General features: G+C 44.6%; 2 protein-coding genes across 4 annotated transcripts; one reads left to right on the top strand and one right to left on the bottom strand.

The window, feature by feature from the left end:
- The first annotated feature begins 218889 nt into the window (after positions 1-218889).
- Positions 218890-1076555, top strand: IRAG1 (inositol 1,4,5-triphosphate receptor associated 1). 3 transcript variants are annotated; one of them, XM_085648179.1, is made up of 23 exons: positions 218890-219012; positions 335382-335488; positions 534981-535117; positions 544768-544905; positions 691929-692122; positions 771635-771735; positions 774706-774758; positions 813103-813276; positions 814455-814532; positions 840339-840388; positions 849935-850528; positions 947602-947680; positions 980155-980284; positions 988641-988671; positions 1020468-1020608; positions 1025802-1025933; positions 1029242-1029383; positions 1031084-1031133; positions 1033390-1033497; positions 1044941-1045005; positions 1046258-1046377; positions 1064961-1065080; positions 1070040-1076555. In XM_085648179.1, the coding sequence occupies exons 5-23, from the start codon at positions 692000-692002 to the stop codon at positions 1070278-1070280; spliced, it is 2532 nt and encodes an 843-aa protein (XP_085504305.1). In that variant the 5' UTR covers positions 218890-219012; positions 335382-335488; positions 534981-535117; positions 544768-544905; positions 691929-691999; the 3' UTR covers positions 1070281-1076555. The 3 variants fall into 3 exon arrangements, with proteins under 3 accessions (XP_085504305.1, XP_085504304.1, XP_085504306.1); XM_085648178.1 differs by lacking the exon at positions 544768-544905 and adding an exon at positions 379409-379536; XM_085648180.1 differs by lacking the exons at positions 218890-219012; positions 335382-335488; positions 544768-544905; positions 691929-692122 and having other exon boundaries at positions 535006-535117.
- Positions 817257-839863, bottom strand: LOC146857614 (uncharacterized). The gene is made up of 4 exons (XM_085646749.1): positions 839766-839863; positions 838395-838533; positions 837166-837421; positions 817257-818093 (listed from the first exon to the last, which is right to left on the bottom strand). Exons 1-4 carry the CDS (start codon positions 839861-839863, stop codon positions 817831-817833), a joined length of 756 nt encoding a protein of 251 aa, XP_085502875.1. The 3' UTR covers positions 817257-817830.
- Positions 1076556-1106121: the final 29566 nt, after the last annotated feature.

Below are 1106121 nucleotides of genomic sequence, written 5' to 3'. Positions count from 1 at the left end.
ATTGTGGAAAAACAACTCTTATTCTTAAGTTTGACTTTCCTACGAACAGCATTTAAAATCAAGTTTCTCAGAAACGGTCTCAAAAGAACCATCAGTCGACTCTTTGTGGTACACAGGGGAATGTATGACGTTACAACGCATACATTTACAACGCATGCCTTTACAACGCAGTTTTTACATCGCAATATCCTTTACAACGCATTCTTTTAAATCGCATGCCATTACATCGCATTTTTAAAAACCACCTTTACAACGCATTCCATTACATCGCATTATACCATTACAACGCATACCATTACAACGCATACTATTACACCGCATTAAAGGTAAGTGTTGGCTAGTGTAGGGGTAATAATTACTATTCTAACTCTAGTGAGTGCAACAGTAGGGTAAGTGTTGGATAGTGTAGGGGTAAAAATTACTATTCTAACTCCAGTGAGTGCAACAGTAGGGTAAGTGTCTGATAGTGTAAGGGTACTATGCGTTGTAATGGTATGCGTTGTAATGACTTGCGATGTAATGCCTGCGTTGTAGTGACATGCGTTGTAATGATATGCGATGTAATGGCTGTGTTGTTCTGACATGCGATGTAAAGGATGTTGCGATGTAATGACTGCGTTGTAAAGGTAGTGCGATGTAATGACTGCGTTGTAAAGGTTGTTTCCCACACAGGCACCATTGTGGCTAGCAGTGCACTTCTCTTTCTCTGAATTTGCAGTGATATGTGTTACTCAGTTCCCTTTGCAACAACCTAATTCTTTACCCTGTCATTTTCCTCGAGTGTGATAATAGGAATCAAATTAAACGTTTCTGCAGGAAATTTTTTGCAGTGAAAGTATGCCCACCCACCCTTTCCATACGACATTTTTATATGTATTATTTACTACTTGCGTGTTAAGCTGGGCGTGCTTGTGTTTTTCTTTATACAATATTGCCCAGATGCTCTCCATACATGTCTGTTAAAACAGGATCACTCAAGATACCGATAACTACACACACACACATAAAATCACAAATCACATCCCCTCAGATTGCGCCCTCTGCTAGCACTCAGCAGGGACAAGGCAGGCACCACTATTGGCTTGCCAGAGTTGGTTTTTCAAAGCCTGGTGAAAGGGTTGATAAACGTATAAACTTATAAAACACTTCATCCCTCAGTAGAGGAATTAGACGCAATAAAATCTCTGACCCGTGACGATCCACATCCCGTCCACCACTATCAGTATTACTTACTTCCTGACGGCTGCTGCTCACGCTGACTACCACCACTTTCTCTGCCACGCCACGCCGCACCGCTTGCCTGCTGTTTTCCTGGTGGTTTTCGGCGGTTGCCCTGCGGTTGGGCGGCTCTGAGTGGGTTTTGAGCGGGCTCTCTCGGAGCGGCCAGACTTGGAGGTGGGCCGGTGTGAGTGGTTAGCTGGGCCTTCTGATGTGGCGGAGAGGTGGGGAAGCACAGGGCACAGGGGGAAGGAGCTAGAATTGAGCAAAATTTGCAAAGCATTGAGCTATTAAGCAACTGCCGAGCGGGAAAAAGAGTTCTATTACTGATAAATCACGGGAGGTGTTAACAAATTACAGGAAAGTGTGAGTTAAAAAACTGTGAAAAACTGTGAAAATGGACAATCCTCCAAACTAATTGGAAATTTAATACCAAAATCAACTTCAGGAGCGCTAGAGAAGCGTACAGAAGGCTGAGGGGGTGGCACGATCGTGGGAGCAGTCTTAGATCGTGGCATAAACCATCAAGCCTTAACTCATTGCCTGTGTGGAGAAGAACAGAAAGACAGGAACTATAATAAAAAGGGGGGCACTATGAGGTCAGGTCGCACTCGTGGCAATGTAACAGCCAAACAAGAGTCCAAAAAAAACCACAAAAGAAAAACGAATATGACGGAGGATGTAAGGGATGAAATACCACAAGAAAATGATCAACTAAGCTTGAAAAATAGTACTCTTATTGAAATAGAAAAACCAGTAGACAGAGCTTCCTCTGCATTAGACAAGAGCGGGCAATCATTAAAATTGGAAACCAGCAATAAAATTAAAATAGGGCAATACTCACATCAACCGAAAATTTTTACAAAATTTAGCTTCATAAAAAATGTGGGGGACGCCCTACTATCAAATACGAAAGAAGTACCAGGACTCCAATCACCTCTTCAACCATTTCAATCAAAACAACCATCATTAACCACAAAAGAGTGGACTTCAACTCACAAAGGTGAAAGTCCAGACCAAAAAAGTGACAAAAGAGACAACAGCAGAACAGTTAACAGCCCTTTACAAGTAACTTCAACCCCGCAATCTAACAAAACATGGATGACCTTTGAAACCACAAATAATATACAAAAAGGAGAAGACGAGGCCATCCAAATTCGCAGACAATGTGAAGCAAAAAAAAGGGTGGATGACGCCCAAAAAAGAAACCAGGACAACCTCGTAACCAGCTTGGACTGGACTAGTGTTAACGGACCAGGAAAAAATAAGAACCGATTTAGCAACTGTGCAATAGTTATGACACCGAAAATTCACAGCCAAAAAAGCCCGCATGAACAACCCTTGCTGAGGCATACTAACCCCAATCATGAATGGAAGGGGGAAATACAGGAAAAAACAATAACCCCAATTCTAACTGACGTAATATTAAACTCCCAGCTAGAGTCACCCATCAGAGAAGGAGGAACCAAAGATCGAACTCTGGGTCCAACTTTGGATCCAAATATAGATAAGAAATCAGAAGGAATAGAATTGGTTTTAGACCTTGGAATGGACGGACTTAACTTAGCTGGGAAAGTAGAAGAAATAGAAACCGACTCAGACCTTGGTACGGAGGACTGGGAAGGTCTCTTGGCTTCTTATACCGAAGAAAAAAGCGGGAGCGGGTTCAACTCTAAATCAAACGACAAAATGTGTGAATACAAACAGGACCCATATGAGGGAGGAAAAACAACGGAAACTTGTGATGAAATAATAATAACAGACAGTAAGGAGGAAACACAAAAGAATGCTACCCAGGACACAGCATGGCAGAGTCTGCTAAAAACAGTTCAACTATTGGTAGAAGCATTGCACTACCAGTCAGATAAGATGGATACCCAACTGACCCTCTTAGACACACTGGCGGTCTTTGTGGTTGCGATTGATGGGAAACTGGGTACATTAAATACATTATTACAAAATAAACAGGATCAAGCTCAAAGCAAGTATCAGGGCTGCGGATGCGGCCCGATAATTGACAAACTGGCCACACTTCCATCAATGCTGAGCGATCTATGTACATTAATAAAACCATTATCGCAAGGAAAAGAAAGTCACGGGTACAACGGACAAATAGACAAGCGTCCCCAAGAATGCCGCACCATCAACAAAAAAGACAAAATAAAAACCATGGCATCTCTTGTAATTACTGGAAACGTCCACACTGCGGTATCGGAGAAACAGATCCACAAGAATCAGAAAGGAGAGGCCAAAGAGACAAGAACATCGGATAATGGACTGCCTGTAGATGTACAAATTGAGAAGGTTGACAATCATCTAAACGCAAAGCAAAGGAGGACAAACAAACGCAAAGGCAGGAACCAAAAAATAAAGCTGTATAGAGCGGGATTCAGCCATCTCTTTGGGTCATCACCGCTATCCAACCAAGATGGCCCAAATAACACCCAAACCGACCACGAAGACACAGAGTCTATTAAGGAGACTGACAAGAGGGAAGGAAGAGAAGTCCTTCATCAAGAAAAAACAAATAGACCCTCTTCACCAAGATCGGAACTAAGAAAAAAAAAAAAATTTAGTTCATAGCATGCAAGGCGGTCTGATCGCCAACTCTGTAAGGTCTCCTAATGAAAAGAGTGGAGTAATGCCTGGGAGCGAAATAGCCCAGCATCCCCCATCCAATAAAACGGGGAGAGCTATGGAAGAGTTAGATGTGCACTTATCGACACAAAGCAGACAAACATCAATATCTTCACAACTAAGAATGATTCCAAGAATAGATATGAATGAACGTCCAAGTGGTGGGGGAGCTGAACTACCAGTACTCAGACAAAGGGAGTGGAACCAAATAACAACCACAGGAGGACAACAGATAACACACGATGAAGGGAGTATCGGAGTGGAATCTTCCTTATACCAAGCTCTACCTAAAGAAATGCAAGCAACCGGACCAGGACATGAAGGATTTGCCGAAATTACAAACAATAGGAAGCCGGAAGACATTAGAAATACAACAGCAAATATTGTATGGCTCACCCCGGAGTACATTTCGAAAGGAAGTCATGACATACTGAACAGAGGGAACATCTTACGACTCTTATCTCATATTCCATCTCTGGCTAGTGTGACTACCTTGGATCTAGTCTCCATTGAATTCACTGCAGTAGCAGGCTCGAAGGTGGAAAAAACAAAGGCAACATGGACTACTTCTTTAGTTGCACAGAACATATTGGCCGAGAGCCAAACCTTCAAAAACTGGGGAATTTTAATTGCCCCTTATATAAAACCAAAATACCCTGATCTATTAATCCCCACAGGAAGAGCTGGAGTACAGAATTGCGGTATTAGATCTGGAACATCAGTACTCCGAGGTGCAATAGGGTACACTGGAGGAAGAATCAGGGAGGACCAGGAATCCACAGGACATACCTCAGATGGCACATCAACAGGTCTACTTGACCTGAGATGGATTTCCAGAACAATTAATAATCGAGCAAAATGACCAACTATGGATCTCCCTACATTGAATGGATACAATAACTATAGAATTTGCTCATGGAACGTCAATGGCCTTGCATCTAAAATGAGCGATCAAGAATTTGTTAGCTATATAAGATCTTTTGACATCATGACCTTTCAAGAGACCTGGCAAGAAGAACCTCCGCACCTGCTTGGTTTTTTGCGTTTCTACACAAGCGCGGTGAGAGCTGCAAAATATGGCCACCTCCAAGGGGGCCTTGTGACCTATGTTTCAGTGGCAAGTGCCCACGAGATCAAGGAACTTGGACCACCCAATCCCAACCTGTTAATACTAAATCTTTTCATTTCGGAACATGGCAAGAGGGGCACTAATCTAACTCTAATTAACGCCTATGTTCACCCAAAAAGGAAAGCAAAGGTAATAAATGAAATATGTAGTTACCTAGAGGAAACCTGATGGGGAACACATCAGACGATGAAAATGAAAATCACCTTCAAGATATCGCCTGGAATATACCACACCAAGCGCTCTCAGAAACATCAATATGCACTAAATGTGATAAACAGGCATTAGAGAACCTTGAGTCCTTTAACATTAGAGTACTAAATGGAAGATTCATTGAAGATACTCCACCAGCATGCTCGTTTCATTCATCAAGGGTTAGCAAAACCTTGGATTACACGTTTATGTCACTATCTCTCTTTTACCATGTGACCTCCTTCAAAATAGGGCAAAAAATTGATAGTGATCATTGCCCCCAGGAAATCACATTGAATATCTGCAAGCCCAAATTTGAGCAGTCTTTGGTCCCTATTAACTCAGTTTATACTGTCAACTATAAAAGGATTAAATATTCTGCAATAAATGAGGGAAGCTTGCTTGACATGGCGATACTGCATTTTGAGGGAAGAATTGGAACAAGCGAAGTTGAGAAATGGGAGTGTTTTACCAAAATAATGGCAGGCTACTCCACAACACCGAAGCTTGAATTAAGACGGACAGATAAAAATATGACCTCGCTTACAAAGGAACATCAAGTGAAGATAAAATGTATAAAGAAATGTATCTACCAAACAATGCGTCAATTTAGGTACTCTTCATGCGACACGGTGAAACAAGACCGCTTACGGAAACTGAAGGCTTCTTTAAAACAAACAAAGTGGATAGCAAATAAAGAAATGGAGGACAGCTTATGGGTAAAACTACAGGCTGATATAAAACAAAACGATGGGGCGAAATTCTGGAAATCAATTAATTCCTTTTTAAATCCTGTGCATGATGGAGTATCCTCTAATATTAGCGAAGCTGCATGGTCAAAGTATCTTAAAGATCATTTTTTACAACAAAAGGCCTCTGACTTTGAGATAGGAAATGAGGGCAATAAACTAACAACACTGTGTGAAACTTCCCATAAACAAGCTTGTGGCAATACAATCATGAATACAAGAGAAATAAACTTACAAAAGACAATCATGCGACAAATTAAAAAGGGAAGAAGGGAAGGGGCACCAGGCCCGAATGGTATACCTCCCATCCTTTACAAACAGAGCGATAGGGAATGGGCTGGGGCACTAGAGCCATTATTCAATTAAATAATACAGTTCAATATATTACCTGCCTCCTGGAAGGGCTCAATTATCTCTCCTATATTCAAATCAGGTGATAAATCACAACCAAGTAACTACAGACTGATTGCCCTTATGGATAATGAGGCCAAGTACTTTGCTGGGATCCTCTTGGAAGAATTACAGCTCTGGGCTACAGAAAACTCCTTAATCCCTGTAAATCAAACAGGTTTTGCTAAAAATGTTGGGACAACAACGAACATCTTGACAATGGGCCTGTTAATCGATAAAGCCAAAACTACCAAAATGCCAATCCATCTGTGCTTTATTGATTATAAGGCAGCGTTTGATTACATCAATCGAAATCTCCTGTGGTCTAAACTGAACAAGTGGGGGATCCCGAGGCCCTTGCTAAATCTACTTATCAACCTGCACAGTGACACCTGGATACAGGTTAAGTTGGGTGATGGATCTCATCTGTCCAGACGCATCCCAACTAACAAGGGCCTAAAACAGGGATGTGTCTTGGCTCCAACCCTTTTTAATCTGTTCTTAGGTGATTTAACCCCGATTTTAAATACATGCAATTCCCATGCACCGAAACTAGGAGGCCAAACATTACCATCATTACTATATGCGGATGACATAGTGTTAATTAGTCAAACAAAAATAGAGCTACAAAACCTCCTAGATGCAACTCGGTTGTATTCTGATGATAACCAACTGACAATAAATCTACAGAAGACACAAACTATGTCAATTAATAAAAAAGGGAAATCCAGCTACGGCTGGTTCTGGAACAACAACCGTATTGAAGACACAACAGTGTACAAGTACCAGGGAGTCAAAATTGACAATGGTGGCCAATTTACCATTCAGAAAGCAAGCATTAGAGGAAAAGGCATTGCGATATCTATTTCGTTAAAAAAATTAAACGGTAAGCTCACCAGTCCCTCTCTCTTGCCCCTGGCACAAGTTATAAGAGCTAAACTGCTGCCCACAATTACTTATGGGAGCGAAGTACAGAGAGGTAGGGATGCGGCGACCCTAGGTAGAACTGTGGCATCAGCATACAGAACCATATTCAACTTGCCAAAACAAACCTCTCCGGCCCAACTCAGGCTGGAATTTGGAGGACAGAAGCAGTCTTTGGCAAGACAAGGTGCATATATAATGACTTGGGATAAAGTCCGTAAGGCAAATGAAGGAACCCTAAACAGCTACTTATGGTCAGAATTAGAACGGTATCCGGCATCGCCAGCTGCCAAATACTTGAAAAGCAGCCTAGTGAATCTAGGGTTACAGGAGCTGTGGAATACTCCTACCAATCACACCACGATCAAAAGAATAGTAAAGAGAACAATAAAACATCTTTCATGGATTGAAGATAAAGCGTGTGTTGCAAAGCGGTTACATGGGTGGATCATCCTAAACTCCTACTCCAAACAAGGCCACCAGAGTTACCTTGCCCTCGGCTACTCACGTCATATAAAACTGAAGTTCCTCAAATACAGACTAGGCGTGTTACCATGCACACGCCACTTTCCGCAGTGGCTGAGGGTTAATGGGGGTTCCCTCTGTCGCCTATGTGGCAAGGCGTCTGAAGACATGGAACATTTGTTGTGCTCCTGCGAGAAGCTGTTGGAGGAAAGGAAACGGTTACTGAAATACCACTTCAACCACCGTGGAATACGCTCACGAAGACAGGCAGTTCTTGCCTGTTTTACACCTAGTGACCCGCAGTTGAACTGTAGCCTGGTGAAGTTTTTGAAGGTGGTAGAAACAAAGATGCAGAAAATTGACCTACCGTCATATTCTTAGAGGCTCTTAAATTAAGCAGATCCCTATTTACATTGTATCAATTATGGAAGGTGGAAGAAGAGTAAATACTGGAACTTGTCCCCTTGCCATAAAACACAGAGGACACTTAGAACAATACGTTTACTATTTTAACTCTATCAACATATAAAATCTTATGAACTTTTAAAAGGAATTAAAAATACAGTTACTACGTGAATGTAATTTTATTAAGTGATGAATAATGTATTGTGTACACATTAGTGTTTTTTATTATTATTATTATTTTTTTTTTTAAAGGATGAATTGCAATGGTTTTAATTAACTATGCTAATAAACTATTACTTACTTACTTACATCCCCTCAGATTGGAACACTCATGCAAGTTTACACACCAGTGATCGCCTGTGTAGGGAAACACATGCACAAAATGTCCACAAACCATCATTCAAAGACTCAGACACATTGAGACACCAGAGAGTCGCACGACCTCAAACACGCAAAACGTACCTATATTCCGAGACCCGCTAACACACAGCAGCCATCTTCATACAAACACAGAACATATCAGCCAAAGTCAAGCAGACCGTGAACAAAGGCTTGTTTTGTCTGAGGGTTGATGTGCCTTTTTCGAGCTGCTCCTATGTGGGGAATGGCAGTACTTATTTTGAGGTGGTGGTTCTAGGATGAGCCCACCGCACTGGTACTCCGTTTTGGGGACTCATCAGACTTTAACCCAGAACAAGAGTACGATAAACATGCAGGCAGAAAGAGAAAGACTGAAGAACCATGACAAAGGGGAGAAATGGGGGATGAAAAAAAAGAACCTGCAAAAGTGAAATAGAGAGTGTCTGGTGGTGGATTAAAGAGGCACGAGTTGGGTGCAAGACTGTGCAGCCATTGGTATTCTGCATGCCAACATTCAGTATTTCCTGCTGCAGGATTCTGGGCAAAACTTTGGGCACCAGGGTGTGCTCATTTACAAATTACGCAGGTTGGCTGTGGAAACTGTGTGAAAATGGCATCTTCGGTGGGGGGTGGGGGGTTAATACCAACATAATTCCTTTACCATTGTAGTGTTTGACGTCTTCGCATCATGTTGTCTGGATTGAAGATTAATTTATAATGGCATGTGGCCTATCTTCAAGTGAAGTAGGCAAGGTGAAGCATAATGCCATATTGTTGGGATCCGAGATGGGGTTTAGGAGCCTTATGCATGACGTTGTTGTTGCCTAATCTCATCTCCTATGTTGCTGCTATATTCCCTACTGTATTGTTGTGTTATCTCTTTGCCCCGCTCTGAGTATAGCAATGAGGCAGTAGATCTGTGAAGGTGCCATTTTAGCTATGCCGGAAGTGAGGTCGTACTCTGTGTCAATCCCACCACGATCACCACCAGTTACATTCGAAGTATCACACCTTTTTGTCTCATTCCCATGAGTAGCTACCATGGTGAAAATAGATGTTCCCTGTCCTTTTGCCCCAACGCAAGGCTCATGTGGTCTGTGTGGTAGCTGTCCAGCCTCACTCTCACAGTTTGACACAGCACTGTAAATGAGTATTTTGAGTTCCCAGGGACTGCAGGCAGCTTCACAAATAACCCTGCTACGGGTCACAAGTAATAGCGGTTTAAAAGGCCGCCCACTGCAGCTCGCTCCTTGGTGGTCCGGAATGTTGCGTTTGCTGCTTCTCTAACTGTTATCACAAACCCTCCAGTTTAAATGTTTTCTTTTGTCTACATGAAGTGGCATGGAGTACATAATAAGGTGACCTCGCCATATGGGTCACTGAAAGGAACGTCATTAAGTTTTTGTCTCCCGAGTTCATTGCTTTGCTCTGAGTCAAAACCGAAAGATCTTTACCAGCAGAGTGCCAGCTCGCTGCGGTGGCGAAGAGGGACCTGCAGCTTGTTTTGCTGTGGCCCTATTGTGACAAAAAAAAAAAAAATGAGTTTTTAGGTCTGGATGAACAGCATAGATGTTACTTTGATGTTTTGTTAGAGAGGGCTTAATTCGCAAAATGCACTTTTGAGCGAGTTTACTATTTTTTTATGTTCACAAACTGCACTTTTCTAGTATCTTACAGTTTTGTAACTAACAGTTTTGTAGTAGGTCCAGCACTACACATGGGCAACCACTGCTATCGCAACACCCTTTATAGAAAATAATGGAGGTGGGGACTTAAAATGAATCCCCATAGGAAATAATGTTAAATGAAATTATATAAAAAAAAGTAAAACATATAAATAAATACGATTTAATGTTAACAAAATATATAAAAATAGTACATATTTATTCAATAAAATACTTAGGGCCATATGTAGGTAAATTACATTTACCGATTCTTAAATACCGAATCGGTAATGGGGGAGGCATCATCATGGGTGGCAGGGTGTCACATTGACACCCTCTTGCACCCCTGATTCGTCCATGTGTGCACATGTGGCGCACATACATGCCCTAAGGGCATGTATGTCTGCCACATTGCACACTTCAAAGTGCACAAAAATGCTTTTTTCCAGCTATTCGTCATTTACCATAAACTTTTAGTTGGTGGTAAATAACGAATCCCCACACCAACGACACACTCCCCCTACATCTCATTTCAGGATTCGGTATTTACCCAATCGGTAAAATTACCGATTCGGTAATTTTACCGATTCGGTAAATTACCGAATCCTGAAATGTGCCCCCTACATACCAAAAGCCTAAATACCGGTCGGTAACGGGATATTTACCGAAAATCGGCCGTTACCGACCGGTATTAAGCTTCCTACATATGGCCCTTAATAACCTATTTTGAATTTATGTTTACACTTTTATATATTTTTTAACATTATTTTTTGTTACTATTTAAATAATTTAATATAACATTATTTCCTATGGGGTTTTATTTTAAGTTCCTACCTCTAATCTTTTCTGTGGAGGGTTTTGCAGTACCAGTGGCTGGCCATGTGTAGTGCTGGACTTACTACAAAAGAATAAATTACTACAAAAGTGTAAGTTAATATAAAAGTGTAGTCTGTGAATACCGAAAAGTAGTAACCTTACTCAAAATTGCAATGCATTCTCAAAAGTGTAAGCTACCCTTGTGAATCATGCCTTAAGCCTTTAAAATGTGCACAGAGTGGACTTTGGCCTCATCCAAAGAAGTATTGCTTTTTCATGTTATGCTATTGGCTATTTAGTGTATCATTCCGCTTTCCAGGAAGTGCTTCCATTGGAATGCACAAGGGCCTGTTTTACATCTGAAACGTGCACTCAATCAGCACACTGCTTATCACATTCCATTCTTTATCTTCTATATGCTTTCTGTACCAAAAGAAATCCTTTGTGCTACTTTTTCCCAAGCATCGAAAAAGGCAATATGGCAAGCATTTAAGTGCTAAACAGCATTTGTGTATGCAGCACATATAAGCAGCATTTGATCAGGAAAAAGATACAAAAGGCTGGCCTCACCTAAAGTATCTTTATAACTGTGAACAACTGAGACTGCAGCACCACTCTTCACCCCCACCATCTACCAAGGTGCCAGTGCTACAGGAAGACTGATTAGTAGCCCCTTTTGACAGATTGATCTAATGGAATATCTGTAGGAGTCCTGTCTCCTTTGGCCCCACTTTAGTATCTAGGTCTTCTTCTTCCAACTTCAAGAATGTCAGCAATACACTCCCACTGTCTAGGAAAATCACTTCAACCCCAGCTTGTGTACAGGAACTGTCTCGAGCAGGGGGGCTTCCAAAATGGAACCCACAGGCCTCCATTACTGTGCTTCACTTATATATACAATGCATATACCACACAGGCCATATACACAAACAGACACAATATCCACTTGGGCTATTAACGCTAGGCATTTTTCACATAAGTGGTTGCTCTGCTGTACCATAGAAACAACCTAGAATGGAATTAGGTAACAAAACAAGGTGTACATCTGAGTGCACATTGGCGAGATGCTCTCAGCCAGTGTCAAGTAAATCATTGTTTTAGTGGGAGAAATTCCCTTTAATGCAGAATAGTTAGTGAATTTCATGAAATTAGACTTTCTAAAGAAGGTATCTATGCCACATCGCCTTGGGCAGTGTACAGACCCTGCACCAGGTTTAGGATAATCCCGACTATGTTTTAACTGGTTCAGTGCAGAGGATGGAACGGTTCCGTCCTCAGCCACGGTGGTCACATGCTGAGGATGGAACCGCTCCATCCTCTTCACACAACCAGAAAATCCCTCTGCTATTTAAAGCAGTGGGGTTTCCTTTTTTTTATTTTTCAGCCTCTGGAGCTGGGGAAGAGCTTCCACAGCCGCCCGAGGCATTTTTTGCCCCAATGTATTGACGATTGTGTGCATGGCGTGCTGATGTAATTACATTGACAGTGAAACTGGAATAAACTGATCGCTCATTTCACTTTCATTGCTTCAGTGCTTGCGAGGCTATCTCATACCCCCAAACACCGAAACACAAGTGAGAGGTATCATTGGAAAGGGGAGAATCTCCCTTTTCCAATAGTACCCTCCCCCAGTGGACCCTGCTTGTGGATCCCCAAGCAGCGATCCACCACTAGACACCAGGTAGGGGGGAGTGGCCCCTTGGGCAAGGGCCTTTGCTCCCCCCAATTTTTCCAGGCATATTCAGTCTGTCTTTCAGGGGCAAAAGCCCCAGATCTCCCCCCCCACTGGGAACCAGAAAGCACACTAGCCACCAGGGATTATTATTATTTTTTAATATGTAGGGGCGGGGCTTCCCAAAATGGGCCTGCCAATGCACCCACCCCCAAACATAAAGGGGATAGTCTTTTTTTTTATAAAAGTAGGATGGGGGCTGCCCACAATGAGCATGGTCATGCCCCCACCCTACATAAATGGGGACCGAAGTCCTTCTGCTCCCCTAGGTGACAGGTGAGGCAATAGCTCCCGATCTGCCCCTCTGGCGGGGGCAGAAAGCCTTCTAGGCACCAGTTATTATTATTTTTTCTTTTCTTAGTGTAGAGGTGAGGGTTGCCCATGGTCATATCAATGCCCCCTCCAGAAAATTGTGCACAGTATTTAGTAGTAGCCACTGATCTGCCTTTCCCCCCCCCCCCCCCCCCCGGCACCAAGGACTAACTTTTTTTCTTAGTGTAGGGGTATGGGATGCCCAGAATGGGCATGCCAGTGCCCCCACCCTTCCCTCCCCAAATGGGCACAGTGTTTCTGCCCTCCCTTTGGCGGGCATATCGGGGAAAAAGCCCCGATCTGACCCCCCCCCAGGAGGGCAGAAAACCCAGTAGACAGCATGGACTACTTTCTTTGTTTGTGCAGGGGTGGGGGCTGCCCCGAAGTGGTATGCCAATGCCCCCACCGCTTCCTAAAAAATGTGCAAGGTCTTTCTGCCCTACTTGGGGGGCAGCTGGAGGTTATTACATCTGATCTACTCCCTCCCCGGGTAGGGGCAGAAATCCCACTAGGCACCAGGGATATGTTTATGGGCATGTCAGGGAGCGGCCCCATAGTCAAGGCACACATTTTAGCCGTTTCTGCCCCACTTGGGGGCAGATCAGTGAAATGTTTAGGATCATCTGCCCCCAAGCAGGGCAGAAAACCAATAGATCCCAGGGAAAGATTCTGTGTGTGTGTGTGAACTGGAGTTCGACTGACGGTCTGCTTGTACTGGTGTTTCGCTGGCTGTGTGCATTGACTTGCACTTGCCTGGCGATGTGTGTGGACTAAAGCTTGGTAGTGTGTGTGTAGACTGGCACTTGCCTGGTGGTGTGCGTGGATGGCGCTTGGCTGGTGGTGTGCGTGGTTGGTGCTTGACTGGGGGTGTGCGTGGATTGGCACCTGGCTGGTGGTGTGTGTTGCTTAGCTGATGATATGGCTTGCGTGGATCTGCCAGCGTTATCTTACCCAGAATCCTCTGCAATTCTCCAATATAGCTAAAAAAATCACATTTTCCTTAGATATCTATGTGGGAAAGTTGAAGGATCAATGAGCCGGTACTGATTTCCTACCACCCAGTGTTCCCCTCGATGTACTGATAAAAATGAAACCTCACTTGTGTGGGTGCCCAAAGCAGTGTCAGCCTAAAAACATATTTAACAAGCATTATCAATGCAATAGATCTTGCATTATTAAAGTTTGAGCTGCTGGCATTGCTAATAATAATCCAACACCAATAGCAGCTCAAAGATTCAGTAATGTGAGACCTATTGCATTGCAACATTCACAAATGTTGCCCTGGTGCTGGAGAAGTCTTATGCTTTATTGGGACTCCCCCAAGAGATAAAGGCCGACAACAGACTACCGTTTCAAGGGACTGGCTTCAGGGACCTGCTCACATCCCCCAGCATAAGACATCACCACAGCACCCCACAGTGGCCCCGGGAACAATGGCGAAGCCGAACGCTTTATACGTACACTGAACAAAGCACTACCGATCACAGTGGCAGAGGGGGCCTGCACCAATTCCTGGAAGAATACTGAGGAACGCCACACTGCACCTCACAATGGTCCCCCTGGTCTTTAATGCTAAACAGACATCAGTGGGACACCATCCCTATGTCTAGCCAGTGTACACCGATGCGGTATGAACCAGCAGTTACCCAGGCCGGGTGCACCCAGACCAATGAATGCATCAGCCTGAAACGGCGTGCCAAGTCTTGGCAGCTCCTACCTGAGGATCTTGTGTTGATACAAGATCGACAGCCTGGATGGAAATTTCAGACTCCCTTCCAACCAGGCACTTGGACAGTCTCATACGTGAATGGTACCATGGTCACTGTCAAGCAGGGGCAAGAAGTGGTCACAAGGAATCTGTCGTGGTTACGGAGACTAGACCGCCCCAGCCAAGAAACCATCCTGTCCGGAGATGAAGAAGCCGACTGGGGTGGCCTGAGCCCGCAGCCTGACTCAGGTCGTTGCCAGAGGTGAGAAGGTATAAACATCAACCCCCAACAAGAGTCTAATGATGGGATCAGAAGCAGCCATTCCCACCCTCAGCGCTACAACCAGAGGCCAAATCCACCACCATGCCAAAGACTCAGAGACTTTGCTTGCCAAGCATTCAGACGCAGGTCAACGCCAAATTGGGGAGGGATGTAAAGACCTTAGCATGGCTCCCGTTGTGCTGGGATGACCCGGAAACTGCACCATGTAACGCCCTCTGGCCAGGCGTTGCCAGAGGTTTTAAACTAAAGGGGCGAAGACAGCTCTGGGTCTTTCGCCCATAACAACATTACAGCGTGCATGTGTCTGTTGAGTGCAACTACAGCGTATGCCAGATCTGCCTTGAAGCCTTCGGCCAATTAGACAGCACCTCACACTGAACATGAGGTTTGCTGTCTATGGGTAGGTTGGTCGGTTAATGGCGTGTGGAGAGGTGGTCTACCGTTTTTGGGCTTTTTTTGGCAGTTTTATATAGCATACACTCGACCCAAAGGTATTGGATTGCTTTACATGAGCACCAGTTACATTACAGAAGAACCCATTCATATTTGGTAGGCATGGGGAGATTACGTGACTTGCCCAGAATCACAGGATGTTGAGCCAACGCTGAAACTGGAACCTGGTTCCCAGCTCCAAGGTGGGTAGCTCTGGCCATTACGCCACATCCTCTCCCCATTGACCGTTGATGGGATACATATATTTAACACAATGCCATCTTTCACAAGCACTTCTATGAACCTCAAATACATGTATTTAACAAGGCGTGCCAGGTATGTATGTATGTATGTATGTGTGTTCTTATATAGCGCTCGACTTACCCTTGGGCATCTCGGCGCTTGCATTGGGAACCCGTCCTGGTTTTTCCCTGTGAGATAACCCGTACTGGGCATCCCCAAGGTGAAAGCCAGGCATCCCACCGCGGGGGGGCCGTTGTGGAGATTAAGCAAGCTTGTTGCCCAGAGCTGCATAGTGTGAACTCGTGCTTAGAGTGGGCACCGAAGCGAAAATTATCAAGTCCGTGGACAATTGGGCTCCGGACCCTGCCGCGTCGGGAATCGAACCCTGGTCCCGGTTCTGACCTCTGCTTCAGGGTATGCCTCCTCTAACCAGTGAGCTACACTTCTCCATGTGTTCATAATGGAACACATGGTTGACAGATGGAGAATGGATATTATTGGGCAAGTGAAGTGCGGTCTGTGGGTGATAAGATCCATGTGGCTGGTGGAAGGGAGTGGAGTTTGTGTGGTTGTCAGGTAGTTAGTACATGTCGTTGGGCATGTAGATTGTGCAGAAGAGTGTGGTTGGATGGGGGTGGGGATTTATACATTCAGCAGGCATTGAGGGTACATGGGACAACAAGCTTTTCACATGAGAATCTGGAACCATTCAGCTAGGAAGTAAGTGCCAGTTGTATCAACATTAGGAATTGCGATTTCGAAATTGCAATTCTTACCGCAATTGGAAATTGCAATTTGCAGAGCGTTGTTAAAATGCACGCTGCAAACTCTACTGTATGACAGTTTAATTTTTAAAATAGCTATTCCTAATGAGTCACAAATCGATCTACCTCATGAATATTAGTGAAGTATGTTGCATTTTGCGATCCACTAGGAATTGCAGTCATCACAGGGATAGTGCCCTACCGGGTCTGTGACATTTTTTTCAATAAAGCAGACTTTTTTTCAAATGCAGCCCATTTTCCTTAAAGGAAATGGGCCTACATTAAAAAAGAAAAGTTTTTTTCTCCTTTTTTGTTTGCTTAAGAAGAGGCAGTGGGGGGGACCACTGTCTCCTCTCCTAAATGAAAAGTTTTTTATATTACAAATGCAAAGGCAGTTTGCAAATGTATTTCCACTACACTTCTATTGTTGGCAAAGTATCAATGTTCCGGTCGCAAAGCATTAATATAGAGCATTCCAATCTAAAAATTTGCACACATAAATAAATTCGGTATTTGGAAGGGACGCCATAAACGCCCCTTTCAAATACCGAGTCCGTATATATTCATTCGCACACTCCCCAATTCTGTGAATGAGGCCGCTTGCGACCGCAAATAGGCTTGATACATCTTGCCCCAAGTGCTTTATTCCACGTTAAGCCCTCAGGTTACGGTCACATCAGGTAGGCCCACAGTTCGAGCATCATTCTTCCTCCATTTCTAATGAACTCCCAGGCCGCAGGCACCAGCATCCATGCAGCACCACAGTCTCATGGTACACGTGTGGTTGGCAGGTATTTAGGTGACAAGTGGGTGGTGGTGGTTTCCAGTAACACTGATCATCCTAGACAATGTCAGACGTCCGGGATGGGGTGGAGATGCTGCGATACAATGCACGCGGCACTGGAGCAGGAAAGACGAAAAGGGGCTTGACAACCAAGTGAGGGTTGTGCTGCTGCTGTGAGCACCGCCATCAGCCCGTCCACTTCCACTCTGTGCGAAAGATAAGAGAGCACCCCTTCTTGAGCTCTCTCCACCCCAGGATAAAACAGCTTTATATCCTTCAGCCCCCACCCCCCCCAAAAAAGATCTGAAGATTCCCTGGACAGGCGCAAGGAGGTCGTCCAGTTTTTGCATTCTGCTGCTTCTACAATTTGCTTCCGTTTTACTGCTGTACTACAACACCTATAATGCACGGTAAAGCCAGACCAGGAAGAGCAACTCACAGCTGCCACTGAACGAGCTCTCTTCCTGGAAAGAAGTAATCCCCCCTCCGCTTTCATTCTAGTGCTAACATGAATTCGAAAGCTATCGCGACAGAGAGTGGAATAATACACAGTGATGGGAAACATTGGGGACCACATATAATCAGTGTCATGAGCAGTCTGGTAGACCATCAAGTTATACCTCCTTACCTGTCGTATTAACCCGTCTTTCGTCCCGTGTGCGAGTACAGACAAACGACCAGGGTTCCAAGAAAAACTGGAACGCGGACTTAAACCACCCCGTTATCACCGCCTGACGCTGTGAGAGCCTGGAAGCGACTCTCTGTGAGCTATACTAACTCACTACCACTGTTCCTGAAAATGCCAGGCATTGTCTGGGGCATGGAGCACCTTACAAAAGTTCATCAATAAATGGGAACAGTGTAGCCTCCTACTCCCGCCCCTCCGCGCACGTGAAAAACAAAAAACAAAGCCGCTAGTGGTGCGCGTGTGCCCATATGCTTTCAATTATCGCGCCCGTGTCTGGGCAAGATAATTGAAACCATATGGCAGGAAATGCGCGTAATAGACACCAATAGGCCAGGGGTGGAGCTATGCGCCCACCCCTGGCCTATTGGTGTCTATTTTACAAAAGAACACACACGGAAAGGCCAATAGCAGGCCGCAAAGGCAAAATCACATGCACGAGCGTGTGCATTTTCCAGGTCGATTTTCAAAACCCGGACAAAAGGACTCTTGCCTGCGCAAGCCCTGCTGCAACGCAGGTCGCGAGACCTAAAAACTGCCCTTATGGACACGCAGTGGTGCCTTCACACTCTACATGATTTTGGCACTTCCCTGTCGCAGGCACTTGCCCCACCCACACAAGTGAGGTATCAGTTTTATTGGGAGACTGAGGAATGCTGGGTGGTATGAAATTTGTGCTAGCACGGTGATCCCACACAGAATGTCAGAAAAGTTTGATTCTTTAGCTAAATTTGAGGTTTGCAGGGGATTCTGGAAAAGAAAACGTTGGGGGATCCGGGCAAGCCACACCTTCCTGGACTCCCCCAGGTATCTAGTTTACAGAAATGTCTGGGTTAGGTAGTATTCCCTCCATGGCCGCCGAGCCCTGGGCCAAAAACCCAAATGCCCCTCTATCTATCACAAAACAACCTGTTTTTGCAAACGGGGCTCCTGCCTCTAGGCCTCCCTTTTTGTGTTTCTTACTTTCTGAAGCGTACGCTGGCATATTGCTCTTTAGATTCTATCAAATAAATAAATTCAGAGGTGTAGTGTACACAGTTTTAAAAAGTGAACTAAAAAGCGGTCACATTTTTAATTAAGTCGCAGTATTTCATTATTTTAAATAAGTGAAAAGTGATTTTTGAATACAATCTTCACCTCTGTGCTTCACGAGAATGATAGTACCCTTATAGATGAACACCAAAGAAGTATATCCATTTCAGCTACTGTACTGTATGATAGTTGCAGTTATATAACACTTCATAACCCCGACAAAGCACTTTAGAGCCCTGCAAGTTCAGGGTATTATCTAGCTGCTCATCTAATGCATGATGGAATGCCCACAAATCCAAATGTTCCTTCCTCCAAATGTTCCTTCCTCCACTGCTGGGGGGCCACCTGCAAAAAAAAAAATATATATATATTTATCTATTTTGGGTTTTACAAACGCCCTAAACACGTGATCAATGTTACCTAAATCAATGACGGGGCATTATATATTATGATGCCGCAAGTTGCAGTGATGGAGTTTGTGCGGGAGATGCAGTGGGCAGGACACTTAGAGTTGAAGGAGGTGGTGTTTGAAGGCTGTTTTCCATGGAGCTCCCAATGGGGACCGTAGTGAGGTCAAAAGGGAGTGCTTTTCATTTGAGGGTGCTAGCAGGGGAAAATACCTGAATCTTGAGGTGTAAGGAAATGTTAGGTTTGTGATAGAGGGTGCAGGCCGACGCATAGAGGTAGGCGGCACAAGTAAAATTGGGGTGGGCGGAGGCCACGTGGTGGAGTGATCTGAATGCCTGCAAGAGGAGCCTGAAGCAAGCCTGTGCACACATTGGGCCTGGCTGGGCTGCCTGAAAGGAGGTAGGCTGGGCAGTGGTGTAACGAAACTTGAGGGGGCCCCCCTGCAGGGTACGTGAAGGGGCCCCCTCCGTACTTAATCTGGAGCTCTCCAGCCGAAGGGCAGTGCTGAGGGGACCCCCTGGAGGTTGGGGCCCCCCCTCACTGCGGGGGATGCGGGGGCCTGTGTTACGCCCCTGAGGCTGGGGCCAAGGGTTAAGAAATCTAAAACTTTACCAAGGAATTAGAAGGAGCAGCAGGGAACCTCAGCACGGGCTGTTCCAATAGCCTGATTTGCTCAGGGGTGCTGCAGCGGCCCCTGAAATGACGGAGAAGACCAGCAGGAAAGATGGACACAACTCAGCATTTAGAAGTGTATGTTTAGCGACATCTACATTCAAAATAACCTAAACAGGCAGTAGTCAGAAGTAATGGAACACAATCAGGGAACAAGGTGTTCTAGCAATTGGCTGCAGCTTTATTTTATCGTAATATGATTGTCTAACCAACAAAATGTAAGTGTTCTGACCTTGTATCTGATGACACTGGCTTAGGTGAGGAAAACCGTGAGAGGAGAAGGCTAGATAAACAAGCATTTGCAATGCAATAGGTCTCGCATTAGTTAGAGTTAGAGATTTTGGCATTGTTTATATTTTGCTGGATTTGTTTGTTGTTTTCTGTACTGAATGTGTTAGCTAACAACAGTTTTTTATGTATCTGTGGAGTAAGTATGTGTATTATACCTTTTGCATTGAATATTTGCTGGTGTAATACTATATGTAGCATAAACTAGGGTAGCAATGATGTGTATTTGTAAACCATAAAAATAGTACAGATTAAAAATCTAAGTGCCGAAGTTTATAAAGTAAAAGCACCAAGAACACGGATAAAGGCATATATTGGACACTAAATAGAAAAGTAGGTAAGAAATAATAGGCAGATCCTGCATGTCGCTTTGCCCTGCAAGGCACCAGAAAGCGCATAGAAACGTATAACAGAACTTATAAGGTACACATAAGGACATCTGTTTGTACACTACTATTTGTAAAACATTGCAGAAGGTATCAATAACTAGAAATAATGCCTGTCCTTAGAAAAACCCTGTTTAGCCTTCATATCCATTTTCGGAGAGTTTTATATTAACAGATTTAAAAGAACGTGATTGCATGAGCACTAAAAATAGATTAAACAAATTATATCATCACTACAATTAGTAGTTTGGTTATCAATATCTAACGCAGGTCAAATTATGTATAAACCCTGCATTTTTTTTCCTGGAGTTCTCAGGGTAGAACAAACTTTTTTCGTAACAATCTCCAGTCTTTTACAGATTGCACTAGCACATTTTAGTATAAAAATTGCATTTTCACTTGGAAGTGAAGGCTCACAGTCTGTCCAGCGAACACTTATTTGAGAAGCGCGGCCTAGAAACGGAGACTCAGGTGCCCGAAAAGGCACACAAATGCACCTTTTGCAGTGCCATGGTTGCACACTTCCACCTAGGGAACTGGAGCGCTTTCTTTTTTTAAATGTATGGGGGGCCCTAGGCCTATAGGTACGACTGCTTTTTCATTTCCAAATTTGCGATTTCCTAATAGCGATTACGACTCTGTAGGAATCGCTATTAGGAAATCGCAATTTTAGTACATTCCATTCCTAAATTGCAATTTCTTAAGATTCGCTATTTAGGAAATGCAAAATGGAAGTTTTGTACATATGGGCATTAAAGTGTACAATACAACAATACTTACAGTGGAATTCAGGCCAGCCCCACCTTTCCCAGTCCTGCCCTGTTTAGGAGGTCCTCTGTTGCTCCCTCGCTCCCTCCTGCTCACCACTGCTCATGTTGGTGATGACTGCATCCCCTCACCTCCTGCTTCTCTGTTGTACTGGCGCCCTTCTGCATCCTTTTTTTGGTATTTTTCGGAAGGGCCCAGTATATACAATTTACTACTGCGACACCCATCTCCCTAAATGCGCTTTTGTGCATCTTTTATTTATTTAATTTTTAATTTACCACTCCAAGATGGGTATCTGCCATCTTAGAATAGTAAAAAAAAAAATAGAATTGCTGCAACAAGGCGCGCATGCATGGTGGTGTATGATGTGTGAGCATATGTCATTACAGTGGTGTCAAAACCAAAAATGCTGCAGCGACAGCATATATTCACACATGCATGGCGATGCATGAGCAGACATAGGTAACCAAGTTGGGGCCACTGGAGCGTTTTGACGAATATTCGTGATGACACTGTAGAAGCTGAAATAGACATAATAAGGAATAATACAAATAACACAAGTCTCTGTCAGCACAACTGTTAGCAAGATTTATTGGGGAACAACAAATAATGCAAAAGTACGTGCAGCACGGAGGCAGACAATATAGATACTGAATGCCCAAAGATGTGACGTTGGTGACAGCTTTTATAGGCCAAAACCACAAAGGATGCAGCATCATCACATACGTAGCACAAATTAAGCCCTATCCATTTGACCAATTAGCAAAGGCCTAGATTGTGCATACCTTTTAAGGTCCGAAATATACTGTTGCTGACCACGTTTCCCAAATGGACAGCTATGGGGACTTTCCACTGTAATGTAATCTATCAACGTTGGTACCTTCCCAGTTAATTATTGCACCATAATAGAAAGGACCAGACATATTGCAAAATGTGCTATGCTGAAGTGTCTGTGTCTATGTGTGCATCTTCCTGTATTATTCTTGATCAAACCTTGTGTTACAAAAGCTGTGTCTCTGAAGCAAATGGAACAGTACAAGCATTTTGTGCACTGCTTTTTATGTCAACTTAGCAGGGCCTAAAAGCTTACAGCATTTGGTATCATACAAGAAAGATGGCTTCTACATTGCCCCATCTGATACCAAATCACTATCTTCTAACCCCTCACCTCCCTGCCGGCCATTGATAAACGGTATTTCAATGTCTTTTGCAAATATTATTATCAGCGCAGTCACTATTATCCCTGGGACTGGCGTCAATATTGCTCCTAACACTAATGGCTATTTTCAGTCCGTTCTTCTCGTACTTGGCATTGTTCCTTTCTTTCACTTGTTCAGTTAATGTCTCTGATAAGACCAGATCCGATCTCTTCTATTGCATAAATCACTAATCCAAAATGTCAAGGCGTATGTCTACGATATCTTGTGCTGTTCTTTGATGTCCAAAAGTGGGGAACAAGATGTCTTGCAAGATCAGGTCTCTTAACCCACTCAATAGCGGAGGATTTGGCACAGTTAGTTCAAGCACACTATTTAATTTTATTCCAGGACACAATAACCTCATATGAATTATTAGTTGTGACTCTTCTATCCTCACTTGTATAGATCTAAGCCTTCCAGATCTTGTTGCTGGCATTTGTCGTAATTGTGGTCTACTTAGGTGGTTGCATACGCTTAACCAAGTGTTCAATTCAGTTCTTTGATGTGCCAAAGACTTGTCCTTGATATCCAACTAGCGGGTGATGCACCGCTATGTGCCTAATTGGAGCATCACCAGCAACTCTAACTAGCAGGCTCTGCACCTCCTAGGGGTCTATTGGTGCAGATGCCAGTCAACCATTTAGAAGAAAACATTGGTGCCTTGATGGTGTACCGTCAGAGGTTACAAGCACATGACAGTTGGTACTCCCTTGGAAGGCAGACAGACGTCTTTGGAGGAAGAGTGATACCTAGAGGCCTGGACTTATCGTGCACAGTAGGTGACTGCCTCTGGTGTCTTCTGTTGGAGGCCTAGCCTGCCCGAGCAGGTATCTGCCTCTTATTTCCCGTTGATCTTGTCTTGTGTGGTGGATCAAAGGTTGTACCTGAGAGGTGCCTCAGATGTCACTGGTGGTGCTGGTGGAGCTGATTCTCTGCTGTCTGGCCCTTCTGCTTTCTTGGTGTGGGAGCTGTCAATCCAAGATGTCAGCCCTTGGCACTTGACTGCTGTTGCTGTAGTTAGGGTGATCTGGTGTGGTCCCTTCCACCTTGGCTGGAGGCAGTGCCGTTTTATGTGGGCCTTTACCCAGATCCAATCACCAGGCTGCAGGTCATTTGGCGGTGGAGTTGCTGCTTCTGGAAGAGCCTGCAGAACCTGGCGGTGAAGATAACGTAAGGTCTCTGTTAATTTCTTGCAATAACATAAAAGCAGGTTGTCTGTTATTGATAGTGGAGCTGTGGACATATGGCCTATAATGTTCATGGGGCGGCCAAATACTATTTTGTGTGGGCTGAGCTTTGTTACCCTATCTGGCGTGCTTCTCATTGCCAGCAGGGCTAGTGGTAGTGCATCTACCCATGAAAGTTCAGTTGATGCACACGTTTTTCCAATCTTATTCTTCAACACCCCATTCTTCCTCTCCACTGCACCCGCTGCGGGTGGGTGGTAGGCGCAATGTAATTTCTGTGTGACCCCAAGCCCCTTTCATAGTTCCCCTATCACATGGGAGATGAACGCAAGGTCATTATCTGAGCTCAGGAGGGATGGAATCCCAAATCGCAGAATGTGTTCTTTTAGAAGGCATTTGGTCCCAGTCTGTGCATCACAGTTCTTGGTGGGATACGCTTCTGTCCACTTGCTGAACATGCACACTATTACCAAAACATATTTGTACTTTTGATTGGGGGGCATGTCTATGAAGTCCATCTGGAGGCTTTCAAATGGTCCGTGGGGAGGTAGGAAATGACCAGGTGCAGTTGGTGTGCCCTTTCCAGTATTATATTGTGCGCAAACAGCGCATTGTCTGCAAAGTCTTTCTGCTATTTGGCGGAACTTGAAGTTGTACCAACATAGGGAAAACAGTCTGATCATGCCATCTTGGCCAACATGTAAGGGAGCGTGAAAAAGGCGTGTGATGGAAGGAAGCATCGCTGAAGGCAGGCATATCTTCCCATTGGGCCCTATCCGTAACCCCTCCTTTGTTTGCACACATCCTCCTTTGACCCATTCCTCTTTTTCATCCTCCTCTACCTTCCTCTGAATATAAATTGGGTCAGAGTGTAATGAGTCACTGTTATCTTTAGTGTTCTTCTCGCTGCTTGTTATTTGTACCATTGCTAACTGGCAGCCTGTCGGTGCTATTCTCTTTTCTTCCCCATCAATAAATGCATTGCCCTTCGATACATACTCCTTTGATGATGTGTGCGCTGCACATTTTATTATAGCCACTTTAGATGGTCTTAGTAATGCTTGGAGGAGGTCACTGATCAACTGTACATGTTGTATTTGTTGGCCTATGGGTGTGAGGAATCCCCTCATGGAGAGAGAGGGAGAGAGACAAAATGTTAATAAACACAGAAGGTCACTGTTAATGCCAGACCTAATTAGGGGCCCAGTTATCAAATAAAGTGCACCCACGTCCTTTCATTAAGTGCAGATATACAACTGTTGTTAATTCACAAGACTTTACAGAAGTAGGCCAAGAAATAGTACTCCTAGAAAATATTTGTGAACTGCATTTAAGCATGAGCAAATATGAAGGTGTAGATCTGCTCATGCGAAAATCTGAGTGAGTGTTTGCAAGCTCACTTTTCCTCCATCCACTTTTATCCAACCTCGGAAGAAGTATTATGTCTGCCATTTTCAGGAGTAAAAATACAACCTGTCTCAGCATTCTTACCATTACCTTCAGCCCCTGTATGCAGATCTGCGGAACGTGGCAGCATAAGGTAATAGTTAGTATTCAAACCCTACTATGGAAGGAGCCCTGGCATAATCAGAAATGCTATTTTAGAGATCTTATATAATGATATTGCTGCCATAATTTGTCCCGGCATTGCATGGCACAAAAGGGACAAGTGTTTTTTGTTACAGGACACCTATTCACAAACACCCCTAAAGACTGCACCTGTATATTAAAAGACATATTAAATCTGTACACATTGTCTCTTTAAAACATCATAATACGAAGCACAGTTATTCAATGCACACTATCCTTCTGCATTGGCATATACTCATTACTAAAGATCAATAAATAAACATAATATTACTACTCTTTGTCCAATCCTTTGTAGCCCCTGGCGAATGCACTGCTTTAAAAAGCATTTTAGCACATTCCACCTTACAATATAATTTGTTATATTTCCTGCAACTCTGAAGAACCTAGAAAAACATTAATATACATACACAATATTTCTTTTAGATGCATACATAAAATAGTACTTCTCCTTGCTCTATTCAATTTAGGCAAAACCCTTTAAGAGCGCAATATACCTAGTGCTATTCTATATGTGCTTGTGAGGATGGTGATGTTATATGTTAGGCTGCCGTCTGTGGAGTGAGAAATGGGGAAAACAAGCCAGCTACCTAACATGACCTAATTGTGTTATCCTGGGCATTTCATTTTCATCTTAGCAACTTATAACATTTTTCCTAATAATGGGAACCCAGGCCACCCAGATCATTCATCTTTTAGCTCTATAGCTAATATGTTCAAATGCACACTTTTCAAAACCAGCCCTTGAAACAGGGACAATACCTATCAATGCACGGAAATAACCTGATGTACAGAAATGAAACAGCTCTGCATGCCTTTAACATTTCTGCTGTAGACTGTTCTCCTGATAGTGATGCTGTGCAGGGCACTCTGGCTACCTCCCTTCAATTGTGTAACCTGACCTTTAAGCAAATGTTTTCTTCCTTACCCTAACTTCTCTCTTATTCCAGCACTTAGTCGTTGGTGTAAACAGCACCCTTCTGCTGTTCATGAGCCCAGATATGACTGGCAGGAGGGTCCTATGTTCCCCCTGCTTTTTAATTAAGTAGCTGTTGCACAATGTAATGGAATCTTTTGTTCTTTAAAATAGCAAATGTCTCCTGTTGTAAATGACTCTGGGAGATGGGAGATGGGGTGGGGGACCTGTGGATGCCATCACTCTGGCCCTCACAATGTCAATTGACAAGACACATACCATGAAGCAAGACACCAAACAGACACATACGACAAACATCTTTTCTCTGACGTTCTTGCATCTGAAAATGTTGCACCAAAACTTATTAAAGTGCATATACACAAAATAACATTTCCCTTCATCAATCTTTAAATGAACTTTAAACAACTATAAATTGTAACAGTTATTTAATCCTATTTTGTTAATATACACTTGAGAATTTGCATTCCCTTCCATTCTCCGCTGCGAAGAATACATTTCTTTTTTAACCAGTTCTACAACACATACATCATCGCAATGGTGCTTTTATGGCATATTAAGTTCAGCATCTGCATAAATCATTTTTCAATCGTTTCTCATTCGTCGCTCCAGGATACCCAACAGAAACCCATGTAACACCCCCAAAGAGCTGCCAACCATCACAGCCTTCACAACACATTCCAACAACCTCTAATGCTCATGTATCTGTTCAACACTTTATCTGGGTACCACAAGGTCTACACAAGAAATAATCCACAACAACTGCTCTGTCCCAGCCTCTTGCGTAACCACCAGCCACCCAGAAAACAGCCACAGCCCACCAATGTCTATGCCATTATCCACAGACGAGTCTTATAGGAGGAAGACCACACCCTGGCTGGTGCCGGATACTGTGCAGTACAGTGCAGTCTGAACTGGCCACATTGCCGGCCACTGTGCAGTACAGTGCAGTCTGAACTGGTCACATTGCCGGCCACTGTGCAGTACAGTGTAGTCTGAACCAGTCACGGTGCTGGACACTGTGCAGCATAGTGTAGTCTGAACCGGCCACGGCGCTGGACACTGTGCAGCACAGTGTAGTCTGAACCGGCCACAGTGCCTGATACTGGGGAGTGCAGTGTAGTCTGAACCAGGCACAGTGACGGACACTGGGGAGCACAGTGTAGTCTGAACAGGCCAAGGGGTGCCGGCCACAGTGCAGTACATTGTAATGTAAACTGACAAAGGTGGTGGCCACTGTGGAACCCAGTGGAGCCTGAACCGGCCACGGTGCAGTGCAGCCTGGCCCCTGCGGCACCTAGGTGACTAGCAGCATGTCTACAATGCACACTACCGTCTTCATAGTGGCGATACATCTAGTCCCAAGTAAGACAGCAGCACATAGCACATCATCTGCACTGTTCCTGCCGTTTCACCTTCGCAGCCTCCCACCCCGCACCCCGTGTCGCGAGCACAGCACAGTCTGACAGGTGCCTCGCATGGAACCTCAACACCATGCTGGGTGTAGATGCTGAAGCCCATTAAAGCCAAACGAAGGAGCCCTCCGTCTGCGCACGCTCGGGTCTTACTTGTGAGCTTGGAGTCCTTTCTACGCCCCGGCCTGCGGGGAGAGGCTGCCGGGGGCAGCACAGGTGGGTCTAGAGCAGAGCAGCCCCGGTCACCGTCGCCGAACACAATGCGGCTCCAGTCAGCACGCGGGGCTCCGCCAGACTGGACCCAGATGGGGGAGGAGGAGAGCGGCGCTGAAGTAGCATGACCTGAAAACGGGATGATTGTGGCAGCATGGCCGCTTCCTGTTCAACTAGCTTTAAGGGAGCTTGCATTCTGTAAACCAGTGGTGCGCGCGCACCACATAGGAGCGGGTGGAGGGAGGGCGGCAGCGAGGCGAACGCGCGCGTAATAGACACGGATGGGAATCGGCAGAGTAAAGGCGGGACATGTGCCCGCCTTTGGCCAATTGCGTGCCTTTAAAAAAAAAAAGCGAAACCCAATGGATGCCCGCAAAAGCGAAACCACGTGCACGAGCGTGTGGTCAGCTTCCAGAACCCCCTTACTATATGTCTTGTGCTGTGCAAGCTGTATTGCCCACTGCAACGCTAGGCGAGAGACCTAAAAACTGTTATTTCTTGCTTTTTTGAAATGTACTAATATTTTGAAAAATATAATCCCCAATGGAAGGGCTAATACAGCAGTTCATTTCCTAATGCTGTAGCTTTCAGGAGAGTTAAATTGAACCAAGATGGTAGGTAGGTGACTTTTGCGTGATGCACGCAGTCTAGAACCAGTCTCTCTTTTATTGCTCGTTTTTAAATGTTAGTTTTTTTCAGTCGAATTTAATACTTTTATAGATTCATATATTAATGTAAATAGGGGCCGATTCCGATCCGGGTCGGAAAGCCCTCTGACCGAGCCGGTGTCCTGCAGTTCGACCGAGCAAGTACGGCCGTATGCTGCCGGACTCGGTTCGGTCGGACTCCCATCGAAGTCAATGGGAGCCGGGCGTACGACACGTACATGGGCTCCCATTGACTGAATGGGTACGTCGCTGACAAGTGCGCCCCTACAGTGGGTACACGTCGGTGCCATCCGCACCGTACATGCCTGTGTTGGGGAGACCCATGGGTCTCCCCCTGTGTCAGAGTCGTAGGGCTGCGGGTTACAGGGGCTCCAACACGGACCCCCAAAGGCAACCACCCAGACGATTTGTGAGCCGGACACTCCGGCTCGCACAGGCTGTCCGACGCATGCATCATACTGGCTCGGTCGTGAATCGCATCCATTGCACGCCACGGTTAGCTTACGACCGAGACGTACGGAGCGGTTCGGACCCGGAAATGACTCGGTCAGTGAATTTCATGTAGCTCGCATCGTACTTGCTCGCTCGTACAGCTGTACGAGTCGGCCGGAAAACACGCGTACGGCTCGTAGTTTTTCCAGCCGGATCGCGTTCGGTGCCGTTCCGACCCGGATCGGAAAAGGCCCCATAGTGGTAACATAGCATATTTGGTGACTCAGTGGACTAATACAGTTGCTGCTGGTAACTGTGATTGGCCCCGTGGTCACAGGTTAAAGTCTTTGGAGGTTTGTTCAGTCTTTCATCCTTCTGAGGTCAATAAAATAGTACAATTGAGCAGAATCAAAATAAGCACCCATTATCTTTCAGTGCTGCCAAATGTGCAAATGTTCACTTGTTCTGCCGCCAAGCTTCAACAGGGAAGAACTGTCTATCATGCGGTCATAATTACAGTTGTTGGAGCTGTTGCCTGTTGAGAAATATGAAATATTATATGAATTCATGGCAGGGCCTCTATGTGGTAATTATTAAATGCAGAGATCTGAGCGTTTGAATCTATACCTTACTATAAGCATGTACCACTCATGGGATGTCTCCTTAGCGCACCAGGGTTGAATGAATCAGGTGTTATGCATGGAAGAACTCTGCGTGTTTTGGGTAGTGTTATAGGGAGCAAACATTTTTGTGCTGGAAAATTGCTAAAAAGTAAATAAAAGTAGCACTTTGTGCTACTTTGCGCAAATTTGTGTCAAGGTGGCATCCCGTGGGTGGCACATGGGCATTTCCAAGCTACCCCCCCTCCACCCCATGGTTTTTGATGCAAAGTCCTATCTAATAAAATTGGTAGACATGGCCTTGTGCCCAAAAACATAACGACTCCTTTGACAGACGCTAATAAGGAGAAATTATGTTATTTTCCTAACTTATCAAGTAATGCATTTGTGCTGCATTTACGGCACACATCCAATGTGTAAAAAGTTGTATTATATGCCTAAGCATAATATTTTGTGCTGGAAGGGTACTCTTACAGTACAAAACCTATGCTATAATATGCACACACCATTGCACTGTGGTGCCAAAGTGGTTATGTGATGCTAGGCGACTCTAAGAGCTGGGGAAGAGAGCTGTAGGGCCTCATCTCAGTAGATATCACTCTGGGATGCTCTCTCCCCCCGCTCAACACAGCATCTTTAGCTGCTGCCCTACTTTTGAGTAAATGTTCCCTGCTGTGTATTACCAAGACCTTAACTTTAATGGAGTTTGCGAGTTGTCAGGAGTGCAGACTGAATGAGTCTGTTTTTTTAGAATGGCGGATTTTGTGAGGCTTGGTATTAAGAGTAGAGCTCTGAGTGAATGAGTGCAGCAAATCCAGAGTTTCAAGTGGCCACACAGGGCCCGATTCATGCGTTTCTTGACATTCCCAAACGTTTAAGTTGGTAATACCTTCAAATGCCCACTCTCCAGCAGTGCTTGGAATTTAGTCTTACATGATGTGTTGCGTTATCGTGGGATAATATGTTGAAGTAAAATAATTTACAACAGGGTAGTCACCTTTTGGAATTTCTTGTACTTGTAAATCCAGCCATTTATGCCTGTAAACTTGATTTTCTTGTGCAAGTGAGTTTGTGAAAGGAGCCCACACAATTTTGATTAGTAACTTGCTATGTCTATGGGTTTCTAGTGACTATTTCTAACGGTTTCCCAGCTTCAACAAGAGGCCATTTATTAGTGAGCATGCCCTCTAAAATGGCAGCCATCCATACCACATTGTATGAAGATTTTTGGGAAAATATCATTTAAAATAGACCACCATACCCCGTTCTTTCAAAAACGTTTGAAGGTGACTGCAAGGGGTAAGGCGCTTTTCTTTGAAAGAAAGCTTGGCCAGTTTAAGAAAGACTTTTTCTACATGCACACATGTTTTTACATTTTGGGAACAAGTTTGGCACCAAATCAACATAATTTCTCATACCACAACACCCCTATCCCTTACCAACATTTTCCTAGGTAGCTTAGCACCGGAATGGGGGGAAAATCAATAAATCAATCCCAACTAAAACTCATTGATTTGCTATTGGCTGTGGCGTTCCAACAGATTTCAAAGAATTGGAAAGAATTGGAAAGACTTCTGAATTGTCCTATTTTGTGTATTGTAGTATGCTGTATGCCATAATCATCTTCTAGATACGGCCCTCGTTCACCCTATCTCTCTAGCCACAAAAAGATTACACCTCTGGTCCCCCCTCTCACACTTTCTAAATACAACAGCAAAGAACACTTCTTTCCTCGCTCCTTCAATGCAAGAAGTTACCAAGCCTCCCTAACTTCCTACTGTTTGTTTTTATATAATTCTGTTCAACTTGTCATTCCTTATTATACCCTTTCAACTGTATATTTTTTCACGTGTTACTATTCGCAATATCTGTGAACCTTTGAAAGTATTCATATCATTTCCTAAGTTATACCTTTATTACCTTGAAGATTTCTGTATATCAATAGTATTTTTAAGTATCCTCTTCTGTCTTTATGCATTGGTAAATGATTGTCTGTACGAAGTATTGTTTTCATCACCACTTTAATTTTTCAATACACCTTTACTTGAACTTAAAAATAAAAAAAAAGACTTTTTCAGAATCACTATTGAATACAATACCTGTGATAATGCGGGTGCAGGAGGGTCCTGGACAGTGAAGTAGCTCAATGGCCAGCACCCCCACTCTGGAGATTGTTCCGGCACCTCTGAGTTTGCTGAGTTTGCTGAGGAATTGCATGTAAATCGGGGGTCTGCAGACCTTAACTTGGCCAAAAATTAGCAAGAGCATTAAAACAGTGGACTTTCCCACAGGTGGCTAGGAGAGGCGTGAATGTCAACAGCGACCTTAAAGCAACCGTTGGCTTCATATCTCTCACCTCTGGAAAATGTTCACTTCATTTTCTCTAAAACAGCCGATTGCATGTTTCTAACGTTTGCAAATGTTATGGTGCGACACTGCCGAGCTGTGTTGCCTGAAAAGCCCTTGCAAATACCTCATTAATGAGAAAGAACTGAGAAGGGAAAACACGTTCAAGAGAGGTAAACGGTCTCCATGAGCCGTGATGTAGGAGTATAACTCAGTAACATCTTGGAACTCCGAAAGGCATCGTCCAGGTGGAGAGAAAAACGGTTCTCTGCACTCACTCCTGTATCTCTAACAGTCCTCAGCAGGAGGTTTCTCGAATGTTCCTTTGCTTGCTGATGTCTGCTTGGGTTTTGGACATTCAGACACTCCATGGACGATGTTCATCAATTTCAAGCAGCAGCTGTTTCAAAATCACCCCTAATGTCATTAATAATTCAGGTGAGTAGGAAGATTAAAGCCAGCGGTTGCTAGGTCTAGTCTTTGTAATTGATGAGGGTCGTTGGAGTGGCGAAGGGTTGCCAAGTAATTATTGCCTACGAACCAAAAGAGAAATACATTCGCTGTCTGCGATCTGCATAAAAGTAGCCCCACGTCTGTGTCCTCTAGCGGAGTTCACGTGTGCTTTCGAGGCCTGCACGTGAAAAAGAGGCCGCGTGGAATCTTCTCATGGGTAAAACACCCTGCCTTTTCGGAGATGATAAGAAGAACAGACAATCTGCCAAGGTAGGGTGAATGCGATTGAATAATGTACCTTATTGAATGTGTTGCTTTTGTAGTTGTATGCAGGGCGCACACGGCCAAAGGCGTCAGAGTGCTTTTTAGAGCAGGAATGGATAAAAGGCAGAGCGAAGCTCATAAGTCGATAGGGAAAAAAGAGATCTATTTAATTAAAAGCAAATAGAAGCAAAAAAGTAACAGGGTATCTGTGGTTGGAATGTTATGGCTAAGATTATATAATGAAAAAAAAAACTTTCAAGAAAATCACAGCATATATATACTTCAATATTGCGTAAAAGATATCCATGTTTAAGGTCGTTTGGGGCTTTTACGTTTTAAATCATTCACCCTTTTCTCGTCTTTTTCTACTAATTAAATATTGTAGTTGGTAGAGACTACTGGCACAATGTTTTGAGTTTAGATAACTGTGGAAAAATGGAGATGGACGACAATTGCCCCTTTGAACCACAAAAGAACAGATTGTACTGAGCGTGTTTTTGTAAACATTACACATAGAGAAACCTAGAAGAGCACTCTATGCTGCACGCGCTTTGGAAGCACTATATAGATAAGACCCTGCGCCTTTCTGCTGTAGCAGATTTGTTTGCCCCCCAAGGAATGAAACACACTGTCCTGTGTCTTTAATTGCTTTCCCAGCAGTGACATCATCTAGCTTATTTTTAATGAGTATTTGGATGGCTTTTATTACAGTCTGAAAAATTTAGAAAAGTGGTATTCTGAGAAGTTCGTGTTTTGTGCACGATTGGACAGAGCCCAATGGCTACTTTAAACTGAGGAATTTAATGGGTTCCCAATAATCAGTTAGCCTGATATTTTAACGTGCATATTCTCCCAAAATGCTTTAAGGAGTATTGCGATAGTATATTTTGTTGTTGTATTATTTGGATACTTTTAGAGATTTTCAGCCAGCTTGGAGTTTCAGATTGCTGACACCAAAAAACTGGACGTAAAAAATGATGTGGATTACAAGAATCATCCGGACGATTTAAACAAATCAGAACTTTGAAAATACTTTTCCTGGCATTAATTATTTGCACACTGATTCGTGTGAATGAAGGTACTTTTTAACGGCAAATTCCTACAAGGGTAGGGGGATATTCTGTAGTTATATACATTATATTTTTGAGTGTTTCTCTGAAAGTCACATTTTTTAGAATTGGTGTGGATGGTCATAAGAATCATTGGATATGCCATAAACCTTCAGAGCTAACTGTGCCTGAAGGGTGTTACAAATCTTTTTTTAAATGCTCGTTGGAGTAAATTTTTTTTTGTGCGATGTTAGGTTTGCACTTACCCCATGCAGCGTCACCACAAACATATCCACAGGACTTTAACAAGCTTGTGCTTTACGTGACTAAAACAGAATGCTAGAGTGTGATCCAGAAGTGCTGGGAAACTTGCTTGTTAGGCTATAAATGCACTTACTCAAAAAGTAGGAAGCCTGCATAGATAGACAAAATACTAACTGGTTACAAAAAAAGATAGAAGGTTCATCGGGTTAGTCCACTTATCTGAATATTGTAACATCTATGTAGATAGATCACAGGTTTCTCCCAACACTTTCTGCCTTTTGTGAAAAGCTAATTTTTTAACACTATTTCTTGCAGTCCATTTCATTTGGAAATACCTAATTTTCACACACATCCTTCACATCTCCAACACCTTAGAAGTCGCCTTGTACTAGTGGTGACAGCCTTGAAGCCCTCCTTATGCTAATTGTTTCCAAACCTCTCCCCTTGGTGAGCTTTTACTGGGTCCCTGATCTAGACCTCCTTTGATGTAACACTCTGGAAATCACCATGTGGCTAGATCACGGTGCTATGTTCCAGAACTAGGATAACCAGGCCTATCACTGACCACTCTAGTAACCTTGCGCACCTCCCACAGTCACCCTTCAAATATACACACTTTATAATCCCAGAAATCAGGAGTGGACACTGTTAAAAATTTGCCCATGGACTGGTAAATTCACATTTGGAGAAGGCGGGTGAAAATAGCCAATTAAGTAGTCCGACTTAACGCAAAACAATGTTAAACCCATGTAGACAGTTTGAAATACATGATTTCCCACCACAGTATGTGCTGTGAGCGTGAGATTCTGCAGTAGTTCTGCTGCTGTGGTGGGGACAGTTCAGATAGCGGGTAGGACAACGGGGTTCAGCACACTGCGGACTTGGGTAGGGGTCCAAAGGGCATTGCTGCCTTGCAGCACTACTCCCCCACCTACCCCTTACGACAGCCTGAACTGTTTGCCGCTTCTACAAAGGCCAGCTTAAGCCACCCCTTTTTAGGTCTTGTCTACATACAGCTTTTAGCTATCTGTCATCAAACACCTACTGTGGACAATGCTGACACTTTCTGCCAAGGCACAGCATTAGCAAAAACATTTTTTTTCCGCTTCTGAACAGCATTCATTGGCAAAAACCATTGTCAAAGCTATTAGGCCTGCAACAGCTTCCAGAAGGCGAGACCGATTGGCTTTGACAATCCTTGTCTTAAATCTTCTAAAGCTTTGCACTCGCACTTCCAGTTGCAGACTTTGGAGCTGTGTACGTCATTACCAGAGCCTTCACAGCTTTAGTGAGGAAATGGGGAAGCACCTCGCAATCATTGTGTCCATGTTTCTCCAGACCTGGATGGAAAGGTATATTTCAAAGAGAGTTTCATTTCATTGTGGTCTGAGCCCAGCTGTGTGCGAGAGTGAACGGTGTCCTAATTCCTCCGTTATTGATTGCCTACAGTTCCAGCTTGGGTTTGTCTGTGTTTTTATTTTCCCAACTAATTCCATTTAATGACCATTCTGTGACCCTAGTAGTCAAATGGCTTTTAAATGGCAAACGTGCGCCATCTTCCTGACCCTTGTCAAGCTGTCGACCCCATTGAAGGCCAAATTATCTGTTGTTTCAAAAAATGCAATTTGCTGCCAAGAGAGCGTCCCCTGCCCGTTCCTCCTCCCTACTTTCCCTTCCCCCTTCTACGTGTATGGCTGGTCTTTCGTGCTGCCACTTACTCGTGAGAACCATTTCTGTACCAAGTGTAGACGCTTGCAGGCAGGTCTAACGTTCAGCTGAAACGCTGTGTACTAGGCCAGATGCTCCCAAAAGGCCATGCCCGGCAGCCATTGTACAGTAGATAAGAGCCAAGGAGACTAGCGCCTCAGTCATGGGAAACAGATGCACATGTAATGGAAAGCGACAGCGGACAAGGACCACCAGTGCACGTCAATTCTGTCTGTGCATTTAGCTCCGAATCGTGGCACAATACCTATGAACTGTACAGAAAGAACATACTTGCATTGGGCCCGACAAGGCAGCTTTCAGAGCACTTGCACTTCCTGCCTTCACATAATACCCTGTTAACATCAAATGGTCCTGGCTAACCAGTGGTCGAAGTGGGGGAAAAAAAGTAGGGGTACTGTGGGCGGAGAATCAGAGGGCGGGAATAACCCAAGGATTGGCTCAGTGGGCGGAGCCAGAGGTGTGGCCAGAATGCGCAAATATCCCAATTTTTAGTATTTGTTTGGCATTTCACTGCCCAGTTTAATCAACCAATGGATACACATGATTATATAAGGTTATAATGAGTTATTGACATTAAAATACATTCACAAAGTGGGATATGCTTCTAATCACAGAATGTCCTAAATACGATAAAATGTGGAAGCCCAAGCCATTTGTCTTCGAGCCATGAAGTTTATCATCAGCACTTCTCCCTTTTTCCACAACAGCAGTTCAAACATGAATGGCAAAATATCCTAGTTTGCAAATGTTTTCTATATAACTCTGGCTCTGCCATATTTGCCTCATAATGCAAGATCTCCTGCATGATCTGACCATTTAAACTAATAAATTGTTTATAGCTCAAATGTATCAAAAGTTAACAAAAAATGTGACTTGTTTTGCTGCGGAGTGAATGGCTTATTGCAAAGGTTGACTGATCATCTTTCTCACTGTTGCATTTGTATGTTACACTGCTGCTAATAAGGCAAAATCTTTCCAAAGACTGTTAGCATGTGTACATGTCAAAATAATAAAATATCAGAAAATATACTGCATTACGCTGCAGCCTTTTTAAAAATGCATAATTTACTCAACACTGTGGCATAATTTTGTCCTCCTTTGCTGCATATTTAATTCCAGTGGCCCCACAGCAAGCAGCACATGTTAAAAGTGCTTGTCAATGAAGCAGAGAGACTGTGAAGTTTGCGAACTTAGTTTGGTGTGCGTGCCAAATTCTGCATTGCCAATCCCTGGTGAGTTGCAGCTACTACTTCTGAAACAAGGCCAATGGAGCTAACTATGGTTGAGGGAGACTGGCCTCAAGGGCAGGGCCGGTCTTAGTACTGGTGGTGCCCTCTGCATTAATGTTTGTTAGTACCCCCCAATGACCACCTCTGCCATGGATTCCCTCACTACCACCCTTTAACAGTGCCCCTCAAGTCTCCATAATCACACTCTCTCTCAGATGCATTTAATTTGATTTACAGCGCCACTCATACCAGTGTAGGGTGTCAGAGCACTTTACATCACACACATTACTCAGAGACAATCAATATGTGTGTAAATCACTGTATAGAAAATGTTACATAAGACTAAGGACTAGAAGGTGTAGGAGTCACATGACAACCATACTACTAGGCGGTATAGTTTAATAGTGATTGGTCTGGAGAAACAAACTCTGAATTTTAAAACATAATACCATGGTTGGGGGTTCTCTTTAATAATCAGAATTGATTTCTGTCCAAAAGAACACTTTTTGCAACATTAGGATAATCAAAGACTGGGGGGAAAAACATACCGCTCTAATCTATACCTCGCTGTTTGTATGCAGCTCTTAGATGAAAGTTAATAGCTCACTGTTCTATGTTAGGATTTTAACTTATAACCTGCAAGTAACAAAAGCAGTAGCTCACTGACCTATTTACATTATGTGCACTTTGTGATCTGTGTTGGAAGGTGAAATCTGACTACATGGTTGCCCCCACTTTTTTCCTGGTGTTTTGCTGGTTTTCGACTTAGTCTGGCTGGGATCCTGCTATTCAGGACCCCAGCCTATCTGCTTTCTCCCTTAAATTGATTACAAGTACTATAGGTACACTCCAGATTGGATTCTGGGGTACCCTTATAAGTCCCTAGTATATGGTATACTATGTACCAAGAGCATAGGTACCCCAGAGGCCTACCAGGGGCTGCAGCATGTATTGTGTCACCCCTGGGAAGCCTTCCAAAATGACACCACAGGTCTGCTACTGCAGCCTGGGTAAGGTGGTGCATGCACCCCTTACTGAGATATAGGTTCACTATATCTCTCCATATTACTGCACATATAAACCTATCAGTCACCCCTATGGCAGGCCTTAGCAATCCTGAAGGCAGGGTGCTGGGTTTTATGTGAGAGGGTGCCCATGCATGAGCAGACCCCCTCAGCAGCCTTCACAACCTTTATTCTGGGGTTGTTTGTGATGCTGCCAAACCATACACTCTTAAGTGCATTATAACCAAACGGTAAATGCTAACTTTGGAATGGCTGCACGGAAACATGTTGTATTTGGTGTCAAACACTTTGGAATCATACCCCCCACACAAGTAACTGGTGTCGGAGTATGATCCCACCCTTCTAGCGGGAGAGACATGACAGCACCGGTATACCCGGTACCAGCTAACAGAGCCCTGGCATCACAAAATGGATGCTGCCAGCCACAGACACGAGTCTGCCCTCCTGTTGCTGGACAAAACTCCAGCAGGGGAGGCCTGGACAATAGGTTTCCTGTCACAGGGAGGTGTCACCACCTCCCAGAAAGGCTTTAGTGTATTGGGGCTGGGTGGGTGCACTCCAAGAGTGCTTTGAAGTTCAGCACTGGGGGCACATTTGGTGTCCCTGTGCATATTCCAGCTCAAACCGGTTGCAGGGGCTACCAGCCCCTGCTCTGGCGCGAAACTGTACAAAGGAAATGGGTGTAGCCACCCCTCTTTCCTGACCCTCCCATAGGTGGGTCCCTAGAGTTTGTCCCACCCCTTCCTTGGGTATAAGAAAGGAATCCCTGGCTACAGGACTTTAGATTACACCTGGACGAAACTCTGATACTGAATCCTGGAACTTCGACGATCTACATTGAACTAGATAAGTAAAGAATCTCCCTTGGAGTAAACGAGTTACTCCCCTGCTAGGCAGGCACCAAAGACAGATCTGACCAGTTTGCAGCTCCGAAGCTCCCGCCAGACTCCGAAGAATTTTGCAACACAGGAGGTGGGTTTCCGTGGTCTTAGAGGTAGAACAGTGCCCACAGCAAGTCTGAGGCCCATATCCCTCGTGGCGACCGTGCAAACCGAACCCCTGGACACCACGTCACTTTGCAGAAGCATCAGCTTTCCAACAACTCCTGCAGCTAAACTTTGGATTACTTATAGCCCTTACCCCGAGCAGCATTTGCACTGAAGATTGCCCGCCTACACTCAACGAGTGTTCCGTGAGCTGGCCCTTTGTGTTTTCTCTCGAGGTCCCTTTGCGATCCCTAGTCCGTCCACTGGTGGGTCCCTGTGAAGGCAACTTTACCTCTAACTAGGCTTACCTGATTGCTCCAGACGTGTCCTGACTCTCCATTGCGTGGGGAGTCCCCACGACCTTGCTGGTCCGCATCAAAGCATCTTTTCTCTTTCTGCGTGGGTTGCTGTTGCCAAGGCTTGTTGTGTTCAATACGAGGACCGACACCCCAGCAGTCGACATCCTTTATGGGACAGCTCAAATCCAGCTTCTGGTTGTCGTCGACGCCTCCTGGTCCTCGTGGCTGCAGAGTCAAGCTTCGCCTCTTCGCACTTGAATCACCCAACATCGGTGTGTTTTCGTCTACCGTGCCCCTGGTCACTGGCAAGTGACCCAGACTCTGTACCCTCTGCTTTCAGGTTCTTCTGATCTTCGATCCAGGCTTGGATCACACCGGACACTGTTCTCCTTCCCGGCAGCAGCACTTTGCAGTAGATCGCCATTGAAATCAACGACGATCCCCGACACCATTTGACACCTTTGCACCCGGCTTCCCTGGGTGAGGTAACTCAAGTACTCCAGTGCTCCCGTGGGTGCTGGCCCTAGAACCCCCTAAGTCTAAAGGGGTTTTCTCAAAGTCCTCTCCTAAGTGTCCTTAACTTCTAAAATTCCAACCGTGACTTTCCTATAAAATAGTACGGGGCTCGCGCCTGTGTTCTCACACTGCACACGTCCCCTGTGGGTCTCCTGTGTCACTACCTTGGGTGGTTCCTTGGGGTCCCAGCGATTCTACATGCTTTAGGCACTGTGTCTAGTGAAGTCGTGGTTCTTATACCACTTTCTTAATATATGGTTTGGTCCGCCCCTAGAGCCCATTGTATATTGTGCTATTTACTGTCGTTTTAGAACTGTATTATTGTGCATCTTGGACTCTAATCTCATAAAGAGATTAGTAGTGAGTGTTTAGAAATAAATACATATATTTTATATATACCTTGTGTGGATCTCCTTTCATTTAGTAATTCAAGAGGTTATAATCTGGTAAACCAAGCTGCTTTACACTCCTTCAAGACTTAGCCTGAAGGCTGCTCTCCATAGCTACCACTAGGATAGCTTTCAATAAAGGTTGTCTTTAAACCTATCATCAATAAGGGTTGTTTGGACTGGTACAAGGTGCCCACTATAACTAGTGGCCAGCATATACCAGGCCAACTTCTCACAATGTGTATGGTACATGTTCTTTGCAGCAGGCACATTAACCCTCTGAGCTACCTTTCCATGAATCAGAACTTCCACTAGACAAAATGATCTATCTCTAGGAAGAACATTAAACACCAGAGTCATAATGACATTTTTATTGTTGCCGAAAATTGCTGGAGGCCAGGAAAAAGGCAGCAAGCACTTAAAACCTTAATATACTTGCAAACATAATGCCTCCACCCAAAGTCAGCACCCGGTGCGGTCACACCGGTTGCACTGCCCTAGAGCTGGCCCTTCTCAAGTGTCCTGTGACCTCAGTGACTGAGTCACTGTCGCTCTAGGGTGTGCTGCTTCATAGGCCTGTCTGCAAGACTGGAGGTGAACTTCAATATGGATTGTGGTGGACAAACCTTGAAGGTTAACCCACACTTGCCACTGCTAGGGTCCACCTGCTGGTGCTAAGACACCAGGGCTTCTAAGGTCTTGCGCAGCCTTCTAAGGTCTAGCATGGGATTGTGCTCTCTCAGGAGAGTGGTCTGGTGGACTGGTTATTAAGGCTGAACCTGGTTCCCCAGTTACAAATTCAGCAGCTCTGGCCATAGTGCCACATTCTCTCCCCCACTGAACACCATACTGCCCCACTGAGAAAAACTCACACTGCCTTCAACTACAACCCAATTGCTGCCGGCTATAAACACCTGGATGTGGCTCAATTTAAATGACGCAGAGCAATATGCAGCCTACAAAAAAAAGTGACAACATCCTGGAAAAAGCAAACACTCATAAGGAATGCAAAATTTAGCAAACCATGTGAATTGTAAGCAGGAACAACATGGTTACCTTAATGCGTTTACACTCACTATTCAGAAATCAGTGAGTGCTCTTGCCTGAGAAGTTAAGGACATGACTACAGGGCCCTGAATGGACCCATTTTAATGCCCATTGCTTGTATCCTTACAAAACGTAAGCAGTATGGTAAAAAGACCACATCCCTGTACGCAGAGCCGCAGTACACATTTTGTTTTCCAATCCACACTTTGCAGTACCTCCAGGATTGGTGCACTAGTTGCAAGCCCAGGGAAAACAAAGACAAGAAAACAAAAATAGCGCTTCACTGGCAAACTCTGTAAAAGTGGCGCTAATGTGTTTGGGTGTGAATAAAATCAATCTGGTCAGTTTGCTACCAGCAGGCGTGCAAATCCTATTGGACTCAAAGGGCTTCAGCCGCCCCTCCTCCCCCCTCCCCCCCATCGTGTGTGGCAGCCCGGGGTGAGACAGCTTCCGGGGCACCCAGACAGCCGCACCCGAGTACTTCACAGGTCTTTTAAAGACCATTTGCATGTTAATGGGGCCTTGCTGTTGTTTCACCCCTTCTAAGAGCCCCTGCAGCTCCACTCTGCCTATTGCTTAAAGATTAAGCCCCCCCCCCGAAATTTTTGTCTTACTTTACTTCGTTATTTTTCCTATTGTTAACCTTTTATTCCAGATGCCGCACTTTGGAATTAAAATACGACATTTCCAGCAAAAATTATTTTCATTTTTGGATCCATTTCACAGGGGAGGAAATAAGAGAAAGGAGAGGAAAGAGAGTGAAAACCCCGTCTTGAAGTCATGGTTTTCAGTAAGAGAAGAACTGCTAGACAGAAAGAGAGGGAAGAGGGAAAGAGTTGGGGGGAGGGGGGAAGGCAGCTGAAGCTACAGAGCAGAAGCGGACACTGTATTTTTCTTCTGTGGGTAAGAAGAAAAAGACAGGGTCCTGTTACTTCTCTGCCGCCCGTCCTCGAACGCCAGGAACTCCGAGCTTTATAGGCCATGCCGATTTCTTGCGTCCCGGGAAGCATTTTCAAAATAAAAAAGTAGGGGAACGGAATCTCTGGAATTGAAGAAGTAAGGGCACGCCGTGCCCTGCCGTTCCCCCCCCACTTCGACCACTGTGGCTAACACAGCCCTAGAGAGGGCAATGAAAGATTCCCATCTCAATATATCTATATAAGGCCCGGTGACAGCGGTGCGCATCCAGGTGAGGGACCTGTGAAACTGTCAATTCACTTCTCTGTACCACTCCACAAGAGACACATGCACTCTTATGTTGCTTATAAATGCACGGTGCCTTTAATTTATATGACAAAGTAAAATAAGGAAGATACATTTATATAGCATCACCGGAATGTGTGTCATTCTTGTGGAGAAGTGAATTAACATATATAAATATTATATAATATATTACCTACTGGCATAAACGTTTTTTGACTTGCTTATAACTTTGGCGCTGTTTGACAAATCTTCACAACATTTTCCACAAAAAGTACCCTACTCTGTCTAGTTGAGCATGGAAAGTTTTGGGGCTATCCATCAAGCAGGGGCTGAGTAAAAGGGGGGGGGGGGGGGTATAAAAAAGTGCATTTCCCGTCTTAATTCCCATAGAAACTTTAAACATGACTATAGCCTGAACAGCTGAAAGGAATTGCACCAAATCTGGCAGAAAGTTAGATCTTGTTCCAGAAACAGTGCTTTTTGTGACTTGGTGTAAATCCATTCAGTAGTTTATGAGATATTAAAGGAAAACAAATGTGCATATCTAAAGGCACAGACCCTCTGCGAGTCCAACAGATCTCATGCTGAGATCTGATTGGCTGTCAACACTTCAACCAAGGAAGTGTTGGCAGCCATTTTGGGACTCAGACTCAGCCGAGTTCCAAAATAAAGTAAAACAAAATGAGAGAAGGGGCAGGATAGCAAAACCTTGACCCCCTGGGCCTGGTGATGGGGTCCCAAATAGTTTGTAACTTTTGTGACAAAAATCACATAGATCCGCAAATCCCCTAAAAAAAAAATAATAATACAAGTGCGGTCTCCCACGCCTGTTTTTATTAGAGCTCCCAGGTGGGTCAGGTCTCGGGGGCATATTATGATATATATTATGGGGAGGGGGAGCATGTGGAGCCCCTCCCCATGGCTTCCCGGGGCCAGGCCAATGTGCAATTATGAGAGGGGAGCCCTCTGTAGACTCTTTATGGTCCCAGGACCGCCACTGCCCTGGGGCTTGGTTTTAAAATAAGGGGGGGGGCTGCTCATACCCCCCTACTTACTTATAAATTGCCCCAGGGACCACCACCTCCTGGGTGTGAAGGGTATTTTGAAAGGGGGGGGGGGCACGCGGCCACGTCTCGGGCCATATCCAGCCTCCCAAAGGCTGGTCCTACTTAAACAAAAGATGGAGACCACATGTCCTCCCTCTTTGAGCCATTAATGGCCCTGGGGACTGCCACCCCCCTGGCCTTTCTCCCTATGTCCCAAGGTGCCCATCCTCGGGTCATAGTTGTTTGCTCAGGCTTGGTGGGAACTTTGACAGCTCCCGCCAAGCGAGAGCAAACAGTAAGTACTTTCCCAGCAGGCAGGATCAGGAAAGCTGCTCCTGCCCGCAATGAGCGGGCTTTCCATCTGTTTTGCGAGCAGGAAAACAGAATTTCTTCCACATGCAGGGAGCAGCATTTTTGGCTGCTCCTTGCGTGTCGGAGCCAGCAGGGACCGCAGGAGCATTAAGGCTTCCCGCGGTCCCCAACACTGCACTCTGGGTGCCCTCGGTGGGGCCAGGGCACTCAGCATCAAGTGGCCAGGACTAGGGGGGTAGGGTCCCTGGGGTTGATATTGGCACAGGGAAAGGGGCTGCGTAGCTCTCCCTCCCCATTAATTCTTGGGTGGGCCCCGGGGCTTTGGGTCCCCAGGGCTGAAATCAGCACAGGAAGGGAGTCATGCGTCCCCCCTTTCCGATTAGTTATTGGCCAGGCCCTGGGGGATGGGTACCCAGGGCCAAGTCAGCGGGGGGGAGGCTGCATGGGCCCCCTTCCCAATTAGTTCCTGTCCGGGCCCCGGGGGATGGTATCCGGTGGGCCAAAATCAGCCCAAGGAGGGGGTCCAAGCCCCACCCTCCCCTTCTGGAAAGATCAAATAATCTCAACTTCTTGGGCTTGGCGAAGGCAGAGCAAGTATGTTTTCTCAGCAATTCCACATTTAAAATCATCTGAAATCCTTTATGGAAGTGAATGCATTGTTGATCTACTGGAGCACAATCTGTAGTGACTGTGATGAGTGGGTTCTTTCTTGGTCTCACCTGGTGAGAACAGAGTCCATGGTTCTCCCTTTAAATTGCTAGGAGTATGCAAATGTGCAAAATCACCTGGAAGCTTTGCCTGTTTGGCCTCGCCCTGTCCACCGTAGTAGTCTGCAAAGGTCTTCCCGCCTTTTGCAGTATGATGAGCAGCCTACCAAAAAGTCCCCCAGTGCATTTCCTGCCTATTTTGGTGACGCCTTCTTGATGCCGAAGGTTATGAGGACATCTCCACCAAACAAAGAAGCACGTTTATATAGTTAAGCGGAAGTATCCTTGTTTGGTAGAGATTCACCTCTTTGAAGTCTCATCATCTTCTCTATAGGAGAATTCATGTTATCACAGATTTCTGAAAGAAGACACTTGAGGAACAATCACATAGCCGAAATTAAATGTGCAGAAGGTCACTGGAGACATACCTAGACATTTCCCTAAGATAGCACTTACTAATTACCGAGTAGAAAGTACTTCAGTTGGCAAAACTGTGGACTCTTATTGGATAAAGGGGCAGGTGAGGTTCCGTTCTGGCCCAGTCACTCACATGACTGGGCGAGATGGGATAAAAATGTCTAAGTGGACTTTTCAACCTTACCTGAATTGAACAATAATATCATCAGAGCAGCAGCGAACACAGTCAAATCTGGCTCGCCTTTGGCTTCGGCTCCTATAGATAGATATACTGTTGAAAGGAGATGACACCATCAAATCTGCCTTGACGACTATCTATAATACTTCACTGGAAAGTGGATAAGTGCCCAACCCCTGGAAGCATGCGATCATTAGTCCATTGCTGAAAAAGTCCTCCTTAGACCCTGACAAGATTGAGAATCATAGTCCAATATCATTGCTCCCAGGCATTAGTAAGAGGATAGAAAAATAGTTATTTGACAGACTTCCCGGCAATGCTCAATCTCCTGCACCAGATGCAAATGGGCTTTCATCCCGGGTACAGTACAGAGACACTCCTCATATTGGCTTTAGAGGATATAAAAAAACACTAGATCAAGGAGGGACACTGCTCCCATTCTTCTTGATATGAGGGCCGCCTTCAATACTGTCTCCATGTCACCCTCTGACATGGACTGAAGGAGGTAGGTATCACTGGAAGGGCGCTAAAATGGCTGACATAATTTCTGGATAATAGAAAAGCTTCCGGGTCAGGGAAGGGCCTTGTCTGTTGGATATTCATCAGCTCAGATGACTGCCACAGGGCTCAGCATTGAGCCCCACTATTTTTAATATATGCGTCCGTCCTCTAGCAGACATCTATTTATCAGGCCTTACCATGGTGTCGTACGCCGACGACACCCAGATCGTCATTTCCATCTCCCCCAATACCAATTGAACTTCGGAGAAACTGTCCACCTGGAGCAGGTGAACAATTGAATGGCACCTAGCTGTCTTAACCTGAATGGTGAATAAACGGAGGTTATGGTTATTGGAAACAACCCAGCACTATGGGACCATATACTCTGGCCTTTGTGCCTGGATGAGCGCCCTCCTGCTAAAACAGAAGTGAAGTGTCTTGAGGTACTAATGGATAATGACCTGACCATGGTTTCGCAGGCACATTAAGTGGCAGGGACTTGCTTTGTTCTCCTGAGAGCCCTTAGAAAGATGCTCAAATGGCTCCCTGTGGAAACTTGGAGAGTAGTGGCCTTGTACTTTCACTTTTAGACTATGGTAATTCTCTTTACCTAGGCAGTTCTGCCTAAGTCATTTAGAAGTTACAAGTTATTCAAAATGCTGCAGCTCTAGTACTGCCGGGCCTACCAAAAACACAATCCGCGCCCTCAGTTTTAACGAGCCTCCATTGACTGCCAGTGAGCAAAACAATTGAATTTAAAGCCCTGTGAAATGCGCACCAAGCAAAATATGTCACTGACCATGTCAGGAGTAAGGTAATATGTGAGGTCATAAGCAGTGTATTGCGGGGCTGTAAGTTATAGTTAGCTCAGGTAACTATAACTGCAGAATTTCTATGGTTTTGTGTGTGTGAAATCTAAGGCTAACTATATGGTCCCTGTAACCGTGTTTTTTTCAGTGAAAAAATATATATATCTAAATATAAATGTGTGTTACTTACTTTGTGGGGACTTTAAGGCAGGCCTCTTCAGCCATTAGTCAAGCCTACTTGAGCCATTGGCTGACTTCGCAATGAGCAACAGCTGTCCTTTCAAAACGAGCTCATCCACATATAAAGATTTTCCTTGAAGGCCCAGACATTATTGTGTCAATGTGTGATTTTTCAGACCAAAAACATTTTTGCTTTTATTCATTTTTTTATATTGACAAGGGCCTCGCAGTTTCCCCTCTAATTAGGTTATGCAAAAACAAAACAAGTTTCGACAACGTCTAAAGACTGACAGCAAATGAGAATCTTCTGGTTTTGCCACTGCTTTTTTGGTTCTGTTGCTCCTCTCAGAGAGACTTTATCACTCGAGTCCACACACACAGTCACTATTTTAAACAGGTAACTTGACATGTTGAGGTCCTTCTTCAATTTGGTTTTTAACTATATTGTTCAGAAATATGTAGTGCCCTTGTGTTAAACTCCCACTTTAAATCATGCATGAATACTGCTTTGTGATGGAAGATATTCACAGTACAATGACTGTACTGAATATTGACAACAACAATATAGTGGCAAGAACAAAATATCGAGGGGCAAAATATCATAAGATAAGTGTATATATGAAGATATAGATTTAATATTCCTAACTACACATCTACGTACCTTGACGATATATATACAGCATACGTACATATATGAGTGCATATATGTGTATATGAGTTAGGTATAGAAAATGTTACCTTACTTACATGTTGATATTATATTTTCAACATTCTATCCTCGATATTCTGTCACATCGATATTGTTGATTCAATTTTCAGGAGGCACATCCATTGCAGTGCATCTACTCGATGAATGCTATTTTGAAAAACTTGTATATACATTTGTTTTGAGAGCTCCCATGAAAGAAAACTTATCACTGCAAATTTCCCTTCATTAGTGTTTGAGAGGCATGGAGATGTAGTCTCCTGAGTTACAAAAAGAATGATTTGCACCCTTCACAAAATGTATTTTAATCAATCACCTGAGGAGGAACTTGATATTAATAGTCATATATATATTTCAACGCATCCTCAACAATTCTTCTGGACCCACCCCTTTAATATAATATCAGAATCATACAGATCGGTAATTATGAATAGGAGACCATCACCATCACCTTCACCCTCCATGACACTGTACTTTAAACACTGGTGAGAAGTGGTGGCTAATGATATGAAGGTGGTGGGGCATTATACTTTCCATGAATTCCACTGAGGATTTGAGAGGATTCTGCCCCTGAGAAAAGTTTGAAACAATCTGGCCCCAACTCCTCTCCATTGTCAGAACTGGCATTTAATCTGTTGCGCACATAGTCAGACATGGCATCGGGGACAAAAGCAATCATGCTTTTGTTTCAGATCTTTCTGTTCTCTAAAACCACAGCATGGTCTTTAATTTCCCGGGATAGCCTTGAGCTACAGACAAGGTTTTTCACTGTCACCCAGTCCCCCTCTTTAAATTGTAACGCTGTCCATGAGCTTTCAACTGTACTGTACTTTTTTGCATTGCACTTTTTATGTCCACCACCCTTTCAGTTTCATACAAATCCATGACCTTCCTATCCATCCATTACTTGTTCAACCTAGAAACCCACAATCCTCCCTCTAAGCAGTGAAAAAGTGACATTCCAGTACTTATACAAGGCGTAGACCTGATTACCCAGAACATATCCCAATACCCCTCCTCCAATCCAACCTGTTCACTAGTGCCAACTGTTACTACTCTTCAATGGTGCGATTAAATCATTCTACTAACCTATTGCTGCGGGCATGATATAAGGAAGATCTGATGTGCTTGATTTCTACTGACTTCAAAAATTCCCCCATTTCACTAGACACTAATTGGGTCTGTGTAGCCATCTCTAACCAATACCTCTTGTAAAAATTCAATGACTGTGGTGGTGCTCACCATTTCCACTAACTTTAACTCAGGCCATTTTGACATGTAATCTTTTAGGACCAAAACATACTTAGGAGTGCACCTCGAATGGCCAGTAGCCCAACAATGTCCAAGCCCAACAATGTCCAATGCTAGCTTGTTCATGGTACATTGTCGCATTGCACTGGCGTGACAGGAGCAGGTACTGTTACTTGAGTTTTGTCAATCAAAACACATAAGTATCACTTCCTAACGTGATGCTCAATATCCCTATGTACTCCAGCCACTAAAACCTTCCCTCACTCTCTGTTTCATAGCACGTATGCCTAAATGGTCTTCATGAGCATGATTTATTATCTTGCTGTGAAGACCAAAGTTCACATCTGAGCATTCCATCATTCATTATGGAAAATGCCTCTGCAACTATCCAAAAGGAAATTAGGGTTTCTCACATTTCCTTAGTACACAGCCATGTACCTGACAAATACTTCATGACCTCTTGCATTATCTCATTTTCCAAACATGCTTTCCTCCACTTCTCTTCCGAAAGTGCAGTATTCAACGTCACATCTATTGCACACACAAATTCCACATCCACAGAGTCCTGAACAGCTTCATGAAATTGATGATAAAGGGCAACCTGGATAAACAGTCAGCAGGAAAGTTGCGTGACAAAGGAACATATTGCAACTTATATTGGAACTCTTGCAACCAGTATTGCCATTTGGTAATGCGAGTAGTTGCTCTTTCACCACACTTGGTTTTGAACAAATCTACCAGTGGTTTATGATCGGTTCTCAGGAGAAACTCATTGGCCCAGATGTAATTCTTAAAGTACTGGATGGCCCACCACATTGCCAATGCTTCTTTTTCTATGGTGGAATAAATATACCCAGCACCCTGTAAGGCTCTCGAGGCAAATGCAATAATTTTTCTGACCCATTGTTTCTTTTCTGTATGAGGACTGCTCCCATGCTGTAATTACTGGCATCGGTGGTGATGATACATACATCACTGGTGTTAAAAGGCTTTAGAGGGGTCAGCTGCAATGATTTCCTGCTTGATGGATTTAAAGACATTATCACACTCCTCATCCCACAGGAATCTAACCTTTTTTTTAATAGCAGACGTAGGCATATAATTCTTGCTGAAAATTGTCAACAAACAAATATTGAATAATATTCGATGAGCTCCAAAAATGATCTTAACTGTTCCTTGTCTTTAGGTGTGGGCACAGCCTCAATCGCTTTCAGGATCTCAATTTTAGGCTCTACTTCATTGCGCGATATTTGGTGTCGCAAATTGTCTAGTCCTGATGGACTGAATTTTCATTTGTCCCTCCTCAATGTAAGCCCACTCCTTTTGATTATTTGCAACACATCATTAAGCCTCAAATCATGTTCATTCTGACTTTTGCCATATACCAATATGCCATCCTGAATGTACGCTACACCAGGCATATCCTTGAACAAATTTCCCACCAACCTTTGAAATACAGCTGAGGCTAAACCACACGACATGCTCAACTAACAGTAAGCTCCTTTGGGTGTAATGAAAGATGTTAGATGCCTTGATTCCTTGCACAACTCGTTTTGGTGATGGGCTGCCGACATATCTAGGGATGTAAAAAATGTGGCCCCTTCTAGAGTGGTTAACATTTCATTAATATTTGGGAGGGGTTGCAGATCCATTCAAATTATTTTATTCAAGTTGCGCAAGTCCACGCATAACTTCATGGACTATGACGGAAAGCCACTCAGATCCCTCAATTGGCTTGATAATACCCAACGCACATAATTTCTCCAACTCCTCTTTCAATTCCTTCCTCAAAGCCAGAGGTACCTTACATACCTTGTGCACCACCGGGCAAGCATTCTTCTTCAGAACAATTTGACGTTGACACCCCTTCAACATTCTCAAGTCAATGGTGAACATTCTGGGGTATTGAATAACCCACCCGCAATCACCAGCAATCATATACCAAGGATAGATTTTGCCACTTATTTTTTTTAAAGTATTTTTTAAATTTTACAAGTAAACCACAACCCACTAAAAATGGCACCAAACGGGTACCCACATTGATACAGGCTCAATGAGAGGAAACCCCCCCTCCCACATCATAAAACCCCATACGACCGACATCCAGCAAACTGTAAAAAAACACAAAACAACAGAGTCCCACAGACACATGGCAACACTATTCCTCCTGTGGTACCAGCTCCTGGTTGGCACCTGTGATTGTAGACTGTCCGGCTTCCTCTCCCAGAGTCTCCAATTTTGGCACTTGATTGACTAATTTTCCTTGAAAAAACCTGTTCCTCGAAATTACTTCTTTGTGGTGATTGGAGTCAAGTACAATATCAGGCTCCCCTTGCTCATCCCACTCTACCAGGTTTGAAACATTCATCGTAACATATATTGTGCATTGTGTGGAGTTGTGCTCAAATTCAATACTGGCCCTGAATTTACCCAAAACTTCCACCCTTTTTCCCCATAGGCTAATTTTTTTTTTTTGGGATGCTTCAAGTTGAATATCTGGAAATTCTTTAAATCCATCCGTACTCATTAAAGTGTAAGGGGACCCAGAATCAGCCATTAGTTTGATCTTTCTACCATTCACCAATATGTCACAAAGAGGTTGCTTTCTCTTTCTGATTGACCCTACAGAAGCAACATCGGTGACTGTACCTTCCTCATCTTCAATGTTGATAATGCTAATAGGAAATTGTCATCAGATTCAGTCTACACATCATCCACTGTATTCTTGGTTTGACCCTTTTGATTCATTCCTGATTTACATACCCGAATATAATGCCATTACTTGCCACATTGAAAGCATTACCCACCTACGGAGGACAACTCTTACTGTTACACAAATGAGTCTTGCACGCACAATGAAAATAAACTTGTTCACTCTTTCCTCAAACAAATTTTAAATGCACACTGAAAGTCAGGGGGAACCCTTTGTCTATGCTCTTTCTATCGTGTATTCTCAGATTTTTGTGGTTTCTCAGTTTGTTTCACGAATAGCTTCACTTCACGTATGATAGCATTCACATTCATCTCTTTGACAAAATGGCTATTGTAAGTGCGTTTTCTAAATCTGGGACTTTGGTAGATAACAATTTTATTGGATTTTCCTATTAGTTTTATTCATAAGTTGATCGCGAATAATTTAATTTTTAAATTCCTGGTAATTACACATTGCAGCAAGTGTTCGCAATGCTGCTACAACTTCGCCAACCAGGAAGTTGCACCCGTTGTAAGAACTTGTGCCATTCTAAAACTATATTCTTCTCAGGGTTAAACCTCTTGTCTATAGTTTTTATTACAGAAAGGTGTTCATTTAGAACTTCATAAGCACCCTTTTCCCCATCCCCAGCACCTGTATTTACATTCACAACTTCAAAGCGGAGAGTTTTTAACACACTTCTGCCTTTAGGTTAAGGTTATGAACTAATAAAGCTTTCTTTTTCTCTGAAGTGAAGGTGTCACCATCAATGGCCGGCCGCCGCTAAATATGCCACTAACGCCTCCCTCCATTGTTCCCAACACAAAGGAAGGGTACCGGGCACTGCTAAAAACAGTGGTGGTGCTACAATTTTGTCCATGGTTAACCCAATTTAGCTATACAATTCAGAAAATAGTGTGGGTGAGTTGTTGCCTATTATATTTTGTTGCAGGAATAATCGTGTGCCTATCACCATTGATGCAAGCATAAATGTGGAATTGGAATTGGTGTGCCTGTCACCGTAAAAACAAATCTGAAGAATTTGTTGTTTTAGATGGCCACCGTTACAGTCTGTGAGTATACTCAATTTTTAACTTCAATGATAGATTATTTGGTTTTTTTTGTTTGTTTTTTTTAACACAAATTTTATTAAGATTTGTCATGAGAAGGAACAATGAGTCACAAACTGCATTAATCACATTAAGTATATGTAGGGCAGAGGATACAACGCAGGCATCTTGTGTAGACCTGTAAATAATGCAGTATAGTCGTCGATACATTCCGAAAATGTCACAAGACGGCTTGGAAGGTCACCAGCCATGTACATTGGTATGTGCTACATTCCCATCCTTCAAGATACTATACCTATGGGGAGCGGTGCCCGCCCAACAATCCCCCAACTCCCAATCCCACCCTGGACCCACCCACCTAATCAAACCATGCCACAAAAAATTCTGTCTGAGGGCCATAGAGCATTCCCCTGGGGGGGTGGGGGGGGAAGAGGGGGAGGAAACCACACCCTAAGCGTGCGGTAGGGGAAGGAGGGAGGTCGAACAGTGCGGCAAGAGGAGGGAACTAGATGAATGAGAACAAGTGGAATATGGGGGGGAAGCGTAGACCACCACCCACCAGGAAGTGGCTTCAATCATTCGGGATACTACATCACCCAGTGTCAGGGGACAGGTTCCAGCAATCATCAATCACATCCGCTGACATGTACCCCGGCTCGTACAGGGGGACTCTGGGGATTGTTCTCTGTAGCCCCCTCCCTCTCCTCCATTTCACTCTTAAACAGCTCAGTCAGGTGTGCCCATTCTAGGGATATAGGACGCTTTCGCAGCCCTCGACTCTCTTCCCGGTGCAGCGCCTCTAGCTCCGCCACCGACCATCTCAACACCTCCTCTCCCCAGGCCTCTACACGCGGTGGGGCTCGAGACCTCCAACGCTGTGTTATCAGGCGCTTTGCTAGCATTAATGCCAGATTGGCAAAACGACGCAACAGTTTCGCTTTAAGGGGGAGCGGTAAAAGACCCAATAAACAAGCCTCTGCTGCGTCTCAAGGGGGGCGTTCGGTAATTGTATTTAAGATGTGCGTTATCCTACCCCAGTATCCCCGCAGCGCCGGACAGAGCCACAGCATATGCATCAGGTTGGCATCCGTGCCGGGCAACGAGGACCGGCCGCAACCGCTGTGGTGTACATCTTACTTAGTGTATGGGTGTAAGGTAATCCCTGTGGAGGACAAACAATTGAATAGTTTTCAACCTACAATTGCGGGACACTTTCTTAGGGTGTTCCAGTATATAGGTCCACTCTCTATCACTAAATGCCCGGGATAAATCTGTTTCCCACCGCAACCTGAGAGGAGCCAAATAGATCCGCGTGTGTTCCCGAAGGTCCCGGTAAAGCCAACGAACCAGGAGACGTCCATGGCCCATTATGTGAAGGGAGCGCAGGAGGTGGAATGTTGAGGGTTCTACAGCTGTCGCCTGCCAGTGTGCCCGGATATACCGGGAGATCGCCGCATGGAGCAGAAACTGGGTGTCGGGTACCACGTTTACCCTCACGAAGTCCACGTGGGGCATCAAACTGCCTTCCTGAAAGAAGGCTCCTATTGTTTCCACCCCCTGTTGTGTCCAAGGCCGTACTTGTCTGGCACTCAGAATTTCCTGCCTCGTGGGGAGGCCACACAGCGGCATGTTGGAAGCATATGGATTTTGGATTTTAGCATACTTACATGACCTTGTCCAATAATGAAGCGCTATCTTCAGTAGGGCCGGGGGGTCTAATGGCCTAGGGGCACCGGGGCACAACAACGACTGCAAGGTACCACGTGCTAGTTGGGTCGGGGTGTAGCCGATTTCAAACAGGTTTTTCCCAGCCAGCCAATAGGCCAACCACTGCAGCTGACCAGCAATGCAGTATGCCCTAAAGTCGGGTGCTCCCATACCACCGGCGCCACCCGGTAGCCGCTGCTTAGCTAATGCCACCCTATGCCTCCCTGGGCCCCAGACCAGCGAGACCAGCAGTGCATCCAACTCTCGAAAGATCCAAGCGGGGTATTCCACCGGGATGTTGTCGAAATGGTAAAGCAGGCGAGGCAGCATCACCATCTTAGATATCGCTACCCGTCCCGTGACGGTAAGAGGCAATGTATTCCAAAATTTAATTTGGGAACGTATGGAAGAGATTGTGCACACTAGATTGCCTGCTATGACATCCGGCACGGATCGAAAGATATTAATCCCCAAGTACCTAAAAGTGACTGGTGCCACCCTGAAGGACAAGAGCCCAAAACGGAGCTCCGGAGCCGTAAGCGCGCCACTGAAGGAATAGGCTATGGACTTAGAAGCATTGAGGTGCAATCCGGATATCTCCCCGAAGCAAAGAAAAAGATCTGCCACTTCCCTCATGTCGGCCTGGAGATCACGAAAGTACAGCAGCATGTCGTCTGCGTACAGCGAGACTGAATGCAGGACACCCTCCATCTGAATGCCATGGGGGACCATGGCCCGCCTAAGGTTCTGGGCCAACGGCTCAAGCGCCAGAACAAACAAGATAGGCGATAATGGGCAACCCTGGCGCGTACCCCAAAAGATGGGGTAGGCTGAAGAGATAATCGAGCCTGTCTTCGCCCTGGCTGTGGGGGCGGTGTAGAGCAGCTGAATCCGGGCACATAGTTCTGGGGGAACGCCAATTTTAGCCAACACTTCCAGCATATAAGACCAACTGTGAGTATCGAAGGCCTGCGATATATCCCACTGGTCGGAGCCCGGAGGCGTGCAAGATGGCGTGAAAGCGCCGAAGATTCAGCGATGTACTCCCGCCGTGGGACAAAGCCGCATTGGTCTGTATGGATCAACTGCGAAAGGAGTGGGATAAGGCGGTTAGCAAGGAGCTTACTAAGAATTTTATATTCTGTATTAAGGATTGATAGAGACCGGTAGGATGACATATCTAAGGGATCTTTATCTGGCTTTAAGAGGGATGTGACGATCGCCTTCCGAGTGGTAGGGGGTAGCCTCCCCTCTGCGAGTGATGTCATATAGAGTTGAAGTAGTTTGGGGATTAATAGACGAGAGAAAGTGGAGTAAAATTCGATGGGCAGCCCGTCAGAGCCAGGGGTCTCCCACGGGCTAAGGACTTAATAGCTACTCTGATCTCGGGCGAAGTAATCGGCGCTTTTAAGTCGTGGATTTCTGCTGCAGAGAGCACTGGTAAGTTCGCCTGTGCCAGAAACTCAGTCACAGCATCTGCGCCTGCCGTTGGATGCGCCCCATAGAGCGTCTCGTAATGGGCCCGAAACGCCAAGTTTATCCCCAATTGGGTCTGGACTTGTCCGTGTTGTGCTGTATTAATAACCAGGATGGGAGTAGGGCAGGTTGGGGGGGCAATTAGCCGCGCCAGTAATGGGCCCGCCCTATCAGCCTCCAAGTGCGTGCGCTGAGTGTACGCCCTGTAATACAATAAGCGAAGACGCTCTAGAGCCTCCGCATACTTTATTCTGGCCGTCTGTAAGGATTCCTCAGCCTGCTCGTCCAGTTGGGCCTCTACTTCATGTTCCTGCAGCACAGCCTCCAGTTCCGTTAGGTCCCGGATCACTTCCCTACGGGCCCCCACCAAGGAGCTCAGGGACACCCACCGCATAGATACCTTAAAGGCTTCTCATTCTATGGAACGTGACGAGGCAGTGCCTTCGTTGATAGTAAAGTATGTATTGATCGCCTTTTGTAAGGTTTCACGGAAGACCTGGTCTTCTAATTGAAGGGGGTTGCATCCTCCAAGTCGGTATCGGTGCTGGGGATCGGCCCCACTGAAGGCACAATTCGATAGGGTTGTGATCGGATAGGGTTTTGCCCAAGTAAGTGCAATGGGAGACTGCAAAGGACAAAGTCGGCGAGCCCAAGAAGTATTCCAGGCGTGTATGTAAGTGATGGGGATAAGAATAAAAGGAATACTCCCTATCAGTCGGGTGTTGCGATCTCCAAAGATCTAGCAAATTCCAACCCCGTGCCACTGACCCAAGGCTGCGGCTCGGGTCCGCGCAGCAGTACCAGCCAAGGGAGGGTGAGATTGATCTAGCTCGACATCAAAAACAGCATTCAAATCTCCACCAAGCAACCATGGACAATCACTCCAGTCAGACAAGGCCACGGAAACCCGGGAGAGGAATTGGACATGATCCACATTAGGGGAGCACAAAGAACCCAGCACTACAGGCGAGCCATCTAATAGGCCCCGTAACAACACATACCTACCCAGATCATCAATCCGGCTCTCTAACAAGGAAAAGGGGACTCCCGCCCGGAGCCATATTGCAGCCCCTCTAGAGAAGGCGGAGTATGAAGTGGCATAGAATTGACCCCTCCAACGTTTTTGCAATTTCAGGGATTCGGCATGGATCAGGTGAGTTTCTTGAAAACATACTATTTGAGCCTTACGGCAGTGCAACTGGGCCACTATCCGGTGGCGTTTCTGAATGGAGCCCATGCCCCTCACATTCCAGGATATGAAGACATATGACCTTGGGACAGTCATTGTGTCAGGAGAAAATCACCCCTCCCCACCAGCCCCCCACCCCCCCTCACCCCACCCCCACCCCCCTGCCCCACCCCCAACCCCCTACCTCTCAGACCGTGCGGCAAACCTATAAACAAAAACCTTGTTGCCCAATACTGGGTCCAACGCCCCACCCGCGTCCGACCAAACTGTAAACGAATCATAACTACAGAACCTGAACCAGTGCTATCGCCTAGTGGGGGAGAAGGTTAACGTCACAGTGAGTTAACAGTAGCATATACAAATCGTGGAAGCGCCCAAGACAGGGCAGGCCGGGGGACTACCCATACATGAACGGATTACACAATCTAGTCCAATGGCCCACTGAGGTGAGCAAAATACATAGGAGATCCCACCGCCAAACGGTGAGGGGGTTTTCACTCCCAAGCACACCTACGGAGAACAAGCCCCACAATAAGGAGAAGAAGTCTGAATGTCAGTCTGGGAGGCACTCTAAGGGGTCTTTGCTCAGGTGAGTGGAATCCGACGGAAATAGCGCCACGCTGCCATCCGTGTCAGAGTTTAAGGAATTTCCTAAGGATGGACTAGTGCTGATCGGAGGCCGGGTGGAGCAAAAGGAAGAGGCCGAGCACAGTGCCTCGCGTTGGCCCTCTCGGATTTGTTGCTGCGGCGGAACGCTGGAGGACGTGCTCTGCGTTAGCATAGTCTTTTTCCGCCTTCGTGGGAGTCGCTGCGATTGCGGCATTGAAGAATCCAGCCTCCTAGCCGGGAGGACCTCCGGGTAGTTTCTGTCCAGCCAGTCCCATGCACTGTCCGGTGTGTCAAAAAAGATAGCTCTCTGTTGATGGACCACCTTCAATTTGGCCCGGAAAAGCAGCGCAAAGGGGAGGCCCGCAGCTCGGACCTGCGCCTTCACCTCCATGAAGGAGAAGCGCTTTCGCTGGACTGCCTGTGTATAGTCCGGGAAGATGAGGACGGTGGCGTTGTCTACACAGGGTGGACCACTGTCTCGGGCAGCTTGTAGTAGGTGATCGCGATCCCTATAATGAGGATACGTTCTAGAATAGGGCAGGGGTTGGCTCCCGGCGGAGGTCTTCTCGCAGGGACGCGATGCGCCCTTTCCACAGTAAAGTGGGGGGAGAGACCAGTAGGGGCCACCACCATTCTCAGCCACTTTTCAATGTGAGTCGTGGGGTTCGGGTCCTCCACGCCCTCTGGGTATCCCACTATCCGGAGATTGTTGCGGCGCGCGCGCGCCCTTCCGCATCATCAGCCCGCGCCTGTAGGGCATCGATCTGCTGGCGCATGAGGGTAAGCTGTTCGGTATGAGCCACTACCTGGGATATCAAAGGCTCCACCGTCTGGTTCGTGTGCCACACCTTGTCTGCCAGCTTCTTGTGGTCATCTTTCAGGAGGTTCAGGTCTACAGAGATCACTCCCAGTTGGCCTTCCAACGCCGAACAAGTGTCTCTGATCTCTTTGAGGATCATATCCAATTTGTCCGGGGACGGAGTAGGCGGACCCATGCTTGTTGACGGGTTCGGGCGGTCGTCTGCGCGGTCCGGGGGATGTGACATAGTGCTCTCACCAGATGGCTGCACAGGTACCTTGGGTCTGACCCTACCCATTTCGTCACCAAGGTGAAAGGGAGGCAACAAGCTGGAAAGGCCGGGCGTATTCGTGAGGATTCCTGCCCCAGGAACTATGCCCCACGATAGGCAGAGGGAAGAGCAATACCCCGGGCTCCGATGCGCACCTCCGCAGCCGCCCCCGGATCAAGCACAAGTACCCGCAAGGCGAGCAGGCCAACAAGCAGACACGGTGTTCTAGTGATAGAGATCAGGGTGTGTATAATATTCCCACTACCACAGATAGAGTAATCTCACAGTTACACGCACATACATTCATCATACGCTAGGGCCCATTTCACTAACATACGCTCAAATACTCTACCAGCAGCAATAAACCTGTGGAAAGAAAACTCCTAATCACCCTGCATCTATATCGAGGTCGATAAGACCTGGTTATTGTGACTGTCCTTAAACATAATCTAAACAACCTATACGAATAATCAAAATATAATACACAATAATTGACAAGAAATAATATCCAACACCATGTTCAAGTTATATTGCTTTATCTAAAATGAGTCAAATGGAAATCAAGCAGCATAAATCATTTTTCTCATAGTTACCTATTCTAGCTAAATGTCAGAACGGGTCAGGACAAGTCTCTCGGTAAAGTCTCTCAAGACGAAGTCCCTTCAGCATCAATCCTCAGCAACGTAGATTCGGTACGCGGCAAAGGCAAATGGCAAGTGGCAAAGCCCTCTCTAGGCTAACAATTCTTATACTAAATTGAACAAAAGAAAGATACAAAGAAGAGTTGTAATGTCCGCTGGACCGATGAGCAGAGCGAGAAGGAAAGGATGTAACATTGCAACATTCAAAAATCTCCGCTCAGGAAATATCACAAAATAAAGACTACGGAACAGGAACCAAGAATTTCAAATGTATCTGTTAGTTCTACTTCTCCTCGGCAATGAGACCAATGCTCAGAGTCTTTCTCCAAGGCTCCTTTGTTTTCCCAAGGCTGCCAAGGACGTTCCATTTCACTTGAAGATTACCCCGGCTGCTGATGTCCTCACGGAAAATTTTATAAGGCAAGCAAGGACTGTGGTCAGCTGACTTCAGGACCATATTCAGCAGGGCTCTCTTCCATCACAGTTTTCTATTTTCAACTCGAGGCCAGGCTTACAAAATCGGCCATCTTTAACTAGGCCGCCATAGGCCACAATAGACCATCTTAATTAAAAGAAACAAAAACAACGTTACCACAGCATAGTGATTAAACAGTGTTAACCCCACTAATACCCTTATGTGTATGCATCTATCTAGCACTTGCAACATAGAAAAGCATTAATTCGGAAAGCGTTTTGTGCTCAAAAATAAACAGCACATAGCAACGTTCAAACATGGAAACACGCACGTTATTTTTAAACAGCACATTTATGCGCACCCACGTGTAACTCTCTCTTGTTAGGACAAACGGATTGATTAATATAAACACACTTGCACAAGACAAATAATTAATTGCTAGTAATTAATAAAATTAATATGACAAATAGACATGCCAGAGCTTCAAAAACCAGCGAATTTTCAAACAGAAAACTCTGCTCCAGCAATACCCCCTTTGGTGATTTTATCACCAACTAAACCCAAAAAAAAAAATTAGTGAAAATTTAGTCCCATTTTAGGAGAAATCGGAAATGTCTTTTTCCCCTTACACAACATTACACACCAGTCACTCTTTCATCATCCCTTTTTGTCTCTAAGTAAACACTCTCTCTCAATTCTTCTAATTCAATTTCTTGAGGTTCTCTTTTCAACCTCTTGTTTTCCTTTTCTTTATTCAATTTCTTCCTCCCTCCCCTGTTTTTACAACACACACACACCAATCTTATTATCAATAAAGCAACAATTATACAAGTTAAAGGAAACAATATTCTACCTATAATAGTACTACCTATTTTTGCAATAAAATCCTTAACAGCTATCATTTTATTAGCTATTTTAGTCCATAAATTCTCAGCTTCAAGTGGTACTAATTCTTCATGCAAATCAGTAATATTTTTGATATAGACCTTCAGGTCTTTGCTTTCGTCTGGAATGTAAGTGCAACAATGTTGAACTTTCAGCATTCCACAGACTCAATGTTGAACTTTCAGCATTCCACCGACTCCACCCTCCTTGGCCAATAGAATATCAAGGGCAAGTCGATTTTGCATAGACATGGCACGTACGGCACTTAATTCCGTATTCACCAAAAGAAACCCTCCAGCGGTATTTGTCGATAAGCGATCAACCACTGTGGACAGTTTCCGAATTCCATAAGCATTCAAAGAAATTCCCACTGCTGGAATCAAAACCCCAAAAATGTCACCCACTATTTCAGACCAAGTTTCTCTCTTAAAACGCATTAGTAAATTAATATGTTCTACATCTGTTATTTTATCTATATGAAAAATCTTTGGAAAAACCAGGCCCACATAACACGTGCCATACCAATGGTCAGGCAACTTGTAATAAGCCTTGTTCCCACAAACATAATATACTCCTGGAAAAATTGTATCTTCTCCACCTCTGAAACCCCAACCTGTTGCAATGAAGTATGTATCATGGCACTCACTAGTCCCAACAAAATATGTATCATATTGGGATTTCCTTCTTGTAATGCAAAGTTTACCTTTCTGTGGTGCATCTAAAGCTAAAGTTGGACTAGCCCCATTCTTCAATTCTTTTCCCATCTCAATATCCCAAATTGTCTCACTCACTTTATATTTTCCTGCTTTTTCCTGCATGTTCAATCTCCTTTCCTCTACCATATCCAGGAAAGCTTTCTCCTCTCCTTTCAAACTGCAAGTTAAATTATTCTTAAAAATGTAATCTAATGTTAATCCTTTTTCTTCAATAAAAATCTCACCAAAAGTGTTAGCTTCTTTAGCTGGATTCAGCTCTTTGTTCATTGGCAAGGGCCCAAAAATACTATCTCTGTTAGACATCTTATAATCTACTTTCCCTAACAAATAAAAAACACTACTTAAAATACTACAGGAAATACCATATCTAGCTGGTAAATGATGATAAGTAACACCCTCTGAAACGGATGCAGGTAATTGCATACAGACGTAGCAATCCCTTACTTCCATTGTTTTCACATATTCATATAACAATTTTGAAAAAACATTACTAGAAAAGTTATTAATTGACCTATCTTTGTGTATGTAAGTATTACTAATTCTAATTGGAACTACTTTTTGCGAATTCTTCTCTATATTTGTCACATTCTCTGTATGCATCTCAAACTCTACTTTAAAAGTAACTAATAAAACTAAAACCCCCCATAGAAGCATTAATAATCCAGTACAGCAGCAGCACATTCTACACCACCTTTTAAAGAAGGCACATCTATTTCTATTATCCTCTATGTTAGCCATTTTACTACTTTAGTTTAACTTCTACTACTCCACTACTGTTTGGAACTCTTCAATTTTTCAGTAATTCTTCAGCTTTCTGTTTTTCCAAATGATCATTCGTTCACTTAATCCAAGTGAATCCTCCTTTATTCAGTTTGGATACTTGTCATTCTTCACTTCAATTTCTTCAACATCAAATTGTATTAGATCTCCGACATCAAAATCCTCAGTACTCGACTCTTCTCCAATGTCAGTCAAGAGTACTTTCAGAATTTCACCAGTATCTTCCTCAACCACTTCTCTCAAGATCTCTTCCGGATTATCTCGAGTCACTGTTTCTTCTTTTCCTCCTTCAGACAGTGCCACATAAGACCATTCCGGTGATCTGTACTTTTGGTTGGGTCTTCTTACTCTTTTTATTTCCACTGGTTCTTTTGACTCCTTTGATTCTTCTCCTTCGGCTTTTGAACTTTGACTCGAAACTTCATTCACTTGTTCAGCTTTCGATGTACTTGCTCTTATTATTTTGTATCTCAGCCTCTTAACTCTGTTGTTAGGCCAACGATCTCCTCTTAACACCTTTTTCGGCTTTATTTCTTTATTACTTCTTTCTCCAATCCAAGTTCTCTTTCTCAGAACTCGACCTTCAGTTTGTTCATTCTCATCATCTGTTTCAAGTGCCTCTTGTTTCCGTTTTCCAGCAGCTTTCTTCTTTTCCACAGATTTTCCCACCACTGTTTGAGATCTCCCTACTTTTGTCCCTCCTCGAGTCTCCGACACGCAATCTTCTTGCTGTCTACTTGTCCCTTCACCTGGCTCATCAAGAATGTTCCCTACACCTCCTCGGGGGTCTTCCGCAATCTGTCCCTCTCTATCTTCTTCTGACCCTACTTCTTCAAGTATAATCTCAAGTGGTTCTTCGATCTCCTCCTCTTCTGATTCAGGAGTAGTCTCTGTGAAATTTCTCTTTTCTTTTCTTTTTCCTTCACTGCTTTTTGAAACTTCAGGCTCTCTTACAGAATTTGATCTCTTCTCTGATACTCGCAGTGGTTCATTCGAAGCTTTTCCTACTTCTTTCCCCACTGATTCTGTATCTTCATCATCACTGGAATCTGACTCTTCAAAATACTCTTTACCAGTCCCTTCTTTTGGGTTTGGAACTCTCAGAGTATGACTTGCATGTACCCAGTGTCTTACTCCAGCACACTTCACTGCAGTCGTCATAGTCAGAATAACTTGTCTTGGCCTTCCCCACCTTGGAACCAAGCAATTTCTTCTTCTGTGAACTTTTATCCTCACCCAGTCTCCTGGACTCAGATCATGGGCTTGCTTCTTCTCAAGTGTGGTAGCTTCTTCTCCAACCTGGTGAAACACAGAATGAACTGCGTCAGCCAGGCCTTTACAGTAATCCAAAATCATGTCATCAGTTATTGTCACCAACTTATTGACAGGCACGAATGCATGGCGCATTGCACGTCCCATGATTATCTCGTGCGGACTCAAACCAGTAGTTCTATCTGGAGTAGATCTAATAGTCATCAGCACTAAAGGTAAAACATCTGGCCATTTCATGCCAGTGGCTAAGCACATCTTTCCAATCCTGTTCTTTATTGTGCCATTAATCTGCTCAACCACACCAGAAGCCTCTGGTCGGTATGCACAATGTAGCTTCTGCTGTATTTTCAATGCTTCACAAATCAAACCCATAAGTTCATTTTGAAAATGTCCACCTCTATCAGACTCAACTGTTACTGGAAACCCGTACCTAGGAATCAACTCTCTTAACAGTAACTTTGCCACTGTTATTCCATCATTTCTTCTAGTCGGGTAAGCTTCCACCCACCTTGAAAACAAACAGACTACCACTAGAACATACCTCAGTCTGTTTACTTGGGGCATCTCAATGAAATCAATCTGCATTCTTGTAAAAGGACCTCCTTCTCTGCCTATTGTTCCCAGACTCACCACTGTCATTTTCCCAGTGTTAAATTGCTGACAAACCAAACACCTCTGACAGATGCTTTCTGCAATTGTCCTGAACTTTGCATTGTACCAGGTCTGTTTAAATGACCTTACCATCGCATCCCTCCCCAAATGTCCCTGGCCATGATACATCCTTGCCATTGACGACAAAATGGAGTTAGGCATTACTGGTCTGCCATCTCTGTAGACCCAAACATGGTCTGTTTCTCTTGGAGCACATCCTGCCTTAATCCAATCTTTTTTCTCTTCCTCTCCTGCCTCATCTTGCAACTATTTCACTTCATCCCAGGTTTCTAAGACATTAGTAAACATCACAGAGAGAAAAGACATTTCCCCCTCTCGGTCCCGATTTATGGACTGATTTGTCTTAGCACAATATTGCGCAACATCATTGGCGTAACGGTTTCCAACCGTGATAAAATCCTCTCCTGGTCCATGGGCAGCACATTTTACAACTGCTAACTCTTTAGGCAGCTGTATCGCCTCAAGCAATTTACCAATCATTTCAGCATTCTTTATTGGAGTTCCACTCGATGTCAAGAAACCTCTTTGTAGCCAAAGCTGGCCAAAGTCATGCACAACTCCAAATCCATACTGACTATCAGTCAACACAGTCGTCCTCAAATCTTTCCCAATTTCGCAAGCTTTTGTCAATGCTATCAATTCAGCAACTTGCGCAGATTTCACTCCTTTCAATGGTGATGCTTCCATGACCTCTGAAACTTTACACACCGCATATGCTGCACATAGCACACCATCATCATTTCTCAGGCATGAACCATCCTCAAACAACACATGATCACTCTCATGTAAGGGAAGATCCCTTATGTCTGGTCTCGGTTTTGTACAGTACTCAAGCACATCCAAACAATCATGATCATCTTCCATTTTCACACCCACATTTTCAATATCTGGCAAGAGTGTCGCTGGATTCACATTCACACATCTCTCAAGAGTCACATTTGATGCTCCCAGAATCACTTTTTCATATTTAGTCAACCGACTATGTGACATGTACTGAGTTCTGCTTCTTGTCAAAAGAATTGCCACATTGTGAGGTACGAATACCCTTACAGGATATCCCATTATAATTCCCTCACTTTGTTCCAGACTCCTGCATGGTGCAGCCACAGATTTCAGACAACCTGGTAAACCCACAGCTACAGGGTCAAGTGTCGATGAGAAGTACGCAATAGGCCTTCTCAGTAATCCATGTTTCTGAATTAACACTGAAAGTGCACATCCATTTCTCTCACTGCAGTACAGCTCAAACTCCTTTTCGTAGTCAGGCATACCCATGGCTGGAGCCTCACACATTTTATTTTTGAGCTCTTCAAATGCTGCCATTTGTTCTGCATCTAGATCCAATGGATCTGTCATTTCACTTTTTGTCAGTTTAATCAGTGGCTTTGCTATCAAGGAAAAATTAATTATCCACTGACGACAATAACCCACCATACCCAGGAACATTCTCACTTCTCTCTGAGTTTTTGGAGCTTTCATTTCTCTGATTATTCTGAGCCTGTCATCCGTCACTTTTCTCAGACCCTTTTCAATATTATGTCCAAGATAATGCACCTCTTTCTTGCAAAATTGCAATTTGGCTGGAGATACCTTTAACCCTCCATCTGCCAGATGATTCAGTAAAGCTATGGTATCTACTTCACAAGCTTCACGTGTCTTTGATGCCACAAGTAGGTCATCAATGTATTGCACTAGTACTGAGCTCTCAGGCATGATCAAACTCTCCAACAATTTCTTCAATAACTGATTGAATATCGAAGGACTCTCCGTATACCCCTGTGGGATTCGACACCATGCTAAGATACGCTGGCCAAACCTAAATGCAAAAATCGGCTGGCTATCATGATGTAATGGAATTGAAAAGAACGCATGACACAAATCAATTACTGTATACCACTCGGCATCATGTGGAATTTGATACAGGATCACTGATGGATTTGGTACGATAGGACAACATGCCACCACAATTTGATTAACTTTTCTCAAATCCTGTACGATCCTAAATTTCCCATTAGGCTTTTTCAGTCCCATTATCGGTGAATTACACGGACTACTCAGTAGTTCTCTCAGGACTCCCTGCTGAATCATTTTCTCAATTATAGGAGTTATCCCTTCAATTATTTCTGGTGTCATTTTGTATTGAGGAATGTTAGGATATGTAATCCCCTCTTTTACTGCAATTTTCACTGGATCTACATTATTCATCAATCCCACAACCTCTCCAGTAAAATCCCAAACTGTCCTTTTCACTGTGTCTCTCAGCTCTCGAGGCAAATCCTCCGGATTAAACACAGCAAATGCACCAATTAACTCACTCTCTCTATTCTCTAGAGTCACTCGGTACAAAACATCTTCATCTGGTGTCTCAAAGGCTATTCCATCCGGTGTACAAAAAATTGTGCAGTTCATCTTGCACAACAAGTCCCTACCTAATAGGTTCACTGGACTCGTGTCACAGACAATGAATCTGTGCATGTCTGAAAATTTCCCTATCTGTACTCTTACAGGTTCAGTAAGACGTGTTCTGATTTGCGTATTGGCTACACCAACTACTTGGATTGCTTCATCCGAGAGAGGAAGATTTCTAACATCTGTTGACCTGACAGTTGATCTTGTCGCACCTGTGTCTACCAAAAAAGTAACACTCTCCTCATTTATTTTCCCATCCACAAATGGTCCTGCCTGGTCTATTTCTAGAGTTGCACCAAGTATGCACTCTTCTTCCTCTCCTCGGCACCGTCAATAATCACCCTCAGATTCACTCCCTTCACTCTTTAACAAGTACTGTTGTACCTTGTTTGAACGCCTTGGTTTGTTTACCTGTTCATCATTGTAGAATCCTGAATCCTGATTATACTTTTGTAACCCCTTATTCTGCGGCAAGGGCGGTTTTGGCTCTTGACTCTGCTGTCTCACAACTTTCTGTTGTTGCTGCTGTTGATTATTTCCTTCATTCTGCACCTGTTGATGTAAGGATTTATTTTCATTACTCACTAATGGTGGATTAGGACACTCCGATCTCCAATGCCCCAATTGGCCACAGTTGTGACAAGGAAACTTTTTTTTCGCTTCCTCAAGACTTCCTTTTCCTTTCCCTGCATATCTAGGTCTATTCCCTGCATTGTTTCCTGGATTATTTGCCTGTTCCACTAACTGTGCTTCCTGTCTCTCCGCAACTTTCACTTGTGCCCACATTGCTTTCTCTTTCAGCTTTCTTTGCTTTGCTTCAATTTCATCACTGAAGTATTTTGCATGTCTCAGAATCTCATCTACTTTCTTACTCTGCCAATCCACTGTATGCTCACGAATTTCAGGTCTAAGGCCATATACAAATCTGTATACAAAATGACTCAAATCTTTATCACCCAGGTGTTCATCTCCACTGAATTGTTTGAATGCCAGTATCAGCCTCTCGTAAAAAGCATGAACTGATTCTTTCGCTTCCTGTTGTGTTCGATCTATCTTTACCCAGTCTGTCTCTTTTGCAGGAACTTTACTCTTCAGGTATACCATCACCTGATCATACTTTCTCATTACTTCTGGATCTGGTGCCCCTGTTCTTGGGTCTCTTGAATATTCCTCAGTAGGCCAACTCACAACTATTTTACACTCAGTCCACAAGTCTGCTGGAACAATTATATCAAACAGACTATTCAGGTCAACCCACAGCACTTTTGACAATTTCACAAACCTATCTACCTGCCTATACCACTCGACGGGCTTTTCTCTCAATCGAGGGAAATCATTCGTGAATGATAAAATATCCTGTCTGGTCCATGGAACATGTACATATCCTCCTCCAGGTATTTCTCTCATAGGATAATTATCCACTGGTTTCTCTTTTTCTCTCACTGGAAATGCTGAATAAGTTGTTCTATCTTCAGCCTCATCTCTTTTCTTATACCACCTATCCTTCCACTTTTCTACATCACCCCATCTTCGCAATAATGCTACCATTTCCTTAATCTGTCCTGTTCTACCAGTAGCATTCAAATTCTCAATATCCTTCTCTGTAAAATCCATCCTATAGGTTCTTTGTAAAGCTTTCACTTTATCAATGTCAACTCCCTGCTCATTCGCTATTGCTCTTAGCCTGTCATGTGTATTTCTTGCTCTCCAGGTAATGTTCTTGCACATAAACATTAGCTCACCATCATGATGACTCTTCAGAATTTCTGTTGGAACTGTTCCTGTAACAAGCTCTTCTAGTTCTACACGCAACCTAGCCACGTCAATTACCTGTGAATCTTTATCCTTTTTCTGTAGAACTTTCATCCAATCATTCAAATCCTCAACTGTTATTTCAGCAGTTTTTCTCACTGGAACCACTCTCTTCTGCGGTTCTAAAATTGGCATCCCTGAACAACTAGCTTCACTAGCATCCAATATTTCACTACATGTGTCATGTCTTGATTGTCTCAGGTCACTTCTTTCTGCTCTTTTGCCTGAATCTCCTGAAGGACCAACTGAATTTGTTAAATTATTCCCAACATATGGAATCACTAGTCCATTCTCACCTGTCCTCTGTTTGTCAAACACAGGCATAACCGGACCTATTGTTACAGGCACCGTAACAGCTTCTAGATTCTTCGTTAACTCCCTAATCTTCTCAGTCAACTCTGTTGTAGTTCTGGCTAATTGTCTGGCATTCTCATCAAGGTAATGATCACTTCTTACCTCAGGTGTCTCATTTTCTGTCTCACTAACACAAACTGTATCTCTTATCGGAGAAACAACTGGTGTACTTTTATCCGGTTCTGGTCTATATGGAGGTGGTCTCTTGTAAATCATGTCATTCAAGACCTCATCCTCATACTCATTAACTCCATATTTTCTCATTTCTGACTCAGGAACCCTTTCTGCTCCTCCTTCAACTGTTCTCATCGGATATAATCCCTCTGACATACTAACATCTCGCCACCTTTTCATTCGATCATGATGAGTCTCACGATCATGTCTTCTCCCAAACATGTATCTGTAGTACCCTCCAGATCTCTGTTTTTCTCTCTCATGTACTTCTTCTTCCCATTCCACTAAAGCCTCGAACTGTGTAGGTCTCGGTTTCGGGTCTAGACATAACATCTTTTCCCGTAAATTTCTCAACACGGCCAGATTAAATGAACCATGTTCTGGAAATGCTAGAACACCATCTTCTTTAGTATACCTAACCCAATTCTCCAACCATATACAGGTATGAAACCCATGTCTTGCAGCCATGAAGGATGCAGGTGTTTTCGGTGGAGGTAACAACTCGCCCTCTCTCGTTTTAACATCTTTATCCTTGCTAAACCACTTTTTAATTTTACCAAAAAATGTTTTCTTCTTTTTCTCTTCTTGGTAATACATTTTAGCGTTTACAAAAAACTCTCTACTCTTTCCGTATTATAAATATACAATACGAATTTTCAACCAATAGCAGCGCGACTCACACTAACGCACCAATCCTGGAACGTCTACGTCACTAAATAGCCCTTCCAATCCTTGCGCGGCTCACACTAACGCACCAATCCTAGCGCGAGCACTATTCTGATCTACTATCCAATCAGAGCGCGGTCTTTCTGACGTCAACAGTCGCTGCAGTCGCTTGTCTCCTGTCTTCTGTCACTCGTCTACCCCTCCTTTACAAAATCTTTTCAGTAGACTTCGTGTCAAAATTTCTACAAAATCTATTAGTTACAACATAAAAACATCTCCATTGTCTGCTTCGCTAACCACAGAATAGTAAAAGAGAGTCTATTTCACAAGAAACCTCTCATTGACACAGTAGCACTTCCTCTACTCTGCCCTACTAACATACATTCATTAACTGTTTCCTCTAGGACTTGTCCAAAGAGTCTTACAATCAACTAAATGTACAAACATTCACGCACATTCATACAAGGAAATATAGTACATACGCACAGAATCATGCTTCCTGAGAACAGACAATCTGCTCCACTACAGAATTATAACATACATCAACTAAACAGCTCTCCTCTGTTCAGTTTCTCAAACAAGCTCAGAGAATACCTATTACTTCTCCCGCGATAAGCTTTAACGGTAATCCTTACGGATCCCTGGGACTTAAGACCAGAGTTTCACAGATAACCTTCACTATCATACACACTCCTTATATACCAGAAATATCTAATAGTAACATACGACGATGTCACTTATTCCGAACCCAGACAATGTGACGCGCAACTTCAATAGTCACACGTTATTCCTTACAATTCCGTCTTTCCCGAGAGCAGCATATACTTCCCTCTGCCCTACTACGGAACTGCTACCAGCTCCCAAGTTCCAGAAGCACTACATATAACTCAACATTACGACTCCAACATATAGTATTAGTATATATACCAACATCAATCAATAATCAATAATCAATAAGCTAATGTACATGCAATCTTATCAGATCAAGACAATCATCAATAACCATCCTCACTCTGCTACCAGGAAATTGATAGAGATCAGGGTGTGTATAATATTCCCACTACCACAGATAGAGTAATCTCACAGTTACACGCACATACATTCATCATACGCTAGGGCCCATTTCACTAACATACGCTCAAATACTCTACCAGCAGCAATAAACCTGTGGAAAGAAAACTCCTAGTCACCCTGCATCTATATCGAGGTCGATAAGACCTGGTTATTGTGACTGTCCTTAAACATAATCTAAACAACCTATACGAATAATCAAAATATAATACACAATAATTGACAAGAAATAATATCCAACACCATGTTCAAGTTATATTGCTTTATCTAAAATTAGTCAAATGGAAATCAAGCAGCATAAATCATTTTTCTCATAGTTACCTATTCTAGCTAAATGTCAGAACGGGTCAGGACAAGTCTCTCGGTAAAGTCTCTCAAGACGAAGTCCCTTCAGCATCAATCCTCAGCAACGTAGATTCGGTACGCGGCAAAGGCAAATGGCAAGTGGCAAAGCCCTCTCTAGGCTAACAATTCTTATACTAAATTGAACAAAAGAAAGATACAAAGAAGAGTTGTAATGTCCGCTGGACCGCTGAGCAGAGCGAGAAGGAAAGGATGTAACATTGCAACATTCAAAAATCTCCGCTCAGGAAAAATCACAAAATAAAGACTACGGAACAGGAACCAAGAATTTCAAATGTATCTGTTAGTTCTACTTCTCCTCGGCAATGAGACCAATGCTCAGAGTCTTTCTCCAAGGCTCCTTTGTTTTCCCAAGGCTGCCAAGGACGTTCCATTTCACTTGAAGATTACCCCGGCTGCTGATGTCCTCACGGAAAATTTTATAAGGCAAGCAAGGACTGTGGTCAGCTGACTTCAGGACCATATTCAGCAGGGCTCTCTTCCATCACAGTTTTCTATTTTCAACTCGAGGCCAGGCTTACAAAATCGGCCATCTTTAACTAGGCCGCCATAGGCCACAATAGACCATCTTAATTAAAAGAAACAAAAACAACGTTACCACAGCATAGTGATTAAACAGTGTTAACCCCACTAATACCCTTATGTGTATGCATCTATCTAGCACTTGCAACATAGAAAAGCATTAATTCGGAAAGCGTTTTGTGCTCAAAAATAAACAGCACATAGCAACGTTCAAACATGGAAACACGCACGTTATTTTTAAACAGCACATTTATGCGCACCCACGTGTAACTCTCTCTTGTTAGGACAAACGGATTGATTAATATAAACACACTTGCACAAGACAAATAATTAATTGCTAGTAATTAATAAAATTAATATGACAAATAGACATGCCAGAGCTTCAAAAACCAGCGAATTTTCAAACAGAAAACTCTGCTCCAGCACTAGTATGTAGGAAAATGTAAGGAAAGAGCCGCTCAGCAGAATGCTAGTCCATCCAGGGTCCCCAAAGCCTTACTGGTATGAGGACTTCACTATGGCACCACCGATACTGCTCCTCCGCAGGCAGGATTCCAGGCGCCAACCACAGACGACCGCCCCAGCAAACAGCACACCAATACTGGTCTGTCGGCCCGCCACCGATATGTGGCGCGAAGAAAGCTGTCGATTCATGGCCGTCCGCCGCTGGCGCCACCACCACGTGTTACCTCCCACAGCAGCACCGCTCAGATACTCAGAACAGCTTAGTCCTCCAAGTGGGTGTCTACCCACGGGTTTCAGGGCCGCAACGGTAGCCTCAAACGCAACCAGTCGCCACCTGGCAGATGGCTCGCCCCGGGCACCTCCAGTATCACCAGGGGGCAAACAGCAGTCACACCCACCTGCGGGCGAGCAGCGGAGCCCAGGGGGCCCCCGCGGGCCACCCAGACACAGCAGTCTTCCAAAGATAACCCCCAGCCACCACGGGCTCACCCAGGGCCTCCGGCCCACCACCACCGAACTGTGGCACGAAGAGGCCCCAGGGCCAGCCCTCCACCAGGGCCGTCACAGCCCAGCACGCAGTCCGGGTACTCAGTGCGCTTGTGGGCCCATCGGTCTGGGTGGGCCGAGCAGGCCGAAAGTCACGTTCCAGCTGGTTGAGGCCCCAGGGCCGGCGCGGGCACACCGGACACCCCAGCCGGCACCCAGGGAAGCACCTCAGCAGATGATCGGCAGATGGGCACAGCAGAGTCGCTCCGCAGGGGGGCCCGGGTCGCCCGGGACCGATCGTCAGTCGTCTTCCACCAGGCCGCAGCCCGGGGGGGTCAAGTGCGATCCGCTGCCGCACGCCTCCTTACGTCGGCGGGCCTCCTCCGTACCACAGCGCCGTGGCCGCAGCTCACCTCAACTCTGCTAGGCCTGGATTGGCGCGAAGCCGTGGACAGCGCCACAGCCAGCGGCGGCGACCCGTGCAGCAGCTGCGGGGACACCGGGTCAGCTCACCAGCCTCCAGAAGCAGCGCCCGGGAGTTGGACACTGCCACAGCCCAAAGAAATGCGGCAGATTGCAGGATAATGGAGCCCCCGGCCCGGAGCTCGTCTAACAGACGTCCGCCATCTTCGGCTGCTAGCCACACCCCCCCAATGATAGATTCTTTGGTAAACATGCATTGCAGATGCACAATTGTCAACTTCAACTTCAAAGCAAACTGGCCAATCTAAAATGGTCACATAAATTCAGTAAAATGTTACTGATTAAAAATGGCCCCCGCTAACTAAATGCATCCCAATTCAGAATGGCGGCATGAAATTCCTGGCAGGAAAGTATATGGAAAGCATTCCTCTTTTCTTTCAGTTGATGTATGCCACTTCGGTGTATGCACTCGGTTGAGGTTCAGATGTGAAATGACTACCTCAAACCGCGCAAGCGTTGCGCTACCTGATTTGGGGGCACATTAACAAGGTGCTGCGGTATTATTATCGCCGTTTTAGAGCCCGTTTTCGGGTGAAAAGCGGCGATAATATCGCATTATCAACAAGGACACGCTAGCTCGTGTATCCTTGCAATAGCGCCCCTTGTCAGCACGCCTCCCATCGTATCGCTAATGAGATGCAAAGGAGGCGTGCCTGACCAGACTCCCTTGGGTAAATATCGCTAACCCAGCTTCCTCATATTAACAACGAGGGTTAGCGATATTTAAAATCACGTTAAGTATGCCTTAACGCAGGAATTTAACGTCTGTTAAATTCCTAACTAAGGCACACCTAACACGGGGGGTGGATTGTATGGCTAAGACCACAGGCCCTATCACTAAGGATATCGCCGTTTTCCATGGAACATCACTGGAAAACCAGCGATGTTCCATGGAAAACATCGCTATCACTGGAATAATTATCACCATTGCGCTATGCGTTGTTAATACAGTGCTAGCATGGCGATAATTATCTGCGATAGCCGGCGATAATATTCCTCACGCTAAGAGCGGCCAGCGATAATTATCGCTGCCGCTTGTTGATATGCCCCTTGGTCTTGATTGGTCCCGGAAGGTACTGTTGGGATCTGGGAGGCACTGTCACTGGGTCTGGACACGGGAAAACTGCTCACTGCTACCCAGCTACGTAGAGACACCTAGATTCACTTCAGCCACGGCACAACGGCTGATCTCGATTTTGACAGGCACCTGAATATAGAAATTCAGACCGGACCACCACAGGGTCCGCAGATGTTGAACCCTGTGCCGTTAGCACTCGCCATCCTAGAACCTCCAGCCTTCACATTCCGTTTCCCCCCATGGTTCCACTATGGAATATTCCACCCCATGCCCCAATCCTTAACAACATTACAAACCCAACATTTTGCAATTTATTTATAGACTTTGAAAATGAATTGCTCTTGGCATTTTCAAAGTCAACTATTGTGCCTTTAGAATGCCAAGTATTTCTTGTCTGAATATGGCACCTCCCTTCTCAATCTATCATCAATAACATTTCGAGGTGGTAGACTATTTAACCCCTTCGATGCTGCGCAGATTCCGCCGCTGTGCTGACGGAATCTTGCGCGGGCGTGGTCATGACGGAATGGTTCCGTCATGAGCACAGCTCAACCGTGGGTCATGACGGAACCATTCCGTCATGAGCACCGAAGGGGTTAAGATCCTCTCTGCCACTGTGAAATGTCCATGAGTTTTTATTCATTAACTTTAACAGGTCGCAGCGACCAACATAGAATAGTCAGAAATATCATGCTCGTGCAATTTGTATTTCAAATTGTAGAAGGCACCCCTCAGTGAAAAGGCTGTTGCATATTTACGCACCAGCACACCTCATTGATGTATGGAACCTCCTGGACATTTTGCAGCGATGGAAAGGATCTTTTAAGATCTATCACGGGGATATTTTATGGATAATTGATTGTAAGCCGTGAAGAAGGGACAATTATCAAAGTCACGAAACACGATTTGTCCTTTTCTGTGTTTGTTTTGGCATCACAAGTTGGAGAGTCCATTTTTGAACATTAACTCCTGTTGAAGTAATTAATAAATAGTGGAGAGCTACAAAAACGAAACCGTATGACTAAGTTACATTTTCATGACCTCTATTCTGTCTGCTTAATCACAAATTGGCATCAATGATGTTCAGAACTCCATAACAAGAGTACAATAACACAACAGTTACTAAAATGAGTGGCATTTTACATATGACCTTTTTTATAAGTAGGATATTGCTAAAATAGGCCAGTGGCTCGATTACCACATACCCAAATAGCTCATATGCAACAGCAGTTTAAAATACGCAAGCACGTTATTACATGCCTAACCTTTCAATACTGTGCTCCAGTATTTCCCAGTATATATCTGCAAACTATAGAGTTCATAATATTAATATTGTATGACATTTTTAATCTATGTTCCATGCTAATTATAGGAAATTGGGTTACTGGTTGCCCGGGGGGGGGGGGGGGGAGCGAAACCCTACTCAAACAGCAGCCACGATTGTTATCAGGGTGAAGTCTCGAGCAACCCCAAATTAACCTGTTGTTAACCCTCTAGTAGCTTGGCACAAAAGCAGGATTAACTTAGAGGCAAGGCAATGTGTAAAGTATTTATGCAGCACTTCAAACAGTAATGAAGTGAAAACACAACATAGGAAGAATCCCACACCAATCCAGAACAATAGAGTAAAACATAATTCATTATTTGTGACTAAAACAACAAACATTCAATAAGTAGAACCGGAGATATGCAATGTTAAAGATTTAAGTGAAAACAATGCTTAGAAGCACAAAGTGCCAACTGTGGTATTCTGCTTGTGCCGGACCTGGACAAATCACAAGATCAGGCCCACTTCAATGGAGTGTGGACTGGATATAGGGACCAGGTTAGGCCAGCTGAACAAAGTACCTTAAGTACTGGTTGCAGTGAGTTGTGAGATCTTGTTTCAAGGATGCGGCATACAGAAGTGGTTGCCAGAAGCAGCGGGCTGCGATGCAATGTTCTGCCCCAGTGATGCATCGCACAGCATAGGCTCCGATGAAGCCATTGATGGGGCTTGTGATGCAAGGTCTTGCATCGTCATTCAGTATGCTGTCAATGAAGGCTTGCAATGTGAAGTCCTGCATCGGGAATGAGTTGCTCAGCAGTAGTTCTGAGGAGTTGCGGGCTGCGATGCGAGGTTCTGCTTCGGGGGATGGGTGTGTCGTGCAGCAGCAGTTCCGATATGGAGCTGCTATGAGATGCGTTGCACTGCCTCAGTTCTGTCCAAGAGATCACAGCTGAACTGGCAGAGCACCTTCAGGCCCACTTTCAAGGGTGCAGAACTGGGGTGGCACCAATTGGGGGAAAGACCCACAGCAGGCAAAGTCCAGGTACAGGGTTCAAGGTGGCTGGAACATATTCTGTCCCTGAGGCTCTGAGTAGGAGGCCAGCTAACTAACCCTTAGTCACTTTGGTGGTCCTGGGTTCAGGATGCAGATCCAGTACTTCCCACTCAGGCAGCAGGACAATAGTGCAGCAGAGAACCAGTCCTTCTTGCAGCAGAGCAGCACAGCAGTCCTTCTGAGTGTACCACAGGTCCAGATGTGTACTGAAGAATTGGGTCTGAGGGTCCAATATTTATATTGCGTGGCAGCTTTGAAGTAGGAGAAGGTTCTGGAGGTTTCCATCCCCAGAGGTGGTTTGGAATTTCCTGCCTTCCTGCCCTGGCTTGTCTTGGAGCACAAAAGTCTAGCGTGAAAACCTTTGTGAGAGTCTTTGTGATGTATAAGTGTGGTAGGTCACAGCCTCTCCCCACTATCAGGTCAGAGATAGCCTATCATGCCAACACCCTTTCCCCCTTTGTTTCACTGTTTGGAGTAATACACAAAGGCCAACTGACAGCTATAACTAGTTATGTGACCCAGGATACAGGCTGCAAGCACCAAATGGTTGGACTAGACAATGACAACTTCCTAAAAGTGGAATTTTCAGAATTGTGACTTAAAATCGATTTTACCATTAAAGAGGGTTTTAAGTTACAATTCATTAGACACCAATCTCAACATATGTTTCTGCTCCCAATTGAAAGTCATCACTAATTAAATGTAATAAGTTAACCTCATGTTATCTCATGGTAGTAGGCTTTGCAGTAATGAAGAACACATTTAAGAGTTTTTCAATCCCAGTACATGGGAAACAAGTCCAACTTTTTAAATACACTGCACCCTGACCTATAGGCTGTTTAGGGCCTACTCTAGGGGTGACATATATATTAAAAAGGAAGTTGTAGGCCCGGTAAAACACTTTGGGGCTTATTAACAAGCCCCTTGCGCCACCGGTGCGTCACTTTTAATATGGGAAAAAGTGACGTACAGGCGGTGCAAGGGGCTTGTAAATAAGCCCCTTTGTTTAATAGGTTGAGATGGAAGCTCACAACTGGACACTTAGGCTGCAATGGCAGGCCTGAAACATGTTTTAGGGGCTACTTAAGTAGATGGCACAATAATTGCTGCAGGCCCTCTTGTAGCATTTAAATTACATGCTCTAAGTAGAAGTGGTACCACGTTACTAGGGACCTATAAGCACTTTAAAACTGCTAGTTGGGTGTAATCCAATGTTAACATGTTTTTTTAGGAAGTGAGCACACATACTTTAGCACTGGTTAGTAGTGACAAAGTGCACAGAGTTCTGAGGCCAACAAAAATGAGATCAGCAAAAATTGAGGAGTAAGGCAAAAACGTTTGTCCGGAGACTGCCTTAAGGTTGACCGGTCTAACAATAATCAAAATGTGTTGTGTTTTAGAACATAACTGATGCATAGAATACATAATTTAAGAGAGATGCAATATAATTATGTTATTGTGTTATAAAGTTCCACATGCAACATTTAATTGCCCCAGGTCCTAGTGCACATCCAAAGGTAAAGCCCCTGTATCAAATGCCCAGTCCAATATCCACAAATGTTTCTCCAGCTTCCAATACCTAAATCCAGCCTCCAATTCCCAGACCCAGTTACTAACGAGTGGTGCAACATCACCAGGTGCAGCCACAGGCCATAATGAGCAGACATGGATTCAGTGCCTGGTCGTCAGTGGGTGTACTGCGGTTTGATGTTCTGCATAGGGTGCATCTGATCTCTTTCTTCAGCACACTCAGAAATAGCATTACCTCCCTTATCTACCGTGATTACTAACTTTAATTACTTTTGTAAACCATTCATTTTCAATATGATGTTGAAGTCACACAGACTATTCAATTGCTTCTTAACAGAATGGATGAGCAAACTGACAGATGAAATTCAATGTCAGCCCAGCATGACACAATCACACCGTAAATATGGTAATACAAGTGCACTTCAACTCTGTTGTATGCATTAAAGGCTTCATTATGAACAAATTCTAGTGGTGCTACTGTCCTATACTGGCAGCCTAACAGGCATACTTGCAAAGTGCATTTTCATCTCAAGGACCCTGTGGAGGATTACAAACACTTAAAATCACCGTAGTCAATGGCATTCCCTCTATTAACGTCAGTAACATTATGTGTGATCATGCTGTGATTCTAGCCTATGACTATAAGGTAGAACAAAGATAGAAGCGTTGGAAACATTAGACCACTGGTCTGTGAGAAATGGGTTATAGTAATGCAGTGTCTGCACATTTTAGCTGAACCGTTATATTAGTAATGGCCACTGGCAACAATTTTCAGCACATCAGCTATATACTTAGTAGGACAGCAATAGCACTTTTCAGAATAGGTGCTATTCAAGTATTATATTGGGATAGAAATAGTGTTTCCCTGAAGATATCTCCCATTCATAGCATTTTGTTTGACCAAAAATATACCGATATCCCTAATCCTTAATATTTTACGGTAGGAGTTAAGACAGGGAAGCAATATAAAGCCTTCTTTTTAAGATCTCAGTGACCGTGTTCAAAATTGATGTGTCTTTCCTGAACTATCAGCACAGAAAATGAACCAGACGACCACCCCCTTCTGCCCTCATTTTACACTAATCCCAGAGACTCCAAGCCGGTGCTCAGGAACCATTAGCCAGAAAAGCTGACAGAACCTGATTACAGGGCTTTTCTAAAATCAATAATGGACATGATGAAACACAAATCCTAAATTCAAGTACTGTTTGTAGTTTAATTGCTACTTACCCTTTCAACTTTGTTCCTATCTCTGTTTCCATCACACCACATACCCAGCAGGTGAGGAGAGGCAGCTAGATCCTCTTCAGCATTTTGTTGATTCACATATTAGGAGCTGGACTCTAACCTCACCCTTTATTCCTCATCAGCTTCCGACTACCTTACTGCTCAGCGCTTTGCGCTTTACATTTTATGTGGTTCCTGACTGCAAGCTAGTGAAGATGATCATGAGCTAGAGTTATATCATCTGATTTTGTTTAGTTTAAGGTGATTACATGCTTGGCTGGGTGTAGCCATATATAATTCTTGGTCAACAGTTGAATAGATTTTTGGGGAATTATGAGCCATCCTATTGCTGCTGGACATCTACAAAGAATTTGGGTGCCATCAGCTTGCACAATAAATTCTGCCACAAGAGAAGGTAAAAGTGCAAGTGGGCAAATGTAAATGTCAAAGAACAAAAGGGGACTTGGGTGACCCCTGGCAAATGCCATGGCGACTGCTTTTCAACTGATTTCCGAGGGCGTGAGGAGGTCAGAGCGCAATAGATTGAAATTGATCAACCAATAAAGAGGCAGTGTTCCGGATAGTCATCTCTGTCAAATATTTTAATATAGTAGGATGGTTTATCGTCAGATGATGCCAACAGATCTAAAAATGTATCTATTCATATACATTGTAAGAATCCAACTCTCCTCCCAGGTCACCCAGAATTAGCACCACCACCAATTCCATGCTTTGTCCTGGGATAAAGTATGTCTACTGATGATGGAGGAGGCCATGTTGTTCTACATGATCTTAAAGAACAGGTTATTCTGGAAAGGAAAGGAGAGAAATGGTATAGTTGTTGGAAGGGTCAGTAATATCAGTGCTTGGCATCCTCCTTTTCTTTTCTCTTTATTTGTTACTTCCCATCTGTTGCTCGTTTTCAGCACAAAGAGCAGCTGTGCAAATTCCTTTTAGATACCCAAACATGAGCATCTGTAGTGCAAGTTTCCCAACATAAAGAAAAGGCACAGGATGCAGTGGGGGATGGTGATATTTGAAAGTGATGAGGTGTGAAAGTTCAGAATGAGTGCCGTGTGGTGAGCGAGCATTGCAAGTGAGCCTGACTGTCATAAGGGTGTTCATAGAGGTTCTTCCCTCTGGAATTTTTTTTAATAGAGAGGGTAAATGGTGCATTTTTAAGCAAATTTGAGAAAGCAAGAAGGTTCATAAAGCAATTGTGAAAGTGTAGTCATGACCTCAATAAAGAGATTTCATATGATAATTACGTGGGTAGCTGCTTCTTCAGTATAACCAGAGAACTCTATAACAGACTTTGAGATAACAATGCAGTGAGTCTGTGAATTAAACATTACTGAGGCCTGTGCAAGGGGTAGTGGTCTTCAGAGTGTCTCTATCATGCCTGTTATGCTCATTCTACGTTAGACATGTGTACCCTTTAGTGTGCGCACACCGTGACACTCTCATCTTTCAACCACTGCCATCATTCATTTCCACTTCCACCCCTGCCATGCCCATGAAATCTCATAATGCGGTTATATTGTCCAGGGCGTAGATTTTATTCACATCAAACCGGTTAATTCCACATAACCACTACATAAGTATAAGTATCCTACTTGGGTACATAAAAGATATACATGCTTCACACTCTAGCGACATTCATATGTCTAATACGGTAAAATAGATATTACATTTCAGCATAGCATTAAGCTGACCATCCTCTTGAACACTCTACTGCGCACATTATGCCGGCAGGCCACAATGCGCTACAGTAAACAGTTGCATTACCTGAACCAGGGCACCGCATAATGCATTGGCCCTCAGAGGTACCTGCCCAATGGCAAAATCTTCTGGCATACACAAATCAAAGGCACAATGAAATTAAAATTGCCGTCCCAGGTGACCATAGCATTAAGTTGTTCATAGTCTTGAATCCTCTGATGCGCCCATTGTGCCAGCAGGCCACAACGTGCTATAACAAACAGTTGCCTTACTTGAAATCCAGGGCACCGCATAACGCACCGGCCCTCCGAGGTACCTGAACCCAGGCAGCCTCCCCAAAAATTCATCTCAGTCCTTAAGTGACGTGTTAAGGCAGTAGGGTTGAGGACCACCTGCAGGCTGGTCCCTTTCACCACCAATCCACTGCACACTTCAATCCTAGCCCATCCTGGGGTCCATCCAGTCGCTCAACCTCCCCTGTTGAGCATGCCCCTTTGTTGTTAACTGTCAGCGCTCCGCCACAGGGTGAGAAGCTCCCCGGCGCACTCGCCCTCCTCCCCCCCCCCGACGCTGACTGTGCTCTAGAATAGCCTCCAGTACTGTGTGGCTGAATATCTCTATTCCTTTAGCCGACAGATGCTCTCCACATTGATGGAACAACTCTGTACTCCCCAGATGGAGCAATTTATGCCGCATCGTACCCATTGAAGAGCCGCGTAAGAGTTTATGTATTGAAGAGTTTAACTTTCACACAGAGCTATTAATGGCCTTCGCTGAAGCCCCACCTAGCCAAACCGTCCTAGGTATTCCCTCTAACCACAATATCAACGTAGTTGGTAAATAGTGCCTAATCTAAGCCAGGACTGAAAACAAGGCCTCCCGTACCCCTTGCCTGCCTAGAGGCAGCATGTCATCCCCGCCCACGTGTATAACTAAAATGACCGGGCGAGGCACCTCTTCGGATTCTACCGCCTGATGAAGCCGGACAAAGAGATCCTGTAACCGCAGCCCCCGCACCCCAAGCCAGTGGTGCGCAAACCAGGCGGCCTCTTGTGCTGCCTTCAAACTGGACCCGTGAAACTGCTGCTCCACACTGCAAATCAAGGAATGCCCACACCAACATATATGCACTAGTTTGCGGGAAACAACTGCAATAGAGAAAGAATTGGTGTTAAGACCATGACTGATAGACACCCTGTGCATCATTCCTCCCCTTAAACGAAACTTAGCCGGACGTACCGCTGAAAACATTCTGACTGCCAACGACCCACTTTTTTGATTGCATCAGCCGGCAATCCCATTGTCGCAGCTGTGGTGGCTGCCCCAATACGAAAGGAATGGGAGCTAAACTGCATGGAATCCTCACCTAGATATGTTAACGCCTTCCTACACACCTGGGTAAACTGACATCTTGTCATTGGCACACCATCCTTGTGCACTAGAAGCCTCGTTGAGGCCACCACTGGTCGTACTTTAAGGTATTCCTTTGTCAATTCTACTGGACAATATGCTACCTGATGGGCCGCATACAATTTCACCCATGTGCTTCTTCCCCGTGAGTCTGTTTTTGACCGCCGGATCCTTATATGGATCGACCCCTCGCCTACAAAGACATACGCCAGCCCTTATCCACCTTCACCTTGTTTAGATGCCGTCAGCAACTCTGAGACACGCAAGTCCCCAATAAAGGCAAGCAAGTAAGCTAAGCTGAACAGCGTTACCTCATATTGACACAGGCACACCGACTGTAGGGCCCTCACAAGCCTTCCTAATCTTTCTACATTTATAGGTCGCCTAGTGTCCTGTACTCCCGGCACCAAACGCTACCCACCCTTGATGGACTTTTGTACCCTAAAATATTTAGTAGGATCTCTAACACCATGCAACCCGGCGAAGAAAGCAATGGCCGACAATTGCCTCCGCACTAACGGGAGAGACTTTCCTTGGCCCTTCTGGCCCACAATAAAACCCAGTACACCTTCTGGTGTGAATCTGTTTTGCTCCAAGCCCGCTCCGAACGTTGCGCTGTACACCCCCCAAGCCCTCTCGTACATACGTTTTGTCTGGTGTGCCAATGCAGCTGTAATTAGGTCTGCGGCAATGGGGCACCAAGTCTCCATAACTCCTCTGGGAACTCTGCCATCAATTCGTCTGCTTGCGGCCACCGTGCCCTGAACTCTGCCATCTTAAATCAAGACAAAGCGTCAGCCACTGTATTATCCACACCAGGTACATGTTTGACAGCAAAATGCATGTTATGCAAGAGACTCAGACGAATAAGAGTCTTCAACAAACGCAGCACCAAAGGGCATTTCGCACTCTGATTATTAATGGCCATCACCGCAGACATACTGTCTGACCAAAAAATCACTCTTGTGTTCACCAAGGAAGCCCTCCAAATGTGTAAGGCAACAATGATAGGAAACAATTCTAGAAAGGTGACGTTGCGTGTGAGCCTTGACGCAACCCATTCCTCTGGCCAATGCTTCATGCACCACCGAGAGCCCAACACTGCCCCAAAACCAATACTGCCCACTGCATCCGTATAGAGGGCTAACTCACTGTTGTTGCACGCTGGCTGCTGCCATAACAGTGTTCCATTGAAGTTATCTAGGAACCCTCGCCATGACTCCCAAGTCCTCTCTGACGTCTGATGACAACCTTGTGTGATGGTGCTTAGCCTGTAGGCCGGACATCGCTCTTGCTATGTTTTTTGAACAGACTCTCCCCATGGGAACCACTCTCAAGGCAAAGTTCAATTGGCCTACCAGGACCTGCAGCTGGTGCAAGGTAACCTTCTTGGCCGAGATACAGGCATTAACCGCCTCCTTCAATGCCCTCACATTCTCCTGTGGCAACCTACACTCTCCTGCCACTGAGTCAATTTCAATCCCTAGGAAACATAAAGAGGTGGTAGGGCCTTCCGTCTTGTCTTCCGCTAGGGGAAGCCCCAATGCCTGGGCAAGCTGCCGGAAAGCTTGCAGCGCCCTCCCACATGCCTGACCACCCGGGGGACCCATGAACAAGAAGTTGTCTAGGTAATGCACCACATCATCTGATGACACCAAGTCGTTCACCACCCATTCCAGAAATCTCCTGAATGTCTCAAATACCGAGCACGCTATGGAACAACCCATGGGCATACACAAGTCCACAAAGAACTGGCCCTCAAACGTGAAACCCAGCAAGCGAGTATCTTCTGGGTGAATGGGAAGAAGGCGGAAGGCAGACTCTATATCTGATTTGGCCATTAGCGCCCCTTTGCCTAATCTCTGCAAATTTGCAATGGCCTCGTCAAAGGTGGTGTACCGCACTGTGCATAGAGCCTGGTCCAAACGATCATTTACCGATAGCCCAATGGGATGAGACAGATTGTGAATCAAACAAACTTTTCCCGGCTCTTTCTTTGGCACCAACCCCAGGGGCGAACAAACTAAGGATTCACAAGGTGGAGAACTAAAAGGACCCGCCACCCTGCCCGTGAACACCTCCCCCATAATCTTGTCCCGGACCAACTTCCACTGGTGGAGAACTGACTGTTGAGTTTTTTGGTGGGACTGATGAAGGGGGTGCGCGGGAAGGAATGTGGAACCCTTCCTTGAACCCGTAATACAGCATGGCAGCATCTCCCTGATTATTGCATTTACTGAGTAAGTGTGTGAGAACATGCATGCGGATTGGTGAAGGACGCTCAGGATTATTGCTTGGGCAGTATGCTCTTAAAGGGTATGCGCTCTCTTTGCTTGCCTTGTTTTTTAAAACACTTGAACTCCGGATGTCCCTGTCCCCCACAGAATGAGCAAATATGTTTAAACTTACAGGTGGCCCCCTTGGTACATTCCTTTTTGTTGTACTGCCAGCAGGCCAATTTTTTGTCTCCCAGACTTCTGTTGAATTGAAAGGACTGAGTTGACTTCTCAGGTGCCGGAGCCATATTAAACACCGCATGCCAAATATTGATCTCTGTTTGGCCCCAGCTTTCATCTGCCTAAATTTAGTGTTGCACTGCATCCACGCAGACCCTTGGAACTCGGAAGCCGCCCCGTGTATGAGGGACATGTACCCAAACAACTGCGGCGCTGATGCTGGTGTCTTCTCAGTTAATATCGCCGCATAAATAGAAAACCCTGTTACCCAATTCCGCAAGGACCATTCAACCCACACCGTTTTTGGCTTGAACTCGCTCTCTTTAGTTGCTTTTGGACGACTTGGGACGACCCCGGCATTGATCAAATCAAAAACGTTCACAAATTTCCCCCTGTGAATTTTTTCTCTTGTCTCCAACGGCACATGCCATGCAATTGCGGAAGAGGGTGCCAGCACCAAAGATGTAGACCCAAATATTAAATGAGTCACCACTGGGGGCGATTGGACTACACGTGCTCCTGCCACAGGCAATGTGGTAGAAGGCTGACCTACCCCCAGACCCGCCGTTACTGGAGTCCCACCGGTCTGTGCCCATACTTGAGCTGCCACCGCCCCTTGTGTTCCTGTTGCTGACAGTGGTGCGGGTGGTGGTATAATTTGCGCCCCTGCCAACGCCACCGGGGACTGATGGGCAACAGAGGTACCTGCCGCTTGCACCCTCCCTGAAGCTCCGGAAGGCACACCTGACCCATGCATCGGCGGTACCATCAACCCTGCCACATTCCCTGGGGGCTGCAGGGCCGCAGCGCTACCTGCCGCTTGTGACACTACTGGTGCACCCCCTACTTATGCAGCTCCCACAGATGCTGCTGTTGTGGAGATCGCCATGATGCTCTGCCCCACCGCACCCACCGTCATATTGAGCACAGGCCCCTCTGCTGCTTGGTCTGTGCTACGCGCCGCCATGTCCTGAGTGATTGACTCACCCCCCCACAGTGGCCATTGTTGCAGGTTGTATGCGCGACTTGTCCTGTTGCCCCTCTCCATATCGAGCAGGGACTTTCCTCTGGCGCTTTGGAGCCCTGCCGTCCGACAGTTGCTCTGACCCGCCGGCCAATTTTTGAAGCGCCGCCTCCATGCCATGCCGCTTTGCTGCCTTCCAAAGCTCATTCAGGGCATTAAAATCCTCCTGGGCCACGGGCTTCCGGGGAGTGGGGCGAGCACGTTTAGGCGCCATGTTACAACCTGCTAGAGAAAACAAGAGACACTGTTAACTTCATGAACTCACCATAATGCCACCCCCACACCACACCTTCTTATGCTAATTGCTGTGGTGTAATTGGGTGTTGAACTGGTACTAGTGGGTGGAACCTTTACGCAGACCGCGCGAACATGATTATTGCTATCACAAAAATGTGCCAGATTAAGCTGCATAATTGTTTTGGTGCGCCACATAATTTAGTCAACACTGCTGCATGATTTGGCCCTTCTCTGCCACATCATTTCAGGGGCGCTGGTAGTGCTACCTCCACTGCAGCAGTGCAGCAGCACCAGAGCTCGGGGGTTATGAGCCACCCATTCTTTCTGTTTTTTCTTTTTTTTTAACTTTAATTACACAGCCATGGGCACCATTCCCATATCCTTGCGTGCATTAGGGCCCATTGGACCTGTGCTAGCCATCCTGCACAGCGCTCTTGCTTCCTGATTATAGATGCAGTGCAACACTTGTTCACATCCCGGGAGCCCGCACAACCTTACTCTCGCACCATTGCACTTCCCAGCCCCAATTCCCATACACCAAGCCACTCCAGGACAGCACTCAGGGATCTAGCCATGCTCCCCCTTCATATCAGAGCGTTCAAGCATATCAGAGGTTCTCCAGCTCTGCAACATGCAGCGCGCGATCACAAAGCTTATCCTGAAATCAACACTCAAGTCCGTAAACGCCGGATCTGGCAGGAATCTAGCCACGCCCCCTTTGACAGTCGAGCCACTTCGCTCCGAAAAATGCTGCTGCCCCCCCACGCAATTAGCGGAAAGCTTGAGCCCAGCGGGATACGAGGGGGTGGGCGCGCCCCATTCCATTACCCGACTCACTCAATACACAATGCCGTCCATTAAGCCAGGCTACCTCCCAAGTGCACACGACCCTAAATGCACAACCCTAAACATGCCCACAATACCAAGTTTACCAGTCACAGTCCCAAACTGGGAACCCAATTTTGTGTGCCACAACCTGCAATCTGGTAACACGGCAACGCCGGTGTGAACCCCGCAAAAGCCCCTGCACCTCGATGCACCACAACATCCATAAACAAACGTCCAAAATTGAAACGAAACCCATTGCACACACTGCGACCTCGGCAGTCGATGCACCGACCCACCGAGACGCGCTCCCAGCAGACAATTTCAATGCGACAAATCAATGCATGCGCCCATAAATAATAAGTGACTGTAGTGGCATGAATGAGGGAGGCGAGACAGTTTACTGGCATGAACTGAGCTTTTATTATCTATAGTAAATACTACGGCCCACGAGGAGCAGCGGAGGATACAACGGCCAGCCAGCGTCCTCGCGCTCTTTCTGTCCTCCTCCCGCCGCCCCCTGACGTCACAGCCATCCTCGACATCGGATTGGCCACAACGTCAGGAGGCAACATACAAGGAAAGAGGACTGTACTCCGCTTCGCAAGACTAGTACGTTAACTCACGTACGACATCTCCCTTTCTTTAACAAATTGAGAAACATACATAACTTCATCTCATAACAAAATCTTCGAACCTCTTGGGAGCTCTGATATGCCTTGTTGGCCTGCTGGGAGTAACATACAGGGTGGACCCCACCCCGCTAGTGCCCGTACCATCTTGGCTTGCACTCATTACATTGTGACTGTCACTTTTCACCGTTTTGGGGCTGCTACCACTCCGGCCTTCGGTATCCCCGAGGCTGTGCCACGTACTCTCACATCGGTCTGCACTTCCATGTCCGGTCCGCCCTCGTACAGGAGGCGTATCCCCACTCATATCATCACCAGTGGCACCCTCATTGGCTTCATGAACCTGCCACTCGTACATACTGTCATCGCTCTCGGCCTCGCGCACCTGGTTGCCTCTCATGATGATTTCCTCTTGGCCAGCCTTGAGCCTGACAATGTCGTCCTTGCTACGCCATCCCCCTCCTTCCAAACAGACAGCTCCCTTTGTCACTCCTTGCACACGTACAGGGGTCTGAAATACAGATTCTCCTTTCATCACCTTGTTCGGTTTCTTCACCAACACCCAATCCCCCTGTACTAAATCCTTAGCTTTGGCTCTGTTTACCATGTCAGCATACCGTTTGTTGCTTTCCTGTTTAGCCACTATCCTTTCTTTGACTCTCAACCTCTCCTCAGTCGACTCCTCAGTTTCCTCCCTCATGTCATACCACTTATTAAATTTGGGGGTAAGCTCACTCATACATCTTCTCCCCCTCATCAAGTAGAACGGAGTGTGCCCCGTAACCTCATTAGGCGTGTTATGGAAAGTGTGCACCTTGTCCGCCAGAAACACTTTAACGTCCAAGTTGGAGGCAACGGCCTGTTGTACTCCCTCTATGAGGAATCTATTCATCCGCTCGACCTGCCCATTGCTCTTAGGGCTGTATAGCGGAGTCTTCTCCTGCTTGATTCCTAATCTGGCCAGGAAATCCTTCATCTGTCTGGAAACCAGCTGGGTGCCGTTGTCGGACACCAAAATCTTCGGCTGACCTTCACTAGCGAAAACTTTCGTCAGCACCTTGATCACCCGGTCAGTAGTGACCTCCCTGACGAACTTGTACCTGATCCACTTGGAGAAATAGTCCGTGAGAACGATGAGATGTCTGCAGTCGTCTGGCAGCAGGGTAAATGGGCCGGCGAAGTCAATGGCAACCTTGATCCATGGGCCGGCAGGAATGTCCACCAATTGCAGCTCCCCCTTCGCCGTCTTCCAGTGCTTGTCGGCCCCTAAGCACGGCCCGCATCGATCAATGAAACTGACGACGTCGCTGCAAATCCCAGGCCACCAGTAGTATTGCTTGAGGAGATTCTTTGTGGCAGTACCGCCGGGATGGCCCCTGTGAGCTATCCTGATTAGCTTTTCTCTCAAACCTTCCGGCGGCACAAACAGCTCATGTCTCTTCACAAAACCGCCTTCGATGGTAAGTTCAGGGCTAACCTGTTGGAAACTCCTGAGTGCGCCATGCAAGTTCCGGACCGGCGGCCAACGAGCCGTCAGGTGGTCCATCACCCTCCGAATAGTCATGTCCTTCTCCTGGGCCGTCAACCACTCTTCCTCAGTAATGGATCCCTCGCAAAGGACCGTAGCGTCCACCATCGCCACCACGCATTCCGTGTCGTCTAGGGTACCGTCCCCCTCATCAATGACCGGCATGCGCGATAGGCAATCTGCCCTGCAGTTGAGGCCGCCCTTGATGTGTCTGATGACGAAGTGATACTCCTGCAGCTTGGACAGTAGACGTAGAAGCCTCGAGCTGGCCTTCCCATTACCGCGACCTTCGCCGTCCATCATGTAGATCAAGGGTTTGTGGTCAGTGACCAGCTCGAACTCCATACCCCACAGGTAGTTCTTCAGTTTCTCCACGGCCCAGACGCACGCGAGCGTTTCCCGCTCGATAGTGCTGTAGTGCTTCTCAGCGTCACTCAGTGACCGGGATATGAAAGCGACTGTGTTCTCCTTCTTCCCTTGAAACTGGCAAAACACTGCGCCGATGCCCTTGGCGCTAGCATCAACTGTGATCACGTTCCGGAGGTCCTTGTTGTATGGTTGTAGCACTGGAGCCGCCACGATGGCCTGTTTGACAGAATTAAAAGCATCATGTTGTTCCTGCGCCCACGTTAATTTCTCGTTCTTGCGCAGCAACTTCCTTAGGGGCTCCACCATGGTCGCGTACCCCTGCATGAATTTGGAATAGTATTCACTGAGCCCCAGGAATGATCGTAAGGCGTCTTTGTCCCCTGGACATGGAGCATCGCGTATGGCCCTCACCAAGTCCTCTTTAGGCGCAATGCCGTCTGGGGTCAGCACGTGCCCTAAGTATTCGACCTTCCCCTCCATGAACTTGCATTTGTCCTGGGAGACCGTCATCCCTTTTTCTCGCAGCACCTCCAGCACTTTTCTCAGCAGCTCCAGGTGCCCCTCCTCATCTCGCGTGTGTACTAGAATGTCGTCCTGGAATGCTTCTACCCCCTTCATGTCGCAGAAGAGCAGATCCATCAACTTCTGGAAGACACCGGAGGCCGATGCAAGGCCGAATGGGAGACGGACGTACCTGTACCCTCTTTCAACCTTATGGCGTGCACGAATCCTCTCACACATCCTACTTTGTTCTCAAAAACAGACTCAAATTTGCCGATGACCGCAGCCAAACCCTCATGCACATCGTCGGGCTGCACGTAGTTGACCCAATCATCCCTCCGAACTATGGGATCATCCGCCCCCGGGACCAGCATCACACCCAGTTTCGCCAGGTCCTTCCACCCCACCAGGCTCCTTCCTTTTTCAGCCACATATATCTTCGTTCGCACTGTTCTCCCCCTAAAGGTGAGGGAGTCCCAGAAGTACCTCATCATCTCTATGTCTTGTTCCCCAAAGGCCTTCGGATTCACATCCGTCTCATGCAATCGCACACCCTGCCATTTCAAATCAAATGTAGTATCAGATATCAGGGTAATAGGGGAACCAGAATTGGCCGTAAATGGCAATTCAACAGCACCAATCAGGACGGAGCCAATAGGCCCCTTCACTCTACCATCCTCAGCATCAATGGACAGCACGATGTCTGCATCCGCATCCACATCAGTATCGCTCACCGAGCTCACTTTCATGCCCCCACCAGGTCTCCTGGCTTTACACACTGCCGCGAAATGGCCCACCTTCTTGCACTTAGAGCAGCTTTTGGACAGGGCTGGGCAGGTCCTGCTATCCGCCAAGTGGTCCCTCGACCCACACCTAAAACAAGCGAGCGGCCTCCTGCCCCCCCTCTATCACCAGCCGCCCTGTCTAGAGTCTTTTGTGCACTTTTCTGTCTGTCCTGCACATAGAACACGTTTGAAGCCTGACTGGTGTTAGCAAGTTCCTTCGTGGATACCATGGAGCGTTCAACGGCCTTCGCAATGGCCACCACATCTTTCAGCGAAGGGTTCCTGCAAGAAAGCAACCGTTCCTGCACCTTCTTAGAATGGCAGTAGAACACCACCTGGTCCCTGATGTAGGTATCAGTCATCTCCGCAAATTCACAGTCTTGGGCCAAAACGCGCAGACAAGCAATATATTCCTCGATAGTCTCTCCCTTCTCTTGCTTCCGCAATGCAAATTTATGGCGCCCTACCATGATGTTACCCTCCTCAGAATATTGCAGTTCAAGCCGCTTACCCGCCTCCTGGTACTCATTCAGGGGGGCGAGGGCCCCCGGAGGGTCCACATAAACCGGTAAGCTGTCGAAAACCTCTTGGCCAGCTTTCCCCAACAGTCCAAATAGAAGTGACTTCTTCCGCTCGGGGCTATACCCCTTACCATCAATGGAGACGATATAGTTTTCAAATGCGCGCAGCCACCCCTTCCATTTCATGCACGGCTTACCCGGGGAGTCCAGGAAGAGGGGCGGCACACAAATATTGATAGGCTGCGCCATGGCTGGAGAGCAGGCACACACCCGGAGCAGGACACGTGGAACGGGAGCGCAGCACTCAGAAAGCTCCCAGGCAGCGCAGAAGAACACCACAGGGCGCGGGAAAGCAGGGGACCAGGAACACACCGGCTGCACCACCAGCGGAACACGCAGGGGCTGGCAAGGGTCTGGCGCTACAGCATACAGCCTGAGCCACAGGCGGCAGGAAGCGCTAAGGAACAGCAGAAGTGGCGCTCCCACCACAGCAGCTCACCGGAGGCAGCTCACGGGGTCGTCAGGGCGCGATTGCGCATCACCAGCAGCAGACAGCAGCAGACGGCAACGCAGGGCTCACCGGCAGAGAGCAACGCATCCAGCAGGCAGGAGTAGAGGCAAGGAGTCATCCGCGATGGAGTCCACCGCGCAGGAGCAAGCGAGGAGACATCGGCGCGCCACAGCAGCATCACAGGAACAGCAGGCACGTCGGAATTCACTCGTGGGCCGCAACAAAAGCTTTAACCCTCGTCGCCATTTGTAGTGGCATGAATGAGGGAGGCTTGACAGTTTACTGGCATGAACTGAGCTTTTATTATCTCTAGTAAATACTACGGCCCACGAGGAGCAGCGGAGGATACAACCGCCAGCCAGCGTCCTCGCGCTCTTTCTGTCCTCCTCCCGCCGCCCCCTGACGTCACAGCCATCCTCGACATCGGATTGGCCACGACGTCAGGAGGCAACATACAAGGAAAGAGGACTGTACTCCGCTTCGCAAGACTAGTACGTTAACTCACGTACGACAGTGACCGTGAGCAACCAAGAACCAGCGATGACCCAACCCACCGAGACGGGCTCCCAGCCATCAAATCAGTTGAAACAAGAAACCCATTGCACACACCACGACCTCGGCAGTCGATGCACCAACCCACGAGACGCCAGCAGACATAGCAATGCATGCACCCATAAAGGATAACCAATGCGAACAAGAATTGCGAAATATCTACGACTGTACGAAGCAGTACATGTGCACCAGTATTTGAAAGCAATCCCGAGCACGGCAGCCTCAAATAGTAACCCGCTACCTGGATGCCCGAATAACGGAGCAAACCCCCGTCACCACAGCAACTTAAATAATCTCAGTTTTACCAATAGTAACCAAATACCTCAGATTAGACACTACGCCGGCCCCCTGAACCCACCGCGTTGCCCTCCCCGGAACCTGATGTCAGCACTCCCGCCGTTTTTTCCGGCGCCCTGCGACTAGGATCCAGGGAGACAAAGAGGACGATCCCCTCGAGGCACTGCCTTAAATACCACATCTCTTAGGTATTGGTTTCGTTTCCTTGACCGATCCTAAAACCGCTACGTCATTAGCCAGCCCCCTCCTCACAACAGCCTCCCAATGGGATGTTCGGCCCCGTGGCGCAACTAAGGGCGCCCCTCCTCTAGGCGCGGGGGGCGCCTGCTCATTCTCTCTGTGTCTTATCCATCTGCATATCTTAACATCTCAGCAGCCTCCTTTCACTGACTCCTGAATGCACTTCTCATATCTTCTTCACTACACAAGCCGCAAACACACAACTCACCGACTCACTTGTAAGCACTGTATTTTCATTTACTTTTGCCTTCTCAATATTTTAGCAGCTGTGCACATCCTTCACACACAGTTGCCCAGAATCACAATTGCAACTGGAATAAGTGACCATAATGCTCTGATGATTGTTTTGCAAAGAGGCCAATGATTGGATGATGAAGCACCTGAGTTCAATCTTGCTGGACAGGGTTACTTTGCCACAAACGTGACCTATATCCTGTCTGCCGTATTACAAGTCCATTATATCCTATGGAATTTGTAATATGGCAAACGGGCTATACGTCACGTTTGTGATGGAGTATCCCATCCGACAAGATCATAATAAGGCCCCAAGTATTCGGAACACCTTTTCGACCCACTGACAGGCACTGTGAGACATTCGCGCTGCTTTCAGCCTTTGCTCCGGAGCTCTGAATGGTGGCCAGTTCAAAGTATGCACTGAACAAGACAAATAAGCTACACAAAAAAATACAGAAATACATTATCCTGGAAATACTGTGCACTCTTAGGGAATGCAAGATTAGGTAAAACATGTGACATATAAACAAGAACTAAATCGCTGACATTTTAGTAACTTTTGATCCATTCAAGCGAGAAGCTATTTTTTTTTATTTGCAGATTATCCAGTTGATGCTGGAGTTGTTGCAAATTCAGCAAATCCTTAATTATGAAGAAAATACTGCGGCCGCAAAACCATATAATTCCAGTGGCTCTGCCTGCCACTGATGCGTACAAGGGGCAGGCTCCAGCCATCAACTCATTCTTAAAAGGGTGTGTACAGTCGTTCTGGAAATGCATGTGAACTCACTCTATGCAGACCCACGTTCCTGTTTAATCTCTACATTCCACAGTGGGGTGAAAAAGAGGTGGGAGCCGGCACTTTCACCTTGCATCCTTTCCTCCTGAGATCTCATGTGGGCGAGTGTGGTACAAACAATTGTCCTTTCCGAATTCCGAACTCTATACCAGCCGCCTCAGCCACTCCCACAATCGATGGTCCCATCAGAGAAGCTTTTATGAATCACAAACACCCAATTACAGACGAAGAGAAAATCTTGCCCAAATTGGACTGCGTCAGAGCCAGAAGCTGGGAAGGAAATATTAGGCAGAGAAAATACAATGATGGAATTAAGTTAGGGCCATAAACCAAGTGATTAAAAGACATGCTCTCCAACCTTCCCTCCACGCAGATGGAAATGAAACTTTAGTGTTCTCAGAATGCAAACATCTATTTAGGGATGTTGAAGCTAATTAGTGAGCTGAAATTACCACTGTTGAGAACTAGAGCACATCGCAGCGGCACATGTCATCCAAGCGACGCTTTACACACCCTGCACTTAATAAACGTCTGAGCTCTATTCTGATGGATTAAAACTAATAATTATTAAACTAATAAATGAGCTCAGTCTATGCAATCGTTCACAGTATTTGGCTTATCAGTCACAGCCCCTTCCAGAAATTGTACAAACTATTTCTTATAATATAAATACTTGGCTAAGAAGTCCTGATAGGCATTATCCCTGGCATACACAATCAAATGTGTTTTTGGTGAAAGTAAGATCACTTACCAAAGAGGCCAACAATGGCAGAACGTCAACTGCTGAGTTTTAAAAATGATGACTTAAAGCGAGCGGCCTGCCGACATGCATGGAAGATGTGACCAGCTCGGCCCTCCAGTCCCAGGACTCCCACCTCCATGTGACGCGTCTCCTGAGCCAATCTAGACGCTGCTCCCTTGCTGTTTATGTCAGTAAACAGCATGAGAGCAGCGCGAGGATTGGCTCGGTCAGGCAATACCACCACTCCTTAGGAGACTTGGGGGCTGTGGCTGTAACCCTCTGGGCTCCAACATTGTACAGGTAGGCGAACATTCAAGTGCGCATGTCAGGCTGGCCAAAGCAAGGCACCCGTCCAACCTGACTTGTGCACTTCACCGCAAGGAGGCCCGGCAACTGAACCTGCGTCACAAGCTCTTTAACACCCACACCACCCATGTCCGCTTGCCCAGCGCCCCCACTCTCCTGTAAAAAGGCAAACTTTGCCTGGGCCATGCAACTCAATGCAGCAAAAAAATTGACTCAAAAGTGATTTAGTAAACATTTAATATTAGGCCCGCCGCCTGGGGGCAACAAAACAAACAAGGGGGCAATGCCCCCATGCCCTAATTAAGAAACCACAGCTGGCAGGATGGAAAGAAGATATGAAAAACGCCCTCATACAAAGCAAGTGAATCTTTCACACAGCACAGGTGCCACACAGGAAACAAATGTGCCACCCTTCTTCTCAAAGTTTCGAGAAGTAGCAGTAAAAGCCTCCCTCACAAAATAAACAGGATAGCCGTGCAAACAAGCTGAACACAAAACATGAAAAACTGATGTAATTAAGTGCCAGCAGGCATTAGATAATCAGTACTATATTATTTAATCATATTGATCATCAAAAATGATGTACAAACCCAGTAATAAATCGGGAGTAGCATATCAAAACAAGTGCCCCACAGAGTGGGGGAGAAAGAAAAGGGGGAAAGTGCTAGTGTGCATATGGTGAGAATTAGGAAAGTGAAAGAGGGTAGTGACATTAACTGCATCACACCATTAAATACAATCAAAGCTGGCTAGACTCGGCCAAATATTTGCATGACAACAGATAAAAAAGCCATTTGTTGGAACTGTATTGTCACAGTGAGAAAGCACTGCTGACCCAACTGGCGTAGGGCAATGGCGTAGTCGACGTTTCGAACCCAAAAGAAAAGAAAGCTGTTTTGGTCCTTACACCGGGGTCTTCTTCAGGACAGGGTGGGGGGCACCATGTACCACCCTTGACTGGATGGTGGATATAATGTGAGTGGGCCCATGGGCTCCAAATAGCCAGAGATGCAGATTGATATCACTTAAGCAGTGTAAAGGAGGAATCTTCCTATCTTACACCTCATAAATCACGAAAAATATTCAATTAAGCACGGAGCCGAGGGTTTCGATTTGCTGCAGTGGCAGCATGTGGCCGTTATTCTAATAAGTCCTCACAGGTACTATAAATCTTAAGTCACGAGAAAGACGCGTCCGTCTCTGGGGAAGGGGAAAAAAAAAAAGAGGACCAATCCTATTTTGTACTGTACCTTACCCAGGTCCCAGTGGCTTGTCTGGGTTTACCCTTTTGTAACCACAAAACATGAAAAGCATATGTAGAAGCTTTGAGATCATACCTCTCAAGATTGGTACAGCAATGGGAGCAAGCAGCTGTACAAGCCATTCTCAGAGTTCAGATGGCACAGGGGCAATAGCTTTGTAAACCTCCCACACATATAATGGTACAATGTGTATAACAGCAGAGCAAGTCAACTTCACAAAATAGCAACAGGACTGTAGGTCATCAGCGCTTCAAGCCTCCTCCCAAAAAATGAGAACATTGAAGACAAAAGAACCCACTGGGCACTACGGCCAGACAAGAAGACCACTGCTTGCTACAGCTCCGTAAATGGAGCAAACCGTGGCAGCAGCGGCAGGGAACAGGAGTACCATGGTTTTACAGAAATTATAAGACTATGAAACCATAGTGCACACCCTGCAACAGTCTCTGGGGCATCTGGGTGCACACCAGACCATGCTGTGGGAAGCTCTGGATGGAGAATAACAAGCACTGTATACACATCTCTAATATCCTTTGTCAGGGCACAGGGTTCAAAGCAGATAAGATGAGCAGCAGGGCCAGCACAGCTTCGGCGGGGCCATTAGATATATTTCCAGCCAAGAGTAAATGGGCAGCACTCAGCTCCAAGTTGTGGAAACACCACAACAGCAGGGCTCATGTATGTTTGTGTGCCAGGGAAATCTGCTAAAAGAAAGCTCCAGCTTACTTTTCCAAGTTTGGGAATTTTCCCAGCAGTAACTGTCTCAGCCTGGGCACTTCAGTTTTAAGCCCTTAAATGTCTAGGGCCAGGTGTCCATCAGTGACGCGCACCACTGAGTGGATTGTGGTCAGCAACTCTTACTGACCCTATCCCACTCTGAGATGAGGTAAGGAAGGCCCTCCTCTTTGGCTGACCTTTGACAAAGTGACCAGTGAGAGGAGACAGCGTAATTTTCCTTCCTTCAAGAAGCAACAGAGGCTTCTCTCCTGCCACCTGAGATCACCGCTGTGGGCCAGTATGTTTTTTTTTAATGGTGGGTGGGTGCATGTGTGTATGTATGAATGTTTGTGTAGTAGTGCATGCATGCATGCTGTGAATGTGAGTGTGTGCGCATTTGCTGGTTGTATGTGTGCACATGTGTGAAAGAAAGTGTGCATGTGTGTGTGCCCGCCTCACCCCTGCTGCACATTGTGGGCTGCCACTGCATAGCATGGTAGCTTAGCTTTGATGTTGGTGGCAGCATTGTGGATTAGTCCTTCCAGGTAGAGTATTGATTGTCTGGTTCTCATGCATTCCTTGCCTCTGTGGCCAGAGAACCTGTAGAGCCTGGTGGTGGATCTGGCCCATCTAGAAGTGAGTTTGGAAGTGGGATATGCTGTCATCGAGCTCCCACTGAAGCAGAGGTGCTTGAACGATTTTTAGAGTGGGGGTGCTGGCAAGTGAGCCACCTTACCGTCCAGGAGACTCCTACACCCACAACCTCGCAGGTATATTAAACCGTAGTGATTCTGAACGGGCCATTCTTTATTTTGGGGGAAGATGCCTCTACCCCTTGTCTGTCGTCGGTACCTTCTAACGTTTTTGAAAGAATGGGGTATGATGGTGTATTTTAAATCATATTTTCCCAAACATCTACATACAATGCACGCCTGAAGCAAGGGGGCTTTTCAACTCCTGTTTGACCGCTTTGCACACCCTGGCGGGAGCCTAAGCCCAGGGTACCTCCGCATGTAATCCTGTGCATCAAAAGCCACCCCGCAGCTGTAATTGGGACCGCCAACCACCCTGGTGGGACTGCAAGTCCTAGGGTGCAACACAAGGGACATTACCCTCACTTCCGCTGCATCAGGTGAGGGGAGGTGTTTCCATTGCGCTTTAAAGTACAGCCTCTCGCCTCGCGGCACGGGACGCACGTGGGCCGCGCCCGGGCAAAGCCTGGGCCAAGGGCGGGCCTGTCCTTGCCCGTCATTTTCAGGAAGAGGCAGGGCAGGGCCACTCCCCTTTCATCTAACTGTCGGACTGGGCTGCATATCCCTCACAAACTAAAGGTACTGTGCCGCATGTCATTGACTCTTTTCGGGTTCATTTTCTTATCCCCATGTAGTGTTAGCATAGGAACCCGGGACTCATCGTGGCGAAACTGATTCAAGTGAACAATTAACCTTGTATATTGTGGGTAATACACTCTAGGGGCGTATCGCAACGCATTGTCTTTGTGTGACGTATATTAACCAAATTTGGGCAATAATATGGGTAAACGAAATCAATGAAGGGAGTGGGGGTAAGTAATGGCCCGCATGGGGGGTGGGGAAGGGGAAAAAAGCCAAAAGGTCATATAAACGCGCCGTTAATAATTGTGTGATGGACAGGATAGATACCCTCATTCATGAGTGCGAAGACATTCTAGGCACAGAAACACCAATACCTAACTCTAACACGCAATTATCATTCCAAAATTCCAGCATACCACCCACACCCATCATTCCCTCAATGTTTTGTAAGCAGCCTAAGAATAAAGTATTGAAGCACAGTGATGAAACACCACAAGAACCCACTGGGGCACAGACGATAGACCTTTCTACCCAAGATAGACTTTCCCATCCCCCAACTTCGCCACCTAAAACTAGCCCATCCGGCCCCCTCATCCATTGCACGAACAGGTTTGCAGTCTTGGCAGACATTACTGATACTTCAATGGCCCAGATCACTTCATCATTGCCCCAACCCCAATCTGTGAGTAGCGAGGAGGCGGCTTTATCATTGCAAGGACTATACCAGCTCGTCGCTTCTCTTAGACAAGATATAGGAGCCATGAGAGATAAGATCGACGAACTTGTCGACGCGGTTAAAATCCTGACCCCGAGCAACATCTCTCACAAGCACAAGCAGTCTTTATGTCCTGCGGTAGATGAGCGCCTACATGCACAGCAAACCAAACTCCCCGTTCAGGCTGTAAGAAACCAAATAGGTGGCCGACCACTTGCACTTCCCTCAACAAAGCATGATACAGTATTTCCACCGTCCACTATAGGACAGTCTGTGACCTTAAAATCTTGTTCTCGGAATCTAGTTTCCATGCAAACCCCTGCACATTGCACTACCCCTACAAGTGCACCAGTAATAACGCACCCAGTGGTTACTAATTTATCCTCCACAAACCTTTCATCCAGAAGGGAAAAAAGTCTTTATGGTTAATGTCCCCAAACTAGATGCTGTGGCTGGTTATGAAAGTGAGGATTCACTAATTAACAAGTCAATACACTGGATTCGTCATGTCAGGGGATGCCGTTCTCTCATTCGGGAGGACATTGTCAGGGCTAGGGGATGCACAGCACGCACACAATCACTGGACCACCTTGAGCTTACCCTGACCAATACCAACTTGGCAGAAAATCTTCTCTCACTTGAGTTTCGTACCTGCTCCCCTGACTCATCAGCAATACAGCTTAGGCGATTCCCAGTAGCACTATCCTTAGAAAGACCAAGTGATAAGCATTTGACAGGGATGATAAGAGGCTCGTCTTCCCTAGAATCTAACAATTGACCACTAAATGAGACTTGGACAGTGCAGCCATTACAGGTTTCCCCTTCAGTTATTGACCAGACTTCCTTAAATGACGCAACCCCTCCACATGTAACCATTACAGCTCCAACCCAAGATCTGGCCCTTCCCTGTCAGTTAAAAATTATCTTGTGGAATGCTGCTGGCCTCAGTAGCAAGCTACCATTACCCCATCGGAACGATCTAGTAGAGGGCTATGACATCTGTGTTTTCCAAGAAACATGGAACCTGGCTCCTCTATATAAATTGGGTTATAGCTGCTATCACACACATGCCACTACTAAAGGGAAGGGTCGTCCCTCGGCAGGGCTGATCATATGGGTTAACATTGCCCTCAACTGTAGAACTTCTAACTACCAAACTTTGAGCCCAGACATTATGAGGCTCACCATTAAGGGCCCTGGGGGGGGGGGAAACGCTGGATTTGTTCAATGTTTATATAAGGGAAACAGTTGGGGGCAAAGCCTCACCCACTATCACACTACTCGAACAAGGTTTATCATATTGTTTGTCCCACTCTAGAATAGTAGTTGCAGGTGATTTTAACAGCACTTTTGAGCCTCTCAGTACAGAAGATATAATAGGGATAGAGGAGGAAGATAGCAAATGGGGTGTTCCCTCATTAACCATACCCCCGGTAAAAAGATGGTCACAGATGGCTATTCAAATAAATGCACTTACCTTGGAATATGGGTTAAGGGCAGTGAATGGAAGGACTAGATCTGATGCCCAGGGAGCCTTCACTTATAATAGAGCAACTTGTCCATCTCGTATTGATTACATCTTAGTAGATGTCAGGTTCTGGGGGCATGTTGTAGATATGGAGGTGGGGAACACAACCAACAGTGACCATAACCCTCTTTGTATGTCACTGAGGCTCCCTTGCTCTATACCAACCACCCACATGCTCCCTGTGACCAAAGAGGTGATACCCTCAAATTCTAGCACAGCCTTGAAATGGCACAAGGTTGCCCTACAAGATACAAAATTAGAGGCCAGTAGGCAAGTACTGTACAAAAACACAATCGAGTTAAGAGAATGAATTGCAGTGGGGCCTACTCATGCTCTTAGCATACACATACGCACTATTGAACAGATTTGTATTCATTTTCAAGTACCAAACAAGCCTACCAAACCTTTAGTACAATCAAGGAAAGGCCAAACATGGTATACTAAAGAGTGCCGAACTAAGAGGAAGGCCTTGGCAATAGCTATTAGAGCTAGGAATAGCTCAGTCATCAAAGTTGCAAGGAAGGAATATAGAGAGGCCCAGCACCAAGCAAAGTTAGACTAGGACGAAACCCGATGGCATGATCTTAAAAATGCCAGTCTATCAAGGGACCCCAACCTTTTCTGGTTACTGGTCAGACGGGCAAACAAGGGAGATGCAGACCAAATCCCCAAGCACATTCCATCTCAGGTCTGGCACGACCACTTTTGCGACTTATACTCCGGGTCTAACGATGTAAGTGTGGAAGGACAATGCGGTCATTTCCCATCCAGGTTTGGGAACGGCAACAGCGACCCATTCACACTTAAGGAAGTCAAGTCTGCCATAAGCAAAATAGTGCCTGCTAAGGCCCGGGACCCGACGGTCTCCCTGGGGATCTGTTCCTTGCAGATCGGGACAGATGGGCTGAGTATGTCCTCCTTCTTATCAACTCCATCTCTGGCGGATGCTCAGTCCCAGAATCTTGGAAGGGCGCGGAGGTAGTCCCAATCTATAAGAAGGGGGCAAGAGAGGATCCTTCCAACTATAGGCCAATTAGCCTCATAGATGCAATGCAGAAGATAGTTGGTAGGCTCATATTGCAGAGAATTCGATTGTGGGCTGAGGAGGAGGATATCCTCTCTCAATACCAGGCGGGTTTCCGGACCAACACAGGAACGGTGGACCAGGTCTTCAGGCTCCTCTTGATCTATTGGAAGGTGGTGGTGATTGGCAAAGGCAGTCTTTACCTCGCTTTTATCGATCTAAAGACTGCCTTTGACCTGGTCCCTAGGAATATGTTATGGGAAAAACTGCGAGCCAAGGGTATCCCTCCATTGATCCTTAACCTTTTAGAAAGGCTCCATGAGGGCAATTATGCTCAGATAAGATGGGGGTCCCAGGGACAGCTTACGGATAAGATTCCAGTAAACAGGGGAGAACGGCAGGGCTGTGTGATGGCACCCACCCTGTTCTCATTATATGTGAACGGGGTGGTCAGATTTCTGCAAGAAATACCAGCTGATGCCCCAGCCCTAGCAGGCAACAAGGTACCGACTCTCCTGTTTGCTGACGATACATTGCTGATCTCAAAGACCTCGGCAGGCCTACAAAAACTCCTGAATAGGTTCCAACTTTTTTTGTAACACCTGGGTGCTGGTCATAAATACATCTAAAACAAAATGTATGACATTCAATCCCCACAAATCATTCAGGAACAAAATCACCTTAGATGGGCTATACCTTGAGAGAGTCACCACTTTTGATTATCTTGGGATACGCCGCTCAGAAAAAGCGCAGAGGAGACCCCATCTTGATAAAATGCTCCTGAGTCACAAATGTGTCACCGGGGCACTAAGCAAAGAACATCGCTCATCGTTTAGTAGATCTATTGCCCTGGCACTCATTGTGTATGGAGCCAAGGCAGTTAGCTCCACTCTCTATGGAGCCGAGCTGTGGGGTTTTGATAATCTCGATGAGATTAGTAGATCAGAGCATAAATTCTTCAGGGACCTGATCATGTTACCACAGGGCGCCTCTTTAACCCCTTTGATATACGATCTGGGCAGGCGCCATATTAAAGACCTGGTCAAACTTCGCCCACTGCTGTATTGGGCCCGCCTTAGGAGCACTCCTGAACTCGTTAACTATGCTGAGGCTTTCGCAGAAGTAATGGGGATGGACACTTGTAAGAGGATAACATGGATCTCAAATGTCAAGGCATTGATGACAACCCTTGGTCTTGAAGAATCATGGGACACTCAAAGCCCACCGAGTAAGGTAGAACTCAAACGGATCTATTGGGATTGGATAGATGCCAGAGACCTCAGTAACCCAAACCTAGGAAGGCTTACGGAAGAATTCTTCCAACATAAACAATCTAGAGGCCTCAAACCTTACCTGGAAATAATTCAGATCCCAAGGGATAGGGCATTATATACCCAATTCAGATTTGGCTCACTTCCAGTCCATGAACTCACCGCGAAATGGCCCCCCCTCATCAGACTACTGAAGAATGCCCATCCTGTGGGACCTCTAAAGAGTGTATCGCACACCTCATGTTTGCTTGCCCTGCGTATGCAAGGGCTAGGTCCTGTTGGCTTGCGCCAATCTGCAAACAATTAGGCACTCTTGACCATCGAGTTGCCTTACGCATACTAAGACTGACCCGAGAACCCTTTACGTTTGCGGAGTTGCCAAGTTTCTGGGCCGAGCCTGGCTAATCAGGCACAGGGCTATACGAAGGGCGATCCAAAACTGATCGCGAACACCTATGAGCATGTACACCGGACAATTGTAATCTGCAATGTTGTACCCTGTCCTCGATAAGGAATATTATACACTCCATTTTTAATTATGTTTTATTGTTTTAAATCTTATTAATCAAAATGAAATCCTTTCATATGCAGGAAATAGCTTTATATTTTAATTGTCTGGAAATATTGCATTGCTACATTCCAGCAATCTTAATGTAATGAATTGCACCTTCTTTTTTTGTAATATTGTTGAATCGTGATGCTTTTATGATATTTATATCGAAATAAAGCTATTTGACTGACTGACTGACATTCAATGCATACTATGTGGTATGCAATGCTCTTTAATAGAGAGCATGTTCACTATTAAATGGCCTGCTGTTTTAGATTGGAAATCGTTAGAATTATTGACTGGAAACCTAACTCATAGACATAACAAGTTAGTAATCCCAATTTTTTGGGTGCCGTTCACAAACTCACCTGCACAAGTAAATCAGATTTACAGGCACCAATGGCTGGATTAACAAGTACAAAAAATTCTAAAAGGTGACTACCCTGTTGGTAAATTATTTTACTTCAACATATTATCCCATGATCACGCAATATATTGTGTAGGAGTAAATTCCATGCACTGATGGAGAGTGGGCATTTGAAGGTATTACTACCATGAAAGTTTGTGAATGTCCAAAAACGCATGAATCGGGCCGTGTGGCCACTTGAAACTCGGGATGCTGTGCGCTCATTCACTCAGAGCTCTACTCTTGATACCAAGGCTCACAAAGACCGCCATTCTAAAAAAGCAGACTCCTTCAGTCTGCACTCCTGACAACACGCAAACCATTAAGGTTTAGGTCTTGGTAATTCCCAACGGGACACATTTACTCAAAAGTAGGGCAGCAGCTAAAGATGCTGTGTTGAGCGGGGAAGAGAGCAGCCCAGAGTGATATCTACTAAGATAAGGCCCTGCTGCTCTCTTCCCCAGCTCTTAGAGTCGCCTGGCATCACGCAACCACTTTGACACCACAGTGAATGGTGTGTGCATAATTTATAGCATAGGTTTTGTACTGTAAGGTTACTCTTCCAGCACAAAATATTATGGCTAGACATATGATACAACGTTTCACACATTGCATGTGTGCCATAAATGCACCAAAAATGCATTGCTTGATAAGTTAGGGAAATAACAATATCTCCTTATTGGCGTCTGCCTAAAGGAGGCGTTATGTTTTTGGGCACAAAGCCATGTCTACCAATTTTAGTAGATAGGACTTTATATCAAAAACCAGGCGGGAGGGAAGGTAGCTTAGAAATGCCCATATGTCACCCATGAGATGCCACCTTGACACAAAGTAACGTAAAGTAGCACAAAGTGCTACTTTGCATTACTTGTTGGCAATTTTCCAACGCAAAGATGTTTTCTCCTTATAACACTACACAAAACACGTAGAGTTCTTCTAAGGATAACACCTGATTCATTCAACCCTAGTGCGATAAGGGGACATCCCATCAGTGGTACATGCTTATAATAAGGTATAGATTCACTCGCTCAGACCTCTGCATTTAATAATTACCACATAGAGGCCCTGCCATGAATTCATATAATATTTCCTATTTCTCAACAGTGCAACAGCTCCAACAACTGTAATTGTGACCGTATGATAGACAGTTCTTCCCTGTTGAAGTTTGGCGGCAGAACAAGTGAACATTTGCACATTTGGCAGCATTGAAAGATAATGGGTGCTTATTTTTATTCTGGTCAATGGTACGGTTTTATTGAACTCAGAAGGATGAAAGACTGAACAAACCTGCAAAGACATTAACCTGTGACCACAGGGCCAAACACAGTTACCAGCAGGTAATGTATTAGTCCACTGAGTCACCAGATCTGCTATGTTGTCACTATATACATTAATTTATGAATCTATAAAAAGTATTATATTCGACTGAAAAAATAAATATTTAAGAACGAGCAATAAAAGAGAGATTGGGTCTAAATTGTGTGCATCACGCAAAGTTCACCTATGTACCACCTTGGCTCATTTTAACTCTCCTGAAAGCTTCAGAATTAAGAGATGAACAGCTTTATTCGTCCTTCCAATGAGGATCATATTTTGCAAAATATTTGTACATTTTAGAAAGCAAGAAACAACTGGTGTTTTTTTAACTAACCTTCTCCTTTCCCTGTTTTCTTCACCCAAGTCAGAGTCATTAGATTCAAGTCGGTTAGACCATCATAAACAAAGATCTCCTTATAAAAAAAAATGCTGCAATTTGCTGAAAGCGTTGGTCCCTGTTTACGTTCCATTTCTTCTGGCATCTAAATGCGCAGGTTATTTTGCATGGAAATGATCCAAAAGATACATTTCTAACTGCTGTGTTTTGCCCACCTTTCCTGTGGTCTTCTTCTACATCAGTTCAGGGGGTGCTTCAGCACCTCCGGCACCCCTAGTTCCAGCGCCCCTGCACTGGAGCAGTTGATCTGAACTAGGTCTGAGTTTGGAAGTTGGGCTCTTACAGTACCAATACTGTGATCTTTGGCACCAAAGGGGCTCTAACACTATTTACATTCTGAAAACGAATCTGTGCTGTAAGTTGACTGCAGCTGTATTACTTCTTGAGCAAAATGCCAAGGAACAAGTGGCTTCGTGTTCAGTCTCAAAAACAGAACATTAACATCATCATTTCTTAATAATCATCTGATCTTTGATGTCAGAAATATTTTTTCCGGTTAAAAATATGTTTTATGGGGATGCCTCTCGAATACAGGAGAGAGGAACGTTATTAATAGCCATGCATAAATAGCATCCTGTGCTATTACTGCTATGATCTTAAGTGAAATCTTGGGCAGGCTTGGTAACCACTAAGGTCAAACTTTGGTTTTGTCGATGATCCATTCCAAGTCCCTTTCAAGAACGAGCATTGTCACAGCCCACTAGGTTTGGCCTTCACATGCCGGTGCAATGATTACCTTTTTGCTTTGTTTATTTTTTATTGCAAACATATGCACACAAAAAGAAAAAGAAAAAAGGCAGGCTGGCATCTAAACGTGGCCATTATATGCTGGGATTAACAATATTAAAACATTCCCTGATGTGACTGTTTTATCACACAAGCTTTTTAGATGTGCCGTGTATTTTACTATTATTTTTTAGAAGGTGACAAGAATAAGTCGTCCAACCAAACACATCTGCTACAATGTCACAATGTCACTTTACTACAGCAAGTTCAAGAAAGAGACAGGGCATACATCACCATATAACTAGATACTTGCGGTACAGGCAACATGAAAAGCTGTTTGTACAGATAGTATACAAAAAACAAAAAAGCTCACTTCGAAAAAGCTTTATCACTAAAGAGAAAGAAACTATTCTAAGCAGATGTGAACTATGTAACATCTATGTATATAAATGTGAATTCTTCCTTCACCGTCAAAGTGTCAGGCTTGTGGATCAAGCTGCCTGTACACCTGATGCTCGTCTCAGAAGAACCCTGTGATGTCGTCACGCAGTAATCATAGACACTGTTCATCAAGGTTATACCAGCTTTATTATACTGCTACCATCACCTTCCCTGTCCCTGCACTATCTGCCCTCGTCCTGTCCTTGCTCCTCCTCTTCCTCTGGCCCACCTAGCTCCTCCCAGACCAACAACTATACCGCTGACCCTCTACATCTTCCCCCTTTTTAACACAACGAAAAGAAATGACTGACTTGTTTATAGTTCTTCAATAAGTCGTCGCGGCCTGCGAATGTCCTGTCTCAGTCTCAGTGACATCGTTCCTGTCACAACCTCTGAGTCTCCTTCAGGCCCAGGACACGGACCCTCGGCAGCTCCAACATGTTGCTCTTGAACTTCACTCTCTGGTTGCCCCCTCAGTCTTTGAAACGACTCCGTCATACCAGGCGTGCATTTCTGAAAACAAGACGCATTTCGGGTAACTCTTCGACTGTCCGATTCTGCCGTCACCATGGTACCCTTCGTCTGAGTGATTGTCAAGGGTTCAGCTCGGAACCGGCAGTCTGTTTTCCGGTGTTGTTCCTGCTTGACGAGGACGCGGTCTCCTTCATGGAAGGAAGGTGATCGTGCTCTCCTTCTGGCATCTGCATACGATTTCATTCTCTCTTTCCCGCGACGATCGGCGGACACAACCTCTTGATGCATGCGAACAGGTGAAACTGCTCGTAGGGCGCCTTCCCAGGTGGGTATCCTGTTCCGGATTGGTCTTCCCAGCATTAGGGTAGCAGGACATTTACCCGTGGTGGCATGGGGAGTTGTCCTATAGGCCCGGAGGACCTCATTGAGAGCCACCTGGAGGTCCCTTCTCTCACTGGTCGCTTGTTGAAACATTTTCTTCAGAGTGGCCATGAATCTTTCAATGGTGCCATTTGCCTGTGGCCATAGTGGCGTTATTTTCTGATGCGTGAAGGTCATGTGCCGTGCAAAGTCACTAAACTCATTTCCGTTGAACGGAGGGCCATTGTCCGTTTTGAGCACCTTTGGAATACCCCACGCCGCAAACACTTCATCCAGTACCGCGATGGTGCTGGCCGCATTAGTAGATGATACAAACTGGGCTATCGGGAACCGCGAATACTCGTCCATAATTGTCAGGACATATTTCCCTGACTGAAGGGGCCCATAGAAGTCCATAGCAAGTTCCTGCCACACACCACTGGGCAATTCAGTCATTCGCAAGGGAGCCGGGGGACTTCCTTGGCTGACAAGCTGACACTGCAGACAGTCTTTGAGAGTACGTTCCACCATCTGATCTAATAGCGGGAACCACACTCGCTCTCTCAGGGCTTGCTTCGTCGCAACTACACCACGATGACCTTCGTGAGCTAGATTGACAATCCCTTGTCGTAGTCGCGTCGGGATAACAATCCTGTGATCCCTTAGCAGAAGCCCTTCCGAGGTGGCAGACAACTCCTCACTCACGTGTCTGAATGCCTGCAGCTCTTGATTGCTAGCTGGATCTTCCGGGTCCTCATCATCATCAGATCTCCACCTGTTGGTCTGCAGGCGCCTGAGTACTTTCTGAAGAATGACGTCGTGCGCCGTCGCTTCCAGAATGGCCTCCAGGGGAACCGCCGGCGGTTGAGCCTGGCCCACGACAAAGTGGACATATTCCTCCGCAATTGATGCCCCTGGCGCCGGCGCAGGTCTCGGGTGGCGAGACATGTAATCGGCCGGGTTGGCTGACTTGCCCGGCTTGTGCAGTATGGTGTAGGTGTACTCTTGCAGGCGCAGGCCCCACCGCTCTATCCGAGGTGGCATCTTCGATCGTGGATTTCCAAATATGGTGACGAGCGCCTGGTGATCTGTCACCATCGTGAAGTGCTTGCCATAGATGAACACATGGAAGTGTTCGCAGGCCCAGACAACCGCCAGACTCTCTTTCTCCGGCTGCGAATAGGCCTTTTCAGTGTCAGACAAACTGCCACTCGCATACGCTACAATGTGGCGCTGGTCCTCCTCTCGGTCATACTGAGCCAGGATCGCCCCTAGGCCCACCGGGCTGGCATCCATGGTTATTTCCGTCTTCCGTTTGGGGTCAAAGTATGCCAAATTGTCAGCTGCCTCGACTGCCCGTTTGATGTCCTGAAAAGCCTACTCACACTGACGGGTCCAGTCGAACGATTGTCCCTGCTTGGTGAGAGTGCGAAGTGGATGACTGATGGTGGCATAGTCCTTGATGTACCTCGCACAATAACTGGCCATGCCCAGAAAGGAACGGACATCACTAACGTCCTGAGGGCTCTTGGTGTCATTTAAAGCCAGCACTTTCTCGGGGTCGGGCTTCATCCCTGCTCCAGAAAACACATGCCCAAAGAACTTGAGTGTGGATCGATGAAACTCACACTTCTCTTTGTTCAATGTCAAGTTGGCGTCCAAAAGAGCGTGGCATACTCTATCGAGGGCTTTGTCATGCTCTTGGACGTTGGACCCATACACAAGGATATCATCGCTATAGTTTAGCGTGTTAGGTATGTGGCATATGGTTTGGCGTATTGCTTCCTGAAAGATCTCCGCAGCAGAAGAGATGCCAAAGCTTAATCGTTTATAACGATACAGACCCAGGTGTGTCGCGAACGTCGTTATATACCTTGACCGTTCATGTAGTTCCAGCTGGTGGTAGCCTTTGTTTAAATCCAGTTTCGAGAACACTCTAGCCCCATTCAACGCAGCAATCATATCACTCAAGTGAGGCCCAGGATGTCGTTCACGTTCAATCGCGGTGTTGGGAAGCCGCATGTCCACGCACAGTCGCACTTTTCCAGAAGTGCCCTTCTTGGGCACGATGACTACAGGTGACACCCATGGGGTGGAGCCATCAGTCCTTTCAATGATGTCTGAAGCGAGCAGTTCTTGCAGCTCATCCTCCACAGCCTGCTGAAGATGGTATGGTACCCGTCGGGGATGTTGAGCGGCAGGTCGGATCTGCTCATTGATGTGGAGCCGGACTTGACATTTATTCAGCCTTCCCAACCCTGTGAATAGCTTGGGGAATTTGTGCAGTATGTCCTGATCCCCACTGACATGGTATAAGATCTCAACCAGCCGAAGTCTCTCGGCCGTCGGTAAGCTGAGAAGGCAGTCAGCTTCCGGCCCATCAATTACGTGTACTACAGCGGCTATCGATTTGTTCTGATGTCGAAGAGTGGTTTGAAATTTCCCTAGACAGGGGAGTGGTTTCTTGGACATCCAGGTGAGGACTCGGACGTAGGCCGGGCACAACGGAGGTGGTGGCTTCATCTTTTTGTACTCCGTCACCGGGATGTAATTCAGTGATGCCCCACTGTCCAGGACAAACTGCGTGTCATGATTGCCCACACTGATGTCCAGTCTCGGGTAGGTCTTCAATTGATCTGGATCGGCAACCATGCTGGCATACTCGACTGTGTACTCGGATTCGCACGACCCTGATCGAGAGTCCGCGGATGGTGACCTTCTTGCCCAGCGAGATCTCCTCGATTCCCGGCTGGAATGAGATGAGCTGGAGGACGATTTTGGCCGATCTTGCACCGCTTTCACGTGGTGTCGCCTGGTGTCCGAGCGAGTCGGCTTCATCGCGTCATCCTTCCTCTCTCGGCGATATTCGCCACAAGTCGCCTCAAAATGGTTAGTTCGTCCACACTTCCGGCATTGCTGCCCCATGGCTGGACACGCTTCTCGGTGCGGGAAGTCATACCCACATCTGTAGCACTTCTTTCCCCCTTCTTGTCTCTTATCTTTTCTCCTCGATCCGTGTCGCCTGTGCTCGGTGTACCTCTGGCGCGAGGAAGGCCTAGCATGGTACCGGCGCTCCTTCGAGTGTCTGCGTCGGTGACTGTCTTGCACCCGGCATGCTTGCTCATCACGTCTTTCAGGGCACCCATGCTCTTGGCTTGCTCCTCCGCCTGGTCATACACTCGAGTCATCTCTTCTATTTCTTCTAGGTTGTGACTTTTCCTCAGCAGCCTCCTCCTCAGTGTCTCAGACTGACACCCATCAATTATCTGCGACCGGATGGCATCATCCGTTGAAAACGTATCAAACTCGCAATATCGGGACAACCGACGCAGTCGTGTTATGAACGAATTCATTACCTCTTCTTTCCCTTGACGGGCTTGATGAAAGGTGTACCTCTCATTATCCACATTTCGTTTAGGCAGAAACTTCCTGTTGAGCGCCTGGCGCACTTTATCATAAGTTCCGGTGTCCGCACGAGGTAGTTCTTTGATGATCTTGCTAATCTCTTTGCCGAGCAGATTGCGCAGTGCAATCACTTTGTCCTCATCCTCGGTCACCTTCGACCCTTTAATGTAATCCTCAAAGTCTTCGAGCCATTCTTGCCATCTGGGGCCCATACTCTCCCCAACCGTCAACGGTAGCGGCTCTTGTGGGCGCAGGTGCGACACGCTCGTCACGATCGGCGTGGTTTCAGCCCGTTGTGGCGAGTTATGATTCGACATCCTGACAGCACGTGCCTAACTCGTCCAGTCCTCCCACGTGCACACTTGTTCTTAGCTTGCCTTTGGCCGGTGCTCGGTCACTTTCCTTCTTTCTCTTGGCTTGTCAGGTGCTTGTTTAAGTTCTGACCTGACTTAAAGATGGCCACCCCTATACTTCTATGGGGATGTCCCACTAAGGACTGCCTGACTCCAAGATGGCCGCCGCACAGGGTTGCTCACTCCCACGAGGTCTTGCCTGCCACTCTCAGCCAGCTTGCTGCACTATTTGTCAGTGCTCCCGCAGCCACAACACTCTTCTAGTGCTTCACATGCACTTCAGGCTTTATTACCTGGCACAACGAGCTCGGGGTGAGCACCCGACGTTCTTTTTCCGCACACGTGCCGTTGCTCACGCATCGGGCGTGAGATCGTCATTTAGCGCGTAGCAGCGCTCGTTCAGCCACGTGGTTTCCCGCTTTGGTATAACCGCCGGTCGCCACAGGAGCCGCCAGCATCAGTCGGGGTGGGCTCCCGCTCCTGCTCTCACGTCCTCTGGTGGCACTTGATACAGCGCGGCTCAGCGCTCGACTCAGGGTACGTTTTTTCTTTTATTTTACGTTACCGGCCACACCAAGGGACGGGGGCACGTTTTCTTCGGATCGTGGGGGTACTGGGCTCTACCATCCCACCTTCGTCGCCAGCTGTGATGTCGTCACGCAGTAATCATAGACACTGTTCATCAAGGTTATACCAGCTTTATTATACTGCTACCATCACCTTCCCTGTCCCTGCACTATCTGCCCTCGTCCTGTCCTTGCTCCTCCTCTTCCTCTGGCCCACCTAGCTCCTCCCAGACCAACAACTATACCGCTGACCCTCTACAAACCCAAATTGAAAAAAATGTTGAAAACATACCTATTCAGATGTTAGTGGGGATAGAAGGCTGGTAATTCACTACCACACTCTCTAGGGGTACCAATAAAAAGCATCGGGGCACACTTGCGAGTCGCCGTGGGCTATAGAAGTGCCCCTCATTCATTCATTCATATACACAGGCTTTATGCAGTCACTCAAAGAGAAGAGAACCAATGGCTCAAGAGGGCTCGGCCATTGCACTAAATGTGAATGCTAAGCGAGGTGAAAGCAAAATGTAAATTACAGTTCGACAGAATGGATGGAGCCTGCCAATCAAATGCCCCTCTAAATATGTATTGATTTTTGGGAAAACAATAGTGGCAAGGCCAGTCCTAAAAGTAGATTTCCTAGTAAACATTTTATGTTGATTAACTTGTGGAGCACAATAGTAGCAGGGTGAGTACAAAAGTCAGCCTTTTTATAATTAGCGAGAAGATCATAGCGAGGCCCACTAACAAACATATGTCAGTTCTTTTGCATTGGTTTTATCTATCATATGTTGTATCTTCGCCGCTGCCTGGTAGATACTATAGCTTTCTCTCTTCAGTACTTCTATGGCCCCACCCTCATTTACCTCTCAGTGCCTCTATCTAGTTTCAATATCAGTCATCACCTGTGATGAAGTCACTGGTTCAACAGAAGTGTACAAGAAGTTGTAGACTATTAGTCCGATTAGACAAAAGAAGAATCATACAAATGGCAAGTCACAAATGTACTGGGATCCTGTGATCCAGATTACATACCCCATTCCCAGTAGCAGAAAGGAGATGAGCCAGGAGAGATTATACGCCAGCAGTTGATTCTTCCTGTCCATACATTCTGCTGAGCTTGATCCGGCAAAAGGGTGGGGTGGGCAGCTGCCCAAGTCCCTCTTGTAAGACAACTCATGGAGCACTACAAAATAAAAGCAAAAAGAATGTTCCTGGCACTCTCAAAATAAAAAAACACAATCCCTCAAAAACTAGATCTGTTTGTATCTACAACAATGTTACATTATGTGAAGAACACCCATTTGGAAGGCAATGCCAAACCTTGTGCTTAGCCTCAGGAAAGACCATTAATTAATCTCCAGAACAGTTATATAATGTCAAACCCCGTGTCTTTGTCAGGCTGAACAGCGGCTTCACTCTGGCAGACATGGTTGGCCACATTCTGAAAAGAACACCTTAAACTGTGTGCAAATTCCCCAAAACATTTATGTATACTGGAAGTAATATTACAGGAGTACTATTTAAACTCGTTGACATACTCTTAGAGACCTTTCTGAAACAGTATGAAACGTTCAACTCCTTATTAATAAAATTGCAAAGATTGCACAGTCTTTTCTATTTATACTAACAATATGGGAATATTTAATAAATATTGCCATTTTATTTCCTTTTTTAGATGTTTTGTGGCCATTTCGCAAAGGCATGTAACACTTTGCCAAACAGTTCTATAGGAGTACTACTTAACTTGCTCCAGAATGTCTTTTATTAAGCAATTTTATTTTTTTATCGATAACAACCAAATAAAGACATCGACCAGTGCAGTTAGCCAGTTGCAAGTGCTTCATGGCACCTCAAAACTTCCCCACGTTAAGGGACAAATCAAGGTGAACAGTACACTGTAGGCTAAGTCTGCAAGCTATTCAAGTATGTTCATAACTACACCTGGCGGCCACGGCTCCAGCACACAACATGACTCTGTGCAAGTAACTCCCCACTTCTCATGATTTCGAGTCGGTATCTGGGTCCCCATGTTCATTAAACCTGTCCAATAATAGCCACCAGGCAACCACATCCTCTTCAGCTTTCTCATCAAAGAGAAACAGATGCAGGTGTTGCTCCTCTCCAACCCCCCATTCAATACATACTTGATCTAGAGTGCCGCCTGTAGCATAAGAGACCCCATCCACCCAATACCCACCCGCCATTTGGCAAGGAGGTGTGCAATCCATTAAAATATTCATCCTTTGTGTCTTATCACCACCCCTAGCAGGCAAGCTCCAGAGATAAAAGGTATTGTGATTCCCGTAGCCATCTCAACTCTAGGCACCCCATCCCTCCAGAACCCATGAACCTCATCGCAGAGCCAGCAAGCTGTAAAATGGTGCCATCCTCGTCCCCACAAGATGCACATTTTGCTGTCCTGGTGGGATCAATTGTATTCAGCCAAAATGGTATAACATATGTGCAATGCAGGTAGTGGAAATGTAATCCTTTAAACCTGCTATATCGCATGCACTAGCCCACTGGCACGGTCCCAATCCACATCTATGAGGCGCTCCCCCAATTCCGTCTCCCACTCTAGCTTTGCTTTGAATGCATGTTTTATCATATCCCCTTTAAGTGCCTTATAGAAAAGGGTAATCAGGTGTCTGCCCTCCCCCCACCGAAGTAATCCGCCCAATATCTGAGATGGCAGCGACAGTGCCGGAAAGCTGCACCACACTTCCTTCACTGTGTTTTCCAATTTGGCATATTGCAGAAAGTGATCCGCCCCACATAAAATGTTTCCTGCGCATCCAGGAAAGTAAGAAAGGTCTCACCCAGGTACAGGTCCCCAGTTAGGAGACATCCAGCAGTTCTCCAAAATTCCATGGACATTTCAAGGTGTATAGTACAAAATGGCTCAAGATCCCAAAGACATAGCTCCCTGTCAAATGGAGCCCTACGAAGTACCTTTTTAACCATTGCTTCCCATATATAGTAGCTGTGTGCTTCACCAGATCTGGAATTGAAATCTCTGAACGGCCCGTAACATCAGCAAACATGCCAACGTGTCCCTCCTAATCGTGCCTCATAAAAGCCTTTCTTTACCCAATTATCAGACTCCGCTAGCCGCTGGGAGGCTTGTTGCAGGTGCACTGCAAGGTAATAGAGTTACAATATTTCAGAGAGAGCCCGACCTCCCTCATTCATGTTTCCCTTAAGGACCGACAAGGCAACTCTGCTCCACCTCCCCAACCATACCACTGAAATCAACAAGCTATTAAGCTTTTGGAATACTCCTGGACCAAGCGGAAACAACAAATTCTGTGCCATATACAGACATCGCAGAGGAAGACCATCTTAGCAATGGCCGCCCAACCCATAACTCACAGGGGCAATATATTCCAAAACACAATTGACCCTGTAAGACCCTTTAGAACTATCTACATTCAGACATTAATGGTTCCAGTTCCCTACATAGTAGGATCACCAACGGCTCAAGTGCCAAGGCGAATAGGAGCAGCAAAAGAGGACAGCCCTGCCAAGTGCCCCTACCCACCACCCAGGCCTCCGAAACTGCACCCCCCACCTTGATACAGACCAAATGGTAGGTGTAGAGTAATCTCTAAACGCTGGCCTTGCAAGGAACCCCTCCACTGTGCTCACCTGGCAAACCTCCCAGGCACGATAGGCATCCCAAAAACGTGCCCAAAGGGTATTCACAATATCCAGATGGCTTGTCATCAAGCGCCCCCCAGTGTTTGAAGATGAAGTATAGGCGGAGTTCATGGTTCAATATCCAGGCTAGAAACGTCCCTGACTTATCTCCCTCTCTGTGTCAAAACGCTGCCGATAAGCCTTAAGGGTAAATTTATCTAGGGTATTCCACAATGCATGTAAGGTTCACTGAGTCCTCATAACCTCTCCGCGCACATCCGTGGGGCATGCCTCCCCCTTGTGGAGATCTGCTAATTACTGTTCCTGAACATTGATTTCTGCCTCCAGTTGCCTCTGGACGCTGCAGGTGGTCCCTATGCAGACTACTCTTAGTACCGCTTTGAGGGCCCCACATTCAGTGGCCCTAGTAGCAGTGGAGACTCAAGTATTTGCTAAGTATTCATTGAGACAGTGCGCCAGTGATTCTCTACAGACCGCATGTATCAAGAGCTCTGGAGACATGTGCCAAATGTCGAACAGGTGTGACCCCCCTCCCCATTGTAGGCAGATCAGTACCGGAGCATGGTCCAAGAGGAACCTCCACAAGTGAACAACTGCCTGCAGCCGTTTGGGACCGATCCCAGCAACGAGTAGGGGGTCCAAGTGACTATACATGTTATGCATCACTGAATAGCAAGTGTATTCTTGTGTCTGGGGGTGGAGTGTGCCCCATCCATCCAGGAATCCTAGATTTTGGATAATCAGAGAGAGTGACCCTGTCATGAGAGGCTTCGTCCCTTGCTTTGGCCGGTGGAGGTTCTTGTCCCCATCCAGGACACAAATAAAATCCCCCATCCAGATTATCGTGGAGCCTATATTGCCCTTGAGCAGTTCCCGTGCCACTCAATACAACTTCCCATAATCTACATTGGGGGTGTACGTTTTCAAAATTGTTATATCTTTACCATCAAAAGTGTCCTGGAGCAACAAGTAATGCCCCTCTACAGCTGCTTTACTATATGTATGCTGAAACAGCACTCTAGGTGTGATCCAGATGGCCACCCCCTAGCATAAGAGGAATAGGTCACAGAGAAAAAATGTGCCCTCTGCTTTTTCACCCACTTCTGAGCCCCACTTCCCATTTGATGTGTTTCCTGTAGACAGGTAATTTGTACCTGATTGCTCCTTAGATATGAGAGAACCCTGTACCATCAAGTGTAGCCCTTCAATCTCCAGTCATTCCAGGTTACAATATTTATGTAATCAGCCTTTAGAAGTTTCTGTTCACCTCCCAGGCCTACTCCCCAAAGAGAAAGCCAACCCAGGACCCTCTCCACACGAAGATCAGCAACTTGGACCAGCACATGCACTGGAATTACAAACCAGACCTCCTCAAAAATTAGAGGTTGAAACATCAAAAAAAAAACAATGCCCCCCACCTCAGACAAACAACATAACAACAAACCATTTTGTTCGACCATGTATGTCGATGCTGTCAGGACCCACAGCCTAAACCCTCCCCCATCGAACATGGCCTACCACTTCACATGAAGAGGTCTCCCCAGAACCCCTTTGCAGTAGTGTGAAGCCGTACTAACCTCTTATAAGTAAATAGAACAATGCTGAATCTAGGAAGAAAACCAAGCTTAACTGAACCCAAACCCCTAGTAGGACTTCTTCGTCCCCTCAGAGCCCCCCAAAAAGAATGCACAAGCAGCAAGGGAGTGCCATTCATCTCCATCTCCATGTCCATTGTTGGGCGGTCAAGTCTCCCCCGTACCTGGCTCGGCTGCAGAGGAGTCAGCACTATGTTGCCATCTCCCTGGATTACAACCCTCGAGGGCTTCCAGCCCTTATGTCTCTGACCATTCCTTTCCCCAGGATCTCCTTTCACTCTCCAATCTGAACTGTGCTACCACACCTTGCTGCGAGCTCCATTCCTCCAGGAGCCAACTTTGTCCCGCGGCACCTTGTCTCATATCTTCATCCATCTCCAGACATCCTCCGATAAGTCAATGAAGTGATACCTGCCCTCCGAGGTCACACACAGTCTGGCAGGATACAAGAGCATGTAGTTGAGTCCCTTGTTTTTCAGCTTTCGCTTAACTTCTAGGAAGGATTTCCGATTCCACTGCACTTTCTGGGTGTAGTCCGGTTATATGGAGATCTAATGTTTTTCAGAATGGGCATTGCCAGTTTCTCTGGCTGTGCGAAGTATACAGTCTCTATCTTTGTAGTTTAGGTCTCATTCTATGATAGCCCGCGCCAGTGCACCCGGCCTCGAGGGAGACCAACAATACCCTATGCGCTCTCTCGATGGTAAAAAAAAGTCCACAAATTGCTGGGTTTCAGGGTATTTCAGATTCAGCGTTCAGCAAAGCTCTCCATTGCACCACCCTCGTCCTGTTAAGGGAATTGCGGTGTAACCAGCCCCTCCACATCCTCAGCCCATGCCTCCAGGGCCCCAAAGTTTGATATAATGGTGGCCTTCTGCTTTTTAAGTGAGGCCACCTCTACCTGAAGCTCGACAATGGACACCTCCATGGCATTGACCTTATCCAACACTTTCTGCAGGTCTGCATCCAAGAGGTTCACCTCAATGGACACAGTCTCTCTTTCCCTTCAATGCCATCTCGGGAGCCCTGAATGGCAGCCAGGATGGCCTTTTGGGATGGCCCCTCCAAGGATGGGTCCCTCGCTGGATCACTGCAAGCACCCCCCCTGTCGAGTCTGCCTCTGCGAAGCTGGTGTCTGAATCGTATAGTGCTCCATGGTGTTCCTCTGCATGGGACCTGCCGGTTTTCCCTTCCTCATACGGAAGGCACTTTTGGGGATACCACAGCTACACACCAAAGCACTTGAAGAGCAATCGTCAACCACTCACAGGGGTCACAGCCCCTGCTGCACCCCACAACACTGTTCCAGCACTTTTTCTATGGCAGGTCACGTGCCCCAGGTGTATCCCAGGTGCAGCCTAATCACCCCTCTCAATTCCACAGGGTCAGGAGCCAGTCAGGGATGCCCATGTCGGGCCTTAAGGGTCCCTCAAATGTGTCAGGCCAATCTCCAAAGGCTCGCCAGTCTCTGCCAGGGAGAAGGGGCTGCTCCTCAACATTCCAGGCATGCCCCCAGTCGGGCAATCCATCTAGCTGCAATCTGACCAGCCCCCGCGCCCCAAGCACTGGGCTCACAGCGGCCTGTTGGGGGTCGGAGAAGAGGGGAGGCCCCCATGCTGCCTCACAGCCAACAGTCTCTTTAGGGCAAAACCCAGGAGGGTCCCATTCCAACATCCCCACCCAAGATCCCCCCCCACCGGGTGCTGGCACTCAGTCATCCTGTGCCTCCAGGCCTCCCGGCCTTCACCACCAGTTTCGAGTGGGCGCCATACCCAACACCGAAGGCAAACAAGGTTCAGCAACAGTCTGGTAGCATGGCGATCCTGCAGACTCCCTTGAGTTGATCACTTCCCCTGGGCCGCTCTGCTCACTAGGTACACCTGCTCCGCGGCCTGCCAACTCCAAAACCTGGCTGAAGGATGGCAATAATTTCCTGCTCTGTAAATATTCTCCTTTCTCTTTTTTCCAGCAACAGATCAGTTATGCAAAGCACAGGCTGGGATCATTCAGTCTCCCAACCTGCTTCTGATTGCTCAGGGAAGTGTTTCTCTGCCCAGTCACTTACTCTCACCACCCAGGCCTGATCTGGGTGATACTATCTGGCAACACAAAGTTGTCGGTCCGGATGAAGAGAGGGCAGTTGATTTACCACACTGAGGGCAAGACGGAACACTCAGTTAATGGGGTTGCAGCTGTCGCTGCACCCCATGAGACGTGATACACAACGCCTGGTGCACGTTGATCAAAGTCATGCCAGACAATCCGGTCACAATGAACCAAAAATTGGGTTCACCGTACCTCCCTGGAATAAGGCAGAACATTTGGTGGGTGATGATATGAGTCACTTCAGACAATCCGGTTACAATCAACCCACAGTCAGGTTTGCCGTACCTCCCTGGAATTAGATACATCTGGTGCTTGTTAATACGAGTCACACCAGACAATACGGTCCCACACACAGTCACAAGTTCAGTAGTACCGCACGAGGTAGAATGAGGTACTACTATGGATGCGCCCTCACTCCGAGGGTCACAACCTGTGAATCAGACACCGCACACACTGAGCATGCAGTCTGCATGTCGCATGAGAGAGATGCCGCATGGACGACATAGTGGGCCACACTGAGTCCCTCTACTGGTGAATACGCTCACCACCTGCGAGAAGTTTATACATGCTGAGGCCCCATGATGCAGGGGTCACACTTCTTAGATGCAGATACAATATGGAGGCTCCACACAAGGCAATTCAGTCTCGAGACACAATACTTAGTTCCACGCTCACACTGCACTGCAGTCAGGATCCAGCAGACGAATTAGGCGCTTCAGAGGGCACCGCTCTCCAGGTGAAACATGCAGACAGTGTAGGTCCCTTGCATGAATTCTTTGATGTCCCTGAGACCTCCACAAAGAACAGGTGGCAAGCCAACAAGCCATTGGAGATCACACTTCGGGGCGCTACACAGCAGCAGGTACCCAGCTCAGTCCAGCCACTACTCAGGCAGGGTACACGGTCCATTCCAACGGCAGTCTCCTCTTGTTCACAACAGATTCCTCTGGCAGTGTGCACCACCCAATCCGGGATGTCTGGTCCCACGTGCCAATTGTATCTCTGCCCTGCTGAAGTATGGCACCAGTAGTTATTCTGTGGTGTGCCTTTGAAGTAGGGGTGGTTCAGGGGGTTCCCTTTGAACCACACATGTCTCCCCTAAATTTCAGTCCTGTCTGCCATGAGGCCTTCAATAGCAGATCTTAATCTTTATTTGGGCCTTGATCTGGCTTCTCAGAGTCCAAGTTTCAAAACCTCTTCCCCCAGTCTACTCAGCCAAGTCTCCAAATGGCAGAGGTCTGTCATTCCTGTGGTGGCATTTCTAAGATATAAATGACAAATCTACCTTTACCACAATGGAGAATTTGTCATTGTGAATCCAATGATAGTCAACAACATGAAGCCGCTCCAACGTAAGCCACCACTGCAAAAGTGCTTAGCATCCTAAGGCCACAAAAAGAGAATCAGCAAAACCCATAAGGAAAAAGTTTAGGCCAACACTACCTCAAGACTATCAGGTCTAACATTGTGCCTCATCTAAAATCCGAATCTCTTGATGAAGGGCATTCCTATATGAACACAACTCTTGTGTAGACCACAGTCTCACCCACAGCGTTAATGGTTTGAGTACCACTAGATCCCCTATCATCTTTAGGTGAAGGTCAAAGTAGAGTGGTAAATTAAGTAAGGATCTTAAGAAAATAATCTCCCTCTGAGACAAATCTTTTACATTAACCATTCCCCATATTTCCACTCCATACAGCGCAACAGTTTGGACCTTATCTATATGTACCTCAATAGACAGAGACACATATCTAATAGTTGTTGCTCTGTACATTTTTCAAACTGCTGCCGCTCTATGGAGCATTAATTTGTTACTCTTCTGGACTTGGGCATTCCACAGAACTAAGTTGTCAACCTGGATCACCAAGTAATCAAAGTCATCAGCGCTGTCCAGCGGCAACCCTCACCCTCATACTAACCATCAATTGTATCCGTTGGTCCAGTTTTTAAAAAGAAAGGAGTACCAGTTGCAAGATTCAGCGTAGATGAACAGGACTCTGGGTCGATGTGTACTAATGTAACTTCACCATTATCTTTTAAATACAAATTTGCAAAATGTTTTTGCCCAAACTTGTGGTTGTATATATTGTTCTGTGATAGTACTACAATTATTGCTGTCATGTGCAATTATCTGCCGAAAGGCTGTATTCCCTTTCCTTTTGGAAGCTTCCAGGAGATCAATCCAATTTGCAGAGTCCTAGTTCATCTTGGTGACATCATGAACATGTTTATAGTTAGCTCTTGCTTCTCCAGGTGACAGACAAAGCACAACATTTAATTGTGTGGAAATCAGAGCAGTTTTAGTTTTTCCACAATCCCTTGTACACCGCAGAGTAGATCTAGATGATGGAGAAGGACATGTTCTGATTTCCTTTGTGCATAGTTCCTTCAGAGTACCATACAAGGAACTGTGGGGGATATTCTCAAGAACGTGTGATAACTACCGCAAAAGTAGCTTAACGCAACTCTTCACATCGCAGTCTATCGCGGGAAAATAACTCTGTGTTAACAACATGGCGACACCATGCAATAGACCCACGATAATGCGTCAAATGAACGTGTTAAAATCAACGTGCCTCCGAAAAAATGCAAAACACCAACATGAAAAAATTGGCGATGACGCCAATCGCGATACAAAAATCAGCCAAAACCAGCTACAGGCCTGCAAATCCCACGTGTCATGCAGGAAAATGCACTATAAAAGCAACAAAAACAAATACACCAAAACCAAATCAAACACCATGGATGCACCCGGACTGAGTGCAGAGGACAACCTGAACCCCACAAGCCCCACGGAGGACCAGCCAGAAACCCTGTGTTCGGGGAAGGGCAAGGAGAAGAGGAAGAGGAAGACGGGGTTCAGTCCGCAGGAAGACCGGATCATCGTCACGGAGGTGATAGAACACTACCAACATCTGTTCGTCACCTTCACTGCGTCATTGGAGACACAAACGGAAAAATGGCAGTCCATCGTCACCAACGTGAATGCAATCAGAGTATCGAGGAGGTCAATGGAGGAGGTCAAGAGGCGACGGCATGAAGGAGAAACTCGCTGCCAACAGGAAGGCAGCAAAGGCGACCGGAGGTGGGAGTCCTGCCCCACAGGAGGAGCTGGATGAGCTGGAGGAAATGGTGGCCACAGTCATCAGTGTGGAGACGGTGCAAGGAGTCAGGGGTCTGGACACAGCTCGATATGACCTGACCCAACAGTAACAGGGTGAGTAACAACGAGGGACTGGGGGGACGGAGGGTGATGGGCACAATGGCACACATGCACAACCCTGTGCAGCACACTGCACACCCACAATGAGTGTGGAACATGTCCCGGATACCCTTGGCACACTGCAGCACACATAGAAACACCAAGTAGGCCTCCATCCACAATGTGCACAAATGGGCATCCTCCACATCACCAATGCCACAACCTACCCATCCACATGTGCTGAATGCAAAAAAGCAGCGGCTCTGTGAGCCACACGGACAATGCAAGTGACACTGCATGACAGATAGCATGGCTGCAGTCACAATACATGACATGGTGCACGAGACGACTTTGAGGTGGCTGAGTGTGGACCACATCCGTAATTCATTAGCGCAGTTCGTGGTGTGGGAGTTGTCAGAGTCTGGTATGGTATGTCACTCAGGGGGTGCCGGGCACATTGAATACCAAGGTTGGAGGTTCAGATGTCCTTCTGCCTTGTGTATTGAGACAAATGAGCTTTTATGCCTAACTTTAGTCTGACTACTGCTTGCATTTCTGAAATGTGATGTGGCCTTCGTGCTGAAATTGATGCCAGGCCTTAGATTTAGGGTGCACCAATTGCGAAACACACACAACAGTTGGCATGTATGAGCCAAGGGCCCGGTTGTCCTTGAGCTCCTTGTTCAGTCTCTCTCTCTTTCTCTCTCTGTCCTTTGTGAGTGCCTGACACATCTTCTTATCTTGGATATTGTCTTACAGGCTGTCACTTACAGATTATCCAGGGCTGACCCGCCATGACCCTTCCAAATAGTTGTTTGGCGACAAATTTGATTGTGATATTTTGTTTGGGCTTTCAATGGTGTATGATTGATTCTGCTTTTTCTGTACTCACATGGCTGTTAGTTGTTGTGATTCTGCGGCATCAGGTGAATGATTTTGTTCATGATTTCGTGACGTTGATGTGCAATCCCCTGGTCTGGGGGAGGTAGGGGGGTACCCAGGGTGGGGCCCTGGGGGCGGGGATGGTCTGGGGGTGGGTGGAGGTGGGTGTTGTTGCCCTCTTGGGGCTCCGAGCTGCATGATCGTTGGCTCCATGGCATCTGTTGTTCTTCAGGTGTGGCTCTGGGCTGGGCTCCCTTTTCTGGTGCAGGTTGTAGTCCGACTTTGCACCAGGTCAGAGCAGGTGTTAGTTTCCTGCTGCTAACACGCCTTATCTCCTGTTTTGTGATCTTATCACAGATCTGGCTGGTCGTTGAGAATGTTGTGACGTGGTGTTGTCGCGGCTTTTTGCTCGGGAACGCCTATTCTGCATCTCATTAGTGATAGTTGCTGTGGTCATTCGTGGCGATGTTTTTTGCGGCTGCTATCACAGGTAAACTGGTGGTATCGGCTGTTAGCACCAGCTTGTGAATGGGGCAATGCATTGATCGCGACTGGCTGAGATAAAGTGCCGATAACTCGGCGATAGATCCTTGAGAATATGCACCTATGTCTCTCAGTAACTGGAGTTTTACATCTAGGACAATCAATGTAGGGTGTTAAAAAGAGTGTGCAAACGGTTCAGGCTGGAATTTTATGCCTTTCATTGTCATTCCATCATTTCCAATGGTTGGAGCTGCAGGAGTTGGCGTATTAGATTGATAGATTGTAATCATGTTCTCATCCATAGTAAGTTGAAGTGATCACTATCCCTTTTAGATCCTTTTAGATAAAATCCTAGTATAAACTAAGTTATATCAGAGTACTGTATCCAAGAGGAAATAGTCTAATCTATTTAGTAAGTAATTAGGGTACTGGCTGAGGGGTTGAAGCCATACTCAAGAAGAGACCACAATCCTGTCAGGGTGAAGTCACAAGCTTGGCACGGAGCAGTCAGGCTTAAAGTATTTAAGCAGCACTTCAAGCAGTAATAAAGCGAAAACACAACACAAGAAAAATCTCAACCAATTTAGAAAAATAGAGTACATTTTATTAAATAAATCTATTGGAGGTTGATCTATATGTCCGCCCATGACATACAGGTTAGTTTTCACAGGAGGGCCTTGTTTTTTTTCTTTCAAAAACAAACTGTCTGTGTTTGAAATGTCCTCTGGCCTGACGGATATTTCACATTTGAAAGTTTGGCATTTGGGATCTCAGATGATGTAGTTTACACTGTTACTCTGGCAGACTGCCAAATAATAAATCAAGCCATTTACTGTCTTAAAAAAGGATGTAATAGTCATATGGTTCAAGGTTCCTCGGGGAGTGTTGAGCATACAGTATATCAGAATGTATAAGGGAATAACATTTGCAGTTATATCTGATCCAATGAATCACTTTTTTTATAAGTTAGCCCATGTCTTCCCTTGTATTGCCTTTGAGCTTTGGTACATTGATCATAAAAACTGTTGCACCCATATTTTTAGCAAGGCCAAGAAATATTTGTGAATAATTTTTAACAAGAGTATGTGAATAAATCCATTGCCATTCACCCGGACCCCCAAAAGGGCACTGCTTTTCAAATCCTTGCTTCCCCAAGGTGCTATTCTAGTGATGAATACTGGTTAGTATGTAATTGGTCATTAAGCCTACCTAATCTGCTGGAGCCTCCTATATGACTGCCTGCATTTGGGCTTGGGCCAAAACTACCTCAAGCTATGGGAGTCACACAAGTAATAGACATGGTACCAGTGGCAGATGGTTGTTTGGATGCTTAGGGCGACCTTTATCATTGGGGCCTCCTGTGGTTCATGATTAATTTGATCCACTGATAATATACCTCTGTCAAGAACAGTGCAACTGCAGCCATAGATTTCACGTCACTCAGCGAGACCTATTGCATTGCAAATGCTTGTTAAAAAATGTTGTCCAGAAAAATTTGAATCAGATTAGCAATGTCTCCCCTAGCTAAATGACTTCTCTAATGATACAAAAACACAAATCAAAAATTAAAATTTCTGGACATAAATGTTTGTAAGGAGTCATATCAAGGGCCCAGGACTACAGTGAGCATAAATCGAAGTCTCCAAGTATGTGCAGTTTCTATATTAAAAGAATATTTGGCAGAATTGAAGCCAACAAAGGCTGCCAGACCAATGTGTTTATTGACTAAAGTTCGTAACTAACTGAAGATTGTGCATTTCTGTTTTTTTTCCGATAGACTTCTGAACTTTTAAACTTTTTTGCATTGTACGCTAATGATGCAGACATGAAAGATAATGCAGGAATGTTTGCTTTGACTTTGAAAACAATAATCAAAGTTTTCGTTGCTATTGCTTTGCTTTTTAAATCTAGGCACTACATATTTTTTCAAGCAAATGACCTCTCTTATTAGAATTAATGTTTATTTTTGTGACATCCTCACCTCTCTCTCGATTTGTATGCTACACACACACTCAGGTATTTCTCACTTTTCAATTTACTATGTTCTTCAGCAGCAGGAAGCCCCAAGTGTTTTATTGAAAATTAAGGGATGACTTTATTGATCTTAATCACATTTGTGCATTAGATTCTGGAAGAATGCTAGATGCTGGGGCCCTATCACATAAATTACATTATTAGTACTTTATTTTCACTAGTGCTAAATGATATTTGCATAATCTGTCAAGTGAAAAAAGAAAGCCTTGTTGCACTGGATTAATTTACCCGATCTGTTCCCTTATCTATAGTCTAAGGCCCTGATTCCAGGTTGTGCAGAACAGGGGGGGGGGGGGGGTATTTACTAACCTCGGTGTCGGGTATTTACCAGTTGCAGTGAAAAGTGTCAATTCTGAGTTTTTAACCCCAGAAAATGAAGTGTAACATGCAGACTCAATATTTAACACGTCAAATTCAGCAAACATGAAACCAGAGACTTACTGGTATACCCAGTTTAATATTTTTCAGTTAGTAAGGGGAGTATCTACATCCATTCCTCATTCTGCCTTGTCCTGTTAATATGTGACAACAAGAATTGGCAAAGTATATAGGTCACGCCTATATGATTGTGTTTTAGCCATGTTTTACACCAGTGTGGCTGTTGTTCAGCATGTTTAGTGGTCTGTAGTGGGGTGGACTAGATTTGAGTTGGGTTGACTGGGGTAGAGTGGAATAGGGTAGATTGAGGTAAAATTGGGTAGATTGGTACCGAATGGTTTGGGATAGATTAGATTGGGGTAAATTGAATTGGGGTAGATTGGGGTGGTGTGTGGTAGACTGGAGTAGAAAGGGGTAGATTGGATTTGGCTTTATATTGGGGTAGATTGCAGTAGAGTATATTTGGCAAGAGTAAGTGGGGTGGATTAGAGGGAAGTATGATATACTAGGGTGGGGAGGGAGACTGATGTAGATTGGAGTGGGGTTGATTGCAGTGAAGTAGGTTGGAGTGGAGTTGGATAGAGTGGTGTGGAGTTGATTAGGATGGAGTGGGGTAGACTGGAGTGGGGTAGATTGGGTTAGTGTTGGGTAGATTGGAGTGGGGTGGATTGAAGTAGACTGGAGTGGAGTAGATTGGGGTAGATTGGAATGGAGCAGGTTGAATGGCGTAGATTGGGGTTGGGGGTGTAGTGGGATAAAGTAGACTGTAGAGTGGAGAGAGGTGGATTTGGGTTAAGTGGGATAGATTGGACTGGAGTGGGATAGATTTGAGTGGCATGTGGTATTATGGAGTGAAGTGGAGTGGGGTAGAGTGGGTACAGTAGAATGGAGTATGGAAGATTGGGGTAGAGCGGGGTGGGATAGATTGGGTGTAGAGTGGAGTGAGGTAGATTGGATTGGAGTGGGTGGAGTGGAGTGGATAGATTGGATTGAAGTTGAGATTAGAGTGAAATGAGATAGATTGGGGAAGAGTGTAGTGTAGTGGGGTAGATTAGGGTGGAGTGGGGTTGATTGGGTGGATTAGAGTAGGGTAGATTGGAATGGAGTGGGGTAGACTGGAGTGGAGTAGATTGTAGAGGGATTATTGGAGTGAGATAGTTTGGAGTGGAGAGGAGGGGTTAAGAGTGGGGTAGGTTAGAGTGGTATGGGGTAGATTGCAGCGGGTGGGGTGAAGTGGAGTAGAATGAGGTAGAGTAGATTGGAGTGTAGTAGAATAGATTAGTGTGGGGTGGGGTAGACTCGGATGGGATAGGCTGGTGTGGGGGTTATTGGGGTGGGGTATATTGGATTAGGGTAGATTGTGGGTGGAGTGGAGTGGGGTGGGGTATATTAGAAGGGAGTGGAGTGGGGTAGATTTGAGTGGAGTGTGGTTGATTGGAGTGGGGTAGATTGGAGTGAAGTGTAGTGGGTTAGATTTGGGTAGGGTGGAATGTCATAGAGTAGAGTGGGTTAGACTAGAGGAGTGGGGTAGATTGGAGTGGTGTGGGGTAGCTTGGAGTGGGATAGAGTGGTGTAGATTGGGGTATGGTGGAGTAGAGGGGGTAGATTGGAGTGGGGTAGGGTGGGGCAAATTGGGGAGGAATGGAGTAGATTGGGGTGGAGTGAGGTCGATTGGATTGGAGTGCAGTAGATTGGTGTGGGGTAGATTGAAGGGGTAAATTGGAGTGGAGTAGATTGGATCAGATTTGAGTGCAGCGGATTGGGGTAAATTGGCGTGAAGTGGGGAAGACTAGAGTGGGATAAATTGGAGTGGATAGGAGCAGATTAGATTGGAGTGGGGTGGGGTAGATTGGAGTGGAGTGGAGAGGGTCAGATTGCAGTGTAGAGGAGTAGATTGGGGTGGGTAGATTTGGGTAAAGTGGGGTAGGTTAGGGTGGAGTGTGGTAGTTTAGGGTGGAGTGGGGTAGATTGAAGTGGGATGGATTGAGTGGATTATGGTGGGGTAGATTGGAGCAAAGTGGGGTCAATTGGAGTGGGGTAGTTTGGAGTGGTGTAGATGGGGGTAGATCGGAGTGGGGCAGAAGGAAGTGGGGCAGGATAGATTGGAGTGGGGTGGATTGGTGGGGAGTGGGTTAGATTGGACTGGAGTGGGGTAGATTTGAGTTGCATGTGGTAGATTAGAGTGAAGTGAAGTGGGGTAGATTGGGTAGAGTGGAATGGAGTGTGGTAGATTAGTGTAGAGTTGAGTGGGGTAGATTGGGTGGATTGTAGTGGGCAGATTTGAGTTGGGTAGTTTGGGGTAGAGTGCAGTGGGGTAGATTGGAGTGGAGTGGGGCAGAGTGGAATTCGATAGATTGGAGTGGAGGGAGATAGATTGGGGAAGAGTGGAGTGCAGTTGGGTAGATTGCAATGGAGTGGAGTGGGGCAGATTAGGGTGGGGCACAGTGGAGTAGATTGGCTGGATTAGAGTAGGTTACATTGGAATGGAGTGGGGTGGTTTGGAGTGGGTAGATTGAAGAGGGATTATAGGAATGGGGTAGTTTGATGTGGTGTAGTCTTGACTGGAGTTGATAGTGTAGATTGGGGTGGAGTAGATTGTTGTAGGGTAGATTGGGGTAGAGTGGGGTGGGGTAGATTGCTGAGGGTGGATTATGGTGGAGTGGGTTGTACTGGAGTGGAGTAGGGTAGATTTGAGAGGCGCTAGGTTGACTGGCATGGCATAATTAGAGTGAAGTGGAGTGGGGCAATTTGGGTATAGTGGAGTAGAGTGTGGTAGAGTGGAGTAGATTGGAGTGCTATAGATTGTGGTGGAGTGAGATAGATTGGAGTTGAGTGGGGAAGAATAGAGTGGAGAGGAGATGGATAGATTGCAGTGGAGTTTGGAGTGGGGTAAATTGGAATGGAGTGGGTAAATTGGAGTGTGGTAAAGTGGAGTTAGGTAGATTTGAGTGGAGTAGATTGGACGGTGATAGAATTGAGAGGATTTGTGTAAATTGGAGTGGAGTCTGTTGGATTAAAGTACAGTGGAGTGGGGTGGATTGGTCTAGATAGGAGCAGAGTGAGGTAGATTTGAGTGGAGTGCAGTAGATTGGGGTGGAGTGGAGTAGATTGGGTTGGGGTGGGGTTGATTGGGTTAGATTGAATGGAGTGGCATAATGTGGAGTATGCATAGTGTGGCAGTGCACTGCTAAAACAGAAACACATCTCAATTGAAATGAGCATGACATTTGCACCAAAATACAGTTTTACTGCACACAAACGATATTGTGTGCAATTGTCATCACCTAGTGTATTGATGTGTTTTGATCATATTCAATTATTTGTTTCCGCCACACTTCAGAATTACAATGAAAATATGCTTCATTTATACTAATTCTGATCTATTCTGAAACATCAGCATAGTTCATTTTTGTTGTTGTGTGCTAGGAAAAAAATAACATCCCTTATCATTTTACAAGAGTATCAGCAGGATCGTCACATACATTCTCTCACTCAGTCAGAGAAAGACAAATGAACAGCAAGCTCCCTAGAATAGAGAGCTTGCCATTTGACATCTGTCTTTGAATGCACAACAAATGTGACAAGACAATAACAAGATTTAAAGGCCTGTTTACAGAAAGCGAGTTCATGGAAGAATAAAGTAAACACAGTTTAGGCAACAGAAGGGACGAACTGAACTTGGACAGCCTAAAGCAAATAAAGCCAGCAAATAGAAATCCAGAAAGTGTGAGTTACAAACCACAAAACCAATAGTAAGCAACAGTGGAATGCATTCCTAGGTCAACTTTCTGGAAGTTCCCAAGATGTCTTTAGCTGCTCTATCTGGTAGACTGCAACCTAAAAGGCACACAACCATCACCTTCCTGGTCCCTCAAAGGTTTTTCTTTTCTGACTACTTATTTTGCATTTCATTTTTTTGTTTTATTAGGCGCTAATAAAGCAAATGTGCATCAAAGTGATTTGGCATTAGAATCCATTTAAAAGTTAACACTGAATAATTTTTAGTAAAGGAAATCAGAAAGAAACAGACAGGACAAACATACAATATTTTATGCCACTTTATACTCATGTTAGATACTGAAATAAAACTGTATACTTACCAGTCTTTCTCTTCAGGCAGGGACAGATTAGCCCGAAAAAGATTGAGAACATTTTCATTACCTAAAAAATGTTGGGGTCTTCAAATGAAGAGGCTTCCCATTCAATAAAACACTAAACTCCCCAGATATTGTTAGCATGCTGGCCAAATCACAGGGTTTGTGCACTTATTAAGCTAGCTTAAATAGCAAAGGGGCTATCAGGGCATGGTACCAGAATTATCATAGCCAGGATATCATTTGACATAAATATCAGCTGCATAAATATTTCCCTATTGAAGTTAATGATAGAAAATTAGACCCCATGGGACGCTATTTTTGTAAATGACATGTAAGATACAGTATTTATGTCAGGCGGCATTTCTGTATATGTCAAAGAACTGTCATCATATGATCATACCCGTAAACGGTGTGGGAAGTATGATTCCAAGCACTGGAAGAGCGCTTCGTTAGGCTCTCAGTGTTCCCAGTACCATCCTTCTAGTCTCGGACAGCACAAAATGGTTGCTGCCGACCAGAGACACAATTCTTACCTCCTGCTACTGAGCCAAGCTCGAGCAGAGGAAGGTAGAACAATAGGCATCCTGTCATAGGGAGGTGTGACCACCTCCCAGATAGTATTTAGTATATTAGGGCTGGGTGGGTGCACTTGCCAGCGTCAGAAAGTCTGCATGAGGGCCACATTTTGTGTCCCTGTGCATGCTCTGGCATGAAACTGGGCAAAGGACATGGGAGTAACCTCCACCCTGTCCAGACCCTCCCCTGTGTTTCACAACTGCACTTCCCCTAGCACACCAGAAGATGCCACACCTGCCAGCTGCCTATCCACTTTTTAATCTACAGCCAAGTTAATGCATAATAGAAAAACACACTTCTACATGCCATAAAATATTTGTTTCAAATGCCACAGTACTATACATGCATGTTCATGTGAAATCGAGTGTGGAAATGCATTTTGTACATTGGTAATTATAACAAAAATATAAATACATTACAACCTCTTCCATCTCCTACACCTCTTAGTAGTCTTGAGCATGTTAATTCATTAAATTCAGGCCAGATGTTGGACGTTTATTGGTAGTGGTAGGTAGGCACCTAACAACAGAAACACAGCCACTGACAAGGTACTGGCTCCTAAATTGGGTCTCTATCAATTTGCTCAAACCTTGGTACCTGACACCGAGTAATAAGGCTTAACTTAGGAGAGAGGCATGTAAAGCATTTAAAAACGCCTATACGGTAAATAAGTAAGACACCACACACAATATAAATCCCACACCAATTTATAAAAATAGGAACAAATGACACCAAAACGACCAAAATCCAATGTAGGGAACTGGAGATATAAATGTCTAAAGAATAAACACTTTCTAGTGATTGGAAACCAATAGCACCACTTCTGGACATCTGGTCACGCTTTACCGGGGCAAAGTCAAAGTTTGAGGCTGATGGCGATGGAACCCTGCTCAGACACCCCACGCGAAACAACTCAGTCAAACTTTTACCTTCGCTCTTGGAAACTTTTCTGGAGCTTTCTCCACAGAGGACCCTCTTTGTTCTCCACCAGTCTGGATTTGGTGAGGGTTCACCGGCTTGACTTTCAGGGACAAACTCTGTAAGATGGACCTCTGGAGCTCTTCAGTGGGACAGACCTCGAATATGGGCTGGGTGGTGGTTGAAGGTGGCCAGCTTGGCTCTTGTGGTCGCGCCCGTAACCTCCTGCAGCTTTTTCCAAAAAGTTTCCCAAAGTTTCTCAAACTTCTAGAGGTCCTTCCAGACGGTCTCCTGGTGGTTTCAAAGTGTCCAAAACACAAATCCAAGGGTCTTAAATCTCCTATATGGTCCTTGGCAGACCTGGACTTCAGTTCCCACAATACACTTCATCAACCCCTTAAAACTCCACTGAGCACTCGCCAGTAAGAGGACTCTGGCTGTAGAAGTGTCCTTTAAGCTCTGTTAACCTGCAGTTGCCTGGAGTCCACTCCCTACTCCTTCTTTAAGCAAGGCAAAGCCCTCAGAGCTGTAGTCTCAGATAGGGCAGCAGGTGCAGTCTTCACCATGCAGGCCCTTGGGTGCAGATCAGGATTCCAGCAGAACAATCCTCCTTCAACTTGTATTTCAAGCAGCAGAACTGATAGACTAATCACCTCTCACATATTTAATCTTAGCTTCTGGGCATCAAGGGAGGCACCCCTGACCAATGGGATGCAGGGTGTCACCCAGGCGCATGACCACTTTCTCCAAAGTGAGGCATTTTCTTGTCCCAGAAAGCACTATTTCTCCTGTCCCCTACCCTGGCATTCCTGTGTAGCTGCAGAGCTCTCTCCAGCAGATAGCTTTACCCCTGGATAGCCACTTATCACCTATTCAAGGCAGCCTTGATAAGCCGGTTAGCACTGACCAATCAGGGAAGACTGCGTGCAGGAAGGCTGGACTTTGGATTACCAACAAAAAGCTGTTATAACTTATTTTCTGTATAAGTTAGGATAAATTCACAATAGCAATCTGTTGGATTTATCAGTACCAGTCTGTTAAGTCTTTGAATGATTTTTTATACTTCCCTAGCAATAGTTATCCGTCCATAAAATATTGTCATGTTAGCCTATGATGCCAAGTATCTGCAATGGGGAAAATGAAATGGGTAATTCCTCTCTCACCAGAGTTTAGAAAACATCTTTTATAATGACCCTGCTCATAATTACAGGACTACCCCACCCCTGGCACACCTAGGGGAGACCGACCTGGGGTTGCCTAATATGTAAATATGATGTAGATTAATACTTCACAGTGCTCACAGCATCAAAGTCGACTTTGCAGGGGATTTCCATCACTAGGGATAAATTAAAAGGGCTGTTTTTTCTCACCAGGGTTTATAAAACACCTTTTACAGGGATCCTGCTAATAGTTACCTGACCCCCCCCCACCTCTGGAACACCTAGGGGAGACCTTGGGAGTACCTGATATGTAACAATAATGTAGATGATCGCTTTTATAGTGCCCCTCCTACCAAAGTCGAGTTTGTATTGTAGTTACTTTTTAAAAGCAGTGCTGCAACTCAGGGTTGCTTTTAACCCTCAGGCTCCTAGCAGTGCATGCATGAAAGTGCAAAAAAGGCTGCTGGCCTATAAACTGCCTGGCTCTAATATATACTAGGCACTTCAGTTTTTAATTCCCTGGCTCTATTATCTACTAGGGACTTATAGGGGTAGGTCATGCCAATTATAAGTGTACCTCAATGCATGTGTGGGTGTTTAACATAGCACTGGCCCTGGGCCTGACTAGCAGAGCTCAGGGCACAGTCAGAGTCAGCTATCACCAGTACTCAAAAACTTGGGGTGAATAGGCCAAAAGAGTGACTTTCTAACACATTGCAATTCAGGTATTTCATTCGAAGCAACAGGAAAATTGTCCAGTACAAGTAAACTGTTTCCTGAAGGGCACACCGCAAATTCATCACACATTGCAGCTATCTTTTGTCAGAATATTGTGAACAAAATATTGTGCTATCAAAAGATCTTATCCAGAATGTTGACTACCAAAGACTGTCAAGCTAAAATTATACATTTATGTATGTATATATATATATATTACCTACTGGCGGTCGCCAGTAGGTAGTTATAGTTAGGACCACGTTTCCATAGGAAATCCGCAACATTCTATTTTGAATAACTTTGGCGCCGGTCGACGAATCCTCGCGAATGTTTCAAAATAGGTGGGGCGCTACACTCCGCTCCTACCCTGAAAGTCTCGGGGGGATTCGTCAAGTGGGGGCTGAGATAAAAGGGGGGTCCCAAAACGCGTTTTTCCCATGCATTTTTCCATAGGACCTTTAGACACAGCTACAGCCCGAACGGCTGAACAGAATTACTTGAAATTTGGCAGAGAGGTAGTCCTCAGGTCAAGGAAGTGCCTGTTGTAGGTTTGGTGTAAATCTGTTCAGTAGATTCAGAGAAAATAGCCTTTAAATCAATATATATCTCTGAGCCAGCTTACGGTGCGCTTACGGTGCGCTTACCGTACGCGTACGGTGGCGTGCGCGAGCGCGATTTTGATTGGCTGTTAGATCTTAGTAAACATTCGAATCGGTCGAAACCAGGAAGCGGCGGCCGCCATTTTCTCTCTCGCTCTCTGAGTTGGGCAGCAAAAACAATGCCAAAAAATGTCTAAAGAGGCAGTTTCTTCAGATCTTAACCACCCAGCATTGATATAGGGCTCCCTAAACAACCCCCAAGCCCAAAAAAAAAAATTTTTTTTTGGGGAAAATCGCCGATTACGCTTACCGTACGCGTACGGTAAAAAATTTTTTTTAAAAAAATTATCCACACCCTCCCCACCCCGTGTGCAAATGGTGCCCGACCATTTGTGCAAGGCGTATTACAGGTAAGAAATAAACAAAGAATAAATTTCACAAAGATGTGCATAATATGTCCCCCATGTGCGCACGGTGCGCGAAGCGCATCGTGCGTACATGGCCCATCCCGCATAACGTGGGCACGCGGTGCGCGCAGCGCACCGCGTGACCACCGTGCGTGCACGGCACTAACTGCGTAAAGTGGGCGCGCGGTGCGCGAAGCGCACCGCGTGCTCACTGTGCGCGCACGGTGCGCGAAGCGCACCGTGCGCGCACGGAAAGAACTGCGTTAACTGGGCGCGCACGCCACGAATGGCGTAAAGTAACTTAGCATTTAAAAAAACGTACAAATTCACTGAAAAAACCATAGGTTTCACACACGTTATAGTTAGGAATTAGCATTTAAAAAACCTTGCAAATTCACTGAAAAAACCATAGGTTTCACACATGTTATAGTTAGCTGGACATTTTATTGATAAAAAACCAATGAAATTCCCCTGTTATAGTTAGTGCAGGCAACTATAACTCACGCGACCGCAATCTTCTGCTGATGACATATGTGTCTTTATGAAAAAAAAATATTTGTAATATATGTATAGCTAAAATTTAATGGAAGAAGACATGGGCAAATAAGTGTCTAAATACAGTATTAGCATCAGCAGAGGATTGTGGTCGCGTGAGTTATAGTTGCCTGCACTAACTATAACGGGGGAATTTCATTGGTTTTTTATCAATAAAATGTCCAGCTAACTATAACATGTGTGAAACCTATGGTTTTTTCAGTGAATATATATATATATCTATATTATCGCTTCGCTTGCACCAGTGTCTCGCACTCTCGAACGGGTGCTGTAAGGCGGGGGTGCTCCCGCCAAATATCCACGCTCCACGTCTCCCCTTCTTTTAGAAAAGACACAGCACTCGCGGGGGAGAGTCAAAGATTTATTGCGACTCACAGCGCTAAAACCAGACGCGTTTCGGGTATGCCTTCCTCAATGGTTTACAGGCACAACGGAAGCCGCCATATTTATGTAACATTACCACATTTCATGTGCAACAACAGCAACAAGGGACTAACATATCCCCGTAATCGCTAGCGCCATATTGTAATGGTTTATACATCATGTATCGTTTGTATACCACAGGTACTTAATGTTAACAGCATATGTCTGTGTATATTGATCACTTTTTGAATGATTTTGTGAGAAACTTTGACTCTCCCCTGCGAGTGCTGTGTCTTTTCTAAAAGAAGGGCAGACTTGGAGCGTGGATATATATATATATATTATCTACTGGCGGTCGCCAGTAGATAGTTATAGTTAGGACCGTGTTTCCATAGGAAATCCGCAACATTCTATTTGGAATAACTTTGGCGCCAGTTGACGAATCCTCGCGAATTTTTCAAAACTAATGGGGCGCTACGCTCCGCTCCTACCCTGAAAGTCTCGGGGGGATTCGTCAAGCGGGGGCTGAGAAAAAAGGGGGGTCCCAAAACACGTTTTCCCCATGCATTTTCCCATAGGACCTTTAGTCCGAGCTACAGCCCGAACGGCTGAACAGAATTACTTGAAATTGGGCAGAGAGGTAGTCCTCAGGTCAGGGATGTGCCTTTTGCAGGTCTGGTGTAAATCTGTTCAGTAGGTCCTGAGAAAATAGCATTTAAATCAATATATATATCTGTAAGCGCGCTCCGTGCGCTTACGGTAAGCTTACCGTACGCGTACGGTGCCGTGCGCGAGCTGAATTCTGATTGGTGGTTACATGACTGTAAACATTGGAATCGGTCGAAATCAGAAAGTATCGGCCACCATTTTCTGTCTCTCGCACTGAAAAACAAAGGTTGATAACATGAAAAGGGGGCAACGAAGAGAGTTGCAGACCCCCTAGCGTTCGGCAGGGGGTTCACGAAGGACCAAAAAGTATGAAAAATAAATTTAATAATTTTAAAAAAAAAATCGCGGAGTGCGCGTACGGTAAGCTTACTGTACGCGTACGGTTAATAAAAAAAAAAAAAAAAAAAGAATTAACAATCACATTTAATATATAAATCTAAGGACCCCCAAGGGAGAAAAAAACAATTGATATTTTGTAAAAAATGGCGAGGCGTGCACGGTACGAAATGCGCAAAGTGGCCGCTCGGTGCGTGAAGAGCACCGAACGCCCACAGCGCGCGCACGGTGCGCGAAGAGCACCGTGTGCGCAAAAATTAAAAATAAATACATAACTTAGCATTTAAAAAACCGTACAAATTCAATGAAAAAACCATAGGTTTCACACACGTTATAGTTAGGAATTAGCATTTAAAAAACCTTGCAAATTCACTTAAAAAACCATAGGTTTCACACAAGTTATAGTTAGCTGTACATTTCACTCGTAAAAAACCAATGAAATTCCACGTTATAGTTAGATCAGGTAACTATAACTTGCGCGACCGCAATGCACAATGTGTCATTTCAGATGTCATCATTGATGTCATGAGTGATGTCACTGACCATGTCAAAAGTGATGTAATATGTGACGTCATCAGCAGTGCATTGCGGGGGCGCAAGTTATAGTTACCTGATCTAACTATAACGTGGAATTTCATTGGTTTTTTACGAGTGAAATGTACAGCTAACTATAACTTGTGTGAAACCTATGGTTTTTTAAGTGAATATATATATATATATATATATATATATATATATATATATATATATATATATATATATATTATCTACTGGCGGTCGCCAGTAGATAGTTATAGTTAGGACCGTGTTTCCATAGGAAATCTGAAAATTCTATTTTGAATAACTTTGGCGCCGGTTGACGGATCTTCGCAAAATTTTCAAAACTAATGGGGCGCTCCGTTCAGCTCCTACCCTGGAAGTCTCGGGGTGATTCGTCAAGCGGGTGCTGAGAAAAAAGGGGGGTCCCAAAACGCGTTTTCCCCATGCATTTTCCCATAGGACCTTTAGTCGAAGGTACAGCCCGAATGGCTGGACAGAATTACTTGAAATTTGGCAAAGAGGTAGTCCTCAGGTCAGGGATGTGCCTTTTGCATATATGGTGTCAATCTGTTCAGTAGTTCCTGAGAAAATTGCAGTTAAAAGTACATAAATATCTATATGCACGCACCGTGCGCGCACCGTGCCGTGCGTGAGCGTAATTCTGATTGGTGGTTACATGTCAGTCAACATTCGAATCGGTCGAAATCAAGAAGTGTTGTCTGCCATTTTGTGTGTGACAGTGAAAAAGAAAGGTGGAGAACGTGAAAAGGGGGCAGGGTACAGAGTTCCTGACCCCCTAGCTTTTGTCAGGGGGTCCCTGAAGGACCATGAAGGGTGAAAAAAACATTTTATTATTTTTTTTATAAATCGCGGGTTGGCGCACCGTGCGCGCACCGTCGCGAGGTGCGCGCACGGTGCGTGCACGGCGGAAATTTTTTTATAAAAAAAGTAGAATTAAAAATCAAATTTAAGTGTTTAGATGTTAGGTGGATCTAAAAAGAGCCGTTGTGTTAATTGAGGAACAAAAAAATGACAAAAATTATTGGGTGCCGCATGTGTGCTGCTGTATCTTGCTCTCTATTAGGGGAATGCTGGTGTCCCCATAAGAGAGAAGAGCATTGCACGCATTGCACCGTATATGCACCCTCTTGAACAGAGGGTGTATATCCAGAGGAACAGAAGCAGGTGAAGCTGCCGCCGCAGATGAAGTGCTCGGCTGAGCTGCCGCTGATGTGCTTGGCTGAGCTGCTGCGGATGTGCTCGGCTGAGCTGCTGGAGGGTTTTCTCTAGCAGCTCGAGCATAAGCCACAGGATGTACATCTCTAACGTGCCTGATCATAGTGAAGATACTAAAAGAGTACTTCTTTTTAGGATCTCCTCTTGATAAGACACCACCACAAATAATGCAGGTGACTTTTGGAGCATTCACCTTCTTCTGCCCCTCTGGAAAAGTGAAAAATTGCCATATAAAAGAGTTTTTCTGTTTCCTCTGTCTCTGTGGCACAAGGGTCTCCTGCTCACTCCCAGAAGATGACTGCTGCTCTGCCATTCTCAAGTACTGGAGTACTGGAAAAGCTGCTCAGCTCCTTCTCCCAGGGAATCAGAAGTAATAATGAGGGGAGTGGGTGTGGTGTTGGAAGTTTCTGGAACTGAAACTACTATAAACCAATGAAAAGTGTTGTTTCTTAATCATATGACCTGAAACTACTATAAACCAATGAAAATTGTTGTTTCTAAATCACATGACTTGCCGTGCGCGCACGGTGCACGCACGGTGCGTGCACGGAGCACGCATGGTGCGCGCACGGAGCACGGACGGTGCACGCACGGAGCACGCATGCATGCACGTACGGAGCACGCGCGCAGCGCGTACGAAGCACGCACGCATGCGCGTACGGAGCACGCGCGTACGGAGCACGCGCGCATGCGCGTACGGAGCACGCGCGTAGGGAGCATGCACGATGTACGTATGCGCACGTGGAGCACGTACGCATGCGCATACGGAGCACGTACGCATGCATGCACCGTGCGCGCACCGTGCGCACGCGGTGCGCGCACGGTCAAAAACACTTAAAAAAAATTAAAAAACATTAAAAGTGTTTATAAGTTTATAGATGATATTAACTATGCTGTTCAACTCTATCCAAATAAAAAAAAAAAATAACTGAGCCATTCCATATTACAGGATAAAGTAAATCTATAACTATATATATAGGTAGCTTATTGTAAAATAAATATTTAAAAAATATCATAATACATTCATAAATTAGCATTTAAAAAACCTTGCAAATTCACTTAAAAAACCATAGGTTTCACACACGTTATAGTTAGGAATTAGCATTTAAAAAACCTTGCAAATCCACTAAAAAAAACATAGGTTTCACACACGTTATAGTTAGGAATTAGCATTTAAAAAACCTTGCAAATTCACTGAAAAAACCATAGGTTTCACACACGTTATAGTTAGGAATTAGCATTTAAAAAACCTTGCAAATTCACTGAAAAAAACATAGGTTTCACACATGTTATAGTTAGCTGGACATTTCACTCGTAAAAAAACAATGAAATTCCCCCGTTATAGTTAGTTCAGCTAACTATAACTCGCGCGCCTGCAATCCACTGCTGATGACGTCACATATTACATCACTCATGACATGGTCAGTGACATCACTCATGACATCACTCTTGACATCTCAAATGACATCACTGATGACATCACTGATGACGTCATCCATGTGATAAATTACCACATCTTCTCACACCCTAATATAACCTTTGATACACCGACTCAAAATTTCAGAGTTCCATTCTCAAAACCATACATACTGCAATACCAATAACTACATACCCACTTATTAACTCTTAGGTCTACATACACCTCCACTCATTCACCTGTACAGTCACTCATACTTACAGTCACTCCATACAAAACTATCATATGCATTTATACACCTATATAGACACTCACACACTACCAATTATCCATAGAGGTACTCTCACACCTACTCAGTCATGCAAATAATCACACTCCCATTTACTCACCTATGCGGTTATACACACTCAAGTTCACTTACTCATAAAAATAGTATCACATTCTTACGCTCTTATAGAATCATTGATACAAGCACACACTCATCCATACAGTCACTCTCACAATCACACACTCTCACATCTACCCACTTATATACTCTTACACGCATATATACTGCCTTTCACATATGTAGTTAGTCACAAATGTACCACTGAGATATACATTCAATCCCTTACACATCCATACATACACTCACTCAACCATACAGTCCATCACAGATGCACTCTTAAAACCATGCACCCATAGAATCACCCACTCCCACATCTATGCATTGAGTCACACACACCCTACCCACAGAAACACTCAGGCACCCATACAGATACTGAGACAAGCAATCAATAACTCATATAGACACTTATATAGGTATTCACAAAACCATGCCGCCACTTATACACCAACATACAGACACATACAAACATTTACACAGTTTAGTCACTAGTCTGCAGTAAGATACATTTAATGACTCACTTATAGAGTCAGTTACACACCACAGAAAATCATCCATTTACACACTTGTACACCCACTCATTCTTCAACAGGCCTTTCCCTATATATATTAAACATATTAAAATTGTTCAGAAACACATACTCAATGGATGATGTCCTCCTCGAGTACACAGGTACAGACCACACCGTGCTGAAGGTTCAATTAGTGCTTTATTTCGTGTAGATTAGCATGACGCGTTTCGGCCGTGTTGCCACGACCTTGATCACATGACACGCTAAGACCCGTTATTAGTTGATATAGTTTCACAAATTACCCTCCTCCCTTCTCAGCCAATAGCAGCATACAATGAAACTAAACAACATGCTACCACAATCAGGAAAAAATGCATGCTAAAAAAGATACTGTCTACAGATAACAGAGAATGCATAATACTGTTAATTAATTTCATACATGTCGTGTGTAAGTATCACCTTAGTGGTCAAATGCTAAACAATGAATTTTCCTGATCATAAAAACATTGTATTCTACCGTAGGCTGAAAAAGAGAGGCTACATGTGATAAACAATAAAAACACTGTGAGTGCAAAGTGTTCAAAACTTAAAAATGAATATAAAATTAAAATAAGAGGTATAACCTCTTTTCACACGGCCACTATTAACTACATAGTTTGGCCAATGGTAAATCATAAATGTGAATGATAGGGGGAGACCTTAGCGGTTTAGTTCATATTAGGCTATATAACTCAAGTCCAGATAGACGATACCCACCATGTAATGGGAGATAAACTCATGCCCAAGATGATGCTGCAGGTGGGTCCCGCTGCCACACACAGGATGCTCAACATATTATCTCACTAAATTTGCACCATGGTCAAAATCCCAGTGGAGCTTAACCACTCAAACATGTTGACTCTTCCTCATATTATTGGTCTGTACCCCTTTCTAATAGCCTAAATAGCAGTTAAATAATAAATTAACATGCTACTAATGTTAAACATTCAAGTGCAAATGCAATAAATAACAGAATATATGGGTCATTAGATAGACACCATTAAATAGGAACAATAAAAGCCAAAGAGGTGGTGATGCAACATGGGATTAAAAACAAATATTCTCATAAAAAGTGCAAGTGCACTAGTGCAAATGAGCAAAGCAGCAAGTAGCCTCAAAGGGTATCCTATAAGTCAGTGCATGTCCAGAATAACACATTTAGCAGCATATGAATGGCATGGTTAATCAAGAACAATGACTATTGTATTCAAGGAAGGTGAAGGCACAAAAGAAAGGATAAAAATGCTGCATCCAAAAAACCGTCTAAAATTCCAGGAATGTAGCCCCGATAAAAAACCTAATGAAAACCAAATGGTTAAAATCTGGTTAAAACCAAAGCGCGAAACTGGCTAGAAGAACGGTCAAGGGAATGCCACACTAAAATCCATCTTTAAAATCAGAACACATATATGATAACAATAAGTAGTGATATTAAAACACAGTGATCTCATAAAAAGTTGTGCATGTCCTCCCCTGTATTAAGTCCATTCAGGCATCTTGGTATCCAGTAGAAATATGTATTGGGATTCCAATTGCCTCAATCTTTTTTCCCTGTTACCTCCTTTTTGAAATCTGGGTACTGCATCGATGACAAAATATCTTAGTTCATTCAAGTTGTTATGGTGAACTAACTTAAAATGTCGTGCTACGGGATAACTTGGATCAGAGTTCACGATAGCACGTAAAGTTGTAAAATGCATGCAAATACCTGTAACTTAGTGCTACCAACGTATCTCAACTTACAAGAACATTCAAGTATGTATATTGCATGATCTGTCTTGCAAGTGAAAAAGCCTTTTATTTTAGTCGGGGTCAATTCAAAGGCATTAGTGAACTCTGAAGTATTTGTGTCAAACTTGCAAGCCCTATACGAGCTGCACTTGAAGAACCCTGTGCGCTTGGACAACCAAGTACTGGTGGTAATAACCTCAGGACTTGTTCTAACCAGGGTATCCCTCATAGAAGGTGCTCATCTAAAAGTAATCTGCGGTAAATTTGGCACTAATTGAGACATGGTTAAATCAGTTTTCACAGTAGGCCAGTTCTTATAGATTACTTTTCTCACTTCCTTGTCCTGACTGCTGAAAGTAGTTATTAACCGTACAGGATCCTGGTCATGGGAAGTGGTAGTAGTGCTAAGATTGGATTTGCACACGGTTTTGTTGGATACTGTTCCCAAATATTCATCACGACTCAAGTTGTTGGCTTTAACTAATGCTGTTTATAAGTCACTGCTTTTGTACCCACAGGCTAAAAATCTTCGAAAGGAGTCATTTTGACAAATCACAAGGTCAGCATCAGAGCTACAGATTCTCCTTATACAGAGAAATTCTCCATAGAGTATGCTCTTTAAGGGGTGATGCGGGTGGAAACTCTGGGCATGCAATATTGAATTGCCCGCTGTGCTTTTTCCTGTGGAGCTTGGTTTGTATGGTTTTATTCTCTATCACAAACCTTTCACAAACTCATTGGCTGTTTCAATTGACCCATTCCAGATGATACAAATGTCATCAATAAAGTGCCACCATCGAATCACCTGTTTCATACTGCTCACTTTGAGTGTGCCTGAGGACATGCTCCTCCCACCAGCCAATGTGTAAACACGCATAACTGGGGGAGAAGCAAGCCCCCATGGCTACACCCCACAGCTGCTGAAAAACTTAATTGTTGAACATGAAATAGTTGTTGTATAAACATAGTTCAATCATATGTAACAACATGGCATTGTGCTGGTAACATTTAATGTTCCTTTTTTTCAGATAGAATTTAACTGCATTCAGGCCATCACTATGCCGTATGCTGGTGTACAGTGAGCATATATCCATAACAATAAATAAGTGCTCACAGACAAAGTCATTACGCGTTTCGACCCGCAAAACCGGCCTTGATCACATGTAGAAACAGCGTTGCATTGACGTAATTTGTACCACCTCCAAGTGTCACATGACCCCCAACAGACATAAAGAAAAGACTCAAAGTCTATTCCGGTGTGTAATGCATGTGGATCCAGGGCAATGATTATAGTTATTATCAAGGAACATTTTTAGTGCCATCCGGCTATTAAAAAGTCAATAAAAAGCATAGCTAAAATTATAATTAGTGCAAATACGTTTTAAAAGCATACCATACTGAGCGATTACATTTATAAGAACTTATAACAACAATGCATTGGGGCTACAGCGGTACAAAATCTTAGATATTATATGCATCGCGTGTCAATAATAAAGCTGATATCAGACTAATAGACTATACAGGTTGTCATGTTTATGAAGTCATATTCTATCTTTCACCCACTACTGTGCTTTAATGCCACACCTAACAACAGCTGTTATATATATTTCAGATAAAATGCTGAAATGCTGAGAAAAACATTTCTAAAACCGCTGTGTATCCCTCACTTCTATACATAAATGAAATTCATATCATAGAGGTAGCTTTTTATGTTCCGTCTGCCTTGGAACCATATTAATAGGCAATTAAACAACTGAGACGTGACTAAAACCTCATGATTACCAACATAGTGCAAATGCTCAATACAGTACTGTTAAACCTGTGCAAAGATATGCCTTGTGCAAACCATGCAAGAATAAAGTGCCAAGTGCCGATCCAAATAATACAGTACTGAGAAAGTTGAAGTAATAAATAATTAAGAAAATCAAATCACATCTAAAACTAAATTTTGGGGGGGTATTTTTTTCTTATTTTAAAACCAATAGTAGGTTAGATGGTAAAATACATTTGTGCGAGGCTGAGATTAATAATTATATACACAGTAACAATTGGCCTCCAAGTAAATACTCTCACATAGTCAAATATTTGTTACACTACCTAAGTTGTATTGAATTTACTTGACAGAGATGGGAAGAGGGAGAAGTCCTTATAAGAAAATAATAAAGGTCCTCAGCCGTATTTAATCCTGAGGGTGCCTTACTGTCGAACTCAATGATCATACGTGTCTCCAATTGCCTCAATTTGCGTTCTCTGTTGCCTCCTCGGCGTAATGCCGGCACGGTGTCTATCACAAAGTATTTGAGACAGTTGAGGTTATTTTCATGCATAGCTTTAAAGTGGCGGGCTACCGGGTAGTTGGAATCATTATTCACTATGGCATGCAGGTGCTGTAAAATACGTACATGCACCTGTAATTTCGTGCTCCCTATGTAGTTAAGGCCACATGTGCATGTGAGCACGTATACCGCATATTCCGTGCAGCATGTGAAGATCCCCATAATAGGTCTTTCTTTGGGACTAAAAGGTACATTGTAGTGGGTTTTATTTTCTCCAAATTTACAGGCCCGGCATGTCGAGCATTTGAAAAAGTCCTGTTTCGGTTTGATCCAGGTGGTACTGGTTATGATCTCTGGGTTACTTTTCACTAAATCCATTCTCATGGATTTAGCAAGTCTGAAGGTCAGAGTAGGAGTGGTGGGCAGTTTAGGTGCTAGCACCCCATCAGTGAGGAGGATGGGCCAGTTTTTATTCACTATACCCCTTATTTGCCTTTGTTGTTTGCTGAAGGTGGTAATTAGTCTAGGTATTGCATTTTCATTTGAGTTGCATGTGTTGTTCCTAGGGGAGGTTTTAAAGGTGTTAACGCTCTGATCTTGCCTGGGTAATAGTGATTCTCTGTGTCGAGATTTAGCTTTCTCATTCGCTTCCAAGAGAATTTTGTCACTATATCCTCTCTGTTTGAACCTCTCTATCGAGGCTTGTGAGCATTTGGCCAATTCCTCCTCTGTACTACAAATCCTTTTTATTCTAAGTAATATTTATATATATATTGCAAAGGTATACAGCTGTGGAGTTAAGCATAGTAAATCTTTCCTTCACAATATTTTGGTAGTCGATATTCTTGTTGCACTTTTTAAGTTGCATGTGTTTAAAACTCGATATTCTGTTCCTATACCAAACTGGTCATCACTAGAGCCTGTAAATCTGGGAGTTGGGGCAGTATGCAGGAGGTAAATAATGGACAGAAGATTCAGAAGGATTGTGTTGTGTAAAAGTTTAGCTGCTTACATGGGCTTGCCAATGTTAAATGATCCAATACCACCTTGGTCCTGTTGGTGTTGCAGGCCATCCCCAAGCGCAGCTGGATGAGCAAGAATAAGGAGTCTTTTTATGCATTTTGAAATCCAGAGAAGGAAGAGAACAACAGCTGAATTGTTTTCTTATAGTGAGATGTGGGCAACTTACCTGACTGAATTAGAGACAATATTTGAGTAAACGTTAAGAGTTAATGAAGATTGTAAAATGTGTGATCTGGATGTTGGCAAAGTGGAAAAACCCCATGTTGTTTCAAGCCTGGATTCCTTGACTCCATGCATGTTGTGCTGGGACAAAGGAGCATGGTCCTCATGAGTCAGGCTAATTAATATTTTTGCATTTTGCATCTTGATTTCACGGGCTCTGGCAAGAGGTGCCACACTATATGGTGTTGTCAAGTTTGCCCGGCAACACGAGTCATGCACCCACATAAAATATTTATTAGAGCTCGCAACTCATGATTTGCTACTTACTTTGCAATATATGTTCTGCTTGCATTTGTGTGCACGTTGTGGGAGCCATACTAGTTGTGGCTGCTATGAGTCAGTCTTGCTTGTGCTGGTTGTTGGTGTTGTGAAAGGGTGCCATCCTTCACATTGAAAGTAAAAATGTATGATACATTAGCAGCTAGTGTAATTTGCTCAAATGTAGGATATACTGTAGAAAAAACACCTGTGATTATTATAGATTATATGCTTCGAAGTGATTCAGGGCACTGAAAATCATGAACTGTTGAGACATTTTCTCTCTAAACATTATGCATTCTGTTGAAGTTTATCAAAGGAGGTTCGCTCTATAATTACATTTGATAGTTCATAGTATATATCCCTTTTCATTTAGCCTTTTGATGTCCTATACTTATGTAAATACTCTGAGAGTGGTCTACACATGGTTTCTTCTATTTGAGACGACTTCCAGGCATTACACCCCAAGGAAGTTCAATGACCTATGACCATTTCCATTTAGTGACATCAGACGCTTACCCTTTTATGGCTATAAATTGTGACCCTAGACACCTGCTGATCCCCATTGCTGGCCTCCAAATATTGAGTGTGGGAAGGCGGGCATAAATGTTTTTGATTTTGCCAGAACAGCTTCTGATTTATATTTAATGTGAACCATAAAGAATGATTCCTCCCAGTAGCCAAGGTGACACCCTACACCTAATAGTAAATGTGATAAATGTTGACTGTCTCCTTAAGTTAGTACCATTTGCTAAGAGGAAAAAAACAAAAAGGGAAAGAAGCCCCTTGCCAATCTTGTATCTCTTGATTGTAGATAAATGGTAATGTAGAGATGAACAGCAAGGCACCAAGCTCTGGGCTGGTATCAGGGAGATGGAAAAGCCAAATATTAAAAATCCATAAAAAAATCCTGCAGTTTCCAACTACAAATAATCAAAAAAACGGGACAAAAATAGTAGCAAATGGACAATGAATAAAACGAAAAATAACAGAAGAAATAGGTTGTGACACATTCATCTCTTGTAGGTTTTCCCAAAGTAGGAGTTTGATGCATGTTCCCCTAAGATCTGCAGTCTCTAAATTGTGTAAAACAATCAAAACATTTGCAACATGTTGGGATAAAACAAAGTCCTGGAATAATTCTGTAGAACGTGTATCTCTGCTCGAATTCACCACTGGAAGCTCTAGCTTTTTTATAGCTGCCTCAGAATACACAACAAGTGCACAAGGGAGGTATTTTCATAACACAGACTGAGATAAAAGTGCATGACTCTGTGGCCAGGTGACGTACATCACACACATCCTCTCTACCGGGTTGACTTATACCAGCTCACCATTCTGTAGAGGAATTACAGTGGTGGCAGCGATACCATTCATAGTGGCAAGTGAGGCCCTTTTGCCCATCTATACCAGGGAGAAGCGCCTAATGACCTTTCACGAATTTTAAGGTGGTCTTCCAGTCCTGGGCAAATGGATCCTTAGCCCATCAATGTGGGACATAACTTTCACAAGTGAGTACCATTTTTTGTCTGTAGAGGATGTGTGTAAGAAGCGTATGTTGAATGGGCGGCCATAGCTAAACCAGAATCTATTTTGGATTTGCTTATTTCAAGTAGTACCTACGATGAAGGGTTGTAAAGGGCTCAGAAAGCAAATGTAAACTGCAGGGGCTCTTCCCAGATGAGTCTATGGAAATGGGTCACATTGAAGACTATTAAGAGGAGGAGACACCGGTCCCCTTTGAAGCTAGGGAGCTTCCCTCTGTCCTCTGTTGGCCCACAGTTCTGTCTAAGGGCAACCCCTACAGGCTAGTAGGTAGTAAAGTGTGGCACACTACCTTGCTTTTGTGCCTTTTGTGCGGGAGTAACTGCATAGTGACTCTCCGCTCTGCCTAGCTTAATGCTCACAATGCGTGACAAAGGCCTTGGCTGGAAGAGTCTGAGTGGAATAAGCAAAAAGGGTAATCTCAGAGCTGACTGTTGGAATGCACTGCTACTTTATGCAACTTTAGTGTAAAGTTAGGACAAAAACATCCATTGTTCCCAGATTTCTCTACTGGATTTCAAAATCTTCACACTCCACAGCAGGAATGGGAAACCTTCTGAGCTCCTGGGTTGAAGTGTACACGTCTTTTCTTCAGACTGTGAGGAAAGGCTGCCTGGGCTCTCCTTCAATGAAGAGAGCTGACCAACACCTCATGAGGGACAGTGGGGGTGCCATGCACAAAGGAGTAGCTGCTCTAGGCACATCTGAAGAGTAATATTACTGCTTATGCATTGACTTGTTGCTTCTGAACCATTAATATACATGTATTTAGTTGCATGTGACTTAAATAAATAACTTTTTGTATTTAAAATATTAAGCGTTGACTAGATATTCCAATACTCACTTTTGCTAGTTGGTTCTTGAGATCTGAGTCTTGAACTTCGCTCCACTTCCCCGAGTAAGCGTTGGCCTGCTTGACTTCACTGCCCTGAGGGTCTAGTGCTAAAGCGGTGTACTAGTGCTTAGTTTTAGGTCCAATCGTAGGATTCAACCCCAGGAAAACACTGTTAAACAACTTTGATTGATACAGTCTTAGCCCATTAATCCCTAACTGCCCTGGGACTCCCAAAAAGTTCTCATACAGTAAAGCTCAAAAATGCTAAAAATAGTATCATTGTGATCCATGAAGTGAATATTGTTAATGGTATAAGGTCAGACTACTAAACACTGCTTGCTAATGTGTAACTTCTTTCTTTCTTTCTGATTATATATTTATCTTTTGTTCTATGCTTCTCTCTTGAGTCATGTCCTAGAATAGGACATGTTGCATTTATGTTTTACTAATGTTATTTTTTACTTAATTCTATCTTGTAAAATGTTTACATTCCGACTGCTTGTATGTGGTAATGATGGTTTTCTGGCACACAAGGTATTATTTCTTGATGTGAGTGGGTCAATGGCATAAAATCTGCTGATTTGATATTTTCTCATAGCTGTGCATGTGTTTTCCTTATGTTCTGTTCCCTACGTAGACGTCCACAGTTTGTTGGAGTATTTTTTAGGATCCGGCTACGTTAGGACTTGGAAAATCTTCTCGCTGAGTGATGTAGCAATATCACCTAATGCAAACAGACAAAATGGCTACCCTACCCCAATGTAGTGCTTAATTTCTTTTTTAAAATAAGTAAATAAATAAATCAATAATTAGTGTAGGTGCCGAAGGTTTTTGCTCCAGAAGCCGCTGCTGAGTACGAGGGTTACGAATACCAAGCCTATCTATTGTTGATTCCACCTCATGCTTCTTTTTCCACCACCCTACACTGGGGTGCCGATTCGGATCCTGGAGAATTTTTCCCCGTACGACTCGTATCCAGTATTTTTACCGTACGAATCGTACAAGTAGCGTACAAACTGCCAAGTACGATTCGTATGGGAAAAAGTCCCTACGAATCGCATTGGGAAAATTTCCCCACATGTCCTCGGGTCGGAAAATGTGTCCGACACATCCTCGGACGATTTACCCTACGAAAGGGAAAAATGAAGTCCGACCACGCAAGTACGATCACTCCCGTCCTTTCGATTTCACAACTGCATGGAAATAACACCGTACGGACCGAACTCCCATAGCAAGCATGGGGACACGTGCCCACACACGCGCCGAACACCCCACCACAGACCCCGCATGTACGCGCTAAACGCCCCCCGGCCGCGGATGTACGTGCCGAACCCCCACCCGTGTATGTACGGACCGCACCCCCACCCGTGTATGTACGGACCGTACCCCCACCCCACCAGTATATGTACGGACCGTACCCCCACCCCACCAGTGTATGTACGGACCGTACCCCCACCCCACCCCACCCGTGTATGTACAGACCGTACCCCCACCCCACCAGTGTATGTACGGACCGTACCCCCGCCCCACCCCACCCGTGTATGTACGGACCGTACCCCCACCCCACCAGTGTATGTACGGACCGTACCCCCACCCCACCCCACCCGTGTATGTACGGACCGTACCCCCACCCCACCAGTGTATGTACGGACCGTACCCCCACCCCACCAGTGTATGTACGGACCGTACCCCCACCCCACCAGTGTATGTACGGACTGTACCCCCACCCCACCCGTGTATGTACGGACCGTACCCCCACCCCACCAGTGTATGTACGGTCCGTACCCCCACCCCACCAGTGTATGTACGGACCGTACCCCCACCCCACCAGTGTATGTACGGACCGTACCCCCACCCCACCAGTGTATGTACGGACCGTACCCCCACCCTACCCCACCCGTGTATGTACAGACCATACCCCCACCCCACCAGTGTATGTACGGACCGTACCCCCACCCCACCAGTGTATGTACGGACCGTACCCCCACCCCACCCCACCCCACCCGTGTATGTACAGACCATACCCCCACCCCACCAGTGTATGTACGGACCGTACCCCCACCCCACCCCACCCGTGTATGCACGGACCGTACCCCCACCCCACCAGTGTATGTACGGACTGTACCCCCACCCCACCAGTGTATGTACGGACCGTACCCCCACCCCACCCCACCCGTGTATGTACGGACCATACCCCCACCCCACCAGTGTATGTACGGACCATACCCCCACCCCACCAGTGTATGTACGGACCGTAACCCCACCCCACCAGTGTATGTACGGACCGTACCCCCACCCCACCAGTGTATGTACGGACCGTACCCCCACCCCACCCGTGTATGTACAGACCGTACCCCCACCCCACCAGTGTATGTACGGACCGTACCCCCACCCCACCAGTGTATGTACGGACCGTACCCCCACCCCACCAGTGTATGTACGGACCGTACCCCCACCCCACCCGTGTATGTACGGCACGTACCAACACCCCACCAGTGCATGTACGCGCTGAACAGCCACCCGTGTATATACGGCGCGTACCAACACCCCACCAGTGCATGTACGCGCCGAACCCCCACCCGTGTATGTACGGCGCGTACCAACACCCCACCAGTGCATGTACGCGCTGAGCCCCCACCCCACCCGTGTATGTACGGACCGTACCCCCACCCCACCAGTGTATGTACGGACCGTACCCCCACCCCACCAGTGTATGTACGGACCATACCCCCACCCCACCCCACCCGTGTATGTACGGACCGTACCCCCACCCCACCAGTGTATGTACGGACCGTACCCCCACCCCACCCCACCCGTGTATGTACGGACCATACCCCCACCCCACCAGTGTATGTACGGACCGTACCCCCACCCCACCAGTGTATGTACAGACCGTACCCCCACCCCACCCGTGTATGTACAGACCATACCCCCACCCCACCAGTGTATGTACGGACCGTAACCCCACCCCACCAGTGTATGTACGGACCGTACCCCCAACCCACCCCACCCATGTATGTACGGTGCGTACCAACACCCCACCAGTGCATGTACGTGCCGAACCCCCACCCGTGTATGTACGGCGCGTACCAACACCCCACCAGTGCATGTACGGACCGTACCCCCACCCGTGTATGTACGGCGCGTACCAACACCCCACCAGTGCATGCACGAACCGTACCCCCACCCCACCAGTGTATGTACGGACCGTACCCCCACCCCACCCCACCCGTGTATGTACGGACCCTACACCCAGCCCCCCCTGTATGTACGGTGCGAAACACCACCACCCATGGACGGTGCGGACCAACACCCTGCCCGTGTTCGTACGCACCCTACCCCAGGCCCACACACCAGCACCCTCACCCAACATCGGCCATGTACGAGTCGTACTAAGCCATAGCAAAGGACAGCACTGTACAACAACATGGCCCATGTACGCACCGTACAGAGGCTAAAAACACTCCCATTGAACCAGGACAAACCAAAAAAACACAGGGAGAGTCAATTCGAGGCACACAAGACAACAAAACAAATCCAACAAGGCCAAATAGATCCTATACACTGACCTGCAACTGACAAACAGATAAACAGTGGCCCAAACCACTACCACTCCTTATAACACACCCACCCAAAGTTCAAACACAGCCACACCCACAAATGGACCATTAAAAAGGACCAACACACACAAACCATGATCCTTTGCAACAGATCCACTGCTGCCAGACCCCAGAGACAACGCACTGCACCATACTACAACCATCAATACACCTTACACTTGCACTCCTTCACACAACCACCATCACAAACACACCCTCATCACATTCACACACACACACCTGCACACCCACAACCATCCACACCCACACCCATCCACACCCCCACCCCCACAACCATCCACACCCACACCCCACACCATGCCCACCAACAAGAATCCAAAGTTCACAAAGGACGAGCTGGAGGTCCTTGTCGACGAAATCATCAGAGTCGAGCCACAGCTCTTTGGAACATTGGTCAGACGGACCAGCATATCAGAAAAAACTGCCATGTGGGAGAGGATAGTCAATTCCGTGAATGCTGTTGGGGCCACCAGAAGGACCAGGCATGAGTGCCAAGCCAGGTGGTACGATCTGCGGAGGACGGTCCGCCTGCAAAATGACGGACGACCACAACCAGGCCAACATCACTGGAGGAGGGCCGCCCCGCAGACCGGTACACTACCATCCCTGGGAGGAGAAGGTGATGGCCACACTGCCGCTGGTGGGAGTAGACGGACTAGAAGGAGTCCGAGAGCCTGGTGAGTACACAAACAACTCACCTCACATGGGGGGAACGCCATATACAACCCAAATACCAAGCATGCACGGAACCCCCCCAAAGGCAGCACCGGACACAACCGCACTCCAAAAACACACACATGCCACTAGCGCCTCCATGCCCCATGCCCCAAACAAGGCCATGCCAAGTCACAGGCCACACAAAACACCAACACAAGACAGGATGTCCCTGATGCCGGGAGGGTGGGCCTCTAAACTAACATAGAGCAACTCTGAAGCACACAACAATGCCCTCAGCCCATATGGCTTAGGGCACAGCCATACAAACAGTGTGTCCCCACACAGTACTGTTTTGCCTGCTAATGGTGGCCGTGTTGCAGGACGACATGGGTATGAAGGCACAATTTGCACATAACAGCAGCCAATGAAGACTCAGCACACTGAAAGAGTGTCAGCAGACACCGCCACAGCAGCAGCGCAGACTCAGACACTCCGCCCAATGGGTGCCGGCAGAGAAGAAACAAACCCACATGAACAAGCCAATGGCCTTTGAAAGACCTGCAAACTGTGTGTGCCCAGGAAGCTGGGCTGAGGTGACATAGGGTGACACACAGAGGGAGGGAGGAGGCTGACAGAGGGAGGGAGAAATGGAGACACAGGGAGACGGACAGAGGGAGGAGGCTGACAGAGGGAGGGAGAAAGGGAGACACAGGGAGACGGACAGAGGGAGGAGGCTGACAGAGGGAGGGAGAAAGGGAGACAGAGGGAGACGGACAGAGGGAGGAGGCTGACAGAGGGAGGGAGTAAGGGAGACAGAGGGAGACCAAATGACCCTTGGGTGGTGTGGCCATGTCCGCTCGTCAGCAGGTGGACTGTGTGCATGTAGACAAGGTTTGGCAGTGCCTGAACCCCCCCTCCTTCCATTGATAAACACTGGGCCATGTGTCAATCTGTGCATGAGTACATCCGTGCTGCAGGCACAAACCTAACCATACACCCAGTAAACCTACCCACTGTGTTTGTTAGAACCCTGTCACAAATGCTTAAGTTACCTACCTGCATTCTCCAATAGCATGGAAAAAACACCATTTGCCCACGTACAGTGCAACACATAATGCGGCTCTGCATGGCTTGCTACGCCCGCTCACTACACTGCTGACTGCGTACCCAAAATATGCATCAACTAAGATTGTGTCACACATAGGTAAAGTGTCGAAAGCTGTGGCCAAGGGACATACCCATGCACAAGTGCACTGTGTGAGGAATGCTAGCCAAATCAAACCACCCAGAGGAACTTTGCCAAATCAAAAAAGAATGAAACATGGATGTCGCATGTAACACAATTAACACTGTCTCTCTCACACACAGGTCAACGGCATCGATCTCCCCCCAACACTGGGGGGGAAGACTCACAGGACCAGGCTCTTCGTGAAGAGGACCCCACCGGCAGCGACGACTCTCACCACTCCGTGGACGACCCAGACCAACCTGACCCCTCTGGTGTCCAACCACCTGCAGCACCTGCGGCAGGTACAACTGTGCCAACCACCACCCCCATTCCTGCCACATCCCAGGAGACACCCAGGAGCCCTGCCCGCACACAACAACACATCCAGTCTGTCCTGGAGGGACAAGGTTCTCTGGGCACCCAGGAGGAGGCAGGCGACACCGCAAATGCCATCCCTCAGGAGTCCCGGAGACCCGATGTGCCCACAACGGCAGGCCAGGCGCAAGTGGGCAGGGGTGGTGGGAGTGGAGGAGGGCGGAGGCGCGAACCTTCCCAGTTGGCTCAGGACCCGGCTATGGGACACGTCAGAAACATCCTGGACGCATACCGGCGTGACTCCAGAGGCATCGCCCAGGTAGTGGGAACCCTCAATGAGATGAAGACCCTGCAGGTGGAGCATCATGCCAGGATGGAGGCAAGACTGGAAGAGCTCCTGGCGGTGCACAGGGACGTGAGCCAATCCCTCCGTCAGATCGCCCAAAGCCTGGCAAACCCTCCCTGTGCTCACTACGCCACTGGAGTCAAGCTATCCTGGCTGATGATGGCTGATAGCCAGAAACCGGTCCTAGGATGCTTGATTCCGGTCCAGGGAAGACATGGCTTGGCAGTTCGGGCTGGACTGTTCCCATGAGGCACATTTTGCATATGGCCATGTCTAAACTGGGGTGGTGTGGTGGGCAAAAGAATGATGGATTTAACCCAGATCTCTTGACTGGGGGAGAATGTATGCATTGTCAGCATTCCGTCCATCATTTGTTTGTTGTAACGCTTTTCGCCCTAAGTGGGATGGGTATTCCCAGACGTGGGACCCGTGCTCACTATGCCACTGGAGTCAAGCTATCCTGGCTGATGACGGCTGATAGCCAGAAACCGGTCCTAGGATGCTTGATTCCGGTCCAGGGAAGACATGGCTTGGCAGTTCGGGCTGGACTGTTCCCATGAGGCACAGGGTCAAGACTGATTTGCATATGGCCATGTCTAAACTGGGGTGGTGTAGTGGGCAAAAGAACGATGGATTTAACCCAGATCTCTTGACTGGGGGAGAATGTATGCATTGTCAGCATTCCGTCCATCATTTGTTTGTTGTAAAACCAGGCATAGAGCAGCACCAGAAACAGGGAGGGAGGAGGAGGAGGAGGAGTCATCTGACGGAGCGTCCCTTACATCGTCAAGGCCTGCCTCTGAGGGTCCCCGCAGGAAGGTGGGTCCTCCACGAAAAAGACCGTGAGAGTCAGCGGAACATCACCATCTCCCAGGTCACCTGGCCTGGCACCCGGCCCTCTGGCCCAACAGCAGCACAGCACCAAAGGACATTCTCTGCCACATGGCCTTGCTGGTCACTGTCTGACCAATGTTGACATAGACTGTGGCACAGACTCTGATGACTTTCAATGGCAAGGACACCAACTCCCCTTGTGAACTTTGGATTCTACACTCCCGCCAAGCACCTCTTGTCACCCCCCCCAAACACGTAGCCCAGCAATAATTAAATTCATCACAATCACAAGATGATGCCGTCATTTTGCATTATTCCACTACATGTGTGTGTTGTAAAGTCAAACCATGCCTGATTTCTGAAGTAACTCCAAACATCCATACTCTGGGGTCTGAGTCTGGCACAGGACACACATGGGTCACAATGTACCATCCAAGACAGACATGGAGCACCATACTTACCCGTGATGGGCCCAACCAGCTGAGGGGGTGCCCGCACAACTGTGCCTACAGACCTATTCAGAAGAGCAACAGTCATGCGCAGAGGTCAGGGATCATGTGGAGTGTCCTGGGGTGGGAGTCCCAGGTATGTGTAGACACGTGGCAGAACCATGTCCTGCATGCTTGAGTCAGGTGGATGTGGAGAATGGAGGGCCAGCCAAGGTTGGATGCATGGAGATGGCACAATTCTGTGTTGGATCACAGTGCCACGAAGTTGTGTTGTGCTAGTGGGCTGCATCCTGAGTGTGTGCGTGGATTGAGAAGGTCATCCTGCAGCAGGCAGTGATCCACTCCCCCCATCTCTGTTTGACGTTGATGTGGCCTGGTCGCCGGATGTAGTAGCAGAGCTGTGCAGATGCACCCTGGATGTAGACAAGTATCATGGGATTTCTAACGCACATGTCCGTAGAGTGCAGGGTAGGATTAGACACGGATGTTCTAGTTGACCTGGGGGATGGTCTCCCTGTTGCCTTGAGGTGGATGGAACTGGGGATCTAGTGTATAATGCAGAGTGTGCTGCCGCATGAGGCACAGATGCTGCTGATCAGCATAGCACATGTCAGCAGGCAATCCATGATGTACACCAGCTCGTTTGCATGGACACTGGGTGCCCTTGCTGCAGGGCCTGCAGCAGCATGCGCCATGTCAAGGAAACAATGCCACAAGTAGCACACAAAGACAAGGATCCCAGGAAGGAACTATGCAAAAGGTGTATGTCAAGGAAGGAATGTCTGGTTCAACATGGTACACACACACACAATGGATTCACATGCAGCACAGTGGCCGTCGTGGAGACTGACATGCCACAATACCTACACAGCCATGGACATCATGCACAATACAGCATCTAATCCCTGACAAACAGCTTGCATCTTGCTACTCTACACATAGACTCATATGCACCATCCCTGACAACAATGCCAGACATGCCGCATGCACAGTGGCAACAGAACACCATTGACAGAGATGAGGCACCTTGGAGGCAGAGGGACACCTTTATTAGTCATGTGTGTCGGAATGCCAATGCAACTTGGTCAACACATACACTGGTCATGTGGATGAACACGTGGGACCAACACTGGCACCCCCCTTACCACCACAGATGCTGGAAATCCATGGCACTGGCACACAAGTGACGGGTTACAGCTAAACAGCCCCTGCTGCTCACGGAGAGCCTGCCATACACCATTGAGCCCCTAATGGGGAATTCACACACCATGTCAACCCGCTGCAACCCGTATTTTTCCGAGGCCAGTGCTCCATCACAATCCCAATACAGATGACTGTCACCAAGTCTGACCATCAATTCAGGTGAATTCTGCTCCAGGTCATGTGCCCCATGGTGAATCTACATGTATGTAAAGTATCCAAACATGAACAGGAGCAGTGCACACACATTCAAAACAAATACCACTCCCAAAAAGCCGTGCTGCATCCCTTACCCGAAGGAGATTAGCGAACTTGTCCGTGTATGTAACGCTGATTCACCACATGTTGCTGTGTTCATGAGGAATAGCAGGAGCACAACAATGCCACCAGCAGACAGCATGCGCAAGTACCTGTGGATGGGAGAGACACCAGAAGTCAGCCAAAAGAAGCACATCCGCATGCATGTGCATGTACTCGACACGTATTAGGTTGTCAACATGCTAGGTGACAATGATGACTCTGGAAAAACATTCTTCTATTGCACCATCACTCGAGTGACACATCCAAACACACCTCTGACTCACTTGGAAGACATGCAGATGGACACACACATTGCAACACTTGCCACACACAGCCCAATGCGTGCACACTCAGACACTGGAACTCACCACTAAGCAAAGAAGTCGCGTATGAGCCGACTCCGCATGTCCTCCACCGCCTCCTCCTCCTCCACATCACTTGCCTCGTGGCCAAGCCCTTCATCCTCCACGGGTGGATGGTCCTGCTCATCTGGATCCAGGATGAGTGGCACAGCTTTCTCCACTGCCATGTTCTGCAGCATGCGGCACACGAGGAATATCTTGCAGACCTTCACCGGTGCATATGGGAGTGCGCCACCGGTCTTGTGGAGGCAACGGAATCGGCTCTTCAGGAGGCCAAACGTCCTCTCGATCACTCGCCTGGTCCGCCCATGGGCGTTGTTGTAGCGGTGATGGGCAGCCGTGCTGGGGTTGCGGAGAGGCGTGATCAGCCATGGCATGTTGGGATAGCCAGCGTCCCCTACATGGAAACATCATGGACAAGAGTGGGTCAGGAGGAGCAGTAAGACAGGAAGATGACGTTAAATACAGGACTGCCACAGTAAACCCACCAACAATACATGCTCGTTCGTTGCGCAGCTGCAGCATCATTTCAAGCACCCTGCTATGCCTCATGATGTACGCATCATGTGCTGATCCTGGAAAACAAGCACAGACATGTGAAATCAGCATGTTGGCAAGACACACCGCAAGGGCATTATTGGAGTGGTAATGCTTGCGGTTACGGAAGGCTACCTCCTGTGCCTGTGGTGGTACCAAAGCCACATGTGTTCCATCTATGGACCCAATGACATGGGGCATCCCTCCCAGGGCATAGAACTCACGCTTGACACCTGTCAACTGCTCAGGAGTTGGGAATTTAATGAACTCATCCAGGTGAACCAACATGGCCTCTAAAAATTCATGCAGCACATGGCTGAACATGGTTTGGGACATGCCACCCACCTGGGCAATGGTATGTTGAAAGGTACCCGTGGCCAAGAAATGTAGGGCTGCCATCACCTTCATCTTGGGTGTCAGTGCACCAGGATACCTGTGTAGCGGTTGCAGGTGTGGTGCCAGCCGTGTCGTCAGGTCCTCAATCAAGCTTTGGGGGAAGCGGTAGCGGCGTATACAGTCATTTTCCCGCATGTCAGCCAAGTCCGGAATTGGTCGAAGGAGAGGCGGAGCCCTGCAGTGAATTAGAAGGGACAACGAAGAGTGAGTACAGTACACCACCAATGTCAATGTACAGAGCACATGCTCAACTGGCAATACACATATGCCACATACAGAGTCAGGTCTGTGCAATATGCCCTGGACACGTATGCCAGGCATGTGACACTCCTACCAAGAGCCAGCTACAAAAGTTGATTCTCAACCTCAATATGCCATGCCATGAAACTAGCTATGGGCCAGTGTAAGTGAGCAGGCAGACGCATTACAGGAGTGACAGACATCCACATATGTGCAGAAGAAGGATGTTTATTGCACAGACAGGTTGCGGAACACTAGAGGCACAGGTCAAATATCATAGAATAAGGACAGACCACACACATTGCCATGAAGGATTACATGTCAAGACTGATCACACATACATTGAGAGTATGCAGATATGTCCTTGTTTTGGAACTCCGTGTCGATGCATACATACACACCTAACGTCGGATCACACATGTGTGCTGGTGTGCGTAACAGTGTGCCATGCCCATCTACACACAGACACATGTTGGTTGCAGCTACAGCAGATGCATTTGACCAAACACCTACAGCAAACCTATGGAAACACATCACACACACATGACATAGCTACAGCGTGCAACGCGGGCATTCACTTGTCAGGGGTAACATTCCGTGTACCTGGTATCAGGGGACATTTGCGGGTGTCGGTGACTGTTCCATGCCAGTGACGCATGGCCCACCAAGTCAGTACTCCATGCACACATGTCAAAGGAGTGAGGGGGATGTGTGGCACATGGGGCACCATAACACGTGACATGAGTACACAGCTCATCATACTGTAATTAGCTTCACACCTCAGGAGTATGTTGCCACATCACAGCCTGACCCACCTGTGCCCGACACATGTAGTACTGCACAGACAATGCCTTGATGTCCAGCCTTGGACAAGTATGTCAGCTCTATTCCTTTCTGTGTGCTGCCTGTCACCACTGTCAGGTGTGAAATGCACCGTACATGCGCTCTGAGGGCGTGTGTACGTTCCCCATCACTATGGGAGTGCTGCCGTAGGCCTACCCATAGTGATACGGAGCGTACACGCGTGTGTATGGGGCGTATCACTATGGGTACGCATACGCGAGCAAACCCATAGTGAAATGGCCCGTACACGCATGTGTACAGGGCGTATCACTATGGGTACGCATACGCGAGCAAACCCATAGTGAAACGGCCCGTACACGCGTGTGTACGGGGCGTATCACTATGGGTACGCATACGCGAGCAAACCCATAGTGAAACGGCCCGTACACACGCGTGTACGGGCTGTTTCTATGCATTTGGGGTGCCCTAGGGCCCTGGAACTCACCGTACCTTTGTGTGAATGTCCAAATTACATAGGGGACACATGAGGGACAAGTATAAAGCCCTACATGCATGCTGGTTGTCATGGAGACCGAGTTTAAAGTTTGAATTCTTTTCATCCGGTGGCCAGCTAAAGTCGGTTTGAAAGAATCTACTTTGTTGCAAAGTGGTTGTTGAGTTGACATAATGCTCAATGAAAAAAAGAGCAAAGCCACTGACTGTGGTAGGTTTGAAGGGATTGGAGGAAACATAGGATGCAAATGTGAGTGACCAATCACTCTGTACTCCTGTGAATGAAACAGGGCAGCAAGGCAGATATAAGGCAGCCAGGTCCCATGAGAGAGCACTTGCCTGCACATCCTTTGATTCCACAACACTGCTGCTGCTCGTGAATCCTCTGGCACCATGTCCAGGTCTGTGGAGAGGGCCCAGCCTTTCACCCACGAGGAGAACCAAGCCCTGCTGGATGTGATCCTCCCACAGTTCACCATGCTGTATGGTCGACCAGGGGTTCAGGTGAGTGCTGAGTCCACTAGCAAAGACTGTGCCCCTTTTTTGTGACTGTGACTTCTGCCATTGTGTCCAGGTGTAACACACATGCAATGTACTGTAGGGTGGGTCCCGGGTGGGGGAATGCCTAATGTCTCCCAGCCAGAGCATGCTGTGGTGCATGTCTGCTCTCCTCACTTGCATTGTGTGTACTGTGACAATCACTGCATGTGGCATTACACATTCTGCCTGTCTAATCCTCCTGGGAATGTTGTTACTACAGTCGTTATGTGAATCTGTGGTCCCCCCAGTGTGACAGGTGGCAGTACCCACAGATGTGTGTTTGTTTAGTGTACGTGTGCTGAGAGTGTACAAATGATGTGTTTGTCCCCTGGACATTGGTGTGTGTGTGTGTAAGTCCACTGTCATGTGGGTGAGTGCATATGTGGAGTGTAGCACCCCAGCTGCATGAGGGATGGATATACCCTGCCCATCTGATGTGAGCAGGGAGCAGTGCTGTGTGTCTGCGGTGATGGGCCAGCCCCACACCTGTGACACCCCCCAGTCTAGTGGCACATGTGCAGAGTGAGGTGTGTAGCTGCAGTCGGCAATGGCAGGTGATTGTCCTGTGGCTGTGTGTGTCTGTGTACTCTGCTGAGGGCGCCTCAGTGGCCTGTGGCATGTGACTGCTTTGAGGTGCTGCACATAATCCTGGTGTCGCTTGTGATGCACAGTGTGAGCCTGGATGATTGATTGTGTCGTACCCCTCATGCCACCTGTGTACTCTACAATGCCACCTAGTGCATTTTGCCTTCCACAGAGGAAAATGTCCCTATGACACAGGTGTAATGAGTTTGATGCATTCTATGCCCTGTTAAAACCAGCCAAATTGTCCTAATGTTTGTCTCTGTGAAATGTCGCAGGTGTATTGATGTTGTCTCACTTTTTCATCCTCACAGGTAGGCGCCTGTGCCAAGGAGCAGATCTGGAAGGACGCCGTCAGTGCCGTGAGGAAGACGGAGGGTCGGAAGCGGCGCCTAGCCAAGGTGAGGAAACGCTGGCAGGATATCCGGTGCTGGACGCGGAGGATCGCACGGGTCCTGCTGGGGGACTCAGCTGTGAGCCAAAAGAACCATGGGCGCCGCCGTCTGACCCACATCCACAAGCGTGTGCTGGCGGTCGTCTTCCCTGACATGGACAGGCGCTTACGGGAAAAGCAGCAGCAGGAAGGGGTAGGTACATGTGTGTTTGTTGTGTGTCACCAGCATTTGTAAGTGCACAGTTGCATGGATACACTGCCAGGGAATACATGTGCAGTGCAGTTCCTGGTCCCCAAAGTGTAGCGGTGCTGTCCTTCCTCCCTTCCCCTCCTTGCCATGTGTACCCTGGTCTGTGTGTAGTCACACTTGCACAAGGTTATCTAGGCTGCCAGTTTATCGATGGGCCCAATGCTTGCAGCTTCATGTGTGGGGGTGGTGTGTAACAGGTTTTGGGACCTTGCCTGTGCCCTGTCCAGTTCAATACTTGTGGGGTCCATGTCAGTTGTCACTGATGCTGAGTCCAGACATAGGAGTGTGTCTCAAAAGTGTATTGCTTTACAGCATGCATGTCCTATTTTGTGGCCTGTGACATGATGTGCATGAGTGTGAGATATGCAGAGTGCAGGGATGGTGGCTTGTGTTGCAGTCATTACCATTCAGGACCATGGAGTAGTGTGGCCACTACTGTCCCCTGGGGCATCTTTTCCTAGGTATCATGTGTGTAATCCAAAAATATCGACAATCTCTGTGTCTACAGCATAGGTTGTGCTCTGTGCCATTGTACCCTGGCACCATTTGTATTTACGTAAACTCTGCTACATGTGTCTACTGTACAGGCTGACCAAATGTCCCTTGTTCATACTCACGGGGGCCGGTGCCTGTGTGTCTTGGTAAAATGATCTGATGATGGCCATTTGTAGATGATGTATTTGTACTGGCGCACCAGGGGTATTTTGTGTCCAATCAGGATTTCTTGCAGGCCATGTGTTTTTATTCTAGACTAAGAGATGTAAGTTCTTCCCGTGTCTCAAAAAATTGTCTCATGTAGGGGGTGGTTGGTGCGGGCAAGGCCTACATGTCTAAACCTGAAGTCTCCTTGCTAGGTCTGGCCAGTCTGTGATGTTTGTCTGGACATACACTCAAGGTGCAGTGACCCATTAATGTTGGGCATGTTTTTAAGTATTACCTTTGCAGCATGTGCCTACAGTTAATAGACATGGTTCCGGCTCATCCCTTTCTACGCCACTGCTGTGTGCTGCAGATGCTGTGCTGGATTGTCCCCAGTGCCTGGCTCCTCTGTCCAAATCCATATCATGTTATTTGCTTATGTGTCATGCTCTCCATAGTTGGTCAGTGGCATGGTGGGTCAACCAGCTGTGTGTTGCAGGGCCTACATATGTACCTTGTATTGTAGATGTTACTCATGTTGCTTTTCAGGCTATGCACTGTGACCTATGTGTATTTGACTCATGTGACATATGTATACAGGTGTCTGATTATTTCCTGTCTCTTCACCTTTCCCACAGCATCGTCGGGGGACACCGAGGGAGACACTGGCATGGACCGTGAGGAGGGAGCGAGCACCAGTGCCAGCAGTGCAGAGTTGTCTGGCACATCGAGTGGCACGGAGGCCGACGGGAGTGCAGCGGAGGACCTGTCCAGTCAAACCACCACCGACTATGACGCAGACGGGTCCGAGGCTGAGCACTCCGAGGGGGCGGAGGCTGGTCCCACAGCTGACACCAGCACTCCATCACTACCCACCCCCTCCATTCCGATCACCGGCCTCCCACTTGCTCGTGTCCCTTCCCGCCGTGCTCGGTCACCACGTGTCTCCTTCTTGCCAGGCACCGCACCCCCTGCCCCTGTCTCCACTGCTGCCACCAATGCCGAGTCTGTGGACATCCTGCGGCAGTTGCAGGTTGGTCAGACTGCGACGCTTAATGTCCTCCATGGCCACAGCCGAGTGCTCAACCAGATGGAGGCATACTTGGAGGGCATTTCAGCCGCGCAGTCTGACCAACGCAACTTGCTGAGGTCCATAGACTCAACACTGACTGCAGCAGTGGGTCTCCTGCAGTGCTACGTCCCACCCCCTACCCCTGCCCCATCCACACTTCCCACTCCCAAGCCTGTCCCACGTACACCCAGACGTCAGCATGCACGCACCCCACCCGACACAGGCACCACACCAGCAGGGCAGGGCAAGCGCACACCTCCTGGCACGCACACACAGGGTGAGGTAGGCACACCCACTGGGTCGGGGGGCAAACGTAAGTCAAGCAGCCAGAGTGGGAGTCCACATTCCGCAAAATCCACTCCCTCCAAATGCACTCCCCTCAGCTCTCCTGGCCACGAATCCAGCAAAGATTCCTTTATGGCCGCTCTGTCCCTGAGCCCAAAAGTGACACCACCCCGCAAGCGGTCAAAGGAGTCTTCGGTCAGGGTAGCTGAGTGCCCCCCCCCCGGTCCACACCCTCCACCAGTAGCGCTGCGACCCATCCCTCCACCCCCCCCCCCCCCTCCTTGGGGCCTGTGGTTCCTTCGGGTGCAGGGGAGACGCTGGGGAACCTTGCTGACGTGTGCAGCACCATCCTCACCACCTCCTTTGGCGCTGCCCCACCCCCTGTGGTGGAGTCCTCCGTCCCTGCACCCACAACGCCTACCCTTGCCCCTCCTGTCCCTGCAGTGCCTGGTCCTTCCCCCCCACATGATGCCCCATGATGGAAGACAGGGTGGTCTGAACTGTGCAGGCAAGCTAGGGGACACGCGTCCCACTGTGTCCCCCATCCAGCTGTGACTTATGGACTGCCCTATGGGCTTTGTAAATATAGAACTTCATCCAAACAAACATTTTTTGATCATGCTGAATAAAGCAATGTTTTTTTTCCTTAAACCACTACTGCTTTTCTGGTATTGCTGTTGGTGGGGCTGCTACATGATTTTGGGTGGTGATCATGTGTTGGGTGTGTGGGAAATGTAGTAGTGTGCTGGTCATAGGGGGGATCATGGTATCTGTGTGCCATCACAAGGTGTTAGCTAAGTTTCTTTGTTCATGTAAGCAGTTACTGCATGGTGAAATTGTCCCAAGGTGTGTTCCTTCCTCTGTATACCCTGACATCTTCCCTGCAGGGTGTTCCCAATATTTAGCGCTGAGCTGTGTGTACATTAGCTGGGTGTGTGACGGACCCCTTCAACTTTGGCCATGCATGCAGAGCGATGTCTCTACCTGCATCATTCGTGGCATCCTTGGTGATCACTGTACTTGTGTATGTAGTCTGTTGACATGACTTCATGTGGACATGTTCCCTTTTAGGCAGTATGCATGTGTGTACTCCCAGCCTCGCACACATTTGTTACATGTACTGCAGGGTCTTTGTGCACCTGACTGACAGTTGTGGCTATTGGATCTGTGGGTACACCACCCTTTTTCTTTCCATGTGCACTGCTGGGGGCCTCTGCACCCACCCCTCCTGTGTCTGGGCACTGCTGGGAGTGATAGGCACCCACCCCTCCTATGTCTGGGCACTGCTGGGAGTGATAGGCACCCACCCCTCCTGTGTCTGGGCACTGCTGGGGGGACTCTGCACCCACCCCTCCTGTGTCTGGGCACTGCTGGGAGGACTCTGCACCCACCCCTCCTGTGTCTGGGCACTGCTGGGAGGACTCTGCACCCACCCCTCCTGCGTCTGGGCACTGCTGGGAGTGATAGGCACCCACCCCTCCTGTGTCTGGGCACTGCTGGGGGGACTCTGCACCCACCCCTCCTGCATCTGGGCACTGCTGGGAGGACTCTGCACCCAGCCCTCCTGTGTCTGGGCACTGCTGGATAACTCTGCACCCACCCCTCCTGCGTCTGGGCACTGCTGGGAGAACTCTGCACCCACCCCTCCTGCGTCTGGGCACTGCTGGGAGGACTCTGCACCCACCCCTCCTGTGTCTGGGCACTGCTGGGAGGACTCTGCACCCACCCCTCCTGTGTCTGGGCACTGCTGGGAGGACTCTGCACCCACCCCTCCTGTGTCTGGGCACTGCTGGGAGGACTCTGCACCCACCCCTCCTGCGTCTGGGCACTGCTGGGAGTGATAGGCACCCACCCCTCCTGTGTCTGGGCACTGCTGGGGGGACTCTGCACCCACCCCTCCTGTGTCTGGGCACTGCTGGGAGGACTCTGCACCCACCCCTCCTGCGTCTGGGCACTGCTGGGAGTGATAGGCACCCACCCCTCCTGTGTCTGGGCACTGCTGGGAGGACTCTGCACCCACCCCTCCTGCGTCTGGGCACTGCTGGGAGTGATAGGCACCCACCCCTCCTGTGTCTGGGCACTGCTGGGAGTGATAGGCACCCACCCCTCCTGTGTCTGGGCACTGCTGGGAGTGATAGGCACCCACCCCTCCTGTGTCTGGGCACTGCTGGAGGACTCTGCACCCACCCCTCCTGCGTCTGGGCACTGCTGGGAGTGATAGGCACCCACCCCTCCTGTGTCTGGCCATGTACGCTGGGGACATACGCGGGTGGGGGTACGCGCCGTACATACGGGGGTGGTGGTACGCGCCATACATACGGGGGTGGTGGTACGCGCCGTACATACACTGGTGGGGTGTGGGTACGCTCCATGCATGCACGGGTGGGGTGTTGGTACGCGCCGTACATACGCGGGTGGGGGTACGCGCCGTACATACGGGGGTGGTGGTACGCGCCGTACATACACTGGTGGGGTGTGGGTACGCTCCATGCATACACGGGTGGGGTGTTGGTACGCGCCGTACATACGCGGGTGGGGGTACGCGGCGTACATACGGGGGTGGTGGTACGCGCCGTACATACACTGGTGGGGTGTGGGTACGCTCCATGCATACACGGGTGGGGTGTTGGTACGCGCCGTACATACGCGGGTGGGGGTACGCGCCATACATACAGGGGTGGTGGTACGCGCCGTACATGCACTGGTGGGGTGTGGGTACGCTCCATGCATACACGGGTGGGGTGTTGTTACGTGCTGTACATACGCGGGTGGGGGTACGCGCCGTACATACGGGGGTGGAGGTACGCGCCGTACATACACGGGTGGGGGTCCGCACCGTACCCAGGCCTTCAGAGCGTGGGTATGGGTCGTTCCACGCGTACCCCTACGTCACCCCAACAATGCTGGTACGGCCCGTACCCAGGCCTTTAGTACGTGGGTACGGGCCGTTCCGCCATTGTTGGGGTGACGTAGGGGTGGGCGTGGTACTACCCGTACCCACGCTCTTAAGGCGTGTGTACGGTACGTACCGGACTTGTTGTGTTGCTGGTTCGCGTCATCACCCACTTCCGTTGTGGCGGACGCATGCTTTGCTGGACACGCCCCCACCCCCTCGGAGTGACCAGTCCCTGAAGGTCAGGTATGTCCAGGGCATGTGTGATTTGTGACTTGGGTGGGGGTCGTGTGTCCTGCCCCTGCCCCCCCCTTTTTCCCTGGGTGTTGTTCTGACCTTCAGCGGCGTCTGCGTCGGTTCCTGTAGAGCAGGTGGACTGCTATGAGGGCTGGGATGACACGTAGGTTCGGGTCCATGGCTGTCCGTCGCGCACAGGTGCTCCTTGTGCGCGTCGTCCTGATTTCCCGGCACTTTTTGGCAGTCGTAAAATATTGTCCGTGCGGGGTGACGTTGGTTCGATTCGTACTTCCTGGTTCGTGGAACGCTGCCTGAAAGCGTCCCGACGTCACGTCGGCGCCTTCCCGGATCACATTTGTATGGATATTTTCGTCGGTCGGTGTTTTGTACGATTCGTACGGAAATACTTTTTCCATACGAATCGTACTTGCAATTTTGTGATGTTTTTTGACCGGGTACTCGTCAGACGGAGAAAATGCTCCGTCCGACGGATCGTACCCAGTTTCTCCAGGATCCGAATCGGCACCTGGGTGTCTTTTATTTCACTCTTACATGTTCTTTTTCATCAGCACTTCCTCCCTTTGTCACAGCTTTCTTATTTATTGTTCCTCCTTTTTCTTCTTCATCCACCAAATGAGTATCACTTCAACGGGACCAGTCTCAGCATGGGTGGGAGTCCCGATGGTCTTAGGCTGCCGGGATGTTACTCTCCTCTTGTGGCCATCTTTCCTCTTCCTTCGTGCTTGCGTCATCCTAACTTTGGGAGACGTTGACTTTATTTGTAGCAGCATCTCCTGCCAAAGGCCTTGCTTTGCTTGGACTAGAGTCCTTGAAACAAGGTCTAAAAGCAGCAGATTCTAATCCTTTACAACATCCTTGCCTGGAATCTCAAGTTCCTCCTCAGTGACCCTGGTTTTCCTGTGTGGGTAGACATTTTCCAGAGACGGATGTGTAGCGTCTGAAGGGGGCACTGCATTTCACGTGGGCTGTGTTGTTGTGGCTCTACGAGGAGGTGCTGTGCTGCCTGAAGAGGTGCAGGGGTGAGACTCCCTGCAGGTCCAGCAAGTGCCACTCCTCCTGTTGCACCTGTGGGACTAGCCAGCACGAGCCCAGTCGTTTGCAGCTCAGTGTCCTGTTTCTTCACACACCTGTGCCAATAATAAATTGTTGGTTACCAGGTATGTCAGAAACTGTATTAGCATATACACAAATCAGTTTTGGCAAATTTTAACATACCGTTCTATATCAGGCCTAAGCGCATTAGCCATTGAAAGACGCACATGAGCATTCGGTTTATTTTAGCTGTCAGTGGCGTAGCTGGGGCGGTGGGGGCGGTCTGCCCCAGGCGGCACTATTTTGGGGGCGGACAAAGGCATTCAGATAAGGCTCGGCTTGCTTTCGTGGACGTTCAGGGACGGGCAATACGACTCGGGCAATGTCCTCTTCTTCTTTGTGCTGGCAGCTGTCCCCCCCTCTCTTCCTATTATACCCTCTCTTTCTGTCTTGCTCCTCACTTACTGAAAACCGTAACTTGAAGAAACGGTTCACAACCTCTTTCCTTCTTTCATTTAGTTGCTTCCCTGTGAAATGAATCCAAAAAAGAAAAACACTCTTGCGGGAAATGCCCTTTTTCTGACATTTTTCTATTCCAAAGTGCAGCTGGATGGAGAGAAATAGAAGGTTTTAAATATGAAAAATAAATACATAACTAAATAAAGCAAGACAGAGTGGTTGCAAAGTGGCCAGATTGGTTTTATTCACATCCAAACACATCAGCCTCACTTTACAGACTTTTCAGTGAAGCGCTACTTTTGTTTTCTCGTCTTTCTTTGATGTCCCCAGGTGGGGAAGTGTACCATTCCTGGAGGTAGTGCAATACCTGGTTGATGGGTGGATTGGAAAACAAAATGCGTACCATGGCTCTGTTTATGGATGTGGTCTTTTTTACCCATACTGCTTACGTTTATTAAGGATATAAGCAATGGACATTGAAACGGTTCCCTTCAGGGCCCTGTAGTCATGTCCTTAACTTTTCAGGTAAAATCACTCGCTGATTTCTGAATAGTGAGTGAGAGATCGTTAAGGTAACCATGTTGTTTCTGCTTACATTTCACATGCTTTACTTAATCTTGCATTCCCTATGAGTGTTTGCTTTTCCTTTTTTTTTTAGGCAGCATATTACTCTTTATCAAGTGCATAACTTGAATTGAGCCACATCCAAGTGTTTATAGCGGGCACAATTAGGTTGTAGCTGAAGGCAGTGAGAGTTTCTCTCAGTGGGGCAGTATAGTGTTCAGTGGGGGGGGAGAATGTGGCACTATGGCCAGAGCTGTCGAATTTGGATCTGGGGAACTGGGTTCAGCCTTCATGACCAGTCCCCCAGACCACTCTACTGAGGGAGCATATTCCCATGCTAGACCTTACAAGGCCCCACTAGACTTTAGAAGGCTTGATGTCTTAGCACAAGCAGGTGTACCCTAGTGGTGTCAATTGTGAGTTAACCTTGAAGGCCTGTCCACCACAATCCATACTGAAGTTCATCTCCAGTCTTGCGGGCAGGCCTACGAAGCAGCACACCCTAGAGCAACAGTGATCCAGTCACTGTGACTCTGTCACTGAGGTCACATGAACCTTGAGCAGGTTAGGGCGGTGCGAACGGTGTGACCGCACTGGGTACCTATTTTGGGTGGGTGCGCAGTGTTGTGCGAACGGTGTGACCGCACTGGGTACCTATTTCGGGTGGGTGCGTACTGTTTGCAAGTATATTATGGTTTAAAAAAAACTTGCTGCCTCCTTCCTGGCCTCCAGCAATTTTCAGAAACAATAAAAATGTCATGATAACTTTGGTGATTAATGTTCTTCCTAGAGAGAGATCCGAGTTTTGTCTAGTGGAAGGGTTGACTCCTGGAAAGGTAGCACAGAGGGTTAATGTGCCTGCTGCAAAGAACATGTACCATGCAGATCACAAAGTGCACTGCTTTAATGGGGGGACCATGATGAATGGTCATTTAATGTCAGCTGTAGATGATGGATCCCTGAACAGTGTTATGTATGTGCATGTTTGCATTGTGCTGAGGGGATTACCAGGTAATTGTTCACGCAGCTCTCTGATGGATGTCACATGCGGTTTTTCTGAGTCCCCAGATAGATCATGCAGTCTGTGTGTTCTCTTTTGTACTGCCAGTCACTGCCAGTCACCAGTGTATTAAACTGTGTAGCCTTGGACCGTGTCATGTATGTGCATGTAACTTGCATGATCGAGGTAACTATTAGCGGCGATACTACGTGTCTCTCGGTCCTCTTTCAAGTGCTTGCCGTCCTTTTTCCCCAGCAACCCCCCCCCCCCAGGGGCAGCAATCTGAGGGATAGCCCCGGGCGCCACAAGCTCTAGCTACGCCTCTGTTAGCTGTAATATCTTTCTCTCTGCCAGTCACAAAGAATAATGGATTCCAGGATCACGCTGCACAAATGTGAGACAATGGCTCCCACAGTTTTATAAGGTTTCACAAAATCCCCAAAAGGGGACCTGATGTTGACTTGCTTTGCAGGGGAGAATAGACACGCAAGCATTGTGTGGACTGACTTGTCCCTGAAGAAAACTTCCCACATTTGTTTCTTGTGGGTTTATTTTCATTATATGATAAATGTGCTCTGCTGTCTTGAAACCTAGTTGAGAAAAAGAAGAACATTGGGCCATTTATTAATGATTCTGAATGAACCACAGATCAGCATGTGTATATTTTTAAATCTAGATTCCTATCCGATTAATGGGAACTACAAGCTTAAGTTCCAGACATTCAGAAGCAAAAACATTAATATAATTGTGAGGAAAAAAAACGGGGAAAAAGTCTATGGTAATAAACTTTAGAAAACAAATGTTTTCATAATCATCTCCCTCCAGGGATGCGAACATTATTTTTTCAGGTTTTCAGTACATCCAGCATGAAGCTTTATGACATTATGTAATAGATCAATCATGTACCCCGTTGACTATTGTACAGACCTATATATACATCAAAAAAAGTAAGCAAGCACCCCAACCACTGGGATGTGCGTTACTTATTTCTATGTGCCATGTTCCTTTTCTACCATGACCCCCTACTAAGGGGTTACAATCCAGAATTAAGAGTCTGAAACATAAGGTGCAGAATTTCACGGTTGAACATCACATTTAGGTATCCTTGCGTGGGAGATTTTTTACTCAAACTGCTGATGTCTGTTATAATACTAAATGTATCAATGGTCCCATCCTGGAAAAATCTTCAATCCTACGGCTAGGCCTAATATTTGTGGTGTTTGTGAAATTCTTTGCACTTCTGGACAGTTACATATCTGCCATATATAGTCTATGGGCATGCCCGGGCCCTCTCCTCGTGATGTCCTAGGTATAGATAAACTCAGAGTCACTGTCATGGTATTCTCACCATGGCTCATGTAAAAAGCATATGTGTTGCTCCCTTTGACCAGAATTCAAACTCCTCTACAGCAAGGGTGCAATGATTGGCAATAGCTAACTTAGTTCATCGGACCCTAGACTCTGCCCCTGGTGTCAGGTTCTCCATCCCAAAAGGACAAGAGGCTCCTTTAGCTTTAATTTTTATGCCAATCAAACTCACAGCCCTCCGTGCTGTAAAGTGGTCCAGATATGCTGTGAACCCTCACTCCTCCCCTTATCCTGGGGAGAATCCTCTGCACAAGTACAATGCTGGTAACTTCCATCCCCCAAAATATCAGTTGGGTAACCCAGGTTAGAGGCTAATATCAGCACAGCCTACCAGATAAGAGGCCCCAGTTAGCTGAATGACCACCATGACCAATTATCATACCCTGCCCGCCAATGCCTTAGAGGCAGTACCACTGACGAATGACATAAAATGTCTACTTCATATCGTAAGTCATTACATTGGTATGCTGATGTAGTGGTTGCCATATTGAGTTTGGCAGCTGGTGGAGGGAGCGGTCCCATGGCAATGCCATCCCCCGACTACACGATGCCTGGGACTACAGGCGGTCTTAAGGGAGGCAATGTGTGGCATCAGCACTTTAAATTTAAGGACACTGCTTCTTCAGAAGCAATTGTGACCACTCATTATGAAGGGTATGAAGATTTTTTTTTAAAAGTCTCTCCCTCTATCAACATACTGTACCCAGCAGCTGGAAGTGAAAAAAGTATTTTTCTGGTGCTTTCAGCTGATGTGTGTGTATTCATGGAAACACAAAACTAAGAAACCACATCTGAGGAGACTAAATCATGGAAAACCAATTTGAAGGAAAGGCACTTTTAAGGAAATAGAAATAAATCGAAAATTAAAGGAAACATTTTAAAGGGAAGATAATTTTAAGGAAATATCAAAAATCACATATTTGTTTGAATATTTGGGGTAGTGAGAGTTTTTTTGGGTTCCGTAATGGGTGACGTTCGGAGCGATGTGGGTTTTTTGGGGGTAATTAGTGTTTAGGGACTTGTGGAGTTTAGGAGTGATGAAGCTTTTTAGGGCTTAGGCATGGGTTGATTTAAGGGTGGTGAGGGGGTTTTAGTCATGGATGAATGGAATTTAGAGGTGGTGAGGGTTTTTGGGTTTAGGGATTGGTGGTGTGGAAGGGCGCAGGTTTTATAGGTTTTACAGATGAGTGGAGTTTAGGGCAGGTGAATGTTTTTAAGATTCAGTGACGACTATAGTTTTGGGGTTGTGAAGTATTTTTAGTGTTTGGAAACAGGTGGAGCTTGGAGCAGTGTGGGGTTTTAAAAGTTAAGAGATAAGTGGAGTTTATATCTAGAAAGGTTTGTAGGGTTCAGGGATAGGGAGTTTAGGGGTAGTAAGGGATTACCGGGGTCATGAATGTGTGATTTTTAGGGGTGGTGGGGCTCTTTTTAGGATTCAGGGATAAATGGATTGTAGGGGTGGTGCTGGGTTTTAAGTGATCAGGGGTCGGGGGTTTAGGCATAGAAAGGGGTTTCTAGAGTTCAGGAATGATATAGTTTAGGGGTAGTAAGGGGGTTTTATGTTTAGAGATGGGTAGAGCTTAGGAATAGAAAGGGCTTTAAGGATTCAGGGATGTGTAGAGTTTTAGGGATCAGAGATAGGTGGAGTTTAGGTGTGGTGAGCAGTTTTTAGGGTTCAGGGATGGGTGAAATTCAGGGTTAAAAAGGGCTTTTAGGGTTCAGGTATTGGTGGAGTGTAGGGGTCAGTGATGGGTGTAGTTTATGGACGGTGAGCCATTTTAGGATGCAAAGGTGGATGGTGTTTAGAGGTGGTGAGGGTTTAGCGAATTAAAAGCATTCAAAGTAATTCATAATGCAAAACATACAAATCTGAAATAATATACCCTGGCGTAAAGTATTGAAATAAATACATTTGACAAAGTAAGACCTGCAACCATTTCATTGACACCTTAAAAAATACGTATTCAGAAGCCAATTAAAAAAAAAACATTTTATGAATTGGTTTTTATGATGCGGTAAATGCCATTCATCTTTTTACCGCAAACGGTTTAGATGAAATGGTTTCTCAGTAATGGTATTCCATTAAATTGTTTTTCCAATAATCACTTACAACCGGTTTAATCTTCCATCCATCTACAATATATTGTTATACAAACAAATGTGGGAATAGACAAGGAAGAGTTTTGTTGTTTTCTAAAATACAGCAATGTGGTGATTTGATTTTCGCTCAGCATTCCACTCATTGCAATGCCTTTCCAATTGAGCAGAAACAATACAATATATCCTATCAGTTAACACAAAGAACATATGCCATATCGTAATAATGACATTTTGAAGGGCACTTAGTAGCTAGGGGCTTATTAAGACTATAGGGCCAGAGGTACAATGTTTTTTTCTGTTGCAAACCCTGTGATATTTGCTAAGACAGAGGGGTTCTCTTTGACTCTCCTCCCCTCGGGGAGTCATAGTCGCAGCTTCAGGGGGAGGCTTCTCTCGCTGAATTGTTTAAAAATGAAAAGCCTTTATATTTTTAAATCAGCACCATTTCTTTTAAGAAACTCGGGCTGCTTTTAACAACAACAAAAGTTCCATTCTGAAATACATTCATAGGGCTGGTGGACTGCTTTCCCTTAAGGTGTCTTACAGCATCATCTGAAATTGTTTGAAAGATTTGCAACGGGTTCGCTGTAGAGTGGGGGTCCAGTGTGCACTGTAAGGGGTAGAGGTACCAACTATTGTGTGGGTCAGAACAGAAGGAGAGGACACTAGCAGCATTCTTTTGTGTCCATCTATGAACTAATGGCATGAATGAGAAATGTGAGGTTAGAGGAAGACAGAACTGCAGGGCAGAGATTATTGTGGGGTAAGTCTGAAGAGTCTACAGATGGGAGAATACCGGGGGATACAGGTTTGGCATAACTACGAAAGCGAGGCAGAAAGATTGGCAACTGTTTTAATGCTGTGGTCAAAGACACAAAAGCAGATTACTGTAAAAAATCACAAAGGTGTAAATCAATATGATTCATATTATCACTGTATGGATATACGTTTTAGTGCAGTAGTACCATTTGAAAGGGGTCATATAGAGAAAGGAAAAAAACGGTCGTCTTACCCATTTTTGCAGCATAAACAAGGACTCATAATAAAGGTTTCAGAATGTGTCTTTCTTTGATTATGTCTAGTTGGGTTTCAAAACCTTTTATGACATATTTTACTAAATGGTGATAAATTAACCATTCTGCCACTGTTCAGCCCTGTTAAAGTAACTTTTCATCATTTGAGAAATAATTAGGTTTTTTTGCTACAATATGCTAGTAGTGCAAAGGCTGAAGGGCAAAGTATGAAATGCCGTGAATCTGTAATTAAGAGTAAAGTTCCGTAATTAAGTGGGAAGTGCCATGGTCGCATGCTTGCTTAATTCCAATGGCCCTGATTATAGTTGGTGATTTCTGTACACTACTCAAAGCCACACTGCCTACCAAACAGGAGTCACTCTGTAATCAGGCAATAAGTATCAAACAGTGGCTCGAATCGGCCAGTGACAGCATCACCCCCTTTAAGAAAATAAAGCTTAAGCACCCTTGTGATGCACAACGCGGGTTCTCCAACGACCTGAAACTAAAGAAACTCGCCTTAAGGCAAGCTGAACGTAGCTGGAGACAGGACTATTCTCCAGAAAAAAAGGCCATCTATGTAACCCAGCTAAAAGAATATAAACATTCTATCCTTCAGACCAAGGCAGCTTATTTCTCCTTAAAGATTATGAACTCCGCTAATAAGTCCAAGGACATTTTTTCTATAGTCAATGAGCTCGCACAACCGGACAGAGTGATGGCGAAACCTGCCCCCTCGCAATCCCTTTGTGACTCTCTCAACCCTTACTTTATTGAGAAAATCGCCACCATTAAACCGAGTATCCCTACCTCCATCCCCTCTTCAACCGCTCCTATTACATGTAAAAGCTCACTCCTACTTGAACAAATTCACCTAATCTCAAGGGAAGAATTCCTAGCCCTACTTAAAAAAGTCGGATCTGGCTCCCCCACCGACTGCTGCCCTCCTCATATTTTACAGGAGGCTTTCCTCACCTGTCCAGTTCCGCCCCTCTCATTTCTAAATAACTCTCCTAAACAAGGCATTGTCTCCGTCTCATTCAAAAGCGCAGAAATTGTCCCGATCCTGAAGAAACCCAACTCTGACCCTCTGGTCCTTACCAACTTTCGCCCCATTTCCTTACTCCCCTATTTAGGCAAAATTCTAGAGGCCCACGTAGCAAACTGTCTTAGCTCATTTATTGAACACTCCCATTTCCTCGACCCCCCACCAGGCAGGATTCAGACCAGCACACTCTACAGAGTCAGTTATCCTAGCAGTTATGGACAAGCTTAGGAGAGGGGCTGACAAAGGCCTCACCCAGGCCCTGATACCCTTGGACTTGTCAGCTGCTTTTGACACGGTCGATTATGGTCTCCTGATCGACCGTGTCAGCAATGCCGGAATCCAGGGTTTGGCGTTGAACTGGATCTCTTCCTTCCTCTGTAACAGATTTGAAGCAGTCCGCATTGCCAATTTTTCCTCCAAGAAACTGAAACTGACTTGTGGGGTCCCCCAGGGCTCTTCCCTCTCGCCCCCTTCATCAACCTGTATTTGCTACCATTGATCTGTTCTCTGCGTAAAAGAAAGGTTGAAACCTTTAACTACGCTGATGACCTTCAGCTGGTGTTTGACATCGACTCCTCCACCTCTTCAGTATCCAATTTTCAATCTACCATGAGCTTTATTAGCGAATGGATGTACGCCAATCAATTGAAATTAAACCCTGACAAAACCGAGCTGATCCTCACAGGAGGAACTGCCAACCTGTGGAACTCCAATTTTTGGCCCCCGCTGCTGGGCAGTCCTCCTCACCCAGCAGGCTCCGTCAAGAGCTTAGGAGCCATAATTAGTAGCGATCTGTCCATGAAAGCCCAGATGGGCTCAGTGGTCTCCACTTGCTTTTTCCACCTACGCAGAATCCGCATGATCAGCAGATTCTTGACCACTGAGGCCTTGACTCTAGTTACCTTAGCCTTGGTAATCTCCTGAGTTGATTATGCCAACTCTCTTTATGCTGGCATTCCTGCTTATCAACTCCATCGCTTGCAGTTGGTAAAAAACCAAGAAGCTAGGCTGATCTATCATCAACCCAGACACCATCATGTCAGCCCTCTGATGAAGAGTCTCCATTGGCTTCCGGTGGCTAAACGCTGTGCCTTTAAGCTGGGTTGTGCCATCTTTAAAGCCCTTACTGGGAATAGCCCAGCTTTCATTTTATCAAGGATTCAGCGCCATATCCCTTCTCGGGAACTGCACTCTTCCTATCTAAATCTGCTGACTACCCCCGCCTTCAAACGTAAAAAACATGGAGGACTCAGTTTCTCAGTCTTGGCTCCACAGTTCTGGAACTCGCTTCCCGAGGGACGGAGGTCTGCGACTTCCTATACTCAGTTAAGAACACAACTCAAGACCATGCTATTCTCCCAGGCATACGAGTAAGCTAACTACCCTGTTGACGCTGCCTCCCCACTTGCTCTCAGCGCCATGAAACTGCTTGGTGTTTGCGCGCTTAGTAAGAACTTTTAACATAACATTTAACATGTACATTTGAATAACCAGATGATTCTTCTATTTTCACCTTTTGACCATGAATTTTTATGGAGAATGAATTATCTAGCTTTTTGTTCATTTGATATGCATTAGTCAGTTTCTTTCGCCTGTTTCTGGGCACGGCCCAGTTTTGCTTTGTTATAAATATTTCAGCCAGGCTTAAAGACTTCAAACTGAGCCCTACGCTAATTTGAAAGGGCAGCAATGCACCATATTTATGAAATACGGTGCATTCCTGTTCCCCCTGCTCTGGCCTACAATTTGCTGCCTAGGCCCAACGCAGGCATTCTTGTTCCATAGTGCAAGGGTGTCTGCGTTGCATAAAGGATTGTTTTTTGTGCAGGAAGGGGCACCTCCCTGCACAAAAACAATCCAGAGAGGTGTTTCTTCCTTCCATGTAATAAAAACATTTCTCCTCGTATCACCTGCTCTGTGGAGGCGTAAGGTTTAGGAGCTGCCCCAAGTTTACATAATTAAGTAAGTCTGGGGCGTCAAAATCCATGGGTGTTGTGTGGGAATAGCAAAACACACAAGATGATGGACGGAATGTTGCATGTTGGAGGGAGGACCACCGGGGAGTCGGGGAGACTACTCCGGGGCACCTTCCTACCGCAAGGTTATAGCCGAGCGCCGCTGAGAAGCCCCCTAGGGGAGGTCCTTCTCCTATGATTGTACTAGGTCCAGTAACACCACCACACAGGACTCCGTATCAGTTGCTTAACTTGGTTCTTTATCAATAGTAGTACGTTCAATATTTACAGTGGGATCGAGGGATCCAGTAAGAGTCTCAATGTCTTTAGAGGGATAGGGCAGCGGGACAGTCTTAGTACCAGCCAGGTACGGGAAGGCTCTGCGCCAGACCTTGAGTGCTGGTCTCAGAGCGGCTCGGACGTGGGGAGCCGCGACGGCGTCTGCAGGGCTCGGGTGGTAGTTCCGCTTGGGTCGAGCCGCGACACAGTCAGCAGGGCTCCGGTGGTAGGTCCGCTTCGGTCGAGCCGCGACGAGGTCAGCTGGGCTCTGATGGTAAGTTTCAACAAGGTCGGGCCGCGACAGCGTCAGCAGGGCCCCAAAGGTTCGTGAAGGTCTTTAAGCACGGTGGAGCCGCGACGTCGTCAGCAGGGCTCAGAGTGTGGGTTCAGGATGAGTCTTCTTCCGTAGGGTCAGCCGCGATCTGATCAGCAGGGCTCTTGACTCCAGGAAACAACTGTTGTCCTGTTGTCGGGTCGCCCCAGATATAAGACTGGAGCCCTTTGATGTCCGGACCCTTGCGCCCGGGGGGGGCGGAGGGGCCGGGTAGGGAGCGGCCAGACGCCCAGCAGGAGAGGCGCCAGGCCCCAGAGAGCTGTGGGGCGATCGCACCTAGGTGTGGAAGGACGGTTGGGGGTCCCATCGATACTGCCCTCCGCCGGGAGTGGGAAGGGTTCACTTGGTATCCCCCTGGCCAGGGGTTGGCGCCTCGATGTCGGGCCTCGCTGGGACCGAGGCCGGGTGGAGCGGGGTCACGTAGGTGGTTACGTAGAGTCACGTACAATCCAAAATGGAGGAGCCCCGAGGTGCATGGGACCTCGTGCGGCTTAGCGAGGGGAAACAGGACCACGCCACGAGGCCGGCTCCAACACGCGTCCCCCCGAGCTGTGGGGCGATCGCACCTAGGTGTGGAAGGACGGTTGGGGGTCCCATCGATACTGCCTTCCGCCGGGAGTGGGAAGGGTTCACGTGGTATCCCCCTGGCCAGCGGTTGGCGCCTCGATGTCGGGCCTCGCTGGGACCGAGGCCGGGTGGAGCGGGGTCACGTAGGTGGTTACGTAGAGTCACGTACAATCCAAAATGGAAGAGCCCTGAGGTGCATGGGACCTCGTGCGGCTTAGCGAGGGGAAACAGGACCACGCCACGAGGCCGGCTCCAACATTGCACATTGGCAAAACATTCACCCCCAGTCACAGATCTGGGTTTAATCCATCGTTATTTTGCTCACAACGCCACCCCAGTTCAGACATGGCCATATGCAAATCAGTCTTGACCCTGTGCCTCATGGGAACAGTCCAACCCGAACTGCCAAGCCAAGTCTTCCCTGGACCGGAATCAAGCATCCTAGGACCGGTTTCGGGGTTCCACCCCTCTTCAGCCAGGATAGCTTGACTCCAGTGGCGTAGTGAGCACGGGACCCACTTCTGGGCATGCCCTTCCCACATAGGGCGAACAGCAAAACACACAAGATGATGGACGGAATGTTGCACATTGGCAAAACATTCACCCCCAGTCACAGATCTGGGTTTAATCCATCGTTATTTTGCTCACAACGCCACCCCAGTTCATACATGGCCATATGCAAATCAATCTTGACCCTGTGCCTCATGGGAACAGTCCAGCCCGAACTGCCGAGCCATGTCTTCCCTGGACCGGAATCAAGCATCCTAGTACCGGTCCTAGGATGCTTGTTTCCAGTCCAGGGAGGACCTGGCCTGGCAGTTCGGGCTGGACTGTTCCCATTTGGCACAGGGTCAAGACTGACTTGCATATGGCTGGGTCCAAACTGGAATGGCATGGTGAGCAAAACAAACAATTGATTTAGGCCTAGATCTCTGTACTGGGGTGAATGTATGACATTGTTCTGCATTCTGTCCATCAATAGTTCTTTTTGTTCTGTGGGAATACCAACCGCAACACCAATGGAACATCTCCCTGCCGTAGAGTAAGGCTTGCGTGACTTTATCTTACTCCATATCTATGAGACCATGCAAAGCCACGCAAAGGGGCTTTGCATGGACTCCTAGATAGGGTTGGGAGGTTTGATCCACCAGAGCATCAGAAAAATGTACACTCCAGTGGCGCAAGCCTCTCATAAATAAGCCCCTGTGAATCCAGAGCTACACGTATTGTATTTGCTTTCTGTGGATCGTGTGATGCATTTTCTTCAAAAATGATCCTTTTCTTTATAGACCTTTTTCTTTTGTTTTGTTTTCTGTTGCGGTACACCCTAGGTTTACTAGTAGGTTAGTTCTTGGTGTGGCTTGTTGCATTCATAGCATTTTTCTTCTCCCTTTCTTTCGATGCGCCTGAAATCGCTTGGGTGTATTCCAGTTCTAACAATTTTGCAACAGTGGATCATGCTATTGTTGGCACTCTGGGCCTGGTACAGATGCGCTGTAATATGTTTTACTGTGCAGCTTCGGGAAATGTAGCATTCCTGTACTACATGTTTTGATGTACTGGCAACTCGATTCATGTGAGGTTTCAAACTCAGGTTTTTGCCCACAGTTCTTCATAGATATTGATGTTATTTTCCTTTGAGTTCGTTCGAAAGAGAATATTTCCAATGGTTCTCTCTTTGTGGAAGTGGCCTTCACCATGTGGCTTAGTCTTAGGAACCTAAACTCACTAAGTCCCCTAAGTCCCAATATGCCATCATGGCTGCAGAGATGATAATGGAAATACTTGGGCCCAGTGCCAAATATTTGGCAATTAGCACCAGAAGCTGGTCAATATTCAATATTCATTTGCTGTTATTTTGCAGCAGATTTAAGCATGCAAATGTTGAGTAATCTGAGGTTATGACCTTACAGGTGACCTAGATTTCCTTGTAAGATTTCAATTCTAGTCTGTGGAGCGGATATTCGGACTTGCAATATGTTCTTTTTTGCCATGACGGCCCAAGTTGTTGCCAAGACTTATTTGGGGTGATCATATTGAGGCATTGAGAACCCCATGCAAGAGATGGCATTTGCTAAGTAGCATTTTGTTCCATCACTTCCTCACTGCCTCAGCGTTTTTCATCTCTTAAGGCACAACTGGGATAAAAATAATAATGAATTCATATTGATTTAGAATGGTTTATGGCTTTCACTTTCTAATAATCGAATGTTTAAAGCCATTTCCAGTTATAATCCAAATGACAAACGAAACTTGAATCTCTCAAAAGTCCCCTCTGGTGGTTAGCCGGTGAGCTTCCGTGTTTTTGTTGTGTAGTCTATTATTTTTTTGTGTGTCCTCCAACAGGACAAATTGATTCAATGTGTTTTTCTCCTCTGATTAAATAATTGTCCCCTTAACTACTTGAGAATATATGAGTGTTCTCTGTTGATTGTCTCCTTTCATTTTCAAATCAAACATTTATTTTGTATTGTATTGTATTGATTCTAATATAGCGCTGCTGTCACCCCACGGGTATCCTGGCGCTCCGATATAGACACATAAAACCAGTGCTGAGGGATTAGGGCAGGGCAAGGAGGATCAGGCTTCCGGGAAGAGCCATGTTTTGAGGCTCTTTCTGAAATCAGTTAGAGAATCGATCTGTCTGATTCTCTGTGGTAGCTCGTTCCACAACCGAGCACCCACAATGCTGAAGGCCCTCCCTCCCAGCCTGGATCGTTTAAATCTGGGAATTACCAGCAGACTGGCGCTGGAGGAGCGGAGCTGTCTCCGAGGGAGATACCAGGTAAACCTTTCCTGAAGAGGGACCGGGCCCGTCCTGTGTGTTGCTCTGTACACCAGACAGAGGGATTTAAAAAGGACCCTTTCCCTGATTGGTAGCCAGTGGAGCTCTCTCAGAGCCTGAGTAGAGGATGAATTACGCCGCCAGTTTAACGCCAGTTTTGCCGCGGCCGTCTGGACTCTTTGCAGCCCCTGAAAGATGTATTGAGGGGCCCCTAAATACAAGGAATTGCAGTAGACCATTCTACTCATCACTGTGCTACTTACTATCAGGGGGCGCAAATCCTTCGGTAAGATCGGAAGAATCCGGCGCAACAGGCGCAGTAGACCGAAACACACACCTGCTGTCTTGTTTGCCTGCGACTCCATCTGGAGGTTCTTATCTATTAGGACCCCCAGATTGCGTATCATAATGGCCGGAGTCAGCAGGTCCTCCTCAGGGGTGAGCCTAAACTCCACTGGTGTATGCAAAGGCAGCCTCGCCAGTGAGCAGTACAGTACCTCAGTCTTCCCTCCATTGAACTGCAGGGAATTCCTCCGCAGCCAATCTACGGTCTGACGCATGCACTCTTGGAATAATTCCATCGAGACTGCCTGTTTTCCCTCCAAGGATAAAGCCAGTTGCGTATCGTCCGCGTAATTGACCAGGTCAACCCCGAACGATTTAATTATAGAAAAGAGTGGCTGTAAATAGATGTTAAAGAGGATTGGGCTGATACTAGAGCCCTGCGGTACTCCATGGACTATGGGTGATTTACGAGATGTGAATGGCGCTAAAACTACCGTCTGTTGTCTCCCGGTCAAGTAGGACCGCAACCACTGCAGTGCCCGTCCCTTCACCCCTATTCTCTCCAGTCTCTCCAGCAGGATTGAGTGACTCACTGTGTCGAATGCGGCCGACATATCGAGGAGCACCAAAACCGTAGCATTCCCGTTGTCAGCCCGCATCCGTAGGTTGTCCATCATAGTGGACAGAGCTGACTGTCCCATGTATACTTTTTTGGCGCTGCATAAAGCAATGGTTGTCATCCTCTGCTAACTTTTGTGCATTATATGTTATATGCCAAATAATATACAACACGGAACATAACCAGGCCATTAGAGTTCAGTCAGGTAGGATGGGATCACTCCCAACATTATTTCATCACAGACCCGGCCCTTGCCAATGTTAGGCGTAGCGTCTTTCACAGCCCAGGAGCATGCAGATAAATAACAGCACATGGACTCTGGGGTCAAGCATTACTTAATTCTTCAGCATACACTCACGCACCTTAATACCTCCCCGCATATTACGTACTTCCTGTCAGAATCCCCCCAGAACCACAAGGGTTTCAGTGCGCATGGCATCAATATGCTACATTAGGCAAAGAGTTTCCTGAACAGTTCGGTGTTCAGCCATTAACTGAATCAGGGGTTCTAAAGTTCTGATCCTCTCTGGTGTTGGGGTTCAGCATGTTCTTCAGTTTTGTGCTTAAATGTAATCATAAGATCCACTGGAAGCCAGCAGAGTGATTTCATTGCCGGTTTAGCACAGTCTTATCTACCTAATCTTAAGCATATTTTGGCAGCTTGGTTTTAGAGTCTTTGGAGTCTGTGAGTCAAATTCTTTGGCTGGCCATGTAAATCAAATTAGTTTACCCATCATAAACAGGAATCTTGTAAGTTGAGGAAGGGGTGAAGTTTTTATTTTAAAGTTTAATATAGAGCATACTTATCCTTGGGACATTGGAGCTCTTTACATGAGTACTAGGTTACATTACACAAAGTCAGATTCAGTTTTTAGGCACAGAGGTTTGAGTAAAATACTATCTCTATGTTTCTTACTCGCTTCTTGCTTTTCAGAGTGGCAGTGGGCCCTTGACTAGATGGCCAGTTAAATGAAACAAGTATTGACAAAGTCAATAGGTCTTACCTTTGATATTCAGTTGCAGAGATTTTCAGTTTGCCAACACTTGTTTGCTTTGCCTTACTTTATGGCAATAACCATTTAAAGGAGGCACCGGAAAAAAGAAACGTTCAAGATACCTAAAGAAATACCAAAAATATCTAGACTTCTTCAAAGAAGATTTAATTTTGCATAATTGGGCTGAAAAATGTTAAAGGCTTTTATTTCAAAATTAAAAAATAAGCAATACAGAATAAATACCATAAAGTCTCTCAGATGCAGAGCTATGTAGAGTATATGCAGTCCGAAAATATTCTAAGTCCCAATGGGAATAGGAAAAACTTCTAGCTCACCCCCAAAAATCGAGGGTTTTTATACAGTATTTTTGCATTTGAAACAGTGGTGGGAGCAAATCTATCACTTCTTCAGTAAATCAGAGCACATGGGAAATAACCACCACTGTAAGAAACTGGGGGGTATATTCATAAGAACGTGTGATAACTACTGCAAGAGTAGCGTAACGCAGCTTTCAATATCATAGCCCATCGAGGGAAAATAACCCTGTGACAACGTGGGATTCACAACAAGGCGGTAGCATGCGATAGTCTGCCGAAACCGCTGACAATGTCTGCGATAACAACCACCTCGATGGAGATAAAAACACAGACCACAACACCAAAAAACCTGCGATGGGCCAAAGCGTGATGAGGATATCAGCAATAAGCAGCGCCAGGTCTGCAACACACACCTGGCAGGTGGGAAAAATCTCCATAAAAGCAAAAAAACACCCACTCACAAACTGACCTACGCCTCAGCACCATGGAGGCAGCCGAAGCAGGCGCAGAAGACGAGCGCAACCCCACAAGCACCCCGGACGACCAGCCTGGGACCTCGGGGACAGGGAAGGGCAGGGACAAGAAGATGAGGAAGACGAAGTTCAATCCGCAGGCGAACAGGATCATAGTCACAGAGGTGATGGAACACCATCAACAGCTCTTCGTCACCTCCAACGTGTCACTTGGCACCAAAATTGCATTATGGCGGGACATTGTCAACAAGGTGAATGCCGTCGGAGAGCACAAGCGGACAATGGACGAAGTTAAGAGGCGATGGAATGACATCAAGCTCAAGACCAAGGAGAAACTCTCCACCAACCAGAAGGCAGCATGGCAGACTGGAGGTGGGGGCCCAGCGCCTCAGCTGGAGCTGGATGACATGGAGGAGCTGGTGCCGACAGTCATCAGTGTGGAGACTGTGGCCGGAGTCGGGGGACCGGGCACTGCTCGACAGGACACAACAAAACCGCAACAGGGTAAGTGACCACCAGGTACTGGGGAGACGGGGGAGATGGGCACAATGGCACACATGCACAATCAAGCAGAGCTGAGTGCACACTCACAATGATTCTGGGTCATCGCCCAGATCTACAGACTGTCACAACGTACAATGCCATGCTGTCTGAATGTCAACCTGTACCATGCGTCTACACACATGTGAACACATTGCAATACACCATCTCCCCTTCACATCGCAGGGGTAGCGTCAACACCTCTTGCAGAGCAGTCCCAGCCACTCCTCACGGATGACGAGGAGGACAACACCAGCATCGACACCCAAACCATTCAAGACATCATTGACCTCATCCCCCACTCACCTAAAGGCTCAAGGCAGCCCAGCTACATCGATGAGACCCCACTCACCACCCAAACCACCCAGCAGGAGGCACCCACAGCCCCGGCACCCTCCTAAGACCTCCAGGAACAACACATGGCCTTCCAACGCCGTGTGCTAGAGTGCCAGATGGAGACGGCTGAGCAGGTGCGTGTGGGTTTCGGCATCATGGCTGCCAAACTGGACGCCATCCTTGGGTGTCTATGTCCGCCCCATGGTCTCCAACGAGCCCTGACTGACATCGCTGGAGTCATGACGTGGAGAGAAGAACAACTGTCTGCTCAGAGAGGCTCCAGTGATGCCAGTCGTGAGCTGGCACACATACGGAGGCTAATGGAGGACATGGTGCGGATGGAGGCGGAAAGGATGGCATCCACCGCTGCACATCATCGAAACGTAGCTGGGATCTATCATGCCCTACAGACCTCCACCATGGTATTGCCGCCACAAGGTGTGGCACTGATGAATGCTGCTGCCCCCACACCATCCACATCCCCGCCTCCTGGTGTATCAGTGCCTCCCAGTGCGGCAGCCGGATCCACTCAGGCCCCTAATGTGTCAGTGGCACACAGTGCGGCAGCCGGATCCACTCAGGCCCCTGATGTGTCAGTGGCACACAGTGCGGCAGCCGGTTCTGCAACATCCACAGGTGGGGCAGGGCACACACCCGGGGATGAGGACGTGGATGTGACTGTGGTCAGAAGAACCAGGCACTAGCATTCATAACAGCCACCTGGCCTGTTTCTGCTTGGTCCCGCACATGGCCTCATGAACTTCCACTGACCCACTATACACTCCGATTCACTCACCTTGGACAGCGACATGGACTGCCACTTCCGGATTGATGACCAATGACATGGAGACCAGGCTGCGGACTGTACCCTTCCCTTCAGCAGGACTTGTCATCCCCGGATGGACTCTGGCTGGCCCACCACGGGCCCGTATTGTGTAGTGTGCTGGGCATTGCCCTGAACCGCTCCAGCTGCATAACTGCACTGGATGTGCAATTAACATCCATTGACGCACTGCTGTGTCATGTCTTTCATCAGTCATGTATGCATGTGTGGATGAATATAGGGACAGTGATTTCCCTTGCGTCAATGATGCTCATCCTGTGGGATGCCAGTCAGAGGGTGCTACATTGCATTTTGTGTACCGGGTCCCGTGGACACTATAACTTGGACACACGCATCACTCACTTCCTTGTCCGGATATAGACTGAACCACGCCCAGAGCCCACAAGTCACTGTTGCAAGCCCTGCGCTGGTCCGGCGTACGGCAGGCCAGACCACTCTGCTTATGGTCAGAGGGGGGGCCCTCATTGCTCCCCGTCGCAGGTGAACTCGCTGGTGGTGTGCAGGTTAGTGGTCTAGTTGTCAGCATGTCACAGCCACTCCCTGAGGGCAGGTTTTGACACACAACACACCCATCCGGCACAGGCGTCACAGGCCATGTGACTCGGTCAACATAAGGGGCCAATGACGTCACATTCTCCTCTGCCCGTGGTTACTGGATGACGGATGCCAGGGTGCCCAATCATGAAGGGCACAACAGTTTTGTTGTGCAGAGGGTTAGTGGCAACCCAGGCCTGCGTACGGCACGGGCTGACCATCACGTGGCGCTGACTGGGGTTGCACAGGGTTAGTCGTACCCAGCGCAATGCGGCAGGCACAGGCACCCCGCCACGGGACGGTGACTTTGGGTGCACTGAGTCAGTGGCACCTTATGCCACTGAACGGGTGGGCACCCTGCGTTGATGCCCCATCCTCAGCGGTCTGGGCAACTCAGGTTTCGTGTGCCCTGCTGGACGGCAGTGTAGGCCAGAGCTAGCGGGCAGTGCGGGTCTACCACCACGTGGCCTCACTTCCGTGTCACAGACTTAGTGGCACCCATTGGGCTGATCGGGAGTGCAAAAGACACACAATTGATGTACGTAATGCTGAACAAATAAAAACTGATCGGGTGTAAAGCCTGCGATGTTGCCGGGTCCGCTGGTAAGTCCTCTGCCATGGAGTATTCAAGACCCAGCAACGTGAGACCTGGTGGACTGCAGAGCGTGGCTGAATGGTGTGGAGGGTGCCATGTCCACGGGCCCCGGGTTTGTGGCTTGCAGCGGCACGTGGTGGGACATCCTGTCTACACATCGGTGGCGGAAGGTGAGCAGTGAGGCCTGGGTGTGCATGGGCAGGCATGCTCCGTGGGCAGCGGGTGCCTTTGTGATGCCTCTGCCTGGGTGTGCATGGGCGGGCATGCTCCGTGGGCGGCAGGTGCCTTTGTGATGCCTCTGCCTGGGTGTGCGATGGTATCTTGTGCAAGTGTGTGTACTGTGCCAGCCATGTATCTGGACTCTGTTTCAGATGACGGCTCTGACTCACATGTGTGTCCTGGTGTACTGCTAACATACTGGCATGTGGTTGGAGACACACCGGTGGCTGCAGGTGAGCAGTGTGGCCTTGGTGCGCAGGGGCGTCTCTTTCTCTCTCCCTTTCTCTCTCTCTCTCTCTCTCTCTCTCTCTTTTTCTCTCTCTCTCTCTTCTCTCTCTCTCTCTCTCCCTCTCTCCTTCTCTCTCTCTCTCTCTCTCTCTCTCTCCTTCGCTCTCTCTCTGTCCTTTGATGTACGCAGGACACACCTTCTCATCATGTTTTTTGTCTTGCAGGCTGTGACATACGGACTGTCCCGCGGGAAGCCGCCATGTGTCTTCATTTAATTTCTGTGTTCATTTTAATAAAGTTTTATTTGTTGCTTCGAAAGTGAATGTGTGATGCTCATTTCTGTGACGACACATGCATTTCAACTGTTGTGATTGTGCAACATCATGCAGAATATTTTGTACATGTTTTTGTGTAGCTGATGTGCATGTCTTTGTTGGGGGGGTGCCAGGGAGGGGTGGTCCGGTGGGTGGTGTCGGTGGGTGTTGTGGCTCTCTTGGGTGTCCGGGCCGCATGATGTGTGGCTCTATGGCATCTGTTGCACTTCCGATGTGGCCCTGGGCTGGTCTCCCTTTTGTGGTGCTGGCTGCCGTCCGACTTGACACTAGGTCAGAGCAGGTGTAGATTTCCTGGTGCTAACGCGCCTTATCGACGGTTTTGTGTTCTTATCGCCGATCTTGCTGGTCGTTGAGAATGTTGAGGTGTGGTGTTGTCACGGCTTTTGGCACAGGAACGCCTACTCTGCATCTCATTAGCGATAGTTGCGGGGATCCTCGGTGGCGATGTTTTTTGCGGCTGCTATCGTGGGTAAACTGGTGCTGTGGGCTGTTAGCACTAGCTTGTGAATGGGGAGGTACATTTATCACGACTTTGGCTGTGATAAAGTGCCGTTAATTTGGCGATAGCTCCTTGTGAATATGGCCCTGGGTTTTTGATTTCGGGGAGTGAAGAGCATTCTCAAGCAACAAGCACAATCCTTGTCAGGGTGAACCACAAAAGTCGCTAAATATTGTTTAAATACCTTTCTGTCCTTGTAGGGTCTAACTTAGGGGGGACTTGTATGTATTAAAAAGGGAGGTTTATGCCTGGCAAAGGGTTTAGTTTAAAGGTGAGAACACAAGCACTTTAGCACTGGTTGCCAGCAGTAAAGTGCACAGAGTCCTAATGCAAACAACATCGAAATCCAGACAAAAAGAGGGGAGAAGGCAAAAGGTCTGGGTTAAGACCACACCAAGGCTGTCAGATCTACCATGTGTCCCCCCAGCTGAAAGTAGTGACAACTATTTACCTTCTTGGGAGTTCTCATCACTAAGATGGAATAGCATGGATAGACCACCAACATTGGAGTAGTCAGTCCCAGGGTGGTGTTCCACTATAAAGTCCATTCCCTGTAGGGAGATGGCCAACCTTAACAGTTTGGGATTCTCACCCCCATCTGCATGAACCATCTGAGGGTGCCTGTGGCCTCTCTGAACCCGGAAGTGAGTCCCAAACTGGTATGATCACAGCTTCTTCAGTGCCCAGACCACAGCAAAAGCTTGTCTTTCAATAGCACTCAACCTGTGTTCACTGGGAGTAACCTTCTACTGATGACAGATACAGGTTTGTCTAGGCCCTCTTCATTTACCTGTGAGAGCACATGACTCAGTTCAAAGGAAGGCTACAGACCCCCTAAGGATGACTATAAACTCAGCTGAAAATCGTCTACTTAAGAGACTAGGGTGCTCTGACAACCCCTACAGTTATATTCTGTTAATAATATCCTGTAGTAGGCTATCCAGAAATAAATGATAGCGGATGGGCTTTACTTTAAGTGATGTTTAGTTTTATTCAGAGATCCCAACATCATCAAGAGGTGAGCTCATTACAACATGAGGACATTCGATGATCCCACTCGCCTCTCTAAAAAACTGCTGGCCAGGTGGGACAATCCTATGATGAAGCATGACACCTGGTTAAGGGTGTGTGGGTCTGTCTTGAATTTTTAAAAATATTTCCAAACAGACAGTTTTATGTTGATAGGTTCTTCTAAATAGAAAATTCCTTGGGAATCTATCCCCATATCCTAGGAAACCTTTTTTAATCTACCTCTTACCCTGCACATCTGTGCAGGCCACAAGTTCCTCTGGCTATAGTCAGACCTTCATACCCTGCCCCGAAACACTTACCTTGAGATTGGCATGAGGGTTCAGGCCTACAGCAGGACCACACCACAACCTGAAACTATCATTGCGATGATGCTTTGCTTAAGTGGGACTTAATTTTTGAAAAATGAAAAAACAAATGCCCCTGATGTACAGGGAGTTTTCTCTGATTGCGTTGGAGACATTTCATCTTTTTCCTGTGAGAAATTACCTTGTCTTGCAGAACAATCAGCAGTGCATGACCATCACTAAGTAGGGCGACCATTACTGTAGTCTTTTGGCAGACAGACAACCAATGGGCCATTTGGATGGTGGATACCCCTGAGGCTCCACCATCAAACACAAAGTTTATTTTCCATGAATTAAATAATGCTGGGGCACAACAGGGAGAACAAAAAGGGACATACACTTTCCACTCACTTCTAAATGACCCCTATAGCTCTTCAAAGGCAAGGAGCAGAGAAATTAACTTTTCTTAGCTTAGCTGGGAAGACCTGACTAGGCTTTTACCCTGACCTCACTGCCATTGATAAAGCCAGGTCTGTTGAAGAGATACCACAAATTGCCATGCCAAAAAGGAAAGGGTGGGTGATCCATTTGGACCAAGTAAAAGAGTGTATGAGGAATGCTAGGAATATTTGGGAAACATTAACAGGGAACCATCATTCTCTAGAAACTGCATTGCAATGTTTGTACGTACTCTCCTTCAGGACATCACAAGCTGCAAAAAAGGTATAAAGATGAGCGGCTCTTACAGATACCCAGGACATGCCCTCAGTTCAACAGCAGCAGTCCAAATGTTACACATATGGGGTAGTGAAGTAGTGACAAATACAGAGTACCATAATCACAGTCTCTTGACCATTTGCTGATCCATGCCCTATGTCACTGTTGCAAGCTATCTTTTCATAAACTGGAGTGGTGTTCCACAAAGGATGGAACAGAACAATTGATTGTATTACTTTCTGTCCTGAATCAAGGGATAACAGGTGTCTAAGGAAATTGGAAAGACTCTAAGATCAACTAGGACTTGATAATAACATTTCTGCTTATGTCAGATTTAATTTTAATGAAGGTTTTCTCTCATCTCATCAAATGATGGTTTTCTCTATTGAAAGTAATGCTTAGCGCTCGAAGCAGAAGAGCCCTTTTTTCATGAAACCTACACTTTTGCGCGTCACAGTTTGCTGCCTTGTAGGCTTCAATGTTTGTCATTATCTATATTTGATGCTATTTTCCTTTTGGATTGTGCTATGTGATGATTGGGACACAAATTCATCAGTTAGTCTTTTAGAAGAATGTAGCTTTTTTTCTTGTTAATATTGCTTTTCAGTGCTACTGGACATTGCACACCCACCACAGCGTAAATCTACAGGATATCATACTTGCTGCCGGCCCAGCCAATCGTACGGCTTCATTCTGTCACATAGCAAGAGGTCTAACGAGTGGTCTTGTACGAGAAGTTTTGATTTGACTTTAGTCAAGATGACCAAAGGCAGTTCTATGGGTTTTATATATAGATGCAGCTCAACCATCATTTTTTTTTAAAGCTACATGTGATGAAGGTAGCTTAACTGTCATGAAAAAGGCAGTGGAATCCTAGATTTATATTTCATTTAATGCTGCGATAAGCTTCTGCCGCCTTGTCAGCGTATCAAGTCTGCTAACGCTATATTTTATGGCTGAGCATCATTTAACTGCCAGAGTGTTGATAGAAAGGGCAGTAAGAGTTGATGGAAGTTATGCAGTTTTTGCAATAAATGTCACATCCTGTACATCCCGTGAGTGAGTGAGAGTGGTCAGATTTGTCCTCACTAAGAGGTATTACTGAGAAGGAGCATGGCTGTTAGTGGCACACTGTAAACTTCAGAAATGTAAGAGGTGTAAAACAAGCACAAGGTCCCTGCTGGCTTCTGGTGCTGTGCTGGCAGCACACGAAGGACGGAGACACCTGGGCTCGCTTTGTTCAGGCATGGAGAGGCGACACAGAGGAAAGATAATGATTTAGGCTTTCTCTTATACAGAATCCACACAAGTGTTTGAAGTGGGTGTGATTGGCAGGGCACGGCGTGCCCATACTTTTTCAATTTAATAGAATCGTTCCCCTAGTTTTTTTATTTTAAAAATGCATCCCAGGATGGCAGAAATAGCCAAGGCCTATAGATAAGGCTAGGCCACTGTTCGGGGACGGCCAGGGTGGGCACAGCAAGAAAAGGACTCTGTATTTTCCTTCTTGCCCAGAGAAGGCAAGGACAGTGTCCACTTCTCCTGTTCTGCTGTGGTCAGCTGCCTCCCTCTCTCTTTCTTCCTCCTCCTCTTATTCCCTCTCTTTCTGTCGTTGTCTCACTCCTTCACATTTGCTGTATGTAAACCATGACTTCAAGAAGCAGCGCTTACTCTCTCTTTCCTCTCCTTTCCTTAATTCGTTCCCCTGTTAAATGGATCCAAAAAAGAAAGAAAGACTTTTGCTGGAAATGTCGTCTTTTTCGGACATTTTTCTATTCCAAAGTGCAGCCTGGGGACAGAGAGAAAAAAGGTTCAAAAGGCGAAAAATAACGGGCATATCATCAAGCACGGCGTTAAAATTATTGCTGCTTTAGCGGCAGAAAACTGCCGCTAAAGCGGCGATAATGGGCTTGGTAATATGCCGCAGAGAATTCCAATAGAAGCCCATGTTGACACCAGAACATGGGCTTCTATTGGAATTCTCCAGGGCATATTATCAAGCCCATAACCGCCGCTTTAGCGGCAGTTTCTGACGCTAAAGCGGCGATAATTTTATCGCCGTTTCTTGATAATATGCCCCTAAATAACTTAATAAATCAAGGCAGTGTTGTCGCAAAGTGGCCAGATTGGTGTTATTTACACCCAAAAGCCACTTTACAGAGTTTGCCAGTGAAGCGCTACTTTCGTTTTCTCTTTTTTTTTAACAACATTCTTTTCCCCGGTGGGGAAGTGAACCATTCCTGGAGGTACTACCGGCCTATCTCCTTACTCCCTTGGCAGGCCAAGCTGATGGAAGCTCATGTTAATCAGGCTCTGACCGACCATCTCACCCAAGCTAACATTCTGGACGACACCCAGAATGGGTTCCGGGCTGGGCACAGCACGGAGACTGCCCTTCTCGCCATGGTTGAACATCTTCGTTCGGTGCTGGATCAGGGACAGACGGCGGCGCTAGTGTTGTTAGATCTGAGCGCCGCCTTCGACACGGTCTCGCACCGTATCCTTCTGCACCGCTTGGAAGAGATTGGCGTTATGGGGTCGGCCCTCCAGTGGTTCCGTTCCTTTCTTGAAGACCGATCTTTTTGCGTTGCTACACCTCCTTATCAGTCCAAGTTTCATCCTCTGGACTTGTGGGGTGCCGCAGGGATCCTCACTGAGTCCCACCTTATTTAATCTTTACGTGAGACCGCTGGCTGATGTCGTCAAACAATGGGGCATGTATATGGTCTCATATGCTGACGACACTCAGCTGGCGGTTACTATCAGTGGGGATGCCGATGTGGACGCCCCCAAGTTCCAGAACGGGCTGAGGGAGGTGGCTAGCTGGATGACTACCAACTGTCTCCAGCTTAATGCTAGGAAGACCGAGGTTATGATCGTCGGAAAGGGTAGGGACCTCTGGGGTGACAGATGGTGGCCGTCGGAACTTGGTGTGGCTCCAACTCCGGTTATGGAGCTGAGAAATCTGGGAGTATGGTTGGACTCTACTCTCAGCTTTGTGGGACACACCAAGAAAACCGCAGCTTGCTGCTTTGGAGTCCTTCGGGGCTTAAGGCCTGTCCTTAAGATTTTTGACCCCCCTACCAGGCAGATGGTGGTCCAGGCAACAGTTTTATCTCGCCTGGACTATGCCAGTTCGCTCTTGATAGGGAGTAATCAGGCAGAAATTGTTCGTCTCCAACGCGTCCAAAATGCCTCTGCCAGAGCCATTGTCGGATTGCCTAGGTCATGCTCGGCTGCCAGCACTCTTCGAGCATTACATTGGCTGCCGATTAAATCGAGAATCCATTTTAAAGTTTTATGTCTGGCTTTTAAAATTTTGAAAGGATCTGCCCCACAGATTCTTTCGAATTTACTGTCCGGTTATGTACCGACCCGTTCGTTAAGATCTTCGGGTCAAGTACTTGCAGTAGTCCCGAGGTTCAGGCTTTGCCGAGCTGGTGGACGCTGTTTCCGGATAAAGGCTGCAGCGCTTTGGAACTCGCTTCCGCTTGAGCTCCGCATAATCGATGATCTTCTCCTGTTCCGGAAATCATTAAAAACTTTATTGTTTTAACTGTTCCCTCTGTCGGTTCTGTGTTAGTATCCGTTGTGTTGTATCTTGTCGCGCGCCAGGACGCCCCTTAGCTGGGGCAGCTGTGCGCGTTATAAATACTATTAACATAACATAACATAACATAACGTACTGCAATACCGGGTTGATGTGTGTAGTGGAAAACCTTTAATGTGATCCCTATCAGCTGTTTACCTTATTTTAGTTTATAACGTGTAATCTCTGTGTTTAGGGATGTGGTCGTTTTAAATATTACTGCTTACGTTTTGTAAGGATGTAATCAATGGACATTGAATCGGGTCCCATCCGGGCCCTGTATTCCTGTCCTTAACTGTTCAGGCAAAAACACTCATTGATTTCTGAATAATGAGTGTAAAAGCATTAACCATGTTGTTCCTGCTTACATTTCACATGCTTTACTGAGCCTTGCATTCCCTGTGAATGTTTGCTTTTTCCATGATATTACTTTTTTTTTCAGGCAGCATATTACTCATGTCTAGTGTATAATTTGAATTGAGTCACATCCAGGTGTTTATAACAGGGTACAACTGGGTTGTAACTGAAGGCAGGAGTGTGAATTTCTCTCAGTGCAGCCGTATGATGTTCAGTGGGGTAGAGAATGTGGCACAAGGGCCAAAACTGCTGAATTTGGAACGGGGTAACCAGGTTCAGCCTTCATGACCAGTGCACCAAACCACTCTCCTGAGGAAGCACATTCCCATGCTAGACCTTAGAAGCCCCCACTAGACTTTAAAAGCCCTGGTGTCTTTGCACAAGCAGGCGGACCCTAGCCTTGGCAAGTGTGGGTTAACCTTGAGGGGCTGTTCACCACAATCCTTACTGAAGTTCACCTCCAGTCTTGCAGGCATGCCTACGAAGCAGCACACCCTAGACCAACAGTGACTCAGACACTGAGGTCACAGGACCCTTAAAGCCAGTCTGACTCACCCATAGTTACCTCCAGTGGCCTTGTTTCAGTAGTAGTAGTGCAGCTCATCAGGTAACAGCAATGCAGGATTTTAAGGCACACTAAACTAAGTTTGCAAACTTCGCGGTCTCTCTGCTTCATGCACAACCACTTGTAACGTGCTGCCTGCTTTGGGGACACTGGAATTATGCAGCAATTGAGGACAAAATTATGTCGCAGTGTTAACTAATTTATGCAGTAAAAGTGTAAGTTTACCTTTGTGAATCAGGCCTGTTGATTTTTTTCCAGTGATAACCTGAGTTTTCCTTCTCCTTCTTCTGTTTTTAACCTGGTTCACGTCGTATATAGGAGGCTATATGCACTCTTGCTGAGTGGGTTTTGCACTACACAAGCTTGCATCAACTTCTATAGATGGAAATATACACTGCAGCAGTAGGGCAGCATAGGGTCCCGACTCTTGGTCTCTTCTAAACTGATTTTATGCTAATCCTGGTGCCAGTCTCCAAGCGACTCGCTATTGCTTTCAGCTTTGCTCTTCACTCCGTAAACAATAGTTTTTAATTGCATGATTGCAGCCATCTTGTAAAACCAAGAGGATAACTTCAGCTCTTCAACAACACTTTATTTTAGCCCGAGACTGCCTGTTTGGAGCATAACACAGAATTTTTAAGGGCCTCGTAATTTTCCTGGGCACTGGCTTGATATTTTTAGACTGAGGCTGAAGGCTGATAGCCAACGCGGGGTAGACATTCTCAGTGCAGTCACAGAACATTTATTTCTAGAATTCCATTGACTTTATGTTTATTAAAAGTTCGTGCCTCTGATTACAAGTAAATGATGACTTGTTTGGTTTGCAGTCGTTGCTATTAAAATAATGGGAAACAACGTGAAAGTAGTCCAGGGATTATTTAAATATATTTTAGACATTGCTATTGTGACGTGGAAGAATTTCCTGTAGTCACTCATGATTAATTTAGTACTTACTGATGTCCCCTAGGCCCTGTATGTAGGGCACTTAACCAATAGGGTTTCTTATTTCTCATTTCAATTCCCTACTGTTTGTTGGTTATGCAATTTTCTCTAAAGGGGCAGCTTTGGACCTGCTGGCCTACTCCAGACATGGTACTACTAAGAGTTCAGAAAATTGCTGCCACTCCACACCCATAGATCTGGAGATTTTTGTGCCAAAAGCTCAAAGCATGTTTACCAGTGGTGGCTGGCACTTTGAGCAGAGGAGGGTGGGGTGGAAGGGCCACACATGAACACATGCACATTTACCCACACCCATGCATTCACACACATTCACACATTTACCCACCATTCGAAATCATATACGCATGCACACACACACCCATTCCCAGCACACACACACAAATACATATACTTTACACAGATACGCACACACGCATTCACACAACAAACATTAAAACAATAACACGTAGTAGGTTGCAGTGGTGATCTCGCAGGCTGGTTCCTGAGGACTGGGATAACTGCCTCCCCTCATTGGCTGACCTTCTGTCAATGAGAGGAGGCGGCAGTCATTACCTTGCCACAGATTAGGAAGGGTCAGTGAGACTGCTGACCCCACCTCACGCGTGCACACATTCACAAGCACATCCGCACACACACCAATTCACAGCAAGCACTCACAAATATATATATATACTTTTATAAATACACACATGTACAAACACCCTAAACACAATACAAAGATAACATTTACCAGGCTACAGTGGTGATGTTGGGTGGCAGGAGGGAAGCCTAGGTGGTTTCTGAGGATTGGGGTTGCTGTCTCCTCTGATTGGCTGTTCTTCAGCCATTGAGAGGAGACAGCAGTCCCTACCTCTTCACAGAGTGGGATGGGGTCAGTGAGACTGCTGACCCCAACTCACTCTGTGATGATCCTTCCTCATAGATACTCAGCCCTGGGCACTTTAGGTCTAAAAACTGAAGATCCCAGGTCCAAGGATATCAGTGACGCTTCCCTTTGTCATGAGGGTGAGTACCTCGAGGCACTTTGTTGGGCTAATGAGGTCACTCCCACAGGGCTGTAACATCTTTAGCCTGGCACAGTTCACCTCAGGAAACCAGGCGCCTGAGCATTTAGCTCAAGCACAAATCCTGGGTGCTTGAACATGAAGTGTGTCTGTCAGGCTGACCTTTGCTCAACCTGACAGACACTCTTCACGTTTGAAAAAACATGAGGGGGCAGGGGCCCTCTGCGAAATGGCCACTGCTAGGGATTATTTGTTTTATTTCGGCATTATCTGGTTTTATTAGAAACCTTTATCTTTGGGACTTTATGCAGGAAATACAGCTTCAGAAGGAGAGTACTACTGAGCATTGAGGCACATTTCAAGAAAATTAGATATGCAATTAAAGGCTCGTTTGTTGCCATGGCCACTTCAACCTGCCCTTCATATTATTTTTGCCCTACACGTGGACACTCTATGACATTCTTTTACAACTATCTTTTCAGAAAAATCTATTGTATTGTTAATTTTCCTGTGTGTCATAGGTTGAAAGCGAGAGGCACTTGGAGCCCTACAGTTGGCAGACTGACGAAAGACGCGTTTTTTATGAAGACACACTGTTACTGTTACTGGCTGTTGTAATCCACTAAAGCTTACCATACCCAGATTACGTAGGTTAACATAGATTGCCATCAATCTTGATTCCAGGAGGTGAGTAATTTAGAACACTGTCAGGGCTGTTTAACTCAATAGAGAATCATCAGAGTCAACATCCCGAGATGCACGGCAAACGTCGCTGACTGGATGAAGAACAACTGTCTAAACTTAAACTAAACACTGATAAGACGAAAGTCCTTATCTTTGGGAATAGCACCTCACCATGGAATGATGCATGGTGGCCAGCGGACCAGGTTTGTAAACTCTACATGGTCCTGGACAACAAACTATCTATGAAGAAAGAAGTTAACACAGTCTCATCAGCCTGCTTTCACACCCTTCGCATGCTCCACAAGATCTTCAGGTAGCTCCCAGTCAACACCAGAAGGACTGTCACACAGGCCCTTGTCACCAGCAGACTGGATTACGGAAACACACTCTACGTAGGAACCATCTCACACCTCCTGAAAAGTCTCCAGACAATACAAAACTCAGCAGCAATACTCATCCTCAACCTTCCCAGAAGGACCCTAAACACCCCACTTCAAGTAACTTCACTCTCACTCGATCCAGAAGAGATGCCAGATCAAGATACTGACCCACTCTTAGAAGGCCCTGCCCAAAGAAGGACCAGCATACATCAACAAACGACTGACCTTCCACCAACCTACCAGACACCTTCAATCTGCATTCCTCACTGACACCCCTCGGATCCACTGAACCAACAGTGGAGGATGCTCCTTCTCGCACCTGGCAGCCAAGACAAGAAACAACCTTCCCCTGCACCTCAGGACCACACCGTAACTCTAGCAGTTCAGGAAAGAACTCAAGACCTCGTTGTTTCAATGAGCAACCACGCAGCAACCAACTTCTCCAGCACTTCGAGACCCCCCACGAGTGATGTGCCGCGCTTAATAAATGTTGACTTATTGAGTATGTAGATAACTGTGCAAATGCACAGCATGTGTGGACTGCTAACTGTTGCTCTTTGCTGCATGTGGAGTACCGGAATGCAGAGAATATCTGCATTATGCTCAAGGATCCTCTGTTCTAAATGGAACAAGAATGCTCTACATGTACCACTGAAATCAAAATGCAAGTGAGTCTCTCTGAACAGCTTTCCTTATTTGACAGCCCACTGCAGGGTGAGTTCATATCTATCCTCTTCATATGACCAGCAACCTTTCTCTTTTTAGAATAGTAAAACTTGTGCATTTTGGGATATCATGTTAGTACTTCAGATCAATGTAATTATAAGCACCATATATCAAACAGAGGACTGAGCTACTTATAAACAAGAGAATAAAATTCAAATTCAACAGGCCATATGAAAAGAATAACTTTTCTTTCTTTTCTATGCTAGTTCCCTTTTATCTTAAACAATTAGCCAAAACAATGAAACACCTTAAGGTCGGTCAAAACTCTAATATTCTAATGACTTATTACGTATAACTACAGCTCCTTGTATTTTCGGGCTGTGGCACAAACTCAATAACTTTTTGCTACATTATTATCTAAAATAAGAATTGATAATCTAAATTGTCACTTTTCAATAAACTATATTTGATAAGTTTAGGAATAGATATTTGGATGTAAATATTGCCTAAGAACAAGGTTAATTATTTCAGAAATATTGTATGCCATTAAGGCAAGTGAGTGCTCGACCCATAGATGCCAACTTCCACCTCCCATTAGTGATCATATGCTAAATTAATTATTTCAATGGTGTAGTGAAGAGGTAGGAAAAAGGTAAGTATGTTCAGTCTTTGTTAAGCTATGCAATTAACTGACAGGGTCAACCATTATTGAATGTTCCTAACAGCAACAAAGGAGGTAGGACAAAGAAAAGAAGGAAGGCAAGGAAAACTATATCTAAGATGAGGTAAACAACCCTTACCACGAAACCGTCATCCCGCATGTTGTTACAACGCATTCGTTACAACGACCGCGTTGTAACAACACATACCATTACCCCGCAAGTCGTAACAACGATATCAAATCCAACACCTTCCCTACTATCCGCACAGACTGGAGTTGGAATAATAAATTATACTATTCCAACATCCAGCACCCCCCTCCGCAAGTCGTTGTACGACTTGCTAGGTAATGGCATGCGTTGTTATAACGCGGTCGTTGTAACAACCGCGTTGTAACAACATGCGTGGTGATTGGCAGCGGAAATAAGAGGCATATTCCTGATATGACAGTGAATAGCTATATAATAACATGGACCACTGGACTCATGGGGTAGGGGGGCAAACTATGTGGCAGGGTTGGGTAAATTATGCAGCAAGAAAAACTAAATTATGCGGCGTAAATTATGCGGAGGTACATTTTGTAATATTATTAATTCATTATTTTGTCATTTTAACACTTGTTCCCACTGTCTTAGCATTGTTTGTACCTCATAAGAATCAGTTTAATATACACATACATTAATAAGTAGCAAAACGCAGACTACTTAACTTTTGCAAAGGGTCTTTCACTGTGCAGCTACACATGCTGCTACGTTTTTAGTAAATTTTGAAATGTTTGAGCTAAAAACAAGCAGCAGATGATGGATTATGTGGCAATCCATAATTATGTGAAAACGCCGCTGCCGGACAATCTCATAATCCCAGTGGCCCTGATAATAACACTGAAATGTGCTTATAACAGATACTACATCTTCTCCTTCTTATCAACAATTTAATACATCACATCATTTTTAAACCTTGATCTTTAAACCTTGAGGAAGGTGGAGCATTCTTTTCTGCTGTCCTTTGCCCTCTGAATGTGTTGTGACAATTCTACTACAGCCATTGGGGGACAACCTGCATCTAGAATACAGTCAACAGACCCATTACATTACAGACCCATTACATTGGTTTTGGCAGTACTAAGGAATTCAGCAGAGTCAAAGAAACTGGTAAAAGATGTGTCAACAGAATTAATAACCTGACCTTCAGTGCATATAGGTTTGATAAGCACAACTCCTGAACTATCCCACCACTGACCACTTTCCAAGAGGAGGGCAGTACCCATCTTCTTGACCACTTTTATAGGCTCACCAAACGTGCTATCATTTGATCTTTTCTAGCATACTTTACACTAATCTAGCCTGCTCAGATGGGCAAATCCTTTACTACATTCCTGCCTTCAAAATTGGGCTGCACCTTGTGTTCTTTTCCAGCAACAACCTTGTACAATTGTACACTGTTCCAGGCTTGAGGACTTCTCTCCCATCTTGTCCATACCACGGACAAAAATGTCTGCAATCTGGTGATTGCCCAACTTCCACGAGGTAACTCAAGTTGAGTTTGTCCTGAGGTACTGTGTGGTGTTGTCCGATATGACAATAACCTGGTTCTAAGGGCTGCTTCAATATGGACATGGGACTAAGTGCCATTTGGATGGTTTCCTTAATGAGCTGGTTGACCCTTTCAACTTGATTATTGCTTTGTGGTTGATACAGCAAGGACTTAATATGCTCATTACAAGTAAATTAGATGAAACAACTGACATGGGAGGCTAATTGCACTCCATTGTCACTCATTAACTGATGGAAAACCTTAATTACAGAATACGTGATTGAGGAAGTTCAAAACCTCTTGGGTGTATGGCTGGGATACAAATTTGACTTCTAGACATGTACTGTAATAATCCTCTTTAGCAACACTATAAGACATGTTTCATGACAAGGCATAAATAGGTCCAATAAAGTCTATGCCAAATTTAATCCATGGGCCTTCTGGAAACTCCACAGATATCATTTGACACTTACATAATTAAACCTTATTGTTCGCACACCTGCACATACTATATTGATTCACAAAAACCTCCATGTCCTTACCACAGATGATCACATATAAACCAAATGCAGCTTCTTTTTTGTGCCTGTCATGCCCACATGTCCATCATGAAAGAAAGTAATCAATTGGGCGCTAAAGGCGCTGGAATGCACCAAAATGTCACCTTGCAAACACAATTTAATTCTCAATTAGGAACTCACCCTTTATCTTCCAGAAAGTTTGCAAGCATACACTAAGCACTCTTCCACAACGACTATCTATTCACAATACATTCTCCCACTCACTTTAGCACCTCATCACTTTTGGAATAGTCCTTCCATTCCCGTTTTGGAACTTCCCCATGGCCTCATTGCTGTCAGCCAGCCATGCAACTATCAAATCCTCAACATCTTCCCATTCATTCATGGGACACGTGAAAGCTAGTCAGCTGACACATTTCATCATCCAGAAATGTTGACAACTTTGAACTGAAAATCTTGCAACTTGCTTGTGTGTATGACAATTGTCTTAGAAATGTTATCTGAACCTCCACCCTTCAGGATGCGCCCCAATGGCTTATGGCCAGTTTGCGGCAGGAATTTCCTGGCTCGCAAGAAACTCTTGATTTTGTTACTGGCCCACACACAAGCCAATAAATGTTGTTCAATAACCGAGTATTTAGCCTGCCGCTCTGAGTTTACATGAGGCGAAGGCTAGGGCGTTGGTACCATTTGTGGAATCCTGACTAAGCACTGCCCCAAGCCCATTTGACTAGCATCGGTTGTAACTATTCTTAGAAAGGTTTCATCAAAGGACTTCAATGAAGGATGTTTCTCTATTTCTCTTCTGAACTCATTCAAACTCACCTCACATTTTTCATCCCAAGAAAACTCAACATTTATTTTGAGCAAACTATTCAAAGGTTCAACTTTTTTAGAATAGTTCTGTTTAAAGTTGGAATGGAATTCACACATTCCTAAGGATGAGCTACTTATTGGGGAAGCCTAATAACAACCTTTCAAAACCTTCCTAGCTGGAAACAGACCTGCAGATATGTGGGCAAGAAAGTCCACAGAGTTAAAAGAAAGACACAGAGTTGAAATTGAAATTGAATTGAAATTATAGGGTAATGCTCGAACTGAAAAGGATCTTTAAAATGAAATCGAAAATGGACATTGGATACCCCAAATAATGGACAATATAAACCCTAAGAGAAAGGTATATAAAGTAAAAAGACATCACCTATTTTGGATTTTAATATAGGCAAAATACGGCTAATATTGGAAGTCTACATAATTTTTTCTCTAGAAGCCCTGATGAAGAGGATCTCCTCGAAACGTTTCTGTTAAAGTCAAACTAATGAAATGATTAAAAAAATTACATGAAAGAAGAGTGAAGAAGTTTCACAGGAAGTTACACAAGAACTGGATTGGTGATATATTTAATATGGACATTTATCATATTCATTTTTTATCATACTATGTTGTGATTAAGCTTGCACAATCAGTAGAATATTGTTAATAACTTACATCAAGGCGAGCTCTAAGGCCTTATGGTGAACTGTGGCAAAACGTGTCTTTTCCCATTCACAAACACAACACAAGACCCTGCCTTCAATCTCAATGGAGTCAGTGTAGCCTGGCCACCAACTATGTTTTGATGTTTAGGCCATTGAATTTATCACTGACCTACAGATCTGTTTGATGGCAACCTCTCTTGTGCAAGTCAATTTTTGGAAAAGGCTACTGCCATCAGTGGCTGGGTGCATGGCCCTCCTTAAAATGGTCATACTCCCTTGCCTTTTAGATTATTTTGCTAATCTTCCACTCTACATTGCACGGCCCTTCTTTTGATCCCTTAAATCAATAATGAGGGACTTCGTCTGGCATAATTCCCGATGCAGGGTAGCGATCTCGAAACTTTACCACCCTGTGAAAGGGGCAGCCTAGTAGTCCTGAACTAGGAGCAGCACTACCTGGCGTCCCAGCTCCAGTGAGAGACCAGATGTCTGGTGGGTCACCAGACAGACAATACGGCTATGACCTCCCCGGCTTGGCCCTTGCCTGATCTCTTCCATCTGTTCTATCCTTTGCTCTGAAGGGATGCCTCCTACACCCACTCTCCTATGAGTTGCTCACTGTTGATTTCGCTGAAGCCTCTTCTTCACGAGGTCGACCACACCATATGCCCATGCGATGGCCTTGTTGAGTACGCCCCGGGGCAGCAGCAGAATTGGCCTCCTGGCATGAGGCGGGCTCCCATACCCTGGGAGATATATATTGTGATGAGGCTCTTATCCCATTTGATTTCTCAGTGGAGTACGAGTGCCTGCACCCTGGCCATTTCCTTCTATTTAACTCATTGCTTTGTGCACTAGGAAGTATATAGGGCTATTTGACACAAGAATCACCGGTTCACCTAACACTACAATACCTACATGTTTTGAGGACAGTGGACACTTAATCCGCTGGCTCACCGACTCACTAAGCACTCTTGTGCACACTCACCCCCCCCATGCTACCGCTGGGAGGCAGAAATTACTCACTCCTGCACTGACAAGGAATGGCCTGCTGTACTGGAGACGCGTCCCACGGAACATCCGTTTCTGACTCATCCAGTGTTACATTATCCATAGAGCATATTTTACTCCTTATAAGATTAATTGCTAATTTTATCGTGCAGATGCCGTCTGCCCCCTTTGCAGCCTGGTAGATGCAGACCTCCTAGACATACTGTGGGCTTGCCCGTCACTACCTGAGTATTGGCACGGGGTAACCACACATATATCCACTTGCACGGGGTGCCTGCTGACACATACATGGGAGGGATGAGTTCTGGGATTACAGCATAGGGACAAAAAACACAGGGCTACCTCCCGCTTCAGCTGGGGCTGTTTTTTTTGTGGTATTTTTATTGAGTGTAATCAATGTCATACATACATAATCCAAATACACAGTACAATGACGCACACCCAGCTACAAGAAAAACAACATAACCATATCAAACAGTAAAAAAAAAGACAGCCAATAACAGGTACCTTCTAGTGATCAATGTATAACATACATGCTCTCATCTCATTCTGACCTTACTGGATAGTTGTATCAACCGAGTGTTTGAAGAGTCTGTGAAGGTTCCGTTCAGTGTAGGCTCACTCTGAGTTCAGTTCGCTCTGAGCCAGGAGATATTCCCGTAAGGGAGCCCAGATATCCTTGGGTCGTGAGGCTGCCTGCAGTTCTTCCGCATACAATTCTAGCTGTTCACGGCAGTACACCATGTCCTTAAGCCACATATCAGCTTTCGGGCTCAGACGGTTGTCCCATGTGAATAGGACCTGCCTTTTTGCCACCAACAGAGCCACTCTTACAAACCTTCCCACCACAGCATTTAGTTGGGGGACATACCTGAGTAAGCATGCCAGTGGCGTGCACTGAACCACCTGACTAGTCATGGTGTGTATAAGAGTAATAACCTTTTCCCAATATTGGAATACCGGCGTACACTGCCATGCAAGATGAAGAAAATCAGCCCCATCCCGACCACATCTCTTACAACAATCCGAATCTCTAAGCCCCATCTTATGTAGCTTGTTGGGAGGATGATACACTTGATGAAGAAATTTCAAATGAATGATTCGCAAGTTGCAATTTGAATTCAGTCTCCCCGTTAGCACACAGATCTGCTTCCATTCTGTGTCAGTGATCGGGGGGCCATTACAGTATTCTTTTTCTCCAAACTTTGGTCCACCCCATGAACTGTTTCCACCTGTACTGCTCTATATCGCTTAATGACCAACTTCTTTCGATTTGGAGCTATTATTACCAATTGCAGCGCCTGCAGCGCTTCAGGTTCCTCAGGAAAACTAGTGTAGTGGTCTTTTACTGCACGTCGGAGTCTATAACAGGTGTACTGAAATAGTGGTGTTGGATTTTGTATTTAGTCTAGGTCATCACCCGTAATATACTTTCCTTCAGGGTACAAATCACTCATGCATGTAATTCCTGCCTCTCTGAGTGCTGTAATGGGGCCGTGCTCTCGAGCTGCGGATAGAGCAGCATGTCCCGCTATGGGCAATGCTGGAGCATACAGTGGAAGTTTGTTTGTTCGCTTCCCAATCTCCTGCCACGCTGCAATAGTAACATCTATTGTGTTTATCTCTGACTTAGGCGTCTGTCTATTGGTGTGAGTAATGATGCTTTTCCAGAGTACCGGATCCGCGTCTCCGTCCTCTACAGCTACATGCGGGATGAAGTCATGAGATTGAAACCAGAAGTACACATATTGAGCTTGCCCACATAGATAATACACATAAAAGTCCGGAGCATTAAATCCCCCTTTTTCGTATGTCAAGGTCAACGTGTGCCAACTGATTCTCGGTTGCTTATTTCCCCACACCAACTTCAGCAGCTGGGTTTGAACTGTTTTGAAGAAGTATTTTGTCAGTGGGATAGGAATATTACAAAATAGATATAAAAACTTGGGAAGAATGACCATCTTTATCAGTGCTATTCGATCTGCCAGAGACAGTGGTAAACAGGCCCAGCGGTCAATTTGCTGCACTAACGCTGTGTATGCCCTACCATAGTTCTCCCTGATCACTATCTCAGGTTCCCGATGTATCCACACCCCTAAGTATTTGACTGGTTCTTCAGACCACATTAATGGGTATGCGACCTGGGGCGAGGCTGTGACTGATTTTAGGGGAATGATAACAGATTTCTCCCAATTTATCTGTAGACCTGAGAAGAGGCCGAATTTGATATATTCACGGATAACCGGGAATAGATAGCGCTGTGGCTCACGAACATAAAGGACCATATCGTCAGCGTATAGGAAAATTCCAACCGGTCTATTATGAAAATTTAGGGCAGCAGCCCTGTGGGATTGACGAATTGTACACGCCAGAGGCTCCAAGACTATGGCGAAAAGAAGGGGGGAAAAGGGGCAGCCCTGTCTGGTACCGCGTTCTACATTAAACGGTTCCAATGTGAGCCCGCCTACCCTAACTCTCGCAGACGCTTCAGTGTATAGGACCTGTATCCCGCGAATGAAAACGGGAGGAAATCCCATTCTATTTAGGATGTGCATCATGTATTTCCACTCTATGGAGTCAAACACTTTTGCAGCGTCTAACAAAACTGCAACAGCCGACAAATCAGGATTGAGCACATGGTACATGGCAAACATGGTACGCAGGTTGAGGGAGGTAGAGCGACCTGGGATAAACCCAGATTGGTCCGGGAGTACGAGAAGGGGCATTAGAGGCTGCAGCTTGGTGGCCAAAATCTTCGCCAGCATCTTCGCATCTAAATTTATCAATGATAATGGGCGATACGAGTTGCATCGTGTAGGAGGTTTATCTTTCTTCAGCAAGATTATAATCAAGGCCTGCCGCATCGATGGAGGGAGTTTACCTAGCTCATGAGCTTCTGCATACACCTCCAGTAAGTGTGGTATGAGTAGATCCGCATATGCCTTATAAAACTCCGCCGTCAGGCCATCGGCCCGGGAGCTTTATTATTTGGCAATGATAAAATGGCCTCCTTGACATCGTCTTCATCAATGGGTAGACTTAGGTATTTCCTGTGGTCATCTGATAACCATGCACACGCCGTATCTCCCAAATAGTCATTCATAGCATCGTCATCCATCCCACCCCGGGTGGTATACATAGAGGCATAAAAATTACGAAATTGCTCCACTATTGCGTGTTGGGAATGATGGGTCTCCCCTGTGTCACTAATTATATGCTCGATCGGGGGGTTGTCTGCTCTTTCCAGTAATCTATTAATCAGGACCCTTCCCGGCCTGCCACCCTCACCATAAGCCCTGGCCACATATCTCTTGGACAAATATTTCGCTTCTGTGTCCGCCAAAGAGTTATATTCCACAACGTGCTCATGTATTTGGGCCAGTAGCTCATTGGACGGTGCGTTGCTGTATTGGGACTCTAGAATCCCTAGCAGCTGCTCAATCTCATGCAATTGTCCTCTAATATCTTTGAGGATTCCCGCCGAGGTACTTATACATATTCCCCTAATCGTCACCTTAAAGGCTTCCCATAGGATAGCTTGGCTTTCGACGGAGCCTACGTTCTGTTCACAGTACTGTGTGATAGCAGTCTTAATAGTTTCAGCATAAATCGGATCTAGCAGTGCGTCTGCTCTAAAGCACCATGTGAATGGTTGGTGTGGGTTGGCATGTATAGACATTTCAAGGACAACAGGGTTATGTTCAAATAAAATCCGCGGGAGTGTGTGGACCCTCTCCACCCACCCATTGGCTTCCTCATTAAGCAGCCAGTAATCCAGCCGAGACCAACTGTTAAATGCTGGGATTATGTGCGTACCTTCAAAGACACCCTCATGTCGCAGGTGACAGGCATCCACCAAACCCATCTCCAACATGACATCCCGTATACTGTGCAACTTTAACCATGCGTGCCCCGCCAGGTTAGATTTATCCACTCGTGGATTAAGGTGTGTATTGAGATCTCCCTCCCAAATGAGTGCAGCCTCCGGCCAAGCGCGCAGTACATTAAACATTTGCAAGAAAGGCGTCGTATCGAACACCACAGGTCCATATGTGTTCACTATTGTCACCAGTACCATCCCCAGTTTGCCCTGCACCATAACCCAGCGGCCTTCCTTATCCACACAATCCTTTAAAGGCGTAAACGGCACACCCCTCTTAATGAGAATAAGGACTCCCCTCGCATAAGTGGAATACGATGAGGCCAGCCGGTAAGCCGCCCATCTACGTGCCACAGTGCCTTCAGTGTGTCTATGCAGATGAGTCTCTTGCAATAAAGCAATTTGCACCTTATGTCTGTCTAATTGTGCCAACACTTGCCTGGTCTTCTTAGGTGTATTCAAGCCTCGGACATTCCAAGTTATACATTTGTACATTTCTCCCTTCATCTATAACAGTAAGCAGAGCAGGGTGTCCAGCTCACTATACCAAAGCACATGTGCATACATCCAAACAAAGCCAGGATGCCAGTAAAAAATTAGAACATTCCCTCCCTCCCACCGCCCACTTCAGCATCCCCAATTTGCTAAAGGCCTGACCCTCATATAACTCCAACCACAACGAAAACAACAGAAAATGTTGTCTCGGGTGGGGGATACCCATTGGGGGACATAGCGGTGAAATCCTCTCCCAGATCTAGTAGGGAGGGGGCCGCCGATGCTCAATCACACCCCACTACCATAGCCAAATCATAAGAGCCAAAAGAAAAGACGTGGTGTAGGACGTCTGGTGGAGAACCCGTGACCACCTTATGGTAGGAATGGGGCAGAGGACAGTATAACAGCACTTTCGCTTCGACATACACACAGTAGAACTCTTATTCAGCAAAGATAGTCACACAGGCCAGGCTGCATTATGCATATACATCAGAAAAAAAAACTGTGGTATGTTTATCAAATACTTCAAACAATCAGCCCAGTCAATAGCGTCAGTGAACCTGGGCAAGCCGATTCACAGGGCCCAGCCCCTCTTACTGTTCAATCATCAATGTCCGACGTGTGGGCCGGTGAGTTCCGCTGACATCGTAGAGACCTGGCGTGTTCCATCGCTTGCCTGGGATTTGTGAAGATCTTGCCGTTAGCTGCATCCCCAATGCGCAGCCTCGCTGGATAGAGCATAGCATAAGGTTTCTGTTCTTTAAGCAGCACCTTTTTAACATTTTGAAATTCCTTCCGGGCTGCCTGCACATTGGCTATGAAATCTGGGTAAAATGATAAGACATTATTCCGGTAGGTTGTTGTGCCTTACATCGAATTCTGTCAGCTGTTGCATTGCTCATTTATAATTCGAGTAATGACTGGGCGTGGTATATTGTTGTCACCCACCAGGCTTTGGCATACTGTTTTATGAGACAATGCGATCTCTCATCTGTTTGTGATGCCATCGGTTCTCCTGCGTATTGTGGTCCAAGTTATTAACTTGTTTTGTTCTCTGTGGGAATGAGTTGTGTCTGAGCTTAAGGTTTCCTCTGGTTTGCTGAACTTTTAATTTAAGATTGATCTCTCTTTACTGAATAAACGACAGTGCTTTAATATCCCGATAAGCGTGTGTGCAACAATGTCCTTACCATCAGTTCATAACCGGTCAACCCTGTTCAAGCTCCTGACTCTTTCATCCCCTGTCCAAAAGCACACTGTGATGTGACAGAGCCTTTGGTGTGATGATCAGAAGACTTACAGGGTGAGATTTCAGCCTCTGCAGTGAGTTGTTTAAGGAGGAAAACCCATCTCACCTGGTTGTTTACTAGCCAACCTAATGTTTACTATATTTGCTTCCATTAAGTGTTTGTTTCTAATTTCTATCATCTAGCTGAAGACAGTAAGGGGCTGTGCCACTTTTCATGACACTGCTGTTTGTCTCTTAGCTGGTATCATGGTGAGGTCAATGAACTTGCATTTGGGTTTTAGGTGTTTGGTTCATGCCATTGTTGTAATACACCCACTTTGGGATTTTTTAACCCTTTCTCTCATTTAAGATGGGCAGCGTATTTGTAACCCTCTCCCAGTGGCCCCTAAGGCTGCAAATGCCCAAACTATTTGTAAGGGGCCAGCATCTCCCATCCTGCATCGAGGGGACAAACCCGATTGATTCGGGTACAATTTATTTACCCATCTGGAGGATCCCCCCGACCGCGATCGGAGCTGGTAAGAGAAACCCGATGCCTAAAGACATTCCTGCACCTGAAGCCCCACGGCCTTGGGTGGCCGGTGTCCCAGCATCCCCAGGTATCACAACTTACCTCTCCAACCGGTGGTCATCTCCAGAAGATCTTCGTACCTGAGCCTGCAGTCTTTGTGGAAACAAAATAGCACCCTGCACCTAGCCACCCCTGCACCGCTGCGGTTGCACTTTGTGTGCTAAACAGGATCCCCCTGAGCCTAACACCAGGAGCTTTGCTCCCACAACCCTGTACCTGCTCATAAGCAGCCACCAACCGGAGGACCCCTATCCCCCATTGGATGACATTGGGCCTCAGCAATCTGCACCCTGCTGCCCTAGTGCCGCTAAGGGTGTAACAAGAGTGCATTCTCGACCCTGGGGAACCCTTGTTCTAAACCCAGAAACTAAATCCCAAATAACTGATTTTACTTATCTTTTCTCTAGGAAATGTCACAGTGTGATATCTAGGCATATCACACTGAGTAGAAATAGTGACTTAAAAAGTAATCTAAAAAGTGAATAAAAAGTAATCTGTACAGGAATTTCAATACCTTTACTTACCTGTATTTCAAACAACTACATTTGAACTTGCATTCATTTGTAAACACTGCATAATATTTTGCAAAGCATTTATTTCACTTCCTTGTGCCAGGCTTGACTTGGTTCTCGAAATAAAATAACTTAATAATGTTTTTATAGAAACAAAATTGGTCTGAGTTCAGTCTTTGAGTGTGTGAGATAATTTGCAGATTGTGTGGGTACAACAAATGCTTAACACTACCCTCTGATAAAGCCTTACTGTTCGCCCACAATACCACAAATAGAGAGTAAGGTGCTATCTCCTTTACCTCTGCCTACCTTTGGGGTTCCACTGGACTCGGTGCACAATATACATCGTTTTGGCATAGTATATACAGAGCCAGCTTCCTACATGTCCTACTTGTGGGTGATTCTTCCATTTCGTGTTCCCAGGTCATCCAAATTTTGATCATGAGCCAGTTGAAGGTAAGAAGTTGCCCCCCTGGGTGTAATGAGCTAGGCAAAATTCATTAAAAGATATGCTCCTGTCCTTTTCAAACACTTGGCCAACACAGAAGACCAACAGTTCTGCAGGGTGTGCCTGGTAATCCTACGAAAACCATGTGCTGAAGATAGCAGAAGTCTAGGGAATGCACTGTTGTCTGATCTCAATTTTAATTTGAGGAGATATCGGGTCCAGCATTTCTTCACTGTCACAACTAATCTGGCAGACCAGACTTTTGCTATGTAGCTTGCTTCCACTGTGGTGGGCATTGATAACCATCTTGCCAGCCATTGTGGTTGGGCCACGAGATAATAACTCTCAAGATCTGTTCTCCTCAGTCCACTACATGTGCAACTGATGTAAATTTGTTGACACTGGCAGATGATACGGAAAATTACAAAGTTGATGTTACAGTTCTTAAAATACTGAATTTTATATCTTATCTTAGAGTTAAATTAAAAACAAGTTATCTTATCTGCAGCATATTTACAGATGTTGCTGCGTGTTCACTTGAAAAAAGCTTTTGGTCGTTCAGGTGGCCAAGATCTAAGCTTCATTTGTGGGCTTGGTGGGGTATAACTTGTACATAAGACATTTCTCAGAGTTTTTCCCCAATTGTGTGTGATATGAGATTTATCTGATAAGAGTTTGGCCAGAGTAGAGTCCAATTTGAGTAAGTTCCAATGTTTTCCAATAATCCTGTACATGCTGTGGCTCTGAGAGCTGTACCTGGTGATCAGTGTCAATCGTTTGTCCCTCCTACGAGTTTTATGTCTAAGAAGAGAATTGCGTTGTGTTTTTATAATTTTTTCTGGCTTTCAAAAGTATGTCTTTTGAGTAGACTCCGTGTCGGAAATGGTCCTCTAGTGAGTTAAATTCTTGCTTAAAAATCTGGTCATTTTTAACAGCTATGTATGAGACATGTCATCCCACCCAGGGAAATGGATATTATCTGTGTACTTGGTGTGCACTATGTGTGTGTAAAATAGAGTTAAAGGCTGTTGGCTTCCAAAATAATCAAGAGATGATCCTGGTATGATCAATGTATAAAAAGTGTATAAAAGGATGTCAAGTACTCTATTTTTCTAGAGTTTACATGATGTGTTAAAGTGAGGCTATAGGTATTGTTATTGAGATGTTCAAACAGGGCAGTCAATTTAGAAGAGCTGCCAGTTCAAATGAAAAATACATTGTCAATATATCTGCCTCAGTAGAGTATATGTTCAGAAATCTCCGGTGGGCAAAATGACCACAGATGATGTCTATCAAAGGCACCCATGTAGAGGTTTGTGAAAGATGGAGAACATATAGAACCCATAGCAACCCCTTGGGCATGTATGAACCTGAGTCCGTTATGCAAAAAGATGTTATTCTCCAAGACCAGTCTAGTGAGGTCGAGAATCATCTTGGTATGTTCGAATAATGTAGCATCTCTGGCAGAGAGGGCTGAGGCGAGAGCGTGGAGGCCCTTTTTTAATGGAATGCACATGTTCAGTGAGTTAACATCAAGAGTAACAACTTAAAGTCGTCCGCCCACTCTATGTCCTCAAGGGTGTTCAACAGGTCCTTAGAATCCTGTATGTAAGATGGGAAACTATGTACAAACTGCGTAGGAAGACATCAATGTATTAAGAAATACTTTCTGTAGGGGAACCGATATCAGAGATAATAGGCCTACCAGACGGAAAATGCCAGACTTGTGTATCTTAGGAAGTATGTAAATGTCCAGTATTTGTAAAGCGCAAACAATTACCCGAGGCTGTCAAGGCGCTGGGGGGCGTCGGGAATATTAAGCAAGCTATTGCCTAGAGTCACATGGTGCTGGGCTGATCTGTCACTGGTGCTGGGGATAGAACCGTGAGCCCCCGGGTTCCGAAGTCAGTTGCCCTGGCCGCTGCGCCACACATCTTTCCTAAATGCATATGTAGAGAGCATGTGGTGATGGGTTAAACATATATTTAAACTCAGTCTCTGTAATGAGACATGAGTCACACTGGAGGGCGAATTTGTGTTTGATATTCTTGGTTATGTCCCTAAGTGTATTTTTGGGAAGCTTAATGTATGCCAAACCATCAGACTGTTATCTTTCATTCTTCCTTGTGCGATCTGTTTCTTGCATCATCACAATTTTTCCCCCTTTGTCCGCTTCCTTGATGACAATGTTAGTTGCATTGTCTAGTGTTTAAAGTGCTCTTCGTTCAGGTATTGTTAAATTATCCCTGCTGAGTTTGGGTCCCACACATAGCTTATCCTCCAATGTGCAAAGTGTGTGTGTTACCACTTTGAGGAAGACATCTATAATGTTGTCCAATGATAAATTGGGTAAAAAGGTGGATTTGGATTTGAGGCACCGACAAGATTTAAGTTGGATACCATGTCTAAATCAAATTGTAATTATAGAATAGTGGGTGATTGTTCACTAGTGTCATCTAATTAAAGAAGAAATTGAAGGTCTGTTACATTCTTAATGGATTTTTGACATTCAGGCGGGGAGTACACAGATCATACTGCATATGGTGGTTTCTCATTAAAGTGTTTTTTTAATTTCAAATGACATACAAATTTATGCCTGTGCAAATTTAGGTTTGGAAGTTGGACAAAAACCCAGTCCCCTGCATAAAACGCTTGTTTTATGACTAGGTGGTACAAAGTAAGACAAATTAACAATTGACACAGTGTTGGTGGGCGATTGTGCATCTTTAGCAGTGGGTAAGACACTGGAGAGTGCATCCAGTTCTTCTGATTGCGGGATGCCGATCTGGTGGCCACCCCTTCTATTGGGTTTTCTCTTGCTGCTGTTCCTACCTCTTCTTGTTTTCTTAGGTTTATTATTCTGTTTGTTGTAATTCCATCTGGTCCCTTTCCTGAACCTTTCCAACTCTACTAAAAAGGAGGAGGAAGTTATGCTAGTAGATGGTCCCACTGTAATGGGAGCCCTACATGTAAGTCACGTGCTTCACTAGTTCTACTAGAAATGTCAGACTTGCTGGCTAAAGTAGACATGTAGCCAACAGGAGAGAGAGAGAGAGAGAGATAGAGAAGGAAAGCAAGGGGCTCATTCGTCTCCCCTGAAATGTATCTATCAAACAATGGGAACGAGCTTGGATTTAGCTTGAATAAACTAGCGATTCTGATTATCCAAGGTGTCTCCCTTTCAGAAAACCCATTAAGTTTATAAAAGAACCCTGACCCACCAACCTAGTTGGTGGCATGCTTCATCATAGGATTCCCATCCTTATCCATCTGGAATGATCTCATGACCCCAGTAGGACAAGGCTCTGTACAATTATTTTCCACTGACGCCTCCAACTGACAACCATTTCAAGTAAGCTTTTAATGTTTGGGATAATTGCAAGTTGCAGAAACTGCCCATAGTGGAGCTGTGTTGGGCTAGTTACCTCGGTGTAATTAAGGGTGTTTGGTTTTCAACGGCCCTACATTCTGTGTACCAAGGTCATCTTTTTATTTCTCAACATATAACTCAGGGGAAGTACAAGGGTCTGTGTTGTTGTGTGATTTTCTGTCTTTCTTTAGAATTGATCCTCTGTGATCTGTCGCTTAAATGAGGAAGATGGACATGGAGATAGTGATCTACATCACACCAACCACACTTCCACTTTCTTCTTACAGTGCTTGAGACTCTTACACCCACTGTGTTTTGTGTATTAGCTTAGTACAGACAAATGGAGTCTTTGGGAGAAAGAACCCTAGAAGAAAGTGCAGTCCTTATCTGAGGTTGCGGTTGCTTCTCAATAAGTAAGTATTTGAATGGAGAAGCTGCACTTTGAGTAACGAAGATAAGGGTAGCTGACCAAACATTCTCAAGACACAATTCATAGCAAGATTTTAAAGAATCCATTGACTATCACTTTCTAACAATGACAACTTTATTTTGCACAAACTAATGGCATTTAAATTTACCAGATGGTCGCCATTCATGAATTGTGAGCATGTATTCCATGCTGAATATCATCATATAACTTTATTTCGATCACAAAGATCATAAAAGTACACAGCACAAGAAAGATGAAATACAAAATGTAAAAGATTGGTTTTAAGTGACATAAATACCATAAAATAGTTTAAAAACTGGAATAATAAAAACAGATGAGATTTACAGCATGTCATACAATACATTTGGAGCGCTTAATCCACAGTGCAAGCCAGTGTCTGGAGAGACTATAGACCATTACTCTGAGTGTGTCGGTGGTCAAAATTCTCAACACCTCAAGGTAGTGACCAGCACCAACCAGTCTACATGCTGACTATCTATACTTAACTACTGCAAATGTAACTCTATCAGGCTCAGTAAAATCAGAGATTCACTTTTTCAGTAGACTTTCTGATATTGCACTCGCCAAACAATGGAGGTAGCCATTTCCTTCTAGCATTCCTGTATAGATGGAAAATCAGCAAAAATCCATGATCATTTTCCTCTCTCGTAAGCTTCAGGGGCGAAACATTAAGCGTGTGAACTCCCAAGCTAAAAAGAGCAGAGCCCTACTAAAAGGGAGTGAGTGGGCTGAATGGGTCGATACAATCTAGAGTTCACTGCCTGTGGTCAATCTAAATTTACAGTACTGGCCATACATCTTGGAGGACAGAGATGATTCACAATTGGTAATTTCATTTCAATCCCAAAGTTTTGCACTTGCTTGTCAGTCATCGTATTTGGATATCTGAACATCTGCATTTTAAAGACAAGTTCCTACACCCGCTCCTCCATTTCACGCATAACCCTTTGATTATCTCCAAGAAAAAGCGGACCACCAAATACTAAAACTTATTTCTAAATTTACAAAATAGGTTCGTCAAAACTATAACTGCTTTTTTTTTATCCAAAAGCTGCCTGTAGGCCCATGTCATGAGTGTGAACTTCAGCCAGTTATGGATATTTTGCTATAGGCACTTTGCATCCTGGTACTTGTAGTTTAGCTTTTCTTGTTATTGGTATGGGCTCACAAATCCAACAATGCTATGTGCTGTTGGCAAATGCTGGCATTAGCTCAAGCTATAGACACACAATTGATGGACGGAATGCAGAACAAATCAAAACATTCAACCCCAGTCAAGAGATCTGGGTTAAATCCATCATTCTTTTGCTCACCGTGCCGACCCAGTTTAGACCTGGCCATATGCAAACCAGTCTTCACCCTGTGCCTCATGGGAACAGTCCAGCCCGAACTGCCAAGCCAGGTCCTCTCTGGACCGGAAACAAGCATCCTAGGACCGGTTTTGGGGTTTCACCCCTCTTCAGCCAGGATAGATTGATTCCAGTGGCACAGTGAGCCCAGGACTCACGTCTGACCATACCTGGCGCACTTAGGGCAAGAAAGCAAGAGACACACAATTGATGGACGGAATGCAGAACAAATCAAAACATTCACGCCCAGTCAAGAGAACTGGGTTAAATCCATAATTCTTTTGCTCACCATGCCACCCCACTTTAGACCTTGTTCTGCATTCTGTCCATCAACTGTTGTTTTTGCATTTGTCACCCCGAGTGGGAAGGGTATGCCCAGACGTGGGTCCCGTGCTCTCCATGCCACTGGAATCAAGCTATCCTGGCTGAAGAAAAGCGAAACCCCGAAACCGGTCCTAGGATGCTTGTTTCCAGTCCAGGGAGGACCTGGCTTGGCAGTTTCGGGCTGGACTGTTCCCATGAGGCACAGGGTCAAGACTGATTTGCATATGGCTGGGTTCAAACTGGAACGGCATGGTGAGCAAAAAAACGATGGATTTAGGCCCAGATCTCTGTAATGGGGTGAATGTATGACATTGTTCTGCATTCTGTCCATCAACTGTTGTTTTTGCATTTGTCACCCCGAGTGGGAAGGGTATGCCCAGACGTGGGTCCCGTGCTCTCCATGCCACTGGAATCAAGCTATCCTGGCTGAAGAGGGGTGAAACCCCGAAACCGGTCCGAGGATGCTTGTTTCCAGTCCAGGGAGGACCTGGCTTGGCAGTTCGGGCTGGACTGTTCCCATGAGGCACAGGGTCAAGACTGATTTGCATATGGCTGGGTTCAAACTGGAACGGCATGGTGAGCAAAAAAAACGATGGATTTAGGACCAGATCTCTGTACTGGGGTGAATGTATGACATTGTTCTCCATTCTGTCCATCAACTGTTGTTTTTGCAGTAGCTCAAGCTATCACTCCTAATTAATACACTAAGAAACGATATTCACACGTTTTGTCTGCTTTCATATGATGGGAAAGTCATTAAATAATTAGGGAGAGATGAGCCACTGCTCCTGCTTGGTGCAATGAGCAAAAGCACAAGTAAAGACATTGAAAGACCCATAATGAAAATGTCTCAACAGATGACGTATAAATATTAAAAAGTGTTTTAATATTTTAAAAAAACATTTTAACACTTTTGTTTAATTTAATAATTCACATCAAATTAACGCATTGACTGACCACTCTTAAAATTTATTTTTTTGTAAACAAGAAAGGATAATGAGGTTCAGCTACATTACTTGCTTAGTCTCGCAATTTTTGGCCTAGTTGAAGGCTGAGATTATAGCCCAGGTTTTCTTGTCAAGTAGTCAAAATGAAAAAATGTTTCTTGAATTATTGTTTGTGAAGGATGCATACATGCTTCGGAAATGTATGAGCAAGCAGTATTTGGAAATTGTTGGCAACACAATAAAGTATACACAAAATTACTGTTTGAAGTATTTGGAAATTGTGGTGAGGGTATATAGCTGACATTTTGTTTTCCCAAGCTTCCAGGTTCTAGATCACCAAGCTGTCATAGTCTTTAAGAACAAGGTGTAGACTTTTCCAGCTTCCCTAATAAAATAGGTGTTTTTTAATGCACTGTAAGTCTTTAATATCTGGGCCTAGCCTCAATCTGCCCAGAAGCATCAATTGACCCTAACCTGACTAAAAGTGACCACTTGACAATCCTCCAGTTTCAATAATACCAATGGTTCAGACCTCTCTTATCTAACTTCCTTCTCTTTGGTGTTAGGACCAACTGAGATGGTCCGGAGCAACAAGGAAAAGCTGCCTACATAACATCCTGATAATAATACAGCACTACTGCGGGCCCTGGATCTTCTAGATGAATTTTATGTTATGAGGATTTTTATGGCGTCTAATGACAGTGAGGGTATCCAGGCGCTTAGAAGGTGTGTGATTCTGGCCTAGTGGCCTTATTCGACTAACCAGGTCTTCAGCTTCTTGCAGACTTCAAGAAGTGATGAGGGGGCTCTAGTGTACTGTGCGAGGTTGTTCCGTGCTTTAGGAACGATGTATGCGAAGCTACGACCTCCTGCTCTGCGTTTGCGTATGCGTGGTGCTTGTGGAAGTAGGAGTCCGGCTGAGCGGAGGTGCCTGGTGGGTTGGTGGAACTGCACGTATCTGTTCAGGTAAACAGGACCTGTGTTGTGTAGCGCATTATCAGTGTTGGTAAGGAGAATGAAACAGAGTGCGCTTATGTAAATGGAGCCAGTGTAGCTCTTTTACGTGTGGGGTGACGTGAGACTGTTGTGGGAAGTTCAGGACCAGTTTGGCTGCTGGGTTCTGGATGTGAGTGTTTGGTGAGTCCCACATAGAGGGTGTTCCTGTTGTCCAATCTGATGATGTCTGTCAGTGTCATCCGTGTCATCCCAATCTCTGCCATCTGTTGGGCCACCATCACTCCACATTCAGAGGTAGGCTTTCTATCACATGAGACAGATTTCGCATTTCTGAGAGGATTTGACCTAGATGGTGGCTTTGGAACGCCTTTCTTGTTTTGAGCATGTGTAACTGCTAAATCGGAACCTTTTGGGATAAAAGTACATTTAACCAAAAAGTATGTGACAAACAAAACACACATCTCGTCAGTGGTTTCCGGCAGCAGCAGGGTTAAAGGCCTAACGCTGCATTTGCTGTCTCGGTTTACCCCTGTGGTGCGCGCGAAGAACCCGGCACCGGTTTTCACGTGGAGCGGCTAGCGCGCAGGGACCCTTGGCTCTTCGCGGCGCCCTGCCAGCCGCGGGAAAGCCTTTCATTTTTTTATTAGGACTGCAGGAATGAAGCGAAAGGAGGTTTCCGAGCAGTTTATTTGGTTCCTCTTTAAACAATCCCCCCGCTAGACGGACAGCCGGCCCGTGAGTCTGAAAAGCCCTCGCTTCGCCGGAGGAGCCGAAAGCAGCGTTGACCTTAAATGGTAAAAGCTCCCTTGAGTGAAAGAGAGGCTGGCCTCGGGGAAAAAACAGGGAGGACTGCGTTTTGGGTTAGTTATCCCAATAACTGAGGGAAAATCTGCTCTATCCGGCCGAGAACCAAGATCTGGACCTCGGTACTTCTTAAAGGTACAGTGCTTTTCAATTTTTTCATGTATTTATTTAAACTATAGCGCTCGTTGCATTCATTGAAATTCATCTAAAATGTATAAAAGATGTGTGCAGCTGTTTCGAATGTGAAATGAGAAGGCGGGAGATAAAACCACACATGTAAAAGATTGTTTACTTATTCTTCAAGTTTACAAAGGCATATGTGTACTATGTAAACGCAAGCAACGCAGGGGGAGGTCTTGGAAGCAAGCTAGTTACATATGGAATTCGTTCCATCTGTATGAGTGTGTAAAATGTTTACCGTTTTGTTTTACATATTAATGCCAGTGTCTTCGAAATGCCAGTATATGGTTTAGTAATGTGGCAAACACTGGCACATGCCGCATTTGCGCCTGATGTTTTGTCAAGAGATTTCCTGCAGCCTTCCCATACTCCATGTATGTGTGTAGTGTCGGGAGTGCGTGGATCCAGGCCCGGGAAGGGCCACTGTCGCACCTCTGCTTTCTGGGGGCTTTCAGGGACATAACGTGGATTTGGGGAGACAGCGGACACCAATCCCACGCATTTTGGATGTTTTCGATGTCGCGACGCGTGGCTGAGTTCTTGGTGTTGACATGTGGGAATCCCAGGAGACCAACAAAAACTTAACGTGCAGGGTTCAGAGTGCATTTTTCTTTACGTCACTGTATGATTTCATGTCCAACATGAAAAAACGTAATCTATTTTGAAGATCGACCCGGTGTTTCCATTGCCAAAACCGGCAGCTCTATTTTCATAATCAGAAACAGACATGTTTCATGTATGCCGGCAGTCTGTATAACCCTGCGTGTCAGACTGCATTCAGAGAAATACATTTTAAGCTCAGTGAAACCGAGATTCTGGGAATAATGCATGCAATTAGGATAAAAGTGCTTTGTAAATGTCAACCGAACCTTACGAGGCAATGGAGAACCATGGGCCAGATGTACTATCCTTCCGGTTGCAAAAAGTGGATGTCATTTGCAACTCGACTATGTGCGACCAGAAACATATTTTGGAACTGAACAGTGTGCTAATAGGTCGATTCCCAAAATAAGGAATTGGAGTGAGTGGCCGTCTGACCTACGTAATTAATATTCATTAGGTAGTTCATAAATTGTGACTCAATCTGATTGCTAACAGTCACAGGGATGGTGGCTTGAAGACCACAATGTCTGTGATTTCTTTTTTTAAATAAAGCAAACCTTTTTTTTAATAGCAGTCTGATTTCCTTAATTAAAATGGGACTGGTATTTAAGATTTTTTTTTAAATGCCATTATGAGTTGGCAGTGGTCCCCTGGAATCCCCCCTACTACTCCTGAAACTTTTACCACTTCCCTTCCGATTTGAGATTCGCACACCATTTCTAAATCCATTGATGGAGTCAGTCAAACTTTACCGAGCCCTAAAATAAGTTTAGCACATAGCACAAACCTTTTTAATGGTTGCAAACTGACTAACTTAGTACATTGCAGGTTTTGTGAGTGCTAAAAAGTTTAGTACATTTGGCCCCGTTTTCTGTCTATTGAAGGGAGAGGTTATTCCAGCTGTTCTCTTCAAGCACAGCTAACAATGGTCACGTGGTTGGAACTAGAATGTTTAGGTTTTGTTTGCCGTTCATGAATAGATTTCGGATAAAATAATGTACAATGTTCATGGCCAGTGAAATTATGTGATTCTGTGTCTGCAGCATTTACTGCATAATTATGGATTTGCCTAGTAATTTGCTGCATACTTTGCAGATATCAACAAAAAAATGTATGTAGCTCAAATGGGGGAAAATAATACTGATAGAAAATGCTCTACATAATGCAGCATGATTTGCCTTTTCATGCTGCATAATTTAGTTAGTCCTGCTGCATAATTTGGTCTTTATTACTTCATAGTCCTGTGTAGAGTAGTTTGGACACTGACATTATGATGAATATGTCCATATTTCACAAGAACCTGTGGATTTTTTTCTCCAAATTTTGAAGTTGCCTGTGAAAAACCGGGTTTTGTACCACTAATTTTGTGCAATAAATGCACACATACGCGTGCACACACACTTATAGTTTGAAAATCAATGTAGTTAGATGTCGTTTAGATTCGTGGTACTAATAAACACATATATACATATTCATTACTTCAGTGGAAAGGTCAAATTCCATTTTATCACCACAATACAGTCAAACTGGCATGATAAAATCATTGTTTAATTTGACAAATATTGTACGTTACTATAACGTCGCACATGGTAGTCACACCTACAATCTGATTTTCACTGATTGAGCACATTTATTCACTAGCACGCTTGCATTTGTTAACACCATATGTTCAGGCGTGTAGGGTGCTATTTATTAGTGATGTTGAGGGAGAGGAGGGGGCAGCATGGCCCCCTCGAGGTTTCACCTCTTATCATTGATGGCCCTTCTGCAACTCAACAACGGTAATAAATGGCATAATACTCTGCACATCCGCATTTGTACTATATATGTATGCACATATATATGGCACAGGACAGATCGGATTTATTACAAATGTCTGCTCTCCGATGAAATATGGAGATGCGAAAGGAACAGCTGCATCAGTGCATTTATGAGATGAGGGCTGAGAAAAATAAGCTACCGTGCTCCTCGGAATGGCTTGTTCAGTTCCATTGATGTGATCCAAATGAACAGCGTGCTTCAGAATCAGCTGTGCGTGTTAGTTACCAGCAGACTGTGGCAATTGCCCCCTCCATTGTAAATGTGGCAATGTACCCTTAATAGCGCCGGCACCCATTGCCTCTGTCACGTTCATCTTTGCTTGCAAATTAGAATAAATGTTTGCCGCTGCCTAGAATTACCTTGGGATTTTAGTGCTGCAGTTAAATCGTGTTTAAGGGTTTCCCTTTTTGACCTAAATGTTATGCTCGATTCCTACTTTTTCTCTGACAAAATAAAGCAGGAGTTTATAGGTGGAAGTTTTCCGTATCTTGGTTAGCCGTATAATTCTACCGGGGTGGACTTTGCAAGCGCTGTGCCACACCTGAGGCCTTCCACTGCAGAACAGGAGACGTCTCTTTGATTGCCGCATTTTTTATACATTTTTGTTGCATTTTACAGAGAAATTGCCGGATGCTGGAGGTAAAGTCCCAAGATAGTGCATTTGCAGTGAGGTTTTAAATCCCGAAATGAGTTTCCATTTAGTCTGTTTTCCTCAGACTTTTCATCCACATGACCATCACTGTTGGTGGCATCGACAGTCAGTGACATTTGCTCTTCAATGTAGATCCTGCTTGCTAAAGTATTTTAATAGACCCCTTTTCATACTTTCCAAAGTAGTGTCATGAATCCTACTGATTCTGCCCAGAATAATCATTTAACACAAGAGGCTTCATAAACAATGGTGTTAATGTTCATATTTGCGATTATACATTTTTCTGCATAATGGGTGAAGGAGCAATTATCCATTCTGCCTCCCCTTGCAGGGGAGAACTCCTGTAAGGCTGGAGTACAGGGGACAGCGTGCAGGGCTCGATTCTCCAACGCTTGAGGTCAGCCCTGAGGCGGGGGCACCCAGTTAACATAACGTGTATTTGTAAAGCGCAGGTTCACCCAGAAGGGTTTCTTGGCGCTGAAAAACAGATGTGTATTGTTACCCAACTCAATGGTACGCATTTTATCGGCCTCAGAAGGATAAAAGGCTGAGTGGACCCGCAGGGATTTGAACCTGTGACCATAAGGTCAAACACAGGCCCTATAGCAGACGCATTAGTCCACTAAGCCACCAGACCTGGATTTTTTACAGATACATTCGGTTTTCTTACAGACACATATGATTTACTGCTGTAAAGCAGTTATGCTCCCGGGCATTCTGCCAGACTATGACGTTTTGGATTATTGAATGAGTTTCCCTCTACACTGGAATGTAAAACCGACCACTTTTGATATTTTTGAGAAAGTGTCACGCAAAAGGAATCGCTTGGTTCCATAAAAAATATTTTTTAAGGGGTGGAATCTAGCTCCCCTCTACTAAACCCCTAGCACCGCAGCCTGAGATCTCTTGCTCATAGCAGTGCATCACTAGCAGGACCATATATCCAGGGCTGCTTTTACTGTACTCCTAGTTTATGTTTATCTTACAGTGTTGTAAGCAGGAGCTGCTGAGTCCCAGTGGCATTTGTCTGTATCTGAAATTAGGATAGATTTTAACACAAGATTTCAAACAAAAAATGCAAACAAACTGTGTGAAGAATAAAACAGCAATTATAAAAGCGTTATATAGAATATATTACGACGATGACATAAACCATTACATAAAAACCCCCACAGCTTTACCCCTTTCAGGATTGCATGGAATCCCTGCCACTAAATCTTCATAAAGACATAATGCAACCAATTCACAAAAGTATTTATGAGTATGGGAAGTAGTACCAGAGGAGTGCTCTCCTACCCGTGCTTGCATGCCCTTGGTCACCAGCACAACATGTCCAACTCCCGCTCAGTAAAAGTGCAAAGAGGGCACAGTGCTTCTATTTGCACTAACTGTATAGAAATATTCACCGATAAGTCTTATTTTTCTCCATTTTAGGTGGTTGGGGCCAATTCACAAAGGCATGAAGAGTACATAAAAGAAAGTAATACAGGAGTACGCACTTGAACCTGCCTTAGTGATAGGCCCCATTATCTCAAAATGGGTTTCTCTAAAACACCCATTTACGGGCCCATATGTTCATATGTTAGATGTAGACGTACCAAGGAGCGTAAAACCTTCTGCAAAAATGCAATGCAGTTTTGACTTGACATTCCAAAACGATGTTTAAGAAGTCAGCAAACTGATTTTGCTCCTGAGTGGGTCGTGGATCAGGCAGTTTTGTGGAGTGTGCTGTCTGTTGTTATGAGCTATTGTGTTGTTTCTGCATTTCAGTCTTTGGGATCACACCTAGGCAACGGTCTTTTCCTGAATTTTATCTCTGTGACTTCCACACTTCCAGAATGAAACATAAGCCCGGATATTCTCTGTTTAGAGAAAAGTCTGTAGACATACAGGTGTATTTATATTACGTGGCAGATTCGTCAGTTAGGCATTGAACAGATATTTTTTTCTGTTTGCAAAGTTAGTAACAACATTGCAGTCCACATACAGAGAAATGGCAATGCTTGAAATAGTATTATTGTTTTGTAACTTGTATAGTGCTTTCCTACCACTGAGAAGGCCCCAAAATCTTTTCTGGGTGGCCCGCTAGGTAGCTTCTCATCACATTGTGCATGCCTGGTTGAGTGTATGTTTTAAGGAGTGATCTACATGGAAAGAATTTCGGTGTTGTGTATGAGGCTCGGAAGTGTGCTCCAATTACGTTGCAGCACATGTGTATTCTTACGCATTCTGTGAAGCGCACACATATGTAAGAGGTACACAGTCCCATTTGCATACACCTACTGCACTTAACTTACTATACGTATCATAATTTCTTCTAATTTTGACTGAGCAAGAATCTATCCTTATGATTGTGTGTGGTGAGTAATATTTGCTTGTACCTAATTATGCCTACTACCCCTCCTGGGTACAGGCCATCAATCAGGACTCTCCAGCCATCTCTGCCCTGAGCTTTTCTTTAAATCTGACTCAGGGCAGGACTGGGATTGCAAACCAGCCCTGGCAATTACGTCCGACCAGCCCGAGGGGGGCAATGGGGAGGAGATGGGGCAGTCGTACGTAATTGCCAGGGCTGGAACACTGCTGCTGCATTGCTGTTGCGCTTTTGTTTCAAGGGGCCGATTTGCATCACTGCTGCAAAACCGGCCCCCAGCAATAAAAACGGCCCCACCCTTCCAGCCCACCGGGGAAACGCCCGGTGCTTGCTACAGCCAGTCTGACTCTGATCTGACTCCAGGTGTAAAGCATCTCCTTGCAACCAGCCTCAAGGCCTCAGTACCAAGTGTTTCTTGGCTGTTCTCTTTTCCTTTTCCTTTGAGGGTTCCAGGTCAGGGCTTGATGGTGGTTTTTGTTGCGGGCTTGCAGAGGGCGTGGCCTATCCAGCACCAGCATCTTTTCATGATCTCCTAATGATCAGGGAATTGGAAAGTTTTCTGCCATAATTCATTGTTACTGATGGTGTTTGGCCAGCGGATTTAGAGGCTTTTCCTCAAACCGGTGTTGATGAAGGTCTGGACTTTATGAGTGGTGGTCACTTTGTCCTGCAAGATTCTGTTCTAATCAGAAGGACCCATTTTACATTGGTGTTAAAAAGCCTGATCATGGTTTGCAGTGTTCGGTCCTCGGAGCTCCAGATATTCTTTAGCTGAATGAAGGCAGCCCTTGCTTTGCTGATTCTTGCCTTGACGTCGGCGTCTGTGCCACCCTGCTTGCGTATGACACTGCCCAGGTTGGTGAAGACCTCAACTTCTCGCAGTGCACCGCTTGCAGAGTGACTGCAGTTGTGCTGGCCGTATTAGCCTTCGGGATCTTGGTTTTTTACTGCATTTGTGCTGATCTGGCTGCCACATTGTTGGTCTTTTCCTGCATCTGCAGATAGGCATGGGAGAGTAGGGCCAAGTCGTCTGAAAAATCCAGGTCGTCGAGCTGCATCCAAGGTGTCCACTGAATCCCATTTCTTCTCCTTGCTGTGAAGGAGAAGAAATGGGAATCAGTGGACACAGTGGATACAGCTTGACGGCCTGATTTGTAGCCTGGTCTAAAGGGATGCCACAAACTAGGAAATGATTAGACAACACAAGAGCATGGGTCTATAGAATGCCTCCAGGAGCAGTGAAGATGTCACAAAACAACTAAATGGGCTCTAGGCCATCAAGAGACATTGCATATACATGGATTTAATGGGTCTACTCCAGAAGGAACATGGAGTGACCCATGGTAAGTACAGATCAAAAGGAATCAAATCACCACATTTACGTGGGTTTATGGGGCCCTCCAAGGAAGATAAGTGGTCTGACCAGAGAAATCAGTAGAATTCCAAAATGGGTTTAAACATCCACTTAGGAGTGGTGATATCCCCTGACTGGGAAATCAAGAGGCGCTAGGAAATGTAAAACGCACTGCATGCACATAGTTCTGTAGGGTCCACCCAGGATTAATTATAGTTCTAGCCAAGACATTGTTTGTGGAATTTACAGTACATTGTTCTTGCTATTTTGAAGACTAAGTTCTAATTGTCCTACCATTGATCAATATCAGCATGTACATTAGCCTTTATTAAAGAACTGTGCAATGTCTACCAAGCGCAAATAGCCAGAAGAGGTATTGGTGGGGTTTGCCTTGCATTTTGGTTCTTACATTATTAATCGCCCTTTTCAGAGTGGTTGAATGATGTATTGGCCTGGTTCATGGTCCTAAATGTCTGAAATACTTGCAGATTTTTGCTTCTGTGGTTCATCACCATTGACCCTGCATTCATTGCCCACCCTCTCCAAAAATGTTTTCTTGGCAGAATCATTCCAAGTCACTATCTGAAGTTTAACTGGCTAAAGTTAAATTATGACCGATGGCTCAGAACTCTGTTTAATGTGGTTCAGAAGACAAGACAAATATTGCTTCTGGCTGGCTTTTAGAGTTGGTTTATTTGAAATAGACTTGCCCTTCTAGAAACTTCAATCTTGTCCCTGTGCATTTAGCTTGTAAGCACTTCTTCAGTTGCAGTGGGACTGTAACACTGACCCCACAGGCAACTCATTTCTATTCAAGAAAGCTCTATTTAGCATCGTTTTCTTTCCTGCATGATTGTGAGTGCCTCTCTTGTCATCACCAGAGAATGCTGATAGCATGTAAACGAAACTGAGATGGAATCCATTTGTAGGACTACACATCTGGTGGGGCATCTGGCCAGGAGCACAGGGTAGGAGATCGGCAAGTTGCAAGCATCTCACTCCACAGAGCATCGGCGTGCTCTGCCTCCCCCGTCAGCCGTAGGCTGGATATCTAGGGGTCTACTCATCACCCCAGTACCAGCCTACTAGGTTACTCCCTACCTGATCTGGTAACTAGCCACCAATTTAACGGAACCAGATGGTAGTGCAACACACACATTTTTAGTTCTTGGTCCTGAAGAAGTGCCATTAGACCCGTTAGGGGCCTAAGAGGCACGAAACATGTCGACCTATTGGCACCTTAGCAGCCCTTAAAGGAACATCACTTCCATATAAGGGCGCACACACTGTATTTTAATAAGGTTTGAGCTACCTAAATCATTAAACTTGACTAGAGTAGGACTGCTCCCGGCCTTTTTTAATCTCAAATCATCTACCTGCGCACTACCCAGCCCTCACACCCGCACGCACCCAATGGCTTATCAAAAGATCTCCGACAAAGAGCCCCGTTTACGGGAGCCAATCAGGCATTGCAGCGCCGGCCCGACGAGGAGCAAGGCCCAATGATGAAGCATGACGTCCTCCGGGGTGTGTGAGGACAAGACGACGAAACACCTCCCTCTCCCTCCCCCCACGTCCAATTAGGAACTGTACACCCTGCTTTCCTACTTTGTGACTCTGTGCCATGGAGGACTTAGAATGGTGCTTTAGAGAAGTTGCATACAGTACTTAATCTGCAAAACCTGTCTTGCTGATGCCATCTTCCTTTGGTAGAAAGCTTTCTTCAGTGAACAAACTAAAACTACCATATTATCACCCTAGAAAACTTGAGAGGCACTTAAGCCAAGCCTTTTATACCCTAATGTTGTATTGCAGTTTGGGATGCCCATCAAATGGCTTTGATTCGCTGCTGTGCCGTTTGATTTGACGATCCTGGAGATCAGTCCAGCAGTTTACTTATTGCGGTTTCATCCATGGTGTTAATTTTGATGTCTTCCCTTGGCACAAACACAATCTCGGGGAAAAGAATCCGTGCTCTCAGCTTGATATCGCAAAATCTAAATCATCACCCAGGGATCTCAAACCAATAATGCAGTGTCCACAAGGAAGATCCCGAAAGGACCTGGGCAGTTGTTTGATGTGTACTAAGCCGAACAAAGAGCAGTTTCAGTCTTCCTTGTAGCCCATTCCTATGCCATGTTCCTCTTGCTGGGTGATAGTTTTAGATGACTGAAAACCACAAAAGCAGCTCTGACAGGTTTGAGTATGAAGTTCCTAAATCGTGTCGCAGAAGCCAACTGAGTGATACTGTAGTCCTGCTTAGGCTGCAATGCTTTTTGTCCTAAAACAGTAATGTACAGGGACAATACCATCCGGCATTGCAGCAGTCACCTGGAACCTAATTACAAGCTAATAATTATCTAGCAGATGTACATAGCTCATTGGTGGACTATGACCTTGCACTAGTCCCATGTCGTAGGTGAAAAGACTGTAGAAGTCTCTTACTATGGTAGCTTGTTGACCTGTTTTATGATAGGATTCTTGAACTGTGTAAACTCCTACATCAGTGAGGATCAGGGGAGTGAGTGATGGAGAAGCATGGCTCTGTCTCCCCCTCCCTAAATTGGGAAGCCACTCACCCTTTTGCTCTGCAGTAAATGCAGTCCAAAGCAGAAGCTTAACTTCAGAAAAAAAGATCTATACTCAGTGGGTAACCACACCTTTGTTTCAACCTTCTGAGTAATCTCTGACCACAGGGCTTCTGGTACTCTCTCCACACAGCCCATAGCCAGGTTTACAACTCAAAAGAAGGGGCACTTACCCTTCTTACCTGGATAGCATGATTTATTAAGCTTGTACTAAATCCCCAATGAGTTGCTATAGAGATAGGCATAATAGATTCTGAAACATACACACGCAGAAATGTGTTCTTTTTAAACACACATTTAGGCCATATACATTTTCCTCCTAAACCTACTTACGCGCAGACTCCACATTACAAGAATTCTATATTTTGATTTGCTGTTTCCTTTCCTTTTCAAGGAATAGTAGTTTCCTCGAAAAGTCTTTCCTTTCCCACACACCCTGTCAAACTGGTGTATGTTGATGTACTGCATTTTTCAGGTTTAATTTTGGAAATGGAATTAGAGTAGAGCGGGTATTGTGAATACTCCAAAAACTGTGACTGTGTGAGTGTTCACCTCATTTGTATTGATTTATTTTGTCTCTTCTCTTGGTAACACTTAAGACTGTGGTACTCTTGAATGCCTGCCTAGCTTCTGCATGCACGTGCAGATTGCAGGTATTTATATATGCATTTATACAGTACACTACCCCACACCACGTCCAAAGGCTTTTTTTCTCATCTATAAAGTAGTTTTGAAGTCAGTGTAGACACTCTTGTGCCCCCCAAAAAACTTTGACATCCAGGTTCACTATGTTTTAGCTTGTATACTAGGTACATGGCTGATTAGCATTCAGGTTTTTATAACTGTCTGTGTATTTCTAGAGGGCCTCTTACCATTTATAAAACACTCCACTGGGTGCAAATACAATGGTAAAAGTACCCATCTTGCAGCAGCATACTGCTATAGTAGATCTGACTGATCTTGCAAATCAGGTCTACAAACCATCCAAATCATGAAAATCTACACTTAATATCCTTTAAGTATCATATCCTTTGTACTGGTAGTGTACACTTCCATTAGAAAATACCATGCTTGGACTGACTTTAAACACATTGGATGTGTGCCGTACAGTGCAGAACACTTGCAGTTTATGAAAAGGTAGGAGAAATAAAAACATCTCATTAAGGAGACGTCATTTTTGGGCGCAAAGCCACACCTACCAATTTTAGTATATAATACTATGCCTCAAAAACCATGCGGTATAGCGTGTTTTCACCTATGTACCAACCATGGAACGCCCCCCTCGATGCAAAATAACACAAAGTAGTGCAAAGGGCTATTTATGTTACTTTTAGGGCTACTTTCTAATGCATAAAAGTAAATACTTTATCAAGAATTTGAGCTGTTTGTGTCACTTTGCCTCTCTTCGCACTAGCACAAAGGGGCAGATTTATCAAGCATCTATACAGGTCTACCAATTAGTCACCATCAAAACTTGGAAGTGACCAGAAGAGACTGAGAATGAGATAGTACAACAACCTTACCCCACCAGTACTTAGGTCATTATAAAATAAACATTACATTTTAAGGGCCCATGTCTCATCCACATGAATCTACAAAGCACCCACTGCAATTCCTTGCTAAACTGTTTTCCCTAGAGTGTTTGGTGAGCAAACCTAAACCTGCTTGTGACGGTCTCAACAGTTGTACGAGATTCAGTGGAGGACCTTTTCAAGAGCTCATCATTGTACTCCATTGTATTCCATACCGCTACAAATTAGACTTGGAAATGTGACTCTCACCTATTTATTCAGGCCTTTCTTCACCATCACTCACCTCACTGTTGCCCTCTGACTTTTGTCCTATTGGTCCAATGCCTAAGAATGGTGATATCTTACTGTCACCTCAGGTCAAGTGGCAATAGTCTATGGTTCTAGCCCTGCATTGCTTTGGGCTTGGTCATCCGCACATATGGAGGAGAGATCCCATGCAGATTTATCCTTGCACCTCTACAACCGACTGTGTCCTATAATCATTAGATTGTTCAGTTATTGCCTTCAGATTCTCTTTGAGTCCAGAGATCCCTGCCAGCTCAAAAAAAACCATTTCAAAAGCACAGCTTAATTTCCTTTAAGGCAAACGAGCTGCATTTAAAAATTGAAGTTTACTTTACTTAAAAGTGCTCAGAAACTTTGTGGTGTATTGCTTGCAGCAGGTCACCATCCCTGTGATGGCATCAAATCAAAGTATTTTTTATTTTTTGGTGTATGGTGGATGAAAGCAAAGATGGGAACCTGCTAGAAGAGTGAAGGTCCATGCGACCTTAAACCCTATGTGCCTAATAGTAACTACGAGCAGCTACAACATGTGCCTTCTTAGGTGGAGAACTTCGAGTAAAGTGAAGAGAGGAGTGTTTTCTACAGCTAAGCATACATTCTTGCTGCACATGTGAGCTGAATAACAAGAAAGAACTACTGTTTCTAGCTGGCTTAATACTGCTGTGAAACCTATTAGTGAAGGTTTCCACTTACATCTAATCTAAGAAGACTTCCCGAATAATTAAATAATTCACCTGTGATACAAGTGATAGGGTATCACTTCTTGACAAAATACAGACTACTTCCTTTGTCCTACTGTCGTGTTGTACATATATCCAATCACTATTCAGTCCTGAAGAAGGTGGTTTTAAAGTCTTAAATACCACCACAAAGTGCATTGGCTATTAATGTGTCCAGTCCGGTGCCATTACATCAGTAAGAGAGAACTATAGAGATCCAGCTGGTGTACTTTAGGACGTTTTGCCTCTCTCGATTGGTGTATGATGTGTGAATGTTATGTAGTGTGAGTGGGATGTAAGTGGAGCGTGTGACACAGGAAGCGAAGTTGGGGAGTTTTGTTTTGTAGTTTGAGCATTTTAAAAGTATTTATGAATTTGAAAAATGTTAAAATTTAAAAATTTACAATTTAGTGTATGCAATGAAGAAATTAATATACATCTGTTTTGTAATAAATACTGAATAATGGATTGTTTTTTACAAAGAATGAAAAAGAATAAAAAATATCAATAAATAATATTTTGCAAAGTAACATGCTATCATAAAAACATAGTGTGGTCTGGTTCTGTTGGATTTAGTTCCTGGTCAAAGCAATATAGGTAGGCAGGACCCTTTTTCTAAAAATATTGTTGTGTTTTTCCTCTGGGTCCTATGCCTTTTACACAAATAAAGGGGGCCCTGGAGTATATATTGGGATCAAATCAAAGTATGCCACAGTTTGCGACCTAACTAATTAATATTCAAGAGGTTGGTCAGATTGCGGCCCACTCTCAGTGGTGTTTTTGAGAACCAACCTAAGGCCGGTTTGCAAAATCTCATTAGATTCACATAAAGTCGTTGAGCAATTTTCGGCCCGTTTTTGTGAATCCGATGGTAGTATTTTGGGCTGCTGCGGGGAGCGGGATAAGAGAATATGGTTAATGAAGTCCTGGTTTCTAAAACAATTGGCCCAGAAAAGGTTGTACCATAATAAACCATTCTAATTTAAGGCTATGCGATATCCTCAAGCATAGTATTACAGAATTTCTTTCAACTGCTCCTTAAAGATAAGAGGAACTTATCATCGCCAGTTAACAGTACCAGACTGGAAAAGGTAAACAAAAATCAACCCTAACAAAAAACCAACAACTCCATACCACAGGCAGCACTACTTACAGTGGGACCAGTGAGGCATGATTGGATCTTGGCAGCCCAACCATTTCTGTGTGCAGCCCACTAGCATGAAGAATATGATCTGCTAATTTTCTGTTTGGGAAAAACATGATTTTTCAAGCCTACAAAGTGGAACACAAACCTTAAGATCCATGCATGATCTCCATTCCCTAATCTAGATAAGCTAATTGTTAGATCTGGGGGTCTCTAGTTGGCAGGGTAGGTACCACTGTCCAAGTAGGGACCCTTGCTTCTAGTCAGGGAAAGGGGGATACACTGTTAAGATAACCCCTGCTCACCCTCTAGGTAGCTTGGCCTGAGCAGTCTAGGCTATCAAAGGCAATGTGTAAAGTATTTGTACCAACACTCACAGTAACACAGTGAAAACACCACAGATTTACTCCACACCAGTTTTAGAAAAATAATGTATCTTTACTAAAAACTTCACAAGACCAAATACTACAGAAAAACCAACATATACTTCAAAAGGTTACTTTAAAGATAGTTCAAAAGTTTGCAGAAAGTACTCCAGGATGTCAAAATCAGTGTCCTTCACAGTGCGACTCTCAATGCACAAAATGCGACACTCTCGTGCCCAACAGTACCTGTAGTTGTGATAAGGTTCCCAAAAGCTATAACAAGGAAGATGGCAAAGGCGATGCGATGCTCCTGAGATCCTGGGGAGGCTTTGCAGCAGCCCTGCTTCACGCAGCAGAGGTGGATGCGCCGGCTCCGATCTGTAGGGGGAGGATGCAATACCTTTGGCTTTCATTGCGTAGGTTTCTTAGGGGGAAGCTTCACGCACAGGTTCGATGCGACACTCTTCGATGTGGTGCGATGCGTGGCGCAGCGTTGCCTTCTGGCGCCGCAACTCTCGATGCGCCACGGAACGGGACTCTGCGTCGACGCACGCAGCGATTGGAGACTTTTCACGCACCGGCAGTGGTGCGGCCCGCAAACTGGTTCTGCGACAACCCTCGCAATGGCAGGAAGCTTCACGCTTCGGGACGATGCTCGACGCACTCGGCGATGCGGAGACCCTGCGTGTTGCGATGGTGCCGCGATGAAATTTTCCACGCACTCTCGTCTTGCGACACGCAATCGGATGATGCATTGGGTACCAGTCACTCTTGTTCACGCTTCTGCTTCCCAGCTCCCAAACACAGCAAAACGACCTCCTGAGGCCCCAAGACTGGGCAAGCACTCCAAGGCAGGTCAGAACTCTCTCAGCAGAGTTCCAGGGGAGCTGGTGGTGAAGTCCTTTTGTTCCTGGGACTTCTTAACAGGGAGCCAGCTCTTCTCAGGCCCTTGGAGATCAGAATCAAAAGAAGGGGACACAGCAAAGTCCTTCTCCTCTCCTTGGCAGCAAAGCAAAACAGCAAGCAAGCAGTCTTCTCCTCTTCAGTTTCTTCCAGCTTTCTCCTTGGCAGAGGTTTCTTCTTAGTTCCAAAGTGATCTAAAGTTTAGGTGTCTGGGGTCCTCTTCTTATACCCCTCCAAGTCTTTGTCTCTCTTTGTTCCAGTGGGGGGATTCCCCTGCTCAAACCGGTTCCTGGGTGTGCTCTGCTCTGGAGCACCTGGTTCCTTTCAGAGTGAGGGGCAGGGTCGTTAGACGCTCAGCAGGAGGTGGAGCCTTCTTTGTGCCAGCAGAGGCAGAGTCCTCAGCCTGGCCAGCAGGGGGTGGAGCCAGCTTTGTGTTTGGCAGGGACAGCCCTATTCAAACCCAGGGACTACTCCTCCCACCCATCTAAAGCAGATCTCCCTATTCACCCTGCTGCTGACTCATCCAGGCTCCTGGAGCCACCTGGCCCATCACATGACACCCTTCAGCCAACCAGCACACAGGCACACAGGAAGGTTAAACAGGAGAATAGCTACTTTCTAAAAAGTGCTCTTCTCACACAGTGAATTTAAAAACCATCTTGCTAAAAAGATGTATAATTAAATTCTGAACACAGAGATACCAAACTTGGATTTTCTATCTTGCCCTTATGGGAAGATAGGCATGTAAACAGCCTTCCCCATTCTATCCTATGGGCAAGATAGCCTCTCAGCAGTGAAAAACGAAAATGGCTGTAATTCACTACCAGGGCATGTTACACACCTCAGTACATGCCCTACCTTTCAGATACACTGCACCCAGCCCAGGGGGGTACCTAGGGCCACCATAGGGATGCCTTACATGTACAGAAAGGGAAGGATAAGGCCTGGTCAGTGGGTGCACTGGCCAGGTCGACATGGCAGTCCTGGACTGCACATAGGCACTGCAAGCAGGCCTAAGACATCATTTTAGCGCTACTCCTGTGGGTGGCACAATCAGTGCTGTAGCCCACTAGTAGCATTTGAATCACCAGCCCTGGCACACACAGTGCACTTTACTAGGGGCTAACAGGTGAAACAAATATACCAATCATGGATAACCAATCAATACAACAATTTACCAAGGGAGCACTTGCACTTTGACACTGATCAGCAGTGGCAAAGTGCCCAAAGCATCTAAACCAGCAAAATCGAAATCCAGCATAGCATCAAAAATACAGGAGGTAGAGGCAAAAAGTCAGGGGTAACCACGCCAAAGATGCCAGGTCTAACACTAATAAATACTGTACACCGGTAATAATTAAGGTTTTGTTCATGAGGCAATCATGTGAAGTGGATCTGTCCTGGTCGCTCGGCATTTGAGCCAATCCCAGTTTCCTTCATCACATTTGGCAGTTTTTATGCAGAGTATATTAATATTCATAAATACATTATATTGCCGCAGTTTGAATTGAGAGACCCCTGGATTTGAATGAGTAGCCAGTATTGAACTATTAAGTAAGTCAAATATAATTATTTGCCCATCGTGATCTTATGTCAGCCTTCTCACTGATAGATAAAGAAGAAAAAGAGAAGATGGAAACATTTTTAGAACACGACAAGATATGAAATAATGGAGGCATCGCTACAGATATAGATTTTGGATTTTAATAATTGCGGATCTGAATGTTCTTACAGAAGCACCAAAAGAGCTTTCAAATTCTGGCATTATTTGTAAAAAGTTTTGAGTTTATCTCCTCTATGCTGCTGCTTCATGTTGTTCAGTTAACTAGCTTTTAATATAAAGCAATGGCTGTCATGAAAAATAGTGGGAAGAAGAAGATGGCTCCATATAGCCAATGGACCTTGGCCTTGAGCAAGCGCATGTTGCCAATGGATCACTAATCTGGTACTCAGTCCTACCAAGATTGCACGTTGGCCCTTGTAATAATTCTCTGCAATTAGATTTAGGTTGCGATCTGATCTACAGTCAGAATGAGGCTTTAGATCTTTTAAAAAAATATCACTATTCACACTTCTTCCCAAGAGGACAGGCCTTGGCCACTCTCGTGGGCGTCCTGCTCTGCCGTTGGAAATATTGGAGTGAGAACCTGTGTGTAAGCACAATAACATTCTCCAGTTAGCCCTTCTAGGTCAACTGCTTCTCTTTTTGGCACCAACCTGATATCTTCGCCAATATCCTGGATGCAAAACTCTGATCCAAGATAATCATTCTCTAGTCAGATAATTTATGAGGGCTCAAGACCTTCATGTAGCTACTTCACGTGGAGTTTTCAGCCATATGATCTGAGTTGGACTATATTTCTGAATTGTACCTTATGTTCTTTAATGTGCTAAAGGCTTGCTTCTTGCAGTAATTCTTTGGATTCTCTGTATATTTCATATGGCACAGAACGTCTTCATTTTGGCATTTGGTCTCCTGGGACTTTTGAATTTTGATGTTTATAAAGATCTGGAAGAGAAATAACAAGACTCAATGTAATGTGGCTTTGTGGACTAATAACCTCTTCTAAAACTAGCCTGTCACTGGTTTGAATTCTCATGCTCACTCAGCTTTCATTCTTGAGAGGCATAAAAAACCAAAACGATGGAGGTGGGTAAAAATACCCATATGTACAGAGTGTTAATCGATGCCGCAGGTCATTTTGTATGCTTTATAAAGAGTATTATTCTAAAGGTAGCTACAACACATTCTTTCAAAATACACAGGGCCAGATACCCAAACCGTGTTCTGCGTGTAAGTGTAACTTATGCTTGCAAAGTTTTGTTTGCTATACAGGCATGATTATGGATTTAAAAATATTGTCAATTCTTTTTTTTTTAATGTGCGTGTGTGTTTGTATGCAAAAAGCTACCTCACGCCATGTAGCATACCCAGATGCATGCACAAACAACCCACATGGAAGTGTAAAATTGATCATCACCAGGATTACTGTAAGAGAAGTTCCCATCAGCATACAAATCAAAATATGGAAACATACAAAACGTTTGAACTGCACTTACCGCATCGTAAGTGCTGATAGTCACCCTAAATGTTATGTGTAGGGCAGGGTGGCATTTATTGGCATATAATTTATTTTGGAACAATCCTGCAAAAAATAATTTGTTAATGTACTATATCCTCATATTTAGATATGCACATGAGTAACCAAATATATGCAATGCCCACCTTTGGGGGCCTTGGTAATGAATATGTGCTCCAGGAGGTCCCAGACATAAACTGTGAAGCAAATCAGTTGCCATTCACCCTATCTATGCACCCTGAATTCAAAACATTGGCCAAGCATTGCAGGTTCACTCATATCATACCATCTTTGTGAAAAATCTTGGTAGAGAGGCAGAGGGTCAAGAAGACCTATTGAGGGGAACAGAGTGTGCCCGACAAGGTGTGTGGGAGGAGAAGCCCTTATCAACCCCTGATGTTTGATTCTGTGAGTGACTGTTGATGACGGGCCCCTTCTTCCTTCTGCTGCTCTAAGTTACAATGCATGTGGTATCTCCTGCAGCATCGCCATGCACCCCAACCTATTAAACATGCAGAAAACAAGATGGATTGTTTTACTCTGTCCCCTATCACAACTGTGGGAAGTGTGGGGGACAGAATGCACGAGTGATCATCGATTGACCTCCTTCACACTGGGGGAGTCCTTCCTGTATGACCTGCTGGAGGTCTTTGAAACTACTACTAGAGGCTTTGACTGAAAGGTCTCAAAACTGGAGGGATATTTGAAGTAACTAAAATCTAAGGTGGAGCACACAGAGAGGCAAGTACATGGTCGGGACTTTTGCAAATGTACTTTGTGTTTTACTTTGAGTCCTTTATTAACGATGTGATTAGCTCAGTCTAGATTGGCCAGTTGATCGATTAGGCAATATTGTGAGATGTCTGAAGATCAGGATTCTGAGTGTGCGTCTGGTGGCTGAGGGTGAGGATGCACGGGCCTTATTACTTCACGTTTGGTTGGAGTATGTATTGGGTAGCAACCATGATGTTTGTTTGGATTTACAAAGTTTTCTTACTTTCTGCAAAAGCCCTTGTGATCAAAACCACAGGTGCATAGAATCAGGGATCATTGTTGTCAACCTTGGGAACCCATTGCAGAGCGAGGCCTGAAGAGAGCATCTAAGAGTAAGGATTTACTTTTTAGGGACTGAAGGAATATCATTTTCCCAGACTTAAACTGTGCTACCGAGAGAAGAAGAAAACACCTTCAAAATATAAAACAGTTGATGGTGGCTAAGGAAGGGGGGCAGTGCTTTGGTTCTATGCTGTACTTTGAGTAACCACTGATCATAAATTATGTGTTCTCTGAACCATGTTCTGTAGATGACCTTAGATGTTAGCAAATCTCGGCAGGAGATTAGGTTGGAAGCTACTGTCAATTAAGCATCTATTTCAGAGGTCTTCACACGTTTTTGCTACAAGCCCCTCTAAACAAAATGTTTTGAAGTCAACCCCCCCTCTATAACTTTATGACAAGGACTGGGGGAGTGGAAGGTGCAGGGCTGAGCACAGGGTGTGAGGCATACAAGATTATTTCAGGGGAACTTTTTCTATTGCACGTAGTCCATATTAAATGTGATATTTATAAAAGAACAAACGATTCAAACAAAAATAGAAACTGGCCTAAAAGCGCTGCTCCCCATCACTGGGGTGATATGGGCTTCTCACACTTCTGAGTCCCAATGCATCTGCAACTCCTGCACTAATGAGGGTTGTGGGCCTGAGTAGTAGGCTGTCTTCTACACCTCTTTCACTCTTTCCCTACCATGCTTGGCCATCACTCCACTCTTGAAGTTGAAGCAGTCTCTGTGTCTCTTTCAGAAAAAACAAATAACTTACACAGGTTGCCTCCCTCCACCCCTCCCACACCCCCATGCAGCAAGGGTGCCTCGGACCTAATGTTAGCAAGGAAAATGTGCCCCCATGTACCTTTTGTAAAGTAGTGATTTAGTGGGCCACTCACACCCTGAACCCTATTGTCACAGCACCTGTTTCACTAATGATGGCTACTGTTTCGCAAAGTGAGCTGTCTCTGCACTTTGATAACATGTGGGCCCCTAGCTTGCCCCACTGGCCTCCCACCATCTGAGTCCAAGCTGAGGTGCCTCCTCTACTTCACTTGTTCCCTTTCCTGCGTCACTGCTCTGAAAGCCAAAGCAAATCTGGCACAGCAAGAGTGCACTGTTCCCTAATGCAAGCAAGAAAGGCTAGTAACACAGCCATAATTGGGGTTTAGTTAACTCTGCACACCACTTTGTGGTGTTTACTTGGCCCAGTAGTGTGATGGGCCAACTAAACCCCACTGCACCTTCAGCACCAATGACACCTACATCCCTGTCTCCTCTGCCCTCTCCATTGGCCCAAAGCAGGTTGCCTGCCTCTTCGTGTAAAAAAAAAAGGATGAATGCCCCACATCTCACCCTTGTTGCTTGGGCCCTGTTCTGTGCACAGCAATGGTGCCTGGGCTCTAATGCTTGCAAAAAGCGGCCCCCATTTCCCTTTTTGGTAGTAATTGGCCATACATGAGTTGCAGTGGCTCCTCACACTGCTGGCCCCAGTACCACTGCACCTACTGCACTAATGGTAACAGTAAATTACAAAGTCAGCTCCTGCATTGTGCCCCGCTCATCTGGGCCATTTGTTTGATGGAATACATGGCTCTCCCTCCTTTCCTCTTTATCCTGGCCCCTTGCTTTGAGGTCCCAGGGTTCCAGACTATCAGGCCTCTGCATCTGAATGCAACCCTACTACCCTACTCCCTGCCACCCCTGCACTCACCTGAAAGGACATCTGCATATGATGAGAGGTCGAAGTGTGCAATCTATGAGGACCACCCGTGCTAGATAATCTTACAAAAACAATTATCATTGTGTTTTTTTGTAAAACAACCATATCTGGATGGGTATTACAGACCTCGAGGTGCCGCTGGCTGAAAACAGAGAGGATTTTGTGTCTCTTGTGCTATGAAGCTGAAAGAGGGTAAGAGGGGTAAATAAACAAGCTTCCCACCACAGTGCCCCCTAACTGAAAGAAATGTAAATATGCGCAATTGGTTAATCACCAAATGCAAACGCTGCTTGGGAGCATGTATACACTTTCATTTTTGGAGTCATTAAAGCTTCATGGTGACAAAGATTTATTCTTCTTGAGAAGTAGTGTAAGGGGGTTATCAGCTGAGTACTGCATTTCATCGTTTTAGTGGGCACTTATAAAAAAGTTTGTACTAGGTACCATCTGAATACCTATGGCTAAAATATATACTTTAGAAGCAATTGCTTTACCTTAAAGACTAAATCATTGTGCGACATTCTATCTTATACTGTGTGTAATACAGTTTAAAAATATCGGCTTACATGTACACAGTGCTTTCTGTCAGAAACTGGGACCTCGTAGCCTTATAAATACATATGGCACTTTTCCTCATTGCATAAATCAGCATTTAATTATGTGACTCCGGTCACACTCTTGTGCAGTGATTACATTAACCAATTGAGGTTTGATTAGTTTAGCATTCATTTTTACATTAAAAGTGTGTGTATTATTTTATATGCAGTAACCTGAAAGTAAAAGAACAACAAAATAGTCACAGAAAGTTGTGTTGTTTTTAGCCTTGAAATTGACACCACAATCAAGGACCCCAATGCCAGACTGGCCTTGTACTTCATGGCCTGTTTTAAAAGCTCAGCACTGCTAAAGCCTCCTCACATTCCCCAAGGTCCCTACGGTTAATTGCAGCAGATAGGAGCTCCGAGAGAGAGAGAAAAAGAGAGCAGAAGAAAAGGAGGTGAAGAAAAAGAGATCAGAGAGGAGAGAGTAGAGAGAGAATGGATGGATGGAAAGAGAGAGCAAAGAGAGGAAGGGAGTGGCAGTAGGGTTGCATTTGGTTCCCCAGTCTGGCCCTGAATAAGCCCTGCCCCCACGACACTCAGGATCACAGTTCCTGTACTACAGCCACTGTAAATGAAGACACCCTGGAAACACGACAAATAATCAAGGTCAAGGTCATCTTCATTTACAAGTGCTTGCATAGGTGTATGTCCCCCCTCTTCACAACCCCAGGAATACAGTCACAGACCCCAGGGGGCGCGCCCCACAATTTGAAGACCTTTGGTCTATTTACTAAGGAAGCTGACTACATGTAGCACAGGGAGCATGGAGAGATGCTTTTATGTTGTCACATTATCTTTCAGGCCTGAGCTCCATTCCCCCACATTTTTCTTGCTCTCTTTTTCTAGGTTCAGAAGCCAGTGTTATAAACTCTATTAATGCTATCACAGCATTTTTAGTTAAAATCGGAGCATAGATGTTCTTTATGTGACCCTCAGCTTGTACCCTGGTATAACATTAAATTGAACAAAAAGGTTTTGAAAAAGTAAATTTAACAAGGCCTGAAACTGATCACATGGTACAAACGGTGACTATGAAATTAGTCAATAAGACAATAGCATTGTCTTGGTTTAATCTGGCAAAAGTAAACCTCAGAACCTTTGATTCCTGCCATTAACTTGAAGAACACAATATTGGCCAGACTAATCCATCACACCCAGTGACTCTCACAAAGCCCATCCATCCAAACAGGCAACACAGGCTGAGGCAACCTGTCTGACTCTTGCCAAGAATGCTGTTCAGATGGTTGGCTCAGACACAAGAGGCTTAACTAATCATGTCTGTGATACTTCCATCACAGCACTCATTAGAGACCAAGGGAAACAGCACACCAAAATAATGTGCCAGGGCAGACATCATAACTGGATTCCAGCATCTGCTTTACTTACAGTACTTGTAACAAAGCGGGTGCCCGTTCTCCTCCAAGGAGGACATTGCTCACAGAATAGCTATCATTTATGACCTGGACCATATAGACCAGACATGTCCTTTGTGCCTTCAGCATCAGCTAAATACTTGCTTGATTCACAACTTAATTGAGAAAGGAAATTGGTCTATCTTAGTCCTGAAAGAATCTTGGTTCACTAAGAGGTTTCTGCTACTGGTTTGTAAAATCATTTACTGAAAAGAAGCACCACCAGGGGCCGTATTACAGAGAGTGCCATTGGGGCACAATGGGCATTTTGCGCCAGCTTTAGGTGCCCCCGGGGCACTTTGGTATTACAGAAGGAGCCGCAGATGCTTGTACTGCCTCTTCTTTAATACTGATAGCGCTGGCCAAATAAAGTGACAGTGCTATCTGCAGGGAGTGTTCCATCATTTGCCTCTGTGCCATATTACAGATGCGGACGCAGAGACAATGAAGCTGTCAGGCGGCTCACTGACAGTGTGCACCTAAAAAGTAGCTTACTGTCAGTGCGCCCCCTGAGAGCAGCTGTCTGCAGGGGGCAAAGTGGTTCCTATGGACCCTCCAGACATCCCCTTGCACGTGGGTGCAGTCAGTGACTCTCTGGCTCTCTAATCCCCCTTCAAAGTGCAGGCAGGTTGCCACCTGCAAGGTGAAACATGGAGCTGCTGCTTCAAAGTCGCTCTGTATTTCACTTGAATGCACTGCCCTCAGGCAAGCACGAGTTCGCGACTACCCTGAGGGCAGTGCATTCTATGTAATAGGGTGCACTCTCTCTGTTTGTGCCCGGCGCACCTGTTTTAAAGTGAGACAGTCGCAAACAGGGAAAGTGCATCCTAATACATAATATGGCCCCAGATGTAGTGGAGTGGCAGTAATCTTCTGGGAGAGCCTATGTTTATCCAGAATTGCTAATTGTAAATATAATTCCTTTCAGTATGTCCCTGTGTGATGCTCTATGAGACTCAATGCTTCCCTAATACAGTTGGTAGTTTAAAGGCAGCCTGGATATATTTAATAAATCCTAAAGACATTAGTGACTTAATATTGGTCACTCAGTCCCAATACCACAAGACCAGCCATAGTATTGGCGGACTTCAACCTGTGAATGAACATTACACACTATGGAAACACCATGAAAATAATGGAAACTGTGTCCCTCATATTTTCTTAAATTCTAGAAACCTCCTATACCTGGGGAGCCCAGCATCAGTCATGGTTGGACCATTCACTGATCTCATGTGAGTAGTTAAAGATTATCATATTGAAAAAGGTCCATATAAACATGATACTATATTTCATTCAATCACACACATACCAACAAGTAAAAGTCCATTGCATATGACACATTAAAAAACAATAAGATATTTTTTCATTTACAACCAATTGCCTAATTTCTCCCAACAGATATTGCTTACAGTCTTTTCACAATTGTGTTAAAAGCAAGCTACATTTAGGTAGCAGTTTTGCATGCTGTGACAATATTGCAAACATCATCTCCTTTTTCCAGTTTGAAGAAAGGGTTCTGGACGGATCACACAGGACATAAGCAATTACAGTCTTTAACCACACTCAAGATATTCAAGTCCGACTGACCGTATGCCATACATGGGTCTTAGGTAGTTTCACAACCCTTGTTCTGAGAATCCTTCATAAGACTCCACTCCACTTCGCTTCCTAACTTGAAAGAAGGAAAGCCCAGTTCAGCTACTGAAGTCCGTAAACATGAATACCACCACAAAATGTGATGATTTGGAAACAGTTTGCCACACTACCCTTTGTGGTTATGTTGCTGACTAGTAGCCCAGCTTACATCATATTTACATGAAGATGCATGATTAGTAAGAAAAATGGACACTGACATCACCAACAATACCTATAGCAAGCCCCACATGAAGGGATATCACACAGCAGTGCTGAAGGCCAAAGAGAGTCCAATCTGCCCTCAGGATTGTGCAGGAGGCTAATTGTGTTATATAGCTCTTTAAAATCATCTGCAATGTGACTGAAGCAGTGCTTACTAAGAACACTTCACAAACCACCACTAAACATAGAAGATCCCTGACATCATTTGGATCAATCTATAAATACTCCATATAACTGCATCCAATCCTCAAAGATGCAGGTATCCATGATCTCCTTCCCAAAACTGAACATAACCTATGTTCTAATGGATTCTACAGGAGAAAGAAATAATCAGTGTTCCTACTCTCTCACTTGAAACCAACCTCACTACCATAGCACCGCATACACCAGTGATACAGACGTCATGCTTCAGCTGTGCATTATTCCCAAGGAAAGACAGAATGCTATAATATTCCCATTGCTCAGGAAATTGACAAAAGATCTACCACACTATATACAGATTCCTCCATAACTTTCAGCTTGTGTTCAGGGCCTGCAGGAGATGCAAATCCACCATAGCCAACATTGTGGAATTCTGTGGCACAGGACCACCTACAATTGTGATTGTTCTCCAAGTCTCCACATGTCAGCAGTGTACAATGCAGGGGTTCAGGAACTTCTCCTAGAGCAAAGTCTAATGATAATAATTGAAATGACCATTCACATTAACCAACTATGTTTTCTGTGTTGTTTCCCAGGCATGTTGTGGTCGTCACTCTTCTTCAACATCTCTTTAAGAAATTTGGCAGAGGCAATTTTTCAACTGCTTTTAATAATGTACATGAGTGACAAACAGTTAAATAGTCAGCCGCAAACTGGCTCTTATTACCATGCCTGAGTGACCTGTATTAATGGGTGAAAAAGAGCTTCCTGTGTCTCCTGGTTATTTTCAACTGCCATGAGAATACATCCCTCTTCCTGAAGCTACATAATCTGAGCAAAACCCCTTTACCACTTCAGAAAGTTGACAATGAGGGAGTCTCTTTTAGCCTTGACTTCTCCTTCTTACAAGACAGCCACTGCACACAGTGACAACTTCCAACTCACAAATCTTAGAAGAGTTCTGGTCTTCTACAAACAAGACATCTGAATAAACTTGCCATGATGTTGCTATCCTGACTGGACTCTCACAAGAAAGTGAGAAATATAAAAACATCAAAGGATCTCATATAAAGTGATAAGTCTTTAATTGAACCTGAAAAAGTCCCCAGCACTGAAAGATTTATTTTGGCTCTCTAGGGATTAAAGAATTCAGTAAAAAACTATACAATGTTATGAAGCAAGTAGCTTCCAATTTAGTTCCTGGCCACAAACACTGAAGCTAATAAACAAATCCAATTTGATGTGTAAGAAGCATGAAGGCTAAACCTTAGGGACATAAAACCCTCTACTATGGAATGTCATGAACTTTCATCTGAGGGAACTACCGAGCACGTCATTCATTAAAGCATTGGAAAGAAGCCTTTTCAAGGAGGTCTTTGATTCCATTACAAGACCGGAGGCTATCATTATGAATTAATCTTTTCATTTCAAAAGAATTTTATTATTTTAAAAGCGCAAATATGACACTCTTGCAGAACATTAAAGAACACATATGATCACAAAACCATTAACAATCTAGAATAATAATCTTCTTTCCACATAAGTAGACCTTTCCTAGAATGATTTTCCTCTTTTAAATGCTGAGACAGATAAGTGTACTTTTTAACTCTATTTTTTTAGACTGATGTGGAGTAGACTGAAAGAAGATGTGTAGTTTTTCCAATTTATGAAAATGTTATATGCTTGTGTGTTTAGATAATTTTACACTTGAAATTTTACTTTAAGTATATAATTGAATTGAATGCAGTGTGACCTTTAGTAAACGTTTTTTACAATTTTACAAATTCATTGTACCGTGGAATGTGCTGTTTAGTGTGATCTGAAGATTTCTTTTCACCACTTTTGCACCATGCTTCAGCGCTAGCTTTGCTGGTGGTTGGTCTATTGTCAGGCTCTTCAGCATTTTCTAAACCGCCGTGTGCCTTGAGTATGCATGTGGAATGGACAAGAAGCAGGCCAATGGGCCTGAGCGTCTCACTCTGAGTGCGGGCAGGTGTTGAGGCTCTGTGTGTGCTAGCTGGAGGCCATCAGAAGAAGCATAATGCTTCCATTCTGACATGTGAACTCTCACAAGTTTAGGGGGCCATATGGCTTTAGGCTCTCCCAAGCATTTACAGAGTGAATATGCTGACTCAAATAAATCTCACATTATGTCAGTTACACTGTTTTTTCAATAGCGTCTTGCGAGAGCAGGTGACAGAGGGAAATTAGTTACTTTATTGATTGGTGAGGAAAAGTTAGAGCAGATTTTAAGAGGATTTGTCTGTTTGTATTAATTAATATAGGAAATGAGGTGTAATAGGCTGTCAACAGAGAAAGGAAAGGATATAGACGAGGACCCGGAGGTGAGGTTGAGTAAGGAGAAGATGAAAAAATTAATTCAGCAGGAAATGAAGAATTGTGTACAGGAGACCATTGAAAAAGGTATGGATAAAAGGAAGAAAAATACAAGTTCAGATAATGACTACTGGAGCTCATCAGAAAGAGATTCTGATAATCATGATAAAAAAGGAAAGAAGAAAAATCTAACATATTGAACCAAGGCTAAAACCCATAAAAGGAGCAGTGAGTCTTAGCACCATGAAAGAGACAGGTGTCCTTAGCGGCATGCAGATTTTGAGGAAAGGTGTACTTAGCGGCACACATGGTAGAAAAGTAGATTCACAGGATGATTAATTTATGGATAGTGAATATATAAATAGGGTAAGCAGAATACTTAGATAACTATGTGTTGGATTTACATCAGAATGATGATGTAGGGGATCATTTATTTGATGAAGAAGTAATACCTTCCACTTCGAAGGATCATATAAAGAATCCATTAGGAGAAGAGATGTTTTCCCCTTACATTATAAGACATCCTATGAGCTCAGAATGTTGGCCCTTAGAGCATGTTGGAAGTTTTATTAAAGAATTGATAAGGAATCCTTTAGAGAAAGAAGTGAGAGGTATTTTGAGAGCAGAGTGCTCTTGACCAGTAAGTGAAGATGAGGTCTGCTTACTCCTAATCTTGATCCGGACTTAATAACTCTTTTTCTTTTTTTTAAATGGGCAGAGATTCCCAAAAATGTCTAGACAGATCCTTGAAGCAGTGCCAGAATAAACTCCTGGATGTTGTAGGTCTGTTGGCACAGATTAAAGACAAGACAGAGGAAGTATATTTAAAAGAACTTCCATTGGATCTGGATTTACTAACTATTTTTGGGCAATGCAAATGCACGCCTTAATGCGGAAAGGCTGTTATGATGAAAATGAATCCTAAGTTTAGGAGACTTAGCAGGGAAAGCGATAAATGAGATCCTTAAGGGACTACTCTATGGAGAGAATATGGTACAGAGCTTGAGCAAGTACGTCTCTACCTTCATGGCCTTAGATAAGGCTCAGAATAATATGAGGAGAGTATTTAGTGGAGGTGTATTTGGCAGGGCTGACAGAAGGGGAATTTCTGCTTGCTGAGGATTTCAGAGGTCTCACTGCAAGTTTAGACAAAGAGGTGATAGAAGAGGTTACCAAACTGGAGCAACCTTCTGTCCCCAGAGAGGACGACATCCAAGAGGAAGAGGGGTCAGACCTCAAGGCCAAGGTGCTTCAGGATTCCAAGGTGAGTACAGTGACTACTTTTAGGTCTTTCCAAGAAAAAGTAGGTGGTCAATTAAAATATTTTACCAAGGTATGGGAGAATTTAACTCAAGACTCATGGGTTCTGGAGGCTATTCAAGGTTTCAGAACAGAATTACCCACACTGTTCCAAAAACCAAGAAAGTTAGTTTAGAACAAGGAACAGCAGTCTGTGGTGGAGTAAGAGATAAAGATTATGTTCGAAAAGGAGGCAATTGTGCAGGTGAGCGAGAAGGACATATTTTTTTTTAAGTGTTTTAATTAGGGGTGGGTGGAATTCGCGGTATTTTCTGCGTGATCGCGGCTCGCCAACTTACCCATGCGGTTGCTCACGGGCGCGGCCATCTTGTTTTCACTTGTCCCACCCGCTCGCGTTCGATATGACGTGCCCGCATCCTCACGCTCTCGCTCGCGGTGGAGAATGACGTGTTCGAGATCTCAATCATCGCATACTCTCGCGGTGCATGATCGCGAGAAGAAAGACGTGATCGCGCGACGAATGACGTGATCGCGCGACAAATTACGTTAATGCAGGCGCGAACTGTCGCGAGACAGCGCAAATGGCTACCAACAATCCAACATCTCGTGGAGAACGCGACCGGATCGGGAAAACTTGTCGGTGAACGCGGGGATTCAGGTAAGGCGATCGCGTGCACGTGAGAATGTATTTTTTTACAGCGCGAGCAAGATTTTTTTTCTCGGTAAGATGCGGATTGCGGAAATTTTTACATTTTTGCGCTCTCCGCGGAACACGAAAATGTCAAATTATCTCAATTTCCGCGAGCGGAACGGAATTTTCGCCCAGGCCTAGCTTTAATTTTGGTAGAGAAAGAGGACAAGGGTTGGAGACCTGTTATACATTTAGGAGATTTGAACAAAGTTCTAGTATACAGATACTTCTAGATGGAAGGTATCCATCTTTTGAGGATATGTTGTTGATGAACAACTGGTTGCTGAAGCTAAATCTGAAAGATGCTTACTTTACGAATCGCATGGCAAAGAGCAGTCAAGAATTCTGTTCAAATGGCGAGGTCAGTTTTACCAGTTTTGTTGTCTCCTTTCTGGACTAACTTTAATGACATGGTCTTTGACTAAGGTAATGAGAGCAGTAGTGTCTTTTCTGAGAGAGAGAGGAATTCAGATGATTATTTATTTGTACAACATTTTGGGAATGTTGCAGTGTTTGAGGCAATTGCTAAAAGACTTGGATTTGGTAAGGAGCTTATTTGAAAATGTAGGTTTTATTGTGAACATAGAAAAGTCAATTCTGAAACCAACTTGAACTTTGGAGTTTTGGGGTTTCACAATAGACACAGTCAATGCGGTGTTATCATTGCCAGCAAAGAAAGTGAACAAAATAAGAAAGCAAATTTGGTATGTGTTGAGGAAGGGATGTTTAAATATATGGGAATTGGCAAGATTCTTAGGCTTGTTATTATCTTCAATTCATGCAGATTTCCCAGGACCTTTACATTATCAAGCTCTCCAGAGAGTGAAGCTGGACGCACTACAAGGAGAATTATGGTATGGTGACGAGATAAGTCTAGCTCAGGAAGCGAAGAAGGAGTTATGTTCTCATAAGGAAAAAGGTCAAGACTGATTTGCATATGGCTGGGTCTGAACTGGGGTGGCGAAGTGAGCTAAAGAATGATGATGGATTCAACCCAGATCTGTGACTGGGGGGTGAGTGTTTGAAAGGTTTCAGCACTCCGTCCATCATCTCCTTGTGTTTGCTTTGTTTGCCCTAAGTTGGCAGGGTATGCCCAGACGTGGGTCCCTTGCTCACTTTGCCACTGGAGTAAAGCTAGCCTGGCTGATGAAGGGTGTTACCCTGAAACCGGTACCAGGATGCTTGTTTCCAGTCCAGGGAAGACTTGGCTTGGCAGTTCGGGCTGGACTGTTCCCATAAGGAACAAGGTCAAGACTGATTTGCAGATGGCCGGATCTGAACTGTGGTGGCAAAGTGAGCTAAAGAATGATGATGGATTCAACCCAGATCTGTGACTGGGGGTGAGTGTCTAAAAAGTTCAGTTCTCCTTCCATCATCTCCTTGAGTTTGCATCATATGTAATATAAACATGGCCCTTTAGTCAGTGCCTGCAAAAGCCCTAATTTACAACTCTTTTTCTAATTTGGCTCCTTGTGTGTCTTTCTTTTGTGCAATAATTTTTTAGTTTAGTGTTTTCTTTCTAGCGCAGAAACTTTAAGTGGATCAGATACATTAACTGAACCAGTTCACAACATACAGAGCACACATATCGAGCGTACGGTAAAAAGCATTGTACCACTATAATTTTATTGGAAAGATAACTGTATACGCTGATCCTATCAATTGCACGCTAAAGCACGATTGTGCAAGGATCCCACATTTCTATTTGTAAAAATAAAACAATGTAATTGATTTTCAAAATCTGGCAGATCATACATGACAAGAAGTTCTGTTTTGTATGATAATAAGGCAATGTAGTGCAAGACTATGAAACTTTCCCACCTTTATGTGTTCCACATCTGGCCTGGTAAATTGGTTCCTCCATCTTAGAACAGTTACTCATCCTCCTCAGCTAATCCTATATCTCATAATCACCTCACTTTGTAGGAGGAATGGATCATCTCCCTGAAAATATCACAGTCAGACCTATCCTACCCTATGTTTTATTGCAGATATATACATTCTAAAACAGCTTTATAACTTTGCCAGTAACTCCCAGATACTTGACATCAAAATACAAAATGTACCTTGACAAGCAATTGCGCCACTTTTATGTGTGTGAAAATGAGGCTTAAATGAACACTGATGTCTTTGACCTATTCTACAATTGGAACTCTGGATTCAGAGTGTCACATTAGACTGGTAGGGGTTACACAAAATCTGACATTTATGTCAAATGAGTGCTTGTAAAGGGCCTTTGAAAGCTTTCATTGCACCGTTGAGATTGGAGATGTCCTTAGATGGACTTGGAGCAAGTTAAATGCAGTCAATGTGTACCCATGTGGCTAATGTACTGTTAAGATTGCATGGAGCCAGAGTCCAAAATAGTCATAGTACACTTGCAGAAAAGGTCATCATTGAGATTGTGTTGAAAGTCAGTTACATGTGTCTGGTTTCCCAGGCTCTTTGCAAAAAAGTTATCCTGTTTCCTAAAATGATTGTGACAAATATTTCAGTCGGAGGTTTTCTGGCAGTCTTTTCTTCTAATTTGGAAATGATCACAGAGAGGCAAGCTGTTGCAATTAAAAGTTGGGGAAGCACACAATAAAATTTCTAAAAATAAATGTGCTATTTTACAAAAGAAGTGCCTGTGGCTGAAAACCACTGTGCATTTCAGAAGACATTAATGTTTTTTCCCAACATCAGTTTTTTAAAAATTTTCTTGTATACAAAGAGAAGCACATCTTGTGCGTCACTACATAACAATGTATATAGAATTCACATTTCAGGCAATCCCATCTTTGGTAAATCAATTATGTGGTGTGTAATATTGTGCCTGCGCAATATCAGAACATTCCATGTTGGGCACAGTTGCCCTATTATGTTAATAGTAATGATTTGAGCCAGATGATGAAAGCCATGTGGGAGGAGTTGTAGTGGTGACATACCTGGCGTGTCCATGTATTCATTGTGGTGCTCTCAGTACCACAATATGGCGATGAAGATGGAATATTTGAAAAGGGAAGATGGTGAAGCTCCATGTTGACCATTCAGTGAAACCAATAACGTTGTTCCACCACTGTCATTCCACCTCAGACCCATAGTAGAAGAACCCTGCAAACTCGAAGAGGCAGACAACATTGAGTTAGTGGAGGGGTCCACCCCCGGGGTATTACCCATCATGGTGATCCAAACCCCAAGCAAGGAGGTAAAGCTGTGCGTTGATGTGCACCTCCCAAATCTAGCAACATTATCAAAGGTGATTTGAACAGTCCAAGCCAGAAACCACCACAAAAAGTGGCCTAGCCATTCCTTCCTGTGAGGCTACCAGCATATGCCCCACATGACCAATGCTCAGATACCATGTCTGGTATGCATGTGCCATGTGGCAGCAGATACCATCCTGCACCACCCTGAGAAGATTCTGGAGCGGCCTAATGATGAACACACATTCCAATGAAGGTAAAATCAGAATGCCAAGATCAGCAGATAGGAGATCTGGTACTGATGAAGGACTGACATCCCAGCAGCAAGTTCTGACTCCTATTTGAATGGTCTTCCTGGTGAGTTAACTGTATAAGAGGCAGTAAGGTAACAGCCAGGAGGGAAGACATCACCCAAAATATTTTGTTCAGTAAGAAGTTCTGTGGCACTGACCATGTTTTTTCCATAACCGAGCCAAGAGGCCCAGATGGAAACAATGGACTGCCAGCTAGTAATGTTTCCAAAGAGGGTGCAAGAGCACCTGAGTTATAAGGACCCATGATGCCAATGACTGCACAGGAGGAACTGGCTCCATTCTGTGCAGGCCCACCAGTCTATGAAGGCAGGCCCTTATGAGGGAAACGTGACTAACACCCAGAGTCGGAGGGGGAAGGACTACTTTCAGTATACTCTCTGAGCAGATTATTTTCCTTCTCAGCACAATTGAGTCTATGTACACTAGCTAATGATGTACGGAGATTTAGTTTGGGGCTTGCTGGAGTGGGAAGAGTTGTTCATGTTTTCTGTATTTTGGAGAGCAATGTAATATTAGATCCATGTTAGGCACAATTGCCCTGTTCTATTATTAGTAATGGTTTGAGCCAGATGACATCAGCCATAGAATAAAAGATACAGCCTGCGCCCTGTCGGGAGAGTGGTGGCATACCTTACCGACGCTGTCCATGTACTCTTTGCAGTACCTCTGAAATCACACTGTGATCTTCAACTGTTTGTCTTTCAGCCCTGGAAATGTTATCCTTCTGTTACTTTAAAGTGGATCTTCTCAGGACCATCAAATCATTCTATTTCACAGAAAGAACCCTGTGCAGGTGGACCAGATTTTAGAAACATTTGCTAGCCAATCCTTGCTGCGATATGACTCTTTTTTTAACAGATTTGCAGTAGTCAGCCACCCCACACTGTCCACAAAGAGCTGGTTAAATAGGACTTTCCAAATCATTTGCGATATTTCAACAGCTAATGTTAGGTCTAGAGAGAGAATAGTTTTCTGTAAGTGGTTTGATATGCATCACTTGTTATTCTTAGAAACACTAATAATTTCAACAGTTCAGTCCATACACCCAGTAAAACATACATTGTGCGGTGGTGATGGTGGCGGATGTGTGACATCTTCGGCAGGTGCACTTAATCACTTGCACATTTTGTGGCATATTTACTAAGGTATAACGAGTTTGCGAAGTTACCTTGCTGCACTGCGTGATAGGGAAAGGGAAGGAATGCGCTGTACTTAACAATATATGGTGCATTCCTATCATTTCCAAGTGCTGGTGCACAATGTGCTGCCTAGCGCGAACACAGGCACCCTTGCACCGATAAGCAGGATTGTTTCTGTACGAGAAGAGACATCTTCCTGCACAAAAACAATCCCCTGAGGCTTTTTGCTCTCTCAATGTGTGCTGCAGAATGCAGCACACATTGAAAGAGCAAGTAACAAGGAACAATACAGATATTTCTACCCCGTTACATCTCACCTGGGAATGCATAGCCTTATGGCCCATTCCCAAGTGTACCAGTATTGGTAAGGTAAATCTGAGAATGCTTCAGAATCCATGAGTGGATTCTTGGGAACACCCACGCTCCACCCATGAATGCCTCCCTAGGGCAGAGTAACACAATACAGTGATTTGTTTTGCGTTGTGTTACTCTGGATTTATTAAGCCACTCAGCGCCATGCAAGGTGGCCTTGCATGTCTAGATAAAACCTACTTAGGTTTTGCGTCCCGTTTGCAATCCTTTAATGGCACAAGGGAGCCGCAGAACCTACATAAATATGACCCTTTGTTCAATAAAAATGTAAGAGAGGGCTCAATGTCAGCCTTGTTTTTTCTGAGCAGAGCTGCCATGGAATGATTAGTGTCTTTTTGCAATTATTTAATTCACCTTTGTTCTATACACCAGACATTTATGTGTTCCGTCATCGCATCAGGCATGTTAGCATTCTGTAATATTTCTCACAGTGTGCTGTACACTGTAGATTCAAAAAGGTGATATGTCCTTCTGTTGTTCGTGAGGGAAGGTTTTGGTGAGTTTACATCATAGACTAGGGAGAATGTGTTCTATGTCTCTCTCTGTGTCCATGTCTTCCTATTGGTATGTTTAACCAGCTTTGTCTTTATGCGTGTGTGTTCTGAATATCTGTCTGTCCTGTCTGTGTATTCATCTGATTGCCTGTCTGCCTCTTGATATGGCACCTTTCTGTCCACTTATCTGCTTTTGAAAGACATCCCCATACCAGTCCAATGGCTGCCCTTTTCTGTCCCTTTTACTGCTGCATGTCTGTTCAGAGCTGTCCTCGTATTTGGGCCGGGCCTAGAGATCTTTCACAAGTCCCTGGAATACAGCTGTATAAATCCAAATAAAAACTAGCCCTATGCCTTCAGCATAAGGCTCCCCCAGTAGATGTGCAAGTGTTATGAATAACCCCTTAAAAACATTTCTCATTCACCCACTCTTCCTAACACAGACGTTTGCACCTGGAGAAGATTTGCTGATACAAGCAAAATAACCCTAGATGTAGCAGAAGCAGATGGAACTAGAAATTCTGCCTTAGTGGGTACCTAAGTTACCTTTTTATCTCAGTACCTGCCCTTGCCTTTGCTTTAATTTCACGGCTAATAGGCATCACCTTGAAGTCATAGCTAAAGTGTGAGTCCAATGCGTGTAACACCGGAAAATGCAAGTCTCCCCATAGGGATATAGCGGCAATTTCGTTTAGGTCTATGGGTTAACTCATACAATTTGTGAAACATATGAGGTTTTGAGGATATTTCTGTGTTATAGGTAGAATAAAAATATAAAACAAAGTATTATAAAAGCCCATAGTTGATTAGCAGGAATATTCGTTTAAAAATGCCAGGGCGACTGTAAGACTTCAAGAACAATCACTGTTAAAAAAGCCAGTATGCCTCATTTTATCACTTTTTAATGATTTGTTTATGAGCACAATTTGTATCTTGTGCTTAGTGCAGCCAAACAAGTCTCTATTTAATATAGTGCTCCCACAAGGAGGGGGGACATTCGGACCTCAAAGGAACATAAGGGTGAAATGGATTTTCTTGAGCGAGAATCAATTTAAATTATATAATTTATCATTTCAACATCAGAGCTGATCCTCTCTCCCTTTTTATCTTCTCTTGATTGGAGGATCTTCTTTTCTCTTTCTTCACCCTAAGAACATGTGCGTTGGATCTTGGCCACCATTTATGAGAATTAGGAGCTAATCATCACATATGTTATAATCACAATCTTAATTTTAAATTAATCAATGACAGTTCGAATTTGTTTTAAAAGTTTTATTTTTATTTAATAGTTTAGTTGAATCACTTTTTCTTTATTCAATTAGTTCAATATCTCTGTCAAGTAACAGAATTGATAATAATGTATGGTTAGATCAAAATCATGTTCATATAATAAAGCATCAAGCATGCTCCGCAAAGGAAACGATCCCTATTCTACGAATGAGGCGAAAATGGTGTCAGAACCCATAAAGAGTTCAAGCTCACGAGTCAAAGTGAGATAGACCATAAATCCCAAATTCAATCAATCAATGTCAGCAGTACTTCCCATAAAGAAAGGTTTAAGAAACTCAGCTGTCTGCATTCAGCATGAAGCCTTCAGCATTCAGCCTCAGGCCTCAGGAGCAGGCGTCTGGAAAAGCATTATTCTACTCTAGGAACACACTAATATGAACAGTTGAATAGAAATGTTGCAGTCCTTGTTGCATCTTCTTTTACTTTCTTCCAATCAGCTGTCAGAATTCTTCTGAGAAAACATACTGGACACAGAACTATGGACAGTTATCATGAAGCGTGAAACAATGTTTGCAATTGTGACTACATATGAGGCCTTTGATTCAGGCCTTCTTTTCCCACGAACATGACTGCATTTCTAACCTTCAAATAAAACAATTTGTATATTAGCTAAACAATGAAATTATTTATCACCACATCTTCCGTTATAATATGAGGAAAAATGTGTTAAAAAGGTCAACATTACTATTCAAGCATTGCATTCTTGTGTGATTACTCTGCAATATTTCATTTATCGATTAAGTTTCTTTAGCAAATATTTAAAAACTTTGTTATTAATGGGAAACATTTTACAGAGTTCTGTGAAGCTTTCACTAAAGGGCATAGTTATGGAAAGGTCAACTTTTAAACAGTTTTCATGTTGATTGCAGCATTTCTCTGTCGATTCCTTAAACATTTTGAGGCCTAGTACTAGTAATTATAATTACTTACTATTCTATCTAATGTTTATTCGCTTCAATGTAAGTTGCATGTTAATGTGGCACCTATGATTTTAACTATTTTATTTTGCAGTTTTTATAATGGATTTGTTGCGCCCTCCAAGCTTGGGAGTGGCGTCCCTTCGCACACTAATGTGAATCTTGAACCAGTATTAGTAATTCAATTGCTTATCAGTACTTTAAGTAGTTCCTTTATCAAGTAAACACTCTTCAACTGTGATATTGATTTTTCAAGAAATGTAATTCATGGCGGTAATGCACTGAATCTTTTCCATGCATACATAGTATTAAGGCATCCTGTGTAATCTCAACAATAGTTGCATGCTGTTCAGTTATCCCAATGCATTTCAGGTTGTACCCTTCGTCAGGGGATATGTTTTCCTAAGAAGCAGAAGCAAAAATAAACAAAATAGAATAGAGTACATAGAACCTGAAGCACATAGTCAGAATCAAATAACAGTCAGATAAGTAAATAATGTTGTTAAATTATTGTACATAATCATCATGGCAACTTTTTAAGCATCCTAGGAATATGAGTTGGAAGTTCAGTTAAGCTACACAGATGAGTAAACCAAGGATCTTACTTCTGGAGAAATGCTCAGAATAAGTCGTCCAAGTGTGCCACTTCGTTATATGCTACAAAACTAAACCTGGCATAGGACGTGTTATCAAAATCCTCAACGGGCGCATTAACAATGAAGATGTAATCGCGTTACGCAAATCTCCGCGAAACGGTAAAAAATCTCCGCGAACATGCAGAAATTCTGCGAACACGCGGAATTGCTTGTTCGCGATGCTTTTTTCCTGTTCACAGTTGCTGTTTGCGTGCTCGAGGAGAAATATCTTGCGAACACGCATTTTGAGAACGCGAACAAGAAAAAATTTCGCGAAGTCGCGGAAAGCAGAATTTTGCGCAATTTCGCGTTCTCCGCGGAACGCGAAATTACCGAAATTCCGCAAATTCCGCGAGCGGATCGGAATTTACCGCCCAGGCCTAATCAGTAGTGGATTTTTTTAAATTCAAGTTTAGCTCGAATAAGATCTGGTGAGATAGAGTTAGTAGAGGAGGTGTAAAACTCATGTTCTAGAGACTTAATATGGGCCAATAGATTTTCCGTTTCTGAAGAGAGCGTTTCTTTTTCTTAGAAACAAAATTAATAACAAAACCTCTAGCTGTAGCTTTAAAAGAATCCCATAAAAGAAAAGGAGACAAAGTAGGGTCGTTGTTGAGCAAAAATAATTCATTAACAAAGGAGCTAAAAGAAGTAGAGAAAAGGGGATCGGTAAGAAGAGAGTTATTAAACCGCCAGCGTGAAGACTTAGGATGTGGGGGGAGAAGATCAAGGTCTGTTACAATTGGAGCATGATCAGAAATGACTTTGGATTTGATAGAAGAGGATAGAAGATTTTGGGATAGGGTTTGAGAGAGAAAAATGTAATGAAGACGAGAGAGAGATGCATGAGGAGGAGAGAAAAAGGAGTAATCAAGGGCATCAGGATGGGAAAGTCTCCAGGAATCAATGAGATATAACTGGGAAATAGTGTCAAGGAATTGTTTGTGAGTCTTATGAGGTGTGAAACGGACAGATGATTTGCGGTCAAGAAACGGGTCAACAATCTGGTTGCAATCACCACCTAGAATAAACATAGCATCTCGAAATTGAATACATTTTGATGTGATTGAAGGCCAAAAAAAACAATCAGGTTGCGTAGGACCATAAACATTAAAAACAGTTAAAGGCACAGAATTAATTAATAGCTTAGCTAAAACCCATCGACCTTCAGTATCATTATCCTGGAACATAACCTTACATTTTAATTTCTTGTGACATAGAATAGCAACCCCATTTTTTGTGAATGTAGAAAAGGGATTGCATAAGCAAAGGGGGAAGAAAATGAAATAAGTGTATATGAATAGGGAGAAAATAAAAATAGATAGGAACCCAAAGAGAGAAAAAAGCATAACCAATAAGTAAAAGGGAAAGAGAAGGAAAGAAGGGGACGGAAAAAGGAGAAGAATAAATAGAAGAAGGGACAGTACATATCCAAAAAGGATGACTGAGGACAACATACCTGAGGGGGAAACGAAAAAGGAGAACAATGGGACGATGGCAACACTCAACAAGGTGAGCCTCCCATGAATGGGAGTCCGAACCGGACCAGGATGGAAAGACGCAGAGGAGGAGCACACGGAGTGAAGAGAAAATTAAATCAACCAATCTATATGAAGGAACAAAGGAAATGATTAACATAGAAGGAATATAAATATAAATATAAACAAAACTAAAACTAACCAGCTACCTTATAACACGAAAGATAACAAGTCCTAAGACCAAGAATATCAGAAAAGCAAAACATGAAAGGAGATGAACATGAGAGGAAAACTACACTAGAACAGTGTGTAGAACATTCAACCATTTGAAGTAGTGGAAGACTCCATGCTGCTGGAAGTATGAATATGAATAAAGTTCTTAAGCTCCACAGGATCTTGAAAAGTCCATGCTTGGTTTTGATACGTGACTTTGAAGAGACATGGGTGGAACAAGCCATATCTAGCACCAAGAGAACGAGGAGGAGCACGAAGGTTTAGGAACTCTTTTCTTCTGGACGCAGTAGCGTTTGAGACGTCCTGAGAAAGAAACCCCTTTTGACCCATCCAGGAGATTTGACGTTTGGATCTAGCTGCTGAAAGGACTGAGAGAAGATCTGTAAACTTCAGGAAAAGAATGATGACTCCCCGTGGTTTAGTAGAAGTAGATGTGCGAGGACCAAGTCTATGAGCTCTTTGGATGCTGAGAGAGGTGGTAAATGGCATATCTAAAAGTTTCGGAAGAAAGGAGGTGAAGAAGGAAACAGGATCATCTCCCTCCAAGGATTCTGGCAATCCGTAAACGCGTAGGTTGTTCCTCCTGTTCCTATTTTCTAAATCCTCTGTGTGTTGTTGAAGAGCAAGAACCGATTTTTCCAGAGAGGAAATTCGTTGTAAGTTTGCTGGAATCACTGAGACTTGTTGCTCCACCGACGACACCCTGTTTTCCATAGTAAAACTTAAAGAACTTCATTGAAACATTTGAATGTGGAGTCAGGGTACTGTGGGACATTAAACACGCCAAGCAGGAACCGACCTGTAAGACATTAAACGCATGTCCAATAACCCATAAATATGACATGAGGCTGTTGTGAAATATATGGCACACTTCACAGAACCTAATATATAAAACTGAACGGATATCAGGTGATCAGGAATATTAAACCTGCTGAGTGTAATCTACGGTGATACAGTGACCCTTCTGATAAGTTGGGACTATTCTTATTTGAATCATTAAGGAGTGTATTGTCAACCAATTTTGAGTTCAGCATTTTTCATAATCTCTTTTCCAATTCCCCCATCTAATAGTTAATTTAACTATCACACTTTTGCATGTAATTCTGCTCAGAGGGCACTCTTATCACCAGTTGAGTCTTGTCTTTTTCTTTTCAAACTTTTGAATTGTAATGATTTTCTATATTCGTCATTAAGACGATTGTTCAATGCTAGTTCCTTTTTTATTCTTTTAGTCATTTCCCAGCTCTTCCTTCTGTTAATGCAGTATCTAAAGCCTTTAATTAATGAAAATAAAAAGAGTAAACAAAGCCCTATAATTAGTATTGGCATCCAGCAGTTGAAAACCAGCTTCCAATTATGTGTATCCCCTTCCCAACGTTTTCTAAAATGCTACATGTTTCTAGGTGCTTTAACTTAGGTTTTAGATAAGAAAATATTTTAGCAAATTCTTGAATTGTATTGCTTTCATCTGGAATGTGGGAACTCTGCCTTTTTCTGTGAGTAAGATGTCTAAAGCTAATCTGTTTTGCAAAACCATGGGTCTAATTGCTACACATCCGGTGTTTACAACAAACAAGGCTCCCGAAGTACCTGTCGGCAGCTTGTTACAACTGTTGTCAGTTATCTAATCTCTTCGTCATCTAGTATGACTTTTACTGGTGTATTTTTGCACCAAAAATGTCTCCCACCAACTGGGCTCCATCTTCTGCACCACAGATGTGTCTGTGTGATGATGTCATTGTAAATGCATCTATACAGTATAAAAGATACATCATAGAAAACAATATAGCTAAGTAGCAACAATTCTGAATCAGCAGGCAACTGATAATAATGAATCAATCAATCAATCAGGGTACTTGTACGCGTGCTACTTACCCGTGAGGGTCCCAAGGTACTGAGCTTGGGAAGGGGGGTGGGTACCGCTACTGCTCGAAGAGCCAGGTCTTGAGGAGTCTTCTGAAGGCGAGTAGGTCTTGGGTCTGTCGTAGGTGGGTTGGGAGGGTGTTCCAGGTTTTGGCAGCGAGGTAAGAGAAGGATCTGCCGCCGGCGGTCATACGTTGGATGCGGGGGACATCTGCGAGGGCGAGGTTGGCGGAGCGGAGCTTGCGGGTGGGGGTGTAGAAGCTGAGTCTGCTGTTCAGGTAGGCTGGTCCAGTGTTGTGGAGTGCTTTGTGTGCGTGGGTGAGGAGCTTGAAGGTGATCCACTTGTTGATGGGGAGCCAGTGCAGGTCTCTCAGGACGGGGGTGATGTGGCTGCGGCGGGGGCGTTGACGATCAGTCGGGCGGAGGCGTTTTGGATGCGTTGTAGCCGCTGTTGGTGTTTGGCTGGGATTCCTGCGTAGAGTGCGTTGCCGTAGTCCGGTCTGCTGCTGACGAGGGCCTGTGTCACTGTTCTTCTTGTTTCGGTCAAGATCCAGTTGTAGATCCGGCGGAGCATGCGTAGAGTGTTGTAGCAGGAGGAGGAGACGGCATTGACTTGCTTGGACATGGAGAGGGAGGAGTCGAGGATGAATCCTAGGTTGCGTGCGTGGTCGGTTGGTATCGGTGCTGTCCCCAGGGCGGTCGGTCACCAGGAGTCATCCCAGGCTGAGGGGGTGGGTCCGAGGATGAGGACCTCCGTCCTGTCCGAGTTCAGTTTCAGACGGCTGCTCCTCATCCAGTCGGCGATGGCCTTCATGCCCTCGTGAATGTTGGTTTTGGCGGTTTGAGGGTCCTTGGTGAGGGAGAGGATGAGCTGGGTGTCATCGGCATAGGAGATGATGTTGAGGTTGTGGTGGCGGGCCACTTGTGCGAGGGGGGCATGTAGATGTTAAACAGCGTCGGGCTGAGCCCTGGGGGACGCCGCAGATGATGTCGGTGGCTTCTGACCGGAAAGGTGGGAAGCAGACGCTCTGTGTTCTGCAGGAGAGGAAGGACGTGGTCCAGTCAAGGGCCTTCTCCTGGATTCCGGCTTCTTAGAGGCGTGTCTGTAGGGTGCGGTGGCAGACCGTGTCGAATGCGGCTGACAGGTCCAGGAGGATGAGGCTCCCCTGGCAAGAGTGATGCGTAAATTTGGCTTCATCCCCGTGTCATATGCTGACGACACGCAGCTCCTCTTCCCTTTTAAGACCCTTACCTCGGAATTGAGGAGATCTTTCTCTGCAGGCATGGAAGCTGTAGCAAGTTGGATGTCCACCAACTACTTACAGTGTAACGTTAGTAAAACGGAGGTCATGCTGTTCGGTGAAGCGAAAATACTCTGGACTCCAGACTGGTGGCCTCCTGGTCTAGGCGTAGCACCTGAGCCCAAACAGATAGTTAAAAACTTGGGGATTCGCCTTGACCAGGATTTGTCACTAAAACAACATACGAATTATGTCGCAGGCGTATGTTTCCATACTATTAGCCTGCTACGTAAAGTCTTTCCATTGCTGCCTGACCAATTCAGGAAGACGCTGGTGCAGGCCCTTGTTATGAGTCGGATCGACTACTGCAACGGTCTCCTGCTCTCGGCAAATGAGGGAGTATTGAATAGACTTCAGGTAATACAAAATACTGCGGCTCGCCTTGTTCTTAATGCCCCTCCTAGAACAGCATCAAAGCCACTTTTAGAAGAACTGCACTGGCTCTCTATCCGCCAAAGGATAAAATTTAAAACTTGCTGCCTAATACACAAGAGCCTAAATAGACAAGGTCCACTATATCTGGAAAAGAAATTTATTCCATATATTCCATCCAGAATGCTCAGATCCAGTAATGGGCATTTACTGGTAGTGCCGCGTGCCAAGAAGGCCAGGCACGGAAGTAAGGCACTATCAGTGTTGGGACCTAAATTGTGGAATTGTCTCCCTGTAGCTATTCGTTCCTGCTCCGAACACCTGATGTTTAGGAAACAACTTAAAACCTTGTTGTTCACAAATGCGATCTAGTGACTTCCGCATCTTCCACTCTTGATAAAGGACTATCCCGTCAGCAGCGCAGAGATACTCCAGCTGGAGTCGATTCTAGCGCTATAAAAACCTGCAAACAAATAAATAAATAAATGATGTTTCGCCGTTGTCCAGTTGGCGTCTGATGTCGTCTGTGGCGGCGATGAGGGCTGTCTCGGTGCTGTGGTTACGTCTGAATCCGGATTGGGACGGGTCCAGGATGTTGTTGTCTTCGAGGTGGCGGGTCAGTTGAATGTTGACGATTTTCTCGATGACCTTTGCCGGGAACGGGAGCAGGGAGATGGGTCGGAAGTTCTTGAGGTCCGTGGGGTCCACCTTGGGCTTTTTGAGGAGGGCGTTGATTTTAGCGTGCTTCCAGCTTTCTGGAAATTTCGCTTTTTCGAAGGAGATGTTGATGACCTTCCGTAGTTGGGGTGCGATGGCCGCGTCTGCTTTGTTGAATACGTGGTGTGGGCATGGGTCTGACGGAGATCCTGAGTGGATGGAGTTCATGATCTTGCGTGTCTCGTCGTCGTTGGTGTTGGCCCAGGAGGTCAGGTGGTTGGCGCTGTTGGTGATCGTGGGGCGGGAGGAGTCGTGCATCGTTGGTGCGGTCGTGGAGTTGAAGCTGTTGTGGATGTCAGCGATCTTGCGGTGGAAGAAGATGGCCAGTGAGTGGCACAGTTCTTTTGAGGGCGGGATGTCGTTGGCGCTGGCGTCGGGATTGGAGAGTTGTTTCACGATGCGGAAGAGCTCTTTGCTGTCGTGTGCGTTGTTATCCAGGCGGACTTTGAAGGAGGATCTCTTGGCAAGTCTGATGAGGTGGTGATGTCTGCGGGTGGCTTCCTTGTGGGCTGCGTGGTTTTCTGGCGTTCGTTTGTGGAGCCATTTCTTCTCCAGCTTACGGCAGGCGCGTTTGGAGGTCAGGAGCTCGTCGGTGAACCAGGTGGCTTTCCTGCTGGAGTGGCTGTTGGATGGTCTCTTGAGTGGGGCGAGGGTGTTGGCGCAGTCGTCGATCCACTGTCTGAGGTTGCGGGCTGCGGTGTCGGGGCAGGTGGGGTTGATAGGTGGGTTCTGGGCACAAACTAAATAAATTCCTGGAATTGTGTGTTCTTCTCCTTGTAAAATTTGCATGTGCCCCCCATTAATTTGAATGTATGTTCAAAACTATTGACTCCCACATGTCTTGTTCTACTGTGTGTTCTTCTTTTGTAAACACAAATCTTTCCTTTTTGTCTTCTGTCAAATTTCAGCTTGGTTAAACGATTTTATTTTGAAGTTCATCTTCTTCTGTCTTCCAACATTTTTCAACACATCATTTTCTCTGTCCTTGCTATGTGAAAGGTTAGTGTTCCTTCCCACTAATTTTAAAATAAAGACTTTTTCTAAAGGTATCATTAAACAAGTTAGATTGTTTTGGTAAGCATTACCACTATCTATGCGCATAAAGGGTCTACAAAATATCAAGCTGTGTCAATTTCTTTTGCTTGTAGGTGTAAATTCATGCTTTGTACTAGTGGAGCTCTAGAGACCCCACCCGTGATATTACGGCATAGATTTTCAAATTTGCGGCTCAAAAATTGACATTTTGTGGGACAAAAATTGAAATTTTGTCGCATTATTGCGGCACTTTTTATTACTCGTAATCATTCCTTTTCGGCCTTAAATCAATGGAAACTATTTTAGATGATTATTCCACTTCAAATGTTTAAAGTGTCTGAAAGAGTTTGTTTGCTAGATTCTTCTTTGTGGTAACATTCTGGATCATAGGTTAAGCCAAGAACAATAGCACAGGGTTGCTAGTCTTCCTGTTTTCTATGGCATTGTGCTGACCTGGGGCTAGCGGTTCCAAGCTCCAGAGCAATCTGCTGTTGGAAACCACGTTTTGATATTCCCACATTACCAATGTAGCAACTTTGCAGCCACTTTGTCTTGTTTATTTATTTTGCAGATTTTGAAGAAAAAACAATCTTCCTTTTTTTCTCTGTCCCGAGGCTGCACTTTTTAGGGGAATAATGTCCAAAAAAGATGACATTTTCAGGGGTGTTTTCCTTTTTATTATTTGGATGAATTTCACAGAGGAACAAATAAAGGAAAGGAGATGAAAAAGAAGGTAAGAGTTGTTTCTTGAAGTCACGGTTTTCAGCAGGTGAGGAGGTGCTAGATAGAGACAGAGTGAGGGAACAGAGAAAGAGAGAGCGAGAGCTGCCAGTGGCCTCAGTGCCAAAAGCAAAATATGAGTACAATTCCCTGTACTAATAAAATGTGCCAGCAATCGTTTAAAAAAATGTTTTTAGGAAGAGGTTTGCTCTCAAACTGCACATGGAGTCCTAGCTACAGCATAGACCAGTCACATTTACATTCAAGAAAGAACCTGCCAAAGAACCAGTGCGTTCACGTCATTAAAAAAAAAAGAGCTGGCCTCTTCCTTTGCTTTCATCAGAAAGTAGGCATCTAAAATATTATACCTGGGCTGCTTAAAATGAGTGCATGTACCAATGTAATTCCTTAGCAGGGAAAATATAACATGCACATTGCAACAAAAGCCTGGCGACAACATTTTAGGTCTGATTTTAAAAATGATGTGTAAGACGAGAAATTGTTGTTGTTGATGTTGGTTTCAGATTGGATTTTGCTTTCTTCACTGTATTCTGTTAATAACACTTGCTGTTTTATCTGTTTTTAGTGGGTTGTGCTGGTGTAAGATAAATCAGTGAACCTTAGTAAACTTTTACATGCTTCTAGAGAGAAAAAAAGTCTACAGCCACCTAAAGTCCGCTAAACACCTCATAAATTGATTCCTTTATGTAACATCTTTATGTGTTGTGTGTTTGGGTCCATGCCTGTTGTTCATTCTAACTGTGGGCTGAATGTCTTTTCTTCAATGTTCTTAAATACATTACACAATGGTGGTCCCATGCTCGTTATCCTGCCCCTGTAGCAGCTCCTGGGGTTTCACTTTAGATACCCTATTGCAAGTTCACCTTTTCTGGTGGTTTTATTTTTTTAAATTTAACTTTGTATGACGCCTGCCGAATATCTCATGTAGAACTAAACAAGAATTCTTATACAAAAAAATAGTACATCAACAATACAGTGAAGATGCAAATGTAAAGAACAAATAACATAATATAACTGTCCTTGGAGCCCCAAACCCTTCGTCAGCGTACCTGTTTTCACCCACAATGTAACCACTGCTGCTCTGGTGAGCTGCATATTTAACTACTGGAATTGCAGTAGGCAACTGGAGTGCTTCTAAAAGGTTCTTTACAGGGTTGTCATTAGGTTTTGGCGTTCCAGAAGAAGTCATGAAACCTCTCTGTGAACACAATGGTCCAAAGTCATGGACAACACCAAAGCCATACTGACTAACTGTAAATATACTCACTGTTAGTTGGGCTGCCAATATGCAAGCTCTTGTAAGTGCAGTTTATTCCGCAACTTGTGCTGATGTAATACCTCAAAGTCATGAAGCATCCACTACTCATTTATTGCGCATACAGCTTAAGCTGATCTCAGGATTCCTTCATTGTTTCTTAAGCAAGAACTATCAACAAATATTGTATAACCAGGCTTGTTCAAATGTTCATCTTTAATGTCGGGTCTTGGCTTTGCGCATACATCAGGGACATCTGGACATCATTTTCAATTTCATCACAAGCAGCATTTTCAGTTATTGGCAACAAATTAGATGGATTCAACATCTGGCAACGTTTTAGACTGACGTTGTCAGCCGCTAGTATCTACTGTGCGTACTTGGTAAGTTTATTGTGAGTCATGTACTTGGTTTTTGTTCAGATAAGCAATATTTCTATGAAGTGTGGGACCATTACAGTTAAAGGATGTCCCATCACTATGCTCTCACTCCTCTCAATGCTAACACCTACTGCTGCAACTGCTTTAAGACAGCCTGGCATTCCTGCAGTTATAGGGTCAAGAGTTGTTGAGAAGTAAGCCACAGGTTTAAAAGCATCCTCATGCATTTTAGTAAGCACTGAGAGAGCGCAGTCCTCCCTCTCACTGCAAAACAATGTAAATATCTAACTGTAATCAGGCATTTCTAGTGCAGGGGCACAACAGAGACTTTCTCTCAACTCTAGGAAAGCTTTCAAAATCATTGTTCCATTGGAGCAGATCAGGCAAATCTTTGAGTGTCAGCCTCAGTAAAGACTTAGGGGCATATGTATCAACATCTCCATTTGCGATTCTCAAATAGCGATTTTTTGAGAATCGCTATTTGAGAATTGCAAAACGGGATGTATCTAAAAATTCGCACAAATTTTGCGAATTCTTAAAATTCCTTAATTGCGATTAGCAAATTGCGAAATCGCAATTAAGAAATACCTTCCCATTCATTCCTATGGGCCAGGAGGCCCATAGCAATGAATGGGAAGTCTTTCTCAATTTACGAATCGCTATTTGCTAATCACAAATTGAGATTATTTTCAAAGGTGCAAGGGTGTCATGATGACACCCTGATGCACCCCTGAAATCAGCATGTGTGTGCATATGGCGCACATACATACCCTAAGGGCATGTATGTGCGACACATGGCACTTTGAAAAATGCCAAAAAGTGCATTTTTTAAAGAAATCGCAAATTACCACCAACTTGAAGTTGGTGGTAATTTGCGATTTCTTAAGGAGAAATCGCACAACTTGGGTGCGTGTTACATAGCATTTAAGGAATCGCAATTTGCGATTTCTTAAATGCTTACGCAAGCTTAAGAAATCGCAAAATTAGCGATTCCTTAAGAAAGCGCTGCTGAAATGCCTCATACATCTCATTTTGCGATTTTGTATTCGCAAACGCTGTTTTTTTGCGATTCGGAGCGTTTGCGAATACAAAATCGTTTGATACATATGCCCCTTAGTCACAAGTGAAAAGTGAGGTATCCCCTGTCTAGAGTAGCCAACCATTCCCAGAAACATCCTGACTTCTCTCTGTGTGTGGGGTGAATTTATTTGCAGAATTCCTTCCACCCTTTCTAGTGACACTTTTCTTGCTCCTTTCTCAATGTTATGTTCCAGATACTGACCTTCTTTTTAACAGTATTGCAATTTTCCTGGTGACACTTTCTGTCCATTCTCTGCCAGGTGATTTAGAATTGTGATTGTATCCTGCTTATAAGCTTCTCATAATTCTGAGGCCACAAGTAGGTCATCTATATATTGCATGAGAACTGAATTGTAGGACATCTGTAATTACTACAGATTCTTTTTCAAGATCTAGTTGAAAATGGAAGGACTCTCTGTATCCCGTTGTGGAACTTGGCACCATGCCAAAACTCTCTGCTGAAAGATAAAGGAAAAAGATATTGGCTATATTTGTGCAATGGCACTGAGAAGAAAGACTGATAAAGATCAATAACTGTGAACCATAGAACAACAATATTGTTCATTCTTCTGAGATCCTGCACTATCCAATATTTACCATTGGGCTTCTGTAAACCCATGATAGGAGAGTTGCACGGACTCCTAACCAATTCCTTCAAAATCCCTTTGCTTGTCATGTCTTCAATTACCTGTGTTATTCCTGCAACTGTCTCTGGCATCAAATTATATGCTGGTGTTCTTTGATACACCTCATTTTGTTTTAATGTGATTTGGACTGGTTGTACACCTTTGATTAGTTTGTTATCTTTCCCTTGTGAAGTCCCATACTTCTGGGTTTACTGTTTCTTTCAAATCAGGGAGTAACTCCTGAATTTCTCTTACTGGGAGCAATTCTACAAATGCATAGCCATTGTAAACTCAACACCCTCATTATGGGTCTGGAACTCTACACTGTCTGGTGTACAGTAAACTGTACAGTTTAAAACACAACAAATCCCTCCCTGACAGGTTTACGAGACATGAATCACAGATTACGAATTGGTGTTTTTCTTCAAATGAACCTATTTTAACAGGAACTTCCTCTGAGACTGGGTTTGGGGCCTGATTGAGACTCCTACAACTTGGATCTTCTTTCCTGAGAGCGGTAGGTTTGGGACCTCTGCTGTTCTAACAGTGGAATGGGTAGTTCCTATGTCGATAAAGAATGACACTGTGTGGCCATTAACTTCTCCTTCTACAAATGGACAACTCTGATCTACCTCTAAAACTGTGTCAAGCACTCAATCTTCCTCCCCCTGATGCAGTGCCATTCAGAGTTGTCAGAGCCACAGCCATCATCATTAGATATGGAAACTGTTGGAACGAGCTCTGATTTTCGTTCTGCAACAGATTCAGATTTGCTTTTGGTAATTGGTTTAAATTCAATCGGGGGGTTCCCATATTCTTTGGAACCATCTGGGCTTGTGGAGTGTGCATCATTGGGACTTGTTTCTGCATTGGCACTTGGATCTCCTGAACTGGCACATTTTGTATCTACATCTGATTTCTTCAATGCATTTGGACATTTACGTTTGCTCTGTCAGGATTAAGTCTACACTCCCTCTTCCAATGCACAATCCTGTTACAATAGTGGCAAGGTGTCCTTTACTTAGGAGTTACAACACCCATACCAAAATTCGGATCAACAGGAACATCTCTACCTCTACCAAACCCTTCTCGAATACTCTGTACTCCCGCTTGTGCACAAACACCGTGCATGCCACCTTGATTTCTTGCAAAGGGCTGCTTCTGAAACCCTCTCAGAGCACACTTAATTTGGACTAACATGAACCTCTCCTTAAGTTTAGTATCTCTTCTTCATTTCTTGGTCATTACTACAACTCTTGGCATATCTCAGAATTGTATCCACTGTTTTAGTCTGCCAGCAAATTATACCCTGTTGGATGTGCATACTAATTTCTGTTCTTAATCCAAAAACAAAGTGAAATACAAAGAATCCCATATCACTGGGTTCAGGATACTCTCTCCCACCCTGTTGTTGAAACACCTGTGACAATCGCTCATAGTAATCATGCCCTTATTCTTTAGGTTCTTATGAAGTCTTTTGAATTTTTACCCAATCAATATCTTTCGGAGATACCTTGCCTTTCAGGAAAGTAATCACTGCTTCATATTTCTCCATGAGTACAGAAGATGGTGAATTAATGTGAACCTCTCTTGTTGGCTCTTCACGTGGTGATTGCACAACAACCTTACATTAAGCCCACAAATCCTTTAGCACTATAATGTCAAAGAAAGTATTCAAATATTAAAATCAATCTTTTCGAAATTTTGACAAATCTGTCAACCTGAGTGTACCACTGACTGGGCGTGTCTCTCGATTTTGGAAAATTGATCGTTAATGCTGCAAGATCATCTCTGCTCCTTGGTATATACTCCGCCTGCTATCTGTCTCAGTGGATAAACCAAAGCTTCTTCCTCATCTTGCAAATCTGTCGAGGACTTTTATTTTCCCCAACTACTTCTGACTGTTTGTTTTTCTTTTCATGTTTTTTGGACCATTTGGTTACTCATTTCTCAAATTCACTCGATTTACAGATACATTTAACTAGTTCAGTTATGTGTAAATGCATTCCTGAAGAACACATTGTCTCAATTGCTCCATCATCTAATTGAACCCTATAACTTCTCTGCAGAGGAAAACTTTTTGACTTGTCAACTTCATAAGTTTGGGCCACAAATCAGTCAATTTATCATGTGTGATCGCTGCACCTCTTGTAATTTCCTAACTCAGATAAATCAATTATTTCTCCCAATACTGGTTCAAATGTTCAAGTTTAAAACATCCACTAATGATTTCCTTTAATTCCACCTTCAGTTTTGAAATATTTAGTGGTTTCTCCTTTTCAGGTTTTGGGGAAAATTAGTCGTTCTGTACTTTCTGTCTATCTAAGTCCTGCTGCTTCCTCAAACCATGGTGGAAAAATTCCATCCTGAACTAAATTTGCCTCTGCCTCTATTATCAGTGTTGTAAACACAATCCTCCCCCCTCCTCTCAAAGATTAAATTGTTTGGGGTGGTTTCCATGCAACAATCTGAGAATTATGAGATTTTGAGATAAACTCTGATGCAGCCATTCCTCCTACAGCTCTTTGAGCTACTGGTGTTGGGGTAATTGTTATCGGGGCAGTCTCAATTAATCTGGGCACTGTCTGTACTGCTGCAATTTGTAGTAATTGTACTGGAACATTCATAATTGAAGCTGTAACACCAGGTGTAACCACAGTTGAAGTCTGTACAACAGGTGGTGGGGCAATCAATAATGTCTGAAAGGGTCTCTCAATCTGAATTACACCTGCTTCAACAGGGACAGTCACCACTGTAGCACTTGTAGTTGCACTATAATTTGCACTAGTGGTAGGAGCCACATAAGGTGGTAGACACGTGGCTAACATTTCTTCCAATATTTAATCCCCTGAACCACTATCTGTCCCACACTTTTTCTCATTATTTTCATTTTCTTTTTCCTGTGTCTTATTCTTTTTCATTTTCTTATGGGTCTCAGTGGCAATAGCTGGGTATAGTCTAGTTCCCTCGACTACAGCTTTTCTCCATCTCTGGTGTGCTTCATCTCATCGAGCATCTGCATATTTACGCACTCCTCTCATAGTCTGTTTCTGATATTTCCTTCTTTGTCTCAGGCTATTTTCTCCCACCTATTTAGTGCTTTGTATTGTGTGGATCTAGGTGGTGGCTTCATTTCGTACAGCTTCTCCTTCAACTTTTCAATAATTCTAAGTACAAAAGTACCATATCCCGAAAAACTCAAGGTATTCTCTTTTTCAGTGATCTTACACCATTGATGATGCCGCAAACGTATGCAACCCAATTCTGTCATCATACAATGTTTAGGTGTACGCTCAGAAGAGGTCTCTTCACCTTCCCTTATCGGAATTGTAACATCATCTCTCACAAAACTCTTAAATTCTTTAAAACATTTAATGATTTCCACTGAATCTAATGATTTACCAGTTGAAATATGCAATACAAGTTAACTGTTTTGATCCTGTTCCTTAAATGTCAAATATGGGCCTGGGCGGTAAATTCCGTTCCGCTCGTGGAATTTGCGGAATTTGGGTAATTTCGCATTCCGCGGAGAACGCGGAATTGCCAAAAATTCCACGATCCGCGGCTTCGCGGAATTTTTTGCTTGTTCGTGCTTTCAAAAGGCGTGTTGGTGAGATATTTCCCCCGAGCACGCAAACAGCGTTCGCGAACAGGAAAAAAGCATCGCGAACGGACGGAACAAGCAATTCCGCATGTTCGCGGAATGCTGCCTGCTCGTGGAGATCTACCGTTTCGCGGAGCTTTGCGTAGCTCAACTAGGCAAATTCTGCCAACCCCATGTCAAATATACTCTCCAATCCTGTCACAATTTATATCTTTGAAGACTTTTTAACCAATCTCAATGCGATATTCACACAACAACTGACCTGTTAAAGCATGGCACTTTATGTTGTCATCAACCTATCACAGCACAGCAGTATATCAACCAACCAATCCCAGCGCGACACACTATGACGGATGATCCCACTCCTCGCAACCCTCCTTTACAATTCCTCTTGTGCACACAATTCTACAACTTTCAACAATTGAAAATAAACAATCTTTGTCTGCTTCACTAAAGATATAATAGGCATTTAACAATCGGAATCTTAGGGATTTAACACCTGCTGATTTTTCATACAAGAGATTTTCACATTTGTAAGTGAAACCTAAACCAGTGGGAAATAACCTCAATCAATGTAGCGTCACCTTTGCGCAATTAAGTTCTGCCAAAATAAATTGATAATAGGACAATCACTACAGATCATTATATTCCCTAGCTCAATTGTGTTGTTGATGGTACCTCACGATCTACACCACAAACCTTTAGCAGACAAGAAAATCATTCAGTGTCTTCTACACTGTTCTCTCAAGTTCAATTTTGATCTTGCAGTATCTTAGGCTATGCCGAACCTGATAACTCTGTAATGTATACTCCAAAGTCAATCTATTAAGACAACAATGATTACAATTCCCGATACATAACCCTATTAATACTCACACCTTCAATATAGCAATCTCCTTCGAAAATTGCACCTTGTTAGTCTAAAAGTTCTAGGCATTGGGTTTTGGGACTCAGGCATTGTTCTAACTTGAGCAAGTATTATATAGCTCCTTCTCAAGATGTAAACCGTCACTCTGCTAGAGAGAGAATCAATTTAAATAATATGATTTACCGACTCACGCACAGAGCTGATCATTGCTTCCTTTTTATTTTCCCTTGAATGGATGTTCTTATTTTCTTTCCCTTCACCCTAAGAACATGAGCAACAGATCTTGGCCGTCGTTCATGAGAATCAGGAGATAGCCATCACATAAGTTGTAATCACAATCTTAAATCTAAGTTAGTCAATGATGAGAGTTTGAATTAGTTTTAAAAGTTTTATTTTCATTTATTAGTTTAGGTAAATCTCTTTTTCTTTATTCGATTAGTTCAATATCTCAGTCAATTAACCGAATTTATAATAAAGTATGGTTAGATCAGAATCATGCTCGTATAATAAAGTATAAAGCAGGTTCCATAATGGAATGAATTCCTATTCTAAAAATGGGGTGAAAATGGTGTTCGTCAGAACCCATAAAGGGTTCAAGTGGAAAAGTGAGATAGAGAATAAAGCTCAAATTCAATCAATCGATGTTAGCAGTACTTCCCATAAAGAGAGGTTCATGAAACTCAGTAGAGTCTCAAGCAAATAAAGCAAAAATCAGCAAAAATTAAAAAAGGCGGCAAATTAGCTTTCTGCATCCAGTATGAAGACTTCTATGTTCAGCCTCGGGAGCAGGTATGGCAAAAAAATGCATCTGGAAAACCATTACTCTACTGTAGGAACACACACTAATATAAACAGTTGAAAATTAAATGCTGCAGTCCATGTTCCATCTCCTCTCGTCAAATCAGCTTTCAAGATTCTTCCTAGAACCGGATCTCCTATTCCTTTCCCACATACTAGACAATGAACTACAGACAGTTATTGTGAGGTGTGAAACAATATTTGTAAATGTGACTACATACAAGGCTTTTCGATTCAGACCTTCTTTCCCAGGAACATGACTACAATTTTAAGCTTCTGATGAAACAAATAGTATGTTAGCTGAACAATTAAATTATTTAGCACCACGTCTTCCATTATAATATATTTTATTCAAGCATTGCATTCTTGTGCAAATATTCTCCATTATTTCATTTATCAATGAAGTTTCTTTAGCAAATATTTCAAAACATTATTAATCAGAAAAATTTTACAGAGTTATGTGAAGCTTTTCACTAAAAGGCATAGTCATGGAAAGGTCAACTTTTAAACAGTTTTCATGCTGATTTCAGCATTTCACTGTCCAGCGATTTAAGAAACAAAGCTGCTTTTCAAACATTTTGAAGCCTAGTACTAATAAGCATAAATGCTTACTGGTTTTTTTGTAAATTTTCAAACACCTATTTAGTTTCAATATAAATTGCACTTTACTGTTGCACATATGATTTTAACTATTTTATTTTGCAGTTTTAATAATCTCTTTTCCAAATTCAACGTTAATTAGAACATTGGTTTTTTGATAGCTCAATTAAATGCAATGGAGCAGCAGAGGGCTATAAACACTCATGTCAAATTTCAGTGCCTTTCACGTGCCCTTTCCACGCCTCTCCAGGATAAGTGGCGTGTGCAGGAGATTGAGTGAGGCAGAGGCCATGGAATAGGGAAACATGAACTTTCCCACTCTCTCCTCCAGTGGTTGACAGTACCACTGGAACCACAGAAGGATCGAGGAGGACATTTTCTTCAGCTCCTGTACTCTCCTGTGCTCCCGTGCCAATGAAGAACAGCAGTTTGGTTTAGCCAAGGAGAATTAGAAGACTGACGTCAACCTCCTATCACAGCTCCTGATTTCTACGTTTGACAGTTACTGCCATTGCTCTCCATGCAGAAGAAATTGTTAAAAATACACAACAGGTTTTGAAACGAAGACTTAAAAAAATGTTTTGGAGATGCATTGGGACTGTGTGTCCTGTGAGGCTTCTTTTTTAGTTAGAATATTCAGCCCTCATTGAGCAGAATATTAGATTTTTTTTTTTTTTTTGTAAAAACCTTTATTGCACCGAAAAATTCAATACAAACATGGGCCTACAACCACCAGGGCCGGCCGCTAATATATACATGTTCAACAATATCAAGAAAGCAATGGGCCCCCTGGGGCTCAGCCGAATTGACAAAGTATTGAGTGCACATCAGAAGTTATCCGGATACATAAATTTTGAAATACAAACAAAAAAGAAAAAGAAAAATGAAATAACACATAAAGACAAGGCGGAAACCATTGAAAAAGAGGCGTCTAACCACGGCTGGGGGACCACACAGTACCAACTCCACCCTCGGGTGGTCAATGAGGATGATCAAGGGGCAGAATATTAGATTTAACTCACAATACATTTTTGTTTCTCATTCATGCAAGTAAATGGAACTGTTGACAGAGAAAGAGGAAAAAACTTAAAAGAATAAAATAGATGTCCAAACATATACTCATCTGAACGTTTTCATTACACATTCAAGCACAAATCTATTTGTTTTAAGTAGCTTCCTGCATGTCTAAAAAAAGATATACATACTCCCATACATTTAAACAGAAGATTTAAAAAGTGTTGAGGTCCACAAATATGTTACTATTTTAAAATGTAGGAGGTGTAGCGGTTGGTAGTAAACACATGTAGAAAGGGGACTCTGGACTTAGGTCTCATTGGCTGTTTTTAGCCCATTTAATAAGATAAAATGCCACATTTTTTAAATCCAGCTGTTTCCATATCTGCACTAACTCGTCAATTGTTTTTTACTTCACCCTCCTCCACAGGAAATATTTTCGATTTTACAGCCATAATTCCAACAACATGACATTCAGTGGTGTCCCACTTTCTCATGAATATAGAATGTAAGCGCTCTCGATGTCAATTACAGCTGTGTGGTGAAGCTTCAGTAAAAGACAGGCAAATCAACTGACAGGCTACTACTGCTGTTGGAAGTTCATGTTTTACTCAGCTTGCTAGACATTTATCTCACAAAGATGAGGAAGATATTTGTGTATTTATGGAAAATGCACCCTCGTTTTACCTTATAAAGCACTTTCAAAAATTTCCATGGGAAGGTCATTGGCGAAAACATTTTCTGTCAAACATAGTTCATAATGCCACACATAGGTACAGTTGAAAAAAAACACCTATTTAGCATTTTTGGCCAGATGTATGTAGATAGCATTTTGCGATTCCCTAATTGCGAATCACAAGGGTTCGCAATTAAGAAGTAGCAAGATGCAATGTATAAAGGTGTAAAGTACACCTTTTGCAATTCATAGGGGGTCGTAAATGACCTACCTCATGAATATTAATGAGGTAGGTCGCAATTTGCGACCCCATAGGAATCGCAAAAATCACGGGGATGGTGGCCTGCTAGATCAAGAGACCACCATGTCCATTATTGCTTTTCAGAAAAGCAATCTTGTTTTTGTAAAGCACCCGTCTTCCTTAAAGGAAAACGAGATGCTTTACAAAACGAAAAATGAAAAGTTTTCTTTTCATTTTTTAAGAGTAGGCAGTGGTCCGCGGGACCACTACCTGCTCTTAAAAATGTTTTTACAAACATTCACAAAGGGGAAGGGGTCCCATTTTGCGATTTGGTAACAGGTTACTGATTTGCAAAATTAGGTTTGCTGCATCGGAAAAGCTATTTTTTGCGTTCGCAAACGGGCAGAAAACTGCTTGATACATCTGCCCCTCAGTTTGTTAAACTTTTACCTCAATCAACATATGTAGTGAATTTTCATAATGGTTCTGTTAGCACATTTTAGTTTTTTAGTTTTTCATGGTTTTCACGTCTAAGTTTTCCGCAAAGCATAGTGGTACATTTAGCTACATTCCATAATAAAACAGTGTTCCCATGTCTCACTGAATGCACATGATAAGGCCGGATTCTTGTCTACCTGACTATCTCCAAGAATTCTCTCAGGTCGCCAGGATCTTTTTATCTGCCAGATAGCGTGAAGGGGATGAACACAATTATCAAAATATATCTACCACAATTAGACTTCATTTGGAAAGGACCACTGACTCCGAATCTAAAATTTGTAAGATTTTATTACAATCAAAAACAACTGAACATACAAACACCTCAGTACAAGGTGCAAGAGGTAAATAGGCACTAAAACAAAAGCAAGTCTACGCAGGATTCTCATTCGACTCAGAACAAAGAGAATTACAGATTCCAGAATCATCAAAAAGGCTATGGTTAATCCAATGTCTAAATTAGGAATCATTAGTCAAAGGAAAAAACATTAATCTATCCCTACTCTGCCTCTAAGGTGACATCCCTACTTAGCATTCCCATCCCAGGCAAGAGAATCAAGAAAAAGGTGTCAGAAGTGAAGTCTTCCTAAGAAGTACACTCACTTAGTTAGAGCTCGATCTAAGATGCTCCTTCTAGCTCCTCATCTAAACCTCATCTGCTCAACCCACGGGGCACTGTAGCTGATACAAAACCCCAAATTCGTAGAACACGCCCTTCGACACACCTCTTCGGCCAGGTCCTCTCTCGGTAATTTTCCATCAGGAATTGTCTGTCGTCCAACGTCCGTTAGCTGGACCTTGGGTCCCAGGCACCTTCCTCGCTAGGAGTAACTTCTTCACATTCCAATGTACTCCCCTGTTGGCTTCTCACAGCATCCTAACTCCTAAAACAAAGGCTTATTCTCACTAACGAGCTAAATGTCCTTGCACCTGCAACAGAAACATGGGAACGAAAAACCATTTCGTCTCTTTCAGATTTCACATTTTCCTGCACCCAGAGCCTTTACCAAGGGAATCATTTTCGGCCTACAACATTAGCTAACATAAGAAAATGAACAGGCCCTTCTCCTCTAACGTATATGCAGTCAGGCCTTTATAAAATTAAACACACCATTAAATCACAGTCTAAGCATTAGTTCATTACTCTCATGTGCACAAATAAGCAACCTAAACGTATAAATCTAACATGGCACACGTTTAACCTAATGCATTGCATTTCACAAAAACGAATCATTATGCATTTTACTGAATACATTCACAATGACCTGCAACGTTACTCTTCACGAAAAGCATTATTACATTTTAATCAACTCTATGTTAAACGATCACAGCAAATGCATTTCTATGGCACTTCTAAACATACATCGATTAATATGCGGGTGCTGACTAACGGTGAATATAAGGCACCCTTACAAATTTCAAAATCTCATGGCGCGCTCTATCACACACTTACGCCAGTACGCCAAAGTTAGCATAATTTTGAAGGCATCTTAATGATCTAGTTTGCACACTTTTGGGTTACTTAGGGTTTGGTGAACATGGTCAGCCACCAAATAATCAATGGATGCCTTATCCAAACCTGAAATTCGTCTCCCTCATTTAGAAGTGGTGTGTGTGCTACATTTCTTACAGCAAAGTATTTTTTGGCTGTGCTGTCGAAAACCTATTTAGGGAAGGATTTCTGTCACATATTGTCAATGTTCATAACACAGAAATGTCACCATCACTGTGAGAGAAAACTTCCAGCATGTATATCAACATTACCTTTTTTGTTTGGCAGAAACAATCCCCACTTAAGAGAGTTTACTATCAAACAAAAACAAAGCCCTTAGGAGGCCGCCATGAAAGGTTGTCCCATCCAGCATTACATTTTCACTGAAAGGGCTCCTGCAGTGTCAGCTGGAGCATTTCCAGTGAAATTTCTCCACTATACTGGCAGGGAACCTGCAATACTGTTGGTGGGTGGCCGCTGGGTTGAAGGAGGAACGACCTCGGCCACCACAGCCGTTTGGAGACCTGCCTGCCAAACTGAAAATGAACTACACTGTTCTTTCAAAAAATGCTTTAGCTAGCACAGTTTGTCATGTTCCATAAAAGTCAATAGAGCTGTTTTTCATATATTCTTCTAATGCCTTCAGTGCATGCACTTTGAAAATTGAATACTACTCCAGTTAATACAATGGACGATCTCCTGACTGTCTGGTCCATATTGGGGATTCTAGGAAAAGAGAAAAGAGCAAATCGTGCTCTCACAATTGGGCTCTGAACATCCCCAAAGTGTTTCAAATCTAACATGAAGGAAAAAGTGTTGGGGATGCTCAGATATTCTTTAGTGTCATTCAGTTTCATAGCAAAGTAGTGTAATCCAATATTACTGTACATAAAGCACACAGTAGCTGGTATTTGGCCGGCCGCAGGGTAAATAGTTAATTTACTCTGCTATTTACTTGGCCATTGGCTAAAAAGTAGAAATTATTTATTTATTTATTGATTGGAGTTTTATATAGCGCAAACTCGACTCGAAGGTATCAGAGCGCTTTACATGAGCACAGTTTGCGTTACAGGCAGACACATTCATTTTGTTAGCCAATTTGACTGCAAGCCTTGAAAATAGCAGAGAAACGTCACTATTTACCCGGCCTCCGGCTAAATAATAGAGATTTGACCTGTTTTGCTGGCAGACAAGCATATAGCAGAAAAACATCACTAATTACCTGTCCACTGTCTAAATAATAGAGATTCTTCATTGTTCGGTTGGCGGCGTGCAAATAGCAGAACTTCATTGTTTGCCTTGCTGCTTCCTAAATACTAGGTATTCTGCACACAGCTGTGCACATAGCAGAAAATTGTCCCTACTTACCTGGTCACTGGCTAAATAGCAGAGATTCTGAATTATTTGGCTTGCAGCCCTGCAGAAAACTTCACTATTTACTTGTCCACTGACTAAATATTTGGCCTGCAGTCAAGCAACCAAAAACATTCACTCATTAACCCCTTTGCTGCGGGGGTAATTCCCCCACGTGCGGGGGGGGTGAGTACGGCGCCGCGGTGCTCGTGACGAGCCTAGCTCGTCATGAGTCACAGTGGCGCTGTGCTGACTCCACCCACTCATTAATTCGCCCGCACAGGCGGGGAATCAATTGCGCGTGGGAGCAGCGCAGCCGTTATGACGAGCCCAGCTCGTCATGAGCACAGCTCCACTGTGAATCATGACAAGCTGGGCTCGTCATGAGCACCGAAGGAGATAACCAGCTAGTAGCAAACCAGAGGACGTGTACAATAAGGCCGACAGCCATGCAAACAGTAAACAATATTAATTATTTATGTGGCTGCCGGAACAATAGCAGAAATTATATATTCTTTGATAAGTAGCCTGACACATAGCAAACAAATTTAAATATTTCCCCGGCTGCTGGCTAAATAGCAGGAATGATGTACTGTATTGCCGGTGGCCTTGCAAATAACTTTGAAAAGAAACTTCATTATTCACCTGGTGGCTGGCTAAACAGTACACAGTATGCCCAACCTGACCAGTAGCTATGCAACTATCAGAGGAACTGCTGTTTAAACAGCTTACATTCTGTTTTATTATGCATTACGCAGACATCAAAAGGCACTTAAACCAGGTAAACTGAAAACAAGGACTGAACACAATTGGCATCCATCTCTTTGTGACAATTGGGGCCTGATGTATTATTATTTATTTTGCAAAATGTGTTATAAAATTCTGCATATGCTTTATGCGAATAGTATAGTATTTTACAAACTGACCCATATATTGTTTAGTTGATTCACAAAATACTGAAAGCAGGACAAACTGCCTAATTAGGCAATTGACAATTTGTGACCTTCTGTAATTGATTGTAATCACAGGGATGGTGGCCTGCGAGGGGCAGCACACCATCTATGACAGCAATAAAAAATGGAAAACTTTTTGTTTTCCAAAGCAGCCTGTGTTCTTTTAAGGACCAACTGTTAGTTTAAAAAAAATTGATTTGTAAAACATCTCATAGTTTCCAAGGAGGAAGGGTTTCCAAGTGGAAAGGGGTCCTAAGGGAAACCCTTCCCCTTTGCAAATTAGTTACAACCCCATCTTGGAGATCAATAGCTCATCAATGGTTTGTGATAGCAATTGCAGTCACAAAATATCAGTAACTTCCTTTCTGAACAGGAAATTGTAGGGAGCAAAAGTCCTTTTACTAGTCGAAAGAAATTTCCACCTCATAAAAAAGGGTTTTGCACATAATGCATAGTACTTTTGTGGTTACTAACCCTGTAATTTTGTGACATGAGGTCCTTAGAGCTGAAACTGGATGCAGGCACTAACTAGTAGGTCAAAAAACTTTAAAAGTTATTTTGACAGGCATTACACAGAATGCCACTCCATCACACCGTAGGCCAAGACATAGCAACTTGTGAGGTCCTCCATGGAGCTGTATCATTCTCCACCAATGCTTCTACTCTGCAGATTAGAATATTGGCAAGACTTGTTAAAGCTGTTTACTCTTCTAAAACTATGTACTTACTCAGCCATGAAAATGGCTAGATATAGGATTACCAAAAGCCTCCATGTTATGAGAACATCTCTTTTTCTGAAGCAAATCAATGGATTCTGTAATCACTAAGGGGCATATGTATTAAAAAATCGTTTTGTGAGTCCTTAATAGCAAATTTTTGCGAATCATTATTAAGGACTCGCAAAATGCAATGTATGTAGGAATCGCAATAATAATTGCAATTCCTACATATGCCTTGATTTTGCGAATCGCAAATCGCAATTAGGGAATAACTTCCCATTCATTCCTATGGGCCTACAGGCCCATAGGAGTGGATGGGAGGACATTCGCAATTTGCGAGTACCCATTAGGTACTCGCAAATTGCGAATGCAATTTCAAGGGGGCAAGGGTGTCAAAAGGACACCCTGGTGCACCCCTGAAATATGTATGTGTGCACATGTGGCGCACATACACGCACTAAGGCATGAATTGAATTGAATTGAAAGGGCATTTATAAAGCGCATGGATACCCTAGAGCGTCCAAGCGCTATCACAAATCCTAGAGCAGATAACAAGATTCAAGGAAACAGATGAGTCTTTAAATATTTACGGAACAGAAGATAGTTGGATTCAGACCGAATCATCGGTGGAAGATTGTTCCAGAGTTTCGCCGCGTTGTATCCGAAGCGACGTCCTCCACTGCGCATCCTCTTTATAGTTGGGACTTTGACAAGATGCTTATTTTCTGATCTAAGTGGTCTAGAAGGACAATAGGGCCACATGGCACTTTCAATAATGCAAAAAAGTGCATTTATCAAAGAAATTGTTAAATACCACCACTTGAAGTTGGTGGTAATTTGAGATTTCCTAAGCCAAAATCGCACAACTTGGGTGCTTCCAGAATTGCATTTAAGGAATCGCAATTTGCGATTCCTTAAATGCATTTGCAAAACAGGGAATTGCAAATTTTGCGATTCCCTATTTTGTGATGGCCTTTTGGGATGATACATCCCAAAAGGCTTTTTCCCGTTCGCAAACGGGCCGATTCTGAGAATCGGCCCGTTTGCGAATGGGAAAAGGGCTTGATACATATGCCTCTAATTCTGGTTCAGTTCAATTAAACAAATCAGACTAAAAGACCTCAAAACACTGATTTGCAAAAGCAAAAACCAGAACTGGAATTGTATTCCAGTGACATATAGCAATCTAATATTTAGGGTGATTTGATCAAAATCGAAACAATTGCATTGAGCCCCCTGTTAAGTGACCAACACACTCTAATTGAGAGGCATCATTCCAATCTCATGACAGAAGAAAGAAAATCTATGGGCCTGATTTAGGACAATATCTCTGACATTCTGAGGGACCTCCGCCCACCAAATTTAAAGTTGTCTACTGGCCCTCTGGACAACTCTCTACATTAGCAGGAACTGCTGTCATGGTGGTTCCCGTCTATGCACGAAACATTTGAAGGAGAGTGCCATCAGACCTGATGGTCAAACAGCAAACTATAAAAAAAAAAAAAAAATTTAAAGCGAACTTTCAAAGCAGGAGTTTATTTTTGAAAAACAAAAAAACTAATTGTTCCACATGCCAGGAATTTTTCCCCAGGGTGGTGTGGTCATATTTTATTTCCTGCTCCTTACAGCCAGGTTTTACTCTGAATAGGGTAGGTAGTATATCATTTTTCATTCAGTGCCTTTTACCCTGTTGGTCCATTAGAGAAATATTTTTTCGAGGAGCCACAAGGAATGGAATGGAACTATAATTAATTGAACTGAATGGTATTGGAATATCAATGAAATTTCACAGTAAATCAGAGAAAGACATATAGGCATCAAATAGGAGAAAAGAAACTCACAGATTTATATTCATTGACTTTATTACAAACATTGCAAGAAATAAGATACTGAATAAGCAGAGATATTTTGTTACCTCTTTCTTGTGTCCTACCGATCAATCATTTCACAGTTGCACTTTAATACTCATTTTCCAGACAGGGGATGTGGATTTACTATTGAGGTTTTAGAACTGATTTGGAGTGTTTCTCTTTCAGGGATAATTTTCTGGCTATAGCTCAGACCCAGCCTTTGTGCTAGGTGATGGCTCTCACAGCAATAATGCTGCCTCCAAGCAGAAGTATCCAAACCTAGGACACAATGAAGCATGAGATCTCAGCACCTAGCTGTTCTCAGCCTTTCTAAGTAGTCATCAGGCACAGACAAAAGGGCAGCCCTGCTTAGAAACGTTGACACCTTTAACAAGAGAAACCTATGACCTACTCCATAATACTACCATCTACATATTGTCCTCACTCAGGATGAACTAATCAGCTGCCCTTTGCTAAAGAGGACCTCACAGAGGTCTCCACCCTCTACCCTCAATCAACACCCCCACCCCACTCACTATGCAGGGAAGCTGTATCTACTCTCCATCACGTCATGAAAAATAAATCCCACTGGTCCATGTACTTAGAATTTCATCAAACAAGGAGTCTTACTACACAGCACTTGTTACATACCCACCTCACATACACACATATGGAATGTCAGACCAGAATCCCTCTTTGGGCCATCTGAGATTATCTATGTGGAGCCTCCATCACCCCCTCTACTGCTCATCAAAGCCTTCTTATGATCCTGAGATTCCCATTGCTGATTGCCATATCCTTTTGACAGCTTTGTTAGCCATTAACCATGGCAGCACATGTGCTGTCTCTACAAGACAGGCTGTATTCACTCTATGGGCTTACAGCCCACCCATTGCCTTTTGATTTGTCCTTTAGATTGTTGTTAAAAAATGTTTGCTCGCTAGTGGTTAATCCTTCCTCTTTGTCCCTCCATTTTGTGTTTGGTTTCATCCCGCAGAGCACCGGCCAATAACTGTTAACATTACGCTTTTGTGTTTATTTGTTAATTTTTAGGGCCTGTTTTTTTTTATTCCTGCTCGTGTCACTGTTTACCCGTCTTCGGTAGTCAGCCCGTCATTTAATCTCCTCATCCCATTCAAAGACCAAAATGAAATGCCAGATGCTTCCGACGCTGTTTTCAAAATCGCCTCTTTAATTTTCTCTGATTGAAGTGTGAGGATTTTCACTAAACCCCTCCTGGTTGCTGCCTGTTGTTTTAGCGAGCCTCGGTTACCGGACCGTAAGCAGCCCAACCTTGCAGCACAGTTAAGGGCAAGGCTTGGGCAACTCCTGTCGCATTTTCTCTGATGTTTGTTTACATAATGTGAGCGCTAGTTACATTGTGCAATGTTAGATTAATTCTTGGGGCCAATTTCATAGAGCGCAAACTCGACTGACCTAAAGGTATTACATCACTTTACAAATGCACCAGTTACATTATACAAGATCAGGCTAATTTTCTTGTTTTTACATACTTTTAAGTGATGCTGCTGCCGCTCCATTTATTCATTATTTCCCCTCTCCCTGACAAATGGGAGCAGCATTCGTCCCTACTTTAGCATCTTCAGACAGGAAAGTTAAAAGGTGTCAGTCAGTGGAGTCTCCCTAAGAAGCCTATTCACAACCAATCGGTCATGTAGCATAATGCTACTGAGACAGAAATCGTTCTAAGATGCTCTCTGTCTCCGAAGGCAGAGAAAAAGAAGTAGCCACTTTCTCTACTTTCAACATCCCAATATCTCATCTATCCTTCACATGAATCTGTACAGGTCATGCCATCTGCCCTGCATATGATATTAAAGGTAGTTTTCCATGGGATAGTGGTGTTCTTGTTTTGCAACAAGATGTCCTTGGTTCCCAGGCATTCTCCTGTGTGAAGCACAACAGCCTTCTTTTTTCGACTCAAGTTTATGATGTAACTTCTCTCCTTGCCTGACCAATAAAAAAAAGACATTATTCTAGCTAACAAGGACGCTTCTTTCACCCGCAACACAAAATGTGAGAAAGAACAAATTCCACAGCACACATGAAATTCAGCTATTAATTCTAAGGCGAGAGTTTCCAGGGAAATGTATTTCAGGCCTACAAAATTGCACTCTACACGTGTCATTATAATGCACCCCTCCAAATAAAATGCAACTTCCGCTACATCACATCTTTAAACTCTTCTGACAATTTTCAGTCCCTATGCCCACAGATCCACCCTCAGACTAATGTGCCAGCATGAGAACATGTATTTTACATCCAGATGTTAGAGTGTAACAGTCCCAGCTTTTTATTTACTTTGCATGCTCTGATTTTTCAGCAAATACTTACCAGTTCCATATGTGGGCGCAAGAGATGGGGGTTTCTAGGGGTTGGCAGCACAAGAGGCATGAGTAGGAGCCATTTACCATGGATGCACCCGTATATATATGGCCTTGAATCACACAGGTGTCCTTCTGCTCCCCATCTTCTTCCTTTACTTCCATGTCCTTCTGTGACTGTAGGCGTTGGTCCTCCCCTTAGTCTTGTTACAAATCCTCCTTTTCTGAGTTGTTTGTCTCCTCCTGATCCTCATCTTAGCCCTGGTCTAATTAGTTCTGGGCATGTTGGTACTGGTTTCCTGAATCTAGTGGTCCTGGTTGTAGTCCTTCCTGACCCTGGTCTTCCTGGCCATGCTCCTTACTCATCCTTGTATTAGCCCTTCCTGGGCCTCCTGATCCTGGTACTACTGAGTCTCACTCTGATCCTGCTGGGTCCTTCCTTATCCACTGAGTTCTGTTGTCCTGGTTCTCCTAGGGCTGGTACTCCTACCCTTCCTGGTTTGGCTCATTCTGATTCTCCTTGCCCTGGTTCTTGTGGTCCACCTGGTACTGCCACCACTGATCCTGGTCTTCCTTATTTGGTCCTCTTTGGGTGGGCCCAGTCATTTTGATTGTGGTCTGGTCAGATTGTTCCTCATTTCTCTGGTTGTCCTGGTTCCCCTGACGTTCGCTAGCCTGGTCCAAATACTCCAGTTCCTAGTCCTCTTGTCCACTTGGGACTTCAGGTTCTGGTCCCTTGGCGTTGACCTCTCTTCTCCTCTTAGCCCTGATCCTAGATCTGTTTATGCTGATCCTTCTGGTGCACCTAATCCTCCCCATCTGGTCCTAATGGACCTAATCCACCTACTCCTGATCTGACTAGCCTTCCGGGTACTCCTTCAGTATGTCATGATACTCTTGGCCCTGGTCCTTGTGCTTGTTGTCACATTGGACAAACTTGTCCACCTTGTTCAGGTCATCCTGTTCTTAGCCACCCGGCTTGTCCGTCATAGCTCCTGCCATCATGCCCTACTTGGTCCTGTTCCTTCTTTTCCTCCTCATCCTGGTCCTGCTTATCTTGGTATGCAGGTCCTGTACTACTGGGCCTCTGTGACTTGAGATACCCTAGAATAGAATGACCAGGGGGTGTTATAAAGAACGAGGAAGTCTACTTCCAACGGGACCAGGATCAGAAGTTCCATGAGTGTCAGACTCAGGGGAATCCTAAATCAGGGTGACAAGAACTACATGAACCAGGGTGAACCACAACATGGAAATTAGGAGGACCAGTTTCAGAGGCATGAGGAAGACCAGACCCAAGAGGACCATTACTGGGAGGACCATGATAGAGGGGGCCATGGTCAGATGGACATGAACAAGGTAGAATGAGCAAACCAGGAGAACACGAGGACTAGTCAGGACTAGGAGGGCTAGTAAAACCAAGGCCAGTAGAACTGGTATCAGGAGACCAGATACATGAGGACCAGACAAAGGAGTACCAGAAATAAGATCAGGACTACATCAACCAGGGTCAGAAGGATTAGGACCAGGCATACGAGGGGACAAGATAATTCAGGGAAGGAGTGCCAGGAGGACTAATGGAAGAGAACTGGGGTGAGGATGATGTAAAGGTCCGGGAGCCTGTGAAACAGAACATACAAGATCCAAAGGACTAGGGGCAAAAATACAGAAGACCAGTCCATGGTCCTGCTAGCCCTAGTCCTTGATGGTTGTGGTCTTCTGTGTACTGGTAATTTTGCTTCCAGCCCCTTGATCCTCCTTAATACAATCTCTGTGGTCTTGCCCTCCTGTTTCTGATCCTTCTTTCCATTGGTCTCCTGTCACTGGTCCACTGTGGTCTGTCTACCTGGTCTGCTACTCCTGACACTGGTTGTCCTTGTTCCTTTGTTCCTGGTTGGTGTGCATAGGCCCTCATATCCCTCCTTGTCGTTATGATCCAGAGCATTTGATTCTTCTTCCTCTGGTCCTTCTGTCCCTCCGGGCCTTTGTCTACGCATTCCAGATTCCCCTGTTCCACATCCTCCTGATCCTTCTCACCCTGGTCCCGGTACCCCTAGTGCAGTTTTTCATTGTCCTGTTCCTCATCATCCATTTGTTCCTGGTCCCCTCTGGCATTGGTATCCCTGGTCCTCGTAGATTAAGTGTCCCTGGGCCCGGTTCTTCTTGTCCTCGACCTCATGACTCTAGTCATCCTAGCCCTCCTGGTGGTCCACCTCCTGGCACTTATTGTTGTACTTGTCGTCATCCTCCTCTTCCTGCTTTCTTTCCCAAACCCATCCTCAGTGACCTTAGTCAGATAAAGCCTCCAAGCTTGTCTTTTTTTGACTTTCATATTCCTTTTACTGAGATAGCACTGGAAATAACAGAGATGAGTGCCCAGTAGAGACAGGACCTGTTAAAAATCGCAACTGCCATCCCCAATACACATTGTGCGGGTGACTATAATGTCAGTGTGGCAGAAGGGGCAACTCCTGACATGGGACCAATAAGCATAAATGCCCTACACCTACGCTGCTGGGCGAATAGTATGAAAAAGTGTGTTTATTCACAACAGTTGCTAACTTCCTGCACTTGGCCTGGGACTGCCCAGGTATACGGAGGTTCTGGTCTGAGGTTATTAGCGCTTTATCTAACATGCTGTAATGTGTCGTTCCAGTCGAGCCACTCGTGGCTCTGTTGGGGCTTGATAAACAGATACCTAAGGGGGTGCGAAAGCTGGCAGCTATAGGCCTTCTTCTAACGAAACGCAGAGTGGCGATGAGATGGATGAGGGGCCCTTTGCCCACTTTGGCGGAATGGCAGACTGACTTGGCGTATTGCTCAACACAATCTGAAAATTACAATGCTTTGATGCCAGTAAAAACTGCGCTTAAAGACATATGGGGGCCTTTCAGACAATACCTACTAGTCAGCGCAGCTATGGGTGACTCCCAGGAGGAGCAGGATCGGGAGGGAATTGGGTGAATGGGTATGGTCAGGACGTTAATATTGTGGTTTTATTCTCACATGTATATAGTTCTGGCACCTTCGTTTAAGATTACATTTTTTCTTTTTTGTACTTATCTTGCTCATAGGTAGGGAAGCTCAAGATTATGCAATCTGTTCATGATAATTGAAATGAGGTAATTTCAATGTTCTGCATTGTAAGGTACTCATGCCTGCAATATGTCATTATGTGACCTGCTCTGTGTAGTCTTGAATGCAACTAGCATTGTGACCGTTTAGTGTTGTCTATGTGTTGTATTTCTTGACATGTAAAATGACACTGTGCTTCCAAAAATCAATTGCCTATTGTACGTGTCTCTCTCTATGGGCCCAGATACCACCTATGATTCTAAATTCCCTGTTTGCCTCTTGTTGTTTACTGCTGCTGTGTTGCAGCTCAAAACATCTGTGCGCCATGTCCCTAAGCTTTTGTTTGATATCTACGTGCCTTATTTGAATATTAAACTAACATACATTTTTTATTCAAAATTGATTTCATTTTTTCACAAGTGTTGTATCCTCATTACAAGATGACCACCACACTACCAGTGCCCGGAGCTTCTTTTTTAAAATGTATTTCCGGCTAAAAAATAGACCTCCTTCACACTATGTATCCAGCTGCTGACCATATTGTACTTCTTCTCTACAATGTAGTCTAAGGCTGGCTAAACAGCAGATATTATGTATTATTTTGCCAGCCGCTGGTTAAATAGTAGAGATTTAGTACTATTTGGATAGCGGTCGGGTAAATAGCCACTTCCTAAAGCACAATTGTAGTTGATACAAGTAATGATTACAAGCCAGCATGAGTATTGTGGCTTCTGTAAATTCTTTTGTGCTACAGTCAAAGAAAAGAAGTAAAAAAGTAACAGTAATGGATTAAATCCATAGAAGCTGGCAATGCTTACTCTTACATCTATATCAGTGGCAAGTTATGTAAATGTAAATCTGGGCAGAATTTGGTGTTGATGGTGTCAGATGCGTCTTATTTTGGTGGTGACCCCGCGCCCCAACTTTTTTTATGTTGAGTTGTATGGTTTCTCAGACAGGCATTAAAGATATGCAGTGTACAGTAACACTTTTGGCCCCAAATTCAATCAAAACGAAACTTCCCACAGAAGAAAATAAATTTAGGGGAAACTCTGCTGGCCTATACCTTCACAGTGCAGATACGCATTCAAGTAATGTAGAACATATATTACCTGAAGGTCTATTAACACTAGAATTGATTCCCCACTATAATTCAAGAGGACTCCATGACATACTCAACCTTAGCGCAATATTAAAACTTGCAAGCTCTATTGAAACATAAAAATTTCTCAACACAAATCACATTGACAGTGTAAAATAAATTCAGACACAGATGCAAAAGGGAGAGAAATTACTGTGGTAACCTAGAGTGATCCAACAATTACTACGGAAGTCTGGCATCGCAGAGATCTCTTTTCAAAATGAGGAATTGAAATAAAAATAATTGAAACAGAACGGTACCCAGGCACGTTATGTCCAACAGCAACGTCGACTGCCAGCGGTTTACTCTGGCGGGCCACCGGACCTACTGATAGCGCCCTGGAGAGCCTGTTCAATCTACGCATCACCCATTATGCCGCATCTAGAGCAGCTAGTCAAAACAGACAAGTTTCCATCCCGACGGTTTGAGGCACCGTGACCTTAAAGAGTGAGGCATGAGTAAGCAATCTACAACTGTGCTCTTAGAATATTAACAGCTTTGGCAGCAAGACAGAGGAGATAGACCTCATAACCTTTCTTCAAAAATTTGATATTCTGTTATTATTCCAGGAGACCTGGGCCATTGTACCAACACCGATCACTGGCTTCAAGGAATACCATCAAACGTCATCAAGGAAAAAAAATCAGGCTTAGCATCTGGTGGTCTATCAATCTACCTTGCCACCGATATACGGTGGAAATCAGAATTGATTGAGCTAGGCCAAACTTGGATCCAATGCATCAACATTTCCTTACCGCAAGATCCTCACAGAGAATCTTCACGCAAACATGAGAAAGATTCACTATTAATATATAATGTGTACATCCATCCGGCATTTAAGAAAAAAACAGAGAAAATTGAGTCCTTAATAGCCTTATTTAAATCGTTGCAATTCATTTACCCGCAAGCAGCAAGCAGGCATCCTGTTGTCAGGTGATTTCAATATGTTCTTATTACAACCTGGCCCATTCCAAGGCAAACAACAAAACAAACCTAACAGGAAAAACATTCCCTCAGTAATGACAAATCATCGCAAAAGTGATCGACATGGTAAATTGCGTGTATCATTATTATCCAAAATAGGAATGTTAACTCTTAATGGTCGTTTACCAGAAGACCAACCAGCTGCACCAACCAGAATATGGAGGTACGCTAACTCCGTTCTAGACTACACAATAGTTGACACAGAGTTATTTCAAATGACTACCAGCTATCAAATCATTCCTCGATTAGAGAGCGACCACAGTCCGAAGCTAATTGACCTCTGCATTTATCCCCCAAGAGCCACTGAAAGTAACATCCTGCTGGAAGTCCCAAGCCCCTACAACCTAAAAAGGCTTGCATGGAATGGCAAAAACGTTCTTGTATTAATGAATTGCATAAAAAATGTGATGGTAAATGAACAGGTCTTAAACGGGCATGGGTCATGGCAAAACTGGGAAAATACCATAACGAATCTCATCTCCAAATTCTCTTCACTCAACAAGCCACACGAAAACAGAACCAGGAAGGAAATACCGGAGTTTGTCAACTCGTTAGCATGAAAAAAAAAGGATGCTTCACAGGAAGATAAGAAGACTTCGGGGTAACGCACCAAAAACAGGCGAAAATGTGAATCTCCACATTAACCGGCTAAGGCGGCATATAAACAGGAAGTATGGACAGTAAATAAATTACATCAAACAAATATCTGGCTCAAGCTGCTGCATACAAGCAAATCAAATATCAGCAAGAAGTTCTGGGCAGAAATAAACAGCATAGCAAATGGCTCCTTCCGGCATCACAACGCAAATATTATTGAGGCGATTGGATCACTCACCTGAGCCACACTGACAAATATGCAGCTACAGACGAACCCCACCATGCCCTGAACCAACCAAAAAGTGAGAACGCAGAAAATCTGTCTGAAGGTAATTGGATTCGAATTAGCCAAGTTGAGAAAGTCCTAAACAAACTCAGATCTAGTGGAGCCCCGGGCCCAAATGGCTTGCCAAACACGCAATTCAAATCAGACCAATGTTTCTGGGCTGATCTCCTCACGCCACTGTTCAATCAAACGTTTCAATCAAACAGTATACCAGCACCATGGAGAGGCAGTATACTGCACCTGATATTCAAAGCTGGCAGTAGATCAGACCCGGCAAATTACAGATTAATTGCGCTCATCAATGTAGAAGCCAAAGTGCATGCGTCGAATCTTCTTGTCGATCTCGAAGAATGGGTCACCTCCAGCAAGATCCTCCCAATCTCACACACAGGCTTCAGACCAGGCACAAGCACAATGTGTTATCTTTTGGCCTTGAACCTCCTTGTTGAAAAAGCAGCTAAAGTCCACCAAATTGTATATCTGTTTTGTCGACTTGAAAGTGGCGTTTGACATAGAGAACTCCTATGGCAAAAGAGGGAAAAATGTGACAACCCGCCACGTTTACTAAGGGTCATAATTAATTTGTACTCAGCCACCTGTATTCAGGTAGAGCTAGAAAATGGAGAAAGTACTACAGCAAGGATACCAACGCACAGAGGCCTAAAACAAGGGTGTGTGCTAGCTCCCATCTTATTTAACATATTCACAGCAGATCTAGATAAAAGGCTGACAGAAGTCCAAAGCGACCCCCCAAAGCTAGCTAATCGCAAAGTCAGAAGTCTGCAATACGCTGATGACATCGTCCTACAGTGCCTGATCACTAAACTGTTGGAATACACAGAGGAGCTTGGATTATCTCTAAATGACAACAAAACAAAGGTCATCTGTTTCTCTGCAAATACCAGGTCCTGCATCAAAAAAATAAATGGTTCACCGCAGGGAACAGCATAGAGCAGAGTGGCTCTTACAAATACTTAGGAGTGGTGGTAGACTCTAGATTTACACTCAAAGATCATCTATCAATAGACGAGCCCAGGCGAACAAATTACGTTTTGCACTAAACTCTCTAAGACTGAAATTAATGTGTCCATCCAACTCCCATCTTCTAAAAGTAATTGCCGCAAAGTTTCTCCCAACTCTCACATATGGCTCCGAACTTTTTAGAGGCAAAGATGCAAACTTTATGAATTTAGAATAATCCGGCCTCTTCAAACAAATTTTCCCGATTCCCCAATTTACATCCCAGGCACAAGTCCGCCTGGAATTTGGGCTACTCAACTAACTCCCGGAAAGGTCAGCAGCAATAATAAAATTGTGCTGGAAGATGATAGTATCCCAAGAAGAATCCCTGCTAGGTCTCTGCTGGACAGAAACGAAGAACCAGCCAAAATACAAGAAAGACTGGCCACCGAGCCTGAGCAAGCGTTAACCACTCTCAACTTGCACGAAGTATGGGGCACAAACCACAGCTTCCCTGCATTTAAAAAAAATAGCAAACAATGCCGCCAAATACAACGCCTGGCTATTGGACAAAGCAGCACCTGCAAATAAGAAACACGGAGGGATGGTATTATCTTCGTACGGGGTCTGGCTGCTGCAGCCGTATCTTGTACAACACATTGCTCCAACCATACAGCACTCGCTGCTTTTGATTTGACTGGGAGCTTTTTGCTCAAAAGATCAGGTCCCAACCTGGAAACGAACATGGCCGACCAGCCTGTGCGACTCTGCGAACAGGTGGAAGAGTGAGTTCTACACTTCTTGTGCATATGCCCAGCTGTTAATAACTGGAGATGGCATTTTATACTTCAAGCTCTCCATTCTCTCTGGATTCGATCATGTCGCCCTGCCATAATGGCATTACTAAATAGCCAGTCGCTACAGCTCTCATGCAGGGCAGCCAAGTTCTTGCAACAAGTCAACAAACTGTTGCAAATATCGAACCCATAGTACTGGTTACATGCCCTAGCCTTTGGCTACCCTATACAGTAAAGTGCAAGCATATAATCATTGAAAAAGAGCATAGCAGTCACTTAACATAAGTCGCACTAAGACCCAACTGTATTGTTTTAGATGGAAACATACTACGTTCCTAATTGTTTAAGATCGCGCCATTTACCGTAAATTTGATACATTGATCTGCATTTTCGCACATGATCTCCAATAACATGGCAGCCACAAAGGGCACAGTGCAGGTGTATATAAAAGTGTAATGGAGGACAGCCGCTATTTGGCCCCCCCATTTTACACAGTTCGTTTTTTAAAAATATTTCCATCTTTTTTAGATTTGCGCTAAGAAATGAAATTATTTAATAGCAGGAACCCTTTCAATAATGGTAAGGAAAATCTCTGGACTAGCCTAGTCGCAGACAATAATTGATCAAGAGCTTCCTTACAATCCCTGTGAATGTAGTCAGCGGACATTTCCACATTTTGGACATAAATGTGCTGACTTGGTTTTAGACGTACTATGTTTAACTCTTCATTTTAAGAAGATCGAACGAACTTGCAACTTTGCACAATTCAATATGTAAATAAGAATGTTGTCATACTTGATGTATTAAGTTAAAGTGATATGCAGTGTAAATTAAGAGAAGGATATAAAAACACCATCAGTCAACTATAACTGTTTTATCCTAATAAACCTATTTTGGTCAACTCCTAATTGTTAACTTGGACTAAGTGTGTTCATTTTGTAAGAGCCAGTTTGTATAATTTAAATACATTCTACTTTACAGATTTAGATTTTTACAAATTCCAATATTGATGTTGAGAAGTCCAGCTATTGTGCAATATCATTGTAAATGGTTTGGTTTGCCAGTGATGACAGCCTCTCATCTCTAATTGTTGAACTTAAATATGTTTAATTAACTTTAACTTAGAAAAACTTCTCTCTCCAATAGCCACTGGCACTGGAAGAGTTAAAAGCATGTTCAAAGTCAGACGGACATTAGAAAAGATTGTGAGTGGAAAACTGTTGCCAGGACAGAGCACAACATAGAATAGTACTGCAGCAGATGCCACCTGGCAGTGGGAAGGGGTGCAAAGTAAGAGGGTGAAGGGGCACAACATGGAATAGCGGTGCAGCAAGAGAATGGCAAAATGTAGCTGTAGAATAGGATGGAGGACTTAAATCAAGCATGGACGGGAGTGCTGCAAGGAGCTACAATGTAGCTCAGTTGGTTTAGTGCAGTGCTGAAAACACACTATAGATTTTCATTCATTGCCAGATTGTGGTTTTGGACTAGGGAGGGAGCAATTTGGGCACACTGGTGTTAAACAATATGCCAAGTGTATGATGTTTTGCTATAATATAAAAGACTTGATGAGAATTTATAATTATTAAGGCCATTGTAATTTTTACGGATCCACCTAATGATATCTGTAGCTCTCCCAAAGTCGTCACCGCTGATACTCTCCCCTTCGTGTGCAACATAGTGTGACTGCAACCCTCTGACTTCCATCATTACAGCCAGCATAGTCTTTAAAGTCAATAAAACTCTAAGACAGCTCTGCAAGACGGCAGTTGTGTGGCATTACCATGAGCACCGTTGTCCATCTTTTATTTTCACGATGACCATCATCATGGAAATGCAAGTGTGGCGTGGGTGATGGTTGCTTTGTGTGAGTGTGATGGGATTGGGTGCTGGGTACTGTATGTACATGAGAGGTGGGTTTAGGGTGTAGGTGAGTACATGAGAACTTGCAAGGGGCATATATGCAGAGGAGAGGCACATGGGCAGGGAAGGCTGGGCGAGGTGTACCCAGGTATGGAAGACTGGACCCGGCCTGAGTCACTAATGACTTGGAAGCGCCTTTACCCTGTAACCATCACAAGATCATTGTGGGGCAGCATTCCGTCACCTAGGGGCTACCAGCAGGGACAGTGAAGGCTCACCAGGGTACTCCAGGTGGGAAAGAGCCTCATCCTGCTCTGACAGGTGATCACTCAGCCTTGCAGGTGATCATACACAGACTGGGGTAGTGCGGTGACCCATTTCCTCAGGGCCCAGCATTGCATTGGAGGATGGACTCAGACATGCAATATCTCTCACAGAGTATTAAGAGGATGAGGACCAAAGTCGGGACTTCAACAATGCATCACCAATGGCCATTGGATCTCCATTGTATCCTTCTTGGCTGGTCTTCTTAGGGTGTGTCCACTCAGTTGGGCAGTTCTCTGCAGCATCCCTGCCTAGGGAAGGCTCAGGTAAGGATGAAGAACACGATCCCTGCATATGCATGTCAGCAGAGGAGAAGCTGCTCTTCCAAGGCTTCAAAGTAGATGAGTTTCTTGAGAACAATGGCCCAGGCAGAAAAGGGATTTACAAAAATTGTGGTTTCATGGCTCAGAGCACATCCAGTAGTGTCTATGTTCGCAGCCATATTCCCAGGTTAGTAGATTAATGTTCTTCTGATCCATAGGTGTATGTACCTCTTTGAGATCAGATATTTGAAATCTTTATTACAGAGTCACCCCACACAAACCCACAAAATCCAACAAGACCTCCAAACAAACCAGCTGGTACACCCCAGAACTCAGGACCACCAAGTGCAACTGCCACCAACTGTAGAAATTATGGCACGCCACCAAGAACCCCGATGACAGAGGAGCTCAGAAAGCACCCCTAAGCAACTATCACCACCACAACAAAGAAGCCAAGAAAGCAGCTATCTCCACCTGCATTGACTTCACGACCAACCACACAAAGGAACTCTTCAAAATAGTCAAAGAATTGTCCAACCCCACAGCCATAGAGAATACTATCCACCCCTCCCAAGAACTCTTTGACATCTTCTCAGACTACTTCGACAGCAAGATCACCAACAACTACAACAATTTCAACCTCCAACCCGCCACCCTCAACCCTATCGACCTCAACCAACCAGCGAACACCAGCCAACCCATTACTACCTAGTCTCTTCTCACCGCTCTGATGACCTCAGCCATCATGTTTTCCATCCATTCCGGGTTGCCCACAGACCCCTGCCCGCACCACCTGTACAACCTAGCAACAAACCCAATCAGCATGCAACCCACCAGCATCTTCAGCACCTCCATCTCCATAGCAACCTTTCCAGACAAAGGGAAACATGCAGACGTCAGACCCCTCCTAAAAAAAGCTTCCGCCTTCCCAAGTGATCTCAAAAATTGTCAAGAGAGTACAGAAAAAATTGTAATGCAGCAAAAAATATATGCAAAGCAAGTACAACGGTGATTACCTGAATTATTCACTGGCTATTAATTCTTGATTCTAGCAAATTTATTTTATATACAAATACGGAATTAGATTCATCCTCACTCAGTTGGACAGATGCCCTAATCCTGTATGGTGTCACACAGCAAAAAAAGCGAACGAAAAATAAATCAATAATATTACATTTACAAACAATATACCAAAACAACTATTAACATTATCACAGCGACCCTAACGGGCCATATGAAAAGCGTTTTCTTTGACTCTCAGTCCTTCGTTAGGAATTGACGATGATGGTTTTGCAATTCATTTTATGCACAATCCCATTTAGAGATAGTCTTTAAAGTATGCACACATTACGAAGACCCCTATCCTATTTAGTCTTTTAGGTTGTATACCAATTATCATTAACAAAATGTTGTGTTTGTAGAGACTTCTCCAAAGAAGGTGTCCTACCCAGACAAGGCATTTAAGAAAACCATCAACCAGCAGCTCACCAAATTCCTGGAACAAAGCCAACTACTGGACACATCACAATCCATATTCCGTGTAAACCACAGCACTGAGACCACGCTGATTGCCACCACAGACTACTTCAGAACACTCCTCGACTGCAGAGAAACTGTTGCCCAGATCCTCCTCGACCTCTCTGTGGCATTCAACACCGTCTCCCACAATACCCTTATGAACAGACTCTCAGCCGCGGCCCGTGGAGGGAGTTCCGTGGGGCGGTAAGGCGGGGCGGGGGAGGGACAGGATGGGGGGTTCTAAAAACCGGAATATGGATAATTGCAGGTAAGTAAACAATTAAATAAATAAAACGAATTTCGTAGCGCGCGCTGCATCGCATTTTGCATTGTTATAGACCTTGACTATTCAGCAAGGGGCTTAGGATTTGCTTTTGCTCACATTGTCTTCAACACTTCTTTTGACCTGTACCAAATTTCCTATCTCCCATTAGGGTCCTTCACTCCAGTCTTATCATCGTACCATTTCTTGTATTTGCTTTGGTGTGATTTACATCTATCTGACGCTTCCATAAGATTGGACTCAACAACCCTTCCGCCCCTCAACCATGTGGTGTTTAGCTTTGTACAAGGTTCTCTCCTTCTAAGGGGACACTCCTGTGATGGTGTTGGGTGATGTGTGGTAAGCCCATAAGCAGTCCCGCAACGATGACTCAACCTCGTGACCATTTATCAGAGCTGGCAGTATGTGTTCTTTGATTAACCTATTAGCTCTCTCAACCAGGCCATTTGCCTTAGGGCAATATAGAGCCGTTCTTTTGTGTTTGATATTGAGATTAGATAGGAAATCTTTCATTTGTTGAGACACGAACTGTACCCCATTGTCAGTGATGAGGGTAGATGGAATACCCTCCCGTGAAAATATGTCCTTAAGGAACTCAATGACAGCATTAGTGTTGACCCCATGTACGATCTAGTGTAAAACCCAGTGTGAGGTATAATCAACCAGCATCAACATGAACTTCTTGTTCGTGCCTAGATTGTCCATTAGCCCAATTATGTCCATGGTCGCTTCCTAACTGGGCACAGCTGAGTAACGGCTTCACGCAGGGTGACTGGCCCCGTTATAACGATCAGCTGACAGGGAATGTACAGCTGATTCGACATGGGCATGAAGTCGACAAGGGCACTTACGATATTTTTTGGCCTGCACTGTATGCTCCGCTGTACTTTTCTTCGCAACAGTCTCAATAATGTTATTTCTGCAAATAACAAACTTGAATAAAACTGAGGAGACCTGTAGAGGAGATGAAACACATCCGGATACCCTTCGGAGACTCCTCGCACTGCAATTTACAGGAACAGCTGAAGACACTAATACTCCGTAGATTCTGTGTACACAAATAGCCTCAATAGGAGAGAGTACACAAAGGGGAGATGGCTAAAACTGCCCCCTTCACAGTGGTTCGTCGCCAGTGTAGAAAACTTCAATAATCACCAGACGAGGTAAGTCTGTGAGACTCCTTTATTAGCCATCCACTCTCCGAACTGAGCAGAGGGCTCTCAACATTTTAAGTTGAACTTCCAAGGGAGAGTCCACTGAATAGTAAAGGGTAGGGGTGGAGGGACATACCATGTGGAAATAAATATTACTTGAACTGAGGATATTTGTAGTGGCATATGGCAAGTAAAAGTGTGTTTGGCATGTAGGAAAATCTATTTGTATATATCAATAGGTCATACCTAAAGTATGCCTTGTAAGTCCTCAAGGCAGGTTGTGTAATATACAAAAAGGTTGCATACTATATATGTGAAACAAGTGCCCTCACTATCTCAAAAGGCCTAAAAGCTATTTGCACTGTGAAGGTTCAGCGACATTTCCTATAAAACAGGCCTAAGAGCAATTAAATATTTTATTTTACCTCTTCACTTGGGAAAATGCTAGAAAAAAGATTTTCAACTTCAATTTTAATATCTGATTAAATTGTAAAATTTGTTTTTGATAGCCTTAGCGGACAAATAACTTTATAAAAATGTACTTTCTATTGCCTGAGCCACAACTGGAAAGAGCCTGCCCTCTAGATGATTGTAGTCTGAAATCTGGGCCCAGGAAAGCAGAGCTATTGTCAGTAACTGGTCACCGAGTAGGGATTAGCCATCTGTGAGTGGCCAGGAACAGTTGGCAGAGCAATGAGTAGCCTTAATACTACCTCTTTTTGGTCAAAGTTGCCAAGTGGAGCACTCTAGTGATTCTGCTCCAATTGATTCCCAGAGCCCTTCTAACTCCTTGCAGTATAGAGAACAACTTTGGACCCTGACAGAGGGGAGGAGCCTATATCTAAATAGGGTAATGACTTCAGAAAGATACATAGATCCTCCTGGTGTGAGATGGTTTCGACCACCATAGATTTAGGGCTTCTGGACATTTAAGTCTAAAGGGAAATACTGCAAAAGGAAGTGGGTTTGAGTGAGAACTAGATATGATTCTGCAATCACTGACTAGTATACACAATAATACTGACACCTCACCACCACCTCATCAAAACATTTGTGGACCTGGAAAGGCTACACCTGAAGTAGAAGGGCATGTGGGAAGAAAAAAGACGCTTGACTTCTGCCTGCCACCCAGGGACTGGAACTGTTCACCATGGGCCAAGTGGCTGATCTCTGGTTCGGCTGCTTCTGGGACAGAAAAATGGAAGGACTCTAAGAAGGCCTGACTACAGAGAACTGGAACCTGTGAAAACTATGGCTGGAGAGAAACTTGGTACCTAGAAGCCTGCCCAGATGACCTATGCCTGGACCTGTGGCAAAGTGAAACTTCACAGCAGTTTGAGAATAGTGGGTCAGTCTTTCACCTGCAGAGGATAGGCCAAGGGGCTGAGGCTTGCCCAGGGCGGGTGCACCCACGGTGGGCAAGAAAGCCACGATTGTCTCACTCCAAACTTTTTACTGCACGTAAATAGGTTTAGTGGGACCTCGTGGTGATGGCATCTGACCTTGTGAAGCCCTGTGCAGATACAGCTTCCAGCCTTGCCCTTCTGAGAAACAGAAATGTGCCTAAGTCTGATGGTAAAACTTTGAAGCAAGGTGAGACAGCAAATCCATTTCAGCTACGAAGTGACATTGATGGCTATGAAGTCCAGCTTTGTCCCACTCATAGATTTTGCTGCAAAAACCAATATCTGTAGTTGGAGTTCAATGATGAATAAAACAATGACTTCAGTGGAAGTTCAATGATGATGTATCTGACAACAAGGAGCCCTAGCTGGCTTCAGCCCTGAACCTTGCCCTGCTGGTGGACTATGACTTGCAGAAAAAAGAGGTAAATTATGTCACTGTAGTGACCTGTCTTGTGTGCCCAACACTCTTTCGAGGTCAGGTTGAAATCATGCTTAGGTCCCTATCAACTGCAAACTGTTACCTCTGATTGGTGCTTTACTTTTTCTAGGCACTTTTTCACTTGAAACAATCATATTTCTAATTTCCTTGGTGCAAATATAATGAAGTTAGTGTCCTTTTGCTTATTACATTTTCATAATTTTTCTAAATAGGTTTGGGAATTTTATAAGATTGCGTTTTGTCCATTACTAGAACATTATTGGTACTGCTTGAACTCACATTTTTCCGGGGAATTGCATGCGGCTTGTGCCATAGCTACCATAGATTGAGGAGAATTCCTCTGAGACTTATTTTGACCGATAACAAGTGTGTGTATGTGACGGATGCAGTACAGCCAATTCAAACAGCACAACACGGCACCTCTATCTGCATCTGGAACATTAATGGTTTAGCCTCGAAAATGAGTGACCAAGAGATCCTAGATTACCTGAAAACTTTTGATATAATTTTGCTTCAGGAAACCTGGGAAGATAAGCCTTATAACCTGAAGGTTACACCTCCCACTCACTATCGGCAACCAGGGAATCTGACTATGGCCACCGCTCGGGAGGGTTATTACTCCTAGCTTCAATAAGTGAACTAGAGAGCTTCTCCCTATTACAACTCACTTAACACCTGCAAGCTGCATTCAGCCCGCAAAAGTAAAGCTTAAGCTTAATTAGCTCAAACGGGACATAATAATAATGAATGTTTATGTGCACCCCAAGCAAAAATTATAAAGCGGCGAAGGAGTGGTCATTGGAGATAAAGAGAATAATGGAAGAAGAGACAACAGACCTCCTCATCCTGGCCGGAGATTTCAACATGCACCTTCTAGGGTCTACTCAGGCCGACGATACTACGCAGGCCCTATCGGACGCATGGGATATTCCAACGCAAGGTCTAATTGAGACCATTAGGTCCACATGGACAGCGAAGAACTTGCTCCGGGATCTGGGGCACTTAAATTTGAGAGCTTTAAACGGCCGGTTTAAAGAAGACAACCCCCCAGTAGCAACGTATCATTCGATCGTAGCATCATCTCATTTAGATTATACTCTCACGACTCTGACTCTGTTCTACAAAATTGCCACTTTCAAGATCAGCAATAACGAATTCAGTGATCATCTCCAACAAGAGCTGTGCCTCCAAACAAGTTCATGCCATCCACCAGAAATTAGACGATTCATTGTGCAGTACGAAACCAGTAACCTTAAAAGAATAATGTGTAACTTCAACAATATATATGAAATAACAACAACAGCCAACGCCCTATATTGTCAGGTAGAAGTAAATTTAGACCAGCCCTTGGAAAGTTGGGAAAGGTTTGTCACATTTTTAGGTGGAAAATGTGCATCTAGGCAAACCCCGAATCAGAGGGGAGCCGCAGCAACCACTACTAAGGTGGTAAACAACCTGAGTCTACAAGGTACTCTCCGGGAATTACAGACATAGGGGATGGGTAAATAAAAGAGCAAAGAAAAATGAACTATGGGCAGAACTTCTCCATGACGCAAACCAGAAAAATAGTGCCAAATTTTGGCAATCAGTAAACAAACTGCAGCGGCCTAACCACCTCGGTATAGATTCCAACATCACAGAAACAATTTGGGCTGATTATCTTTTCAAACACTTTAACGATCTTGAACCAGTACTCGTCACTCCTCTAGCATATCCTGGAAATATTAGTGCCAATAATTCAACATGGGCAGCAGCAATCCATCAGCACTAAAGCGAAGACGTCAGTGTACAACTAAGGCCCGCGCAGCATGAGATGGCCTTGCCACCAGGTCTACACTCCCCATCTAGTGCAGTAGACGAACAAAATGGCCCCCTGCCTTTAGCAATAAAGAAATAAATAGCCAGAGGAAGAAGGGCGGGTGCACCTGGCCCTAATGGCATACCTCCAATGCTATACAAGCCGGACCCCGAATTCTGGAGCAATGTATTAGTTCCAGTGATAGGTCATGCCTTAAGGACCTCGGCATCTCCAGAATCATGGAGAGGCTCAATTATCAGCCCAATATATAAGCAAGGTACGAGGTCTGCTCCAAACAATTACCGATTGATAGCCCTCATAGACACTGAGGCCAAATACTACGTGGGTATCATTCTGAATGAACTGGCTAGTTGGTCTTCCAAGAACCACATTAAACCCATAACTCAAACAGGGTTCCGCCAAGGGTACGGCACTACCACTAATATCATGGTCTTAACCATGCTCATGAATGCTGCGAAGCAGGGCAAATACCCTCTATACCTCTGCTTCATAGATTACTCAGCGGCTTTTGACCACGTTGACCGTACCAAACTCTGTCATAAGCTGTACAGATGGGGGATACCAGCACCGCTCTTAGACCAACTTATTCAATTGCACACTAACACGTGGGTAAGAATTAAGTTAGGAGCTAGGAAGCATCTTTCAAGCAGAATTTCCACAACAAAGGGCCTAAAGTAAGGATGCGTTTTGGCCCCCCTGTTGTTTAGCCTTTTCCTGGTGGATTTACCTGGGGAGCTGGATAGTTGCTCCTCTCATGCACCGAAACTAGGTGGCATGAAACTGACAAATTTGTTATATGCTGACGATTTAGTCTTGATTAGCTGCACCCCCATCGGATTCAGCGCCTCCTAGATGCGACTCACAAATTCTCTCAACAGAATACCCTAAAAATAAATTTCCAAAAAACCAAAAACCATGGCAGTAAACCACCACAAGAGGGCAAACCCTAGCTGGTATCTGGCCGTCAAACGCCTAGACCAAGTAACAAGCTACAAGTATCTGGGCGTGTTGTTAGACCACAACAACTCCTTCAAGCCGCAGCTGGAAACTTTGTGAAGGAAGGGAGTCATGACTTATTTAGGGCTGAAGTCCCTGAAGAAGAAGCTGCTGGACCTAACCCTTGACCCATTTTTAAAAGTCCTGCGTGCCAAACTGCAACCTACAATCACCTACGGAAATGAATCTTTGAACAGCAGAGACGCTGCAACTCTCGACAGCATAATGGTATCCTCCTACCGAGTGATTTTCCATCTTCCCAAATATGCTTCATCGGCCCAAATAAGGTTGGAATTTGTCCTTCAAAAACAGGCGGTAGAAAGAAAAGGAGCCTTCGTAAAAAGCTGTCATAAAATTAGAGCCGCTGAAATAGGGTCTTTGAATAACCATCTTTGGGTAGAGCTGCTCCGTACTGGGAAATTGCCAGCCAACATGTACCTTCAGGACTCCATCAAAACTCGAGGCTTCACAGATGCCTGGAACATCTCAATGGGTCACTCGGCTTTTTAAAAACTCGTAACAAAGACAACAAGATGCATATCATCCATAGAGGACAAGAATGCATTGTCCAAACGTGCTCAACGCTGGGCTGTGCTCAATAATTATGATGTCCTTAATCCCCAACCTTATCTTAAGGCAGGAACAAAGATTGCCACAAAGGAAAAATTCTTAGGACTCCGGTTGGGGGTTGGCTTAATCAATCCATTCTTACCGCCTTGGGAAAGAAGAGGAGGTGACCAGCTTTGCCGTCTGTGCACCTGCGGCACGGAGAATCTTATTCACATTATGTGCATCTGCAAGAATCCACAGAACATACGGAAATCTTTGTTGAAACCACTCTTTAACCAGCATGGAGTCAGGTCTTGTAGACAGGCGGCGATGCTGTGCTTTAATCCAACTTTAGTACAGCTAAACTGCCGTCTTACAAATTTTTTCGACCTAACTGAATAAAGGCTGAAAAATCTATCTGTCATTGTCACGAATTAGATCCGTATATGGCCTTGACTCTCCTAGATCCTGCCCTGTATTGCTACATCGAGGTTTCCTAACTGGTATTGTGACACTACAAGCAGGTACAATTGGTAGACGTTAGGAGCATTCATCAGCTCAAAGAGACAACCCTCGCCGAACTGACTTTTAACAGACTGAGCATTAATTGTATTAGGGATCTAAGCATTTATGAGTCAATCAGTAACGTTTTTTTCAAACAAATTCTTTTTTTTAAGGATATCGCAAAGTAGCTAGTTTAACCTTGTAATTTTTACACTTAATATAATCTCTGATTTTATTGTTTATGTATTATATGCAACGGTTTTAATTAATCAAGCATAATACAATGTACTTACTTACTTACTAAGTGTGTGAATGTTATGATTGTAAGGGTTCCCGTTCCCAAATTAATCACCCTCTTTCTGATCCTATTTGTCAGAGGTTTCGCTATTTTTAAATCTTAGATTAATCATTTAAATTATTCCCAAGGTCGGTAAACAGTAGTTATGTATATTCATGTTTCTTTAGGAATGCAATTGTATATGGGTATGAAATTATAAATGAGAACTAGCCTTAGGTTCAGTTATCATTTGTTCTTGTGGTGGACTATTATGGTCCACTTCTACTGATCGTGTCCTCAATCTCTAACTTCACTTAATCTCTCAGAATGAAACCTTGAGACATAGTGACCATTTCCAAGGAATTATGTTCTCTGCATCACTTTGATTTTTTGAGGTGAACTGTATCAGCGCATCACCTCTTGTGGACTGGTGTTGGCTTTCTATACATTATGCTACAAACTGTTTTTGATACACAGCTCTACAACCAGGATCACAAAAGTCTCATGGATGTTGCTGATAGTCAATGAAATGTTCAAATTATTCTCATTCGGTTTTTTAATGCATTCTGTATTTCATTTAAACTACCTTATCAAGTTAAGTCTGCCCAAGAGCTTTCTGTTTTTTATAAATATATGGTGTTTTTATATGGGAATAGCTGCCATGGAGAACAAACCAAGCCTTTTCCAAGAGTTTACTTGATTGACTTGGATTGTTGGTAGAATGTAAAACATTTTTCTAAAGCAGCTAGGTCTTTATTGCGATTTATACATGTCTGTACATTTTAGTGAGATTCCGACTAAAATATTATCAAGCTCTTTCTGAATGACCCAGGACGGACTATAATGGATGTACATGGAAATGAGGAACACGATTTATGGATTTTGGACAAAATATTATTACCTACCTTTATTATTCTTCCAATAGTATTCATGTATTTAAATTTTATGTGGTAGTTTATTTCTACTCAACATTGTCAGATGTTTGCCCTGCGTTCTCAATAGTTTCAGCCCATTCCAAGATATTACTCTGCATTCTGGTAATTAGGGGTGCCCATCCATGATCTAGACCCTTTACATTTGTATGGCCTCCAAATGCCTGTAGTTCTTCACCTACACCTACAGGTGCTGTCTCTTTTTCTTTTTTTTTTTTTTAGTCCTCATCACGCAAAGTTTTGAAGAATAGAGTGTATTTAGCTTGAGTGACCACGTATAGAGAGCTTTTCCTACCGGTCTGTTCTTTCCATGGCCCTTCCCCGGCACTAGGACCATTCTGTATCCTACATGGGGGTATCCAAGTGACCCAATAGCATCTCTTGCGCGGCTTGCCCACTCCTTTTCCCAAAACTATTGCTGTGTTTAATCATTGGACTTCATCAGGTCACTAACACACAGAGTTAGCTCAATTTCTCAGACCAGTACTGTTCCCAAATATTCCCAAAATCTAGCTAACATGTTTATTCTAAGCACTGAGTTCAACCATTCTTCTCCTGTAGGAGACAGGGGGTTAACCCACTTAATACAAATCTCCCGCCTTGCGGCTAATATCAGTAAAAATAGTAAATTTATTTGTTTTTTGTGAGGCTGGAACTTCCACTATCATCTATCTTTACCCCAAACAATATTAATTGGGCACTTACCTGTATTTCTTGATGGAAAACCTCAGAAAGAATCTTACCTACTTTTTTCCAGTAGTTTTGGAGGTGGGGGCACTGCCAGAACATGTGGATGTCATCGGCACATTCTTCTCCACATTTAGGACATCTCTTTATACCCCCTTTTTTCAGTTTCGATAACTTCTTGAGTGTCCAATATATTCTATGCAGAGTAAATAGATAGTTCTATTTGAGAGGTGCAGATTTAATAACATCCCCACATGCAGCCACAGATACTTGCCATAATAATGATACATCCAGCGATGGCAGCATCTTCCCCCAGATCTCGTTGGGTAGAGTGAGTTCCTCTCGTCCTTCATTGATAAGCACCCAATACCAGAAAGCTACCTCTTTCTCCTAAAATTCCCCTTGGAGTTTCGACTCCAATTCTGGGTTTCCTATCCCGTCTTTTCCCAGGGATTTAGCCCAACTTGTGAGTTGATAATGATTGAACTTAGATAAGCCACCGTTGGTTAGTGCTACCAATCGGTCCCAGTCGACAATAGTGGACCCAGTCAATATTTGACCCCATTCCACTACTCCTCTTTCTCTCAGCGGAACCGATAATGCATCTTTCAAACATTCCGGCATACCCAGCGAGTCCCTGATTGGGGCATAATGAGAATAATAGGGGATCTTCCACAAACACCTTATCTGAGCCCACAATCTAATAGCTACTCCCAAAAATTTTAATTTTATTTTTTTGAAGAATTTTGTGTGGCCAAATGTGTATAAAAATGGCTTCCCTCTGGACCTGCCATTGCTTGCATATAAATTGGGAAAGAGCTGTAGTTTTTAAATAATACTCAAATGTTTTTAAAATGAAATGCCCTGTCATATTGGAACAGATCCAATATACCTCCGTGTTCCTGTTTCCTCCTGAACTTCTTCCACAAAATTCTAGCTCCCCTTGAAGCCCAAATAAAGCTACTGATTTCACTCTGCATTTTACTAGTCCATTCTTTTTTAAACTCACGTGGTATCGAGTTAAACAAGTACGTGAATTTAGGTAAAATCATCATCTTAACCAGATTAGAACGGCCTAGAAATGATAAAGGAAGCCTCCTCCATGCGTTAATCAGTTTTTTAGACTCTGTTTGGATTTTATTAAAGTTAATGTGAGCAATCCTCTTTACCTCTTCCACAATTAAAATCCCTAGGTATCTTATTTGATGTTTTACCAGGGGGTCTTCACTCTGGGTATTCTAACACATGATCTCAGTCTTTTGTTGATTTATTTGATAGCCTGATAGGTTACCAAACTGCTCCAATGTTTCTGTTATTCCTGGGAGAGAGCCGTTCAAGTTATCTGTAAATACCATCAAGTCATCCGCATAAAGTGCAACTTTTTTTACCCAAGTCCCAAACCTAAAAGGGGATATAAGTGAGTTTGATCTTAAGGCACGAGCTAGGGGCTCTATATAAAAGTTGAACAATAGAGGAGACAGAGGGCACACCTGTCTGGTACCTCTTTCTATATTTATCTTTTCCGTCAGAGACCCGTTAATCAGAACACATGAGGTTGGGGATCTATGTATAGCTCTTACTGCTTTTATGAAATTGCTGCCCAGCTTGTAAGCCTCCAAGGTGTTATGGAGAAAACTCCAACTGACCCTATCGAAAGCCTTAGTGGCGTTGAAAGTAATTACCGATAGGGGGAGTTTCTCCTCATCCGCCAAGTCTATTGCTTCTATTAAGTTCCTGAATCTGTCTACCTCTTATAAAACCTTTCTGGTCCACTTGAATTAGGTATCTTGCCCATTTCCCCAATCTTTTTGCCAATAGCTGCGTAAAGATCTTGTAGTCGCTATTTAACATTGCAATGGGTCTTTAAGATTCACAGAGTTTAGAGTCTTTTCCTGGCTTTAGTATAATACAGATAGTGGCTTCACTCCAGGATTTAGGAGGTTCCTGTCCTCTTACAAAAATATCATTACATAAAGTAGTAAGTTCAGGCACAAGTTCCTCTTTCAAAACCTTATAGATCTCATTAGGCAAGGCGTCAGACCCAGCCGCCTTGGCGCTTTTTAAACCATTAACTATCTCTTTTACTTCTAGTTCAGTAAACTCTGCATTTAGTTCTTCCCTTTGCTCTTCTGACAAAGTTTGCTTAACCCAGCGATTAAGGTACTCTTGAGTTAGGACCTCACTGTTAAACGTGTCCTCTTTATATAAATCTGTAAAAAAGTAGTAAAAGGCCCTTTTAATTTCTGCCTCTTCTGTTGAAAGTTGACTTTTATTCACCTCTTGAATACTCAGGATCTTATTGCGGTTTAAGTCAGTTTTCGTTTTCCAAGCTAAGAGCTTACCACACCCCTCACCATATTGATAGTGGGCAAGTTTACTGGCCTCCCATTTTCTCTTATTTCACGTATCTAAGATATTTACTAGATTATTTTTTGCCTTGACTAGTTCACCAGTAAATATCTCCACTTTAGCTGATGTTTGCTCCCTGATATTCTTTTCCAGTCTATGTATTTCTCTCTCTAAACTCTCTATTTCCTCTTTGTTCAACCTATTTCTACAGGCCGCTAAGCTAATCAGTTTCCCCCTTATAAGCATCCCATCTAATCTGGCTGGAGGTCTCCTCCGAGTTTAAGTAGAAGTAAGATGTAGTTTCTTCTTTAAGACCCTCTATTACGTTAGTGTCTAGAAGCAATGTCTTATCTAGAGTCGACCTTGACTGGGGTTGCTGACTATGAGTTTCAATCTCCATCAATACTGCAGAGTGATCCGATAGGTGTTCTGGGAGATGTCTAACCTTCTTTACTTCGCCTGCCAATGCTTTATCAATTAAAAAATAGTCGATTCTAGAGGAGTGCCCCAGTTTTTTATTCTTAAACGTAAATAGATGACTTTTCTCACCCTTACCTCTCCATATATCTATTAAACCTAAGTCATCTAGGTAAATCTTAAGCCAGTTCCTCATTTTTGGTAAAGTGAGGATTTTTGGGGGGGGACTCCTATCTTGTTTGGGGTCGATTAATATATTAAAATCGCCCCCAAGGATAATAGGCCCAGGCGCATCCAGGAGGTATGCATAGAGGGACTGCAAAGCTGAGGGGTCATCTACATTTGGTCCATAATACCCTGCTATGGCCAGTGATCTTCCGTTTATACGGATGTTCCCCACAGCCCATCTCCCCTTTATATTGGTCTTGTACGATTCTATGGTGACTTTCGCTGATCTTTTAAAAATAATAATTACCCCCTTGACGCAGCATGCGTGCTCAGTACAAATAAAAGAGTCTACCCAGCGTTGGGTTTTCATTATATCCCCCCATTCAGTTTTCTAAAGGTGAGTTTCTTGAAGAATTATTATGTCACACTTTTTATTACTAAGGTAGTCTAAAACCCTTTGTCTTCTAGCCCTAACTCCCAGACCATTCACATTCCATGAGAGTATATTAACTCCCATATTCTAAGATGATGAATTCACTTCTACCTGTAACTTTCGTGAATCGGACCTGATTTTTTTGTTTTTTTCCCCATAATGCTCTCACACCCTTTGTGCAATATATTATACGAAACCCGCACCCCCCACCACCCGCTGTCTCAACCCTCCCGCAGTCAACCCTCCCTTTATTCATTGGCAGGTCAATCCTGCCTCTTTGGGATCCCTACTCTATAGGCATTTTACACTTTTTGTGCCTTTCTTCTACTTATCAATGATTTTACCTGCTTAGGCTCCCTCAAGTTATGCATGTGGTTATCCCACATAATCCTCAGCGATGCCGGGAACTTCATCTGTACAGTGGCTCACAGAGTCTTTAGTTCCTGCATGTATTGGCCTAACTCCCATTGACAGTCCTGTGTCGTCTTTGAGATATCCGATCTTATTCGAAACGACCAGTCATTCTTTTTATGGGATCATGCACTGATCGCCTCTCTCAAAATTCTCTCCTTTAATGCATAAGTCCTGAAGTTGACTAAAATCTTCCTTGGATTCACCCTATTTTTACTGTTCGCAAGCGGGTCTCTATGGACACTTTGTATGTCTTCACAAAGAACCTCAGTTACGATCCACAGGATGATTTCTTTCAAAAGACGTACCACAAATTTGTTTATATCGTCACCTTCCTGACCTTCTGGAATATTCAACAGTCTCAAGTTGTTCCGTCTAGCCAGATTTTCTAAAGACTCAATTTTCCCTCTTAATTCCTTCTCGCTGGCTTGCAGGACCCTCGTATCTTTTTCATGGGTAGTTAGCCTTTTATCCATCTCTTCCACATTAGCCTCAACTGTGCTTACCCTTTCCATAATTGTATTCATATTAGTTTCTAAGGCCTCACAAACCCCTTGAATTCTGAGTTGATTTTTTTTAGATATAGCAAAACTCGACATCATCTCTGTAATCAAAGTTTCCATTAGATGGTCCGCAGTTTTAACTCCATCTATTGATTTTGGACCCATATCAGGTAGTACCTCTCTCATTTCATTTTCTCCCAAAGTCACAGGAGGAATGTGCACACCATTGCCAGTATCCTTATCTTGTACTAGGTCTACCAAACCTTCGAAGCGATAGGCGCTATGCGGGATACCTGCCGTTAATTCCTCCTCAGCCATTATATTTTCTTGTGTATTTTACGGTGTGTGCACTGTAATATCTGTCTTCAGTGGGCTTGACTCTTTTAATTCTTTTGGGAGGGTTTGTTTAACCTTAAAATATGTGCATAGAGAGGGAGTCATTTTAACCTTTTTAGTCGCGGTTTTGGCCCGATTTGAGAATATAGTAGGCTCCAGGATTTGAGGTGGGGACACAATTTTAATATTTCCTTTTACACTGTGTATTGTTACAGTATTCAGTGGGTTTTCTACTGCTGGCGTTAAATTATCTGGAAAGTTTCTAATTCTCAAGCAGTATCTTATCCCCCTTCTAGGCAACGTCTCTTGGACTGCCTCTTTTAGAATACCAGCGCTTTTAAGCTTTTCCAAGCCCAAATTTTGAGATTGTGTCACACTGCCCCCCCTTTTTACTTCACTTACTTCATTTATTCTGCTAGTCCGCACTACTCCTCTCGGGGTACGATTCCGGCCCTTCTTAGTGAAGGTACCAGCCCTGGTTGCCTTAGTGTAGTCTGCAGTAGCTCTCTCCCCTCCGTCGGTGCTCTTGCTGTTGGGGCTGAGAGTAACCTTTGCTCGAAAGGAAACTCTTGCTGCCGCTTTCCTGCTCTCCCGTAGTACCACACCCGCCTTAGCCCACACCGAGCTCGCTAAATTCTTAGGACTCGCTGTGGGGCTCCGATCCTCCAGCAACGCCGCATCGGCAGGGGGGCAATACGCCGAAGAGTTCGACGCACACCGCCCCTCAAGCTGCGCTGAATCGCCGAGTGAGTCGTGGAGGACAGAAGCTCGTCTACCGGAGTGGCGAGGGACATACCACGAGCTCGGACAGCATCCAGGGACCCTCAGAGGTAGGTTTAGTTTTTACTATAGACGAAATCTCATTTGTGCTTAAAATCTGCCCATATCCGTAGGGAGCTCCCGACCGGCGTTCCTATCCGGCCGCCATGTTCTCCCGCTACTCCTTAAGTGCCGTCTCTTTTACGGCACAGCTTGAAAGCAGTCTCTCCCATTTCCATTCACTAAATGCTTTTTGGGTATAAACATGGGTGGCTCATCTCCTGTTTTGGTGTTTGGTACATGTTGTCTTTCCTCCTATCAGCTCTGGGCATTGCTCCGTTATGTCACTGTGCTTTACACTCTTCTTCTCCATGCAGAGGGTGAGGCTCAAGGAACCCTCCCGCTGGTCTATGAGTAGCGTGTTTCTCAGCTGCCTCTTCCAGATACAGCAATACTCGGAGCACATGTCTCCTGTAGCAGCTACCCCAAGAAACTCTCACAGATGGGTGCATCCATCAGAGCTCTGCCTGCTGCATGGCCTCGACCTGGAGGAGTAAACATGCTCCTCCTCAAAACAATGTAGTTTATCCAACACATGCAAAAAATAAAGTATAATATATTGTTAGCCAAGAAAACAATATTTGTTGTTAGCTAAAGGACATTTGTGATGCTGGTGTAATGAAAATGCAAATCCAATAAATACTTGTGTACCCTACACAATCAGACGTCCGACGTCACGAAGAGAAGGACCTGCACTGGCAATTGCATCTTGCATGATATATCAGAGGTCAGCTGGTGAAAAACTCAGCTGAATTCTATCACTGTAACACCTGTACTGTCAAAACAAAACAGTGCATTAGTTGAGATTCATCAGCTATGTCATGTGCAACCTCCCAAAGAGTCCCTCCCCCGCCCTTTTGGAAATAAAGCAAGAAACTTCTACCATGGAAGAATGTGGTGCAGCGGCCGGGGCACCTGACTTCGAAGTACAGGGCTTGCGGTTCGATCCCCGGCTCCAGTGGCAGCTCAGCTCAGCACCATGTGACACTGGGCAATAGCTCACTATGGGGCAGATTTACAACTTCTGGCCCATCTCTGCAAATCAGCAGGGATGCGCCAGAACAGTTGCGTCACGCAATCCCTCCCGTGCGCCACCACCGATGCGTCGCATTTAGAATGAGGTGCACCATGGTGCAAGGAGGGGCAGATGTGTGACGCATCTTGTGGCGTACGGGCGGAGCATTGCTGGAGTTGCATTGCAAGCGCGATGCAACTCCTGCAATGCACAGGGGCCGCCCATAATTAACGTGGTGCGTCACTCCTTACGCCTGCATCAAGCAGGCATAAGGATTTGACGCAGCAGCGTCGTAAAACTGACTCAGTGAAATCTTGTAGATTTCACTGCGTCAGTTTTACAGGGCTTTCCTGCGAGGGAACGCCCACCCTGCGACAGAACGCCCACATGAAACCTGATGCAGGTTTCATGCGGCGCAGGGCTTTTCAACGTGACACATCTGCCTAGATGGGTCACGTTGTAAATAAGTCGCAACGTGGCGCATGGTTTACGCCACCGCTGCGTCACAAAAGTGACGTAAAAGTGTCGCAAGGGGCTTGTAAATCTGCCCCTTAATTTCCACATCGGCCCCCAGCGCCTTGAGACCCGTAAGGGTGAGTAGTTCGCACTTTACAAATACGGATTTATTTAGAATCTGGTCCTAAATACCAAACTTAAATACCTCTTCTGAAGTATGTTCAAAGAAGGATTCTCTTCCTCTGCCCTGCCCTGTTGAGGTAACAGACAGCTAATACACCAGACCTATCAATTTCAGGTTGCTGTTATAGGTAAGCACCTGGTACAGTAGGGGTTTGGGCCTCTCTTAAAGGGAGCAACTGGGATTCGCTGGCCAAACTTGAATTGGTAGTGTGCATCTCTCACAGTTGGTCATCTTTGAATTGGAGTGCTCAAATGGAGTAGCTAGTCATCCTGGAATGGATATCTCTCCATTTCCTAGCCTCAATGGCAAATACAAAGGGCCTGTTTGAAAGGCATTTCTGCCCAGTTACCATTCCTGCGATATTTCTCCTATGCATTGAAGATGGTGGCCTCACTCCAGTTTGATGTTTGTTGCTGAAGCCATATCCATCCAGTCATGGACCAGGGGCCTGGCAGAGAATGTCTGTCTGGAGAAGTGAGGAGTGGAGGCAGGGAGAGGTGAACGTGGGCGCCCTAACACTAACATATATATTCTTGTGTATTTAGTGGTATTAAAGGGAACTGTTAATTCAAGGCGTTATAGGTTTTATTACCTTGAACCTTGATGACTAGTTGTTAAGGAGAACGCCTGTTCTGCTTTAGTTTATTTTCAGCTAATATTTATGACATATCCTGTTTATTCAATCCAGCAGGGTGCAGCAGGAAAAATGTACGCTTAAGTCACATATCCTGCACAGGACTGACTTGTAACTATAACAAAGATTTGACTAATACCTAAAATATGTCTAAAGAAAGTTCCATTATGCGTAGTTGCACCCTGCAAGTCTCTGTGCCTTCGTCCTGCTCAAGTATTCTTCGTACTTGTGACTTTGAAGGATTGAATTAATGAATACTTCAATTATTAAGTCACAAAACGTGAGAACGTTTACCCATTTTTATTAGTGACTAGCATTGAAGGAGGAGAGTTTAGTGAACAGCAGGGGTCGCTGGCGCATCGTTTAAAGAGTGATTTTTGGTCTGAGAAACATCAAAAGGCTGTCACCTGCTCATTAACCTCTTAACTGCTGGGCCTTCGCGCTCAGGGCTCCATAACCTTTTTTCCACATAAGGTATCCACACCAAAATTGCGTCCTTTTTTCCCACCATCTTAGGGATTCTAAATGTTTTCAGGGTTTGTGGATTTCCCTGGGGAGGTGGGGGGGAGGGGGGAGGAAATAACCAAAATATAGCAACATTTTGAGTTATTGGGAAAAAATAGGGAAAAAGTGATCTGGATAAAAGTTTATTTTTCCTAAAAATGGCATCAACGATCAGTTTGCTGTGCTAAAGTCCCCATCTTTCAGGAACATGCAGAGCGGAATAATTTTTTACTCCAGTTTTGTCATTTTTCAAAGAGGACGCCCATTTTTTCTACTTTTAGTGTTTTCAACCTACTTCTAGTTTGTGGGGGAAACCAATGTGAAACCCGCATTAGTAGCTGCTGCCAAAATAAAATGGATGGGCAGCACAGGGCCAAATAATAATAAAAAACGCACTTACCTGCTTCAGCACGCCTTGGTGCTACTTTCTTCCGGAAGTCCCTGGGCCAGCATAACATAACCCATGTATTTGTAAAGCTCACTTATCACCCATGGGTCTCCAGATGCTGAATAACAGATGTTTATTGTCACCCAACGGTACTCATTTTATCGACCTCAGATGGATGAAAGGCTGAGGGATTTGAACCTGTGACCATGAGCTCAAACACAGGCACCTGCAGTGGATGCACTAGTCCCATAAGCCACCAGACCCAGCTCAGGCTCCTAGACTCCCCACGCAATCCAGATGCTGCTCTCATGCTGTGAGAGCAGCGCTTGGATTGCTCTGAGCAGCCTGGTTAGGACTCACAAAGGGACTGGGAGCCTATGCCATTTCTCCACCCAGCTGTACAATACAGCTGGGTTGAGCAATTCTAAGTGTGCATGTCTGTTTGGTTGGTCTAAGAGGGCTGGACAAACTGACATGCGCACTTAAAAGTGCCATCCCAGTCCCTGGCTAGTGTCAAGAGAGGATTGCCTGACCCCGCCCTAGACTTGGAAGCATGGACTTTCAGTGAAAAATAAAATGGTAATAAAATTGTTATATCATCGTTTTATATTTCATTCTCAGTGGGGCGACACTCCACTGCCATTGCGGAGAAGCTGCCGCTGGAAACCCATAGGTGATCCAGGAAAGCTATATATTTTGAAAAAGAAACAAATTCCAAATTCAGCGAGGGTCATACGGTTTTCCCAAATAAACTAACTGTTGAAATAAAGAAATATTAAAAATGAGTAGGGAAAAAATAGCTATTTGTGACAATGTTTTAATTTGTAATTTGTTCTCACAATAGTCGATTTACAAAAACAATGTAGCATTACATTTGCTAGACCCTTTTAGTTGCGGAGATATATAGGGTTTATAGGTTCTTCAGGAACTAGAGGTACGCAGAGCCAACAACTGAGCTGCACCGTACAATGGTTTTTCATTGAGTACTGAGTATAGATCAATTCATATGATGAAATATGTAGAGGGAATAATAGGTTTCAAGGTAACCTCTGTATTTCTGAAAGGGGCACAATATATGCAGTTTAAGAGCAGTGGTTATTTGTACATCTTTGAATTTGTGGGTACCCATACGAGCATATAATTTAGAAAGTATTTTTCAAAATGTCTTTTTTCTTACAATTTGGCTTGCATTTGGAAGGCACACATGAAGCAAACCCCAATTGGTAATAACAAATACTATTCTATTTTGTGCTCCCACATGTCTTGTGATACAAATGGCACCTCACTTCTATGGGTATGCCTAGTGCCTACAACAGGAAATGGCCCAAAACACAACATGAATGCATCACATTTTTCCACCCAAAACTAACCAGTTTTTTGTAAAGTGGGTAGGTGTGGATTGTGGGACCTAGCTTAGCCGGCACCTAGGGAAATCTAGCCAACCTGCAAATTTTTTCATATTAAACACCTAGTGGAATACAGGATGGAGTGACTTGCATGGCTCTCACCAAGCTGTTCTACCCAGCATCCCTTGCAAACCTCAAACTTTGACTAAAAACACATTTTCCTCAAATGTCTGTGATGGAAAGTTTTGGAATCTGTAGGGATCTACAAACTTCCTTCCACCCAACATTCCCCCAAGTTTTCCAATAAAAATGGTGCCTCACTTGTGTGGGTAGGCCTAATGTCCACAAGAGAAAACGGCTCAAACCACAACATGGATGCATCAAATTTTTCCACTCAAAACTGACTCGTTTTTTGCAAAGTGGGTAGTTGTGTATTTTGGATCCTAGTTCAGCCGGCACATAGGAGAACCTAGCAAACCTGTACTTTTGTGAAAACTAGACACCTAGCGCAAAGCAGGATGGGGTTACTTGCATGATGGAAAGTTCAAGAATCTGTAGGGAGCCACAAACGTCCTTCCTTCCTATATTACCCTAAGTCGTCTGATAAAATGGTGCCTTGGATCTTAGAGCCCACGCACAAGCCGAGCCCTGAAAATGTTTGCTATGTAAATCATAGCCCAAACATCATGTAGAATATGCTAAAGTGCCTTCAAAGTTTAAAAAAGTTTATTTTTTTAGCATGTGAAAGCTTTGACAATAATACCTCACAGTATAGGACTGCACGGAGAAGTACTTTATTAAAAGTGATCATTTTAAAACATGACCCATAAGTGTAGTAAGAGTCAAGACAATTGTCATGTAAAACCTGTGGTTGGTCCAGATTATCATAGAGCAACATTCCTTATGTTAAGACTTTGTTTCTATCTCTTTCTGCACCTTTCTGCAGCTTTTATCTAGCACAATCTCGACACAAAGGTATTGGAGTACTTTAAAGAGCACCAGTTACATTACACATGGTCACCATTCATTGTTTATAGGGATGGGGAGATGAAGTGATTTGCCCAGAGTTCCAGGATGTTGGGCCGACACTGTTTGTCCAGGTCCAAAGTCGACAGTGCTGACGCTAACGACATATCAGGGTACGGGGAGGGAGGTAGCCAGAAGACTCAAACGAAAGCTGTTATGGCCTTGAGGTTCCAACAGGACCTTGAGCTGAGCCAGAGACAAGCTTCAGGTTCAAGACAGGCTCGAGCTTTCAGTGGCTCGCCCACTTCTATGTTCAACCACACACACATGCATGTACATACACACCCATACACACAATAGCATTACCCCCTCATCTTCGTAAGACTTGCATAGAAAAGTGGAGCACAGTTAGGTATATATGCCAGAGGCATCATACACAGAAAAACATTTGGGAAGGGGACAGCTTAATTACAGTTTCTGTTTGCCCCTCTTAGGTGTTCAGCTTATAGCCCCTCTGGCTGAGTTTGTCATGTTGGCTCAGTCGATTGGGAGGTGACATTCATTGAAGCTGAGGGTGACTGCATTCATTATTGTCTGCAGAGAGTAATTACTATCCCCACCATTATCTACACACTGCAAAACGTAGGTGCAGTTCTCCTTCTTCATGATGCAGGCATATTCGACCTTAGAGGCAATTAAGCTGGAGGACAGAGCTCCGAATATCAGTCTATATGTTGACTGTTACTGCAGCTTCTGTAAAAGGTAGCGCAGGTCTCTCCACAGTGCCTTAATATTCCAGTTTCCACAGAGTGCGTGTCCTTACAGTTGTCTTAGGGGTGGGGATTTGTTTGTTTTGTTTTGTTTTGGGTTCTTGCGTTAAACCTGTGATCTCCGAGTGCATACCTGGCTGGCCTGTCCTGTGTTTCATCCCTGTTTGCGGGGTCGCCCTCCGGGCTGTAGACCTGGGTGCTGTGTATGGCATATATTGTGTCGCTCTGCCGGCCCATGGATGTAGGCAGCCTAGCTGTGTATTTGGCAAGTGTATCACTTAATAAAAAAGATTGATTCTAAAGTAATGGCTGTTAAAATGGAAGATCACTTCACCATTCATGATGAGAAAGTATTGCACTACATTGGTTGACTCAGTGTGTGATGATTTGTGCCAGGTACCTTGTATAGAAACGCCTCACGTGTGAGCTGTCATATACACTAAATAATTCATTAGGAGTGGCCTGAAAATGTCCTATCTGTGTGGTAATTCTTTTTACTGCACATTTGGAAGCATGAGTATCATTTGTTTTTTTAACACACCCTATAGTGTGTTAAAATCTGCATTTTCCATTACATTTCACATGTCAAAGCTGCTAGAATTTAAAGAGAGAACAATGCCTGGAAAACACCATGACATGTTATGCCCCATTTAAGGGAAACAAATTAATTAGGTGTTATCACACCAGATGGATAACGTACACAAGAGCATTTTTATTTATCAGTAAATAACCATTTGTAATCATGGCCAAAGCTTTGGACTTTTACAACCTATTTGCATGCATTACTAGTGTTTCCGTTAGTACTGTGTGGTGACACTCCTAACATGAGACGAATGATAGAATGCAATCCAGAAAATAAACAAAGAATAAACAATCTTCACATTTATATCCACAGAAATAATCAGTGTTTATAGTGTGCAACCCTGGTATGTGCTCTAGCCAGAAGCGGCGTGTAATTCCAAAAGTCGATTGCTGGTTACCGGACAGTTTGCCAGACCCAGGACCCAGAAACTTCAGGCCCACAGGCTTCCAAGTTAAACAAAATCAACACTATTAATCTGAATGAAACTGTAGTGTCCAATACTTCAATTATTCCATCTACTGAAGTCTTGATTGTGCCAATATTCAAAGCTCATACAAAATGCAGCTCAAAGGTATGTCTGCAGCATATGACAATTCATAGTTCACAATGAGTGACGGTTTCATTGTAGACCCAATACATTTCGGGGAAACCCTTCGTCAGGGGTAGCTGCAATGTAAAGTTTAGAAAGGTACTATCAGAACGTGTCATTGGAAACTGTTACAGATTAATGCTTGGCAATGAGTGGCCAAAAATTAAATCAACCAAAATGTGCACTACATGCAGAAAACAAAATTGCAAAGGTGCCAATACAAAAACCGTAAACAATAGTCTCACTGCTACAGTATGACAGTGAACCATATGGATCAATCAACATGGTTGTGAATGTAATAAATAATGTAACTAAAACTGAGAGAAGTCAATCTGTTAAACTACCATTAAAAACCAAAAATATGAGAAATGTAAAAACGTACCACATGCACGTTGCCATGCTTACACGCAGTATTATAGTGTTCAAACAAGCATAACCATAAAGTTAAAAAGCAACTGGTGCGTATGCACGAACATTATGATGTTAAACAATAAACGCTAACAGCGTTAATCATGCACAAGTGTTTTAAAGTCAGAGCGTAAATGCGCTGCAAAGAAACAATAAAAAATGAGGCTCCAACTGTGTATTGCACAGTGAGAGTGCAAACTCATGGATGGCTCAGAAGCATTTGCTAATAACCTTGAGCTGCAGACCGTGTTTTAAAGATTGAAACCAGCTGCACAGTATCAAACGTGTTGCGATGCTGAGACGTGGTGAACCGGGGGGGGGGTGCGAAAGTACCCTAGACGCCAGGGATTATTTTTCTATAGGCAAGGGGTGGGGGCTGCCCAGAATGGGCATCTCAATGCCCCCACCATAACCCCCCCAAAAAAGGCAAAAGGCTAGCCCCTGATCTGCCCTCACTTGTGTGGGTGTCCAATGCAGAATTGGCTAAACACGTATTTTAAAAAAAATGTAGAACATAGAATTCTCAGTGCTATACCCTTAATCCCTATGTTTTTGGCTCTTCCGGGTCACAGGCCCGTGCCCCACCCATACAAGTGAGGTATTTTTTTACTCAGGAGACTGAGGGGAACGCTGTGAGGTAGGACATTTGTGCCGGCACAGTGATTCCACACATAAATATGTGGAAAATGTGGGTTTTTTCAGCTAAATTTGAGGTTTGCAGAGGATTCTGGGTAGGAACACGTTGGGAGATCCATGCAAGCCATACCTCGCTGGACTCCCCCGGGTGTCTAGTTTTCAGACATTTGTGGGTTTGGTAGTTTCCCAAGATGGCCACCGAGGCACGGGGCCAAAAACCCAAGTGACTCCCTTGCAAAACCATGTTTATTTGTGATAGGTAATTTTGATGTCTCCTCAATACGTTTTGGGCCCTTGCCTGTCGCGGGTACTTGACCCACCCACAAGAGTGTGGTACCATTTTTATTGGGATTACTGGGGGAATGCTGGTTGGTAGGAAATTTGTGTCAGCCGGTGATCCTACAACTTTCCCACACAGAAATTTGAGAAAAATTAGATTTTTTCATCAAAATTTGAGGTTTGCATGCGATTCTGGGTAGTGAAACATTTGGGATCCATGCAAGCCATACCTCCCTGGACTCCCCTGGGTCTCTAGTTTCAAGAAATGTGTGGGTTTGATAGGTTTCCCTTAAATTTAGATGAAAAAGCACATTTTCCACATGGATACAAAAACGAAGATTGGCAGTGAACCCTGCAATAGACAAGCACCTGATCTGCTATCCCTAACTAATATAACTATGGTGGAAGTCACCCACCAAATTCGTGTGCACACTGTAAAAACACCCACTGCCGCAATGCAATCCAGAAGAGGATTAGTACAATTTTAGAACACAAGCGAAGGTGCACCACTAGATGTTGCAAAAACTTAATAAAACATCAAATACGTTTCCACAGCAATATTTTGTTTGATTATCTTCTTTTATTTCAAGTTGCATAAAAGAAATTTCATCAAGGAAACAGACAGCCAACGCGTTTCGTCCAATCAAATGGACTTCTTCAGGGCTGTGAATTTAACAAAAAATATATTCACTCACATAAATATACACAAATTAATACAGACAAATACTATACTGTTTAAGAAGGACAACAAAGATAAGATATATTACAACCATAAAGACAGGAACCCTATATACATCCTAAATACCCAAAGTGATTTGTCAAACATATAACACAAACAATAAATCAAACTAACATTGACATCAGACACACTTCTTCCTACATCAAAGGTGTACATATTTTAACACATGTTACAATTTAAAAACATCTAAATGTACAACAATTGATTGTAGCACAATTAGTATGCCATGCTAAAATTTACATTGTTTTCCTTCCCTCTTCATCAAGAGACATCAACATTTGACAAACATCACACTAAAAAATTATCTAAACATACAATTAGGATTCTAATATTCCCGACCTTCGAAGACCTGGACTCTGATTCATTGAAGGAATGGGAGGAGAACCTTCACAATGCATCATTTAATATGATGCGTATATTAATCAAAAATGCAGAGAAGAAGGGTTGCAAGTTACAGTCTGAGATAGAGGAACTTGAAAAAGATATCGCATCTTCAGACCTAAAAGATATAGTGAAGAAGAATTATGATATCATAGATAAGATCTTGAAGGAATACCAAATATATTTGAGAGACAAAAAGGTTAAGAAAATCAAGAGAGATGACAAGGATTATAAGGATGGGAGAATTTATACATTCTCCCACAGATATGACAAGTTGAAAACAACAGGGGAGGGAAAGAGACAATGAGAGGACACATTAGAATTAGCATCAGTTGATAGCACCAGTTCTCTCTCCTCAGTAGCTAGTTCGGTGGCCACAGAAAAGACACCTGGCACATCTGATACGGAAAATAGGACCACTTTTTTAGTGGAAATGGAACGGCTCAGACTACGAGTAAAAACTATGAGAAAAGATCAAAACAAAAAACAAGAAGGGGGGTAGGAGATGGCAGAAACTCAAACAAAAACAAGAGAGTGCGAAACAAGACAATTGCCATGTCCAAGAGGTTCAAGAAAACCTAGTGCAGACTAAAGGAGGGGATGGTGGAGCCAACGCAGACACTCACAATTGTCAATCTCTCAAGCCACACATTGTCTGAAACTGATGTATCATTATTGAGCCGAGGATTGGGTTTCTGTCCCACACAATTTGGCAATGAAATAGATATTTTTGTAGATCTGTGCAAATTTACGCGATTATTAAAGTTGAAAGATCACTTCACTCGTAATCCTGTTGTTTCCATTACAAGAATGGCGGATTATGTACCACCAACCCAGACCGTGTCGGACTTAGGGGTCTTACAGCTAATGATGTCATTACCAGATGAAACTACAGTGGAGGTTGATACGATAAGAGCAGAATTGGATATCTCAGAAAACATGCAAATTGACAGTGGTTTAAAATCATGGTCCAGATTCATCCCAGTAGGGACACATTCAAACTTTGACCGCTTTAGGGAGAGAGTTACTGAGGGCTTTCACCAACTCCTAGAACACCCAATCCACCAGAACAGAGTCAAATTCAATCTTACAGCAGAGGAAAACAAAGCTTTAAAGGATCTAAAATCTGACTCCGCCATTGTTATCTGTGAAGCCGATACAGGCGTAAATGTAGTAATAATGGACAGAGAAAGCGATCGACAGATGGCAGATAGTACTTGTTACCGGAAAGTTTCAGAAAATCCAATCAAGACACTCAGTGCCCATATAAACATGAGATTGGTGGAATGGCTAGAAATTGGCCTCTTAAGCGATGAGGACTTTCTCTATTTAAAGGTTAGGGAACATATATATATATATATATACACATACATACATATACATATATACATATACATATATACATATACATATACATATATACATATATATATATATCAACTGAGCTCCCACCAATGGGAGTGCCCTGACAATTACAAAGGAGGGAGGAGGTGACACCCACGAACGATTCAGCATCTGAGGAAGGCGTAATGGCCAAAATGCATCATGCTGTTTGGTTTGGTGATTAAAGGCTTCCAACAAGTACCCCGCTGTGTCCTTGGGTTTCCTCGTGAAAAGGTGATCGTGTGGCATATATTTCACGCCTGCCAGGAGCGTGATACAAGGATCCGTCCAAGCAAGCGTCCTGGAACTTTTCTGGCAATTTGGTTCTTTCATCAAGGTATTGATAGTTTCCAGGACCGCCTCAGGAACGGGCCAATGCAAGTGGCCGCTGTCAATGACAGCCTGTAACTTTACTGGGAGGCGGGTTGATTCACTCCTGCTTCACGGCCCGGCTTTGTTCCTTTTTCTTGGGGCTTTAGACGTTGGGGACCCAAGGGAGCTCTAAACACTTGAATTATGGGGCCACCAGCCGCTACACGGCCCCCCCTTTGCGAGGCAAATCTCGGCGCTCATGCGAGCAATATCGGATCCAGCTGCCGGACGGATTGGAACTAGTGCATCCTGGGAGCTGTAGTTGTTTACTATACTGCAGCATTCCTAGGCAGCAGGATCAGCTGAGCTCCCACCTATGGGAGTGCCCTGGCAATTACAAAGGAGGGAGGAGGTGACACCCACGAACGATTCAGCATCTGAGGAAGGCGTAATGGCCGAAATGCATCATGCTGTTTGGTTTGGTGATTAAAGGCTTCCAACAAGTACCCCGCTGTGTCCTTGGGTTTCCTCGTGAAAAGGTGATCGTGTGGCATATATTTCACGCCTGCCAGGAGCGTGATACAAGGACCCGTCCAAGCAAGCGTCCTGGAACTTTTCTGGCAATTTGGTTCTTTCATCAAGGTATTGATAGTTTCCAGGACCGCCTCAGGAACGGGCCAATACAAGTGGCCGCTGTCAATGACAGCCTGTAACTTTACTGGGAGGCGGGTTGATTCACTCCTGCTTCACGGCCCGGCTTTGTTCCTTTTTCTTGGGGCTTTAGACGTTGGGGACCCAAGGGAGCTCTAAACACTTGAATTATGGGGCCACCAGCCGCTACACGGCCCCCCTTTGCGAGGCAAATCTCGGCGCTCATGCGAGCAATATCGGATCCAGCTGCCGGACGGATTGGAACTAGTGCATGCTGGGAGCTGTAGTTGTTTACTATACTGCAGCAGGATCAGCTGAGCTCCCACCAATGGGAGTGCCCTGGCAATTACAAAGGAGGGAGGAGGTGACACCCACGAACGATTCGGCATCTGAGGAAGGCGTAATGGCCGAAATGCATCATGCTGTTTGGTTTGGTGATTAAAGGCTTCCAACAAGTACCCCGCTGTGTCCTTGGGTTTCCTCGTGAAAAGGTGATCGTGTGGCATATATATATATATATATATATATATATATATATATATATATATATATATATATATATATATATATTTTCCACGTACTCCGTCAGTTATCCTGCTCCCAGCACAGCGGGTGCCCCAGCCGCGAGGGCGGAACTCGCGAATCAATTTCTGCCACAGTTTTCAAAGATTGCTGCGCACTCTGGTCAAATGCAATAAAGTAATTTATTTTGATTCGTTGCTAAACACGATCTGTACACGATCTGCTGACAAACGCGTTTCAGCCTCCTGGCCTTCGTCAATGTCAATAGCGTTCGGTTTCCATAATCTATTTAAGCATTTGATTGGTTGCCATGATCATAGAAGAATGGAAATGAAAAGCGGACTTCATATATACAGATAATCAATGTGGGAAGATTGTCGGCCATCTTAACACTATGTAATGCCATCATTCTCAGTACTCAATTAAGACATCAAGTCTATGGGTTCCACGTTATAATTCCTAAATATATAATCAGAATTCTTTACATAATCCTCTCAAATTATAAAGACATAAAGTTTGTAAATCAAAGATATATTCATGCATTTCAATTCGCAATTAAGTAAACAGAATTCTATACATGCAGCTTTTGAATTTATAAAAACACAATGTTTGCTAATCATAAACGTGTTAATTTATGCTCCCTGCTAATTTATACCCCAATTGGGTTGTTTTTACTCGATTTTTGTCACAGAAATAACGCCCTGAATGGGCTATCTTTCATTGTGATTGTCTGAGTGGTCAGTTGCCATTCTTCCCCATTGTCAAGGTGTTTCAAAGGGACAGCGTTTGGATTTCAATTACTTTATCCAATAAAGGACCAGAGTTCCTCCTCCTGATTAAGTCCCCCCGGGGTTTTGGTGCGCAGCTCCACTATGAGTTTCGCCTCAAGCTGTCTCAGTGACCTGACTCTGTCCCCTCCTCTTTCTCCTGCTGGGACCTGGTCTATACAAAAATATGTCAGTTTGTCACTTTTAGCACCATGCAACCCAGCAGAGTGCCTCGCCACTGGGTACGTTTTGTCCCTGTTTGTTATGGCTCTTTTGTGTTCCAAGATGCGCTTCTTTGCTGGGTGTATGGTGCTTCCAATGTATTGCAGTCCACAAGGACAAACCAGGCAATATATTACAAAACTGGAATTACAGTTAAGAAGTTTATCAATGGATCTTTTAAACTTTTTGCCTGGCACTGCATAGTCTTTCACCTTCTTGCAGTTTTTGCACGCCTTGCAACTCATGCAAGGAAAGAAACCGGTTATAGTTGGTTTGGTTCTCGGTTTATCCTCAAAGTGGCTGCGCACCAAAATATCTTTCAGTGAGGAACTTTTCCTGAAAGTAATGTCAGGATTTGGAGAAATCAATTTTCCCAGGACCCCATCAGTTTGGAGAACGAGGCCCCTAATTTTATGCGCCTCTGCCGAGAAGGTCTTTACTTTATTGCATTTGACCAGAGTGCGCAGCAATCTTTGAAAACTGTGGCAGAAATATATATATATATATATATATATATATATATATATATATATACAAACACCAGAGTTCCCACTATCATTTCCTCCAGATTGGAAGGCAAAAATTGGGATATATCTATACTCCCCAAAATACACAAGGGGAGTTGTTTCCCCCCGGGTCGTCCAATTATCTCGGGGATTAACTCCCCCACAGAAAAAAATATCAGAGTGTGTAGATCAATTCTTGCAGCCTCTGGTATGTAACCTACCAGCTTACATCAAAGGACCTACCAGCTTACATCAAAGGACATTTTGAATAAATTTGAAGGTTTCGCATGGTCCAACAATCTCCTGTTTGTCACCATGGATGTGGCCTGCCTATATACTTGTATCAGGAAAGAATTTGGGGTGAAAGCCATGGAATTCTTCCTGGGGTAAAGGACTGCTGACCATTATACACATAATGAAGTACTCCTGGAAATGACAGATATTATACTGTCAAAAAACTTATTTTTGCATGATGCCCAATGGTATCATCAAATATAGGGCACAGCGATGGGCTCCAGGTTTGCTCCCACCTATGCCGGGCTCTTCATGGGCTGGTTTGAGCGGGAGCATGCTTGGGGCCGTCGGGCACTGAGATGGACAGAACACATCACATTCTGGGGAAGGTAAATCGATGATGCCATCATGCTTTGGGATGGGCCTGCCTCAGAGTTATTGGAATACCACACTTTCCTCAATGAGAATCCCTTCTATGTACGGCTTACCATAGAATATAGTAGTGAAAAAATAAATACATTTTTGGGACAATACCTTCTTTATCAAAAATAATTGCATACAGAGTTCCACCCACCGCAAGAGTACAGCCTGTAACAGTACTTTACATTTCAGCAGTGCACACCCCTGTCACATAGTTCACAACATTCCATATGGGGAGATGATCCAGATGAGGAGAAATTGCAGCACAGAAAAGGATTTCGCAGACAACATCGAGCTGACAAAACAGCGATTCTTGGCAAGAGGATATCTCCCAGGCAAACTTGAGGAGGCCGAAAAAAAGATTGCCAAAATATCTAGGGATATCACATTGAAACCAAAGGGCCAAGTGAGGAATAAGAGGGCCCCTGTCTCTTTCAGTAAGCAACTTAATCATCAAAGTGATAGGGTGTACAGTGCGAAAACACCGGCACCTACTAACTGAAGTACCAAGCCTCAGAGAGACAATAACTGCCAGACCCAGAGTTACATACAGAAGGGGTAGGAATCTAAGAAACCTACAATGTCCCAGCTACATTACCACCCCACGACAAGAAAACTGGCTGTCTAATACAGCCAAGGGTTTCTTCACTTGCAAAAATTGCAATGTTTGTAAATTTGGAAAGGATAAATCCAAGTCCTTCTCCTACAATACAGGTCAAGCTTATAACATCAATCATTTGATCAATTGTAACACGAAATTTGTCACCTATATTTTGGGCTGTCAATGCAATAAAATCTATGTGGGCAGCACCATAAGACCATTGAAGATGAGAGTTCAGGAACATCTGCGGGCAATGCAAAATGGGGATCATAAATATCCCATGACTTTTCACATGCAAGAAAACCACTCTATGGACAAAGATCTATGGTTTATGGGAATTGATCATGTACCGGTAAATCCGAGCGGTGGGAATAGGGAGTTATCACTACGGAAGAACGAGGCAGGCTGGATTTGTAAACTGCGTAGTGTGGAGTTAGGACATGATAGTGACGAATAAATGCATTATTTTCTTTAATATGCAGCATTGTTATACCTACTGTCTTTGAACTATTCTGTCCATTGCTCCCTGAATTATTATCTATGTTATAGCTGTGTTTGGTTTCTGTGCATCTAAAAACAGCAGGTACTAATGAATGACAGCAAAATATACACAGAATGCTGTATTTAGAAATGTTTCTTTGGTATGGATCAGACTTAGAAATACTTGGCTAAACCACAATGAATCTGTCTAAACCTTTAAGAACTTATCTGTGTCACTTTATTTTTCTTCTTGTTTCCTCTATTTTTGATAGATGGTGCCCATTATCATATGTCGGTCTCTAGGGATTATTCCTTCTACAGTGACATTGATCCTCAATGGGGACAATCCTCTGTATGTATCATTGCTCTTCTTATCCCCTACATGATATACGATATTGGGGTGGGACTTTAGAGATCTTGCATATTCTAAAACTAATATACATCAGTGTGTATTTAATCGTGCACCGATTAAAACTGGCCGCTGATTTTTGCACACCTCATTTTTAGGTTGACCGAACAACATTCCCTTTTTTTTCCTCGCATATATTATATTTTAAATAATTCTTAGTATTTGTTTCACAAATTGAGAAGGACCCCATGCATATGGTGACAGGGCTGGCCTCCGAACCTTGGATGTCAGTTCTGGCATTGCCAAATTTAGTTTATTACTTTTTTGTATATCACCGCTTTTGTCGTTTACCTTTTCAAACTGAAACCATTCCAAAATGGCGGATGTATACATTCCGGTCTTTGGACAATTTGGTTATACCCGATTAAATAGGAATCGGGAAGTCGTATTTTTAATTGTAGGACTACGTCTCTTTCATTTTCCATTATAATATGGTGACTATATTTATGTCATATTTGTACGACGTAATATTTGCGCAATATTACTGCAAAATATTTTTTCTGGTTTTGGATCTAGGGTTATGTTATAATATCGGTATACATAAACCCTCATATGAGTGGGATCCGGGTGAGGCCGCTTACGCAATTGGATTGATATTTGAGAGGCATTATCCCAATGTGTTTTTTAACAAAACTACCCATTCCAACATGGCGGCCAGGATTCACGGGTCTTGATCACTCCGGCTGCACTCTTTACTAGCAGTTTCCTTTCTCACAGCTGCGCCGCGTTTTGAGTTGAATACGGGCTGTATATAACGGGGCTGGAAATGGTTTCTTCTCTGACCGTCAGTGAACTGCGAAAGGCGTTGCGAGGTTGGCGTTCGATCCCATCGAGGTAAGAGTGCACTGGGAATGGCGTCTTTAGAGTAATATACGAATTGGGTGGAGATTTTTAATGCAGTTGCTGGAGATGAAAGGAGTGAAGGGTAAAGGATATTGACACATATATAGTTAACAAGTTATTGTTTGTTTGCTTGGTAGGACGTGTAACTAATGTATTTACCATCCACTAAGCCTCCCTTTGATCAGTTTGTCCCTATACTCAGGGTGCCCGTCAGATTGTGCAATGGGGGCTCTTAATGTGTATAAGAAGTTCATTTTCATATGTAAGACGGCGGATATTGATTGCCCTTTATATTGATTGCCCTTTATTTGGCATCCTTTGACTGCTGTCTTAGGATATATAACGTTATGCCATCGGTAGGACGTGCTTTATGTGGAGCCATAAGTAATATAGTAATTTTGATACTAGCTCGCTCACTTCCTCCTCCCACTCCTATTCAGTTGGGCACGTAGCGGATGTAAAAAAGTTTATTGACTATATAATAATACGGTTAATATGGACCACAACTAACATGATTAAATAGGGCCTTGTTGATCACCTTCCTTCATCAGGATAAGGTCGCACTGAAACTGGTGCACTCCGTTTTTATCACGGGGTGTGTGTATTTTCGTTTTGTTGTTTTTTCCGCTCTGTGAGCCTGATGTTACTTATACTTACTTCATAGGTCGAGGCCAGTAACTGTTGTCTACATATTCAGTACATCCAACTCGGATAAGATTTGTTGTTTCTTTTCGATCCTGGAATCTTTACTGTTGTCCTCCTCAATATTTAAAAGGAGCACATATCGTTGTGAGTTTAAAGTAGGTAATAGGGATGAAACTTTTGGGCATGTTTTGACACTAGTGCTTGACTGATCAAATTCAAGTGTGAGGTTACTTTTATTTATTCATACAAGTATTCTTATATCTTTTCTCCTTTACATAGATTTGTTGCGCTGCTCTATCATTGTCCTCCTCAAATATTTTAAGGGAGCACATACCATCGTGAATCTAAAGTAAGTAACAAGGAGCATGATCTAGGCACAATAGATATTCTTGGTTGATTGATCAAATCTAGATAGGAGGCTTTTCTGATTAATATTTATATAAATAGGTTGATCTGTCTCCACCTTCATAGATTCCGTGTGGCTTATATTCTGTTGGGCCGTACTAAGAACCCCACTCACAGGATACATCTCGAATGAAAATCATTGACAGAATTGTTGTGATTTCTTCTACTTGGTGGGTATTTGGATCAACCCCTCAACTTTGTTTGGTTCTATTTTTTAATATAATAAATCGTATTCCCCCATAACAAGGGAGAAACCACTGGTGTGCTTCAAAAGGTTTTTCTAATTTGTACTCCCCTTGTCCCAAACAGTTAAATATGTTTGGGATATCTCTTTAACAGCGGTATTTTGGTGCTTTTACCGGCGGCCTTGTATCGGAACATGGGTCACATACTGAAACATGTTTGGGATATCTTTTCAACGGCTGTACATTGGTGTTCTTACCAGCTGTTTTATATTGGAGCATAGGTTACAGATACTGAATATTATTGGCTGTGTGTTCAGCTATACATGTGGGGTTATCCCATGTCTCTCATGGCCGCTTTCCTCTCTGTACAGGTCCAGGTGAGACCTACCTCGCGGTTCTACTTAAAGATTCCTTATAATGGATACTCTTTGATGAAAGTCAATCACCATAAGGACCTTGCCATTTGTTTGTCTGGTGGGTATTTAGACTATATGAATTTTTGAGATTTATTACGTTTTACGATTTATTACGTTTCTAGACCCTATCCACCTTTTTCAGTAAATGATGAACTTCGAGTGTTCTTGTTATGTTTGTAATCCCCCCCCCTTTTTTTCCTATCAGAAATTGGCGTTTAATATGGCACCTATTTCTTGGGATTACCTTTAAAGGAACAAGTTTTTGTTCCTTTTCACTCATCTTTATATATTCCTTTTTTATCCTAGCTCTTGAACTGTTTCTTTTTCTTCTTTCTTTTCTACTCTCTTTGGCCTTTTTCCAATAATATCATTTCCATCCCCCTCTGTTGAGAATAACTGTTGTATGTTTAGATCATTTTTTATTGTGATGTTTGTCAAATGTTGAAGTCTCTTGACGAAGAGGGAAGGAATACAATGTAAATGTTAGCGTGGTATACTAATTGTACTCCAATCAATTGTTGTACTACAGATGTTTTTAAATTGTAACGTGTTAAAATATGTATACCTTTGATGTAGGAAGAAGTGTGTCTGATGTCAATGTTAGTTTGATTTATTGTTTGTGTTATATGTTTGACAAATCACTTTGGTTATATGGGATGTATATAGGGTTCCTGATTTTATGGTTTTAATATATCTTATCTTTATTGTCCATCTTAAAAAGTATAGTATTTGTCTGTATTAATTTGTGTATATTTACATTCGTGTATATTTCTTTTTGTTAAATTCACAGCACTGAAGAAGTCCATTTGATTGGACAAAACGCATCGGCTGTCTCGGTTTCCTGGATGAAAATTTTTTATGCAACTTGAAATAAAAAAAAATAATCAAAGAAAATATTGCTGTGGAAACGTATTTGATGTTTTATTACGTTTTTGCAATATCTAGTGGTGCATCTTTGCTTGTGTTCTCACATTTTCCACATATTTATGCGTGGAATAACCATGCCGGCACAAATGTCCTATCCCACAGCATTCCCCTCAGTCTCCCGAGTAAAATGATACCTCACTTGTGTGGGTGGGGCAAGGGCCTGTGACTGGGAAGAGCCAAATCATAGGGATTAAGGGTATAGCACCAAGAATTCTAAGCGCTACATTTAAAAAAAAAAAGTTTTTAGCCAATTTTGCATTAGACACCCACACAAGTGAGGTATCATTTTACTCGGGAGACTGAGGGGTACATTGTGGGGTAGGACATTTGTGCCGGCACGGTGATTCCACACAAAAATATGTGGAAAATGTGTTTTTCAGCCATATTTGAGGTTTGCACGGGATTCTGGGTAGGAAAACGTTGGGGGATCCACGCAAGCCATACCTTGCTGGACTCCCCCGGGTGTCTAGTTTTCAGAGATGTGTGGGTTTGGTAGTTTCTAAAGGTGGCCGCCGAACCTGAGGCCAAAAGCCCAGATGACCCGCTTGCAAAACCAGGTTGTTTTGTGATAGGTAATTTTGATGTCTCCTCAATACGTTTTGGGCCCTTGCCTGTCGCTGGTACTTGACCCACCCACGCGAGTGAGGTACCATTTTTCTCAGACGACATTGGAGAATGCGGGTGGGTGGAATTTTGTGGATCCACACAGATTCCAGAACTTTCCACCACAGAAATGTGAGGAAAATGTGTTTTATTTGACAGAGTTTGAGGTTTGCAAGGGATTCTGGGTAACAGAACCTTGTGAGAGCCAGACAAGTCACCCCATCCTGGATTCCCCTGGGTGTCTATTTTTCAAAAATGTATAGGTTTGCTAGGTTTCCCTATGTGCCGGCAGAGCTAGGGTTCAAAATATACAGCTAGGCACTGCAGTACAACGGTCCGTTTTCACTGTGAAAATGTGCTGTGTCCACGTTGTGTTTTGGGCCGTTTCGTGTTGCGGGCACTAGCCCTACCCACACAAGTGACAGACCATTTTTCTCGGAAGACTTTGGGGAATGCGGGGTGGGTGGAGTTTTGTGGATCCACGCAGATGCCAGAACTTTCTACCACAGAAATATGAGGAAAATGTGTATTTTTTTACAAAGTTTGAGGTTTGCAAGGGATTCTGGGTAACAGAACCTGGTTACTGCCAGACAAGTCACCCCATCCTGGATTCCCCTGGGTCTCTAGTTTTCAGAAATGTATAGGTTTGCTAGGTTTCCCTAGGTGCCAGTAGAGCTAGGATTCAGAATCTACATCTAGGCACTTTGCAAAAAAAGGGTCAGTTTTCACTGTGAAAATGAGTTGTGTCCAAGTTGCGTTTTGGGCCGTTTCCTGTCATGGGCACTAGGCCTATCCACACAAGTGAGGTACCATTCCTCTCGTAAGACTTTGAGGAATGCGAGGTGGGTGGAGTTTTGTGCATCCATGCAGATTCCTGAACTTTCCACCACAGTGATGTGAGGAAAATGTGTTTTATGTTTACAAAGTTTGAGGTTTGCAAGGGATTCTGGGTAACAGAACCTGGTGACAGCCAGACAAGTCACCCCATCCTGGATTCCCCTGGGTCTCTAGTTTTCAGAAATGTATAGGTTTTCTAGGTTTCCCTAGGTGCCGGTAGAGCTAGGGTTCAGAATCTACATCTAGGCACTTTGCAAAAAAAGGGTCAGTTTTCACAGTGAAAATGTGGTGTGTCCACGTTGCGTTTTGGGCCGTTTCCTGTCGCGGGCACTAGGCCTACCCACACAATTGAGGCCCCATTTTTCTCGGGATACTTTGGGGAATGCGGTGTGAATGGAATTTTGTGGATTTACACAGATTCCCGAACTTTCCACCACAGAACTGTGAGGAAAATGTGTTTTTTTGACACATTTATGTGGGCACTAGGCCTACCCACACAAGTGAAGTGCCATTTTTATCGGGAGACTTAGGGTAACACAGAATTGTAGAGCAACTGTTATTACCGATTGACTTTCGATGCATTTCTGCCTTCTAAATGAAAGACAATGTGTAATAAAGAAGTCACTTTGAAAAATGTCCTATAATTCTCATGCTAGTATGGGTACTCACAATTTTGGAAATATGCAAATAGCTACTGTTTCTAAACTATATATTACATTCCAATTTCAGAAATACACGATTTTTCACTATATCTTTTCCCGAATTAATTGCTATATACCCGGTACATAATAAAAAACCATTGCAAGACGCTGCTCAGTTATTGGCTCTGGGTTCGTCGGGTTCTTGGTGAACCTACAAGTCCTATATATCCTCACAACCAGAAAGGTCCAGCAGATGTAACAGTGTATTGCTTTCAAACACTTGTCATAATTAGAAGAAGTTACAGGTGAAAACGTTGGAACAAATGGCTGTTTTCTTCAACTCATTTTCAGTTTTTCATATTTTCAACTGTTAGTTTCTATAAAGAAACCTTGAAGGATCTACACATATGACACCTTGCTGAATTCATAATGTTTCCTACTTTTCCAAAATGTATAGCTTTCCAGGATCCATTATTGCTTTCATAGCCACTTCTACCATTAACTGGAAGAAGGTTGAAAGCACCAAAAATAGCAAAAATAGGCTATGTCCCAGTAAAATGTCAAAACTGTGTAAAAATTGTTGGTTTTCTGACAAAAGTCTGTCACTCCCTGAAAGGTTGGAACATTATGATTTCAGCCCCACAAACCCTTTGTTGATATAATTTGCAGGGAAAAAAACAGACACTTTCGTTTGCAGCGCTTTTTTCCTATTTTTCCAAAAACAAACAACATTTAGCTGTTTTTTGGCTAATTTCCGGGTCCCCTCCCGGGAATCCACGAACCCTGGGTACCTTTAGAATCCCCATAATATGATATTGGAAGAAAAGGACCCAAATTTGGCTACCTTATGTGGTCAAAAAGATACAGGGCCCTAAGCGCGAACTACCTCAAATAGCCAAAAAAAGGCTTAGCATGGTGGGGGCCTAGCAGCGAAGGGGTTAAACCAATTACAGATAGCAAAACATCTCTGTTTTAGCATTTTGCCCCTTTGATTGCAGACTATATAATTTTTTGATCTAGAAGGCTTCTCTTTGCGCAAGAATTTTGTGAATATCAATTTCAGAGTTAGGTCGAATGAGTTCTACAATTTGAAATCTGATTTGCTCCCTATTATGATTTGTTCAAGCCAATGTACTGCGAAACTGGAATTTGTATTTTTGTTACGTATCATGTGTTTGTGTTAAGTTATGCAAATCTTGATTTTTCATTGAGTTTTTCCTACCTACACCAAGCCGCATGTGCATTTTATGCTGTAAATTTCTGGTGTTGCTATCCATTGCAAAGCTGTGTTAAGTATTCTGGAAGGATAGTCTTTGGTGCTAAACTGAGATTTATATTCTTCCAGTGCTAATAAACAATCCTCATTATCAGATGTGATTCTCTTTATCCGTAAAAACTTTCAGAGTGGTAAATGTTGTTTTAGGCTTTGGGGATGAAGGCTGTGGAAAAGCAAAGAAATATTGCGATAATAGGTTTCTTGTGTACTTTGGTTTTGATACCGAAAGGTGCGAGTTCAATCAGTACATCTAAAAGTGAGATGGTCTGATTGCTGATGGAATGAGTGAATTCGATATGTGGAAACCTACTGATCGCAATAATTCTTTGCTTTTCCACAGCTTTCATCCTCAAAGCCTAAAACAACATTTACCACTCTCACAGTTTTTATGAATAAAGAGAATCACATCTGATAATGAGGATTGTTTATTAGAACTGGAAGAACATAAATCTCAGATTAGTCCACATGGGTATCTTCCAGAATACTTAACACAGCTTTGCAATGGGTGGCATCTTTTGAACGAGCAACTCTACTCAATAAAGTCACAGCAGACAAGCCATCAAGAATGGTGTTCATCTCCAAATTTTTCACTAAATCTTGAGCGATTAAACACATCATTCTGAATCAATAGGAGCTACTACAAACAGAACCTGACTTCAAGGGACTGTTTATTCACAAACCAATGTTTCCCTATCAATGGTCAAGAAATCTAAAAGTAGTGTTAGCTTCAAAAAAACTTGTCAGCTCAGAAACGTGTGCAGGTACTAGAGAATATGTTACAACTGTATCGATTGCAATAACGTAATTGTAGGCAATGTAGCCATCCAAATATAGCATGCTAGAACATCACGTTGTTAGTACGCGATGCATTAAGATCGCAAGTCATTAAAATGACTTGCACTAGGGGGCGCGCTGGATTTAGGAATAGTATAAATTACTATTCCTACTCCAGTTTGCGCAAAAGTAGAGAAGGTGTTGGAATTTATTTCCAATACCTGAGCGCCAGTTGTTATAATGACTTGCGATGTAATTGCATCGTGTACTAACAACGCGGTCGTTGTAACGACCTCGTTGTAATGGTAGCGCAATGCAATGACAGCATTAAAAATGCTGTTTCCCAGCAATCCATTTCCATCTACAAAAAGGGTAGCATGTCAAATTAATACACTCAGCATATTGCAACACCAAACATTTTATTCACAGCATAAAATGCCCATGCTGCTTGGAGTACATAGGAAGAAAAACCAAGATTCGCATAACTGAACACAAGAGAATGATACATAAAAACAACAAAAATTCCAGTTCAGCAGTACATTAGTTTGAACAAAATCATAAAATTGGATTTCATATTCGAGAAGTCATTCAACCTCACCCTGAAATTGATATTGCCAAAAGTCTTACGGTAAGAGAACCTACTGAATCAAAAACTTAGATACTCTAAAACCAAAGGTGATAAATAATAGAATAGAGATGTTCTGCTACCTGTATTTGGTTAAATGATGTTACTGGTTTTTGCAACTGAATGTTACAATATGTTTATCAATACAATGCTTTCTTTTAACACTGGCATTTCACTATTTGTTTTTCAGTTTATGCATTATTGTATTTGTTTGCATTTTTAGGTAAGCATAATCCATAATAAAATAGCTGCAATTTTGTTGTCTTCTCCAAGACTGTTGCTGGTTGTAACTGATTCGGCAATCGATAACCTATGATGGATTATAGTATTTTATTATTATTGATATTGCCATTTAGTTCTTGTTGAAAGTCACGATTATGTTTTTTTGGTATGCTTTATGTTTTGTTGATACCCCATGAGTATTGCAGACAGTGGTTAAATCACCACTATCATGTTTATTTTTATTATGTCTATTTTTACGTGACGAAAGGAGTATTTTGATTATTTCTTTCACATTTTCTGTTCATTTCCGGGTTTCCTGTTAGGGTTCTGCTGCGCGGTCCATTTAAAGACACCAAGCACAATTGACACTATGTGCGGAGCATGCTCATGGAGACACCATGCCGGAGGGGGCGACTTTGCCGTTTGAAAGGTAACTAGTGCATTTGTAGATATTACACTACTGCTTAGATTTTAATACAATGCATTGGTTTAACTATTGGGCATCTTCACTTTCCAGCACTCTGCCTGGTTCACCACATTTTAGCGTCTCAACTTGTTTGATACTCTGAAACTAGTTTCAATATTTACAACATGGTTGGCGTGTTTGTTAGCTTTCTGCTACTTAAGGTAATTAGCAAATGCCTCTGATCCATCCATGAGTTCACACTCTCAATGTGTAATATGCAGTGTGGAGCCTCATTTATTTATTTTTCTTTGCAGCACGTTTACACTCCGACTTTGAAACCCTTTCGCATGATTAACACAGTCAGTGTTTATTATTTAACATCAGAATGTGAGTGCATACACCAATTTCTTTTTTAATTTTATGATTATGCATGTCTGAGCACTATATTACTGCATGTAAGCTCTGTGATGTGCATGTGGTGCGTTTTTACTTTTCTCTCATTTTTGGTTTTTAATGTTAGCTTAACGGATTGACTTCCCTCGGTTTTAGTTACATTATTTATTACATGCATAACCATGTTGGTTGATCTATATGTTTCAATGCCATATTGTAGCAGTGGGACTATTGTTCAACATTTTTGTATTGCCACCTTCACAATTTTGTTTTCTGCATGTAGTGCACATATTGCTTAATTTAAGTTTTAGCCACTCTTTGTCAAGCATTAATCCGTAACAGTTTTCCCAGGACATGTTTTGATAGTACCTTTCTAAACTTTACATTACAGCTACCCCTGATGAAGGGTTTTCCCGAAATGCATTGGGTATACGATAAAACAGTCACTCATTGTGAAGTCTGAATTATCATATGCTACAGACATACCTTTGAGCTGCATATTGTATGAACTTTGAATATTTGCTCAATCAAGACTTTAATAAAGAAATAATTGAAGTATTAGACACTACTGTTTCATTCAGAATAATAGTGTTGATTTTGTTTAACTTGGGAGTCTGGGGGTCTGAAGGTTGTTTGTCCTGAGTCTGGTGAACTGTCCGGTTACGAGCTATTGACTTTTGGACACTCTCAACAAGCCATCCCATAGCATGGGATGAGGTGGCCCATTTTTCATGAGTATAAGCATTGGGATGCCTGTTTTTTTGTATAATTTTTTTTAATAGAAAATGTGACTATTCAGAATTAATATAATTTCATATCATGTCGAATGGGACACATATCATATAAATTGCTCTCCCCAGAGAAAACCATCCATAAAATCTTCTACCTCGACTGACCTTCCATAACACATGCCCAGTCCATACAAAATATTAAACAGGAAAAAATAAATATCCACCTCCCCGGCCCCTCTCCCCTTAGCCTCCCCCTAAAGTGGCTCTGCAAACATATCATGTCCAACTCCTAAAGGGAGCACTCAACCCATATGACACCTCCCTGACTGCTACTGAAAGGGCTTGTGTCTATTCTTTTGCCTTCTACGCTCATGTTTACCCTCCTCTCTCCCATAATTTCCTAGCCCAGCATCTCCAATTTCTATCATAAATAACATACCTATGCATTCTGGCATGGAACCAAGCTTCCCAATGTCTAACATCTTCATTTTCACCACCCATTGCTCAAAGCTGGGCACTACAGGAGACTTCCAGTAGGTAGTCATTATTGACGTGCAATCAACATTGCAATCAAAAGTAAATTCCCAGTTTTCAAGGTTTTATGTAAGTGCAAGTCCGCCAGAACTAAGGGGGGCACTTTCAGTGTGGGATAGATATTCTCTTGAATGGTCCATCTTACCGCATTGAATACCCCTTCCCAAAGTTTTGAGGGAATTACAGGATAAGAACATATGTAGCCAATCTCCCCCAGAGCTACATATTGGGCAGTTCCCAGATACTGAAAGAAACATATTATTTAAAGTGTTTGACGTTAGGTAGAGCATCCATCCATTAAACAAAGCAATGCACTGTAAATTCGCACCTATAAAACAGGTGAAACTCAAGATAAAATACTTCTCCCATTGCTGAACACTAATATAAATCCCCGTACGCTGGAGCCATTTACATCTTACTGTTTCAATTACCCACAAAGGGTCTGGCCTTAATGCCTGATGCCAAAATATAAGATATAGATTGACTTCATCTCCCCTAAACAGATCTTTTACTATACCCTTAGAGGATTCAATATCAGACCCATTAATGTTGCCTAGTATTGCTGTTATTTGGGCATTGCTCTTATTTGGGCATTCATACAAAAATGCTGCTGGCTATGAAATGTAATTGTATACACAAACAAAAGGGGAGTTAGAGGATATTTGCACTGGGGCCACCCTCCAAAGCCTGACGTAGGAAAACAAAACAAAGGACACAGCCTCTTGCTGTGTGGAGGTCTTAGTTTCCTTGTTCCTTCACTTTGGGGTAAAAACTTAAAGTTTTCAGTGAAACCCTCACCCACCAGGGTTACCCCTTGGTGGCATGCTTCATCATAGTGTCCTTCCCGTTCTGCTATGGAATGGGTGTGCTGCGACCAGACAAACTACGCAGGAGCACTGAATGTAATGACTATGTGAGGCCGGTTGTTCTGCTGGGGAGGAGTGAGGTAAAGGAAGGTGTACGTTTAAAAATACCTGGCTAGTGGGTGGTGGCACTTTTATTTTTACCCTCAGTCGGTATGATTAAATACAGGGAACAACTTAGGACTCATGGGATTCAATGTGCCCAAATCCTAAAGGTCGACATGTTTCTAGCCTACCCCTATGGCTATTCTTCAGAACCTAGTATCTGATATTGGCGTACCTAGTTTCACTCCTACAGTTGGTCTGCTAAACCCAACTCATGTATAGTGCCTAAATCTCACAATTATACCCAAGTGCAGTACAAATTTAATACCATCTGGTAATCCTACTGTAATCAATCTGAAATGAAAAAGCAAAGGAACAAAAGTTATAATGTCTTCACAGTAGTTGAAGTTGTGCTGTAAGGAGGGGTTTACTAAAGCTCCTCCTTACTAGGTGGACACCTCTTTGGTGAAAAAGACCAACAACAAGTGACTTATTTTCTTTGTCGTCTCGTGATTGCCAGTGGCACATTTAGTATGGTGATCATTGTTATTGTTATTGTTAATTCAATCTTGTATAGCGCATATATACCGGCAGGTCTCATAGCGCTCAGACAGAGGAAGAAACAAGACAACAAAACAGGCTGGGTCCTTAGATACTGAAAGATTTCACAACCAGATCAAACGCTTCTCTGAAAAGGAGGGTTTTAAGTTTTCCACGGAAGGGAAGGAGTCTAGATTCCTTCCGTAGCTCTCCGGGCAACTGATTCCAGAGTTGAGGCAGGAGGATCGAAAAGGCTCTCCCTCCTTTAGATGCGAGGTTAAAACGAGGGCATATTAGTCTACTGGCTTCTGCTGAGCGCATCACCCGTCCTGGCACGTATTTGAGTACACGTTCTTTTGTGTACTCAGGGGCATGTCCATAAAGGGCTTTGTGTGTGATACACAAACCCTTGAACTTGGCTCTTTGCCTAATGGGTAACCAGTGCAGTTCACTCAGCAGAGGGGTCGCATGAGTTCTTCTGGGTAATCTAAAAATGAGTCTGGCTGCATCGTTCAAAACTATCTGCAGTTTATTTGTCAGCTTCTGAGGTAGCCCAACATATAGTGCATTTCCATAGTCAAGTCTAGAGACTATCGTAGCAGCTACTATTGTCTTCATGGTCGAGACCGAGGGGAGGGGAACAAGTTTCCTCAGCTATCGCAGCAGACTGACACAAGTACCGACCACCGCGTTAACCTGGTTGGTCATAGAAAGTTCAGAGTCGATCTTTATACCCAGACTTTTCACCACAGGTACTGGCCTGGGGGGGTCCTAACTCCTGAGGCCAAAAAAGATCATTCCAGGGGTTACCTTTAGTTGAAATGGCAAGGACCTCCGTTTTATCAGGGTTGATTTTTAAAGAGTTAGCCGCCATCCAGCCAACTGTGAACCTGAGTATGCTCTGAGCAGACTGTTGAGCGCGGGCCGGGTTCTCAATTCTTAGGATAAGCTGAGTGTCATCCGCATAGTTGAACACTCTGCAGTCCATTTTGGCTAGCGCGGTCACCAGGGGCTGCAGGTATATATTAAAGAGAAGGGGGGATAGTGCAGATCCTTGAGGGACCCCACAAGATATGTTGCCCTTCTCTGATACCTGCTCGGCCAATTGGACCCTCTGCGTTCGTCCTGATAGAAAGGATTCTAGCCATTTATGGACCTGTCCTTGAATGCCCAGGTCTGCCAGACGAGAGAGTAGTTTTTGGTGTCGAACGCCGCTGACAGATCTAATAAAATCAGGGCGTTCGATTCTTTAATATCGGCTTTTCGTCTGAGTTCATCCACGACCGACAGCATAACCAACTCAGTACTATGGTGGGCTCTAAAGCCTGCCTGGTGGACCTGGAGAATCTCATGCTTTTCCAGAAATGCTGAAAGGGTTATCAGAACATGTTTCTCTAAGACCTTCGCCAGAAAGGGAAGCTGAGAGATAGGCCTATAGTTCTTAAGTATAGTCCTGTCAGCACCTGGTTTTTTAAAAAGAGGAATAACTCTGGCCTCCTTCATATTAGCAGGGACCTGACCGATTGTCAGGGATTTGTTCAAGAGCATAAGAATCTGATTCTCCAGCGCAGGAAATGCCATTCTAAAGATCCGAGGAGGACAAGGGTCAATGGGGGAACCATACTTGGTCCCGTAGGCTAGGAGAGAGAGAGTACTTGCTTCCTAAAGCGGAAAGCTGGAGATGGAATTGCCCTTAAGAGGAGAGGAAGTAGGCAGTTCCGAGGTGCCTGTAGTGATCCGAATGTCTTTAATCTCTAGTAGGATGCCGGCTACTTTCTGCAGAAAGAAGACCTGAAGAGCGTTGCAGTCAGAAAGTGTGGCTGCAGGATTGATGTCAGGCTTTTTGCTAAGTTCTTTCAGAATCTTAAAAGTCTCTTTTTGGATGTTGGGTGCGCTGGCAATACGCACCGCATAGTATTCGGCTTTCCTAGATGTAATGGCCTTTTTGTACAATGTAAGGAGGGATTTATAGGTAGTTAGCTCGGCCGGGTCATAGACTTTCCGCCAACGTCTTTCGGCTTGACGGAGGGTTTGTTTCCTTTCCCTCAAAGATTCATTGAACCAGGGGGCCCCCTTCTGTTTGTGTTGAATACTTTCCGCACGCTCTGGAGCCACTTGATCAATAGCAGCCTGTAAGATGTTAGTCAGGGTAATGCTTTCTAAATCAATGTTGCCTGTGTCGAAAATGGGAGGAGATAGCCTCTGTAATATCGCCCCTGAAGTCTCTGCCTGAATTTTATTCCAGCTCTGTACCTTCCTCCATTTGGGAGGAGCTAGTGGAGGAGGGCCATCTACGGGCGCCCAGCACGAGATTAGGAAGTGATCTGACCATGCGCAGGGTTTGATGTCCATGAGCCTGTCCCGCCTATCGGAGGACCAGATTAGATCATGTAAAAGTAGTGATTCATTTACACACTTGAAACGTTGTCACTTGTGAGATGTTACTTTCATTCACTGTTTTGGCTGTCAGTGTCTATTCCTGTGGTTTTTAGATGCTCGTAAGTTTTATCACAAAAGGATGTACAACATGAAACACACAAACGCACCACAGATAACACATACTTATTACTGTTAAAGCCTAGGCTCCATGGTTCATCCGGCGGGAAGTTCTACTTTTAGTCACACACTGTTGGGAAAAAACGTAATTTGGGAAAGGTTTTGAATGTGGCTGGAAATCGTTGATGGAAAAGGTTCTTAGTTTAATTTCAGGCGATTGGAGCAGCGCCATCATGCCAAACACTCACCTCGTCAAAGCCTGAACTTTGTCCGAATACCTACAAGTGATCCTCTCAGGAACTGCATCTTGTTGGTTCTGACTATAAAGCAACTGTGTGCACACTTATGTGAAAGCATGTTGGATCGGATGTCTGGGGACTAGTGCGTAAAATTCCAAAATTGCCGTCCTGTTTTGGCCTAACCAGGAAGTGAGGATAAATGGTGTTTTGAGGGGCATATCATAACTTTCAGAGCCCACTATGGAAATGATTACGGTAGTAATCGATTCCTCCTGAGCTCGTGATGAAAGTGATTCTGGTAAAAATCGATTCCTCCTCTTTCCAGTGTTGCTTGATCCGATGTGGATTCCGACTATAAATCAAATGTGTTCATATTTACGTGAAAACGTGTTGCATTGGATGTGTGGAGACTAGTGCGTAAAGTTCCAAAATGGCCGTTCTGTTCTGGCCTACCCAGGAAGTGAGGACAAATGGTGTTTTGGAGGGACATATCATTACTTTCAGAGCCCGCGATGGAAATGATTACGGTAGTAATCGATTCCTCCTGAGCCCGTGATTAAAGTGATTACGGTAACAATTGTTTCCTCCTCTTTCAAATGTTGCTTGAATGGAGCCCACTCAAAGGAAAATATATATTATTAATGGCATATCCTGATGTTGGAAACAAACATACAATGCATTATCTATAATTATAGATTCCTGTACTTGACCATTAAGGGGAACCCTTAGGTGTTTTCCATCATTGTGAATTACTGAACTGTAATTTTCAAACGTAGAGTTCAGCAAGAAAAAGGCCATTGTGATATTTGAGAACCATTATGGGGAATGTCTGAAAACAATTAACTTATTTTGACACATGAGTGTCATGGAGACATGAGTGATTGTAATGTGCCCATAAGTGTATGTTGGTACTGCCCAGCTGTAATATCAGTCCCCATCACTACTACAAAATTCCCCCACGGTATGTTCTCGTTTAACCCCAACATATGTGTTTTCAATTTAAAAACCCATCTTTGCTCTTTCTCGAACAGCTTAATCTCCACGGTCTCACTGTTTTCCATTGCTTCTTGGACCACCCACTTAAAGTCATGAACAATGTGCTGTTTCTCAATTTAATGGGCCGCCACATTTGTGGTAGTTCCCCCACAGCGTACATTACTCCTGTGTTCACAGATTAGAGTTCTCACATTTCTAGTGAGAACTCTAATCTAGTGGTCATCTCTATTGTGAGAAGTTGGCCTGGCATATGCTGGTCACTAGTTATAGTGGCCACCTTGCACCAGTCCAATTCGACTCTTATGGTAGATAGGTTTAAGACAACCTTTTAAAGAAAGCTATCCTAGTGGTAGCTGTGGAGAGCAACCTTCAGGCTAAGTCTCAGAGGAATGTAAAGCAGCTTGTTTTACCTTCTAATCTCTTGAATTACCAAATGAAAGGACACCACACAGGTATATATATCAAATATATATGTATTTATTTCTTTTTGATAAACAAGTTTTTATTGTTTTAGGCAGTACAACAAAAGAAACTTTCGGGCCCTTGGAACCATCACCACACAGTAATACAGTGGAAAGTGCACCACATTTCCACCCTCCCCTTGAAACCCTCCCCCATCGTCCAAACCGCCCTATCATGGTATGTTGCCCATCCATTTCCCTCAGACTTTCCGGTATTTCTTGGGGCAACCTCGCGCCCGATAAAGAGTCCGCTCCTGCGCCGCACACCAGTCCACCCCGGCGCCCCATTTAGCTAAGCTAGGCGGCTGCGGTTGCTTCCACGCCGCTGCAATGTCACGTTTGGCCACCATTAAGGCTGTCATGAGGAATAGTTGTTCTGGGCGTGTGCCATCCAAGCCGTCAGTGATGCCCAGTAGGGAGTGTCTATGGTCATGCGGCACCTCCCACCCCAAGACCTCCGTAAGTTCGGACTCAATGCCCCTCCAGAACCCCTCCAGCTCCGGGCAAGACCACACCATGTGAAGGAAGTCGGCTGGCTCAGAGCCACAGCGGGGGCAGGCCGCGTCAGTGGAGAGGCCCGCACGGTGTAGGCGAGCCGGTGTGAGATAAGCGGTGTGTAGGTAGTAAATTTGGATAAGCCGCAGTTTGGCGGAGGCCATCACAAAGCGGGGGGCCATAAGGGTGTCCCGCCAGTCGGCCTCATCCAGGGGACCCACCCAGCCCTCCCATCGTTCCTTGAGGCCCACCAGGGATGTAGGGGTGCAGTTGACGAGGGAGTGATAAATCCTGGAGATGCCCCCCCTCCCCAAATTGCCCATCATGACGTGTGCCTCCGGGGGGCTGTGGTCCGGCAGCCGGACGTCCAGTGGGGTGTAGGTGCGTATGGCGTGGCGCAGCTGGAGGTATCTATAGAATTGGGAGGAATGGAGGGAGAAGCGCGCCTGCAGCTCTGAATAGGAACACATTCGCCCTCCCCGCCAGACGTCCCCAAGCTGGGAAATGCCAAGTAGATCCCATGATTTAAAGCCTTCCAGTTCCGCGACCTCCCGCAACCACGTCCCGTGCCACAGAGGAGTGACACGCGTCAGCCTCCCCGTCCATCGGGTGTGACGGAGCGCCGCTCGCCAGGCCAGGAATATTGCTTTGGTGATATCCGGGCAGGAGGCAGGGATGGAGGCGCCATACAGGCGGTCCTGAATACCAGAGAAACCCAGATCCCCAAGTTCCACCCTGTAGGCCGGGTCGGACCAGCCCCCCCCAAACCAGTCATGAATGACCAGGAGGCGGGGGGCCAAATAATAGAGGTAGAGATTAGACATGCCCCGGCCCCCATCAAAGGTGGGCAGGCGGCATGTCGACAGAGCCAACCGAGGCCTCCCACCACCCCAGAGAAATCTCGTCGCCATCCCGTCCAGCTCGCGAAACCAAGGTCGTGGAAAGGAGAGGGGGGTATTTTGCAGCACATACAGAAACCGGGGAAGAATCATCATTTTGTAAAGGGCCACCCTCCCCAGCGGATTGAGGGGTAGCTGGTGCCATCTTGCCAAGTCTGCCTTGGCTTTCTTGACCAGGGGGGTCACGTTAAGCGCCCAGCTCAGCTCCGGGAGGAGGGAGACCCAGATGCCCAGGTATTTAAAGGATAGGCGGCGGAGGGGGATGGTCGCTTGCCAATCAAAACAGTCCCGGGAGGGGTGCAAAGGAACCAGAACCGACTTCCGCGAATTGAGGGACAGACCAGACGCTCAGCCAAAGCGGCCCAGGATGGATAATGCACGGGGTCCGGAGCGCGCCGGGTCACCAAGATACAGCAGGACGTCGTCCGCGTAGAGGGCGATTTTGTCAGCCTCTAGGCCCGGCCACTCCCAGCCCTGAAGGAGAGGGTCAGTTCTAATCAGGGCAGCAAGGGGCTCCATCACGAGCGTGAAGAGAAGGGGCGACAGTGGGCATCCCTGCCGCATCCCCCGGCCGATCCGAAATGGCCTCGACAGCGCTCCGTTAACCAATACCCTGGCAGGGGGGCGGGCATAGAGAACCCGCACCATCCCCACGAACTTAGGGCCAAAACCCATGTGGGTCAGGACATCAAACAGGTAGGCCCACCCCACCGAGTCGAAAGCCTTTTCGCAATCAGCAAGGAGGAGGGCGAGGTATGGAGTCAGTTGCTGGCGGTGGGCCAGGGCCACATGGAGGCGGCGAAGACAATGGCGGGTACCCCGAGCGGGCATGAAGCCACATTGATCCGGGTGGACCAGGGTCAACAAAAAGGGCCGAAGCCGTTGGGCCAGGACCGCCGCATAGAGCTTCACGTCAGTATTGATGAGCGAGATCGGGCGGTAAGTCGCTCTGTCGGTGGACGGTGGCGTGGACTTAGGCAAAACCACAATTGTGGCCAGGTCAGCTTCTGGGGGGAAGGAACCCTTCTCAATCGCCTCTACATAGTGGTCTCGCAACCGCGGGACCAGGCTATCCCTATAGGCGGCATAGAATTCTTGGGGGAAGCCGTCAGGTCCCGGGGTCTTCCCAGCGGACGTACGCCCTATTGCGTCCCCAATTTCCTCAAGGGAAATGGGGACTTCCAGGCTCTCCCACTCGTCGATGCGAGCAGAGCGGCCAGTGAAAGATCCGGTGCCCGGGCCCGGTAGAGCCGAGAGTAGAACTGGGCGAAGGCTGCCGCTATCGCCACGGAGGAGGACTGGAGCACGCCTGCGGAATCGGTGATCGCCGGAATAATGCGCGACGTCTTGGGATAGGTGGCCAGGCGATGTAACAGCGTGCCGTTCTTGCCACCCCAACCATACACCCTCGCCAGCGAAGATTGCCAGAGAAGCTTGGCCGCCTCGAGGGACCGCTGACGAATCTCCTCGCGAAGGAGCCTCAGCTGCCGGTCCACAGTCGGGTCGTCGAGCTCAGAGAGAGATTGCTCCAAACGCAGCGCCCGGGCCTCACAGGCAGTGAGCTGCTGCAGCTGCGTCTGGCGGTGCTGCACCACATGCGCCTTAGCCGCGCCTCTGATGGTCGCCTTACAGGCCTCCCAAAGGGTGCCCGCCGAGGAGACCGAACCCTCGTTGGTGCAGTAGTACTGGGTAAGCTCAGCGCCCACCGCCGTACGCAGTGTCTTGTCTTGGCGGAACCAAGCGTTGAAGCGCCACACCGGCCGGGCCGTGTGAGGCGGAGGGCCTAGATCCAGGAGGACCGGCGAGTGATCCGAAATCCCCCTGGGGAGGATGCGGACATCTTGGACGTCCCCGCACTCGGCGGGGGGGGGACAAAAATCATATCAATACGCGCATGAGAGTGGTGAGCGGCCGAGGTGTGGGTGTACTGACGAGTGTGAGGATGCCAAAGCCTCCAGGCGTCGCAGAGGCCCTGGGCCTCGGCCCAACCCGCCAGCTGCCTCGCTCGTGCAGCGCGGGAATCCGAAATCGGTCCCGACGAGTCCAGATGAGGGGCCAAGATGGCATTAAAATCCCCCCCAAGCACAATAGCACCCAGCGGGAAAGTCTCCAACAGAGAGGCGGCGTGAGATAAAGCCTGCGACAGTCCGGAGGGTGGCGCATAGAGCGACAGAAAGCTGATCGGCCTACCGTTGAGTGTGCCGCAAATAGCAATACCGGTTCCATGAGGGTCGTGGGTCGCCCGCGTAAGGACAAAGGGGAGGGAGCGGCGCAGCAGGACAGCCACCCCACGGGAGCCACGGGAAAACCCAGAGTGCCACACTCGGTCATACCCATAGCGCGCTAGAAAGGGACATTTCTCACCGAGAAGATGGGTTTCCTGAAGCAGGAGCACATCGGCCCCTACGCGCTGGGCGTACTTAAGGACTGCAGTGCGTTTGAGCCTATCCAACAGGCCGTTAACATTCCAGGACAGGATACGCAGCTGGGCCTTGGGGGCTAAGTCTTCCATGGAAGCAACGGACGTGAGTCGCAGCGGGGGCGGAACAACCAGGGGGCGCCGGGAGGACACCGAGCGGCGTGGGCGTACGGGGAGGGGACGAGGAGCATACAGGTACCATAGGGAGAATGAATGACATACTGAAGGGAGCCAGGGAAGGCCGGCTGAGAGCGGGCGCTAGCGGAGCGCACGTGAGTGTCAGTGTGGAGCCATACAGTGGCGCTCGCAGGAAGCTGCTGTGTGACAAGCCCAAGAAGAACCAAACCCAAACTAAAGGGAACACCCTCCCTAGGAGGAACAACCAACCAAACCCCCCCCGATCCCCCACCCTCCACCCTACACTTCGAGAACTGAAGCATCTGTCGCCCTAACTTTAACAAACAACTACAAGGCCCCAAGCAGGGGCGCTCGGGTGTAAAGAGCGTGGTGGACCCCTCCTGAAGTACGGATGTAAGTGTTCTGTCCTAGGTTACTACACAAGAGTGGGAAGCCGCTGAATCCAAGTCTGAGATTGAGGCCCCCGCAGCGGGACCAGGCCGTCGAACCCCCTACTAAGACAGAGGACAAAGAAAAGTCACATGGTTGGGCTGTAGGAGAGGTCGGAGAGGTCTATGTGCGTAGGGAGGGGGGTCGGGGACGGGTGCAGCAAAGGCGGTGAGCGGCATTGAGAGCCCCCAGCCGCTTGAGAGGACGTCCCGGATGAGGCGGATGAGTCCCTCGGTCTCCTCCCCGACACACTCGCGGATCGAGGCCCAGCCGCCACCCCACCCCGGGCCGCCAGGATTGTGTGCGCCTCCTGCGTCGTGGGCGCGGGGGCCTGGCTGTGTCTTGGTCCGAAGGCCGCCGAGCCGGCGACACCCGCCAGGGCTGGCGCAATGGTCGTTCCTCGGTGAGCCAGGTCCATGCCGCCCGGGGAGTGTCAAAAAATAGAGTCTTGCCCTGGAAGACAACGCGGAGGCGTGCCGGGAACTGGAGCTGGTAGCTGAGACCCAGGGAGCGCATCTTGTGTTTCACCTTCGTGTACGAGCGGCGTTGCTCCTGGACCTCTTGGGTGTAGTCCGGGAAGACCATGATGGTGTGGTTGTTAAAGGACAAGGGGGCTTGCACCCGCGCTTCCTTCAGAATAGCGTCTCTGTCCCTGAAGTTGAGGATCCGCAAGAGGAAGGGGCGAGGGGGGCCCCCACCGGAGGCTTGGCGGGCAACGACCGGTGCGCTCGCTCCACCACAAACCAGGTGGACAAGCTGGCCGCCGGCATCCAAGACTTGAACCACTTCTCCAGGAAGTCGTCGGTGCGGCCAGACTCGGCCCCCTCCGGAAAGCCCACCAGGCGGAGGTTGTTGAGGCGGGCCCGGTTTTTGGCATCCTCCGCCCGCCGATGCAACTCCTTGGAATGGGTCGTGAGCTCCCAGACTTGGTCTTGGAGCTGCCGGATGTCATCCTCCGCCGTCGAAATCCGGGACTCCGTCTCCGTGATGCGGGCCGTGGCATTGCGGAGATCCTGTCGCAGGAGCGTAACGTCCACCTTCACCTCCCCGACCATCCCCTCCAGGGACGCGCGGGAGGCGTTGATGGCCTGCAGTATGGCGGCAAGGTCCGTGCTAGGAGTTGGTGCCGCCTCTCCGCCCACGCCCGGGGTATCGGGGTTCGTGAAACGGTCGATTTTGGTCTGGTGGGACGTGGTCGTCGACTTGGCACCTCTGTCTTTGCCCATGATGGCACTCGGGATATGTGCGCCGGTGCCTAGGCGCGGCGAATTGTCGGCCAGCCGCACCCCGCCACCAAGCAACTGGCCTGCGTGGAGCTAGGGTCTGGAGGGTCCAGAAGAAAGGAGGAACAGAAGCACTGCCGTCCCCCAGCAGGGGGGAGGCCAGGAGTCCGCCAGAATCACCACTGCCCCGCTCCGGTCCGGGCCGCCCTCTCACCGCACCAGAGCCGCTCCGGCGCGGCCCACTCCCGCAGACGTCGTCAGCGCGGGCACAGTCTCTGGTCCGTCACACCGACGTCCCCCACAGCGGGCCCGCAGGTTCACCCTGTGCAGCGACAGCAGGACCCCTCCGGGGAGGGGGGGAAAGACAGGGCGCCCTCTGCTCACCAGCGGCAGGGCCCAACCGGTGGCGGCGGGGGGGATGGAGTCCAATGGCCGCCAAACGGGGATGTGCTCCCCCCGCCAGCCACCTATGCCTGTGTCCGCAGGGCTCCGCACTCCTTGCGGTGGGACCACACTCAGAGCCCTCCAGGAGGCCGCCGCCCGGTCGCCGCCGGTGCAAGTCCCCAGCAGCCGCGTGGAGAGGAAACAGGAGCCAGTCCCTGCGCGGCCCGATGTGGCCGCCCGCACAGGTCCGCACCGCTCGCTTCAGGCCGTCACCGCCGCGGAGCCCCCGCAGGTCCAGGGGCACCCCACGATGCCCGTGACAGCGCCCTGTAGGTCTGTAAACGATCGGGATCACCTCCCCGGGTCCCGCAATGGGCAGCCGGCCGCCGCCACCCACACGGCCTGTGCCCCTCACTGGCGCCGCGGGACTCGCTTAGCGCCCAGCGCCCGCTGCAGAACCAGCCTGCCGCGTCCCTCACGGCCTCGCATCAAAGGGCAGCAGCACTCAGCCCCGGGAGCAGGAAAACGTCTGAAAGTTGCACCGAGTGTGGTGCATCGGTCCCGCTGCAGGTAGAGACCTCCGGATCGCCGCTAGGACAGCGGGGCGCGGATGAAAGCCGGATGCGAGGGGTCAAGCATCAGGAGCCTCACATCAGTGCGGCCATCTTGATTAGCGCCACCTAGCGCCCCCCATATGTATTTATTTCTAAACACACTCTACTAATCTCTTTATGAGATTAGAAGTCAGGAACACATTCAAATATCAACGTTTCACAATAAGTTAAGCAGAAATATGGCTGGGGCCCTAGGGGCGTACCAGACCATATACTAAAAAAGAGGTTTAGGAAAGTCAACTTGCAGAATGACAAGGCCTAGGGCCTGTAGAATCGCTGGGGCTTCACTAATGCAGTAAAAGCAGGTAAGTAACAGACCCACGGGAGACGTGAGAACACAGCCGCGGGTTCCCTATTGATTACAATGGAGCAAGTCGCGGTTGGATTTATAAAGTTTTAGGGTACTTCGAGGACGTCTACAAGCAAGCCACTTACAAGGTAAGTAATTCGAGGGCCAACACACACTAGGGCACCGGAGTGCACAAGTTACCTCACCCAGGGAAGCCGGGTGCATAGGTGTCTTTTGGTGTTGGGTCGCGTCGCTGTTTTCTATGGAAGCCAAAGAAGATTTGCTGCTTGCGAAGACTGAAGAAGTGTCCGGAGGAATCCAAGACCGGATTCAAGATGCAGATGACCTGAAAATTGAAGGGACAGTGTTCACAGTCCCTTCCCAGTGACCCGGGGCCAGGAAGATGGACACCCACGGGGGTCGGGTGCTTTCAGGTGATCAAGGGTATTTTGACTCTTTGCTTGACGATGACCAGCAGCTGGATTCAGAGTGCCCCACAACGTCTGCAGCTGACTGCGGTGTCGGAAACCGGATTGGAGCCAACAAGCCTTGGCAACAGCAAGTCTTGTGGAAAGTGAATTTAGTCAATGGTGCAGACCAGCAAGGTCTGAGGGACTCACCCAGCGAGGGTGAGTGAGGGCAGGCCTGGAGCAACCAGAGGAGCCCTTTGAGTTGATAAGAAAGTCTTCGGGGGACCCACAAGCCAATGGGCAAAGGATCGCAAAGACGCCTCTTGAGGAAATTCTTCACAGGAGCCCACGGTCACTCGGGATGGGGTAGGCTGCTGATTTTTGCTGCAAAACCTGCTGGAGGCTTGGGCCACACGTGGTCCAAAGCACAAGCCCGTAGACTGTCGTGAAGGGGTTTCACTTGACAATAGTGCACGGTTCCCAGGTATTGCGGTTCCTCGTCACTCGTGGGTCCACTCACCTCAGCTCTGCTGGGGACTCACAATGGGCGTCGAGAAGTCAGGAAATCCACTGCAGGGACTTCGGACTCCAGCGGGAGCGGGAAAGTTTGCAACTGTGGATTCAAAGTTTTGGTGCCTGCCAAGCAGGGGAGTCACTCCTTGACTCCAAGGGAGATTCTTCTGTCTTCCAATGGAAGTGGAACGTCGAAGGGCCAGGATTCTTCTTGTAGAGCATCGTCCAGGGATATCTGATTTGCAATGGGCAAGGTTTCCTATCTTATATTGAAGATAGGGGAAGGACTAGCTCTATGACCACTCCTCTGGGAGGGTCAGGGATGTGGGTGGTTACACCCACTTCCCTTTGTCCAGTTTCGTGCCAGAGCAGGGCCAGGTAGCCCCTGAACCGGTTTGAGCTGGCATATGCACAGTAGAGCCTACTGCTCCCCCAGTGCAGGACTCCAAAGCTCTCTAAGAGTGCACCCACCCAGCTCCAATACACTAAATCCTGTCTGGAAGGTGGTGACACCTCCCTGTGACAGGAGGCCTATTGTTGGGCCTCCTCCACTGCGAGTTTCAGTCAGCAGCAGGAGGGCAGCCCAGTGTCTGTGCTGGTGGCATCCATTTTGTGATGCCAGGGCTCTTTCAGATTTCAACCGTGTTTCCACAGTGGGTACATGTCGACCCCTCTAGAAGGGTGGGATCATACTCCCACACCAGTTACTGGTGTGGGGGTAGGATTCCAAGTTGTTTGACACCAAACACGACATGTTTTGATGCAGTCATTCCAAATTTAGCATTAACTGGGAGGTTATAATGCACTTAAGAGTATATAGTTTACCCGCATCCACAAACAGCCACAGGGAATAGACCCTGCCAGCTGCAGAGGGGACCTGCTCAAGCAGAGGCACCCCCTCACATTGTAAACCAGGCACCCTGCCCTCAGGATTGACTGGGCGGCCTTAGGGGTGACTGATAGGTTTATATGTGTGTGTATGGTGAGATATAGGAACCTATTCCTCAGTGAGGAGTGCTAACACTACCTCACCCAGGCTGCAGTAGCAGGCCTGAGGTGTCAGATTTAGTCTGCTTTCCAGGGGTGGCATAATACATGCTTCAGCCCCTGGTAGGCCTGTGAAGTACCTATGCCCTTGGTACCTAAGGTACCATATTCTAGAGGCTCATAAGGTACCACAGTATCCAATCGCTAGTGCATCTAATATGCACTCCAAGTTGTTTAGAGAGAACAGAGAGACTGGGGCCCTGATTAGCAGGGACCCCGCCTGACTATAGCCAGAAACCAGTGTTAACCTCAGAAAAAAGTGGGGGCAACATAAGTGCAGATCCTACTCTCCTACACCTATGTAGTTGCGGTTACATGGGCACGTAATCATGTACACACCCCTTTCGGTATTGAAGTTTGTGAATTTTCTGACTTTCCATTTGATTTTATCGTTCGGAGTGAGAGTTTAGTGTCCCACCACAGGGGCTAGGGTACCCTGAGGTCATTCTTGTGGTAAATGTTTGTTTCGGGCGTGTGTGCACAAGGATCTTTTAAACTCCTGCCTCTCCTGTGTGAGAGCATTGGCCGTGGGATTTTCATAGAGCTTCCATTCAGAGTACGCCAGTTCTTAATAATGATCTTGGAGACCACATTATCTGCGATGCTGTAGGTAGTGATACATATGGGTCTCTCTTCCTTCTCTTTAGGAGGGGGTGGTTCCAGGAGGGATTCTCGGTTGTTGTTCCGGGCCCTTTTGTTGGCGCGTGAGATCATTTGTCTTGGATATTTTTGCATGATCAGTTTTTATGACAGTTTGTTGGCCTATTCATTGTTATCTTCCACTTCAGAACAATTCCTCCTCAGTCTCAGGAATTGACTGAAAGGGAGATTCTCCCTCAGGTGGCGAGGGTGACAACTGTCGTAGAGCAACAGGCAGTTTTTCGCTGTCGTCTTCTCCTGAGTGGTTGTTCTTACTCTTCCGTTTCCGTCTGCTATGATGTTCAGATCTAGGAATACTAGCTCTTTTCTACTCAAGGTACAGGTAAACTTGATGAATTTGTCTTGTGTCTTCAGCCAGCATAAAACATCCTGTGCCTTACCTCATTTCCTGCCCAGATCACTAGGACATCGTCGATGTACCTCTTCCATAACTTAATATGGTTCCTGTAAGTGTTTAGAGGTGCTAGGATTTTGTGTGTCTCTAGATGATGGACATAGAGTCCGGCTATACTGGGAGCAAAGGTACTACCCATGCTGGTTCCGTGTCGCTGAAGGTATAGTGTGTCTTTGAAATGGAAAAAAGTATGGGTCAGTGCTTCAATTAACCACAAAGGGTCTGGGCTTAATGCCTGATGCCAAAACCTGAGATAAAGTTTGACTTAATTTTACCTGGACAGATCTTTTATTATACTCTTAGAGGATTCAACATAAGACCCATTAATGTTGCCTATTATTGCTGTTATTTGGGCATTGGTCTTATTTGGGCATACATACAAAAATGCTGCTGGCTATGAAGCGTATTACCCAAAACAGCACCTGTGGGGATTTGAACCTAGGGCCGATAAAAAAAGTCCCCAATCTTTGTCATATTTAGATTTGTCCATTCACATATAATTTCCTTAGATAATGCAGGCGATAGAGAGCAGCAAAAGGCTATCGACATTTCGGCATTGATGCTGGGTATACCTTGACTTAAAAAAAATCTTCTGCCTACCTATCGCAAATTGGGATAGTGTCTTTTATCTCACTTTTTCTGACGTTTTCACACACCAGGATAGATAATAGATTTTCAAGGCTTTCAACATATGGAAAAGAACCAACTTATCAAAACTAGGGGACTCCACTGACAGACGCCATACCTGTAATGTTAAAGATGCCAGATAATAATGCCCTAAGTCTTGGAGTCCCAGTCTGTCCTTACTCTTGAGCAATTGTAAAATACTCAATTTATCTCAGTGGTGTTTCTGGTTCCTCACAAATAAGCGTACCATCTGGTCGAATTTGACAAAAAAGGATTTTCTCATTTATATGAAACAGCAAGGAAAATAACTAAAAACAGGGAAAGGGTTAACATCTTAATGAGAGCAACCATAGCAATTATTGAAAGCGGTAGTTGCCTTCAGACATTCAGAAGGTTATCCACCCTACTTAAGACTGGGCTGTAAGTGTCATGAAAAAATCACCATGACTTTCGGAAAAAATGAATGCCTAAATATCTCTTAAGACCCAATCTATAATTCCTTTTCATGAGAGGGGGGAGATTTTCTGAGGAGACATTGAAAAGTATGCATTCTGTCTTGACCTTGTTTATTTAATAACCACCCAGCACTGCAAAGCTCTTAATTAGTTACATGGCCCCATTAATATTGTCCTGTGTGGGTGTTACAGCGCCACATCGTCTGCATATAACTTAATTGCAGAAGTCCTAGAATGGGTGTTGAGACTGCTTTGACATAGGGCTTGTGACAATGACTCAATAAACAGAGCGAATAACATTGGGGAGAGAGGACACCCCTGCCTGGTCCCCCGCTCCAACAATATCTCCCCTGCCTGTGCATTGTTAATAATCAATTGAGCCCTCACTCCCTGATAAAAGGCCTGGATTGAACTCCAATGCAGTGGTAGCGGAAATATGCTCACAATGTAAAATAAACACTTCCAACTCATGAGGTCAAATCCCTTCTCTGAGACAAGTAAGATAATGACCGCCGGGATAGAGTCTAGTAAGACATAATCGATCAAATTAGCCATAAACTGAGTGTTTGTTAAACAGACTACAGCCTCTAAAAAACTCTGTTTGATCCTGAGAGATCAGGGAGACCTGCTAGAAGACAAGAAAACACCATGAGAATTAAACCGTAACCTTATCTTTCCTTACTCTATTCTCTTTGCCCCCTACTCCTCCCTTTCCTACCTGTAAAGAAAAAAAGAACGTGATTTCTTCACACTTCTGCGGAGCGGAGAGGTAAACTGCTACCAGAGCTAGGCTCCGATGAATAGCCCTTGCTTTGTCTGTAGAGGCTTGTTCTCCTTTCCTCCTGTGTAAATACTAAGAAAGAAACACCACACCACCAACAACAAAAGAATGCAAGGCAGACTGGGTAGACTGACACAAGAACATATAATGGCTCCCTGCAGGATATATTGCTGCAGAGAATGATTTCGTGCTATAGGGATATCCCTCTGATAATGCACACCTTAATTCCTGCAATGTCACGTTGTGCCCATCCAGACACTCAGCTATAGTCATAAGGCTACACATTAACGAACACCCATACCACGTGTTGCCCCGAAAGTGGTTGTGGTATAATGCCTCCGTGTAACACACACAATGCTATAATACAGTCTCGTGATGCTGAGTTAAATCTCACTCGCGCATACACACACGTGTTTTGATTAAGGGCCTTAGTTCTCCCACACTTGAAACCGTGTCAGGTTTCTCCAAAGGAACAAAGAGCAGCCCAAGCGCCTCTGTGTGCGCGTGTCAGGAAATAATCGTGGGCGCTGATCTCACCCCGCATGAAACCGAGTCAGGTTTCTCCAACGGAGTGACGAGCAGCCCAAGCGCCTCTAAGTGCACCTTCGCTCCCCTGCAATGTAACTCGCCTGGTGCGGTTACCTCCAACAGGGGAGTCAACTAGAAACCGGACTTGTTGTGTCTTCCGACACCCTTACCACACTGGGAGCGGCGAACACGAAGCTTCCTGCTTCTTCTGTGGCTGAGCTGTAATAATCGGCAACGCGGTCCGGAGCGCAGGATCTTTATTTCCTGCTTCCGGAACCGCCTTTCCTACGCACTGCGTAGCGCGCATGGAATGATGGGGGCTGTAGTTTCTGGTGTCCCGCGCCTCGCCTGTTTCTTCCGCAGCAGCGAGCGCGATTGCCGGGACCCAGATCATGACAATAATGATAGATGTATAGGATGAGAGATAGGGTAGTGCATTGGAAAGAGTAGTAGAAAGAAGTTTGAGATGAGTCAGAAAGTTGGGATATAAGATATATAGAGAGAAGTATAGGCTGAGAAATAGGGTAGTGCATTGGAAATACTAAATTAGAAGAAAGTGATGAATATATAGATCCATAAGTACATTAAAAGTATATGGATGCATAAAGGAGGTAAGTATATGCAGATTAAAGATATTGATAGAGGTGCAGGATGAGAAATAGGGTAGTGCCTTGGATATGCTTTTTCAGGAGAAAAGTAACAGACACACAGATCCAAGTACAGACACACAGATCCAAGTACATGGAGGTACATAGATGCACAATGGAAGTAAGTACATGTAGACCAAAGATGTTTTTTCTCATGGCGAGATGCTCCATAGGTGGGCCGATGGCCAGCAAAATGAAGTTCCGGACAAGTGCGGTCTGTGCCTACAGATGAAGATGGATGGCTCCTCCACCACAAGGGCAATACTAAGTGGTTGTTTAAGAGCTGGACAGCCCTCAAAGGCTTTGGGATGAATGCAGAGCTCTGGAACAGTCAGATCATTGCAATTGTCAAGGTGCCAGCAGCCAGGCAGGGTTTGGTGCTAAGTTAAATTTTGGTCCTCTGTTCTTGCAGTGACGGCTCTTTGTCCTTTGGTTCTCAGGTAGACAGCTCTAAAGCTTTGGTGTGAGGAGGACCCCCAAATACAGAATTTTGGGGCGTTTAGGGGAGTGTAGGGCCGTAGCCAATGGGCTACCTACCCCTGGGGTGTCCACACCCCCTGTATGACCAATTCTTGTGAGGAGTAGGCATAATCTTGACCCAGAGTTCCTTAGTTTCACCAAAACCAAGATGGTGAAACACTTCAACTTCAGGTGGCCCACATTAGGCGTGTGCCTAGCCTGTAGTGTGACATGCCTTCTATCTTATTTCCCTCCTCGTCTGATGTCAAAAGGGCCTCAACGCAGGGGGTGGTGTTCCCCAGGTGTGGGATGAAGCCTTTGTCGTATTTCAAAAGGTAGTACAGGCTTTGAAGCGTCTGTCTTGAGATGCTAATCTGCTAGCCATCCTGCTGGAGGAGGTGTGATCACCTTCTGCCGCAAAGCCATTGTTCCTGGCCTCAGAGAGCGCAGGCTCTCACCTGCAGGTGGCAGGCAGGCTGGAAGATGTTTGATACCAAGCATGAACATTTTCTGTGAAACCCGTACATAGCTAAGTCGAAGTTGGCGGAATCGGAGGGGCACGACGTGCCCATACGTTTTTTTACTGTAGGGAAAACAGTTCCCGGGATGGTTAATTCCGAGAACTGCAATGCTTCAGCCGCAGAGTGGGCAGGGGGTCTTCTGTGCTGTGAAACCAAAGGCAGGCAGACAGCTAAACAAGCCTTCTCACCAGGGTGCCTGGTTGCCTGAAAGAAATGTAAATTTGCACAACCGAGAGATCTGCAAATGTAAAGGGAGCTCGGATGCCTGTATTGGCTTTAATTAATTAAATCACTTAACACTTTCCGATTTATTCTTTTGAGTGGTTTTGTAAAAGAGTTACGAGCTGAGCTGTGAAGTGTGTGCTTTTTAAAGGGACGTAACACAGGCCCAGGGGCCTGCACTACCCGTAAACTACTTTATGAAATTTGAGTAGGTCTGTGCCTGTAATTCTCTGGTTACAGTCACAGACCTACTCTAATAGAGGTTTCATAAAGTACGATAGTGGAGTTCCCACTGATTAACTTACCTTGCACTTATTTTATATTTAAGCTGTGTGTTATTTTATATTTCATAACTTTATGTGAAAGGTCAAAAAAAAGTTACAGAATATTTAGTTTTTTTAGCCAGATATTGACCCCGTCCGCACGCTTACTTGCCCCGCCCCCATTGGGCACAGCTTGACAGTTCCCTTACTTTTTAGATCTTGCGCCTAGCGTTGCAGTGCTCAGCACTGCAGCACGAGACCTCTTGTACAGGGTTCTGAAAGCTGACTACACGCTTGTGCATGTGCTTTTGCTTTCCCCGTCTGCCATTGGCTTTCGCGTATTCTTAAAAAAAAATGCAGCATGCAATTGGGAAAAGGCGGGCGCATGTCCCGCCTATGCTCCACCCATTCCCGTCCATGTCTAGCACGTGCAGCAGCGCGCTTTCAAATCGCTGCCGCGCTCCCTTGCCCCCGCTCCTCTGTGGTGCGCGCGCATTCGCGCATTACTGGTTTTGTTTTTCCTTAGTTGTTGTTTCCATTTATGCGCAAATGAAAGAAACGCCTTCTTAAACAATAATGCTGTCACTATTACACCATTCTTGTCTCCGCAATTTAGTATGAAAACTTAGTTTTAGGGTGGAGGAAGGATTAGTCAGACTGTAGAGTGTGCACAGTCCCGCTGCGGCCGACACATTGTTTCTTTACAGCGCCCGTTTGTGTCAGCCCGCCCGAGCGCCGCAGCGCCTGCTGTGTGTCCGGATTCCACAAACAGCCGGTCGATGTACTCCCCCCCCCCTTCAGCTGCTTTACATGTTAAAACTGACATGGTTTAGTCCACTTTTCTGGCTATCTGACCCATGAGGAGGTTGGTGCCCGGGTCTATTTTCTGTCCCACCCAATTTATGTTTGTTCACAGATATCAGCCACACAACAGCCTCCGACTGACCCGGCCCCAGCTCAGCTGGCATCAGCGGGCACTTATGCCACGGATCCTGAGCTCACACTTAAGTCACGGGCCCTGAGCTCTCACTTATGCCACATGTCCTGAGCTCGTACTTATAACACGGGTATTGAGCTCGCACTTACATCACGGGTCCTGAGCTCGCACATATGCCACGGATCCTGAGCTCACACTTACGCTACGGGTTCTAAGCTCGCACTTATGCCACGGGTCCCGAGCTCGCACCTACGTTACGGGTTCTAAGCTTGCACTTATCCCACAGGTTCTGAGCTTGCATTTATGCCACGGGTCCTGAGCTCACACGCTACAGGTTCTAAGCTTGCACTTATGCTACGGGTTCTGAGCTCGCACTTACGCTACGGGTTCTAAGCTTGCACGTATGCCACGGGTCCTGAGCTCGCACTTACGCTACGGGTTCTAAGCACTTATGCCACGTGTTCTGAGCTCGCTTTTATGCCACGGGTCCGGAGCTCACACTTACGCTCTGGGTTGCACTTGTCACACAGGTTCCGAGCTTGCACTTATGGCAGGGGTCCCTATCTTGCACTCATGCGATGTGTTCCGAGCTTGCACTTATGCGATGGGCCCTGCCATGAACTAATAGCACTGATATAAACGAACCTAACATGCGACTGCTCCTTCCCCAGCCCTGCCAGCCTCTCATAGACAGCGGCTCACCCGAGATGAGAACTCCTGCATCCCAGCCCCGCCAGCCTTTCATAGATGCCAGCTCCATCCCGTACGGCCTTTCAGAGACACTCCTCTGTTCAGGTCCTTTCAGAGACACTCCTCTGTTCAGGTCCTTTTAGAGACGCTCTCTCTCCACCAACCCTCTCGGCCTTTCAGAATTGCATAAATGATGAAAACTTCCGTAGTTCCCCACAGGCCGGTCCTCGAAACACCCGCTGGGAGAACCCCCCACGGGTGGACCATGGACTGGCAGGGACTTCACGCGACACCACCCGGGGAAATTCAGGATCTCCCGGGGAGTATTTGTAAACCGAGAGGTGGGTGGGGCAGCGTGGCCTTCGCTTTCACTCTGCAGCAGGGCGGGTTCAGTGCCTGCTGCTGCCAAGTCTGGGCGCCGCGGGAACCGAGGCCCAGAGACCTCACACACACCAGCCAGGGTACGGTGCACGGTAGAACACCCCTGGCAGGGGGCTTTCCCGACCACTGGAGTATAGCTAACGCTGGCCCCCACTCTTGTGGCTGCAACGCACTCTAATTATCATTGCCTTAACGATCGATGAAAAGGTGTAGTTTCTACTGGAACCTGTGACCCGTATGCAGCAGGCGCATGAACCCGTTCTTCTACACCTGCTGCTGTGTAGGTTACACTAGGCTCTCTGCAGCAGAAGGATTAACACACGCAGTCACCCCTCGAACTAGGATCTGAAGCCCGACTTTCAAGTTACGCGGAGATGGCCACAGTGGGTGCATTGCCCCCCCACCTATCTGGAAGAGGTGCGTTTTTGGAATGTATATGATCTTTTTTAAGTTTAAACCCTTTTTAAGGGAAAGTATTGAGCAGCATAGAGCCAGAGATCTGTAACCAGTAATAGTATTACCTTTAACAATAGCAATAAAGACACATATGGTGAGTACGAAAGAGAGAACTAGCCAATAATAATGTGACCATCACGAAACCGAATACATAATACATGCTTATTTTTGGAAGATTTTGAGTAAATAAAAAAGAAGGGTAAGATTATATAGAAGTGGAAAAGTATCACGGATACCAGAGTATTGATTAACCAAAGGCGGCCAGCAAGAGCTACAATACAACTTATGTATAAATACCGAGATATCAATACGTAAACATAATATTATAGCAATGTATAAGTATAGCAGATAATTCAGATATGTCACGGGGGCTTAAAAGTGTTGAATCTTAAAGTCCCTCAGTAGTATAGGGTGCATTGTTGGCTTTGGCAGGGCTTTAAGTGGGATGAAAAAACTAGGGGGTCTCTCAAAGGGGCGTGGTCAATGTAATTAAGGGCGGGGCATAAAAACACGTAAGCTAAAAATCCATGTTTAGCACAGTGTGCCGCCCGACTTGTATTTTGCTGTTCCTGTTATTGTGTCCAGGTATATGATACAACAAGTCACTTCATACCTACAAGTCAGAACTTTGTCAAGGGTTGTTAGTTGCATAAGATACATAAGCAGCAACTATGGCTTGTATATAATACTGAAAAAGCTTTCACTTAAAGCCTGGTGACACCAGGACAATGTTGCTGCTCCTGAGTTTCAAAAAGAGAAGGGAAATCCAGAGAGAAAATGACTCTCTTTAAAGGACTTCCCTTCCCCTACAACGCTCACCACGCGCACATCAATGTGCCTGCAGTCACTGAAGTCTGGAAAAAACAAGCATTGGCATAGCCAATAAGTCTTGCTTTTGGGACCTTGTAAGTATTTAGTTATGCAGCACAATATCCATGTTTATAGTTTATCCTCAACCCTGTGCTTGGATTGGAGGTGTGGGTCTTGATGTCAGTGTGGTTGAAATCTGCATTTCTACGAATGTGTGTGTAGTAATTAATGCTGTGTGTGTGCGCACTCGTAGTAAATATGATGGGCCCAGACTATTTTTACCATCTCATTTCCATATGCAGTAGCCCTCTAATTTGATTTCTTTTGATAGCCTAATTCAGAAGACATTAGCATAAATTCATTTTGAAGCATTAATGATCATTACTGCTAGGGCAGGCTTCTTGTCTTCATAATAGGGTTACACTACTCAACAAAGCCGACAAACAAGTGGCTATTTTTAGCCACTTCAATATTATGCAGTTCCTTTGAAACAAACACAGAAACAGTACTTCACAGTAGTTAGGGGATAAAACTGGTCACAAATTAGTTCTACTCTGGAAATATATTCATGGGAGAAAGTAGAATCAGGGCACAGCGCAGACTGCCCTATTCTGAACTGCGCCATTCACAGATGGCTGGCTCACGAACAACAAGCATTTGCAATGCAATAGGTCTCGCATTTACGCGAGTTTAAGCTATTGGCATTGTAAATGACAATGCCTTTTATTTATGTTTTAAAAACGAAAACATAAATAAAAGACATTGTCATTTACAATGCCAATTGCTCAAACTCTCGCAAATGCTAGACCTATTGCATTGCAAATGCTTGTTTTTTATGCTCTTCGACCGCTGGGTAGAACTTTATTACAATTAAAATGCAAAATAATCCAGAAATTATCTTTCTGCATATGGGAATTCAGATACAGATACAGAGTTGAGCGAACATGTTTACATTACAGTAGAACACAGTGGTACACAAATGTTCAGATCGCGGGCAGGGTTATAACTTGATTAAAATAACAATGAATTGTATGTACGTACAGCAAGCATATTGCATCACCCATGGACATTAGAATGACGGAAGCAGATTGAGAAATCATTGTAAACAAGCAAAGGCAAAGCCATTAGTACTGGCCTTGGTAAGCTGGTACGATGGTTAAATGTACTTATTTTTTTTTAAAGACATATGCCACAAAAACATTATTAATAAGAAACAAAGAAAATATTCCACCTCCTAAAGGTGGCATTCACATGCTTGCATAAAAAAATTATACGTTTTTTAAAGCATGTAATAATAGAACCACGTTAGTGCTTCTCAGCGGGCACATGTACTTAGAACAGGCGAAGAGTCATTTTCTAGGATTAAGGCATATCAAAGAAAAATATTATTTTTATTGACACAAAGAAGAGTTGGTAATGTCATTAAATTACTGTGACCTGAAGACTTAGTTGCAATTGACAACAAAAAAAAAAAAGAAAGACCGTAAAAAAAAAAACTTTGGCAAAGTACTGTATTGGCTCACGAGCTTAATCCTAACAGTCAATAATGTCCATTAGCGCCCTTGTCAATTTTTCTAAATAAATGTTCACTTCCTTTTAAAGTCCATTACTTCCTGGCAGTGGTTCTGGTTCTGAGTTTCATTTTAAGACGGTGCCCTTTATGAAATTCTGAGTGCACTGCATTTGTTAACCAAATATATTAACATCTTCATTTCAAGGCCATGTACTTTGCTGACTTGCCCAATTATCTATTTACTGAATTAGTGGGGCTGATCTATGGGTTTCTTATATGTGCCTTCTGTGTTGACGGCATTCGCTCTTGCACACTAGTACAACTGACTTTAGCCAGACCTAAATACACCGGCAAGTACACTGTATCAGGTGAATGAACATTCCCTTTAGTACTAATATGGTAAGTATGGGTGGGCAAACTTCCCTGAGGGGCTGTGTATGGAGGTCTGCAGTGTAAGGGTGCTCATACCCATGTGAACTGTAGTAGGCCAAAAACCAGTGCTCTGTCTGTTTTCTCCAATCTAGCAATGGTGCAAACATCTTTCTGCGATACTTTAATCTCCAGGTTCAAAGAATACGCATCTATTTCCCAGAAGACTTTGGCTAGCATTTGACCACTTTCTTTGAACGCACATCAAACGAGACAAGATGAGAACACGCTGTTAAGGCTTCTGTATTGCGCTTTCTCCGTTGAATTCCAGCAAGATTAATTTTAGGGTGCTGCAGCACCCCCCAATGATGTAAATGAGTTGGCACCCTATTTTTGAAGCAGTGTAATGCTCCCATATCCTCAATGATTATGCAAGCCACCCAAACCCATTGACTTACTTAGGCAGAAGAAATCGCTCCTAACATAAGATTAATGTAGTGCAAGCACCCCTGTAAAAACTACTCCATAAAGTGTCAACCTCAGGTCGCCACAACATTTCTAAAACGTAGCCCTGGGGAAAGACAGAGTTAGTTTTTATCTGTGAGCACTTAAACCCAACCGGGATGTCGTCCTTCAAAGGGGCACACAAATCATGCAACTTTTACCTTTGCTAGAGCACTGAGCTCCTTGTCCCACATTCCCAGAAACTGACCTTTTCAAGGAATAAAAGGGAGTTAACATCATTCACAAATTTGTTTTACAGTGTAACCAATTCGGCAACACAGTGAAGTCCCAAAAAGTCGGTAAATGGGATTAAGTATAGATTTATTACAAATTCAGAGCCAAGCTGATGTACACTAATCTCAAAAACACATTGTAAAAATACAGAATCAGTACTGGCAGACCAAATTGCCTATCAAAGTTAAGTCTGAATAACATGAAACATATGAGAAATTCAGTAATGGCAATGCAGAAAATGAGAAATAGGACTTCATGATCAGAATACGATTTGTGTTCCTCTTGCTTGGCATGAGTAAATATAAATAACCTAAACTAAGTCTACTCTAAGTAGCACTAATTGGGGAAACCCTAATTAGATCTAGTCAAGAGAAAAATGTCAGAATTGAAGAGACTTTTGTAAAAGTTCTCCAAAATCAGTCGTATTGCATAGCATAAAGCCACACAATAGAGAAACAGCAATGAAGGCTGTACCCCTCTGAGTCTAAAGGGGAATCTGAACAAAGCTGAAGTGTGATCACCATTAAAACGCGCAAAGAACATTCGAGAATCTCATATCATGTTTCTCATGGCTCATCGTCCTACTCATTGTGAAACTTTGCCAACCCCACTTAAAACTCCCTCCTGATCTGCACATCAGAATGTCCCTGGATTCCTCCCGTCTCCCGATACTGCACAGACATTAGTCCTCCCTTTGTTCGTTAGCACTTCTCGTCCTCGCCAAAAAGTACTCCTCCCGAACCTTACTATCTCTCTTACAGAATGTGCCTTTCTCTAACTATGCAATCATACGACTACACCTTCAGAGGAGAAAAAAACATTGCAACCAGAGTAAACTTTCATGTTGAAGGATAAACATTAAGATTCAAATGTTAAGACCTTTGGTCAAGTTAACATGGCAAGCTTCTCAGTACACATTTATAAATGCATGGTTATGCATACATATACAGTTATACAATAAATGCAGAATACTATTCAAATGAGTATGCAATTATGTACAATTTTACAATATTATTCAAACCACACAAGTGCATTAATGCATGAGAACTGCAATCCAATAACACTGTAAGGAAAACATTAGTATACACATTCATATGAAAGTTGGGATTATACAGTAAATGCACTTTCTGTATCTTTTTAAGTGCACTACATTATGCTAATGATATTAAATCACACAAATACATGAGACCATGTGTACTTATACATGGCATGGTCAGAAGATAAAAGGATGGAGACAAAATTGCATTGCACCACCTTCTGATCTGGCTTCAGTGAAACATCTTTTAAACATTTTTTTTGCTCAGCTGGCACCCAGCTCCTAAATCTCTAGTCACGTCATCACCCTCCTCTTATCCTGTGACACCTCACCTCTCATTCGGTGCTGGTCTTATACATGTGGGTTTCAGGGAAGGTGGGGGAGAGGCAGGAGATCTCAGCTCACAGCAGGCCAGTACTGCTCTGAGAGAATCAACCAGGGACTGCTGACCTTTGTGCAAAATAGGGTCCTTCAAGAAGATCACCAGCAGAAGGGAGATAAATGAGGTCAGACAGGAGTGATCAGAGTAGCACCAAGGAGGCAGGGGAGAATGTGGGGAGCAGCCAACCAGCTATGTTGCTTCTTTTTCCCCAATTTAAGAGTCACCGAAACGGTCAGGGAGCAGGTGGGTGCTAGGTCCAGTGTGCAGGCACAGTAAAGTTGATGAACGTTGAGTCTGGGTATGTGCTAAGTTCTGTGATTTTTCTTTGAATTTGATTACTTGGAGTTTTGTTCCCCTCGTTGTAAATGCAAGACAAGAAGTGCCAGGATTCACTTTAAAACAAGTATTTACTAAGATTATAATTTGCTCTGTGTTAATCTTTTCAGGTAAGTGGGAGATGTAGGCACCAGCACGGATAACAGCAGTGCCACATCATACCTGCAGACACAGAGGGCACAGCAGTAGTAGGCTGAAGCTCAACCTTTTCTCGTCACAACGGAAAAAGTAAAGCACTCAAGCAGCAGTGGAGGCATTTTGAAACCGGTCCCAGGATGCTTGTTTCCAGTCCAGGGAGGACCTGGCCTGGCAGTTCGGGCTGGACTGTTCCCATGAGGCACAGGGTCAAGACTGATTTGCATATGGCTGGGTTCAAACTGGAGCGGCATGGTGAGCAAAACAACGATGGATTGAGGCCCAGATCCCTGTCCTGGGGTGAATGTATGGCATTGTTCTGCATTCTGTCCATCAACTGTTGTTTCGGCATTTTGAACCCTTACAACGGCTCAGTGAGTTGACTGCTCACTGCTGCCATATGAGGTGATTTGAAGGTCACTAGTTCGAGTCCTATCATTGAAGACTCAGGCTTCCATTCTTCTGAGTTTGGTTTGATAAATTGAGTACCATAGAGTTGGTAATGCGACAACCCGTCTGCCGGCAAAGCAGCAGAATACATCACAAACTTGAAGTTATTATCATTTTATGCTTCTTTGCACTGCTTCAAAGCTGTGGGTGGGCGACGCTCCTCCAACATAGTGGAGGAGCCGGCGCTGCTCTGCTCTGCTCTGCTCTTTCCATTCAAAGGATGATAATTAAAAGCATAAGCAGTTTAATTTGTGACCTGGCTTTAGTGTGTCACACAGCTCAACGAGATAACATGGTAGCAAATGTAGCCTTTATTACTATTTCCAAAACAGAATTGGCCTGATTCAAAAAATCTTGGATAAGAACAGGTGGAGATATTTGCCTCCACCAAAATGTACTTTTCCTACTTTTAGGAATTCACAAACATTCCCTGAATCACGCCTGGAAAGCTGCTCCAGGTGCAGGTTTCCAGGCATAATCCAGATTTTTTTAGCAAGATCCCATTCCTGCTGTGCGGAGTTCTGTATAGTGGAGATCTCTATTTTTCCTCTGTGGGGAATATATTTATTCCCATGGAGAAAATCCTTCCCACTGTGGAAGGGGATTAATGCCGGTCCAGTGCTGTAGTAAGGAGGAGGAGTTTGGGACATCCAGAATCATACAGGTTTGTTTGCATTCTTAAGCTTCCAATGTAAACCACACCTTCGAACACCCACTTGCCATGTCTTGAGCAGGCTTTATGGCTGTAGAGATCTCTGTAATTGTGGCAGAGATCTCCACACCTGCAAATAGGTTTACCTGCCAGGAATCCCTTTGGGAATTCCAGGCAGGATTACAAAAGGTAAATTCCGTCATATATCAATGAGGACCGGCTCTACGGCTGTGCGACCTGTGCAGCCGCACCCGGCGCTGACCTCGGGCAATGGTAGGGTCGGGCATGGGGAGAGCCATGTTTAGAAATAACACAAGTTTAAAAAGCAACTGCTGCAAAGTTGCCAGTGTATCCAGCAAATTTCAGGCAACAATAACAGTGTCAAGATAACTGCTGATTAATGTTCTTGCTGGAGAGGGCTGACTAGATGCACAGAAGGTTAGAATGCCTGCTTCAAAGAACGTGTACCACACAAATCACTGAACTGTATTTTATGTGGATTGCTCAGTAGGTCACTGCTTTTGTCACAGAGATCTTTTTGTTACTTGTAGTTCATAAGTTACAACTTAATATAGCACATTAAGCTATTAACTATAATGAAAGAGCTGCATGCAAAGTGCATGACATAGATTAGAACTTTGGGTTTTTTCCACAGCCTTTCATTATTCTAATGTTGCTAAAAAATGTTAATTTGGGTAGAAATATATTCTTATTAGTAAAGCCAACCACTGTGGTATGTTTTAAAACCTGAGTTTGTGCTTCTCCAGACCAAACACTCTTTAAAATACACTTCCTACTAGTATTGGTAAAATGTGACTCCTAGATCTTGTGATCCTTATTGACTTTTGTGACATTTCCTAAAGACTGATTTACACACATGTGATTATTTAGCTCTGTATAATATGTGTGTGATGTAAAGTGCTCTGACATCCTACACTGGTATGAGTTGTACTACAAAATAAATTAAATGCATATGAGAAAGGGGCGATTGAGAGATGAGGGGCACTGGCGGAGCATGGTAGTGAGGTAATTTGTGGTGAAGGAGGTTTTGGAGGGGAGGGTGCTACTAGCATTAAAGTCGGCCCTGCATTCATTTGCAACCTAATTCACCTTTTTGTACAGGCCCTATGTATTGTCAATGTCTGCCTGGGCCTGTCTAGCCAGTCTGACCACAAATGATGGAATTAATCACAATAGTTGATCCAGGCTAGGTGGAGGGTCATAAGACTAATCGCCCCACTGCAATGCACCCTGTAGTGATACCTAAACTTACATAAATCACACACAGGTCTGACTGAGAGGTTGAAGTAACCCCTCACACCTGCAAACATAACTGTAGGAAAAATAAAACACTCCACAATAAATCAAAGCTCATTTCTGGACAGCTCCAATGGAATAATTGCTTTCGTTACTGTCCTCCCACTAGTTCTCTTTTTGAAGCTCTGTACTGTCTTCTCTATTATTGAAAAACATGCAATACTAGCAGGAGAAGCTGCAAACATCTGGATGTATAAGTGTTGTACAGACGTTTCAACAGGTGAGTGGATTATTGTTTCGACAAAAGGAGTTTGGGATGGTGCCAAAGTTGTTTTTGCTCTGTAAACTAACTCCACTACAAGTAATAATGCCACTATTTCTGTTAGGTCTGGTAAAGGCTTCAGTAATTTAGACCTGAGCTAAACCACTAATAGCTATGGTATATAGCAGACATGCTTAACGTAAGAAAATGTGCAAAGCATATAGAAGTTTCAAAACAATTAGAACGTTAAAAACACAACACGATCAAAATCCCACTCCAATTTATAAACACAAAGAATATTTTAATGATCAGAATGACACCAAAAAAAACAAAAAACCCACTAAGAGAAACAGAGATATTATTTTTTTAATTTTTAAATGAAAATGGTGCCAAAAGTGTTAGGCCGTAGCCCCAGTCATCTGGTGGTGCCAGGCCATGACGGAGGCATGATTTAAGACTGACTGTAATGAACGGATATGGAAACCAGATTCATCCTGATCAGAACGTGGAGCAAGGAAGCAGGCTGTGGCCCAGATAGGCTCCACGGGGCTAGATAGCCATTGGACAAAGTCTAGATGGAGCCTTTGACTTTTGGCGGAAAAGGTCAGAGTGAGAGAAATTCATAATTCATGCACAATGACGGCAGATACTTTTGATGCCTTCCCCTAGTGAAGATTTCTACCTTTGGACTTAGGGCCTGATTTAGCAACCTGAATCCTTAGTCCAATGGCTATGCATTCTCTATTGGATTGACTTGGTAGGTTGGTCCCGGTCCTCCAGAGGTCTGTGGAGCCAATAAGTTTCATAAGCCCTTGGTTTTTCAGGATGTTAGGAGGAGTACATTTTGCCACATCCAAGGGTCCTAGGACCTCTGGAACAGCACTTGGATGTCAAGATTCACTCCAGCAGAAGTCACCAGAAGGATACAGGATAGGTCAAGTTGGAACTAGTCAGTTAGGCTCTTCGGGAAAAGGTCTTCTGTCAGCTTAACAGGGGGCCAGCCAACTGAAAATTGGAATCTAACTCTTTGGCCAGGATACACGTTGAGAGCAGGTCCAGTATCTCAGGTCTACTCACAGGTATCAACAGCATGTGCAGTCCTTTTTCTGTGTTCATCATGTCCAAAAGTGTATTGAAGAGGCTGCCCAGGGGTGCTGCATTTATGCCTGGCACTAGCCTGTGGGTGGGGGTGATTCCTGTCCCCTCCCTAACCAATAGGGAAAACGTTCCCAGGGGTAACCCTACCCACTTTTTCAGTGGTTCCTGTGTGCCCCTGCTGCAAAGAACCCCACAGTGTCCTTCTCTACCTAAAACCAACATGGCAGAACCTTTCTTCCCCTGTGCAGAGCTCCTGTGCTCACCCAACCAGTTCAGGGGGCAGATCCTCTCCCACTGGGATTGGTGCATGGCTGACTAGATGAACAAAGAAGAGGGCATACCGATGTGTTATCTATATCTGCTTGTGACAGGGTAGGCCTCTTTGAAGTTAATTAAATTTCAGGGGACTAGATGATCATTCAGTCAGAAGAATAGAACAACTCCCACACCCAAGCTCTTTATCTCAGTTTTGGGAGCAAGGTCACACCTAATCATAGGATCTTGTTAGCTCCTGGGTGTGTTAGAAGTTTATGCAAATAGGCCTGTAGAAGCTTTAGGTTGGCAAAAGGTGACTTTTTAAAAGTATGTTTTGTAAAATATTTAGTAGAAATCTAACTTTACGAATGGGCTGGACTTGTAATCAATATTTTATAAAGCCCTATAATTTATTGTATAGCTATTTTCTAAATTGAAATAACATTACTTAATTTTAACATTATATCGCAATGCTTTCCTATGGATCAGCTATACCCACTATGGGGAAATAATCTTTTCTAGCTTTGTCACTGTAAGGATATGTTTTACATTGAACTTACAACACACAAAAAGAAGTAGGAGTAAACAATGTATCGCTCCAAGAGCCTAGCAGCACAGTTAATATCTTTGAAAAACTGTCCTCACCCACAAAATTGTAGCATACATCATCATTGGGCTGCTAAACAACACCCCTCTGCAGACCAATGCCTGGGGTGGAGCAATAGGGGGGGGGGGGACAATACAAACATAAAGAAGAGTAGGGATAAAGCAAAGGAAATCATATGTGCAGATAATATACTCTAATACTAGCTCAGAAATATCAACTTCCCTATTTTATTCCCGGATTCCTTGGCCAGGATTAAACTTAAAATGGAGGATGGTGGCAATGGGGTTGATTATAAACCATTCACCCCTCCTCTCTGCATGTAAGTCAACATGTTTCTGCCGGTTATAGTGTCTTTTCCGGCATTCGTCAGGACCGCAAGATCCCCTATATAATACCCTCCTTACCTACCTTTATTTTAGTAGCTCAAAGAATGACCGGATGTGTACTCACACTTCAGAAAAACCGAGTGTCACAGTTGTTGAAGCTCGAAAAGGCGTGGGAGCAAGGGCGGCTCCCTGTTGTCAAACATTCATCAAGGTGAGGCCGCAATTCAGACACTGTCCCTCCTCAGGCCGAGAAGGTCATGGAATAAATAGGGAAGTGGATATTCTTGAGCTAGTTTTAGAGTCTATTATCTGCAGGGTTGTTGTTTAGCAGCCCAATGATGAAGCATGCCACAATATTGTTGGTGAGGGCAGTTTTTCAAACATATTAACTTTGCCCCTAGGCTCTTGGAGTGATACATTGTTTACTCCTACTTCTTTTTGTGTGTTGTTGGATATTTATAGTGAAGGTCGAAGTAGGAGTTCTTCCTCTTCCCCCTTTTGAGTGTGATTCAGTTTTTACATTGAACGTATACATGTACTACTTTTAAATACCATGCATCCTGCCTTATTGGTGATTATGGCCTACTTAGGGATCACATATTAGTATTTAAAAGGAGTGTTTTGGATTGTCAAAAGGGGTTATTTGGACAGGTAGAATTTGTGGTTTTAAAACTGCACACAAAGATGACAGTAATAGCCCTGTAGTTTTAAAATGTCACTCTAATAGTCCACTAGTGACATTTTATTTAAAGGCCCTGGGTACATTTGGTACCATATCAAAGGGACTTATAGGCAAGTTAAAGATGCCAATTAATAATATGGCTAATGCAACATGTTTAGGGGTCAAACCACATGCACTGGAGCCTGATTGGCAGAGTTCCAGTGCACAGAGGTAAAACCCAGCAGTAAAATCTAGCATAAGGTCGGGGTGACCATGCAACAAGCGGCATTTCCAATAGATGGGTGTTATTTTGTGTTTACCCCTAGCTTAACCTAATTTATCTTTCTCTGCGTGCTTCTAGGAGAACAGTATAATGATTTGTCCCACCTCCTTCTCTTGGAAGTCGTAGCGCTCGTCTACCTTTGAACATGTTCCCATTATTTTCCTCTCTGCTGCTATCTTTCTACTCGCCAAAGCATCAGCCTAGAAATAGCTTGAGTTTATAGTCTGTTTGGGATTTGTATTGCAGCGCTGCTAACATTGAATGATAGCCAACTAAAATGAATGTGCAGGAAACTTTAAAAACAATGTTTAACTCTAGATACGTCTGCATGCTACGTGCTTTTCTATGCTGTTAAAACTACTAAAGAGAGGAATAGTTTTACTGGGTCTAATAGAAAACATATGGCCTAATGAAGTGAAGGGCGAAGATAATCTTTATTGTTCACCATTAGATGGTAATTCCTTCTTGTTGCATAGAGAACTGCAAACAAAGTAACTTCCCCAGAGACACAAGCATCAGATATGTCAAGCACTTATTAGTTCTAACTGTAGTGATATATAGAATGCTAACTCCCGTGCTGAACTACACGTTTCTCTAAAATCACTGATTCTTCTTATGTTCCTTTTTGGGCATTCTCTTCAAAGCTATGAGAAATTTTGTAAGTTATTAATCAAGTATTTTACTCCTATCACATCTTATAAACATGTTTTTACCACTGTGTTCCATTCTGTACCATGGGTCCAGCTATAGAGGCACGAGTGGGGTTAAAACATTTTTGCTCTTTGGGGAGAACTGATAGGACCCCTGCCGAGCATGGATAGGAGGACTTAGTGTAAAAGTTTAATTTGCACCCACACAAGGTCACAAACATTGGTCAAAACTACAGTGACACAAAAAGGCAACTGCCTAAAGCCTGCTGATTTATTGTGATTTGTTTTGCACATCCCAGAGCCAAGGAACCAGATGCCAGCAGGAACATGATGTATACTGCATTAGCAGCAAGCAATACATTCATTACTTGAAGTGGGAATGCCACTGCAGCAAGCATCACTGCACATGAGATTTGTGAAGGATGGCATGAACAAACCTAACATATACAGCAGCACAACAACTCTCTTTCAACCGCCTCTCATCCAGTGAACAATTTAGAGCCTTACAACATGACAAACATGATGCACCATCGCTTTTAACTCATACACCTACCACCCTAAACCGACACAAACAAAATAAACAGCATGCCACTCTTCACAACTTCACATCTACTGCGCAACAAGGCTACTCTACAAAAACAACACAGCTCGGCAACTCACTCTCAACCCCCATCTCCACCACCTACACATGCAGACCCATCAAAATGAATGCCTTCTTAGCCTGCTGGAAGAGTAATACAATATAGAAAAGCTACACTATTGGTATCCTCATAAAGCTAGTGCCAGCACTAAGTACACACCTGCTACAAGTCGATGAAATAATGCTCACTCTTCTACAAAACAAAGTCAGGCCATCATCAAAACACAGTCTCTAAACTGCCTATTAATCAATGACCGATCACTAAAAACAAGCATCACATCTATGACCTTCTCTCTGACACACAACCCGACTTACTCTTCATAATTGAATCATGGTTGGAAGATGACAAGGCTCTAGTGTTGCATGAAGCAGTTCCACTAGGCTATCAAACTATCACACAAAACTGTGTAGTTAAAAGAGGAGGTAGCCTAGCTATTGTATTCAAGCAAACATTAAATATAACTAAAGCTGATAACGTCTCCATACAAGGCTGTGAGGCCCTCCTCAGCAGATGCAACCCTACACCATCTTCCTCCTGTAACTTCCTACTCCTTTACAGACCTCCACCTAACAATGCAACATTCCCAGACACACTTCTATACACAATTTCAAACCAGATAACGCAACACTCCAACCTATGCATTCTTAATGACCTAAACATTTGGTTTGACAAATCAGATATGCTCCAACCGAAAACAATCATCACTGGCCTAGACACACTGACCGTACATCAGATCATTCACAAACCCACACACATCACTGGACACATCCTAGATGTCATTTTTGCAAATACAGAACTGGTTACCTTTCAAACGATTACTCCAGTCACATGATCAGACCTCTATTTGCTTTCTTTCCAACATAAAACACCACAAAGCAACACACCTAAAACCACCTTACATGCATCCACCTATTGATCATGGAAGAAACTCAATTTTGAACACTTAGAAATACAACTAACCGCCAATACAGATCTAGAAACAGTAAATTCCTTTCAAAAACGATATGAGTGGCTACGGGAAGCTTTTGGTATCCTAATACAACTCAGAACAACAAAACAGGACAAAAGAAAGCAGGCACCTTGAAGAAATACAGAGATAAAAGAAATAAAACAGCAAATTAGAAAGCGGCAACACACTTGGCTAAAAAACAAACCACCAATTGATACAAACTGCACCTACAGAAACTCAGCAGATTATACAAGTCAGTAATCAAACATCTAAAAATAGATACTATTCAGACAGAATTCAAAATGCCAAATGTGCAAATAAAGAATTTAATACAATTTGCACAGCATTTCATAAGCCAAATTGCCTAGAATTAACTCATCCCATTACTCAAGAATTCACTCACAAGTTGGCAAATCATTATAGAACCAAAGCAGACACATTGGACTCCTATTTAAAACAAAGGAAAACCACCAGCATTGACCCTTTCCAAAAAACACCTCCAAGAGTAGGATAATCCAGCCTCTGCATTTTTTCCAACAAATACCACAAAGTGAATTTATGGATCCGGTCAAAGCAAGCAGGCCTGCCGGCAGCCCTTCTGACCCATTTCCACCACAAACCTTCAATAAAATTCTTCTAACTACCTCTGCTGTGAGACTAGTAAGAAGAATCATCAATAATTCCTTAATTACTGGAATCTTTCCAGAAGACCTTAAAAAGTCATACATACGCCCATTACTAAAGAAATCAAACCTGAACCTGCTTAACTATTGACAACTACAGACCAATTACAAATGGACCTTTCCTGGGCAAACTGATAGAAAGAGCAGCATTAGCCCAGATTTCACAATTCATTGAAGACAACTCCATACTTTCAGACTTCCAAACAGGATTCCGTCCAGGAAGAGGCACAGAATCTGCACTCATTGTCATCTGGAATGACCTTAAGAACACAGTAGACCAGAACAGGGTTGCTGCACTACTTCTCTTGGACCTCTCAGCTGTCTTTGTCAGAGTTGACCATGACACTCTAATACAACAATGCTACGAAGCTGGAATTGAGGGGACTGCTCTCGACTGGATCACATCCTACCTTCAAAATAGAACAAATGCAATACATACTCCCATTTTCTCATCTAAACCGTACTTCACAAAAGCAGGGGTCCCTCAAAGCTCAATCATTTCAACCATGCTTTTCAACATCTACATGAAGTCATTACTGGCACTGATTAATTTCACCTCACATGCTATAACTATGAAGATGACACACAAATGCTCCTTGAACTGGAAAGCCCCAATGAAATTGGAAACTCACAAATTTTCAGCTGCCTTAGAGCCATTGATCAGTGAATGACATGGAGCCATTTCAAATTGAATACGTCCAAAACAGAAATAGTCACATGTGGCAATTGAAAAATTATGACCTACTTGCAGCCTGGCCTGACGATCTGGTAACACCACCTAAAGTATCTAAGGAAGTAGGAAAATTTGAAATTACTATGGACTCCAAGCTATCAATGAATCCTAAGAGGGCAAATTAACAAGATCAAGCTTCATTACTATAAAAACTCTGTGACTCATCTTCCCCCACCTGGGATTTCCACACAAGGTCCAGGCTACTATCTCTCTTGTACTATTCAAACTCGATTAAGCTGATGGTCTCTATCACAGATCATCTTTATCAACTATGAAAAGACTACAACGGATTCAGAACTCTGCTGCCGGACTACTCTTACATATAAAGCCACAAGCCCACATCTCCCCTGCCTTGAGGGCCGTACAATGGTTACCGGTTGCCAAAAGATCCACATTAAAGCTGCTGTGTAACACCCACACAGCAATTCATGGAACAGGGCTGCTCTTCATGAGGAATAAAATCACCAAATACATTCAACAAAGGAACCTGCCCTCTAGATTATTACCTCGTCTTAAGAAATACAAGAAACAAACCATAGGTGGCACTTCCTTCTCTCTTCGAGCAGCCAAACAATGAAACTCATTATCCCCAAACATAAGATCCACGGATAACTATCTTATCTTCAGAGGACTACTCAAGAGTTGGCTCTTCCCTACGTAACCACAGTACACAAACAAAGTCAGAGTTGATTAAATATAACTCAAATGTTGATATATCACCTTCCTTATACATATATATACCTTCCATGTACTTATGTATCTATATATTTATTACTTTACTCTTACTGCTAAATAAATTAGCCTCTCCAATGCACTACCCTCTATCTCACCCTATACCTCTCTTAACATATCCTCTAGCTCCATTCTCTAACTCATCCCAAACCTCATTCTACTATTTTGATCCCCAAAATAACACCTTCTAGACTATTCCCTTCTCTGTCCCTCCTTGTATCATCTCAAACCTCTTTTTACTATTCAGATCTCCCAGCCAAGCCTTTCTAAACCCTACCCTTATGTATCTCCTCCTAGACTCATCCGATACCTCATCATCTTTCTCCCTAATCCACTTCTAGAGACTCATCCACTCTCCATCGCTCCTTTACTCATCCCAAACCTTCTCCTACTGCTATGATCTCCAAAATAAATACTTTGTTGACCCTTCCCTCTTCTATCCCTCCATTATCCTTTTCAATAAAAATAACAGACTCACATGTTCACTGCTCAAATTAATTCATATTTCCCTATACCAATTCACCACTAATCTTTTTTGGGTTCCAGAGTTTCATGTTACTAGCTGAAAAGCACATTGACGCCTCGTCAGGGGTCGTAAGCGCTACATAAATGCAATTACAATTACAAAATATCCTTGCTTAGAGTGGAGTCAGGCAGCATCCTCCACGCTAAATAGCCTTACTGCTGCTCTGGATAGGTTCAGAAACACTAGGCACTGTTGTTTGCAGGCTCTCCTGGAGAAACAAACAATGGTACTGGGGGCTATTGACCCAGTGATTTGCACAACGTAATTGAAGCTGCAATTTCCATGGCTTCACAAATGAGATATGCATGAGAACCTGAAACAGATGGTGAACAGAAGAAGGGGTGCAGAGATAGGGGCTGGAAAGGGAACCAGAGATATGAATAGGGAACAGAGAAAGGAGAGTCCACATAAGCGGCAGAAGACTGAGAAGTGCAAGGGGTGGTGGGAAAGGGCGTAGCATAAGAAGGAGGAACAGGGAAAGGCAAGAGTGACATGGACACTGAGGAGGGGCAAGGTCTAAAAGGAGCTGGAAGAAAGAGGGAAAAGAGATGGTATATGACAAGGACCGCAGGTTAATCAGGGAGGTGGTCATCCCTATTACATTATCTTCATGTGCGGCCAACCCGGGGCTATTTGATCAAACATTTTTGTGCATCTTATGTTATGAAAAGCAGAAAGGATGGAAACTCTGATGTTAGCTCAGATTTCAAACTAATATTTAATATATTGTTGTCTTTTAGCTCTAAATGTATCAAAAACCATCAATTAAAGTCCTCAGAAGTCACTCAAATAAAACATACACTAATTCAGCAAATCTTCAAAACCTCTTTGAGACGTCATCACGTCTCCATCAAGTCCGTCAACATAACTTGCTACGACTATGCCGCCAACAGAAGATCCTCCTTAAACTGCAAAACCGAAAAGAGCTACAATCCTCTAGGCCTTACTACTGCCCACATGCTATAATGAATGGATGATAAGCAACCACTTGAAACTCAACTTAAAGCCACATTTTTCTAAAAATTAGATGGTAACCTGTTTAGAGTGGAGACACTGCTAACCTACAACCATCCTGTGCAGCCATACAAACTCTTCAATATAGATTCTCTCATGTAGGCTGTCATGAGTACTTGCAGACCACTATCAGCATTACTAGGTCATGAATAGACCACACAAACAGTTTTTACTTATAGGTCCTTCTCGTCCCACTCTAAAACCTGCAAAGAATCCAAAACATCTCTTACCTGCACCCATTTGCATGCATCACATCCATTTCACATATTTCTGATTAATAAATAATATATTTTTAGTGACATTAATGTTTTGCACATAAAAGGAAAACACTGCAATTTCTGAAACCATATGTCCTATGCTTGGCCAAACAAACCCCAAAGTAGGCCTGACTCTATCTTGTATTTTTGTGCGTCTATGTTTCCATTTATCCTTGCGTGTGACAAAATGTGCACTAGTGTAATGCTCTGTGTTGACATTCTGTTCTCGAAGAACTCTGGGGTAAGATTGTCTTCCAAATGTAACTGTTCAAGGCCTTTTCTGTCTCGGTCTCATAAGGTCTATTCATTATATAAGCTTGTCATTATTTTGTGTGTGACTAGATTTGCATTGTCTCATTCGTTAACATTAGGTCAAACAGGGATTCATTATTATTTATTCAGTTTGATATTGTTTCATATTGCTGTACGGTGATTGATTGAGTCTTGAAACATATTATTCATTTTGTGCTGACTATGTGACATTTACTGTATACTTTACAATAAAAAGGGCACATTTTGGAGGTGAGCCAGTCTGGTTTCCCCTGGCTCTTGGAGAGCAGAGTCTTGTCAGTCTCTTGCGTCGGACTTGGAATATTTTCTCTGAGACTTAACTCTATGTCTTACCTCCTGCTGCATTTGACTGAGCCTTATGCTAATTCGCCATGTATGAAATATTATGCATATTGACTATTTTTGCCTTATTTATTGAACTCAAAATACTTACTAATTCTTCATGATTTCTAACTTTTACTCGTCTCTACAAGGCTTATTTAATCGATTATGCTGATTGCTTTGCTGTCTAGCTAATCTCCTTTGGAGCATATTGTCTCATATATTCTTGAGGACAACACCCCCCCCCCTATCTTGCAGTGAGATAAGATCACTAACACTGATGGCCTTATCAGGGTCTTGGACCTGGTAAACAGACACAGGCAGGGAGACACTGATGCTGGAACACAGAGCCAGGGACCCTGGGAGAGTGAGACAAGGGCGCTGAACTAGAACATATGGACACTGGAACGGCCGATATGGGCACTGGGACTGGGTGACATGGACTCTGGAATAAGGAGGCGTGAACCTTGTACATCCATACATAGATCTTGAATAATGTGGTTGCAGATACTTGGTCAGGGACACAAGTGCACCTCGATAGAAAGAGAAGAACTTTGGCAAGGAGAGAGATGGATGCACACATTACAGGAAATTTCAAGACAGGGAGAGAGGAATAAAAATAGGGACATAGACACTCGAGAAAGGACGTACAGCAGGAAGGATGGCAAAATCAGATGATAGCGGAGGGTGACGTCAATGAAGATCACTTTTTATGGCATGTGAGAATGGTCTATTGAGCGGGTAACCCTCTAGAATTCTATTGAGGGGCGTAGTCCCTCTTTTGTTAGTGAAGATGACAAACTGTCGGGTGACCATTTTTTAATGGGCGTAAGCTGAGTGGTACGGTTTTTATATAGTCGTTTTTCATACCGCACTGTGATGCAATGTAAATGATATGTGTTGCAATGCAGATCTCAACAAATGTCAGCGGCAAATGTTTTAAATTGCTGAACTATTCTGTTGACAGATTTAACAAGCATTTGCAATGCAATCGGTCTTGCATTAGTGAAAGTTAGAGCCATTGACGCTGCATATGACAATGTTTCTTAGTTACGTTTTTTTGTTTGCAGTGAAGTGATCATTTGACCTGACTAAAGAGATAGGAGTGAAAGAGAATAGAGTAGAAACAGTGGAAAGTAGAGGTGGAACGAGTGGTGCTTTAAAGGAAAGATGGAACTTTAGCATAAGCAATAAAAGAAAATCCAGGAAGCAAGGAAAGGGTGCAGTTCCACAGGCTGTTACTAGGTGTCCCTCTGGAGTTCTAAAGGGACCTCTATTAGCCACATAAGGCACTGCACTATTAATGCAGCCTACTAAAGGATGTTGTTCTGGCATTGTTTTCTGTTGAATGCAGTATCAGAGGTGCAGTACTTTAATGTTTACATGAAACAGCAGCTTTAACAGAAGTGTTCCCAAACTGTGTGCACATCTGTTCACGGTGCCCGGTGCTTTTTATGCTTAACTTTAGTGGAGGAGCAGTAGGGAGGGGAAGGAGGATGTGGCTCTATGGTCAGAGCAGCTGACTTTGGAAATAAGGAACAAAGAATTGAAGTCCCAGCGTCGCTTCACTATCCTGTGATTCTGGGCAGTATCACTTAATCTCCTGGCTTTAAAAAACAAGCCAGAAGTAATAATGGAGTCGATGTCTGCACTGCAGCTACCGACACAATGGCGGCGCAGTCACGCTGATTATAATAGTAATGTACTCCTTTGAAAATGGAACAAAATCATAATGTTAAATTACAATTGTTTCATAAAAGTGACTTTGGTTCAAACTTTCTTCCTTTTTTCCATGTAGCCATGAAATGACTTCACATTAGCCTTGGATATTCCACACGGAACCGGATGACACATCAGAGGCCACAGTTCAACCGTTCATGATGTCTAGGTAGTGATTTGTGACCATCAGGAACAGAGTTACCTAAGGTAGAAACGAACATAATTATCTGTTGTAATTAGAGAACATTTAGTATAAACATAAAATCCTAGTGTATTATGAAAGTGGAAAGTTGGATGATTTCCCTTTACGCTGAATTGGTATCCTTCAGTTACAATATTAAACAATAAACTATTCATAGTCATACCACAATTATTTTTTCACAGGTTTCTAGGTAGAAGATACCTTCTAAAAATAATTTGGGAAAAGGCACATAAAAAGGGTCACATTAGCTTCAAAGAAATCTAAAATTACACATTTAAGAACAGACAAAAATTAAGTTTTGATTAAACAGCACGTAAAGAACAGAAACTGTCATGCTTTTTCCCCATTTCCTGTAATATGAGTCCGACGTTGTTTTATTCAGTGTGATCCCCTGGTTTCATTCTGATCTCATGAAACACTTCAATGAACTCTAGAAATAAGGACAGGAGACTTTGAACGTACAGGCTCCAAGGGAAATTTGAAAGATTTTAAAAAGTGCTTAGTGATCAGAAGAGTGATGAGTGTACATTGTTTTTGATGTATGATATTTATCTATATACAGCATATCCATGGTGTTTCCATCCGTCCAATATTTTACATATATTCTTAACCAAAGTGACAGGCGTACATTCCAGGTGACTATGGACATTTTAGCATATAGGGCCCATTTATACTGCATATGTAAGGGCCAGTTCAGAAATGCATTTTGCACTACGTAAAGTAGGACTTCTGTAGTACTATTTTATGTAATATTACATGCCTTTGTGAATGGGCCTCAGACCATCTACAATGGGATTAAAGCAGGAATATTCAGGGACTAAACTAATCCTGAACTAAAAGAGACTGAACGCTTTTACTAATATGGAGTTGGATGTTTTGGGCAGAATCACAAATAAATGTGAGAGTTTATAAAAGAGTACTTCTGTACAACTACTTGCCATACCCATAAATGCTTTTGAGCATCGGCCTGTTCATTTGAGGCAGGAGGCAGATGCCCCTGAAATGGGAAATGATTGCAGAGCTAGCTGTCCAGATGGTCTTGTGGTGGGTGGATGTCAGAAGGCCCTGCAAGACCTTGAAGGGAAATCTGAGGATCTGTATGAAGAAGTGGGTTATGAGTAGTTCTCTGAGTGTACAAAAGCAACAGCAAGGAACCCCTACTATGCTTATCCTATCTCTCCATACCAGCCCAAGGGCATCACCCTATGGCATTAAAAAGACTCTCACCCACTGGGATTCCGAGTGGCATGCTTCATCATAGAGGCCTCGTCCAGATACCTAGTGTGTCTAGACGGGCTCAACATAGGCAGCCAAGGGAGCTCTTTGGCTATTGAGTGGGATTTTACATTTAAAATAGCATAGGGTGTCTTGAGGGTTAATTTTATTCTCAAAAGAAAGGCACCCTGACAGAGTTATAAACAGGTGAGGATGCACTAAGGAAATTAGTATCCCTTATTCTAATTTCACATCAAGCATGCCACTTGAAATCCCAGTGGGTGAGTTTTTTTTAATACCACCGGGTGTTCTCCTTGGGCATATTATTACAATGTACAACATACATGAGTGCAAAGAGTGTCTCGAAAGTGAAATCTATCCTTAGAACATAAAGCATGATGAATATGGAGGACATGAAGAGGGATATGATGTTGCAGATAGTATTAATTACTGCTTCTGACAAAATGTTCTTTATTGTAGTTTTGAAAGATGTGTTACATCACTTGAGCCACTTCACAGTTGCTTGACAGCATGTTAAGGCAGGGGGATGGAGTGTAGGTGCACGAAATCCAAACTAAGCATTACACACTCTCAGATTTATTTTTCCTATCTAGTGAAATTGCCTCAGACCTTATATGCTTTATTGAAAGTGCTACATCTTCCCGTTTTACTATTGGGCAAATCTACACAAGGCAAGCCACAATACTCCCACTTCTATGTGTGAATTAATAATTACTAGTGCACTGTAAACTGAGTTTCGAGATACAGGTTACCCTTGCCTATCGTAATTGTACCTGGGTTATGAAGCTTTAAGAGTGTGTAACAACAGTATTCCTAATTTCTAATGTCATTTTGGAAGTATCAGTATTAAAGATAGATTTTAGAATACAATTATATGCAAGAATTAGAATATCAATCAAGGTTGTACAGTATGTCCAGTCGATGGCTGTATAGACAAAAGCATTGTGCCTGTGTATGAAGCATAAATAAAATTATGACCTTCTCTGATAAACATATAACTTTCTGCTTTCAATACACATTTGACCAGAAATGTGATGAGCTCTTAGCAACTTGACTGGGCAAGGGAATGGAGTGTGAAGAATCTCTGTTCTGTCTTCCTAGTGCCTTGCTGGCCTCTCTGGCTCCATTACCTGTGGTGGGCTGTGTCTGGGAGGTGATGGAGGCAACTAAACTTTAGGGGTGGTGAGATCAACTACAGGAGAGGATTAGGCTTCTATGAGGGAACACTGCTATCCTGGTTGAGGTAGGAAGTAGCCAGGGAATGTTCCCTGATCAGAAGTCAACTCACAAAATATGACTGACATTTCTCTGTAAAGAATGGGTTTGCGGGTCTCATTAGGAAAGCTATTGTTCACTTTGAACAAGACCCTAGCATGAGCCTTAAAAATACCTTGTAGGACCCACTTACATTAAATAAGCCCAAAAATAAGAATCTGATTGGGAGATTTCTGTGCCCCCTGTTAAAGAAATAAAATGATATTGTCCTGACTTCTAGCTTAGTCTTCGCTGGGCTGACACTTGCTACTAGAACTCGAGAGGCTAGCCTCCTGTTAGATCTGGGGGTCTCTAGTTGGCAGGGTAGGTACCTCTGTCCAAGTAGGGACCTTTGCTTCTAGTCAGGGAAAGGGGGATACACTGTTAAGATAACCCCTGCTCACCCTCTAGGTAGCTTGGCCTGAGCAGTCTAGGCTGTCAAAGGCAATGTGTAAAGTATGTGTACCAACACTCACAGTAACACAGTGAAAACATCACAGATTTACTCCACACCAGTTTTAGAAAAATAAGGTATCTTTACTAAAAACTTCACAAGACCAAATACTACAGAAAAACCAACATACAATTGAAAAGATTACTTCAAAGATAGTTCAAGTGTTTGCAGAAAGTACTCCAGGATGTAAAAATCAGTGTCCTGCACAATGCGACTCTTAATGCACAAAATGCGACACTCTCGTGCCCAACAGTACCTGTAGTTGCGATAAGGTTCCCAAAAGCTATAACAAGGAAGATGGCAAAGGCAAAGCGATACTCCAGAGATCTTGGGGAGGCTTTGCAGCAGACCTGCTTCACGCAGCAGAGGTGGATGCGCCGGCTCCCATCTGTAGGGGGAGGATGCGATGACTTTGGCTTTCGTTGCGTAGGTTTCTTAGGGGGAAGCTGCACGCACAGGTACGATGCAACGATCTTCGATGCGGCGCGAAGCGCGGCGCAGCGCTGACTTCTGGCACCGCAACCCTCGATGCGTCACGGGACGGGACTCTGCGTCGACACACGCAGCGACTGGATACTTCCACGCACAGGCAGTGGTGCGGTCCGCAAACTGGTTCTGCGACGACCCTCGCAGCATCAGGAATCTTCACGCACCGGGACGATGCTCGACGCACTCGGCGATGCGGGGACTCCGGGTGCTGCGATGACGCCGCGATTAAATTCTCCTCGCACTCTCGTTCTTGCGACTCGCAATCGGATGATGCGTTGGGTACCAGTTACTCTTTTTCACGCTTCTGCTTCCCAGCTCCCAAACACAGCAAAACGACCTCCTGAGGCCCCAAGACTGGACAAGCACTCCAAGGCAGGTCAGAACTCCTTCAGCAGAGTTCCAGGGGAGCTGGTGGTGAAGTCCTTTTGTTCCTGGGACTTCTTAACAGGGAGCCAGCTCTTCTCAGGCCCTTGGAGATCAGAATCAAAAGAAGGGGACACAGCAAAGTCCTTCCCCTCTCCTTGGCAGCAAAGCAAAACAGCAGTCTTCTCCTCTTCAGTTCTTTTCAGCTTTCTCCTTGGCAGAGGTTCCTTCCTAGTTCCAAAGTGATCTAAAGTTTAGGTGTCTGGGGTCCTCTTCTTATACCCCTCCAAGTCTTTGTCCCTCTTTGTTTCAGTGGGGGGATTCCCCTGCTCAAACCGGTTCCTGGGTGTGCTCTGCTCTGGAGCACCTGGTTCCTTTCAGAGTGAGGGGCAGGGTCGTTAGACGCTCAGCAGGAGGTGGAGCCTTGTTTGTGCCAGCAGAGGCAGAGACCTCAGCCTGGCCAGCAGGGGGTGGAGCCAGCATTGTGCTGGCAGAGGCAGCCGTACTCAAACCCAGGGGCTACTCCTCCCACCCATCTAAAGCAGATCTCCCTATTCACCCTGCTGCTGACTCATCCAGACTCCTGGAGCCACCTAGCCCATCACATGACACCAGTCACCCAATCAGGACACAGGCACACAGGAGAATAGCTACTTTCTAAAAAGTGCTATTCTCACACAGTGAATTTAAAAACCATCTTGCTAAAAAGATGTATAATTAAATTCTGAACACAAACTTGGATTTTCTATCTTGCCCTTATGGGGAGGTAGGCATGTAACAGCCTCCCCCATTCTATCCTATGGGCAAGATAGCCTCTCAGCAGTGAAAAACGAAAATGGCTGTAATTCACTACCAGGGCATGTTACACACCTCAGTACATGCCCTACCTTTCAGATACACTGCACCCAGCCCAGGGGGGTACCTAGGGCCACCATAGGGATGCCTGACATGTACAGAAAGGGAAGGATAAGGCCTGGTCAGTGGGTGCACTGGCCAGGTCAACATGGCAGTCCTGGACTGCACATAGGCACTGCAAGCAGGCCTAAGACATCATTTTAGGGCTACTCCTGTGGGTGGCACAATCAGTGCTGCAGCCCACTAGTAGCATTTGAATCACCAGCCCTGGCACACCCAGTGCACTTTACTAGGGGCTAACAGGTGAAATAAATATGCCAATCATGGATAACCAATCAATATAACAATTTACCAAGGGAGCACTTGCACTTTGACACTGGTCAGCAGTGGCAAAGTGCCCAAAGCATCTAAACCAGCAAAAACGAAATCCAGCATAGCGTCCAAAAATACAGGAGGTAGAGGCAAAAAGTCTGGGGTAACCACGCCAAAGATGCCAGGTCTAACACGTGTCCCCTCCAGCTGAAAGTGGGGAGAACTACCCACCCTCTTGGGAGTTCTCATCACTAAGGTGGAAAAACCTGGACAGATCATCAGCGTTGGCGTGTTCTGTACCGGGGCGGTGTTCCACCGTAAAGTCCATCCTCTGTAGGTAAATGGACCACCTCAACAGCTTAGGATTCTCACCCCTCATCTGCATCAACCATCTAAGGGGCCTGTGGTCCGTCTGAACCCGGAAGTGAGTCCCAAACAAGTAGGGTCTCAGCTTCTTCAGAGCCCAGACCACAGCAAAAGCTTCCCTTTCAATCACTCTCCACCTCTGTTCCCTGGGAAGTAGCCTCCTACTAATGAAAGCTACAGGTTGGCCCAAGTCCTCATCATTTAGTTGTGAGAGCTCTGCTCCCACTCCATGCTCAGAAGCATCTGTCTGCACTATGAATTCCTTGGAGAAGTCAGGCGCCTTGAGTACAGGTGCTGTACACATGGCCTGCTTCAGGGCATCAAAAGCTTCTTGGCAGGAGGAGGAGCCTAGCGCGCAACCAAGATGGCCGCGTAGGTGCGAGGCTCCCGAGGACCACCACGACCTCCTGAATTAATCCTGGCTATATCCTGTCCTTGTTGAGGGGACTGCATCGGTGAACCCGAGCTGAGGCGCCATCCGTTTTTCCTTTTCGAATCGGACCCCGGACACCGGTGGGAGCACCGATTGAAGGTTGCGGCCTTCTCCGCGCTGGCCCCCCGGATTGGAGTAGTGGGGCGATCCGGGGACAAAGCGAACAACAGCGGCGGGCAGGGCTGGGCGACTCGCGTATCCCGTGCTTTCACTTTCGCTTTTGCGCTCTCCTTGCCCTCAAGCGAGGTAGGGTTGCGGAGCGGGGTGCGCTGGTGTGGCCTTGTCCAGGTGCCCGGCTGACCCGCCGGCCGTGAGTCGTCCTGCGGCCCAGTGGTCGCCCTCCCCCCCCCCGGAACCCGTGAACTGGTTTATCGGCCCTTTCGAGGAGATTGGCACGACGGTGGGAGAGCAGGCATGTCCACCAAACAAGATGGCGACCGGGCGAAGGTGAAGACGACCCGCCGCGGCCCGGCGCCTCAATCCAACAGTATGGACCGCTACACCCTCCAGAAGGGATCTCCGGAGACATCGCGCACATCCCCGGCGGGCCCGACGGAGGCATCTGCTCAACCGGTGGATCTGACCCTCCGGGACGTCATGGGCGCCATCGCAGAGATGAAGGCCTCGGTGGACCAGCGCTTCGACACCCTAGCGCAAAAGATAGACTCGGTCCTGGTGGATGTTAGCCTTGTGAGGGCTGACTTGTCCAAAACCAACGACCGGGTCGATTCCCTGGCCCACACCACAACGAGCCTCACGACGGACGTGGTGGCCCTCCAAAAGGAGGTGCGCCGGCTTGGTCAGGCGAGCGCCCTGATGGACCGGCGACTGGAGGATTCCGAGGGTCGGGCCCGGAGGAATAACGTTCGCATTGTGGGAGTGCCGGAGGGACGAGAGGCGGAGGCGGCAGATCTTTTTGTGGAAGAATTGATCCTTACCCATCTTCAGCCCCGGGGGCTGAGTAAGCTTTTTGCGGTGGAACGTGCTCACCGGGTCCCTGGGGGCAGACCTAAGGCCGGTGCCCCGCCGCGGCCTCTCATTGCCCGGATTTTTAATTTTCGGGACAGAGACGCTATCCTGCAGACCTCCAGGCAACAGGGACCGGTCAAGCTTGATAACATGGATGTGCATTTCTACCCAGACTTTACTCCGGCGGTCCAAAAACTGAGATTGAGTTTTCTCGGAGTTAAACGTCGCCTACGGGACCTGAACCTTAAATACTCAATGCTTTTTCCAGCTAAGCTAAGGGTGGAGGTGGATGGGCGCACGCACTTTTTTGACCGACCCGAGGCGGCTGGAGACTGGTTGGACACTCTGCCTGGAGATCGGGGCCGAGGGGGTGGGGGGGGTGCGGTTGGCGGGGAGGGCCCGCCGGATCAGAACTGAGGGGTGAAGAATAGGCCTTGCTCTGGACAACATTCCTTTACCATTTACTGATCGTTTATGTTCCCCTCCGATGGAGGTCGTGTGGGGTCTGTTGGGGGCTTCCCTCCTCCTCTGGGGGACTAGTTAGTTTTTCATCTATGGGGCGACAGGCACACTGCACTTTGGGGGGGCTGTCTGGGCTCATGCAGGGGTGCAGGGAGGGGGGAGTTCTGTTGGGATGGGGGGGTGGGGGGGTGTGTCGTTTGTTTGCACCGCAAGGCAAGCCCTTTACTGTATTGTTGCTCTCGAGATGCTCTGTGGGGGACGACTGATTGCTTCTACGTATGATGGGGGGTAGGGATTTGACTGTGTTGTCATGGAATGTTAACGGCCTGGGGGACAGGATTAAGCGTGGTGTGGTCCTGCAGTACCTGAAACGTATCTCACCAGATGTTATCTTCCTGCAGGAGACACACCTTATAGGTAACTCCTTTCATGCCATGAATCGGCGAGGCTATCGTTTGGTGGCCCACTCGGGCTTCACCTCGGGCTCGCGGGGGGTGGGTATCATGATTAAGAACTCGCTCCCGTTGGAGATTGATGAGGTGCGCCATGATGAGAGGGGACGCTACACTGTTCTGGTGGGTAGAATGGAGGGTAGAGTGTTTGTTTTTATATCAGTGTACGTCCCGCCTGGGTTACAATCTACTACATTTGCGGATTTGGGGCGCCTCCTCCTGGACCTCCCGGGTGGCCTGCTGGTGGTTGGGGGGGACTTTAATGCGGTAGTTTCTGGGTCTCTGGATCGCCATCCCCCTAGGGACCTCCCCCGGGCACAGGCCTGGCTGTCCGGCCTTTTAGATACTCTGGGCCTGGTGGATTGCTGGCGACTAAAGCATCCCGCGCAGCGGCAATACACCTTCCACTCGGGTGCCCATGGTAGCCTCTCGCGGCTTGATTACATCCTTGTCCCGGCGGCCTATGCTGGGAGGGTGGGAGAGGTGTGCCATCTGGCGCGGGGCATTTCAGATCACTCCCCAGTACTGTTACATTTCGATGTCTTCCCTAGGGGGGAGGGCAGGGTGGCTCCAATCAATGCTTGGTACTTGCGTGACCCCACTATTCGTGCCGACTTGATCAAATCCTTACAGCGATACTTTGATGAGAATGTGGGGTCTGTCCCTTCGGCCATCTCCCTGTGGGAGGCTTTTAAGGTAGTTCTCAGAGGGGAGGCCCTCTCCTTTATCTCCCATGCCCGGAGGCGCGAGCGGGAGGAGGTAACCCGGGTGGAGGCCGAAATTGCGGAGCTGGAGGGTGACCTGGGGAGCGGGGTAACCGACGCCAAGTTGCATGTTCTGCACCTCAAGCAGGCGGCCTATAGGGCCCTCGTCACGGAGGCGGCCAGGGGCCTCAGTAGAGAGCAACAGGGGCGACTGTATGATGTGGGTGATAAGGCTGGTAAATTGATTGCGTGGTTGGACAAGAGGGAGAGAGCGAGTCGTGTGGTTCCTTTGATTGAGGGGATGGATGGTGTGCCTGTCACCGAGCCGGAAGCCATTGTCTCCTGCTTCGCGGATTACTTCCGCGAGGTGTACTCCCCGGTTTCTCCCTGCTCGGAGGAAGATTCCCATGCCCTGCTTCGGGACATCGCGCTGCCCTCCCTTACGGTGGAGGACAGGGATTTGCTGGACGCTCCTCCCACCTCGGACGAAATTGCCCTGGCTATTCGCTCGGTCGCATCCGGCAAGGCCATGGGCCCCAATGGTATCCCCATCGAGCTCTACAAGCTACGACCGGATGTACTGGCGCCCCACCTGCGCGCCATGTTCCTGGCGGCCCACTCGCGGGGTTCCCTCCTGCCGGACCAGCGTCTGGCCACAATCGTGGTGATCCACAAGGAGGGGAGACCCCGTGAGCGGGTTACATCCTATAGGCCTATCTCGCTCTTGAACGCGGAGCCCAAAATCTTTGCCAAAGTACTGGCCAATCGGCTGGTTGGCGTGGTGGGCGATTTGGTCCACCAAGACCAATCTGGCTTTATACCCCATCGCAACACGGCTCTTAATCTGCGACGCTTGCATGGGGTGCTCGCGCGGGTCCCGTTTGTGCGGGAGCCGGCCATCTTGGCGTCCTTAGACGCCACCATGGCGTTTGACACGCTTGAATGGCCATACATCTGGGCGATGCTGGCAAAATTTGGATTTGGACCGGGATTCATTAGCTGGGTCAAATTGTTGTATTCGGGCCCATTGGCGCAGGTGGTGGTGAATGGGCGAGTCTCGGCCCCCTTCGCGCTGGGGCGGGGCACGCGTCAGGGTTGCCCCTTGTCACCGCTCCTGTTTGCATTGGCCTTGGAGCCCTTGGCGGAGTGGCTGCGGTGGCACCCCTCCATCCGTGGTCTCCGCTGGACCCCCGAGCATGAGGACCGCGTGTCCCTCTACGCCGATGATATCCTTTTGTATCTCGCCTCCCCGCGTAACTCGCTGATTGTCCTGGTTGATGTTTTGCGCTCCTTCGGTCGTAACTCAGGCCTTGTCATCAACTGGGCGAAATCCTGCGTGTATGTGCTCTCCGGGGAGGCTCCGGCCCTACCACGGGACTGCCCGATCCAGATTGCCTCCCAGGGGTTCCGGTACCTGGGTATATATATTACTCTAGACCCGGAGGCCCGCTACGAGCGGAACTTGCTACCCCCCCTCCAGCGCTTGCGGGAGGACGTTGCGCGCTGGCGGCGTCTTCCGCTTTCGCCGCTTGGCCGAGCGGCCTTGTTTAAGATGATGTCCTTGCCGCGCTTTCTGTATGCGCTTTAGAATACTATGGACTTGGTTCCGGCGCGCTACTTCCATGAGGTGGAGAGCCTGCAGCGGCGCCTGTTCTGGGACGGGAGGCCGCGTATTGCTCTGGCTAAATTGACGCTCCCGTGGTACGATGGGGGGGTTGCCCTCCCGGACATTAAACGGTATTACTGGGCCTCCCAGCTAGCTGCAATTAATCATGGCCTTTACGGGCCCGCCCTGAACCCGGCATTTGAAATGGACAAGATGCTCTTGCCCGGTGGCGACTACTATCGAGCGCTCTACTCTGGCGCGCCCGACTCCCGTCTGACGGGACCGACGCGTGTCATGGTGCGTGTCTGGCACGCGGCTAATGCAGCGATGGGGTGGAAGGACCGTTTGACCCGGGCGACACCGCTATATACGTCTGAGAGGTTGGGCTCCCTGTGGACATCGAAGGGCTTCGAGAAGTGGGACACGATCGGAATCAGCACAGTGGGAGATCTCTGGACGAGGGGGGGATTCAAAACTTTTGAGACGCTGCAGACGGAGTTTCAGCTGCAAGGCAGTGAGTACTTTCGGTACTTACAAGTCCGCCACGCGCTGGGCTCCGTCTTCCCGGATGTCGCGTCCATTCCGGAGTCTTCCCCCCTGGAGGACCGAGTGCTGGATGGCCATGTCCCAGACAGCACGATCTCCCTTATATATAAAAAGCTGATCAACGACAGATCGTGCCTGCTGACTAGTCTCCGCGAGGCCTGGGTTGCCGACGGGTTGGAACTGGACGACGAGGACTGGATCTCCGCGGTGGCCTCTCTGAAGGAGGTGGCCATCCCGGCTCGCCTTCGCTTTGTCCAGCTTAAGATCCTCCACCGGGTTTACGTGACGGGACCAAGGCTTCTACGTATGGGCTTTGCTGGTGACGGATTGTGTAAGCGTGGCTGTGGTGCTTTGGCAACTTTCATGCATATTCTGTGGGAGTGCCCAAAGGTGGAGCGATTCTGGCGTGGTGTGCATGAGGTCCTGCGTGTGGTTACGCGTGTCGCGCTGTTGCCTGAAGCGAGGAGATGCTTGCTGAATGTGTGGGAACCAAATGACTATTCGGTCCCGCAGAAGCGGTGGGTGACTCTGGGATACATGATAGCTAAGCGTGACATTGCTCAATTGTGGGGATCCCAGAGGCCCCCGGCGGTGTTGGCCTGGAAAGAACATATGGATTGGTGTATGTTTCGTGAAAAGGTAGTGTATGTGGCGAGGGGTAAGCCTGGGGCGTGGGTGAAAATCTGGGGCCCCTGGAACGCCTATCGCGGGGGTATTTGTGAGCCGCCACTGCTACCGGCCGCCTCACCAGCTCCGTCCCCCTAGCCGACCCCCTCCCCCAGCCGCGGGCATGTGGTTCCCCTGTCCCTGATCTATTCCCATTCCCCTCTTCAGAGTTTGGCTGCTGGTTGGGATCCCCCACTTAAGGAGCACGTGCCGTCACTTTGGATTGCGGGCTGCCTTGCGGATGTGGTTTTTTGTGTTGTTCTGTTTTGAAAAAAAGGAAACCGTATTGTGGGCTTGGAGTTATGTGGCCTGCGCTATTGATATCTCCTGATTTACCGATCTGCACCGCCAAGAGACTCTTACTGTAGGTATGTCATATGCTTCTGCCACTCTAGCGGCCGGCCGGATGGTTGTAGGCCCATACCTGTAACCTTTTTTAACATGTAATAAACGGTTTCAAAAAAAAAAAAAAAAAAAAAAAAAAAAAAAAGCTTCTTGGCAGGCACTGGTTCAAATCACTCTCTTCGGTAACTTCTTGGAAGTTAGTTCTGTCAAGGGAGCAACAATGGTGCCATACCCCTTGACAAAACGGCGATAGTACCCGGTGAGTCCTAAGAAGGCTCTCACCGCTGTCTGGGTCTTGGGGGGTTCCCAAGCCCGGATGGTATCTATCTTGGCTTGTAGGGGCGCCACCTGGCCGCTTCCTACCTGGTGTCCCAAATACACCACCGAACCCTGCCCTATCTGGCACTTACTGGCCTTGATAGTGAGGCCTGCACTGTGCAGAGCCTTCAACACTGCACAGAGGTGTTTCAAGTGTTCTTCCCAAGTGGAGCTGAACACAGCAATGTCATCCAGATATGCGGCGCTGAATTGCTCCAGCCCGGACAGCACCTGGTTGACCAGTCTCTGGAATGTGGCATGGGCGTTCTTCAACCCAAAGGGCATGACACGGAACTGGAAGTGCCCCTCTGGCGTTGAAAACGCAGACCTCTCCTTGGCCCCATCAGTTAAGGCAATCTGCCAGTACCCAGAAGTTAAATCAAACGTACTGAGGTAATTGGCAGCTCCCAACCGATCCACAAGCTCATCAGCTCTGGGGATGGGGTGTGCGTTACTCTTCGTGACCGCATTGAGCCCACGGTAGTCCACACAAAACCTAAGTTCTGGAGTGGCACCTGGCGCAGCAGTTTTTGGTACAAGTACCACTGGGCTAGCCCAGGGGCTGCTGGAGGGCTCAATCACCCCTAGTTCCAACATCTTAGAAACCTCCTTCTTGATGCTGGCCCTGACCTTGTCAGCCAACCGGTAAAACTTTTGTTTCACAGGCATGCTGTCTCCCGTGTCCACATCATGGACACACCAGTTGGTGATACCGGGAGTCAGGGAGAACAGAGATGCAAACTGACCCAACACATGGCGACAGTCCCTCTGCTGTTCTGGGGTCAGGGTGGGCGAGAGGACCACTCCATCCACTGACCCATCTTGCTCCTTAGCTTCCAGGAGGTCAGGAAGAAGATCGCTATCCTCCTCCATTCCTGCATCTGTAGCCAGTAGCATTGTTATTTCAGACCTCTCAAAATGGGGTTTGAGGCGGTTCACATGTAGGACCCTCATGGGGTTCCTTGAAGACCGTAAGTTGACCAGGTAGGTCACTTCACTCTTGCGCTCCACCACCTCATATGGCCCAGTCCACTTGTCTTGGAGCGTGCAAGGCTCCACTGGCGCCATCACCCACACCATCTGCCCAGGTTGAAATTCCACCAGAGTGGTATGCTGGTCATACCATCTCTTCATCTCATCCTGGCTGGCTTCCAGGTTTGCCTGAGCGAGTGCCCGGAAGCGCTGTGTCTGGTTGCGGATGGCCAGCACATAGCTGAACACATCCTGGGTGGTTTTCCCAGGGGATTTCTCCCAACCCTCCTTCACCAGACTGAGAGGTCCTCTAACAGGGTGCCCGTACAAAAGCTCAAAGGGACTAAACCCTAGAGACTTTTGTGGTACCTCCCTGTAGGCAAATAATAGGCATGGCAAAAAGACGTCCCACTTCCGTCTCATGGGCTCTGTCAGCCCCATGATCATGCCCTTCAGGGTCCGGTTGAACCTTTCAACCAACCCATTTCCTTGAGGGTGGTAAGGAGTGGTGAACTTATAAGTTACCCCACACTCCTCCCACAGAGACTTCATATACCTGGAGATGAAGTTTGTACCCCGGTCAGATACCACCTCTCTGGGGAAACCCACACGGGAAAAGTTCCCCATCAACGCACGGCCCCCCACCGGGGCTGTGGTTGTCCTGAGAGGGATAGCCTCCGGGTACCGGGTGGCATGATCCACCAGGACCAGGATGAACCTGTTGCCTAAGGCTGTCCTGGGGTCCAGTGGCCCCACAATATCTATCCCCACCCGCTCGAAAGGGGTACTCACTACAGGAAAAGGCTGGAGAGGGCCTTTGCATTTTCCTCCAGCCTTGCCACTTGCCTGGCAAGTCTGGCATGATTTACAAAAGGAAGCGACGTCCGTCTTCATCCCGGGCCAGTAAAAGTGGGTGGCAAGCCTTTGTCGGGTCTTGTCCTGCCCGAGATGTCCTGCAAGAGGCACGTCGTGAGCCAGACCCAGTAGGAAGTCTCTGAACCCTGCGGGTACCACCAGGGTACGTGATCCACTGGGCTCAGCAAACCTAGGCTCACTGTACAACAAGTCATTCTCCCAGTAGAGAAAGAAGTTCTTCGGATCAGCACCTGCTGCCTGGTCTGCAGCCTGGTGCCGCAGACCTTCAAGAGTAGGGCATGCCTTCTGCGCTCGGCAGAACTCCTCTCTGGAGGGACCACCCTCTTGCTGCCAATGGGTCAGCTCAGGTATGTCTCCCAGCTCAGCTACCTGTTCCCCTGTAGGCTCCAGGGCATCCCCGCAGGGTCTGCTCCTTCCTGGACCGTGGGAACAGCGGGGGTGGATGCACCACGCCCCTTGCCCTTCCTCCTTCTGGCAGGGACCTGGGCCACTGTTTCAGGCTCCAGGTCTGCTTCACAACCCTGTCTGGCTGCCATGGACCGAGTGGTCACACAGACCCACTCAGGCAAACCCAACATCTCCAAATGAGCCTGGCGTTCCACCTCCTTCCATGGGAAACTCTCCAGGTCATTACCTAGCAGACAGTCTACTGGCATGGATTGACTCACAACAACTCTGAGAGGACCTGAGACCCCCCCCCCCCCACTCAAAGGGAACATGTGCTACCTTGCAAAGGCGCACAGAGTTGTCAGCTGACACTACAGGGTGAAGTACATCGGGAATGATCAGCTCCTCAGGGACCCACTGACACCTGACCGTGGTCACACTGGCTCCAGTGTCCCTGAGAGCCTCCACCCTCTTCCCATTGATGGTCACCCACTGCCTGTACTTCTTAGTGTTATCAGGGACAGGGGTTTCCTGGACCATCTCTGTGTCTCCTAAAGAGACAAGGGACATACCTACGAATCCCTCCAAATCACTAGAAATTAAATCCCCACCAAAAGCTACACTAGCTATACCCGGTGTTGGAGCACCAGAGGGTGCCTGGGATTTCTTGGGACACACAGGTGATTTGAGACCCAATTCCTGACAGTGATAACACTTAATGGGACCCTTGTTATCCGACCTGCCCTCGGGGGGCCAGGTTGGTTTGGGTTTTGACTTGGGGGGCTGAGACTGGTTACCTTGGGAACTGTTTTGGGGCCCTTGTTAGAACTCCTTTTGGTTACCCTTGTCCCCCCCACTCTTCTGCTGGGGACCCTACCCACCTTTGGCTATGGTACCCACAATTCCTCTGTGGACCCTGGTACTGGTCCAGCGGTCCGCCTCCTTAGCAATCTCAATGGGGTCCGTCAGCTTGCTGTCTAAAAGATGCTGGCGCAGCTCTGGAACACATAGACTACTCAAGTGCTCCCAACTAATTAAATGTAACAACCCCTTATAATCAGTTACCTTGCTGCCCTTCATCCTACCTTCCAGTGCCCGCGAGTACAGATTCACACACTCCATCCAAGTCTCAGACTCTTTCTTCCTGGAGTTCCTAAACTGCAGTCTATACTGTTCTGGAGTAAGTTCATACCTGAGACATAGGGCCTCCTTCATATTGGGATAGGTCATGGTACCTGCTAATTCCAAGGGCTCTAGAGCACTCCTCCCAGAAGCGTCAAAATGTTTCTACAGGCCCGCCCCCCAATGCTGTTCAGGCACACCATTCATTCTCAACGCAATTTCATACGAGGTAAACCAGGCATAGATATCCTCACTCCTATTGTAATTCTGTACTAAATCCTTGGGGATATATACTTTATCCCCCTGCACTGGCTGTGCGCTGCCACCATTGGAACCGGACTCCGCCTGCTTGGCCTTGATGTCCAGTTCTCTCACGCTCACTTCATGAGCCAGAAGCAATTTCTTCTCTTCCAAGGCACGGGCATTCTTGCTCTCCTCCGCCGCCTTTTCCTTCTCTACTTCCAATTGCTTCATTTTAATTTTCATTATTTCCAATTCATGGTCTCTCACCCTTTGATTCTCCTCCAACTCCTCTGGAGTGAGACCCTACTGGAATGGGAGCTGCCAGCCCTTGAGACCGTTCTGCCCACGGGCAGATCTTGGGGAACAAAACCATCCTCTTCATTTGCATCACCTTCCTCTTGGGCCTCCCACCAGGCCTTCAAGACTCTTTGTAGCACATCCTTTCTAGATCCGCTTTTCACAGGGCAACCAAGGTCTTTGCAGAATTGCTTAAGCTCCTCAACCTTGTACGAATACAGATCCTCAATGGAAAACTCCAATTCTGCCCTCTCACTTGTTGCCACCTGAGACATGATGCTCTTGAAGAGTTACTCAAAAATAGAATCAAAAATACAGTATGTGGTTGCGTATTGCGGCAGGGTAGGTACCTCTGTCCAAGTAGGGACCCTTGCTCCTAGTCAGGGAAAGGGGGATACACTGTTAAGATAACCCCTGCTCACCCTCTAGGTAGCTTGGCCGGAACAGTCTAGGCCATCAAAGGCAATGTGTAAAGTATTTGTACCAACACTCACAGTAACACAGTGAAAACACCACAGATTTACTCCACACCAGTTTTAGAAAAATAAGGTATCTTTACTAAAAACTTCACAAGACCAAATACTACAGAAAAACCAACATACAATTAAAAAGATTACTTCAAAGATAGTTCAAGAGTTTACAGAAAGTACTCCAGGATGTAAAAGTCAGTGTCCTGCACAATGCGACTCTTAATGCACAAAATGCAACACTCTCGTGCCCAACAGTACCCGTAGTTGCGATAAGGTTCCGAAAAGCTATAACAAGGAAGATGGCAAAGGCGAAGTGATACTCCTGAGATCTTGGGGAGGCTTTGCAGCAGCCCTGCTTCACGCAGCAGAGGTGGATGCGCTGGCTCCGATCTATAGGGGGAGGATGCGATGACTTTGGCTTTCGTTGTGTAGGTTTCTTAGGGGAAAGCTTCACGCACAGGTACGATGCGACGATCTTCGATGCGGCGCGAAGCGCGGCGCAGCGCTGACTTCTGGCACCGCAACCCTCAATGCGTCACGGGACGGGACTCTGCGTCGACACACACAGTGACTGGATACTTCCATGCACCGGCAGTGGTGCGGCCCGCAAACTGGTTCTGCGACGACCCTCGCAGCATCAGGAATCTTCACGCACCGGGACGATGCTCGACGCACTCGGCAATGCGGGGACTCCGGGTGCTGCGATGACGCCGCGATGAAATTCTCCTCGCACTCTCGTTCTTGCGACTCACAATCGGATGATGCGTTGGGTACCAGTTACTCTTTTTCACGCTTCTGCTTCCCAGCTCCCAAACACAGCAAAACGACCTCCTGAGGCCCCAAGACTGGGCAAGCACTCCAAGGCAGGTCAGAACTCCTTCAGCAGAGTTCCAGGAGAGCTGGTGGTGAAGTCCTTTTGTTCCTGGGACTGGAGCCAGCTCTTCTCAGGCCCTTGGGGATCAGAATCAAAAGAAGGGGACACAGCAAAGTCCTTCCCCTCTCCTTGGCAGCAAAGCAAAACAGCAAGCAGGCAGTCTTCTCCTCTTCAGTTCTTTTCAGCTTTCTCCTTGGCAGAGGTTCCTTCCTAGTTCCAAAGTGATCTAAAGTTTAGGTGTCTGGGGTCCTCTTCTTATACCCCTCCAAGTCTTTGTCTCTCTTTGTTTCAGTGGGGGGATTCCCCTGCTCAAACCGGTTCCTGGGTGTGCTCTGCTCTAGAGCACCTGGTTCCTTTCAGAGTGAGGGGCAGAGTCGTTAGACGCTCAGCAGGAGGTGGAGCCTTCTTTGTGCCAGCAGAGGCAGAGTCCTCTGCCTGGCCAGCAGGGGGTGGAGCCAGCATTGTGCTGGCAGAGGCAGCCCTACTCAAACCCAGGGGCTACTCCTCCCACCCATCTAAAGCAGATCTCCCTATTCACCCTGCTGCTGACTCATCCAGACTCCTGGAGCCACCTAGCCCATCACATGACACCAGTCACCCAATCAGGACACAGGCACACAGGAAGGTTAAACAGGAGAATAGCTACTTTCTAAAAAGTGCTATTCTCACACAGTGAATTTAAAAACCATCTTGCTAAAAAGATGTATAATTAAATTCTGAACACAAACTTGGATTTTCTATCTTGCCCTTATGGGAAGGTAGGCATGTAACAGCCTCCCCCATTCTATCCTATGGGCAAGATAGCCTCTCAGCAGTGAAAAACGAAAATGGCTGTAATTCACTACCAGGGCATGTTACACACCTCAGTACATGCCCTACCTTTCAGATACACTGCACCCAGCCCAGGGGGGTACCTAGGGCCACCATAGGGATGCCTGACATGTACAGAAAGGGAAGGATAAGGCCTGGTCAGTGGGTGCACTGGCCAGGTCGACATGGCAGTCCTGGACTGCACATAGGCACTGCAAGCAGGCCTAAGACATCATTTTAGGGCTACTCCTGTGGGTGGCACAATCAGTGCTGCAGCCCACTAGTAGCATTTGAATCACCAGCCCTGGCACACCCAGTGCACTTTACTAGGGGCTAACAGGTGAAATAAATATGCCAATCATGGATAACCAATCAATATAACAATTTACCAAGGGAGCACTTGCACTTTGACACTGGTCAGCAGTGGCAAAGTGCCCAAAGCATCTAAACCAGCAAAAACGAAATCCAGCATAGCGTCAAAAAATACAGGAGGTAGAGGCAAAACGTCAGGGGTAACCACGCCAAAGATGCCAGGTCTAAAACCTCCTTAGTTGCTGTTTGGACCCCACAGAGTCCCTGGTGTGCTGTAGTGGCCATGATCGTCTATTGGATCCCTTGCATCTCAGCCTGCGTTTTTGTGCACTGTTTTCCTGGAGACAGAAGGGAAGTTGTATGGGGCAGATTTACAAAGGCATTGTGCCACCGGAGCGTCACTTTTTGCAATGCTCCGATGGGGCTGTACCCTGCTCCCTATTTACAAGGTGGCTCTAACCCACTTTGTGTGGCTTAATGCCGCCCTGTACACATAGCCCTCCTCGACACTGTTTTCTGCTGAAAAGGGGCGTGCAACAGGTGTTGCTGTGGGTGTTCCCACACAACACCCATTGCTTTTTGACACTGCTCCAGATTTACAAGGATCTGTAAACCTGAGGCAGCGCCAACAACTTACACCTTCCCAGGGGAGGCATAAGAGTGATTCAACAAGGAGAAATACTTTTATTTCTTCTTGTTTTTTGCTCTTTCTATGTGTGGTGCATTCTGCAGCACTCATAGAATGAGCAAAACGCCATTGGTGATTGTTGTTGTGCAGGAAGGTGTCCCTTCCTGCACAACAACAATCATCCCTGCATCGCAGGAACCCTTGCACTATGGTACAAGGGTGCCTGCATTGGCGCTAGTCTGCTTTTATTGTGCAGGGGTGAGTACAGCAATGCGCCGTTGTAAAAATGGCGCATTCCTGCACTTAAAAAATGACAAAGCTCTGTGCAGCAAAATTGCTTGTGGCACCGCACTGCACTATTTTCTTGTAAATGTGCCCCCATATTTCTGTGGAGGTTGCAGACATTTGTGGAATAGCAGAATTTAAGGGCCATACCTCGGCTTCAATAGTACTTCCCCCTTTTCCAGTCTCCCTTTGCATTGTGACTTAATATTTTACACTTTTTCTACTACACTGCAGCTCCAGATGTAAGCCAAATTGATCACTCGATGCATTTTTCAGTCACTCCTGTGATAATCCTTCCCTCGTATTTTGAACATGGCCCCAGTGCATAGCCATTGTGAAACAAAAATATATATATCCAAATATATACTCTGGATCCTAACAAACTCTAACAAATGAGCCTTAGTGGCAAGGGTCTAGCCGCATTCAGAAGAAATTCAAGTCTCCAAAATCTTTTCAGTAAAAACTTTTATTTTTAACTATGTTTATTGACTTTTTTAACAAACAGCACCCAGAGATGAATAACAATAACAAATAAAGTATCCAGGATCATGTCGAAACAGACCCACAACAGTTCCACTCAAAGATGTATATTGCTTCTACAATCTACATTGTCAGGTTCAGACCAGTATTCCCAGCAACAACCTTTGTAATGAAGGAGAAGGGCCAATATGCCCTGCAGAACTGTAAGAACAATTGTGTAAAATAAAGGGGAAAAGAAAAGGGGGGAAGACAACCAAATCATTACAGGGATTGTACAATCTTGCTAGGTCATGTAGGATGAAAGAGAATGTAGTGGGAAGGCATACACGGAAGGGTTGTTCAAGGGTCACCCCACGGCTCATTCAAGAGGTCTTCCATGGCCAGTGCACCAAATCTGTGCAGCAGGATAATGGGGCATGTCCTGTACCACCCAGTACCCTACTCAGGTAGGTAAGGGCAGCAGTAGTCCATCCTGGTTCCTTACTCAGTGTATGTCCCCTGCCCTCATTGTTCCCGGGGTTGGGGTTAACCCCACCCCTCTCGGCCAGACAACATGACTCTCAGATTCATCGTCAGATCTTCCCTCCAGGTGCTACCAGGTTGTTAAGACTTCTATCTTCAAGCAAGCTATCGGCTTCTCCGTGTCCCTGGGACATCCTCTCTAAGCAGGGTTCTTTCATCTGCCCTAGTCCATTGGGTGACATCTTTCACCCACGTTCCCACCATTGGTCCCATCGTGGACATCCAGGCCATTGCTATATGCCTCTGGTCAAGGTCCAGAAATCTAGAGCCTACTTTCCATGTGCTGGGTCTCAGGTGTAGTCCTTGCAGACAGACCTTTAGGGAGCACCCGAGTGTGGTATTTATATTGTCTATTACCATGCTTCAGAATGTACTCAGCCGTGGACAGTTCCAGGTCATGTGTACAAAATCTGCATCCAGGTGGCCGCACCTGGGGAAGCCACGGGGGGCCTTAGCCCTTAACCACCTGCAGCCTATGAGGGAGTCATATAGGTCCTATGGACGTAATTGGATTATGTGCATTTTGGTTTCATATTTCTAGAGACCTTCTAAGGGTACACCAGTATCTTACGCCACTCCGAGTCAGTTATCTCTATTTCAGTGTTGCCACCCCCATCTTTGTCGCAATGCCAGCAATGGTATGCGGGTCATCTCCGACAATGTAAAACCATGTCACTAAGTGTCAAACACAGATTGGTAGCCTCTCAGGACCGGTTCGTTGTTCAGAGTGGGTCCACCTCTCGCCACCCTCAATTCTGAATGCTACTACAGCACGGAAAATTGAGGTGATCAAGTGAGGGAAGGGAAGGAAGGGAACAGCGGGGAAGGAGACCTGAAAAGGAGAGAAAGAAATTAAACATCAGTCAGTGCTGTAAGTTAGACAGCTCAGGGCATAAAACATGTGGCTACTCTTTACTACCTGTAAAGAAAATAACAGCTGGTCCTGAGTTGGTTAAGAAGATCGATTAACATTCATTGTGTCATCTTCTAAACCTCGTTTTGACGCTTGTATATAGTTTCTAGCCATATGTACTGTAAATAGAATGAGAGAGTTACCACTTAAACAGGTATTAGCCATTTGTATATTCTTACAGCATAGTCATTACCCACCTATTTTTTCTGTAAGCCTAACTTCACAGGGGGTGGAAGAACACACCCTCTCTTGCTTCCCCTTTTAAAATATAATTAAAGAAAACAAAACATTCTATGAGCAGGGCATCAACAATTCTGGCGCATATTCTTTTCATAGCTTATTCATACATAGAACTGCCTTTGATTCTCATTCCTGGTGGTTTCATAAGCATCTCTATTTCTTAAGCATTGAAGATCTGTATGACCAGTGCTAAAATACTGTGTCAGCAATAGAGCGTCAAGTCTGTACATTAACATCCATGGAGGTCTTTGAGCAATACAACATTTTCTTAAACAATGAAAAACATTCTAAGTTCTCCTCAGTGGAGAAATTAATACATATATGTATATATCAGGGTGTATTTCTCCATACACCACAACTGAAAAACTATGCACTGCCCAGAATATAGAAACAAAGAGACAATGAGCAGGGCTTAGTGTGGTGTCAACGACACCCTTATCGCACTTATCCACGATGCGCATAGAGTGCAGCTTTTCCCTCAAGTTGCCAAAGATAGCAAAATAATCTGCATTGTTCCCGCAGATTTCCTCCATTTAAATTACTTCCAGGTCACCACCATTCCTGCAATGCAGAGAACTCCTCAATGCATTTCCCCCAGCCCTCCTTTTGGGTTATGGAGGGAACCTCGGACGTGGCAGCGTTCGCTAAGGTACGTTGTACAACTTTGTTTCGTGTCTTAACACTAAGGGCCTGATAACAAGTTTGGTGGGTGGGATACTCCGTCACAAACGTGACGGATATCCTGGCCGCCAAATTACAATCCCATTATTTTTGTTTGTTTGTTTGTTTGTGACGGAGTATATCAATAGCCAAACTCGTAATCAGGCCCTAAGTGTTTGCAATTGTCGCCGGTCCGCTGTGTCTCCCAGCCCACAGGTCTCTAAACGTTCAGGCTAAGTTCTTATACATGAGGAATTAAACTCCGGTCCTAACTTAAGGTGTATTGTCATATACATCTCACCAAAATCTTCTGCTCTTTTAAACAGAGCTCCAGCTAGCTGGCAAAAAGAGAAACAAATGAGGCAAGGCCCCAATAGTATTGGCTTTTCCTTGTTTCTCCATCAACCATCAAAAGGCATTTCCTCCCAGCAATAGCCTTTGTATTTTGTTTTTTTCTCTTCACCAAGGGCTCACAGTCAGCCTATTTAAAGCAATAGAAATCTAGTTAGATGCAGTCTTCACTCTCGCATCAATGAATCAATTTTTGCTCCATCTCAGAGGCTTCAATCAAGATAACTATCAAAATCCCTTGCTTTACAACAAAGTGTTTTATTAAATCCACCTTATCTGAGCCCTATGCCCTGCTGAAGTTTCACAAAGGGACTACCATTTTGTTTTGCTATTTTGCCTTTTCTTTAAAGTGTAATCATCTCTGTAGAGTAATTAAATAAAATATATTTTTATAGAGTGTATTAAACCATAGGATATCCAAGCGCTAGGCCAAAAAAGCAGATCCCACACAAGCCTACAATGCCCAGGTGAAGAACTAGGATGGAAATAACCAGGTTTTTAGAGTTTTTTTAAACAGAGAAAAAAAGGCTAACTTAGAGAAAGGAAGGCAAAATGTTCCATGGCCTGGTGGCAGCCAAGAAGATGGAACAGCCGCTCATCTGACTTTACGAAACCTTCAGATGGTTACCATTCTGCCTGAAGTGGATCTGAGAAATCTACCTGGCACGTACTAGTGGAAAATAGCAGAAAGATGTTTAGATCCTTTATTGTGAAGGGCTAAGAAGACCAAGCAAAGAGCCTTAAAAGAAATGCGCTTCCTGATAGGAAGCCAGTGAAGGGCACTAATGCCCTCTCTGACTGACAGACATTTGGGAGTTTTAAGAATGAGGCAAGCCGCCGCATCCTGAATCACAATCAAGGCGATGACTATCGAATGCTGCAATTCTGAAGGAATGAACGAAAATATTTTCCTGAGTATTCTGATGATATAGAAACATGTACTCATGGTATGATTAACCTGCATCTTGAAACTGAGAGAGGTGTCAAAAATGACACCAAGATTTTTTACGTATTTTACTGGGGTAGTAAGTGGGCCACAGACCTCTGGGCAGCAAGTATTTGTCCAAATAGACTCTTGTGCCCCAAACACCAGCACCTCAGTTATGTCAGCATTAAGTTTTAAAAAGCTTACTTTCATCCAGGTGTTTATACTGGCCATGCAATGATTGAAATTATCTGCTACCAATGAGAAGATTGTCAAAGATGGACATAATAATCTGTGTTTCATCAGCATATGAAAGGGCCTGTAAGCCGGACAAGCATATCATGTCTGCAACAGGAGCAACATGCAGGGTAAAGAGGGTAGGGCTCAGAGATGAGCCCTAATGGGTGCCACAAGGAAGGCTATATGCCTTGGCTTTAAAGCCAACGTAGCTAACAACTTGCAACCTGTTGGTGAGAGAAGAATGAAAGCGGTTGAAGGCATTACCTCCCTCTCCAGCCTGTTGAAGATTCTGCACCAGGCGCACAACAATGGTGAGATGGTGTCAAAGGCTGCTGTCAAATCCAGCAGCTCCAGGACATCCATCCCCCTCCTGATCCCCGTGATGCTTGATACTATCAGTAGCGGCAGTGAGTGCAGTCTCTGTGCTGTGGACACTTCTAAACCCTTTCTGTGAGGGGTCCAAAATGCTGCAGGTGTTTAATCAGCTTTACTAATTCTCGATGAAGATATTTTTATAATATTTTTGCAGGGGTAGGCAATATGTGAGATAGGGAAAACGTTTTTCATATCATTTGGGTCTACATTAGGTTTAGTCTGTATGGGAATATCTGTAGATTCCTTCCAGGACTGCAGAAAAATACCAGTATCTAGAGTATGGTTGAGCATTCCCTGTGAAGTATCTGCAATTCGATTGGGAGCTAACTGTAGAATTGTAGGCTGTCAGGAGTCAGCTGGAGACCCTGACTTGAGATTCATGAGATTCATGAGGAACTCCTTAGTTCTCTGCACTGAAATAGGGGGATAGTAATACAAAACATACACATCAAGACCATAACCTCTCTCTTTTCTGCCTGCCTGGAGGGCTCCTTAGAGTATGTGGTTGTGGACCATGGTGGTTGTTGATTGGACCATGTAGTTATGTTGTATTATTTGGTCTTTATGTTGTAGTAAGAGATCCACTGTAATTAAGATGGTTTTTAGCCCTGCCAATCCCGGATTTACCCCATTTTATTGAGGTTTCCAATGGTAAGCCTTAACTGCCTTTGCCATTAGAAACCTCTGATCAGTGCCCCTCTACCACGGGGCTTACAGAAGAATCATCTCATTTAAGGTGTTCATTCCAGAGCAAATTTTACCTGCCTGGGTCCACCAAGGCCACTAGAAGGAATAATTATCATTGACTTCGACAAGTAGGAAGAAACCTCCCTGCATAGCAGACTGTTTTCATATATTTCATTAACAAACCCCCGCCTTGGGGGTTTGTTGCTAAAATAAAGAAATTAAAATTAAACAACAATGCCAACTGGCAGCCATAATATGACAAAAGGCCAACATGACATTTGCACTGAAAGTGCTTCTGCTATATCAGCAGGAGGACTTTAGGGAAAATGAAAACATTACTTACCAGTAAACTTTATTACCCCGATTTACGTCCTCCTCATCACAGTCATAACTGTATGAGGCTGTCCTGCCTCCCGACTGGCAATCTACCATGCTAGACTTTCTTTTATTTTTAGTCAATAAGGACCCTTCCCACCAGCCTCCATGCATGTTAGAACAAGACCAGACAACCAATAGTGGGAAGGCGGGAGGGGACATGACTGTTACGGGGAGAACGTCAATCGGGGAAATGAAGTTTACCTGAAAGTATTGATTTCAATACCCCCTCATCGGACCTTCTTGTCCCAGTAAACACTGTATGAGGATTTCACAAGCCAAACAAAATAAGCATGACACCAAACGTTAAGGACCAAATTCTTTAATAAATCAAGCTCATTTCATTGCTGTCTTCACAACACCAACAGCGAAATTACCTGTAGAAACATGCAACAAGTCAAGACGATAGTCCCTAACAAAAGTGTGATGAGACTGCCAGGTGGCATCCCTACATATATCCTGGACAAAAACCCCTGCTGCCTCAACCCATGATGCCGAAACAGACCTGGTAGAGCGTCCTTGAACCTGAACTGGGGATCCAACTAAAGGTGACGAGGCCAGAAGGGGGCAATCAAGACCACTGGTAGTTTCTCTGCCTGAATCTTCTGCAGCACCCTGGGGAGGAGGGGAATTGGAGGAAAAGCATACAGAGCACCCAAGTGTATCCACTACCCAAGCCTGTAGACAAACCACCTACGAACAAAACCTCGGAAGGAGGGCATTGTGGGGAGATGCAAAGAGGTCGATCCAGGTATCCCTAAAAAGGAGACAAATGTTGTGAAAGATCAGCAATGGCAGGTGGCAAAGGACTGAGGAAGGCAGATTGCGACTCAGGCTGTTGACATGATAATTGAGCTGGCCATGAAAGTAAATGTCTCTCATGGCAATAAGATGAGTTTCTGCCCAAGAGATGTTACCAGATGATTGACAGGCTGGCTCTGTGTCTCCCCCTGACAATTCAAGTAACAACGTGCCACCTGATTGTCGGTACAAATAACCAGGTTGGCCAGAAGCAACTGTGATTGGAAAACCTGAATTGCCTCCCAAATTGCCACCAAATCATCAATGTAAGGGAACACAGAAACCCCTGAAGCTGCAAACTTCCCCCAGCAGGATCCAATACTTTGGTGGACATTTGAAGCCCCATTGACAGACCAAATGGCAATACCTAGAATTGATACTTAACATTGTCCACTGCGAATCTCAGAAATATGTGGCTGTCTGGGTGGTTGTGACAATAGGCGTCCTCTAAACCCAAGGTTGCCAAGAAGGCGCCTTGCTGGATAAGAGGAATGATGGGCTGCAAAGTGTTCATTCAAATAGAATCCACCTTCACCAATTTGTTTAGACTTTTCAGATCTAGGATTAGACAGAAGGAACCACTAAAAAAGAATGGAGTAATACCCCAGCCCCCTCCTCGGCAGGTGGAAGTCACCAATGTTTTTTTTGAAGAACAGCTTCTCCTCCCCCAACAACATTGCTTCCTTTTTTTAATGTTGTTTGGATATGGAATAGCCTGAAAAGGACCCAAAGGAGGGAGGTCTAAAAAGGGAATCCGATAACCATGACTGATGATGGAGAGAACCCATTGATCTGATGTCAGCTGGAGCCACTGGTGTACAAAAAAAATTGAAGCCTGGCTCCAACTTCGTGATAGTAATTTCTGACTTGCTCTCTGGGTATGTTGAGCCTGTGGTCAGGACTTACTGGCGGACACAGCTCCCCGACCAAGAGCCCGGCCTCGAAAGGGATATGAAGTGTTCAAAGTATTTTTCTGAAAGAAAGACTTCTTTCTTAGAAAAGACTGAAAAGACTTTTAAATTTTCCTCTCCTCAGCCGAACATTGAACCGTAATGTTCATGTCATCACCAAACAGTTTTCGGCTTTCAAAAGGCAACTTTTGTATCAATGACTTCTGTGCAGCCTGCAGACGCTATGGTTTCTTCCACAGGGACCTGTGCCTGGCAACAGCAGTGCCCAAAGCGGAGGAAAATGCCCACTGTGTCAATTGTGACATCGAAAAGGGATTTTGCCAATATTTCTATTTGAGCCAAAATAGGTGCAAGGTCCCCCTGCTCCTAAATGTAGTTAAATAATTTCTCAAAATCCTTGAATGGGCCGGGGCCCATTTGCTCAGGAACTCAGCACGACAAACACTCGATGGTCCTTTTTCGCAGCATGAAAATGTAAAGGGGAACAAGAAATTCCAAAAATCAAATTTAATGTACAGTGTAACCAGTATGGCTACACAATAACCCAGGCCAACAACCAAATGAAGGTTAGTCAAAATGTATTACAAATTTTAAAAACAGGTGAACATACATGAATCTCAACATAAGGGTATAAATATAGAGAGGAAATAAAAGGATTCCAAATCTTCGGAAGAAATTAATTCGGTAGAGCAGGATAAAGGACAACAAGTTCTATAATTACTACATAGGTAATCATGAAGCAAAAATTAGGATTTCCCTCGCTACAACACATATACCAGATCTATTCAACAGTTGCCCCATAATGCATTTGTCAAACGTTTTCCACAATAGGCTCAACCACAGGTTTTTTCCATGACATCGGTTACTTCCACAGCATTCTCCAGGTACACTCCTTTGCAACAATTCGTCCTTGGTCTCCTCCCCTTCTCCCATATGAACACCTGTAGTGTAAAGCACGAAAATATGTAACATTTCTACGAAACTTACATGGGAATCTAAGCATCAATTCAGAAACGTGAACATCCGATAAATGTGTTCTGAAATCAGGCCTACGACTTAAGCTAAAATAATAAATGCACCATATTATTTAAGATTCACGGTTAACATTTGCATACATTCATTAGCATTTTCAATAGGCACTTTACTAAACTACATTTATTTGATTATTCAACTACATCATCAGCATAATAAACATTCAAAATGCATTTAATATGTCAGTTTGCCACATCACTAATAAGCTCTATGTAAATACCTTACATCATGTATACATAATTACTACAATGTTATAAATCATTTGTTAAGCTCACATTGAATCATGTTAATTAGGTACGTCAATTAGTTCACATTTCTTCTACCATCTAGTTTCATCAATAACACTAAATAATATGAGAGTGCATACTACAAGTGGTTATGTTGCACTCCTAACACGTATTCCAAGCAGGATAGAATTTCTGCTCTCTCGTCCTTTATGAGCACTTGGGAGGCATAGGCCAAATAAGTGCTGGCCCTTATCCCAAAATTTCTGGTTGCATATGCCCTCTTTAAAGCAGCCTCCACTATCTTTCCGACCGGACCAGAAAGGGTAGCTTCTTCTGACGACAAGTAGGAGGAAGATGCCAGAGAAGACATAATTGGATTAACTTTAGGAAATCTGTGTATATTGATCCTCAAATTGAGCAAGGAGATAACGTTTGTTCAAGAAACGTGGAATACTCTGGTAATCGACATCCTTCCACTCCTTAGCAAGGATCTCTTTAATAATCTTGTGACAGGCAAATCATCTGCAATGAATGAACTATACTGCAAATAAAACCCCACCTCATCTAGGGTTTTAGGATCAAAACCAAGGACATCACGAATATGTGTCAGGATAGCCGGAAACACTTTCCCTTCCACATATTTTCCTTTACAATCTACCGCTACGATAGAGACAACTAGCGCCGTCTGATCTTCAGGACAGAGGATTTACCACATCACCAGTGGTGTGTTTTCTTGCACTTTAGGGTAACCGGACCGACTGGTTTAGAAGTGATTATTATGAGGTTCTGTTGGTGATGTAATATCCATCCACGAAGAGTCGAGCATGCAAACGTTTCACCGGGGATATTTTATGAGGTGTTGTAAATATTCTGGCACCCAGGAAGGATATTCAAAATATGTATTATATTTCCGTAGCTTTGCTTATCTTCTTCTCTTTTCCTGAAGAGGCCCGAAAAAATGGGCCGAAACGCGTCGACCCTTTGGATTGGAGGATTCTGATTAATTATTACAGTGTGCTTATGATTTGTATACACACCACGGACTGTTGAGGGCCGGGTTGTTCCCTCATGTGTGTTTCAGTATTGGACTACCTTCCGGGTGGACTGCTATGGATTATTGAATATCGCAGCCACACTTATCTAGAAAGTGATTTGGTGTAGAAGAGAAAATAAATGTCCTTACTTGCTTTTGTATATGAACCTTTTATATGTACATTATATATGTTGTGATGTTCTGGTCAATGTATTGAATGTTTGTCCGCTTAATAAACAATACCTGATATTTGGAATTGGTGTCTGCTTGTGATTTTAGAAATATACAAATATAGTCGGTTGGGAAAGCAACAGAGATTAGATAGAGATTAATTTATGTTTTCTCTTTGAGAATGATCTTGAAATTAGTTCCCACACATCGCTGTGCTTATATATATTTCACCTCTTGCCCACGTGTGGTGGGATCAGTAGGGTAGACCCCTAGATTTTAGAGTGTCCAAGCAAACATGGGGCATATTTACAAGAAAATGGTGCAGCGTGTTGTCCCAAGAAATTTTGTTGCACCTAGCTGCTTCATTTTCTAATGTTTAGGAATGCCCCGTATTTATAACAATACCGCTATACTGGTGCAAAAAAAGCAGCCTATTGCCAGTGCAGGCACCCTTGCACCATAGTGCAAGCGTGCCTGCGTTGCAGGAATGATTGTTGTTGTGTAGGATGGGACACCTTGCTGCACAAACACAATCATCAATTGCTTTTTGCTCCATCTATGTGTGCTGCATAATGCAGCACACATAGAAAAAGCAAAAAATGAGGAGAAATAAAAGTATTTCTCCTTGTGGCACCACAATTACGCCTCCCCTGGGGAGGCGTACGTTTTTGGCGCTGCCTCTGATTTACAGATCCTTGTACATCTGGAGCAGTGTCAAAAAGCACTGGGTGTTGTGTAGGAACACCCACTGCAACACCGATTGCACGCCCATTCACCGCAGAAAACTGCATCGAAGAGGACCATATTTACAAGGGGCATTAAGCCACACCAAGTGGCTTAGCACCGCCTTGTAAATCTGGAGCAGGGCACAGCGCCACCAGAGCGTCACAAAAAGTGATGCCATGGTGGCGCAATGCCCTTGCAAATATGCCACCAAGTCTCAAAAACCACAAGCCATGGAAGCTTACAAATGGCCCGCCGCCATTTCCCCACAGCTGCATACTTGCGCAGACACCGTTGCAGGGCCTGAGTGCCTCAGCAGAGCAAAGAACCCAAACGGCCTGCCTGTAGACCGCCTGTGGCGCTCCCTGTCCCAGTTCAGCACATGCATGGGGACCGCTGCTGCGGGCAGAGCGTAGGAAAAAACACCCACAAGATGAGTGGAAACGAAAATGTACATGCACAATGTGATCATGAAAAACGAGCACACATATGAACTATTTCACAAGCGAGCGTGGTCTCTTACCTATCTCGGACAGGAAATCAAGCAAGCATTGAGGCGGGTGGGAGGACTCTTCATTTTATTTTTAAACAGATTTTATTATTTTCAATATGTAAATACAAGTAGGAGTACAGGTCAGACATGTCATAATTCTTCTTCATCATCCATTACATTGCCACAACATATGAAGGTTTATAATGCAGTATACATAGTTAGTGTGCTACAGTACAGAAAAAAAATGTGTCTGTGTTCTTACCTGCACTTCCGATAGTGAGCTCACTCCCAACTCCTCCCCTCCACTGCAACCCACACCTCTGCCCAGTAGTTTTCCAGAGATTCTTTCAGGAACCTCAGCCTGCAGGAACCCCTGCCGCCAACCATCACCTCCCAACTGCTAACCCTAGAAGTCAGGGTTTCTTCAAAATCAGAGCCGGGAGGTGATATGAGGGAAGTGTTAGGGGTATCGCCCTCGGGCTCTTTTAGACAGTCTACCAAATGGGCCCTGGTCCGGGCCTTATCGATGGATCCCCTCTCTCTGACTCCTGGAACAGTACCCCACCTTCGAGACCTGCCCAGATGACCAAAGCTCCCGCCATTTATCCAAACGGGACTCCTGGGTGCTATCCAATGAGATGTGATCTCTCGCATCAGCAATATTAGAGCCAAATCAACATATTTGGTAGTTATCTTATGATTGGTAGGACATACAATTACCCCTAATAGACACGCCAGAGGGGTACAAGGAATCGTCCTGTCAGTAACCGTATTGATACAGTCAATGAACCCCTCCCAAAACTCCAACAGGGCCAGACGGTGTTCTCTGCACCGAGGACAATAAGCCAAATACAGTTATGACTGGGAAGAGTCGTTCCTATGAGGGGGTAATGATTCCTTCCTAGCTGGTGGAAATTTTTAAATACTTTCGTTCAAATTGTTGACTTAAAAAAAAAAAAAAATTAAGCACACATATTTATGTTTTTTCTATGGAATTGTTTTACTTAGTCACTCTCTCTTTAATTCTGCTCCTGTCTCCTCTTTATATTTTAATCCAGCTCTTTTTTTCTACTCTACTTTCACATGCATGGCTTCTGACCAATTTCCTCCTCAATGCTGATTCCTCAACATGGCCTATCAAATAATTCATGGTCTTGCTCTTAATAGCTCTACTCTCTGATTATTTTCTAGATGTTTAGATTTATTTAAAGTAAACATATTTTGAGATCCCGGCCTGTGTGGCAGGAATCCTTTGCTGACATTGCAACTGCAGTTGGAAGATCTGAATGCTGAGCCAGTGCCATGTTTTTTTGCCAGCTCGCCATTCTTTTCTGCTTTTCCCAAGCAAACTTTTAAAGAGGGAATTTCTTGTGAAAAAAGAGTCTGTAGCCTTGAGGTACATGGAGGTTGCACCCCGCATGTAGAGGCCAGGCTACCTGCATGCCTATCGTGGTGGACCCAGACAGACAAGATATTCTTTGAAATTACTACAATACATGAGGCAGATGTCCTGATGCATGAAGGTCGGTGATCCTGCGGTGAAGGGGTTGCACCCCTCATCCAGAGGTCCATCAGCATTTCTTCCACTTTAAATGGGGTGAGGAGCAGCACATATGCTGAGTTGGAAGAACCGCTGCTTCACGGTAGGCCTGCCCTCCAGCTAATCTCTAAGGGGTCTGTTTAACTCATATACCTTGCTATGTCTACAGGGCCCTCTTGTCTTTCCTCACCCTGCTTGTGCCAAATCGAGCTTTATCTCCTTTGCTCTTACTGTTCTTTAGTGCTTTTCCTTTCTTTTTTGGCTTTGTTTCTACACTATCTATTTTCTGTTCCCATGTAACACAGTTACCTTCTGTCTTTTACATTTTCCTGTCATGTCCCTCACACATAAACACTCGCTGCTATGCTTATTTACTAACAAGGTCATCATTTTGCACAGTTTATATAAAGTTTATGTCCGTGTCTTTGGAGGAAGTGGTATATTAAGAACATAAAATAAATAAACTGTCACTTAGAGGCCACTTTGTACGCTGTTTTTCAAGTTAATAAACATTACAAAACAAATTATGATTTTGCTACTATATACAATGGTTAATAGAGAGTCATAAAAATGGCTGTGTTGCTTCCTTGTCCTGTAAAAGGAAAGGAAGGGCAGAGAATCAAAAGTGTCCTTTCATCACTGACCCCTGCCTTCACTTTATAACTACATGATATGTACAGATTGTGCCAAAGCAAACATATAGACTCCCTAAAATATCCTGCTCAAAACCTTTCCCATAGATCGTGCATATGGGACAGATTAGAAGACCAATAAGGCCACTCTGTTCATCCTCTTCACCCTGTAAAATTAAGGGAATCGAGGGACTGATTCCTGAAAATAGGCTGGATATTTACAAAGAGTGCAAGGCTCATTGCAACTATGGCTTTGTATTTGGAGATTCTGAAGGTTCCAATTCACAATCAGAACCTGCAGGCAGCAAATCCACTAGCTGCACATTCTGGGACTGACCCTGTGGGCAAGGTTGCAAAGGGTACGCATGACTGCTCCCCAGCATTCCATATTACCCATGGACCCAATTTAAGGAGAGAAAGATAATGTTTCACTCCAGTGGTCATAACCTACATGAGCAACTAAGTATGGGACCTATAATGCTGGTAGTCGGCATTTCTGGCTTCTTCCTGCTTTGAGACCTCCGGGGAGGCAGCCCAGTGCTAGTTCAGTGGTGGCTGCTAAGAAATAAAAGTGGTGAGGCAGCACGCAGGGGGGGAAGAGGGGGCGGGCAGGGGTAATCTATTAAAAAACATGTCTTACCTGCCGCCGTGGGAGTCCAGCTTCTTCCAGCTTCGCGTCCCACTGCACAGGCTCCCAGACTCTGCACGCAATCCAGACGTTGCTGAGAGCAGTGCCAGGATTGGCCTGAGCGGGCTGAACTAATGCTCGCTCAGGCACTGGCAGTCTGTGCCTTTTCTCCACCCGGATGTACAAAACAGCTGGGTTGGGGAAATATAAGTGCGCATGTCAGTTTGGCCAGCCTAAGACAGCCGGCCAAACCGACATGCGCAAATACAGTGCTCAGCTCTCCTCCTCCCTGCTGCCGTCTTAGACGATGGCCCCGCCCCGCCCTAGACTCTGGCCACTTGACCAAGCCAGGGAAAATGTTAATGATAATAACTACTTTTATTATCATTTTATTTTTTTATCTCCTGGCTCTGAGCAGTGCGACGACGCTCCTTCACCATAACGGAGGAGTCCCCCCTGTGCTAGTTCAAGATTGTCATATAGGACTAAGAGCTAGCCTCAGATGTCTTGCATCCCTCTCTCACCAAAAGGTGCACTGAGATGTGTGCCTTCCATAGTTCCTAGCTTGCCCCCAAGTGCATAATTTGCAACTGGGGCTGATGGTGCGCACAAGGCAATTTGCGCATTTGCCCCGGATCTGCTACATAGCACTTCAGAATTATTACTTCCTAAATAAGGCTCAACGTTTGAAGGATTCTTGATCGTTTAGTGAACCTCCATGTTATGCCCTGCATAGTATTTTCATATCTTGCAGTTTACCAGTTCACCTGCTGATCAGCCACAGTGTGTGTTTAGAGTAGAATGTTGAGAATGCTGTGATGCCTGGAATGTTGGGAGTCTGACTGAGTGAGGTATGACAGTTATAGATGGGCTGAGCAGCAGGCAGGCTGCTCCTGGTGGGGTCTGCTGTGGCATAGGACCAAGAGCTGACTACTGGGCTAATCTACATCATTACTACCTGTTTATCCAGCATACCAAGTTGATGTACCAACCTACCATCTTGCCGTACAACTGGAATAAAGGTACTTAAGAACTTACATGGCTACCAGCGTCTACTTTCTACTACAGAGTACAACACTCCACTTTACCCCTTTCGTGTATATTTCAGATTACATTCTTATTTAACCAGTTCTGTGCTTCAATATTGGTACCATTAGTTACTTCGGGTTTAATCTTAGGAAGTTAGTTTTGAAGTAATTCGCCGTGGACCTTACATTTTTAGTCCTTTTTTCAGTAACATTAAATGAATCAGATCATTTTCATTAACTTTTTTCCAAATGTAGATGGCAGTATTGCATAATGTATCGAGTTGTGGAGTGTATCGCAAATTCCCCACATTTCCTCTCTTTCCTTACTTGCCACTTCCCGATGTTTTTGACCTGATTTGTTTGCTTTCTCATTTTTGTGTCACGATTTTTTTACTTCCAAATTTCGCGCCATTATTTGAACTATATGAATATCACAATTTAATTTGAAATCAAAGATATAAACTGCAATGCCATCCTCAGCACCAACCATGTAACTAGCCGACATTTCTTTGGGGATATGGAGATAGGTTTGTGCCAGATTGTAAGAGAGTTCCATCACTCCCTAACTAGATTCATGCTATACAAATACCAAGGCATGCTGTCCTCCTCTGGTCTCATCATTACTGTGATTACTGACATTTGAACTTTTTTCAGGGCCTCGAGATCCTTCTCATTCTATTCCTCAATGACTCTGGTTCTGTTTCATAACCCATTGCGTATATCCTGCCCTTTCTGTACCTTGACCAAACATTTCTCTTCCAATTCCACCATGGATGCGGGGCAACTCTTACTTTCAAGAGGCCTTTTTATACAGTCAGAGAGAAATGCAGGAATAAATGTTAAGTGTTTCTCTTTTTCTGCAATTTGTATGTCTCCTCACCAGCAATAAGCCATTTCAGGAAATCGTCTCTTTTTTTAGTAAGAGGGGTTGACAGTTGCATAATTAAACCATTTAATTGCAGCAATTTAGGCTCTTGCAACGCTGGTAAATCCTGCTCTATTTCTAGCCAAAAATACGATTTGTTTTAGCTCTTGTCAGTACCTTATTTCCTTCAGTGAAATAATTTGTTGAAGTTTGTTTGTTCCCTTTCCATAGCCCAGTTTTTAGACCACTGTGAACTCACAAGCCCATCTGCAGAGATAGAGGGGCTAAAGGCTTAATGTATTAGAGAGCCCATCCTTAATTGAGGGGTTCTTCTGACATACACAAAACAAAAGCTCTGTGTTCAATGGGCTGCCGGTCACAGATTTGCAACAACCATGCCAGCTGAGACTCCTTTGAGAGAATCTTGGCAGCTCCCACACCTCTCAATGACGTAGGGATATTGCAGCTCAGCCATGCAGGCCCCCACGTGTCTTTTTTAGGAATTTATTTTGTCTTGACCTCCTCAAGATAGCAGTAGTGATCATTCTCACTGCCCTTCATCTTATTCTGATGCTGTGATGTCTGATTAGTGTTTAGTTTGTAAGTGCCAGGGCCCAAGGTACTTCACAGCAGGTCACTGCGGATTTCATAGCCACCAGTGCTGCCAAATGCCAGTTCCACCCAAAACCCATAATTCTCCAACAAACGTGACCACTTGGATTATTCCATGTCACCAAAACTGTAAGAATAGTCTGGAAGAGGTTTGTTTGTTATTTTATCTTTCATGTAATGAATTTTGAAACAAACTGCTGAGGTGGCACTCTAAGAAAAAGGTAGACAGCACCACCATCTGGTTTACTGCCAGAAATAAGTGCTGGTGTTGAGAAATAAGTGCCGGTGCTGACCACCAGCAAAGACCAGCACAAATTAAGCACTGTGTTAATTCTCACCTAATAACCAGAGTTTACACTCTTCTTTCAGAAAGTTAAAATTTGAAACGATAGTTGGTTTCGAGCAAACAATGGCTAGAACAATGGGATACTGTTGATTGAATGACTGCTCCTCAGCACTTAGAGCAGTTTAATGGTTTCTAGGAGCTGTCTAAAGGGCCTTGGACACATGACCTATCACCTGGTGTTCTGCGGTGATTACAGTCTCATGGCACAGAGGTACCTGTGCCAAAAGTGAATGCCACCCACTTTATAAGGCCAAGCCTTTTATATAAACAATGATCACAGCAGCAAGTGCTTAACACGCTGAGGTTTCTGCTCTCTTGCGCATCCTACTAATGGCGAATGTCTGCGCAATAAAGTAAAACTGAGCCATATTCTGTAACCCAGACCCAAATATGGTTCTTATTGGCCCCACAAGGCCAGAAATTGCCTTCAGAAAAGATTTGTCTGCTGAATGATTTTGTTAAGGCTTATTCAGCAAATATACTGCCAACAGTGGTTGTATATTTGTAGAGATATTGTGTTACACCGACCTAACCAAAAAACAACTGTGTTCTGACCTAGGGCACTGTGTATGATTCAAGGTAGTTAAGTAGATGCAGGCAACAGGTGTGTCTTTTTGAGTAGGGGAGAGTGTTCTTTGAAACAATAACATTGCTAAAAAAAATCACGGGAACTAAATTAGCAAAGTAAAGAAAAATACATACAATATGTGCCGTGGTGCACCTTTAACTATTGCACCGGATATAGACTTGGACAGTACATCCTATTACATTGAATTTGCTGTCCCTAGTGCAGGTGCAGTGTGTTAGTGAAAGGCAGAGCAGGATTTTCCTTTAACTGTGCACAAAGCAACTAAGCCTGAGTTTAAAAGGAGGACCATGATACCCCTGCATGCAGCTGCATTGAGTGATAAATGCAAAAAGAACAATTGATGAACAGAATGCAGAACAATGCCATACATTCACCCCAGTACAGAGATCTGGGCCTAAATCCATCGTTTTTTTGCTCACCATGCCACTCCAGTTAGAACCCAGCCATATGCAAATCAGTCTTGACCCTGTGCCTCATGGGAACAGTCCAGCCCGAACTGCCAAGCCAGGTCCTCCCTGGACTGGAACTAAGCATCCTAGGACCGGTTTCGGGGTTTCACCCCTCTTCAGCCAGGATAGCTTGATTCCAGTGGCATGGAGAGCACGGGACTCACGTCTGAGCATACCCGTCCCACTCGGGTTGACAAATGCAAAAACAACAGTTGATGGACAGAATGCAGAACAATGTCATACATTCACCCCAGTACAGAGATCTGGGCCTAAATCCATTGTTTTTTTGCTCCCCATGCCATTCCAGTTTGGCTGAACTGTTCCCATGAGGCACAGGGTCAAGAGTGATTTGCATATGGCCAGGTCTAAACTGGGGTGGCATGGTGAGCAAATGAATGATGGATTTAACCCAGATCTCTTGACTGGGGGTGAATGTTTTGATTTGTTCTGCATTCCGTCCATCAATTGTGTGTCTTTTGCTTTCTCACGTTGCAAAAAACAGAACCCCTTTGTGGGTTGGAATTATCACCACAATATAAGTAGGTGATGAGAATTATTTACATTTTCTGACAGTAGTCACCGTATGACTGGCGAAATGTTGTACTCACTCGTGGCCCTTTTTTTCGTGTTTTCACAGGGATATACATAAAGAGAACATAGGTATTTATCAAGTTCTCCCGTAACCACCTATTGGGTTATATAGGGTTGAACTATATCACTACCCCTCATACACCACTTACATCCTCACCAAAAAATTGGTATTCACATTTCCCAGACTTGCCTGTTTTTCACTAACTTTCGGATAAGCTTCCACATAGATTTGTTTATCACATTTGTCTTATACGTTTCTCACCCCATCTTGGCTTTTGGTAAGTTGGATATAAATTTGTATCCTTTGTACAAACGGCACATTTCATAAAAATATTTTTGGTTCAAACACCTTGTGCATGTCAGAACAGATTTACCGAGATTTCCTTTTTTCACCTATCACTGGGTGAGATTGTAGAAAAGTTTTCTACACCTAATAGTGTATCAGGTGATACATCGCCTATCCCATTTGTTTCTGTGCAGCCTTGATAAAGTCGTGGGACGATTTCCCTTGTAAGCGACGAAACACGTGTCGGCTGTTTGAAGATCCAAGGAATAAAGGAAAATATTTTACTTTCCTGTGTTGAATTTTGTGCTCACACTTCACATTTTGATAAGCATTGTGACAATACTTTCGTGTGCTGAGGATTTTCTTTTGCATGTTTAGTTGGCTTAGGCCACCAGTTTTTTTGGGAGATCGGTGGTTCTCCTCACCGAGACAATGATAGGTATCTTCATACCAATAATATTCTCCTGAGTGGCGCTCTTTTCATGAAAAACAATACCACTGTCCAGCAGCATTTGTTTACAATTATTGTTGTGACTAAATTTGTATTTACTACTCCAGTGAACATTTTGCCAAATGTGTTCTTCTCTTGATTTTTTCGAGTTTTGGAACATTAGTTACAATCTCCTTGTATAGTTCCCTTCGGTTTTGTCTGCTTTCCATGACAGTGCAAATTCAAATACATGAATTAACTGTTAATAAAAAAGCTATTTGATGTATTAGTCAACCCTTCTCTGAAAAAGGTTGCAAATACACATGTATTGGGGCTGGAGTCCAGGCATACCACTGTTATGAAAACCAGCAATGCCACCTTAATGACGTAATACGTGCCCCCATTTCCAATGCAACAGAATGAAGAGACTTGTCTCTAGTTTTCTACCAATTGATAGTGCCAGACCCATTACGCTTTTCATTAGAGCAGGGTTTCACAGGAAATTCTTTGCTAACAAGGTCACAAACAAAACTTTTGTTTTCTATGGTAACAAAGTACATTTTCAAAAGCTGCAGATTTATAGGTTTTGAAAAAAGTCTGCTTTGTAAAAATAATTCTGCCATTGTTAGTAAAATGTACTGCAGCTTGGCTTCAACTATTAAACATTTGTGTAAGAAAATATGGGTCTTCACGCCTGCTTGAAGTCCAAGCCACATCTATTAAAGCAAAAATATAAAAATGCACTCTCAGTTGCGCAGCAATTCGCCTCCTGAGATAACGAGCAATGCAATGCTAACCTCTCCCACAGTACAACGCTTTTTAGGTTATGCCTGCACATCTCTTGTGCTGTGCTTGTGAAAACAATTATATTTAATTTAAATCTTAAAAGGGGCTTACATCCTGCCCTTACCCTTCAATTGTTCTTGTGATTGCCTCTTACTCTTACTCTGTTTAATTGGTTGTAGCATGCTATTTCCTGTTGTCTTTCATGTGTTTTTCTTATCAGTGGACCATAGCCAAAGTGCTCCTTTTCATCTGCTTTAACCCCTTCAGTGCCCGCCCCTTTCCCCGCCCTGTGCCGGCCGTTTCATTAGCGGGCGGGGTTTATGACGAGCTGGTCTCGTCATGGGCACAGCGCCACCGCGGCCCATGACGAGACCAGCTCGTCATGGGCATTGAAGAGGTTAAACGTCTTTGTTATTTTATTTACAAGCAAGCACGCCATTTGCAAACCCGCCCTCCTCCCACTCTCTGCTGCGTTTTTACTTTGAGGCATGTCTGCGGCCAGTCCCTAACAGCTTCAAATCATTTCACAGACTCTGCTTTGTGACTGCTGCGTCCTGAGATAACCAGCAACATACAAGGGCAATCAGAGGCCAGTTGAGCCATCAAGTAAGCCTAAACGGGGCAATAGGGCTGATAAATGTACTTTATTAATGTTATAATTCAAGCTAACCTAGATTTTTGTAGGCGTAGGATCACAGGATGTTGAGCCAATGCCGAGCCTCAAACAGGTTTCTCCAGCTCCAAGGTCAGTAGTTCTGGCCGTTACCCATACCCTCTGCACTGCTCTTTCTCTTGGTATTTTCGGTACGCCTTGCGGAACCACAGAGCTATTGGGGTCACATGTCGGGTGCAATGTACACACCCTTTGGTTCCAAAAACCCTCTATCCATTAAGGACCTTCACTGATATCTCCATATTCCTGCATCCAGGGCATAGCTTCAGGTGTGGTGATTTTGACAGCGGTGCTGGGAGCTCCCTGCTGGCTCTCTCTCTCCTCATACCGATTTTTAAGACTCATTAGGTTGTGTTTCTGCGGTTCTCACCATGGAGCCAGGGCCGGCTTTAGGGCAGTGCGACTGGTGCGGCCGCACTGGGCATTGACCTGTGTAGGGGACGCTGTGCTTAGAAATACCTTATGATAGGAGAGATGAGGGGCTCTTATGCAGGTGGTAGGGAGAGAATACGAGGACGCGGTCATAGGTTGTGGGGGCGCCAAAAGTGATTTTTGCACTGGGCGCCACCAGGGCTAAAGCCGGCCCTGCATGGAGCTCATTGTTTCTCCCTCCCTCTCGATTCTATTATTCCTCCCTATTCGCTCTCCCTCCATGCGCTGTCTCTCTGTGTGGCTTTTAGTTCAGTTTCCCACCTTTTAAATACATTTTATATCTGATTACCCTGTTTTTTTGCAAATTTGCCTTATCATAGAGCACTCCAAAGGTACTTTTGAAGTTAGGTTTCGTGGCCCAGTGTACCAACGCAGTCACTCCGGGGATCGGTGTTTTCCTCATGGTCATAGACTGTGCTTTTATATTCCAATCGTAGTGGCAGGTAAGATATCTCAGCGGGCTGAGCATCCAGTTGAACTTAGGGTTTTCTGAGATTCCACAAGTTATTGCCTTTCATTAGGTGGTCAAATGTGCTTAGTGCAAATTGCTTGAACGTGTACACAAGCTACAGATGACATTTTGTGAGATATTTGCTGCTTGACACACCAATACTGTCAGAGGATCTTTGGGAAGAACAGCTGTGTACTGCAGCTGGCTTTGTCACCAGGGCTTGTTTTCATTACGGACTAGCACATAAGCAGGCTCGCGAGTGTATGCCTGCGCCTGTGCTTTACATATGTAGGCACTTGAGTTGTTCTTCTTGAAAGTTCATGCAGCGTTAAAATATTTGAGCTTTTTTATGTTTTAGTCTACAGCAGGCATGTTTATTGATTTTGTCAGCGTTTAAGTGTATACTTCTGTCGAATGTGTGACTTTTCATTCATGTACTGCTAACAGACTGCTATGCTTGTTCAGCATACACTGCTTCCACCCCTTTGACACCAAAAACCACATTTTATGTCATAAAAGCTTATGTAACGGCGGTCAACACCAGGTCAGCCCCAGATGTGCACTCTCGTGATGAGAGCCATTCCAATTATTTCTGCATTTTACTACTAAACAAGCAGTCACAAGTGCTGTAACCTTGCAGGCACTAGAGTCATGATTTGAATATTGCAGCAGGTGCAGAGGAACAGAGGTGAAAAGGTCTAGGAAACCCACTGAACACTGAGTATTGCTATATTTTACTACAAAACAAGCAGTCACTAGTGTAGTTGCCTTGCAGGCACTAGGGCCATGATTTGAATGGTGCAGCAGGTGCAGTGGCACAGGGGCCAAAAGCTCTAGAAAACCCACTGAACATCGATTATTGCTATATTTTACTACTACACAAGAAGTCGCAAGTGCAGCTTTCTTGCAGACACTAGTGTCATGATTTGAATGGTGCAGCAGGTGCAGTGACACAGGAGCTAACATGTCTAGGAAACCCACTGAACACCACTTTTTTATGACACTGGGGAGATTTTATGACTTGGCTAGGATCACAGGATGTTGAGCCAACGCCGGCGATTCAAACCCGGTTCCCCAAGTCAGCAGCTCCTTCTGTTATTTCACACCTTTATTATAGTCACCTTCAACATGTTAAAAAACAATGAGAAAGCCGATAGATTTTGCATAGGCAAAAGCTAATGGCTTTGCCAATACTTTTTTTGCATTCTTGTCCCCTAGACAGTGATGGACGAGATTAACGTGACAGAAACTTAACTAGAGCTCGGCGGCAGTGCCTGCAAGTGTTGTGATTTTCATGGGAGGGTTTTGAGAGGACCTTGAAAGGATACATACAGTAAACATGTATCAGTCACTGAACAAGTCATTTGTAAATTCACACAAGTGCCAATTCGAATAAAAGGTTGAGTAGGTAAGATGAGCAGGTTGTGACTGTAAGGAAGTATTCTCTTGACGTACACAATGTTATGTTATGTTAAGACGGATTTGTAAAGCGCTCGGCTACTCAAAAAGAGTGTCCCGGTGCTAAAAGTAATTGCATAGTCAGATTCTGTTAACATTTATGGTTCCCTCTTGCTACATCTTCCAGAGGAAATAGCAAGTGAAATTGAAAGACTGGTGTGCCAATGAGAGCAACTGCTTCACCTTTTCGAAGCCCAAATCAAAAACTGCAAAATATCACGTAGTACAGCTAAGCTATTGGCATTGAGCCTTTCTTTGGAACCGCCTGCCGCAGTGTCTACACCATTGACCTATTATACACTGAGCCTCCTGTGCTGTCAAAAGCATCTGGCTAGCACCCACCACAGAGCCAACCTAAGGACATTGTGTGGATGTGTCTTCTTATCTCCTGCTTTGGGAAACCTTCTGTGCGCTCAAACATTGTGACCAGAAGCTGCCTACAAGACAGTCATTCCTTCTTCAGACATCTTCGGCACCCAGCTAGAACTGGACCAAACTTTCCTCTGAACCAGTGTTTGATGGTGTCCTGTAGGTTTTGGTGGTAGCTGCTATCATGTGTAAATAAGCTGGTATTTCTCTCCTCCAAACCTGGATATCGGATGCCCTACTAAAAGGCAGGAGAATCCCTTGATTTCTGATAGTGGACTCGCAGCTGAGAAAGGTTTTGAGAACCTTTAGCCAGTGGCCCTTCCGGCCTCATGGGGTCAGTTGGCTTCTGAATGTCTGATGGCCTGCCCTATATATGGAGCAAAGCTTCTGATTTTCCCTCCCAGGGTACCCTTGCAAAGAACGGCCATGCTGAAAAGAAAAAAGAGAAAGGTCTCTGAAGTGCAGGTAGAAATCTCCCTGCACATCAGCACATTTTGTATTCCTATTTTAGAAACCAACCCCTATTTTTTGGGTTCATTTATAAAAACGAAACCAAAGAACAATGGGCTATCCTAATGTGCTGACCTGCCAGGCATTGGCTTTTTGCTACAAGTCCTCCCTCTGTGGCGGCGGCAGCATTTCCAGATTCGAAAAGCCACACCACAGCAGCATGAAGATCTTGATGTGGAGAGTGGACTGCTGTCAATCCAGTGGAGGCAATGAGATGTTTGGCAATCCATCTACCAAACCCTAGTTGTGCCTATATGATTAAAGTTAGTTTTGTGACGCATTCCCAACATTTCCTGCATACTCACCACATCCAAACCAGATGCATTTTGTCACAGATTTCACATCATTAATTTGTGACTTATTCCTGCTTCTGAAACCCCAATATATATGTTATGAGATACTACCGCCCCCTTTTGTGCCCCTCAGATGTATTTACCCAAGGGCAAAGAGTTCTCACTCATCATAATGCAAAATCCTCTTCTACACTGGACTGTGAATATGACGTGCAGCAGCTACCACACTGCATGTCCTGTGTGTCATTCTTTTACAAGGGAAGCAGCATCTCTTCATCTGCCCTCATCTCAGTCTGTAGTGCAACTGTGTTGGGCGTTTTAGAGCATTTGTCCTACAATGTTGATTTCGTCCTTAACAGCGATGTTGGGTGATAACTGACCACGACCTGCTCAGACGAGAGACTTCTATGTTAAAGCCTGGCACCAGCTTCCTCGCCAACATCATCACAAAGGTGTTTATCGTTGAATACCTCAATGGGCCAGGGCCTGAAAGAACATGGCTGCTCTTCTTCACAGGGTTCCCCAATGGCAACCTGAATCACTACCTGTTCCAGCAAAGGAGTCGATGGCATTCAATACAGTGATGGTTAAGCAAACAGCAATCTATTTTGTGATCCCTAAGGGGTGCCATATAGAAATGAAGATATAAAAACCAACTGAGATGCTTCTTCGAGAAGGCTTTGTGTGTAAAGAGATGGGAATGACAGTAGTAGAAATGGAAGAAAGATGTATACATATGTTTATAAGGGGAGCAACCTTCTTGCCAGGGTTGAGTAGGTGGGTCATCTGTCCCAGCTGTGAAGCCTTGGCTCCCATATGTAAGGACTTTGATGAGGAAGTCAGATAACATGATGATGTAGCGTCATTAAAGTGCTACTAGCTCTCCTGGCTCTGTAACGGTGTATGTGCTCCCCATAGAATGCTAAGGACGTGGTCTAAAATCTTTGTTGATTACTTTCAATAGTGCATTTAATTGAATATTATAAAGAATTCTTTTAACCGTGATATCATCTATTCGTGAGTAGTCCTCAAGTAAAGACATGTGAATTGATTCCTTAACTGAGTAGAAAGTTGATCAGACTTGTGTAGCTAAAAAATAAAGTCTTTATGTTTTTTCTATTTGTAAACATATTTTTGATGAGTGAATAGTCTAGATTGTGAAAGAAAGGAGGATGCAATAGTATTGGAATGGCACAACATGTCTCTTCGAACTAATCACGATGTTGCTATGTGGACACAAGATGAGCAAAATAAACATTAAAATAAAAAAAAAATCTATTCTAATCGAGGAATGTGTAAGCACATGATAAACACTAGATTAATATATTAGGTAAATCTGTATTTGAATACAAATCATTCAAATTTGAGGAAGGTTTCTTGATAGCGTTTGTACGTGGTATTTATGCAGCGCAATCAGCCGGAAGGCATCAGGGAGCTGTAAAGGGACATTTGTTCTGCTTATAGGTCCAGACGTTTTTAGGTCTCACCTAGGCTGCGCGCATGCGTTGCCCTAGGAGATGACCTTTAGAAATTGGTCAGCTCTTTTCAGCACTCGTGCTTGTGCTGGCATCCACCTTGCGGGAGCGAGCAGTGGTGCGTGCGCTAATTGAAAACAGATGGCTCTCACGCCGCTGCTCGCTCCCGCAAGGTGAATGCCAGCACAAGTACGAGGGCTTGAAAAGAGCTGTCGAGCAGCGGCGCTCTCACCCTCGCACTCCCTTGTCAACTTGTTGATCTCTGCCAACGTTTCCTTGCCATCCCTCTTAAGCACTCCTTTCCTGGCCCCCTCTTTAGCACGCCTTTCCTTGTCTCCCTGCACCTCCTTTCAGCGCTGTTTTTCTGACCCCTTCTTCTGCACGCCTTCCCTGTCTCCCCTCTCCAGCACGCACACCTTTCTCCGTCTTCAGTACGACTTCCCTTCCCTGCATCCCCTCTTCAGCATGCCTGTGAGCAGTGCTATGAGCGCGCGCCACGTTGCAGGAGCGAGGGACCTCGTGCGTCAGCGCAGGGAGCATCTTGAAGTGATTTGTGATGTCATGCCTCCTGCCCCTGATCCCCCCCTTCTGACTCAGAGTTGGGCAATTCCAGGGAGCAGAGGGAGTCCCTTCACAAACTTTGCAGCCGGACACTTCGAAAGGCGGCTCTGGCTCTCAGCTGTGAGAGGAAATTGGAAGCATCAAATAATGACTTCAGTAATATAGTATGTGCCCTCAGCATATTAATAAATATGTTGAGGGCACATCCATCACTTATGAGGGTACAGCTATCATATGCCAGACAGTTATCATATGCTGAACCTTAGATGCACAGGTTATGTCTAAAATGGCGACGTGCGTTCTCAAATACATTTCAGTAATAGCCGAGTTACATCGTCGGACATACTGGTTGAGTCTCAGGTCAGTAAAACAAAATCAAATCCAGCGGTACACCCCTCATGGCCTGTCACAACTATCATATTTTCACTTGAACCATGACATCAGAGTGTATAACCATTTGCAGAACAATCATAATGCACATATTTTCTGACCTGCAGCATGAGAAGCAGTCTTACCACTCACACATGAAGAGTTCGCCCATTGCATCTCAAACCTGCCTTGCGTTATGTATTTAACTGCAGAGATTATGAAATAGAACTATAAGGATTTGCATCAGCACTAGGCTCCATATATTGACATATCCAAATACAGTAGTTCTACCCTGGGTTAAAAGGTTAAAAATACAAAAAATAAATAAATTACATAATGCAAGACAGGGTGGTTGCAAGGTGGCCAGATTTTATTGACAATCACACACATTTGCGCCACTTTATAGAGCTTGCCAGTGAAGCGCTAATTTAATTTACCCTTTATTTAATAGGTTGTTCAGTTACACATAATATCACCTGATTTATAGATAAGGTAACAAAAATGCTTATAACACACTTTTATTATAACTCTGCAACATGCTGCACACAACCCACACAACATCGCTTAGACACATTAGCAAAGCCAGTAACTCTGGCTAAACACTAATAGGGTCCCAAAGGCGAGACCTATTGGCTATGCCAATGCTTGTTATCATATTGGATTATGTGAGTGTTCAGATTATGGAGCAATCAACCTGATTTTATTGCAAGGTACCAGCAATTCTGGTCCGGGCCTGTAGAGTCTAAATATGTCTTTTAAAAATATGTTTCAATGTAAGTGAACCAAGGGCCCAGTGAACAAAACACTTTATGTTTGCGAACCTTGCAATTCGTGAAATGTCAGGGTTTCTGATTGCAGAAGTGTTATGTGCAATGTCGTAAATCTATTATGCGAGTTGGAAAAGCTTTTACAACTCACAAAATAGAGGTTGTGATCCATTTAGAATCACAACTAGGAGGGTGCGTGAATGGGACACCCCTCCAAACTGCTAATAGCAATGATATGTATCTATGGTTTGCCACTGCTGGTGAAATCGCAAAGTACTGATCGGTTACCGACACTTCAAAGGAAGTAGGAACCGATTCGCAAAAAGGAAGTTTCCCACCTTTGGACACCGTTCCCTTTTTGTATCATGTTGGGCGACCTTGAGGATAGCAGCCAGTGGTCGAGGGGTATTTCCAAACAGAATTCTTTTTTTTTAAGCAGCATCAATTCCTTAAGGAACACTTGCTGCTTTAAAAAACATACATTTCCCACTTGGCAATGCTAGCAAAGGGATGGTGGTCTACTGTTCCTTGCAGGCAAACATCATTGTGTCTGTAGCCAATCACAAGGTGGCACAAATAGCAAACAGCCTCATAAACATTCTTTAGGCAGGTTATCTGCGACCCCCTTTAATTGGAGATTTTGTGGCGTGACCTATTAGTACAGAGGTGACATTGCAAAATCACTTAAGGCCTCTTCTTAGAAGCTCTCAAGACAGGCCAGATCCTCCCCCTCCTAAAGAAATCTACACTAGACCCTGATGATTTTGCAAAACTACCAGCCCATCATTCACCCACTATTCTTTGGCAAAAAAGTCTCTGTTCAACTCCAAGACCACATTAATTTCTAACCACCTCCTGCACGACTACCAGCCTGACTTCAGATCATGATGAAGCACAGACTCTCCAATCCTACACATTATAGATGAAGCCCTCTTGAACACAGATGAGGATGGTCCCTGCCGCCTGATATTGTTGGCCCTCTCAACTGCCTTTCACACAGTTGGCCATCCTACTCTGAAACGCTCACTGGAGTCTTGAATGGGTTTTATCTGCAGTGTTCTTCATTGGTTCTCCTGCTACCTTTCCAACTGACCCCAGTTTGCTCACATGGGCACCTCCAAGCCATGAAAGATTTTTTTCACTTGTGGAGTCCACCAGGGCTCCATATTGTCTTGTTTCATCTTCAAGCATTACATGGAGTCGCCTGGTGCTCTACTTACAGATAAGATAACAGCATCAAGATTCACCAATTTGCTGACAATACACAACTCTACTTAAAAGTCTCCTCGGCTCAGATATCCAACACCTCAAACTATGCTTGCACATCATCCAGACCTGGATGTTCAGAGACAACCTAAAGCTAAACCCAACCAAGATAGAATTCCCATTATTTTCCAAGAAAGATAAACAAGATACAGTACAAAACTGTCTCAATAACATGAACCTTGACAACTTCAAACCCCAACTTTCACTGAATCCCCAGTCACCTGGATTCAACTCGGACACCAACCTCGCCCTCAAGGAATACACTGCCAAACAAAAAAAACAAAGATGGCCTGGTAGCAGTTCTCTCTTCCAAAAACAGACGTGCTGTTCAAGCTCTTGTATTCTCACATTGAAAGGTGGCCATGTGCTACTCCGTAATACTGGGGTAATACAACCGGGAAGATTCCTGCCTACCTGCTGGGGATACCGCTGCTGCTGCTGCATTCCGTCATCGACGCTGCAGCTCCTGGGCTCCCTTCTGCTCCGTGTCTCCCCCGCCACCGCCACTTTACATCGCGGTCGAGCGCGGGGGGAGACTACAGCCCCCAGACTACCTTGCGGCCGCTGACGCCGCCAAACGCGCCCGGAGGCGCTTAAAAGTGCACGGCTCCCTCGGGGGAGCGGGTAATACAACCGGGAAGATTCCTGCCTACCTGCTGGGGATACCGCTGCTGCTGCTGCATTCCGTCATCGACGCTGCAGCTCCTGGGCTCCCTTCTGCTCCGTGTCTCCCCCGCCACCGCCACTTTACATCGCGGTCGAGCGCGGGGGGAGACTACAGCCCCCAGACTACCTTGCGGCCGCTGACGCCGCCAAACGCGCCCGGAGGCGCTTAAAAGTGCACGGCTCCCTCGGGGGAGCGGGTAATACAACCGGGAAGATTCCTGCCTACCTGCTGGGGATACCGCTGCTGCTGCTGCATTCCGTCATCGACGCTGCAGCTCCTGGGCTCCCTTCTGCTCCGTGTCTCCCCCGCCACCACCACTTTACATCGCGGTCGAGCACGGGGGGAGACTACAGCCCCCAGACTACCTTGCGGCCGCTGACGCCGCCAAACGCGCCCGGAGGCGCTTAAAAGTGCACGGCTCTCTCCGCGTCGCGGGACGCGCGCGGGCGACGCCGGGCTAAGCCCGGGACAAGGGCGGGACCGTCTGTGGCCGTCCGGGGCCGGAGGAGGCCGGGCTGGGCCCCTCCTCTAAGCTTTGCTCCCGGGTTCAGTAGTGTTTGAACTCTCACTGGCTATTGCTATTGTTCTTATTCCAGTCAGTCATTCTTTTTGGTGTAGAGTGTGCTCCTTTTTATTGTTGGATTTTACCGATTTGTGCCATAAGGTTTTCATTGCTTATTGTCGTGGGCACACTAGAATCATGGGGAAGCACTCCAAACTTACAGCTAGTCGTCCGATGACTAGACAACTGGCGAACTCTACCTCTCAGTTCCCGAGTCTTACAGCGATTGACAAGATGCTGCAAAAGACAATTGGGGTGGTGGCTACAGCCATTGAAAACACAGAAAAACGGCTGTCGATTACACCGGCATTCAATATGGCCCCCCCTCTAGATGGTTTGTCTGATTATTCTTCTTACCAGGTGGATCCTGATGCCATGTCTTCTATGCTGCCCTCATTCACACAATTACCGTGCGCTCAGGCTCAAATAGATGAGCCAGCGCTAGTGGAAGAGGGGTTATCATCATCCTCCTTTGTTTCTATTGTGGCCCCTATAAAGCAGGTTAAGCCAAGGAAAAAACAAAAAAAACAGAAATTAAGAAAGAGGAGATTTTTACCAGCCCCTGTTCCAGACAGCTCTCCCCCTTCGGCCCCGATCCTTCGCCCCCCTACTTCTATCCCTCCGACCTGGGCGACTACTCTTTTAATTGATCTCCAGTCACACATAGATCAGTCTCTAAACCTCCTGGCTAAATCCCTGTCATCCAAAATTGACAGGTTGGTTTCCCTAGTTAACTCTAAAGGTTTTGGGAAGAAGCAGCCTATCCAGGACCCTAAGGCCAATTTGGGCAGTTCGGAGGGTGCTAGTCTTCAAGTAAATCTATCTAATTCTACCCCCCTCTCTCAACCACCTTTACCCCCGACCCAGGTGTCCACGGATCTGGGCCAGCCTCCTATGGTGCATTCAACTGCCCCCTCCCTCAACGCTGGACCTCATTTGTCCCTGACTGTGCCCCGAGTCCCTACTGTTGTTCCAACCCATGAGTTGCCAACCCACTGCAGGGATTTAGTTTCTCGGAACACAGACGGGGCCGGTTCCCGCCTACCTGAGGGGGGGGACCGACCCCTCCGGAGCTTGGAAGATTCTCATCTTCTGGTCCAGCTTCCTCCGGAGGCAGCACCTTATGTGATTGTGCTCACGGGAGTTCCATCGGTAATGAATGGAAGGGGGGAATCCTATCTTGAACTAAAAAACAAAGTCATCCACTGGCTGTCCAAAAATAGACCTTTGAAGGGAGTAGGGAGAGGGGAGATCCTTCACGTTCGGAGGGTTAACTGGCTAGGGACCCGCTCAAAAGATATAGGGGGGGACTGTGTCTTGATTAACTTTAGGGACCCCAGAGTAGTAGATTACATTCTGATGCAGGGAGGGCAGTACAGAAGGGGTGCTATTGAGGCATTGCATTTGGGGTATTTTTACTCCATCTCCAACACTCTGGTCTCAGCTGATTTACCTTACTTCCACCAGGCCCCACACATTTCGTATTTTAACATCCCGGTTGAAAACCGTTTTGGTGCGCTAAATGCGGTGGACTGACCACTACAACCGAGTCCTTACAAGGGAGAGTTGACGCCCGTGGGGGGGAGCCAGGCTGAGGATGTTTATGATATAATGACGATGGCGCCCTTGGTTGCCCCGGGATCGGTGAATGGCCCCGAGCCCCTTTCTCCTCTGTCCCTGTCTCCCAGTCTACCAGTGGGCTATTTAGGGTCGAACCCCCTTGTCCATTCTGCTTCCCACAGCCCCCCTTCTCCCACCCCTCCGGTTGACAGCCCACCTTGTATACCATTCCGGAAACCATTAGTTGGGTCCTGGAATGTGGCCGGTTTAGAGTCCAAACTCTCTGATCCCGAGTGGGGAGAGTTAATGGACAAATATGACATCTGTATATTTCAAGAAACCTGGCTACGGTCTATACCTCGGAGGGTGGGTTACGCATCTTTTGCAGCCCCAGCAGTTCAGGGGTTGCGTGGGAGACCTTCAGGGGGTCTAGCTGTTTGGGTTGCAACACACCTAGGGTGTTCAGTAAAGCCACTGGATTCAAAGTCCCCTGATATTCTATGCCTCCTACTAACTTTTCCTGCTAGCTATTCACTAGCAGTTATAAATGTGTACTTGCGCCCCCAGCCGGTTCAGTTAGGTTTGACGATTCTGGGCGCCCTGGATAATGTTCTACATTCTCTTCCACAGGCGTCCCATAAACTAATTGGAGCAGATCTCAATTGCCACTTCGAACCTCTCCCAGGGATTCCTTCCCCCACCTGTGAGGAGGACGAAATTTATTTAATCCCTGATCTCATTTCCTACCCGGCCAAACGTCTCTCCCCCCTTGCCCTCGAGATTAATAGGCTTACCATTGCACACTCCTTGCGGGCCTGCAATGGCAGACTCTGCCCGGACGTTCCGGGGTCTTTTACCTTTAACAGAGCTGGGAGCTGTTCGTCCATTGACTATGTTCTGGTGAATGTAGAATTCTGGGGCCATTTGGCCTCTTTTTCTATTATCCCAAGGGCCGACAGCGATCACAACCTATTGTCTCTGGAACTGATTAACAATCTAGGTGGTAGTGAATCCTCTAGGCCCCAATCTCCATTACATAGTGAGAATTTGGTCCTAGTGGCAGGTGGCAGACGGATCAGGTGGGAAAGGGTTGCGACTGACGATCTAAAGTTGGCTGATTTATATAGTGCTGTGACCTGCTCTCTGGAAGCAGTCCTCCATCTTTTGAGTCCTGCTGGGGATATTCCGCAGTCCCGCTTTTTTGAACTACAGACTATTCATAAGGATTTTCTTGGTAGTTTGGCTAGCTTCTTCTCCTACAACCCCATGGTCTCAAAACCAAGGCCCCTTAGGCCCGAGCATTGGTTCAATGGTACCTGTAGGCGGGCCAAGTCTGCCCTGCTAATAGAAGTGAAAGAGGGCACGCTGTCCAGTATCCGGGCAGCCAGGGCCACCTATAAAGACCTGATCAAGGAAGCAAAAGCCGAGTGGGAGGATCTAAGGTGGCAAAATTTACTCCAAGCTCTAGCTGACCGTGATTCGAGGGCGTTTTGGAACATTGTTCGATCGGGCTCGGTAGCCAGCACCCCAGCATTTATTCCTAATCTTAGTGAGGAGGTCTGGCTCGCCCATTTCCAACCCCTCTTCTCGGCCAGTAACCCTCCGGCTAGCAACGTTGCAGGCCTCTTACAGATTGATACTGCAATGGACTTGCTGAGCCAGGTAGAAACTGAGTCTAGCCTCTTTTCTCTCCCAGAGATTGAATTGGCCCTCAATTCCCTTTCGGTGGGGAAAGCTCCAGGGCTCGACAAGATCCCCGGTGACCTCTACCGAAGTGATGTAAAAATCTGGGCACCTTATATATGTGTATATTTTAATGCTATTTTGCAGGGCCTTAGGATCCCGGACACCTGGCTGGGTGCAGAAATTATTCCCATCCATAAAAAATCTTCCCCATTGGACCCAGCCAATTACCGCCCCATAAGCCTGATTGACGTTCTTCAGAAGCTGTTTGCCCGAGTCCTATTATCCAGACTGCAGTTCTGGATGGAGGACCAACACATTCTAACCTCCCTACCGGCGGGATTCCGAGCTAAGGTTTCTACTATTGATCAATTATTTAGATTACTTTTAATCTATTGGAAAACAGTCAGCATGGGTGCCGGTAACTTGTATTTGATCTTTGTGGACCTTCGGTCCGCTTTTGATATGGTGCAAAGGGAAAAACTTTGGGCCATTTTGCTAGAGATGGGTGCCCCTCCCTATCTTTGCCACTTATTCAAACGTCTCCACCTAGGCACCTATGCAAGGGTGAGATATGGGAGAGGCGGGGAACTTTCTAGGCCTTTCCCGGTAGAGAAGGGTGTGAGGCAGGGCTGTGTCCTGGCCCCCACCCTTTTCTCCCTCTTCATTAATGGGCTGATTGAGTACCTTTTGTGCTCCGCTAACCTGGACTCCCCTGTTTTGGCGGGTCGTAAGGTCCCGGCCCTGATGTTCGCTGATGATACGCTCTTGTTATCTCAATCTTACATGGGCATACAGCGTACATTAGAGGCCTTTTGCTCGTTTTGTAAAATCAGGGATCTGGAACTGAACCTTTCTAAGACCAAATTTATGGTGTTTGGTTCCAATTCGCTTAACTGCCCCCACCCCAAACTAGGAGAGATTGAATTGGATAGGGTTGCCACGTTTGACTATTTGGGGGTGACCCTTAATGATAAAATGAATTGGGGATCCCATTTGGCAAAGGCTAATTTGAGACTAGCCCAATCAGTGGGGGGTATCCTGAAGGTGTTTAATAATTCTTCGTGCAAACCTCTGGGCCCCCCGATGGAAATCTACAAATCACAAGCCAGAGGAGGAGCACTTTATGGTGCTGAATTATGGGGATATTCCACCCCCGCCTCCCTCTCATCTATTGAGAATTCCTTTATTAGGAGACTGCTGAATTTACCTGTCAGCACCCCACTAATCCCTCTGAGATGGGATCTAGGTTTGATTTCCATAGAAGAGATTGCCCTGAATCGTCCTCTCCAGTTCTGGAGGCGTCTTTGGTCAACGCCCGAGTTGGAAAGCTATAGGCTCGATCTCGGTGACATTTTGGCAAGGGGCAATTCGGATAAGATCCCCTGGCTTGCCCACATAAAAAACCTTTGCAACCTAATAGGGATGAGGAATTTATGGTCTGCACCGGAAGTGACCTGCTGTACAATCTCGAAGAACTTATTGAGGGAGGTTTTGAAATCCTTTAGGAAGGGTATCTTACTCCATTCCTCCCTGGGTAGGCTCACTGATACCTTTCTGGACATTAAGTGCAGCCCCCAATTTGAAGTCTTCCTAGACGTGATCCAACCTCCTCTGGCTAAGAAACTTTATATACAGCTTAGACACGGCTCCCTTCCACTGAGAGATTTCACCCATAGATGGTCTAACGTTGCAAACCTCGTTAGCTCTTGCCCCCTATGCTCTGCCATTCGCGAAACAGAGTTGCATGTTGTTCTCTTTTGCCCCTTATACAATATTGCACGAAAAAAATGGATCATCCAGCTATGCAAGTCTAGGGGCCTTAGGGACTACAAGGAGGTGTTCAGAATTCTGAAATATGACACCACCCCTTTGGTAGTGTTTGTAATGGCTAAATTCCTCCTCTCAATGTGGTTCGCCAGGTCCAAATTTTTGTCTTCTGCTACTCAGCCCCCTGAGTCAGTACTACCCTGTTCATCATCATAGTACTTTGAGGTATATGTGTATATTACTGGCCCTGGATCAATTCTAACTTTTTTCCCGTTTCGTGGAACAGATCTTGTTTTTATGGTGTTTGTTCTATGGAACTGTTTTAATGTTTTAATGGATTTCACTCTATACAATGTTATTTAATCATGTTTTTTAATCTATTTATGTATTTATGTCTTTTTATGGTATTTTACCGAAATAAAAGCTTTGACTGACTGGCTACTCCGTAGCATCCCGTACTCCACATTGGCACCCCTAGGAGCACCCTACATGTGGAAGTATGCCTCAGCCAGAGCAACAAAATAAAATTATCATTTCATGCCCATCCTGATGGAACACCATTGGCTCCCCTTGCTGGCCTGCAGCATCTTCAAACCCAGCTGCATCATTTACAAAGCTATCGTGAGCAGCATCCCTGCTTATCTTACAGATGAAGATGGTAAACTTGTCTTACAGACAAGCTTACCATCTTCGTGGATCTCACCAACACCGCCGGGACATCATAAGACTTCAGACTAAAAAGTGTAAAAAGACTAAACAAGACAGCAGGCCTATCCATTTATGGATCCAGAATTTCAAACAACATCCCTGTATCCATCAGTACTGCCCCAATGCTGTTCCAATTTAGGAAAAAGTTGAAGACTCACCTCTTTAAAGAATACTACATCACAATGCATTAACCGTCAACAACCCAGCTTTCCCTCCTCCTACTCATTGAATTTATGCATGTCTCTGATCATGTAAATTGCACCCCTTTTGGCTAGGTTTGTGCTACATAAATACCATATACAAATGACAGATCTAGATTTGGAGATCAAGCAGGACAAACTCGGTCCAACCGTGGGTGTTGTGGCCGTTTACTCCTAATGTCCCAGAGCCCGACCTACTGTGGATCCTGAGGCTTCTCGGCGGTTAAGAGGTAGACACTGGGGTGAACACAGGCTCACAACTCAAAATATGTTCAGAAGCAACAATATATGATGATTCAGTCAAATACTTGCTTTTATGAAAAAAGCAGTATTTATATATGAACACAATGTAAGATACAGCATTCACAAACAACACACACAGTCCCACGAGGTCAAGGCTCTAGTGTTCTATAGGTGGGTTCTTGAGTTCCACGCCTCTATTGCTAGCGGTAGTGGTTATTCTCCATTCACTACAGGCAACATTCAGGGTAAGCCTCACTAGTAGTCTGAGTCTCAGTGTTCCCACTTTGACTCTTTGTTAAATTCAAAAGTATTCCAGTGTTGATGCGCTGTACAGCAGGCATGTTTCATCTGGCCATATCAACATCAAGGTAGTCCTACCCACTCCAGCAGGTTCTGAACCACCAGAGTCTCTAACCGTGCCCCCTACACGGGTGCTGAAGATGCAGCAGCTTTCTCTGATAAGTTCTTCACACGGGGCACAGGAGGGGCATCTGTCGCATGCCTTTGAGTTCCTCAAACGCAGTCCTGCGGGGGCATTGATCGGGGAGTCCTCGATGTTGCTCTGATGCTGGTAAGTTTCCTGGGATCCTCCCCACAGGTGGGGGTGGTGCAACACTCAGCATACTGGTCCCTGGTCGCAACTAGGTCCCGCTCATGTCACTAAAGTGGGCTCATCCTCATGATGAAGGTCTCTACCAGACCACACTCCTTGCATCATTCCGGTGCTCCCCACACCCCTGGCATATGGTGGTCCCCGTCCTCACTGTCTTCACGGCAGCCCCTCTGGCATTCTGGGTCACCAGCTTCCCTCCGCACATGGATTAAGGCCTGAAAGGCATGGCAGTAATCTTTATGGTGGTCCCACCTAGCATGTAGAGACCTCCACTCGCTCTCCGTCCAGAAGAGATGCCAGTTCAAGCTACTAACACACGGCCAGGGACCTGCATATATGAACCACTGCCTGAACTTCCACCAACTGTCTAGAAACCTCCACTCCTTCCACCTTGCCCTCACAAAGATTCCTCACATCCACCGCTCCGGAGGATGCTCCTTCTTTCACTTCACCACCAAGTTCTGGAATGCCTTCCACTCCGAATATCACTCTAACTGACAGACTTCAGGAAGAAACTCAAGACCTGGCTTTTCAACTGAAACCCGCAGCCCAGTGCCTGGATACCCTCACGGGTAATTAGCTGTGCTATACAAGTAATGATCGATTGATTGATTGATTGATTGATTGATATAGGGTCACTGGCTTCACTCCCCAAAGGGCTATGTCCCGATTGGCAGTGCAGTACTCTTCACGGTAGCCCCACCTGGCACAAGGGGTCACGGACCTCACTCCTGCACAAGGGAGATGACCCAATCAGTGCAGCAATGTTCATGGCTCACTTCATTGCACCCCTCCTCTTGCATAGGGCGTTGCTGAATTTTACCTGGACAGGACAACAACCCAATCGGTGTAGCAGCCATCTCAACACTCCTCCTCTGCCACCGCCTCTTCTCCGTCTCCGCTTTTCTTCTCTTCCTGACTCCAGCCCGGGAGAAGCTGCAGGAAGCACCTGGGCACACAGACTCCCCTTAGCCAATCAGAACACTGCATTGCAGCGTTGTGATTCGTCAGATCGCCATGGTTTGGAGCTCAGATGGGTACAGGGAGCCTGTGTGTATACCCCACCAGGGTGTGCATTACAACCTGGTGGGGAATATGCAAAGTGTGCATGACTGTTTCGCCGGGAAAGACGGCCGGACAAACCGTCATGCACACTTAAGTGTGCACAAACCACTCCACCTCCCTGAGCCACAAGCCTCTCACTGACCTAATACAGCCCCACAGTAATGAAAGATTTAATGAAAATAACATTATCATTTTATTCTTCCCTTTTTCACTGCTCTAAGAGCAGTGGGGCGACGCTCCTCCGCCTTAGCAGAGGATTCGCCACTGACTGAACCTCGCTCCCTTCAATGCTTTCTCTTCCTCACGGGGTACACTGGTCTTGGCATGCAGGCAGGCACTGAAGCTCCAGGCTCCAGGGGCAGGTGGTCTTGGATTTCTTGGGTATTGTCCCCTCACCAAGCTGGGAGATTGGCAGGTTGTAGCGTGCATTCACAGGCACACATACACCCAGCACATGCATGTGACACACACGCACTGCACATCCCTACATCTCCCAAGTATTGTAACATTCACAGGCACACGTACACCCAGCACATGTGTTTAACACACACGCACTGCATCAGCCCTGTCGTGTACCATTCAAATGCACACACACACCCAGCACAGCAGACAGGCACTGCGCAGCACTACAAACCAAACTGATGTAGGCCAAGTGTGAGTTAAGCACACAGTAAAGGAACTATATTTAAGTGAGCAGGTAGACCTCACTACAGAGACACAGGTAAAAAGCCCTGTCCACTCCTACTGATCACTACACAGTATGATTCCACCACCACGCTCATGCTTCCTAACTCCTGGCAAAGGCAGTAGCCTTTCACCACTATGAGGGTAGCGCTTTGGGCTTCTACCCTGATCAAAAAAGACCACTATCCATGAGACAGGACTATGTCATGGTTCACATGCATGATCAGTGTTCGCCCTTGGCAATAAAAATCAGCATCAGGGATCCAGACATCATTACCGTTGGGGCACTCAGGGCAGGGGTGCACGTCCTTCACCATGCAAGTGACTTTTCTGTTCCAACAACAGACATACGTATAGGTTGCAAAAAGTCAGTGCGCATTTGTGACTACTTTTTGAAACCTATCACTTAGCACATCAGGCCCCAAGAAAGATAAATGCGTAATCACACAGAATTCTTGCAAATGAGTCATATACATATTGCGCCTGTAACTTAACCTATGACTTACGACTTTTCCACATCTAATTCCGACTTACAGGAAAACACATTTTTGAACCTGGCCCCGATGGCTTTTATTATTTGACCAGCTTCTGGCTGTAATGGTTGATGTGTTGCAGTCTCTCTTCTGAAGCATTGCGACTCGGTCTGGCCTCTAGCCTGCTGTACTCTAGCTGTGCTCGTTACTGAATCTCGCCGTCGCTTCCGAAGCCTAATATACCATTCTAATTTTAGATACTTCCTCCTTACTTCTTGGATCGTGGACTCTGACAGCCGCGAAGCATCATGGGAGTCGATGCATTGAATTGTCTTCTTATTTTTGAACTACTAAAGAGGGCACGCAGGATGGAAATCTCTGACGTTTGCATGTCAGAAAATATACAATGGATAATGTATGGAACTTGTGCCTATTTCTGTACCTGTAGACATGCGTAAATTACACAAGCCACAATTTACCTATGCCCAGGGTCAAGACAATCACTACATCTCATTATTGATTTGTATAATTTTCTCCTTGCCCTCACAAAGATTCCTCACATCCACCGCTCCGGAGGATGCTCCTTCTTTCACTTCACCACCAAGTTCTGGAATGCCTTCCACTCCGAATATCACTCTAACTGACAGACTTCAGGAAGAAACTCAAGACCTGGCTTTTCAACTGAAACCCGCAGCCCAGTGCCTGGATACCCTCACGGGTAATTAGCTGTGCTATACAAGTAATGATCGATTGATTGATTGATTGATTGATTGATATAGGGTCACTGGCTTCACTCCCCAAAGGGCTATGTCCCGATTGGCAGTGCAGTACTCTTCACGGTAGCCCCACCTGGCACAAGGGGTCACGGACCTCACTCCTGCACAAGGGAGATGACCCATTCAGTGCAGCAATGTTCATGGCTCACTTCATTGCACCCCTCCTCTTGCATAGGGCGTTGCTGAATTTTACCTGGACAGGACAACAACCCAATCGGTGTAGCAGCCATCTCAACACTCCTCCTCTGCCACCGCCTCTTCTCCGTCTCCGCTTTTCTTCTCTTCCTGACTCCAGCCCGGGAGAAGCTGCAGGAAGCACCTGGGCACACAGACTCCCCTTAGCCAATCAGAACACTGCATTGCAGCGTTGTGATTCGTCAGATCGCCATGGTTTGGAGCTCAGATGGGTACAGGGAGCCTGTGTGTATACCCCACCAGGGTGTGCATTACAACCTGGTGGGGAATATGCAAAGTGTGCATGAATGTTTCGCCGGGAAAGACGGCCGGACAAACCGTCATGCACACTTAAGTGTGCACAAACCACTCCACCTCCCTGAGCCACAAGCCTCTCACTGACCTAATACAGCCCCACAGTAATGAAAGATTTAATGAAAATAACATTATCATTTTATTCTTCCCTTTTTCACTGCTCTAAGAGCAGTGGGGCGACGCTCCTCCTGCCTTAGCAGAGGATTCGCCACTGACTGAACCTCGCTCCCTTCAATGCTTTCTCTTCCTCACGGGGTACACTGGTCTTGGCATGCAGGCAGGCACTGAAGCTCCAGGCTCCAGGGGCAGGTGGTCTTGGATTTCCTGGGTATTGTCCCCTCACCAAGCTGGGAGATTGGCAGGTTGTAGCATGCATTCACAGGCACACATACACCCAGCACATGCATGTGACACACACGCACTGCACATCCCTACATCTCCCAAGTATTGTAACATTCACAGGCACACGTACACCCAGCACATGTGTTTAACACACACGCACTGCATCAGCCCTGTCGTGTACCATTCAAATGCACACACACACCCAGCACAGCAGACAGGCACTGCGCAGCACTACAAACCAAACTGATGTAGGCCAAGTGTGAGTTAAGCACACAGTAAAGGAACTATATTTAAGTGAGCAGGTAGACCTCACTACAGAGACACAGGTAAAAAGCCCTGTCCACTCCTACTGATCACTACACAGTATGATTCCACCACCACGCTCATGCTTCCTAACTCCTGGCAAAGGCAGTAGCCTTTCACCACTATGAGGGTAGCGCTTTGGGCTTCTACCCTGATCAAAAAAGACCACTATCCATGAGACAGGACTATGTCATGGTTCACATGCATGATCAGTGTTCGCCCTTGGCAATAAAAATCAGCATCAGGGATCCAGACATCATTACCGTTGGGGCACTCAGGGCAGGGGTGCACGTCCTTCACCATGCAAGTGACTTTTCTGTTCCAACAACAGACATACGTATAGGTTGCAAAAAGTCAGTGCGCATTTGTGACTACTTTTTGAAACCTATCACTTAGCACATCAGGCCCCAAGAAAGATAAATGCGTAATCACACAGAATTCTTGCAAATGAGTCATATACATATTGCGCCTGTAACTTAACCTATGACTTACGACTTTTCCACATCTAATTCCGACTTACAGGAAAACACATTTTTTAACCTGGCCCCGATGGCTTTTATTATTTGACCAGCTTCTGGCTGTAATGGTTGATGTGTTGCAGTCTCTCTTCTGAAGCATTGCGACTCGGTCTGGCCTCTAGCCTGCTGTACTCTAGCTGTGCTCGTTACTGAATCTCGCCGTCGCTTCCGAAGCCTAATATACCATTCTAATTTTAGATACTTCCTCCTTACTTCTTGGATCGTGGACTCTGACAGCCGCGAAGCATCATGGGAGTCGATGCATTGAATTGTCTTCTTATTTTTGAACTACTAAAGAGGGCACGCAGGATGGAAATCTCTGACGTTTGCATGTCAGAAAATATACAATGGATAATGTATGGAACTTGTGCCTATTTCTGTACCTGTAGACATGCGTAAATTACACAAGCCACAATTTACCTATGCCCAGGGTCAAGACAATCACTACATCTCATTATTGATTTGTATTATTTTCTCCTTGCCCTCACAAAGATTCCTCACATCCACCGCTCCGGAGGATGCTCCTTCTTTCACTTCACCACCAAGTTCTGGAATGCCTTCCACTCCGAATATCACTCTAACTGACAGACTTCAGGAAGAAACTCAAGACCTGGCTTTTCAACTGAAACCCGCAGCCCAGTGCCTGGATACCCTCACGGGTAATTAGCTGTGCTATACAAGTAATGATCGATTGATTGATTGATTGATTGATATAGGGTCACTGGCTTCACTCCCCAAAGGGCTATGTCCCGATTGGCAGTGCAGTACTCTTCACGGTAGCCCCACCTGGCACAAGGGGTCACGGACCTCACTCCTGCACAAGGGAGATGACCCAATCAGTGCAGCAATGTTCATGGCTCACTTCATTGCACCCCTCCTCTTGCATAGGGCGTTGCTGAATTTTACCTGGACAGGACAACAACCCAATCGGTGTAGCAGCCATCTCAACACTCCTCCTCTGCCACCGCCTCTTCTCCGTCTCCGCTTTTCTTCTCTTCCTGACTCCAGCCCGGGAGAAGCTGCAGGAAGCACCTGGGCACACAGACTCCCCTTAGCCAATCAGAACACTGCATTGCAGCGTTGTGATTCGTCAGATCGCCATGGTTTGGAGCTCAGATGGGTACAGGGAGCCTGTGTGTATACCCCACCAGGGTGTGCATTACAACCTGGTGGGGAATATGCAAAGTGTGCATGACTGTTTCGCCGGGAAAGACGGCCGGACAAACCGTCATGCACACTTAAGTGTGCACAAACCACTCCACCTCCCTGAGCCACAAGCCTCTCACTGACCTAATACAGCCCCACAGTAATGAAAGATTTAATGAAAATAACATTATCATTTTATTCTTCCCTTTTTCACTGCTCTAAGAGCAGTGGGGCGACGCTCCTCCGCCTTAGCAGAGGATTCGCCACTGACTGAACCTCGCTCCCTTCAATGCTTTCTCTTCCTCACGGGGTACACTGGTCTTGGCATGCAGGCAGGCACTGAAGCTCCAGGCTCCAGGGGCAGGTGGTCTTGGATTTCTTGGGTATTGTCCCCTCACCAAGCTGGGAGATTGGCAGGTTGTAGCATGCATTCACAGGCACACATACACCCAGCACATGCATGTGACACACACGCACTGCACATCCCTACATCTCCCAAGTATTGTAACATTCACAGGCACATGTACACCCAGCACATGTGTTTAACACACACGCACTGCATCAGCCCTGTCGTGTACCATTCAAATGCACACACACACCCAGCACAGCAGACAGGCACTGCGCAGCACTACAAACCAAACTGATGTAGGCCAAGTGTGAGTTAAGCACACAGTAAAGGAACTATATTTAACTGTTACCTGGTAGAGTTTGATGGATGGGATTCTCAGTTACAAATGTTGCGGTACCCGGTCCACCATAGGACAAGGGCATCATAGGCAATACTGCACTTGTAGTACGGCGGGCGGGATATCTGGAACATTTGTGACATTTTATCTAGATATGGGCGAGCCTCTGAAAGCTCGAGCCTGAAGCCCGGTTTCCACTCTGCTAAAGGTCTCATTTAAACCTCGAGCCCATAACAAACGAGTTATCATGTGGCTTCTGCCTGCCACCCTCGCTCTACCCTCATGCACAAAGAAGTAAAACACAAAGCATTAACATTTGAGGTAAAAAGGAGAGACAAATAGATACCCTTTAAATGGCTAATGTGTACAAACTGAAACCAGAAAACCTGGATTAATTGCGACTTCCTGGCCTAAACAAATGAGGTGATATTAGTAGCGGCGCTCCTCCGCTATGGTGGACAAGCGGCATCCCCCTGCCAGTAGCCACTAAACTCGAAAAATAAAATGATAATAACAAGGGTTTTTTATTTTTAATATGAGTCTTGAGTTCTTTCTTTTTGAAAATAGAGTAATTGTTTACATCATTCCTTTGGGATAAAAAAGTCCCTCGTATTGCATTTAGCACTTTATATGAAAAGTTGGAAGATGGTGGCCTTGCCCTCCCCAATCTGAAGGAATATCATTTTGCGTATTTTGCACAATATATGTCGAGATTTAAGCAGAGTTTACAGTCGGGTCTTTTTATTAATTTCTTTATAAATTTAATGTGTAAGGAAAATCAGATTCACTGTCCATTATCAATATTTAGATCTCCGAAATTAGTCAGATATAAGTGTGTGGACTGGTTTTTTCACAAGCGTCAGGCATTTTTTAGACGGTATTCTATTCCTTTAATCAATGCCATAACCCCAATAGCAATATCTTTTTATTTCAGTAGGCATTAGAGATTCGCTTTTGTCTATACAAAACTGGACAAAGGCTGGGTTTCATAAACTTTGTGATTTTCTGCAGAATGATAGATGGTTGACTATAAGGGAGATGTCGCAATTAGTTCCCGGCAACTTCCTTCTCCTAGGTTCTTATAATATTATCATAACACTTTTTAGCAAGCTAGATCTCCGTCAGATTATTGGTCAGAAACAGCTAGTATTAGACCTGCTAGAAGAGAGGGTAGTTAAAAAGCCGGGGGACTGGAAAAAATGCCTAGCCGTAATTAAAGGGGCACACTTGGCGGATAAGGCCGCAACAAAATGGGGTAAACATGAGGACTTGGAAATCTCAGTTAACACATGGACCACAATTAATAAACTAAATTTCAGTGCAGTTAGAGGGGCCAACTGGAGGAGGATGCTATATTTTAGCAAGTGGTTATTATATAGAACCCCTTGTTTTGTAGCTAAAATCTATCTCAATCAATCGGGACATTGTTTTCGGTGCCATAATCACCCTGCAGCCAATTGGACCCACATAATTTTACATTGCCCCAGGATCCAGAAGTTTTGGAACAACATTTTTGAATATCTGGCTATAGAATGCTCAATCTCTATTGGATTTAATGATCGACTAATAGTTTGGGGCTACGATTCAGATCTAGGGCTTCCCATGAAGGTGATTAAATTGTTATATATTTGAATGGCAGTTGCTCGATCACTCCTTCTTCAAAGGTGGCGGACTGATTTAATACCAACTAAGATCGATTGGGTTCGGAAAATGAGACAGGTTTAAAGAAGTGAACAAATTTATGCTTCATGGATAGGAGGACTGAAGCAATTTGACAAGATCTGGCAATGGTATTTTGATTCTGATTATTAAGTCAGTATTTTATTGTTTGTATGTCATGGACTGTAAAGGATGTATATTTGTATTTCATGCTATTTGATATCGGTTTTCAATAAAATGAGTCTTGAGGGGGCGGGCCGGATGATGAAAGGCTGGAGGGGGAATAGAGGGGAGAGTTTCAGCACTGCTGTCAGTATGCATGTTGGTCTCATGCCGTTTTGGCTGGCCGTCTCAGGACGGCCAAACCACCATGCGCACTGCATGTCTCCGACCCGATCTGCATTGACATGCAGGCACAGGCTACCAGTCTCCCTGGGAGTGCAAATCGAGGGCTCTCAGGCCAATACTGATGCTGCTCTCATGGCTCGCCCTGTTAATTTGTTGGCTTGCCTACGTCTAGGTGTATCCCATTAACCAAATTTTGAAACAGGCCCTTAGAAATCACTCTTTAGGCCATGCCGTACTCCTTTTTTCATCTTATTACATCAGCCTTAAGTCAACACAATATAATATCCCACTTAAAAAGACACATATTGTATGCAGTTAAACACACTTGTGATTAAACATTTTACTGCAGTTACAAGAACGCGCCTGTGAGGATCAACATCAATATTTCAGTATAGCTGGCCCAGTCAAGAGGACTGCATCAAACAATTACCTCAACATATGTTGCATACTGTAAAATCTGGGTGAACCCTGTTTCCACAAAATATTTAATTTACATTTTCAAAGGTGATCTTTCTAAATTCTTTGCAGTGCTTTTTGTATCATAGATGTGATCATTTTTAGGTCTTGCGCCTGGCGCTGCAGTGCGTAGCTCTGCGCGCACAGCGCGAGACCTCTTGTACGGGGTTTAGAAAGCTACCCACACGCTTGTGCGTGTGGTTTTGCTATCCCTGCCTGGCACTGGCTTGAGCGTGCTTTTTTTTTTTTTTTAGAACGATACACGATTGGGCAAAGGCGGGACAATGTCCCGCCTTTGAAACACCCATTCCCGGTGGTGGCCAGCACGCGCAGCAGCACGCGTTTGCCTTGCTGTCACGCTTCCTCCCCCCTGCTTCTCTGTGGTGCCTGCGCACCACTAGTTGTTGACAATAGTGATCGCGATACAATCGCTTTCCTTGCCGCTTGTTTTCTTTACTTTTGGTATAATCACGGCACCCGCGCTTTACTTTTAATGTTATAAGTAAAGCGCGGGTGCCGCGATTATACCAAAAGTAAAGAAATAGAAAAAAAACATCTCTTTCTTTACTTTTGGTATAATCGCGGCACCCGCACTTTACTTTTAACATTAAATGTAAAGCGTGATTTGCCCAGAATCACATGATGCCAATGCATAGACGCTCCTGGTTCCCCAGTTCAAAGGTCAGCAGCCCTGGCTGTAAGGTCACATTCTCAGCTCTTTTTAACTGGATAAATACATTTAATTCTAGGACCCTGCCTTCAATCATTTCTGCCGCTCCCCTCATTCCCTTCATCTGCCCTTCCTTTTCCCCAAATCCAATCAATACTCAGTCCCTTCCACCAACCCTACTCCTATCGTGATCAGATCCACAGTGCACACAAGCTGCAGTTCTGACAGCCTGCAGTTCACGGCATCACCAACTGCAAGGTTTGCTGGGTTCTACATACAGTGGTGCGGCCGGGTCACAGTGTCTGCACCAGCCTCAGTACATGCAGCATATGCAGCAGCAGCACTGTCACGGTGAGGTCTGCAGTGCTTTGCAGTACTATTGGAGCCCATTACATGTGACACACAGCACTACTAAAAAGAACGAGATGGACAGCATTACCATGAGCTTAGAGACTTACATTGTAGTGCACCAAGCTATTGAGGCTCAAGGTGTGCTGTGCAGGAGGCTATTTACAATGAGCTGTTTTTATGAGCGGACGATCTGAAAAATACTTGCTTTTTGACTTTGGTCAACTGTGTGTCTTTTCTGGTTGTGCATTTGCTTCATTTTCATAGAAGAGCAATTAAGCAAGGTCACAATCTGTGTTTTAAGGCACAGGGAGATTAAATGAGTTGCCCAGAGTCACAGGATGTTCAGCGACGCCAAGACACAACCCAGTATCCCCACGTCAAAATCAGCAGCTCTGGCCTTAATACTACATCTTTTACTCTCCTTTGCCTCAACCCTTACTCACACATGCATGGCTCTTAACATTTGTTTAAAAATCACTTTTGGTATTCGTTTTTTATCTACCTCTACCATGAACGGCAAATACAAAAAATAATAGGTGTGATGACTTGGCGGGTATGGCCCCGCCAGTCACGCAAGCTTTGTTAACATTAGCAAGAATGTGTTTACTTTACTAATGATTGATAAACTACCAAAGATATCTCCCTTAGGCTGCGGTGCATTGACAGAGCTGAGTTGACATTGCATGTTTAAATACCAGAGATTCCCGCTTAATTCAGAAACACTGCACCCAGGAAAAGAGGCAGAGGCAAAATTAATAGTTGCAGGATGTGTGGTTCTTCGACTGACGGTCAAGATAGTGAACGCTTTCTGGTTCCTGCTCGAAATAGGCAGATCCCACAGCTCAGGTACAGTAACTAAGAGGCAAATGTAATATAGGTTTAGTTTAAAGGCTGCAGGTTTCGAGAGGGCATGCACTTTAAAATAGATTAGAGGTATTTATTTTTAATGTCTCTTTTAGTAGCCTGGAATCACCATGCCTTTATTGTGCATTGTATTGTAACTGCATTTATACAGCACTTACTACTCCTACTTTGTGTTTGTGGAAGATTCTAGAAGGACTCCCTACTTTACCACGAGTCGGTGCAAATTCTATGGTAGTGCTTGCATTGGATATTCTGAGTTCTTTCTATAGTACTCAGGTGCTTTCTTCGTGTTTTCCACTTTTTCGATATTATGTTTACAATAAAAACGTTTTTCCCCCCATATTACTAACCTTGGCTTAGATTGAATTTTTGTGACTGTTAATAACAAGCCAATAGGTCTCGCTTTTGGGACCTTATAAGTGTTTAGCCATGCAACAGTTGATGTTGTTGCACCAAGGATATTGTGCTGCCTAAATAAATACTTATAAGGTCCCAAAAGCGAGACTTTTTGGCTATGCCAATGCTTGTTTAACTCCCTACTACTGGAACCTGGTTTAAGGGATTGTGCATTGCACAAAACATTATATATTTTACATTTCGCTATTGTATTTGTTTTTCCCTAGACTTCGGTGCTGTCACACATTTTGCTTTATGACATGTCATCATCATCAACAATCTTTATTCGATCATCATGTGACCATAAAATAATCATAACACCGATAGGATAAAACATATAAAAACATTACCAGTTTAAAACATATATAAAAAGGGAATTCTTAATCAAAATATAACTGATGGCCTCTACTGTATAGTACAGTGAATAAAAGCTGCAGTTCAAAAACAAATCCTCACCATTGATCGTTACTGCAGGAATGCTAGAGCAGCACTGCAATATTTGATATCGGCCTGTTTTGAAAGAGATAAAATATACAACTGTATTAATGATAAATAAGACTTTAAAAAAACATAAAGTGCAACGTGCATTGCATAGAGAAGCCATCACATGGACATGCCAGTAAATTAACAATATAGGTACCCTCCATAGGATAAGCTGCTAGGAAATAGACATTGGTCAACCTTAACCTTATTAGCAGGAACCTATGATGCAAACTCCTAACCCAGGTTTGGTATGGCTCAATGCCATGGCTAGTGCAAATTTCAGCATATGCCAAAACAGTAGGCTGGCTGGATTTTTTCTGCATTCTCTTCTCATTGCATTTGGTTGAAACCATTGCCTTCAGTGTTCTCAAGAAACTAGCCTCATACATTTCTGGAGTCTTAAAAAGATCTATCAAATTCAAACTAATAAACGTATTGTAGATATACGAGACCCAGGGAATTTTCAAGCAGTGTTCCAGCTTTAAACAGTGAGCAAGAACTACCCGGTTAAAAGAGGTTTCCTTTTTTCACCAAATCTTAAACCATAGCAGTAGTGGCTGCAACTTTATTGCTGCAATATCACTAATATACTCTAGCCCAATTTCAGAGTGAAAGATTTAAGAGCTAGTGGAGTTTGACATAGCCAACAGCCTTTTAATGAATCCATTCTTAGCCATGTCCCGCTCAGGGTGGTTGCTGAAACCCCAAACACCAGCCCCATAGCTGGCATTCGTACAGCATTTTGATTTGTATATTGTTGTGAGCTCTGTCATGGGCTTATTTACTAATCTGGACGCAAAGCTAATAGTGGCTGTCGTTTTTGCAAGAGCAGCCGCCCTAATAGTTGTGAATGGGCCCCAGGTAAGTTTCTCTTCAAACAGTATCCCAAGCTGGGAGAATCTACAAACAGTGCAAATCTTACTATTATTTACCTTAAAGGCGATCAATACCTTCCTTCTTTCAGGATCCTTGAACCATTAAATGGGTTGGTGCCTGATTGACTGTGAGATCTAAGCTGGCACTAAATGTGCAAAATTGATTAAGCAATCACTGTGGCTAATAAAACTGTGACATCGGCATAAATCAGTGCTGGGACACTGTGATTGCCCACTTGTGGACAATCAACATCAACATCCAATATTTGCTCTTCTAAACCATTCACATACAAAGGAAAAAGGAAGGGTGCTAGAAAGCAAACCCTGGGGTACGCCTCTGGCAAGTTTAAATGGTTCTGTAGGCCAACCCCCCCGGGCCATACGTCATGCTAGCAGTAACTTCTACATGGAGGTCTCTCAAGAAATTGACAATATTCGCCTCTACCCCAAAATGTGATACTCTGCAGCTTGGATCTATTGACTGAATCAACAGCTGAGCCCAGATCCATGAATGCCAGACTGCCTTTCCCTACTTGTCCACGGTTTGCTTACTTATTAGGAGATATAAGTTGAAGAAACTGCTCAACTGTCCCTAAACCAGGACGAAAGTCAAATTGGAGCTCTGAAAGCACGTTATGCTCACTTGTCCAGTTTTGCAAGCACTCCAAAAAGATTTTTCCCATTATGTTGTATTGAAATTACAACTGTGTCTGTAGGGATAAAGCACAGCGTACAGGTCAGTAAAATGTACAGAACACTGTATCAAGACCAGGTTCCTGGGTTTTCTTGAAATAGTTATGATTCTTCATCTCCCAAAAAGCTTTATTATCCTTGAGATCACTAGCCAGTACTAGGGAGTGATAACCTTCCTCACTGATAGTCTTTTTTCAGGCCTTTAAAGCCTTCTTATACGCCTTCCTTTAACTGCGTTCCTGCTCTAGATTCCTGCGGCCCTTTTTAAGTGCTGCCAACAGCTAATTAGTCTTAGTGCAGTTGGCATTGAACCATTTAGCTTTCTTCCTGGTATTGGGACTAATTGGGACAGTGAGCATTTCTCGGACCGTGTAACAGATTCTATCAAATCCGTTTAGTATCTCGGGCACCCCCATATCAATATTTTTACCGAGGCACAGCAAGAAAGCAGGGAGTAATGAGCCCAATAAAGAAGACAAGAAAGAATCATTATCCACCTTTATCCTGCTTGTGGTCATCCCTTTATTCTTCATATATATCAGCGGTATGGGATTGACCTCCAGCTGTCTCTTAGCAAAATAGGTGTCATAAATTGAAAAGCTAGAAGCCTGTGATCGCTAAGGGGAAATTCTGATAAAAAAGTAGCAAACTACCTATTCTCTTAGATTTGCCGACAATAAGATAAAATCAATTAGACTGTAACTACCCCTCCTGAAATTAGGGGTGATAACTGGATCAGAGCTCAGGGAGTCACAGGCAAATATTAAGTTATATTTCATGAGTACCAAATTAACTTCATCACCAAACGAACTATGGACAAAATGTGTAATAGGGTCCCCATCATCATCCACCAGCCAACAGGACTCAGTTGATACAATGACATAGCTACCACTTATATTTCTTACACTACGTTCAATGTCCTCATGCAGTGATTTCGCCACTGCAGCATTGCTGGGATCAAAAACATTGTTATAACATTTTATCAATAACATATGCTTTGTTACACAATGTAACAGGATAAGTTGATAGTGTACAGAAAACAGGCTCTTCCATACAACCAGACCCGGCAATATGAGGGAGATAAGAATGATAATTCCTCCCTTGGCCCTGCCCATAGATCGGGGAACATCAGGAGTAAAATAGGTACCAAAGTCATCAATGGACGCAGTGTCAGTTAGCCGGGTTTCCTGTAGGCAGAGAACTGCATAGCGTTCAATAACATTTTGCCAGTCTAAATCTGCCAACTTTTTTGCCAAGCCAGCCACATTCCATGAGGCTATCATTATGGATTTGTCTGTTCTGTTCTCAAGGCCATTACTGAAGATGTTTCTTTCACTAAAGGTAGATGTGTTCATAGACCCAGTTCCAGGGTTTTACATCCTGTAGCCAACAATTGAACAATTTGTCTGGGAGTAGCAGCTTGATCTTAGAGTCAATCCAACTGGTCTAGCTGCAAAATGGGCACGAATCTGTTTGAAACCGTCACGGGATGATGAAAATTAATGGGTACCAAACTCATTCTTCCGATTGGTCTTCAAAAAAAGCCCAGCTAGAGTGCTTTTACTGTCAAAGAAGAGATAAACACAATAAAATTGAGCCTTGTCAGAGTGTCTTTAGACACGGCTCTGTCCTTAAAGTTAATAATGATGCAGTTGTTGCTATCAGGTTTTGGGGTACAGCCTACCCATGAGACTCTCCGGACAAAGTTAATCTGACCTTGAAGTAGTCTTATTTAACAGTTGGTCATAGTTCTCCCATATATCATGTCTCAAAGGAGGAACACCTTTCAGAACCAAGACAAAATGGGTAGCCTGTGGGGGAAGTTCAATATGGGGAGCTTCGAGGATAAAGGCTCTTGGGAGCAATCAGGCCTGTAGCCCAATGAACCAAGAGGTCCATTGGCTTGCTCCAAAGCCCCTCCTCTCCCATCCTGTCTACCTTGGAGTCCGAATCCCTTCTCCTCAAGTTGCTACTGTCCCCCTTTGTTTGGTCCAATAGCCCAATAGATGAGGAGTCCGACTCTACTGGAGCGGGCTGTAGGCTAGATGACACCAAGGCCAATTAAGGGCCCGCAGTACCGACAGGAGGTGCCCTTATAGATTGCCCCCTGCAAGTGGGGAGTTCAAATTGTTCAGTGCATCCTCAATTTTCTCAAGACGGCCAGGATCGGGCTCTGAGCTCCCGTCAAAGATGTTAAAACACATTTACAAATCTCCTCTATTAACTATGGGCTTTGAAGTTGGGTCAAGAGTCCAGAGCACTGTCTCTTTTGATTTAGCAGCCCCATCCACGCTTTTCCCCCTCCCCCTTGACTCTTCACTTTAGCTCTGATCCAGCGCCAATCAAGGATCAATAACGACCTATAACTCATACCATTGGCCCATACACATACACCCAACTCACAAACCCCTGTTGTGCTGTTTCAAATTTGAGTTAAATCAGTAATTTATAATACAGGATCATACCTAACGCACTAGATACATAACTAAACCTGTAAATCAACTCTCTTTCCTCTGATCGATGGACCAAAAGTTGAGAAGTTGATGGTAATAATTAGAACTAACTAACTATCTATCCTACTAAATAATTCATAAACACAATATAAGATTAATAGTTTTTCTCGTAAATAATATGAAGGTAAAAATGCTCATCACGTACAGGTTTACAAAGCAAACAATGCATCAATCACATAGAGAGAACATTTATCAAGGCAAACAATGTCAGACTCATTTCATAATGAACATAATGCAATGAAGGAGTGGATAGGTGGAGAGACAAAAGTTTCAGAGACAAAATACATTTGTAAATGAGAATGCAAAGTACAGTTTCAGCTTTACTAACCCAAATAATTCAGTAGGAAATATCGACCCCATGACCATGGGAATAGATGGAGGTTTCCCGAGAAGGTTCACAGAAACAAAGAGTAGAACAGGAACAGGATATAAGTAGACCTCAATCTGGATACAGCAAACCGACGGACATCGATGATCTCCCTCTCTCTAGCTTCTCCAAAGATGCACGCCTTAACACCCCCCAGGAACCCCAGTTATACGCTAAAAACCTACATATCCAACCCACCATTGTAGCAACATTTTCAAAATCATAGTTTCTCATTGGTTAGTTTAGGCGGTGTTCTATCACACCACCATAGTCACGTTCATATTTTCATAGTGCTCTTTGTTTGATTTATTTCACATTACATTAACCACAACTTTTGAATACACGTTTCCTCTAGTAAGCAAAATGTAACAAATCTCTACATTCTCATTGTTCAACACTACTCTGCGGAAGAAGTTTGTACATTTCCTCTCATTCTCCTGGCCATCCTTCCGTTACTTGGCAGACACACAATGCTCTCCGAAGGTTATCAGACTTTTGCTTTCTCCACTATCTGTCAGAGCTCGATTTTTGGTTCATTTATTCGCATTTGGTTCTTTTTTAACTCTCGAATGACATGCAAAGATGTAGGCCTATGCAAGAATCATTATGAGGAATAAAAACACAGACATTATTAATTTCATGAATAAAATTCTCACTGTTTTACCACCCACCATTTTCACTAGCCCAGGTTATATATCTAGCATGAGCATTAACGTGCAAAAAGCAGCATTATTGTTATTTTTTTTAAGCAAAACGCAAACGCGGCCTAGTTTTTCATGCATTTTTCTCCACATTAGTGCACCCATGCGCAAAGCATTTCCCGTTTTTTTGTGTTTGTGCACATTATTTCACAGCACACTGTTAGTAAATGTTACTAAGGAGTTAATCAGAGCAGGTTTTATCTTTCTCAATACCCTGCTCCATCAATCCCCCCCCTTTGATGGCATTTTTGAGACATCACAAAATCACCATCATACCAATTGCCACCTTTATTTTTTATCCAAAGGTCTGTACTCCTTTCTCGTTTTGCCATTTTCTCATCTTATTCTTTCATCATTACATAATAATCTCCTCTAGTTCTATTTCTTCTCCTTTTCTTTTTCTTGCTCTACGTTTATTGTCTGACTCTATCATCTCCTTCTTTCAATATCTACCCTTGCAACACTTATATGCCATCATCATTATTGACAGAATCACTACAGCTACCGAAATATTTTGTATTAGTATTTTCCCTAATAAGCTACTCCCAAATGTAGAAATCCATTTACCCATAGAGGAAAAACTCTTACCAAGTTTCTCTCAAACACCGTCAACATCCAGTTGGGTCAAATCTTCATGTAATTTTGTAATGTTCTTCATATACACCTCAAGACTTTTACTCTTATCAGGGATATAAGTACAGCAATGTTGGATTTTCAACATGCCAATAAGATATCAAGGGCAAGTCCATTTTGTAAAACCATTGATCTAATTGCAACCATTTCAGTGTCAATCATCAAGAGCCCACCAGCAGTATCTGTTGATAAACGATCAACCACTTTGGCCAATTTTCGTATTTTATGCAAATTCAGAACAACTCCAACTGAGGGTATCAGTGCCCCAAAAATATCACCAAATATTTATGAAAAACCTGCTCTCTTTTTTGCGTGTTAATCCATGCTTTATTTCATTGATTTTATTATTTCGATCTACGTGGTATACTTTTGGAAATACAATCCCAAAGTAACAACTACCATACCAATGTGCAGGCAACCTATAGTAGGCATTCTTACCGCACACATAATAGACTCCCGGAAAAACAGGATCAGTTCCCCCTTTCAATCCCCATCCACTAGTAATTAGAAAGGTATGTTCACATTCACCAGTACCAATGAAATAATTATTATAGTCAGTTTTTAGTCTAAGCAAACAAAGTTTCCCCTTATGATACCAATCCAGAGACATTGCAGCGTAAGTCGCATCCTTTTTATAATTTCCCTCTCTAAATGGTGGTACATGTGACTTCTGTTCAGCAGCTTTTCTTTGGAAATCCTGTCTTCTATTTTCTACCATTAATAACATCTTTTTCTTCAGCTTGCAAACTTCAGGTAAGAATATGTCTTTGAGCATATACTCTATTTAGTGTCTGAGTAATATGGAAAAACTCTCCCATGTATCCAGCATTACTTTTACTATACACCTTATTCATGTCTTTTCTAAGTGGAATTTCTGAAAACACTAAATCTAGATTTGAATAGTAATCCATCAGTCCCGTTAAGAAGTGTTTGGTCTTGAGATTGTGTCCCCTCAGAATGTCTAACAGACTACACAACTGGGGTACTATTGTAGTCAAATAAGGTATTCTAAGCAACAAGTCACTCTGCTTAGATGCTCAGATTAAGGCCCTCATCTGCCGTAATCACCTCAAACGGAGTCTCCACGGTCTGAGAGTCAAGTAGGGAGGACAAGGATAGGCGCAGCTCAGCCTGTTAGATCTCCTTGCTAATCACCCCCACTGCCCGCTGCAAGAAGTCATCCAAGTTGGTACCAGGCACCGGTATCGAGGGAGTTGCTTTATGTTTCTCCATGACAGAAAGACTGACCTAACCTTAATAATGTCCTAAGAGCAAGACGAATGATGGAAAGGGGGTGGCCCAGCCCAGCCTCCTCTGGGCAAAGATGGGCCCGGTCTTGGCCGAATACCTGCCCGGGCACATCCCTCGCGTGCCCCACACCGTGGTTTGGAAAAGGACCGTAGGTGGCGCCTAACCAGCGCTTCTCTTCTGCCCGGGCACATCCCTCGCGTGCCCCACACCGTGGAATGGGAAAGGACCGTAAGTGGCGCCTAACCAGCGCTTCTCTTCCTTCTTTTTTTGTATAGTGGACAAAAAAAATCTTCATAGGATTTCAAAGTTAAACTTTGAATATTAAGTGGGAAAGCAGAGAGAAGGTTAGGAAATGAATGTGACTTACCTGAAATGGTTGGGAGTGGTAAACCAATTAAAATAATTAGATATGAAAACAGGCAGGGGGAAATAAAGACATCAAATTGACACATTCTTTAAGTCTATCACTTATCATTAGATGCTAACATTGCAATAGGAGGATACAAAGCAACTCAATTTTAATATGCATGTAACACGTAGTGTTGGGCAGATAGATTGGTTGCTATGTGGGAAGCTAATGGAAGTCGTCAACTTTGTCTTGCTGAGATTTCATTTTTAGAAAGCTGTAAGCCGATGATAATGTACAGACAACTATTTACCGATACTGCAGGCAACATTTGATGAACCCCCAAGTCTCTAATTGCATTTCAACAACGTATGTACTGCGAAAGTCTCTTTCCAGTAGCCAAAGTGCCAGCCTGCACAGATAGTGTATGTGAAAAGTGTCAAGTGTCTTCTTATGAGTCCCAGGTGGGAGAAAATAAGGCTAAAGAAACTCTGAGGGAATCTTATAGTTCTTGAGTGAAGATAAAGTTTAATACTGAAGTGAATAGCGAGGCACCAAACTACAATTGTTATCGGGAAAGAGAAAAATGCCAAGCAAGAATATCTAGAAGTAGAATCCAGTCCAATTCAAGAATCAAAAATTCAGGGACACAATTAATAGACTAGGGATACCAATGCCTTATACAAAGGTCTTCAAACCTCTTCAAAAACCCAAAAAATATAAAGTACCTTTGCCAGAAATCATAGTTTGAGGAAACCATGATGTCAAAAAATATCAGTCAAAAAACACAGTGCCATATATTCGGCTGTTGTTAATTTGAACAGCATAGAAAAATAGGACTTCTTTGAGAAGATGCCTTCTGTGGCCATAATAACACAGTAGCCTTCTGTAGGTGGAAGATCTGATATAAAATCTGTAGAAATTGTATGCGAATGCTCAGGAGCCTTTGGTAACAGCTATAAAAATCCAAATGTATGCTTGGTACAAATAGGACAGCCAAGAACATATTTTTGGACATTAGAATAAAGAGTTGACCACCAAAAGAATCATAGAGCTAAATCAAAAGTAGTATTAACTCCAATATGACTAGAAATCACAGACTTGTTTTTTTTTTTTTCAATGTCCTCACATAACCTCCATAGAATTAGCAACCTCTCAGTCTAGTCCGCCCCTGCTGCTCATAACTTGGGGGTCCAGTCTCAGCAGATGTTCTTACGAGTACCAACCCGCACTAAACATCATGAGCTGACCAAGAGTTATAATCAGTGGACGCATTATTCCGACCAATCCCCACTATTTAGGATCTAAGAGCTTCCAAAATAGTCCAAGCTCAGTTATTTCTCTATAGACATTAACCTTTTGATCTATATCCCTGAAATATCTCACTGAATTCTACCAACCTCTCCATGTAGGAGGTGCCACCTGGCACCAATTCTTACAGATATCCCTTCTTGCCAAGAGGGTCAAATAGAACACTAGTTTATTCTGCAACCCCGAAAGGCCTTCCACCCCATCATGCAACAGGACAATACCAAATAAAATTACAAAGGAGCTTACCTCCACATCTTTACCCAGGACGTCCGACAAGGTCTTACCCACATTGCCCCAGAACTCCTTTAACAGGGGACAGGAGGCGAACATGTGGATGTCATCCACCTTCTGGGCACCACATCTCGTCCACTTTCCTTCTCCACTGCCCCTTACTTTGAAAAGTTCAAGTGGGGACCAGTATATCCTGTGAAGTGTATAAAAGTGATTTCTCCTCAGTGCAGCAGATTTGATCAATGGGTAAAGTATGTCTAAAGATACTTGCCATAAGTTTTTCAGCTCCTCATTCAGCAAGTATTTCTCCCAGACCAAGTAATGATGTTCAAATTTTCTGTCTGCAGCAGCAAGGAGATGATTGTACCAAAGTGCTAATTCCTTCTTTTATGGGTTTTGATCTTGCAATTCGTCCACCATTTAGTTTTCCCCTGGGGGGTTGCCACTGTTGGTTCTTGCACCACATTGAAATTTGATAATATTTGAATCTGGATAATGCACCACTGGTTACATTTTTCCAGTTACCTCATGATAAACATTTATCTCCGTCTACTATATCCATCCAGCGTGCAACACCCGCATCACCCGCTTGTTTTTAATGGTCATAGCCCTGCAATTACTTTGTGTGACGGACATTCTGCAGGCAATTCTATTTAGTAAAGGGTGATATAGGGGGCACCTTGAACTCTTACCTTACTTTTTTAATCCTGTGCCTTTGCGTCTTTTGCGTCTGCTCCCCGGTCCACCACAGCTTGTGCTGATTGTGTGGAGGGAGCGCTGACGCAACATCTTTCCCCACTTCCGGTGGGATTGTAACTGCCGCCATGCTGTCAAGGAGACGGTCTAGTCTCTCGCCACATTGCTCACACCATTGCATAAAGGGAGGGAATGGTGCTGACGCACAGTGGGCGCGCCAAAGGCGCACCAAAGGCAAGCCCGTCTGCGCCCGACACACGACCAGCACCAGCCACGCTGCCAGTTTCCAACCAGGAAGAATAATCTCAGCGAATCACTTGAAGGAATTGAATATCAATAAACAATGCGGACACTATATAGAAGTTAATAAAATCAGAGGCCCGATAACATGTTGGAAATGCCAGGTACAGATACCTTTTAATGATCTTTCCAAAACAAGGGAGGCAGTAAAAGGAGCCTGTTATCAGGCGCTTATTAGGGGGGGCTTAATTATTGCACGTTCTTTAGTCAGACATGCTTTAGATATCAAAGAATTGATCATGGATAATGATTTAGACTTCTTATGTATTACTGAAACTTGGCTAAAGGAGGACTGTAATCCGGATATTGCGGTCGCCCTGCCCCCCAACTTCTGTATGTGTAGGAAAGACAGAGGGGCTGGTAGGGGCGGGGGAGTAGCCATTATATATAGAGAGACCCTACAATGAAAGACCTTCATCCTACAAGGGCTAAAAGGAGCAGAAAATATGGGCTTCTGTTGTGCCATAAAAAATTCTGATTCCTTTTCTGGGGCCTTAATATATCGCCCTCCAGACAATAGTAATACCTTCCTGGATTCATTAGGGGATGCTCTCAGTGAAGCATTGCTCAGATATTCAAATTTTACACTGCTCGGAGATGTTAACTTACATCTGGAATGTAATAATAGCCCAGGAGTTACATCCTTCCTGGAAACGATCACCCTACTTGGCATGAAACCAGTTGTTCAGGGACGAACACACAGAGCAGGACATACGTTGGATGCCGTTTGCACCAACCTCACTTCACTTCAGACAGAAATCCCAATCCCACAGGTGTGGTCTGACCATTGTTTTATTCCTTTAGCCTTTTCAATCCCCAATAAGGACCGTGCAGCCATGAACAATAATACAGGGGCACCGAGGCGGAAATGGCATTCATTAGCCACTAATCCTTCCTTACCATTAGTTGCCCAAGATACGGTTCCAACACTTACGGGGGAACCTGGAGAGGATTCTCACAGGTTCCATAGTTGGATAATGTCTATCGGTGAGGAATTAGATCCCTCAAAGTGCACTGCTAGAATGACTAAAAGAAAAATTCATAATGATCCATGGTTTTCAAAAGAGCTGGAGGAACTTCATCTGCATTGTAATCAACTGGAACACAGATGAAGATAGGGATATGAAGCAACCAATTTGCAGACCTTCAAAACTTTTAGGAAACAATATCACTCAGCTATTAAACTAGCTAAAAAAGAATATTTCTATAATCGAATAACTATGGCAAAGCATAACCAAAAAGAAATATTCAAAATTGTAAAATCTTTTACAGATCCCAAATCTTTACATTCAGAAATCCCCCCTTCCCATAAGCTATGTAATGAAATTGCACTACACTTCGAAGACAAGATTAAGAACATCCAAAAGAATTTTGAGATCCATAGCCCCCGGATTATATTGAGGGAAAGGTGTTAGATTATAGAAAGGACAGCTCTGTCCTTCAAGCCTTCCAAACTGCCACGCTATCCCAGACTAAGGCGGCGATATTAGCCTGTAAATCAGGCTCCCCACTGGACGCATGCCCCCTGACTTTAATACATCATATTATCGATAAAGTGAATCCCGTGATTAATAACATCGTGAATTCCTCACTATCTACCAGCGTAGTACCGGATAAATGGAAATTTACCATTGTGAAGCCACTTAAGAAAAAACAGAATGTAGACTCATCTAATCTTTCTAACGACAGGCCCATATCCCTGTTACCGATCTTAGGTAAGATCACAGAGAGAATAGTTTATAAAGAACTCTCCAGCTTTTCGGAGTCAACTCTGATCTTCCATCCCCGCCAATCTGGATTCAACCCAAAACATTCAACAGAATTGGCATTACTCGAGATATCGGACACCCTGAAATTTATAACGGACAACGGCAAGAAGGCAGTCCTGATCCTTTTGGATCTGTCTGCCACATTTGATACAATCTCGCATATTATCCTGCTAGCCAGACTGAGATCCTGTGCCATTTCTGACTCGGCATTGGCATGGATTACATCCTTCCTGTCAAATAGAAATCAGGTTGTCTCTTTGGGATCCTTTCTCTCGTCGGAACGTACCATTACTACGGGTGTCACACAGGGGGCTTCTCTTAGTCCACTTCTATTTAATATATATATGGCCCCATTTATACCGCTGATCTTGGCTTTTGGGATCGAAATTACATCTTATGCTGATGACACTCAGCTGATCCTGTCATTGGAAAAGAACTCCACGGAAGCCGAAGAAAATTTTAAAGCTTGTTTTACGGCAGTTATCAAATGGATGAAAAATAACCATCTCTGCTGTAATACCGACAAGACGGAAATCCTACCGATTGGAAAAAACTATTCTTTCCAACCAAAGGATTGGTGGACAGATGACACTGCAGCCCCCCCATCAACGGTGGAGGTTGCAATCTGGGAGTATGATTTGTCTCTTCCCTCTCTTTCAAACCCCATGTCCTAAAGGTAACAGGGACTTGTTTTGGCCTTATTAAAACTCTGAAAAAATTATTTAACCTGATCCCGCTTGCCGCTAGGAAAACAGTGGCAGTGGCTCTTATATTATCATGGCTGGACTACTGTAATAGCCTCCTGGCAGGGATTAATAAAGCTACCCTGAGGAGACTACAAGTAGTACAGCCCGCAGCAGCCAGATTGGTCCTAGGGCTCCCTCGTAGAGCGTCTGCCTCTGCTGCCCTGAAGACCCTTCACTGGCTCCCGGTTCATAAAAGAATTTTGTTTAAATTACTTTTGACGAGCTTCAGAGCATTCCACCAGCTGGGTCCTGCATACCTTTCTACAAGATTCAAACCATATACTACAGCGAGGACACTTAGATCTAGTGCTGCAAAGTTGCTTAAACCACCTTTCTTCGAATTGATAACTAAAGGAGGGAAATCGGCAACGGTATTAGGGGCAAAGGCCTGGAATTGCATGCCAAAGAAACTTAGAGCAACGAAACAGGAAGAGCAGTTCAGAAAGGCTCTAAAGACATGGATCTTTGGAACATCAGATGCCTGTTGCCTGGCCCTAATCTAGGTCCTAATCTGATACAGTTGATTTTAGTTATTTACAGTTCCAGGAGACTCCGTTAGGAGTGGCAGCCGCGCTATATAAGCAACACCTTTCATTTCATTTTAATGGCTGAACTAAAGCATCCAAGAAGCACTCTGGTGTTCCCGGGGAGTCCCACATGGGGACCCATTCACTGTAGTAGGGTAAACCCAAACAGGAACGGCAGTCAAACCACAGCTCGGCCGCCGCATGTAAGAACGTCAGCCAAACTTTTTAAAAGTATGTGGGGGCACTACATTTGTACATAAAACCCTCCTCAGAGCTGTCAATCAACATAGCCTTAAACATGCTGCCAATCAAAGTGCTGTCTGGCCTAATAAGCAACATCCTGCAGTTCTTTAATTGGTAGGCCCAACAGTACAGTCGGAGAAGTGTGGCTCAATGGTTAGAGCGGCAGACCCTGATGCAGAGGTCTGGCCCGGGACCAGGGTTCAATTCCCGCCTCGGCGGCTCTTGGATTAAATTTCCCCGGACCTGTTAATTCTCGCCTCGGTGCCTATTCTAATCATGGGTCCCACTGTGCAACTCTGGGCAATAGCTTGCTTAATCTCCACAACGGCCCCCACAGCGCTAGGATGCCTGGCTTCACCTTGGGGGTGCCCAGGAGTAGACATCTCACAGGAAAACCAGGAAGGGTTCCACAGCGGTATGAATACAGCGCTATGAGACCCCTGGATAGAAGTGCGCTATATAAGTACAAATACATTTACAACTGAAGATCAGGTAGGTCCATGCTACCGTGTGAAAGTTTACATCTTAGTTTCTTCCAGGACAACCTGATCCCCTTGCTCACCCATATAAAGGAGGAAATCCTGCCCTGGATTTTAAGTAAAAGGCCTTTATCAAACTCCAACGGGATATTGTTAAATAAGTAAGCATACTTAGGAAGAACGCACATTTTAATCAAATGAATCCGCCCAAAGTGCGTTAGCAGGAGATTCTGCCATCTCTTCAGTAATACATCTACCTCCTTAAAGACTCTATCCAGATTTGTTTTAGGGATTTCTCTAGGCTCCTGAGTTATGGTTACTACAAGATATATTATCTCCTTAGATAGCTTTACCCCCTGAGCTACAATGTTCCAAACTATAACTTCAGTCTTGTCGTCATTAACCTCATACCCAGACAGTTTCCCAAAGGCCTGTACTTTAGTAAATAATTCTGATAAAGTTTGATTGACGTTGGATGATAATATAATCAAATCGTCAGCATACGGAGCTAGCTTCCTTATAAAGCTATTTACAACAAAAGGATAGATCTTTTTGTTCTACCTTAAACATTGGGCCAAATGCTCAATGTTTAAATCAAAGAGAATAGGTGACAGAGGGCACCCTTGTCTTGTGCCATGCTCTATTAATACAGGTGCTGTGAGGTTGCCATTAACCACAATCAGAGCCCGGGGGCTTTATTGATTTTTTAAGGACCTCTCTAAAGGTTTCATCAAAACCAAAAACCTTCAATACTCTAGTCAAGTAGTGCCAGTTAACTTGATCGAAGGCTTTTTCTGCGTCATGCGCCGTTGCCAAGTCTATTGAGCCAATTAGAGTATAAACTAGATCCTTCATCTGCCTCTATGGAAGGAACCCCTTTTGGCCTTCATGAATCATCGGCCCGCGATCTTACAAAGACGGGCATTTAGTACCCCAGCGAAGATCTTATAGTCGCAATTCAATAATGATATTGAATGGGTGCCCAAGTGCAGCTAAGGTTTCCTGCTTTCCTTAAAGCGATGTGGGCCAACAAGATGTATAATTTTCGATGCCCGGAGGAAGTAGACAGTTTCTTGGCGCACAATAAATAAACCTTCAGCTAGTTAAGGCATTAACTCTTTGTATGGTGAGAGCTCACTGTTCCGTTGTATGAGGCTAATTTGTGGGTTGGAGGTTTGCAGCTCGAATTGGCATATGCCAATAGATAGTCAGAGAGGGTTCCCATGGGCGGGGTTGGAAGGGAGGGGGGAGTTGCACGAGTGTTGGTGGGGAGCATTGGAAATAAAAAGAAAACAAAATTATGAAAAAGTGTCCTCATTTTATATAACCGCTTTTTATGGATGCAGTTTGACATGGGAACATGACGACGGGGGTTAGAGCTGGACTCATGGGAGGAAACGGTTTAGAAATTCTGTGTTGGAATGTGAACGGCCTGAGGGTTAAAAGAAGACAGCGATTCTTATGCTTCAGGAGACACATCTGTTACGGTCAGAATGTAAGGCATTGTTTGATAAACAAAGGTGGGTTGATAAGATCGTAGCTTCAGATCAACAATGCTGCTCTAAAGGAGTTGTTATAATATTCAAATCAAATTCTGGAGTAGAGCTGATTAAATCACAAACAGACGAGAAAGGGTGCTGGGTGATAGCAGAAATTAAGAGTCGTGCTATTTTTTACACGTTGGCCAATTACTATGGTCCAAACGAAGACGATATTACTCCTTTGAATAGTATTTGCCTCTCCTTGGCTGATTTTGAAGCTCCTCTGATATTTGGTGGGGATTTTAATGTCCTTCTAAATAACAGGCTCGATAGATCTTCTCCCCGAACCCAAATTGCTGCACCACGGGTCAAAGCTCATCTTCTTGCTATGCTAAGCAATTAAAAATGTATGTGATGTTTCGCGGAAGAAAAAGGGTGATGCCAGGGATTATTCCTTTTTGGTAAAAAAAAATATGGCCATTATTCGAGGATCGATTATATTTTATAGAGCTCTCGGAGATAGAGAAAGTAAAGGAAATAGAGTATTTACCCATCCACCTCTCTGACCATGGTGCAATAGCTTTGACTATAGAGCTCCCCTCAAAGGGCTCCACCTAGAAGGTGGACCTTGAATAGAAGACTTCTCCTACAACCACTTATCCCGGAAATTATAAAGAGGGAAACAGCTACTTTTTTCAATCATAATTTGGACTCTGCCCCTCGACATATAGTATGGGACTCTTTCAAGGCCTGGTTGAGAGGGATTTTTAAGGGCACCGCTGTTGGCTGGGCCAGATCTGAAAAAAGAGCGATTGCTGAGCAGGAGGGGCAGTTAATAGCGGCTGAAGCAGTCTTAAAGGATGGGCATGCTTGTGGTGCAGAAAAAGAAAGTTTACTAGGGAAGGTTGAAGATCTGCAGCGGACGTTTAGGCTTAAGATGGAAGAGATAATGTTGCAGAAGTGGAAAGTCAGTAAAATGAGAGACTTCGATCAAGGAGAGAATTGTGGTAAACTACTTACAATGAAGAGCAGAATGGATAGATCCCGCAATTATATCAGTAAGATTAAACTGGGTAATGGCTGCCAGTATGTGGAGGATAAAGGTGATATTGAGCTGGCTTTTACTGAATTCTTCCAGGACTTGTATTAGGAGGATTTAGTGGTGGATGAAGGCAATTTAGACCAGTAGCTTTCTGGGAAACAGCTCCCAAAGTTGAGCTCAGATAGCCTAGTATTGCTCACCCAAGATATAACAGGGAGCTAAATCCTTACTGCCCTTAATAAAGCCAAGAAAGGAAAAGCTGCTGGGCCAAAAGCGATTCCTAATGAGATTTATGTTTTACTGACTGACTAAATTATCCCTATCTGGTTGAAGCTATTTAATGAAATTCTGAGAGGCAACTCTCCTTTACCAGATTCATGGCATGAGGCTGTCATTTTACTAATCTTGAAGCCTGGGAAGGATCCAACCCAGTGTCAGACTTACCGGCCAGAAATCACAGTCTTGTGACAGATTTTCATGACTTCCAACTGTAAATCCTTAGCTGGACTGAAATCAGCTTGTTAGCTAAAATGAATTTATTTTGTCAAATTAGAGGAGTATTTGGGTGAATATCCTTTAGTTCATTGAGATCCAGCTGCTCTTTAGTCATGTTGGCTTTATGAAAGAAAGACTGAACTATTCAAACCACATGTTAAGAATTAATTGCATGTTGAGCATAAGTGATGACTCATGATAAGGCATCCTCCCAAAAATTATTTGAATCGGGTATATAGGTAAAAGTGAAAACAATGCCCATCTGTCTTCAGAACTATTCCTGCACTGAAGATTTCACAAAAACTTTATATTCTGACAGATCGGTTTGAATTGCAAATGTTTCTCTAGTACCCAGAAAACGTTTTAAGAAGTTAAACAAGAAACAAAAACACCAGACAAAGCTTGATCAAAAAATCTATCCTATGTTTGGAAACCCAGCACATGGGGATCAGCCAGGAACTACTATCCTCATGAAAGTGAATCCATTGGACTAGGGCAGCACTGAGTCAAGAGTACTACAAACTTCTTGCGAGGATACACAAACACTCCCAAGCAACGGAACAACAAGTTCTACAGAAAATCTGGACAGGGGCTATGATACAATTAGAGTTTTTCAAAAAGGCTGACAACTCCTGGGGCCCAGACAGAGGAAACCAGTACTGGTCTGGGCTGGACAGACAGACCTGGCTCCACTACCTGAAGCGCCATGGTCCAACAGCATGTCACACAGTATGCAGGAATTTCTGACCATGCTTCAAATACTGTAGGGGTTGTAACTCAGCCCGGAAAGCCAATCCTGGACATTCCCCAAGCTCCTGTCAAGCAATCCTCTGAACAGCAGGAAACAGAGAGCCTGGAGGAGTATGAAGACATCTTGAACAGATGTAATTTGCTTAAACTCCTCTCGGCCCTCCCCAGCTTGGGGTCCCTAGAAACCAAAGATTTGGTTTACATCTCATTTATCCTAGGGAACAAGGATTGCCCTAAGGAGGCAACCAAAGTGTGGCTTTGAGATGTGGAGACAGCAAGAAGTGTGGAGGACCACTCCATAACCTTGGCAGAATGGGAAATTAGCATCAGCAAAGTGCCACAACCGAAATACACTTGGCTTCTGGCAACACCTACCCATCAGCTTCGCCAGCAAGACTCTGTCCTCTGCTGCTCCAAGGGCTCACAAAACCCACAATCTGTAGTAGAGCCAATGTTAATCACAATGGAACACATTGCTAATAAAAGAGTGTGCTGGTTTCACCCCCAGCTCTCATTGAAGGTCTACAAACTGCCAAGCGAAGCCACAAAATCTTATTTCTAGCAACACCATCACCCACATGCACAACAACTGTGATTTGCAACTTTGTTCTTGGAACATCCGAGGTCTAAACAACCTCTTGGCTGACATCAACACAACGCAATACATCTGTAAAGAGGATAATCTGTCTTCAAGAAACTTGGCAGTTGACTACCATAACTTGGCAGGACCACCATGAATTTTCAACAGCAGCTGAACCTTCGATCAAAGGGGGACACTCCTCCAGAGGAGTCTCCAAACTGATAGACAAATCCTTCGAGTTGGAGGCAAAAGTGCTTGCAAGTGGTATGGGGCATACATCTTTGTGTAAGCAACAGCTTCAAACACAGTGCAAAGTAGGAAGGCACTGCCAATCATCATTGGTGAGTATTTATTTAAATCCTAAACAGCCTAAGAAGAAACTAGCCACTGGAGAAACCTTAAAAATGATTCAAATTCTCAACACCATGCAGATATGTGGGTCCTGGTGGGAGACTTCAACATGTTTTTGCTAGGAACAGCGGACCTACCCACATGGCAACAAGAAGATGACAATGCTGGGCACATTCTGTAAATTGTCCTGGGGAAAACAAAGAAGGACAAGGCAGGAGAAAAACTTGCCACTACTCTCAACGGGTTGGGCCTTAGAACCCTAAATGGAAGAGGGCCCTGTATCAACCTTCATCATGCATGTACCCTATGAGCTTGTGTGTCCGTTAATCGATTACAGCTACGCAGCAACTTCTGCATCTAGCCCACCCTGACCAGCGACCATGCGAAGTTATATTGCACTCACTCTAGGGTAACCACCAGACCCCCACAAAGCTAAACAATTGGTATGGAGGAGGGTGTCAGTAGGCTTTGAAGAATAAAATGGTCAACATCGCCATCAGCAGTAAACACGAAGCACTGAGGGAAGCCCTACAGCAAGGGGCCTGGGAGCCGTCACTGCCACCTGTAAATTGGTCCCAGTTCGTGCCAAAGCCCATTGACAAGTTCAAGGAGTATGTCACAGGAAACACACAAACGAGAATCCGCATCCCGGTGCTGAGAGCTCTCAAACAAAAACTGAACAAGCTCCTGAGATCAGCTTGTAACAACAGATGCACCTCCCCCTAAGAGGGGAGGATATTCAGAATGCAAGGAAGTCATGCAGAGCAAAAGTATTCGAAGTTGCCTGGCAAAACGAAGAAACCTTGTGGATTAAACTATAAGAGACCTGAAAAATAGATTAGTCTAGTAAACATCTCGCAGGCCACCCCCTCCATCTCTGCCGCTAAGTGGACAAAATGCATCTCCAACTCATACAACACTGTGGAAGAAGGGCCTGGCCTTGATCTCCCGTTAGTCAAGAAAGCTGGCTTAATGAAAACCAAGTGCAATGGGGCAAATTACTGACCAGTAAAGATCGATTGCACGAACTCTGGCTTCTTTTCGATCAGCAGGGCCCGGGACCAAATGGCCTTCTACCAGAATATTCAAATCAGCACCAGTGGAATGGGCCTCCCAGCTAAGCCCTCGCTTCATGAACTGTATTTGGCCACCTGACTTTGCGTTATGCACTTTATTAAATTCAATCTGATTGTTGTCCTCACTTTACTCATTAGCCTGTGACCCTCTACGATTTAATGGATTCCCCCTCGTCCCAGCCACCTAACCAGCCCCTCTTTATTGACTGTCTATTTTACATATTAGGATTTTAGAATTGATTTTAAAGATGTAAAGTATGAGTATTTGTACAATGTACTTTAATTGATAGATGAATGTATGATCGGATTAACTGAGACATCATTTGACTTGGCTTTGTGTTAACTGTTTTTATATGTTTTTGCTACATTGTTACGGCTTTAAATAACCAGAAACAATGAAAACGTACCTACCTACTCAGTACCCATCAGCAGATGTCTCTATAGAGTACAAGCCATCTTCATTTTTTGTTAAATCTGTTTATTGGTTTTCAGTTGGGAGATAACAGAAACATATACAGAGTAACGCATTGAATGACCCCAGTAGTTAAGGGTGAATTGTATCTGTTGGACATTGCAAGAAAGATACAAGGGTGATAAGAGCAGTAGTATATTGTGTCAAGATACAGGTGCCAATAACCTCGTAATTCCCCAGAGTATCAGGTCAAGACATACAGCGATCAGTTATTATATAACAGACTCTGAACAGAGAGAGTGGGGTGTATCAGTCGGGAACAAAGAAAACATAATTTAGGGTTAACTATTTGTGAAATGCCTCCACCCTGCCCACCGGCTCAATCCATCCTTGTGCGCACTGTCCACACTAATGATTAAGTAATACATGTGTCGCAGGTGTAGGTACTGACTGAGTCTGTAAGTGATCATTAATGGCAGAACATCTCGGTTCTGTAGAGATGAGTGAGGGCTCAAATGTATGTCACAAAAAGGACACTGTTCCTAAAAAGTAGGGTGCAAAAAGTCACCCATACAAAAAGGTGCAAAAAGTCACCATATGTTAAAAGAAGAATCAGAAAAAAGAGAAAAGAAAAAGGAAAAAGAAAAAGACGAATTCCTAGGTGAAGGGACCCTCAGATGAAAGGGAAAACCATTATGTGTACTCTGTTGCCCTCACACACCCCAAAGGGTGTCATGCTTCATCATCGGGCAGTTGCTCCTCGTAGGGCCGGCGCTGCAATTCCCTACGGGTCCCACGAAGGGTCTCTTGGTCGGAGATCTTTTATAGGACTGCCGGATGGTGCATGTGGGTGTGTGGGGTGGGGGGTCCAATGAGGGTGAAAACAAAAGTGCGTGCAAGTGTAAAGAGAAATTCGTGAAGGGTAAACCTGCAGCGATTGTCTGAATCGTGTACCCTAAGCAGACTCAACTGCTAAATAAAATCTAGCCCCAGTGGCATACTATGCCCGGGTGTAGAAAGACATAGGTCAACATGTTTCGCGCCTGCGTCGCCTTAAGGGTCGTTGGCGCTTCGTCAGGACCAGAACCTTAAAATGTAATGTGCACGTGAAAACCAATTAAAATACCCTCAAAATAGATCAGGGCGGGCAGTAACCTGTATCACCCGAAATCTGGCTACAGCTGCATGATGTAACCGCTCCTGATCAGTACCTAGGACAGAAAAAGCAAAACGAAGTAAAACACAAATATATATAAGCATCAGGAACACCTTGATGCCACATGATGTGCCACCACTGTGTGCACATCCAATACATGAAAAACAAGAAATGGATAGGCGCATGAGATAATAACCCACACCGAATAGTGCTTATGGACACTGTGTCCAGAGGTATCAACCGCTCAAAGAGTTATACACATAACACCCCATCAATATTAAAAAATGGGTTCTTAGTGAGTGCTTACCTCGCACTGCTGAAGAAAAACCGCTGGCACAAGCAATGAAATGTCCCTAATTTAACGGACTGTGGAAACAGGAGATCAAAAGGAGTTTACAAAAACAGACACGGAACCAAATATATTAAGCCCCCACTAGTAGTGGTGCCCGTGTCCCTTTTAAACAAGGCTACTCACATATTTCCTCGGATACTGCCGCCTGCGCACCTACCCCATCGTTGCATCTGCCAGAAAGCAACGAAGCTTTACACGGTACATTTATAACAAATCACCGGGGTCAGGTACTGGGAGTTAACTCCATCCGGCAAATCCTGTTCGTAGAACAGCTTAGTGCGCATGCTCGAGTGCTTGAGCTTAACGCGCAAGTGCATAGGTAGGGCAAACTATTCCCCAACACATGCGCAAATCATGTGCTCTGTACAAACGATAATGCAAAAATGCCTTCTAATAAGTGTAGACTAAACTAGTACTCACAATCAATTATCATTGCTGCAATATGTAAGATCTCCTCAAGTGAGAAAAGTTCCCACATTACTGTTCATAGACCCAGTGAAAACACAGGGGGTCAAAATTGCTGGTGCCTGCAAAAAGGGGGTAGCCACTTTCAAAAAGGTATTATCTCATGCGCCTATAACGAAGAAGAAAAATAGTAAGGTCCCACGGCTGAGCCGCCGTACATGAATTACTATACACAAGAGGGGGGGACCAGGAGCTTATAAAAGGTCCAGTGTCCACGCTCCTAATATCTGCATTAATATCACAAAAAGGACACTGTTCCTAAAAAGTAGGGTGCAAAAAGTCACCCATACAAAAAGGTGCAAAAAGTCACCATATGTTAAAAGAAGAATCAGAAAAAAGAGAAAAGAAAAAGGAAAAAGAAAAAGACGAATTCCTAGGTGAAGGGACCCTCAGATGAAAGGGAAAACCATTATGTGTCCTCTGTTGCCCTCACACACCCCAAAGGGTGTCATGCTTCATCATCGGGCAGTTGCTCCTCGTAGGGCCGGCGCTGCAATTCCCTACGGGTCCCCCGAAGGGTCTCTTGGTCGGAGATCTTTTATAGGACTGCCGGATGGTGCATGTGGGTGTGTGGGGTGGGGGGTCCAATGAGGGTGAAAACAAAAGTGCGTGCAAGTGTAAAGAGAAATTCGTGAAGGGTAAACCTGCAGCGATTGTCTGAATCGTGTACCCTAAGCAGACTCAACTGCTAAATAAAATCTAGCCCCAGTGGCATACTATGCCCGGGTGTAGAAAGACATAGGTCAACATGTATCGCGCCTGCGTCGCCTTAAGGGTCGTTGGCGCTTCGTCAGGACCAGAACCTTAAAATGTAATGTGCATGTGAAAACCAATTAAAATACCCTCAAAATAGATCAGGGCGGGCAGTAACCTGTATCACCCGAAATCTGGCTACAGCTGCATGATATAACCGCTCCTGATCAGTACCTAGGACAGAAAAAGCAAAACGAAGTAAAACACAAATATATATAAGCATCAGGAACGCCTTGATGCCACATGATGTGCCACCACTGTGTGCACATCCAATACATGAAAAACAAGAAATGGATAGGCGCATGAGATAATAACCCACACCGAATAGTGCTTATGGACACTGTGTCCAGAGGTATCAACCGCTCAAAGAGTTATACACATAACACCCCATCAATATTAAAAAATGGGTTCTTAGTGAGTGCTTACCTCGCACTGCTGAAGAAAAACCGCTGGCACAAGCAATGAAATGTCCCTAATTTAACGGACTGTGGAAACAGGAGATCAAAAGGAGTTTACAAAAACAGACACGGAACCAAATATATTAAGCCCCCACTAGTAGTGGTGCCCGTGTCCCTTTTAAACAAGGCTACTCACATATTTCCTCGGATACAGCCGCCTGCGCACCTACCCCATCGTTGCATCTGCCAGAAAGCAACGAAGCTTTACACGGTACATTTATAACAAATCACCGGGGTCAGGTACTGGGAGTTAACTCCATCCGGCAAATCCTGTTCGTAGAACAGCTTAGTGCGCATGCTTGAGTGCTTGAGCTTAACGTGCAAGTGCATAGGTAGGGCAAACTATTCCCCAACACATGCGCAAATCATGTGCTCTGTACAAACGATAATGCAAAAATGCCTTCTAATAAGTGTAGACTAAACTAGTACTCACAATCAATTATCATTGCTGCAATATGTAAGATCTCCTCAAGTGAGAAAAGTTCCCACATTACTGTTCATAGACCCAGTGAAAACACAGGGGGTCAAAATTGCTGGTGCCTGCAAAAAGGGGGTAGCCACTTTCAAAAAGGTATTATCTCATGCGCTTATAACGAAGAAGAAAAATAGTAAGGTCCCACGGCTGAGCCGCCGTACATGAATTACTATACACAAGAGGGGGGGACCAGGAGCTTAAAAAAGGTCCAGTGTCCACGCTCCTAATATCTGCATTAATATCACAAAAAGGACACTGTTCCTAAAAAGTAGGGTGCAAAAAGTCACCCATACAAAAAGGTGCAAAAAGTCACCATATGTTAAAAGAAGAATCAGAAAAAAGAGAAAAGAAAAAGGAAAAAGAAAAAGACGAATTCCTAGGTGAAGGGACCCTCAGATGAAAGGGAAAACCATTATGTGTCCTCTGTTGCCCTCACACACCCCAAAGGGTGTCATGCTTCATCATCGGGCAGTTGCTCCTCGTAGGGCCGGCGCTGCAATTCCCTACGGGTCCCCCCGAAGGGTCTCTTGGTCGGAGATCTTTTATAGGACTGCCGGATGGTGCATGTGGGTGTGTGGGGTGGGGGGTCCAATGAGGGTGAAAACAAAAGTGCGTGCAAGTGTAAAGAGAAATTCGTGAAGGGTAAACCTGCAGCGATTGTCTGAATCGTGTACCCTAAGCAGACTCAACTGCTAAATAAAATCTAGCCCCAGTGGCATACTATGCCCGGGTGTAGAAAGACATAGGTCAACATGTTTCGCGCCTGCGTCGCCTTAAGGGTCGTTGGCGCTTCGTCAGGACCAGAACCTTAAAATGTAATGTGCACGTGAAAACCAATTAAAATACCCTCAAAATAGATGAGGGCGGGCAGTAACCTGTATCACCCGAAATCTGGCTACAGCTGCATGATGTAACCGCTCCTGATCAGTACCTAGGACAGAAAAAGCAAAACGAAGTAAAACACAAATATATATAAGCATCAGGAACGCCTTGATGCCACATGATGTGCCACCACTGTGTGCACATCCAATACATGAAAAACAAGAAATGGATAGGCGCATGAGATAATAACCCACACCGAATAGTGCTTATGGACACTGTGTCCAGAGGTATCAACCGCTCAAAGAGTTATACACATAACACCCCATCAATATTAAAAAATGGGTTCTTAGTGAGTGCTTACCTCGCACTGCTGAAGAAAAACCGCTGGCACAAGCAATGAAATGTCCCTAATTTAACGGACTGTGGAAACAGGAGATCAAAAGGAGTTTACAAAAACAGACACGGAACCAAATATATTAAGCCCCCACTAGTAGTGGTGCCCGTGTCCCTTTTAAACAAGGCTACTCACATATTTCCTCGGATACAGCCGCCTGCGCACCTACCCCATCGTTGCATCTGCCAGAAAGCAACGAAGCTTTACACGGTACATTTATAACAAATCACCGGGGTCAGGTACTGGGAGTTAACTCCATCCGGCAAATCCTGTTTGTAGAACAGCTTAGTGCGCATGCTTGAGTGCTTGAGCTTAACGTGCAAGTGCATAGGTAGGGCAAACTATTCCCCAACACATGCGCAAATCATGTGCTCTGTACAAACGATAATGCAAAAATGCCTTCTAATAAGTGTAGACTAAACTAGTACTCACAATCAATTATCATTGCTGCAATATGTAAGATCTCCTCAAGTGAGAAAAGTTCCCACATTACTGTTCATAGACCCAGTGAAAACACAGGGGGTCAAAATTGCTGGTGCCTGCAAAAAGGGGGTAGCCACTTTCAAAAAGGTATTATCTCATGCGCCTATAACGAAGAAGAAAAATAGTAAGGTCCCACGGCTGAGCCGCCGTACATGAATTACTATACACAAGAGGGGGGGACCAGGAGCTTATAAAAGGTCCAGTGTCCACGCTCCTAATATCTGCATTAATATCACAAAAAGGACACTGTTCCTAAAAAGTAGGGTGCAAAAAGTCACCCATACAAAAAGGTGCAAAAAGTCACCATATGTTAAAAGAAGAATCAGAAAAAAGAGAAAAGAAAAAGGAAAAAGAAAAAGACGAATTCCTAGGTGAAGGGACCCTCAGATGAAAGGGAAAACCATTATGTGTCCTCTGTTGCCCTCACACACCCCAAAGGGTGTCATGCTTCATCATCGGGCAGTTGCTCCTCGTAGGGCCGGCGCTGCAATTCCCTACGGGTCCCCCCGAAGGGTCTCTTGGTCGGAGATCTTTTATAGGACTGCCGGATGGTGCATGTGGGTGTGTGGGGTGGGGGGTCCAATGAGGGTGAAAACAAAAGTGCGTGCAAGTGTAAAGAGAAATTCGTGAAGGGTAAACCTGCAGCGATTGTCTGAATCGTGTACCCTAAGCAGACTCAACTGCTAAATAAAATCTAGCCCCAGTGGCATACTATGCCCGGGTGTAGAAAGACATAGGTCAACATGTTTCGCGCCTGCGTCGCCTTAAGGGTCGTTGGCGCTTCGTCAGGACCAGAACCTTAAAATGCAATGTGCACGTGAAAACCAATTAAAATACCCTCAAAATAGATGAGGGCGGGCAGTAACCTGTATCACCCGAAATCTGGCTACAGCTGCATGATGTAACCGCTCCTGATCAGTACCTAGGACAGAAAAAGCAAAACGAAGTAAAACACAAATATATATAAGCATCAGGAACGCCTTGATGCCACATGATGTGCCACCACTGTGTGCACATCCAATACATGAAAAACAAGAAATGGATAGGCGCATGAGATAATAACCCACACCGAATAGTGCTTATGGACACTGTGTCCAGAGGTATCAACCGCTCAAAGAGTTATACACATAACACCCCATCAATATTAAAAAATGGGTTCTTAGTGAGTGCTTACCTCGCACTGCTGAAGAAAAACCGCTGTCACAAGCAATGAAATGTCCCTAATTTAACGGACTGTGGAAACAGGAGATCAAAAGGAGTTTACAAAAACAGACACGGAACCAAATATATTAAGCCCCCACTAGTAGTGGTGCCCGTGTCCCTTTTAAACAAGGCTACTCACATATTTCCTCGGATACTGCTGCCTGCGCACCTACCCCATCGTTGCATTTGCCAGAAAGCAACGAAGCTTTACACAGTACATTTATAACAAATCACCGGGGTCAGGTACTGGGAGTTAACTCCATCCGGCAAATCCTGTTCGTAGAACAGCTTAGTGCGCATGCTCGAGTGCTTGAGCTTAACGCGCAAGTGCATAGGTAGGGCAAACTATTCCCCAACACATGCGCAAATCATGTGCTCTGTACAAACGATAATGCAAAAATGCCTTCAAATAAGTGTAGACTAAACTAGTACTCACAATCAATTATCATTGCTGCAATATGTAAGATCTCCTCAAGTGAGAAAAGTTCCCACATTACTGTTCATAGACCCAGTGAAAACACAGGGGGTCAAAATTGCTGGTGCCTGCAAAAAGGGGGTAGCCACTTTCAAAAAGGTATTATCTCATGCGCCTATAACGAAGAAGAAAAATAGTAAGGTCCCACGGCTGTGCCGCCGTACATGAATTACTATACACAAGAGGGGGGGACCAGGAGCTTATAAAAGGTCCAGTGTCCACGCTCCTAATATCTGCATTAATATCACAAAAAGGACACTGTTCCTAAAAAGTAGGGTGCAAAAAGTCACCCATACAAAAAGGTGCAAAAAGTCACCAAATGTTAAAAGAAGAATCAGAAAAAAGAGAAAAGAAAAAGGAAAAAGAAAAAGACGAATTCCTAGGTGAAGGGACCCTCAGATGAAAGGGAAAACCATTATGTGTCCTCTGTTGCCCTCACACACCCCAAAGGGTGTCATGCTTCATCATCGGGCAGTTGCTCCTCGTAGGGCCGGCGCTGCAATTCCCTACGGGTCCCCCCGAAGGGTCTCTTGGTCGGAGATCTTTTATAGGACTGCCGGATCGTGCATGTGGGTGTGTGGGGTCCAATGAGGGTGAAAACAAAAGTGCGTGCAAGTGTAAAGAGAAATTCGTGAAGGGTAAACCTGCAGCGATTGTCTGAATCATGTACCCTAAGCAGACTCAACTGCTAAATAAAATCTAGCCCCAGTGGCATACTATGCCCGGGTGTAGAAAGACATAGGTCAACATGTATCGCGCCTGCGTCGCCTTAAGGGTCGTTGGCGCTTCGTCAGGACCAGAACCTTAAAATGTAATGTGCACGTGAAAACCAATTAAAATACCCTCAAAATAGATCAGGGCGGGCAGTAACCTGTATCACCCGAAATCTGGCTACAGCTGCATGATGTAACCGCTCCTGATCAGTACCTAGGACAGAAAAAGCAAAACGAAGTAAAACACAAATATATATAAGCATCAGGAACGCCTTGATGCCACATGATGTGCCACCACTGTGTGCACATCCAATACATGAAAAACAAGAAATGGATAGGCGCATGAGATAATAACCCACACCGAATAGTCCTTATGGACACTGTGTCCAGAGGTATCAACCGCTCAAAGAGTTATACACATAACACCCCATCAATATTAAAAATGGGTTCTTAGTGAGTGCTTACCTCGCACTGCTGAAGAAAAACCGCTGGCACAAGCAATGAAATGTCCCTAATTTAACGGACTGTGGAAACAGGAGATCAAAAGGAGTTTACAAAAACAGACACGGAACCAATTATATTAAGCCCCCACTAGTAGTGGTGCCCGTGTCCCTTTTAAACAAGGCTACTCACATATTTCCTCGGATGCTGCCGCCTGCGCACCTACCCCATCGTTGCATCTGCCAGAAAGCAACAAAGCTTTACACGGTACATTTATAACAAATCACCGGGGTCAGGTACTGGGAGTTAACTCCATCCGGCAAATCCTGTTCGTAGAACAGCTTAGTGCGCATGCTCGAGTGCTTGAGCTTAACGCGCAAGTGCATAGGTAGGGCAAACTATTCCCCAACACATGCGCAAATCATGTGCTCTGTACAAACGATAATGCAAAAATGCCTTCTAATAAGTGTATACTACTAGCTACAAAAACTGGTAGTCTGCAACTAAGAATAAAACCACATAATACTGCTTAAGTCTTCTTACTTTTAGAAGAATATCGGGCGTTCTTTACTATAATATCTTCATTTTACGAAGTTATTAGACCTCTCTACATGTCTTTTTCCCTGGTAAAGTTCCCCCTTGATAAAGCTTTCAATATGTAAACTGCACACCAGTTCTTTAACATCATTATGCGAACCCATGCAACTGTGCCCATGCCTAAGAGGTGCAGTTGTTTCGTTATGCGTGAATATTTCATGTTTAGGTGCATATTCGGTATTTCTTTTCCCATTTAACATTAAAACCTCTCACTTCCTGCTGGGGGGTTACCTTTTGTTTGGCATGACACATTATGTGGTTTTATTCTTAGTTGCAGACTACCAGTTTTTGTAGCTAGTAGTATATTACACTGGCATATACTCTTTCCTTGGATTTTGCATCATTTGCTTTCCAGTTTTTGGTAGTTCATTTTTCTTTTCATATAGAGCGGGGCCTCTTAGTCGGGAATCAGGATCCGGGCGAGGTGAGGTCTGCTCCCCGATCATTACGGGTAAGCCCTCTAAACATCTAATATAATGTTAGTTTTCTGTTTAGGACAAAAACAAGTGCTTCTATTTCTTATTTTTCCTGTTTTGAGACATTTCCTTTTGCTTTCTTGGCAGATGCACGCAGCATCCTTTTGAGACGGAGGATACACTTAAAATGGTACAATGTGCCATCTCCACATGATAGTGAGATAAATGTACTTGTCTGTCTTTATTTATATGTTTATCACTATACGTGTTCTTCACTTCACTGCAGTAGCTAGATAAATAACAACACAGGTCCTGAAGAAAGCCTCAGAGGTGATTGTATCTCATTTGGCTGAAACATGTCGACCTTTTTACGGCAGTCATTTGTTTAATACTGCCTTTCTGCACTGTTGTTTTAATTAGGATGCGAGACACGTAATAAATTGGTAGTGTTTTCTCGCAATTCTATTTTAACACACCACTTCACTGTTTCTTGTTAGCACTGCACTCCTGTCAATTATCCTATCATCCAACTATGGTTTGTTTTTCCATTCCAATCCCTTGACAACCTTGGACAACCTATGAGTGTAATCTTTTCATTCAGATGCTCTCTATGATCAAGAGAAGCATCTCAATCTGGATTGGACAACCTGATGATAAGACTGGTCACATCGTTAATTGATGGGTATCCGATCATTCCGCTCCAAGGTTCACTCCCGATTGCATCTGGTTGTCTCTTCTTTCTGCTTCTCTTACTCTTTTCACTTTTTTTTTGTTCTTTGGGACTTTTTTAGCCCGTTTCTCTTTACTTTTCTGCTTAGTAAGCTGACTAGACCCCCAGTTCAATGTTTTGTTGTTTACAATATAGATTTAGGGGATTAGAACTGTGGCAGGTCATTAAAATTTCCCTTAGACCCTACAAAGAATTTTTCTAGTGCCTAGATATGGTATTAGGGGCCAGCCTGGAAGAGATCTCCTGTATCACAACTGTTGGCTTCCACCCAGTTGTGTAGTTCAGCTGCTGTAGTGACCTCTAGTCCCCTAGGTGTCCCCTGGAGTGGATAGCAAGGGCATATGGTATTGTGGAACAGGTGATAAATAAGCTTCTGCGGTAGCATTTGTGCGCCACTTTGAGTAGTAGGGAGTCAGTGGCTGTAGGTTTCGAATGAAGGTGGAACAAGTGGAGTAGGAAAGTAAGCGGTAGATGTGTGTGTAGAGTAGCTATGTCAGTAAGCCGGTGGGAGGCCAACCATCTAGCAATCGATTGTAGTTGTGCAGCGAGGTAATAATGCTCTAGGTTAGGTGCTGCAAGGTCGCCGCAGCCTGCAGGCAGGTAAAGCTTTTTGATGGAATCCCAGTGGTGGGAGGTACCCCAAATAAAATCCCTTATCATTCTTTCCAACGAGTTGAAAAAGGGGGGGGAACATAGAGGGGTAGGTTTGTGAAGTGATAAAGGAGCCGCGGAAGGATTACCATTTTGGTGAGAGCAATCCTACCAATGACAGAAAAAGGGAGGGTGCCCTAAAAGGAGAGCTGGGCACGGATGGCTGACGTCACCCTACCTATGTTGCCGTCAGATAGGTCTGCCTCCTGTCAGTAAATGGTAATTCCTAGATAGCAAAAAGAGTCGGCACACCACAGTACGCGGTTCCCACTGAGAGTATAAATAGGGTCCTGAGTAGATTCTTCAAAGGGATATAGGGAGGACTTTACCGCGTTGACACCAGCCATGACACATCGGCGAATGACCTCAAGGTGTGAGCCAATGTGGAGGGGATAAAGTGGACATCTCTCACATAAAATAGAATGTCATCTGCATACAGTGAGATTGTTTGTTTCCCGTCTCCTAGGGGTATACCCACATGAAATGAAATGAAATGAAAAGTGAGGCTTATATAGCGCGTCTCTCACTCCTAACAGAGTCTCCTGGCGCTGTAAATGACAAGGATCAGTTGAGTAGATTGGGACCTAAGAATTCCGCCAATGGTTCCATCACAAGGGAGAAAAGAAGTGGGGATAAATGACAGCACTGCCTGGTCCCTCGCAGATAGTCGAGTGCTTATAAAGCCACTTTATCATACCGATGAATGTGGTCCCAAGACCAAACCTGGACAGCGAGCGAATAGGTAATTCCACTCGACGGAGGCAAAGGCCTTCTCGAGGTCCAATACCATTCCCCCTGAGCATGGCCTGAGAAGTGGTGCATATGTTGCTACCCTAAAAGTGTTGAAGATTGAGGTGAGTGCTGCGAGAGGGGACAAACCCATTCTAGTTCGGGCGGATGGTCAGGAATTATTTTCGCCAGGACTTTGCAGTCAAAGTTTAGGATGGCTTGGGGGTCTATAGGAGCCCAGGGCTGTGGGCTTCAATAAGGAGACTAAGCTTGCTGCATGCATTGAAGCTGGCAACAGAGATTCTTCTAGCGCAGAGGAATAAAGGGTATGTAAGTCTGGAATGGGTATAGGGGCGTACGTCTTATAGAACTCTGCTGGGAGCCCATCAGGAACAGGTGCCTTCCCTGATGCCAGTACCGCTAATGCATCGCGGGATTCATCAGTAGTGATGGGGGATTCAAGCGCCATGTACTGATCGGGTGTTATCATGGGCAGTTAGAACAGGCCATCTTCATGATTAAAATGTTTATTCCTAATACTGAGTATTTACCTCAAGTCTTTGACAAAACAAGAGATAATTAAAAGACAGATTGCACTTGTCCATCATCTTCTTGTTCTTGTAACAGAACTGCTCCGCCTGCTGTTCCAGAGGCATCTGTTTCAGAATAAACTTATTTAATGTATCAGGATCACATAATGTTATGTATGATTCTCATAGAGAGCCTCTATCATTTATTTCAGTTAGTGAATCTCATAACCCACTATGACATAGTAACAATTGATAAAAAAAACTGTTTATCTACTGTTGTGACACCATAAAGGCCTTAGCAGCCCTCCCTGCGAGCCTGTCAGAGCAGAGTTACTTGGCTACTTTGAATGTAAGCAGAAAGCCCAGCTGCAGCTGCAGTATGGGGAAGGAAGGCAGGGAAGTATGGCATGTATGTTTGTTTTTTCCTTTGAGACAGGGATATATATTTGAAGCAACGTTACTTATAGCTCCCCCTTTACGCCTCTGCTACTGCATGAGCAGATGCTTTTGGGGGCCATACATAACCTAAAAATTATAGATGGGTCAAAAGTGAATAACAGGGATATTTTCACCTCAGGGTTCTGAGTGACATCATAGACAACTCAAACCTCATTCTCGTTGTCTGTTTGATATCACTCAGAACCCTCTCATCGTATTCACCCTTTTCAAAGCACGTGTAATGTCACTACCTATGTGAGTAATATGCTTGATAAATTGATGATAAGAGTTGTAAATCCACAGGTCAATCCAAAATAGCTTTAACCTTCGTGAGATCCATAGAAAGGCCAGAAACATTAAATCAAATTCCAAGATATTCAGTTTCTTCCTTCTCAAACTCATACGTCTAAAGTTTATAAGACAAATGGTGCTGCTAAAGTCATATAACACTAACCTCATATGATCGTGATGTTCCTCAAGGCTCTTTGAAAAACTAGAATATAATCCACCAATACATCAGAAAATATGTATCACGTATAATATTTCCTATTTGTAAATAGGGTTTCAAGGTGCAGGAGGCCTTCGGGGAGCTTAAGTGAGCTATTTCCCAGAGTCACATAATGCTGATCTGAGCTGCCGGCGGTGCCAGAGATCGAACCGTGAGCCCCGCACTCTGGAAGCAGCCGCTCTGGTAGCTGCGCCACCTCTCTCCCCCGTTGCTGAAAAACGGCAGGGCCATTACACAACCTGTTAGAACTGGGGGTCTCTAGTTGGCAGAGGAAGGTACCTTTGATCAAACAGGGACCCTTGCTTCTAAGTCAGGGAAAGGGGATTACACTACTGGATAACCCCTGCTCACCCCCTTGGTAGCTTGGCACGAGTAGACAGGCTTATCTCAGAGGCAGTGTGTTAAGCATTTGTGAACACATACAGTAATACAGTGAAAATACTACAGATGGACACCACACGGGTTTAAAAAAAAGAAGTATTCTTTATATAGACTTAACACAAGACCACAAACGACAAAAATCCACACTACTGTACACAAAATAGACTTAAAGATGGTAGAAGTCACTTAGTTCAAGTTGATGATAAATGCAACAAAGTTCTCACAAAAGTACCTGGATGCGTAACGCAAAACAAACAAAAGGTTCGCAGGGATGGAGATGCGTTGGTTCCTTACTTCGGGGGAGACGATGCGTCGCGCCTCAATACTTGCACAGAGTAGGGGATGCGTCTTGGTCCTTACCGGAGGGGCGGTGATGCGTTGATTCTCATACTGCGTTCGGGTTACGATGCGTCAAGATGGCGCCTCGATGCAATGTGACAATCCGGTGCCATGCGATAAGATGGCGCCCTTGATGCAACGACATGAACACGATGCGTGCACACCCCGTGGCCGTGCGGCGAACTCTGTAACTTTGGAGCCGCGACAGGCCCTGTGACACACTACTCCGGTGAAGTGACGGTGACCTCTGCGGCGGCGACACGCTTCTCCAGTGATGCATCGGGTAACAGCTTTGACGAAGGCACGGTTCTCTGGTGATGCGGTGGTGACTTCTCCGGCGGTGACATGCTTCTCCTGTGATGCGATGGCAACAGCTGCGACTGCGACACGCTTCTTCTTCGTTGAGTCGCACTTCCAGCTCCCAGCGACACACAGGCTTCTGCAGACAGAATTCTCAGCAAGGAAATTCAGAGGGGAGCAGGTGGTGAAGTATTTTGTGCCTAAGACTTCAGCAGGAGGCAAGCACAAGTTCCAGCCCTTGGAGTAATATTCTGCAAGATGATGAAAGTTCTTTGAAAGTTCCTTCTCCTCTCCTTGGCACTGAAGACACCACTGTAGGCCACCCAGCAACACAACACAATGGCAGGGGGGCAGTCCAACTCATACAGCTTCCTTGGTTCTTCTCCTTGGCAGAGGTTTGTCTTGTTGTTCCAGAAGTAATCTAAGGTCTTGGGGTCTGGGTCCCCATATTTATACTACTAAATCCTTTGTCCTCTGAAGGCAGAGGGGTCTATACCTAGTCCAAACCAGTTTTGTGCAGTCCTGGAGCACTTTGTTTACAGGACTCCTTCTTTCCTTTGACAGTGTGGGCCAGGGTCATCAGACACACCACAGGAGGTGGAGCCAGTATTGTGGAAGGCAGGCACAGCCCTATTCAGACCCAGGTGCTACTCCTTCCACCACTCTACATTCAGATAGGTCTATTCAGCTCTGTGCTGACTCACCCTGTCTCCTGGGATCTCTCAGCCCCTGTCACTCACAAAGCCTGACACACAATACAAAAGCTAGCAGAGGCAGGCTGGATGGTTAGGTAAGAAAATACCTACTTTCTAAAAGTGGTATTTTATCATTCTGAGTTCGGGCATGCTAAACTCGAATTTCTACCATGTTCCATGGGTCTGTTAGGATTATAAGGTGTTATAATCAAACTGCCCATTCTTGCCTATGGGACTGATAGCCTTGCAATAGTGAAAAACGAAAATGGCTGTAATTCACTATTAGGACATGCCACACACACCAGGACATGTCCTACCGTATACCTACAATGCACCCTGCCCTTGGCTCTACCTTAGGAGTGACTGATATGAAGAAAATGGAAGGTTAGGGGACTGGCAAGTGGGTGCACTTACCAAGTCGACATGGCAGTACTAGACTGCACACAGGCTCTGCAATGGCAGGCCTGAGACACACTTTACAGGCTGCTTCTGTAGGTGGCACAACCAGTGCTAAAGGCCCACCAGCAGCATTTGATTTACAAGCCCTGGGCACACATGGTGCACTGTACTAGGGTCTGACAAGTAAATCAAATAACCCAATCATGGAGTCACTAATCAATACATCAATTTAACATAGGGAGCACTTGCACTGTAGCACTGAATAGCAGTGGCACAGTGCCCAAAGCATCTAAACCAGCAAACAGAGGAGGCAATCAGTAGAAATGGAAGGGAGACTCACGCCAATTGTACCAGGTCTAACACAACCCGAATGGCGTTACACAATATTTTAAATGCAAGGTCAACGATCTTGATATTTCCATTGAGTCATAAAAGCAACAGTGTCAGTAATACAATGCAGTATTATAATAAAAACAATCAATAATTTATACATAAGTATTTCATACAAGTTCAGTTTATCCAAACATAGAGAAAAGGCATAGTACTGCAGGGGCACTGACAAAAGGTTAACCACTGTTAAATTGTACATGGAATCCTTTATCTCATCACTCTGTTACCATTAACTCTCTGAGACACAACAATGATCATGACAAAACTTTGATGAAAAAGATTTTATTGAGCAGTCCAACTAAAATATAGATTATTCCTCTGTAAACATAGAATTCAAAAAATTCCTGCATAATTAGAAGAGGCAAAAATGTCAAAGGTTAACACTTCTGTATGATCGCAAAGTGAGACTTGCAAGGGAGAAGAGTCCTCTGGCATTGGTCCTGAAGTTAATTATGAGCCAACAACAGTTCAAATCACTTTAGAAATCATTTTGCCTCTCTAAGGCATGTTATTTTAGTGGGTCAGCCTTGATCAATGAACAGTTCAAATGCATCACTATTCAACCAAGCAGAGGTATTACCAACCTTCCCCTATTCTGTTCTCATATCAATTGGTAGAAGCAACAATGGATTTTCAACATTATTTATAGAAGATCCAATATAAGGAAACCAAAACACTCCTGCCTATGTTTTAGATATTATTGAGTACTCCCAACATTCCTCAGAGACCATTTACTGTGGGTTCTAATCAAATTTCCATCTTTGCAACAATATTACCAGCACTCCTTTTAACTTTCAATCTTAGGACCCCTCACAGCTCCTCATTTCATAGGCAATTGGTCCACTGTAATATCTGATTGACCAGCAGTAGAAACTGTAGGTCAATCTGAAGTCTTTGTTTTCCTACGTCTCCCTTTTATTCTATGTTCAATCAACAGTGTGAGATGAAAAAGTTCAGAAAATAGAAGGAGAGTCATCTGACTTCTTTCAGGCAGGTAGTTTTGTTAGCCAATTGACAAAAACTAGTCATACAACTCAGTACATCCACATAAGTTAATACATCCATTCTAAAACTTGCAGAATATTTTACAATGCTTCCACGGTAGAGTAATCCAAACCAGGACATTTAAATATCTTCTTAAATGCTAGTAAGGAGGTATCATGTCTACAAAAAAGTATTTTATATTCAATGCTGACACAGTAAAGCAACTAATGACACTCCTTCAGGTGACTGTGAGCAGGGCTGGGTTGCAAGCCTAATCCAGTTCTTACAAAAAAGGTTCAACCTAGTCCCACACTACAGGAGACAACAAGTAACATTGGGGCCAATAAGGCTTGGTTAAGTCATAGCAGCCCATCGCAATCCAAAAGCAACAACCTAGCAAGTAGTACACTGAAGAAATGCCTGAGTGGCAAAATGGTCTAGTTGGCCCTCATTGCAAGTGCAGAGATGTCAGAGTAGTTCAGGTGTTGTTGAATCTCAGCCATGTTTTGGACACGGCATCAAAGAGTGTGTTGTTCAGCTGCATATGGAGCATTTCTTATTTTCCTGGATGCATGTAGTCTGTGGTAATTTATGGTCAACACTCTTGACACAGATGTAATAGAACCGTTTGATTGCCAACAGTCGGGGTTGGGATATATTTGCTGTCTAGTTCTGACTATATGGAAGAGTGATAATTTGTTTTGTGCCCCAATGCCTGTGCATAGTTTGTTGATCTTATGCCAGTTTCTACATATATACACGCTCACTTATAATGCCATTTTTTTCTGTCTGTTGGAAGAAATTACCTACTGATCTGACTCATTGGTTTATTACTTTGTTTGAATAAGAAAAAAGTACATTGATTGTTACTTGGACAATTTATTAATCCTCTAAATTGGTATTATTCATAATAGGGTGGTTTTCATTGCTATCACTGTGAACTATCATTGTTTATTAATATGTTTATATAAATATATGCTTCCAGTTAGGCTTATGTGATACCTCCTTTTATTTTAAAATATTAGTTGGGGTCTATAAATAGCAGAGTCCACACCAAATTTCTTCAATTCATTTTGTAGTTTTCTGGGTTAAGTTCATTTAAAAACAAAAAGCGATTCTAAGAACAGCAATGATTCTGTAGTAAATGCATCTAAGTTATATCCAGTGATCAAGTCTTAGGATATGGTTATGTTTATAACTGCCTATTTGGCAATCAGTTGCATTGCCTTTAGTTTATAAATAAAAGATACAGTAAATTTAGAAGAGGTTATGGCTAATATTGTGGGATTGCAAACAGGTGCCATCCTTCTGGAAGAAGATGTTGTCTCAGATTAGAAGGATCTCCAATTTCAAACTTCCAATCAACCCACAGGTACTACTGCCGGCCGAGAACAGCGAAATCCCACATACAACCCCTATAGGGAGGCTGATGGCTCATCCTCTATTAGCTGCAAGAGTAACTAATGCCCAAGTTCGGAAAAAACCCTGCTCCCTGTCAAATATCAATATGTTGGGCCAAAGTTTGCCACATTTATGCCATGGACAGGTTGACAGCTTGATCACAGACAAAGTGGCCTTTAGTCCTTGATCAGCATCGACTCAAATGCACATTGGTGCTGGCACACCAGCAGCTCCTTCAAAGTCGTAGACTTCTTAGTACTAGCTCCAGGTAGAGCCGATGTCACCCTTAGTGCCAAAGACCCTCTAGCCCCTATTCACCAGGTGAAGAATTTAGCACTGACATATCGAGTTGCTTCAGGTGATCCCTGGAGGATTCAGACGTTGAGCCCCTATAGACCCAGATCAAGAACACATCCCTGTCCTGGCATCAATCCCGGATGACCGTACAGCATATCATAGTATCAAAAATCATGTAGCAGCCTACTATAAGTTGGATCTTTACATTACCCCGGTAGAAGAGGACTTCCTACTAGAGACCCTTTCAAAAACAGACCACTTTGTGCAATATGCTTAAATCTGCCCCATATATATTGTAAGAGCCTGGGAAATCTTGCCTGATTATGCCATGAGCAGAAAAGAAATACAAACCCGCTCCCTCAGACTCTCTGTACCTGAGGGGGTCATGTCCCTCCTGACTCGCTGGTAGTCACCATCAGCAGGAAAAAGGCAGCAGCCCAGGCAACAGGGGATGTTCCACCTCCTGACAAGAAGAGTAACGTATAGATGCAGCAGTTAAAAGAGTAGCTATTGGTGCAGCTACACATATTCGAACCCCCATCTCAGTAGGTCTTTCTAGGTACGACAGGGCCCATTGGTAGGAAATGGAGGTGCTGTTGCACAGCCGCGGTCCGTGAAGTAAACAGCGGTGTGGTGGTGGGGCCGGGTAAAGGGGGATTGCGAGGAAAGATGCATAAGGAAAATGTATTATTTATTTAATTTTCCCTCTGCATCGTCCCTCGAAATCCCCCCTTACCTGGCCCCACCGCTGTTACCTGCACAGACCGCGGCTGCTGTTGCAGCACATTCCCGACCAGTACCGGAAGAGGGGAAAACTGTTACTAGAGGAAGGCAAGGCCATCTCTAATGCTAGCATCAGATATGCCATGAATGCAGCTGATACCACTCCATGGGAAGTCAGCACCTCTGTGTTTTTGCAGTTCCATTCTTGGCTCTGAGGGTCAAGCTTGAGGTACTACAGCATCTTGTCAACTTGCGGTTACGATGGGAAACACCTCTTCGGGTCTCAGGTTGATGCAATGCTTGAAAAAATAATAAAAGGACACAAATACAGCAAAGGTGACAGGCGCCTTACAAATCCCCTCTGGCAGGGGTTCCTTTAAGAGAGAGCATTATAGAGGAGGCTTAAAGCCCACTCCTCCAGATCCCACCCACTCCCGCCGTCAGCACCAGGGTGATAGAGGACAGGGCTCCTTTAGGTAACATCTTTAAAGGTAGAGGCAGATGTGCCCCAGCAAGGGAGCCTCTGCTCTCAAAAAGTGACTTACCCATCATGCCTCCTGATCACAGAACACTTGTTGGGGGAAGATTTCTGGGATTTCTTCCCTGCGGGAATAGATCACTATGGACAGGTGGTTCTTTGTCATAATGGAGCAGGGGCGTTTTTTTCCTCATACTCCATCATCACTTTGAAGGACGAATCTCAGACCAATCCTTGACTTCCATCCTCTCAACAAATACATCCTGTCAGAAGACGTTCACATTTTCACCCTTCAGGATGTCATTCCTCTGCTGCAACAAGGTGACTTTACGACCACCCTTGACTTGAAGGGTGCCTACTTGCACATAATGATTCACCTAGCTCATCTGCTCTACCTACGTTTCATGATAAGTGGTGAACACTACCTGTTAAAAGTGCTGCCCTTCAGAGTCACAAAGGTTCCAAGGTTCTTCACTAAATGTCTATTATGGGTGGCTGCTCACTAAAGGAGGGAGGGAATCAATGTGTTTCCTTACCTGATCAAGAGTGCACGCAGACACAAAGGCCTGATTCACACAGAGGCCACAATATCCCTCTTTCACAGCTCAGGGTTCACAGTGAAAGCCAAACAGTCCCATTTAAAGCCACTTCAGGTACAACCCTTCCAAGGGACAGTACTCAAATCAGTAGTGCTAAAAGCTTTCCCCAGCCTTCAGATGGTGCAGGAGTTCTAACAACTTCTGCCTCTTTTTCAGCCAGTCAGTGACGTTTCATTTGACACAGTTATATGTCTCCTCTCCTAGGAATGATGGCCTCATGAATGGCTGCAGTGTCCCATGCTAGGCTTCACATATGTCCGATTTTACAGCTCCTCTCCAGCCAATGGTCACAAGAGGAGGGTCTCATGGAGGATCTAGTGTTGGTAAGGGCCAGCACCTGTTGCTTTCTGCCTGAGTGGAACAGCAACAATTTGCTGCTGAGCAGGCCTTTTCCTGACCCCATTACACAAAAGTGACCATCATCAAGGCCAGCTGGGGGACACACTCAAACAACATGACAGTGGAATGTCTGTGGCTACCTCACTTGCATGGTCTCCACATCAAACACTTGGAGCTCTTTGCCATTCATCTAGCTCTAAGGGCGCTTCTCCATATTCAAGGTAAAATAATCCTTGTGCATACCAACAACATGACTGCCATGTTCTTTGTTGTAAAGGAAGATACAGAGTCCATCTGTACATGTAGGTTACTTCTTTATTAGTAGCTTGGTTCCAACATAGGTGATCAGGATAACAGGAGAAGTTAGATGGTAGAAAGATAGCCCCACCAGGAGCGAGCTCCTTACAGCTCAGCCTGAGTAGACCAACTGACAATCTCACCCAGAGAGGCACCCAGGCATTCTATGATGTCATGCAACATTCTAACAGAGCAGTACAGTGGAGAATAGCTGACAAGTACTTTACTACACATCCTCTTTCCTTAGGGAACAACAGAAGTAAAAGTAAAGACAAATAAGATACCCCAATAAATCTTTAGCAAGAAGGTGCAACAATGAGGTGCACATATCCACAGGTGTATTACATGAGGTATCATGAATTCCACTGGCATGAACAGAAATATGTTAAGATGTTAAACATTAAAATCGCAAACAACATTACTACACGCCCCATCCCCCTCCCTTAGGGAAAACACAACAGCTTAGATAAAAACACTGCAACAAAGAAGGGCGGTCACCCACACAACCTCCCCATACTCGGGCACACCACAGGGTAGACACCCTGTTAAACAAAAGTGGGTGTAAAACACAGACCCTTGGGAGAAAACAACATCCCCAACAAAGAGATACAATAGTGGCTAAGCACTCTAGATAACAAGAAGAGTGCCACCACAACAACAAATATACTCTAGAGAGGAAACACTCTGTAAAGAAACACGAGGTCCCTTGGTAGAAGGCATGCTGACACTTAAAGAGGTCTAAACACTAACGAAAAAAACTTCCCACTCAAAGTTGTACAAGCGTGAAACCCTTGGCCACGAATTCCACGCAGGTAGACTTCGACCGGAGTATGGTGTCCACATGAAAGGAAGACCCAAGATAACATTAGGAACCAACCAAAAACTTCACCAAGGAACACGAAAGGGTTCTAACCCATGAAAACAAAACAACCTCCCCTAGATAGGGTGCACCATAGGGTACACGCACCCAAGAAAACTGAAAACTAAAATAGAGGCATTGCCTACCCCCACAACCTCCCCAAAGAAATGGGTACACTCTATGTACAGAGACTACGAAATTAAAGGCATTGACTACCCCCACAACCTCCCCAAAGAAATGGGTACACTCTACGTATGAAGACTCATAAATTAAAGGCATTGACTACCCCCACAACCTCCCCAAAGAAATGGGTACACTCTATGTATGAAGACTAATAAACAAAATTCATTGACTATACCCACAACCTCCCCAACTAAATGGGTACACTCTATCTACAGAGACTAATAAACTAAAGGCATTGACTACACCCACAACCTCCCCAACTAAATGGGTACACTCTATATACAGAGACTAAGAAACTAAAGACATTGACTACCCCCACAACTTCCCCAAAGAGATGGGTACACCATAAGTTACATAGAGTTAGGGGAAAACGCCAAGAGAACAACAGACCTCTCCATGGCAGAGTACACCAAAAGGTATACACCAACCTATAAAAAACACTTAAAACCTCCCCTAATAAGGGTAGACCACATGGTAAGTCTGGAAATGGGCAAAAAACCCGTTCACGACCTCCCTAAAAGAAAAGGGTACACTCCAACTTTAGTGACACAAGACACCATTGCTTAAAACAAAGTTAGAGCAGAGACTGCTCCCTCAACCTCCCTATGACTGGGTACAACGCCCCCAAAACCTCCCCATAAATGGGTACACACTGCACATGTAAACTGAAAAGGGAGCGCCATACAACTGTTATAGACCCAAAAATCAAAACATGACTGTAAAAACACTCACACTAATATTTGACATGCATTAAGGTGACAAGTATTACAATAAACGGAAAAGTCGTAAACTCTAGTGAGCGATCTCTCACCCGAAGTCCTCTCACGAAGCTCGATATGGCTGCTCGCATCAAAAGCGATGTAGCGCAGAGACTCCCTCTTGGTTAATGTTCAGTGTCCTTCCAACGACATAACATCCAGTTGCCATGGTTCCTGAAATAAGTTCTACTTCGATGGCAATCAGCGCAACAATATGAAACTGCAACAAAGACCGCAAAGTTCTCCTACTCAGTTTGAACTTGAACACAATGCGGTTGGCAAGACATGTAGAAGACTGGAGACTGCAAAGCTATCCCGTGTACAGTGCCAGTCACAAAATGGTGGCGCGCATGGTAACGCAGCGCCGGATGGCTCTCAGTCCGTTCAAGCTGCATAGCGTCACAACACAGCTCTGAGAAGCATAGAGCCAACGACATGATGGGGGCACGCTTCGTGACGCCGCACCGGGAGGTTGACGGCAATAGCGTGCAGCAAAGCGTTCACTGAACAGTAAGGACAGATGTCACTGAAGATGGCTGGAGGCAACACGAGACAGGTAGGGCTGCGCGCGTGGAGAGTATGCGCGCGGTGGGGGTCTCGTGTGTAGTCTAAATGGCAGCGGTTAAACTGCCATGTTGTGATAACTGCATGAGCATCCAAACCTTGAAAATAAAATGTCTCCACTCACCGCAAAACACAAGGCCATAGTCACCGCCCTTCCTAATCTGTACATCGGTTGGCCAAGGTGCCGCCTCTCACAATGTCTGTCATAAATTCTCCAAGTAACTCCAAAGTTGAAGTTGACACGGTCCAACCCAGGTGACAGGATCACAACACTCGACTTGTGTGCTACACACCTTCCATGTGGTGGAAGGAAAAAAATACAGCAACACTGATGCTGTCACAGCACGACGCTTCCCACGTAGATCGAGGGCCCGCACAAAATAGGGAACACAGAAGGATGAGCAAGCCACTTGTTGGAGAGACCATTGTAGGAGTCTTACAGTAGACAGATGAGTGACAGCAGACTCACAGGTGATGAGGTGTCAAACGCCCAGGCTTCAGGCTGTCCAGATGGTACAGGACACTGGTGGGGCTGTCCAGGGCGTTACCTCTCAGTTTCAATTGATGTCTTGAAAGTGCTTACAGTCTTTGATTCTTTGTCCTTTAGTTCCTTAGTTGTCCTTACTCCTTAGTGCACATGTAGGTTCAAAATCGTCGCCAAAATGTTGGAAAGGAAAATACAGAGTCCATCTGTACATGTAGGTTACTTCTTTATTAGTAGCTTGGTTCCAACATAGGTGATCAGGATAACAGGAGAAGTTAGATGGTAGAAAGATAGCCCCACCAGGAGCAAGCTCCTTACAGCTCAGCCTGAGTAGACCAGCTGACAATCTCACCCAGAGAGGCACCCAGGCATTCTATGATGTCATGCAACATTCTAACAGAGCAGTACAGTGGAGAATAGCTGACAAGTACTTTACTACATTCTTCCTACGGAAACAGGGAGGCACTACCTCACCTCCACTGGCAGCCCTTCCCCAACAGATTTGGTGCGGGCAGGTTTTCAAACTCGTTGTCTACTGGGACCACTGCCTGCTCTTAAAAAATATTCTCTCATCCATTCACAAAGGGAATGGGGTCCCATAGGGACCCCTTCCCGTTTGTTAGTGGCTTACCACCTACTTAAAGTAGGTGGTAAACTGCAAGTGTTTTGCAACTACAATTGCGGTTGCAAAACAATTGTACATTGAAGTGCGAGTCGTTATTAGGAAGGGACGCCTTTGGCGCGCCCCTTCCTAATAGCGAGTTGCAAACTCTATTTTGGGTACCGACTCACAAAATAGGGTTTGTACATGGGGCAGACCAATTTTGCGGTCACAAACAGGCCGATTTCCCGTTTGCAACCACAAAAAACGGTGGTACATCTGGCCCAAAGTGCCAAAACTTAACTGCGAGGTTTCCACACTCCCAATCCATGGGGAATGCAATGTGGGTCAACTAGTCAGAGATCTTTGCCTACACTTTTCCTCTTCTCAAACAGATTCCATATGTGGTCAGGAAGTTGATACAAACCTCCCTCACCCTCATCATGATGGCTCCGCCATGAACCAGAGTACCATGGTTTGCCGCCCTAAACAAGATATCCATTGTCCTGCAAGAGAAGCTTCCCAACAGGACGGACCTTCTCACTCAAGATCACAGCAAAGTCAAACACCCAGATCGCAGGCAGCCTAACCTAGTGATTTGACTCCTGAAATCATAGAGCTTGGTTACCTTGGATTGGCACTGGAGTGCATGGACATACTCAGGGAAGCTTGCAGACCTACCACATTCACATGCTACTCTGCTAAATGGAAACATTTTGTTGTATTACTGTACCCTAAATAACATTAACCCACTCATGACCAAGATACAGGATATAATTTGTTACATTCTACACCTTCGAAAGTCATGGTTAGTGTATAGCTCAATCTGACTACGCCTAGCAGCTATTGGGGCATATATGCAGAATAGAGAAAAATGTTCTCTCTTCAAAATCTCTGGGTTCAAAGCTTTCATGGAGGGCCTCAAGCAAGTAATCCCACCAACAGTACTCCCTGCCCCAGTGTGGAACCTTAATATAGCCCTCACCAGACTAATGGGGCCACGCTTTGAGCCTATGTATTCATGCGCTGTACGGTTCCTCTCCTGGAAGGTTCCTCATCGTAATCACCTAACTCAGACGCATTCATAAATTGCAGACCATCACACTTCAGAAATCGTTTTTCTAAGTCCAATAAGTAAAGTGGTTCTTAGAACCAATTCCAAGTTTCAGTGCAAGGTGGTCTTTCCTTTTCACCTTAACCAATCCATTGAGCTCTTAGTCTTCTTCCCACACCCTGACTTGGTAGCTGAGAGAGCATTCCACACCCTTGACGTTCAATGTTATTTTATATGTTACAATGAGCTTTCTCCCAACCTTATAAATGACATGCCATTTCAAAGGCAGGAATCACAAGGTAAATTGTTAAATGTCGCCAAACCTGCTATACTACAGCAAAAAGAACCCTACCCTCCCACCCAGGACAACACTCAAATCGCAAGCAGGGTGCTACTATGATTTTCTGGGGAACATACCTATTGCACACATCTGTAAAGCTGCCACTTGATCTACCCCACATACTTCTGCAAAACATTATTGTGTTGAAATCCTGTCAAGAGAGCAAGCCAAAGTGGCCATGCACATCTACATCCAGAGGATGTGTTACAGAGACCTCCTGATTCAAAAGACTTATTCAAAGAAAAACAACTTGCAACTTCCAAGCTCAACACTTGATAGCAGGAGTTGGCACAGCATGTGAATCTATGGCAGTATTCTTTGCACCCTCTTCCACCCACAATAGAAGTGGCAACAATTTTGGGTATGTGCTTTTCATTGATAAAATCTTTTTTTTATTTTTTATTCCACTTCCTCCACTTAGCCGCCAGGAAAACAGTGACCTTTGCCCCTATAACATCAAGGATGGACTACTATAAAAGCCTCCATGCAGGGAACTCAAAGCAACTGCTTCATAACCTCCTGATGGTTCAACATTCAGCTGACAGACTGGTGCTTAAACTGACCAAATGCAGCTCAGAGGGTAAAGCACTCACAGAGTTACATTGGTTACCGATTCATGAGAGGGTCTTATTTAAGACTCTCTTTCTGGTTTTAAGAGCTTTGCATGCTACAGGTCCTAAATAGCCAACTGATTTGACCTTTATAGGACTCGAAGGACACTTAGGTCCACCAATGTCAATTTGTTAGAACCTCCTTCGTTTAGGCTCAAATCTTGAGGGGGCAAATCATTCATGGTCTTAGGAGCTAATGCTTGGAACCACCTTCTAGGCCCACATCGGCTAATTGAGAACAAAGCTAGTTTCAAGAAGACTTTGAAGACCTGGCTTTTCTGTGTGTCATATACTCAGTGGCACATTTAATATAGTCGGGTTTTAGGAATGTACACCTCTTACCATGTTATTATTATTTTTCTCTTTGGCTCGTTCCCTCTGTTTCTACTCTTGTACTTCTCTTTGTGGATTGGTGTTTGGGTTAGAGGAAGGATGCTCTTGTTTGAGTTATTGAGCGCTCTATAAATCATTAATTCATTATTCATTACAGTAGATGCTTTCAGAGTAAGCAGTATAGTCCTTTAAGATTGTAAGTCATGCAGAGATCAAATAATATAGTCAAAATCAGTTATTCAATAAATCAGAATGCAACCATCAGTTAGTACAAAATCAACAAAGAACTCAAAGTTCAGGTCAACAAGATACTGAGTATATAATGGGAAAGCAATCCAGCATGGCTTTGCCTTCTAAGATCAGTAAGAAGGGGCACCTCAACACATCTAAACAGGGCATGCTTTATATGGTTCTAAATAAAACATTTCATACATTCAATAAAGTTTACATGGTTCCCACAGAATAAACCAATCAGAATTATATAGAATGAAATAGTTGCAAGAAAATAAATGTCGAACGTCTCTCAGAACTCTACAGAATGGCACTTCTCATGACACCACCTGTAATTGAACAAATATTGCAACATTTTGTGTGATTTTTGTAAGACATCTAGGTGAAACCTTGAACATGTACAATTCTGCTGAAACAACATTTTAATATTATTGGGGTGGTTATTGTCTTGCCTGTGAAAATACATCCAAATAGTATTTAACTAAGACATGAAAATACAAGTTTGTCCATGATACAGAACATTGGTAGTGAAAGTCACAAACAAAATGGAGCATGGGGCATAACATTACTATGCTAACTAAAGTGTTTTTTTGTGTGCAATTCATTAATTAAAAAAAATTAAGTTAGCAATGCAACACTTAGGGCCTTGTTACGAGTCGGCCAAACTTTGTTGCGGAGGTACCTAAAGGCTGGAATTTAAATTATCGGTATCTCTGCAGAAAAATCTGGCCATTTAGAGGGTTTTTATCCTGAAATGGAGATTAACTCCTCAGACCTGGATTTACAGGGTGCATTACCGGGTAGTTTTTCACCTTTTCATTTAAAAAAATGCAGACATTTCTGCCTGCTCTCAGCAGACTGAAAGTGTCAACTGGATTGCCAAAACAGGGGGGGGGGTGGAAAGAAGAAGGATAAATAAGAAAGAAAAGTGCAGAAGGGGACTAAAGAAAGGGAGAGGCAGAGTTACAGAGCTGAGGATGCAGAAACTTGAAGATAGAAGAAGTGAAGGAAAAAGAAAAAAGAGCGATGAAAAAGCAGCATAGAGTGTGGCAGAATAGGGAAGTGTAAGGTTGACCACAAGAAAGCAACTAGGTGCAATATGGCTTTTCCTTCCATTCCACATGTAATTATATTTACATTTGTGTATGTCAGAGGATGAACTTGACAACTCCTAAATAGATCATATGACACAAGCCCTTTTTTATCCCTCAGTAGTCAATGTTTTATGAAATGTTGCAATCTCTTATATTGGCTCCTATATTTTGGGTTGCCCAAAATCAATTTAACCTCACTCCACACTTCTTTTTCTACATATTGGATTCAGAAATACAGCAGTGTTTTTCTGGAAAGATGTGGGACAGCTACAGAATCAGCGACCATACAAATGTATTTATTTCTAATGATATCAACTGAACTTCATTGTCATTTAATAAAGTAGTGAGAAAGTCTCTCCTCAAAATGTCATCTAGGAATATAATGACTTCTCTAGCACTCATATAAGTTATTAACTCCACCTCTGGCAATCAATAAACCACATCCGTCAAGACAATGATGGAGGGATTTGCACCACCACCAGAAGATTGTACCACCAAATCAAATCAAATATTTGAAAAGGCAGTGTGTGTAGGCTGTCATATATCACAGGTGGCACTCTCGATTTTCAGACCTCCTCACTAGTGTTTCATTCTTCACAGCCCCTCATAAATCTCTTCAACTTTAGGTCTAATACCAGCAACTAAAACCTGCCCTCCATCTTTCGTTCTTTTCTTACTATTCTACTAATCAAAATGAGCAACATGAAACAATTTCCAGTAATCTATGTTGGACCCTACTCTCTAGTGTTAATTTAGCACCTCTGAACGGTTACTCATCTATTATGGTAAACTCTGCCATCACACCCCAAAATGACTTATACTAATTTCTCCCAAATATCTTCTCCTTCCATTTTCCATTAACAGTAGGCATAATCTTCTGGAAAATCCCAGCAATCCTCCTGACAATCCTCCATGTTCACATTATATTACTATAGACTTGAAAAGCATACCTGAATGTATTCCACCTTAAAAAGGTATGGTGCAAGTTAATTGTCCACTCTACACTGTTATATGTGCCTTTTATGATAAAAAGGTAATTTAGCAGCTTATCATCACCCCATAGTGAAGTTTGTTCACCAGTAAAGCTTCTACACTTTATATCCTACTAATCCACACCTGAAACACTATTATTTGAATTTACCTTCCTTTTCCATTTGCCCTTCTAACTCCCTTATATCCCCCATCTGCATCCATCTACCTCTTTCCTTCCAACCTTTTATCTCACTTGCACTATGCTGAGTGTTCTACTCTCTTTACCATGATCAAGACCTCAATTAGTGCCACAGCTCCTCTCTTACTTTCTCTAATCCATTCCTCAACATAAAATGATCTCTAATATTTTCATTCACCTTATTTACAAATTTGCAAGTTAAAGCTAGGCAACATAACCTTGTTGAATATTTTTGAATGGATTCAAAGTGCTACAGCTCTTACATTGTACTCACTTGTAACAGTTTGTTTATATTGAGTTTCTTAATGCAGATAAACTCATTCAATCCCCGCACATCTTTGTCCTCCATTTTAGTCAGAGTTTTAAATTCCACTTGCCTCATAGCTCCCAAACATGGCATCAGTAATGATGCTCTATGTTGAACACTTACATTGGCTCCACATACCTAGGCATAGTGATTAAAGGCATTTTTCAATTTGCCCCTGCTCACATAGCGCTAACCACAAGTAAGCTAAGGTAAACAAAAGAAGGATTAACATTCTGCATATTATCAGAAAAACAAGTTAATTACGTGTAATAAAAAGGAGAAAAACCTCCAGTGAAATGCTAACATTGATAGCGCATTTCTCTGGTGCCCAAAATTGTCCATCTTCAAGCTGGAACACAATACAGTGGAATATAACCACTGATAATGTGTTCCATGCGCCTTGAAGTCTCTAAAGGTGGTCTTAAAGGCAGTCACACAATCGTAGAACTCAAACAAGGACAGTGTATTTCATGCCTGCATTCAACCCATGTTCTTTGTTAACGATTCCATACAGCCTCTAGATCTTCACCATGTTGCGGGGAAATAACATCACTCTTTCCCGGGAATCATATTGATGGGAAGTCCTCCAGTATTGGCTTTTACTGTCTTCCTTTACACAGCAAATGGAGTGGAGAAGGGATCAAGTTGAGGTGCTTAGGTTATTCACCCCCTTCAATTGTATCCCCTTGTTGAATCATTAACCACAAAATGAGGTATACAACAACCATAGGAATTTAACAATAATAGTCCACAGGTATCCACCGACCATAGAGAGGGAATCCTCACAACTCCTAACGTCAGAGATGGAATATAGAAATCCTCACAAAAGTAAGAACACCACAATAATATCAGTAACTAATCAAATACTCCTCTTATTGGTATTATTTTATCTCAAAGAAAGATTCCACATGCCCTCCCGTTTGCAACAGAGCCATTGACTGAGATTTCTTTCAAAGAAATAGTGCTGCCTAAATAGAAGCTTTCAAGATCGTTTTAGCTGGATAAATAGAAGTGTAACAAGATGTATTAATAACTTTTTCTATTGTTGATAACTTGCATGATGCCAATTTTGTGGATTTTGATGATCTTGTACAAGCTGCATGAGGTTTAGATTGCCAGGCAAGGATTTTTGGTTTGTTTATTGCCATCTCAAATTTTTTCTGTAGATTTATGTTGCTTCTAAGCACCTCTCTTGTTAGATAAACTTCTCTAATACTATTCCATTCTCTCTCATAGTTCACAGAATGTGTTACAGCTGTTTCTCTCCCTGCAGCTCCAATCTATGATTTGTCCATTTTGCGTATACTTTGAAGCCCTCCCAGATATTTTCTGACAGTCCCTATACTGATTTGAAAAAAAAATCAATGAGCCCAATTCACAAAGGTAAACCTAGATGTTTAGTCTAAACTTAGACCAAACGTCTTTGGGAATTGACAAAGGGCATTTACGAGTACAATCTTTCTGTCTGCACTCAAGGAAGAGATCTGGCCCGAGTGTGGACATACAGATAGTAGACGTGGAGATAGACAGGGGTGAACACCTAGTCTGTTTTCATTATGTAGAAATGGGATCGTAGGGTAACGTGTCAGGGATGGGTGTGATGCTCCAAAAGTCGAAGCGAGAAGGGCTCCACCCCTCCTCTTTGCCGATGATACGTTATTTTTTATCAAAGTCTCGCCAAGGCTCCAGCAGTTAATCAATGATTTTAAATCCTTTTGTGACGAGCATGGCTTGGAGCTAAATGATTTGAAAAACTAAGTATATGATCTTCACCAATGGCTCTTTGAAGACACCTGAGAGATGTATGTCTGTTGAGGATCGCCACATTGAATTGGTCTCAACTTTGAGTATTTGGGGATTTGTTTAACCCCGAATTTATGTTTGGCCTCGCACATAGAGAAAGCATATCTCTTGTTAATTCAGCAAACTTCCCACATAACCAAGACCCACAAAAGAGCTGTGGCAGGTAGAGTGGCTCCAGCACAACAAATAAATAGTACAGAAGTTCTAGTTTCAGCTATCTATGGTGCAGAATTGTGGGGAAGTGGGAATAATGTCTGTCTTTCTGCCAGTGACATCATTTTGTAAGATCTCTCCTTAATCTCCCTGCAAGTTTCCCTCTGACTCAAATGTTCCTCAATTTGGCCCACAGAAAGATTGCCTATAAAATGGAGTGCAAGCTTTTAATGTTTTGGTATTGAATATGGATTACGGAAGTCCTTGCCTCATATTGAGCGGGACTTAGGGACCTAATTGCATCCCCAAGGGTTAGTAAAATCTCCTGGTTCTGTTCCCTTTGGGAAATACTGAGGAAACTGGGTTTGGATGTCTACTGGTCTGATCAGGAGAAGAGGCCTTCGATCGTGAAAGGCAGGATAAAAGATATCTGTCTAAGTAAGCCCCTTACTCAAGGTTCATAGATTTTAATTCCTACCCCTTTTTCGAAAATTACCATTGATGAGATTGTCCTGACACTGACGCGGAAATTGTTTCTTCAATATAAGTAAAATACCCTCCCCAATAAGGTGTCCTACAGTAGATGGCGAAGCCAAGCCCCCCCCTGACGATATGTATCCTGCATGTAAAGGAGGCCTTGAATCATTAGCCCACCTATTATTAGTTTGTCCTCATAATAATAATTTGAGGTGCAAGTGGATATCCCTCTGTGCAGGTACATTGGTCCCAGGCACTATGTGGAAGTGCTCATAATACTCAGCACAGATACTAGGAGGGTCGTGATTTTTGGCTTAGCTAAATTCCCGATGGCCTTATGGATTAGATGCTCGAATTGCAATGTGCAATTTATTTAGCTTACTGTTTTTATGGATTTATGTGTTCTTTCCCCCCTTTTTAGTATCAATTTGTTCTTAAAATATTTATCTACTTGAAACCAAATAAATTGTCTATTATATGTACTTTAATGTATACGTGGAATTGAGTGTTTTTAATAGGACATTGTCCCATAAAGTTAGATCATACCCTCTTATTAATCAATCTTCTGTTCTTTTGCTTTCAGAAAGGCAACATTGCTATTTTAAATTGCTTATAATGTTTGTTGTGTTTGTATGTATGTCTTGAATCACATTTTATAAGATATTTGTGATAAAAAATAAAGATGATGATGAAAGATAGTACTTTTAAATGCCCTTTGTGAATTCCCAAAACTGTAAAGGTTGATGTTTGGTCTAAGTTTAGACCAAACATCTAAGTTTACCTGTGTGAATCAGGTCCAATATTGGTTTTCCTCATATAACCCTCAAATTAAAGATATTTTAAATAATTTAGCTTCAATTTCTTTTTAAACTTTCCTCAATAATAGTTATTGGTGAATGATCTGACAGCATTGAATGCTGTATTCCATAGTTTGCACATCTCAAGTTTGCTGATATCAAGCAACAGATCCCTAGAGTGGATATGACACTTGATTTGCTGAAATATATGAAGTGTACATCATTCAGATATTGCTCTTACCAAATATCTATTGAAAGGTTGTTCAAAAGGGTTTGTTCTTGTTCAAAACACTTTGAACTTTGTTTAGATATGCTTTGTTTAGAGGCTGCGATTTGTTCAGTTTGAATGAAGTTAGTTGCTGCATTAGCAAAGGTAAATCAAACCAGTATGATTTATTTTGTTTGTGTTGGCTGTTTTTGATGTGATGCTGTTTGTACGGGAAGACTAATTGAGTCATGGCTACAAATTCATGTTGGTCTTTTTAGTAGAGATTCAGAGTTTTTAACTCTGTTTTGTTGTGTGTGTCTATGTCTTTAAATGAATTTTTATCTGTTGCTGTCTGTTGTTGACATGCTCTCGTTGCCTGATTACCCAGACTGGGTCCCCAAAACAGGCTACCGTGTTGACCGACAAACACTGATTGCACACATGTTGAGCATCAGGAAAGGAGGTAGGAAAGAGAACAGGCTAACATGCAATAGGGGACCATAGGTCAATTAGTACCCTTCAATGGCCTTGGTCAGCCATGGAGCAATTTATTGGCCTCTGTGCTAATACAGCCTTACTTCGGGAAAACCACCCAGGGAGCCTAGGCAACATTGCAGCAATAGTTCATTAATGACATGTTATTTTAAAAGGATATACACAACAATGCTTACCAACAATTGTATGCAGGAGCATGGGGCACCTACAAAGATATGACAGTGCCTGGAGACCCTCATGGGTGATTAGTCGCGATTTACAAATCCTATCTGATTGATTGATTGATAGAAGACTGACTGACTGGGAGCCGAATGGATGGGCGGAGCTAGGGGCAGAATGTTGCCAGAGCACTGTGTTGAATATCCAAATGTCCCTGTGATAGACCTTTTTAGATGGCTGCGAAATAAAGAGAAGTTAATAACATTCAAAAGTTCAACTTACAGTGTAACTCATTTGGCTACAAAGTGAGGACCCAAAAGTCGATAGCTATGATAAAATGTAGGCTTATTACAAATTCAAAGTTAAACTGATGTATACAAGTCTCAAGAACATATTGTAAAAATACAGAATCACTACTGGTATTCCAAATCGTCTGACAAAGTTTAACTTCAATGGCATAACGCATACAAGGAATTCAGTAATGGCAAAGCAAAAAATATGGAATAAAATGTGATAATCAGTATATTTTTTCCAGTCCTCTTGCCTATACATGGGTAAATCTGAACTTCCTAAACTAAGTAGCACTAATTGGGGAAGCCCTAATTAGATCCAGTAAAACAGGAAGTTGTCAGCATTGCAGAGACTTCTGTAGAAGTTCTCCCAAATTGGTAGCATTGTATAGCATAAAGCCACTCAACAGAAATAGAGAAAAGAGGTCTGTACCTCTCTAGGTTTCAAGGAGATCTGACTAAAGCTAAAGTGTGACCACTGAATAAAACTTCACAGAACATTTGCGAATCACATATCACGTGTCTCAGTACTTTCCCCCTTCTCACAGTAAAACTTGGCTGTTTCATCCGATATTCCCATCTCTTGGTCTGAACATCACAACGTCCTTACATTTCTCCTGTGTCCAGATATTCACATGAATCTGGGTCCTCCCGTTGTTTATTAGTGCCTCTCGTCTTTGCCAAGAATTCTCCACCTGAGCCTCACTATCTCTCATACACAATGTGCCTGTTACTAAGTATCATGTGAAAGCACCTGCAAAGAAGAAAACATTGCAACCAAACATATTTTCATGTTGAAGGTTAAACATTAGAGTCCAGAGGCTTAAGGCCTTTGGTCAAGTTAACATTGCAAACACTTAAATACACAATTACATGGTTATGGCTACAAATACAGTTATATTTTTAGAATGCTATTCAAATGAATACGTGAAGTGTCAACAAAATTACTCAAACTACACAAATGCAGATATGTATGAAAACTGAAATTTGTTATCCCTATAGGAAAACATTAGTATACACACTCATGGAAATGTCTGAATTATACAATGACTAATCTTCATTATTTCTGTGAAGTGCTCCAATATACGTTAATGATATTAAAGTGCACAATATAAGGCACTACATGCATGTGACATAGTAGTGACATGAAAGGGTGGATCCAAAATTACGCTGCTCCAAGGTTTTAGAAAAAAAAATATTTTCTCTGGCTTTTATGTTCTAACTCATAACTAGTAAGGAAGAAATGGGGTGAAGAACAATGTCAGGAAACACAGACAAGTTGGCAATAGGTGCAGCCAGAACACAAAATGGTTAGTTTTGCCCTTGTTCTCTTGTCTTGCCCTAAGGACATAAGCATCGTACTGGGTGCAAGGTTTGTGCACCATTTCACTCAAGACCCACTATCCTGGGACTTTTGCCTGAATTAGACGAAGAAGGTGCAGGCATTTTGAGGGCATGTTGACCTTTCTCTTCATGCAAAGGCTTGTGCAAAACATTCGCTATTGTGCATCACGGAGGCTTTTTTCCAGCTGTTAAAAAGCAGTACATTTTATCTTGCACAATCTAAATGAGATATGTCATTTGAATGTTGAAAGTTGATAGCATTATGAAATAAGTGTGTAGCAAAAGCCTGCGATCCTAACCGAAACCATTAAAAAAAAGCTGTTTGCACAAGATCATGTAGTTATAGAATATGTATGATGATTCATTCACAACATTCTTGATGGAGCATACATTCAAAGGTCTGTAGTCAAGAGCTCTAAATAGAAACATGTGCGCATCTGATTTATTTATAATGAACAGTCAAAAGCTGATACGATGTAAAAATAAAACTGCTTTCAGGAATTCAGATTAATTCATAATATGCCTGGGTCAGATCGGTGTCGCGTCGCGTCTCAGCAATCACCACCACGCAGCCAGGTCAGTTTCTATTCTTTATTACATGCATATGTATCTGCAGCCAGCATGCTGCACGTCCTGCCTCGTCCCCCGCTTCCTGTGTGTGTTGCCCCTCACCCCTTGACCGGAACTGGTGTCCGGTGACCTCTCCTGCCCTCTGCCCTCCTCGGGGTCCTAGTGCCTCATTTCTCAGGACACTACATCTTCCCCCTTTGTCACAACGGCATTACGACAGTAGCATTCGTTGGTAGTAAAATGGGACAGTCTCTTTTGTAGTCAGTTGCAGGATGTGAACTGTCGACTGATGTGACGCGCGAGATGCTGCCTAGAGCGGCATTTCACATTTCCTCTATTAGTCTCTTCGGTCTCACAATGTCTCTTCTTGGCCTCTCCACCTGTCCTTGGCCCTCCTTTGGCCTTGTTGCTTCTGCGACACCTGCTCCATTGCATTCCTTCGTTGTTGTTATCCCTTCGGTGCCTGTCACGTGTTCTTCCTCTTTTTCTTCTTTCAAGCCTTTGAAGTGTGAGCTGTTCCTTGTGATTCGCCTGCTGTCTGATTCTGCTGTTATCATTGTTCCTTTCACTTGTGTTATCGTCAATGGGTCGTGGGCAAATGCACTGTCCGACTTCCGTTGTTGTCTCTGTCGTACAATGACAGTGTCTCCTTCATGGAGGTGTGATTTGGTGGCATGTCGTCTTCCATCGGCATATTCCTTCATTCTCTTCTTGGCTGCCTCATCTTTTGCTGCCACGCCTTTGTGCCCCGGCGCGGCCAGTCCTTCTATCTGCGGCAGCCTTGTTCTGCTTGTCCTCCCTAGTACTAGCTCCGCCGGGCATTTCCCTGTAGATCCATGAGGCGTGTTTCTGTAATCCCTCAGCATTTGGCATAGTGCTTGTCCTAGGGAAATCTGCGACAGTTTCGCCCTCTGAACTGCCTTCTTGATGTTTCCCATAAATCTTTCGACCATGCCGTTTGCTTGCGGCCATAGTGGTGTTACCTTTCTGTGCTGTATTCCGAGGTAAGCCATGAACCTTCGGAACTCCTCTCCTGAGAACGGAGGGCCATTATCCGTTTTCAGCGTCTCCGGGGAGCCCCATGCTGCGAATATGTCGTCCAGAACAGGTAGCGTTGCGGCTGCTGACGTTAAGGAGACTGATCGCACAATCGGGAATCTGGAGTATTCATCTATTATGACCAGTAGGTAAGTTCCCGCGTCTAGAGGTCCAAAGAAATCAGCGGCCATTGTTGTCCATACTGCTCTTGGTAGTTCCGACATTTGCAGTGGTTCTTGTCTTGCAGGCGGACCCGTCGTTTGACAGAGGTGACAGGCCGCTATCGTATCTTCGACTAGACGATCTAACCCCGGGAACCAAACCTTTTCTCTCAGCAGTTTTTTTGTCGCCACAATGCCCCTGTGTGACTCGTGTGCAATGCTGACCACTTGGCGTCGTAGTGAACGTGGAATGACTATCCTGGTGCCCCTCATTACGATTCCGCTGTTTGTCTCCGAGAGTTCCCCACTTATTTTCTGTAGAGCCAGCATCTCCTCCTTTTGTACTCCTCCCTTCCATGTGCAGTTGTTGTTTATATGTCTCCATCTTTGCTGTCTCGTCGTTTCTCTGGCCGCTCGCAGTGTATCATCTTTTTCCGTTTCTCTCTCTATCTCTGTTAGAGTTACTGGTGCCGGCGTGCTTTGCTTTAGCACGAAGTTTAAGTATTCTTCGGCCATTGAGGCCTTTTTTTCTGCATGTGGCAGCGGATGCCGTGACATGTAGTCGGCTGGATTATGCTCTTTCCCAGGTTTGTGGACAATTTTGAAGTCGTAGTCCATTAGTCTGATGCCCCAGCGCTCAATGCGGGGCGGCATCTTTGCTGCTGGGTTGCCGTAAATTGTTACTAGTGCTTGGTGGTCCGTGATGATGGTGAACGGCTTTCCGTACACAAACATGTGGTAATGCTCGCATGCCCAAACCACCGCCAAGCTTTCTTTCTCCGGCTGGGAGTACGCCTTCTCAATGTCTGTCAAGCTTTTGCTGGCATATGAGACAATCTTCCTTGGTGACTCCTTTCCCAGCAGGTGTTGTGCTAATATTGCACCCAACCCCACTGGGCTGGCGTCAACCGTCAGCTCGGTGCAGAGCCGAGGGTCGAAGTATGCGAGGTGCTCCGCCGTCATCACAGTCTTCCTGATCTCTTCGAACGACTCATTGCACTCTTGAGACCAGACAAATTTCTGGCCCTGTTTTGTTAGCTCTCTCAGCGGCGTGCTCACTGTGGCAAAGTCTTGTATGTATCGGGCACAGTAGCTTGCCAGGCCTAGGAATGACCTTATTTCTGCCACATCTGACGGTGGCTTTGTCTTCTTTAGCGTTTCCACTTTGCTGGGATCAGGCCTCATCCCTTTTTCCGAGAATATGTGTCCGAAGAAAATCAGTTCTGTTCTCCCTAGCTCGCACTTCTCTCCATTTAGTGTTAGTCCAGCCTGCTTTAGATGTTTGCACACTTGCCTTAAGGCGCTGTCATGTTCTCCGTCTGATTTCCCAAACACTAGGATGTCGTCACTGTAATTGAAACTGTTGTGTACTGGTCGTATCACCTGTCTTATTGTCTCCTGAAATATTTCGGCCGCTGACGAGATACCAAAACTGAGCCGTTTGTATCTGAATAGTCCTAGGTGCGTGGAAAATGTTGTTATGTACCTCGACTGTGGGTCCAGCTCTAGTTGGTGATACCCTTTGTATAGATCTAGCTTTGAGAATCGGCACGCCCCTGTCAGCCTGCTGATCATGTCGTTCAGATGAGGTCCTGGATGACGTTCCCTCGATATTGCAGTGTTCGGTAGTCTCATGTCCACACAGATCCTTATTTTGGACGTATTTTTCTTCGGGACTGCCACAATCGGTGATACCCACGGTGTTGGCCCATCTGCAGGCTCAATTATGTCTTGCTGCAGTAGGTTATTTATTTCTTCCTCCACTTGCGGTTGTAGGTGGATCGGCACTCTCCTGTGATGCTGTGCCACTGGTCTCACCGCTTCATTTATGTGTAGGGTGACCTGTTTGTCTTTTAGCTTCCCCAGTCCCTGCAGTATTTCTTGATATTCTTGCAGTATGTTTTCTTTTTCTGTCATGTGGTACGTCATCGCCAACAGCCCCATGACTTGTGCCGTGACGTTACTCAGCAGGCAGGGCGCTGGGATGTCCCCTTTCAGCACATGTATTTCTTCCTGACGCGTCACGTCCTGATATGTTAGCGTCTCAGTGAACTTGCCCATGTTTTATACTGGTGTCTTTGATCCCCACGTGAACACATCTACTGTTGATGGCGATAGCGTTGGCCTTGTTCTCATTTTCATGTACTCGGACATGCACATTATGTTGCATGTGGCACCACTGTCTAGCACAAATGTTGTTCTGTGGCGCCCGACGTCGATGTCTACTGTGGCCGTCTTTTTTATTTGCTGTTTCTCCACCAGCTGGATGTGTTCCTGCTGTCTTCCTTCTTTGGGGGTGTCGGACATGAGGTATAGCCGTGCTTCTCTCCCAGCCGTCGTCTGTTCATCCGACTCTTCCGACGAGCCTCTCTCTGCTGTCTCCATATGTCTGGCGTGTCTGGTGTCTGTTGTCCCTTGTCTTGCTGTTCGTCCCCTCTCGTTCCTAAATTGCCTGCTCATGCAGGTGCTTGCGAAGTGATTGTCCCTATTGCATTTTCTGCATTTCTGGCCCATTGCTGGGCAGGTGCCAACGTGTGGGAAGTCAAAACCGCATCTGTAGCATGGGACCGCTTGTTTCCTGTGATGCTGTTGCTCCCTGTTGTCGTTCTTTTTGAAATGTTCCGTCATCCGATGTGCCATCGCTTCTCCTTTTTCTTTTCCAATTTGTATTTGTTTGGCATGCTGCGTGGCCCGTGCTTCTGTGCGGGCCATCGTCAGTATTTTCTCAAGTGTTGTTGGTTCTTTTAGGATGCGTGCTCTGAACTCTACTGATAAACACCCTACGATGAGGCGCGTTCGTATTGCTTCTTCGTTGTCAAATTTATTGAATTCGCAGTATGTCACCAACTTCCGCAACCTTGTCGCGAAGTCATCCATGCTTTCTTCTGGTTGCTGGCATGCTGTGTGGAACGTGTACCTTTCAAAATCGATGTTGCGTTGGGGGTCGAACTTCTCTGTGAGGCACGCTTTCGCGCCTTTGTAATCCGCCGTCTTTTCACTTGGTAGTGTCATCATTAAGTCTTCTATTTCGTCTCCGGCAAGGTTGACCAGCAGATCTAATTGTTTGCTCTCTGCGACGTCCGTCGCACGCATGTATCGTTCAAATTGTCGTAGCCATCTCTCCCATCTGATGCCTGCTTGCGGTTCCGACATGTTGAATGGCAGCGGCCTGCGGAACACAGCTTGTGTGCTCCTTATTTCTTCGTCACCCATATTCTTCCTTTCTTTGTTTTATTTATGTACTTCTTTCCTTCTTTCTTCTTCCTTCTTGTTCCTCTGGTGCTATTTCCTTTCTTTGGCACCTTTTTCTTGTCGTTTTCTCCTTATTTGGACCTTTTTCGTCTATTTTCCTTTTTTGCCTGACTCTAAAATGGCCTCCCGGCCTTCCTGTGCTCCTATTGGCCCAAATTGCTTGACTCCAAGATGGTCGCCGCACTCTCGCGCGATTTCGCGCTGTTCGGGACTTTGCCTGACCTTTTAAAATGGCCGCCGTCTATCTTGGGCGCTGATTGGCTCAATTCGCCTGACTTTAAGATGGCCGCCTCCTCTCGCGAGAGTTCGTTGAAGCTCACGCACGGGAGGGATCTTAATCTTTCCTTCAGTTTCACTATCGCGCTGCTCTTACTTCTGTTAGCAGCGCCGGGGTGGGCTCCCGCAACGATGTTTTCTTCTGCTGGCGCTTCGGACCAGGGTGGGCTCCTGGCTCCGAATTTTGTTCCGCGACCGGGTGGGCTCCGACAGTCGCCGCGACGCGTGGATTTCGATCCCGCCTCGTCGCCAGTTGTCGCGTCGCGTCTCAGCAATCACCACCACGCAGCCAGGTCAGTTTCTATTCTTTATTACATGCATATGTATCTGCAGCCAGCATGCTGCACGTCCTGCCTCGTCCCCCGCTTCCTGTGTGTGTTGCCCCTCACCCCTTGACCGGAACTGGTGTCCGGTGACCTCTCCTGCCCTCTGCCCTCCTCAGGGTCCTAGTGCCTCATTTCTCAGGACACTACAATCGGGATCCATTAAATCTTTGCTTCCAAGAAATAAAGAACTTTTACTTTTTTATTTTAAGTATTAGGACTAAGACTAAGCCTGCCCTATTACTAAAAATGTAAGACAAATACTTTTTTGTGATTTCTCCAGTGTTAAAATTTCTGACTACTGTAAAAGCAATAATGTTTTGCATTGAAGAAAGCAAATAGCTTTTAAACGCTGAAACCTATCCACTCCATGGACTTCTAATTACAGTGGATTGGACATAGTTCAGGGACTTCCTTGTGCACTGCATCATGTCTTGATGTCTGAAAGCCCAGTCTGTCTTGTATCAGGAATTTAGTGTTTGAAAGAGACATTCCAATAATCAGCTTCCTGTGTGAGGCCGACATACTTGCTAAGCAGCAGGGAAATATGACATTCATAGTCTCTTCTGAACTGAGGGGCGTCTGAGAACTGTTAAGGTCAAAATTAGGATGTCTAGCTGGGAAACATCCATTACAACGCAGTCATTACATCGCACTGCTTTTACAACGCAACTATTACAATGCAACTATTACAACGCAACTGCCTTTACATCGCATGCCATCACAACGCATGCCATTACAACGCATGTCACTACAACGCATGCCATTACAACGCATACCATTACAATGCATGCCTTACAACGCATTATAAGGTAAGGAATAACGATTTTTTAGCTTCAGGGTCGGTAGGGGTTTTGGGGTAGATGAGAATAGTAAGTTTTTACCCCTACACTAACCAACACATTCCCTACTGTTGCACTCACTGGAGTGGGAATAGTAATTTTTACCCCTAAACTATCCAACACTTACCCTACCGTTGCACTCACTGGAGTGGGAGTACTAATTTGTATCCCTACACTATTCAACACTTACCCTACTGTTGCCCTAAAAGTATTATGCATTGTAACGGTATGCGTTGTAATGGAAAACGTTGTAATGGTAGTTTTTAAAACATGCGTTGTAACGGCATGCGTTGTAAAATCATGCGATGTAATGGTAGTTGTGATGTAAACAACGCGTTGTTAAAGCATGCTTTGTAATTGTTTGCGTTGTAACGTCATATATTCGTCTGGCTCAGCCAGGAATATCATGTGCATTCTCCTTTTTGCACTCACAAGATATTTGCATTCTATCCCAAATCATTTTGCATTTCAGCCAGTCTCTATATGTTCTCTGTTTTTTTTTCATTGAATGGATGTATATATATCGACCAACGCATTGACATTCAATTGATTGATGTAGAGCACTTATCCTCTGACTACATCAAACATAACGTTAAAAGCCTCCACTGCCAACCAACTAACCTGACTGGCCTATTTGGCCATCATATTCTTTCTAACAGAAAGACAGCCATGGGGCTTAGCTCTAGACTATTCCCCACTATTCCAAAGTAAAACTTTATTCAAAGTTGTGAGACCATACTCTATGTTTATGAATAATTCAAAACCCACCTCCTTTAATCCTTCAGCTATCCACTCAACTCACATACCATTACACCAGCACCAATATTAGCTGCACCCAAATGCCTGTCAGGTTAGCTGGCATCATCAAAAATCCAGAGAGGTAACTTCAAGGGGGTGTTTAGGGAGTCACACCCTTCTAATAAATGTATATTGTGATAGCTGGGTAGACGTGCTTTCAGTCGGGTATGGTGAGGTGTGTCTCAGATTTCACCAAGACTTTTTACACACAGAGACAAAAATGCACACACATGTTCGCTTAGTACCCCTACCAATAGGCATTCCTCTCCCTTTCCACTCCCCTTTGCGCCCTGCTTGTTGTATAATGTTGTATAATGTATTTTAACATTATGTGCTAGCATGATTGTTGAGAAATCTGAAGCTCACCTCCCTCCTCAATCTTACTGACGAAACTACGCCCCTGCAAAGATCATTGCATCTTGTTGATGAGAACGAGCTAAGTGATGTATTTTGTATATTAATATATTTGAACAAAATACATTGTCTGGTTTGACAAAATTTCGGTTTGCTCCTCAATGTAACTTGTTTATGCTTTCTTCATTGATCATTTATTGGCCTTTCATAGAACTTTGAGGTTGGCACAGATGAGGGAGGATTTCAATGTTATCCAAACCTTTTTCAGTTCGATATTTATCTTGGTAACTGGAAAAGGATTCATTAAATCGCAAGGTGGGGGTCGGTCTACCCCACGCGGCATGAGTTTTGGGGAGTTTGTCACGGGGCATCAAACGCAGGAATCGGCACACCCCCTGCTCTTGCATAGAGCTCAACCTTTAGCAATTATCTGAGGCATGTTATGTCAGATTTCAGTAAATATATATTTCTTTCCAGAAGATCGAATTATGATTGTGAAGTGTGTATTATTAATAGTGGATGTAGAGCATAATTAAAAAAAAACATTAATAAATATTGGCATGTATAGTTTAAATATACCACTGTTTATGATTCACAGCTGTGCAGTGGCAGCTGGCTTGAACTGAGGGTGGTGAGCGGGGGGCACAAAACAATAATTAAAATAGACTTACCTTGGTGACTTGCAGTGTGACTTCTCCTCCCTCCGGTATCTTGACAAGAAGCGTCAACACAGGAAACGGCACTACCCAATCCTGGTGCTACTTTCACAGCATAAAAGCAGCACCTGGATTGGATAGAGCAGGCTCTCCCAGCACTCCTAAGAGCACTGGAGACCTATGCGTTCTCTAACCCAGCTAGGTTAGAGAACTTTAATATGCGCATGCCTGGCTGACTGGCACAAGACGGCCAGCCAAAGAGACATGTGCATTTTAAAGCACATAGCTCTCTGCTGCTGCCACTCAGCAGCACTGGCCCCGCCCCGTCCGGCACTTAGTTTCTGGATGGGTTGCTGAAAAATAAAACGTTAATAAATGAACTCTCTTACTGTTTTATTGTTCAGCTCTGGGGCTTTTGGGACAACGCTCCTCAGCACAAATGGAGTAGCTGCCCATTGCGGCTGTGTGGGCATTCACTGACACTTTTAGAAGACAGTCTACTTTTTGTAGTCGCCATAAATGCATATTCTGTGTCTTTGACACAAGTGCTTTGGTAGAGAGGGACAGTGCACTGGTACTCATGAGTCAAGCTATGATAGATCTACACCATCTGATAAAATATTATTTTATACCAGAACATACCATTTTGGTTGGAAAGCCTCTCTGCTGATAGCTTGATGAGACCATTGGAGTAGAGACTGTGCATTAGTGAAGGTGTACTGGAGGTTTGAAGCAGCTGGTCCATTAGTCACAGTACATGCCGTACCCAAACTGCACTTAAATGGGTGTCAGATATTCCCCTCCAGTGAGTGACTGCACCAGCCTCTGGGGGATGTTTGGAGGTAGAGGGTCCACTGGGCCCTGTTTCCTCCTTTACAAGAGTTGCTTCTGGTGGGTGCATTGACTTTGTGCAACCTCTTTGTGGCACAAAGTTATTACATCTCCTGACAGTCTCTACGCCTCTGTAGTCACGTCCATAATTGTGTGCTGGTGTGACCTGTAGTACAGGAGAGGCCGCAGGTGCACATGCCTGGGCATTTTATGTAATGTGGTCCCTAGTATTTTGCCATGCGTAACAAATGAAGTCTGCTCAAAAGGCCTACTACGTGCTCTGTTTAAACAATGTGAAATTTATTTCCAAATTGCATAACTATCCCACTGATAAGGTAGCTGTCTGTGTGATGTGTTTATCCCATTTGCTTCTAAAATATAAAGTGATTCTAGATTACATGTCTTCCTTGCAGCCTATACTTCAGTACATATCTCCTGCTATACAGAAACATTGATGTCACATTTAATTTGAAACGTTTTATTGGAAAATGCTGTGTGAAGCAACTGTGCAGTGTTCATGTAACCTATTCTGAAAAGAATAGCATTGAAGTTAGGTCCAAGTTGCCAATTTTCATGGAAGCAGTTATGAAATGTTAAATGTATGCTATCAGTGTTCACTTTCAGTGACATACATTTTTGCCTGGAATCTCACTCATGTCACTTTGTGATATGGCCACACTTTTCAGTGGTCACTTCAAAGAATGACCATAGAATGCCCAGGAAGGGGTGGAGATCCCACTGTTCTGATCAACTAAGCATTCTGTGTCTGTACATAATCTTTAATAACTTTCCATATTCTGAAGGGAGTTCAGGGTGAATTAGTGGAGGTAAACCCTGTAGGGGCATAGACCAAATATTGGCTGAGGAGGAGGACATTTCCTTTGAAGATCATCAGACTGAATTTGGAGAGAAAGTGAGGGACATAGAAGGCAGGGAAATCTCCTGGGCCTTTAATGAGCTTTTTTGTATTATTAATTCTAGGGATTCCCATGAAGAGTGTGACCAGGACATGAAATGTATCCCATTTCTGTGGAGGGTCTACAGACCTGGATTAATACCTTGAGGCTGTGTGCATGTCTGCATTGGAACTGCAGGTCAAAACTGAGAAGCAGGGCTGAACTCTCTGAAGTCCACTATGGGAATATTGAGGGAGCTCTACAGCCACGAGTGGTCATAAGGGGTTTGTACATGTTTGCATTGGATCTGAAGCTAAAAGCTGGAAAAACATAGATGGAGCTCTCTGAACCTCATTAGTAGAACAGCGAAGGTACTGGGGAAAGGATTAACGTCCAAGAGCCGCGTGCTTCTCTGAAATTAAGCACCGTGGGGTGCTGCTAACGTCGGCGAGCCACGGATACCTGCCTCAGCTTTGGAACTACTTGGAATCTTTATCCATGAATGAGCTGACCCTTAATGTGCCTTCTGCAACACCCTTTCTCTTCTTGTATTGGCTGAAAAATGAATACCAGGAAACCTAGGATAAGAGTCCCACTTCCCCTCTTGACAAAAATGTGTGCTCTTAGGCAATTACTTTATTTTACATGTCTTCGAATTTGAGAACACCTTAAATATATCGTTTTAGGATATGTGCGATACAACTCCTCTTATGTATAGGTTTTATTAGACTTTAGTGTTACTCCCTGTGTAATTTGCGTATTGGTTCACATATGGCTTCTTCTTGGTGGCAGTGTGGGGGGAGGCGCAATTAATGTGTCAAAGTTCATGTCGGCTCCGCGTTCTTTATCAATCTGCTGGCTCGCCCACCTGTAGGCACTGAAGACCAAGAACGAGATCCATTACTTGTGTGTCTTTCTGTAACTGAACAGTCCTGGAGCTGCAGCAGGTCCAAGTGAGGTGCATAGATAGGGCTCTGTTAGCATTTAATTAGATAATAGGACGAGAAGAAAGGTGGGAGGTGCTGAGGTGGGTAGACCAGTGCTTTTTGAGATCAATCTTGCTTTTATTCATTTCAAACATGCAATGAGTATGGTTCCATGATTACAGCCAAACAGGTGGTTAAAATTACCTGCCTACTAATATGGATATTTTCGGTCTCAGCTTAACCGGATGCCACCAAGGCTGGCTTTAGCACTGGTGGCGCCCGGTGCGACAGTCATTTTTGGTGCCCTCTTCCCCATGACCTCCTCTTCGAATTCCCTCAGTACTGCCGGGGCAAAGTGCCGCTCATCTCCCCATAGACCCTTTCTCACGTTCATTTCCGTTGTTTTAAAGCACTGGTAAAGGCTGGCTTTATTAATAAGAAAGCATGTCTACCCAAACAAACCCTTTGTAGTAATATTAGAAATAGATAATGAGTGGAGAAAAAATAAATACCCTCCTAACCTATTTAATGCAGTTTGCATGCAGTTCCTTGAAAACAGTTCAGTAACAGTTGGAGAAGTGTAATATTGATCCCATCTGAGATATTGTAGAAGAGCGTCAGATTCATGCGGAAGTGGAGTATTGCATATTTAAAGTATTCCACATGACATATTTGTGTATAGTATGTGATCAATAAGGGTTTGTGTGACACTTAAATATTAATGTGGCAGGATAAGTTAACATAGATTGTGTCCAATGGTGAAGTTATTAAAATTGAATATTTGTCAACTACTGTTTAAACATTTATACGTGTAACAAGAATTTATTTCATGCAGATGCATTTCTAATGACATCTTTGTAATTCTTTACATTTATACATGCATTAAGGAGCTGCATTTATTGTGCATGTAGAAATATGCACATATTCTGTAACCCTGTGCACTACTAAAGTTGTTTTGAATGGGCCATGAGAATGAGTTTGTTCCATGCTCAATTTTAGAGTTTAGCATGTAATTTGTATTTAACCTTCAATGTAGAATGTGTGTATTTGTATGTTGTTTCCACTGCAGGTATGGACAGAGAAAGCATTATTAGGTTTTGTTTTCTTTAGATAGCAAGGTATGAGAAGACGAAGTTGGCAAGAAAAAGCGCAGTAACTAGCAAGGAGGCGAGTTCTCATGGGAGAGGAATTACCAAGGATGAGCAAAGTTGTAGCTGATCCATGTGAAAAAGGTGGTGAAAGTATCCATTTGTACTCGAGCTATGGAAATTCACTGGCAACAATCACATGAGATTGTCTACTCTGACTGCAATTGGAATTTTATGCTGAACAAAGTGAGGGACTGGAGAGTTATTTTAAGATTTCACAGGGAGCAGACCTATACTTCTGCTTGTGTGGTTTTATGCTACTTGACTTATGGTTGAGGTGTCTTCTACTGAAGACTCCGACAGCTGACACCTTTCTGATTTCACCCTTATCGAATGGTTCTATCTCAGGGTTGCCCTTTTAAGGTAGTTTAGGGAGAGATAGCTTGCTCATGCTTACTTTAGAGAATCATCAGATGAAATTTAATTCTCAATTCTTTTTCCTGATCGTCTGCATCATACTCATAGAGCTAAGCTTTTGCTTTGTATTATATAGGGTAAATCTCTTCAGGCGATTTGGTCTTATCTTGGTCTTTCTGTACTTTAATATGATTATGTTGAGATTGGTCTACATTGATTTGGTTCTAAATATATAATAAAACCCTACTAACTCAGATTAAGTTGTCAAGTGGATTATTGTGTGGCCACCTGGGTTACACGAAAATGAGATGTTAACAAGTGATAGTTTTCTCCCTTTACCTCTTGTGCTAGAGATACATTTTTGCCTGGGCCCAAGGTCCAACACAGTCACTGTTCTATATTTGGGCTGTATTTTATGAACTGCAGTAACAAAAGGATCTCTGCGACAAAAGCAGTAATCCAGTCAACTATCCACATAAATCACAGATCTGTGATCTGCAACCTATGCGTTCTTTGCAGCAGGCATATTAACCCTGTGCGCTACCATATGGTGAGCCAAATCTGCCACCAGACAAAACTCTGAGAGAGCACAAGGAACTCGGCAGCAGCTGTTTTTAAATAATAAGTTATTGCTAATCACAGAGCCTCTACCCTTGAGGTCAGCACCCCCCACCTCAGATAAGCGCCCAATGAAGCCTCATTGGACGCCCTGGATACCACAGCAGTGCCTAGTCCTGTATAGGCCTGGCTCGGACTGACTGGACTCAGCAAGTACCAGGCCAGTATATGCATGGAGTGCTGGCCCTTGCAGGATGCGATAAAAAGTGTGTACAATGCCGTCACTGGGGCTGTGCATTAGGGGAAAAAGCAGCGCCATTGCGTCTCATGACCAATCACTCTGTGGCTTTTTAGTGAAGCCACAGCTTGATTGATCATGTCCTTAACCATCCAGCCTCCACGCTACCTTCAGCACGGACCTGCAGGGACACAGACAGGCTAGACAGGCCAGAACCAATTCAGGCTTTGTTCTCATGAATTTTAGATTTAAAGCTGCATTAGAGAAAAGCAAGGATTGGTTCGGGCAAGTGAGCCTAGCACTAAAAAGGAGACTAGGAGGGCTGAGCCGCATTCCTCCTGGCTCTCTAACAGAGTGCCGGTTCGAGGCCTCAAATGTGCATGTCGAGTTGGCCACAGTTCGAGACCTGTCCATCGCGACATGCGCACCTTTAGTTGATGCTGCTGCCTGTCATCATTACCAATCACCTGGATTGGCCATCCCTCCCTGTCCTGACACTACTCCTGCATGCTGCACAACTAACCAGCAGAGCAGCAGCTAGAGGCCAGTCCTTGTAGAAGACTTAATTTCTTTTAAACTATGCACTTATTGGCACACGGCTCTTACGATCCCGAGAAGGAGCCACCCCTTAATACCTTCCTGACTGTGGGAGATCATTGGTAAAATTTGGCTCCGGCTGATCATAAATTCTGTTTTTTCTGCATTTTGCTTCATGATTGCTAGTCTCCTGTTGAAGCACAAGGTCAAATAGTGACCAAAATCCTGACAAGAAAGTCTGTTTACTCTTTGTGGAAATTCCCTCTGAGGCTGAATGGTAGAGAAGGTCCAGAGATAGTGGAAGAACTGCAGTGGACCAGATGATGCTGAGCACTTCTTTTCAACCTTGAAGTTGAACTGTTGAGATCACTTCAAATAGAAGTAGTTTACTTGAGTCAGGGTAGACAGTTCTGAAGCTTTGAGAACTTCCCTTTAAGGAAGTCCTTTAAACACAACTTTTGGAAAAACTATGAACTTTGTGTAGAACTTCCACTGTAAGAGTGGTGGTAGCTGCAATCTGTCCTGAAGGAGTTGGGATCATCCATGCCATTTTCCTGCTCTGTGCTTGCCACAAAGTTTGTGGTTATAGTAAGGCTGTCTGATCATCAAAACCATTGATGGAAGCAGTCCACAGGTTTGCTTTCCTTGAGATATTTGAACTTAAAAAATGTCCCTAAGGCTCAAGATAAAAGCTTTCAGCACCAGATTCTATTCAGCTGAGTTAACTTGTGAATCAGCCACCTAAGCTGCATAAGACGTGATTTAGATCTTGGCGGATGGGTTACTTCACCACAGCAATAACATATACTATGGGATTTATATTTCAGCGGATGGGATATCCATCACTAGTGACGGAGTAACCCGTCCACCAAGATCTAAATCATACCATAAGTCTTTGCCAACCGCATGTAAATCACTGCATGAATTTTTCTCTTTTGTTCACTTTTCCCACAAGATAGAATGTAATGCAATTTTTCAATGCTTTTTTTAGCATTACTTTTCTCTGTAATACTTAATTCATCCATTTAATTAAGTTCATTTTTGTGCAATTTTTCTTATAACATCCTTGTCTATTTAATTAAAATAATTTGAAACTAATATTTATTAATATACTGTTGTTTGACTACTTGTTGCACACATACCACTTTCATTTTCTCTATGGAATGCCTTAAAGTTTCAAACTAACTTCCTGCTTTGTAATAATGTTGCAGTGATCCTTCATAAAGAGTTTAACCCAATCAGGAGTGGAGCCCTAAATACCAAGGACTTGCTTCACAAAGGTAACCTTACACTTTTATGTAAGTTTACAATTGTTTGCTCTTCACCAAAGTAGTTTACGAGTAGTATATTTATGACTACAGAGTCTCTGTATATAAAAAGATATGACTGTCCTATCTTTTTATGTGCGTAGACTTCGCAGTCATAAAGAAACTTCTAGCAAAATACCTTTAAGAATAGCAAACAATCATGAACTTTGACAAAGGTGTAATTTTACCTTTGTGAATCAAGCCCCAATTAATTTTGGATGTAGCAGAAGCATGACAAGAATGACTGTATTAAATGTAATCAGCAAATTTAATAAACTCAGTGACACCCACTCCCTTCTGGTCTGCCATGCATGTACTGTTATCCTGAAATACAGTTTGTATGAAATTCGTGTCCTTTCTAGGCCTGCTAGAAGAAAGGCAAGCAGGTTATTTGATACTCTATTTTCATGACATTGAGTGTTGACCTCTCTTTCCAGTAATTATGTAGGTTATCGAAGATTCTAGCTCAGTTATAATTCTCTAGATCGTAGGGTTATTCTGTCATATTATTTTCAAGAGCATTATACCTGTGGCAGTTAAAGGCTTAAAGTTGTTTCTCCTTTTACCTACGAGCCATTATTACATCTTCTCATAATTTTGGCTAGATCTTCGTAGCACCAATAATTCTAGAAAAGGTTTTACTGGGAGACAACGATTAAAGTCTTGAACTTTTATATACATTTACAAACTTAGTGATGTAAAAAGTGTCTGCAGAATCATGTGCCAGGGTAGTGGGCCAGACTTGCCAATTTATTCTGAATTGCTGCATGATTTTTAAAATGTTAAGTTTTAAGACCATTTGCGAGATGTACATACAATGTCTGAGAATTGGAAATAAGGCTTGTTTTGACTGTTAACAAGGAAGTATAGTTTTACCTTTGGTTAATTTAATATTACGTTGTATATATTCAAGATTCTTGTATTATTTCCTCATCTATTTCCAGATCCTGAGTATAGCCTTAAAACAACTGTGGATTCCTTCCAAGGGAATATATTTCCCCAAACATAGAGGGCAATCGTATCAGTGAAGCAGTGTTCCTGGCACCTTAGAGCTCAGCTCCATTAGTAAGTTTTGACCTACCCTGAAAACATACAGACTATCACCAGTACTTGATAATCCTATGAGAATGAAGCACACCTCAGCACCTCAATAAAATCCCTCTGCAGGTGTACGAAGGGGCCACAAGAATTAGGGTACTGAACGGGGTGGTCTTGATTGTTTTCAAAGCATTATGGGACTGATAAGTGACACAAAATGGGCAATAGGAGAAAAGGGTGCGTACTAGTGGGTTTCTGTGGCACATACCATGCTGTCTCTACCAGCGTGGGCTGCTCCATGATAAAACTGTGCAAGGTTATAATTATGGTCAACCATATGTCCAAATCAGGCTCTCCACCACCCCTCAGGGTCCCTTCACATTCATTTCTGCTTGATTCAAACTAGTTCTCACTCTTAGATACTCGTTCCTGCAACAGGGATACATCTTTAATAGAAGGTATAAAGAGGAAAACAGTTTGTACAACATACACTGCAACATGAAGAAAAAGATGGGCAGCACTCTTGACTATTTGCTTAGATACACCAGGGCACTAAAACGATTTTGAGCATAGTGATCATTCTTTATAAGGGTTTCCAGAAGATGTTAGGATTTCTCTTAGCATCCCAAGGAATCTACAGTCATGCATCACTCCAAACGCATACTTTGAGTCCAGGTACACAGTTACAATCTCTTTCTTAACCAAGATGCAGGCACTAGTAAGTGCAACAAGCTCAGATATTTGGACAGACTTTTTGTTTGGTAATCAACAATGTCCCACAGTTTCCACTCACTGGGCCAACCAGGCACTCAGTACAAGTCTGGAAAGCAGCGAACAGAAGTCTGGGGTGGGACCAGAAGCTCACGCGGGTCACTCCTTTGTGGGACACTGAGCAGTTAGGAACCCTGCGGGCATCGAAAGGGTTTGGCAAATGGGATCTGATCGGGATCTCAAAGATCGAAGATCTGTGGCAGAAGGGGGAGATGGTGTTATTTGCCGCCCTGAAAAAAGAATACGAATTAGCTGACAAAGAATATTTCCGATATTTACAGGTGCGACATGCACTAATGTCAAATTTGCCCAAGGGGGAATCTCCCCCAGAATCATAGCCGCTGGAAGACAGGTTGCTAGATGGTTACATGCCCACAAAAACGATCTCCCTCACCTACAAGAAATTAATAAACAATGCTTCCGATCCTCTCGTTTTGATAAGGGGGCGGTGGGAGAGAGATGGATTAGAACTCGACGACGAAGAGTGGCAGGAGGCAGTAGCATCCCCGAGACAAGTCGCAATTTCCTCCAGGCTCTGCTTGGTTCAACTGAAGATCTTTCATAGAGCCTATGTGTCAGGGTCCAGACTCGTTAGCATGGGGAGAGTGACTGATGGGTTGTGCAGGAAGCAATGTGGGCAGGAAGGTACATTTATGCATATAATATGGGTTTGTGCAGGTATTCAGACTTACTGGAAGGGGATACAAGAGTGTATGAATGAAGTGCTTGAAGTAAGACTCAGACCTGAAGCCAAAGGATGCCTATTGAATGTCTGGGAACCTACCGATTTAAACAGCACAGGGAAAATTTGGGTCACATTGGGCCTGATGGTGGCTTAGAGAAACATCGCCCGGCTGTGGGGCTCTGGAGTGTTGCCCACATTGGCTACCTGGAAGGCAGACATGGATTGGTGCATGCTTAGAGAAAAGAGAGTGTGTGTTGCACTGGGGTGTCCCAAAACGTGGTCCGCAATTTGGGACAAGTGGAATGTACACAGAGGGAATATTTGTATTCCACCTGTTGTCCTTACCCCTGAAGAACCTCTAACGCCTTGAGTCCCTACTTTACCTATAATACCGCTGTGGTTCCTCGACAAAATGATGTCAATGTAACAGAATGCTGTGCTATTCCTCTTTTTGTATTCAGAAATGCCATTTTTCTCTGTTTAATTAAAGATTAATTTAAAAAAAAAAAAAATGTTCCACAATCTGCTATTCGGCATGTACAGTGTAATCTGTAATCAGGAGACCTTCATCATTTCTAAGACATGATCCATCAACAAAGTATATCAACTCACAATTGAGAATGAGATTTTGGTTTGATCAATAAGAAGCTTAGTGACATGGATGTTGATGATTAAGCCATCATTGGGTTATCCCTCCCCAAGAGTGGGTATCAGACAAGCAGACTTTAGGGCGGGACAACGGACAAGAGTAACATGTGAAGCAGACATCAATGAAAGCTCACACCAGGACAATCTGCCAGTGGAGAGATGCTGCACTTTAGTGGTGAGAGGAATGGTGACAAGAGTATGTGGCACAGCAACAATCAAATAGGAACTCAGTACTGTGTTTTCAGACTCTTCAACAAGAAGTGATAGCCAAAGAGCAGAGATATGGTGGGAGCCCAGGCATGCCTGAGTCCAAGGCTGGAGAATAGTTAGCCTGATCCCATACTGCTGGATCTGTACCCCAATGGCAAAACGATGCATTTGTGGCAACCGGTTTAGTGTATATTTGGAAGCCCCTAAAGCAGGTGCTGAAGTTAACATCTACTTTATGTGTACAAATTCACGTTGGGCATTTTAGACCACAGTAAGGGTTCAGGGGAGCGGAGTATTTCCCGATGTAATCTTGCAAGGGCTTTGACACTGTGACGTAACTCAGGAACAATTGTCTACATTAACCAGCCATGCCTATCACAGCAGATACTGTGAACCGGTCAATGGACAGGCAATTTACAAATGTGTGACAGATGGCATTCATGGCCAAGGTATTGTACTTGGGGAGACAAAACTATAGTTTCCCTTTTGAAGGATTGTGCCCCTTTTTGCCAGTTCGGTGAGGAGGTAGATTGAGACCAACGCCCACTGATCTAAAGTAAGACATGTCAAAATTAAGTCACCACTGTACTAAATCAAAGTAGAACACCGGGAAATATCCAACATGTCTAGGTCCTTCTTTTAAGCTTGGAAGAAAATTGATGGAAAGTCTGTAAATCTTTGAGGGAGCCTCTGCCATGATAGTTGAGACCCTCAGAATGAGAACGCAAAGAGAAACTGACTCTTTTCATGGATGGGATGAAGGAAAAGCCAGAATAGACATCTACTATGATAAACCTTCGGGAATTCGCAGGGATTCATGAAAGGATGGTGGAAGAGAAGTGGACCACAGGGATGGTAGGTATGACCACATTATTTTACATGCACAGATACTGCATGAATCTGTACATATTGCCCTGCCTAGCTTTGCATATTTGCAGAATTGGAGTGTACCATCTGCCAAACATAGGTACCAGAACCCCCTGTTTAAGAAAATCAGCTTTCACAAAACAAATCCCTGACTAAAGTACTGGTTTGAGCGAGTACTGGGGTATTCTAGGTAGCTTTTTCTGAAGGTCGGTCTTCATTTTCATAATGTCTATCAAAGATATGACCCCCACATCATTGACCACTGTGGACCATAATGTGGGCAGTGCCTGGGAAAGCAAATCGGTCCTAGTGCTGGTATCCATGAGGCAAGCGATATGTTTACCACATAAAAGTCTATCTGGTGTACTAGGATTAGGGTGTTCATTATATACTTGGAACCTCTAGGCCTGTCCTAAAATTTGGGATACATTTTTGAGCTACTTACTTGTAGGTGTGGCCTTTTAGGAGCCGATGACCAACAAGTCTTTTTTTCATGCCTTGAGAAAAAAGCTTATTGGCTGGACTTTGAGGATGTGGTCAGCGATATTTTTGGGATGTGCATAACGTTAAGTTTAACATTAGTTCTAATGGGAGTAGAAACCTCTTCCAGACAACTCCAGACCAGATTACAGCAGTCTTTGCTGTTTTACCTGATGCTTTTAGCTAAGAGGGAAATTTGTAAGTGTTTGACAGATCCGTCACCTCCGAGAGCGGTGGATTGGCTTCAAGTTGTAAGATATAATTGCTGAATGGATATTGACAGTAGACCTTGCGGGGGGGCAAACAAAACAAGATCTGGGCTGATTTTCAAAGATTGAGTGATATGAAGGTCAAAGCAGCAATCTAATGAGTAGTCCTATGATTACACATACGTGCAGCTATAAACCAGATATCTGGTTTTGACTGGCGCAGCCAGGGCCAGCGAAAGAACACAGCAGGCTGACAGCCAGAAAGTTGTTATAAAAGTGGCCTGGCTTTGCAGTAAAAAGAAAAAAACAACATTTTTGAGTTGCTTGGTGAGATGTAGGTTGTTCATCAAGATCTGATACATATACACTGTATTTGGGAAGTCCTGCTTCCAGTGCCTCAGTTGACCACAAGCAAAGCAAGATACTTCTATTCCTGGGGCCTTTCCTCTACCACTTCTATCACCCCTTCCCTCTCTCCCTCTGCCCTCACCTGTCTTCCCCTCCTCCATTTGTTCCTTCTTTAAGGGTCTCTGTTCTCTATTCCTTTTTACTGTATTTCAATTTCATCAGTTTTGATTCAATGTTCTCTTTCTTCCTTTCTTGCAAAGCCACGCAATTGTTTACAAATATCACTCGTTTTGCTAATTTCCAAGTTTGCTCTACAAAACCTAATATCATCAGCTCATGTCTTACATTTGGTAACAATCCCTACACAAACGTAGACAATGGAGATTCCTGAGCCGTCTCTGTCAGATGGCTGCGCTTGAATACCTTTCAAACACACCCTTGAATCTATCTACATAACCTGAGAGCACTTCAGCCTTATTCTGTTGGCAATTTAGGATCTTAGTTCAATCTGTTTTCACTGGATACACATCCGCAACCACATTAAACAGTGCATCCTTTAAAGTATTCAGTGACCCGTCATTTGTGGAATCTAACGTTGGCTGCTGCTTTTCCAATGAACAAACCTGTCACTTCATTATCCACCACCAACCACAGTAGCTGATGCTTATGCACCTAATTTGGTCTTTACACTTCAAACACATTTTATAATTATTCCCAGAACTGGTTTGGGTTTCCCTAATGCTAGGGGACTGCTTTTCAATACTCATTAAGCCACGAAAAATCCAGGGGACATAGACCGTGAATGCCCCCCAACAGCAGAGTAGTGTCTTAATGGAAGAAGGGTGTCAGGCAGATGGGGCGGGATCCTCATATCAGCATTACTAGAATAAGGAGTGGGAAAACATTTGCTGGCCAATTGGTCAACTATCTCTCTTAAGCTTTCTCTCTGAATTGTGGGGTTGTGGTCTGTACATCTTGAGGGGACAGATTGAACTTGTGCCCTAGATCCACTGTAGTAGAATTGGTATGTTGTCTTGTCAGTTCCACCCCTTTAGCAGGTGCTTTACTGTCAAGCAGTCATATCACATTTCCTGACAGTCCTGCAGGAACTTCTCCATTTCCAGATGCATCTGAGGCTGCACTCCCGACCTCCTCGGTTGGCATGGAGAACGTGTTCAGCAAATCCTCCTCCCTGGGATCTTTGCTGTCTTTCTCACTTTCTTGTTGTTCAGTGATCTGGAAAATAGATAGGGAGGAGGCGAAGAAGTTGGAGCACAATCCTTATCTCTGTCCCTAAGGTGACTTATTTGGTACTCCAGCTTCTCTTGAGTGTTTTTCATAGTACGGGTTTGGGATTTGTGTCATGTCATTGCGAAAAGAGCTCACTGCTCATCATGTATCTTGTTTTAGGATTCTGCAGTTTCTTTTCTAAATGTATCAATCTCTCTACATCAAAGTTACCAAGATCTGGAAATAATTTCTTTTCATCTTTATTAGTGAGTCTCACCCCCTGTTAACTACTGCACATGGCTTTACCATACTGATGGTACACAGTATGGGCAGGAGCCCCTTTCAGTCGGGGGCTCACTAGATTTTAGATTTTCTGGCCCCAATCACAGTTTTCAGATACAAAAAAGAACAGGGAGAAGGGTCTTGTGACCAATGCTCAGCCCATGGAGGAGGTTGGCAGTGATACAGGAAACAGGGTTGGGGCTTTGTCAGTTATTTCTCTAAACGATCTTGGGGAGGGGAGAGGCAAGGTAACATACACTGACACCAAAGATCCTCTTTCATTCAGGTAACCTTCTGTCAGTTATCCAGAGGGGCTAGTGAAGGTGCTAGGGTGGCTAGATCAGAGGGCCTCTTTCTCTCACACCTTCACCCTTCAATGGTCTATACTGTGGGTCCATGAAGAGCACAACATCCTGGACTCCTCCCAATCCGGCTTCAGAAAAAACCACAGTACGGGAACCGCCCTCCTCGCCGCAACAGACGACATCCGTATCTTACTGGACAAAGGAGAAACAGCAGCCCTCATCCTCCTCGACCTCTCAGCCACGTTCGACACAGTCTCTCACCGCACCCTAATATGCAGACTACACAACGCAGGAATCCAAGACAAGGCCCTCGACTGGATCCGCTCCTTCCTCTCCGGCAGAACGCAGTGGGTCAGACTCCACCCTTACCTCTCGGACCCTACACCTACCACCTGCGGAGTCCCCCAGGGGTCCTCCCTCAGCCCTACACTCTTCAACGTCTACATGGCTCCGCTCACCCCCATCGTCAGAACCTACGGACTCAACATTGTGTCATACGCACCCAATTAATCCTCTCCCTATCCAACAAACCCATCACCGCCAGACAAAACTTTCGAGAAGGCATAGAAGCCGTCACCAAATGGATTTAGAACAGCTGCCTACAACTAAACACCAACAAAACGGAAGTACTCATCATGGGCCCAAACCCAGATGCCTGGAATGACACCTGGTGGCCCCCCACCCTTGGAAGCCTGCCCACCCCCACAGACCACACACGCATCCTGGGAATCATCCTGGACTCAGAGCTCAAAATGGACCACCAGATCAACTCCGTCTCGTCCTCCTGCTTCCACACCCTCCGCCTTCTACGTAAGACCTTCAAATGGATCCCCCTCGAACACAGAAAGACCGTCACTCACGACCTGGTTACCAGCAGGCTCGACTATGGCAACGCACTCTATGCCGGAATAAACAAAAACCTCCCCCACAAGCTACAGAACATCCAAAACACCGCCGCAAGACTGGTCCTCAACCTGCCAAGACACTGCCACATCTCCCAGCACCTGCGCTCACTCCACTGGCTCCCCATCGAAGCTAGAGTCACCTTCAAGATGCTAACCCACGCTCACAAGGCCCTCCACTACACCGGACCAGCATACCTTAATAGCCGACTCAAATTTCACGCACCCCAAAGGACCCTACGATCAGCCCAGCTCTCCTATGCCGTGGTCCCCCGCACCAGAAAGACCAGATCAGGATGCCGCTCCTTCTCCTTCCGCGCAGCCAGAGCCTGGAACGACCTTCTGCTCCACCTCATAACAGATAACATCACTCCCCATCTTCGCAAGAAACCTCAAAACCTGGCTCTTCGACAGACCCCCTCCTTGATGGACTGGAACCTGCAAACCCTCCCTCACCACCCCCCCCAGCATCTTGAGACCCTTACGGGTGAGTAGCCGCGCTTAACAAACACCTGATTTGATTTGATTTGAACTCTGACCACTATCCCCCCATACTGTTTCTAGAACCTGCTCCCCCTAAACCATATAATCACATATACACTTTCTGTCTCTGGACTCTTTCCATTCCTACCTACCAAACAAGTCTACTATCCTGTCTTCTCTTACCCAGATGACACCTTTTTTTGCATTTTTAAGACATTTCCGAGAAACACAAAACAATATAGACTATGCAAGCAAGCAAAGTACTGTAAGTGCAGTTAGACTTTGCCTAAATTTGGTTCTATGTGCTTACCCTGCCTGGCTGATTCACAGGTCCAGTTTGGGGCTGTGAGGCACTCCAGTTCCCCTGGAATACTTGTGGAGTCTGTTCCAGTGCTCTCCTTGTCACTTAACATAGATAGCTTCTGGCTTACAATGCACCAGGCTGTAAAATAAACTTACGGCAATTGGGATACACTTTAAAGTCTTAATGTGAATTTATTGCAAAATATCCAATATTCAAGCAAAAGATAATGTACGACAATTACTGAATACAAAGGCAGGTTCTGACTCCACGATTTTCTAAAATTCTTGCTTCATGGTGCCAATCCACAGTATGAGGCTAAGCTTAATAAAAAGTGCAGAATATGTGCAATTGTACACAGTGGCGTAACGAAACTTGAGGGGCCCCCCCTGCAGGGTACGTGGAGGGGCCCTCTTAACTGAACTTAATCTGGAGCTCTCCAGCTGAAGTGCGGTGCTGAGGGGGCCCCCAGGAGGTTGGGCCCCCCCCGCACCGTGGGGGATACAGGGGCCTGTGTTACGCCCCTGATTGTACAACGCCAAACAAAATGGCTTTGTCATATTAAAAATACATGTAACTTACCTGGCATGCTAGAATTTATTGGTCTATAGACTGTTATAAAAACGGCATAGCTATTCAGTTATAGAATGCAATGGTACATGTTAGAAATAGGGTTTCTGGTTAGCTAGGGTACGCAGCTAAGCCAGACAGAAACCACCACTCTATTCAAGGCAAGTAAGTTACACACCAAAGATAACCTGTGCTCACCCTCTGGTAGCTGGGCGCAGAGCATCCAGGCATCAGACGTAATGTGTAAAGCGTTTGCGCAACACACTCACACAGCAACACAATAAATACTCCACAAAAGAGACTCCACACAAGATTATATAAAAATATATATGAAGTATATTATACATAACACTAGACAAAAATTGCATGAATCATAAATACAGTGCATATTATACAAATACTGAGATAGTACTAGGTATCCTGGACAATGCAAGAATCAAAACGACATATATCATAACATCAGTGTATATAATGTCAGTTTAAGTTGAGAAAAACACATAAATCACCGAAGATCAACATAAACACAGCAGTAACAGTAAGGAAACATGGATCCAGGAACACCTGCCCTCCTATTAGCAGGTTCATGGTCATCACTATGGCCTAGCTACAATGAGTGTGTTTATGCCCAAAGCGTAGGCCACAGGAGCCCCTACGCAACTACTATATTTAATGCGGTAATTTACAGGCTTCCAATACGACAATTTCCCAGGGCAATTGGGCCATCCGTACTGTTGAATTGCAGAACAAGTGCCCCCAGGCACGTTTTATCCAGTAAGGGGGGACCCAAACTGTAGAATGGCCAGGGGTGACATTACTAGGTCCCTCCCGGTTAGTGTAAAAGAAATACAGCTGCTCTACACTGAACAGTCCCCAAAGGAGGACAGGGACGCTCCAGCAGGACCTCGGAGGTCCGATCTCCTACTCTCCATCCTCACTAGCAGGGTGTGGCGGCACCTTGGGCAATAGATCCATCCTCGAGGTATCGCAAGACCGCAGTACTCCCTAGGACCCACAGTACCTTAGGGACGTGACACAAGGCCGCTCAGGTCGGTCCAAGCCGCAGTCAGGCTCATTGTGGTCAAACGACGGAAAGGGCCCTCCACAGTGGTCCTAGAATCCTATCTCTCAACTAAGAGCAAGTGGCTGGAGTGCAGAGTTGGCCCCGCCCACGGGTGTAGCAGGCACTCCCAGAACCTTCCCCAGTGCTGGTGCCTTCCATTGCCAGGCAACCGGTCCATGCAGGGATGCCGCCTGTCGGCTCAGCTTGGGCCCCTCAGTGAGCCACACGCAGAGCACTCAATATTTTGCTCTCCAAAATTTGGTCAAGGTCCTTGGACCAGCATGTTCTGGGGCCCTGGAGGCAAAGTAAGAGCGCTTCAACACTCGCTTTTCCTCCCCAGAGCCCAAAGAGTGCTCCCCATACTTTATGCTGATTCAAATGGCCGGGCTCACGAGTCCCACAGCCAGTTGTAGTCAATGTCAGGGAATGATTCTGAATCCGCAAAAACCCCCGCAAGAACAGGGAGGGAACAAGCCACCAGTCCCTGGAGAGCAATGAGATGGACAGAGAGCACAGAGGCAGGCAGCAGGCCAGCACACTCATTTAATTGAGCAGAATGGCAGTCTCTCCAGCAGTCCAGCAGGCAAGCATGTCAGCACAAAACTAACCCCAATGGCGGTTTCACCTTGCAGCACAGCAGTCCACTAGCAATGTGCAGTTCATAGAGCCGGCACTGCCTCGTTAAAAAGTCCACGCAGTGTCTAAAAACATGGGGTCAGTGGCCCTGTAGTTATACTCAAAATTGCCTTTGTTGAAGGGATAACTTCAAAGATACCCTTAGAAGCACGCAACAATCTCTTTCAACGCAGTCCTGGCTCTTGACTTCAGAAGGGGGTAAATAAGCTCTTTGTGTAAGGGCAGGACACAACCTATACAAATGTAAAGTGTGAACGACGCCTCTCTCTCCCAGCCCAGGAAGACCATCAGTATGTAGATGAATGCAGATCTAAACCCTGTCACACCCAGCCCTTACTGTGTTGGGGTTATCTGGAAAGTATGCACCAAGTGTAGCTGTCATCCTGCCCTAGATATCAGGCTGCAAAGAACAGAACCCTAAGCACAGAGAAAAGCCCACTTTCTAAAAGTGACATTTCTAAAATAGTAATGTAAAATCCAACTACATCACTGAACAGCATTTAACACTTCTAAACATACCAAACATGGCAGGGGCACTCCTTTTAGATCAGGAATTACTACTTAAAAACATATAAGGGAATCCCCAATGCTAGCCTATGAGAGAAGTAAGCCTCACAGTAGTGAGAAACAAAATAGTCTGTTTGTCACTACCAGAATATGCCACACATAAAGCTACCTAGAGCCTAACTTAGGGCTGACCTATGTGTAATAAAAGAGGAGCATAAGGCTTGGCAAGTAGCTTTAAATGCCAAGTCAAAGTGGCAGTAAACTGTGCACACAGGACCTGCAGTGGCAGGCGTGAGACAAGTTTTGAAAGGCTACTTCTGTTGGTGTCACTGTGCTGCAGGCCCACTAGTCGCATTTAATTTGCAGGCCCTGGGTATATTTGGGTTACCAGTTTACAAGGGACTTACAAGTAAATCAAATATGCCAAACAGTTGTAAACCAATCAGACCTTGTATATGAGAGAGAGCACTTGCACTTTAGCACTGCTTAGAAGTGGTATAGTGCCTAGAATCCTAAAGCCAACAAAACAAAGGTAAGAAAAATAGGGGGGGAAGGTAAAAGGTTTGGGGATAACACTGAAAAAAGAGCCAGGTCCAACAGTACATTTTGCGGCATAAATGAACATTAGCCTTTCCACAATACAGCTAATGGTGTTAAGGCACAGATACAAGTAAAACAACATTCTGAGGGCCTTTAGTGCATTATAATTGGCTCTGACTAAATAGGGTTGAGAAGGTGTTCATGAGCCACAGGGTGAACTGTTATTACTGCGCTCCAACTGCAGTGGTTGAGGTAATTTGACACTGATGTCCTGGGGTCTATCTTACCAGCGGCGGTCAGCACAGGTCAACGCAGCGGGGCGGGCAGGAGGGAGAATTCAACTGGCGATGGGATAGGTATAATTAAATAAATAAATAATACCTATTCCGTCGTCCGATGACTTCCTCCCTGCTGCGCCCTGCCCAACCCCACCGCGCTTACCGGTGCCGTCCGCTGCTGTGTCTTACTATGGTTCTACAAACCGGGCCAATCACTTCCCTTTCCAAAGTTGACTCTAAGGATAGTGAGAATTTCTAGGCTTCTGAGGGAGCTGGAGTGGGGGCAAGAGCTCAAAACTCAAAAATCAACAAAAAACATAATCACTTCAATGTTCAGCCGAGTGATTATTTTTTAGGCACAGCAAGGTCTTTAATTACACAACAAAACTAAATAGTACACAGTTGCATTTTTCAGATAGGGCTGCACCATTCCACTCTAATGCCCTCTCACAACCCAGATAATTCTAGAGGCTGCAGGCCCAAGTATCTAGTCGTACAGGCACAAATTACACACAGGTGCAGATTATTGCAGTTTCCTCCAGGGGGCCTAGAAGTGGAACTCAATCCTTCGATCTCACCTTTGCTTTACTTCTGGTGCAAATTCTTAAATTCTTGTGCTAAGCTTCTTTAGTGGTGAGTCTCAATCTGTTGCTTTGATTGTGGAGGAAGCATTGTGCTGCCCGTGTGATAGTTCTCACAGACCCAGCAGTAATGGGCACAACCTGCGCTTTTCTTCTTCCTGGTAGCCACTCTCTAATGATTTTTTGCTGGATGAATGCAATATGGTGGTTCGGTTGCTGTGGCACGGGCTCCACAGCTTGGGCTGCTGGCCAGTCACGTTCACAGTGCCGACATGCAGATACAGCCTTCTAGGAAAATTGGACTCACAGCATCACATTGCTGGTACAACCTCCCAGGCTGATCAGCTTCACAGTGTTGAGGTGCAGTTGCAGGCTCCCAGGCTGATCATATTCACAGCATCAAGGTTCAGGGGCAGCGGCACAGTTTCACAGCTGCAATGCAGGGCTCGACAAATCTAAAAAATCTTACTTGACCTGCAGGTCGAGTGAGTAGATTTTTCTACTCGACCTAACATCAATGCACTCGACCCACAAATTGATCGCATATGAATTTTTTTCAAAACACTTGCAGTGCCAACAACCCAAGAAAACGTTGGTTGCACCAAGGATATTGTGCTGCATAAATACTTATAAGGTCCCAAAGGCGAGACTATGCTTGTTTAGGAGGGCAGGTTACAGTATATTTGTTGGCCAGTGGGCAATGCAAGTGAGCAAGCTCAAACCACCCAATAATGATTCATGGGGGTCTCTGCAAGTAAAACTGTAAAATAATGGTGCCAAATTGTGCATTTGCAGCCATTTATGTCAGCGAAACGATCAAAAACTAATTTCTGAACACTCTGCAACAAAACTCACTCTCAGACTGCCCTCAGATACTTGCACAAATATACTCTTGCATTTGCTCCTCAGTGATGTAGGTGCACTTGTGGCATTTTAACAGTTTGCTCTCATATGGGACAGCTTTCATTTTGGCACTGGACTAGGATACACCAGTAGTTCCGAATTCCCAAGACAGGATTTCCGCTTCACAAATAAACTTACTATGAAGGTGGACTTACATCACAGCAATGCACCAACAAGACTAACAAAAGAAAAGGAGGCAAGGGTGTAATCAACTTACCCACCACAGACTCATGAGATCACCAGCGGGCCAGCTGCAACACTGCTTAAGCCAGGCAGGCACGCATATAGTAGTTAAAACGTCCCCGGTCAGACACACTCACTGTCACATATTAGAAAATCCTGCTCCCTATAACCAGCACGCAGCAAAAATAAAAGCTACCAGCTCTCTCTGATCTGATGGACACAACCTTCAAATCATTCCAAAAGTACTCCTGGCATTCAGAAATAGGCACTAATAAAACCAATAGTCTAAATGTGACATTGGGGTCTGCCCTGTGGATTCTAGCAGCGCAGCTGAGGCTGTTCCCTGCATGCAACATCTCTTTATGGAAACAACATCTACGATGTCACTAGTGAAGCTCACTCCCCCCTCCCAATAAAGCCTAACTCTGGGCCTAAACTTACTTTTTGGGGGAAAACTCCTACAGCATTTCTTTTTCTCCTGGCTCTAAATACAAGAGACTGACGGCGACGATATTACAAACGAGTCACAATTGTGGGTGCAAATTACGCTCCTGCTCATTACCGTTTACAGGGGTGTGGTAATCAGCGGTCACACAATCTGCACAATCCGCACCTTAGACTAGGTAAATGAACGTACTTTGCACTCAAATTCACACGTTTTCCATCGTGCAGACTGGATTTTCGCACTCCCGTTTTAACTGCTCCACATCAAGAGGGCAAAAAGCCTAACAAACAAAATGTGCCCCTCAAATACAATCCTCGAAACGGGATTCCTGATCCATGTTTTGTCAGGGCCTCAGATGTAAACCTCTATTTGGAGGACACATCGTTTCAACCATTCCGCCTTCAGTTCTCGGGACAGTGTCCAATCCGCCTCCGTCCTTCTGCAGAGAAACCCTCCCCTCTAGGTGCTTCTTCCACCCACTAAAGAATTTTAGCGCCCCATCACACAACCGCTACACCAACATGACAATAAAAACCTCTTGTCGTGACACGGACATGGCTCAGGCACCACATATTTAGAATTGACATTAGAAGAATAGCTGTCAAGCCCAGGTTTGACATCTACGCTTAAAAAACACGACCCGTTAAAGAAACCTATCTTGGAGGTCAAAGCAGATTGCAAAGCAAAGCAATCTGCAAAGCAGGGGCTACCTGGTCACGTTAAAGAAAATCTCACTGTCTGCATTGTACAAAGTCTTGATGCCGTACAAAGCTTTCCATTTCCATTCTAAGACACTAATTCAATTTCGATCCTCCAATTAGTGGAAAAGTCACCAACAAAACTATATACAATATATATATGTAATGGAAAAAAACTGCGACTCACCTCTCCTGTGTAGACTGCAACCCAAATCGCCCTGCACTCCCGACTCCAGTGAAGAGAGCGAGTGGTGGCGTGCTGTGTCACTGCTGCATTTTAAGCAGCACAGCGCGGGGGCTGGCCAAAATGATGTCCAGGGCCATCATTGGTAGCGCTTTCGCGCTACAAGATTGACGGCCTTGGACCCACATAAACGATAGGCCGCGCACCACACCACCACCACTATGTTAGGTGGTGCGTGCACTTGATTGCCTCTGATTTTCCCGCATTTTCCCGTCGTACCATGCTGCCCCCTAGAGCCTTCACCACGCACCGCACCACCACCGCTATGCTAGGTGGTGCGTGCTCTTGATTGCCTGTGCTTTTCCCGTCATACGTGCTGCCCCCTAGAGCCTTCACCTGGTACTGCAGTGGCAGATAGCACTCGCCAGGCCGGTCAAGTCGGCCTGAAAACTGGCTCCCCTTCAAGAAATTCACTCGCATTTGCGAGCGGTCGAGTACATTTTTCGAGCCCTGCAATGCACAACAAATATGGCCATGCCAGGTTTGACACAGTCTTTGGGGCAATTATCAGGTAGGACCCACACAGAGAGACAAAGAGGACAAATTGCTCACGCCTTACTCTCTATTATCATTCACTTTCTCGGGGTGCTCCACACTCGGAGACATGCTGGGCTTCTCCTCCTTGATAGTGTCTCCTCTTGCGGGGCCAGACCCTCACTTTCCTTCTAACAGTAGACATGCAGGCTTCTAGGTACCAAGAGGATTTAGCTCCTCCATCAGATACTGCAGACTCAGATAATGTCCCCTCACATCTCTAAGACTGGCTGTCAAGCAAACACCAGCTGAGGTTGCACAGCAGCTCTTTGAGTATTCTGCGGAGCACTCCTTCCTTGCTCACAAATAACTTGGGGGCATATTATCAAGGACGGCGTTAAAATTATTGCCGCTTTAGCGGCAGAACACTGACGCTAAAGCAGCGATAATGGGCTTGATAATATGCCCTGGAGAATTCCCATAGAAGCCCATGTTGACACCAGAACATGGGCTTCTATGGGAATTCTCTGCGGCATATTATCAAGCCCATTATCGCCGCTTTAGAGGCAGTTTTCTGCCGCTAAAGCGGCGATAATTTTAACGCCGTTTCTTGATAATATGCCCCATAGCTCTTTCCTGAGCTCTAAGAACAGGCATCTCTTCAGCCCAAAAGTGCTTGGTTCCTGAGTGCAGTGCTCCATGTCTGCCTACTTAGATATCTGTGCTACACTGCTCACCCATTTACAAATGGTTCAGAATTGAACAGACAATTTTTTTTTGATAACAAAAAATATGATTATTAAGTTCTAACCCTTAGAGAGAAAAACTAGGCTTTCAAATGGTAAAAAAAAATCTGTAGCGTTAACAGTGATATCCGCAGTTCTGAAATAAAATACCAACATGTTCCTTTTGAGAGTCCCCAGTAGATCTCTGCAGTTGTGTATATTCCAGATTGCTGTGCTCGACACGTGTCAGGAAACAAATCCACAAATGTGACTGGCATTAAGCCACATACCACCCTCCTCGAAGCATGCATTCAGGTAGTTGAAATGTACTTGTGCATCATTTATGGTGTTATTCCATGCCATGTTCTACTTATTGTTTGATGTATGCAAAAAAAACAATTGATGGACAGAATGCAGGACAATGTCATACATTCACCCCAGTTTAGAGATCTGGGACTAAATCCATCGTATTTTTGCTCCCCATCACATTCCAGTTTGAACCCAGCCATATGCAAATCCGTCTTGACCCTGCGCCCAATGGGAACAGTCCAGCCCAAACTGCCAGGCCAGGTCTCCCTTGGACTGGAAACAAGCATCCTAGGACCGGTTTCGGGGTTTCACCACTCATCAGTCAGAAAGTTTGACTCCAGTATGCCACTGGAGAGCACGGGACCCACGGCTTGGCATTTCAGTCCCACTCCGGTGACAAATGCAAAAAGAAGAATTGATGGACAGAATGCAGAACAATGTCATATATTCAGGGCTGGACTGGCCGTAGTGGCCACCGGGCGTTTCCCAGGTGGGCCGCCAAGGTGGTGGCCGGTTTTTGGCCATGGGGGGTCCGTTTTTGTTACGTGGTCGGCAATATCGGCCCCCTATAACAAAATCGACCGAAACCAGCCCTGGCAAACAGCTCGTCAGCCCCCCCTCTCACCCCGGGGGGGGGGGGGGGGGCCGGCCTAGCATTTTGCCAGGGCCGGTTTTGGTTCCCTGTCCGGCCCTGCATACATTCACCCCACTACAGAGGTCTGTGTCTTTTGCATTTGTTTGATGTATGCGCCATGAAACAACTATGATACTCTGATGCACACTATATACAGAAAAAGAAACGAGTAAAGGTTACTTTTCCAAGCGAAAGTCCACCCCTGCATAACACACAGAACATTACTCGAAGCTATTTAGAGGGCTGCTTGGCTGCTTTTACATGTAGTTTCATTGGAATGGTACAAAGAATGGATGCTATATAGAGGATGAAACCCGATTGATACAGCTAAGTAACGTGCTCGTTATAAGTTGCACTTAGCAAAGGCGAGCAGCTCACCACAGAGCACATCTTCCGTACAAAAACTGAGCTATAGTCACCATAGAATCTAGCGGTCCCATTTTAAGATGCTATTTCAGACTCATGCATTCCCCAAGAGCATCTCAACGGTTACCCTCCTTGTTTGTGTACGCAATAGATTTAAATCTGTTAAATTCTAGTCCTAGCCCCGGTTTCTGATCCCCATTTCCCGCCCACACGGGAGGCGTCGGCACAGTATGTAAACGTCTCCGCAGACTAAAGACAGCGATGCATGAGTCACATATGTGGAAAGTACTCCCTGCCACACTCATACAATGTGGGAAGAAACGAGTGCCTGCCCTTTGTCATTTTTTGTCACTCAAGCAGAGGGAAAAGCATATTTTTGCAAAGCACTTCTAGTTCAGATAGATAAAAATAGAACCCAGAGGGATAAACTTGCCAAGAGTGATTTTTAAGGCTTTCACTTTTTTTCTCTCTCTCTGACATTCTTCTAGCGGTCTGAAGAGAAGATTTGTGGGGAGCTCACAGACTGAGCAGGAACATGGAGTGAAGAAGCGGTTTCATGCAGCAGCCTCGCCGGCGCGCGCAGTGCTCTCCGCACGCGGTACCCAGCTGACGCTCTGACTGAGGGGTAAGTGCTCGCGCGGCCGGCTGGGGCCCAGGCTTCAGCTCTGATAGCGGCCTTCGAGAGAAAAAGGGTTCTATTAGACACATTTTTCTGAGCGCTTCTTCCTTTTATGGAAAGCGGCTCCCAGCTCATCATTTCCTGGGGACTGCGAGCTAAGCCTCTCAGAGACAGCACTTTCCTTTCGCCCTCAGATCCGCCTCTGACTAAGTCTCAGCCCTGAGGGAACGCTTTTTACCTCGCTATTTTAGGCACTCAGTTTACAATAACACAGTGAGAGAGAATACAACAAAGGTTATTTTCACTGTGCATCGTCTAGCGTGGGAAGGCTGCAAGCAGCATCTGTTGTTATGGTTTATTGAGGCCGAAGAATGAGATTTTAAAAGTGAAGTAAAGTTGCATGTACTCTGCGATTCTTCTGTCTCAGGCTGATACATGTTTGTGATACTCTGAGTCGTCAAATTTAATACGTGCAATTAGAGCAACAAAAAAATGACACTAACTAAGGGGCATATTATCACGAAAAGGAGTTAAAATTATCGCCGCTTTAGCGGCAGAAAACTGCGGCTAAAGCGGCGATAATGGGCTTGATAATATGCCCTTGAGAATTCCCATAGAATCCCATGTTCTGGTGTCAACATGGGCTTCTATTGGAATTCTCTGCGGCATATTACCAAGCCCATTATCGCCGCTTTAGCGGCGATAATTTTAATGCTGTGCTTGATAATATGCCCCTAAGGCGCATATCAGCAACGAGGCGATATAAAATTATCGCCGCTTTTGCGTCCGTTTCCGGGCGAAAAGTGGTGATAATTTTATTGCCTAATTAGCAAGATCACGCTATCGCATGAAACCTTGCATTAGCGCCCGGATTCTTAACGCCCAGCTTTGCATCGCTAATGAGATGTAAAGTGGGCGTTCCTGACCTGACATGACTGGAGAAATGTCGCTAAGCGACATTTCTCCTATCATCAAGCCCCACGCTATGAAGCATAGCGGCAAGAAAAGTAGCAATAACACTTTTCCTTACACCTGCTTCAGGACTGACTTAGCCATGATATCCTATGGAAGGTGGATATCATGGCTAAGTATGTGAGGCCCTATCATCAAGCTAATGCCAAACTTCGTGAGATTATCGCTAGGTTTCCAGCAATAATCTCACGTTTGGCAGTTAGCGCTAGGATTTTTATCGCTTTTGAGATAAGCGTTGCTAATAGCACGCTATCCCAGCGATAAAAATCCACGTTAGCCGGCGATAATAATCCTAGCGCTAAGTGCGCTTAGCGATAATTATCACCGGTTGTTGCTGATATGCCCCTAAGATTTTTAGTTCACGAAAGGCATATGAACGTTTTAGACACAGAAGATTTCATAACATTCCCTTAATTACACTAGTGCGGACACAATTTTACTTTCACATTAAGGTCGCCGGAGTGCAATCTGGGAAAACTGGGACGGTTGGGGCAAACTGAAACCAGTGCAATCTTTATAACCCTGCCCCTGTTGGTAAACAACTGTAGAATCTGAATAAATTCATCAATTAATCATGACCAATGTCTGAGTGATCTGCCAATTGAACCAAGCGTCACATATTTCTTACTCGAATAACCACTATCAGATATTGTTATTGTCCACAAGATGAAGTTGATATTTTTGACGCAATTAGGTTGTTAAAGATTTAGGAGCGGGCAGATTTACAAAGATGTCATGCATCAGAATTCAGCAACCAAAGTTGCTGTGCTGCTTTGTGTAAGAGGGAGAGAGCAGGAAGGCACCATATCTACCAAGATATAGCTGTGTACTGTTCATTTTCTAGCGCTTTGCACACAATTAGGCTGCCTAGTGCCAAGCACCCACCTTTACATCATAGCTGACAGGTATCTGTGTGATGTCTAGGATAGGTTTTGTACAGAAAGGCTACCCTTCCAGTACAAAATACTATGCCTAGGCAAACTCTGAAACTGTTCCCACTTTCGATGTGTGCTGAACAGTGCAACACACATACAAAGTTAGAAAAGATTGTAGAAATAAAAGCAGTTGTCCAAGTTAATGCCACTCTCAAAAAGGCGTTCTTTTTTGGTGCAAAAACCTGTTTGCTATTATGAGTAGTATAGGACTTTCCATCAAAAACCATGGGTGGTTGCATGGGAGCACCTATGTCCCACCCATAGAACACATCCCCGACTCAAAGTAATACAAAGCAATGCAGAGCCCTGCTTTGAGTAACTTTCAGGTAACCGTCCAGTGCAAAACAAAATTTGCACCAACATTACCCCCTTTCACAAGACTTATGAGAAATAAAAGTCTATTAATGAAAAAATAATTTCTTTTGAAGACGAAAGTCTTACAACAGTAGATTATAAATAATGTACAGATTCCTCAGACATCGGGTTAGGATGAGCAAGCACAGTGAACCATTAGCCACATTTGTGTGCAGTTCTTGACTCTTTCCATAGTAGCCATTTATGGAAAAGCTCTGTGGGTAATACAATATTGTACACACCAAATCAGCCAGGGAACCCCAATACCCCACCACCTGGAGTAATCATGGTATCAGTACACCCACATTGCCCACCTCAAATGGCCATTTGCTCATTGACCATACGTAAAAAAATAACAAAAAGAAGAGAGGCAACAAACACATCTTAAGTGTATTTTAACAATCAGCAGAAATCATGACTCGTAGGTCCTCGTCAAAATTGTTTTTTTTCTTTATGGAGGTTCTTCATCCATAATACAATGTGTTGAATACCCCCTCTGAAAATCATGGTTTAGAAGTGTTGCAGTGTGATAGTCATTGTTGGGCACCATAGAAGGGATTGTATATTGTTTTGCTAACTGTAATTTTGTAAATATTTGTCATTTTATGCCTGATGTTTGCCTTCTGGGAAAGCATATGCTCAATACAGGAAGATTGAGTTGAATATGTTGACAACCCTATAGTAGAAGTGATAGGCCTGATTGATTTGTTGGGAGGTGTTATGTCAGTTGCCAGAGGTGTGATCTGTTTATTATAAAAAATTACGACAAGGGTAGTAGGGCTGACATATTTATTGTGAAAAAGCATATGTTAAAATCAGTGTGCATTTAAGGGTAGACTGTTATTAGAATGTGTGTACACAATGAACAATACCATGCCAAGACGGACAACCACTGTTATGTTTCCTTTTCACTTGCTGCTTTTTGCAAACATATGCCTGAGAGATGTAGGTGGCAGGATTTTTCTTTCTTTTTCCTCTTTTTATTATTATTTTTAATGGATCTTGCATTTCTTTTTGAGTTTGCATGTCAGTTTTATTGTGGATGAGTGAGTGGGTAAACTCAAGAATGAGTGAGTGGATGGATGAATGGTCCACTAGTGTAAGACAGAGTGAGAGTGCATGCACAATGAATTATTTAATGCCTAAACTCACAAATGAATGAAGATATGTTAGGCCAAGTGACATTAGCATTCTTGCTTTTGCACATCGAGAGATCCAATACCACCATATCAGCAATTTTACTCACAATTAAACATTTTTATGAAACAAATTACTTTGAACAGGTTTGAAGCACACCAACACCATATAAACATTTACTTTTATTATTCCTGATAGAACAATGTGATTTGATTAATTACAAAATACATACAGTTTTTACCAATCACCATGTATGGCTTCCAGAATTTTAAAAAAGCCATTGTAACGTGGGACAGAAGCCACAACATGAAAATGCAGGTACAAAATTGAGTTTATTAGGAAATCCATAAAATCCCAAAAAGCTGTGGTACTTTGTGGCCAATTTCCCAAGCTTTCTCTTCTTCGGACTAGTTGGGCTGTTTTGGAAGATAAGCCACGATCCATCAAGGAGTCTTCATAATCGATGTAAATATAAAAAGACAAGTGTCAATGTTAGTTTTTTTCACAGTTCCTGGTCTTGGTCAAAAAGAGGAGTAATGGGAGCATTGCTGTTTAATACCACATCAAAAAAGCTTCTTCCCTTTTGTGGTTTTTGATTGATTAAACATGTGTTCATGTTTCCTTCTCCAGGAGAGAACATCAGCCTTGTGCTCTTCTGATATCTATTCAATCTCAACTTTTACTTTTTGTGCACTCCCTTAACCATTCTAATACATCACCATAATCTGTTTAAACAGACCTGGCCACCAGTATTCCCCCATGCCCATGTCCATGACTCTAAGAGTAGTGCATGGCATATGGGAACTCAGCAACGCCTTGGTCTCTCACGTGTTGTTGTTGCCTGCCTCCAATGTTCTTCTCACATCTCCTCTCCTCTCCTCTCCTTCTTATCTTCACTTCTTTGCTCTTCTTCGTCACCTTTGCTCTGCTTTTCTTCATGCTAACAGCTTTGCCACTCTGCAACTCATCCAACAACCCCACTAAGTCAGGGCATTTCTAAATATTTGAGTTTAGAAGCTGGAGAAGGGTAATTGCCAATAATAGCAAAATAACTCCCGGAAAGCTCTCAACACCTTTTTAGGTTGAGCATTCAAGATCTCTAGTATATAGTTTAGTTTATACTTATATGTGTATGTACTTTGTGGGCTCTGGATATCAGCCCTAGGACTTGTCTGCTTCCGCTTAGGGACTTTCTTTTCTGTTCAACTGCCTCTATTTAACTGTCTCGAAAGAAAACGACCAGCAGGGGTCAGTAAAATACCAGAATTGCTTTTTGCTGAGGGACTTTCTTATTAAAAAAATGTTTTCTGGCAACTGCCTCTGTTTAACTTTCTTGATAGTAAATGACCAGCAGAAGTCAGTAAAATATCAGAATCATTTTAGCATTCTCTAGATTCCAGTCCATAGAAATTGTCTTCCACGAGCACCCGTAGACAATAATATTTTTTTCAAATCTGGTATTTTCAGTGATATGACCACTGACAGAGCTCTCAATGTTTTCCCATATGTGGTGTGTCACGCAGTTTGGTGCTTACTTCCCCTACATGTTAAAGAGGAGTAGATGTTTCAGCACCCAGCCTAATGTGCTGCATAGCTAAATACATATAAGGTCCAAAAGGCGAGATTGATTACATTGCAAATGCTTGTTATTCTTGGACATACCAAATCGTGGATCCCTTTAATCTTTGGCACTTAAGGGTTTAATTTTCTCTTTATGGTGACATAAACTAAATAGCAGACTTTCTGAACACCCACCAGGGTTTTCTTTTCTAAGGCTCAAAACAATCCCTAAAATGGCGAAAATTAGTGTTCCAATTGGCACTGTAGACAATAATGTTGTCAAGGTGAGCCACCGTATTGTGGTAAAATGTTATCCATTAGGTGCTTAAATGACACAAAGGCACTGTGAAGGGCAAAAAACAGAACTATGAATTGGTATAATACAAAGGAGATGGGAAATGCTTTCGTCTATTTGAACCCACAGAAAACACAATGGGGCCACCATATTTTCCTCAGAAACTGGGTAGCCTACACAATGTATAATTACAGTGGTTCTTACGGCAATTATTTAGGTACACACATTCTCAATTTTAAGAGAGATTGAATCCTCTCAAACTTATGCTTTGTCAAAATCAACCAGTGATGAGTCAAAACTTTGCATTACAAATCATCAGCAGCGTTTTTCCCACGAGGGTGGAGGAGCGTCCCCTCCCCACCTGCTGCGAGCTGCGCATGGAAAAATAAAATGGCAATGAAATAAATGATTTCATTGGCATTTTATTATTACTGATGTGTGCACCGCAGTGCTCCTGAATTAAGAGACATGCGGGCGTGTCCACTGCTGCCGATTGGCAGCATAGACGATTGCAGCAGTGGCTGGCTAGATGCTCTAAAGTGCCCATGCCAGTTTGGCTGACTGTCTTGTGGTGGCCAGCCTGGCATGCACACTTTGCAGCTCTCAAACCCAAGCTGTTTTAGACAGTTGAGTGGAGAACAAGAGCAGGCCTCCAGGGCCTGAAGGAGTATCAGACCAGCCCACTCCATCCAATCATGGGGCTTCTCTCATGCTGGTTAACATCATGAGAGCAGTGTCTTGATTGGTCAGGGGAGCGCCACAGCAGACTGTAGTTTCACCGAGGAGGAAGTGTGTCAGTTGGTAAGTACTGTTTATTTAAATGTTATTCATTTAAAATGTTAGTGTAGTTTAATTTCAGGTGAAGGAAGGGGTTGTTTTATTATGGTTAATAGAAAGATAGGGGTGTACAGCTGTAGGGGTCTCATGTAAAACTGGACAAGACCCTTTGAAGTAATGCAGGCAAGCCTATCCGTTGATTACACCCCAAAGTCCAGCAATATAGAGAATGATTGTCAGAGAGAGGGCAGCTCCTGCAGTTTATTTAATAGTTCCTAGAATAAATTCTCCAAATTGCAGCGTCAGTATATTAATGGTTCCTCATTTAATTGATGTACGGGAACACAAGATGAAAAAGTATAATGAATGAACAGCTGACACGTGTTACACCCATCTGGCCATCCTGCCAAGGGCTTTCTCAAGGCTGAGGGATAACATAATTGTTTCATAATGTATAAGGCAAACACATTACATTACATAAATCGACCTTGACGTGAAAAACAAACTTCAGCAGAGGCCATAAAGGACAAGGAAGCCATGGTAAATCATAAAAGAAGAGACATAGAGGGAACACAGGAGGTACAAAGCAAGGTAAGAAGGGGTGATTCCCCAGATCAGGAGTAGAACATGTTGCAGGAGAAAAGAGGGAAGAAAAAGAAAACGAAAAAATGGGAAGGGAAGGGAAGAAAAAGAAAAAAAAGAGAGCCAAAGAAATAGAAGAAAGGACATACCAAAGTCAGGGGGGGGGAACATGCTACAGACGGAGGAGCAGGGGAAGAAAAGGAGAAACAATGAGAAACAATGAAATTAAAAAATTAAAAAGAAATGGAAAAATATTGTATGTTATGAACATGAATAATATGACACACATAGATTATTCCAACAATTAATTGCATCAATGATAACAAAGATTTTCTGTAAATGTGATATATGTATAAGTGTCAGAAATGGTAGGCTAGTGTTACATTAGTGCATTGCAACTATGATAACAATGATTTTTTTTATAGATGTGATGTATGTATCAATGACAGAAATGGTCAAATAAATTCACGGCTAGAAATGCTTTCTGGTGGACTAGCATGCAAAGTGAATTCATAGCTACTATTCGTGTAAATAATATTCAAAGCGGTTACTATTAAGTTCAAGATTATCATGCATATGTATATCTATGATAGACTCCCATGTGCAAGGGACATCTACAATAGAGATAGTGTTAAGCTCCATATATAAAACCACTCCTGTCCGATTTAAAGACAGGAACTGCTGATGATTTCAAAAGAAGCAATCCAGAAAAAAGGTGTGAGTGATAATTTTAAAAGGGCATGGTAATGAAGTAGGCACTCACCATATATCTCAAAGTCACTTCTTCTGAGAGAAAGCCAGGCAAAGGAAAGTGGGAGAGAAGGATGGCAAAAACATGAGCAATCAACCGTCTTAGCAGCAAGGGGCACAAGTGGAAGTGCAGAATGATAGATATTGTGTCCAAAGAATGTGGCCAGGCAATAAAAAACAAACTGTAATGATAGGAAAAGACCTTATAGGTCAGCAACACAATCAAAACCTGAAAGATTGCAGAATAGTAGGCATGATATCCAAAAATGAGGTCAAACGACAGTAAACACACCGTAATGGTAAGAACCAAACCATATGGGTCAAGGACATAATCAAAAGACAAATGTATTGAAAAAAACTAGCACATCGGGATATACAGAAAAAAGATTAATCCCTAATATGGGAACACTCATATAAGTCGTGGTCACATGAAATTCAATAGCAACTGCAGAGTTGGGCTCTTGAAAATAAAGGCGCAAGACAATCCGTCAACAGTTGCAGAAAATCACGTGACCTAAACAAATGGCCTGCGAAATAAGAAAATGAATTGGCCATCTTGAAGATGGTTAGGTGACCACTAAATCAGGCGGACAAAAAGAATAGTAAGAGCAGCACAATCCTACTGATTCCCAAAGAAAATTAGGCAAATAAGCATTTAATTAGAACAAAATAAAATAAAAGGTAAAGGTAAAAATAATGATAAGTGAAGAAAAAGTAAAAGAGGATCACATAGAATATGATTCGGCATTTATGAAGGGCTGATGGACCAAATATAAACACTAGGAAATGGGCAAACACAAAAATAGAATAAAGGAAACCTAATATAAAGTACATGATTAAGGAGACAATCGCAGACAAATATGATTAGGCCAATTATGTAGGTCCAGTAAAAGGAAAATAGGTACTAGGGAGTGGGTTAACACAAAAAAGGCATAAGAAAGGATTGGTGGGGATAAAAGTGAACATGATGAAAATGGAAACTGACAATATGCAGTATGACAAATGGAAAGAGCGATAGAGTATCAAATTAAATAAGTAAAATAATTGAAACCATCAAACCAAGCAGAACGAAAGAAGTCTATTCACGAGTAATAAAGCCAGAAAGGGTAGAGGGATTGGTAGAAAAAAGACCAAAAAGAGTGGTAACTGGCAGATCTAAAGTCACAAGATGAGAATTATAAATGTCCAGTAAGGAAGGACATAATAAAGGGATAGGCAATGTATAGTCGGCCTCCAAGATAGATCAGGACCCAAATGTCAAAACCGGTCCTACTCGGACATAGTCATACTGTATAAGAAGGATGTAATATCACTGTGAAGAACAAGACAGCACTGCACATCTGTGGTGATATTAAGAAGGAGAAAGAAATTGATCATACATGTTGTTACAGTACATGGTTCAGGACAAGGATACTAAAGAGAGTAGAGCTATATTCGATTTAGCCAATAAAGCATTTCTACATCTTTGTTTAGTCTTTTGTCCACAGTTTAAAGTTTTAAGATAAGTTTGCTTTCTCATTGTCTCAATCCTTATTCACGGTTTCCGACCTTTTGTGTTGGTTCTGATGTGTTCTAAGCCCAAAAACATGAAGGTTTTTTGATGTTCATGATATTTGTGATAATGTTTGGTGAGGGGAGGACCGGCCTCCACTTTGTTTATGTTTTTGTAGTCTTCCAAAATCCTGGTTTTGAGCAGTCTGATGGTACTTCCTACATATAGTTTATTGCAGGGGCATATGATGATGTAGATTACAAAACAAGAGTTGCAGTTTATCTAGTCTCGTATTTTCAGTGTAGGCTGTGCAGGAACAGTAACCTGAGTCTACTTGTTGATGTGTGGCACGTGTAAAATCCAACCGGTTTCACCAGAAAATTAGGTCTTGTTTTGTTTCTCCTGTCAATGAATTCTGATTTGCAAAGGATTTGTGGTAAGTTTTTAGCTTGTCTAAAGCCTATTTGAGGGAATTCTGATATTTGATCCTTAATAGAAGTTTTCTGTGCCTGTAAGTAGTGTTTCTTAAATGTTTTTTTAATCGAATGGTGGCCTTTATGATAGTCGGTCAGAAACCTGTTTGTTTGTGTATTATCAGAATCCTCGGGCGGTCTCTTAGGTTGAAGCAGGTGTTATCGTGGGATTTTCTCACAATCCTGTGCTGCCCTTTCCAATTGTACTCATGGGTAGCCTTGTTGTTCCAATCTGTCAATCAAATTTATGGCATTGTCTCTATATATTTTAGTGTCACTACAATTTCTTCTCATTCTCTGGAATTCACCTCTTGGGATATTTTCAACAGCTTTAGGTGGATGACAGCTATCTGCCCTCAACATCGAATTTGCAGCTGTTGGTTTATGGAAAAGTTTGGTGTGTAGGTTACCATCTCAAGTCAAGTGTAAATGGTGAGATCCAGGAAATCACTTTCAGATTTGGAGAGGTGAGATGTCATCTGAATGTTCCATTTGTTGATGTTAATTTCATGTAGAAAAAGCTCTAGTCTTTCTTGGGGTCTTTGCCATATGCAAGGAATGTAATCTGTGTAGCGACCCCAATATATGACATGTGATGTATAGTCAGAAAATCTTTCATCCCACAACCAATATTTCTCCACTTCACCCATAAAGATGCATGCGTAGGGGGGCTTTGGAGGGAGGGAGTGTTTTATTTTGGGATTTTGGAAGGATGAGGTGTTTAATTGTGGGCTTTTGGAGGGAGCAGATGTTTTATTTTGTTTTTTTGGAAGCAGTGAGGCACTTTACCCACTCCACCATTTTCAGAGGTTGCCAGCTGCCCCAGAAAGTCATTTATAGCAAATGCACGTGGTGATACTGGCAAGCGTAAAACAGCGTAAGCCACAGTTTACGAGGTGCACATAAAAAGGCTCATATTGAAGGCACAGTGCCCATCAGTTGTGTACAAGCAGAACAAAAATAGACAAAACAACTCAAATACAGGTAAAGATAAAAAATTGTCTACAGAAATTTTGAGATCAACTAAGGGGAGGGGAGCTTCAAATGTAAATTTCCACCCTGTTGGTCCTAGATCCAAAAAAGCAGTACAAACATTATGGGCCTCATGTAGGTAGCATACCAGTTACCACTTCTTAAATACCGAGCCGTACCGAATCGGTATTTAAGAATCGGTAAGTTATATGTAGGTAAAAATTCGGTAACAATTACCGAATCGGTAACGTTCGGTAATCAAGAATCGGAAATCACCGATTCGGTAAATACCGAGGTGGTATTTACCGAATCAGAAAATACCGAGGTGGTATTTACCGAATCGTAAAATACCGATTCGGTATTTACCCAATCGGTAAATAAGATCACATGACTTGAGGAAATAGCCAATCCTGTGCAACCACACCCCACCCAACCAGGAAGTGGCCACACCCAGGCAGGTGCACATAATTAACAGACCCTGGAGAGGCTTGGAGTGCAGAGGAGAGGCAGGGAGCCAGTGCCTGTTCGTGCAGCAAAAATAACATCATGTCCAGCCAGAGGACACAGAGAGATGGAGGGGAAAGGAGGAGGAAGCTGAAATTCAGCCCCAAGGAACTCCAGGTGCTGGTGGAGGAGGTGGTGAAGCAGCACCAGAAGATGTTTGGGAGGCAATCCCTGCAAGTTCCTGAAGCTGAAAAGCGCAACATTTGGCTGGCCATCCAGGCGCAGGTCAATGCTGTGGGAGTGACCCACAGGGACATAGAGGTCCTCAGAAAGCGCTGGTATGACCTGAGGATTGTAACCAAGAGGAAGATGGGGGACATCCAGAAGGAGGCCAGCCAGACTGGAGGTGGAACCAACAGGGCACCTGCCCTCACCGAACTGGAGGAGCTGGTGGGGGCCACAATCGAGCAAGAGAGCGTCGTGGGTCTTGGGGATGCTGACAGCTCTGCCAGAGCCGCCACCCAACAAGGTAAGACGAATGCACAGCAATGTAGCCCCCCCTACCCCTATCCCACATCCCCCATTGTGAAAGGAGAATCCCACTCCAGTCCACATGTGTTAGTGCAGACAGGCAATGCATTCTGGGAGATGTAGTCAGGGAAACACCAACCATGAAGTTAATGGCACAGGGCAACAAGGCATGTCACACACATGAGGCACAAGGAGGCAGAGGACATTTTGGAATGTGAAATGATTTATTGTGATGCTTGCAATGCAGCCCTTCGGGGACACTGAGCCGATGTTGCATTTCTGTCCACAGATGTGACATCACGCAGGACAGGTCATGCTGCAGGAGAGAGGGCACACCGGCCACAAAGATCACCTCTGGCCAGCACAAGTTCAGCCCAGGGAGCAGGGCCACAGGCAGCCGCACCACCAACACAGGCAGCCTCGCCTCACCCAGAGCCAGCATCACCGCACCCAGAGCCAGCATCACCTCACCCAGAGCCAGCATCACCTCACCCAGAGCCAGCATCACCTCACCCAGAGCCAGCATCGCCACTCATGTTTGAGTCACCGGCCACATCACCGCCTGCAGGTGTGAGAATGAGGAGGCGTCCTGCAGCCAGGCTGCGAGCCTCAGACACCTCGTCTGACGACAGCAGGGGCCCTGAACAAATCACCATGCCCCAGGATGGGAGCCATGCCACTGTGCCCTACACCTCACAGGCAGCACAGACGGGAGCAAGAGGGCGCCGCAGGTCGCGTGTCCAGAGTCCACCAGCAACCATTGACAGCCATGGTGTCTTCTCGGGGCTCGAGGGCCAAATGTTAAAACAACAGCGCCTGCAAACAAAGGCAGTCATGTCAGTCCAGAGGCACATGCGGGTCATGAAATCTACATTAGTCAACATGGACAATAACATCAGCGCTATGGCAGCGGGCATTCGGGACATGTCCCACTCAATCCAGCAGTTGTGCAGCAAATTAGATGCTGACATAGATGCACGGCGCCGGGAACGGCAGAGGAGGGACACTACCACCAGGGCACTCAACCGTCTGGCAACTGCCACTTCTCTACTCTGCCGGCGCTCTGTGTCGATGCAGGAGGGCCTGACACACTGCTGCAGCGACGTGTCTCGGGGGATGGTGCAGGTGACAAGTGCACTAGAGGTGCTATTAACTAGTCAGGCGGCGACAACTGCTGCAGGGGATGCTGCGGAGAGCATCGACACCAGCAGCCGGAGCAGCATCACACCCCCTGTTCCAGAAGGACGCAGGAGCAGCAGGCGGCTTGGGGTTGGCTCTAGTGAGGATGCTCAAGCCGTGCCATCCAACACTGCAGCGCGTATGCGCAAACATTGATGCAGCCCTGCGTGGCCACTACCCAATGGGTGACGTAACCCTGGACTTACTCCTTGTATATATGCTATGTTGCCAGATTGGCTTGATCTTGTGTTCATGGCGTAGTGCCGCATTAAAACTACGTCATTACATACCACAACTGGCTGTGTCCCCTTACTTACTCAGAAATAGTTGCATGTGATCACTGCCCGTCTCTCTCTCCCATCTATTGCAGTTGGCACTCTAGCTGCGTTGCCCTCTGGCTGGCCTGACTCATCCTCGTTGTCCTCAAAATGTGTTAGTTCCACATCTGTACCTTTCTTCGTGGCAAGGTTGTGCAGCATTGCACAAGTGGCAATGACCTTGCAGCAGTTGATGGGTGTGTACTGGCGTGCGCCTCCGCTCTTGTGGAGGCAGCGGAACCTGCTTTTCAGTAGTCCAAACGTGCGCTCCACCACGTTGCGTGTAGATTTGTGTGCCACGTTATATCGTCTCTCACTCTGGGTTGATGGGTGTAGGTAGGGAGTGAGGATGAATGACCGGCAGGCATATGCACTGTCGCCTAGGTGAGTAAAAGGGAAACATCAGTCACATGCCTCTATACACTATGATTTGCAGGTTTCAAGGGGCGTCACTGTTACTTACCTAGCAGGTATCCCTCTCCAAATTCTCCGGCACTCAGTCGTGTGTAGATCCCACTGTTCTGGAAGATGTAAGAGTCGTGGGTGCTCCCAGGAAACTTCGCGACAATATCAGTGATGATGTTCCCTGCATCACAGATCACCTGCACATTGATGGAGTGGGTGGACTTTCTGTTCCTGTAGATGTGCTCAGTGTCAGCTGGTGGGCAGATTGGGATGTGTGTGCCATCAATACAGCCAATGACATGGGGGAACTGTGCCATGTGATAAAAGTCAGTTTTAGTTTTCTGCAGTTCAGCCTGTGTGTTTGGGAAGCTGATGTAGTGGTGCATTCTCTGCATCATGGCATCCAGGAACTTCCTGAAGAAACGGGACAGGCAACTCTGGGATACACCACCCACCGCAGCTATCACCACCTGATAACTGCCGGATGCCAGTAGATGTAGGCTGCAGAGCACCTGCACATGTGGTGGTATGGCATGCGCCCTTCTAGTTGGCTGGTCCAGGAGTGGGTGCAGGTCCCTTATCAGGTCCATGATGGTTTGGGGGTGTAGCCTGTACCTTTCATGTATCTCTGCATCAGTCAGTTGGAAGAGTGTGATGCGCTGTCTGTAGATTTGTTCCTCCCGTCTCCATATCCTCAGACCTGCTGCCTGTAGACGTAGGCGCCTTGCAATGACATACAGAGCGGCCATGTTGTCCACGCTGTTGCATTTTGGGATTGCTTATATGCACTGTTGATGGTTACCACCTGCTTTCAATCCGTGTTAATTACCGACTCTTAATTACCGATTTTCATAGATCTCTTAATTACCGATGGTTCCTACATGTCATTTTCCGTTTTACCACTTCATATTTACCACTTCATATTTACCGAATCGGTAAATATGTATTCGGTAAATATGAATCGGTATTTTTGGATTCGGTAATTATGATTCGGTATTTACCGCTTCATATTTACCGAAAAGTTGTTTTTGGACTCCTACATCTCACTTGTCTAAATACCGGTCGGTAACGGCATATTTACCGAAAATCGGCCGTTACCGACCGGTATTTGGCGACCTACATGAGGCCCTATATGTTGTAAATGTTTCAAACCCTAAATAAATCACTTCAGTGGGGTCTTCATCAGGACAGTGACAACGATTCACCCTAAACTGTAGGCTATCAATGCAGTGTGAAAAGTGATGAGTCTATATGGTACACAGCCACCTTTCCAAACTTCTTGGGCCGATATAACAAATAGAGCAACAAGGTATGTCCTCCCTGTGATGCTTGTCAAATGGTTTTAAAAGATTATTAAAGCACCATGAAAAGTTTCTCAATTAGTTTGCTCGTGTCTAAAGAAGATCAAACTGATGTATCATTTTGATCTTCTATACACAATAGCGCGCTAATTGGGGAATCTTTCCTGGTGTGCTTAAAGAAGATCAAATTGATGAATCAATTTGATCTTCTTTAGATGCTAATCAGGGTAATTTTCCTGGTGGGATCATATTCATTTACAGCCATTTGCCTTAAACCACTTGCATTTGCTATAAATGATCTATCACATGAAGTTTGGACTCATTGATGTTTGATTTTTAGAAAGGATGTCTTTTGAGAAGAGTCCATTCAACTCTCTTACCATTGCTAATTTATGTCTTCTATTTGTAGACAGGGGCCAGAGGTATTTGCCAGTCATCAGTGGTGAGGTCTACGTCAGCCATATACTTAGCTTGTCTTACACCTGTCTTCTACTCTATCCTACCTTATGGCATAGGTCCAAATTGGGCAAGGGCATTGATTTTTCGGAAGTCAATAGAGAAGTTGATCTAACTCATAGTATAGTATGATATCGTTTTTTTGTCATCTTTTGATCGTAACAGTGTTCTCAGGCCATTTCCAGTATTATGAGGACTGGCAAACAAGCGAATATACAGTGGAGTCCTGAATGTGACACCGAGTTTCTGGTGGCACTTGCGATCCTAACCCTTCCAATCAAATTGTACTACTTTCCTTAACAGATTTTCAGAGAGTGATGTACAGAAGTATGGATTTGACTTATGCCTAACTATTGGTATATTCGAAACATTAATCCAGGTATAAAGAAAGCTCTTTGATTAGTGAGATGTTCTTTGGTAAAGCCCACTTATTAAAATAATTCCATCATTACTAGTACTATGCTGGAAGTGCTCATTGTGTGTAAAGAGAAATGACAGAAAATGCGGCACAAAAAAACATTCTAAAGCCCAGGTTGCCCATCATCTGCCAGACAAATAGTACCAAAAGACAGTTGCACCTTGTAATGCTAAAACCATTATTTTGTTGCTCTGAGTTCTGTAATGTTTTGCAACAACCTGATATGGAAATTAATACTAGCTAGTCTCATTGCAGGAAAGACATGAAAAAGTTGATTTGTTTGCTGTTTAGTAGAATATTGCATAGTTTTAAAATAAGACATCTGCAAATAGTGCTTGGCAGTGTAACTGTCACTGCAGGATGTTCATGATCATGAAATAATCCCCTATCTCACAGCTAGCATTCTTACTGAAAAGGGGAAAATCATAACCCTGCTCTGAGGTCTTCACTACTCCGTTGGGTGATATCTTCCCGGGCTTCATCATAAAATAAGAGGGGGGCCACGCTGACCCCCTCCTTACAGATAAAGTGCCATGGAGGCCAGCAGCACCCCGGGGTGAAATGCTTTTATGTAAAGGGAAGGAGAGGGGCATCTTGGGCCATTTTCGGCCCCAGGGACCACCACCTCCCTGGGGCCGGCCCTAAGTAAAAAAAAAAGAGGGTGTGCGCGTCCCCCCTCATAGAGCCATTGATGGCGCTGGGGACCGCCACCTCCCAGGACTGGCTCCCTATGTCTCAGGGCGCCCACCTCAGACATAGCTGTTTGCTCTCAGAAGGAACATCTTCGAAATTATAAACAGGCCATAGTACAGGGCAAAGCATTCTTTTTTACAGAGAAGGTTAGATCTGCCAATAACTCCTCCAATATGCTATGTAAAGTAATAAAGAAGTTATCAGAACCACTGAGGCAACGGGTGCTTAACTCCTCCCAGAAGTTCTGTGACAAAGTTTCAGTTTATTTCCAAGAAAAGGTTCTCAGCATCATCTAAGACCTTGACCCACCTGTGGTAGAGGGAATCTCCTCTGATAAGCCTGCTCACTGTTAATCTTCCTGGTGCCTTCCCTCAGGAGCCTCCTCAGCACTGTGTAAGCATTTCATACTCCAACGTGCTCCGGACCTGATAGCCAAATTACTATGCAAGGTGTTCAGGTGTACGCTCCAATCTGGAATCTATCTGGCATCTCTGAGTCCTACTGTTTTTAATCTCTGTGTGGCCCCTCAAGCTGACCTGGTGCTTTCATTTGGTTTTCAAGTGCTGTCATATGCTGACGACACGCAAATCATCATCTCCATTTCTAAGGACCTGCAAGGAGTGGTGGGGAGGTTTAATCAGTGTCTGGTCAGCATCATTTGCTGGACGAAGGACAACTCCCTGAAGATCAATGCAGGCAAGACCGAAGTGCTTGTGTTTGGTTCTCAAAACTCCATCTGGTCAAGCATGTGGTGGCCAGTGGTCTGCGGCTCCCTCCCCTCCGCTGTCAGGTCAGCCAAAAACCTGGGGGTCATTTTTGACGATGCTCTGAGCTTTGATGCTCAGGTCAGTTGCACCATCAGCACTTGATATTATATCATGAGGACCCTGAAAAATGTCATCCGCTATATCCCATCGGAACTTCACCTGTCAGTCATCATTGTCCTAGTTACATCATGGTTGGACTACTGCACTAAACATCAGTAGTTCCTCGCTGAACAAACTTCAAGTTGTACAGAATGCGGCAGCTCCTCTCATTCTGAACTTTCTCAAGAGACATTCCGCTAGGGAGGGGATTCATTCCCTGCACTAGCATCCTGTCAGGAAACACATTGTCTTTAAGGCGTCCTTCTTTGTTTTTAAGGCCCTGCATCCTAAGGGCCCCTACCACTTAAAGCCTCTTTTTCAATTGTACATTTTGGGGAGGCAACTGAGATCCTCCTCTTGCAAAAAATGTATTATCCCCAGATTTCGTAAGACCAGATGGGATGACCGCTCTTTCTCGGTAGCAGCCACCAAATTATGGAACTCCCTACTTACCTATATCTCTAATGCAGAGTCTTTTGTGGCCTTTAAAAAACACCTGAAAACATGGCTCTTCACACCTTAATACCCCACTCTTGGCCGCCTCACTTTTGCTGATCCCTTTGCTCTGTGATAGTGCCTTGACACCCACAGGCATTGGTGTGCTCTACCGGTTCTATCCTATCCTGTCCTTGCTTGGCGGGAGCTTTGACAGCTAGTGCCAAGGGAGAGCAAACAATAAGTCCAGTCCCAGCGGGCGGATGCAGGAAAACTGCTCCAGATGCTGGGAGCAAACCTTTCATCTGTTTTCCTGCCTACTATCAAGCAGGCAGGAAAACAGGTGAAAGGATTGCTCCCACACGCATCTTACCGATCAAAGCTGTATGTTTCTTGCCTGTCTGCTGTTGAAAAACTCCAGTGTCAAAAAGTCAAAGGCTGGGAAGTGTGAAGTCCAGGAACATAGATTTAGCAGGAAAGGATTGTTGAGCCAGCTCACTGAAACCATGAGGGTTTCTGGCAACTACATGTGTCTCGATGTATTACAGAAGGACTGAGGAATGAGCGCATACTTGCTGTCACGGGCCATAGTGCGTGATGATACTTGGTCATAAGGTAGCCAATTTGAAGCTGGTGTAAGTGAGGGGATTGCTGTATTGCTGTCCCCGATCTGCAAGCGCCTATATTGGACTTGAGGAGAAATTCTGCCCCATTTGTGTTATCTTAGTCGATCATGTGAAATGCGGCATTTACCTTGAAGTTTTTTTATGGTAACCGACTGAAGTTAGATGGTAATCAGAACATTTAAGACTCCATTACATGTTCCCAATTGCCTACAATCAACAATGCCAAGCAGTACATCCCCATGGGATAACAGGGATTGCAAGTTATTTCCGCTGGAATGGAAAATAACATGAGTAAAACGGAATCCCGGGTCGAATGATGCATTTTTCTCCCTTTTGGGGTGATATTTTGAGATTAAATCTTCAAACAATTTCCACCTGCTTGAAGTATGTGGCAAATGTTGCACAGGCTTAATTTGAATGTAGAGAAGTGGAAGGGGCAAGGGCCTGCAGGAGAGCTTCCAGTGATCCCCCCCAACGAAGGATGTTAGCGGGGTTGGCCTCAATAGCTGCCCACAACCACTGCAGCTCTGCAAGGAATTCTAGTCCTGATGAATCAAGGCCCAGAATTATCGGGTCCAGAGTATGGGAACACTTTCATTCTGGGCTCAAACATGCTGGAAAACATGTCAGTTCCGATCAGTGCAAAGGAGTTACTGTGTCGATTCTGAAACAGAAACAGCTGCAGAACCCTCTTATGAGGCCCAGGACTGGCAAGGGTAGGACTCACAGGTGGTAGAGTCCAGCAGCACCATCAGTATTGCTAGAAGTCTTTTATGACCCTGAGACTTCAGAAAACAGGAGGCAAGCAGCATGCCCTTTGAGAAACCTGAGTTCAAGGATGTAGATAGCAGGTCCAGCGTATCTCACTCCCAGGCAAGAAGCAGCTGGTCAACACAGCTGAGTAGGTAGCAAAGTGGCAGTCCCACCTTCTTCCTGCAGAATGTCATTGGTTCCAGCAAAATTCTGATTTGGTGGTGTTTGGGGTCCAGTACTTATACGCAAATATGCCTTTGAAGTGGGGGAGACTTCAAATGTCACAGTCCAGCTCCCTTTCTGTGACTGTCCAAAGAGAATGCACAAAACCCAGCTGTCCCTCAAACCAGATGTGTATTCAGAGACAGGCAGAGGCACAGAAGGGTTAAAGTAAAAAAACACCCACTTTCTAAAAGTTGCATTTTCAGTTTTACAATTCAAAAACCGACTTCACCAAAAGTTGTCATTTTAAATTGTGAATCCAGAAACACCAAAGTTCAAATCTCTATCTTTTCCCAATTGAAATTACACTTAAATTATGCTTTAAGGCAATCCCATTGTTAAACTATGGGAGAGATAGGCCTTGCAGTAGTGAAAAAGAAATTTAGCAGTTCTTTACTGCCAGGACATGTAAAACTCAAAAGTACAAGTTCTACCATTTAAATACACTGTACCCTGTACATTGGCTGCCTAGGGCCTACAATAGAGGTGACTTATATGTAATAAAAGGGAAGGTTTGTGCTTGGCAAGTAGGTTAACTTGCCAGGTGGAAATGGCAGTTTAAACCACACACACTGGCTCTGCAGTGGCAGGCCTAAGACATGTTTAAAGTGCTACTGAGTGGGTGGCACAATCAGTGCTGCAGGCCCACTAGTAGCATTTAATTTGCAGGCCCTCTGCACATATAGTGCACATTACTAGGGACTTACAAGTTAGTTAAATATGCCAATTGTGGATAAGCCAATTTTACCATGTTTGGAGTACAGAGTACATTAATTTTAGCACTGGTTGACAGTGGTAAAGTGCCCAGAATCCTAAGGCCAACAGAAATGTAGTAAGCAAAACAGGAGGTCAGAAGGAAATAAAACAGGGAAAACCATGCTAAGGTTGCCAGGTCTAAAAGTTGTGTTTATGAATTACTACCAAATTGGAAGTGACTTCTGGGGGTTATGAGTAGTGATGACATTCTTACACTGGTACTGTTGTTTACCTTTGTTCATTTAGTGTTTGTAATCTGTCATAGCTTTTTACACTCTTCCTCATACTTGCATCTTCCTTTGAGTTGAAACCATCTTAGCTAATGTTTTGCAAGTCTGACCTCAGTAGTAAATCAAGGAGTTGAGTTTCTTTTTATTATTCTGGTTCGAAGAGTTACTACTTTGTTTGCTGTTTAGGTGATCCGCAGATTGTAAGCAGTACATTGCTCTTCTTCATTTAGATTTAGGAGCAGTACGTTAGATTTCAGAACTTCTTCGATGTGAATAATATACACATTTCTCTAACTATGCATCAGGCACGGTTACTTTTTATAATATTTCTAACAGTTGTTAAAGGGATAGTGAATCTAATGGTATATTGATCAGCCCATACATCAACGATGTCTAATTCATGAGTCCAGACATGGTCTGAGGTATGTCCATTCTTTTTTGTTCTGTACTTTTAACAGGACTAATTTAATATAGTCAACAGGTCACAACATTCTTTTGTTCTGGTGTCAGTAAGGTGTTCAGACAAGTAATTAAAATTACCAATAATCTATAGTATACTTGTAGTGATAAGTGTAGAACAAATATATTGAGAAAGTCCACAGGAAAGCTGTTATTATAATAGGTGGTGTTAGGTAAATGAAACAGAGAAGGGGATTTTCTGGAGAACGGTGATACGGCATAATATACTATACACACTTGTAATACAAACCAAAACTGTAAAGTTTTGATTCATGATTGTTGCAACTCCCCCACCTGTTTTGTCTTCTTGTCTATTTTGCTTGTATAAATAGTATCCTGCAGGTTCTCCCTCTAAAATTGCTGCGGAGGGGCCTCTGTTAACTATGTCTCTATAATTAGAATACCTGTGGAGTCACTAATCTCCCAGGCATGTTTGATCATAGAATGCCTATTCTATGATCAAACATGCCTGGGAGATTAGTGACTCCACAGGTATTCGAATTAGTAGAGCTTCATTCGTTGACAAATCAGGTTTGTAGGCGGACTCGGGGTGGACACTTCAAACAGCACAGGTAAAAAGAACCCCTCAGAGACTACTAGAATATATATATATATATATATATATATTCCACCGAAAAACACGCACTATTTAGTAACGTGATGCAGGCCACACCAACAGTGCTTCGTAAAGTCCTTTATTTCTAGGCAAACAGAGGGCATAACGCGTTTCAACTCATGCGAGTCTTTGTCATATATATATATTCACTGAAAAAAACCATAGGTTTTATGCACGTTATAGTTAGGAATTGGCATTTAAAAAACCTTTGAAATTCACTGAAAAAACCAAAGGTTTCAGGGGCGTTATAGTTAGGAATTGGCATTTAAAAAACCTTAGAAATTCACTGAAAAAAACATAGGTTTCAGGGGCGTTATAGTTAGCTGGACATTTCCCTCATACAAAACCCTAGAAATTCCCCTGTTATAGTTAGTTCAGCTAACTATAACTTGCGCCCCCACAATGCACTGCTGATGACGTCACATATTACATCACTCATGACATGGTCAGTGACATCACTGATGACATCTCAAATGACATCACTGATGACATCACTGATGACGTCATCCATGTGATAAAATAGTGCATCTTCTCACACCCTAATATAACCTTTGATACACCGACTCAAAATTTCAGACTTCCATTCTCAAAACCATAGATACTCCAATACCAATAACTACATAAACACTCATTGACTCTTAGGTCTACACACACCTCCACTTACTCACCTGTAGAGTCACTCATACTTACAGTCACTCAGTACAGGACTATCATATGCATTTATATACCTATATTGACACTCAGACACCGCCAATCATCCATAGACATACTCACACACCTAGTCAGTCATGCAAATAATTAATCACACTCCCATTTACTCACCTATGCAGTTATACACACACAAGTTCACTTACTCATAAAAATAGTACCACATTCTTACACTCTCATACAATCACTGATACAAGCACACACTCATCCATACAGCCACTCTCACAATCACACACTCTCACATATACCCACTTATATACTCTTACACACATATATACTGCCTTTCACATATGTAGTTACTCACACATGTACCACTGAGATATACATTCAATCACTAACACACCTATACATGCACTCACCCAACCATACAGTCCATCACAGATACACTCTTAAAAACATGCACCCACTGAATCACCCACTCACACATCTAGTCACAGAGTCACACACACCCTACCCACACAAACACTCAGGCACCCATACAGATACTCAGACAACCAATCAATAACCCATATAGACACTCATATAGCTATTCAAAAAACCATGCAGCCACTTATACACCAACATACAGACACATTCAGACATTCACACAGTTTAGTCACTAGTCTGCAGTAAGATACATTTAATGACTCACTTATAGAGTTAGTTCCGCACCTAGAAAATCATCCATTCACACACTTGTACACCCACTTATTTTTCAACAGGCCTTTCCCTATATATATTAAACATAATAAAACTGTTCAGAAACACATACTCAATGGATGATGTCATCAGTGATGTCATCAGTGATGTCATTTGAGATGTCATCAGTGATGTAATCAGTGATGTCACTGACCATGTCATCAGTGATGTAATATGTGACATCATCAGCAGTGCATTGCGGGGGCGCGAGTTATAGTTAGCTGAACTAACTATAACAGGGGCATTTCTAGGGTTTTGTACGAGGGAAATGTCCAGCTAACTATAACGCCCCTGAAACCTATGGTTTTTTCAGTGAATTTCTAAGGTTTTTTAAATGCCAATTCCTAACTATAACGCCCCTGAAACCTTTGGTTTTTTCAGTAAATTTCAAAGGTTTTTTAAATGCCTATTCCTAACTATAACGTGCATGAAACCTATGGTATTTTCAGTGAATTTCAAAGATTTTTTAAATGCTAATTCCTATCTATAACTTATCTCTGAAGATATCATGAAAAGCATTCTTTTTTAAAAGTAGGGTGCACATTAGTTTTGTGGAAAAGCATCTTTGTGATTGGTTAAGAAAAAGCAGTTTCAACGTGGAGTACATATCATAGGATAAAATTTGCTCAGCTCAACCACACCTGCTACTTGCATTTGGAAGGCACTGTTCGAACTTAAAACAATCGTCAACTTTTAACCTGCACGTGTCGTTAAATGTTCAAGAAAATGTTACAAAAAAATATCGTAAAGTTTAAAAAAATTGATGAACTTTTAACCTGCACGTATTGTAGAATGTTCTAGAAAGTGTGTTGATAGAACACGTTGCACTTCTGACTTCTATGTGTTGTTGAATATTAAAAAAACCGGTTCATATGGAAAATTAAAAAGAAACCAATAGCGAAGTTTTGAAACCTAAAAGAATCAAGGAATTCTAATTTATTTTTTACATGTATTTATGTGTGCAGCAACAAAATTATAGACACAACAGCACTAGGAAGAGGAAGAAGCAGGGAGTGGGGAGAGGGGGGAGATGGGCAGAATGGCACACGTGCACAATTAAGTACAACACACATATAGACTAACAATGGCCAAAATGAAACACACCAACAAGGAGCACAAGTCACACAACCTGCCAACATCACACCACTGAACGAGCATAGAAGTGAAAACCACGCTGCATTCATACAGGATGTGTACAAAGGCCAGTTGTTGGTGTTGTGGGATGTCTGCGACCATGGTCATCATGGATGAGATGCCCAGCATGTGGCACATGGTCGAGTTCACTGTGTGTTATGTTGCCAAACGGCTGCTCCTCCCTCCCACGAGCCCCCACACTTTTGTACGGTGAGCTGTTGTATCTCGTGCACTTGTACGGGACGCCATTGTAATGCATATTTGCGCATGTCCTGCTACATTCCAACTACAACATCACAGTGCCGTTTGGAGGTGGTGCATGCCACTTTACAACATCGACTGCTGCGGCTCTTGTAACAGGCCACACCAGAACACAGAGACTCACTTACCGCACTTCCTGTACATGGACATGTCCGAGACACCCCGTTCCCCTTGCCGGATAGGCACACCCCTGCACTGACCTGTGAACGACAGACCAGCACACGCCAGTTGTGCCTGCAGGAGGATGCGTACGTAGCTACACATCCAGGCTCACTGCCAACGCTGAGGTGACACCACACTGTGATGTTGCAGGGCTCGTGCCTATCATGTTAAGACAATGACCACAGGGACACACTTACTAAGATGTGGGTTTGGGGGGCATTGGCGGTCCTGGAGTTGTTGAGATGAGTCTTCTGGCCCTCATGGGTATCCCTGTATCATGCTCATTGACTCTATGGCACCTGTGGGTGTTCTGGTGTGGCTCTTGGGTGTGTTCCCTTTCATGGTGCAGGTAGTTGTCCTGCTTAACACCAGCAGAAAGCAGGTGTAAAATCCCTGGTGCTAACGTGTCTTATCGCCGAAATTTGTTTCGCATTGCAATTGGTGTGAAAGTTGTGATGTGATTTTATTCATGTGCACAACAATATACAAACAGAGCAGTGTATCTCGTCAAGATCCAGCACCTGACGCACTATTCCCAATCAATATAAATACAATGAGATTTCTTAATAGATTTTGTGTGTACACTGTAAGTGCAGCCAATACCTCAGTGCAATACAATACAGGATTTTACTATTTAGAATAAATCGCAAAGGTGCACCTCGTGTCTTTTTGCACGGGAACGGCTACTCTCCATTTCATTATCAGCACTTTAACTGAAGTAAAGTTGAGATAAATCTAACACACTATTCAGAAGTTGGTGCAAACTGCAGATATCACCAGTATTCCAGCGATAAGTGCCCCAAAATTTAACACCATGGTGGACTCCATCAAATAACAGTAATAAGAACAAGAAAGAGTCACACAGCAGTTAAGAGAACAACCAAAAACATTATTAATTTTTTTTTCAAACTTTATTTTTTATAATAATAAATATATAAACGATAAACTATTTTCAAACTTTATTTTTTTATTAACATAAATATAAACAATAAACTAATAAACAAAATGTAACAACAATAATACAAAACAACAAGGCGGAACACTCCTGTGGGAACCACGGATGTCGACGACAGACCTGGAAAATCAGAAAGATTGTTAAAAAAACAACAACATTGTATTCTCAACAAAATACCACAAGAAACAAATCACAGATATATAAAATGTATACAGCAAACAACATTTTATAAGTTTAACTTACAAAAACTGTAAATGTTGCCGCTTTAAAATATTTACCGAATCTGAGGAAATGTTTTTGCAGAAGGCACCACGCCCACAACGTTTTTCTTCAGTGGTGAAGAAATGTTTTACTTTTTCCAAGGGGCAAACAAAGACCAATGCCACCTTCTTCATTCGCACGATTTGCCAAAGAGTTCTGTTACGAGGGGATCCTAACAAAAAATACTTGTGCGGCACAGCAAGTATGATGAAACACCTAAGGACCCTTCATCCAAACAATCTTGCACGAGAAGAGTGCAAACAGATGAGAAACACTCCTGTTCTGTATCTGTAAAAAAGAATCACAAAGAAATGTATATTAATAACTTTCAAATTTATACTATTCCATTACTGTACAAACACATTTTATATAAAAACTGACTAAGAAACTATAGCCCTTAACCACAAGTGTGACGATGGTTAAAACACTACATGCATAGTGCATACTACTTTGAAGCAGTTCATGCCCTAAAGCCTACCTCACTAAAAGACTACATGCTAACTGACTAAATGATTACAGTACTATAAGGAGACACACTGGGTGAGTGACAGGGTGTTTGTTAGAAGAGTATGAATACTAACTAGGGAACTGAAGGTGTGAAACACTACTGTGTAGGTGATTAGAGGACTGCATCCATACTGCATAGGCATTTAAAGCAGTCCATGTGCTAAGGCCTGACTCACTGCATGACTACTTGGGTACTGACTGAATGATTAGAGTACAGCAAGGAGAGTGCCTAGGTGAATTTATAAGTGCTAGGCTTTTCGCACAGGGAATGGATTAGTACTTGGTACTGAATGGGTCACTAGAGGAGTGCAAAGGCAGTCACAAGTGCTGGACTGTATGGATACTGACTAGGAAATTGAAAGTGTGAAAGACAAGTGTCTAGGTGGTTGGAAGACTGCATGCATAGTGCATAGGGGTTTGAAGCAGTCCATGTGCTAAGGCCTTGCTCAGTGTATGAGTAGTTAGGCACTGACTGAATGATTAGAGTACTGCAAAGATAGTATCTTGGTGAATTTATAAGTGTTTGGGTTTTAGCACAGTGAATGGATTAGTACATGGTGCTGAATGGGTCACTAGAGGACTGCAAAGAGAGTGACAGGGTATTTCCTGGAAGTGTATGGATACTGACTAGGGAATTGAAGGTGAGAAAGACAATTGTGTAGGTGGTTAGAGGACTGCATGCATAGTGGATAAGGGTTTGAAGCAGTCCAAATACTAAGGCTTGGGTCACTGGATGAGTACTTGGGTACTGACTGAATGATTAGAGTACTGCAAGGAGAGTGCCTGGGTGAATTTATTAGGGTTTGGCGCAGTGAATGGATTAGTACATGATGCTGAATGGGTCACTAGAGGAGTGCAAATGGAGTGACAGGGTGTTTCCTGGAAGTGAACGGATACTGACTGGGGAATTGAAGGTGTGAAAGACAAGTGTGTAGGTGCTTAGAGGACTGCATGCATAGTGGATAGGGGTTTGAAGAAGTCCATGTGCTAAGACCTGGCTCAGTGCATGAATACTTAGGCAGTGACTGAATCATTAGAGTACTGGAAAGAGTGTCATGGTGAATTTATAAGTGTTTGGGTTTTGGCACAGTGAATGGATTAGTACATGCTGTTGAATGGGTATCTAGAGGACTGCAAAGGAAGTGACAGGATGTTTCCTGGAAGTGTATGGATACTGACTAGGGAATTGAAGGTGTAAAAGAGAAGTGTATAGTATGTTAGAACACTACATGCATACTGCATAGACATTTGAAGCAGTCTATTTGGTACTTAGAAACTGACTAAATAATCAGACTACTTCTAGGACAGTGCTTAGGTAAAACTTTTAAATGTTCAGTTCTGCCACAGTGAACAGAATAGTACATGGCACTGCACCTTAGTGTCAAACCCTGACTCATTTTATCAATGCATAAGCAAAGACTAGCTTCTAATGCTACTAAAACTTGACAACATGAGAGGTTTTTAATTAGTTATCTGTCAGCAAATACACGATTTTACCAAATGCTTCTCTCACAGTTGTTCTCAAATGCACACAGACTCACAGTGTAATTCTAGACAACAACCACTATACATAGGAGTTTACCAAAAATCATTCACTACTGTGGAAGTGGTAAGCGAACTGCACACAATCTTCATATTTCAGGACTGCACTTTTATGTCAAAGCCTGACTCTTATAATCAAAGCATAAGCAAAGACTGGCTTCTAATGGTACTAAAACTTCACAACATGACCGGTTTTAAAACAGGTATATGTCAGCAAATACACAATGTTACCAAATGCTTCTCTCACAATCCTTACCCAAATGCACACAGACTCACAGTGTGATTTTAGACAAGCAACTCTATCCTAGGAGTTTACCAAAACTCATTCACCACTCTGGAAGAGTTAATGGTACTGCACACAATCTATATATTTAAGTACACCACATCAGTGTCAAAGCATGACTCATTTAATCAACGCATAAGCAAAGACTGGATTCTAATCCTACTAAAACTTCACAACACATATATATATATATATATATATATATATATATATATATATTCACTGAAAAAACCATAGGTTTCACACATGTTATAGTTAGCTGTACATTTCACTCGTAAAAAACCAATGAAATTCCCCCGTTATAGTTAGTGCAGGCAACTATAACTCACGCGACCGCAATCCTCTGCTGATGCTAATACTGTATTTAGACACTTATTTGCCCATGTCTTCTTCCATTAAATTTTAGCTATACATATATTACAAATATTTTTTTTTCATAAAGACACATATGTCATCAGCAGAAGATTGCGGTCGCGTGAGTTATAGTTGCCTGCACTAACTATAACGGGGGAATTTCATTGGTTTTTTACGAGTGAAATGTACAGCTAACTATAACATGTGTGAAACCTATGGTTTTTTCAGTGAATTTGCAAGGTTTTTTAAATGCTAATTCCTAACTATAACGTGTGTGAAACCTATGGTTTTTTCAGTGAATTTGGACGTTTTTTTAAATGCTAAGTTACTTTACGCCATTCGTGGCGTTGCGTGCCCAGTTAACGCAGTTTGTTCCGTGCGCGCACGGTGCGCTTCGCGCACCGTGCGCGCACAGAGAGCACGCGGTGCGCTTCGCGCACCGTGCGCCCACTTTACGCAGTTAGTGCCGTGCACACACGGTGGTCACGCGGTGCGCTGTGCGCACCGCGTGCCCACATTATGCGGGATGGGCCATGTACGCACGATGCGCTTCGCGCACCGTGCGCACATGGGGGACATATTATGCGCATCTTTTTGAAATGTATTCTTTGTTAATTTTATTGTTGTTATATGCCATGCACAAATGGTGCCCTTCGGGCACCATTTGCACACGGGGTGGCACCGTGCGCACATGGGGGACATATTATGCGCATCTTTTTGAAATGTATTCTTTGTTAATTTGATATGTGTCATATGCCATGCACAAATGGTGCCCTTCGGGCACCATTGGCACACGGGGTAGGGAGAATGTGGATAATTTTTTTTTTATATAATTTTTACCGTACGCGTACGGTAAGCGTAATCGGCGAATTTCCGAAAAAAAAAATTTTTTTTTTTGGGCTTGAGGGTTGTTTGGGGACCCCTATATCAATGCTGGGTGATTAGGATGTGACGAAACTGCCTCTTTAGCCATTTTTTGGCTTCGTTTTTGCTGCCCAACTCAGAGAGCGAGAGAGAAAATGGCGGCCACCGCTTCCTGGTTTCGACCGATTCGAATCTTTACTAAGATCTAAGAGCCAATCAGAATCGCGCTCGCGCACGCCACCGTACGCGTACGGTAAGCGCACCGTAAGCGCACCGTAAGCTGGCTCAGATATATATATTGATTTAAAGGCTATTTTCTCAGAATCTACTGAACAGATTTACACCAAACCTACAAAAGGCACTTCCTTGACCTGAGGACTAGCTCTCTGCCAAATTTCAAGTAATTCTGTTCAATCAACGCATAAGCAAAGACTGGCTTCTAATGCTACTAAACCTTGACAACATGACAGGTTTTAAAACAGTTATCTGTCAGTAAATACACGATGTTACCAAATGCTTCTCTCACAATCCTTACCCAAATGCACACAGACTCACAGTGTGATTTTAGACAATCAACACTATCCTAGGACTTTACCAAAACTCATTCACTACTGTGGAAGGGGTAAGGGGACTGCACACAATCTACATATTTAAGTACAGCACATCAGTGTCAAAGCATGGCTCATTTAATAAACATATAAGCAAAGACTGGATTCTAATGCTACTAAAACTTCACAACATGACAGAATGTGGATAATTTTTTTTTTATATAATTTTTACCGTACGCGTACGGTAAGCGTAATCGGCGAATTTCCGAAAAAAAAAATTTTTTTTTTTGGGCTTGAGGGTTGTTTGGGGACCCCTATATCAATGCTGGGTGATTAGGATGTGACGAAACTGCCTCTTTAGCCATTTTTTGGCTTCGTTTTTGCTGCCCAACTCAGAGAGCGAGAGAGAAAATGGCGGCCACCGCTTCCTGGTTTCGACCGATTCGAATCTTTACTAAGATCTAAGAGCCAATCAGAATCGCGCTCGCGCACGCCACCGTACGCGTACGGTAAGCGCACCGTAAGCGCACCGTAAGCTGGCTCAGATATATATATTGATTTAAAGGCTATTTTCTCAGAATCTACTGAACAGATTTACACCAAACCTACAAAAGGCACTTCCTTGACCTGAGGACTAGCTCTCTGCCAAATTTCAAGTAATTCTGTTCAGCCGTTCGGGCTGTAGCTGTGTCTAAAGGTCCTATGGAAAAATGCATGGGAAAAACGCGTTTTGGGACCCCCCTTTTATCTCAGCCCCCGCTTGACGAATCCCCCCGAGACTTTCAGGGTAGGAGCGGAGCGTAGCGCCCCACCTATTTTGAAAAATTCGCGAGGATTCGTCGACCGGCGCCAAAGTTATTCAAAATAGAATGTTGCGGATTTCCTATGGAAACGTGGTCCTAACTATAACTACCTACTGGCGACCGCCAGTAGGTAATATATATAATGAAAGCATAAGCCATAACTGTCTTCTAATGCTACTAAAACTTGACAACATGATATGTTTTACAACACTTATCTGTCAGCAAATACACAATGTTACCAAACACTTCTCTCACAGTGGTTCTCAAATGCACACAGACTCACAGTGTGATTCTAGACAAACAACACTATCCCCAGGAGTTTACCAAAACTCATTCACTACAGTGGAAGTGGTAAAGGAACTGCACACAATCTACATATTTCACGACTACACTTTAATGTCAATGCCTGACTAATTTAATCAACGCATAAGCAAAGACTGGCTTCTAATGCTACTAAACCTTGACAACATGACAGGTTTTAAAACAGTTATCTGTCAGTAAATACACGATGTTACCAAATGCTTCTCTCACAATCCTTACCCAAATGCACACAGACTCACAGTGTGATTTTAGACAATCAACACTATCCTAGGACTTTACCAAAACTCATTCACTACTGTGGAAGGGGTAAGGGGACTGCACACAATCTACATATTTAAGTACAGCACATCAGTGTCAAAGCATGGCTCATTTAATAAACATATAAGCAAAGACTGGATTCTAATGCTACTAAAACTTCACAACATGACAGATTTTAAAACAGTTATCTGTCAGCAAATACATGATGTTACCAAATGATTCTCTCACACTGATCCCAAATACACACTAACTCACAGTGTGATTCTAGACAAGCACCACTATCCCTATGAGTTTACCAAAACTCATTCACTACAGTGCAAGTGGTAAGGGAACTGCACACAATCTACATATTTCACGACTGCAATTTACTGTCAATGCCTGAGTCATTTAATGAAAGCATAAGTCATAACTGTCTTCTAATGCTACTAAAACTTGACAACCTAACTGGTTTTAAAACAGTTATCTGTCAGCAAATACACGATGTTACCAAATGCTTCTCTCACAATCCTTACCCAAATGCACACAGACTCACAGTGTGATTTTAGACAATCAACACTATCCTAGGAGTTTACCAAAACTCATTCACTACTCTGGAAGAGTTAATGGTACTGAACACAATCTACATATTTAAGTATAGCGCATGAGTGTCAAAGCATGACTCATTTAATCAACGCATAAGCAAAGACTGGATTCTAATGCTACTAAAACTTCACAACATGACAGGTTTTAAACCAGTTATCTGTAAGCAAATACATGATATCACCAAATGCTTCTCTCACACTGATCCCAAATACACACTAACTCACACTGTGATTCTAGACATGCACCACTATCCCTAGGAGTTTACCAAAACTCATTCACTACAGTGCAACTGGTAAGGGAACTGCACACAATCTACATATTTCAGGACTGCACTTTTCTGTCAAAGCCTGACTCATTTAATCAAATCATAAGCCATAACTGTCTTCTAATGCTACTAAAACTTCACAACATGACAAGTTAAAACAGTTATCTGTCAGCAAATACACAATGTTACCAAATGCTTCTCTCACAGTGGTTCCCAAATGCACACAGACTCATTGTGTGATTCTAGACAAACAACACTATCCCTTGTACTATATCAAAACACATTTCTTCATCTAGAAGTAGTACTACATTTTAGTATAGAAACATAACATAACTCATTTCACAAATTCCTAAACAATGACTGGTTTCTAATTCTACCAAAATATAAAAACTGCACAGTTATCTGTTTACAAACACATGAAAAACACAAATGCTTATCACAGAATGGTTTCTACATGCACACATATTGTAGAGAAAAAAAGTACTCCCTACACTTTAGCAGGAAAAATACATTAGTCTGATTAAAATCAAAATAGTCTACATACATCCCCTCACAATTAAATAACTCATCTTTCAAGTTCTTTTGTAGATTAAGGAGTATATCAATCACTCACCATATTTTCTTTTACAGAATCTCTGCACTGTGCACCTCTCAGCAAAAGCAAAGAATGAAAAAGTTTCCCTTTCATTTTCCACACATATACATGTAAACATCAAATCACAATCCTTCGCACATAAACTCAAAAGCAAACACACATTTCTATTGGTTAAATATTTCAACCCTTTCCAACTCAAATACATTTCAACCCTTCCCCCAATCTGCCTTCTGCCTGTTACCATAGAAACAGGTCATGGAACACTGCACTGAGCTCAAAGGTCACAAGTTCAGCACACAATGTTCCTACACAAGACAGGAAGTGTGCTTGACTTTTCAACATCAGCTAATCATATATAATGTTCCTTACAATCTGTTTTTGTTAACCAATAACAATCATACCTTTAAAAAACAAAAGTATACACCCTACCCTTCAGTGTAGAAAGTTGTCATACAACCAATCATTTCTTGTCGTTTTTCAAAAAACGTTGCCGTGGATCCGCGCACACACCGCGAGAGAATCCGTGCATCCAACGCAATAGGATGAGCGCACCTGAAAAAGGGGGGCCCCAGGGGGTCCTTCTGGGATCCCCTAAGCACCTCTAGAGGGTCAGAGTATTTCCACTCTGCCCCCTTTATATGTTTTAAACACTTATTCCCCTTGCTTCTTCAGCCTCGCCTCTACCGAGGCAGAAAATGGGCGCCAACAGTTCCTGGTTTCGAATGTAGAGAGACACTCGACAGCCAATTAGCATTCAGCGCGCGATCGGGAGGGTGCGCGCTCGGTTCGGGTAGGGTGCGCTTACGGTGCGGGTACGGTCCGCGGATCCTCCCCGGCCATAGATATCACTAACTTTTTTACCTTAATTTTCTCAGGAACTACTGAACAGATTCACACCATATATGCAAAAGGCACGAGTCCGAAATGAGGACTACCTCTTTGCCAAATTTGGTGTCATTCCGTTCAGCGGTTCGGGCTGTAGCTGCGACAACAGATCCTATGGGAAATTGCATGGGGAAAACGCATTTGGGAACCCCCTTTTTTCTCAGCCCCCGCTTGACGGATCACCACGAAACTTTCAGGGTAGGAGCGAAGCGGAGCTGGCCAAAATTTGGAAAATTTTGCGAGGATTTGTCAACCGGCGCCAAAGATATTCCCAATAGAATGTTGCGGATTTCCTATGGAAAATAGGTCCAAACTATAACTATCTACTGGCGACCGCCAGTAGATAATATATATATATATATATATATATATATATATATATATATATATATATATATATATATATATATATATATACATATACATATATTACCTGCTGGCAGTCACCAGTAGGTAGTTATAGTTAGGACCTATTTTCCATAGGAAATCTGCAACATTCTATTTGGAATAACTTTGGCGCCCGTTGACGAATCTTCGCAAAATTTTCAAAACTTTTGGCCAGCTCCAGTCCGCTCCTATCCTGAAAGTCTCGGGATGATTCTTGTAGCAGGGGCTGAGAAAAAAGGGGGGTCCCAAAACATGTTTTACCCATGCAATTTCCCATAGGACCTTTAGCCGCAGCTACAGCCCGAACGGCTGAACAGAATTACTTGAAATTTGGCAGAGAGGTAGCCATAAGGTCAAGGAAGTGCCTTTTTTGCAGGTCTGGTGTAAATCTGTTCAGAATTACACCAAATTTGGCAGAAAGGTAGACCTTGGTTCAGAGTCGTACCTTTTGCTTAAATGGTGTAAATCCGTTCAGTAGTTCCTGAGAAAATCTAAATCACATATATATCTGGGCGGAGCCTAACCACACATCTCATCGTGAGATCTGATTGGCTGTCAGCACTTCATCCAAGAAGTGTTGGCAGCCATCTTGGGACCAATATACATGATAGCACCTCATTAAAAAGCATTGCAGTTAATAGAAGGTTTTAAGACTTTAGTTACATTATAAATCATTTGTTGATGGTACCATACAGGAATTGTGGTGTGTTCTAAGGTGATTTTACCATGTGAAAAAGCCTTCTGCTGTGATATCATGAATCATGTTTGAGAGAAAACTATTTTCTCATGCTTTTCCCACAGAGGTTTGGAAGGTGATCTATACGCTAAACTGAGAGCATATTTTCTGTAAATTTACATTATCTTTCTCAGTCATGTGTGAATGAGGTCTGACATTCTCAGTAAAACATGTACATCTAACAAGGGCAGAGACGGTCAGTTGATTCCTTTGTGTTCCACTGCAGCTTCCCAGAGTGTTCTAAAGAAAAACTAGAGCGCTAACAGTCTTACTTATGACAAAAGAATGGCACACCTGAAGCCATCTTGATTGGAATAAAGTGGTAACACTTAAAACATTCAATTTGCAAAGGAACAAAATGAGGGGATTCATTTTGCCATAGAAATTATGATTAGTGCTGCAGGAAGAAAAATTAGGGCACATTTTGACTTTCTAAAATCCTCTTCTATTTCATACAAAAATTCTGACGTGCAGACTGAAACATGCACTTTTAATACCAGCAGCAGACTTCCGTGGTGAACAGTAGCTTTACTACAGTGATCTAATGAGCAACTAGAGTGCTAACATTCAGAATTTATTGCAAATGTGTGACATATCTGAATATCTTCTTGATGGAATCAAGGTAAAAAACTGAAAGCATTTCCTACTGAGGAGACTGCAGTAAATGAGGAAATTAGGAAACTTCATAACAAATAAATCTCCCAAGATGGCCACCAGAGACAAAAGAGCCCAAATGCAGCACAAATATCACCCAGATGTAGCCCACATGTAGCCCAATGAAAGAAGTGTGCAAAACACTTATTTTTTGTGTTTTTGCAGTTTAAATAGTGCAGACTTGTCAGGTATTACATGAGCATTGGTTACATCACACAAGATCAAATTCAATTTGGTTGTAGACATGGGGAGATTAAGTGATTTGACCAGAATCACAGAATGTTGAGCTGAAGCAGAAACTCCAACCTGGTTCCCCAGTTGCAAAGACTGCAGCTCTGGAAGTAACACCACATCCTCTCCCCTAAGTGCAACATTTAATCAAGTGGTCAACTGGATAAAAAACATAAAGATAACAAATAATTTAAAAGTGCTTTGTCGCTATTTGAAAACTCAGAAAATATGTCCTTATTTTAGTTATTTAGAGCACTAACCATAATTTTGATGCAAATAAGACCCTCTCATATATGTAATTTCTAAAGGAAATGCTGTAGGTATTACAGTTTTGATTACATCAAGATGACATCAGGCGTTCCACACTTTTGTAATAAATATAGAATGTTAGCAATCTAGTTGTTCATTAGCATACTGTTGAGAGGCAGAGGCCAGGGGCACTGACTCTGAAAATTGAAGGCAGGTAGGAGGGTGCAGAGGCAACAATTTGACCACACTGGGCAGGCAGGAAGGGCAGTGGTAGCACAACAGACTATGGAGGGCAGTGGAAAGGGGGGCAGGGGCAACAAACCAACAATACAGGACTGGCAAGAGAGGCTGTGGCAATATAATAGACCATTGTGTGCAGAAGGAAGAGGCAGTGGTAGTACAACCATACATGCCAACAGACCCGATTCAGCCAGGAAACGTCCAATGTTTTTAAGCTCAAATGGGCTTTATTTGATCTGTCTCCTGTCTACAATCTCCTCTTTTTCAATGTAACTCAAAGGGGAAAATCAATACCCCAGTTTTTTTTCAAAATCTCCCTCTTACCAAGTTCAAAATGTTCGCAAGTATGGTACATTGGATCATGGAAGGCATGAGGAATTGGGGTAGGGACATGGACTTGGATAACAGAGGACAGGAGGAACATGGAGAGGTGCACCAAACTGACCCTGCAGGGCAGGCATCAGGGTTTGCAGCAGCACAATACACCACACAGGGCATGCGAAACGGGAGTGCAGCACAACAATCCATAGAAAGCAATAGGGAGGCGACAGGACCATGCACATGGACAACAGAGAACAGAGGGGAAAGAGGCAATGGTAGCTAGCTGACCATAATGGACAGACAGGAGAGAAAGCTGCAGCATAGCAGACCATAAAGGGCAGGAGGGACGGATCAGGGGCATTACAATGGAACAGACAAGCCAGGAGGGAGGGAATAGGGGTCTGCACATGGAAACAGAGGGCTGGGGGGCAAGGGGGCAGGGCAGGAACAGCAAGATGACCATAGAGGTCAGGCAGGATGGGCACTAGTAACAAGACACACCATGGAGAGCAACAGTGAGACTATGATGGCATACACACAGACCATGGAGGGAAGGTGGGAGGGGGTCAGGGGCAGCTAGCTGACCACACAGGGAAGGTGGGAGGAGCCGTGGCAGCACAGAAGACCATGCATGGCAAGCTGGAGGGTTAGTGGCAGCACAATGGCTATGATAGGCAAGAAGGAGGGTGCAGGGGCATGCACAAAGGACCATGGAGGATAGAAGGGAGGGTCAGGACCTGGGCACAGACAAGAGAGTTAAGGGGAAGGGGCCTCACAACAGACCGCGTGGGGCAGGCATGAGGAGCAGTTGTAGCACAACAGACCAGGGAGGGCAGAAGGGTGTGGCAGTAAAATGGACCATGGAGGACAGGAGGAAGGGGATAGGGGCATGGCATGTGGACAGGCAGGGTGGAGGTGGCAGGGACAGGTTACAGTCATCTGACAATGCTAGGCAGGTGGGAGGGGAGTGGCAGCTCAACAGAACACTCAGAGTAGATAGGAGTGGCAGGTCCATGGTACATGGTGGGCAATAAGGATGGAGCAGGGGCATGCACAAAGACATCGGAGGGCAGGGGGAAGGATAATAGGGGCAGCAAGCTAAGCACAGAGGCTAAGCAGGAGGTCAATGATGGGGCATAGAATTGGGCAATGTAGGGCAGGAGGAGTGGACTGGTACATCATGCTAAATGGAGGGCAGTGGCAGCACATCAGACCATGCATGGCAGGAGGGAGGAGGCTATTCCATGGATTCAGACAACAGAGGATAGGGAGGAGGTGGATGGGGCAGCAAGCTAACTGTTCAGAGAAGGTGGGTATTAGGAACTTTATTGTTTTTAAAATGTGTGTCTGTGCAAACTACTTAAAATATGAACAAGTATACAGCATAATCTCACTTTTATTCAGGAAGAAGAGGACGTTTGTGACTGTGACTCTGGGCTCACTTGGCAGAAACACCCCCTGACCCTCCACCCCATCGCAAAATGTAATGCCTATGAAAAGGGTAGGTGAACGCAGTGTTATATAGAACATAGTCCTGAGAGCAGAATTGAAAAGGAAAACTAGATATAGTGTATGGTATAAGCTATGCACCAAAAAGTGTGATATAAGATGAACCGGGCGTGAAATATAATTTGCAATACATTGTGTGCAATGACAGATTCATTTGAGAGCGCGAGATAGCACAGGCACTAGCGCGTGCTATGCGATATGCGCCTTGGAGTGTAATATGCACAGGGCAGTGTTGTGTAACCTAACTAGTCTCTAAAGTTGTAATATAAAATATGTGCTGGGGAGTGTAACGTTGCATATGCACTGTGACAAAGATATGGATCCCAGATTATAATATGTATGGCATAGCGTTGTGCGTTATAACACAGGCATTGAGGAAGGCACGTTAGATCGGGCAATATAACCCGTGCGAAGGCAAGTGTGGCATGACATATTCACGGGGTGGTGTTACAGTGCACATGGGCTATAGAGTGTCATAGCATACGCACTAGCTGGTGGAATACAACACAGAGGTATGTGGCACTCGGCGGGCACTGGTGGGTGTAACACAGCATTGGGCTCAGCCAGGAGCACGCTGTGACTTTCAAGTGAGGTTCGTCTCCTCTCCAGAGAGTAAAATAAAAAGTATTACACATCCAGCGGTGTATGTGTGTTTTATTGACCGTGAGGGGGGTTTCTTGCATAGTTTTGGTCGATTTTTTGTTGAATCCCCTTTGAATGGCTGGTGTGCGTGTGTATTAAATGTGCCCGTCAATAGCTACCCATGTTTGTATAAATAAACGACAAGGGTGTCTATTTGGAAAGTACCCACCAGCGGGGGTGCCGTGATTAGGCACAGTAGGGCGTCAGACACGTCTGAGCTTCACTAGCGGTTTTAAAATAATAAAAAACAAAGGCCGGCCCTGGGGGATGGGGCCATAAGTGGCCTGAGGAGGGGGGCAACGCAGCCCTCCTCCTAAAGAATAAAAAAAAAAGGCCATGCCCCGGGGGTTGGGGTCCTCGGGCCGATAAAGGCCTTGGGAGGGGGGCACGCAGCCCCCTTACAAATTATTTTTCCCCCAAAAACAATTAGGGGGCAGGCCCTAGGGGATGGGGTCCCCAGGGCGAATACATTAGAAAAAGAAGGGGGGCCACACAGCCCCCCTTTAAAAAAAAAATTAAAAAATAAAAGACCGGCATCGCGCTGGAGGCCACGCCCCCTCCTTGCAGCACTCTGCAAGCGCGCCCCCTGGCCAGTTGTAAGTTGGGGAATTAATTCCCCTTCAATTCTGAGGGTCCCTGAGGGCCAACTAGCCCAACAGGTATCTCCAGTATGCGCCAGGGAGCTGCGTTGCAGACAGGTGTTCTAAGGCCACGCCCCTTTTTACACCTCTCTGCAGCGCAGCTCTGTGGCGCTTACTGGAGGTACCTAGTGGGCTATTTTGCCCCTAGGGACCCTCAGAATTCAAATGAACTTTATCTCCCAACTAAAAACGGCCACAGGGCGTGTTTACACAGGGGTGAAGGGAGGGGACGGGGCCTGAGTTAACGTGTGCAAACACGCCCTGTGGCGCGTTTTAAGTTGGGGAAATAATTCACCTTCAATCCTGAGGGACCCTGGGGGCCAACTAGCCAACCAGGTGCTTCCAGTAAGCGCCACTGCGCTGCATTGCAGAGAGGTGGTCTAGGCTGTGCCCCTTTTTACATCTCTCTGCAACGCAGCTCTGTGGTGCTTACTGGAGGTACCTAGTGGTCTAGTTGGATCCTAGGGACCCTCAGGATTCAAGGGGACTTATTCTCCCAACTTAAAACGGCCACAGGGCGAGTTTAAAAAAGTGGGGAAGGGAGGGGACGGGGCCTGAGGTGACGTGTGCAAACACGCCCTGTGGCGCATTGTAAGAGGTAGTTTTAATCCCCCTGCCCTATTATATACTGGGGGCTTACAGAGGAGGTCATGCTAATCACAGGGGGACCCCAACACATAGTGTTCCCTAGTGTATGTAGCTGTTTTCACTGTATTCTGAGTGTCTTTTAACATTGCACTGGCTCTAGGACTGGTTAGTCAGACTCAGTTACCACCAGTATCCGTCTGAAAAAGTTGAGGGTACAGGATGATTTTGCAACAAGGCTTCTTTCTGCTCTTCTGTTTGTTCTTTCTGCACGTTATCATTTTTACTGCACTTTTCTTCGTCTTTGAGGACTTTCTGCATTTCTTTTTTTTCTTTCTGTGCATTATTTCTTCTTTCTTTACATGTCCTATCTCTGTAGGCATAGTTAGAAATTAGCTTTTAAAAAACCTTCGAAATTCACTGAAAAAACCATAGGTTTTACAGACATTTTAGTTAGGAATTAGCATTTAAAAAACCTTAGAAATTCACTGAAAAAACCATAGGTTTTAGGGACGTTATAGTTAGTTGGACATTTGACTCATATAAAACCAGAGAAATTTGCACGTTATAGTTAGTTGAGCTAACTATAACGTGCGCGCGCCCGCAATGCACTGGTGATGACGTCACATATTACATCACTCATGACATGGTGAGTGACATCACTCATGACATCACTGATGACATCGCAAATGACATCACTCATGACATCACTGATGACATCATCCTTGTGATAGAGTGGCAGACCTCCTCTCACCCTAATATAACCTTTGATACACAAATTCAAAAATAGAAACTAAAATTTTCAAAACAATGGACATACCAATACCAGTTACAACAACCTATTCAGTAATTCTAAGATCCACATCCACTCATTCACCAACAGTCCTATACAGTCACTCATACATGTACTCACTCATCATATGTACTCATACACTTATACATCCTGTTACACAACGGCACTCATCCATATAGTTACTCACACACATAGTCACTCATGCTAATAAAGAATCAAACATCCATTTCCTTGCATACACAGTTACACACACACTACTACACTTACTTCTACACATACTCAGTCTTTTAAACTAACACTTATAGAAACACATACTTATTCATACAGGAACTCTTCCAATCTCTCACTCTCACATATACTCACTTATATACACTAATAGTCACATATACTAGTTTAAAACATATGCAGTTACTCATAAAGGCACTATTGAGACAGTCATTCACTCACTAACACACCCATGCACACACTCATCCACCCATACAGTCCTGCACACATGCTGTCTTCAACACATACATGCACCTATGCACCTATGCACTACGTAATACTCCCACTGAACCATACAGACACTCAGACACTCATACTGATACTCAAAAAAACAACTAATAACCTATATAGACACTCATGTAGCTACTCATCAACCCATGCAGCCACTTATACACAAAGTGAGAGACTGATACAGATATTTACATATTTAAACATTACTCACTAAGCCATGTATTCACTAAGATACACTTAGTCAGTTAATTTTTCAAAGACAAATCATCCATTTAGACACTTATATACCCATTTATTCTTACATGAGATATACATATATAAAACATATTTAATTTTCAGAAAAACACACATTCACTGGATGATGTCATCAGTGATGTCATCAGTGACATCATTTGAGATGTCATCAGTGATGTCATCAGTGATGTCACTGACCATGTCATGAGTGATGTAATATGTGACATCATCAGCAGTGCATTGCTGGCGTGCGAGTTATAGTTAGCTGAACTAACTATAACGGGGGAATTTCAATGGTTTTGTATGTGTGAAAAGTCCATCTAACTATTACCTACTGGCGGTCGCCAGTAGGTAGTTATAGTTAGGACCAAGTTTCCATAGGAAGAGCATTTTTTGTTTTGCATATAACTTTGGCGTCGTTTGATGAATCTTCATGAAAATTTCCAAAACTAATTCTTTGTTCATAACAGCTCCTATGTTGAAAGTTTGGGGGTGATTCGTCAAGGGGGTGCCGAGAAAAAAGGGGGGTCCCAAAACGTGTCTTGGTCTAGAACGCACGCTTTTGTTTATTTGGTGTAAATCCGTTCAGTACTTTTGGAAAAATGTCGAAATTTGCAGATATCGATATTTGGGAATTCTGCCATCTGATTGGCTGAGGCGTTACGAGCACGAGCTTGCTGATTATTGGCTGCGAGCTGTTGCAACTAGGAAGTGTTGGCAGCCATTTTGTGATTCCGTTGAAACGAGTAGGGGGAACAAAGGGCGAAAAGAGTAGGAAACAGGAGGATAGGAGCACTGTAGTCTCTGTAGGGGAGTGCGAAGCGAAGTAGACACTCCTACCGGTCTGAAAGTGCGCTGTTGCTCAGAATGACATGGTGCTGAGATGAGATGCTGCTACACTCGGGTATGAATCCGAGAGCCTAGTGAATTTCTAAGGTTTTTTAAATGCTAATTCCTAACTATAACGCCTGTAAAACCTATGTTTTTTTCAGTGAATATATATATATATATATATATATATATATATGCTCCAAATTGCCGATACTTGAAAGTAAAGGATGACGACGCCGTGTCTTGCATAAATTCAAAATTTAATGCTCAGCTGTTGGACGCGTTTCGCCTGTCCCGCAGGCTTGTTCAGGTTGGTGAACAAGCCTGCGGGACAGGCGAAACGCGTCCAACAGCTGAGCATTAAATTTTGAATTTATGCAAGACACGGCGTCGTCATCCTTTACTTTCAAGTATCGGTAATTTGGAGCATTTTACACGGATCGAGCCCGGATGATCCGGACGGACGACGCGCCCTTTGTTCAGGTGGTGCGGTGATTGTAACCGAGCAAGAAAAGTTGGATATATATGTATATATATATATATATATCTCAGTGGCGGCCCGTGCAGGTGGGGGGTGGGGGGTGGGGTTGTAAGTGAAAAATGACAGAATAGGGAAAATAAAACCACTTATCACTGAGCATAAGTTAAATGGTTTTATTTTATTTTCCCTATTCTGTCATTTTTCACCCCCTCCCCTCCCCCGCCCCACTCCACCGCGCTTACCTGCATGGGCTGCTACTGATATACATGTATATCGCAGCCCGTGCAGGGTATATATGTACATATATATATATATATTCTCCAAACACCTGGCTCAACATTCGCTGGTTAGCCGGCGCTCTTCTATGGTGCGAGACCCCGCGACAGAGCCCAGCTGTAATACATCCATAAATCCTCCCAAAAAAGGAGTTAGGGTCGCACTCACGAAAGGTTTAGGAAAATTTCTTATTTCATTTCTTTATTTTCATTTTTAAGGTGAAGGCAACATCGACGCGTTTCGGTCTCTACTGAGACCTTGTTCATGATGGTATTTGCGGTGTTTGTCACAGACAATTTAATACAACATTTTGTAATTTGTCATTTCCTTTTTTCAAAAACATCGCAAAGTATTGTGGAGTATGTAGTTTTCAAATAAACCTTTACATAATATTACTAGTATCAAAAGTTCTGTTAGTGCAAAATTATAATAAGTAATAATGAAAATTCCAGGTTTTTTTTTTACTGATACTTTGTTTGTGTATATGTATGTATGTTATTGCCTAAGAACTGTACACAAAGTGCATCATGCTTCATTCCTTTTACAATACCTATATGTGGCATATTCTGGAAATACCCTTAAAAAAAGGGCTGCTTGCACCTTGCTCCACACCTAGTCTGGATATCCTGCCAATTTAAATACATCCCACCTACTATAAAATGACCTAGTTCCTTAAAGCCATTACTTTCCCAAAACCTTATCTGGCTATTCTGGATATACAGGCCCAAAACTTTACATTCTGCAAGCTTCAAATACTCATATTCAGCTGTCTGAGTCTTCATAGAATAAAATAACCGTAATCTGACACCAAACTGCTGTAGCGCCTTATATCTAGTTTTCTTTGGGAGTTTGGCAGTCTTGCTAAAAACCGGAATCTGGGATTCTGCTTCCTGCACCATTTTATGCACAAAAAAACTATAGAGCGATACCTTGCCATCTAACAAACGAGCAATTATATCCAAAAAAGTAGCTTCATAATAAATTCGAACTTGGGGGAATGTCATCCCCCCCTTAACTAAAGTTGAGTTGAAGCACTGACAATTTTACTCCAAATAAATTGGCAAAACATTGCTTCCAATTCTTTAAAATACAACATATTCATTCTTTTCAGGACATTTGTAAAAAGAAAAATTAATAATGTTAAAATAACATTTTTTATAAGAGCAACCCGGCCAATTAATATAAGCGGAAGAAGTGTCCATCTATCTAATAAGTTTCTAACCTTAATAACCATTGCCCCATGATTCAATTTACAAAGTTCCTCATAGCGGTTTATAACATATATCGCCAAGTATTGAATCAGCTCTGGGGAGGAGACTTGCCATTGCAGATAACTTAGAAGGATTTGGCAGCCTGTATTGAGTAGCAGAGTTTTAGTATTATTATGATTGATTTTATATCCCCCAATAGATTCTAACTGCGTCAACTCCGTCAACATTATTTTTATATTATACTCCTCAGGACTAAGATAAAGAATAATATTGTCTGCATAAAAGTTTTAACTTGGGCATACCCTCTAATGGTGCTTTTATCTCCCCATTAGCCCTAATCCTAGCAGTAATTGGTCCTATAAAAAAGTTAAACAACACTGGGGATAGGGGACAGCCCTGACGAGTTCCTCGATTTATATCCACCTTCCCTGCTAAACAAGAATTTAATGAAGACCTGAGCCTGGGCCCCTTGATATAAATTCCATAACATATTAGTTACTTGTATTGGGAACCCCAACCTTCAAAGGGCATAAAAAAAGCATCCCTGTTAACTACATTGAATGCTTAAAACAGGTAGTTAGTTGGTGTTAAAAAACCTCAAGTGCTTGAACTAGAAATCCAGTGTTTGATGATATATATCTTCCAGACACGAATCCCGTCTGATCTTTGTGGATCACCTACTGCGCTACTGGAGAAAATCGATTCGCCCAAATTTTCATCAATATTTTATAGTCAACACTCAACAAGCTAATCGGCCTGTATCAGTTAAAAGTTTAGGAGCTCTTATCCTTAATAACGCAACTGACTATGGTAGATTCTTTGAAAAAAGATGGAACCTCACCCCCGCTTTCACAAAGTTAAAAAGCTAAAAAGGTTCTAGTTCCTCTGAAAATACTTTCTAAAACTCGGTTGGAAGGCCATTGTTGCCTGAGGTCTTCCACCAGGCATTGCGACTAGGACATGTTTTATTTCTGTAATTGTAATTTCATCACTTATTTCCTCTGTCTGACTATTTGTTAGCTGCGGAAGCTTGATGCCTTCAAAATATTGACTTACCGCCCCCCCCGTTTGAAGCTGTATATTTTGTTGCATATAACTTGTGATTGTGGTCTAAAAAGTTTTTTGCAATCTTTTATTTGTCGTTAACTAAGACCCCTGTCTCTGGTTCCTCCAATTCTGTTATTACTGTGGCTTTCTGCTTAACTCTCCTTGACCAAGCGAGCAGATTCCCCACCATCTGGCTCTCTTCATATACGAGCTGCTAGAACATACGTGAGGTAGTCATCTCTTTGAGGATAAAAAAGTCTCTTAACTTCTGCTTAGCTTTAATGAATTGTTCCTCAGCAGCAGAGCGCTGTCCCAAACCACTATTTCTCTGCATTAAAGCAGTATCAACTGCTTGTTGTAATTCAGCTATGCACGCCCCCGAGATTTAGACTGCGAGGCGGAGAAAGTCAACATCAGCCCCCGCAATGTGGCCTTAAAGGCCCCCCAGACCGAAAAAAGTGCTTCTGTGCCCTTATTCTCCTGAAATAATGTTTTTATCAATGTTTTCGTATTCTCCACCCATTGGGGATTTAAGAGGAGGAGACGATCCATCTCCTACCTGGACTTCTCACTCCTTCTTGCCTCTATTGTGATTTCAATTGTACCAATGAATGGTCTGAGAATGAGTTGGCCTTGATTTCTGAGTTTAAACAATTAATATAGCGAGAGATAAGAAAGAAATCAATAGGAGAAGCTGCCTGAAATCGTCGAGAGTAGCAAGTAAATTGTGAAGTTTCTCGATGACCCTACGCAATGTGTCTATTAATTGATAATCCTGCTTCATAAAATCCAATACTTTTTTAGTCTTAGGCTCCAGTTGTTTTTTTGTTTTATTAGAGGTATCCCTTTTCAACTCTTGAATAAAATTAAAATCTGTTACGCGCTGCCAGTTTTCTCCTTGTGGGCCATGGTGCAGCCCGCAGAGCCCTTCCCTCCTCTTCGGGGGTGCCGTGGTGTGGCACGGCAGCCCACTGTTGCTGTTTTGGCAGCGGCGCAGAAAGACCCTGCAACACCTGTTGGTTTGCTCTGTTGGGCACTCCACACAGCGGCCCATCCATGTCATAAGGCACCTTGGGGCACTACACTGATCTGCTGTTGGCATCTGGTGATCCCCCTTCCTTGGGGGCCATATTGTTGCTCTCCTCTTCTCAGCCTTGCTCCCAGAAGGCAGTGGGGGAGGGTTACCTTCCTTCCTTACATGGTGATCTTCCTCTACTGCACTTCATTCCTTTCCCTATCCAAGATGATGACACATCTCCTTCCTGTTTTGTCCCTTCCTGTTCCTGTATGTCACTTCCGGTTCCTGTATGGCACTTCCTGTTTTTTCTGTATATAAGTGATCAGAACCTTTCCTTCATTGCGTTGCAACACTCCTTGTTCCTGCTGGTGTATCCTCGCTCCTGTTGGTTCCTTGACTCTTATTATGGTGATTCCTACCTTCCGTTGGCGCTCCTGGTTCCCTTGCAACTTTTGCTCCAGCTTGACTTCCAGTTCTCTCCTGGTTCCTTTTGGGCTCCTGGTCTTCAAGTGTTTCCGGCTCCTTGTCTTCTCCTTCATTCCTGGAGTCACATCATCATCAGAGATTTTTCCCTCTGTGGTTTTCCTCTTGGGACTCCTTCTGGAGGACATTGGCTGCTTAGGCTTTCATTGTCGGCAGCACCGTAGCTACCAGAAGGGGGTCACCCCTATCTCGGAAAAACCAGGACTTACAAGAACCAAAGCCGGGAACCGGCCCAACGCCTCAAGACTGGTAAGAAAGACCCTAAACATGACAAAATCAGCCCCTAGGATTATAGGACCTGCTACCCCTCTGACCAACTCATTAATCTTCATGAGGACTTTAGGATCATCTTCTATCAGGGTAGAGTAATTTACAAAATTAAAGAATGTTCCATTGGCCCCAGCAATAACTCAGATCCCCTTCCCTTGGGGATCTCTAAAAAATTTAGAAATTTCCCAATCAATCCCTTGCCCAAAATAAATGGCTACCCTCCTATTGCTAACCCAGCAGAGGCAAAAAAAGTCTTAGAATAATATTTGGGGATAAAATATTTTGGTGTGCATGTTTTTAGATGAGTTTCCTAAAGATATATAATTTGAGGAGAAAGGGAAGTTAACCATCTAATCAATCCACCATATTTTTGCTTGTTGGGCACCCATTTACGTTAACCGAGATTATCCTAACTTTAAGAACCATTTCACCTCAAGAGTAAAACTAGTAAAGAACACATTTAAAAAAAAAATGAATTGCCACTTCTACCAAAAAATGTGTGTATGCTTTTTGTGTTGCTTTGAGTTCTTCTCACCTCATGGTTGTTTTTACCTCTATAGTTCTGCTATTTTTAGGTCGACCATCAGCACGCATGCGCTGTCTGCAAGATCTCTAGGCATCAATAATACCACGTTTTTCCCACCTCCTACTTACCATTGGCTCACTCTGATGTCGCTTTTCTTGGGTGCCTCCTCACTCGTTCACTTTGGTCATACTTTACATCCCATCAAGACTCGAGCACACCGGCCAATTACAGTTTCTAGGCGCATTCCCTCTTCAGATGCCTTGTGGGAGAACTCTTATCTTTACTGTCTGCATCGGAGGTAAACAATAGCAGCCGTGCACATTTTATTAGAGCTTTTTTAAAGCAGCATGATCCCTGCTACAGTCGCTGCTTGTTAATTTAGGAGGTAAACAATAGCAGCCATGCACATTTTTATTCTTTTTGCGCGTGTTAATATTGAAGCTTTTTTAAAGCAGTGTGATCCCCGCTTCCGTCGCTGCTTGTTAATATTGGCGGTAAACAATAGCAGTATTATGAGTGTGTCAATATTGCAGCTGTTTTTAAGCAGCGCGTCAGTGGGCAATGTCAACCATGTGCATTTCTTTCTTCAGCGCACGGCACGACCAATTTATTACAGATCAACTTCTACCTATTGGGCGTGTCTAATGGGCAGCAGCTGCTTGTTGCCAAACTGTCGGCTGCATGCTCTGTTTCCTTCACTGTGTGACTCCCCTTTAAGGGCATTCACAGGGAGAAAAATGCTATTAAACAGCTAGTTTCACATCCGGTCTTTTGTGTCTATTTCTTCTTTGTTATTTTTATACATTCAGTAACAACCTGCACAACTCAAAGAAGAAATAAACACAAAAGAAGAGATGTGAAACACAACTGTTTAATGGCATTTCGCGCCCGGTGAATTTCCTTTAAGTGTGCAAGAAGTAGAAGGGATTAACTGATACAAGTATAGGGTTTGCTCAAAACGTCATTAAAGACGTTGCCTAGTATGTCTCTGGTTCCCTCCTCACCAACCCCTCAGTTCTCGCACATGTTTATTGCGGTACAGAGCCCTATTCATTGGCCGTCCTCCTCCCATCCTCCATTTCCTCTCCCAGCAGCTGCATCAAGTAATAAACAAAATACGTAAATGTATTCAGCTGTAAATATATAATTTACTTTCACAAGGCATGCAATGATCCTATAATGTTTTGTTATTAGGAGTACTTTTTGCAGTTGCTAAATGGTCTCATATTTCTTTGCACGACATTGTGCACTCTGGCAGTTGTAGTTTTAGGCTGCTTCCAGCACCAGCACGCTGAACGAATGCGTACTATAACAATATTTTCTTGTTGAAACAATCGCACTGTGTACAGCTTTGCTAATTCTCTGTTTTGTTTAATTTAGCTGTTTCCGTTGAACAGACTACAAAGTATTTATCAGTCTTATATTTCGCCACTGTAGACTTGTTGTTCAGCTAATTTTGTGTTGTTTGAGGATCAAAATGATTCTTTAGGTAGCCTCTAAAGGTCAAATGCTTATTTTTAAGTCTCTAGGCTATGGTTAGCATATAAGCACATTGTAATGTGCTTACGTTTGTCCTTTTTTAAAAACATTAAAGATGCGACCACAAGTGTGCAATAGTTTTGTCCTTCTGGTGTGAAAGGAGATAGCTACACTATAAAAAGAAGCAGATTAGCGTAACTGTTTAGATTGCTATCAGTGCTAACATTAGCATATGTGATTTCTTGGCACATAAACATTGTGTGACCATTTGTCTAACCCCTCCCCCTCCAGTGTGGTGCTTCCCACAGACACTGGATCCTAGTTCCCAAGGTGACTTAATATTTGTTTTACATATCAAGCCATATTGCAGTTTTTGAGGCATTATTATAAGTTATATTAGGCATTATTCCTAATTGGTTCTTTTTGTTTTACAAAATGCTCCTTAGTGCTTTTTGGTGTTAATATTTGTTATTTTTGTGCAAACGTGAGCATGTTGATATATTGCTTTCACAATTATCTCATCACCGCTACATTGTAGCAGTTGTTTATTACTACATTGTACTAATTTTGGTTTATTTAAACATCATTATTTGTGTGGTTTGGTGCACAATGAAAGGCAGTATGCTTTTAAAAATATTTATTTATGGTTAGAAAAATAAAATGCAGAAGTATTTCATACCTTAGATGTTGATAAAAGTTGAATTATATTACTTCATCAATTGTTCTTTTTCATAATTTACAGTGCCTGCCATAAGGGTTCATGTATTCTTATTATTATATTAACATGCTTTTTGAGAGGCAAACTGCTTTTATATTTACATTTTTATTTAGTTTAAAATGGTTACATCTTTCGCTATCTTCCTTTCTATCTACTCTATACAGCTCTCACCCTGATCTATTCACCATACCATATAATTCCACTGCGCAAATATACCTCACAACACAAAATTCCACCCCACTTAATTCCACAGCTAACAATTCCCATGCAACCCACTTAATTCCAATGCACACCACATACATCCACTCCACTCGAAACCAAAACACATAGGTAAAAGACTTTTTCATCTACAACTCCAATGGCTCTCACTCTCACAAATGAGAGACCTATTGCTTTGCAAATGCTTGTATATATATATATATATATTCCCCCGTTATAGTTAGTGCAGGCAACTATAACTCACGCGACCGCAATCCTCTGCTGATGCTAATACTGTATTTAGACACTTATTTGCCCATGTCTTCTTCCATACATTTTTAGCTATACATATATTACAAATATTTTTTTTTCATAAAGACACATATGTCATCAGCAGAAGATTGCGGTCGCGTGAGTTATAGTTGCCTGCACTAACTATAACGGGGGAATTTCATTGGTTTTTTATCAGTAAAATTTCCGCTAACTATAACATGTGTGAAACCTATGGTTTTTTCAGTGAATTTGCAAGGTTTTTTAAATGCTAATTCCTAACTATAACGTGTGTGAAACCTATGGTTTTTTCAGTGAATTTGTACGGTTTTTTAAATGCTAAGTTACTTTACGCCATTCGTGGCGTGCGCGCCCACTTAACGCAGTTCGTTCCCCTAATATCTAAACACTTAAATCTGATTTTCATTTTTTTTGTTTTTTTTTCTACCGTACGCTTACCGTAAGCTTACCGTACGCGTACCCCGTGATTTTTTTTAAAATCAATAAATGTTTTTTTTGTACTTTTCTGTCCTTCTTTGACCCCCTTACAAATGTTAGGGGGTCTGTAACTCTCCTCATTGCCCCCTTTCCTTGTTTTCACTCTTTTTTTTCAGAGTGAAATACACAAAATGGCGGCCGCCGCTTCCTGGTTTCGGCCGATTCGAATGTTTACTAAGATTTAAGAGCCAATCAGAATCGCGCTCGCGCACGCCACCGTACGCTTACCGTAAGCGTACGGTAAGCGTACCGTAAGCGGGCTCAGATATATATATTGATTTAAAGGCTATTTTCTCAGAATCTACTGAACAGATTTACACCAAACCTACAAAAGGCACTTCCTTGACCTAGGGACTACCTCTCTGCCAAATTTTGAGTAATTCTGTTCAGCCGTTCGGGCTGTAGCTCGTTCTAAAGGTCCTATGGAAAAATGCATGGGAAAAACGCGTTTTGGGACCCCCCTTTTATCTCAGCCCCCGCTTGACGGATCCCCCCGAGACTTTCAGGGTAGGAGCGGAGCGTAGCGCCCCACCTATTTTGAGAAATTCGCGAGGATTTGTCGACCGGCGCCAAAGTTATTCAAAATAGAATGTTGAGGTTTTCCTATGGAAACGTGGTCCTAACTGGACCGCCAGTAGGTAATATATATATATATATACATGCACATTGTGCTGCTCTTCACTAATACAATTAATTAATTCAATAAATGCATACAGCCTATTTCAAGATTAGAATTACCACCGCTTCTACTATCTCAAAAGAAATGCTTACAATTGTAGATACCTTGATGAATCTCAGTTCCTTGTGGAATTCTCAATAATATACCTGCCTTTTTCACAAAGTACTAATTTGATGCCCATCTAAATTCAATTCTTGATTATTTCAGAACAACACACCATCTTCATTGACTGAATTTTAACTGCTGACACCAGACACAACATAATCATTGACTTTATTTTTATAATCAGGGTCTCCTCTTGAAACATATCCAAAATGAATAATTAATTTGTTACTAGGCCGTCTTAGCCCAATATAAACTTCCTGTGCAGTGCCTCTATCTCCTCAGCTTTGGTTCCTCCAGACTGAATGCAAGACATTGTCACATTACATTAAAAACACAAGGTAGCAGACCCATTTGTTCTGAGCAGTTATCACATTTCCAAACTCCCCATTAATATGAAAATTATGGAAAAGCTTGTGAATGGGCTTATTTAGACAATAAATTTATCTTGGGTCCTGAGGAATTGGTATTAGGCCTTTACACAGGACAGTGACAACCCTTGTTTAACAATTTTAGATCAGTTTCGATGCATGTTAGATGCTGTTTTTATTTTACTTGATCTCTCTGCTGTCTTAGATACCATCGAACATGCTGTCCTTTTTATTTGTTTATATGAAAATGGCATTTCTGACAAAACCTTGGTCTGGCTCAAGTACTTACGAGACAGGAGACAAGCAGTGAAAATGTCCTCTCTTTTCAGCATTTAAACCAGAGATGTAGGGCATACCACAGGCCTCTCTGTAGAGTCACACTTTGTTTGAGATCAGTATGGCTCTCCTGTTACAACTGATTTGATTTTTGGCTTCAACTTCATGACCTGTGCATATGACACGTGCATGCTTACCCTCCTTTATGAGTTGTCAATCCATGCCAAAACATGTTAAAAAAATTGCCTCTTAATAGTTGTTTCTTGAATCTGGGATGTCCTCAGGATGTCTGATTGGTGGTCTACGAATTAGGCCCTGACTCTTACTTCTGTATCTTCAATGAAAAATGTAGGCTTCCTTCTGGATAATAATTTGTCCATGAAGCATCGGGTTAAGAAGGTCTCATCATACTGCTTTTTTGTATGAAAATGTTGAAATACATTTGCCTATTCCTCCATTTACATTAGCATTATTCCAGCCCATTATTCCTTCTCGGCTGAATTACTGCAAAGTTGTACCAAATGTGACCTTTTAAAATTGCAGATGTTACTGAATTTAACAACTTGTGTAATGCTGAATTTAAACAGATTCGTCTATAGCTTGCCCACTGTAGCATTTCTTCATTGGCTGCCATAGGCAAAATTATTTTATTTAAGAGCTTATTTAATACCCAGTTTGCCTCTATCAGGAAGAGCTAGCATAACTCGAAATGAAATTTTACCTTATATTCCCAAAATACCCCTCGGATCATCTACAAACGCAATGCTACTTGCCCCTTGTTCTAAGAAGGTGTGATCTAGCGGCTACTCTTTTTCTGTTGAGTGTCCTTTACCTTTTAGGGCATAGACAAGCAAACTTTTCTTCAGGAAAACCCTAAAACCTGGCTTTACACAAAACTATAAATTAAACTTGATACTGGGAATGTTTTACTTGATTACAGATGTTTGCACCTGGCAGTATTTTATTAGCTTAAACTAACATTTATGCTCCATTCTTAAAGCTAATGCTTCCATTCCATTTGACCAGATACCTAATATCAGCCTCCCCTAAACTGGTTCTTGTTCCTGCCAATAAGAACCAAATTATATGGGGATAGATTGTTGGATGACAAGGCCACAGCCCTTAGGAAATATGCTCTTTTGCTCCTTTACCTTGAGATTTATTTCAGAGATTATTGAGTCTTGATCTGCTTCACAGCACAGTGCCCCTGGCTTTAGTTCCACCAGCTGAGTTGCACGATTTCCATGTTATAAGGGCTTTCCAGTACTGCTTTCCACTATATACCTTTTATTGCTGTTTCCTTATCTTGGAAAGTAACTTGTATATGTTCTTGCCCTAGTGGTGATTCCTCAAATTTCTTTTTAAATGGTCAGTTCTGCAACAGAGTAGTAAATAGGTTACTAACAGCCTTATTTTGAGTTTGGGAGATGACGGATGTCCCACCCACTGTATTATAAGCATTATAAGTACACTTGTAATACGGTAAATTAGTTATCCTTCATGTTTTGATGGAGTATGCAGTTCACCAAACTATAAACAAGGCCCGAAATTAACACAATCTGGCTATCAATGTACGTCTAACTACAAGTCAATTTTTCTGCTACCTGCAATTATCTGGACTGGTGAAAAATATGGCTTCTTGGTTTTTTAACCATGTTGGGACCTATAAAAGTCTGGGTAGGCTTTTTTCCTACCTATTCCTAAAGTTTTTTTAATATATATTAATAATTATTAAACATGATGTGCAGAATTAATTAAAAGTAAAGTAATTATATTTTCATAAAATTAATGCTGCATACAATTTTAGATTAAAAAGGTTATTGAAATATATTTAAATTAAATAATAAATATGTTAGTTTTTAGAGAAATGTGTTAACATTACATTTAATTAATTAATTTACTACTAGCTATTTTATATAATTTCATTTAATTTAATATTATATTCTCTGAGGTTTTATTTTAAGTTCCTACCTTTCTATGGGAGGGTGTGGCAGTACCACTGGTTGGCCATACGTGTTGCTGCACTTACTCCAGCTCTGAGATTTTGGGGTCCTTTTTTGGCTGTAGTAAGAAGTTCACTTTGTGAATAGCAATGAGCTTATTGTTTTGTGGGTGGGTGTACATCTCTCTCTTAAATCCTCACTAAACTTCCATAAACCCCCTCCTTACCCATACCTCAACACTTCCCTTTTATTCATAGGTATTCCCCATTTTCCAGCCACTCTCCTCTGTCCCTCCCACATTTACTACAGAAACGTATTCCTATGTGTGTGGAGACTCCACGGTTGAGGTGGAGTTCTCCACACAGAGCAAAATACGAAATATGGAGGTTGAACAATTGCATATAGGTTTGTGAATTGCATTTGATAGTTCAGTTAGTAGTGCTATTGTTGAGCTAATAAACGTACTGCTAAATGCAGTTTGTGAACAGGACAATTTGGATTTTTGTAAATCTGAAATATAATATGATTATTGATATCATACTATAGAAGAATTTGATTTCACAGCTTTTTTGTTTTCCTCCAATATTTCTTTCTTAAGACAGCGTTTAAAATCTTTGTTGTTGGTTTTCAGATTTTCATTCTTTAGCCACTAGGAACCTCTGTGGCACAATGTATTGATAATTATTAAACATAATGTACAGAATTAATTAAAATTAACATAATTATATTTTACATAAACTGTTACATTATTTTTTAGATTAAAAACAAGTTATTCAAATATATTAAACTTCGATAATAAATATGTTTATTTTTAGATAAGTTTGATAACATTACATTAAATGTATTTATACTATTAGCTGTTTTATAAAATGTCATTTAATTTAACATTATTTCCCATTAAGTTTTATTTTAAGTCCCTACCTTTCTATGGGAGTGTGTGGCAGTACCAATGGTTGGAAAATACAATATAACATGAAAAAAGTTGTAGACTGCACACCACATCCATTACAAAAGTTTTAGGGCCCGATTCACAGAACTAACTTAAGACAAAATCCTAAACTTACTACCATTTTGGTATTCACAGAAGGCACTTACTCATTTCGGTATTCACAGAAGTTAGGAGTCCTAACTTTAGGACTCCTAAATGCCTTCTGTGAATACCGAAAGCCTTAAAATTAGGATTTTTCTCAGTTTAGTAGTGGTATAGTTAGGACTCCTAACTTTAGGACTCCTAAACTGAGAAAAATCCTAATTTTAAGACTTTCGGTATTCACAGAAGGCATTTAGGAGTCCTAAAGTTAGGACTCCTAACTTCTGTGAATACCGAAGTGAGTAAGTGTCTTCTGTGAATACCAAAATGAGTAAGTGCCTTCTGTGAATACGAAATGGTAGTAAGTTTAGGATTTTGTCTCAAGTTAGTTCTGTGAATCGGGCCCTTAGAATGCTCAAAGGTATTGTAAGTGCGTGCAACACTGGAATGCACTTCGTCCTTGCACATGAATATATCTATAGAAACAGGAGCCTCGTCAGTTCCCCCAAGCCCAGGATGCACAGCCAGTAAACTATCAGTCGACAGAATTAAAATAAATTCTTCTGATTTAGTCTTTGTTTAATCCAAATGTATTCCACTTTTGTCCATTCATCGTCCATTTTCTACATTTTTCAACAAGTCCCACAGTGCCGTTCAGGCTTTTCTTCAAAACATAAGGATTCACTGTTCTTCATAACTCGGATTCGAATTGTCAGACCCAATGCATTTCAGGCACACCTGCCCTTCCTCAGGGGTTACTAAGCTTTAAAAAAAAATCTATGAGAAACCCCCTTGACTCCCAGCACAAAAAAGAGACCTTCTAGTGTTATATAACACTGAAATTATGTGAACTTCCCACCGCTGTGGGTAATCAAAAAGTAAAAACCACCAAACAAACCCATGCGTGTATCAAAAATAAAGATGTATAATCCCATGTGGTTAACTCAACATGAACGTAAACCTATTCATCATGTCAAATCCCATGCCCTCATTTCCATAGTCATACTCAAAATGAACGTGTCGTACCAAATGTCTTTTCCAAAATAATAAACGTGCAACATACTAGAAAACACCCATGCGTCCACTAACAACCATAAAGCATAATTTAAACAAAAAATTTACCTACAGTGATATGATACATCTACGTACCCACCAAGAGAGAAACTGTGTTTGAACCGATGCAAGTGTGCAGAGAAATTATTAATAAAACCATGTGAAAACATACCACGTGACAACCATTCGAATAGAAATAAACAACATCTGTGTTCTCTCCATCCACATTACTGTACTAACATAATTAAACACTTCTAAAATATGCTATATGTAAAATGCGAATCCCCTAAATGTGACAAACTTAAAACTGTGAATAATTAAAATATGGATGACCAAAGCATAACGAATGCAAAATAAACAACAATTGCAAGATGGTAAAAGTCTTTGCTGCCTTGTTGAAAACAGAGATGACAATTGTCAATGTCCTCAATGTGCAGAGCTATGACTGAAAAGTGAACCTCTAATGTTATATTTTCAATGAACTACGCTTTCAACAATATAGTACGAAACATGACTGACAGAAAGGGTGCAAACTAGCATTGGACAGAAAATACAATATAACATGTAAAAAGTTGTAGAATGCACACCACATTTATTACAAAAGTGTTTGAATGCTCAAAGGCATTGTAAGCACATGCTACTCTCGAATGTGCTCCGTCCATGCGCATGAATATATCTATAGTTGTAGGTTCTCATAGAATTTTTTGTATTTCAGTGTCCCCTGAAGAAAGGCATTGGGTCTGACAATTTGAATCCGAGTTATGAAGAACAGTGAATCTCCTTATGTTTTGAAGAAAAGCCTGAATGACAGTGTGGAACTTGTTGTTGAAAAATGTAAAAAATGGAAGATAAATGGACAAAACAGGATTACATTTGGATTAAACAAAGACTAAGGGGCATTTTATCAAGGACGGCGTTAAAAATTATCGCCGGTTTACCGTCAGAAAATTGCCGCTAGAGCGGCGATAATGGGCTTGATAACATGCCCTTGAGAATTCCAATAGAAGTCCATGTTCACACCAGAACATGGACTTCTATTGGAATTCTTCAGGGCATATTATCAAGCCCATTATCGCCGCTTTAGCTGCAGTTTTCTGGCTCTAATCCGGTGATAATTTTAACGCCGTCCTTGATAATATGCCCCTAAATCAGAAGATTTTTTTTAATTCTGTCCTTCTTGGGCTTGGGGACCTGACAAGGTTCCTGTTTCTATTGTACCAATGGTTGGCCATGTGTAATGCTGTACTTACTCCAGCTATGTGCTGGAGTATATTTTCTACTGTTTTGGGTCATTTTTGGTTGTAGTAAGAAGTTGTGAATAGCAATAAGCTTGCTGTTTTGTGGTTGGGTGTACATCCCTCCCTTAACCCCTCACTAACCTTCCATACACCCCTCACCCCTTCCTTAATCCCTCCCCTTTATAAATAGGCATACTCTATTTTCCACCCGCTCCCCTCTGTCCCTCCCACATTTACTACACAAATGTATACTTATATGGGCAGAGACTCCTCAGTAGGGGTGGTGATCTCCGGTCAGTAAAAGATAGGAAAGGTGGAGGCTGAACCACTGCACTTAGATTTGTGAATAGCTTTTGGTAGAACGTTTAGCAGTGCTATTGTAGTACTACTAACGTACTACAAAATGCATTTTGTGAACAGGCCACTTTCAATTTTTGTGAATCTGTAATATAATATGATTATTGATATTGTACCGTAGAAGACTTTTATTCACAACTGTATTTTTTTCATTTTCCTCCAATAGTTTGTTCTTAAGATGCCCTTTAAAATCGTTGTTGTTTGTTTTTAGATTTAGATTTTTTAGCCACCAGGAACCTCTTTAGCACAATCTTTACTTGCTGATGCCGAGTTAAAGAATAAGTAGGCATTGCAGGTTACATCAGGTTGCTGAATGCCCTTACATTTTTAATATGTGTGTGTACTTTATTTTTGGGCAGATCATAAGGGCCAGTACTTCAAAGGCAAGGTTTGAGAGGCTATCTAAAATCAATCGATATCTGAAGGGCTTATCTGTTAGAAACGTACCAGCTAATTGATGACAAATGAATATCTGACTGGGCAATATTGTGCCAGTCTTCATAATGTACTCAATACATAAGTAAAAATCAATTTGAGGGAAATCACATGAAGAGGGCTACTTAAAATAGGATAATGCACACCAGAAATGGGATGTTGCAAGTAAGAATACTGCAACAGACTAGAATGTCACAGAAACATGTGTCATACAAAGCAGATAGACAATGCTATCCAAAAATGCCTATACAATAATACCAAGGAAATTGCTACTGAAAAAGGAGGGGTGAGTAACTAAGCAATATATAAGCACAGACTTACTCAGTTTCGAAGAGTTATTTTACAATCATCTTTTGATTGAATAAGAAGTGCACACATTGGATATCAAATAAGGTGGTTAATTAATTTCCGAAAATGTCTCCACTCAGCCAGACAAAAGTGCTCTTCATCATTAGTGTATGCAAATGTTTGCCCACCAATAGAGAGTCTCTAATTTATTTTGTGTAGGTGAAGGTACGTAATAGCAAGTGTCAAATCTCATGTTACCATAATATCGAAGCCAAAATATTGACAACAAAAATATTCACAAGTATGTATAGGTTGGCTTGCAGCCAACGAAGATGGCCGCAGCCTAGGTAAGCTCCGGATCCTCGAATGCCGTAAATAATATCCGTGCAGTCATCTGGGACCGTAACTCAGCAGTAAAGGCAGGCAAGGATGTCGGAAACCCAGCGGCACCTGGCGATTGAACCGTGAGGCCAGAGGTCACTCGCAAACAGTATCTTTGCTGAACGATAGACGTGGGGCCTGAGACCGCGTGACAGACAGGGGCCTCGAGTGCGCGCCTACCGAACGGGTGCACTAGGGAGCGGCGGTGCGGCACCACTGAGACGGAGGACTGAGCGATACGTCACCCTCCCCCCTCCTGAATCAGTAACGGTCCCCCTCCCACCGCGGGGGTTGCAGATAGAATAAATCAGCCCACTAACGATAGCGGTCACTCCAGGCAAGTTTGCCGAATGCACCGGTAAAAGTCAAGATGATGGCCTAACAACCACCCGTGCCGGCACAGACGCAGGTGCAAAGCCAGGGTGTGGGTGCTTATCCGACCCCATGTCCTGACTGGGAGGCACTGACACACTGGTGGAGGTGCAGCGGAGAGGTGACGCAACCCCACAAACGTCCTGAAGAGCACAGAACAGCCTGCTCCCACTCCCCAAGACCCCTGTGCTCAACAGAGGGAGAGAGAAACAATTAGGACTGGTGGAGCCGGGGAGGGAATCAAGTTGCGTCGCTAATCCACTGAGTGACTCCCTGAGCGTCCAACTCGAGCACCATGCGGAATCACAGGGGCCCACTGTTGGAATACCGAACACCCAGATCCCCGGTCGTTGTGAGAGTCTCCGTGACATAATTACAGAGATGCCCAGACAATCACAACCAGCATGGCCAACGAATACCACATCATCGTGCCCTCTGACCGTAGACGCCGCAACAACACACGGTTGGTGGGAAACCTGACAGGCCGCGTGCATCTTGGAGTGACGCAGGCAGGCGGCAGTGAGTACCACTGGCTGGCAAATGGCAACTAGCGACTGTTGCGCCCGATTGGGGCATCATGGGGAGACCGCGGCCAAAGAGGGGCTCAACTGAAAAGACTGGATATATATGCCTATTCCAAACCTGACCCCAATTAATCCAGAAGGAGCTGCTGCTGCGACATCCAAAGAACCCACTCCGGCCCAAACAAATCACGTCGCAAGACATTATGGCTACACTGAATAAGGTCCATACATCACTGGAGTCCCACATCAACACAGTTACCACGGAACTCTCCCTCACACGTGCGGACTTTCGGAACCTTAGCCCCCGAGTGACGGAGGTGGAAAAGACGACAGCAGAGCTGAGCACAGACAGGCTCACACTTAGGAAACAAGTGGAACAACTAGAGTCGGACATGAAGCAAATGGCGGCAAAACTGGATGATTTCGAAGGCCGCTCCCGTCGCTACAACATCCAAATAGTGGGAGTGCCAGAGGGAACAGGAGGCCCTGCGATGGACCTCTTTGTGGAGGACTTTGTCAAGAACCACTTACAACCGAAAGGACTCTCTAACTACTTCTCTGTGGAGCAGGCCCATCGCGTCCCTGGAGGCACACCTCGACCGGGTGCCCCCCCGGCCCATACTCGCAAGTATATTTAATTTTGGTGACTGAGACCTCATCCTGCAGACGGCGAGGGCGGCACCCCCGTTACGATATCAGCAAGCCACGATCTCCTTTTTTCCAGATTACACTGCAACTGTGGCCAAACAACGGTGAAACTTCATTGCCGTTAAGTAAGAACTTAAACGCCGGGAACTCAAGTACTCGATGATGTTCCCTGAATAATTAGGAGTGGAGGCAGACGGGAAAACCTGGTTCTTCGACGTGCCAGCGAAGGCGCAGGAGTGGCTCGAGGGTTGGTGAAGGGTTTCCTACTGTAATGGATCCGGACGCAGCAACAACAACCACGCAACGGCAGGAACTCAATCCCAAAAATAAGTGGAAGGAACGATGGAAACAGACGGCCTAGCTACAGAGAACGGAACTAACCCCGGACTCTTGACTTTCCCAGAGGCGAGTTCTGTTGCACATTTATGCTTCAGCCAAGCCACGACTCACCGGAGAGACTCAGACAGTGGCAAACTGGACGAGCGTGAACGATAGACATCAGACTCCTGCACCAAAGCATCTGAGCAGGAGACACATTTGGGACTGGCCGCTACAGGGCCTCGATTTGTAGATATGGGTGAGCTGGGAACATTGAACTATTTAACAAAAGCTCGCCATTGCAGACTGAGAGGGACATTACCTCCGTGAAGCGGCCAAAGAGGGGGGCAGCATGAGAGCTACCCTCTCCCCCCACAGAGGTACCGGGTAATGGGATTTAGGCCCTCTGCAAAGTTGGGGTGGCGGGAAGTTCTTACACCATCTTGCAGGGAAGCAGGGAGGGGGGAGGGACCCAGGGTGAATTGGGAAAGTTTTGAGTTAATTTGTTCTTTCGTTTTTTCTTGTTCTAAGGCACATGGTACACTCATGTCAGCGACCCAATTAGGGCACCACAACTATTCAGGCCACGCAGCACATACTTCCACTGCAGCTCATGGCCACAGCTCATGACACAGTCCATCAGGACATGAAATGCCCAAAACCCTACCCGTGATCTCCTGGAACGTCAATGGTCTCTGGGATAAGCTTAAATGTGGGTTAGTCCTCCAATATCTGAAGCACAAACCACTCGCAAGAGCAATGCTGCAGGAGACTCACCTAAAGGGGCGACTTGCAAAGCATTCGAAAGATGGGGCTATAAATTAGTAGTGCATTCGGAATTTACGACCGGCTCCCGCGGGTATGGATAATTATTAAAAAGCAGTTTCCAATAATAGTTAAGAAGACATATACAGATGACCAAGGCCACTTTTCAACGTTGACATGTCAATGGGAGGGTCAGATGATTAATATAGTCTCTGTATATCTCTCCCCGGCACTGCACACAGTGACATACCCGGCGCTTGGAGCGTTCTTGCTACAGCTCCCACAGGGCAACTTAATCATAGGCGGAGACCTTAATGCCACACTAGACAATACCCTGGACTGCACACCCCCAAGACACCAGCATCAGGCACACTCACCCTAACAGATTTCTTAAAGACAATGGGCCTAATAGACATTTGGAGGCACGTATTCCCTCAGACGCAACAATACACATACCACTCTGGTGCACACAACAGCTTCTCAAGAATAGACCACGTACTGGCACCGGCGGGAGAAGTAGGTCATTTCTTAGAAATCTCACATCTGCCAAGAGGCATCTCAGATCATTCTCCTGTCAGTACCCTATACACATGGCAGACCACAACTCGACATAGAACGTAGCCTATATATCCAGGATACTTGAAGATCCCGGAGCTAGGGAAGGGATTATCAGACGCTACCACATACTACTTCAGTGAAAATGCAACTTTGGTCCCATCGCCACTCACATTATGGGAGGCCTATAAAACAGTATTCAGTGGGCAGGCAATTTCGCTAATAACAAATAATAAAAGGGAAAAAGCCCAGATAGTGGAAACACTTGAGCAAGAGGTAGACGATCTAGAAAAGAATCAGGGGCAAGATTCCTCTGACGCTACTGCGCATCGGCTGCTCCTCAAAAAACAAGAATATAAAGACCACCTCTGGGAGGAAACTAAGACACGGCTCACTGCAACACAACACACAATATATGAAATGAGTGACAACGCAGGCAAACTGTTGTCCTGGCTCGATAAACTGGAAAAAGTGAATAGATGGGTGGCAGAACTTAAACTTCCTACGGGAGACACCACACAGAACCCGCAGGAGGAGGTGAACCTCTTAGAGCACCACTATGAACAGGTTTACACCTTCACACACACAAAAAACGCAGGAGGAATTGGAGGATTTCCTTTGTGGTATCTGCCTTCCCGAACTCACAGAGGCTGAATCCCAGCTTCTGGAAGCAAAACTCTTGGCGGATGAGCTAATAATGGCTATTAACAAAATTCAGTCGGGAAAAGCCCTCGGCCCTAACAGGATCCCCATAGAATGGTTTAAACGTAGTGCCACGACGCTAGCACCCTCTCTTGTGGCTATGTTTGAGGCCAGTCTAGAAATGTGGGGGCTACCACTGGACCAAAGAATGACAACCATAGTGGCCATCCACAAACCTGGTAAACTATCGATGGAGTGCGCCTTTTATAGGCCCATCTCGCTCATAAACGCAGAAGCCAAAATATTGGCCTAAATCCTGGCCAATAGACTTACGCCCTACCTAGCAAAATTAATACACCCAGACCAATCAGGCTTCATGCTAGGAAGGAATACAGCCCTAAACTTGAGGCGCCTCCATAGTGTCCTTGGGCACAAGCATACTATACAAGAAGACGCCATCCTGCTCTCATTAGATGCGAGAATGGCCTCTGATACGGTCGAATGGCCCTTCTTGTTTGCCGTTCTCAAGAAACTGGGATTTGGGCCAACGTTCTGCTCCTGAGTACGGCTGCTCTACACGAACCCCCTAGCACATGTCGTAGCAAATGGGCACATCTCCAAGGAATTTCAGTTACATCGAGGCACATGGCAAGGCTGCCCGTTATCGCCTCTGCTCTTTACCCTAGTACTAGAACCCTTGGCAGCTTGGGTGCGACAAGACCCGGTCATTCGCGGGCTCCGCTGGACTGCCAATTGTGAAGATCGTATATCTCTGTACGCAGATGATATCCTCCTATACCTGGCCTCTCCTAGACGATCGCTATTGTGTCTCTTGGACATTTGTGAATTCTACGGAAGATTCTCAGATTACACGATAAATTGGGTAAAATCCGTGCTATATGTCTTACATTGCCCCTCAGTCACAACTACCAACTGGATGTAACATGACGATGGTGACATATCATTTTAAGCACTTGGGGATACACATCATGGACGACCCAGATATTTTTACATCCCTAAATCTCCAAGCCCCCCTACAGCGACTCCAACGAGACACTAAACACTGGCAGTCACTACCACTGATGCTCTTGGGAAGGGCAGCACTCTTCAAAATGATGGCGCTACCACGCTTTCTTTACGCCCTTCAAAATACACCTTTCCAGATCCCCCAGTCCTACTTTCGAGCCATTGAGACGGACGTCACCAAGCTCCTCTGGAACAATAAACCAGCTCGTATAGCAATGGTAAAACTGCACAGAACATGGTATGACAGCGTAATAGCTCTCCCCAGTGTCCAGACTTACTATTGGGCATCTCAACTAACTGTAATTAATCACTGGCTACACGTCCCTCACACAGACCCAGCTTACAGTCTGGACAGGGTAGAACTGGGAGACGGGGGCCCGTACCGTGCACTATATAACAAACCGCGAACCCTATTAGGCCCAACGGATTACAGGCTCCAGATATGGCGTAAAGTGCATAAGAAGCTGGGATGGCAAAACACAATCACACAAGCAACGCTGCTTTGGGTCACAGACAGATTGGGTAGGTTGGGCAAGAGTAAGGGCTTTCTGCTCTGGGATGCTATAGGCATCTCCAAAGTCGGGTATCTCTGGGTACGGGGGAAGATGCTTACATTTGCACAACTCCAGTCTCAATATGAGATGGCACCGGCGGAACAATTCTGTTACTACCAAATAAAACAAGCCTTAGAGACAGCAATCCCTCCTGACACTAACCTGCCCGAGCCTCACCGCTAGAAGACAGACTGCTCCTGGAACATATGGATAAGAAGGCAATCTCCATGACATATTGGAAAATTATTAATAGCATGCCTGACCCCATGCAAAAGCTCTGTGACAAATGGGGCGAGGAGCTGGGAGAATTAGATGACACGGACTGGCAGGACGCACTGGCTTCACCTAGGGAGGTGGCGATCCCATCCAGACTCCGCCTGATACAGCTTAAGATCCTACATAGAATTTACTACACAAGGCCAACACTATATAAAATAGGGAAAACTGATAATCAACTTTGCTTGAGGGGATGTGGGGCGACCAGCACTTTCTTCCACACTATCTGAGAATGCCCTGCGATAGCAAGATACTATGCATCCGTAATGGACACGATCACACGATTGAGTGGGGGCCCAGTCACGCCAGAGCCCAAACGTTGCTTATTAAAAATTAAAAGGTAAGAAGCCATACATTTCTTCAATATGTCACTATATGTTGTATGTCACAATATTGAAGCCAATAATATCAACCTGCAGAGACATGGACTCCACAGTATCTACTACCAACACATCAGGTAAACAATAACAGGGAAATAGATTTGCTACATCTCTGCATCTACCTGCCTTAACGATGCATTGGTAGTCGATATTGTAGGGTTGCTATAAGTGCAGGCCAATGTTAACACTTCAGTATTTTGAGAGAACACCGCACAGCTCTGCATGATGTTTAACAGGGAATTAATTATTTTTAAAAGTGTCTAATGCAGGTGGCAATGTGAAGCTAGCTGTGCACAGCTCAAGGTGAGTAATGAAGCTGTGCTTTTTTAGACTCTGGTGTATGCAATGGTTCATCTTTATTTGCATCACGTAAACTTTTCCTCCTTTATGGCATACCGCCTAATGCAGGGCAGTACGTTTTTTGACAGCACTTGTTACGAGCTATGTGTCTTTTCGAATCTCTAAGGCTGTTAGGTGTATGATTTTTTATGTTTATTTATTTCGCTAGCAGATTTTGCCATCCCCAGTATTAGGACTTTTTTTTTTTATAAAATAAAATAAAAATGAATAGGAAAAAATATTTTGAAATGATTTCATTATGTAGATGTTTCTGAACCTTCTATGTAGCTGCTTAAGTTCTCACACAAGTAAACTGCAGTCCTCCTGAAACACCTGTTTTCGGTTCTCACTTTGAAATTTAGCTTGACACGTGGCTGAACGATTGATATGACTACACTTGCCTTTTAAGAACATATTTTCCATTTTTCATCTTATCACGGTTGCCTCTGTGGTTACCTCAGATGTGCAGCTGTAAGTCAGTTTCCAGCGGTTTTCATTTGTGTTGCGTCCAACAAGGGAGGAATGTCTACTTCTAAGCCAAACATGTCCACCACAGTCAGCAGTAATGCTTGGCTCCATCTTCCATGAAATCTAGGCAGCGCAGTCCAAACCATAATGTGGTACAGACAGTGTTTTATGTTACCACCTACGATGATGTTTCTCGACCTCTAGTGCAAGCTAGGGTGGGCTTGCGAGATGGTCCACAGACCAGAACTCCGAACAAAATCAGACAATCAATATTCATGCAGGAAGAGGGAAGAAAGATTTAAATACCTGTGGAGATATTTGCATCCTGCAACCAAATCAGAGCACATTTAGTTTTCGAATGTGGCCAAACACTATTTCCTGGCACTTAAGGGCCACACTCTGGCACTTTATGATGAAAAAATATACCAATGTTGCGCTCAATTAGGGTGTTTGAACTTTCCTTACATTAAGGGCCCTACTACGATTCGGTTGGAAACAGTTCTGACCGCCAGTCAGAGCCTTTCTGATCACATAGTAATATGCCGGTTGGATTAATTTCCGACCCCCTCATTACAATGAAAGGAATCCGATCGGTCATTCAGACAAGCTTCCGACAGGCTCAGAGAGCCCGATCACCAGTCGGAATGTGGGAGCAATCATTCCGCCCTTGGGATTACAATGTCAGGTTTCGGCAGCCTTTCCGTGCCTGCCTTTCCGACACAGAAATGCTGTCGGAATTCGACTTTGGGGGCCCCCAGCACGGCCTCCTCGGGTGCACGGCCTCAGGTTGAAGGCCGAGGGGACACCTATTGTGTCCCCCTATTGATCCCCACACCCCCGTGGCAGACACCTTGAAGTGCCTGCAACGGGTGCAGGGATGAACTGCACCTCCTATTTTACAATGGGAGTATGCATTCCGGCCAAAATACATGCTCCCATTGTAAAGTATAGGAATGTGACCGAACAGTGTTCAGTTGCATCCTAATTAGTCGGTCGGGACCGCCGACCCATGACCCATGACTATGGTCCCATGACCGAGACGATGTCGAGAGGAGGAAACTCTGCCCGACATCGCAATAGAGCCCTAAGTTTGCAAATTTGACTTTGCTGTTTCTCCGAAATTTTTCAGGAACACTATATTGAGAATTGATTTTCAGGGCCCATTGAACAAAATCTCCAAAATTTCCTTTCTCATGCATGGTCAGGAGAGTCATAATTTAGTTGATTTTTTAGGATTGTCTGGCCTGTGGACACTGGAAGGAACAGCAGTCGGGAAGGAAAGATAAATGATGATGTAAGGCTACCAGAAACCAGATCTTTGAAGAAAGGACCGAAAGACAGAAGCCGTGGAAGATTAATTTGGATCAGTTGCAAATGTGCTTTCATTTTATCACCATCAGCCAAAACCTTGATGACAGGTAGCTGGAGATCATGCTGCAACAGGCTGCAACAGGCCGCATGTACTGTCTTTCTTGCCATGTTACTCAAGGCATCTGTTGGTGCTGATGAAGCATATAACTGAGCTCTGTGTTGACGGAGGACAGCTTCTATAACAACCTGTCATCCAAGAAACACAGATTTAACATTACAACATTGACTAAACCTAGAGTGCACCAGTGGTATATTCAAAACAGTCCTTCAGAGTTTCCACCACTCAAATTAACAGACCGCCAGTACCTTAACACTCCTGATCACTGGGAAGTAGGAGCACCCCTGGTGGATCTTATGGGACTCATGGTTCCCACCTCTGATGATACCCTGTTATCTCTGGGAAAATTGTCACACTGCAGGAGTATGCAATTGAGCTACCAAGACTGAAGTAATTTTCCTGTTGTTGCGATTTTGTAGATTAATATGTCGTAACTTAATTCAGGCCATTCACATTCATAAAATTGTTTTCTGTGGTATCACTCTGATGTTAATTTCTACCTGATGCTTGTGACTGTAGCCACATCCATAAGATACCATGACATCTCAGGCATTAGCGAGTTGCCTGGTGTTATTGGCATTCATAATTGTATTGTATTGTGTGACATCCTAGATTCTTGTGTATCATTTGTGGCCGGACACCCAGTTAGGGATAATCATTTGCATTTCATTTGAGGTATTTGGTACTCAGGTCATTTTGTTTGTGTATACTACCACACCCCTGAGAGTACAGCTTCAGTATGTGGAACCACTTTGGGCCATCATTGTGTCTGGATCCTGCCTGATGTGCACTTGTGGGCATCTATACCCTTGAAAAACAGAGCATTGCCTGACTATCTTGGGTACTACAAAGGCATGAAAATAATCAACATCCATCGGAAAGGAAAACGGATAAAACAAACATCAGATCTAAGTCCTTGCTGTCAATAAGTATTTCAGAACTCCACTCTTTGTTTATTGGGCAATTGTAATATTATGTGTGTTTGTATAGCTCACAACTCACCCATGAGAGTATCCTGGTGCTGAAAATTCATATAGCCTTGAGTTTACACTGTGCATGCCTCTTTGTTCATATGTACGAATAGATCTGTCACTGTGTATACCTCTGCATTCATATGTGCCAATGTACTAGTCCTGTCACCTCCATATTCGCACCCTTTCACCTCCGTAGTCGAAACAGCATATAGAATATTCAACAGCCAACATGGAATGATAACTGTAATGTGCAAACTAGTAACAACTACTCCAATATGCACCCTGTGCATATGCTTCTAATACAACTGAACTTGCTTGGTCCACCTTTAACAACCCACCATTGCAACAGAGTACACTCTCTGCTAATCTACAATAGTCTTTTAAAAACCAATCCACTAGAGACGTTCACTTGGAAAGCCTCCCAGAACCTTAGGGGAGGCAATTAGAGACTCACAGAGTGTCGGGCATAGTACATTCCAGATCCATTTGCCACTGATCATCTGGGCATTTTGCAGGAAAGGCCTGTTGTAGCTTGTTGTATCCCTGCAGCTTGAACAGGAGGTCAGACGTATGACCCTTCTTTGCCCTGGGTACAAAATGGGAGAGCATGTCTAGTCTTCTAGGACCAGTTGTTATATTTAAACTCAGCAGACCTGTCCCACAGGCTGTGACACTGTAATGTCAAAAGAACCCCTCTGTAACTGGGGCCTACTGGCTGTTTTGGGGTGGGAGGGGCTGCAAAGAGAAGGGCCCTGCCCAGGCGTCAGCTAACATTTGCCTGTGACAGGGAGGCCTCTTTGAAGTGTGCCACAGGTGTCATATGAAACCCCCCGTCAAACCTGTTGAGCTGGATGTGCCATTCAAGCATGACTTACCACTTTAATATCAAAGAGGATCCTCCAAGTCCCCTCGCATGTTTTGTCACGTTCAGATTGGTCACGTCTGCCCATTCAATTAAATGCTAATTATTGTCTGGTCACTGGTCATCCATTGCAAGGTGGAGGTTCCAGTCTGGGGCCTTGAGTATGCCCTGTCTACAACTGGGGTGGGCTGGCAAGGAGTCCCTCCCTTGCTTCTGAGGTCTCTTTGGTCTCTTAAGAAGCGGGAGGCTACACCTTCAGGTTGTAGACACTCTCCTTAAAATCTCAATCCTGTCATTTCATGGGTGGTATTTTAATAGCAGCTTCTCAGACCAGGGTCTGTATCCTGATACTGAACAGGTGCTTGGTAGTCCAGGTCTTTCAGAAGGGTGCCACAGCCCCCCTGAATGGTGATGCACTCTGTGTCATTAATGGGGTCTGTCTGGGACAGGTCTCCTGTGACAGCACAGGCAGCACCTACAGTTCAGATGTGGCCTCACCAGGTTTAATCTTGGGGTGCTCTTCTCTCAGAGCAGTTAACCCCTGAACTACTGGCCCTCTCACTGTAGATTGCCTTCAACTCATACCCCTTACTCTCCATCTGGGCCCCCCATACTCTCCGTCTGGAGACAATACCCCCAGAGATCTGAGGAGTTGGGTCACCTGACACGTTCGCCCAATCCAGCTCTTCTTTCACCCATGGAAATTCATTTCCAAGTATGCAGTCAATTGGCATCTGAGGATTGACAATGATTCCCCTCTGGGCCACTTTCCCGCATTCTAGGGATACCTAAGCTAGAGGGTGGAAAAGGTGCTGTTCATGGGCTTGGGTTACCCTACAAACCTGTCCTGCCAGATGCGGCTCTGGAGAAAACAGGTTTTCCACCTCCATAGTCTGGCTGGCAGAGATATCCCTCAGAGATGTGACAGGGATTCCATTAACAGTAAAGTGGTGAAAGTGATGACTCCCACACTCAGGGGCAACCAGCTTACCTTCTGGATCCAACTCCCAACAAAGAGACCCTAGCTCAAGCTCTACCTTATCCTTCTAGGGACAACCTCCTCCCATGGCCACACTGGCCACCCCTGTCGAGTGGTCATCTGTGGGTGGTTTCTTGGTACAGACAGAGTTCTCCCACTTATGCCTGACTGGTAATCATCATAACACTTAGGTGGGGAAAAGGGTGCCCTGGGCTTCCACCAATCAGAATCTCCCTTGTGGTCAGAATAGGAATGGGAATCTTTTCCCTCCAAACTCTTTTTGGTCATTTGGGAACTTCTTTTTTTCATCCTGGCCTTCCTCCTCCTTCTGTTAATGGTGACCTGAACCACCCTGCATGGGGACACTCACAGGTACCTTTTTGGACATGTTGGCACTAATTCAGAGGTCAGCATCTGGACAGTGACCTTAGAATCAGTACGGTGTTGGCGCAACTCTGCAAAACAATTACTGAACATGTGCTTTGTCAGTGTTAAATTGTAAAGCCCACCATAATCGTTTACTTTGCTGCCCTTCCCTCATCCATCCAGTGCCTTACCAGAGGAAACCACAAAGGCTACCAGTGACTGGCTATCCCAGAGCCTCAGACGATACTTCTCAGGCGTCAGACCAAACTTTTTGACAAGGGCTTCCTTCAAGGGGTCATATCTCATTTGCAGCCTCATGCATCAAGCCAAAATCCAGTCGGTAAAATACCGATTCGCTAATAGCTTGAGTTAAAAATACCCAATCCCAATGCATCAACCCAAAAGCAAAAATCGCTATTTAAGGTATCCTTAAATGGCGATTCCTTAAATAGCGATAGCATTTAAGGAATCCCACATTGAGATTCCTTAATTTAAGGAATCTCACTTTGGGATTCCTTAAATGCAATGCATGAAAGTTAAAAAATTAGCGAATTCGCTAATAGGGGGAGCAAATTACCATGAAGATGAACTGCATGGTAATTTGCTAAAAGTTTGAAAAATGCACTTTTGTGCATTTTTCAAAGTTTCATGTTGCGCACACACATGCCCTTAGAGCATGTGTGTGTGCAACATATGTGCACATATCAATTTCAAGGGTGCAATAGGGTGTCATTTTGACACCCTTGCACCCTTGAAATTGCATGAGCAATTTGCGAGAACCTACTGGTACTCGCTATTTGCTCATGCAATCTCCAATTCATTCCTATGGGCCTGGAGGCCCATAGGAATGATTGGGACGGCATTCCTTAATTGCTACTCGCAATTTGCTAGTAGCAATTAAGGAAAGTTAAGGAATCGCTATTTGAATAGCGATTCCTACATGCATAGCCTTTTGCTATTCCTTATTAGCGATTCCTTATTTTTCGCTAATAAGGAATCGCAAATGGCATTGTTGATGCATGTGCCCCATGGTCATCTACCTCTAGTGCCAAAAGGAAAGAAAGCCACTCTTCATATCTCTTCATAATCAGAATGCACTTACTAAACACGCCTACTGAGGCAGGACTTAAAGACACACTGCGAGTGCAGCGCTACTGATTGCCTGGTCTCCTCCTTCAGCCCAGCCAGTGAACAAGGGACGTTGGTCCAGAAACGCGTATGGATTGACGAAACTTCCCTGCTTGTAAATCTGCAGTCTGCCAATAAAGAATTTCAACACGCAGCATGTGGCGCTTCCAATTAGGAGTGTTGTATATGGAATATATATATATATATGTCTATATCTAACTTCTCTTGCTCGGTTACAATCACCGCAACACCTAAACAAAGGGCGCGTCGTCCGTCCGGATCATCCGGGCTCGATCCGTATGAAATGCTCAAATTACCGATACTTCAAAGTAAAGGATGACGACGCCGTGTCTTGCATAAATTCAAAATTTAATGCTCAGCTGTTGGACGCGTTTCGCCTGTCCCGCAGGCTTGTTCACCAACCCACAAAACGCGTCCAACAGCTGAGCATTAAATTTTGAATTTATGCAAGACACGGCGTCGTCATCCTTTACTTTGAAGTATCGGTAATTTGAGCATATGTCTATATCTATATATATATAGATATATAGATATATATATATATATATCGCAAAGCACTCCTTCAAAGCTGCACCTTCTCGCTAATAGCGCACTGAACAGAGCACGGACCACAGGATTCTTTAAAATACCGCTTTGTTTATTTCTGTCTTCTCACAAACACATAGTGGCAGCCATTACGCGTTTCGTCCCTCCCAGGGGACTTGATCACATGACGCACATCAACCATTGGCCTTTCATTTTTAAAGGTTACACTTTTTTCTTTTCTTAAAACTCCTGGTTTTTTTCATAGACCACGTGATTACAAGTTTAAAGTGCCAGGTGCTTTCCAAAACAACCAGCATCATTGTTAAAAGATAAAGGTGAAATCCTGTGCTTATTTGACAAAACGACATCTGATTGATGCTGGATTGTTGTTTACAGTTGAGTCCATTGTTCAATGTGAAAATATGCATATGTAAATAAATAAATAAATACACATATATATATATATATACATTGGAATCTCCACCACGGTAGATTGACAGTTATAACAATCAATTGAGAAATAATTATTTAAATATATATAATATATATAATAAATATATAAATAAATGAGTAACTAAATAGGAAAATAATGGGATAAATCCGTCCTAGTTGTTTCCCAAAAATTAATAGTACAAATACATTTGAAATTTTAATAAAATTTCTTGTTAGATTGCCCGATTGTTTATAAATCTGTGGTAATCATGATAAGCCTGGACTCATTTAGTCTGTCTTTTTAGTCCTCAAGTCTAAGCTTGAAATTAATTAGGACAAATCCTTGTTTTTTATTATCACAATGAACGTTGCTGGTTGTAAAAATGACTATGTGCAAAAATAGTGCTTAAAAAAGTGAATAGTGCCTAATAAATAGATAAAAAATGGTGATTAAAATTTAAGGGAAGGTGTTTTTTCATGTACAGTAAAGTTACTTAGTGCAGATTGTATGGCTATGTTTTAAGGGCTGAAACATATTTGAACATAGAGGTTCAATTTATTTGTAGAGAGTTTGCTGATAGAACTGACTAGCAGGGTTCTCTGTATAGGACTAATGATTATTGTCTGAACAAGCTAGCATGTAGCTCCTCTGAGCTATTTAATCCATTAGGATGCTTGGTATCAAGATATAAAATATAATTCATTTACTAATAGTGGAGGGTCTTTTCCCTATCTCCTCCTCTTTCGTTCCTCGGAACAGAATCTATAAAGAAATATTTAAGACTATATATTTATATATTCAAACAAACAGGTTGCCCCATAGAGAATGGCCACAGGGAAGGAGTCTCTCTTAGGCTGAGGATAGCAGCACATGTGCAATTCCGCGTCTCTCACATCATGTGGCTCAAGGCGTTTCAAATCGAAGTCCTTGTTCACGAGCCAGGAATGAAAAAAGCAACAACAGCTTCAAGGAGCGCCACTTTATTTCAATGACCATCCCGCCCATGTGGACGTGTCACTCAGGCGCTATGTCTTCTGGTATTTGCAGTGCTCCCTGTAAGTATCTGTCCAAGTGGATGCTGTTGCCCGCTAATATCATGTCAATAAAAACACCCAAGTGGGCTGGGGAAACACTGGATGCCACCTGGGCTGCCTTACGTACTCCAACAGTCCGAGCCTTGCACTTCTGAATCGGCATCCGGTCGCCGCAGACCCGCACCGCGGCGGGCCATACTCGCGACTGGGCCGGCCGCTCCACACTCAAACAAACAGGTTGCCCCATAGAGAATCGCCACAGGGAAGGAGTCTCTCTTAGGCTGAGGATAACAGCACATGTGCAGTTCAGCGTCTCTCACATCATGTGGCTCAACGGGTTTCAAACCGAAGTCCTTGTTCACGAGCCAGGAATGAAAAAAGCAACAACAGCTTCAAGGAGCGCCCCTTTATTTCAATGACCATCCCGCCCATGTGGGCGTGTCACTCAGGCGCTATGCCTTCTGGTATTTGCAGTGCTCCCCGTAAGTATCTGTCCAAGTGGATGCAGTTGCCTACTAATATCATGTCAATAAAAACACCCAAGTGGGCTGGGGAAACACTGGATGTCACCTGGGCTGCCTTACATACTCCAACAGTCCGAGCCTTGCCCTTCTGAATCGGCGTCCGGCAGTCCGGAAGCCGCAGACCCTCACCACGGCGGGCCACTATCGTGACTGCGCCGGCCGCTCAACACTCAAACAAACAGGTTGCCCCATAGAGAATGGCCATAGGAAAGAAGTCTCTCTTAGGTTGAGGATAACAGCACATGTGCAATTCAGCGTCTCTCACATCATGTGGCTCAACGTGTTTCAAACCGAAGTCCTTGTTCACGAGCCAGGAATGAAAAAAGCAACAACAGCTTCAAGGAGCGCCACTTTATTTCAATGACCATCCCGCCCATGTGGGCGTGTCACTCAGGCGCTATGCCTTCTGGTATTTGCAGTGCTGAACATCCAATAAAATCAAACAAGTGTTCTTCTTGGCTGCTGTTGTGTCTTTATTGTCGGCTCGTGAACAAGAACGGAGGTTCAAAACGCGTCGAGCCATTAACGAACTGATAAACATTGGAACTGTTTGTGCTGAAAGTCCCCAGAGTCAGAGGCTAACCTTCCCTATGGACGGTATCATCAGGGCTACCTGTTGTTGTTGAAATTGAAGCGGGTCTGTCCAGTCGCAAAAACGGCCCGCTGCCGGAGGCGGATCTGTGGTGCGCAGGTCCCTGGGTGCCAACTCAGAATCGGAGGCTCGAGCTGGAGGAAGATGATATAGGCAACCCTTACAGCCTTTTGATGTTTTATCTACCCACTGTTGGTTTTTTATTTGGGACGTTATTTTGACATTCAGCAGCATCTACTTGGATTATAATTTGCTGAACACTTCATAGACCAGAATCCTTTGAGCTTATCTGGCGCATGTATACGTCCACTGGGGCTGAACATCCAATAAAATCAAACAAGTGTTCTTCTTGGCTGCTGTTGTGTCTTTATCGTCAGGCTCGTGAACAAGAACGGAGGTTCGAAACGCGTCGAGCCATTAACGAACTGATAAACATTGGAACTGTTTGTGCTGCAAGTCCCCAGAGTCAGAGGCTAACTGTTGTAATAAGGTACTCCAAGCCAGTGAAGTTCGAGAGAAGAAGTTTATTGCTAATGGATCCTTCAGCCTCTCGCTCTAAAATGCCAACGTTCTAACATGAGCTTCAGCCCCAACATTCCATAGCTGGGCAAACCCACAAGGCGAGGAAAGGGAGGGGGGGGGAAAGGGAGGAGGGAACGGGACCAGGTTACAACACTAACCTTCCCTGTGGACGTTCTCATCAGGGCTACATGTTGTTGTTGAAATATATATGTTACAGTCAATGTGTGAAATCCTGGTATTGTATAGAATGCCTAGGTAATGTATAGAATGCCTGATGGTTTTTGGCAAACTATGAAATAGTTTTTGGTGAAAATGTTACATACTTTTCCTAGGCATTCTAAACAATTCCTAGGCATTATACAGAATGACCAGTACCATTTACGCAAAGTGTTAAAAGGGCACAAGATGAGATTCTTAGGCATTATACAGAATGACCAGTACCATTTACACAAAGTGTTAAAAGGGCACAAGATGAGAAGCCTTTATTAATTAATACGCATTTGAAGCTGAAAGAACAAAACTACGAAATAAAGCACAGGATATTCTTACCGGAAAACAATGAAAGCAGAACTGAGATTGAAGTACTTGTTACACTAAGAAAGGCCGGAGTAACACGTGGAATTGTACTCACTTTTATTCTTCACACAAAAACATTCTTATATTTTGGCACTTTGATCTTGAACATACATTTCACGACTTAAAGAAGAATGTGAACAGAATATTGTTACCTGTGAAACACAAAGCAGAACTGGCATGACCTACAGATTGCGAACAGAATATTCTTACCGGTAAAACACAAAGCAGAACTGGCATGACCTACTTGTTGCAGCACAAAAACACCTTCTATTTTGGCACTTTGATCTTGTACATACATTTCACGACTTAAAGAAGAATGTGCACAGAATATTGTTGCATGTAACAAGAGGGAGAGAGAGGACTAGTTAGCTAGTCCGAGTCCCCGAGGGTTTATATGTGATTAAACAAAGAGGACCAGCTTAAGTTGACCAAAGTGTTACAGTACTCAAATAAGTTCTGTCACGGGCACCTTGTTGGTGTATTCATGAAGCCCTCACCCACCAACCTAGTTGGTGGCATGCTTCATCATCGGGCCCACCCAGTGACACCTAGTATGTCCCGGGTGTGCTACGACGCCTGATTACAGCGGAGCTGGTATATTGCTGAGAGTGCAGTGAGGTTGGGTGAGTTGTGATTTAAAACGGCTTGGTGGTGGTCCCAGTACCCGAGGGTAAATTAAATTTTAATAACTGGGCCGTCACCAGCGGTTAAAAGTAAGGCTACAGGACGCGTGAGGGTGGCGAGTTACTGCCCCCTGCGTCCTTCAGATGGTCGACATGTTTCAGCCAGTGCCTTAGAGTGTTCTGGCTTTCCTCAGGACCGTTTTTAAAAAAAAGGTGTGGTGAAATAAAACAGACTTAGTGTTGTGGTACACACTATGTGATACACTCACTATGGCGTTTTTCTATATGTGAGAGGGGGATTCCCTTCTCATGCATATGCTTTGGGTTATTAGCCAAGGCTTCCTGGAGGGAAGCGGTAAGGGGATTACCAGTCTTTCTGGTCAGTGCCTGCCTTGTACCTGTTGTCCCGCCGTCGTCGTTGCAGCAGAGAAGGCTAGAGTGACATTTTGAATTGCACTTAATTTTCTTTTTCACACAAAGGCACCTCATATTTTGGCATTTCGTCTTGCACATACACCTGACGAATCCTTGGCCGCTTCCTGTGGACTGAGAAGTAGCTGCAGATCGGAGAGGTATTTCGTGGTCAGGAACGTCTTCAATTCTCATTAAGTTCTTTGGACATACAGTGAATTGTGATCTGGCGTAGAGTTGCTTCAAGATTCCTTGTGCAGTTCCAGGTCGGTAAAAGCCATCTTCCGTCACGTTCATAACAACTGCCAAGAGATTGCGTGAGTCACCCCGCCCTTTGTCGACGTCGGGAATCGGAACTCGCACAGTGGCACCCAAAGGCACAAGAGGAATTTTTTTGTCAGAATCCCTTTTCATTTTTTTGTCCTGAATCTCAAGGTTCGATTTCGATTCCATAGCTTTCTCAATATTGAAGCAAACATTGCACAAAATGCTAACCCCATAACCTTCTACTTCGTCGGCGTCATCATCTTTAGGAGAATGTCCACAGATGGCATGAACGTTTCGGCCACACTTTCGACATGTATGATCACCGCTGGTTTCTTTTAAGCAGACGCAACAGATAGCGGAAGAAGAAGGATTTTCGGTAACCACGGAAATGGAAGGCTCTTCGATAACTATGGCTTCATAATTGTTTTGGTTTCCTCCATCATGGATTGCATTCTCAGCTATGTCTTCTGCAGGGAGCTGTGCCTCTTGCATTGATTCATCTTGTCTTTCTTCCTGCTGTTGTGTTGTTTGTACGCTCTTTATTATTTTTTCGAGCTCTTCCTCAGTCTCTACGTCTTGTAAAACGTCGTCAGGCAGGGACGACGTCGAGAGACCTACTCTAGCTTTGCAGCCGAACAGAGCTTCGTATGGTGACCTCTTAATCCCAGAATGAAAAGCTCTGTTCTTCATAAGTTGGACGAACCGCAATCCCTCACTCCAGCAGCTAGTTTTTTCATCTTGCATCCCAGCACACAGCATATTTTCAATGTCCTGATTAGCTCTTTCGATGCTCCCCTGACTTTGTGAGTGGCGCATCTTACCATGAACGATCTTCAAGGTGGGCCAATACTCCTTTAGGTTTACCACATTGTTTGCAAATTCCCTGCCGTTATCGGACTGTAGAATCGTGGGAGCACCAAGCAACGTAAATTTGTCGACAAGCTTGTAGGCTACTTCTTCCGCTCTCTTTGATTGAACTAGAAACTTAGTGAGATGATCTTGGTTCACCAATATAAACTTGTACTGTCTGTCAGGATGGGACTGAAAATCGATGAGATCGACCTGACAACGGTAGTTGAATTCAGAAAAAACCATCGGCTTGACCACAACACCTTTTTTAACACCTTTTTGCTTCTTCTGGCAAGGCTCACAAAGGGGAATGTACAGCTCAATATCATGACGGGTAGTGTTCTTATACTTGGGTGAAAGTTCTTTCAACATCCTGTCCCATCCTCCATGACCAATAGCCAAATGGGCCTTATGGAGTACGTCAAATAACTCGGAGTCCGGGCCGTAAAACTGAATAGCACTCGTACCTTCTTTAACAGGATAGATCAATTTAGTCGTATTCTCGACCATCATTACGTCATGGTGTTTCACCAGCCAATAGTCCCATGGTTCCTTCTTAATGGTCGTCTTAGCCTTTTTCACATCGTCCACTAACTTTTGGTAACTGGTTTCGGTTAGGAAAACACAGTTTTTAGCAGCATTGGCTCTTACTTGAGATAATTAATCGCAGAACCGTTGTTGCATGTAAGCATGGCGTGATTCCTGTCTTGGCACTACACTCCCTTCCGACATGGTGATACAAGAACCACGGGAAAGGATGATGGCAGAGCGTCTGTGGAACCTCAGCCGGATGCTATACACGACCTCTGACCCTGCTTGCAGGCAGGTCGCTCCCCACACCACCGCACGGCTTGCTGGCAACTTGTGCTGGCAACTTGTGCTGTCTCTGCCCCTCGCTTGCTGGCAACTTGTGCTGTCTCTGCCCCTCGCTTGCTGATAACTTATGCTGTCACTGCCCCTCGCTTGCTGATAACTTGTGCTGTCTCTGGGATTAGGTCTAATATATACTTTGCCAGCAGACAATCCGGCAAAGTATACAATGCCTAGGCAATGTATAAAATACCAATCATTTCATACTTTGTCGTTTGATTTTCAGGCATTCTATACATTACCTAGCCATTCTATAAAATGCCGGATTTCACACATTGCCGGGAGTGAATAAAATGGCGGGATTAGGCGTATTCTATACTTTGCCGGCAGACAATCCGGCGAAGTATACAATGCCTAGGCAATGTATAAAATATCAATCATTTCATACTTTGACATTCAATTTTCAGGCATTCTATACATTACCTGTGCATTCTATAGAATGCAGGATTTCACACTTTGGGCCATATGTAGGTGGCATACACTTTACCGATGCTTAAATACCGAATTTTACCGAATCGGTATTTAAGAATCGGTAAAGTGTATGTAGGTAATAATTCGGTAAATGTTACCGAATCGGAGAAATTCGGTAATTACCGAATCGGTATTTACCGATTCGGTAATGAGGCATACCTCATCAATGGGAAGGTATGCCTCATTACCGAATCGGTAAATACCGATTCGGTAATGGGGGAGCACATTCAAGGGTGGCAGGGTGTCACATTGACACCCTGTTGCACCCCTGATTCATGCATGTGTGCACATGTGGCGGACATACATGCCCTAAGGGCATGTATGTCTGCCACATGGCACTGTTATTTCAGCAAAATATTGCTTTGTGCAATGTATTCGGTATTTAGCACCAACCTATATTTGGTGCTAAATACCGAATTCTTTTTCCTAGACATCACTCATTTGAGTGTTACCTACATATCATTTCAGGATTCGGTATTTACTGAATCGGTAAAATTACCGATTCGGTAATTTTACCGATTCGGTAAATTACCGAATCCTGAAATGTGCCCCCTACATACCAAAAGCCTAAATACCGGTCAGTAACGGGATATTTACCCAAAATCGGCCGTTACCGACCGGTATTAGGCTTCCTACATATGGCCCTTTGACTGTAATATATATATATATATATATATATATATATATATATATATATATATATATATATATATGTATATATATATATATATATATATATATGAATGAATCCGTAAGCTTGCTGCGATTGCCGTCACAGCATGAATGGACACAGACCAAAGTTAAGTGCTGATTATTTTATTTTGTCCCTTTCTGCCACCATAATGTTTCGGCTCCTCCGAGCCTTGATCACATGACAACATGATCCAATAGAGAGATGGCTTATAAAGTGACTGTGCATACATTCAAATAATCATGTGACTACCTACAAATGAACATAGATAACAGACTTGTCAAATAGAACTGTGCAAAACACCGCATTTAAAAGCTGCATCAGCTAGGTAATCGAATTATAAATAATTTAAAAATATATATATATATGTTATGCTCAAGGATTGCCCATCCGGTGAAAAGCACTCTAACAGGAGCGAGAGGTCGCAGACCTTCGTTCAGTTCGAACGGCAAACGACATGCCGAATCCATTCACAGCTGATCCATCATTCATACGCCTGACGCGTTTCAAAGTAGGTAACTTCTTTTTCAAAGCCGATGACGGTCAAAGAGGTGCTTGGTTTGACACCGCCCAGGTTCTTAAGTAGTCCATTACGGTAACGCCCCCTGGAGGGGTGCTCCGTTTGCGAGTGTACGCAAAGCATCCTGGGCTTTGTAGTGGCAGACTGATTAGTTTCCCTGGATGGGTGCACATTATTAAATCTGTCGGAAAATCTTCAAAGCCCTTGTATGGGCCTCAGCAGGCGGGCTCGTACACATCCCAAGCTACTGCTTCCACATATGGAGATTAGTAAATACTTATCTCCATGGCCTCCAATGATAACGGAGTGGTGCTTTTCGGCAGCGGGGCTGCCGCCTTATATGTTATGCTCAAGGATTGCCCATCCGGTGAAAAGCACTATAACAACAGCCAGAGGTCGCAGACCTTCGTTCAGTTCGAACGGCACCCGACATGCCGAATCCATTCACAGCTGATCCATCATTCATACTCCTGACGCGTTTCGAAGTAGGTAACTTCTTTTTCAAAGGCGATGACGGTCAAAGAGGTGCTTGGTTTGACACCGCCCAGGTTCTTAAGTAGTCCATTAAGGTAACGCCCCCTGGAGCGGTGCTCCGTTTGCGAGTGTACGCAAAGCATCCTGGGCTTTGTAGTTAGTTGCAGACTGATTAGATTCCCTGGATGGGTGCACATTATTAAATCTGTCGGAAAATCTTCAAAGCCCTTGTATGGGCCTCTGCAGGCGGGCTCGTTCACATCCCAAGCTACTGCTTCCACATATGGAGCTTAGTAAATACTTATCTCCGTGGCCTCCAATGATAACGGAGTGGTGCTTTTCGGCAGCGGGGCTGCCGCCTTATATGTTATGCTCAAGGATTGCCCATCCGGTGAAAAGCACTCTAACAGCAGCTAGAGGTCATGGGATTGAGCAGACAACCGCCAGCCGAGGCCCATCTGGGGGCTTCTAATATTGCAACAGTTTGTCTAATCAACGCATCCATCTGAGGATATAATAAAGGACACTACAACTCCCACAATTCCATACAGGAAGTGATATGTAGCGTTAAAGGAAGGGGGTGTGTCAAGCATTGAAATTGCCATTACCTTTGAGAAAGGAGTCATGTGGACTCCGAAACGTGTCAGGAACATGGTGGCACAGCTGTTAATCTGCGGGCGGATCTGTATGCATACCCAATAAATGCTTTGACGAGTACCAGCGTTCGAGTGCTTCCTTGCCTCCTTGGGTACTTTTGAGCAGTGATATTTGGCGGCTGCCCTGCCGCCGAGGAGCACCACCCCGCGATAAAATGGGGCCACGCAGACTGTGATTCACCGGTCTGCATTTGTGGAATGTTGGATATGGGATTGAGCAGACAACCGCCAGCCGAGGCCCATCTGGGGGCTTCTAATATTGCAACAGTTTGTCTAATCAACGCATCCATCTGAGGATATAATAAAGGACACTACAACTCCCACAATTCCATACAGGAAGTGATATGTAGCATTAAAGGAAGGGGGTGTGTCAAGCATTGAAATTGCCATTACCTTTGAGAAAAGAGTCATGTGGACTCCGAAACGCGTCAGAAACATGGTGGCACAGCTGTTAATCTGCAGGCGGATCTGTATGCATACCCAATAAATGCTTTGACGAGTACCAGCGTTCGAGTGCTTCCGCGCCTCCTTGGGTACTTTTGAGCAGTGATATTTGGCGGCTGCCCCTCCGCCGAGGAGCACCACCCCGCGATAAATGGGGGCCACGCAGACTGTGATTCACCGGTCTGCATTTGTGGAACGTTGGATATGGGATTGAGCAAACAACCGCCAGCCGAGGCCCATCTGGGGGCTTCTAATATTCCAACAGTTTGTCTAATCAATGCATCCATCTGAGGATATAATAAAGGACACTACAACTCCCACAATTCCATACAGGAAGTGATATGTAGCGTTAAAGGAAGGGGGTGTGTCAAGCATTGAAATTGCCATTACCTTTGAGAAAGGAGTCATGTGGACTCGGAAACACGTCAGGAACATGGTGGCACAGCTGTTAATCTGCGGGCGGATCTGTATGCATACCCAATATATGCTTTGACGAGTACCAGCGTTCGAGTGCTTCCTCGCCTCCTTGGGTACTTTTGAGCAGTGATATATATATATATATATATATATATATATATATATATATATATATATATATATATATATTCACTGAAAAAACCATAGGTTTCAGGCACGTTATAGTTAGGAATTAGCATTTAAAAAACCTTAGAAATTCACTGAAAAAACCATAGGTTTCAGGGGCGTTATAGTTAGCTGGACTTTTCACTCATACAAAACCATTGAAATTCCACCGTTATAGTTAGTTCAGCTAACTATAACTCGCGTGCCCGCAATGCACTGCTGATGACGTCACATATTACATCACTCAAGGTTTTTCTGTGAATTTCTAAGGTTTTTTAAATGCCAATTCCTAACTAAAACGTGCATGAAACCTATGGGTTTTTCAGTGAATTTCAAAGGTTTTTTAAATGCTAATGACTATCTATAATTTATCACTAAAGCTATGATGTTTAATGATTTTCATTGGATTTCTAAATCAGTAGGTAATATATATATGTATATATATATTGACTGAAAAAACCATAGGTTTTAGGCTTGATATAGGTTTCACTCGTACAAAACCATTGAAATTCCTCCGATATAGTTAGTTGTACTAACTACATCTCGTGCGCCCGCAATCCACTGCTGATGATGTCACATATTACATCATTCATGACATGGTCAGTGACATCACTGATGACATCTCAAATGACATCACTGATGACATCACTGATGACATCATCCAGTGAATGTGGTTTGGTTCGTTATTTAAATATGTATTATATATATATAGCAATTTGCATTGAAGAATGAGTGGATATATAAATATAAATATCTGGATGGAGGATTTAGTAGCAGTGTGATTGACTGTTTACTTGACTAATTTATAGTGTCTCACTAAATATATTGGATAGTGACTAAACTGTGTGAATATCTGTATCACTTTGTCAGTTGTTGTGTAAACTGCTGCACCAGTTAGTTACTAGCTACGTGAAAGTCTATATTAGTTATTGATTAGTTAACTGAGTATTTGTAAGGGAGAGTGAATGTGTGTGTGGTTCGCTGGGGGGTGTGTGACAGCCCAAAGATGTGTGAATAGTTGATTCAGTAGGTATTTGACGTTAAAACTACATGTTATAACAGTTGTTTGGGTGAGTGAATATCTTTATGGGTGTGGTGATGAGCAAATATATGTCTCAATGGTGCATATCCAACAAACTAGAAAAATAAAATCCAGTGTATGTGTCAGTTGTATATAAATAAGTATACATAAGACTCAGTGATTGCATGAGTGACTGTATGGATAACTGTATACTTGTAATAGTGATTTTATAACACACTAAGTATGAGTTACTATCTATATGAATAGATAAAGTGGTGTTTGTATACGTGTGTAGCTAAGTAAAAGTAAGTATGGTCCATTGTTTGCACAAGTGAGTAGGATGACTTCATAAGTGATTAGGATGTGTGCTGGTGTGTAATGTTGATATAGGTGTATAAGTATATTTGATAGTGTTCTATTGATCATTGACAGCATGTATGAGTGAATCTATAGGTAAGTGATTAGATGTGTGTATAGATCTAGGAATCCCTGAGTGGGTGTTTAGAAACTTGTATTGGTGTGTCAATGGTTTCAAATATGGCACTCTGTATTTTACAGTGAGGGTTGAAAGGTTATACTAGTGTATGACGAGGTGTATCTGATTGTCATGTGGATGATGTCATCAGTGATGTCATCAGTGATGTCATTTGAGATGTCATCAGTGATGTCACTGACCATGTCATGAATGATGTAATATGTGACATCATCAGCAGTGGATTGCGGGCGCGCGAGATGTAGTTAGTACAACTAACTATATCGGAGGGATTTCAATGGTTTTGTACGAGTGAAATGTCCAGCTAACTGGAACACCCCTAAAACCTATGGTTTTTTCAGTGAATTTCTAAGGTTTTTTAAATGTTAATTCCTAACTATATTAGGCCTGAAACCTATGGTTTGTTTCAGTGAATTTCAAAGGTTTTTTAAATGCTAATTCCTAACTATATCAAGCCTGAAACCTATGTTTTTTTCAGTGAATTTCAAAGGTTTTTTAAATGCTAATTCCTAACTATATCAGGCATGAAACCTATGGTTTCTTCAGTGAATTTCAAAGGTTTTGTAAATGACAATTTTTAATATATTAATTGTTATACTGATTTTGTTTATACTGATTTACTACATTTTTTAAACTATTTATTTTTAGATATTTTATTTTTTTAATTACATTATACATTACAATACAAAATATACTTTCTCAGAATGAATTACTTTAGTTTAAATACTTTGCAAATAGGCAATAGAATTTTAAGTACAGTAGTTACAGTTGTTGCAATGGGCAACACAATTCCAAACACAATGCAACATTGAGCTCAATGTGAATTTCTAGTCAAATGCAATTAGTTACTTTATGGATTACTTTTCTAACCACAGGACTGGATCCTAGATTCAGTCCTTGGACATCTCCTGTAAACAGTTGAGTAAAAGCGTTTTGGTTACAGTACTGATTTTTAAGGAATGTTTTTTGTATTTGACACTTGTAAACAGTTGAAACAATGTGTTTAAGTCATACAGATGATTTTTTAGGAATATTTTTAGTTTGTGAAAATAGACACTTAGAAACTTTTCTGCTGAAAACCACACAATGGATTCCTATGGAAGGGGAAGAACGCTTAGAATTAATTTTCAGGGTCAGTGCTGGGCTAAAACATGCAGCACTGGGTTCTCTCCTGATAACAGGTGAGTAAATCGGAATTCGTAGTTCGGCTGATTTTAGAGGAATGTTTGTACAATGGTGAAGGAAGGGTGCGGGGCCTGAGGCGACGTGTGCAAACACACCCTGTGGCGCGTTTAATGTTGGGGAATTAATTCCTCTTCAATCCTGCGGTCCCCTGGGGGGCCAACTAGCCCACCAGGTACCTCCAGTATGCGCCAGGGAGCTGCGTTGCAGAGAGGTGTTCAGAGGCCACTCCCCTTTTTACCAGACTCTGCAACGCAGCTCCGTGGCGCTATCTGGAGCTACCTGGTGGGCTAGTTGGCCCCTAGGGGACCTCTGGATTGAAGAGGAATGAATTCTCCAATTTAAAACGCGCCACAGGGTGTGTTTGCACACATGTCACCTCAGGCCCTGCCCCCTACCTTCACCACTGTGCAAACGTGCCCCGTGGCATGTTTTGAGTTGGGGGATTAAGTCCCCTTGAATCCTGAGGTCCCCTGGCGGCCAACTAGCCCACCAGGTACCTCCAGTATGCACCAGGGAGCTGTGTTGCAGAGAGGTGTTCAAAGGCCACGCCCCTTTTTACAACCCTCTGCAACGCAGCTCCGTGGTGCTTAGTTGAGGTGCCTGGTTGGCAAGTTGGCCACTAGGGGACCTCTGGATTGAAGAGGAATGAATTCCCCAACTTAAAACACGCCACATGGCGTGTTTGCACACATATCACCTCAGGCCCCGCCCCCTACCTACTCCACTGTGTAAACGCGCCCCATGGTGCGTTTTAAGTTGGGAGATTAAGTCCCCTTGAATCCTGAGGTCCCCTGGTGGCCAACTAGCCCACCAGGTACCTCCAGTAAGCGCCACGGAGCTGCGTTGCAGAGAGGTGTAAAAAGGGGCATGGCCTCATTACACTGGAGGTTTCTGGTGGGCTAGTTGGCCCCCAGGGACCCCAGTATTCAAGGGGAATTAGTTCCCCCTCTGCAAACGCGCCTGGGGGCGCGTTTGCAGAGTGGTGCAAGGAGGGGGCGTCGCCTCCGGCCCGATCCCACTTTTTTATTTTTTAAGAAGGGGGGCTGTGTAGCCCCCTTCTTGTTCTAATTTATTGGCCCTGGGGACCCCATCCCCCAGGGCCTGCCCCCAATTTTTTTTTTTTAAATATAAGAATCTGGAAGGGGGCCACGTGGCCCCCATCCCGAGGCTATAATTTGCCCCAGGACCCCATACACTGGGGCATGGCCCTTTTTAAAAAAAAAAATATTTTGGAGGGGGGCTGCCTTCTCCCCCTCCTGTGGCCACTTATGGCCCCGGGACCCAACCCCCGGGGCCGTTTCTCTTTTTTTTTTTTTAGGAGGGGGGCTGTGTGACCCTCCTTCCGGGCCACTGCTAGCCCTGGGGACCCCATCCCCCGGGGCTGGCCCTCTTCGTTGGGGGCCTTTGGGGGGGTCCCCAATTCCCCCATGGTCCCAGCTGGCTCCCCACGTCCTACGGGAGCCGGCATTGCTTTTCCACATGGGGAGCAGCTAACATGCTGCTCCCCCTGTGGAAAAGCAATCTGCGAGAGAGCAGGTTTCCTCCGAGGCCATAGATATATATGTACTTTCAAATGTCATTTTCTCAGGAACTACTGAACGGATTTACACCATTTAAGCAAAAGGCACGAGTCTGAACTAAGGACTACCTCTTTGCCAAATTTGGTGTAATTCCATTCAGCAGTTCGGGCTGTAGCTGCGGTTAAAGGTCCTATAGGAAATTGCATGGGAAAAATGCGTTTTGGGACCCCCCTTTTTTCTCGGCCTCCGCTTGACGAATCACTGTGACCGGAGCTGGCCAAAAGTTTTGAAAATTTCACGAAGATTTGTCAATCGGCGCCAAAGTTACTCCAAATAGAATGTTGCAGATTTCCTATGGATAATAGGTCCTAACTATAACTAATAAACATAGGGATCCACCCGTTGGTATAGTATGTCAAGAAACTCCTACAAGAGAATTATATGTATCCCACAGCCGTGGAGAATACAAATCAGTTGTTTAAATACCCCTCACACACCAAAAGTGCCCTTGGTGTCATGCTTCATCATAGGGGTCTTCCCGCCCCTCTACGGGACGGGGCGTGCTACGACCTACGTCTACATGGGAGCACTGTTATTAATGAGACGACTATGTGTGATGCGAGGGTGTGAGAGGAAGGGTCAGGAGTGGATGGAAACGTGAATTAAAAAATACCTGGCTCTTTGGTCTAAAGAAGCTTATTATACCGTTTGAGCTGGTATTAGTAAAAAGGTGGGGGGAGGAGGAAGTATGCCTCAATGAGCTGTGCCTCCTGATGGTGCCGACATGTTTCGAAGCTTCCCCAAGCTTCTTCTTCAGGACCTTGAAGATCCCTTCCTAAAACTCACTGTGATGTGTTCAAATGAAAAGAGTGAATGAATCAATGTAGGAAGAAAATAACCTCCTATGGTTAATAATGCCTAGATAGGTCTTATATGGTCCATTAACCTAGAAAACAAAAAGGGGAGAAAAAAGCCATACGTCACGTAGATCGAAGATCAATCCATCGTGTGTGATTAGTGATCTGAAAAAGAAGTGATACAATAATCTCCTCTTAACGCTATCCATAACGTTATCACGTGATCTGTAGTGAAAATACTGTGTGACACATAGACATCGACTTAAGACAGACAAACATGTTACAAAAAGCACACACTCTATTCAGAAAGGAACTGAGTTCCTAAGTTCTAAAAATACCCAACAACTATGGTAATGCCAGTGGGAACATGTCAAAAGACAACAACATACTTGCTGTAAAGCGAGCAAATTGCCTCATGAGCTCGAAAACCGGGTGGTGGGATTGCCCACTCGGCTATCTATATAGTAGAAAATAGAAGAAACAGAAAAATGCCCCATCGGTCATGAAAATGGCGTGGAAGTGGTCCGATGTAGGAAATCCCTACAGGTACCGGCTATGCCGTACTTACGAATCCCTGGAGTAATGTCCCGCCAAATCAACCACCCCGGTCGGCTCCGTAGATAATACTGAGCACGAGGGTATGGATATAAATAGTCCCTTCGATCAAGGTTAGCGCGCAAAAATGGTGGTTGCACCATTGCGCGTTCTGCATTCCAAGACCCGGTACCGGAAGCCAACCGGTCGGGTTTGAGTTAGAGGAAAATGACTGCTCATCCGCTGGCTCTGTCTGCAGAGACCCGGAACCGGATGTAAGCCGGCCGGGTCCGGGGGTAAAAATAATGAGACCCAACTCGAATTACAAAATAAATACAAACATAGATCTGGGGAGCCTGATATATTTTCTACTGTGGGCAAAAAACCAAAAAAGCCAAAAGGTGGGCATTTAAAACAACGGATGCCAGAACGGTGGAAGAAATACTCGAAGGGGGAAATACATACGATATTAATGTACGTATCATTCCACCGGAGAGGGGCATCAACTAAGGCAATCAAGGGAGACAAAGTATGTTCAAGAGAGTTATTAGGCGACAAAGAGGGCCCCCGTTGTTATAGATGGCCAAAACCACCAGACATAATTAATAGGGAACCTGGTAAGTGCAGAGTGTCTGGCGCAATCAAGGGAGACAAAGTATGTTCAAGAGTGTTATTTAGGCGACAGAAGGCCCCCCGTAGTTACCGGTGGCTAAAGACACCAGACATAATTTATGGGGAATCAGGTGAAGGCACAATGACACCTAAAGTTGAATGATGACAGATACGGCAAGGGACACAACTCTCTAGGATAGAGGAGGAAAGGGAGGCTGCTAGACCAGGGCATCAACACAGACACGTACGGAGTCTACAAATCACAGATGGAATTGATTCCATGGTATTTCATCATTTAATCCATAGATGTGGGTCCCAAGTCGGAAGACCCAACGCTGTTCTTTTTCAAGGAGACCGTGTTCACCACCCAGTTGCTCGATCACTGTCCACCTCAAATCATCTATGCCATGACCACTGGATATGTAGTGGCTGGACATCTTGGTAGTGCTCCTCCCACATCGGACATTGCTTCTGTGTTCACCTACTCGTATCTTGATTGGTCTAGTGGTCATCCCTACGTATTCAAGACCACATGGGCAAGTGATTAGGTAGACCACATTCTTACTATTACAATTAGTGAAGCTTCTCTGGTCCCACCCCTCACCATTCCGGAATTTAATATGTTTGCTTTTCCCCGTGAGGTGACATGTGCTGCAGTTGCCGCATGGGTGATGTCCTTGTATTGGTGGTAGCAAACCTTCCATTATAGGCCGAGGTGTGTTCCTGGGTCTGGTATGGACAAGCATGTCTCTCAAGTTCTTGCCCCTCTTGTGTGCAAACATCGGTTTAGTGATGTTCAGACCGCAACTATTGAGAAGTCGCCAGTGTCTGTTTACTATCTTCGTGATTTGGTTGGAATGCGTGTTATAAGTGGTTACACAGATAGGTCTCTCTTCAGCCGGAGTGACCACTTTGTCTTCCAACAGGGCTTCTCTGTTGTTATTCCTTGCTCTTTTCAGGGCTTTGTCAATGATTTTGTCGGGGTAATTTCGTTTGATCAGTTTTTGGCGTAGTTCAAATGCTTGTCTCTTGAACTCTTTGGTTTCAGTGCAATTTCTCCGTAAACTGAGGAATTGTCCCTACGGTAGGTTCTCCCTCAAGTGGCAGGGGTGGAAGCTATCGAACAGGAGTAAGCAGTTTTTTGCCGTTGCTTTAAAATGTGTGGTGGTTTTCAATCTGCCCTGTTCTGGATAGACGTTAAGATCCAGAAAGACCAAGTTGTTGACTGAAACTGTATGAGTAAATTTAAGAAAGGCATTTTGTTGGTTTAGCCACAGCATGAAGGCCTCAGTTGAGTCAGCATCACCTTCCCATATGACCAGAACATCGTCTATATATCTTTTCCAGACCTTGATGTGTGTGAGGAAAGGGTTAGTGATGTGCAAAATTCTGGTGGCCTCTAGATGGTGTACATAGACATAACTATAACTACCTACTGGCGACCGGTAGTTGTAGTTAGGACCTATTATCCATAGGAAATCCACAACATTCTATTTGGAATAACTTTGGCACCGGTTGACGAATCTTCACGAACTTTTCAAAACTCATGGCCCGCTCCGGTCTGCTTCTATCCTGAAAGTCTCCGGGTGATTCGTCAAGCGGGGGCCGAGAAAAAAGGGCGGGCCCAAAACGTGTTTCCCCATGCAATTATCCATAGGGACCGTTAGTCGCAGGTACAGCCCGAACTGCTGAACGGAATTACACCAAATTTGGCAGAGAGGTAGACCTTGGTTCAGAGCCGTGCCCTTTGCTTAAATGGTGTAAATCCGTTCAGTAGTTGCTGAGAAAATCAAAAGTAAATTCATAGATATATATGGGTGGAGCCTAACCACACATCTCATTGTGAGATCTGATTGGCTGTCAGCACTTCATCCAAGATATAGCCATCTTGGGAAAAATATACATGATTGCATCTCATTAAAAAGAATTGCAGTTAATAGAATGTTTTAAGACTTTAGTTACATTATAAATCATTTGTTGATGGTACAATACTCATTTTAGGAATTGTGGTGTGTTCTAAGGTGATTTTACCATGTGAAAAAGCCTTCTGCTGGGATATCATGAATCATGTTTGAGAGAAAACCATTTTCTCAAACTTTTCCCACAGAGGTTTGGCAGGTGATCTATAAGCTAAACTGAGAGCAAATTTTCTGTAAATTCACATTATCTTTCTCAGTCATGTGAGAATGAAGTCTGACATTCTCAGTAAAACATGTACATCCAACAAGGGCAGAGACTGTCAGTTCATTCCTTTGTGTTCTACTGCAGCTTCCCAGAGTGTTCTAAAGAACAACTAGAGCGCTAACAGTCCTACTTATGACAAACGTATGGCACACCTGAAGCCATCTTGATTGGAATAAAGTGGTAATTCTTAAAACATTTAATTTAAAAAGTAACAAAATGAGGGGGTTCATTTTGCCATAGAAAGTATGATTAGTGCTGCAGAAAGAAAAAGTAGGGCACATTTTGAGTGACTTCTCAAATCCTCTTCTATTTCATTAAAAAACTTCTGACATGCAGACTGAAACATGCACTTTTAATACCAGCAGCAGACTTCCTTCGTGAGCAGTAGCTTTACTACAGTGATCTAATGAGCAACTAGAGTGCTAACATTCTGAATTTATGGCAAATGTGTGACACATCTGAAAGCCTTCTTGATGGAATCAAAATTAAAAAAACTGAAAGTATTTCCTACTGAGGAGACTGTAGTAAATGAGGAAATTAGGAAACTTCATAACAAATAAGTCTCCCAAGATGGCCACCAAATGTAGCACAAAAATCACCCAGATGTAGCCGAAGTATATCCCAATGACAGAATGTCCCAGAGTGTTCTAAAGAACAACTAGAGCGCTAACAGTCTTACTTATGACAAAAGTATGGCACACCTGAAGCCATCTTGATTGGAAAAAAGTGGTAACACTTAAAACATTTAATTTGTAAAGGATCAAAATGAGGGGTTTCATTTTGCCATAGAAATTATGATTTGTGCTGCAGAAAGAAAAATTAGGGTACATTTTGACTTCTCAAATCCTCTTCTATTTCATAAAAAAAAATCTGACATGCAGACTGAAACATGCACTTTGAATACCAGCAGCAGACTTCCCTGGCGAGCTGTAGCTTTACTACAGTGATCTAACTTTCATGTTCATAACATGCATATGTATGCATATATGTATATGTATTTGTATGCATGCATTTATATTTGTATTTATATAGATGTGCAGATTATATATATGCTGTTCTCAGAGTGCATTCCCGCCACCTGGGCACCTGGAGCTTTCATTAATATACGGCACGCCCTTGCCGTAGGGAATGCACCACCGCAGGATCGGATGGGGGTCGGTGGCTGAGAATCCTCCCAGCTGATCGAGGAGAACGGTACCGGAATAATGATGTTCCATTTCGTGGGGCCCATCCAGGGCAAGAAACTGTTGCCACACTACCTTTACCACAATCCTGTGGGTGACTGCTTTAACTAACAGCCTATCAGAAGGCAGCAGATTTGTATTTAAGGCGTGGCTTATGAAACACAGATTAATGGCCTCTGAAGAAGTGTAAACGAAACGCGTCAGGCCGCATCTCATGTTTGGGTCATCCACAAGGTATTGCTGTTCTCAGAGTGCATTCCCGCCACCTGGGCACCTGGAGCTTTCATTAATATACGGCACGCCCTTGCCGTAGGGAATGCACCACTGCAGGATCGGATGCGGGTCGGTGGCTGAGAATCCTCCCAGCTGATCGAGGAGAACGGTACCGGAATAATGATGTTCCATTTCGTGGGGCCCATCCAGGGCAAGAAACTGTTGCCACACTACCTTTACCACAATCCTGTGGGTGACTGCTTTAACTAACAGCCTATCAGAAGGCAGCAGATTTGTATTTAAGGCGTGGCTTATGAAACACAGATTAATGGCCTCTGAAGAAGTGTAAACGCAACGCGTCAGGCCGCATCTCATGTTTGGGGCATCCACAAGGTATTGCTGTTCTCAGAGTGCATTCCCGCCACCTGGGCACCTGGAGCTTTCATGTATATATATATATATACACATACATATATATAAAGGCATATATGCGTGTAGAGAGAGGTAGAGAGGTAGCGGTGTAGAGGTAGAGGGGTAGAGGTAGAGAGGTAGAGGTAGAGAGGTAGAGGTGTAGAGAGGTAGAGGTGTAGAGAGTAGTAGAGAGAGAGGTAGAGAGAGGTAGAGAGGTAGAGAGTAGAGAGTGAGTAGTAGAGAGTAGTAGAGAGAGTAGCAGAGAGTGAGTAGTAGAGAGTAGTAGAGTGAGTAGTAGAGAGTGAGTAGTAGAGAGTAGTGGAGAGAGAGTAGTAGAGAGTGAGTAGTAGAGAGTGAGTAGTAGTGAGAGTAGTAGAGAGTGAGTAGTAGAGAGTGAGTAGTAGAGAGTGAGTAGTAGAGAGTGAGTAGTAGAGAGTAGTAGAGAGCGAGTAGTAGAGAGTGAGTAGTGGAGAGCCAGTAGTAGAGAGTAGTAGAGAGCGAGTAGTAGAGAGCGGGTAGTAGAGAGCGAGTAGTAGAGAGTAAGTAGTAGAGAGTGAAAAATAGAGAGTTAGTAGTAGAGAGACGAGTAGTAGAGAGTGAGTAGTAGAGAGTAGTAGAGTGAGTAGTAGAGAGTGAGTAGTAGAGTAGTAGAGAGTGAGTAGTAGACAGTGAATAGTAGAGAGTAGAAGAGAGCGAGTAGTAGAGAGTGAGTAGTGGAGAATGAGTAGTAGAGAGTAGTAGAGAGCGAGTAGTAGAGAGTGAGTAGTAGAGAGTGAGTCATAGAGAGTGAATAGTAGAGAGTGAGTAGTAGAGAGAGAGTAGTAGAGAGTGAGTAGTAGAGAGTAGTAGAGTGAGTAGTAGAGAGTGAGTAGTAGAGTAGTAGAGAGTGAGTGGTATAGAGTAGTAGAGAGTGGTAGAGTGAGTAGTAGAGAGTAGTAGACAGTGAGTAGTAGAGAGAGTAGTAGAGAGTAGTAGTAGCGAGTGAGTAGTAGAGAGTGAGTAGTAGAGAGAGGAGTAGAGAGTATTAGAGAGTGAGTAGTAGAGTGAATAGTAGAGAGTAGTATAGAGTGAGTGGTAGAGTAGTAGAGGGTGAGTAGTAGAGAGTGAGTAGTAGAGAGTAGTAGACAGTAAGTAGTAGAGAGTAGTAGAGAGTAGTAGAGAGTGAGTAGTAGAGAGTGAGTAGTAGAGAGTAGTAGAGTAGTAGAGAGTGAGTAGTTGAGAGTAGTAGAGAGTGAGTAGTAGAGAGTGAGTAGTAGAGAGAGAGTAGTAGAGAGTTGTAAAGAGTGAGTAGTAGAGAGTGAATAGTAGAGTAGTAGAGAGTGAGTAGTAGAGTAGTAGAGGGTGAGTAGTAGAGAGTGAGTAGTAGAGAGTAGTAGACAGTAAGTAGTAGAGAGTAGTAGAGAGTAGTAGAGAGTGAGTAGTAGAGAGTGAGTAGTAGAGAGTAGTAGAGTAGTAGAGAGTGAGTAGTTGAGAGTAGTAGAGAGTGAGTAGTAGAGAGTGAGTAGTAGAGAGAGAGTAGTAGAGAGTTGTAAAGAGTGAGTAGTAGAGAGTGAATAGTAGAGTAGTAGAGAGTGAGTAGTAGAGAGTGAGTAGTAGAGAGAGAGTAGTAGAGAGTGGTAGAGAGTGAGTAGTAGAGTAGTAGGGAGTAGTCAGTCAGTGTCAGTCTGTGTCAGTCAGTGTCAGTCAGTCAGTTGTCAGTCAGTCAGTGTCAGTGTCAGTCAGTCAGTGTCAATCAGTCAGTCCAGTCAGTCAGTGTCAGTCAGTCAGTGTCAGTCAGTGTCAGTCAGTCAGTGTCAGTCAATCAGTGTCTGTCAGTGTCAGTCAATCAGTGTCAGTCAGTGTCAATCAGTCAGTGTCAGTCAGTCAGTGTCAGTCAGTCAGTGTCAGCTAGAGCAGCTCTGCTGACCTGGTTCTTTGGCTCTAAAGCAGCTCTGCCGACCTCGTTCTCTGGCTCTAAAGCAGCTCTGCTGACCTGGTTCTCTCCCTCTAAAGCAGCTCTGCTGACCTGGTTTCTCTGGCTCTACAGCAGGTCTGCTGACCTGGTTCTCTGGCTCTAGAGCTGCTCTGCTGACCTAGTTCTTAGGCTACAGAGCAGCTCTGCTGATCTAGTTCTCTGGCTCTACAACAGCTCTGCTGACCTGGTTCTATGGATCTAAAGCAGCTCTGCTGACATGGTTCTCTGGCTCTAGAGCAGCTCTGCTGACCTGGTTCTATCCCTCTAGAGCAGCTCTGCTGACCTGGTTCTCTCCCTCTAAAGCAGCTCTACTAACCTGGTTTCTCTGGCTCTACAGCAGCTCTGCTGACCTGGTTCTCTGGCTCTAGAGCAACTCTGCTGACCTGGTTCTTAGGCTCTAGAGGAGCTCTGCTGACCTGGTTCTCTGGCTCTAAAGCAGCTCTGATGACCTGGTTCTATGGCTCTAAATCAGCTCTGCTGACTTGGTTCTCTGGCTCTAGAGCAGCTCTGCTGACCTGGTTCTCTGGCTCTAAAGCAGCTCTGCTGATCTGGTTCTCTTGCTCAAAAGCAGCCCTGCTGGCCTGGTTCTCTGGCTCTAAAGCAGCTCTGCTGACCTGGTTCTCTCCCTCTAAAGCAGCTCTGCTGGCCTGGTTTCTCTGGCTCTACAGCAGCTCTGCTGACCTGGTTCTCTGGCTCTAGAGCAGCTCTGCTGACCTGGTCCCTTGACTCTAAAGCAGCTCTGCTGACCTGGTTCTCTCCCTCTAAAGCAGCTCTGCTGACCTGGTTCTCTCGCTCTAAAGCAGCTGTACTGACCTGGTTTCTCTGGCTCTACAGCAGCTCTGCTGACCTGGTTCTCTGGCTCTAGAGCAGCTCTGATGACCTGGTTCTTAGGCCCTAGAGCAGCTCTGCTGATCTGGTTCTCTGGCTCTAAAGCAGCTCTGCTGACCTGGTTCTATGGCTCTAGAGCAGCTCTGCTGACCTGGTTCTCTGGCTCTAAAGCAGCTCTGCTGACTTGGTTCTCTCCCTCTAAATCAGCTCTACTGACCTGTTCTCTGCCTCTAGAGCAGCTCTGCTGACCTGGTTCTATGGTTCTAAAGCAGATCTGCTGACCTGGTTCTCTGGCTCTAGAGCAGCTCTGCTGACCTGATTCTCTGGCTCTAAAGCAGCTCTGCTGACCTGGTTCTCTCCCTCTAAAGCAGCTCTGCTGACCTGGTTTCTCTGGCTCTAGAGCAGCTCTGCTGACCTGGTTCTCTGGCTCTAAAGCAGCTCTGCTGACCTGGTTCTCTCCCTCTAAAGCAGCTCTGCTGACCTGGTTCTCTGCCTGTAGTGCAGCTCTGCTGACCTGGTTCTCTGGCTCTAAAGCAGCTCTGCTGACCTGGTTCTATCGCTCTAAAGCAGCTCTGCTGTTCTGGTTCTCTCCCTCTAAAGCAGCTCTGCTGACCTGGTTTCTCTGGCTCTACAGCAGCTCTGCTGACCTGGTCCTCGGCCTCTAGAGCAGCTCTGCTGACCTGGGTCTCTGGCTCTAGAGCAGGTCTGCTGACCTGGGTCTCTGGTTCTAGAGCAGCTCTGCTGACCTGTTCTCTGCCTCTAGAGCAGCTCTGCTGACCTGGTTCTATGGTTCTAAAGCAGATCTGCTGACCTGGTACTGTGGCTCTAGAGAAGCTCAGCTGACCTGGTTCTCTGGCTCTAAAGCAGCTCTGCTGACCTGATTCTCTCCCTCTAAAGAGCTCTGGTGACCTGGTTCTCTGGCTCTAAAGCAGTTCTGCTGACCTGGTTCTCTGCCGCTAGAGCAGCTCTGCTGACCTGGTTCTATGGCTCTAAAGCAGCTCTGCTGACCTGGTTCTTAGGCTCTAGAGCAGCCCTGCTGACCTGGTTCTCTGGCTCGAAAGCAGTTCTGCTGACCTGGTTCTCTGGCTCTAAAGCAGTTCTGCTGTTCTGGTTCTCTCCCTCTAAAGCAGCTCTGCTGACCTGGTTTCTCTGGCTCTACAGCAGCTCTGCTGACCTGGTCCTCGGCCTCTAGAGCAGCTCTGCTGACCTGGGTCTCTGGCTCTAGAGCAGGTCTGCTGACCTGGGTCTCTGGTTCTAGAGCAGCTCTGCTGACCTGCTTCTTAGGCTCTAGAGCAGCTCTGCTGACCTGGCTCTCTGGCTCTACAACGGCTCTGCTGACCTGGTTTCTCTGGCTCTACAGCAGCTCTGCTGACCTGGTTCTCTGCGCTCACAATGCACACACTCGACTCCGCGAAACTATATTTAAAAATAATGAGTAGTAGTAGAGTAGTAGGGAGTAGTCAGTCAATGTCAGTCTGTGTCAGTCAGTGTCAGTCAGTCAGTTGTCAGTCAGTCAGGGTCAGTGTCAGTCAGTCAGTGTCAGTCAGTCAGTGTCAGTCAGTCAGTGTCAGTCACTGTCAGTCAGTCAGTGTCAGTCAATCAGTGTCAGTCAGTGTCAGTGTCAGTCAATCAGTGTCAGTCAGTGTCAATCAGTCAGTGTCAGTCAGTCAGTGTCAGTCAGTCAGTGTCAGCTAGAGCAGCCCTGTTGACCTGGTTCTTTGTCTCTAAAGCAGCTCTGCTCACCTGGTTCTCTGGCTCTAAAGCAACTCTGCTGACCTGGTTCTCTCCCTCTAAAGCAGCTCTGCTGACTTGGTTTCTCTGGCTCTACAGCAGGTCTGCTGCCCTGGTTCTCTGGCTCTAGAGCTACTCTGCTGACCTAGTTCTTAGGCTACAGAGCAGCTCCGCTGATCTGGTTCTCTGGCTCTACAACAGCTCTGCTGACCTAGTTCTATGGCTCTAAAGCAGCTCTGCTGACCCGGTTCTATGGCTCTAAAGCAGTTCTGCTGACATGGTTCTCTGGCTCTAGACCAGCTCTGCTGACCTGGTTCTCTCCCTCTAGAGCAGCTCTGCTGACCTGGTTCTCTCCCTCTAAAGCAGCTCTACTGACCTGGTTTCTCTGGCTCTACAGCAGCTCTGCTGGCCTGGTTCTCTGGCTCTAGAGCAGCTCTGCTGACCTGGTTCTTAGGCTCTAGAGGAGCTCTGCTGACCTGGTTCTCTGGCTCTAAAGCAGCTATGATGACCTGGTTCTATGGCTCTAAAGCAGCTCTGCTGACTTGGTTCTCTGGCTCTAGAGCAGCTCTGCTGACCTGGTTCTCTGGCTCTAAAGCAGCTCTGCTGATCTGGTTCTCTGGCTCTAAAGCAGCCCTGCTGGCCTGATTCTCTGGCTCTAAAGCAGCTCTGCTGACCTGGTTCTCTCCCTCTAAAGCAGCTCTGCTGACCTGGTTTCTCTGGCTCTACAGCAGCTCTGCTGACCTGGTTCTCTGGCTCTAGAGCAGCTCTGCTGACCAAGTCCCTTGACTCTAAAGCAGCTCTGCTGACCTGGTTCTCTCCCTCTAAAGCAGCTCTGCTGACCTGGTTCTCTCGCTCTAAAGCAGCTCTACTGGCCTGGTTTCTCTGGCTCTACAGCAGCTCTGCTGACCTGGTTCTCTGGATCTACAGCAGCTCTGATGACCTGGTTCTTAGGCTCTAGAGCAGCTCTGCTAATCTGGTTCTCTGGCTCTAAAGCAGCTCTGCTGACCTGGTTCTATGGCTCTAGAGCAGCTCTGCTGACCTGGTTCTCTGGCTCTAAAGCAGCTCTGCTGACTTGGTTTTCTCCCTCTAAATCAGCTCTACTGACCTGTTCTCTGCCTCTAGAGCAGCTCTGCTGACCTGGTTCTATGGTTCTAAAGCAGATCTGCTGACCTGGTTTCTCTGGCTCTAGAGCAGCTCTGCTGACCTGGTTCTCTGGCTCTAAAGCAGCTCTGCTGACCTGGTTCTCTCCCTCTAAAGCAGCTTTGCTGACCTGGTTCTCTGCCTGTAGTGCAGCTCTGCTGACCTGGTTCTCTGGCTCTAAAGCAGCTCTGCTGACCTGGTTCTATGGCTCTAAAGCAGCTCTGCTGACCGGTTCTCTGGCTCTAGAGCAGCTCTGCTGACCTGGTTCTCTGGCTCTAATGCAGCTCTGCTGACCTGATTCTCTCCCTCTAAAGATCTCTGCTGACCTGGTTCTCTGGCTGTAAAGCAGTTCTGCTGACCTGGTTCTCTGCCTCTAGAGCAGCTCTGCTGACATGGTTCTATGGCTCTAAAGCAGCTCTGCTGACCGGGTTCTCTGGCTCTAGAGCAGCTCTGCTGACCTGGTTCTTTGGCTCTAAAGCAGTTCTGCTGACCTAGTTCTCTGGCTCTAAAGCAGTTCTGCTGTTCTGGTTCTCTCCCTCTAAAGCAGCTCTGCTGACCTGGTTTCTCTGGCTCTACAGCAGCTCTGCTGACCTGGTCCTCGGCCTCTAGAGCAGCTCTGCTGACCTGGGTCTCTGGCTCTAGTGCAGGTCTGCTGACCTGGGTCTCTGGTTCTAGAGCAGCTCTGCTGACCTGCTTCTTAGGCTCTAGAGCAGCTCTGCTGACCTGGCTCTCTGGCTCTACAACTGCTCTGCTGACCTGGTTTCTCTGGCTCTACAGCAGCTCTGCTGGCCTGGTTCTCTGCGCTCACGCATATAAGATTATTATAAGTACAAATATATTATTTTTATGAATATCTTAGATAATCTCTTGCTCTAATATGTATATTAAAGACACATACATATCATTTTGGAACATTATTTTTTCTTGCGGGATTATATCACGTCACGCAGGACCCGCCACCGCGCAAGCATCTCGTACCGTAATGCACATGTGTCGCGAATGCACGGGAGCAGGAGTCGCAGACTGGTCGCATACCAATCGCGCGCATCACGTAATATTGAATGTATATGATGTAACTGAAAACACGCAGCCGTCGCACACCGTACGTGGATCCTTCACAACTTTTCTAAAATGGCGGCTAGAATCCGCGCACCCACTGTGATGTGTACGCTTTGAATGCGCGACTCCGATCAAAAATTGGACTTTTTTTTTTAAAGAAAATAATATAAATATATTAAAATAAAAAATGAAAAAATAAATAATCAATGTTTCAGTTTGAATGTTTTTAAAAAAGAATTGGGGCAATTTTCTGAAAAATATATAATGTTATTAAATGAATAAAATATTTATAAATAAACAGAAAACTGTAGAGAATCAGTACAAAAAAATAGGTATAACTACAATCACACTTAAAAATTAGCATTTAAAAAACCTTTGAAATTCACTGAAAAAAACCATAGGTTTCAGAGACGTTATAGTTAGAAGATAGCATTTAAAAAACCTTAGATATTCCCAGAAAAAAACATAGGTTTCAGGGGTGTTATAGTTACCTGGCCATTTCACTCATACAAAACCATAGAAATTCCTCTGTTATAGTTAGTTCTGCTAACTATGACTCGCGCGCCCGCAATGCACTGCTGATGATGTCACATATTGCATCATTCATGACATGGTCCGTGACATCACTGATGACATCACTGATGACATCTCAAATGACATCACTGATGACATCACTGATGACATCATCCATCTGACAATCTGATACACCTCATCTTACACTAGTATAACCTTTCATCACTCACTGTAAAACACAGAGTACCATATTTGAAACCATTGACACACCAATACCAGTTACTACATACCCACTCACTGATTCCTAAGTCTACACACACAACTACCCATTCAACAACAGAATAATTTATACATGCAGTCACTAATTATTAGAACACTATCAAATGCACTTATACACATATATAGACATTGACACATCAGCAGTCATCTTAGTCGGTTATGCAGTCATCCTACTCACTCATGAAAAAAATTAATCACACTTACATTTACTCACTTACACAATTATCAAACAACACCTCATTTATTCAAACACATAGTAACTCATAGTTAATATGTTAAAAAATCACCATTACAATTATACAGTCATTCATATAGTTACTCTCACAATCACTGACTCTTACACATACTTATTTATATACACCAACTCTCACATACAATGCCTTTTATTTTTTTACTTTGTTGTAGATGTACAACTAAAACATATATTTGCTCACCAACACACAAATAAATACACTCAGTCACCCAAACAACTGTTTCCACATGCACTCTTAAACCTATACACCTAGTCAATCAAACATTCCCACATCTATGCATAGAGTTACACACACCCCATCCAACCACACACAAACTCAGTGTCCCATACAAATACTCACCCAACTAATCAATAACTAATATACACACTCATGTAGTTAGTGACCAACTGATGCAGCATGTTATACAACAACAGAGACAGTGATGCACACATTCACATAGTTTAGTTACTAATCCATGTATTAAGTGAGACACTTGTAATTACTCACTTAAACAGACAGTCAGACAGCTACTAAATCCTCCATCCAGACAGTTATATATCCACCCAATCTTCAATACAGATTGGTATATATATAATACATATTTAAATTTCAAACTAAACCACATTCACTGGATGATGTCATCAGTGATGTCATCAGTGATGTCATTTGAGATGTCATCAGTGATGTCACTGACCATGTCATGAATGATGCAATATGTGACATCATCAGCAGTGCATTGCGGGCGCGCGAGTTATAGTTAGCAGAATTAACTATAATGGAGGAATTTCTATGGTTTTGTACGAGTGAAATGGCCAGCTAACTATAACACCCCTGAAACCTAGGTTTTTTTCTGGGAATATATGTATATATATATATATATATATATATATATATATATATATATATATATATATATATATATATATATATATATATATATATATATATATATATATATATATATATATATATATATATATATATATATATATTACCTACTGGCGGTCGCCAGTAGGTAGTTATAGTTAGGACCACGTTTCCATAGGAAATCCGCAACATTCTATTTTGAATAACTTTGGCGCCGGTTGACGAATCCTCGCGAATTTTTCAAAATAGGTGGGGTGCTACGCTCCGCTCCTACCCTGAAAGTCTCGGGGGGATTCGTCAAGCGGGGGCTGAGATAAAAGGGGGGTCCCAAAACGCGTTTTTCCCATGCATTTTTCCATAGGACCTTTAGACACAGCTACAGCCCGAACGGCTGAACAGAATTACTTGAAATTTGGCAGAGAGGTAGTCCTCAGGTCAAGGAAGTAAATCTGTTCAGTAGATCCTGAGAAAATAGCATTTAAAAGCATATATATATGTGGGCGGAGCCTAACCACACATCTCATCCTGAGATCTGATTGGCTGTCAGCACTTCATCCAAGAAGTGTTGGCAGCCATCTTGGGACCAATATACATGATAGCACCTCATTAAAAAGCATTGCAGTTAATAGAAGGTTTTAAGACTTTAGTTACATTATAAATCATTTGTTGATGGTACCATACTCATTTTAGGAATTGTGGTATGTTCTAAGGTGATTTCACCATGTGAAAAAGCCTTCTGCTGGGATATCATGATTGAGAGAAAAATATTTTCTCATGCTTTTACCACAGAGGTTTGGAAGGTGATCTATAGGCTAAACTGAGAGCTTATTTTCTGTAAATTCACATTATCTTTCTCAGTCATGTGAGAATGAAGTCTGACATTCTCAGTAAAACATGTACATCCAACAAGGGCAGAGACTGTCAGTTGATTCCTTTGTGTTCTACTGCAGCTTCCCAGAGTGTTCCAAAGAACTACTAGAGCGCTAACAGTCCTACTTATGATAAACGTATGGCACACCTGAAGCCATCTTGCTTGGATTAAAGTGGTAACTCTTAAAACATTTAATTTAAAAAGGAACAAAATGAGGGGGTTCATTTTTCAATAAAAAGTATGATTAGTGCTGCAGAAAGAAAAATTAGGGCACATTTTGAGTGACTTCTCAAATCCTCTTCTATTTCATTAAAAAATTCTGACATGCAGACTGAAACATGCACTTTCAATACCAGCAGCAGTTTTCCCTGGTGAGCAGTAGCTTTACTACAGTGATCTAATGAGCAAAAAGAGTGCTAACATTCTGAATTTATGGCAAATGTGTGACACATCTGAATGCCTTCTTGATGGAATCAAAGTAAAAAACTGAAAGTATTTCCTACTGAGGAGACTGCAGTAAATGAGGAAATTAGGAAACTTCATAACAAATAAGTCTCCCAAGATGGCCACCAGAGACAAAAGAGCCCAAATGTAGCCCAAATATCAGCCAGATGTAGCCCAAGTATAGCCCAATGACAGAATGTCCCAGAATGTTCTTAAAAACAACTAGAGCGCTTACTGTCTTCATTATGACAAAAGTATGGCACACCTGAAGCCATCTTGATTGGAATAAACTGGTAACACTTAAAACATTTAATTTAAAAAGGAACACAATGTGGAGGTTCATTTTGCCATAGAAATTATGATTAATGCTGAAGAATGAAAATGAGGGCACATTTTGAGTGACTTCTCAAATCCTCTTCTATTTCATTAAAAAATTCTGACATGCAGACTGAAACATGCACTTTTAATACCAGGAGCAGACTTCCATGGTGCAGTAGTTTTACTACAGTGATCTAATGAGCAACTAGAGTGCTAACATTCAGAATTTATGGCAAATGTGTGACATATCTGAATACCTTCATGATGGAATCAAAGTAAAAAACTGAAAGCATTTCCTACTGAGGAGACTGCAGTACATGAGGAAATTAGGAAACTTCATAACAAATAAATCTCCCAAGATGGCCACCGGAGACAAAAGAGCCCAAATGTAGCCCAAAATCACCCAGATGTAGCCCAAATATAGCCCAATGACAGAAGTGTGCAAAACACTTATTATTTTGTGTTTTTGCAGTGTTATATAGTGCAGACTTGTCAGGTATTGGAGTGCTTTACATGAGCATTGGTTACATCACACAAGAACACATTCATTTTGGTTGTAGACATGGGGAGACTAAGTGATTTGACCAGAATCACAGAATGTCGAGCTGAAGCAGAAACTTCAACCTGGTTCCCCAGTTGCAAAGTCTGCAGTTCTGGAAGTAACACCACATCATCTCCCCTAAGTGCAACATTTAATCAAGTGGTCAACTGGATAAAAAAACATAAAGATAACAAATAATTTAAAAGTGCTTTGTCGCTATTTGAAAACTCAGAAAATATGTCCTTATTTTAGCCTTTTAGAGCACTAACCATAATTTTGATGCCAATAAGACCCTCTCATATATGTAATTTCTAAAGGAAATGCTCTAGGTATTACAGTTTTGATTACATCAAGATGATGTCAGGCGTTCCACACTTTTGTAATAAATATAGAATGTTAGCAATCTAGTTGTTCATTAGGATACTGTTGAGAGGCAGAGGCCAGGGGCACGGACTCTGAAAATTGAAGGCAGGTAGGAGGGTGCAAAGGCAACAATTTAACCACACTGAGCAGGCAGGAAGGGCCGTGGAAGCACAACAGACTATGGAGGGCAGTGGAAAGGGGGGCAGGGGCAACAAACCAACAATACAGGACTTGCAAGAGAGGCTGTTGGAGGAAAGATCTATTACGGGTCAAGGAAGCTAGGGGCGGTCCCCAGATCCCCGGGAGCCACCACAGAACTGAGCAGGAGAGTGAGTCAGGGACAAAAGGGGCACCTTAATTTGAGCCGGGGTGCCTAGGAACGCTTGCTCCAAAAATGAAGAAAACAGACATATGAGACATGGAATTGGAGGCAGAATACAATGGCAGTTTAATGAGAAGATGCAACTTCAAAGAAACCGCAGAATAGAGACATAAAGTACAAAATACAGACTCCAGATAATCATACAGCTGTCATGATATTCTCTGTATCTCAATTAATGTACTGACAGAGAGAGAGAGAAAACACATCTATAAATGCATCATGAGAAACAAGTTACACCAAGGAAAATGTTACCTAGGAACACTCACGTTTACTCTTAGAGCAAGCATTCCTGCAATTACAATACAAAATCTTTTAAATGCAAAAGTAAAGAGAACAATGGTTAAACATAACATGACATTTCATATAGGTAAAATAGAATAAGATACTTCAAGCAAAGCAGAGCAAGACATTTTAAGCAAAGGAAGACAAGAGCTCCCAGCTCTTGGGGAAAACCTGCACTGCCTGTTAACCTACATACAGACGGCGAGGTAGTCCGTCGGTATCTGTGGGTGCTCCCTTTTTATATCATTTTGTGGGCTCCTTTGCACGCTACATCTACCTACGTATGCTACCCAAAAGCTTCGTCTGCAGATTTTACCAGACATTTCGTCATTTACCCACTTAATGCTGACAATGGACTGGGTGAAAAGGTCAGTCTCTCAGGCCAATCTCTTATCGTAAGTTCCATAGAGCAAGCAGAAAATAATGGGTATTGTACGGGAATTCAATATATTCATGTATAAAATCTCCTCAGTTCTCCTAACTTGACGCTCTGCGGTTGCCACTTCCTTAAAAGCGGGAAACCTGCCCAGGAAGCAAGTACCAGTCCAGGATGCAGCCTACTGTATGTCGACAGCTTCAGGGGGATGTTGAACTTTGATACCGAGCACGGAGCACTCGGGTAGGGTGGGGGCTACTGGTTTGGAGCAGAAGGCCTCGCAGACCTGCCTTCAGACTGCTATACACTAAAATTGCAGAGCTATGGTCAATTTAACAAAGAGGCCTACATATTGAACAGAAGGGCCTACACAGGGGTTTTATACTGGCTGAGTGGTAAGGATGTCTCAGGATAATTATATAGCAACACAGGACCCGCTGGTCAATTTAATACGGCCTACAAATGCAGCTGGCAGGGCAAGGACAAGGGTCTCATACTTCAGGTGTGGACAGAACGGGCCAGGGGCCCCCTGTGATACAAAATCTACCCTCCTTCAAGCCTGTGGCAATGTAAAAGAACATTGTGGGCAGAAGGAAGAGGCAATGGTAGTACAACCATACATGCCAACAGACCCGATTCAGCCAGGAAACGTCCAATGTTTTTAAGCTCAAATGGGCTTTATTTGATCTGTCTCCTGTCTACAATATCCTCTTTTTCAATGTAACTCAAAGGGGAAAATCAATACCCCAGTTTTTTTTCAAAATCTCCCTCTTACCAAGTTCAAAATGTTCGCAAGTATGGTACATTGGATCATGGAAGGAAATGGGATAGGGACATGGACTTGGATAACAGAGGACAGGAGGGACATGGAGAGGTGCACCAAACTGACCCTGCAGGGCAGGCATCAGGGTTTGCAGCAGCACAATACACCACACAGGGCATGCAGGACGGGAGTGCAGCACAACAATCCATAGAAAGCAAGAGGGAGGGGACAGGACCATGCACATGGACAACAGAGAACAGAGGGGCAAGAGGCAATGGTAGCTAGCTGACCATAATGGACAGACAGGAGAGAAAGCTGCAGCATAACAGACCATAAAGGGCAGGAGGGACGGATCAGGGGCATTACAATGGAACAGACAAGCCAGGAGGGAGGGAGTAGGGCTGGGGGCAAGGGGGCAGGGCAGGAGCAGCAAGATAGCCATGGAGGTCAGGCAGGATGGGCACTAGAAGCAAGACACACCATGAAGAGCAACAGTGAGACTGTGGTGGCATACACACAGACCATGGAGGGAAGGTGGGAGGGGGTCAGGGGCAGCTAACTGACCACACAGGGAAGGTGGGAGGGGCCATGGCAGCACAGAAGACCATGCATGGCAAGTGGGAGGGTTAGTGGCAGCACAATGGCTATGATGGGCAAGAAGGAGGGTGGAGGGGCATGCACAAAGGACGATGGAGGATAGAAGGGAGGGTCAGGACCTGTGCACAGACAAGAAAGTTCAGGGGAAGGGACCTCACAACAGACCACACGGGGCAGGCAGGAGGAGCAGCTGCAGCACAACAGACCAGGGAGAGCAGAAGGGTGTGGCAGTACAATGGACCATGTAGGACAGGAGGAAGAGGATAGGGGCATGGCATGTGGACAGGCAGGGTGGAGGTGGCAGGGACAGGTTACAGTCATCTGACAATGCTAGGCAGGTGGGAGGGGAGTGGCAGCCCAACAGAACACTCAGAGTAGATAGGAGTGGCAGGTCCATGGGACATGGTGGGCAAAAAGGATGGAGCAGGGGCATGCACAAAGACATCGGAGGGCAGGGGGAAGGAGAATAGGGGCAGCAAGCTAAGCACAGAGTTTAAGCAGGAGGTCAATGATGGGGCATAGAATTGGGCAATGGAGGGCAGGAGGAGTGGACTGGTACATCATACTGAGGGCAGTGGCAGCACATCAGACCATGCATGGCAGGAGGGAGGAGGCTAGTCCATGGATTCACACAACAGAGGATAGGGAGGAAGGGGATGGGGCAGCAAGCTAACTGTTCAGAGAAGGCGGGTATTAGGAACTTTATTGTTTTTAAAACATTGTGTCTGTGCGAACTACTTAAAATATGAACAAGTATGCAGCATAATCTCACTTTTATTCAGGAAGAAGAGGACGTTTGTGACTGTGACTCCGGGCTCACTTGGCAGAAACACCCCCTGACCCTCCACCCCCTATCGCAAAATGTAATGCCCGTGAAAAGGGTAGGTGAACACAGTGTTATATAGAACATAGTCCTGAGAGCACGATTGAAAATGAAAACTAGATATAGTGTATGGTATAAACTATGCACCAAAAAGTGTGATATAAGATGAACCGGGCGTGAAATATAATATGCAATACATTGTGCGCAATGACAGATTCATTGGAGAGCGCGAGATAGCACAGGCACTAGCGCGTGCTATGCGATATGCGCCTTGGAGTGTAATATGCACAGGGCAGTGTTGTGTAACCTAACTAGTCTCTAAAGTTGTAATATAAAATATGTGCTGGGGAGTGTAAGGTTGCATATGCACTGTGACAAAGATATGGATCCCAGATTGTAATATGTATGGCATAGCACTGTGCGTTATAACATAGGCATCGAGAAAGGCACGTTAGATGGGGCAATATAACCCGTGCGAAGACAAGTGTGGCATGACATATTCACGGGGTGGTGTTACAGTGCACATGGGCTAGAGAGTGTCATAGCATATGCACTAGCTAGTGGAATACAACACAGAGGTGTGTGGCACACGGCAGGCAATGGTGGGTGTAACACAGCATTGGGCTCTGTCAGGAGCGCGCTGTGACTCTCAAGTGATGTTCGTCCCCTTTCCAGAGAGTAAAATAAAAAGTATTACACATCCGGCAGTGGATGTGTGTTTTATTAACCGTGAGGGGGGTTTCTTGCATAGTTTTGGTCGAATTTTTGTCGAATCCCCTTTGAATGGCTTGGTGTGCATGTGTATTAAATGTGCCCGTCAATAGCTACCCAAGTTTGTATAAATAAACGACAAGGGTGTCTACCGGGATTAGGCACGGTAGGGCATCAGACATGTCAGAGCTTCACTAGTGGTGTAAATACATTCCACGTGGATTCATTGCATGCATAGTCGCCTTTTAATGAATATCACGCAAATCGTCATGGTGATAGGTACGTACGGTTTGTCCAGCATGTCCTAGGTGTGTCTATAAATATATATTTTTTTAAAAAATTAAAAAACAGTGGCCGGCCCTGGGGATTGGGGTCAAAAAAATATAATTAGGAGACTGGCCCTGGGGGATGGGGTCATCAGGGCCAATAAATTAGAATAAGAAGGGGAACCAAACAGCCCCCCTTCTTAAAAAACTAAAATAAATAAAAGACTGGCATCGTGCCGGAGGCCATGCCCCCTCCGTGCAGCACTCTGCAAACGCGCCCCCAACAGGTATCTCCAGTATGCGCCAGGGAGCTGCGCTGCAGCCAGGTGTTCTGAGGCCAAGCCCCTTTTTACACCTCTCTGCAACGCAGCTCTGTGGCGCTTACTGGAGGTACCTAGTGGTCTAGTTTGACCCTAGGGACCCTTAGGATTCAAGGGGACTTAATCTCTCAACTTAGAACAGCCACAGGGCGCGTTTACACAGTGGTGAAGGGAGGGGACGGGGCCTGAGGTGACGTGTGCAAACACGCACTATGGCACGTTTTAAATTGGGGATATAATTTCCCTTCAATACTGAGGGCCCCTGGGGGCTAACTAGCCCACCAAGTGCTTCCAGTAAGCGCCACTGAGCTGCATTGCAGAGAGGTGGTCCAGGCCGTGCCACTTTTTACACCTCTCTGCAACGCAGCTCTGTGGCACTTACTGGAGGTACCTAGTGGGCTAGTTGGACCCCAGGGACCCTCAGGATTCAAATGAACTTAGTCTCCCAACTAAAAATGGACACAGGGCGTGTTTACACAGTGGTGAAGGGAGGGGACGGGGCCTGAGTTAACGTGTGCAAAAACGCCCTGTGGCCTGTTTTAAGAGGTAGTTTTAATCCCCATGCCCTCTTATATACTAGGGGCTTACAGAGGAGGTCATGCTAATCACAGGGGGACCCCAACGCATAATGTTCCCTAGTGTATGTAGGTGTTTTCACTGTATTCTAAGTGTCTTTTAACATAGCACTGGCTCTAGGACTGGTTAGTCAGGCTCAGTTACCACCAGTATCCGTCTGAAAAAGTTGAGGGTACAGGATGATTTTGCAACAAGGCTTCTTTCTGCTCTTCTTTTTGTTCTTTCTGCACGTTATCCTTCTTCCTGCACTTATCTTCGTATTTGAGGACTTCTGTTGCTTCTTTCTGCACTTCTTTTGTTTCTTTCTGTGCATTTTTTCTTCTTTCTTCACATGTCCTATCTCTGTAGGCATAGTTAGAAATTAGCATTTAAAAAACCTTTGAAATTCACAGAAAAAACCATAGGTTTCAGGCACGTTATAGTTAGGAATTAGCATTTAAAAAACCTCAGAAATTCACTGAAAAAACCAAAGGTTTCAGGGGTGTTATAGTTAGCTGGACTTTTCACTTGTACAAAACCATTGAAATTCCCCCGTTATAGTTAGTTCAGCTAACTATAACTCGGGCGCCCGCAATGCACTGCTGATGACGTCACATATTACATCACTCATGACATGGTCAGTGACATCACTCATGACATCACTGATGACATCTCAAATGACATCACTGATGACATCACTGATGACATCATCCTTGTGATAGAGTGGCAGACCTCCTCTCACCCTGATATAACCTTTGATACACACATTCAAAAATAGAGACTAAAATTTTCAAAACAATGGACATACCAATACCAGTTACAACAACCTCTTCAGTAATTCTAAGATCCACATACACATCCACTCATTCACCAACAGTCCTATACAGTCACTCATACATGTACTCACTCATCATATGTACTCATACACCTATACATCCTGTTACACAATGCCACTCATCCATAGAGTTACTCACACACATAGTCACTCATGCTAATAAAGAATCAAACATACATTTACTTGCATATACAGTTATACACACACCAGCATACTTACTTCTACGGAAACTTACACATACTTAGTCTTTTAAACAATCACTTATAGAAACACATACTTATTCATACAGGAACTCTTTCAATCTCTCACTCTCACATATACTCACATATATACACCAATAGTCACATATACTAGTTTAAAACATATGTAGTTACTCATAAAGACACTATTGAGACAGTCATTCACTCACTAACACACCCATACACACACTCATCCACCCATACAGTCCTGCACACATGCTGTGTTCAACACATACAAACAGTGAGTCACTCATTCATGCACCTATGCACTACGTAATACCCCCCACCGAACCATGCAGACACTCAGACTGATACTCAAAAAACCAACTAATAACCTATATAGACACCCATGTAGCTACTCACCAACCCATGCAGCCACTTATACACAAAGTGAGAGACTGATACAGATATTTACATATTTAAACATTACTCACTAAGCCATGTATTCACTATGATACACTTAATCAGTCAGTTACACAATCAATTTTTCAAAAACAAATCATCCATTTAGACACTTATATACCCATTTATTCTTCCATCGACCTTGAGATATACATATATAAAACATATTTAATTTTCAGAAAAACACACATTCACTGGATGATGTCATCAGTGATGTCATCAGTGATGTCATTTGAGATGTCATCAGTGATGTCATGAGTGATGTCACTGACCATGTCATGAGTGATGTAATATGTGACGTCATCAGCAGTGCATTGCGGGCGCCCGAGTTATAGTTAGCTGAACTAACTATAACGGGGGAATTTCAATGGTTTTGTACAAGTGAAAAGTCCAGCTAACTATAACACCCCTGAAACCTTTGGTTTTTTCAGTGAATATATATATATATATATATATCCTATGCCTGCTTACATGTTGGATGGTGGGAGGAACATGTCCTCAGAGGCACCCACAAAACAATATATGACACCAATGTAATCAGATTTTGGCGATTCATTGAAGACATTTGCATGATATGGAAGGGTACCCCAGAAGCAGTGGAAACATTTATTAATGTGCTTAACCATAATAACTTGAATTTGAAATTTACTGCTGATATCAATAAGTCCTCTGTCCAATTTTTGGACGTAGAAATCTACATTAGGGATAATGAAATTCAGACTAAGTTACACAGGAAATCTACGGCAGGGAACTCAATCCTTCACGCTAGTAGTGCTCACCCAGGTCACCTTATTAAGAGTATACCTTACGGAGAATTTCTACGTATGCGCAGAATCTGTAGTTCTAATACAGATTTAGAAAAATGCCAAGAAGAGGCCATAGGAAGATTTTTGGCTCGTGGCTACTGCTTAAAAGAGTTAATACAGGCCAAGAACAAGGCAAATAGCCACACTAGAGAGGAGTGTTTAAACACTACTGCTACATCTAAAAAAAAGAGCCTAAGAAACAATGATGAGGATCAACAAAATAGCCAAGGAGGAGTTAGACTTATAACCACATACAATGTAGAAGAAAAGAAAATAAGGGGTATTATAGTAAAACATTGGCCTCTATTAAAAACGGATATAACTTTAGCCCCTCTTCTTCCCACCAATTCTCTCATTACTTTTAGAAGAGCGCCCTCAATGAGAGATGCATTAGTTAGGTCAAACCCTGAAGTAATTAATTCTACCAACTGGCTATCTAATAAATCTGGTTTTCATAAATATATTTCATGTAGGGCATGTAAGTTTGGCATTAACACTACAGAATATACAAGCGTATTCGAGAAGAATCCTATTAAAATTCAAAGTCTATTTACTTGCCACACTGACTATGCAGTATACGTTTTGGAATGTACTTGTAAAATGAAATATGTGGGTAGCACCAAGTTACAAGTGTTCAATCGTATTCTGCAACATTTAAGAGCAATAGTCAAATCTGATGATACTTATCCAGTAGCACGTCATTTCAAATTAGCCCACAATAAGAACTTGAATGATTTATGCTATTATGTAATTGACTCTGTAAAAAAAGAATATAAGAGGCGGCAATAGAGAGAAACAACTTAGACAGTTGGAATCTAAATATATTCTTCTCTTAGATACCAGAATTCCGAAGGGATTAAATACAGGAGAAGACTTACATAACTTTTTATGAAATAATTTTTTATAAGGTATTTTAGTACATTATAGGATTTTTTACTCTTTTTATGTATTTACTTACCTGTAGACTATGTAGGGATAACTAGATTTAGGCTCATAGGAACATCAATGTCCATTAATGTCAAGAATTTTAGATCTGGGGGATCTTAGTTGTATATAAGGATTTGTTGAAAATAGTATGTAATCATGAGAGTTTTTAGTGGATGTAATATTATCATTATACGCTCCGTACCTATGGGGGTGGGGGTACGCTCTGTGCCTACGGGGGTGGGGGTACGCTCCGTACCTACGGGGGTGGGGGTACGCTCCGTACCTACGGGGGTGGGGGTACGCTCCGTGCCTAAGGGGGTGGGGGTACGCTCCGTACCTACGGGGGTGTGGGTACGCTCCGTACCTACGGGGGTGGGGGTACGCTCCATGCCTACGGGGGTGGGAGTACGCTCCATACCTACGGGGGTGTGGGTACGCTCCGTACCTATGGGGGTGGGGGTACACTCCGTGCCTACGGGGGTGTGGGTACGCTCCGTACCTACGGGGGTGTGGGTATGCTCCGTACCTACGGGGGTGGGGGTACGCTCCGTGCCTACGGGGGTGTGGGTATGCTCCATACCTACGGGGGTGGGGGTACGCTCTGTGCCTACGGGGTGGGGGTGTGCTCCGTACCTACAGGGGTGTAGGTACGCTCTGTACCTATGGGGGTGGGGGTACGCTCCGTACCTATGGGGTGGGGGTACGCTCCGTACCTACGGGGGTGTGGGTACGCTCCGTACCTATGGGGGTGGGGGTACGCTCCATACCTACGGGGGTGTGGGTATGCTCCGTACCTACGGGGGTAGGGGTACGCTCCGTACCTACAGGGGTGTGGGTACGCTCCGTACCTACGGGGGTGGGGGTACGCTCCATACCTACGGGGGTGTGGGTACACTCCGTACCTACGGGGGTGGGGTGGGGGTACAGTGCGTACATGGGGGGGCTGTGGGTATGGCGCGGACATGGGGGGGCTGGGGATACAGTGTGGACGTGTAGGGATGGGGGTACGGTGCATACTGGGCCCCCTTTTCGCCGTGCATCGTGGCGTACTTAGCTTTTCCGGCACTTTTTGGGTCCCGTAAAAATATTGCCGTGCGAAGTGCTGTGGGTACGAATCGTACTTGCTGGTCCGTAAAACGCTGCCTGACTCCGTGCGAATGTCGTGTACGCGGTGTCCCCGATCGGAATTGTGGGTATATTTTAGCCGGTCGGTGTTTTTTACGATTCGTACGGAAATGGTGTTTCTGTACGAATCGTACTTGCGGGTTTGTAAGGGGTTTTTCCCGGGTACGAGTTGTACGGAGAAAACGCTCTGTCCGAAGGTTCGTACCCGGGTTTTACAGGATCGGAATCGGCACCATAGTGGGGAAAAAAAACTCTTATCTAAAACTACACTCAAAATGCTGATCATTGCTAACACTGTAATGCTGTAGTGGTTAATCTCATGTGATGGACAATATGATTCTAAAATTGTAGAGCATATAAATACATTCAGTTCATAGCTTATTATACATACTAAATCAAAACCTATAATGATAAATTGGTAATGGAAATATGCTAATGCCTAATAAAGTGCAAATGCAATAAATATCAGGATAAATAAGACTAAAATCGAACTAAATACTTAAAAACATGCTCGAAAAATAATGGTACAACATAAGATTAAAAACCACCGGCTCGCAGAGTAAAGTGCAAGTGCACTGGTTCATTACCAGCAAAACCTGTGCAAAATAGCAAACATGAGCAGCAAAAAGAGTGGTCTAATAGATTTTACAATATACATCTGACAATGTACTGAAATCAGGAAAAAATACACAAATGGTATAATAAGAAGATAAATAATGCAACACCCAAATCATTGTCTAAAAACCCAGGAACGGAACCTCAATAAAAACCCAATCACAACCGAAAGGTTAAAACTAAGTTAAAACCAAAGCACGAACCGGCTAAAAGAACGAATAAATGAATGCTTACACTAAAATCTACCTATAAAATGAGAGTAAAACAATGAAAAAAAAAATCCTCAAACAGGTCACTAAGAAATGGTACTATAAACAGCAGTTTTGCAGATCCTCCCCTGTATTTAGCCCATTGGGCATTTTGGTGTCAAGCAACATTATGTGATGGGATTATAGTTGTCTGAGTCTCTTTTACCTGTCACCCCCCCCCCAGGTAATCTAGGTACCGCATCAATCACAAAATATTTCAGCTCTTTCAAATTGTTGTGATGGACTAACTTAAAATGGCGTGCTACAGGGTAACTAGGGTCAGAGTTTACAATGGCGCGGACATGTTGCAAAATGCGTGCAGATACCTGTAGTTTGGTGCTGCCAATGTATTTTAGTTTACAGGAACATTCTAGTATATACACTGCATGGTCAGTTTTGCATGTGAAAAATCCCTTGATGCTAGTTGGAATTTGTTCAAAAGCATTAGTAAATTCAAAAGTATTGGTGCCAAATTTGCATGCTCTGCATGAGCTGCATTTGAAAAACCCTTTACGATTGGACAACCAAGTATATATATATTTTAAAGTCACTAAAATAACAAATTTCTAGATTTTGTTTTCAAATAGGTTAGACTTTTAGAAGTACTTCAGCTTTTTCCAATGATGAGGGGCAAGGTAAGAAAATAAGCTGCCAACACTTCTCGCCATACGAATCTGGCATGCGGTTGCCATGATTTAAGAGCTTAACTTTCTGCCTGGTTAATAGATTAATAATCTATTAACCTGGTCATCTAATTTAGTTATATAATCAATGATTATATAACTACATTTCTATCCATTGTTGATCTTTCTTCGCAGTAACTCTGTGAACATCTCCCGTTGCCTGCCTTACCACACTTCTCAAGGGGGAAGCAGAAGAGAGTTCACATGAAAGTTACTGCACTGACACGTTTCCTGTTTTCTTTCCTGTAAAATGGTAAATTCTTCTTCATTTGTCAGAGAGGCATCTCACAGCGCACGTCTTCCTTCCCACATCCCAGCTACAGCATCACAGGAAAGCCCTCTTGAGAAATCTGTCAGCTTGTGTCTGCCCTGCTGCACGTAGAATCAGCCAAGCTAAACAGAAAACAGCCGGGGAGCTGTATATATAAGGGAGAGGAACTGTGTGAAAACACTGCACGCACAAAGGAACTCAACTGCTCTTGTGGAGCACTGGTGTCTGAAAATGGAATTCTGTGGTCCCACTGGTGCAGTAGCGGCTGCTCTTCATTACAAGTGGTGATGCAGGGGGTAGGGAGGTGTGGGTGGGTGGCAGCAAATAACACAAAAAAAGAAGAGAAAAAAGCACTTTCATGCCACTGCCGGCCTCCATCTCTGGCTTTTTCCTCTCTGGTCCCGACTCCAATTCCCCATGGGCTGGTGCAAACTGCACAGGCTCCTAGATGCCAATCAAGACGGTGCTGTCATACTGGTAATACAGCATGAGAGCAGTACTGTGATTGGCCTGAGTGGGCTTGTTTTACGCTCGCTAAGGTCCTAGGAGCCTGTGCCTCATCTCCACTCCGATGGAGAGATATCTAAGTGCGCATGATGGTTTGGCCAGCCTTAGACAGCCGACCAAGCCGTCATGCGCACTTAGTTCATGCACTACTCCTCCCCTATTATCTTTGGCCCGCCCTGCCGAGACTTGGCTGGCTCTAGCTAGTTCAGAAATGAAAAATAAAATGAAAATTATAAAATAGTTTTTATTTTTCCCATTTCCCACAGCTGGCTCTTAGCAGGGGGGGGTGACGCTCCTCTGCCATAACAGAGGAGCTGCTGCTGCACGGGTGTGTCAAACTCATGGTATATTAACTGGTTAGATGTTTTAATTAAAACTCCTTGTATCATTATTGGTGGAGTCTATATCTCCTCAAGGCAGGAGGGTCCAGCATGACAGATTTTCAGGATAAACACTGCTATGCTGTTTTTAATGCCTTTAAGGAAAGTTGTCTATAATTATGAGAAATTTAAGTTGCGTCAAACCTTTGTCTTATTTCATCTTTTTTGAAGTATTGTTTCTATTTTTCTTTTTTCTTTTGAATGGATTTCAGTAATTAATACGCTGTTCAGTGACAGGAACACAGGGGCAGCTAGGGCTGCACTCTCTTTATTTTCTGTTATTTTTTTATTTAACTAATAGTGAAAAAATTAAATATATCATTAACTAATAGTGTAAAAAAGTACAATCAGCTGGAAAATGCCCTTCCATTTTCAATGTATGTTTTGTGTGTGCTTGCGGGTGAGAGAGTGTATATGTGTGAATTTGTGTGTATGTGTAAATATGTGTGTGTGTGTGAGTGAAAGTGGAGGTCAAAGGGCGTGTGATGTCACTTCTACTACCCTGGCATTTCGGTGAATTGATGTCCATGATCCGAACCTCCCCTCGTAATAGGGTAATGCTCCTTTCAAATCTCTCTGATGAGGCATGTCAAGGATTTTATGTTGGAATTGTAGTTATAGATTTAGTCCTACATAATCGATTTCTTGTCAACTCATTCAGATGTTTTCACTGAAAATCATTGAAGAATCCCATTCTAAAGTCTAATAAAATCCACTGCTGTAGCAGTCGGCAAAGGCAGGCTAGCACAAAATGCACACAATAATCGAGTCTGAATACGTAGTGAGATTTAAAGAAGCAACCCTTTAAACTAATCCACTAAATTGTATGATTAAATTAGCATTCACAGTAACAATTTAGTGGACGCTGGATTCCCCCCACATGACAAATCCCGTCTTCATGAGAGAAATCGACCAAGTGACACAAGAGTCTGTGGCAATATCTGGAATGCTATGATGCTGTAGTGATGTAATAGAACTGCATCATAGCTGGGATTCTAAATGTAACCAGTATCAGACTGTATGCTGAAGGTTGTTGCAGCTATTCTTGGAATTCCAATAAAGTTACCTCAAGCTTATATTGGACTCATTTCACTTGACTACTACAAATTTCGGCGATGAGAAATTGCGCAGAGGGCACCTGAGAAGCACAACCTTCACCTCTGGAACGCCGCTAAACCGAAATTAGCACTATTGAATATACAAAGAAGTTTCTAGTTCTTTTCAATCCAACTCCCAACTGTAAGTGTTTGCCTTCAATTATTTATACATGATAGCCATCTTATTTTGACCAATATTCAAATTAGTGCATGATAAATTCACGCGCTAAGAGTAGCTGGCTGCTACATCAAAGGCAAGCGTGAAGACAAGCGCCACCAAAAGATAATTTTCCAAGCACGTTATTCCTACTACATCAAAGGCAAGCGCGAAAGCAAGTAAACTTGCTGCCGTCTCAACAATATTATATTATACACGCATGGAGTTAAAGTGCGAAGACAAGTTAGTCTGTTAATGGCAATCAAGAGTTAAATGAACCTTGATAAGCGTGTTAAAACGAAGACAGTGCTTGTACATTATTATTATAGCGAGGATTGCTGCCGGTTCATAAATAAACAATGATCGCGTATGTCAATTAGAAATTAAAGGAACTTTGCTGAGCGCGTGTGAATATTGTTTTTCGAGCGCGTCTCAAGCATTGCTGCCACCTCTAAAATAAATAATGCACGCGATGATTGCTACTCGTTCATAAGTAAACAATGCTCGTTTAAACCAATTGACAATTGCGCGATAAAGGAACCCTGCTGAACGCATGTACATATTGCTTTTTGAACGCGTCTCGAGCACGAGGAATCCTGCTAAGTCATAAGTAAACAAAACACGCGCAAAGTCAGGTGTTTTATCAGAAGAATAAATATTGGGAAAGCGCGAGTGTGTTTAAGCGTGAGGAGCGCAAGGAATCCTGCTAGTTCATAAATACACGCGTGAAGTCAATGAGAGGAAGCAATAAACAAGGCGCTGAAGGAGACTAATAACACGCAGTTTTGGAGTGTATTACTGTTATTTACTGTTTTAAGAAGAGACAAGGATTACTTACCTTTCATCTGGATTTTCTTCAAAGATACTCGCTGGGTGAATTCTCAACCTGACTGTTAAAAAAAAAAAATATATAGAAAGGACTGTTAAAATATCATCAAGCTTTCTAAGGAAACAGAGGAAGGACTATTAAAACAACCTCAAGCTTCCTCTTAAGAAATAAAAAAGAGACTGTTCAAAGGAAAAACTATCTAGTAAGAATCTGAAATTGATTATTTTAACTAATTATTTTAGATTGTTATTTCAGTCTATTATATTAGTTAATTGTATTAACTAATTATTTTACATTTTTATTTTAGTTTCTTATTTGAGTTTTAATTGCAGGTATTTTTTACATATTTATTAGCAATTGGAGGAGACAAATATGGTACAGTAAGGAGACAAGCTATACTATTGCATCATCTCGGAGTGGAAGGAAGGAGGATATATGATGACTTGCCCGAAATATCTTTGGGAATGGGGGATGGTCAACCGGTGAATATTTATGAAATGTCCTTACAGATGTTAGAGAAACATTTCACTCCAAAAGTGAATATTGTTTTTGAAAGACATGAATTTTTTTGCAGAGTACAGAAAAGTGATGAAAAAATTATGTCATATGTAGCGTCCTTACGTGGTTTAGCTGTTACTTGTGAATTTCATGGGTTATGCGATTCCTTAATAAGGGATCAAATTGTAAGATGCACCAACAACAAAAGGATTAGAGAAAAGTTATTGTCCAAAAATACAACGTTAGAACAAGCCATTCAAATTGCTAGAAGCATGGAGAACACTGACCATTGGATTAAAGAGATTGATAAAGGAAAGAGTACATGTGAAAGTCCAATGGTGGTTAGTGGGAAGGAAGTCCCAACGGAAGTCAAAGAAGTAAAAAAGGAAATATTCAAAAAAAGTAACTAATAAAAGTAATGATAGTGTAGCCATAAAAGTTGGAGAAAGACGACCCGTTATTTGTTATAGGTGTGGTTGCCCTGGTCATATGAGTTCAAGTTTTGCTTGTGGAGTGAGGAATGCTACGTGTAGAGCTTGTGGGAAAAAAGGTCACCTAGCAAAAGCATGTAGATCAAAAGGTAGTAATCAAATGACTAGTGTCAATGAAGTAGAAAACAACGATGAAGAGGGTAATGAATTGTTTCTAACCGTAGATGGAGTGGACTTACATATGTCTCAAGGGGGGAAAACTCTAGAAAAGTGTGATTCTGTTTTGGTGGGGAATTTGGATAGCAATTGTATAAATTTAAAAAGAGAGAGTACAGAAAAGTTGGAGAAACCACATTGTGAAATAAGATTAGGAAAGGGAAAAGTAAAATTGTTGGCAGATTCTGGCAGTCTGTTTACTCTTGTTTCAAAGGAAACTTTCCAAGGAAATATGGAGGGAAAAATGAAGGAACTACTAGAAGCTGATGTGAGAGCAGTTGGGTATGGTGGATCTAAAATTAATATTTTAGTTATGCAATGGATGAATATTATCTTTAAGAATAACGGAGTTTATGGAAGAGTGTATGTATCACAGGAGGGGTCCGATCTACTAGGATGGCGACACCAGAAACATCTGAAAATTATACTCAATCCTAATACGACAGAGCCAGTTATGGTGGTTGAACCTTGTTAGACCTGTCAGCCCTTTGGTAGTCCCCTCCTCATTTTATTATTTTTTTTTTGTCCCTTTCCCCCTTCTCATTTTTCTTCTGTCTACCAAACTTTTTTGGGTGCTGATGTAGAGGTTCTGGGCGCCTCATCCTCACCACCTGAGGGAAAGGCGCAAGGTGCTCCACTGAGGAAAATAGATGAGGAAGGTGAGATTCACAAAATGGTGGCTCCAACTGTCACCTCAGCACCTGGGCCATGACTGCCATGAGAGGTTCCGGAACCTTCTGGGCCCCTCTGGCAAGTCAGGCCCAAGGTGATAAATAGAGGTGGCAGGAGGGCAGCCATTTTAGGATAGAGTGAACTGCGTGGAAAACAGGAGTAAGGCGCCTGTGTGAGGAGGTGGTTGTGCTTGAAAGGGAACGGACAGGTTTAAGGGCCTGCACAGATTTCCAATCCTGGTGACATCACCCCTAACCTTGCGACCGGGCCCTGAACGCAGTCGGAGATCTGGTGGACAGCGTTATCTTGGGATTCACCGGTGGCCAGACTCCTTGAAAGAGGTCCAGGATCAGTCTGTGATCGACTCCCTTCCCTCATCCCCAGCTGAAGGGGCGATGTCCACCCCCAGGAAATAGGAGGGTTCTGGACTCCAAACCAGCTGCACCGAAGAATTACTTGCACCCTTAATCTGCCCCCCCCCCTATTTCTCTCCACGAGACCCTACCTGAAACGATCACCGCCGCCACCCAGAGATCGGAGGACTCCTGTCGTCCTCTGGAGGTGGCTCGCTGCTGACGGGAGCTTCTGCAGAGGCTCCCTGTGGGGATCGGGTGAGCGGGCGACGCCGTTGCCCGGGTGAGGAGAATCGCCTGAGGGAAGAGAGGGACGCGACAGGCTTGGAGGCCGGCATCCTCATATCACGTGAGAGGGGCCGTAGCGCCGCCCCTCTCTGCTGCCGGTAGCCAAGGAAGGCCGCGCCCCCGTAAGACACGCTGTTTCTGGAGGCAGCGGGCGCATCCCGCAACGGAGTCCGAATCAACCCGGGGCCCGGCCGGCTGGCCAAGTCCGCCGGGAAGTGAGGCCCATAGCTGTGGAGAGTGTCAAGGGAAAGCCAGCGACAACGGAGGACACCCTCTCCAAGGTTAAGCGTTGGGAGAGGCGCTTCGGTGGGGGTGTCTAGTGTTACGCCCTCCGACCCTATGTCAAGGTTTCCCCATCTGGTGCTGTGAGTTCAGTCACCCTGTAACAGGACCCTTCAGTTCCGGGTTAAGCGCTACTGCTCGTTGGACGACCACTGCGATCACACAGTAAGCGGGGCACTAGAAGGAGAAGGTGGGGGGGAAAGAGAGTCCCCGGAGGGCACCAGAGAGTACGCCGCAGTGGGCAGGTGTTGTCCTGGTATCCCTTAGGATCAGTCACTGGGGAACACGAGCTCTAGGCAAATAGTACGGGGAAAGTGACTTAATTTAACACGAGACTGATAACCGGGGAATACAGTCCTCCCGCACGGTGTTGAGGAAGAGCAGTCTCCCATTCAGTGACAGCCTGAGTTCGAATACAATGTTAAAAAAAATGTAATGACTTGGTGGTTAGGAAGTAAGCAGAGTTCTGTAGACCGTCTAGAATTAACCAATGAATTGCCAGCAGCAGTCCAACGTAGCGCCTAAAAGGCGAGATTGAGTAGGATTGGCAGTAAAAGAGTCAGGAGGTATAGCTGTGAGGGGAACCCTTGGATCGAATGTTTAGATGGGACTAAATGCTCTTTTGAAATGTGGTTTGAAGCACGCCCTGTAGAAATGTAACTATGTCTCCAGATTCGAGGTGGGAGGAGAAGCTCAGAGGGTGTTTAAGAGACTGCTTTATGAAATGTATCGTTGGAATAATATTGTCATTTTAAATGCAAATGTAATGTTTATTTCTGTCATGTGGAATTGAGAATTCCCGTAAAAGAAGGAAAGTGGAAGAATTCTAGTAAACTTTAAAATTTGATCGGTGTAGTGTCCTTTCTTTTGAGTGGTGCTGCGCAAGATTGCGGGCTGGGTAGGATGCAAGCATGAGGGGCCAAGTGGAGATGTAAGCCTGTTGACCTGAGCCAAGCTACCCCTAGGACATAGGTCCAACAAATTGGTGCTCAGCGGTGGGATTCTTATTCAGTGCTTGCATCCGCTTAGTAGCAGTTTTGCGCGCGTCACCACCTACACCTGATTGTTTTAACTGGAGTTTTCTCCAGATTGTTTTCCTGATTGGAGGTTTTCAAAATTGTCCTGTGTTATACTTCCTTTCTAGGGAAGGTCTTCCAGTGTGAAGTTCTTTTTGACTGTGTTGGGGTCCCATCTGGTAGGATGGAGTTCGAGTTGGGTAGGCTGGAGGAATATACGGTGACCCAATTGAAGGAATTCTGCCAGGAGCGGGAGGTATTCTTTAAGCAGGGGGCGAAGAAAATGGAGCTCCAAGCAAGCTTAAGAGCCTGGGTTATGGCCCACCCTAGAGGGAAAAGGGAGGAGGAACCAGGACTGGACCTCCCGGAAGAATCGGAAGTCCTTTTCCCCCCTGGGAGCGGCAACATGGACGTCGGATCTAGGGCCCCCTCAAGAGTGGGTAGTAGCGCTTCAGGGGGGAGCCTGTCCTCTGCTGATCTAGTTGACCGAAGGGAGGAGAGGCAGTTCAGAATGGATCTGGCCCGGTTGGAAAAAGAGAGGGAGGAGAGGAGGTTCCTCCATGAGCTTCATTTAAAAGAGTTAGAGCTCAAAGCCCTACAGCTTGGAACCCCCAGCAGTCCTGATGGTGGCAGCATACCGAGAGAAATCCCAAGAGAGTCCAGGCCTTACCTGCCCAAAGATGTAGTCGCCAGCTATGGTGTCGGGGATGACATCGTAAAATGGCTGGCTGCCTATGAAGTCTCCCTAAGAGCCCATGGGGTCCCCGAAGCTCAGTGGGGGGGTGGCCTATAGAGGTATATGCCTCCGGTGGGGAGGGATGCCTTGTTAGAATTAGAACAGCAAGATCAGACCACTTACCCCATCATGAAGGTCGCCCTAGTGAGGAAATTTGGGTTGACCCCTGAAAAATTCAGGCAGAGGTTTCGGGGCAGTCAAAAGTTGGCCACCCAGAATTGGGTAGACTTCTTGGACTATGCCAATAAGGCCTTAGAGGGCTGGGTGCAGGGCAGTGAGGTCAAGGACTATGAGGGACTGTATAATTTAATTATAAAGGAGCACCTCCTCGAGAAAAGTTTTCCGGAGCTGCGTCAGCACCTGGTGGACAGCAAGCTAACTAATCCTAGGAAGCTTGCGAGGAGGCGGATATCTGGGCGAGTACCCGGGTATCGTCAAAACGGACTGGAGGGAATTTCCAAGGGGCTGGACAGGGCGCCCCCCAGAAGAAAGAGGGGGGAGACAAAAAGAGGGAGTTCTCTAAAGGCCCCCAAAAGAGTTCACAAGGGAGGGGAGTAGGATTCCCTCCTAAGGTTGGCCCCCACAAACCCCCTTATCCTGACCGTGGTCAGCAGCCTAGGGTTGTCCGATGTTATGAGTGTGGTGAGGTTGGGCACTATAAGGGGGATGCCAAGTGTCCCAAGAGACCACACCCTCTCATTGGAGGAAAGACCCCTGGGGTGGCGAGTGTAGTGCTCGGGGAGGAGTTGTCCCTAGATAAGGGAGGTGAGTGGGCAGGGCTAACCTTAGTGTCCTTAGGGGATTGTGAGATGGTTCCTAAGACCCAGGTGCCCTCGAATACTACTAAGTACAGGCAATGGGTCACCATCAATGCCCAGAGGGTGGAGGCTCTGAGGGACACAGGAGCCAGCATGACTATGGTAAGGAGTCAGCTGGTGTCTCCAGAGCAGGTGGTTCCCAATGTACTCCACCCGGTTGTGATGGCTGACAACCGAGAGGGTCACTATCCGGTGGCCCAGATTCCCTTTGAGTGGGGAGGGGTTGCGAGTCCTCTACGAGTTGCGATAAGCCCTGCCATGCCGGTTGACTGCCTGTTGGGAAACGACCTTGAACACTCGGCGTGGAAGGAGGTTGAGTTCAGGGCCCACATGGAAATGTTGGGGACCCCTGAGTGGACGTGTGCCAATACTCGGTCCGTGACTGCCCGAAGTGGGGATTCACAGAGGTTGGAGCCTAGGACAAAGGCCCAACCAGCTGCCGGAAAGGGTAAACGGGGACGGGGGAAGCCTGCCCCGGCATCGGAACCTCTGAAGGCGGATGGGGCGACTGGAATGGTCCCGGAGTCTACAGAAGGGGATGTAACTTCCCTGGAGGGCTTACCTACCCCTGCAGACTGGCAGGTGGAGGGAGGACCTACTAGGGAGGAGTTTTGTCGGGCCCAAAAGGAGTGCCCTACCCTTGAGGGTTTACGGCGGCAGGCCGAAGCCCAGGCAGCGGGTAACGATTCGGGGAACTTCCACATATACTGGGAAGATGGACTCCTTTATAGCGAACCCAAGGCTCCGGTGCATGGTTCATCCCGGGCCTTGGTGGTTCCCCAGCGTTACCGAGCCTTCCTATTGGGATTGGCTCACGAAATACCCTTGGCTGGACACTTGGGACAAGACAAGACCTTTGCTCGACTTGTCCCTCATTTCTACTGGCCTCAGATGAGGATTACGTCCGATACTTTTTGTAGGACGTGTGTAACCTGCCAAGCTAATGGGAAAACAGGGGTGAAGCTGAAGGCTCCCCTGGAACCACTGCCTGTCGTTGGCACCCCCTTTGAAAGGGTGGGCATCGACATTGTTGGGCCATTGGATCCACCAATGTCTGCCGGTCACAGGTTTATCCTGGTTCTGGTGGATCATGCCACACGGTACCCGGAGGCTAACCCTCTGAGGACCATTACTGCACCTGCAGTGGCACGGGCCCTTATGGGAATTTTTACCCAGATGGGATTCCCCAAGGAAGTGGTGTCGGACAGAGGTACCAACTTCATGTCGGCCTATATGCGGGCTATGTGGAAAGAGTGTGGAGTCACTTACCGGTTCTCCACTCCTTATCACCCCCAGACCAATGGTCTGGTGGAGAGGTTTAACAAAACCTTAAAGGGCATGATCCGGAGTCTGCCCGAGAGCCTGCGGAGGAAATGGGACGTCCTCCTACCTTGTTTGCTGTTTTCTTACAGGGAGGTACCACAGAAGGGAGTGGGCTTCAGCCCCTTCGAGCTGTTGTACAGGCACCCTGTGCGTGGACCCCTCAGCCTGGTGAAGTATGGATGGGAAAAGACTCCCAGAAAACTTCCCCCGGATGTGGTGAGCTACATGCTGGCCTTTCATAGCCAAATGGCTAGGTTGTGGAAGCAAGCTTCTGAAAACCTAGAAGGCAGCCAAACGGTCATGAAGGAATGGTATGACCGAAACGCTCACCCGGTGGAGCTGGAGCCTGGCCAGAAGGTGTGGGTGATGGAACCTGGAGAGCTTAGCGCCCTCCAGGATCGCTGGTCAGGCCCCTTTGAGGTGGTTGAGAAGAAGGGCAAAGTCACCTACGTGGTAGATCTTAAGACCCCCAGGCAGCCCCATCGGGTGCTACATGTCAACCGCCTCAAGCCTCACCAAGAGAGACCCGAGGTCACTTTAATGATGGTAACTGATGGGTCAGAGGAAGAGGAGAGTGAACCTCTTCCTGATCTATTTGCGTCCCAAGAGAAGGATGGGTCGGTGGAGGGAGTGATCCAATCACCATCCTTAACTCCTGAACAGCGGAGAGACTGCCACTGCGTGTTGGAACAGTTTGCTTCCTTGTTCTCTCTTATCCCGGGAAGGACTCATCTGTGTACCCATGACGTGGACACAGGGGACAGCCCACCTGGGAAGTCCAAGTCCTACCGACTGTCGGATAAGGTGAAGGCTAGCATCCATGGAGAAGTTACAAAGATGCTAGAGCTAGGAGTGATTGAGCCTTCAAGTAGTCCCTGGTCCAGTCCGGTGGTCCTGGTACCCAAAGCTGCCCCACCGGGCACTACCCCAGAACTCCGGTTCTGTGTGGATTACAGGGGACTGAATTCGGTGACAAAGACAGATGCTCATCCTATCCCGAGGGTGGATGAGCTCATTGACCGGTTGGGAGCTGCCCAATACCTCAGTACCTTTGACCTTAGATCCGGGTACTGGCAGATTTCCCTGACGGATGGAGCCAAGGAAAGGTCAGCCTTCTCCACACCTGAGGGTCACTACCAGTTCTGTGTGATGCCCTTTAGGCTCAAGAACGCCCCTGCTACGTTCCAGCGGTTGGTGAACCAGGTCCTCTCTGGAATGGAAGCCTTCTCGGTTGCGTACCTGGATGACATCGCTGTCTTCAGCCGCAGCTGGGAGGACCATTTGTGTCACCTTCAGGCTGTTCTTCAGGCTTTGCAGCAGGCAAGTCTGACGATCAAGGCCAGTAAGTGCCAGATCGGGCAGGGGTCGGTAGTGTACCTCGGTCACTTGGTGGGTCAGGGCAAGGTGCAACCCCTCCAGGCCAAGATCGAAACCATCATGGCCTGGGAACCCCCCAAGACTCAGACTGAGGTCCGGGCCTTCTTGGGCCTCACTGGTTACTACCGACGCTTTGTCAAGGGATACGGTACTATCGTGGCCCCCTTGACTGAGCTCACTTCCAAAAAGCACACTCGACGGGTAATCTGGACCGAGGGATGTCAACAAGCCTTTGACACCTTGAAAAAGGCCATGTGTGCGGCACCTGTTCTCAGGGCCCCTGACTTCGCCAAGGAGTTCATCGTCCAGACAGACGCGTCGGAGCACGGTATCGGGGCAGTGCTGTCGCAACTCAATGACGAGGGTCTAGACCAGCCGGTGGTTTTCCTGTCTAGGAGACTACTCCCCCGGGAACAGAGGTGGAGTGCAATTGAGAGAGAGGCTTTTGCGGTGGTGTGGGCTCTGAAGAAGCTGCGGCCATATCTGTTTGGCTCGCACTTCCTGGTTCAGACCGACCACCGGCCCCTCAGGTGGCTGATGCAGATGAGGGGTGAGAATTCCAAGCTATTGAGGTGGTCCATTTCCCTACAGGGGATGGACTTTAGGGTGGAACATCGCCCAGGAGTGGACCACGCCAATGCTGATGGTCTATCCAGGTATTTCCGCCTTAGTGAAGAGGACTCCCAAGAGGTTGGGTAGCTCTCTCCACTTTCAGCTGGGGGGGGGACGCGTGTTAGACCTGTCAGCCCTTTGGCAGTCCCCTCCTCATTTTATTATTTTTTTTTTGTCCCTTTCCCCCTTCTCATTTTTCTTCTGTCTACCAAACTTTTTTGGGTGCTGATGTAGAGGTTCTGGGCGCCTCATCCTCACCACCTGAGGGAAAGGTGCAAGGTGCTCCACTGAGGAAAATAGATGAGGAAGGTGAGATTCACAAAATGGTGGCTCCAACTGTCACCTCAGCACCTGGGCCATGACTGCCATGAGAGGTTCCGGAACCTTCTGGGCCCCTCTGGCAAGTCAGGCCCAAGGTGATAAATAGAGGTGGCAGGAGGGCAGCCATTTTAGGATAGAGTGAACTGCGTGGAAAACAGGAGTAAGGCGCCTGTGTGAGGAGGTGGTTGTGCTTGAAAGGGAACGGACAGGTTTAAGGACCTGCACAGATTTCCAATCCTGGTGACATCACCCCTAACCTTGCGACCGGGCCCTGAACGCAGTCGGAGATCTGGTGGACAGCGTTATCTTGGGATTCACCGGTGGCCAGACTCCTTGAAAGAGGTCCATGATCAGTCTGTGATCGACTCCCTTCCCTCATCCCCAGCTGAAGGGGCGATGTCCACCTCCAGGAAATAAGAGGGTTCTGGACTCCAAACCAGCTGCACCAAAGAATTACTGGCACCCTTAATCTGCCCCCCCCCTATTTCTCTCCACGAGACCCTACCTGAAACGATCACCGCCGCCACCCAGAGATCGGAGGGCTCCTGTCGTCCTCTGGAGGTGGCTCGCTGCTGACGGGAGCTTGTGCAGAGGCTCCCTGTGGGGAGCGGGTGAGCGGGCGACGCCGTTGCCCGGGTGAGGAGAATCGCCTGAGGGAAGAGAGGGACGCGACAGGCTTGGAGGCCGGCATCCTCATATCACGTGAGAGGGGCCGTAGCGCCGCCCCTCTCTGCTGCCGGTAGCCAAGGAAGGCCGCGCCCCCGTAAGACACGCTGTTTCTGGAGGCAGCGGGCGCATCCCGCAACGGAGTCTGAATCAACCCGGGGCCCGGCCGGCTGGCCAAGTCCGCCGGGAAGTGAGGCCCGTAGCTGTTGAGAGCGTCAAGGGAAAGCCAGCGACAACGGAGGACACCCTCTCGAAGGTTAAGCGTTGGGAGAGGCGCTTCGGTGGGGGTGTCTAGTGTAACGCCCTCCTACCCTTTGTCAAGATTTCCCCATCTGGTGCTGTGAGTTCAGTCACCCTGTAACAGGACCCTTCAGTTCCGGGTTAAGCGCTACTGCTCGTTGGACGACCACTGCGATCACACAGTAAGCGGGGCACTAGAAGGAGAAGGTGGGGGGGAAAGAGAGTCCCCGGAGGGCACCAGAGAGTACGCCGAAGCGGGCAGGTGTTGTCCTGGTATCCCTTAGGATCAGTCACTGGGGAACACGAGCTCTAGGCAAATAGTACGGGGAAAGTGACTTAATTTAACACGAGACTGATAACCGGGGAAAACAGTCCACCCGCACGGTGTTGAGGAAGAGCAGTCTCCCATTCAGTGACAGCCTGAGTTTGAATACAATGTTAACAAAAATGTAATGACTTGGTGGTTAGGAAGTAAGCAGAGTTCTGTAGACCATCAAGAATTAACCAATGAATTGCCAGCAGCAGTGAATGTCCAACGTAGCGCCTAAAAAGCGAGATTGAGTAGGATTGGCAGTATAAGAGTCAGGAGGTATAGCTGTGAGGGGAACCCTTGGATCGAATGTTTAGATGGGACTAAATGCTCTTTTGAAATGTGGTTTGAAGCACGCCCTGTAGAAATGTAACTATGTCTCCAGATTCGAGGTGGGAGGAGAAGCTCAGAGGGTGTTTAAGAGACTGCTTTATGAAATGTATCGTTGGAATAATATTGTCATTTTAAATGCAAATGTAATGTTTATTTCTGTCATGTGGAATTGAGAATTCCCATAAAAGAAGGAAAGTGGAAGAATTCTAGTAAACTTTAAAATTTGATCGGTGTAGTGTCCTTTCTTTTGAGTGGTGCTGCGCAAGATTGCGGGCTGGGTAGGATGCAAGCATGAGGGGCCAAGTGGAGATGTAAGCCTGTTGACCTGAGCCAAGCTACCCCTAGGACATAGGTCCAACAAACCTGTTATAGAAAATGTGTCAGAAAATGTTGTACAGGACAAGGGATGGGGAAAGGCACTAATGGAGAAAAATTCTCGAGATTTTTCTGATGATTTAGGGATGTTGAAAGGGTTTGCTCATCACATTATTCTAAAGAAAAATGCCAAAGCCATAGTACATAAAGTCAGAGCAATACCGCATATGATGAGAGAACCGCTTCATAAGGAATTAGAGAAATTGTTGGAAGCAAAGGTCATAGAGCCGATAAAATCATCGGAGTGGTTATCTCCGATTGTCGTTGCTCCAAAGGATGATAATAAAATCCGTCTATGCATCGACTTGAGAGATCTTAATAGAAACATCCGGGTGGATAGACAACCCTTACCGAACATTGGTGAAATGTTGTGTATGATGGCAGCCGCGGTCGGTAGTAGGAGTTCCTGCAGGGCGGTGAAGTGGGGAGGGGGAGGGGCAGGGTGGGGGGTAGTAAACTATGGATTACGGAGGTTTACAGGTAAGTAAACATATAAATTAATAAAACGAATTTCGTTGCGTGCACTGCATCCCCAAATGCGATGCAGTGCACGCAACGAAATTCGTTTTTAATAATTTATATGTTTACTTACCTGTAAACCTCCGTAATCCATAGTTTACTACCCCCCACCCTGCCCCTCCCCCTCCCCACGTCACCGCCCTGCAGGAACTCCTACTACCGACCGCGGCTGTATGATGGTTGGGGGGGTGTTTTTAGTGTATTAGACATGTACTCTGCCTATCATCAGATAAATTTACATCCGGAATCATGTCATTTAACATCATTTGTGACACCAGTAGGTGCATTTAGGTATTGTAGAATGCCTTTTGGATTAGCATCGGCTTCTGCTGTATTTCAGCGAGTCATGCAGGAGATGCTCAAAGGAATGGAAAGAGTATTGTGTTTTCAAGACGATATAATGATAGTAGGGAGGTCTTTTGATGAGCATGACAAACTTATAGAAGAAGTTCTAGAAAGGATTTCTAGATGTGGGTTGACAATCAAAAAAGAAAAATGTCAATTGAGGTTAAGTGAAGTTAACTATTTGGGCCATCGAATATCGGCAAATGGAATCAAACCAAAAAGTAGTATTGTGAAAGCTGTCAAAGACGCACCTTGTCCAACTAATAAAGACGAGTTGAAGTCCTTTTTAGGCCTCGCAGAGTACTGTTCAAAATTTGTTCCAAAGTTTGCAGACTTAGTAGAACCAATGAGACTTTTGTTAAAGAAAGGGGCTGTATTTGAGTGGGATTCTGAATGTGACAATGCATTTAAAAAAGTGAAAATGTGCCTTTCCAGTGCTCGGTCATTAGGTCACTTTGATACTAAAAAGAAATCCGTATTGGTCACGGATGCGAGCAATGTTGGGATAGGAGGTGTATTGTTACAAGTGTCTGATGGAGACGAAACAATTATTGGATTTGCCTCACGGAGATTACAAGGGGCAGAGAAAACTTATTCTACTATAGAAAAAGAAGCCTTGGCATGTTGTTGGGGGATGGCGTATTTTAGGTACTACTTATGGGGGATACCTTTTGTGGTCAAGACTGATCATAAACCTTTGGTCCATATCTTCAAGGGTGGACGTGGACTATACGGGAGTGTGACTCCTCGCATATCTAGGTGGTTACTGTCTGTGTTGGATTATAACTTTGTAGTTGAGTATGTACGGGGAAAGAAAATTGTCATTGTTGACTGTCTTTCCAGGATGCCAATTGTGGATGACTCTTGTGTGGAAATTTTAGAGGATCAAGTTGTAAATATTAATAGTGAATTTGCTATCAGTCAGGAGGAATGGATGGAAGCAATAAACACAGATAATGAGTATGAGAAGCTAAAGGAGCTCATTATGAAGTGTTGGGATAGTTCTGTTGCGGTGGAATCGCATAAGAACTACTTGTCAGTAAAAGATGAGCTTAGTGTGCAAGGTGACATGGTTTTGAGAAGGAACAGGTTAGTTCCTCCTGTGCTATTGAGGGGAAAGTTGCTGAGGATTGTACATGAGGGACACCTAGGTAGAAGTCTGACTAAGAGAAGATTGAGGGAATCTTTCTGGTGGCCAGAAATGGAAAGGAATGTTGAGGAATTGGTGAAACATTGCTATGCATGTAGCAATAGTGACAAAGTGAAGATTTTAAGAGAACCACCTTTGAAATGTGTAGAGTTACCAATGAGACCATGGGAGAAATTGGCACTAGATGCGTTAGGTCCAATTGAAAAATTAGGTAGTAATAATAGATTTTTGATTGTACTTGTGGATTATCACAGCAAGTGGTTTACGAGTAAATCCATGGGACAGGTCACAACTGCTAATGTGATAACATTTCTCAAAGAAGTCTTCTTGGAAGAAGGTGTACCAAAAACACTGGTGACAGACAATGGAGCTCAGTTGATCTCTTCTGAAATGAGTAATTTTCTTGACAGTCTTGGAATCTCTCATGATAGAGTTGCTTATTTCCGTCCACAGGCAAATGGTCTTGTCGAGAGAGTTAATCGTATTGTCATGGAGTGCATCCAACTTTCACTTTCCAATGGTTTATCTTGGGAGGATGAGTTACGGAGAATGATGTGGGCCCACAGGATTAGGCCATATTCAGTGACAGGGATTGCTCCTTTTATTGCTTTAAAGAGTAGAGAACCAGGCACTAAGGAATCTCCCATGTGGTTGAAAGAAAAGAATCAGGTTTGGGTCGATAGAGATAAGATGAAGACAAGGGCTGTTGAGTGTCAGCAACGCAATAAAAGAGCTTTTGACATTAGAAAAGGTGTTAAGGAGCTAATATTTGTGGAAGGTGATTGGGTTGTGATAAAGAGGTTTGGATTTGTGAAGAAGGGTGAGTGTAAGTTTTCTCAACCACATAAAGTAATATCTGTCAAAGATTCTGTGGCCAAGTTGGATGATGGGAAGAGTTGGAGTTTTGGAAATTTATGTAAAGCTTCTCATTTATGAAAAATTGAGTAATGTGTGTATTGTGTATCATTAATGAGATTTTTAGTTCTTTAAATTGTGATACACAAAAAATTGTTAATTGTTTTAATTATTAATGTTTACATTTCACAGTTGACATATTTATAAATTATTCTTGTGTTCTGTAAGGGGGGAGACATGTGGCAATATCTGGAATGCTATGATGCTGTAGTGATGTAATAGAACTGCATCATAGCTGGGATTCTAAATGTAACCAGTATCAGACTGTATGCTGAAGGTTGTTGCAGCTATTCTTGTAATTCCAATAAAGTTACCTCAAGCTTATATTGGACTCATTTCACTTGACTACTACAGAGTCACTGCTCTAAACTTGAACGACCTTGATCAGAGCCCGTCATAATACGGCTCGTAGGAATTGAGCCAGGGATTCAACTACGTCACTATTCGAGTAGTCATTTGACCACGATTGGCACCCTCTTGTGTCTCGCATTCTTCCTGGTCTGCTGTCAAGGTCAACGTGGGTGTGGCCTGTCGCAGTTAACCACGGGGACCCTATCATGGTCAACTGCTCTGGCTCAGCGCGTTGTAGAGCGCCTGTTGTTTGACGTCCATGGGTGAAAAGTAAATTCATATAACCCGATATTTCTCTAAATTCCTGCATTATTTCAGACAGCACAGCTCAAAAACAGAAAGAGGCAAACTCTGCTCAGTTACTGAGCTGCATCTTCTGAACATCAAGCTTTATTTATATCGGAGAAATATTGGGTTAAAGAATTTGCTTTGCACAGTGCAGGTGCATAAAAGCAGGCGCGTGGCCCTGCGCTGAGCCAGAGCAGCTCATCATGATACAGCCCCGGGTATGTACTTGTTTTATCATTACTTAGTCCCTCTGAGTCAGTCTACAATCATTTTCTGTAAAAACAAAAGGTGGATGGAAATGCCTGACATTACTTTAACCATCAGTAATTGCTAACATATTGAATTCCAATTTTCTGCAGAATGTACCATTCCGTACAGTGACCAAAATCATTCTCTGACTTGTTTCAGAATGGAGACTCCAGGCCTAACTGCTAGGGGCACCTCCGCTGTGAATGAGAACACAGAGGGATCAAGTCCCTATTGGACTCAGCTTCGCACGCTCTAGTACAACTTGCTATAGGAATGCATATGGCCTTGCACCACACAGTAACCTAGATCACGCATAGTTGAGTTAAATGCCATAATGTTAGTTTTTAAACAGAATTACTACATCGCCTGTAATATTTAGCATTCCCTTGTTTTCTCCTATTTTGTGCCCTTTCAACATGCTGACATGTTTCTGGCAAATCATTGGGAAGCAACAGGAATACTGGCCCAGGGCCGGCTTTAGCGCTGGTGGCGCCCAGTGCAAGAATCATTTTTGGCACCCCCACACCCCATGACCGCCTCCTCGGATTCTCTCACTACCACTGGACATAAGTGCCCCATATTTCTCCAGTCATAAGTTATTGCTAAACACAGAGCACCCCCCCTGAGGTTGGCGCCCCTCCACAGGCTGGCACCCAATGCGGCCGCACCAGCCACACTGCCCTGTACTGACCCAGAAGCCAGTGCCCGAAATAGGTGGGCCTACCCACCCAAATTCCGGGCAGAACCGTATCTTGAACTTCTTCAAAGCCAGTCTACTCATGGTCTGACTGCGGCTGCCTGGTGCCCTCGAGTTGGTAATGCTTGTTAAAGTACTTTTACCAAAGGGGATGATGGACGGAGCGTTTGAGCAAATCAAACACTCACCCCCAGTCAACTGATCTGGGTTTATTCCATCATCATTCTTTAGCTCACTCCACCACCCCAGTTCAGACATGGTCATATGCAAATTAGTCTGACCCTGTGCCTCGTGGGAACAGTCCAGCCCGAACTGCCAAGCCATGTCTACCCTGGACTGGAAACAAGCATCCTGGGACCGGTTTCAGGTTCATAACTCTTATCAGCTAGGCATCTTGAATCCAGTGGCAAAGTGAGCAAGGGACCCATGTCTGGGCATACCCTGCCGACTTAGGGCGAACAAAGCGATACCAAAGGGGATGATGGACGGAGCGTTTGAGGAAATCAAACACTCACCCCAGTCAACTGATCTGGGTTTATTCCATCATCATTCTTTAGCTCACTCCACCAGTCTGACCCTGTGCCTCATGGGAACAGTCCAAATCGAACTGCCAAGTCATGTTTTCCCTGGACCAGAAAAAAGCATCCTGGGACAGGATTCATAACCCTCATCAGCCTCTTGAATCCAGTGGCAAAGTGAACAAGGATGCTTGATTCCGGTCCAGGGAAGACATGGCTTGGCAGTTCGGGCTGGACTGTTCCCATGAGGCACAGGGTCAAGACTTATTTGCATATGGCCATGTCTGAACTGTGGTGGCAAAATAACGATGGATTAAACCCAGATCTGTGACTGGGGGGGAATGTTTTGCCAATGTGCAACATTCCATCCATCATCTTGTGTGTTTTGCTGTTCGCCCTATGTGGGAAGGGTATGCCCAGACGTGGGTCCCGTGCTCACTACACCACTGGAGTCAAGCTATCCTGCTTGAAGAGGGGTGAAACCCCGAAACCGGTCCTAGGATGCTTGATTCCGGTCCAGGGAAGAGATGGCTCGACAGTTCGGGCTGGACTGTTCCCATGAGTCACAGGGTCAAAACTGATTTGTTTATGGCCATGTCTGAACTGGGGTGGCGTGGTGAGCAAAATAACAATGGATTAAACCCAGATCTGTGACTGGGGGTGAATGTTTTGCCAATGTGCAACATTCCATCCATCATCTTGTGTGTTTTGCTGTTAAAGTACTTTGGCAGAGCCACTGTAAGTCTGGCTTCCTCTGATCTACCTACTGTCAGGTACTGTTTGTATTTTCAGGAAATCATGTCTAATTGCCGCCATCTCCGAAAGCAGAGATGCACCTCGGCTACTGTGATATCCTCTTTCGGTTCTCCCAAAAATAGCTCATGCCTGGATACAGCATCACAGAACCAGACGAGAGACCAGCATGAGTATTCACCTGTGGAAGTGGGACCTTTGAAGCTAGCACCGAAAGCAGAGCACTGGTTGCCGGTAGAGTGAACATCTAATGCAAGACGTGCTTCTGGATTATGTTGGATTCGAAATAATATTAGATCAAAACATTAATCTTGCTGTTGCACAAATGCTCCAATGATTTATGTAGGATGAACTTAAATTTCAGAAAAATGTAGGCCGAGCACAGCAATCGTTTCAGAAATGCGATATTCTCACAATTAATAGAACATCAACAAATCATTCATCATGTACACAGGGAGTTCCATAAGCGATAAGTGTAAAAAGTACTAGTGCAGTGAAGTACAAAGGTGACTGTAGGAAATGTCAACAATTAACGTCAAATAAATTCGAAGAAGCAAGGGAAAAACACCTGGGCATTATGTCAGGGGGTATAAATTCAGCAACCACTTTATCACAATCAGCCACATGTAATTATACTAGGGAACACTCGCCTCTTGAGATCTACCCTAAAATCGTGGAGACAATTATCAGCAACAACCGGCGGGATGGTGCCCCGGGGCTGAACAGTCTCCCCCAAGCACTATACAAGGAGAATCCGCAATATTGGGCAAAAAAACAGACAACTTTATTTAACCATATTCTGGTGAGTGAATAAATTCCACATAATTGGTGGGGCTCAATTCTGGCTCCGATTTATAAAGCTGGACAAACCACGGACCCCGCCAATTATCGGATGATAGCCCTAATGGACTGTGAGTTTTTCACCAAATGTCTGCTGGCTGACTTAACGTCCTGGTGGCTTCTAAAAATCTGTTGCCAAGAAATCAGACTGGGTTTATTAAAGGCATAGGTACCACTATTATTATTCAAATGCTAGCACTGACAGTTGAATTGGCGAGGCATCGCTCACTGAATCTCCATTTGTGTTTTATTGATTTTCGTTCTGCTTTTGATACGGTGCAGAGGAATTCTCTGGGATAACTTATCAAAACTAGGAATTCCACCTAAACTCTTGAGAGCGATTCAATTGCTGTACACATATACTTGGACAAGAATAAGGTTGGGCCAAGGCACAACCATTTAAAATAATAATATTAATAACGAACGGTTTAAAACAAGGTTGTGTCTTGCCCCCATCCTATTTAATTTGTATCTTGCTGATATTTCTTCAGGTTTGAATGACATTAACTCAAACTCTCCGTCGGTGGCTGGTTTTAAGGTCTCCCACCTATTGAATGCCAAAGATATTGTTCTGCTGAGCTACACAAAGGTGGGGCTGCAACGGTTAATTAGTGAAACTGCTTTGTATGCTTCGTCCCACGGTTTAAAGGTCAACTTAAACAAGACAAAAAACATGTTGGTGTCAAGGGGTATAGCAGCTCACCCTATACTCAGCATAGAAGGTTTAGTGCTGGAGTCGGTTCTAGAGTATACATATTTGGGTGTCATACTAGATGCGAGGGGCACATTTAGGAACCAATGTGCTACACTACAGAGAAGGAATAATTCTTTAACTGTAGCATTTGCTTCCCTCCGGAATAGTTTAAAAGGGCTGACCCTCAAGCCACTATTACAAGTTATGTCAGCTAAACATGTTCCATCTTTGACATACGGCGTGGAGATTTTAAGAGAGAAGGCTGATAAGAACATAGATAAGCTTGTGACAGGAACTTATCGTCGCCTGTTCAATCTCCCTCAGCAGGCATCGCCAGCACAAATCTGATCAGAGTTTGGGCTGAGAAGACAGTACTTAAACAGCTTAGGGGCATATTTGAAATTCTCCCACAAACTTAGAAATGAAAATAATTCCACACTTATGACAGTTGTTTGGGAGGCAATAAGTGATCGTAGACACACGCAGCCTCATGAAAATTTTAATTTGGCTTTATCTACGTTTAAGGCAGAACAACTATGGGCCTTACCCCTCTCTCAGGCTGCATTTAACAGAGCTATTAATGGGTGCAGTAAATAAATGCCATCACCATTGGATAGATAGGTGTTGGTGAAAAGATCCCATGCATGGATGGTAATTGCAACATATGGCAAGTTACACCCTCAGAATTATCTAAGGAATCTGAATGGTCTAAATGCTAAATTGAACCTCATGAGACTCCGGCTTGGTGATTTTCAATTTTTCAGTGACGCACCAGCTTGAACAAAGGAAAGTAGTGAAACGTCATGCCGCCTGTGCAAATACAAGAGAGAAGATATTTGTCATATTGTTTGTAGTTGCCCAGCTTTATCAGCTGAACGCAGAAGTCTTTTAAAGCAGGACTTTAATCGCCAAGCTATACGAACATGCCGCCAAGCAGTAATAGCCTGCTTGCAAGGAGAAGCTTTACAATATACTGGAAGATTTGTAAAGTTCGTAGATATAGCAGAGAGGAAACTGGCTAATAGTGCCCAGTAAAGTGCTCTTATTGTAATTATTCTATTAATTCATGAAAAAACACATAGAAGGGTAGATAAATAAATTACCTAGAAAGGCAGGTAAATCTTAAATGAGTGAAGCAAAGTTTTTAATACACGAGTAATTGGAAAACCGTGAAATAATTAGGGCTTAGCATTGGCAAGCCTTGCGAGGATTTTTTAAAATAGGCCCTTTGTACCTTAAAGCTTTGCTCGTGGTAGGTTCGCTCGGTAACACCAGGTGTTAATAATAAACTGACTAGGACCCTGTATGCTACACATGGTTAGATCTACTCACAGTGTGTAGCAAGTTAGTAACAAACAGAATACGCGGAGTACCGTAGGTAGAGGAAATAGTAGGCGGATCGTGTCATCAGTAAATGCACTTTACGTATAGGTTTTTTACACATTTTATTTATATGAATTGAGTGTTCTTACTGTGGGACTAACCCTTATTTTAAATGTGTTTTTTTTATTATTTAATAATTGTAATATGTATCAAATGTGTATAAATGTGTTATATTGTATGTTTTTTTTAACTGAACAAAAATTCTTTTTCATTCATTCATTCATACAAAGGTGACTGTATATGTACATAAATGTTACAAAATTAAAATCAAAATCCTGTTTGACTGAACCTGCTCCCTGTGAAATAACTTGTATTATCTCTCTTGTGGGCTAGTATTAATATGTCCGTTATTGCCAATTCGGAGAAGTTATGTGCATGCAACAATGGTAATCGTCAACATTTCGACCCCATTCACAAGGCATGTGATACCACTACATCTATTGGGGTCTTCATCAGGACAGTGTATAGAACCACCTGTGTGCAAAAGCACATATAGTCAGGCCTCCTGCATAAACAGTAATTGCTACAGCCCAAGCAAATTATGTAGCATAAGTGTGACTCACCTCGAGGCAATACCTCAAACATTCCAGAAACCACAACTTGTTCCTATGAGGTATGTGAAACTGGGTTGAAAGGGGGGCTATCCCACAAATGATTATATCTCCCCTGCACAGGTTACTCCTAAGAAAATAGACAAGAGAACTCTTTCATGTTTTTAACCACCAGCAATTGGTTCAACTATTAGAGGATGTGGGCCAGCTTGACTCACAAACGTACCCAAATATGCCTCAATTTGTGCATCAGGAATACTCGTCACATCGCAAATTTGCTCACCTGCATAAAAATAAAAATAGCAATTCAATGAAGGAATAGGTGAAGTTATATATTGCCCTCAAAAATGCAAGAATGATCAGAAGAGGTTGCCTACCTCCTGGCAGATCAAAAAGCTCTTGCTCAGTGGGGAAACAGCTGGGGCCCAAAGCGGCTCCCATTTGACAGCTAATGGAGAAGGAGCACACCGAGGTGTGCTTGCATGCTTCTCTCAGGGAAATTATCTCCCTCCAAGATGGCGGCCCCAGTGTTGGCGCTGTACGCACTCCTCTTTGTTCACTGTCTTTGAGGTAAAACCTATGCTTGACATTATGCACACACCACTGCACTATTGTTCAGGGGTGTGTGCTTTTGTGTAAGGCAGCCTAAGGTATGCCTGTGCTTTCTTCTTTTCCCCCGACGCAGAGCAGAAACGTTGCCTACTGTGCTACATGAAAACTTTGTAAGCCTGCCCCTTCTTTTCTCCAGACCAAGCTCTCTTAACATCTGACGCCTACCACTATGGATGACATATGACTCTGACACCTTGTAGTCCTCATTGTCTTATGTGACATTCCCTATACATTAATTTACACACTTGTATGATTCATTGTTTCTGTATATTTGTGATGTAAACCAACCTGACTCTCTGCATTGGGATGAGTAGTACTATACAATAAATGTGAGAGAGGGGCTACGGAGAGGTAGTTGGGGAAACTGTGAAGGAGCAGGACATGAGGAGCACTAAGAAAGACTGACAGGCTCACTTTAGGTACCTCTCTGTCTTATCATTATCCAGCCAAACATATTCGGGCCAAATAAATTAACAAGAGCAGCGAGAATATAGCAGCACAGTTTCCAGCTCAGATGATTAAAGTGGATCACCAGGGGTCACGGACAGCCAGGGCCGGCTTTAGCACTAGTGGTGCCCAGTGCGACAATCCTTTTTGGCACCCCCACACCCTATGACCGCCTCCTCTAAATCTGTCACGGCCACCAGGCAAATGTGCCCCTCATCTCTCCAATCTTTAAGTTACTGCTCAACACAGCGCTCCCCCTGAGGGCAGCGCCCCCTCCACATGTCAGCGCCCAGTGCGGCCGCACCAGTCACACTGCCCTAAAGCCGGCCCGGTGGACAGCAAGCACAACCCTTGCAAGTAGTACCTGCTTTTCCCTTGCCCAAGCCCTATCAACTGGCTGTAGCGGACGCTGCTCAGCAGGGGAAGGGGACCATACGTTTGTATTAGCCTGTCTTTCAAACTCAAACCAGGGACAGTGAGAGCAGTGGTGATTGAATAATAGAGGTGAAAGCAAAGACTTCATTTAGGGGTCATCAAGCATCCAAGCTGTGGCCCCTGTCTTACACCTTGTGAGGTCTGGTGCTGGCTTTGCGACCCATGGCCTCAAAGGTAGCAAAACAATTAGTGCCAAGAACATAGGGGCTCTGGGCTCCTACCTCCCCCTTTCCTTCCAATTTTGAATGCAGCAACAGTTAATGACATTGCATAAGTAACAGTTACTGTGGTATAAATGGGTCACCAGGTGCTGGCGTGAGGCCATCACTGGCAGCCAAGGTAAGGTAAATAAATGTGTTAAATATGTGCTGTGAGCGTAAGGGAGAGAATTTGTTTGTGTGAGAGTAAGCATGTGCATGTGAGAGCGTGTGCATGTGAGAGCTGCGTATGTGTGAGACTATGCATGTGTGAAAGTGAGTGAGTGTCGGAGACAAGTAGTGAGTGAGAATGAGTGAGATTGATTGTCAGTGAGTCTAATTGAACCAGAGTGAGTGAGAATAAGTGAGAGTAAGAGGGACTGCAAGTGAGAGAATGTGTGTCTGAGAATGAGTGAGTAAGAATAAGTGTGAGGAATGTTAGGGAGTGTGAGTGAGAATGAAAGCAAGTGGGGGACAAGTAGTGTATCTGTGAGTAAGAATGCATGAGAATAAATAAGAGTGAGAGTGAGTCTGAGTGAGAAATTATGAATTAGTGGGGGAATGCGACTGAAAGTAGGCAAGTGAAAATTAATAAATGGTAATTAGTGTATCAGAGGGAGTGAAAATGAGGGATCAAAAATATGAGAGTGCAAGTAATTGTAAATGAGTAAGTACGCATGAGTCAGAATATGAATGAGTGAGAGCGAGTAAGTGAAAACGAGTGAGAATTAGTGAGAGTAAGACAGAATGAGAATGAGTGATTGCAGGTGAGTGGAAATGAATGAGTGAGTGAATGTAAATGAGCCTGAGTGAGAATGTGGTTTTATGCTTGTGAGTTTTTAATTGGGCCAGGCATGCTGAAAGTAATTCCTGGAGTATAGGGGTACTCATGGCAAAATACTGGCATTGTCATACAAGAGGCAATTCCTAGCATAACAGGCACCTGTGGCAAAATACTGGCACTGTCATACTGGAGTAAATTCCTTGCATAATGGAAACCCATCAGAAAATATTGGCAGTGGTATACAAGAATAATTCTTGGCATGTAGGACTTTCTTTGAAAATGCTGGAGCTAGCGTAGTTGAGGAAATTCTTGGCATAGGACACTCATGACAAAATGCTGATGCAAGCACATTGAAGGTAATTCTTGGCATAAGAGAGGGCAATTGTTTCATTTTAAATGTTTGAATAGACTGGACTCCTCACGTAGTCATTTACACAGAATGGACCATGACAGACCCTACCACTGTGCATTTTGTATAAGTGATCCAACCGATTTTTTTTAATCTGGCATGGGAATGGCCTCTGGTTGAGGCATATTGGATGGAGGAGTCTCATTTTATTGTAGAGTTAGTGAGCACACAGGTAGAGTGCACTCATGTAATAATGCTCCTGTGATATGTTAAACACTTCCCCAGATAACTAAGGAGATTGTTTGCAGTGCTGATCCTACAAGCAAAGCAGGAAATGGTGATATTCTGGATGAAGAGATTGACTCCCACAGTTGAGGATTGGTTAAAGATGCTGCTAGTAGTGGGGAAACAGCTGTAGAGCACGTATCAATGCAGGTCCCACAGGCACAGCCAAAGGATATCTGGGGTCCACTCAGGCATTATCTGGCTCTCCAGCATGATGGAAACGGTGAACCTGCAATGAAAAGTTCTGCAGAATGGGGCTTATGATAGATTATTGTTTCACTTTGGGAACTAATGGAAATGACCATGGTAACAGCTTCACACCAGCTACATTAGCATATTGTGATTGAGTTTCAGAGTACTGCAAATCTGAGGAGGTCTGGTAGAGAGTTAAATGATATGATCACAGTATGTCATGATATATGTATCGCTGTTCATGAACATCCATGTCTTACTGATAATTGACTTATTGTAAGCCTATGATATACGATGTGGCTACGGCTGCACTTGGTTTGTTTTTCCTCTTTTCTCAAGATTAAAAATAAATGGTAAAAAAAGAAAAGAGGATAGTCGTGGTATATGGGAGGTCAATGATGACAAGATGCTGGCCCTGACCTACTAGAAGTCATTTTATGACAGATGGGTTGCCCGTGATATGAAGATGGCATTAGTGGCAAAATTCTAGCATTGCCATAATGTATGTTAATTTAGAAATGGGTGCACCCATGACAAAATGCTAACCCTGACACAATGAAGCATTTTCTTTTACATATGTTGGCACCCATAGCACATATGTCATCCATACTGGTAGGTGTACTATGTTAAGAGAGCTTGGTCTGGAGAAACGAAGGGGCAGCTTTACTAAGTTTTCATGTAGCACAGTAGCCAAAGTTACTGCTCTGCGTCTTATGAAAAGAACAAAGAACAACATTATGATATCTACAAGGATATGATGCTATTGCTCAGTCTTCTAGTGCTGGCATACCCTAGTCTGCCTTGCACCAAAGCACACACCCCTGAAGAATAGTGCAGTGATGTTTGCGTAATGTCAAGCATAGGTTTTATATTAGAATGGTACAGTTCCAGCAACAACAAAAAACAAACTATGCTTTGACAAAGTTTAGCACTTTACCAGTCCCTGTGTGTGCTGTGCAGTGCAGCTCACATGCAAAGTTGGAAAGGTTTGATAAACAATTTTCCCCCAACTTTACCCCTGCACCGGGGAGGTGTAATTATATGAGTCAAATCCCATTCTACCAAAGTAAGTAGATAAGGATTAGCATTAAAATCCATAGTTGTGTGCATGGGAATGTCCATGTACCACCTGAGGTACAACTCCATGACACAACGTTGCACATACTGCTACTTTATGTTACTTTAGAGCTACTTCCCAACGCAATTCAAGATTTGTTCTGGAAAGTAAACCCCAAAACCACACTTTGCACCAGGTTTGTGTCACTTTTGTGATGGAAAACAGGCATAAAGTGTTGGTAAATCCCCCCCTCATAAGTTCATGATTTGAAATGCAACGCAGTTATTGATGGTTATACTAATAAAATTATATTACTACCAAAAGAAAGCCTTTATAGCAACCTTAGATTAACGAATGATTGAGGAAAAAATAATAAGGTTCTAAACCTGTGCCTTGTAATTTGCATACAGCGCTTTGATGCCAGTTCATAGCTCCATGCTCATTTTTAGCTTGTTGTTTTGATTGTAACTTATGAACTTCAAACAGCAAAGGAATCTGTGGCAAAAGCAGTAATCAGGTGAGCTACCTACATAAAATATAAAACTGTGATCTGCATCTTACATGTTGTGCTTTGCAGCAGGAACATTAACCTTCCGTCTGACTTTATCATGCGTCAGAACTGTTACTGGACAAATCACACATCTTTCATTAGAAGCATGAAGCATGAGAGCTCTCATTTCTAGTCATTATCCCTTGAAAAATCCGGGCGCACAAAGATCACTTCAGTCTGCTTGTATCTCGGCTCAGCCTGTCATTCAAAGGACATGCTCTCGAGCTTAGCGCCCTGTGTAGGGCACTAGTCACACCACCCTACAGATGGAAATTCATTGTTCCTTTATGCGATTGGGGCCGAAATAAAAAAAATGGCTTTGGCAATTTGGAATACAGGACTGGATGGATGCCTGCTTCCCCCCCTGGCTACCATCCATGCGCTCCCATCCCCCTTGTCAGGATTCACAAACAGAATCCTGCCTCATTATTGTTAACTGGACAGAATTCTGAAGTTCATACTGAAAGTCCATTTTGTGAAAGGATGCCCCTGTCTAAAATTAGTCATTGTGCAAACACAGCAAATGCTTTCTGATGCAAGGCTTTGCGCCTAAGACCCGCAGTCTTTTTCTAATTGTTTTCCTTTCATACTCTTCCTGTATGACATTTAATAATAAATTGATGTGATATATTTCTTATTAAATAATACGTTTATTCAAGCTTAAAATAAACTATATCAACTTTGATAGTTACAATATTACATGCGCCTTGCTGAAATCATTTAGAAAATGTACATTTGTTATGCAAACGTGTTGACTTTTTTAATTTATATAAAATATAGAGTCTATTTTCATATAAGCTCTCAAATTCGTGCCTGCGTGGTTTCAAGTATTTTATTCAGCTGCGTAGAGTGTGCACTGGTTTGCAGTTAAATAGACTGTGACTGAGGGGGATATTCTCAAGAACGTGTGATAATTATCGCAAAAATAGCTTAACGCAACTTTCCACATCGCCAGTCTATCGCGGGAAAATAACGCCGTGTTAACGTTATATTCTCAACCCGGCGGCACTATGCGATAGTCTCCTGATAACGCGCCAAATTACTGCGTTAAATTAACACGACGCCAAAAAAAAGCAAAACACAAACGCGAAAAAAGTTGTGATGTGGCCAATCGTGATACAAAAATCAGGGATAACAAGCGACAGGCCTGCAATTCCCACGCGTCATGTGGGAAAATGCACTATAAAAGCAGGACAAAAAAAAGGCAAAAATAATAAAACTGCATAGCACCATGGATGCACCCGGACCGAGTACAGAGGACAACGCAAACCCCACAAGCCCCACAGATGACCAGCAAGGAACCTCGGGGTCAGGGAAGGCCAAGGTGAAGAGGAAGATGCGGTTCAGTCTGCAGGAAAACAGGATAATCGTTACGGAGGTGATAGAACTCTACTAGCAACTGTTCAGCACCTCCAACGTGTCATTGGCAACAAAGACGCAAATATGTCAGACAATTTTGGACCATGTGAATTCAGTTGCAGCGTTGAGGAGGACAATGGAAGAGGTCAAGAGGCGCTGGAATGATGTGAAGGGCAAAACCAAGAAGAAACCCGATGCCAACATGAAAGCAGCAACACTCATTGGAGGTGGAGGTCCAGCAGCACACCAGGAGCTGGATGACATGGAGAAAATGGTGGCCACAGTCATCAGTCGGGATATGGCGCCAGGAGTTGGGGATCCGGACACTGCTCAACATGACCTGACACAACATCAACAGGGTGTTTACCGACCAGGGACTGAGGGGACGGAGGGAGATGGGCACAATGGCACATATGCACAATTAAGTAGAGCACACTGCACACCTACAATGACTCTGGCTCATGTCCCTGATCCCTTTGGCACACTGCAGCACACATACAAACAAAAGTAGTCGCCCGTACCCCATGTCCCCAAAGGGGTCCCACACCACACATCACCAATCTCACCACCAACACATGCACACGTGCAAAACCCAGCAAAGATGCGTATTTGTGAGCCACACTGACAATGCAAGTGACACTACATGACGATTAGCATGGCTGCAGGCCAATCATCATGACATTGTGCACGCCACGACACTGAGGTGGCTGAGTGTGGACCACATCCGGAAAGGAGTAGGTCACACATCCATGTGCACAAACAACCCCTGACGTCAACACCACATCTGTGGACAAACCATGCCCAAGAGTCACAACTTGACCAAGAGCCAAATTCACCCAAGTTCGCTACATCTCAGCACTGTAGAAGCACTGAAGTCAAAGGCACACCGCCTGAAAGGGATAAGGGGCCGCCAAATCAGCGCTGCAGGGGCGACTCACCCACAATGCAGCACACACACATAAGAATAAGAGCACCTCAACATTGACAACGATGTGGTACAAACTGCAACACCTTCACAACAGAATACAGGACACAACTGGTGCCGCATGTGTGTCCAAAATGGTCAATAACATCTGGCATAGCAGGAAACTGTGAGATGACAAGGTACGAGTACAACCTCACATCCCTGATGTAGTACAAATGTCCACTGTCCCACATGAAATAGGCATCTCCCCACAAACAGTCACAAAGTACATTGTCATGCAGTCTGTATGTAAACTTCACAAATGTGTCAACATACATGGAACACACTGTGAAACTGCATCTCCCCTTTACATTGCCGAGGGACAATCAACACCTCCTGCAGAGCAGACCCTACATCACGTCAGTGATGATGGAGACGACCCCCAGGACATCCACCTAGACAAACTCCAACAGTTCATGGACACCCTCAGCACCCCACCTCCAGTAGCAGGTCAGCCCAGCACCATCGAGGTGAGCCCACCCCCTGCACAGATCACACAGCAGGAAGCACCCACCACCACGTCTGGCTCCCAGCACCTCACCGAAGAACACATGGCGTTCCAAAGGCGTGTGTTAGACTGCCAGAAGGAGCTGGCTGAACAGGCACGGGTGGGGTTCAAACTAATGGCAGCCAAACTAGATGCCATACGTGGGTGTCTAAGTCCCATCAGGGACCACTTACACTCCCTAACGGACACCCACAGTCCGCCCATGCCCTCCAACAATCCATGGCTGGCGTCGCTGGAGTCATGACTCAGCGACAACAACAACTGTCCAGTCAGATTGGCTACAGCAATGTCATCCATGATTTGGGAAACATAAGGAGGGTCATGGAGATCATGGAGCGGATGCAGGCGCAAAGAATGGCTACCACGGCTGCACACAAGAAAGCTGTAGATGGGATCTTCCATGCTCTGCACATCCTCATCATGGGAGTGATGCCACAGGACATTGCGCAGTTGAATGCTGCTGCTACTTCTACATCCACATCTCCGGCCCCTGATGTGTCAGTGTCACACAGTGCTGCAGACCAAACACCACCACCCACATGTGAGGCACATGAAACGTCAGAGGCCGAAGATGAGGATGAATATGCCTTAGTGGTAAGAAGGAAGCAGTAGCATTCATCTCTGCCATATGGCTTCTTTCTTCTTGGTTCTTCCCTCTGCATTATGCCCTGTAATAAAACCTTCCACTGTCCCCCGATACACTCAGCGACACTAACCTTGCACCTCGACATGGATTGCCATATATTGTTTCCTAAACAATGACACAGCAATCAGCCTGTGGACTGGACTCTTTCCCTTCCGAGTAACTTGTCAATCCCTAAAGGACTCTGGCTGGCCTTCCACGGGGCAACATTTTAAAGTGTTATCTGCATGGCCCAGTACTAAGACAGCTTCAACACTCCACTGAACATGAATAATACAGTCCAATAGACACAGATGTGTCATGTCCATGATTAATCAAGAATGAAAGCATGGACGAATGTAGGGGCAGTGATTCCCCCTTACGTCCATGTTACTCATGTTGTGGGACTTGAGTCACAGGATGCATCCCTGCATCATGGTGGTACATATCTGACCCCAAAAGAAGCCCTGTTGTCAATTGTAGGTTACAAATGACAGCCTATATGTAATGAATTGGGACACATGTGAGACACTGATGAGTGGGATTCCGAACTATCTTTGACACACAGAAATAGAATTTCGAATATGTGACACCCCGAACAGCCTCTCTGTACAGAGGTGACACACCCACCATCTATTTCCAATTCTTGAGATTGTTAGCACTACATGTTGCACTTGCACTTGTCAGAGTGATGTGCTTGTACAGAGGACTGACATGCACTCAGGGAATGTGCGTTGGAATGAATTTATTTTCACATGCTGTGCCTGTGGTTATTTTGTACTGTCCCATGATTGCTAAGGACTGTGACAATGTGACGTGCTCATGTGAAGAAATTGTCAATGATGGTGTTACTACGGGCTATTCCTGCTGCAGCTGCAGTGGAATGTGGTTTACCTGCCTCATCTTCCTCATCATCGTCCGGTGTATCTGGCTCTTGTAGCCATCGGGCATTAGTGCGTACACATATGTTGTGCAAAACACGACATGCAACGATCATCTTGCACACAATGTTTGGGCTGTACAGGAGCCTTCCACCTGGGATGTGCAGGCACCTGAAACGTGACTTCAACGCGCCAAATGTGCGTTCCACGATGCCCCTGGTGCGTTTGTGGGCCGCATTGTACTGCCTCTGGGCCTGTGTGTTCGAGACTCGGAGGGGTGTCATCATCCAAGGGCAGAGTGCATATCCTTGGTCACCTGTGACAGTGCAGAGAGACGAGTCAATAGTCGGTTCTGCATAATGTATTGACAGGCTCACTGGTTCATTGTTGTGTGATATGTGTGACTTAGTGATTCCTGTTTGACATGTACTGCTTGTAGCAAATGAGCAGCATCAATGTGTATTACGTAGCCTCACTGCTGCTCCTCCCTCCCCCAGAGCCTATTTACTAGTGTGCGCAGCGCGGTTGCATCACTTGCACTCCTACGCCACACCATTGTCATGCCTGCCTGCACATGTCCACAAGCCTGACAACGACACTGTGATGTTGTGGGTTGAAGGTGGGCGGCCACGTGTGTGTAGGCCTATGGTAAGGATAGGGCGGACACAGATGTAGAGTTCATGGCTGGCTGAACGCGTGAAGCGGTTGAGGGTAGACCTTTGGCTTATGCTGCGGTAATAGCGACACACACAACAGTTGGCATGTATGATCCACGAGCAGGCTTGCGCTCCCTCATTTACTCCTACTGCCGTGCCTGCACTCCGGGGGCATGCTACATTGCAACATTGTCCATTGCAGGACGGGTGGCGCCGACACTACAACAGAGACACACGCATTAGTTACTTCCTTGGAAAGGCTAAAACTTAACCACGCCCAGAGCCCCGGGTTGATTAACCACACCCCTACGCTGGACTTTCGTACATCAGTCCACTCCACTTGCGCATACAGGGGGGTACGACACAGCTACATGTCCCAGGTCTACCCCACTGTCTGAGGTGAGATGGTTGCGTCCGCTGTACACAGCACAATGTTATGTGGTAGGGCCTGGGGCCCTCATGCATACATAATGACCACACGGACACACTTAGATAGTTTGTGGAACTGGCTATGGGCACGTGCGCCTGGCCCCTTTTATTGCCAGGGTCATATGTCCAGTGATGCCTGTGCTGGATGGGTGTGGGGTGGGTGTAAGCCAGCCCTCAGGTAGTGGTTGGTGCTGGCAACAACTACAACAGTGATCAGACAATCAGAAGTTCAAAGTTCAAACAGCAAGGGCCCATGACTTGAGCTACACAGAGTTAGAGGCCCTGGATGTAGTGCGGCCATCACAGGCACACTGCCACGGGACGGTGACTTGCGGTGCACTGAGGTAGGACTACAAAAGCTGAGCGGGTCCTCGTCGATGTCGAAGGTGAATGTCGCTGAGTGGTTCAGGGGCCAGTGGAAGGTGTTCTTCCAGGGCATGATGCAGAGAGCAGAACCGAGCAGAAACAGGCAATATGGAGGAGATGAATGCTACAGACTCGTTCTTAACACCAAGTCAGTATCAGCTACATTATGATGAAGACAATCCCCAGGCCATATAATCAGATGCCACCAAAGTTCAACCAGAGAGTGTCCATGAATTTCGGGGCACAGAGTTAGTGGCACCAGAGCTGAAAGGGGATGCAGTCTGCGATGAGGCCTGTGCAATGAAATAAACTCTGACATAAATAAATCAAGGCTCAGTTTCAAATGTGTGACCTACTTGACTGCAGTGTAGGCCGGAGGCAGTGGTCAGCAGGGGCCCACAGCCACGTGTCGTTGGCTTGCGATGCACAGAGTTAGTGGTACCAGAGCAGTTGTTGGTAGTGTTTGATTACATTCCTTAATAAGGATCCTTTTTTCCTCCGGACTGAACCGCATCTTCCTCTTACTCCCCTCCTTGTGTACAATGATATAAACTCTGCCATAAATAAATCAAGACTCAGTTCGAAATGTGTGACCTACTTGAACTCAGTGTAGGCCGAAGGCAGTAGTCAGCAAGGGACCACAGACACATGTCGTTGCAATGCTTTGCACAAAGTTGGTGGCACCACATCAAAGGGAGTACAGTGAAATCACACGTCCCATTAACATATGAACACGGCCATCATGGTATCAAGACTCAGTTCCAAATGTGTGACCTACTAGACCGCAGTGTAGGCCGGAGGCAGTGGTGGAGTACGTCAACAAGAAAGGAGTGCTGTGGGCCTGTCTCGCGGAGGCCAGCGATGGACTGACGAGGCTGCCAAGGTCGCAGCCTCGGGCTTGAAGCCTGCACCGACACGTGGTGGGCTTTCTTTGACACACGCCGGTGTTGGAAGGTGATCAGTGAGGCCTGGGTGCTCAGGGGCGGCCAAGACGGGTCTGAGGACCAGCGGCCTGGGGTGCAGCAGGCGCACAGGATCACCAGCACCACCGCTCACGGCGTCGGCCTTGTGGCGGGGTGAGAGGCGCCGCCCTGGCAGACACGTTGGCCATTCTGGAAGAGAACCACGCCCAGAGCAACGTGCTTTTTATTCACACTCCTACGCTAGCCTGGCATACGCCAGGCCAGCCCACTCCGCTCACGCTTGCAGGGGGGGACATAACAAGCTACATTTCCGCGATCTTCCCCACTGGCTTAGCTAACATGGTTGCGTCCACTGTCCACTACACTCCAAACACCAGCAGTGTATGTCAACATGGACATGTCTGTGGTCTGCATACTGCAGTCTGCCCAGCACATCCACGCCACACTTGGCATTGTGTACATTCTCATGCATGAGTCACTTGCCTCCTTCGCACATGCCTAGTTCCCACCTCTCCCAACATTCTGCTATTGTGTGGCTGAGGTGCCATGCCGTTGATGTCTTGTGTACATGGCCAGCCCGGGTTACCACAATAAGTTGGGCTGTATTGTCTGGTAGGTGGGCATGTTGTTTGGCTTGTTGTATGTGAGTTTGTAACGTGTGCATTCCCAGAGTTATGAGTTGCATGATTGTGGAGTTGGGGTGTGTGGTGTGTTCATTTGGTACTTATCAACGAGCAATGCATTTACATAGGTGCCATCCTCAAAGCGCTGGTTGATGATGGACTGTCGGAAGATGAAGGAATCATGTACACTGCCTGGGTAGTTGGTGACGACATTGGTGAAGAGTCCCAGGTGGTCCACTATTGCCTGCACATTGATGGAATGCGTGTGCTTCCTGTTGCGGTAATTGTGTGTAGTGGCATCAGGGGGCACGGGGAGTACAAGTATGCAGTTGATTGCCCCCAACACGTGCAGGAAGCCAGCTATGTTGTAGAAGCACTGCTTGGTCTCCAGCTTCTCCTGCGCAGTGCTGGGGTACCAAGCTGATGATGGCATCCAAGACAGGTGTGAGGAACTTTGATGGGGCTGACTGTGAGACTCCTCCGACTCTGGCGGTTGTTGGTAGGAAGGTCCCAGAGGCCAACAGGTGCAGCACAGCCAGCAGCTTTGTCTGCGGACGGATGTTGGTTGTCCGCTGTGTTGGTACCGTCAGCCTGTGGGCAATGATGGTCAGGATGTGGAGGATGGTTGTCCTTTTGAGCCTGTAGTGGGCAATGACATCCTCTGGTGTTAAGTCTGTGAGGCTGGTGCATTTTCTGAAGGTCCGCTGTCTTTGTCTGCGCTGCCTCTGTGGTAGTCTGGGGGGGGGTTAAGGGGAGTCAGGGGGTGGTGGGCCTGGGGATGGTGGAGGTGGGTGTTGTGGCCCTCTTTGGGCCCCGAGCTGCATGATCAGTAACTCCATAGCATCTGCTGTTCTTCAGGTGTGGGGTCTGGCCTGGGCTCCCTTTTATGGTGCAGGTTGTCGTACGACTTAACACCAAATAAGAGCAGGTGTTAAATCCCTGCTGCTAATGCACCTTATTGCATGTTTTGTGATCTTATCGCCGATCTGGCTGGTCGTTGAGAATGTTGCGAAGTGGTGTTGCTGTGGCTTTTTGCACGGGATCGCCTACTCTGCATATCATTAGCGTTAGTTGCCGGTGTCATCTGTGGTGATGTTTCTTGCGGCTGCTATCGCAGGAGAACTGGTGATATCGGCTGTTAGCACCAGCTTGTGAATAGGGCGATATATTTATCGCCACTTTGGCTGCAATAAAGTGCTGCTAACTCGGCGATAAGTCCTTGAGAATATCCCCCTGAGTGTTTTATGTAAGCCTGGGCAAAGCACTACGCTACGCTCGCGTAGTTTGCGAAGTTTGCGCTACTTCGCACTACGCGAATTGCACGTAGCACAGTGCGAACACGCGTAGGGTAGTATTGCGTAGTGCAGCGGTCATTTTTTGCTTGCTCGTGGTCCTCAACGTCAAGTTGGCGACCGCAAGGAAGCAAAAGGACATCCCGGCAAGACTTTTTCCTCATTCGCGATCAGCAACATCAAGTTGGTGATCGCGAGCGTGGAAAATAAACCTCCCGGCGAGATTCTCAACGCGAGGAGGTCAGGTTTCTCATTGCGAGTGGTCGCGTATGCTCACGACCGCTCGCGATGAGAAACTACCAGTCCGCGTTGAGAAAGCTGCAGCTCGACTAAAAATCTACTAGAGCGGCAGAAAATTACAGCTCGCACTGTGCAAGATGCCGTTTTTAATGATTGCACAGTGCCGGTTGCTTGTCCACACTGTGCAATCATTGAAAACGACATCTTGCACAGTGCGAACAGGGTACTACGCAGTTCGCGAAGTGCTACGCGTAGCTCACGTAGTGCGAAGTGCACTTTGCGTAGCTTCGCGTAGTGCTACTTCACGAACTACGCCCAGGGTTAGTTTTATGCTGTCTGCACATTGGGAGCATTTCCTCCTTTTCTTGGGTACTGTTAGCCACCTGCCCTTTACTTCGAGAAAAGGCTGAGTCTTGTCAACATCAATACTGTACAATGTGAAAAGAGTTGGAGGTGGTCATCCGTCCATCGTGAGCGAAGGCTTGTAGATCAGTGGTGAATAGTGTGAGTCACATATAGCTTTTAGCTCTGTAGTCTTCTGCATCTGTTTCACGCTGCCACTCACTCACTTGTTGTTTGAGGTGTCAACTTAGAGAACAGTCCTCCTTTCATCCTCAATGAGGGCTCTAATTCCTCCGATGTCTGTCCATCGCTCGCAGTCCGGTCTGTACCTGCTATATGTTGGCGAGTTAGTACCCATTAGCTCATTGAAAATCCAGTTAGATAATGTTTCTGTTGGAGATTGAGACCGAGCACAGTACCGGTACAAGGCAGACGGAAGTATTCTAGCTTTTGGTGAAACCATTTTTATCTTGAACCAGATCGCCTCCAATGGGGCACCTTTATTTACGCCATGTTGAAGTCAGTCATTTTTCTTTGAGGTGGGAAGAATACATCACTACAGGGGGACTTTCGTGACCTGTGATGTTTTCTTCCAAATGTTTCGCGACTTAATATGTTCTCCCGCTGTAATTGTTGGTGAAATCACTGACAAAATTACCCTTGTCAGATTTCCCAGCTATATGACTGATCCGGAGATTAGTGTCTCAGGAGACTGACCAGTCCATGTTTTGTACTGATTTGATCCTCGTGTTTAAAGTATCTCTCCTAAATACATTTGTTTAGATATCCTTTGCTCATCAAGGGGATATACAAGCCTTTTAAGTTTACTCCGATTCAGAGTCTCCCATTATAGATGCTCAGCACTGTGCAGCTTCCAGTGTGGCTCCCTGTGGTCTTCACCAACGTCTCTCCACTGCCAAACTCCCCCTTTCCCCAAGTCCCACCTTCGTCCCTGAAGAGAAATCAGATGTGCAAATGAGGGAACGTCCCAAACTAGTTCCTCTGAACTGCTGCTTGCCAATTCCCCTAGGCCTGGCCGGAAGTGACCAAAAAACTCTGCCATGCTATATGGAGTTCTACAAGTGGTGCAGTGCGTATGGTCACACCGTTCTTGTTGATTGTCAGTGCCTGGTGTTTGTCCCGCGCTGTAAATTCAGTGCAGATGGCACCATGTGCAGCACAAGAGGGCACTGCTTCTTTTCTGCCTCTCAAGTAGATTTTCTACTCGAGTGGCAACTTTCTCAAGGCGAGCAGTCGCGACCATCTACGACCACCCACGTTGAGAAATCTGACTGCCTGCGTTGAGAAATCTCGCAGGGAGGTGGATTTTCCTAGCTCGCCAACTTGACGTTGGCAAGCACGAGCGAGGAAAACAAACCTGCTCCGTGGAATTTTTCGAAACTCTGCATGCTCCATGGAGTGCGGAAAACTTAGAGTTCACCACCCAGGCCTAATTTCCCCACCTTCTGGTGACTAAAAGCCCACTGGTTTTTCAGCTTCACAGAGAAGAGTAGGCAAGGAGGCTAGACAAGTGTGTCATGGTTGGATGATGAGGCATTGTGACACATATTCAATGTCTGTGGCCGAAGGAATGGAGTACCACATGAAGATGGATCAATAGTTAGCATAATGCAAGAAGGGCAGTAAAAGAATAGGGGGTAGCAGCAAAATCGACATTGTTTTGGGTGCTACTGAGCTGAAATGTCAACCAGAGCCACTTCTAAAGAGACTGAGACCACAAACATCCTTTCTGTAATGAGTCACCTGGCCCCTTCCCTGCAGTAGCAGGCTACCCTGGAACTGCACCATGTACATCCTCTGCCCAGGCCAGGGGCTATAATAAAAGAGCGATGACCGTACGTGGTCTTAGACCCGGCTCATATACAGTGTGTGTGTCTGTCCTTTTGTGGCTGCAGCAACTACGCCACCCCACGCAGGGTCCTAACATGATGTGCTGGTACCCTGCTACACTGGCGACGAAGGTGGCCCATGTATGCACTATCAGCCGCACCTTTGATGAATACGCAGCAGCAACGTTATTTGACAAAGGGTACATACCGGTACCTCGTTGGCTGAGCGTCCAACAGGCTGCCTCCTAATCTGTGTCCTGCACCACCAGGCCTGTCATGAATACTGCCCTGCACTCACCGGCCCGTCTTACTGAGGTGAGCCAATCGCTGCACAGCAAGTCCCTGTGCTGCTCCACTCCAGCCAGAGGACGCATATGCCCTGAACTCACTGACTCCTTCATCACCCTGCCTGTCTGGAACAGCGTGTCTGAAACCTGGGCCCCCAGGGACTTGTAGTGAAGGCCGCATCAGCACCACAAGTGAGCGCTACGCGCTGGAGGCATGTTACAGCTAGTGCTAACTCCCATCACCGCCTAACTTGAGGGAGAAAAAGAAGAAAAAAAAGACATTTGAAATAAAGAGTGAAACATAGAAAAGGAGAAACAAAGGTCAGAAAGCTGAGAAAGTGGTACAAGGCTGGAGGGACCTCAAAGCACAGCCAAGCAGTGAGCCCCCATGCAAAGAGGAGTATGTAAGCATGGTGTCTCAAGGAGCATGCCCGAAGGCGCTCAGCCTCCAGGAGATTTAAGAGGCCACCACGTTGAGCTCAGTACTGATGAGAGTAATGGATGTCTTGCGAACTGGCTCATAGCAGAACTTCCTACGAGATGCCAATGGGTGGCATGGCCCTGAGAAAGAATGACTTGTAAAGATGTGGAGAGTGCGCAATGAACTGAGCGCCACGCCAGAGGTTTTCATACTGAGAGCTACACGTCTAGTGATCCCTGAGAACTTGCAGCACGAGTGATGGCACTAGCCGATGGCGGCCATCAAGGGACAGCCCAGATGAAATCTCGCATGAGGGAGAAGTCTAGTTCCCAGGCTTCGAGGACACCGTGGACATAGTAAGATGCTGCCCTTCATGCCAGCTCACCAGCCCACAAGAAGTGCCTGCACCAATCATCATGGAGGAGCCTTGCACAGCACCATAGTCAAAAATAGTGTTAACTTCGGGAGCTTCCCAGATGGAAAAGTAACGGTAGTGCTAGGTGACAGCTACTCGAAGTACCCCATCGTCAATGTGGTTGATTCCATGGCATTTGCTAACGAGGCCTCGGTACTGGAGCAAGACTTCGCACTGTTTAGCTTGCCAGAAGAAATAAAAATGGACAACAGGCCACCTTTTCAAGGGTCAGAATTCAAAGAAATGATTGAGAACTTGGGAATACGACACCGTCAGATCACGCCTCAATGGTCGTAGGCCAATGGTGAAGCCGAGCACTTCATGCGCAGACTGAACAATGCCCTTAGGATTGCTGTGGTGGAAGGAAAAAACCCAAACTCAGTCTACACAGATTATTAAGTTAGTACAGAGGAAGCCCGCACTGTACGACACAACGGCCCCCCTGGGCTTTGATACTCAGCGGATACAGACGGGATACCATCCTCGTCTATTCAGAGTGGACACTGCCCCACTATGATCCTGTAGGCACCCAAGACAGGTGCACTCAAAACAGCTTGCGTGCAAGCTTGAAATGGCGAGCCACGACCCGGGTGCTTTCACTAGGTGACCTAGTGCTGATAAAAGGCCTGAAGCCAGGGTGGAAGTTCAGGACACCTTTCGAGCCAGGGCTGTGGACAATAACCCTTATGTTGGCACTATGGTCACTGCTTGCAAGGGCAGGGAGACAGTTACCAGGAATGTATTGTGGTTCACGAAGTTAGATCTCCCAGCCAGCAAGACCCAAAGACAGAGGAAGAAAAAGCCATATGGGAAAACTCACAAGGACAGGAAACCCCTGAGGAGATCACCCCTAAAGACGAGACTTCAGACCGAAGTGGTGCCAGAACGAGCAGTAAGACTGACCCCTGGAGCAGCTCAGGTCTTGAGGAAGCAAAGGATTTCCCTTCCCACCAGTGGTACAACCTTAGGCCCAATCCACCGCCGAGCCAACGGCTCTGAGACTTTGCATATCAAGTGCAACAGGGAAGTTCAGTGGCAAGTTGGGAAGGGACATAATGAGTCACCTGACCCCGCCCCTGTGGTAGCAGGCTGCCCCAGAGCTGCACCATGTACATCCTCTGGCCAAGCATGGCCAGAGGCTATATAATAAAAGGGTGATGACCACATGTGGTCTTCGAGCTGCACCATATACAGTGTGTGTGTGCCTGTCCTTTCGCAGCCACTGCGACTAGGCCTCCCCGCGCATGGTCCTGCCACGATCTGCTGAGGCCTGGCTATACTTTTGAAAAGGGGCAAGTTCCCGGTGCCACACCCAGTGGGACTGCCGGCCAATGGCCGTGGCATAACGCAAGCCTGTGCAGCCCATGTGGCACAGGGGGCCACCAACCTTTCAAGGATCCCTTCTGGAGGACCCCATTCCGTCACAAGGCCAATTACTAACTGTGGAATATGGGAGACTCAGAGGGCCCGCTTCACATCCTGCAAGGGTCCCATCACTTGACGTTATGCCACTGCCTATGGCTCAAGGTATCAGGTGAGTGCTCTTCCAGGCCTTTGTATGTGTTTTCAAAGTAAACATAAACAACACTCCTGGGGCCAAAAATGTTTTGAGGCCATTTCCGATCCAAGTTCGTAGGTAAGGAACCATGTATGCTGGGGGAAAGGAAAACAGTGTTTGGTGCCACCTGCTGCGGTTGGCGCTATAGCTGCAGACCTACTTTTGAGTTCATAAAAATATGTTGTGACAGAACCATGGGCCCCAAAACGAGCGGGACCTGAGACAACAGCCCTGGCCGCCCTCCCCTTGTGGCAGCCCTAGGAGTGATGTGTGCAGTGAAGGCACATTCTCTCCCTTCTGGCAGCTTCCAGAAGGGAAAGGACGGACAAGCCACCTATAGTTGCTGCTGTGCAGTATTCCTTTTCCCCAAAAAAGGGATCAAGGCCAATTCCCCACTTGCGCCCCTCCAGTGCCATGAACATTTTTAGAAAGAATGCTGATGTAATAGATACAAGCTCAGAGGTAATGAAACAACAACAAAGAAACAGACTGTTCATTACATGCTATTACTTTACAGTAACTGATCTAGTTCGTAGATAAAAAAAATAAGACAACCCGTTTTTCATTTGAAACTTTAATCCAGTTTGGCTTTGTTAAAGTGATCCCTGTGTTTGCACACATATTCTGAAACAAATGCACTTTGTGTTTCTGGCATCTTCTGCAGTCTGAGGACCAGAGGAGGCCTTTCTGGACTGTGATTTGGGGTTGACTAGAAGCGGCCGCTCCCAGCAGTGCATGGTGACTTCAGGACAGTTTGCAGTTCGCTGTTCTGCGCAGCGCACACCACCCGCCATGCCAACCCCGGCAGAAGACGAGGAACAGCCCGCAGAGCCGCGCTCCATCTCTTCTCCAGTTAAAGTAAGCTGCACTATCTCCTAACCCTTCCGTGCCAAGATGTCACTGCTTTCTTAGGCGGTAATATTCTTTCAGCGGAAGTAACCGTAAATATTAATGAAACTGCAGCCGTTATCTTAGGTTTCACTTCATTTCAATGTACCCTACATGATCTATGTGCTACCGCGAAACATTTGCAATTAGTTTGATGGCTGCGTTAGTAATGAGGTATATATAGCATGAACCGTTAGGAGTGATTGTAAAGGAAAGTTGCCTTTTGGGAGAAACTGGGTTTATAGATATAATTAAAAACATGTTTGCGTCGTACTACATTTATTGGAGTTGTATGGCAGAAAAATGCGTGCAAAAACATAATCCTGTAAAAAATATCGTAGCCAGAATGTCGACTACCACAATATCGTGAAGTGGTAGTCAATATTACGAACACAGTATTTTTGCACAAAATATTCTGATAGAATACAATTTGGAGGCCATATAATGAATGTTGCGCCTCTGGAACCTGAGTAGCGTTAGCTGGCATTGTAAACATTGTCTTGCAGACTGTCTTGTGGCTGTTTCCGTAATGCATGGGGCAATAAGGATGTCACCGTTTTGAAATCATTACATTTCCTTCCCCACACTGATGGAGTGGCGTCTTTCGAAAACCACTGAATCCTCCACTCCCCAAAGCGTTGATAACTTGGCGTGTTTATTGCGTGAGAGTCGAATTATCTTTGGAAACTGCTGTAGGACAACGTATTCCAGTCCCGCGTTGAAAACATCCGTTGCCTCTCCTTTCATACTGTTGGAAAACAATGTCAGCGGTGAACCCCGCGTGACTGTTCGCGCCCTGTGTCCGCGCGCACAGCGCGCTGACGGGCAGCTTCCTGTCTGCAGATAAACAGCCGCTCTGGGCTGCAGCTGAGCGGCTCATTGGTTGGAAACAGAGGTCAGGTAGGTCATTTTACTCAATCATGTGAAGCTGGCGATGAACGCGGAAGATGATAGTTGAAGAGATGATAGCCACACGTCAGTAAAAGAAAAGAGGTCTTGTCCTGGAAAATCCCAGGCATGCTGTTTTTTTGGAATGTACAACATAAAATTGTACACGGTTAATATATCAGCAAGGGGATACATTCCACGTCTGCCTTCCTAGTGGCACTCTTTACTCAAATACAATTCTATATCGGCTGGTTTAATTATAACCAATAATTGCCTATCTGCAAATCATGTCGCTGACCTTTGACTTCAAGTAGAATTGCCAGTAATAGAAGGTGGGGGTCTCGATTCGACCTTAACACTTTACAGATATTCCAAACAAGACGACCAGGGGATGTATGTACATGATGGATTGGACAATGATATTACCAGAATACATTTAACACACATAGGACTAATATTAAATATCTGCACACCAGGCAGGTTAACAGGGTGCTAATGTCTCATGCTTTTTAGGCTGTATGTTTATTGTGGATTGCAGTGAAAGAGTTTCAATATTTGATTTTTAATTATTTGGACTGTGTTCCACTTAGGGTCTTATTTAGAGTTTGGCAGACAAGGTACTATGTCAAGACATGTGTCCCGTCCACCGCACTACAATTGCCGTAGACTAGAATGTGCTTGTAATATGGCCGATGTGACATCTGCTACATTTTGATGGTGTACCTATTCCAACAAACTCAAAACCACGCCACTTGCTTCTAACTTAGTGCTCAGTATGCTGTCCCTCAAAATGTGCATCATTTCAAAGTTGAATAATATACTGAGTATCTGAGGTACTAAAGATTTTAAAATCATGAAAAATTATGCTGGCACCAGTGTGTCCCATCAAAAATATCTTTTAACAAGCATTTGCAATGCAATAGGTCTCGCATTTATAAGAGTTTGAGCTATTGGCATTGTAAAATTACAATGCCTTTTATTTATGTTTTGGTTTTAAAACAAATAAAAGGCATTGTCATTTACAATGTCAGTAGCATAAACTCGCATAAAAGCAGTGTGTGGAGTGCAGCAGCGTGCGGCGTGCAGCAGTGTGCGGCGTGCAGCAGTGTGCGGCGTGCAGCAGTGTGAGGCATGCAGCAGTGTGAGGCATGCAGCAGTGTGCGGCGTGCAGCAGTGTGCGGTGTGCAGCAGTGTGTGATGTGCAGCAGTGTGCGGCGTGCAGCAGTGTGCGGCGTGCAGCAGCGTGTGGCGTGCAGCAGTGTTTCGTGTAGCAGTGTGAGGCATGCAGCACTGTGTGGCGTGCAGCAGTGTGCGGCGTGCAGCAGTGTTGTGCAGCATGCAGCAGTGAGTAATGCAGCAGTATGCAGCAGATCGGTAAATATTAACTTGTGCTCTCATTTCGACCCTGTGACCTACATTTTTACGAGTGGCCAACATTTTCCATCAGACCCACCAAGCAGCCACCCCTAGCAGACAGGGCTAATTGCCTAAAACTATCCTGGGATTTGAACCCGCGCCGCGGTCAGTAGTCACACACAATGGAAAAGTTAATACATCAAGCCGTTTTGTTTGAGCGAGTCGCGCGCGCCCTCCGCGGGTGATCATGGGTAAAGTGCGCGCGATTACACAGACGCACGCACCTGCTGTCCCTTCTCGCAGACGCTTTTATAAACAGATAAGCTGAGGGGTGTCGTGGGGGAGTGACAGCTGACAGTCTCGATGGGATATAATGCCGGAGAGACAGGGTGACGAGGGGCATGCTCTCCTCATACGTAATCTAGTCCATTGCCTTATTCTACCAGACACTTTCAATTTCTTTTCCTTTTGACAGTCAGTGAAAAAGTTCCGGGGAGCGAGACGTTTTAGAAAAGGAGAGCGGCGGTGATGTGTAGAAGTGGTTAGCCTGTGAGGGAAACAGTCTCAGGCACGGATGGGAAAAAAACAGTGTGCATAGGACCAGGTAGGGACAGACGAGAACAGATTGAGCCACAAAAAAAAATAGGTTGTGATATACATAAGAGGAAAGAAGCGATGATTAAGGGACAGAAATTGGGTTAAATCGCCGGGGACAGACGAAGAGATGGCATAATGAATGGCCAGAACTGCCTGCTTTGGAACTGCGTGTGGGGGCTCTACCAGCCACTGGCGTAAAACGAAATGTCGGGGACTCCCTGCCTCTCATATGTCATGTATATTCCCAGGCCTTGTGTTGAAAGGGCCTTCTGAATGGTGTTGGCACCATAAGGGCCTGCATCACCCCCCTGCTACCATCGAACCTTGCCTGCATTACTGCTCAGGTGCCTCTTGTTACGTCACTGCGAAGCAATCCAGTTTAAACACAGCACGTGGGAAACAGAGGAAGTGCTTCTTGGCTAAAGAAGGAATATGTATATTTTTTTTATCTAGCTATTTCTTGTGAAGTACATTTTGAATGCTGCTATGAATGACTGGAATGTACACATCGACATATAATATTCCAACAGCTGAGACCTCAAGATATCAAGGATCATGTTTGGAATTTCATATGTAAAAGGGCTTGTGGTAAAAACGGCTTTAAAAAGAATTTATTGCATTGCTGTTACATGCATCCTATCTCACATATACACTTGTATTCAAATGTCGACCGTTGCAATTTCTGATATTTAAGAGGGCATTTCGGATGGTGTTTAAAGCTTTGGTTATATGTGTTTGGGATGCGGGGATCAAATGGGGGAGGGGGTCTGCACGCAGTTCCTCGGAAGCAGGAAAGAGGCTAAATGAGCTCCCAGAAAGCGAACGGTGGGCAGGTGTGGCGATGTGGTGTTTTGTATGAAGCATGACACACAACGTGGTCAGTGGACCCTTGCATATAGAAACTGATCATTCTGGAAAGAAAGACCCCACAAGGTGATAACACTGGAGCATTCAGGTGCTGCTGTATTTATAAGGTCTGCAAGGGACGTTATAAAATGTGAGTGGAAAGAAGTGGTAACACTGCAGCCGTTTTACTGCATGCTTTAGCATACAGTGTCTGCATTATCATACATTATAATCTTGTGAGAATATACACTGCGTCGCTAGAGAGACAATTGTGACTTCTCACTTATCCTGAACTTCCTAATTGGCAAAATGTTGCTGCATGTGACGTGGGCAGTGTCTGTTGGTTTTAATAATGCAAGTGTTCACCACCTGCTTTTCGGTCGTGTTTAAGTGGTACTTTAGTCAGTTTTAGGGTTCGTTGGACAGATTTAAACTAGGCAAACTAACACATGGGGTGTTACTGCACATGGGATAGTAGTGGTAGAATTGTGGCATACGCAATGTGATAATTTCTAGTGGTAACTCACGAATCTTGATTTACCATCGTACTGTTAACAAGGCAAGCATTTCTGTCTGTGATTGGCACGCTTTGATAACTCTCCACACTTCCCATACATGCACCCAGAGAGCCAACTGCGCCTTTAGCTCGGATTTCAAATGGGGACCAGATTAAGAATTACGAGCATGCAACAAAACAACACAATTATTGCATGCCCAAAACTGAAGCCAGCAAGTTGGCAACCAAAACTAAAACAGGTGCCGACCATAAGTGTTAATAAGGAACTAAAGCAACGCATTGCCTGACTTTAACTTGTCTGCCTTTGTGCTACCGACCTGTGTGCATATACTTAGTGATAGACAGCCTCTTTTAGCTGGTAAAACTAGCAAGCACAGTGAGAGCCTAGGGTGGCGCTATGTGAGGCTGCAAGACGCAGAACCAACATCCTGCATAGGTAAGTCAAGACACAGAAACAGACTTCAAAGAGGAAGGCAAATTAGAATGTGTCCTTGTGAAGCGCAACTGGTGCTGATGTATAGCGCTCTGATACCTGATAGCTTCGGGTGAAGTTCGTGCTATTAAAAAAAATAATACTGAAACCAGCCTCTAGGAATTACATTTTCCGTGTTTTCAAACCGACCTCAATCACAATACCTTTAAGCAGGGCTGGGGGTACCTGAGCTGAAGTTCGGGCCAAAGCGCTAGTTAGAGGAGATAGTCCTGCCACTGTGAACAGGCGGCCGAGGCATGAAGTCAGTCAGGCGCAGACAGGAAGGAGAAGACGTACACAATCAGCTTCCTGAGCATCGACGCTGTGCCCACCTCCCCTCACTGAGGAGCCATGGGCACCCAGTGACTGCCGCACTCCCCCATCCCTGCTAAAAAGGAATTAATTGTGACTGAGGTCGGTCTACTTAGCAAACACACAACAAGCGGCACTGAAAGCGATCGTTTCGCAATCACTATTGTAAAAAAAAAAAAAAGAAATGTTTCTAAAAGAGCCACATGCTTTTTGCCAGTAAAACCATTTCCTTGTTTGAAAGTGTGACACCCACTGTTATAGCAGCCTTTTACTCAATTAACAATTTTCATTCTGGGACGGGGCACAACATGCCGTTAAAAAAAACAGTAAAACTACCTGTCCCATAATGCTACGCTCCACTGTCAACAAGGAGAGAAAAGAAAAGACAGAGTATGTGTCAGAGAGAAAAAGACAGAAAATGAGAGTGAGGACGTGTGTGTGCGTTAGAGAGAAAGATAGGTAAGAGAGAACGTAACAAAGATACACCGAGTCCCTGTGTTTGTGTATCAGAGAGAACAAGCCACGAAGGGGCTGCGTGGGAGGACGATCGAGCTGGAGGGGGGGCAGTGTGCGTGGGTGGATCGGACTCTCCTCAGGAAGGCTGTGTAGGGGAATCGCGCAGTGCAGCGAGACAGCGTCGACTTCCAGGGGCAGATGAGGAACGGAGGGACCTGATGGAAGATCAAGTGAACGTTGCCGATAGATAGGAAGCAGTGAGAGACAAGAGAGAAAGGGAGGAGCCAGGGGGGAGGGGGGCTTAAAAAAAGCTAAGCAGGACAGGTAAGGGTGGGGGCTGGAGTAAATGAACCTGGGGCAATACAGAGAGCAAGGAAGAGGGATGCGAAGGGGACGCAGCACACACAAGGGATAGAGGCTGCGAAGGGGACGCAGCACACACAAGGGATAGAGGCTGAGTGACTGAGGCGCAAAAGCGAAAGCAGGCTGGCAGGCGAGTGGTGTGCGATGTGCGATCAAGCAAGCAGAAAGACACATGGCGCTGCGCGTGCACGTTCACGTGCACTGTAGCTTTAGGCCACGGCAGCACTTTGAGAAGCCCACATATAAAATGTCTCTTCGAGCCTTTGGCTCGCGAGACCTAAAAATGCGCTGAACAGAGCACGTTACGTTAGTAATCAGCTTAAGTCAGACATACTCTCTAAGCCCACCAAACGCTGATGTTATATTTATCTGTGCTTTAATAACCCATTTGTCACTCATCAGTAGCTCTGAAGCACTTACAAAAAAGGTGTTGTATCACTCTAAGAGCAGAACCGTGATTCATTTTTTCCATTGTATATGATGCTTCCATGGCATGAAATACCAGACTGAATATCATGTGCATTTTCAATGTATTTATTTTCTTTGGGTGCATGCAGAGTATTTAATAGATTGGGTGAGTTTTCTGTTTGAAAATGCACTAGTTGCAATCACAACTATCTGGATTATAAGCATGGACATCGATTCACCAAAATTCTATGGGTAACAGATATCATACACCCTTTGCCCTTAATGACAACACAGAAAGCAACATCATAGGTCCTTTGACTTATGATATGTCAATACAAAATTTACCTGGATTGTAGTAAGTGAGTGAAGAAAGTGAATCTGAGGAGGGTTTGCGGCGGGGGTGAGAAGGGGGTTGGGGTGGGATTCTCCCCTGAAAAAAATAGTTAAATAGTTTTCATATATATGTATATATTTACTAAGGAGCCATAGGCTTTGAAAAGACATTCATTAAAAATTAAAGTCCTTTCATGGTGTGCCAAACTAATTAAACTTTACAGTCTCCACGACGTGGCCACATTTTGTTTTTAAAATGTCCTATGTGTGTGTATTTTGTCATGGGTGCTGCTTTGCCTAAAAATTACATACTTTGTGCAAGATCTTTATCATTATAGTCGTCCACGTACTATGATTTACCCTTAAGCCTAAAATTAGAATATTGGAGACATCATTATGTCATGGATACCCCCTGACATATGCTACGGTTGTCCTCCCTTGTGCCAAGAATTTCTTCCAATATGCCAGCCCTGCATTCTGCCACTGGTACCTCCTATGCCAATAATTTCGTCCAGTATGCCATGCTATCATTTTTCCATGGGTGTCCCATGCCAAGATTTACCTCCAGTGGCAGCATTGTGTCGCGGGTATCCCATATGCAAGTATTACCTCCAGTATGCCAGTGCCAGCATTTTGCATCGGTGCCTCTGTAAGGCAGAAAGCAAGCCCAGGGCAACAGCAGCCTTACAAGCACTACAACACATTCTCACTCATGCTCACTTACACTCATTATTCATTCTCATTCTCACTCACAACTCCCATTTACTCTTGCTCACAAATTTGCACCCACTTGTGCTCATTCATTTTAACTCTGTTGTTTTTCACTCTTTCTTACCATGGCTCTCTGATTCGCACTCTCTCACTCACTCTTACTCTGACTCACTTTCACTCACATAATCCCTCATAAAAATATACATGCTCATACATACACATGCTTTCTTACACAAACTCACTCTCACCCACATGCAGGCACACAACTTACATTTAAAAGCATGTTATTTTACTTTTTATGTTATTTACCTAAGATGCTACTGAAGGTCTTGTTTCAGATCCTGCTGCTTCACTTTTTATTACTCTAAAAGTGAATGATAAACAATTAATCACTATCAATGTAATACATAATTGACAAAAACAAGGAGGTTGGAGCTTGAAGCTGATAATGCAAGGCATCCCTGTGCATCTGGCACTGATTTAGCCACCTCTCAGATCAGTTGTTGCACAGTCAGTGCCAAGGGTCGCAATGGGCAAGCCAGGTGTCACAACTATGACTCCGGGCGACCCCTAAATCCATGACTGTAAGTATATATATATCTATTTCCAAACTGTATATAGTAGATTATACTAATTTACAATGTTTGAAAGTTAACAATAATTACTATGATTTGTTGAGGTGGGGGAGCCAACAGATTAACAGGGAAAGCCAAGCCAGAGCTGAGCCATGGTGAGACATGGTTCTAAGAGCATGTGGAAGCCTTCCGGATTATATAATGTCATTGAGAGCCATTTATTAAAAGTGATAGTTTTTAAATATGAACTTTAAAACATTGCTCACTTCTCCACCCCAATCACAATGTCATTGATGAACTAAGAGGCAAGTTAGTTGTCATCTTTACCCTATATGTGGCCTAGATGCTTATACATGGAGCAACATAATAGTTTATTACATCCAACACAAAAGAGTGCAGAACTGTACACATCTGAAAATGACATATTTAAAGGCGCTCTCATATGTAATGATGAAAAACGGGAATAAAATATATACCTAGGAACACACAACGAAGCTTGGAATGATCCCAGGTTTTTTGGTTTATTTGTGCAGTCAGCCACTAACGTGTAATCTCTTTCTGGTTTGCATCAGAAGTTGATGCTTTGTCTATAATTTGTGGAGCACGATGTTACAGCATGGGTGACAGGAAGAAGCCACATGACAGCTCGGCTAATTTTGGGCTTTGAATGTCCAAGATAGCATCAAGATGAACCAGAGCCAGGCTCGAGCTATCAGTAGCACGCCCACCTCTAATGAGTTTGTCACAATTTTGACGTAAGTATTTGACGGGCCATCAATTTATTGACATGTTTGCAACATGTGCCTTGTTATTATTTCTAATACTTTTATTACAATCACATTAATTAACAGTTTTTTACTATCACCCAATTGAATACAACACACATTATTGACCATGGAAGTACGAAAGGCTGAGGTGAATCTGCTGAGATTCAAACTCATGACCTGCAAATCACACAAGCCGCAGCTCCTAACTCCTTGCCCTACCTTGCCAGCAGCTTGATCAATGGTTTTCCTCACTGTCTCTGTCTCCTCAGTAGGACCTCGACTGGGCCAGAGGCATCCTGCTTGTGTGATACAGGGGAGCAGGGGAGCTGGATGGTAGACTCACCCTTGAGCGTACTGCTCTTAGCTTCCATATGGGACAGCTGACTGACATCCCTGGGGAAGGACTCCAGCATATTGTGCCAGTTAGTGACACCCCTGCTGCTGTGGCTGGGGCCACTAGTTCTTGTGCTTCAGCCTACAAAGCAGGTACTATCATGTACCACTGGAGAGGACATGGACTTGCTTGAAGCCTTGATGGCATCCCAGTCAGTTCAGTTCAAATATGGTTCATTCGGTTTTCATTTAAAATCATAAAAGCCGGATACAATACAGCCAGAGATATACATGAACTCAGAAAACAATTATGCATGCTTAACAAAGCAGAAAGCATCATGTCAATTCACATAAATATAAACTCACAACTCACATGCCCAGTTTAAAAAACATGCAGATAAAAACGATACCATAAAAACAGTATTGCACATAGTTAAGTTTTTTCCTCACAATGATCAACGCCCACAAAAAAACTTGCCATACGACAACATATGTCCAAGCAGGGTAAAGTTTGTAAAACTAGATGTGCAGGGCAACATTCTGTATAATTAAAAGACTTTAACATTGGGACAATGTATCGTTTCCTCTGTTCAGTATACTTCTTACAGAAGAACACCACATGCATATTGATCTGGTTTGACACTTGGTCACAGGGGCAGTTGATTAATGTTTGGGACCAACCATTCATTATGGGGAAACTAGTTAAACAGTGAAAACTATCCATTCTGAAATGGGTCAAAACAAACTGATGCCTAGATTCATTACAAACTTAAGATAGGGTTGCATATCATGTGATCTACATAGATTGATTCTTTATTAATACACTAGGCGTTGGCAATTCTATAGAGAGCCTAAGTTCATCAAAGTGCCCCATACACTTGGTTTCCAAATATTTTCTGCTTATATTTCCCATAATTTTAGGTTTTTCGAAAAATAATGGATGTCTCTGATCACAAGAAAGTTATTTAATGTAGGACAGCCATGGAAAACACAAAACAGAACTCAAGTTAAGGCAGTCCCTAATAATTGCTCTGTTTAAATTCTGATGTCCAAATTTTGTGGCAAAACAGCATGGGCTGTGCCCAAAATATGTCAACAAGATACAATAACCCTAACTCTGCATGACAGACGAAGAGCTAAGAGGTACACCTAGAAGGCGCCTCAAAAACTCATTTTCTACCGTTTGCAGCTCCTTACAATTAGAGTTTGCCCGCACACCTGCCCCATAAGTGGCTATAGACAAACATTTGGCCTTGTAAATCATTAATATTTTATTAGGCGAATTCATACCTAACTTCCTCCTAAAGTTTAACAGAGCCATGACTGATTTCCTAAACAGAAAAATTCCTGCCATGGTGGATTGTGTCCACGTACCCTCCTTACCAAAAAGTATACCTAGGTATGAGAAAGTCGCTGTAGTATTAATCTTTACGTTATCAATTTTTATAACACAGTACTTCACTGTCCTTTTTCCATATTGCATAATAAATGTTTACTTTGGTTGACTAGAAGACGTAAGTCCTGCATGAATGTAACAAAATTAGTCAACGGACTCTGAAGGGCCAGAGGGTCTCGGGCCATAAGGACAGTGTCGTCTGTGTAAAGAAAGGCCGGAATGGGACAGTGGCCAATTTGTGGAAGATCCTTGCTAGCTAACTCGCTACCTAGTCCATTTATACATAAAGAAAATAAAAAAGGAATGAGTACACAGCCCTGCCTTACCCCTCTCTCTATACTAAAGGGCTGTGTGCACTCCCCGCTGATGCCATATCAGACCCTGGCCTTACTTCATGAATATAGCTCCTTTAGGAACTGAATAATGGTTGTCTCCACCCCAAGGGCTACTAGGATATTCCATAACTTGCCATGGCTGACACAATAAAAAGCAGATGAGAGGTCTACAAAAGGCAAATGTATTTTTAATTTTGGTGTATTTCTCAATTAGAAAACGTAGGTTCAGTCCCTGTTCAATAGTCCCTATCCCAGGGTGAAAACCATACCGAAAATCCGAAAGGATTTCATTTTATTCAGCCCAGTCCTGAAGTCTACTGAAGACATCTTAGTCTTCATCAAGACTTTCAACGGATGTTGAACGGATGTTGCTAAAAGCACTAGACCAACGGAGCCAGCCGTGATTCAAGCTGTCACTGCACAAATCCATACATTTGTCAGACCAGAATAGAGTATGATGCCCATATGCCCTCTTAGTATGTAATTGATGTATGTAGTGCAAAGGATAAGGCTCTCCAGGGTTTTGCAACCTCCCCAGACAATTTGAGTCAGGCTGGTCTTGCATGTCGAAACAGTTAGTGAAAGCACTCTGCAAAAGGGAGGCAGCTTGGAAATCAAACCAGAATCTATTTCAATAATATATTCCAACAGCACTACTGGGAATCTCACAACTTTTCAACGACTACACTGAGATGAACTATACCATGGTCAGATGACTGACAAGTGGTCCTGCAGTACTCCTTGTGAAGAGAATAAACAAGCAAGTTTCTTCGGTGAGCTGTACCTCTGTAATTCTACAATTATATTCCACTACGCACTACCCTTAGTGATAGATGGAGGAGCCAAAGAGGCACATGCTTGTTCATACTAAAGTTTAGTCATACACCAATAATACAGGGCATTGGTCCTAACATCTGCAGGATGGCAACACTTGCATAGAATCCAAAACAACCCATACATGAGTCATAACAAACTACTGGGCAAGCAGAATGCTGATCTGCACAACCACTGCAAGAATAAAGCAGAAAAAATAACACCCAAGGATGGCTGCCCAAATGGTTCATCTGTATAGCAAATTAAGCAAAAGGCATTATGCGGTACTTAAAAAGTGGTAATCATAACAGACCGGTTTTCTTACCCAATAAAGTATTAGAGTCCAGGACTGTTGCCAATAGAGTTTGAGAAAAGTACTTAGCTCAAGTCCCTTCAACTAATCTTCTTTTTCACATTCAACCAGCCCTGGTTGGCTCTGCCCCAATGGGGGTTTCTGAACACCACTGACAATTATCAATGTTTTTCAAGCCCGAAAAAGTCCAGTGAATGTATCTCAGCTTTAAGTTGCATCTGAGACATAGTGAGTCAAGTCAAAGATATGTTTATTTAGATCATAATCTTTAAACAATTAGTATAATTTAAAATTAGTTCACATCAATCTCATAAACAATTTTTCCAATTAGATATACAGACCAAATTGAAACCAGATTAAACTCCTCTCGACCTATATGCATGTCAGTTAATAAATAAAACTCACTTCTTTATTGGTGGGTCTACTCCCTACAAAATTATAAAACCGGTTCTAGATAAGATATAGAAATATTTCGTTATAAAATTCTAAAATATCAGTTCTAATTTATTATAAAACTCTGTACTGCCTTTATGAACTTCCCCAAGGCGATTGCAATTTCTATGTTGGGCATTTCTGTGATAATATCGATCGTTTGTGCCCGGTTTCTTATGCCATATTTTACAAATATTGGGCGTAACCAGAGTTTACGTTGCTCTAGGATAGTTAAACAGTCCAGCAGAATATGCACTGAGTCTGCTTTTGTTCCCAGGTTACAATTACAGCACCCTCTGGGATCGAGCATTTTATTTTTAATTCCTTTATTTATTAACCATGGGTTAATCCCAGTGCGGAGCCTTAAGATCTCCTGTCTACACCATGGATTTGGTAAGATATCCAAATAGAGGAACCAATTTTCCTTTACCCAGGAGTTCATCATAAACTTTACTGATTTTTTCTTACTAAGGTATTCCTTATCTGCCCTTTTTGAGGCTTCTTGACCATTATACTTTAACTCTTTTTTTGTGCACTCTATCTTGAGTGACGCTCGACATAAGACCACTTTTGTATTCTCAGCGGCCTGTACCACTTTCTTACTACACCTTTTTGCCCAACTTAAATTACTTTGTTGAATCTCGTTACGACACCAATATGCAATTTTTTGTCCATTATCATTCTCCAGGCGTTTCCAAAATCTAATCGCTGCTACTTGTACTTGTACTCCCCACGCCATTGTTCCTATTTCTAATCTTAATGCTTGGATCATTGCTGATGGGGGCAGTGATAGAAGATTTTTCAGGCATTTTTCTTCCTCCAGGTCCCAGACATCTTTACTGCTCAAATAAATGATTTCTGCTCCATAGAGTACTTGTGAAGGTATCTTTGCATTGAAAGCCTTTAATAAAGGACGATGGGACATATCCCCATAGTCGCGTTTAAACATTTTTAGCCCGGCAATTGTTGTAAGTGCCTTCGCTTTTTGGGCTTCTAGGTGTGTGTGCCAGTTTAATGTTTTATCGAACCACACACCTAGGTAACGGTATTCATTTACAGATTCTAATTTAAGATCACCCAAAAACCAGTTAAACTTGATCGCTTTTTTCCCGAAGCATAACATTTTCGTCTTATCAAGGTTTACCGTTAAAAACTTATTTTCACAATATTCCTTAAAATATTTCAGCTTCCTTTGGAGGCCTATTTCCGTCTGATCTACTATTACCAGGTCATCCGCATATAAGAGGCACGGTACCTTTTTGCCATTCATCCTGGGGCTGGCACCGCCCTCCACTTCTAAGCCCTCAGGTAGGTCAGATAGAAATATGGAGAATAGCTGGAGGGCCAGTACACAACTCTGTCTTAGGCCATTTTCAATTGGTATTTTTGGTGTTAGTGACCCCTCCGTGTCCCTAATTACTTGGGCCCAGGTGCCTCTATGTAGTTCTTTTAATATGGTCAGCAGATCTTTTGGGATATTTTTATTAATTAGTAGTTCCCAGAGACATTCCCGGTCCACTGAATCAAAGGCGGCGCGGAAGTCAACGAAGCAGCAACAGAGCTTTCCGTTCTGTTCCGTTGACTTCCTTGCCAATGCCCATAGGGAGAAACAATGGTCAATTGTAGAGTGTCCTTCTCTGAACCCTCCCTGTTCTACAGGTATTATTGCACACTCATTGACCCAGGTATTTAGTCTATTTAAGACTAGTTTCGCAAATACCTTTTCTCCTATATCCAGGAGGTTTATCAGTCTATAATTTTGGGGTCCACCCATACTGCCTTTTTTATGAATAGGCCTTATTATTGCACCCTTCCAGTTTGATGGCATTTTTTTTTTTTTTTTTTTTTTTTTGAAAAACCTTTATTAGCATTTCAACCAATAACAAGTATGGGCCTACAACCCCCCGGGGCCGGCCGCTAAGCAGTCAAAGCAACAGAAATCCAATGTTGACACAGGCAGAACCTCGGGGAGCAGAATCTCCATGCTAATATATTCTCGGCCAGTGAATGGCGCAAGTAGGACACCAGGATTAAGAAGGCTTTCAGTTTATAATAGGGAAAGACGAAAGGATCAGGTGCCAAACAATTTCCCAGCAGCGAAGAATGGCAGGCAGAATAACAAACGTAAACAATAAACGGCAATCTATCGAGTCAATGGCGCTAAAACAGGAAGTGCAGGATGTAGAGAAGTATCATGACCAGTTGCGCCTGCAGTCCCATGCCCTAAAGCCCAGAAAACACCCCGGAAATTGTGGCACACATGAAAAAGCAGTGATTCACAACAAAGGAGTTGTACCACGCTGATCCCAGAAAGAAAAACAAAGAAGAATCAGAGAAGAAAAAAGGAGGCCATGGAAAAAAAGGGTAAAGACTAACGAATCCCCTTCCCCAACCCCCCACCCTGCACCTCTGCAGATGAGTACGGCCCCCCCCCCCCCAGCAGTGTGCCTGTCGCCCTGGAACCAGACCCGAAATATAGAAGAGCAGAGAAAAGGGAGTAAGAAAAGAACCCCACCAGACGGGGGGGTAGAGAGAGTATTAATAAACTGGAGGAGGGCCTTCAAAACATGCCCCCGGCTTCTCCCTCCCGCACGGTAAGTTTTCCCCAAGGCAAACAGTAAGCAGCACAAAATCGACAATGTCAAAGAAAGATGGGGAGCATTATGCACCAATTATACTAATAGCTATGCCATGAGAGCACGCAACCCCTGAGCCCGCCCGTCTACTAGATGACCACCCCTGAAGGATCAGCCTTATCCTTGACCACTCTTTGCAAATCTGCCCATGCATACCCCCCGACCCAGCGCCATGTCCAATGATACAAGGTAAAGGAGTGTCCAAAAACGACCGGGAAGCGACGCGCACAGGTGGGGTGGAAGTCTCTGAGTACCAACACAGTCCGCATCATGGAGGGACGTCTTTCCCAGTGTTGCCCCAGGATCCGCACTGCACACAAGGTCCAGGAAGGCGGAATCAGCCAAAGTGGACAACTGTTGCTTGAATTTTCCCTGGGTCGCCGGAGGCCGTGCACGGGACGAGGCCACCACCTCCCACTCAGGTCCAATACCTCCGGGACAGATCAGACCCACAGCCAGCCGATCACACGGAAGCATACTGTCCGGAGTTTCCAGCTGTTCACTAATCTCAGGGGTGGCCGCGACATTGTCCTCCTGTGTGCAGTGTGGGAAGTCCCTGTGTACCTGAGGACAGGCATGCCGCAACTGTCCCGACGCTGATGCCACACCATCGAGCTTACTCCCCAAGACCCCGATGCCATGAACCAAGGTGGAATGAAGGGCACCGAGAGCCTCGAGGAGGTCGCCGTACCCCAGCACAGCTCTCTGCGATCGCTCCGCCACACTCCCAAAAGTCACACACTCCCAGTCCTGCTGTGACCCGGTGGACAGGATGGTAGGCTTCATCATAACAAGATGGCCGCCGGGTAGGCCCGACCCGTATTGGGACCGGGACCCAGGGACAAGCGCCTCAAGGTCCACGTCACTGGAGACAGGGTTCCGGGGGCAAGCAAAAATTATCCGTTGTGTGGTCACGGGCAACAGTCGTCCCCACCACGGACCAGCGCCCGCGAAAATCCGGGAGCAGCCCGCAAGAATCAGGGCGAGTTACGGGCGGCGTCCGGGCAGCTCACCGTCAAAGGCAGGGGCAATCACCGGAGAATCTCAGAATTGCCACCCCGGGCATGCACTCGGTCCGCTACGCTTAGCGGTAGGAACGACCACGGCGAAATGTAGGCCGAGGTGTGCACCGCTCCGGTGGTCCGACTCCACCCAGTCACCACAGGCCGCTGTTGTTGAACTGCCACCCGGCCAAGGCGTCCACTCGAGGTCCTGGCTCCAGGGCTGCACGGGCCGCAAATTTCAAAGGCACATTTCTCCGGCGGTACCGCCGCCAGAAACTTCGGAGTCACACGGTCGGTTGCCACTCTCATTCACAAATACGAGCGCGTAGCGCAGGCTGAGGATCTCATGCAGGATATCCGTGCGGGATGCGGAGGTTCACGGAGCCGGGAGTTTACGCTGCCGTCCCGGTCGCCATCTTGGCTCCTCCCCGTTTGATGGCATTTTACCTTCTATTAATACTACTTGGAATAGCTGGGATAGGAACCTTGCCCACTATTTTGTATGAGATTTTAATATTAACGCTGGGAGATTGTCTGGCCCTGCGGCCCGAGTTAAATTCAGTTTTTTAATTGTAGCTTCTACTTGCTCTTCCGAAAAGTCTGCTTTAAAATCTTCTGCGGGTTCGTGCCAACCTTGGGGCTCTATGTCCCCAATAGGCATGCGTGGTCCATACAGCTCCCTTAGGTATTTATCCCAGGCTGCCTCACTTACGGCACACTTCATTTCCTCAGCTTGGGGGGCAGATGCTAGTTTTACCAATTTCCAAAATTGTTTCAAGTTTTTAGTCTCTATGGCCTCTAGTAGATCCCCCCAGCATTTCTCTTTATGTGCCCTTTTTGCATCGGAGACCATCCTTTTAAATTCCAATTTTAATTTAGTGAGGTAATTTTGCCTCTCTTGATTAAATTCTTTCCTTAGCCTTCTGGCTGCTGCCCTTATCTCTCTTTTTTTAATTTGACAGTCCATTGAAAACCATTTTACTCGACTTGCCCTATTAAAAGTGCCTTTCCTATTATTCTTTTTTAATTTTACCCTAAGGCACTGGACTACTTGAGCTATCTTCTCCTCATACCATTCCAAGTTTACTCTCATATTGATGCTTCTGCACAAAAATTGTCCTTAGTGTCTTCTGTAGTAATTCTAATGATGTTTTAACTGGTGAAAGAGTATTGAAACATGCTTAACTCTGAGTGAATTTACCTGCTAAAGCAGTATTTGTCATCTTTTAAAACATTTGCCATAGTGCAGCCTGTGTAGCCTTCTTACACTATGGCAGTTTGAAGGGTTTCATAACCACAGTTGTGCAAGTATTTGGCACTGCCACATGATCAATCCAGAGGTAAACAATTATCTTAACCTCTAAGTGATTATTACTAAGTAGAGCAAAAGAAATTGACAAAGTGCCTGCATAATTAATGTGCCAGTCTACAGCCTGCTCAAAACTGCTGGTCAATGCATTGTGAATCTTCGATAAGAAATACAAATAAATAGTCCTGGTTTCTATAAATCAATCCCTGAATATATAATGAGGGCATACTAATTCTGCATGTTACAGAAGGGGCCCTGATCACCAATAAAAATATAAAAGTATGGGCGAAGATTTAGCTTACCACCTACATGCATCATTATCTTTCTTTGGAATTCACCAACATTCCCAGTACTAAACCTAGCAAGTTGTGCAGGCGGCGGTTTCCAGGAGTATTACTGGGATGTCATGTAACCCTTCGCGCAGGCTCCGATTCCCGTTGAAGGGAGTTTTACAAAGTGTAGAAATCCACAAAGGGGGAACAGAGCACCAGTGCAAATGCATGTTCTTCCTCTCCTCTCCTACCAGATTTGGTCACGATCCATTCTCTTTTCTATTCGGAAAGGGGAGTCGCTCTAGCATGTAGTTGAAGTTAATCTCTATCCTTTCCAGTGTGGCAAGAAGTCGAATAGAATGGGAATTTCTCCGCCCTTATGGCAGAAAAATGCAAAGTGTGTATTTACACCTGCCAGGAATCCATTTGTGAATTTCTTGCAGGCATAAAATAAGTATTTTGGGTCATAAACCTATATTTACGGCCAAAAATACCTCTGTGAATGGGCCCCATTATCCACACCTGTGTTCACACTCTTTTGGGGGAAGACCATATGTCTCAGCATGCTTATCCCCAGGGAAGCCCTATGTTTCTCCTGGGCTCTTCTTCTTTTGGACTCCATGAGGGACAATCTGAACTGTGCACATCATTGGCCAGTGTATCGAAGTTCTCCCCCTTGGTCAATGAGGAGTCCAATATGTAGAAAACCTCAAGTGAGCTTAAGTGCACTAGAGCTAGAGGGTTCTCAACTACGCATCTTACCTTTCATTCCCATGCATGTCATCTGATGGTAGATGCGCAGAAAGTTAGCAATTTCTGTTTCTGTCTCTCATGGTCTTCTTACACCCTTACATATATCTCCCCAAAGAGTCTGCTTCATACCAGAGCTTGGCCATCCTTACCAAGCAAAATCAATCAGTATTAGTACAAATCAGAGCCTCTCCTCTCTTTCAGCAGGTCTCACAGACAATTCTTCCTGTAGTAGAACATCGGTGGATATAGTGAATACTGGCATGGTATGGACCTCTCAATCAGGAGTGAATACATATTTGGTAGGGGGATGGTATGGGACCCAACCTACATTACCTAGTTCTGCCTCTCTTGCCAAAATGTAACCATGTAGAAGGCACTATTTCCCTACCAGGAAGTCTGAGTGGGCCCATGAAGGAATTATCCTTCTAGGAATCTCAAATTTCAGAAACCAGTGTTAGGTTAACAGGACCTATTGGTACTTTCACTAAGCCAACACCATATAGGCTGATACATCCAGAGAACCACACTTTTAGTCAGAATCGGCAGGCTAGTAGAAAGTTAGTGCAAGGTCTGTATGCACAGTCTCAAAGAGGGGTGTGTTTGGAATCTACTGACTTGCTTAGCCAGTCTTCACCTAAGGATTTCTGGCAACACCCTTTGACGGCTACGACTTTTAACTAAGTCTCTCTGCAGTCAGTAAACGTAATCTGCAAGCCTGCCATAGTTGTGGACAAAACATGGAACAAAACAAGATGAAAAATAGACATGTCAGATAGATTCCGACATTAGCAATCTTGCTAATGCTGAGAGAGAGGCAGCCAGGACACTTTCAAACGACAGGAACATTACTATCAAGCAGGCGGACAAGGGAGGGGCCATTGCAATCCAATCCACCATGGATTATCACAGAGAGTGTAGACGTCAACTCGACAATGCCAACCACTACACCCCTTTAACTGTGGACCCCACTCCCAGATTGTCAGCGGAAATAGCGTCTTTGGTTTTTGAGGCTGAAACCAACGGGTGGGTAAGCAAGAAGAAAGCTGACTTCCTGCTGACAAAAGACCCCAAGACACCATATTTTTACACCCTCCCCAAAATCCATAAGAACACTACACCGGTCCCAGGGAGACCAATAGTGTCAGGGATAGGGTCCCTGCTTGAACCCCTTTCAAAATTCTGCGACTACTTTCTCCAGCCCTTGGTTAGGAAGATACCCTCTTTTGTGCAGGACACCACTGATGTCCTCCGCATTATCGATAACATCGAGGGGAGGGTTGGGGTGGACCTGCTGGTCACCTTGGACATGGAGGCGTTGTATACTAATTTCCCGCAACGAGCCACCTTGGAGGCAATAGAGTCCAGCCTGTTAAAAGAGGATTGGACTTCGCCTACCCCCATCCCTTTCATCATGAGTTGTGCCACCCTGGCCCTAACTGAAAACTTTTTTGAGTATGATACACAACTGTTCCACCAGACCCAAGGTACTTCCATGGGGAGTACCTTCGCCCCAAGTGTGGCTTGTCTGTACATGGTTACCTTTGAGGAAGATGTAATTATAAATCCTAACAGCCCATATAGAGACAACCTGAAATTATGGAGGAGATACATAGATGATATCCTCATACTATGGAAAGGGGACATAACAACATGTGAGGCTTTTTGTAATTGGATCAATACACAAAACACATTCTTGAAATTCACACACACTGTATCTGATTCCAACATCCCCTTCCTGGACTTGAGGATATGGCTCACCAACACGGGTCTTAGCACCAATCTATACCGGAAGGCCACTGACAGGAACAGCCTCCTCCTATACGATAGCCATCACCCGAGGGCACTCAGGAACAATCTTCCATTTGGCCAGTTTCTCCGCATTAGGAGAAATTGTACTACCCTGTCTGACTACAGAACCGAGGCCCAACACAACCTAAGGGAGAGGGGCTATCCAGATCAACAGATTAGGCACTCCTACAAAAGGGCAATGAATAATCCAAGGGAGGCGTTGCTTCAGGTCTCGGAAAAAGAACCCACTGATACGCTCCCCTGTGTCACCTCATTCACCCACAATTTGTCTTATATTAAGAAAACGATTAACAAGCACTGGGGCATAGTCAATACAGGGGACCTGAACCTCCCACAACCCAGGTTTGCCTTTAAACATACATCTAACCTGAAGAACACCCTTGTACATACCAGACCTAGGACTAAGGAACCAGACGCCCAGAGGACGTTATGGGATTTACCACCGGTTACCGGTCATTATCCCTGTGGGGGTTGTTCTGTCTGTGACCAGACAAATGTCTTTAAGGAGATTCAACTGTCTGACACTTTTACATGGCAACTCAAGAGGCACACAAATTGCAATACAGCCAGATGTATATACCTCTTAACATGTCCCTGTGATAAAAAATACATAGGAATGACGATGAGACAGATCAAGCTACGAATAACTGAACACAAAAGTAACGTGAGATGTATGAAAACAACAACGAAGCTATACACACACTGCAGGGAGCTCAACCATAAGGCAGAAACCTTAAAATGGATGGTTCTGGAGTCGCACCCCAGGATTACACACCAAGCGCTCTTTAGGATTGAGCAGAGATGGGTGCACCGCCTGTCTACCGACACATGCGGCCTCAATGATAACATACCCTGGGCTGCCTTGACAAATAAATAGTTGATGTTTAGGGGCTCTATTTAGACACCTCTGACAACAGTGGCAACTTGCGTTAACACCATCCATTGTTCCTAGGTTCTTTATCTCACTGATGGTCTGAATGGAGATTGCTCACCTGGGGATAACCTAGACAACAGTACCACGTTTTCTACACAAACTTATACCATGGTGATTATCATAACACGTTTCCACCCTGTGTTTGCCTTTAGTTACTCCTCCTCGTGTAGTCATTTTTTGATCCTATGCGATTTGATTTTACTTTCACTAACACATTGGGCTGTTCGAGTTTTTTGAGTTATATTTGCCAGGAAGATACTTATTCTTATCTCAGACACCGGCCTGGTGCCTTAACTGACTGCGATTGAGCTCCTGCGAAGCTTCTTCGCCTCTTACCACGCTCTCCCAAACACACTCCAATATGGCCGACTTGGTTCTGAGGCCGCCACCCATTGCGCGCTGCCTCCACGCTGTGTGCACCATGTGACCCGACGCAAGGCCACGCTAGAATCAAACCACCTGACGAGGCGGCATTACCAGTACAGCGGTGTATTTAAACCCTACCCAGCCGACTTCTCTCCGCTCCGGTTTCTCGGCTTGGTGCAGGGGTAGACTACTGGCGCGTGTCTTAATACGGACAGGTGAGTGCACCGGCGGGGCTCCAGCCTGTGCGGGGGTGTTTGTGTTTTTCACAAGGCAGAGTGCTGTCTATACTTTTTGTGTCCCTACCTCTGAGGGTCTCCGGGCTCGTTAGTCGCGCCTCCACCGGACCTTATGAGTGTACTTGAGTCCGGGTGTTGGTTGTTGTGATTGGCGGTTGTGTTGGGATTATCTGAGCGCACACCGAGGCATCCCCGCTCGGTAGGGTCGCTTATTGCACCACCCACTTCCTGTCCAATGCCAACCCAGCGACCGGGGTATATTGGGCTCTCTGATGGGATCGGTGGGCTCAACACTTATTGAGCTAAGGTGGGGGCGGACTACCAGCACGTAACCTCCCTGAGAAGGGATCCCATTGCCCCTCATGCTGCTGCAGGGGGCACTGCGGCCCTTGGTCAACGATGTGCTGTTTTATTCCCCTACATACAGGACACCCACAACTAAGGTGTCATCTGCTGAGAACACCGTTGAAGCCAGCGCTTTCACCTAGTTGGGTGAGGCATTTTACAAGTTACTAGTCTCAGTTTTCTATGCGTTTTCTCCCAGTCATACATTGTTTTTAATTCTAATCTTTATACCCACTTGTTATGAAGAGCACTCACCTCTTCCTCGTATGCACTTGTTTGATGGACCACGTTTTGTGGGGCTGTAATGATGACTCCGCTTACCATTTCCTTATGTTTTTGCTTGTGTCATCCCTGTCGAGGTTTTTCACTAGATTTGGCGGGACCACGTGCTCGTACACAAGAATAGTGGTAGGTAGCAACTCTTCCACCAAACCACTATGTGTAGATAAGATTTCTAGGTCCTGATGAAATTCACAGTATCAATTTGAACACACTGCGTGAAACATGTCAACCAGAGTAGAGCATTGCTCCCCTGGACCATTGAGCCAGCGATCAGTCTCTCTTTTGTATTTTAATAAGGTGGATTACCACTCCATTAAACTTTTCCTATGGACTATCCAACCTTTTTTAACCCACTCACTCACATCTACACATATCCCTAGGGCCCTCACACCCACGGCACCATACGGCAGGAACAAAAGATCTCCACTAAAAAGCCCCTTTATGGGAGCCCGTCGGGTATTGCACTGCCGACCCGATGAGGAGCGAGTCCATATGATGAAGCATGACACCTGTGTGAGGATTCCCTGCCTTTTTGTCTCCACTCACGTTGGTTCATCCTATCCCTCTATTGGGGAACTGCATACTCTCCTTTCTTCTACTGTGGTGCCTTGCCTTTATTCTGCAAAAGAAACAATTAACAAGCATCCTGGGACCAGTTTCAGGGCATCACCCTTCATCAGCCAGGCTAGCTTGAATCCAGTGGTGTAGTGAGCACAGGACCCACTTCTGGGCATACCCTTCCCACTTAGGGCGACATATACAAAATAAACAATTAATGGATGGAATGCTGGACAATGCAACCATTCACCCCCAGTCACAAGGATCTGGGTTCAATGCATCATTAATTTGCTCACCACACTACCCCAGTTTGGTTGTTTTTGCATTTGCCTTTATTCTGGACATTTCTTAGTAAGAAAAGTGGTCTTCTGTGTTTAGATAAGCAAATAGTAAAGTAGTCTGATTACATGCAGCAACTGATAATAAGTCCTAGTAAAATTCACTTTACATGTGATATGTGTTTGGGGGATCTTAATCTTGTAGGAACTCAGGTAATTTAAAGCCTGTCCATTGCAATCAGAGAAAATTAGGTCGTCTGTCTACTGTTTGCACCGTATTTTAGTTAAGCCTTTCAGCCTTGAGGTCCATTATTAGAAAAACATCTGACTACAACATATCAAGTGTAATGTATGATTTGACAAAGCTTAGAATTGGCAGTCCTATGATGGCAATCATACATATATATTCAGGATGATCCGTCAAGCGGAGGGGGGGGTCCCAAAATGCGTTTTCTCCACGCAACTTCTCAATTAAATTTTAGATTGTGGTACAGAAAAAAATGAATAATCAGAATTACACTAAATATGGCAGAAAGCTATATATTGACTCAGAAAACTTGCTTTCTGTGATGTGGTGTAAATCTGTTCACCTGTTTTTGGGAAATTGGGCTTCAAAAGTAGTATTCCGTAGTACAGCAAATGTAAAAATTAGAGCATTCTGATTAGCCGAGGCATGAACTTTTCCCATTGATCCCCTTGGTATTATTGGACCGATACTTCTCCCACTGTACCAAGCCATCTGATTGGTAGGCACAGCATTAACAGAAATGTTGCAATTGCCATTTTAAGACTCAGGGACTACATTACCTATGTCCCGAGATTTAAAATGGAATAAGATACAAGGGGGGCTGAGTAGGCTTACTCTGCCTACCCTGAATTGTGAGGAATAAAAAAAAAATCATGGCTTAGATCCTGCAGTACTCCAGAGCGGAGTTGCCGCCTGCGGCACGGTAGAAACCCACTCAAAAGTAGTTTGGGGGCTATGAATATGATAATGAATCCATGTTCCAATATTTCCCATATTTGACTGCTCCCTGTAAAATATGGGGATTTATGCTGCATTTTGTGCAATAGAAGCATCCAAATATTTAAAATATATATACACGTTTATGGCCCAGTGCAATAATGAAATGACGTAACTGCTCCACTGTACTAAGCTATTGTAGTTGAGTGGTGATGTAATAATGCTTCCTGCTTGAGCCAGCAACCTAGGTGCAAGACAGGTCATGGAGCATAAATGCAGCAGCAATTTGGATAATAACGAAAACTAAAACTGGATTTTCATTCTTGTGATCTGTTTCTGAAACAGAAAAGTATAAGCTTTTTTATTTCCATTTCTTGTTTTTTTCCAATCATAATATGTTTGTGTGTGAGGAATTGCTGAAGGTTTGTCAACGTCAAGAGCGGACTTGGAGGAAAAGTATGAGAAGCAAAAAAAAGCTGCTCAGAAGCTAAGGATCAGGGAATATAAACTGTCCCTGAAAGAAGATATATCTATTTAATGTACCAACAAAATTGAAGCTGCAAAATCCTCTAAAAAGTTCTTCAAAGTGGTGCAGCAGCTATCCTCTCCCCCGACCTCTGCAGAACTTGAAGGCTCGCACGATCTTGAAAGGTTGGAAAACTATTCTCATAGTCTCAACCTCTTAATGTTCCAGAGTCCGTAGAGGGATCAGACATTAGGGCTTTCGTAATTTCCCTGTTGCGAGATACAGCTTTGAAAGATAGGCCGGATATTCATTTGGACTTTGAGATTCAGGGGGTGCACAGTGATCCATTCAAAAGAAAGCCCCAAAGAGCTAGAACAAGAAAAATCGTGGTCATACACAGTGAAGGAGGAGATCCTGAGGGCAGCCTTAAGGAATGATCCCTTCTCGGTCAGCTCTTATTCTTTCACCATAAGATCGGATGTTTGTCATGCTAATGACCAGAGGCAATGGGAGCTGGGAAAGAGGATGGAAGAGCTGAATAGGATTGGGGCTAAGGCACAATTTAAATTCCCGGCGATGTTTCGGGTAGTGTGGAATAACCATATATACAACTACAGAATGGTGGATGAAGTAGATGGTTTAATTGACCTTATCAAAAAAGAAGCGACCTCTTGAATCTCTACTAGGTGGAGGCTTTGTGTAGGGGGTTCGGGTGTGGGGGGATGAGTTTGTTTTTCTTTGTGTAGCTAAGTAGGTATGTTCCTCCTTCGAGGAGCTCATTAAGCTGCATGCCTAAAAGCCATGGGAGGGTTCCCCAGGGCAGGTTGGGAAGGGAGGCACTGGGTGGGAGATGGGGAAGGGCACTGGGTGGGGAGCAGTGAGAACAAATGAGAAAAAATAAGACCTTGATATTTCCTAGTCATATGTATGGAGCCTGCTGGCTTAGATTGTTGTGAGAAGGTTTGGATATGATGTTCACAGGAAATAATGAAAACTGGGTAATAAGCTGTCTCTGCTATCATGGAATGTGAATAATCTTAGATCGACCGGGAGGCAGAGGTTAGTTATGAGGTATTTAGAAGAAAGTTGGGCCCAGGTCATTCTTCTACAAGAAACCCATTTAATGGCCAGTGAGAGCAGAACTCATTTTTTCTAAGTGAAATTGGGTAAAAAGTTATGTAGCGTCTGACCAAGCAGAAACATTGTTATGGTATTTTGATTAGGAGGGGCGTCGGGGTCGAGATAGAAACCTCGAAAATTGATAGCTCTGGGAGATGGGTCATTGCAACCTTTGGATATGGAGATTTTGAGTTTGTGTGTGCTGTTTTCTATGACCCGAACATCGATGACCCCCGGCACCTATCCAATTTAGAATGGAATCTAGTAGAGGCTACATACCCCATAATCATCGCTGGGGATTTTAATGTCCTCCTTGATCCCAATCGGGATAGATCTGCTCTGAAGAGCCATGCCCAAGCTCCCCGGGCTAGACAGGCCCTTATGGAGACATATTAAGAGAGCAAGGCGGGGCTTTACGTTCCATAGTAAGAAGTATGGACACTTCTCGAGGTTTGACTGCATTTTTTAGAGGTTTGGTGGAAAATGTAAAGGCGGTCCACATTCTACCTGCCCAGATTTTGAACCATGCTGGGGTCAGTATGTCCTTAGAATGTTGTAGGGGCCGACCAAGCTCAAGGTAGATGTTGAAAAGGGCCATTCTCTCAGACCCTGCCTTAATTGAGGCTTTAAAACAAGCCACATCAGGTTACTTTACCAATAACCTAGGATCAGCTTCTTTAGAAGTTGTTTGGGACACTTGTAAGGCCTTCATAAGAGAGGTGTTACATAATTTGTCTCATTTAAAGAATAAGACTGAGACAAGATCTAAAAAAATTGGAAGATAAAGTGGGAGACTTAGAGGCAGATCTCTAACAACCGGGCCTCAGCATGAGTGCAGAAAGGGAGGAACTGTTAAGCCAACTGGAAGAGGCGAGGTTAAATTATAAGACCAAATTGGATATGAAGTGCAGGGAATGTTGGCAATCTCAGCGCATGAGGGATTTTTAGTATGGAGAGAAAGCAGGTGCACTTTTGGCAAAGAAGTCAAGGGCGGATAGGTCGAGAAACCAAATTTGGGAATATGTTATCAATCCCGCGGGTGAAATCTCAGATAAGGCAGTGGAAATCCAAGCCTGTCTTGTATCTTTATTTACTGAGCTATACACGGTGGATGTCTACCCGGACTTAGAGCAGCTCAAAGGGTGGAGTAATAGAATTTGTTCGGAGATAAAATACTTAGGGATTATGATTGTCAATAAAATGGATGAAATTCCTCTCTGTAACTTAAAAAGGGTAGCTAGGGAAGTTGTTGTATTGCTCTCTAGGTGGAAGAACTTGCCCCTAACAATTTACGGACGCGATTAGTTAGTAAAGATGACAATCCTTCCTAAGCTAGCATATCTCTTTAATTGTATCCCCCTTACATTTCCAAGATCAAATATAGATACAATTCTGGGGAAAACAGTTAGTTTCATTAGGGCTTCTGAAGGGACTAGTTTGGCTTGGAAAAGGCTTAGACGTAGGCTGGTCAAGGGTGGCTTGGGTCTCCCAGATTTATATCTGTATTCCAAGCATTCCAGTTTAAGAATATCCGAATGCTGTTGAGAAAACCCGATAATTCTACCTGGGATAGGGTATTCGGAGAGATGACGGAGGAGGTGGCTGTCGATGGGTTTCAGTATAAGTTTGGTGCATCTAAGTATTTTAAAAAGATGTGATTGAAGGTTCTTAGGTCTGCACTTCTTCTCTGGTGTGGGAAAAGAGAATTGGTTAGCATAGGTTATTATTCTGATTTTGCACCAATATAGGACTCTCCAGGTACTCCAGACAGTATGTAGGACCAGCTGAGTCTTTCACTATGCCACATTGGGATTGCTACCTGGGGGGGATTTGATGACAATGCAAGGTTTGTTATCCTGGGAAGCCCTCAGAGCGAGAATGGGGGATGGGTTATCTAGGTTTAAGTATGTCCAACTGTTTTCCTGGTTTTCAGCCTCGAATCTGGAGATCGGGGGAAATTGGGAATTTGAGTCCTCTCTTCAGGATATTAGATCTAAAAAGAAGGAGGTCGTTCTTTGGTATTGGAAATTCCTGGAAGCAGATGATAAAAAATCAGAATCAGCACACATGGTGTGGGGAGACACCTTCCAAGGGGCAGACTTTCAGTCAATCTGGTGTGAATCTTTTAAATTACTATATTCAGTTGTCAAACCAGCAAACCTGAAACAAAACCATGTTTGCACTATTAATAGACTGTATTGGACACCTTAAATAATAGCTAAATTCACCATACCACCCATTCCCAGGTGTAGGTGGTGTGACTTTCTAAAAGCCAATGACAATCGCATCTTTTTTCAGTGCCCCAGGATAAAAGCGTTCTGGGTTGGCATAGAGGCTACCCTAAAGGATATACTTGGAGCAGCAATAGTCATAAATTCACAGTTGTTCCTCCTCTGAGTGGATATGGCAACACATTGCTCTTTGCGTAGGAAGAAGCCAGGCCTTTTGTTTTATTTGATACCTATCGCATGGAAGGAAATGTGCATGAAGTGTACAGATCCATTGCCCCCAGAAGTTGCAGAGTGGATTAAAGCGGTTAACGGGGTGTGGCATTTGGATCTGGAATGTAAAACAGTAAGTGGAGATGGGGTATGGGCCGACTTCTCCAGATGGAATGCGTTTTAGGGACAAGGTCTGGATTGAATAAAGGTCGTATCCTATGATTACACCAAGGTACCGCCCTAGGTAGAGGCCCCTTGGCCGACCTGAGTAGAGGGACCAAGAGCGAATGCATTGGACCGAGAGGTGCACAGAAAGAGCGGCCCGAGAGTTGCAGGTGCTTTGGGAATATGAGGACCAAAAAAACACCAAGTCGGGCTCTCCCCTTGAACTGTGTGTACCTAATCCTCTGCACATTGCGGCCGGTGTAGTATCACAGCCACTTTCATCTATGATGAATAAATCCATCTCTTCTGGGTGGTACCCGCCGTTGTGGAATGAATCAGTAGTAAAGCCACTTCCTAAGAATTCCAACTTCGACTATAAGGACCTTTAAAACTACCGTCCTATCTTGTTTCTTCCATAACCAGCTAAGATCTCGGAGAGACATCTTAATTGCTATATGATGGAGTTTGTGGAAGAACAGGGATGGTTGGTTGCAGTTTGTATATGGAAACATCATGGAACTGAAACTGCACTGGTGTCGGCCACAGACTGTATCAGGCAGCTAGTGGATGAAGGGAAGGGCACAGCTTTAATCCCGTTGGATCTGTCCAAGGCTTTTGCTTTCATCTCCCAATCCCTGCTGATTGAACACCTACGTGAAATGGGTATCACAGATAGGGCATTGAAAATACTGTTTTCCTTCCTTAAGGATAGAGCCCAAAAGGTGATGCTGAACCGATTCCAGTCTGACTTGTTCTCCTTGCCATGTGGGGTACTGCAGGGCTAATCTTTGAGCCTTAGGCTCTTTAACCTTTATGTTTCCCCACTTGCCAGGGTCACCCGTTCCTATGGGCTACAAGCGGTCTTGTTATCCAAAGACACTCAAATCATTGTGTTGATTTCAAAGAACATGGCAGCCACCAGAGCTAATTTCTCATCTTGTACGGTGGCATAGCAAGGGGGAGGCAGCAAATGCAGAATTTATCGCCAGCACCCCCCCGCTGTTCAGCGTGGCTGCGGGTGGCAAAGGCAGGGACCGCCACGGGCGGCAGAGTGCCTAGCTATGCCACTGACACTGTATGACAGCTGCAGCAGGATGGATGGAAACAAAACTTCCTGAAGCCCAATAAGGAAAAGAACGAGGTGCTGTTTTTTGAAGCGTCCCCATCAGGAACAGCAATGGGTGGCCAGATACACCACGCACCCTGCCTGTTCCAACAGAGAGGGCCAAGAATCTAGGGGTGATCCTGGACAGCGAGCTCTCACTGGACACACAGGTTAACCGTACCACTGCAACTTGTTTCTGTTTATAAGAAGGTTGAAGAAAATCTTCCATTTCATTCCCTTTTTGGCACTGAAACAGGTGGCACTGGCGCTGGTTATGTCCACAATTGATTACTGTAATGCCCAAGCCAATTTGCGGTTAATGCCGAATGCATTGACTAGAGTCACACTGGACATTCCCAAATGACTACGCAATCATCATTGTCTCCCTATAAAAAAGTGCATCATGTTCAAGACCTCTGTATAGCACACAAGGCCCTTCATCAGGCCAGTCCGATTGGAATCAAGGAGATGTTTCATTGGTACATCATGGGGAGAAATCTTTGCTCAGCTCGTATTAGTTTGGTCACTGTGCCCTGAGTCTGGAAGAAGAGATGGGGAGCCAGAGCTTTCTTGGTCTCAGGAGCCCAGTCTGTGGAACTCATTTCCTCATTCTCTGAATTTGATTAAAGTGCATGCGCCCTTTAGAAAAGACCTCAAGACTTTGCTGTTCAACTTATAGGGAGACTTCTTAGTAATCTTAGTAAACTCTGGTAAGCTGCTTCTGGGCTGAATCGGACTGATGTGACTACAGCGCCTTTACTTGACGCCTTCAGGCATTTGCTGCGCTTTATGCATTTTGATCAAATCAAATCATCTGTAAAACTGAAAATAGTAAAGAAACATATACTTATTGGTTTCGTACTTATCATATGGTATCATTCTTCATCTTAATCATGCCATAATGAGACTGAAACAAGATAACAATGTAAGCATGAGTGTTACATGGTAGTACATACATATAACACATTCTAATGTAGTTTAGGGGGAGTTCCAGTGTGTCAATCTATTAGTAGTCATTTAGTGAAGGGATCAAGGGGAAAGAATACTGAAGCATGTATAAGTGACACAGAGCTGGAAAGTAGCCGGGTTCGGTGTTCCCGTACTAGCCTGAGGGTTTCACCACAACATTGTGTTTGAATGGCACTATACTCGCTATTTGTAGATATGTTGTGGAGCTCCTGAAGAGAGGGAGAGCCCTCCAAGGTCAGATTGGTAAGGCCGGCACTCAGGCAATGGGCGATGGGCCGGTATCTGAGTTGCAGCTGTGGGACGCTTTTTTTAGCCAGCGTGTGCCTGTGGTGTTCAGATGCCGCCATCTGCCCAGTGGGGGCCTGAGCGGCCTTTCCGGAGGCAGATAAGTCTCTATTACCCCCCTTTTACTAACAGGGAGGAAGTGTCATTCCCAGCCTACGCTGGTCCATTAATGTAATCATATTGAGCAGAGGCAGGGGACCTGAGCAGAAGTGGTCTCACTTATATTTAGGTGCAGTAATCCACACACAAAGAGTCCTGGCAATATTTGCATTTTTTTTTATCTCAGAGAAGTTAAGAAAGCATGCCTCTTTTAGAGACCCCCCACCCCCCCTCTTTTCATGACACTTAAAACACTGAAGCAGTATCTTGTGATAAGGCACAGTTCGCAAATGCAGAGCAGTGGGTTTCACGAGACCTCTTTCACTTGTTGCACAACTTTAAACCATTGTTTGTGTGGTATTTCTTTCTGGAGGTATGTCGCCCAACGGTCTCTAGTTCTCGCATTGGGCTTATGTGGCTGACAGTGAAGTACATAAGGCCATTACGAGGTTTTCCGTCTCCGCCGTAGTTAGAGAGTATTGTGTGCATCGTCAATGATGTGGGGGGTTCCATAAGGCCCTGCCCCCACTGTGCGGCCAAAGTGTGCTATATGGCTGTATATGTGAGGAACTGTCCCACAGAAATCTCCTTTGTATCTCTAATGCCTTGGAAAGACGCAAAGTGCCCACTGCATATAAGTCCAGCCGCGGTCCGTGCAGGTAACAGCTGTGGGGCGGTGGGGCCGAACAAGGGGGGATTTCGAGGGACAATGCCGAGAGAAAATTAAATATATAATGAATTTTCCCTCGTCATCGTTCGTCGAAATGTCCCGCCCCCACCTGGCCCCACCACTGTTACCTGTACGGGCGGTGGCTGTATAAGTCTCCCACTAAGTCTATCCCTGCCTTTCTCCACTGTCTTACATTATGTTGTTGAGCAACTGCGTGGAAGGACGGTAAGTTCCATATTGATTTCAGCTGTGAGTAAGGTGGTGTCTTTCTATCTCCGTGATGTGCTAGAATATGAGCGCTTTTCTCATCTCTTGTGTCTCGTACAGTGATGCTTCCCATGTTATTAGCCAAGTGCATATGTGTTCCCCATTGACTAGTCGTTGTGTCAGATCTTTCTGCACAAGGACCTGTCCCAAAACAATTATGAGCTTAAAGAAACTATTTATGGCAGCATGATTATCAGCCCTTTTTAAACCTAACTTGCATTAAACTGATTTTTATATATTTTTGAAACAAATTGCTAAATGTGATTTTAGTCTGTTTAATTTCCCTCTAGATTCCACTTTTATTTCTTCAGCTGTACTATCTCTTTCAAATGAAAGAGCAAAACACTGAAGATTTAAGTGGGTTGTAGGAAGGGTGATGGTGTGATGTCTGCCGTACATTTTTAGAATATTGCAAGTCACCTCAGATGGAACTCAACCTTTGGCCTTGTTCCTTAATATGCAGGGTCGGACTGGGAACCACAACCGGCCCTGGCAAAGTGCTCGGCTGCCCCCCCTGCCACCTCCAACCGGGGGTTGGGGGTGCCGCGGAGCTCTTTATCAGGGCCAGTTTTCGGCCGATTTTATTACAGGGCCGATTTTGCTGCTATCCTGCAAAAACGGCCCTGTAACAAAAACGGCCCCTAGGGGCCCAAAACCGGCCCCCACCCATGTGGCCCACCAGGGGATTGCCCGGTGCCCGCTACCGTTAATATGGTCATGAAACTCCTCAGTGACTTGCAAAATCCTTATAATGTATGGCAGGGGAAACTTTATCCCAAATATATTGTGCCTGCTCTAGTTGATCTTTTCAGATTGCCTTCAGTAGTTCAAGACACACGACGAAAACACTAGCAGAAGGGTGTTGGGAAAAGTTTTATTTTTGAACTACTTCCTCTCTCTGACATGCAACAATCTTTAAATTCTATTTTTTGTAAGCATAAATTTCCTAACTCTTAAATTTTCTTAGATCCTTTCTCTAAACATTTCGCGAGAGACTGCTTTGTTTTCTCTTTTGTAGCCAGTCACACAAGGCCTCTCCCTGCGTCCAGCTGTGGAATGATAGCCACAGCGATGTGTGCATCCCTTATCCTGTTTTAGAAGCCTTAGGCCAAAGTCCCAAGGAAATGGAAAATACTTCAGAATGAATTTATTCTGTTATCAGAAACATCCTGAGAAAGAGGATGGATGGGCCGGGGGAAGCACATTTAAACATTTGTATTCCAGTTTCTATGGTGATGCATCCTCAACTGATCTGAGTGTCTCAAAACACAAGGTTGTTTAGAGAAGGAGTCATTCTTCACTTGACCTGGGAAGTAGATGTATCAATCTGAACATGCCAGGCACTGAACATTGCCATTCTGCAAGCAGAGTGGTTTGAAGTTTTACTGAAACTTTCAGCTTGTGATGAAAATGTACTTTGTTAAGGAAAGTAGGAAATGTACCTTTGCCATTCAACAGAAAGGCAACCAATCAGACTTCAATTAACTGTGTTTAAGCCCTAATATTTGTTGTTCTATCAGTCGAATTATTTTAATAGGATAACTATTGCTAAACAATATATTGATGATCGGAAAAACGTTTTCTGCCATGCATTACATTTGATTTACTCCAGAGGGCTAGATACCATTATTCTGCAGTGATTACAACTGATTTTAATCGAGACTCGGAGCCAATTAAGAGATCTCAGAAAGTGTCTAGTTCATAATTCAAGTAGCTGTCATTGCAGCTTGCGGTGCAAGTTTCAGTATGGTAAGAGGTTGTGCAACATCTAAGGCATTCGCATTCTGCTGTTTCAAGATTAGCAATGCCCTCCTCAGATCTTAGCGTAGTTCATTGGGAACAAACCAATGTGCTCTTCAGAAAAACAGGAAGACGATAATCCCTTGAACCTCTGTGGAGATTGGTGGCTTTATTCCATAAACTAGAAACAACCCCCAGAAGACATCAACACCAACACCTCTCAGATGTACAGTCTATCAAATACCGAACGATAAATCCAAATTGTCTCCATCCCAAAAATTGGAAACGAAAGTAGAGGTTCTTAGCTGTCAAGGAGCAGCAATTAAGAGAAGAAGGATGAGGAAGACGGAGAGACCTCGTGGGCTGTGGAGTGTGTAATTCTAGAGTTTTGAATGAGTCTTGGGACTCATAACGTTAGCTTATGTGTCTTTAATAAGATCCAAACTCTCCTAAACATAGACACGTGGAGAACCTCCATTCTCACCAACTGCTCCACACAGAAGGGAAATGTGTGGAATCACTAAAGGATCACAACTCTCCGGCTCTCCCCCATCCCACCCAGCAACAGGGGCATTCAACTCAGGAGTGCATGGCCTACAGTATCAACAACCACCGAAAGACCCAAAGAAATCAGACGGCACACTCAATCTTCATATGGAGCCAAGATATCATTGAAAACAAATACTAGAGGGGTTTCCATCCCCCTTAAGCTGGAGCCAAACTGGCAGCTGTCCAAGTTACCCTGTTCTTCAACAAAACACTTTAATATACGACCACTACTTTCTCTCAAGTCTTAGAGAGTTCAAGATATTTAGCAACAATTATTCACCATCCCTGGGTCCAATATAGGCTTTGTCAGTAGATGGTGAGAGAGCAGAACTCTTGAAATTATAGGGTTCCATCCCGGTTCTCATAGACACATTCCTAACCCTTCTCACAGAAATGGCTAGTTCTGTGTAAAGCAGAGATGTTTTCTCCGGACAGAAGATTAAGAATAGGTTCAATGAGTGAAATAAAACACCAATAGTCTATTGACACAGCTTGAGTAAGAATAGTTATTGAAAAGGTATTAGCAATGTGCTTTTGAATGTGTTTAGACAATTGATTGGATAACCTGAAACCTTTCCATATGCTGCATTAAATAAGAAAGTGTTTTATGTGGAAAGACAATCTGCAGTAACCATGAAGAAATTCTAGTGGAAAATATTTCACCCAAGGAGCAACATCCCCTTTTCCGCCCTAAAGATGGTATCAACCCTCTGATTACGACTACATTTGCGCCCAATTCAAATGTGCCATTAATCTTACCCCCTCCCATTTAAATGGCAACACAAAAAGAGAAGATATCTGTGTCTCATTGAAGGAATAGTCATTGAAATCAAAGCAAAATATAAGAAGTTGGGTGCAAACAATCACTATCTCACCCCACGTGAGTAGAAAATCAAATAGAACAGCCCAATTCTGCTGTTTCCAAAATAAATTAAAGTAGGGTTGCTCACCCACATTAGAGGTTACTGTGATGGATTACAGTGAAAGGCCTGTTGCTGTCTTTTTTAAAATACTTGCAAATTATGGTACTTTTAGGAAATCTGTGACATTTAGATGAGCGATCTAAGGAAACAGCATCAAAAGGGACTGCTGCTTAAGCCCCGCAAATGTTGGAGAGTGGTCCCACAAACTCTGTCCAGGTGGCGACTGCTGACCGTCACAAGGCCCAGACGGAGAAGCAGCTAGCCGCCAGGCGGCCCGCCAAATCAGAGAGACTTTACCCTGAGGTATTGAGAACCGGACGGAATAGTGAGCAGCGAACTGTGAGGCACACTTTCACAGGGCCCTTGCCAGGAGCCTGGTGGGTTTACTCTGGATCCCTACCCACTAGTGCTCCAGCCTCAAACACAATTGCTACACGGGAGGCGAATTTGAAGTCACCAGTTGGGCATTGCCACATCCTGCACAGACCCAGGCGCACCGGCATAGGCCCTGCCACATGACTTTAAAATGGCGAGCGCGCCATGCAGTGTGCAAGCAAAGCAGCAGTCGGAGGCGCCTTCGCCAAAACATTGAACTGGGGGGGATCAATCAAGCCGGAGCTGCGCATGCCGCAGGTTGAACATAATGCCAGCACAAAGGATCAGGTGAAAATGGCAGCAGAGTTTGCTGCTTATTTCCCCTCACTATGGCTGACCTTTGACCCCCCATAATTAGGCACCCTATGGCTCTGCATTCGTGGCTGCACTGGGGAACCGATGGCCCCCTCCTGTTCTGAGACCTGCTGCATTTCAGTTCCCCGCCTTGAGGTGAGTGTAGTATTCTCATGTTGTGTTATTATGTACTGTGTTTTCTTGTTCCTAGCTGCTCAGCCAGTGTGAGTGTTCTGTGTGGAATGTTGGTGTGTGGGCCATGAGTCAGTGGCGTAACAAAAGTTTAAGGGGCCCCCCTGCATTGTACACAGAGGGGCCCCACTCCGCATTTTATCCGGAGGTCTAAGACCGTAGTTCTGTTCTGAGGGGGCCCCCTGGAGCTGGTGGGCCCCCCGCACCGTGGGGGATGCGGGGGCCTGTGTTACGCCCCTGCCATGAGTGGAATGCTTGAGTGACTGGGTATGAGTGGTGACAGTTGGTGGAAGGGCTGAGCAGCTAGCAGGCTGTTCCTGGTGGGGCTGCTGTACAGGATCTAAGCTACTTGTTTTCTACTTGAATAAACCAACTTAAATGACATGTGGACTACCTAACTACATTTATTTTGGCGACGAGGATGGGATTTACTTACGCTCTTTTGTCCCTTTGGTCCACATATCGTGTTTTCACCTGGAGAGTACAAATAATTTTACATGTTGTCCCTTATTTGAGTTTGGGGCAGGACATTGGGTTTTCAGTCCCTTTGGTTCACATGACTATTCTCCTTACATGGGTAATTTACAAATTATATTTATTAAAGGAGGAGAATGGGTATTTTGTATGTATATTTCCATCTTGTGTGTTTTTTTCCATCTCGAGTCGTGATGCAGTTTCTACTGTTCATCCCTGGGTTATGAACCATTGACTTTTGAAGTACATTGTTGTTTATAGTTTTTAAAGTTTAGTTTAATTATTCTTCTATTTTATATGAAAGAGATAATGTAGTATTCTCATGTTGTGTTATTATGTACTGTGTTATCTTGTTCCTAGCTGCTCAGCCAGTGGGAGTGTTCTGTGTGGAATGTTGGTGTGTGGGCCATGAGTGGAATGCTTGAGTGACTGGGTATGAGTGGTGATGGTTGGTGGAAGGGCTGAGCAGCTAGCAGGCTGCTCCTGGTGGGGCTGCTGTACAGGATCTAAGCTACTGGTTTTCTACTTGAAAAATCCAACTTATATGACATCATACCAGTGTGGACTACCTTACTACAGTCAGATGTGGGGCTGGGTACAAGAGAGACTGTGAGGAGCAGGGCTCAGCTTGCTTGCGCCCTGGGTTGATCTGCAGTCGGCGACATGTACTGACACCTCCATACTGATTTAACCTGCGCCTACCGCTACAACCTAGATGGGGAGGCAGTCCTGTCCGAACTGAAGCTGCACCCAGGCCTGGGAAATCCACTTATCACAAGCTGTTCATCTAACCGTGAGAGGCTGCTACTAGAAAGAGTTGTGCAGAAAGGGTGCTCACTGGCCTCTTCATTTGCATTCACATTGAGAGCGCTATCAATTTGCAACCTTTTACTTAAAGGTGGTCCTTTGCCTTTATGACTCAGAAAAAGGCCCAAAACATCAGTGTCTCAAGCTATTTTGTGCCTGAGGCGAGAGATACTCGTCCTGCTACAGGCCAGGGTAGTACGATGGCTACAAGACTTTGGTGCAGCGGAAACGGGTGAAAGTTTTACTCATCCTCGATGATATCACTAATTTGATTCCAACTGCACTCTTTTATGATTAGCAGTTTGGGCCCATAAGAATTCAATAACCACTTACAACAGCAGGTTCTCCGATGAATCTTTAAGTAGATCTAATAGGGACTTGGCAAAGAATAGACGGATAAAATTCCCCTCATTGGGACCCTAATGAAGGAAATATCTAACTGTAACAGCAACTGTCATAATATGTAGAAACCTATAAATTCTCATAATAATGACAAAAAACTCTGAATTACTTATCAAGTCACTTTTATCTAAGTTTTTCAGAATATGAATGGTCAACACATGAATACATTAGCAAATATCATTCTTTTCTTCAAAAAACAAATGTTTTTTTTATTTTTTAAATTTTTTATTTGAGTACAGGCTGAAGGATATAGCATACATTAATACATGTATTTATTTTTACAATCAATAAATTATTTTGATAAGTGGGGGGAAAAAAAAAGAAAAAACAAACAAGAGAAAAGGAGAAGAGATAATAAAAAACAATCCAGAACAGAGGAGAAAGATCACACTATTCCATAAACGTACCCCAGTTCTTTTTATATCTCATCAGAGAGCGTGTCCCCCTAAGATTAGCTAATGCTAACTCCATCGAGTGAATCTCGGTTACCAGCGCCCACCAATCCCACACCGTTGGTGGGTCAGGGCGAATCCAGGCTCTGGCCAGAGTTAATTTAGCACAGGACATAAGAATTGAGGCCAGAGCAGGCTGTGGGAGAGAAATAGGATATATATCTAATAGGACCGATGCAGCAGAAAATGGAGGCAACTGAATATGTTTAATTTCAATAACCTTCTGAATATCCCTCCAGTAATCTACAAAAGTGGGGCAAGAAAACAACATATGATCCAAGTCTACTGCATGAACGGAGCATTTAGGGCATTTTGTACGATCATTTAAAGAATTATTAGAGGACCACCTGGAAATAAGTTTTGGAGTGTAATATAACATACAGCTCGTTCTGAGTTGTTGTAACCTTAAACTTGAGGATCGTACATTTTCATTAATATTTGAAAAAGATCGTTCTATGTCCTTTGGTGTAATATTAGAGCCTAGTAACCTGCTCCATTTGTCAGCTAGTTTGGAGCAGTCGTTTGATTTAAAACTAACTAAAAGGCTGTAGGTGTTACTTATTACGGATTTAGTTTCTGTGGAATATAAGTGGTTCCATATATCGCTATCAGAGTTCTCCACGAGATGTTTTTTATTGATCAGATAGTCATGTATCTGTCGATGTTTATATCGCATAGTTTCAGGGAGATCATAAAGCCGTTTTAAGGCATTAAAATCTAGAAACCCTTGCGTGCCATATAGGTCCCCTAATACTCTGATGCCCAGCCTTGCCCAGCCGTTGTCGATTTGTTCGTAGAAAATTGCTGGAAGCCCAGGGTTACCCCATAGAGGTAATTTTGAATGAAATAAACTGGTTTTACAGTAGGTTAGTATATTGTCCCAAATTTTTTTTAAGTCTCTTGCGGTCTTAAATTTGACTCTTTTAAAATAGTTGGGGTCATTAGCTCGTAGTAGAAACATATTTGAATCTTGTTTTAGCATAAAGGAATGAAAAAAAAGAGCGCCTCCTCTGTTTAGTAAAGAACGTATGCGTAAAACAAATGTGGACCAAAAATATAACTTGAAATCAGGAAAGTTAAGTCCACCGGTGTTCGTGCTATTTTTTAAAAGATTCAACGACCTTCTAGGTTTTTTATAGCCCCAGATGAAACTGCTGAGTACCCCATCAAGTCTTTTAAAGAAGGCGTTGTTTAGGATTAGTGGAATAGAACGAAATAAGTATACAAATTTAGGCAGAACCTTCATTTTAATTAAATTAATTCTTCCGATTATATTCAGAGGAAGCCTATGCCATTTTTTAAGTGTAAGTGTAGTAGATTTAATTAGTTCATTATAGTTTATATTATTAATTTCTTGGAGTTTGGCCGTTAATTTGACTCCTAAGTAAGTTACATTTTTACATATCTCAGGGACCGCGACAGCTGGGATGTAGTTAGCTATGATTTGAGTCTTTTGGATATTGAGCTTGTATCCGGAGACTGTCCCAAATTTCCCGGCCTCAAAAGCAATGCCTCGCAGTGCCTCCACTATGTCTTGTGAATAGACCGCGATGTCGTCGGCATATGCTGTTATTTTTAGCTCTTGTGTACCTGATCTAAAGGGAAGGATTTGAGTTTGAAGTTGAAGGGCGGACAAAAATGGTTCAAGCGTGAGAGCAAAAAGGAGGGGAGAAAGGGGGCAACCCTGGCGGGTTCCACGTGAGATTGGAAAGTCTGTAGAGGTCAGACCCCCGTAACAGGTACAAGCCGTAGGGTTATCATACAGAGCCTGTATACCTCGTAAGAATTGCCCCCCAAACCCCATTTTGGAGAGGACACACCAAAGATAATCCCATCCCACACGGTCAAAAGCCTTCTCGGCATCCAGTAAGATCATTCCGAGTGGGGTGGATTCTGTTTCTGCTACATCGAAAGCTGTAATAGCCGTGTTCACGTGTGTGGTTGTGTCCCTCCCGATTATAAACCCGTGTTGTTGGGGATTAATTATTTGGGGCAGAATAGGTGATATCCTTAAAGCCAAAATTTTTGCGAATATTTTGGCGTCGGTATTAATTAGAGATATAGGTCGGTATGACCCTCTCTCCTCCTTTGGTTTATCTTTTTTTAGAAAGAAAATTATTTTTGCTTTATTCCATGATTTTGGAGCTTTGCCATTATGCCCGACATATTGCATTACCTTCAAAAGAAGGGGGGCCAGTTCATCCAAACATGCCTTGTACAGTTCCAGAGGTATTGTATCTTCCCCCGCCGATTTCCCTATCGGTAGTAGGTCTTTTGCTTGACATAATTCTGCCCTGGTAATAACATCCGAGAGTGATTCCATTCTTAAATCAGTCGGCAAATTTATTGAATATTTGTCCAGATAGTCCCGTATTATTTCTAAATTTGGTGTGCTTTCTGGAGTATATAGAGTTCTATAGTAGTCTGCGAATTGTTCCACTATATCCGTCGGTTGACTATACGGTCTCAGGGGCATGATGGCGGAGTGAGGCTCTGAGCTGAGCGGCTCGTCCGGAGGCTTCTCCCCCATTCTATCCTCCCCGGCGAAAATGACATTACGATGATATTAATGGTCGGCGTCTTTTCGTGGGCTTAACGAACCTTAAAGGCTTAAAGGCTTTTGTCAACTACGATCAGATTACGAGACTCCTCGAAGAAAAGAATCTAACCAGACTCGTAGTGGGATACACTAACGCAAGACACAGCGCTGGTGGTTTGAGGCGGAAGAAGCCGGCGATAGCTCTCGCTAATGCAAAACTCCCCGAGGGTTACTCGGCTCTTTCAACAAATTTCAAAAGGACTCTCAAAGAGCCCGGGAGGCGATCGGCTAAGTAACTGCACTTATACTGCCTCTATAACCATTTCTCTTACCTGGCAGCTGAGGATGTCCCCGAAGAAGAACTCACAGAGAGCGACACGGCACAACAAACAGCCGACAAGACCCGCGGCAGCAAATGCACGAGCGAACGGAACGAACGGAACATCAACAGCTGAGCTCTCTAATGGCTCAATCAGCGCCGAGGAACCTGCGTCAAAGAGTAACAGACGCCCTCCTATGGAGACAAGAAAGGCTGAAACGGAGTCCTTACAGGCGAAAGGGAGTGCAAGTAAACAAATACTGAGACCGCCGACCCTGCTAGCTGAATCATTCCGAAAAGGGCCGGATGGAAGTTTAACCATCACAAAAACAATGAAATCTCCGGTAAGAGGGGTCGGGGTCGGGGGAGCACAGTCAGGAGGCAAGACAAGCAGCTCTCCACAAAATTTAGAGATTATAACTCAGAATGTCGCTACTACAACTACGAATAGCGGGGAGGGGGTTAAAACTGGCAACCCACACGGGGCCAAACAACAAGAAAAGATAGAAACCTTTACATGTATTACCCCCTCAGGACTTCAAACGATCTCTACTGATTCTACAAGGGAGCATACAGAGGCTGCCATAACAGGTGGTCTAGAAATCTCCTCCCCCGACACTGATCCAAACTTAGCCCCGATACCGTTCTCTCTGGGGGTTTTCCCCATCCACTCGGACGTACCACTCACTACAGAGCTCATTGATAGCCCGCAAGGCCTCCCGCAAGACACAGGGACATCCGGGGCAGAAGCACTTGTCACTGAACCCACTGACGACACGGCGTTAGGTTCTACTGCGAGCCTGGATACCGCGCTCGGAGTAGAAGATGAGACCAAATCAGAAGACGAGGTTGGCAAGAATCTAATGGACGGCCATTATACGGATACGGATACGGATCTTAAGACAAAACCTTGAGTAGTAAGAGGCCGAAAATTCAAAAGTAAGCTTCGGGCAAAAAAAGGATCTAAAACCACTATATCAAATCAACCACTTACAAACAATACTCAGAACTTAAAGAAGACACGCGGGGACAAAAGTCCATTAAGAAAATGGATGGAAGCCAAAAGCATAGTTAAAAACATGACGCAAAGATTGTCAGGGGCAAGCACGATCGAACCTATTTTCACAACAGAAACTCTGTCCTCCCCAGATAATCCTGCTACATCAATAGCAGAAAACGACGTCTCGCTTAATTTTTCATTAGATGGCTCCATCTCACAAGAACCGCCATTGTCTCAAGTATATGTGGCCAATCCCTCAACGGGTACAGATACAATCCTGCAGCCTATTGTTACTACAACCCTTACACCAATAAGTCATATTCTCCCCCCTCCTATCAAGGATCCTATCTCAATTGCAAGTACTCTTTATCTATCTCAAATGGACCCCGTATATATCCCCAAAAAGAGACAAGGCCAGGCGCTGTCTGATTCTTCCTCAGTAGATACTATCCTCCGGCTATTGAACGATCAAAGAGCTGAAGCTAAAGAACATTATATCCAACTGAGGGAAGACAACAACAAAATGCGAAACTCGCTGGAAGAACTTGCAGCTAAATTGGGGGGGATATCTCAAGATATTGCTGGACTCCAAGAACGAGTTGTAGTGATCGAAGAATCAAATACAAATATAACCACTACTGTCGAGAAGCATGATACTCAACTGCAGATATTGTGCTCAAAGATAGAAGATTTGGAGAATCGGCAAAGACGCTCCAATTTGAGACTCTTTGGGATACCAGAGGGTCGTGAGGGTGCCGACCCGAGGGCCTATCTTGTTGGATTACTGCAGAAAGCTTTTCCGGACCTTGCAGACTGGGACTGGGACTCTCAAATTCAACGGGCGCACCGTCTCCCTCTGATTATGAGAAAGAGGGATAATCAGTACCCACGTCCTTTTATAATCTGTTTTGGAAATTTTTTACTTCGCCAAGCAGTATGGCAGAGAGCAAGACCCAACGCCCCAATAACCTTAGACGAGCTTTCTTTCTTTGTTCGATCTGATCTTAGCAAAGAAACAATGAATAAACGATGGCAGTTTCGCAAATTGATTGATCCCATCAAATCTAGCGGTGGCCAGGTATACTTGCAGGAGCCGGCCTGCCTTAAGGTTATCAAGAACGGCCGCACTCATTACTTCAATGATATCAAGGAAGCGGAAGCATATATCTCTAGCTTCAGTACAGGCACAGATAAGACTTAGCTTTGACATATAACTTATAGATGCCGACTTATCACTCATGGGAGGGTGGAGCTGGGGGGCTCCTCTGGAAGACCCGCTACATGCGCTGCCCATTCCAGCGGCAGCTTTAACTCAAGGGTGGTTCTTCCCCGGTCCGGGGGCGGAACCTGGGTGGAGGGGGGAGGGGAGGGTGGGGGGTTTTGGGGAGGGTTAAAATCATTAAAAAAATGTTTACAGGCTGATCGAATAAATTTCATTGTACACATATTAGTTTTAATTTTTCAATCCATATTTATAAGCAACTGGGAATGTGTAAAGCCATTCGGTAATACGGCTAAGCTCTCAACTACTTACATATGCATGAGATAAAGCTCTTGGCCTGGAATGTAGCCGGGCTTAATAGCAGAAATAAAAGGTTACTGATCTCAGCAGAACTAAAACTGCATAATCCCCATATCGCCCTTCTTTCAGAAACACACATTGTTGGGAAGGACAAAAAAATACTTAACCAACTTGGCTATGACACTGTGGTGTGTTCCACATTTGATCATCCCATAAGAGGGGTTGCGATTCTCAAGGACAAACGATTTAAAATCGATATACTGCAGACCTTCTCTTGCAAAAATGGCAGATGGGCAGCCGCTCAGTTTAGCTATGAGAACTATAAATTTGTACTATGTGTTGTTTATGGTTCCAACACAGATGAACCGATAATTTTTGATCAGCTGAGCACTAAACTTTTGGATTGGGAGGGAGAACTCATTATTATGGGTGATTTCAACTGCATCATGAATTATAAAATAGACGCAACCAGCTTCGGTAGCTTTAAAAGGATGCATAAAACTAGGTCCTCTATTCTTGAAATATGCCGCATCCATAATATCAAAGATGCTTGGCGGTATTTAAATCCAAACCTACCAGGATACACATATTATTCCGCACCTCATAACTCTTGTTCAAGATTGGACATGGCATTGGCCAGCGATAACCTATTAAAACATAGCACTATGGAGATATGCCCCCGAATCTCATCAGACCATAATGCTATAATCCTGGCCATTGCTATATCACATAGGAGGCCCCCGCCTAGACCGTTCTCCTTCCCTAGGTATTTAGTCACAGACGTGCAATATTTGACTCAGCTTAAATTACATCTGACGGAATTCTTGGAAATCAATACCAATACAGCTATATGTATCACGGTTTGGGACACTTGCAAGGCTAGTATGAGGGGATTCACCCAAGCATATTTGACTAGACAAAACTCCGAACGCAAAAAAAACAGCGTCCAGATAGTTTCCGAAATATTGACCCAAGAAGAATTGTTGGTTTCTGCACTACGATAAAAATCACCAACATTTACAGAAATAGGTCTCAAACTTACCTCACTCAAAAACAAAGTCAAAGCTAAATTTATTCAAAAGAGCAGCGCAAATATCCATAAATTTAAAATAACACAATATGAAGGTGGGGATAAAATCGGCAAAATCCTGGCCTATAAAGCTGCGGAGGATAGAGCTAAAACAAATGTTACAGGTAAATCACTAATATAAGAAACAATTTATATAATTCAGCACAATATCAATAACAAGCATTTGAGTGGAGAGAGAGAGACAAAAGAAAAATATTTCATTGCAAATATCAATATGCAATTTGGTTTCATACATAGAGAAATATTTGCACCCCGTGCAATGAGAAAGGAAGCTAACCTCTTGTCCAAAAGGTTATAGCTAAGAGCAACATCACCAGCCTACGATGTGCAAAGTATTCAGGACAGTCTCGGTCAGGTTAGCAAAGACAGAAGCCAGCCAGAGTAGCATACAGAAAACAGCAGCTAAGCTCTCCTCCCATAGAAACAGCTGCTCTGTCTATTATATTTTAACACAAATATTTATACCCTACTTATTAGTGCCCAGTCTCCTAAAAGTATCATTTATAGCCTCTTCTCGTTCTCATTGGTTTTCAGAATAAGGTGACCATCTGACCATACTAGCTCGACAAAGTTCATTGAAGAAAGTAATTGTTAGTTCTAATGAAGTCATCCTTCCGCAGAAGCAGGGAAATATCTTGCAACATTATCCACATCCTCGCGCACGTTTCGCGGGTTGGTAACTTTCATCCAACAAGTTTATTCACAGTAAATAATCAAGAGAGATTTCCTTAACATTAACTTGTGAACAGCTAAACAAACGAATGCAGCAATTTTAAAACGTGAAGGCCAAAACATTTTTTTTTCCGATGCCTACATTTTAAGGAAAGAAAATATCATTCAATTAAGGTTTTGAGGCCTTCATAGGATTTTGTAATGCACCTCTCTCTACGAAAATAAAATACTTTAATGTTAGCATGATAATTTCATAAAAATCATCATGGCAAAAGAATCATTATTCTCCACAAAGCTTATTCTAATTAGTCCATTTATTAATTAATATGTCTCTTTTACATTACCAGTAAAGAAAAATAACCGCTTTTGCATATCGTTTTCATAAGCATTTTCTATTTTCTATTTCCATTTTTCTCTCTCTCGTAAATGTCTTAGTTCGCATAAAGTTTATTTATTCATGCTCTCCACACATTTAACGCTACTTTTATTTTTCTAAACGTATTGTGGTTCATTTTGCACTTTTTCACTAATGCTTCTAACAAGTGCTTTGTTTTACACTTATTCACTAGAAATTTGTCACCCATGTGAATAAATGTAATCAAGCAAGATTTTATTTAGCAAAATCATGCTTCAGCAACTTTAAGAGAGAGCTACGAGAGGAGTTGATGGCCAACATCACTTCCTCTCTTGACGCCTTCAAGACCGACATCCATAATAAGCTCACCTCCCTGCAGCAAAATGTGGATTCCGTAGGCACACTGATGCTGGACCTCGATACTAAAGTGCAAGGGCTGGGACATTGTATGGACCAAGTGGAAAAATCAACTGACTTACTCTGATCCCAATTAAAAGCCACCATCTGCAGGGTGACGATGGAACACCAACCGCATTCGCAAACTGGAGGAAGGGGCAGAGGGCACGACCTAACGGCCTCTGTGATGGGCTTAAACTCTGAAGTGCTGGGGTATTACCAGGTGAAAATTAAACTTGACAGAGTGCATCACCCTCCGGGAAGGGACGACAGCCTCGCAACATCTTGACGAAGCTCCACGCCTTTAAAGTGAAGGACTTGATATTACAAGCTGCAAGAAAAGTGGGTGAGGTTTTCACATGCTGTCTCTTTCAAGATGCCGCCCCTGCTACACTGGCTTGACGTCTACAGTTTTGACCGGTCATGGGCAAACTTCACCAGGAGTGCATCTAAAACAGATGGACATATCCGTTTGGCCTCTCCTTCGAATTCCAAAATAAGACTCACCACTTCACAGGCCTGGCTGGCGTGGAAATCTTGTTGAGGGTCTCAATCCCAAAGGCTCCGGCACCTGCGGGCAACTCGGACACCATGGCTGGAAACCTTGGGACCAGTACCAAGAGGGGACAAAGGCTTTCACAGAGACGCACACAGAACGAGAGGAAGCGTTAACCTGCTAATCAGTCCTGCACTACGAGAACTATGTGCCAGGCATCATGCTCTACAAGTGTGGTATCTCCATCTGCTGTTTGATAACTGATCAGTCCAACTGTGTTGCTACCTGGTTTGGCCTACTCTGGGGCCCCGCAGCACTTTTTTTTGACAGGCCATAGACACTGGCAGAGGATGATTTGTAACGCAGCGAGCTGGTAACCTCTCTACTCTCTGGGTTTGGGTAGATCTGAAGCTAATTTGTCCTGTTCGTGAGGCAATATAATTGGAATGCATTAGCGGTTTTTGACCTACACACCTACCTACATGCACTATGCTGAAATGTTTCTATTCTGTTGGATACCTAGAGTCCCGCTTGTTCTTGTTAAGTTTATCATCTTGTTTTTATTCTTGGTAAATGAGTGGGTAAATTAAATTGTGTCATTGGTGGTGGGACGAGGGGCGAGGAGGGTCCAGGCAGCTCAACAGGCATTCCTCCTTGTCTCAGGGTGCGAAGGGATGAAGAGGGGATTCTATACACTAACTGCTCTAACTTGGAATGTTAAGGGGCTCAATTCCCCAGCCCAGCTCCATAAGCTTTGGAAATATCTTGTGGACCAGAGGCATGATGTAGTGGCACTGCAAGAGACTTACCTCAATTATGTTTTCACCAGTCAATCCCTAACACAGCAATATTGGAGGCTAGATTTCACCCCATCACGCTTTCAGACCATGCTACTGTGGTGTTAACTCTAGAATGGAATACTTTGCCATCTAAATACCACCGCTGATTCTTCCTGGGTGCCCTTACTAGGGATGGCCTCTTCTGGGATTAAATGTGCAAAACAATTACAGATTTCTTCCAATTGAATGGCCCAGGTGACCCTAATCTGTCAAACTCTTGGGATGCCTTCAAAATAGCCATAAGAGGGAAGTCTATAGCCCCATTATCTAACCTGAACAAACAGAGAGCCATTGAGAGGCTAACACTTGAGACTGAACTCCAGGGAGCAGAACAGGTTCACAAGGAAAGCCCATCTGTAGCTTTGCAACGGAAAGTACAGCTTTGAGGGCAAAACTCAATGTGATGTATACCAACAGTGTGGAATTTACCCTGCTATATCTTAAAAAACGACATATGACCAGACCAACCTAATAGGGTGGGATCTCATTTAGCACACCAACTTAGAGTCCAGCATGAGAAAGACTTTATTGGCAGTATCACCAGGGAGTCAGGGCCGCCAGCTGTATCCGAAAACAATAAGGCCAAGGTATTCCGGGAATCTACAAACTTCTTTACTGCTCTGAGCCGGCGGACAGACAAGCGCAGGTGGATTATTTATCGGGAGTGGAGTTTCCTCAGGTAACAGCAGACCACAACGAGGTCTTGGGGATACTGTACGGGACAACGAGGTTTAGTCTACTATTGAAGCCCTGAAACTCCATAAATTGCCCAATTTTATAAAATCTTCAACTCAGACTTAGTGCCCCATTTAACAGCCATGTTTAATCACATGGTGGAGACTCATGATGTAAACCCTATAATGAGTGAAGTCTTAATTTTGGTCATTCTTAAACCGGTCAAAGACCCTCACTCCTGGGGCTCATACAGGTCTATTGCGTTGCCCAGTTCAGATGCCAAACTGTGCTCTAAGATACTAGCCACAAGCCTGGACGACATTAAGCCCGATTTGACCAACCCAGATCAACTTGGTTTTATCAAAGGCAGGCAATCATGTGACAATTTATGGAGGGTGATCTATATGGTGGAAAAGGTGAACACAATATACCCCCAGACCGGGCCACAAAGGTCCACTAAACAACAGCAAAATAAAAAAAAAGATCAATGGAGTGAGGGGTTGGCCCTTGTTGGCAAAAGACCAAACGTAAAAAATTTTGAGCAATAAAGCTTCATCCCTAAACATCTCATGCCACACAATAAGCTAGTCTCATTACGGCACTCACGTACCTTTATTATAGGTTTTAGGAGGGAGGGGGCTGTTTACAGGGCAAGCTGATATTCAATTTGAGTATGAAAATGACTGCAGTAATTCTTGTAACTACTCTCCTCATTTGGGGATGCCATTGATCAGACGCAACCGCTAGATTCATGAACCAGGGACCAAGACACATGTCATGCATAAATCACTTACCAAACAACAGGTCGCATCACACATTACCCATAAATGATCCCTGAAGACGAGCGCAAGATTAGGGGCGTTTAATTTGTCAATTTTATATCTGTCTACTTCTATACTTCACATGAATAACACATTAATCATTCCTAACGATTCGTAATTTCAACTATCTTCTTCTGGTCGATGGACCATTAGTTGATGAGTTGATGGTGACTATGATTAACTAAACAACTCAATACTTTAATTAAATAACCACAAAGTCATTTATTTGTTTAATAGTTTTATCTTATTAATCTATATGCTCATTTTATATCAACAGTGCACACACAAGATCACCCATGAGAGAACAGTTATCAAGCAATGTAATCAAATGAATCATCAGCTTCAACATCAAAGCGTGCATAGGGATAGGGGAAAAGAAGGTAGAGCAAAAATACTTTGCAGAAATATATTGCAGAATTAAAGCATTTTAAGGAGGGTGATACCCACCACGAATCAGGAAACCCACTTCCTTGTCCGAGATTGTGGTAAAGGTCCTCAGAGATAGGCTCCAAAGGACAAAGTTAACAGGACAGGTGCATTTAAGTTAGTCAATAAATCAGAAATAAGACAAGAATCTCCCAACCTATCTATCTTAATCTAGCTCCCCCAACGTTCTCGTACCTAAAATGCTCTCTCTCGATGCTCTCTTTCGGACTCTCTGGTTCTCGACTAGACCACACCCCAATTGCGATATCAATTATATCCTAAACCTCAACTCACTATCTTACAATGTTGCTGTGTCCATAGAAACTCAACCTGTGATTGGTTAGCACGGGTCATGTTAGAGTCTCCTCATCAAGTTCTCATCACCAATCCATCCCATACTGGTTTTAACAAAGGAAGTCGTATAGGAATAAATGAAATCATATACCACTAAGGTCCTCATTTATACAATTTGCAACATTATCAAATCATGACATACGCTTCACATTCAATTGCAGGTAGCGATGACAGTTCCCACAGTCGCTGTTGCATCTTGGCACATAAACAATAGGTCTCAGGTCAACATGGCCTTCACACTGATTACATCAGGTGGTACACTCAGCAGTTTGTGAGCAGGCAGAACTTTCAGCGCATGCGCTCTTCTTACAGACCAAGACAACCACATGCAGCTCAAACAAGAGGCCATTTTCATGCAGGCCCAAATCTCGGACTAAAGTAAACAAACACAAAACAATTTTAATTCATAAAATGAAACCCATTATGTTTACCTCCCACCATACTACTACCCTGTATTAATTATTACCTAGTGAAAGCTATTAATTTAACGCAGCTTTTCTGTTATTTGTGCACAACATGCAACATGCAAAATGTGCAATGTACAACACAACATAAACAAGCACTAGTAAGAGTTTTCGAAACTCAAACAGATAATACGTACACAAGCTATCATGGTTTAATATATTAAGTAAAATGCGTTTGCCCCGTGTGTGTTCAGGGTTGGTTAGTCCATGCAGTTCATACATCATTATGGAGGTATTTAACTTCATGAGGATGTAATTTTACAAACCTCACTCCCTCAATCCCCCCTTTGATGGTTTACCATAATAACATTCTTAAAATAAGATTTGTCAAGCTATATATCTGTTATTATGTCTTCTGGCCCTTGCTCCATGCATTTTGCATATAATCTTTCTTTAAAATCCTCCAACTCGATCTCTTCTATCTCCCTTTTTCTTTCTTTACATTCTTTACCTAACTTCCTTTCCTTTCTTCCTTTGCTTCTTTTCTTTATACAAATATATGTAATTCTCATTGTTAATATTATAACTACTACAGAAACTATTGGTATCATACATTTTCCTACTTAGGAACTACCTATAGAAGAGAACCAATTGCTTATAGCAGAGAAACTTTTGCTCAGGCTCTCCCAAACACCGTCAACCTCCAGTTGAGTTACTTCCTTATAGAAATGTGTAGTATTCTGAATATATCCTTCCAGACTCTTACTTTTATCTGGAATGTAAGTGCAACAGTGTTGAATTTTCAACATTCCACAGACTCCACCCTCTTTTGCCAATAATATATCAAGGGCAAGTAGATTTTGCATAACCATAGATCTCATAGCAATCATTTCAGCATCAATCATCATGAATCCTCCAGCAGTATCGGTTGATAAATGATCAACCACTGTGGATAATTGTCTAATTTTATATGCATTCAGTGTAACTCCAACTCCAGGTATCAATGTTCCAAATATATCTCCTACAATTTCTGAAAAGCTCTCTCTTTTTACGCGTGTTAGTCCTTGCTTTACTTCATGGATTCCATTAGTGCTTCTGTCTATATGATAGACTTTTGGAAAGACAATCCCAAGATAACAAGTCCCATACCAATGATCTGGTAGTCTATAATAACCTTTCTTCCCACAGACATAATATATACCTGGGAAAACAGGGTCAGTTCCTCCCTTTAATCCCCAACCACCAATACTTTTTTAAGTATCTTTACATTCACTGGAACCAATGAAGTAGTTGTTGTAGTTAGTCTTTTTACTACGTAAGCATAATTTTCCTTTCTGACGCCAGTCCAGGGCCATTGCAGCATAAGTCTCACCTTTTTCATAATTGCCTTCTCTGAAAACCCAAGGTGGTGACAAATTTTTTTTATACAGCTTTCTTCTGAAACTTAGCCCTTCTCTCTTCCACCATCTCAAAAAAGATCTTTTCCTCCTTTTCTAATTCACAGGTCAAATTCTTCTTAAAAGCATACTCTATATCTAAAGGCTTGGTTGTCAGGAAAAAATCTCCCATGACATGTGCAGGTGCTATCTTATTTAATTCAGGCACTACAGGGACTTTAGAAAAAATTGTATCTACATTGGAATAATAGTAATCTAATTTTCGTGTCTTATATAACACTACATGTTACACGATATGTCAAGGTAAGGTGATGGTAAGTTACACCTTCTGAGACAGACAATGGTAACTGGATACACACATAACAGTCACTCACATCCATAGTTTCTACATATTCATATAGTAATTTGGTGAAAACGTTTAGAGAAAAATTATTAACTAATCTATTGTGATGAAAACTACTAGCATCTATACGAGTAATAGGAGTTTGCTTAATGCCAGTATCTATTCTTGAACTTGTCAAATTGTTAGAACGAAGTGTATCTTCTTTTATCAGATGTAAAGGTATAACAATTGTTAATATCACCCAACACATTATTAGTATACAAGTAAGACACAGACAAGCTTTATAACATCTACACATAAAACTACATCTTTGTCTATTTACTTGTGTATCAGCCATATCTAATTAATCTAAATGAAGTTCTAATGTAGTGTGATCCCACACGTTACAGGCTTTCTTCTTTACCCCTTCTTTTGTTGAAACTAATCCAATTTTTTCCAGAACGTCGTCTGAATCATCAGAAATGTTCTTCAATTGACAATGTTGCACCTTATTTTGTTTACAGTCTCTTAAGGTGGATTTAAATCATTCTTTTCAACCTGCTCGTTGTCAGTGCTGTTTCTTTCTCTGCTTAGATCTTCTTCTTTGATTTCTTTCAATACTATGTAGGTCCAGTCAGGTGACTTGAACTTTTTGTTTGGTTTTCTCACTCTCTTTGATCACTGCACTGATTCATCATCTGACTCTCCCTGTTCGATCTGACTTGGAACTTCATTTATCTGTTCTGGCCTATCTTCAGGTCTTTCTTTAACTATCCTGTATTTCAGTCTTTTAACCCCACTTGGCCAATAGTCGTCTTTCCTTGCCCTTTTTGGTTGAACTACTTCTTCTTTGCTTGATTTGTATGTTCGTTTCTTTGCACCTACTGTAAGTTTGCTTTCTTCTTCACTTTCTTTTTCCTTCTTTTGTATTTCCTTCACCTGTCTCTAATCTAAACTTTCCCTCTTCGTCTAAAATGTCCTTTTCATTTTGTTCAACAGCAGTTTCTTCAGTCCCAGTAGCTGATGCCCACTCTACTTAGCTTGTGCTAGGCTGTTCACCATCAAACTGCTCTTCGTAGTCCTTTTGTTCGAACTCACCAGTTTCACAGTCCGTTGCTCTAGCCTCACCAGTCTTTGTACTTCGGCTTCTTATTCTGAGCTCGATTCCGAGATATCTAGAGGCCGCTCTACTGGTCTTTCAGGTCTTTCAGGTGGACTAGGGAATCGATGGGTGTGACTGGCGTGAATCCAATTTGTTATGCCAGCACATTTTAGTGGTGTAGTTGTCGCCAATATGACCTGGTCCTTCCCAGCGGGGCGCTAGGCAAGTTTTTCTTCTATGTCTTTTTACGTGAACCCACTCACCAGGGCTCAGGTCATGCGCTTGAGTCTGCTGTGTTGCGGTCGCGTCTGCTCCAACGTGATGAAACACAGAACGTACCACATCAGCTAATCCTTTAAAATAATCAAGGATGAGATCATCAGTAATATTTATCAATTTGTTTGCAGGTATAAATGCTTGTCTCATTGCTCTTCCCATCAAAATCTCATGGGGACTCAATCCTGACTTTTTGTCAGGAATGCTACTGAGACTCATCAAAACTAGGGGTAAAGCATCAGGCCAAGTCAGTGCTGTGGATTTACACACTTTTCCTAATCTGTTCTTGATCGTGCCATTTATCTGCTCCACTATTCCAGAAGCCTCTGGACGATAGGCACAGTGAAGTGCTGATTTAATGCTCAATGCTTCACAAATTAGTTTGATTGTTTCACTAGCAAAATGTGTACCTCTATCTGTTTCCATAGTAATTGGAAAACCATATCTAGGAATGTATTACCTCAACAGAAGTTTCGCCTCTGTCAAGCTGTCGTTCCTTCTTGTGGGATATGCTTCTACCCAACGGGAAAACAAACACACAATTACTAACACATACTTGAACTTGTTACACGGGGGCATCTCAATAAAATCGAGTTGTAATCTGGTAAAAGGACCTCCCGCTCTCCCTATTGTTCCCATACTCACTAGTTTTTCTTCCTGGATTTTGCAGTTGAAATGTCAGGCATCTTTGGCAGAGGCTCTCTGCAATAGTCCTAAATCTGGTATTAAACCATGCTTGTTTGAATAACCTGACCATGGCATCTCGACCGATGTGTGTCATACCATGATACATTCTTGCCATGTGTGAAAGTAAACTGTCTGGCATTACTGGTCTCCCATCAATGTACACCCATACATCATCATTTGCTTGTTTCTTACATCCTCTTTCTTTCCCATTCCTGTTTCTCTTCTTCACCTGCTTCTTCCTGAAACTGTCTCACTTCATCCCATGTTTCAATAGTATTAGAAAACATACGTAGCCAAATCGTGTTTTCTTTTGCTTTTTTCTGATTTATGGCAGTCTCGTTATTTGCACAATATGGTGCTACTTGGTCAGAAAATCTGTTGCCTTTAGTCACATAATCATCTCCTGAAGTATGTGCGGCACATTTGACCACTGCCAATCGTTTTGGCAATTGTAATGCTTCAAGCAACTCTTTTACATATTGACTACTCCTGATGGGGGACCCCAAAGAGGTCAGGAATCCCCTCTGCATCCATAATTTTCCAAAATCATGCACAATGCCAAAGCCGTATTGGCTATCTGTAATTATAGTCATCTTTTTATTTTTTCCCAATTTGCAGGCTTGAATTAGAGCTACTGATTCAGCAACTTGTGCACGTTTGACCCCTTTTAGACAGGATGCTTACAAGATTTCCGCTACAGTACAGACAGCATAGGCAGAACTTTTTCAGTTCGCAAACATGAACCATCAACAAACATCACACAGTCAGATTCTTCAAGCGGCACATCCTTTATATCGGGAAGCTGCTTAGTGCAAAATTCTGTCACATCCAGACAATCATGTTCTGCTTCATCTCTCACTTCTTCATTCAAAGCATCTGGCAATAATGTGGATGGATTCACATTTGTACATCTCACTATGGTGACATTTTCTGCTCCCAGAATCACTCTCTCATACGCAGTCAGCCAACTATAGGCAAGATGTTGAGTCTGTGTTCTTGTTGAAAGGATCTCAACTGAACGTGGCACATACACCTTCACAGGATGACCCAATATGATCCCTTCACTCTGTTCCAGACACACATGTTTCAGCTACTGCTCTCAAACATCCAGGTAGTGCGGCAGCTACTGAATCCAAAGTAGCAGAAAAATTAGCCACAGGAAGTCTTGTGTTAAAACCGCAAGTGCACATCCATCTCTTTCACTGCAATATAATGCAAAATCTTTCGAATAATAAGGCATTCCAAGGGCAGGCACCTGACACAGACTATCTTTCAATTTAACAAATGCTTCCATGCTCTCCTTGTCCAAATCAATTGGGTCCTTTACATCATTTCTTATCAACCTCTGTAGAGGTTCTGCAATTAGTGAAAAGCCACTAATCCACTGTCGACAATATCCAACCTTTCCCAAGAACATTCGCACTTCTCTTTGAGTTGTAGGTGGTTTTGTGTCCTTAATCACACGGATGCACTATGATGTCACCTTTCTGACTCCCTTTTCAATCTTGTGACCTAAATATTGGACTTCTTGTTGACAGAATTGTAATTTTGCAGGGGACACTTTATGTCCACCTTCTGCCAAATGGTTCAGTAAGGCAACAGTATCTGTAATACAAGCCTCTTGCGTCTTTGATGACACCAGTAGATCATCAATATACTGAAACAGAACCGATTCTTCAGACATTCTTACATTTTCCAGATACTTTTTCAAGATCTGCTTAAAGATTGAGGGACTCTCAGTGTACCCTTGAGGGACTCGGCACCATGCACCGGTCTCCAAACCTGAAAGCAAATAGATACTGGCTATCCGGGCGCAAGGGAATTGAAAAAAATGCGTTACACAAATCAATCACTGTATACCATTCAGCATCATGTGATATGTGATAGAGAATCACTGCTGGATTTGGCACAACTGGACAACTGGGCACAACAATTTTGTTCACCTTTCATAAATCTTGCACTATTCTATATGATTTGTTTGGCTTTTTCAGTCCCATAATAGGTGAATTGCAAGGACTGCTCATTATTTCTTTTAAAATTCCTTGCTCAATCATTTGATCAATTACAGGAGCTATTCCTGCTTTTACATCTTGCTTCATTATATACTGTGGTGTATTGGGATATTTAGCACCATCTTTCACTGTAATTTTAATCGTGTTTACTTTTCTAATTAACCCAATTTCTTGTCCTGTGAAATTCCACACATCTGAATTTACTTCCTTCATCAATTCTTCAGGCACTCTTTTATCTGTAAGAATTGAAAATAACTCATCCAATTCTGTTCCCTGCTTTGCTAGCACCATTTTAAAAGCAACATCTTCATCGGGTGTCTGAAATGCAATATCATCTGGTGTGCAGTAAATAGTGCAATTCATCTTGCACAATAAGTCTCTCCCTAACAAATTTACCGGACTCGAGTCACACACTACTAACCAGTGCATTTCTTTAAATGGACCAATATGTACTTCGATTGGTTTAGTAACTGGAGTACAGGGGGCAGAGCATTCTCATATCTTACTCCAAGATACTGGAATAAGCTCCCCATAGCCCTGCACAAAATTTCCAGCTATTGTATCTTTAGGAAATAGTTGAAAGCCTTTCTGTTCTAATTGCTTTCCTTTGATTCGCTCCTGTCCTTCCAATCCTCAGGTTACTATTTCTAGGCAGCGCCGAGATGCCCCAGGGTGAATCGAGCGCTATAGAAATTAAACTAACATAACATAAAATAACAGTACTAATCTGTTTATTTGAAACTCCCACTACTTGGATAGTCTCTCCTGAGAGGGGTAGGTTTAGAATTTCTGCTTCTCTCATAGTAGAACGAGTAGCACCAGTGTCCACAAGAAAGGTGATATCATTACTTTCCACTTTTCCATCAATAAATGGACCTGACTGATCTGTCTCTTGAGTAGCGCCAAGCATGTACTCTTTCACCCCCCTCAGGCACCGTCATTGACTCAGCTCATCACCACTTCCATCACATTGCATCTAAAATTGAGGAATCACAGTTGTGTTAGTATTTTTCCAACCTGGTCTCCTCATTGGAACCCTGTATCCGCACTGTATCTTTGAGCATTTATATTGTGTGGCAAAGGTGCTTGCGGGACCTGATACTGGGTATGGACTACCTGCTGCTGCGGTGGCTATTGCCCACCTACCTCACTCTGCACCTCAGCACAGCCGGTACCTGATTTCCTTTCTCGGACAACTTCCATGCCATTTTCATGACAGATGGGACGTTTTCTTGTTTCTTCTAATTTTTACCATTTAGATAGCCGAGTGGGCAATCCCACCACCCGGTTTCGAGCTCATGAGGCAATTTTCTCTTTACAGCAAGTATGTTGTTACCTTCTAACGTGTTCCCACTGGCATGGATTACCATTATTGTTGGGTATTTTTTGAATTTAGGAACTCTGTTTCTTTCAGATTAGAGTGTGTGCTTTTTGTTACATGTTTGTGTGTCTAAAGTCGATGTCTATGTGTTACACAGTATTTTCACCACAGATCACGTGATAACGTTATGGATAGCGTTAAGAGGAGATTACTGTATCACTTCCTTTTCAGATCACTAATCACGCACGATGGATTGATCCTTGATCTACGTGACGTATGGCTTTTTTCTCCCTTTTTGTTTTCTAGGTTAATGGACCATATAAGACCTATCTAGGCATTATTAACCATAGGAGGTTATTTTCTTCCTACATTGATTTATTCACTCTTTTCATTTGAACACATCACTGTGAGTTTTAGGAAGGGATCCTTAAGGTCCTGAAGAAGAAGCTTGGGGAAGCTTCGAAACATGTCGGCACCATCAGGAGGCACAGCTCATTGAGGCATACTTCCTCCTCCCCCCACCATTTTACTAATACCAGCTCAAACGGTATAATAAACTTCTTTAGACCAAAGAGCCAGGTATTCTTTTAATTCACGTTTCCATCCACTCCTGACCCTTCCTCTCACACCCTCGCATCACACATAGTCGTCTCATTTATAACAGTGCTCCCGCGTAGACGTAGGTCGTAGCACGCCCCGTCCCGTAGAGGGGCGGGAAGACCCCTATGATGAAGCATGACACCAAGGGCCCTTTTGGTGTGTGAGGGGTAATTAAACAACTGATTTGTATTCTCCACGGCTGTGGGATACATATAATCCTCTTGTGGGAGCCTCTTGACATACTCAACCAACGGGTGGATCCCTATGTTTATTAGCATCTTACCGGGAGGAAGTATCCACCTCCACCACTCGGACGAGTGGTACCTCTCTACTCCCTATTTTGTTTTTGTTTGTTACCACTGATTAGACAGACAATGTACTTAATTCCTTGTGATTCCACTTCTCACACTTTTCTTCTGCCTTATTTCAGGCTAACTTCATTTGCAGGCTTCCCAGATCTGTACCTGTGTTCCAAAGACTACATAAAAAGGCAACACTAACTCACTTTACATAGAATATTAAACATATAATCAATAAATCACCAAACTAAACAATAATAACCATCAATCTGCTACCAGAAAAACTGATCTGGTGCAACCCCTAGATTCATGAACCAGGCACCAAGACACATGTCATGTATAAATCACTTACCAAACAACAGAGCCCATCACACATTAACCATAAATGATCCCTGAAGACGAGCGCCTGATTATGTTTTATTTATAAGTCTACTTCTATACTTCACATGAATAACACATTAATCATTCCTAAAAATTTGTAATTTCAACTATCCTCTTCTGGTCGATGGGCCATTAGTTGATGAGTTGATGGTGACTATGATTAACTAAACAACTCAATACTTTAATTAAATAACCACAAAGTCATTTATTCGTTTAATAGTTTTATCTTATGAATCTATATGCTGATTTTATATCAACAGTGCAGACACAAGATCACTTATGAGAGAACAGTTATCAAGCAATGTAATAAAATTAATCGTCAGCTTCAACATCAAAGCGTGCATAGGGATAGGGGAAAAGAAGGTACAGCCAAAATACTTTGCAGAAATATATTGCAGAATTAAAGCATTTTAAAGAGGGTGATACCCACCACGAATCAGGAAACCCACTTTCTTGGCCGAGGTTGTGGTAAAGGTCCTCAGAGATAGGCTCCAAAGGACAAAGTTAACAGGACAGGTGCATTTAAATAATTCAATAAATCAGAAATAAGTCAAGAATCTCCCAATCTATCTACCTTAACCTAGTTCTCCTCGGACGCAGTCTCCTCCCAGGCACTCCCGCAACGTTCTCGTACCTTAAGTGCTCTCTCGATGCTCTCGTTCGGACGATCCGGTTCTCGACTAGACCACGCCCCAATTGGGATATCAATTATACCCTAACTTTCAGCTCTCTATCTTACAATGTTGCAGTGTCCATAGAAACTCAGCCTGTGTTTGGTTAGCACGGGTCATATTAGAGTCTCCTAATCAAGTTCTCATCACCAATCCATCCCATGCTGATTTTAACAAAGGAAGTATTAAGAATAAATGAAATCATATACCACTAAATTCATAATTTATACAATTTGCAACATTATCAAATCATGACATTCGCTTCACATTCAATTGCACGTTGCGATGACAGTTCCCACAGTCGCTGTCGCATCTTGGCACATAAACAATAGGTCTCAGGTCAACATGGCCTTCACACGGATTACATCAGCTGGTACACTCAGCATTTCGTGAGCAGGCAGAGCTTTCAGCGCATGTGCTCTTCTTACAGACCAAGAGAACTACATGCAGCTCGAACAAGAGTCCATTTTCATGCAGACCCAAAGCCACACTCCAAGGAACCCTCGTCTACAGACCTCCCAGCCCCCGAACACCCTTCGCCACCACCATTACCGACTTCATCGCACACTACGCCATCGCTTCAACAAACTACATACTCATTGGAGACCTGAACTTCCACCTTGACAACCCCAGCGACCCCAACTCCACTATCCTTTGTGACAACCTCACCAGCATCGGACTTAAACAACTCGTCAACAGACTGACCCACAGAGCAGGGCACACCCTCAACCCCATCTTTGCTGCAGGAAACAGCATCCAATTCAGCCACACAACACAGCCGCCATGGACCGACCACCTCTGCGTACACTTGGCCATCAACAAACCCAAGGCACCCAAACCAGCCCCACGCCCACCATGAAGGAACTGGAGCAAGGTTACCGACGAGCGACTTAACTCCACCCTCACCCGAGACAACCACACCTGGGCACCCGACGCAAATGACGCAGCCAAAGAACTCCACACCTGGATCACCGACTGCGCAGACAAGCTCGCCCCGCTACGCAACCCCAACAGAAAACGCCCCAGGAAAGCCGCCTGGTTCACCACTGATCTCCAAGAAGCCAGGCGCACCTGCAGACGCTTGGAGAAGAACTGGAGAAACACCAAGACAACCGAAAACCACACCACCTACAAGGACGCAATGACGGACTACCACAACCAGGTCAGAGCCACGAAGAGGAACTTCATCCACAACAAAATCCTGGCCAACTCCACCAACTCCAAGGAACTTATCAGTGTCATTCAAGAATTCACCAACCCACGCAGCGAAGCCACAGACACCACCCCATCCCGAGACCTCTGTGACAAGCTTGGAATCTATTTCCACCTCAAGATCAAAAACCTCTACGACAACTTCATCGACCATCCACCAGGTGCCACAGACAGCCCCCCGCCCCCCAGAAACACCAGGCAGCCCACCATCTCCAACTGGACACCGATCATGGCCGAAGACACCGCCTTGACCATGAAAAGCATCCACTCTGGGCCCCCACCGATCCCTGCCCCCCTCCCATCTACCACAGAGCCGCGGCTGCCATTGCACCCGAACTACAATGCACCATCAACACCACCCTCAAAACAGGCACCTTTCCAGATGACCGGAAGCGCGCAGAAGTCAGACCTCTGCTCAAGAAGCCCACAGCTGACCCCACCGACCACAAGAACTATCGGTCCATCTCGCTCCTCCCCTTCGCAGTCAAAGTTGCAGAGAAAACAGTGAACAGGAAACTGACACGATTCATTGAAGAGAACGCCGTCCTCGACATGTCCCAATCCGGATTCCGAAGCAACCACAGCACAGAGACTGCCCTAATCATCGCCACAGATGACATCCGCACCCTCCTGGACCAAGGCCCCTCTGCAGCCCTCATCCTACTCAACCTATCAGCAGCCTTCGACACCGTCTCCCACCGCACACTAGTCGCCAGACTACACAACGCAGGCATACAAGGAACAGCCCTGGACTGGATCTGATCATTCCTCACTGGAAGAAGCCAAAGGATCAGACTCCCACCCTTCCTCTCCAACACAACGAAAATCACCTGCGCAGTTCATCCCTGAGCCCCACCCTCTTCAACATCTACATGGCCCCCCTCGCAGCCATCGTCCGACAACACGGCCTCAACATCGTATCCTACGCAGACGACACCTAGCTCATCCTCTCCCTCGCCAAAGACCCCACCACTGCCAAACTCAACTTCCAGAAAGGAATGCAAGACGTCGCAGTCTGGATGACCAACAGCTGCCTGAAGCTCAACGCCGAGAAGACAGAAGTCCTCGTCCTCGGTACCACCCCTTCTGCATGGGACAGCACCTGGTGGCCGACCACCCTCGGAAGCCCACCTACCCCCTCAGTCCACGCCAAGAACCTGGGCATCGTATTCGACTCATCACTCACCATGAACCGACAGGTCAACGCCATCACCTCCAGCAGCTTCAACACCCTCCGCATCCTCCACAAGACCTTCAAGTGGATCCACCCTGAGTCAAAGAAGACAGTCACCCACGCACTCATCACCAGCAGACTGGACTATGGAAACGTACTCTACACCGGCATCAACACATCCCTACTCCGCAAACTCTAGACAATACAGAACACCACCGCCAGACTCGTCCTCGGCATCCCCTGACACAAACACATCAGACAACACCTACAAAATCTCCACTGGCTCCCCGTGGAGAAAAGAGTCATTTTCAAAATCCTCACTCACGCCTACAAAAGCCTACACAACAACGTACCCAAATACCTCAACGACAGAATCAACTTTCACGTACCCAAAAGAAACCTCCTATCTTCCAACCTTGCACTGGCCGAAACCCCGTCCTTGCACAGAGCCAGAGCAGGTGGCTGATCCTTCTCCCACATTGCAGCCAAGACCTTGAACGAGCTACCGGCAGACATCAGACGCGCCCCCTCCCTGAACACCTTCAGGAGGACCCTCAACACCTGGCTCTTCGGCTAAACAGATCTGCGGACCCCCCCTCAGCGTCTTGAGACTATCACGGGTGAGTAGTGTGCTTACAATTCCCTGATTGATTGATTGATTGATTGATTATATCCCAGCCCCGAATGTGCGGTTATTGTGGGTCCCAGTGATTCTGGGACAGGGCAATGACGGGAAATCTGCGTTTTTGAGTAATAACATGCATAAAAGTTTCTTTTCATGCTTATTTCTGCATGTATTTCCCAGATATTCCACTGAGAAGTCACAGGTGAAATCTTCCGTGGCCCTACCACTTAACAGAGATGTCTCCTCTAAACCCATAATCCTGATGGGCCACTCGTGACGAGGGACTAAGTGGTGTGGGCTTCCCTTCCTCAGTGCTGAACCCCTTTTAGACATTTGATACAGTTTGGTTTTAAGCCTACATCATTTTTTTCATTACTGATGTCCAAACCAAATTTGTGTACTTTTCCCCATGGTTTAATGATTGTAAAAATGCCCAGATAATGTGATAAGTGGGCTATTGGGGTAAGAAAATGTGGCGGTATCCATGCACCTCACACCTCTCTGATTTGCCCTGGATGTCTAATTTTCAGGAATGCCTGAGGTTGGTGGGGTTCCTTGGGTACTAGCCAACTCTCGGTTCAAATACAAGAGCCTTCCCCCATCCAACTCCAGTGTGACTTCGCATGGCCACAGATTTGGTCCCTTCCTGTCTGATACGATGGGCCTATTAACATGTGTCAGATGTTTTTTTTTAGTAGCTGTTTTGAAAAACTAGCTAGTTGTCCTTTTGCTACTGGCACTGCATTCTGGTGTTATTAGCTACATGACTGTGAGGAATCCCTCTATGTCCCCAGTATTTGAGGTTTGCAGTAGAGTGTAGGTCAGGAGAGCTTATGTATTGTATGATGGTCACAAATGCACAGATTCTTCCTGGCTCGGTGCACTTTAAAAAGGCGAATGGTTTTACTGAATGCTGGATAAAAATGTTTAGACACATCATTTTTTAATTTCAAAGATAGACTGTGCATCCACAATTCACATGTATGCAGTTTGTGTTATATATTTATCTCCACTATTCTATGTCCAGCCACATGTGGTCTCGTTTTGAGTGACGTGTGGGATAACTAAAGGGAGCTTAAGGAAACCAGATACTCTACCATAAATTATTCAGTTGTTGAAAATGTATGATCTACTGTAATTCGTTAGTCTCAAGTCCCCTCGCTCAGGACCCCCAATCTGCTAGCCAGGTGACCTGTAATGCAGATGGCAACCCTGATGTGCTCCCGCAGGTAGCTAAAATGCGGATGGTGAGACGAGGCCAGAGCAAGATGCACCTTGCACTACGAAGACCTTGTCTCAACTCTGTTACCCTGTTATTGTTTGACAAAAATGTCCACAGAGATGGAAAGCTAGAAGGATAACATCCTCAATATGCTCCAACAGCAGAGACGAAATGCAAATGAGGGTTAGAGGCCACAGAGAAGCTTCAACTTCTGCAGCAAACCTAAGCTGCCTGAAGTATCAACTTGTGGATAAACTCCCAAATCTGGACTTCCATGGGGAGATTAAAGGGTTTTATTGCTCAAAACATGTAAAGTTTGGTCTAGTACCAGCAAGGGCCAACCCCTCAAACCATTGACCTTTTTTAAAATAAATTCTGTTGTTTAGTGGGCCTTTGTGGACCGTTTTGGTGGTATTTTGTGGGTACATCTCCCAGTCCAGATCCCAGGGGCAGCAAGGTCTTTTGACCCAGGAGATAGGAAGAGGGTTCTGCCCAATGCCAGGAAGAGCTGCACTCCCATATCATGTTGTTTTTATATTTTACCCAACCCTTCTCATATAGTCATAGTTTCTTTGCTCTGGGGATGGATGGCTTGTAGTAGGGGTTGATGGTAGGACTCTCATACGAAACCAGTCCCTTCTGGTCCATGGTGTGATTCCTGCTCCACGATCACCCTCCTGAAGTAACCGCCAGGGGAGAATCCATTTGGGAGATGGACCACGGGAAAAGGGGCTATGTCCTCTTTCCAACAGTAGCTCTCTCATCCCGAGCTTTTACCCAAAGCATAAGTCGCAATGTGGCACTATTGTTTCTGCAATCTGTTGGAATCAGTTGGCTGCAGTTTCTAGATTCATAATGTCAGTAGGTCTGGGCTCTGCCGATGTCATTGATCTGATGATGATGAGCACCAGGGGTATCCTGTGCCACATCTTCCCCACTTCATTGCTAATGCAGAGGATATTTAGATCACATTCTCCATAGGGGAGGGATTAATCCGTTTTTTACAGAGCCAGATCTGATGAACAGATGCCCAGTGCCTGAGACCTTAGTTGGTGTTGAACAATGTGCTGCATGTCTAGTTTGCAGGTTCCGTAACTTGATTGGTCTCATGGTTTTTCAGAGTTTTCATTGATGTAAGCAATCAACTTTTCATCCGGCAACCTGGTTATACAGTTTCATGATCCAACTGTGGTTAATTTCAGCATTACTAAACTGGCTATATTTATAATGTGCCCAGGTTCAGCCTTTCTCCTGCTGCATTACAAGCACTGCAGGGGTTCCCGCTTCGGAGGTGTTACCATCTAATAATACTGCCAAGCACCTGAAATAAAACACTCATTTGGTTGGAGCGTCCTCTTGGGAAATCATCAAAATGTGTCATAATTGTCCTCACTGGAAGAAGCCAAAGGATCAGACTCCCACCCTTCCTCTCCAACCCCACGAAAATCACCTTCGCAGTTCATCCCTGAGCCCCACCCTCTTCAACATCTACATGGCCCCCCTCGCAGCCATCGTCCGACAACACGGCCTCAACATCGTATCCTACGCAGACGACACCTAGCTCATCCTCTCCCTCGCCAAAGACCCCACCACTGCCAAACTCAACTTCCAGAAAGGAATGCAAGACGTCGCAGTCTGGATGACCAACAGCTGCCTGAAGCTCAACGCCGAGAGGACAGAAGTCCTCGTCCTCGGTACCACCCCTTCTGCATGGGACAGCACCTGGGGGCCGACCGCCCTCGGAAGCCCACCTACCCCCTCAGTCCACGCCAAGAACCTGGGCATCGTATTCGACTCATCACTCACCATGAACCGACAGGTCAACGCCATCACCTCCAGCAGCTTCAACACCCTCCGCATCCTCCGCAAGACCTTCAAGTGGATCCACCCTGAGTCAAAGAAGACAGTCACCCACGCACTCATCACCAGCAGACTGGACTATGGAAACGTACTCTACACCGGCATCAACAAATCCCTACTCCGCAAACTCTAGACAATACAGAACACCACCGCCAGACTCGTCCTCGGCATCCCCTGACACAAACACATCAGACAACACCTACAAAATCTCCACTGGCTCCCCGTGGAGAAAAGAGTCATTTTCAAAATCCTCACTCACGCCTACAAAAGCCTACACAACAACGTACCCAAATACCTCAACGACAGAATCAACTTTCACGTACCCAAAAGAAACCTCCTATCTTCCAACCTTGCACTGGCCGAAACCCCGTCCTTGCACAGAGCCAGAGCAGGTGGCTGATCCTTCTCCCACATTGCAGCCAAGACCTTGAACGAGCTACCGGCAGACATCAGACACGCCCCCTCCCTGAACACCTTCAGGAGGACCCTCAACACCTGGCTCTTCGGCTAAACAGATCTGCGGACCCCCCCTCAGCGTCTTGAGACCATCACGGGTGAGTAGTGTGCTTACAATTCCCTGATTGATTGATTGATTGATTGATTATATCCCAGCCCCGAATGTGCGGTTATTGTGGGTCCCAGTGATTCTGGGACAGGGCAATGACGGGAAATCTGCGTTTTTGAGTAATAACATGCATAAAAGTTTCTTTTCATGCTGATTTCTGCATGTATTTCCCAGATATTCCACTGAGAAGTCACAGGTGAAATCTTCCGTGACCCTACCACTTAACAGAGATGTCTCCTCTAAACCCATAATCCTGATGGGCCACTCGTGACGAGGGACTAAGTGGTGTGGGCTTCCCTTCCTCAGTGCTGAACCCCTTTTAGACATTTGATACAGTTTGGTTTTAAGCCTACATCATTTTTTTCATTACTGATGTCCAAACCAAATTTGTGTACTTTTCCCCATGGTTTAATGACTGTAAAAATGCCCAGATAATGTGATAAGTGGGCTATTGGGGTAAGAAAATGTGGCGGTATCCATGCACCTCACACCTCTCTGATTTGCCCTGGATGTCTAATTTTCAGGAATGCCTGAGGTTGGTGGGGTTCCTTGGGTACTAGCCAACTCTCGGTTCAAATACAGCAGCCTTCCCCCATCCAACTCCAGTGTGACTTCGCATGGCCACAGATTTGGTCCCTTCCTGTCTGATACGATGGGCCTATTAACATGTGTCAGATGTTTTTTTTTAGTAGCTGTTTTGAAAAACTAGCTAGTTGTCCTTTTGCTACTGGCACTGCATTCTGGTGTTATTAGCTACATGACTGTGAGGAATCCCTCTATGTCCCCAGTATTTGAGGTTTGCAGTAGAGTGTAGGTCAGGAGAGCTTATGTATTGTATGATGGTCACAAATGCACAGATTCTTCCTGGCTCAGTGCACTTTAAAAAGGCGAATGGTTTTACTGAATGCTGGATAAAAATGTTTAGACACATCATTTTTTAATTTCAAAGATAGACTGTGCATCCACAATTCACATGTATGCAGTTTGTGTTATATATTTATCTCCACTATTCTATGTCCAGCCACATGTGGTCTCGTTTTGAGTGACGTGTGGGATAACTAAAGGGAGCTTAAGGAAACCAGATACTCTACCATAAATTATTCAGTTGTTGAAAATGTATGATCTACTGTAATTCGTTAGTCTCAAGTCCCCTCGCTCAGGACCCCCAATCTGCTAGCCAGGTGACCTGTAATGCAGATGGCAACCCTGATGTGCTCCCGCAGGTAGCTAAAATGCGGATGGTGAGACGAGGCCAGAGCAAGATGCACCTTGCACTACGAAGACCTTGTCTCAACTCTGTTACCCTGTTATTGTTTGACAAAAATGTCCACAGAGATGGAAAGCTAGAAGGATAACATCCTCAATATGCTCCAACAGCAGAGACGAAATGCAAATGAGGGTTAGAGGCCACAGAGAAGCTTCAACTTCTGCAGCAAACCTAAGCTGCCTGAAGTATCAACTTGTGGATAAACTCCCAAATCTGGACTTCCATGGGGAGATTAAAGGGTTTTATTGCTCAAAACATGTAAAGTTTGGTCTAGTACCAGCAAGGGCCAACCCCTCAAACCATTGACCTTTTTTAAAATAAATTCTGTTGTTTAGTGGGCCTTTGTGGCCCGTTTTGGTGGTATTTTGTGGGTACATCTCCCAGTCCAGATCCCAGGGGCAGCAAGGTCTTTTGACCCAGGAGATAGGAAGAGGGTTCTGCCCAATGCCAGGAAGAGCTGCACTCCCATATCATGTTGTTTTTATATTTTACCCAACCCTTCTCATATAGTCATAGTTTCTTTGCTCTGGGGATGGATGGCTTGTAGTAGGGGTTGATGGTAGGACTCTCATATGAAACCAGTCCCTTCTGGTCCATGGTGTGATTCCTGCTCCACGATCACCCTCCTGAAGTAACCGCCAGGGGAGAATCCATTTGGGAGATGGACCACGGGAAAAGGGGCTATGTCCTCTTTCCAACAGTAGCTCTCTCATCCCGAGCTTTTACCCAAAGCATAAGTCGCAATGTGGCACTATTGTTTCTGCAATCTGTTGGAATCAGTTAGCTGCAGTTTCTAGATTCATAATGTCAGTAGGTCTGGGCTCTGCCGATGTCATTGATCTGATGATGATGAGCACCAGGGGTATCCTGTGCCACATCTTCCCCACTTCATTGCTAATGCAGAGGATGTTTAGATCACATTCGCCATAGGGGAGGGATTAATCCGTTTTTTACAGAGCCAGATCTGATGAACAGATGCCCAGTGCCTGAGACCTTAGTTGGTGTTGAACAATGTGCTGCATGTCTAGTTTGCAGGTTCCGTAACTTGATTGGTCTCATGGTTTTTCAGAGTTTTCATTGATGTAAGCAATCAACTTTTCATCCGGCAACCTGGTTATACAGTTTCATGATCCAACTGTGGTTAATTTCAGCATTACTAAACTGGCTATATTTATAATGTGCCCAGGTTCAGCCTTTCTCCTGCTGCATTACAAGCACTGCAGGGGTTCCCGCTTCGGAGGTGTTACCATCTAATAATACTGCCAAGCACCTGAAATAAAACACTCATTTGGTTGGAGCGTCCTCTTGGGAAATCATCAAAATGTGTCATAATTGTACAAGCCCTTGCTTCTACGTCTCCCAGAGGATGACGTAAATCCAAGAATGTCAATTAGATTCTGTTGAATTGAAGTGGGGAGGCCTCATTTCAGCCCTGTGTGCCCATTTTCCTGCTGTCTCAACTCTTCCTATTTTCTTCATCCTCTCTATGTCTCTTCCACCTGTTTCTCCATTACTGAGGATAGCTGAAAGCGTAGAAATAAACCCCTATGACCTACTCTGTGGAGATTAACAAAGGCAAAACTAGATGGCCTTGATGCAACACTACGAGGTGGTGAAGTATCCTGCCACCGGCATGCACGCGCTACCACAATAAATCCAAAATCATCTTGTGAACTGTGGTTTGTACCCAGCATTATCAACAATACATCCCTATCAGCCATAACGTATCTTTACACTAGAAGTGGGTCGTGGGGGGGCTTTATAGCAAGGCACAGGGTGAAGAGTGCGTGGACGAGATGAGGAATGGGGGTCAGGAGCGGTAGGCAAAGCATGTGGAATCACGGTCAGAGCCTACGAACTTTGAAACTGTGGAACCAATTTGAGTGCCAGTGTCGGCTCAACATCCTAGATGTATCAGTTTATCTCCCTGTGAATAATAAACGAATGCTAATTTGGGTAATTTAACCAGTGATCAGCTAAATAACTCCTGTGCCATTAGGCCGAGTTCGGGCTATATATAATCAAGAAACAGAGAGAGATGGGGGCAACAAGGGTAGGGGATGGGGGCAGCAAGAGATCTCGGCAAAAAGCAACAGAGCAGAAGGGAGAGGTAAAAAAAGCACCTCAATATCAGCCGGAGCAGTGGAGGGACACCTATTAAGAAAACAATCAGCACTTGGTCTATGCTCCATTGAAGGGACATGTAGAGAAACTGAAACCGGATGCGCAACCAATGAAAAGCAAGAAAATTAGAGTGACGATGAAGCCAACCAATGGTAATTAATGGGCGAGCTCTTAGCCTTCTTTTAAGATAAGGTAATGAACAAAAGATCTTCACAAGCAACAGCTCAGATGAGAAAATTATGAGAAAGCATATTTCTGCACCACATAATCATACTGACAGCAACAGAGTGCTCTTTTATCATCGGAAGCTGGAGAAAGAGTAATCTTCTCCTTAGCTGTCTATTGTCCTAAAAAAGAACAAGCATTTGCAATGCAATAGCTCTTGCTTTTTAAGAGTTAAAGCTATTGACGCTGTAATGGAAATATTTGTTAATTATGAAGATGTTTGTTTTTAGCACTCTTCAAGAGCCCGTAAGTAATGTCTCACAGCTGCATTTCAGGGTGTTTGCATCATTTTATATGCAGTAACCTGGAGATCAAAAGCAACTAAGTAATTACAGTTTGACCTCGCCCCCCCATCCACCCCGGCAATCGGATCCGTTCACACACTGCTTTTTAATCACTACAAACACTGGCTTTGCTCCATCTTCCAGAAGAAAAAAATTGTGCCAATTTTACTTTACAGTGTCAGACACTAGGCTCAAAATACATTAACATGTGATACCAGATTGGAACCCAAATATAGCAATAAGCAACAGAAATGTGGCTAGTCAAGCTCTGCAAAGGGCCTTCCAGTGCGCTGCAACACTTTTCTTAAGTTCTAGAAAGTTTTAATCTGTATAAACTAGAAATAAAAGTTTTTGGGGTAAAATCTGAAGATTATGCAGTGGATGATGGATTATGTGGCAAACGCAGAAAATCTATAACTACGTAAAAAAACGCTGTGGCCGCACTATCGCATAATTTCAGTGGCCCTGATATAATGCCACTGGGATTATGCGGCAGGGGAAACCAAATAATATGACAAATTTGACTAAATCTTGCAGCAAGAAAAGGCAAATTATGCAGCACACTAAGTGTTGGTATTACCTCACTATTTTGGCATTTTTACACATATTACTTTTCGAGAAAAGCTTTTGTGTCATTAGTACCAATTTGACACCCATTTACAGAAATAAGCAACAAAAACTTGACCAGTCAACCTATGCAAGGGACCTTCCACTACCCTGCAACATGTGTTGCAACGTTTTATTTGTAACTTTTGATTCACAAACACATTTTTTTCAGAAAATCTGCAGATTAGGTAGCAGATGATAGACTATGTGGTAAATACGGCAAGTTCAAAGTTATGCCGGAGCTGCCACGGCTGTAAAATTGCCACATTCCAGTGGTCTTGAACATAGATGGGACACGGTGATGGTTTATTAATGCTTAGACAGGCGCTACACACAAAGGTTCATATAAAGTGAAAGCACAGCCTCTTTCCCTCCAAACAATCCATCTGAATTCTCAGTGCAAATGTATGTTGTCCATTACAGGGAGTGAGGTTTACTCTCAGGGTATAGTCAGTACGTGTACTAAGAGCATGGTCCGATGCTGGTGTCGACATGATTTTCAAGTTTATATTTGTCCCAAAAAGCATGCACGAATGTATATTTAATTACAAGTCTTTTTACTGTTTTTATGAACAAATTGTTGAAGCGATAACGAGCAAGTTCATGTAGATATTGCAAAGAGTGATGGAAAAATCAAGTGGATTTATTAAGTAATGGGCAACAGTCTCTGGCACAGCAATTACGGTAGAAAACGTTGTTTGTTCTGTAAATTGAAACTAGTTGGGTCTGGGATTCTCCACCCTCTTAGCGATCATTTGTCCTGACCCGTCTGTAGGCTGTCAATGTTTCAGAGGGCAGATCGGCTGGGGTAGGGGAGGGCTCAGGTTGCCAAGGAAGGAATCTAGCATTCACTAGTGCAAAAAAAATAGGAACTTTTTGTGAATTTAAAAAATATATATTTTATGGAACACTTGTTCTCTAAAGAACGCTTGTTTTAATCCTTTAAACAGCAACAGAATGGAGGAAAAAAACATGTTTACTTTTTTTACGATATATCGCAAGACTGGCTGTTTCCAATCGTGTGAGCTGAGTCGAGCAATGACTGTAAAAAGTGGCCACCAGTAAACCACAATAAACAGGACCTGTCCAATGTTCGTCTTAAACTCTTAGGGGCAGATTTACAACTTCTGGCGCATCTCTGCCAATCAGCAGGGATGCGCCAGAACAGATGTGTCACGTAATCCCCCTTGCGCCACCACAGATGTGTCGCATTTACAATGCGGCGCACCATGGTGCAAGGAGGGGAAGATGCGTGACGTATCTTGTGGCGTACGGGCGGCGTATTCCTGGAGTCGCGTCGCAAGAGCGACGCAACTCCTGCAATGCACAGGGGCCGCCCATACTTAACGTGGTGCGTCACTCCTTATGCCTGCTTCAAGCAGGCGTAAGGATTTGACGCAGCAGCGTCGTAAAACTGACTCAGTGAAATCTTGTAGATTTCACTGCGTCAGTTTTACAGGGATTTCCTGCGAGGGAATGTCCACCCTGCGACAGAACGCTCACATGAAACCTGACGCAGGTTTCATGTGGCGCCGGGCTTTACAACGTGACGCATCTGCCTAGATGCGTCACGTTGTAAATAAGTCGCAATGTGGCGCATGGTTTACGCCGCCGCTGCGTCACAAAAGTGACGCCACGGCGGCGTAAAAGTGTCGCAAGGGGCTTGTTAATCTGCCCCTCAATTTGGAGCTTTGGCCCTTCAAGTGTCAGCACACAGCCCGCTGTTTACAAACACTTCGCATTGTGCAGGCGGTAGGCCAGGCCAAGGTTCAAAGCAGGTTTTCAATCTTCAGCCGGAATGTGCTGCGGTTGCACTTTCCCTTCTGTGTGCCCAGTGAGGTGAGCCACACAACCTGATCAACATCTGGAAACTCCTAGCAGGGGTGCAAGGAGGGGAGGCTGTGGGACGCCAGCTTCATCTTCTAAATTCCCACTGACAATGCAGGCTGAACATGTTTGCGTTTTCCTTAAAGAGGAAAGAGGCTAAATCACTGTTTGGAGAAATGTTTCTAACTGGTAGAAAAAAGCAACTGACAACAAAAGAGCGGCTGATCCTTATAACAAGTCTTACCCTCAGAACTGTGGCCTCATGAGACAAGAGTAACTCTCAGAGAAGAGCATAGGCATAGTGGCTGTGCACTGCCTGACTACAGTGCTGGCTCAGTTGAGACATCACTCCGGCGGTGGTCGGTTCGCGGGTGTATGTGGGTCCAAAAATGGTAGCACCATTATGTGAGCAGCAGCGGGAGCTGGCTGAGCAGTTTGAAACTTGTGCACTGCAGCGCCCCGCCTATAGGTGTGTCTCGGTGTTTCTCTATATGACATGTGAGTCTTTCCTTGTTGTCTCATTGGCTAAAATCACACTGACTCTTCTGACGTCAGTGCTGATTCCGCGCTGATGTTGGATGAATGAGTTACATTTAAAAACAAGGCACGCAAGCAGCATGCGCGTCGCTGCTCATTCCCGAGGCAGTACTCCAAGGGAGTTAACTTCAGAGAAAAGGTGGGAAATGCCCCAACTGTTAGCCATTTGCAGGCTACCATTTTTAAATAACACAGACAAAAGCCAATCCAAAGTGGTGGGAGGAGTCAGAACCCACAAAGCACATACAACAGATTAACTGACATCCCAAGCGCTGTAGGCTCGACCTAAAAAAAGAAAGGGCTGTGTTTAGTTCAGAAACAATGAAAGTGGGACCAATCCAGGATGGTTCAGAAGAAATTTTATTCCCTGGGAAGTCATAGCATTTTGACAAAATTGGTCCTTTTCAATAACGACAGGTGTCAATATTCCCTCTTCTCGTTGATACAGTCTGCAAGAGGTGGGTCGTAGTTCCTGCTTCTCATTCTAGAAGATTGGTTTGTGAGAGAAACTAATAGTTAGCTTTTCTTTTATATCAGCCTAGGGTTGTGGCACGTGGTGGCTGCAGTCAATCACACTTGGGTCTTTTCAACATTTAATTTACAGCATAACTAGCCAACAAATATTGGGCCACAGATTCAATAGCCAGAATGTCTAGCACCAGATTTGAGGTGTAGATTAGAATGTTGCCTGTGAATGCTGTGATTTTGGAGGCCATATTGCTGTAAAATAGCAATAGCACTGAGGCATACAGGACAGAATGAAAATGTATGACCATATATACAAAGAGCACTGCACACGGAGGGAGTATCGACATCACTGTTGTGTGCACCACGAGATGGACATGGGCGTCAATTACACATTTCTTTAATTTAATGAAAAAATATGTTTGTTGGATTGTGAGACTATAATGCTGCAAAAACACAAAACAACACTGGGGAGCCCGATTGCTTATACTTCAAACTCTCATGATATAACGGATTTCATAGTGTATAAACCAAGCATAAAAAGCATGGTAAATTACAGAAACTCATACAAAAGTATTTAAAAAACAATAGTAGTTTTCTCCAGCTATATTTCTTCATGTTGACTATATATTGAATGTAAACTGTATTATTGACAGCTTATTGTTTAGCATTGTTAATACGTTTTGATTTTGTAACACATTAGTACTCATTCAAAGCACAGAGGTGAGATTTTTATTCAAACACATTTTCCATCTGTTGACAATAATGAAAACCTGCTGTAAAAGGAGACACCTAACTGGTAACCAGATCTTTCTCGCCAAATATCGCAAAGTCCGGTCTGCACCATCATAGACTGAAGGTACGCCTGGGGCTTGGAGGGGACCCTAGCTCTACTACTTGCCGACTTATCCAGCTTAGGATCCAAGACAATATTAAAATCCCCAGCCATGATCACCGGATCTGGATAGTCCAAAAGGTTCGAGAAGATAGTTTTAAGAGAGGAGGGGTCATCCTGGTTTGGGCCATAGTAACCCACCAAGGTAAGCAAGAAGCCCAAAATCATTGCCTTCAGGATGACCCACCTGCCACATGGGTCAACCAGAGAATCCACCACATGGGCGTTTGCTTGTTTTTTTATCAATATAGCAACGCCCCTTATATTGGAAGTCTGATTAGTGCAGAGAAAGTGATGGAACCATTTTTGATTTTTAAATCTCGCCCCAGTCTCCTCCTTAAGGAGGTGTTTCCTGGAGGATAACGGCCTGCGCGGGAGAATCTTTAATGTATTGTAGGATTTTAAACCTTCTAGTTTTAACGAGCAGGCCGTTAACATTCCAGGACAAAATCTGAATAGTCTTCATGGAGGAATAAACCCAGAATCCATAATTAATCTAAGACCAAGCATCAGAAGGAACCAGCACCAGACCTGTCGCAATGCATCTAAGGCGGTCTGAACAGACATTAAGACGAATGAAGAAAGTTTCTGTTTTATACCCCTGTGCACCCTACCTTCCCCAGCCCCCCCACTGCCTCCACCCCAAAACAACCCATCTCTGGAGACCCCCTCATAAACATGGACAGATGTAGTCCAGATGCTGCACCCCGGAGCAACCCACCCTGTCCCAAAGTAATCAGAATAAAAAAGATAGAAAAAAGGAAATTGAAGCCCAACCAATGTTTCCACTGAGTAAGTGTGAACTAATGAATCCCCAAAATGTTAAACTGAATGTTATCTCTGTCCTGATTGATACTTGTCAGCATGGGAGAGGGTGCAAATTTAAGAGTCCTCTGGCATCATCTACTGTAGATGCCTGAAGTGGTGCCAGACTGCCAGGGCGAAAATTCCCCAACCAAGCATCGCCCTTGCCCACAGTATCCAGCAACTCATATGTGTCCTTTACCGACCTCACTTTATACGTTTTATTCTTGTGCATGATCTTAAGAGTAGCTAGAAATTTGGGTTAGGCCACGGCGCCAAGCCTCTTAAAATCGTCCAATTTCCTACCCAACTCCCATTGCCTATCAAGGGTAACTCGGGCAAGGTCGAAACGGATTTCAAATGAGAAGTCTCTGGCCTTCAATGATTTCTGCTTTAGAGCCGTATTGAGTATCTTCTCCTTCAAGGAGTAGGTATGGAAGTTTACAAGAATCTTCCTTGGCTTAGATCTATTAGGATTCCTTCTGAAAGTCAATATGTACATAAGTCCAGAATTGATTAAATCCTGGTTAGTCACAGCCTGAGAGGCAGGGCTATGGGCATCGGATACTTGTCAGATCACTCAGGGGTTTCGTTGGATTTGGATCTGGTGGAAAGCCAGCTTTCCAGATCCTGGACGTTTGACCGAACCCTGCTTCTCGATGGTGACGAGATGAAGTATTTATCCAAGGAGACCGATAGCTTTTTGAAATTCAATCTATGCTCGGCTAGGACTTCAGTTGTGTGGGACTCCTTAAAAGCTTTTTTAAGGGGTGTGATCACAAGCAGGCTGAGATTCAGAAGCAGACAGTACAGAACGGAGGTGGCACACAAGGAGGCTGAGATGAAGGCAGTTGAGTTGGCCCTAAACTGGATGGTTGGTTCAGAGGGACAGCAGGAAAATCTGGCCAGATTAAGTGAGCTAAGAGATCAGCTGCATACCATTCTCCAAACCAGGATAATCAGCAGATGGGAGGCAAGCAAGCTTGCTCATTTTGAGAATGGAGAGGGTGCAGGTAAACTCTTGGCATGGAAGGCTAAGTCTGATAGGTTGCTCAAACGGATCAAACAAATCGACATTTCAGAGGGGGCTACTGTTCTGTCCACGGATGAAGAGATAGGAGGTGTTTTTTTTAAATTTCTTCCAGGACTTGTACCAAGAGGATTGTGCTTTGGATAAAGCCAAGGTGATGGATTGGCTATCTGGCAGCACGCTCACTCCTTTAAGCTTAATGCAGCAAGAAGACCTAGAGCAGGATATTTCGCAGGAAGAGGTGCCTGCAAAGGTGGGAAAGCTGCAGGACCGGATGGGCTGCCAATAGAACTTTATAGATCTTTGGATGAGGCAGTAATCCACATTTTTACCCAGCTTTTCAATGAGATTCTATCTGATGGCACCCAGTTACCAGCTTCATGGGGTGAGGCCACGATTACTTTGATCTTGAAAACTGGGAAGGATCCAGCGAATTGTGGGTCCTATAGGCCCATCTCACTGTTGAACGCGGATTATAAAATCTTTGCTAGGATCCTGGCGGCTAGATTACGTTTGGTTGCAGGCGATTTGCTTCATCCTGACCAAAAGGGTTTTGTTAAGGGGAGGAATCTATTTGATCTCACTTTCGATCTTATTGGTGTAACAGATCTTGCCACAACCTATTCGTTTCTTCTCGCAGCTATGACACTCAATGCCACCAAGGCCTTCGACAGGGTCAACTGGGTCTACCTGTCCGCAGTTATGGAGAAATGTAACTTTAAGAAGTTCTGTCGAGCTATCCAGCTGACCTATCAGGCTCCGTCAGCCAGACTCTTGGTTAATGGTAACCTGACTAGACCCTTTAAAATTACCCGAGGCACTAGGCAGGGCTGCCCTCTTTCTCCTTTGCTCTTCGACTTGTATATCGAGCCCTTTGCTCAGAGGTTGAGAGAGGAGCTTAGTATCTTGCCATTTAAGTATGTTTTCTGCAATGCTGAAGGGTGCTGGTCTTTCTGAGGAGAGTTTTCTGTTCAAATTCGGCGACCCGAAAATTTTCAAAAAGATTAAACTAAAAGTTTTGTAGGAAATGGCTAGAGTATGGGCCAGTCTCATGCGGCTTGTGGGTCTTAAATATTTTTCTAGTTTGGCTTCTCTATGGGATTCCCCAGGCGCACCGAAGGACAGGTTGGCATTACCTCTTAGAGCAGCTGGGCTGAAGGTTTGGGGGGATATGGCTCAGGACGGTATTCCTAAATCATGGTCTGAATTAGGCGATATGGTGGAAGGGGGACTTTCCAGGTTTAAATACATCCAGCTGCAGAGCTGGTCCCAAAACCTGAATTTATCCATTGGCACTGGCAGCATTTTGTATAAGCAGTTGGTAGCAAGACCGGTTGGGTGGAAGGAGGTCTCATTTTGGTACTGGACCATCGAGGAGGTTGCTGATTGCGAATTTAAATTGGCTGAAGAATTATGGGGGGCTTCCTTACCAGATGAACAGTGTGAGCACTTGTGGCTAACTTCGTTTAACACCCTATTTGCCACTGTAAAACTGGCCTGGTTTAGGAGGAATCATTTATTCACGGTCCATAGGGCCTACCTATCCCGGCTAAGGTTGTCGAAAATCTCGAAGGGGCCTCCAGTCAGCTGTAAGAAATGTGATTTGGTGGAGCCTCGGATGTACACATGTTCAAGGAGTGCCCAGCTATTGCAGAGTTTTGGGAAAGAGTAGGGAACACTATTGCGGATATGCTAGGTCTTCCTATCCATATTAACCTGGTATTGATAATGTTCAGGATATCTAGTGAAATTACAGGCCCCGCCAGGTCCTTTCTTTTTTATTATATGCTGCTAGCCAGAAGACAAATATGCAGAAGATGGGTGGATTCTTCACTCCCTTTGCACTCTGAGTGGGTGGCCTCATTGTTTGAGACATCTAAAATGGATATGCTTAGAACTCAGAGCAGGAAAAAGAAGGCTTTTTGGAATTTCCTGCTAAGATGGTCCAATGCTTAGTCTACCTATGTTTATACTGTCCTCCTTATGTCTTCATTTATATAACCTACTTGGGGGCATATTATCAAGACAGGCGACAAAATTATTGCCACTTTAGCGGCAGAAAACTGCCGCTAAAACGGCGATAATGGACTTGATAATATGCTCTATGGAATTCCAATTGAAGCTCAGGTTAGGTGTCCTTCACATTTAACATGGGCTTTAATTGGAATTCTCAAGGGCATATTATCAAACCCATTATCGCCGTTTTAGCGGCAGTTTTCTGTCGCTAAAGCGGCGATAATTTTATCGCCTGTCTTGATAATATGCCCCCTAATTACTTATTTAATCATCTAATCTAAACAGTTTCACAAGGTTTGGCGGGTCCTAGGATTATGCCTCTTTGGTACTCTTCTGACTGTGTTGGGCATCCCCAGCTTCCGCACAGGCGAACGCCAACAGTCGCCAGGTTTTCCTGGCAGATTGGAAGAGCGACCATCCCCTCTAGTTTGGGGCCAGTGTCATCCGAGCCTGTCATGTTACCGCTAGGCAGGGCGTCTCCCTGGGTCCTAACTTCATAGCCTACGTTTTTCTTCCTAACATTGATTTGCGGTACGGACGGCTTGTTTGTCCACTGTGGTCGGAGGTGAATGAGGACAAAAAATAATAATAATAATGAAAACCTGCAACATCTTGTTTATAAATGTTTCCCTGATGCCTCATCCCAGGCTATCAGTGCGGCTGAGAAATTTGTATATGAAACGGTGCCCTGTAGAAATCCATGTTGCTCTAATAAATGCCGCAGCAAGTCGGTTTGGCAATAAACATACCTTGATCTTTGTGTCTTCCTATAAAAGTGCGATAGGCCAGCGTGACCCAGGGCTGTGTGGTTTACATTTCTTTTAAAAACAATGATCTGGCCATCGGCCAACATGATGACTGTGTAGTGTTAACAAAGGTTCCTCATCAAGCAACAGCTCTACACGGAAAGCATCTTTCCCACTGATGACCCCCCGAGGTTCATTCAGCAGCCATCCACGCATAAGCAGCTCATACTGCCCAACTCTTTGATTTGCATGCTGGCACTTGTATCACAGAAGAATACAAGGACTGCAGTAGTAGAATCCAAAGAAAATCCTGGACCGGAGGGGCTGCTCACAATGGGGTTGGGAAACCCAGGTGCTCTGTCGGATAGGCCTTGCTTGGGATGCTGTTTTCCCACTCCTTTGTGAGCCTCTGTGATGTGAGGACAGGTGTCATACTGATATTTCCGCAGGAGCAAAATGACTGCTCAGTTAAGGCTTCTTGCGATTCTATTAGCGGACTTTCAACGCTTGTGGGGTTATGACCGGTACAAATGCCACCAGCCCTTACACGCTGTTCATAGGTGTGGGGTGTAGGTTAAAGTGGAGAAGTGTGGCTCAATGATTAGAGCGGCAGACCCTAATGCAGAGGTCTAGCCCGGGACCAGGGTTCAATTCCCTGCCTCGGCGGGTCTTGGGCTCAAAAATTCCATGGACCTGATAATTCTCGCCTCGGTGCCTATTCCAATCATGGAGTCCCACTCTACAACTCTGGGCAATAGCTTGCTTAATCTCCACAACGGCCCCCACAACGCTAAGGATGCCTGGCCTCCACCTTGGGGGTGCCCAGGAGTGGATGCCTCACAGGGAAAGCCAGGATGGGTTCCACAGCGGTATTCGTACAAGTGCCTTGAGACCCTTGCGGGTGAGTAGTGCGCTATACAAGTATCAAATTTACATTTTTACATTTAACCTCGGATTGAAGTGCATTATATCAGGGTGTGATTCATGCTTGTCGGATAAAAACGGGCTGCAGACTACAGCAACTTTCCGTAGCTGTGTCCCTCAAAATAGGCCCGTGGGAACAAACTTTTCATCAAGTGAACAATTCCTCAAATGTAATTAGCATTTATTGTGCGCTTTCATTAAGAATGACAGCATAGGTTCTGTTCTGCCAATAGCTGAGTGCAGGCTGCCTTCCAGGGAGTCCTGGCGTCTGCTCTGTGTTATGTCTCTGGTCTTTCAGGGTGCCTTCTGGTAACGTGCATGTTTTGTGTCTGCAGGCTGCTTCTCCGGAAGTGAGAGCACTGAATCCGCCTTCCATTGTCCTTCCAGACGGGGGAGGCCCTCCTGGGACCGAGTCAGATAAAGGTCAACTCAACAGGTAGGGAGTCTGTCTAGTGCCTAGAGGCGCTTCCTCCGTGTACTGTGCACTAACAGTAACAAACTCTGTAGCCAGCCTTCACTAACACATCGTAAACTTCAAGAAATAATGCACAGTACAGGTGTACGTTGATATTAAGTGCATTATTTCAGTAAAAACAATAAATGTATATTTTTTTTAAAGTATATTACTGCCGTTTAAAAGAAGGGCATGACCTTCAGAATTAGACATAGCTTGTTTTTTACATAGCGCATCATACCACATTTCTGTTTTCTCAAAGCGATGTAGTGGCAGGCAGATAATAGGTGCAGCTTTTAACTAATGGCAATGGTACTAAGATCACCGACCCCAGAAGGATGGAAGGTCGAGACACCTCTCCGTCCTTGCAGTCAGCCATCTCACTACATAGAGGGCATTTTGATAACATCAACGGCAAGTGGATGCCAACAAAAAATATAGCTTTGGGAATTACTGTCAGGCGGGAGCAGACACATGCCTAATGTCTTACTTGCTCTTGGCAGTTGCCTGTTCAATTTGTACTGAAGAGAGCTGTGTCTGCAAGCTTTCGACTCAGTTTATAGACGTATCAAACCATGGAAAGATGTGAGTGCCCTTATGACCGTCTCTGATCCAGGTGAAAAAGTGACACTTCTTGTTGAACTCTCTGCATGGCATGGTAGACCGGATGTGTCCCCTGAATATCGAAACCACAGTATCCATGGGACACAATATTGAGGACGGAGCCTCACATACAAAATATTGACATGCAAGTATGTCTAGATTTTGTATACCTAACTCCACATATATGTACCTAGGTGATACATATATATTCAAGGTATGTAGATGTGGAGTTGGAAATAGTAAATCTATGCTTCCCTATTTGCCCGTACCTTTCGATATTTTGTTCCTCGAGTAAAATTAGTAGAGCGTACCATACTCCCAAGTACTGCAGGACTAAGTGAGCTGGCTGGAAAAGTATTGGGTACTCAGCCAGTCCTTGAACACTCAACAAGGTCTTCATTGACCTAACCCTCTGTCCTGCTTCATCATATCTCACCTTCTTTACAATGTTTCTGATTCCTCATACGTCCCTATGGGTACCACCCTCTTTGGCTTCCAATACCCAGCTCTTCCTGCAGAGCAAGGGCTCTGCAAATCTAGAGGCCATGCACCTGTCTGCAACTGGCAGTCCTCCCTGGTCTGTGCCATGATGGGGCATCAATCCAAGGCCTGCACCTTGTAGCAAAGAGGCCCAGCAATCCACAGTCAAAGCCCTTTTCATTCACTGCCTACAGTTATCCTACACCACAACAAATTAGAACACTGGAATATGAAGAGCAACATTGAAGACAATGGAGTGCTCCGGGCTTCTAACCCCCTCACGCTATGTGGAGCCGTTGTTTTACAAATGAGATCATTCTGCCCTCTAGGGGTTGAATGTTCTAATAACCTTAGATCCCTCCGTAGCCAGAGCGGGCCATACCTGCCATTAAAGACCCACTCCCAGTTATCCACAATCAAAGACATTTTCACTGACTGCCTACCGCACCACAGCAAATTGCTTAATAGCAAACCTGAGGAGTCTTGTTAGACGCAAGCTGGGCTACTTGCTAAACTTACGTTAATGCACTTTTCTCAGGAAATTACCCAACTAGACACCAGAAGAAAACAGTTAATCAGACTAGTTGGTCCTGCCCTCTGGATCATCACATCATAGTTGCTACCAAGCTTTCTGAATTCAGAATGCTTCCAAAATCTTAATAATGCTCTTACTTATACAGCTTTTAAGGTCAACCCTGAGGCAGCACAATCTTCAGCTCACCAAACCCTGGGGCAAAACCTGGGATCAAAACCCCCTTGCTCCAAATTATTGGTTCATGAGTGTATTTGTATTGCAGAGCCACGTTTTGTGTGGGTTAATCCATCACAAGGGCAGCTAGACAATAAGGGCCTTATTGCGTCGCCGGAACTTCACTTTTTTGACGTTCAAGTGGCGCAATGTGCTACTGGCATATTTATAAGGCCACATAAAGCCACGTTACGTGGCATTTCATGGCCTTATAAATATGTGCCCCTTACATGCAGAAAACTGCGTGAAAGGGGCGTTCCATGGGTGTTGCTGGGGGCGTTCCCAGCAATATCAATAGCTTTTTGACACTGCCCCAGATTTACGAGAAATCGTAAGTCTGAGGCAGCGCCAAAAACTTACGCCTCCCCAGGGGAGGCTTAGCACAAAGAGGAAAAATATCTTTTTTTCTCCTCGTTTTTCCTCTTTCTATGTGTGCAGCACACGTAGAAAGAGCAGAAGCCTCTTGTGGTTGTTTTTGTGCAGGAATGTTTCCCTTCCTGCACAATTCCCTTTTTTTGCCGCAGGTCAGCGCAGCTGCAAGGCCTGCTGCGCTGCCCTACTGGAAAAAAACCCATACATGAGGCCCTCAATGTCTGAGACTCTTGTCTCAGTGGTGCACGTCACTGTGTTCCTCCCTTTCCTGTATTCGCACACTCTGTACCACACACACACACAGACGAATGGCACGGAACGGAAATAGTTCAAGGTAGGATGTAAAGCTGGATAACACTATAGGCAAACGGAGAAATACAAAAAAAATCAACAATTTCTCATCATCTACATTTCCTTAACACTAGCAGATAACGCTAATCTTTTCTTAAAAATTGTATTTCGTCACCACTTTCACGTCAATGTCGTCAAGTTTAGTATTTCTGTGCGAATGCTTTTTTTTGCTTTTTAAGTTTTCTTTATGCATAAGTTACATGCTTCTGGATGTATATCGAACATTTGAAAATTATATATCAAACAATAGGAAATCGAAACATTGATACCATTTTCATGTGTTCTTTCTATTATAAATATTGTTCATTTTATTTATAGTAATTTGATTTTTTATTCAGTCATTTAAAGAGAGGCGTGTTTAATAATTGTTTGTATATTTTCATTCGAATACCTCACAGTCCAGCAGTGAAACCTTCTACTCGGCATTCAAGAACATCATTGACTTCTTTGGGTAATACTTTTTAATGGAAATTATACTCATATCAGAGATTAGGAAAACTCAAGAAGAAAACTGTATGTTAGTGTCTGACCTTAACCAAATTAAGATTACTTGCAATTAATACTATTTTAAGCACTTTAGATATGTGTGTGATGATGGTGTAAGGCTGAACATTTGCTCAGTTTTTCTGTATAACTTGAGACATAATATGACTGTAAATATTTTTTGCGCACAATAGGATCAACATATCCGCTCCAAATGTAATCAATGCAAAGGAGTCACATTCATTGGTTCAGCATTTAAGATCGTATGGACGGACATGAGCAGGGCCGGCTTTAGGACGGTGCGACCGGTGCCACCGCACCGGGTGCTGGCTTCCTGTGGGCGCCGTGTTTGAAAGTTTATTATGTTTTTGAAGCTTTCTGCTGCAGCGTTTCTTTCCCCCCGGCAATTACCAGGCCTCACAAAAATGTCAAGATAACTCGTGTGATTAATTATTTTCCTGGAGAGAGATCAGCATTTTGTAAAGTTCAGGTTTTGACTTTTAGGTGAAGTTTGTGCAGAGGGTTAATATGCCTGCTGCAAAGAACGTGTACCAAGTAGATTACAGAGTGTGTATGATGTAAACAGATCAGCAGGTTACTTGCAATTTATAACTTAAAGTCCTAATATAGAATAGTGAGCTATTAACTTTCATCCTAGAACTGCATACACACTGCAAAGTATACATTATTAGAACATTGATTAATGTTGCAAAAAGGGTTAATTTGGCTAGAAATCGATTCTTATTATTAAAGAAAACTCCCAACTATGCTGTTTCTTTTTCGACTCTGAGTTTGTGCTTCTCCACACCAAGCACTCTTAAACTATACTGCCTACCAGTATGGATGACATGTGACTCCTACACTCTTAGTCCTTTGGCTTATGTAACATTTCCTATACACTGATTTACACATGTATGATTGATTGTCTCTGTGTAATGTGCGTGTGATGCAAAGTGTTCGGACACCCTACACTGGTATGAGTGGCGCAATATAACTAATTCAACGCATCTGAGAGAGTGTGGTTATGGAGACTTGGTCACTGTTAAAGGGTGCTAGTGAGAGAATCCGTGGTGGAGGTGCTCATTGGGGGGCGCCAACAAACATTGTCGCACAGGGCGCCCCCAGCACTAAAGCCGGCCCTCTATGTGCCTCATTACGGACTGCCCAGAGCACCCTAAGGGCCAACGTCTTTCCCATGGTGTCCAGGCACAGAATTATTGGGTTTGCAAACTCCAGATGTATCTGTGCCCAGACTTTGCTGCTGAGCCTCAGGGGGTCTGGGCAGTTGCTGCATCTGCCCCGCCATGCATCCTTGATGAGACGGGAGGGGAAGAAGCTCTCTTCAGCTAAAGAAGACTAACCTGCCCTCCTGAGGCCCCCTGCGTATTTCTACTCCCCACTGAGAAAAGAAAAAACACAACATTGGTCCAAGCCGAGGGAATGTTTGCAGATCCAGGGCCGCTATTTCTCCCGGAATAGGGAAAACATGCGGTATTGGACCCAGTATTACCAGGCCTGCGTGTTATTCCACATTCCAGGAGAAATAACTTTCAATCCCCATTATATTACGGGGAGGTACCACCCAGGACAGTTAATTGAGGCCCCTGTATCTCCCTCCAGATAGAACAAATAACTCGGCAAGCAAATAAAATGGGCCCCTATCCTCTGTTTGGTGGTAATAAAAAGGTTACGTTAGAGTCCCGTGGGTCCCTCAGACTCCTGGGACTCAGTGCCAAAGCCTTAGTTGTGCTGTTATTGATAGCTATGCCCCTGCAGGCGCTTCTGTGCAGTTAATATTTTAGGCTCTACTATGAAGTGCCATATTAAATATGACTTGCTTCACTTTGATAAAGCTGGATTCTTATCTATCTTACCATCACCAAGAATCCTCTCAGGTCGCCAGGATCTTTCTATCTGATAAATAGTGTAAAGGGAAGAAAATCCAATTTTATCACATAATCAAGCAAGATCAATTTGAAACTCCAAAGGATTACGGACTCCAAAATTCAAAATTTAAGGGTTTATTACAAAGCCAAAAATAACTGCACATACTGCTCATCACGAAGTTAAGAAAATAAATGGACACTAATACAAAGAATATCCTACGCAGGAGTCTCATTCGACTCAGAATAAGAAGAATAGTTAGTTCCAGAAGCATTAGGCAACCAATAACTGCTCCAATCTCTATATTAGAAGTCATTAACCTAAAAAGGAAGCGATTAGTCTATCCCTACACTACCTCTAAGATAACATCCCTACTTAGCATTTTCCCAAAGGCAAGAAAGTAAAAAGGTGTCAGTAGTGATGACTTCCTTAGAAGTACACTCACTTTGCTTAAATCAAGAGCCAAAGCTACAGAGCTCGTTCTAAGATGCTCCTTCTAGCGCCTCACCTAATCCTCGACTGCCCAACCCACGGGGCACTGTCCCTAATTCAAAATCACAAAATCATAGAACACCCCCTCGTCACACCTCTTCAAACAGGTCTTCTTCCTGTACTTTTCCGTCGAAACTTGGCTTCATCCAAGACAGTTCGAGCTGACCTTGGGTCCCAGGCACCTTCTCCGCTGAAAGTATCATATCTGCATTCCAGTATACTCCCATGTTGGCTTCTCCTACCATCCTAACTCATAAAACAAAGGGTTAGTCTTTCTAACGAGCTAGGTGTCCTTGCACCTGCAACAGAAACATGGGAACGAGAAACTTTCCACTCTGTGAGATTTACTAACTTTCCTGAAACCCAGAGCCTTTCCAAGGGAAACAATTTTCGGCCTACAATATTCAGCAAACATAAGAAACAAATAGGCCTTTCTCTTAAACGTATATGCGATCAGGCCTTTACACATTTTAACACACATTTCTAAAATCACAATATAAGCATTGATTTCATTATACGTCATACATGAATAAGCAATCCTATGCGTACAGACTTTTAATATGGTTCAAGTTAACCCTAATGCATCACATTATACGTGAACTAACTCACTATGCATCATCTAAAATACATTTTCGATTAAACACTACATTGAACTTCATGAATGACATGATTACATTTCTATTCGCGCTATTATGTGCTACCATTAGTACTACATTTCTAAACCCACACGTTAATAAGTTCCCACTAAATATATGGGTGCGGACTACCAGTGATTATGATGCACCCCTACAAATTTCAGAATAACATGGCGCTCTATCAGTTCCCCCCTTTCATGACTAGTGTCATCACACCTTCACACACCTTCCTTAGAGAAAGAACCGACCTAAACAGAACTTGTTGCCATCCTCCCCCGTCGGAGTCACTCCATATTCTTGAGGGTCTGATATTGACTGTCCTGCAGTCTGGCCATTCTCATTTCATTCTCTCTAAGAGCTCTCTCAACCCTGTTTCCTTTATACCACTTATAGGCTCTGACAAATCCCCACAAACAAACCACACAAACCACAATGATGATGAAAGATCTCAACACATAGCCAAGGAACCCTTTCCCCAAACTTGCGAACCAACTTTCCACTTGACTGAATCCTTTTCCAACCTTTTCCCAAACAGCCTCTTCAGTCAAATCCTCTATCTCATGATGGATTGTAGTGATGTTACTTATATATTTCTCCAGATCCTTGCTGTGGTCTGGTATATAAGTACAGCACTCCTGAACTTTCAATAATTTACAGACCGCACTCTCCTTTGCCAATAAAACAGCTAAAGCAAGGCGGTTCTTCAAAACCATTGTCCTTATCGACAACATCTCTCCAGCCACAAGTAACAGCGACTTTGCTGTATTCATTGATAATTCATCAACCACAGTCGCCAATCGTCTGATTTTCACATCATTCAGAATTACTCCCAGACTCGATATTATCGCTCCAAAAACATCTCCAATCATTGCTCCTGCACTGTCGGCTCTATTCACTCTGGAATGCTGTCCACCTTCTAAAAGCTCCAGATTCTCTGCATGGTAGATCTTTGGAAAAATAATCCCCAAATAACTCGTACCATACCAATTGGCAGGCAACCTGACATAGGCATTCTTCCCACACACAGAATACACAGTTGGTATCACTTGCACAGAACCTTGCAGAAAGTTCTTAGCAGAATCTTCCATGGTAAAAACGTGATCACACGTACTCTGTCCCACTGGGACCTTTTCATAATAGGTCTGGTATCGTCTCACACACAACTTTCCCCTCTGCTCCTTGTCCAATGCTATATGACCATAACTCCCTTTTGCCCTGTGAGATCTCTCTTCTTCAGTCCAATCTACTGGACTATCTCCTGTATCTCATGTCTGTGTTAGTTTTCTATATCTATCTTCTACTTGATCCACAAACTTTTTCTCTACATCTGACAATGAACAGGTTAAGTTATGTCAGTGAGCATATGCTGTATCAAGTTCCAAAGACGGTATGAAATACTTCCTAAGCCTGTCCTCCGATTTGTAGTAATCGTACTTATGAAATGCTTGTAAGCTGGAACCTCTGGAAGCACTGCATCATAATTGGAAAAGAAATACTCAAACTGACCTCTTTCATAAAATATGCTAAGCAACAAACTACATGAAATCCCATATGTCAGTGGAAGGTGGTGATACCTAATACCCTCGTCCACTGAAGCTGGTAACTGAATGCACACATAGCAGTCTTTCACATCCATCGCATCCACATATTCATATAGCAGCCTGGCAAATGCATTAAGCTTAAAATCACCTCCAGACAAATCTATGTGAAACCTACGACTCTCTTCGATTAGTAAAGCTCTTTCAGCTCCTATGGTGATCTCCTTTTGGCTATGAGTGGTGGGTGTAGGAGTCCCTTGCACCTCCACTACCTGCTCATGTGGGACAATATACGAAATCACAATATGATTATGGAAACTATCACACCACCTACAAGTGTACCTACTACTAATTTAGACCTACGATGGGTATCTCCAGCATCTATGATTTCGGAAAAGTTCTCAAAAGTTCTTGGTTTCAGCAGTAAAAACTTAAAGAGTCTCTTTTCTCTTCCACAAGTCGGCTGCTAACCAGTTTGAGCAACACTCCGAAAGCTAGAAATCCCCTTTGCAATTTCAGTTCCTTATTTACACAGTTCACAAAAAGACTTTCTTTGCCTTCTTTCGTTGACTCTGTAGAAAGTCCCTAAATGTATTCTTCTTCCACTCGAGCCTAGGTTATCTTCTTGATAAGCTTTTATTTACAACAAGTTCCCTTTCAGTCCAAACTAAGATCAGTTCCAAGGATTTCTAAAACAAACGTCAAAAGTTCAAGACGAAGAATTATCGTTTCATGAGTCGGTGGCCCAAAACCAAACGTTGGAAAGGTCAATCTTTGCAGTATCAGTTCACAAACCTTACTCAGAAGTGGGGGATTCGGAACCGTTAGAGTCAGTACTCCTTCAATTTCAAGTCCTGGGACCACCAATCCCATGTCGATTTTCACGTTAGGAATCTTGCTGAGCACAGTCACGGATCTCAGTCTCCCCGAACTCACCACTCCTGGCATCAGTCACAACGTACGTCCACTCCGGGGTGGGGTGTATCTCTGACAAGGCTCTCTTGTTCTCCTCAACCTTCTGAGACCTCCTTGAGCCTGGTCTCCGTCACTTGTTTTCGATTCAGATGTCCCACTTGTTTTCGATTCAGATGTCTCAGACACTGGAGCAAGGTCTCTTTCAGGTGCCTACCGCAGATTTAATCGCCTCTGTCTCACGGGCCAAACTTTTTCTGCTCTGGTTGTACTTCTGCTCTCTCCCTGAATACCCTGTGCACCACTTCCTCCTTCTGCTGAATTTAACTCTACTCCACCCACAGCGACACCTTCTTCATCTGAGTCAAAATCGGGGTTCTCATTGACGAAACCCCCTTTAGCTTGCTCTGGTGCAAACCAACTGCTTCAGCGACCCTCACAGCTTAACTTGCTCTCTCATGTGGCCCTGCCACATCAGCTGGATTTTTATTCACAAGAGGGGCTGTTCCTTACACGGGTGCTGGAACTCTGTGGGTATGGGAGGCATGCACCCAGTTTGGCAATCCCCCACACTTTACTGCTGTGTTCATCACCAGTATCACCTGGTACGGGCCTCGCCACCGAACATCCAGTCAACTCTTCCTCACGTGCTTACGAACAAGCACCCAGTCCCCCGGACACAGGTCGCGGCACAGATTACTCGAGGCTTGGACAGTTGCAGCTTGCACCTGCTGAGATACAGAACGGACCACATCAGCCAGTCCTTTGCAGTAATCGAGAACCAAGTCATCAGTGATGTTAATTAAAACAGTAGCTGGTACTGCTGGCAATCACATCGCCCTCCCCATCAGGATTTCATGCGGGGACAACCCAGTTGTCCTGTCTGGAACACTGCGGATACTCATGAGCACAAGTGGCAATGCATCAGGCCACTTCAGAGATGTTGATGTGCACACTTTTGCCATCCGTGCTTTCAAAGTCCCATTAACCTGCTCCACAATCCCAGAAGCCTCTGGTCGATAGCTGCAATGTAGCCTCTGGTCCACATTCAATGCAGCACAAAGCAACTTCATGATTTCACTGTGGAAATGTGTCCCCCTATCTGATTCCAAAGAGGTCGGAAAACTGAACCTCGGAATAAGCTCCCTCAATAACAGTTTAGTTACTGTGAGAGTGTCACCCCTACGTGTTGGGTAAGCTTCCACCCATCTTGAGAAAACACACACCACGACCAGAATATACCTCAACCCATTACACTTTGGCATCTCAATGAAATCCAACTGCATCCTATTGAAAGGTCCTCCCGACCTTCCAATGTGACTCAAGGTAAACACAGTTTTCTTTCCAGCATTCATCTGTTGGCAAGTAACACACCTCTGACACACAGCTTCAGCAACCATACGGAATTTCGGGTTGTACCATGTCTTAAACACTCGCACCATTGCATCTCTGCCAAGGTGTACTGCACCTTGTATCAATCTTGCCATCTGGCTCAACAAATTTTCTGGTAACACTGCTCGACCATCACTTGAAACCCAAACATCCACATCTCCTTTCTCACATCCTGACCTGATCCAACCATCACGTTCCTGTTCAGTAACCTCATCTTGCAATCGTTTTAGTTCCTCCCAAGTATTTGCCATGGCCAACATCATGTTGTTTCTTGGCTGTCTCCTGTGTAATTTCCTGTAAATATACACCCTTGCTCTGCACAGAAGCGGGCAACTTCGTCCGCATAATTATTGCCCAAAGAGACAAAATCAGTCCCTTTCCCATGAGCCGCACACTTGACAACAGCAATTTCCTTGGGACATTGTAATGCATCTAACAGCTGTCTCACATATTCCCCATTCCTAATGGGTGAACCAGATGATGTCATGAATCCCCTCTGTGACCATAACTGCCCGAAGTCATGAACCACACCAAACCCATACTGGCTGTCAGTGTAGATCGTGATTCGGATTTGCTCAGCGGCCAAACAGGCACGAGTCAAGGCAATAATTTCAGCTACCTGAGCGGAGTGTACTCCTTCTAGACAAGCAGCTTCAACAACTCCTGTGGTGGTACATACAGCAAACGCTGCTCTCAATTGACCAGCATTGTCTCTTAGACATGAACCATCTACAAAGAAAATTTCATCAGGGTCAGGGAGTGGTTCATCGACAATGTCAGGTCTCGGCTTGGTGCATAGTTCAGTCACATCGAGACAATCATGGTCCTCACAATCTTCATCATCTGAGTTCGGGATAGGCATCAATGTAGCAGGATTCAAAACAGAACACCTTTTCAAAGTCACATTCTCTGCGTCAAGTATGACTTGCTCGTAGCGTGTTAATCTGTTATCCGTCAGGTGTTGAGCTTTGGTCCTTGTCATTAACAATTCAACAGAATGTGGTACATAGACAGTCAAAGGGTGCCCCATCACAATACTCTCACATCTTTCAATGCTGACACCTGTTGCAGCAACGGATTTGAGACATCCGGGCAACGCAGAAGCTACTGGGTCTAAAGTAGCTGAGAAGTAGGCAACTGGTCTACAGACACCACCATGACTCTGAGTTCAGACTGACAATGCACAACCTTCTATCTCACAACAGAACAACGAGAAAGCCTTGTTGTAGTCAGGCATTCCCAAAGCTGGGGCATGACACATGTCCTCCCTCAGCATTACCAACGACATCAAACAGTCATTGTCCCATGGTACCGGATCACTCACATCTTTGTGCGTCAGCCTCTGTAAGGCCTTTGCCTCAAACGAGAAGTTGGGAATCCATTGACGACAATAGCTAACCATCTCCAAGAACATTCTGACCTCCCACTGAGTGGTAGGCACAGGCATATTCATTATTGCCTCAATTCGATCTGGTGACACCTTTCTCTTGCCTTTTTCAATTCTGTGACCCAAGGAATGTACTTCGCCCAAGCAGTACTGCAATTCGTTCGGAGACACCTTGTGTCCATTCTCTGCCAAATGATTCAATAAGGCAATAGTATCAATCCTGCAAGCGTCTTCTGTTTCTGAGGCAATGAGCATGTCATCGATGTATTGCATGAGACCTCAGTTCTGCGGCAACATAAGACTCTCAAGATTCTTCGTCAAAATCTGATTAAAGATCGATGGACTCTGTTTACCCTTGTGGGATATGACACCACGTTAACACATGATTTTCCAGCCGGAAAGCAAAAAGAAATTGGCTTTCCTCATGGAGTGGTATCGAGAAGAATGCTTGGCATAGATCAATCACTGTAAACCACTCAGCTTTGCATGGTATCACTGATGGATTCGGTACCACTGGGCAACATGGAACAACTATCGTGTTGACCTTTCGCAGGTCTTGCACGATCCTGAATTTCCCGCTCAGTTTCTGTAGTCCCATGATAGGTGAATTACATGGGCTACCCATGATCTCCTTCAGAATTCCCTGCGTGATCACAGACTCGATTACAGGTTTGATCCCTGCAATAGTCTCGGATGACAAATTGTACTGAGGCGTTCTAGGGAATTCTACATTCTGTTTGACCTGAATCTTCACTGGTTCTACACCTTTGATTAATCCAATCTCTTCTCCGGTGAAATCCCACAAATCTTGCGACACAGAATCTCTCAGAACAAGTGGAAGCTCTTCCACCGTCAGCGCTGGGTACATTTCTATACACAAGTGCTGATTGGCAACCTTAAAGGTCGCATCATCGTCTGTACTTCAACCCCTTTAGGTGTGCAATAAATGGTACAATTTAACTTGCACTGTAGATCTCTTCCTAACAGACAAACTGGACTCGAGTCGCACACCACAAACTGATGTCGGTCTCGGAAAGTTCCTATTCTCACAGGTATCAGCTCTGTTAAAGGGTTAGTCATTTTCTTGTTCGCTACTTGGATCGATTGTCCCGAGAGGGGTAGGTTAGGAAATACTGCTGATCTTACAGAAGAACGGGTAGCACCATTATCAACCAAAAAGGTGGTAGGGTGACCGTCAACCTCTGCTTCCACAAACGGTCCCCTCTGGTCTTCCTCCAAGACTGCTCCAAGTGTGCAGTCCTCTTCCCCCCTCATGCACCGTCATGCAAACGGGTCTGGGCTGTACTCATCATACCCTTCAAGGAGAGGCATCTGCTGGTAGGTCTGAGTTCCCTGTGGGACCCTCGGTGGCTGGGGAACTTGTACCTGCGGACTGAACGTCCCCCCTTTCATCGATCTTGGTCTTGTCACTGTATTACCCACCTCAGGTACAGGTACCTGAGCTATCTCTACCTCATGCTGCATCTGGTTTGCCGGGTTCAAAGGACACTCACGTTTCCAATGTCCGATCTGGTGACAAAGATGACACGCAGTGGTCTTTTTCAATGTCGCCATTCCCGTCTTAGGGTCTACAGGTTTTCCTTTTCCCTGCCCTTGCACATTTTGGTTCCCTTGATTATTTCCCTGTCTCCTTTCCAGCGTCCCTCCACTAGGTTGGATCTGAGCCGTTTGCATCTGTACAAGCATCAGTTTGTCTTTCAACTTCTGGTGCTTTGAATCTACCTCGTCACTACAGTACCTTGCATACCGCAAAATTTCATCTACTGGCTTGTTCTGCCAGCAAATCAAGTGTTGGTGTATCATGAGGCTAACCTCTGGTCTCAATCCCAACACAAACTTTGAAATGAATTGTCCCATATCCTTGGGGTCTAAGGTGTCTAACCCACTGTACTGTTTGAAAGCTTGCAAAAGACGCTCATAATACTCATGCACTGTCTCTTTTGGTTCCTGAACAGTTCGGTCTATCTTAACCCAATCAATATCCTGAGGTGAGACTTTCAATTTCAACCATGTAATCACTTGTTCGAACTTCTTCATAACTATAGGTGACGGACCATTTGTGACGGAATCCCTTTCTGGCTCAGAAGTTGGCCATTCAACCGCAACTTTGCAAGCTGCCCATAAATCGCCTGGTACGACAATATCAAACAATGTGTTCAAATCGACCCACAATACTTTCGAGATTTTGACAAACCGGTCAACCTGTTTGTACCATTCTACAGGCTTTTCCCTCAGCCAAGGAAAATCGTTCGTAAATGCGGCCAAATCACCTCTACTCCAAGGCACATGCATGTACCTTCCATTTTGTACCTCTCGTAAAAGGCAATTCTCTACCCCTAAAATCCCTCCACCCGGAGGCAGTGTCTCTCCTACAGTCTTTTTGGAGCTCTTCTTCTTAGACCACCTTTCCTCCCATTTGTCAAGCATGATCCATGCGCGCATCCCTACAATCAAATCTCTGATGTGTGTCCTCAATCCTATGACCCTATGGCTTCCTTGCAATGATTTCGTCTTAGATAGAGCCACCTTGTGCCAAGTCTGTCAGTTTCTTATGCGCAGTCCTTGTCTTGCGAGTCACATACTTTGCTACAAAAAGCAGCTCATCCTGTTCATAGATTTCTATCCTGTCCAGAGGCAGATTTCCATTAATACTTTCATCTACTTCTGCCTTCAACCTCACTACATCCAACATTCTTGCCCTCATGGCACCTTTTATTAATTCTCGACAAGCTGCGCCATTCCATTCATCATCTTCGCAGCTTTGATCTCGAGACCTACTCTCCTCTGTCACATTCCTAGAGACTGGTCTGTTTGAGGCTCATCTTGCTCCCCATTCTGATCCCTTGCAGGTGGTACCCACATGCTCAGATCTGATCTCGACTCAGCCAAAGACTTTGGTCTCACTGATCTCGCATGCACCTTTCCTCTAGAGGAATCTGCAGTGGCTGGTAATGGTGTACTCCATTCTATAGGTCTCGCAGCCTGTTCTATTTCACACGTTGTGCCATTCTCTTCAGTATTCATCCTCTCTCCTGCAGTTGACTGTGCTAGACTGCCATTTTTCTCTTGTTCTGGGTCATATACTGATACTATGGGTCCAATGATGACCGGTACTGTTAAGTCATCCGGTAACCTCGCGACTCCCATTATTTCCATACCTCCTAGTGACTGTATTCTCATGTCCTCTGTTCCTGTTGAGATTTTCCCTACTACTCTCACATTTGACTGAGTCTGTGGCCAACCAATTCCTTCTACTGATGTTGAATTCCCTTCATAAGAATCTGGATTAAATGGAGGTGGTCTTTCTGACAACAATCTCTCTACTAAGCTGTCATCCGTATCACTGTCGTCTTCCTCTATGCTCTTCGCCTGCGCATTTCCTGTCTTTTCTATCAGTGGATATAATCTATCCCCTTCAATTGTCTCCACACTCCACCTTTTCTCCAATGCATCCCATCTAGCATCTTGGAATGCCCTGATCAACTTCTTCACCCTTTTCTGAGTCCTATCTCTTTTCCTGTCGTATGCTCCTCTAATCCATGCATGTAGCGCCTCAAATTATGTCGGTCTAGGCAGAGGTCGCAAGCAAGACATCACAGATTTCAACTGGTACAACACATCTAACCTGAAGGTACCATATCATGGGTAAGTCAATTCTTCCTCTCCTTGAGTCATTTTGTGCCAATTTTCAAGCCAAATTATGGTATGCAACCCCACATTCTCAGCCATGTAATGCGCCGGAATATCCTCGGGAGGGGCTTCTTCTCCTCCCCGAGTAACCACATGTCTATCTCCTCTACAGAGTTCTCGTAAAACCTTAAAACATTTCATGCTGAACTGATTTTTGTTCGCACACAATATTTTCGTTTACTTCCTGATGTCAATCCACTAATACCAGCGCGACTCACTCCAACCGACCTATCGCAGCGCGGCACTGTCTGACGTCACTCTTCCTCCGCTTGGAGCAGTTTCCCTACTTTACAATTCGCTTCACTCTTGCATGCGTCCCATTCACACTCTGAAGTAATTATCTGTCCACGAAACGACCGGACAATCACTTCTCTGACTATCTGTCCACCAAACGACCGGACAGTCTCTCGAAACTGTTGACCTCAAATTTGGCAACTGTCTGTCCGTGAAACGACCGGACAATTGCCTCTAAATCAATCGATAGGATTCAACTCTCGATGTTTCACATACAGCAACCTACGACCAGCGTCGGTCACTCACACACTCACACATACGCTCCCTATCATCCGTGGGTTGTCAATGACGTCTCATGACTCCCACAATCTCTGGTCAACAATCTCAGGTCTGGGTGTCTTCTACACCACAATCTCTTATCCCGGGATATCAAAATCAAATCTCTTGGCCCGCGCGCGCTCACGGTCCAATCCTCAATCACACGACTCTCATTCCACGACATCTCACACTAAGATCAACACCGCAATGTAACAAATATCACCCATTTCATACTACCACAAACTGCTTCTTCCGCTACACTGTTACTCTTCGTTGGTTTCCATCAGCCGCCGTCATCCTCCGCTTACAATCCAATGGATCACCATCGCTCAAACTCTTTGGGACTCGGTAATCTCTTATCTTGATCTAGATCTCCCCTTACTATCAGAGATAACCATCCTACTCTGCTACCAACTGATAAAGCTGGATTCTTATCTATCTTACCATCACCAAGAATCCTCTCATGTTGCCAGGATCTTTCTATCTGCTAAATAGTGGAAAGGGCAGAAAATCCAATTTTATTACATAATCAAGCAAGACCAATTTGAAACTCCAAAGGATCACTGACTCCGAAATTCAAAATTAAGGGGTTTATTACAAAGCCAAAAATAACTGCACATACAAGCACCTCATCACAAGGTTAAGAAAATAAATGGGCACTAATACAAAGAATATCCTACGCAGGAGTCTCATCCAACTCAGAATAAGAAGAATAGTTAGTTCCAGAAGCATTAGGCAACCAATATCTGCTCCAATCTCTATATTAGAAGTCATTAACCTAAAAAGGAAGCGATTAGTCTATCCCTACATTACCTCTAAGATGACATCCCTACTTAGCATTTTCCCAAAGGCAAGAAAGAAAAAGGTGTCAGTACTAATGACTTCCTTAGAAGTACACTCACTTTGCTTAAATCAAGAGCCAAAGCTACAGAGCATGTTCTAAGATGCTCCTTCTAGCGCCACACCTAATCCTCGACTACCCAACCCACGGGGTACTGTCCCCAATTCAAAATCACAAAATCATAGAACACGCCCTCGTCACACCTCTTCAACCAGGTCTTCTTCCTGTACTTTTCTGTCGAAACTTGGCTTCATCCAAGAAGGTTCGAGCTGACCTTGGGTCCCAGGCACCTTCTCCGCTGAAAGTATCATATCTGCATTCCAGTATACTCCCATGTTGGCTTCTCCTACCATCCTAACTGCTAAAACAAAGGGTTAGTCTTTCTAGCGAGCTGGGTGTCCTTGCACCTGCAACAGAAACATGCGAACGAGAAACTTTCCACTCTGTGAGATTTACTAACTTTCCTGAAACCTAGAGCCTTTCCAAGGGAAACTATTTTCGGCCTACAATATTCAGCTAACATAAGAAACGAATAGGCCTTTCTCTTAAACGTATATGCGATCAGGCCTTTACACATTTTAACGCACATTTCTAAAATCACATTATAAGCATTGATTTCATTATACGTCATACATGAATAAGCAAACCTATGCATACAGACTTTTAATATGGTGCACGTTAACCCTAATACATCACATTATACGTGAACTAACTCATTATGCATCATCTAAAATACATTTTCGATTAAACACTACATTGAACTTCATGAATAACATGATTACATTTCTATTCGCACTATTATGTGCTACCATTAGTACTACATTTCTAAACCCACACGTTAATAAGTTCCCACTAAATATATGGGTGCGGACTACTAGTGATTTTGATGCACCCCTACAAATTTCAGAATGACACGGCGCTCTATCAACTTTATGGAATCTGCTGTAAAGAAATGAGTGCACTTCAAGGTAACCAGCAATAACGGAGTGGAGAAAGTGTACTCTTCTAAATGTTGCACCACAAAAAATTTTCAAGTAAATAATAAAGCATCAATTTGCTAAATAGAAGTATAGGGTATTACAGTGAGCATTAATAAAAGCTTAACTTCCCAACAGGGGTTTGACTTCCTATACCAGGTTGGAAACATACCTCTAGTCTCTTAAGATTCGACCAAATTTCTTACAAAATCTAATACGTTTCTAAAACATAAGTAATGAATGTAAAATATTGAAATGCAAAGGAATTCACAAATGTAAAAAAAAACACACACACAAGCGTCAGTGCTTGTGGATTATAGTTTGGAACCTGAGAATATTTGATGACATTTTTTAATGGTATTTCGGTAATTTATTATTTTGCTTTGAGGGGACAAACAATAAGTTTGTGGTCAGAGAGGAGGTATAGCCCGACCAATGCATGGGGAGGTGAACTCTTTTGATGCCTTAGGAATTTTAAGATCCATCGCCACCTACACCTTGTCCCACTCCCTTCTGGAAAACTGGTCCATTCTGTTGTTTTCTAAGAGAGCTACATTCTTGCAGAGGTTGAAAATAAATCTAATGCCCCATCTGTCTCCATTAATGCCTCACCCACCCTTCACCAGTGTTGGGTGGGTGATTTCCAAATGTACTGGTCTGATGACAATGGGTCAGTGGCTACCAAATAGGCATTTTGCTACTTTACTCAGTGGTTGATTAGTCAGGGAGGGTGCAGCTTTCAATAGCGGGCAGAAGGTGCCACAGTTGTGTGGTAGCTGTAGTATCTTTGACAACTTTCATGTGTTTAGCTCCCAAGGGGATCCCATGATCTATTCTATATTCAGACCTGCAAAAGTTGTTAGAAGCACCACTGATGGTTACTATTGGATTTCAGATATTGGCAGGATCTACAGTGTTAAAAGGCCTCTCCTGGTACACTGGGAGGAGTTGCTCTAGAATTGTTGAGCACAGTGGGCTGGCCTCAGGTTTGCATGAAAATTATTTCCAGGCTGTGAACACTGTCACGATATAACTTCTATATTCCTGTATATTCTGTCTTTCTGTGGTAATGGGCAAAGTTCACTCTGAAAACCTTAGGCAGCAGAAGAAGACAGTATGCAAGATAATTCAGAAGTATGTGTATCTCTATACCATTGTGACCTCCGAGCTGCATCACCATGCTGTATACAGATGGTAAAAGCCTCAGGACACTCCCGGTCTGTGATATGTGATATTAAAGGGCACTATACACACTTGGTTCAATATTTTCTTGCAGAGTGTTAGCGCCTAAGGATTGGCAAAAATCGGGTTTTAAATCAAACACCTCAACTTACGGCTTGGACCCTCGAAATCCTGTGGCGCTTCACGGGATGGATGGGCTATTGCCACTATGTTGCGAATGGAGCTAGAACAGAAATAGAGGTTATGTATATCATCAAGAGTCAGGTTCTATATTTTCCGTCAATGAAGAGAAGTTGAAGAAGTTTCCAAAACCTTTATTTATCGTTAAGGAATTTGTATGGTTTTGTCATCTTTATTCCAGTTAGTTCAATTTACAGAATTGTCAAGAAAAAAGGTTAATTGGTGACAGTACAAATCAAACAGAGTGTTCCATAAGGGAATTTGTCATTTGACTAGCTAAACGAGCCTAACCTACCCTAATCGTCTATGCTATCCTGTAGTGGACTTGCTCCTTCGCAGCGCAGCTCCTTCTGGTACCCGCTGCTGTCCCCTTTGTGCTGCTCACCCAGAGGTCAGAGAGAAACAGCATTTACAACACTGTCATGACATCGCAGTACTATTACAACATAGTCGTTACAACGACTGCGGTGTTAGTACGCGATGCATTTACATTGCAAGTCATTACAACGACTTGCTGTAGTGGGCGCTGAGGTATTGGAAATGAATTCCAACACCTTTCCTACTGTTGCGCAAACTGGAGTAGAAATAGTACATAATACTGTTCCTAAGTCCAGCGTGCCTCCTACTGCAAGTCGTTGTAATGACTTGCAATGTAAATGCATCGTGTATGAACAAGGCGGTCATTGTAACAACCGCATTGTAAAAGCACGCAATGTAATACATTGCGTTGTAATGTGCTATATTCGAGGTCTGATGTACGAGGCCCTCCTCCACCCGCAGGCTCCTGCCTGCGCCTCATCCCTGGTGGTCCAGTGGTAGAGGGTCACTGCTCTGCTGCTTGACTACCCTTCTGTCTCTCTTCTGCTTTTTCTGTTTCTCTGTCTCTCTCTCTGTTTTTGTCTTTCTCTTTCATTCTGCCTTTTGGCTTTGATTTTTCCTTTCCCTTTTCCTCCTGCTTTCTCCCTTGTCACCCCTGCTGCCCCTGCTGCTTGATCCCCCACGGACCGCCCCCTCCTGTGTCCTTTTCTTTTCTGTCTCTCTTTCTGCTTCTCTCTTTTATTCTGCCTTTTGGCTTTGCTTTTTCCTTTTTTCCTTTCCTCCTGTTTTCTCCCTTGTCTCAATCCCCTGTGGCCCCACTTCCCTCCTATGTCCCTTCCCACGTTTTCCCACCTTCCAGCTCTCCAGCCCCTCGCAGCACTACTTAATCGCAGCCGCAGCTCTGGCGTGCCAAAGGCAAGCCCTCATGTGCCCGTCCACACCTGTCTGAGCCCGTCTGTACATGGACCGCGCCCAGCACCAGGGACCTTGGTTCTCAGACTTTCCACCGCTATGACGACAGCATCCTCCTCACCCTCAACCCTGGACGCCCACGCCGCCTGCCATCAAGCGTCACCAAAGAAAACCCATTGACCCTTCGCCTGCCGGAACTGCAACCGTGCCTTCACCCACGCCAACACGTCATCTCCTGTTGCCACCCAGCTGACCAACAGCGCACCAGACCAGCTCAACTGCATCCTCCTCAATGTGTGATCCCTCCACAAACACCCCACAGAAATCTAGTACCTCCTTGACGGCACCTCTCCTAACATCGCTTTCTTCATGGAAACCTGGACTAACGTCTGCTCCGCACTGGACAATGCCATCCCCGACGGCTATAAAATCACCCATAAGGACCGCCCGATCGCCCAGGAGGAGGCAACACCATTGTCCACAACAACACCCTCCGAGTGACCATACACTCTGACGACCCAACAAAGACCATGGAACACCTCCACTTCCAATTCCAGACCCACCCCAACACCACCCTCCCCGGCACCCTCGTCTACAGGCCCCTGGACCCCGACCACCCTTCTCTGACGCCATTGTAGACCTCATCGCACCCAGGCCTTGCATTCACTGACTACATCCTACTTGGAGACCTCAACTTCTACATGGAAAACATTGTTTCCCTACTGGAGAACCCCACCAACATTGGACTCAAGCAGCTAATCACCACACTGACCCACACAGTCGGACACACGCTCAACCCGTCTTCTCCGCCAGCGGGAACATCAGCTACAGCCATACCACTGAACTCTCCTGGACCGACCACCACTACGTACATGTTGCCTTCACCACACCCACCATACAGCACCGTCCTTACCCCCCGCCCCACCGCAGCTGGATCAAGGCCACCAAAGAACTTTTTATCTACTCCCTCAGCACAACCAATCTGCCAGCGCCAAGAGATGCCAGCACTGCTGCAAGCATCCTCCACCGATCGATCTCCAACTACGCCAACAACCTGGCATCCCTCAGGAAAAGTCCAGGCAAGCAGCACTCCATGAAAGCCAGCTGGTTCACTCCCGCCCACCATGAATCCAGATGCACCTGCAGAAGACTCAAGAAGAGATGGAGAAACAACAAAACCCAGAAACCCATGCTACCTTCAAATCCTTCGTCACCGCACACCTCTACTCCTCAAACCTACAAAGAAACCGGCCCACCTAGACAGAATCAGTGGCAATGCAAATAACAGCAAAGAACTCTTCACCATCGTCAAGGAGTTCGCCAGGCCCAACAGCAAGACCACAGGCGTCCCTCCCTCCCAAGACCTCTGCAACAAATTCGGCCCTTTCTTCCACCACAAGATCAAGCAGATCTATGACAGATTCGACAGCCTAGACCGTGCCACTTCGCTCTCCACCACTGCATGCAACCACGCCGCACCCCAACAGACCCTGCTCTGCGCACAACAGAGGACACGCTCAAGACCATGAAGAGCATCCACTCAGGAGCCCCGTCGGATCCTTGCCCACACCTCATCTTCCAAAGATCAGTCACTGCCATCGCCCTCCAGCTTCGCCGCAGCATCAGCTGCTCTATCGAAACTGCCACCTTCCCCGGTGCCAAGATCAACCCCCTGCTGAAGAAGCTGTCCTCAGACCCGACTGTCTTCAAGAACTTCAGGACCATCTCCCTCCTCCCCGTTCCGCCAAGGTCATCGAGAAGGTCATCAACGCCGAACTCTCCTTGTTCCTAGAAGTAAACCACATCCTGGACACCTCCCAATCCGGCATCTGAAGCAACCACAGCACAGAGACCGCACTCCTCGCCGCCAGCTCCCTCGTCGACAGGGGCGAGACCGCAGCCCTCATCCTCCTGGACATCTCGGCCACCTTGGACGCTGTCTCCCACTGCACCCTTATCACGAGACTCCACAACGCCAGCATCCGCGACAAGGCACTGGACTGGATCCAGTCCTATCTCACCGGCCAGACTCAGCGATTCAGACTACCCCTGTTACACTCTGAATTTACAAAGATCAGCTACAGAGTGCCCCAGGGTTCCTCCCTGAGCCCCACCCTGTACAACATCTACATAACCCCCCTCGCAGGAGCTAATTTCCCAGATGTACCCTAGCTGGGTGGTCCTAGGCCTTAAAACCCTGCCGCATTACCACTTCCCTCAACTAGGTGCCATGCCAAAGGGGTGTTCACTGCGTGAGCTTGGCGTCCCATTGCACATGTCAAAGTGCAGCTCTGCAGGCTAAGAACACCATTCTAGCTACTTGAAGCATGGAGGTAGGAATTGGAGCACCATAGATCAGGGCCTGTAGGCAAGGAAAGCCCAGCAAGAACAGTTCTAGTCATTAAACCAATCATGAATAACAAGGAGATGGAAAGCCAAGTAATAAAGATAAAGATTAGTCATCCCCAGGCCCCCTTCATAGGAACCCCATTGACAGTGCATGAAAGCAAAATGTTGTCAAGAAAATTCCACAAAAACATTGTGGCCATCCCGTCCAGAGCTCGGAACCACATCTGAGGCAGGTGGATCGGTAAATTCTGAAAAATATACATGAACCGTGGGAGAATTATCATTTTGTATAAGGCTATATGTCCCATAACATTTAGGGGAAGTGATTGCCACCTAAGAAGATCAGATTTGGCTTTACGGACTAGGGGTTGGAGATTGAGGGTCCAGATGAGTTCCTGATGTAAAGTAATCCAGATACCTAAATATTTTAAACTGAGCCGACAAAGAGGGATGTTTATCTGCCAGTCAAAGCAATCTCTGGAGGAGGCCAGGGGGACAAATACAGACTAAGAGGGGTTCATCTTAAGACCTGAAGCTGCCTCAAAGCATTTCAGCAAGTGAAGACAGTGGAGACCACTCATGGCAGGGGCCACAAGTTTAGAAGAACATCGTCCACATACTGAGCTATGTGGTCCTCCTGGCCATCAGTCAGATTCCATCCTAGAAAATGGGAATATGTACGAATGAGTTGAGACAAAGACTCAATTGTAAGCGCAAAGAGGAGGGGGGTTAGGGGACAGCCCGACCTAGTCCCTTGCTCTATGGGGAAAGATGCTCAAGCTGTAGGGTTGGAATAGAGAGCATGAACCATGCCACGAAATTGAGGTCTGACACCGGCTCGGGTCAGCACTAGTTGAAGGTGTCCCCAGTTCACCATATCGAAGGAATAACAATGATGGTGAGCCAGGGTCACATGGATCCGTAATAGGTAATTTCTCACACTACGGGATGGCATAAAGCCGCATTGATGCGGATGGATCAACGTAGTGAGAACTTGCTTGAGCTGGGTAGCCAGCATAGTGGCCTCTCAATTAAGAAGTGATATTGTACTGTGGTCCGAGCATGATGTGGCGGGAGTTTGTGCCTTAGGGATCACCACTATCGTGGCCCAGTCCAGATCCAGAGGAAAGGTGCCAGTGTGACACACTTCTTTGTAAAGAGCCAGGAGGTGGGGAGTTAGTGTCTTGCGGAATGTAGCATAATATTCCGTGGGGAAACCATCTGGGCCAGGGGTTTTTCCCTAGTGCCAACCTAGACAATGCTTCCCGTACCTCTGCAACCGTGAAGGGTTCATCAAGCATGTGTGCTTTAGTAGGAGACAAGCTAGGGGTAGGGACAGCAACAAACAAGTGCGCAGTAAAATCCTTATCCACCCTAGTGGAGGCCGTGTACAAGGTTGTATAGTAACAGGCAAATGCTTGTGCAATCTAAGAAAGAGTATGACATGGGTCACTATCATTGAGAATTTCAGGTATGATTCTATTCACCTGCTGACGGGAGGCCAACCAATATAATGGCTTCTTATTTTTGTCTCCCCAATCATATGTCTTGGCCCTCCAGAGATGTTTGAGAGCATCAAGGGAATGATGACGGATCTCCTCATGAAGGAGACCCAGCTGCCGAAAGAAGTTCTCCTGGGGATCCTTTGCTAAGTGTTGTTCCAAGAGAAGGGTGTGCCCCTCTAGCTGGGTAACATGAGAAAAGCGAGCATGCTCCTGGGCCATGATACGCCCGTTAGCTAAGCCCTGTATAGTTGCCTTACTAGCGGCCGACAAGGTGTCAACCCTCACTAAGTGTTTGAATGAAGGCCTTTTCCTGGAGATACCAGGCATTAGGACGCCACATAGGGCGTTGGTCAGACTTGGGGGGACTAAGATGAAGGAGTAGAGGGGAGTGGTCCAAAATCAAATGAGGTAATATTTGGATTTGTGAGGGCAATTGGCTGTCAGAAGCAGGTAAAAAGGCTAAGTCTATCCGTGACGGAGTGTGGTAGGCTGTTGAGGTATGCTTAAATTGAGGAAGTCTCAGATACCACGTCCTCCAAGCATCGCAGAGGCTGAGAGTGGCTATCCAGTCTACAAGATGAAGCACCCCATCCCATCTAGAGCTTGTGAAATACCCAGTTGCATCGAGCTCTGGGTCGGGCACAGCATTGAAGTCACCTCCTACTAATGTAAGACCCTGAGAGAGTCCCGCAAGGAGTTTGAAAAGGTCAAGGAGGCAGGCGCTAAGAGAAGCAGGTGAAGCATAGATTCATACTAAAGTGATCACCTGGCCCTCCAATGTTCCTGTCAGGGCAATGAAGGGGCCTTGTGTGTCGCATGGGAAACAGTAAAAGGGAAGGAGCGCCTCAGAAGGATTGAAACTTCCCAGGACCTGCAAGTGTACCCCACATGAAAGGCTCTATTATACCCCTTGACTTGCCAAGAAGGGTCAGCAATTCCCTGCAAGATTTGTATCTTGAAGTAGGAGTACCTCGGGGAGATGATGCTGGGCAAAGACAAGAACTGCAGCACATTTCACATAGTCCAGGAGACCATTAATATTCCAAGACAGTACTAAGAAGGTCATCTCTACGGGAGATGAGTGTGATCGTGCGCAACATGAATGTGAAAAGGGTCCATTGTGGCCCAGCTGTAGAATAAGAAGCATGATGAGAAAGTGCTACAAGGAGTTGTGACTGAAAAGGCACTAGAGTATCGAGTGCATAGGTGTGTGTCAGACCTAAGGAATAAAACACAAATGGAATATATATGCAATGAGACATTGTCAACATGTGACTAGATTCCCACCCCCCAACTCCCACCCTCCAAACACTTTTACCCCAGAAGCATCTGTTGCCCTGAAAGAAAGAGACAAGAAGGAAAACAATGTACACAACAATGTAGAAGCATCAAAGGGAAAACCCCTAACTTAGTAAAGAATATTGTGATAACTGCCATACTGTGTGATGGAGACGTCTGCGAATAGGACATAAGGACATCTGGATTAGTAATCTTAGAGCAAGTCAGGTGAACAAACAAGACAGTCCAGTAGTTTTCAGAGAGTCAAATTCAAAATTCAAGTTAAATCGTGTGGCTGCGAGAGAGTTCCGTGTCCAAATGGGGAGCAGCCAGCGGTAATGATGGAGAAGCAGAAGGTTTATCCCAGTCCGGTTCACGCCTCTCCCCACCAGAGGCAGGGTTAGAAGGAGGTAAAGACGGTGAAGGCAGCTGCACCTTGATGGGCCGAGAAGGTGAATGGGATCAAATAGTTCTCCATCTCCTTTGGAAACGAGCGCACCACCTAAGTATTTTAGGCAAAAGTGATGGTCCATGCAGGGCAGTAGAAATCGACCAGGGTGACGTGAAGGCGGCCTAGCCATGGAGTGGATGGTCCTTAGTGAGCCATTGCCAAGCACACTCTGGATTGTCCAAAAAATTAAATGCAATTTGTAAGCATGAATGATGCAGAGGTGAGCTGGGAACAGCAAGTGGTACTGGAGCCACATGGCCCTGAGTTTTTGCTTGACCTTTGTGTATGAACGGTGTTTCTGTTGCACTTTGCGAGTGTAGTCAGGGAAAAGAAGGTCCTTAGAGTCACCACACTGGAGTTTGGAACATAAGGATTGCATCCCTATTCCTGTTTGTAAGTATGCGGGCAAATATTGGTCTAAGGGAGGCCTGGGAGGGATAAGGCTTGGGAGTCAATGTACAATGGGCCCTTTCTATTGTGAACCAGGAAGACAAATGTTCAAGGACCAGCGAGGATTTGATCCAGCACTGCAAAAAGTCTGCAACTCGTTGTGGTTCAGTGTCCTCTGTATCTTCAGGGATGCCAATTATGCCCATGTTATTGCGCCCGGAGTGGTTTTCTGTATCATTAGTGCTTTAAATGTAGCTCAATTGTGTGGGAAAGTAAAGTAGAAACCTGAGATTTAAGGGTTGAAATGTCATTCTCCACGGTGAATATCGGATAGTAAGCTTCTTTAATGCACTTAGTGGCATTTCGTAGATCCTGGCAAAGTAGCGTTACATCCATTCTCACTTCCCCTATTTTTGGTTCCACAGCTGCCTTTGATGTCTGGATAGCTTGAAGGATAGTGGTGAGGTCGCTGGATGTAGAGATGGTAGCCCGCTGGTAGGTCCAGTAGTGTATTGATCTATGTGGTGTGCAAAGTGGTGGAGCGGGTGGGCCTATCTTTACCCATCTTGGCAAGATCCCAATTTGTCTAGGTCCCACACAGAGAGGAGTCAGTATGCTTGCCACTGGATTGTAGCAGCACAAGCAACCGGCTCAGGGGTGTGGTGGTCCCCCTTTGCTGTGGATAGGGGGTGTAGACAGCGAGAGCAGGGTAGCAGCTTGTTATTCCTGTAGGACACGTTGCATAGGTATCAGGAGTTAGTCTACCCTGCTAAGCAGAGCACGTGAGCATGAAACTCAGGGAGCGCCTCCTTAGGGGGATCAGCCCCAGGATGGAGTAACGATCAGGGCAGAGGCAAGTGGGCCTGGAAAGGCCAATAGGTCACCACGTCGGATGCAGAGATGGTTATGAAAGGACATCTGATGGACCTCCACCTCGTAAGGTAAGAACTCAGGACATCTTATTGGGGAGGTTAATGAAATGAAGAGCCTTCGTAGATCAGGTAAGTCAGGTCTGAAGACAACTACATGGATTCCGGAGATCCTCAAGTGCTAGGAGTATGATCCTGGGCAGGGCCCATCCCCTGCACCGCCCCCAGGTATCGCTCCCGCCTGGTTAGGGTGCAGTTGAACTGGCCCCAGGGAAGTCCTTCAACAACGATAGGGTCGGCCTCAGGCTTCTGTGCAGCTCATAGGCACCAAGGGATCAGAACATGGAGAGGCTACACCAGGTGTAGGGCAGATGGTCGCTCCCCCCAATCGGCCTGCACCCAGCACCAGCAGATGAAAAGAACCTGAGCGGAAAAAGTCGTGCCAGAGCTCAGCAACGGCCCGGGCGCAAGGAGCAGCCGTCATGGAGGGCAGGAGCAACAGGGACCCAGGAGCAACGATAGGCCTCAGACCTGGATCACCATCAGGAGAGGAGGGAGAACTGCAATTGGTCCCTGGGTGGTGCTACAATCTGCCACAGAACTCAGGCAGCTCGGTCCCCTGGACACTGTCCGTCGGTAACCCCCAATTGTAGGCCACAGGAACCAGGAGGGCGCCTACATGGAGGATCCTCCACCGGACAAATCCGGTGGAGCAGCAGCAGGGGCCACACTGGGGCCCAAACAATCTCACCAGCTCAGGGGAGGAGAGAGACACAGTCTTTCATGATGCAAGGCCCTCAAACCACCATGGGCCGCGCCACTATGTCAAAGGGAGGAGCGGGTGAGTAGGCATCACAGGGCCCCAGGGGAAAGAGACCATACGTCTGTCCGTCACTGGACAGCAATGGAGCCTTGCACTGCTCTCACCCATTGACGGTCTCTCTCATGGTAGGAACAGGGGACAGGCCAGGCCCCAAGAAGCAAGCACCTCTGACAGGCCCAGCGGGGACCAGCGGCCACAAGGTTGATGGAGAAGCCGCTGCCCCCCGGCAGCAGCCAGCACCACAGGCCTGTGGGGTTTGGGCAGTGTCACCAATGTGCAGGTGGGGAGCGGCCATTCCTCTCATGGTGAAGAGCCCTCGTAGTACCACGGGCCATGCCGCAGCATCAGAGGACGGAGCAGGTGAGTGGGCCTCCTCAAGCCCCAGAACGACACCCAGCTGCCTCTCGTCCCGGAGTGACAACGGAGCTGATCCTAGCTCCTCCCAATTTCTCTTCAATATGTAGATAACTCATCTTAAACACGCTCAGAATGTTCTCCTCTTACTATTTTAATCGCTACAATATGTGTGGTGGATTAAACTTTTCATATTATTCAAATAATATCCAAAGTATTGTTCATCAGAATTTTCCCAGACATATTGTTTCCAACCAGTTCCTTACAAGTAATTATCAATGAGAAATCAACACACAAGAGGGGTGTGGTTAGCGCTGATCTAAGATGGCCGCATAGCATGCCCGCTCTTTGGGAATGCATAGCGCCCTCACTCTCCTCAAACAGGCAATTCCCGGACATTTTTGCCCAACAAATGGAGGTCAAATGAGCGTCTGAAGGGAGCCTTCCACCACACAAGACTCCCACCATCTGGTGTGCTGTGCTGTTTGCCTGGATGTGTGCCTGAACTTGTAAAGTTGGATCAGCTCCACAATACAGGTCAGGCAAACACGATGGCTGACAGAAGGCAAATTATCTCTTGTCACTCAAATTGATCATTCTCATTATAATTGTGATGAGCACCTTTTTTTTGGACTTCTGTCACTATCCTTTGATAGGGTGTGAATGGGCCCAATGATAGGAACAAAGCTTTCAGTGCATCCGTAATCGAAGGTCAGGCATACAATATAAAGACAAGATGGCCGATGATCTGGGCTCTCGCTAGTTGCAGATGTTTTACTCTGCTTTACTTGCTGCTTCTCATGTTTATATTCACTTCTCCAGTCATGTATTGTGCCTCAAAAATGTTTTGACTCTCTTGGATGTCCTGACTACCTGTGTCTGACAGATTTGGCAGCACTACTTTGATACATAAAGAAACACCAGTTCATCACCTGGGAAGGAGCCAAGCTCTGGATAGCCCGGACAATGCTAAAGAGACAGTCACAAAGGCTTTCTCTTGCTCATGCATGAGCTTAGGTCCCTTTCTATTCTACACTTTTTTGTGGGCCCATCACAACTTAAGATCATATCCAGCAATAAACCTTGATTCTTCAATGACCCAGAATATCTCTAAAGATTCTTACAGAAATTAAACATTATAATATGAACCAGTAACTATGTTTTAATGAAGTTTCGTAGGTACTTATTGACTTTATAAGGTCACACATGATTGCTTCACATGCCTCCTCCTCTCGAGGAGGAGGCATGTGGCCTTTGCTTATCTTTTCTTTTTCATTTGTTGGATATCACATACTGTATGCTACAATAATAAAGCAATATCTCTTAGTCTGGGAAATCCATCGGGCTTCAAATGTGACAGTAAAACAACTTGTGGTTTATAGGTGCTTATTACCAATGTCTGAAAGTGTCGCAATAACTGATGAAAACTTACTTGTGTGTTATTCTGAATATTAATTGAATAGTCATCTTTATTTGTTAATGTTTTTGAAGGTTTCTCCGGGAAGGCTCTCTTGCGTTGCTCCTAATCCCTATGTTCTCACCACGGGGTGGGTTACAAAGCCTATTGGTTTGGGCGGGTTGCGTTGGGCGGGTCTTGTTTATTTTTGTTTATTTTGTGCTTCAGTTGATCATATAATTTTTCTTTATTCCTCTCCCTTTCTACCCTCCTCTTGGCACATTTTTGTGTCCTTGTCGACGCGAACAGGCACATTGGACACTCTCCCTTATACCACAAGTCGATACATACTGTTGGCTAACCTCTATGACTATTACAAGTGGGCTAAAATCAAGCTTGTCAATACCTTTGTGGTTCCAGTACAGTGCATAATAGGTTCCACTCATTGGATACATGACTTATAAAAGCATCCAAACAATCAAAGTACTTTTATTGAATAAGAAGGGGATTTATCACCCTATTAAAAGGAAAAAGATAGTTGGCTATTGCCATAGACTGAAAGGAGATATTATCCTTCTTCAGAAGACAATGGTCGGCCCAAATGAAGCAGTAAAGTTTAAATACCTAGGGATCCATGGTTGTTTCGCTTCACCAGCATACCATAAGAAAAATAGAATTACCACGTTAATATCTAAAAAATGTAACATAACTTTTTCCCTGCAAAAACATGACAAATTAGGACGGTGGGTATCATACGTGCCAAATAAGAAAGCACTGAGTTCTTCATAATTAACGTTTATGCACAGAATAATTTTGATACAACTTTTTGAGCTGACCTGAATAAAACATTCAATGGGTGCTGACTTCAATCTACCCATAGATGGGACTCTTGACTGTCTGTCTAGTGTGAAATATAGAGCAAAAGGATCACATGCTCAGCTCCTTGACTTATGTAGGTCACACTTTGGTAGATGTATGGAGGTTTCACAATCCCACCAGCAGTGAATATACCTTCTACTCATAACCATTCAATTCTTATTCTAGAATCGACTACTTAATGATACAAAATTTCTTCCTCCAACAGCCCACATCTCCCACAAGAACCAATATTGATATCAGATAATGCATGCATCCCCCTAGATCTAAACCCCACTGCCTCGATACCGATTATCAGGCAATAGAGAATGAACACATTTTTTGTAGACAGTGAAGATATAAAGCCCTGCATACAGAATGACATAATGCATTACGTAAGGGAAAACAACATAACAAACATATCACCTGAACTTTTCTGGGATTACTTTAAAGGTAGTATTAGGTGTAGTATGGTCAATTTAATGGCTGCCAAAATAAGAAAGATAAACAATGTTTGGAAGAGTGAGAGACAAAAATTAAGAATCTCAAATCCAAAGGTAACCACTCTAAAGGCTCCTCTGGTCTCCCTGAATTGAAACTTCTTAAATAAAGATACAATAAAATCCTGAGCATGAGAGCACACAAGTGGGTATCCATAAGGAAAGTGGGCCAGATGATCGAGAAAAATAGGGCAGACCAGTACCTAGCAAATCATTTTACATTTGGCAATAACAAATTGACTATACTATCCATAAGGAATGATTCCAGACTTAATTTTACATCCATCTCTGATATTTTAGAGGTATTTCAGAGCTTCTATAAAAATCAATATACACCACACCATACAATCACCCTGGGGGCTTGTGAAGATTTTCTAACCAACCTCTAGATTCCATCCCTATGTGAAGAGGTGCGAAAACAGCTTAATAGTCACATTTTACAAGAGGAAATACTCCTAGCTAATAAGGGATTAAAAGAAGGAAAAGCTCTGGGACCTGATGGTTTCACCTGTAGAATGAGTTTGAGTTTGAGTTTAAAAGCACTTTTAAAGCGCACGTATACCGGCGGTTTCTTGGCGCTGTAGCTAGTGGGGACTGAGGGTTAAGAAACAGGGAGAAAGGAATGGGCATTTATTCGAAGGATTTTGTGAATAGGTAGGTTTTAAGATTTTTGCGGAATTGGGAATATAGGGTGATGGCACGAAGATGAAGGGGGAGGGAATTCCAAAGGGTTGGTGCTAGAATGGAAAATTTGGAGCCGCCCCACTTCTTTCTCCGGAAGCGAGGGATGGTGAGGAGGGACTGAGAAGAAGAACGTAGGTCCCTAGAGGGGACATAGGGAACAATCTCAGAGGAGATGAAGGCAGGTGCCAGGTCCGATCGGGCCAGGAAAGTGATGGATGCGAGTTTGAATAGAATTCTAGCCCGCACTGGGAGCCAGTGAAGAGTTTTTAGAAGTGGGGTGGAGTGGTGGAATTTAGGAAGGTTGAAGACTAGGCGGGCCGCCTGGTTTTGGATCTGTTGTAGGCGGCGCAAACTGTATGCAGGGATGCCGGCATACAGAGCGTTCCCGTAGTCCAGGCGGGACACCACCATGGCCAGAATAATAAGTTTGAGAGCGGAAAAAGTAAAGAAACGGGACACCTTGCGAATAGTACGCAGTGAGAGAAAAGAAGATACCACAGCGCTAACCTGGGAGTGAAGGGTGAGTTGAGAATTGAGCTTAATGCCTAGTGTTTTAACGGAGGAGGAGGGGACAGGAGGGGAACCAAGAGAGGGAGGCCAGTAAAGGGGGGACCAGGGGCTGGAAGAACCGCCTGTCAATACCAACTCGGTTTTGTCCGGGTTAAGTTTGAGGTGATTGTGGCTCATCCAGTCCCTGATGTGAAACATGACAGTGTGAAAGTTGAGGACAGAAGAAGGAGAGGAAAGATCAAAGACCAGCTGGAGGTCATCCGCATAATTAAATACGGCGACCTCCATCTGTTGGAGAGAAAAGATAAGTGGGGCGATATATAGATTGAACAAAAGAGGGGAGAGAGATGAACCTTGAGGAACCCCGCACTGGACTTTCCGGAAGTCCGCTGTGAAGTCACCCAGGCGAACAGCCTGGGTGCGGTCGTTCAGGAAGGAGGACAACCAGACCAGGGCAGTCCCCTCGATCCCCGCCGCCCTGACGCGGGAAAGTAAGATGTTGTGGTCCACCGTGTCAAAGGCGGCTGAGAGGTCGAGGAGCACAAGGGCCTGGTGATGATTAGTGTCCATGCCCTCCCTGAGGGTGTCGAGAACCGACATGACCACGGACTCCGTGGAGTGTGCGGGGCGGAAACCAGCTTGGCGGGGGGCAAGGGCTCCATGTTTCTCCACAAAGGAGCTCAGAGCGCAGGTGACGTGGCGCTCGAGCACCTTAGCTAGAAATGGCAGGAGGGAGATGGGGCGGAAATTGGCAGGGACAGAAGGATCTGCCCCAGGTTTTTTCAAGATGGGCACAATTACCGCAGACTTCATGGAACTAGGAACTATGCCTTGCGCGAGGGAGCTGTTGAGGAGGTGAAGGGGGGGATCTGGACAGGAAACAAAGATGTGGCGGAGGATATGGGCAGGACAAGGATCAAGAGGGGAGCCAGATTTGACCAGAGGCACCAATGAAGTCAGGTTTTCCCGAGTGATAGGGGAAAGGTGGTTAGTTTGCCTTTGGGAGGGGGACATTGGGGATCAACAAAAGAGGGGGGGGGGTGGGGGGATGTTGGCCTTAATGGTGATAATTTTCTGGATGAAATAATTATTAAGAGAAAGACAGAGGTCATTAGACGGGGCAGGTTTAAGCGTTGTTCTGTCCGAGAATGCCAGATTGTGAACGATGGAGAAGATCTCCTTAGACTGGTTCTCTGCTGCTAAGATTTTGGAGGAGAAATAATCTGTTTTGGCCTCCAGGATGCTTTTTTTGTACTGGTTAAGGATATTGATATATTCCAGTTTCAAAATGGGGCAGTAGTTTCTCCTCCAAGCCCGCTCTGCGCGGCGAACAATTAGTTTGGTGGCTTTAAGCTCTTGGTTAAACCACCTGTTGGCGTCTTTGTCGCGTTTAGAGGTAATGCGCTTGAGCGGGACAACGGAGTCGCAGCTGCGGGAGAGCCACTGGTCTATAGCGTCAGACTGGGAAACGGTGGAGAGGCCCTGAAGAGGCGGGAGAGAGCCAGCAAGGAGAGAGGAAAGATTCTCAAGGTTGACTCGGCCCCATGATCGGACCCAGATATTTTTGGGTCGGGGAGGCATAGCTGGGGGAAGGATAGGAAGGAGAAATGAAATCAAATGATGGTCGGACCAAGTGCAAGGGGAGATAGATAAGGAATCCACAGGGCAGTTCAGGGACCAGATTTGGTCAAGCTGGTGACCCTTGATGTGTGTGGGGGAGTGAACATGGGGAGTGAAGTTAAAGGAGTGGTGGGTTTCGGAGAAATCCTTAGATGACAGACATTCGGCAGGATCAGAAGGCCAAAAATTAAAGTCGCCGAGGAGCAGGATGGAGGAGTTATTGATTGCAATGGTAGCCAGGACCTCCAGAAAATCTGGGAGAAACTGCGCGGGGGACTGAGGAGGACGATAGGTAAGGAAACAGGTAAGAGGAGGGGAGGTGGATACTGTGCGAATCACCAGGAATTCGGTGGAAGCAATGTTAGGTAGAGGGAGAATTTGAAAAGGGAAATCGGTGCGTGCGATGACTGCCACGCCGCCCCCGGCTCTGCCCGACGGGCGGTCAGCCCTGAGGGCGTAGTAGGAGGCAGGAAGGGTGGATAGGAGTGCAGGGAGGGAGTCATCGCAGAACCAGGTCTCAGTTAAGAAAAGGAGATCTGGGGCCTGTAAGTCCAGTAGGACCGAGAGTTCGTGCGAGTGGGCAACAGCAGAACGGGTGTTGAGGTAGAGAGCTGTGATAGATTTAGGGTTTGGCGGAGGAGCAGGCCTACAGGTCGTAGGCGGGGTATCCAAACTAGGAGGAGGGTGAGGGAAGGGAGAGAGGGAGGCTAAGCCGAGAGCAGAGATGCGAGAGCTGGTACTGGTCGTGATGGGCCAGGTGCCCTGGTAGCTGCGAAGTAGGGCCGGGCTATAGGTGATAGGTGGGGCAGAGTGTAAGGCCCCTAGTCCCGGCCAGTCGCGGACAGGCGCAGACGGGCTTGCCTTAGGCGCGCCTTCGGCGCGCAATCGTCGTGCCCGCTGCGCTCGTCCGCTGCGCTTCCTACCAAGACACATATTTATGGTCGTGGGGCGGGGAGTTGAAGGGGGCGTGGCCAACAGAGTGGGCGTGTCTGTGGCGCGCCTCGCGCTCGAGAATGGCGTCTGGAGGTGAGGGGTCGTTGCAGCGTGGAGCGCTGTGTAAAGGAAAGCCAAGAAGTGCAGGTAGGAGGGGGGTGATAAGGAACACGTTATCACAGTTTTAAAATTTATTTAAAAAGCAGGTTTATGCATTCTCCCGGCTTCCGCCTCAGGAGTCCAATAGCTGATGAAGCGGCTTGCTTCAGCGCAAGCTATATATACCAGAGGTCGAGGGGGCGTGGCCAACAGAGTGGGCGTGTCTGTGGCGCGCCTCGCGGTCGAGAATGGCGTCTGGAGGTGAGGGGTCGTTGCAGCGTGGAGCGCTGTGTAAAGGAAAGCCAAGAAGTGCAGGTAGGAGGGGGGGTGATAAGGAACACGTTATCACAGTTTTAAAATTTATTTAAAAAGCAGGTTTATGCATTCTCCCGGCTTCCGCCTCAGGAGTCCAATAGCTGATGAAGCGGCTTGCTTCAGCGCAAGCTATATATACCAGAGGTCGAGGGGGCGTGGCCAACAGAGTGGGCGTGTCTGTGGCGCGCCTCGCGCTCGAGAATGGCGTCTGGAGGTGAGGGGTCGTTGCAGCGTGGAGCGCTGTGTAAAGGAAAGCCAAGAAGTGCAGGTAGGAGGGGGGGGTGATAAGGAACACGTTATCACAGTTTTAAAATTTATTTAAAAAGCAGGTTTATGCATTCTCCCGGCTTCCGCCTCAGGAGTCCAATAGCTGATGAAGCGGCTTGCTTCAGCGCAAGCTATATATACCAGAGGTCGAGGGGGCGTGGCCAACAGAGTGGGCGTGTCTGTGGCGCGCCTCGCGCTCGAGAATGGCGTCTGGAGGTGAGGGGTCGTTGCAGCGTGGAGCGCTGTGTAAAGGAAAGCCAAGAAGTGCAGGTAGGAGGGGGGGTGATAAGGAACACGTTATCACAGTTTTAAAATTTATTTAAAAAGCAGGTTTATGCATTCTCCCGGCTTCCGCCTCAGGAGTCCAATAGCTGATGAAGCGGCTTGCTTCAGCGCAAGCTATATATACCAGAGGTCGAGGGGGCGTGGCCAACAGAGTGGGCGTGTCTGTGGCGCGCCTCGCGCTCGAGAATGGCGTCTGGAGGTGAGGGGTCGTTGCAGCGTGGAGCGCTGTGTAAAGGAAAGCCAAGAAGTGCAGGTAGGAGGGGGGGTGATAAGGAACACGTTATCACAGTTTTAAAAGTTATTTAAAAAGCAGGTTTAAGCATTCTCCCGGCTTCCGCCTCAGGAGTCCAATAGCTGATGACGCGGCTTGCTTCAGCGCAAGCTATATATACCAGAGGTCGAGGGGGCGTGGCCAACAGAGTGGGCGTGTCTGTGGCGCGCCTCGCGCTCGAGAATGGCGTCTGGAGGTGAGGGGTCGTTGCAGCGTGGAGCGCTGTGTAAGGAAAGCCAAGAAGTGCAGGTAGGAGGGGGGGTGATAAGGAACACGTTATCACAGTTTTAAAATTTATTTAAAAAGCAGGTTTATGCATTCTCCCGGCTTCCGCCTCAGGAGTCCAATAGCTGTATCTGTAAGGCATTGTGCAGAACTCATAATGAAGCCGCTGTACAACTTATTTCAGTGCTTCTTAAACACAGGTATAAATGGGGTTTCAGCATTTTATGCCACAATAGTGGTAATCCCGAAAGAGGGGACAGATTTACTAGATGTAAAGAACTATCGTCCTATTTCCTTTATAAATGTTGACTGCAAAAAATACCCTAAGGTGCTTACATCTATATTGGAGAAAGTCCTTAGTCAACCAATTCATCCATCACAATCCGGCTTCTCTAAAGGTAGAGTAGCAAATGTCAATAACAGAATATTGTTTCATGCCATGGAAAAAGCTACTTTATTTGTTTCTCCAGCTGCCTCCATTGCTCTGGATGCCGAGAAGACTTTAGTGAAGGTATCCTGGCCTTTTCTGGGAGCCACCTTGCAGAAATTTGGGTAGGGAGAAAACTTCATTAGGATGATGTCTGCACTATATTCTAATCCAAAAGCAGTGGTCAGAGATAACAAATGTTTATCTCATTCCTCTCCAATGAATCAGGGTTCTAGACAGGATTATTCCATGTCCTCAATCCTATTTGTATTGGCTATTGAACCACTCCTGCATACGCTTCACATAAACAACAACATTGTGGGCATCCCTTTCTCCTCCTGGTCACAAAATGTGGCAGTGTACACTGATGACTTACTGATATTTACTGATCAGTCTGATCAATCTTTTACCCACATACTAAAAGAGAATGAGGTCTATGCAAAAATGTCTGGCTACTCACTTACTAAAGAGAAAACTGAGGTCTTTCCTCTAAACCTACACTTCATACCCACTTCTATCCAAGGTATGAGACTTAAATGGCAAATCAAATCATTAAAATACCTAGGAGTCTGGTTTAGACAGGATCTGACAGACACCTTAACCCTAAATGAAAACAAAGCATTTGCTAGAGTTAAGGAACTCCTTACTCAGTGCTCACCAAAATCCATTACTTGGTGGGGTAGATTAGAAACAATTAAAATGATGGTAACCCTCTTCATCAGCTTTCCGATGAGTATGCTTCCCTTCAAATTCCATCCCAGTTTTTTTTTTAAATATCGAGAATTTGCTAATAGATTTCCTGTGTAAACAGAAGAAACTCAGAATATCACTCCTCAAACTTGGACTTCGCAAAACAGAAGGGGGTATTACATGTCTGGACTATGACAGGTACCAATTAGCTTTCCTAGCCAGACAAGGTTCTTGGTGGTTCAACCCCCAGACACATCCTCACCCATTTGTTTACCTATAGAAAGGGCTATATCATTGCCACTTACTCTCTTCACTTTATTCACAATAAATAACATTATTCCGCTTAATTTGGAACACTCTACACTTATTTTATATGACACGATTGATACAGTACGCTCTATAGAAAAAACTCCAAAAGTCACTTCCAAAATCTGAAATGCCATCCTTATGGTTCAATAGCCATTTAGGTCAACATGATCATGATTTTGTATAGAAATACTGAGTTGCAAAAGGGATCAGAATGATTAAGGAACTGGTTGACTAAACTAACCAGTCATTGATGATGAAAACGATATACTTTTGGAACTTAATCAACAGATCCCAATTTAAAGGGGATATTCAATGAAAGGCGTGGTCAGATATCTGGAACTTAACCTTTAAAGGGAAGATTACTCCTGCTCTATCTCAAATGAGGTTGTGGATGTTACATAACATATACTGTAATCCGACGAACACCATAAAATCAGCCAAACTATTCATATGTTTTTTGACTGTATCTATATAAGATCACTATGGCAGCGGATTCAGGACACAATACACAAATATTATGTTATTTCAATTAAATGTTGACTATATCACTGCCATCTTGGAGATTTATGCATCTCGTCAAGCAAAATATATTGCTCCAATGTATTGTTTGCTGATTGACCTGATGCTCACTAAACGCAGAAAATAGATCCTCTCTAAATGGAAGAGTTTTCCCAAAATATCATATCAGACATGGTGAGAAAGGTTGTGCTTCGTTAGAAGTGCTGACAATGAGTGTTTCCAAAAGTCATAACCATTTTTAGGCTAGAAAAGTCTATGAAGGGCACCCTCACTATGTTGCGTTAAAACTAAACATATGGTGATGTGGAGAAACGTAAAATGCAATAGGAAATGGTTTTCCACACTTAGTTAAAATTCCAATACTCAATAAACAAAAAACATTAACCTAGTCTTCAATAGTTTGTGGTCTTATGACTGGGAATGTCAAAAGCAATTTAAAGAGCAGAAAGGCTACTTTACTAAAGTTTTTCCCTGACTTTAGCCCATGCTAAAACAGAAAATGAAGTTTAAAGATTGCCTAATGTTGAGAAGGACTGTCTTAACGCTATCTTGAGCGAGGACACCCATCCTTGTAACTCAGGAGGGATTTTTCCAAACTCTTCAATAAGTGAGACCCAGAGTGTGCTATTTTCAAATAGGGGCAAAACCTTAACTTCCATGCCATATATAGTTTAACATTTTGATTTTATAATTAAACAGTATAAAGAATAGTAACAATAAGATACACAAGCTAAAGATGTAAGCAGCTGATTAAGTAGATCAAAAATAAATAAAATGCATGGATAAAAATAAATATTAACATAAATTGATTCAAATCCAAGTTAGTAATAACTCACATACTCTAAAATATAAAAAATAAAACATAATTTGTAACGATACCATAAAAATGTGTTGATTTTAAAATCTTCCAACTAGAGAAACACTTCTAAATGTAGTGAATGACCAGGATGGACATTTGCTGTACTTAGCAGGTTCCTTTCTTAGTTGACGATGTATTTGGAGGATGTATGACGTTACAACGCATACTTTTACAACGCATGCACTTACAACGCAATTTTTACAACGCAATATCCACTACAACGCATTCCATTACATCGCATGACACTACAACGCATTTTTAAAAACTACCTTTACAACGCATTCCATTACATCGCATACTACCTTTACAACGCATACCATTACAACGCATAATATTACATTGCATTTAGGTAAGTATTGGATAGTATAGGGGTAAAAATTACTATTCTAACTCCAGGGGGTGCAACAGTAGGGTAAGTGTTGGATAGTATAGGGGTAAAAATTACTATTCTAACTCCAGGGGGTGCAACAGTAGGGTAAGTGTTGGATAGTATAGGGGTAAAAATTACTATTCTAACTCCAGGGGGTGCAACAGTAGGGTAAGTGTTGGATAGTATAGGGGTAAAAATTACTATTCTAACTCCAGGGGGTGCAACAGTAGGGTAAGTGTTGGATAGTATAGGGGTAACAATTACTATTCTTACTCCAGGGGGTGCAACAGTAGGGTAAGTGTTGGATAGTATAGGGGTAACAATTACTATTCTTACTCCAGGGGGTGCAACAGTAGGGTAAGTGTTGGATAGTATAGGGGTAACAATTACTATTCTAACTCCAGGGGGTGCCACAGTAGGGTAAGTGTTGGATAGTATAGGGGTAAAAATTACTATTCTAACTCCAGGGGGTGCAACAGTAGGGTAAGTGTTGGATAGTATAGGGGTAAAAATTACTATTCTAACTCCAGGGGGTGCAACAGTAGGGTAAGTGTTGGATAGTATAGGGGTAAAAACAACTATTCTAACTCCAGGGGGTGCAACAGTAGGGTAAGTGTTGGATAGTATAGGGGTAAAAATTACTATTCTAACTCCAGGGGGTGCAACAGTAGGGTAAGTGTTGGATAGTATAGGGGTAAAAATTACTATTCTAACTCCAGGGGGTGCAACAGTAGGGTAAGTGTTGGATAGTGTAGTGTAATATTATGCGTTGTAATGGTATGCGTTGTAAAGGTAGTATGCGATGTAATGGAATGCGTTGTAAAGGTAGTTTTTAAAAATGCGTTGTAGTGTCATGCGATGTAATGAAATGCGTTGTAGTGGATGTTGCGTTGTAAAAATTGCGTTGTAAATGTAGTGCGTTGTAAAAGTTGCGTTGTAAAGGTTGTTCCCCGTATTTGGATATCCAGCTGCTGAGAAACACCGCAGTGCCTTGCGAAACCTGGCCCATTCATAACAAATACACAAAACAAACACAAAATGAATAGAAATTACTGTGCAATGTTTAACGCTTTTTTCTGACACCTTTTTGTGATGCCTGTGGCCGTGACACTGGTTTGTCTTTTGGTTTGTTACACATGTGACAGACGCAGTGAGTGACTTGAGGTACACTTCATGAGTCCCTTCTCCTGCCTGTGAAACGAAGAAATTCACTGTGCAGTAGGAATTTGTGGGCTTATTTATGAGAGCTCAGCGTCACTGTTGCACCACATAACGTGGTACATGGTAACGCAGGGCTCTCATTTCGATTTATGAAGCCACGCAAAGTCACAATGTGTGGCAATGAAGGCCCTTATAAATCATGAGTTAGGCGACACAGCTCAAATCACTGCGTCGCCTTACTCTGCACCCGGAAGGCGTTCCATGGACATTGCGGTGGGTTTTCCCACCCACCATACATGGAATTTGACGCTGTCCCAGATTTTACAAAGTGATGTAAACCTGGGGAAGCGTCAAATCTGAACGCCTCCTGAAGTGAAGAAAATAGGTTTTTTCCTCTTTCCATGTGTGCTGCATTCTGCAACACACATGGAAAGAGGAAAAAGGAGGAGAACTAAACATATTTCTCCTGGTTACGCCTCATGGATTTTATGCAGGAATGTACGCCTTCTTGCACAAAACAATCCTGCATGCAATGGTGCCAGTGCAGGCAGAAAAGACAGGAATGCACCATATTGCTTAAATACGGTGCATTCCTGCCCTTTTACTTTGGTGTAGGGCAGTGCAGCAAGGTGCCTTGCTACGCTGTCCTTCGCCAAAATGCCATAAATGAGACCCCCAGTGTTCATTTTCAGGATCTGTATATTGAAGAATGTCCACCATGTTGTACCCGTGAAGTAGTTTAATTCTTTAAGCCTTTTGCTTTATGCAACACAATTTCTTATAAACATATGTACCTGTTTTATTACCTGCTCATTGTTCAGAGATTATCAATCCGAAAGTAACCAGGTTGTGAGCTATGAATTACCAGTCCCCATAAAAGGAATGGATTGCTATTGTGGCTGTTTATTTCTGATGCTGTGATGTTAGGAATGGAACATATTTGCATATTTGCCTTGATCTCGTGCCTGCTGTGGGATACTGTTGCTGGTTTGGGTGCTCAGCGTGCATGTTTTACGTTATGCATGGCAGCCCGCACAGTGCTATATCAATCTTTTTCATAAAATTGTATGTAAATCACCCTCTAGATTGCAAAGGCCAGTTAATTGACCTGGTCCATGATCAGCTGCCAGATGTTATGATCTCAGAAGAAGATAAAAAGAAGAATCTTGAGCTGTTAGAGGAAGCCAAGAAAGTCAGCGAGCGGTTCTTGACGCGGAGAGGGAGACGATCAAGATGCAGCCAGACCGAGCCTCCTGCAGGTATTCCTTGATCAGTTCTTCAATGCTTAACTTATTGATTTACTGTTCTGAGTTAGTGGGTTACGTGGTTAAAAATGGCGGTGCATGGAGATTGTGGCATTCATAAAGTAGCAAGGAGCAATACCTCTCAGTGATGGGGCATCAAACAGAGCCAAGAATGAAGCAATGACTTCAAAGAATTGAAGGAACATATTCATGGGTTATGATGGGGGCTTCAGGAGTGACATGGACGATTCTTGTTTCATGGAATAATCCTCCAGTCGTTGAGCCAGAACACTGCTGTGGGAGAGGACAATAATGACAACTCTCACCTAAAGAAAGGCACCAGAGTGCTATAGTATATGGTTCCTGGGGAACATCCTTTCTTTAATAGTGACCCTTGCAGCTGTGATGGACACTTCCTTGAGAGAAGACCGGGACGTAAACTCCCATTTCTATAAAAAAAAAGAGGCAGAAATCATTTTGAGGTGGCTGAACGTGGCTGGGAGGGCTGAGTAACACTGGGACATATCTGCCCAATATGCACCCATGTTCTGTGACAGCATGTAAAAATACATACAAGAGAAATTACTAAAAAATGTAAACTGCAAAAATAGAGAGTGCAATATTATTGTCATACTAAGACATTAAAGTTTATCTAATTTAGCAGTCAGGCACTTGCCTTCAAAACTATGAGTCTCACTGGTACAATTGGTGCAAGTGAGGTTGTCTTATTTATTCATTGTTTAACGTGTACATATTTGTATAGGATAATACATTGGTATGGTGTTTATTTGAGCAGTTTTAATTTTGGTTGTCTGTATTTTTTAATTGTTTGTTTTCTAATGAAACCATGTGAGGCTGAGCAAAAAAAGATTCGAGAAAGAGTTTGTTTCAAACATTAGCTTAGCCATTAACTTCAAAAGAGATTTAAATAATCAAAATTCTAGCTTAAATTATTTGCAGAGCACATATGGTGTGTGCAATCTTCCTATGATGATAATGCTCACCATGTCTCAAGAAGCTACACAATATAATAAACCGGACAGCTGCGTATAGCGAATTTAAATTTGTTTACAAGAGAGACAAAGAATTGAATTAAGGAACGCAGGCAATTGGTTCATCTCTGCTGCAACAGATACACCTTAGAAAATGTGAATACAAAATAATTGGATGTAAAATTTCTCTTCATGCCATAGGACATTCTCCAACACTGAGTCCCAAGGGTTCGCCTGTACCATCTCGGCACAATTCACTCACAGTTCCTTCTTCACCAGGTAAGGCAGGAGTGATATCCCAACTGTATCATATAAAACGGTGATAGCTCATCCAGTAGGTATGATCCTTCTCGATTACATTGTAAATTTGATTTGACAAACTGATCCAACTAACATTATGTGTACAAAATCCTTGAGGTATTTATAAAATTGGCCTTGAAGGATGTGCTAAACGTTGTTGTCATGTGTTGATTGTTGGCAGTGGCTGGTCTACTGTTGGTGTCTGCAAACACATGGTGGTCTATATAAGGAACATAGGTCGGGGCAATTGGTAGTGCAACCAGAATGTGCAGGGCACAGACCACCAGGCTGAATTAGTGAAGTAGTAGTGTTCCAACAACAAGTAATTAACTGCTTGTCGAGATTATGTCATCCTTTGTAAGACATACTGACAAAGTGCAGTCTGTCCTAACCAAGCTAATAAATCTGACTGACAAGTACTAGGTTTTGCATAGTCCTACTTTTTAGATTTTATATTCCTTTCGAAGAATGACTTTGACAAATAAAGGACTGTAATTTCTTTAGGAGGACTCTACTTTCAACTTCACTTTCTTCACACTCCGGTGCCACACGTTCCCTCTTTGTCATATTCGTCTAACGCATTGCATTGCTTAAGTCCTGCACTGCTTTACCCAAGCCCGCTCCGCGACCACCACGTAGAAAGTGGAGCAAGGTCACAAAGGAACTCCTCATCACCACCCTCCTTCAAGACCACCCCAGCGCCACGGCCGACACCATCTCCGCAGCCACAGAACTTCACAGCTGGATCTCCCTCTGCGCCGACAAACTCACACCCCTCCGCCACCCCACCAAACAACGCCCTCTGAAGGCCGCCTGGTTCACCACTGAACTACATGAAGCCAGACGCTCCTGCAGACGCCTAGAGAAAACCTGGTGAAACCTGAAAACCACATAAGTGCGGACCAACCACAGGAGCTCCCTGAAGGAATACCACCAGCGCATAAGAGACACCAAATGACCTTCATTAGAGACAAAGTCCAGACCAACGCAACCAACACCAAGGAACTGTTCAACATCATTCAGCAGTTCACTAAACCCCCCAGCGAAGCCTCTGACTTCACACCGTCCCAGGAACTCTGCGACAAACTCAGCTTATACTTCCATTTGAATATCAAGGCCCTCTATGACAACGTCAGCGAACAGACTCAGGACACCACCACTCTGCCTAACGCTGCCGATAAACCAACAATCATGACCTGGAATCCCGCCACCGTCGAACACATCACCGCGACCATGAAGAAAACCCACTCAGGTGCCCCAACGGACCCCTGCCCACCGCACATATTCCACAGGGCCGCCGCCGCCATCGCACTCGAACTTAGACTGACCATCAATGCATCCTTCATGTCCGGCAACTTCCCAGAAGATTGGAAACAGGCAGAGATTAAACCACTCCTCAAGAAACCCACGGCCGACCCTACTGACCTGAAAAACTACCAGTCCATCTCTCTCCTCCCTTTCGTGGCCAAGGTCACCGAGAGACTCCTGAACGCCCAGCTGACCACCTTCATCGAAGAGCACTCCATCCTTGACGCCTCCCAGTCTGGATTCCGCAGCAACCACAGCACCGAGACCGCCCTTCTCGCTGCCACCCACGACATCCGCATGTTACTCAACCAGGGTCACACTGCAGCCCTCATCCTTCTAGACCTCTCCGCAGCTTTCGACACCGTTTCCCACTGCATACTCGCAGCCAGACTACACGACGCGGGGATACAAGGAGCCGCCCTCAAATGGATCCAATTCTTTCTCGCTGGCAGAACACAGAGGATCAGACTCCCTCCCTTCATCTCCAAACCCACCGATATCGACTACGGAGTACCCCAGGGTTCTTTGCTCAGTCCCATGCTCTTCAACATCCACATGGCCCCCCTCTCCACCATCGTAAGACAGCATGGGCTCAGCATTGTATCCTATGCTGATGACATCCACCTCATCCTCTCACTCACAAACAAACCCGAAGACACCAGACTCCACTTCCAGGAAGGAATGAAGAATATGGCAGCCTGGATGAAGGACAGCTGTCTGAAGCTCAACTCATAGAAAACCGAGGTCCTCGTCCTCGGACCCTGCAAGTCCGCCTGGGCCACCACTTGGTCGCCTTAGCCCTCGGGAATCCTCCCGTCCCTACGGACCACGCACAAAATATCGGCATTATCCTCGACTCCTCCCTCTCCATGAACCACCAGATCAATGCCGTCGCTTCCACCAGTTTTAACTGCCTGCGCATCCTCCTCAAGACCCTCAAATGGATCCCCCCGACTGCAGAAAGCATGTCACCAACGCACTCATAACCAGCAGATTGGACTACAGCAACGCCTTACACGCCGGAATCAACAGAGGTCTACTACACAGACTCCAGACGATCCAGAACGCTGCTGCCAGACTCATCCTCGGGACTCCATGCCACGAACACATGACCCAACACCTGCAAGAGCTCCACTGGCTCCCCGTCGAGAAGAGGGTCACCTTCAAACTCCTCACCCACGCCTACAATTCCCTCAACAACATCGGACCCAAATACCTCAACGAGAGAGTTTCCTTCCACGTACCCAAAAGGAACCTCTGCTCCCCTGACCTCGCCATGGCAGAAGTCTCCCGCATCCGCAGAACTAGAACAAGCAGGAGAACCGTCTCCTACCTCGCTGCCAAAACCTGGAACGAGCTCCCCATGCACATCAGATGCTCCCCAACCCTGCTAACCTTCAGGAAGGACCTCAAGACCTGGCTCTTCAAATGATCCAAGGCGGCGACTGATCCGGAACTGCCCCCACCCCTAGCGCCTTGAGACCCTCACGGGTGAGTAGTGCGCTTTACAAACCCTTGATTGATTGATTGATTGATTCCTTCCCTCCTGCCATTTCCAAGCAGCCATCTTCTCATGGGACTTTAGGGTTCGTCTTTTGTACGGGACTCATCATATTTTTATGAGTTTGATTTTTTTCAGTTTTTTTATTCCCAAAATTGAAGATTTCATTGGTCATTGTTCATCAGACTGCAAGTCTTCGAATTTGAAAACAAAGTAAGGTAATCCGCCTTTCACCAAGTGTGATAATATTTTGCTTCAGGCTTTGTCTTTCAAAAATTAGCATTTCATATTATTTATCCAACTGCTCATGGCAGGTTGGCTTTAATTTCTGTGCATACTACAGTTAATTAGCTCCTTTATCTGCGTGGTACTTTCTTGCTTTGAGAAACTATGCACCAGAATGTGCATAATCAACAGAGTTGGTAGTCACACCCACTAGAATAAATGAATGACTAAACGTGTACAGCGTTAACATGATCTCAAGAGGTAGTCTGGTGCTAAGGAGATGACAAACAAAACTAGACCTGTAACAACTTGTACATAAAAATCACAAGACACCAGTAGTCTTTTTAAAAAGAGAGGTGAGCGGATATTATCTTGATGAAGATTGGCTTGAGCTGCAAAGTATGAGAAAGAGCAGCTTCCATATTTTTTATCTCCTGTGAGGGTATCCTGGCACTGCTTTGCTTTTCTGATGCAGGACAGCAGAAGAAGATTGGAGGAAGCTGACCCTGAAATCATGAAAAGGGATGTATTTAAAGAAATGTGAGGTGAGATAAGCAGGTCTAGAATTTGAGGACAATAAAGATCTATCTATCTATCTATCTATCTATCTACTATCTGTCTGTCTGTCTGTCTAGCTATCTATTTATCTATCTATCTATATTACATTGGCAGCGAAAGACTCAGTTTAGTTCTGGTGGAGTCAGAGTTTCCACAGAAAATGCATTTTATTCGTACTAACTTTGGCACTGTATGATGAGTCCACATAAAACTTTCAATAACAGTTTACCCACTTTGGATCATTCAGGGCAAGTTTCATGCAAATCCATCAAGACGGGGCCAAGAAAAGGGAGCGGTCCCAAACGTGTAGTTTCCAATTTTAATTCCCATTGGAAGTTTGCTGTTCTAAACAGAAATAAATGGCTGAATGGAACTATACTAATTTTGTCATGAAGTTAGAACTTTACTCAAGAAGTGTCTTTTTGGGTTTGGCATAAATCCATTCAGTTCAAGAAATTAGTGTTTAAAGATGTACTCTGGCGGGACATGAAGGGGTTGAATTTTTAGAAAAGACAGTATACACTTTGATAGTTAAGGATCTACAGATATCTGTGGATCCAAGATTTCTTCTTTTTTTTTTTTTTTATTTATTTTTATTGAGCAGAATTCATACAACCTAATATATCATAAAATATAAAAAGCAATAGTAAATCTGATATAGAAAATCATACAAACGGTTTACATAGATATAAAACCCAGCAGGGACTTAAATTAGATTAATTATAAAAAAAAATAAAAAAAAAGGAAAAAGAAAACAAGAAGAGAATACATCATTCAGTTCGAGGGAGATATGTCATTAAACCTATGATTTAAATACCATTTAGAGATAGGAGCCCAAATCTGAGCCCCAAGAAGCCTAGTTTTTTTACCTCTGGAGCTATATATTAAAAGCTCCTGTTTATAGGTTGCCAAAAGACGGCTAAGCCACATCTGAAAAGTGGGTAATTCAGGGTCCTTCCACCGCGCAGCTAAAATAATACGAAAAATAGCAGTGCCCAAAAAAAGTATCCTTTGTTCTTCAATACTATGACCAAGAGAGTCATCATGTCCCATTAAATAAAGAGTTACTGAGTCTTGGATATCGTGACCAAATACCTGAGCCCAGAATCCCATAATCGTAGCCTTTAATAAACCTAATTTAGGGCAATCCGCGAACATATGGATTAAGTTCGCTTGAGGTTGGCTACATCTCGGACAGCTATCATCAGCCCGTAAGCCCCAGGAAAATAACTTTGCAGGCGTGAAATAAAGGTTATAGAGAACTCTGTAATATTGGGCTTTAAGATTCGATGCAATAAAAAGTTCAGATGCGAGGGCCAAGCATAGATCAATATCAACATTTGGATTAGTTAACCTTGTGGACCAAGCCTGCTCAACCCGCTCTATGTCATCTGGAATGTTTTGGATCAACAATTGATAAAGAGTGCCGATTCTAGTAGAGCGTTTTCCAATAATAGAAAACAGATTGATATTATCCAATTTAATTCTAGGGATACAGTTACGAATGCTTGTAAACAGCTGGAGGTATTTTAGAAAATCAGTGGTTGGAATAGTAAATTTCTGCTGCAGCCATCCAAATGATGAAGTAATATCCTGGCCGAGAAAGTCGCCCACTGTATTAATACCTAAGGATTCCCACCTGCGGGTGGTAGAGTCATTAAGGCTAATAGAAATAATAGAGCTACGCCATAAGGGGGTATATTTTGTGAATTTTGGAATTACTAAATGTTTGGATACAGATTTCCATACCATCCAAGCATCTGTGACTACCTTTAACTTAATTTTTTTATAATATAATGGTTCAAACTGCCTTAAAAATAGGCCTTGGCATTTAGTCCCAAGACTCAGCTCATAAATGGAAGGGATAAAGGGTTCCATAATAAGCGAGGTGGTTGATTTATGACTAAGTAATGGGCCCATATGTTGAAGAAATGTTGCCCATAAGTATAATGTTAAGCTGGGGATACCTAGCCCACCCCTCTCCTGGGGTAGAGTTAAAAAAGGTAAGGCTCTACTGATCTTTCCGAAGCTCCACATGAACTTGGACATGGAGGAGTCAATGATCTTAATAAAGCTACCTCCAGGCAAGATCAGAATTGCTCGAAACAAATAGAGTATCCTTGGAAAGATATTCATTTTTAAATAATTAGCCCTGCCAATTATAGAAAGATGTAAATTATCTACTCTCCTGAGGTCAGTCTTTATTTTGTTAATCAGGGGAGTATAATTAAGATGGTCAATTTCCCTCACATCCGAAGAGAGGCAGACACCTAAGTAGGTGGCTTGCTTCACTTTAAGGGGGCTATCAAAAACCGTATTATTTGTACAGAGAACCATTGTTTTATCCCTATTAAGGGAATAACCTGAAAAGGTGCCAAAGGCCTGGGTAATTAGTTCGATTTCCTGAACTGCGTCAGCAGGATTTGTTGTTAAAACGGCCACGTCATCGGCATACGCCAAGACTTTCGTTGAAAACACACCAATATCAACAGGCCGAATACCGGGTGAAGAAAGCAATTTTACAATTAGGGGGTTAATATAGAGAGAAAATAATATCGGAGAGCAGGGGCAACCCTGCCTCGTACCCCTCTGTATCTCAATAAACTCCGACTCAACACCACAAATGGAGACTTTTGCCTTAGGATCTATATATAAGGTCTTTATAGCTCTAATAAACTTATTCCCGAAGTTATTTGATTCCAGGACGCTCCACAGAAAGCTCCATGAAACACGATCAAATGCCTTCTCGGCGTCGAGAAGGATCATCGACATCTCCCCCCCGTGCTGCCCATGATGTCAAATAGGGTGATGGCTCTCCGTGTGTGATCCGTAGTACCCCTACCAGGGATAAAGCCATGCTGCCACGGGGAGACAAGACGCTAGACGATCCCACTCAACCGATTAGCTAGGATATTGGCATAAAGTTTTGAGTCGGAGTTTATTAGAGATATGGGCCTGTAAGAAGATGGGAGATGCGGGGGTTTGCCTTTTTTCACAAAAATGGCTATATTGGTATGTTTCCAGGATTCAGGTGGGAATGAATGATACTGAACCCCCAGAAACAGGTCCAATAAATAGGGGAGTATTTGTTTACTTGACATTAACTTATTTGCACGAAATTGCTCATTTTTATGCTTTTCCCTCCCTCCCCTCCCCCCGTCCCCCCCTCCCCGGACACCAACCACCAGGGCATTTAGACTCCGGAGGAGTCTGTGATGATGGAGAGATATTCCCTAACCAGTACCAATAAAAATAAACATAAAAGGTGAAAACCAGTAAGGCCGAGTAGGTGCAAACATAGTGTTTTTTTTTTTTTTTTCTTTTTTTATATATTACAGCTGTATTCAAGCTACTACAAATCCTTATAGTTCTAAAGCTTACAGAGTCCTGGACTGAAAAAGAAAAGCATCCTAACCCACTCTTCACTCCTAAACTCAGCATTTACTAATATAGAATTATTCAATTGCTAGCAACAAAAGAGAGGAAAAAAAAAAAAAAAGCTTAAAGCTTCAGGACAGGCTATCTAGAAACTCCTTGGCTTTAATTTCTGAGGAGAAACATTTAGCCTGACCATTATAGATGGCTTTAAGCTTAGCAGGATTGTTGAGATACACCTGAGCTTTTTTTTCCTGGAAAGGTTTGATCAATTGGCGGAGACGCCATCTCCTCTCCACAGTGGTGTGGCAGAAATCAGGCCTCACAAAGTAAGAGATAGCGCCTCTGCTGCGTCGAGCTTCAGGTCTTGCTTTCTCAGCAATAGCCTGACGGAGTAGAACATTTCCAAAAAAAAACAAAACTGCACGAGGGTATCCCCCTTGTGATGAGGTCTTTAAAGTAAATGGGATTCTGTGAGCGCGTTGAACTTCCAAGTCCCAATTCCAGGATGCAAGCTCGGGGAGTGTGTCCTTAAACAGCTGAATTATGAAGGAGCGGATATCATCGCCCTCGATTTTTTCCGGAATTCCGAGTACGCGGAGATTGTTGCGACAAAGGCGATTTTCCATTTCCTCCAACTTCCACCTAACGTCTTTCAACTCGGCTTCGTGAGCTTCCACTTTCTCCTGAGTCACCGTGGCTTCGGCTTCATTCGTCACTATTCGATCTTCGATCTCCGTCAGTCTCATATTGGAAGCTGCAACTGTTTTTGAAAGTTTTCGGACTACACCCTGTACCTTATGAAGGGCTAATTGTGCCCTACGACCATCCCTGGAAGTCTGTTCCCGATGGGAGGCAATAGCCTGCAGTACTGTATCCATCACAGAAGATAATGTAGTGCTTTGCGGGTCAGTGACGGACAGCTCAGGATGAGGTATGGAGGTATGATCCTGTGAGTTTGGAACTGTTGCTGGGGAATAATCCCAGGCTAACCCTGAAGCTCCGTGATGACTCCTTTTCTTCCGCAGCACAGTTCTCCTGCTTCCCCTAGACTCTCCCTGAGTTGGGTCATGATCACTTTCAGTTGCACTAGTGTCAAAACCAGTGTTGACTTCTGAGTCCAAGTCTGAGTCTTGTGACCACCTAGGGTCTTCCAGACCTTCAGATATTGAATAGAAATCCGACGGGTCTCTATCTGTATTGAATGAGCCAGAAGCAGCATAGACCTTACAAGCCTTCCCACTAGGACCCAAAGATCGATGTAGAATATTTTTGGAAGTGTTTGGTGCGGCACAGATAAGAGGCAAACCGGTGGCACCCCCTTGTTTGGAGGAGGAGGTCACCGGCAGTTGTGTTGAAGCTGCCGCAGCCGCAACTGTAGCTATAGCTGAAGCTCCACCAGTAGATTCATTGTCTTCAACAACTGATACGGTTGCAGTATTTATTTGGGAAAAAGCTGAGCTAGTGTCTAAATTGGGGATCTCCGGCAGCAGCTATGAAGATGCGGCTGCGCTAACCATAGGGGTAGAGGTAGGGACAGAAACAGCAGGAGATGCAGTGTCCAATAAAGAGGGACATAAACCTTGTACATCCCTACCTTCAAGATTTTCAATCTTTTGTCCTCCCGCCGTTTGCGGGTGAATGAACCCCTCACTCCCTGAGCTGCCCGGCATACAGCTTGCCGGTTCAGTATCGGTTGATTTCGCTGCAGCTTCCTCTCGCTGGGTTTGCTCGTGAGCACCACCTCCAGGCAGCACACTCCGATCCAGCGAAATCGCTCCCGTGGTTGTAGGTAAGTGAGCGGGGGAGGGAGCACCAGGCGTTTTTTGTAGAAGCTCCATCACTGAGGGACCGGGTCCTGGAGTAAGCAGCAATTGTTTAGATGATTTTGCCGGTTTCACCGGAGCTGTATCCAAGCAGCCGGGTCTTTCCAGGTCAATGAGCTCACCGCGTTTCAACGCCAGCTCCCGATCTCTAAGAGCCTGCTTTGCTGCCCGAGTTTTAGAGGCGGCCAATGCTGCGGCGTTCTTCGGTGCCATTATGCTGCTGTAATTCACCCTCGCCGTGTCCAGAGAGCAGGAAAGGCTCTGTGCACTCGCTGTAGCGTCTTGTAAACCGGCAGCAATGACAGGAGTTCCAGCGCGGGTTCTGGCCAGCTTCGAGTGTCCGATAGCTCTCAGCACCACAAAGCCGATCAAAGACGCCAGGACACGCAGGTGAGAGCGAGCGCAAAATAGCACGGTCGTACTTTCGTCTTGTGGAGCTGTAGCAGACGAGCCAACCCCCTCCATCTGGCTTGCAATAGTCCCGCGGCGTTTCTTCCCCTCTGGGTTAGTTAAGAAATCTCAGCATGGTTTAGAGAAGTTCATTGCGGTTGCGGTTTTATTTTCCATTTCATTTTCTCTTCTAAAAATGCAGTAATGCACCCCTCAGACCATCATAATCGGTACTGGTCAGAGGAGCATCTCACAGCGGTCTAAGATGCCGCCGCCATCTTGCCCCATCCTCCAAGATTTCAAAGCGCACCCAGATCCTATTGGTCAAGAGAGCTTTATCTCAAGTTGGCCATTTCGAATCCGCATATCAAGTGAAGGATGCACAGATCTGAAAGGATCTGATTGGCAGCCACAACATTGAAGGCTAATGTTGTGGCAGCCATTACAGGACTCAGGGACTTGGTCCCAGAATCCTGAAAAAAAGTTTAAAAGGGCATATAAAGGGGTAGGGTGAGCACACCCTGACCCCAAAGCATCCTGTGATTAAAATTTAAAAAATTACAACATTTGCATCGGATTAGTGAATCTTGGAAGGATTCTTGAATCTCAGCAGGCCCTCCCATGTGTGGATTCGAGAATCCTACATGTATATGACAATCATTCCAGGATCCGCAGTAGATTCTCTGATCTGGCAGCCGCCATGGAATCTTGCACGTGTCTGCAGTACGAGAGTAGGGACGCTTGCCCTGGGTCCGCAGATCTCCTTTTGGATCTACAAGTCCAAAAACGATTTGTTTTAAAGAATGGTCTGGGCGTAGCCCAGATGCTGCAGTCAGTCACCATTATGCAGGCCATGTGCTTCAGGGCATAGCTGTCCGTGGCCAGCCCCTGCTGTGCACTGCTAAAGGATGCAGTATATGATAAAAAAACACTAAAGTTCATGGAAAAACTAAAGGGTAAAGTGAAATTGTGGTTGGCATTGTTATAGCATCTTCAAATATTTTTTTTTACTTAGATATTCACCAAAATACCACAGTAAAAGTCCAGTTATTGTTTAAAGTTAAAAATATATATATGTAATTGATTTGTTCAGATCTTCAAACCCTCTTTGTTCTGCTTTTTGGCTCACAGAACTCTCAACATTAGCCTCCTCATGGCTTAAAGTCTCTTGCGATACAACCAGTGCACATGCTCTCATTTTAAACTGGATTATGGAACTCTGTGATCTGGGAATTCACAAATATGTATTTTATCAAGTTGAACAACATGTCTCATCATGTCCAGAACACTGAGCACCCACAAGGTAATTTGACTTGGAGATGAGGCTAGTAAATCTATACTGACCTATGTACATTTTCCTTGATGGTATAGTGAACTTCAATATTCTGGAATCAATATTTTTGTAGGTTGATATTTTGACTTTGATATTCTGATATACACCCAGTTGCAGCCATGGTCAACTAGAATGGGAGTGCTTCCAAAGGAAGAAGACCATCAGAGGCAAGACCAGCTGCAATTAGAATAGCCAAACACCAGCACCCTGTCTTATCAGAGTTCACCTTGAGATGATTAGAGTTCCTCCAGATAGCATCTTCCTGGAGGCAGGCTTTAAGAGAAGCCTACTGTTGGGAACGATCAAAATATGATCAGATATTTAAAACAAGATGGGTGTTATCAGTAAAGGTAAAGAAGGAAAATGGCCATGGTTCCTAAGGAGATGATCCAGAGAGGTCATAAGCAGATTAAAAATGTAGGGGCATATTATCAAGGACAGCGTTAAAATTATCGCTGATTTAGCGGCAGGAAACTGCTGCTAAAAGCGGCGACAATGGGCTTGATAATATACCGCAGAGAATTCCAATAGAAGCCCATGTTCTGGTGTGAACATGGGCTTCTATTGGAATTCTCTACGGCATATTATCATGCCCATTATCACCGCTTTAGCGGCAGTTTCCTGCTGCTAAATCGGCGATAATTTAATGCCGTCCTTGATAATATGCCCCGTAGTGTTTTAGGAAAATTCCCGTGGATGCCCCTAGCAACAGGTAGGAAGGTAGTACCAAAATGAGGCAGTTGAACTGCTGGTTCCCTGTCTGCCGACAAGGATGATAATAAAGCAGGGCACTGCCCTTCCACCCAAGCCCCACTAAGCCAGCTCAGTAGGCTAAAGTGTGCGACATTATTGAACACAACTGACAGGTTTAGCAGAATGAGAATGCTTCATTCCCCAACATGTAATGTAATATGCAAGTCATCAACCGCAGCCACCAAAATGACTCCACACTGAGGCGTTTGGGAAAACCAGCCTGAAGAGGATAAAGAATCAGGTTTGATTCCAGAAATGAAAAACATTGATGCTTGCCAGTGCATTAGGTGATTATGGAGGTAATGGGGAAAAAGTGAGGTGGGCTGGTAGTTAGCAATATAGATTAAAGCAAGACTTCTTCAGTAAGCATGAAACAATGGATCTTCTTCTAAGCTATGGGCCTAGGGCCCACATAGAGTCAAAGATTGCCAATAACATAAGAATGTTTGCTGTGCATGGTTCAAGGGCAGAGTCTGATGTGCTCAAATTAAATTTATTCTTCACTAAATTCAGAGAGGCAGAGTCAAAACAATTCAGTAAATTGGTGAAGTGTGGGAGCAGCGAACCAATTGCAAAGCAAGGGGACAGCTGGTGGTGGGAAAAGAAGCACAAATACGGACGCTTTTTAAACAGAAGAAAATAGTAAGATTTGCACATATTTCCTTAAATGCAGGAATGCAGGAGACACCAAATACTAGGGATGAAATTCAGCTGCAGTTTTAAAAACTTCCTTAGTGGAGTTGGAAGCAATTCCAATTCAGTTTGAAAAGTAAGATGAGTGATCTTTGGTAATATCTGAGTTAAGTATCCTAGTATTCACATATGCTAGTCTATCAGAAAGTTAAAAAAATCCTCAATCTACCTTCAGCCTGCTTACAAGCAAGAATACTCGCCCTCAGGTTCTTAGTGTATTAGGGGTAGAGAAGCAGAATCCAATGGTTATCATGTGGAGCAACATAATCGATTGCTGCCAAGATCCAAGAATTTAATTGTGTATTGGTCAATGCCCAAGTGGATTCCTGAATCCACTGGGGAAGCTATTTGATGCAGTAGGCTTGCAGTCCTACCCCAGAGAGTGACAACCAGGAGATGAGCTAGTGCCTCAATTTCTACTGCCAGAAACAATAGCAAAACAAAGTGCTTCAATAGCAGCAGACTGCAAGCTCATGTAACAGATGCTAAAAGACTCAAAGAGATCATGGATTTGGGAATACATTAATTGGGAGGGATAAATATCGTGGAAATGATAGGAAGGCCCAGGGGGCCTAGCTGAGTGTCCCAACTAATGCCCTGCTCTTACCACAGTTTGGGGACTGACCAAGCAGAAAGCACATTGACGCGAGATACATCAGCAACTTTGACGCCACAAGAAAGTAAATAAAAAACTCCCTCATAAATCAAAGACAGAACCGCAGTGTGACAAAACACTCATGTTTAGGGTCTACGCTTATAGAAATTACTGATGAGGGAGGTAGAAGTTGAAATCTCCAATAAATGAGACAGAGCATGTGAAAAAATCTATGGTGATCACTTGTAGCAATGTGCAATGCGGGAGAACTTCATAATCCCAAATAAACAAAGAAAATTATCCAGGAAAGAGCCTATGAGGAATTAGCTGGCCATACAACCAATATTTATCGAAATAGTTCCCACTGGAATGATGAGAGCAGTAGCTTAGGCTTTGAGTTTTAATCCATTTGTTAATTTGTCTTTTATTTTTAAGAACCAGACTGTGCAATACCCAAATCTGACCATCCTGGTGGAAATGTGTATCCTTTTTCTTTTTTTTAATACTTAATTCATAGTTTTCAAAGAGATACCAATACAAACAATCTCAAATACCATTCCAGCCTCGTGGCATGGATACCTACCAAGAACTCAGACAAGGACTGTTCAGAATAACAAACCTCCATTACAAGGTAGGAGGGGGGCATACCATGACGAATAAACAAAGGCAGGGTTATCATCCATTCAGTGTGTTAGGGTGGCATAGTTTCAACATTTTAGACAATGTGAGATCAAACAACAGGGCTTAATGTAAGAAGGAAATGAGAGGGAGAAACAGGAATAGGGAAAGGGGAAGGAAGTGGTGAGGGAAGGGAACGTGGACTTATCAAGGGTCCCAGCTCCTGGTGTGGAGCCTCGAGTAGGGTATTTTCTTTACTGTGACCCAGGGATCTATACTGAGCAGGATAGAAATGTAGGGTCAGTCCAGGTGACACTCCAGTGGCGCTCCAGCCGGGACCCAGGCTTAGCGAATGGACCATACAAGAGAAGAGGTGGGGGGGACTTGGTGTGATGAGTGGGGAAAAGAAGGGGAGGTCACACGTGCCACTATCGTATCTCTGGGTGCAGGGCACCAGCCCCTCATACAGCGATGTCGGTGCCCAGAAAGGGTGACCAGATCTGGAAGTAGATCTCTGATTTGTCCTGCACTCTGTATATGATCTGGTCATTCAAGGCTAGTGTGTGAATTTCTGTTATTCATTTCTCATGAGTGGGGAGTTGGGGCGATCTCCAATGATGAAGGATGTAAATCTTTGCCACAGTGAGTGCTGTGGCTATTAAGGGCCTCTCGTGGTGAGGGTAAGGGAGTCATCAATATGATCAATTGTCATGGAAAGGGCAGAGGCAAAAATGAGGATCTCGTTCATGGTAGATTCCTTCTCCCTCCAAAACGGCCGGATTTGGGGGCAGTCACTAAGAATGCGGACTATGGCACAGTCTGTTTGGTCACACCTCCATCATTTGAAAGGGTGAAGTAACCTGCTGAATGGTTATGCGGGGTGCAGTACCAGTCTTGTAGTGTTTTAAAAAGACACAGTTTCATTCTGGCTTCCCAGACTCCTTTTTCCAGGTCCTCCACAAGTGTGGCCCAGTCAGATTCATTGTAGTCTATCTGCTATGTCCTCTGCCAGGATGCTAGGATTCTCGCAGTCTGGCGAGATGTGGTTTGCATATAGGTGGGATATTAACATATTGTATAACCCTGACATCACATCCCGGTGTGATCCCCAATGTGCCAGGTAACGTTCTACAAGTGAGTCTCATATATCCCATGGGAGTGGCCCCAGGCAATCTCAGAACCAGTGTCGTAGTTGGATATATAGTCCCCCGGTGGTGGGCAGGTAGTTTGAATTAGTCTGGTAGTGAGTCAAAAGAGCCAATGTCTCATCATGTGAAATTAACTGGTCGAGGGTCAGTATGCCGGCTCTGCACCACAAGCCCCAACTTATAGTATGTCCATCTATTTTGAGTACCATGTTTTTCCTAATGGGTGTATGGTTATGCAATTGCGCATCAGTACAGTATGAGCGCAGAACCGGGTCTTCACCATTGAGTGAATAATGCGATTCTGCATCAAGGAGGCGGGTTTTCTGTTTATAGAGTAGTTGTAGCCCCAGGCTGGCAGAGGCATGAAGCCACTCAATGGCAACCTAGAGATTGGGGTCGTCTGCCTGGGCTGGCAGTTCAGTCAATTCTGATAGCTGCAAAGCAGTGTAGTAATGCTGCACACATGGATGGCCAAGGCCCCAGTGCTGCCTGTGGACCATCAGTTTCTAGATTTTCAGCAGAGGTTTGGAATCGCTGCATTTGATGGCTTTGATATCTCGGACGATTGTCGACAGGAGGGATAAGTTGACCGAGAGCAGTAACATACCTAATACACATGTAAACTTGGGTACTGTGACCATTTTCCCAGCTTGTATTCTGCTCCAGAAAGACAGGTGGAGACGCTTCAATTTTGCGTAGTCCAGCCAAGTGTTGGCTATCAGTGGGTCTAGATTATCGGTCACAATTTTCTTCAAACCTTGATTGAGGTGGATGCCCAGGTAGAAGAGGCAGTCAGATGTCCACTGGAATGGGTCGCTGTAGTGGTTGTGACTCAGGACATAGGTATCGCCTCACTTTTCCCCCCAGTTGATCTAAGAGCCTGATATAGAGCCAAAGTCCAATATGAGAGACATGAGGGTGGGAAGGGACAGGCTGAGGTTCGTGAGTGTTACTGGAATGTCATCTGCATACAGTAATACCTTTGAGTGGCCAAAAGATGTAGGCATGCCTGATATAGAGGTGTGGTGCCTTATGGCAGATGCCAGAGGTTCCATTGCTAGTAGAAACAATATAGATGACAAAGGGCATCCCAGCACATAGGTAAAGGTTCCGATACAAAGCCTCCACAGCTGACCTGAGCTGTCTTATTACTGTAGAGCCATTTGACTTTGGTGATGAAATCATTAACCAGCCCATACCTCTTGAGCGTACCAAAAAGGTAGGAACACCCATTCTACTCAAACGCCTTTTTGGCGATGAGTGAAAGCGCGAAGGCCTCTTCCCGCAATTCTTCGGCATATCAGAGCAGGCGACCTAAGGTTCTCAAGTGATTTCGAAGTCTACCTGGTCCTTATAGAATCATGGTAAGTTTAAGTCGGGAGATCAAAATACTGGCCAAAATTTTAATATCCACATTTAAAAAGGATATCGGGCCGATAACTGCTACAGAGTAAAGTTTCTTTACTAGGTTTAGGAGGACAACAATTAGCGTTTCGTTGGAGAGGGCCGAGAGGCCACCTGTCTGTTCCACCTCTGTACGAATTGTACAAGGAGCCCAGTATATCTGGCTTCAGCCATTTATAAAATTCTCTGAAAACTGTCCTCTCGGTGGGCTTTATTGTAGGGGAGGCTAGCGATTGCCTGCACCATCTCCTCTTTGGAGATTTACCCTTCCAGCAGAGCCCTGCCATCGGCGTTGAGGCATGGCAATCTGAGAGTGGTGAAGAAGCGGCCATCCCTCTCAGGGTCTACTCTCTTCCAGTCTCTGAACTGTACAGGGCCTGGTAATATGTCTCAAATTCCAAAGCTATTTCTTGGAGCTTGGGAAGCAGAGTGCCCGCTCCATTATGGATGGCCGTGATGGCAGCAGCTGTCTCCTGTTGTTTTAGTTGAGCAGCTAAGAGTCTGCTAGCTTATGCCCCTTGTTCATAATGCTGCACACGCAGTTTACAGATCATGCGATCTGCCTTGGATGTATACAGGTGATGGAGTTCCATCTTTGCTGCTTTTAACCGCCGCCTGAGGTTTGGTGTGGGATGGCTCATGTACGCTTGTAATTTGTAGTTAATGTCTGCCTCTAAAAGGGCCTGTCCTTCCCTCTGCCGTTTGTTAGCAAGAGCGGCGTCGAGCATAATCTGACGATGACGAGTGGACTTAGCCGCTGCCCACAGGGTTTGTGCGCAGGTTACAGATCCCCGTGTTTTTTTCATAGTGCGTAGTTACTTGGGATTTCAGGAAGCGTTTTTCATTGGGCATTTTGTAATATGAGGTGTTAAGAAGCCAAGGTTTACGGATCGGTTGTGTTAAGCCCCAATTTATATCAAGGCCGACCGGTGCGTGGTCATAGATGAATCCCTCTAATATCTCGCAATGCTGCACTCATTGACTAGATGATAGAAAATAGTCCAGCCTTGACTGAGTCCCATGGACCGGCGACATGTTTCAGAATTCCTTGCCAGATGGGTGGAGCAGACGGCAGATGTCAAGCAGTCCTTGGTCATCCATAACATCTTGAAAAATTGCTCTGTCTCTGGTATAGATGGCATACAAAGCGCACTTGTCCCGCCCCCCTCTCGTCACCACTTCTCTTCACTCTCTCAAGGAAACACCTGAGTCAGCTTTGGTCTTCACAGTGTGTACGTTTTATTAAATAAACTTCTTGGCCAATTATTCCATTGGCCTATCTTATTTATTGTAGAATCTTTAAAAACACTTTTCTTATAAACACCACAGCATTCAAATAAATCTCAAAATCACGCATTATCATTATATTTACAACCCGCTCTCCAAGGGGCCTTGCTTGACCTTAGGGCTGTGCCAGCAGGCCACAACCAAGATAGCCTGCTCTCCTTAGGTTGACCGCCCTCCAGTCAACAGAGCCGCAGGTAAATAATCTGCCACCACTTGTGACCACCAACGGCTTCCAGGGTAGAGCTAGAGAATCCAGAGCCACCAGCAGGTCAGCCCCAGATCTCTCGCCAGCCCGGAGCCCATGAAATGATTTTAAAGACCTGTTCTGGGGACAAAATGGCACCTACTAACGGAGTCCCTGTCATTCCTCTTGCTCAGGACCCCGCCAGGACCCCAGGGCCCCGCTTAACCCAAAACCTTAGCTTCAGGGATGGGTGGGTGGGCAACTTGAATGCGACCTCCGACCCCTGGCAGGAAAGAGGACAAAAGAGGGGGCGTATTCGGGCTTGCTGGCTTTTCAAGCCTCGCGCCCACGGAAACCGCTTCCGGGTCACTGGCCTTTCCTTCCTCCCTAAGCCTTTCCGGCTACTGCCATTTAGCCCAGTCCCCTTCCGGGTTATGTGACCCGGAAGGGATGATCTCTACACAGCCGTCGCTTTGCTGCCACTAACGGCGCCACGCCCCCTAGGAGGGGTGGCGCCCTTCATAGATGGCATACAAAGCGCACTTGTCCTGCCCCCCTCTCGTCACCACTTCTCTTCACTCTCTCAAGGAAACACCTGAGTCAGCTTTGGTCTTCACAGTGTGTACGTTTTATTAAATAAACTTCTTGGCCAATTATTCCATTGGCCTATCTTATTTATTGTAGAATCTTTAAAAACACTTTTCTTATAAACACCACAGCATTCAAATAAATCTCAAAATCACGCATTATCATTATATTTACAACCCGCTCTCCAAGGGGGCCTTGCTTGACCTTCGAGCTGTGCCAGCAGGCCACAACCAAGATAGCCTGCTCTCCTTAGGTTGACCGCCCTCCGGTCAACAGAGCCGCAGGTAAATAATCTGCCACCACTTGTGACCACCAACGGCTTCCAGGGAAGAGCTAGAGAATCCAGAGCCACCAGCAGGTCAGCCCCAGATCTCTCGCCAGCCCGGAGCCCATGAAATGATTTTAAAGACCTGTTCTGGGGACAAAATGGCACCTACTAACGGAGTCCCTGTCATTCCTCTTGCTCAGGACCCCGCCACAGGGAGAGGTGCTTACTGGCCAACTCGACCTCCCCCTCCGCGCTCGAATGCCTCCGCAATGGCTCCTAGCACTGTCTATATGAACAAGTCATTACCTGCATCGGACAAGTGTGCCCTGTCCGCCGCATAAAGTTCTAGCCTTGATGTTTGTATCAACTTATGCCTTATGGTCCGAATGCTTGATTTCTTTAAGATCTCCGCCACTGACTGGTTTAGTCTCCTTACTGACTTATTCACTGCCCTCGGAGGAGCTCCTCGCGCCCAAACTTGCCTTGGTATAACTTCAGACCACAACAATAACGTATTGGGGAGCATGTTCCTGACCGCTGCGAGGACTGAAAACAAGGACTCTTTTACGCCCCTCCTGCCCTCAGGGATCATATCGTTGCCTCCAGAATGTAACACTAATAGATCAGGGGTGGGCATGCCTCTGTTCAAGGCCCCCCGCAAATCGTTCGGTACGTCCGCCAAATGTTGACCGCCTATCCCCACCCAATGGTGGCTGAATCCATTTACCTCCTGTCTTTTCTCCTCGCGTGAGTTCTTGAAGGCAAGTCCCGCCCTGCGAATAAAAGAGTGGCCGCACCAACATATTTGGGCCCTCCGAGCCGTAGCACCTAGAGTAGTAGAGATGGAACGCAATCAAAGCGGGACAATGGAAGGCAAAGGAGGCAACCTGAAAGACTCAAACTAATTGCGGGCGAACATAGCGTTCGTAGCACGCAGACTTCCAACGGCCTACCCTCTTAATTGTCTCTTCAGGTAACCCCAGACCCGCCGCCGTGGTGGCCGCCCCGATGCGGAAAGAATGAGATGTGAAATCAGTTGCGTCTACACCCAATCTACTCAGAGCAAGCTTGCATACCCTGTTGAACTGGAATCTAGTGAGGGGGTTCCCGTCCCCGTGCAACAGAACCCTACTGTCTCCTCCCTGAGGCCTAATTTGTAGGAATTCCCTCGTCAGACTTACTGGGCAGTACGTAGCCCCGTTCACTGCCCTCAATTGGGACCAAGTACCCTCACCTAACGGGTCTGTCTTTGATTTCCGGACCCTGACTCTCAGGGTTTCCTCTGACAGGATTAGGTCCTCGCACCATATACCCCCCACCCTGTCTGCTTTAGATGCAGGAACCAGTTCGCCAATCCTGAATGCCCCAAAAAAGGCTAATGCATATGCTACTCTAAATAATTGCGCCTCGTATGGCGAGAAGCAAATCTTGGGCAGTATTTCCAGGATATTTACCAACCTGCTTACGTCTATGGGTCTCCTACTGTCCTTGACCCCCGGGGTTAGACGTTCCCAGCCCTTCATGGCTCTCCTCACCCTAGGGTCCTTTGTTGGGTCTGCGGCCCCCCCTAGACCGGCAAACAACGCTATTGCTGATAATTGTCTTTTCATCATTGCTACTGACTTTCCGCTGGCTTTCTGATGTACTATGAACCCCAACTCACTCATAGGGGAGAACACTCCCACCATTCCCACCACTTTTAAGTAATCCTGATATAACTGCCAAGACCTTTCATACATACATTTAGTCTTGGGGGCCAGAGACGCTGTTATCAATTCAGTGGCAGTGGGGCACCAAGCTTCCTTAGCCCCGCCGGGAATTTCGTCATCTCTCTGTCTGCTTGCGGCCATTGGGTGCGGAACTCTGCCAACTTAAAACGGGACAAGGCGTCAGCGGCTAAGTTGTCAACTCCCGGTACATGTCTAGCAGTGAATAATACATTGCGCCGTAAACATTGCAACACTAGCTCCTTTAAAAGGCGCAGCACCCAGGTGCATTTTGCTCTCTGATTATTGATTGCCATCACCACCGACATGCTGTCAGACCAGAACACAATGTGCCTATTTGCCAGTATATCTCCCCACATATGCAAAGCTACAATGATTGGAAACAGTTCTAGAAAGGTGATATTCCGTGTCAGACCGTGCTTTCCCCATTCCTCTGGCCAATGCTGCATGCACCATTTGGGCCCTAACACTGCGCCGAAACCCACACTGCCTGCCGCATCGGTGAACAATTCTAACTCGGCATTGGAACTACTCGGCCTTTGCCATATTACTGACCCATTGAAGTTTTCCAAGAAATCTTTCCAAATGGCCAAGTAGTTCTTTACCTCCGCTGACAACCTAGTGTGATGGTGTTTGGCGCGAAGCCCAGACATCGCCCTTGCGATGTTCCTAGAGAAGGCCCTGCCCATCGGTATGACCCTCAAGGCGAAGTTCAGCTGACCCACTAGGACTTGCAATTGGTGTAGTGTCACCTTCCGGGCCCCCAAACAGGCGTCGATGGCCGCCTTGAATGCAGTCACCTTTGACATTGGGAGCCTACACACCCCTTCTCTGGAATCTATTTCAATGCCCAGGAATGTCAAACACGTAGTTGGCCCCACTGTCTTCTCTGCGCACAGCGGCACCCCCAGTGCTTTAGCCAAATGCTGGAAGGCCAGCAGGGCCTTTCTGCAAGACTGCGACCCTTGGGGGCCCATAAACAAGAAGTCATCTAAGTAATGTACAACTCCATAAGATGTAACTGATGTTAGGAAATGCTGCACTGCCCACTCTAAGAACCTGGCGAAGGTCTCAAATACTGCGCAAGCGATTGAGCACCCCATGGGCATGCAGAGGTCAATGAAAAACTCGCCCTTGAACATGAAACCCAAGAACTTTGTATCTTCAGGATGTACTGGTAATAGTCGAAAAGCTGACTCAATATCTGACTTAGCCATTAAGGCTCCCTCACCCAGCGCCTGGAGTTTCTGTATAGCGGTGTCGAATGTTGTACAGCGCACCGTACATAGATCTGGGTTAAGCTTGTCATTAACAGATAGACCAGGGGGGCTGGACAAATTGTGAATCAATCGGAATTTCCCTGTCTCTTTTTTGGGTACCAAACCTAGAGGTGAGCATACAAGGTCCGGCTTCGGCAACTGTTTAAAGGGTCCCGCCACCCTCCCCAAGGCTACTTCTTTCCTGATTTTTTGCTCCGCCGCCTCCATGTTCTGCAGCACTGAATTTTGGTTGCGAGGCGGAACACTGGCGGGGGTGGCCGAGGAAGGGATGCGGAAACCAGACATAAAACCATCATGCAAAAACTGCGCCTCTTTCAATTTACCATACTTGCTAAGGAGGTGTGTCAGTACATGAATCCTAATGGGAGTTGGCAGATTTCTCGGGTGCTTGAGGGGGCCGTCCTTTGGCCGCATTATGGGGCGGCTGCTCTCTCGGTTTTCCTGACTTTTTGAAACATCTGATTTCTGGGTGAGACGGACCCCCGCAAAAGGAGCAACAGTGCTTGTATCTGCATGTTGCGCCCCTGGTGCATTCGTTCTTGTTGTACTGCCAGCAGGCCTGTTTCTTATCCCCTGCACCTCTGTCACTCCGAAAGGACTGATTCTGACTCGGGTAACTAGTCTTATTCGTGGGGACCGTAGAATAGAACACCGCATGCCACACATTAATTTCACGTTGGTCCCATGCTATCTCAGGGTGCACTGCCTTCATTTGACGGAACTTGGTGTCATACTGTAACCACCCCGTCCCTGGGAATTCGGAAGCCGCCCCATGAATCAGGGAAATATAACTAATCAACTGGGGTGCCACCGTGGGGTACCTTTCTGCCATGATGGCCGCATAAATGGCAAAACCTGTGATCCAATTCTTTATCGACCAATCCACCCATACCTTCTTTTGCTTGTATTCCCCCTCTTTTCCTACCCTGGCTTTACCTGGGACTACCCCGGCATTAATGAGGTCAAATACATCGATGTACTCTCCTTTCAGTATCTTCTCTTTGGTCTCCATGGGCACGTGCCATGTGATGCCCGCTGAGGGCGATAGAGCCATGGAGGCAGAACCGTAGATCAAGGGACTGTAAGCGAGTGTAGGCTGCCCCATCACCCCCGGCCCCACTTCCCCTTGAATCGTGTTACTTGCTGTCCCTGAGACTGTTGCGCCATTGCTGGCCGTTTGCCCTTGTGGCGCTGGCGGTACCCCGCTTGGGAATTGCCCCGTAACCACCGACCCCAAAAACCCTGGGTAAGCCGCCGAGTGCACCATTGCGCTCGCTGGGCAATTATTAAGGGCCTGGCCGTGCGATGTTGTTGCCAGTACACCTGGGGATTGCGCTAACCCCCCAGACTGAACCCACACTTGCGCGATGCCGCTGCCAGGATGTGCGACCACTGGCGGCGCAACTATCTGAGCCCCAGGCGCTCCCGCATTTGAGAAGGATGTCGCATTATTCTGCGAGTTGGGTCCTCCGCTTGCATCTGTGGGAGGGACAATAGTATCTTGCACAGAGTTCGAAACCAAGTCTGTTGACTCTAGCACTCCCTTCTCACCTGAGGATGCTGCCTGAGAAACCCCAACTCTGGAACGCTTTCCTCCTGATGCCTCTTTAAATCTTTCGGGTGTGCGCCGGGCTCTCTTGCCCCGCCCTGTATCCTCCTGGGCAACCGTCCCTGCCCCTTCCTTTAATTTCTTCAGTGCCCAATCGACTCCTTTTTCTTTCGTGAACTCCAGCAGCTCCGTCAACGCCAGATACTCGTCCTTTTTAGCCTGGGCCCCTTTGCCCTTCGTTGGCGGTTTGGCGGCATTCTGCACTTAATGAGAAATAGAGAAGTTAGTTCCACCCCAAAATAACGCCCAGTGTGCTATGCGGCCAGCCTTAATAAGGTTCAAAACGACCATTGCAATTACTCGTGCCTTCCTAGCTGCCGCGCGCACGCTTCCTTGCGTCTCGAGTTTGGCGCACCAAACTCACTATTAAGGCTCTCACCCATGTGATTCCCACATGACGACTGACCCCGGCTGCGCTGCATATCCGGAGCGCCACTTCCGACCCCAGATGAGCCAGTTCGCCGATCGCAAGACAAGTATGGCGTGAACAAAGCAACTTTAAATATATATATATATTTATTATAATTTTTTTTTTTTTTTATAGCCTGCATAGCCTCATTGTTTAAGCATGTTCCACCACCCTCTACCCAGTTTCATAATCACCTTCTCCTATCACGATTATTTACTCGTTCACTGTTTAAAGTGGAAACAAGAGCAACGTAATGAATTACTTTTTGTGAACGAATAGCACCTCCAACCCCCCGATATACCATAGCTTAATATAGCTTTTATCATGATAGGAGGTAAACATGATACGCCCATGAATTGCATTTAGTGGCCTGATGTTGTTCCATTACTTTTCCTTGGATTTTCGTAGTGTATAAGGCACTGGAACGGAGTGCCTTGGGTGCTTTAATTGCTAGATCCCCCCGAGGCTCCTCTCATACCGAGAACCCTCTCCGTGTCTCTACCATTGCTCGCTCTATGAAACCCGGACTGACACCCTCATATTTAGCACGTCGTGGCCACTGGAGGACTCTGACTCGGATAGTTATCATTCACGAACTAAAAATGCTCCGCTTCCCCGATCGCTCACACGGCCTACGCGCAGCATACCCCCGGGCACTCCTACGACGCTAAGCTTCGGGGCTTGCGGTGCCGGGCTAATTTAACTAAAAACCATTTAATTCGCTACGCATCCCTAGCAGCGCACACTGTGAGGCCCGCTCACCTGCCCAAGAAGTCGGTTGGAATCCTCGACGTCCGATGTGTCGCTCGTGGTCCTCGCAGCAACTTGAATGCGACCTCCGACCCCTGGCAGGAAAGAGGACAAAAGAGGGGGCGTATTCGGGCTTGCTGGCTTTTCAAGCCTCGCGCCCACGAAAACCGCTTCCGGGTCACTGGCCTTTCCTTCCTCCCTAAGCCTTTCCGGCTACTGCCATCTAGCCCAGTCCCCTTCCGGGTTATGTGACCCGGAAGGGATGATCTCTACACAGCCGTCGCTTTGCTGCCACTAACGGCGCCACGCCCCTTAGGAGGGGTGGCGCCCTTCATTGGGCATGTCAACCGAGCTGCTGCGGTCCAGTATGGTGTCCGGGGCTAGGTTCCAGTCGCCTCTCAGAATGACCCATGTGTGGCCTAGTTTTGAGAGGAGTCTGTTAAGTGTAAGAAAGGAACTACGTTTTGATCCAGTAGGAGCATAGATAGAGCCAAATGCCCACGACCCTGTCGGCTATGCATAATTTAGCGAGCGCATATCTACCCTCATCATCAGTCCAAGTCTGCAGCACTGTGCAAGGTAGCATCTTTCATAGGAAGAGTGCCAACACACTTTTTCGAGGGCGCTCAGTGGCAGGGGTCTAGTAGGGTCCGGGTTAGGAGATCTGCAACAGTGGATAACTGTGCCAACCCTATCTCGCTTCAGTTTGTCAGCTCAAGGGCAGAGAGATGTGACTCCTGCAATAGGGCTATGTCAGTGTGTTTGGAGTCCATATTGGAGAGGATCTTCTTCCTCTTAACATAGTGCGTTAGGCCTTTAACCTTCATTGATGTGATCTGAAGGGTGGTAATTGCCATCTAGAGGATGGCTAAAGCGCATTCGTGGGCACATAAGGGATGCAACTAAGGGTAAATAATCGCCACTCTATGCCCCTTAAGCAGTGGTAGCAAGTGGTCGGATAAGGGTGTTTGATATTAAACAGGTATTGGTCAAGAGGAGAAGGTGGCTTGTATGTGTGCAAAGGATGATGGATTCCAAGACACTAGGAAATGTATATCCTGAGAGAGAACACATTCAGGAACACTTCCTAATACTAATAAAGGAAAGGTTGAAGACATGCCAAGATTCTAATCGATTCTTAGAGGTCCAGGAACACCCTTCCTTGGAGTGAAGCAGCCATGGCTCCCTTTCGAAGAGCAAAATACCCTGCAAATTCCCTTCAAATGGAAGGTGCCTGAGTCAGGAACCAGGAGATTTAATGGATCACATTACTCTGGGAGAACAACGAAAGGCTCTGACAAACGTCAGCCATTATCTGGGCACATTGGGAATTTTTAAAACAGAATTAAGCAGGCCATTGAATTAGGTAAATGAAAATCCCACAACAAGGTGCTTGGAACTTTGTAGGGACTTGTCAAGCTTAGGCGAGCAACCAGTTTCTTTCTAGCAAGTGGTTTAACTGTCTTTGTAACTGGTACCATGATCTAAATATCTCTAAAGCTAAGACCTAGATGACCAGAAGCAACAAACCAGATACGTGCTGATAGTGTCAGCCTCGTAAAAGTATCCCAGCAATGTAGGGTAATAGCGAAACCTCCCAGAATGCTTCATTCCATCTCGCTCTGTTCTCAGCTCTCAAACCTTGCTACCCATTTGTGAAGTCAAGTATCAGAGACGCCTCACAAGAAGCCACACAAGGCAGGATCGCATCCAGGCTGGCATGGCAAAGATGGAACTATTCTATTTATAAAGTGCACATTAATCGATGAACAGAATGCATTTAAATGGAATAAAAGTTCACATTGTGTAGCAATGTTTCAGTTTGCTGATGTTTACAAGAGGGAACACAGCGTCACGTACCTAGGAATGTAATGGGCTGACAGTAAGCTAGATGCTGCACCTGCTTTAATAAGTAGAATGACTGACCATTAATTCAAGCCATATTTGTAATTCTAGGTTTCGATACATCTTCAGCCAATGTTCCCGGTCCTCCATCTCCATCTCAGGTGAGAAAAGTAAACTTTCGAAATTATGTGATATTAGTCCTAGAAATATTTGTACTCACAAATAAGGACGAACTTCAATATTCATGTATTTATTCATTCACTGTCACGGATATGTCCTGTTTGATGAATCTCGCAGAAAATGATATTACATCCCCACATTCTACATAGGTTGATTCAGAAGTAAAGAAAGGAATTTGCCATGTGGTCTAAAAAAATGTCGAGGAAATGTTCTTCTTCCCAAAATAGGTTTGTGATTATTAAGGGGAAGGAGTAGTGTCGAGGGTCAGAGGAGCCTCGCCCTGTGAGTATCCCGCAGGCGGGGCTGAAGAGTTTCCCCTCTGAACGTCCCGCCCGTGGTTCAGTCGGGTGCAGTGTTAAGGCAGGAATGATGGCCGCCCGGGGAGCCATGGACGCGCCAGGGGTGTCTGTGGAGTGGACATTACAGAAGGTTCATGACAAGTGCGGCCATGCTCACAATGAACTGCAAGAACTGGCCCACAACTCTTCCAAAGTACTGTTATTTCTGTATTAAGCGGGTCGTGACTTTGCTTATCAGGGTGCAGGAAATATTTTCATCTCCGCCTAGTTTAAAAATAGACCCCCGTTAGTGCTGACAGAGCAGCGGGGGAGACAGACGATTTTTCCGATAGTTCCAAGAAAATTTATGCACAGACAAATGTGCATCACTGTGTAAATAGGATGAAACTGCCTTGTGCGCACACCTCCGATGCTTGGAGAAACTCTCTACCTGTTCAGGTAGAAAAACTGGCAAAGTAGTAGCCCACGAGGCACTTGAATAGCCACGTACCCTGCTGAGTGGATTTCTCTGTGCTTTGACACCTCCCTTCCGAAACCTGCACCTTTCTAGCCGTGAGCAAAAGCCTTTGCTAGGTGGAGGGGGGAATGACCGGAAGGAAGATGGCTCTGCTTGAGTACCATTGAGATGCTGCGTCTTGAGTCCCTTTACTGTTAACAGAAAAAATGATGTGGTGCCTACTGGGTACTGGCAAGGGTGGGACAAGATGTAGAAATTAATGTACTTAGCGCTTCCGAAACTATCTCTTTTAGAATGGATCTCGTTTAGTTTTTATATTTCTATGCCTCACGATTCTCTTTTACAACTTTGATACTGCTTTAAATTTCCTGGGGCATATTTACCAGACACGTTTTAATGCAGGGGCAAAGAGGGCTCTGGCCCAGGGCCCCAGCCTTTCAGGGGGCCCCCTGATACAGCCATCTCTGTTTGGCAGAGAGCCTTGCTCTGGTTACCTTTAATAATTCTCCAACAAATTATTTTGGAAGCTGTTTTCCTTTAATTTGTATTTAATGTGGGTGATGTGTGGGAGTCTATGGCAGACTTGTTTATGTTTCATGCAACATTCAGAGAAACATTTTTTAGAACAAAACAGGACCTCACATGTAAGAAATGAGAGTCACTAAGATCTTTTGCAGTAATATTAGTGTGCTGCTGCTGTCTTACAATATTGAAAACACACATCGCTATCCATAAATACTAGATTAAACACATTTAGAATTTAGACGAGTGTGCCTGTGCACTTAGTGACCTCGCCAATGAGGGCATAATAAAGCTAAAACTGGATAATAAATTCAAATCTGTTCCAAACAGGGGACCCCAAAATATGTTTGGCCCACAGCCCCCAAAATCCTTAAAATGTCCCCCCGATATTTACAAGGGCTTATCGCCACAGGAGCGTCACTTTTTATGATGTTCCTGTGCCGATAAACCCTTCGCCTTATGTACGCGGTGTAGTATTAATAAGGCCCCCTTTCACAATGCACTTAGTGTGAAAAGGGTGGGCAATAGGTGTTGCGGTGGGCGTTCCGCCTGCAACACGCATTGATTTTTACACTGCTCCCTATTTACAAGGGTGGCATAAATACGCGGCAGCGCCAAAATTAAGACTAAAAATAACTTGATCTCAACATGACGAAACAAGGAGAAATTATTAATTTCTCCTCGTTTTTGCTGTTTCCTTGTGTGCTGCATTGTGCAGCACACATAAAAACAGCAAATCACCATGAATGATTGTTTATGTGCAGGAAGAGAAACATTACTGCACATAATCAATCATTGCCTCAATGCTGGTGCAAGGAAGCTTGCGTTGGTGCTAGCCAGCTGAATTTAGCACCAGTGCTAGGGAAAACGCTAGGATCCGCTGTATCATTGTAAATATGGTGCATCCCTGCTTTTTCAGAATAGAGGAGCGCGGCGATAGCAATTTTAGCCTAACACTGTGCTCTGCCATTCTGTTGTAAATATGCCCCTCTGTGTTTTAACGGGACAGACTCAACTGTCGTCAATTGCCACCTAACCCCAAGCTCCATTCGTTCCCTCCAGCTCCATTCGTTCCTTCCAACCTGCTTTCTTGTCACTCCCACTGTGACATTCGTTTATTCCTTAATTCACAGCCGAAACATTTTCTACTTTTTCCTTTGCTTTTTTCTTACATCTCTCTCATTCCCTGCACATGGTGATCTCTAACTCTTACGCCCTCCTTGACACATGCTCCTGTTAGAATGGAACTGCCTCTGAACTAAGGGTGAGCGGAATTTGCGAAATTGCCTTTGGCAAAATATCTCGAAACGGCAAAAAATCTCCGCGAACACGTGAAATTTCGCGCGCTCGCGGAGATTTTGGGCTGATTAATGCGTTACTGAATTTGACCTTCAACTCGGGCACCTGCTTTATTTATATCTGTAAGTGCTTCCTGTTGAGGTTACATTTTTGTGACCGGAATATCGTGCCAGAAGGAATCCTGCCCTGCATATTTATCCAAGAAGATGCCACCGTTTTGTGCAATACCTCTACTCAACTGGAGTACTTTCTACTGGCTAATCAGTAAGTGCTACCTCGGTGGGTAAATGTATAGTGCTTTTCCTACACTACAGCTGCGTAAAGGGCCAGAAGAGTTTTCTCCAGCGACCATGTGTGTCTGTAACTTTTGCCACCGCGCCGATGGGCGCCGGGGTCCCTCGAGTGAGCTGTCCATCATAGTGGGGAAAGGGCGGGAAGACGTTGCACACCACTGGTGTGTGGGATGGGGCCAAACGGTGTGGCTTCTATGCAGTTCACATGCCTCTTGTTTATAAAGGGTCAGAGACCGACCAGAGCAGCAGATGAGGAGACAGAACCTCCTGGTGTCAGGAACTACCCGGGGATTGCGCTTGAGAAACTCATGGATGCACAGACCTCCATCAAGGATTACAGCAAATTGTTGACGGTAGATATGGGGAGAAAGCACATCTGCCTAGCCTCCACCGTGCTCACGAATCTTTTGTGCTGATTAATGCGTTACTGAATTTGACCTTCAACTCGGGCACCTGCTTTATTTATATCTGTAAGTGCTTCCTGTTGAGGTTTAATGACAGGAGCATCATGCCAGAATGAATCCTGCCCTGCATATTTCCGTTCCGCCGCGGATCGCAAAAGTTTTGACATTTTCGTGTTCCGCGCGGAACACGAAAATGTTGAAATTTCGCAATTTCCACGAGCGAAACGGAAATTGTCACCCACCCTTACTCTGAACCACTTATGGGTGCTGGACTGTAGTGCTGCTCCCGTTGCTTTGTGTTCTGCTCTGTGCTTGTAGTTGTTTGCCCCTTGAGTGCTTCATGCTTTCTTCTGACTATAACACTATAATGCTGTCACAGTCCATTCTTTTATTCTTTATCATAAAATATTTTTTCGATAACTTATTGTAACTAATAAACACTTTTCAAGTGTTGTTTTTTAAATACCACTATCTGAGACATATTAGAACAAAGGCAATACCATATAAACAATGGAAATTCTTGAGTAGGGACCAGTAAAACAAGACAACATCAACATGAGTTATCAATACTTTCACAGATAAGGAATGAGAGGAAAGAGTAGCAAAAGTAAGATAGTTTAAAATTGGAGGGTTACAACAGCAGCAAGTAAGAGTATATTACCTCAATACTTATTAGTAGTGTAATATTGAGAAGATGATGATTGGAAATGCCTAAATAAATACTAACCTTTGCCATGAGCAGCGTTGCATTCCATTCCATCGTTTTGCTCATCTGTGCCATTACAGAGGAGTACCAACCATGTGCAAATTAGTCCTGACCTCACCCCGAGACGAGCAGTTGAACTTGAACAGGTAGGTGGTGTCCTCTCTGCTAGGGAACACCAGTAGTTGCAAACATAGTTTGCATTTATTGGGTCTCTTAGGTGCCATGCAGTTTGAGTCCATGAAAAAGAGGACTCCTGTTCATGCACACCTGTACCACTTATGGTGACTGGGTAACTTTGATTCCATTACCTGGAATCAACTGGAATGCGACTATGGAAGAGAACAAACCATAAGCAAATGAGCCTTATCCCTATCCTCAAAGGAGCAGTCCAACTCCAACTGCTTGGCCACGTTCCCTATCCATAGTAATACAAGGACACGCAGATGGCTTTTAGCCCTATTGGGTGTCTTTGGTGAGGTGGAGCTATAGTTCCTAGATTCTGCAAGGCAACATCAGCAACTCTAGATGAGGTGTGCTTGAGTCCTTGAGCTCAGCAAGCTACATTACTCTAAATAGCAATCCATTCAGTGGCGTAGCTAGGCCAGTTGTGACCCACCTCACAGGAAGCAGTTAAGCTTCAACCACTAGGCCAAGTGCCCTCTGTGTGGGAACACAGGCACCCATTTGAAACCTACTTGCTATTTTAATACTGCTCTGGGAATGTATCATCTAAGTAACCAATGTTGGTCCACAAAGTAGGACAAGGTCGCCCGTATTGTATAATGCCCATTTCGTCTAATTAACCCTCGATCCACCTCACTGTGATCTGAAAATTATACGAATAACACATGGAAAATAAATTAGAGGAAACAGAAGAACAATCTAAAGTACGTGGAACTCTAGCAGACGTGTGATTGGACCTACAAAGTAAGGGTTTTAAGAGGGACTGACATCTAAAATGGATGGGCCCAGGGAATTCTCCGCAAGGAGGGTCGTAAACTGAACATTTGGACTTGTTCATTGGTCAGACTGATCCAGTATATAGTGACTGTTCAGAAGGTATGAGGTTTGTACCGAGGAATTCTTAAATAACATTAAAACAAAAAAGTGGGGTATTACAGCCCTCGTTGCCTTCATGTTTGATCAAAACAAACATGAATTCAGGGTCATGGGTAGTGAGAAATGGCGTTGAAGTTGTTCCTCACAAAATAAAACAGAGCATGAAAGTATATGTTAAGACTATTTAAAAAAAATGTAATTTCCATTGAGTTTAGAAACTAAGATATTGTTTGATGATAAACCTAACCATGGCAAAAAGTATCTAGTTTTCTTGATTATTCCTTTTCAATATATAAACATTTCATGTTATATAGTTGATTATATATATGCAAACACTCATCAACTCATCAGAGAGCATTCTTCAATAATTAGCCCCCTAACAAGTTGCCCCTTCACTCACTGTTAAGGAATAATTGCATATGGGAAATCATACCCATATAGCAAATCACACCCATACGGTTGAATCAATCAAGAAAGTAGTAACAAATAGTGATCAACCCAAACAAAGGCACTCCAATAGGAGGTGTTGAGCAATACCCATCCATTGAATGTTATAGGGCCAGTCACAGTATTAACCAGCATCGAATAATGATCATCAGCATCAGGTAAACTATCGTGGGGGGAAGACCCTGAAAACAGCTCGCACCGCATTAACATAAGAGTGGTGGGCCTACCTGAAGGGATCGAGGGGAACTGTATGCTTGCCTACTTAGAGACTTGGCTCAGAGATGAAGTGGCGCCTGAGGGGTTGGCCTTGTTCTAGGCCCTAGAGAGGGCCCACAGAGTGTCTGCATGGCCCCCTCTCCCTGGAGCTTCCCCGAGGCCAGTCGTAGCCCGGTTGCTGTCTATAATGACTGTGACTACCTATTGGCTCCGGCCCAGAGAAAGAGCGACATTATGGTGGAAAACAGTAAAGTCTGAATATTCCTAGGCTTCTATAGAGAGGTAGAACGACAACGATCCATGTTCATTGAAGCAAAATAGGAGCTTAGACAACTGGGTATCCAGTATGGGATGTTATTTCCACCTAGACTTCGATTGGTGACACCTGGGGGGCAAGATTCTTGCAAACACCTCAGGAATGGTGATCCTGGATTGAATAGCATCCCCAACCTGGCCCCAGCCAAGAACCTCAGTTTAGACGACTGCGTGGGCCCAGATTGAGCTAAAGGAACAAACTCTGCAAGGCTGCTGCTCCATCACAGGTGGAGGTGTGGCAGGAGAGACAGAGGATGATGGAAGCTGTGGCATCGATGAGTGGAACTGGCACCCTTCCTTCTTTGCCAGTGGGAGAGGCAATTGCTGAGGATTCAGACTCTGATTGCAGTTTGAGTGTCTCTGGGGTCTCAAGCATCGAACTGCCTAAAATAACTCCAGTGACATCAGATGAAATCCTGTGACACAATATTGATGATGGTAAAGTTATAGGGGCTGTGTATTAGTTTGATGTCTGATGTCCATCTTTATACCGCTGAATGAAGGGATGGTTACAAGCAATTCATTGAAGAGAACGCCGTCCTTGACCTGTCCCAATCCGGATTCCGAAGCAACCACAGCACAGAGACCGCCCGACTCGCTGTCACAGACGACATCTGCACCCTCCTGGACCAAGGCCACTCCGGACCCCTCATCCTACTCGACCTATCAGCGGCCTTCGACACCTTCTCCCACCGCACACTAGTCACCAGACTACGTGATGCAGGCATACAAGGAACAGCCGTGGACTGGATCCGAACATTCCTCACTGGAAGAAGCCAAAGGATCATACTCCCACCCTTCCTCTCCGACCCCACGAAAATCACCTGCGAAGTCCCACAGGGTTCATCACTGAGCCCCACCCTCTTCAACATCTACATGGCCCCCCTCGCAGCCACCGTCCGACACACTGCTTCAACATCGTATCCTATGCCGACGACACCCAGCTCATCCTCTCCCTCACCAAAGACACCACCACTGCCAAACTCAACTTCCAGAAAGGAATACAAGACATCGCAGTCTGGATGACCAACAGCTGCCTGAAGCTCAACGCCGAGAAGACAGAAGTCCTCGTCCTCTGTACCCCCCTTTCTGCATGGGACAGCACCAGGTGGCCGACTGCCCTCGGAAGTCCACCTACCCCCTCAGACCATGCGAGAACCTCGGCATCGTACTCAACTCATCACTCACCATCAACCGACAGGTCAACGCGGTCACCTCCAGCTGCTTCATCACCCTCCGCATCCTCCACAAGACCTTCAAGTGAATCCCCCCTGAGTCAAGGAAGACAGTCACCCACGCACTCATCACTAGCAGACTTGACTAAGGAAACGCTGGCATCAATAAATCCCTACTCCGAAATTCCAGACCATACAGAACACTCCCGCCAACATGAACACATCAGCCAACACCTATGAAGTCTCCACTGGCTCCCCGTGGAGAAAAGAGTCACACTCAAAATCCTCACTCATGCCTACAAATGCTTACACAACAACAGACCCAAATACCTCAACGACAGAATCAACTTCCACGTACCCAAAAGAAACATCCAATCTTCCAACCTCGCACTGACACTCCATGTTTTGGTAACATTCATTAGTGAAACTGAAAATAAAATGCCATTGTGGGACAAAAGAATAGTTTTGAGGTCGCCCAATTATCTTCTTTAAAAGACATTAATAATTCCCTTTTCAATATTCAGAGTGGCTAAATTGGAGAATATTTTTCCACCCACAGTAAAAGTGAGTGCATGGGGAGGATCTATATTAACTTATCATTGCCAGACATACGTTCCTAAGAGATACTCCCTTGTCCAAAAACCTTCAAGTCAATGCATCCGCCTTGAAGGAAAAATTGTGTTTAAAAACATTCCAGACCCGTTCACCTCCTCTATTGCTACTTCATCCTTCAAAAACATAACTACGTGAAGAGAGGGTTACCCAGGTAGAAAATATGCTGAACAACTAACCTTCACCCTGCATTTCCTGAGTGGCTGCCATTAGTTGCTACTCTTTCATCCTCCAACCATGTAGACCCATTGGTCATTTTCATGCAGCCCTTGCTGATTCCATACTGACCCTCTTTGAGCATCTCTTGTGTCACTGTCATCTCCACGAGCCAAGCCAGCTTAATGGAGTGAAGCAGCACTCCACAACAGTTCCCATAAGAGGCAGGATCACTGACAGAATATTGGAAACAAAAATATCATGTGGACTGAATATCATGGCAGAAATATCGACGAGCAAAATATCGAGAAGGTGAGTACAAATAAGTAAGTATAGATTTACTATTCTTAACTGCAGATCTACGTACCTTGAAGATATGTATATCATCAAGGTACATTTGTGGAGATACATATGTGGAGTTATATAGTGTAAAACTTTGCTTACCTATAGAAACTTACCTCTACCATCTGTTTGTCTTTGATATTCTTGACACAATATTTTGTCCCTCGAAATTTTTGTTTATGATATTCTGACTAAATGCCAAGAGGCATCGGGGAAAGATTTCACATCCCCAGGAGCAGGGAAGTGGTTGAAGCCAGGGAAGACAGACGGAGGCCAAACTACTCAATCCTGCGAAAGATGACAATAGAAGGTAATTCATTTCACCTAGTCCTGAACCCACTATGTTGAGTCCCAGTCAGGACACAAATTGATTGTAAGATACTAACTGTGGTCCACAGAGTGTTGTAGAAAAGAGGGCCTAGGTATCTCAAAAGACCACCACGTGTCAAAGGATTAGTACTCTGCCACTCACAAACGGTAAGTGTTTCCTACCACAGTAAGAAAAGTCTGAGATGCTGGCATGTCTTCTGCTCTGGAACGTACTCCTGACTGCTGAAGAAAACCATCGACAGTCAGGAACCTCTAAAACATAACCCTTCATGACAGGCCTTTCTGGGTTTAGCCGTTCCCACTATTCCTCTTAACTGACCGGTCGGGAAACAGCCCAATACTACATGTGGTGCTATATACCAACAACAGCACTAGAACTAATAGTAGAAAAAAATTGATAGAATAGAGAACCACTTTTAAGGCCACTGTTTGACTGATGGTACATTCAGTTGTAAAACTTTTAATAAAAAATATGTTTAGCCTCAAAAAACGTAAATGCATTTCATTATTGCGGCTGTTGATTTACAACTGGAAGTGTGTAAGTCGCAGGTCACTGTTTCACGCACAAATATTTGGGTTCTCGCAAAATTAGCTCAATATTTTCCAGAAATTTCAGACCTCCGTCTGGTAGAGATTAATAAAATACTCCAGCATCTAGAGTGAAAATCATGCCGTAACAGGAGCGTTTTCTTCTCTTATTTGGATATTAAGCTACAGAAAATAGGATCCAAAAGATAAACAGGGTAAGGTAGCTATAAACAGTGCACTTTTTGCTTACTACTTCCCATTTAGTAATAATTTGTTTTCTTAATAGCACTTGTCACCACCGTTTTGCCGGTTTGCAGCGCTGAAGATGTTTCTTCTTTATTTTGACTTGCTCTTTATTTCCTTTTAGATTGCTACAAATGGACTAACGGATCGAAAGCAGAATGATTACAGAAAAGTTTCTCAAGGAAGGCTGACTCCACGTACCCCTCAATTCCTTACCTCAAAAGAGACCCTATCAGAGCACAAGGAAAACTTTGATCCACTGAAACAGAAGGCGAATTCCCTAAAAACCTCAATGACTAATAAGGAGAGCTTCAAAACGGCTTTAGCTGATAACACCTCTGTTTCTGAAAAGGACCCGGGAAAATCAATAGCAAACAAATTGAAGGAAATTGACTCGCCAGTGGCAAACCATCCACCGGGAAAAGGTTTTGGGATGGTCAATCTAAATTCCAAATGTGCACCAAGGGATCAGCCTGCACCCAAAATGGAATGTAAAGCGGAAATAAAAACATTCACAACCCGCCCCCCCCTCTTGAGGGCTCTCTCGTGGGATAGTTCAGAACCTGGGCAAAAGGAGTCTATTTCTGAATCTGACGAGAAAGAGGAGGACAACTGTTCACCTTTGGACACATTTAGCAATAAACTAGCCAATATACCAGTGTTTAAAGACTTTCACGTTCAACCAGTTCGCCTGCAGAAACTATCTAAGCTAAGAGAGGTATGTTTCTTTCACTATCATGTAACCTGTGGATACCCTCTCAGGTGATTTGTCGCACTATTTAAATCCACTGATTGATTGGCGGATTGATTGAACTTATAATGCATTATGTGTATTTCTAACGTACTATGTGAAGTTTTGTGTTTGTGTCTTGTGTGATCTAGCACGTGTCCTCTGTAAGTCCATGAAGGCTCATAGGAGGGTTGAAGATAGTCAATGACTATGCAAATGCTTACGGTTAATATCTGTGTAATGTAAGTTTATCTCAGCGTGATATCCTGGAAATTTGGCAAGGGCTTTCTCCCTGGTGGACTCCTGTGAACATTCCTGATCCAGCAGATGTAATCTAGGTATTAATATGATTTTGACCGAGCTTTCTGGACTTTACATGTGTAATTAATTTGTCTTACACCTGTAAATTTTCATTCAGATATGTTGGTTCAAAACGTGTGGCTCAGATTTAATAACACATCGTGTCACAAAAGTGAAGCAAACAAGTGCAAAGTTTTGTGTTGGGATTTACTACCCAACTCAAACAGTAATGTACTTTTGAAGGGTCCCCAAAGTAATGCAAAGTTCCACAATGTTCTACCTTGTGTCAAGGAGGCAATCCATGGATGGATGATACATAATCTTTCTCATGCAACCACCAATAGATTTTGATACAAATACCTATATTCTAACATTCATAGACAGTGATTTGTGCCACAACCTTTGCCTCTTTGAAGACTACATAATTAGGAGAAATGTTTTAATTTTCCTTATTTTACCCACTTTGCGTATGTGCTGCGTTTATTGCACACCTGCAAAGTGGGAAAAGTCTTAAAGAAACGTTTTTTACTGGAAGATTCCTGTTAAATCAAGCACCCTTGGCGTGGTCTTCCCCCAAACTTTTTGCCTTTACTCCTGTTTCCTGAATCTGTTGGCTTTAGGACTTTATACACTTTACCACTGCTGACCAGTGCTAAAACACTTGTGCTCTCTCTCTAATGCTTGGTAGAATTGGACTACACCTAATTAGCACATTTAGTTTACATGTAAGTCCCTAGTAAATTGGAGCCACGTGTGCCCAACACCTGCAAATTAAATGCTACTAGTGGACCTGCAGCACTCATTGTGCCATCCACTGAATTAGCCTTTTAAAACACGTCTCAGACCTACCACTGTAGCGTGTAGTGCAATTCTAAACTGCTATTTCGACCTGGCAACAGAAACATTTTGCCAGGCCTAAACCTTCCTTTTTTAATACATATGTCACCCCTAGAGTAGGCCTTAAAGGCAGGGTGTGTTGAATTTATAAAGTAGGACATGTGGGTTTAAGTTTTACGTGTCCTGGTGGAGAAAAACCCATAAAGTCATTTTTAGGTCCCGCCTAGGCAGAGTGCATGCGCTGTCTCTCCGAGACATCTAGTTATCTGTAGAGCGAGGGTAATCCCACCTGCCGCTTGCCTCCTGCTTGCAATTGGCTTCACTGTGACTTCCCGCCTCCCTATTGGTTGTTGGTCCGATGCATCACTTCAGTTTTTATCGGAAGCAGCACCGACCAACTACAGTTATTTTGCGCTGTAGGGCTTTGTCCGTTTCCTTCAGGGACTACTTGGGCTTTTTTTTTTTTTAATCGCCATGGCTCCCGCTTCATGGGCCGTGGCGATTTAAAAAAACAGTTGCTTCCCATATTTTGGAGATTCATACATGTTTTATACAGCACCTAATACCGCACTGCCGCAGTTTTCGGCACTTTATATGACCGGTGCTACTAATACTAACTTTAATGCTACCAAGTTTAGCAAACACGGAATCAGTCTTGCCGGACCTCAAACTGATGGCCTACAGATCGCTGCACTTCCATCCTGCCACCTTGGAAACAGATGTGTGCAAGGCTGGCAGATGTATGCACTAAAGTGGGTCAATACAAGTTTGCTCCATACAGCTATTTGGAATGAATAAAGTACGAGTAATGTAGCATGCGACGTGTACTAACAGAATGGGGAAAGATATGGCATCCCCATCTCAGCCCGGCATCTTTTGAACATTATGTTGGAGCTGCATGCCCCAGGCTCCCCAGCGCCATAGTGTAGAGATTGGCATTTTAATTTTACCAGGGAGAGAGCAGCGCACTCCAACTGGTAGCGAAGTACAGGTGGCCGCGCGGGCACAACGTGCACCCCGCCCCGAGCCTGCACCTTGTTTTACACGATTGCTCGGTACATCTGTGCACACGCTGCACCAAAGCTACCGGCAGCTTCAGTCTTCCTGAATCCCAGAGAGTCTCCGGACCCCTAATGCGTGTTTAAGGGACATAGTTTGCCAAGCTGGGGGTTGGTAAGAGGGGAGGGTAGCCTGTGTAAAAGGTTTGTGGTGATACTTACACCTAGAGGTTTGCTAATCGCATGCTGGCGGGGAATGGGGGATAAAGGGCTTCCACCTCAAGATGCAGAGATTGAAAACATGCATTATGGAATGGGTAATTGACCAGGCATGGGTTTTAACCCTTCTTTCAATGCCGTGGTTGTATCATACCGCGCAGGGAACTTAGGCTGTCAGTTATCAGAGACGCAATTACAGGCATGCAAAGAAACTCACTACAAGGTTAGAAAATCGCATTGAAGTGTCTACCCCACAGTTTTAGGCACTATATAATTTCCTGATCCAACACAAACATCGTAAAACTGACAGCAAGCAGCTGATTTCACAGCGTCTTCTGTGGCATGCTTTCATCGGTTCGGCAGCAGTACTTTCCTTTACAGAGACGAGTCTGTTGACGCCCAAAACCTGTGGCTCCTGCTTAAAGTGTGCCTTTACTTTCCCGACTGCTCGAACCCTGAGCGCCTTGTATCATACGGGTATAAAGATAATCTCTGAAAAATGAAGTTAGTTCAATTTAACATGGTGCAAGGTTTTAATCTAAAATCTAGGTACAGCATAAAGGACATGATTATTACCCGTAGAGCTCTTCCTTTAAAGTTTTTTGTAGGGCGGTGTATTTTTTTATTTTTGAGTAATCTCGCCTAATCTAGGAGTTTATAAACCACAGCAATCATCCAAAAGGGGTCCTTGTGTTAAGGATCACAGACAAGACTGAAACAGGGCCTCCAAAAACACAAGCTTCTGCAATGCAATAGGTCTCGCATTTTAGAAACTTTGACCTATTGGTATTGTAACTGACAATGCCTTTTATTATTGCAGGTTTTTAAAATACATAAATAAAAGGCATTGCCATTTACAATGCCACTAGCTCAAAATCTCGCAATTGCGAGACCTATTGCATTGCAAATTCTTGTTAACTACTGTAAGGCTTATTGCTCGCATTTACTAACACTGGGTTACCCTATTACATTTAATAAGTGATAACATTTAGATTGAGAGCAGACAGAAATATGTTGTTTCCACTCAAATGAATTATAATTTAAAATCTCCTTTAATGGTAAAGTTGAATTTTAAGTGAGATTTCTGAAAGAGCCACTTTTAGAAAGTTTGCAATTTTTTGTCCTACCCATTTGTGCCTTCTGCCAGTGTCCTTGGTCACATAATCATGAATGGCTGTGCTGTTGGGGTTTGTGTATTCCTCCTAGATCGTGATACAAAAGGGGACTAATTGTGGGTAGGATGGGTCATCCAGCCAGGTTGTCTGAGGGCGCATCCGTTCCCTTCTCCACTTACACTTCAAAGGTCTTGCCTCCAACACACACAGAGGAACCTGACACTATTTCTTTTGACACCCCAGACTTTTTGGAGCCTTGATGGGGGAAGGGAAGAACTTTCTTGAACCAGATGTGAAGGTAGTATAGAGAATACCCCCACTTCAAAGGCTGTCACCAAATATAAATATTGGGCCTCCTGAGCCATTCTTGAACAATGTTCCCTCTAATAATTTTTTTTTGTGTGCAGAAAGGGAGTTTTTGTTTACAACTCCAAGTAAGTTTGCACTTTTATGGGGTGATTGGAAGAATTAATGCTTGGTAAATTTGCGATTAATTGGTGCTGCCTAGTATATTTTAAAGCATATATGTCCACTTTATTTATACACAGAGCATGTGTAACCCTGCTCCACCACCTGTTATAGTGATTGAAACACCTGCCCTGCCTTGGAATACCTACCAACCAGGTATTGTGGATAGAGACATTGAAATATGAGATCTGCGTTACACAGGTCTCTCTCTGAGATACCTTTGGGCATGCATTGCACCATGTAAGAAGCATCCTGTCCAGAATACCTCCCATCACTTAATGGGTCACAGAAGGATTGTCTTCTGTATTTCCTTCACTTTCTCCCATGTCCTCTCTTTCTCACTCTACTGGTTATGCCCTCTAACGTCTCTCTCCTTTTGTCTCTCAGCTCATTATTAGTTTTCTTTCTTCTACAGGTCCTAGTGCATATATATATTTCTCCCACCCACACTCTGCTTCTCTATCACTCTGTCTTTCTCTTACTTATGCTCACTCCACCATTTTAACTCAGTATCTTACTAGAACACTTATTTACATGCTAGCCCAGACCCTATTTCTCAGTCCTAACATTTTCAATCATGTTATTGCTCTTTGTTTATTCACAAACTCTTTCTGTCTCCAAAAGTGACTCTCTTGCTCAGAAACTCTGTCTGTTGTGTTCGCTCTCACACCTTCACTATAGCCTTATAGCCTGCCGTAGCGGGCTATACCGGCTATTAAAGGCCCGCTCCTGCGTTAAAGGCCCGAGCCAAAGGCGAGGGACTTTAACAAGGGACGAGACTTTAACAGCCGGTATAGCCCTGCTATGAAGGCCTATAAGGCTATTAAAACATTCTGCCACTAAAGGGCAGAATGTTCTAACAAATAAAACAAAGGCTTCTCGAAGCTCAAGGGGATTTAAATCCCCTCGAGCTCCGAGAGGACTTTGTAAAACATTGGAATGTTGCTCTGCAGGCCTTCAATTGAGCTCCCAACATTCCAATGTTCAAATTTTTCTTCCTCCCTTTCTGTCACTTCCTGGGAAGTGGTCAGACAAAAGTGCGTAAACATGTAAATAAATGATAGACATTATACGAACACGAAGAAATGTGACATTATGACATTTAAACTTTGCACAGTATACAATGCAAAGATTAAACTGCTTAACATCAAATATCCTAGCTTGTCCTCCAGACAAAAGCTACGTGCAAGTGAATTAGAACTTGCAGATACAAATACTATATAGGATGCTGGTAGGAAGCTGGTGTCTTTAAAAAAAGGTGAAAAGAGAGAAATGTCAAGCAGGCTGTAATTTGTTTCTAGCGCCTAAACACAGTGCACGGAGTGAGAGGAGCAACAAACCCTGGTTTTAATGTCAGAATAAGCAACTTCATTGAATGAAAACTAAGCGAAGGAAAAGCAACATGCATTATGCAGTGCAATTCTGTGCACTTTAAATACTTTACGAGCCAGATTCTGTCCATCCATAACAAGGTTTTGTTAGTCCTCTCTATATACAGAGTGCCCTGGGGCCACCATGACTGTAATGGCGCAACAATAAACATGCATAAGTGCAGGCAGGAGGAATGGATGGGTCTGTAACAGAGTAACGTGAGCAGCTTAGTAGCATCTTATTGCTCAAAACAGAACAAGACACATTGGGCAACATGTACAGAGATAGGAAAGCACAAGGACAACCGAGAACAATAAAGGGTGTTCCCTTAGTATCCTATTTGACTATGTATTGGTTCTCCATATAGCTTATGAACAGCCATTCTATGCGATTTTTCTGACAGGGGATGACTTTGACCTGCGTTCCTCAAATGGCTCCTTGCACGTTGAGAAATGACAGTGTGTGCGCGCAGGAGCGCATAAAGGGAGTATAGCTCTTGAGTACACTCCTGGACCTTTGGACATTACAAAAGGAGGACTGCCTTATCCCCGCAGGACTGCCCTGCTGCTACCAGAGGAATTCCCTAATTTATTACTGTTTGTGTGCTGCATAAATACATCACAAAGTTAAGCCTGACTGGTTTATGCCAAGCTATCGGGCGGTTACGCACAGGTTAATTTAGTGACTTTTGCAGTTCACCATGACAAGTATTGTGTTTGTTGCCTGGGTGGGGCTTCCACCCCTCTCAACTAATAACCCGATCTCTACAGTTCCACTTCCAATACAAAACCTATGCCTCAGCGAACAAACACACCCTGTCACTATTGTGCCAGGGTGTGTCCTTTGGTGGATGGCGGGCAAAAGTGTGCCAGCACTGGGGAGTCAGAAAAATGCACCATGTCTCAGTTGATATGGTTTCTTTTTAGGTCTCATCTGGCCTTAGCAGCGCGCATGCGTTACTCTCTCCATGCGAGGGCTTCTTGGAATCGATACGATTCCAGAAGCCGTGTCTGAGCTCCGCCTGCTTTTCTGATTGGTGTGCGATGTTTGTTGACAGTATATTCCTAATAAACTTTGTTGATTGTGCCGCAGGGTTTTTAACCCCTCCTGGTTGCCACCCTGTCCGTTTTATGCCATGCCCAGCAGGATTGGATCTTTTGCTGGCGGCGGGAGACGGTGGGTTTAATATTGACTTGCTGCACTTTTTTTTAAAACTATTGCTTGTGTTTGCATGGGGAATGCATTGTATGCTATTTTGTTACGCTACTTTGTATTTATACGCTTATTGCATTGTACGCTAGTTGTACGCTAGTTTGTTACTATATGCTTGTTTATTTTTGTGGCGAATCAATTAACTTTCGTCGCCAATCGACCGACTTTCCTCACTCATTCAGCTTTTTGTCTCACATCGAATTTTTTTTTTGTTGTTACAAATGAATCCTCCCTTGTCACAGCATGAATATTTTTCGTCACACATCAGTTGAGTTGGTGCAAATCAATTCGTATAAAAAACAATTAAAGACAGAAATGAGTTGATCGGTGATAACTGTGTAGTGCATTGTTTTTTTATTGTAGGGAAGGTTGTTAAAAAGGGTCGATGTGCGCACGTTTTACCTTTGGACTTGACGAGAGATGCGCGTGCAGAGCACAGCACACATTGACATATGCTTACTGCGCTACCCTAGATGGGTGCACAAATCAGAGCTTGGATATCGGGGTGCCTCAGGGCTCTGATGCACATTTAAACACACAGGGGTGTGCAGACACCAGGACCGAAAACGTGACCCGTACAATTCCCTTCAGTGTGAAGTGTTCACTTGCACACAATTGAAAGAGATAATATATAGACCCATGCACGTTCCTTTATGGGACCAGGTGAGCGTTCTGCGGAGGGGTGTACATGGACTGTCACAACTCATGTTTTTGGAGCGCGCCCCCCGGACAAGAGAGTGGGACAGCTGCCCCATGACGCGCTCTGACAAAAGAGCGTAGTGCCGTGATATAAGCGAGCAGCAGACCCCCCCGCACACCCCTTTCAGGGAACATTAACACATTAAGAAATGACATTGCAGAACTCCGAAAAATCAATCGGAGTGAGCAGAAATCTCTGCAGGCGCATACGGCACGCCATCTGTGCCTGCGCTTTAGGGAAATCTGTCATCCGCTCATAGGCCTAAACCACTCTATCCCCAAGGGGGAGGCGGCCTGCGATAAGTATGCACAAAGCCAGGGTTACAAGCGGTCTTTGAGCTTCCAGAAGCGAGCTTAGGAGCACCGCCCTACCCCCTCCACACACATACACACACATACACACACACAGAACCCACAAAAACACACAGACAAGAAAACACAGGCACGCACACAAATAACACACAAGGAATACTCATGAAAACACAGAAGAAACACACTCACACAGAAACAAGCATTGAAAAAGCAGTAGGTCTCGCCTTTGATTAAGTTAAAGCCATTTGCTTTGCTAATGATATTGTATAGCAAAGCAAATGGCTTTAACTTAATGAAAGGCAAGACCTATTGCATTTTTAATGCTTGTTTGTCTCTGTCCCTTTGATGCAATGCGGCGCAGCAACTTTTATTGTTGCACTGATTGTATCAAATATCAGTAAATCTGGCCCGTATGTTCACCGTGAGCAGGGTGAATATAACTGTGATACCTAGACTTACGGTAGTTGTTTACTCACTCTTCTATTTTTATATTAGAGTAAAACGAAAGGAGACATTCACAATGATATGTCACACAGCTCATCCCCCCTTACAGCTCATAAAGAGTTTCCATCCCAGAACATCAGTAATGTCCACAGTTTTTCAGGCCGCCTGCGGACCCTGCGGCTGCAAGAGTTAATAAGGAGAGAGAGACTCTCTGCAAGGATATGGAATTATGGGAGAACTAGTTTAGTATTCATCAGGGAATGTCTGCGGCCTGGAAGAGTAAGGATTGGATGGAACTGAAACTTTAGCAGGCTTTAGCAGACTGAGCTCAGAGGAAGCCATTAATGCACACAGGAGACAGAAATATGACGAAAATTATATACAGTACAAGAACCAATGGAAGGCCAATAAAAGCAGAAGAACAATAGACTAACTACCATATAGGGAAGATTGTATCTCATGTGGAAAAGGATATGATTAGTCTGCAGTCAAAAGAGATCATATTAGTGCAAAGAATAGTTATTCACACAAACCCCCTCCAGGCGGCGAGTAGTCCCGCCCCGCTCCCCTTGCCCGTTTTGACCAACTGCGTGCTTTTACCTTAAATCACTACTGTCAACTTCCTTGGGTGCCTGAAAAGGTCGCAGTTTATTCATCAAACATAACTTTATACATTTCAATCGTTCATGGCCATATAGGCATTTATTGTCCATGTTATTTATTTCCTTCTAATGCTCCTTAAACTTTTCTTGCAATGTGGAACCCAACCTCCTCAATAACCTGGGAGGGGAGGGGCCCCTTATCTGGGCTTCTGATTCACAGGTCTAGGCTTCAGCTTGCTACCGATTTGGAGGGTGTCCGCCTGGACCTGCCCGGGCTGCAAGTGCCGTCCCGCTCGCCCTGTCACCCTTTCGCGGGCCCTCCCTTCTCCCAGGGGTCCCTGCCGTGTGGCATCCCAAGGACCGTACTTGAGCATCTACTCTACCTTTCCTGAGGCTGAGTCCTTTCCATCTTCTCCCTCTGGACCCCTGCCATGAGGCATCCCAAGGGTCCTGCGGGAGCATCACATCTAATCTTTCTATGGCGGCACGCCACCCCTTGGCTCCCTCAGTGCCCCTGCCATGAGGCATCCCAAGGACACTGTGAGAAGCTTCCATCTACCTTCTAGTAAGTTTTCTCTTTTTACTAATTTTGTTGAGTTTGCCACAATCCCTCTCCCCTTGCGGCTGCGACGCCCGTATCTTAGGTGTGGGTGGGTGGGATTCTTCTTCCTATAGCGAGGGGGGGAAGTATGTGCTTACCCGGGCCATTGGCTTCCTTTTATCCCCCCTCACCCTTGCTAACTCGACCCCTGATTGGGAGGGGGCTTGCCTAGCCTGAGGGGGCCAATCCTGGCCCCCGCCGGCCTAGCCCGCATGCAAATGGGGGCGGTGGAGGGCATTCGGACGGCGTTTTACCGAAGCCCCCATCGGGTCCGACTTTGCCTACCGGGCCCGGGTTCAAACTCCCTCCAGGTGCGAGTCGTCCCGCCCCGCTCCCCATGCCCGTTTTGACCAACTGCGCGCTTTTACCTTAAATCACCACTGACATCTTTCTTGGGTGCCTGAAAAGGTCGCAATTTATTCATCAAACATAACTTTATACATTTCAATCGTTCATGGTCATATAGGCATTTATTGTCCATGTTATTTATTTCCTTCTAATGCTCCTTAGACTTTTCTTGCATTGTGGAACCCAGCCTCCTCAATAACCTGGGAGGGGAGGGGCCCCTTTTCTGGGCTTCCGATTCACAGGTCTAGGCTTCAGCTTGCTACCGATTTGGAGGATGTCCGTCTGGACCTGCCCAGGCCGCAAGTGTCGTCACGCTCGCCCTGTCACCCTTTCGTGGGCCCTCCCTTCTCCCAGGGGTCTCTGCTGCGTAGCATCCCGAGGACCGTACTTGAGCATCTACTCTACCTTTCTTGAGGCTGAGCCCATGCCATCTTCTCCCTCTGTACCCCTGCCGTGAGGCATCCCAAGGTTCCTGTGGGAGCATTACATCTACTCTTTCTATGGCGGCACGCCACCGCTTGGCTCCCTCAGTGGCCCTGCCGTGAGGCATCCCAAGGACACTGTGAGAGCCTTCCATCTACCTTCTAGTAAGTTTTCTCTTTTTATTAATTTTGTTGAGTTTGTTCCGCCACGCTCTCTACGGTTTCTCGATCGGAGGGAGATCCCCCCCTACCCCGGCCTCCCCTTCATTTCATTGGAAGCCCCCCTGCTCTAGTACTCCCACAATGTTCAGTAGAAACATGTCCATACCCACCCCTGTGAGGTGTACCCCATCTTCCAGGTGGTACCCCGGGGACCTCAGATTTATGAAACCGTTCCTCACGAACCCCCATCCATTGGCCTTGCATACTTTGGCCATGGTGATGTTAAGTTTCCGTCTGGATTTCTCCACTGCCACAGGTCCATTGCCCCCGCCAGGCTTTTCGCACTATGATCTCTGAAAAGATTACTTCTGAGGGGCATATCAGGCGTGCCAAAGCCGTGAGGCTTCTCTGCATCTCTTCCAGTAGTGCCCACTGACCCAGTGCTGCCAAGTCATTGCCACCCAGGTGGACCACTACTGCGTTCGGTCTACCACCATGTTGTAATGCTTCCCTCACTGCAGGTAGCAGTTGTTCCCACTTCATTTTTGTGCGTCCCCGCCATTCTATTTCCATCTCCCGCAGCCGTAGTCCACTCGTAGTTGCATCTGGCTGGTGCCCATCGTTGGGCCCACGTCACGTAGGAGTGTCCTATGATCCACACCTTCTTCCGCGAAGTGTTCTGACCTAGAAAAAGGGGGCGGGAGAAGCCGGGATCAGTACATCGTTGGGCGTATGTAGCGCTTAAATGCGCCGGACTCCCAGCGCCCTATCCCCTTGATCAACTCACTTTCAAAACCTAGCCCCGCTGCTGTGGTGGCTGCTCCTATTCTAAAAGAGTGTGATCCATATTCATGCGCGGGGAGCCCCATTGCCTCCAGGGTTTTTCTCATCACTGCTATGAACTGAAAGCGACTAAGAAAGGACCCATCCTTGTGTTTGAACAGCGGCCCATTGTCTTCTTCCCTGTCTCCCAGGTGTTCTAGCATGAGGCACACAGGGCAGCAGGTTGCGTCCCTAATGCAGTGTATCCTGGTCCATTTCCCTTTGCCTGCCTGGTCTGTCTTGGACCGCTGCAGCAGTATGTCCATGCAGCCTTTTTGCACTTCTACGCCTCCTCTGTGTATGCATGCTGTTCATGGGTCCACCACTGATGGGGCTACCAATTCGCTGACCCTGTAAGCCCCGAAGAATGCCATTGTGAAGGCTGCCCGGAATAATGCTTCCTCTTGCTTTGAGGAGCATATCCCTGCCAAAACCCCCAGCATCCCGCGCAATATGCTGAAATGGATAGGGCGCCTTAAGTCCTTTTTTGCCTGCTGTATCCTACCCCAGACCTTCATGGCCAGTCTGCATCTGAAAGCCTTGGTTGGGTCTTCCCGCCCTGCCAATTTTGATTAATATGCCACTGCGTTTAGGTGTGCCTGGGTCCAGGTTTTCTTCTTCCCTGCCATGAACGCCCACTCAATGAAGTCTAGGACCTCCTCCTACGTGGCCCACTGTCCCCTTTCTAGCCCTGTTGTGCCCTTGAATGTTTCCTAGTGCTCACTATACTGGGTGCTTGTCTTTGGGGCCAGTGCATTGTTCAGTAGGGACTTCAACCCAGTTCCACCCATGACCATGCTTCCTCTGGCATTGGGGTCATCCATATGTCTGTGTCTGGGGCAAACTGCCTGAATTATTTCCACTGAAAACGAGAAATGGCATCTGCAACTGAGTTGTCTACTCCCAGAATGTGCCTCACCCTAAGCGCAATGTTGCCCTTTACCTGGCAGCCAACCATCCTCCGCAGCAGGGTCGATACCACTGGGCAGTGTGCAGATCCTGTGTTAATCGCTTGTACTACTACGTGATTGTCAGACCATAGCGTAATCTGTCTATTTGCCAGCTGTGGGGCCCAGATGTGGAATACTACCACTATGGGGAACAATTCTAGTACGGATATGTTCGCTGTTAGCCCAGCGTAGTGCCATGCTGCTGGCCATTCCCCTGCTGCCCATGCAGTCCCTAGGATGGCCCCAAAACCATACCCCCCAGTGTACAGCTCCAGTTCGCTTGCTTGCACCCAAGGTTCTCGCCATATCAGGGTGCTGTTGAAGTCTGCCAAGAAACTTTCCCATTGCCCCAGGTCTTCTTTCACCCCTTGCGTGATGCGGATCCTGTGGTGCTTTTGTGTCATACCCCTAGTGAGCCATGCTAATCGCCGTGCGAATGTGCGCCCCGCGGGGATCACTCGGGTGGCAAAGTTCAGTTTTCCCAGCAGCTGCTGTATTTCCCCCAGTGTTGCCTTTCTTTGGTGCCTCAACCTCCTTACATTGTCCAGTAGCCCGGCTACCTTTTCCGGCGGCAGCTTGCATGTCCCGGCTACTGAGTCCAACTCTATTCCCAGAAAAGCCAGTTTAGTAGTGGGACCTTCTGTTTTGTCCTGCGCTAGTGGGATTCCCAACTCTTGGGCCAATTTTATGAACTTGTTTAGGAGCTCGACGCAATCCTCTGTGCCTGCTCTCCCAATGAACAGGAAGTCATCTAAGTAGTGGACACGCCCACCCTTTGGTGCGCGCTTTCCCAATTTCCACTCCAGAAAAATACTGAACGCCTCGAATTGTGCTCATGATATCGAGCACCCCATGGGTAAGCATTTTTCATAGTAGTAATTTCCTTCTAACTAAAAGCCTAACAGGCGGTAGCTGTCTGGGTGCACTGGCAACAGTCTGAAAGCTGACTCTATGTCTGATTTTGCCATTAGGGCCCCCTTCCCTTCCTGCCTAATCAGGTCCACCGCATAGTCTACAGAAGCGTAGGCCACCCTGCAAGCCCCCTGTTCCAACCAGTCATTAATTGACTCTCCCTTGGGCCCCTTCCTTGATTTGCTGGTCCATCCAGCTTCGTCCCTTCAGCGCCACCAGGGCCCTGGTTTGCTCCAGCATGGCCTGTAGGTCATCGTCCAAGTCTTTTCCTGATCCTTCGCTGCGTCTTTTCTGGCCTTTCTTTGGTGTTGTTGGCTTTTCCTGGGACTCTCTGAACTGAGCGGGAGCTGTGTCTTCCTCCCAGTGATCTCTTTCTGCTGGGCATCCTTGTTGCATGCCCGCCGAAGCCCACATGCCCTAGGCGCAGTGCCTGCGCTGCCCTAGTTCAGCTATCCTTTTCTGGCAAGGCTTCCTCGCCTTCTTTTCCTTAACTGCGGAGGGAATTGCTCTCTTTGCTGCTTCTGCCCGTCTTTCCGTGGCCCCCAGGCCCAGTGTGCCCCTAACAAGCACCCGAGGGGCTGGTCCCCGCCCGGCAGACAGTCAAGTTAGTTTCCAGTTTTCCCTCCTGTGTATCCACGCTTTGCTCTTAATCGCGCTCTCAGTGCCTGTCCCTTTAAGCGAGGCTAGCACTCCTTTGGCTGGCACCGCTCCCTGGCTATGACTCCGAGTGAATGGAGCATGCAGTGCTCCCGAGTCCCGACGCGAGGAGCCATTCGGCTGCCCCCCGCTGTCCTTGCTGCCCAGGAGAGTGCGCGTGGACTCTACACAGAGTTTGCAGGAACAACGAAGGCGGGGGTGGAGGCTCTGATCACGCTGCCCCAGCTGGTTAAAGGTGAGCCCACACTTTTCAGCGGGGTTGCCGGCTCCGGGGAATGCACGCCGAGCTCAGTTGCCGCCACACAGAAGGCGGGGGTGGGGGCTAGGTACACGCTGCCCCCGCCGCACACCAGCCGTTGGAAGGTGAGGGAGGTGTAGGCTCCGGTCCCCACTGCTGCAGATAGTTCGGAAGTGTAGGCTCTTTCCACGCCGCGTCTACCAACCCCGGCTGCCCGCTGGGGATGGCTCCGCTCACGCTGCCCCAATTTCCTGCTGACCGCTGCTGCAGGTGTTGGCAAAGCCCGAGGCCCAGTGACTCTCTGTCCCATTGCAAAAGGGCGCAAATTCAGCAGGCCGTCTTCTGGTCCGTGATTGTCCTCTGCAGGGCCACCAGCCAGCCGACGATTCTTCTTCTTCCTATACCGGGGGAAGTATGTGCTTACTTGGGCCGTTGGCCCCCTTTTATCCCCCCTCGCCCTAGCTAGCTTTCCCCCTGATTGGGGGGGGCTCGCCTAATCTGAGGGGGCCAATCCTGGCCCCCGCCGGCCTAGCCGCATGCAAATGGGGGCGGTGGAGGGCCTCCCGCCTCCGTACGGCGTTTTACCATGGCCCTCATCGGGTCCGGCTTTGCCTACCCGGCCCGGGTTCAGAGTCTTTGGAGCCACCTGGCAATCCTAATGCAAGAAGAGCACTAAGGCGAGTTTCTGAATTCGCTTTATTAGCTGCTTTGCACAAACTCAGTTTTGCAAGTTCCCTCATGTTGAGAGCCAGTTGTTTGTATTTGTTTTGCATGAAATCGTAATGTCAGATGTTGACACTTTATCAAGTTTTTTTCTAGCTTATGCACATTGTCCTCGGAGGCTGCTGTGGATCATTGCGCTTTATTAATTTAATTCGCAGCTGGGGATGTCTTTCCCCAGTGAATTCTGGGCCCTTTATACCTTTATTGAAAGCCTTTGAAGTCGTGCCGAGGCAGGTCCAAAGCATCACATGGCGGATGCCACGAGACGAGAATCACGGTAGAGTTCTCCCAAGCAATGATCAGCTGCTCGCATGTCAAAGAATAAAGTTTTCCCTTTGCAGGTTGGTAAATGATTGTCTCTCTTGATCGTATTCACTAATACACTCCTGCAGCTCCACCCATTTAAAAAAAAACAAAAATCAAATGTGCTTCATTTTCCCGGTTTGTGCCATAATGACTCATTCTCTCCTGCAGTGCCGCTGCAGGATGCCAGTTGTCCTGAGTTGTGCTTCCTACCACACCTGACCCCCTGAGGTGCAGCCCTGGAAGCTGGTTGATATCACTGCAGGACTCTGCCGTGGGTACCAGTGTTGTAAAAGGTTTACTGATCAGCATGCACTGACTTCTCTGTGCTGTCAAAGGTAACGGGCAGCTGAAAAAGGACAAATGTGGAGGGAACACCTTCCCGCCTGCCACTGCCCATTGCCTTGAGAGGAAAGCCATCACCATTGCCTGACCTGCTGGAGGCTTTTTGTACCATTGCCTGTTAAATTGTGGGCTTTACTGGTTTGTTCGCTGCCCACATTGACCTGCTGTGGGATTAAAATGTCCTGCATTTTGACAGTCCAGAAGGAAATACAAGCAACCTAGGAATAGTTTCAGGGGAGTGTGAACTATGTGCACACAGGTGAGAGTGGCCGTCGGCGGACAAAAGGGATATGGAGTTATGTGGAAGAGGGGGCAAGAAGCATAAATGTAAAAGTGATCTAAGTTCAAGAGGGAGGCATATGCGTTCACGGCTGGGGATTTCTTGGTGGAAACAGGTGGCTGGTGCTACGTGGATGCTGGTGGTCTGTTTGCTCACTGATAAAAAGGCCAAAGTGTACAGAGGCGAGCAGGGGTAGGTACACAAAGGCAAGATGTGGCTTGAAATACACATGTGAGAAGATTACCTATGGACACACACAGGTGATGGGGACAGTGCATGTACATAGGTGTTATGTTGTTTTACGAATGCAGGTGCAACTGAACTATGTATGCACAGGCTAGAGATGTCTAGGGGCATATATGAGAGACGTGGTTTAAGTGTACACATAGTGAACATTAGCAAAGGGAAAGTTAGGAGCATACAGGTGTAATATTTCAAAAAATGTTCTTTAAGGGAATGTCTATCTATAAAGTACAGAGAGGTTGAGGGGAGAGGTTGTGGCCTTACGGCCAGAGCTGCCGACTTTGTAGCTGGGGAGCCAGGTTCGAGCCTCGGTGTCGGCTCAGCTTCATGTGATTCTGGGCAAATCACTTATTCTCCCCTTGCCTACCATAAAATGAATGGGCCTGATTCACAAAGGTAAACTTAGACCAAAAGTCTAAGTTTAGACCTGAAATTAAAGTATAGACCTAAAGTCTAACTTTACTACTAGTAATGTTAGACTTTTGGTTTAAGTTTAGACCAAAGGTCTAACTTAGGCCAAAAGTCTAACTTTACTACTACTAAAGTTAGACTTTTGGTCTACGTTTAGACCAAAAGTCTAACTTAGACCAAAGGTCTAACTTTAGTAGTAGTAAAGTTAGACTTTTGATCTAAGTTAGACCTTTGGTCTAAACTTAGACCAAAAGTCTAACTTTACTAGTAGTAAAGTTATACTTTAGGTCTAAACTTAGCCTTCAGGTCTAAACCTAGACTTTTGCTCTAAGTTTACCTTTGTGAGTCAGGCCCAATGTGTCCTTGTGTAACTTAACTGGTGCTCATGTAAAGCGCTCCAATACCTTTGGGTCGAGTTCATGCTATACAAATCTGCAACAACAAAAAGAAGAGTAAATTCCGTTTTTGGCATGTGCTATGTTCATGCTAACATAATTAGTGTATATGAAAGTGTGTTTAAGATATTTTCATGATCCATGGCTGAACTCATCAAAATGCAATTAATTTGCAGATTCAGTGTTTTTCAAAGAAAATGTGCCAAAGGCCCTGCCCTCCTAAATCTTTAGTAGAAGCTGTGTGTGTGTGTGTGTGTGTGTGTGTTTGTGTGTGTGTGTGTGTGTAACCAAGCAATTGTAAAACTAGGAATGCTCTTCCTAGAATAGGAGGCCAGATTTCTTTTGCTCATAGTCAGTTGTCATGGGAGAATAACAATGGGTTGGAAAAAGTGTGTTGGCTGAGTGTCTGCATTTTTTGGTTGGACGTATGTGCCCAAAGCGGAGTCTGTACACTATGTTCAAAAACACGCTCTGATAAGTAGAGCCTGTACATGTGCATGATTCAGGACAAACCTCTGGTTTATGAGTATCATTTTATGAGACAACACTGGGCTGAAGGAGTAATGACTGGATATATACGGGTTTTGCCCTGGCATGCAGAAATTTCGTCTGCGTTTTTGAGGCTGTTATTAGGTATTTCAGGCTATGTTCAGGCATAAATATAGTTGTACCTAGGCAAATAATGGTTGTGGTTACCATATGACTTTGCCTGGACATTTGAGTCTGTGCCTTTGCATTTGAATTTATGTTTAGGAGTATGATGACTTTATCTGGCTTATGGCAGTGTCACCCTTGTATAAGACGGCTGTCATTGTGGCATTTTGTTGTTACACTCCTAGCATATCATGACAGCAGCTTTGTAAATGTATCATTGGTACGAAAATACATTTTTTATCTGTTTTAGTATTTTTTTTGCCATGATCTCAGAGCAGTTGTGTTAAACTTCAATGAAGTCACTTCCTGTAATGGTGTCGGTTTCAATGATCTTGTGACGTCACTTCCTGTGATGTCACCAGGGTCAAAAATCATGTTTTCATTTCCTGTGATGACATCAGAAATCGAAGGGTGTCTGATGTCCTTCCACTTCCCGTGGCATTTTGGTGAATCGACCTATGTGAAAGCAATCCCGAGTAAAAGAGCTGATGTGTTACCAAGTGCAAATAATAGATTAGCATCTTAAATCTTTCAGATCCCTGGGATGGTAGACTTTATAGCAATTAGGAAGAAGCTCATTTCTTAGCACACCTAGAAAGCAGCCGTCTCTATTGTGAGTGTGACATTTAGCTTTTAAATCACAAAGCTTCATCTTCTAATGTTTAAACACAGTGGTCATGTGGCAAGTGAGCAAAACCAGAGCAATGCAAGTTCTTACTGCAGCAACAGGAAGCGAATGAGGCACAGCTTTCCTGTGTCAGAAAAACAAAACATTTTAAAAGAGCTCCGGAGCCAGAAGTCAAGAGTTCCTGGGAGGATTTCTCTGCAGCGAAAGCAGACAGATGGCTGCTCTGGGACTACATAAACTGAATATTGTTTGTTTTTATTGTGAATGTTTGTATTAGAGGTGTGGTAAAACACAAATCTTCATTTCCTGCACTTTTTCTGCTTTGAAATGCCAATCACTGGAACATTTTGCATCTGTTTCATCCTTAGATGTGATAGTTAGAAAGAGCACTCTTGGAAAATACAGATGTGATCTTTAGCCTTCGTCTCCAGTAACTGTAAAGTTTGTTGGATAATGCACTACCTATCGCATGGAGATATGTGGGTACCCAGGAACCTTTATCTCACTCAAGGTATTGACCAGAGTGGTGGACAAAAGAGGCATGCCCATGTGCATTTATCCACTATTGGAGGCAGGTAGCACTCACGCTAAAAGCTGGGACTCTTCCACACAGGAACACCTCAAGAGTGGGTTCTGTTATTTCCTGTCTTTGGGATAAGTATTAAAGCCAGGGAAGAGCTTCTCTCAGGCCTGTATTGCCCATATAAACTCTTACTAGAGGGCAGGTCACGTTTGTGTTTGATGTCACAGTCTAGAAGTCATGGTCTGTAACCACAGTCCTCGCTTGCTGTCTGTGTCTGAATTTATGAATGGAGCCTCCACATTGGCTTCTCTACTCTCAAACCAGGGTTTTGTCTCGGTTTTGCTCTCTGCTAGAGAAATTTAGCCACATTTAAAGGTGATGATGGCTTCTGTAAGGAGGTAACAGCCGAGAATATAAGCAGTGATTCCCAGGAGAGACACCAAGCACTTCTCAAAGCAAGGAGGAACTCACCCTGCATATCTTGGGCAGTCATCAAAAGGTTAATTCTGTTTGGGCAAAAATAGAAAAGAGTTACAAATTGTAATGTGCCAAATAATGTTTTCATGTATGAAGATGAACTTTGTATGAAGAGAGTTTGCATCATTGGGGTTTAATAACATCTTGTTAATCTGATAAAAGACAGGCTCTCCTATCTCGACTCCTTTCAACTCGTGCTCCTGAAATTTTATTCTGGCCTTCAGTGGGAGACTCTGCATGTCACAGAGAATTTACGTGATAAGATTTAATTTCTTTGTGCCCATGACCAATCTTGCTGTCATGTGGAGAACTACTTGGATGAGGACGAGGTGGCTAGTAGGGGCTCCAGTTTATATTGCTTTGCTATAATCAAATCCAGATTTTTTTTAGTAGATTTGGCAAAAAACAATTGTTTACCTTATTTAGCGCATGTGCATGGTATTTTGAAGATTCAGCATTTTTACCAATATGCTGAGTTAGAGATACATTTTTATCAATTGTGAATCCTAGTGACTTGACCATTAGTGCTAAGTTAGATGTGAGATAGAGGTGTGCAGAATTCGCAGAATTTCACTCTGTGGAATTCGGCAAAGTTTCATGAAAACTCCGAAGAGATTCAGTGGAGTTTGTCGAATGGCTGCGAACAGGCGTGTCTCGCTGCTCGCCCTCGGATTTAGCGCCGGTAGCCCGCGTTCCTCTCTGAAAAATCAGTGCCAACAGTATCCCGCAGTGTGCAACAGCACACTGCCACTGAAGTTGATTTTGCTGCCTCTCGAGTAAAAAATCTACTCAAGAAGCAGCCCTTTTACTGCGACCACTTGCGACCACCCACTTTAGCAAATCTCACCGGACGTCCTCCTTGCAACAGGAAATGGTGCCTTGTGGGAGAAATAATTCTGACACATAGTGATGGGCAGAATTTAGCTGGAACTGCTAGTTACAAGAGTAATGTGGAATCGCAAAATTCCACCAATTCTTCCAGCGGAATGAAACTTTCCACCCGGGCCTAATGTGAAACCGTCAGATTCTGTAGTAGGTTTAGGCTCACTCTGCTTATGAAATTTGATAAGATTAGCATGAATACTATTTCTTCTGAATTTATCATTAGGACGTTTTTGAAATTTCTTTAGGCAGGGCTGAAGTGATACAGCGTCTTGTATAGCTGTGAAAGTCATGCATAGTTGACTCTCATCTGCATATTGATGCATTTTTTAATCCTGTATCCATAATATATTGCCTGAGTGGTTGCGTATGTAAATTGAATAAGGTCAGTGATGATATGGATCCATGTGGTACCTCCTGTGGCATTCTTTTAATTTCTGATATGCGTCTGCATATTTTTACTAGTTGACTCCAGCTGGGGAGAAATGTGAGAAATATTTTAGGACCTTCCCATAGAAATGCATTCTTTGAGGTAATGTCATGAAGAAACAAGGTTCAGGAGGTAGCACAAAACATAATGCCAGACAAGAAATAAGGGCTATGCAAGAAGATATTGAGATCAGAGACCTAGGGACTGTCAGAGACCAGACAGTGGCAGCTGTGATTGAGCTTAAGGGGAGGTCTTCCAGTTTAGCCAGAGAAGAAAGACTAATCAGAGAAATAGAAGCACTGCATAAAGAACAATTTAATCAGCATATATTCCTGCCTTTTTTTATGTTTCTTCCGGATTACCTTCTTTATCAGCAAAGAGGAAAGTGCTGTAAGTTTTTAAGCTTTTGCACCTGCACCTTATTCGATGTTGCTCTCACCAACAGCATTTCCTGGTACCTCTGAGCTAGAGGAAGGTCCTGGGTACTTCCTGGATTCATTACCTTTTAGATAATCAGACTTGCTGCTTCTCTGGTACGTGCATTTCCACTGCTGTTCTACACTCCTTGAGAGAGATAGGCATGCACAATCTTGAAATCTGAGAGTGAACCTTCAGTCCTTGTTCCCTCACAAGACTCTGAAAGTGAGAATTAATTCAAGTCTCAGCAGACAGCTCTTTTTTAGTCCACTCAGCTATATCTCCCATATGACTCTCCTAGGTTATAACAAGTGCTTAATTTGAGCCCGTGGTTAGTGGTGGGGGCCTCCAGCCTTCATTTTCGAGGCCCGGTACTAATTTTTCTGCATCAGACATTTACTAAGTACACAAGAGGGAAAACACACAAAGTGGAAATAAGGAGAAAGAGAAAGATGGAAAAACCATCACAAATGGATAAACTGAGAAATGGATAAACTGATAAACCAGGAACATACAAAAGTGAAATAAAGGGACAGAGAGTGTCTGGCAGTGGATTAAGCAATCATGAGATGGATTTAAGACTACACATTCTTGGGGTGGGCGGTCTGACATTTAATTGCACCAGCTGCGAGCTTCTGAGCAGAACCTTGGGCACTACCATTCATTCTTTTACAAAATAAGCAACGGTAACATGCAAGAGGTTTGGTAATAATTTCTGGTCTATAGTACGATATGCTGCTGATACAACTAATTAGATCAGCAGACAGATTTCCTTTTTTTCCAGGTATCCTGTGGTAATTGTAGAGAATGTTTTGCATTCAAGTTTCCATAATGAAACTTTCTCAGAAACCAGATTGTTGATCTATCTAGAAGGGGATTGGTGCTTAAATATTCTTTGAGTTGTAAGGTCTTGCATTTCTCAATGACCTTTCCTAGCCATAGTATGTACCTAACTAGCTTGCAGATGTCTATGTCTTCTGGATCAATAATAATATATTTTTAATATCAGTGCAATTTTACCGGGTTTCATATGGATATGATTGTTGTTCGATTTGGATATCTGCCCTTGGATGAAGTTTACCTCTGCAGTTCTTACTTTATTGTCTTATTCTGCTCCTTCTTTTTTAGCTATAATCGGTATGTATCCAATTTGTCATGGATCCATTTTTTGAAAGTTTCTCACTATGCAGCTTGGTACTAGGAAAGCCTCATTGAAACATGTTTGATTGCTTTGGGGGAAATTTTGTTGGCAAACGACTCAATTTTATTTTAGTAGTCTAGTAGTAGATCTATGTAAAGTGTAGTTAATATTGAAGATAGTAGAGTCTGAATTGATGATTGATTTTTGTTTTTTAATTGGCACGTCTATATTGTCTTATTTTAAGGATGTCAAGTAGTGATCTTCCCAATCTACTACTGTTGGAAGCAGGTAGTTATGTAGCTTGAACAGCATGTTTAATTTTCTGAATAGTTTTGGTGACATGTTTCCCCAGTCTATGTTGAAAGCTTATAAAAGTATGTCAAAGTGCACTAGCATTTTGTTTTTGGTGATGTATTTCGTTAGTTGTTCAGTTAAGGTGATCCTGAGTTTTGTTGTTCTGTAAATTGGGTGTATATAGAAAGTGTTGGACAGTGATATTCTGATTGCAAAGTTCAGACATTCGAAAATTTGATAGCGTATTGTTTGTAGATCTTTGCAGATTATTGAGTTTCTCCAAATGAAGTTTTGTGACTTTGACAAATGCTTGTTTGTGTACCTGGGAAGTAAGCTACAGTAAAAGCATTCGAAAAAATTGATTAGGCAATTAAAAAGGTGTCTTGCTTTGCTTCTGTTTTTCAGATGCTTTCAACAGCCCTCATTACCCAGTGCTTCCGCACCAATCGTAGGGTTATTATAAATATGAGCCATCTTGGAATGGTAAAACAATAATGGACTGTGTACAATACTATTCCAAGATTGCCACCGTGTTAATGATAAGTCAGTGAGTGCAGTAGCAGCACTGGCAACCAAGCACTAACAAAAGCTTCTGAAAAATAGATGTTGCAGAAAATAAATCAACCCTTTTTTCTGTGCGTTCAATTTTCAGATGATACCAGGTCACTTGAAAACCGTAAAATAGTACCAATGCATTGGAATAGACAGAGGTCACAACTAAACAGCCAATAGAAAAACAGTGACACTTAAGTACTCCTGAGGGCTGATCCAAGGTGTGAATGCCAATGTCATGAGAAAATGGCTGAAGATTCCAGGGCAAAAATAGCTAATGGCTGCAGAAGGCTGACCCAAAACCCCTATAAGTAAGTATAGAATACAGAACGTTAGGCAATAATGGAACAAACATGATAGACTTCAAACTTAAACAGGCATTTGCAATGCAATAGGTCTCGCATTTGCGGGAGTTTAACCTATTGGCATTATAAATGGAAATGCCTTTTATTTATCTGTTTTGATAATTAACACATAAATAAAAGGCATTGCCATTTATAATGACAAAAGCTCAAACTCTTGAAAATGCGAGACCTATTGCATTTCAAAGAAGTGGCCAGCATTGTCCCAGGCTGCTTGGAAAGTGAAAGCGCGCATGGCGCACTGAATTTGCAAGAAATCATGTTGTGTCTGCAGTAGGAGAAACTCATTAAAGAAAAGTGCTTACAGAGTAAATAACAAATACCATGTAACAACTGAAGCAAAAGGGCCAGTCCTCATTAGAGGTTACAAATGAAGACAAGGCGGTACTAAGGATGGACTAATAAGAAGCAAGTTTTGCTGTTATTATCTTTGCTTTTTTCCTCCATTGTCTTATTCAGGGACATATGTTGGACTTTTTTATTACTGGAAACAGGAAAAGCACAATGGAGGCAGTTTGGTGCTAAGTTCATCTCAATATCCGCTGCCGGTTGGCGTGCATGGCTGAGTGGTCTTGTTAATTTACCAGCTTGGCCTTTGCTTTCTGTAAGTCTTCAGTCTTTGAAATGATCTCTGAGACCCTGCTTAACGCTTCTCATTTTAAAGGCGCCATCCAGCGAGTGATGTTACAACGATTCTCAAACACTTGAAAAGACGTCATCAAACAAAGCAACATTTTAGAACGCAAACTATTATTAATTGTAATGCATGCGGGAAGGATTAAATAGAGCAGTTTTCTTCCTTACACTGGATGCCCTTAAAGGCATATGCATAACGTATGATCAACAAGACCGGCCAGGGGCCTTTTAGGAGGAAACCTATCCTCCACATCACCAGGAAGCCTGGTGAACACAAGCCCTGCACGGAAAAACCATTACCACACAAATGCTTCAGACTATGACTCTCAAATAAGAGTACAAATGTGCTAAGAACAGAGGGCCATATTAGCAAGGACTTGCGATAATCATCGCAAAGCACGCTTAGCGCTGTATTTTTTATCGCCGGCTATCGCGGGTTTAGATCGCGGAGATAACGCGTTATTATCAACGTTTATCTCCAAGGTGATAATAAACCAGTGATAGCGGCGATTCTCCATCAGTAACGCGGGAATACCAGCGATGAATTCCCATCGCTAAGGAAAAGGTCGCTAATAGGCAGGTGAGGATTCAGCCGTAGAATCCACCTCCCATAGAAAACACTGGCTAAGTCAGGATTTTAGCAGGTGTTAAAAACCAGCAATAAACGCGGTTAGCGCGAGTTTTTTTATTGCTTCGTGGGCATTGCTAATAGGGAGAAGTTGTGTTACGACTTCTTCCTATTACTTTTAGTGAGGAACGCCCACTTTCATTAGCGAGAAATATCGCTGACATGCAAAGCGGTAAAAAAACAGCCGCTATCGCCATTAAGCTGTCGCTAACAGTTGTTAGCGACAGCTTGCTAATAGGGCGATAAAAATATTGTTGCTTTATCGGCAAAAAGTGCCACTAAAGCGGCGATACTGCCCTTGCTAATATGGCCCAGAGTCCTTGCAAAGGTCAATGGCCTATGCACAAACAGCCCTCAAATAACTGTTTCAGGAGGATCCCTGGACAAGCACAACAATGTGCTACGGTGGGGTACGTTTGATTTATGATTATAAGTCTATATCATCAAGCGGCCTCGTGTTGTAGCAGGAAACACTCTTCAATTACATAGAAAGTGGAAATAAATAAAATAACTTGCTACTAAGGCTCCTTCTAGAAGGAACACATATGACTAACGTGTTTGTCAGTCTCATTTAGGGTTTTCTTTTGTCTTCGAAGCATGTCATATACAATTATAACCCTCCTGTATCTGAAATAAATTTGGCGCATTTCAAAAGATGAGAGCACTGGAAAAGGAGAACAAACACACACAAGGTACTGGGGGGTTACGTAGGTATAACTTGATATTAATCTGTTTTTCCCCCAGGTACTTTCCCGACTCAGTGCTGCCGCACAACATTGATTCAAAACATTCACAACAACAAAAAGTATGAAGATACTTCACACGTATGTTTGTGTCCACTGACGAACCTCTATTTAAATGTGGCTTTTAAAATTCGAATAAAACATTTTCTCATAGCTGCCAAGGTTTCAGATTGGTATGTGTGACGTTTTCATAGTTTTAGTGTAATTATGAGTGACATTCAACGACTATGAGTGACATTTCCTCGCAAGCAAAATCAAGCAATGAAGATGAGGGAAACATTTAATTATCAGCAATTACACTCATTTGAGCAATGAGAAACTCTAAGAAGATCTTGAAATTGCTGTCACCTAATTGACCTGTAAAACAAATATCTAACCATGATATTAAAACTTAAACTCTGACTTTAGCGGGACCATTTATGTCGGCAGCACTCGTTTTTCTACGCGCACCAAGTCTCTGACTCCCAGTGCGGCATGGATCTTCTAGTCTCTTGGAGTCCATCACCCTCCTTGGCTGCAGACAGCTGCGGGCAATCGGGATAAATTCTCAGGGCCCTGCTTGTGCCTTTTGAAGACACTCAGCACCTTCTCTCAGACGGCTTTCTCCTGGAATTATTTTACTCGGCTCAGGACGGCCAATTAACTCTTGCAGGCTCAGCTGGTAGGAAATTGAGATAAACACAACTCAGATGGCTCAGATTTTTTTTTTAAGTGCCTGCCTGGGCCTTGGTTTTATGTTTTCTTTTTGGACTGTACCAGCAATCAGTGCCGTAGTGAGCTTGCTGTACAGTCTGCACACAGCGGACCGGTTTCACTTTTAAAAGGATGAGAAGAGTTTCCGACACTGAAAAGGTGAGGAGGCTGGACTGCAACCACTGACAGGGCTAGGAATGGTCTCTGCACATATTCGATGGAATGACGCTCTTCGAAGCTTCTCAGCTGTGGCAGGATAGAGGGAAATTGTAATGGATCTTCGTACACCACACAACAACAACTCTCAATTTATTCAGGAGAACAAGACGTAGAGTACACTTAATTAATGGCTGACATCGATACAGCAATATCCCAATTGTAACAAAGGGACACTCACGCAGGAGGCGCATTCTAACAATCTATAAAATATTTATAATATAACCATCATAATTGAATGACAAGAAAGAAGGGGCGGCGGTAGAATAGATCAGGGCTCTGGGAGGACGAGGGGAGGTAGGCATGCCAAGCTCCAGGAGAGTCTGGGTCCGGCAGGTTTTAGGTGATGAAAAAATCAAATTTTTGCTGCAACATGAAAAGTGAAGGGATTCTGCTCCAACTACTAAAATAACAAGGAGTGTGTGTTTGAATGGGAATCTGTGCACTGGTTGAACAGGGCATTTTCGCAACTGTCACAGTATGAAGCCAGTGTGTAAAAAGGAGGGAAACACCTTAGCTGAGCCACCACGACTGCTCCCACAGCCGCATTCATGCGGCATAGCTGCAGGTACTCACGCACAGCATGATCAATGAGGCTGTATCATATTACTGGCACCAGCAGAACCCAAACGGTGCAAGCACTATAGCTGCGGTGACTTGCTGCTGTCGAAGTGCACATAACTGCCTCCAACTCGGACAGTCATTGGGAAATTATTGAAATCACTCTCGTGAGGCAACATCATATAAATCAGAATGCTGCCAGTGAATGTATGTATCCAGAGCCAGCGCCTCTCACCCGGCCCCCAAGCCTCGAGCAGCACAGGCGGCGCTGACAGATTAGGCAGTGTTAATTATTATACTACAGTGGGCCAGCCTTAACAGCCGAGGAGGTGCTACAATGTTAGAGAGGGGGAGAGAGTGTTGCGTAGCGGCCAGAGCTGCCGACGTTGGAGCTGGGGAAAGGGATTCAATCCTCTGCGTCTGCTCCGCATCCTTTGATACCGGGTAAATGTTATGTGCTATATAAATCTGCCCTCCCAAAAAACTGCATTTGGCAGACTTTGAGGAAGAACTTCACTAACTAAACACAGCCTGAAAACACTACACAGGAGAGACTAACACCCTTTGCTGCACACCAGCCCCCCATGGCTCAGGCAAGCACCACTGATCGTGCAGGATATATCACCATAGAAGGGAGAGACTGAGTACGTACTCTCAGCGGCACTTCAAGAGAGACGCCTAGTCAGTGTTTCACCACCATGCACATAAGTCCAGTGAATTCCTCATTACCTGATGTATTTTATCCAGTGACAGCAAAGCCTTCAGTCGCTCTGTGGGCTTTTTGTTTCAGTATTGTAGCGCTTTTCACAAGCACTAGTAACATTACACAGTGACCTATTCATATTTTTTGTGGACATGGGAGATTAAACGGCAGCTCTGTTAAAGAGATTTAAGTAATGTCTTGAGCTGCCGATTAATCTCCCCGTGTCAACAAAAAAATATGAATATGTCACTGTGTAATGTTACTAGCGCTCATGGATAGCGCTACGATAGTGAAACAAAAAGCCTGCAGAGCGAGCTGCTGCTAATGCGAGCAGCCAGAAGAATGACAGGGCATGGCTCATTAGCCAAAGCTGCAGACTTTGAAGATTGGGATCCGTGTTCTAGCCTCGGTGTTGGTCGGACATCCTGTGAAAGATTGTGGGCAAATCGTCGCAAATCGAAAATGCACCAAAATACAAATAAAAAGCATCGATCGATATTGGACGGGTGGTGGAGGCCCAAGCAAGCACTATTGTGGGAGTGGAGATCACAGGTATAATTAAGTGGACAGGCGAATGAGAAGTGAGCTCAGGCAGGAAAAAACAAAAAAACAAGCCCAATCCCACCTTTAAAGGAAGCCCGAACCAAACTATCCTACCAAAAAAGAAACCCAACGGACGGCGAACATCTAAAAGTGCAAAAATCCTAAATAAACGCAAAAAATAAAAAGAGCTACAGGGTGGGCGGGAGGCAATGCAGGGGAGGCATCAGTGACATATCTGTGGCATAAAGAGGGGATGGTGGTAAACATGCTATATTTATATGTAAGCAGGTAGGGAGCTGCAGTTGAACACAGACAAACAAGAACAGAGCAGGGATGCAAGCAATAAAAGAGCCCCACAAAGAACACATGAAGAACGATAGTGGAATGAGACAGTACTAAGTCCCTGCTCTGTGGGAGGAACAGAAGAGAGAAGGGAGGGACAAAGAAGCAGGACTGACCTCTAGCAAGCAGGGATTTTTTAAGGACACTGACAAAGACAAATGAAAAGAAATGTCAACAAAGGGGATGGACTTGATGCACACAGACTAATTACAAAAGGTCTCTTACAACAACAAAAGGTCTCGAAGAGACAGCTGCGTGGTCTAGCTCGACCTAAAAACGGTGCCCAGTGCTCGCATAGATGTAGATGCAAATTATAATTTGATTAAATAAAACTCAAAACGGTGCACCATCCTCGATTAGATCCAGATACAAATTAGAATATGTTCATGTACAGAGCTGGTCCCTAGAAGCAGCGGAAACATTTATTGGCATTTAAGTGTAATAATAGCAAATAGGAGAATCATATGCTGCTTAAGGGACGAAGAAAAAACAGGTGCTTTTAAATTGTACAAAAATGAAGTATTAAAATAAAAAGTGAAAGAATAGTGTGTAAATTAAAACACTCCTGATTTACTGACTTCACCTTGATTATTGCGTGAGACCGGAAAATCGGCTATAAATAAGTGTGAAATAATTAAAGCAGCAAGCTGGATGGGATTGTCAATTATTTTTGGGGGATTTTCGACACACAGCTACATGCCATGAGAGTGCTCAAATGCTAAATTACCTTGAATGGAAACTGTGGCCAAAACCTTGAGTAGGAAAGACACCAAGTTCACTTAAACAGACCTAAATGTAGCAAAAATCTATTTTACTGTGTCATTCTTGTTATGTCGAAACAATGTAACTGCACTGGGTGCTGTAAAAGAAGACAGGATTGTAATATTTTTAACACCAGCAGGTCTGCTAATGTGGCACCGAACCTGACTATAGACCATGTGTGATAATGAGATAACTCTCAGTACTGGAAAACAGTTAAGACACTGAACTAGTCATAGAAGGCACAGATGACAAGAAGGGGACAATTTGTTTATCAGAATGAAATTTGGTCAAGCAAGGGAGATCATTGAAGCAAAACATGTGTTCAATAACTCAGCAGGAACTGAAGGCCTCATTATGATGGCTATGGAACTGCCGGACTGGCTGTCGGCGGTCTGCCATAGGCATTAGGATGTGACCGCCTTCAAGGCAGTCACAATCTGTATAGTTTGTATTGCGGCATGTGCTGTGGGCTGCAGCACACGCCACAGTACAAAATAAATAGATTGCACATATCCCTGCACTGTGTGGCAGGCACCATACGGTGCCTGCCACATGGTGAAGGGATATGTAGGGGGGCACCCCACGGCCCACATCTGAGGGCCAGGGGGTAACGAGGGCCTGCAAGGTGCCCACAAGTCACGTTCTGCCAACCTTTTCATGGTGGGTTAACCGCCATGGAATGGCTGGCGGAAACTGGCATTGTAATCCCTACGGCGGTGCCTGAGCAGGCAGCGCCAACATTGTAAGGATTACAGACCGCCCTACAGGCTCCTTGAGCCCCTTTGGATTTGTGTTGGACGGTCTCTCCGCCTCCCGACCAAACTCTCGCCATCCCAATGTCCTAAAGGGCGATCTTGCATGGTGCGATGGCGGTGGGACCACCACCGACGGGCTGACATTGGCAGTCCCACCGCCATCTTAATGAGGCCATAAAAGCAGGGCCATAAACATACTGGCTGAGGGGAGATGTGACTATTCAATTACAGCAGGTACACGAAAAGGCATATTTAGGCTGAAACAAAGTGAATATGGACGATTAGTCACCTGGTTTTATAGCAGAACCCGAAGAAATTCATGAAAAAAAAGGCATTGCCAAACTAGCACTTCGAATTAAGCACTGCCAGGAATCAGGTGAAGTGTTCACAGTTGGGACACTTGGAGTGGCTCAACTCATGCATAAATTGCTCTTGTGCATGGTTAAGGACCAAGAGCAAGGATGATGGCAAGCCTACAGTGAACATGGTTAACTTATGATGGAAGATGGGCCAGCTGTAAATATGTCCTTTCACTGTTTATTTAAGTGGCACCTGTCAATTGACAGTTTCTGAATCATGTTAATGGCTTTGACACAACTCAACAGATGTTTATTGTGGGTAAAAAAAATGTGGAGGCTAAAATGTCTGGGTTGGGATTGCAATATTGCAGGGGCTTATGCAGAGAGCAAGGTCCTCAGATCACTGCATCAGGCTTCCCTGTTCATTTATTTGAGTGTGCTCTTTAGACGCAAAGTTTCTCCTAGAAATAGCTGTTTGTAAACATGGTTAAGGCTTATTGAATTTTAGTCTGCTCTACAGACGCCCATGGTAAAGGACTTCAAAATGAAGATTTTAGAACCAAGGCTAGATTCAGAACTTATTTTGAAAAACAAAAAACGCTGCAGAAATCAAATGTTTGTTTTATATTGATGGCTCCTAGGTTATATCTTGGAGAGTGCTACCATATGTCAAAGTACTGCACAGTTGTTGGACTAGACCCTTTCTGGTAGGTGTCTACAAACAAGGTCTTCAGTGGTCATGCAAAAAAAAATCAAAGTCAGAGATTTTTGTAGCTCTTCTCCCCATTTCTCTCGGTGACCTTGTGGTTTGAGTTGACAAATATTCCTTCCCCTCGCATACTTACTCTATGGGGCATACAGGCATGTTATTTATAGCAGTAGGAAAGTCTCATGACTCCAATGGCATCCTAAATGTATCCCAGTGGCCCTGTGACTAAATCAGGAAACTATGAAATGGAATCAATACTCAATAATCTAAGAACATTTTGTCCTCACTGGCAAAAAAATATAAATCTCTCAAGCTGACAACTTGAGTTGAACTTCCTAGAATCCCAATGAAGAGGCCGTCTTTTCCAAATTAAAAAGGAACATCAATCAATCTAATGTGTTGCATTACTAGCCCTAAAACCGCCCAATGGGAATACGCTTCAAAAGGATGACTCTCTTATTTTAATGATAGAAGATATTGAGAACAATCTCACAAGGTCTACAGTCTTTCGAATGAGTTTTCTGGTTCTGCTTATGGTCAAACGTACATGGCTACGTGAAATCCACGCAGGAAAATTCACAGGCATTGGTCTTTTCTGCTGTGGCAGTAAAGGGTACTTGGTACTCAAGTGTTATCTATAGGTCAATACTCAAGTCAGTTCTGGGAAAATATCTTGCCAAACCTCGGCACCGTGTCCTCTTGATACATGCGTGTCCTACATTCCACAGCGCCCTGTTCTCCTCCTTTATGGTGCTTAATGTACAATAACAAAAGAGGGGACAAGAGGAAGACCCTAATCCTGTGAAGCCTTTGTAGTGTTTTAATAATCAGCCTATTCACAGTAATCTAGCAATTAAGTTTCAGTGATTTATTGCAGCATACTCATACAAAGTGTGTCCTTGCATGCCACACACAGACCCAAAATGACATAACACCATATACAGAAGAGTCTGGTAGGCTCACCCTTTTGCAGTAATAGTTGATTCATCAAAGATCTAATCATCACCTTTAAATCTCATGACAATCTAACTACTTAGAAATGCCTGAAACTTTAATCACTTACTTTGTTTCGCTGATGTGCGTGAGCTTTGCTAAATGTACATCTGCCTGAAATGATTATGTTGCTTATTGTGCTGCGTTGAGCATGGGTAAGGTCTGCCAGGAAGCCTCAGTAGTATGGAAGGTTTCTGATCCATATTCAGGAAAGATTGACCCATGGTGGGCCGTCAAGAGCACCAGAAATACACCTAGCCAGAAAAAAAACTCGATCCATTAGATGTTAGCAGAATGTGGACTTCTGGGAGTACTTATTGCGCTACAATCAGATTCTGTTCTTTATTATATTTTTAGAGCTTGTTTTTTTTCTGTTGTGGAATTTTTCTACTGCCATAGTTTTCTTTCATTCACCAAAAGCTGCCTAACAACAATAAGTGTGCCCATCTGTAATGAAACTGGTGCTCATGTAAAGCGCTCTGATACCCAATGTCTCGGGTCTAATTCGCGCTATATAAAACTCTAAAAAAACAAAAATTAAAAAAAACTTGTGTTCTACTGTAGGGGATTAGGGATAATTTTATAGGATATTAACATGATGCTTGGAACTTTCTTCAAGATCTTCTGGTTATTTTTCGAATTGACATTTTTGGTTGGGGTTTTGGGACTTATTTGGTTTGAATTGTTTGAGATTGTTGGGAATTTGTATTCAGATTAGGATTTTGTGTGTAGATGCTTGGGATAAGGATTTTGGGTGCTTCTTTCTTCGCATCCTTGATGTTTGGAGTGTGACTGTCGTACAACACAGTAGGTTATTCTTTCATTTTCATGTTGTGTCCTTTCATTTCCGGAGCATGTTGTGCATCACTCTACATCAGTCTGCCTACTCCTCAGGATGTTCTTCACATGAGTTCTCTTGTGATTAGTCTGATGAAACATGAGAAGCCTGTCCCTAGAAATCTGATAATGTCTGGCAGAGGAAGCATTACTTTGAAATGTTTAGTCCCTTCCGACCCAAGTGCTTTCGTCACCCTATTTTGTAGAAGACCAAGGGCAACCGTCTTTGAAAATTCCTAAAGTGGGGATCAGACCAGAGAAGAGAAATTTCAGACAGGTAAAACATTGCTGGATAAAAGTTATGTCTAATATATAGCACATTGCTATTCGAATAGGCTACTGAAAAGCGGGAACTGAATTTATGAGTGGTGCTATGAGTGCTCACAATCTGCCAAATTTGGCATAGTTAATCAGCTGACACTAGTTGAGATAAATAAAACAAGAGTTTATGGAAAAGGACTATTGATAAGTTGCCAGGGTCTACAGTGACATTTTTATAACTGTATATAGAAAGTAAGAAAATCCTAGCAAAAACAAAATACTAGAATCCTGATAAGATTAGAGCTGGAGTCCGGAAAAGAAACTTGGGTTCAGTGGAAGGTAAAGGAATCTCCAACATATGAACATGACACAACCCTCTTCCCTGCACATAATATGAGATATTGGATCAGACTGAGATCAGGAGTGGTTTAAAATAGCTATAGTTCGTGTTGAAAAATAATTACTCTTGAATAGTATTTCCCAGAAATGCTCTTTGTACTTGATCAATTTGTTTCAAATAAGTCAGGAGTTCTTTGAATGACAAATGGAATCCTTGATGATGACAAGGTTTGACGCCTTAATATCGACTCCAGAATTTCTGAGACCTTAATATGGAGGTAAAAATACTTGGAATAGACACTATCAACATTTTAAATATCGAGGCTAAAAATAGAATTATTTTACACAATATATATGTTTAAAATAGTGTATTAAAATATTCTGAAATTCAATACATTTTTTTTTTTTTTTTTTTTTTTAAAAAACCTTTATTTGTGCATAGTAAAAGAACAAATACGGGCCTACAACCATCAGGCCGGCCACAATACGGTTGAGCACAGAGACAAACAGTACATCCCCTGTGCGTCAAGGCAATACATTTTTAATGTGATGTGTTTTGTGTTTCTAGTAGTGATCACTCAATATAGAAAAATATTTTATTGTTTAATACTATGGGCCTCATTACGATGCGGTTCGGATGCGTGCGGTTGAAGGCAGCCGTCAGAGTGACCGACCGACGCTTTCCGACAGGCTCATGGCGCCCATCGGTCAGTCAGAAACTCCTCATAATCCCTTTAGGACGGCGTTTACGCCATCTGGATTATGATGTCGGTTTCCTACAGTCTTTCCGACATGGAAAGGTTGTCGGAAAGTGACATTGGGGGCCCCTAGCAGAGCTACAATCTATCCTGGCCATCCACATCTGGGCCTGGGGCCGGGAACATCCCTGCACAGTGTGGCAGGCACCGTGAGGTGTCTGCCACACGGTGCAGGGATGTTCACAAACTCCCATTTCTTAATGGAAGTTTGTGCTGTGGGTGATTTCCGCCTGACTCACAAGCACCCACTGAGAAATGAGTGTTTCCGACCGCACTATTTGCGGTCGGATTATAATTCGGTGTACGGAACCGCTGACCTATAGTCGGGCAGTTCCTCCACCGAAAGGTTTCGGTCGGAGGCAACCCTAACCGACATCGAAATCATGCCCTATATTTTGTATGTTTTTTGTGTTGTAACATTTATTGGGGGACTGGGTTAGCAGTTTTTTTTAAATGTACATACATTAACTTATAACACATAATTTTTTATATTTATTATCATTATTTAAATTTTTAAATTTTGTTTATGTATTTTTTATGGTACAAAAATTAGCTATTTCTCGTTATCACTTGCAGAGTTAATTGGGGGATTCGATGGGTTGCAGTGAAATTAATAATTTTTTAGATATTTTTTAAATATATTATTGATTGAAATTCCTAATATTTAATTTTATGAATCGGAATCATTTTAAATTATCAAAAACATAATTGGAGTTGAATATTTTTTTTTCAATAATTGAATAGAGATTATTTTTATTTGGGTTATTGAGTGGAGATTTTATTGATGTGTTTAATTTATTTTTAAATTAATAGATTTTATGAAGTTTAATTAATTCGTTAAATATACATGTATATATTTATATATATTATATAAAATATTTTATGGGGGGTCAGAATTATTTCATTTTATTTGCTCACATTTTTATTTCAGTTTTTAAGTATTGAAAAGTTAAATATTGTATATGGACCCCAATAAGAATTTTTGAAAAGTGTTAAGAAAGTTGTTAGAATATACATTTTAATACTTCTTGAAATACTTTTCAAATTATTTCCAAATGTATGGTAACTTTTAAAGTATACAGCACTTGAACAGTAAACCTATTTTAACAAATATATATTATGAGGCATATTACGATGTCAGGCAGACTTGCGTCCGCCTGACGCCATTTCAGGCCTGGGACTGACCGACCTCCGGTTGGCGGTCCCAACCTCCTGATTAGGATGCGACCAAATGTTGTTCGGTAGCATTCTGACATTTCCCTATGGGAGCATGTTTTACAGCCGTAAACCGGCCGTTGTACATGCTCTCATAGGGAATTGGGAGGTGGTGTTAATCCCTGCACCCTGTGGCAGGTACCTCAATGTGCCAGCCAGGGGTGCAGGAATTAACAGGGGAGCACCATAGAAGCCCCCTTGGCCTCCAACCGGAGACTGTGCACACAAGGAAACACCCTTTCCGACACGGTTTCCTTGTCAGAAAGGCCAGCTTGGAAACCCTGCCGCAAACCGTGCATTGTAATCCCTAGGGTGGAAAGACCGCCCTTTGGGATTACGGGCTGACCTCTGACTGCCCCGTCGGAAGCCAACAAGAATGAACAGCCAGTTTAGTTTCTGACTGCCAACATAGTAATGCGGTACAAAAGGGGGTGGTGATGTTGACTGGGTGTGAGTGTTTGATTGGTTCTGATGCTCCGTCCATCACCACCCCCCTTTTGTACCGCTTTGTTTGCCATAAATTGGCAGGGTATGCTCAGACGTGAGTCCCTTGCTCACTTTGCCACTGAATTCAAGCAAGCCTGGCTGAAGAAGGCTGAAATGCCAGAAACCGGTCCTAGGAAGCTTGTTTCCGGTCCAGGGAAGGCATGGCTTGGCAGTTCGGGCTGGACTGTTCCCATGAGGCACAGGGTCAGACTGATTTGCATATGGCCATGTCTGAACTGGGGTGGCAGAGTGGGCTAAAGAACGGTGATGGATCAAACCCAGATCTGTTGACTGGGTGTGAGTGTTTGATTGGTTCTGAAGCTCCGTCCATCACCACCCCCCTTTTGTACAGCATAGTAATGCGGCGATCAGAAAGTAAACCTAGATGCTGCGAAGAAAGGCTCCGACCGAATCGTCATCGTCCCCTTAATGTTAAAAGTGTTTCTAGTTACAAATTTCATTTTGATCCCTCCTACCCATGATTATATGTGCTTTCCCTATGCTTGTTGAACTGAAGTTAGAATAGTACAATGTGAAGCACACCACAATAATAAGCACTTTCCCGGTGCTCTAGGACAGGCGATAGTGTAGCAATTATGCCCCCAGCCCCTGGAGTTAGAATGTTAAATGTGAAACCCTTTCAAAAAGATGTGCACTTTCACCAATGTTAGTACTTTTAAATCTGCCCATCCCCACCTAAAGACATTCAATTTTCCCAATGGCAGTAGGACTGGTCTTAGAACAGTAAATCTGACGTCCCTCTCCCAATGTACCTTTCCAAGTGTTCTTGTGACTGGAATTAGAGTATCATATTTGACCCTCCCAATTATATGTACTTTTCCGAATGTTTGTGGGAATGCTGTTGTATAGTAAACCTAAATGTATTCCCTTTCCCCAGAGTTTGCAGAACTGGCTTTAGAGTAGTAAATCTGAATCCTCCAGATAGATGAACTTTCACAATAATTAGTGGGACTTGAATCCTAGTAAATATGGCCTCCCAATTATATGAACTCTTTCCCCAATGTTCCTGGAGTAAGAATAGTAAATCTGCCAAAAAACTCACTGCCAGTGTGTACCTAAAAATGCCTTGGAAATTCACCAGGTATAGTTTAATGAACTAACTTGCAGCCCATAACTAACTTGTACTGGCACTGCTTATGACCTCATATATTACATCACTCATCGCATGTGAAATTACATCATTGATGACATCACTACTGACATTAGTAATAACACCATGGTCCCATACAGCATAGTGTTACTGAGTGCACACATGTGGGTTGATAGCATAGAAACTGTGTAAGTACGGGAGACAATTGTAATTGTACACATTAAAAGTTATATGGCCCATTGTTTACAAATCACTAAAGATTGGGATAGAAGAGGTGCTCCATGTTAAAAAGGTAAAGGCTGAGCGCATCTGATGTGGGTTGAACAGGTATGTTTGATGTTAGGTTGTGGCTTTAAGCCAAAGCCTGTTCTAAAACTTATGTGAGAAAGGCAATAGGGGCTGTTGACAATGTGCTTGTGTTAAATCGTTGTAATGCAATGGTATAGACAAATTCAATAGGGTGCATATGTTTATTTCTTGAACTTCACTACAGATTTAAACCATTGAAGATTATCAAATAATGTAGAATGTAGGGATTTCCCAATTAGAAGTGGTTTATCTCATATTGATGTAGTAAGCATACCTGTAAGGTTGTATCTCACCCTCATGGGTGATTAGTCACCTCTAGAAATTGACAGAACATAACATAAATAACATTATGCCTAACTCAGGAATGTGTGTAGTGTATTTTAATAAAGTATGGAGCACTGTGCATGGAGCTCGATTGAAGGTATATTTATAGTTCAATTGTATACCTGTCAATCCCTTGACTTAAAATTGCAAGTCATGTGAACTCTTTAAGAGGGTAATACCATTAAGGTGAATAGAAAATTGTCCACAGGTGTAGCGTGTTGAAGTACTTCAAATCCTCAAACCCTATAGGACGGTGTCATACTGATGCTATGATATCATCAGCGATGACGTCAATGTAATTTAAGATGTCAACAGTGATGTCATCACTGATTTAATTTAACATGTCACGAGTAATGTAATATGTGACGTCATAAACAGTGCATGGCAGGACACAAGTTATGATTAGTTCACTAAAGTCTTCTGGAGGGATGTATGACGTTACAACGCACACTTTTACAACGCATGCACTTACAACGCATTTTTTACAACGCATAATCCATTACAACGCATGACATTACAACGCATGACACTACAACGCATTTTTAAAAAATACCTTTACAACGCATTTCCATTACAACGCATACTACCTTTACAACGCATACCATTACAACGCATAATATTAAATTACATTTAAGGTAAGTATTAGATAGTATAGGGGTAAAAATTACTATTCTAACTCCAGGGGGTGCAACAGTGGGGTAAGTGTTGGATAGTATAGGGTTAAAAATTACTATTCTAACTCCAGGGGGTGCAACAGTAGGGTAAGTGTTGGATAGTATAGGGGTAAAAATTACTATTCTAACTCCAGGGGGTGCAACAGTAGGGTAAGTGTTGGATAGTATAGGGGTAAAAATTACTATTCTAACTCCAGGGGGTGCAACAGTAGGGTAAGTGTTGGATAGTATAGGGGTAAAAACTACTATTCTAACTCCAGGGGGTGCATCAGTAGGGTAAGTGTTGGATAGTGTAGTGTAATATTATGCGTTGTAATGGTATGCGTTGTAATGGTAGTATGCATTGTAATGGAATGCGTTGTAAAGGTAGTTTTTAAAAATGCGTTGTAGTGTCATGCGTTGTAATGTCATGCGTTGTAATGGATTATGCGTTGTAAAAAATGCGTTGTAAAGGTAGTGCGTTGTAAAAGTTGCGTTGTAAAGGTTGTTCCCCCTTCTGGAGGGGTGTATTGAAGAGATTGTTTTGTTTTTAAACAATAGTTCTTACCTCATTTCAACACCTAACTATATATATAGGTAGTTATAGTTAGGACCTAGTTTCCAAACCGTTTTTTGACTTGCCATATAACTTTGGAGCCGTTTGACAAATCTTCAAGAAATGTTGCCAAAAAAGTGCACCGCTAATTCTAGTTGAGCATGGAAAGTTTCGAGGTGATCCGTAACTGGGGGCCAAAAAAATGGGGGTGGGGGGCAAAAAAAGTGTGTTAATTCCTATAAAGATTTTTGAAATGACTACAGCCCGAACCGCTGGATGGAATTAAACCAAATTTGGCAGAAATGTAACTCTTAGTCCAGAAAGCGCCCTTTTTGTTATTTGATGTAAATCCATTCAGTAGTTTTGGAGATATTAAAGAAATTACAACTTTATATATCTATGGTTGTGAAGCCGCCGTGAATATTGCCCATCTCATTGTGGTAAATAATTTAATTACCGGGACTTAATTTGATACAGAAACATAATAAAATAGCTCAGTAAATAAGAGGCAGAATCCGTGGTATTAGAGGTTCGGAATGGGCTTTATTCCAATGGTCGATTATAATCGGTTGCTCCAAGTTCCATCACCACGAAGGTTCAGGAAGTGAAGTACATACATTATTGACAATCAATTACTTTTATACAATAGGCATTACAGTGAAGCAAATACAAGAGGCGTAACAATTGATAGTGGTGATAATATGTTCGTGCGTAGCAAAAATAGTCGTAACTGGGAGTGATTTAAAGAACGTCATCAGATGTGATGTCATAAGAGGGTGGTTCTATGAAAGAATTTCGCAATGTCAGCAAAAATACTTGACAGAAATGCGCGCGCAGCAGCATGACGTGTGATTGACGTGCAACTAGGGGGTGAAGGGGACTTGACTTTTAGCTCTACATGTGGCGACAGAAGTCTGGAGGGTCAAGTCAACCTAATCCAAATCATATCTAACATCCTGTGTTTAAAGAACTAAGTTATCCAAAAGAGAGGTCTCTTCGAGTAGAATCTTATTCTATACTGACTATACTGACCATTAGTGCGTGTACAAGCGTCTAAGTGTCTACACTGTATGCGAGGGCGGAAATCTTCCATAGCAAATAGGGCTATGAATTACTTTCATAAAGACAGAGAAGCCGAGCCTTTGCTCGGTAGTTGGAAGAATGTTTACTTAAACTGCTAGACAGGAATGCATCGGGCAGGGAACGGAGCAGATAATTTCGGAGGTGAAATACAGTTTTTGGCAAGCAGCAGGCTTCGTGAGCCGCGCAGAGAATGAGACAAAGTTCATGGTCACAGATGCAGGCTCAGACTGGAGCTTTCAGAGGCAGAAGGCAAGAAGAGTTCGATGACAGAATCAGGGCCTACTTGCCTGGACTGTAAAAATGGCATAAGTGAACCATATAAAACCGGTGGCCTTTCATACTTAGGAATGGAATATCCGGCCTATTCATGGCGGATCTGACAGAGGACATGTTGACGGTGGACGCACATGTGTTTGCGTCTTCATAACTGGAACTGGAGGGAACATACATGTATTTGTGATTCATACATGAAACCGTTGGGGTCCAAGATAGGGGACATAACTGATCAGAAAAATCCATATTTCCACATTCCCTCCTTGTCCCCTACTTGCCCGTTAAGAGATATCAATCTTCATCAATCCATTGATCTGTTCATATAACATCATTTGTTCTTCTTTCTTCTTCCGTGACGAATGAAATCTTGGTGGTGGAATACACGATGTGGCACACAGACCACAGATCGCTGGTCCACATTGTAGACATAGACAGCAACTGAATAGTATGAGAAGGCCAATACCTAGGAAAGATAGGACCTTCCATCCAAAGGTAGATAATACACTCCAAAACCAACCGGACCAAGTCCAGGTGCCTGGGTTCTGGTGTATCTGGCTTACAATCTTATGAAGGCGAGTTATGGCTTTATATACAGATGGCGAATTTTCTGGTATGAAAATGCAACAGCTTGATCCGATGACCCTACAAGCTCCGCCCCTATCGGCTAGGATGACGTCAAGGACAAGACGATTTTGAAGCACAACAATCCGCATAGCAGACTGCTCTTCTGTTAAATTGCCTAAGGCGGAAATAGTTTCATTCACTACTGCTTCAAGGGTTCTAGTTAATCTACGTATCAGTTTACTATTAGTAACGGTACCTATATAGGGAAAGAGACCTTTATTGAAATCTGTGTATTTTTCCCATGCTGTTTCAGTGTAATCGACTATTGGGAGATCTCTCCTTACTCTATTATTTACTAAATGAGTGTTTCTGTGATAATCAGGAGGAGCTAGAAAAACAGGTGGCAAAAGGAATCCAATATAGCAAGTACCATCCCAATCTAGAGGCAAACGTACATATGCCGTCTGACCACATATGAAATAGGAATGGCAAGAAGCTCTAAATGTAGACTTGCCTTGATCACTAAATTCTACTACAGTGGTGCATCTACTATGGCCCATATGTATGGAACCATTCTTTCTTATACATAATTCCCCTTTTACTGGGAATACGGACATGGCGGGCAAGATTGGAGTAGCTTCGGACTCGACATTTAGGATCATAAGATTAAGTGTAAAATTACCTAATCCATACACTTCATTTTCTATATCCGTTCCTGTTCTCTGGGGAAGTCCCTCCTTGTTAGGGTAGCAGACCTTAAGCAAAACTAGGTTCAAATTTCCCCATACCCAGTTATCTTGGTAAACTGCAGAATTTGAATCTAGAGAATTAATTAAACTAAACCATGCTCCACAGGAGCCGTTGTGTGTGAACGGGTATGGAAAGAGAGGTAGAATTTCTTTATAATTCTGATAGGGAGGGAGTCGGCCACATATCCAACAATTTGTAGCATTGCTAACCTGATGGGAATGATGTAACATACTGATAAACGTGTTATTGCGCAGCGCAAATCTATAAGACAACTCAAGCGGAGGTAATTCACTAAAAGAATGTTCAGCAGTAACATTATAAACATGTCTAGAAATAGGATAATATATGTGCAGCAATATACTTGCAGTAATTATTAAAAGACTTAAGAAAAACAAGATTAATAATGTCACTATGCAATGACTACGCAGTGATTTACGGTACGCCTGTCGTTTCAACATTCTTCGGGTGTTTTCTCCACTCAGGTCCAAGGGATACATGTCAGAGACAATTCAACCGCTTCACCTTGGAGAGGACTTAAACAATCAAATTGCTAGACTGATTGGACCTAAGCTTTAGTTTATAATGTTCGGAATTACTTTTTTCAACAAAAGGAAGTTTTGAGTCAATGGGTGAAGTCACACAAGGTGTGGTATTCACTTCTGATTGTGGTCCATGAAATTTCTTGATATGACTTGAATGAATCCAGCCTTTCCTGCCCTCGATCTTCACGGCTGTCCTTGTGGTGAGCAACACCAACTGGGGCGACTTCCACCTAGGTTCCAGCTGAGTCTTTCGATCAAAGTTCCTCACGAGGACCAAGTCTCCCGGAACTACGTCATGGGGTTTCACCTCAGTGTTGTCAGGAAAAGCTGCAGCTACCTGTGAACGACAAGATTGTAGTGCAGACATCAAGGAAGCCAAGTAATCTGTCAGCATATTACAGTCAACATCAGTTATTTTGCGTGGTATAGGCGTCCCCCACATATTTGGTGGTCTGCCGAAGATCACTTCATACGGGGATAGCCCTGTTCGAGAATGTGCTACCATTCTCATGTAAAAGAGTGCAACGGGTAACGCTACTACCCAGTCGACACCTTTCTCTCTGCATATTTTGGACAATCTGATTTTCAGTATCTGATTATGTCTTTCTACGAGACCTGCTGCCTCGGGGTGTCGGACACAGTGGAATTTCCACTGATAGCCTAACAAAAGTGAAACATGTTTCATTAATTCGGATGAGAACGGCTGGCCGTTATCTGAGTGAACAACACGTGGTAAACCGTATCGTGGGAAGAATTCTCGAACCAACTGTTTGGCAGTAGTCGGGGCAGTGTAATCTGAAACCGGGTATGCCTCCGTCCAACGGGAAAGAGCACAAACAACTACGAGAACATATTTGAATCCTCGACATCGTTCCATCTGGATATAATCCATCTGGAGGACTTCAAAAGGGTGATCAGGAGGATGAAATCCACCCTGTTCTACGGGAACGCTTTTTCCTGGGTTGAACTGGCAACAGATCATACAGGTACGAACTTTTTGTTTGGCTGCTGCTCGCAAATGTTTATTGAACCAAATGTGTTGAATGCTGTCTAGCATAGCTTTTTCTCCTAGATGTGCTGGACTATGTATAGTGTTAATTATAACTTGGACCATTGAATCAGGAAGGAACCACACAGACTTTTCCTTCATCATCCATCCTTGGTCCGTTTGGATCCCTCCTAATTCGGTCCATTTCTTTATTTCATCTGGTGTAGCATGTGTCTGTATGTCAATTACGTCAAGAGTAGAATCTTTAACTGTCATACAATGTGTCAGCGTCGGAACTATTGTCTTTGTCATGTCGGATGTTTGAGTTTGAGCGGTCTGTTTAGCTGTTCTGTCGGCTAGATCATTGCCTTGAGAAATGACATCAGTAACTTTCGTATGAGCCTTACATTTCATAATTGATATTGCAGTGGGTAGATGTATTGCATCTAATAAGGCATGGATAAGGGGTCCGTGCTGAATGTGGGCACCGTGGGAAGTTAAATAACCTCTCTCTCGCCACAGCACGCCGAAGTCATGTACCACTCCGAATGCATAACGGGAATCAGTGTATATGTTGACTTTTTTATTTGTGGCTTGAATACAGGCCTGTGTCAGAGCGATGAGCTCTGCGGCTTGAGCTGACAAGGTATTTATGCGATTAGTTTCAATGACTTCAGTATCTGTTGTGACTGCATAAGCGGCCACTAACTCTCCTGTACTAGTTCTCATACATGAACCATCTACATACAACGTCAGGTCTGGGTCTGACAATGGGACATCGGTTAAGTCTTGTCTAGGTTTCGTCGTTATTGTAATAACTTCAATACAGTCATGTGCTAGTGGGTCTGTTCCAATCACAGGTAAAAGTGTGGCAGGATTCAATGTGTTACAACGTCTGATTTCTATATGTGGCTGAAACAATGTCAGTTCGTACCCAGTGAGTCGCGCAATAGTTAAGTGTTGTGTTTGTGTTCTAGTCACAAGAACCTCTACTGCATGTGGTACTTGAGCTGTCAATGGATGTCCTAACACTATGGCATCGCTTTGTCTGATTGCTAAAGCTGTCGCTGCCACTGATTTCAGACACGCAGGCAAAGCCTGAGCTACGGGATCTAATGTACTAGAAAAATAAGCACATGGTTTGTGTGCTCCTGCTTGTTCCTGTGTGAGTACTGACAAGGCAGTACCTTCGCGTTCTGTAACAAAGAGTGTAAACTGTTTATTGTAACATGGCGTTGCTAAAACAGGTGCTTGACATAAAGCTTTCTTTAAGCTTTCAAAAGCTTGTGTATGTTCCTGAGTCCAAGGGAGAACAGTCGATGTGGCTGCCTCCTGTGTTGTCAACTGAATTAGTGGTTTTGCTAGAAATGCATACTGAGGGATCCACTGCCTACAATATGAAGTGAGGCCTATGAAAGCCCGTACCTCCTTTTGTGTCTTGGGTATTGGCATGTTAGCTATTAACTGAATGCGGTCAGGTGTAAGCTGCCTTCCCTCCTTGGACAGCGAGTGTCCAAGATAAACAACTCGCTGGACACAGAATTGCAGCTTAGAAGGGGACACCTTGTGCCCCTTTTCGGCTAGAAATTGTAAAACTGTCAGTGATGCTTTCTCACATTCGGGTTCGCTTCTCGCGGTGATCAGCAGATCATCGACATATTGAAGCAGAGCAGTGTTAACTGGCATGTGGATACTGTCGAGTTCTCGTTTCAGTGCTTGGCTATAGATGCTGGGGCTTTCTGTAAATCCTTGAGGTGCGCGTGAGAATTTAAAGCTACGTCCATTTAAACTAAATCCGAACAAATATTGGCTTTCCGGATCTATTGGGACACTGAAAAAGGCATTCTTGAGATCAATTACAGTAAAGAATGTTGCCTCGGAATCAATAGCTGTCAGTAATGACGAGATATCTGGGACCACAGGGAATTGTGGCAAAATGCATTTGTTTAATTCGCGCAGATCAATAACCAGTCGATATACTGGCGGGGCCTTTGGATCTGTTCGTTTAAGAATCGGAATTATCGGTGAATTACATACATTGGAGTCTGTTTCCACAACCACTCCTTGGGCAATGAGCTCGTCAATGATTTGTAGTAAAGCCACTACAGCATCTGGTGGTAACTTGTATTGTCGCATTCGTGGTAGTACCACTCCTGCCTTTAGTGTGACTCGATATGGTGTAATGTTCATGCAACCAACATCCGTAGGGCCTTGTGCCCATAGATGTGTAGGTAAAGTCTGCAGTCGGGGATCCATGTCTCTAGACACATAGTGACCTTTAAAATCACGTAAAAACAATCTTACTCCTTCCGGAGAGCAACATATTATAGCTCCTAGAGCTTTCAGTGTTTTTATCCCTAACAAATTTTCTGGACATGATTTAGTAAGCAATAAATCTGTAGTTCGGGTCAAAGGTCCTATCGTAAGTGGAAGAGGCTGTGACACTTCATTAACAATAGGTTTTCCTGAAAAACCAAGGGAAATATTCTGAGAGCCTGAGAGGGGTGCCCCTGGAACTTCACTACGTTTTATGGTTGTTCGACTTGCCCCTGTATCGAGTACAAATTTTCTGTCTTGGCCTAATAATTCACTATGTACATAAGGTCCTTCTTGATCTACAGGGATCTCGATAAGGGGTAAGTCAACTTCCCTCTCTAGGCTGGTTCATGCGTATCGCTGGTAATCAGGATAGTCGTACTGTGCGGTCTGGTACAGTTGTCGTGTCGTGGTTTGTGTGGCAGCAACGGGCAGCGCTGGTGCAGCTGGCACAAACTGTATAGACTGTGGTGGAGCTGGCATGGACTGTGCATGCTGCGGGGCTCCTTGTTCATTCTGATCCTGTCTAGGTGGCCGTGGTCTTTCTTTTGTATTACCTATGGCGATATTATGTTTCAAAACTGGACAATCGTGTACGTAATGACCTGGCTTTTTACAATAATTGCATGTCCCTTTTACAGGTCCTGTTGGATCACTGGAATGTGTCGTACCCTTTTTATGTCCTTCAGCTGGAACTGTCTGGGAAACTAGCATTTTCATTTTCGTGTCTTTCATACGTCTATGTTCATGTTCTTGTTCCTCTCTAATTCTATTGTGATGGTACTGTAACATTTGTAACATTTGTGATGGGGTGTTACCTTGCCAGGTACTCTCGAATTTTAATACTCTGTTCTTCACTTGAGGCAGGGCATTTTCTACTAATTTTGTTACAAACAGATGTGGGTATGATTCGCTACTTGCTTTTATGCCACTATTTATACCAAAACATTTTTCAAATCGGGCATAGTAATCGCTAGTGTCTTCATCTTGCTTCTGTTTACAGGCTGAAATTGTACCCCAGTCTTCCTTTTTCGTAGTTAATAAACGTGGCAGTACCTGTACTAATAAACCTGGTAGTGCTTTAGTTTTATCCCCAAGTCCTGCTCCTGCAGTTCGGGCCTTTTCTTCTGCTTCTAATACTGACCATTCTATCTTTTGGTCTCCTACCTCCCACTCTTTTTCCCTGAGTTTCTCATAAATGCCAGCAGGCATTAATACCTTTAATATTGTCATGATGTCGGGATAGGTATACTCTCCCATGAGTAACATGTCTTTAATTTCTCGGTGAAAACCCGCTGGATCTTTGTCATGACTGGGTACCACTTTCTTCATTTCTAACAATTCTATTTTCGATATGGGCGTATATACAAATCCGCGTTTAAACTCATTGTCCTCGCCTTTTATTGGGTGCACTTCTCGTAAGGGATTCTGTCTATCCATGTAATACGTGGTTCTTTCCTTGATGGGCAATGAGACATGTTCTGAACATACAAAAAGAATATACTGCTTTCTTGATTCTAGAATTTCTTTAATTAATTTAGTACCTGAACCTCTCCATCTATTCATGAGCAATTCAGTCAATATGTCAGGTAAGGGACCAGGGTCCGAATGCTGACTCTGATATAGTATAAGGAGTTGTTGAATCATATAAATCCCAGCTAAACGCTGTTCATCTGGGGTGAGATTCAAAAATGCGCGTGCTACTGTATCGTCACTATACTTTCCGGGACTGTCAACCCAATGGACAGCTGACCTGGCTAATTCTTGTTCATCCATAGAATCGAGAAAATGATAACCCCTTCGTTCTCGGAGTAATTTGTCAGCTGCTTGGAATGAATGCTCGTTAGACCTTATATTAATTATAGGTGTTTGGAAATTCCTGTTATTATCTGGACATATCGGACGTATCGGGTCAATAAGACATCTATTACTATTACGAGATCTTCCTCTACCCACATAGGCTATGGTGTCTGACTGTCCTGTGGACAGTCCTGATCCTTCTTCCTCGTTTTGTTCGGACTGGTCTACCGCTAATCTCTCTTCATGTGAACGTTCTATTTCTTTACGGATCTTTCGGCACATGGCTACTATACAATTTTGCTTATCATGTCTACCTTCTGATATATTCTGGCTCCATCTAGTAAGAATTTGCATTGCTTCCGGGTCTACCCCCGGTCGGTCTTGATTTCTGATCACACAATTTATGAGGAAACGTAACAGTTCCCCCTGTATCTCCACTTTCTGGTATTCCATAGCTCTGTTAATACATTCAGAATCTCGCCCTGTTTGGACAAAATGGTATATATTATCTAGATGCGCAGTCATTCCTGGTAACTTCCCTAAATACACTGCGGCTCGTCTGATACGTAATGATGCCATGATCATTTCGTCCTCTTTGCCGGGCACAGGGTCATATCTACAATCTACAAGAAGTTCCTTAAGCGTACGGGCATTTATGAGTTTGGGGGTACGTGAATGTGCTGACTCTTGAAAGGTAAGTTTATTTATTCTGGGTGGCGTAGAAAAAATGTTGCTAGTACCTCCCGTAGCCCCGTCTGGGGTATCGGGCGTGAAAGGATTCGTTGAACGCGACACAGCAACTATAGGTGTGGACACAGCTATAGAAGTAGCAGTAGGAACAGATGCAGAAACAGATGTGCTTGCCGGAATTTGTTGCTGTAGAGATACGGGTACTGGATCTTGGCGTTGAACCTCCCTGGCAGGCGGTCTATGTGGGGCGGAATTAGCATACTCGGGAGCTGCGTCATCTAAATATGAGGAAAGAAAAACATCTTCTGCGGTTCTAGGATGCCCCTTAGGATATACCTTTATTGGAAATAATGGGGTTGGCAAGTCTTTTGGTATCTCTGGAGTAGCCTTAGGTAATCCTTCGGCCAGAAGGGGATACATACCATTCATAAGGGTATTTCTTTGTCTGTCTACTTGTTCTGATTTCACTCGGATACCTTCTTCAATTAATAGATTTTCTCGAACTTTATTTGAATTCTCTCTATTTCTCTCTTCCTGTCGGAGGGCTTTTTCTGTACGTCTATGAGATTCTTTACGCCATAACTCAACGGCGTCTTTCTGTGACTGTCTGACTTTCCTTTTCCATAACTCTTCCTCTACTTTCATGATGCACTCTGCATCCCAGGTCCCCGCTGTGGGCCACCTCTGACTTTCTGGTAATTCCTTGGTGTAGTCTACCCATAAATCAAGAAATAATATAGCGTCTAAGCCATGTTTATGATACATGAAGTACCCTGGAGTGTCCCTAGGAGGAATAGGAACGGCTTCTTCGAGTACCCCTTTTCTTGTTGTGATCTGTCTTAATTTTGAAAAGAGCGGCATATTGAAAACTGATCTGATACTTGATTCTAAACAAACTTAATACAGTAAACACGATAATGAACAGTCATTCACACCACAATATGCAGAACGTACTTAAAACATTCAACATTTAACATTTACCTGAACAATCAATAATGATGACGATCTAAGGAAAACTTAATCACTAAACATAATACTCGACATTAACTGAATCATTCTGAATTATATACTTGATATACTAGATATACTGCTAAACAGTACAGATACACTGCTAAAACAGTGCAGACCGGATTTGTGTACCCAAACCCGTCTTGACCGGCACAACCTATGTGCACGTCAGAATGCCTCCCCAGTAATGGTACTCACCGGGTAGCTCGGAAACGGAAGGCCTCGGAAACTGAACTGAACTTGAACCGGACTGGACTCGACTCGAACACTGCGGAGACTGGACTCGACTTGGGACTTCGGAAACTGGTGGGCCTCTGTATACCTCGGATCTTGCTCTCTCAGCTAGGCTCTGGTCGGGATACTTCGCACTTCTCACCGCCTCGTCTGGGTGTTGATCGCAGCCTCAGTCGCCCCCGCTTGACCGGAGGGAGATACAGGAAATCCTGCTGGTACGCGTTATTGTCCGTCCAGCTGTGGCAGGAGACCGGGCCTGCAACTCACCGCCGGCGCGTGAGATGAGAAAGTGTCCCTGTTCGGGCGCCATTCATGTGGTAAATAATTTAATTACCGGGACTTAATTTGATACAGAAACATAATAAAATAGCTCAGTAAATAAGAGGCAGAATCCGTGGTATTAGAGGTTCGGAATGGGCTTTATTCCAATGGTCGATTATAATCGGTTGCTCCAAGTTCCATCACCACGAAGGTTCAGGAAGTGAAGTACATACATTATTGACAATCAATTACTTTTATACAATAGGCATTACAGTGAAGCAAATACAAGAGGCGTAACAATTGATAGTGGTGATAATATGTTCGTGCGTAGCAAAAATAGGCGTAACTGGGAGTGATTTAAAGAACGTCATCAGATGTGATGTCATAAGAGGGTGGTTCTATGAAAGAATTTCGCAATGTCAGCAAAAATACTTGACAGAAATGCGCGCGCAGCAGCATGACGTGTGATTGACGTGCAACTAGGGGGTGAAGGGGACTTGACTTTTAGCTCTACATGTGGCGACAGAAGTCTGGAGGGTCAAGTCAACCTAATCCAAATCATATCTAACATCCTGTGTTTAAAGAACTAAGTTATCCAAAAGAGAGGTCTCTTCGAGTAGAATCTTATTCTATACTGACTATACTGACCATTAGTGCGTGTACAAGCGTCTAAGTGTCTACACTGTATGCGAGGGCGGAAATCTTCCATAGCAAATAGGGCTATGAATTACTTTCATAAAGACAGAGAAGCCGAGCCTTTGCTCGGTAGTTGGAAGAATGTTTACTTAAACTGCTAGACAGGAATGCATCGGGCAGGGAACGGAGCAGATAATTTCGGAGGTGAAATACAGTTTTTGGCAAGCAGCAGGCTTCGTGAGCCGCGCAGAGAATGAGACAAAGTTCATGGTCACAGATGCAGGCTCAGACTGGAGCTTTCAGAGGCAGAAGGCAAGAAGAGTTCGATGACAGAATCAGGGCCTACTTGCCTGGACTGTAAAAATGGCATAAGTGAACCATATAAAACCGGTGGCCTTTCATACTTAGGGATGGAATATCCGGCCTATTCATGGCGGATCTGACAGAGGACATGTTGACGGTGGACGCACATGTGTTTGCGTCTTCATAACTGGAACTGGAGGGAACATACATGTATTTGTGATTCATACATGAAACCGTTGGGGTCCAAGATAGGGGACATAACTGATCAGAAAAATCCATATTTCCACATCTGATTGGCTGTCAGCACTTCAACCCGGAAGTGCTGCCAGTCATTCTGGGACTCAGCTTCAGCAGAGACCCCCAAAAAAACGAAAAAATAAAGTAAAGGGGGCAGGGTAGGAATATCCAGAACCCCGAGCACTGGATCCTGGGGTCCCCCAGTGGGTTATGCAAGAACAAAAAAGCATTTGCTTTAAAAATGTTACAGCAAAATGACAAAAATTAACAAATTTGCAGTAATTAAAAAAAAAATCTAAGTGCGGTCTCCCGCGCTTGTTTCTCTTTCAGTCCCCGGGTGGGCCAAGACCCTGGGCATTTATATTAATAATAGTGCTAATTTTGATCAAAAACAATATTTAGTTTATATAAGTTGCTATATTACTTATCAATATTGTTACGTCCTTCCTCTTACATTGTAGCCAGAGGAGAGCCAGGGATTGCCATACTGCTGCCTCCGCTCTGTGGACTGATACATGTATGTATATTTACATGCCCCCTTGTGCATTCCGCTGTCGTTGACTATGGCCTGCGACCTTGCATGGCACTCAGTCCCAACAGAGCCACGCGGGATCTAAGCCAGAGAGGTGTTGCGGCAGAGCGCCAATGGGCCGAAGCAACACAAATTGTAATAAAAATGTCTGTATTTAAAGATGAGGACATCAGCAGCAGATGCTCTTAGCCCCTTGGGGAGTGGCAAGGGGGAGAATGGTCAACATATTCAGGCAGCTCAGCGCCCAGGGTGCCAGATGGCACATTTACAAAAGGATCTCGGATAGCATCAGGGAAGCACTTGGCTGTCTTTGCCTGTTACCCAACCATTCTTGATGCTGCTAACATATAATGGCATTCTTCCAGCGCAGGCCTTTACAATACTGTTACTCACTGCCCTGTTTTATTCGCTATTCTTTATTACAGGTAAGATAGCTCGCAGGGCTAGTTCGAGAGCTGCATGCATCTGTTTTTTCATGCTGCAGAAGTTTCTGGTTTCTTTGTATAGGAGGTGCATTTATTCTGCCAACAAGAGAAGCGTGCAAAATTATCAAAAGTAGAAAATAACTCAATTGTATAAAACACCTCTAGGAAGTGAATTGTTAACTTAAATGGGGGTTTGGCTTTTGGTGTCATAAGGTGCCCTTGGCTTTGTTTCTCCCTGGTAATTTGTTGGCTCGCCCACCTCTACTATAGACGTTTAGGTCGATACCAAGGACAGGGTGCAAGGACAACTCCTCCGTCCCAAAAACTGGCCACACCCGGCATCCAAGCCCCCCCTGCAGCATCTTGCAGTCAACCAAGCTGGCTCCACCGCCACCACCTTGCTTTTTTCTCATTGTTTTTCATTATTATTAATAGCTTTCGTTTGACTCAGTGGTGAACATGATGGCCTGACTTCTTACCCCCACCTCGTAGAATATGTCAGCAGAACAAGAAACAGACTCAGTGGGCAGATATTAAAAAGGGCGGGATAAGGACTTCCAGTTGCGACTGTTACGAACATATATTTGTTTTTGCAATATCTCGAGACCTGCAGAGGAGGCGAAGCGGGTGTGGTTTACAGTCCAGGATGATGAGGAGCATTTAGGTAGAGAGGAAATGGTGCAACCAGAGTGGGGGGGGGAGGTGGTGTCAGGCACTTCAAAGTAATCACGTCTGCAACTGTAGTCACTGCTCTACCGCATATAGAGATGACATTGTGGCTCCCAGTGTTGTACAGAGAAGACGCCCAACTGGGCGATCGAATCTTTAAACTAGTCACAAAAATCGAAAGAATGCGTCTGTGAGCCATATGCAGATATATTTTACAAATTAAAAAGTGGAAAGACAGAGGAAAACAAAGATCATTCATTCGTCTGGGTGTCCTCTTCCTCCACACTGCACTAGAATGGAAGGGTGTACGAGTAGGTGGTGTTTCCATCCCACCGCATCTCTGATATGCACATCAGACTATCCTTTCACCATCCCTATTAATGAATGTTAGTATTCAAACCCCTTCCTCCACCATTTAATGGGGCAACATTTCACTGATCCCTAACAAGGGAATTAGATTAATAGTGTGCTTTGTTTCATAAGGGTAATTTGAGTTCTTTACCACTTTCCTCTAATCCAGCCTCTCAAATATATGGAATGGGCAGCTCCCCGGTAGTGGTTTAAGACTAAACTGTTCTGGGGCTGCCTTTGTGCTGAAAGCACATAACACGGTGGTCAGCGGGAAATCACAGGGGGCACAGAAACACACTTCGGGTTTTAGGGGGCAGCTCCTGGCGGTACAGTATGATCCCCCGATTCATGGACTCTTGTGGCTTTGTGCTGCCTTTACCCCAGTCTTTCATCAAAGTTACCTGGAAGTTAATATAAAATCTCTATTTCTACATTTTCATGTGATATAGCTTGGAATTACACATTTAGTGGTACTTGGGTCTACCTGAACATCTGGTTACGGCCAATCTGTTGTGAAGCCCCTGTTTTTTTTTGGGGTCACACCAGGGATATTTCCCATGCCTGAAAGTAGCTTAAGCCTTTGCAAAGAGGGGGTTCATTCTTGGCCTCTCCTGGTGAGAGCAGAGTCCATGGTTCTCCCTTTAAACAACTATGAGTATGCAAAAGTGCAAAAACACCTAGAGACATCGCCTGTTTGGCCCTGTCACGTTGGTTCAGCCCTCAGGATCGGATTGTTGCTAATTTGGGTCCCCCTCTTGATCTACCCAAGCCTAGTTAGCCGTAATGGCACAGGTCATTAGGAGGATCAAGTGAGGGAAGGAAAGGATTGGGACAGCAGGGAGGGAGACCTGTAAGACATAAGGAACACGATTAGTACCCTACCTAGCTGCCCTACCGCTTGTTAAGACCTCCGTTTTAGCTCATACCCATAAATGTTCCTATTCTCTATAGAAAGATGTATACCTGTAAAGAAAACAGAACAAACGGCTTCTTTGGCGTAACTCCTATGAGGGTGGTCTTAACAGATGTTCTCGTTGGTTTTGCTACATAAATGGATACACAGAAATAAGGGCATCATAGGATAATAATACAGTATCAACAATGAGCACAGGTTCTCCCCTAGGCATTCAATACTACGGCGTAGTTCCCTCCCAGCACCTACCCCAATCAAAGCTCCACCTTGCTTCACAGGGAGAGCGCGAAACCGCTACCTTAGGATGAATCCCTGTTAGAATGGAGTCAAGAACATACAAACACAACGACAGACACATACGTGTTAACATAGAGAGCTTTTTGCCATTGTAGAGCCCCGCCTCTATCTGTGGCCAGTTTTCATGTAGTAGGAATTTCGTAATGATATACCACAAAATAAAACGTAAGGCAACCAGGGTTGTTACCAAATGCCAAGGTGTACAGGAGTACCATTAGATACCAAGAGGTAATGTTAGGCTAACGGCTATGCACAGTTGCTGTGAGCCTGAAAGGAGCCGGAAGCCTCCGGGCACGTTTTCTCAAGGAGCTTACAAGGTTAGTTGTGGCAGCAATACTACCACTCAGGGAGACATTCATTCCCCCCCTTCCTCCGCATGAGCTAGCTCCAAGCTCTCCAACGGAGTAGGGGCAGGGGAAATTAACAATGAACGGTCGCGGAGTTGGTGCACTGCACCCTTACCCGACCTTCGGGTCTCGAGCAGGTCCTTTTCTCAAAGGAGCGAAATAGGACACAAACTGCCGCTCTGCCAAAGAGACGGGACAAGATCCACTGTAAGCGCGCAGCTCTGCACCGGCCGTTGGAATGAATTTCCGATGCGCTGTGTTGTGGCTCTGGCGTCTGAGTAGCGGACGCGCTTGTGTGACGTCCGTTGTTTGCGTACGGCGTGTTGCGCTCATAGGGTTGCTGGGAACTGTAGTCTGAGGGGGTATTCGACCGTAACATATCGGGCGCGCTCGAGTACGGTCCATAACAGTACATCCCTCCTTTCAGCGAGAGCGCGCTAGAGGACTTGGTTTATGCGGGTATTTCCTATGGAACGCGGTCACCAGACGGTTAGCGTGTACGTTGCTTGCTGGTTCCCACGAGTCTTCTTCGGGTCCGTATCCCTTCCACGCCACTAGATACCACAATCTTCGCCCATAGATCTTGGAATCTCTAATTCCCTTTAACTCGTATTCAGGAACGTCGCCCACCATGACAGGGTGGGGGCGTACGGTGTATGACGAGCTGGCTGGTTTCAATAGAGAGACGTGAAACACCGGGTGGATCCGAAGGTGTGAGGGCAAGTGCAACTTCATAGTTACTGGACTGACACATTTTTCTATTTTGTAAGGGCCGATGTATTTAGGACTGAACACGCTATGCTTCTTGAAGCGAATGTTCCGTGTTGATAACCAGTCTGTGTCTCCTTTCTGGTATATCGGTACAGGTCTTCGGTGCTTATCTGCAGCTGGTTTATACTTGTGTTTCGCGGTGTGTAGATTTCTTTGTGTCGTCTCTAGAATTTCCCGAATGCGTTTCACTCTTCTGGAAACTTCAGGTATACTAGTAGTGTCATTCGGATGGATAAAGGGGAGGAACCTTGGATGGTGTCCATACGTGCAATAAAATGGTGATGTCTGTGTGGAACTGTGGGTGGCGTTGTTGTAAGCGATTTACGCTAGCCATAGGTGTTCTACCCACTTCTCCGTGCCCTGATTCACATAACACCGTAGGTATTGCTTGAGAGTCTGATTGAGGCGTTCAGTTTGCCCATCGGTTTGAGGGTGATAACTCGTTGACAGGGCGGTGTTAATATGGAGAGTGGAACACCATTGTTTCCAAAACCTTGCTGTAAACTGGGATCCTCTTTCTGACACAATAATTTTGGGTATTCCATGCAATCTTACAATGTTTTTCATTAGCATTGTGGCTAGTTGTCCCGCCGTCGGAACAGCCTTGCAAGCCACAAAATGTCCCATCTTGGTTAGGAAGTCTATGACCACCATGATCACAGTGTACCCGGCATCTGCGGGTAATCCCACTATAAAGTCCACTGAAATGTTCTCCCACGGATGGCTAGGAGTGGGGAGAGGTTGTAATAGTCCTTGTGGGCGTTGATGGTCTGATTTCATGGTGGTACATGTGTCACATTCCTTGATCCATATTTTCACTTCATACCTCATGGATGGCCACCAAAACTGTCGATTGAGAAGACTAATGGTTTTCTCTGTTCCCCCACTATCAGTTGAATGATTACATGGTCTTGAATCTGAAAAAAAGGTAATGTGATCTGGTGGCCTTACCTGCCTGAATAGCAAGTATATTACTTTTTTAACCACCACTTATTTCTCCATACATATTGTTAAATTAAGTCGTGCATCATTTCTTAAAGGTCTGATCTTATTCTAGTTATTCTAGCTCTTCATTTAAGATTACATTCAAATCCTCCACTAGAATATAAGGAGTGTGAAATTATGACTCACATAATAAATCAAGTTAAATCTTTGTTTTTTGTTTGGCTTGATTGGGCCATTGCAGTCACCACAACTAAATTATCATAGACTGATAGACGGGCTATTGCCCATCTGCTTTAGGGATCTGCTTGTGACCTACTTATTTGGTATTTCCCTCCCACAATATGTTAGGTTAGCTGTACCCCTGCTCACAGTAGTCTGTATAAATATTGCCATTGGCCCATTTTGGGCACAATAATTCATTAGGCAAGTTATATCTGGCCTCTGTATGACAAATATTCTGGCAAATGCTCTCTCTTTTTGCGACATCTTAACCTATTTACTTTCCATGACCATATTTTAACCTGCAAAGCACTTTGTCTATCCATGATGAAGAGTACGTCTAACATGTAGGTAATGTGACCTGTATATTGGCTGCTATGCAGACAAATTTTGTATTTTTGTATGCAGAAATGCACACCATCCCCTCCCAGTTAGCCTCCACCTCCTGACTTCTTTGGGGAAATCCCCCTTGAGCAGTGGTGTACTTTTGAATAGCTTCTGGCTTTTCACTTTTGGTCATGCCTAGATAAATGTCAACGTGCTGGGTTGCTAAGTGAAAAAATGTAAATGTACTCTTTTGTGTTTATCATGGTTTTCTATAATTTGAGCTGTTTATTAGGTTACACATTTTGTTTCTCCAAATTTCCTTCAAGAGAAATGGGAATTTCTGCTTACCTTCAAGATAGATGGGAATTTCAGCTGTATAGTTGTACAGAAGCTTGTATAAAATTCAATTTACTTGCCTAGTTCCCATCACTTCTTATCCATGACTTTAGAGAGATCAAGCAGATAATGAACCTTAATGTATTTAATTCAAAAGATTCTTCGTCTATCTTTTACAAATTCCTCACTGGGAATGTCTTTAAAAATTGAATTGCTGAGCAATTGGACTACTAAGGATTTGATGCTGCCTCCTTCTAAAATCTTTAGAATGCCAGTAATGCAGAGTTTTGTAGCCTAGACCGATATTCTATTGCCTCTAGCAAATCAGCTAGAAGGATCAGCTAGAGAGATTGTATTGTCAAGTGAGTTTCTTATCTCTTTCTCAGATAATTGCTTATATAACCACTCCAGATTTTTTTGATCTTTCACATAGCTCCTCCAGTCTAGCTTATCACTCACATTCTGATTATGTTTTGTTACTTCTTTAGACTATCAAACATTCACATTATTTATTTTTTCATGCCACTGATCGATCCACGCATCTTCTCTAGTATAGTGTTGTATGCCTGGAGCGTGTCATGACGTGGCAGATATAGCTGTGAGGTTGTTTTAGAGGTGTTATGATTGATGGCCCCTGGCTAGTCTTTCCTTCGTTTATCTCTATGTCAGGGCCTAAATCCTGTTTCACATTTAGTGCTATGCCTTAAAGATTGTTGAATGGGTTTTTAAGGGACTATCTGTATACAGTTCACTCATGAGTGACTGCTTAGATTGCTTTTGGTATTGGGAATTGGTTTTGGGTGTTGTTCCTGCCTGCCTACTATTGGTAGTGCCATGTGACTTTTGTATATCATATGTTACATAGTCTGTTTCTGACTCAAATCTAATCTCCTTACTTATGCTCATTCTAAAATCTGCACTAAAATCTGTCCAGCAGGTGCTTATAAGTCAATTTTGTACCTGGGTACTTCCACTTTTTAAGAGCCTCTATTCCCACTCATATATATGTGCTGCATTTAGTACTTCAAAAGCGAACAAAATGGATAGAGTATCATCTTTTCTTCCCAATTGACTGCTGCTTACCAAATTTACTAGAAGGTTTGTGAGCTGTCTGTTCATCTCAACAGATAGCCGGGTATGGTGGCTTAGTGGACTAATGTGTCCACTGTGGGGGCTGAGTTCAGCCCTATGGTCACATGTTCAATTCCGGGCAGGTCCACTAAGCCTTTCATCCTTCTGAGGTCAATAAAATGACCTCAGAAGGATGACCTTTACAATTGAGTTGGGTAAAATTGAACACTTTCTTCTGTGTCAGGCTTTCATTTTTCACACTTCTTGGTGCAGCCAGTGCTGTGTATCTCTAGACACGTTTCAGGATAATTGTCCTTCTTCAGTAGAGAGCAACACTTTTTTGGGGGGTGCTGGAGATGCTGCCCAAAGTCTTCTCAGGTCTCAGTACCACTCGCTGGGCGCAGGTGCATCAACCAGAGCGCGTCAGCTCGTTAGCTCAAAGGAGCCTTTTCATATAGGAGGGGGTGGGCGCACACTGCCTCACACTCAAGCACTCAGTTTGCCCCGATGCATCATAATAAATGCAGTGCATGATAACACTTTCTTAGGTGTCAGGCTTTAGTTTTTCACCCTTGTTGGTGCAGCCAGTGCTGTGTATCTCTAGACACATGTTTCAGGATAATTGTCCTTCTTCAGTAGAGAGCAACACTTTTTTGGGGGGTGCGGGAGATGCTGCCCAAAGTCTTCTCAGGTCTCAGTACCACTCGCTGGGTGCAGGTGCATCAACCAGAGCTCGTCAGCTCGTTAGCTCAAAGGAGCCTTTTCAAACAGGAGGGGAGTGGGCGCACACTGCCTCACACTCAAGCACTCAGTTTGTCCCGATGCATCATAATAAATGCAGTGCATGATAACACTTTCTTCGGTGTCAGGCGTTAGTTTTTCACACTTGTTGGTGCAGCCAGTGCTGTGTATCTCTAGACACATGTTTCAGGATAATTGTCCTTCTTCAGTTATATTAACCCTCATTATTTTTTCAAACATTAGTGTCCCTGGTTCCATTTTTATGTTAGACTTGCCCATTAAAGCAATATCAGGATTGAGCAGACACTTCAGATTGTACATGTGTTATTGAACTGTATCACTGTGGTGGGAGTGAGTTTATAACTATCTCTTGTGCATCAAGATTTAATCAACTTACACATCTTCAGTGTTTAAACAATAAGGAAAAGGCAAGTCTTCTCTGATATGCCTTCTCCTTCCAGCCCGTCTAGCTCTTCTACAAGGCCACTTTCAACATCTTCAGTGTCTTCCACGCTTCCATAGTCTTTGTCTGGCCTGGCTAGATTGCCAAGGATGTGCTGTGCACTCTTTGCTGCCTTTGCTTCACTGTTGTGAGAACTATGGTCCAGTGCCACAGTTTCCCATGTATAAGGGTATGCAGAGTGGCTCTCACAGCTTACTTCACCCGTGCGTAACATGTTTGTTGAAGAGAAGCCACTGGGCTGGGGAATCACATAATAATAAAATAATATCAGAAATATTGTTTTCATAAAAAAATAAAAAAAAGGAACATATATAAGCAAGGCTCAAGCTTTAAAAAAGAAGTGGGGGACTCACCAAGTTAGGCAGAGTAGGTGTACCATCACCACACATGACATCACAGGAAGTGACATTACCGCATGTGACATCACATGAAGTAACATCACGGCGTGGGACATCGCATGTGGCATCATAGGAACAGTCATCCCAAACCCATGACCTCACAGGAAGTGACATAAGTTCTTAGCACCTCACATATGTTTAGCGGGTCTATCATGAGTGCATTTGAGCGCATTACAATATTTAACAAATTCGATTTTGCATTAGGGTTGTGCCAAAATATTGATGCAACCCTGACGTAAAATCTGGGCCCCAACTTATACATTTTGTTTAAAGCCCTGCCACAAAGAAATTGGCAACAAGGACCAATGTAGCAGTAAATCTGATCTACTTAATTGGTTGCAATTACTGTATTTTAAAATGTCGTATGGGGTTAAGGCACCTGCGGCAGAGATCTTTATGTGCCAACTAAATCTCAGTGAATAATGGTAATGGTAAGATAACTCTGGAGAATAACGTATTTGCTGGAGAGACCTGGGTTTTGCCTAGTCCTAGTTTTGAAAGAAAGTAGCATAGAGGGTTAATATGTCTCATGCAAAGCACAGTATTTAATACACAGATGACAGATTTTTATTTTATGTAAATGGGGAAGTGAGTTACTGCTTTTAAAACAGAGATCCCTTTATTACTTGCATGATAAATGTTAATCCTTCTAATATAGCACAGTAATTTATGAAGGACATGTGACTCCCACCCTTTGAAGCCCTAACTGCCTTATGTAACACATCCTTTACAATGATTTATTGTCAATGTATAATGTGTACGTGTGATGTAAAGTGCCTTAGAATGGGATAAGTAGGGCTATAGCACTATAAAATGAATACAATAAAATAGTGGTATTTAAATTGTTATTTGTGTAAATTCTCGGTCGACCAACACATCTGCCATTCTTACAGTGTATGCATATCTTTTATATTCAGGGACTAAATACAGTCAAATGCAAAAACAACAATTGATGGACAGAATGCAGAACAATGTCATACATTCACCCCAGTACAGAGATCTGGGCCTAAATCCATTGTTTTTTTGCTCACCATGCCATTCCAGTTTGAACCCAGCCATATGCAAATCAGTCTTGACCCTGTGCCTCATGGCAACAGTCCAGCCCGAACTGCCAAGCCAGGTCCTCCCTGGACTGGAACCAAGCATCCTAGGACCGGTTTCGGGGTTTCACCCCTCTTCAGCCAGGATAGCTTGATTCCAGTGGCATGGAGAGCACGGGACTCACGTCTGAGCCTACCCGCCCCACTCGGGGTGACAAATGCAAAACAACAATTGATGGACAGAATGCAGAACAATGTCATACATTCACCCCAGTGCAGAGATCTGGGCCTAAATCCATCGTTTTTTTGCTCTCCATGCCATTCCAGTTTGAACCCAGCCATATGCAAATCAGTCTTGACCCTGTGCCTCATGGGAACAGTCCAGCCGGAACTGCCAGCCAGGTCCTCCCTGGACTGGAACCAAGCATCCTAGGACCGGTTTCGGGGTTTCACCCCTCTTCAGCCAGGATAGCTTAATTCCAGTGGCATGGAGAGCACGGGACTCACGTCTGAGCATACCCGTCCCACTCGGGGTGACAAATGCAAAAACAACAATTGATGGACAGAATGCAGAACAATGCCATACATTCACCCCAGTACAGAGATCTGGGCCTAAATCCATCAATTTTTTGCTCACCATGCCATTCCAGTTTGAACCCAGCCATATGCAAATCAGTCTTGACCCTGTGCCTCATGGGAACAGTCCAGCCCGAACTGCCAAGCCAGGTCCTCCCTGGACTGGAACCAAGCATCCTAGGACAGGTTTCGGGGTTTCACCCCTCTTCAGCCAGGATAGCTTGATTCCAGTGGCATGGAGAGCATGAGACTCACGTCTGAGCATACCCGTCCCACTCGGGGTGACAAATGCAAAAACAACAATTGATGGACAGAATGCAGAACAATGTCATACATTCACCCCAGTACAGAGATCTGGGCCTAAATCCATCGTTTTTGTTGCTCACCATGCCATTCCAGTTTGAACCCAGCCATATGCAAATCAGTCTTGACCCTGTGCCTCATGGGAACAGTCCAGCCCGAACTACCAAGCCAGGTGCTCCCTGGACTGGAACCAAGCATCCTAGGACCGGTTTCGGGGTTTCACCCCACTTCAGCCAGGATAGCTTGATTCCAGTGGCATGGAGAGCACGGGACTCACGTCTGAGCATACCCGTCCCACTCCGGGTGACAAATGCAAAAACAATTAATGGACAGAATGCAGAACAATGTCATACATTCACCCCAGTACAGAGATCTGGGCCTAAATCCATCGTTTTTTTGCTCACCATGCCATTCCAGTTTGAACCCAGCCATATGCAAATCAGTCTTGACCCTGTGCCTCATGGGAACAGTCCAGCCCGAACTGCCAAGCCAGGTCCTCCCTGGACTGGAACCAAGCATCCTAGGACTGGTTTCGGAGTTTCACCCCTCTTCAGCCAGGATAGCTTGATTCCAGTGGCATGGAGAGCACGGGACTCACGTCTGAGCATACCCGTCCCACTCGGGGTGACAAATGCAAAAACAACAATTGATGGACAGAATGCAGAACAATGTCATACATTCACCCCAGTGCAGAGATCTGGACCTAAATCCATCGTTTTTTTGCTCACCATGCCATTCCAGTTTGAACCCAGCCATATGCAAATCAGTCTTGACCCTGTGCCTCATGGGAACAGTCCCGCCCGAACTGCCAAGCCAGGTCCTCCCTGGACTGGAACCAAGCATCCTAGGACCGCTTTGTTCACCATAAGTTGGCAGGGTATGCTCAGACGTGAGTTCCTTGCTCACTTTGCCACTGGATTCAAGCAAGCCTGGCTGAAGACGGCTGAAATGTCAGAAACCGGTCCTAGGAAGCTTGTTTCCGGTCCAGGGAAGGCATGGCTTGGCAGTTCGGGCTGGACTGTTCCCATGAGGCACAGGGTCAGACTGATTTGCATATGGCCATGTCTGAACTGGGGTGGCAGAGTGGGCTAAAGAACGGTGATGGATCAAACACAGATCTGTTGACTGGGTGTGAGTGTTTGTTTGGTTCTGATGCTCCGTCCATCACCACCCCCTTTTGTACCGCTTTAAATACAGTCAAAAGCATTTCTCTCTTAAGTACTTGTGAAGTGATAAGATGTGAGCCTTTGTTTCCCCTCCATTGCATATAAGTGTAAGGCTCCGGATTGCTCCCAGGCAGGATACTTCAATAAAAAGAGGCCTATTGGCCCTTAACTCCAACTTTTGTTATGTGCGAAGCTAGAACCTGATAAGCCCCTTCCCCACCTGTGCGTTGCTGCTCGGAACAAAAGGAAACAACAAGCAGGCAGTGCTGAAAGTGTCCCGGTGTCAGAAAATTACACTGGGACGAGTTCAGCATATTTCTGTGAATTCTGGGTGGTCAGGGTCGACAGCGTCTACCCTTTGAAAATAGTGGGTAGACGGCGTCTACCCGCGTCTACCCTCAACTCCAGATCTGTATATAAACAATAAAATTGTCTATAATAAGGGGACCATTAAAGCATTAGTTATGTTATGTTATGTTATGTTATGTTATGTTATTAGAGTTTATAGAGCGCACGATTACCTTACGGTGTCCTGGCGCTAAGCACTGAAAGCCTACGCTAAAATGAGAAACTAAAACTGAGAAAAACCATGTTTTGAGATTTTTCCTAAAATAACTGAAATCCGATGAATTTCTCATCATAAAAGGGAGTTCGTTCCAGATTTTTGACGCACCGTAAACAAAACTCCTTCCTCCCCAGTGTGCCTTTGTTATGCAAGGAATTTTCACTAGCTTGGCTCCAGTAGATCTGAGCATTCTACATGGAGTATACCAGGAAAACTTGTTTTTGAGAAACTCGGGACCTGTCCCGTTCAAGGCTCTGAACACTATACACGAGGCTTTGAACCTAGCTCTCAAGTGGGTAGGAAGCCAGTGCAGTCTCTTCAGATCTCCTTTAACTGACACAAATCTAGGAGTCCGGGTCAAAAGTCTGGCAGCGGCGTTTTGAATAACCTGCAACCTATTTTGATGTTGTGACTGCATATTAACATAAAGACTGTTACAATAGTCAAGACGAGATAATATGAGTGCAGTCACCACCGTGCGGAGACACCCCTCAGAAAGGTATAACCTGATTTTTCTGATCATTCTGAGTACCATAGAACATCCTGAGGTGACCCTGCTCACTTGGTCCCCCATGCTGAGTTTTTCATCAACCACCACTCCCAAGTTTTTGGCTTTCCTACAAGGTGTGGGGCAGAGACTGAGTGAGTCAGGCCACCAATCGGGTGTCCACATCCGAGGATTATTTCCAAACCTCACCACTTCTGTCTTAGCTGAGTTCAGCTTAAGGCAATTAGCCGACATCCATCTGGAAATGGATACCATGCATTCTGAAAAACAAGCTCCTGTTTCCTTTTCAGCTCCCTCCTTCACAGACAGCACAATTTGCGTGTCGTCTGCGTAGGAGGTGAGTTGGAACCCAAATGATCTGATGATGCCAGCCAGGGGTGCCACATAGATATTAAAAAGTGTGGGGCTTAGAGAAGAGCCCTGCGGCACCCCGCATGGCAAGGAGAAGGGTTCCGAGGTATCGTCATTTAGTTCGACTATTTGTAGTTTTTCCTTCAGAAAGGAAGCAAGCAGATTCCATGCCTGTCCTATTATCCCGATCTCTGACAGCCGATTAAGCAGTACCTTGTGATGCACGGTATCAAAGGCCGCGGATAGGTCTAAAAGGATCAGCATAGCGTTTCCTCCTTTGTCCATTACCTCTCTAATCTCCTCAGTCGATTTGAGAAGAGCCAGCTCGGTGCTATGATGAGTTCTAAAGCCATATTGAGAGTGATCCAAGGAATCGTTCAGCAAGAGAAAGTCACTGAGTTGTCTGTTCATGGCTTTTTCAAGCATTTTGGCTGGTAGGGGAAGTCTGGAGATAGGACGATAGTTAGTTGGATCTTTAGGGTCCAAAGATTGTTTTTTTAAAAGAGGAAGCACTGAGGCCTTTTTCCAGGGGCTGGGAAAAATTGCGGTACGAAATACATTATTGAACAGAGGAGTTAAGACCCTGCAGGTTATATCTGCAAACTGTTTAATAATCCATGTGGGACAAGGATCGCTAGGAGCACCTGATTTTATATTGTTCATAAGTTTCATTGTTTCTTCTGTGTTCAAAGGATGAAAATGATCCAGGGTGCTGACCGGGGAAGGGGGAATTTTAGTGGTAGAATCCATATGACTTTTATTGACCAGGTCTGACAAAGAGGAAAAAATTGTTTCCACTTTTGACTTAAAGAATACAGCGACAGTATTACAAAAGTCAGGTGCAACAGGAACGTTAGGCGTCCTGGGGTTTGATAGTTTGATGACTGTTTTGAAGAGCTCCTTAGAGTCAGATTTGGCTTTTGTAATTTGTAGTGAGAAATATTCTTTCTTGGCTATCAAGAGGGATTGTTTATAGCTCACAATCGCTGATTTAAAGTCCATTTTATCAGCCGTTGCATAGTTTTTTCGCCAAGATCTTTCGGCCCGTTTACATAATAGTTTTTTTTCTCTGAGCTCTTCTGAATACCAAGGAGCAGTGGGTAAAGCCCTTTTCGGTATCCATTTTCTGGGGGGAGCTGCAAGGAGACATGCATCGTCTAACCAGTTGTTATACAGGCGCGTTGCTACTTCAGGGTCGGGCGAATCTATAGGCATTGATTCCATGAGGGAAGATTCTAGATGTATGACATCGACTTTACCCCAAGCTCTGGTCGTAATCTCCTTCTTATCTTTTGAGTCCATAGGACCCCTCATAGCATGCTTAAGTTCAAAGGTAATTATGAAATGATCGGACCAGGTAATCGGGAGGACGGAGATGTTACCCAAGTCACAGTTATTTGAAAAAATCCCATCTAGAGTATGTCCTTTTATGTGGGTGGGGAAGGAGACCAATTGTTCAAGGCCTCCTAAGGCCATAGTACTGTTAAGCCTGGCCGTGTCAGGGTCTTCCAATTTTTCCAAATGGAAATTGAAGTCTCCTAACACGACAAATGTTTATTGACTCAGACCTTCTTCTAATAATATATTCAAAGAGTTTAGAAAATCAATCTTCCCTCCTGGAGGGCGGTAGATTATGATCCCTTTGAAAGGTTTATAGTGTGCGGAAGAGAAGTTAAAAGACAAAGCTTCGCAGCCTTGATCATACACAGGTAGGAAATGTGGGGTCAGTGAATCATGATATATCACTGCAAGCCCTCCGCCCCTTTTGTGAGTTCGATCAAGGGAGTAGCAGCAGAAGCCGATAGGAGTGGCCTTCACCAAGTCAGGACCCGAAGTGCTGTCCAACCAAGTCTCAGTAATAAATGCGAGTTTAACATTGTTGTCTTCCAAAAGAAGAGCACATTCCACTGAGTGTTTAACAAGCGATCTTGCATTAAATAGGACACATTTCAGGTGATTGTCACTTACGACATTTTTATCCACGTCGTGAGCAGGTTCCCTATGTTGAATAGGTAAATTAAGTAGGGTTGGAAGCGGGACCATACACTTACTACATATTAAAGACCCATCCGCTCTGTATGCAGCATTATTAGCATCAGGAATAGAGCCCGGAGACAATTTGTGACACTGTAGACCTTTATCTCTGTGATTCCACATCTGTATGTCCTTACCAGTATAGATGTACCTTCCACCTTGTGAGGAAGGGCGAGGGGGACTGGCCCTAGGCCCGGCCTGGGCGCGGACGGGCTTGCCTTGGGCGCGCTTTCGGCGCGCCATCGGCGCGCCTGCGGACGCGACAGCGTCCTCCTAAAATACTCCCCCATGAACCACTAGACCGCTAATCGGCGGAAGTGGTATTCTACTGGTTGTACTGGAGTTAGAATATTAAATCTGCTCCTCACTCCCACGGATCTATGAACTTTGCCTAATGTTTCAAGAACCAGATTTAGAATAGTAAATTCTGCTTCCCTCACCAAATATATGCATTTTCCCAAATGTTACTAGGACTTGAGTTAGAATAATAAATATGCCATACCATTCCCATTATAGGCACTTTCTCCATTGTTCCTGGCACTGGAGTTAGAGCAGTACATTTGACACCATAAATATGCACTTTTTCAAGTGATTGAGGACTGGAGTTAGAATAGCAAATCCAACACCCTTCGATATATGCACTTTCTCCAGTGTTTGCACAACTTGAGTGACAATAGTAAATCTCATCTCTCCAAAATATATGCACATTCTCCAGTGTTAGTGTGAATGGAGTCATGCTATTAAATTACCCCCTCCAAAGTGTATGCACTTTCACAATGATAGTTGGACTGAAGTTAGAATAGTAATTCTGACTTCCTCAAATAAATGCACTTTGTCCTATGTTAGTAGGACTAGGATAAGAATAGTAAATATGACACTATATGCACTTTCCCCAGTGTTAGTTATAATGGAATCTGAGTTTGGCCTTAGAGCTGTCAACAGTTGGGCTCCTTGGGACATCCAGGGGGCCAACACCTTTAATAGAGTCAGTTGTCCCTCATGCATCGACTACATCTTGGTCGATGTGAAACTGTGGGACAACATGACTGATATGTCTGTAGGCACCACGACTGACAGCGATCACAGCTCCCTATGTTTGACATTGAAGAACCCGTGGGTTTCACCATCTCACCCGCAGCTTTGCCGGGCTTCTAACTCCATCACTGATATCGTCCCCTCTAATTGCAAAAGGCACCTAAAGTGGCACAAGGTCTCCCTGCAAGATTCCAATTTAGTGGGCATTCGCGAGATCTTGTCCACGAATACAGTAGAGCTCCAGGCCGCAGTCGCGGACACAGGCTAGTGGGTAGCAATCTCTACCATCCATTCTCGCACAATAGAACAATTGAGCTCTTATTTTCAAGCACCCAGTTGGCATAGAAAATCGCGTGTTCCCCCAAAAACCCAGCACCCATGGTACACCAAGAACTGCAAGCTCAAAAGACAGGCTCCCCTGGTCAAAACTGCTAGGAAGTAATATAGGTATGCACTGCATAAAGCAAAGATCGAGTGGGATGAACTGCACTGGCAGGAATTGAAGAATGCGAGTCTTGGGAAAAACACGACCCATTTTTGGTCATTAGTGAGTCGGGGCAACAGCACGGATTTAGGCACTCTGCCCAACCACATCACAAGCCAAGGGTGGCATGACCACTTCGGGAAACTGTATTCCACTTCAGAGGATGGATGTCTGGAGGAGCCACGCGGCCCCATAGACGTCTCTCCAGTAGGGAATGCTAGCGATCCTTTCTCGCTGGTCAAAATTGAGGCAGCAATTAAGAAGCTAGTCCCTGCCAAAGCTCCTGGACCAGATTGGCTAATGCTCATATACTGGAAAGTTGTGCTAATTGGAAAAGGCTGCCTTTACCTTGCATTTATTGATCTGAAGGCTGCCTTTGATCTGGTACCCAGGACCAGGCTGTGGCAGATTCTTAAAGATATGGGAATTCCACTCTTAATCCTTAATCTACTGATTCGCCTTCATGAGGGAAACTATGCCCAGGTGAGATGGGGGGCCCAAGGTCAGCTGACAGAGCAGATCCCAGTTGGCAAGGGAGTGCAGCAGGGTTGTGTCATGACCCCCACCCTGTTCTCCTTATATGTGAACGGGGTCGTGAGGTTCCTTCAAGAAGATCCAGCCGACGCTCCAATCCTGGCGGGCGACAAAGTGCCGACGCTTCTATTTGCTGACGACACCTTGCTGGTGTCGAAGACTCCAGTTGGGCTACAAAAACCACTGAACAGATACCAATCTTTCTGTGACTCCTGGGGCTTAGTTATCAACACCTCCAAGATGAAGCTTATGGTCTTTAACCCCAACAAATCTTTTAGGAACAATTTTACACTGAATGGTACCCTCATGGAGAGAGTCGGCACCTTTGAATACCTTGGCATTCGACTATCATACAAAATGCTTTGGGGGCCCCATTTAGTCAAAATGCTAGTGAGTCATAAATGTGTGGACGGGGTACTAAGCAAAGAGCATCGCTCTTCATATAGCAGGCCAGTCACCCCGGCTCTTGTAGTTTATGACGCAAAGGCAGTTAGCTCAGCTCTTTATGGAGCCGAGCTATGGGGGTTTGAGAACGTAGACGAGATCAGCAGATCTGAGCATAAGGTTTTGACGGACCTGGAGATGCTCCCTCGCAACACCCCTAATGTACAATATGGGTAGGCGGCAGTTTAGAGACATTGCTCTTTTGGGCTCGCATAAGACGCTCCGCAGAGCTCAACAAATATGCCACAGCTCTAACAGAAGTGACAAACCTAGATATGGACCATAGGGTGAAGTGGTTATCTAATGTTAGGAAAACAATGATACTTCTTGGCCTTAAAGAATCTTGGGACACCCAAAGCCCCCCGAGCAAGGCAGAACTCAAGCGCCTCTACTGGGAATGGATTGATAGCCAGGAGCTCAGCAGGCCTAACATGGGGAGACTAACAGACAAATTTCTTACTTTTAAGCAGACTAGAAGTCTCGAGCCTTACCTAGATGTAATCCAGGTCCCACGGGACAGGGCTCTGTACACCCAGTTTAGGTTTGGCTCACTCCCTGTTAATGCTTTAACATCAAAGTGGCATTCAGCTAAGAACACAACAGAAGGCTGCACTTGTTGTGGATCCCCGCTGGAGTGTGTTGCCCATGTCATGTTTGATTGCCCAGCCTACAATAATGTAAGGTCTAAGTGGCTAAAACTAATCTGCAGAGACATGGGCACCCGTAACCACCGGGTTGCTCTGTGTATCCTGAAATCCGACCCAAGCGTCCTTATACTTGCGGGGTAGCTAAGTTCTTAAGCCTTAAGCCACGCTTGGTCAGTCAGGCACAAAGCCCTGCGCGGGGCGACCGAATCATAGGCCCTGTGTGTTACTGGAGGCAGGCAAAAAAAACTCTTGTTTGCCGCATTCACCAAATCTTGGATTATACATGGACGTCGCCATTACCAAGAAAGCCTTTTCAGATTGACCAAGCACCCGCACTTTACATAACACCGTTGCGACAAACTGATATTTGTAATACTCTTTTCACACTTCTTTTAATCTACGTCTGCATTCTATGGAATGAACTTGGAGAAATTCTTCTGCACACTTGTTTTTTTTATATATATTTGTATTCATTGCATGATATCAAATATGCAAATATCAGTATTCATCATAGCATACCAAGTTTAACATTTTACAACGTAAAATAAATAAATAAACGGAATAAAAGAGAAGACGAGAAAAAAAACAAGAAAACAATAAGTTGCAGATTGAAATTATCATCATGCAAAATATATATACATATATATATATACACACACATATATATACATACACTTATAACCCAATAATATAATCTTATTTTTGGAAGCGCAAGTCCACCCCTTTCTTTTGGCAAAGTTAAATATTTATAGGCCCTTCTTGGTTTATCATATGCCCAGATAAATTGTGAAAACAGATCCTCAATTTTCTTCAAACAATTATTGCTAAATTCTTCTGCACACTTTTTAGACACATGTTTTTAATAATAACAGTTTTTTAATGCTTTGTAGTATAATATTATGCCTAAAACGGTGTGTCATCACATTTTTGCTGAAATGTTGTATTCAAAGATCTATTACCATTGAATACATGCTGTTTTTATTTTTTATTTTTCTAGCACAACTGTCGAACAATGCATTTATGAAACATGTTATCAAAATAAAGCTATTGATTGGTTGATTGATTATAATGGAGTTAGAATGGTAATTTGCCCTGTCCCCCCAAAAATATGTACACTTTCTCCAAAGTTAATAGGACTTGGAATAGTAAATCTGCCCTCCTCCTCTTATATGCACTTCCTCTAATGTTCGTAGTCACTGAAAAAAACAAAGGTTACTGGGACGTTTGGATGACGTTTTACCCCACACAAAACCATAGAAATTCTGCAGTTATAGTTATACTTATAGTTATGCTCATGTTAAGAAACTGAAACTTGTGGCCTAAAGTTATTTAACGGCACAAATTATATTTTCTTTAGATAATCATAACTATAACTGCTAAATTTCTATTGTTTTGTGTGGGTAAAATGTCAACCTAATTATAATGTCCCATAAGCTTTGTTTTTTCAGTGAATTTCTATGTTTTTTTTAAACAAAAAATAATGTAGATGGGGAACAACCTTTACAACGCAACTTTTACAACGCACTACCATTACAACGAAACTGTTACAACGCAAATGCATTGACAACGCATGCCATTACAACGCAAGTCTTTACATCGACTTGCACTAGATGGCGTGCTAACATTAAAAATAGTGTAGTTTACTATCCAAACACCTTCCCTACTGTTACGTGGACTGGAGTTAGAATAATAAATTACCCTTTTTTAATGTTAGCATGCCATCTAGTGCAAGTCGATGTAAAGACTTGCGTTGTAAAGACTTGCGTTGTCACTGCATTTGAGTTGTAAAAATTTCGTTGTAACAGCATGCGTTGTAAAAGCATGCGTTGTAACATCATACATCCATGTAGATTTACCGCCTGTTAACAGAACCTGCGTTCATCCCCCTGCATGCACCCAACCTCACGCAGCGCACAGCCTTTGGCCATGTGTTGCAGAGTTTGGTGTCTAAGGGGGTGTTTTTTTAAATTTACATTGTGCTTCAGATCCCTGGATCCATCGCAAAGTTACATGGTGGATCCGCGAAACAGGCCCAAATAATTTTTGGGACAATTTCTTGCCCATGAGGAATCCCTCAGGGATGTGTCCTATAGGGTCAGGATAACATTTTACGATATTTGCAACACTATGCGGTGGTCCCACCACCCCATTACGAGTTGGGCGGTTGGACTGCCCTGGGACGGCCGATGCCACCAGGGAACCACCGTTCCCTGGAGGTGGTGGCGCGGTCAGGAGGCAACAATTTGCTTGGGTCCGCCATGGTCCTGCCAAGCATATTACGGGTTTCCTCTCTCCCGGCGGTGTCATGGAGGTTCCTCCTCCATGTATATGAAGGTGGAGAGGAAATAAAGGGGGCCCTACAGGGCCCCCTGTTCCTCATCTGCTTGTGGATGCAGACAGAGGGGCATAACATGAGTGTGCATGTACAACAGTTCCTGCACGGCATTGACTTTCAAGTCCATGCCGTGCAGGAACCTTGTGAGGCGTTCCCATTGCGGTACCTTTTTCAAAGGCATTGAATGAGGCACTGTCCTGGGACTGCCGCGATGCCCGCAGACCACTTTAAAGTCATGATCTGGTGGACTGGTGTTGACGAGTCTCGGAAGTGCAGGGTCACGGTTGTGGCGTGCCGCCCGCCCCGCCGCAACTCGTAATCTGGCCCTAATTGTTTTCTGATACTCTTAGTCAAATTTTTATTGTAAAGTAGCTTCCTAAGGCAGTTGTGTGTAAATAATATTTCTTAATCCGAGTTACACTTTGCTCCCAGTGTGGTTTTCCATACAGAAACGTTCTAATAGACAATTTGTGATAGAATTGTAGGTGTGAAAGATATGGTTGCACATCCTATCTTTTTATGTGCGGAGTTCTCCACCCTAACTGCTGAGTCTCCTCACTGGTAAACTTATTATTAAAATGCAGTTTTGTGAATACTGGAAAAGTGTAAACTTACACAAGCGTGTAAGTTTTCTTTTGAGAGTCAGGACCGCAATAGCGTAACAGAGGCCACCATAGCCCCTGTGGTGTGGGAGGGCCCCCAGGCTGCAGGGGGCCCCTGAGCACAGTACCCTGGCCTGGGAGCTCCTGATTGAGTCTGGAGGGGGCACCTCCATGTACCTTGCAGGGCCCCCTCAAGTTTCGATACAGCACTGCAGGCTCTAATTTAGGTGGTCACCCCATGCAGAGCACATAGATTTGTGAAATATATCCCTATGTGTGCTGCACCTTTAACCTATACATACCCAGTATGGCTTCCCATGAACAAGGTATTTACATAAATAAGCATGGTGGATCACAACCATACTTCCACACCTACAATCGCTCCCCGCCAAATTCTGTTTTTTCATCCCTAAAAGCAGATGATATGTCCTGGTCAAAAATTCATGAGAATAAGGAATATCACAGTATTTAATGTGGAACCACTGTTTCCCACTTTTACTATCAATTTCTCAGGAGCTGACTAAGCGTGGATTGGTATTTCTGCAATCTGACGGAGTAGGTCTCGCTCCCAGAAGCTGGACTTCTGGCAGCGAGAACAACGAGGCAAGCGTGCTACTAATCTCATATTTGGGCCCTACGTGTTTGCTCATGTGTAAATGCACGACTTATGATGAGCTAGATTTGTGGCATAAAAATAATCCAACACTTATTTGTGTACAAATCTCTGGCAGTTTTATTGCACTGTATCACAGTAAAAATGGAAAAACCCATTTATAAAAAGTTTAAATTATGCTTTCAAAATCAAATGTAACTGTGTGAAATTGAAATTTGTAACAGGTAATTGGTTATTTTTGTTTATTCATACTCAGTTTGTTATTTGAACACTTTTCACACAAATCCTTGGCATACTGGCGGTCACAGCTCCAGAAAAAGAGTTTCTGCCCACACACAGATTCTGAGGCCAGGCAGAGCTAACTGTTACAATGGGTGTGATTGAGAATTATGAGAGCTATTGCAGCAGAGATTGTGTCTACACTATATATAACTAATGTAAAATGCAGAGGTCTAGTGTGGCTATCTCATGTTCATCACTTGTAAACAGGATCTTGTTGATTAATTGTCATATCATAAATAAGTGACCCTTGGGAGCTAAAGAGCCTACCCTGGTGTCTGTAGGGGTTGTGCATTGTAAGACTTTTCTTCCTGATCCGAAAAGTTCCTGTTGCGTGCCAAAACAAATGTTTATATAACCGGAAACAATTTCTAAAAAGAAACCAAATACAAACAGCTAACTAAACACACGATCTGTAAAGTTTGAGAAGGATAATAAAAAATATGCCTGCATTGGTCTCTTTTTTAGATACTGTGTCACAGACCACAACAAGTAAGGAATATCTTCGACATACCCAACACAGGGCTACTGGTGGTCAAAGCTAGTGACTCAGGGCCTGATTAAGAGTTTGGTGGTGTGTGCCACCATGTCACCTCCCCGCTCCCACACCGCCAAACCCCACCACCGACCGTCAGATTACGAGTGATTTAGCTGTCTGGCGGGCAAGCGGTGTGGCGGTCCTGCTGTGGTGCAGTTTAAAGGCTCATAGTGAGCCATATAACTGCACTGCCGCGCGACTGCCAATGGATGTTCCAGCACGGCATGGACTGAGCAGTCCGTGCCATGCTGGAACAGGGGTGCATGCACACAGTAGGGCACAACATGTGCCCCCCCCTGCATGCACCCCCATGCACAGGGGCAACCTGTAGTGCCCCTTTTGTCTCCACACCGGCAGCCTTTTCATGGTGGGCTCACCTCCATTAAAAGGCTGGCAGTGGGCAAACCCGTAATATGCATGGTGGTGCCGCATCAGCACCACCATGCATATTACTTCCCCAGACCCCTGTGCAACTGCCAGGGATCGTGGATCCCTGGCGGCGGTCCCAAAGTGCTCCAACCGCTCGTTACCGCACATCCACCGCGAGTGTGGTGGTCCGATGGACTACCAAACTCATAATCAGACCCTTGGCCTTGAGAAAGTCCCCTGCTTTATGTCACTATAAGGTGAAATACATTATGCCTACAACATGATCAGTTAGTATTTGTATATTGTGCCCTTATCGCTCTCTATACCGATACCTTGGTAAAAATAAAAGTTTCCTCTGGTTGGTCTACTACTACTACTACTCTGGTTGGTCTACAACTAATAAAATCATGACCAACAGAGGCCTAAAGCAGGGATGCATTTTGACCCCTCTACTTTTTAATTTGTAGCTTGCAGACTTGCCTGAGTGGCTGGCCCGCTCTCGAGCTTTCCCACCAAGAATCGCATCTGTTAAAATCCAGTCAATGAAACATGCAGATGACACAAATCTCCTTGATCAAAACCAGGTGGGCTTTTTGATTCCCTGGGATTGTACTGTGAAACAAATGCTTTGGAGATTAATATTTCTAAAACTAAGGTGATGATAGTCTCGAGGCGTCGAGCAAGACAGCGCCCCTGGTACATCGCTGGGAAACCTATAGAGGTAGTTGCCATATACAAATATCTTGGAGTCTGGACAGACCACAGAGGGAGCCTGGGTCCGCAGATCGCTGCAATGCAAGGTATGGCTCGCAGCCTGGAGGGGGCCTTCTTAAGAACAAAGAAAGCTCTCCATTCTCCAGACTTCACTCCGTTACTCAGAGTGATAGGTGCCAAATTACTACCCACTATAGCTTTTGGCACCATTACTTTTAAAGATAAAATGTTCACCTGGTTGGATAGAGTGCAATCAGCTTGTTTTCGCAGAGTGTTTCATTTACCCAACTCGACCTCTCATGCCCAAATCCGTATGGAGTTCTGCCTGTCTTCCCAACATTGGATTACGAAAGCAAGATTCATTGCCTATTGTGTAAAAACTAAAATGGCTCGTGAATCCACACTAAAGAGCTGTAATTGGTCACTGTTAAACAACTCCAGCTCTTCCTGGAATACATTTTTAATATTCTGCTTGGACGCACTAGAAGCTTATGAATTATGGGCATGCTCGCTGCCCATAGGGGTGGTCGCTAAAGTTTTGACTAAACAAGCAAAGATCCTCTCAGTGGAACACGATGCATCAGCCGTGAAAAATCTATCCCATGGTAGCTGGGCGTCAAAACTTTATGACCTTAAAACCTTACCGCATTATCTGTCATCCTCTATGAATCCATCGGTGAAACATCAGCTAATGAGACTATGTTTTGGCCTAATCCCCCTGATGGCGTAGAAGTATGGACGGAGGTATAAGGCAGATACGCCCTCTCAGTGTCGTTTTTGCAGCAATGGGGAAGAAAACTTAATACACGTTTTGTGCATCTGTAGAATCCTACTCCCCTTTCGAATCTTCTGGTTGCACCCCATCTGGAGAACTCTCAATGTACGGACATGCCAAGAAGCCCTAGAGGAGTGCATGAAGGGGGACTCAGCTCAGATGGCCGCCCGATTTGTAAAATTCATGACCAAGATAAACTCAATGTTATCTGTAGATGTCCCCCACAAACTTCTGCTGTGTTAGCTATGAATGTCTTTTTTTTTTTAACATTAACTTTTTAATTGAGAGTGGAAAAGTGTTTTTTTGTCCTTTTTGTATGAATTGCAATGATTTTAATTAATTGTGCAAATAAACATATCTACAGTTAGTATTTGTTAATTGAAGAACGAATTAAAAGGAATGTTTTCAGCAGAACATGCCTGATTTGGGTAATCCAGTGTCTTTGTCTGCAGATTTGACAGCCCTGCTCTTCCAGGTCCACGGGTTGGCACCAGGTTAGACAGGGACACAAAATGAACAGTAAAACCATCCCACTGGGCTGCAAAACCAGACCAGAACTGCTGAAAAACAGCACACACATAGATCTGTGAGAACAGCCCATCGGGCACTGCCTGATTGCCTTATCGGCCAGTCTGATCCTGTCGGGCACATAGATGCAGCCTACTGCTGACTCTTGGGTTGAAGCCCCTGCCTTCCGGCTAATGTTCCAGTGCTTTCTGCTGTCATTGCAACAGCTGCTTATGCTGTGCTACGGGGTATTGAAGTTGGGGTGGCAGCTTGGTCAAACACTTTGGCTGAGGTAAAGGAGGTGGCCATGTTAGCTTAGTTCACCTGGTTGTATGTTAGGAGTGTGGCCTTTCTTTCGGAAATTGCCTCTACTTATATTAGTATCACCATAATAGAAGGATTACAAAATATCCCAATCCAAAATGGGCACAGCAGTCCTCCCAAGTCATTTCCTTTTCTTCCACCTTGCTAATCTATTAAGTGGCCAATAAAATGCAAAGAAAGGGAATGTGTGTTGCAGTGCAGTGGATGTGTGATTTTTCATCTTATTCTTTACCCTCATCATCAGTATTTTTGTCCATCGACATGCTAAGTTTTGCTTCATTTCTGAAGATCTAGAAAGATTCCTCAAGTTGCTCCACTTCCTGCTCACCTCTTTCTTTGGGCTATTCACTGCCTGGTGTAACTTTCTACATGCACCATGAAGCTTCAACCATCTTAGTTGATGCCAGATTTTTTATTTTGATTGGGCATTTTTTGAAGAAGGTGCATATTTCTTCCACTTACAACGTTGGTGTAGTAAGACAAAGTGGATATTAAACAGAGTTGAAGAGCAAGCTAAAAGAAAACTGCGTCTTGCTTTTAATATTGACCAGGCACAACATAATTGCAAAGCCCTGGGTCCCCAGCTCGAACCTAGCTAAGCAGCAGCGCAATTATACCACGTATGAACTGTTATAGGAGGTAGTGTAGTAACAGGAGTTTTCTTATCACCACTTATTACCTGGAATCCAAATAAACCTCTTTATAAGAATAGTATGTTTCGTCCTAATTTATTAATGCTATTTATGCTGTATGATGACAATCACAGTAGGACGCTACTGTGATTCCTCTTCAAGGCCTGTTATGTGCCTCTACTAATGCAAGCCCTTTCAATGAATTGTGTATCTGTCAAATGGGATTAATTCTGCAGATGTAGGGAGAAGCTGACAGATTTCCAATTCATAATAGCATTGTTGTTCAGCAGGGGACGGTAGGCCTAGGAAGTTATTGACCATGGGCATTCCATAAGCTGAAGATACAAGGACCCTGCTCATTGTTAATAACTATCAGGGCGCACCTTTCTACCTGTCTTGTTCAGAACTACTGCTGGTAAAATGCTTCTCTCACAAACAATCTCCGGTTTTAACATTTTCATCGCTAAGGCTGATTTGCCAACATACATAAAGTGTAATTTGCTCCTGCTCATAAATATATGTTTGGCTATAGGGGGTACTTTAGACTCCACTGGTTTGATATCATGGTTCTGAGCTAAAATCTGGGAATAGCTATTCTTACCAATCAACAGTGAACCATCTGGAAAGGGGTTATACGGATCCATTGTTAGAGAATTAAATATGACAACACAGTGCAAGGCACAGAAGGGTTCTGAGAGGAAACAGAGGCACCAGGGTACCAGTTGAGTGCCTTTATATGGTCCATACTCCTCTGCTAGGCACTGAATGAAATTACTGGTTTTATGTTGGTTTTCTTCTACATCAAATTCCTGGTGGTAACACTCTTCACTTCTCTCTCCCGAAGGCTTTGTAAATCCCACTTATGTTCTCATTAGAATCACCTTGATTTCCAGAGTGGGCAGCATATCACTTGCCCAGACCTGCCAACATTGACTACAGTATTGATTAATTGATGGGTAGAGGAGTTGGCCTAACGGTGACGGCTGTCGACCTCCAATCTGGGCAACCGGGTTCGAGTCTCTGCAATGACGCTGAACATCCTGTGATTGTGAGCAAATCACTTAATCTCCCCATGCCTAACAAAAACAAATGTGTCCTCATGTAACGCAACTGGTGCTATGTAAAGCGCGCTGATACCCGATACGGGTCAGGTTTGCGCTACATAAAACTTCGTAAAAAAAAAAAGACATGCATGTGCCACAGGCCCCACTCATTATATGTTATGGGGTAACTTGTTGTTAATACCTCAGATAGTCATAAAGACTGTTTAGCAGGAGAGAAAGTGAGAGAAGCATAACTTTCAGGATAGAGGTAGCGGAATGCTGGCTTTTTCCTTTTCCAAAATATTGCTTGGTTTCATGTATCTGCCCTTCATTTGCAACTCATATTCAGAGGTTCCATCACTTTGAATGTTGCAGCCCTATTGGGTGAAAGGTAGCCGCCATGGTGGAAAGGAAGCGGACCCCCTCTCGAGCTGATTGCTGCCCCGGGAACCCCATCCGCTGGGGCCCAATGCATTAATTAAGCGGAGGGGTGCACAACCCCCCTCCCCGAGACTTGTTAGGCCCTGGGGACCCCCATCCCTGGTCAAAAATCATAAAGAAAGGATAGGGGGGCACGTTACACCCGTCCCAGAGCCCAAAAAGGCCCAGGGGCCCATCCCCTGTGGCCTTAGTCAATAAAAAAGGGGGGGAGGGACCTGCCCGAGCCATTGTATAACCCAGGGACCCCATCCCCTGTGACCAAAAATGAGTTTATAGGGACTTCGGCGCACGCCCCCACTCCCTGAGCCTTTAAATGCCCCGAGAACTTCACCCCCCCCACCCCGGGCATCCCCGTCGCCATGAACTGCTAATTACCCCACATATTACATCACTCATGACATCTTCTATGATTTCTTTGGTAATATCACTGCAACAGTTGCAATGACATTGTTGATGAGAAAATTGTGCGTGGGAGCACGAGTTGGAACTGAGGAATTTCTCTGGTTTTAAGAGTTTGAAACGTTAAGTTGTTACTGAACATTTCACTGAACTATAACGTTACTTTAACCTTTGTTTTTTTTCAGTGAATAATGCACATAGGTGGTAGTAAGTTGTTATCTCATATAATTCTTACCTCAGTTAATCACTGTTCTGGAGCAGGCAACATGAGAAACTGCAGTGCTTGGCTTTTCATGCATTAGAGCCTGCCACACTAATATGTGTGGTCTCTCTCAAAAAAGCTCTTTTCCTTCATTGCACAGACTTCCTCTACCAATGTGAGGTTGCTGGGGGAGGGACGAGGGATTGTCTGACATTAGCGCAAAAGGTGCATGTGCCTCCACGTCATTACTCATATAAGTAAATTGTTACAAGCCAGCAGTTATTACAGGCACATTCTTGTGATATTTTCCATTGTTTTTTTCATTAATTTTTAATTTTATATTGTTTCTTAATCTACCTTGTTTGGTTCCTGCAGAAGGCCAAATGCTTGTTTGAGGGACGACCACTTACCTCTTTCTGATACACAGTGATACACTGAGGGATATATTCACAAGAACGTGTGATAACTAACGCAAGAGTAGCTTAACACAACTCTCAACATCGCAGCCTATTACGGGAAAATTACACCGTGCCAACCAAGTATTCACAACGTGGCGAAAGCATGCGATAGTCACCAGATAATGCGTCAAATGGCTGCACAAAGATCAATGCCACGCCGCAAAAATGTGAAACGCGAACACAAAAAATCATGCGATGAGGCCAATCGCGGTACAAAAAGTAGCGAAAACCAGCCACAGGCTTGCAAATCTCACGCGTCAGATGGGAAAATGCACCATAAAAACCACAGAAACAACACACCAGAAACAAGTCAAAGCATGTAGCAACATGGATGCACCCTGACCCAGCGCAGAGACCAATGCGAACCCCACAACCCCCACAGGCCACCAGCAAGGAACAACGGGGACGGGGACGGCCAAGGAGAAGAGGAAGAGGAAGACGGGGTGCAGTCCGCAGCAAAACCAGATCAGCGTCACGGAGGTGACAGAACACTACCAGCAACTGACCCACAAGTAGACCACCTGGAATGCAGTCGGAGTGCCGAGGAGACCAATCGAGGAGGCCAAGAGGCGCTGGCATGATGTGACAACCGAAACCAGGCAGAAGCCCGCTGCCAACAGGATGGCTGCAACAGCGACAGTAGGTGGCAGTCCTGCGCCACAGGAGGAGCTGGAGGAAACCGAGGCCACAGTCGTTATTTTGGAGATGGTGCAAGGAGTAGGGAGTACGGACACAGCTCGAGAGGACCTGACACAACATCAACAGGGTGAGTAACGACCAGGGACTGGGGGGAAGGTGGGAGATGGGCACAATGGCACACATGCACAACGAGGTGTAGCACACTGCACACCCACAATCACCCAGGATCATGTCCCTGATCCCCTTGGCACACTGCAGCACACACACATAGCAAGAACAGCACACCCACATTGACGACAACATGGTACAATGCGCAAAGCAGAAACCGCAGAACAGAGGACACAACTGGCTCCGCACATGCACAGAAACCTGCCTACTATATCTGACAGAGCTGGAAACTGCAGAATGGAAATGTACGCGTACGAGCTCACATCCGTCATGTAGTCCAAATGTACACTGTCCCGCAGAAGAATCCAGCACCTCCCGGACAGTCACAATGTACATTGTCATACAGTCTGCAGGTAAACCAGTACAATTCGCCAACATACATGTCAACACAATGTCAACATGCATCTCTCCTTCACATTGCCGAGGAGCACACAACACCTCCAGCAGAGCACAGAAGACAACACATCTGTGATGCCGGAGAGGACCACCACACCTTCAACACCGACGCCCTACAACAGCCCATGGATATCCCACGCAACCCACCACCAGGACCCGGGCAGCCAAGCTACTTAGAGGAGAACACAGAGCCTGCAACAGACCACACAGCAGGAAGCACCCGCAAGCAAAGCCGGCTCACGACACTTCACCCACCCACACATGGCACCCTAATGCCATGTGTCAGCATGCCAAAAGGAGGTGGCCCAACAGGTGTGGGTGGGCTCCGAACCCATGGAAGGTGAGCTAGATCACATACGTTGGTGTCTATTACCCTTCAGGGACCACCCACACCCCACAAAGGAGAGCCACACTGCCATAGAGACACATGCAGATGCACATTCAGAGTACACAACCACGCCCAGGGTCCCTCACCTATCAGTCACACACCCACGTTGGCTCTGCGTACTGCGGCCCAGGCCACTCCCCTTACGAATTGAGTGGGTGACGACAAAGCTACATGTCCAAGCTCAACCCCGATGCCTGTGGTGACATGCCTGCATCCGCTGTACACAGCACAAGGTAATGTCATAGGGCCCTGGGCCGCCATGCATACAACAAGACCACAGGGACACATGCACACATGATGTTGAACTGGCTACGGGCATGTGCACCCGGCCCCTTTATTGGCAGGGCCACATGTACAGTGACGCCTGTGCTGGATGTGTGTGGGGTGGGTGCAAGCCAGCCCTCAGGGAATTGTTGGTGCTGGCAACAAATACAACAGTTAACACAATGAATACGTAAACACACAACACAAGCATTACAGGGACAACTGTGGAGCATCATGGAGGTAGCCTGAGCAAGTCCAGAGGGCACACAATGAGCAAACAGAAGTGTACGTGAGTTGCAGCGCACTGAGGTCTGGGCACTACAGCTGAGCGCGCCCATGTGAAGAAAAAGTCTCGGATTGTGTCCCTTCGAGATATTCCTGATGCAGATGCAGTGGGGTGTGTTACACCTGCATCATCTTCCTCATAAACGTCCCAGGTCTCCCACACTGCTTGAGGTGACATCGCTGCGCAACCTCTCCACAGCACAAAACTCAATCAGTAACGGACGATGGCACCTGGAGTGCCTAGCAGGGTATGAGTCTGATGATGGCATCCACGACAGGTGTGAGCAACTCCGTAAGTCTGTCAGGACCACCGTTTCGACTCTGGCAGATGGCGGTGGTCCTGGCAGTGGTGGTGTGTGCCTCCTGCGGTGATGCGACGTCCGGGCCGGTCAGGACTCGATTTGATGTGTGAGCCCTTGGGGACCGCAGTTGAGGTGGGAGGCAGCGGACAGCGCAGGGCCACAGACACATGGCGTTTATGACCCTAAGTCCATCGCCTCAGAGGCCATCCAATATCTCCGAAGAAGGGATCCCGGACCTGACCAGCACAGAGTTAGTGGCCCCGGATGCACAGTGGCCGGCACAGGCACAGTGACTTCCGGTGCACTGAGGTAGGTCCACGCGCAGTGAGCGGGCCCTCATCGATGTCGAAGGTGAATGTGGCAGAATCTTGCGGGGGACAGAGGAAGGTGTCCTCCAGGGCATGATGTGGAAGGTCTGATGTTATCCGGAAGCAGCAAATGGTGGAGTGGAAAGCGACAGCCTCGTTTTCACCTCCAATTCGGTATCAGCTACATGAGGATGAAAACTAGCCCCTAGTCCATAGACTCAGACGCCACAAATGTACGACCAGAGAGTGTCCATGAATGTCGGGGAACAGACTTAGTGGCACCGGTGCTGAGAGGGGATGCAGCCTGCGATGATGTCGGTACACTGATATGAACTCCGCCATCGCTAAATAAGACTCTGTGACCTGCTAGTCCGCAGTGTAGGCCGGAGGCAGTGGTCAGCAGTGGCCCACACCCACCTGTCGTTGGCTCAGTTCCAAATGTGTGACCTACTTGACCGTGGTGTAGTCCAGAGCCGGCAGTAGAGTACGTCAACGGGAAAGGAGTAAAGCGGGCCTGTGTATTGGAGGCCGTAATGGTCTGAGAGACTGTCAAGGTCGCGGGCCTCGGGCTTGGAGCTTGCACCGGTACGTGGTGGCCCCTCCTTGACACACGCCGGTGTCGGAAGGTGATCAGTGTGGCCTGGCTGCACAGGGGAGGGCCTGACGGGTTCGGGGTCCAGCGGGCCAGGTTACGGCAGGCGCACAGGATCGCAGACAACTCCGCTCAGGAGGACAGCGTCGGCCTCGTGGCATGGTGAGAGGCGCCACCCTGGCAGAGACGTTGGGCTCTCCGGAAGAGGACCACGCTCAGGGCTTTGTGCTTTTTATTCACACCCCTATGCTGGCCTGGCGTATGCAGGGCCATCCCACTCTGCTCACGCTTACGGAGGAACGTAACAGGCAACTTTTCTGTGAACTCCCCCACTGGCTGAGGTGACATGGTTGCGTCCACTGTCCACTACACTCCATACACCAGAGGTGTATGTTTCCATGGATATGGGTGTGTTCGGCATACTGCGGTCTGTCCAGCACATCTCCGCCACTCTTGGCATTGTGTACTTTCCCAATCATTGTTCTCCTGCATCCTTCACACATGCCTGGTTGCCACCTCTCCCCACATTGGGCTAGTGTGTGGCTGAGGTGCCATGCCGTTGATGGCTCATATTCACGGCTTGCCCAGGTTGCCATTGTGAGTTGTTCTGTCGTGTCTTGTGGGTGGGCATGTTGTTTTGCATGTTGGTTGTGATTTTGTGAGGTGTGCATTGCCAGGGTTGTGAGTTGCATGGTTGTAGAGTTTAGGTGAGTGGGGTGTTCATTTGGAACTTGCCAAGGTGCTGTGCATTTCCCTTGGTGCCATCCTGGGAACGCTGGCTGCTGCTGGACTGTCGGAGGATGAAGGGGCCATGCACAGTTGCTGGGTATTTGGAGGTGACATTGGTGTTCGGATGTTGCCTGCACATTGATGTGAGACGTGTGCTTTCTGTTGTGGTGATTGTGTGCTGTGTCACCAGGGGGCACAGGTATGACATGTGTGCTGTAGATTACCCCCAATACGTGCGTGCATCCAGCTATGGTGTATTGTCCTTGCTTGGTCTCCAGTGGATTCTGTGCATTGTGTTGGACATATAGGGACTGGGGTACTAGGCTGATGGTGATGTCCAGGACAGGTGTGAGGGACTTGGATGTGGCTGGCTGTGAGACTCCTCTGACTCTGGCGGGTGTTGGTTGGGGGGTACCAGGGGCCAACAGGTGCAGCACAGCCAGCAGCTTTGCGTGGGGTGGGTTGTAGGTTGTCCGCTGTGTTGTTGCCCTCGGCCTGTTGGGTGTTGTTGGTCAGGATGCGTAGGATGGTTGTCCTTTTGTGCCTGTAGTGGGCAATGACATTGTCAAGTGTTGGATCTGTGAGGCGGGTGCGTTTCCTGGAGGTCCGCTGTCTTTGTCTGTGCAGCCTCTATGGTGGTCTGGGGGGGTTCTGGTTGGGTGCTCGGGTCCTGAGGTGGTGGCCGTGGGTGTTGTGGCCCTCTTGGGTGTCTGGGCCACATGTCCAGTGGCTCCGTGGCATCTGTTGCCCTTCCGATGTGGCTGTGGGCTGTGCTCCCTTTTGTGGTGCAGGCTGTGGTCCGACTTTGCACCAGGTCAGAGCAGGTGTTATTTTCCTACTGCTAATGCGCCTTATCACCTGTTTTGTGTTCTTATCGCAGTTCTGGCTTGTCGTTGTGAAAGTTGTGGAGTTGTGTTGATGCAGCTTTTTGCACTGGAACGCCTACTCTGCATCTCATTAGCGATAGTTGCGGGGGTTATGTGGGGCGATGTATTTTGTGGCTGCTATCGCGGGTAAACTGGTGCTGTGGGCTGTTAACACCAGCTTGTGATTGGGGGCAATAAGTTTATTGCAACTTTGGCTGCGATAAAGTGCCATTAACTCGGCGATAGATCCTTGTGAATATCCCCCTGTGTTTACTAACAATTAACTGGCCAGGAGCACAGGCATCCGTGCCTATAATAGTGGATTTGAACCAGGTGCATAATTTAGGACTTAATGCTTGTAGAGCACAATATGTGAAATTAATAATCTCTCAGCACTTCCAATTCTGAACATAATTATTAATTTTTCATATCGTATTACCTGCTGCTTTTGTAAAAAAAAAATCTAAGTGCTCCCAAGGGATTGCTGTACACTGACACAAACCCATTTCCAAAGGATCACATGCATTTGGTAATGTAGGGAAGCCATGTTTAAATCCCGACTATCTCTGTTCCAAGGATGAAAGGCCAGGCATTATACCTGATCTCTGACAAACCTAAGTCTCTGTTGTGAAAGAATTGTTGCTATACCTTACTGCTGAGTCTTGCCCCATTTTTAGGTCGAGCATTCGAGACCTCTTGTTTATACTTTAGTATATACTTATATGTATATGTACTTTGCGGGCTCTGGAGATCAGCCCTAGGACTTGGTTGCTTCTGCTTAGGGACTTTTTTCTGTTCAACTGCCTGTATTTAACTGTCTTGATAGAAAATGACCAGTAGAGGTCAGTAAAATACCAGAATTGCTTTTTGCTTTTTCAACTGCCTCTATTTAACTGTCTTGATAGAAAACGACCAGTAGAGGCCAGTAATACCAGAATTCCTTTCTGCTGAGGGACTTTTTAAAAAAAAAAATTCTGGCAACTGCCTCTTTTTAAACGACCAGCACAAGTAAAATACCAGAATCACTTTAGCATTCTCTAGATTCCAGACCATAGAAATTGTCTTCCATGAGCACCCGTAGACAGTAATATTTTTTTTCAAATCTTGTATTTTCAGTGATATGACCACCAAAGGCCCTGATTTTATATTAAAAACAGAGCTTTAGACAATACCATTTCCCGCTGAAAGGCAATATTTCTCTCCATGTGTTCCCATTCCTGGTACTTTCCCTCCATGTTAAGGAACAGTAGATGTGTCAGCACCCCGGCTAATGTGCTGCATAGCTAAATACATATAAGGTCCCAAAGGCGAGACCGATTGCATTGCAAATGCTTGTTCTGCTAGTGCTCAAAGGTGATTCAAATAACCTGGAGATCTGCAGGTTCTAAAATCCTGGCTTTTTATGAGCCGGCCTGAGTAGCATTTGCTTTTTCTTTCAGCTCCTGCCTAGCTCTGTGGGTCCCGTAAGAGTTCACCACAGAACTGCATGAATGCCTACCATCATCTTCATCATCATCAGGAATCAGATTCCTAAAATCCTAATTATGTCCCGCTCCAGGCAGGAATAACAGCCATAAAAATCAATTAATCTACTATTCTGATGTATAACTATTCTTCTTTTTGGACATGTTAAGCCTCTTCGGATTGTTCAAAATTTATAAAGTGGGTTCAACATTTGGCTTTAAATGTTGGTACTTGCATGAAATCAGATTTATAGAACTGCCAGTACCTGTTTCATGCCCATTCTTGCCGGTGCTTAATTTGTCATAGAATAAGTCTGGGGCTCAACGTTCTCTCAAAAGCCCACTACTGATAAATGTTGGGATTGAGAAATACCAGAGCTGTGTAGTCTTGATTCCATCTCATGGCCAGTGGGACAGAGAGTATATGGTGGTGTATGAAAGAGGCGTTAGTAAATATAGTAACCACCACTTCGCCAGTGTCATGGTTCATAGCTTGGTAGTCTGTCAGAAACAAGCAATGGAGCTGGAGATAGTTAGCAGAACTGGCTAGGAACAAAACATTTTAGTGTGAAAAAGGGGAAAGATACCAAAAGCCATACCTCACATTGTACCGGTGCATAGTGTTACAAAGCTCTTACACGAAAAAGACAAAAGAGCAAACAAAATGATAGCCCTCTGCTAGGATAACTTTGTGAAGTCAAACAGCAATGCAGCCTCAAAGAAAATCCTAACAAGAGAGGTGGAGTCCCAAGGGGGCCTAAGATGAAGAAAAGAAAATTCCCAAAGAATCCCTTGCACTGCTCTGATCCATTTATAGAAAACAGATCCTTTAGGCAGACGGACCTTGTGAAATTAAACAACCAGTTTTCAGCCGAATTCAGGATCACCAAAGGGCACAGCTGCGGATGTCCATTGTCACTATTACTGTTCGCAATTGCGTTGGAGCCTCCAGTGTGTGCTCTTAGGGAGCAACATGGGCTGTGGTTTGGTGGCCGTAGAATACTGTTTCGTTGTATGTAAATGATATATTACTGTATGTCAAGAAACTGGAGCAGACCCTGGCTTCCATAATTTGCCAGATTATTGGGTAGAAATGTATGTCAGGTCTCCAGAAAAACTAGAGATAATCCAAGATAATGCCATTAAACCCAGTTACGCCAAATTCGTGTTTGAATTTTCTCTGAGGTGTAAGAACATGCCATCTAGGTACTTAGGTGTGCAGATTAGGGGTGGGCGGAATTTGCGAAAGTGACTTTCGCAAATTATCGCGAAAATGTTAAAAATCTCCGCAAACACGCAGAAATATCGCGAAGATGCGGAAGTTTTTTTCCCGCCCGTTCGCGGTATTTTCTGCGTGGTCGCGGCTCGCCAACTTACCCATGCAGTTGCTCGCGGGCGCGGCCATCTTGTTTTCACTCTTCTCGTGGTGCATGATCGCGAGAAGAAAGACGTGATCGCGCGACCAATGACATTACTGCGGGTGCGAACTGTCGCGAGACAGCGCAAATGGCTACCAACAATCCAACATCTCGTGGAGAACGCGACCGGATCGGGAAAACTTGTCGGCGAACGCGGGGATTCAGGTAAGGCGATCGCGCGCGCGCAAGAATGTATTATTTTACAGCGCGAGCAGGAAACAAATTATCGCTAAGCTGCGGAATGCGGAAATTTTGACATTTTCGCGCTCTCCGCGGAACGCGAAAATGTCAAATTATCGCAATTTCCGCGAGCGGAACGGAAATTTAGCCCAGGCCTAGTGCAGATGCATTGCGATGTGTACATGGTTCTCAGGGAGAACTATGGCCGAGTACTATCAAACATGAGAGAACATATAGAAAAGTTAATAAATCTCCCTTTGTCAATGGCAGGTAAGATTGCTGTCATTAAGATGGTCATCCTGCCTAAGCTGTTTTAAAAGTACGAAAACATTGCTAAAAAGTTCCTTTAAATATGATTTTGTTGTGAGAAAACATTGTGTGCATGTTCTTGACCATGCTCGTCCGAGCGGAAGGGCTGCCTAATCTGAGCTAGGAGACCCTCACTGTTCCTTTGATCAGGGAGTGGGGATCTCAGTTCCAAGTACATGACTGTACTTCCTGGCCACACAGGCGCTTATTGAATATTACTGGTTCCATTTTGTATCTTCATTACCAGCATACTGCCATTCAATAACAAGTGGTCACTCCTGTTCCACTAACAAACGTCTTGGCTGGTCCATTGTCATGTTGCAGATTCTATACAGGTATTTGGCTTCACATGCGGTAGGGTTGAAGAAGGAGTTCCCCCTAGCAGATAATCTTAGTTCTTCGCTTACATCTGAGAGTAAGGAAAAACTTAAATTAACCATGTTGGACTCAATAAACTGGGTGACTTGTATCAGGAGGGTACATTCTTGCTTTCCCACTTCAAAACACTGGGAGCTGTACCACCTCTGGATAACTTCCTTTATTTCAGAGTCCACAGTACATTGATGAAAGTTCATTTGCTATATCCGTAAGAAATCCTTGAGTTAACTACACGTACCCGGGTGATCGGAAATGTTAATCTCCAGTGATTAGTTTGTTGTAGGTATAATCACACTCAGAATGAGTGGGTAGTGGGAGTCTGGATGGCCAAGCATTGCTGGGATGCCGATTTGGAAAACTTGGTTACCGATGAGCTATGAAAATATTGCTGTACTTAAACTAAAAAGGTATTCTACGATGTAGATAAAAGTAGCATGTGATGTAGGCACCTGGGAGCAGATTTTATACGCTTAGCGTGAACCTGCCTTGTGACTCCTCACATATTGAACAGGTGTCTTTGAAAGGCTGTCAGAGATGATAGGGTGTGTGATTGCATCATTACCACTGATACCTTTCCTTGGACTTGTGAATCACTTACCAGCTCTTCTCTCAAAAGTGCCACCCTAGCTCTGTTAATAGCCAAGAGGAAGGCCCAGTGCTGATGATTATAGATTGGCTACAAGCCCTGATATATTGTAGTGGCACTGCAGCGTATACTCAACACTACTGCCACAGGTGGCAGGTCCTAAGGATATCTAGGACCCCCTTCACAGAAACCTGGCTGAGATGATCTGTTTAGGTTTCATCCCACTCAGGCAGGCTCAGCAAATTAAAACATGGCACTGAGGGGATGTTAACTGTGAGGTGAATGGCTTGAAGCACTGTGACCAAGTGGTGAAGTGGTTAGCGCAGGCTTGCAGACAAGAGAGACTAGAGCAGGTGTCCCTGAACAGGAGACCTCTACCAGAGTATGAGGAAAGTCAGTGAGAGTGCAGGCAACAGAGATGGGGGCAGAAGAGGGAAACAGCAGATGAGAACTGTGAACCGAGGCAGGTAGATCGCATTGAGTTCCAGGGAGTGGCACGCACAGAGCCGCTAGAAGCATAGGGATAATAATTGATAAGCAATGAGTAGGAATTTATGTGTGTCCAGGATCATGCAGGAAAGTATCAAACTTCCAGCGGGCAAGGGGCGTGTAATACACACTCAGAGGGACCACATGAGTGGCAAAAGAAGACACAGAGTGGAGGAGAGTGATGATGGATGGGAGCCAGGGTAGAGGGCCAGAGGTTGGGGGACAGCACATCTAAGAAGAGATAAAAGAGGGGTAGAGAGCAATACGCAATGGAGAACACCTGAGGCTGACAGATTCTGGAGGAGAGGACTAAAGGGAGGGGAGCATGGTGAGTGGGTCACCCAGAGTATACAAGTGCATAGTCAGGTGGCTAGAGCAGCACGAGGACAAATCTCCTGCTGAAGTAGATACATCTGACTCTGAAGTTGTAAATCCACTGAACCTGCACCTGCCTCAGACACACTGGGCCTGATTTAGATTTGGTTGGACGGGTTTCTCTGCCACAATGGTGATGGATATCCCATCTACCAAAATATAAATCCCATGGGATATTTTGGGATTTTTATTTCGATGGAAAGGATACCTGTCACTGTTGTGGCGGAGTAACCCGTCTGCAGAAATCTAAATGTAAATGTAAATGTCAAAGTACTTATAGAGCGCACTGTCACCAGACGGGCACCTTGCGGTGTCGCCTTTGCGGTTTCCTGGCGCTGATACTCATACCGCTGTGGAACCCCTCCTGGCTTTCCCTGTGAAGTGTCCACTACTGGGCACCCCCAGGGTGAAGCCAGGCATCCTTAGCGCTGTTGGGGCCGGTGTGGAGGCTAAGCAAGCTATTGCCCAGAGTTGCAGCGTGGGGCCCGTGATTAGAATAGGCACCGAGGCGAGAATAGACAGGTCCGAGGAAATTGAGCCCGAGCCCCGCCGAGGTGGGAATCGAACCCTGGTCCCTGGCCAGAACTCTGCTTCAGGGTCTGCCGCTCTAACCATTGAGCCACACTCCTCCACCAATCAGGCCCACTGACTTTTACATCGTCTATGGGCAGTTGTAGTCAGGTGATGAAGATGAGATGCAGGATATGCTAAAGCTCCCAATTCATTAGCCAAAGGTGACCAGTATTGAGGCGGCACCAGCACTGCACTGCTGGAAGGAATGTGCATGCCAGAGCATGGCCAGCCCATGCACGAGTTGGGCACCACGAGGCACTCCTGCTTTAGTAATTGCATGTGTGTAGTTACACCCGTACTGTCGTGACATCCTCGGCCTTCACAGCACAATATTAACACTGTTACTGTTAATGATAAAGTGGGAGCTCTTGTTTTTGCTTTTTTTCCATGTGTATTGGGGGACAATGTTTGGGGAAGGTATTGCCTGTTGAGCCTCCACCAAATGTCTATTTGTAGTGGAAAACAGTACTGGTTCACTAAATTGAGTGACAGTGGTAGGCACTGGTAAACACTGTCTCAAAGAAAATACTTATGAAGTCCCAGAGAAGTCCCTATATTGTAATAAATGAAGCTCCATTGTATGTCCATGCCTTCTGGAATTAGTCTCATTACTATGCTTTGGTGGAGTGGTATAGACATATCCTCAAATATTCCAGAAAAGGACCATTCGGATTCTAACACCAAGTATTTGACTGCATGGGGAAAAGTGTTTTTGAACGCCAGGTCACAGTCTCAGCAAGGAGGAAGAATGAAAGCTTCACTAGAAAGGACAGCCCCTCAAAAGAAGACAAAAGAGTGAAACACTAAGTATATCTGCAGGAAAGGAAAGGGTACTTTGAAAGTCTGTCTACTGTGCACCCCTTCAGTGAGCAGGCAAAAAGTGAAAGATGCCCAAGAATTCTTTTTTGTGTGCGGAAAAACCCAATAACTCCCCCCATGCACTACAACAGGCTACTCTTGTCACCAACCAGTTGAGCAGGTGAACGGGTAACAATCCCACTAACTGATATAAAAAAATTAGAAGTGGCAGAAGCCATAAGCAATCATTAATATTAAGAACAAATGGCCATGTGTCACAATGCAATCCAGAACATCCCGCAAACAAACTGAATGGAAGATGGATATATGGAATCTTTGAGCAGGGAGGTGATATTCTACATAGCTTTGATAACAGAAGATTACTTTGCTGAAAATGTAGGTTACTTGCTATCATCCAGGTCTGTGTGGGCATATAAGATAGATCTTGAATCGGCAGACAGATATAAAATCTGGGTGAAGCTAATGGAGAAACTCAGGAAAGTAGTACATATGGAAGAAGAACTTTGGAAATTTGAGAATCACTACTTAAGCAAACCATTGGGGGAATTGGCACACTTGATGTTATCCAGGAGGGAGGAATGCCGAGCATTGATAGAAAGGGAAACTAAAATGCAGTTTTATGGTAGATAACATCGGCTGTATGAAGATCTCAATAACATGGGTAAATTACAAGTATGGCAAGGTAATAGAAACGTAAGCCAAACTTGGGTGCAAAGTGTGTGGAGAGAGGATGGCAGTGTAGTAACAGGAGGCAAGAAGATAGTCATTGCCCGGCTACTTCTGAAGGTGTACACCTCTGGAAATTTGGGGATCCAGAAGAACTTGCTATCAGTGTAACCCTGTCATCCATAGATCACTCTGAACTACAGGCCCAACTGACAGTGGAGGAGCTGGTGTATGCTATAAGGGAACTAAAAGGGGTTAAAACCATATGACAGAACTGATTCTCAGTGGACATGTTCAAAGAGTTCTCACGTAAAATCATGTCACACATCCACAAGATGTTTTTGGATGCTAGAAAATAAGGGGCCTGCCACTAACCTAGTGTGTGACATTAACTAGTTTAACATTGTATTGATATTTGAGCTTTGTATTGTGCATGAAGAATGCATATCTTATTGAACCATATCTCTGATGAACGTAACGTGGAGAATAACATTTGTGCAAAAGCCCATGCCAAATGATTGTATATGGTAATAGACCCTCTTATACCTCAATATCAGTCAGGAGTTATGGCTGGAAGATAAACAAGACTTAATATGTGGGGCCTCAATGGATACTTAGACTGTACCAAAACAATATTAGAACCAACAACAGTCCTGTCATTCGATGCTGAAAAGGCATTAGTCTGTGTGGAATGACTATTCCTATTGGTCATACTGGCAAGGGTGTGCCAGCCTTCATATCCTGGGTCTTCCAGATACACATGAGTAAAGGACAATAGAGTGGTTTCAAAACCCTTTATACCAGGGAGGAGCATGAGACAAGTATGCCCGTTGTCTCCACTTCTCTTTGCTCTCACTATAAAACCCTAGCTTGTTGGACTAGGAAGGGTGCATTAGTGCAAGAACTGAGATGGAGCTAAGACTGGGTAAATATAGTCTTATTATATGTATATGACATACTACTTTGGCACGCTCTTAAGCAACCTTAAATATAGTAACTCTATATAGATGATATTCTTCATATTAACTGGGTAAAATTAGTACTTTTCCCAATCACAGTTTGGACACCATCAGCTGGCTGGCTGGTGACATCCCATTGAAATAGTTAGAGAAGGCTTCCAGTGCTGAGGTATCATTGCCACAAAGGACAGGGAAATATTCCTTGATAGAAACCTGTTTAAGTGTCTTACGGTATTTAAGAAGGATGTGTAAGTCTGGAGAAATCTCCCACTTTCGCTTATGGGCCGGGGGGCAAATAAGTATGTTATAGCAAGCATACCATTTTGGATTCCTGAGCTATACTTTGGAATTTAGACAAGATGGTGTGACCTTTGCGTTTAAATGGAAATCTAGAAGGATATTGCTTTCCACAATTGGCCTGGGGGTCTTGAAGAGAGAGTTTCCACTACCTGATGGGCGTCAATACTATTGCGCTTCCCAGATGGTAGGCGTTAACAACTGGGCATTTGCCTCACAGCCGGTACCATCCCTGATGGCTGATAGATTATCCATGAGACCTAGAAGCTATCTCAGAGCTATATAGGAGAGAAAGGCCCGAAGAAAATGTCAGAAGGCACCAAAGTAGTTGTAAGGGCATGGCACATGGCAACCAGAACAACTTGTTGGCAGAACATTTCAAACTTGGCAATGCCTTTATTGGAGTGAACGTTGTTCCATGACCTACGTGAGATGCCAGCATTTTGGACATGGTATGTGATGGGATGTTCAAAACTAGCAGATGTTTGGGGACCAGATGGTGTAACAATATGCAGAACTTAGAGAAGAATTTGACTATATCCAGACAATATTTTGTGACTCGTGTCTATGAGTATTCCCCACTGGGATTTAAAGTTCTGTTGTTTCCAGTGAGAAAAAACACAGAGTATCCCAAATATAAAGGACATTAATAAATGACATAGAGAACACACTACAATCACTTGCGGAGCGATGGGAGGAGATGGACTCATAGGAATAAGACAAATGTGCAGAAGCACAAGGGAAGTGGCATACGCTTAGGATACAGGCTTATATAGATAAAGATACTACAGCACATATATTAAACTAGAAATCAACTAGTGCAAATTGGGTTGATCAAGAACGACAGAACGAGGATGTGGTCAAAAGAGAACACTGATACACACCTTATGATATGCCCCCCGATACTAGGGTCCTGGGAAAAGATAAAGACAACATTTCTAGGGTACTAGATACTTTCTCAGTCTGGCAGTTTGCTTTTGTTCATGGATGCCAGGCTTCCTAGCCAATATCATACAATTCAATGTCTGGTTGACTAACTAATATTTGTGGTATTTTGTGTGTTCCGAGTTCTGTTTGAATTTGCAATAAAACTGAATAAAAAGATTTAAAAATTAAACTGGATACCACTTTTTTCATATCATCTAGATTGGCCCTATTTAGAATTCGCGGGAGTATAATGAACTATTCTCTAATATGGTGATAGCTATGGCTAAGTGAGATATCCAATTGTTGGGTAGCAGGCTATCCCATCGTATGAGAACATGCGTAAAAAATTGATGTATGATGGCTGAGAACGTGATATAAAAGAACCAAGAATGCTCCAAGAGGATCGAGGAGATATGGGGTCTATGGAGAGACATACATGGTTGATAAGACAGAAGAGCGAGACACAGACAAGAGGAAACAAGGGTAGATGGACTGGTAAATAGTGGGGCTGACTAGTAGTTAATTTGTGCAGGTGATTTCTGATGCTCAGCTCTGGCACTTAATTGTCAACATCTGCACTTATGACAGTCTGCTACAAAGTGGCGCTATTTGTCTGATTTAGAGATGAGCACAGTAACAGTTGTTTACTCATTAAATATAAATAAAAAATTACTAATGCTTGCCTCCCAAGCTATTATAGCTTTGGGAACCTGGAATAGTCTGGATTGTCACACCTGTAGGATTGATGGTTAGTTGTGTTGATACTGTCTTGGCAGTGGAAATAGTTGGTGCAAGCTGCAGTGGCCCTGGCACTTTTTTTTTGTGCAAACTAAACACTGGGTCAAACTGCAATATGCATGCAACAAAGTGCATAAAATGATATGCAACGGAGCAACAGAACAAGCAGCAATACAAGATTGAATGTGGATACATGGGTAGATCGTTACTCATTAAATATAAATAAAAAATTACTAATGCTTGCCTCCCAAGCTATTATAGCTTTGGGAACCTGGAATAGTCTGGATTGTCACACCTGTAGGATTGATGGTTAGTTGTGTTGATACTGTCTTGGCAGTGGAAATAGTTGGTGCAAGCTGCAGTGGCCCTGGCACTTTTTTTTTGTGCAAACTAAACACTGGGTCAAACTGCAATATGCATGCAACAAAGTGCATAAAATGATATGCAACGGAGCAACAGAACTAGCAGCAATACAAGATTGAATGTGGATATATGGGTAGATCGGAGGCTAAGAGGTGAAGGGAATATGAATATCATTCCATTAAAGCAGCTGACTTGTGTTTGAAGATATTCTTTTTATTACACTTTGGAAATACAATAAAAATCATTTACTAAAAGGACCATATACCAAAATGTAATAAACAATTTGAATCATTACTTTTACTACAGCTCTGTCTTTTCATTCAAGCCCAGCGCATGCCTTCACTGCAGGCACAATAATTATGTATTTTTATTTTTATTACTGAGTATGTCATTTTTATATTTTTATCTGGAATTTGAAAAATGTGCATAGAAAAATACATGTAATTGAAATGAAAACAAAAAAATTAGGTAATTGGTTTTGAATATATATAGCTACACGAAAATTAAATAGAATAGCCAGGTAGATAGGGGGCAACTAAATATACATTTAGTCTCCCTCCCCTTCTGTTTCATGTCAGCACAAAAAAGTAATGAAAGCAAAGCAAGAAAGCAAGCAAACGCTTGTGGATGTTTAAATGATATGTATTAACGGGAAACAGCGTTTACAATGCTGTCATCACATCGCAGTGCTTTTACAACACGGTTGTTACAACGACCGCGTTTTTAGTACGCGATACCTTTACATCTCAAGCCATTAGAACGACTTGCTGTAGGGGGCGCTAAGGTATTGGATATGAAATCCAACACCTTCCTTGCTGTTGTGCAAACTGGGGTAGGAATAGTAAATAATACTATTCCTAAGTCCAGCGCACTCCCTACAGAAAGTCGTTATAATGTATTCCGATGTAAAGGTATTGCGTACTAACAACGCGGTCATTGTAACAACTGCGTTGTAAAAGCACGCGATGTAATAGCATGCATTGCAACATGCTATATATTCGTATTAACAGACCTTGAAAAGGCAACAAGGAAAATAAAAACCTAAAAATCTTAATTGATTGAGGCTTTAGTTTGTAAAAGATAATGCTACTGAACAACACCATCTACCATTGTGTCATAATAAGGTGTATTAGGCTTAACAAATACAGATTGGATTTCATTACTTAGATGGATTCATCTCAACTGCAGAACATTTCTCTAGCATGGACGTCATTTAGGGGTTGTCAGGGGTTGCAGCTGCGACCCCTGGCTTGCCCCTTGCTATCCCTGGCACTGCTTTTGCGACCTCTAGCCTCAGAAGTTATAAAATCAGTGCCTGGAACACATGGGCAGCTCTTCCTAATGGACGCTGTTTGGGGCTCCACTTTCTTGGTTTCTGTCAAGTTTTTATTATATAAATAGTGAATTATATTATTCACTATTAGTGTAATAAAAAATGGAGAGCATTAGCTGGAGTATGACCCTATCTGGAAGCTTGTATATTGTATGCATGCTTGAGTGTGAGAGTGTGTTTATGTGTGGGGGAGTCTGTGACTGTGTTAGTTTGTGTAAGCATGTTTGTGTGAGTCAAAGTAAGAGACAAATGGCGTGCGGTGTCACTTTTGCTTCTCCACGCATTTTGGTGGATTGACGTCCACGTTCCTGAGAACCCTGTTATAGGATGTTTAGTACCTGATGTGGGATGTTCAGATTGGCTCAGTCAATTTGACTGCTCATTCAATTAAACTGCTTGCAATACAGGCACTAACTACTCTTGTTTGTCTTCTCCACTCTAAGCTTAGGGTAGAGACAAGAAGCACGGATTTTGGTGGGTGTATTTGTGCGTGTTAAGTTAAGTTAGGGGGAGGGTGTTAACAGTCTTATTCCTCACAATTCTGTCAGGTGTTAACAGTTATTAATTTCTCTTCACAACATTATGAATCCTCACCTTTGTATCAACAGACAATAAACAGTAGTTAATACCGTCCAGAGAATCAGTTAATCAATGTTGATGTCTTAAATAGGGACCAGTATATGTAAATTAGTGCCCTAAATGGAAAGATTGGCTTGGGCTGCGGCAACCGGATTGGTTGAAAGGCTGGACAGGAACAGGAGGCTTGTGTCAGACCAAGTAGAGTGATATTAAGTAAGTGGATGCAGTAGCCTTATTGGCGACATGATTTCAGGTGTTAACCGATGTAAACACTTAGAAGCCTGTTTATGGGATGTATTGTGCATCAAGCGTGTTCAAACACTTAACTGCTGACTGCTGGAACCTATCAACTGAGTCAGGCCTCTTACTTCCAAAGACAGCATCTGTCACTTTGTGCTCTGCCATGTATACATCAGAGATTGATAAAAAATTGTCAAGCTTCAGATGTGTCAATGTATGGATCCATGACGCCCGTGGTGTGTGGAATGTAATAAGAATGAGACTTCTCTCTTTGAAAAGTTGTTAAAAACCTCTCTTTCTTGTACCTTGTCTCAGAAGAGGTAAGGCTTCAAGTATGTTTTACCATGATTGCTGATTATGACAGAACTTAAAGAATGATAAATAATGCTAGGGAGCCCATAGATCATATAGTGAGCATAAAACATATCTGCCTTGCAAAATGTTATGCATGTTTCGTATGGAAATAAAGGCACACACTTCATAAGTAATGTTGTGTAAAACAATTACTCTCCATGGTCAGCCAGAGTCACGCGGCATTCTGTGTCCCTTTATCAACTGACTTCCTCCAGTGTGGTGTTTACATCCTCCATCAATGGACTTCTCCCAGTAAAGAGGTTAGATTTCACATTGAGGGTTGACGGAGGCTTACAATAATGAGGATCTAAAGCAATGCTTATCTTTACTGTATTGCAGTAGGGTTAAAGTTGACCAGACTTGATTCAGTAGACGCACCAGCGACATCCTCTAAATTGTGTGGCCTGCATTGCACCTATTAATGCAGTTATTTTACCTCCAGTACACTGATGTGCTTCTTCATTAAACCTTTTTTGTTTTTCCATACAGGAACATAAATTGATGCGAAATCAGAACCTCTCTGTACCAATCCTTCCAGACCTCAGTGAGGCAGCAGAACATGAAAGAGGTAAGGTACATAACGTTTGTCAAAACCTTCTTAAATAACACATTATATATAGAAAGTAGAGACATTGTTTTTTCAAGATTCTGATGGCGTTTATATTTGTGGGAAACTAAACTTATTTTAAGTGTGGACCTACATGTACTTGAGACTGTCCATTACATCCACATAGCTAAATTATAACACTTATTTGCAGGATTTCAAACGTTTGTTCTTATTTCTGCTCTGAAAAAAAAGTTTTTTCTTACTTTTGAAATATTGAGTTGGTTGGGATATGGGTGGATAACCTGTTTCCTTTGAATGCAAAACTATCAGCCAATTCACTGTTGCAGGGAGCGGGATTTCAAAAATGGTTATATGCGTGTGCCCACCCAGCACCAGCACATAGCGTTGTTTGACTTTCCTAGAGTGGAACGCTGATCCCAGGTGACTGCAGGCATTTCAGTTAATCCAGTTGTCCACCCTAGTATTAATCCTATTTATTTAGGTTCTGTGGCCATTCATATTAGTCATAAGGTGGCCAATATGAGTGGCTGAATGATGTAGGCACTAGTTGTCTGTAAAACTGATTCACATCTTTTTTGAGTTCAAAATATTTTATTGAAATTTCATAATGTACAAAAAACATAGACATACAAAAAAGAATATTAATAAGCTAAAATATCTAATACAATACGTACAATATCATATTTTCATATTCATTTCAATAGAAAAGAAAATAGTCATATTCTTATAAAACTAAAAAGAGGGGGGGAGGGAAACATCTAATAACAAATTATTGTTTAAGCTATAAATAGAGCTACTATGACATATCGATTAATATAAGAATAGTAAAAAGGGGTAAAAGACATAAATATACCTTTAAGATGCAAAATAAATATCAACAGGAATCCAAAAAGAGTGATAGGAAATAGAATTATGATTAACCCCAGACAAAGATAACTGAGCACCTCTTCTTGTAAAGATAACCCATGACCACCAAGCATGAACTGATAACTTAGAAACATCTTTCCAACAAAAGGTAATAGATTTTAACGCAGCAGAAATCAAAAAATCAAAAAGCCTACATTCAAGATTACTTAGAGTTTGTGATAATGTAACTGATTTGCATATTAACATTTTATATGATATGTCTTCATGTATATTTAACAACTTCTTAATAATATCCCAAACTTCTGTCCAGAATTTTGAGATTAAAGGACAATCAAAAAGCATATGTCCTAACGAGCCAGGATGTAATTTACAATGCCAACATGTGTCAGATTGAAGAAGTTTAGCCTGGAATAAACGTAATGGAGTCCATAAAGAATTAAATAAAATATAGGAATTGGTTTGATAAAGTGAGACAGGTAACCAACCAGATATATTTCTAATCCATATAGTTTCCCATGTATCAATAGACAATGTAAGTGAAAGTTCATTATTCCAGAAGGTTGCAATCATATTTATGTTACTTCCTAGAGTGTTAGATAATTTTTTATATAAAATTGAAACACCATGAGCTGTCATCGATATAGTTTGAATATAAACGGATAAGTCAGCTGTAACATTAGACGGAATAGCTTGCGGAAAGGAATCTAAAATTGAATTAGTTAAATATTCATATTTAATAAGATCAGATTGAGATAAACCAAACCTTGTTTGTAGATCCTCAAACGGTATAAAAGTATTGTTGGAATAAATGTCTTTAAAATAAAAAATACCAGCCTGAATCCACGAAAACCAAAAACTAATGTTCCTATTTAATTTAATGACATTGCTATACCATAATGATAATTCAACAGTGTTATACATGGGATATATACAAAAATGGAATCTAGATCATTAAAAATCATTTTAGTGGATTTGAGAATGACAGATTTATGAAAAAATGGTGATTTGTTAGACATAGTTAGCAGAGTTGGTAATGGAAATGGCTTCACAATAGATTTTTCAATTTGGAGCCAAGAAGGTGGATTATGTAAAAGGGAATGATTAAACCATATGGCACTTTGTTTTAAAATAAAAGCTTTGTGATAAAGAAAAAAATCTGGGATACCAAATCCAGCATTACATTTAGACATTTTTAATTTTTTATAACTAATGCGAGGTGATTTGTTATTCCAAAGAAATTTGGAGAGAAGTTTATCAACATCTTTATAAAATTTTAATGGAAATTGAGTAGGAATCATGGCAAGAGTGTAAAAACTTTTTGGAGCAATATTTATTTTAATAGATTCCATTCTACCCCACCATGAAAGGTGCAGTGATGCCCATTTAGACGTTTTATCTTTTATATAATCTAAGACAAAATTACACTTTAAAGTCATTGTAGATTTTATGGATGAGGAAAATAAAATACCAAGATATTTTAATTTATTATTTTGCCAAATAATTTCATTCATGGATATCATATCAGGAGTACAATAAATGTTTAAAGGGAAAAATTCTGTTTTGTTAGTGTTTAATTTGTAGCCAGAAACCATAGAATACTTTGTTATAATCTCTAATAAAGAAGGAAATGAGGATAAGGGGTCACTAATAAATAAAAGTACATCATCAGCATACGCTAAAGTTTTAATAATAATCTCATTAATACTAATTCCTTTAATATTATCACATTTTCTTATAGAGGTAAGGAAAGGTTCAATGCCAATTAAAAACAATAGCGGGGAAAGGGGACACCCTTGTCTAGTACCTCTAAAGAGGGAGAATTGATTTGAAACTTGGCCATTAATAAATAGACGAGCAGTAGGAGCAAAGTATAGAGCTGAAATCATACGAATAAAATTGTTGCCAAAGTTAAATGATGATAAAGCATGAAATAAAAATTGCCAATGAAGTTTATCAAAGGCTTTTTCAGCATCCAAAGCCATAATTCCTGAAGGAATAGTTAACGTATGACCCTGTTCAAAGTTCTTGTATTATTTGCAGAGTTTTTTTTTTTCATAAAACCAGATTGATCTGAATGTATAATAGAATCTAATACAGGGGATAATCGTGTGGCTAATATTTTGGCATATCATTTACAATCTTGATTAATTAAAGAGATAGGGCGATAATTAGATACAAGGGTGGGGTCTTTATCGGGTTTGGGACGAACGATAATTAAAGCTTCAGTAAAGGAACCTGAAGTAATTCCCGTAGAGCCAAACATTGTAAAAAGTTGAAATAATAAAGGTAAAAGATGGGACTGAAACTCTTTATAAAACTCCGGTGGGATACCATAAGAACCCGGAGATTTATTTTTTTTAAGAGATTTTATAGCGGATAAAATTTCATCCTTAGTAATTGGAGAGTCAAGCCCCATTTTATCTGATGGAGAAATTTTAGGTAGACCACATGAAGATAAAAAAGAATCAACTAAAGAATCATTATGAAAGTCAGGTTTATCATATAACTTAGAGTAAAAATCCAAAAATTCATTAACAATATCTTTATGAGATAAAGCAATTTTACCATTGGATCCATGAATAGAGATGATTTGAGTTTTGTCTTTTTTGATATGTATGTAATTCGCTAAAAGTCTTCCAGATCTATTTGCATTAAAACTAAATTTAGCTTTGGCTTTAGAAATCTGAATGCCAGCTCTTTTACTAAGAATTGTATTAAATTCATATCGAAGCTTTTGCAACATAACTCTATATTGAGGATCATTAGACGTAATAAAAAGTCGTTCATATTCCGCTATTTGCTTTTCTAGCTTTTTAATATTGGCATTAAAGGTCTTATTTTCGTGAGCCATAATAGAAATAGTAACCCCTCTAATATAAGCTTTAAAAGCATCCCATCTATTAACCATTGAAGTAGTACCTTCAGGATTAAACTGAAAAAAATCATGAATGGCAGAGAGGAGCTTTGGTTTATTATGTTCATTAAGAGCTATACCAGAATTCATTCTCCCTCTAGGCTGGTTAGTAAAGGTTGAATTTAAATTTAGAATACAAGGAACCATAGCATGATCAGAGACGTCAATGTTGCCAATCTTAGGGGTATTAACAGAGTTGATCAGCTGTTTTGTGACTAATATGTAATCGATCCTAGAATGAGAATTGTGTGGGTTAGAAAAAAAAGTAACGTTTTTTTCTGTAGGGAAGTGTAGACGCCAAATATCAACTAACTTATTGGTTTGAAGAAATGATTTAAAAGCAAAGTAAACCTTAGGGGGATGGAATTTAGTACGAGATAATCTATCTAGTAAAGGATCAGATATGACATTAAAATCACCTGCAACAATTAAAGGTACATTACCAATTTTTACAACCTCAGTTGAAAGATTAGTCCAAAAAACAGGGTCATCTGCAGTAGGGCCATAAACATTTAATAGAAATAAGATAGAATCATGAACTTTAACCTTAACAATTAAATATCTCCCATCCGTATCTGTAATTTTGCTCAAAATTTGGCAATGCGATTTTTTTGCAAATAATATAGCTACACCATTTTTCTTGCCATTAGGAGGAGAAGAAACAATATTGTCAACCCATTTTTTCTTCATATAATCTAAGATTTTATCATCTATATGAGTTTCTTGTAAAAAATAAAAGTCAGCTTTGCAACAAACCAAATAATCCAACATTTTTGTACGTTTCACAGGATGGCGTAAACCTTTAACATTCAATGACACTACTTTAATATTAGCCATAACATAATAAAAAAGAGAGAAGGGTTAGAAAGAGGAAAGTCAGAAAAAGACACAAATGTTAAGAAGAAAGTAGCTCCAGAACACACAAAAGGGAGTGGAAGAAATAAAACATAATAAAAAAGACAAACAAAATACATAAATATGAACATTGAAACGCACACACGCTCTACAAGCATGGCCGGAACCGCTGGAGCCCAAAATATTATGAGTTATATAAATCTGTCAAAGAAGATCATACAGGAAAAAATCAAGTGGTAGGGCCATGAGTGTCCATAGATTGCTGTAATTGTTGATCTAGAAAATGTCGCAGATCTTCAGGATGCTGAACGGATTTTGAAAAATTATCTTTCCAAATGCGCATTGTTGAAGGATCAAAAAGGCCGTATTGGTATCCAAGGCTTCTCAATTGTGGGCGAAGATCAGTAAATCCCTTACGTATTTCAACAGTTTCTTTGGCAAAATCTTAATGAATAAAGATTTTGTGACCATTGACCATCAATGCAGGAATTTCTCTAGCTGCTTTTCTGATCAGAACCAAATGATGGTGACGAAGAACTTTAAATATCATTTGTCTAAGCTTGGTATGTTGAGGATTGCGACCTGAAGGAATTCTATGAGCCTTATCAATTTCAAATTTTTCTGGAAATTTAATATTTAAAAGACCAGGAATTAAGTTCTCTAAGTATAGTCGACAGTTAGTTCCCTCAACCTCTTCTGGTAAATGAAATATGCGAAGGTTATATTGTCTATTGCGATTTTCCATGTCCAAAAGATGTGAGCACAAAGGTGATATTTTCGCCACAAGTGGAGTAAAAGCGTCGACTTTAACTTTATTATCCTGTATTTTAATTGAGTTATCTGATATTTTCATTGACATACTCGCCATTTCTTTTCGTACATTTCTAATTTCAGTCGCAATAGTTTCTGTATGAGCACGAAGAGCCTGAATTTTCTCTAAAATTAAAGAAAGCGAAGGTTCAGATGACTCCACTACTTTTGATTTTATTGGAGGAGGTGAAATCTGCTGTCTTCTTTTATTGTTGAGAGGATTTTTATTATCCATTTTTGAGAATAAATAATGAAATTTGAAGAAAAAAGAACAGTTTATGAGTAAAAAGAGCAAAAGACGCAAAGCAATACTCAAAAAGACTGGTGCAGCAGCTAAACTGGACTAGGGGTGTGGCTAGGCCCAAGCCAGGCCCTTTCCTGAAGTATGCTCCGCCCCCCTGACAGACTAACCAGGCAGTACCTCAATGCAGAGCTCGGAGCAGGAACCAGGGAGCCAGAAACACCACTTCCCACAACCAAATAGGCTTGAAACCACTTCACAATGTAGGTAAGCCTATTATTGTAGCAGCGAGCTCCTTTTAAACGAAATTATGACAGTCGTTTTATATTGAAAAACGGGCGAAAACGCGGAGGAGCTAACCGGGTGGCGGCCATCTTGATTCGCGCGTCTCCAAACTGATTCACATCTAACCATTGATCAATTTGCCCACAGCCATCACAACGATCTAATTAGTTGCTGTGAGAAAAAACACTCTTTTTTTCATGGTTCCCATGCTTTTTTCTGTGTCTAATAGAACCAGTTTGCCTTACAGCCCTGCTGCAGGAACTGACTATGCATCCCTAGCTGGCTATTAACAACCCTTTTCCTGAAAGGCAATGATTTGGCCTTTGGCTGCAGAAAGGTAGAAGTGGTGTTAACAGCCATCACTTATCAGGGTTTGTACATCTGAGAGGGTGAAAGGAAAAGTTGGCAATACATATGGTAGCTTTCACAGATCTTCCTTTAAAGTGGTGATCCTAAATGCTGCTCTCAGGAATAAGACTATCAGGAACTGAAACCTGTCATGCTTAGAGTCCCCTCTCAATTCCTGCCTGTGCTGTCAGGGTGAAAGCAAACGTCTTCTAGCACTGGCAGAGGGATAGAACCTCATCTCCATAGGGGAGTGGCTAGAAGGAGCGGAAAGGCTCCTGTGGCTTGAAGAAGTCTTGGGCCATTTTGGATGGGGGGTGCTGTGAATGTTTTTAATTAACTGAGAAAGGAAGTGTTGAAAAAGGAGATAGAAATTCTATGAGAAAATTGCCAAGACTTTTGGGGCCTCACCACCACCTCCTCAACGCTCATGGACCTGGGAAGATACCACTGTAAGAAAGAAGACTCTTCCTTACTGATAGGAGAGGTGTGGTGCAGCGGCCAGGACAGCTGACTTCGGAGCACAGGGTTCATGGTTAGATCCCCGGCTCCGATGGCAGCTCAGCTCAGCACCATGTGACTCTGGGCAATAGCTCACTTAATTTCCACGACGGCCCCCAGTGCTTTGAGACCCGTGAGGGTGACTAGATCGCGCTTTACAAATACGGATTTACATTTACATAGGAGACTAAAAACCCAAGGATTCCTGATTCCTACTGGCAGCCAAGGACCAGTACTGTTATCCAAGTGGTTGATCTCGTTATTTCCACAGTGTTGCAAAAGTCAGAAAGTCTCCTGACTTCAGTTGAGCCCAGCTGGCCCCTGTGTACTAGAATCTGCAGGGGATCTGTCTTGAAGGAGAATTAGCACAGAGAGAACCCGAGGACCTCCGGCTTGACCTGAAGCAACTTTCTTATCTGTTCAAGAACGTTCGGACTTAGTCATTATTTCCACCTTCGGAGGATCGGGATAAGGTGCTGAAGCTTCTCCAGCATAGAGTGGGAGTTCAATGAAGTCTTTCGTTTTCCTAAACATTTCTCTGCTTTCTCTTATCTGATATTATTTGTTTTGGTGTCAGAGGGTCTCCTAGAACTGTTTTAAACTCCCAGATTGTATTTATTTAATTGATAGGAATATCCCCCTTCAAAACTAATTACTCAACTTAAGCCATTTGCAGCGCTGTCAGTGAGATGAGCTCAGATGCCCCACAGCCTTCCCGATTGGCTTTGTAATTCATGAGGTCTTCGGGAATGACTTTCAGAGTCCTGCATGGTGCACAATTCCAGAGGGCCTAAAAAGTGGGCTATTCTGCTCCTTAGCTAGACTAAGCCACTGTTGACTGTTTTGATGAGCCATTAGCCATAATGTGATGCACATTTACCAGTTATCTATGGCCTTTAGATTAGCACCTTGTGTCTGTTGGGCCCCTTTCACAATGATATTTGTGCAGCTAATTTCAAGTAAGGTCCGAAAATTGAAGCACTTATGGGGGCCAATTCCTGATTCATAGGTTTATCAAGAATGGGATTTTGCCCGTTTGCATGGTATTGGGTCACACAAAAATCTACAGTACTCGTAGAATTTCTGTTTGCGAAAAATCTACTGCAAATGCATATTTTTGGGCATCTTGAGGTACATCTTCCAGCAAATGATTACAAACACCCAGAAAGTTCCAACTTGGTTGAGTATTCATTGTCAGACCCCCTTTAAGACGACACGAGGCAGGCGGAGGCTACTGGGCCACAACCGTGGGAGTTCAGTGCTTTTATCACTGCTGTCTCAGGGCCTACCATACTATGACTTTCTGCACTTCATGCTCAGTGGTAGCGAGCAGTTCCAGCCTCCTCAAGGAGGTTAGTGTTGGGGTACCCAGGCTCAGTAAACAACACCCCCGCAGCAGCACAGTAAGATCAATGCACGGACCACAGCTTCTCTTTGTATGACAGATAAGTACTTTATTACAAGGAAAACATAGAATTCAACTACACATGCAATAATGCAAGGATTCCCAGGTTACATGTGTGAGTCTTTATGCTTTCAGGGGTCTTGTCAAGCTGTCTCAGCTACCCCTCCACCTGTCCCTTGTGGGTCCCCTCCCTTTCTGTGGGTGTGCTCCTCCCAGGTCCAGAGTTCCAAGTATTGCCTTTGGGGCAGCTTCTGATCCCCACGTTTACGTTTTAACATTAAGGTGCCGATTCCGATCCTGGAAAAACCGGGTATGAACCGTCGGTCGGAGCGTTTTCTCCGTCCGACTCGTACCCGGGAAAAAAACATTACAAACATGGAAGTACGATTCGCACGGAAACACCATTTCCGTACGAATCGTACAAAACACCGACCGACAAAAATATACATACAAATGTGATCCGGGAATGCTCCGACGTGACGTCGGGACGCTTTTAGGCAGCGTTTCACGACCCAGGAAGTACGAATCGAACCGACAGCAGTCCGGACGGCAATATTTTTACGGCACCCAAAAAGTGCCGGAAAAGCGAAGTACGCCGCGAAACGACCAGATTAGGGGGCCCGGTACGTGCCGTACCCCCCCAGCCCCCGTGAGTACGCGCCGACCCCCCCAGCCCCCGTGAGTACGCGCCTGCCGACCCCCCCCTAGCCCCCGTGAGTACGCACCGAACCCCCCGTGTATGTACACCTGTGTACGTACGAGTCGTACCCCCACCCGTGTATGTACACCCGTGTACGTATGAGTCGTACCCCCGTGTATGTACACCCATGTACGTACGAGTCGTACCCCCCCGTGTATGTACACCGGTGTACGTACGAGTCGTACCCCCACCCGTGTATGTACACCCGTGTACGTACGAGTCGTACCCCCGTGTATGTATACCCATGTACGTACGAGTCGTACCCCCCGTGTATGTACACAGGGGGGTACGACTCGTATGTACACGGGTGTACATACACGGGGGAGGTACGACTCGTACGTACACGGGTGTACATACACGGGTGGGGGTACGACTCGTACGTACACGGGTGTACATACACGGGGGGTTCGGCGTGTACTCACGGGGGCTGAGGGGGGTACGGCGCGTACTCACGGGGGCTGGGGGGGTATGGCGCGTACTCACGGGGTCTGGGGGGGTGTTCGGCGCGTATGCGGGCACATGTCTCCATGGTTGCTATGGGAGTTCGGTCCGTACGGTGCATTTTCCATACGGTTGTAACATCGGACGCACGGGATGGATCGTACTTGCGCGCTCGGACTTCACTTTTCACATTTGTACGTAAAATCGTCCGGGGATGTGTCAGACACTTTTTCCGACCCGAGGACGTGTGGGGAAATTTTCCGAATACGATTCGTATGGACTTTTTCCCATACGAATCGTATTTGGCAGTTTGTACGCTACTTGTACGATTCGTACGGCAAAAAGACCGGATACGAGTCGTACGGGGAAAATTTTTCCAGGATCGGAATCGGCACTTAAGTCTCTGTGGCTTTGGCCCTTTTAGTATCTCCAAATTCATAGGAGCAGCACTGGACCTCGTTTATCCCTTCCCTGACAGCAGATCCTCACCCACCGCAGAGAGTTTCCAAATATCACATAACAGTCTTCTTGGGAGTTGCACAGGAGTTGACCGCGTCAGGCGCCAGTCAGAAGGTTGCAGTGCAGCAGGTGCGAAGGCTTCTGTCTTGTCCCTCTCTCGGACAAATGGTGGTAGAGCTCTGCTCAAGAAGCAATTTACTCCGATGACTGCTTGGTGTTTCTTCTTGGGTGTGATGGCAACATGACCGCTTGTGATGATTCTTTTGTTTTGCAGTCACCAAGCGCTATATTTGGCACACAGTGTATTGAGGGGACAACTTTGATTTTTCACAATGCAAAACCAGGGGCACTTCTTAGGTTACTTGGTGTTCAGGACAGATCTGGACCCAACAGCTCACTTTGGCAGTGCCACGGTCAAGCAGTCCACTTATGGGACATACAGGCCGCCAGCAAGCACTTATCCTAGCTTTGGTTGGGCAAATCAATTGGGTACACAGCTCCAGGTACTGTGGTAGCTACAACATGGATACATTTTGAAGATCGCACTGCCTAGCCCGGCAGTACCATGATGCCGTCTACACAGCCACTTCACGAGTTTCTGTCAGGTTGACCCTACGGCAAGTCAGTTTTGGCAGTCCCTTCCATTAGCAGCTCCTCCTGTGGGGTTGACACTTCCTTTACTCACTGACTGGCAGCATGTCTTAGCACCCCGGGCAGTTCAGTAATTTCTCCTTCAGATCGGACTGCTAGCGATGTTCCTTTACCCCTGGACAGTTGGCTGTCAATGCAACACCAACACTTGGCTGCATCAAATTCTCCAAGTACTATATGAAGTACCCCATGATCAATAAAAGAATCCACACATTTTAAATACTTGCAGCAAGCCTACTACTCCCCCCTTCAGCTTTAGAAATTTGGGATGGGCACTGAGACTTCATGCGTGAGGTGCAGGGAAGCCGAAGCGGACTTCCTGCACCTGGCATGGGCATGTGGTCCAGTCTTTTGATATTGGGGGCAGGTCACGCAGACCCTATCCGAAATGGTAGGGATACACATAGATTGCACTCCCTCAACTTGTTTTCTAGGCCTCATTAAAACACTTCCACCAGTAACATGCAAACCAACAGCAGTATCATTGCTAATAGCCAAACGCAGAGTTTCACTATGTTGGGGAGGGAGGGGTGCGCCACATCACTTGGATTGGTTGCATGATCTAGCATACTGTAAGGCTCAATTGGAAAAGATACGTTGAAGAATTACCTCAGGCTTCCAGACCAAGAGACTTTTGGGCCCCATATGTAGCCTCCATTCTGTCTAAAGGAACAGACTAAAACATTGCACTGGATCATATCTGCGGTGTGTTGGAGGGTGGGGGCGAGTGGCTGAGGGGAGCATTGATAACGTGTATAATATACTCATGTGGCTGGTCTGGGATGCTATGCCTGAGTTTCTGTTCTGTTTTATATTCCTCTTTCCCTTGGTTATTTGTACAAGTTACACCTGTGATATGTACAAAAGCAGAATAAAAAAAGTCATCAAAAATAAATAAAAATAAAAATAAAAGAGCCCACAACACCGAAGATCTTTCGATCTAGGCTCCCATCTTTATACTGACTTTGCAAATGGAGGATGTGTATTCCACGTCTGTTTCATTGGAATGATTTGGGTCAGTTCCCTTTCATGTGTCCTGGCCAGGCCACCCATCAGACATGACCTTTGTCTGCAATGCTACTCTGCCTAGCAGTTCAGTCGTCTCCAGGTGGAGTGAGCAGGCTGCCCCCAGCCTTCTACAAGCCCCCTCAAAGAGATCAGGAAGAGAGAGAGACACACAATGCTGTGTCCCTTCAAAAGACTTCTTTCCCTAACAACTAATACTGCAGGCCTCATCCTGAGCCCCCTGTGATCTACCTTAAAGCAGCTGCAATCAGAATCATTTACAGCCCAATGTATCAGGAAGCCCCCTGGCACTTCTAAAGAACGTCTGTGTCCTCTTTCCTCACAATTGCATCTGCTGTTCTGCCCTCCCTCCTAGGGGATTTCAGCAATAAACATTTGCTGCCGGGGGGGCAAGTAAACTCTCCTCCCTCCATGTTGTACTCTTGTCCAGGCTGTGGGCTTCCAAAATGGAACTCACCAGCCTGTATCACTCATGCATGGCACATCCTCAATCCTAGTACACACACGCATTCAAGAACTCCAGGTTCATCGTGAGCAGCAGAACTTTAAATGAATGGACATGTAAGCATATATGTCTCACAGGTAAAAAGGCCTGTCATTATAATTCACAAACTATGGTATGCTGACCCCACTTTGTTCCATGCATGAAGCCCGTGATTGGGATGGTAGTCTTTTGTCACTATGAGGGTGTGCTTGGTGCAACATGACAGAGCCATACATCAAACTTACAATTTTTTCTTATTTTCTAAAACAAACTTCCAAAGCAGGATTTTCTTTATGATACTTTAAAAAAATTACCCACTTGCCTTTGGAGCTTTCTCCTATTGTGTGGGCATCATTTAACCCCTTCGCTGCTAGGCTTTTTCCCCCCGTGCTAACCTTTTTTTTTACTATTTGGGGTAGTTTGTGCCTAGGCACCTCTAACTTTTTGACCACATAAGGTATCCACGCCAGATTTGCGTGCTTTTCTTCCAACATCATGGGGATTGTAAAGGTACCCAGAGTTTGTTGATTCTCCTTGAGCGGACCTAGAAATTAGCCAAGAAACAGATATTGTTTTTGAAAAATGGGAATAAAGTGCTGCAGATGAAATCGTCAGTTTTTTTCCCTGCAAATGGTATCAAGAAAGGCTTTGTAGTGTTGAAATCACCACCTTCCTAGCTTTCAGAGACTAACAGACTTTTGTCAGAAAACCAAACTTTTTTACACAGTTTTGTTATTTTACTGGGACATAGCCAATTTTTGCCATTTTTTGTGCTTTCAATCTCCTTCCAGTTAATGGTAGAAATTGGTATAAAAGCAATAATGGATCCTGGAAAACTATACATTCCAAACAAGTAAACAAAACTCTGAATTCAGCAAGGGGTAATTTGTGTAGATCCTTTGAGGGTTTTTTATAGAAACTAACAGTTCAAAATAGGAAAAATTGAAAATGAGTTGAAAAAAACAGGCATTTGTGCCGACGTTTTCACCTATAACTTCTTCAAAGTATGACAGATTTTTTAAAACAATATACCGTTACATTTGCTGGACCCTTCTGGTTGTGGGGATACGTAGGACTTGTAGGATCACCAAGGACCCGACGAACCCAGAGCCAATAACTGAGCACCGTCTTGCAATGGTTTTTTATTGTGTACTGAGTATATAGCAATTCATTTGGTGAAATATAAACAGTGAAAAATTGGTATGAAAGACACCTATGTATTTCTGAAATGGAAACAAAATATAGAGTTTAGAAACAGTAGCTTTTTGCACATCTAGCATGTGAATTATAGGACATTTTTCCAAGTGACTCATTTTTTTACACATTGTCTTACATTTGGAAGGCAGAAATGCATCGAAAGTCAATAGGTAATAACAGTTGCTCTACAATTCTGTGTTCCCCTAAGTCTCCTGATGAAAATGGTACCTCACTTGTGTGGGTAGGCCTAGTGCTCATGACAGAAAATGGTCCAAAACGCAACGTTGACACACCACATTTTTACAGTGAAAACTGACCCTTTTTTTGCAAAGTGCTTAGCTGTAGATTTTGAACCCTAGCTCTGCCGGCACCCAGGGAAACCTAGCAAACCTATACATTTTGAAAGCTAGACACCCTCGGGAATCCAGGATGTGGTGACTTGTCTGGCTCTTACTAGGTTCTGTCACCCAGATCCCTTGCAAACCTCAAACTTTGTAAAAAAAAACACAAACACACATTTTCCTCACATTTCTGTGATGGAAAGTTCTGGAATCTGGGTGGATCCACAAAATTCCACACACCCCGCATTACCCAAAGCCTTCTGAGAAAAATGGTTCCTCACTTGTGTGGGTAGGCCTGGTGCACGTGACAGAAAATGGCCCAAAACGCAACGTGGACACACCACATTTTGACAGTGAAAACTGACACCTTTTTTGCAAAGTGCCTAGTTGTAGATTTTGAACCCTATCTCTACCGGCACCTAGGAAAATCTAGCAAACCTATACATATTTGAAAACTAGACACCCAGGGGAATCCAGGATGGCGTGACTTGTCTGGCTCTCACCAGGTTCTGTCACGCAGAATCCCTTGCAAACCTCAAAGTTTGTAAAAAAAAAACATATTTTCCTCACATTTCTTTGATGGAAAGTTCTGGAATTGATGTGGATCCACAAAATTCCACCCACCCCGTATTTCCCGAAGTCTTCCGATGAAAATGGTACCTCACTTGTGTGGGTAGACCTAGTGCCCGCGGCAGGAAATGGCCCAAAACGCAACGTGGACACACCACATTTTTGTAGTGAAAACGGACCGTTTTTTTGCAAAGTGCCTAGCTTTAGATTTTGAACCCTAGCTCTGCCAGCACCTTGGGAAACCTAGCAAACCTATACATTTTTTAAAACTAGACTCACGGAGAAAACTAGGATGGGGTGACTTGAGTGGCTCTCACCAGGTTCTGTTACCCAGAATCCTGTGCAAACCTAAAACTTTGTCAAAAAAACACATTTTCATCACATTTCTGTGATGGAAAGTTCTGGAATATGCGTGGAGCCACAAAATTCCACCCACCCGCTTTCCCCAAAGTCTTCCGAGCACAATGGTATCTCACTTGTGTGGGTAAGCCTAGTGCCCGCGGCAGGAACCAGCCCAAAACACAACGTGGACACACCACATTTTTACAGTGAAAACTGACACCTTTTTTGCAAAGTGCCTAGCTGTAGATTTTGAACCCTAGTTCTGCCAGCACCTAGAGAAACCTAGCAGACCTATACATTTCTGAAAACTAGAAACCCAGGGGAATCCAGGTTGGAGTGACTTGTCTGGCTCTCACCAGGTTCTGTTACCCAGTATCCCTTGCAAACCCCAGAGTTTGTAAAAAAAAAAAAGAAATTTTCCCTCATATTTCTGTGATGGAAAGTTCTGGAATCTGCGTGGATCCACAAAATTCTACCCACCTTGCATTCCCCAAAGTCTTCAGAGAAAAATTGTACCTCATTTGTGTGGGTAGGCCTAGTGCCTGCAACAGGAAATGGTCCATAACACAACGTGGACATACCACATTTTTACAGTGAAAACTGACCCCTTTTTTGCAAAGTGCCTAGCTGTAGATTTTAAACGCTAGTTCTGCCAGAACCTAGACAAACCTAGCCAACCTATACATATTTGAAAACTAGACACCCAGGGGAAGCCAGGATTGGGTGACTTGTTTGGCTCTCACCAGGTTCTGTTACCCAGAGTCCCTTGCAAACCTCAAGCTTTGTAAAAATAAAACACATTTTCCTCACATTTCTGTGATGGAAAGTTATGAAATCTACGTGGATCCACAAAATTCCACCCACCCCGCATTCCCCAAAGTCTTCCGATAAAAATGGTGCCTCACTTGTGTGGGTAGGCCTACTGCTCGTGACAGGAAACGGCCCAAATCGGAACGTGGACACACCACATTTTTACTGTGAAGACTGACCCTTTTTTGCAAAGTGCCTGGCTGTAGATTGTGGACCCTAGCTCTACCAGCACCTAGGGAAACCATGCAAACCTATACATTTTTGAAAACTAGACATGCAGGGGAATCCAGGATGGGGTGACTTGTCTGGTTCCCACCAGGTTCTAATACCCAGAATCCCATGCAAACCTCAAAATTTGTCATAAAAATAACTCATTTTCCTCACATTTCTGTGATGGAAAGTTCTGGAATCTGCATGGATCCACAAAATTCCAAACACCCCACATTTCCCAAAGTCTTACGAGAAAAATAGTACCTCACTTATGTGGGTAGGCCTAGTGCCCGTGGCAGGAAATGGCCCAAAACGCAACATGGACACACTACATTTTTACTGTGAAAACTGACCATTGTTTTGCAAAGTGCCTAGCTTTAGATTTTGAACCCTAGCTCTGCCGGCACCTAGGGAAACCAAGCAAACCTATACATATTTTAAAACTACACACCCAGGGGAATCCAGGATGGGGTGACTTGTCTGGATCCCACCAGGTTCTGTTACCCAGAATCCCTTGCAAGCCTCAAAGTTGGTCATAAAAATAACACATTGTCCTCACATTTCTGTGATGGAAAGTTCTGGAACCTGCATAGATCCACAATATCCACCCACCCCACATATTTTGCAAAGTGCCTAGATTTAGATTTTGAGCCCTAGCTCTGCCGGCACCTTGGGAAACCTAGCAAATCTATACATTTTTTTAAACTAGCCACCCAGATCAATCTAGGATGGGGTGATTTGCGTGGCTCTCACCAGGTTCTGTTACCGAGAATCCCTTGCAAACCTCAAAGTTTGTAAAAAAATAAACTTTTTCCTCACATTTCTGTGATGGGAAGTTCTGGAATCTGCTTGGATCCCCAAAATTCCACTCACCACGCATTTCCCAAAGTCTGAGAAAAATGGTACCCCACTTGTGTGAGTAGGTCTAGTGTCAGCGACAGGAAACGGCCCAACACGCAACGTGGACACACCACATTTTTACAGTGAAAACTGACCCTTTTTTTGCAAAGTGCCTAGCTGTAGATTTTGAACCCCAGTTTTGCCAGCACCTAGGGAAACCTAGCAAACTATACATTTTTTAAAGCTAGACACCAAGGGGAATCCAGGATAGAGTGACTGGTCTGGCTCTCACCAGGTTATGTTATCCAGAATCCCTTGCAAACCTCAAACTTTGTCAAAAAGAACATTTTCCCCTCATTTCTGTGATGGAAAGTTCTGAAATCTGAGTGGGTCCACAAACTTCCAACCACACTGCATTCTCCAAAGTCTCCCGATAGAAATTGTATCTCACTTCTCGGTTGGAAAACATTGGGGGATCCATGCAAGCCATACCTCACTGGATTCCCCAGGGTGTCTAGTTTTCAGAAATGTGTGGGATTGGTAGGTTTCCCAAGATTGCCGCTGAGCCCGGGGCCAAAAACTCAGGTGAACCCCTTGTAAAACATGGTTGTTTCAAAATAGGAAATTTTCATGTCTCCACAATACGTTTTGGGCCCTTCCCTGCCGCGGGTACTTTGCCCACCCACACAAGTGAGGTACCATTTTTATCAGGAGACCTGGGTGAACTCTGGGTGGTAGGAAATTTGTGTCAGTCGGTGATCCTACAACTTTCCCACACAAACATTTGAGAAACCTGTGATTGTTTTAGCAATATTTGAGGGCTACACGGGATTCTGGGTAGGGAAACATTGGGGGATCCACGGAAGCCATACCTCACTGGATTCCCCAGGTTGTCTAGTTTTCAGAAATGTGTGGGTTTGGTAAGTTTCCCTAGATGGCCGCTGAGCCCGGGGCCAAAAATCCAGGTCCGCCGCTGCAAACCAGGTCGTTTTATGATAGGTAATCTTGAAGTCTCCACAGTACATTTAGGGCCCTTGCCTGTCGATGGTACTTGGCCCACTCACACGAGTGAGGTACCATTTTTATCGGGAGTCCTGCGGGAACACAGGGTGGTAGGAAATTTGTGTCAGCCCGGTGATCCTACAACTTTCTCACTCTATAATCTGAGAAAAGTTGATTTTTCAGTAGAATTTGAGGTTTTCAGGGAATTCTGGGTAGGGAAACGTTGGGGGTCCATGCAAGCCATACCTCACTGGACTCCCCTAGGGTGTCTAGTTTTCAGAAATGTGTGGGTTTGGTAGGTTTCTCAAGATGGCCACCGAGCCCTGGGCCAAAAGCTCAGGTGAACCCCTTGCAAAACCAGGTCGTTTCGAAATAGGATATTTTGATGTCTCCACAATATGTTTTGGGTCCTTCCCTGCCGCGGTTACTTTGCCCACCCACACAAGTGAGATACCATTTTTATTGGGAGACTTGGGGAAATGCTGGGTGGTAGGAAATTTGTTGTTTCTTTCTGAAGCGTGAAAATTATATCACAGTAATGCAAGGAAAATGTGACAGTCACATTTTGAGGTTTGCCAGACAATGTGGGTAGGATAACTTGCTGGGATCCACGAGAGAGACATCACCATGTACTCCCCTGGGCGTTTAGTTTACGTGAATATCTAGAGTTGGTAGGTTTTTTTCTTAGATGGAATGTACACCTTGGCAGAGAAAGACAAATATTATTGCACAACCATCTATTCCTCAAGCACACACACATACTGGTTGGATTTGGCACGAGGGTGAGTGATGGTTCAGTATATAACATTTTATTAAAAAGAGATTTCACAAAAATGAAATGCACTGTCAATAATTGAAAGCACAAAAAACTGAACCAGTGACTCACAGTTTGTGAGCTGTAAAGCCGCGTCAAGGCCCCCACTGCTTTACAGGCCATTTACAGACCTTTCGCACATGATACACGCAAGACCATTCACACCACCAGGCATGTAACCAGCACATTGCAACATTCACAAAAAGGGACAAGGTACACCCTGCTTGAGAAAGACGCATAAGACAAATATTACGGCACAACCACCTATTCCTCAAGCACACATACATACTGGTTGGATTTGGCACGAGGGTGAGTAATGGTTCAGCATATACAATTTTATTAACAAGAGATTTCACAAAAATCAAATGCACTGTTAATAATTGAAAGAAACTGAACCATTAACTCACAGCTCTTTAGCTGTAAAGCCACCACAAGGCACCAACCTCTTTACAGGCCATTCATACACCTTTCATATGTGATACATACAAACCCATTCACACCACCAGCTGCGGGCCCCTCACATTACAACACTCACATCAGCAGACAGCGCCAATCAAGGGCCCATCACTTTCACAAGCCCACATGCCTGACACAGCAACCACACCAGCTGACGGATTGCGTGGACTGATGTTTGGCTACCAGTGTGTGTAGTGACCAGCTGCAATTCACTACTTACACACCACCAGCCAAGCACCAGTCCATGCATACTGCCAGCCAAGCGCCAGTCCACGCACCCTGCTAGCCAAGCGCCAGTCCATTCACACCACCAGCCAAGCGCCAGTCCAGGCAGAATATATCTCTTTACGTAGCGGATTTTACTCCGCGATGCAAACACAACGCGGTTGTTACAACAACCACACTGTCACAACGTGCTACCTTTACAACGCAAGTCGTTACAACAACTTGCGCTACATGGTGCGCTGGACTTAAGAATAATATGATTTACTATTCCAACTCCAGTGTGTGCAACACTAGGGAAAGTTTTGGAATAGTAAATCATACTATTCCTTATCCTAGAGTGCCATCTAGCGCAAGTCGTTGTAACGACTTGCGTTGTAAAGGTAGTGAGTTGTGACAATGCGGTCGTTGTAACGACCGCGTTGTGTTTGCATCGCAGAGTAAAATCTGCAATGTAAACGTTGTTTCCCGTCCACGCACACCACCAGCCAAGTGCCAGTCCACGCACACCCCCAGCCAAGCACCAATTCACGCATACCACCAGCCAAGCGCCAGTCCACGCACACACCCAGCCAAGCAGCAGTCCATGCACACACCCAGCCAAGCCGCAGTCCACGCACACTGCCAGCCAAGCACCAGTCCACGCACACTGCCAGCCAAGCGCCAGCCTACAAACACCACCATCACATTTAGGGTTTTTTTTATCCAAAAAAGAAAACACAAACAAATTGTAAATAGATACAAATCTACTAATACAAAACCTGAAAGTAAATACATTGCACTAATGCCAACCTTGAAACTGAACAAAAAATATAAAACAATACAGACCAGGCAGTTCACTTTACCACTTATGGATGTCCCCAAAATTTATTTTGCATTTGGTACATTCTAAAACAAGGAGCCACACACAGCGCAGGGTTTGAAGGACACTCGGGGCAGTACAAACGTGTCTCCTTCTGTGTACCTCTTCGCCAATAGACTTTACATCTCCTACTGGGAAAGTCTTTTGAGGGCGTAGGAGGAATGTGATCAGTAAAGTGGCGATCTTTCAATCTAGCCACATCCTCCCCATTTCAACTCCAGGAACACTTGGCTGTTCCACTACAACAAGGCTGCCTATTACAGACTTAGCAAAAGTCTTCTTTGACTCAGGACAACAATCCTTAAATACAACAAAAGCATCAAAGGTTGCCAAGTGGAAAAGATAGCCAACTTCATTTACTACTCCTAAACTGATAAAAATCCTAACTTTAAGACTTTCGGTATTCACAGAAGGCATTTAGGAGTCCTAAAGAGGAGTCCTAACTTTACTACTCCTAAACTGAGAAAAATCCTAACTTTAAGACTTTCGGTATTCACAGAAGGCATTTAGGAGTCCTAAAGTTAGGACTCCTAACTAATGTGAACACCAAAATGAGTAACTGCCTTCTGTGAATACCAAAATGAGTAAGTGCCTTCTGTGAATACCAAAATGGTAGTAAGTTTAGGATTTTGTCTTAAGTTAGTTCTGTGAATCGGGCCCATAGTTCCTTGGTGCCTAGTAGGGTTTTCTGCCCTCTCCCTCCCACCTGGAGGCAGAAAGGCCAAAAAACAGGCAGATCTGTCAACAGGGCGCAGAAAATACATGAATATGATTTAGCCCCCTTGGAAGCAATCCTTGGCCAAGGGGCTTCTTCCAAAGGCAATAAAAAAAAATCCACAGTGCCTTGTGGGGTTTTCTGCTCCCCCCCCCCCCCCCCCGGGGCAGAAAAGTAAAAAAGAAAGCAGGCCGATCTACCCCCAAGGAGGCAGAAAAAACATCCACAAGGTTATGACCCCCTTTGGAAGCGCCCAAGGGTTCGCTTCCATTTAAGTAAACATACAATCCCTCATGCCTAGTGGGGGTTTCTGCCCAGGCAGAAAAAACATGCTCAATATATGAGGCCCCTGAGGAAGTAACCCTTGCCCAAGGGGTCGCTTACATTAAAAAAAAAATCCCTAGTGCCTTGTGGGGATTAAAGCCCAAATAAAATGGCCCGATCTGCCCCCGGGAGGGGCGGTGGGGGGCAAAAAAACATGCACAATATGTGAGCCCCCTATGAAAGTGACCCTTGCCCAAGGGGTCGCTTCCATTAAAAAAATGAATCCCTGGTGCCTAGTGGGGGCATTTCTGCTGCAAAGATCGTGGCGCTGTGTGTGATCATGAAGCAGAAATGCCTTGCAAAGAGACACCAGGGGAGAGCAAACATTTTTTCCTTTCCCTCGATGCCTTTGTGCATGAAGGAAACCCCCCCCAAGAGCAAGGACAGACACAGAGTAGTCTCTGCAGTCCACACACTGATGGTCTGGCCGACTCTAAAGGAGGCAGGTGGATCTTCAGGTTGGCGAAAAGGGTACTCCGTTATATTTGTGACAGAGTACTCTTTCTGTCAACATATATATATATATATATATATACGGCCCATAGACTTTTTTGCCAAATAAACTGCTATAACAATTTTATTAAATGTTATTCTGTGTTTTAATGCATTACTTTTTCCACATAAGATTCAGCTTGTAATCCAAAATCCTTTTTAAGATGGTAAGCTATTTTCAATGACACAAGATCCGAAATACAATTCAGGCTTTAGTGTGCTCTTCACAAGATAACAGCTCCCATTTAATCAATACATATTCTGCTTCTGCCATCCCCACCTTGTGTAATTGGAAACAGCTAAACTTACTTTATAGTTGCATTGTAGCTGCTGAATGTCTTACCTGTGTTACATATTGTTGGTATCTGGAGAAGAAGTTTAGAAGTCCCCTGTTGAAGAATGGGAGTAGATCCTGACAGCCCCATCTCTAACTAAAAGAGTTAATGTTAAGGCTGTCCTTTGCTCTGTCAGTTGTTTTAGTCACCTTCCAGATGGCAGATCCCTAAGTGGCCGGGTGTTGGCAACACCCCGCCTTTCTGGGACTATAGGCCAATCTATTGTCCTTTGAATGGCAGCCAGGAATGTGTTTTGAGCCTCTCGAGGAGATAAGTTGCAAGACTGATTCTAAGCCAGTTTTGACTTTGACAGCACAAAGTACATTTTTACAAAGTTACTTTTCCACTAAAATTATCAAAAATCTGATTTGACCTTAAATCAGATTTTGGATGCAGAGTGAAAATGATTTTGATTAATTTTGGTAGTATTTTCCCATGTGAAAATACAAATTATATGAATTTAATTTTGTCTAGGCCTCTTCCTGGCAAATGTAGCCTAAACCTGCATAGTGAACTTTAGGGTCTTAAGTCAATGTGAGCAAACATCACAGTACTTATTTCATATATGTATTATGTTGCTTTTTATATTATAGGCACTCTACTATGGGTAACAATATATTAAAATATTTTTTTCGTACATGGCAGAGGCACCTTTTCGTTTTATGTGTTGCTGCAGTGCTTTTTAATTGCAGCCCTACATCAAAAAGCCAATGTATTCCACTGACTCCTGCCCCCTACTAGGATCTGGAAATAAAGCCAGTTAGTGGCAACTGATTGGTTTACAAATAAATGGGCATTTGCGTCTGTAAGTCTGGGAAAGCTAGCCAATTTGCCTCTTCTTGAGCATTTGCTCAGTATGACATAGCTAGATACCTTCCCTTTACAGAGAGTATGCTCTGTAGGTACAAGAGATAGAGCATATCTAGTCCTTCAGGGATCTTCTTATGCTTCAGGCAGTAGGTTCATTCCTCTTTTGGCCATCCACAGGTCCAGTATTATTCTAAAGAGGGTACAGGGGATGCCAAATGTATGCCTTTCACCAGCTTGTGAGTGTGGGTGACTCCTGGCTCCTCCCTAAGCAATTGGGTAAATGTTCCCAGGGATACCTCTACCCACTTTTGCAGCATTTCCTGTATGACCTATAGCAAACAATCCCATAGTGCCCCTTTCTGCCTAAATCCAAGATAGTGAAATCCTTACCCCCTTGTGTAGAGCCTATGTTTCCACCTCATTGGTGTAGCCAGTGAAATGAACATCGCCTCCTTTGTGGTAATTTCAAACCCATTCTGGGGCTAGCTCCCTATACACTGTGATTGAAGCCTGGCTGACTCGAGGGACAAGGGGAGGGGCATGTGCAGGGGTCACCTGACATCTGCCTGGGGTAGGGAAGGCCTTCCCTTGCCTGAAGATACTTAAGTTCTTGGATATTGCACGAATGGCCATTCTGCCAAAAGTACAGACACACCTCCCCACACCCAAGCATTTGTTTTTTCCTTTGGGAGTAGTTGTCACACCCCATTCAAACTTTGAGCACTTGAGGACTTTAGGCAGGAGAAAGATAACTACCTCAAAGTACCTTTTTCCTCAATTTTGATTAAATATCCAATGTCACCGGTGAACTGGGCATTTAATTAATATTACAGAGTTCAAGAATGACATTTCTAGTTGTTTCCTAGACAGAGAAAGTATTATTATTTAATATTGCCTCCCAGTGTTTGTCTATGGAACAGTCAGCCTTGCAACAGTCTAAATACCCTTTAAAGCTTTTATATTGTTAGCATATATTTAATATTAAATTTGGAAATGTCCTAATTGTAAGTAGCATGCTCCCTGCCTTAAGAGCAGTACGGTCTACATAAGGATGACTGATTAATATTTAAAATGAAGGTTGTAACATGTCAAAAGTGTTTATTTTGACAGGTAAATTTGCAGTTTAAAAGTTAATTTAGCCAGGTAACCATAGTAGGCCCAAAGCTATGTTTTACAATGTCATTGTAGTGCTGCAATCCACTATTGTCATTTAACTTACACTCTTGACCCTGCGCCAAATGGGAACAGTCCAGCCCGAACTGCCAGGCCAGGTCCTCCCTGGACTAGAAACAAGCAACCTAGGACCGGTTTCAGGGTTTCACCCCTCATCAGTGAGGATAGCTTGAATCCAGTTCATTACTCACTTATCTCCACCTTTAACTAAACCCAGTCTTTTCCCATGAGGCACAGAGTCAAGACTGATTTGCATATTGTCAGGTCTAAACTGGGATGGAATGGTGAGCAAACAATGATGGATTTGGTCCAGATCTCTTCACTGGGGGTGAATGTTTTGATTTGTTCTGCATTCCGTCCATCAATTGTGTGTCTTTTGCTTTTTCGCCCTAAGTGTGCCAGGTGTGCCCAGATGTGGGTCCTAGGCTCACTGTGCCACTGGATTCAAGCTATCCTGGTTGATGAGGGGTGAAACCCGGAAACTGATCCTAGGATGCTTGTTTCCGGTGCAGGGATTACCTGGCTACGCAGTTTGGGTTGGACTGTTCCCATGAGGCACAGGGTCAAGACTGATTTGCATATGACCAGGTCTAAACTGGGGTGGCATGGTGGGCAAAAGAATTATGGATTTGGCCCAGATCTCTTGACTGGGGGTAAATGTTTTGATTTGTTCTGCATTTTGGCCATCAATTGTGTGTCTTTTGCTTTCTTTCCCAGAGTTCTACAGCCAACAAAAACAGCCAAGGCAAACATCTGAGGGTACACCATGCAAAAAACGGTCATTTCCTACACTAACGTTTTGCCACCTCCTGAAGTAAACCCTGAATGCTCAGCCAAGCCGCTGTTGGAGAATCAAGGGGACCAAGTGAATGCTTGGTTTTTCCAACTAGAGTGTAGTAGTCTAAAGGGCCCTGATGCATAAGTGGTTAACAGTAGTGGTGTAGCAAGGGTACAAATGACCCTAATGCAAGCTGGGGAAATTGGGCCCATTCCCTCCCAGGGGTTGGGTAGAAATAAACAACCATAAATGGGGCGTAGTTGGCACCTCATGCCTCAAAACCCTGGTGCCAATGCGCGGCTTCTTTTGGCGTCGCCCCTTAAAGCCTCATGAAAAAAAATACCCTATATAGCTAATACCCACCGACATCTGGCTGTCCACTCTTAACTTACTAGGGCTCATTACAAAATATTAGTTCATTCTTATCATGTATAAGTGATTGTTTTATCTTTTGTACACAATTACAAGTGTGTTTCAAATAAAAAATAAAAACTGACCTTGAGGCCCTTCTTGGCTAAGAGAGCAGCCCAAACCTAGAAGTGTAGATGACACTTTCACTTGTGCCCTTCATCCCTATGACATGTGTGCCATGCTTTGCTACAGCAAGTCTATGATGTCAATTTTTACCATTTATCGTCACTGCATGCTGTAAATAGTCTTCTTTTAAAATGATGATTAAAGTAAATTGCTAATTAACCAGTTTTCAAGTTTGATAAACAATTGCAGAGATGATTAAAAATTATCGTTATCTTAACTTAAATTAATTATTATGTGCATTGAAACCATGTCATTTATTGTATGGTTACATCATACATTTAGTCGCAGAAAAGCCTTTTTTAGGTCGAGCCTAGCTGCAGCGCGCATGCCCTCCTCACTCTGCAAGACTGCTGTAGCCGCACCCATTCTCCACCCATATTTTTATTGGCTTGTGTCATTGTCTTTCGTAAATGCTGCCTTCGGATTCGTCAATAGGCTTGTTAGTCCTTCCTTAGTACGGCCTTGTCTTCATTTGTAACCTAAGTTACTAAAGAGAGCCACGGTTCCTGAGATAGGAATTAGAAGAAAGGGTCAGTCGTTTTTGAAAGGTGGAGAAGAGTCAGAGAGAATCTTACTTGATGCCCTCACACACCCCGTAGGATGTCATGCTGCATCATCGGGTGATGCTCCTCGTAGGCCGGCACTGCAATGCCTGCGGGTCCCCTGAAGGTTCACTTTATCGGAGATCTTTTATAGAGCAAGCTGTAAGGTGTGTGCGGGTATGTGTGCAGTGTTAAGTGAAGCGTAAAACTTAAAAATGACTAGAGGGTATCTGTGGTAGACTATTTTAATGAGGATGATCCCTCTGTCATAGGTAAAAGGTTATGTGCTGCACAAGAGCAGTTATGGCCCTCAGTAGCTAGACAAGTGTGATGAGTATCAACACACTTCCTCCTCATGCATACATATGCTATGAGTCCACTGGTGAGTGCGGCAATAATACCTCTCTGTTATGTAGATGGGGATGGCAATCTTCCTCTCGCTATGGCTTATGGAACATCCTGCCCAACTTTGAATAGATAAGCTGCCCTCAGCCATTTTCCTTCCACTTTCTATCCCTGCTACCCCTACCTACTATCACTGTGTGTATTAAAGGGTTTGCCATCAATGGGAACTGGCTAATTTATCACTACCACTGTTATGGTCTTGATGGTCATGACATGATCAACCTCTACCACAGCCTGCCCCCCCTCTATCCTGATATCTAATGGGGCAGTGTAAGTCAACTTGTACACCATGGGTATTGCTCGTGACTAGATGATTCATCAGTCATGTTTTATTTTAATTTTATTTTGCTCGACGAAACTCATTAATATGTTTATTTACCTATTTGCCTAACAAATCTACATGTGACAACCTTAACTTGTGGCTCTCTCTCATATTATAATACTGTGGTCCACCAATTAGGGACCTCGAGTTTGCACTGACATGACCTTACTTCGTTGAATTTTGAATTATCTGTTTTTCTTTCTTTCCCTTTTTTGTCATTTTAGATAAGGACAACTGTTTGGGTCCATTGCAGTGGCGCTTTCATTTCAATAAGGCCACCGCACAATCCCTCTTACTTCCCTATGACCCTGAAGAAGCGCATAGGATCTCCTCCTGAGACCATTCTATAAAGTTAAACATGTCGACCTTACCCCCTTTTAGCTACTGAGGGTCATAACTACTCTCGCGCAGCACAGAACATTTTACCTATGACAGAGGGATCACCCTGATTAAATTAGTTACCACAGATACCCTCTAGTCATTTTTCAGTTTTAGGCTTCACATAACACTTCACACAGACCGGCACACACCTTACGGCTAGCTCTATAAAAGATCACCTATAAAGTGATCCTTCGGGAGACCTGTAGGGCATTGCAGCGCTGGCCCAACGAGGAGCATCGCCCGATGATAAAGCATGCCATCCTTCGGGGTGTGTGAGGGGATCAAGTAAGAGTCTCTCCTACTCTTCTCCACCTTTCAAAAACGACTGACCCTTTCTTCTAATTCTGATCTCAGGAACAGTGACTCTCTTTATTAACTTATCTACGACTCGGGAGTCCAAGCCACTGGACTTACATCCAGCTCCTTGTCCCCCTTCTCATGTTCATTTGTAAACTCCCATGGCTACTGGCCCCTTTACTTCGGTTGTTACACAGGACCTGTTATTTAGTCTCCAAGCACTGTTTCCTTTATTGAGCTTCTCTTACTGCAAGCCGGACATGCGATGCTTCAGCTAAAACCGCTTGTTTTATTTAGGCAGCATGGCAGCCCCCATTACACACCCGCCTGCTTTCAATCACTTTAACCTGGCATTATCTTGTGTCTGTTTCAACCCCCCAAATAAATTGGATTTAGAAATGATTAGCACATTAAGACACGTGGATTCCAGGTAGCACATCATCGTGTGCTAATGGGCTGAAGCTGACAACAGCACATCTGTGTTACATGTCATCTGCACTAAAGCCACCTGACAGGTTGTTTTTAAAAGCCAGTTTTATTAACAACAACATCACCACCAATACCACCACCACCACCAATACCACCACCACCATTACCACCACCACCAATAACACCACCAATACCACCACCACCAATACCACCACTATCACCACCAATACCACCACCACCATCAATACCACCACCAATAACATCACCAATACCACCACCACCTATACCACCAATATCACCACCAATACCACCACAACCTTCAATACCACCAGCAATACCACCACCTCCACCACCACTAATACCACCACCTCCATCACCACCAATATTACCAATACTACCACCAACAACAATACCACCACCACCAATACCACCACCACTACGACCACCAGAAACACCACTAATACCACCACCACCAATACCACCACCAATTCCACCGCAACCAATACCACCACCACCAATACCACTACCACCACCAATACCACCACCTCCACCAATACCACCACCACCAATATCATTACCACCAATACCACCACCACCAATACCACCACCACCAATACCACCACCCCCAATACCACCAATAATACCACTGCCAATACCAATAGCACCACCACCATCACCAATACCAATACCACCAGCGCTAATACCACCACCACCAATACCACCACCACCAATACCATCAATACCACCACCATCAATACCACCACCACTACCACCACAAATACAAATACCACCACCACCAATACCAACACCACCACCAGTGCCACCACCACCAATATGACCACCACCAATACACCACCACCAAGACCACCACCAATACCACCACCTCCAACACCACTACCACCACCAATACCACCACCACCAATACCCCAATTACCACCACCAATACCACCACCACTACCAATACCAGCACCACCAACAATACCACCAACACCAATAACACCACCAACAAAACCAATACAACCACCACCACTGATACCACCACCAATACCACCACTAATACCACCATCCAATACCACCACAGCCAATACAGCCACCAATACCACCTCTTCCACCAATACCAATAACACCACCAATACAAATAACACCACTACCAATACCAATACCACCACCACCAATCCAATACCACCACCACCACCAATACTATCACCATCAATCCAATGCCAACACCACCACCAATACCGCTGTCAATACCAATACCACCACAACCAATACCAGCAATAACAATACCACCAACAACAATACCACCACCATAACCACTACCATCAATACCACCACCACCACCAGTATCCCCACCACCACCACTACCACCACCACCAATACCACCACCACCCATACCATCACCACCAATACCACCACCACCACCAATACCACCACCAATACCATCACCACCAATCCCACCACCAATCCCACCAATACGAATCCCACCAATAACACCACCATTACCGCCACCAATACCACCACCCATACCACCACCACCAATACCACAACCACCAATACCACCACCAATATCAATACCACCACCACCAATACCACCACCACCACCACCACCACCACCAATACCACCACCCATACCATCACCACCAATACCACCACCACCACCAATACCACCACCAATACCACCACCAATCCCACCAATACGAATCCCACCAATACCACCACCACCACCACCAATAGCACCACCCATACCACCACCACCAATACCACCACTGTCAATACCACCACCACAATACCACCACCACCAATACCACCACCATCAATACCATCACCACCTCCACCACCTACCACCAACAATATCACCACCACCAATTCCACCACCACCAATACCACCACCAATACAACTACCACCACCAATACCACCACCAATACTACCACCACTACCATCACCAATACCAATACCACCAACACCACCAATACCACCACCACCACGAATACCACCACCACTAATACCACTACCACCAATACCACCACCACCAATACCACCACCAATACCACCACTAATACCACCACCTAATACTATCACAACCTATACCACCACCAATACCACCACCACCAATACCACGATTACCACTACCACCAATAGCACCAACACCAACACCACCCATACCACCACCACCAGTACCAACACAACCACAAGCACCAATACCACCACCACCAATCCAATACCACCACCACCACCACCAATACCAGCAATACCAATACCACCAACAACAATACCACCACCAATACCACTACCACCAAAATCACCAACAATACCACCACCACCAATACCACCACCACCACCACTAACACCACCACCAATACCACAACCACCACCCATACCATCACCACGAATACCACCACCAGTACCACCACTAATACCACCACCAATCCCATCAATACCAATTCCACCAACACCACCACCAATACCACCACCACCAATACCACCACCCATACCACCACCACCAATACCACCACCTCCACCACAAATACCACCACCACCACTACCAATACCACCACTACCAACAATACCACCACCACCAATATAACCACCATCAATACCACCACCTATACCACCACCAATACCACCACCACTACCAATACCACCACTGCTAACAATATCATCACCACCAATATCACCACCACCAATACCACCACCAATATCAATACCACCACCAATACCACCACCAATACCACCAATACCAATACCACCACCACCAATACCACCGATACCATCATCACCACAGATACCACCACCAATACCACCGATACCATCACTAATACACCCACCCAATACCACCACCACCAATACCACCACTACCATCACCACTACCACCACCACCAATACAACCACCACCAATACCACCACCGCCACCCATACCATCACCACGAATACCACCAGCATCACCAACACCACCAATACCACCAATACCTTCACCAATACCACCACCACCAATCCCAACAATATCAATGCCATCAGTACTACCACCACAAATACCCCCACCCATACCACCAACTCCAATTCCACCACCACCAATACCACCACCACCAATACCACCACCAACACCTCCACCACCAATACCACCACCGCCAATACCACCACACATGCCACCACCACCAGTACCACCACCAATACCACCACCACCAATACCACCACTAATACTACCACCTCCACTTATACCACCATCACCGATACCACCACCAATGCCACCACCACCACCAATACAACCCCCACCAATACCACAACCACCAATACCACCACCAATATCAATACCACCACCACCAATACCACCACCACCAATACCACCAACACCACCAATACCACCACCACCAGCAATGCCACCATCACCAATACCAATACCACCACCACCAATACCAATACCGCCACCAATACACCACCGCCAATACCACCACCACCAATACTACCACCACCAATACCACCACCAGTACCACCACCCATACCACCACCAATATCACCACCATCAATACCACCACTACCACCACCAATACTACCACCAATACCACCACCAATACCATCCCCACTGCCAATACCACCACCACCAATACCACCACCACCAATACCACCACCAATGCTACCACCACCAATGCTACCACCACCAATACCACCACCAATATCAATACCACCACCACCACCAATACCAATACCACCACCACCACCAATACCACCACCATCCCCACCGCCAATACCTCCACCACCAATACCACACCACCAGCACCAACACCACTACCACCAATACCACCGCCACACCAATACCTCCATTACCAATAACACCACCACCACCAATACCACAATCACCAATACCACCACCAATACCACCACCATCAATACCAATACTGCCACCAATACAAGCACCACCAATACCACCACCACCAATACCACCACCTCTAATACCACCACCACCTCTAATACCACCACCACCAATACCACCACCACCAGTGCCACCAATACCACCAATACCACAACCTCAGCGCCTCTCGCTCACTAGTAATAGCAGAAGTACTGCACGAGGCCGGAGCTGCAGACGAGACCATCCCTTCCTCCCTCCATACCTGCCATAAAGCACAGCCCGCCCTGCACTAGGAGGAGAAGCTAGGGCCCTACTACAGCTGGAGTGTTTTTTATTAGGCCAAAGATAGCAATGACATTACGCAATGCCACACTGCACACTCAAATCACGGAGAGCGCAGGAAATAGCCCCCCCCCCTCATGCTCTTCCTCCAGAGCCGTGACAGTGTAATCCCAGAGCGAAAGATTTTTGAACACTTTGTTAGTGTTTATACCTCGGATCAATTGTAACTCTCACTTCACACTTTGTGTCTGTGTAATTTACAACACTTACACATCTTCTTCACTGCACTATTTATCACTACTTTGAAGACGTTGCAGGCCAGTCTCTTCCTCTGATATTTACAATCTAACAAGCGGTTGAGAAGGCCCTTTATTGCAATGCAATAGGTCTCATATTTGCGAGAGTTTAAGCTATTCGTATTGTAAATGACAATGCATTTTATTTATGTTTTAAAACCCAAAACAGAAATAAAAGGCATTATCATTAGCAATGCCAATAGCTCAAACTTGTGTGAATGCGAGACTTATTGCATTGCAAATGCTTGTTTTAGGAATGCTAGCTGAGCAACAGAAATCAAGCATGGCTCTTTTATTGAAACTTTTGGTATTTTACTTGAGTCTGCTGTGTCCATTGACTCTGCTTCAGCCTATAGAAGGCCCATGCACCACGAGGAGAGCTCTGCCAGGATGGATAAGCCGCCAGCGGTCTCAAACAGGACGCCCCAGCCCACTGTTTTGGTCCAGTGGTGGCTTATCTCCAGGCACGTATTGCCTACGTCTTTTCCTCGCGGAAAAGGAAATCCACTCCAAAGACAGCAAAAGGAGTGGAGGCATGGAGAATACAGGTCTATATTCACTTCTCATTAATATGAACATTAAAATAGTATTGGCAGCTTCTTTTTCGGAAAATAAAATGAAGAAAGCTGCATTCTCCTTGGTGAAAGGCAGATCGCCGACTGTTCTCTGGTGACCAGAGAGCACTTGTCAGGATGAACACTTAAGAATGACGCTGTGAGGACGTAACGTAAACGATGGAGAGTCTGGGTACATTAGCACGTCTGTTTTAAAGCCGATTAATGTTGAAAGTGTTTTTTACTCCTGTACCTGATTTCACCTGAGCTTAATAATTAAAATGTTATGTTGTAAAATTTCCCTCAGGTCCTTCTCCGGTTTCTCCTTTGTCCACTGAGGAAGAAGAGGGAAAAGTTAACGGAAACACTGACAGCATGCCCAATATTTCGGATTTATTGCTGCGAAAGTTACGAGTGAACAAATCTCTTCCTGGAAGGTAGGTGCGCAAAGCATTCAATGGAACCTGCGGTGAAGGGGAGGGAAGCAGATTACGCGCAGGCGTGGTCAGGGGGGGGGGGGGGGGGGGCGGTGGTGTACCGTCCAGGGTGTACAGAGACTCAGTGAATCAATTGTTATAATTTAGTGTGGGGCGCCTTTTCTGTTCTTTGGCACACACAAAGAAGAAGGCATCAATAGGACATCATAATAAATGATGTATCAACTTATCGGTTTAAATTTCCTTTCTCCTTTGCAAAATAATTGTGAGCTGCAATTAATGAGGAAGATAGGGGTGTATGACGTTGCAAATAGTTATATATTTTTACACATTTCTCTGGAAAAAAATGCAGCTTCGTATAGTTTACATTTTTTTTTTGTTTTGGAACAGCTGCATGAAAATCGTGACCTCGGATCAGCTTGTTTTGCACTCATGTAAATATTTGTTAACTGTACACTGCATCATATGATGTCCTATTCGTACTCTCACGTGTCTTTGTGAATAGCAGTAAAGTTGGAACATGAGGGAAGTAGTCATAAACTGTTAGAACAAGTAGGACTGTGACCTCTGGTCACCTTTACTGATAGAGAGTTAGACGTGTAACAGTACGTGAAACGAGAACTACATTACGTTCTCTAAAGTGCGTTGGTGGATACACCCCATGATCTCGGATTTAAATCACATCTATTTGGCCTAGGAAGAGCTTCGCGAGCCACTGAATAGCAGGAACAACAATGCCAAATATTTATTTAAAAATGTTTTGCTTTGGAATCACTGCAAAATATACTTTTATAGGAACAGAAGATAAATGACAACAATCAAATACCCATTACAATCTAATAGATGAGATTCCTAGCCCTCAGCGTCAGGCTAGACAGACTCCCCCTTCAGTGCAATGTAGCAGTTATCTTGCCAGGTTCAAAGGCAGTAATGCATGACGTGTTCCCAATAAATATGAATCTCTGGCTTGTAGTATGTATTTTGCTGAAAAACATAAAATTGCTTCCAACAGTAATAAAAACCAAACATATATGGGATGTGTACGAGTTTATTGTTGACATTTATATCTCATAGATAATTAGGTTTTAATAAAGTTAATATACTTGAGACTCACAGGGACTTCTGGTTGATGTCATCGGTTCTTTAAGACTAGGCGGCACGTTGGACTTAAACCAACATGAGAAATATTTGCACTGATTTAACATTAGCGCCCATTAGGAGCTGACTATAAATTGCATTTGCTCTTGTTTGCAAAGGCACCTACTGCCCAAAAATCAAGTTAAATATCATATAATTACCCTTGCAAAACATCCACAAAATCTGTTTGCACCGTTACTACCCATTTTTCCCACAAATTTCCTAATCTGGAACTAAAACAAATGCAATGGACGGAGTTAATGTTATTTGTGACGAGGTGTTTTTGTGCCCCGTAAACCGAATGGTGTAAATGAACTGCACAAAAGGCTTGCTTTCACCTTTCTGGTCCTGATTCACAAAGGTAAACAACACTTTGCTATTCACAAACTACAAGTTAATAGTAAGTTTACAATTGCAGGGACTCAGCATTCATGGAGGAGAACTCCACACATAAACAGATAGGACAGGCCTGTCTTTTTATTTCTTCAGACTTTCTACAGATTCCTCTTCTCACAGTCTCCCTACGTCAACAGGCTGTTCTTGCTGGGATTCAGATGTTAATCCAGAAAGCAGCCATAACCTCCGTTGCTCAACATGAAAAATGTTGAGGATTTTATTCAATTCCTTTCATGTCCTGTAAATTATCAGTAGAATACTGTCTGCTACCAGACCTGAAGGGGATACATTTATTCATCACTCATCAAACTTTCTCTTTATTTTTTTTACTATAAATGCAGATAAAATAACCAATCATTTATTCTTGGGCATGGTCTCATGTTAGGACTGGATCGAGGAAGACAGATGACGAGGTAATGGCTGCCATATTGGGTGTACCATTTTTGTCAGGTAGGGAATAGGTTCTGCGAGACAGAGATTACATCTCACTTGTAAATAGTGTATTGAGTAAGACCTGCACATGGAGTAATGAAGATTACCGATAAGCAACCTTGTCATTACACTGCAAACTCAACTAATTAAATATCATGTCTACCAACTTGTGGTGAGCCTTCTTCTGAATTCTCTATCCCCACCCAACGTCTCAGGTTCTGGTGGTAGTCTTTCTTGATTAGACCTATTATCTGAACTGTGCTACCATCCTGGTGTTGGTCCTAAGGCATTTTTGTTGCTCACTACAAGTGTGTAACAATTTAAAAAAAAAACTAAAATCCCAATACTTGACTGAAGTTCAGAAACTGGTGCTTCTAATCTAGTGAGGATACAGCAGCACAATATGCAGCATCCATCCTTTGTAGCTCAGCTGTACGTTTACAAATTGTGGGCCAAACATAAAAAATCAGTACCACCCCAGCACAAAAGGAGCAGCTTCGCCTGCACTGCTGTGTTGTGAGACCTCTGAATATGGTAAGTAATTCCAGGGGGCAAATGGGTAAATAACACAGTGCAATTTTGCCTGTGCAATTCTGGATTATACTGATTTGCTACATCCTAGTGCAATTGTGCATTACATTTTGTAGATTTCCCTTGTGCCATTTTGCTCTGACATTTGGACAGACTTACTGGAACAAAATGTTGTTTTTGCACTGGTTGTTTTATGTAAACATATTTATCGCATTTGTCTAATAGTGCAAATGTTGATGCAAAATTGTACCGCTGCAATCATTCTAATCAAGAAGTGTCAGTGCCCATTACATTGTTTATGTAGTTATTTTTGTATTTTTTCATTTGTCATTAGTTTTGTATTGCACTGGAGTGTTTCTCAATATTTGTGCAAAGATACGATTGGGGATGATAAAGATTTTATTCTCCTTGACCTCTCAGTAGATTGTGACAATGCTTACCACCACACACTGATCAAAAGAATCCATAAGGTTGTAATACATGGAGCAGCCCTCAAATGGATCGTATCCTACCTCACAGGAAAAATGCAGAAGGTCATCCTCCCTCCTTACTCCTCGCTCCCTAAGAACACCAGTTGCGGTGTACCTCAAGGCTCATCCCTCAGCCCAACCCTCTTCAACGTATACATGACACCCCTCGTCAACATTGTCAGGAGTCACAGACTCAACATCATCTCCTACGCCGACAACACCCAACTCATCCTCTCCCTGACCAATGACCCAATGACCACTAAGGACAAGTTTCAAAGATACATGAAAGACGTGGTCGCCTAGATGAACAACAGCTGCCTCAAACTGTCAAGACAGAAGTACTCATCTCCGGGAAAAGCAAGGATACCCTTTGGAACAACGAATGGTGACCACCTATGCTGGGCCAACCCTCAAACCCACCAAATACGCCCGCAACCATAGCATCATCCTCAACAGCCAGCTATCGCTGAAGAAGCAGGTCAGTGCCATCTCTCCCACTTGCTTCCTCACCTGCCGAATTCTCAGGAAGGTCTTCAGATGGCTCCTAAACAACACCAGGCAAACAGTCACGCAAGATCTCGTCACCAGCAGACTAGACTACGGCAACTCCTCTACATAGGAATCACCGCCCAACTCATGACAAACTCCAGACTATCTAGAACACAGTATCCAGACTCCTTCTCAACCTCCCCAGATGGACGCACATCACCCCTCACCTCAGGAAACTCCACTGACTACCAGTCGCGAAGAGGTGTCAAATCAAGCTGCTCACCCACGCTTACAAGGCACCACACAATGAATGACTGAATTACCTAAACAATTAAATGAATTTTTGCCAACCTACCAGGAAACTCCGCTTTGAATCCCTCTCCCGAGCAGACACCCGACGAATCAGCCAGATGAACTAGGGAGGCCGCTCCTTCTCCCACCTGGCGACTAAGGTCTGGAATAACCTCCCCCTGCACCTCAGAGCCTCAACATTGCTCCAGCAGTTCAGGAAAGACCTCCGGACCTGGATGTTGAACCAATAGGAGAACCGGTAGCACCTCAAGACCCTCATGGGTGATGGAGCCACGTTTTACAAATCCTGATTGATTGATTAATTGATTGATTGCACATAGGTGAATACCTCTGTCTGATTATGTCAATCGATACCCCTTTCTTAGAGTCCAGTTAAACATGACCCTGAACAGTTCAGTTTTCAGTAGTTTCTGAAAACTGAGTTTTAGCTGCTATTTTTCTTAAATGTATGGTGTTTGTCTGTTGGCTATCACTGTCACAATTAATGCATTGCTGTATGCACCATACAACACACCTCATATCTGGTATATAGCACTATATTAAAATCAACTAATTAAATATCATGTATATCATTTGGTGTGACCCTTCTTTTACTGTGTAGGAAACTGCCCTTTTTGTATGGTCACCCCCACACTTTTTTCTCCAATGCTGATGGTTATGAAAGTGCACTGGAGCCTGCTAACGAAGCCCCAGTGCCAGTGCTCTCTCCCTAAAATATGATACATGTTAACTGGTAACCCCAATTGGCAAAGACTTTAACCCCCTTATAAGTCCCTGGTAAGTGGTACCAATATTACCTGGGGCATGGAAGTTAAAGGGGTCACCAGGGCCTGAAACACTGATTGTGCCACCCTGAGTGCCCCACAAAAACAGATGAGAGCAGACCTGCCATTGCAGACTCCCTGAGCAGTGCAAACTGCTCAAACTCGATTTTGCCCCATGAGTGGCAAGGTCACAGAACTATTTTTAATATAGGCCAGTCAGCCCTAAGGTAGGCCCCCTAAGCCCTGGAGGCGGGGTGACTTATATTACAGTGTGGACATATAAGTGCAAGCTTATATGTCCCTATAGTAGCCTCCTGCTGTTAGGGGCTACTATAAGTGTTCAGGATGACCATAGCTATATAACATGGGTTGTTTGCACCCGGACACCCAAGGTTGCCAGCTCTATTATGGTCCCACTGAAAGACATCATGTTTGGTATCAAACATCTTGTCTCATCAAACCCAAAGTTTTCCTCAAGTCAGATTTAATGTGACATGTACCCAGGTTCTACCTTTGAGGCCGTCCACCTGGTTGCCCCAGCCTTTTCCTGTACCCTGGCTGACAGCCTGCGGCTGCTTCCGCAAAGACAGAAATCTGATACCTTGTCAGTCGGTATGAACTCTCTCAGGAGGCAGACACAAAGGCCTTCCTGAGGCGGGAGATGCCACCGCCGTCCCTGACAGTATGGCTAGTGAAGTGGCACATTAAGATGGTGAGCTTCAAAGCCCCCATCACCTCTTATAAGGAAATCAGGCTTCCGCCCAGAGGAGGAAAAAGCCAACACACAGCCACAGGCACATTTGTAACCTGGGCAAGCGGGAACATTTGATAGAAGGCGTACACCTTCAGAAGGTTAGCCACACCTCTAAGGTGGGCTACTTGGTCTGTACAGCCGAAGAAGGGTTCTTCAATTTGTAAACGTGCTAGAATAGCGGCTTCTGGGTGGAAAAGATGCCACTCTCCACAGGAAATGGTCACCTCAGGGGCGTATTAGCTGCTGGGGCTAAAAGCCCATTGGCTTCTAGCACCAACATCTCTAATGCCCCTAAATCTAGGATTTAAGGGGCTCCCCTGGCACCAGAACCTCAGATTTGAACAACTTACTTCCAGGGACAAAGAAAAGACCAGAGTCTGCGACTTCAGGACCTATACAAAGCAAAGGCACAATATCCTGCACCTTTGGCAACCACCTTGCAACTGCACAAATATGACTGTCTTGTCACAGACCAAAGACCGGTTCCACAGGAAAGAGGAACTGCTCTGCAAGCCAAAGGCAACCCCCAGAACTCCCTTGAACTAGAGGTACTAGTCCCCTGCAGCTTGCAGGTAAAGCACTCTTCAGTAACCAAAGAACCACTGGCCATCAGGACCGCAGAGGGATCATCCAAAAGAAAAAAGTCTAGTGCATTGTCGAAAATATAGAGCTGACCTCCAGCAAGTTTCAGGTGGCTACCATTTTCCTCCAGACTTCAGGGCGTAAAAGTAACCCAAGGCGGAATTGGCCTCTGCCAAGACTTGTTGGTGGCAGTCCAGCTACCACTACCTTTGTTTGACGCTGCACCTCGAGGGAACCTCGCAGCATCTTCAACCCAATGCCATAGTGGCCCCATTTTCAAGATTTTCCACCCATTTCCTCACCAGCATCGTCTATGCAGTAAAACCAGCAAGCCCACAACTCCCACTTCAGCACCAGGGACAGCCTGGACACCTATGCACCCAGGCCCTATGAGCCAGGTAAAATTCAACTGACTGTCGAGCCCTGGTCCTGTGACCCGCATCACCTTCCCATCCAGTGGTTTCCACTGAACTCGACCTGCAATCGACTGATTGTTCCTAGTGTGATTTCCCATTGACCGTAATGTTATTGTTTTGCAAGAGTGAAATGCACTGATTTATTCTTCCTTTCAAAATCCATAACTCCAGTTAAACTCATCCGATTGTCTTCATTGTGGTGTTGAAATTTATATAAAAATATGCTTTATTTTTATAAATTGGTGTTGATTTCTTTTGAGTCGTGTCAAATACTTTATGTCCATCGTGGTACTCTGGAAATGCTTATCACTTGTTCCCCTAGTAAAGCCCGACTGTTCTGTTCCACACTACCAGGACTGAGCTAGGGATTTATTAGTGTGAATCCAAAAGGACCTATTTGGGGTGTTGCAGAGTATTACATAGTGAAGCCTAACCAGCCTTACTGCATCAATCAATCATACATTTATATAGAGTTGCAAATCACCCCCAAGGGTCTCAAGGAGCTGGAGCACTTTTGCTGATGCATGGAGTGTTGGTCATTAAAACATTCAGGTCTATAGTTCTTTTCTGAATTGCTGGAGTGATGATGTGGTCCTGAGGTGCAGGGGGAGGCTGTTCCAGGCTTTGCCTACTAGGCGCGAGAAGGAGCATCCTCTGCTGTTGGCTCTTTGGGTTCGTGGTGTGTCTGCGAGGCAGAGGGAAGCAGAGCAAAGGTGTCTGGTTGGTTGGTGGACAGTCAGACATTTGTTGATGTATGCTGGTCCTTCATTGTGCACGGCCTTGTATGCGTGGGTCAGCATCTTGGACTGGCATCTCTTCTGGATGTATGACGTAACAACGTGTGTGTTTACAACGCGTGCAGTTACATTGCGGTTTTTACAACGAACCGATGTAACCACGCGATGCCATTACAACGCAAGTCTTTACATCGACTTGCGCTAGATGGCGTGCTAACATTAGAAAAGCGTAATTTACTATTCCAACTCCAGTCCACTTAACAGTAGGGAAGGTGTTGGGATAGTAAACTACACTATTTGTAATGTTAGCACGCCATCTAGCGCAAGTCGATGTAAAGACTTGTGTTGTAATGGCATCGCGTGGTTACATCGCGTTCGTTGTAAAATCCGCGATGTAACTGCATGCGTTGTCAAAGTTTCGTTGTAAAGGTTGTTCCCCATCTCTTCTGGATTGGAAGCCAATGTAGTTTCTTGAGATAGAGTGTGATGTGGGTCCTTCTGGGAATGACGAATATGAGTCTTGCTGCTGAGTACTGTATTAGCTGCATAATACTCCACCCCACACAATTTCTCAGGTTCTAGTGGTAGTCTTTCTTGACTAGACTACTACAGCACAGTCTCTACAGGGCTTTCTAAAAAGGATCTTTCCAAACTCCATCAAGCCCAGAACCATACGGCTTGACTTCTAGTCTGCCTGAAAAATTTGAACCGCATAATTGCTAAAAGAATACTTGCCACAGCTCTTTGCTTCACTCGGAAGCCTTCATCCAGTACAATCAAATGCCAGGGTGCCGAGTACCAAGGATGCTTAGTCTTTATTCCATGCCATGCCTCTTTAAACCAACACCCAGCCTTGTTAGTTCACTTTTGCTAGCTTTTTTCTTCCTGGCTTAAATTGAGCACTGATGATCCCATTGTATGCCCTGTCTTCAGTATGCTTCCTTTGGAAATGCTTGAACCTCAGGCCAGTGACCAGTCTAATATCCAGGATCAGTCAAGCTAATGGGCCATACACTACTTGGTATGGGTCACCACATGCTCTGGTCCAAGGTTTTTCCATTGTGTAAAATTGAGTGTTGACGTGATCCTGAAGCGTAGCGACTACACTCTTTCCAGTCAAAATGCACTCCTGCAACTGTCTTCGCTATTGTTACGAAACCAGCCCTCTGAGGCGTTTTCTAGCTGCTTGACCCAATTAACAAATATAATAAATAAACCGATATATAATTGAACACATATATTTAATTGATCTAGTGGTAGAAACTATGAAATATTGTGTTCCCAAATATACTTTGGTGCAGTTTATTTCTAAACGTTATATTTTGTTTAATTTTAGCGCACCACCTCTAACAGAAAAAGAAGTTGAGGTAAGTCTCGCCTTTAGCTATTTTTTTTATTTGTTCCATTATAGTGCTTCTTGTATATATTTCAGTTACTTTGTGTTTTTTTGTTGTGATTCTGTGTTTGATGTATCAGTGTTTGAAATATGTAAGGTGCTTTTTAATCAGTTGAGTACAAAAGTACCACTTTGGCAAAAGCAAAATTTAGTTATATTTCGGAATAATTATATATACTTGATAAGTAGATCCCTTACTTTTTCGTTTTTAGGTCGAGGACCGTCCGGTCTGCCGAAGGCAGAACCGGAAGTCGGAGATTTAATGTTTTGGAGAAGAGGGGCTTGAACCCGCCCCTCTTCTCCCCTGTTCTCCATTGGCTGGCCTCTTGAATGCTGGCCAGCCATTGGAGAAGAGGCTTTGTCACTCCGAACAGGCCCCGTCCTTTTCGGATTCGGGGGCGTGTTTTTTCGTTACTTTTCTAATTATCTCCTCCAGCCAATGGCAAGAGGAGAGAAAAGCAAAACACGCCCCCGAATCCGAAAACGCCACTGCGTTTCTCCGAGGCATTTCTGCTTCGCCTCGGAGAAAGGCAGTGGTGTCTTCCGGTGCCCTCGGCTTGTAAACAGACTCCGTGTCACTTTCCCTTGCTCGGACATCACAGGGACTCCCCCGCTGCGGGCTCTGCTAATAGACTCCTTCCAGCTCTGTATCGACTTCTGCAAGCCCCTCCACAAAAGGTAGGCCATGTGTGGCCCGACGCCAGCCTGCCTTTAAGAGCGTATTTAGATGGACCACAAAGAGAGCGAGAAAAAACGGACATTTGGCCACCATGGGACTTCACAGCTCCCCGGTCTGCATCCTGTGGTGCGACGACGAGTCCTAGGGCAGGAACAAACCATTCAGCGTCTCTCACCTCTCATCTGACACTACAGACCACACCACCCAAAGCACACGCGCTGCACTGGAGCTAAAACAGCCTATCCCGGGCCTTCATCTGCCAGAAGAACCCTCTGTTCCCACCTGTGCTCGCGAAGGACTTCAAGGAGCTATAATACATACATTAGTTATATGGCAGTCTCTCCTAAAAGACCTAGACCCCAAATGCGTATCAAGAAGCAGGGCGGCCATGACATCCGCTCAGACTCTGATAGGAACGTGCGCTGTGTTAATTTCAAGCCTGGTTGTAGCCCAGCTGCGACCTTGGGACCTGTTTACAAGTGCGACGACGGGGATTCAAATGAAGTGCCTGGAAAACAAAATCTGCCGCCATATCGATCAATTCCTGCTTATTTATTTTGTCAAAATCAGAGCACGCCAAAGACTTGAATTTGTGACTTGTATATTTTAATCGTGGCCAGGGACCCCATGCCTTTTTTTGTATATTTGTTTGTATTCCTTGCGACACCCTGTACATATATTTTTCTTACTTCGTTTTTGTACTTTTCTAAATTATGTCCTCGAAGCTATTGCTATTTATGAAAATTTGGATCCGTGGCCCATCTTCAATGGTGCTGTAAAAGTTTAAAGCTGACCAGAACTGTGAATGCTTCGTATATTTTGGAATAAATATTCGATATTATTTGCTACTTTTTCTGTTTCTATGTTCATTGAAATGTGAATTGAAAATATAGTATCATCCCCATTGGTAGAGTTCTGTGCTTAGTCCTGGCTGTCACAGTTGGTTCCAAGTAAATGCCACAGGAATCAGCTTATGATAGAACAGTTTATGGCTTTAATTGAGGATATTAAGAGATCCACCTCAGTATGTTACTGCTTTCATCATACTTAAGAGGTGAAAGGGAGAGTCTCTCCCACTAATATTCAAATGTGTGCATTGGCTATTCCAGACTAGCAGCTGCAGCATTGATCTGGCTTCAGCCTTGGGAGTTGCAAACACCTTTTTGTGAAGTGTCTTTATACCAGTGAGCCACAACTGGGATCCCATTTCTTAGGATGCGGTCGCTAGGCGCTATATCAGGGCTGTGAGCTTGGCAGGCAGGCACCTACTCCGCTGTAAACATCGCGCCAGTGTTCCAGGTGCCCTTTCAGGAAACACGCATCAAACATCAAACACCCCGAGCCAGCGCCGACCGTGGCACTGAGGTGCCAGCGCCACGCCGGAGAAGGGCGCGTTGTGTGATATCAGACATGAAAGGCAGGGGAGCGCGCTGGCGGAAGTCACTTAGCTCGGGCCTAATCCCACAATAGTGACTCGGCTCGTTTCATGTCGGGGCTCTGTGTAATTGTAGGGCTTCGTGCCTGCTTCACAGGCTTCGAGGCACCTTAGTTTCTAATTTAACAGCAATCTGGATTTATCAAAGCGCACCAGTCTGTCTTTCTTTGGCAAATGGCGCCTGACAGATCTCGCCTCGTACCTCCTGTGTTTTAGGAAATAGAATGTGAGCAAAAGCAATGACTCTCATAAACCATCACATCAAGCACCCTTCATTTCACCATGACACCCCTCATTTCACCAGGGCACACGTGCCCGTCCGATAGCAGACGTTGTATCATTGCAATATTCTGAACAACAGAACACATTCATTATAATGCAAGAAATGTTTATCACGTTTATGTAAGTGAATATATTTGCGGATCTTACTTTTGGAATTTAGCTTGTCTCTCTGCACTGCAGTTTTTGGTTACAAGAAGCAGAGAGAGGTGAAGTGACTTGCCAAGGATCACAGGCTTTCACCTCCGTTGGGAGCTAGGATTGATAGTGAGGTTTAAAGACGCACAGTCCCCATGTTGTCTCACCCCTCATGTATGTGTTTACTTTGCCCTCTCTTTATTCCCCTTTCTCTCCTCACTCCTTTTTTCCTCTCTGTTGCCCCCCCCAGTCTTTCTTTTCTCTCCCTTTCTTGCCACTCATCCCCTTACTCTCTTCACCATGCTTTTCTTTGCCTACTTCTGCTTTATTTATCTCTTTCCTCCCTCTCTGTGCCACATGGACCTGTGCCTCCTAGAAAGTACCCTGCTTGACACACGGTTCTTCCGGTTGCAACACACAAAACCTTCCCCTTTCAGTGGCAAAGACTTAGGTTTTGTTCCTGAAGCAGAGGTCTTGGGGGAGGGAGTGTTTGGGGGGGCGGTGTTTGTGTGTGTGTGTTTGTGTCTCCAATCTGTATTATGTCGCTTTTATGTTTTTTCAAGCTCTTCGAGCCAGCGGGGTGCGGAGACGCCGGCATCCTTCGGGCCCTGAAATGATAGCTATAGAATAATGTCATGAGCAATGCCAATAGCTCTAACTTTAACAATGCCGAGACCGTTGCATTGTAAATGCTTGTTACATCACTTTGGTCAGGATTTTCTTTTATAAGTTCTCCAATTGCTCGCCATTTATTCTCACGTTTCTACAGTTCTCACCATTTTGAAAAGAGTCTAAATAAGAGCAATTGATTACAAAGGTACTGACCGCCTTACATTGGATATCGCTCTTCATTCTAGGGTAAAAGAGTCAACGAATCAGAAGCAGAAAGAATGCTATTTCGAGTCACAGAAGATGTTAGTGTGGGTCCTTTACAGATCAGTAGGGTACAAAGTTACATTCGTTACATCTTCAAAGAAGGTACCCATTATTTAGCATATTTGGGTGAAGTGCTTAATTATAGCAGGTGTTTGCCAGGGCTCATATCCGAAACTCACTTAAGACTCATTTGGGGGCATATCAGCAAGGCGATGCGATAAAATTATCGCCGCTTTAGCGTCCGTTTTACGAAAAGCAGCATGGACACGCCCAGCTTTGCATCTCTAATGAGATGCAAAGTGGGCGTTCCTCCCCAAAATAACTGGAGAAATGTCGCTAACCGACATTTCTCAAATTATCAAGGTGTACGCTAACATGCAGAACGATAAGAAAAGTAGCGCTAACCGCGGTTCTCGCTACTTTTCTTCCGCCTGCTTTTATTCTGATTTAGCCATGTAATCCAATGGGAGGTGGATTACATGGCTAAATCCACCCTGCCCTATCATCAAGGTATCGCCAGTCGCAGTGCGATTATCGCTGGATTTCCAGCGATAATCCCACTGTTTTGTGGCTAACGCATGGATTACTATCGCTTGGGAGATAAGCGTTGCTGATAGCATGCTATCTCCGCGATAGAATCCAGCGTTAGCCTGCGATAATTATCCTCGCGCTAAGAGCGCTGAGCGATAATTATCGCAGATCCTTGCTGATATGCCCCTTGGTACCTAATTGAGGTGCCTGCATTCATGATTCTACTGATTGCACAATTGTATATTCTCAATTACAGATCATCCGCTGAGCAGCATTACTAATTGAAACACGCACACACAAACACACGCACGCACGTACATGCAAACACACACATGCTAAATAGTAGCAGAAGGAAGATCCTAAACATGAGATAATTCCCCTCATGAAGACATTATCATCGGAATTTCTTTTGACCTGCGGCTACTGCAGCTGTTACATAGACAAATATACGGCTAATTATGTGGGGGGGAATGTAAGTATGCACTCTACTGGCTGTAAAATACTTCTCCACGTGCCCTTAATGAAATCGGCTGACACGGTCCACTTAAAACAATCTGCATTTTATGGTATGACTGGTGGCTTTTATTATGCTTGCTTAAAATAAGTAGAAACACGAGTCACGGCCGCAACAAGGTGTGGGAAGGAAGTCACGTCTCTGCATCAGTCACTCAGAAAGACTACGATGGCAGTGCACCTCCTGCTCAGTGAAGCAACACAATGGAAAAGCCTGTCATCTGCATTTTCCATTTTACCCATTGTGTAAGAGTGGGAGGGATCTCACCCAAGGTATAATTTCACTTCATCAAACAATTTTCTGCATCCGGAAATCAAGTCATATGTGAATATGAAATCAGGCTGCAGGCAATTGGGTAACCTCGCTATCACCGGGAGGTGACAAAGAAACCAGTAGCATCGCTCTGCTGCATCAACCACTTTTCCTGCTGCCACAAACCGAGCCCTGGGACTTATGGCAATGTGATATTAGATGTGCACGGCACAAATACAAACAAAAAATAGCAGCTCCCAAGCAGCACATTGCCAGTCCTGCTTGGAAGGAGACCATTGCTATGTAATTTAGTGACATCCAGCTCTTTGGAAAATCACTCACCCAATATGATGGAGCACAGAGATTCAATTTTCTTGCTGTTGTTGAGGCCTGATTTCTCCCGATTTATCACAAATTGAGGTTCTGCAATAGGGAAAATACTGGATCAATATATTTTATTGACTTCTTTGTTTTGACCGATGAACAGCACGTCATTCAAGAAGCCTATTATTCGACCTCCTGAGAGTCACAGGGATGAGCTGAATGGTTCTATCAGTTTTGTGAATAACCAAGGGGCTGAAGAAAGTACAAAAGAAAGACAAATGAATTGGTCAATAGTCAAACCCAGTAATCTCTAGGCAGCAAAGTCTTCCTTACGTGTACAACCATCACAATATGTAATTTGAAATCAATCAATGAGTTAGTAGTTCTATGACTGATTTGTTCATGAGTTGCTTCACTTACTGTATAACCAGAGATATCTCCTGTTGTGCAAAGGAAATGAGTTGGGTACGGAAGGTTACATACTGTACTGTAAAACATTTCTATTTTTTTTAGAGATTTATATAGCGCGAACTAGACCCGATGATATCAGGTATCAGAGCGCTTTACATGAGCACCAGTTTCGTTGCAGATGGACACATTCATTTTTTGTTAGGCACAGGGGGATTAGGTGATTTGACCAGAATCACAGGATGTTGAGCGTCGTTGCTGGGACTCGAACCCATTTCCCAGCTTCAAGGTCGACCGCTCTAGCTGTAAGGCTACATCCTCTTCCTGTTGGAACTGTCTGTCAAAAACCAGATTCAGAAGTTATTAGGTGTGAAGAAAGCATGCTATTCTGATATCTGACTTTGTAACGGAAGAAAGGGTAGGGCTACCCAGCAGATAGGGCTGCCTTACTTTGACATTTTTAGCTCCTTGAATGGAAACCCCTTGATTTTTGTAGGAATAAAGTAGCTGATTGGTCTCGTTGAAGAAAATGACGTGCCCGACTGTCTGGGACATGCTGAAGAAGGTCTGAAAATATCCAGTAGAGATACCCTTGCTCTAACACTCGTGGCAAGAACTCTACTGATGAAAACTCTTTTAAGAGATGATGTTTGTACTTTGTCTCCAGATGAGAAGGCAGATACATACTTTCCCATCTTTCTTAAAAATATTATCTTCAAATAGTAAACTGTGAGCCTCAGTCCCTAATTCCAAGTTCCAATGAAAAATAGAAGTGGGTCCTATTACTCTGCATCCCCTTGTTGATTGAATAAGTATTGGCAAGTACTCTCTCTATTTGAGATCTGGATGTCAACTTTCTTTGTATCCTCATTACCACTGTTTATTCAGTGCTCATTATTTACTAAGTGTACCAACTGTACCAACTCACGAGGTTCTTTCAGCCTGTGATATTGCATCACCATCCAGCTAACCAGACTGCAGACAAGGCTCTGATGACAGCCCACAAATGGTATAATCTTTGGACCCAGTTGTTTATTTCTGCCCAATCGATTATCTGTTGCTGTTTCTTTCTTCTTAAACAAGATTGTTCCAGCATGCTAACTCTCAGGATTGCTTGTATCCAGTCATTTACCAACGATTTACCACTGGAGGAGTTTGCACACTCCATTTTTATTTTATAGGTTATGTGTCTGATTATCAACAGCAAATAAAATATCAACGTACCTTTATTTTGACATAACCGATTTGTGCTTTTGGAATTGACTTTGAACAAAATAATGATTGAGCCACCTCCATATTCCGACCAGTGGCAGCCAATGTGATTTTAATTACTGCTTGCCAGAATCTGAATAGAGCTGAATAAGTATTGAACATATGTTTGTCATCTGCTTGAGGTGCACCACATTTTCTTACAAAACAGATTGCAGCCTTTTATCCATTTCTCCATCCTTTTCGGAGCCCAATATACGCTTTTAAGAGTAAGAAGATGATTCCTTTTTAGGGTAGCTAGGCTCACAATGGAATAAAATGTATTAAAAAATATGATACTTGCCATAAAATTTGTATCACCTCACCCCGCAGGAATCCATCCCAGACTTAGCAAGCCACTTCATGTCCATAAGTGTCCGTACCATTTGCAGTCTCTTTCTTCAATTTCCTCAGTGAATGGAGCTCTTTAATGAAATCTTTACAGAGGCCATGTGTACGCCTTTGTGTTGTATTCCACTAAGAGATCTGATTATATTTAAACCTAAAAAGATTTCCATTCGTGTCGGACCATAAAAGATCCCAGGATTCTAATTGTGTACCTCAAATAAGTCTCCCCATCGATTGAAGTTTGCCATCTTTAACGGAAGATTCAAGGTGTCTGTTACTCACTCTATGGAATTAGGTGAATCTTATATTGGCACAAAGTCGTAATACAGAATCTTATACTTGGTCCTCAAATTGGCCCAGATCTTACCTGCTGCCCCCAAAACCTTATGTCCTATTTTCTTGAAATATTTGGGATATCCATTTTATGTAGAAACCGACCATTGAGCTTCATCATGGAGAACATAGATTGGAGCAATCTACCTCTATCTGACGAATCAGGTGTCCCCAGCAGCATCCTAAATTACTTGAGTTGAAAGTCCCAGGAATACAATAGTACATCTGGTAGTTGTAACCTGCCTTTCTCCAGTTTCTTTTTTAATTTCTTCCAAGCAATCCTCATAGCCTTAAGGGCCTATACAAAATTATTAATACAGCTCTTCAGTTTTTGAAAAGTCATTGGGCTGAAGTTAAGTGGAATATTATTTTAAAAAAATGATTTTAGGTAGATTACACATCTTTATTAAATTAATGTTACTGTACTTTGTTAGGGGAAGATTATGCCATTTCATCAGAAGTATTTTAGCCTCAGTTATTACTTTGGTTAAGTTCTCTTTTGGTATTTGATCAGTATCAGAAAGATGTCAATCCCTAAATATCTCATTTTGTTTGTACCAACACTAGGACATTTTTCAAATTCCAGGTCATTATCTGACTTTTGTCATGATTGATGTAGAAGAGCTACAAAGTACCACAAACAGAGGCTATTTCTTCTAATTTGTTGTACTGCTGTCTCTGGACATTTGGTAAACAAAATTAAATCATCAGCAAATAGAACAATTTTTTCTTGAGTCCTGGTGCTTCTGAGGGAACTATAGCCATGTCTGATCTTAATTTCTCTGCTAGGGGTTCCATAAATAGATAAAAAGGAGCAGTGAAAGAGGGCAGCCCTGCTGCATGTCTCTATTACAACCTTGTCCATTGAGAAATTATTTACCCAAACTCTGGCCGAGGGATTGCAGAATAAGGCCTATAGGAAATTTATGAAGACTATTGTGATTCAATTTTTTTAGACACCCGTAGATATTCACAGAATACTTAATCAAAGATCGTGGCCAAGTTGCGCGCAAAATTGCAAGGGGCAATCTCTGTAAGATGGCTATATTTATGAGTCATGTAACCGGGTAAGCAGATTCACTGAGTTGTCCTCCAGGAATAAACCCCTTCTGATCCCCATGGACCAACTTCTCAACAACCCCAGAGAGTCTTTTTGCTAATATACCAACAAAGATCTTATTACAGATATTTAGTGGGTAGAGGTGCCAATAAGATTCACGCTTAACAGAATTCTTATTGGGTTACAAAAACAACTATATTTGCCTCTCTCCAGCAAGTAGGCAGATTTTGGTCTTTAATCAGAATATTTTTAAACAGTTCTTTCCAAAGCGGATTTTACTGATTTACCAAATGTCTATAAACCACCCTTGGGATACCATCTGGACCTGCAGCCTTCCTCTTCACTATACTGGAGAAAACGTTTATAATTTCTTTTTCTTTAAATTCTGAAAACAGAGCTTCCTGATCCTGCAGGTCAAGTGAAGGTAATTCAGGTATGTTAAGCAAGTAAATGATATCCCTTCTACGTGGATACAGGTGTTCACTATAGAGATACTAGTAAAATGTCTAAAAAGTCTCCCTAATTTTCTCATCCTTACTGGTTCACCAGGGCCATTCTGAATGGATATAATATTACTTTGTGTTTCTTTCATCCTGGTCTTCCATGCCAGTGTCTTTTTGCCAGCAAAACCCACTGGCTAAAGTTTCTAGCTAAGCATGATCAACATTTACAGCATGATCTTATATGCTGTTACCCTATGCACAGTTCCACAAAAAAAAATGTTTTTCTATTAATTTCTAATGTATTTTCTCATTGGTTCTCTTGTTGACATCACACCAATTTTAGTTGTTTGAATGTATTCATGGTCCATAAGTACTTTGTCATTGAAAGGTAAACATTTTGTTAGTGAGACTTAACATTTTCTTATATTAGTCCTCTTGTTTGTGTCTCAGATGGTGAGACTACAATCCGTTCCTCTCAATAATCTCTTAAGTACCTCAATGCATTTCAAGTATAAATTACTCTTCAGATACATATATTGAACTTGATTTTAAAAGGTGCATACCTATGTAAGATGAAAGTATAATGAAAGAATTTCATCATGCTTTCAGAACATCATTGAATGAACAGAAACAATAAGGGTTTGTCAAAGACTGGTGAAAAACAAATACTTCTACTGTCTTTTGTGCTCAAATATTTTCACTATTAGGTTAATCTTTGCAAAATAATACAAAAATGAAGTGTTCTTTCCGTTGTGAATAAAGGAGGGAAGAAGTGTGTTCTTCTGTATGTTATGTTATGTTTCGTAAATTTCTGTGGCACAGCCTATCACTTGTGAGGGTATCCAGGCATCAGAGCAAGAGCGTAGGTCTGGAGGTGCTCCTAGTTATTGTAAGAAAGTAAGAGGAACCCCTTTACGCCAAAGGAATAGGGTACTATACAATTGTATCACTGAGAAAGTTTCCTTTGGACTGTTGTGTGAAATAGAAGCAATATAGGCTGTATGTACTAAATTACATCAAGATCTCACTCATTCAACTTAACACCATACGTACACAGGAAGTATAACCATATATCCCAGGTAGACAATCTAGACAACGTTATGTATAGAAAATTATAAATCTATTTATTGATTAAAAAAAGCTCAAAGAGTGCACAATCTTAAAAATATGAACATAGTCAATAACACTATTATTTCCCTAACATCTATAATAAATTCAGATATCATAAATACTTTCTATACATGCATATAAAAACACATAGCAAGTTAAAAAAGAGTACATATAGTAGACAAAACAATATGTCATTCAAGTGGCACACATCCGTGATTACACGTGCTCCTAGTTAAACATCCAAGTATTCAGCTTCTTGCGGAAGTCGAGGAGTGGAGTGGCAGTCCTGATAATGTAGAGGGAGTTTGTTCCAGCTTTTGGCTGTGATGAAGGAGAAAGTGCAACCTCCTGTTTTTGCTTCTGTGGATGCAGGGGATTCATGCCAGAGAGAGAGGTAGAGCATAGATGTCAGGAGGGTTGGTAGAGCTGGAGTCGGTTGCTGAGGTAGGCTGGTCCTGCGTTGTGGAGGGCTTTGTAGGAGTGAATGAGAATCTTGAATTTGCAGTGTTTCTGGATGGATAGCCAGTGCAGTTCTGCGAGGTAGGGCATGATTTTCTGAGTACGCTTCTGAGAGTGTCTAGCGTGAGTCTGACAGCATTGTGCTGCATGATTTGGAGTCGTTGCTGACGTATAGTGCGTTGCTTTAGTCGAGTCTGCTGGTGATGAGTGCCTGGGTGACCATGTGTCTAGTGTGCCTGGGGAGCAGTTTGAAGATTTTATGAAGCATTCTGAGGATGTGGCAGCTGGATGTGATCACAGCGTTGACTTGTTTGTTCATCAAGAGCTTGTCATCAAGGATAATGCTGAGGTTCCTGGCATGGTATGTGGTAGTGGGCATAGGACCCAGGTCGAATAGCCACCAGGAAAAGTCTCAGAGGGAGTTCTTATTTCTGAAGATCGTGATCTCTGTCTTTTCTGTGTTGAGTTTGAGGCAGTTCTGTCACATCCAAATTGCTATGTCAGACATGCAGGTGGTGAAGTTGTTCCTGGTGGTGTTGTTCGTGTAGGTGAGGGTGAGGATGAGCTAGTTGTCATCGGTGTAGGAGACAATGTTGATATTGTGGGTTCTTATGATGCCTGCGAGTGGTGCTATGCAGGTGCTAAACAGGGTCAGAAAGAGGGAGGAGCCGTGGGGGACTTTGCAGATGAGCTGCTTGAGTTTGGAGGTGAAAGCGGAGAGCCTGACCTGGTGTGTCCTGTTGGAGAGGAAGGAGGTGAGCCAACCTAGGGGGACTCCTTGTACACCTGATTCCTGAAGTCTGTATGCGTCTGTTAAACATTAAGTGCTTGCTGAATAATTGTGTTTATCACTAAACCTAGGGGTCTAGAAACAAACTGCATTTTGTTGTATGTTTAGTAGTACTACAATAGTACGTACTATAAAATGCTTTTCACGTACCTACATGAAGAGGTTCTGTCTCTGAATCTCCGATCTTTTTTGTGGGGAGATCTCTGCCCCGACTGCAGAGTCTCCAGTCATATAATTATATGTTTTAGAAGTAAATATGAAGAGACAGACGAAAGTGGCTGGAACATAAAGAATACTTACTACAAAATGTGAGGGATTAAGGGAGTAAATAGGGGTTTATGCAGGGATGTGCACCCACACACAAAAGACTAAGCCCATTCCTATTCATAAAATGCACCTCTAAATTACTACAACTGAAAAGGACCAACAACACTTGTAAATGTACTCCAGCTCAGAGCTGGATTAAGTCCAGCACCACCCATGGCCATTCACTTGAATGGCAACAACATCCTTAAAAAGATGATGGCGGAGGGACTTAAAAACAAACTCCATCGGAAATAATGTTTAATTAATAAATGATTTGAACAATTAAAAAATATAAATACATTTAGGTGCCGATTCCAATCCTGTAGAACTCGGGTACGAATGGTCGTACGGAGCGTATTCTCCGTACGACTCGTACCCAGGAAATCCACCTTACAAACCAGCAAGTACGATTCGTACAAAAATACCATTTCTGAACGAATCGTAAAAAAACATCGTACGGCTAAAAAATACCTACTATTCTGATCCTGGACAGCGCGTACGTGACGTCCGCACAGAGTCAGGCAGCGTTTTACGGACCAGCAAGTACGATTCGTACCTACAGCACTCCGCAAGGCTATTTTTTTACGGGAGCCAAAAAGTGCCCGAAAAGCTAAGTACGCTGCGATGCACGACGAAAAGGGGGCCTGGTACGCGACGTACACGCCATCAACCACATCATGTACGGTGCGTACCCCAACATTGCATATGTATGGTGCGTATGTCCGCACCGTAACCTTCCACACGCGTATGTCCGCACCGTACCCCCCCACCCACGTATGTCCGCACCGTACCCCAGTCGTAACCCAATCCTCGCGTATGTACGGTCCGTACATACGCGAGGATTGGGGTACGCCTGGGGTACGGTGCGGACATACGCGGGTGGGGGGGGTATGGTGCAGACATACGCAGGTGGGGGGGAGGCTGGGGGGGGCCATACGACTCGTACCCTGGGCACAAGTGTACCCGGGGTAGTGGTCGTACACAGTTCGCTCCATACGGGACATTTTCCATACGCTTGTGTTTTCGGAAGGGCGGTTCGGATCGTACTTGCGCGCTCGGACTTCAGTTTTTCGATTTGTATGTAAAACTGTCCGGGTACGTCTGGTAGACTTTTCCTGAAGCGATTCGTATGTATTTTTCACGTACAAATCGTACTTCACCGGTTGTACGGGACTCGTACGATTCGTACGTAAAAAAATACGGATACGAGTCGTACGGTAATTTCTTTTAACAGATCGGAATCGGCACCTCAATGCATATATTTAAAAATAAATAAAAAACATAACAAAAAATGTTAAACACATACATATAAAATACATACTAAAATACATAACATTACTATAAATTTCGATATTATTAACATCTATATTGTTGCAAACGATATTACTTACTTTAATATTACTAATTTTGATATTAAGGAATTCGATATTGCTTACCTTACAGTCAATATTACTTGATATTCTGACAGTCGATATTCTGTCCATTCGATATCTGCAACTTGATAATAAGGTAAGTCGATCAAAAAAAATTGATATAATGACTGCACACCATTCCTCCTAAATGGAGATATTAAAAATCCTTGCCAGCATCTTGGTAGCATGCCTGAACAAGGTCATATGTCCCTCATTCACCACACACAGGGCAGCTCTTCCTACTCCTCCAGCCCTCCTTTCAACTCCTCCCCTTCACCCCCTACCATTCACCTCCCTTCATCCTATCACCCCTCCTACTCCCTCCAATGATGTTGTTTCCGGGGCGCTAGGTGGCGCACTAGCAGAATGGCCGCACTGCTGTGAGGCTCCTGCAGCCCAGCCCAGCCCATTTATTCACTTATTAATCCTACTTGGAGACATTTAAAAAGGTTGAACGAGGTGCCTACGAGGAGCGCATTTACTGCTGCGGCACTGGTGAAGGTTGTGGCTTGATCGGAGCAGCGCTGCGTGAGCTGTGCCGATGTGAACTTTGGTCCGGACTGGTGGATGGTGAGGTGTGGAGCCCTCCCTCGGCCTGCGGGAGCACGCGAGACCGGTGCTGCACGCGAGGTGACTGGGCCCGAGGGTGCACGGCGTGAGGCGGGATCGGCACGGACGGTCCCGATCTCTGCCCCCTGGAGACGTGCTTGCTGGATCGCTTTCTGCCGGATCCCTGGTCGGGGAATCGCGGCAGCACCGGTGAAGGTACGGCGGTGGCGGAGGGGCTTGGTGCGACGGCCTGCCTCGGCTGGGTCAGTAATGCCCGCGCGCCTTCTGGGCCCTGGGGGAGCGCCCTGAGAGGCACAGCGAACACGGGCGCTCCCCGGAGAACTGTGAGTGCTGCCTGGGGGGGCGATTCTGGCCTGCTCCCCGGTTGATGTTTGGCTCCACCCCCCGCTGAAGGAACAGCGGTGGCGAGTGTGGAGACGGATGCGTGGAGCGGTGCTGCCCTGAGGGCGCAGTAGCGGTGGAGACGACATCTACGGGGACTTCAGGTGGCACGGTGGGGCGTGTTCGAGTGCCGAGTGATTGCCGTAGCCCATGGACATGGACATTGCCTGGACTGTCTGGCCTGCTGATTAGCTATGCTTGGCGCTGCGGTGGCTGGAGGGCTTGGTGGCGGGCCAGAGTGAGTCCCAATCCGCTCGTCTGGGTGGATCCTGGTCGTGGTGCCTGCCTGTGGGTTCCTTACCCAGTTTGGAGAGAGTCCAAAGCGGGAGACGCGGAGGGCTTCTTGCTCCTGGGGCGCTGCTGGACCCCCCCCCGCGACGACCTTGCGCTTGTAGTCTCGTGTGGCCCTGAGGGATCTGGGCTGGGGCGTGCAGACTGCGAGGGGATCGTACTGGCCCTCCCTTTGAGTGACTCTAGCTGCGTGTTGTTTGCGGGCCACGTCCTAGCTCCCTGGTACGGCTCCGAAGGTGGGGAGAGCAGCCTGGGCAGGAGTGCTCCATCGTGGTGGCGGCATGGGGAAGCCGGATGCCCGGCAGCCTAAGCTGACCTTCGCGGCGGCCAAGAAGAATATTCGCGCCACGCAGGATAATCTAGGGATGGACACTGCGGAGGGGGCTCAGGGCGAGGAGCCCGCGATGACTACCGATGTACAGAGTATCCTACAGGAGGTCCGGCAGGGGTTCGCTACTATCGCGGACAAGGTGGACGGGATGTCGTCGCGTATTGATGCTATCGCACACAAATTAGATGGCCACGACGATCGTATCAAAGAGACTGAGAGACGTATCTCGGACACTGAGGACGCTACTGCGCGTGTCACCACACAGGTCACTCGCATGGAAAAATTCCTGAAATTGGTGGCCGCGAAGAATGAGGACTTGGAAGCGCGCAGTCGGTGCAATAATATTCGCGTTGTAGGTATTCCGGAATCCACCAATACGGGGAGGATGGAGGACTATGTGGAGAAGATGCTGTTGACCTCTATCGGGGCGGATGCTTTCTCAAGTCAATTTATAGTCGAACGAGCGCATCGCACATTGGGACCGCGACCGCCTCCCAGGAGCACGCCTCGCCCCATCATAGCGCGACTTTTAAACTATCGGGACCGTGATGCTGCTTTACGGATAGCGAGAAGTAAAAAGCAACTGTCATATGAAGGCAACAATTTTACTGTCTACCCGGATTTCACTCCACTGGTTCAGGAGGAACGTCGTAAGTTCACGGCGGTCAAGAATAAACTGCGGCTGGCTCAAATCGACTATGCGCTGCTGTACCCTGCCCGCCTTCGGGTGACTCATCAGGGCCAGCAGCGGTTCTTCACTACGCCACAGCAGGTGGAAGAATTTCTTAAGCATCTGAAGCGAACAGGTCGCCATGTGGGCGCTGCAGCTGCATCGCAGCCCTCTTCACCATCGGGGGCCGATGCTGGCACACAGTGGCTATAGTATTGCTTCTTTTCTTTTGCCAATCGATAATCTTTCTGTTTCCGGATATACTCGAGTTGGACTCTATGGTGGACATGACCGGATGGTCAGCTGTTTGGTGGTTAATTTGCTTACTGTCCGCCTGTCAAATTGCTCTAAGTATGATATTTGACACACTGGGCACTCTCTGTTCCGCTAGAGTCTGGGCCTTACCATACGCGGTGGACCGGCGGAGCAGGGAGTGATAGGGTGGCCACCTCGGCGATCTCCCATGGATGAACCCCCGCGGTGGCACACTGCATGGTCTAAACCATGTGCGTTGGTCATAGCTATTTTGCATATCTTCTTTGGGGTTGTTGATTTTTTTTTTGTTGTTATGTATTTTGTTTGGGAGGGGAAGGAGGGTGGGTAACTACTTCTGGCAACTTGGGGTTGCTTCAGTGGGGGGGGAGGGAGTTCATGGGGGTACTTATCAGTATCGCTTGTTCTCCTCAGACTGGAACAGATTATGTTCGTTTATATGGAGCATGATAATGGCTGGTAGAATTGAGAATATGGCACAGGTTGTATTATGGCACTGCATGTTTTTTCATTTGCTGAATTATGCACGACAGGCACAAACTTTGATGATTGTTAGTGAACATGCATGCTTATGTCTGACGGGACGACAGAAAAACTGAACATCATCACTTGGAATGTTAGGGGGTTGGGAGATGCACGCAAAAGGCGACAAATACTAGCCTACCTTGATCGACATCAGGTACATATTGCTATGTTACAGGAGACGCATTTCAGTCCCCGGAGCCCCAATTCCTTTGCCAGCAGATGGGCGGAGCACCAAATCTTTTCCTCTTATTCCTCTTATGCTCGGGGCACCGCTATTCTTATAAAGAGACGCACGCCATTTCAGCTAGCGGGCGCTGCCTGGGACAAGCAGGGGAGGTACTGCATAGTTTGGGGTCGACTGGGCTCTGACTCCGTCACCCTGGCTTGCTGCTATGGCCCTAATGTGGATACCCCAGATTTTTACTCTGAATTATGGGCTAGGGTTTTTGATGTAGGCTCAAATCATATCATTTGGGGAGGAAATTATAACGTCACATGTGACCCGGGGCATGATCGGTCCCACCCTGTTCCGCACCATTATACTCGGGCCCGGGCGGTCCTTCGGAACATACTCGGTACTTATCAGTTATTGGACGTTTGGCGGCACCTACATCCACACAAATTGGAGGGTACGCATTTTATGGCGCACGCGGCATCCTGGGCGCGATTGGATTATATCTTCGTGTCCCACGGCCTGGGGCCAGCCACAGTGCAGGCGCAGCACTTGGCCCGCACTTATTCAGACCACGCCCCAGTTAAGCTTACCCTAGCATCGGCGGATTACGGGCCCCCGCGCAATAGCTGGAGGCTGTGTGCATCTATTCTGTTGGATCCGGTTTTCCAGGCCGGGCTGGGGGAAGAAGTGAGTGATTTCTTTGCTCAGAATAAGGGATCAGTTGAGCATGTTGAGACCGTTTGGGAAGCCTTCAAGGTCACGCTGAGGGGGTATTGTATATCTAGGGGAGCGGGTGTGCTAAAAGATATTATGGGCACACTGAGGAGGCTGGATAGCGACCTGAAAGACCTGGAGACGAAATTAGCCGAGTGCCCGGATGATCCTACCCGGCTCAGGTTCAGAGAAGGGCTCACCGAGTATATGGAGGCGGCGCGGTGTGAGACGCGCTTTAGGGGTAAATATTGGACAGCTAGACAGTATGGTGTGGGAGAGCGGCCGGGCAAGGCGTTGGCGGACGTGATTCGGAAACCGCGATACTCCTCCTTAGTGTTAGAACTCGCAGGCCCAGGGGAGGAAGTGTACAGGGACACGGCAAGCATCCTCAATGAATTTGCCACACATTATGACCAACTATATACCACGCAGAGAGCTGGTGAACTAGATCTCGATAGTTATTTAGCCGATGTGACACTTGGGTGGCTGAGTGATCGGCAGCGAGAGTTTCTCTGCACCCCGTTTCAGCTGGATGAAGTACGGGAGGCCATAATGCAGTGCAATCCGGGAAGGCCACTGGCACAGATGTCATACCGGTAGAATTCTATAAAATGTACATAGATCAGATGGCCCCCATACTACGCAAAGTTTCTGAAGATGCCCTGGAGGTTGGACACCTCCCACCCTCTATGCCGGAGGCCCTGATCATTTCATTATTGAAGCCCGGGAAGGCGCCGCATTTGTGCGACTCATACCGTCCATTGTCACTTCTTAACTGCGATGTTAAGATATTAGCCAAATTAATAGCCAACCGGCTTAGTTTATTATTGGAGGCTTTGGTGCTGCCTGATCAGTCTGGGTTTGTGCCTGGCCACGCCACCTCCCATAACCTGCGCACCCTTTTTTCGGTGATGAACAATGTTGCTCCTGAATTGTCCCTGGCGGCAGTGTTTCTGGATGCCACGAAGGCTTTTGATTCACTTGAGTGGGACTACATGTTTGGGGTGATGTCCCGCATGGGCTTTCCTCCTCTTTTTCTTTCGTGGATCAGGTTACTGTATTGCTTGCCCGTGGCTAAGGTGCTTGTCAATGGTCGTGTGTCCCGAGCCTTCCCGGTTACGAGGGGTACCCGACAGGGCTGCCCTCTATCCCCTTTACTCTTCGTGCTAGCGGTTGAGCCTCTAGCGGCAAAACTGCGACAACATCACAAAGAGAAGGCGTTGCGTTGCAACATGCGGCAAATATTGATATCCATGTACGCGGATTACATCACTTTGTATGTTCGGGAGCCACAAGTCAATCTGAATCCGATCCTTCGTGAGTTCATCGTGTTTGGGAGACTCTCCGGAATCCAAATAAATTGGAGTAAATCTTGTGTCTTCCCTTTGACGGCCGCCGCGACTCGCTTCCCATTAGACTATCCTCTGGAGTGGTACGAGGATGAAGTGCGGTATTTGGGTATTACAGTCACGAGAGATAGGGATGCACTACTGCGCCTCAATTACGGAACGGCTTTGATGCGTATTATGGAATACGTGACCCGCTGGATTTCCCTCCCGCTCTCGATGGCGGGGCGTGCGTCCCTGATTAAAATGGTGATCTTGCCCCAGCTATTGTATCTCTTCTTAAATATACCATTTTATCCCGGAACTTACTTTTTTAAAACGCTGAAATCTGAATTGATACACTTGGTGTGGGGGGGGCAAACACTCGCGATTACAGTGGAGTGTTCTTGTTAGGCCGTACTTGCAGGGAGGTTTTGGTATACCCGACTTTGAATTATATTATCTCAGTGCGCAGGCACACTATGCATATTTCTGGATGCGCCAGCCGCGATATATGCCACAGGTTGCGGCGGAGCACTGGTTAGCTCATCCCATCCCGATAAATGGAGCACTGTATGATGTGCCTGTTAGCAGGGAGCGGCCGACGACAACGGTTGCATGCACTGCGGCAGCATGGCAGCGCATTGGTGTCTTACTGGATGCTCCCATGCTCTACTCCTCGCTATTGCCGCTCGTCTACCACCCTAAAATGCCCCTACTACAGGAAACGGTGTTTCGCAGATTTGCGGAACGCGTGCACATTAACACATGGGGAGATCTTTACCACAATGGTCAATTTCGAACGTTAGAGCACATACTTCGGGATTTGCCGAGTACTCCTCTGGATGTGTTTTTATATCTCCGCCTTCGGCAGGGCGTCCGATCTCTCACCCCTGACTTCCCGGCTGAGCACCCTGAGCTTGCGCCACTACAATTGATTCTTAAAAGTGCGACGGCGAAACGATTGGTATCGTTAATATATAATACCATCCACACGCAGAGACAGATATCGGCCGCCCCGGCCCGGGTGGGCTGGGATGCGGAATTGGGGTATGCGCTGACAGACGAGCAGTGGGAGTACTGCTCGTCACAGACAGAGCAGGTCTCGGCCAGCAGCCGACTGCGTATTGTGCACTATAATTTTTTGCATAGACTATATTACACGCCGGCCAGGATGTGCAGGTACAAATTGAGGACAACGGACAACTGTGTGAGGTGTGGAGCGCCAAATGCGGATTTCTTACACTTAGCCTGGGAGTCCCCGGGTGTCTATGCTTACTGGAGGAAGGTTTTTGAGGCTTTAACCCTGATGATAAACGAACCTGTTGAGCCCACGCCCCTGCTGGCCGTACTAGGCTATGTTAAACCATTGAGGGCCGTGCACCGCAAGTATGTGGCATTGGCGCTCCTGCTGGCAAAGAGGCGAGTGGCGTGCCGTTGGGGCAGAGGGAGGGCGCCCAAATTTAAGGTATGGTTGGACGATCTAATATATTGTCAGGAACAACTTGGCACATATGCGGAACTGTTGCCGGGCACCTCTAAACCCAGGGACATTTGGGGGCCATTGAAAAGCTATTTACTTGCACACCCACAAGGGGGCGCCGCTGAGGTGTGAGAGGGGGAAGTGTGTTCGGAGGGGGGGGCGGGGGGAGTTTTAGGTGCGGGCGGGGGATGAGCCCCTTGGGGTTACAAAAACTGGCTCGTACCAGAGCGGGATTGAGCTACCGGGTGAAGTCAGCGTAGGAATCTCCCTAGAAAGGAATAGAACGGACTCTGTCAGATATGATGCTATGTTGTGCTTGAGAGGACAAGAGGAAACTGTGCCATGGATACTGTGACGAATTCATGCTCCTGAATATATCGCAATCGCCGGAACACTCTGCTTGAGTAGCTGAGCGCTCAATAAAACACCTGATAACATAACATAACATAACATAACATAACATAACATAACATAACATAATGTTTGAACGTTGTAAATAAAGCATTAAAAAAAATTATGTTGTTTCCCTTTCCCCACACCACCCCCTCTACCTTACCCTCCCCGCCACCAGACACATAGGCAGGCGCACGCCTTCCCTACTCAGCATGGTCAGTCGCCCCCACACATTGGCGACCCTACATACCAATCTCCCCCCAGGGACACTGCCCATATTGTTTCTCCAATGGCACCCGACATTCCCCCATACCAATCCATAGAACCACTCCTCCAACCACAGCTCACCCTGCCTCTTCCCTCTAGGCCTACTGCTGATGCTCGAGACTCATCATGCCCTTGCCACCAGGGTCCGAACAATGGACCCCCCACACTCCCCCATTCCCCTCTTTCCCTTCTGCTCCCTCTGCCGCACGGAGGTTCTTTCAGACTCGCAACCCCTTCCTCCCTGTTTCCGTTTATCCACGATCCGCAGCCACTACCTTCGATGCTGGCAGGGGGAATGATCGATGCACCCTATCTGACGCCCATAGTATTGGGTCCGGCGCCTCGCATCAAGTTGTTTGTTTTACTGCACTGTTTTTGTTGATGATATGTCTTTCTTCATTGTTGCACCCCCCGTCCTTTACCACCCTACCTCTTCCCGACCCCTCCCACTTCTTCCCCAGGCCCCCCCATTGATGTATTGACATTGTTGTAGTTTCCATTTTCTGCCATATTGTGCGCATGTTGCACTACTGTGTTTTGATAAGCAATAAAAAATGACAACACCAAAAAAAAGAAAAAGTGAGAGCAGTTTGGGAATGAGTAATTTAGAGAATTTAGAATAAAATTCCACAGAAAACGAATCTGGGCCTGGTGCTTTATCTTTGGGTAATTTAAATAAAGCTTCAAGAAGTTCCGATGTTGACATACCTTTGCCCTGAGAAGAAAGGTCAACAGGCATATTATGGCTTTTGGAGATTAAAGAAAAAAATGTATTCAGTGCTTCCGTTCCGTGGATGGGGAGATTTCAGAACTATATAGATTAGTGTAGAAATCATGGAAGCATTGTAAAAAATCATGGTCAGTGTGGTGTCTAGTCTTGTTTTTATCTTTTATAACATTAATTTTAGACTGTTGAGTTTTAAGTAATTGGCCAAGAGTTTACAAGCTTTGTTACATCCCTCATGATATTTGGCGTTACGTTTTAAATGACGAGCTTTTGCGTGTTCAATAAAATTTGTATTAATTTGAAGTTTAGCATTAATTAGCTGAGATAATGTGTTTTTACTTCTAGAGGTAAAGTATTTGTGTTCTAATGTTTTGATGTGAGTGAGCAGAGAGCGATGTACTTTGCATGTACGTTTCTTTTTGGAGGCGACATAATTAATAATAAAGCCCCTGGCTGCTGCCTTACATGCGTACCAAACAGAATGCATTTAAACATTCTCTGTCATATTAAATGCAAAAAACACGCTTTTTTTCAATGAAGGTACGACTTTGTAATAAATAGTTGTTAAATCTCCATCTGTTAGTATGCGTACGTTGTGATAGTAAGTCTAAATCAACAATGACCGGAGCATGATCGGAAATAATAATGGATCCTATTTTGGCTTGTGTCAAGTTTTGTAAAATGTTGTGTGTTGCAAATATGCAATCTATTCTGGAAGAGGTTTGGTGAGCGGGTGAATAGAAAGTTAACTTGAAACTATCAGGGTGTAGAAACCTCGGGTGAATAGAAAGTTAACTTCAAACTATCAGGGTGTAGAAACTTCCAAACATCAGTGAGTCCCAGAGAGTAAATAGCTTTTGTAAAGGATTTTTGTATTTTGTTTGGAATATATTTGGCTGTACAGCAACGATCTATAAAGGGGCCCATAAGTTGATTGCAATCACCTCCCACAATTAAGTTGCCCTGAGGACATGTTTGCAGTAACAATGAGAATTGATCCCAAAATTGAAAATCTACACCAGAGGAATCATAAACATTACATAAAGAGATAGGCTTATTGTTGATTTTAAGGGTCAAAAGCAACCACCTGCCATTCTCATCTTTAGCTGCAGTGACCTCATCCAGAGATAAGGATTGGCGAAATAGGATTGTAACCACATTTTTGGAGGTCAAGTCGTGTGCATGTGTGAGTGCATAGTGAGAGGTGTGCCTTTGTGAGTGTGTAGTGTGCTCGTGTGAGGGTGTGGGTGAGTGGTGTGCCAATGGGAGTGCAGGTTGAGTGGGCTATATCATGTGCCTGTGAGTGTGGTGTGAGTGGTGCCAATTTGAAGTAGGGTTAACGGTATTCCTGTGTGCGTGCGGGTAGAGCCTTGTGCCCATGTGATTGTGAGGGGAGGGGTGGGCCATGTGAGTGAAGCGTATACAGTGTGCCTGTCTGAGTGGAGAGGGATGGGTGGGCCTGTATGGTTCAGCGTGAGAGTTGTGCCAGTCTGACTACAAGGCGAGCAGTCTTCCTCCATGAGGTTAGCAAGAGAGGTGTCCATTTGAGTGCAGGGCGAACAGAGTTTCTTTGTAAGTGTAGATGTAGTTGTGTGCCAGTGGGAGTAGGGGTTCAGTGCTTCAAAGGCCGACCTATCAGCATTGCTAAAGCTTGTTTAAAACTATAAGTATCCCATAGTATTTGTACATAGAGCCCACCCCTTATATATTAAAGAGTTAAACTTTCTTAGAATGTCATACTACCAATTAAAAAATATTTATTTTAAATATTTTCAGTTTTCTACATCCTTCTATGCTTATCAGTGTCAGTGGCAAAAAGGTAGGCGTTTTATTTTTCAGTCTCATTGATTTTAACCCTTTGGCACATTTCAAAGGGTGACCTTGGGCAGCTGGCGAGGACTCTCTAGAATAACAATGTTCAGTGCCTCACCCTCTCCAAGCACTTATACAGGAAAACCAGGAGTCAGACTCGTGACTTCAGCTGTCACTCAGAGCACATGCTGTGAAGGAAAGAGGCTGAGGTTTCATCAGCAAGTGAGCATGCGCACAGTAACTCAGCAAGAGAGCATCTATTCAAAATAATAATTACAATAAGCTGCACACTGAAATGAAACAGTTGGCCTTGCTTTAAATATATATACACATTACAGCGTTATCAGGTCCTGTCTTCGACTAATGACGTTGTAGATTCCTTTTGGTGTGGCCTTTGTGTTTTTTCTTTCTTTTCTGACTGCTTCTATTTCTCAGCATACCAAATTCCATTTGAAATGGTTTAATGAAGTGCATTTCTAACTCCACTCCTGTATCCTGAATGTCTTTGTGGTATGTATTTTAATTGAGGGCTACAGTCATATTTGTAAACCAATTTATTCCACATGTGATGGCTTTCGAGTTTGCTTTCAGTGCTCTTGAATGTCATATTTATAAACCATTTTAGTCTGTATGTTCTGCTTGAATGGCTTTCTAGTGTGCTTTCAGTGCTCGTTCGTGTATGCCCATCTTATGTAGACATTTAACTATTACATTAACTATTTTAATTCTGCCACTCACTCCAGTTTCTTGTCCTATCTATCTGTCTGTCCATCTACCTTTGCAACTCTAACTGTCTGTTATCTACCATTTCAGCTCTATCTGTCCACGTACCTTTGCAACCCTATCTATTTGTTTGTCGTGTCTCTTACCTTATACCTCTATATATTGTTGCTACTCTATCTTTACAATTCAGTCTGTCTGTGCAAGCGTCTGTCTGTCTGTGCAAGCTTCTCTGTCTCTCTGTGTAAGCCTCTGCCTCTCTGCTAAGTCTCTCTTTCTGTCTGTGCCAGCCTCTCTTCCTGGGCAAGCCGCTCTATCTGTTTGTGGAAGCCTCTGTCTGTCTATGCCTCTATGTCTGTCTGTGCAAGCCTCTCTATCTATCTGTAAGAAAGTTTTACACAAATATTACAAAACAAATTAGCAAAGGCAAGAGGTTAGCAGCCAATGGCAAAACCATTGGGTTTTGTAGGTCTGGTGTTAGCTAAGACCGTTTGATTTTTCTACAGGTATGTGTATCACATAATTACTTATAGGTTTTTTGCGACAGATTTCATCCATTAGTCTGTTGTGTGTCATTCACATGTTTTTCGAGCCATTGCAGTATGCATCATGGGGCAATGGGTTTGCATACTTCAGCCACTGGCTGATTTCTTTCTGAGTTACAGCATGCTGCCCTTTCACAAGCAGGCATACAAAAATGTGATGGTTGGAATGCTTGAATTAATCTCAGCCACTGGTAATTACTCGCGCCACATCCCAGTCCATCATTATTCTGCCGAACAAGCCACCTCAGTTTGGACCCAGTCTTATGCAAATCAGTCTCTACCCTGCTCCAATGGAAACAGTCCAGAAGGACTACCAGGCAGTGGTAACCGACATTAAATAAGACCGGTGGGGTGGGTGGATGGTGCACGGGAGGGGGTGAGAGGGGCCCGGCGGGAAGCACTCGGGGGGGGGGGGGCGTTTAATAATAAAAATAAACACTTACCCGGTGCACCCGTCTGCCTCGAGCTCCTCTGCTGCAGTTCCTGTCCCAGGAGTCCCGAGAAAAGCAACACGAATCCTATTCAATCCCTGCGCTGCTCTCGGGGATTGGCCTGAGCAGGCTGAAAAGACGCTCTGCTCAGGACAGGGAGTCTGTGGGGTTTCCCCAGCCTGGCTGTTCAATACAGCTGGGCTTCAGAAACCTAAGTGGGCATGTGTGCTTGGCAGGTCTTTCAAACACACATGGGCACTTAAAAGTGCACATAGCACTCCTCCTCCCCCCTCCCGTGCCCCGGTCCCGTCCCTCCCTGCGCAAGCTGTCTCAAAGCCAGCAAATGAAAAATAGAACGATACTAAGATCTCATTTTAGTTTTCACTTGCTAGCTCAGATCCAGTGGGGCGACACTCCTCCGTGGATGAGCTGCCACTGCTACCAGGCGAGGTCCTCCCTGAAACGAAACACATGCAACCCAGGACCGGTTTTGCCCTGATTAGGACTCATCAGGCAGGTATAGCTTCCACAAGGAGCACATGAACATACAAAGTCGTTTACTTCGGCTTCAGGGACTTCCATGGTAATGTGTGCTTTTAAAAAATATATATTTTTGGCTGTAGCCAATGATTCTTATAGATTGATGGGCTGGCTGCTTCCCCGACTGTAAGGTTTTTCATAAACTATGACACAACAAAACAAGAATTGCCATAGCATAAAGACTAGTGGCCTAAGACAGACCTATTGGCTTTGAAAATGCTTGTTCAGTTTGTGTTTCATTCGCCGGTAGACATCACTGCTAAGTTTGTTTGTTTCAAAAGTTCACCATCCTCTTCGACCAGGTTTGTATTTTTGATTAGTTGTTTTTCAGTTTTCTGAATTCGATGTATTTGTTGCACTCATTCAGTGGAAGGTGTTTTTGGGTGTGTTCATTCTCATTTGCCATTATATCCATGAACGCAATTACATTCTAGGTATCCTTTTTTCTAACACTGCTTCAATTATTCGTGGCTGTAAATAGATTAAATGTCCCACAATGTTTCAGTATGCTGGCTTATTCATTCGTTAGATTGTTTATTCAATCTAAACACGGGAGACTTAGTCAGGTGTGTGTGCACAACTCCTTCTGGTAAGCACACGAGATCCACACATCTTGTGACGGGCATTAATGCAAATATAACTAGAATAAAACTCATCATTTAGATAAGTATGTGTTTGTGCAAAGGGTACAAAAGAAAGATGGAAACAGAGAGAGCGTATCATAATCTAGTGGAGTGTGCAACCTCTCAGCATTCTGTTTATAATGCACTAATCACTGTAGGCGTAATATCTTAAACATGTACCATCTATTTAAATTGTAAGATTCCACCAATAGGATCAATGCAAAGCCACGTTTCCCTTTCCCTAGGAATCATCTTCAGCCGAAGTAGGCATTAACAATGCCAAGAGGAGTAGCTGTTTTATAAATCGAAGTGACTCTTCAGTTATCAATGAGTTTATTTGTGTTGTTTTGAGGATGGGTGAGTGAGTGCATGGACGAATAAGTAAGCGATTGAGAAATTGGATAAATATAAGGCGAGTTAACAGATGGATGAATGGTTGAATAAGTCAATGCAGTGATGGATGTCTGGATGAATTGGTGAGTTCCTCAATGGATGAGCGCAATGATGGATGCATACAAGTTATGTATATAGAAAAAGCTAACTCTTAATTTAGTGTTATAGTGCTATAAATAAGCTCTTCATTAGGGCGGGTAACGGTCGTGCCAAGAATACCTACAATATACATAAGGATTTACCAATAATATACCTGTGCATGCATTACTCTCATGGGTGGGCATCACTGTTCCAAGAGTGCCTATAATATTTCAGACATCACCGCCAACATCTCAACATGGAACAGAGGCCTATTTTGTGCTTTTGTGAATCAGCCATCTTTGTCCCTGTCCTGCTAAGAGCTTTTGGAAATGTGCCCACACCTGGTCAAGGGTTTCTGTGCTGCAGATCATACTATCCTATGTCATGATCAGAGGCAGACTCCATTTTTCCCCACTGAAGATTTTTTTGTGTTTTAAATTTTACATTCCCCATTGAAGATTTTTTTGTATTTTTTTGTATTTTAAATTTTACATTCCCCATTGAAGATTTTTATCATGATAATTATATAAGGTCTGAACGCAGAAGCTTCAGTCAGAAGGAACCACCCATTTCAGACTGACCCCATGCATTCATCCGTCAGATGCACGGAATATCTTTTTCAAACTCAAAAGTTTTTCAGCTGCATTTTCGGACTGTGTTTTCCAGCAAGATGTACAGAGTACATTATGCAGCTTATAAGTTCTCTACTGAATGTTTTTTTACACTGTTTTTTTTGTGAGAAAGTAGAACCCTTCACAAAATGATTCCCAACTGATTGCACTGCACTTGTGGGCCAGGCATCGGGCATGCTTTTGTCGCAGAGTGCTCGCTGGAACTTTTATCCGTTCATTTTCATTCAAATTGAATGTAATAGTCAATCCCATTGATTTTTATTGATTTGTTTTTCTTTTTTCCCCATAACTTGTGAATATTTATATCCCTTGCTTTTCATGTGAAGAATTTTCAATGTTAAAAGTTTATGTTTTTCTCTTAAACCCAGTGAGGACACGTATGTTCTTTATATCTCTAACTTTAACTGAACATTATTTTTCTTATTAGTGGGTCCTTCTTTTTGGGCGCCTCACATCAAGACTGTGACCTCACTGTGCATGCATAGCCATGCAACTAGGCACCCATATTGTTTAGCAAGTTTATTGGGCTATATAACTCGAGCGGCTTGATGAGCACAAGAGCACATCTGACGTAGGCCCATGACGTTAGGATCCACAAAAAAGATTGTGTGCACCCTTTGTCCTTACAACAGAAGACTATAAACACAGACAACAACCCGCCTGGAGGGTTCCGGACGGATAACCCGATTGCGAAACATCCATGGCAGGTGTTTGCAGTATGACGTGGCAGAAGCTATATTTTCGAGACACCACAAGTTGTCGAAATGTTTTATAAAGCACCAACATTCCACTTTCCGTCCTCTTCGAACACTGTAAATCCAAACGAGAAAGGCAAACAAACACCTGCCTACAGAATCAGAGTTCCCAAATCTGATTTTGCAGCTGTGCAGAGACAGCCTCTCCTGTACTGTTTTCCTTCAAGAATGTGTTTTTCTTCCAGGAAAAGTGAGGAATCCCTGGCAGGCGGCATGTTTGCCTTTGATCATTTATGTAATTGTGCTAACCTGTGGCTGTGGTCATGTCAGCAAGAAGCTGCCATATACAGAACACCTGCTTTGATGGTTGCTGGCAGACCAGGCACGTGACTTGAGTATCATGGCTTCCAAGACAAAGCCCTGCAGCTTGATGGCCATGGATGAGAGTGCAGAGAAGCACTTGGTGCAAATAAAAATCACAGCAACTACACACACTTGCTACAGCTCTCATGCTCAAGGCACACCCAGGCTTGTCTTTCAGTGCAGGCTCTTCCACAGTTCCTGCTCACACACTGATGAGACATCAGAGGCAGCAATGATGGCTCTGGGGATACATATGATTACAAGGACACTGGTGAGAATGTTTGCCAGAAGTGGAGAGAGACACAGTCTACATAAAATATGAACTGTGTTTCCACGTACATAATGTTTATAGCTCTTTCACGACTCAATGTCACAATTAAAGTACTTTGAAAGGTTTTGCTATGGTGTGTATTGTATAATTCGTGGGAAAAATATGTAAAGTTCCACAAAGTTTATTTTCTAGCTGTCAAATGTTGAGAGCGTTAAATGGAGGCCTGACGAAGCATTTCATTCTTCTTGGACAAACATTCATGGAGAGAGGGACATTTGCCCCAATGGCAATGTGAATCTTGCATTCCCATATGAACCTCATTGTTAGGGGTTTGGAGGAGGATTCAGCATCATGCATTATTTCCACCAACTATTGCATTTTCGAAGTGGACTCTTTTCGACTCTCTTTTCGTTGCTCTAAAGCCACCTGTTGCCTTATTTTATTCTGGGACCAAACAATAAAGTAGTACCATATACATGTAAAACCCAGCTGAGCCATGCTCTGAACATATAATACAAGTACATATAGTGCTGGCAATCATAATATTAGGCCTGTGGCTGAAAATGTATGTGTGCATCAGAGAGGAGCCAGTAGGTGGTGACCTGGAACAGATCATTATAGTGGCAAAGGTGAATAGTTTCTTCTCTCCTCCTCTGCCTAAATTCTATTATCAGAGACTGGGGCTTCGCTGTAACAGAGAGAGAGAGAGAGAGAGAAACAAAGAGAGAGAGAGAGAGAGAGAGAAAAACAAAGAGACAGAGAGAGAGAGAGAGAGAGAGAGAAACAAAGAGACAGAGACAGAGCGAGAGAGAGAGAAACAAAGAGACAGAGAGAGAGAGAGAGAGAGAGAGAGAGAGAAACAAAGAGACAGAGAGAGAGAGAGAGAAACAGAGAGAGAGAGAGAGAGAGAGAGAGAAACAAAGAGACAGAGAGAGAGAGAAACAAAGAGACAGAGAGAGAGAAACAAAGAGACAGAGAGAGAGAGAGAATGGTTTTATCAAGTTCAATAGTCATTGATGCTCTACTGGACAAGTGTTGCTCATATGTGCTGAATTAGACTTTGATGGGCATAGTGGATATAGTGAGCGGGAAAAAATAATGAACAGCACCCAGTGCAAATCAAGCTGAGCACAACATCTTTGGACTCCCCATACGTTCCCAACAGGCGCCTCAGGTCAGGAGCCAGTTCCTGATGAACACCCCACAGATAAGGAAATCAAGATGGGATGGAAGAGCCTACATTTATTTTTGGCCCTTCATTTTAAGCATTCTTCATAGCTTGCATACACATAAATGCTGCTTGGAACATATTGCAAGGTTTGGAAATAATGGCTCAAAACGAATTGCTCAAGTGCTCTGTAAGAAAGTCGCTGACCGTAGAAAAAGAAGCGTATTAAAATTTCATTAAGCTAAAATCCAGTTGTTCACATGCAAGAGGTGGAGCCAAAGGCTCTTTATTGCCGGCTGAAAACTTAATCTGCAGTTACCCATGAAGTCTGCACAGGCCCACCCTTAAAATGTGGTGCAGGGTGTGAGTTCACATTCCAACTGTTGAAGCCCAGATGCAGTGCTCATGCACTAACTCAAAGAAATTCAGAGTTAAATGTATTCACTTTAGAAAATGCAATGACATTAATTAAAAGAGGCACCCAGCTGTAAGCTGTGCGAGCGCACACATTCATGATACATCACCCAGTGCGCTGGCGCAGAGCAGAGCTGAGTGCCTATTATTAAGCGATTGCAACAATAATATCTACACTTAACGCAGAAATACTCAGAGTTAGTTCATTGGCTGCAGACAGCACAGTGCAAAAACAGGGATCACATCTGCCTCTAAGACGCCGATTTCGATGTTGGGTGGGAATTCCTTCCACCCGACACCAACTCGGTCCTGTGACCGACCGACAGCAGGTCGGCGTTCCCGACTCCCTCATTAGAATGCGACCAAACACTGTTCGGTCGCATTCCTACATTTCTTTATGGGAGCATGCATTACGGCTGTAAACCGTCTGTAATGCATGCTCCCATAGGGAAATGGAAGGTGTGGTTCATCCCTGCACGCCGTGGCAGGCACCTAATGGTGCCTGCCACGGTGGAAGGGATCAACAGCACCAAAGGGGCCCCCTCGGCCACCAACCGGAGGACGCACACCCAAGGGGGCCCTTCTGAGTGCCCCCAAACATGCTTTTCGACATGGTTTCCATATCGGACAGGCCAGCATGATAACCATGCCAGAAACCGTCCATCATAATCTCAAGGGTGGAAAGATCCGCCCTTGAGATTACTGGCCGCCATCCGACTGGCCCACGGGCTCTCCGAGCCCATCGGAAGCCAGCCGGAATGACCGGCCAGTTTACTTTTCGACCACCTAGTTCATAATTAGGCAGTCGGAAAGTAAAGCGGGCGGCTTATTACGATGTTGCCCTGAGGGCTCCGACCATCGGTCGGAGCCTTTATGGGCCGCATCGTAATCAGCCACATAGTCTTTCAAAGCCCTGGTATCTGCAGTTCATGCAATAAATAACTTGGAGAATTTCTGAGTTAAGTGCATGTGCTTCAGGCCATGCCACAGCTTGAAAACAGGCGCTCAGCTCCGAGCCACCCCATGTTCATGATATGGCTCTCTGAGTCTAAGTTCATTGGATAGAGCAGGAGTCTTTAGAAGGATTATAAACTTCCGCATTGAAGCTGAATCCATGCAAGACATTGCATCATTTTTTCTAATGTTTCATTCACTTTCGAGGATGGCAGAACTCCACAGGGCAATTCTGGTCGTCTCCGGGCCTGTCATCATTCTATGTACTAGTAAACCAACTACTGCCTAATGCTATATACCGACAGAGGCAGACAAGGGCATGTTCACCTCGACCACTGTAGTACGGGCATACCAAGCACTGCCAGCTAAACCAGGAAAACACATGCAGGTTGTTTAAGGGCAGTCTACTTCCTGTGCATGTGGCCACTAACCTGCTTGCAGTGTTTGTGCTATGAAGATAGTAAACAGACTATAGTCTGCTGTGCCATAGCTTTAGTTGTGGATGTGGATGCGTCTTTAGTTCTGTATCCCATAGTCTGTTTACTGTGTTAGTAATAGCTAAACTGTTAATAGGCAAGGGGATACCTTGCTGGGCAATTTAAACTTTTCTTTGTTGCAAAAATGTATTTGATCTTTAGGGACATATCCATCACCAAAGGTACAGGGAAAAATAAGCACTGCCTTGTGGAATCCAACCTTCCCCTTCATGTCTTAATAGGTGATGTATTTGGGAATCGGCAGGCCCAGTTGGCCCACAAATGTGCATGGGCTACCTAAATTCCCTCTGGTAAAACTGCAACTACTCGATAAAATAGACCAGTGCTGATCATCCAAGCAGGCCTATTCCGCAAATGCAACACGCGTGCGCAGGAAGAGATGGCTTGTACGAACACATATTGTTTTATGGGGGAAAAGAAGGGTCAAACAGAAAGAAATGTAAAATTATTTCATTTTCTAATCTGCCTCTTGCTTGATCTATCATATTTATGGTTAGATACCTTCACCGGGACAGGCATGTAAAAGGTAATACGCATCCCCTTCTTGTCCCCTTACAGAATGTATTTGTGCAGCTTTCCTTGGCTTACAGAAATGACAGCTATACACTGGAATCCAGGCTCCACCAGGCAGAAAGGGAAAGGAACCTGACTGAAGAAAATAACGAGAAGGAACTGGAGACCTTCAAGACATCCATCACAGTAAGAGGGCACTAGTCAAATGCTCTAAAGAGTAAGGAGGAACGGAAAAAAAGATTTAATTTACCAGAAGATTCCTTTAACTAGGATATTAATATTATTTTTCACGGTCCTTTTCAATAAAACCTAAACTCTGGTTCAGACAAAAACCTAAAGGAGGCTTTCATGCTGTGCATTTAACCAACAGATTTGCCTAATTGACAAAGGAATGAATGAATGAATGGACAGTGCTTAATTAGTGAAAATGAAAAACAAGTGCAGGAGTCTATGGTTTTTCATAGGAGGGCCACCACTGGAGCTGACAAATACCAGGGTTTCCGAATAACAAGGTTGCCTAATCTTTATTCCACCTCATGCCTCTTTCTTCCACTACCCTACACTTCCTGTCTCTTTATTTCACTTTAGTATGTACTTTTTCATACCTGCTCTTACTGTTAGTCAACTTTACCTATCATTCTCTTCCCCTTTCTTTCTCGATTTTCTGCCTTTCTTTATCTTGTTCTGGGACGAACTCTTATCATGAAAAATAACTTTCAGTCCCCAAAATCAGTGCCAGTACTCAACACTTGCAACTGCATGTGCAAATTATGCAATGTAAATTAATTAATTTATAAATGAGACTTTTTCATGTGTCAGGTACCTCCCAAAACTTAGAACACTAAACATTATTTTGAATTTTATCCATATTTTGGAATGCGCCAATTATTTACTGATACTCACTCTGCTTTCCCACCTCCACTCCAGTACTTACTTTTTGAGGTGTGTCCCTCGCCTCCCATACACAATGAGACCTAGCCAAAGGACTCCGTGGAGAAGGATGTTTGGCTAGAATTCTAAGAGGAGGTCTTTAACAATGATGCCACCACTGTTCAGCACCCAGCTAGATTTCTGATCGAGAACGAGACAAAGGAGAGGTTCTCGGACCTAGCAATCAAGAAAACAGTTGAGATGCTAAAACTTACAAGGGCAGCTGGCCCTGATAATCTGCCTGCAGTAGTAATAAAAACAAATACTGCTTGGTGGTCCATTCTGTTTTATACCCTCTTGCAGGAAATACTCTCAATAGGAAGATTCCCAGATAGCTGGAAGGGAGCAGTGATTAAACCTATATATAAAAAAAGTTAATATGCCCTACCTGGAAATTACCGATAAATAAATCTGTTGGATGTAAGTGGCAAGGTCTTCTCTAAGATTCTTTTGGTGATGTTAAAGGAGTGGTCAGAAGCAAATTCTATTATCCCTCGTGAAGAGGGTGGTTTTAAAGAGAACCACTTGACGACTGATCATTGCTTTAGCCTATGGGCCATTGCTAAGAAATCCATAAAGCAGTGCAGAGTATTTTATTGTTGTTTTGTTGACTTCAGCTCCGCATTTGAATCTGTTGATCGAGCCTTGCTATGGGAAGCACTAAAGGCATCTGAGATCCCAAAAGATTTGCTTTTGATCTTTCAGGAACGACACAGAGAAAATTGGGCCCGAGTCGAATTGGATAGTGGAAGGGTCCCTGTCTAAAAGAATTAACATAAGGAAAGGCCTGCGACAAGGGTGTGCATTGGCACCAACACTATTCTCCCTGTTCCTGGCCAACCTCCCAAGTGTTCTAAGTCATCCAAATACTTTTAGCCCAAAAATGAATTGCACGCATATTAGCTGCCTTCTATATGTGGATGACTTAGTGATCTTCGATTTGACAGGAATTGGGCTCCAAAGAAAATTAAATATATTTGTGGACTACGGCCAGAAGAAAAAATTAAAAATAAATATGGAAAAGACCAAAGTGCTCCAAATAGGGAAACATAGGAAAAGCATGAGTTGGGCATTAAACAAAGGCAAATTAGAGAGATTGGACAAAAACAAATACCTAGGAGTGTGGTTCTCCCATAATCTAGGATGGAAGGATCACTTTGCAAAGCAAAGGCACTTTCGACTGTAGGAGGACTAAGGATTGCCCCATGTTGTGGGGGCCCCTCCCTGCTCCCAATGCTGATGGCCACAATTTCAATATGGTGCCGAGGTCATTGGCTTGGGGGCACTTGGAAGAAGGACGGTGCCTAAAAAGCCTACTTTCTCTTCCATCTTTCACTATGGTGCAGCTGTTAGAGTGGAAACGGGCCTTCCGGGGTGGACATACCTAGCCTATGCAGAAATAATAAAATGTTGGACATGAATAGAGAGTGGGTAAACCTCTAAAATCTCCCAGTTGTTTAAAAGGGAGATAATGTACAGTGAGCTAACTTGGGCCCGTGGAGGTAGATAAAGAATTCAAACATGCTGTAGGGAATTAAAAATAGATGTAGTAGATGATATCAGTCTGATAGGAGTGAGTTAGGTGGAATTGAAAAGAATAATAAGGCAGGTCTCAAGGGAGGAGGACCTTACTTACCTGAGAGAAAAAGACCTTACTTACCTGAGAGAAAAGCAATCTGTTTCCCATCTGTTAAGTTCATGGATGGATGGTGAAACCTTCCCTTACTTGGAGAGATCGCCGAATATCAAGATGCGTCACAGGCTCCTGAGATTTAGATGTGGGTTGAATCAAGTGCTGATGTAAGGAAGTCATGGTATTTTGCTAAACTAAGGGAAAATTTGCCAATGTGGCCTTAACAGGAAAGGGAATTCAGTTCACAACCTTGTAAATTGTTGATGGGTTTTGTCCCAACAGAAGTCTTTTTTAAAACCTGTATTTATAAAATACGATACTAGGGATAGGGGGCAAGCAAATCAACTGTTGGTTGAAATTAGATTCCTAGACATGACATGTGCCATGGAGCGATTTTTTTGTCTGTTGACAGTTTTTACAGTCGATCTGAGACAAATTAATTTATTTGGTGGAGTTCTTTATTTAATCCACTGGTGGTTGAGAATCTACATATTTTATCGTAGGATGAATACGTTTTATCGTATTTTATACCTGTAGTTTATATTAGGTGTTGTGTGTTATCTTACCATGATATTATAATTTAAAAATTGTTTAACAAGACTGAGGTCTAAAGAAACATATGTTTTTACCACGACTACTCCTATCTAAAGCACTTTATCTTTAGATGTTCCTGTCCTTGCGTCCCGTCCCTCTCCTCTCTCTCAGGCGCTTCCCCTTATGTGGAGCCATGAAGGGATGGAGCCCAGCTGTACTTCCTGTAATCCCCAAGCAATATGAATCAAGGTTGTGGCCAAGGAAGTGAACGTGGAACATCAGTTCCAGGGCAAGGAAGATCAACTGAAGTAATGAATAATTGGTGTGTTACCTTCTCAAACCTTCCTCATCCCGGTCCCTACTATCCAGGGATATCCCAGAGCAGTGAGCTCACAGTTCGAACCCCAACAAGTAAAAACACTCTGAAGTACCACAATATGACCCAGAGGAAGGAGCACCATACTACCTTAAGCAATGGCGGTTGGAATAGAACAGCAGGTGAATGAGCCACTAGGAAGAGTCCACTGAGTAACCACAGCTCTTACTGACTGCTAGAGAATAGAGGAAGCAATTCAAAGAGAAACAAACAGGCACCACAAATAGAGGGACAACTCTGCCAAAGTCAAACTTAGGTAGAAGTAAATTAAACTGCCTGCACTAAAGCAACGGGAAGGAAAAGCCAACACCAAAGCATAAACAAAGAGACCATGTAATTACAAGAAAGAACTGACCATTGCCAAAGCAATAGAAAGCTGCAATAAAAAAATCCAGCCCCAAACATGGGCACTCTGAAAGAGGTAACCAGAGAGGCAACAGCCAAGACCAAGATCTTATCTAGTATGAGGAACAATTCAACCTGGTGGCCAAAGAAGGAAGATATATGGCAAGGCAGACACCCCATAACATCTGACATAGCTGAAAGGCTACCCAACTGTGTTAGGTAGCCGCAACAATAAGAAAACATCACCAAATGCCTAAGTGAAACCACCTAATGGATGAAGGCAGGAGACCCAGAACTGCACTGAATCCAATTCAGAAGACCACTCAGTGGAACCACAAAGCAAAGCAGGCAGGATGAGGGGAGGTCAGACAGCTGCCAAGCAGCCAGTGAATCAAAGCTCAGCCAAGCAGAAGGGAGCATGAAAGGAAGAAAGAGAGGCCAAATTTGAATCTCTCAAGTTCAAAACCAAGTTGGGAGCAGAAGAAACAGCCAAAGTGACCATCCCCGAACACCACAAGCACCAAACCCAGCAGGTAGCACAAAAGTGAGTAAAGTTAAATGCCTTAAGCCTGAAGACTCCCAGGGAGCAATAGGGAACCTGAATGTTGGAGGCAGTAAAGGAAGCGTGATTGTCCAGACTTAATGACACAAGCCCAAAGCTCTACATGGAGCATATGAGAAAACCAGAGTAATCTAAACAATGAAGACCCCAAGCCCATCATGTCATACAAGTGAAAGCCAGAGCGGTAAGAGCCACTTACAGCAACAGTATTCAACCCAGAACAAAGGAACTAGAGTGTGAGGGGGGACTAGACAAAAGAGAGTGCTGGCAAAACTGGCAGAGCAATGATCAGCGATTGTTTTGCCGCCGCATTTGTGGTTGCAAAGCAATCGTCCCTTCCCCTGCAATTTAGTATTAGGAAGGGGCATGCCCCTTCCTAATAGCGACTCACAAACCCTATTTTATGAGTCCGTAATAGGTTACCGACTTGCAAAATAGGGTTTGTACATACTACAACCCTTTTTAGCTGTCTCAGACAGCCCAATTTTCAGTTTGCGACCGCTAAAAATGGTCATACTTCTGGCTCCTAGTTTATAAACGTCAATCACTAAAAACACAAGGTTAGGGGAAGTGACATCACACAACGCTTGACCCCTGATTACATCATAGTGTTGACCCATATGCTACCCTTAAATCCTGCACAGCCTTCTATTTGTTGGTGATGTTGGAGAAAAAAAACTTAGGGCCCTTAAAGCTTTTTGTTATTGTTTGTTCCTTCCATGTCCTTGTTAACTCCAGGGGCAAGAGATCGCAAGGGCAACCAGGGCATTACCTTGGCTAGCAATGGCCAAGCCAGGGGTAGAACTTGCTTACTTTGGCATCCCTTAATTGACCTTAAACGACACAAATAGGGAGCTGTTCCAAAGCAGCAGTGCGTGAAATTATAATACAGAACAGAAATCATGGATTGGCGTCATTAGTACATAGTAAACATGGCATTCTTTTTTCGAAATGTGCCTCCGTTTAGATTTTAATGCTGTACCAAATTATTCCTCCCAGGCATCTGCATCTCTGTGGCAGCACTCTGATCACAGAGACGCTTTTCAGAAGCTGCTGGAGGACATTGCTGTGCTGCACCGCCTGACAGCGAGACTCTCCAGCCGTGCTGAAATGGTTGGTGCTGTGCGCCAGGTAAGAACTTTAAAGTTTCATTTTTTCCATTGCTACACACTGATTTATTCTCATGCCGACATGCTCAAATTTGTTTAAAGAATCTAGAGACACTTATATATCTGCAGCAAGCATGCTCGTGCACTGTTGAATGTCCACTTTATGTGTAGGTGAGGTATAAAAATGTCAGCCTCCAACACAGTGTCACGTGACCTTCAACGTTGTATTCAGTGAACCTTGTCCTGGGAGCCATGCCGATAACCCCCCTGTCAATCGCCCACACAGCCCCATTGCAAAGGAGCCTTTTCAACAATGGCTGCCAGGAGATTTGAGCCGATATCTACTGGTCGTGAGAGAGGGCTGGGTCATCATTTTCTTGGAAGGTCTGTGTAGATGGAAAAGACCTTCATGGGTTGGAAAACATGAATATTACATGGCCGTGCCCTTTCCAAGGAAACCAATAAATCTTATTTGCAAAGTCATGGCAATTTACTTACAGCCTTCTCATGTTTAATCCTGCTACTGCAACATGGTAGGTAGCACAACCCATCAAAGAAAGAATATTAAAAAAATATGCACCTCGACTGGTCCCATGACTAAAACAAGCATTTGCAATGTAATCGGTCTCACATTTGCGAGAGTTTAAGCTATTGGCATTGTAAATGACAATGCCATTTATTTCTGTTTTGATAATTAACACATAAACAAAACCCATTGTCATTTACAATGCCAATAGCTCAAATTCTTGTAAATGTGAGATCTATTGCATTTCAAAGAAGCGGCCTTTATTGTCCTTGCTGCTTGAAAAGTGAAAGGGTGCGTGGCGCACTGAATGTTGCAGGAAAGAATGACATGCCTGCAGTCACCGAAACTATTCAAAGAAAATAGTGCTTACAGATTAAAAAAGGCTCACCATGTAACAACCAAAGTAAAAGGGCCAGTCCTCATTTTAGGTTATAAATCAAGACAAGGCGTAGTAAGGAGGGACTAACAAGCCTATTAACGAATCAGAAGCCAGCATTTACGAAGGACAATGACACAAGCAAATGACAAATATTGGCGGAGGGTGGGCAGGGCTTCAAGTCCATATTCCAATACAGCATGCCTCGCAGCCCAGACTCGACCTAAAAATGGCTGTAGACAGGGTAGTTTGCGACTGCTGCCAGGCCTTTCAGTCAGCCTTCGTTTTGCATAGAAGAATGCCTTGCAAAGCGGGGTTTTTACGCATAGTGGACTGGAACATGGCCTGGCAGGAGGTCTGGGCCTGCGGCAAACCGCTATACAGCAGGGCTGGCTGCAAGGGAGATTAGGCACTGACCCTTAACGTGACTCCAGTGAGGGTGTACTACACTGGATATTCAGTGCAGGGCCTGGATGCAGCCGCCCCGTGTATCGCAGGGTGTGGCTGAGCAGTTGGTTAAGTCCAGACCCTAAGGCTAGCATTCACACAAAGAGAATTAACTGTATGAGAGCTTGGGGCAGGCTTTGAGGCCAAGAAAGCAAGTGTAATGGATGGTACAGAGACTGTGTGTCAAGCAAGCACAAAAAATCACTAAAGTCTCCTCTGTACATGTCTCAGAAATGCAAAATAACCCAACACTGTACAATTATTACCAGAGAGAAGGTTTGAGGTCTTAGACTGTCTACAATAGTGAAAAATGACCATCTTCTCCTAATGTTGATGGTAATTAATAGGTGAGACCTAACATTGTGACTGAAGATTGTATATTATGCCCTACTCAGAAATGTACTTCGCGTGTACAGTATGCAGTGACATGGTCAAAATAATTAGAATTTGTTTCAACTTCAAATGTGGACCAGATAGAGGGGCAGTTTAAGAAATTTTCTATAGAAAATGGGGGTTAAGGTTAGTTTATAAGGTCTAGTCAGTTAAATTTGGGTTCTATGTTTCACCTGCTAAGCTATAGGCAGTGTTTCATGGTGGAGGTAAAGTAATCATAACAATTCACAAAAACAGACCATTGAATGTAGAATCGACTGGAAGCTACAACGAATAAACTGCATCTCAGGATTACAGCTTCTGGCGTTCAGAGTCTTAGAATGAGTGGGAGATGTTCATGAAGGCCATTGTCTAAGCTCATCATGTTGTTTGAAGGATGGGTGTGTATGAAAGTCAAGCATAAACCACAAAAAATAGAAAATTCTTCTCTACCATTCTCCTCATGAAAACTACCTTTGCAAGGATTTTTCCAGAATTAAAAAGCTATGGTGTAAAGCATTTACTTCCCCTTTAATGTGTGTAAACATTAGCCACCAAAAAGCACATAATAGAGTTTCAACAGATGTGTGTATCCTCTGGATTAACTGACTATCAGGTCGAGGCAGCATATCCTGCTACGTGGATCAAACTGTTTCCATCGCTTAGAAATTTTCTGTTTGATGGAAAGTCAGCGATAACAATTGATAAACACTGTCGAACATTTCACTTCTAATCCTGCTTCATACATTTAGCAAGTTATTCAATGCACTTATGTTTATGTCTTCATTGATTCCTAAAGGTCACTATATATATTATCAGTTCTACTCCAAATGTTTACTGATTGAATTTTGAGAAAAACCAAAATACATTCACAGCGGGCAGATTTCAACTGCAGAACATCAGGAAAATCTGGTCATGTTTTTCCATCCACACAGCCAGGGCACTGATACCCTCATTGGCCCTCAGAAAACTTGACTATTCTAAAAGCCTTTGATAGTTCTTCCCCTTTACTCCTTTTCTCCACTAGACAAGGCACATACTTTGCAACAAGGACCCTTCATATTCTCCTAAACACACTTCTACCTCCAACTAGCATGAGTCAGCTGGCCACGAACGGAGCTCTCGTTAAGTTCCTGAACTTGGTCTTCAAAGCCATAAACGAACTACAGGGCTTATTAACAAGCCCCTTGCACCACCGGTGAATCACTTTTTCCTAATTTTAAAAGTTCTGTTCAGATGTGGCCAAAAACTCTTGCACTCAGGTAAGCATAACCTGTGCAGCCTCAATATGTAGGATCTTCCATGTACTTGATCCACTGCACCGGAAGCATCTTCCTGCTGAATAGTACTCTTCGCTAACCTTCTTCAAGACTGCTCTCAAGGATCACCTCATGTCAGGTGACTCACAATCACCAGCTGCACACCCTCCTGTCCTTCTCAGTGCACAATCCTCTGTAAATATAGAAATATGCCCAGGAGTCAGCTGAGTTTCCTTTCATATCTGTATTAACCCTCCATTGTGCAATTAACTTCAACAACTTTACTTAATAAAATGCTTTTTTGGTGCTCCAATAAATAAAATAAACAAAGTTCTGTTTTTATGTCTTAGGAGAAGAGAATGTCAAGAGCAACAGAAGTCATGATGCAGTACGTCGAGAATTTGAAGCGGACTTATGAAAAGGACCATGCAGAACTGACAGAGTACAAGAAACTTGCAAATCAGAACTCAAGCAGGAGCTACAATGGTTCTGGTAATTTGAATATTGTATATGATTGCTTTAATAAGCAAAAATAGACAAGACAATGCAACTTCAACTTCCAATCAGCGTAGGACTTATGATGCTGCCTGTATCATACATTAAGCAGCCAACAAGTCCACATAATTAAATGTGGACAATGGCATCACATAAGAAAGGGTCACTAGGCTTGCAAATCAAAACCATGTCAATGTATTCATGAGAGGTTAAACGCTCTGAGCAGTGTGCTCAGCCGTGAAACAGCACAGACCAGACGCCTAGCAAAGGTTCTGGGTGGGCCCAGTCTTCTTCTCCTATTGGATCATCCAGTCACCATAAGATGGTGATTCGGTAAGGTCATTATTACAGATACAGCTAGAATCTTGGCACCAAAAGGCTACACGCATCAACCATTCTAGAACCACAACGCTCGGCCAACCATGCTCAACCAATTGAGTAGCCTCTTCCTCTACCACCTATAAGTACTCTGGGGCATGATTAGGGATAAGAAGGTGCTATGCAATTCCTACGATACCATACAATACTGCACCTGCGCAAAACTCATACAATGCATTCCATCTTAACCAGATCTGCTTCCACCATACTTTACTGACTGGTAATCACCGATGGTCATATCAGAGGAATAATTCCGAAACATGCCTATCCTAGAGTGCCCGCATTTCAAAACATACGGAATAGAAAAAACAGTGCTCCTTTTTTACGAAGGTATGCGTAGAGGTTATGCAGCAAATGAGACACATATATTCTGAAATCTTTAAAACAAAAAGTAATTTGAGCAGAGAAGTCATTTACAAACTAAGCAACTTTATTGTTGGGAGCTCAGTAGAATGAACATCCACTTATCGTCAGAACATGAGGCCCGCTTAAGAAATATTTTTCTTTGAGAACACGTGACAGACTTTGACTCACCCTTGACTTGCTACTGCCGTGCCACCTACTTATGGAAAGAAGGGTTTTTTTTAAAGTCTGAGGGAAGGAAGACATCAATAAATCATTTTTTTGCAGATTTTTATATAGCGCAAACTAGACCCGAATCGGGTATCAGAGCGCTTTGCATAGCACCAGTTACGTTACATGAGGACACATATTCATTTTTGATAGGCACGGGGAGATTAAATGATTTGCCCAGAATCACAGGATGTTCAGCGTCATTGCCGAGACTCGAACCTAGTTACCAAGATTCGAGGTTGACCGCCCTAGCCGTTAGGCCAACTCCTCTCCCCTATCATTCATAGGTTATGTCAAGTCATTGGGTTTAAGGACTAAGTGAAAATGGCTTCTTTGACAATGACAGTCACATCCCACCCCACTGTGCCATAATTGCCAATTACCCCCATCATGCGTGACACCTACAGCCACTCCTGTTTAGTTATTCAACCAACAGTACCTTGCAGTATGCAACTTTTACAGTGCAAACTGTGTGGAGAAATGAACCTATGCGTCACAATCGCAATGTGATGCTGCTTAAAGAGCTTGGAGTGTCAAATGATAATACATGTGACAGGGACAACCTGGCAGCTAGTGTTTCTTAGAAACAACCCTCATAGTGTGGTTTGAATTAATGTGTTGTCAATTTTACTGTCTGATGTTGGTGAATGTTCTGTGAGCCTGCGCTATGCAGCTATGTATGATACAACTCTGAACCTGTGTATGTGCAGCACTGACTTTGTTTTCTTATTTATTTTGTAATGCAGAAGATGGCGTGCCTCGTTCAGCCAGGTCCATGTCTCTTACAATGGGAAAGGTACGGTACTGTCAGCGTCACCTAACTAACCACTCTCCTCAGAGGCATTGCTTCCCAAGAGGGGGGCGCTAGGAAGGAAGGTTCATGTGCATTTCACACACAGTTTGCTTGGGTCTCTGTTTACATATATAGATGTAACGTCAATTTTGACAGGAGCTAAGAAATGAAAATTCCTTAATGCTTGACATGTTCACCTTTAAAGCATTACATGCAAGTGCATGTAAATGTCATTAAAGTGTTACATGCATGGCCATGTAAATGTCATTAACGTGTTACATGCAAGTGTATGTAAACGTCATTGAAGTATTGTATATATGTGCATGTTAATGGTGTTAATGTCCTTAAAGTATTAAATGCTAGTGCATGTAAACGTTATTGACGTATTCTATGCAAGTCAATGTAAATAGCATGGAAGTATTATATGCAAATGTATGTACATGTCATTGACGTGTTATATGCAAGTGCATGTAAACAACATGAAAGTATTATATGCAAATGCACTTAAATGGCATTGAAGAGAAGTGGCAAGACACAAACGCAACAGTGTGGTACTTTACCTGAGTATGGCCAAGTTTTAGGCCAACTTTTGAGGTGGGTTGTACTTGAAACTTCTCCACTTTCTGGAGGAAAAGAGAAATATAGTGAAGAATCCACCATCTGAATGTCCTCCATCATACTGAAGCTATGCCTTCTCCTCGGTAACTAGCATTTTCTCGAGAAATCAAGGATTCTCCATTACTACCAAACGCTAGAGCATGCTTACTCAGAGGAAAGCTGTTTTGTTCGTTGCACTATGGCCACCATTACTGGGAGCCTTTTCTAATTCCTGGAATTCACAAGTCTTCAAAATTGCCATTATCAGAGGTACCATCAAGTTCACAGAGGGGACTAACAGGATTATACATTGTTGGAGAATAACGCGTGGCTCAGATTTACTGTGTCGCTGTCCACATAGTTTCCCCTGGTATTCCACCCAGACATTTAACCTATATGCAGGAGGTGAAGTCTCTGGGTGGAGTGCCCTCATCAGTGGTGTTTCCACTAAATGTATAATTCTGATGGGCCCTGAAACGCCTATAACAATGTATAGCTCAGTCATAATGAGGACATATATCTACTCAAACTCTACTGATAGCCATGGGCCTTAGTACAAGGAAAGAAACAGGCCTTCTGGCTGCTGTTTGAATTCGAAAATGAGCAATAATCAGGATTTTGTGGACCCCCTCAAGCCTCTGTTTCACCAATTGAGACTACACTCCTACTCCTGGCATAGAATGTTCAGATCTCAGTGTCTCTAATTGGGTAGGTTCTGGCCCATAGGCCTCTGCAAACTATAACAAATGTGTCCAAGGTGGAAGTTTCAGGTCACTAGTTCCAAATGGGTTCTAATGGATCCAGTGGCTGCATTTTGGATATTGGACATTCAAAATGTAATTTAAGCTGATTGTTGCAGGCGGGGCAGTCTGGCACTCATTTTTAGAGATCGGCGCTTATTTGTCCTCAACAGACTTTGATATAGATGAATAGAGAGAAAAACACAAAAGGAGGAAAGAAAGAGAAAGATGGAAACATTGTGACAAACAGGAAAAGCAGGGATAAAATACCCTGCAATAGTAAGATAATGAGGCAGGGAGTGTCTGGTGATGGATTAAAGAGGCACGAAGCAGATTCAAGACTATGTTACCTTGGTATTCTGCACCACGACCTTTGGTAGCCTCGACCACGGGCTACTTAGCAAAACCTTGGGCTCAGCACTTATTCTTTTACACATTAAGCACTTGTTGAACAAAAAAGAAACTCTATTGGTTAAAACAAAATACCATCTAAGACCAGTCAGTTGATACTGCAATTAACATTTTTAGGATCTGAATGATAGCAACTGCAATTTTCTTGGATGTCCAAAAATCCATAATCCACTTTCTGGATCTTGTGAAAAACACTTTCATCTGGAACTGTGGTCAACACTAAGGTGTGCAAGAAACAACAGAAATGCCTAGTCTACTGCTCATACATCAATTCTTAGTGAAAAAGTCCACATTCACAACAGACTTACCTGACTTCAACTTCCTTCTAAAGATGGCGCAGGCCTGTATTTTGCAGGGTTCGCAGTTGTGCTAAGGACTTTGGGCTGGTGAGCTGTGCTGCCTTTTGCAATCAAATCTCAATTAATTTGTGATGAAAAGTCTTGAAATTTACAGCACAATTAACCCTCACCCATCAGTCATTTTCTGATACTCTCTGATTTCTTTCTCATAGAATATGCCGCGCAGGAGAGTCAGTGTTGCAGTTGTCCCAAAGTTTACATTACTGAGCATCCCGGGTCAGTCACCTCAGACCTCCCCCATGCAAGCCATGCCAACACTGGTAAGCAGCCTTCCTTATTCTAAATAACATGAATGAAGGTAAATTACAACTGGTAATATATCCATACATTTTGTTAGGTTTCTTGGAACAACATTATGTCTCTTACAATATACTAAAATTACGATTATAAGTAAGAAATATGCCTGAGGACCACCTTAGGAAAGTGTGAAGGTACAGGGAGTGGAGTGTGAAGGCAACAGATATTTAATGCAAGGGTGTTACCACCATACAAGTGACCATTCACATATATTTCATTAATATTTTTACTTTATTTGACACTTCCTAAAGAGCAGCATTTCGAAACATTAGTACAATTGTGGTTGCAAGATGTGGTTCAGGACAACCAGGCTTTTGAACTAGTCTTATACTTTATATATCATTCTATAAAGTGTAGTTAATTAACTAGTCTATCTTAGGCATGTACAGTATGGTAAATGCTTTTTGAAAATCTGGGCACCCGAGGATTTCAATGCATGAACGTGCTTTATAATTAGGGCTCCTGGTTTTATGGTATTTATTTTTTTGACATTTCCGTCTGTATTTATCCAGATTTATTTTTTGACAATTTTATCTGTATTTATCAATTTTTCGTATGGGTTTTGTAAACAAAATAAAGCTGAAACTTGTATATTTCTACATTTATTTAACCAATAAATATGCAGCCATGCTTGAATGCCTGCCAGGTTTCAGTGTTATGAAAACCTGCACTTATATGAAAATATGCAGATTTCAGTATCAGCCTTGTGCATATCTACTGTTGTTTAAGCCTCTTTAATAAAATTCCTTTCTTTTTTAACCCCCTTACCTATCAATTCACACAGTTATTGGCCTGGCAGTCATGGCACCGTGTATTTAGAATCACTCAAAAAGCACAACATTTCCGTTTTCATCCACATTTAAAAATAAACACAGACAAGAAAATAAATGGTTTTCTGTCTGTATTTATCTGTAAAAATCTGCAAAAACAGAAAACAGGGATCCTAAATCATAATTTATGGAGAAAAAGGGGGCTACTTCATGTCAGGAGAGTTCAGTTATGACTACACCCTACGTACAGCTGAGCAGGTTAGTATACAGGGAGGAACATCACCTGCCCAAGATAAAAAGGTGAGCCTGTTCATTATAGATACATTTTAGGCCAAAGTTGTGCTCTACTCCTTCAAGCTCTATTTTAAGACTTGGTGAATGTAACCCGTTCAAACAGCGGTGTCAGTCACTCAGTCGACAAAGCTTTATTCGATTTGTGTCTTGAAAAATCATAAAGCACATAAAAATCACAGTACATGACAAAGTAAGAATAAAAAGTATCAAAATTAATTCATTTTGATTTGCCACCTAGCTCCTTTAAGACACAAATTTATTGCTGTCATGTTTTCCATAATAATTCGGACATTCATATTACAATGGTTTTCATACATTTAAATATACTTTTTAAAAACATTGATAATCTTCATACTACGTGTTCATTTTCCATTAACTATAATAATATAAAAGCAGGATGGCATTGTTTAAGAGCCAGTGACTTTAAAATTGGTAAAATCCATATTGACCATATCCTATGCCATAAAAGGATAGGTTCCATGTTTATAAGTTCTGCGATATATGGCACACCCAATTCAGAATCGCAAACATACGAAGATGCGCTGTTCGAGACTGCCAATATAAACCTTAGAAACACATTTTTCACTATTTGTAATGAGTGCGACTCGATATGGCCCCAAACCACGGCGCCATACATCGCCGTAGAAGCACATTTGGCCTTATAAATCTGTAAAAGCTCCATAGGCGGCCTCCTACCCAGTTTTCTAGAACAATTGGCAAGGGCAGCTGTGGCCTTCATAAATGACAATTTTCCAGCTTGGACTGCCTGGGTCCAGGAGCCATTTTGATCAAAAAGGATGCCTAGGTATAAAAATATTTTTGTAAACTCTACCTTCTGCTTATGAATATAAATATCTCTGCACTTTTGACTACCATTTCCACATCTCATAATAAAGGTTTTTAATATATTAAACCTAAGACCCAGGTTCTGCATAAAGAGTAAAATAAAATCCACTACCCTTTGCAATCCCACTTGGGTGCACGATATCAAGACGGCGCCTTCTGCATACAAGAGGGCGGGTATGGGGTGTCCACCTATTTGTGGGAGATCTTGGCAGTCATTCACCAGTGCCTGGCCCAGTCCGTTTATATAGAGGTTAAATAGGAAGGGGACTAGCACGCAGCCTTGCCTTTCCCCTCTCCTTATTGAGAACGGATTAGTGCATTCACACTTGGCACTAAACCGCACTCTCACCCTTGCATCGCTGTATAGTCGTCTTAGGAAGTGAATAATTGAATCTTCCACTCCTAGATCCTCAAGGATCTTCCAGGGCTTATCATGCCAGACACAGTCAAAGGCTGCAGTGAGATTGACGAATGCTAAAAACAGCCTGCCCTTCTTGGCACAGGCATACTTCCCTATCATAATGTTCAAATTTAGGCTTTGATCGACTGTGCCTAGGCCCTCGCGAAAGCCAAACTGTATGTCAGACATAACCTTGTTATCCTCGGCCCAGTCCTGTAATCTCTCCAGAATGATTCGACCAACTAATTATACCAAGGAGTCTAGTAAGGATATCGGTCTGTAACAGCCGGTATCCTGACGATCCCCTTTTGTAAAAATAGGAACTAGATAGAATGGATTCCGACCCGCTTTTTTTTAAATGAGAGGAGCAACTTGCAGTGGTTACCTGTGTTAACAACGGGTCCCATAGAGCCATATTAGATTTATATAAGTATACGGGGACCCTGTCAGGCCCTGGGGCGTTTCCACCCATGCTTGCTATAATGGACCGGTTGACTTCTTCTAGGGTGAACTGGAGCTCAGTAGGGTGAGACAAAGGTGCCAGAGCGACGTTTTCTTGTGATTGGATATCTAAAAGATCAGCACACATCTTTGTGAAGTGCTCGACTCATTGCTCTACTGCAGTAGCTATTTCAATAGTCGGGACATCACCAGGTACCAAGAATGGAGTTTTTACGGCTTTCCGAAAGGCCGAGCTATCTTTGGATAAAGAGGTGTTATGTTAGGCTAACCATGCCTCGTTTCTCAATGTTGCTCTTCGTTCCTTAAGTGCTCGTTTATAATCCCCTCTGGCCTGTCTAATATTGTTTGGGTTTCTTGGTTTCTTATGTGTTTCATATTTTAATTTTGCATAGGCCCGTGTACATTTAGTATCAAACCACCTTTGTTGTTTTCTGCACGAATAGAGCCTCTTTAATTGCTCCCGATATCTCTTGGAAAGAAGTCAAAACTTTGTCATGTGTGGTTGTTTCACCCAAGCAGGCTACGAAAGCAGGTTGTTTACACTTGGTTATCATATGTTTGAAAATTTCTAGGAGGTCCACCATCGACCAGCGCAAAGAGTATCCATTTGTTTTTGTTAAAAGCTAAGTTTTGTGCAACATGTACAGGTTTATCCCCAGGGCCTAACTGTCTTTTCGGCAGTGTAATAATGACGCTCAGTGGAAAGTGGTCGCTCAAAACAGTTTTATGAGTAGTGAATAATTTAACTCTGTTCGAGTGGCTGTTTGACATCAATATATAGTCCATAGTTGAAAAAAACATCCTCTACCGTTAAAAGTATGGCTTAGGGGGACAGGTGATGCACATAGCTCATTAGCAAACCATAGATCAAGGACAAACATGACTTCATTAAACAGTTCTCTGAGTTTAGTATGTGGAAAATGTGTGTAGATATTCCCATCCTCGTTTATGAATCCAAATATTTCTACCCCATTGCTACGACATAGAGGATAATTAAAATCACCTCCCAGGATTATATACATGTCCTTTTCACTGTTACTATGGATAGTTTTCATGTCATTGCCTAATTTCTTCACCACTGTCAATCTGATCAGGGCGCACATTGTTATAAAAATGTGTCAGGGCAATGCATTGCTTCTTATCAATGTGGAATAAAATCAGTTGGTAGTATATTTCTTCTATTATCAACCCTATTTTTCTCAGGTTCACCGTGTAAGATACAAAAGTAGACAACCCTCCCTTTGCCCTCCCGTGGACCGTTGCAACAGCTGCAGTGTGGAAGGTTTTAAATTCATTAATATTCCCCAGGTTTCTTGGAAACACAACACTTCAAACTTTGATGTAAACTCACCCCATAGTGGGTTAGCCAGCTTTGATCGTATACCTGAAATGTTCCAAAAAAACAAGTTACAGGAGTCGATGTAGTTGCTACCTGTGGTGTTCACTTCAGTGGCATTTTCGAGAGTTGTCAAAGGTTTGGGAGTTAGTACCTGATTTGGGATAGTGACTAGACTATATGTGGAGCCCTCAACAGGATATTTAGTGCCCGAAATCTCACTTCTCACATTGGGCTGGGTCAATGGCAAAGCTTGTTTTTTTTGTAATCATTTTGTGATTGGTCTGGGATGATTCTACATATTTTTAATTTACCAGACCTATTTCTGTCAGAGTCCTCCTTTTGTGTGGGGTTTGGATCTGTTACTTTGGTTAGTCAGTCTATATCTTCTAAAGTGTTGAGAGTGTCAAAGCGATTACTGACCGGGACCCTATGACTGTAATGCATCATGTCTGCAGTCTTAGGTCTGTTCCACTGTACCTTTGTTGGTTGGTAGAAATACCCTAATGGGACAATGTTGACTCCCTGAGCCATAATTAGGTGGTTCCCTGCCCTATCTGGGATAGTCTGCACCAGGTGGGGGGATCTGAAAGTTAAGACCACGCAATCACATGCAAAGTTTTTACAGGCTTTACCTACCCAACCTATTCTTCTGGCCATTTTAAATTCAGAAAAGAGGACATCGGTTAGTCCAGTTCTAGTACTCAGCCAGTGTAGTGATTTGTTCCTGAGGGCAGGCCAGAGTTCGTACATGTGAGGGGGAAGTGAAGGGACGTTTGTCAGAACTCTTGTGTAAAGTGTGGCCTCCAGTGGGAGGTGCATGGTCTGGTTTGGGGTGGTAAGGTGGGTCAGATTAGATCTTTGCTGCTGTTTTACAGGAGCGTCTCTCCCTCCGTTCCTGGATATAATGCCTGTATATTGGTTACAGACCTGTTTGTAATATTACTATCCTGTAGATAGGAAGTTGTTGGCCCCCCATATTAGACGAGTGATCAATGGGTTGTGGGGTTTGAGGGGTGGGCTTTTGACAGTGAGTCGAGCGGTGCATTCAGGAATGCTCCTGTGAATATTTTGGTTAATATTTGTGAGAAGCGACTGGTCCCCCTCAGTGTTGGTTTGCTTTTGGCGAGCCCCATCCCCTGATGTGTTAAAGGCCCAGAACCCCTGCCAGGACGTGTGCCCTGGGGGAGGGAACAATTGCTTATACCCATGCCCTCAATGTGTGAAAGTCTTTCTTCAATTTGAGTTAATTTTGATAGAGGGTTCATCAGCCCAGTAACCATTGTTTCTACTCTTTTCCAAAAGTTCTCGTCGTTTTCCCGGGAAGTCAGCATGACAGGGTCAGTAGTCTTCAGCACAGAACTTAACCCGAGTTCAATTTCTCCATTTACATTTCCTTTTAATTTACCAGTTTGGGTGAGTTTCAATGGCTTTTGTTTTTGCAGACCGCCACTCCTTCTTTTTTTCACTGGCGGCTGATTATAGTTGTCTTTCTGAGTTTTCACAGATTGGCCCCTAATAACTATGTTATGCCCAATTATTAACTCGGGAGTTGGAGGCATGTGCAGTACTGGCACCAAATGTTGTGGGGGCGAGGTGTGGGGGGGATTTCGAGGGATACTATCCATGACATGACTGCAGAGGGAGGAGCTTTTCTGCGAGATCAGGTGCTCCAGAGATAGCCGCCTGTTGAAAAGTGAATTCTTCTCAATAAACAGAGTAGATGTGCAGGGTTCTTCTTAAGGTTTATTAAGCATTTAGTAAGCAACAGCTCATCCATCCAACCGCCTTAGGATCTCCTTCCAATTCTCTCCTCAACCAGAGTCATGGTCACATTCTAGAACACCTAGATGACACCATGACAACAAGCTCACAGAGCAAAGGAAAGTGCATCACATTATAACATATCTCCCTCCCTTATATAACAATATGACACATAAAGAAGAGAAAACACCAAATCAAAATACTTCAAATAAACATAACATTTGAACTCAGAGCATTATGTATACTCCATCACACATTATATACTTGTAACATAATCCATTAAATATGACGGGCTATGCTTTTCTCTGTCATATTTCCTCAGAGATCCATCTTGAGTCTGACCACCAATATCAGGAGAACAATGTCCCGACACATTATTTTTCCCACATACAGCCACCCTGTTCAAATTCCACACTTTATGATCTGAGGTCCTGACTGCATTGTGAAAAACTTTAACCACCTTATAAGGCCTTGAAAACTTGAAACCAGAAATTCCAAACCCAGGGCACTTGATCTTAACAAAATCCCCAATCTTAACCTTAGTATTCTTAACAGCATGCCTCAGGTCATAATTTTCTTTACTTTTCTGACAAACACGTTCCTCCCTATCTTTCCATGAACTCAAATCAGGAGAAACACCCTTGTCAGAAAGTAGCTTATTAAACTAAGGAGGTTCAAGGAAAGTGTCAGGCTGCCTCCCTCGAAATAAGATGAAAGGTGATTTACCTGTAGCCGAATGAGGTGCAAAGCGATGTACACTAACCCTCTTGAAAACTTCTTCTTTCCAATCAAGATTATTTTGCTTTGCCAAAGAAATGGTTTCTTTTATCACCCTGTTAAACCTCTCCACCGTACCATTTGATTCAGGGTGGTAAAGAGCACACTTTTTGTGGACAATCCCACAATTAGTAAGAAAATTCTCCATTTCCTTAGACACTAGTTGTACTCCATTATCAGTTAGAAGGCTTTCAGGAATACCTTCTCTAGAGATTATGTTCTTTAGAAAATCGATAACTGTTTTTGTACAAATATTTTTTACAAAGGATATTTCCGGCCATCTTGAATAAAGATCCATAAGCACGATGACAAAAGTATCAGACCCATCACCATGTACAGGCCCCAAGATATCAAGAGCAATATCTTTCCACGGCCCTGAAGGACGCGACCTCTTTTCCATGGGTTGAGTACTGATCTTCAGAGACTTCTCACTAAGGGAACATTCAGCACATTCTCTAATCATTCGTTCAGTCTGAATGTCCATCCCTGGCCACCAATAAGAAGAGCATACTCTCTCTTTAGTTTTTGAAATCCCAAGATGTGCCTCATGAGCTAAAATAAGTAAGTCATTCCTTAATGCACCCGGAGGGACAAGTCTATGACCGCTCCACAACATTCCATCACTATCAGACAATTGATCCTTCACAGACCAAAATTCTCTCACAGACAATCCCGCTTGATCCTTGTGATGCCACCCATCATGAATTAAAGTTAAGATCTCTTGTATAGATTGATCCTCTAAACATGCAGAAACCCAACGATCTTGAGTAATTATCTTAAAATCAATCCCACAAACAAAATCATGAGACAAATTAAAATTAGGATCATCATGAGAAGAAGAGTGATCAGAAGAAACTAATCTTGAAAGAGTATCCGCAACCACATTTTCTGAGCCAGGCACATGTTTGACCGAGAAGTCAAAACCTTGTAATCCAACCACCCACTTAGAGATCCTAGGTGAGATCGAATCAATGCCTTTATTAGTCAGAACCTCACATAATGGTTTATGATCAGTCCTAACCATAAATGAAGTTCCTCAAAGAAATTCTTTTTAACTTTTTGATGGCCCAGTAGACTGCCAAAGCCTCCCTCTCGATTACTGAATATCTGGACTCTGCAACCTTCAAACTCCTAGAGATGAACATTATAGTATTCTCCGGGTTAGTCCCTCCTTGATAAAACACAGCGCCTAACCCTTTGAGACTAGCATCAGTGGAAATAACTGAAAACTTTGTAGGATCAAAATTGCGGAGCCTAGGAGCTTTCTGCAATGTACCCTTCAAGTCAACAAACTCTCTATCACACAGATCATTCCATACAAATTTGGCACCTTTTTTAAGTAAATCCCTCATGTTATGTGTGGCCTCCGCAAAATTCTTAACAAACTTGTTATAATATTCCGCCATTCCTAGGAAGCTCATAAGTTTTTCTTTAGACGAAGGGGGAGTGAGTTCCATTATGGTATTGACTAACTCAGTTTTGGGGACTACACCATCAGCAGAGATTGAATGTCCCAAATAGTCAATTTTATCCAAACCAAATTTGCACTTCTCACGCTTAACAGTAAGGTTATGAGAAGCAAGGCTACTCAACACTAAGCGAACCCTTCTTGCATGTTCTAACTCATTGGGACCATACACTAAGATATCGTCCTGGTAGACGCAAACCCCAGGAATCTTTACCAATACCTTCTCCATGACCCTCTGAAAGACAGAAGCAGCAGAGACCAGACCGAAAGGGAGCCTCACAAATCTGAAAGTTCCGAAAGGTGTCACAAAAGAGGTTAAATCCCTAGAAGATTCATCAAGCATGATTTGGTGGTATGCGGAAGTTAAATAAATGGTGATAAACACCTTGGCACCACTAACCATACTTAAAAGTTCTGAAATATTGGGTAATGGATACTTGTCTACCAACACACACTTGTTAAGTTGTCTAAGATCCACACATAACCTCAAAGATCCATCCGATTTTCTTGCGGCTACAACCGGAGCCAACCAAGAAGTGCCTTCAACCTCCTCTATGATTCCCTGTGACTTCAGTTTTAGTAATTCTTGCAACATCTCGTCCCTGACACGAAAAGGGACATTGCGAACTTTACTAGAAACAGGTATGGATCCTGGAGCTAATTTTATTTTGTGACTATAACCCTTTAAACACCCCAACTGATCACCAAACACCTGAGGAAACTCTTCCATGAGTTGAGATTGCAAGGAAGATTGGAGACATACGCTTCTCACATCTTTCAGGATTATTGGAGGATCATTGTTCGGATCCAACATGACTCCTAACTCCTTTTGATGCCACCAACTAATGATGCTGTCCCCTTTCTTTGAGACATATACTTTTCCAGATGTGTAGCGACCCTCATACTCAATCAAGCCAATGAAGTACCCTTTTAGTTCAATTGGATCCCCACCATAAGCAGTAGGATAGATGTCCATCCAACCGCCTCAGGATCTCCTTCCAATTCTCTCCTCAACCAGAGTCATGGTCACATTCTAGAACACCTAGATGACACCATGACAACAAGCTCACAGAGCAAAGGAAAGTGCCTCACATTATAACACCGCCACTCTGTTAATTCAATCTCTTGAGTGAGACCTGACTCAGTCCTGATTAGGAAAGTGTCAAGTGTTCCTACTAATCCACACCCCGGACGATCACTGATGCCCTACATGTGCTCATAGCTGTGAGGAATATCACATGGACTAATGATGAAAAATAGTAATGGCACTGTACCTCAAGAAGAGAGTCTCAAAGGCCGCCCCGGGTGCAGGATTTAGAAGGGGGGCCCAGCCCAGCCTCCACCTGGCTCCGACGGGCATGGACGGGCACACCCTTGGCCCGCAGGCACACTTGTGCACATCACGCGCTGCGGGAAGCCCGGCTCCTTTTCTGCGTCTCCGGACGTAGGTATACGTGACTCTGGCGGCACTCGGCCGCAGGAATGCTGGGAGTGGAAGTCCTCCCCACGACCAGCATGGCAAGAACAACGGTGTCATCCTGACAGGCAAACGATCTCAGTCCAAACTGTAAATAGCTACCTTTAAAAATACGACTCTGTATTGTTCAGGTTGGACGTGTTTTTCCCATTCGCTCTGGGTGGAGTTTAAATCATACTAAGATTGTCAATGTTTACCTGTCAATGTTATTGCAATAGAATCGGAACTACATTCATTAAAATGGTCATACTATATTGTAGCATGGCTTACTGAAGGCGGCTGCTCCTTGAGGCATTGTAGATGGTATACATAATTATAGCAAGTAACTTGGGTGATTGTGAGTACAAAGTAATACTTATTGTGCGGGCGCATATGTAGCACCAGTGCTATCTCAAGGGGATGTTCTCTCATTTGCTGGTACGTGGCACCATGCAAATGAGGGAATTACATTGCCTCTGCACCCACACCATACTGTGGACATGGGTGTGTAGAGGTAAACAAGTCTTTTGGAGGTGCACTGAAAGGCACCTTCTGGAGGGGAAAAAAATCCCTGTGCAGGTGGGAACAGTCACTCACTGCACCCACCTGCAAGAGGATCTCTAATCCCTTTTGAAAGTGCAGGTGAGTGCTTCCTGCACTGTGAAATATAGGGCAGGCTATTCACCATAATAGGGCACCCTTTACCTGTTTGTGCCCGGCCCACCTTTTTTAAGGTGCGCTGTGGCGTTAACTGGGAAAGTGTGCACTTTCTGTAATGCAGGCCCAGGTAGCAATGTCATAGACCTTACCAGTGGCACTGACTGAACCAGATGCTGACTGTTAGCTCTTGGTAACTTCACAAATCGTAGCCTTGTATCAAGTAGCATATCTTCTAACAACTTAATAGGTCCGTAAGGCACATATTTTGAATAAAATGGTTAGTGTTGATTTGAAAAGTCTTATATATATATATATATATATATATATATATTGTACATATTTTAGCTCCACCTGCCTGGGAGGGTTGCATGTCAATACTATCAAAAAACTATTAACATTGATGAGAAAACCCCATTGCACGATGCTGTGCTATGCATTTTAGTTACTTGTTTCACCAAATATCAGTAATCTGGAAGATTCCTAGATGTAGGGAGAACAACTCACAAAAAACTGTCACCCTTTCGCGTAGGGTTTGGTGGATGTGTTTAGAGGATTTTATTCACCAGATTGTTTGACCTTCTTTTGTGCAAGGTTTAGACAACTTAAACGACCATTCCTTGAATTTCATCTAGGACTTTACACAGGATTTATGAATTTCAGCCCAAATATTAGACCTCTAAAATTGTTAGAAATTGGAATTTCGCAATTGCTGCAGATTACACTCTGGTGTCTCTTAGGTACGGCTTCTTTTTTCAAGTGTGATTTTATATGATAACCTGATTTTTTAAGTCGTCTAAAAGAGGATAGTACTTAACCCAAACAAGGTAAACCCAGTGTATCTAGGGCCTATCTACTTTTCAACATCATAGGTTTTGAAACATTTATACACATAAAGGGAGTTTATTCTATTCACCCAATCAACAGATGCTTTCATTGGCTAACTACCAGCAACATACAACCCTCGGACAAAAGACATATAGGGTGCACAAAGGGTAAATGCACCAATGAATAAAAGGGTAAATGCAAGATAAAGTGATCTGACAAGGCCTTTGATTAACATTTAATTTTTGTCAATATTCCTATCCCAAGAGTCTCTGTTTGTCAGGTATGATAAATGATCATGCTATTCTTTAGTTTAATCAAATACATTTCTGACTCTATTTTATTGAATAGTCAGAATCACCGACTGGAAGGACCAGCCAGCCACCAGCACCCGTTTTAACACCACTGATGGAAAAGTAAGTTGTAGAAATAAGCTTTTACAATATAATATAAAGAAATATATATCTATTTACTGGTATCTGTCCAATGTGAGCCAGCATTGCTAGAGGATGGGCATCATATCTGTGGCGGCTTACATTAGTTACAATGAGAAAGAGTCTTGATTAGGTGATTTCATCATCAAAAATTATTAAGGGGCTCATTTAGTTTGGGGAGATAAGAGCACTGCTATATATTAGTCGTGCTCCTATCTACCAAACATTCCTCCACCCCACTGAATGGTGGGGGAACTGCAGGATTTCTGACAGAAGAGCCTTAGATCTAAAAACCCATCCGCCACTGGGCTACAAGGTCGCAGTGACCGGTACGTTCCCACTGAAAACTGCTTGTACCATATACAGGATTTTAATGCAAATAAATAGGAGAAATTGAAATGTATCTGCTCACACATTGACTTACTTATCAAGGAATTAACAAGAAACAGCAGAGTGTGATCTTTGGTGTTTTATGGTCAAGTTTTCCGGACAGTGATACATTATGGTAATTAGCACATCATGTGGCTGGGTGCCGCCATCGTGTGAGTACCAGGAAATAGGACTCTCTCTTGTTGCGCCTTGGATACGTGCTATTTCTCTTGGGCTCCCCCATACAATTATTCAGATGTGCAAGCATTTAGCATAACCCCCCCTTTGTTTTGATTCAGACAGGATTACAGCCTGTCCAAAATTATTAATATTAAATTTCTTGTAGATCACTGCATTTTTTACCTCTCTGAGTCAGTTACCAGCGTTCATGGGACCAGCTCCCATTCCATAGACCAGACACCCGATGAAAACATTTTCTGTTTTCTGCATGCTTTTTAGTGGGTGATCTTGTTCCTCACTGAAAGTTTGCCCATAGCCAGTTATGCTATCGCCATAATTAGCTGCTAATATACTTATTTTATATTTTGAGGAATCTGGTCATTGAATACAAGAGCCACAGTCACCTGTATATTTTCCAATTTCTGTCTTATTTTTAAATAGAAGTGTTCATGGATTAAACATGATTATTAATGTGCTTACCCTGGTATTAATCGTAGCGGTGCAACGGTCAATTGACGTCATTAGTATACTGTTTTCAATCTTCATTTATTTCCAGTGTTGTCTTCGTTTTGACTTTTTTATATATATATATCTATATTTAAGGAAACAATGTAATTAAACATTTGAAAAATTCAGTCTTCTCTACTTGCTCAAAAATCGCAAATTTTATTTCTAACTTGCCAAGTGGGAAGTCACCAGTGGACCGTGAGCCTGATGCGCCTGTCGCTGTGCAGCCCAAGGTGTCTATAGTGGAGATCAACGCTGAGCTGAAAGCAAAAATAGAGGCGGAGGCATACAAGAAAGGGTAAGCATTTGCAAGGGGACCCGACATTTTGCCTCCATAAACGGATTTATTTTATGAATGTTCTTTCTTATAAATGCATAAAAATAATTTTTGAAGCGCTGAGCAGCAACATCTTAGAACCAGTTATGGGCCTACCATGTTCAAAGACCTTGTTATCACTGTGCAATTTATTTTAATATCAGTCAATTTGATAATCTTACCTTTTCCCAATATTGTGTTTTTTCTCATTAAGACAGTTACTAAGTGAATTCTGGTGTCTGTAATCTGGTTTCATCCGCACAGCACAAGGCTGTTCAATGTACAGCCCTTATTTATGGGTTTCATTCAATTCATCCATCCTTATGCTGGAATAAAAAGTTTACTTTAAGTCATTTCACAACTCTTTGGAGCTAGGTTTGCAGTATATAAGATACCTATTATTTGAATTTCTGCCATGTTGGTTAAGGAGCACAACCCCATTACAGAGGCACCTTTGTGCCTCTGTAGTTGAGATTCACCCAGCACTCCATTGGAATACCCATTTGTATATCACCAGGGGGCTTAGTGCTTACAGCATCTGTGGAGCAGAGAGGTTCCCAACCATTCATGGAACCTCCAACCCTTCGGGGGTTCCCATTCAGCCCAAAGCCAATGAATATCTGTGACATATGGGAAACTCAGAGGTCTATCACCATATTCTGCAGGTGTGAGGGCATCATGTTGATTCATGCCACTGTGCATCATTAGTAACTGTGCCGTCTCTTGAATGATATAAGCCAAACAATTCATAGTTGAGGCTTTGATCCCTCCAAATCATGTGGAAGTTAGCCAAAGGGGGCTGTGGCGGGTTATCAACAGGGGCATCATGGAGCTGACCTGCCAAATGTAAACCAATACATACTGACCATTATCGTTGCCTACATTGGTCTTTATTTCATTTATCAATGTTAACAAAAACATGGCTTGAGTGTTTTCATGAAAGCTGCCAGTGCACAGGTCAACCCTCTCATCCTCTCCGGGCTTCTCATGGAAGGAGGACGAGGAGGAGTGGTGGGTTAAGGGGCTGAGCCATAATGCATCTACAAAGTGCAATTTAAAAACTCTGCACTATTTAAAGGGCTGTCTGTGTGAATTCCTCATTTGTGAGGGGCATATTTAATTATTCTAAAGTCCCCTCACATAGGCATAATCCATTTTATTTAGCAGGCATATTGTGCATGCCTCAAGCAGCACAGTATATTTGGTAAAATGGGTCTGAGGGTGCTCATCAGTGCCTCCCAATGCACAACAGGAATTCACACAGGGCATCAGGGGTGGGATCAGAAACCCTATCCCATCTTTTGATAGGGCTTGTGTTACAGCACTGTCTGAACTGTGAGAATGCATGTGGCAGATCTTCGTGATGTAAAACAATAAACCATAGAGAGCCAGGAATCTCCATGACTAGAGTCAGAAGGAACACCTGTTCCACGGGGACTCAGTAGTCATTGAAAGTGAAGTCAGTATCAGTGCTAGTTGAGAGTCAGAGGCAAAATGGCTCTGTGTGGTCTATAGAGCAATCCCTTGTTTATTATACAGTACTTCATACCACAGCTTTTAAGTGTTGTTAATAACAGGTATTACTAGTTAATCTATGTAATTACTTTACCCATCTTCAGCCGAATGAAAGGCTGATCAGCCTTACCAGGATATGAACTTGTAAACTGTATATCACTGCAGGTTTTAGCTCCCTGGGTCAGTCACCAGCCACAGTGTGAGTGGAAGGCCTGGACAAAAGCGTAACATTGCTTATTTCAGGTCTGGCTTGAACATAAGGCTGGATAGAAGGTTCTGATCCTAAAAGCAGCCTTTTATGCAGTTGAGTATCATTGGTGTCATGAGCCCCATTGTAAGCAAGGAAAATGCCCCCCTTGCTTTCCAGTTGGGCATTGAAATATGACCACAATTCTAGTGCAAATCACCCCTCACATCTTTGAGCCACAGTGATAGCTGCAATGCCCCTGTCGGTATTTTAGGCAGGTTGATGGATTTATTGTATGGCAGGCTAAGACCTATTACTAATCAAACTTAAAAGACATCCCGATTCATCATACATGTAAATGTGTAGTTTACAATACGTTTTCTGTTATTTCTCTGCTTTCGACTCAGTTTCAAGCTGCAGCAATTGGTTTATTCAATGCTTATAGGTACGTTTATAGCTTCCACACCCACAACCTCACTCTTGTCAATAGTAAAACATCGGCATAGTAGTGTCACTTCCCATTTCACCCTAATGGCTAGGGGGCAGCGGGCCAGAAAGAGGCGCTGAATGCTCGCACTGGCCCACAGGAAATATTTGAAGAGAGCTGAGCTTCATCCCTCATAAGGGAAGACTATCATCAGGAAGATTCACTCAGAGCTCTTAGGGAGATGTAGATATCTCAAATGAAATCACATAAATGCATAATAAACTTCCACTCCCCTGGACACTTTGAGGGAGTTTCTGGAAGATACGGAGGCAACAGCGAGATTAAGCTCCCACCCTGATGCTAGCTGGTCCTGGCGCAGGGAGATAACATAAGCAGGAAGTAGTCCCGTGGCCCATGGACCTGAACTGTCTGCTGCCTCGGGCTGCCTGCATCAGACCCTCCTATTTCACTCTGTGGCAGATCTGATGTATTTGATGTCCATCGCCTGTAATCCCGGCTTGTTGCCTAAGCCTGACTTCAGCGCATGAGATTCCGCTTGGCTGTCTTCTGGGCTTGCACTCTTCATAGAGGCTTAATGCACAGATCAAGTCATCCTTGATTCAGATAACTTTTGCAATGCTCTCACAACTGGGTAAAGGTGGCGAATGTCAGCCACTCAGTTTGTGTTTTACATAAATTCTAATTGTTAAACAAAGACAATAACTGTTTATCATAGCACCAGCTGCACAGGACTTTTTGAATCTCAATAGCTCACCAGGGTGACCTTTGAAATATGGGAGCCATGGGCATTTGCCCACTTTGCTCATGCCTTAACACATCCAAGGTACTGAGTTATGAGGGTGAGTGTGGGAGTGAGAGTGAGTGAGATAGCTGAGTGAGAACAAGTGAGTTAGAATGAGTTATTAAGAGGGAGTGGGAGAGTGATGCGAAAGAGTGAGTATGTGTTTAAGTGTCGCTGTGAGTGAGAGTATGAGCGGGTGAGAGTATGAAACACAGTGAGTGTGTATGAGAGAGAGATGAGTGAGAATCAATGAGTATATGAGTGTGAACATGTGTGATTGTGTTTGTGACTGTGTTAGTTCATGAGTGAGAGTGGTAAAAATTAGTGAGAATTTGTGAGAGCAAATGAGACTCAGTGAAATTGAGTAAGATTGAGTGTATGTGCGAGAGTGTCTGTGAGTGACAGCAAGTATGAGGGTGTGTATCTGAGAATGAGTGAAAGTGACAATGCGTGAGAAGTATTGAGGGATAAAGGGAGACATTGAGAGTGAGTGAGAAGTGTATAAGGCAGTGATAGTGAGTGAGATGGTGAGAGTAAATTAGCATAAGTGAGGAGAGTTAGACAGGTGAAGTGTGAAAGGGTGAGAGTGAGTGTGTGAGTGAGAGAGGGTGAGAATCAGTGAATGACACAAAGTGTGAAAGACAGTAAGAGTGTGTGAGTGTGTCAGTATATTTAAGTGAGTGAAAGTAGGTATCACTTAGATTTAAAGAGTGAGAGAGTGTTATGTTAGGTTATGTTAATTTAATTTGTATCGCGCACAGATACTCAAGGGTGTCCCGGCACGGAGCAGAGAGGGGCAACCATCGGAGATTTATGCAAAGAGATATGTTTTCAGGTTCTTCTTGAATGTTCCGAAGGCCGAGAGGGAGAGCGTTCCAGGCAACAGCAGCTTTCCGCGCTAGAGAGCTGCCTCCAAGTCTCTGACATTTAAAGCGGGAGACCTGGGCGAGGCGCTGAGACAAGGAACGCAGATAACGCGCTGGAGTGTAGAAGGCAAAGTGTTTTTGCAAGAAGATGGGGCCATGCCCATGAAGAGCATGATGGGCCATTACCAAAGATTTAAATTTGACCCTGTCGGCTACAGGAAGCCAGTGCAGAGAATGCAGGTGGAGTCTCATGCTAGTCCTAGTGGGAATTTCAAGAAGGACTCTGGCTGCCACATTTTGGACCACCTGGATTTCTTTTAACAGATAGCCCGGGATGCCCTCATAAAGGGCATTGGCATAGTCCAGCCGAGACAGAATAAGAGCACAAATGACTGACTCTTTCGCCACCCTAGGTAGGAGAGGGAGATATTTCCTCAAAGATTTCAAAAGTCCAAAGCAGGTCACAGCAAGTTTCTTAATCTGTGTGGCAAAGGAAAGATTTTCCTCAAACCACACCCCCAGATTCTTAGGGAGCTTCCCTGTAGAAGTGGAGACAGGGAACTCGGGGGGCCAAAGAGTTTCTCTAAAATTCAAGGGAAACTTTCCATATAGGAGAATCTCTGATTTATCTTCATTGCACTTAAGTTGTGTGGCGGCTAGCCAATGAAAAATGGAGGACAGACAATGTTGAGCAGAGGAGACAGAGTCCACATTCCTATCCCAAGTGAAGAGGAGCTGAGTGTCATCTGCGTAGGCCATGACCTTGGCCCCAAGTTCCTCTGCCAGGTACACCAAAGGTGTGACATAAATGTTAAAAAGGAGGGGGCTAAGGGAAGACCCCTGTGGGACTCCTGTGGTCACTGCCTGGGAAGAAGACGAGGACGATGGAAGCCATATCTGCTGAGTTCGTCCTTCCAATAAGGATCTGAGCCAGCCCCAAAGAGCACCCGACACCCCAATCTCGGTTAAACGCAAGAGGAGAAGGGAGTGGGGACAGTGTCGAACACCTCCGACCGGTCAAGCAAAATTAATGCTGCCTTCCTGCCGGCGTCCAGGCACTCCCTAATTGCCTCTGAAACATCCACTAGGGCAGACTCGGTACTGTGGGAGGCTCTGAACCCTAACTGGGCTGGATGCAGCAGGCCCTCTCTTTCAATAAACTCAGTGAGTTGTCTGTTCACCACCTTCTCGCACACCTTGGCCAAGCCGGGTAGAAGGGAGATGGGGTGGTAGTTCATTGTGCTAAGTGGGTCGAGCGACAGCTTTTTTAAAAGAAGCTAAATCTTGGCCTGCTTCCAGGCCTCTGGAACGCAAGCAGCCTGAAGAGACAAATTGATAATACCATTCACCTCATTATTGATGGTCTCAGCAACTGCTGCCAACATTCTGGCCGGACAAGGGTCCGAAGGAGTGCCAGACTTCAGGCCCGTAAGAATTTTAAGGGACTTAGAAAGGTAAACAGGCTTAAAGGCATGCAGAGAATGGTTGGGATCATCAGGGCGTGACTCCACAGCTGCCCCAATGCCCTTGTTGCAGGGGGAAAAAGCCACCTGAATAGAAAGGATTTTATCCCTGAAGAAATTGGAGAGGCTCTCGCACCAAGTGTCTGTGGATGGAGACTCCTTAGATAGAGCGGCAGGGGACATAAAACTCTGTACAATAGAAATGATTTATTTGGCGTTGTTTTTAGCTGATTCAATGCCAGTTGCATAGAATTGCCTTTTGGCCAGAGTTATCGCACCATAGTAGATTTTTTGTTTAAGACGGAGCTTCTGCTTGGCCATCAGGCAATTTTCGCTGCCACGCCAAGCACGCTCAAGGATCTTGCATTCATGTTTTTTTGCTTTGAGGTCGGGAGTAAACCAGGGTTTACATGGAGAATCCCTAGACAGCCTTGGACATGGTGGCGAGGCAAGCAAATCCACTGCACTGGAGACCCAGTTAGTAAAACCAGCAAGCCGCCCCTCGAGATCCCCCAAGAGGGTGGGCCTAGAAGCTTCCAAGGCCTGGCTGAGCACAAGAGGGTTAATTTTGCCAAAGGCTGGTTTGCCATACGAACGCACTGATGGCTCGCCATTGATAACTTTCCAAGAAAAATACATTATAAAGTGGTTGGACCATGAGACAGGATGTGGATCCTCCAACCAAATGGGAAAATTGGTGCAAATAGGGTCTAGTATATGGCCTGCCTGGTGGGTGGGAAGATTAACCCACTGAGACAATTGAGCCAGGTGCAGGGTGTCCAGACAGTCAAGCGAATCCTTGTTATCTGCCTGATCAAAGTGAATATTCAGGTCTCCTAACACCATGTAATGGGAGAATTGGAAGGCTCAAGGAATAACAGCATCATCCCACGCTTCGAAAAAGGGGCACACCGGACCCGGGGGCCTGTAAATCAGAGAGCCTCCCAGAGTGAATTGAGCTGAGAAACGAATACTAAAATCTGAAAGAGACACGTTAGTGATAGATTCCTTACCGTAGAATATCCCCAGGCGTCAGACTGGATCCGGAAAGTTTTCGTCAGCAGTACCCCTGCGCGTCGGAAGGTGGCGTTGTGCGGCTCCGCGTCTGTCGCTGGCGTCGTAGGCGCCGAGATGACGTCACGGAGAAGTCTTAGGCACTACCCATGCGCGCTGACGTCAGTTCTTTCTTTTTCCGCGCCTGCAAGCGCAGATCCGGTTAGAGCACGTACCCTAGTCACTTTTTGACTATACTTTTGAGACTTTTGTCTTCCCCTTTTTTTGAGCCTTTGACTCCTGGTGCCACGTAGGGATGCCTGGGTTTAAATCCTGCGGGGCTTGTTGCCGTACGATGTCGGTGGCCAACCCCCATGGCGTCTGTCTCTACTATCTGGAGCGCGACCATGACTCCCGGTCATGTTCCAACTGTCTGGCCATGGCTCCGAAGGCCTTACGGGAGCGGTACCATAAGCTGCTGGTGGCCCGGCAGTCGTCTCCGCGCCGTTCAAGGTCCAGGGGTCGATCAAGGGCCCGATCGCGGAGCCATCATCATCGCTCCTCGGGGTCGGAGTCTTCACACTCAGAATCTGGTAAGAGATGTCATAAGAAGGAGTTGAAGAAGCATTTCTGCTCTCCGACATACCACCGTCATTCTCCGGACGCTGACGAGGGGACCGGGGGTACCACCCCACGGCTCCTTTGGAGCCTGTGAGTCCCGCGGCCTACACACCTTATCCGGGTCCGTCGGCAACTCCTGCCCAGGTGCAAGATTTTCTTGCAGCCATGGACCGCCTCTTCAGGCCTCGGGCTCCCGCCGGCGTGCCTTTGGGCCCCGCGGACCCAGTTGAGGTCCCCCCCTTGTTGCCGACTCCGCTGCCAGGGCTGCCGGCAGCTCCGGGTCCGGTATCGCAGGGACCTCTGCCGGCGGGCCCGGTGCCGCCCACGGCCCTGATCCCGGCGCCGCAGTGGGTTCCATTCGTACCGCCACCGCCTTTGCCCAGTTTTCCAGACAATTTTGCCCCTAGTTGGGACCCTAATCGGGACACAGAGCCATTCCCGGCGCCGTTCGTCAACTTGTATTCCCCTGTCCTTCCCCCACCTCCGCAGCCTGTTCCATGGGCAGTGGAGGAAGGGGACGACTGGGAGGGGTCTGAGGACCCTCTCGCACGGCAGTGCGGGTCGGAACAGGAATGGACGGAAGAGCTAGAGGATGCCGGTGGCCTTAACCTCTCCTCTGACCCTGGTTTTCTTTCTCCTCCTGCTGTGGCTATGGAGGAGGGGGCTACATACACTGTGGTGCTCCGTAGAGCAGCTGAGGCCCTTGACCTTGACCTGCCTACAGTGACCCTCAAGACTAATCTCATCACTGAAGTGCTTCAGCCGGTGGCAAGCTCTTTGGAGCCCCTGCTGCCGTTCAATGAGGCCCTAACTGACGTCTTGATGGGCACCTGGTCTAGACCAGACACGGGGCGCCCCGTGAATAAGAATGTGGCAAGGGGCCATCGCCTGGCCCCGGGTGACCCTGCTTTTCTGTCTGCCCACCCAACCCCAGAGAGCCTGGTCATCCAGGCCTCTCTTCCCAAAGCGCATTCCCTACCGCTCCACCGGATAAGGAATCCAAGAAGCGGGAACAGTTCGGCGAGAAACTATTTTCATCTGCCACCTTAGGGCTGCAGTCGGTGAACACCGAATGCCTCTTGGGCCGCTATTCCCATGCTGTGTGGGACATGGTTGCGCAGGTATTGCCTCAGTGTCCGGAGGAGGTTCAGATAGTGCTTTCCCAAGCTGTTGCTGAGGGGAAAGATGCAGCAAAGTTCGCCATCAGGTGTGGACTGGACACCGCGGACTCACTGGGTAGGGCGATTTCCACAACAGTGGCCTTCCGTCGTCACGTCTGGTTGCAGTCCACTGGTTTTTCAGGGGATGTACAAAGTTCTCTTATGGACATGCCCTTTGATGGTACTCGCCTGTTTGGCGATAAGGCAGATAGTGCGCTGGAGCATTTTAAGGACTCCCGGGCTATGGCCAAGTCCTTGGGTCTCTCCACCACGCGCCCGGCCACGTCTGGTTTTCGTTCCTTTCGTGGCCACGGAAGGGGTGCCCAACAAGTTCGTTCAGCCAGAAGCCTGCACAGAACCAACCTCAGTACGGCCGCGGATGTGGTGCCTGCCGTGGTGAGACAGGGGGCCAGCATGCGGGTCAGTCCACCTCCGCTCCCGCATCATCCGCCTCAAAGCCTTCCTAGTCCGAGCTTTGGGGCACACCCCACGCCGGTGGGCAGCAGGATGCGCCATCACCTTCCACACTGGCATTCTGTTACCTCAGACAGGTGGGTGCTGCAAATCGTCCAAAGGGGCTACTCCCTCCCCTTCGAGACTGCACCTCCAGCCATGCCACCACAGTTCCACCGCATGTCGGGAACCATTTTGCGCTTCTCCAGCAGGAAGTCATGGCCCTCTTGGCCAAGGGGGCCATCGAGGGCATTCCTGGGCCAGAAGTAGGATGTGGTTGTTATTTCCACTACTTTCTGGTCCCCAAGAAGGAAAAAGGGGGCCTGCGTCCCATCTTGGACCTCATGAACGTCAACTGCATCCTCCAGAAGGAGAAGTTCAAGATGTTGACTCTGGCTCAGGTCTTGGCTGCCCTCGACCCTTCATCGGAGCGGTTCTGGATTCGACGCAGTTTCGGGTTTATCCTCCCAAGCAGTGAGTGTGGGATATTCAGGCTATGATGCCGATCTTTCAGCCTCTATCCCGGGTTTCAGTCAGGATGACCCTCCGGCTCCTGGGCCTAATGGCCTGCTGCATCCTGCTATTGCAACATGCCAGATGGCATATGCGGGCTCTGCAGTAGGACCTGAAGTTCCAGTGGGCACAGCATCGGGGCAACCTGTCCGATCACTTCCAGATCTCGGAGGTCACTGCACGACAATTGCAGTGGTGGCTCACGAATCGCGATTGGGTCAATGGCAGATCCCTCTCCCTTCCCCAACCGGAACACACAGTGGTGACGGATGCGTCCCTCTTGGGATGGGGCGGCCACATGGGAGAGGCGGAGATCAGAGACCTCTGGTCTCCTGCGGAGTCCCGGCACCATATCAACCTTTTGGAGCTTCGGGCTATCCAACTTGCACTGAAAGCATTCCTTCCCTCTGTCCGGGGAAGTGTACTGCAGGTGTTCATGGACAACACCACCGCTATGTGGTACTGCAACAAACAGGGCGGGGTGGGGTCGTGGACCCTATGTCAGGAGGCTCTCCGCCTCTGGACATGGTGGAACATCAAGGCATTACCTTGGTGGTTCAACACCTGGCAGGTTCTCTGAACACCAGGGCAGACGAACTCTGCTGCCGGTGCATGATGGATCACGAATGGCGTCTAAACTCGAACGTGGTGCAAGGTCTCTTTCTGCAGTGGGGAGAGCCTTGGTTAGATCTATTTGCCACCGAAGAGAACGCAAAAATGTCATCAGTTCTGCGCGTTGGAAGTTCCAAGGCGGCACTCGCTCGGCGACGCTTTTTGTCACGGGTGGAGCTGCAATCTGTTGTACGCCTTTCCGCCTATACCACTTCTGCCCAGAGTGCTGAAGAAATTCAGCACGACCGGGCCCAAGTCATCCTTGTGGCTCCGGATTGGTCACGAATATACTGATATCCTGAGCTACTCAGCATGGCGATCGATCCCCCGATCCGACTGCCTCTTCAGGAGGATCTTCTGTCGCAGCAGCAAGGGACGGTCCCCCACCCGAACCTGTCCAGCCTCCACCTCCATGCATGGAGATTGAGCGGCAACAGTTGACAGCTTTTGATCTTCCTTCCGAAGTCTGTGATATTATCCTGGCAGCCAGGCATCCCTCCACTAAGATGGTATACGCCTGCAGGTGGAACACATTTGTGGCATGGTGCACAGCAAAGGCTGTGGATCCCCTTTCTGCCCCTCTTTCCGAGGTCCTTCTGTTCCTTCTCTCTTTTGCCCAGCAGGGCTCTGCTCTGGGCACTATCAATGGTTGTCTCTCGGCCATTTCCACCTTTCTAAGGCTTCCAGATCAGCCTTCTCTTTTTAAGTCTCTGGTTGTTAATTGCTTCCTGAAAGGCATTACACACACGTTTCCCCCGTGCCTTTCATAATGCTTCAATGGGACTTAAATCTTGTCTTGACCTATCTGATGTGAGCTCCCTTTGAGCCACTTCATAACTGTCCCTTACGTCTTCTCACTCTAAAGGCGGCTTTCCTGGTAGCTATCACCTCTTCCAGAAGAGTGAGTGAGCTCCAGGCTCTTTCTTATAAACCTCCTTTTCTCTCTGTTCATCCGGACAAAGTGGTTTTAAGGACTCGTCTTTCTTTCTTGCCAAAGGTTGTCATGCCCTTCCACATCGGGCAGACCATCACTTTGCCCACCTTCTTTCCGCCTCCCCATCCTTCAAAAGAGGAAGAGAGGCTCTACCGTCTGGACCCAAAACGAGCGCTCTCGTTCTATCTGAAGCGCACACAACAGTTCTGGGTGGATGATGAACTTTTTGTTGGCTACGTGGGTGCCAAAAAAGGTCGGGCCGTGCACAAACGGACCATCGCTTGGTGGGTTGTTCTGTGCATCAAAGCATGTTACTCGTTGGCTAAGAAGGAGCCTCCTGTGGGGCTGCGTGCCCATTCTACCCGGGCAATGGCAGCCACTACTGCTTTGGGACGCGGTGTTCCCTTGCAGGACATCTGTCAGGCAGCTACGTGGGCCTCACTGCACATGTTTACCAAGCATTATTGCCTTGACAGTCAAGTCCGGAGTGATGGCTTCTTTGGCCGTTCTGTTCTCCGTGACTTTCTGGTGTGATCTTGTTCGCAGACCCACCATTGGTATTGCTGGGGTATCTATTCTACGGTAAGCAATCTATCACTAACGTGTCTCTTTCAGATGCACAAGTTACTTACTTGTGTAACGATATATCTGTAAGAGACATTAGTTAGTGATAGATTCCTTACCGCCCCACCCATCCTCCCCGTTCTGCTAACTGATTTCTAGGGTTAAGGTCATCCCTTTCGGGGCCCTAGTTTCATGGCACAAGTGGTCAGTTTCTTGCATGGCTCTACCTTCCTGGTGCGGAAAGTCGTGTACAGAACTGACGTCAGAGTGCATGGGTGGTGCCTAAGTAGTCTCCGTGATATCATCTCGGCACCTATGATGCCAGCGACGGGCGCGGAGCTGCATGACGCCACCTTCCGATGCGCAGGGGTACTGCTGATGAAAACTTTCCGGATCCAATCTGACGCCTGAGGATATTCTACAGTTAGGAATCTATCACTAACAAATGTCTCTTGCAGATATATCGCTACACAAGTAAGTAACTTGTGCATCGTGGGCCTCACAGTCACCCCAGGAAGTAACATCACCCCTGCGAAGGTCCCGCTTATTCTTAGAAATGATGCCCACCCCCCTCCCCTACCCCCCCCCCCCCCCTTCCCCTCTGGGCGATCAGCTCTGGAAAACATATAGCCTTCAGGCATAGCCAGGGTGACAATCGGATCAGCCGTTGAGTCAAGCCAAGTCTCTGTAATAAACAGAAGATCTACAGGACGGTCGACAAGGAGCTCAAAGACGTCAGCATGATGTTTCCTGAGTGAGCGAACGTTGAGTAGCACAGCAGAAATGAGTGAGGCACTGCGTGACAAGGTACTGGGTGGGGCAGGGGAGACTGAGCCCACGCCCAGCTTAAAGCCGCAGGTTGGGCATCTGATATTGCTGCAGTCCACCACATCCCAGTTACCTTGCTGGGGGCAGGCCCGGCGACAGAGTGCCCACAACTGATCCCTGTTGTAGCACAAACTCCTCTCTAATTCTGGAGTTTGACGTGCAGCATGGCTGACGCTGGCTGCTTCTGGGACGCTGACGGGCGCAGACGAGCATGCCTTAGGCGCGTCCGCTGCGCTTCGGTGCCATCCCCTGCTTAAATACGGGAGGGGAGGAGAGCCAAGCAGAGCGTGCAAGTGTGCCTTATGCTTTCATGTCTGCCACTGGTCATGGCATGCTCAGGGCAATTATTGGCTTATGGAGGTACCCACGGCCATGTACTGGCACTGGGCTGTTTGAGGTAATTCTGGTAATGGAGCTGAACATGTCAAAATGCAGACCTGGCATACTGGAATGTATTCTTGTAATATGAGGCCACAAATGCCAAACGTCTGTTACCTTCATATTGTATGTAATTCATGGCATAACCGGTTTATCTTTTACAAAATCTGGCACTGGCACACTGGAGGTCATTTTTACTATATAGGGGAACCTATGGCAAAGTTTGGAAAAATGGGCCAACTACAGGGAAGGGTTAGGCTTCATTGGCATGCCATTAAAGTACCAGGATATTTAATTAGTGCCTTTTCTGAGTCTATGGTAGTTTAGCACATTCTCTTGAAAATTGTGCTTTAAAATTCAGAATTTGAAGCCATTCAAAACAAATGGCTCAGGGGAGATCCCCCCCAAGCTATCTGTAAACAATTTGGGCTCTCTCGCTTCACTCACCCGCTGTAAATCAGAGCGAGTTTTACACCCCACCACTTACAAAGATAATCATCCACCACATGTGGGGAAACATTATAAGGAAGGTTCCAATACATGTTGTTTTCCTTTTAATATAGAAAATAATTTTGGCAACTTCCATAGTATTTACTAAAAAAGGGCTGTTTGAAAGAACACTAAAATTGAGATGCCCATGGTGTTTGCCTCCATTTGGTGCCTTTTTCAGATGTAGGCAAATTACAATGTAGACATTGATCTTCAGGATGGTATATTTCAGTTAATGTTCACATACTTTGTCAGATTATTTTAAAATTGAGTATTCTCTGTGCCCATTTGGCAAACCCTGGCAATGTCCATGAACATCACAGATTGTGGTTGGCTGGAATTCTTTTAAGGCGTTCCAAGGATCTGTTTGCTGCTTAATCATTTGCTCGCCCACTCAAGCAGAACTCTCCTTGCCCAGTATGCCAAGCCAGGCAAAGATCAAAAAGAAAAGGTCCTTCACCATGAAATGTCTCTTGTTTGGCTGCCACCATGGCATTACAAATATATCTTCACACCCAGCTTATTAAGTGGCCTGGGAAGATTGTGTTTGTTGTACCTCTGTTTCAAAACATCACTCTCTACCTTGTGCAAGGATGATGTGGTGGTTCTTATTCTCTGATTCCTCTCCCCAGGCTTGTGTAAGGGTCGAGGAGGGTAAGTATTGCCCCCCTCCCCCAGCATACCCAAGGCTGGAAATTGTGAGATTGTAAGTCTTAAAAAAAAATAACTCACTGCCTGGAATGTTTGCAGATATCCTGATGTTTGATAAATCCTCCTTGTATTTTTTGAAGGATGGGATGATTTTGTGTCCTCCTGTTATGCCAAATGATGAGAAAGTGTTTTTCCCCCTTCCTGGCCTTTCTTGTAGGACCTTGTGTATTCCTCTGCCTTACTGGGAAATGTGTTTGCCACCTTGCTTTGATCAAGGACATGGGTGGATTTTGTATCCCTGTACCTTGCCCCAAAGTGAGTGTGATGCATTGCCTTCCACTTTGCCCAAGGGTGAGGCAAATTGTCTGTGGTCCTAGCCTTCCCTACATTGCTCTTGAGAATGGTGGGGAATTTCCCAAATGAGGGTAATGGTCAGAGCCGCCTCCACCACATTTATTGATGGCAGAGGTGGGGTTATTTGTTGCTTCGTTCCCAATATTCTTGTTAAGGGTGGGCAGATGAGCTGCCAGCTGTCATAGTCCATTTGGGTTGCCTAATGTTCTCTATCATAGAGGACGAGGGCAGCTGTGTCACTTCATGGAACTATTGCCATAAGAATTGTAGTTCACCAAATATGGATCTCTTCTGCTGAATGCATACAATGAGAGAGGTTTAAAAATAGTTTACTAACTCTTAGCAACCTTTTAATTGGGGTCCAAATTGAAGTGATGAACACTGCACAGTTTTGTTTTTCCTAGGTACAATACCCCTGCCCTTTGGTAAGCAGGGGGTGGCTGGTAAACAAATTCACCCTGGCTCTTGGCCAAGGCTAAGTCCTGCCCTGGGGCTACGTCAGGAGGCAAACACACCCTAGCATATTTTTTTTAATGAGGTAGAATATCTCCTCACTCTTCTACAAACTTAGCAGAACTAACAACCTCCCAGCTTTGCGTAAAGCAAGAGGGGGGACAAAAGACCCTGTGCCTTTTGGCAAGGTGAGAGAAGCAAGAAATGCATCCCATGCTTGTGCAAGTTGAGAGGCTAAATAAATCCTCTCTGTTAGGAAGATGAATGGCTGTGAAATCCCCCTTGCTTTTGGGCAAGAAAGGGCTTGACAAAATGCCCCCATCCTTGGCAAGAGTGAATATCCCAGCTCCTCCCATGGGCAAGGCAGCAGGCGTACCAATGTCCTCCACCCTTAGGCAAGGCAAAAAAGATCAAAAAGACCACACAATACTGTTGGCCAAGGTGGAGCCTACTGTAATCTTTATAACATATAAGCTACCTAGTGGCTAACAATTTATAACCCCTACCTTGGGACGGAGGAGTACTATTAAGTCTTCTGGAGGACAATGATCTCATTAAAAGATTGGTCTATTGCGGATATGGAATGTGCTTTGCAAACTAGAAATACCAATTCACTGGCAGCACTTTTAGGCAACAAGTTAAACTTGATTGGAGGTAAATAATGCATATGACATATAAAACCTCAAAAGGCAGGAAATAAGGCAGTTAATGTGGCATGTTAACTTCCACCCTACCCTCTTTGGTGTGAAAGGTGGCAATAATATTTCAAGAAAAGAATGATTGAATATGGGATTTAGGGTCATATGTATCAAGCCCTTTCCCCGTTCTCAAACGGGCCGATTCTCCGAAAAAATTGCGATTCCTGAAATGCAATGTAGGAAGCACCCAAGTTGTGAGATTTTGGCTTAAGAAGTCGCAAATTACCACCAAATTCAGGTTGGTGGTAATTTGCGATTTCTTTGAAAAATGCACTTTTTTGCATTTTTCAAAGTGCCATGTGGCGCACATACATGCCACATGTGTACACATATATATTTCAGGGGTGCTACAGGGTGTCCTTTTGACACCCTTGCACCCTTGAAATTGCCTGCGCAATTTGCGAGTACCTATTGGGTACTCGCAATTTGCGCATGCAATTCCCATTCATTCCTATGGGTCTCTTGGCCCATAGAAATTAATGGGAAGCCTTTCCTTAATTGCAACTCACAATTTGCGAGTCGCAATTTGCGAGTCGCAATTAAGGAATGCTAAGGAATCGCAAAATATTTGCTAATTTTTAATTACATCTCATTTTGCGATTCTCAAATAGCGATTCTCTAAAGGTCGCTATTTGAGAATCGCAAAACCATTCTTTGATACATATGCCCCTTAGTGTGTGAGACTCCATGATTCAGTCAATAATTTGGGGAAGTGAGAAAGGAATGTAATTGATTTATTATATGTTTAGTCTGAATACATATTGAAATTTACTCACACCAGGTGATGTAGAGGAATTATATCTAGGTTTCTTTCTGTGTTGAAGATGTTTCATTCTATGTTCTTAATTAATTCTCATTGGGATGTATTAGTCCCAAGAGTATGATTGTAGTTTGTGCATCATTTATTTCTCTTTCAATGTGAATCTATGATTTTGAAAGGATTACTAATATATTTTCCCGATTTTATAAATTATATAATGTGCTACTGTAGGTGTGAAATTGTGTGGCTATAAAAAAAGCACGTTAGATTGGTAGTTAATGCACCTAATTGCTCTATTACCCTGATCTTGAGATTTGGTTCTTTAGGTATACCTCACTTCTCTCCACCTTTAACTAAACCCAGTCTAAAGAGTTTTCCAGGGAAACCAGTGCTGTGTGCTGCAATTCTTAGCAGTCTCACAGGAGTACCTGAAATTCATGATTAGTCCCAAAGTTTATTCCCTTCATAAACGTGATCCACAATACCTTCCTTTCATCTGACATTATAAATTTTTGTTTGACGCTTATTTGTGTGAAGGGGCCTGTTAGACCTGGCATCCTTGGTGTGGTTTACCCCCAACCTTTTGCCTTCAGCCCTCCTGTTTTGCTGACTTTGGTTTTGCTGGCCTTAGAGCTCTGCACACATTACCGCTGCTAAACGGTGCTAAAGGTGTTGTACACTCTCCGTAAAACATGGTAAGATTGATTTGTACCCAATTGGCATATTTAATTTACTCGTAATTCCCTAATAAGTTGGCAATACCTGTGCCCAGGGCCTGTAAATTGAATGCTACTAGTGGGCCTTCAGCACTGATTCTGCCGCCCACTTAAGTAACACTTTAAACATGTCTCAGACCTGCCATTGAAACGTGTGTGTGCACTTTTAAATTGCTATTTCGATCTGGCAAAATAAACCTTTTGCCAGGCCCAAATCTTCCTTTATAATACATATTAGTTCCCACTATGGTAGGCCCTGGATAGCCCAGAAGGCAGGGTACAGTGTATGTAAAACGTAAGACATGTACGTTTAAGCTCTACATGTCCTAGTAATGAAAAACTCTTACATTTGTTTTTCAGTACTGCAAGACCTACCCTCCCATTGGTTTGCATTGGTGTTACCATATTACATCTATGAGCTGCAATTTCCAAATGGGAAAAGGTAGCCAGTTCATGTTTGATGTCTTTGAAATTCTAATGAAAAATCCTTACATAATGAAGTCAGATTTTAAATTACAATTTTGTAAATGTAACTTTTAGAAAGTTGACATTTTCCTGCCTTAGCTATTTGGTTCCTGCAGCCTGTGTATGGGTCACATGACTGGATGTAGTTGACAGTTGGGCTTTGTGTATTCTTCCTGGAGAGCTACACACAATAGGGAGCTTAGCTGGTCCTGGACTCCTCATCGCAGCCTCGCAGTATCACGGAGCCAACACATCACCCCGACTGTACATCACATCCTCAATGCCTGACTTTGCAGCCCTTGTCCACAGGATCCTTGACGACCAAGCAGGACCTTGTATTGCGGCCTTTCTGCATCTCGGAACTATTGCAATGCTTTGGCTGCGTGATGCACCTTTGACACGAATCCTTGCAACACTCCGCAACCATTTAAGGTACCTTGTTATCGTGTTAGGCCTGAACTTGTAACTTTCTCCCGATCTGGTGCAACTAGATATCCACAGTTGGAACTTTGTGTTTTCAGCCACAATTTTCACTAAAATGTTTAAAACTTGCATATCTCCAGTTCTACTGATGGGGTTTTTGTCGTTTTAGTCTTGTTTTATTTATTAAAAATAACCCTGTTTTTCTAACTCGGTATGGATTACTTTTTGTGTAGTCTTTTCACTGTACTACGAGTTGAAGTTTTGCACAAATACTTTACACATTGCCCATGACTTAAGCCTGACTGCTATGTGCAAAGCTATCGGAGTGTTGAGCACAGTTTTTTTATGGTTGGCTTGTGCCAATTTCTTACATGGTCATTAGCTTCCATAAATTTGACTATATAACTGACAGTGAATGAAAGTGTGTGGCTACTGGGTACTTGGAATCATTTTATCTAATTGATGTATATCGTCCATTACATACTCTTTCACAATGTTCCTTTCGAATGACCAGCATAAATCGTACTCCCGAAGCATTCTATACAAATACCCAAAATGAATTGTTGCAGTTATGAATGAATGAATATTGTATATAATTGCTGATTCTGTATTCCAGCTCTAGTCTGTGTCGTTCCTTGCAAAAGTTTGTTAAAGTGCACCGAGTGAAAACAAAATAGTGATCTATTATACTGGCACCTCAAGGGAGTACTGTAAAAGGGTTGTAATTGTAAATAGCGTAAATATTGAATGGTGGATAATCATATTGTTAGACCATTCCAGTTCAAATGAAAGCTCTCCACATTTTCTGTTTATGATAATAATATCAATTCCTTGTGAAGTCTCAACTGAATGTACAGAATAGAATTTATATGAGTAGGCTTTTTAAATGATGTAACTTGCTCGCAGTGACAAAAAATGCATTTGAAACTTTAGCATTATTGGGGAATTTTCTTTTTCTTTTTCTTCTTCTTCCTATTGTTATTATTATTATTATTAGTAGTAGTAGTAATAGTTAGACAGATAAGCATCTAGCTTTGGAGGCCTGAATGTTCCTAGTGGTGAATATTCCACTTTCTGAAGATACCCCATATCTGTTGACAAGATAATGGCTGGTACGGAAGTGCTAGTGGTACTGTACAGCACCCTTTACAACATATGGCCCTAGGAGACAATCATTCTTGCACAAATAAATAGGATTTACTTGATATGATTCTATAATGTCCCTCTCCTCTTTCTAAAGCTATCGCGAAGGCATAAAGAAAACCCAAGTAATTCAAGAGTTGGATGAAGAAGAAGAAAATATACAGGAAACACAAAGTGAACCTGAAAAGGTTGAAAGGGAAGAGGAGGCAAAAGGCAGGTAAGAATGTATGATGCCAAATGGAATATTAGATGAAGATATTGTATGATTCTGTGTCCTGGAACATCATGGACTAGCTCTTAAAACATGAAACTCCTACATGAAAAAACAATCCAGATAGGTGGCACAGCAAATTAACATCCTTTCAACCAAGCAGACACAAGACATCCTATTATGTGCATTGGTGCCTCATCAAGACATGAAACTCTGTATAAATGCAACTGAAGTACAATACAGTACATTACACTACGTAGTATCGTTAGTGGGCTTGCTCCTTCCACAGCGCAGCGCCGTCTGGTAGCTGCTGCTGCGGTCCCCATCTGCTGCTGTTGACGCCACTGAGCTGGAGGTCAGAAGTTCGAGGCCATCTTCCACCCACAGGCTCTTACCTGTATCTCATCTCTGGTGGTCCAGTGACAGAGCGTCACTGCTCTGTTGCTTGACTGCCCTCCTGTCCCTCTCTTTGATGTTTCTGTCTCTCTCTCTGTTTTAAATTCTCGTTTTTCTTCTTTTTCTGTCTTTTTTCTGCCTCTTGCTGGCTTTTTGCTTTTCCTCCTGCTTTGCAGTTTTTTCTGCCCTCTCCTTCATTGCCGCTGCGATCCCAAACCCCCTGCAGTGTCCTTTTCCCACTCGCGCGATTCCCGCATCCCAGCTATCCAGCTCCTCTGCAGCACTACTTAATGGCGGCCGCACCCAAGGCAAGCCAAAGGCAAGCCCATCTGCACCCATCAGCGCCTGAACCGTGCCCAGTGCCAGGGATCCTGCCTCTCGGACCCTCCACCGATACGACACCTGGACCCTACTCGCCCTCAACCCGGGACGACATGCCATCTGCCACCTAACTTCACCGGAGAAGACACTAGGACCATTCGCCTGCCGGAACTGCAACCACACCTTCAGCCACACTTCCACGCCAGCCTACCTCGCCGCCCAGCCAACCAACAGCGCACCCGTCCGCCTCACCTGCATCCACCTCAAAGTGCGATCCCTCCACAATTACACCACGGAAATTTGGGACCTACTCAACGCCACCGCTCCTGAAATCGCCTTTTTCATGTAAACCTGGACCAATACCTGCTCCGGACTGGACATCACCATCGCCATCCCCGACGGCTACAGGATCATCCACAAGGACAGCCCTGACTGCCTGGGAGGAGGCATCGCTATCGTTCACAAAAGCATGCTCCGATTAACCACGCACTCTAACGACCCCACGAGAAACATGGAACATCTCCACTTCCAGATCTGGACCAACCCCAACACCACCCTCTGTGGCAACTTCATCTACAAGCCCCTCAGGCCCAGACCACCCTTCACTGACTCCATCATAGAACTCATTGCACCACAGGCTCTCGCATTCACCAACTACATCCTGCTTTGAGACCTCAACTTTCACATGAACAACCCCAGCAACCACAACATCGGCTCCCTTCTGGAGAACCTCTCCAACATCAGACTCAAGCAGCTAGTCACCGCACCGACCCACACAGCTGGATACACGCTCGACTCCGTCTTGTCCGCCAGTGGGAACATCAGCTACATCCACACTACTGAACTCCCCTGGACCGACCATCACTGTGTACACCTTGCCTTCAACACACCTACCACACACCACCATCACAATCGCCCCCACCAGCCGCAGCTAAACAAAGGCCACTGAAGAACTCTTCTTCAGCTCCCTCTACACAACCACTCCGCCAACACCCACAGACGCCAACACCACAGCACTCAACCTCTACCAGTGGACCTCCAACTACACCACCACCCTTGATCCCCTCAAGAGAAGACCAGGCAAACAATGATACAAGATGGCCAGCTGGTTCACTTCCACCCTCCACAAACCCAGACACACATGCAGACGTTTCACGAAGAAATGGAGGAGCAACAAAACTCTGGAAAACGCATGCAACCTTCCAGTACGCCATCAACACACACCACCTCCTCTTCTAAAATACTAAGAAAACGGATATCTGGGGCAGAATCAACGCTAACGCATACAGCAGTACAGAACTCTTTACCATCAACAAGGAGTTCGCCAGGCCCAACAGCGAGACCTCAGACGCTCCCCCTCCTAAGACCTCTGCAGCAAACTTGGCACCTTATCCACCACAAGATCAGGAATATCTATGACAGCTTTGACACCCAAGACCTGGCCGCCACACCCGCCACCATCGCAGACAATCAAGCTGCCCTTCAACAAACTATTCCCTGCTGGACCCCGCTCTCTACAGAGGACACGCACAAGACTATGAAGAGTATCCACTCAGGGGGCCCCAAAGGACCCTTTCCCGTACCACATCTTCCACAAACCAGCGGCCGCCATCGCCCCCAGCTCCGCCGCACCATCAACTGCTCCATCAAAACCGCCACCTTCCCCAATGACTGGAAACATGCCAAGATCAACCCCCTGCTATCCGCGGACCCAAAAGACCTCAAGAACTTCAGACCGATCTCCCTTCTCCCCTTCCTAGCCAAGGTCATAGAGAAGGCCATCAACGCCCAACTCTCCGAGTTCATCAAAGCGAACCATGTCCTGGACACCTCTCAATCCAGCTTCCAAAGCAACCACAGCACAGAGACTGCACTCCTCACCACCACAGACGACATCTGCTCCGTCCTCGGCCGGGGCGAGACTGCAGCCCTCATCCTACTAAACCTCTCGCCCGCCATCGACACCGTCTCCCACCGCACCCTAATCGACACACTCCATAACGCCGGCATCGACAACAGGGATCGGGACTGAATCCACTCCTTCCTCACCGGCCGGACCCAGCAAGTCAGACTACCACTGTTGCTCTCAGAACCCACAGAGATCAGCTGTGGAGTCTGCCAGTGCTCCTCCCTGAGCCCTACCCTTTTCAACATCTACATGGCCCCCCTCGGAGCCATCGTCAGAAGCCACAGACTCAATAACGTCTCCTACACTGACGACACCCAGCTGATCCTCTCCCTCACCAATGAACCCTCAACTGCCAGAACCAGCTTCCACAGCGGAATGAAGGCCATAGCGATATGGATGAGGGACTGCTGCCTCAGGCTCAGCTCAGAAAAGACCGAAGTCCTTATCCTGGGACCCACTGCGTCAGCCTGTGATGACTCCTGGTGGCCAGCTGCTCTGGGTGCTCCCCGACGGACCACTCACGCAACCTTGGCATCATACTGGAGTCTTCGCACATGATGGACCAACAAATCAACGCAGTTTCCTCAGCCTGCTTCCACACACTCTGCCTGCTCCGAAAGACTTTCAGATGGATCCCCATGGAGTCTAGACAGATGGTCACCCACGCACTCATCATCAGCAGGCTTGACTACGGCAACGCACTCGGTGCCACCCAGAAACAGCTCAATAAACTTCAGTACATCCAAAGCGTCGCAGCCAGACTGATCCTCATCACCCCCCACAGCAGCTATATAACGCAACACCTCTAACAACTCCACTTGCCTCCAGTCAACAAAAGAGTCACTTTCAAGCTCCTCGCGCCTACAAAGCCCTACACAACGAAGGACCAGCACACCTGAACCACGGCCTCATACCCACCAGACAACTCTGATCCGCCCATCTTGCCCTCGCCTCCATCTCCAGGATCCACTAGACCAGAACCGGAGGAAGATCATTCTCCTACCTCGCCGCTAAGACATGGAACTCCCTGGCCCTGCACCTCAGACAATCAGCGTCCCTGACCCAATTTAGGAAGGACCTCAAGACCTGGCTCTTAGAATGGTCCGCCGCCGAGTCCGACCATTAGCCCCCCCCACCCTTAGCGCCTTGAGACCCTCACGGGTGAGTAGCCGTGCTTTACAATTGATTACAATTGTCTGGGTAAAAGCACTTGCTGCACTGTATGTATATATATATATATATATATATATATATATATCATTGTGAACAAGGCTGGATAAATCATTTTAAAAAATCCTTCTTGAGTGCCGATAACGTTGTTTACATGCTGGGATTTCAATTTCTCAAATTATTTCCTGGTGAACGATGATTGTGAAGTGCCAGTGTTGTGTGACTGAGTAGACGCAGTGTTGGACACATCGTTGAAGTGACAGCAAAGCAGGTTCTTTATTTGCTGTTTTGAAAAGAAACAACAATCTAAAACGTCTGCCTTTCCTTTTTTCAGAATTGTGCATCCCACATAATCCTTTGCCAGATACATGTTTCTTAGTGTCCTCATTGAAACTCATGTACTGGTTACCCATCCAGTCAGCGATAGCATTGAAAATTACTGTTTATATTGGTAGATACTAAACACCAGTATTGCTTTTAAAAATAAATGAATTAAATGCACTGAACCATCTTAAAGCTGAGACTCAGGTAGGTAGGTTCCTGGTGTATGGATTAAACTCACTTTTTGTGGAGACAGTCATTAGCAAGGCCTAACTTATGAAAATGCTTAACATACTTCCTTCCAGAAATTTCAGAATGCTGCACCTAAATTAAGGTGTGAGGAAGACCAAAAGGTTGGGCTTTCCCAGCCATAGCCCAACCTCTTTAGAGGGTTCTTTGAGTGAGCCTGGCAGCGGTATGCCATATACTTCTGTAATACCAGGATTGCCCGCAGGCATGTCTGCTTATGGTGTGTTTCCATCTGATGGTAGTGGTACTTCCTCCTAACCTCCACCAATGGCCTAAATACTATTCCCTAAATCTGTCTTCTGCTTAAATCAGGTCTCTAGACATGGGTACAGTATACAATATGGGGTCTCACCAGTGAAGTGAAAGTTTGCCTTCCTAGTTTTTGTGTGTTACACCTAACTGCATATACCCAAACGTTTCTCTTGCTCTCTGACCATATTGTTTTACCATTTGCTGTAGCCTAAGCCTACATTGTAAGAGCATTAGAGCCCAGGAAGGGAGATCTCAACCTTCTTTAGAGCATTCAAGTGAGGATCATAAATGAATGGTGACAGGAGTCTGTTGAAATAAATAACCTATTCTTATTTTCTGTTTTTCAGCAAAATTGAAGAATACATAGATTATTTATATATCATTTATCCTAAACTATTGAAACACTGGAACATTTTCTCACTCGTAGCAGCCGCGATCATCCTCTTTGCGCTGATTATGAGCATTTATAACTCGTATACTTGTTGTACCGAGTCTCCTGGAGAACCTCAAGGAAAAGAGACATGTTCGGCGGGCCGGAAGCCTTCCTGGTGGAACCCGGGACTTCAGCAGAAGCAGTGCTCTGAGTAGGAAAGTGCACAACAGTCTGTCAGATCTACGGAAATCAAGAAACACCAGCATGAAAATCAGCACACAGCATTGCAGCTTGCCTCATGCCTTAGTTTATCTGTCAATGGTAAATTGGAATGGACTTTCAACTGAGGAACAATGAACACAACCTGTAAAGGGGCCAATAACTATTCTCTAACCTGGTGCCAAAGAGCTGCAAATCACTTACCAGTCAAAGTACCAGAGTGGAAAGCTTTATGTTCTTTGAGTGTCACCTCACAAACCTCTTCACGTGATACAACCCTTCTTTGGAATATGGACCAGGGTCACGTACATTCAACCGCCTTTCCTTACACACAGCGTATACCCATAATAAGAGGCAGATGGTCCGCGCAGTGTGAAGTTAAGTCTGGGTGACAATGTTGGCGAATATCTTGAAAACGTCAAGAATTCTTTCAAATAGTTACAGACTCCACCATTTATTGTTTTTCAGATACATAAATCAGATGAAGTATTTTCTCAAATTTTGTGCGGTCACAATAATTTGATAACTGCCCCTTGTTCGTTCTGTCCTACTATATGACCACTGTTTCAGCACTGATTGACGGTAATCTAGCAAGTGAATCTAGCAAGTGATATTAAGGCAGAGAGAAGCATTGAAAGAGCACTACGAAGCCACAAAGGTAACGTTAGAGTTATCACATCCTGTCACTGTGGGGATTTATGATGTCGACATCAAGCCTTTATAGCTTTTAGTGCAGAGAATAGACGTCATTATACGTGCACAAATTAAGGAGTCTTCATTTTGAGCAGCGAACAAAATGGTTGAGCCAAATATCTTGGTTTAAGTAGATTATAAATGTATGTGAGACAAAACAGACTCCCCTCACCAAAGCACTAGCTTTGTTAGACCAGTACAAACAACAAAACGCACAAGAAACTCTATTGACCATTGTTTCTTCTTTTCTTCTGTTTTGTATTATTGTTATTTATTTCCACTGCTCTTTCTAATCAGCACACAAAATATATATTTTTTTTAACCTAGGGAGGGTTTAACAGGGACATGATATGAAATGGTGAAAAACCTTGACTTCGAAATAATTTTGACAGCCCTTCAAACGTTTTAGGAAGACAAAAATCTTCTGAAAACGAACAGTTGTCAAAATCAATTTCAATTTCACCAAATATTTTGTACTGATGAAATGATAATTCGCATGTGAAAAGTGTTCGTTGTTAATAGTAATATGAGAAGACGGTATGTGTAACCACAAAATGAATACAATACAAAATCCACGGGGTTTGCCCAAATGACTGATGCATCGGAATGGATATATTCGCCAATAGACACAGGGTACAATCAATTACACCTACAACTTGGTACATATTCCCATCTTATTTAACAATGTTTCAGAAAACCCACATACCACAGTTTATTCCAGGTTGGAACAATTATTCATTTATTTTAATTGTTCTCTATTACATTATCTATAACGGACAGTGCACAAAACATACATAACAAAACATGGATAATCAAAATCAAAACACAATTGTTTCCTACCCCCCGTTTTTACAATGAAGTGTTTGCTTTCTAATTCATTGCAATCCACTGTGAGGTAATCCTGAGGTACACATTCCACCTCTACAAACCTTTAATAGTGTGTGTCCATTTTTAACATGGTATTTGCACCAGGGCTGGGCGTAGTTCCGTGAAGTTACAAAAAGCTCTGTGAAGTTCCACGAGTGGCGGAGTGCAGTGCGAACTGCAGTTTGTGCTGGTATTCCTGCCGCTCGGGCGCGGGGAAAAACTCTGCTGCACATCGCGAAGCGCAGTTTTCTGCACTCGGCGAATTCCGCGGGAGTGCGAAGTGCAGAAAACTCTGCAAACTCCGCAAACGGAGCGAAGTTTGCCGCCCAGGCTTAATTTGCACTTTCATGGATTCCTCCTTTTTAGGTTTCGCCTGAGCCAGCGCTTTAGCGCTGCTCTCGCGAGAGCTTTTGTAAAATGGGGATTTGGAAGTGCACACCAGTGCTTTCAGGCCGCCAACTACAGTGCATGTGCGCCGGCGCGCGCACCATTTGGCAGCCTGCGTGATCATTTCGCGGCCGCTTTGATGTTCTCAGTGAGCCGTGCAGCCACTGAGAACATCAAAGCGGCCGCGAAAGTGCACACCATTTGCCACCCCCTCCCTTATCCCACTTCCTGCTTGTCTAAATTTCATTTCGCGCACACACTTAACTCCCGGTCTATGTTGGCACTTTTCCCGTCGTGCGCACCTCTCACTTTTTAAAAAAAAAATCATTTTTGCTCGCACGTTCACAACTCCCGGTCGCGGCCAATGCTTGTTTAATTCTTCATTGTGCATTCATCTCTGTATTCACGTTAATTCCACCCTCCTGTATGTCGTTCGTTGCCACGGTGTTTGACGGCCATTTTGCGTTGGTCACACATCTGTAGTAATGTCCCTCTTTGTACTGTTTCTATTTCAACTTTGGCACAGGCTAGAACTGTGCGGATTTTCACATCGTAATGGAGACGGCCGTAGCTGCAAGACTGGGTGAGGAGGGCAGTCGAGGGTTTGAGGGTGGAGGTGCTTCTCCCATTTCGTTGCTGACGTTTCTCCCAATAAACATTTTACCTCCCTCTTCATTGCATGCAGTGCCCACATTACAAAACAATCAGAAAGCTCTACTTCCAGAAAGATTCTTTTATTGTTGGTTTCCGTTCTCTCTCTCCGTAACATAGGACTTCCCTTGTGCTCATGTGTTTGTCCCCATTACTTTACATCTTTCGTTACATAGATTTTCACCTCTCTCAAGAATTCAGGTCGAATAATCAGTTCGGTGCTCCGACTCGAGAACCAAGGTAATATTCATACATGCATGAGATGACTAAATAAATGGGCGGAAACACCAGTAGGCAGTTTTGGCTTTTTAGCTAGCAGATCAATGCATTCTGAAAACTGTATTTTCTAATTCAATGTGTTTTTAGTTGAACGTTTATCCATCCTCCTGGAAAAGGAAAATCCTGAAGCGGTGAAATCGCTCCTTTTAAATTACAAAATATGTATTCAATGTCTATCTGGTCAAATATGTTGTATCATGTAATTCATGTGGAGTTAACAGTAGCTGGGTAAAAAAAAGGAAACGTCTCTTCTACAAAATGTTTGTTCCCTTGTGAAAGGCAATAGACTTGCCATGAAAGGAAAGCAATCTGATCTCAGAATAGGGATGCAAGCTTGTATTTATGGGACCTGGCCTGTGGTGCAGGGTAATTGAGAATGGCCATTTGGGAAATGCATGCTACTGCTTCTGACAGTAAAAACTTGGAAGGTTGTCTTCATTCTGTTTTCTGCGTGATTTGATCTACTGTGCTGGACGTTGTGATGCAGCTCGGGAGTTGTAGGAGTCGAGCAGGCTTTAGAGGTGATCTGTGCTTGCCAGCATTCATACATTAGAAAACAGCAGACTCGGATGAACTTCTGGGGCTAAATTTGGTTTTGTGTTTGTTAACTATTTATACATCCTTCGCCAATACATCCTCGGAATTCAGTAATGAAATATAATTAATTCGATGTAATAGGGCTGCGTCACAAATTCACATGTAAATTTGGAAATGCATAGTTAATGTCCACACTTGATCTAATATGAGAGTTTTTCATTGTAAACCTATACACACACCGAAATTTTGCATGCTGTACCTGAAAAGAACAAGCATTGGCATAGCCAATAGGCCTCGCTTTTGGGACCTTATAAGTTTTTAGTTATGCAGCACAATATCCTTGGTGAAACAACATCAACTGTTGCATGGCTACACACTTATAAGGTCCCAAATGCGAGACCTATTGGCTATGCCAAAGCTTGTTTCAATTGTCAATGTGTTTCAGCCCTTTCATTCGGGCCTTATCAGGACAAGGGTATAAGGAACAACTTGTGAAGCCTCACCCGGAGGGCTCGTAGGTGCCTGTATCACGGTCTCAACATTCACCGTGTGGTACAAAGAAAACGGTCCTCAATATTACTTGGACCCACACGCTTACAACTTTAAAGAGAGCACTGGATCCTATTAAAGACGTGCATACGAGTGTTCCCGAATGAGTCTTAATCATGCGTGAACCAGCAAGTCTTTCCATCACGCCCAATCGCACTCCTCCTCTGCTACGGGCAAACACAAAATGAAAACAGCAGCATTATAGATTGCTCCGGTTTCCTATATCTAAGCATATGGAGATTCAAGCACTATTAAAAAAAAGCTGCATACCGTCAGTATTGAGATGCAGCTCATTCATCTAATTTCAGAGGGATAGCATCAACAGGAGCATGCCAGTATTGACAGGAGATCATGTTTGTGTTTGAAGCCATGTAGCCACAGGGGCATTACAATACTGCGTCACCAGGAATGTTCTGTACATTCACTTACAATCGGCATCTGGTGGTGTTTTCTCAGTACCCCTGGAAGGTGTCCCAAGGTCACATATAAGCCTTGGTCAATCATCCTATCTAAGCGTATCTCCAGTACATTTTAATATTGGATCACACACTCAAACAAGTTCAGCAAAGTTCATTTTGAGCACTCCTGACATATGATCTGCACATTAATTGATAATCTGCATTCTGGGCAAGAGGCACTGAAGATAGATGGTGAAATGAGCACAACTTAATGTGGCCCCCTGATGTTCCACTTCGTGAGTTTAGAGATGACTTAGAACCACTACAATGACATGACCTAATTTATGAAAAGTGACAAACACTGTGCACGTTTTGCGCATCATAAACGTGCATGAGCTATTTAACTGCAGTCTGTCAGTCCACGAAGCAGAGGTGCATGGATTCAGGGGGCTAAGGCAACAGTGCAAAACTGCTGTCTTTTCCAGCCCTCTTTTCTTCAATACTAAAGCAGCTGACACATGTCCACTGCTTCAGCCGTCATTGACCATGTGGAGGAACAGACAAGTGCCTCCTAATGTCAGTCGCTGCCCACTATTCCATCAAGTGGTCATTTCCTTGCATGACCATTAAAAGGCACATACATTGTGCAATCACATTCTTCGCCCTATTTTAGGGGTGGAAATGTAATCCTTACTAGCAATGACCATGACCTGCGTGCTCGTCTGTGTACTTGGTTGTATAATCCAGAGAGGATATCCTCGCTGCATACTTTTGTTGCATAAGTCCTAAACTACCACAACCAAGGGAGGAACCATATGTGTCTTCTGTCCACATAGCACTAGGCCAGCGCTCATAAAGGGAAATGGAGACTGACAGAGCTCTGAGAAACTGTGTACTCCTCTATGAATGAAGGTTGTGCCTGGCCAAACCCCTGCTACTCCTCTTGTCCCGCACAAATGCACAAGTGACAAATGCATATGAATACTTTAGTTTGTCCAAATATATCACATTTCACTGTGGTGCAGATTGAGTTTGATAATTTGAATATGCGTAAGGTGTGCATTTTGAGAAAGTGTGCAAATTATGAGTTTTTAGTGGGAAAACACTCTGGTAAGAAAGGTGTTGTAACTATGCTTTTGTTATGGTATTTAAGGATGTGAAGATAGAATTTGACAAAGAGACTGGAGAGAATGTGTAATCTGCAGTGAGCTAACGCCCATCCTGTTTGTCTGTAAAATCTTTGGCATCGTCTGCTCTCAACAGGAGGCAGAGCTGATATCACAAACTGGAATAAAGTAAAATCCTCTCAATTTAAAGCAATATGCGCCTACCAGTTAAAAAATAAAAGCAAATGGTGAGCCCTGAAAGGATTAATACATTGTGTGTATTCACTACCATCATCATTAATGGAAACTTGTGCACTATCCTTACTCCCTGTCCACTCACGGGATCCAGTTTTGAAGTGCATTGATGTTTTAATTAACCTTTTCTTTGCATACAGCACTTTGAGATTCTCCACCTATTTATGTTGCAGCCTCAAAAGTATCAACTTAATACTGTTTGTTTTGGAAGTTTTCTCGAAATCAAGAATGCCTTACATTGTGCTTAGACCACCGTTACTGAGAACGTCATTCACATACTTTTTCTAGTTTTATCTTGTCTTCATGTGCAATATTTTTTGCTCTACCTTATCAGTGTTCTGCTTTACTATGTCACGTGGTGAATGTATTGTTAATATTTCCTAGCACTGCACTGAGATTTTTAGGATAAAGGAATAGCAATCACAATTGTTGAGAGAAAAATAATATTTTTGGCAGCGTTAAACTTTGCACAATGTGTGCTAATATTGTACTGTAGAGAAGCACATACTTGAGTTTAAATAATAAAATATTTCCAAACGCTTTTCTTTATTTCCTGTATAAGTTTCAATGCATGATATTTAAATAAGGTGTGTTCCTTTCTTCTGAGCTTGGTGGGATGTAGGTAATTTTAAAATATCATTCTAATCACATTGATTTTTAGTTGTTTGTATCATATTTTTATTTTGATACCGAGTTCCCTGAAAATGAATGTATTTTACATTTGAAATAGCAGCTGAAGAACATATTATAGGCAATGTGGGTGGCTGTTGTCAGAAGACAGAATACGTTGCTTTCTGGTATGTGCAATTGTGTTTTCGTCTTTCTGCATTGACAGTGTTTCGCTTTGTTGGTTGTGGGGGGTTCTCGCTGTGACACTGAAGGGTGTGCTTTGTTGTACAGCTGCAAGGTGTTTTCCTCCTTTAGTATTTGAGTGGAGAGTATCAAACTGTGGCAGTAGCAAGATTGTAAAGGTGTAGAATGTCCCTTGTGACAGTGGCATGGGTGGTTCTTTATTTTGGATGTGCAGTGCTGGGTTCTTGGTTTTGGGAGTGGTGGTTTGAGGCCACGCCCCTTTTTACACCACTCTGCAAATGCGGCTCCTGGCGCATTGCTGCTCGGAGGATGAAGTCCACTGGTGTCCTGAGGTCCTCAGGACACAAGAGGACCTCATCACCCCACCAGCAGTGCGCCAAGAGGCGTGTTTGCAGGCTGGTGTAAAAAGGAGCTTGGCCTCGGATCACCTCTCTGCAATCCAGCTCTGTTATGCTTTGTGAAGGTACCTGCTGCACTAGTTACCCCCCAGGGACCCTCAGTATTCAAGGGGAATTAATTCCCCAACTTACAACGTGCCAGGGGGTGCATTTGCAGAGTGGTGCAGGGAGGGGGCGGGGCCTCAGATGAGATGCCGGATTTTTTAAAATATTTTTTTTTAGAAGGGGGTTGTGTGGCCCCCCTTCTTTTATCATTGTTGGGGCCCTGGGGAGTCCATCCCCCAGGGCATGACCCCTTTTTAATTTTTTTTTTTTTAGGGGAAAGGGGCTGGGTGGCCCCCCTCCCGAGGCCTATTTAGGCCTTCAGGACCCCAACCCCCGTGGCATGACCAGAATTTTTTATTTTTATTTTATATTTGGAGGGGGACGCATGGCCCCCCTCCCAGGCCACTTCTGGCCCCGGGTACCTCATCCCCCGGGGGCTGGCCTCTCTTTTGGGGACCATGGGGGGAGCCCCAATGCCCCCCCAGTCCCGCTGGCTGCCCGCCTCCTGCGAGAGCCGGCATTGCTTTTGCACAAGGGGAGCTGCTGACATGCAGCTACCCTTGTGCAGAAGCAAACCTGCTTTGCTTCATTGAAGCGAGAGCAGGTTTTCCTGCTCTCGTTTCATGAAGCAAACAGCAATGTCCCAGAGGTGGGCACCCCGGAACATTGCAGGAGCTGGCCCTGGGGGGTGGCGGTCCCCAGGGCCATCAAGGGCTCCAGCAGGGGGGCTGCGCGGCCACCTTCCCATGTGTTTAAAGCCCCGGGGAGATGGTGGTCCCCAGGGCTAGGAGGTCCGCAACAGACCCCCGCATTTAATTAAAAAGTGCCCGGGGAGGTGGTGGTCCCCGGGGCAGAGTGGGGGGCAGAAGCCCCCACGCTTCATTTATGATTTATTTTAGCCCAGGGGAGGTGGTGGTCCCGGGCTCGGGGGTCCGCAATGGACCCCCACATTTAATTAAAGAGTGCCCCGGGGAGGTGGTGGTCCCTGGGGCAGTGTTGGGGGGAGATGAGCCCCCCACACTTCATTTATGATTTATTTTAGCCCCGTGGAGGTGGCGGTCCCCAGAGCTTGGGGGGCCCATAAGGACCCCCACCCTATTCAAATGAAGCCCCAGAAGGTGGCGGTCCTCGGGGCTTAGGGGGGCCTGTGAGGCCCCCCACCCTATTCAAATGAAGCCCCAGGAAGTGGCGGTCCCCAGAGCTGCAGAGGGGCCACACGCCCCCATGCGTAGAATACAAAGCCCCGGGGAGGTGGCGGTCCCCGGGGCAGCGGGTCCTTTACGGGCTCCCGCTACAGAATGCAGGATTGCCCCCGGGACCTGGCCCACCCGTGGGCTTTAAAAAACCGAAGCGCGGGAGACAGTGCTATGATTTTTTAAATTTTCTACGGGGTTCGCACAGCCAGCGCGACCTGGCCGAAAATGTAAAAAAAAATGCTTTTTTGGGGCCTGGGGATCCCTGCGGGACCCCCTGAGCAGGCCTGGTGGATCAAGGTGCTTTTACCCTGCCTCCTTTTCTTGTTTTTAATCTATCTCTTACCTTTTTCTTTCTCCCTCGGTCTGAAGCACAAGATGGCTGCCAACACTTCCTGGTTTGAAGTGTTGGCAGCTAATCAGAGGCAAGCTCGTACTCGGAGGGCTCAGGCAATCAGATCTCACAATTCTCAAATATTGATATCTGTAAATCTTTAAATATCCCCAAAAACTACTGGACGGAATTACACCAGCGTGCTTTCTGGACCAAGAGCTGATTTGGTGTAATTCCGTTCAGCAGTTCAGGCTGTAGCCATGTCTAAAGTTTCCTCTGGAAATTAACATCGAGAAAACACGTTTTGGGACCACCCTTTTTCCTCGGCCCCACCTTGACGAATCACGCTGAAACTTTCAAGACAGGAGCTGACCTGAGTGAACAATTAGTTTTGAAACTTTCGTGAAGATTCGTCTAACGGCGCTACAGTTATTAGCAAATCAAAAAACGCTTTTCCTATGGAAACTAGGTTCTAACTATAACTAGGTAACTAGGTAATATGTATGTATGTGGGTATATGTATGTGTATATATATATATGCACCAAAGCTGATAGCTGATAGCTGACTTGCTCCCTTGTTCACTCGTGAACAAGGGAGCAAGTCCCGAAACGCGTAGAGTGGGCCGTTTGCGCATAATAAATCTCTGCATTTGAAAGCCTGAAGAGTCCGTGGTTGCTGTTATTTTCATATCCTGAAAAGATATCAGCTTTGGTGCATGTTTAGAGGTTCGCTTCCTCGCCACGGACTGCCATTGATAGAGGCGGGGGAAAGGCGGTTTTCGGTGTTTCGGCACCGATGCATGAGTATTGGTATATATATATATATATATATATATATATATATATATATATATATATATATATATATACATATATATATATATATATATATACATATATATACATATATATATATATTTATACAGGTGTAGTTATAGTTAGGACCTTGTTTCTATTCAAAAATCGTTTTTTCTTTTGCCAATATCTTTAGGGCCGTTTGACGAATCTTCTATGTGAAGTTTTCAAAACTAATGACCAGCTGAGTTCAGCTCCTGTCCTAAAGATTTGGGGGTGATTCATCAAGCAGGGGCTGAGAAAAAAGGGGGGTCTCAAAACATGTTTTCCCATGTTAATTTCTATAGGAATTTTGGAACAGGCTACAGCCCGAACTGTTGAACGGACTTACACCAAAAAGGTGGTTCTAGGTTCAGATAGCAACTTTTTTTTAAATGGTGTAAATATGGTCAGTAGTTGCTGAGAAATTAAAAAAATAAAAATTTATCTGAGCACTGAGGAGGAGCCGCAAACCCTCCCGAGCAGGAGCTTCATTCTGATTGTCTGTCAACACTCCAAACTAGAATGTGTTGGCAGCCATCTTGTGACTCGGTAATCGAGTCCCAAGAAAACAGTTAAAAAATCATTTAAAAAACAAGAAAAGGGGGCAGTGTAAAAACACCATGACCTCCTAGGCCTGCTCAGGGGTTCCCACAGGGACCCCCAGGCCCCAAAAAACCATAAAAAACAAAATCACAGGATTTGCGTGGGGTGCGTGAATCCTGCCGAATTCTTTTTAAAAAACACAGCACGGGCTCCCATGCTTCGTTTCTTTGAGCCCCCAGGTGGGCCAGGTCCCGAGGGCAATGGGGAAATTATATGTGGGGGCCCGTGGGGACCCCTGCAACCTCAGGGACCGCCATCTTCCCGAGTGTTGAAGAAAATTGTGTGGGGACTCCAACCCCCCCACGCTGCCCCAGGGACCACCACCTCCTGGGGATTTAATATATGTGAGGTGGAGAGCCTTGTGGGCCTCCCAAGCCCCTGGGACTGCCACCTCCCTGGGGCTTACTTTAATTATAGGTGGGGGACCTCGCAGGCCCCCCCAAGCCCTGGGGACCACCAACCCCCCGGGGCTATGCAAATGTAGGGAGGGGAGCCACGCGGCCCCCTCCTGGAGCCCTCAATGGCCCTGAGAACCGCCACCACCCAGGGCCGGCTCCTGCAATGTCCCGGGGTGCCCACCCCCGGGACATTGCCGTTTGCTATGGCAGAGTGGGAGCACGGCTCCCACCCTGCCATATCAGACACTGCTTTGCTTCTTGGAAGCCAGAGCAGGAAGCCTGCTCTCGCTTCCAAGAAGCAAAGCAGAATTGCTTTTGGGCCAGGGGAGCTGCATATTAGCAGCTCCCCTTACCCAAAAGCAATGCTGGCTCCCGCAGGAGGCGGGAGCTGGCAGGGACCGTGGGGGAATTGGGGTCCCCCACGGTCCCCAACGCTGAGGCCAGGCCCCAAGGGATGGGGTCCCCGAGGCCAGAAGTGGCCCGGGAGGGGAGCCAAGCGGCCCTCCTCCCTTTAATTTATTTTTAAAAACAACAGCAGCCTCGAGGGATGGGGACCCCAGTGCCACATGCCCCCCCTCCCAAATATTTATTTTATTTTTAAATGAGGCAATGCCCCTGTGGATGGGGTACCCGGGGCCAATAAAGGCCTCAGGAGGGGGGCCATGCAAAAAGGCTGGTCAGGTCCTGGGGGATGGGGTCCTAAGGGCCACAAAAGATAGTAAAAGAAGGGGGTCACACAGCCCCCTTTCTAACAAAACAAACAAAAAGAAAAGATGGCATCTTGCCGGAGGCCCTGCCCCTTTCCAGCACCACTTTGCAAATGCACCTCCAGACCTCCTGACACATTTTAAGTTGGGGCATTAAATCCCCTTGAATCCTGAGGGTCCCTGGGGACCAACTAGCCCACCAGGTGCCTCCGGTAAGTGGGATTGCTGAGAGGTGGTCCGAAGCCATGTCACTTTTTACACCACTCTACAAACGCGCCTCTTGGTGCACTGCTAGTGGGGCGATAAGGTCCTCCTGTGTCCTGAGGACCTCAGGACTAAAGTGGACTTAATCCCCCCAGCAGCTGTGCGCCAGGAGGTGTGTGTGCAGAGTGGTGTAAAAAGGGGGCTTGGCCTCAGACCACTCTCAGCAATCCAGCTGTGGGGGGCTTACTAGAGGTAACAGGAGGGCTAGTTGGCCCCAGGGACCCTCAGGGGACAAGGGGACTTCATCCCCTAACTAAGAGTGCACCTGGAGGCGCATCTGCGGAGTGGTGGAGAAAGGGGGCGTGGCCTGTGTCCACCACTCAGCAGTTCCACTGTGTGGGGCTTACTGGAGGTAAGAGGTAAGCTAGTTGGCCCCTAAGAACCCACAGCAGCGAAGGGGACTTCAATCCCCATCCAAGAGCACATCGGGGCACGCATTTGCAGAGTGGTGGGCAAAGGGGGCATGGCCTGCTATGAGAACTTAGCAATCCTGCTGTGTGGGACTTACTGGAGGTAAAAGGAGGGGTAGTTGGCCCCCAAGGATGACCTTGGGGGCCATATACCCCTCTTGTTACCTCCAGTAAGTCCCACACAGTGGGATTGCTAAGACAACTCTGCAAATGCGTGCCCTGACATGCTCTTGGATGGGGATTGAAGTCACACACCTCCTGGCAGACTACGGGATGGGGGATGAAGTCCACTTTACTCCTGAGAGACTTTGGATACCAAGAAGCCCTCCTTGTACCACCTGTAGTCCTACGCAGCAGAATTCCTGAGCACTTGTTGGAGGCCCAGCACCCTTTCTCCACCACTCTGCAAATGCAACTGCTAATTAAAGAAGCAATTGAAATGGAATACATTTGCGAGAGTTAGAGCTATTGGTGTTGTAAATGTAAAAGTTTTTTACTAATTTTTTTTGGAGTGGAGTGGATGTACGTTGTGTGTAGTGGAATTATGTGGTATGTTGTGCAGTGAAATTATGTGGATAGAAAGTATGTGGTATTTAGTGTATAGGAATTATGTAGAGTGGGATTATTCGTTATGGTGTTAAATTGGTACTATTGGTGTGCAAGCCACTCTTTCTGCATTTCTGTTGCTTCTTTCTGCACCTTTTGTTCTTTTTCTGCACTTCTCTTGCCTCTTTCTGCACATCTCTTCTACTTTCTGCACCTCTCTTGCCTCTTTCTGTACTTCACTTGCCTCTTTCTGTACCCCTCTTGCCTCTTTGTGGATCTCTGTTGGTTCTTTCTGCACTGCTCCTGCTTCTTTCTGCACCTCTGTTCCAAATGTATGCATCCCTTGTGCCTTTTTCTGTACCCCTCTTCCCTTTCTTTTTGCACCTCTCTTGCCTCAGTCTGCCCACCTGTTCCCTCTTTCTGCACCCCTTTTGCCTGTTTCTGCAGTTCTCTTGCCTCCTTCTGCACCTCACGTGCCTCTGTCTGCACCCCTGTACCCTCTTTCTGTACATCTTTTGCTTCTTTCTACACCTCTTTTGCTTCTTTCAGCAATTCTCTTGCCTCTTTCTGCACTTCTCTTGCCTGTTTGTGCAACTCTCTTGCCTCTTTCTACACCTCTCTTCCCTCTTTCTGCACCACTCTTGCCTCTTTCTGCACTTCTCTTCCTTCTTTCTACACCCCTCGTGCCTCTTTCTGCACCCTTCTTCCCTTTTCCTGCACATCTCTTGGTTCTTTCTGCACTGCTCTTGCCTCTTTCCACACCCCTCTTGCCTCCTTCTGTACCTCTGTTGTTTCTTACTGCATTTGCTCTTGCTTCTTTCTGCACCTCTCTTGCAAATGTCAGCACCTCACTCTCTTCCTTCTGCATCTCTCTTGCCTCTTTCTGCACCTCAAGTGCCTCTTTCTGCACTTATCTTATTTAGAAATCTGTTTATTAGGTTTTGCAGCAAGAATCGTACAATACACCTCATAATGGCAGAGTGCATAATTACAACTGGTGCACGGTGAAGTCTCAGAACACATCACACATACTCATGACATTTAGCACCAATTGAGTGGCATTTAGCATTGACTAAAGTTGTAGCCTGCGAGTCTGTAAGGAATGCTATCATCACGCGTGGTGTTGCAGTCACATCACTAGCGGAAAGCATCAAGCCGCAGTCTCTTTTGCCAAAGACGTACATTTCCCAGTGCACCCCCCTCTTTCTGCACTTATCTTGCCTCTTTCTGTACCTCTCTTGCCTCTTTCTGCACCTCACTTGCCGATTTCTGCTCTTCTCTTGCCTCTTTCTGAACTTTACTCTCTTATTTCTGCACCTCCCTTGCCTCTTTCTGCTCTTCACTTGCTTCTTTCTGCATTTCTCTTGCCTCTTTCTGCACCTCTATTGCCTCTTTCTGCAACTCTGTTGCTTTTCTCTGCACTTCTGTAGCCATTTTCTGCACCCTAGCTGTCTCTTTCAGCACCTCTGTTGCTTCTTTCTGCACTTCTGTTCCTTATTTCTGCACCCCTCTTGCCTCTTTCTGTACCCTTCTTGCCTCTTTGTTCACCTCTACTACCTCTTTCTGCAACTCTCTTGCCTCTTTCTGCACCTCTGTTGGTTCTTTCTGCACTGCACTGCTCTTGCTTCTATCTGAACTTCTTTTGTAAATTTCTGTATCCCTCTTGCCTCTTTCTGGACCCCTGTTCCCTCGTTCTGAACCTTTCCTGCCTGTTTCAGCACCTCCTTGCCTCTTTTGCACCTCTGTTGTTTTTTTCTGCACTTCTCTTGCCTCATTCTGCACCCCTCTTTCCTCTTTCAGTACCTCTGTTGCTTCTATCAACTCTTTTCTTGCTTCTTTGTGCACCCCTCTTGCCTCTTTCTGTACCCCTCTTGCCTCTTTGTGCACCTCTCCTTCCTCTTTCTTTTCCTTTCTTGCCTCTTTCTGCACCCCTCTTCCCTCTTTCTGCAGCTCTCTTCTCTTTTGCTGTACCACTCTTGCCTCTTTCTGTACCTCTGTTGCTTCTTTCTGCACTTCTCTTGCCTCTTTTTGCACTCTTCGTGCCTCTTTCAGCACTTCTCTTCCTTCTTTCTGCACCCCTCGTGCCTCTTTCTGCACCCTTCTTCCCTTTTCTTGCACGTCTCTTGGTTCTTTCTGCACTGCTCTTGCCTCTTTCTGCACCCCTCTTATTCCTTACTGCAATGCTCTTGCTTCCTTCTGCACCTCTCTTGCCTCTCTCTGCACTTCTCATGCCTCTTTCTGCACTTCTCAAGCCTCTTCATGTGCCTCTCTTGCCTCTTTCTGCATCACAAGTGCTTCTTTCTGCACTTATCTTGCCTCTTTCAATACCTCTCTTGCCTCTTTCTGCACCTCACTTGCCACTTTCTGCTCTTCTCTAGCCTCTTTCTGAACCTCACTCTCTATTTCCTGCACATCTCTTGCCTTTTTCTGCTCCTCATTTGATTCTTTCAGTATCTCTCGCCTCTTTCTGCACTTCTATTGCCTCTTTCTGCAATTCTATTGCTTCTTTATGTACTTCTCTTGCCTTTTTCTGCATCCTTCTTGTCTCTTTCAGCCCCTCTGTTGCCTCTTACTACACTTCTATTCCATCTTTCCGCACTCCTCTTGCCTCTTTCTGTACCCTTCTTGCCTCTTTGTGCACCTCTCCTACCTCTTTCTGCACCCTTCTTGCCTCTTTCTGCACTGTTCTTGCTTTTATCTGCAACTCTTTTGTAAATGTCTGTATCCCTCTTGCCTCTTTCTGCACCCCTGTTCCCTCTTTCTGCACCTTTCTTGCCCTTTTCTGCACATATCTTGCCTTTCAGCACCTCCGTTGCTTCTTTCTGCACTGCTCTTGCTTCCTTCTGCACGCTTGTTGCAAATTTATGCATCCCTCTTTCCTCTTTCTGTACCCCTCTTCCCTCTTTCTGTACCTCTCTTGCCTCTGTCTGCATACCTGTTCCCTCTTTCTGCACCTCTTTTGCCTTTTTCTGCAACTTTCCTGCCTCTTTCTGCAACTCTTTTGCATCCTTCTGCACCTCTGTTGCTTCTTGCACTTGTCTTGCCTCTTACTGCAAGCCTCTAGCCTCTTTCTGCACCCCTGTTGCTTCTTTCTGCACCTCTGTTGCTTCTTTATGTGCCTCTCTTAGTTCTTTCTGCACTCATCTTGCCTCTTTGTGTACCCTCCTCCCTCTTTCTGCACCTCTTTTGCCTCTTTCTGTACCTCTGTTGCTTCTTCTGCACCTCTCTTGCTTCTTTCTGTACTTCTCTTGCTTCTTTCTGCACCTCTCTTGCTTCTTTATGCACCCTTCTTCCCTTTTTTCATCCCTCCTGCCTTTTTCTGCAGTTCTCTTGCCATGTTCTGCACCTCTCTTGCCTCTTTCTGCACTTCCCTTGCTTGTTTCTGCACCTCTCTTGTGTCTTTCTGCACCTCTCTTGTATCTTTCTGTACCTCACTTGCTTCTTTTTGCACCCCCTCCCCTTTTTCTGCACCTCTCTTGCCTCATTCTGCACCCCTGTTCCCTCTTTCTGCACATTTCCTTCCTGTTTCTGTACCTCTCTTGCCTCTTTCTGTACCTATGTTGCTTCTTTCTGCACTTCTCTTGCCTCTTTCTGCACCCTTTGCACCTCTTTCAGCACCTCTGTTGCTTCTTTCTGCACCCCTCTTGCCTCTTTGTGTATCCCTCCTACCTATTTCTGTACCCCCTTGCCTCTTTGTGCACCTCTCCTTCCACTTTCTGCACCGCTCTTGCCTCTTTCTGCACCCCTCTTCCCTCTTTCTGCAACTCTCTTCTCTCTTGCTGTACCACGCTTGCCTCTTTCTGTACCTCTGTTGCTTCTTTCTGCACTTCTCTTGCCTATTTTTGCACCCTTTGTGCCTCTTTCAGCACTTCTGTTGCTTCTTTCTGCACTTCTCTTCCTTCTTTCTGCACCCCTCATGCCTCTTTCTGCACCCTTCTTCCCTTTTCTTGCATGCCTCTTGGTTCTTTCTGCACTGCTCTTGCCTCTTTCTGCACCCCTCTTGTTCCTTACTGCAATGCTCTTGCTTCTTTCTGCTCCTCTCTTGAAAATTTCTGTACCACACTCTCTTCCTTCTGCACCTCACTTACCTCTCTCTGCACTTCTCTTGCCTCTTTCTGCACTTCTCAAGGCTCTTCCTGTACCTCTCTTGCCTCTTTCTGCACCTCAAGTGCCTCTTTCTGCACTTATCTTGCCTCTTTCAATACCTCTCTTGCCTCTTTCTGCACCTCACTTGCCACTTTCCGCACTCCTCTTGCCTCTTTCTGTACCCTTCTTGCCTCTTTGTGCACCTCTCCTACCTCTTTCTGCACCCTTCTTGTCTCTTTCGGCACTGTTCTTGCTTTTATCTGCAACTCTTTTGCAAATGTCTGTATCCCTCTTGCCTCTTTCTGCACCCCTGTTCCCTCTTTCTGTACCCTTCTTGCCCTTTTTGTGCACATATCTTGCCTTTCAGCACCTCCGTTGCTTCTTTCTGCACTGCTCTTGCTTCCTTCTGCACGTTTGTTGCAAATGTATGCATCTCTCTTGCCTCTTTCTGTACCCCTCTTCCTCTTTCTGTACCTCTCTTGCCTCTGTCTGCACACCTGTTCCCTCTTTCTGCATCTCTTTTGCCTTTTTCTGCAACTTTCTTGCCTCTTTCTGCAGCTCTTTTGCCTCCTTCTGCACCTCTATTGCTTCTTGCTACACTTGTCTTGCCTCTTTCTGCAAGCCTCTAGCCTCTTTCTGCACCCCTGTTGCTTCTTTCTGCACCTCTGTTGCTTCTTTATGTGCCTCTCTTAGTTCTTTCTGCACTCATCTTGCCTCTTTTTGTACCCCTCCTCCCTCTTTCTGCACCTCTCTTGCCTCTTTCGGTACCTCTTTTGGTTCTTCTGCACCTCTCTTGCCTTTTTATGTACCTCTGTTGCTTCTTCTGCACCTCTCTTGCTTCTTTCTGTACTTCTCTTGCTTCTTTCTGCACCTCTCTTGCTTCTTTATGCACCCTTCTTCCCTTTTTTTCATCCCTCCTGCCTTTTTCTGCAGTTCTCATGCCATGTTCTGCACCTCTCTTGCCTCTTTCTGCACTTCTCTTGCTTGTTTCTGCACCTCTCTTCTGTCTTTCTGCACCTCTCGCATCTTTCTGTACCTCACTTGCTTCTTTTTGCACCCCTCTCCCCTTTTTCTGCAACTCTCTTGCCTCATTCTGCAACCCTGTTCCCTCTTTCTGCACATTTCCTTCCTTTTTCTGTACCTCTCTTGCCTCTTTCTGTACCTATGTTGCTTATTTCTGCACTTCTCTTGCCTCTTTCTGAACCCTTTGCACCTCTTTCAGCGCCTCTGTTGCTTCTTTCTGCACGTATCTTCCTTCTTTGTGCACCCCTCCTGCTTCTTTCTGTACCCCTCTTGCCTCTTTGTGCATCCCTCCTACCTATTTCTTTACCCCTCTTGCCTCTTTTTGCACCTCTCCTTCCTCTTTCTGCACCTCTCTTGCCTCTTTCTGCACCCCTCTTCCCTCTTTCTGCAACTCTCTGCTCTCTTGCTGTACCACTCTTTCCTCTTTCTGTACCTCTGTTGCTTCTTTCTGCACTTCTCTTGCCTATTTTTGCACCCTTCGTGCCTCTTTCAGCACTTCTGTTGCTTCTTTCTGTACTTCTCTTCCTTCTTTCTGCACCCCTCGTGCCTCTTTCTGCACCCTTCTTCCCTGTTCTTGCATGTCTCTTGGTTCTTTCTGCACTGCTCTTGCCTCTTTCTGCACCCCTCTTGTTCCTTACTGCAATTCTCTTGCTTCTTTCTGCTCCTCTCTTGCAAATTTCTGTACCTCACTCTCTTCCTTCTGCACCTCTCTTGCCTCTCTCTGCACTTCTCTTGCTTCTTTCTGCACTTCTCAAGCCTCTTCCTGTACCTCTCTTGCCTCTTTCTGCACCTCAAGTGCCTCTTTCTGCACTTATCTTGCCTCTTTCAATACCTCTCTTGCCTCTTTCTGCACCTCACTTGCCACTTTCCGCTCTTCTCTAGCCTCTTTCTGCTCCTCACTTGCTTCTTTCAGCATCTCTCTTGCCTCTTTCTGCACTTCTATTGCCTCTTCTTGCAATTCTGTTGCTTCTTTCTGTACTTCTCTTGCCTTTTTCTGCACCCTTCTTGTCTCTTTCAGCCCCTCTGTTGCCTCTTTCTACACTTCTATTCCATCTTTCCACACTCCTCTTGTCTCTTTCTGTACCCTTCTTGCCTCTTTGTGCACATCTCCTACCTCTTTCTGCACCCTTCTTGCCTCTTTTTGCACTGTTTTTGCTTCTATGTGTAACTCTTTTGCAAATGTCTTTCTCCCTCTTGCCTCTTTCTGCACCCCTGTTCCCTCTTTCTGCACCTTTCTTGCCCTTTTCTGCACATATCTTGCTTTTCTGCACCTCCGTTGCTTCTTTCTGCACTGCTCTTGTTTCCTTCTGCACGTTTGTTGCAAATTTATGCATCCCTCTTGCCTCTTTCTGTACCCCTCTTCCTTCTTTCTACACCTCTCTTGCCTCTGTCTGCACACCTGTTCCCTCTTTCTGCACCTCTTTTGCCTTTTTCTGCAACTTTCTTGCCTCTTTCGGCAGCTCTTTTGCCTCCTTCTGCACCTCTGTTGCTTCTTGCTGCACTTGTCATGCCTCTTTCTGCATGCCTCTAGCCTCTTTCTGCACCCCTGTTGCTTCTTTCTGCACCTCTGTTGATTCTTTATGTACCTCTCTTGGTTCTTTCTGCACTTATCTTGCCTCTTTTTGTACCCCCTCCCTCTTTCCGCACCTCTCTTGCCTCTTTCTGTACCTCTGTTGCTTCTTCTGTACTTCTTTTACCTCTTTCTGCACCTCTCTTGCTTCTTTCTGCACCCTTGTTGTCTCTTTCTGCACTCATATTCCCTCTTTCTGCACCTCTCTTGCTTATTTCTGTACTTATCTTGCTTCTTTCTGCACCTCTCTTGCTTCTTTATGCACCCTTCTTCCCTTTTTGTATCCCTCCTGCCTTTTTCTGCAGTTCTCTTGCCATGTTCTGCACCTCCCTTGCCTCTTTCTGCACTTCTCTTGCTTGTTTCTTTCTGCACCCCTGTTGCTTCTTTCTGCACCTCTGTTGCTTCTTTATGTACCTCTCTTGGTTCTTTCTGCACTTATCTTGCCTCTTTTTGTACCCCCTCCCTCTTTCTGCACCTCTCTTGCCTCTTTCTGTACCTCTGTTGCTTCTTCTGTACTTCTTTTACCTCTTTCTGCACCTCTCTTGCTTCTTTCTGCACCCTTGTTGTCTCTTTCTGCACTCGTATTCCCTCTTTCTGCACCTCTCTTGCTTATTTCTGTACTTATCTTGCTTCTTTCTGTACCTCTCTTGCTTCTTTATGCACCCTTCTTCCCTTTTTGTATCCTCCTGCCTTTTTCTGCAGTTCTCTTGCCATGTTCTGCACCTCCCTTGCCTCTTTCTGCACTTCTCTTGCTTGTTTCTGAACCTCTCTTGTGTCTTTCTGCACCTCTCTTGCATCTTTCTGTATCTCACTTGCTTCCTTTTGCACCCCTCTTCCCTCTTTGTGCACCCCTCTCCCCTTTTTCTGCACCCCTGTTCCCTCTTTCTGCACATTTCCTTCCTGTTCCTGCACCTCTCTTGCCTCTTTCTGTACCTATGTTGCTTCTTTCTGCACTTCTCTTGCCTCTTTCTGCACCCTTTGCACCTCTTTCAGCACCTCTGTTGCTTCTTTCTGCACGTATCTTCCTTCTTTGTCCACCCCTCCTGCTTCTTTCTGTACTTCTCTTGCCTCTTTGTGCACACCTCCTACCTATTTCTGTGCCCCTCATGCCTCTTTTTGTACCTCTGTTTGTTCTTTCTGCACTGTTTTTGCTTCTTTCTGCACCTCTTGTGCCAATTTCTGCACCCTTCTTCCATATTTCTCGACCTCTCTTGCTTCATTCTGCACTTCTCTTGCTTTTTTCTGCACTGCTCTTGCTTTTTTCTACACCTCTTGCAAATTTCTGTATATTTATTACCTCTTTCTGCACCCCTGTTCCCTCTTTCTGTACCTTTCTTGCCTGTTTCATTACCTTTCTTGCCTCTTTTGGCAACTCTGTTGCTTCTTTGTGCCCTTCTCTTGCCTCTTTCTGCTCCTCTCATGCCTCTTTAAGCACCTCTGCTGGTTCTTTGTGCACCTGTCTTGCCTCTTTCTCCACCTCTGTTGGTTCATTCTGCACTGCTCTTGCTTCTTTCTGCACTCCTCTTGCCTCCCCTCTCTTTTTTCTTTCTGTACCTCTCTTTGCACCCCGTTCTCTCTTACTGCACATTTCCTGCCTGTTTCTACACCTCTCTTGCCTCTCTCCTTTTTTTTATATTTTATTTATTTTTTATTTTAAAGTTTTATTCAGCAAATGACAGATTTTGTTATTATCATATTACAAACAAATCATTCTGCAGTACAGAAGCAAAGCTGAAACAAACACAAAAAAGGGCAGGCCAGAAAAAAACCAAAAAAAAAAACTTTAAAATACAGTTATTTGGCTATAGCATTTGATCACAACCATCCTGTTATTGGGGCCCATAATTGCTCACCAAATATCTTTCTGCTGTGGCCTTTCAATTTATAGAGGGCCATTTCCATATTATACAGAGCGAGAATCCTAGCCCTCCATACAGAGAAAAGAGGTGGATCAGGGCTCAGCCACAGTGAAGTTATACAAAGACACAACACTGCCATACATAAAAATAGAAAACCCTTCTGTGATACTGCCCATTTGCAAGTTGTTATACCAGATTCAGTGCCGAACAGAACAAGACCCACATTAAGAACTACCGGTATTTCTAGAGAAAATTTTAAAAAATGCTGTAGGTCACACAGGAAGGGGGCTAAGGACGGGCATAGAAAAAACATATGTGCAGCATTCGCTGCTGCCACCCCACACCGAGAGCATTTTTTCCCCCTTACAGTCTTCCATCTTGCGATCTTAGCAGGAGTATAATACAGATCGAAAATCGCCATATAACACTGACTCTTAAGACTTCCAGTCAGCAGTATGGAGTTAGCCATTTCCAAAGACTCCTGTAAATCTATATTCAAGATCCCTAGCCTATTTTCCCATTTTTGTTCCTGTATTAAAAGGTCGTCGTGCAGCCCCTGAGTAACTTCATGATACAATTGCGCCAGCTTGCATCTAACCCTTATTATCTCAAGAATGCATATTCCCTCAAATGAGCAGGTACCCCTTATATTAGCTTTGTCCAAGAGGCTCCGCAACTGTAAATATTTAAAGAAGTCACCCCTGTCGAGGTCGAATTTCTCGCTCAATAAAGCATACGGCATAATTTGGCTGTGTTCACAGAGATCCCCAATAGTCCTAATACCGGCTGCACGCCATTTCCGTGCGACAGAATCCTGAAAGACTGTGGAAAAAGCCCCCATCAAACCAATAGGGGTATATCGATTGAAATCCCTTATATTGAACAACAAACGTAACTTTTTCCAGACAGAATACGCAGCCATCAAGATTTTAAATCTGTTTTTTTTATAGTAACTCGGCTCTATAATCCAAACAAATAAATACCGAGCTTCAAACCCAAAATTAATTCATAAATAGAAGGAGAAGTAACCGGGTCCTGAACAGCTCTTTCTCCAAAAATTAGAACACCCATATGCTGAAACAGTGAAATATGACAATAGAGACGAAAATTAGGGATAGACCACCCCCCACGAATTCTAGATAAGCTGAGACACTTCAGGGCTCTTCTCGACCTTTTATAGCTCCATAAAAACCAAGAGCACATCCTTTCTATTCTCAAAAATAAAGAATTAGGAAACAATAGCGGAATAGCTCGAAACAGATATAGAAATTTCGGTAAGATTGCCATTTTAATAACATTGCTTCTTCCATAAAGGGACAAGTGTAGATGATCTAATTTCTCCAAAGTTTTATTGGAGGATGTAATAATAGGATCAGCATTTAAAGCAGGGATATCTTGTACTTTCGCAGAAATTTTTATACCCAAATATACTGCCTCAGCAACTATTTTGGCATCAGACGGACAACCCCCGTCTGAGTGTAAGATCTGAGTTTTAGCTAAGTTGAGTTTATAGCCTGAGATCCCAGACAATTCCTCGGTCAAAATCTCTATTCTACCTAGGGCCCTGGTCACATCCCTTGTAAGAACTGCTAGATCATCAGCATTAGCCAATACTTTGACGTCATGTAACTGGGGTTTCACTGGAATAATCAATACGTCGTGTTCCAGTTTAAAGATTAGCGGCTCAATATAGAGAGCAAAAAGGAAAGGTGAGCAGGGGCAACCCTGTCGGGTACCCCTGAACACCCTGAGCTCCTCTGATTCCACCCCAGAGACCCGAACAGTAGCAGCTGGTTTCTTATATAGAGTCTGAACAGCCTTCACAAAATCAAGAGGGAATCCCTTCCAAATAAGTACCGACCATAAGTAATCCCAGGAGACCCTGTCGAATGCCTTTTCGGCATCCAACAGGGCCACCCCCATCTGGGAGTCTGTCGCCTGTGCCCAGTCAAATAAAGATATGACGCGTCTTATATGGTCAGTAGTGCCTCTACCAGCAATGAAGCCATGCTGATGTATTGAGTCTAATGGGATAATTACTTTGGCAATTCTCCTAGCGAGTAGTTTTGAGTAGATCTTGCTATCACAATTAATTAAAGATATAGGTCGATATGACCCTAGCTGCATCCCATCCTTTCCCTTCTTCTTAAAACCCACTATCGTTGTTTTAGACCACGAATCCGGGGGGACACCTTCAAAAGCATGCTGAAATAGAGACAGTAACTCTACCCCCAGCTCCGCCCTGAATGTAATATAAAACTCCAATGGGATCTTATCAGGACCCATCGCCTTGCCCTGCGGGAGTGAAAAGAGAGCCGCCTCCACTTCTTCCCATGTGATCGTCTCCTCTTTCTGCGCTCCTCTTAGAAAAGAGGTTGTGATCCCTGCTAGATAGCTATCCGCCTTATCCATTTCCTCACTAGAGTACAGATCCTCATAGAAGGCCTTAAAGGCTTTCCGCACCCCTTGAGGAGACTCCTGTACTATTCCCTGAATATCTTTGATTTTAATAATTTTGCTTTGTGTCTCTTTTTGATGCAATCGATTAGCAAGAACTCTACCAGTCTGCTCACCATACTCGTAGCACTCTTTCTTATGGAGCTGAAATTTGGCAGCAGCCTCATCCGCAAACTGCTGATGAACTAAAGATCTTTTACTAGCAAGCTTTCTCAATAGCAGAGTCAAATCCGCTCCCTCTTTTATTTTTTTATCCAGCTCACATTCCAAGATACTGAGGTCCAGAATGCGCTTTTCCATGATCTTCTTCATGGTTTTATGTTTTTGCGCCGCGAAGCTCAGGGTCTCTCCCCTGAGTCCCGCCTTGAACACGTCCCAAACCATCCCTTCTGAGGCAGAGTTCCTATTAGTCTGAAAAAAGTGGGGCAACCAGTCCCTGATATGGTTACAATACTCCGAATCTAGCAGCAGTTTCCTGTCAAAAGTCCAATTAGAGACGAGTGGGGTAAGCCTATCAGGCTCACTCAATCTATAAAACTAAGGGATTGTGGTCAGAAATAATCCTCGGCAAAGTAAATATAGACACCTTATCCAACATAGAGTAAGAAACAAGAAAATAGTCTAATCAAACCAGTTTTTTGTGGGGAGCTGAGAAAAACGTCTTGGGTCTTCCATATTTGGGCCATACAGAGTACAGATAGTAAACACCTTTTTGTTATTAAGAATGACTTCTGTAATGGCCCACCGTCCCCATTAATCCTCCTTGCAGTTCCGGGATGATACTACTCCCTTCTTACAGAAAATAGCAACACCCCTAGTATTGGCCGAATGCCGTGAGCATGCAAGCAGATCCATGCCCAAAGCTTTAAGCCAGCCCCTATTTGACCACGAAATATGTGTTTCTTGCAAACAGAGAAGATCCCGAGATAGCGCCTGGATTACCTTAGCCAAGACCCGTCTCTTATTTGGATTATTCAAGCCGCTTATATTAAGAGTACAAACTACCAATTTGTTCATAGATAAATTTGTCATTTCGGTTGACATCGTCCCTTGCGATGTAGAGTCGGGTACCCAACCCCCCTCCACTCATCTCCAAACGATCAATAGTAAGCCTGCTTGTCATCTCGTAAATACATTTGCTAGTTGTAACACACACATAAAAAAACAAAAACACCAAGGCTCAGATCCAGTCTATGCACCAGTAAACAAAACTTTAGAGTCACAGAGTCATAAAGTCTGCAAAAATTCCTTGGCTGGCGATTCAGCAAAAAACATCTGAGTCCGCCCTTTCACAACAATCTTCAACTTAGCCGGATTCTGAAGATAGACCTGAGCCCCCTTTGACTCAAACTGAGGAATGAACTGCCGTAATCTCCAACGAAGATCAACAGTGGACTGGCAGAAATCAGGTCTAACAAAAAAATCACAGCCCTTCGCATGCCCTTTCTTAGTAGGACGTACCAGGTCAAAAAGTGCCTCGCGAGCCCAAAAATGATTTAATGAAATAAGAATCGCCCGCGGAAGGGAAGCAGTCTGGCCCACATTCTTTCTCTGATGAGCTGGAAAGCGATGAGCCCTCTGTACCTCTGTCTGCCAATCCCACTGTGAGAGCTCACGAAAAGCCTCGCCCAGCAATTCCACTACAAACTTGCAGGGGTCAGAGCCCTCTTTGCCTTCAGGAACCCCCAAAATTCTTAGATTGTTGCGTCTTGAGCGGTTCTCTAAGTCGGATAGTTTCCACTGCAAGTCATCGCGATGTGCTTTCAAAGAGACTGTGATTTCTTTCTGTATAATTAGATCGTCCTCCAAAGCAGAAATCCGGGTCTCAGCCACATTAATTCTATTAGAAATATCAGCACACGTTTTCACCACCCTCCGTATCGAATTTTGCAATTTTTTAGATGCATTCTGTGTGCGTATGCTCTCAGCCTGAGTTTCTGCCCTATGTGCCACAATCAAATCGTTGCCCATTATCACTCCTGATAGCACCAGCAGGTGCGGATGGCTGAGAAGCTGAAGGGGGAGCCATTATATTTGGCGAGCTCTGATAATCCCAGGAAAGTGATGCATCTGTCCCCGGCGGGCTTACCCGTTCTGCCAAATTCGAGCTGCTAGGTACATTCTCTGGAACCCTACCAGCTGCTGCCATCGAGATCTTTGCCACATCATCCTCTTCATCTCCCTCATCGCCAGAACTCAGTCCCACAAGCCAGTCTTTTACAAGGCTCTCGGCTGAGGAGTGGTCTGACAGGGAGAAGAAGTCGTCAGCATTGGATACTTTGTCGGGTAACTCACACAGCTCCGAATAATTCTGATCACCAGCCGCCGCTGATGTCGTAGCAGCGCTAGCCCTTTAATTTGCAGCCATAACCATAAGGGCAGAATCAGGTAAAGCATTGCCATTAACGACAGCAACCGCTAGAGTAACACTGGGCTGTGCACTTGTAGTTTCCAAAGGAACTACAGCTCCCAGAGTGCCCCTGGATACAGACACTATTGCAGGCTCACCACTCTGCAAGGCTTCAGAGCGAGGAAGAGTCAAAGTGTAAGTGCTGCCTTCCGTTACCACCATCATTTCACTCACCCCACTCCCCCCACTCTCAGCAGGAGTTGCGTTTCCGATGCACCCCTGTATTGTGTCATCCATATGGACAAGGAGGGGTGGTGCACACTGAGTGTCTGGGACATTGCCACCATAGAGAGCCTGCATCCCAGCCTCCTCCTGGCGTTTCTTTTTGTTAGCTCTCGGCTTAAACATTGCCGGTACAGCCTGGGTCTTCACCACTGCGAGGTGTTTTTTTTTGCAGAGCGGCAGCGGCAAGTCGAGTTTTGACCGGAGTCCTAGTCAGAGATGCAGCCACCTTTGGTCTCAGTGAGCGAACTGCAGCTTTGGACGCCATAGCCCGAACTCCGTCCTTTCCGTATCTGAGCACCTGAAGGCAACTACCGCTTAAGACCGACTGACACTACCGATAGGGGGGCACAGGTAGCAGTAGAATCCGCCACAGCATCAGAGTTTTTGTCCCGTTCTCGTATTCGTTTTTGTTCTCCTAAGCAGATTTAGACTTGTCGCAACATCTTTAACGGAGTCGAGGAGAGGAGCAACCCGCTTAGCCGGCCATCAGCGTGGCCGCCATCTTGCTTCACTCTTGCCTCTTTCCATACCTCTGTTGCTTTTTTCTGTACTTCTATTGCTCTTTCTGCACCGTCCGCACCTCTTTCAGCACCTCTGTTGCTTCTTTCTGCACTTCCCATCCTTCTTTCTGCACCTCTCCTGCCTCTTTCTTTAACTCTCTTGTCTCTTTGTGCACCTCTCCTACCTTTTTCTGCACCCCTCTTGCCTCTTTTTGCATCTCTGTTGGTACTTTCTGCACTGCTCTTGCTTCTTTCTGCACTTCACTTGCCTCTTTCTGCACTTCTCTTGCTTCTTTCTACACCTCTGTTGCTTCTTTCAGCAATTCTCTTGCCTCTTTCTGGACTTCTCTTCCTTCTTTCTGCACCCCTCCTGCCTCTTTCTGTACCTCTCTTGCCTCTTTGTGCACCATTTCTTGCCTCTTTCTGCATTTCACTTGCTTCTTCCTGCACCTCTCTTGCCTCTTGCCTCTTTCCGCATTTCTCTTGTTTCTTTCTGCGCCTTTCTTCCTCTTTCTGCACATGTCCTGTCTCTGTAGGCATAGTTTGAAATTACCATTTAAAAAACCTTTGAAATTCACTGAAAAAAACATAGGTTTCAGGGACATTATAGTTAGAAATTAGTATCTAAAAAACCTTTGAAATTTACTGAAAAAAACATAGGTTTCAGGGACATTACAGTTAGAAATGAGCATTTAGAAAACATTAGAAGTTCACTAAAAAAACATAAGTTTCAGGGACGTTATAGTTAGAAATGATTATTTAAAAAACCTTTGAAATTCACTGAAGGAAACACAGGATTCAGGGACGTTATTGTTAGTTGGACATTTCACTCGTACAAAACCAGAGAAATCCGGTCGTTATAGTTAGTTGAGCTAAGTATAACTCGCTATGTAATGTAATATGTGCTGATGACATCACATATTACATCACTCATGACATGGTCAGTGACATCACTCATGACATCTCAAATGACATCACTGATGACATCACTGATGATATCATCAATGTAATCCTCTGAAGCACCTCCTCACAGTCTAAAATAACCTTTGATACACCCACTCTAAAATACAGACTGCCATTCTAGAAACCATAGACACACCAATGCCAGTCACTACATACCCACTCATAGATTCCTAGATCTACACACACATCTACTCACTCACCCATACAGTCACTCTACAACCTAAATCCACATTTACCCCTTCTCTAGCTCAAGTAGGTAACAATGTTGAGATTTTTTAAAAGGTTGTGGAAATCGAGATTCAAAATATCCTTAAAAAAGAATTCACTCAATCACAAAACCTAGACAGAACCCAGAGAATAGCTATCAGCACCCTTAAAGAGGATTACTCCATAACAATAAAACCCGCCGATAAGGGCGGGGGTGTTGCGGTTTTTGACACCCAAGACTATAATAAGAGGATGCTGAAGTTATTAAATGTCCATGCACATTATAAGAGGGTAAAAGAGAGGGAGCTTTTGATTTTGGCTAAAAAATGCAGTGATCTTTTAGAATGTGCTAATGAACAAGATGGATTTGCGATGAGGAATTTAGATTCCTTTACAATAGCAATCCTAAGATCCCGGCAATATATGGTGTGCCGAAAGTACATAAGGATCATTTAGATCCTCCAATGCGACCGATTGTAAGTTGTCTTGGTTCTTTGTTAGAAGTAGAACCATTAAGTAAATATATTGTCTTCTTTCTTAGGCCCCTGGTAGGCCAACTCAAATCCTATGTTAAAGACTCCACCCATATTATTAGCTTAGTGGAAAACAAACCATTCTGTAAGGATACTCAATGTCTGGTCACACTAGACATTGAGGCCTTATATACGAATATTTCGCAGCAATCTACCATGGAGGTAATACATTAAATTCTTGAAAATATAGAAATTGAGGGAGTTAGTAAAGAATTCATTGTTGAATGCACTAATTTGGTGCTGAAAAATAACATCTTTTTGTTTAAAGATCAGTTATTCCCCCAAAAGACAGGGACCAGCTTGGGCGCAACCTGCGCTCCAAGTCTAGCGTGTTTATACGTTGGAGAGTTTGAAAAACGCCATATTTACAATGAACTAGCACTCTTTTATGAAAACACAAGTGAGTGGCATCGCTTTATTGACGATGTCTTCTTAATATGGAAAGGTCCGATGAAACAACTTGAGGAATTTCTCAGTTGGTTGAATCTAGGGGATGAAAATCTTAGATTCACTGCACAATATAGTAAGGAGAGTCTTGACTATTTGGATATCACAATTGGGGCAGTGGGTGGAGATCTGGAGGTTGAATTGTATACCAAACTGATGGATAAAAACACCTTACTCCACTATTCCAGCTTCCACCCAAGATGCCAAAGGGATAACATACCATTCAGCCAATTTCTTCGTCTTAGGAGAAATTGTACAGAATTACAGAATTTTTATAAACACTCTGAGACCCTAAAAACTAAACTGAGGGACAGAGGATATCCGAGAAAGTTGATATCCCACTCATTCAAAAGAACTCGGTTTTATAATAGGGAGGCAATGTTTGAAGAATCAAAGAATAAGAAAGAAATGTCTAAAGTAGTGTTTGTTAGTCAATTTTATGATATCAGTAATAAAATTAAGAACGTGATAAACAAACATTGGAACATACTTAATAATGATGAGACTGTTAAATTAGAAAAACTCATATTTGCCTATAAAAGAAATATGAACCTCCGTATTCAACTAGTCCATACGTATAGGGAGGAATCGGCACAGAAACAGAGAACCATTGACAATTCAAGAGTGAAAGGCAATACCAAATGTGGCAGCTGTTCCTTATGTCCACAATGTATAGTTGCAAAAGAATTGAAATGTAATGGGAGGAGGGTGGTTGCGCATACATTGACCAACTGCTGCAGTAAGAACATTATATATTTGTTAAGATGCCCCTGTGGACAAGCATATGTGGGAGAGACGGGACGAGAACTTAGGATACTTCTCCTGGAACACAGATCTGCCATTAATACCAGGAAAGTAAATGCACCATCAGTGGCTCATTTTATGGAACAAGGACATAGGGAAACTGGATTTGACTTTTATGTTTTAGAGAAGGTGACCATGAATAGAAGAGGAGGTAACATGGAGGCAAAAAGGAAAGCCAGAGAACAATGGTACATTTCCATCCTAAATACCATAAAACAGGGACTCAACTCACGTGAGGAATGGGAGAAACTGTTAAACTAATACTAGAAGCAATGTTTTGGGATGCATGACAGTTAAATTGACATACATTACAAGTCAACTAGTCCTTTATTTGAGTAAGCAATAGAGTTTATTAGGACATAATGAGTATATAAATTGTCACTAAATAAACTCTACCAACCATAAAGGTGCTAGCCATGTTAGCCTTAAGAATAAAAATGCGCAACTGGTCTTAGTTAATAGGAATAGGTTATAGTTAGAGGATATAATTCTCTCTGAAATTTAGCATAAAATTAGCTTAATGGGTCGTTTTAGAGGAGGGATCTCCTTCCATTAAAAAAATGTATAAATTAATTAAGTTACTACATTTAATAACGAATAGATTTATATATAAGCAACACAGTAAATAGTAGGGGGACTGCCACATCATAATAGATGTTGGTCAATATTTAAATTAAAAAGGATTGAAATTATTATAAATTGTATGACGACCATCTAATTTTCCTTGTGGTTTGTGTCTATGTTAGATATCTAAAATACAAGGATTGTTGTGAAGAATAGAGTGATTACATTGATCAGAGACCACATTTTAAGGTCCGTTTAATTAAACACGAAAGGATAAACATAAAGATGGGTAGTCAAGAATATCCATTCAAAGATTGCGGCCGTTTCCAATTTCCCGCAGTCCGCTCTCTATGGCCATGATCGGCGACAATTGAGAGAGGAAATGGATGCATTTAAAAGCACTGCCAGGACACAACCTATTACTATTGGTTTGTGTACAGAAGCAAGGAGCACGAGAGGAGACTCTTTAGTCCCGGTAAGTGGCGCATGTGCGTTATGCTATAGCAGTTACTTCCTTAAAGGCCCTGCTTGCGAGGACGATTTTAACATTCCGAATAATCTCTATGAGGGCGGACTTTACATAGAGAGCCCGGATAGTGGCAGGGTACATTATATGCTGCTTTTGAAGCTTACGGGCAAGCAGCAACCTGGGGGAAAGGTTCAGACATTTAAAAAAAAAGGGGATGCATGTTTGCACAGTAAAAAACATATAACGTGTTTGAAGGGAATTGGTGAGGCACAACTTTTTAATTGTTAGTAGAAAAAGTTGCGGTATAGCACTCCATATATTGAATGGTAGGGAGCGCTGTTAAACTAAAAGAACATTTAAAAGCAGGCACATATATGTACAACATACTGCAAATGCTTGATAAAGCGTCAGCAGTTCTAATGCGGCATTTGTTATTTCAGAGGCCGGTTAGTTTGGAAGCCCTTACACAGGATTTGACGGGGTGCTGCTTCGTGCCAATGAAAAGGATTTTCATAGCTCTGGGGGCCGTAGCTCCTGTGGCTGAGATAATACGAAATGAGGATTAAGGTATAAAGATCTTCTTTGTTTTACAAATTATATTGGGATACACTGAGCACTTTATCAAAAAATATTAAAAAATTAAAATGATTACTTAGTTTATATTTCTTTATTTGCAGTGTAACCAGTGAAGTTATGTCCCCTGATTGTTACACATGATTCATCTGAGCCCGCAAAAAGAAAAAGAAAAAGAACTTACCAAGGTGAAAAATATATCTGTGGATATTGCTTTAAGGAACAGAAGCATAATTGAAAAAAATGTTGTCTAGTATAATTTCTTTCTAATACCAACACATTGTGTATATTATATTTTCTAGGGAAGATATTTATGCCCCTAGTGCCATTTTTAGCACTTTGACCACACTGAAAAGGAAACGGTCTGTGGGGATAGAAAGATCTCCCTAGTGCACACTCTTTATCTGGTGGGTAACACCTTTGATAAATAATATGATGAGTTTGTTCGTTGAGAAATAAGAAATTGGGTATGTTAGATGAAGAATGTGGTATATATGGTTGTGCTTAGAAGCAAGTGTGTGTTATCATGTCTGGCACCAACAATGGAACCGAGACTGTAATATAAATGACCTGGATTATGTCTAATGAAATGTTTTAAAGCTTATTGCTCATAAAACGTTTAAATGAAAAATAAAATGGAATATAAAAGAATATGAGATTTTATTATGGTTTTAAACATTTGATTTTATGTTGATTTTTTTTTAGATATATGTTGTGGGAGACATTGCATAAAATTCTTAAGCCTGAAGAAGGTGGTGAATCTAATTATACCACCGAAACACGTTGCTTTGGTTAAGAAAAGCACCCAAGCAACACCTGGTCTGAGTAGTAAAGAATAAAAGGAGGAACGTGATCAAATATCATTCCAGGGTCACCAAACATACTTGTGTACAAACTTGGAGCGCTTACTTAATTCATTTGGTTGTTGAAACTGTTTTTCAAAAAAAGCTTGATATATTCTCCCTTTTTGTGTAAGAAATATTTGTATTGTGTGTATTGAAGATACATATGATTTTTAATCTTTTTGTACATTTATTGAATCTATAAGGATCCTAAAAATAAAACAATATATAAAATTTATATTATGTCTTTGGTTTCTAGTTGGTGCTGATGGATGGGATATTGAAGGATGATTGAGAGTTATCTTGGTATGTTTCAATAAAAAAGTCCAAAGGGCGCGTTCTTTTTGACAGAAGTGTCTATTGTTGGTGTACTGTCCCTTTGGTTGAGTAAGACCCCTCTCTCTAATTTCAGTTTCTCACACATGTACCACTGAGACATCCATTCACTCACCAACACAGCCATACACACGCTCACCCACCCATACAGCCCCTCACAGATGCACTCTTGAACCCATACACCCAGTGAATCACCCACTCACCTAGGGGTAACGACAGACAGAGCGTCGTTACCCCTAGGATCCGGGGTAGCGACGGACAGAGTGTTGCCTCACGCCCTGAGTTGTTACCAGGAGTGTAGGACGCATCCCCGATTGATTACGGGTGATAAATTCACATCCCTACGGTGCCGCATATCTCAAGATAAGCAGGTACCTATGTAGGTTGTATTGTTCCTTTGATGTTGTGTTTTTCACATTCTTAATTTTTGCAGTAGTGTTACCATTCGGTCCTGACGAAAGCCACTGTCATATTGTTTAGACACTAGTTGGCTGAAACATGTAGACCACTGAGGACGTGTTCCTATAATGTTTGTGCACACGTTTTCCTCTAATTCCTGCGTTTTTATTTTGACACCACTAGATACTGAATAAAAATACTTTTCTAGTGGTAATCAATTTTAAAATCACCTTTTCTTGTCCACACATTGCATTTAGCTTCACGACACTACTGGCAGCTTTTTTCACTAGGAGATTTTTACCCTCCATGTTACATCTAAAAACATCCATGAGCTCCTCCTTTTTATAGTAAATAAAGGAGTTGTAGCTCTTTAACTGCACTAGGTGCAGTTAAGGGAGGTTCCAGATGATGAAGCATGCCACCTCGGTGGGTGATGGGACTCATAGAAGGACCTTTTTATGTCTGAATATGCTGGTTCGCTGTCTTTGTGTCTCAGTTAGACTGTTGTAGACACGCGGATTCTTGTGTTGTTAAAGTCTGAGTGAAATGTCCAACTAACCATAACGTCCCTGAAACCTGTGGTTTTTTCAGTGAATTTCTATGGTTTTTTAAATACTAATTTCTAACTATAACGTCCCTGAAACCTATGTGTTTTTTAGTGAATATATATATATATTCAGCGAATAAACGGATATTGAACAAGAATCCTGTGGTCCGTGCTCTCTTTACTCGGCTTCTGTTGGGTAATACACGACAAAGGAGAGTGCTCCCTAATATATATATATGTATATATATATATAAAATTCACTGAAAAAACCATAGGTTTCACACATGTTATAGTTAGCTGGACATTTTACTGATAAAAAACCAATGAAATTCCCCCGTTATAGTTACTGTAGGCAACTATAACTCACGCGACCGCAATCCTCTGCTGATGCTAATACTGTATTTAGACACTTATTTGCCCATGTCTTCTTCCATTAAATTTTAGCTATACATATATTACAAATATTTTTTTTTCATAAAGACACATATGTCATCAGCAGAGGATTACGGTCGCGTGAGTTATAGTTGCCTACAGTAACTATAACGGGGGAATTTCATTGGTTTTTTATCAGTAAAATGTCCAGCTAACTATAACATGTGTGAAACCTATGGTTTTTTCAGTGAATTTGCAAGGTTTTTTAAATGCTAATTCCTAACTATAACGTGTGTGAAACCTATGGTTTTTTCAGTGAATTTGTACGTTTTTTTAAATGCTAAGTTACTTTACGCCATTTGTGGCGTGCGCGCCCACTTAACGCAGTTCGTTCCGTGTGCGCACGGTGCGCTTCGCGCACCGTGCGTGCACAGTGAGCACGCGGTGCGCTTCGCGCACCGCGTGTCCACGTTACGCTAGATGGGCCCTGAACGCACGATGCGCTTCGCGCACCGTGCGCACATGGAGGAAACATATGATGAGGATCGTTGTGACAGGTAAAATATATGTTTTGTAATATATATATAAGCCATGCAAAACTGGTGCCCTTCGGGCACCAGTTGCACACGGGGTGGGGAGAATGTGGATATTTTTTTTTTTTTTTTAATATTGGCTACCGTACGCGTACGGTAAGCGTAATCGGCGAAATTTTCGAAAACATTAAAATTGTTTTTTTTTACTTGGGGGATCGTTGGGGACTCCCTCGACATGGCTAGGTGCTTGGGAGCTGTCTAAACAGCCCCTTTACATGTTTTTTGACTTTGTTATTCAACACCCTGTCACAGTGCGAGAGAGAAAATGGCGGCCGCCGCTTCCTGGTTTAGACCGATTCGAATGTTTACTAAGATCTAACGGCCAAACAGAATCGCGCTCGCGCACGTCACCGTACGCGTACGGTAAGCGCACCGTAAGCGCACCGTAAGCTGGCTTAGATATATATATTGATTTAAAGGCTATTTTCTCAGAATCTACTGAACAGATTTACACCAAACCTACAAAAGGCACTTCCTTGACCTGGGGACTACCTCTCTGCCAAATTTCATTAAATTCTGTTCAGCCGTTCGGGCTGTAGCCCTGTCTAAAGGTCCTATGGAAAAATGCATGGGAAAAACGCGTTTTGGGACCCCCCTTTTATCTCAGCCCCCGCTTGACGAATCCCCCCGAGACTTTCAGGGTAGGAGCGGAGCGTAGCGCCCCACCTATTTTGAAAACTTTGCGAGGATTCGTCGACCGGCGCCAAAGGTATTCAAAATAGAATGTTGCGGATTTCCTATGGAAACGTGCTCCTAACTATAACTACCTACTGGCGACCGCCAGTAGGTAATATATATATATATGTATATATATATATATATATATATATATACATATATATATATATATATATATATATATCCAAACAACCGTTACGTAAATCAAAGAAAGGATGTCAAGGCCACTTCTCCTTATCAGCGTGTTTTTATTTTCTTTAGATGCCCAGTCACTCGACACGTTTCGGAGTGAAACCTCCTTGCTCAAGAGTACGAGTGCGAGTAAAATCACAGTGTTTATGCATGATCATGTGACACACCTCATAATAGTGAACAGTGAAAACAGATTCCCGGTGTTTGTGAACAGTTACGGAGCTAAAAAGTAGACATCGTCATACATTGTGATCAGTGAGATATAAATAATATTATAGCATTTTTGTTTAAAATAAATAATGAGCATAGTATTGAATTCATACAATTATATACAGTGTACTGAAAAGTAGCAGCACTCAAAATACATTCCTGATAACTGATTTTGAGCCTTCACCAGCACATGGTTTTGTGCCTAGTTTATATTGACTAGTTGTGTTTTTAAGCAACGACTAGTGGTTACTTCACCTTCATACAGCCCCAGTGGGTTCCTGCCTACTACATCACGCCCCAGTGGGCATATTAATAACAGACCAAATCAGTACAATGCCCAGTGGGCAAACAAATCCAACCCCAGTGGGTAAAGTCCACATTCAAACTATGGTGCTTTATTAACTCACTCATCTCTCTACCATTGATGATCATGCTATTAAGTCTTGCATTAAACTCTCCTTAAGAGACTCACCAAGGACCTGTAAAATAAAGTGAATAAGAAAGGGTTGAGAAACCATTCCAATCATTTTTAACTATTTACACACACTACATCAATATTTACAAAAAGGCGTAACACTTTCAAGTAGTTAAAATCATTGTTGCCTCTTATGTTAGCAGGACAGCATAAAAGAACATAACCATATTGTCGTACATGTGTCCAGAGAATTCATTATCCTAGGTGTATTGCCAAAGCTTCATCTCAATTAA

This window comes from Triturus cristatus, chromosome 3_2, assembly GCF_964204655.1.
Source record: "Triturus cristatus chromosome 3_2, aTriCri1.1, whole genome shotgun sequence".
NCBI classification, from domain to species: Eukaryota; Metazoa; Chordata; class Amphibia; order Caudata; family Salamandridae; genus Triturus; species Triturus cristatus.
This window is presented reverse-complemented; position numbering and strand designations above follow the sequence as displayed.

Excerpts from the sequence above, each read along its gene's own strand:
- LOC146857614 (XM_085646749.1), bottom strand. The coding sequence starts at position 839,863 with ATGGTACCAGTTACAAAGACAGTTAAACCACTTGCTAGAAAGAAACTG. Across the intron at positions 838,534-839,765 it reads AAAGTTCCAAGCACCTTGTT|GCTTGAAAAGCCAGCAAGCC; the intron begins GTGGGATTTTCA and ends CGTGGGCGCGAG. Across the intron at positions 818,094-837,165 it reads TTCTCAGGCAGCATCCTCAG|GGTCAGCTTCCTCCAATCTT; the intron begins GTGAGAAGGGAG and ends TCATGATTTCAG.
- IRAG1 (XM_085648179.1), top strand. The coding sequence starts at position 692,000 with ATGGTGACTTCAGGACAGTTTGCAGTTCGCTGTTCTGCGCAGCGCACA. Across the intron at positions 1,029,384-1,031,083 it reads CAGGAGCTACAATGGTTCTG|AAGATGGCGTGCCTCGTTCA; the intron begins GTAATTTGAATA and ends TTTGTAATGCAG. Across the intron at positions 1,031,134-1,033,389 it reads TGTCTCTTACAATGGGAAAG|AATATGCCGCGCAGGAGAGT; the intron begins GTACGGTACTGT and ends TCTTTCTCATAG.